This window comes from Schistocerca nitens, chromosome 1, assembly GCF_023898315.1.
Source record: "Schistocerca nitens isolate TAMUIC-IGC-003100 chromosome 1, iqSchNite1.1, whole genome shotgun sequence".
NCBI lineage: Eukaryota > Metazoa > Arthropoda > Insecta > Orthoptera > Acrididae > Schistocerca > Schistocerca nitens.
The window spans coordinates 94,216,054-95,181,807 of record NC_064614.1 but is presented as its reverse complement, the minus strand read 5'-3'; the positions used below and the strand labels follow the sequence as shown (position 1 = coordinate 95,181,807).

The 965,754-nt window shown below is 42.5% G+C and overlaps 2 protein-coding genes, 1 long non-coding RNA gene, 1 other non-coding gene and 1 pseudogene across 9 annotated transcripts; 2 read left to right on the top strand and 3 right to left on the bottom strand.

The window, feature by feature from the left end:
* The first annotated feature begins 266,052 nt into the window (after positions 1 to 266,052).
* Positions 266,053 to 854,529, top strand: LOC126241704 (scoloptoxin SSD14-like). 5 transcript variants are annotated; one of them, XM_049948033.1, is made up of 11 exons: positions 266,053 to 266,077; positions 599,135 to 599,228; positions 785,473 to 785,703; positions 800,597 to 800,808; positions 813,600 to 813,792; positions 814,185 to 814,385; positions 832,510 to 832,759; positions 836,462 to 836,652; positions 849,383 to 849,623; positions 852,680 to 852,793; positions 853,874 to 854,529. In XM_049948033.1, the coding sequence occupies exons 2-11, from the start codon at positions 599,137 to 599,139 to the stop codon at positions 854,021 to 854,023; spliced, it is 1,875 nt and encodes a 624-aa protein (XP_049803990.1). In that variant the 5' UTR covers positions 266,053 to 266,077; positions 599,135 to 599,136; the 3' UTR covers positions 854,024 to 854,529. The 5 variants fall into 5 exon arrangements, with proteins under 5 accessions (XP_049803990.1, XP_049803989.1, XP_049803988.1 ...); XM_049948032.1 differs by lacking the exon at positions 266,053 to 266,077 and adding an exon at positions 463,922 to 464,001; XM_049948031.1 differs by lacking the exons at positions 266,053 to 266,077; positions 599,135 to 599,228 and adding an exon at positions 635,883 to 635,994.
* On the bottom strand, positions 335,709 to 335,826 carry LOC126210091 (5S ribosomal RNA; annotated as a pseudogene).
* LOC126241761 (uncharacterized) lies at positions 558,433 to 581,570 on the bottom strand. Of its 2 annotated transcripts, none has more exons than XR_007545369.1 (3): positions 581,408 to 581,570; positions 559,211 to 559,386; positions 558,433 to 558,803 (listed from the first exon to the last, which is right to left on the bottom strand). It is a non-coding gene; the product is annotated as an uncharacterized LOC126241761 (long non-coding RNA). The 2 variants fall into 2 exon arrangements; XR_007545370.1 differs by lacking the exon at positions 581,408 to 581,570 and adding an exon at positions 572,013 to 572,138.
* Trnai-uau (transfer RNA isoleucine (anticodon UAU)) lies at positions 725,365 to 725,439 on the bottom strand. The gene has a single exon. It is a non-coding gene; the product is annotated as a tRNA-Ile (tRNA).
* Positions 854,530 to 962,400: 107,871 nt separating the features above from the next.
* Positions 962,401 to 962,823, top strand: LOC126248826 (ARL14 effector protein-like). Its single transcript, XM_049950661.1, has one exon. It carries the CDS (start codon positions 962,401 to 962,403, stop codon positions 962,821 to 962,823), a length of 423 nt encoding a protein of 140 aa, XP_049806618.1.
* The last annotated feature ends 2,931 nt before the right edge of the window (positions 962,824 to 965,754 follow it).

The following is a 965,754-nucleotide window of genomic DNA, read 5'->3' as shown; positions in this document are numbered from 1 at the left end:
ACATTTCATCAGATCTCAATAGATAATTTCAACCATACTGCACACTAGGACAAAGAAAAAACGACGCATCACGAATGAATTATTCCAATAGGACGGGTATCGGTAGATGTGACGTATATGTAGAGAAAAACAAATTATTACAAATCCAGAAAAAAACTGGATGATTTATTCAAGACGAAGAGCTTCACAAATTCAGCTAGCTAATAACGAGTTGGTCCACCTATGCGCCTTATGTAAGCAGTTACTCGATTTGTCACTCATTGACGAAGTTTATGGACGCCCTCCTGCGGGATGTCGTGCCGCATTCTGTCCAATTGGTGCGTTACATCTTGAAAATCCGTAGCTGGTAAGAGGGCGCTGCACATAATGCTCCAAACGTTCTCAATTAGAGAGAGATGCAGCGACTTTGCTGGCCAAGGTAAAATTTAGCAAACATGAAGGCAATCAGTAGAAACTCTGGCTGTGTGTTGGCGAGTATTATCCTACTGAAATGCTGCGTAGAATATCACCTGGGTACCGCTGAGCTGTAGGATGGCTCGGCTGATAACCAAAGAGGTCCTGCTATGAAACGGAATTGCAGTCCCACTCCATCAGCCCTGGTTGTAGGATCGTATGACGGGCAATATTCAGGTTGCTACCCCAACGCTGTCATGGACGTGTCTAGACACGTATTCGCTGATCATCGGAGCTCATTTCGAAGCGGAACTCATGACTGAAGACAATTCATTTCCAATCAATGAGATTACAGGCATCCGAGCAGTGGGGCATCAGCCTGAAAACCAAGAATGATGGTATGCGTACAATTTCAGTTATAGCAGTATGCCTTTGAGTATATCGTTCTTTTGTCTATACATGTGCATCATAACCTATTTCCGTCCCACTCGGAAAATTACTTTGTAATGCGTCTTTTTTTCTTTACTGTATATTCAAAATAAATGAAACCGTAAAATGACTGCATCGATTTTTGGGTATTATCCCCCATACAGTAGCATTGTACAAATTTTACCCTAGCTCCAACCTTGTAGATAACTTTTTCTCGATGGAATACATGCAAAAGAAACGTATTAATTCCTGATGTCGAAAATGAAGCGGTATTTCCATTTCTATTAAATCCCAAATTAACTTTGCGTACCAGATAATTAAAGGCAGGAACTAGATCCGCCCCTACCAATTTTCTTAAAGAATTATTACCGTTTTTATTCACTTACTCAAACATTTTTTCGAAAATTTTATCAAATATCCCTGGTCAGTTGCCCGGCTGATGCAGCTTCATGAATAATTAGAGATATAGGCGATACAAATTAGAGGGTAATGACATTAAGTAATTGTTTGTCAAAACAAATTCGGAACTTATACCGATGAATAAAAACACGAAAGGCTACATCTAATCACCAATACGCTGACTTCATAACCAGCTAGATTTCTGTCATAATTGACATGTGTCACACAACTATCCATCAACATTTGTACCTACCCTAAAAACCACCGTCTACCAGTAAGTCTTTATTTCATATATCTAACGTCATCCAAAAATTCATAGTCTGTTACAACAAACATGGTGTTGCTAGTATTAACATTTGATAAATTCATTTCATGTAATTACTTATCCAGACTTCAGTATGTACAGGCTATAATAAAGTTTACACAAAGAATAAGTAGTTACATATTAGCTTAATTCGAAATGCAGTGCGTGCGGCACATTCTCCAAACGAACGTACCTTTTTAGCAATACCAGTTGCTAATTCTGTTAGGGGTAACTCCCATTTCCGTAAGTTACACTGCGATACCATATAGATGTCATAACGTGTATTTCCGTGTGTTGTTACATTTGCTTCATACCAGTATTCACCTTATCATTGTCCATTGAACTGGAATTTATCTCCTAAAATTGCCTTTATTTATTCATTCCACCAACCCTTCATTCTGCAGCTTTTATTTTTATCTGCCTGTCTTTCGTCCTCCCCATCACCTGCCAACCCCAACTCTCCCCCCCCCCCCGCCCTCTTAATTATTTACACTGCTGTCCCATTAAACTGTTCTGGCATCGTGCCTCTAGTCCCAGTCATTCTCTTAAAAAATATTGCACTGCTCTTTACAGTCCCACACAGTCTTTCGGCTCATTCTATAGTAATAGAAAGCTTCCTGGCGCCAGTCCTTGTCCCCACGTTTCTACTAGTGAGGAACGCCTCTTCTCATGTAGATGTGGTATTCTCCTCACAGTCTCTTCTCTGACGTCACGAATGAACCATGATGCCCCAAGCATTAGCCAGCAGCTTGCAGTCGTTTTTTCCTACGTTCCTAGTGAAACATTCAGGAGGTAGTTAACGATTTTTTACCCTCGCAAATGAACTTCTTATTCGTATATGACTAAACGTAATTAGTAGAACAGGTCATTGAGAAGAACATTTTTTAAGAAATACACAGTATAATTTATTTCTATCAACAATTGTGCGAAAGTTTCAAATATTCTGCGTTTTATAAAAACTGTGCTTTGCTTCTGTGCCATGTGTCATGATAAGGAAAGATACTACTTGACAATGATGTAGTCAGTTAAGAATAGGAAGAATATGGAACGACGTTCTCCAACAGCATGTATTGGGGACCCAAAGTTCGTTTGGTCACAGCAAATGTTAGAAACGAGCTGTTTCACACAATCTGATGTTTGAATGTGTTAACTGTAGTTGATGTTCGACAATCGCGCGATAACTATTCGTCCGAATAAAAGTGTAATAGCATATGTGTTTTAGCACTACTTGCTGCATGATTCCTTTGATGTTCTAGTCACAACTAGCCAAAGCAACACTTTAGAAGCTTAAGAAAGGAGATAAACTAATGTGCATGTCCGAAATAACTCAATGGCAGGTAGAGTAACTGCTTCTGAAACAACCATCCGTCACTTCAAAAGTTGTGCTTCTGTATTATTTTCGCATTAGAGATCAATGGTTGAATCCCATGATTGTGAATGTTAGAGTTTAGATATGTGCGCTGAGGCGTGAATGTGAAGTTGTTATTTTTGTAATGCTCTTTTTATTACAGGGTAATCAGCAAGAACTTATTTATTTTGACGAGGCATCCACGTTGTTTCCTACAACCCAAGCGGACCCACTGACATATCTATAGTATTTTTGTATGTTAGATTATTGTTGAAAGTTGAAAATTCTAGTCCACTGTAAAAAAAGAGTTTATTTTTACCTCCACATATGTACAAGAATGAGTGCTGTGGTAGTTATACGAGTGAATGTTCAATGTTTCCCACATTCCTGGTATAAGTAGACGCTATTTAATGTGCAGACGTTATGTGAGATTATCTTCAAATACAACCACATTATTTTTCAAAATATTTATTGTGGTGTGTAATAAATAAGGCAGCTTTAATTTTGTCTGCAAATAAATGAATTGGTATTATTTAAGTAAATTTCTGTTCCCAAGTACCCTTGCTACTGGTGAAGACAACATCAACGGACATACTTCTAATGCTGTACAATAGTATTGTATTTTGTATCCCTCAAAAAATTTATTTTACTAATTTTAAGTAATGAATATTACTTAATATCCAAGATTTCAGTTTTGCTTTACGGTTAGTAGGGTCTGACAAGAGTTTTCGTATAAACTATGCTTACGATTCAGTCGTGGACTTGGTATTAGGACTCCAATTTGTGCTGCTGATGGGGCATTACAATCAACCCAGTTTTGATAGTGGTGTCAGGTAAGTTGATATAAGACTTGACGCTGATGACAGCTGACAAAGCACACATTTCAGTGGTGCCAGTTGAGGGTATCCACACACACAGCCTATACTTGAATTGCATTGGAAAGGGTTTGATGACTAAACTTATATGTAGCAGTACAGAGGGTGGATCAGGCCTCACTCAAAGCCTGCGATAACATGTAGAGCGGCAGGAACACTTTTTTAGAATGAAGTCAGGAATGTTGTATCCCTGCCTCAGAAAGGATTCTTTAATGCTGCAAGTTAGTTTAGTAAATGAGAAATGCGGATAAGAAGACTCGACAAGCTTATTTCATCAAAACATTATCTGAATTAGAGGTAAATTAGATAAATTGCTAATATCTGTTAACTCTGACTCTATTTGTGTGTCTGAGCATCATTTATGTGGTGAAGAAATAGTAACGCTTCTCTTGTGAAGTTCATCTTCCTGATTTTTACGCAAAACGGGAGTTGCAATTGAGAGTCGTGGCCACTTATGCCAGACGTAATTTTGCATTCAGAGTAGCTGACTTATCAAAATACTGTCAAGACTGAACCTTTGTAACCTTATACTGTAAACTGACTACACATGGTTAATGACTGAGTGATGATTTCCAGGTAGCATTCAAGGACATATTTATTATTGCATAATAACAATTCTGAATTCAACATAAAACAGAATAACAACTGAAATGTTCGTGCTTAATTAGGTAGGAGTAAGAGGGTCAAAGTGCATCATGGAATTTATCTCAACGATCACTCTACAACAAGTACTCAATCAAAGTACCATTGTAGCAATACCAGTCCTATAGTGGACTGTCAGCCCTTGTAGCAGATGGAGCAACGTCACCGCTGCAGACTCGCCAGGTCCGTGCGACATGGCTGACTATTGGCAGTGGGCTGGACAAAGTGCAGCCTGTTGCTGGCTGAGATGCCAAAATAGAGCTTGACGAGGAATATTCGTGGACACTAGATGTACACATGACCTGTGAATGCAGGTAGTTCCCTCAATTGCTGCACTGCCTTTGTTGATATGTGTGCTGCCCATGAGCAATGATGATACCCTGGGTGGCGCCCACTAGCATTTTGGCTGTTAATAGATTGTTTGAAGCCAGTATTGTGTACGCAGTATGAAATGTACTAGCTACGTGTGTGCACGTTCTCTGAAGAAAGAGCACCTCTGGTCCTGGGGCAATCTATCTTCTTGTGACAGGCATTGTTCCAGTAGAAGGATGTTCCAGAAGAAGGAATGGCCAGTGAACACCCAGATACAAGCACTAATGCCCTCTTAAGGAAAGGATGCCAGATCCATCTTGTCACTAGGCGAAAGATAGCGCCAGTTGTCCCTCAGGCTGGGAACAAAAAGGACAAACACCCACAGCCATGCCCGAGGGAGGACTCGAACCTCCGCCGGGATCAGCCATACAGTCCATGACTGCAGGGTGGGGACAGTGGGGCCTACTGAAGATCACAGTGCTGAAGGGCGTCCACCAGACAAGTTGCTCCCCTGGGTCGCGGCGTGGAATATATGAGGGTGAGAGGAGCTCTTGGTGGGTACAATGCTTCCGCAGAACCAGGGACCCAGTGTTCTGAAGTGGGCAGGCCAGGCCTGACAGACCCTTGGGCTGGAGGCAGTGTGGTCTCCCATAGAAGATCGCAGCGCTGTGGACGTTCACCAGCACTGTGATATGAGGGTGGTTGTGACGCTGATAGAGTCACAGGTCGACCATTGGGTCCACTGACAGGGCAGTGCCACCAGTGTGAGTGCTGGTGTGATGTGAGACAGGGGTTGGCCACACTGGGACACAGGCCTCAACCAGCGTGGCTGCCAGAAACACGATAGTGCCGACGGTCAGCATAGCTGAGAGCACTGGGAGCCAAAATTCGACTAATGTCGTTGCTGGAACTAAGACCATGTGCAGCTGTAAAATCAGTGTGCCAGTGATCACCTAACAAGAAGACATGAAGACAGTGGACAATAAAAGGAAGAACGTGCCTGAAGTGTATCTGGGGCCACGTGGCTGGAGCGAGAAGAAGAATAGCCGAAAAAGGCCTGAAAACACAAGACAATGAGTGCGACTGAGAATACGAGACGTCCAAAGGACAGAAAATATGGCGTGCATAGGAGCACACGAAGGGAACAGAGCAGTAGACAAAAAAGCCTGATGGAACATGGAAATCACCAGGAAAGAGAACCTGACACAGGTATAGGAGAAACGAAAACAACTATGAAGCCCTAAAGAAATACAGAAAATGTCGTGTGTAGGAGCACGTGGTGGATCAATATTGCAGGTCGAAATGTAAAAAAAACTAGTGAGATCTTCACTGCAAGAATGAATAGACGAAGACATAGAGAGTCGCCAAGCGAGTCCAGGAAACAGCACGACGCATGATGTCCTAAGTTATCCAGAAGTATGTTACGTTGCACTTGCGAGGCTGGCCAACCATGGCTGCATCTTCTTGAAGCAGATTGAGTAGCATGAGGCTCAGATGGAGGGCAGTGATCAAGTGGGACATGACGGAAGCTTTGTCAGATTGCTGTGACGTCTGAGCAGTATGCTAGGGCATACTGCTTTTGTACTCACTGCCATCCCTCTCGATAAAAGGGGCAGGTCCTGGCTGCAGGGGAGTCGATCACAGCTGGAGGACATCTGCAGTGGAGTGTCGGATGAGATACTAGAACATGAACCTGGAGCTGGTTCAAAAATTAAATCTGTGTGAAATCTTATGGGACTTAACTGCTAAGATCATCAGTCCCTAAGCTTACACACTACTTCACCTAAATTATCCTGAGGACAAACACACAAACCCATGCCCGAGGGAGGACTCGAACCTGGAGCTGGTGCCGGCCGCACCAAGCGCTTAACCTTCTTGCCATCCTTCGTATCCTCTGATTGTAAACTGCACGCATTTGACTGATGATTGAATAACGCTTCCCTGAATCCCTGGTAGCTTTTAAGAACACTTTTATAACAGCATCACGACAAATGTGATTTCAACATAAAAGAGAATAATAACTGAGATGATCGTCCTTGATCGGATAGAAGTAACAGAAGCAAGTACATAGTCTACATCTACATCGATACTCCGCAAGCCACATTACGGGGGCTGACGTACCACCACTATTCATTTCCCCTCCAGTTCCACTCGCAAATAGAACGAGGGAAAAACGACTATCTATATGCCTCCGTATGAGCCCTAATTTCTCGTATCTCATATTCGTGGTCCTTACGCGCGATTTATGTTGGAGCCAAGAAGTCCTTCTGGAGTCAGCTTTAAATGTCAGTTCTTTAAATGTACTGAATAGTGTTCCTCGAAAAAAATATCGTCTTACCATTTCAGTTCCCGAAGCATCCCAGCCGCACTTGCGCGTTGTTCGAACCTACCAGTAACAAATCTAGCAGACCGCCTCTGAATTGCTTCGATGTCTTCCTTTAACCCGATCATGCAGATCCCAGACACTCGAGCAGTACTCGAGAATATGTCGCACTGGCGTCCTATATGCGGTCTCCTTTACAGATGAACCACACTTTCCTAGGAGTCTCCCAAAAAACCGAAGTCGGCCATTTGCCTTTTCTTACCACAATCCTCATATGCTCTTTCTATTTCATACCGCTCTGCAACCTTATACCCCGATATTTAAACAACGTGACAGAGCCAAGCATGACACTAGTAATTCTGTATCCAAAGACTACAGGTTTGTTCTTACTACTCATCCGCATTAACTTACATTTTTGTACATTTAGAGATAGCTGTCATTCATCACACCAAACAGAAATTTTGTCTGTCTTGTATCCTCCTACAGTCACAACGACGAAACCTTACCATCCAGCACAGCATCATCAGAAAACAACAGCAGACTGCAGCTCATACTGACCGCCAGATGATGTATGTATGTATGTATGTATGTATGTAGAGAATAACAGAGGACCTGTCCCACGTCCCTGGGGCACCCTTGACGACACGCTTCTCCCTGATCAACATTCGCCGTCGAGGACATACTTGGTTCTATAATTTAAGAAGTGTTGGAGCCACTCATATATCTGTGAACTATTCAATATGCTCGTACCTTCTTTAACAGCCTTCAGTAGGGGACCGTGTAAAATCCTTTTTGGAAATGTAGAAATATGGAATCTGCCTGTCGCCCCTCGTCCATAATTCGCAGTGCGTCATATGAGAAAAGGGCAACCTGAGTTCCATACGAGTGATGCTTTCTAAAACCATGCTAATTAGTGGACATAAATTTATTGGTCTCAACAAACTTTATTATATTCGAACTGAGAATATATTCAAAAATTCTGCACCAAACCGATATTAGGGACACTGGTCTGTAATTTTGCGGGACCGTTCTTTTGCCCTTCTTACAGACAGGGGTCACCTCTGATTTTTTCCAGTCGCTTTGAACTTGGCGCTGGGCGAGAGAAAGCTAAATAAGGAGCCGTAGTGCACTCTTTGAAAAACCGATTTGGGATTCCATCCGGACCCGGTGACTTTATTGTTTTCAACTCTATCAGTACGAGCACACTTTAAAAATAAGCTTTCTTTCCTGTTTGTGAAACACTTGGAGCGTTCTAAGTGTTTTAGCCATTATAAGAAAGCCCACAGAACACAAATGCCATGGAAAACAGTCAATCGTAAATCCGCTCACTTAAAACACGAGAGAATGGTCAAATACGACGGAAGTTTACACAGTAACCGTAACGCGGAAAAACACGGCGTTGCATGGCTAGATGCGAAGCTGTGTACTGCACATCCCCGGCCCAGATGCCATAAATGCTGACATGGACTGTCGCTCCCGCCATTGCTCATGCCCTCGCTGCCTATGAGCGACAGTGGTGCCCCAACACATTTCAATGTCAATAAACTTTACCAACAGCCGTACACTTCAAGATATTTTATTTTTTTCTGAAAGCAACCAGTTTCGGCAATTCATTTTTACCGTAACTGGTTGCTTTCAAAATGAACGGCTGTTGGTAAAGTTTATTGACGTTGAAAAGTACATGCTAGCCGATGTTCACTGGCCGTGATGGACCAACAAAAATTGTCGACAACTTGTTCGTCAGTACTGTGCCCAAAACGCACAAACGTACTACCGAGGCACGTACACAATCCGAAGGTGTAGCACCTGCGGCCGTGGAGCAGCTTGTTCCAGCACTGTGCCCGAAGAAGGAGTGTCTGACGAATGACCAGATACTATACAAACATTTGAAGACAAACATTGGAAGATAGTGGGTGAGAGTTTTAATTTTCAAGCAAAACGGTTAAATATACGCCTCTAAAGATCCTGAAGTTCAGACTAAATAGTTTTCTTCCCACGACCTGACAGTGTAACAGGCTTGGCGTATGTTTTTTGTGAGAATTTCATTATAATCTTATGTTTTTTTAGGGATTTCATTATAATCAGTCTCACTGATCTGTCTGAGATAAAAACATGGTACTGACAGTGAACATTCCAACACAAGTTCAAGGGAACAAGGCTACAGACACAGGCAGTATCTTCATAGATTGTTCTCTAGTTGATTGGCAGAGTGCGAGAAATTTTTTTAGAATGCAGATGTAAAGTTCTGATAATCAGTCAGTTTTGATATCTATTGCTGTGTTGTATCGAGAAAACGAGAGTTGTATAATATGTTAAGGATATTAACAGCCTCGTTCCAGTCACCTAGGGAATAGAAAATTCTGACAAAAAGTGAAACTGTCAGCTGTAAAAGATTGGAATGTAGGTGTTCAATATGTTACATCTCTCACGTCTTTGAGAATGAAACTGTTAGTGAATCACTCAAGTCATATAAGATGTTAAATAATAATCTTTTGTCAATAATCAGGAGCTTTGCTATCACCAAACTTTTATTGGCAGAAGTGTATGTGCAGAACTCTTAAAAGCTAATTTTTTGATACAGTTATACCACATGCAGCTACATTCATTTGAGGACATAAAATATACCTGTACACAATTTCTTTCCCAGAGTACTTTTCCAAGTCAACATGGGGATTTTTTTGACATCTTGGAACACACATTCTTGCAGCATGCCTTACCGCCGCCCTTTCTCCACTCTCAGAAAGGTGACTTCATGAGAAGACACACAACGTCCAGAGTGAATGAAGAGCTTGACAGACAACGCAAGAGGAAAATTAAGCAGTGTTGGCAATAACTCAGACACCTGGTTCCTGTAAGACGTCTGACGTTGCTCAGAATACCATGTTCTTCGAGGCCTTTTATGCATTATCGATGTCCAGTACACCTTCAACCCACTCTTCTATTCTATTTTCAATTTATTTATTGAATAGTAACATGTTACCTACAATTGAAACACAGGCTGTGTTCTTACACAGATTCTCACACAAAGTATCCAATATAAATCATCTCCTGCACAATACTACCTACTATCACCATAACTATTTCTATTATGAATAGTAATAATAATAATTATTATATTTTTTATTATCATTATTATTATTATAAGAGACTACTATGTCTACCATAAATAAAATCATCTACTGCCAAACCTAACTGTGTCTACTACTATTCTAGTTCTTGTCCGTCACATTTTATGATGCACTCCATCGCTCCCCAGTCCTTAGGCGTGCCCCACCGATTCCCTGAGCGCTGTCGAGGCCGTTGTGGTTGCAACTGCCTTTTCCGTTGTTTCTCAGGTCCTTGGTTGCACGAGACGATCCCCCTGTTCAAAGAGAGTATCGCTGTTGCCGGTAATGATCGCAGCCATGCGTCACCCACCACCTACGTCACCCCGTTTTTAGTTCCTAGAGGGCGAGAAATGGCCCGCGGCTGCATTTCTATCTGGCTTTGTTTCAATGGCCATATGCAGTTTTGACTGTTCTTGTGCCGCAACTGTTGACATCAGCTGCCTACACTGTGTTGCTTCTATATCTTCTGTCTCCACCTCTCATAGTACAGTTGTTGGGGGTTTGGTTGATAAGGTAATGCACTGCCCAAGCCTTATTTGAAATAGGATCGACAGTGTTGTCTAGGATCTACCATTCCGTCTCGCAATGCAGTATATCCTTGATATCGAGTCTTCTGTTTTGATTCAGTCGTTGCCGATCAGTATGAGCTTTATGTTCTGGCGTACCTTGTTCACCAGTAGGCAGCGTATGACCACTAAAGAAGTGTGTGACGCCTATTGAGAGATTCAGAAACGTTATTAACGTATTTACATTATGTGCAATAAATCTTTCTAGCTTCATTCCTAAATTCGCGTTGCAAAGTTGTGTATGGCCTTATTTCTTTGAACTGTGTGGCCATTCTTTACGTATTGTGTATTGATTGCAAAATGTTGGCACCCAGTAAATATTAAGGAACCCGCTGTTCAAGAACTTTGCAAATCTTTGTACACTGTTGTTGTTGTTGTTGTGGTCTTCAATCCAGAGACTGATTAGATGCAGCTCTCCATGCCTCTATCCTGTGCAAGCCTCTTCATCTCCCAGTACCTACTGCAACCGACATCCTTCTGAATCTGCTTAGTGTATTCAAGTCTTCGTCTCCCTCTACGACTTTTACCCTCCACGCTGCCCTCCAGTATTAAAGTGGTCATCCTTTGATGCCTCAGAACATGTCCTACCAACCGGTCCCTTCTTCTAGTCAAGCTGTGGACAAAATTCTCTTCTCCCCAATTCTGTTCAGTACCTCCTTATTAGTTACGTGATCTACCCATCTGATCTTCAGCATTCTTCTGTAGCAACACATTAGCACCACATTTCGAAAGTTTCTATTCTTTTCTTGTCTCAACTATTTTTCGTCCATGTTTCACTTCCATACATGGCTTCACTCCATACAAATACTTTCAGGAAAGACTTCCTGACACTTAAACCTATACTCGATGTTAAACTTCTATTCTTTAGAAACGCTTTCCTTGCCATTGCCAGTCTAAATTTTATATCCTCTCTACTTCGACCATCATCGGTTATTTTGCTTCCCGAACAGCAAAACTCATCTACTACTTTAAGTGTCCTCGTTTTGCTTTTGTTAATGTTCATCTTATATCCTCCATTCTGGACTCAGTGCATTCCGTTCAACTGCTCTTCAAAGTCCTTTGCTGTCTCTGACAGAATTACAATGTCATCGGCAAACCTCAAAGTTTTTATTTCTGCACCATGGATTTTAATTCCTACTCCAAATTTTTCTTTTGTTCCCTTTACTGCTTACTCAGTATAGAGATTGAATAACATCGGGGATAGGCTACAACCCTGCCTCACTCCCTTCCCAACCACTGCTTCCCTTTCATGCCCCTCGACTCTTATAACCGCCATCCGCTTATTGCACAAATTGTAGAAAGGCTTTCGCTCCCTGTACTTGACCATTGCCACCTTCAGAATTTGAAAGAGAGTATTCCAGACAACATTGCCAATAGCTTTCCCAAGTCTACAAATTCCAGAACGTAGGTTAGCCTTTCCTTAATCTATCTTCTAATATAAGTCGTAGGGTCAGTATTTCCTCACGTGTTCCATCATTTCTACGGAATCCAAACTGATCTTCCCCAGGGTCGACTTCTATCAGTTTTTCCAGCCGTCTGTAAGGAATTCGTGTTAGTCTTTTGCAGCCGTGACTTATTAAACTGATAGTTCGGTAATTTTCACACCTGTCAACACCTGCTCTCTTTGGAATTGGAATTATTATATTCTTCTTGAAGTCTGAGGGTATTTCGCCTGTCTCATACATCTTGCTCACGAGATGGCAGTGTTTTGTCATGGCTGGTTCTCCCAAGGCTATCAGTAGTTCTAATGGAACGTTGTCTACTCCCGGAGCCTTGTTTCGACTAAGGTCTTTCAGTGCTCTGTCAAACTCTTCAAGCAGTATCATATCTCCCATTTCATCGTCTTCTACGTCCACTTCCATCTCCACAATATTTCTCTCAAGTACATCACTCTTGTAAAGACTCTCTATATACTCCTTCCACCTTTCTGCTTTCCCTTCTTTGCTTAGAACTGGTTTTCCATCTGAGCTGTTGATACTCATAGAAGTGGTTCTCTTTTCTCCAAAGGTCTCAATAATTTTCCTGTAGATGGTATAAATCTTACCCCTAGTGATATATGCCTCCACATCCTTACATTTATCCTCTAGCCATCCTTGCTTAGCCATTTTGTACTTCCTGTCGATCCCATATTCCTTTTTTCCTGCTTCATTTACAGCACTTTTATATTTTCTCCTTTCATCAATTAAATTCAATATCTCTTCTGTTACCCAAGGATTTCTACTAGCCCTCGCCTTTTTACGTACTTGGTCCTCTGCTGCCTTCACTATTTCATCTCTGAGAGCTACCCATTCTTCTTCTACTGTATTTCTTTTCCCCGTTCTTGTCAACCGATCCCTAATACTCTCTCTAAAACTCTCCACAACCTGTGATTCTTTCAGTTTATCCAGGTCCCATCTACTTAAATTCCCACCTTTTTGCAGTTTGTCAGCTTTAATCTACAGGTCATAAGCAACAGAGTGTGGTCAGAATCCACATGTGTCTTACAATTTAAAACCTGGTTCCAAAATATCTGTCTTATCATTATACAATCTACCCGAAACCTTTCAGTGTCTCCAGGCCTCTTCCACGTATACAACCTTCTTTGATGATTGTGAAATCAAGTGTTAGCTATGATTAAGTTATGCTCTGTACAAAATTGTACCAGGTGGCTTCCTCTTTCATTCCTTACCCCATTCTATATTCACCTACTACGATTCCTTCCCTTCCTTTTCCTACTATCGAATTCCAGTCCCCCCATGATTATTAAATTTTCGTCTCCCTTCACTATCTGAATAATTGCTTTTATGTCATCATACATTTCTTCAATCTCTTAGTCATCTGCGGAGCTAGTTGGCATATATACTTGTACTACTGTGGTAGGCGTGGGGTTCGTGTCTAACTTGGCTTCAATGATGCGTTCACTATGCTGTTCGTAGTAGCTTACCGCGCTCCTATTTTTTTATTCATTATTAAGCCTACTACTGCATTACCCCTATTTGATTTTGTATTTGTAACCCTGTATTCACCTGACCAGAAGTCTTGTTCCTCCTGCCACCGAACTTCACTAATTCCCACCGTGCTACGGTCGCAGGTTCGAATCCTGCCTCGGGCATGGATGTGTGTGATGTCCTTAGGTTAGTTAGGTTTAATTAGTTCTAAGTTCTAGGGGACTGATGACCTAAGATGTTAAGTTCCATAGTGCTCAGAGCCATTTGAACCATTTGAGCCAATTCCCACCATATCTAACTTTAATCTATCCATTTCCCTTTTTAAATTTTCTAACCTCGGAAATCCGAATGGGGGACTGTTTTACTTCCGGAATATTTTGCCCAAGAGGACGCCATCGTCATTTAGCTTATAGTAAAGCTGCATGCCCTCGGGAAAAATTGCGGTTGTATTTGCCCCTTGCTTTCAGCCGTTCGCAGTACCAGCACAGCAAGGCCGTTTTGGTTAGTGTTACAATGCCAGATTAGTCGATTATCCAGACGTTTGCCCCTGCAACTACTAAAAAGGCTGCTGCCCGTCTTCAGGAACCACACGTTTGTCTGGCCTCCAAATAGATACCCCTCCGTTGTGGTTGCACCTACGGTACGGCTATCTGTATCGCTGAGGCACGCAAACGTCCCCACCAGCAAGGTCGAGGGTTCATGGGGGGAGGTTTTGTACACTGAACAGTAACGAATCCTAGGAAAATAAAATGCCTAACGTTACTAAAATGAAATGTATATCCGAAGACAGCGGGCTGTGTCAAGAATTAAATACACGGAATTCGAATGCAAAATTTTTAAAAAACAAAAGACTTGTACGCTTTGCTTTCTCGTTAAGGTTTATGCACAGTCATAATTTATTTCAAATTAATACTACTGAATGTTGCGGAACGTTATCTCTGCAATAAGGTACATATTCTGTAGAAGTTCATCAGGAAGTGCGTATGTTAGCTGCTTCTGTGATGTCTGTGGGGAATGCTTGTATCATTTCTCAGACATTACTGTTGATGAATTAAATATTAGAAAAAACACACACAAAATGAATAAGCAGTACTAATGCTAGTGAAAATGTCCACAAAACTTCAGTATTAAATACTTTTTGGACTTAAACTACGATGTACACACATTGAAACTAGTTAACTGCTTTGCGTCAAGGCAAAATTTAAATTGTCCGTATATTAGATTTCCTGCCGTCTTACTGTGCTTAATTTCTGTGGTAATCATCCTACCCAGTTTCTATGACATAAACGCATTAGTTAATTCCGTATTCATTTAAGACATTTCTGCTTCCTGACACTACTAGTACTTTATACAGTAGAACAAAACATCTTATCACAAACAACGAAAAGGAGCAACAAAATATATGTTACTATTGCGAAAGAAGTCACCACGACACGAAAATCTCAAGTCACTTACGTATCTTTTTACTTATTGCCTCTTTTTCGGTCCAACGAACTGAGTCGGTAGACGGCAATGCATCTCATGAGATGTTATTTACTTTTATATAATACACAAACCTTTATTATACCTGATTTTTCTCTGAATACTTATAAGTATCTGCATAATAATTTGAGTACATTTCTTTATTCTTCAGTACAGTATTTATATTCTAGGGTCTTACCCTGTAATGCTACCAGCGTTGCCAACGTGACGGATTTCCCGTCAAATTTGACGGAATTTCATGTTGTGTGGCGGGTAAAATTTAGTTTTGACGGTTAACAGATTTTTTTGACAGATATTATTGAAACTGGGCTCATTTTTGACGTTTTTTCTGGTTTTATTTAATTTTTAAAAACAAAATATTTTCTTTGATAAAACTATTACGAATGCAAATATTTTTGCACATGCAAGACAATGCCATTGATATATTGCACTAAAACTCTACGTTTCAATCAGTGTGTTGCAAAAATGGGCCGTATTTCTGATTTGTTCATTCAAATTAAGTACACGCAGGATATAACCGAAAATTGAACTGAAATTAACTACTAAAGTTTCCTTTCTATTGAGCAATGTACATGTCTGTTTTTTAGCTAACAGTATCAGACATCTCTGATGACCGGCAAACCCAGCAAAGCAAACATAACGCCATAGCAATTGGTTCTAATTTCAGTTGTAAGAGTCCCATAGTCACGAACAGAGCGTGGGGAACAGAAGCAGGAATCCTGAAACGCCATCCTGGGAAGGGTCCGAGTAGAGATGGTTTGCCTTTGCCCTCCTTCCACCTGTTACGAAGTCTCGAGCGTGTTTTTGTACGTGGGGGATGACAGTGATCACTGCTGGTACTGTGTGGTGTCGTGTTTGTGTTTTTGTGGATGAGGAGGGGGGAGGCTGAAACTCGGTGCTGGCACATACAGCAATTCTCTCGAAAAGCATCGAGGGGGCGGCCGAGCTTGACATCCCTATCCGACGGACGAATCACCATCAACAGTGCCATTCTGAATGTATTGTTGGCGCAGTAACGTCATTACTTTCATATTATCGTCTAGACATAAACAAATGAGAAGAATTGGTACGGATAATGCCTCAGTAATGGTGGGTATTAACAATGGGGTTTACCAGAAACTGAAATGTGAGGTCGCAAATTTTGTATTGATCCCCTGTGTTCGGCATTCAGTTCAGTTAGCAGTGTTCTCTGCTGCCCAGATGCTACCAAGGAATCTTGAGTTCTTAAGGGGCTCCGGAAAGGCTCAAAATCATGAAAAGTTCAATTTTTACTTTTTTGCGTTTTCTGAATCTGCAGACTATTACGTTTTAATAGATATATAATTTATTCAATTCCGAAGACTACAACTATTTTTAAATTTTTTTTGAAATGTGTTCTACATGGGCGTGACCCACTGTGGCGCTGTTAAACTGCTGTCAAATGGTGTTATTATTAACGTCCGTGTTCATCAGGTACATTTTAGTGATGTGAGATAAAGTATGTGTTGTGGCTAACCTGTGATGGTTCAATATATATCGCTGGTGTGATTGTCGATTGTTTCATGTTTATTTACTCTGTCGTTATCTCGAAAATATTCGTAATTAATTCTGTTTCTTGAGTCTCTGTTTTGTTGAAGTATAATAATGAGTAAAAGTAAAGTTATTAGAAATCCTCTGAAGGCTTTTAAGAAAAGGAGAAATGTTGGAAAGCCAAAGGTATTTCGAAATATGGGAATGAAGATAGGTTCTAACATGGTACGAGCGATGCTTGCTTTAGACAAGGAACGCCTTCGGGCTGCAGACAGGGCTGTAAAGAGTCTAGAAATACAAGCAAGAGTAAACAGGAGGGGGAACAAGAGGAAGCTGGAGGAGGAGTTTGCAGAGGATGAAGATAATCCATCCTATGGACCTGGAATGCACTACAAAGTTAATCCAATCTTTGTCGCTCGATTCCCAAAACTTTTATTTTCTCATACTAATTACATGTTTTCTAAGGATCTTCCAAACATATTTGTTTCAAACTTTCAGTAAATGTTACACAGTACCTTCTGCATAATTTAACACAGCCTTTTTCCAAAAAACTGTATATTTTTGAATATATAAATAAAAAATTGCAAAAAAATGTTGTGAATTTTCATTACAATTGAAAAAAAATCATCTTTAATAACTGAACTAAAATTTTGTAAAATCCCTGTGTTAAGCTTTAGCCCATATTCCAATAAATAATCTGTAAAAAGTTCACCTTCCTACCTCAAATACTTTGTGAGGAAAGATGTAATTTATAAGCGTTATTTTAACATTGCAAGTATAGGGCGTTCCGGAGCCCCTTAATCTGTGAAACTTATTCTTGATTTTCTAAATCTTCTTCTCCACGAGCCATGTAAAGGGAGTTGTTTAAAGCAATAAAGTATGGAGCCGAACCCCTTAAACTTATACACCAATCAGGCACAAGGTGGCTATCGATCGAAGTTGCTGTTGATCACATTTTAAGTCAGTGCCTTGAACTACAGACACACTTTGAAATATCCAGACATCGCACTAAGTGCTACACAGCTGAACTATTTTATAATACGTACCTTGATGCCATCAATAAACTTTATCTTCTGTTTCGTAGACCAACTCCATAAGAATGTCAGAAGGTCAATAAATCATTCCAATCAAATGCAGCAGACAGCTGAAAGCTACTGCAAGACTTAGTTCTTCTCATTGTAGGTCTTACGAGGCGGATTGTTGTCCCCGGTTATAAGGGGGATTTGCTAACGGTAGACGTTAGAAAATACAAATCTCCTAATATTTATCTTGGCCGTGAAGTAGAGGTTTCATTGATAAAATCATGAAAGAACATAAAATTAGCGCAGAAAGGGAAGAAGTTTTTTGTGGTGGATGCGAAGATCTTCTGCTTTACTTAGCAGAGGGGCTCCTGAGGCGACTGCCGAATAATGGCAAGGTTTTGCAAAAAGTGTGCTCAACTGCTCCAGGATGGTGAAAGAAAGTATAATCCCCTAGCTCAGGAATATCAATTACCTGACACATAAATAACAAAAGTTGACTTTCAGTGATCAGAATTAACTACTGTTCAATGGAAAAATGTCGGCAAAAAAATGGTTCAAATGGCTCTGAGCACTATGGGACTCAACTGCTGAGGTCATTAGTCCCCTAGAACTTAGAACTAGTTAAACCTAACTAACCTAAGGACATCACAAACATCCATGCCCGAGGCAGGATTCGAACCTGCGACCGTAGCGGTCTTGCGGTTCCAGACTGCAGCGCCTTTAACCGCACGGCCACTTCGGCCGGCAAATGTCGGCAATACAGTAGAACTTTGGCAAGAGATCGCGTCGTATAAAGAAGCTAGTTCCCAAAATCCATTGCAGGAGCTCTCAGATTTTGCATTGATGGTTTTGGTGTTACCTTGGTCAGATGCTGAGGCCGATAGAGCATTTGGCATGCTGAATAATGTGAAAACGTCCCCCAGGAATTGACTTAAAACCAGTCTGGTAAAGGCATTTCTCACTGTGCGGGCCGGGATTAGGCGTGTGAACAAGTGCTGTCATAATTACGTAGTACCAGAGCAGGCTTTGAAGCAAATTGGCACAATGGCTGCGTACCGAGGAGACCAACAATCCAGCACGTCAACTGAAGAAGCGGATGAGGACTATGTGAATAAACTGTTACTATTTTAATCAACGTATGTGATTAAATATCCCTAAATTTGGCATCTTCAAGTTTTATTGGCGCAATGATTGTCACATTAAATTTTGGGCGTGCTGCGCATAATTTCGGCTCCGTCTTCTAATAATTCGGCTGCATATTATCCTGCCATCTGTCTGTCGGCTCATTCTGAAGATGACTGGACGATATACAGCCGAAATATTAGAGGTAGAAGCTGAATTCGTGCGACTGCACGCCCGAAATTTAATGGAGCGTATTTAAATTTGCTTCTTACTGTTCCATTAAACTCTGATGTAGTTATAATACATATTTTATAGTTTGGCTGAGTTAGGCGGATTTTTAAATGTTTGTCCGTCTCATAAATTAGGTATGAGTATAGCGTATAAAGCAAATTTCAATTTCGTCCTTTTATTTGCAAGAAAATTCGGAGATATCTGATTTTGACGGATTTTTAAATGATTGCTCGATGCGTAAACAAAGTAGCGAGTGTAATGTTTTAAAATAGGTTTTATTTTTTTATTTTTGCAAGAAAATATGGAGATATTCCATTTTGACGGATTTTTATGTGTTGGTTCGACGGAAAAAAAAATCACGTGTTAGCAGTACTGAATGCTCCTTGTAGGTCTTGCATATCTTTAGAATCAGGTACTTACTTGGTGCCCTCGTTTTGGGTAATCATAAGGCTACCTACATATGGTACCTCAGTACCTACGAACTTGGGCCTCTAACCTCTGACAAAACGTATCATGCCTTGAAGCCTAGGCAAAGGTCCCGAGTTCGAGTCTCGGTCCGGCACGCAGTTTTAATCTGCTAGGAAGTTTCATATCACGGCACACTCCGCTGCAGAGTGAAAATCTCATTCTGGTTATCATGCCTTGTTTTGTTTTTAATTAAGTGCAGAACAGGCTCCTTACATCAACTTTCTCAAAACACTTTCCTCCAGAGAGGTCGATCTTTGCGTACCCCTCTTGCAAATACCCTATACCTAATACTGAATATTATAATAGTGCGTTCCGGACTTGTGGGAATTGAAAATATTGTACAAAAAACAAAAACAATCTTAGAACACTTCCACAGAAGTCTAGTGGGACAATTTGTTTATTAATTTAAGTACGGAAACAGCAGAGAACTTTCTGCTTAAGTTAATTCCGGAATTAAATAACCGATTTAAAAACTGTGCTAGACATCCATACATTTCGAAAGCAACCATACCAGATCCAAGATTAAGAGGCTTGCTTTCAAAGGCAAGCAGGCCGGAGTGGCCGAGCGGTTCTAGGCGCTACAGTCTGGAACTGCGCGACCGCTACGTTCGCAGGTTCGAATCCTGCCTCGGGCATGGATGTGTGTGATGTCCTTAGGTTAGTTAGGTTTAAGTAGTTCCACGTTCTAGCGGACTGATGACCTCAGAAGTTAAGTACCATAGTGCTCAGAGCCATTTGAACCATTTTTTTAAAAGGCAAATCAGCTTACGAGTAAACCAAAAGTTCATTAAAAACTGAATTAGAAAAAAATATTTATTCAAGGACACAATTTGAAACAGATTTGACTGAGCCCGTATCGTCCATTACTTTTGACAAAGAGAGCATAATTTGGGAAGAATTTGAAGCGAAGCATAATTCCAATGAGGCAATATATGGGTAAAAAGTTATCAAGTAGGCACGTGTGGGTCCCCAAAATTGTGGCAGGTGCGAACACTCATATGTCCTGAGCTGTCAAGCTTAACAAAAAATACTTATCTGCCATGGCTATCGTGGCTACGTCAGCCCCGTCAGAAAGGACATTCTCAAAATCAGGTCAAATATTGTCTGATAGGCGAAGTTCCCTAAAGCCGAAAAGTATGGAAAAAAAATTTTAAAACTTGAACGAGAGATTACTGTGAGAAAAAATTACTTTGTCTGTTGACTGTGTAAATACACTCCTGGAAATTGAAATAAGAACACCGTGAATTCATTGTCCCAGGAAGGGGAAACTTTATTGACACATTCCTGGGGTCAGATACATCACATGATCACACTGACAGAACCACAGGCACATAGACACAGGCAACAGAGCATGCACAATGTCGGCACTAGTACAGTGTATATCCCCCTTTCGCAGCAATGCAGGCTGCTATTCTCCCATGGAGACGATCGTAGAGATGCTGGATGTAGTCCTGTGGAACGGCTTGCCATGCCATTTCCACCTGGCGCCTCAGTTGGACCAGCGTTCGTGCTGGACGTGCAGACCGCGTGAGACGACGCTTCATCCAGTCCCAAACATGCTCAATGGGGGACAGATCCGGAGATCTTGCTGGCCAGGGTAGTTGACTTACACCTTCTAGAGCACGTTGGGTGGCACGGGATACATGCGGACGTGCATTGTCCTGTTGGAACAGCAAGTTCCCTTGCCGGTCTAGGAATGGTAGAACGATGGGTTCGATGACGGTTTGGATGTACCGTGCACTATTCAGTGTCCCCTCGACGATCACCAGTGGTGTACGGCCAGTGTAGGAGATCGCTCCCCACACCATGATGCCGGGTGTTGGCCCTGTGTGCCTCGGTCGTATACAGTCCTGATTGTGGCGCTCACCTGCACGGCGCCAAACACGCATACGACCATCATTGGCACCAAGGCAGAAGCGACTCTCATCGCTGAAGACGACACGTCTCGATTCGTCCCTCCATTCACGCCTGTCGCGACACCACTGGAGGCGGGCTGCACGATGTTGGGGCGTGAGCGGAAGACGGCCTAACGGTGTGCGGGACCGTAGCCCAGCTTCATGGAGACGGTTGCGAATGGTCCTCGCCGATACCCCAGGAGCAATAGTGTCCCTAATTTGCTGGGAAGTTGCGGTGCGGTCCCCTACGGCACTGCGTAGGATCCTACGGTCTTGGCGTGCATCCGTGCGTCGCTGCGGTCCGGTCCCAGGTCGAGGGGCACGTGCACCTTCCGCCGACCACTGGCGACAACATCGATGTACTGTGGAGACCTCACGCCCCACGTGTTGAGCAATTCGGCGGTACGTCCACCCGGCCTCCCGCATGCCCACTATACGCCCTCGCTCAAAGTCCGTCAACTGCACATACGGTTCACGTCCACGCTGTCGCGGCATGCTACCAGTGTTAAAGACTGCGATGGAGCTCCGTATGCCACGGCAAACTGGCTTACACTGACGGCGGCGGTGCACAAATGCTGCGCAGCTAGGGCCATTCGACGGCCAACACCGCGGTTCCTGGTGTGTCCGCTGTGCCGTGCGTGTGATCATTGCTTGTACAGCCCTCTCGCAGTGTCCGGAGCAAGTATGGTGGGTCTGACACACCGGTGTCAATGTGTTCTTTTTTCCATTTCCAGGAGTGTATATATTTAGGGAATACACTGAAGTCCTGTTCTGTGCCGTCAACAACATTGGCTCACAATCGGATATCCCTACCACTCCACCTCCACAAGAAAACTATGAGTAGATTTTTATTCAAAAAATTCACGAAAAAGGCTACCCTGATTATGAAATGACAAGAAGAAACCTCACACAAGCAGAAAGCGAAAACTTTATGGTGCCGGTGAATTTTGAAGGGTGTGTGTCTTGTAGCTACATTCATGTTTTGATAAAATGTTAAAATCCATTTTACCAAAGTTTTATTTCTAAGGTGAGTGCCAGCTTTTTTATAATGAATATTGACCAACCTGGAAGAAGTTTTTGCAGGAAGTAGTCTCGATGTGTTAACATCCTTCTGTGCTTTAATATTAACGAAAATGTAATGTATTTATTCTATCATCAAATGTATGTATCGATAATTAAAGAAAATTTGAGGCTGGGATTTGAAATAAATATTGAAAACAAATTATTAATATTTCTCATAAAATGAATGCGCAGAACCATTTAACTATGTCTTGTGAATGTACCTACAAAATCCAGTATGTGAAAATTCTGGTGTGAGTACCAAAAGTCGGTTTTCAAGAATACCATTAAAATTAAATATCCAAAACTCGAAAACCAACGAAGGTATGGACTTCAAAACTTCGGTACTTCTACATCTTTACATAAGAGGCACGATTTTAAAATCTAGTTGCCCGAAGTTTGTTTAAAACCTTTCGAGTCGTTTCGTCAGTCTCCGTTGTTTACTTCTTTTTTTCTTTTCCCGTCAGAGTTTCAAATTAGTAGGTCAAACTCGTGGCCGTGGTACTCTGCATCTTCTCGAAGATTTTTCACTAATTAATAAACATTCGAATGAACTTTTGATACAAATATTAATGTATTTATTTTTCGGTTCCATCCTTCTGAGACGTTATTGGTGCTAAGGCACCTTCTACTACAGTTCACATCTTTCTTGGCACGTGTTCGTTATCGAGCCACTAGTCCACTAATTAGTCATAAAAGTCCTGAAACTTTTCGTTTTCAGACGTGCTCTCCTCAAAACTGGCCAAGCATCACCCGACAAATTCAGAGGAAGATGTGCTACAGTAGAACACGTTCGCATGTGACAGCGTAGTTCCTTGTCTTCCTTATGGACTGGAACGGGGCCGCAACAGTGAATTCGTCTCCACATTGATTAAAATTATAACTGCAGGCAGTAACTTATGATCCAGGAAAGACACTGTTAGGTGTCTTGACGATGGCAATTTCGACGTCCGTCATCAGAGATGCCGGTTCCATCCAAGCACGTTACTTTTAATTCCTTTATAAACAAAAAAGAAACAAAGAAACATTCATGTGATTCTCACATTTTATGTAGCATCAGAGTGTAAACAACTGGAGTGGTTTTTGTTTCCTCCCAAAAAGTATTAAGGTCAGCGTGGAGTATAAATAACTGTCCAAACTGCTTGCTCGATGTCGTCAACGTACCGTGCACAAATAATGGTTCGCAGTTTGATAAACACGTTTTTCCCTTTTCGCTGGCAGACACCGGTATTCTGCCATTCCGTCGAATCTTATCATCTACAGGGAAGAGCCAAAGAAATTGGTACACCTTGCTAATATCGTGTGGGGCCCCCGCAAGCACTAAAAAGGGCTGCGACACGACGTGGCATGGACTCGACTAATGTATGAAGTAGTGCTGGAGGGAACCGACACCAAGAAACCTGCAGGGCTGTCCATAAATCTGTAAGAGTACGAGGGGTTGGAGACCTCTACTGAATAGCACGTTGCAAGGCATCCCAGATATGTTCAATAATGTTCATGTCTCGGGAGTTTTGTAGCCAGCGGAAGTGTTTAAACTCATAAGAGTGTTCCTGGAGCCACTATATGGCAATTCTGGACGTGCGGAGTGTCGCATTGTCCTGCTGGAATTGCCTAAGTCCGTCGGAATGCATAATGGACGTGAATGGATGCAGCTGATCATGCAGGTACGTGTCACGTGTTAGAGTAGTATCTAGACGTATCACTCCAACTGCACACTCCCCACACCATTACAGAGCCTCCACGAGCTTGTCCGCCACTGACACGCAGGGTCCATGGATTCATGAGGTTGTCTTCATAGCCGTACACGTCCATCCACTCGATACAATTTGAAACTAGACTCGTCCGACCAGCCAACATGTTTCCAGTCTTCAACAGTCCAATGTAGGTGTCGACGGACCCAGGTGATGCGTAGAGCTTTGTTTCGTGTAGTCATAAAGGGTGCACGAGTGGGCCTTCGTCTCCGATAGCCCATATCGATGATGTTTCGTTGAATGGATCGCACGCTGACACTTGTTGATGGTCCAGCATTGAAATCTGCAGCAATTTGTCACGTTGAACGATTCTCTTCCGTCGTCGTCGGTCCCGTTCTTGCAGGATCTTTTTCCGGCGGCAGCGATATCGGAGATTTAATGTTTTATCGGATTCGTGATATTCACGGTCTACTCGTGAAATGGTCGCACGGGAAAATCCCCATTTCGCCGCTATCGGAGATGCTGTGTCCCATCGCTCGTGCGCCGACTTCAATACCACGTTCAAACTCACTTAAATCTAGATAACCTGCCATTGTAGCAGCAGTAACCGATCGAACAACTGCGCCAGACATTTATAGGCGTTGCCGACAGCAGCGCCGTATTCTGCCTGTTTACGTATTTCTGTATTTGAATACGCATTCATACACCAGTTTCTTTGGCACTTCCTCGTATTTTCGCCTAAAGCGATGTTACGATTATTTGGCACTTCTGTGTGATGGTAATGATGTTAGTAAGTCGTAGCCTCGATTGAAGAGCTGCCCTACTTCTTCAACGTAAACTGATGAAACTGTAGAGTCTGTTTCTTTTGCCCGCTTCTTTTTGCTCTGACAAAATGTTTTTGCAGTTCATTTGCTGCTTCATCTGGAACACATACATGGCTGCTTTCCCCAAAAATTGTGTTATGAAAGTATACACAAGGCCAGTAAGTCACTTCTTGTTTGTTTGTGTAGCCCACTACATACCGACGGTCGTTGTAATCAGTAAAGGCTTCTTTTTGGTGGTCCAAGTGAATTCCATTAGCACTAAAACACGGAACGCTGCTTGCCAGTCAGAGGGCAGCTGCAGTACTGAACTCTGGGAGAAAGCCACGCACACTGCGAGCTGGTGTGGGGACGGGGAACCTTGTGCAGGAAATGAGCTCTAGCCTTACCCAGAATACGTCGCAGGTAGAGCCATACAGGCCGCTGTACCCTACTTCTGGAACACTGTTCACTACCTACAGTACATTTACAGGGGCAGATGTGGACTCTGACAATAATCTATTGGTTATGAACTGTACATTAAAACTAAAGAAACTGCAAAAAGGTTGGAATTTAAGGAGATGGGACCTGGATAAACTGAAAGAACCACAGGTTGTACAGAGTTTCAGGGAGAGCATAAGGGAACAATTGACAGGAATGGTGGAAAGAAATACAGTAGATGAAGAATGGGTAGCTTTGAGGGATGACATAGTGAAGGCACCAGAGGATCAAATAGGTAAAAAGACAAGGGCTAGTAGAAACCCTTGGGTAACAGGAGAAATATTGAATTTAATTGATGAAAAGAAATAATATAAAAATGCAGTAAATGAAGCAGGCAAAAGGGAATACAAACGTCTCAAAAATGAGATCGAAGGGAAGTGCAAAATGGCTAAGCAGGGATGGCTAGAGGACAAATGTAAGGATGTAGAGGCTTATCTCACTAGGGGTAAGATGGATACTGCCTACAAGAAAATTAAAGAGACCTTTGGAGAAAGGAGAACCACTTGCATGAATATCAAGAGCTTTGATGGAAACCCAGTTTTAAGCAGAGAAGGGAAAGCAGAAAGGTGGAAGGAGTATATAGAGGGTCTATACAAGGGCGATGTACTTGAGGACAATATTATGGAAATGGAAGGGGATGTAGATGAATATGAAATCGGAGATATGATACTGCGTGAAGATTTTGACAGAGCACTGAAAGACCTGAGTCGAAACAAGTCCCCCGGAGTAGACACCATTCCATTAGAACTACTGACAGCCTTGGGAGAGCCAGTCCTGACAAAACTCTACCACCTGGTGAGCAAGATGTATGAGACAGGTGAAATACCCTCAGACTTCAAGAAGAATATAATAATTCCAATCCCAAAGAAAGCAGGTGTTGACAGATGTGAAAATTACCGAACTATCAGTTTAATAAGTCACAGCTGCAAAATACTAACGCCATTTCCTTACAGACAAATGGAAAAAACTGATAGAAGCCAACCTCGGGGAAGATCAGTTTGGATTCCGTAGAAATGTTGGAACACGTGAGGCAATACTGACCCTACGACTTATCTTAGAAGAAAGATTAAGGAAAGGCAAACCTACGTTTCTAGCATTTGTAGACTTAGAGAAAGCTTCTGACAATGTTGGTTGGAATACTCTCTTTCAAATTCTGAAGGTGGCAGGGGTAAAACACAGGGAGCGAAAGGCTGTTTACAATTTGTACAGAAAGCAGATGGAAGTTATAAGAGTAGAGGGGCATAAGAGGGAAGCAGTGGTTGGGAAGGGAGTGAGACAGGATTGTAGCCTATCCCCGATGTTATTCAATCTGTATATTGAGCAAGCAATAAAGGCAACAAAATGAAAGTTCGAAGTAGGTATTAAAATCTATGGAGAAGAAATAAAAACTTTGAGGTTTGCCGATGACATTGTAATTCTGGCCGACACAGCAAAGGGCTTGGAAGAGCAGTTGAACGGAATGGATAGTGTCCTGAAAGGAGGGTATAAGATGAACATCAACAAAAGCAGAACGAGGATAATGGAATGTAGTCGAATTAAATCGGGTGATGCTGAGGGAATTAGACTAGGAAATGAGACACTTAAAGTAGTAAATGAGTTTTGCTATCTGGGGAGCAAAATAACTGATGATGGTCGAAGTAGAGAGGATATAAAATGTAGACTGGCAATGCCAAGGAAAGCGTTTCTGAAGAAGAAAAATTTGTTAACATCGAGTATAGATTTAAATGTCAGGAAGTCGTTTCTGAAAGTATTTGTATGGAGTGTAGCCATGTATGGAAGTAAAACGTGGACGATATAGTTTAGACAAGAAGAGAATAGAGGCTTTCGAAATGTGGTGCTACAGAAGAATGCTGAAGATTAGATGGGTAGATCATGTAACTAATGAGGAGGTACTGAACAGGATTGGGGAGAAGAGGTGTTTGTGGGACAACTTGACCAGAAGAAGGGATCGGTTGGTAGGACATGTTCTGAGACATCGAGGGATCACCAATTTAGTATTGGAGGGCAGCGTGGAGGGTAAAAATCGTAGAGGGAGACCAAGAGATCAATACACTAAGCAGATTTAGAAGGATGTAGGCTGCAGTAGGTACTGGGATATGAAGAAGCTTGCACAGGATAGAGTAGCATGGAGAGCTGCATCAAACCAGTCTCAGTACTGAAGACCACAACAACAATAAAGTCTAGGGACCGATAACCTTAGCAGTTTGGTCCCTAAGAAATTCACACACATTCGAACATTTGAGATTATGGGATCCTCACTGTGAACCTACGGTGATGCCTTAGCTACGAAACATGATAGAAAAATTCTTGGAAGATACCGGGCGCCATCTACGTACCTACAAACCACTGGCCCGTGATTCACGAATTTGCGCGACCTCTTTGTAAACATCAGATACCACATACCTTCGGATACCAACGAAGGGAACGTCGAAGCCATGTCATGCAGAAGTTATGCTGTAATGCGTTCCAAAGGTATACTAATGCGCTATTCCGCAGTTAGTCATAATGCCCTTCTCATCTGTGTATGTTCCAGGAGAACCGCTATTTCGAATATTCTTTCCCTAGGAATGTTCCTGTTGATGAGATATAAAAACAGATTTCTGAATTTTTAGTGACTACTACACCCGCCCTCTCCTACTTTAAATCACTTCTTTGTCCGTCTGGCTAAGTACATTTGTGAGCAAAACGTTGTAATCTCTGCCCTTGTGAGGTTGAATGCCCCCTGGCGGTATTGCGGGCACATGACGCTGGAAGGAAAGAATGCAAGCAGAACAGAGACGAACGAGTCGTCATTGATACGAAGATACGGCTTGCGAATTTGGAAATCCACTTATATATATCGTTTGACAAAGGCCACATTGTTGTGGCGCTGCTGCTGGAAAAGAGAATCTGTGAAACGGCGAAACTGGTGGGATTTTCGCCCACTATTGTCATGAGCACCTGTGGAAAGTGACGAAAGTGAAATAGCGAGACAACGGTGTTGGTTCGGACGTAAAGACTTAGCTGTCGGAGGATCGCCCGCTACGTAATCCAGAATACGCAACGATCTGTGGCAGCGGATGTGACGTCAGAGTACAACGCTGGTGCAGACACTAGTGTTTCAGAGCGCACCGTCCAGAGGCCATTGTTGAAAGTGATTCTCCACATCACAAGACTCCTACCTGTTCCCGTGGTGACCCATCGACATCATCAGTTATGACTGCAGTGGCCAAAGCATCAGTAAGCTTTCACAGTGAATCGATAGAAACGTGTCGTCTGAATCGCATTTCTTGCTTCACCAGGCCGATGGTTGTGTCCTTACACACGGTTATCCAAACGAATGGGTGCTTCTAACATGCACCGCGCCACAGATACAAACTAGTGAGGGCAGAATTACGCAATGGAGTACATTGAGTTGGGCTTCCATAGGATCTGAGAGCTATGAACTACACGCATCCCTTCATGCTTGAAGTCTCACTCAACGGCAGTGGTTCCCAACCTTTCTTACAAGGGAACCTCCTCAACGCACCCCCATCAGATTTAGTTATAAGTTAGCACAGTGGATAGGCCTTGATAAACTGAACACAGATCAATTGAGAAAACAGGAAGAAGTTGTGTGGAACTGTGAAAACATAAGCAAAATATACAAACTGAGTAGTCCATGGGCCACATAAGCAACATCATGGGAAATGTAAGCTCAGGAGCGCCGTGGTCCCGTGGTAGCGTGAGCAGCTGCAGTCCGAGAGGGCCTTGGTTCAAGTCTTCTCTCGAGTGAAAATTTTACTTTCTTTATTTTTGCATAGTTATTATCTGTCCGTTCGTTCATTGACGTCTCTGTTCACTGTAATAAGTTTAGTGTCTGTGTTTTGCGACCGCATCGCAAAACCGTGCGATTAGCAGACGAAAGGACGTGCCTCTCCAATGGGAACCGAAAACATTTGATCGCAAGGTCATAGGTCAACCGATTCCTCCACAGGAAAACACATCTGATATATTCTATACGACACTGGTGACGGCATGTGCGTCACATGACATGAATATGTTGTCGACCCACCTAACTTGTACACTTGGCGAATGGGTAAAAAGATTCTTCTACCTTGCCCGATTTAGGTTTTCTTGTGGATGTGATAATCGCTCCCGAAAAAGTGATGAAAACATAAGAGTTTGTCACATAAACTGAAAATAAAAAAGTAAACTTTTCACTCGATGGAAGATTTGAACCCAGGACCTTTCGTTCCGCAGCTGCTCACGTTACCACGAGACCACGGCGCTCCTGCGTTTCCATTATCCTTAAAGTTGCTTATCTTCCCATGAACTACTCAGTTTGTGTATTTTGCTTATTTTTTCATAGTCCCGCACAACTTCTTCCTGTTTTCTCAGTTGATGTGTGTTCAGTTTTTCAAGGCCTATCCACTGTGCCAATTTATAACTAAATCTGAGGGGGGTGCGATGGGGAGGTTCCCTTGTTAGACCATTGCCCCTGAGTGTAATCAGGCTTCAGCTAGTACCCCCCCCCCCTTCCTGCCATCTGTTGTCCCCCCTCTCCCACAAAATCTCCGACTTTAGCTTTTAAATAAATTGCAGAATAAAAGACTTTTCTTGGAACACCTTTATTTTTTAAAATAATGAAAGTTGAATGATAATTAGCGCGCGCGCGCGCTCGCGCGCGCGCGCGCGTGTGTGTGTGTGTGTGTGTGTGTGTGTGTGTGTGTGTGTTAGAAAGAATCACGAAGGAATTCGTTGTGCAACGCAAGTGCTATCCACAACTCCTTCTCGAAAAACAAAGCTAGCTACACCAGTGAGGGTACACACTTGTTACAAATCATGCTTCCCCTGCATTACTCCTCTCCGTCGCCGCATTTGCTTGACCTGCACACTGCAATCCCATTTAAAATCAAACAAGTTCAGGTGTCCGCACTATACTTATTGTTCGTAAATTACTTCATTGCTGCACTCCTTACTTCCAAACTGCTAGAAACTGGACGACTTCAGGCTGTTATTGCTTTGTGTCCAACCATTCTAATAATTACAGTAATAAAATAGTGCACAGCACTATAGCAACCTGAAACCTAATGGTCAAGGAATGTAGGATTCGGTTACGATTGTGGCTGGGACCGTAATCAGTTACTGTCGGTTCCCTTTTGCAATTACACACATTTATTTTAGAACGGTAATTCCAGACTCATCAATAAATAAAAATATCACACATTATTAATTCAGGAATACACAACTGTGCAATTAATAGTGCTTTCAGTGCGTTATAATTTACCAAATGAGCGTAAAATACAGACACAGCAAATAATGTTTTAAAAAAATCCAATGTGATCCCAATTATAATTTAAGGCAAATAAACACAGTCATGGCTGAAGGCCGTTAACGCCAAGAACGGCAATTTAAAAAAAAAAATTCAATCATATTGTGAAACAGCAATACAATAGCAAGGTTAATTTATAAAGACAGGCAACTGATCACCAAACGGATGAAACAAAATGATGGTAAACTTGGTAGTACAATTATTTAAACCTGCTGTAACGCCAAGAATGGCAATCATGTACAAAAAATTTAGAAGCATACAATAAAACAGCAAATACAATAATAAAACAGAAGGGCCAGTCACAGACGGAGATCCAGGAATCGACCTCTGAGTACGTCCAGCAAAAAGCACTTTTGCGAGCAAAGACACAGACAGCCAAGAGTTGCATTCACTTCACGAGATGGTAACTCAGACTAGTGGCAGTCTAACAAATGACTAACTATAATGTTGCTGAGGCTACCTGACGTCCAATAAACCAAATGCTAAGATGTAAAAATACGCCAAAGGCGGAACTGGCGGTCTGTACTCCGTCTGCAGAATACTGTGCTTAGTGCGCCTGGAACGAGAAAGGAATCACTACCACCAGAGTAGAAGAATCGCCAACCAACCTAGAATCAAGAAAGCTGTCAAAATTACACGCCTCACTGGACAGCAGCGGCAAGGTGAGGAAACGTACACTGCCGTTATATACACTGACGCCCAGGGCTGGTAACTGGAGCATTAGTGGCCAGGAGGCAGGAAAAATACCGCTGGTTGAACTTAACAAATAGTTACAAAGTGAATGCAATCAACAGTAATTAGAAGGCCAGGAAAGCTGATGATATCCGCCTTCCCCAAGCACTCCACTCGCTGCTCTTCGCCTAGGCAACACTACGAGCAGCAACACGAATCCAAGTCACTAGAAATCGCGAGATCTCACAATGGTGGAGGTTTCTCTACTTGAATCCAAATGCACTCAAATTAAAACTTGCAGGAACCGGTTTACGACTAGGTCGTGCACCCTCGTGACCACAGCCTTCGATCCGGCAGTCCAAGCACACTGCCAGCAGTCCCGGCGTGTTCTCGCACTGCGCAGGCGTGGTTCCTCCTGAGTCCCCCTACCGAAGTGCACACTCACACGACACGGAAGAAGTACAACGTTGCCCCAAAGATAGGGCCACAGTAACTACATATCGATAACCGCCGCTGCTGCCACTAGCGGAAGGCAATGCTTGCGAAACCAAGTGGCGCCAGTCAACCCGAGAAGAAGACAAACAACGGCAACCACGTCAACTAAACGATACGGTCTGGCCTCCAACAGAGGACAGAAACCGACAAACAGCACCATCGCGAGCCGCAGCACGGCTCACAGCCCTTATGTAGTTACTGCTGTGTTGTGCTGTCAATTAATTCATTTATCTGTTTCGAAGCGAGTAATGAAGCAATTTCTGGACTACTGCATGTAATATCTACAACCTGTAGAAGACATTTTCGTGAGATATTTAACATTTGTTACGTATATGTCTCACTTTTATCATCAGCGATGTATGGGACAAAGCACATCATATGTGTGTAGTGGATGGACTATGTGAAGAACCTGTAACCTCCACCGAATTAATGCTACTAATCGAGAAAAAGTAATTATTGATAACTTATATAATCAGTGTTGGAGTCCTACACAATTGTGATAATAGTCATGGTATTTTGAAAATAATTTAGTTTCGTGAATGAAACAGAATCGTATCGTTTAACTTTTACCCATTAGAAAATTTCATTTTACCTCTCAGGTGGTAACTACCACTGCCGTACAGCAGGATAACTGTCCGTGTTGCAAGGTCAGACACTCTACATTGGCTTGGTGGGCATTGTAGTGAACTCGTATTGATGTCTTGGCCAGCAGATTTGCCTGATCTGTACCCGTTGGAACGCATATCGATTACAAGCTGCGTGCTCACAAATCACCATCCTGTAAGTCACTGGAGTTTCGTGACCTGTACGAAGACATCTTCTGCCACATACTTCTGGAAACCTATCAAGGACTTCTAGAATCCAAGCGAAGCAGAACCGCTGCTGTATTGTGTTTGGAAAGTGGACCAATACTCTACTAAATTGCTCGTAATTTTTTGCATCGTTGGTGTATATTAACTTGATGAAAGATGATTTAGGAGAAATCCATCACTCTTCGCAAGTCTTTTTCATCCTGTTCATCTAGAAGATGTGCATAATATTCGTCACCTACTATTTTCACCCTTGCTGGCCAATAGCGTAAAGAATCCATTTTGCAGCCCGGTAACCACTGACTATAACAGTTTCGACTGATGAAATTATCTTCCCTTTTTCGGGCGTTGCTAACGTTCTTGCCACTAGCGTGAAATGATCTTAAGCACAGTACAAATTTTGTGACGAAAAATCAGCTGGACTATTTTCAAAACTATCCAAGCGTTGCTGAGAAATCCATTTTCTGTTTGGATTCAAAAAATGGTTCAAATGGCTCTGAGCACTATGGGACTTCACATCTGTGGTCATCAGTCCCCTAGAACTTAGAACTACTTAAACGTAACTAACCTAAGGACATCACACACATCCATGCCCGAGGCAGGATTCGAACCTGCGACCGTAGCAGTTGCGCGGCTCCGGACTGAGCGCCTAGAACCGCGAGACCACCGCGGCCGGCCTGTTTGGATTGTCTGTGAGTCAACGGAAACAATATTGGTATTGCACAAACATGTTTCGTAGCCAATTCTTTCTGCCCCTTAACAGTCGATCTACCAATGTACCAATGTCATCAGAATGAGATTTTCACTCTGCAGCGGAGTGTGCGCTGATATGAAACTTCCTGGCAGATTAAAACTGTGTGCCCGACCGAGACTCGAACTCGGGACCTTGTTGCAGAATTATTCCTTTTTAGGTTATTTGTTTCATTAGGGTAGATTGTTTTTACCTCAATAGATTAAAAACCTGAAAATACTTCTCAGAGAGAGATACATAAGGAATCATAGAGTCTCGGTCGGGCGCACAGTTTTAATCTGCCAGGAAGTTTCATATCAGCGCACACTCCGCTGCAGAGTGAAAATCTCATTCTGGAAACATCCCCCAGGCTGTGGCTAAGCCATGTCTCCGCAATATCCTTTCTTTCAGGAGTGCTAGTCCTGCAAGGTTCGCAGGAGAGCTTCTGTAAAGTTTGGAAGGTAGGAGACGAGATACTGGCAGAAGTAAAGCTGTGAGGACCGGGCGTGAGTCGTGCTTCGGTAGCTCAGATGGTAGAGCACTTGCCCACGAAAGGCAAAGGTCCCGAGTTCGAGTCTCAGTCGGGCACACAGTTTTAATCTGCCAGGAAGTTTCGGGAATTCCACTGTTAAATGCAGAGGAGAGAGCAGATAGGTGGAAAGAATAAATTGAAAGCCTCTATGAGGGTGAAGATTTGTCTGATGTGATAGAAGGAGAAACAGGAGTCGATTTAGAAGAGATAGGGGATCCAGTATTAGAATCGGAATTTAAAAGAGCTTTGGAGGACTTACGGTCAAATAAGGCAGAAGGGATAGATAACATTCCATCAGAATTTCTAAAATCGTTGGGGGAAGTGGCAACAAAACGACTATTCACGTCGGTGTGTAGAATATATGAGTTCAAATGGCTCTGAGCACTATGGGACTTAACATCTATGGTCATCAGTCGCCTAGAACTTAGAACTACTTAAACCTAACTAACCTAAGGACATCACACAACACCCAGCCATCACGAGGCAGAGAAAAACCCTGACCCCGCCGGGAATCGAACCCGGGAACCCGGGCGTGGGAAGCGAGAACGCTACCGCACGACCACGAGATGCGGGCAGAATATATGAGTCTGGCGACATACCATCTGACTTTCGGAAAAGCATCATCCACACAATTCCGAAGACGGCAAGAGCTGGCAAGTGCGAGAATTATCGCACAATCAGCTTAACAGCTCATGCATCGAAGCTGCTTACAAAAATAATATACAGAAGAATGGAAAAGAAAATTGAGAATGCGCTAGGTGACGATCAGTTTGGCTTTAGGAAAAGTAAAGGGACGAGAGAGGCAATTCTGACGTTACGGCTAATAATGGAAACAAGGCTAAAGAAAAATCAAAAAACTTTCATAGGATTTGTCGACCTGTAAAAAGCGTTCGACAATATAAAATGGTGCAAGCTGTTCGAGATTCTGAAAAAAGTAGGGGTAAGCTATAGGGAGAGACGGGTCATATACAATATGTACAACAACCAAGAGGAAATAATAAGAGTGGACGATCTGTACATCGAGGAAGCAATGATGGAAATAAAAGAAAGGTTCAGGAGTGGAATTAAAATACAAGGTGAAAGGATATCAATGATACGATTCGCTGATGACATTGCTATCCTGAGTGAAAGTGAAGAAGAATTAAATGATCTGCCGAACGGAATGAACAGTCTAATGAGTACACAGTATGGTTTCAGAGTAAATCGGAGAAAGACGAAGGTAGTGAGAAGTAGTAGAAATGAGAACAGCGAAAAACTTAACATCAGGATTGATGGTCACGAAGTCAATGTTGAAAATTAGGTGGACTGATAAGGTAAGGAATGAGGAGGTTCTACGCAGAATCGGAGAGGAAAGGAATATGTGGAAAACAGTGATAAGGGACAGGATGATAGGACATCTGCTAAGACATGAGGGAATGACTTCCATGGTACTAAAGGGAGCTGTAGAGGGCAAAAACTGTAGAGGAAGACAGAGATTGGAATACGTCAAGCAAATAATTGAGGACGTAGGTTGCAAGTGCTACTGTGAGATGAAGAGGTTAGCACAGGAAAGGAATTCGTGGCGGGGCGGGCCGCATCAAACCAGTCAGTATACTGATGACCAAAAAAAAAAATAAAAAAAAAAAGCTCATGGTAGCGTTCGAGCGTGGCGCAGACCCCACAAAGCCATGGACCCAGGTTGTTAACAAGGGACTATGCAAGGTGATGATGGCACCATAATGGTGTGGGCTGTGTTTACATAGAACGGTCGAACTGGACCGATCATTGACGTGCAGACCGTTTGCATCCATCATTCATGGACATCATGTTTCCAAAGAACGCTGGAATTTTTATGGATAACAATGTGCCACCTCTCTCTCTCTCTCTCTCTCTCTCTCTCTCTTTCTCTCTCTATCTGTCTCTGTCCGAACCGGCCTCGAAAGGCCCACCGGTGGCGACCAGTCGCTGTGTCTTCCTCGGCCAACAGGGTCACTGAATGCGAATACGGAAGGGCATGTGGTCTGCACCCCGCCCTTCCCGCCGTTGCGTTTTCGTGTCTTGAACCGTTACTTCTCAGTGAAGTGGCTGCTCAGTCGCCCTTACAAGGGCTGAGTGCAGTCCGTTCGCCAACAGCGCTCGGCAGACCTCGACGGTGACCCATCCAAGTACTAGCCAACCCCGACAGCGCTTTACTTCGGTGATTTGACGGGAACCGGCATTATCACTGTGGCAGGGCAGCTAATGCGTCGTGTCAGAGCGCCACAATTGTTCGCGATTGATTTGAAAAACATTCCGAACAGTTCGAGCGAATAATTTGTCCACCCAGATCATCTGACGTGAATCCTGTCGAACATTTATGTGACATAATCGAGAGGTACTGAAACGTCCCCTTTGAACAATTATACATGACTGTGTTTAAACTGACACACAATATTTTTAGCGCAACGCAATCTGACTTTCAATAATCCCTACAAAAGAATGGCCCTGACTAACATTAACAAATCACTTACCTCACAAAAATCTTCGTTACTTGAACTACTGCAATACAGCGAGCGCCACTACTGCCAGCTAAATAAAAGATTCAAACTACAGAAGGCACTAACTACTGATAGGCATAGTTAGCAAACGAAAGATTTTAATAGAGAACAAACAATGTATTTACCTTAATAGTGTTGAAAAATCATAATATACATAGCAGTTCATGACATCCAGTCTTACAAATTTCAAAACTCCGCCATCTCTCTCCCCACATCCACCACTGCTGGCGGCTCACCTCCAACTGCGCAACGCTACGCGCTGTTCACATCCAGCTGCCCAACACTACAATGGCAGACAACAATGCAAACTAGCTACAGACTGCACACAGCACAGCCAGTGATTTTCATACCGAACACTACATAACGTGGCCAGTAAGAAAACATAAACAGCATACTTACATAGCCCCCATGCTCCCCACAAAAAATTTTACAAATTGTTTTGGGCAGTGGCCAATAATGATTTGATAAAATTTTTCATAATTACAATAACAAAGATATCAAATGCACACACTTATTGATACAATGTTGTTCAAACGCTAAAATTTTCTCACAGTCCATAAAGACAGTCCTGATCATTCATCACAGTAAAATTGCAGTGATTTTTTTTTTTCAAAGTCTGAGCAGTAAAAGAAAATGCACACGCAAGTAGTGGATTTCCATGCAGTCTTGAAGAAGTAGTGTTGTCCTTCCAACGGAAAGACAGTGCTGACTCTTGACATGCAGACATGTATTGGTCCACAACAGAGCAAACCCACAGCAGAGTCAGTCGACGTTTTGAAGAGTATTGGTAGGTAGGTCATCACAGAGCAAACCCACTTCTAGTCCTGATAGAGATTATGGTATTGGTTGGCTACCAGAGGTGCAGACCCACTGTAGTCCTTGTAGAAATAATGGTATTGATGAATCATCAAAGGTGTATACCCACTGTAGTCCTTGTAGAGATGGCCAGCAGCCATCTGTTGTGACTGTGCAGGTGCACAATAACCATTGAAGAGTCTTGCGGATAATATAGCAAGTCCATAACCACCACTTGTGAACTCACAAAGTTTCTGGAATTGTCCTTAGAACCAGCAATGCTGTTATCCAGTCCCTTGCTGAATTATTAACACACGTGCAAACACTATCAGTCCCTACTTCTCACATACTGTCCATATACTATGACCAACAGAAACGTGTGCAGTGAAATGGAACTTACAAGTTAATAATATAATGAACTGGTGTCAATTACAATTTTATAACATAAGAATACATTTACAAAGGTACAAAATACATCATTAAAGAACATAACAATACAGATAACATTTTTAGTAAAACAGGCTTTACAAAAGAATAGAAACAAACATGTACATCAGTGTTACAGGAATTATGACATGAGTACATACATAAAAGATCAGAATAACTTTTGAAACATCAACTTCACACATGAGCAACAAAACAGAACAGATAAATAATGTCTAAACATCTTTACAAAGTAAATAACATAGTATTAGAAAAATTCTACAACATAGCTCTCATCAGCTAAACACATAAATGCAGGAAAAACCCAAATACACAAGGGTACACAAACACATAGAGGGATGACACCAGAGGAAAGGGCAGGGTTTGTTTTACTGCAGTATTTTGCATGGAGATCTCCCTTCGTTCATCATTATTCCCAAAAGTCCTATCTAAGCCTGCTTTCTGTATTCTGTTCACATCCTCTTTCAAAAATAGTTTTTCTCCACTGTACACTACTTTTTTTTTTGGCCAAACCATTTTCTTATAGCTTCTCAATGCATTTCTTCCAATTCATCATAGTTTCTTATATAGTCTACCCCCTCTTAAGCTAACTTAAATCTACTGAGCTCAGATGCTAAACTAAGGGACGAGGCAAGGCAGCAGCACAAAACAATTAACACAAACAGCAATGACAAAAAAAATGGAAATTTGCAAAGCAAGCTACAGTAAATCTAAATTACCAAGCAATGCAACATTACAACTAATATGAGCCAATGTGCAGCAACAAGAAAAATAAATCAGTAGCAAAACTAGCTTAACAGAGTAATACGAAGTGAAATTTAGTAGCACTATGCCTGGCAAACAGCAGCAGCAAATGCAATAACTAATATCTAAACATGACAAAGCTCAAGCAGAAAAAATAGTACACTAAAGACAACAATGCAGACAAGAGAGATGTCTATTCACATCTTAATGTCTATATAATTAAAGTGGTGCACCACAAAAACTTATTCTATGAAATAAATTACCAAGTACTTGAAAAGAAAACTATGTGTGCAGTTACTGTTGTTAGTCCCTTCTTATTGTTCTTTCCATTCCAAGAGCTCCTTTTTCGAAGAATGTGGATCATAAAATAATTATTTAATAGATCTGTTGACAAAAAGTGTTCACATTAGCAAATGCATTTAAGTCTATTTTATAAAACCAATGCTGCAACACAGCTGGAAAACAGATATCAAATGAAATAAGCAATTACGCGAACCAAAGCATAAAAATATCATTCAACAGCTATGTGGCATTTCATAAGTCAGTAGAAATTCTCTCAATTCTCGTAGAAAGACACTTGTCATAATCAGGTGTGCAGATGTACGAATATTTCCCATCAATTCATAAGCATTTCAGTAAGTAGCACAAAGTACGAGTAATCATGTTTCCAAGTAATGAGTGTGTCGTATTTGCGATGCTTTCTACAAAGAAATGTCAATAGCCTCTGAAAGGCACACACTAATGGCTTTTTTCCAGGCAGGTGGTACAGCTGGGTGCCCACAATGCATTACGTGAAGGTGGTCACTTAACTTTCTTACCGAAATATTTACGACAGCAGTTTCCACTTCAGTGACAGTCTCATATAAAAATATTTCACAGGTCAAGAATTTGCGTTACAAATCTGTAGAAACAAAATCCTATTGATATAACAGTGTCCAAAAAAGTTTCGTCGGCATTGTAATACATTCACGCATTTACATACATTTCATAACTCTTAAAGTACGATTCTTGGTTTCCAACAACCTTTTTCACAAACCAGAGTCCCTAACCACTACTCATTATTCCTTACCTTATTTGTCGACACTTTTTCAATATTTCATCATAACAGATATGTAGCATAATCAAATAACTCATATAGCATCAGCTTATTGATCATAAACATACCGCAACAGCATAATACACATCGTCATCGTAATAATAACATCATAACACCTCAGTCAAATCTCAAAAACGTCGTAGCTTTCTGCAATAATTTCAAACCCTAAAAAATATTCTCTGCTCATTTCAATAGTGTCATCTACCTCAAACGTACCTTAAAAATCATAATGTCATACCAAATACCTCATTCAAAGCTCTCATAGAATCACAATGGTTCTGAAAAAATATGAAGAGTTCACAAAGTACATACAAAATACAATTTCATAAGTGTGAAGTTATCCAACTGTGTAATTACATAAACATCTGTCACTGATGTAGCAAAAGAAAAAAATGTTTGTCTCTCTCAGTTAAATGATCAGATAGCTGTGTGATTATGTGTTAGAGAAATATGGTACCGATGTGTAATGTTGTATAACCAAATACCATATTAGCTAGGGCTCCTTGTGCTTGCCACACACATGGTACACAAAGTAAGCGTGTAACCCCCTGAGGATTAATGTAATTATACTCTAAGCTGTTACAGATTACAGCAATGGAATGAAATGTATAACGGAAAACTTTCTTTGTAATTCAATAATCTTAAAAAATAAATGGTTTAAGTGCAAAATTAATCACTCAAATGCGTGTCCAGTAGCGCTAAATGTGCGTCTTGCTGTAAGATAATTCTGTGGAAGTGTCGTAGTAATCGTCCTCTGTAAGCAAAGTTCTGCTGAAGTCAATGTACTTACCTCATCATAAACGAAAGTGAAATGCTTTGCGTATATATATCATAGTTATTACGCTTATTGCCGTGATGAAGAAAGTACTGTGCTGTAACGTATTGTTGTGCTACGGAAAAGGCTGTCTCATTGTAGCTATACCACAAAAGTTACTACTAAAACATGTTTTACTTTCCAGAATAATACAGAAAAACTGTGCAGATATAAAACAGATACACCGCAAAAGCAACATTGTAAATTGTCACTCATTAGTAGCGTCATGATACAATCATGTAGCTGTCACATAAACTAACCACTGTGTCATCTGGTATCTCACAGAAAGTACTTTAAATCCAGAATGTATTTTCAAGTAAACCAAAATGTTGCATTAAAATCTCATTAGGAGTACCAGTATATGTTCTAAGTATGTGAGCCTTATAGTCATTACGTAATCGTGCAACTAACAAGCAAGAATGTACACACACAATAACACTGTGACGTCTGTTCACTATAACAATGCATTCGTAATTTCTGTTTAAATAAGTTCTCTTGGTTCTTGATTGGATATTTAACTTCAAACATTGTTGCATGGTAACAGTTTCTAAGTCTGACAATGCATACTAGAAATGTGAAGTGAAAAGTTTTATGGCAAAGACAAAGTTAAAAAGCAGATTATCTTTCAATAAACGGTTTTACATGTGAAATGTGGTGCAAGCCTTTACTCTTCCTATTATGCAAAGCTCGAGCTTCAACGGGATTATCATGTCGTATACGTCGGTAAAGAATACTGGAATTTTTCTCAAGGTTAGTCTCAAGGTTACCGCCTATGTTATTTTTCCCTGAGCCAGCGGGCGCACGTGGCTGCCTGCGGTGCGAGTCATTGTCTGTTTCTTTGTTGGCGCGTGTCGTTACTGGGATTAGGAGACCTAACGTACAAATTCACCTTGTCGAGAGTGCCCTGCTCTGTTTGAATCCTGCCAGTTCTGATGGAATTCAGGTCTGTCGTTTTGTTGGTAGTTTACGTAGTTTCTTGTTTGTCGGTCATGTAGTGTAGAATTTCTCCCAGAATCGTAACTGCGTGCTGAACTGTTGCATCTAAAGTTATTCTGTCTCCCTTGATAATAATTGTTTTGGTTCCCATATTGTCTGTTTCTATGGTTATCTCTGTCATATTCATTACTATGGAAGTGCGATCTTTCTCTGTACCTATTATTCTGCCAACGGTTGTCATAAGGGTGGTGTCTCTTTTGGTCACGATTTGTGTTGTGAGAATAGCCTTGTCGTGTCCAGTTATTATTTCTTTCATCGCGGAGTTGCGACGAATGTGACCTGTAATTGTTGTGTTCCTGTTTTCGCGTTCTGCGACTGTCAGTGTCAATTTCTAATTCTTGTAAGAGTCCCTGAAAAGCTTCAATGTCGTCTTTGCAACGTCCTGCCAGAATAATATGTCGTAAATGTTCAGGTAATTTCATTAAGCAAATGCGGATGAGTTCTGAGGGACTGTATGGGTTTGACAGGTACTGATTCTTGTACAACATGTCTTCAAAATATTTCACAAGACTGGAAAATTCAAATTGTTCGACATGTTTCATCATTATGATGCTATGTTTTACTCGGTCTTGTGTAGCTTGAGACCAATATGCTGAGAGGAAGGCATGGTAAAATTCTCCTTCACTGTGACAATCGTGAATGACCAATCGCATTCTTACAGCTGGTTCATTCTCTAAATAGCCACACATAAATTCTAATCTGTGCTCTAATGACCAGTTGGGAGAAAAACAATGAGAGAATTGATGAAGCCACGCTTGTGGATGAATGTCGTTGCCAGAATTCTTAAACGTTTTGAATTTACGTGTAGTAATGAACAGCTTATAGTCAAAATCATCATGTCGGCGAGTCGCATGTCGGTCATTGTTACGTCGTGTCGGCGGTTCCATCTCAAAATTCGGTGCACATTGCCAATTTCTTTCAAAACTTCCGAAATGCCCTGTGTTACTATTTTGTGGCTGTTCCGTATTTCTATGTCCCTCTTCCCGTATTGGGGCGCGAGTGTCCTCTGAAATACGTAATTCTTGTATTACCTGTGTCAGCTGATCTTGTACTTCCCAGATTTCTCTTTGGTGTTGCGTATTAATTTGATTCTGATTTTGTTTGAATTTCCTAATTTGTTCGCACTCTTCTGTCTCATTAAAGACTACCGGTTTTGCGTCGTTCAGATTATCATCTACCTTCGTAGATAAATTAGTGAACTGATCCGAAAGTTCGGCTACTTTCTCCGATAGTGTACTTATTTCCTCAGTGTGTTTTTCTGAACCAAGTTTCAGAGTATCTACTGTGTCCTTTGAGTTTTCCTGAGTTTTTGCAAGTTGCGTAACCAAATCGGTAGACGCAACTGAGTCAATTTTAGCTTGCAAGGTCTCATGATTTTCATGAACAATAGTTTGCAGTTCTTTTATGGCTGCTTCGTGATTCTGTAATGCATTTTCATGCCGTGAAAAAATAGGTTGAAAATGCTCACAAATTTGTGTTTTTACGTCATTACAGACTTTTGGACATTTCGATTCAATGTTATGTAGCTCAGTAGTTAAATCTTCACGTGTTTGTTCAAGCGTGGTGTCTAACTTCCGAAGATTTTGTTCCATTGTGTCTAACTTTTGAAGCTTTTGCTGTGTTTGTCTCTGATTTTGTTCCATTATGTCTAAATTTTGAAGATTTTGTTCCATTGTGTCTAACTGTTGCTGTGTTTGTCTGTGGTGTTGTTCCATTGTGTCTAACTTTTGAAGCTTTTGTCCCATTTGTTGCAATAGTAGTAATAACAATGCACTGGTGTCTGAAACATGTTCCTCAGTGCTTTTTGGCAGTGAATTTGCACCGGCAACATTCACATTTTGACAAGCGGAAAATGTGTCTTGACTCATTTGAGAAAACGGTGAGAACCCAAAACCTGAGTCTACAGTATTTGCAATATTGTGTTCTGTCATTCCCGATTCCTGAGGCGAGCTGTTGCCGACCGATCGATCGATAATGCTTCCCTGTTCACTATCTGTTTCACTGTCTACACCATTATTTGACGCCCGCTCCATTTCCCTATGCACAGTTACCAAATTACTACTTTGAATATTAGTTAATTCATTACATGGTGGCGCTAACACAATGCTTTCGTCTTCACTGTCATTTCTCAGTTTACTTTGGAGCCTAGTATTACGTTTTTCACCCGCCATTATTGTCTCAATATTTCACACGACAACACAGAAAAACACAATTTGAGGAGCAAAAATGAGAGAACACATTAACATAGCACTGAAAATAATATATAGTTAATTGCAGCTGCGAAATACTTGGTGCAAATCTACATGCGTGCCACACCTGTTTTACTGTACAACAATGAAAGACTGCAACTACAAAGGAAATTCTCTCTATAATTACACACTAGCAATAAACAATAGCTACACTAATTACACAAACTACAAGAAAAAATCAGAAGATTCCAGTGAGGTATCCTGGCAGGGTCGCCATATGAAACGTCCCCTTTGAACAATTATACATGACTGTGTTTAAACTGACTCACAAAATTTTTAGCGCAACGCAATCTGACTTTCAATAATCCCTACAAAAGAATGGCCCTGACTAACAGTAACCTATACCTTTCACAAATCACTTACCTCACAAAAATCTTCGTTACTCGAACTACTGCAATACAGCGAGCACCACTACTGCCAGCTAAATAAAAGATTCAAACTACGGAAGGCACTAACTACTGATAGGCATAGTTAGCAAATGAAAGATTTTAATAGAGAACAAACAATGTATTTACCTTAATAGTGTTGAAAACTCATAATATACATAGCAGTTCATGACGTCCAGTCTTACAAATTTCAAAACTCCGCCATCTCTCTCCCCACATCCACCACTGCTGGCGGCTCACCTCCAACTGCGCAACGCTACGCGCTGTTCACATCCAGCTGCCCAACATTACAATGGCAGACAACAATGCAAACTAGCCACAGACTGCACACAGCACAGCCAGTGATTTTAATACCGAACACTACATAACGTGGCCAGTAAGAAAACATAAACAGCATACTTACATAGCCCCCATGCTCCCCACAAAAAATTTTACAAATTGTTTTGGGCAGTGGCCAATAATGATTTGATAAAATTTTTCATAATTACAATAACAAAGATATCAAATGCACACACTTATTGATACAATGTTGGTCAAAAGCTAAAATTTTCTCACAGTCCATAAAGACAGTCCTGATCATTCATCACAGTAAAATTGCAGTGTTTTTTTTTTTCAAAGTCTGAGCAGTAAAAGAAAATGCACATGGAAGTAGTGGATTTCCATGCAGTCTTGAAGAAGTAGTGTTGTCCTTCCAACGGAAAGACAGTGCTGACTCTTGACATGCAGACACGTATTGGTCCACAACAGAGCAAACCCACAGCAGAGTCAGTCGACGTTTTGAAGAGTATTGGTAGGTAGGTCATCACAGAGCAACCCACTGTAGTGGTATTGGTTGGCTACCAGAGGTGCAGACCCACTGCAGTCCTTGTAGAAATAATGATATTGATGAATCATCAAAGGTGTAGACCCACTGTAGTCCTTGTAGAGATGGCCAGCAGCCATCTGTTGTGACTGTGCAGGTGCACAATAACCATTGAAGAGTCTTGCGGATAATATAAAACATAACCACCACTTGTGAACTCACAAAGAAAACATAAACAGCCTACTTACAGTACTTTCATGCACAAATCAGGCACCGACGACACTTTCGCAGTTATGGAGAGCTATTGGAGCAGCATGGCTCAATATTTCTGTAGGGGACTTTCAACGACTTGAGCCCGTACCACGTCGAGGTGCTGCATTAGGCCGGGCAAGAGGAGGTCCGACATGAAATTAGAAGGTATCTGTGGCGTTTGTCACCTCAGTATAAAATAACAGATTTTCTACAAATCTGTACCAAATTTTGATTCATCTTTTTTGGTGTGAGCTGTTACTTAGGAAGTGGGGATGAGGGGCACACCTAGGATGGAAGGTCAAGGCCCCTGTGCCGCCCGGAGTGGCCGAGCGATTCTAGGCGCTTCAGTCTGGAACTGCGCGACCACTGCGGTCGCAGGTTCGAATCCTGCCTCGGGCATGGATGTGTGTGATGTCCTTATGTTAGCTAGGTTTAAGTAGTTCTAAGTTCTATGGAACTGATATCCTCAGAAGTTAAGTCCCATAGTGCTCAGAGATATTTGATTTGATCAACGCCCCTGTAATGTCACTCCTTAAACAATAACTACCAAATTCATTGTTTATTCAAAACAGTTAAGACACAACGTGGGCATCTTTTTATAAAATATTACAGATATCTTGCTTCTCAAGCAAGAGAGCAGATAATAATTATCAACAGACTTAAAGAGATGACCCACAGAGATTTAAAATAAATTACAGTATGAAACTGACTTTAAAAAGTCACTATTTTTAAATAAATTTACAATATGAAGTTAATTTACCAAAACCATCAGTTCGTTTAGAGCCCCCAAAAACCAAAGCAGCACAACACGTGACTATAATAATTCATATTTAACAATTTTATAACCCTCTTTTTTAAAGAAAAAAAACGAACAACACATGAAATTTATCAAACGGGAAGTGACCCCAGGCTGCCCTGGGCGAGGGTGATTTAACTTAAATGCCGGAAGCAACCGACCAGCCATCCAAACAACACCTAAACGTCGGGGATCGACCGGGAGTCACTTCCCGTTAGACAGCACGTCAAAGCTTCTGTGCACCGAAGCGGGACGTGTCGCCGCACCCACGCACCCCAACTCGCAGAAACTGGAACACAAACAGACCGCAGAAGACACGGCAAACACCAACCAAACATCAATCAATATACGTTAATAAATCGATAAAATACACAAACCAATTACTGTTGAGTGAGCGCATTCAGTAAGTGCACGTATATAAGGAAGTGCATATAAACGAGTAGGTTTACGAAATACAAGTTTACTAATAACAGAATAGTTGGTTGCAAATTATTTTTCTTTTACAGTAATATACCCGGGACGTCGCTTGATGACAATAAGCCCCAAATCGCACGCACGCCTTCGTGCTAATCTGCCTTTTAATAGTCATCAAACCAGCGGATTTTAAAGCAAATAGTAACTGCTGGTCTGCATACAGTCACACAGACTCTGCCGGCTGCCAACCGACCAACAAGTTCACTCGCTGCAACGCAAATCGTTTGACGAAACGAAGGCACCAAAACCACTTATACGTACGATGGAGAGCGTTGTTCGAAATGGTCTAGAGGGATGGGTCTCTCCGAGAAAACAGGCCCCCAAAGCAATGCTACGAGCGGCGCCCGAAGTTGACATCAGTCAGGTCCACCACAAATTCGCGACCGTCTTGCTAGGTAGAGCGGCCGCACCACCGCTGCCCGAGCCCGCGTGTTTGCTGCGTCATCTCCTCAAGGACGTCCTAGCGCCTCATAGCGAGTCCCGGCGACCAACTCCATTACCGCAAATACCCGCCACCAGATCACAACAGGGGCAAAGATAGTAGTAAAGCCGGGTAATCGATAGTACTGTCAAAGGAAAGGTGCACCAAGGCTCAATAATAAAGAATTTTATGCGGGAACAGTGTTACGGTTTATCAATTTGAACGAAATACTCCCACTACGATTGCTAGTGAAAGCTGTATAAACAGAGGTAATTTTCAGACGAAATCGACACTTGATCTATGTTATGCGACATGATCTAGCAACGCTGTCCTACATCTGGTATGAACATCTATATTCTGAGGCGATAAGAAAATCGCAGGCTGCACTGTTTACGCTGTAAGTCACAAGTGCTTATGCCAATTAACATATTGATGATTATGTGTCCACAATGCCAATTGGGCGAGCGTGTGCGTAACCGTCGCAGTGCGTCTGATTGTTGATGATGCGCAAACGCGATGACCCAACGCACGTTCTCACGCTCGCTACAAGACACTGGCACTTGATTGCATTCTTTTATGGTAACAAATTTTTACTGATTCACGTTAGTTCATTCTGAGAGGCCGAATACGGCGCGGATGATTGAAGTATGGTGCGATACGCAACGAGAGGATCCAGAAATACGTTATCAGCAGCACTGCTCATTTTTAATTACGTCATTACGCACTTTCCTCTGCATTACTTCCATATTTCATCACTTTACTGTAATAGCACTTGTAGCAACACTTGAACTTCCTCTCACATGCAGAGCTACCCACAACACAACATAACAGTTCCGTGTCCAGTGCTCGACTAAAGCGCGTCCGCTCGCGATGATACTCCGCAATCAAGCCGGCGATATGACAATATGCTTACAGTAGATCATTAATGGTCCAACTAGCAGTAATGTTGTCCCGTCCTACTAATAAGGCCTGCAGCGAATAAAATGTCGATCGAAGCCCAACACAATTACCTGCAAGCTGCAACACCAAGTCGGTCATAGAAGTACACAGGGAACCGCACACTGACGCGAAAAATAACACCAAGCGCAATGCTGTGTCGATTTGGTATAAAAGATGTACTCAAAAAGGTTCATCTAATATCAAAAGATTATATTCTCTACATTTTGTAATTTATATCCCTCAGCATCGCCTGATTTACTTCAACTAAAGCTCATTATCTTTATCTCACTCTTAATGACGTTAATCTTACAACATTTTTTTCAAGGCATTATACATTCTGTTCAGCTGATCTTTTAAATACTTCGCTCTCTCAAACACATTTACAAATTCATCGGCTAACACTAAGGATTTCTTCCCTAAATCGTAATTCCCCTTAATTCAGCAGAAGGATAACAGGTAAGACGTCTATGGCTAAAAGGTAGTCGCGTCAGAAAGTAACTGGTATGCAACAAGTGCTAGTAGACGGAGGTGTTAACTTACAGATACCGCTATTATGTAAATATGTCTCTCCATGCAAATCAGGCCCAGACTTTCTCGTCTGTCCACGCAGGGCGCGGTGTAGGAGCGACGCTAACACGAACAGTTATACGCAATTTGCATTTTAACAGCGGTCGTAAAATTAGGCCTACGATCTCCACTCGCCGGCAGTTAATGTCGGGGCAGACTCACAGCTGTTTCCCGAGTAGCCCCGACACGAGAGGCTCCGATTTAACGCCACACAGGCGACCCCTGGTAGTCGCCACTTCTTAAAACACGCGAATGGGGATGACTAGAAACGTAAGCCAGCGGGGACAGAGTTGTAACATCGCACTTTATGTGACAGTTTTTCCTCGTTTTGTCTATTTGTGGCTGTTTTACACATGCCCCTGGCTACAGTCAGTTATTTCATAAGCTTAGGGTGCTTAAGTCAAATTTGAAGGTTGCATATACAGGCTGGCACACGATAAGTCAACTGATTTGTTTCATGAATAAAACGTTTGTTGTTGACAAGATTTTTAATTTATTGATGTAGAAGTAAAGAATACAGCTTGGAAATATGAGGGTCACTCCAAAAGAAATGCGCACTATTTATGTAAAAATACAGTTGTCATTCTGCATGTGTGAAAGTTTTACAAAGTATAGATACATCCTTACCGCTTGTTTTCAAACATAGTTCAACCTGTTGCCGTGAGTGGCGCCGTCACAGCATGTCTTCAAGATGGCTGCTACACTTGACGTTCGTCAGAGGCAACGTGCTGTCATAGAATTCCTGTGCTGTGAAAACGAGACAGTGGGAAACATCCACAAGAGGTTGAAAAGGGTGTATGGAGATGCTGCTGTCGATCGCAGTACAATGAGTTGGTGGGCAAGCAGGTTACGTGATGGAAGCGGGCACGGCAATATTGAGGATTGTCCTCGCAGCGGCAGGCCTCGTACTGCACACACTCCAGACAATGTGCAGAGAGTTAACGAATTGATGACTGCTGACAGACACAGACACAGTGAACGAATTGTCACGCTACGTTGGGATAGGGGCAGGAAGTGTTTGCAGAATACTGAAAGTGTTGGCGTTAAAAAAAGGTTTGTGCCAGGTGGGTTCCCAGGATGTTAACAGTGGCTCACAAAGAAACAAGAAAAACGGTATGCAGCGAACTTTCGGAACAGTACGAGAATGGTGGAGATGAATTTCGTGAAAGAATTGTGACAGGTGATGAAACATGTCTCCATCATTTTTCACCAGAGACGAAGAAGCAATCAATGGAGTGGCATCATGCAAATTCACCCAAGAAAAAAAAATTCAAAACCACACGTTCTACTATAAAAGTTATGGCTACGGTGTTTTTCGATTCCGAAGGACTCTTGCTTCTGAACATCATGCCAAGTGGAACCACCATAAATTCTGATGCATATGTGACGACACTGAAGAAACTTCAATCTCGACTGAGTCGTGTTCGACCACATCGGCAAAAGCAGGATGTTTTGCTGTTGCACGACACTGCACGGCCACATGTCAGTCAAAAAACCATGGAAGCGATCACAAAACTTGGCTGGACAAATCTGAAACACCTGCCTTACAGTCCTGACCTGGCTCCATGTCACTATCATCTCTTTGGGAAACTGAAAGACTCTTCGAGGAACAAGGTTTGAAGATGATGACTCCCTTGTGCATGCTGCCAAACAGTGGCTCCAACAGGTTGGTCCAGAATTTTACCGTGCACGTATACAGACGCTGGTTCCAAGATGGCGTAAGGCAGTTGAGAGGGGTGGAAATTATGTGGAGAAATGAAAATATTGTTCCTAAAGGATGTATCTACACACTCTACACACTGTAAAACTTTCAAACATGTAGAATAAAAGATGGATTTAAAAAAATAGTGTACATTTCTTTTGGAGTGACCCTCGTACAGCCTAATGAATCACATGTTCACTATGACTGCCGTTTTGTTTTACAACGTCTTCAAGTCGCACACGTGCATTAGTGACGACTCTCCGACGCAAATCTTCTGGCGCGGCATAACTCCACAAAGAAGGCCCTAAGTTGTACTGCATTTTCGAGTTTTCTATGGTACGCCTTCTCTTTAAGGAATCCCCAAAAGAAGAAGTCACATGGATTAATGTCCGGGTTGTGGGGCGGCCACATTTCTCCTCCTTCATAACGTTCTGGAAATAAGTTTGACAATACCCTGAGGCCAAGTCTTTCGTGTCGGAAATCAAGCACAACGTTGGCAGCATAGGGTCGTCCTCCATCCCGCATGGACCATTGTGTCTGCAATGGAAGGCATGATGCCGCCGGTTGAGGAAAGAGCTGGTTTCACAGCATGTGTAAATAGCGTTCACCGGTAACTGTAACATCGAGAACGGACCGATGATTCCATGGCTTCACATCGCGACCAACACGCACAGTTTGTCCGCATAGGTGTCTTTCGTGTGGATTATTCGGGGAGGTTCACGTGCCCAGAATCGAACGTTCTGTTTGTTCACAACACCGTTCACGTAAAAATAAGCTTCGTCAGAAAACCATGTGTTGTGTAGCACTGCCTCTTGGTGTTGCTCGATTGCCCACCTTGCAAACTGCAGTCTCCGCTCCTTATCTCTCGCAGTAAGCTTATGCGCCACAATAATCTTGGATGGATACAAGCGAAGGTCGGACTGAATAATTCTTAGTACAGATCGGCGTGAAATTCACAACTCGGCACTGGCTCTTATTGTTGACTTACTCGGACTACGATTCAAAGCCACTCGAACTGCTTCAATGTTCTGCGGCTAAAGTACGGTACGTGCATGTGGCCACTGACACTCCAAAACAGATCAAGTAACTTCAGATTTTTTATATAATCTGCGTATTGTCTGCATGGGAGCTCACCGTGTGCCGAAATGAGCACAAACCTTCTCTGTGTCAACGTAACGCTGTTCGTCGCCGCGAACAGTAACACAATCTTCGTCTTGTGTGCGACAGTCAACCGCCCTTTGTCCGCCATCACGGCAATCTTAAATTGCACACTCAGAATGGAAGCGACGAAATCGCAACGACATCTGGCGTAATTTCTGTGAACTGCATAAAGTTGAGCGCACAATTTGGAAGCTAACGTCTCAACAGTATACTTGTAGGGTCAAAATTCAATCGGGTGACTAATCGTGCGCCGGCCGGAGTGGTGGAGCGGTTCTAGGCGCTTCAGTCTGGAACCGAGCGACCGCTACGGTCGCGGGTTCGAATCTTGCCTCGGGCATGGATGTGTGTGATGTTCTTAGGTTAGTTAGGTTTAAGTACTTCTAAGTTCTAGAGGACTGATGACCTCAGATGTTAAGTCCCATAGTGCTCAGAGCCATTGAACCATTTTGAGTCAAAGTGCGCCAACCTGTAAATTGGGTTGGTGCGCAAGTTCGTAGTGTTTGTCCACAAGTTTAATAAACACAACAGAGACTGTTTTTGGAAATTGGTGGTAAGTTCCTATGGGATCAAACTTCTGAGGTCATCGGTCCTAGGCTTACACACTACTTAATCTATCTTAAAGGACAACACATACACCCATTCCCGTGGGGGGACTCGAACCTCCGACAGGGGAGCCGCGCGAACCGTGGCAAGGCCCCCTACATGGTTCAAATGGCTCTGAGCACTATAGGACTTAACATCTATGGTCACCAGTCCCCTAGAACTTAGAACTACTTAAACCTAACTAACCTAAGGACAGCACACAACACCCAGTCATCACGAGGCAGAGAAAATCCCTGACCCCGCCGGGAATCGAACCCGGGAATCCGGGCGTGGGAAGCGAGAACGCTACCGCACGACCACGAGCTGCGGACGGCCCCCTAGACCGCGCGGACACCCCGAGCGGCAGCAGAGACTTTAAGTCACCATCTGTAACGTATTCTCCTTCATTAGCCTACTTACAACAGTCTGCTAATGCTGGGGAAACTTTTCGAATCTGCGATTGTAGAAATCATGTGGTTTTGAGGTGAAGAACTCTTCCAGCCATGTTCGGAGCGCATTTTCATACGGAAAGGAAGTTCCTTGAAGGATTTTGGGTAGATAGAGGAAAATGTGAAAATCTCAAGGCGCAAGATCAGGTGACTAACGTGGTTGCGGAATGACTTCCCAACCCAACTCCTGTATAGCGTTTTTTGTCACTCTACCGAAATGCTCACTGCCGGTATCGTTTTGAGTAGTACCACTTGACGCAGTCGTCCTGGTCGTTGTTCTTCAACTCCGTCTGAAAGACGTCTCAGTTACTGAGAATAAATGTCAGCAGTGATTTTTACACCTCGTGACTGCAATTCGTACTACACCACAACGTCGCTGCTCCACCAGATGATAATATTATCTTTTGTGGATGCCCGCAGGTTTTTGTATGGGGATTTACTGTTTTGTTTAAGCTCAACCATTCCTTTATTTTCCTTCTGTTATCCTAAAAGCATCATTTGTCGTCATCAGTAAAGATACAGGATAGGAATCGTCGGTGTTCTTCATAAGCCAATTGATGACGAACAAGAAGAATTGCACGTATGGCAACCCGCTGATTTCTGTGATTTTGGATTAGAGCATGCGGTACCCATACACCCGATTTTTGAACCTTCTCAATTGCGTGCGAACGTCGCACTATGATGGAATGATCAAAGTTCATCACACTTATCTGTTCTCGAGTACACTGACGTGTGTCATTATGCACTGATGCTTTTAAACGTTCTTCATCAAACCTCGAATGTCTTCCTGAACGTGAAGAGCCACTACTATCAAAACTATCCTCCTTAAAACGAGAAAATCATTTTCTTGCCGTGTTCTGTCCAGTGGCATTATCCTCAAATAAGGCCCAGGAGTTTCTGACTGTCTAAGCTGCTGTCACCCCTCTATTGATCTCAAACCGAGGAACATGTCGGAAATGTTCCGATTTCTCTACTTGGCGCTACATTTGCTAGCGTCCACAACTCCACTCACTATCTCCCAATGATAAAATCACAATATATAATCTCAAATAACAACAGCGAACTGCAAAAAAAGAGAATCGATAAATAAATCCATAGCAACCAGAATAACAAAATGAAAAACAAAAACGTTCTTTATTAATGCACCAACCGAATATTTTAGAAGTAGTTAACCAATTTATATTTTATTCATCCACTGTAATTTATTGGTTATGCGTAACATTTTTTCCCTTATTGTCATTTACGTTCCTAGTCACAGAGAGACACAATGCTTTTAGCTACCAGAGTTTAAAAGGACTAAGATGGAACAATTTTTTTAGCGATTGATCGGTATACAGATATTTTAAAATACATAAAAGGCGCTTTTCATCGACGATATTTCAAAAACACGTAGTAAAACGTACTATGGCGTTTAAAAACACTGATTTGCGAGTAAGTTAAAACCTCTTTACCATTTGATTTTAGAAGTTTATTGAGATACTTGCTTCAGGTATGTTGGGTCATGCGAATAGGCGTAATGTGGAAGAACGGTTGGAAGGAAAACATGGGATTCGAGAAACAAGCCGAGACATGAGACAGGATGGGGAAAGTTGGGAACCTTCATATCAGAAAGAGGTAGGGATGGGGTGGAGCGAATGTCGCGGCGCAGTATTGTAACGTGTACACTTCTGTGGAAGTTGTTATCGTCTGACAGCTGAAACAACGCTAGCGCCCCTAGTGTTGAGGAAGAAATCGATAAATATAATGTCTGTTTTTTAGTTATACTACTACTTGATTCAGAGCATAGGAGATGTATTTTTGCGTTCCAACTATCCGTAAATTATCAAGAGATATTAATGACCTTAAAATATATTTGTACGAGCCAAATCTCACTGATTCAGTGACCTAACCTACAACTTGTTTATCAAGAAATACTTCCTCTTATTCTGCTCAAATCAAGAGAACGTAAGCACAGAACATGTTTCTGTTCGCACTTTCTTATATGTCACTCAACTCTCTAATTCGCGAATGTTTTGTAAATAAAGTTACAGTACTTTTGTTTCAAAAGCAAACGTGTTCAACTTTCTGGCGATTTGTGGCTCTGATGCAGAAAAATTGTGGAACTGATTTTTCCTGTGTTGGGAAACAATTGTCTTCCTTTTGGTGTTCATATCATCTGTATGGTTCTCCTTTCAGCTACAGTTATGGTGATTCATTTGGTACGTTTAATAATGTGGATATTGTATTTCATACAAGTTTCTCACTTTCGAATTCATTGACTTGACTCAACCTGTAGTAATCAGAACAAAACTTCACGTTGATGTGTAGATGTACTTCTTTCTGCACAAAATCAGGTTTACTACTTATGTTCACATCTACATCTACATCTACATGGATACTCTGCAAATCACATTTAAGTGCCTGGGAGACAGTTCATCGAACCACCTTCACAATTCTCTATTATTCCAATCTCATGTAACGCGTAGAAAGAATGAACACCTATATCTTTCAGTACGAGCTCTGATTTCCCTTATTTTATCGTGGTGATCGTTCCTCCCTATGTAGGTCTGTGCCAACAAAATATTTTCGCATTCGGAGGAGAAAGTTGGTGATTGGAATTTCATGAGAAGATTCCGTCGCAACGAAAAACGCCTTTCTTTTAACGATTTCCAGCCCAAACCCTGTATCATTTCTGTGACACTCTCTCCCATATTTCGCGATAATACAAAACGTGATGCCTTTCTTTGAACTTTTTCGATGTACTCCGTCAGTCCAATCTGGTAAGGATCCCACACCGCTCAGCAGTATTCTAAAAGAGGACGGAGAAGCATAGTGTAGGCAGTCTCCTTAGTAGGTCTGTTACATTTTCTAAGTGTCCTGCCAATAAAACGCAGTGTTTGGTTAGCCTTCCCCACAACATTTTCTATGTGTTCTTTACAATTTAAGTTGTTCGTAATTACAATACAAAACGTGCTGACAAGTGCGAGAATTATCGCACAATCAGCTTAACAGCTCATGCATCGAAGCTGCTTACAAAAATAATATACAGAAGAATGGAAAAGAAAATTGAGAATGCGCTAGGTGACGATCAGTTTGGCTTTAGGAAAAGTAAATGGACGAGAGAGGCAATTCTGACGTTACGGCTAATAATGGAAGCAAGGCTAAAGAAAAATCAAAAAACTTTCATAGGATTTGTCGACCTGTAAAAAGCGTTCGACGATATAAAATGGTGCAAGCTGTTCGAGATTCTGAAAAAAGTAGGGGTAAGCTATAGGGAGAGACGGGTCATACACAATATGTACAACAACCAAGAGGGAATAATAAGAATGGACGATCAAGAACGAAGTGCTCGTATTAAGAAGGGTGTAAGACAAGGCTGTAGCCTTTCGCCGCTACTCTTCAATCTGTACATCGAGGAAGCAATGATGGAAATAAAAGAAAGGTTCAGGAGTGGAATTAAAATACAAGGTGAAAGGATATCAATGATACGATTCGCTGATGACATTGCTGTCCTGAGTGAAAGTGAAGAAGAATTAAATGATCTACTGAACAGAATGAACAGTCTAATGAGTGCACAGTATGGTTTGAGAGTAAATCGGAGAAAGACGAAGGTAATGAGAAATAGTAGAAATGAGAACAGCGAGAAACTTAACATCAGGATTGATGGTCACGAAGTCAATGTTGAAAATTAGGTGGACTGATAAGGTAAGGAATGAGGAGGTTCTACGCAGAATCGGAGAGGAAAGGAATATGTGGAAAACAGTGATAAGGGACAGGATGATAGGACATCTGCTAAGACATGAGGGAATGACATCCATGGTACTAGAGGGAGCTGTAGAGGGCAAAAACTGTAGAGGAAGACATGGAATACGTCAAGCAAATAATTGAGGACGTAGGTTGCAAGTGCTACTCTGAGATGAAGAGGTTAGCACAGGAAAGGAATTCGTGGCGGGCCGCATCAAACCAGTCAGTAGACTGATGACCAAAAAAAAAAAAAAAAAACCAAAAAAAAACCTAGGTATTTAGTTGAATTTACGGCTTTTAGATTAGATTGATGTATCGTGTAACCGAAGTTTAACGAGTTCCTTTTAGCACTCATGTGGATGACCTCGCACTTTTCGTTATTCAGGGTCAAATGCCACTTTTCGCACCATTACTATCTGTTCTTAAAAGAAAACGATAACCTTCTGTAAACATCTGTAGGTTACTGTTTCATACATCCGCAGGGTCCTTAAGAAACTAATGAAAGACTAATGTTGCCTGTTCTTTTTGTTGTTGCTGAAATTCATAGTGCTACAGACACACCTGTGTGTAAAAAAAAATTAAAAAATATAAAAAATAAAAGAAACCTACCTACAAACCAATACGAAGGTTTACAATTCGCTTTCGTTTTCACAAAATCCTGCCGAACCCAACAATATAACTTTTTGGTTCCTTGGCGCGCTGCTATGGCAGTGGGCGACAAAAATGAGTCGGCGCATTACGGCTGTAATGTTTGACTGGTAGAATTAAGCATCATAATAATATCTTTGCCTCTTTTTGTCCGTGGTCCAAATAATTGTTTTTATTGTTGTGAAAGCAAGCGGCACATCTTACCTATTTAACTTGTGCCACAGTGAATACTTTGTTGCTGAATCCCGGGAAAAAGTATGGCTGCAGACGGCACATATAAGAAGTTATAAGAGCAACACTTCCATCTTTTTAATAAGGAGGAGCAGCCGCGCAATCATATTAAGGTATCATGAGCAACATTATATTCACGCTTGCGAAAAGGGACTGAATCACACCTGGTATATAATCATAGCTGTGCACAAGACCGGAAATCGTTAATTAATTAAGTTAACTTTCCAAGTAACGGTAACCTTTTTTGTTAATTTTGAAAAGCGTTAACGGAATCCTTAATTTCGGTTAACATTCTTTCAGTCTGTTAATCGGTAGTTAAGAACCTACTAATTTTGACAAAAATAACCTGCGGAAATCATGTTATGTCGAGTTCGGGTGATGCAGGTATGTGGCCACACCTAAGTGAGTGCGATTGATGTAAACAATCGAATGTGAGCGAGAATAATCGCCTTAATTACAACTTTATGTTAGTGGACTGAGAGTGGAAACAATCCTGAAATAGGATTCTAGCTCTATAACTGATTAAAATCCGTGTCGCCTTTAAGTGTTTGTTAATTTTTTTATCCACATCGAGAGGACAAATATTTCTCCATTTAAACTGTGCTTGCCTAAAAAATCACCAATTAGAGCTCACATTTCGAGCCTTAATAATTTGAAACAACAGTGAAGGCAGGGTCCGATCGAGGAAGGCCACAAAAGAAAAATCATTCTTGGCCATCCTCATTAACAAATGTAACCAGATGTACTTTTTCATTGAAGTTCAAACTAACCTACCTACCAGTATTTGACGAGTACGAGTCATTACTTTCAAATATTTATTCTTGACAACAAAGAAAATCTTTTATTTTTATAAACTGTGGTGTTCTCTTTCACGTACACAACGTTCAAAACCTAATGTAAGCACTAACATCGTTTTAACATTATAGATATTACGATTATTACGAGCTCTTTGGAATAAGCAATTACAAGTTAACGATTAACTTTAACTTCTGATAAATCTCCTTTAAAGCAACGCATTAACGTTTGATGAAGTTTACTTATTTAGCAACGGATTAATGATTAGCGAAGAACCTATGGTTGACAAAATATGAATGTTTTACTTGGACAACTTTTTCCGCTTTGTGATAGATGGCGCTGTAATAGTCACAAACGTATAAGTACGTGGTATCACGTAACATTCCGCCAGTGCGGACGATAATTGCTTCGTGATACATTACCCGTGTTAAAATGGACTGTTTACCAATTGCGGAAAAGGTCGATATCGTGTTGATGTATGACTATTGTGATCAAAATGCCCAACGGGCGTGTGCTATATATGCTGATCGGTATCTTGGGCGACATCATCCAAGTGTCCGGACCGATCGCCGGATAGTTACTTTATTTAAGGAAACAGGAAGTGTTCAGCCACATGTGAAACGTCAATCACGACCTGCAACAAATGATAATGCCCAAGTAGGTGTTTTAGCTGCTGTCGCGGCTAATCCGCACATCAGGAGCAAACAAATTGCGCGAGAATCGGTAATCTCAGAAACGTCGGTGTTGAGAATGCTACATCAACATCGACTGCACCCGTACCATATTGCTATGCACCAGGAATTGCATCGCGACGACTTTGAAAGTCGTATACAGTTCTGCCATTGGGAACAAGGGAAATTACGGGACGATGACAGATTTTTTGCACGCGTTCTATTTAGCGGTAACGTAAACCGGCATAATATGCACTATTGGGCAACGAAAAATCCACGATGCCTGCGACAAGTCGAAAATCAGCGACCTTGGCGGATTAATTTATGGTGCGGCATTATGGTAGGAAGGATAATTGGCCCCCATTTTATCGATGGCAATCTAAATGGTGCAATGTATGCTGATTTCCTACGTAATGTTCTACCGCTGTTACTAAAAGATGTTTCACTGCATGACAGAAAGGCGATGTACTTCCAACACGATGGATGTCCGGCACATAGCTCGCGTGCGGTTGAAGCGGTACTGAACAGCATATTTCATGATCCGCACGTTCACCGGATCTGACGTCCCGGATTTCTTTCTGTGGGGAAAGTTGATGGATATTTGCTATCGTGATCCACCGACAACACCTGACAACATGCGTCAGCGCATTGTCAATGCATGTGCGAACATCACGGAAGGCGAACTACTCGCTGTTGAAAGGAATGCCAAATGCATTGAGGTTGGCGGACATTATTTTGAGAATTTATTGCATTAATGTGGTATTGACAGGTAATCACGCTGTAACGGCATGCGTTCTCAGAAATAATAAGTTCACAAAGGTACGTGTATCACATTGGAACAACCGAAATAAAATGTTCAAATGTACCTACGTTCTGTATTTTAAAGTAAAAAACCTACCTGTTACCAACTGTTCGTCAAAAATTGTGAGCCATATGTTTGTGACTATTACAGCGCCATCTATCACAAAGCGAAAAAAGTGGTCCAACTAAAACATTCATATTTCTTTATTTACTACATGAATATGTTATAGAAAATGGGTGTTCCTATTTTGGAGGACCTGCTGTCAATTGTATTGGTGGAGGACCAAGTATTAGCGTTGTCAACTTCAACTGGAGCCAAAACCGGACTACTCAAAAATTTATTATTATTATACTGTTATTACTATTACTTACAACACAATACATATAGGAAGCATAGATTTATTTAACACTATAATCAATGTTAATACTGCGAATGCAGCCATCTCTGCGAGCCTATGGTTTCTTTGCTAGTTACATTTTGAAGTTATTCTTTTCTCTGACTCCTTTCCTGACAGACTTTCCCGTTGTCAGATCTGGCAAATTTAGCAAACTAAGCACATTTCATACGTTACTTAAAATTCACAAGGAATTCGGCTTTCACCATTTCCAATTTCAGTCTGTTTCTTTCATTGCTCCAGATATTTAGCATCACACTGAAAACACTCTGTAGAAACGCATTGCACAGTGTCACTGATGGTACATGTTGAACAACTTTCAGCAAATTATGTGCTTTACGTCTCTTAAAAAGTGTCACCCATTTGTTTGAAATGTTTGTGTCTCGTAAGTCCTTAATGAATGGCAATAGTTCGTCACCGTTTATATTTTTGTTAAAATAATCTAAAAGTTTCATTATGTTCTCCTTTTAAGGAGCTCTTCAAGATTTATTTCGGAACTAAGCTTGATAACTGAATCTTCACTGAAGTCAAACCATTTTTCTAGACATTCCAGAATTCTAGAACAGACTTGCTGAGCAGATTTTTCATATAAATATAAATATATGAAAGCTGAGCCTCTCTGACAAATTTCGCATGTTTATATTGCGGACATTTTTCAGCGCTTGTAATACTTTGAATCCGAAGAAAATATTTCTTCATCTATTAATAATTTCTGTGTGCAGCTTCAGGAATATAGAATATATTTCAGTTAACTGTATATAATCATTTTCCACATGTTTTATGGTTGTATTAAATAAATACAGAACATTGTAGAGAAAATGAACGTAAATCTCTAGCAGTGTTACATCACCGTCCACTTACTTTCACTGTCATTTTCATGGCCTACGAATGTCCAAGTATGTTTGGCAGTATTATCTTCACCCTGGCTTAGAAAATATTACTTAACAATGGCCAGTTCTGGAGTAATCTGTCTACAGCATAAAAAAAGACTTAAAAGCGTAGAGGAACATGCCGAAAGTAGTGTGGAGTACTCTGACTGCAGGAACTCAAGATGGTTCTTCAGCTCACTCACCTTCTTTGCACTTGAAGAAAACTCATTAAATGTCTTAAACACTAAAAATTCAACATCTATGACAGAAATTTTAGTCCATATTTCGCAGTGTTTACAGTATATGCATGTGACAATGTTCTGCAATAATATGTGGTGCTTCAAACATTTTTTCAACTCCACGAAAACTTGTTGGTTTTCCCCATAATTCAGTAATTGGTGGAACAGATGTCTGCACCATACACAACTAGTTCTGACCACTCTTAATGAAGCTCCCTTTAAGTTTCTTGGCTATAGAAGTTGATTCTTAGTCAGCGTCTTCGTAAAAATCTATAACAGATGAACTCGTTCCCATTTCTTGGTTGATTTACCAGGTAGCAATAGGAAATAATTTCATTTTTTTTTTTCATTTGTTGCTATTGAGAAGGGAGCTGTACCAACTTTACAGAATTTGTTCCACAGAATGTGGAACGAATATATTCTCTACTTTAACTTAAGCTTTAGTCCGTCCACAGTGGATGTTGGGCTATAGTTTCGAATCTTCAACAAAACGTGTGATGGGAGAGGATTTCCAAAGTCTTGTGAAAGGGTAACAGTGATGATGTTTCTCTTCATGATACGTTAATACTAGTTCCGTTGCTGACATTTCCTCTTCCTGGCTAGTTCTCACTGGCCCGAAATACCTTTGAACAGTGGAATTTCTTAACACATCCCACACCTTACCTTGATAGTAGTGGCATAATGCTTTACCGCTTTCACTGAGTCGTATTTCACTGTAAAACTTACACGGCATGTTTTACAGCAACCGGTATATTCATCTTATTTCGAAAGCCACCCCGAAAAGCCTGTTTCTTGTAGCCATTTTTAATTTAAATGAGACTCGCGAGGCAGTTTTTTGGCCTGCTGCGATTGATAACCTCACTATAGTACGATGTTACACAAATCAAAAAAAGTTTTGCATCACCACGGTTCCGAGAGTTCCGGAACCTGTACAGAATATTGGAGTAGAGATCAACATAAATATCATTTCAATCCTTTTTATTACTCATGAAAACCACACACTGCGTGTTGTACCACCATACAGCGAGACCTTCACAGGTGGTTGTCCAAATTGTTGTATACACCAGTACCTCTAATACTCAGTAACACGTCCTCTTACATTGATGCATGCCTGTATTCATCGTGGTATACTATACACAAGTTCATCAAGGCACTGTTGGTCCAGATTGTCCCGCTCCTCAACGGCGATTCGGCGTAGATCCCTCAGAGTGGTTGGTGGGTCCCGTCGTTCATAAATAGCCGTTTTCAATCCTTCCCAAGCATGTGTCGATAGGATTCATGTCTGGAGAATATGCTGGCCACTCTAGTCGGGAGATGTCGTTATCCTGAAGGAATTCATTCACAAGATGTGGACGATGGGAGCGCGAATTGTCGTTCATGAAGACGAATGCCTCGCCAGTATGCTGCTGATATGGTTGCACTATCGGTCGGAGGATGGCATTCACACCTATCGTACAGCCGTTACGGCGCCTTATATGACCACCAGCGGCGTACGGCGCCCCCCCCCCCCCCCATAATGCCAACCCAAAACATCAGTGAACCTCCACCTTGCTGCACTCGCTGGACAGTGTGTCTAACTTTCAGCCTGACTGTGTTGCCTCCAAACACGTCTCCGACGGTTGTCTGGTTGAAGGAATATGCGACACTCATCGGTGAAGAGAACTTGATGCCAATCCTGAGCGGTCCATTCGGCATGTTGTTGGGCCCATCTGTACCGCGCTGCATGGTGTCTTGGTTGCAAAGATGGACATCGCCATGGACGCTGGGATGGAAGTTGCGCGTCATACAGATTATTGCGCACAGTTTGAGTCGCACCACGACGTACTGCAGCTGCACGAAAGGCATTATTCAACATGGTGGCGTTGCTGTCAGGGTGTCTCCGAGCCATAATCCGTAGGTAGCGGTCATCCACTGCGGTGATAGCCCTTGGGCGGCCTGAGCGAGGCATGTCATTGACCATTCCTGTCTCTGTATTTCCTCCATGTCCAAACAACATTGCTTTGGTTCACTCTGAGACGGCGGGACATTGCCCTTGTTGAGAGCCCTTCCTGGCACAAAGTAACAATGTGGATGCGATCGAAATGCGGTATTGACCATCTAGGCATGGTTGAACTACAGACAACAATAGCCGTGTACCTCCTTCGCGGTGGATTGACTGGAACTGATTGGCTGTCGGACCCCCTCCATCTAATAGGCGCGGCTCATGCACGGTTGTTTACATCTTTGGGCGGATTTAGTGACATCTCTGAACAGCGAAAGGGACTGTGTCTGTGATAGTCTATCTTCAAGAGGCCTGGGAACCGGGGTGATGCCAAACTTTTTTTGATGTGTGTGTACATATACAAATCACTGTCACTACAATGCCTGTCTTAAATAACTCAATTTCAAACTAAACGCATGCCGTGTACGGTTCTCCGAATACAGCTATGACAAAATACACTCCTGGAAATGGAAAAAAGAACACATTGACACCGGTGTGTCAGACCCACCATACTTGCTCCGGACACTGCGAGAGGGCTGTACAAGCAATGATCACACGCACGGCACAGCGGACACACCAGGAACCGCGGTGTTGGCCGTCGAATGGCGCTAGCTGCGCAGCATTTGTGCACCGCCGCCGTCAGTGTCAGCCAGTTTGCCGTGGCATACAGAGCTCCATCGCAGTCTTTAACACTGGTAGCATGCCGCGACAGCGTGGACGTCCACCGTATGTGCAGTTGACGGACTTTGAGCGAGGGCGTATAGTGGGCATGCGGGAGGCCGGGTGGACGTACCGCCGAATTGCTCAACTCGTGGGGCGTGAGGTCTCCACAGTACATCGATGTTGTCGCCAGTGGTCGGCGGAAGGTGCACGTGCCCGTCGACCTGGGACCGGACCGCAGCGACGCACGGATGCATGCCAAGACCGTAGGATCCTACGCAGTGCCGTAGGGGACCGCACCGCCACTTCCCAGCAAATTAGGGACACTGTTGCTCCTGGGGTATCGGCGAGGACCATTCGCAACCGTCTCCATGAAGCTGCGCTACGGTCCCGCACACCGTTAGGCCGTCTTCCGCTCACGCCCCAACATCGTGCAGCCCGCCTCCAGTGGTGTCGCGACAGGCGTGAATGGAGGGACGAATGGAGACGTGTCGTCTTCAGCGATGAGAGTCGCTTCTGCCTTGGTGCCAATGATGGTCGTATGCGTGTTTGGCGCCGTGCAGGTGAGCGCCACAATCAGGACTGCATACGACCGAGGCACACAGGGATCCAAACCGTCATCGAACCCATCGTTCTACCATTCCTAGACCGGCAAGGGAACTTGCTGTTCCAACAGGACAATGCACGTCCGCATGTATCCCGTGCCACCCAACGTGCTCTAGAAGGTGTAAGTCAACTACCCTGGCCAGCAAGATCTCCGGATCTGTCCCCCATTGAGCATGTTTGGGACTGGATGAAGCGTCGTCTCACGCGGTCTGCACGTCCAGCACGAACGCTGGTCCAACTGAGGCGCCAGGTGGAAATGGCATGGCAAGCCGTTCCACAGCATCTCTACGATCGTGTCCATGGGAGAATAGCAGCCTGCATTGCTGCGAAAGGTGGATATACACTGTACTAGTGCCGACATTGTGTATGCTCTGTTGCCTGTGTCTATGTGCCTGTGGTTCTGTCAGTGTGATCATGTGATGTATCTGACCCCAGGAATGTGTCAATAAAGTTTCCCCTACCTGGGACAATGAATTCACGGTGTTCTTATTTCAATTTCCAGGAGTGTATTTCATTACATCAATCAGGTGTGCGCATCAATGGGTATACTTGGCTTGTTCATTTGTTTAACAGAGGAATTCCTTTTAAAATTAGTAAATCTTTATTCCAAGCACCGATAAGAAAATGAAAATGCGACATTGTCATGGATTGTTTAATTTGTTGTTTATTGACGCTATATAATACAACTGTGCAGAAGAACAAATGGACATGAATTAATAATGTGACTCCACTTTAATGTCCACGTGGATGTGACATGCAGTTATCATAGGAAAATACAAGCTATTATTGGCCTGTGTTTCCTAGTTGATTATTACTGAAGTGGCCTTCAAGTGACTTGACGACAATGGACTCTGTGGTGTAATAACAATACGAAGCCTCTTTGGCCCTTTTGGCGCTCACCGGTATCATCACTTCTGACAGCATCTAAAGGAAACACACTGAATCCATATCATTTACAAATAAGAATAATATGATCCCTTCGGCCAATGCAGTTACTACAACAATCAAATTACCGTCTATTAAATTAGAGGCCCTCTCGGAAGACGTGAAGACGTGGAGAGCTGGTCTAGATCTCAGGAACAGTTTGAAAGCTAGGTATGTAAAACCCCCTTTTGTCCACTATTAAAAAGTATAAAATGTACCCGCAATTGCGAATATGAACAACCGTCAGCTCTACAATAGAATGACGACAAGGAACGTTTGTGCAGGTCCGGAACCCGAACCCGGATTTTCCGCTTATCGCGAGTGGTTGCCTTGCCACTTGGCTATCCGATCATGATCCATGGCCAGACCCAAGCTTCCATGTGCCGTCAACCATGTTTCCACAACCTGCACTCGTATATCCATTATGTATATTCCCGTACAGGGGAGACGTTTTACTTGAAAGTCGCTTGCCCGGGGTCGGAATACATGTCCGAAGGAGCTTTGCATCGTAATTCCGAATAACACAGGCATTGCAATATAGTATTAATAGGTATATCTACCCTTCAGGTTATGTCTAAGATGAATCTAAGATGGTCGACGATGGGATCGCCGTAACCGCGTCCACTTACGAGGATGCAAAGAAAATTCTGCAGGAACGGTAAGGAGATATAAATGTAATCATTCAGGTGCACCTAGATTATGTGGAAGCGACTGTGCCTATCCAGTTAGTATCTCCTGAAAATCTCAATTTAACATTCATAGAATGTAACCGAAGAATATAGGCTTTAGAATCAGGGTAAGATGTCAGTGCCCAAGGCAGAGTCTCAGTTTCGAAGATATTGAGCGCCTTCCCAGAAGAAATCTTTATTCACTGGATTTCTCCAAAGCAGACGTTATAAAGTTAATGGAGTTTCTAGGAAAGAAGTAGACGGAGCGATTGTCAGAAGATCCGCAGGTAAGTACAACCAAAGTCAGACGCATTATCCTCGGCTTCAGCTCTTAATTTACAATCTAAACAAACTCACTCTAAACGCAATAATAAACGGACACAAGAACCGAATTGCGTGTTCTGCGCAGAACGCAGTCTTTGGGTTCAGGACTTCCAAACTTTACTGAACGCACAAGAGCGTCTCCTGTAATCTATGTTTCCCTTCCTTTTCTTTTCTTCCACTGGAAAGAAACAGAGGTTATTCCCATTTTCAAGAAGGGCCGTGGGAAAGATACACACAGTTATATGTTAGTGGACTGACAGCGGAAAAAATCACGGAATAGGATTCTAGTTCTAAAACTGATTAAAATCCGTGGCCGCGTTTAGGTGATTATGTTAACTTTTTTGTCCATATCGAGATAACAAACATTTTTCCATTGTACACTGTGCTTGCCTGAGAAATCAACAATTAGGGCTCACATTTCCAGCCTTAACAATTGGAAACAACTCATACAAGAGAGCGCATGAATCGCGGTATGCATAGTTTGAAACAACAATGAAGGCAGGGTCCGATCGAGAGAAGCCACAAAAGAAAAATCATTCTTGGCCGCCCTCATTAACAAATGTAACCAGATGTAAGTTTTCATTTAAGTTCAAACTAACCTACCTACCAGTATTTGACGAGTACGAGTCATTACTTTAAAAATTTATTCTTGACAACAAAGATAATCTTTTACTTTCTTAAACTTTGATGTTCTCCTTCATGTACAGGATCTTCAAAACCTAATGTACAAACAGACATAATTTTGACATTATAGATATTACGATTATTACGTGCTCTTTGGAATAAGCAATTACGAGTTAACGATTAACTTTAACTTCCGATAAATCTCCTGTAAAGCAACGCTTTAACGTTTAATGAAATTTACTTATTTAGTAACGGATTAACGATTAGCGAAAAATTTTTATATACTCCTAAGATCGGCGTAGCTCGCGTTTGTTATTATCTCGTTGATTTCCGCACTGCTTTTGTAACCAGCAGCAAAATTACACATTCTGAAAAGTAAAGCTCATCACAAATCTAATAATCAGTACCTCGTCTCCTACCTTCCAGACTAAACAGAAGCTCTTCTGCGAACCTTGCATATCAGCGCACACTCCGCTGCAGTGTGAAAATCTAATTCTGGAAACATCACCCAGGCTGTGGCTAAGCCATGTATCCGTAATATTTCTTCCAGGAGTGCTAGTTCTATAAGGTTTCGCAGGAGAGCTTCTGTGAAGTTTGGAAGGTAGGAGACGAGATACTGGCAGGATTGAAGCTGTGAGGACAGGTCGTGAGTCGTGCTTGGGTAGCTCACATGGTAGAGCACTTGCCCGCGAAAGGCAAATGTCCATAGTTCGAGTCTCGGTCCGACACACAGTTTTAATCTGCCAGGAAGTTACGTACACGCAACCATTTGCACATCAAAAGTTTAGTCAAACCTTTACCTAGGTTTCGACAGATATAAACCTGTCCTCCTCAGAAGAAGTAATACAACTAAAGATAGGTCATGTTAGAAGCAGTACATGAAAGTCACATGTGAAACACAAAAGAAACATCCAAAATTTCATGTAAGGAAAATATAAAATAAACTTACATGTTACATATTGTGTGAAAAGAGAAACGAAGTCATAAGGCTTAGACAACAGTAAAATGATCCGTATAATGCTATGGCATTGCTATAAGACTTAGTCAACAGTAACAATTGCCCATGTACAAAGGGCGTTCAAAAAGTTTTGCACAGTCGTCTCTAATTTTTTTTATATTTTGCTGGAGGAGAATGACTTTTTTTGGTGAACATACTTGGAACATTCAGCTATAAGTTGGTATATAAAAATGCTTTCTTTTATTTACAGTTGAACTATAATGGACCGTGAAGCAGATGTCAGGATTTCGACAACGGTTGGTGATGGAGTCCCTCTTCAAGACCGGCGATGACTCTGCCACATCGATTCACAGGAAGTTACTCCCTGTTTATTGGGAGGAGACAGTGGATCGCAGCAGTATCCAGAGGTGGTTGCAGAGGTATAAAGAAGGTGATTTCTCTCTACTGGACAATCAACGATGCGGTAGACCATCGACAGCAGTGAGTGATGTGATTAAGGAGACCATTGATCAAATCATCCAAAATGATAGATGGGACCGTTACTGTTTGTCATTGGACAAGCTGCGACCTGCCATCAAGATCCACAGACCACAGCTTCAGGGTCAGCTCATCAGACTACACCATGACAATGCCAAACCCCATATAACCCTTACGATGCAGGAGAAAATCAGGAAAATGGGTTGATAAATTGTTCGTCATCCTCCCTACATTCCAGACTTGGCTCCGTCTGGTTTTTACCTCTTTGGTCGTCTGAATGCCCACCTGCGCAGCAAAACATTTGCTAGTGAGAAAGACCTTATTTTCTGTAACAAGCGATGGTGTAAAAGTCAATCCCAGAATTTTACCAAAGTGCATTTACATCATGGAAAGAACGTTGGGCCAGATGCGTCACAGCTGATGGAGGCCACATTGAGTAGGTTCAATGTGTAGCTAAATGTTCCAAGTACGTTCACAAAAAATTTCATTCCCCTCCTGCAAAAAATAAAAAAAAATACAGACGACTGTGCAGAACTTTTTGAACGCCCTTTCTAAAATCTAAGGCAGACGTGCTTAATACACACAGAAAACTAACAAGACAGAAGAGACAAGCCAGCAGAAAACTTACGCCCAGCCGGCGCTCACATAATAAGCGATGCCAGCCACAAAAGACACCTGACACGTTAATGAAATTACATTAAAATAACATTACAGAAACAGTAAAATAACAGAAATTATAAAAAAGCAAATAATCGAAGAACACAGAGAACAAAAGTACGACACGCATTAAGGTAGGATAGTGAGAGATTGCGTCTTGTGAAAAATAACACCTCGAAACAGCCCGGAAAGCCCGATATAGGCCGAAAGCAATCGAAAAAGTTTCTGTTTTCAAGTTGCAATTAATTATTAAGAGTAAAGTCCCGTAAAACTGAAATTTTGCTTAAAAATTTGAAATTCCTCCAGCATGACCAATTAAAACCATTCTCTTCCCCATGTAAAATCTCCGACCCAGCCAGGCAACGGAACCCGGGCCCTTAAGATTCTGTCGCACTGACCACTCAGCTACCGGGAGCGGACATCCATCTGAGCCACCGAGGACATAGAGGATAGCGCGACTGCAGGGACTTATCTCTGGCACGCCTCCCGTGTGACCCACATTCTTAACTTATTGTCCCGCTCTATATTCATAGTGCCCCTACCCATTATACTCATTACTCGCGGCTTTTTGCCGAATCTTGTAAGAGTTCGGGCACTGTTTGTGCATCCGCACAGAAGATGATATATATAGTTAAGGCTCACCGATCATCTGACCACCTTTTTCTGTGCAGATGCATAAACTGTGCCCGAACTCTTACAAGATTCGGCAAAAAGCCGCGAGTAATGAGTATAATGGGCGGGGGCACTACGACTGTAGTGCGGACAATACGTTGAGAATGTGGGTTTCGCGGGAGGCGTGCCAGAGATAAGTCCCTGCAGTCACACTATCCACTGTTTCCTCGGTGGCTCAGCTGGATAGAGCGTCTGTTATGTAAGCAGGAGATCCCGTGTTCGAGTCCCGGTCAGGTCAGACATTTTCACCTGTCCCCATTGACACGTATCAACGCCTGTATGCAGCTAAGTGTAGCGATTTAATTGTAATTTCATTCTAAAACCATTGATTGCAACGTCACCGATGGTATCTGTTCCTTCGTACGTGTCCGAAAGAACAGATACCATCTTCATGTATGTATAAAAAGGTATCCTTTTATAAAACCCAGTAATTTCTCCCATTGCGACGCCGAAGTTTGCATTTTGGCTCAAAGGTGTCTAGAACGATCTTCTGTAAGGGTCCAAAAGTGTGGCGCTATGCGACGTCAACCTCGGACTCAGTGACGCTTCAGACAGCAAAGTGTCGATATAGGCGAGAAAAAGGCCACAGCTCAGAAGTCCATGTGAGGTGTAGGGCAGCTTAATGATGTCACATTGGCACCACAGTTCTGCCCAACGCCACCGTGCATGTGTCACACCATGGGAAGGCCGTCGCACGGATTATAACCCACATTTCACCTCTTCTTTTGCCGCTTCTGTGGTGGAGGTCAGAACCTCGACATCCAGCGTTGAAACCACGCGGTTTTCTTTCGAGTGCCTCTGGAAAACATTTCAGACACACTGTCGCTCAGAATCGGCACGAAAGTGCTTTGGAGAGGAGGGGGGGGCATTAAGGGTGTCAATGAAACCACCCCTTCCCTTGGGAATCGTCCCACACATTTCGCGTTCGAGAACGACAGTTGGCTCTGCTATGAACTATAGTATGACGTCCTTGACAACGTTCCACACTGCTGACATCCCCCAGGACGATTCAAACCTACTCTAACGCCACTGAATGTGTAGTGATGCTTTTGGAGTATAGCGCGACCGCAGTGTTCGCTCTGGTACGCAGGGTGAAACCACTAGGGACCGTTCCAAACCATTCGAAGAAATTTGAGCGTGATCGGAAGCGACGAATGGTGTTTATGCTTTCTCAGTCTTCTCGTTTCGCGCCTTCTTGTTACTAGGTCACGGAGGGGTGCAACATTGACATGTTCTTGAACAAAACGAAAAAGGATCTTTCTAAGAATCCGCAATTCGGCAATTACTTCGGTGCCACCCATGCACCTCTGTTGAGTACGTTAACAATGTTCTTGTCCGAAACTTTGATACCCATCCCGCTGTTTGACGCCTCGCCGCTGTTCTGTAACTTGAGGGCGGCCAATGTAGTGTAACGACGTAAGTTTTTTATAAATGATTTTCTTTTGACATATGACCATGTGTAGACTTCGTCACCTACGTCAGTTACAATATACTTCAAAATTATTTATATTCTTTTTAAATTGTCTCAGAATGGTTCTTGAACGAAACTGTAAAACATCATTTGAGTCGTATGCGCAGAATTACGTCACTCAGTCCAATTGGTTTGCGCAAACTTTTTCAATTTAGATGTCATTTGTTTTTCCTCAGAAATTATGTTAATGCACGTTATCTGATTTAATAAATATTAGAACCACATTGAATAAACTTTCGAGATTCAAACTCGCGATGAACGTTGTCAAAATTAATAATCTTGTCAAATATATTATTAATTTATTCACATAATTCTTCATAAATAAATTCTCGGAACACGTATTTAAACTTTTGTAGCATCCACTAGTTTATTATCTTCCTACATATAGACGTGAACCTGAGCCTTGACAAGACAGAACTGCACATTTACAACATGATTAACTTTCTATGACGTCATTGTTGTACAAACATTACAAATTATTATTTTTTCCATTTTTTAGAAGCACGACGCAACAACTCAGTTTCAGGATCTTCTGTTGCTCTTTGGCTGTCGACCCGCGACGTATAGTGCCCAGCAATTTTCTCTCTGGTCCCGGCAGTGAAGATGCTGTCTCCGTTCGTTGCGCCGCCCTCTCCGTACATGAAACATAAAAAATAAATACAAAAACTTTAGACAATTCACAACCATTACAAATATTACAAAAATACATAAACAAAAACTAAATTAAACTTATATTCACCTGCAAACTGGGCTGACACTGGTGGATGGGTGACGCTTCAATTTCGCGTCCCACTACACCAACCTCTTTCACACCGCCTTACGTATTTACTGATGCTCATTAATGACTACCCAACTGTAACAAATATCATTAGGTGTACTGAGCAACGTCACTCACTCTAATACTGTCTGTCATCAGGTTTTGTGAGGCAAACACCCACGGCTGATCACTGTTTTATAATAATTATCACTTCAGAAAGAAGTTGGTAACTGTAAACTAACAAATAACTCTTTTGCAGTACCAATTGGCGAATGTCAAAAATACATGAAATATTTGCTAACACAAAACAAATTGTAGTAATCACTTTTGTCAAAATTTATAAAAAAAAATCGCTAAACTCCTCCCGAACAGGGCCATATAGGCCCAACGGTACTGACCGGCCGCCGTGTCATGCTCAGCTCATAGGCGTCACTGGATGCGGATATGTACGGGCATGTGATCAGCACACAGCTCTCCCAGCCGTATGCCAGTTTCCGAGTCCGGAGCCGCTACTTTTCAATCAAGCAGCTCCTCAGTTTGTTTCACAAGGGCTGAGTGTAACCCGCTTGCCAGCAGCGCTCGGCAGACCGGATGGTCACCCATCGAAGGGCTAGCTCACCCCGACAGCGCTTAACTTCGGCGATCTGAGGGGAACCGGTGTTACCACTGCGGCAAGGCCGTTGGCGTCAATATTTAATATTCACTTTAATTTGCCAGCCGTTTGAAGTTACTTTTACATTGTACAGTTTTTATTTAGCTGCTGATAGGTAACTGTATGAGCGCTACAAAGTACAATGACCATTCCTTAATTATTACTGCACCTAGTTCAATTAAGCGATTGAATGTAAGTTAATTGGAAGATGGAATTAAATTTCTCTCAGTTGAAATAGTACGACCTCTCTCTCTTATCACTCAATCACTCAAGCCCATTCAAAAATGGTTCAAATGGCTCCGAGCACTATGGGACTTAACTGCGGCGGTCATCAGTCCCCTAGAACTTAGAACTATTTAAACCTAACTAACCTAAGGACATCACACACATCCACGCCCGAGGCAGGATTCGAACCTGCGACCGTAGCAGCAGCGTGGTTCCGGACTGAAGCGCCTAGAACCACTCACTGCAGACAATTCTACCCCAGTCAATGAGATTCCAGGCCGAATGCCTCCGACGCCACTCCAAACGGTCCTGGTGCACAGAGGTCAGCCGTGAGTTCAGCCCCCTTTCTGTGAGCGGACTATTAATGGTCCCTGTGATCACTGAAGCACCAGTTGTACGTCAGATCGATGATAGTGATGAAGGTCTGATTATTGCTCAGTCCTCAAGTTCTAGCGTCTCTATAGGTCGACAGGTTCCTTCTTGATGCTGTGTTCGGCTATGGTTCACTCATTTCTGCCAGTACGTCTTGCAGCGCCATCGCTTCTGTTGAAATGTCGAGCTAGTCGGCGATTACTGCTAGCAGCTCCTTTGAGCTCAACTACACGTCCCCTCTCAAATGCTGACATCTGCGTATGTTGTTCACGCATCTGCCTACAAGGCATAGTTACTGTCGAAATGAGTACACGGAATGAAATTCGCAAAGTCTTTGTGCCCTAGTAGCGACATTTCCACTGTTTACTGTCCTCTCCAACTGCGCCGTGAAACTGCGTTGCAGCGTCGCATATTCACCCATCAGCCGCCAAAGTTTACAGCTTTACATTTTCCGTCCATACCAGTATGAATATCACTTTGACACAAATTTGCATAACTTTCCTTGTCATAGAGCGTATTATGGTCGTTTAATAGTGAACATTGACATTGTTAACAAACTACATACATATCGAAGAAATTACATCAAGATTACAGAATTAATTAATTGGTAACTATGGGGCACTATGTTGGTAATGTGAGCGGGACATGTAGCCGGGACGCTGGACGAGGGAGCTCTGCTGTGTTCCCAGGAGTAAGAAAGGGCAGGCTGGATGACGTCACAAAACATGTTAGAACGACATAGATGCGTGTAGGTGAGACCTGTAATGCGTCCAAAGTTCTAGAGATCTAGAGTGGCACTTTGAAATGTGTAGATAGCTTATGAAATGACGGTGATGATTTATTTACTTTATTTACACGTCAAGTTCCGTAGGACGAAATTGAGGAGCAAATCTCCAAGGTCATGGAAAGTGTCAGTACATGAAATTACGACATAAAAGTAATAACAGACAAAAATAAATGCTTATGAAACGGAAAAAAGACAGTCCATAAGTTTAAGCAAATGCAATCAACAATACAATGAGAATCAGCTTAATTTTTCAAGGAATTCCTCGACAGAATAGAAGGAAAGACCCATGAGGAAACTCTTCAGTTTCGATTTGAAAGCGCGTGGATTACTGCTAAGAATTTTGAATTACAGTGGTAGCTTATTGAAAATGGATGCAGCATTATACTGCACACCTTTCTGCACAAGAGTTAAGAAAGTCCGATCCAAATGCAGGTTTGATTTCTGCCGAGTATTAACCAAGTGAAAGCTGATTATTCTTGGGAATAAGCTAATATTGTTAACAAGAAATGACAGTAAGGAATATATATATTGAGAGGCCAACGTCAAAATACGCAGACTCGTGAACAGGGGTCGACAAGAGGTTCGTGAACTTAACACCACTTATTGCCCAACCCGCCCGTTTCTGAGCCAAAAATATCCTCTTAGAATGGGAAGAGTTACCCCAAAATATTACAGCATACAACATAAGCGAATGATAACAAGCAAAGTAAACTAATTTTCGTGTCGAACGATCACTCACTTCAGATACCGTTCGAATAGTAAAAATGGAAGTATTATGTCTTTGAACAAGATCGAACGCGGGCTTTCCACGACAGCTTATTATCTATCTGAACACCTAGAAATTTTAACTGTTCGATTTTACTAATCATATGCCCGTTCTGTAAAATTAAAACGTCAGTTTTTGTTGAATTGTGTGTTAGAAACTGCAAAAACTAAGTCTTACTGTGATTTAGTGTTAGCTTATTTTCTACAAGCCATGAACTTAGGTCATGTACTGCACTATTTGAAACCGAGGCAATGTTGCACACAATATCCTTCATTACCAAGCTAGTGTCATCAGCAAACAGAAATATTTTAGGGTTACCCTTAATACTAATACTAATTTATGTAAATAAGGAACGGCAGTAGCCCCAACACTGATCCCTGTGGTACCCCCCACTTGACAGTACCCCACTCAGACTCCACATCACAGCCGTTATTAACATTGTGAATAATGACCTTTTGCTGCCTGTTGCTAAAGTAAGAGGTGAACCAACTGTGAGCTATTCCCCGTATTCCGTAAAGGTCCAACTTCTGGAGCTATATTTTGTGATCAACACAATCAAATGCGTTAGTTAAATCAAAAAATATGCCAAGCGTTCGAAACCTTTTGTTTAACCCGTCCAGTACCTCACAGAGAAAATAGAATGTAGCATTTTCAGTTTTTAAACGACTTCTAAAGCCGAACTACATTTGATAGCAAATCGTATGATATAAAATTATCAATTATCCTTACATACACAGCATTTTCAATAACTTAAGCAAACACTGATGTCATAGAAATAGGTCTAAGATTATCTACATTATCCCTTTCTCACTTTTTATAAAGCGGCTCTACTACTGAGTACTTTAATCGCTCAGGAAACCGACCATTCCTAAAGGAAAAATTACAAATATGGCTAAATACAGGGTTAACATGTGCAGCACAGTACTTTAATATTCTGCTAGACACACCATCATAACCATGAGAGTCCTTAGTCTTCAGTGATTTAATTATTAACTCAATCTCCCTCTTGTCTGTATCACAGAGGAGTATTTCAGACATCAATCTCGGAAAGACTTCTGCCAAGAAAGTTATATGATTCCATGCAGAAACTATATTTTTATTTAATTCACGAGCAATGCTTAGAAAATGATTGTTAAATACTTTACATACATCTGATTTATCAGTAAGAGAAAGATTTTTACTGTGAACTGACTTTATTTCGTCGACCTCGTGCTGCTGACCAGACACTTCCTTCACAACTGAGCAAATGGTTTTAATTTTATCCTGTGAATTAGCTATTCTATTTGCATACCACATACTCTTTGCCTTCTTAATAACATTTTTAAGCACCTTACAATACTGTTTGTAATGGGCTACTGTAGCTTGATTGTGACTACTTCTAACATTTTGATATAATTTCTGCTTTGTTCTACAAGATATCCTTATCCCACTAGTAAGCCACCCGGGCTGCCTATTACCGCTAGTACCCCGTTTACAACGTTCTAATAGAAAGCAACTCTCAAAGAGCATGAGAAATGTGTTAAGGAAAGCATTGTATTTATCATCTGTGTTATCGGAATTATAATCATCCTGCCACTCTTTGTTCCCCAAAAAGGTTTAAAAAACTCTCTATTGCTGTTGGATTAACTTTCCCGCATAGTTTGCAATTAAATATGACATTTGTTTGAGTACAAAAGCCTTTTCGTGTTAAAATTTGTGCATCATGGTCTGAAAGGCCATTCACGCTCTTACTAACAGAATGCCCATCTAGTAATGAAGAAATGATGATGACGATGACCGTAATGTATTCCGAATACAGCGTACAAAATAAATGATGACCCCGTTTCCAAGTTACGACTCGTCGGTTTCATCCGACATCAAATTCTCATGACTCTATTATTATTATTATTATTATTATTATTATTCGCTCGATACGACAAAGACAGTAATATTACCTCCAGAACACTTTCTAATGGCATCTATGACCGAGCTCTCAGTTCAAACGCGTGAATAGATTTAAGGAAACTACACAAGAGCTTTCACTTTTGATGACAGGCAGCAAATTGCTACCGAACAGCAGTAAACGGAAGGATTTTTCTCTCCAGCTTTCTGATGCAATCAGTTGTCTACAGCTGACATCTTCTAGCAGCGTATAGAAGGTGGTTTGCCTCATTCGTTGCGTATGTAGCTCACTGCTATCGTGACCGTTTTTTGTTTCTCCCTGGAATCTTTAATCTAACAAATGGTTCTGTAAAATACCACACAAGTGAGTTATTTTCCAGGAGAGGTCGCCGCCGAAGCCATTAGTCGGTGAGTTCTGACGCAATGTGCCTCGCCAGAAGCCAGAAGCAAAGAAAAGCACACACTCATTTTTTTCCTCCCCAACCATCTGTGTGACGTCGCTTCCTGCCGGCACGCGTCTTATCTAACCAGACGATGCAAGACGACCCGGCACTGAAGCAGAGAGTTTGACCTTTGATCCCCCGCTGGCTTAGGACGGATGATGAAATCCAGGCCGCAATGAGATGTGCTAATCATACTATCTCCTAGTTATCCTGGAAATAATGTCTGAGAGTGATACGAAGCGGGCTTCTACTAAACGTAAGCGAGCGAAGTTCCACAGTGTGCTGCGTCACAAAATGTGGACTACGGCACTAATATTTCTCCCTCTTCAGCAAAACCCGCTAATGAAAAAAAGATAATATTTATTCTATATTATCGTTAATCGTTGTAGAGCGTTAGACCTCATTTATCGCTTTTTTCCAGGTGTTTCATGTCCGCCGAATGAGGTCACGGCGAGCAATTTATCCTGCGTAACTTACCTGTAGAAACGGTCTTTCCTTCGTGGGGAACAATACTCATTTACAATTTTATTAAAGAAATTTCCGCCATTTCTCTTTTAAATATCCAATTCATGCTCAATTCACCAAGCATTCTGCATGTGCAATCCGTCTGCCCATTTTCCACTGATGCCCAGTAAGTATGTTAACTCCAAACACAATAGGAAGTAGCTGTGAGGCCAACTTTGTTTAATTTCGACGTCCAGTAATAATGATAATTTTTGGATTGTTTGGTCTCATGGAGTCGAGGTCCTTACCACTCAATATTAAACATTGAAATTGTGCATATTCGGACACGGATTCTCTCTTGATAAGTAATTACTTAAACCAGTATCGCCTACTGTCGAAATTCGACCAATTGAGTGACTGGAGCTTATCTGTGATAAAAAATTGTCATACATCTTAAAGTGATACACTGCACCTAAAACTGGGTCTGAAATTTTAGCCTCAGAACTGATCCATAGCAAATGCTGTATAGTAGCTACAAGTATTCTTGAAATAACTCTTTGATTTCTCTTCATTTGTTCAATCATTTGAAGTGAATCTTTGAAGCAGTGTGTTTAAAAATAAATTTTGTGTTAACCGCGGCAAATTAACTTTTCCCTTATTACAATGCATTGCGAATGCCGTTGTATCTCGTAAAGCAATCCCAGATGCGAAATGTCTGCATTACAAAAGCTACAATGTAAATTCTTCAAACCTCAATTAATACTCTCAAAATATTTGAAATTATGTTCAGTGCACATTTAAATTTATCTTTCAAAACAATACTAGAAATACACATACTCCTATTGCTATGCGTAGACAAAACTTTTACCACTTCGTCTTTTAGTCCGACCCGTTAGTGTTCTTCGAGGCTTAGCCTAAAACAAATATAGTTCCCCTACAATAAGGGAAGTCGTAGCTACTCAGAATGAAGACAACGAAAATTAGGAACGCTTCAGATTTTGTGGTGACAGCGGCAAACCAATATAAAGTTGATTTTGTTTATTCTTAGCCGAAAGTAAGTGAAAAAACACCGCTAAGAAACATAGTTTATTGTTCCCGACGACTTCGTTACTATGTTTCGTTTTGCACTGCTGACAGCATCAACGATGTAACAGTTGTGGAATTTTAGCTGCCCGGTAAGCGTGTTACCGCAAATGAACCATCTGCTACATTTAAATGTTAACGTCCATAGAAATTGATTTCGCAAACCGTTGTTACTTTCGCGTCTCATTTCTACCATAGCACCTGATCGGTACGCAGGGCAGATTTTGGCCGGAAGGTATCATCAGAGTTACGAATATGAAAGCATCTACTTGCTTTTTACCCCTCTTAACGGATACGTACACATATATTTTTTTCTTTTTGCACGTCTATGGCAAAGTACCTTTCGAATTATATAAGTTTCATTGGCTTCCTTGTATAATTAATATTAAAAATTGGTACTTTAATTTTCGTGCTCACGTATTAACATTAAGATAAAAATACGTTCTTATATCAGACTAAAGATTATAAATAACGCCCCCTAGCCCCCATACATATCCATAGTTCCATACAGACAGTTCTGAAAATTCGTGATTGCAAATTTTATATAGCTATGAAAATACTTTTAAGATTTACAACGAAAAATGTGGTCCACATGAACGGATAATAGTTAGGAAGTGAATTATGCATGCATCAATTATGTAGAGCAAGCGCCTCATTTTTTTTTCCTTGTAAATCTTACAAGTATTTTCATAGCTATTAAAAATCTAGAGTCACAAATTCCGTGAACTACTTCTGAGGAGTAAGGTATCTTTATGGCACTCGGTGAAATTAATTTACACTTTCCAGTCCAGTATAAAAATGTGTTACATTAAAAATTTATTTTTAATTACATAATTATTTCCTGCTTTTTATTGTTGTGTGTGTGAAATTTTTTAGTCGGTGTCAGACATCTTGATGAGATTACAGCAGAGACGTATGGCAAGTAGTCTACCGATGCACTGCCTCCTCGTACATAGACCTCGCGGAAAGACCAAAAGTAAAAATTAGAGACATTTGAGCTGACACGGATGCTAACCAGAAACAGTTCTGCCCGTGAACATTTCGTAAGTGAACTGGGAAAGAGAGTAAATGGCTCTAGCATACAAAATACTCTCCGCCACAAACCAGACAAGAAAGCGAATTAATATAGCACTGTCATCCATTTCTGAGTAACAAGGAAGATTTCAAGTCTCTGTTTCATCGAGAAGCTAGTTTAACATCAACTACAAAATTAGTGTCGAGCAAGCAGAACAGACAAGAGAACAAGTTAATAAAAACGTGGTAAAATGAGTCATGTGTATACCAAATTTGGTTGAAATTGCTCCATGCAACCCTGAGATAGGGTTTTATACCACCCTTTTCACCCCCGCCGTCAACCGTAGCGGCTCTAGGATGGGGCTGGGGATGGAGAGGGGTGTTATTGTCACAATATTTACGCCTTTACGCCAGCAGGAGCTGTGACGCAAACTGCTAAGGGCAGCCACCGTGCAGGAACTCCAATTGGAAAAGGGGGTGCTCCACTGTACGCTTCTTTTATCGCCCCGTTCTCACTGTCACCCACCCCTTATTGCGAGTAGGTGCTTCTTATCCCCACATTATTGCACTGTCATCCAGTTCTGAGCTATGTACAAAATTTCAAGTCTTATCTCATTAGGAAGTTAGTTAAAATAAGTTGCAAAATTTATATCGAACGGTCAGACGAAAATGCTACATAATAAAAACCTATTAATGATTAGCTTGCCAACGTGCACAATATACTAAGCGTTGTTCGTGCTTTTTCTACTGAGAGTAGGGCACTAAGATATATATGCAATAAATCATCGCCGTCAGAGCTCGTGTAATGTCATTGTAATATGAGTATATTAAAACAAGCTGAAAAATTTATATGATTATATTCAGCAAACTAGACGGAGAAGCTGTAGTGTCATCCCTCAGTGAGGAATTTGAATCTTTCAGCTCAGAACAGGAGCATGTAGAGGACCTATGACTCAAGTTCAGAAGAATAGTTGACCATGCACTAGATAGATATGTACACAGTAGAATAGTTTATGAAGGGAGAGACCCTTCATGGATATAGTCTCTGTAAAGTAACTTCTATAGAAACAGAGACTACTGAATAATAAGTATAAAACAAATCATACGACTGTAGATAGAGAGATGCTGAATGAAAAATGTTTGGCAGTCAAGAGAGCAATGCATGAACCCTTCAGTGACTACTGTAGCAGAATATTGTTGAAAAATCTTCCACAAAACTCAAATAAATTCTGATCGTATGTAAAGGCCGTTTATGGTAGAAAAGTTAAGTTTCCAGTCACTCAGGACAAGGCAGGAACTGAAATTGAGAGTAGCAAATCAAAACCAGAAATGTTTAACTCTGTTTTCAAATGTCTCTTCACAAAGAAAAACTCAGGAGAATTGCCCCATTTTAAGTGTCGTACCACAGGAAACATGAGTGAAATAGATGTTAGCGTCAGTGACGTTGAAAAACTTCTGAAATCGTTAAACTTGGATAAATTCCCAGGGTCCGATGGAATCCCTATCTTATTCTACACCCAATTTGCGGTTGTCAGTCTCTCTGTTTCCTACGGTCTATCTCAGATCCACCGAATAATAAAAAAAACTGTGCCCAGTTAGCTGGAAGATAGCAATGTCACAACTATCAACAAGTGCATGTGCTGCACATGATGAAATAAATTACAATCTCTTTAATCAACTCGCCGGAAATGCTCGGAGCCTCCACGTGCGGCACGAAAAGAGTTATCCACACATTACACAGCACGAACACTTCAGTAGCCCCCTGTAAACGTGGCTGCGCTTACAAGCTTGGCTACATGTCGTCTACGGGGCGCCAACTCACATTTGTAGCAATGTACCCAATGTTCCACACAAGTATTTAATATAAATGCAAGCAGGTTTTGCTATGCAAAAAATCTGGTTCACACTCATTTATTTTTAAAACTTCACAAATTCTAATTAATTTTCAATAAGAACATAGAAAAATCGAAAGTCACAGTTCACAATAAATTAATTTCAGAACCTGGTCGATTTTCTTAAACTGATATTTTCCGAGAAATATTTCGCTGTTATTAATTTTATCAGCCTTAGTTTATTTATAAACGATAATTTCTGTGGTTTTCCTCGATTTTCGGATTTATAAGTGTCAATATTGACAAATAATTTAAATTATACATTAATACATTTATCTAAAGTTTGCAACATTCCCCCTACTTTTAATGTTTCTATATTAATTTTATTTTTTTTAATTGCGATAAATACACTTTTTGGGCTCCCATTTAAATATGTGAATAATTTCAGTAAGACAGTCCGATATCCCGCGTCCGGCCATCCTGATTTAGGTTTTCCGTGATTTCCCTAAATCGCTCCAGGCAAATGCCGGGGTGGTTCCTTTCAAAGGGCACGGCCGACTTCCTTCCCCGTCCTTCCCTAACCCGATGAGACCGATGACCTCGCTGTCTGGTCTGCTTCCTCAAAACCAACCACAGTCCGATACTGTTCTACGAGATGTATCTGTAGACACCTCGTTTATTGCAATCACATAATGGTTTGCCGCGCTATTCACTTTCACAGTTCAAGAATTATTTATAACATTTAACTTACAGCAACTCATAAACTAACGCGGATATAGATGGCGCGTCTTCGTATGTGTAATCGTTATCCTTTTCCGCTTCAAGTGAGAGTACTTGCTCTTCAGTGACACATATTGTCCAATATTTATTAATTTTAGGGTAAGCTTAAAGTTTGCACTTGACGCGCAAAGCGGACATGAGAGACGAGCAGCCATCAGCCATTGTGCTGCCGAACGGACGGGTTTTCCCAGGCACGCGATCACCTTCACGGCTGGTGGAGGTTCAGAGACAACCCCATATGTGGAGCATAGTATGAAACTGGCCTTCCATGTGCTGCTTTGAAGCTGATTTCAGCTGCCAACACGAATATAACCCGTTCTTAGCCGCCGCCCGTGCGTCCGCGCTAGCTTAGCGTGTTTGTGACCGAATAAAGTGTCTCTTCCTTTTACAAAGAAAAACTGTCGCCCTTTGGTACTCTCTCACACACAAATCGCAGAATTTACCATTAAATTATCCTCTTACTTTAAAATTCACCGCCATTTTTACGGAATATGCTATGACATCGTAATTTATAAATGCAACACATGAGATTCACTAACTGTTCTCACGGAACTGCACTGTATCTCTACATGTTAATGTAGAGATACAGTGCAGGACAGTGCAGGAATCAGCCTGCTCCGCCACTTCTGTAAGCTTCCTTAGGTGGAGTGTAATGTTCGCCTGGAGCTGACATCTCGCATGTACAGTCGCAATTAGGATTATACTTCAAGATAAGAGAGTTGAGGTTGGTTACTTGAAATGATGATATCCAGTTGTAGAGTAAAACGTATACGATATGTTTATATGTCAAATCACAAGCCCAGGAGTGAGCAAAGTTTTTGGTTGTCACTGTATAAGTAGCAGTGGGGTAACCTGTGTGTCATCCCAAAGTACCGTTATCCAAGATGGCGGAAGGGCGACGTCACCCCAGGGACGGCGTCACCCCAGCAGTGGTGACAACCCAAAGTACCGATATCCAAGATGGCGGCCGTGACGCCAGTATGTGACGTCATGTGACAGCTGATGACTTGATTGACGTCATTCAAGGTGGCTGCCGTGACGTCAGCTAATGACGCGAGTACCGTTATCCAAGATGGCGGGGAAGTGCCATGCCCCCCTGGCGGGAAGTTTGAATTTTGGAGGGAAGACAATTCAATTGGGTTATCTCTGCTATCCTAAGAAAATGGCGAGAAAGAAAGGGCTGTTGGGCTACCTCCACAACCTAAGTCATCTCTTCCCAGGAACTGGACATAGGTCTTTATTTAAACAATTAGAGGCAGTACCATCAAGTCGTCAAGGCGAAAGACCCGGTCGGCTGCCGCCTGTATCGATACAATCACGCGCTTCGCCAATACAATAGCAAGTATAGAGATAACAGGCCGGCTTTCCCCCAAATGCATTGTGTTCTTCTAAAAGTATACTGACGCAACCATCCCTAATGGCTACAAGGCGCCGCTGTCACAGGCCTCAACATCTCTCATTCTGAGATGGAAAACACTTTGTTTGACATCATGTAGTATGCTCGAGCTGGGACCGGACGAGAGTCACAGTATCATAGACAACCCAACCGCCTTTCTGCGGTCGATTATTTATTTAACTCAACTTGAGTCTTATAATAAAGCAACTACCTAAAAAAATTCTCGACCGTAACAAATGGCCTCTTCCAACGAAAATAGACAAATTCCAGCTTGATTTAGTTTTATGAGCAAAATCAGTATAGTTTTTTCATGTTCGACTGAGAAACTCGTCACGTCTGTGAAGACATTTACGTGGAAACTCGAATAAGAAAATAGAACAAACCGACATTTCCACTGGCGAATACAGCTGTCGGTGATGTAGCAGATTTCAAATCACCCCTTATAATTTACAAAGTCAAATAAGGGCTCTCTCATATCTAGAGAAACGGCAAACGTGTCTTCCACCTGCTAGATGCACACACCACAATCGATCTTCTCGCAACTAAATAAAGAAGTCAAATGCAAAGAAACAGTCAGCAAAATATTTACATGGTAGGGAATAATGGCCCAGCACAAAAACACATCCATAATGAATCTTGTCACGAAAGCTGTCCAACACATACTAAGTATTAGTTAGCTATTCGGTCGTCTAGAGGACTATGCGGTTACGTCAACTACATTCCCCCATTGCAACAGCCCTCTCCATTTGGTCAGTCCCCGCCATTAGCGTAGGTTTTAGAAATGACAGACACTTCCGGCAGAGACAGACGTTTTCATGTGTTGTGAAATGCAAAGCATTTATTTGCAGGACCGTATTCTTCCTCTAATCAGCACTGGCGGCCGAAGACTTCCGGCATAAGAAGTGAGCCTCATTCTGCCAACGGCCTTGTCAAAGAGGGCGGAGGAGCGGATAGAGGTTCAGGGCACTCTCTTGTCCTAGGGGTGGGAAATTGCCCCTAAAATCGGAAGAATCAGCAATGATCAACGACATGAGGATGCAGAAGGCAATGGAAACCACTGCATTAAAGACACGTAACGTGTATCCACAGGACATGTGGCCTGTAATTGAAGAAGTGTCATGATGATCTCTCCATTGGCAAAAGATTCCGGAATAGTCCCCCATTCGGATCTCCGGGAGGGGACTGCCAAGGGGGAGGTTACCACGAGAAAAAGATTGAATAATCAACGAAAGGATAACGTTCTACGAGTCGGGGCGTGGAATGTCAGAAGCTTGAAAATGGTAGGGAAACTAGAAAATCTGAAAAGGGAAATGCAAAGGCTCAATCTAGATAAAGTAGGGGTCAGTGAACTGAAGTGGAAGGAAGACAAGCATTTCTGGTCAGATGAGTATCGGGTAATATCAACAGCAGCAGAAAATGGTATAACAGGTGTAGGATTCGTTATGAATGGAAGGTAGGGCAGAGGGCGTGTTACTGTGAACAGTTCAGTGACCGGGTTGTTCTAATCAGAATCGACAGCAGACCAATACCGACAACGATAGTTTACGTATACATGCCGACGTCGCAAGCTGTAGATGAACAGATAGAGAAAGTGTATGAGGATGTTGAAAGGGTAATGCAGTATGTAAAGGGGGACGAAAATCTAATAGTCATGGGCGACTGGAATGCAGTTGTAGGGGAAGGAGTAGAAGAAAAGGTTACAGGAGAATATGGGCTTGGGACAAGGAATGAAAGAGGAGAAAGACTAATTGAGTTCTGTAACAAGTTTCAGCTAGTAATAGCGAATACCCTGTTCAAGAATCACAAGAGGAGGAGGTATACTTCGAAAAGGCCGGGAGATACGGGAAGATTTCAATTAGATTACATCATGGTCAGACAGAGATTCCGAAATCAGATACTGGACTGTAAGGCGTACCCAGGAGCAGATATAGATTCAGATCACAATATAGTAGTGATGAAGAGTAGGTTGAAGTTCAAGACATTAGTCAGGAAGAATCAATACGCAAAGAAGTGGGATACGGAAGTACTAAGGAATGACGAGATACGTTTGAAGTTCTCCAACGCTATAGATACAGCAATAAGGAACAGCACAGTAGGCAGTACAGTTGAAGAGGAATGGACATCTCTAAAAAGGGCCATCACAGAAGTTGGGAAGGAAAACATAGGTACAAAGAAGGTAGCTGCGAAGAAACCATGGGTAACAAAAGAAATACTTCAGTTGATTGATGAAAGGAGGAAGTACAAACATGTTCCGGGAAAATCAGGAATACAGAAATACAAGTCGCTGAGGAATGAAATAAATAGGAAGTGCAGGGAAGCTAAGACGAAATGGGTGCAGGAAAAATGTGAAGACATCGAAAAAGATATGATTGTCGGAAGGACAGACTCAGCATACAGGAAAGTCAAAACAACCTTTGGTGACATTAAAAGTAACGGTGGTAACATTAAGAGTGCAACGGGAATTCCACTGTTAAATGCAGAGGAGAGAGCAGATAAGTGGAAAGAATACATTGAAAGCCTCTATGAGGGTGAAGATTTGTCTGATGTGATAGAAGAAGAAACAGGAGTCGATTTAGAAGAGATAGGGGATCAAGTATTAGAATCGGAATTTAAAAGAGCTTTGGAGGACTTACGGTCAAATAAGGCAGAAGGGATAGATAACATTCCATCAGAATTTCTAAAATCATTGGAGGAAGTGGCAACAAAACGACTATTCACGTTGGTGTGTAGAATATATGAGTCTGGCGTTATACCATCTGACTTTCGGAAAAGCATCATTCACACAATTCCGAAGACGGCAAGAGCTGACAAGTGCGAGAATTATCGCACAATCAGCTTAACAGCTCATGCATCGAAGCTGCTTACAAGAATAATATACAGAAGAATGGAAAAGAAAATTGAGAATGCGCTAGGTGACGATCAGTTTGGCTTTAGGAAAAGTAAAGGGACGAGAGAGGCAATTCTGACGTTACGGCTAATACTGGAAGCAAGGCTAAAGAAAAATCAAGACACTTTCATAGGATTTGTCGACCTGGAAAAAGCGTTCGACAATATAAAATGGTGCAAGCTGTTCGAGATTCTGAAAAAAGTAGGGGTAAGCTATAGGGAGAGACGGGTCATATACAATATGTACAACAACCAAGAGGGAATAATAAGAGTGGACGATCAAGAACGAAGTGCTCGTATTAAGAAGGGTGTAAGACAAGGCTGTAGCCTTTCGCCGCTACTCTTCAATCTGTACATCGAGGAAGCAATGATGGGATTAAAATACAAGGTGAAAGGATATCAATGATACGATTCGCTGATGACATTGCTATCCTGAGTGAAGTGAAGAAGAATTAAATGATCTGCTGAACGGAATGAATAGTCTAATGAGTACACAGTATGGTTTGAGAGTAAATCGGAGAAAGACGAAGGTAATGAGAAGTAGTAGAAATGAGAACAGCGAGAAACTTAACATCAGGATTGATGGTCACGAAGTCAAAGAAGTTAAGGAATTCTGCTGCCTAGACAGTAAAATAACCAATGACGGACGGAGCAAGGAGGACATCAAAAGCAGACTCGCTATGGCAAAAAAGGCATTTCTGGCTAAGAGAAGTCTACTAATATCAAATACCGGCCTTAATTTGAGGAAGAAATTTCTGAGGATGTATGTCTGGAGTACAGCATTGTATGGCAGTGAAACCTGGACTGTGGGAAAACCAGAAGAGAATCGAAGCATTTGAGATGTGGTGCTATAGACGAATGTTGAAAATTAGGTGGACTGATAAGGTAAGGAATGAGGAGGTTCTACGCAGAATCGGAGAGGAAAGAAATATGTGGAAAACACTGACAAGGAGAAGGGACAGGATGATAGGACATCTGCTAAGACATGAGGGAATGACTTCCATGGTACTAGAGGGAGCTGTAGAGGGCAAAAACTGTAGAGGAAGACAGAGACTGGAATATGTCAAGCAAATAATTGAAGACGTAGGTTGCAAGTGCTGCTCTGAGATGAAGAGGTTAGCACAGGAAATGAATTCGTGGCGGGCCGCATCAAACCAGTCAGTAGACTGATGACCAAAAAAAAATTCTTCCTCTTGGTAAGTTCAAGTATCAATGCTCGCTTCGATTCTTCATGCAGTGAGCTGTGGATGCACTCCTCAGCTGAATGAGTGCATGTAATACAGCTATTAAAACACTCCCTACTCCTTCCAAGCCTACAACTGATCGTCAGCATCTTGTGGCGGTAGCACGAAACTAATGCTGTAGGTAGATAATAAATTTAAACAAATTTATACAAATTTAAACAAATTATATTGGTACTGAACGGCATCACGAGCAGCCTGTAGTGGGGGGGGGGGGGGGGGGGCTGCGAGAGTAAGTTCTTAGAGCAAAATTCGAAATTCCCGCCCATTTTCCACTTGATGGTACTGCCTCTAATTGTTTAAATAAAGACCTATGTCCAGTTCCTAGGAAGAGGTTACTTAGGTTAGTGGAGGTAGCCCAACTACTCCATCTTTCTCGCCATTGTCTTAGTTTAGTAGAGATAGCCCAATTGACTTGTCTTCCCTCCAAAATTCAAACTTCCTGCCAGGGAGGTGCGGCACTTTCCCACCATCTTGGATACTCGTATCATTAGCTGACGTCACGGCAGCCATCTTGAATGACGTCAATCGCCTCGTCAGCTGACGCCACATGACATCACATACTTGTGTCACGGCCGCGACTTGGATAACGGTACTTTGGGGTGACACATAGATTGCCCCACTACTTGTGTAGACTTTTATTTAATGTTCAGATATGCGCCTATAGGAAACTTTTACGCCGTACTTGGCTGAAGAACATGGTATTACCACATTGGAGATCACTACAGAATGGATTGTGCGTTTTCATCCCTGCACAGGACTATTTAGGTATATACACAATGACTTGTATCTTTCTTTCTAACTAGTCTTATGGAATATAATAACATTAGTACAACGATTCTTGGTAACTCTCTGTCACTACTGCTGTAATTACATTATTTCGTCTCTGAAAGCCATCAATGCCTTGCTGTCACACTGCAGTGTTGGCGATTCAATCTAAAGAATATTGAGATGCACCCAACGTTTTTGATATTACATTAAATTCCCTTTGGATCAATATTCAGTATCTGGCGATCACTTGATGGCAGCAACGTATGTAGATGATAAGAATGCGTCTCACACAGTGATGGCGAGTAAAGTATGTACGATGGCAGTATAAAAAGTGTGGAGTTTATCATAGCGTGGTGAGTAAAGTATGTAATGGGGTAGTATAAAAATTGGGGAGTTTGTCATAGCATGTGTAGACTAAATTAAACTGCCGTCCAGAACAAGATCTGATATTCTGTGTGGTCTCTCTCCACAAAGAGTGTAGTTTTAAGCGTGGCACATCTGACACACGGTAAGTCACCTAACGAAGTGAGATGTGGCCCTGATGTGACGTTACAATTAGTTACTTTGGTGGTTTTTTTATTTGTCTGTAGTGCAGCGGCATACCTAAACAGGAACCGCCGTTATGATTTCCTTTGTGCAAGGAATACTGATCATCACGTGGTGTTGAATAAGATGAGTCTTCGTTTACCTGTTGTCTGTCCAGGATATCCCCCTTTTTCGTAATGTTTCTCCTTTTCGTTATTTAGCGTCAACTGCCACCTGCCACACCATACAGCAATCTTTTCTAAATCGCTTTGCAACTCATACTGGTCTTCGGATGACCTTACTAGACGATAAGTTACAGCATCATCTACGAACAACCTAAGAGAACTGCTCAGATTGTCACCCAGGTCATTTATATAGATCAGGAACAGCAGAGGTCCCAGGACGCTCCCCTGGGGAACACCTGATATCACTTCAGTTTTACTCGATGATTTGCCGTCTATTACTTCGAACTGCGACCTTTCTGACAGGAAATCACGAATCCAGTCGCACAACTGAGACGATACCCTGTAGGCGCGCAGCTTGATTAGAAGTCGCTTGTGAGGAACGGTCTCAAAAGCTTTCCGGAAATCTAGAAATACGGAATCAACTTGAGATCCCCTGTCAATAGCGGCCATTACTTCGTGCCAATAAAGAGCTAGCTGCGTTGCACAATAACGATGTTTTCTGAAGCCATGCTGATTACGTATCAATAGATCGTTCCCTTCGAGGTTATTCATAATGTCTGAATAAAGTATATCCTCCAAAACCCTACTGCAAACCGACGTCAATGATATAGGTCTGTAGTTCGATGGATTACTCCTACTACCCTTCTTAAACACTGGTGCGACCTGCGCAATTTTCCAATCTCTAGGTACAGATCTATCGGTGAGCGAGCGGTTGTATATGATTGCTAAGTAGGGAGCTATTGTAGAAGCTGTGGTTTTCAATTTATTAAAAAAAACTTAAAAATTTGACATTAAAACGCCCTCTCTCACCCAGCAGCAACGCTCACACCCCAGCGGTCAGGATTTTTAGTGCGTCGTTCGCGTCACTCACTTATACCAATGTACAAAAGTCTGCGACTAATAAATTTTTTCGCCTAATGGACTTTTGGACTGTCCTTGGTCTTCGTTGGCCGGGCTGTTCGGCCTTGGCGCGGCTGCAAGAAGTGGCTGCTGCCGTGTAAGCATTCCACCCCAACGCACTCAATTAAGGGACCAACAAACAGCGAAACTCCTAGTGTATAATTCTCACGTTAACGTCACTTTATTTCCTAAACTAGGTCGAGCAATGGCAACACATATCAACGCCTCCTGAGATGCTTTTTATTAGATCTCGATAAATTTACCACTTTTTATTGACAACAATAATGACTCTTAAGTGTACGTTACATTGACGCTATCACCCATAAAAGTACAATTCTAAGAAGATAAACAACAAAAAATAGTAAACAAAGTACAAGATTATTTTCACTTCTTCCACGCTGTACCTTCACAAAAACACAGTAAATAAGAACAGAACAGTGAAATCAAATGTGAAATATTTATTTATTCAAAACAATTCCAGACTCAAATGAAACATTTTTAATGAGCGTAAATGGAAATTTAGTTGATGAGCTGACTTAACTGGGAAAGGAAACTTTGTTCTCAGTGCCTTGAGAGACAGTGATTTCCCTTTAATGGCACAGACCTTCTTTTGACTAAAAGCCCTTTCCTTCGGCGGGCCGGTCACTGTGAAAGCTGTTTCAATGAGACAGACCTTCTATTGAGTAAACGCACGTTTCTTTGGCAGGTCTGTATTTGTTAAGGCTGCTTTAAAGGGGCAGAACTTCTTGTAAGAAAATGCTTTCTTCCTCGACGAAATACTAATGTACAAGCAGTTTCTGTTGGAAAAGGCCCTGTTTTATAAGACTTTTTAAGGGCTACTTTTTCATCGTCTGTAAAAACAGTGTTAACTGCAATAAAAGAGGTGGAGGATTCGTCCATTTAGTTAGCGGGCTTATCGCCGTCTATGCCTACCACATGATGTAGATTGGTAGGTTCACCAGCTCCCTCTGACTTGTGTATTGCCACATCATCAGCTACGAACATCTTGAGAGGTAGAGTGATGGGATCAGGTACTCTTTCTGATTCGTGCGTCACCTCATCACAGTCTATCCCCATCTCAAGAGCTGGTATGGTGGCATCAGCAACTCTCTCTGACTTGCGTGTCAGCTCATTGTCATCTATGCTCTGACTTGTTTATTGGATCATTGCCATCTACACCCATCTCGAGAGCTGGAAAGGAGGGATTAGCAGATTTTTTCTGACACATGTGTTCGCTCATCACCATCCGTATCCACCTTGAGGGCTGTGGTGATGGGATCAGCTGCTTCCTCTGACGCGTGTTCAGCTCATCACCATTTATGCCCACCTTGAGAGCTAGAAATGTGGGATCAACTGCTTTGACTCACATATTGGTTCATCGCCATCTATGCCCACCTCGAGAGCTGGAATGGTGGCATCATCTGCTCCCTCTGACTCGTGTGTCCACTAATCGCCGTCTACACCCATCTCGAGAGCTGGACATATGGGATCAGCTGATTTCTCTGACTTGTGTGGTGTCTCATCACCATGTGCACTCATCTCAGGAGCTGGAAAGGTGCGAACAGCTACTTTTTCTGACTCATGTGTTGTCTAATTTGCATCTACGCCCGTCTCCAAAGCTTTAATGGTGGTATCAGTTGCTCTCACTGACTTGTGTTCAATCATCATCGTCTACAGCCACCTCAGCGTCTGGAAAGGTGGTATCAGCCACATTCCCTGACTTTTGTATTGTGTCATCACCATCCACACCCACTTTGAGAGCCGGAAAGGAGGTTTCAGCTGCATTCTCTGACTCATGTTTTGGCTCGCTGCCATCAACACACACCTTGACAGCTCAAGAGGTGGGATCAGCTGCTTTCTCTGACTCATCTGTTGTCTTATCGACATCGACACCCACCTTGAGAGCTCAAAACGTGGAATCTACTGGTGTCTCTCACTCGTTTTTGACTCATTGTCACATATGCAAACCTCAAGAGCTAGAGAAGTGGGATCAGCTGGTTCGTGTGTTGGCTCATTGCCATATACACCCACCTCGAGAGCTGGAAAGTTGGCATCAGCTGCTTCTTCTGACTCGTGTGTTGGCTCATGACAAGCTAGGCCCATCTCGAGAGCTGGAAAGGTGGGATTAGCTGCTTTCGTTGAGTGACTTCAGTCATGTGTGGCCTCATTGCTGTCTACACTCCCATTGAGAGCTGGAAAAGTCAGATCAGTGGCTGTCTCTGATGCACATGTTGGCTCATTGTCATCTATATCGGCCTCGAGAGGGGTAAAGGTTGGATGAGATGCTATCTCTGGCTTGTGTATTAGCTCATCATTATCTACACCCATATCGAGAACTACAGAGGTATGGTCAGCTACTTTCTCTGGATTGTTTCTTGGCTCATAGCCATCTACGCTGGCTACGTGCTGGAATTTTGAATCAACTGCTTTATCTGTCTCATGTCTTCACTCATCATCATCATCTACACTCACCTCGATGACTGATAAGGTGGGATCATCCGCTTTCTCTGACCTGTGTGTCGTCTCATCGTTATCTACCCTCACCTAGGGGCTGGAAAAGTAAGGTTAACTCCTTTCTGTAAATCGTGTAACGGCTCATCGCCATGTATGGTCACTTCGAGAGCTGGAATGATGGGATCAGCTACACTCTTTGACTTGTTTGTTGGCTCATCGGTATCTATGTTCTAACTCGTGTGTTGACTCCATCTAAGCCCACCTCGAGAGCTGTAAAGTTTGGATCAGTAGCTTCCTCTTGATCATGTGATAGCTTATCGCCATCTGTGCTCACCTTGAGAGCTGCAAAGTTCAGATCAGCCGCTTTCTCTCAGTTGTTCATTGGTTCTTTGGCATATACACCCACCACAAGAGCTAGAAAGATGGTAACAGCTGCTTACTCTGACTCGTGTGTTACCTTAGTGCCATCTATGCCCACCTTGATTGCTGCAAAGGTCAGACCAGCGGCTTTCTCTAACTCGTGTGTCAGCCCATCACCATCTGCGCTCACCTCAAGAGCTGGGAAGGCGGGATAAGCTGCTTTCTCCGACACATGTGTTGGTACATCACCCTCCACGTCCACCTTGAGGGCTTTGATGTTGGGATCAGCTCTTTGCCCCTTGTTCGCTCATCGCCATTTCCACCGACTTTGAGAGCTGGAAATGTGGGATCAACTGCTTTCTCTTACTTGCACATTTGCTCATCGCCATCTACGCCCACCTCGAGAGGTGGAATGGTGGATGAGCTGCTGCTCTCTCTGACTTGTGTGTCGTCTCTTTGTCGTCTGCGCCGACCTCCAGAGCTGCAGTGGTGGCAACAGCTGCTCTCTCTGAGTCGAGTGTCCGTTTATCGCTGTCTACATCCATCTCAAGAGCTAGATGTTTGGGATAAGCTGCATTCTCTGCTTCGGGTAATAGCTCATCACCATCTACACTCACTTCGAAAGCTGGAAAGGTGCAATCAGCTTGCTTTTCTTGACACGTGTATTGACTCATCGCCATCTACACCCGTCCTGAGAGCTGGAAAGATCGGCTCAGCTGCTTTCTTTGACATCTGAGTTCGCTCACCACCACCAGCTCCCACACTGAGAGCTGGAAAGGTGGGATATGATGCATTCTCTGACTCGTATGTTGGGTTATCATCATTTACACCCACCGCAAGAGCTAGAATGGTGTGATCATCTGCTTTCTGCCAACACTCACAAGCTATCAGACACGATTTTTACAGCGTTGTTCACGCCACTATCTGTTAGCAGTGTACAAAAGTTTGCCACCATCTAAATGTTTTCAGCTACTGGACCTTTCTGGTCTTCCTTGAATGGGCTGTTAAGCCTTAGTGTCCTGCAAGAAGTGGCTGCAGCCGTCTAAGCATTTCACGCTAATGCATCCCCTCAAGGAATCAACAAACAGCAAAGTTACTAGTATTTAACTCTCACGTTAACGTTACTTTGTTTTCTAAGCAAGGTACAGCAATGGCCGAGCATATCAGCGCATCCTAAGACGCTTTTTCTTATATCTTGATAAATTTTCTATGTCTTCTAGACAACAATAATCACCTTTCAGTTAAGGCCACTACATTACATTGGCGCTATCATCCACAAAAGATTTGAAAGAAAGTAAGTTACGTTTACTTGTCCCATGCTATACATTGAGAACAAAAGAAATCAAACATAATATTTTGATTTATTCAAAATAACTTCAAACTCAATTCAAACCATTTTTAATGAATATTAATGGAAATTTAGGTTATGGTTCCATTACAGTAAACGCTCACTTAACTGGGAACGGAATTTTCGTTCTCAGTGGCTTCAGATACAATGATTACTGTTCTATTCGATACAAGGGTATTTCCAGTAAATGCTTTTCTCATCGGTGGTCCCGTGGCAATGACGGCATTTTTAATGGCAGAGACCTACTTTTGAGAAAAACTTCCTTCCCTTTTGCGGCGCTGTCACTATGAAGGCTGTTTTAATGGCACAGACCTCCTATTGAGCAAATGCACGTTTCTTCTGCAGGTCTGTCAAAATGAAGGCTGTTTTCAATGGACAGAACGTCTTGTGGAAATTGGTTTCTTCTCAGGTGTACCAGATTTTCACAATCTGTTTTTATTGGAAATGGCCCTGTTTTACAAGTTTCTTTAGGGGCTACAGTTACATCAGCTGTAAAAACAGTATTAACTTCAACAAAAGGGGTGGTGGATTGCTCCATTTTTTTTCAGCGGCCCTAATGGCATCAATGTCCACCATTGGTTGTAGAATGGTAGGTCCAGCAGCTCCTTCTGACTTGTGTATTGCCTCGTCGCCATGTACACCCACCTCGAGAGCTAGAATGGTGGGATCAGCTGCTCTCTCTGACTCCTGTGTCGGCTCATGTCAGTCTGTCCCCACTCAAGAGCTGGTATGATGGGATCATCTACACTCTCTGACTTGTGTGTTGGCTACCACGAACTATGCTCTGACTCGGGGTTGACAGATTTCCGACCACGCCTACCTCAGGAGCTGGAAAGGTGGGCTCAGCTACTTTCTCTAAATCGTGTATTGGCGCATTGCTATCTAAGCTCGCTTCAGGAGCTGGAAAGGTGGTATCAGCAGCTTTCTCTAACATGTATGGGGGCACATAATCATCTCCCCCCCCCCACCCTTGAGATGTGGCATGGTGAGATTACCGGCTTTCTCTGACTCGTGTGTTGGCCCATTGCTATCCATGTTCTGTAGAAAATGTTTGTAGAACTATTAACGTACTGTAAAACATTTAATAGAAGCTGCAGTTTTCAAGTGACTAAAAAAACTTAAAAAGCTGACATTAAAACGTCCTCACTACCCCAACAACAACACTCTCACTCCATCGGTCACTCTACACATTCACAACACAACAACTGAGTAAATAAAAACAGACCAATGGAATCAGACATAAAATATTGACGTATTTAATTATATCCACACTCAGTTCCACCAACTTCTAATGAGCATAAACGGTTCTCAGTGGCTTACTATTTCCTTTCTATACGATACGAGAGAATTTCTCGTAATTACTTTTTTGTCTGGTGGCCCCGTGACAATGAGAACACTGTTAATGGCACAGACCTTCTTTTGAGCAATTCGCCATTTCCTTCGGCTGTCCTGACACTACGAAGGCTGTTTTATTGGGACACAAATTCTTGTGGTAAGTTGCTTTCTTCCTAGGCAGACCAGCACTATAGAAACCGTTTTCACTGGAAATGTCATTGTTTTAAAAGATTTTTTGGGGCTACAGCTATATCAGCTGTAAAGGCAGCAAAAATTTCAATTAAAGCAGGGGTGAATTCCTCCACTTTTTCAGCTGGCCTATTGCCACTTATACCGTCCACATGATGTAGAATGGTTGGTTCAGCAGCTCCCTCTGACTTGTGTACTGCCTTAACGCCATCTACGCCACTCTCGACGAGTAGAATAGTGGGATGAGCTACTCTCTCTGACTAGAGTGTTGGCTCATTGCCGTGTTAATCCACCTAGACAACTGCATGAGCGGGATCAGCGGCTTCCTTTGACCCATGTGTCGGCTTATCGCAATTTGTGCCATCCTTGAGAGGTGTGGGTGTCAGATGACCAGCTTTCTCGGATTCGTGTATTGTTTCATCGCCATATAGGTCCACCTGCAGAGTGAGAAAGGTGGGATCAGCTGTTTTCTCTGACATGTGTGTTGCCTCATCACAATGTACGCCCACCTACAGGGTTGGTATGGTGGGATTAGTTGCTTTCGTAGCCAATGTGTTGGCTCATCAATATGTATGCCCACCTTGAGAGCTGGAAAGCTGGGATCAGCTGGTTTCCTTGATATGAGTGTTGGCTCATCGCCATCTGCACACACTTTGAGTGCTGTAAATGTTGGAGCAGTGGCGTGTTTGCTCATTGCCATCTACGCCCGCCTTGAGAGCTGGAATGGTGGATCACCTGCTTTCTCTGTCTCGTATGTTGGCTCATCATCTATGCCAGACTCGAGGGCTGAAAGGATGAGATCAGCTGCTTTCTCTGACTTGTGTCGCCTCATCCCTATCTTCCCCCACCGCAGGAGCTGGAAATGTGGAGTCAGCTCATCACCATCTACGCTTACTTCGACAGCTGGAAAAGTGGGATTAGCAGCTTTCTCTATCTGGTGTGTAGTGCAATCATCATCATCTGTACTTACTTCGAGGGCTGGAAAGAATGAACAGGTGCTTTCTCTAACTAGTGTTTGGCCTCATCACCATCTGCACCCACTTGAGAGGTGGATAGGTACTTTCTGTGACACATATGTAAAGCACTTTGTTGAAATACACTCCTGGAAATGGAAAAAAGAACACATTGACACCGGTGTGTCAGACCCACCATACTTGCTCCGGACACTGCGAGAGGGCTGTACAAGCAATGATCACACGCACGGCACAGCGGACACACCAGGAACCGCGGTGTTGGCCGTCGAATGGCGCTAGCTGCGCAGCATTTGTGCACCGCCGCCGTCGGTGTCAGCCAGTTTGCCGTGGCATACGGAGCTCCATCTCAGTCTTTAACACTGGTAGCATGCCGCGACAGCGTGGACGTGAACCGTATGTGCAGCTGACGGACATTGAGCGAGGGCGTATAGTGGGCATGCGGGAGGCCGGGTGGACGTACCGCCGAATTGCTCAACACGTGGGGCGTGAGGTCTCCACAGTACATCGATGTTGTCGCCAGTGGTCGGTGGAAGGTGCACGTGCCCGTCGACCTGGGACCGGACCGCAGCGAAGCACGGATGCACGCCCAGACCGTAGGATCCTACGCAGTGCCGTAGGGGACCGCACCGCCACTTCCCAGCAAATTAGGGACACTGTTGCTCCTGGGGTATCGGCGAGGACCATTCGCAACCGTCTCCATGAAGCTGGGCTACGGTCCCGCACACCGTTAGGCCGTCTTCCGCTCACGCCCCAACATCGTGCAGCCCGCCTCCAGTGGTGTCGCGACAGGCGTGAATGGAGGGACGAATGGAGACGTGTCGTCTTCAGCGATGAGAGTCGCTTCTGCCTTGGTGCCAATGATGGTCGTATGCGTGTTTGGCGCCGTGCAGGTGAGCGCCACAATCAGGACTGCATACGACCGAGGCACACAGGGCCAACACCCGGCATCATGGTGTGGGGAGCGATCTCCTACACTGGCCGTACACCACTGGTGATCGTCGAGGGGACACTGAATAGTGCACGGTACATCCAAACCGTCATCGAACCCATCGTTCTACCATTCCTAGACCGGCAAGGGAACTTGCTGTTCCAACAGGACAATGCACGTCCGCATGTATCCCGTGCCACCCAACGTGCTCTAGAAGGTGTAAGTCAACTACCCTGGCCAGCAAGATCTCCGGATCTGTCCCCCATTGAGCATGTTTGGGACTGGATGAAGCGTCGTCTCACGCGGTCTGCACGTCCAGCACGAACGCTGGTCCAACTGAGGCGCCAGGTGGAAATGGCATGGCAAGCCGTTCCACAGGACTACATCCAGCATCTCTACGATCGTCTCTATGGGAGAATAGCAGCCTGCATTGCTGCGAAAGGTGGATATACACTGTACTAGTGCCGACATTGTGCATGCTCTGTTGCCTGTGTCTATGTGCCTGTGGTTCTGTCAGTGTGATCATGTGATGTATCTGACGCCAGGAATGTGTCAATAAAGTTTCCCCTTCCTGGGACAATGAATTCACGGTGTTCTTATTTCAATTTCCAGGAGTGTATTTTGTAGAAAGTTTAATATACTGTAGAACCCATACACTACAAGCAGCGGTATTTATGTTACTTAGAAAACTTCAAAACGCTCTCTCTCCCCCAACCATAACGCTCACAAGCCATCGGTCACAATTTTTAGTGCATTCTTCATGTCGCTATCTCTTACAAATGTACTAAATTTTGCGACCATCTGAAGTTTCTCATCTAATAGACCCTTCTTGGTCTTTGTAAACTGGGCTGCTGGGCCTTAGCGCGCCTACGAGAATTGGTTGCTGCCGTCTAAGCAGCGAAAATCCTAGTCTGTAACTCCCATGGCACCGTTACTTTGTTTTCTAAACTAGCTCCAGGAATCGCAGCTTATATCAAAGCATTGTGAAATGCTTTTATAAGAACTAGACAAATATCCTACATTTTATAGACATAAGTATCCACGGTTAAGTCAAGAATACATTGCATCGCGCTGATGTTGTTGCAGTGTTCAGTCCTGAGACTGGTTTGATGCAGCTCTCCATACTACTCTATCCTGTGCAAGCTTCTTCATCTCCCAGTACCTACTGCAACCTACATCCTTCTGAATCTGCTTAGTGTTTTCATCTCTTGGTCTCCCTCTACGATTTTTACCCTCCAATACTACATTGGTGATCCCTTGATGCCTCAGAGCATGTCCTACCAACCGATCCCTTCTTCTAGTCAAGTTGTGCCACAAACTCCTCTTCTCCCCAATTCTATTTAATACCTCCTCATTAGTTATGTAATCTACCCATCTAATTTTCAGCGTTCTACTGTAGCACCACATTTCGAAAGCTTATATTGGCGCTATCATCTACAAAAATTTAATTTGAAGAAGATAAACGACAAAAAAAGTTAAAAAATTCAATTTTCATTTCTTCCACGCTATACATTCATAGCAACGGAGTAAATAAAAACAGAAAAGTGAAATCAAACACGAAATGATGATTTATCCAAAATAATTAATAACTCAATTCAAACCATTTTTAATCAGCATCGACGGAACTTTAGGTGATGGTCCCGTTATAATAAACGCTGACTTAACTGGGAACAGAATCTTTGTTCTCAGTGGCTTCAGAGACCATGATTTCTCTTCTACTCGATACATGGGAATTTCTCATAAGTGCTTTTTCCTTCGCTGGCCCCCTGACGATGAAAGCACTTTTAATGGCATAGACCCTTCTTTCGAGTAAACGGCCATTTCTTCGGTGAGCTTTGCACTCTGAAGGCTATTCCAATGGCTGACAAATTGCTGTGAGAAAATGCTTCCTTCCTAGGTGGACCAGTACTATACAAGCCGTCCTCGTTGGAAACGGCCCGATTTACAAGATTTTTAGGGGCTACAGTTCAATCCGCAGTAAAACCACTATTATCTACAGTAAAAGGGGTGGTGGATTCCTCTATTTTATTTGCGGATCTGTCGCCATTTATGCCCGCCACATGATGTAGAAAAATCGGATCAGTAACTGCCTCTGACTTGTCTATTATCTTATCACTATCTCCCCCATGAACCATGGATCTTGCCGTTGGTGGGGAGGCTTGCGTGCCTCAACGATACAGATAGCCATATTGTAGGTGCAACCACTACGGAGGGGTATCTGTTGAGCGGCCAGACAAACGTGTGGTTCCTGAAGAAGGGGCAGCAGCCTTTTCAGTAGTTGCAGAGGCAACAGTCTGAGTAATTGACTGGTCTGGCTTTGTAACGCTGACCAAAACGGTCTTGCTGTTGTGGTACTGCGAACGGCTGAAAGCAAGAGGAAACTACAGCTGTAATTTTTTCCCGAGGGCATGCAGCTTTACTGTATGGTTAAATGATGATGGCGTCCTCTTGGGTAAAATATTCCGGAGGTAAAATAGTCCCCCATTCGGAACTCCGGGCGGGGACTACTCAGGAGGATGTCGTTATCAGGAGAAAGAAAACTGGCGTTCTACGGATCGGAGCGTGGAATGACAGATCCCTTAATCGGGCAGGTAGGTTAGAAAATTTAAAAAGGGAAATCGATAGGTTAAAGTTAGATATAGTGGGAATTAGTGAAGTTCGGTGGCAGGAGGAACAAGACTTTTGGTCAGGTGAATACAGGGTCATAAATACAAAATCAAATAGGGGTAATGCAGGAGTAGGTTTAATAATGAATAAAAAAGCTACTACAAACAGCATAGTGAACGCATTATTGTGTCCAAATAGACACGAAGCCCACGCCTACAGCGGTAGTACAAGTTTATATGCCAACTAGCTCTGCAGATGATGAAGAAATTGATGAAATGTATGATGAGATAAAAGAAATTATTCAGGTGGTGAAGAGAGACGAAAATTTAATAGTCATGGTTGACTGGAATTCAACAGTAGGAAAAGGAAGAGAAGGAAACGTAGTAAGTGAATATGGATCAGGGCTAAGAAATGAAAGAGGAAGCCGCCTGATTGAATTTTGCACAGAGCATAACTTAATCATAGCTAACACTTGGTTCAAGAATCATGAAAGAAGGTTGTATACATGGAAGAAGCCTGGAGATATTGGCAGGTTTCATATAGATTATATAATGGTAAGACAGAGATTTAGGAACCAGGTTTTAAATTGTAAGACATTTCCAGGGGCAGATGTGGACTCTGACCACAATCTATTGGTTATGAACTGTACATTAAAACTGAAGAAACTGCAAAAAGGTGGGAATTTAAGGAAATGGGACCTGGATAAACTCACTAAACCAGAGGTTGTACGAGTTTCAGGGAGAGCATAAGGGAACAATTGACAGGAATGGGGGAAAGAAATACAGTAGAAGAAGAATGGGTTGCTCTGAGGGATGAAGTAGTGAAGGCAGCAGAGGATCAAGTAGGTAAAAAGACGAGGACTAGTAGAAATCCTTGGGTAACAGAAGAAATATTGAATTTAATTGATGAATGGAGAATATATAAAAAGCAGTAAATGAAGCAGGCAAAAGGGAATACAAACGTCTCAAAAATGAGATCGACAGGAGGTGCAAAATGGCTAATCAGGGATGGCTAGAGGACAAATGTAAGGATGTAGAGGCTTGTCTCACTAGGGGTAAAATAGATACTGCCTACAGGAAAATTAAAGAGACCTTTGGAGAAAAGAGAACCACTTGCATGAATATCAAGAGCTCGGATGGAAACCCAGTTCTAAGCAAAGAAGGGAAAGCAGAAAGGTGGAAGGAGTATATTGAGGGTCTATACAGGGGCGATGTTCTTGAGGACAATATTATGGAAATGGAAGAGGATGTAGATGAAGATGAAATGGAAGATAAGATACTGCGTGAAGAGTTTGACAGAGCACTAAAAGACCTGAGTCGAAACAAGGCCCCGGGAGTAGACAACATTCCATTAGAACTACTGAGTCCCTTGGGAAAACCAGCCCTGATAAAACTCTAATCTGGTGAGCATGATGTATGAGACAGGCGAAATTCCCTCAGACTTCAAGAAAAATATAATAATTCCAATCCCAAAGAAAGCAGGTGTTGACAGATGTGAAATTTACCGAACTTTCAGTTTAATAAGTCACAGCTGCAAAATACTAACGCGAATTCTTTACAGGAGAATGGAAAAACTGGTAGAAGCCGACCTCGGGGAAGATCAGTTTGGATTCAGTAGAAATGTTGGAACACGTGAAGCAATTGTGATCCTACGACTTACCTTAGAAGAAAGATTAAGGAAAGGCAAACCTACGTTTCTAGCATTTGTAGACTTAGAGAAAGCTTTTGACAATGTTGACTGGAATACTCTCTTTCAAATTTTGAAGGTGGCAGGGGTAAAATACAGGGAGCGAAAGGATATTTACAATTTGTACAGAAACCAGATCGCAGTTATAAGTGTCGAGGGACATGAAAGGGAAGCAGTGGTTGGGAAGGGAGTGAGACAGGGTTGTAGCCTCTCCCAGATGCTGTTCAATCTGTATATTGAGCAAGAAGTAAAGGAAACGAAAGAAAACTTCGGAGTAGGCATTAAAATCCATAGAGAAGAAATAAAAACTTTGAGGTTCGCCGATGACATTGTAATTCTGTCAGAGACAGCAAAGGACTTGGAAGAGCAGTTGAACGGAATGGACAGTGTCGTGAAAGGAGGATATAAGATGAACATCAACAAAAAGAAAAACGAGGATAATGGAATGTAGTCGAATTAAGTCGGGTGACGCCGAGGGAATTAGATTAGGAAATGAGACACTTAAAGTAGTAAAGGAGTTTTACTATTTAGGGAGCAAAATAACTGATGATGGCCGAAGCAGAGAGGATATAAAATGTAGACTGGCAATGGCAAGGAAAGCGTTTCTGAAGAAGAGAAATTTGTTAACATCAAGTATAGATTTGTGTCTGGAAGTCGTTTCTGAAAGTATTTGTATGGAGTGTGGCCATGTATGGAAGTGAAACATGGACGATAAATAGTTTAGACAAGAAGAGAATAGAAACTTTCGAAATGTGGTGCTACAGAAGACTGCTGAAGATTAGATGGGTAGATCACATAACTAATGAGGAAGTATTGAATAGGATTGGGGAGAAGAGAAGTTGCGAGGTGCCGGGGCTAGCAGTGTATTTAACACTAAATTCTTCTAGAATCTACATATGTAAATGATGCTCTAAGCCCCCCCTATTCTAACTCCGACTTTTGCTGTTGCACATGAATTAAAAAGAAACGCTAACTGACTGTAATCGACCCTGCAAGTGGAGTAGAAAAGAGTTTGGCACCTGCAATAATTTAATTTGATAAATAAGTTAAATAAAGGAAAGTTTCATTAACGTAGTGAGAAATGAAAGGGTTGCTCTACCGATTAACAGAATGAAAGTTCTGTCCAAAATAACAACATGATTTATTATGACTAAAATCAAAATAATAAACAAAACACATTAAACATTTTACAATACATCAAATTGGCTCAAATTGGATACTCAAATAAATGCTGTGAAGGTGAAGTTGTCCCTAAACTAGATTGTGACATTTATGACGAAGTGGTATGTGGAGCCAATTCCTTGCAACTCAAATCTTAAGAGGAACACACAGCCAACCCAACATTAATTGCTGCTACAGTAGTGAGAATTCAGACAATGAACACCCAAGACAGAACAAAGTTAGAAAAAGACGAACAGGCGCGCTCTGCTCAGCTCTGATTATCACGTAAGAAAATCCCTATCTGCCAGTGCTGCGGACATACATTACCAAACTGCCTTCTTAACTGCAAGAACACGATCTGGCGTACCGGAGGCGATGGCTGGTTACTTCGACGTCCCGTCGTGGTGATGATAATGTCGCGAGTATAGCCCGAAACCAATTATCCTGGTCTGGTTGTTCCAGACTAAAGGCTTCCTAGCAATACAAATGCGCCTCTGAGGGAGACGAAGAAGGCTCGCCACACAATCACTGACGGTACAGTGATTGGCTTTAACAAGCGAAATCACACTGTAACTCCGATACAGTCAACTTTAGCCAAAACTGCTCAAGACAGACAACATAGGCCGCTTGTACGCAGAACGCTCAATTGCCAACTGTACTAGGAAAGTTACGTTGAAGTCGAAACTTCAGCAACTTCGTCAAAAAGTTACAATGAAATAAAAGTATATTAGACAGCCAACGGAAGGCAGGCTGTCCCGAGCAGTGAGAGCTCAGTCTTGTAACCTACTCCGACCGAAAGGCGAGAGCCGACTCCCACAAGAGCATCCGTACAAACCGAACACAGAACATTCCCGCCCCCACGACAGTGGCCGTGGTTAAACGTTCCAACCAGCAACTCGAAAACCGTCGGAAAATTCCCCTCTATTGCCGAAGCAGTACCATTCCACCAATGGAAATTCTTGGCGCAAATTTCTGCGCCGATTTTGCTACGTCACGGAGCCATGCCCTGAGCAAGCCAATCACAGTTACGATTTTGCAGAAAACGCGGGAACTGCCTGGGAACATTCCCACGCCTCGCTGGTAGCCCACCATAAAGTGTTTTCGCTAAGTTTCTGCGAAGTAACGGAATCTCTAGCCCAGCCGCTCGTTCAGGCCCCTGCGGGCGAGTCTTTTGACAATGTCGGCGTCTGGAAAGCATTCACTCGACTCCCTCACACCCGTCGCCTTAACCCTTTCAAGATCAGCAGAGCCCGCCTGTCACCAGACCACCCGGGTGACGAGAGACGCTGCGTGGGAAGTCCGTGTGTGAAGGAATAGCGACTTTTCACCGCATGCAATTAGAGAGGAAGATTGTAAGATAGAAATATGAGAGGAGGCTCATGCCCCTACGCCATTTTAGATTGTAATTGGTGAGCGGTTGGCTCACTTAGGAGCAAGGTAGTGAGTCAATCGCCCAAGAACAATCTTACAAACTGACTCCACATGCCGCACTCTATAAAAAAATCACTGCAACTGAAAAATGCAGCTCATAGAGGGAGGATTATTTATGATGTAGCCAACTTCACCTTCTTAATATGGAACTCTAACACTCACATCACACATCCATACCCAGGGAGCCCCTTCCAAACACCGATTCACGCAGACATTCACTCTCTACATATGGCTCAGGCATGTGAGCCAAATATGGAGTAATTTATTCTTTACAATCAGAGTTGGACTGCTCCGCAATTAAATGCCCAAGATGTTACAACAATTTGAATCATTAAACTAACCTGAACTCACTCACACATGATACTATTTAAGTTAACAATCTCTTTGTGAGCTTTCAGAATCTAATTACAACCTCCGATTCATTCTGTCTCCCTGCAGCAAGAATAACCTTTACAAAATGTTCCCTGAACTGATGGTCCATTCACAATGACAGTGGTGGTATCTGCTTCAGTTTATGGGGATTTCAGGCACACTGTTTGCATACACACGACAATAAATACAAAATACAAAAAAAACATGGTGTGGAGAACAATACAGTAATTTGTAATTTGTGCGCCCTACTCTATCACTTACATAAGAATTACAGTGTAAAACACAAACACATACAAAAACAACACTAGAGAAAGAAATTTGAGAAAAAAAACAAGGTTCATGGGGTGTCAAGTTTTGCTTGCACATTGCACAATGTTCATGACTGTGCTGAAAATGAGGCACTAAATCACATTGTTGGAAATATTCGAAGCACTTCACAAATTCGTTAGTTTCTCTGAGGGGGTTGGTATGTTGAGTCATATGCATTGGTGCACATGGTTCCATGTCTTGAGCATCGGAGGGGGTCTTTTGGGATGGGGCCACAGTACTGACATCACATAGGGCTAAACGTCGGCTGTTGTTGCTACGTTGTTGCAACAGCAATAGGGTGTGCTGAAGCATCTGCAGTACGCTGTTGAGATCGCAGCAAGACCCACGCATATGATCACGGCAGTACGGTAGTAAGACATAGTGATAGGCTCTCCTCACGTCGATTAATTGTCTCTGAGGTCTACTAGTTGGGATGCATCACTAGTCCAGGTCTCTTCTCTCCCTGGACAGTACTTTACGTTTCCCAATATTGCAGTTCGACGAGGGATGAGGGCACGTGGAGTGACTCTACAAGTGTGTGAGGTGATCCAGACAGGATCGAACTAGGAGCGACGATTGCTACAACTGCTCTCTAAGTGAGAGGAGAAGTTAGAAATGAGACAATTCATTTGTTAGAGTTTGTGGCACGATACTGATTTGTGTATGCAGATCGGCCAATGCTAGTGAGTTGTAAACACTCAAATAGGTGATTATATAGCGTCCCTTTCTGTCCTGAGGCTCATGAGGCGCAGGTTCTGACACCTTATGTGATCTTCGTGTACTCACGACAACGTGGTCTGCCACAGGGAATCCCTCCAAACGGCTGCCACGTCCGGAGAGCTAGCTGGCTGTTGCGTGCTGGTCGCGTGTCAGTGTCAACGGCCAGCCACACTTGCGCTTGTGGCCCGGCGAGGGCTGTCTGTCGCCTAATCCCTCAGGTATCCGTACACCATCTAGAGATCCAGAATGGTGGCATCAGTTGTTTTCCCTGAGCCATGTATTGGCTCATCCCCATCTACAACCACCTCCAGAGATTTGACGGTGGGATCAGCTGGTTTCCTTGACTTGTGTGTTAGCTTGTCGCAATCTGCACTCACCTTGAGAGATGTAAATGTGAGATCAGTGGCTTTCTCTGATGCGTGTGTTTGCGCCATTGCCATCTACACCCACTTTGAGAGCTGTAATGGTGGAATCAGCCCCTTTCTGTCTCGTCTGTTGGCTCTTCACCATCTATGCCATCCTTAAGGGCTGACAAGGTGTGATTCCCTGCTTTATCTGACTCGTGTGTCGTCTCTTCATCATCTACCCTCAGGATAGGAGCTGCAAAGGTCGGATCAGCTGCTTTCTCTGACTCGTGTGATGCCTCAGCGCTGTCTATGCCCACCTCGAGAGCTGGAAAAGTGGGTACAACTGCTTTCTCTCCCTAGTGTGTTGTCTCACAACATCTATGGCCCCCTTGAGGGTTGAAAAGGTGGGATCAACTGCTTTGTATGCCTCGTGTGTCGACTCATCGCCATGTTCCTCCACCACGGGGTGGGTACAGCTCCTTTCAGTCAAACGTTTGTCGGCTCATCACCATCTACACTTGCTTTGAGAGCTGGAAAGGTGGGACAAGCAGCTTTCACTGTCATATGTGTAGTCTCACCACTGCATTCACTTACTTCGAGGGCGGAAAAGTGGGTCCCCTGCTTTCTCTACTTTGTGTTTGGGCTCATCACGATCTGCACCCACCATTTATAATGAAAACAACATCTTGAAGATCCGAAGATGATAGTTTCAACTGTTGAAGCCGGTCATCATTAATGAATATTAATTAACACGATCGTGGTTATAAAAAGGTTTTTTTCAATTTAAGTATAGATCGCTCCTTCTATTTTTACGAAATGCGAAACTTCAATCGAAACCTATAGGAACTTCCCGTTGTCCTAGAATCATCAAATTTCGCAAGAAGCAAGGTTTCACAGTACAAGTAAAAAAAAGATGCACCAAAGTTTTAATTTCTAATTGTATGACACGAAAAAATATCCTTTTTTTCATTTGTCATCCTTCTGTCTGTCTGGGACAATCTGTTGAGACCTTTTTTTCTTAGGAATGGGTAGACGTATCATCAAGTTCAAATTTATGTCATATACTGTGGTCTGTGGTCCCTTGGCGATTGAAAAAATTAAGCTTCTAAGTCAATTAGTCAAAAGGTACGACCATTTATGTCACATATTTTGATACTCGCCAACTGATTCATGAAAGCCTGTAGGGTACTTCCAGTTGAATTAGAATCATGAAATTTTGCAAGAAGCAAGGTTTCATACTACAAGCAAAGGGCAAAATCAAAAAAATTTAAAATCTGTAATTGTATCACACGAAAAAGATCTTTTTTGTCATTTGTTATTCGACTATCTGTCTACTAAGACTTTTTTTTCTAAGCAGTGACAATAGTAAATGCGAAATTACACCAAGGAATTAAAACTAAAACATCCTCGAAAGCCTTGCAATTCTCAGGACCGATATTTTGCCATTATCGATACCGTTAACAGGAAAAAATCGTCGACATTCTCTATTCCCGGGATCGGTGAACTATCTATGTACATACTTAAATTCGTAAGGGCTTTTAGAGTGCGTGTCCGACTCACACTCGGCCAGTTATTTTATAAATTTCTACTTACGAAGTAAGGAACAATTTTTTTCTTCTTCCAAACGCTATGTTTTTCCGGTATTATTGCTCTAATCCTTATTTCCAACATCTCATATTAGAGAACGACGTTCTACTTCAATATGAAAAGTCCTTTTTGCTTAAGAAAGAAGAACAAAAATCTTTAGAACAGCACAGGATGACGTTATTCAACAGTCATGAAGCGCTAACAAAAGCGTGGTCCCGTGAAATGAAGCGCCAAGGCCAAAACTAGAAATCACATTGGGTTACTTGGCAAATGTTGATAGAGTGAAATCTTTGCAGTATTTGTTCAGAGTTCCTCACAACAAAATATCTACCTATCTTCCAGATGTTTACCAAGCAATTTACAATGCCTTGGCACCCTTTATCAATGGAATGTTTATATTTTCACCGTATTTATTCTAAATACATTGCTGTAGATTAAGTTAAGGCATACATTTCACTACAAAACTTTATTGCCCTTATTAACATTTTTCAAAGTTTTTTAAATTTAGTTTTCGGATATCCCTTAGCAACAAACAGGCGTAATAAAAATAAACTTGGATCACGAACATAAAAAATCATTTCGTTACGTTGCTACTATAGGTGGACCCCATCCGAAAACATATGTATCGTTCAGAATGTGTGTGTGTGTGTGTGTGTGTGTGTGTGTGTGTATGTGTGTGTGTGTGTGTGTGTGTGTGTGTGTACGTGTGTTTGAGTTCATCTTCGTAATACCAGAGGGGACAATCTGTCAAGTAGGGGCATTGAAAGGACAGCATGGTCATAAGTGAGTATATGAAGACAGAGTCGTGAGTGCACTTATGTGAGGAGAAACCAAGGTATTCAGTCTTTCTGCAATGATCAGACTCTTTATTTTGTCCTGAAGTGTAATAAAACTTCTCGTTGTATGTTTTATGAGCTGGGATATAAAGTGCATCCGAAAATGGTCTTACGCATCTTGAGTACCATATTGTGATGTCATTGCTGTGATTTACTGAAATTTCCAACACATTTATCCAACTTTCTTTGTGGGCAGTTTTGGAGCCGTTAACTACTGGTAACTGTTGAAGAATAAGCTGACTGAGACACATGAACCATATTATTTCCTTGACGAGCAATAGATTACTGTCATTCATAGGGATTTCAGCGCTGCGGTTAGCACCATCATGTGTCATGACAGACATAACGTCCTGTGAGTAAATAATAGTACAAGAGTATAGAAGAACATTTATAATTAACTGTCAAAATGTTGGTGAGCAGTCGGTAAGAAAGCTGGACCAAAGTATACAGTAACTAGTGGATTGCTGGCGTGTGTGAATCAGATAAAAATATCTGTATAAATAATTTATTGTTGAGGGAAGCCACACAGTCAGAGACAACTTTCACTGGAAAAACAAGAGGGGAAATTGGTTTCGGAATACTGCTTTCACGATTTCGAATGTTTGGATGACCACTTGATCTGAAAGTTGAGACAACACACGTGGTCGTGAAGGTCGAATGTGCCCTGCACAACTGGCTGCGCATGAAAGTTGCGAGAGATCATTTTCCGAGCAGACGTGTTGATGAAGAATATTTGAACACTGGCGAAATTAACTCTGGACAATGGACACAGGAGGTGATAATCAACTTCCATCAATTACTGCCGTGGGATACATATCTAACTACTATTCAAAATATGCCGAATCAGGGAGGAAAAGTTATGCTATCGCTTTTACAAAAACGTTTCACAAGCCGTGCGGTCAGCGCAAAATTGTTAACACGATCGTTTGTTTATATTTGACGAGATACAAACATTGTCTTCTCAAGAACAATACATGAATAAAACAATGTCAGCACTCGCGATGAATAAAATATAGATGCTTGTAGTAGTCCGATTCCAGAGGGGGTTGCGGGGCACAGAGGAAAAATTGCATAAGTGCTGTGGGGTGGGCAGACACGAGAGGCGAAATGTTTTCAGTTTTCTCTGCCAGGGCTGACAGCTTACGGGCATCTGCAAGCAAAATGGATTCGTGAATGTGCATTGAAGCGACAGGCAAACGTGACACTTCTTTGTAGTAAGGAAGCTGAAATTAAAATAAGACCTTTGTAATAACACGCAGCTGATAGGGCCACAACTGTTACACTGCTGACGTTGGCAGCAGTGGGCAAAGGAAGCAAGAGACTCGAAGAAGCGTTACGACTGGTTTTGACATGTGAGGAATGGCGCCTATAATTCACAATTACTTTTTTAATGTATAATTTACCAAATTTGAGCTGGATTGCCGTCCACTCACGAAAAAATCCGCTTCATCGATGAAAATTAAGTTGGATTTATACATGTTTTCAGCTCCCTTGCCACTTTTCAAGGATCTCTTCACTTTAATTCAGCCGGCCGGAGTGGCCGAGCGGTTCTAGGCGCTACAGTCTGGAACCGCGCGACCGCTACGGTCGCAGGTTCGAATCCTGCCTCGGGCATGGATGTGTGTGATGTCCTTAGGTTAGTTAGGTTTACGTAGTTCTAAGTTCTAAGGGACTGATGACCTGAGCAGTTAAGTCCCATAGTGCTCAGAGCCATTTGAACCATTTGAACTATAATTCATTTCCGTACGCGTACTTATTGTTCTTAATTTTTTTCTCGGGTTCCTCAGAGGGAATGCTCAGTCCGGTTTCATTCATTTCTACAAGTACTCTTCTGTAACTATTTTGCCACGTATTCTTCATCATGTAATTATTCTTATTTGTGTTCCCAAGCCCTTCATATTTCCGATAAACGTACAAGAATTTCAGCACGTCCTTGCCTCACCATTTGAGATATTTGTAAGAAAATGAAACGCCTGCAGGCGTCCTTATGATCTTATTTATCATGTAGCTTCCAGTTTCGGCGCTTCAGTGCTCCATCTTCAATACTTAGTGCTGAAGGGGTTATCGCGATCCATATGCTGTCAAAAGTTGATGGTAGGCGACAGGGCATCACTGTTACAGTCTGCATAAACCAGTTATGTTGGCCACTGATGCATCGTATAAATGGATCGTGATAACCCCTTCAACACCAACCAAGGCCTGAAGGTGGCGCATTGAAGCGCCGTAAATGGTAGCTACACAATAAAGAAGATCATAAGGACGGCTGTAGACGTTTCATTTTCTTACAAAATCAAAAGGATGGACACACAAAAATTTTCAGATATTTCTTTCCCGGTTCTCCATCATGATGACAAAGAAACAACCAAAAAAAAAAACCAATGAACAAACCAAAAAAGTCCGACAGCAAGGGAGCGAGTAGCGATGGAGCTGTCAGACCAGGCGACAACACAGCTGTACAGCGGCTACTAGGTCAAATGACAGCCACACGCAGCTGCTAGAACTGAACACACTTAATTCCAGTCGCAGCTTGTTTTTAATAATTGCTTGTCGAGCTAGTAGTAGAGCTGTTGATAAAATATCGATGTATCGATACATTTTCAAAGATTATTGTTAACGCCGGGGCCACGCCTCCCAGTATATCGATATATCGCTATCAAAACTGCAGTATCGAGTGCCGATATTTTCATTTCATATTACAATTTTTCACAATTTCCGGAAAATATTTGAAGTTTTTCTTTTGAAATTGTAGCACGGCATAATTTTACTTTCACTGTATGAAGGAATTTTAGTGCTTTTTGAGCTTTCATCACATCCAGTCATTCTCTTTGACTGAGTGAAACAACTGTTTGTGCCACAAAAGAAGAACTCCAGGTGGGCATCGGCATTCTTCAAAAACAGCTGCTGAAAATGATGAACAAAAATCTAAACGATGTGATTGGTCGTCGTAGTGGGCGGAGACGTGTGAGGGGAAATGCTGACGTAATCGGCGCTCAGCGCTACCAACAGAAACAGCAACGTTTAGTTCCACCACGCAATTTGGTACTACCAACTGCTACGTCGCTGGAGTTTGCAGAAATGAAAAAGGGAAGTCGACGTGAAGTGTTCCGGACCAGTCGGATATGGGACGAAACCGAAAGATGGACCCGTGGCATACCTTTTATTGCGCCACTTACATGCAGTTACCATTGTCACCAAAATGGTTATCGCCAAGCGTGAAAGTGCATCGTTTTCCTTTCAGTTCTTGCTCTAAGGGGGCAGGCATGCTGCTAGCTTGCTGATTTACAGAATATCTAATAATAAATCAGTACTTAAATATAGAGCTCTAAAATCGGCAGTATGTTTACAATTTTCTGTCGATATTTTTGTGCGCAGATACATCGATATTTCTTTCACTGTCATGTTGATATATCGATTCTCTTCCTCGCTATATAGAGTGGCTCCTGAGATGTTCTATTAAATTTCGATATATCGGACTTCCAATAATTTTAAAAATGTCCACAGTCCTAGTCAGTAGCAGCGAGTGCGTTACAGCTATCACTGAAGCGATTAATCGCTGCTGTTCAAGGAGATAAAAATCGCCCCGTGTGTCACAGCCTTTAAGTGGCGTCCTGCTTCGAAGGGAAGTCCATGAGGAGCCGTTTCTCTTCTCAGAAAGCGATCAGCAGGGGAACTGCGCCGCCGTTGTCTTTGACGCCTCATCCTCAGCAGGTGAGTTATGGCGACGCCGTAGTAGTTGGCGGAGATACGCCCAGCGGTTCTGTGGCGACAAGCACGCAGAATGGCGGCATCTTTTATCGTGGAGAGCCGTTAGCAGTCAACAAATCGTAACGCGCAACGACTGCAGACTGCTTCGCATCGGTTCGCGTTGTCGCGCTATCGAATTAATGTGTCGGATGTAGGTCGATGTGCAACTTAGAACGGTCCCACAAATGCTCAGACATGCAGATGCAGATGATAATGCGACTTGCGAGCTTGTGGCGTTTTCCGTTTACGGTACGGAAGCTGTTTCCGCCAGCAGCCTGCTCCAAAAGAAATATGCATAAGCTCGTAGCCCCGGAGTTCAAACAGTGTAGCAAGGGCAGTATACCTTACAGGAATCTATGTACAGGGTGACAATTATTGAACTCTATGAAATAAAATCGTCATAACTTTTGAACGGTTTGTGTTATGACGTTCAAACTGCACGGTTGGCCGTGGTGCACGATGGGAGTTAGTATGCGCATGGTCTGGTTTAGCCCACTTTCATTTGGATGGGATCGTCAATAAGCAAAATTGGCCCGTTTTGAGGACTGGGAATCCGCATTTAGCAATCGAGAAGTCTCTTCACCCTCAACAGGTGATTGTGTGGTGTGCAATGTTCAGTCACGGAATAATCGGTGCGATATTCCTTGACGGCACGGTAACTACTGAACGGTGCGTGAAGACTTTGGAAGATGATTTCATCCCCAGTATCCAACGTAACCATGATTTCGACAAGGTGTGGTTCGTGCAAGATGGAGCTCGACCCCATGTAAGTAGGAGAATGTTTGATGTCCTGGAGGAGCATTTGGGGACCGCGTTCTGGCTCTGGGGTACCCAGAGGCCTATATTGGCCTCCATATTCTCCGGATCTGAACACATGCGGCTCCTTTTTGTGGGGCTATATTAAAGACAAGGTGTACAGTAATAACCCGAAAATCGTTGCCGAGCTGGAAACGGCCATTCAGCAGGTCGTAGACAGCATCGATGTTCCGACATTTCAGCGGCTCATGCGAAATTTCGCTATTCGTCTGCGCCACATCATCACCAATGACTGCAAGCATATCGAACATGTCATAACCTAAATCGGAATATCTGCAGTGACGTTTACATGTTAAATGAAGTGTGTGCACGCCGTTGTTTGTACTAATTTACGTTTTTTTCATATAGTTCAATAATTGTCACCTTGTATGTAAAAGACAATGTACCGAGTAACTCTTCACCTCCCAGCCCAAACCACTAAGGATAGAAACTTGAAATTTGGAGAGGGTATTGGTCTTACACTGTAGGCGTCGTTTAAGACTGGATTTTTCGAAACTCCACCCCCAAGAAGGGGTGAAATAGGGGATGAAAGTCTTTTTTGAAAATATGTCACTGTTAAGGCAATTGTGAAGATAGACCGGCCAGAAATAAGGAAATATGTGTTTCAGCGTTTTTGGAAATTTAACTCCCCTGGCGGTGAAAACATGGGTGAAACTTTTTTAAATAAACATGAAAGTTGTTATTCAACTTCTCGGTTACAAATAAAAAAATAGATAAAAATTATTCCGTTCCATCTTGGTGGGCTGGTAAAGCAATCTTCTATTGCTGATATTTGAAACACAGTCGTAGGTTGCAGAATATTCTTTATTAACTTAAGAACAACGCGTTTTGCCCGGACACGGCAACATCAGTTTATGTGAAAATATAAGGGGGTTTACTAGAGATGGGGCCCCTCCACGCCCGCACCAACGTGGTGACCAAACCAAAAGTTCTACTGTCACCTCCGTAAAACATGTTAGTTATCTAGTAAGTGGATCACAGGATGCTGGGCTGTGATGTTGTCCGTGCGTCTGGGTAAGACTACGCATTAACACGGTCCATCAGGTGATAGATAGTGGACGAAACGCGAGTGAGGGTAGCGATTTGAAGAGCAGAGGGAAAAAAAGTGCCATGGCTCGTGCCGTGGGAAAAAAAACCTCTGCGACAGTGGGATGGGTAGTAAGAGCAGTAGTGGCTTACTAGCTGCGATAGCTCATGCAAGGTTGGATTTGTTAGTATGGGTATCATGCATCATTACCGTGACAAGCGATGGCGATGTATCCCAGTGGCTGCAGCTGCTACATTCCTGGAACAATCAAGATCGTTATACAGTAGTGGGAGATCGGCCATAGATCGTCTCACTGTGTGGGGGATGTGTGGAGCTTGTTTGCATGCAGTGTACGGTACGGCTTCCCTGTGTGGTGCCAGTTGTTCGGCAGTGTATTTCAGCTGGATATCCAGTAATAGCGTCTGATTAACAGGGGCTCGCCTGTGCCGTTATGTTTGCGTATGCTTGGCCATAGATGTTATGCCCTTACAAGTATATCTTTTGGTCTTTTATGTTTCCATCTATGGTTGTGGTCGTAGTTCCCCAGATTCAGAATAAACGGGTTCTGCGAATGTCTGGAGTTTCTGTATAGTCTTGTGGTGAGTTTGTGGATTACCTCCGTGAGAGTCTCAAGTCGGTATTCCCGGTGAAGGTCCGCGATGCGTGTGTATCGTGGAGCATTGCTTATGATTTTGAGTACTTTGTTTTGTATGAGCTGCAGACGGCGCAGGCGTGTAGGCGCAGCGTATCCCCAGACAGGAGCTGCGTACGTCATCAGGGGTCGGATAAGTGTCATGTACATGGACCTCGACACCCTTCTGTTCAGTGTGCTACGCCTGTTGAGCATAGGATAGAGCTGTTTGAGCCTCGCGCTAGCTCGGTTGGTCGTGTGTTGTATGTGGTCCCCCCAGAGTAATTTCCGGTCCAGCCAGACACCGAGGTATTTGACTTTCTCGCGGAAACGTATTGGGCGTGCATGTAGGGTTATTGGTCTGCAGTAACGGTGTTTGCGCAGTTGCTTCGGTCTTCTAGTGAACAGAACGGCTTCGCACTTGTCGACGTTTACTCTAACACGCCATTTCTCCAACCAAGGCTCGGCCACTCTGAGTGCAGTCTGTAGGCGTGACGTAATGTTTGATGGTTTCCAATCTTGCGCAAGGATGGCTGTGTCATCCGCGTAGATTGCCATCATTGTGTTGTGTGTGGTTGGGAGATCGTTTATGTAGAGGTTAAACAGTAGGGGCCCTAGGATGCTTCCCTGGGGTACTCCCGCGTGTATACCGTGTCGTGTTGATTGTTTTCCCTGCACATCAGTGTTGAAACTCCTGTCTGTGAGGTATGAGTGTATGAGACGCAGCAGCCCGTCGAGGAATCCCGCGTCGCTGAGTTTGCGAATGAGGCCGTTGTGCCATAGACGGTCGAAAGCCTTTTCGATGTCCAGGAACACTGCCCCTGTAGCTTTGTTTATGTTGAAACCATGTGTTATATGTTCAACGACCCGTAGGAGTTGTTGTGTTGTGGAGTGGTGATTCCTGAAGCCGAATTGCTCCGGTCTCAGGATGTCATTTGTTATGCAGTGCCTAGTGATGCGTTTGAGAATCACCTTCTCAACAATCTTACTGAGCGAGCTCAGAAGGCTGATGGGTCGGTAATTTTGTGGGAGGCTGTGGTCTTTCCCCGGCTTCCTGAACATCAGGACCTTGGCCGTCTTCCAAAAGGCGGGGAAGTGTTGGTGTTTTAGTATGGCATTCGTTATGTGTGTTAGGTACTCAGTTGCTTTATCCGTGAACTCCTGGAGGACACGGTTTTGAATGCCATCATGACCAGGGGCTTTCCTAGCGGCGGAATGCATTATAGCCCAGGAGACTTCGGCTGTGCTAGCATGTCGAATGTCGTCGCGCGATGGTTGGGCTAGAATGCGTGTAACCTCTTGGTCAGAAGCAAGTGTGAACACTGGATCTGATGGTACCAGGTTCGGTGTGAATGACGCTGCGAGTGTTCGGGCCATTAGTTCTGCTTTCTCTTCCGCTGAGTATGCAGGTCCGTCGGGCCCTTGAAGCGTTGGGGTGTATATTTTCTCCCTGGTGAAGTGTCGGGCTAGTTGCCACACGCCAGGTCGTGTGGTGTCCAGCCCTTCGAGTTTTTGGTCCCACTGTTGTGTTCTATGTGTTTGTATTTTATCGTGTATGATGCCCTGTAGTCTGTTAATGTGCCGTTTGAAGTACGGACGCCTGGTGCGCTGCCATTGTCTCCTGAGGCGATTCCTCATTGAGATTAGGCCCAGGATTTCCTGGGGCAGGGCCGCACTGCGTTGTTGTGAGGTGCGATCAGGTATGGTGCCTGCCATTGCGTCCTGGACGGCGTTAGTGAGGGTTTCTACTGCCTCGTCAATTTGTGCTGTTTCATTAATTTCGTGTATAGGTGGGATGTGGCTATCGAGCGTTTGCTTGAACCTTGTCCAATTTGCACGCCCGTAGTCCAACATCTTGCGTTGTTCCATGTGCTGCAGTGTTTCCTCAATGTATAGTATTACAGGTTGGTGGTTTGAGGGCAGATCGTTTTCAACGGCAACGTTGAGTGTCGTTGTAATGCCCTTGATGAGGGCCTTGTCTATCACGTCTGGCCTGAGTCCCCTCTGATAGGGAATGTGCGTCGGTTCAGTCGGCGCTAGTATAATGTAGTTTCTGCCAAGTGAATGTTCGTACAGTTTTTTGCCGTTGGGATTTCGTATGCGTGAATTCCATTCTGGGTGTTTTGCGTTCAGATCTCCAGCGACGATTACTCGCGGTGAAATGTTGAGTAATGTGCTGATATCGCGTGTTGAAATGCCTACAGGGCTGTTGTATACCGATATCAGTGTGGTGTAGGCTCCGTTGAACTTGACTCTGACGGCCGTAGCCTCGATTTTTTCCAGTTCAGGGAGCTCTATGTTTGTGTGCTCGATGTCTTTGTGTATGACGATTGCAGTTCCACCTGCCACGGCGTCGCCCGGTCGGTCGGTACGATAGACACAGTAGCCAGGAAAGTTTAATTGTTTGTGCGGTTTAAGTTTAGTCTCGCTCAGTAGCGCGACAAGGATTCCCTTGCGCTCCATGAACGCGGCAAATTCTGCCCTTTTGTTGTGGATCGAGTCTGCATTCCAGAACAGGATCCGTGATAGTGTGTGCGGGTCTGCGTTATGGGCCAGGTGTGGTGTATTATTCATGTAAGAGTGTGAAAGAGTGTTGTGATGGCAGTGTGTATGACAGCCCAGTATTGCCCGGGTTCGGCGCTCATGAGCTGGGTGATGAGTGTAGTGACGGCCATCAGCACCTTGGTAAGGATTTCAATGGTCGTGTGACGGGGGAATAGTGTTTCCAGTATTCCCCCAGGTGATGTGTTGGTGTTGGGTGTGGCAGCCTGAGGTGCTGCTGTGGGGTTAGCGGCCGCTTGTGCGGGTATTGGTGTGTTGTTTGGGGCGGCATTTGTGTTTTGTGACAGAGGTTGTGGCGCCTGCGTTACTTCTGTGGTGAGGGGGATGGTAGTGTGAGTTACAGTCTCGGTGTCTTGTTGACTGTTTTCCTGTGTGTTGCTGTTCTGTTGTTGCTGCGTGGCCTGTTGTGGTGATTTCGTGTTCCCCGCCGTGTTTGCGTGTACGTCTATTCCTCCTCTGGGCATGGGGTTCGGGGGGTTCTTGTGTGGATGTGTTTTCCTGTATGTGGTGCGTTTCTTCGCAGCTCGTGATTTCCGGGAGTGGGGTCGTGTTGTTTGGGGGCATAGGTGTTGGTACCGATGCTAGTTGGGTTTCAGGTGTTGTCTGTAGCTGTTGTGTGGCTGTTGCAGCGGTTGTTTCACGTGTGTGTGTAGGGCGCTGAGGTTCCGCAGCCTGTGCCGTTCCGCCAGGGCGTGCAACCGTCGCAAACGTTACGCCGTTCCTTACTGGGTTCGGCGCTGGCCTTGGGCGTGGTATGTCGTACAGTACCCTGCTTTTTTCTTGTTTTCTCTTCAGCGCCTGTTTGTATGCATTGCACTGTCTGAAGTTTGCCGTATGGGGCCCACCGCAGTTGGCGCAGCGTCGCTGGTTTGGTTGTATTTGTGTGCAAGTGTTGGATCTGTGGTTGCCAGCGCATCCGCGGCAGCGAGTTGCCAGGCCGCAGCGGAGGGCCGAGTGGCCGAACCGCTGGCAGTTGTTGCATTGTTGGGGGACGTTGGGTGGTTCGTATAGTTCTACACGTACGTCCATCCGCAGAAAGCTCTTTATCTGCAGGATGGCGCGGGAATCAGCCGTGTCGGCTAACTCAACCATGTAGTGTGGTAGCGGTGCGTGTGTACGGAACCCTGTCATCCGGGAGGCACTTTTACAGTCGAATCCCAGATAACAAAGGGCCGCATGTACTGTCTTGTTGGGGGTGCTGGGGTCCACTCCCTTGATCACGTACTGCTGGGTTCTCTCGTCCAGCGTTCTGTACGTGTAATGTTCGATCTTCCGATCTTTGAGGAAGGTCAGAAGATCTTTGTATTCGTTGTCTGTGGCAACGTACAGTGAGGCCCTATCCCCCGAGTACTTTGCGTGTAATGTGCTGTTTATGTGCCTCTCCGCGAATGCAGTGTTAAGGGCACTAAGGTTCCCGTAGTTTTGTATAACAACTGGGGGGAAACCAGTCTTGTGTTGTGTGGGCACTGTTGTGGCTTTGTGTGCTTTGTTGTTGTTCGCCACAACTGTGTTTGCGTTTTGTTGTGTGTTAATGTTGCTAGCCTGAGGTGAGCTAGTGGGTGTAGGCAACAGCGCCTTTCGGTTGCCTAGCGAGTTTGGTTGCTCGCTTGTTTGTGCTGGTGTTTTTTTGGGTCTGCGTTTTGGGCCCTCCACCTGCCAGGGCTCTGTGTAATGGTTTTCTGTCTCCACATCCGCCGTCGCTGCCTCGATCTCTTGAGGCTGCGGCGTCGGTGGGAGAATGGTACATGACTGTCCAGTGACAGGTGAGTGTATCGTGATGTTCAGTGTACTTGTTTTTGTGGGAGAGACGTCCGCCCCGAAAAGTTCGGTGATTAGCCGGCGCGTCTCAAGCTGCTTTTGCGCTTTCGCGCCAAGCTGTTGAGCGTCGCCAGCCGCTCCCTTGCCTTCGGTAGCGGGCGGGGCGCAAGTTCCGGCGGGTGCAGTCGATACTCGCGCCTCTTGTGTTGCAGCCTTGCTGCGGGTGACAGCGGGGGAAGTGCTAGTAGCGTCCGCCATCTCGCACTTAGGATTATTTATTGGGTGGGAAGGGGGAAACGACAATTTTACTTTTCTCGAAAGGCGAGAGAAGTGTTGCTTGTTCCCTATGGAAGTGGGTGGTCCCTAATTTACGCTAACATGCGCTGTTTGTGCAAGCGCGGCACCTAAAGGAGGTGCGGAAGAAGAATGGCCTGCAGTACGCGGGCTTGGTCCCGTGAAGGAGCCCTGGTACTGCCTCAGAGTCCCTAAAAGAACGTGAGAATCACGTTGGGGGCGTTGGGTAACCGGAGGCTACCGGGAGCTGCGAGCCGAAGCTCTTTCGCGGCAGTCCGCGACTGGTTGCGCGGCTTTGCGTCGAAGGGGAGCAGTCTCAACCCTTCGGCACTCGGCCGGTTGCCGCTGGGCGGCTGCGCCGGGAGCGGCTGATGCGCACTCCCCGGGCGACTGGCTGCGGAGCGCTGGTAGCGGCCGGCTGGCGCGCGGCCGGCTGGAGGGGGTAGCGGGCGAGCTACGGCTGCTGGCGGTCGTCGGCTGCGCTGCGAGGTCCTCTCCGCTCGGCGTCCACGCGACGACTTGGTTATAAGGGGGTGACGACATTAAGGGGGTGACGACATTACAATAATTCCGAAGTGGTCCTGCCCTAGACTATTATAAAAGCAAAATCAACAAGAACCGACCAAATAGAAAAAAAATGAATAATGTTTCAGCGCTTTTGGAAATTCAACGCTTAAGGCACTCAACTAGGAGACGAAATGATTTGGGGATATTTCGTTATGAAAGCATTTTTAAAGCAAAGTCTATGACATTTAGAATTAAGCTTCTCGGTTGGAAATAAATTACGTGATTTGGTTTTTATGGAAATTCAACCCAAAAGGGCTTGAAATAGGGCGTGGCTGATTCAGTTACTCGTCCATTCCCCAGTCCAGGCCGCTAAGGATGGAAACTGGGCATTTGGAAAGGGTGTTGACGTTATACCGTAAGCATCATTTATTAAAGATTGTTTGAAATTCCTTGACTAAGGGGTGGGTTAAAGGATGAGAGTTTTTTTGAAAATATGTCGATATTAAGGCAATTTTGATGCTACAACTACGAAAATTTATATTTGATTTCTCGGTGAGAAATAAAAAACAAAACATACTTCACACATTTTTTGAACTTCAACTACTAAGGGAGTAAAATAGTGGGTAAAAATTTATTTTGAAAATAAATCATTATTAAATACTACCAAAGCATTTAGTTACATCTATGAAAATTGGTATCTGACTTCTCGGTCACAAATAAAAATACAGGTGTTGCACTGTTTTTGGAAACTGTACCCCCAAGGTTCGGTGAAATTGAGGATGAAACTTTTTATGGAAATATTCAATTATGAAAGCATTTTTAAAGTTAAATATAAAAAAATTTGTACTTGGATTCTAATTTGTATATGGCTTCTTGGCTAGAAATAAAAAAATACGTTTTTCAGTATTTTTGGAAATTCAATCTCTAAGGGTGAAATAGGGGATGGACTTTTAACGAAAATACTTCGTTATATTAAAACATATGTAAACCTAAATCTATGATATTTAACTTCTAAAGGAATATACACTACTGGCCATTAAAATTGCTACACCAAGAAGAAATGCAGATGATAAACGGGTATTCATTGGACAAATACACTACTGGCTATTAAAATTGCTACACCAAGAAGAAATGCAGATGATAAACGGGTATTCATTGGACAAATATATTATACTATAACTGACATGTGATTACCTTTTCACGGCCGGCCGGGGAGGCCGAGCGGTTCTAGGCGCTACAGTCTGGAACCGCGCGACCGCTACGGTCGCAGGTTCGAATCCTGCCTCGGGCATGGATGTGTGTGATGTCCTTAGGTTAGTTAGGTTTAAGTAGTTCTAAGTTCTAGGGGACTTATGACCTCAGAAGTTAAGTCCCATAGTGCTCAGAGCCATTTGAACCATCTGAACCATTACATTTTCACGCATTTTGGGTGCATAGATCCTAAGAAATCAGTACCCGGAACAAACACCTCTGGCCGTAATAACGGCCTTGATACGCCTGGGCATTGAGTCAACCATGGCTCGGATGGCGTGTACAGGCACAGCTGCCCATGCAGCTTCAACACGATACCACAGTTCATCAAGAGTAGTGACTGGCGTATTGAGACGAGCCAGTTGCTCGTCCACCATTGACCAGACGTTTTCAATTGGTGAGAGATCTGGAGAATGTGCTGGCCAGGGCAGCAGTCGAACATTTTCTGTTTCTGTATCCAGAAAGGACCGTACAGGACCTGCAACATGCGGTCGTGCATTATCCTGCTGAAATGTAGGGTTTCGCAGGGATCGAATGAAGGGTAGAGCCACGGGTCGTAACACATCTGAAATGTAACGTCCACTGTTCAAAGTGCCGTCAATGCAAACAAGAGGTGGCCGAGACGTGTAACCAATGGCACCCCATACCATCACGCCGGGTGATACGCTAGTATGGCGATGACGAATACACGCTTCCAATGTGCGTTCACCGCGATGTCGCCAAACACGGATGCGACCATCATGATGTGTAAACAGAACCTGGATTCATCCGAAAAAATGACGTTTTGCCATTCGTGCACCCAGGTTCGTCGTTGATTACACCATCGCAGGCGCTCCTGTCTGTGATGCAGCGTTAAGGGTAACCGCAGCCATGGTCTCCGAGCTGATAGTCCACGCTGCTGCAAACGTCGTCGAACTGTTCGTGCAGATGGTTGTTGTCTTGCAAACGTCCCCATCTGTTGACTCAGGGATCGAGACGTGGTTGCACGATCCGTTACAGCCATGCAGATAAGATGCCTGTCATCTCGGCTGCTAGTGATTCGAGACCGTTGGGATCCAGCATGGCGTTTCGTATTACGCTTCTGAACCCACCGATTCCATATTCTGCTAACAGTCATTGGATCTCGACCAACGCGAACAGCAATGACGCGATACGATAAACCGCATTCGCAATCGGCTACAATCTGACCTTTATGAAAGTCGGAAACGTGATGGTACGCATTTCTCCTCCTTACACGAGGCATCACAATAACGTTTCACCGGTCAACTGCTGTTTGTGTATGAGAAATCGGTTGGAAACTATCCTCATGTCAGCAAGATGTAGGTGTCGCCACCGGCGCCAACCTTGTGTGAATGCTCTGAAAAGCTAATCATTTGCATATCACAGCATCTTCTTCCTGTCGGTTAAATTTCGCGTCCGTAGCATGTCATCTTCGTGGTGTAGCAATTTTAATGACCAGTAGTCTATGTTAGGGAATGAAAGTTTTATGGAAATATCACCACAAGAACACAAAAGGTAGGATTAACGAAGACATTCCATTCCAGTTACCAGAATCACTTTTTGGTCAGAAGTACATTCAGGAAAGACCATACTTCTGTGTCCTTAATTAGCGTGAAAAGTTTAGAAAATGTACGTCTACATACGAGGGTTGCCTAGAAAGTAATGCACCGCATTCTTTTTCTCAGCCGAAAACAATGCTACGAATGCGAAACGTTACGTATGTGTTATCTGAAGTTCCTGAGTGAGCGCGCCAAGTTTCCGTCACTTCCGATAGATAACGTAGTTGCAGGACAGTTTCAAAATGGCGTCTGTAGGTGATGTACGTTACAAGCAACATGCCTTCATTGAATTTCTCACTGCAGAGAAAGAAACTATGGGGAATATCCACAAACGCTTGTGCAAAGTCTGTGGAGCATCTGCTGTCGACAGAAGCACATTGAGAAGCTGGGCACGGAGGCTGAGGTCTGTAGAAGGCGGTTCGGCGGAGCTCCACGATTTGCAGGGGTCGGGGAGACCACCCACGGCTGTCACACCAGACATGTTGCAGCGAGCTGATGTAATTTCGCGAGGACAGACGCACTACGACTCGGCGGTTGGCTCTGGATCTGTCAATCATCAAAGAAAGTGTAGATGCAATTACCCACACTCTTGGATATTCAAGGATTGGTACCGACAGGGCAAACACGCCCTCGTTTCGCGCTGGAGGAAGGCCATAGAACGAGATGGAGATTACGTGGAAAAATAGGGTGTTTAGATAAAACGCTATTTTTTCGTGTGTTCAGTTCTCATTATGTTCAATAAAGAATTGTCGAAGGAAAAATGCGGTGCAGTACTTTCTGGGCAACCCTCGTAGATACTCCACAAGCCACCGTACGGTGCGTGGCGGAGGGTACCGTGTACCAGTACTCCTCGTTTCCTTTCCAGTTCCACTGGCAAATACAGCGAGAGAAAAACGTCTATCTATGTGCCTCCGTATGAGCCCTAATTTCTCCTACCTTATCTTCGTGATCCTTATGCGCAATGTCTGTTGGTGGCAATAGAATCATTCGGTAGTCAGCTTCAGATACCGGTTCTCTAAATTTTCTTAGTAGTGTATCTCGAAAAGAATGTCGCCTTCCCTGCATAGATTCCCATTTGAGCTCCCGAAGTATCTCCGTAACATGCGTTGTTCGAACCTACCGGTAACAAATCTGGCAGCCCGCCTCTGAATTGCTTCGATGTCTTTCTTCAGTCGGACATGGTTGCAGTTTGTGAATAACATAAAAGTTCGATTGACGAAAAGCAAAATAAAAAATCTGTGCAGACTATACAGTCTGAGCGAGTACTTTTTTTCCTTCAATTCTCTTTCTTTCTCCAGTCCATTCTGTCCCCACTTTCATAGCAATTTCGTTGCCCGGCTGCACCTTCCTTCTACCAAATTTTTGTTCTGGACGAGTTCCCCGTCCAAAACTTTCGAAGAATTTATCTGTGTTCTTTCTAGATTTATTATTGAATGCAGGGTGTAGTCTTCAGTCGTTCCATGTATGCAAAAATTTTGTAGACGACGCTATTTGTTTGGAATCTGTGGATGAATTCACAGAATTTTTTGGATGTCCATCGGATTAGTTGATTAATCTGATGTTCTCCAAGATTTTAGTTTTTAGCAATGTTTTGGTCTGTTTGGAGCGAGAACCTGTTTCAAACTTTTGGGTTCGTCTTTCAGGAAGTTTTTCATATAGTCTTTTATGTGAAGTTTGAAACTCTCGGTTGTGTATAAAGCTCCTGGGCCCATAACAGTTCGATACGCCTGGTGACTGAGAGGCATTCAAATCTGTCCAACGTAAATTATTTAGGAAATTTTAAATGTTGATTTGAATATATTTTATAGGAAATAAACACGTTAATATCTATTAACGTGGGGCAAATAAAGTTTTGCTTTTAGTGTTTTATCAATCCTCAGTGACTGTAGTTGTATATATTGAAATAATAAGCAGTCAGTTGCATAAATGAAATTTAATTTCTTTTCCGGTTCGGGCACATAGTGCCCTTCTTCAGAAGGTTATATCTACCGATACATTCGCGAGTGTCAATAAAGATGCACACAGCAAAGTGCCGTGATCATGTGGTTTACAGTGTCTGTACAAAAATAGTATTTGCAAACACTGTGAACCACATCACCGCAGTATTTTGCTGTGTGCATCTTATTATTAACACTCGCTTCACTGGATTGAGTGCGGTACACGGAAGGAGACGTTGGCTGAGCCACTTAGTGGAACCTTAGTGGATGGCTGTCGGATCACACATGGTCAAATGTTTGTTGTCGTGGGTGGAAGTAGTACGCCACTACTAGAATAAACGTAGACAACAGGTGACGCTACTTAAAACATGTCACCACTAGAGTAGAAACTTCTTCAGTATGCTCACAAAACATTGATACCAACACAGCAGAAAGCTTACTTACTAGGCATCAGAATCACGAAGAAGTCACAAGGGGAAGTAACACTTGAATTCGTACACACCCATCAATCATTCATGAAAACATTCAGTGAGTAAAAAATATCCTACAGTCTGAAGTCGAAATTCAGTCTTTACACTGTACGGTGATAAAATTTTTTCAAATCTGTATTGGCCAGTGCCCAAAAAAATTTGTAAAATTTTTTGTGGGGAGCATGGGGGCTATGTAAGTAGGTTGTTCATGTTTTCTTATTGGTAACGCCACGTAGCGCTCTATATGAAAAATCACTGGCTGTGCTGTGTGCAGTCTGTGGGTAGTTTGCATTGTTGTCTGCCATTGTAGTGTTGGGCAGTGGCAGCTGGATGTGAACAGCGCATAGCGTTGCGCAGTTGGAGGTGAGCCGCCAGCAGTGGTGGATGTGGGGAGAGAGATGGCGGAGTTTGGAAATTTGTAAGATATACAATGATCTGTTATGTATATTATGAGTTTTCAACATTATTAAGGTAAGTACATTGTTTGTTCTCTATTAAAATCTTTCATTTGCTAACTATGCCTATCAGTAGTTAGTGCCTTCAGTAGTTTGAATCTTTTATTTAGCTGCCAGTAGTGGCGCTCGCTGTATTGCAGTAGTTCGAGTAACCAAGATTTTTGTGAGGTAAGTGATTTGTGAAAGGTATAGTTTAATGTTAGTCAGGGCCATTCTTTTGTAGGGAATTTTGAAAGTCGGATTGCGTTGCGCTAAAAATATTGTGTTTCAGTATAAGCACAGTCGTGTATAATTGTTAAAAAGGGGACGTTTCAACTGGTTCAGAGATACGGAAATCCACCACATAGCAGTCCTATTGTTGTAGGAGTACCTTAAATGGGGAAGGAACATGTATAGATACAAAGATAGAAAACAGATTAAACTCAGACGTGACCTTACTACAGATAGCGTTTACAAGTTTTTTTGAAATATCTGGTGCTGCGCTAATAGACACTGAGATTTTTTAAAAAATCATTTTTTTGTGTGTACCAATCACCTAGTTGTAATACAGATACCATTTTTAATAAGTTAATTGAGGTTGTGGGACAAACTTTCAATGCCTAATAACAAGATAATCTTATGTGGTGACATAAATACAACACAAATATCATGGATAAAACCAACATCAGTCTCATAAATATTCTCCACAGTGTGACACATGACAGTTGATCAGTGGTGTAACAAAGATTATAAAAACTTCAGCTTCAATAATCGATTTTAATAAAAGTGAAAATTGTACTAGATTAGCCCATCAGACTGCAGGCCTGAAAAAATATCTTTCAAAACTTTTCAAGGGTAATGTTAAATAAAAACTGCGATAAAGTTTATATCGCGAATGTTGTAGGTGGAAAATACTCTAGGTTCTGTACAATATTTATAATAATCTGTAATCAACCATTTCCGTAAATATCAGCATGTATAGTAACGCCCATAAAAACAAGTGGATGACAACAGATAAAAGAAAGTCCTACAAGACTATCAAAGATCTTAGTTCCATAATAAAAATCAATAGTGGGAAAGATTTACTAAACTGTTATCGAAGATACAAAAGATTTACAGGAAGCCGCAAAAAGTCCGCAAATACTTAAAATAAAAGCAGAGCAGTATCGAATGTTATCAAATAAGGAACCGTAAAATTGTAACAGAATCACAATCACTTACAGATAAAAGAAAAAAATAGCATATTTTTGAATGAATTTTTCTCAGATATAGCAGAAAAACTTCAAGAAAAACTACGAAAATTAAATGTTGCTAAAGTGAGAAGTCGTGCAGCGAGTACAACGGCGTTGTTATCAACTAAAGAATAAGAAGTCAGGAAAGGTTTTTTTTATTCTTTTCGTTGTTATTCCACTCCTGACTGTTTTGATGCAGTCCAAAACAACTTCCTCTCCTGTGCCAACTACTTGACCTCAGAACAGTACTTACACCAAATTATTTGTTGGACATATTGCGAACTCTGTCTTCGTCTACAGTTTTTACCCTCTACAGCTCCCTCTAGTAACATGGAAGTTATTCCCTACTGACTTAACACATGTCCTATTTACCCTGTCGCTTCTTCTTGTCAATGTTTTCCATATACTCCTTGCTTCATCGATTCCGCAGAGAACATCCTCATTTCTTATCTTTTCAGCACATCTAATTCTCAACATCCTTCTGCAGCGTAACATCTAAAATGATTCGATTCTCTTATGTTCCGGGTTGCCCACTGTCCGTCATTCATTTCATGAAATGCTGTTCTCCAAATTTATTTTCTCCGAAATTTCTTTCTCAAATTATAACCAATGTTTGATACTAGCAAACTTCTTTTCGGCAGGCATGCCCTCTTTGCCTATGCTTGTCTGTTTTGAACGTCCTGCTGTCTTCATCCGTCATATTGTCTTTTGAATCCAACATAGATTTCCTTCATATTGTCTCCTTTGTAGTATCAAATTTTCCTATAGTTTTCTCACTAATTTCATTTCTATTGCTCCTCTTTACTTTCACCCTTCTTTGGTTTACTCCAAGTCCACATTCTGTGATCAGAGAACTGTTCATTTCATTCAGTATGTCCTCTAATTCTTCCTCGCATTAATTGGTGATAGCAGTGTCATCAGCGAACCTTTGAGAGGTTCCATGCCCTCTTTTGCATGTCGGCTCTCATTTTCATCAATTTTATTAACGCTCTATGTCATTGCACAGTGTTAACAGACCGAATAAGGTTATTGTAATGAGAGTATTTGTACTGAGATCTCAAAAATACTTTCCACTTGATTCCTATGCATGTTGGGTTACTTCCCTGTGTGACCTGTGTGAGGCGAGCATCGGAGGACGCGGCACACTGCATTTCCGGTTGGGGGCTGCACTTCCCCGAATTCTGAGGGTTTCGTACAATGGGCTGAAGCGCCTGGCGGAACGACTGACGTCGGTCGAGTTTCGCCTATTGTATGCAGGGCGAAACGATCTGCGAGACGTCTGAATTTCGCCGCAGTTTATGTGTTTACCGTTCTGGCGCATCCAGAACGAAGACTCCTGGCACCGACTGACTGCATTGTCCTCTTGATTCTGAGAATACTTGTGGACCGCTGGGTGCAACTATCTGGCACCGGATGGCCGGTGGTCTAGGCAGGTAGTTTTCGTAACCGGTCAAACGGCAAGTTCAGTGCCCTCACCTGAATAGCAGAGGAATAGTTGGTCAACTTAAACTGAGGCTAGTTAACGTCATAATTCCCTGCTCGAAATTGGAGGGAACGGTCGCTATTGGCGCGAATGATGTTCTGAGACAGTGTGGAGGAATTTTGGAATCAGCACTGAATGCTGATTCGCGGTTTTCGAGGAGAGTAGGGAGTTGAGCAATGTTGGCTTCGATTTTGCGTTGCGCGGGCGCAGTGAATTCGGGATCTGATCTTCGACGGAGTCGGACGCTTTCTTGCGACTAAGTCGCACTTTTTTCGTTAGAATTCTAGGACAGCCTTCGAGGCCAGGGGTTGAAACAGAGATGCTGCACACCAGAAGTCGGCGCCTACATCATCAGAAAGCTGCCTACCGATGACCTGCTACAAATATCAGGATTGGTAAAGTATTTTGCGGCTCCAGCATTGCAGGAACTATCAGTTTTATACTGAAGTCCTCAGCAGCACATGCGCTCGCTTTGTCACAAATCCACCTTGCTTGTGTCTCCATCTGATCCCATGTGACCTCTCACTACTAATCGCGACACTGCCAGTATAGTCAAGAGAGTAATATTTGATTGATTAGGACCCCCAATCATTATCGTCAATCTATTGCATCACAGAGAGCAGGAGCCCCTCGATCTCGAGCCAACTCTTATTCTTATGATAGTTCAGAATACCCTATCCTTTAACCTACTGTTTGTGTCGATAATCATGTGCCTTTATGTTCTGATGTATAATAAATCTCATTGTAATATTCAACCCGCATATCATTTCGTAGATATATGCAGAATCCCATTTCCTGTTGCTTATTATGATAAAGTTATCTTTTTTCCGAGTACATTACGATTTTTATTAAATTATTGTGAGTGTGCACTCCTTATTTTACCAACTAGCACGGTCGACCATCATTTCCTTCCGTTACCGTTGTGCGCATAATTAATTAGGTGGTAGATAAGGAGGGGGTCGAGTGCATGTCTCGTCCTCATGCAAAATTCGTCTGAATTAAAGAGGTACAAACTCTTCTGCACCCCAGCACCTCGCACCTTTTCATTCTTAATATTTCAGTCTGAATTTTATTCCCACTCATGAACAGTTTTCTATTTCCGTCATTGCTTGTTCTAAATACAGGTTGGACAGTAGAGGAGGAAGACATAAGTATGAGTAGTATCAGAAATGAGTTAGAGAAATACTTAACACAAAATTTGGGGACTTAGAAGTAGACGAAGTGAACGAATCCCAACATCTTGGAAACAAAACAACGGATGATGGACGAAGCAAGTGGGACATAAAAAAAAGGATTGTACAGGCAAAGAGGACATCTCTGCCTTACACCACTTTAACTAAAGCACTTCGTTCTTTTTCACTATACTTGTTGTTCCTTCTTGGTTCTCATATATTTACTCATATATATTGCATATTGGTTGTCTTTCCCTAAAGCTTACACCCATTTTTTCTGAGAATTTCGAAAATCTTGCAACATTTTACTTGCCGAACGTTTTTTCTACGTCGACAAATCCTGCGAAAGTGTACTTGATTTTCTTGCTTCTACTATTGAGCGCAATGTCTCTAACACCTCTCTGATATCTTTACCTTTGCTAAAGCCAAACTGATCGTCACCAAAGAGATCCTCAGTTATCTTTTGCTTTGTGATATGTATCATTCTTGTTAGCATCTTGGATGCATAAGCTGTTGAGTTGATTGTGCGACAATTCTCGCACCTACCTGCCAAGCTATTTTCGGAATTGTGAGGACGATGTTTTTCTGAATATCTAAAGGTCTGTATCCAGTCTCATAGACTCTACACACCAACTTGAATGGTCGTTATGGTGTCTTCACTCCCAACAAATCCGAAGGAGTGTTACCTATGCCTCGCTGACTTTCGTAACTCTGTCAGATTCTGGCGGTAATACTGGACCTGCTATCCAATTTCTTCTTCTATCACGGAGTGAAAGAGGTCCTCCGCCTCGTAGAGGCTTTCGAAGTATTTTTTCCATCTATCTTCTCTTCCTCTAAATGTAACAGCTTAGTTCTTCCTGCGCTCATGATGTTGACACCCTTGCTTGTAATTTCACTGTAGATTGTTTTGACCTTTCTATACGCTGAAATTGTTCTGGTGATGACTATTTCTTTTTAGATTGCCTAACATTTTTCCTGCGGCCATTTCGTATTTGGCTTTCCTGCAGTTCCTATTTCTTTCATTCCTAAATTACTTATTTTTCAATTTTCCCGTTTTTTCCTTAGCGTTTTAGAATTTCTTTCTTTCATCGATCAGTCGAAGTATTTCTTCGCATTTGCCTCACTTCTACATATTTTTGTAAGTCAACAATAAAGAGAAAATAATTAATAGTTAAAATTTGGTTTAAAGAATTAAAATTTAAAGTTTCAGGATTTTGTAAAATTACATGAACGAGAATTACTGCGGCTAAGTAATGTTGTTATTCACTAGATCGTGAAGCCGAAAAAAAGTCATTCATAAATTACAAACTTTCTCATGGCTGCGACAGATGTACCTTCGACAGCATGTAACAATGTTTTATAGTAATCAGAAAGGCAGAACAGAGAGTAAAACCACGTCGATGCCTTTGTATTAGCGACAGAGCAGTAGCTCTAATGGAGACGGCGATTAGTATTTCCGTATTACAACTAATGAATTTATGGATGGGAAATACCTGGTAAATGAGACTTTAGAACTCATGAAAAATGTCGAAACATTTGAATAGTATGCTTTACTAAAGTACAATGACTCTAACCTTGAACTGTGTCACTTTTAGTGAGTTTCTGGCAGTGGTTTTAGCGCGTAATATATATATTTTATATTCGTGCTCGAAACCTGTTAAATTACTTACGCCTATGTACGAAGTATTTGTCCTTCATACTACTCCAGTGTGTTGTGCTGGAATCTGAGGAATCGTAAGAAGAAAAAACAGTATGCTAGTTGTGAGCTCATTCTGCATCGGGAGCGTGTTTCAGCAGTAATGATAAAATTAATCTGGAAGCCTCTCAAAAGAAGACGTCTAGTACCAGGAGAGAACGTGCAAATGAAATTACAAAAACCGGTTTACCGTGACTAACGTTCCACCAGCCGTTTACAGAGGGAGTATGAATATTAAATTACGAGTAATTACAGACCATAGACAGAAATTACGCATTCAGCCATTGCATGCTCTTTCTTTGAATATTACAGCAGGATGTGTTACGTCACAGAATCGTACTTTAACCAGTATTATATCGCACCGAAACAACGCTATATATTCTGTGAATAGCGTTAAGTTAAACAGAATAAGATTTATGATATTTCAGAAATTTTTGAGACGTCATTGCTCAGTGGCCTTACTTCGATCTCGTTGATTCTTACGGTAAAAGATTTGATGACAGTTGTTTTCATTTCTGTACCAGGCGGTGAAAACGGGCTAACACTCCTTCGGATAATGCAGCTGTAAATTCGCATATCAGGTTGTTAAGGTGAGCCAATATTTAACAGCGTGGTGCAAGTAATGTGCACACGAAATATTACTGGCAAGAGTAAGAAGTGTAGTATCTTCCTATCACTCACTTAGTTCTAAATAAAGTACTCATTTACAAAAATATTTTATATTTATTTTATTGAGGTTTTAGTGACCAAGCAGAATACGTCAAATAGTACAATGAGTTACAAGTAATCAACTCTTTTCTAATTAATTTTGAGCTACCATGTCATCTACGTTGTTAAGTGTAGTAAAGCTAGCAGTGTGTAGTCTTCACACTTATATGTAATTCGAGATTGTTATCAAGTAGAGAGACTTCTACGTTGTGCAAGAGCAGAACATGCCCACTCCTAGAAAACTTCTTTACGTAAAACAAAAGAAACTGAAGTATCGCTATGGTTCTGTCTTCGATGGAAATCGCAAAGGAGCAAATAAGTGGGCACCTTCGTGTTCACAACAACAGCACTATGAGTAACTGCCACCAAAATGTTGGCGCTACAGTTCCATTAATGGTTGCAGAATATCGTCCCTGTTCCATAGAGTAGTGAGAATACTGCAAAAACAACGAGAGATGTACGGTGTCTCCAATAAATGCCGCCCAGAACATCACCCCTCCACCACCTGGTTGCACAAGTGGGATACAGTGTTGGAGGTATTCTATATTACTGTGTTGTCGCCAAACACGCTGTCTGCGATTATCAGGGTACAAACACATCCAAGTATCGTCCATAAACAACACACGATCGCAGTACTCGGGCGATCATTCGCATGATTTCTTTCCATCAGTAAGGGAATCAACGATGTTATTGTGTAGGACGTGATGTTCACTATGTTCGTCGGGAGTGGAAATGCACATCACGCAATCGTCTCATAACGGTTTTATGCCGTACATGGCATCCTGGAGCCTCTTCGAATGCCGAATTCTGTTCTGGAGCGCTCAGTCCACACTTTCTGTGAATCAAAGCTCATCGATATCGATCATCCTGCGCAATTTCCAAGTACGTCCTCAACACTCCCAGTCAATTGAAAACAATTCCATGACTGCACCACATCATTTTGATGCACAAATTGTTGCTCGCGATTGTCCTTCTTGGGATGACGGATGTTCAATCTGTTGTTCCACAGACGTCTCCACTGCGTTCCTACTGGTGCTTCACTTTCAGCTGAAATGCCGCAATCCAGTCGAGTGCGGCGTTCTACCTGTAGGTAGGGCTCCTGGTAAGTGTGGAAATGTTTATAAACAACATCAGCGGTGGCTTTCCGATCGGTACATGAACGGTCAGAATAGCAACACACCTGCATGACATATCGGGGCTATGCAACACTTTTGTTGATGTGTGTATTTAATAGAAAACTTATGTAGACATATACCAGCATACACAGATATCCATTTCTTAACTAATATCAGCGAAATTTTCGAACGAAGACAATATATGAGTTTCATGCAAAATTAATTAAATATAACTTCATCTTCAGCGTATGCGAATAATAAAGCTTGGTGGGAAATTGGGGGAAGGTTATAAGATGTGAGTAGAAAATAATGACAAGTGTATAAAAAATGCTGTATTGATTTGTATAAGAAAAGTATGTATTACTTAAAATATCAATCAGAAAATAACGATTAAACTTTTTGCTACAGGAAACATAGTAAACAGATTCACTTTTTTACTGTTCTTAGTATGTGTGTGTGTCTATATATACACACACTAAGAACAATAAAAAAGTCAATCTATCTATATATATACACTAAGAGTAATAAAAAAGTGAATCTGTATACTATGTTTCCTACAGCAAAAAGATTAATCGTTATTTTCTGATAGATATTTTAAGTAATAGATACTTTTCTTATACAAATCAATACAGCATTTTATACACATCATTCTTTCATTCTTTCATTCTTTTCTACTCACATCTTATAACTTTCCCCCAGTTTCGCACCAAGCTTTATTATTCGCATACGCTGAAGATGAAGTTATATTTATGAAAACAGCCTTTTGTAAACCAACATTTATAAACACTCAACAGAAATCAAATACTGTGTGCCATTACACCTATATTCTGCCACTAATCTTCGGTCTCGCTACCGGACAACCGTCTCTAGCCTGTCACACACCCGACTTCCACTCACGGACTCTTAACACTCGACTCCCGCTCACCCATTCACAACACAATGTTGACTGCACTGCAGCCTTTACTCCAGTTTATGATCGCTGCATAGAGCGTAAGATCGATATTATTTAAGGGTGCAGCTATGTAAGGGTACTGTACAATTACAATCTCAATAAATAGAGGCTTTTATTACTTTTATATGGGAAACGATATATTAATATTATTGACTGATACGACAAGCAGTAGGGGAAGAAATCCCCTCCCCTAACCACCCACCCGCCCCCCCCCCCACACACACACACACAAAACCCATTTACACTATGACAACCAGTTCAGATTACCAGTCTGCTTTCACTCACACACACATACTCTGTTTACAAATAAATACCTTTCCACTCTCAATCAAACAATTGAATAGTGTGACCACAGAAGGATTTCGATCCTGTACTCGCAGACGAACCACCTGTCACCATGACACAACAGACCAGTCTTCAGCTGTGGCACAGTGTGTACCATACGATCTCGCGATCAAACGCATACTTGGTACACCATTGCCAAGATTGAGGCGGACCACCGCCAACACTACTGACCACTCACTCCTTGTAATCATCGATCGAGAGATCCATTGAGGCTGAACGATTCATTCCCATAGCCCACTTTTGGGCGGTACCTGTGTCTGTATTGTTTGCATCCATTTTTGATCCGAGACCCTTAAACTCTATAACTTGTAACACATTCGCCCCGACTTTCACCAGGCCGGTAACTTTCTTGCTTTGAAGTGTTGATCGGGAAGATTATAGGCGGCATATATAAATGTGTCGAATTTGTCGGGGTGGCACCTTATTACATCATATGGATCTCATCCTTTCACCCATTAGATTGTCTATATAAAGTAACGTCCAGTATGCACATGCCAACATAAACATGTTTCGCGACCTTTATCGAAACTGTAGCCATCGCGAGAGTGACTTATTTTCCATAGTTTTGCTGAACACTGTCTGGTTCATTAATTTTAAAAAAAGAAAAATTCATAATCACACGTCACGAGAGCCTTTCTTTCGGTGTTAACATCTATGTACCCCTTAACCCAGTATAACTGGTTGAAGGAGAAAGTGTGGTTGACTCTAAAAAGTTTCATTCCCAAATTAAACACTGCTGGGGTTTTTTGTACTGCATAGCGTGTCTCTGTAAATGCCCTAGCATCTTCACCAGCTTGGGGAGGAACACTGCACGGTACTGGTCGTTTCAGACATAGCAGAAGTCAATGTGTGCGTCATGCAAACTTGTAGGATATGCCAGTTCTGCTTCCACGACAAATCCTACACCAGAATCTATAGCCCCAAGTTGGAACTCACATGTTGGAAATTACCCACTCTGACGGTTTCCTCATCGGACAGCTGTCGAAACTTTCCAGTCGTCAGAGATTTTTGCAAGGCGTGACTGTATAAGCTGTGTACATACAATTTCAGCAGGTAACTCAGATCGTCAAATATGTGTACTCTTCCCCACTCATTCAAGAGTTATTTGCCTTGGCGTACCTTTGCACATACTGACAAAGTCCCCAGTGAATCCCGCATTCAAAAAACAGGAGCATGTCGATATCAGTCAATAGTTTAAAGCTGATGCGTGTCTTTTTCAACACAGTGTCCCAAGAAATCCCCGGGATCGTGTAACTGAAGGCAGAATTCAGCGTGTGTGTGTCCAGGCATACACTCTGGAATTTCTCTGTGTCCATGTAAAGTCTTGCAGTCTTCCCTAAACACTCACCACTAGCCCATACTCCACATCCATTATGGCATTGCCTGTGAGTTTACTGGTGAATGCGCTTACGTCGGACACAGTGATTTCGTCTCTTACTCGAACCCGTATGTTCGTATGGACAGACACAAGTGCAAACTGTGCAACGTACGGGGGTATAATGTGTATGAAACATCCTTAGTTCTTTACTGCTCTCCGACTTTGGCTCTGTTTAACTGCGCAATACTGTTTGCATCAATTTTGAGCCGGCCGTTGTGGCCGAGCGGCTCTAGGCGCTTCAGTCCGGAACCGCGCTGCTGCTACGGTCGCAGGTTCGAATCCTGCCTCGGGCATGGATGTGTGTGATGTCCTTAGGTTAGTTAGGTTTAAGTAGTTCTAAGTCTAGAGAACTGATGACCTCAGATCCTATACCTGTCCGCGTGGTATTTATCATTTATTTTCTGAATCAGTCTCACGTAGTCCCATAGTGCTTAGAGCCATTTGAACCATCAATTTTGAATAATAATTTCGGATAATAAAACTCTTAATCTCAATAAATGGTTTTCTACCTACGGAAATACTAATAAATTTAATTATGGTATGTAATAAAATCATAAATTTATTAATTAAAAACAGGGTGAGCAATATTACTAACCTAAGACATTACAACACCAATAAAATTAACTTCTTAAACTAACTACCCTACCATTGGCACAATGGAAACTCTATTCCTTATCACACCCCCTTCCCTAACTTACGTTGGTTGATACTGGTCACGCAAGTGGTTGTTCTACTGAAGCTCCACCTAGACGGATACAAAATCAGAGAGCACAAGCAAAGAGCTATTGGAACACGTACTCATTTACAATTACAGTGCCCTATTCTGCCAACTGTTTGCGCTAATAGCACCGTAACTCAATGTGAAGATCACGACGGTCGTCCCAGGCATCGGCGTGATGTCGTCTTTCCCCTGTGAAATCTGGACTTTATCTAAAAACGTTTACGTGATTTCCGCCCGAAAAACTCCTGACTCTAACTTGCTCAATTGCAGCATCCGTCACGAGTCGATACACAATCTACTTGCACCAATGCCAAGAGTAGTTGGCAGACTCAAGTGCGCAGCAGCAAAGGAATACTTAATGCTGCATTCGAACGCCATCAAGTGAGCACAAATCAGGACTCTTTTCGTGCGGTTCTTCCACCTTTCATGGGCGCCCCGTATTTGTGTCCCGTTCCAACCGTTGTATTGCCGCAACGGCGAGAAGCAGTCTCTCTCTGTCTCGGGCGTACGCTCTCTCTCTCTCTCTCTCTCTCTCTCTATATATATATATATATATATATATATATATATATATATATATATATATACCGCCAAACAGCCGCCATGTGAAGCCAGCTGTCGGTCACCCCGCTTGTCCGCTTGTTCTAGAGCTCACAACAGATCTTTCCTGTGTCCGTCCAAACCACCTTCCCAATGATAATATGCAAAGTTCTCAATATCTTACGTACCAGTATGAACCTTGGTTTTGCTATTAGTATTATTCTGCCTAACAGCTATACCTGTCCGCGTGGTATTTATCATTTATTTTCTGAATCAGTCTCACGTAGGGTGCTCCAATCTGCCAACTTAGAACATTACATCATAGGGATGTGCACCCATCCATAACACGGATTCCCGTGCGGTTCTAGGCGCTTCAGTCTGGAACCGCGTGACCGCTACGGTCGCAGGTTCGAATCCTGCCTCGGGCATGGATGTGTGTGATGTCCTTAGGTTAGTCAGGTTTAAGTAGTTCTAAGTTCTAGGGGAGTGATGACCACAGATGTTAAGTCCCATAGTGCTCAGAGCCATTTGAACCATTTTTGAACACGGATTCCTACACCTTCTACCCCTCCGCCGGCGTGCCCAAAGGTTCCGTCCTCTCCCCCCTTCTGTACCTCCCTTACACGGCGGACATGGTGCCGCCTTCACCTCCCTTACACCTTCTCCAGCACGCCGATGACACCGCCTTCCTTGCCCTCGCCCCCACCCTGCAACGCTCCCGGCACCTTCTCCAATCCCATCTTGACCGGTTCACCACTTGGTGTAACCAGTGGCTGCTCAAGGTCAATCCTTCCAAGACCCAGGCGATCATTGTAGGCAAAACCACCCCTTCCTTCCATCTACTCGATTTCTCTCTCACTGTCTACAGCCGTCCTATCAACCGCACCCCCACCCTCAAGTACCTTGGCGTCACCCTTGACCGTCGCCTCTCCTGGACCCACCATCTCTGGACGATCCAAACCAAGGCACGCTCCCGACTCCACCTCCTCAAACTCCTATCTGGCCGCACATGGGGTCTGGACCCCTCCACCGTCCTCCACACCTATAAATCCCTCATCCGCCCTATCCTCTGCTATGCCCATCCCACCTGGATCGCCGCCCCTCCTACCTTCCACAAATCTCTTCAAATCCTGGAACGCCATGCACTCCACCTCGCCTATTGCATCCACCTCCCCTCCCCCAAGCAGATCCTCTACGACTTAATTCCATTCCCACACCTCGTCCTTTTCCTTGAACGGATATGGATTCTTTTCATCTCCCGCAAAGTTGATCGCCCTCCCCCACCCCGTCCGCTGCCACACCTGTTCTCCCACATCCCACCCGCTCTCCATCTTTCCACACTCCATACCCTTGCCCAATGTGGCTTCCGCCAACTCCCCCTCCCTGATGTTGCCCTCATCCCCTCCATCTACCCCTCCTACCAACTTTGATCCTCCCCTTCCCCCCCCCCTGTGTTTTTCCTCCAGGACACCCTCTTTCCTTTCTCTCCATCTTCTCTTCCTCCCTCTCTACCCAGCCCCAGGGTTCCATAACCCCCCTCTCCCCTCCCTCTCCCTCCTCCTCTGCCACTGCCATCAACACCCTCCCCCTATCCCTCCTACCCGCACCTCTTCCCTTTGGCAGGTCCCCGGCTTTGTGCGTGAACAGTGCATCTTCGGACGCCGGTGGTCGTCCCCAGTTCTCGTGTGCATCTTCGCGTCAGTGCTTCATTGGCCCTCCGTTTTGTGGTCCTCCGTTCATGTGTGTAAACTTTGTCTTCCCCGTTGTGCACAGTGATGAACGTTTTTTATCCAATCCGTCCGCCCCGTAAACGACTTCATTTACTTTTACTATGTCTGTCTCCCGTTTTTGTCCACCATGTTGGTATGTTTTTCTGTCTTTCTGTTTCCTGTATGTGTTCACTGTGGCCGAAGAGCGGCGTAGATAGCTCGCTGCCGGCCTACCTTTATTGTAAAGGTATTGAAATAGCAATAAAGAAAAAAAAAAAAAGGATGTGCACCTCGAGTGATTCGCACTCCCTGCTGATCCATTGTTCCAGCAAGTTTCCGAAAAAGTGAATCACAACCAGTAAGCTTGGAAAATGAAGTGTAACTTTCTTCACTCTCAGGCAGGACACTGATCTTATCATTTTTCAAGCCGAAATCACCGAAAGGCTCAACAAGGAAGTGATCACCATGCCGACTGAAATTATGGAAGAAAATGGGTATCGCAGATGGTGTTTTTAGTTGCATGCGTTGTTTTCTGCTCTGGGCTACTTCGCCATTATATGTCTCTGCATGAAGTTTCTCCTTTTCTATCCAACAGAAGCCAACAAATGTAACTGTCAACTGCCTGCTCATATAAAGAGTCATTCTACTGCGAATTGTTGATGGAAATTTTGGTGTAATAAGACTTATTAACACATATTGCAAGATGTTCGAATTCTGAGAGCAACGACCTCGCAGGATTATACTAATGTATGAATTGAAATGGCTGAGACTAGAGTCGTATCATCATACAGATTGATACATCGCCGCGTATGGTATGTACCGTTCTATGGAAGTGGTATGCGAGGTCCTGGAGTCGCCTACACAACATGCCACAGGAGCTAGGAAGCACGCGAAATACGTGTTAGCTACAAAACGCAACACTCCTGGTGGTGAGCATTCTTAAACTTTAGCAACTTGTTTGTCTCCGAAGGCATTTCAACATATAATGGATCCTGGCTAGAGCAGTCTATGAAGTACTTTTCTGATGCGCACTCCAAGTAAACGAGTTTAGGTGTCTACAACAAAGATGTATTTTTGCTCGTGTTTACTCGATTGGGTGGGAAGTAAGTGGGACATGTTTTTGATTCAGATGTAGCGTTGTTTCTCACCGTCAGAGAATAACAACAGCTCTAACTATTGAGGCGCTGACCCGCTACTTTTGAAAAGCGGAAGGGTCCGACGACTTAATGCTTTACATCTATTTTGTTCTTCACGTTGTGCTCCTCGTCTCTTTCTTGCTTGTTTTCATCTATCTTGAGGCCATAAGCATAAACTTAAAGGTCTGGATGCTGCCTTTCAAATTTTGGTACGTGCTGGAGTTTAAAAGAGCTCTTGATGCCACTAAAGTTATAATGTTCTCAAACCTTAGAAGCACAGTAATCTCGTGTACGTTAAGGAACGTGGAAGGGTCTCGGCAGCCTGCAGTAGAGTTATCTATGCAGGCATGCGAAATCTGGCTCACAAAACTTCTACAACCCCAGAGGCTTCAAAGTGGGCACTCAATTATCCAGGTATGCGTTAGGGGGCTGGGCTCTGGAACTGCTGCCAGGTCCAGGGCCAGATGATGGCTAGTGCCGAAGTGAGGGAGGTGCTTCAGGACGAGCTGGTGGATGATGCCGGGGTGAGTGAGATCGTCCAAGGCGCAGCAAATGCATCGTCGACGGGTCGAACTGAGTTGACGGCGGTCAAAGGCGCAGCGATCACATCCTCAGTGGGTCCGGACACGGTATGTTGAATGCCCACCTCTAGACGGCTCCAGTACTCTGCAAGGAAGAAAACTATATATATATATATATATATATATATATATATATATATATATATATATATATATATATATATATACAGGGTGTCCCAGCTATCTTGTCCACCCAAAATATCTCTGGAACAATAACAGCTATTTGAAAACGACTTTCACCGGTATCAATGTAGGGCTGGGGCCCATGAATGTACATATTTGGAAACATTCTAAAACGAAAGCTTATGTGTTTTTAACACAAACTTATGTTTTTTTAAATGGACCTCCTATATTTTTTCTTCAGCAATCCATAGCATGACAAAGCACATACACAGTGGCGTTGATTGCATCGCAATATTCCCATTACATCCCGAGATATTGAGACGCGAAGTTGACGCTTGAAACACCCGACATGCGCTGCTAGCGCACGTCCTGAGGCTCAGGCGTGAACCCCATGCTGCCCGTAATCGCCATGTGATTGACAAGTGTCCCTCTTGATAAGTATGGAGGTGTGATTACACAGTAGGGTGTCCCAGCTATCTTGTCCACCCAAAATATCTCTGGATATATATATATATATATATATATATATATATATATATATATATATATATATATATATATATATATATAGGGTGTTACAAAAAGGTACGGCCAAACTTTCAGGAAACATTCCTCACACACAAAGAAAGAAAATATATTATGTGGACATGTGTCCGGAAACGCTTACTTTCCATGTTAGAGCTCATTTTATTACTTCTCTTCAAATCACATTAATCATGGAATGGAAACACACAGCAACAGAACGTACCAGCGTGACTCCAAACACTTTGTTACAGGAAGTGTTCAAAATGTCCTCCGTTAGCGACGATACATGCATGCACCCTTCGTCGCATGCAATCCCTGATGCGCTGATGCAGCCCTGGAGAATGGCGTATTGTATCATAGCCGTCCACAATACGAGCACGAAGAGTCTCTACATTTGGTACCGGGGTTGCGTAGACAAGAGCTTTCAAATGCCCCCATAAATGAAAGTCGAGAGGGTTGAGGTCAGGAGAGCGTGGAGGCCATGGAATTGGTCCGCCTCTACCAATCCATCGGTCACCGAATCTGTTGTTGAGAAGCGTACGAACACTTCGACTGAAATGTGCAGGAGCTCCATCGTGCATGAACCACATGTTGTGTCGTACTTGTAAAGGCACATGTTCTAGCAGCACAGGTAGAGTATCCCGTATGAAATCATGATAACGTGCTCCATTGAGCGTAGGTGGAGGAAACTAAAATGAGCTCTAACACGGAAATTAAGCGTTTCCGGACATATGTCCACATAACATCTTTTCTTTATTTTCGTGTGAGGAATGTTTCCTGAAAGTTTGGCCATACCTTTTTGTAACACCCTATATATATATTATGCGTGTATCTAACGATTCTGAAAAAACACAACAGACATTCGCAGACGTTAATAATAATAATAATAATAATAATAGTTATAATTTCTAGTACTTACAATCGTCGGCGTCCATATTGCTTAAATACATGGAGTTCTTCACTGTGTCTATTGTAGTGCTTCTTCTTAGCAGCATATCATTGTCTTCCTCTTCGCCCACTTATCGTTATTGAATGCGCCTAGAAACAAAAAAAGTCTCATAATCAATGTATGCGTTTGTAATACGAGGGCTATTCGGAAAGTAAGGAACGATAGGTCTCGAAATGGAAACCACAGTGAAAATCGAAACTGTTTTATTTGCAACGGTTAGCAACAACTTCTAGCTACCCGTCTCCATAGTCGCCGACCCCACTTAGACGTTTGTCGTAGCGTTGTACCAACTTTCCAATACCCTGGTTATAGAAGGCAGCTACCAGTGCTTTCCGCCAATTCTCCACGCTGGCCTACAGCTCGTTGTCTGTGCCAAAACGTTGTCTTCATAGCCAGCGGTTCATGTGAGCAGAGATGAAACTCAGAGGGAGACAGTTACTGGATGTATTGTGGGTAATCAAACATTTCCAATTGAAAACGATGCAGGAGCATCTTCATTGCCCCTGCAGAATGCGGCTGAGAATTGTCTTGAAGAAGAAAGCGCACGACAGTTACGTAAGCTGCATAGCTGCTAGGCTTCGGGCGAAATTTCTCACCAGGCCCTCATACTTGGCGGCAGACACTATTGTTCTAGGTATCTTTATGTGCTCCCTGTGTGCTCAGAACTAAAAAAAAAAAAACGACGTAACGTAATCGACGGGCATACTAGACACACTGACCAACACACCTGTGAAAAACTTCATCGGATTTTCATTGTGGTTTCCATTTCGCGACCGATCGTTCCTTACTTCCGAATAACCCTCGTATTATTATTACTGTAGAAGAAAAAATGATTGCTACTACTAACTTATATGCATCTCAACAATTGGCATCGTTCTCCATCAACTCACCCTGGAGACAGGTATCATTGCTAGGGACGAGATGAATAATGAGTCATTCAGTTGGATCTCTGCAGCTGTGGCGTCAACCCCTTCCCCCATACCCATATTGCTACCGATATCACCTGGAAAGAAACAGGGGCATCTCATAACCAATGTGTGTAAACATAAAATATTATAGAATGAAATTTTCATTATGCAGCGGAATGTGCGCTGATTTGACACTTCCTGGAAGATTAAGATTTGGAAGGTAGGAGACTAGGTACTGGGTGAATCGAAGCTGTGAGAACGGGTCGGGAGTCGTGCTTGTGCAACTCAGTCGGTAGAGCACTTGCACGCGAAAGGAAAAGGTCCAGAGTTCGAGTCTCGGTCCGGCACATAGTTTAAATCTGCCATAAAGTTACATAAATTATTATTGTAGAAGATGAAATATCAGTTACTACATATGCATCTGTTCGTCAATAACAGGAAATGCGAATTTGTACTAGAGAAAGGCGTCACAGCCTGAGATGGGTAAATCTCTGTATCAGTATTAATGTTAGCGTATATCTATAATATTGTCCAAGCCTCTTAGGAAAACAATAACATTTCATAAGCATTGCATGAGGACATAATTGTATCACAATCTTATGTGAATTACTAGTCTAATCCTATTTACACATTCAACTGTCTATAGTTTAAGTAAATCCCTGGGAGGCCGCACTATCTAAGCAAGGAACTTGATCAACCTTAGGTATTTCTGTAATAATATAACAGATGGTGTGGTGTAAGATATACACACAGAGCGATGAATCATATATTATTTTTGCTCACCTTGATGTGCTTCCTACTGACTGGACGTTGTGTCAACTTCAGTCGCAGGGAACAAACAGTTGGTGGACTGTGCTCGAGCCTATCCATTCCCATCTATATCTACATCTACATACATAATCGGCAAGCCATTGTACAATGCGTGGTGTAGGTTCTGCCGCTACTGGTCATTTCCCTGCCCGTTCCACTCGCAGATAGAGGGAGGAAAAAACGATTTTCCATACGCCTTCATGGCAGCCTTAATTTTCCTTATCTTATTTCATGATATTTACGCGAAATATGCGAGGTTTGCCCTGAAAGTAACTGTCAATCTGTCGCGAAATGGAAACCACAGGGAAAGTCCGATAAAGCTTGTAAGAGGTCCGAGCAGATGTAATTTCGATGTATTGCTCATGCGCTGCCTGCGATATGCAAGGTCTCTGACCAGAGAGCAGTGTTGACTGCAGTAGGAACTGTGTAGCTGTAGCAGTAAGTTGTTGCTAGTCTGGAGTGTGCTCTGGTCTGGTATGGTGTATCATGTTCGCTGGCCCGGTCGCGGTGCAGCGATGTCGGAGCCTGAGTATTATTGTATAAGGTAAAAAGCAGCCTCGCGCATATGTAGTAATGTTATCTCAAGTCGCATGTAAATGTTTTAAAACTCTCGTAATAATAATCTTCCTCATAAAAAGTAACTTTTAACAACCATTCATTTCAATTTAAAGAATTTATTAATTTCTCCCATCCATGATCATCCCGATTATTGCAATAGAAAAATCAGTTGCTTCCTTTCATAAATGACAGATAGGTCGGCCAGCATTGCACAGAGCTGTGCCGGAAAAATTTATTGTAAGAGCAGATATATCCGGCGACTTCATTGAGGTATGAATTTTTCCTTTTTTTATTCAGAATGATGTTTCAGGGCCATGACGCAGCATTGCTGTCGTCCAAAATTTACCAGGTTAAATTCACAGTGAATTATTGAAAAGTCATAAGTGAGTGACAATTTAATTGAGAGGTTAGTTACATTGTTTTATTACCAGGTTACTGAATTCATTTTCTTTATTGGGACGTTACACTGAATGTGAACGACATAATTATAATTTTTACTGTTGAGAGGTTTAGGAATTTTTCTGTTTTGAGCTTACACTAAACGTGAATATTATTTATGTTAATATTTTCTGTTTTGAAGTTACGCTAAATGTGAATGAATTTTGAGCTTAGATTAAATCAGAAAGAATTTTGTGTGGAGGTTACAAATGAGAAAGAATTTTGTGGGCAGGTTACACTGAATGACGATATTTATTTATATTAATGATTTTAAATTATTGTGGGGAGGTTACACTAAACGTGAATATTATTTATGTTAATATTTTCTGTTTTGAGGTTGCACTAAATTAGAATCATATTCATATTATTTATTTATAAATTATTTTGTGGGGAGGTTACAAGCTTTGCACAGATGTGTAGGGCAGAGTCTTTAGTATGTTCATCGATCGAATCACGTTGCACTCTTCAGTTCTGAGCCCACAATGAGCACGTAAAGATGCCTGAAAAATAATGTCTCGCGCCAAATATGGGTGCCTGCCGAGAGATTTCGTCTGATATCACGCAACCTCACATAACGTAACTGTCATGCATTTCCTTCTTCATGACGATTCTCGGCCGCACCCCGCAGAGGCAATGAAGATGTTGCTGCAGCTATTCCGAGGGGAAGTATTTGATCACCCACACTACAACCTGTTGGTGGCATCCAATGGTGTTCACCTCTGCTCACATGAAGACCACATTTTGGCACAAACAACGAGCTGCAGACCATCGTAGAGAACTGTTGGAAAGCAAAGGCGACTGCCTTCTACGACGAGGGTATTGGAAATGTGGTACAATTCTACGACAAATGTCTAAGTCGTAGCGGCGACTACTTAGGGAAGTAGTTGGAAGGTGTAGCTGATTGTTGCAAATAAAACATTTCTCATTTTCAGTGTGGTTTCCATTCGCGACAGATCTAAACTTACTTCCTGGACAACCCCCGTACGTTGGTTGTAGTAGGATCGTTCTATAGTCAGCTTTACATGCCGGTTCTCTGAATTTTCTCAGTGACGTTGCCGAAAAGAACGCCGCGTTCCTTCCACGGACTCCCATTTGAGTTCCCGAAGCATCTCTGTAGTCTGTCAGTCACAGATCCAGCGGCCCGCCTCTTAATTGCTGCGATGTCCTCCTTTAACCTTGTGGGAATCCCAAACACTCTAGCAGTACAGAAGAATAGGTCGCACTATCGTACTATATGCGATCCCCTTTAGAGGTGAACCATACTTTACTAAAATTATTCCAATAAATCGAAGTCGACCATTCACCTTCTGTACTTCAATCCTAAAATGCTCGTTCCATTTCATATCGCTTTGCACCGTTACACCTCGATGTTTAAACAACATAACTGTGTTAAGCAGCACACCACCAATGTTGTATTCGAACATTATGGGATTGTTTTTCCTACTCACTTGCATTAACTTACATTTCCCTATATTTAGAGCTAGCTGCCACTCATCACACGAATTAGAAATTTTGCCTAATTCATGCTGTATCCTCTTACAGTCAAAGAATGTTCAAATGTGTGTGAAATCTTATGGGACTTAACTGCTAAGGTCATCAGTCCCTAAGCTTACACACTACTTAACCTAAATCATCCTAAGGACAAACACACACACCCATGCCCGAGGGAGGACTCGAACCTCCGCCGGGATCAGCCGCACAGTCCATGACTGCAGCGCCTAAGACCGCTCAGCTCTTACAGTCACTCAGAGACGATAACTCTGCGTACACGGCATCATCTTCAACAAACAGCCGCGGATTGCTACTCACCCTGTCCGTCAGATCATTTATGTATATAGAGAATAATAGTGGTCCTATTACACTATTCTGGGGTACCCCTGACCATACCCTTGTTTGTGATTAACACACGTCATCGAGGGCAACTTAATGGGTTTTATTGCTTAAGAAGTCTTCCAGCCACTCACATATTCCGTATGCTCTGACCTTCGTTAACTGACTATCAGACGCTTCTCGGAAATCAAAGATATGGAATCTGCATGTCGCTCGTAATCTATAGTTCGCAGGATATGATGTGAGAAACGGGCAGGCTGAGTTTGGTACGAGCGACTTAAAGTCAACACAGAGGCGAATGCGACCTGAAGGTTTGGGGAGCAAACCCAGTGGATTCGCCCATTCACTAGCTTGTATGGGCGCAGTAGCTCCGCTATCCTGAAATTCTCTAACTTCAGCAGCCACTTACAAAATTGTTAGCCTTGCCTAAACCTTCATGAAAGAGTTCGGGGAATTCTTTCAGAAACGTAGCTACACTATCGTTGGCATTGAATGCAGTCACTGACAACATATTGTCCTGAATTTGAAAGACAAACAAATCAAACGAATGAAGGCCAAATATGTTCTCACAATCGCGCGATTGTAGCACAGTGAAAGTCATAGTTTGCGTATGCTAGCGATACATGGCAGGCAAAGTACATTTTCCGAGAACGGGAATGTCTTCTCCATTGTAAGCCGTCAGCTTCGTGTTAGTTTTAAACAGGCATGGGGAGCCTAACCGTTCATATGTGTTACGATTCAGCAATGTAACAGAGGCGACCCTGTCCAACTGAAATTTCACACGTTTTCCACTAAGATGCAAAGGAACAAAACGTTTGTTGGACTGGCATAGCACTGAAGAAACTGTTCACTTCCTAGTTTTGCTAACGCCCGCAGCAGGCTTTGAATACACTGCATTGACTACATCGGCCTTGTGATTAGATTTTTGTGAGTGGGCAGAATTCTTATGTTTACACTGGACTCGCATTCGGGAGGACGACGGTTCAATCCCGCGTCCGGCCATCCTGATTTAGGTTTTCCGTGATTTCCCTAAATCGCTCCAGGCAAATGCCGGGATGGTTCCTTTCAAAGGGCACGGCCGACTTCCTTCCCCGTCCGCCGGCCGGTGTGGCCGTGCGGTTAAAGGCGCTTCAGTCTGGAACCGCGTGACCGCTACGGTCGCAGGTTCGCATCCTGCCTCGGGCATGGATGTGTGTGATGTCCTTAGGTTAGTTAGGTTTAATTAGTTCTAAGTTCTAGGCTACTGATGACCTCAGAAGTTAAGTCGCATAGTGCTCAGAGCCATTTGAACCATTTGAACCTTCCCCGTCCTTCCCTAATCCGATGAGACCGATGACCTCGCTGTCTGGTCTTTTTCCACAAAACAACCAACCAATTCTTATGTTGGTTCCGTTGCAGACATACGGATTGTACGTGACCTTTCTTGCCACAAGTGTAACACTGTGACTGTCTGGACAGGCAATCTTGGCGTTTGTGCCATGAATAGCACCGAGGGAATGACTTAATTGTACTCACTGACGTAGCCGCCTGTTTAGAGAACTGTTTACGTGGCTTGGCTGTTCCCGCCTACTGGGGCAGTCGTAAGGGACGACTCAGCCCCACAAATTGGTGGCTGCTCAAATACATCGGCCGCTACAGAACCAGAATCATACTGATCTAGAATTTGCATTACGTGCTGATAAGATGGCTCTCACTGTTTCAAAATCTGTTCTCTAACTTTGTGATCAGTTACACTGTACACGACCGCATCATGCAACATATCATCTGAATATAACCCACCACAAGCACATTTGAATTTGCATTTCCTCATCGTACCCTTCAAGTCTGTTAACCCAGTCGCGATAAATTTGTTCTGACCTTGTCCGCATGCTTACCTGGGTGGTAACGTGCTCACGTCCCATACAAGCGGGCCCAGGTTCGATTCCCGGCCGGGTTGGAGATTTTCTCAGCTCGTGGACTGGGTGTTGTGTTGTCATCATAATTTCATCCTCATCACCGGCGCTCAAGTCGCCCAGTGTGGCGTCGAATGAAATAAGACTTGTACTTAGCGGCCGAACTTCCCCGAATGGGGCCTCCCAGCCAGCGATGCCATAAGCTCATTTCCATTTTTTTTTTTTGTTCTGATCTTTTCTTGCAACGAAAGATTTGCTACCTTGCTGCCACCACATTCACTTGTTGGTCATAATAGTTCATAGAGAACCTACAACCTGATCAAAGGAAAGTTCACTCGGAGTGGCGTTAGGGAACAATTTCTGAATGAGAAAAACTAATGTAGTTCTACAATAGCTGATACTTTGTGAGCAATGATGTGGGCTTCATACTATTGCAGCCACTGGAGCCATTCCTCTTCTTTTTCGTTAAACTGGCGAAAAGGCGGTATAGCACTTGGAGCTACAGTTGTTGCATGTTGCGCCGCGTTAGTTGCTTGGTTTTCGAGTAACTCCTGTGCCGTATTTAGAAGGGTTGCAATCTGCTCTGTCTGAAACTGAAATAGCTGAGTCAGGTAGGTTGCATCTATACGCTTGCAGGCGAGGCGCCTGAGCAGAGGGTGGTAGAAGTGGGTTGCTCAATTTTGGAACAGATAAATGCAATTAACATATAATGCAAGCAATAAAAATAAGCACACAAGCAAGAAAATTTCTGCAACACCAACCTGAGAACACTGAATAGAAGAGACCCTGTTAAAAGGTAAGGTCTTATGGAACCAAACTGCCGTGGTCATCGGTCAGACAATGTTAAAACATTTAAACACACCCCTGCAAATAAAAGACGATATAATTAAGGCGGCAGCAAAATACAAAAATCCACTACAGTGGTTGGCTCTGTTAACAGGTTGTCGCTGTGGTATTCGTTCACCTCGTCGCCAGTGTTGTTCGTCCATCCTCGTCGTCAGTGTTATTGTATCTAGGAGTCCTGCATGCTCGCCTCGCTAGACAAACAATCAAACACCTCGTATTAATGAGTTTTATTACAATAAGACAATTACAATAATTAATTTTGATAGATGTAGCAAAGGGCGTCAAACAGAATAATAAATCTTGAAACTTCCTGGCAGATTAAAACTGTGTGCCCGACCGAGACTCGAACTCGGGACCTTTGCCTTTCGCGGGTAGAGCACTTGCCCGCGAAAGGCAAAGGTCCCGAGTTCGAGTCTCGGTCGGGCACACAGTTTTAATCTGCCAGGAAGTTTCATATCAGCGCACACTCCGCTGCAGAGTTAAAATCTCATTCTGGAAACATCCCCCAGGCTGTGGCTAAGCCATGTCTCCGCAGTATCCTTTCTTTCAGGAGTGCTAGTTCTGCAAGTTTCGCAGGAGAACTTCTGTAAAGTTTGGAAGGTAGGAGACGAGATACTGGCAGAAGTAAAGCTGTGAGGACCGGGCGTGAGTCGTGCTTCGGTAGCTCAGTTGGTAGAGCACTTGCCCGCGAAAGGCAAAGGTCCCGAGTTCGAGTCTCGGTCGGGCACACAGTTTTAATCTGCCAGGAAGTTTCATATCAGCGCACACTCCGCTGCAGAGTTAAAATCTCATTCTGGAAACATCCCCCAGGCTGTGGCTAAGCCATGTCTCCGCACTATCCTTTCTTTCAGGAGTGCTAGTTCTGCAAGTTTCGCAGGAGAACTTCTATAAAGTTTGGAAGGTAGGAGACGAGATACTGGCAGAAGTAAAGCTGTGAGGACCGGGCGTGAGTCGTGCTTCGGTAGCTCAGTTGGTAGAGCACTTGCCCGCGAAAGGCAAAGGTCCCGAGTTCGAGTCTCGGTCGGGCACACAGTTTTAATCTGCCAGGAAGTTTCGTATCAGCGCACACTCCGCTGCAGAGTGAAAATCTCATTCTGGAGACTAATAAATCTTCTTCAGTATAGATAAACACAAGTCTGCTACATAGAGATTCCTAACGAAGTGGCTAACATTGAAGCTGCTAGCGAAGTGTGACGACACCAGTCGGGCGCGGCGCTTATGTCCTCTTCACCTAGAGGATGTTGCTGTAGCGTTGTCGTCCTGGAAGGGAGGTCGGTCATTGTGCGAGTGGCGGACTTCTTCTCACAGCCTTCTCTTCCCTCTCGTTCCGATTGGCGTGCCGGCGCTGAGTTTACGCCGTAACAGATTGACCACCGTTTTTAATAGCTCTTACAATGAACACCTAAAGTTACTGGCAGAATTAGTGTCATTAAGTAAATGGCTCTGAGCACTATGGGACTTCACTTCTGAGGTCATCGGTCCCCTAGAACTTAGAACTACTTAAACCTAACTAACCCAATGACATCACACACATCCATGCCCAAGGCAGGATTCGAACCTGCGACCGTAGCGGTCGCGCGGTTCCAGACTGTAGCGCCTGGAACCGCTCGGCCACTCCGGCCGGCCCCATTAAGTAAATATAAAAGTATGACAAGACATGAGGTATTCATACTGCATTCATTTTCTGTGTTATTGTGGAGAAGACTATGTTCTAACAAATATTTGCATAGTAAAAAAGATGTAAAAGCCGTCATAACTCAATAAAATAAATAGATATAGATGAGTCGCTTTCAGTGATGTGTGCTCCCTGCCGCCGTTGGATAAGCAGCTGCAGCAGCAAGTCGTATACTCCTAGCTCACTCATTTGTTACATAGTTTAATTCTTAATTTCTTTGAGTGTTTTTGGTACTTGCATTGTTTGATACATAAATTTCGGGCGTATTATAGTATTTGAGAGTTGTAGCATCGCGTTTTAGTACCTGAATAGTGTAAATTCGCGTAATCGTTTGTCTTTTGTTTTTGTTTTGAACGGCCAGTGTCGGTTGGTCACAGTCAGTGTGCTCCCTGCCGCCGTTGGATAAGCAGCTGCAGCAGCAAGTCGTATACTCCTAGCTCACTCATTTGTTACATAGTTTAATTCTTAATTTCTTTGAGTGTTTTTGGTACTTGCATTGTTTGATACATAAATTTCGGGCGTATTATAGTATTTGAGAGTTGTAGCATCGCGTTTTCGTACCTGAATAGTGTAAAATCGCGTAGTCTCCTTCCGCCGCCGAGCAGTGTGTCAGCAGTGCGCAAGTAGCAGCATTACTGCATTTACTAGGCAATCTTGTATTTTAATAACCGTTTAAATTTTGTCGATTTGTTTGCGCTCTCTGTAGATTAGTTCAGACGTTCTTTGCAAAACAGTTTTTAGCATGGATAGGGACTGCAACTGCTGTGTTCGGATGCAGGCTGAGTTGGCATCCCTTCGCTCCCAGCTTCAGGCAGTGTTGGCTTCGGTCACACAGCTTGAGGCTGTTGCCAATGGGCATCACTGTGGGGGTCCGGATGGGGGTTTGTCGGGGACGGCCAGGTCGTCCCACGCATCCCCCGATCGGACTAAGACTGTGGTTGCCCGGGATACTGCCCGCATTGAGGCTGATCCCTCACCTGTGGTAGAGTGGGAGGTCGTCTCAAGGTGTGGCAGGGGGCGAAAGACATTCCGGAGGGCTGAACGGAAGGCCTCTCCAGTTTGTCTGACGAACCGGTTTCAGGTTCTGTCTCAGGCTGATACTGATCTTCGGCCTGACATGGCTGCTTGTCCTGTTCCAGAGGTTGCCCCTCAGTCTGCAAGATCCGGGCGGTCGCAGAGGGTGGGCTTACTGGTAGTTGGGAGCTCCAACGTCAGGCGCGTAATGGGGCCCCTTAGGGAAATTGCAGCAAGAGAGGGGAAGAAAACCAATGTGCACTCCGTGTGCATACCGGGGGGAGTCATTCCAGATGTGGAAAGGGTCCTTCCGGATGCCATGAAGGGTACAGGGTGCACCCATCTGCAGGTGGTCGCTCATGTCGGCACCAATGATGTGTGTCGCTATGGATCGGAGGAAATCCTCTCTGGCTTCCGGCGGCTATCTGATTTGGTGAAGACTGCCAGTCTCGCTAGCGGGATGAAAGCAGAGCTCACCATCTGCAGCATCGTCGACAGGACTGACTGCGGACCTTTGGTACAGAGCCGAGTGGAGGGTCTGAATCAGAGGCTGAGACGGTTCTGCGACCATGTGGGCTGCAGATTCCTCGACTTGCGCCATAGGGTGGTGGGGTTTCGGGTTCCGCTGGATAGGTCAGGAGTCCACTACACGCAGCAAGCGGCTACACGGGTAGCAGGGGTTGTGTGGCGTGGACTGGGCGGTTTTTTAGGTTAGATGGCCTCGGGCAAGTACAGAAAGGGCAACAGCCTCAAAGGGTGCGGAGCAAAGTCAGGACATGCGGGGACCAAGCAGCAATCGGTATTGTAATTGTAAACTGTCGAAGCTGCGTTGGTAAAGTACCGGAACTTCAAGCGCTGATAGAAAGCACCGAAGCTGAAATCGTTATAGGTACAGAGAGCTGGCTTAAGCCAGAGATAAATTCTGCCGAAATTTTTACAAAGGTACAGACGGTGTTTAGGAAGGATAGATTGCATGCAACCGGTGGTGGAGTGTTCGTCGCTGTTAGTAGTAGTTTATCCTGTAGTTAAGTAGAAGTGGATAGTTCCTGTGAATTATTATGGGTGGAGGTTACACTCAACAACCGAGCTGGGTTAATAATTGGCTCCTTTTACCGACCTCCCGACTCAGCAGCGATAGTGGCAGAACAACTGAGAGAAAATTTGGGATACATTTCACATAAATTTCCTCAGCATGTTATAGTCTTAGGTGGAGATTTCAATTTACCAGATATAGACTGGGACACTCAGATGTTTAGGACGGGTGGTAGGGACAGAGCATCGAGTGACATTATACTGAGTGCACTATCCGAAAATTACCTCGAGCAATTAAACAGAGAACCGACTCGTGGAGATAACATCTTGGACCTACTGATAACAAACAGACCCGAACTTTTCGACTCTGTAAGTGCAGAACAGGGAATCAATGATCATAAGGCCGTTGTAGCATCCCTGAATATGGAAGTTAATAGGAATATAAAAAAAGGGAGGAAGGTTTATCTGTTTAGCAAGAGTAATAGAAGGCATATTTCAGACTACCTAACAGATCAAAACGAAAATTTCTGTTCCGACACTGACAATGTTGAGTGTTTATGGAAAAAGTTCAAGGCAATCGTAAAATGCGTTTTAGACAGGTACGTGCCGAGTAAAACTGTGAGGGACGGGAAAAACCCACCGTGGTACAACAACAAAGTTAGGAAACTACTGCGAAAGCAAAGAGAGCTTCACTCCAAGTTTAAACGCAGCCAAAACCTCTCAGACAAACAGAAGCTAAGCGATGTCAAAGTTAGCGTATGGAGGGCTATGCGAGAAGCGTTCAGTGAATTCGAAAGTAAAATTCTATGTACCGACTAGACAGAAAATCCTAGGAAGTTCTGCTCTTAGGTTAAATCATAAGTGGCTCGAAACAGCATATCCAGACACTCTGGGATAATGATGGCATTGAAACAGAGGATGACACGCGTAAAGCTGAAATACTAAACACCTTTTTTTCCAAAGCTGTTTCACAGAGGAAGACCGCACTGCAATTCCTTCTCTAAATCCTCGCACAAACGAAAGAATGGCTGACATCGAAATAAGTGTCCAAGGAATAGAAAAGCAACTGGAATCACTCAACAGAGGAAAGTCCACTGGACCTGACGGGATACCAATTCGATTCTACACAGAGTACGCGAAAGAACTTGCCCCGCTTCTAACAGCCGTGTACCGCAAGTCTCTAGAGGAACGAGAAAAGAGCACAGGTAGTCCCAGTCTTCAAGAAGGGTCGTCGAGCAGATGCGCAAAACTATAGACCTATATCTCTGACGTCGATCTGTTGTAGAATTTTAGAACATGTTTTTTGCTCGAGTATCATGTCGTTTTTGGAAACCCAGAATCTACTATGTAGGAATCAACATGGATTCCGGAAACAGCGATCGTGTGAGACCCAACTCGCGTTATTTGTTCATGAGACCCAGAAAATATTAGATACAGGCTCCCAGGTAGATGCTATTTTTCTTGACTTCCGGAAGGCGTTCGATACAGTTCCGCACTGTCGCCTGATAAACAAAGTAAGAGCCTACGGAATATCAGACCAGCTGTGTGGCTGGATTGAAGAGTTTTTAGCAAACAGAACACAACATGTTGTTATCAATGGAGAGACGTCTACAGACGTTAAGGTAACCTCTGGCGTGCCACAGGGGAGTGTTATGGGACCATTGCTTTTCACAATATATATAAATGACCTAGTAGATAGTGTCGGAAGTTCCATGCGGCTTTTCGCGGATGATGCTGTAGTATATAGAGAAGTTGCAGCATTAGAAAATTGTAGCGAAATGCAGGAAGATCTGCAGCGGATAGGCACTTGGTGCAGGGAGTGGCAACTGTCCCTTAACATAGACAAATGTAATGTATTGCGAATACATAGAAAGAAGGATCCTTTATTGTATGATTATATGATAGCGGAACAAACACTGGTAGCAGTTACTTCTGTAAAATATCTGGGAGTAAGCGTGCGGAACGATTTGAAGTGGATCATATAAAATTAATTGTTGGTAAGGCGGGTACCAGGTTGAGATTCATTGGGAGAGTGCTTAGAAAATGTAGTCCAGCAACAAAGGAGGTGGCTTACAAAACACTCGTTCGACCTATACTTGAGTATTGCTCATCAGTGTGGGATCCGTACCAGATCGGGTTGACGGAGGAGATAGAGAAGATCCAAAGAAGAGCGGCGCGTTTCGTCACAGGGTTATTTGGTAACCGTGATAGCGTTACGGAGATGTTTAATAAACTCAAGTGGCAGAGTCTGCAAGAGAGGCGCTCTGCATCGCGGTGTAGCTTGCTCGCCAGGTTTCGAGAGGGTGCGTTTCTGGATGAGGTATCGAGTATATTGCTTCCCCCTACTTATACCTCCCGAGGAGATCACGAATGTAAAATTAGAGAGATTAGAGCGCGCACGGAGGCTTTCAGACAGTCGTTCTTCCCGCGAACCATACGCGACTGGAACAGGAAAGGGAGGTAATGACAGTGGCACGTAAGGTGCCCTCCGCCACACACCGTTGGGTGGCTTGCGGAGTATGGATGTAGATGTAGATGTAGATGTAGATAGCTATAGTGCAAAGCTGTCATCTGACACACAGTGTTTGAAATCGGATGAGGTGCTTAAAAGTTGGTAATTCAACGATCCACTGTGAAAATGTGTTTGTCACTGAAAATAGTTAACTTCTGCAGTCTTAACTATACTGCAAATATTGTTGTGTCTTTGGATGTGCCTCATGTATCTGACATCATGTATGTATTCAGATTTGCTTTATTATCTAATTGTGATTTATTGTCGCATTTCTAAGCACTTTAAGAAGCCATGTTTCAGCTTGTCTGACACTCCGCCATTTCTGGTGCTTTCTGCGTTCTGCTAAGCGAGTGACCTGGCTGGCCCATACTGCTCGCGTAGCTGGACCAGCCACGGCGTGCCCTCAGCCCCAGAGGCCATATAGCTTTACAAATTCATCACCTTATACCAGTTCTAGGTGGTCGATTAACTCATCTACATACGCGTTGTGCTACAGCACTAATACGCCATATAATACTATAATATACAAGCATAAAAAGTGGTTCTGTATGGATACATGTGAGAAACCGACAAACCCTATTATAAGAACCAGTGAGCATAAAGCTGTTTGTAAGATATTTAAATACAGCATTCCACCTTCACTAACATCCAAGTGTGTTTTTTAGTGTCTGTAACGACTGGCTTTGGTAGTTGGCAGTGTGTGTATACAGACGTTTCTTCCTGTTGATGGTGGTGAGACAGGAACCAGCCCTGACGGCTTTCATGCTTTCAGTACAAAATATGCTGCGTTTTTTTCTGATCAGTTATCCTAAAACATGAATAGTACATAATTATAAGCGCATCACATAGATGGTTGAGTTACAGATATGCATTGGGATGTGACTCACGTGAAATGTCAGTTTGGAGTACTTGTTTCCATTGTTTTTATCCAGCACACAACGTTTGTAGTTTTCGCTGCATTCACATAATTGCATACGTAAACTTGCGTAACTGAGAGCTTCAGATTTGTCATTGTATGCATTTCCGTCACATTTCAATAGTTGCACACGTAAATTTGTATCACTGAGCACTTCAGCTTAGTCACAGGACAGACTTCTAACATATACCGCGTTTTTTGATAGATAAATAGTGTTTACAAACGTATGAGTGTCAAAGATGCTATGATATATCCTAATATTACAAAAATGCTACATGTTTGGAAAAGACCATATGTTCACTTATGCAACTCTGTACTGGTGTAAAAGCCGTTTCAGTTGCATAAGTGAATACATGATCTTTTTCCAAACATGTAGCATTTTTGTAATATTAGGATATATCATATCATCTTTGACACTCATATGTTTATAAACACTATTTATTTATCAAAACACGCGGTGTATGTTAAAAGTCTGTCCTATGACTAAGCTGAAGTGCTCAGTGATACAAATTTACGTGTGCAACTATTGAAATGTGATGGAAATTCATACAATGGCAAATCTGAAGCGCTCAATTATGTACGTGTACGTGTGCAGTGATGTGAATGCGGCGAAAACTAGAAACGTTGTCTGCTGGACGAAAACTATGAAAACAAGTACTCCAAACCGACATTTCACGTGAGTCACATCCCAATGCAAATCTGCAACTCAGCCATCTTTGTGACGTGCTTATAATTATGTATTATTTATGTTTTAGGATAACTAATCAGTATAAAACGCAAAACATGTTTAATGAAAGCATGAAAGCCGTCTGGTGATGAATCGTAATGATTCGAAACCGGTAACGGAATAAAGGAACTTAAAATAAATTTGTGACTGGTTTCTGTCACAGCACCATCAACATTTGTCTTCAAATAACAGCCACGGTCTCCAACCATGTCATCATATGACAAAATCGCATTAAGTTTACCTCGCCAGGTAATGATAAATATACATGCTTTCAAGAAACATAAAATTAACTTGATGAAAAAACATTAAATTCAACAAAGAGTTGGCTAAAAACAGAGTTAAAAATGGAATACAAGAAAAAAGAAAACTTAAACAATGTCATGTACAACTTCCACCTGAAGCTAGGACACAGCGTCTCACTCTTACAATTCTCACACATCCTACAGCACGTAGACGATAAAGTGGATAAAGAACAAAAGATTATCTAATCCAAACACAAAAAGAAAATAAAAGCTTTAAAATCTAAGAATAATTCCGAGTGGGATCAAAATAAACAGTTCGGCCAACACAAATTTTTTGACAGAGGAATTAATACAACTGACATCCAATTCAGCAACAGTGAACTTACTTTATTAAATAAAGGTCTGAAACATAATCTTGCAGCAAATCTCAATAATCACAGTCTTAAAAATCTCATAGCCTGCACAAAACGTGCATGTGACGCAGCAAAACTAGACACATGTAAGAAAAATGCACTCCCATACAAGGCAAATAAACTGATAATGAAACAACTACAAACAAATGATACCCGCCAAAACACTGAACTTAAAGTTTTGAAACATATTAACAGCAAACTATCTGAAAGTAAAGCACTCATAGTAAAGGCTGACAAAGGAAATTCTTTAATCGTAATGCCTGAAAGAGAATACATAGAGAAAACCTTACAATTTTACCATAGTAACAATATTAGTGAAATAAAGTCATATTCTACAATAAAATTCCAAACTAAACTCCGTAAGCTACTACAAAACTGTAACTTCTTAAGGAATAAATATGAAGTACATAACTGTATAACAGTGAATCCCTCAGCACCAAAACTGCGTCAACAGAAAAGGTTCATAAAGAAAATTGTCCCATTCGCCTGATTGTTAACTCAAGAAACAGCCCTGCATACTTCATAAGCCATAAGCTGAAAGACCTCATTACCAAATACTACACATTTGAAAATAACTACACCATACATAACACACATGAACTCATAAGCTTAATTAAAAATATCCACATCCCACCAACAGCTAAATTAGCATCACTAAACATACTCAACCTATACACGAACATCCCTGTCAAAGAGACTGTTAACATTATAAGAAACGATCTGCTTGGATACAAGAAAATTAGTATTGCAGAGAGTTATGAACTCATAGAAATACTTACACTTATTCTAGAGCATAATTACTTTAACTTGAACAAGAAGCTGTACCAACAACATGATGGTTTGGCAATGGGAAGTAGCTTAGCTGGTATATTGGCTGATATTTTCATCAACCATATAGAACAAAAATTCTTCTCAACCAACCAGCACATCTCAAACAAAATAATCTACTACAGAAGTTATGTTGATGATACAATCCTGCTTTTTGAGGGAACAAACAATAAAATTGATACATTAGCAGCAAATCTAAGCAAAATGCACAAAAATATTAAATTCACAGTCGAACATGAAACTAATAAAAGCATTAACTTTGTTGACCTGAAGATTTGCAATAGCAACCATAAACATCAATTTAGTATTTACAGAAAAGCTACCACCACAGATGTCAGCATTGACACCTCATTTTGCCACCCTCGGCAACAAAAAATGGCATATTTCAGAGGCATGATACATCGAATTAAAAAAGTACCAATGAGCGACGCAGACCAATAAAATGAAATCAATATAATTAAAACAGATGCTCATAATAATGGACATAAACCCACAATAATAAAAAAACTCCATAACAAAATGCAAACAAAGACCACAGGTCTACTAAACAGCCATCCACACAACACGCACTCAAAGCCAAATCAGTGTACCACAGAAGTCAAACCTAAATATGCTGCTCTCCCATACATAGACCCACTATCATATCAAACAGCAAACTTATTTAAAAAGAAAAAACATCACAATCAGCTTTTCCACAAATAATAAATTACAACAAAAAGGAATCCATGATGTAAACACCTCCAAGAGCCCCTACAGTAAATCAGGAATATACAAGCTCAGATGTGATACATGACCAAAATTCTGTATTGGACGGACAGGCAGAAACTTCTAAATCTGCATTTGCAGCCCATATAGCTGAAGAAAACCATTCGGTGAGAACAACTTAAAATTTTTTTCATATATATGGCTCAGCGGCCATTTTACCATCTTCTTCTGTACGGATGCACAAACAGTGCCCGAACTCGTACGGGATTCGGCAAAAAGCCGAAGTATGATGGGCAGGGGCTCTATGAATATATGAATATAGTGCGGGACAGTAAGTTGTGAATGTGGGTCTCACGGGCGGCGTGCCAGAGATAAGTCCCTGCAGGCGCACTATCCTCTGTGTCCTCGGTGGCACAGATGGATAGCCGGCACGGTAGCTTAGTGTGTTCGGTCAGAGGGTTAGCTGCCCTCTGTAATAAAACAACTGAGTGAATGGATCAACAAAGAACTTTAACAGGCGTCAGGGGACGTCCGCATGAACAGATGCAACGAACTATGTCGAACAAAAAGATGGATAGATCGTCTGCCATGTAAGAAGGATATCCCAGGTTCGAGTCCCGGTCGGGGCACACATTTTCAACTGTCCCTGTTGACTTATATCAACTCCTGTATGCAGCTAGGCGTATTCATTTCATTGTAATTAAAAATTTTACACCTAGCAGAAAAGAGAGACCCTATTAATATATTGGAAGAAATAGAAATACACACACACAAAAACAGCACCCCAGACTATATCCTGAATGAAAGGAACATCTTCATAATTAGTGTAGCAGTATTCGCTCTAATTTTCACAAAATCGATATCTCTCTGTGCTGGTGTAAAAGGAGTTTCAGTTGCATTAGTGAATACATGATCTTTTTCCAAACATGTAGCATCTTTGTCATATTACGATATATCATAGCATCTTTGACACTCATATGTTTGTGAACACAATTTATCTATCAAAACATGCGGTGCCTGTTAGAATTCTGTTCTGTGACTAAGCTGAAGTGCTCAGTCATACGAATTTGCGTGCGCAACTATAGAAATGTGGTGGAAATGCATACAGTGACAAATCTGAAGCGCTCAATTATGCAAGTTTACGTGTGCAATGATGTGAATGCGGCGAAACCTACGAACGTTGCCTGCTGGACGAAAACTATGAAAACAAGTACTCCAAGCCGGCATTTCACATGGGTCACATCCCAACGCAAATCTTTAAATCAACCATCTTTGTGATGTGCTTATAATTATGTATTATTTATATTTTAGGAGAACTAATCAGTAAAAAACGCAGCACATGTTGTAATGAAAGCATGAAAGCCGTCTGACGATGAATCGTAATGATTCGAAACCGGTAACGGTACCTTTTGAATAAAGGAAATTAAAATAAATTTGTGGCTGGTTTCTGTCTCAACACCATCAACATTTGTCTTCATATATCAGCCGCGGTCTCCAACCACATCATCATATGACAAAATTGCAGTTTCTTCCTGTGTTGCCATTTGGAAGCTGAAGAGGAACAAGAGATTTTGCAGGCACTTTGTTGAGTCTATCTGGCTTTGTGGGTGAATCTGGATTACTGTTGGATGCTAAGGAAACCTGCTAAGGTAAGCATAAGAGCACAAATAATCTTTTGCATTTTAACATATAATGCGGAAAAAATGTGGAAAATATGGAAAATCCCGGAAAATATGGAAAAAATCCAGATACAAAATGCAAATATATGGGGGAGGGAATGGAAGGGAGAGGCGATCGCGAATTTATCTCGTGCAAGCGCCTCAGCTATAATCTTACGTCAGTGACCCGTGTGAAGATATCACTAACAATTATGTCTATTCAGGCCACTACAGATGACTTTGCAGCCTAACCAAGAAGGCACTTCACCAGCATTAGTGATGGATAATTTTTTTCTTTTTTTATGTCATTTCTTTCGCTTTCTTCGACGAAGTATTCATACCTTGAGGGTGTAGCACAGCTGTGTACGGTAATAATGATAAAATGTAAATTCAGTTTACTTCTTTTTCTCTAATGGACAAATATATTTTCTTATTATTACTTGAACATGGAAGACTATTCTTTTGTTTATCTTATTTACTTGTGTAATATTAACTGTGATGTGAAGAACTGTTGGAGGGGGGGGGGGAGTCCGTAGTAGGCATGAAAGCACAGAGAGCGACATCGAAAATGACACTGAGTGGCGATAGAAATGAGGCAGTGTTACTCAGTATGCGGCAGTATGGCGAGACGCGCGTTGTTAATTTGAGATGCAAAAACCTTGCAGAGACACTGAATTGTGGAACTTAACGACTGATGATTGGCATTACCGTCACAATGCGTAATGAAAGCTGAAGAGATCATTATCGATAGAAATATCGTACAGTCCTAATATTACTAAATGGACTGTGTCTCAACCGATACTGACAATGCTTTTGAGAGTAGAAGTCGTAGTTATTATTATCGTGCGAGTGAAACTGCTTTTACAGATTTAACGGCATCGCGAGAGCTAAAGTTCCATAAAACGTGTATTTTATTTGTGTTCGTAAGGAACAGACGAGTGTTTGAAGCCGTAAATGTCGTGGCGAACTTAATTACCACTGTGGATCAGATGTAAGAACGGTTTTACTGGCTATGAATTTGCGATTGCGGTGGTCATTTGCAAACGTGACGAACAGTTATATTGCGCTCGAAAATTATGATGAACAGTGTCCAGAGTACTGAAACGAGAACTAGGTATGTAAAACGTGTAATGGACCTGTACGCTCTAAAATTCTGAATTATCACCAACAATGACTTTGCAGCCTAACCAAGAAGGAACTTCACCAGCATACTTCGCTGTGGAAATACGACAAACAGAGCTGCTGTAATAACTTCATCTGCAATATCACAAGCAGCCGCCGTCATCTAGCTCGCCACCACGCCTCTCCAACAACAAACAGATAGCTTCATTACTGTGCGCCCCCCCCCCCCCCCCCGCCAGTTAAATACTAACAGAGTTGAACAGTTCTGGCTGTAAATTATTCTTTTCATTACGGAACTATTTTCTTTCATTTCCTTTCACTAACTTTTGCCACGTAAATAAAATTACTGGAAGTGAACTTTTAATAACTATTAATTTTCAATGTAGCTTTGTTGACCATCACCAGTCGTAAATTTTTTTTTTTTTAAGCTATACGTCTTTCAAATTAATGCTGCTGCAGTATTTTGTGTGCCTTTTCGAGAGATGTGTTACAAATGCGTGTACATTGTTATTTTCAAAGTGAGGTTTTGCTTACTTTAATGTCTGATACGCTCACACGCGAAAATCGCGGCGTCCGCCGTTAGTTTGGGGGCACCGACGAATAGAATCAAAACTGGCTGTTCGCTATTGGTCTAAGCTTCGCAGCGAGGGCAAACTGAATGTGACAGCTGTCAAACCACGCAAGCTATGTTTACATCGCACTTAGAGTCATGTTGCCACGCTTACACGAGTAATTACTTGGTTGTCGATTGTTACAGGAAGGTGGAAGAGCTTTCGGGCTCTCAGTAAAGAGGTTATCAGCCTCAATGATTATAGGGATACGTGAACAGATGTATAGTCTGATTTACAGTGTTTACGAGATCAGTAACAGAATGAGTGTAATTTACAAAATTTTGTGACTAGGTTGAACCACATTCTCCACATCAACACCATTCGCAAGTAAAACGAGTTCTTCCGGGGCGAAATAATCAGACATCAACTCAGTTACGTTATTTCTGACAAAACCTCGTACAAATACACGGTCTGTAATATGGTGAAGTACACCCATGAGAACCGTTTCCTCCACACCTTGAAGATGATAAGCACAAGTGCCTCAGCTGTAATAAAATAACAATGACCTTGAATATGACAATCACTGATCCCTCAACTATAGAGTGGAACGATTATTGGTAGCGCTGCAAGGTCTGTGGATCTAGCATACATCTTGCAGTGGTTGGCACAGTGGACTCGCATTCTGGAGGACGACGGTTCAAACCCACGCCCAGCCATTCTAATTTAGGTTTTCCGTGATTTCCGTAAACCGCTTCAGGCAAGTGCCGGGATGGTGTCTTTGAAAGGGCACGGACGACTTCCTTCCCTCATCCGAGGGGACCGATGATCTTCCTGTCTGGTCCCCTCCCCCAAATCAACCAACCAACCAAAACGACGCCAACACATGGAGTCCACGTTTTGAGGCTTTACTGCAGTTTTGAGTGCTCGCTGGGATACAACATGCTTTTTAGCAGCACAACCAGTGCTATCCCACGAGTTTGTAGATGTAACTTACAATTAGAGACTTTTCTCTTAATTACATGAGTCTTGGAGAAGCCACAACTGCCGCCCTGTCTATCCTCCTGTCAATGAGGGACTTGCTACTTAAGTTACAGTTGCATTTCCGATCACAACTTTGGACTGTTGTAGAACTTATGAATCAAATGACATCAGTCACAGGGGACTTGCTAATTAAGTTAAATTTGCATTTCCGATCACAACTCTTGACTGCTTTAGAACTTATGAATCAAATGACATAAGTCACAGGCTGATCGAGTTATTAGTTTGTAAATCAATAAAATTAACTAATGACATGTCTGAAAGAACAGACACCATATTGATCCTGCAGCCACTATGAATAAAGTTGTTGTTGTTGTTGTGGTCTTCAGTCCTGAGACTGGTTTGATGCAGCTCTCCATGCTACTCTATCCTGTGCAAGCTTCTTCATCTCCCAGTACCTACTGCAACCTACATCCTTTTGAATCTGCTTAGTGTACTGATCTCTTGGTCTCCCTCCACGATTTTTACCCTCCACGCTGCCCTCCAATACTAATTTGGTGATCCCTTGTGCCTCAGAACATGTCCTACCAACCGATCCCTTCTTCTAGTCAATTTGTGCCACAAACTTCTCTTCTCCCCAATCCTATTCAATACCTCCTCATTAGTTATGTGATCTACCCATCTAATCTTCAGCATTCTTCTGTAGTACCACATTTCAAAAGCTTCTATTCTCTTCTTGTCCAAACTAGTTATCGTCCATGTTTCAGTTCCATACATGGCCACACTCCATACAAATACTTTCAGAAATGACTTCCTGAGACTTAAATCTATATTTGATGTTAACAAATTTCTCTTCTCCAGAAACGCTTTCCTTGCCATTGCCAGTCTACATTTTATATCCTCTCTACTTCGACCATCATCAGTTATTTTGCTCCCCAAATAGCAAAACTCCTTTACTACTTTAAGTGTCTCATTTCCTAATCTAATTCCCTCAGCATCACCCGACTTAATTAGACTACAATCCATTATCCTTGTTTTGCTTTTGTTGATGTTCATCTTATATCCTCCTTTCAAGACACTGTCCATTCCATTCAACTGCTCTTCCAAGTCCTTTGCTGTCTCTGACAGGATTACAATGTCATCGGCGAACCTCAAAGTTTTTATTTCTTCTCCATGAATTTTAATACCTACTCCGAATTTTTCTTTTGTTTTCTTTACTGCTTGCTCAATATACAGATTGAACAACATCGGGGAGAGGTTACAACCCTGTCTTACTCCCTTCCCGACCACTGCTTCCCTTTCATGCCCGTCGACTCTTATAACTGCCATCTGGTTTCTGTACAAATTGTAAATAGCCTTTCGTTCCCTGTAATTTACCCCTGCCACCTTCAGAATTTGAAAGAGAGTATTCCAATCAACATTGTCAAAAGCTTTCTCTAAGTCTACAAATGCTAGAAATGTAGGTTTGCCTTTCCTTAATCTAGCTTCCAAGATACGTCGTAGGGTCAGTATTGCCTCACGTGTTCCAACATTTCTACGGAATCCAAACTGATCTTCCCCGAGGTCGGCTTCTACCAGTTTTCCATTCGTCTGTAAAGAATTCGCGTTAGTATTTTGCAGCTGTGACTTATTAAACTGATAATTCGGTAATTTTCACATCTGTCAACACCTGCTTTCTTTGGGACTGGAATTATTATATTCTTCTTGAAGTCTGAGGGAATTTCGCCTGTCTCATACATCTTGCTCACCAGATAGTAGAGTTTTGTCAGGACTGGCTCTCCCAAGGCTGTCAGTAGTTGTAATAGAATGTTGTCTACTCCCGGGGCCTTGTTTCGACTTAGGTCTTTCAGTGCTCTGTCAAACTCTTCCCGCAGTATCATATCTCCCATTTCATCTTCATCTACATCCTCTTCCATTTCCATAATATTGTCCTCAAGAACATCGCCCCTGTATAGACCCTCTATATAATCCTTCCACCTTTCTGCTTTCCCTTCTCTGCTTAGAACTGGGTTTCCATCCGAGCTCTTGATACTCATGCAAGTGGTTCTCTTTTCTACAAAGGTCCCTTTAATTTTCTTGTAGGCAGTATCTATCTTACCCCTCATGAGATAAGCCTCTACATCCTTACATTTGTCCTCTAGCCATCCCTGCTTAGCCAATTTGCACTTCCTGTCGATCTCATTTTTGAGACGTTTGTATTCCTTTGTGCCTGCTTCATTTACTGCATTTTTATATTTTCTCCTTTCATCCATTAAATTCAATATTTCTTCTGTTACCCAAGGATTTCTACTAGCCCTTGTCTTTTTACCTACTTGATCCTCTGCACAAAGGAATTAAAGACATCAGCTACCAGTGGGAGGAACGTAGCCACTGTACATTATAGCAGGCAGCTATGGTCACGAGAATGTACGGTCGCAAGAAGACCGGGCTCTAGACGGCCACGTGAAACTATCGAGAGGGAAGACCATAGTGTTTGGGGTAAGGCTCTGGCGCATCGTACTTCATGGCCGCAGTTATCTGAGCAGCAGTCGGCACCACAGTGACGCAACGAACTGCTACAAATTGGGTACTTCGAGGACTGCTCCCAATCAGACGTCCTGTAGCGTGCATTCCACTGAGCCCAAACTACCACCATTTGCGTCTCTCTCAATAGCCGACTGATCAGAGCTGCAGAATGCTATGCAAGGCGCCCGGGTTCTATTCCCGACTGGGTCGGAGATTTTCTCCTCTCAGGGACTGGGTGTTGTGCTGACTTCATCATCTTCATCGACATGCAAGTCGCCGAAGTGGCGCAGCTAAAAAGACTTGCATCACGCGGAGGGTCTACCCGACGGGAGGCTCTAGCCGTACGATATTTCATCTCACCACCATTTGCGGCTTCACTGGTGTCAAGCGGGAGCTCATTGCAGGACAAGCTGGAAGTCTGTTGTGTTTTGTGATGAAATATGGTTCTGTCTCGGTACGAGTAACGGTCGTGTGTTGGTTAGAAGAAGGCCAGTTAAGGCCCTGCAGCCAACTTGTATGCGAGCTAGACACACTGTACGTACACCGGGAGGTATGGTGTGATGTGCGATTTCGTATGACGGCAGGAGCACTCTTATGGTTATCCAACGCACCGTCATTACAAATCTGTGCGTCAGTCTGGTGATTCGAACTGTTGTTCCACCATTAATGAACAGCATTCCAGGGGCTGTTTTCTGGAAGGATAAGTCTCAACTATGTATCGCTATTGTAACCGAACACACGCCTGCTCATTCAACAGTTCTGTCTCCAACCCAGCATCATCAGACGATAACTCCAGTGTCATCCAGACACAGCATTAACCGTCCCTGTATTTTCAAATGTTTTTTATTCCAGTCTCAGACCAAAATATAAAGTCCTTCAAAGATGACAGGTTTCAGTCAGTAATGACCATCTTCAGATCTACAATATAAAAGAACGTACAACTAGTAGGCAGTCTAGCTATCAAAACAATACAGTATTTCATATCACGATATACTCTCATACAAACTGGGAATGTACACATAAAATAAGGTAAAGCGTACCTGTTCTACAACATGTCCTAATGTGATAAAGCCGTAATGGCGTCGTTAAAACATATAACTACACTCAGAAAAGCATCGCTAAGTAGAACTAAAATATCGTGTAAGATAGACCACATCGCCCACACAGTCATTTCGCAACTGGCGGCGTTACTGTACAAAACATAAGTACAGTAGCTACCAGAAATATGTTTGCCTACACCCTTCATAGATTTCGCTACTGTGGGCTAAGATGTATTCTTCATTTACGTAAGAACCATAATACGGTGAAAATGGGGTAGGTAAAATACATGTAGCAGGCTTTCAAATTTTGATAACTATTATAGAAACCAATTGTGATACAATAAAAGACGAATACAGTTAAACATATAAAATTATTTAAAGGAAATATATAAAAATAATAGGTCTGACACTTTCATGGTGAATTTACAGTCAAAAATAAAATGTACGTAATACACTGCCTATAGCAACCTATAAATTACCTATGAAAGACAGAATGTCTATATGACAAAATAACTGTACGGAACGAAAGACAGATCAATGATCAGCACCCTCTGTTGGCTCTGCCGCCAGTATGTTACGTAGGCGTGCCGCGATCGTTAAGAACTTAACCGTTAAAGGGCTTTTCGTACTCGTGATATGTCTTCCACAGACAAGTTTTATACAACATACTAACAGTCAATAAATAAGATTATTTAGTCTGACCATACAATCCATCAATAGGTAGGATATAATCAGTTACAGGATTAGAGCGATGAATGTATGGAAATAAGGCAAAAGCATACTGTTGTAAATCACCAACAAGGCTAGATATAAATAAGCGAGGCATTAAGTAGTTATTGCAACACTGTCCGCAGACTTGATTCCCCCCACCGCCCTGGTTTCCTTCTTCCTCTCCATCCCCCCACCCATTGCCGCACCTCTATCTCTGTATCCCTCCCTCACTCCAACTCCACACCCTGCAACTCCTTCATCAGGTCAATTTTCAGCACCTCCCCCTCCCGGATGTTGAACTTCGTCGTGACACCTACCCTTCCTTCCAACTGTAACCTGGCCTTGTTCCCCCCCCCCCTCCCCAGGGCCCAGGGCCCCCTTTTTCCTCTTCCCTCCCTCTCCCACAGTGGATTTTTCTCCTTCCCTCCATTTATTTATTTATTTATTTATTTATTGTTCCGTGGGACCAAATTAAGGAGAAATCTCCATGGTCATGGAACGAGTCAATACATGAAATTATAACACGATATTAGAAACAGATAAAATGAAATATAGAAAAAAAAACATATTCAGGTGACAAGTCGTAAGATTAAATGAAGACAATCAACAATGTAACACTGGAATTTGCTTAATTTTTTAGCTCTTCCAGGAGCTCCTCGACAGAATAGAAGGAGTGAGCCATGAGGAAACTCTTCAGTTTAGACTTAAAAGAGTTTGGGCTACTGCTAAGATTTTTGAGTTCTTGTGGTAGCTTATTGAAAATGGATGCAGCAGAATACTGCACTCCTTTCTGCACAAGAGTCAAGGAACTGCATTCTACATGCAGATTTGATTTCTGCCTAGTATTAACTGAGTGAAAGCTGCTAACTCTTGGGAATAGGCTAATATTGCTAACAACAAACGACATTAAAGAAAATATATACTGTGAGGGCAATGTCAGAATTCCCAGATTTTTGAATAGGGGTCGACAAGAGGTTCTCGAACTTACACCACATATAGCTCGAACAGCCCGTTTTTGAGCCAAAAATACCCTTTTTGAATCAGAAGAATTACCCCAAAAAATAATACCATACGACATAAGCGTATGAAAATATGCGAAGTAGACTACTTTTCGTGTTGAAGTGTCACTTATTTCAGATACTGTTCTAATGGTAAATAAAGCAGCATTTAGTTTCTGAACAAGATCCTGAACATGGGCTTTCCACAACAGCTTACTATCTATCCGTACGCCTAGGAACTTGAACTGTTCCGTCTCGCTTATAACATGCCCATTCTGTCTGATTAAAATGTCAGTTCTTGCTGAATTGTGAGTTAGAAACTGTAAAAACTGAGTCTTACTGTGATTTAGCATCAAATTATTTTCCACAAGCCACGAACTTATTTCATGAACTAAATTATTTGTTACTGTTTCAATATTACACACAAGATCCTTCACTATCAAGCTGGTGTCATCAGCAAATAGAAATATTTTTGAATCACCTGTAATACTAGAAGCCATATCATTTATATAAATAAGAAACAGCAGTGGCCCCAGCACCGACCCTTGGGGAACGCCCCACTTAACAGTGCCCCATTGGGACTGAACATCACTACCACTCTCAATATTGCGGAGAATTACCCTCTGCTTTCTGTTCTTAAAGTAAGAGGCGAACCAATTGTAAGCTACTCCCCTTACTCCATAATGGTCCAACTTCTGCAGTAATATTTTGTGGTCAACACAGTCAAAAGCCTTCGTTAAATCAAAGAAAACACCTAGCGTTCGCAACCTTTTATTTAATCCGTCGAAAACCTCACAGAGAAAAGAGAATATAGCATTTTCAGTTGTTAAACCATTTCTAAAACCAAACTGAACATTTGACAGCAAATTATGTGAATTTAAATGCTCCAGTAACCTTGTATATACAACCTTCTCGATAACTTTAGCAAACACCGATGGCATAGAAATAGGTCTAAAATTGTCAACATTATCAATGTCTCCCTTTTTATAAAGTGGCTTCACTACCGAGTATTTTAATCGATCAGGAAACCGACCACTCCTAAAGGAAAAGTTACAGATATGGCTAAGTACTGGGCTAACATACATAGAACAATACTTCAGTATTCTGCTAGATACCCCGTCATATCCATGAGAGTTCTTGGTCTTTAGTGATTTAATTATTAACTCAATCTCCCTCTTGTCAGTATCATGGAGGAGCATTTCAGGTAACAGTCTCGGAACACTTTTTTCTAAGAGCGCTATATGATTCCCTGTTGGAATTAGGTTTCTATTTAGTTCACCTGCTATATTCAGAAAGTGATTATTAAATACTGTACATATATGCGACTTATCAGTAACACGGACATTCCCACTACGCACTGATTCTATATCCTCGACCTGTCTCTGCAGACCAGCAACTTCCTTTACGACTGACCATATGGTTTTAATTTTATCCTGAGACTTAGCTATTCTATCTGCATACCACATACTTTTTGCCTTCCTAATAACATTTTTAAGCACCTTACAATACTGTTTGTAATGGGCTGCTGCATTTAGATTTTGACTGTTTCTAACGTTTTGATATAATTGCCACTTTGTTCTACAAGATATTCTTATCCCTCTAGTCAGCCACCCAGGCTGCCTGTTTGTGCTAGTACCCTGTTTTAAACGTTGTAACGGAAAGCAACTTTCAAAGAGCATGAGAAAGGTCTTTAGAAAAGCATTATATTTATCGTTTACTGTCTCAGCGCTATAAACATCTTGCCACTCTTGTTCCTTTATAAGGTTTACAAAGGTCTCTACAGCAACCGGATCAGCTTTCCTGAACAGCTGATGACTATATTTAACACGAGTTGCAGCATAAAAATCTTTTAAAGTTAAAATTTGCGCATCATGATCTGAAAGGCCATTCCCTGCACCCCCTCCTCAACTCCCACGTCCTTCCATACCCAGCCCTCTTCGGCGCCCACCCCCCTTGCCCATCTCCCGCCCATCTCCTCCCCTCCCTCCCTTCTTCCCCCCTCTCCACCCCTCCCTCCCTTATTCTATCCTCCCCTCCTTCTTCCCTCCTCCCTCATCTGTATGCCCCTGGCAGATCCTCTCTGTTTGCTCACTGTCTGTTCTCCTGTGCATCAAGAGCTGTGGTTTTAATTGTGTGCTTGACTTGTACATAGTGTTACTGTCAGTGACTGTTATTTCCATCTGTTATGACCATCTTCAGACCTACAACATAAAAAATATACAAGTAATGGGCAGCCTATTCCTTCCACCCCCAGGGGGGGGGGGGGTTGTCAGCAGCTTAATATGCCGCTCTGCAGCCTACAGAAGAGTTAAAAAACACAATGAGAAGATAATCAACAATAAAAAGGCAATAAAATGGTGACTTTTTTAAAAACTGTAAAATGGCAGAAAGCTGTGGAAGTTAAAATATAAAAACACACAGTTGATGATGCTAATGAAAACACACAGCAAGTAGACAGCCACATTTTAAAAAACACGGCGACAGTCTGGTTTCTGTTCGCGAGAGATAAACACACCTAGCGACAGTATGGTTTCTGTTCGCAACACTTAAAAAAGGGGACACACAACACTGAACACTCACTTAAACACTGCAAAGTAGAGTAGAGATGAAGAGAAGACACCACAGCCTAAGGCAGGTGAGGGGGAAAAAAGGGGGAGGGGGGTAGGAGAGGAAAAGCAAAAAGAGGGGGGAGCCGATGGACGACACATAAAAAATGGGGGGGGGGGGGCAGGGCAGACGCGAGAAGGAGTAGGGAAGGCAGAGAAGGGGAATGCAAAAAGACTTGGGGGGAGAGAATGGAGTCAAAGAGATGGTAGGCGTTCAAATTTTCAGCGTTCCCCGTTGATTTAAATCAGTGCTTAGTGGTAGTTAATGTCTTTAATTCCTTTGCGGCTTAAGGAATAAACGGTATAAATTCAATTCTCCCATTAATCTCAGAACAGCGTTGGCCATCCTGAATAGGAAACTATCGACTGATGTGGTTGGAGAAATTTTCAGGACCACAGGGTAATTATTGTTTATTATGAACAAGATGGCGAAATTCTACAGTCGTTTCAAGCCACGGCTATTTCGAGGATACCAGGCATGTATGTTTTGCAGAACTGGCGCCACTTCAGTCTCCCCAATTCCTGAACTGGGAAGCGAAACCGTCGCTGGTCAGAACAGATTATAACTTCACCCCTTGTCGGGATGCCGGCCGCGGTGGCCATGCGGTTCTAGGCGCTCCAGTCCGGAGCCGCGCTGTTGCTACGGTCGCAGGTTCGAATCCTGCCTCGGGCATGGGTGTATGTGATGTCTTTAGGTTAGTTAGGTTTAAGTAGTTCTAAGTTCTAGGGGACTGATGACCACAGCAGTTGAGTCCCATAGTGCTCAGAGCCATTTGAACCATTTTGAACCTTGTTGGGATGGTAGCGGGAACTTCTATCTCACGGTGGACGTTTACTGTGGATGGGCATTCGAATGGGTAAGAAGTGCGGAGAGCCGCCCTTAGGGTCCATTTTCGTTGCAGTTCTAGGTTGGAGTTATTTCTTGATACCAGTAGAGCACCTGTTGCCACCATTTTGATATCTTGTTACTTGGTAGCAGCCATGGACCGAGCAGTCCTATTTACTGACACAGTTTCTGAATAACACGATCGCCGTAATTTACGTATTAGAGTAACTCAATGCTTCAGTGTCAGTTTCGAAACGTCCTAGCAGATTAAAACTGAGTTCCAGACAGGGACCCGATCCAGAACATCCCCCCCCCCCCACCTACAACCCCTCATATCTTCAGTGCCACTAATATTTGCCTCCTATTGCTTCCGATGTGTTGGAATATCGTCACTGGGGTGACGGTTTGGTAGAAGGTTGATTTTTAACCATACACCCAGAGATGTTAGGATCAACGGAAAAATTGAAATCAACGAAAGCAATGAAATCATTTCACTGTCATAGAAGATAAATTCAGAAATTAGCAGTGTTCGCATCAGCATTGAAAGTGTACTCGTCCGTATTGCACTTTTCATAGGGGTAAAAGTCTTTACCATTAGGAATTGGTCTGCTCTGATACAGAATATGAATCAGACTGAATTCTTCTGAAAGGTTTTAATATTCTACCTCCATTCAGTCCATAAAAATTCACGTTCCATTCTTTGAAACGCACTTTTCGGGTTTCCCCAGGAACTTATTATTCAATGGTATACAAAATCACTCTCTACTTATTTCAAAATTACACATTCTGGTGACAGAACAATGTTCCAAAGAAAGTTTTATGTTTCAATATCCGAAAGACAGGCGAAGCTGAGTGTACTTTTAATTGTCTTAAAGTAGTTGTAGCATTAATTACTGTCACCTGCAATATGTATTTCATCTTCCAAAAAATGGCGAAAGAACTAATTAAATAACTAGATGTCTTAAACACCAGCATCAGCTGAAGTACATGCTCTTTTCAGTATTTCCCACTCATTTCCCAAACTCGTTCGATTGTGTAATTATACTCTCTGCAACAGTAGGATACTCCGGGAAAAGAAATGCAACCTTGGCCTTTCGACATCAAGACAAACGTAACAGGAGCCGCTACCTACGCAGTCTTATGCAAAATAAAGTTGTCGAACGTGTGTAATCATACATGAAAAATTAATTCCGAATACAAATTCCATTCATAATTACTGGCAGCTGCAAATAATTCCCATAAATTTTCATTGCAATTTCGCTTCCGAAGGCCATTTCGTTCATTCTGTTGTTTTTCGAATATTCTGGAATTCCCAGTGCAAAGCTTACATCACTGACTAAATCGTCCAGACACTTTAAACTATACGCTTAGTCCACGTAACTCCGGAAACAGCTCCCGAAGGAAAATAACCGCATTCGAGCTGTTCAATTTATTCAGAAATTTCAAGGAAGTGTAATATGACGGCAAACAGGTTACTACATAGGGTTCCTCTCTCGCGTCTAGGAGCTCAGGCACGCTGTCTATTGCTGTGTACCGAGGAGGCAGTTTCTACTGGTAACGTTGCGAGTTTTATGCCACGAGGAGATGGTTTCCCAGAATACGAGAGCATAGTTTCGCAATTTCAGCGAACTGCGTGGTCGCATGTGTGATAACAATTAATTTGATATTAATGAAGCTTTATTGTGCAAATCTGAATGTTCTTAGTCACTTGGGTTAAAAGATACCAGAACTGTTCTACCTATTTATTTACGCATCGTTTCCTCAAATATGGTAGATTTGCCGAAGTCGCTCCTTGTGAAGTAACTTCTCAGAAGTCTAGATCTTATCATAACGTGAAGACTGCGTCACTACCCGCTGGTTTCCTAATTACGAATCTTAAAATATTAAATCGGCAATCGGATCCCTTGCAAGTACATTGCAGTGCTATCTAGAGTAAGTCAATCTCGCATAGAAGTTACCAAAGTATTCACCAAATACTACAAAAATAATTGTTTCTCTGATTAAGGAAATAATAAATACGATGAAAAATAAAATTCAAATGGGATCATAACAACCCATTGTGCACTTAATGATGGAGGTGGATGGTAACCAGGAAAAATTTCCAGTAACACATTCGACCATACACAAAATACATCAGTGAAAATTAGACACAGTAAACAAAACAAGAAATAAGGAAAATTGTGAATCGTATCAGTTCAAAAATGGTTCAAATGGCTCTGAGCACTATGCGGCTTAACGTCTGAGGTCATGAGTCGCCTAGAACTTAGAACTAATTAAACCTAACTAACCTAAGAACATCACACTCATCCATGCCTGAGGTAGGATTCGAACCCGCGACCGTAGCGGTCACCCGGTTCCAGACTGTAGCGCCTAGAACCGCACAGCCACTCCGGCCGGCTCTTATCATTAACATAACCAGAGACTGTATCAGTGAAAACGGGTGGTGTTGGTTTTAAAAGTATTTTCTACTTGAAAATAAATGCTGTCTCGCTCGAAAATAATAACTAATGCATTAGATTTTCTACCGTTTCATTACAAACGAGTTTGTGAATTTTGAGCGCTGTTTACGATTTCACTCTCGGGGCACAATGAAAACAACTTATTACCTTTAATTCTACAAGAAAACTCTTTTACATGGCTTTAGTAATGCAGATTGTTAATCGTTCGACGTTTATCACCCAGATTCCTACATTATGATGAACAAGGCGTGCATCCCAAAATGATAGAGGAATTGTTTTCAAATTTATCACTATAAAAATCTTTAGTACAAAAAAAATTTGGAGACACGGTAGTCACTTGATACTTCATAAATCAGTCCGCACAGGTCGTCGTAAATTGTAGAACACGCTAAGAGAATAACCCACACAGTCTAACATTCTGGCAAATACGTTATTAATCCGTAGAACAGGAATCCAAAATGCATTCCACTTGAAATCCAATAAACATGCCAAGTCACGAAAGTACGATATAAGCCAGGAAGAGACTTTAGCACAGTATGGTTCGAACTGAGTTGCAGTGGTCCGCAGCGGGATTTTGCCTCTGGCTTGACGTCAGCAAGCTGGCGCCTCTTATTGGCCAGCGGAGCAATCACTGATGAAAGACATCCCAGGTTTTGTATCTGGTGTGAGGCTACTCGTTAGCATGGTTATCTCAGGCTCAACCTGGTTAGCATACCGAGCTACTGAGTCAAATTCTGTTTCAGGTCCAGTGTTAATTTTTCCGTAAATTTATTTTAGTTCTAGATGAAGTATGTCTGCATTAGTAGCACACCTCATTTTAACTATTTATACTTTTTTGCACAAATTAACACGAACCTTAGCTATTCTGCTGTCCTGCTATTTATGACCGATTTGGAAAATATCGATAGTTCCTTTTTGGATACAATAATTTTGGGCTCTGGGCTGCGTCATTGTAGACAATTAAAACAGCTAAATTGCCGACGTTTCGCCTGACTTTCTGCGGTCCTCTTCAGGGCGTTTCACTGCTGTATACTGGTGAAAGTCTTCCTTCATATACTGTCATTTTCGGTTAGCTGGTGGCTACAGACTTCGCATATCTGAGACGTCACTGGACAGTTTGAAAAGGTTTTTGTGGAGGGGTGACTGACTGGATAGCAACTCTAGTAGATGATTGGTAGAAGACAGTTTCTTTTAGATAATTCATTAATTTTACCACATTAGGTTCTAAGGAAACTATTCTGTATTCATGTGCTTCAAAACTATTCCTTGCTCTTAGACGCTTGCTGGTTACTTACTGGCATTACTTTAGTAATTTATGCCTCTCTTGAATGTCTTTAAGTAAAGCGGGGTTTCTAAGCGAATCTCATCTTTCAGATTATCAATTTTAAGGTTTTTTTGTCAAGTTCGATATCCTGGTTGTCTATAGAATTTTTTATTTCTTTTAAAGTTTTCTGAGATTCTCTTAGGTACCTGAACAACATATTTTCCCTGTCAGTAGCATTTACTGTAGTACGAGGCATATTCAGAGCCGGCTGCTGTGGCCGAGCGGTTCTAGGCACTTCAGTCCGGAACCGCGCTGTTGCTGCTGTCGCAGGTTCGAATCCTGCCTCGGGCACGGATGTGTGTGACAGCCTTAGGTTAGTTAGGTTTAAGTAGTTCTCAGCTACCTCAGATGTTAAGTCCCGTAGTGTTCAGAGCCATTTGAACCATTTTTGTGCATATTCAGAAAGTATGTGTACTGTGACCGTAACGGACTGTCCTTACATGGTTTTTGAGAGTGGGCAATACTGAGTTGAAGAGGGGGATCTTCATAAGTGGTATAGGGGGATCTGACAACAGCGAGCATCACAAGAACACGGTAGTACGTAAACTCGCGTTGTAGTGTCCAGTTATGTGAAAGACGTTAATAAGAAATCCCGCCAAGTGCGAGCCACGTGCTGCCATCAGCTTCCTACTTGCGGCGGGATAACACCTACAAAAACTCTTTCCAGAATCAAATGTGTTTACGGTGAAGTTGTTTGAACGGAACGAGTGTGTTTCACTCGTGTAGCGAGCTTACTACGGACAGAACAAATTTTCATGACGAGCAGAAGAGTGGAAGATCTTCCATTTCGACTGGTTGAGTTGGTGCGAAAAACCAAGAAACTGTTCGTGAAGACCGTCGATGACATTGGATGAAATTTCTGCGATGTTTCCACAACTGTTCAGAACTCTCTTACACGATACATTCACAGAAACGCTGTGATACCGGAAAATGTGCACAAGGTGGCTCACAAAACAGCTGACAGAGCACAACACAAGAGAAATCGGGTCAGCAGCGCCCGCTAGTTTCTTGAGCGACTTGAATTGGAAGGTGAGGATTTTCTGAGCTCTTATTGTGTCTGGAAATGAAACTTGGGTGGCTCTTTACACATCTGAGACAAAAAGACAGTCGTTACAGTGACGTCACACCAATTTCCCACGAGCAAACAAATTCAAAGACACAATTTCGGGCAAAAGAATCATGGCCTCTGCGCTTTAGTAGAGTTTCTGCCTCACGGGGAGACCGTCGTGCACATCGATATTGCGAGACACTAAAAAACTCAAAAGCAGCATTCAGAACAAAAGGAGGAGAATGCTGACGAGGGGAGTGTGCTTCTTGCATGACGACACCCGCCCTCTCACAGCCTCAGCCACCAAGGCGCTCTAGGACTCATTTGGTCGGGACGTTTTGAACCACTCACCCGTATCCCCCGTACTTGCCGCCTTCAGATTATCATCTTTTCACCTCTCTGAAGGCACCCGTGAGTGGAATTAAATTTTCAACCGACTAGCAGGCGCAGCAAGAGATTCTGAAGTGGGAGAACGAGTCGATGGGAGAGTTCTTCGAGGAGGGCATAAATAATCTTATGCGACGGCTCACCATATGCACTGAACGGATGGTAGTTATATGGAGAAACAAATCAACAAGTGTATCAACTATATCCTGTAATTTTTTTCAAATACGATTTTTCTAAAAAAAACTATAAAACCCTAGTAGTCTTAGTTTCTGAACTTGCCTCGTGTTTTCACTAGACGATTCACTATTACTGTCAGCAGGTACAGTGTGGTGACTTTCATACAGTGCCCTTACGTCTGACAGCTGCTCATCTAAATGCACTTATGCCAAGCGCAAATGAGAAGTGTCTTCAGTCACACGTGAAATGTCTTGCATTGATGAACTTACATCATGTAATTTTGATACATTTAATTCTGAGATTTCATCATGTGAAGCTGACCCAATATAATCATCGTCCTCTCTCCCCCTGAAATCAATAACGAATCTCCCTATTTCTCAATATTACGATTTTTTTTCTTTACTATTACTCATGTTTCAATGTTAAAGGCAATGTCGCGACTGACTGACTCACTCACTCACTCACTCAGTGACTCATCGTCACTCAGCCCAAACCATGAAGGATAAAAATTTCCAATTTGCAGACCGTGTTGATCTCATACTGTACGCGTCTTTCAATAGGCGATTTTTCGATATTCCATTCCTACGGGGGTGAAATAGGGTATGAAAGACTTTGTGAAAATATGTCGCTATTAAATAAATTTTGAAGCTAGATCTACGACAACTGGTGTTTGATTTCTTGGTCAGAAATAAAGAAATACGTGCTTCATCATTTTTGGAAATTTAAGTTCTGTAGGGGTGATATAGTGGGTGAACGTGTTTTTTAAAAATAAATTCTTATTAAATAACTACTAAAAAATTTTTAGAGCTACATCCATGAAAACTGCTATTTGACTTCTCGGTTACAAATCAAAAAAATAGGTGTGTCAGTGTTTTAGGAAATTCAATCCCTAAGGGGGTGAAATAGGGAATGAGATTTTTTTATGAAATATTTCATTATGCAAGCATTTTTCGAGCTAAATCTATGAAATTTTCTAGGTGGGTTATCTGTTGGAAATTAAAAATGTGCATTACACTGTTTTTCGAAAATTCAGCCCCTAAGGGTATGAAATAGTGCCACACACATTCATTGACTCAACATTGCCCAGCCCAAACCACTGAGGGTAGAAACTTCAATATTGGAGAGGGCGTAGATCTTAGACTGACTGTAAGCATTCCTTAAGAAGGGATTATTATTTCACCCCAAAGGGGACGAAATAGGCCATGAAAGGCTTATTGAAAATACGCCACTTTAAGGCAATGTTGAAGCTAGAACTACGAAAATATTGGCATTTGGTTTCTCAGTCAGAAATAAAAAAAGCACACGTTTCAGCATTTTTTTTTTCAAATTCAACCACTAAGATGGTGAAATAGGGGGTGAAAGTTTCTTTGGAAATAAATCGTTATTAAAGAACTATTAAAGCATTTTTAAAGTTACATCTATGAATATTGGTGTATGACTTCTTTGTTAGAAATAAAAAAAAATACGTTTTTCAGTGTTATTGGAAATTCAATCCCATAAGGGAGTGAAATACGAGATGAAAAGTTTTATGACATTATTTTGTTATGAAAGCATTTTCAGTGCTAAATCTATGAAAATTGGTATTTGGCGTCTTTTTTAAAGATGAAAAATTTTTGGAAATTTAACTCCTAAGGGGTTGAAATAAGCGGTAAAATTTTTATGAAAATATTTCCTCATTAAAAAAAATTAAAGCTAAATCTATGAAAACTGGTATTTCACTTCTCGGTTGGATACAAAGAAATTCCGTATGGAAATATCATTACAAGAACGCAAACGGCATAATAAAAACCCTAGACTCCAGCTGCCAAAATCACTTTTTGGTCAGAACAATTTTCGGAAAATACCATACTTCAGTGGCCTTAATTGGTGTGAAAAGTTCAGAAGGTGAACAACATAAAAATTCGATTAAAGAAAGAAAATCTGTGCAAACCACACAGTCTACGCGAGTGAAGCAGCGGGTACTAAGATAGCATTTTATAAGTAAACTATTCACTTCTGGCTACTACAGGTAGCCTACTGCTCTGAACTTCATGATAGCGAGGAGCTATAATATTCTGCAAAGCGTGCAGAAGCCACGCTACACTGCTACAATTCTTTATATCTAGCCTAAAATATGTGTTGAAGACTGCGATATCCCTCTCGTCCTGCAGTTGGTGCTGAGATGACCTTCGCTTTTGTGGTATCCTGTGGCATCCATTGTCTGTCTTGACGCAAAGACCGCTGCCTGTTTCTGCACACTGGGACTGTGGCCACAGCCTCCCTCCTGCCCCATGCTGCGTTGGAAGTGATTCACTGGATTACTGTCTGAAGTCGCTATCATTCGAAGTTCACTGTTCACATTCCCTACGATTCCACTCTGTCACAGTCATTAAAATCACTCGAAATTTTTCAAAATTAGCCCCACAAGGGATGCCATGTGCAACGCTCCACTTGTGTTAACCGCTACATGCAGCACTGTCTGGTTGTAACAGAGAAATTGTACATGTGTTGTTTGTGGTGGGGGATGGGCAAATCCATCACACTCACAAAAGTTCCCTAGAGGACTCTTTCCTGGTATCTCCTAAATGTGTTCCTTTCATAGAAGATGGTAGCACCAGGTCGTGGCCTCGCTGAGATGTTGTAGCACTGTTAAGTGAAAATTTTATGAGAGTGGGGAGCCAATCTGCAGTAAGGGGAGCATCGTTTGTTTTAAAGGATGCCATGTTTTATTACAGTCTGTACATCTTGCCGCAATACCACATTCAATCAAAACTGTTTCTGATCTCTGTGATTGCAGCCACACATACTTCTTGCTGATAAATTAATACAACAATGCCTAACGACGGTTTATAATAAGATGATTATCCTTGGTGGTACTTCAAACAAAACATAATCTGCGTGGCTTCCATTGGCTGTGCCCATCACATTCGCGTCCGATGACTGAAAATGTGATGATTATACAAAATGGTTAGGTGTGAATTCAGAACAGAGTAAATGCCGAGGCTATTTAAAAATTACTTATGGCAGAATCATGGATAGACAGCAACATCCTGGTTCACCTGCTGAAGCTGATGAGCGGTTTAAGAAAAGAATGCATAACTGCAGGAGATGAACCCATTAGTAAAAGACAGTGACCGTTTCCGAAATTTTTGAAGAGGAATTTCGGTATTTGAAAGAAATTTTAGATTTCGCCTCAAATATGCCAAATTATGAGAATTCCAAGAGTGCATTGAGAAAAGTGTTCTGAAAACCGGCGATGGGTCTGTTCCTGGCGAAAGAGTCCTGGTGTTCGGTTGTGAAGAAATTCTGTGTCAAAATGGAACTGTTCTAATGGACGAGATTCTGATCGTTGTTCTAAACAGTTCAAGCGACTGTACACAATACACATTGACATCGGAAGTACAGAAAAAGAGACGAAAGTATCACTTACTTTAGTTGCTTTAGTCTCAGTCAAAAGATAAAAAACGTATGACAGAGTTTTTTCAGAATTTGAGCCGTGGCGGTTTCATTTCATCTTTTCAGACACTTCAATTGCTGGCGCCCGGCTAGGTGACATGAACTACTATTAGATTCCTGTGTGTTATCGCTGGCACGGAGTCTTGAAAACACGCCGGAGTGTGTGGTGTGGGGAGTGTGTAGGTACTTGGTGAGAGGGCAATACGGACAGTGGTCAGCCAGTCGGATGTGTGGGCAGTTGGCTCTAATTGTGCGGAGACTGCTTAGTTGCGAGTGTACCGTTGGCGGCTGCACGCCCTTCAGTGTGCTTCAGCTCAAATGTCGTCCCATATGTCCACGCTGTGCGCATTTGGATGCCGGCGTTTTGCATTGAGCTGAAATTACGGAACAATGACTTCTCGGTGTAGCAATGGTTGGTATCACTCACACTGCACTGTGATATGCCTGCCTCTGTGACTCTCGTTTTACGAATCTCAAAAAAAAAAAAAAAATTCACCCATTTTGATTGTTGCTAACCACAATTGGTCTGTTTCAATTTGATCCATTTAGTGGTCAGTGAATGTTACGCACATGTAACGATGGCTTCTTGTCATTGTAAGTGCTACTTCATGTTTTGTCTTACTGTTACTTGTGTACGCCACAAGTTGTCTGGTACCATAAATCTGGTGTCTTTCAAATAGTGTTATTTTCCTGTGAGCCGACAGTGCATTTATCGTTACCCTAGTGTTTAAAGAAATTGGATATTTAGTGCTGTTAGATGTTTATTACGCTGTCATTTCTCCGTTTTATATTATTAAGCGGTGTGTGCCCTGTGGAATTTTGAGTAACGTTACTGTTTGGTTATTATAGCAGATTTGAAGGTTTCATGCCATTAAGTTATTAAGGTACGGGCGAATTAGATTTTCTTAACTTGTATTTTTCAGCTCATGTTTCACCTAAGTAGTGTTTGTTAATAGCTCTTAGTTTTACGAGTTGCAGATCCACTGTTTGGGGTGGCGCTTGGCCATGGGGACCTGTTGTGTTACACACTGGCGTGGTGTTTTCCTGGAGTGTTTGTGACTGCCCGACATTACCTTAGTGGAGCTGTTCGCGTTAGCAGCGTATTTCTTAAGTTTGTTTAGCCTATCTTCTTATTTACAAACCCTTACTTTAATATTTTCTGCCAAATATTTTACGTCTCTCCAGAAATGGGTAATACTATCCGATTTGCAATTAACCTACCGGTTTCCTAAATCAGATTAGTTCGGCCTGTACTTGTGCTAATATTTGGGAACCTTGGGCTTACTTTCACTAATGATCAATGTTTTTTGTATTCATTCCATGCATGTAAAGGAAAACCTTTCCAGATCGCAACTGTTGGCACTTAACTTTTATGGTTGGTCTGTTCTTAAAAGTGAATGTTTGGAGCTGTGATTTAGTAATCGCAGCTTCAGATGTTCCTTTCAAAAGCTAGTCTGTTTAGTATTGAAATTAATTTAAATTTCTTTTTTTAAACCTTTCTAAGTGATAGAAAGGTGTGGGAGGTCGGGATTGGTGAAGGTAGATGGAATTACTTTTAAATAAGCCATTAGAGCGGGATAGCTTGGATACAGTGATTCTTGAGTGGAAAGCCACTGGGTGATAGATTTACAAAACATTTATTAACATCATTTGAGGCACATACATGGCTACTTATATCGTGATTCCTAATCATGATTTGTTTTACTCAAATAAAAAACCAGTTAACATTACTGATTGGCGGCTAACAAAGTTTCTTTAATATTTTTAATTACTTCAAGGCACTAGCCACACATATTTAAAAAATTTAATAACAACATACAATGAAATCTTGACTTAAAGCCAAAGGGTACAGCTTCAAATTTTACTATGTGGCCACCCACTGTATTATCTTCAAACTAAGACAAAACAAGCAGCCACTGGTGCACACGACTAGATAAATAAATATGCACTACAATGGTTGCACAACGCCAAACAATATCCCCTTTAAAGTTTATTATTTAACAGAGCAATATCTGTGGTCTACCAAACATGGTCAGTAGCCCTTTGGGCAAAGCATAGGGAGTTTCAAGACAATTTACTTACGACAAATAAAATTTTACAACAAAATTACATGAAAACGGACACTAGTCCTTGTGAATTAACGACGTAAAATTTTAATCTGAAATTTAGCAAGTTTTCCAAAATGACCTGCGACGTAACCCGTTTAAAATTACAATACACGTGGCCAATACTGAACCAAGACTGATTACAACACTTATTTTTAATACGGACTGTAATGGCTTTAACTTCGGGCACTAGCCCCCCTTGAAATTTCCCCCAAAGCAGTCCAAATCTATGGCACAATGTGGTTATTCAAACTCAAGCACCAGCCACTTTGAACTACAGGTTAACAGGCCAATTTTCCTTAAGCGCTATTACGTAAGTAACAAGAGTAAAGATGATTTCAGTTTGAGAACGACAACCACATTGAGCAACACAACTACTGTCGGCTCGCGTAAAATTTAACACTTAAACCGGTGCTTTGAGTTTTTGTCGTTAAAGAGAATGAACATTCAGATTGAGCCCAACAAACTATTTAAACAACACAACTTTTCTTCCTTTTAAAATTTAACCACGTAAGCTTGAACTTTACGTACTAGTCATCCAAGACAATGACACTTAGCTACTGAGGAATACGTGATCACTTACAGTACCTTGAGCCGATAGCCACCTTTTCAGTACTCAGGAATCAAAATTATATTGCCCACTCCGTTGCATACGGTTTAACAGCACGTTTTGTTGTCAGCATAGAAACTGACCTTCGGTAAACATGTGCCATCAGCGGATAACGTTAAACAAGCACCACTCGCTGGACGTTTCATTGCTTACATATAAACCATCCTGCTTCTACAGCATATACCAGAAAGAAACTTAACTCACACCGGAGCATGAAAGACAGCACTCGCCGCACTTCTCGAAGCACAAGCAAACAAAATTTTCAACATGCAGTTAATGTTGTGGATTGAAGTAGAAGACAGTAACAACTCCAACGCTCGTGGTGCACTCCCAGAGGAACATAGGCACCTCACTGGCCCGCTTTCGTCGCTCTCCGGCACCTCAAAACAAATGCCGAATACCGACTGCCGAGAGGTGGCCGCGTCCACCGGACGTGATTCCATCAAACCTCCTTACAGAGAACCTCTTCCGTTTATGGCCCACAGCTCACTATTCAAACGCAGCGGCAGAGGGTTTTTTCTATGCTCCGAACGAGTACAGCCTCTGGCTTTATCTGCATCGATACAACTACACGGCCGACTAACAGGTCCAATCGACACACAAATATCATTAAGAGCCGTTAGTGGCTATTTGTTCTTAAAGTTTTTGGAGAGAATTCTTTTCATTATTCCAAGGCCATATTGTTTTAATCAAGAAATGTCTTGCCTTATTATATTACAGTTTTGTATTTATTCCCAATTTCTTGCTTGTGGCCTTTGGTCAGTGGCTTCTACTGATTATATGTAAGAAAAGAAAAAGAATTCCTTTTGCTCATTCTTTGACATGATTAATATTGTATTCCATCTATTAGTGTAATGGGTTCTGTAAATAAATGTGAACTGTCAAAGTAAAAATTTTGCAATTGTTGTGGGTCTGCCCTTCCATGTGGCCTTTTCCTTTCCCATCTTATGTAAGGGGACTCCACTGGTAGCAGAGAGCGGTTACTTTCTGTCTGGGTAAAGGTGGGGGAGAATTGTCTACACCTTTTGCATTTTTTTCCTTTGAAAATTGAGAGTTGTACATCATTGTGATAAAAAATATTTGAACTGTTTCAGAGAACCATATTGCTATGTACAAAGGTGATTCAAATGAAAACCTTAAATTTGTAATAACAAATCGAAATTCCGCTCCGTTATCCTGTAAGTTGGTAAGCGTGCTACAAACAGCGTTCAGAATGGCCTGTAGGTGGCAGCATAGTGCAGATGCACACATACCGTCGCAGTGTCAGTATAAAGATGGCCGCCCCACTTGCGACTTACACCAGGAAGGAACAGCGTTCTGTTATTCGATTTTTGCGTAGTGAAGGTGTGAAACCTATTGAAATTCGAATGAAATTTCAGTACGGTGATGCATATTTGTCACAGCAGCAAGTCTACGAATGAAGAGAGAAGTTCGCAAATGGTGTGACTTCAGTGGAAGATGCACCTCGACCAGATCAGGCACAACGAATTGTGACTCCACAGAACATTGCAGTAGTTGAAGGAAAACCGCCGAGTGACACTGAATGACATTGCAGCATGTTCACAGATTAGTCATGTGTCAGCACACCACATTGTGCATGATGAGCTCCAGTTTCACAAAGTGTCTGCAGGTTGGGTGCCACGGCAGCTGACTCCTGAAATGAGAGAACGACGTGTTGATGCTTGTGAAGAACTTCTTCGGCGCTTTGAACGAGAAGGTGATGTCTTCCTTGCAAGAATCGTTACTGGGGACGAAACCTAGGTTAACTTCCACCATCCGGAAACGAAGAGAGCGAGCAAGGAATGGTGCCATTCCTCGTCACCAAAACCCAGGAAATTTCGAACAGAACCATCAGCAGGGAAGGTTATGCTGACTCTCTTTTGGGACGAAAAAGGCGTTATTTTGGAGCGTTACATGCCTAGAGGGACCACTGTCAGCAGTGCATCATACCCAGACCTCCTAAAAAATCATCTGCAGCCTGCAATCAAATCAAAGCGACCTGGATCGCTGTCAGGAGGTGTCCTTTTGCAACATGACAATGCAAGGCCCCACACTGCCTGTACAACAGTTGCAACAATCACATACCTGCATTTTGAGTGTCTTCCTCATCCACCACACTCACCAGACCTTGTCCCAAGTGATTTCCATATGTTTGGACCACTCAGAGACGCAGTGGGAGGAAAGAAGTTCCGTTGTGATGAAGAGGTACGCCACGCGGTGCACGGTTGGTTGCGCAGACAACCAAAAGAATTTTTTTCTAAAGGAATTTATGCACTTTGTAAGCGCTGGAGGACTTGCATTGAGCGTGGGGGAGATTATGTTCAAAAGTGATACAGCTTTGTACGACTTCTGCACAATAAATAATATTAAAAAAAATATTTAAGGTTTTCATTTGACTCACCCTCGTATTCCAGAAGTTGCTAGAACTTATCTTTCCTCAAACACGAGCACCTCAAATATGAAGTCAGGGTGAGGAGCATTCCTGTTGATGGTGGTGCCGCAGAACTTGCAGCCAAATTGCGCACAGCATTGGCTAATCCTCTTCACATTTCCGCGTGATACTGTTGGCGTGGTAGGTGCTGCTGTTTCTACTGCTTATGTAATTTTGGAGGAATGGTCTCGCAATATTTAATTTTTGGAGGGTAGTCAGCCTACCCAAAAGCAAATCTGTAGATTGCGAGCCAATTTGTTCCTTTGGAGTAGTCTCCTTGTTGATTTAAATTACCTTGAGCTTACTGATCAGCAGAAGGAGACCGCTAAACACTTAATAGTTCGGGTGAAAGATTTACGGATCAGTACTGGTCCTTTGACTTCAGATAGTGAAGTCGGTATATGGAAGAAGGTAATTTAATCGTTAGTCAGTCACAAGGTTTGAGGTACGCGGAGACTCAAGGCAATGGTAGGTCGGTCTTTGATTCCTTTGCCAAGCTGCTGAACCCGATTTTATGTTTGCTCAGTGGGATTTCCAAGTTGTCTGTTGGTCTGTTAAATAAAGTTCGCAAATTGTTGTGGTTGGTTGTCCTCTTTTAGCTTCATTCCGATGTTTTGCAAGTTTCGCATTCTCTGTTACTTTCTTTGCTCCATCCCTTGTCAAAAGGATTGTCGAGCGATTTGTTGTCTGACATACTTTGAAGGCAGGGTACCTTGGGACAGCTCAGACCTCGGATAAAGCTGCCACCACGCAATCGTAACGAGCTTGAGAGTGTGTGCTATTGGCAGGTGCAAACACCTAATGAGACATTAAGTCAATATATTGAGCAGGTTTCTATGGCTGCTTCCACTTTGAATACGGATGTACCGAACAAGATAGTCTCTCGAATATTTTGGAAGGAATGAGAGCAGAGTATCGTGCGCGATTTTTATTTGCCCACAGGCCTACTAGCTTTCCGGAGTTGAATGAATTACTCGTTTCGATTGAAGCACTTAAATTTGCAGATGAGCAATGGGAGCAGGGTAATGAATACAATAAAATACAATTTTATCCTTTTTTACGAAATTTGTTAAGTGGGGCAGCATTTTGAGCAAGATGAGGGACGAACTTACTGAGGTAATCGGCCATATCGTGAATCTGGTCACCCCTTTCTTAATCCTTTGGGAGGAGGCAACTTTCTTAAATCGGAAGTACGCTCTTGGTCAATCCTAATACCGTCCCTGGAAACCAAGTGACCCAAAAAATATATCTATTGCCTAGCGAGAGTTCCTTTAGATAGTTTAACCGATAATTGTGCCAAAATAGAAGCCTCATCAATACCTGCTCAAGATGAGAAAGGTGTTCGTCGAATGAGTGACTATAAACAACAACTGCATAGAGGTAATTATATACACAAACGAACTTAAGATCCCCTTAATCATGATGTAACAGGCGTGAAAGCACAGCTGCCCCAGTAGCCAATCCAAATAGTATTCAATTAATTTCATACAGGTTCAAAGCCATACAAAATGCAGCAACCTGTTTGGATTCCTCACTCAGTGGTATCTCGTAGTAAGCCTGATTTAAATCAAATATCGAAAAATAACAAGCACCAGCAAACCAAGTAAAGTAGTTATGGAGATAAGGCAAGGGAACTGACTCCAAAATTACTTTCTCGTTAATGACTCTATAATCAACAACCGGCCTATAATCCTCACCTGTCCCTTCGGTACCGGTACCAGGAATATGGGCGAAGCATATGGAGTTGTTGATGGTCTAATAAATCCATTCTGCAGCATATCGTCAATTTTCTAGCTAAATATTCTCATCTTAGGAGGCTAAAGAAGATAAGGAGCATGACGTACCGGAATATCATCGAGCAAATAGATTCGCTAATGAATTTTATCAGTTACACCCGATTCATTATTAGGTACGTCGGGAAACTGTTCTAAGATACCCCTAAATTGTCTAGTCTCACCAGTCTCAAGGTGACTAAGTTTGAAGTCCGACTGAGCTGTGCTTAAGGAATTAATGTTACTAATGAGATCACAAGAACAAAGGGCAATTTTGTCATATGGACAAAATTTAAAGAAAAAAGGTTTTACTAGCAAAGTCTAGAACCAAACCTGTCCGCTGAATAAAATCGCACCCAAGCAACAAGGCGACAGAGAAATTTGAACTATAATGAACTTAACAGGTGGCACCTCACCCATCAGCCGCAGCTCTTGCCCACTGGCGACACATCTCTTGGAGGAGGGGCGTATGAGAGGTGAAAGGCAACCCTAGTGGAGACTATATAAATGATTGATTGTGTTGGCATAATTTTAGTGTTCTAACACTATTTTTCCAAGAAACAAAAATTATACTAAACAAGTTATTGATTGAATACCGTAAAGAACTAACAGATGGTTTAAGACTACACTGGACAAGGATCCTGGTTGGCAGAGACTGTATAACTAGTGGAGTCAGCCAGGTAATCTGGCCCTAAAAATGTGGATAACGCAATCTGAATTGATCTGACGCTGAGCAGACTTTGATTGATCAAATCTACTTTAGTTTGTCTACATAGGTGCAGCTGAGAGCAAGTGGCGATTGAGATCTGTATGTCCTGACAATGCTGGAGTGGCAGTACATTACTCTGTTTGCTTTGTGCGGCGACGTAACTTGCAGCTGGCGAGATGTGGGCGGCAGAGGTGAGATGTGGAGGCGGCACCTGTGAATCGATAGCGGCCGCGAAAGAAATGCGAAAACCTCACGGTCTAACGACCAGGCAGACGGATCGCAATTTACTCTCTACCAGAGCCCTGAAATCATGGTAGATTTCAGTGTGTGACACACCTGTTCGCTGGTCGCACCAAGGACCAATTTGGCTCACTTATACGACAGAGCACACAAGGAGACCAAACGTCAAGACTGGTAAACCAAAAACGAATAAGTGTGCCCTCGGAAAACGAGTAGTCCGAGACATTTGAAGTCGCACTGTTGGTACAGTCAGAACTTCACCATAGGCTTCCCGGTCTAAACTAGTCACAAGTGAAGTCAGTCTCAGGACAGGTCCCAAGTACCAACCACATATGCCAGAGCCTCGACTAGAAGTGCTTCCAGACCAAAGTCCCGCACCTGAGTGCTTCGCACCCCTCCCGAAAAAAATTCCGTTTTCCCCCAAAGTGCACGAACGACTCCGCCTTCAGGCCGTCTTGAGCCAATCACAGGGCTCTAGAGGCGCTAAATCTCCCCTCCCACGTGACAGCAAACCAGGGCAAGAGTTACGAAACCTGCGTCTACAAAAAAAAAAAAAAAAAAAAAAAAAAAACGCCAGTTACTGGCTTTTTTAAGTTTTCGCAGAAGGGGAAGCGACGATTTTCTCTGAAGTCATGTCGCTTCCTACAGCAATAATTGAGCAGATACAATCTTGAAGATCTTTATCTAAATCGCCAGTACCTTGGAGCTTAGTCCTAGCTAAGACGTGTAATAAAAATTCTTTCTCTAAACGTTTCTCAGACACCGGATTTTTCTTATACAACCGAGGTGGCCAGGGGAACTGGTTCACTGGCCTATTTGCACTTTTGGCGAACACGAAAACTTGTGAATTTTTATTATACCTGGCTCTGCACACAATCCCGGACTACAACTCCACTGTGTAGTTGCGTTTCTTTAGACTGTCGCCCTCAGCCCAGGTAGGTATCACAGCATTGTTCTGCTGGATACCTGTCTCAATGAGGGGCTGTCCAGTCTGCCCTGTACGACTGTGGGCCTGTCCCGCTAAGATTTACTAAGGGATGAGCTCTCTGCCAATTGCTTTCAACTCCAAGCATGCCGTTCCTACGAGCTAAGAACCATAAAAATACCTCATGCTCTTAGCGCCCTACCAGGCTCCATCAAGGTCTGCTCAGGCCATTAACTTTCTGGAGTCTCGCTCAAGGTGCGTCAGGTTGTAATAAAATCTTTAAAAATTTTCTGTATGCGGAAAATGGGTGAGAGAGTAACTTGTCCTCTCTCAGAGGCAACTTACATGAATTGTAAAATCGAGATACCAACGATAGTCAAGCAAGAAACTGAACTTCCAGAGTCCAGAAGCCCACAAACCAAAAACAACGTTTACCAACTGGCAAATTAGATGGTGACTAACGACATGCCATGCAGTTAGAGGTGCCATGTCACAGGCTTTGTGGGTCCTCCCGCCGGAGGTTCGAGTCCTCCGTCGGGCATGGGTGTGAGTGTTGTTCTTAGCGTAAGTTAGTATAAGTAGTGTGTAAGTCTAGGGACCGATGATCTCAGCAGTTTGGGCCCTTAGGAATTCACACATACACACACACACACACACACACACACACACACACACACACACACAGTGATAACAATTATCCTTCGAAAAAAAAAGAAATTTAAATTAATTTCTGTGGGACGGCCCAAGGATCGAAATCGGGTCCCGAGTTCGAGTCTCGGTACGGCACACAGTATTAATCTGTCAGGAAGTTTCAAATCAGCGCACCCTCCACTGCAGAGTCAAAATCTCATTCTTAAATTAATTTCAATATTAAACAGACTAGCTTTTGAAAGGAACAACTGCAGCTGCAATTACTGAATCACAACTCCAAACATTCAGTATTCAGAACGGAACAACAATGAAAGTTAAGTGCCAACAGTTACGATCCAGCAAGGTTTTCCTCTACATACATGGAATGAACACAATATGGAAGCGATGCTAAAATCATCAGAAAAACATCTCAAGTTCCCAAATATTAGCACAACAAGTACAAGCTGAACTAATCTGATATAAAAAATCTGAAGGTTAATCATAAATCGGATAATACTACCCATTTCTGGAGAGACGTAAAATATTTGCCGGAAAATATTAACAGCTTCACCTGGTCTTAAAAAGCGTCTACAGAGTCACGTCTAGAGAGAGAGAGAGAGATAGATGAAGAAGCCCCGGAAGAGAGCGGCGCAGGCAGTTGACTGGAGTGTCGCACAGTGTGGAAAGTGTGGAGCCGGGGCAGCAGCAGTGCTTGGAGCAACGGACATGGGTGCGGATCGGCACGACGTCTTTTCCCGGTCGCCGTTCACTCTTCTTCGTCAGGACTCTCAAAAGGCAAAGGTCTGGCTCGCTTACGTTGTGGGCAACCAGTTGTTCAGCTGTCTGCACCGATTTCCCGCTCCGCAAGCTGTTTGAACAGATGTCGTGTTTATGTTCATTGAGTCGTCATGCACGCTTTATTATTTGCCTCTGCGATTCTATGACTACTCTACTGCCCTGTCTGCTCTGTATGATTCTGAAGTAACTTGTCTTAATCAGCTGTCCAGCGTCCTCTCTCAAAAAATTTGCCGTGGTTAATGTCGTTACGGTTATGTTGTCACGAATAGCTATATGAGGAACCTAAATTTTATCTAGTTTTGTTGCCGTGCGGTTCTAGGCGCTACGGTCGCAGGTTCGAATCCTGTCTCGGGCATGGGTGTGTGTGATGTCCTTAGGTTAGTTAGGTTTAAGTAGTTCTAAGTTCTAGGAGACTGATGACCTCAGATGTTAAGTCCCATAGTGCTCTGAGCCATTTGAACCATTTTTATTTAGTTTTTTAAAAAAATTGTTTGTTTTTAAATTTGTTATGCAAGAGAACCAGTTGTTCTAAGTTTTAAAGTTGGTTTTTTTCGATGTTTTAGAAACTGGTGGAGTCTCTGATAATACTATTATCCGGCCCTTTTAAGCATACTGTGAGCTCCGGCTAATGGTAAGACCTTAACGAGTTGCTTATTATATTTCTTCCTGGAAGAAATTACAGCTCTTTCTGTAGTGCTGTTAGCGAAGCATATTTCCTGGTGGTATCAACTTATTGGAAAAGCTCTTTAAGTGCAATCATGGTTAAACATAACTTGTAGTGTAATCCAATCAGACACTTACCTTTCTTGTTTGTTAACAGCACTTACAAAGTTGCTGGGAGTGTGTTCCGTGTCGGCTGTTCGTTGCCACGTTGGCCTGGCTTACGTGCGGCCGTGTGCACAGCTCTCGAGCATTTCCTAGCACAGCCTGCTCTTCGCAGTCGCGCTTCCTGGCTGCCTTTGCCCAAGTTCAGTGTGTGTGTGTGTGAATTCCTAAGAGACCAAGCTGCTGAGGTCATCGGTCATTAGACTAACATACAACTTAAACTAACTTGTGCTAAGAACAAGACACACAGCCATGCTCGAGGGAGGACTCGAACCTCCGGCGGGAGGGGCCACGCAGTCCGTGACATGGCGCCTCAAACCACGCGTCCACTTCGCACGACCCCAAGTTCAGTATCTTATTTTATCTGATTTGTAATGTAAACGAAATTTTGGCGTCAGCCAACAGGCCTACGATTAATTGCTTCGCACAGAAGATTTTCTCTTTAATGCTCAGAACATGTATTCTTGTTCTGACTTTTATTGTAATTTTTTTTGTGTAAACCTGTCGGGTAATCCTTGTGTTATGCTTGTTAATATCTATCCTTTGGCGGTCCGCCTAATGTCTTGAACTTGAATTCGTTTGAAGAAATGTATCTCGAAGTGTTTTAATTGGCTGCTTTGTTTAAAACTGTTTAATTTAAAAATTTTAAAGAGACCAATATTTTTATGTTCTTATTTCTTGAATTTGTTTGAGGTTGTTGTTGTAATTTAATGGCCGTCTCACTCGCCATTTTGAACGCCTGTAACAGCAAATTAACTTCAATTTTTCTACCTGTCTTTCAAAGGCGACCTGTTGTTATATACAGGGTGTTACAAAAAGGTACGGCCACACTTTCAGGAAACATTCCTCACACACAAATAAAGAAAAGATGTTATGTGGACATGTGTCCGGAAACACTTAATTTCCATGTTAGAGCTCATTTTAGTTTCCTCAGTATGTATTGTACTTCCTCGATTCACCGCCAGTTGGCCCAATTGAAGGAAGGTAATGTTGACTTCGGTGCTTGTGTTGCCATGCGACTCATTGCTCTACAGTACTACCATCATGCACATCAGTACGTAGCATCAACAGGTTAGTGTTCATCACGAACGTGGTTTTGCAGTCAGTGCAATGTTTACAAATGCGGAGTTGGCAGATGCCCATTTGATGTATGGATTAGCGCGGGGCAATAGCCGTGGCGCGGTACGTTTGTATCGAGACAGATTTCCAGAACGAAGGTGTCCCGACAGGAAGACGTTCGAAGCAATTGATCGGCGTCTTAGGGAGCACGGAACATTCCAGCCTATGACTCGCGACTGGGGAAGACCTAGAACGACGAGGACACCTGCAATGGACGAGGCAATTCTTCGTGCAGTTGACGATAACCCTAATGCCAGCGTCAGAGAAGTAGCTGCTGTACAAGGTAACGTTGACCACGTCACTGTATGGAGAGTGCTACGGGAGAACTAGTTGTTTCCGTACCATGTACAGGCACTATCAGCAGCTGATTGGCCTCCACGGGTACACTTCTGCGAATGGTTCATCCAATAATGTGTCAATCCTCATTTCAGTGCAAATGTTCTCTTTATGGATGAGGCTTCATTCCAACGTGATCAAATTGTAAATTTTCACAATGAACATGTGTGGGCTGACGAGAATCCGCACACAATTGTGCAATCACGTCATCAACACAGATTTTCTGTGAACGTTTAGGCAGGCATTGTTGGTGATGTCTTGATTGGGCCCCATGTTCTTCCACCTACGCTCAATGGAGCACGTTATCATGATTTCATACGGGATACTCTACCTGTGCTGCTAGAACATGTGCCTTTACAAGTACGACACAACATGTGGTTCATGCGCGAAGGAGCTCCTGCACATTTCAGTCGAAGTGTTCGTACGCTTCTCAACAACAGATTCGGTGACCGATGGATTGGTAGAGGCGGACCAATTCCATGGCCTCCACGCTCTCCTGACCTCAACCCTCTTGACTTTCATTTATGGGGGCATTTGAAAGCTCTTGTCTACGCAACCCCGGTACCAAATGTAGAGACTCTTCGTGCTCGTATTGTGCACGGCTGTGATACAATACGCCATTCTCCAGGGCTGCATCAGCGCATCAGGGATTGCATGCGACGGAGGGTGGATGCATGTATCCTCGCTAACGGAGGACATTTTGAACATTTCCTGCAACAAAGTGTTTGAAGTCACGCTGGTACGTTCTGTTGCTGTGTGTTTCCATTCCATGATTAATGTGATTTGAAGACTAGTAATAAAATGAGCTCTAACATGGAAAGTAAGCGTTTCCGGACACATGTCCACATAACATATTTTCTTTCTTTGTATGTGAGGAATGTTTCCTGAAAGTTTGGCCTTACCTTTTTGTAACAGCCTGTATATCTTTGTTCAAGGATAAGTGATGTTAAAGGCACCTAGTCCTTGCATGTCATTTCACTGATCCTGGTAATTCCCGATTTCAAACATTTTAGGCGAGCAGCTGTCAGTCGGCTCTATGACATGGTGCCCTCTAGATCTTACGTTTTGATCATCGGAGTAGCGTTGTGCGGCTCGAGCATAATAGGGCAGAGTTAACGGCTGTTGGCCGTGACCATATCGTTCACCCACACCTTTCCCAGGTGCGATTTCTACGTGATTTGTTTGAGTTTTAGTTTGAAGGGATTGTATTACAGTAGTGTGCGAGTTTATTGATTCAAATGCAGATACCCGGTTACTGAATGTACTCCGTTCCTTTATGTTGAGTTTGATTGTTTTGTGTAATACCTTAGGTGTAATGTTCATTGCCCGTCGTCGCCATTGTTGGTGGTCGTCTTGTGCAGGCCCGTTCTTGTGGCCGAAATTGTAAGCGGCGTGCAGATGAATATTGTTCCATTGTTTCTGTTACCGGGAGCCGTTCGTTCCATTCTTTTTCCGAGTATTCACTATTGGCCAAGAGAAAGAGTGGTGCTATTGCATGTGCTCCTGTCAGAACTGGAATTTTGTCGAAACATGAGAACAGCAGGCGCCACAAACTAACTACGCACTTTGTGTGGTGGGTCATGTGCAGTATCTACGGGCGTGGAACAAAGTCATTGCTGTCTGAATTGATGCGAAGTGTTTTCACGGAGTGTGCCCCACGTCAGATGTTCCAGGTTGTAATGTCGTACGGCTGTTATTCTGTTGGCCTTGCTTGACTCTGTAGCAACTTGTGGGTTGTTCATTTTCCCTGTCTGAGCTGATGCCTACAGGTGTTTAATAGTGATGTTCCACACCCTGGTGTGGAAACGTGATTCCCGAATCTATACATACCGGGTGATCAAAAAGTCAGTATAAATTTGAAAACTGAATAAATCACGGAATAATGTAGATAGAGAGGTACAAATTGACTCACATGCTTGGAATGACATGGCGTTTTATTAGAACCAAAAGAATACAAACGTTCAAAAAATGTCCGACAGAAGGCGCTTCATCTGATCAGAATAGCAATAATTAGCTTAGCAAAGTAATACAAAGCAAAGATGATGTTCTTTACAGGAAATGCTCAATACGTCCACCATCATTCCTCAACAATAGCTGTAGTCGAGGAATAATGTTGTGAACAGCACTGTAAAGCATGTCCGGAGTTATGGTGAGGCATTGGCCTCGGATGTTGACTTTCAGCATCCCTAGAGATGTCGGTCGATCACGATACACATGAGACTTCAGGTAAGCTCAAAGCCAATAATCGCACGGACTGAGGTCTGGGGACCTGGGAGGCGAAGCATGACGAAAGTGGCGGCTGAGCACACGATCATCACCAAACGACGCGAGCAAGAGATCTTACACGCGTCTAGCAATATGGCGTGTTTTTTTTTTTTTTTTTTTTTTGTTCTAATAAAACCCCATGTCATTCCAAGCATGTGTGTCAATTTTTATCTCTCTATTTACATTATTCCGTGGTTTACTAAGTATTCAAATTTATACTGACTTTGCCGGACGGTGTGGCCGTGCGGTTCTAGGCGCTTCAGTCTGGAACCGCGTGACCGATACGGTCGCAGGTTCGAATCCTGCCTCGGGCATGGATGTGTGTGATGCAGGGTAGCCGCGCGGTCTAGGGCGCCTTGTCACAGTCCGTGCGGCTCCCCCCCCCCCCCCCCCCGTCGGAGGTTCGAGTCCTCACTCGGGCATGGTGTATGTGTTGTCCTTAGCGTAAGTCAGTTTAAGTTAGGTTAAGTAGCGTGTAAGCTTAAGGATTGATGACCTCAGCAGTGCCGGCCGATGTGGCCGAGAGGTTCTAGGCGCTACAGTCTGGAACCGCGCGACCGCTACGATCGCAGGTTCGAATCCCGCTTCGGGCATGGATCTGTGTGATGTCCTTAGGTTAGTTAGGTTTAAGTAGTTCTATGTTCTAGGGGACTGATGACCTCAGAAGTTAGGTCCCATAGTGCTCAGAGCCATTTGAACCTCAGCAGTTTGGTCCCAAAGAACTTACCACAAATTTCCGAATTTTCGAAAAGGCATAATTTCCACAGATATGACCCCTATGTGCTTCTGATAAAAAGCGTCCAAGATATGAAGCACGTAAGTTTCACAATCGTTACTTGGATATAGACGTAATAAGAGACATTAGACTATGTACATATGGAGATCACATTTCCACTGCAAGCTAGAAACAGTCGAAAAGGCCTCACAAATAACAATGTTTTAATTGGCTCGCCGAGAAGAGACAAAGCATTTCAACGGCTGCATACATATTATCAGCATTAATAAACTAATTATACAACAGGCTATACAAATGAAAAAGAATGGTCGGTATTATTATAAAAATATGAGTATCCTGAAAGAGTGCGGTGATCAGATACATTTAATTTGTTGAAATGTATTGCTGACAAAGGCAGATCTACTTTCATGACAATGTTTTTCGAACGACGTGAACTCCCGCTCACAAGGCACACTTGGCTAGCTTCCGCATCCTGTAGCGCGCATTATTCTCCGCTGCTGACAATACACTGACCATTGTGTTGTGCGACAGATCAACTGTTTATATTTCTCAGTAACAACTATTTTATTCGCGAATCACACATCGTCAGTTTGGCAAGCCGTAGGTGAGTAACCATCATATGGCATGTGCCTATCACCCTGCCTGAAGGGAACGCACGTCATTATTTTAATACTGCTCTTATCAAGAGAAGGAATAACATTCTTTGGTAAGTTTCCACTCCAGTCGATCAGTGTTAAAAGTACGATGGGTTACAGGGATTCAACCAAAATTGCAACATAATTGGCAATTTATTTTTCTGTGAATTGTTAACCTTTTCTCACTCGAAGAAGCATCACCGTTTATGAGTAAAGGCCACATTTCTCTTGTTAACAGGTTTAATTGCACTTCCTTTGCCAAAACACGGTGTAATTTACACAAAGGCATCTCACAGCACCTATTGCGACAGAATTCTGAAACAAAGTGCCTCATTAAACAAGTAATTGGCAATCAGAGATCACAACAGCTTACTAAAGACGTCATAGTGTCGGTTTGCAGTAACATAAGAGAAGAAATTTTATGTTTATTTACATACTAGGAAACTCTTTTTTCACTAGCTGTCGATAACTCTTAAAAAATTACAGTCACTGGAGAGAAAAAAAATATAGCTACTGATATACAGCCATAGATAAGAAAGTGCTGTGTGTTTAAGAATTGGCAAAACACTCTCCTCCTTGGGTGCTATAATTCGCCAAACTTTCGTTTCGATGTCTCGAGACGTTTAGCAGATATCAAGGATGTTGGGAATATTTCATTCTGACGGGCGTGAGATAGGGAGTGAGCGCGCTACATAGGATCCATTTTCTCGAGATCGAAGGCACATACAGACCTCCTCCCAAGTCTAAAGAAAAATTCAACATGTTAGGTAAATTTCATACGCAGCAGCTTATGGTGTAATACGCACCAAACGCAAAACCATAGCAACCCCTATTTTTCATTGCAAACTTTTCGAATTTTGCATAGCATCTTACATAAATGTTTACTATCAAAAACAGTCTTGATCACAAATTATTTATTCCGGTTGTAAGTAGGCTGTTTAGGTTTTTTTATTGGTAACGCCACCTCTGTATGAAAATCACTGGCTGTGCTGTGTGCAGTCTGTGGCTGCTTTGAATTGTTGTAATACTCGCCATTGTAGTGTTAGGCAGCTGGCTGTGAACAGCGCGTAGCGTTGCGCAGTTCGAGGTGAGCCGCCAGCAGTGGTGGATGTGGGGAGAGAGATGGCGGAGTTTTGAAATTTGTCATGAACTGCTATATATATATATATATATGATGATATTAAGGTAAATACATTGTTTGTTCTCTATTAATATCTTTCATTTGCTAACTATCCCTATCAGTAGTTAGTGCCTTCCATAGTTTGAATCTTTTATTTAGCTGGCAGTAGTGGCGCTTGCTGTATTGCAGTAGTTCGAGTAACCAAGATTTTTGTAAGGTAAGCGATTTGTGAAACGCATAGGTTAATGTTAGTCAGGGCCATTTTTTTTGTAGGGATTTTTGAAAGTCAGATTGCGTTGCGCTAAAAATTATTGTGTATCAGTTTAAGGACAGTCATGTATAATTATTCAAAGGGGACGTTTCACGGTGACTGGTTTCGACCACAACTGTGGTCGTCTTCAGACCAACGGGTAAGAACCTCCTTCTGGTGGTAAATCACGCAAATGTGTATACCACAATAAATATGATCATTAGTGAGGTGATGGGCACTTCGCCACGAAGCTGACATATAACGCTACAAGCAAGTTGCGCTACAAGCAAGTTAGTGGCGCAAGTTAGCTCGTGGTGTAGTAACTAGCGTTGCTGCCAGTGGATCACGGGGTGACGGTTTCGATTCTCAGCCGGGTTGGGATTTTCTCTGCCCGGGGACTGGGTGTTCGTGTCAGTGGCTAGATTGGACTGTCTTAAAATTAGGACTTTCTTCAACCGCTGATGACCGTGCAGTTGAGCGCCCCAGAATCCAAACATCACGATCTACAAGCAAGTTAAAAATGAAATGCTTTTACTGAATAGTTCCTGTAAAATCGTTTGAGAAAGATTACATTGTGCGCCCGCTTCGTTTCAGTTAGAGCAGAGCGTCGCCAACCGGCGCGTGCAAAGTATGTGCACGCGTCTCAATATGCGTTCGACCCGCGCGTCACGTGCGGAACGTGCGCGTCGCGCTGTAGTGTCGTGTCACGTCACACGTGCTATACGCGTCTCAATTTGCTCTTAGCCTAAGGTGGTGCATGCAGGACTAGTAGTTCTGTGTTACGTGTGTTAAGTCCGGCGGTGAGTGGTGATCAGAATTCACTGCTTGTTCTATGTGGTATAAATTATTATTGTACGGCGGAAGCCTGTTGAAAGTTAAAGTTAAACAGTGACATTTATTATCAAAATTTGAGTATGTAATGATAAATCTTTGCCGGCCGGTGTGGCCGAGCGGTTCTAGGCGCTATAGTCTGTAACCGCGCGACCGCTACGGTCGCAGGTTCGAATCCTGCCTCGGGCATGGATGTGTGTGATGTCCTTAGGTTAGTTAGGTTTAAGTAGTTCTAGGTTGTAGGGGACTGATGACCTCAGAAGTTAAGTCCCATAGTGCTCAGAGCCACTTGAACATTTTTTTTTTTGTTAAATCTTTAACATTTAATCTTGTGAGTAATGGCAACAATGGAGCCAGTTTTGAAATTTACTTTTTTAAAACGAGAATCAGTGGGCTTCAGAGCGTTTTAAATTACTTTACTTCTTCTGTTAATATTGCAGCATAAAAGTTTAATCTTTCGAATGTGATAGTATTTGGAGTCAATTTTGAAACTTTTTTATTAAATGAGAATTTCTGGATTTTAGGAAGCTTTTAAGGTTGTGCTACATTCATGAAACTCTAAACGTAATTTCCTTCTAAACGTCATTGATATAAAATTATCGTGTCATTCCGTTCTCATCTCATATACCGTGTTGTCTGCCGTATATAAGACGTTGGTGATGTTGTAAGTAGATCGCGCTTCTTACACCGATTTCAGTTTCAGGTCTGTAGCCATTACTGGGGTTCGGCGGTGCTCAACATCACCTTCGAAGCTGCTGGTCCCGCAGCAACAACGGAGTCTCCACCTGGAGAATTAGTGAGCCTACAGCAAATAATCATTTCAGTAAATGATATAGCTCAGCTTAGGTCAGTTAGTAAAAGCTCATCCTTTTGCTCCCAACCACTATAATTTCGGTTCTGATTTACGCATGCCTAAGCACTACTGTATGTGCGTATTATAGCACCCCCATTGAAATAATAAGAAAAGTCTTAAAAACAGTATTTATAAAGAAGAGACATTTAAAATTTGAATAATAAGTGGACACTAGCCACTCAGGCGAACATACATTTTTCTCCATATTATAATAATTTCTCTGTGTAAGTTTCGAGGGCAAAGAAATATAACAAAATGATCTAGAGAGACGACAAGATACGCTCTTTCGTTAATTTTTTAGTCGTCTTCACTTCTTCTCTTGTCTTGGTTGCGTGTAGACGGACATCTTGCGAGTGTTGGCAAATGTAAGCATATTTGTACTAATGAAGCAGATAATATATTGATTTAATATCATTGTTCACTTTTAATTTGTAAGAGGTGATCCCGATTTCATGTCCGCCTTCCTTTGAATTAACCTGCATTCGAGTAATTTACAGTTCAACAACCGCAGCAGCTGATGCAGCCAACGCCGCCCTTACGTGGCGATATTAACTTATAAAATTTAGCCGAAGCGAAATACTCGCCCGCTATTAACATAATACACATTTTTCTCCACAGCCGCCCCACGTTGCAGAAAATACGTACCTTTAAGGTTCTTATTTTCAGTACCACAGCCGAGAGCCAGAGCCAGAACTCCGACTACAATACAATGGTTAACGGAGGTAAGAAAAAATACTCTCGCTCGTGTGTGGGCGGCAATTGTAATTAATAACTAAAGATTTTTTGCTTTAAAGTGAACTGACTAGCCGAGGAAATTATTATGAAAAGTTTATTCCATTGTTCAACTTATATGCTCATGTCTTAAGATTCAGCGAGTCTAACATTCATTAACGTAACAAATAATCTAAGATTAATATTGTTAAAAAGGAGAACTTCACAAAAGCATTTAATAGTAAATCAAAATTGAATGAAATATCATTTTCATTAAGGCCCACCACGTAAGTCAGCAACAATCAAAATAATAATAATATATTAAATTACGATGGCCGACGGACGCGAGAGTATCTAGTCCTTAGCCTAGATAAAGTGTGAAAGGATACTGTTATTACAGAGCCACCTCCAATGTTACAACTTTCCTGAGAGTCGGAAAACCCACAGATAAAATATCTGTAGTCGGAAACATCACGCTGACGCCACAAATCGCAAATCCCACGGTCGAAAAGCGCACGACACCGACTAGCACACGGACACGGCCGAGAAATGACATGTTACAAACTATCTGAAACAATCTGCACACCACGGCTAGGAATTTGGAACTGGTTGTCCATTCGAGATTACTCCCACAGCAGTAATCGTCCGGGTAATTTCCCTTAATGAAAGCCGCGGCAGACGAAGGCAGCCATTTGTCGACGGCGGGCGGCGCGTTGCGCCCAGTGACGGCTCGGCTTTTCCGCTTTTCCGAGGGGCCCGCAGGCCGGCGGGTCCCTGGGCGGCAGCGATTATCCTCCAGGACCGGGCCGCCCAATTACGTCGCCGCTGCCGAAAAAACACGCCGTGGGACGCTGGACGAGCCCGCAGGGATAGAGCCGAGTTAATGGAAGCACAGAGGAGGTCGGCGCGCGGCAAAGAGCTCGGTCGGCCATCCGCAGCTGCAGCTACGTCCACACTGCGCAAGCCACTGTACGGTGCATGGCAGAGGGTACTTCTTCGCAGCGAAATTGGCATTTTCCTGTACTATGCCGTCCACATACTGGTCGAAAGAAAAAAAATATTATCTACACTTCTCAGTTATTATTTACAAAACGTAACAGTTCAACTGCCAAGAAGAAAAAAAATATTATCTAAACTTCTCAGTTATTATTTACAAAACGTAACAGTTCAACTGCCAAGAGCTACTAATAAATATACTGAGGTGACAAAAGTCATGGAATTCCCCCTTTCCCCCTAGAATCGTGTCGGACTTCCTTTTCCCCAGCGTAGTGCAGAATCTCTATGTGGCACAGACTCAACAACACGTATTAAAATTACTGTAGAAATCTTGAGCCATGCTTCCTGTAACGTATTACTATCTTTACGACGTTTCTCATCGAGCCATATACGTTATCTCGCATTTCTAGCTGCTTCCCTCACACAAACCACCAGCCGAAGCCCTTCATAACCATTCAGAAAAAAACGGATCTAGAAAATTATTGGTTTAATTACTTTAATAATTTCCTTATAAGTATGCAAATTTCTTTAAGTAGCCAGATAAATAGCACTCCATGTCGAGCATGAAGCAACTTGATTAATTCAGAATTGGAAATTGGAGTAAGTGGGTAAGATCAACACCACAGAATTTATCTTTCACGTAGAATATTTATTGTATCTAAGTATTTCGTTGCACATCCTAACTGCACATAACTGGTACCTGACTAGAAATATTTAAGTAAAAATTACGTGAGAATGTTGTAACCTTCCCACAAAATGAATGTCTAATGTTACTCAAATGGAAATGTACCTAGAGCTAAGTGTAAGCTCCCCGCAAAAATATTAATGACAATGACAATTAAACAAAATTAGCAATCTGACGCAAGTATAAGTTCGCATAAAATAATGAAACATGATCCCATGACAATGGAACTACAGTGACAATCAAAACTCAGCTTAACCGAAATGTCGGTCTTTGGCCCTGTGCAAAAAATCAGAATTAATTTCTTACCTTAATATAACTGCATGTCAAAATTCTGCTCTTATTCTGCGCCACAGCTTGCAGCAGATGTATCCCAATAACTAAATTTTGAAGTTAATTGAATTTTTTTTTTTTTTTGTTTAAAGGAAATGGAAGGAAATCGAATGATTCTTTGTTAAAAATTGCTTTTAAATCAAAATTATTATTGGGGCGATTCTTTAAAGTTCATTACATTTAATTTACATTACTAGCTGAGCGCGATGCTGCTTAATAATGTACCTTGTCCTGAATCTCGACCATTGCGGTGCCGACGCCCGCCGACTGCTCTGCGCTACCACTAGCTTGCAACTATACTCGGCTACTACTGTCGACAGACTGCCACAGACTGAACTGCGCCTCGAGCGCAACTGCTCTGGTCAGAGATTCTACAATGCCTCATCATCGCTGCCAACGAGTACATACGCCTTTCATAACCCTCCACTGGGGGGGGCAAAAATTTGGCAGCGATGGTGAGTCATTTGGACTTGCCAATCGCGGCAAAATTTTTCCTTTACTTAGTTAACATTTACAATTTACAAAATATTTAGATGTACCACATGAATTAAATGTTGTGCGCATGCACCGATTACAAAACATTACAGACAAGACAAAATATAAGTATAATGAGTAGAGAGCGTATCAGCAAATCAGAAAAATGTATATACAAATTATTTGATAAATAACAAAGTGCACACGCACTGTAAGATTCTGTAGCATTTTTTTTTTTGAACAAAATCATGTTGATAAAGGACATGAGTGCACATGCACTGCAGTGGAGAATATATCAGCAAAAGACGAAATGTATATACAATGAGGAACAAATGACATAAATCATAAAAGGTATGCAGAATGAACACAAATCATATTGAAAATTGAGAAGAGTGCACAGGCACTGGAGTTCAGTAGAAAACATATTCACATAAGTGCACATGCACTGAAAACTTTTGAACAGTTTTATAACAAATAAACGCAAGGGTAGAAAAATCATCAAATCACAAAAAGTATATACAATATAGATGACAAGAGTGCACACATACTGCACTTCAGAACAAATCGAAAAATGTCTTTAGTATTTTCACAATAAATAAACAATGGCAGAAAATCATGTCGACAAGTGACACAAGTGTACTCGCACTGGAGTTCAACAAATCGAGAAAAATGTATAGGCCATTAACATAAATGATGTTAGTTAAAATGATTTTCACTATTAGGATAGGAAAGGAAAAGATTGCATCATGGTTGTAGCACTTTAGTTTGCACACAGCTGCACTGAAAGTCCATATCTTTCCACAGAATCACAACACTAAGTGATACAATCTGCAGTTCCGTTCCCAGAAGTATTTATCAGCGTATCAAGACACTAAAACGTCGTAGTAATATTCCATGATATTATTTGGCAGTACACCAGGTACACCAAACAGTGGGACCATAATAACGTCTTCATCGCTTACGGTGGTGGACAGCATGTCGTGTCAACACCACGCTCTTAAGAGGCGGCACACCAACGTAGAATTAGTGCAAAAACCAAATATAGTGCTCCATGATAATGAGGATGGACAAGACAAATGGATGTTACAATAATTTCAGGTAGTTAGGTCAGAAGGTGAAGGACATTACACAAGTCTTGATTAGTGATTACATAATTAGTTTGTGGCATCCATACTCTAGTCATTGAACATTTCTGTACCATGTATTTTAGTATTACAGAATAATGTTCATAAAATTAAATTATTGTCATCATGGGTAGTCGTATTACAATAAACAGCGGCAATTTTTGTTCAGTTACACAATTACAATCATAGCATTAATAATCATGGGCATAATAAGTAGTCTCATTACAATAGACAGTGGCAATTTTTAGCCAGTTACACAATTACAATCATAGCATTAATAATCATGGGCATTATAAGTAATCTCATTACAATAGACAGTGGTAATTCTTAGCCAGTTACACAATTACAATCATAGCATTAATAATCATGGGCATAATAAGTAGTCTCATTACAATAGATAGTGGCAATTACTAGCCAGTTATAAAATTACAATCATAGAATTAAGAATCATGGGCATAATAAGTAGTCTCATTACAATAGACAGTGGCAATTCTTAGCCAGTTACACAATTACAATCATAGCATTAATAATCATGGGCATAATAAGTAGTCTCATTACAATAGACAGTGACAGTTATTAATCGGTTACAAAGCATTATTATTCAGATAATTAAGAAGTCATTATTAAAGTGACATACTATTCAGAGCTGATCAGTATTATTCAGAATTATCATAAACTAGTGACATTATATGAGACTGGTAATACATTTTTTTTTTGTGCTAGCAATGCATTGCTTTGGGTAATTATAAGGGAAAGCAAGAGGAAATAAGAGAAAAAATTGCTTCTAGGTTGTTCCTATAAATGAAAAATGTGTAACGTCATTCGTCATGAGTCAGCTGTAGCAAGGTCATCACATTATAAATGATAGACACAAATGGGTAAAAAAAAAAGTAAGTACTAGAACAGGTATAATAGGTAACTAGTTTAGTAAGTATCATAAAAAGCTTCTCCTGAAAAAAAAATACAAAATGGATTATTGAGCTGAAAGAAGAAACGCAGACTATGCTGAAAAGTAGTGAACTTCGAATTAACAGGTAGTGAAATGTGTATAAAAAATGTGTTCCATAGCTGTCCTTTCCAAAACCTTCAGTCATCCTACTATGCAATATAACACCTGCTGTCAAAGCAAACTGCAACAAATACTTAAATAACTACATAGCATAAATACATAACTTCAACATTATCCTCATCTGTAAAGAAAAAAACTTCATTATTCATAGTAGCATATTCTTCATCATTACTCTTCATCAGCATTAATTATCATCTGCAAAAATCACTTCATTATTCATTATACAACTATTCCTTATCTCTAGCATATCTCATCACTTAAAACTAAAATGTGTAGTTCTGTCTGACACCTTGCATCAATCGCCTTGTATTCTGAAAGAAAAAATTAGTTAAGACTGCTATTCTACGATGAGTATAATATATTCTTCTTAATGCTTGTTAAATTCTGATCCATTTACTCTTCCTCATAAGGTGTTTGTATCTTCTTTCGTCTATTCCGTAGTTGAAATTCCCATTTCTGTTTAATTTATTTCCTTTATGCATCATTTGTTTCTGAAACTGATGAACAAAGATTAATGTCTTGCATTTAAATCATCTACCCATTAAATAATGACTGGTTAATGGTGACACAATTAAGCATACAGCATAACATGACAGAAAACGTAATATGTCTAAAGCATAGACAGTGTTCAAAGGCAAAAAATGTACAGAGAATATCACAATGCAGCAGCAAAAAAAAAAAAAAAATAAAATAGCCACGATGTTGAGATATCATAGGGCAGAAATGTCAAAATCAACTGGTGTGTTATACCTTAGCTATTTCATAATGTATACAAACAAAACGGGAAAACAATTATACACAAAAAAATGAAAATGTGCAGTCTGATGTGTAACGACAAAAAAAAAAAGGCGACCTGCTAACCTTACCTTGCCGGGCACTTGCCAAGAAAAAATACGATAGTCATCATCAGTAATTAGTCATATAATTATAATTGCATAAGTGGTCATAAAAAAGTGTAAGTTCATCTGGAAAATATGCACGGTCTGATGTGTAACGACAAGAAGAGCGACCTGCTAACCTTACCTTGCCGGGCACTTGCCAAGAAAAAATACGATAATCATCAATAATTGTTCACATAAATATCTGGAAAATTTATTACAGTGTGATAAATCATAAAGTATGTTCATTCAATAAACGGTTTAACATTGGAAATATGGTGATTGCCTTTCGATTTTCTGGTTCTCAAAGTTTCTACGTGTATAACATTGGGGTGAGGAATGCTGCGAATCCGATATGGACCTGCGTATAGAAGTTCAAATTTACTGCACTTACCTTTTAATTTGCTGGATAAATAGTGTGTACGTACTAATATCTTCTGTCCAACGTGAAAGTCTCGGCGTCTACAAACCTGTTTTTGCTGTCTTCTCCGGCGCTCTGCGGCACGTTTGATGTTGTTCAGCGCAATGTCAATTATTTCGTGGTGTCGTAATCGACGAGATGTAGGAAATGTTACTAATTCTTTAATTTTGTTTGGTGGTTCAACGTATTTCAGTATTACAGACGGAGATAGCATAGTGGATTCATTTGGAATGGAATTAATTACATCTTGGAATGAGTGTATGTGTGTGTCCCAATTAACATGTCTTTTGTGGCAGTATATTCTACACAGTTTACCAATTTCTTTCATTGATCGTTCACAAGGGTTCGAAGAAGCGTGGTACTTGGATATATAAATCGGAGAAATGTTTCTAGCTCGTAACATGCGTGTCCATATAGCAGAACGAAATTGTGATCCATTGTCTGAAATTACTTTCATCACATGCCCTACATGAAATAGAAAATGCTTTACAAATGCTTTCGAAACGGTTTTAGCAGTAGCTTTGCGTAACGGAGTGAAGGTAACAAATTTTGAAGTGAGTTCAACAGCGACAAAGATGTAGCAAAAACCTCTATTAGTTCTCGGAATTGGACCAAAAATATCTACTGCGGCCATATGTCTTAATTTAACAGGTACAATGGGATATAATGGAGGAATGTGTGAAGTGGTGTCTGATTTAGCTTTCTGGCAAATTTTACATGACGCTAAAACTCGTCGTATACGTTTTTCCATGTTCGAAAAATAACAGTTCTGTCTCAGTATAAGAAAACATTTTCTGGCTCCGTAATGTGCATAACTTAAATGAGTGTACCAGATTAATTTGTTAACCAGTTCGTCAGGAATGCATAATAACCAATTGTTGCTGTCTGGATGAGAGCGGCGAAACAGAATGTCATTGCGTACAGTGTAGTGGTTCCTAATTGTAACATTATTCTTATCTTGCCAAAGGTGTTTAATTTCTTTCCACACATTGTCTTTACTTTGCTCTTTTGCTATATCCTGTAATGACGATGAAATAAAATTTTCAAATGCTACTTGCTGAATGTCCATAACGCTGAAATTTGCTTTGCAGAAGTTGGTTGCGACGTCTTGCTGATTGTTGCTGAGAGAACGAGAAAGTGCGTCTGCTATTACCTTTTGTGTGCCGGGAATATGAACAATCGTAAAATTAAATTCCTGTAAATACAGTTTCCATCTGCTTAATCTATCATGAGTAAATTTAGCCGAAAGTAAGAATTGAATAGCTCTGTGATCTGTGTAAACGGTCGTGTGTCTGCCATAAAGAAAGTGCCGAAATCTCGTAAAAGCCCATACAACACATAATGTTTCTAGTTCAGTAACGGAATAATTTCGTTCAGCAGGTGACAAAATGCGGCTTGTAAATGCGATGTTTTTAATTACTGTTGAGCCATCTTCTTCAATTTCCTGAAAAATGTGTACGCCTAAAGCTGTGTTAGAACTGTCGGTGGCAATAGAAAAATTTCGAGTAAGATCTGGGTGCGATAAAAGTGGAGCATTCAACAAAGCATGTTTCAGGTTCACGAATTCAGAATGTGCTTGCTTATCCCATGACCAAATAGTATTTTTACCTGTTAATTGGCATAATCTAGGTGTGTCTAAGGCAGAGTGATGAATAAATTTGCGAAAAAAGTGAATTAAGCCCAAAAAACTGCGTAATTGTTTCTTCGTTGTAGGAACAGTAATGTCACGTAAAGCTTGAAGTTTTTCTGGATCAGGCGCGATGCCTTCTGCTGAAATTACGTGTCCAAGAAATTTTATAGAAGTTTTGCCAAAATGCGATTTACTGAGATTAATTGTATGTCCTTGTGCATGAAAGGTTTGCAACAGTTGTTCTAAAATCATATTGTGTTCAGACCAGTTAGCTTCTGCGATAAGAATGTCGTCTACGTACGTCGTGATTCTGTCTTTAATACAAACGTGTGTCAGATGGCGTCAAAATTAATAACGTTTTCGTGAAAAAGATTCTGCGAATCAAAATTATTGCTTACGTTACTGGAATATGCAACCTGTACTGTATCTGGTCAAATTCTGTCGTACGTGCTGTTATTCACGGGACGATGCTGTGGTATTTTGACTATTTGAATTGCTCTGTTATTACTTACTGACGTGTTACGCTATAGATGACACCTATTGTCTGTTTCATTCATGATTATATGTTGTTGCTAACATTCTTGCTGCTGAAAAGATCGACTGTAATGAAATGTACGCTGAAAAATTGTGCTCGTTAATTTTACGTCTGTCATAATAGTCACTTCTATACGGCGCATTACGATACGAGTCTAAATAGTGTGTTGTCTGTACGTAGTTATTTCTTTGCTGCTGTGTGTTACTATTTATTGTAGCTGGGACTACACGTGCACGCGGCGAAACATTAAAGCTTGGTTGACCTTGTAGACTGCATTGTTGGTTAGGTATGCTAAGCGGCTAACTTTCATGCTGTTACAGTGAAAAACATCTATTGTTACCAAAATGTGGTTCCTGTTGCCAAAAATTTTACACACACTGATGATTACCATCTTATCTGTTATTAAAATTACGCTGGTAGTTCTGGAGTGCCTAATGATAATTGTCACTTTCGGTAAAAGTTGTCTTATCGGGTTTTCTTTAGTCATTTTTCTTAATTCTAAGTAGAGTAATAGTTAAAGAGCTGTTTTGATAGATATAAAGGATAGTAGAAGAGAAGGCAGCAGTGCAGAAAACTAAAGATGAAACAGCACTACTACAGCTCGGGGCCCTATGCTCGCTACGGCACATATTCATTAAAGCGTAATGAATCCCCTGAGGTCAATTACGCACTGCAAATAAATTTTAGCTTTAGCGTTACAGGCAATGGCGGTATAAATTCAGAAATAAATTGCTGTCTCAATGCTAATTGTCGTTTCTGTAGTACACTCAATGCTGATGAAAATACAAAAGCAAATTGTCGTATCAGGTTCAAAGTTTGTTTCACTGTTACAGACCAAGCTGGTGAAAGTACAAAAATAAATTGTCGTATACAGTTCAGTGCGTGTACCTGTGTTCTGTCATTATTAAATTCCTTAGATTTTCTTACAAATGCAAATTGCTCATAATCTATGTTCTCGCCACTGAATTTGAGAACACGTTCAGTATTGTGTGTGAATCTGTTTGTCTGTGTCATTTCGGAATCTAAGTCCCGTACTCTCTGTTGATTACCCAAATTATGCGCGCTGCGTGAGTCTGGCAAATGTTCGAAAAGTGGCGTCTGCTGTGATGTGTTATCAACCGAAATATTTTTCATCTCTGTTACTTCTTGTTGTAAACTTGACAACTTTCTGCGCAACGTGTTATTAGACGAATCAATCTCATTAATTGTCTGCTGTAGATTTTGAAATTCCGGTGTTTGATTAAATGAAACCGGTGAAGTATCGTCTGATTTATTGTCATTAGTGCTTTCGATGACATCAATACGACTGGCCAATTCATCACACTTTTCAGTCAGTATTTTTACCTGATCATCGGTTTTAGTGTCAGTGGCATTTATCTGGTTTTGCAATTTACATGTAGTTTCGTTCAGTTTTCTAACGTCAACTTTGACGACATCGGAAGCCTGTGTTAGTTCTAATTGTTCGAGTCTATCGGTCACTGTTTGAAAATCGGTTGTGTATGTGTCTGTTTTTGATTTAAGATCAGAAATTTCGTCACATAATTCTGTGTTTGACTGTTCAATAGTATTAATTTTGTCCGAAACTGTGGCAATATTATTGTCTACGTATGTTTTTGCCTTCGCAAACATTTTACGTTTGTCTTCCTGTCTCTGAACAGTGATTGTTTCCATTACTTGACGTTTTACTTTATTTTGATCATCAATAAATTTGCGGAAACGCGTATCACTGTTTTGTATATGGAGACTAAGACGTTCGTTAATTTGTGTGTTCTGTTGGTCGAATTTCGCGTCAATCTTTTCATCCATTGTGAGCGAAAGTTCTGCTGTCACTGCTTTAAATTCGTCGCGTAATTGTGTAGCTTTTTCAGAGCATTGTTTAGCGACTGTACTGATTTCCGCTCTAAGTGTTTCAGTTGCAGCTGTTTGCATTTCCCTTAATTCCAGAGCAACAGACCTAATTTCTTCGCTACTTTTTCGTGAACAAGCCTCAATTTCCTCGCGTAACTGTACCTTAGTGTCATGACATTGCGCGGCAACGGCTCTAATTTGTTCACTAAGCTGCCTGGAATTGTTGTCTAATTTTTCACTCTGTTGTCTGACCTGTTCATTAAGTTGTTTGAGATTTTCATCATTGTTGTCTAATTTTTCATTAAACTGTTTGGAAGTGTTGTCTTAGTTTTCAAGAACTTGTAGCAATAATGCCATCAATTGATCCGAGGTAACATTACCTACTTTATTCACTGTGCTGTTTAATGGTGGATCTAAAATTGTCTCGCTTTCTGTAACCATTTGGTTATTCTGAGATTCACAAAAGGGTTTGTCAGTCGGATGTACACTGTCAGACATTATTTCGGAATTAAATAAATCCGTCGCACTTTGTGTATCCCGCTCATTTTCACTAGACAAATTTGTCTGTACATTATTTGAATTTTTCAAACCGGGTGTATTAAACTGGGCAGCGCTCATTACAATAGAGCCCCCCGCGTCATCAATTGTCGTCAAATTAACAGTGGAGACAATTGAGTTCGCTTGTTCATCATTAAGGCAAAAGTCATCATTAGTGGTTGGAACGCATTGATTGTCAGTGAACGCAGGATTGTCATCATTGCACTGCGTGTCACTAGTACTATTGGTGAAGTTATTTAATTCGGTCATTTCGTTCATGATACCTCGCGATACACTATTCACAGTCTTTCGCGGCATTTTCACAATAGTCACAATTAATCACAAAACAAATAAGCACAATGCAAAATCAACACACAAATACAACAGAGCAACGGATTGCCGATGATCTGAGGAAAGAAAGTCACAAATTAGTAAAAGCGTTGCGCCAAATTCTAATTATATTTAAGCAAATAAGAGCAGATATCTGACTGTTTTACAAAAGATTCTCACGAAATACGATCCTGGACTGGATGTCGCCAAGTGTAACCTTCCCACAAAATGAATGTCTAATGTTACTCAAATGGAAATGTACCTAGAGCTAAGTGTAAGCTCCCCGCAAAAATATTAATGACAATGACAATTAAACAAAATTAGCAATCTGACGCAAGTATAAGTTCGCATAAAATAATGAAACATGATGCCATGACAATGGAACTACAGTGACAATCAAAACTCAGCTTAACCGAAATGTCGGTCTTTGGCCCTGTGCAAAAAATCAGAATTAATTTCTTACCTTAATATAACTGCATGTCAAAATTCTGCTCTTATTCTGCGCCACAGCTTGCAGCAGATGTATCCCAATAACTAAATTTTGAAGTTAATTGAATTTTTTTTTTGTTTAAAGGAAATGGAAGGAAATCGAATGATTCTTTGTTAAAAATTGCTTTTAAATCAAAATTATTATTGGGGCGATTCTTTAAAGTTCATTACATTTAATTTACATTACTAGCTGAGCGCGATGCTGCTTAATAATATACCTTGTCCTGAATCTCGACCACGTATGTACTCGTTGGCAGCGATGATGAGGCATTGTAGAATCTCTGACCAGAGCAGTTGCGCTCGAAGCGCAGTGCAGTACAGTAGTCTGTCGACAGTAGTAGCCGAGTATAGTTGCAAGCTAGTGGTAGCGCAGAGCAGTCGGCGGGCGTCGGCACCGCAATGGTCGAGATTCAGGACAAGGTATACTTAATAGAAATGGAGCCAAGTGTATCCTTCCCGCAAAAATATTAATGACAATGACAATTAAACAAAAATTAGCTATCTGACCCAAGTATAAGTTCTCCACACAAAATGTAAGATAGTCATCAATTGTCGTCAAATTAACAGTGGAGACAATTGAGTTCGCTTGTTCATCATTAAGGCAAAAGTCATCATTAGTGGTTGGAACGCATTGATTGTCAGTGAACGCAGGATTGTCATCATTGCACTGCGTGTCACTAGTACTATTGGTGAAGTTATTTAATTCGGTCATTTCGTTCATGATACCTCGCGGCATTTTCACAATAGTCACAATTAATCACAAAACAAATAAGCACAATGCAAAATCAACACACAAATACAACAGAGCAACGGATTGCCGATGATCTGAGGAAAGAAAGTCACAAATTAGTAAAAGCGTTGCGCCAAATTCTAATTATATTTAAGCAAATAAGAGCAGATATCTGACTGTTTTACAAAAGATTCTCACGAAATACGATCCTGGACTGGATGTCGCCAAGTGTAACCTTCCCACAAAATGAATGTCTAATGTTACTCAAATGGAAATGTACCTAGAGCTAAGTGTAAGCTCCCCGCAAAAATATTAATGACAATGACAATTAAACAAAATTAGCAATCTGACGCAAGTATAAGTTCGCATAAAATAATGAAACATGATGCCATGACAATGGAACTACAGTGACAATCAAAACTCAGCTTAACCGAAATGTCGGTCTTTGGCCCTGTGCAAAAAATCAGAATTAATTTCTTACCTTAATATAACTGCATGTCAAAATTCTGCTCTTATTCTGCGCCACAGCTTGCAGCAGATGTATCCCAATAACTAAATTTTGAAGTTAACTGAATTTTTTTTTTGTTTAAAGGAAATGGAAGGAAATCGAATGATTCTTTGTTAAAAATTGCTTTTAAATCAAAATTATTATTGGGGCGATTCTTTAAAGTTCATTACATTTAATTTACATTACTAGCTGAGCGCGATGCTGCTTAGTAATATACCTTGTCCTGAATCTCGACCATTGCGGTGCCGACGCCCGCCGACTGCTCTGCGCTACCACTAGCTTGCAACTATACTCGGCTACTACTGTCGACAGACTGCCACAGACTGAACTGCGCCTCGAGCGCAACTGCTCTGGTCAGAGATTCTACAATGCCTCATCATCGCTGCCAACGAGTACATACGCCTTTCAATGTAACAGAGCACAATTTAACTACAGAAAGAAGAAACACAGAAAACGGGGGTGAGGACAATGATACTATCATCTCCTTTGCATTCATACCATGAAAATATGTCAGAGAGATTCGCATTACGATTCTACTCATGCACTATTCTCGACAGAGGTTTAACCAATGCACGAGGTTGTACGATAATTATTCAACATACTAGCTGCGTCTGCTCTTGCAAACGGTCGAACTAGGGCACGCGGTGCATTCTGCTTTGTAGAAAGTGCACGAAAGAACAGATATTCTTGAAGAAATTATATCTCATTAAACAAGCAAACTGTTAAAATAAAGCCTATTGCGGTGCCGTGGTGGACCAGAAGGGTCATTGATTACCAAACACGTGGCACAAAATCGACACACAAAGACAAAAGCTACTTCCACAATATATAAGATTAAAAATCATTAAAAATCATACTCGCTTCGACACAGTATTACACTCACGTACGGTTGAAGTGATCCTAACCAGCTTTTCCTAATCAGATTTACCGTTTGAAATTCTACTTCATCGGTGTTCAAAATGAACAAAGTAACTTCTACACTTTTAACTCAAACACCAAAAAATCGCCTATTTAAAGCAACATAATTATGACACATTCAGAAAAATAGCTCAGTATTTCAACAATTAAACATAACGAAGTCCTGCTTCCTATCACCTGAAACCCCCCTTAAGAGCTACGATCCGTACTCACCAAACGTTCCAGCCATCCTGATTTAGGTTTTCCGTGATTTCCCTAAATCGTTTCAGGCAAATGCCGGGATGGTTCCTTTGAAAGGGCACGGCCGATTTCCTTCCCAATCCTTCCCTATCCCGAGTTTGCGCTCCGTCTCTAATGACCTCGTTGTCGGCGGGACGTTAAACACTAACCACCACCACCCACATCACCAAACGTTCACCGAAGAGTGCCACTTTCTCTTTCAAGATTACCTAGCTCCCCGTGCAGCGGAAGCTACCAGAGGGGTAGCCCTCCGTCACCAACCTCACACACAAAAACAGCCTTCGACACAGCCTTCGACTAAGATGGGTAAACCTCTCTGTTCAGGTACTGGAAACCTAAGTTGGTCATCCTGTGCTCTCCTTCGGACGAGAAGCATCATCGTCTGCTCCCAGCAGACGACGACCAACTCAGTGATTCCCACAAAACAAAACCGAAACCCCACATTAAAACACACATATAATATTCAATAGCCCTCATTTGAGTGCTCATTCTTTCTGGAAGAGTTCATGAATTGAGCTAAAATCAGGTAGTAAAGTGAATAAGTTGTACCGAATTCGACAAGCGTCTTATGAAACGACTTCACAGAGACGTTTCACCCCTCTATAGCCGTTCATAACTGGTAAAGGGTTGCCGGGGTAAGGTTCTGTGCACGAACCGACCTCTCTGTTATGTCCCATAAATGTTCGGTGGGATTCATGTCGGACGATCTGGGTGGCCAAATCATTAATTCAAATTATTCAGAATGTTTCAAACCAGTCGCGAACAATTGTGGCCCAGTGACATGGCGCTCTTTGTTTGGGAACATGAAGTCCATGTATGGGTGCAAATGTTCTCCAGGTAGGCGAATACAATCACTTGCAGTCAATGATCGGTTCTCTTGGACCAGTGGACCCAGTCCATTCCATGTAAACACAGCTCACAAAATTATGGAGCCACTACCAGCTTGTGCCGCGCCTTATTGACATCTTGGGTCAGTGGCTTAGTGGGGTCTGCGCCATAGTCGTAGCCTGACATCTGCTCTTACCAGCTGAAATCGGGACTCATTTGACCAGGCCACGGTTTTCCAGTCGTTTGAGGTCCAACCTACACAGTCATGAACCCAGAAGAGGCTCTGCAAGTGATGTCGTGCAGTTAACAAAGGCACTCGTGTCATTCGTCTGCTGCTGTAGCCCATTAACACCAAATTTCGCAGCTCTGTCCTAAAGGATACATTCATCTTACGTTCCACAATAATTTCTGCGGTCATCCCACACAGTGTGTCTTGACTGCTAGCACTGACAACTCTACGCAAACGCCGCTGATCTCGGTCGTTAAGTGAAGGCTGTCGGCAACTGCGTTGTCCATGGTGAGAGGTAGAGCCTGAAGTGTGGTATTCTCAGCACGCTCTTGACACTAATATTGAATTACGTAACAATTTCTGAAATGGAACGTCCCATGCTTCTAGCTCCAACTGCCGTTCTCCGTTCAAAGTTGTTAAATCCCGTCGTGCGACTATAACCAATTCGGAAACCTTCTCACATGAATCAGCTGAGAGCAAATGACAGCTCCGCCAACGCACCGCCCTTTTATACCTCGTGTGACCGATACTACCGCCATCTGTAAATGTTCATATCGCTATTCCATGACACCTCAGTGTACTTCACTACTTCCGGTTTCAAGCCTCAGATCTTCATCAGGTATGTACCAAGTGAGGGAACACATTAAACGCGCTTCACATTTAACTATAAGGAGGATGCTGTCTGGAGTACAAGTTGTAACGGAGATAGGACAATGGAAAACATATAATGAAGGCTTTCACGACCGGATGTTTCAGCTACCGAGAATTCTTCCGGGTTGTATGGCCGTGGACCATGGAACCCTTCTATCCCTGACGTTTCGTCCATAGCTACGTTGGACATCTTCGGAGGTGCTCCTGGTTGTGCTGAGTCTTTCCGGCTGACGAGTCGGACGTCAAAGAACGGCCTAAATACCGTGGAAAGTGGGCGTGGTCAGGATTTCACTTGACAGCAGAGATAAACCTTGTCAAAGATAAAATATAACTATCGATCATAGTAAGTCAAAGATAAAAACTTCTCATCGATTCTGTAGCGCCACTGTCCATATATCGCTGAGTTTCTGTTCTGTTAAAATTATCCCCATGTTTATATATTTCGATGGCTTCTCTATATAGCCGTAGTGAATTTTTCGGAAACTGAAGTTTCATGTACTATGACGAACTATTATCCACGGCTATATAGATAAGCCATATATATATATATATATATATATATATATATATATATATATAATTCTCTTTTCAGCAAACATAAACGGCCCATAGAGCCTATCTATGAGACCAAGCCCCACATTGACTTTGGGAGAGTCCCTTTGCCATTCAGTGCATTCATGGGGTTGCTACTCTGGCCAGATGCGGCAATTGTGTTTATTGACGAGGCCGCAGACACGAAATGTCGCCTCGTCGCTGAACATAACACGACTCATCAAGTCCTCCTGGGCTACAGCCTCCAGCAGATCATGACACATGGCTGCTCTTGCTGCACGGTCTTCATCCTCTAGCTGGTGAAGCACCTGGGTATGATATGCCTTCTTTTGAAGAGTGTACTGAAGCTCTTTCCACACTGTGAATTTCGGCATGGATAGTTCACGACTCGGCCGGCGAGTAGATGAAGTTGGACTTCTTTCGATAGCTTCCCTCACACGCTACACAGATTGTGAGCTGACTGGTGGTCGCCCAGCACGTCTCTCATCAGCTACAGATCCTGTACGCCGGAATTTGTTGACGAGCTTCCGAATGGCAAGTCTTTTAGAGTCATCATTCCGATACTTTCTCTCAAACAGCCTCTGGACGTCAGCATAGGTTTCGCCACGTAAACGATGTTCCAGAATTGTGATTCTTTCGGCAGTTGTTAACATTGTGATGTCTCTTCACGATACCTGTAACAGAAATAATCCACACGGACGTTTTCCGCAAATTGGATATATATATATATATATATATATATATATATATATATATATATATATATATATATATATATAAAGATGGGGATAATTTTAAAAGAAAAGAAGAAGCTATGAAACTCAGTGATATATGGACAGTGGCGCAACAGAATTTATGAGAAGTTTTTATCTTTGACGTACTATCATCGATAGTTATAGTATACAGGTTTATCTCTGCTGTCGCGTGAAATCCAGACCACCCCCACTTTCCACGGTATTTAGGCCAGCCGGCCGCTGTGGCCGAGAGGTTCTCCGCTTCAGTCCGGCACCGCGCTGCTGCTGCTGTCACAGGTTTGAATCCTGCCTCGGGCATGGGTGTGTGTGATGTCCTTAGGTTAAGTTAGGTTTAAGTAGTTCTACGTATAGGGGACTGATGACCTCAGATGTTAAGTCCCATAATGCTTAGAGCCATTTTTATTTAGGCCGTTCTTCGACGTCCGACTCATCAGTCGGCAAGACTCAGCACAACCAGGAGCACCTCCGAAGATATCCAACGTAGCTTTGGACGAAACGTCAGGGATAGAAGAGTTCCATGGATCACAGCCGTACAACCCGGAAGAATTCTCGGCAGCAGAGTGGAAAACATTGGTGAGCGACTAGACGAAGTCACAAGCAGATGATTTATATAGTGCTAAAGTGTTATAAAACTGTTGCAGAGAGAATATTTGTGACGCCACGTAGTATCCAGAAGCGGTGGGGAGCTAAAGTGCTCGGCCAAGACTGCATGTGTGGCTACAGCGGGCCCATAGTGCAGCGGCCGCCACTACTGCTAAATCAGGTGCTGCGCGGAGTGGCCGCGTGGTTTGAGGCGTCATGTCACGGATTGCGCGGCCCTTACCCCTGGAGGTTCGAGTCCTCCCTCGGGCATGGGTGTGTGTTTTGTTCTTAGCATAAGTTATTTAAGTAGTGTGTAAGTCTAGGGAACGATGACCTCAGCAGTTTGGTCCCTTAGGAATTCACACACACTTGAACATTCTCGCTGCTGAACAAGGTATAAAAAATGAGTAATGTCAAACGCCTGTCTTTGTCTCCTATAATTGAATGGTTGACGTCACAGTTTTCTGTTGCGCCAAGACAGGCTTTTACTGCATTTAACGATTGCAATGCCGGAACTGAAACATTTAATGATGGACATAAAAATACGACGCTCATTGCGTGTAATATTTACTTGAAAATATACTCGAAATGTCATTAAAGCCGACATTTCCGTCCTGAGAGAATTATCAACTATTTTGATATTTAAAACATATTTCATTTATTCATCAGTGTCAGTTGCACTTTTTTATTTACATACATGTTTTGATCTTTCTAGATCAGGGGTGGCCAATCCTAATTTTTGGCCCGCGGGGTATTTTCATGTGAAAGAAAAATTTAACTAATATTTTACGTAAAACCCCCGAAAGAGGATTCCATAAAGCGTGTTTCGTGTCATATCCAATTACAGTAGGGGATATCCCAGTTCATTGATTCAACTATGCCGGCAGCGGTGGCCGAGCAGTCCTAGGCGCTTCAGTCCGTAACCACGCGGCTGCTACGGTCGCAGGTTCGAATCCTGTCTCGGTCATGTATGTGTGTGATGTCCTTACATCTACATCTACATCTACATCTATACTCCGCGAGCCACCTTACGGTGTGTGGCGGAGGGTACTTATTGTACCACTATCTGATCCCCCCTTCCCTGTTCCATTCACGAATTGTGCGTGGGAAGAACGACTGCTTGTAAGTCTCCGTATTTGCTCTAATTTCTCGGATCTTTTCGTTGTGATCATTACGCGAGATATATGTGGGCGGTAGTAATATGTTGCCCATCTCTTCCCGGAATGTGCTCTCTCGTAATTTCGATAATAAACCTCTCCGTATTGCGTAACGCCTTTCTTGAAGTGTCTGCCACTGGAGCTTGTTCAGCATCTCCGTAACGCTCTCGCGCTGACTAAATGTCCCCATGACGAATCGCGCTGCTTTTCGCTGGATCATGTCTATCTCTTCTATTAATCCAACCTGGTAAGGGTCCCATACTGATGAGCAATACTCAAGAATCGGACGAACAAGCGTTTTGTAAGCTACTTCTTTCGTCGATGAGTCACATTTTCTTAGAATTCTTCCTATGAATCTCAACCTGGCGCCTGCTTTTCCCACTATTTGTTTTATGTGATCATTCCACTTCAGATCGCTCCGGATAGTAACTCCTAAGTATTTTACGGTCGTTACCGCTTCCAATGATTTACCACCTATGGCATAATCGTACTGGAATGGATTTCTGCCCCTATGTATGCGCATTATATTACATTTATCTACATTTAGGGAAAGCTGCCAGCTGTCGCACCATTCATTAATCCTCTGCAGGTCTTCCTGGAGTACGTACGAGTCTTCTGATGTTGCTACTTTCTTGTAGACAACCGTGTCATCTGCAAATAGCCTCACGGAGCTACCGATGTTGTCAACTAAGTCATTTATGTATATTGTAAACAATAAAGGTCCTATCACGCTTCCTTGCGGTACTCCCGAAATTACCTCTACATCTGCAGATTTTGAACCGTTAAGAATGACATGTTGTGTTCTTTCTTCTAGGAAATCCTGAATCCAATCACAAACCTGGTCCGATATTCCGTAAGCACGTATTTTTTTCACTAAACGTAAGTGCGGAACCGTATCAAATGCCTTCCTGAAGTCCAGGAATACGGCATCAATCTGCTCGCCAGTGTCTACGGCACTGTGAATTTCTTGGGCAAATAGGGCGAGCTGGGTTTCACATGATCTCTGTTTGCGGAATCCATGTTGGTTATGATGAAGGAGATTTGTATTATCTAAGAACGTCATAATACGAGAACACAAAACATGTTCCATTATTCTACAACAGATTGACGTAAGTGAAATAGGCCTATAATTATTCGCATCTGATTTATGACCCTTCTTGAAAATGGGAACGACCTGTGCTTTCTTCCAGTCGCTAGGTACTTTACGTTCTTCCAGAGATCTACGATAAATTGCTGATAGAAAGGGGGCAAGTTCTTTAGCATAATCACTGTAGAATCTTAAGGGTATCTCGTCTGGTCCGGATGCTTTTCCGCTACTAAGTGATAGCAGTTGTTTTTCAATTCCGATATCGTTTATTTCAATATTTTCCATTTTGGCGTCCGTGCGACGGCTGAAGTCAGGGACCGTGTTACGATTTTCCGCAGTGAAACAGTTTCGGAACACTGAATTCAGTATTTCTGCCTTTCTTCGGTCGTCCTCTGTTTCGGTGCCATCGTGGTCAACGAGTGACTGAATAGGGGATTTAGATCCGCTTACCGATTTTACATATGACCAAAACTTTTTAGGGTTCTTGTTTAGATTGTTTGCCAATGTTTTATGTTCGAATTCGTTGAATGCTTCTCTCATTGCTCTCTTTACGCTCTTTTTCGCTTCGTTCAGCTTTTCCTTATCAGCTATGATTCGACTACTCTTAAACCTATGGTGAAGCTTTCTTTGTTTCCGTAGTACCTTTCGTACATGATTGTTATACCACGGTGGATCTTTCCCCTCGCTTTGGACCTTAGTCGGTACGAACTTATCTAAGGCGTACTGGACGATGTTTCTGAATTTTTTCCATTTTTGTTCCACATCCTCTTCCTCAGAAATGAACGTTTGATGGTGGTCACTCAGATATTCTGCGATTTGTGCCCTATCACTCTTGTTAAGCAAATAGATTTTCCTTCCTTTCTTGGCATTTCTTATTACACTTGTAGTCATTGATGCAACCACTGACTTATGATCACTGATACCCTCTTCTACATTCACGGAGTCGAAAAGTTCCGGTCTATTTGTTGCTATGAGGTCTAAAACGTTAGCTTCACGAGTTGGTTCTCTAACTATCTGCTCGAAGTAATTCTCGGACAAGGCAGTCAGGATAATGTCACAAGAGTCTCTGTCCCTGGCTCCAGTTCTGATTGTGTGACTATCCCATTCTATACCTGGTAGATTGAAGTCTCCCCCTATTACAATAGTATGATCACGAAACTTCTTCACGACGTTCTGCAGGTTCTCTCTGAGGCGCTCAACTACTACGGTTGCTGATGCAGGTGGCCTATAGAAGCATCCGACTATCATATCTGACCCACCTTTGATACTTAACTTAACCCAGATTATTTCACATTCGCATTCGCTAATAACTTCACTGGATATTATTGAATTCTTTACTGCTATAAATACTCCTCCACCATTGGCGTTTATCCTATCCTTGCGGTATATATTCCATTCTGTGTCTAGGATTTCGTTACTGTTCACTTCCGGTTTTAACCAACTTTCCGTTCCTAATACTATATGCGCACTATTTCCTTCAATAAGAGATACTAATTCAGGAACCTTGCCCTGGATACTCCTGCAGTTTACCAATATTACGTTAACTTTTCCTGTTTTTGGTCTCTGAGGACGGACGTTCTTTATCAACGATGATAATGTTCTCTCTGGTAAGCCGTCAGGTATTTTATCGTTTCGCCCAAGGGGGGGTCCCTCTAACCTAAAAAACCCCCGTGTGCACGCCACACGTACTCTGCTACCCTAGTAGCTGCTTCCGGTGTGTAGTGCACGCCTGACCTGTCTAGGGGGGCCCTACAGTTCTCCACCCAATAACGGAGGTCGATGAATTTGCAACCATTATAGTCGCAGAGTCGTCTGAGCCTCTGGTTTAGACCCTCCACACGGCTCCAAACCAGAGGACCGCGATCGACTCTGGGCACTATGCTGCAGATATTAAGCTCAGCTTGCACTCCGCGTGCGATGCTGGTTGTCTTCACCAAATCAGCCAGCCGCCGGAAGGAACCAAGGATGGCCTCAGAACCCAAGCGGCAGGCGTCATTCGTTCCGACATGTGCTACTATCTGCAGCCGGTCACACCCAGTGCGTTCAATAGCTGCCGGAAGGGCCTCCTCCACATTACGGACGAGACCCCCCGGCAAGCACACCGAGTGCACACTGGCATTCTTCCCCGACCTACCCGCTATTTTCCTGAGGGGCTCCATAACCCGCCTAACGTTGGAGCTCCCTATAACTAATAGGCCCGCCCTCTGTGACTGTCGGGACCTTGCCGGAGAATCGGCCACTGGCCCAACAGGCGAGGCATCCTGTGGTGGCTCGGAAACGATGTCATCACCACTAGGAAGCACCCCGTACCTGTTGGAAAGGGGTAAGGCAGCCGCCACGCGGCCAGATCCCACCTTCGCCTTTCGGCCAGGCACGCGCGAGCCCACCACTGTCCGCCATTCACCCTGGAGTGATGGCTGACCGGTAAGATGCTCACTGCCGGAAGACGCAGCGACATCAGGGGTTCCATGTGATTCCAAGGCCACCGAAGTAGGTATAGGTCTCACCACAGTTGCCCCAACGCCACTACGAGCCGACGCCTGCGCCTCGAGCTCGATGAGCCTAACAGACAAAGCCTCCACCTGTCCCCGAAGAGTGGCCAATTCTCCTTGCGTCCGCTCACAACAACCACAGTCCCTACACATGACTATGTTTACCCTACTCTATACGGTGACAAATTCCCAAGATAATCTTCTGATGAGCTACTCTGATAATCAAGAAACACTCACTGAAATACGAGACGCGAAAACTACGCTAGGTTTTCCCAGAAAAACTATTTAAAAGCTAAGCGCAGCAAATAAGTACAAAAACACTGTTATTGAAATAAAAGGTTCTACCTAGTAAGCACTCGAACACGCAAGAAATTACAAAAATAAACTAGTAATTACACAGATAACTGAAAATAAGTCGCTGCTGTTTGTAAAATATGTAAGAAGCAAACGGTGTACTCGCCTTAGTAGTAGCAGGAGCTAGCGATGCGCTCTCGCTGACGGTCTAACTGTAGTTCTAGGTCTAGGGGACTGTGCCCTCAGATGTTAAATCCCATAGTGCTTAGAGCCATTTGAACCATTTTGATTCAACTATCGTTAGATTTTCGTCTGTATTTCTGACTGAAAGAAACCACTGTGTTGGATTTATTTTGAAAAGCCCGCGCGCCATCTTGATGAAAATATAGTTCGCCTTGGCAATATACACACAACAAACAGCAATAGTGTGGATTGTGCGACCGGATACGCTGCGCGAGTGAGAAGAGTGCCAGACATAGGTAACACATTCCATATTTAATTTTAGAGCAAACTCGCAATACTATCGGCCGTAAAGTCACAGCACTTCACGAGTATACGTGGTGTACATTCGATCGCGATAGACCTATCATCACTTGAGGTAAGTAATGCCAGATTTTATTTTTTTACAATTAACCTCTGATGATTGTCTTTTATTTCAGTAGGCTTGAATTTATTTTATGTGTAATGGCGAGTAGGTACACCAGTCGATATTAGCAATTGTTTCTGCCTCAGTTCGTGCTTTTAATTTTAGCAGTACAAAATAAATAAATACTTCATTGTATTAACGCGTTTTTACTGATGATGTTTAAGGATCCCGCATTACAAAGGTAGAAAAGGGACCCTCCTAGCGCAAATCCATCTACCTGTCTTTCTCTCTCATTCATAGCAACTAATAATGTTATGGACTTGAAATGTAGAATAGTTTTAAGAAACAACCAACACAAAAGAAGTGGAAATGGGGGTCAAACTTTTGAAGTAAGGCTGCTGGGTTAAGTGAACCATGTGTAATTTTTTATACAGGGTGCCCATAAAGTAAGTATCCAATTTGCGGAAAACGTCCGTGTGGATTATTTCTGTTACAGGTATCGTGAAGAGACATCACAATGTTAACAACTGCCGAAAGAATCACAATTCTGGAACATCGTTTACGTGGCGAAACCTATGCTGACGTCCAGAGGCTGTTTGAGAGAAAGTATCGGAATGATGACTCTAAAAGACTTGCCATTCGGAAGCTCGTCAACAAATTCCGGCGTACAGGATCTGTAGCTGATGAGAGACGTGCTGGGCGACCACCAGTCAGCTCACAATCTGTGTAGCGTGTGAGGGAAGCTATCGAAAGAAGTCCAACTTCATCTACTCGCCGCCGAAATTCACAGTGTGGAAAGAGCTTAAGTACACTCTTCAAAAGAAGGCATATCATACCCAGGTGCTTCACCAGCTAGAGGATGAAGACCGTGCAGCAAGAGCAGCCATGTGTCATGATCTGCTGGAGGCTGTAGCCCAGGAGGACTTGATGAGTCGTATTATGTTCAGCGACGAGGCGACATTTCGTGTCTGCGGCCTCGTCAATAAACACAATTGCCGCATCTGGCCAGAGTAGCAACCCCATGAATGCACTGAATGGCAAAGGGACTCTCCCAAAGTCAATGTGGGGCTTGGTCTCATAGGTAGGCTCTATGGGCCGTTTATGTTTGCTGAAAAGAGAATTACCGAAGCAACCTACCTGGACATGCTACAATTGTTCTTGGAGCCACAGTGGCAACAGGATGGTATCCTTACCTCTGTCACGTATCAACAAGATGGGGCACCACCCCACTACGCAAACATTGTTCGGGACTACCTGAACGAGACCTTTCCTAACAGGTGGATAGGAAGAGCTGCAGGTCGCATGTGGGCTGCTCGCTGCCCCGACCTCACTCCCTGGACTTTTTTGCGTGGGGTTTCATCAAGAGCCGAGTAATGCCACCAGAGTGCCACATTTTTATGAACTGAAACGGCGAATGCGAGAGGCATGTTTGCTAATAGCCCCTCAAAGGTTACAGCGCGTGTTCCACGCAACCACGAGGCGATGGGAACAGTGTGTTGCCAATTAAGATGGACATGTCGAACAGTATTAGCTACTCTCTCTCAGAGTATAATGTTTATTTTGTTGTAGCTCATCTGGAAACTGAAAATGAATACTTACTTTTTGGGCACCTTGTATTTAATATACATGACGTTCAGAACTAAAATATGAATTTCCTAAAGCAGTTGAATATTACGCTCAAAAATTCTCGAGACAAAAAACTATGAAGTTTCCCAAGCGCATATAGTACTAAAATGGAACACCTACATCTCAACACGCAGTTGTGTGGTATGACGGCATCCATGTAGAGGGCCAAGGTTTGAGGCCCAGGTGGCTTAAAGTACATGTCTTGGTTAAAGCACACTACTAAAGAAGATGAGAATGCCCTAACTAATATTAAAGAATCAGATTTGAATTTTTATTATCAACTTTGCAAATCTGCATCACGGCAGCAAACATCTGTGATTGATATATGTCACCCATTCATTATTATGCATTGGAAACTTTTAAACATAGGTGTATAGTTGATGTTGTTGTTGTTGTGGTCTTCAGTCCTGAGACTGGTTTGATGCAGCTCTCCATGCTACTCTATCCTGTGCAAGCTTCTTCATCTCCCAGTACCTACTGCAACCTACATCCTTCTGAATCTGCTTAGTGTATGCATCTCTTGGTCTCCCCCTACGATTTTTACCCTCCACGCTGCCCTCCAATACTAAATTGGTGATCCCTTGATGCCTCAGAACATGTCCTACCAACCGATCCCTTCTTCTGGTCAAGTTGTGCCACAAACTCCTCTTCTCCCCAATCCTATTCAGTACCTCCTCATTAGTTATGTGATCTACCCATCTAATCTTCAGCATTCTTCTGTAGCACGACATTTCGAAAGCTTCTATTCTCTTCTTGTCCAAACTATTTATCGTCCATGTTTCACTTCCATACATGGCTACACTCCATACAAATACTTTCAGAAAAGACTTCCTGACACTTAAATCTATACTCGATGTTAACAAATTTCTCTTCTTCAGAAACGCTTTCCTTGCCATTGCCAGTCTACATTTTATATCCTCTCTACTTCGACCATCATCAGTTATTTTGCTCCCCAAATAGCAAAACTCCTTTACTACTTTAAGTGTCTCATTTCCTAATCTAATACCTTCAACATCACCCGACTTAATTCGACTACATTCCATTATCCTCGTTTTGCTTTTGTTGATGTTCATCTTATACCCTCCTTTTAAGACACTGTCCATTCCGTTCAACTGCTCTTCCAAGTCCTTTGCTGTCTCTGACAGAATTACAATGTCATCGGCGAACCTCAAAGTTTTTATTTCTTCTCCATGGATTTTAATACCTACTCCGAATTTTTCTTTTGTTTCCTTTACTGCTTGCTCAATATACAGATTGAATAACATCGGGGAGAGGCTACAACCCTGTCTTACTCCCTTCCCAACCATTGCTTCCCTTTCATGCCCCTCGACTCTTATAACTGCCATCTGGTTTCTGTACAAATTGTAAATAGCCTTTCGCTCCCTGTATTTTACCCCTGCCACCTTTAGAATTTGAAAGAGAGTATTCCAGTCAACATTGTCAAAAGCTTTCTCTAAGTCTACAAATGCTAGAAACGTAGGTTTGCCTTTCCTTAATCTTTCTTCTAAGATAAGTCGTAAGGTCAGTATTGCCTCACGTGTTCCAGTATTTCTACGGAATCCAAACTGATCTTCCCCGAGGTCGGCTTCTACTAGTTTTTCCATTCGTCTGTAAAGAATTCGCGTTAGTATTTTGCAGCTGTGACTTATTAAACTGATAGTTCGGTAATTTTTACATCTGTCAACACCTGCTTTCTTTGGGATTGGGATTGTTATATTCTTCTTGAAGTCTAAGGGTATTTCGCCTGTCTCATACATCTTGCTCACCTGATGGTAGAATTTTGTCAGGACTGGCTCTCCCAAGGCTGTCAGTAGTTCTAATGGAATGTTGTCTACTCCAGGGGCCTTATTTCGACTCAGGTCTTTCAGTGCTCTGTCAAACTCTTCACGCAATATCATATCTCCCATTTCATCTTCATCTACATCCTCTTCTGTTTCCATAATATTGTCATCAAGTACGTCACCCTTGTATAGACCCTCTATATACTCCTTCCACCTTTCTGCCTTCCCTTCTTTGCTTAGAACTGGGTTTCCATCTGAGCTCTTGATATTCATGCAAGTGGTTCTCCTTTCTCCAAAGGTCTCTTTAATTTTCCTGTAGGCAGTATCTATCTTACCCCTAGTGAGATAAGCCTCTACATCCTTACATTTGTCCTCTAGCCATCCCTGCTTAGCCATTTTGCACTTCCTGTCGATCTCATTTTTGAGACCTTTGTATTCCTTTTTGCCTGCTTCATTTACTGCATTTTTATATTTTCTCCTTTCATCAATTAAATTCAATATTTCTTCTGTTACCCAAGGATTTCTACTAGCCCTCGTCTTTTTACCTACTTGATCCTCTGCTGCCTTCACTACTTCATCCCTCAAAGCTACCCATTCTTCTTCTACTGTATTTCTTTCCCCCATTCCCGTCAATTGTTCCCTTATGCTCTCCCTGAAACTCTGTACAACCTCTGGTTCTTTCAGTTTATCCAGGTCCCATCTCCTTAAATTCCCACCTTTTTGCAGTTTCTTCAGTTTCAATCTACAGGTCACAACCAATAGATTGTGGTCAGAGTCCACATCTGCCCCTGGAAATGTCTTACAATTTAAAAACTGGTTCCTAAATCTCTGTCTTACCATTATATAATCTATCTGATACCTTTTAGTATCTCCAGGGTTCTTCCATGTATACAACCTTCTATCATGATTCTTAAACCAGGTATTAGCTATGATTAAGTTGTGCTCTGTGCAAAATTCTACCAGGCGGCTTCCTCTTTCATTTCTTAGCCCCAATCCATATTCACCTACTACGTTTCCTTCTCTCCCTTTCCCTACACTCGAATTCCAGTCACCCATGACTATTAAATTTTCGTCTCCCTTCACTATCTGAATAATTTCTTTTATTTCATCATACATTTCTTCAATTTCTTCGTCATCTGCAGAGCTAGTTGGCATATAAACTTGTACTGCTGTAGTAGGTGTGGGCTTCGTATCTATCTTGGCCACAATAATGCGTTCACTAAGCTGTTTGTAGTAGCTTACCCGCGTTCCTATTTTCCTATTCATTATTAAACCTACTCCTGCATTACCCCTATTTGACTTTGTGTTTATAACCCTGTAGTCACCTGACCAGAAGTCTTGTTCCTTCTGCCACCGAACTTCACTAATTCCCACTATATCTAACTGTAACCTATCCATTTCTCTTTTCAAATTTTCTAACCTACCTGCCCGATTAAGGGACCTGACATTCCACGCTCCGATCCGTAGAACGCCAGTTTTCTTTCTCCTGATAACGACATCCTCTTGAGTAGTCCCCGCCCGGAGATCCGAATGGGGGACTATTTTACCTCCGGAATATTTTACCCAAGAGGACGCCATCATCATTTAATCATACAGTAAAGCTGCATGCCCTCGGGAAAAATTACGGCCGTAGTTTCCCCTTGCTTTCAGCCGTTCGCAGTACCAGCACAGCAAGGCCGTTTTGGTTATTGTTACAAGGCCAGATCAGTCAATCATCCAGACTGTTGCCCTTGCAACTACTGAAAAGGCTGCTGCCCCTCTTCAGGAACCACACGTTTGTCTGGCCTCTCAACAGATACCCCTCCGTTGTGGTTGTACCTACGGTACGGCTATCTGTATCGCTGAGGCACGCAAGCCTCCCCACCAACGGCAAGGTCCATGGTTCATAGGGGGGGGGGGGGGGGGTATAGTTGATATATACTTTTAAATATAGTCACATGCTCTAAAAGCATTTCCGTGAAGCGTGAAACACGTAAAGATCGGAAAAACGGAGTTCGAGACCGGTAATTGCTGGATTGCTGGTTTGAGCCCAGTTTCGGTCATTATCTTTTGAGTTTTTACCCGTTCACTTCCAATACCTACGTCATATAAATATACGCTAATTAGCACTATTTGTTATTTTATGAAAAAGGCACTCTTCTTATTTCTAATTAAGTATCACATACAAAAATCCAGTTTTCATTGCGGATATAAATCCCTTATCACCTATCCTTTATACATAAGGTTGTTTAAAAAAAGAAAACCATTTCAAATTAATTTTTTTCCATCTTCATGTACCCTACTCAACACGGAAATACACGTGGAACACGAACCTTTGTTTAAAAACTTGCAACTGGGAATCGCAAGCCATACATGTGGCGGTTGGGCATCCTATCACAGGGCCACATAACCAGTCAAAACAGCAAACTTGCTTTATGGTGTTAAACAAATTCGAGGAACTATAAAGTAGATTTTTGAGGAATTTTTAGAGAGTTGCATCGAACTTCTTCGGGTAACTGATATTTGATTCTGAAATTCACGTACAATATATTGCGAGGGTTGTCCAGAAATTAAGTTGTGATCGATCGCGAAATGGAAACCACAGTGAAACCAGAAACATTTTATTTACAACAATTAGGTACACCTTCCACCTACTTCTCTAAATAGTCGCCGCTCCAACTTCGAGTTTTGTCGTAGTGTTGTATGAACTTTCCAATATCCTCGTCATAGAAAGCAGCCGCCTCTGCTTTCGGCCAGTTATCTTACTGGTCTGCAACTCGTTGGCTGTGGAAAAATTTTGTCTTCATCGCCAGAGGTTCTTGTGACTCAGGGGGAGCCAATTACGGACTGTATTGTGGGTGATCAAACACTTCTCATCGGAAACGCTGCAAGAGCGTCTTCATTGCCCCTGCAACGTGCAGCCGAGAATTGGTATGAAGAAGGAACTGCTCGACAGTTGTGTTATGTGGGCTGCATGACGCAGGCGAAATCTCTAACCGGGGCCTCATACTTGGCGGGAGACGCTATTCCCTACGCATCTTTACGTGCTCACTGTTCACCCAAAACTGAAAAGAGTGACGCGACAAGATCGACGGGCATAATAGAGACACTGACCAACACATCCGTGCAAAGCTTTACCGGATTCTCCCAGTGGTTTCCATTTCACGACCGATCGGAACTTACTTTCTGGACAACCCTGATATAAAAAAGTTTACAAAACTCCGATTACCGTGTGGTCTCATTGTCAGTTTCCGACTTATGGTAAAAAAGTCTGTTTTATTTCAAGACGTAAACTTGTTACAGCGTCGACAAGCAAACAAATAGGACCTAAGAAGAAGAAAGTTACAGACCATTTGAGAACTTTTCTAGACAAGCGGACAGTAAACTACTTTTTGTGGAATATAAAACAAAACCCATATGTCTGATGTGCAATGAATCTGTCTCGGTTCCAAAAGAATATAACATCAAACGGCATTACGAAGCTAAAAATGAATTTACGTTTGATACGTACGATTTCGACAAGACCAGGTAAACGACTTAAAAAGAAAACATTCTGCTCAACAGCAGATATGTACAAGGGCGAATTCAGAGTCAACATGCTATTTGAAAGGGAGTTATGCAGTAGCTCTGATACTGACAAAAAACCAAAACCATATTTAGATGGCAAGGAATGCTGAGAGACGGTCGCTGGAATTGTGTTCCAGAAAATAAAAACTATTTCTGAAAATAAGCCTGTCTCGTCAAACTATTACTAGACGTATGAACGACAGTAGAAGACGAATTGAAGGTAATTTAAATGCATCTGAGTTTATATTTTATTCTTTAACTTTGGATTAATGCATAGATATGGCGGAAACCGCCAAAGTACAGATTTATATCAGAAATGTTGATGCCCATTTTAATAAAACAGAAGAATTAGCGGCATTGCATCCACTTAAGGATACGACGAAGTCAGGAGATTTGTTGGAAGCAATTACATCGACATTATGTCGCTTTTCGTTAAAACGTATGAGCCTATCAGGGCTAACAACGGATGCGCTCCAGCCGTGGCTGGGCAGGACGAACGTTCAATTCAGTTGACTGAAAACGAGGCCCGCAAACTTGGCAATACGTCAGTGTTAAATTCTCATTGCATTATCCATCAAGAGAATTTATGTGTCAAGTCCCTTAAAATGAAACGTAGCTGTCAAAACAGCGAACTTTATTTAGTCGACAGGATTGAGTCAGTTCCAAGAACTTGTGAAGTCTTTGGATAGAGAGCTTGACAACATTTCGTATTATATGAAATTAAGATGGCTAACCCGTGCGAAAATTCTGAAAAGAGTGTTTGTTTTACAGCAAGAAGTATAATTCTTCTTTTAAAGCAAGTCAAAGACACTCCCGTGGTTCGAAGGTAAAGAATGGCTCTTCGACTTCGAGTAAATGATGTTAATACTCGACTCCAAGGAAAAGATCAGCTGATTAATGTTATGCATGATATTAAAGATTCCCTTTGAATAGCACACAGGATACAAACGGACACTGGGCAATCTAAGCTGTGGGTAGCAGTAGTTAGCAATAATGCACAAACAAGTAACCATAGGAAGCAAAATTGTACCCAACTCATAATAATAACAGCTACAGTGACGATCATTACGTGACTCAGTACTGACATGTTGCTGCAGGAAGCACCGAACTAAAGTTGGACATGGAGGGCCTTCTAACTTAACTGACATGTAACAACCAGTAATAAAAATTTAAAAATTGAAATAATATCACAGTTACACTGTTTATACTCCCATTTAAAGAAATATATCAGATTTCCTTAGTAGCAATAATATTCCAGTTATCTTTCTAATACAAGAAGAATATAGTGGGGACCAAATAACTAGTATAGTATCACTATTCAGGTTCTATGATCATTTCAGTAGCAAAATTTAATTCAACTGAAGTTAATTATTAGCTTCACTTGGAATAGTTTGTCTTTCAAGGCAAATTGTTCAAAAATGGTTCAAATGCCTCTGAGCACTATGGGACTTACCATCTCAGGTCATCAGTCCCCTAGAACTTACAACAACTTAAACCTAACTAACTTAAGGACATCACACACATCCATGCCCGAGGCAGGATTCGAACCTGCGGCCGTAGCGGTCTCACGGTTCCAGGCTGAAGCGCCTAGAACCGCTCGACCACACGGGCCGGCCAAATTGTTCAACACTGAGTTCATGATAGTAATCAAGACTAAATTATGTTTCAAATAAGTTTAACTTATGTTGCTTTTTCATCACCTGTGAAGCAGGCATTTTAGACAGTAACATTTACAGTCTGGCACTGAAATTTTGCAAAACGATACTTTGCAGTAAACTGAAATCAATTTAGCAACCTTCTAACTAACTTCAACTCTTGCTAATCCTTGCACATTTAACAAACATAAATAAATCACTAGTTCATTTGAAACAAGACACTCGGTTTTCTGAACACTTACGAGGGGATCCTGCAAAGGTACAGGATAAAAGTTATGGTTCTAAACACAGGTTTATAGCACTTGAATTATTATTAAAATCACTCACACAAATCAACTGGTCGATGTCCTGCCACATATGTGCATGCATGAAGTTAGTGGAGCAGTGTCGAAGTTGAGGTGGCAAGCGACGTGGCGGCTGTCTATACTCACGGCTCTTAATGTTTGAATGCTGTATACAGTTTCTTCTTGGTGACGGATTTTTAATGTGTTAGAGCCATTCCTTATTGCCGAGAGTACCATGCAACAGCCAAATCCACAAACGAGGCAAAATTCCTTGCAAAGCGGCTTCCAATTGCCTCCCTTGGCACAGTCGATGTGTACCGTGCAACGGCTAGCCACTGACTGCGTACCGTTCACACCAAGGAGCCGCACAGTTCGACCGCCAACACCACCTTTTACATTGCACCAAGCCACTTCCGTTGTGGAGGGACTTCCCTACATCTTTTACACTTTACAATACAAGTGCCATAAACATGAACCGGCCTCCAATATACAATGTTTTTCTTACAAATATACACATATTATAAAATTTCATTTTTTTAAACACCATTTAGCTTTTGCCGTATTCAGGGTGTCCCATTTATCTTGATCACCATAAATAAATGTTTGTCCAGATGCAAATTACAAAATTTTTCAATCAAATGTTTTTTAGCTGCCAGGGGAAAATCAATCAGCATAATGAGATTTTCACTCTGCAGCGGAGTGTGCGCTGATATGAAACTTCCTGGCAGATTAAAACTGTGTGCCCGACCGAGGCTCGAACTCGGGACCTTTGCCTTTCGCGGGCAAGTGCTCTACCAACTGAGCTACCGAAGCACGACTCACGCCCGGTACCCACAGCTTTAATTCTGCCAGTATCTCGTCTCCTACCTTCCAAACTTTACAGAAGTTTCGCAGGAGAACTTCTGTAAAGTTTGGAAGGTAGGAGACGAGATACTGGCAGAATTAAAGCTGTGGGTACCGGGCGTGAGTCGTGCTTCGGTAGCTCAGTTGGTAGAGCACTTGCCCGCGAAAGGCAAAGGTCCCGAGTTCGAGTCTCGGTCGGGCACACAGTTTTAATCTGCCAGGAAGTATCAATCAGCATGATTGCCTTCCTTGTAGCTTTGTTTTTTACAGAAATATGGACAGCGTTATGACTTTTTAAATGGCACCCTGTATGTGTTACTCGGTAATTCATTTCCTCTCCTCAAGACCTATTCAAAAATGTATCACAGTGTACCATTCACTGAAACACAATGTTATTAATTACAGTATATAATACAACATTGACCATGAGCCCTATGTCCTAAAGACATATTCAAAAATGTATCACAGTGTTCCATTAACTGAAACACAACGTTATTAATTACACAACACAACATTGACATTGAGCCAAGAATCACAAACTCGTCCACTTGCTGGAGTTGTCAGAAAAGAAATGAAAACCAAGTAAAAGCATAACACATTGCCCAGGAGTAGAACATTCAAAGGTGCTCAAAGTGGAGACCCTGGACACAGATACACGTATGCACTCGTTGAATGAAAGAATTATTTACTGCTTCCAGTGTTGCCTGCTGAAGAGAATTACAAGCAAGCACGATACGTTCCTCCATGTCCTCTGGATTTGTTGGAACATCGCGATAGACACCGTCTTTAAAGCATCCCCAAGGAAAAAAGTTCAGAGGATTTAAATCAGGAGACCTAGCAGGCCAAGTAACTGTTCCTCCTTGACCAATCCATATAGCAGGATACCATCGGTTCAGAATACGACGTGCACGCAAGGCATCCATCGTGTTGATACCACATAAGCATTCTGGTTCTTAGAGGCACTTCATCCAGAAGAGGAGGAAGAATTCGTCTGAGGAAGTTGGCATATGCTTATGAAACTTCCCCTTTGAACAATTTTACACGAGACTGTGCTTAAACTGACACACAATATTTTTAGCGCAACGCAATCTGACTTTCCATAATCCCTACAAGAGAATGGCCCTGACTAACATTAACCTGTACTTTTCACAAATCACTTACCTCACAAAAATCTTGGTTACTCCCACTACTGCAATACAGCAAGCGCCACTACTGCTAGCTACATAAAAGATTCAAACTATGGAAGGCACTAACTACTGATAGGGATAGTTAGCAAATGAAAGATATTAATAGAGAACAAACAATGTATTTACCTTGATATCATCATATACATATATATATAGAGCAGTTCATGACAAATTTCAAAACTCCGCCATCTCTCTCCCCACATCCACCACTGCTGGCGGTTCACCTCCAACTTCGCAACGCTACGCGCTGTTCACAGCCAGCTGCCTAACTCTACAATGGCGAGTATTACAACAATGCAAAGCAGCCACAGACTGCACACAGCGCAGCCAGTGATTTTCATACAGAGGTGGCGTTACCAATAAAAAAAACCTAAACAGCCTACTTACATAGCCCCCATGCTCCCCACAAAAAATTTTACAAATTGGTTTGGGCAGTGGCCAATACAGATTTGAAAAAATTTTTCATAATCGTAATTACAATAACAAAGAAATCAAATGCACACACTTATTGATACAATGTTGGTCAAAAGCTAAAATTTTCTCACAGTCCATAAAGACAGTCCTGATCATTCATCACATTGCAGTGTTTTTCTCAAAGTCTGAGCAGTAAAAGAAAATGCACACGGAAGTAGTGGATTTCCATGCAGTCTTGAAGAAGTAGCGTTGTCCTTCCAACGGAAAGACAGTGCTGACTCTTGACATGCTGACAGGTAATGGGCCACAACAGAGCAAACCCACAGCGGAGTCAGTGGAAGTTTTGAAGAGTATTGGTGGGTAGGTCATCACAGAGCAGACCCACTGTAGTCCTGGTAGAGATTACGGTATTGGTGGGCCACCAGAGGCGCAGACCCACTGCAGTCCTTGTAGAAATAATGGTACTGGTGAGTCAGCAAAGACGCAGACCCACTGTAGTCCTTGTAGAGATAATGGTACTGGTGGGCCACCAGAGGTGCAGACCCACTGCAGTCCTTGTAGAGATGGCCAGCAGCCATCTGTTGTGACTGTGCAGGTGCACAATCACCATCGAAGATTCTTGCGGAGAATATAGCAAGTCCATAAACCACCACTTGTGCACGCACAGAAAATTTTTTTTTGAAATGTCCTTAGAACCAGCAATGCTGTTACCCAGTCCCTTGCTGAATTAGTAACACACGTGCAAACACTAACAGTCCCTACTTCTCACATATTGTCCATATACTATGACCAACAGAAATGTGTACAGTGAAATGTAACTTACAAGTTACTTAATTTGATGACCTGGTAACAATTACAATTCGATAACATAAGAATACAATTACAAAGGTAGAAAATACATCATTAAAGAACATAACAATACAGATAACATTTGTAGTACAGGCTTTACAAAAGAATCAAAATAACATATACAACAGTGTTACAGGAATTATGAGATAAGTAGATACATAAAAGATCAGAAGAAATTTTGAAACATCAACTTCACACATGAGCATTAAAACAGAACAGAATAAATAATGTCTAAACATCTTTACAAAGAAAATAACATAGTAGTTGAAAAATTCTAAACATAAGTCTTATCAGATAAAAATATAAAGACAGGAAAAAAACATAAATACCCAAGGGTACACAAACATATAGCGGAATAACACAAGGAAAGGACAGGGTTTCTCTTACTGCAGTATTTTGCAAACAAAACTTTCTTTACTTCTCGGAGATCTCCCTTCGTTCCTCATTATTTCCAAAAAGTCCTATCAATACCTGCTTTCTCTACTCTGCTCATATTTCTTTCAAAATAATTACGGATCATTGTACAATACTCATTTTGGCCCAAAACGTTTTCATATACCTTCAATGCATTTCTTTCCATTCATAACAACTAGTTTCTTATATAGTCTACCCCCTCTTAAGCTAACTTAAATCTACTGAGCTCAGATGCTAAACTAAGGGACGAGGCAATGCAGCAGCACATAAAACAATTAACGCAAACAGCAATGACAAAAAAGTGCAGATTTGCAAAGGAAGCAGCATTTTAGAAATTAGCGAAGCAATTGCAATATTACGACTAATATAAGGCAATGTGCAGCAAACAAGAAAAATAAATTTGGCTTAGCAGAGTAACACAAATTAAAATTCAGTAGCACTATGCCTGGCAAACAGCATAACTTATACCTAAACATGACAAAGTTCAAGCAGAAAAAGTATTACACTAAAAATGGCCATGTCTAATACCTATGTCACATCTTAACACTAGAGTGATGCATCACAATTTATTCTACAAAAGAAATTAACAAGTACTTGAAAAGAAAACTATGATTGCAGTTCCTGTGAAGGTAAATGTCTTTTTGTGCTCCCTCATTTTTTTGAAAAAATTATTATTTACTCGATCTGTAGACAGAAAATATTTATATTAGTACATCTATAAAATTTTATTTCAACCAATGCTGCAGTGCAGCTAGAAACTAGATATCAAATGAAATAAGCAATTACGCAAACCAAAGCATAAAAATATCATTCAATAGTCATGTGGCATTTCATAAGTTAGTAGACATTCTCTCAACTCTCGTAGAAAGACGCTTGTCATAATCAGGTGTGCAGATGTAAGTATCTTTCCAAGTAATGAGCGTGTCGTACTTGCGATGCTTTCTACAAAGGAACGTCAATAGCGAGGTTAATGGCCTCCCTTTTTTTTTTACCTAATTGCTGTTTCTCCAGGTGGCTGGCACAGGTGGCCGCTCAAGACGCATTACGTCAAGGTCACTTACCTTTCTTACCGAAATATTTACGACAACAGTTTCCGCTACAGTGGCAGTCTCATATAAAAATATTTCACAGGTCAAGAATTTGCGTTACAAATCTGTAGAAACAAAATCCTATTGATATAACAGTGTCCAAAAAATTTTCGCCAGCATTGTGATACATTCACGTATATACACACATTTCATAACTCTTAAAGTACTATTCTTGGTTTCCAACATCCGTTTTCACAAGTCAGAGTCCCTAGCCACAACTCATTATTCCTTACCTTATTACACATATAAATATTCGTCGACACTGCTTCAATATTTCCACATAACATACGTAGCATAATCAAATAACTCATATAGCATCAGCTTATTGATTATAAACATACCGCAACAGCATAATACACATCGTCGTCGTAATAATAACATCATAACACCTCAGTCAACTCTCAAAATCGTCGTAGCTTCCTCCAATAATTTCAAAACCTAAAAAAAATTCTCTGCTCATGTCAAAAGTGTCATCTGCCTCAAACGCACTTTAAAAATCGTGATCCCATACCAAATATATCATTCAAAGCTCTCATAATATCACAATGGTTCCGAAAAAATATGTGAACAGTTCACAAAGTACAGACAAAATACAATTTCATAAGTGTGAAGTTATCCAACTGTGTAATTACGTAAACATCTGTCACTGACGTAGTAAAAAAAATGTTTGTCTCTCTCAGTTAAATAATCAGATAGCTGTGTAATTCTGTGTTAGAGAAATATGGTACCGATGTGTAAAGTTGTATAAGCAAATACCATATTAGCTAGGGCTCCTTGTGCTTGCCAAACACATGGTACACAAAGTAAGCGTGTACCCCCCTGAGGATTAATGTAATTATACCCTCAGGTGTTACAGATTACAGCAATGGAATGTAATATATCACGGAAAACCCTTGTATCGTTGTACTCCAAATATCTTTTAAAAAAATGCATGTTTTAAGTGCGAAATTAATCACTCAAATACGTGTCCTGTAGCGCTAAATGTGCGTCTTGCTGTAAGATAATCTCTGTGGAAGTGTCGTAGTTATCGTCCTCCGAAAGCTAAGTTCTGCAGAAGCCAATGTACTTACCTCATGATACACCAAATTTCAAGTAAACCAAAATGTTGCATTAAAATCTCATTAGCAGTACTGGTAAATGTTCTAAGTATTTGAGCCTTATAGTCGTTACGTAATCGTGCAACTAACAAGCAAGAATGTACACACACAATAACACTGTGACGTCTGTTCACTATAACAATGCATTCGTAATTTCTGTTTAAAAATGTTCCCTAGGTTCTAGACTGGATATTTAACTACAAACATTGTTGCATGTTAACAGTTTCTTAAGTCTGACAAAGCATACTAGAAATGTGAAGTGAAAAGTTTTATGGCAAAGACTAAGTTAAAAAGTAGATTATCTTTCAATAAACGGTTTTACATGTGAAATGTGGTGTAAACCTTTACTCTTCCTAGTGCACAGAGTTTCAACTTCAAAGCAATTATCATGTTGTATACATCGGCAAAGAATGCTACAATTTTTCTCAAGGTTAGCGTCTTATGTTATTTTTCTCGGAGCCAGCGGGCGCACGTGGCTGCCTGCTTGTGCGAGTCATTGTCTGTCTCTTTGTTGGCGCGCGTCGTTACTGGGATTAGGAGACCTAACTTCTACAAATTCGCCTTGCCGAGAGGGCCCAGCTCTGTTTGAATCCCGCCAGTTCTGATGCAATTCAGGTCTGTCGTTACGATCATATCGTCTGTCGTCATGTCGGTAGATTCCATAGTTTCTTTCTTGTCGGTCAAGTGGTGGAGAATTTCTCCCTGAATTTTCATTGCACGGTGGACCGTTGCGTCTGAAGCTATTCTCTCTCCCGTGATAATAATAGTTCTGGTTACCATATTGTCTGTTTCTATGATTGTCTCTGTCATATTCATTACTTCGGAAATGCGATCTTTCCCTGTAACTATTACTCTGCCAGTGTTTGTCATATGGGTGGTGTCTGTTTTGGTCACGATTTGCGTTGTAAGAATAGCCTTGTCGTGTCCAGTTATTATTTCTTTCATCTCGGAAATGTGACAGATGTGACCTGTAATTGTTGTGCTCCTGTTCTCGCGTTCCGCGACTGTCAGTGTCAATTTCCAGTTCTTGTAACAGTCCCTGAAAAGCTTCAATGTCGTCTTTGCAACGTCCTGCTAAAATGATATGCCGCAAATGTTCAGGTAATTTGATTAAGCAAATGCGGATGAGTTCTGAGGGGCTGTATGGGTTTGAAAGATACTGATTCTTATGCAACATGTCTTCAAAATATTTCATAAGACTGGAAAATTCAGATTGTTCGAAACGTTTCATCATTATGATGCTATGTTTTACTCGGTCTTGTGTGGCTTGAGACCAATATGCTGAGAGGAAGGCATGGTAAAACTCTCCTTCACTGTGGCAATCGTGAATGACCGATCGCATTCTTACAGCTGGTTCATTCTCTAAGTAGCCACACATAAATTCTAATCTGTGTTCTAATGACCAGTTGGGAGGAAAACAATGAGAGAATTGATGGAGCCACGCTTGTGGATGAATGTCGTTGGCAGAATTCTTAAATGTTTTGAATTTACGTGTAGTAATGAACAGCTTATAGTCAAAATCATCATGTCGGCGAGTCGCATATCGGTCATTGTTACGTCGTTTCGGCGGTTCCACTTCAAAATTCGGTGCACCTCGCCAATTTCTTTCATAATTTCCGAAATGCGATGTGTTATTATTTTGTGGCTGTTCCGTATTTCTATGTCCCTCTTCCTGTACTGGAGCGCGAGTGTCCTCTGAAATATGTAATTCTTGTATTACCTGCGTCAACTGATCTTGTACTTCCCGGATTTCTCTTTTGTACAGTGTATTGATTTGATTTTGATTTTGTTTGAATTTTCTAATTTGTTCATACTCTTCTGTGTCAGTGAAGGCTACAGGTCTTGTGTCATTCAGATCATCATCTACCTTTGTAGATAAGTTAGTGACCTGATCCGAAAGTTCGGCTACTTTCTCCGATAGTGAACACATTTCCTCAGTGTGTTTTTCTGAACCAAGTTTCAGAGTGTCCATTTGTGTTGAAATCGAATCTACTGTGTCCTTCAAGTTTTCCTGAGTTTTTGCAAGTTGCGTAACCGAATCGGTAGATGCAACTGAGTCAAATTTAGCTTGCAAGGTCTCATGATTTTCGTGAACAGTAGTTTGCAGTTCTTTTATGGCTGCTTCGTGATTCTGTAGTGCATTTTCATGACGCGAAAAAATAGGTTGGAAATGCTCACAAATTTGTGTTTTTACGTCATTACAGACTTTTTGACATTTCAATTCAATGTTATGTAACTCAGTAGTTAAATCTTCACGTGTTTGTTCAAGAGTTTGCTCCAATGAGTCTAACTTTTGAAGATTTTGTTCCATTGCGTCTAACTGTTGCTGTGTTTGTCTCTGGTTTTGTTCCACTGTGTCTAACGTTTGAAGATTTTGTTCCATTGTGTCTAACTGTTGCTGTGTTTGTCTCTGGTATTGTTCCATTGTGTCTAACTTTTGAAGCTTTTGTTGTGTTTGTCCCATTTGTTGTATTAATTGTAATAACAATGCACTGGTGTCTGGAACATGTTCCTCAGTGCTTTTCGGCAGTGAATTTGCACCGGAAACATTCACATTTTGACAAGCAGAAAATGTGTCTTGACTTATTTGAGAAAACGGTGATGATCCAAAACCTGAATCTACAGTATTTGTGAGATCGTGTCGTGTCATTTCGGATTCCTGAGCCGAGCTATTGCCGACCGATCGATCGATAATGCTTCCCTGCTCACTAATTGTTTCACTGCCTACGCCATTGTTTGCAGCCCGCTCCATTTCCCTATGCACAGTTACCAAATTACTACTTTGAACGTCTGTTAATTCATTACACAGTGGTGCTGGCAAGCTACGCTCGTCGTCACTATTATTTCTCAGTTTGCTTTGGAGCCTAGTGTTACGTTTTTCACACGCCATTATTGTCACAGTATTTCACACGACAACACAGAAAAACATAATTTGAAGAGCAAAAATAAGAGAACACATTAACATAACACTGAAAATAATATCTAGTTAATTGCAGCTGCGAAATACTTGGTGCAAATCTACATGCATGCCACAACTGTTTTACTGTACAACAATGAAAGACTGCAACTACAAAGGAGATTTTCTCTACAATTACGCGCTAGCAATAAACAAAAGCTACACTAATTACACAAACTACAAGAAAAAATCAGAAGATTCCAGTGAGGTATCCTAGGCTAAGGGTCGACATATGAAACGTCCCCTTTAAACATTTATACGCGACTGTCCTTAAACTGACACACAGTATTTTTTTTTTTTAGCGCAACGCAATCTGACTTTCAAAAAATCCCTACGAAAGAAAGGCCCTGACTAACATTAAACTATACCTTTTACAAATCACTTACCTCACAAAAATCTTCGCTACTCGAGCTACTGCAATACAGCGAGCGCCACTACTGCCAGCTAAATAAAAGATTCAAACTGTGGAAGGCACTAACTACTGATAGGGATAGTTAGCAAATGAAAGATATTAATAGAGAACAAACAATGTATTTACCTTGATATCATCATATACATATATATATAGAGCAGTTCATGACAAATTTCAAAACTCCGCCATCTCTCTCCCCACATCCACCACTGCTGGCGGCTCACCTCCAACTGCGCAACGCTACGCGCTGTTCACAGCCAGCTGCCTAACACTACAATGGCGAGTATTACAACAATGCAAAGCAGCCACAGACTGCACACAACACAGCCAGTGATTTTCATACAGAGGTGGCGTTACCAATAAAAAAACCTAAACAGCCTACTTACATGCTGTGCTGTTTAGACTACCATTGATGAAATAAGGGCCAATAATTGTAATACCAAGCATCCCGCACCAGACGTTAACTCTCCATTGACGCTGATGTTCCTCCTGTCTAACCCATCGTGGGTTTTCGCTGGACCAATAATGCATGTTCCTTGTATTTACCTTTCCTTTGTTTGAGAAGGAACATTCATCGGTAAATAGAACACTGGAGAATAAATTCGGGTTGGCGAGGATTTTCTAGTGTGCCCACTGACAGAACTGTACACGATTCTGGAAATCATTCCCATGCAATTCTTGTTGTAGGTGTACATGCTAAGGATGTAACCGGTGACGAGTAAGAATACGATGTACACTGGTTTTAGGAATGCCAATCTCGTATTCAAGCTGCCGTGTGTTCACATGTCGATTCATAGCAACAGTCGCGAGTACAGTAACCTCGGCAGCTTCGTCTGCGCGAGTGCTACTAGGATTGCGTTGTCGTAGGTTGAAACTTTCCGTTTCCTGAAGCGTCGCAACAAGACGAGAAAACATCCGTCTGGATGGTGGGTTCGTGTCAGAATCGCTGTCTGTACAGTTCCGCTGCCTGCATAGCATTCCGTCTATCTTCAACAACAACAACAAAAGAAACGTTATGTCGATGCAGTTTGTAGGAAGGAGAGCCTTTACTGTATGCCTGCTCTACACAACAGTATTTAAAAGGACTAAACTACTGTACTAAATGTACCCGTACATAAGAAGACAGTACTGCAATTACTGTTCTGCTAACTTACATTCCCCACAGATAAGTAGCATTCCTACCTTCTCTTCGTTGGTGTACATTCTACTCACACAACTCTTCAACTGACTATGGTTGACGGAATGAAGGATATGCATTCTACTTATGTTTACATTTGTCCTCCGTCAATGTCAGCACGTGGATGTGCTTAGTACAGGTACTTGGGGTAATGGAACACATCAATTACCCCGAGTACCTGCACTAAGCGCTGGGAGCGTCAACGTCAATGTTGTGTTATGTAATTAATAACGTTGTGTTTTAGTGAATGGTACACTGTGATACATTTTTGAATAGGTCTTTAGGAGAGGAAATGAATTACCGAGTAACACATACAGGGTGCCATTTAAAAAGTCATAACGCTGTCCATATTTCTGTAAAAAACAAAGCTACAACGAAGGCCATCATGCTGATTGATGTTCCCCTGACGGCCAAAGAACATTTGCTTGAAACATTTTGTAATTTGCATCTGGACAAACAGCTATTTAGGGTGGTCAAGATAAATGGGAGATCCTGTATATATTACAATACTTTAAATTTCCTGTCACACTTCAATGACCTTAATCAATAAAGTAGACACACTTCGTAATTACAGATACACAGTTACATAAACCTACTTCTAATCGATATAGGTGGTACACGCCTACACTGTTCGCATTATACTATTTTTATATAGTCAAGACTTCGACTAAATATAAATTAAGTACAGTTACTCCAGCTACTACTGTGTCCATACGTAGTTGTTTAAGGTCTAAGGTGAGTGTGTTACACTAGGAAACATCGAGGAGGAACATGAATTTACATAGCTACAGACCATAAAATTTCGTGTTGCTTACTGTCTTGGTGGAAGTCTCTCAACTGGACAGCGCTTCGGCGCCTTGCATTTCCGCAACCTGCCCCAGTTATCCAATTAGGAAAAGGGGACCTACAATTTAACGTGAAAGCAGAACCACGTGTCGTTTCTTGCGACTCCTCATAATGTGTGGAGACGTTTGGGACACGCAGTGTACGTTGAATGGCTTGCGAAGACGATCAGTAAGTTGATGACAAAAATTTATATGCTTTACAATAGTGGATATTTCCAAAAGAATAACGCTGTTAAAATTTTTACTGCACAGAAAAGGGTTATACTAGTACCTGGAAGATAGTGTACGTAGGAAACATGACGTTCCCTAGACGGCGTTTTAATCTAGTGACAGATTTTACAATCACATGAAGGAATGCGTTCTAAAGACCGTCATAAGCAGATTGCGGCATTCTTTACAGTTTTCGTTGCTGTGAGAGATGATGATTTTTTTGTGAAACGTTTGTGAATATTGTGAGTTCTACATACTTCAGTGCTATAAAATATATAAAAGCTATTTTGAGAATATTGTTATTTCCTGAATTACAGACTTTTACGTTAAGTAAAATTCTGTATATATAACGTATACACAATGTGTGGACGGTAAAGCCATACTTCATTGCACCTTGTAATGGAACGTCTGTTTGCCATGAAATACATGATTTTGCGAATGAACTGAGTTTGTTCATTGTCTTGACAATTTTCCGTGTCTCAAAAAGAGAAATCTTTATTAGCTGCTAACAGTTTCTATCTCGAATATTTTCAGACTTGGAGCTGGTGTTTGAAGACACTTTTTAATTTAATTTCACTTGCTGATTATTGGTATGCAGTAGAGTAATAATGTAACACCAAGACTATTAAATACAGTATTGACAAGATTTTCCTCGACTACAACATTTTTAAACATGAATAAGAGATTTGTTCCTAGGTAGTTTGGACCTTAAAACAATATTTCACATTTGTAAAAACCTGACTTTTCCGGAGTAATTTTCATAATTTCAGAAGAAGACTGCAGCACTCATTAAGTTGATGCAATTTTCTTAATAATGGAATAACAAAATATATACTACTTCTATTACGGAACTGGCTAGAAACTCTGAATGGTGTTCCAAGTTAGCGCACTGTAATAGCTCAATGCTAGAGCTATAGAACAAGGATGTCGTTTCATTTGTGCAAATGCACATATAGTCTTTCGACAACACTTGGCTTTTAGCGAAGTTGGCGAAACACGAACAGAAAAGCTTTTGCCTTTTGCAGTTTACAATGAGTACGACGTTAATGTGGAGGGGTAAGGATCTAGGAAAGAGGGGGGGGGGGGTGGCAGAAGGAGAACAGTCCTATTGGTTGTGTGGAAGAGGGTAGTGTAGAGATAACGGAGCACGATTTCTTACAAAATAAGGCTCAAAACTATTCAACTGCGTTTATTGATCATCAAACATACTGTTACCATTACGTACATACTACCTATAATGAACGTGAAAAAGTACCGTAGTCTTGAACGATATTACAAGTTCAATTATAATTTTGAAGCGAGTTTTACCCTGGTTTTGGGCGGTTTTCGGGCTTGGTTCCACGATAACACAATCTGATTCGGTATTCATTACGAAACAAAAGTGTTTCCAAAATTCAAGTGGGGAGTTTCATTCAAAAATTTCCAAAAAAAGGAGCAACAATTTTTAACCGCGATTGCCGCTACATTAATGCATGACAGTGTAATGAGTTTCATCTTGCAGGCATAGCTCGTGCAAGACAATGGATTTGGTGTGAAACCAAGTACTCGGGATAAGAATTTCAAAGTTATAACGAATTATGACGAAATTTACGGTGAAGACACTGATCTGACGCCGTAATTGCTCAGAACTGCATGCATCAGAAAACACGAATTCGTCTACTTACGTGATAACTGTAAACGCTACGAAAGACAACAGAAGAGTGCCTAGCGATGTGAAGAAAGTGAATTTCTTAGCACAGCGAAAGAATAAAAATCAGACCAAGTACCGTATCGATTAGTAGCAGGTTTATACTAGGTAACTGTATATCTATGGTTATGGAGTGTGTGTTCTTTGTTAGTTAAGAGTTCTGTAACGTATAAATGGAAAAAAATGGTTCTTAAAAATAATGGAATTTGTTATATGTGTATATTTAGAAGAAAAACATTGTATATTGGAAGCTGGTTCATGCTCAGGGCACTTGTAAAATGTAAAAGGTGGCTTGGGGCGATGTAAAAGGTGGTTATATCAGTCGAACTGGGCGGCTCCTTGATGTGAACGTACGCAGTCAGTGGCTAGCCGTTGCACGGTACACATCGACAGTGCCATGGGAGGCAATTGGAAGCCGCTTTGCAAGGAATTTTGCCATGGATGTGGATTCGACAATAAGGAATGGCTCTAACGCATTAAAAATCGTTCGCCAAGAAGAAATTGCATAGAGCATTCAAACATCAAGAGCCATGGGTACAGTTAGCCGCCACGTCGCTTGCCACCACTACGTCACCACTGCTCCACCAACTTCGTGCATACAGATATATAACAGAACATCGACCGGTTGATTTGTGTGAGTGATTTTAATAATAATTCAAGTGCTATAAACCTGTGTTTAGAACCATAACTTTTATCCTGATCATGAACCTATGCAGGATCCCCTCCTAAACGTTCAGGAAACCGAGTATCCTGATTCAAATGAACTAGTGATTTATTTATGTTTGTTAAATGTGCAAGGATCAGCAAGAGTTGAAGTTAGTTAGAAGGTTGCTGAAGTGATCTCAATTTATTGAAAATTATGGTTTTGCAAAATTCTGTTTAAAACACCTGCTTCACAGGTGATGAAAAAAGGCAAATAGTTTACACTCATTTGGAATTTAATTTAGCTTTGATTACCATTATGAACGAATTTTTAAGTTAATCGAGCATAATTTGCCTTGAAAAGAGTAAAACCATAAACTATTCCAAGTGAAGCTACGAATTAAATTTGGTTGAATTGAATTTTGCTACCGAAATAATCATAGAGTTTGACTAGTGATACAATATCAGTTTATGGGTCTCCACCATATTCTTCTCATACTAGAAAAATAAATGGAATATTATTACTACTAAGGAAATTTGATATATTTCTATAAATGGGAATATAAACAGTGTAATTGTGGTATTATTTATTTTTATGTGTGGTATTTATATGTCAGTTAAGTTAGAAGCCTCTCCATGTACAAATTTAGTTCAGTGTTTTCTGCAGTAACATCTCAGTACTGAGCCACGTAATGATCGGGTTTGTAGCTGTTGTTAATATCAACTGGTTACAATTTTGCTTTCTATGATTACTAGTTTGTGCATTATTGATAACTGCTGCCACCCACAGTTCAGAGTGCCCTACTTGTGTCCGTTTGTATCCTGTGTGCTACGAAAAAGGGAAATATTGATGAAATTAACTTCAGCAACTATTAAGCATATATTTCGAAACTAATGTGCCTAATTGGGCTGGCGACCGTTTATTGTTTCATTCTTACGAACTTTTACTTCTTTGCCGGCCGGAGTGGCCGAGCGGTTCTAGGGGCTACAAATGGCTCTGAGTACTATGGGACTTAACATCTGTGGTCATCAGTCCCCTAGAACTTAGAACTACTTAAACCTAACTAACCTAAGGACATCACACACATCCACGCCCGAGGCAGGATTCGAACCTGCGACCGTAGCAGTCGCGCGGTTCCAGACTGAGCGCCTAGAACCGCGAGACCACCGCGGCCGGCTCTAGGCGCTACAGTCTGGGGCCGCGCGACCGCTACGGTCGCAGGTTCGAATCCTGCCTCGGGCATGGTTGTGTGTGATGTCCTTAGGTTACTTAGGTTTAAGTAGTTCTAAGTTCTAGGGGACTGATGACCTCAGCAGTTTAGTCCCATAGTGCTCAGAGCCATTTTCTTCTTTCATGAAACCCCAAAGTTAAAGCCTGTTTAGTCTTTTTCTGGTAATTGCAATATCTCCAAAATTACAATCCGATACCCTTATCTGTTAGACAAACACGCGGTCAAAATTCCAAAATCCTTTCAGAGGATATCATTACCTTATGTCACGGTAGGCTAGTGTTTAAGGTGTATGACAGGAACGATAATTTGAAGCAAAAAAAGACGGTTAAAAATGAGCTCTGAAATGCATACCTTCAGAACTATCAGCACTTGTTCTTTTCGATTCTATGAAACACATCTTTTTACAGTAAGCTCTTCGCTTTCCATATTTTGAGAGGTGGTACGGACCAAAACAAGAAAAATAGTCTGGTAAATATGAGCTCTAAAACGCATAGCATTTCTTAACAACTATGAGCAAATATTCAGTATATGAGTGGGCTGCACAGTAGCGAAAATGAGCAAATGCTCATAGCTCTTAAGGTATGTACTTTAGAGCCCATGTTTTCTGGATATTTTTTCTACCATACTACCACGTCTGACAATATGGAAAGCAAAAAGCGTTTAGTAGAAGAGATTTGTTTTATCATATCGAAGAATATGATCTGTAGCCTAAATTTATTAGATTTTTCCGCTTTGAATTATCGTTATTGTCATATCTCTGAATATTGACCATATCTCCTAGGATGTCTTTAGAGTCACGTGGTTACAAAATCAGACAAGCGTCAAACGCAATGAAAAGATAAACACAAGTTTTGCTGCAAAATACTAATACTCAAAAAATTTCTGTGGAGGGTATATAAAGTCATATGTGCGTTTGCAATTCGTTTCAAATACCATAATGTAAGTGTTGGTAATGTGTGTCTACAAAATGTTCAGTATGTAATACAATGACTTCGTTCTTTCTGTTTTGAGTTAACAGAGGTGAAGGGAATTAATTCTTCAATTTCTCCAGGCGTATTTTATGACGAAATAAATCTCGAGTGAACAGCCTGGTATGAGTGTGCATAGGACGCAATACTTCGGCAATCGACCGCGTTGCCATCATTAGGTGCGCTGATGCACTGTACATCAGCGCACCTGATGATGGCAACGTGGTCGATTGCCGAAATATTGTGTCCTATGCATAGTCGTACTAGGCTGTTCACCCGAGATTTATTCCGTCAGAGGTGAAGAGAGTTTAATTACCAGAAGTGTTCACAGATACAAGTGTTCATAATGTCAAATGGATAGCACCACCACCTTGGCCAAAAGTTTCTGATGTAATCACAAAGAAAAGCAGATTTTCGCTACAATCTGAACGGACGCACGTCACAAGAATTTACGGTGTATAGACATGACTCGCAGTAACACGATCTGCAAGAAGCGAACGTGATATGCATGAAATGCACATATTAAGCTAAAAGCATGAAGCGAGCTCACTCAGTTATATGAAACAGCATTCTGAAATTGCAAATCTGTATCGTCCGTCCGAAAGTTAGGACCAGAGCGTCGAAAACATACACTACTGGCCATTAAAATTGCTACACCAAGAAGATGACGTGCTACAGACGCGAAATTTAACCGACAGGAACAAGATGCTGTGATATGCAAATGATTAGCTTTTCAGAGCATTCACACAAGGTTGGCGCCGTTGGCGACAACTACAACGTGCTGACACGAGGAAAGTTTCCAACCGTTTTCTCATACACAAACAGCAGTTTACCGGCGTTCCCTGGTGAAACGTTGTTGTGATGCCTCGTGTAAGGAGGAGAAATGCGTACCATCACGTTTCCGACTTTGATAAAGGACGGATTGTAGCCTATCGCGATTGCGGTTTATCATATCCCGACATTGCTGCTCGCGTTGTTCGAGATCCAATGACTGTTAGCAGAATATGGAATCGGTGGGTTCAGGAGGGTAATACGGAACGCCGTGCCGGATCCTAACGGCCTCGTATCACTAGCAGTTGAGATGACAGGCGTCTTATCTGCATGGCTGTAACGGATCGTGCAGCCACGTCTCGATCCCTGAGTCAACATATGTGGACGTTTGCAAGACAACAACCATATGCACGAACAGTTCGACGACGTTTGCAGCGGCATGGACTATCAGCTCGGAGACCGTGGCTGCGGTTACCCTTGACACTGCATCACAGGCAGGAGCGCCCGCGATGGTGTACTCAACGACGAACCTGGGTGCACGAATGGCAAAACGTCATTTTTCCGGATGAATCCAGGTTCTGTTTACAGCATCATAATGGTCGCATCCGTGTTAGGCGACATCGCTGTGGACGCACATTGGAAGCGTTTATTCGTCATCACCATACTGGCGTATCACCTGGCGTGATGGTATGGGATGCCATTGGTTACACGTCTCGGTCTCCCCTTGTTCGCATTGATGGCACTTTGAACAGTAGACGTTACATTTCAGATGTGTTACGACCCGTGGCTCTACCCTCCATTCGATCCCTGCGAAACCCTACATTTCAGCAGGATAATGCACGACCGCATGTTGCAGGTCCTGTACGGGCCTTTCTGGATACAGAAAATGTTCGACTGCTGTCCTGGCCAGCACATTCTCCAGATCTCTCACCAATTGAAAACTTCTGGTCAATGGTGGCCGAGCAACTGGCTCATCACAATACGCCAGTCACTACTCTTGATGAAGTGTGGTATCGTGTTGAAGCTGCATGGGCAGCTGTACTTGAACACGCCATCCAAGCTCTGTTTGACTCAATGCCCAGGCATATCAAGGCCGTTATTACGGCGAGAGGTGGTTGTTCTGGGTACTGATTTCTCAGGATCTATGCACCCAAATTGCGTGAAATCTAGTCACATGTCAGTTCTAGTATAATATATTTGTCCAATGAATATCTGTTTATCATCTGCATTTCTTCTTGGTGTAGCAATTTTAATGGCTAGTAGTGTACAAAAGCCGGTCCGTGAGCGCCTTCCTCCTCAACTAAGTTGTCTCATACCCAATTTTAGCATCTTGGCCTCTGACTAGCTCTCTAAAGGCAAAGACTTCGATCTCCGCGAGACGTTCCGTGTACAGCTACACAGAGATGAGCGCCGCACACAGCCAGGCAGTACTCTGGGTCAGAACTGTTAAACTTCAGCAACAAAACATGACAAGCGCGGCGCGCCTGCGTAAGTATTAATGAAAGTCGGCGCGAATAACTGACGCAATTCAAACTTAGGCGCGAGAGTATTGCTAGTATGAGATTTGTACATATTATGTTGCTGTCAGATAGGTAACGCATATTATACTATTTTGATATTGGTTGGTAAAAGGGGGGAAAATATGCCGAACTGAAGGTACAACGTTAGTGGAATTTTTTACAAACACGAATCACCTAGTATTTTCGGTTGTAAGAAGAAGAGCGGCGAAAGGCAAAACAGATTTGAGATTCAACACAACCGGCTTTCTTGGAACTGATACCGAATTTAGGTGTGTGTCTGTGAAGATCAAAATTGTTTTTTTGTAAGGTGAAATTGGTGCGCAACTGTGGTATAGGGCAGCCGGCATGGTAGCTCAGAGTGTTCGGTCAGAGGGCTGGCGACCCTCTGTAATTAAAAAGCTGAGTGAAGTATTCAGTAATGAACATGAAGGACTATCATGTGACGTCCGCCCAGACCAGATAACGAGAACCATGATGAGAAAGAAAAGGTAGCGTCTTTGACCAGTAATCGAAACGTCCTGCGTTCGAATCCAGCCACTGTTCTGCCAACGGCCTTGTCAAAGAGAGTTGAGAGGTGGGGAGAGGTTCAGGGAATTTTCTTCTCCTTGGGGTGGGAAACTGTCTCTAAAAGGCGGAAGAATCAACAATGAACAACGGCATAAGGATGCAAAAAGCAATACAAACCACTGCATTAAAGATTTACCTACGTAGCGTAGGCCGTGCATGCTGCATAGAGCACGGCAACTAGGCCTGCGCGTCGCGCGAGGCGTGCTTACAGTCTGCAGCCGCTTCCGACCGCCTCGACCTTCAATCGTACAATATTTCCCAGGGTCTTTTAAACGAAGTTTGAATCACAATAGCAACATGCGTTACATCACTATACGCGTCTTTTCCAGAGCGTTCGAATGATGGTAAAAAAAAAGTATAGCGTCCCATTTAAAAAAACATGTACTTGCTTCATTATCTCGGTCAATATAAACGTTGTGATTACTGTTCATGTACCAACGTGTGTGCCCCATGGTCCGCTATGATTCGCAGGAAACCGCTTGCCGATACTTGCAATCGCCCCGGAATAAAGGGGGTGTTACGTCTTACGCGATTCACCCACATAATAACTATCCACAGGACATGTGACCTGTAATTAAAAAAGTGTCATGGAGATTCCTCCACTGTCAAAAGATTCTGGATTAGTCTCCCATTCGGATCTGCGGGAAGGAACTGCCAGGGTGAGGTGACCATGAGAAAAAGACTGAATAACCAACGAAAGGATAACGTTCTACGAATCAGGGAGTGGAATGTCTGAAGTTTGAACGTGTCAGGAAATCTAGAAAATCTGAGAAGGGAAATGCTAAGGCTCAACCTAGATATAGGGCGGGACAGTAAAGTGAAATGGATACAAGACAAAGATTTCTGGTCACACGAGTATAGAGTAATATCAACAGCAGCAGGAAATGGCATAACGGAAGTAGGATTCGCAGTGAATAGTAAAGTAGGGTAAATAATAAATTACTTATAGATATACTAAGATAGATCTGTTCTTTCGGACAACTGCATTGCAATCGCTGATGATTATTAGAGTTCCATTTCCCTTTACTCATTCAGTATTCTCATATACTTTCTCTGGCTCTTTATCTTCTACTTGTGGTGTCGGCATGTATTCCTAAACTATTGTTGTCGGCATTGATTTGGTACTACCCTAAAACTGAACTGTAAGCAGTAATTTATTAAATTACAATGAAATGAACACCCTTAGCTGCTTACAGGCGTTGACATACGTCAACGGGGACAGATGAAAATGTGTGCCACGAGTGGGACTCGAACCCGGGATCTTCTGCTTACAGGGCAGACGCTCTATCCATCTTTTTTTCCAATCTCATTTTGTTCGTTTCTTTGTTCGTTGCATCTGCTCTGGGCGGACGTCGTAAGACATCCGTTTAAGTTCGTTGTTGACCGATTAACTCAGTTTTTTTATTACAGAGGGCAGCTAACCCTCTGACCGAACACGCTGAGCTACCGTGCCGGCTGTCCATCCGAGCCACCGAGGACACAGAGGATAGCACGACTGCAGGGATTTATCTCTGGCACGCCTCCCGCGAAACCCACATTCTCAAAGTATTGTCCCGCACTACATTCGTAGTGCCCCCGCCCATTATACACATTACTCGTGGCGCGTTGCCGATTCCCGTAAGAGTTCGGGCACTGTTTGTGCATTCGCACAGAAGGAGAAGATGGTCAAATGGCCGGTGAGCCTTAACTATATATATACCAAGATGGATCTGTTCTTTCGGACATGTCCGAAAGAACAGATACCATCGGTGACCATGCAGCTCGTTAGATTGAAATTACAATGAAATGAACACCCTTAGCTGCTTACAGGCGTTGACATACGTCAAAGCGGCAGATGAAAATGTGTGCCCCGAGCGGGACTCGAACCCGGGATCTCCTGCTTACATGGCAGTAAGCAGGAGATCCCGGGTTCGAGTCCCACTCGGGGCACACATTTTCATCTGTCCCCGTTGACGTATGTCAACGCCTGTAAGCAGCTAAGGGTGTTCATTTCATTGTAATTTAATAAATTACTGCTTACAGTTCAGTTTTAAGGTAGTACCAAATCAATGCCGACAACAATAGTTTAGGAATACATGCCGACACCACGAGTAGAAGATAAAGAGCCAGAGAAAGTATATGAGAATACTGAATGAGTAAAGGGAAATGGAAGTCTAATAATCATCAGCGATTGCAATGCAGTTGTAGGGAAAGGAGTAGAGGAAAGAATTGCAGGAGAATTTGGACTTCGCAGTAGGAATAAGATAGGAGAAAGACTAACTGAGTTCTCCAATAAATGTCAGATAGTAACTGCGAATAATCTATTCAAGAATCACAAGAGGAAAGGACCCAGTAATACGGATAGATTCCAGCTGGATCACATAGTGCTCAGACAGAGGTTTCTAAACCAGATAATTGACTGCAAGGCGTACGCAGGAGCAGATGTAGACTTAAATCACAATTTAGTAATGATGAAGAGCCAATTGAAGTTTAAGGAAATCATCCGGAAGAATCAGTGTGGAAGGAATTGGGATATTGAAATACTGAGGAATGACGAGACGCGTTTGAATTTCACGATCGATGTTGATACTGCGATAAAGAATACCACAACAGGCTAATTGGTACGAAAGGAGTGGATATCAATAAAAATGGCAATCACATATGTCGGACAGGCAAAGACAAGTACAAAGGAGGTAACTGCCGAGAAATTTTGGGTGGGAATACTTCAATTGATCGATGAAAGAAGGAACTACAGAAACACTCAGGGAAAAATAGGATTATAGCAACATAAATCCTTTAGAAATGAAATAAAATGGAAGTGCAGGGAAGCCAAGGCGAAATGGCTGACGTAAAATTGAAGAAATCGAAAAAGAAATTTTCATCGGAAGGACTGGCAGCATACAGAAAAGTCAAAACGACCTTCGATGAAATTAGAAGCAAGGTTGGTAATATTAAGAGAGCAATGGGCATTCTTGTGTTAAACACAGGGAAGAGAGCGGATAGGTGGAAAGAGTACACTGAAAGCCTGTATCAAAGGGAGGGCTTACCTTAAGACGTGGCAGAAGAAGAAATTGGAGTCGATATGGAAGATACATGGGATCCAGTATTACAGTTAGAATTCAAAAGAGCTCTGAAAGACATGAGACCACATAAAGCAGATGAGGCAGATAACATTGAAACCTAAAACCATTGGGGGACTGGAAGCAAACGATTAATCAAATTGGTGTGTAGAATATATGAGACTGGCGGCGTACCATCTGACTTGAGGAAAAATATCATCCACAGAATACCGAAGATAGCAAGGGCCGATTAGTGCGAGAACTATCGCACAACGAGCTTAACAGTTCAAGCAACCAAGCTACTAACAAGGATAATATACAAAAGAATGGAAAAGGTAATAATTGAGGATCTGTTAGATAACAATTATTTGAAAAATGAAGAAAGCCACGGTTTTCTTCATTTTTTAAAATTGACTTGTACAGGTGAGGCTGCACCATAAAAAGAATTCTTTGTACATGACGATCAGTTTGGCTTTAAGAAAGATAAAGACACCAAAGAATGGGTTCTGGTGTTGTGCGTCTGATAATGGAAGCAAGACTGAAGAAAAATCAAGACACTCTCGTAACATTTGTCGACCTAGGAAAAAGCGTTCGACAATGTAAAATGGTGTGAGATATTCGAAATTCTGAGAAAGATACGAGTCAGCCATAGGGAAAAACTCGTAACATTCAGTATGTACAAGAACCGAGAAGGAACTATAGGACTGTACGACCAAGAACGAAGTGCTCGGACTAAAAAGGGTGTAAAGGAGGGATGCATACCTTTACCTCTACTGTTCACTTCATACATCGTATTTGTAATGACGGAAATAAAAGAAGGTTTCAAAGGAGGGATTAAAATCGAGAGTGAAATTATATCAATGAAAGGACATTGCTGTCCTCAGTGGAAATGAAGAAGAATTACAGGGTATGCTGAATGGAACGAACAGTCTACTGAGTACAGATTATGGATTGAGAGTAAACCGGAAAAAGACCAAAGTAACGAGCAGCAGCAAAAATGAGACTAACGAAAAACTTAACATCAGAATTGTTGCCACGGTCCAGCACACAGTTTTAATCTGCCAGGAAGTTTCATCAACGAACACTCCGCTGCAGAGTGAAAATCTCATTCTGGAAACATCCCCCAGGCTGTGGTTAAGCCATGTCTCCGCAATACCCTTTGTTCCAGGAGTGCTAGTTCTACAAGGTTAGCAGGAGAGCTTTGTAACGCCGGAAATGCATATCCTCCTATTTCCATCTATTGTACTATAATTTTTTTCCTTATGTTTGTTACCTGAATATATGACATTTCTGTGTCTTTACATATTGTAATTGTTTTACTATTTGTATATATATATATATATATATATATATATATATATATATATATATATATATATGCATTTATGTCGATGTATAATTGGTTTGTTTTGTAAATATTATTTGTATTTTTCGCTGGGTCTTGCCTAGGGAAAACTGCTATCGAACGATTACATCGATAGGTCGTGTGAAGAATAAAAGTGTGTAGGATCTTTGGTAGTGTTAACTCTGCCGCGTGGAGCGCGGGCAGAGAGGGTCTGGCTGGAGTACCGAGTGGAGCAGGTGTGTTGTGTGAAGCTCCCGCGAGTTGCCGCGCTTTCGGGGTTTAGCAGCATGTAATTGCGCTCGACTTGCGATGATAGTTTCTGACATGGTGTCACGGACGGGAAGCATTAGCTGGCGCACATCAAGAGCCCGTTTCGTCTGGTGACCGTGTCGAGAAGAAGGCGCGCCAACATCCAGCTTCTGCAACAGCGACGGCCGACAATGAGTGACTGTCGCCACCTCCTCGATCGACGGCTTCAAACCTTCAATCAACCAACAAGGAAGACTGGAAGCACGTAAAGTTTTAGAACTGTATGGCAGACCTCAGCTTTTCAAATTGTTCCATTTGCCTCGCAAAATTACAGCAACTTAGCATGAACCTTTGTTGCTCATTGTCCCAATTGCATTGCCAAGCAGGTCCCTTCCTTTTCCGAAATGAACCCGAGTGTCGTTGAAATTCAAACGCCAGTATAATTCCATTTCACTGCTTTAATTTCAAAGTTCACTTTAAGTATTCATAGCTGGCTACAATATTTAGATTACACAAGCACAAATTAAGAGTGCGAGTTTTGTTACCGTATTTTAGCTTACCTGTGACTGCAGCTCAGCTTGGTACGTACTAAATTTTACTATTGTTAATTGTTCAGAATCATTTAATTCAAGTGCAAAGTAAAATCTCTTATTTCTAAATTGCGTAGATTCAAGTTGCTTTTGAAATGATTGTTGTGGTAGTCCAAGACTAACCGTATTTTACTGAATTTCGATGTGCTTCAGAAAGAAAGCTCACTATTAACTTCAGTCACTAAATTAACTTTCGATTTTCCGGTTTTGTTAAATCTTTTGCTAAATTAAGTCAGAGTGTAGCGAAATTTATTACTTCCGACAAACTTTCAGTTTTCACACTACACGTGTCAACCTCCAGTTGCCACGCTTCTAGTGCTAATTATATGTGTAATAACCTTTCTTTTTCAGTTACTATAGTAATTGTCCATAGGACTGGCGACCGTAATTTTCCCCAAATCTCAAATATCTAATTACCGCTAGTTAATTGTTAACGTAACGGCCGCACATTTACTTTCTTTATTAACTTTACCCCTTTTCAAAATTAATTTCCATCAGTTTCATTTGCATTTTTCCTTTCATTTAGATGTAACCCTTTCCTCCCTCTTTACCGACAGATTAACTTCGGTGACGATTGCTTTTCCCAAATTCCCATTAGGTACACGCGGTTTAATTTTTCACTGTCATTAAGGTCGATAAGTGAGGGGGAGGTTACAGCTTCTGTGAAGTTTGGAAAGTAGGAGACGAGGCACTGGCGGAAGTAAAGCTGTGAGGACGGGGCGTGAGTCGTGCTTGGGTAGCTCAGTTGGTAGAGCACTTGCCCGCGAAAGGTCCCGAGTTCGAGTCTCGGTCCGGCACACAGTTTTAATCTGCCAGGAAGTTTCATATCATGTTCTTGCCTACGTTGCGCTTCTGTACAAGACTACTGTCGAAACGAATATCTACAGAGAAGATTTCCTAACAACTTTATGTCCGATGATGACACTTTAGCCTTTTCAGAAATGTTTTTCTTGCCCTAACCTTTCTGCATTTTACATCCTCTCTACTTGGGCCGTCGCCACTTATTTTACAGCCCAAACAACAGAACACGTTAAGTGGCTCATTTTCCAATTTAAGTCCCTCAGCATCTCTAACTTAATTCGACTACAGCCTACACTGGTGTGCTAAACTGAAGCACAAAAGTAACTTGCACATTATGTCTCACTGCCAAGTACATAGCTCGATCAAACGTGGACAGCTGCAGTATTGTAGAAAAGGTAACTGAAAGAAATACGTAATGAGGTGAACGGAAATTACACTTTTACCCAAATACAATGACAACACTGAAGTCATCGTGATTTATTACGAACTCCTGGACAAAATGGTGGGGCACAATCCCTAATAGTGTGTGTGATCGCAACGGATCGCAACGCATGCTTTGCAATGTGCTCCAATGTTGGTAAGGTGTTCTTGTGGTAGTGCGGTCCATTTCCCCAACGCGGCGGTTGAGAAGTGCTTGCCGGCCGTTGTGGCCGAGCGGTTCTAGGCGCTTCAGTCCGGAACTGTGCGACTGCTACGGTCGCAGGTTCGAATCCTGCCTCGGGCAAGGATGTGTGTGATGTCCTTAGGTTTAAGTAGTTCTAAGTTCTATGGGACTGATGACCTCAGCTGTTAAGTTCCATAGTGCTCAGAGCCATTTGAACCATTTTTGACACGTGTTGCGTGGTCGTTGGTGCACGTGGACATGTTGCAGTACTTCTCTTCAACGCATCCCATACGCGCTCAGCGGGATTCAAATCGGGCGCAAGGCGCGGGACGGTCCATTCATCGAATATCCTCTCGTTCCAAGAGCTTCGCAGCAGTAGCGCAGTTTGATTGATAAAGATGAAGTAAGGGCCAAATTCACACCTGGAAAGACGCCCATTGGGAAGGAGTACAGTGCCACAGTAACGTTGACCAGTGAATGTATTGTGTTCAAAGATTTGGAGCTCGCTACCGCTATGTAGCCTCATGGCTGCCCACACTATAACACCTGGACAACAGAGACAGTCATGTTCGACGTAATTCTGCTCGTACTCTCATATAGCGAGAGGTGGAATACGTAATGCACCTAGGAACATTACCTTAACATTGTCGTTTTGATGATCCAGGCGTTTTGGTGTCGGAAGGCATAATGTTGCAGGAGCGTACTAACCTCCAAATCTTTAAACACGGGACACTCGCCGGTCAAAGTTACGGTGACACTGTAGTCGTTGCCCGTGTGCGTCTATTCAGGGGTGCGTTTCGGCCCTAACTTCATTTTCGTGGATGACAATGCGCGACAGAATCGAATAGTGCAGGAGGGGGAGAAGGCGGGGGAGGAGAAGGAGGAGGAGGTGGGAGAGGAGCTCTTGGAACGAGGGGATATTCGGTGAAAGGACTGGCCTGTCCATCCCACCGAGCACGTGCGGATGCGTTGAGGAGACATATAGGAGCACGTCCATATGCACCAACGACCATGCAACAGTCGTCAACAGCGCTGGTGGAGGAATGGAACGCCCTGCAACAAGAATTCCTTACAAACATTGTGTTCTGCACATGAACACGTTGCAGAGTATGCGTTGCTTTCCTTGGTGATCACACACCCACTTAAGACCCATGTCGCGGTTTTTGTGATGCCCAGGGAACCATTATAAATCGTCTCGAATAGAAATATCATTTTTGATGGTCTCATTGCGTAATAAAAATGGTTCAAATGGCTCTGAGCACTATGGGACTCAACATCTTAGGTCATAAGTCCCCTAGAACTTAGAACTACTTAAACCTAACTAACCTAAGGACATCACACACACCCATGCCCGAGGCAGGATTCGAACCTGCGACCGTAGCACTCCCGCGGTTCCGGACTGCAGCGCCGGAACCGCTAGACCACCGCGGCCGGCCATTGCGTAATACTTTCAGTTTCCATCTGTAGTATATTGTAGCATTTTTTTCTGTGGATGGTCGAAGTTTCATCGAGTGATGTGATCAAAAGGATCCAGGAACCTGGCTGAAAATAACTTACTTACAAGTTCGTGGTGCCCTCCATCGCTGGAATTCAGTATGGTGTTGGCCCATTCGTAGCCTTGATGACAGCTTCCACTCTCGCAGGCATACGTTCAATAAGGTGCTGGAAAGTTTCTTCAGAATGACAACCCATTCTTGACGGAGTGTTGCACAGAGGAAAGGTATCGACGTCGGTCGCTGAGGCCGGCACGAAGTCGGCGTTCCACAAGGTCCCAAAGGTTTTCTATAGGACTCAGGTCTGGACTCTGTGCAGGCCACTCCATTACAGGGATGTTATTGTCGCGTAACCACTCCGCCACAGGCTGTGCATTAAGAGCAGGTGCTCGATCGTGTCGAAAGATGCAATCGCCATCCTCCAATTGCTCTTCAACAGTGGAAAGCAAGAAGATGCTTGCCACGCAAAACAACAAGGGGTGCAAGCCCACTTCATGAGAAGCACGACCACACCATGACACCACCGCCTCCGAATTTTACTGTTGGCACTACACACGCGGAAGATGACGTTCACTCGGCATTCGCCATACCCACACCCTGCCATCGGATCGCCACATTGTGTACCGTGATTCGTCACTCCACACAACGTTTCTCCACTGTTCAATCGTCTAATGTTTACGCTCCTTACACCAAACGAGGCGTCGTTTGGCATTTACCGACGTGATGTGTGGCTCATGAGCAGCCGCTCCACCATGAAATCCGTTTTCTCACCTCCCGCCTAACAGTCATAGTACTTGCAGTGGATCCCGATGCAGTTTGGAATTCCTGTGGGATGGTCTGGATAGATGTGCGGCTATTGCACATTACGACCCTCTTCAACTGTCGGCGGTCTGTCAGTCAACAGACGAGGGCAGCCTGTACGCTTCTGTGCGGTACGTGTCCCTTTACGTTTCCACTTCACTATCACATCGGAAACAGTGGAACTAGGGATGTTTAAGAGTGTGGAAATCTCGCGCCACAGACGTTTGGCGAATGACACCCCATCACCTGACCACGTTCGAAGTCCATGAGTTCAAAATGGTGCAAATGGCTCTGAGCACTATGGGACTTACCATCTCAGGTCATCAGTCCCCTAGAACTTAGAACTACTTAAACCTAACTAACCTAAGGACATCACACACATCCATGCCCTAGGCAGGATTCGAACCTGCGACCGTAGCGGTCGCGCGGTTCCAGACTGAAGCGCCTAGAACCGCTCGGCCACTCCGGCCGGCAGTCCGTGAGTTCCGCGGAGCGCCCCACTCTGTTCTCTCACGATGTCTAATGACTACTGAGATCGCTGGTATGGAGTACCTGGCAGTAGGTGGCAGCACAATGCACCTAATAAGAAAAACCTATGTTTTCGGGAGTGTCCCAATATTTTTGATCACTTAATGTATGTTACTTAGTAACAACCCATCAAGCGAAATTTACTTTCGTCCTCAACTTTTGAACACCAGTGTATATCACTTATTTTAGCTGTAACCTCTTTTAAAGACAGTATCCATTCTACTCAGTCGATCTTTCAGGCCCTTTGCCGTCTGTGACAGTATTACAATGTCACGAGCATCCCGTAAAGTTTTTATTTCTTCCCTCTGAACTTTAATTCCCTTTTCAGTCGTATTAACGGAACAGTCTATTGAAACCTTACAAGCGACGTAACAAATGAAACTTTACTTAAGTTCTACAAAACGATGTCACTGCTAACCAGGACATGTGGAAGTGAGTTGTAGGGACTGTAACAAAAAGAAATGAGCGAAGAATTCAAGCATCGGAGACGCGATCCCTAGGAACAATAGGTACTGTAAGATTTTTACATGGTGGGAAGTGGCTGTTTTGTTTGTAATATTGGAGTTTCTTTGGAGATCTGAACACATGGGTGATACGTAACTCTTTGGTTAGCACAGGTTGCTTAGCAGAGGCTGTATTAGGAGCAAACAACTTTGCTGTCGTTCTGCCGCGAGGAATTGTCTGTTGTGGGTGGTTGGTGAGAGAGCAACCGTGATAACGGACATTGTGGATAGAAATCGACGTTTTGAGATGCTTTGTGATCTGATAAGTCAGCTTAAGGAGATAACAGGAATAGCCGGATGTAGTGGCCGAGCGTTTCTAGGCGCTGCAATCTGAAACCGCGCGACCGCTACGGTCGCAGGTTCGAATACTGCCTCGGGCATGGATGTGTGTGGTGTTCTTAGGTTAGTTTGGTTTAAGTAGTTCTAAGTTCTAGGGGACTGATGACCTCAGAAGTTAAGTCCCACAGTGCTGAGAGCCATTTGAGCCATAACAGGAATAAAATCACATTACTGTGTACCTTTTTATTTACATTAGTTAATTGTAAATACCATCATTGACACAATGAATGTACCATTTGTACTGCATCTTCCAACACTGTCTCTTACATTACTGAAACTGACGGCCATCAACCTCAAGCCATGCATGACATCGGCGACGAAGATTCTTATGCACCCTCCTCTTCAAAATAGGATGTGCGAATGGTTCTCATGTTGCCATGTCCCTCGTTTCTTCTTTCCAATGAACCGTCTCCCGCATTCGTCGATCGAAAGAAATAACCGCTTGTCATAACGGACGCTGACTGTTAGGAAGTCGTTCCCTGTACAGCCTTTCAGCAGCGAGAGCATTGCAACGTACATCCCCACACACAAGGTGCATCTCAGTGAGTTCTGCGAAATTGTACCAGTACTGCTCCGTCGTATTGTACTGTACGTCTCTGGATAGCACTGAGTAATGAATGAGTCTGTCATTGATTCATAGCACGCTCCGTCATGGGACAGTGGAAACATGATACAACAGATTCACCTGATGGACAGGTAAAGTAAAGAAAAAACTGGTTGGTCGTCCTCGTATCCTTGGAGGGAATAAAGAATATACATGTAAATAAACAGCACAGTATGTGCAAACGTATTCGCATGTTACTTGTAAATAAGCTGGAAAACAGTAATGCTAGGTAAAGCGGTAGACAAGTTTATTTCCATATCTCCATAAGCTGGCTTCTTCGAACCCAGTTTCCCTACTTCAAATTGTTCAATGGAGCATTCTCAAAGTCCTGTTACATTTTTGCACCCTGTGTATAAGTAGACAGAAAATTTGTTTTGTTGTCTTGTTTGACTTCTTAAGTAATAGAATCCAGTACGTTGTCCTCGATGGTGAGTGTTCATCGGAGGTGAGGGTATCATCTGGAGTGCCCCAGGGAAGTGTGGTAGGTCCGCTGTTGTTTTCTATCTACATAAATAATCTTTTGGATAGGGTGGATAGTAATGTGCGGCTGTTTGCTGATGATGCTGTGGTGTACGTGAAGGTGTCGTCGTTGAGTGACTGTAGGAGGATACAAAATGACTTGGACAGGATTTGTGATTGTTGTAAAGAATGGCAGCTAACTCTAAATATAGATAAGTGTAAATTAATGCAGATGAATAGGTAAAAGAATCCTGTAATGTTTGAATACTCCATTAGTAGTGTAGCGCTTGACACAGTCACGTCGATTAAATATTTGGCCGTAACATTGCAGAGCCATATGAAGTGGGACAAGCATGTAATGGCAGTTGTGGGGAAGGCAGATAGTCGTCTTCGGTTCATTGGTAGAATTTTGGGAAGATGTGGTTCATCTGTAAAGGAGACCGCTTATAGAACGCTGGTGCGACCTATTCTTGAGTACTGCTCAAGCGTTTGGGATCCCTATCAGGTCTAGTAAGGTCATCCGAAGACCAGTATCAGTTGCAAGGCGATTTAGAAAAGATTGCTGTATGGTGTGGCAGGTGGCAGTTGACGCTAAATAACGACAAGTGTGAGGTGATCCACATGAGTTCCAAAAGAAATCCGTTGGAATTCGATTACTCGATAAATAGTACAATTCTCAAGGCTTTCAATTCAACTAAGTACCTGGGTGTTAAAATTACGAACAACTTCAGTTGGAAAGACCACATAGATAATATTGTGGGGAAGGCGAGCCAAAGGTTGCGTTTCATTGGCAGGACACTTAGAAAATGCAACAAGTCTACTAAAGAGACAGCTTACACTACACTCGTTCGTCCTCTGTTAGAATATTGCTGCGCGGTGTGGGATCCTTACCAGGTGGGATTGACGGAGGACATCGAAAGGGTGCAAAAAAGGGCAGCTCGTTTTGTATTATCACGTAATAGGGGAGAGAGTGTGGCAGATATGATACGCGAGTTGGGATGGAAGTCATTAAAGCAAAGACGTTTTTCGTCGCGGCGAGATCTACAGGGTGATTCAAAAATAATACCACAACTGTAAAATGTGTATTTAATGAAAGAAACATAATGTAACCTTCTGTTATACATCATTACAAAGAGTATTTAAAAAGGTTTTTTTTCACTCAAAAACAAGTTCAGAGATGTTCAATATGGCCCCCTCCAGACACACGAGCAATATCAACCCGATACTCCAACTCGTTCCACACTCTCTGTAGCATATCAGGCGTAACAGTTTGGATAGCTGCTGTTATTTCTCGTTTCAAATCATCAATGGTGGCTGGGAGAGGTGGCCGAAACACCATATCCTTAACATACACCCATAAGAAAAAATCGCAGGGGGTAAGATCAGGGTTTCTTGGACGCCAGTGATGAAGTGCTCTGTCACGGGCTGCCTGGCGGCCGATCCATCGCCTCGGGTAGTTTACGTTCAGGTTTCATAACTAACCTTTTTCGTAGGACTCTCCATACAGTTGATTGTGGAATTTGCAGCTCTCTGCTAGCTCTGCGAGTCGATTTTCCTGGGCTGCGAACAAATGCTTGCTGGATGCGTGCTACATTTTCATCACTCGTTCTCGGCCGTCCAGAACTTTTCCCTTTGCACAAACACCCATTCTCTGTAAACTGTTTATACCAACGTTTAATACACCACCTATCAGGAGGTTTAACACCATACTTCGTTCGAAATGCACGCTGAACAACTGTCGTCGATTCACTTCTGCCGTACTCAATAACACAAAAAGCATTCTGTTGAGCGGTCGCCATCTTAGCATTAACTGACGCTGACGCCTAGTCAACAGCGCCTCAAGCGAACAAATGTACAACTAAATGAAACTTTATAGCTCCCTTAATTCGCCTACAGATAGTGCTTAGCTCTACCTTTTGTCGTTGCAGAGTTTTAAATTCCTAAAGTTGTGGTATTCTTTTTGAATCACCCTGTATTTACGAAATTTCAGTCACCAACTTTCTCTTCCGAATGCGAAAATATTTTGTTGTTCCCAACCTACATAGGTAGGAATGATCATCAAAATAAAATAAGAGAAATCAGAGCTCGAACAGAAAGGTTTAGGTATTCGTTTTTCCCGCGCGCTCTTCGGGAGTGGAATGGTAGAGAGACAGTATGATTGTTGTTCGATGAACTTTCTGCCAAGCACTTAAATGTGAATTGCAGAGTAATCATGTAAATGTAGATGTAGATTGAGGTAGGACATAGAAGCAATTCAGAGGCGGGCTGCTAGATTTGTTACTGGTAGGTTTGATCATCACGCGAGTGTTACGGAAATGCTTCAGGAACTCGGGTGGGAGTCTCTAGAGGAAAGCAGGCGTTCTTTTCGTGAATCGCTACTGAGGAAATTTAGAGAACCAGCATTTGAGGCTGACTGCAGTACAAATTTACTGCCGCCAACTTACATTTCGCGGAAAGACCACAAACATAAGAGAGATTTGGGCTCGTACAGAGGCATATAGGCAGTCATTTTTGCCTCGTTCTGTTTGGGAGTGGAACAGGGAGACAAGATGCTAGTTGTGGTACGAGGTGCCTTCCGCCACGTACCGTATTGTGGCTTGCGGAGTATGTACGTAGATGTAGATGTAGAAATTTTGAAGTTGCTGTTCCATCAATAACAGTGATGAAACTTCCTGGTAGATTAAAACTATGTGCCGGACCGAGACTCGAACTCGGTACCTTTGCCTTTCGCGGGCAAGTGCTCTACCAACTGAGCTACCCAAGCACAACTCACGCCCCGTCCTCACAGCTTTACATCTGCCAGTACCTCGTCTCCTACCTTCCAAACTTCACAGAAGCTCTCCTGCGTACTTTGCAGAACTAGCACTCCTGAAAGAAATGGCTAAGCCATGTCTCCGCAATATCCTCTCTTTCAGGAATGCTAGTTCTGCAAGGTTCGCAGGAGAGCTTCTGTAAAGTTTGGAAGGTAGGAGACGAGATACTGGCAGAAGTAAAGCTGTGAAAACGGGGCGTGAGTCGTGCTTGGGTAGCTCAGTTGGTAGAGCACTTGCCCGCGAAAGGCAAAGGTCCCCAGTTCGAGTCTCGGTCCGGCACACAGTTTTAATCTGCCAGGAAGTTTCATATCAGCGCACAGTCCGCTGCAGAGTGAAAATCTCATTCTGAATAACAGTGATATTTCCATTGCTGTAGCTCCATTGCAGCGAGCAATGTGCGTATCAGGAATGACGGCTGGGCACCTTGCCTCCGCCGCAGCCGCAGCCGCCCGTGGTCCGTCAGCTGTCGCCGCCTACAGCGCCCACAACCGGCCCGCGGTTGCGGTGGTGGCCCAGTTGGCGCCGTTTCCAAGGGCGGCCGGCAGACTGCGCGCGCGTCGCGCGTCGCGCCCCTCGCCAGTGCCCTCTTGTTCCCCTGCTCGCGGCCGCAAAGTATCCGTCCTCCGTCCTCCGTCCTGCAGCGCGCGCCGCCTCCGAGGTGAGTCTACAGTGTGCAGCGCGCCAGTCGCCGCAGCAGCAGGCAAGCGTGACAACCACCTGTCCTTCCAGCCTCTGCGCGGTCGCCCCCCTGCGCAACAGGTGTCTCACCGAGCTACGATCGCGTCGGACTTGCGAATTATGGTGGCAGCCCCTGACGTTTCTCGCACACTCTTCTCTGTTGAGAATACTCCGTGATTCTCGGGTTACCATGGTGACGATATCTGCGAACTGTGGTGTCAGACTTCATCACCTTGCTGCTGCCTGTGTACTCTTCGTTGTTTTTACAAGTGTCTACGATAATCTGACAGTTTTCTACTCAGTGGCAGTGCTGATATTTGGCTCTGAGCACTATGGGACTTAACATCTGAGGTCATCAGTCCCCTAGAACTTAGAACTACTTAAACCTAACTAACTTAAGGACACCACACACATCCATGCCCGAGGCGGGATTCGATCCTGCGACCGTAGCGATCGCGCGGTTCCAAACTGTAGAGCCTAGAACCGCTCGGTCACTCCGGCCGGCGCAGTGCTGATACTTTTCACGTTATACTCCTGTATCTGCATCTTTGCGTACCACTGTGAAGTGTGAGGCAGAGGGTCCTTTTCATTCTACCACTGATTACATCTTCTTATCGTTCCGTTCATATAGGGATTGGTAGAAGAATGAACATATTATTTTAGAGGTAGGGCAAGCGCAACCAAAATTCCACATGGTGAATAAAATCTTCCGCACTGGCTGTTATAATACTTTTATTAAAAGGTCACTACAGCTTTTGCACCAGTAGAGAAGCCTCTTTAGGTGATAGGGTTTCTAAACTGCCATGGCACGCAAAGTGATTGCTTACAGCCAAGTCCCGTCGTTCATCGTCAAAATAAAAACAGGCTATGATTAAATTGACTGCGCGGTCCCAGTCAGTTTAATCATAGACAACTGCTTTTAGCTTGCTGTCTGTTTTTACCTTGACGATGAACTATGGGACCTGGTTCTATGCAATCACTTTGACGGGCCACGACTGTCTAAAAACCTGTCACCTAGAGATGCATCTCTACTGACGTGAAAACGGTAGTGACTTATTAATAAAAGTATTATAACAGCCAGAGCAGAAGATTTTACATACCACGTGAGAAGAATGATTGCTAAAATGCCTTTATACGCACTGTAATTAGTCTTGCGCTAGCGGTCCCTGCCCAGGCGATACGTCGGGAGTTCTGGTACAGGTTGGTTATAATCAAACTTTCGCTACTTGAGCCAGTGTGGACGGAAAACTATTTACCGTATCGCTACTCAACTTTATAGGATAATGTTCAGACTATGCTTTGCAGAATTTGCGTTGTGAGTAATGTAAGCTTCATGACTTGCCATTGGGCGCTGGTACTGACTGGTACGACGGCGTAGTGCTGAATCTCAAGCATCAGTGTGCTTTTAGTAGCAGACAGTTAACATGGGCCTGGGCAAGATGAGCAAGGGCTTCACTTGTAAAGTATTTTATATTCTGTGCATGCGCAGCTGTTGAAAGGCATGATGTTAAGAAGAATTCCGTTGACAGCTTGTTTTATTGGTAAACATTCGGTTTCGCGGCCTAAAGTCGCTTTATCATGTGCAACAATGTCAAAAGGTCAGAGTTGTACCAATCGCTCCTAGTCGATATATTATTCATTGAATATTGTCTACTCCATACCGGCGAACGAAGGGTGACAAAGACGTGATTACCCTACGCTCGCGAATGTAAAGTAAACAGTGTTCATTAAATATTATATCGACTAGGAGCAATGTGTACCCCTACGACCTTTCGATAGTGTTGCACATGAAGATGGCGCTTTAGGCCGCGAAAACGGTTGTATATCATTAAAAGAAGAATGTTGCTACATGTCAGCGGAATTCTTCTTAACATCATTCACTCGTAAAGCTGTCTCATCAAAACAACAGCAATAGTGGTCCTGCTCTTCACGAGTATCACAGCATTAAAGGAAGACCGAGAGGTTGAAGGACATTATTAGGAAGTTCGAATTAACCGGCGATTTCGGAACTGATCCTGGCAGAGGCCTATGTGCACATGCGCCACAAATTCTTGAAGAGATTGCTATTGCCATGGCTGAGAATGCTGGACGCGTTGTGTGATCTTCGGGCAGTGGACAAGCTGTGTCACGTCAGCTGAACATTCCATGGTCCAGCGTTCGGAATGCGTTGCGAACAACTGTCCTGCAATCTCTAGTGAGGTTCCAGGCTCTCGAGGATGCAGAGAGTCGTCACATTGAGCAACGTTTGTAACCTCCAACGTAAACGTGGTTCGCAATTGACAAATGTTATCCTCTCATGCGGAAATTAAAATGTGTTTCTTTCAATGGTTTACTCGTTATTTCTCTTCCGCATGTCCTTACAAACGTTTCCACAAAGTTTCATTGTCCTACGACCATTCATTTTTCATGGAGGGTTCTCTCAAATAGCGAAAGTTTAATTGTAGCTACACTGTATGTTCCTAGATTTTAATTTCATCCGTCATAAAACATTTTCGAAAGCCTCCAACAGTTATTTTTTTGTTCCTATAGCTCGACGCGGCTAAAGGAATTAATTCCCATTTTCATGTGCTACAGGAGTTTGCAGTAGTATGTCTGTTACGTCTATACTGTTGTGTTTCTCTTGCCTTGTAGTCGTCTTTTTGTGGTCTTTATTGTGCCTCATTGATTACGCAGAAATTCACACACCCGCAAACCTTCAGTCACACTGTTTTGAGTAATGAAGGAGACACAATACCTTAGGACAAAAAAAGAGAATTTCAGGTAGAGATGGTTGGTTTTCGGCTTTCGCCGGACGTGTCCGGCTTTTTACGGTCTTGTCTGCCAAATATAATCAAGACCGGCCCGCCCGCCTTTTTTTTTTTTTTTTTTTTTTTTGCGTTCTGGTGATAGACCAGAGATCACGAAACTAAGGCCTGTTCCACGATAGTGACGTAAGCATGTGTGATAAGTATAAGGAGGAATAAGGAGATGCATATAAGAACATACAGATACACTAGCATTCTTACGTGTGCTACTGTTACGGCTGTGTGCTATTGCTCAACGAACCTAACACACAATGCCACAACCAAGCCACGTTGCAGAGCAAGCGAGGCAAAGCAGAATGTGCCGATCAGCCGATGCCAGTTATCCCCGATGCTCCCCGCCACGCTCGTGCGTCGCTTATACACGTGCTGAGACACGCAAGTGCGAACGAGAGTTAAGTCTTGCTGCGCCTACGCTAGGACAGCGCATCACGCATGATTTCGCACGCAACAGCGTTCGTTCACTGGGAGGCACACCTTACTGTTTATTTTCTTTAACCCTTTAAGACTCAACAATATGAAAAAAAATTGAAGTTTAAAACTTTTCACAGAATTAACCTTTATTACCATCGTTAGCAAGGAAGAAATTGGCAAAAAGTAAACAATCGATTTATTTTTTCAGGATGAGGTTTCACTTTGAAATATAATTTTAATATTGTTCACAGAATTAACCTTAATTAACATAATAAGCAACGAAGACAACAAGGAATTGGCAAAAAGTAAATAATCAGTTATTCTCAGGAGGTGTTTTCACATGAAACCACTGGGACATAGGGTTTCTAACCACCCATCATTTAATAAGATATATTTCGGAGCAATTTCACATTTTTCCTAGGCAAAATCCCACATCTCGAAACTCCTGTGAACTCACAATATCTAAAACAAATTATAGTCCTAAATAACAAGCAAAAATGGGCCTAAAATTTAATAAATTTATATCAAAAGTTCGTACTGTCCCCGTGATTTTACTTCGAAATCATTAATAAAAGCAATAGTACAAACTCCAATTTACGTTACAGTAACTTTAGATACACGAGTACTTTAATAAATTTATATCAAAAGTACGTACTGTCCCCTTTGTTTCATTTCGAAATCATTAATAAAATCAATAGTACAAGCTCCAATTTACGTTACAGTAATTTTAGATATACCAGTACTTACTTTCACTTTGGTGATCTCCTCAGTATGATCACTCCAGTATAGCAACATATCACGAGTTCCTACAACAGCGTAGGCACCATCTCTGCATCGACTGTTGCTTCGAACACTGTAAATGACTGCCACAGTGCACTGCATTTGTAGAAGTACCTGTGTACCACTAGATGTCTTCCAGTAGCATGGATGGTTTAATGCAAAAGGCGCTGGTAATTCAAAACAAAATTAATGAAACGGGGCTTTGAAGCAGCAACAATTCGTACTCCATGAATTTAAAAAAAGCTCGACGCAGAAAGATGGAATTATCCGAATACGACGCAAATTTGTCGATGTGATGTATATGTACAGACAAACAAATGATTGCAATTTCAGAAAAATTGGATGATTTATTCAAAAGAAAGAGCTTCACAAATCGAGCAAGCTTGACCCCTTATGCAAGCAGTTATTCAACTTGGCTTTGATTGATAGAGTTGCCGGCCGGTGTGGCCAAGCGGTTAAAGGCGCTTCAGTCTGGAACCGCGCGACCGCTACGGTCGCAGGTTCGAATCCTGCCTCTGGCATGGATGCGTGTGATGTCCGTAGGTTAGTTTGGTTTAAGTAGTTCTAAGTTCTAGGGGACTGATGACCTCAGATGTTAAGTCCCATAGTGCTCAGAGCCATTTGAACCATTTGATAGAGTTGAAACTTCCTGGTGGATTAAAACTGTGTGCCGGACCAAGACTCGAACTCGGGACCTTTGCCTTTCGCGGGCAAGTGCTGTGAGGACGGGTCGTGAGTCGTGCTTGGGTAGCTCAGTAGGTGGAGTACTTGCCGGCGAAAGGTGAAGGTCCCGAGTTCGAGTCTCGGTCCGGCACACAGTTTTTTTTTTATCCGCCAGTAAGTTTCATGTCAGCGCACACTCCACTGCAGAGTGAAAATCTCATTCTTGGAACATCCCCTAGGCTGTGGCTAAGCCATGTCTCCGCAATATCCTTTCTTGCAGGAGTGATAGTTCTGCATGGTTCGCAGAAGAGCTTCTGTGAAGTTTGGAAGGTAGGGGACGAGGTACTGGCGGAATTAAAGCTGTGAGGACGGGTCGTGAGTCGTCCGACACACAGTTTTAATCCGCCAGGAAGTTTCATATCAGCGCACACTCCGCTGCAGAGTGAAAATCTCACTGTCGAAACATCCTCTAGGCTATGTCTAAGCCATGTCTCCGCAATATCCTTTCTTCCAGGAGTGCTAGTTCTGCATGGTTCGCAGAAGAAAAAAATGTGTGTGAAATCTTATGGGACTTAACTGCTAAGGTCATCAGTTCCTAACTTACACACTACTTAACCTAAATTATCCTAAGGACACACACACACCCATGCTCGAGGGGGGACTCCAACCTTCGCCGGGACCAGCCGCACAGTCCATGACGTTCGCAGAAAAGCTTCTGTGTAGTTTGGAAGGTAGGAGACGAAGTACTGGCGGAATTAAAGCTGTGAGGACGGGACGTGGGTCGTGCTTGGGTAGCTCAGTTGGTGGAGCACTTGCCCGCGAAAGGCAAAGGTCCCGAGTTCGAGTCTCGGCCCGACACACAGTTTTAATCCCCCAGGAAGTTTCATATCAGCGCACACTCCGCTGCAAAATGAAAATCTCATTCTCGAAATTGATAGAGTTGTTAGATGTCCTCCTGAAGGATATCATGCCAAATTTTGTCCAATTGGCGCGTCGGAAAGTCAAAATCCGAAACGGAAAGATGCAACGACCTTGGTGGGCAAGATAAGCGTCTGGCAAGCACGAAAGCAAACATTAGCAACTCTCGCTGTGGTCGGGCTGGCATTATCTTGCTGAAATGTAAACCCATGATGTCTTGCCTTGAAGGGCAACAAAACTGTATGCAGAATGTGGTCGACGTACCACTCTGCTGTAAGGGTGCTGCGAATGACAACCAAAAGGTTCCTGCTATGAAACGAAATGGCATCCCAGACAATCTGTCCTGGTTGTCGAGACGTATGGCGGACTGGCGTCACACTGATGTCAGAGGCGTATGCAGACAGCCTCACTGGTCACCGAAGCTCATTTTTAAGCGGGACTCGTCACTGAAGACAATTCTATTCCTGACGATGAAATTCCAGGCCGAAAACGTGTCTCGGGACGTCATGGACAGTGGTGGGATGCCAACATGCCAACCTGACTGTCGCCAGCCATACGACAACCAGGAATGGTGGTCTGGGGTGCCACTTCTTTCTACAGCAGGACCCCCCTTTGGGTGTCATCCGCGGCACCTTTACAGCATAGCGGTACAGCGACGATATTCTACGCCCTATTTTGTTGCCCTTCACGGCAAGACAGCCTGGACCTACACTTCAGCAAGATAGTGCCCGCCCAACCACGGCAGAGTTTCTGCTGCTTGTCTTCGTGCTTGCCAAAGGCTACTCTGCGCTGAAAGTTCTCCAGATCTCTTCCCCAGCTGAGAAAGTTCGGAGAATTATGGGCAGGGCCCTCCAACCGTTTCGAGATTTTGACGATCTAAAGCGCCAACTGGACGGAATTTGCCACGATATCCTTCAGGAGGACATCCAGCAAATATATCAATCAATGCCAAGCCGAATAACTGCTTGCACAAGGGTCAGAGGTGGACCCACTTGCTCAATTTGTGAAGCTCTTTCTGTAAAATAAATCATCCAGTTTTTCTGAACTTGTAATTATGGGCTTGTCTGTGCATGTACATCACGTACACCACATCTACTGATTTCCGTCCCATTCGGATAATTCCAACGCGATGAGGCTTTTCTCTGGTATATTAGTTACAGCTTCGATAAGTAATTGTCAAGTGACCTACAGGCAATGTATGAAGACGACAAAAAACCCTTTTCTGCGCCTCTGAATGCTTACTCCAGAAAACTGTCCCATTGCCCCTGTCACACACCTTTTCTCCTATGGCTGTGTACAAGAAGATGGTCATTTGTCAGCGACGTACATACAGGGTGTAAACGCTGTTTACAATGTACCACAGTGGTGCAGGTAAGTAGAGATGATAAAAAATGCTTCTGGTCTATCGACGCGGTCAACAGCCTCAAGTTGGCCACAATTTACCCACCTAAGCTATAGTTCATGCGCACCGCCAGATATTTTGGCTAAATTCGTCGTTTAACAAAAAAACATGTTTTTTCACTTCCGAAATACGAAACTCAGATTTGTGTAAATTTTACTTCAAAATATTATAAATTTTTCCAGCATAAAATTAACAGTTAAATTCTGTCTGGCCTTCTTACTACTGTGCTTGTAAGGGTTAAGTTTAGATCGAATTATGTACGTAATTAGTTTTTACCTAAAGTCATTTTTATTTCATTACCCTGACGGGGAAGTTCAAATCAATTAACTAACGGCCGACTAAGCCGGTAGTATAAGAGACTGGGAGAATATGGAAAATCTATGGCGCTGTAGCTTAGGTAGCTTGGGTATTGCAATCGGAGGTTATACGTAAATTGAAGGTGGAGGCTCGAGAAAGGGAAGGAAAGGATAGGGATTACTGATGTCAGCTGCATCGGGACATTAACTTAAGCGGAATCAACAGCGACGAGCGAAAACGTGTGCCGGACCAGGAGTCGTACCCGGGACTTCCTGCTCACTGGACACCGCTATCCGGGACACAGCGTTATCACAACTGCGCGGACTATCTCGGCACGCCTCACGGCCGACCCACACTCCCACCGAGCGCCACCTGTTAGCAGTTCCTGTCCATTTCCTCCATGTTCGATACTCTGAGACTCTCGCAGGAGGTCGGACGTACTTGCGCATCTGCATGAAGAAGGTGGATCCATTGCCCAACTATATGAATTTGTGGACATGTCCGAAAGAACAGACGCCACGCATTCATACAATTGGAGGTTGTTACTCGGCTTGATAGATCCTAAGTGTCCTGTATTACACTGATCTTCACGTCCCTTATAACACTGTGGTACATCGTGAACATCGTTTATATCCTGTGTTCAGTGTGTCCCAGGAACCCAGGCAATCAGTGTAGGCAAAACCACCCCTTCCTTCTGTCTCCTTGATTTTTATATCAGTATCTACGGCCGTCCTATCAACCTCGCCACCACCTTCAAGTATCTTGGCGTCACCCTTGACCGTCGCCTTTCCTGAACTCCCCATTAACGGACAATGCAAGCCAAGGCACACTCCAGGCTCCGCCTCCTCAAACTCCTCTCCAGCCACACATGGGGTATGGACCCCTCCACTGTCCTTCACACTTATAAATCCCTCATCTGCCCCATCCTCTGCTATGCCCATCCCGGCTGGATCTCCGCCCCTCCTACCTACTACAAGTCCCTCCAAATCTTGGAACACCAAGCGCTTTGCCTCACGTATCGCATCCACCTCCCATCCCCAACGCGGCTCCTCTACGACTTAATTCCTTTCCCACACCTCCTCCTCTTCCTTGAATGGATACGGATCCTTTACACCTCCCGTAAACTTGATCCCCATCACCCGCTTGTCTCTCCCGTCCTTTCCCACCCCAATCCGCTGCCACGCCTGTACTCCTGCATCCCACCCGATCTCCATCTTACCACCTCCCATACCCTTGCCCAAGGTGGCTTCTGCCAATTCCCCCTCCTGGATGATGCCCTAGTCCCCTCCATCTACCCCTCCTACCAGATTTGATCCTCCCCTTCCTCCTCATGAGTTTTTCCTCCAGTGCTCCCTCTTTCCCTTCTCTCCCTCCGAAACTCCCTTCCCCCTCCTCTCTCCCTCTCCTCCCCACTACCCTCTCCCCTCCCCCTCACTTCTTCTTTCCCCCAGGCGTCCTCCCCACCTCCCTCCTACCCTCCCCTAGTCCGTGTAGCACCCCCCCCCCCCTTTTTTCGTGCAGTAGTGTGTACAGTGCGTCGGAGATCATCGTCAGTGTTTTCTGTGCAGTGTTTCTCCATTCCAGTGCAATTGTGCCTCCTCAGAGTCCTCCATCGTTCAACAGTGTACTCATTGTGCCTTCGTGTACCGTTGCACTTGCTTATACAATTCAGTATCTTCAGTTCGAACGTCTTCGTTACTATCATTATCTGTGTCACCTGTTTTCTCATATTCACATTTTCTGTACATCTATCTACATGTTATCTGTTCTCTGGTTTTCTATGGCCGAAAAGCGGCGTAGATAGGCCACTGCCGGCCTACCTTTTGTACAAGGTTTTAAAATAACAATAAAGGAAAAAAAAGCGTGTCCCAGGAGGAATGGTCAGTATTCAGACTTATGACTGGAACGCTCATTTGAAGCAAAAAATTTCATAAGAACGTACGCCCTTTCCCGAAGAGTTTAGAGGTAGAACACATTTACTATACATTTGTTTTTGCACTAGTGGCGCACACGTAAGAATCTTCCGCTAATCACAGAATTGGTAGCGCTAGTAAAATTAACTTACGCCTTTATATTTTTGTTTATGCAGTTGGATAAAGTCTGCGGCGTACAAAAAAAATGTGAATACGCGGGATTAAAGGCTTCGTCGCATCATCGACACTGTTGCATCCATTAGGGAACGTACAAAGACAGACAAGCAATACAGCATGTATCCCCAAGTGTGAACAAATGCAATGAAATTGGCGATGGGATATCGAGCGTTTATTTTGAGCTGTCCTACAGCAGTGTATGATAAAGGTTAGAGGTTCATGTGTTAAAAATTCGTATTTTTCAATTGACACTCTGTAAAAAACGGATGTTCTAATACTTACTGATTTACATGTGCATGTGTGTAAACCTGACAACATACTGAAGGAAACAGAAAATTAATAACAATATTCATTAAATGTGTTTTATCTCGGAAACGATGCAGAACAGGGCATATGTCCATATGAAGTTTTCTGCTTCTAATTATAGTTTCTGTCATATTCCTCAATGTTGACCAATCCTCATGCGACACCCTGGGTATCTATGGTGACTGTCGCTAGTACAGCACAACTCAAAATATATAAATAATTGTGTAGACTCAAGGAAACTATTTCTCCTTGTCATTAACACTCGTATATTTTTAATTATTGATGTTGCTACTGCTGTGGTGAAGTGTTTTGATTTAACGGAACAATGTGGCTCTTTCGACGACATTCAAAAACCATTTAAAATAAGCAGTGTCATAAAATATGACGCTTGTTAGAGCTTGTAGCGAAATTCTGCCCCAAAAAGACGAGAACGCTCCAAATATGCAAGCCAGCATATACATAAAGCGCATTTTTACTGCTAATGGCGTGTGGACATAGAATTACGATGCCAAGTACTAGCTTTGATCTTCAAATTCAACATAATTGCCACCTGCTGCAAAAAGAGCGTCTTAGAAAACGCTAAAGACTCAAACTTATCGCTGTGCTTCTCATGTGATCTCGAATACCATGAAAAACTCACAGACATCCAAGCAGCCTTGGCCTTAATTAAATTGCACACAGTTTATTTGCACTGGACTGCTGGTCACCAATAACGCATACAAGTTAAAAAAATTCGCACGGTTAAGACATGGTGAACTGTGAAACTTCCTGGCAGATTAAAACTGTGTGCCGGACTCGAATTCGAGTCTCGGTCCTGCACACAGTTTTAATCCCCAAGAAAGTTTCATATCAGCGCACACTCCGCTGCAGAGTGAAAATCTCATTATGGTGAACTGTGTTTTTTATGACAACGACAACGTTTTCGGCAGTGTAAAGATAAAATTTTGAGAATATATATATATATTTTTTCTGACCACGACTGGCACATTACATACGCTTGTGTGGCTTAATGTGCCACTGATGAACTTTTCTTACAGTAAATTACATCTTTCCTAGTATTTGTTAAGCTCTGACCTTACTTCGTGTTTAGCTCCAAAGTGCTTACTAATACACTCATGTTCAGAAAAAAAAAAACGGAACACCTTGAACGACAAGAGATAGGACGTCCATATACATAGTACATGTACAGGGTGGTCCATTGATCGTGACCGGGCCAAATATCTCACGAAATAAGCGTCAAACGAAAAAACTACAAAGAACGAAACATGTCTAGCTTGAAGGGGGAAACCAGATGGCGTTATGGTTGGCCCGCTAGATGGCGCTGCCATAGGTCAAACGGATATCAACTGCGTTTTTTTTTAAATAGGAACCCCCATTTTTTATTACATATTTCTGTAGTACGTAAAGAAATATGAATGTTTTACTAGGAACACTTTTTTCGCTTTGTGATAGATGGCGTTGTAATAGTCACAAACATATGGCTCACAATTTTAGACGAACAGTTGGTAACAGATAGGTTTTTTAAATTAAAATACATAACGTAGGTACGTTTGAACATTTTATTTCGGTTGTTCCATTGTGACACATATATCTTTGTGAACTTATCAATTCTGAGAACGCATGCTGTTACAGCGTGATTACCTGTAAATACCACATTAATGCAATAAATGGTCAAAATGATGTCCGTCAACCTCAATGCATGTGGCAATACGTGTAACGACATTCCTCTCAACAGCGAGTAGTTCACCTTCCGTAGTGTTCGCACATGCATTGACAATACGCTTAAGCATGTTGTGAGGCGTTGTAAGTGGATCACGATAGCAAATATCCTTCAACTTTCCCCACAGAAAGAAATCCGGGGACGTCAGATCCGGCGAACGTGCGGGCCATGATATGGTGCTTCGACGACCAATCCACCTGTCATGAAATATGCTATTCAATACCGTTCCAACCGTACGCGAGTTATGTGCCGGACATCCATCATGTTGGAAGTACATCGCCATTCTGTCATGCAGTGAAACATCTTGTAGTAATATGGGTAGAACATTACGTAGGAAATCAGCATACATTGCAAGATTTAGATTGCCATCGATAAAATGGGGGCCAATTATACTTTCTCCCGTAATGCCGCACCGTACATTAACCCCCCAAGGTCGCTGATCTTCCACTTGTCGCAGCCATCGTGGCTTTTCCGTTGCCCAATAGTGCATATTATGCCGGTTTACGTTACCGCTGTTGGTGAATGACGCTTCGTCGCTAAATAGAACGCGTGCAAAAAATCTGTCATCGTCCCGTAATTTCTCTTGTGCCCAGTGGCAGAACTGTACACGAAGTTCAAAGACGTCGCCGTGCTATTCCTGGTGCATAGAAATATGGTACGGGTGCAATCGATGTTGATGTTGATGTAGAATTCTCAACACCGACGTTTTAGAGATTCCCGATTCTCGCGCAATTTGTCTGCTACTGATGTGCGGATTAGCCGCGACAGCAGCTAAAACACCTACTTGGGCGTCACCATTTGTTGCAGGTCGTGATTGACGTTTCACATTTGGCTGAACACTTCCTGTTTCCTTAAATATCTTAACTATCCGGCGAACGGTCCGTACACTTGGATGGTGTCGTCCAGGATACCGAGCAGCATACATAGCACACGCCCGTTGGGCATTTTGATCACAATAGCCATACATCAACACGATATCGACCTATTCCGCAATTGGTAAACGGTTCATGTTAACACGGGTAATGTATCACGAAGCAAGTACCGTCCGCACTGGCGGAATGTTACGTGATACCACGTACTGATACGTTTGTGACTATTACAGCGCCTTCTATCACAAAGCGAAAAAAGTGGTCCAACTGAAATATTCACATTTCTTTACGTACTACACGAATAAGTGATAAAAAACGCAGTTGATATCCGTTTGACCTATGGCAGCTCCATCTAGCGGGCCAACCTTAGCGCCATCTGGTTTCCCCTTTCAAGCTAGACGAGTTTCGTTCTATGTAGTTTTTTCGTTTGATGCTTTTTCGTGAGATATTTGGCCTGGTCACTATCAATGGACCACCCTGTATATTAATATGTTCTGCAGAAATAATTAGCATTTGAACCACGTCGACCCGCGGGTGGAAAGTCAACAGCGATATCGCGGCGCAACACTACCTATTGGTAAAATATGCTTGCGGCTCTCGTTGTCGCTGTAAGAAGAACGTAATGGTTCAGTATGACTTGAGCAGACGTGCTGTATGCCCCGCAGATGTATGCGCGAACCTTACCGTGAACTCAGGGAGTTTCGAAGAGGGCGCATTATTGGTGTGAGAGAATGTAATGCATCCATCCGGGAAATTTTGCTCGTGGAGGACGAAGTGTTGCGGCAGTGCAACGGGTATGTGCAGAATGGTTCACGGAAGGACATTGAGCTCAATGAGGTGTATCAGGTTCCATCATCAAGATCTTTCCCCGCCCCTGCCCCCCCCCCCCCCCCCCGAGAAGATCGACATCTCACCCGAATGGCACACTACATCTGCGTCCTCCTCAGCTCTGGCGCAACAGCGAAACAGTGTAACACATCGTAGTTTATCAGGTGTGACAATCCGTCGCCGTTTATTACGGCAAGGGGTTACGCTTCCAGCCTACCTTTCACGAATGAGCAGAAACATGCTCGGCGGCCGCGAGACCGCTGCGGTTGCAGGTTCGAATCCTGCCTCGGGCATGGATGTGTGTGCTGTCCTTAGGTTAGTTAGATTTAAGTAGTTCTAAGTTCTAGGGGACTGATGACCTCAGAAGTTAAGTCCCATAGTGCTCAGAGCCATTTTGATGCTAGACGGAAATGGTGTATGGTACGACTTCACTGGGGACAGGAATGTCCTCAGACAGTGTTTTCAGACGAATCCAAGTTCTGTTTGTTTTAAAATGATGGCCGAATTTTGCTTCATCGAGGACAGGGGGAGCAGCATCACAGTGACTGCATTCGCACAAGACATACAGCGCCAACTCAATGCCGTATGGGTACAACCACAAACCACAGTTGGTGCGTCACCAGGACACTGTGACAAGTGTGACCTGCCAACGTGAATGACGTTCTGTGACGCGTAGCCATACCCTTTCTGCACAATATCCCAGGTGCCGTTTTTCAGCAAGACAATGCAGGATCACAAGTTGCTGCATGAACAAGTACCTTCTTGTTGTCACAGGATGTCAGAGTTTTTCCATGACCCGCCAGGTCACCAGCCAGTCGAAAATGCGAAGGTCATGGTGCAGCGCTTTGTCCCAAAGCTAACCACCACAGATGAACTTTGCAATCAGGTGAATGGAGGGTGGATGACTATAACACAGGACGCCATTCGCGCCTTATACGCGTCGATGCCATCACGCATGGAGCAGGTCCCTTGGCGGACCCTGTGCCTAGTAGGCCTAGTTGGACAGTCTCTGAAACGAGGTAACTAAAATGCTAATCATTTCCGCAAAACATACTAATGTACACGTCCTATGAATAAGAGCGTTCTATCGCTAGTCATACAAGATGATCTGTTTTTTTCTAGACATGAGTGTACATTTAACGTATGGTGGTTCTGTTTAACAGAGAGCCTACTTGATATTGGTCTAAGACCGAAATTGTACAGTCATACAACTAAAAAAGGAAAAATGGCAACTGCAAGCAACACTAGATCATTTCAAACATTTCATCGAAGCTGTGGACCCATTTTCAGTGAACATCATTTTACAAGTGATTTAACACGATGGTTCTGGATGAGACCTTCTTTGTGGTAGAACTGCATAATGTACAGCAAGACAGAGGCTTCCAAGCTTAATCTGGAAAAGAATTACATGGGATTTTTTTACGCTGTAATCAGTCATAATTATATACAACGATTTCATGTAACGATATTTCGCAGCTTAATAGGTCACCTTTAAGTACGTATTCTTTAGATATCCTGTCCTGGTGTTGAGTGATATAATTTTTAGCTTACAGTTAAGGCAAGCTCAGTTTAACGCCAGCCCAAGACAACTACGTGAACATCAGGCAGCGAAACTGTTACATTGAATTAAAACTCCTGTGACGTTGTTGTGTGACCACATCTGCATCTAAATGTACACTCTAATTTTACTTTCCTTGTCATTAGGCGAAATATGAGATGGAGATGGTACTATGCTCCTTGCCTCATATTCGAGCGTGATCGGAATTTTGAAAGGTAGGCTCTCCGCACAGCACGTTGCGTATGTCTTTGAAGTTGGTTAATCATTTTTGTGTCGCTTTTGCTCTTACTACGTGGAACCGTAATGGATCACGTAGCTCTTTCTAGAATCCACCCTCCCTACCTCACCCCCTTTCTCTGTCCCTCTCTCTCTCTCTCTTTCTCTCTCTCTCTCTCTCTCTTTCTCTTTCTCTCCATTAATCCAAGTCTGTGATGGTCCGAGACTGAACGTCCAGAGCTAAAAGAATTAGTCGTTTTTTTTGTAAAAACCACCTCCACATTTCTTAGGATTCTTTTACCTTTCCCAATGTCACATCTACAATTGCTCAAGACAAACACTCCTAGATACTTGGATGTAATGACCGATTCCAGTGACTGTTCATCGATCGTGTAGTGAAAAGATACTTGGTGTTTTTTGCCTATTTATGCACATTACATTAGACTTGCAACAAGTTGTGCATATACAGCTGAGCTTCGGCATATCACTGTTGATGTCAGGACGACCCGCATCGGATTGACCGATAGTCAGGTCACTCCATGCTGGCTGATGTGCAGTTAATAAAAGTTGTACCGCAACGGCTAACGACAGGGATGGCCCTAGCAAACGTGAGACATGGGTGTTGCTGCTCACAGAAGATGAGAAATAGGTTGACAATCTACCTGTGAAATAAAACAACGGTCCACATTCATCCCTCTTCATTACAAAGTCCCCTGCTAACATACACTCCTGGAAATGGAAAAAAGAACACATTGACACCGGTGTGTCAGACCCACCATACTTGCTCCGGACACTGCAAGAGGGCTGTACAAGCAATGATCACACGCACGGCACAGCGGACACACCAGGAACCGCGGTGTTGGCCGTCGAATGGCGCTAGCTGCGCAGCATTTGTGCACCGCCGCCGTCAGTGTCAGCCAGTTTGCCGTGGCATACGGAGCTCCATCGCAGTCTTTAACACTGGTAGCATGCCGCGACAGCGTGGACGTGAACCGTATGTGCAGTTGACGGACTTTGAGCGAGGGCGTATAGTGGGCATGCGGGAGGCCGGGTGGACGTACCGCCGAATTGCTCAACACGTGGGGCGTGAGGTCTCCACAGTACATCGATGTTGTCGCCAGTGGATGGCGGAAGGTGCACGTGCCCGTCGACCTGGGACCGGACCGCAGCGACGCACGGATGCACGCCAAGACCGTAGGATCCTACGCAGTGCCGTAGGGGACCGCACCGCCACTTCCCAGCAAATTAGGGACACTGTTGCTCCTGGGGTATCGGCGAGGACCATTCGCAACCGTCTCCATGAAGCTGGGCTACGGTCCCGCACACCGTTAGGCCGTCTTCCGCTCACGCCCCAACATCGTGCAGCCCGCCTCCAGTGGTGTCGCGACAGGCGTGAATGGAGGGACGAATGGAGACGTGTCGTCTTCAGCGATGAGAGTCGCTTCTGCCTTGGTGCCAATGATGGTCGTATGCGTGTTTGGCGCCGTGCAGGTGAGCGCCACAACCAGGACTGCATACGACCGAGGCACACAGGGCCAACACCCGGCATCATGGTGTGGGGAGCGATCTCCTACACTGGCCGTACACCACTGGTGATCGTCGAGGGGACACTGAATAGTGCACGGTACATCCAAACCGTCATCGAACCCATCGTTCTACCATTCCTAGACCGGCAAGGGAACTTGCTGTTGCAACAGGACAATGCACGTCCGCATGTATCCCGTGCCACCCAACGTGCTCTAGAAGGTGTAAGTCAACTACCCTGGCCAGCAAGATCTCCGGATCTGTCCCCCATTGAGCATGTTTGGGACTGGATGAAGCGTCGTCTCACGCGGTCTGCACGTCCAGCACGAACGCTGGTCCAACTGAGGCGCCAGGTGGAAATGGCATGGCAAGCCGTTCCACAGGACTACATCCAGCATCTCTACGATCGTCTCCATGGGAGAATAGCAGCCTGCATTGCTGCGAAAGGTGGATATACACTGTACTAGTGCCGACATTGTGCATGCTCTGTTGCCTGTGTCTATGTGCCTGTGGTTCTGTCAGTGTGATCATGTGATGTATCTGACCCCAGGAATGTGTCAATAAAGTTTCCCCTTCCTGGGACAATGAATTCACGGTGTTCTTATTTCAATTTCCAGGAGTGTATATGAATAAGAAGTTATTACAAGTTCCATTCGATCTTAAGAAATATAGAGGTCAAGAAAACTAACAATTATTGACACGTACTAATCTAACATCAGAATGCCTGGCAAAGACTGGATAGTTGAGATGAATGGGATCAAACTGTAATCGGCAAATGAGTTACAGAAAGACAGGTTCGCAAGGGATACACAACGATTCCCTGACTCGGCCAAAAGAATGATAAACTATCAGATGCAACTAACATCACTGATCGAGTCGCAAATGAACCCTCAACCATACAAAAAAGCGTAATATGAGTGATCCTAACAACGTGCCTATAAACTCTCGGTAATTCTCATATTCTGCTCGTCCAAGCTGCAATTTCTCACTGTATTCAGTACACAGTAGCTTTGAGAGTTGCGAACGCCATGATCTACTGCAGTCTGCAACACATCTGCTGCCGATTCCTACAAATGCCCTTCTCTACGTCTGCTGACGCTGTCCTCTCTCTCTCTCTCTCTCTCTCTCTCTCTCTCCTTACTGTGTCGCCAGACCATCATTCCTTGTCTCCAGCCGCAGTGATCTCTTCCGAGTCTCCAGATGAAGAGTTCTTCCTCCTCTCTAATGTCCCCACAACTCCCATCCGCCAATGAAAAAGGCTCTGCGTAATACTGGCCAATAATATTTTTGTTAACAATACAACTTCTTCCCCTCCTAGGAAAAGTTTTACAACCTTAACCAATTGTTTCAATCGCATATGTTGAGATGTTTCGTGGTGTTACTTGGCGTTGTAGTGCACTTTAAGCACAGTCTGTCACCCTGAAGTGTGTATGTTCACTTTACCGAGTATTCAGTTTCCGGCCGCCATTCTTGTAGTTACTACCATGCAGAAGTCATGTTTTTGAACTTCTTACACTTTTTGCAATGACGTAAACCACTTAGCGTCAACTCACCTGTATTTAAAGCAATAATGTTATCCTTGTACAGTTTCGGTTACAACAGATATATCTACCTTTGTATAGCTCAACAGATTACAACATATATGTGGCTATCTAGTCTGATAATGGCAGTTCCAATAACGATTTTTCAGTTGTTTATAATCGTTTACAAGTGGCTCAAATGGCTCTGAGCACTGTGGGACTCAACATCTGAGGTCATCAGTCCCCTAGAACTCAGATCTACTTAAACCTAACGAACCTAAGGACATCACACACACCCATGCCCGAGGCAGGATTAGAACCTGCGGCCGTAGCAGTCGCGCGGTTCCGAACTGAAGCGCCTAGAACCGCTCGGCCACCGCGGCCGGCAGTTGTTTACATTTTTGCAATTTGCTATGACATAATTTATATTACGAGATACCATTATTTCGACTAATGTGTTCGTTTCTAAGGCACACACTGTGTCACACGCACACTAGTAATGGAGTGGTGGTTTAACAGTGATACCCTAAATCGGGACCACGCTGCATTGTGATTGGCTGAAAACACCATGACGTCGATATGACGCGATATGACGTTGACGCGACGTGATGCTGTGGAACGACACGACGTGATGGTGACGTGGCGTAGGGACAGAACTCCAGTAATTGCCTAAAACTGTGAAAAATTGGTGAGAAATATGTAAAATTTGGAAAGAATGAGACTACTTACGTACCTGTCTAGATGGAGCCTCTGCTGGTGTCTCTAATGATGAAATATTTTTTTGTTACTAACAAGCAGGCTTCAAGTGACGTGACATAACGTAATTTGTTATTAATAAATATACACAGCCTACAACCTCTCCCTATACTGCCCTGCTCCTGAGTGAACTCCACCCACCCAAGTGTCCGAATTATAAGAGGTGATAATGGGGAGAGGGAGGGGGTGCTTAATTCTCATTGGTACGGTGGGAAGGGAGGGAGAGAGGGAGGATCGGGAGGGGTGATCTGCATCTACATCCACATACATACTCCGCAATCCACCATACGGTGCCTGGCGGAGGGTACCTCGAACCACAACTAGCATCTTCTCTCCCTGTTCCACTCCCAAACAGAACGAGGGCAAAATGACTGCCTATATGCCTCTGTACGAGCCCTAATCTCTCTTATCTTATCTTTGTGGTCTTTCCGCGAATGTAAGTTGGCGGCAGTAAAATTATACTGCAGTCAGCCTCAAATGCTGGTTCTCTAAATTTCCTCAGTAGCGATTCACGAAAAGAACGCCTCTTTTCCTCCAGAGACTCCCACCCGAGTTCCTGAAGCATTTCCGTAACACTCGCGTGATGATCAAACCTACCAGTAACAAATCTAGCAGCCCGCCTCTGAATTGCTTCTATGTCCTCCCTCAATCCGACCTGATAAGGATCCCAAACGCTCGAGCAGTACTCAAGAATAGGTCGTATTAGTGTTTTATAAGCGGTCTCCTTTACAGATGAACCACATCTTCCCAAAATTCTACCAATGAATTCCCTGAATTGATCAATTCCCTGTGGGAGAGGGAGTGGAGGGGGCAGGGCACCAAGGAGCCCAAGTGTGTAGCCAGATACCGAAAGTCCTATTCAGAAACGTCAAGATCGTTATTTCAACTTGAACTGGGACCCATAACCAACTGCGTATCAGCTGTGACTTAACACAGCACAAGCTGTATTGGTAACACGGCTGCGGATTACCGAACTCTTGTAATTTTTTTCGATGTCTGTGAATGTGTTTTGTAACGGATGCTCACTGGACGTGATACGACGTAACGCAACGGAAGTGGTGCGTCGCCCGATGTATACCTGCCCTCGTATTGGTACTGCTATCCTACTGTCAAGCAGATTAATGAAACAGATAAATTGTCATCTTAATACGTACAGACAAATAAAGCACACAGATAGAGCAATGTGGAGTTGGGGGGTGCTTAGATATTGATACTGAGGATGGATGACTCGGATCCAATCGTACATTCGTGACACCATTATAAAATTAGCCAATGAGTTATTACTGTCGAATTGATTCCTCGTAGAAGAGTTACCTCTTCTGCTGCACCATGTGACTTCTTGCCTGACTATACCGATGAAAAGTGAGGTTGGCTGGTCTCCCTGAGTCTTATTTGAAAGCTGCTACCTAGACATAAAGAGTCAAGTGTCAAGAGCGGCGCTAATTTTTGAAGCCAACATAACTCGGTGTTGAACGTTAACAGAATCACCATAGCTGCTATTTTAGGTTCATTTATTAAACCGCGGTCGTTTACGGTCTATAGTATCATCCTCAGGTGACATGTTATTCAACACGACACAGATTATGGTGAAAGCTGTAACACCACGTGTTACGAACCTCCCCAGCAGCACCAGGTGGAGTGGCGCATCCATGGCAGGCCGCACAAGGCCAAAAACAAATAAAAAAGAGCAAGTAGGAATACAGGAACCTGTGATAATTAACAACCTTCCCATGTGTCCATAAGTTCTGTATCAGTTTTATTTCGAGGTACTTAAAAACTCAGTCGCTATTTAAACCATTAACCAAATGAAACTGCTAAAATGCTAAGTCTCTTATCTAAGGTCAAAGTCCTCGCACAGTATATAAGCAAGTGTTCGCTCGCGCTATTCTCACAAGGGGAGGCCGCCAATTGTAAAATTCAGTTTCGATTCATATTGCGCATAATAAAAGCTCATAACCAGAGGTGTAATGTGGCAAAGCACCAAGATGCACTTCTCAGCCGTTGTCGAGAAAATCGACAGTTAAAAGAAACCGTTGAGGTGAAATACTTTGTCGTGGAAAAACTGGCGACTTCGAACATGATTATGTTTTCTGCAAACAAAGTTGTATTTCACGAATGTTATTAATTGTCTTCATAATGTTTACACGTGCAGCTAACGGAAGACGTAGAAACGAGATTCCGAAACGAATACGTATAGTGTAAGTCAAACGTTCGAATTAGAGACCCCATGATATATATATATATATATATATATATATATATATATATATATATATATATATATATATATATATATATATCCTGGAAATGGAAAAAAGAACACATTGACACCGGTGTGGCAGACCCACCATACTTACTCCGGATACTGCGAGAGGGCTGTACAAGCAATGATCACACGCACGGCACAGCGGACACACCAGGAACCGCGGTGTTGGCCGTCGAATGGCGCTAGCTGCGCAGCATTTGTGCACCGCCGCCGTCAGTGTCAGCCAGTTTGCCGTGGCATACGGAGCTTCATCGCAGTCTTTAACACTGGTAGCATGCCGCGACAGCGTGGACGTGAACCGTATGTGCAGTTGACGGACTTTGAGCGAGGGCGTATAGTGGGCATGCGGGAGGCCGGGTGGACGTACCGCCGAATTGCTCAACACGTGGGGCGTGAGATCTCCACAGTACATCGATGTTGTCGCCAGTGGTCGGCGGAAGGTGCACGTGCCCGTCGACCTGGGACCGGACCGCAGCGACGCACGGATGCACGCCAAGACCGTAGGATCCTACGCAGTGCCGTAGGGGACCGCACCGCCACTTCCCAGCAAATTAGGGACACTGTTGCTCCTGGGGTATCGGCGAGGACCATTCGCAACCGTCTCCATGAAGCTGGGCTACGGTCCCGCACACCGTTAGGCCGTCTTCCGCTCACGCCCCAACATCGTGCAGCCCGCCTCCAGTGGTGTCGCGACAGGCGTGAGTGGAGGGACGAATGGAGACGTGTCGTCTTCAGCGATGAGAGTCGCTTCTGCCTTGGTGCCAATGATGGTCGTATGCGTGTTTGGTGCCGTGCAGGTGAGCGCCACAATCAGGACTGCATACGACCGAGGCACACAGGGCCAACACCCGGCATCATGGTGTGGGGAGCGATCTCCTACACTGGCCGTACACCACTGGTGATCGTCGAGGGGACACTGAATAGTGCACGGTACATCCAAACCGTCATCGAACCCATCGTTCTACCATTCCTAGACCGGCAAGGGAACTTGCTGTTCCAACAGGACAGTGCACGTCCGCATGTATCCCGTGCCACCCAACGTGCTCTAGAAGGTGTAAGTCAACTACCCTGGCCAGCAAGATCTCCGGATCTGTCCCCCATTGAGCATGTTTGGGACTGGATGAAGCGTCGTCTCACGCGGTCTGCACGTCCAGCACGAACGCTGGTCCAACTGAGGCGCCAGGTGGAAATGGCATGGCAAGCCGTTCCACAGGACCACATCCAGCATCTCTACGATCGTCTCCATGGGAGAATAGCAGCCTGCATCGCTGCGAAAGGTGGATATACACTGTACTAGTGCCGACATTGTGCATGCTCTGTTGCCTGTGTCTATGTGCCTGTGGTTCTGTCAGTGTGATCATGTGATGTATCTGACCCCAGGAATGTGTCAATAAAGTTTCCCCTTCCTGGGACAATGAATTCACGGTGTTCTTATTTCAATTTCCAGGAGTGTATATATATATATATATGAATTACAAAAAACAAATACTAAAAAAGAAATTGCATGGCGCGAAATTCGATCCGGTGACCTTTGACTTGCGAACCCAAGCACTTACCGCTGCGCCACGACGCTATAGGAAGTTATACCTCGTAGAGAGTATTTCACCGCAACGGTTTCTATTAACTGTCGATTTTCTCGACAACGGCTGAGAAGTGCATCTTGGTGCTTTGCCACATTACACCTCTGGCCATGAGCTTTTATTATGCGCAGTATGAATCGAATCTGAATTTCACAATTGGCGGCCTCCCCTTGTCAGTCCGCGTTTTGCTGCTGCACAGACAACTGCATTGAACGCCGCCAACATGCCCTACAAGAGATATGGTCGTACCCGCACAACTGTCTATAAAACCACAGGAAACATTGAACTTACAACAACATCAGGAGACAAGAAGAATCGCATTCCATTGAAGAGTGTTGCAGCTAACGTCCTCGTCGATGGACCCTGTGTATTTCTTGGATGTTCTCTTAATTTCAGCTTGGATATAAACGACACTTTCTCACATGGAAATGGATGGTTCACTGTTGCCATAGTAAGAGGTGGTAGCGGAGTTCCTAGTGTACCTGGTCTTGAAAGTTTTAATGATAGAGGTGTAATTGCCTATCGTACCTATCATATGTTTGAAACTGGTAGTAAAGATTTTGGTAAATCAGCTTATGACTCAACCTCTCCACTTGTCTTGTATACTCGTAGCAAAAGAAAAATTAATCAAAATGAGTCTGTATTTATTTGGGTTGAAGGTAAAGGTGTATGTGAATATGTAAAATTTGTAGATGATTGTACTTTATATTTCCATTAACGAAATGTTCGAGAAAATAAAAACTTCATTGTAATGATTCCTACAGAGAAACTAAAACCTGTAAACAGATTTCGGCTGGCGTCATTTTCAGGGAGGTAATAATTTACTCAAAATGGTAGCAATATTTAGAAACTGCTCAAGTTTTAAATGGTCGTCTTCTTCCTCGTGGGAGGGGTAGTGACACAGTGAAAAACACCGTTCCGATGGTTGGAACTGCGCAAGTATAGGAAACCTCTATGGGAAAAAAGTTTGGTCCGGCGAACCAGGGATAAAAGGCAACAGGCAGATCCCATATTTCTAGATTACCGGAAATTGTCTGACACACTGCACCATATCAGACTGTTAACGAAGGTCCTGGCATCCGGAAAATTCCCAGACATGTGAGTGGCTCAAAGACTTATTAAGTAATAGAACCCAGTGCGTTGTCCTCGACGGCGAGCGTTGATCAGGGGTAAGGGTGTCTTCAGGACTGAACCAGAAAAGTGTGATAGGACTGCACTTGTTCTCGATCTGCGTAACGACCTGGAGGATTGGGTGAGCAGCAGTCTGCGTCTGTTTGCTGATGATACTAAGGTGTACGGGATAGCGTAGTGACTGTAGGAGAATACAAGATGACTTAGACATAATTTCTGTTTAGTTTAATGAATGGCAGCATGCTCTAAATGGCAAAAAATGTAAGTTAGTAAAGATGAGTAGGAAAAACAATCCTGTACGAATGCAGTATTAGAAGTGTGCTGCTTCACACAGTCACGTCGATTAAATATCTAAGCGCAACGTTGAGATGCAATGTGAAATGAAACGAGCACGTGTGGACGGTAAAAGGGAAAGTGTAGCTGATCTACGGTCGCAGGTTCGAATCCTGCCTCGGGCATGGATGTGTGTGATGTCCTTAGGTTAGTTAGGTTTAAGTAGTTCTAAGTTCTAGGGGACTGATGACCATAGATGTTAAGTCCCATAGTGCTCAGAGCCATTTGAACCTCGTGTGTAGAGCATCCCACATCACTCATAGTCTGCTGCATTTATGACTTCTTTGGTCTTTCCCTCAATAGCTCCAGTAATATTGTAGTGTCTTAAAATGTGTCCTACGAGTTTCTCTCTTCATGTTTGGACGTGCTTCCACTAAGAACTGTCTTTCTTTACCCTTCTCAGCACCTCTTCATTGGTAACTCCGTCTCTCCAGCTGATCTTCACTATCCTTCTACAGTACCAAATCTCCAGGGGCCCCAGCCGTCTTCTCTCTTGTTTTCCTATTGTCCAAGTTACACTCTTCCATATAGGGCTAAACTCTAAACAAATGATTTCATGATCCGTTTCTTTATTTCTAGACTAGTTTTTTGCCGGTGAGTTAGTTCTTTCCCAAACTAAATATAATTATGGCCTGCTGTATTCTGCACACAATTTATTTCCAACTTCTACCATTCCTTGTGATCCTGATCCCCAAATAGGTAAATTCCTCACTTCTAGCTCCTTCTGACCAATCCTTGTACTTAAAGGTTCATTTTTTTCTTCAGTACTACTGTGATCAATTTAGTCTTTCACTTGTTTATTCTCATACAATACTGATTACAAAAAGTCCATTGTGCTTAGGACCTCCTCTGGATCTTCTTCCGTCTCTTTGACCACAGAAATATCCTTTGCATAACGCAAGCCGTTTCGTCCACTTCTTGAGCGTGAGTATCTCGCGCTGTTACTACAAACCAACTGCATCAGCGTTGCGGTAAGACTGACAGAAGTCAGCTCTTCTGTCACCTTTCCCTGCTTCTTGTCGTTTAGCGGTCTCTCTCCGGTTTGATCGTGTTCCTGAGTATTTATCTATGTTTCGATACTTGTCGTTTGTCATTGTGTAAAGCCAGTGAAATTTTCATTGGCTTAATATTGTGTTTTTCTCAATTCTGATTTAAGTATGTATCTCTGTTTCATTATTCCTTAATTTCTTTTCTGTTACTGTTGTGATATCTTCCCATTTTTCTCAGTATCAGAACAGACCAATGACACGCTGCAAGTAGGAACATTGACGACGCCTTGGAAGTTCGGATACTAGATGGGAAATTGATTTAAATTCCTGGCGGCCTCTTAATATTTACCGCGCCCACAAACTACGGCAAGCGCTTTTAATTTTCGCCGCCTGGCATTGCAAGAACTGTGGGAGACAGCTGGGTGGTAGCGCAAAGCTACTAAAACTTGCATCAGTAATTTTTAATGTAATATGTGTTTTGTTGAACTGCAGGCAGCCTGAGGATGATTGTATAGAACGAAACAGGTCTTGGCTCAACAAATGCATTTAAAGTAATAGCTGTACTGATGTTTTTAAAGTTCACACTAATCAACTGTGGAAACAGAACACTACAAGGACTATTTACTGGGTCCTTTTGTTCCCAGTACTCAAGGAGCCGCTTTGGGATGATAGCTTAGGGGTCGTTGGTCAATCGTTACTGCCTGTTTCACCTTGCGAGCGTATCTCTACACGCGAAGGTGGACTCTTACATAGAAATCCTCCATTTTAACGTAGTTCGCCCCTTGGTGATAATTTACGATTTATTAATGCCAATATTTATCGTGTAAGTCGTCCACTCTCAGACACATCTAATGCCACTTATTCAAGCGTGCGGGTGTATCTCAAAGAATATTTATTCGCTTCTTCGCCTGCTAGGTTAGCTTATCACTTGATGAAGACTGTGAGTTCTTCTCCCAGCTTGTAGCCTGAACTTTGGCGCGAGCCGGCCAATAGTAAAGCTTGATGCCAGCTTCGGTTGGGCGCAAAGCGGTTAGGAGTGGCAGCATGGTCCTTGAACAACAGTACATTCTCTTCTTCTGCCTCGTTCCATGAGGACGTGCTGATCTGTTTAGTGTAGACGCTTTCTCTTGTGATAAGGAAATGGGCACGTTTAAGCGACTTCGTTCTGGATTATGGCGAGATAGCCGTTGGCTGCGTGTTTGCGCTGCAGTTACGTGATTGCACGTTACTTGCTTTTTCAGATTGTGGAACATTAGAACTGTTTTCGCGCAGTACTTGGCCGTCGTATTAAACGTAGACAGCATTGGGTCTTTGTTCGAGTTCACAACACCGTTGTAAAACTTGGGAATCAATCTCCAATATTTATTCAGTCATCCGAGCTTTCACGTTGTGTATCTCATTGCTTTTACAATCATCATATATTTTGGATATTAATTGAATATACGAGGCGCGACAGGAAAGTAATGAGACTGATCTGAAAAAAAAAGTTGCTTACCGTTTTAGTCAAGTTTAGTGTTGTCTCCTGCAAAGTAGTTCCCTTCTGATGCCACACACTTTTTCCAGTGCTTCTACCACTGATGGTAACATTTTTGGAATTCATCTTCTGTAATATCCTCCAAGACCCTCGTCACAGCTTTTTGGACCTCTTGTGCTGTTTGAAAATGGTGTCCTTTGACCGCCATTTTGCCTCTTGGAAATAGAAAAAAGTCGCACGGAGCGATATCTGGTGCATAAGGTGGCTGTGGTAGTACTGAAATTTGTTTTGAAGTTAAAAATTCTGTACTAACATAGCAGTATGGGATGGTGCATTATCGTGATGCAGAATCCAATTATCAGCTATGTTGGCATGGACACGAAGAACTCTTTTACGAACTCTTTCTAAAATTTCTTTGTAGTAATATTGGTTTACTGTTTGTCCAGGAGGCACCCACACATTATGAATAATTCCCTTGGAATCAAAGAAGCACACAAGCATGATGGTCATCCACTGTGGTCTTCATCTTCAACACTCGTTCTGCCTTCACTAAACATTTTATGCCAACAAAAAACTTAAGTTCTTGACATAACCTCCTCTCCAAAAGCCTTCTGAGGCTTACCGTAAGTTGTCGTCGCGTTTTCACCCTATTTAACGCAAAAAGAAATGCCATACCGTTGCGCAATATTATGCGGTTTCATTTCTGTGACGAGAGACACAAACACGTGTTTAACTTATTTCAGCACAACTCACGACTGAGCAGTTGCATCGATGTGCCGCTTGGACTAGAAGCAGATTATAGGCCAAGGTCAAAGATATTTTGCCTACGCAAGCCTTCAGGGTTGCCACATCTTGCAAAGAAAATCAGTCTCATTACTTTATTGTCGCACCTCGTATGGTGACTGTCTTCGTACATGGATGATCATTTAGAGACATGTGATCCACTGAATGGAATTTTTATATGAAACATTTCTGAATAGTATATTAATTGTTCATACAATTTTGTATTCTTACAAAACTTAGTTTTCACTCCTCTGATTTTTACTCAAACCTGTACACGTGTTCATTTAGGAGCTACATTCTCGAACTAACTACGTTCGCTTTAACTACACTGAAAGCTGGGGCGCATTAAAGTGCCCTCAGCAATGACGAGACTTTCATTTAAATGAAATTTTCAACTATCCAGGTAAGTTCGTCTCGATGTTGAACTTCAAGACACCTGCTTGCAGAGACGGAAACGTCGTGGCAAATAGCCCAGACAGTTAATCGTAAACAAAAACCAACAAGTGACAGTAGTGTGTTTGTGACGTAAATGCGTAGTGAGATGTGCGAGCAAGCCACAGCAGTGAATTAATAAGCAAATTTCGCCAATGACCACAAGAAAACCTAAGTAAACGTTCTTATAAATCCACAACGTAGTATGTAAACGGTATAATGTACTCGGAAATAAAAAATTCACAAAATTTTCCTAATGCCCATAAGTCACTTGAAAACAAATTTTAATCAAGTACAGTTCAGAAAGATCAGCTACAGCAATGGTAAGCTACAGATGGGCCATAAACCATATGTTTTTCTTAATTATGTTGTATTCTACAAAGAATACAGTACTGACGTCGTCTTAACATCCCTGTACTGCAGATGGCATGCTGTTGCAAGTGTATCTCACTATTATAGCTCAAACGAAAGGAGCAAATAGACGAGAATGAAACAAGCAAACATAGGTCCAAATATGCAGTCGTTCCAATGACATAAACTTAATGCCCAATATGACTATTCAGGAATATGTAGAACGAATCTTCGACAACAAGTGTATCGTTCGTGACTCACCAATATCCTGGCCTTCCATGACCCCTGACCTGAACCTGTTGGATTTTTTATGCGTGGGATATTTAAAAACTTTGGTGTCTTCCAGCCTTGCTGACAGAGTTGATGGGCTCTGGAAACACGTTGTGGATTATAATATATCCAGAACAAAGCTGGGATTTTTGAATGTGTGTGGGAATCAATGAGGAGACGTGCTGAAACCTGCCTTCCCGTCAATGGTGGTCACGTGGAATACCTGTTGTAAAGTGTTTGTCCTTAACTGCATATATGCAGTTTAAATCCTCAGGGATTCTGTTATAAGATGTTTCTCTACTGTCGTAATACTTCATATCAGGGAATCTATTGGTTTCCCCACCTATGTTTAGTAGTATTACTAACCTTTTCCCCACATCTCCGCTCATGTACACGTTTAGCACATATGTCTCTCAAATCTCCTTCTCCCTACTCTCTGTGCCCACCACTTCCTCTTTCCATCTTTCTCTTTGCCTCTTCCTCCCATATCTGTCTGTCCATCTCCCTGTCTGTTCTCCTCACCCTTCTCTTTTTCCATCTCCTCTACATCCCCTTCCTAATCATATATTCATCCTCCCTCCACCAATATCCTCCTCCCCCTCTCTGTCCATCTCTTTCTCCCCACACCCTCAATGTTCAGTATCGCCTCCCCCTCTCTCTGACCATCCCCTCTTCCTTCAGCCACTGACCATCTCCTTCTTCCCCTTCTCCCAGTCCCATTTACTCCTACCCCTCTTTGTTTCTTCACCTCTCTCCATCCAGCCTGTGACTGGGAAACCATTGTATACCTCTACTGTGTAGGCTGGACATCTAAGGTGGGTGATCAGGCAGGGCGATACTATTCACACAAAACATGCCTGTCGCTCAGGACAGCCTACATGGCGGGGGTAGAAACATGTTTCTCCCTGTATCTTTGCCCCTATTGGAGATAAGATTTTATAAAGTTCCACAGTGGTGATACTCTTGAGACCTGCTGTTTCTGTGCCAAATTTGGTTGAAATCAATTCTGGATTTTCGGAGGAGTTCCCAGACGTACACAAATACACTCTGCTTTGTATGTATAATAACAGATTTGCTTGTTTCATTGTCCTTTACTTGCTCCTTTTGTTTGTACCTACAATAGTGGAACACCCTGTGGACTAGTGGCTGACTTGTAGACATTCACAAGGGACACATAAGAGGATATGTCCAACTGGCGTACATCAACTAAACAACAAAAAATCTGATTTCAACCCTTTCCCCATCCATGTTAAATTTTGTACATATATATTTCAGAAGCAACAGAAGAAAAAATCACTGATGGTGCCATGCCACGACTGTGGTGAAATATCTTTGGAGAAAAAAGCAAACTTGTGTTCTTGCATGAAGTCGGACCCTTCATTATTATTTTCCACAAGTAAGGGAACAGACCTTAAACTGATAGGAACAGTTTCCCAAAAACTAAAGTCTTATTCTACCGCAGCATCAACATAATTTTGACAATATTTAGTCCCCTGCTCTAGAGATTAAACACTCAGGTGCAGCAGGAAAAGAGGCCATCCACCAACTTCCGCAATCAAAAGCCAATACTGCTGTTGCCACTGTTGGCGCCACACATACGAGGCATTTATTTATTTTTCCGAATCGACGGTCCTGTTAACCGTCAATACGTAAATTTTTCTGGAAATAATATTCTTATGTATATAGAATGTTCACAACGTCGTTACTGTTGTGATCTTCAATCCGAAGACAAATTCTACACCCTACTCTGTCCTTGCAAGACTGTTCATCTTGGCAGACTACGGTCATTTTAACTGCTTATTGTACTCTAACCTTGCTCTCCCACTACAATTTTACCCCTCCGCCCATACACACTTTCTCCATACTGAATGTACCTTTGAACACGGTACACTCATCGGTCAACGTTTTGCGACACCACTTCCTCGCCATGTGCGTCTTTTCAGGGGCGCATTTCGGCCCAGACCTCATTTATATGGAGACAATGAGCTACCGCTTCGAAGACAGTAGGTGTCTGGCGCAGTTGTTAGATCGGTTACTGCTGCTACAATGGCAGTTTATCAAGATTTAAGTGAGTTTGAACGTGGAGTTATATTCGGCGCACGAGCGATGGAACACAGTATCTCCAAGGTAGCGATGGAGTGGGGATGTTTTCGCACGACCATCTCAGAGTGTAACACGAATATCAGGAATCTGGTAAAACATCAAATCTCCGACATTGTCGCGGCCGAAAAAATATCCTGCAAGAACGGGACTAAACAACGACTCAAGAGAATCCTTCAATGTGACAGAAGTGCAACCCTTCCGCAAATTCCTGCATTTCAGTGCTGTGCCATCAGTAAGTGACAGCGTGCAGATCATTCAACGAAACATTTTCGACATGGGCTTTCGGAGCAGAAGGTCCACTCGTGTACCCTTGTTGACTGCACGAGACAAAGCTTTACGCCTCGCCTGGGCCCATCAACACCGACATTGGACTGTTGATGACTGGAAACATGTTGCCTGGTCGGTCGAGTCTCGTTTCAAATTGCATTGAGCGGATGGACGTACATGATTATAGAGACATCCTCATGAATCCATACATCCTGCACGTCAGCGGCCACTATTCAAGCTGGTGGAGGCTCCGTAATAGTGTGGTGGGGGTATGCAGTTGAAATAATATGGGACCCCCGATACGTTTAGATAGACTGACAGGTGACACGTACGTAAGCATCCTGTCTGATCGTCTGCATCCATTCATGTCCATTGTGCATTCCGACGGACTTTGGCAATTCCGGAATTACTACAGAATGGCTCTTCTAAGTTTAAACACTTCCGCTGGTCACCAAACTCCCCAGACAAGAACATTATTGAGCATATCTGGGACGCCTTGCAACATGCTGTTCAGAAGAGATTTCCATTCCCTCGCCTACTCTTACGGATTTATGGTCAGCTCTCCATAATTCATGTTGTCAGTTTCCTCCAGCAGTACTTCAGACATTAGTCAAGTCCATGCCACATCGTGTTGCAGCACTTCACCGTGCTCGCGGGGGCCCTGCACCATATTAGGCATGTGTACCAGTTTCTTTGGCTCTTCAGTGTACGTCAGAGGGCAGCGTTGTTCACTCCAGTCTGCAGTCATCGGTTACGAAGACAGCGTCGTCTTACTTCAGATCCAGCTGCACAAGTTGTATTAGAAGGCACAACTGCATCGAAGTTTACAGTCAACTGTACATTTTACAGTCAATTTTACATTGAGAGATGAGACTATCATTTTGTATTGTATCAAGTGATACGTTAGATCTCAGCAACAGGAACAAATACATGAGTGACATTATTATGGGTATAGATTGTCTATTTCAGACTGCTGAAGTTTTAATAAAGTGATTTAAGATTTTGTGTGTGCTGTAGTAGCCACTAGACCTCCTCCAGAAGTAAACCTAACCTGGCTAGAGCCCACTACAGTATCGACGCTTGTCTCACGTGGTTTTTCTTTCGTTATGCTCTACAGTTAGACTTTAATCATTTACGTAAGCTGAACTAACTTGGCGAAGCTGTCTTGAAAACTTGAAATCAATAAGCGTAACAGGAAAGAAGTTCATCTGAATTCTTACACAAAGTTGAATTAAACAATAATAAAACACTTTCACCATAGCAGTTCGGAAGCCAGTTCAGTCTTCGCCTTCGCTGATGGGCGCAGCTGTTCAAACAGTTAGCAGTTCCATAATACAAATGAACGGGGTACATTTACTCTGTAAAATAATTATGCGATAAAGTCTATTAATGCAAGCGAACATGGAGGAAAGCTAATCCTGACCGTAAATTAATCATTTGCAAACAGAAAAGTCTATTAATGCAAGCGAACATGGAGGAAAGCTAATCCTGACCGTAAATTAATCATTTGCAAACAGAAAAGTCATTTCATTTTAATATATATCCTCTAATCGGCATGTGATTAACCACAAGCCTTTAAACCAATGGCTTGGAATAGTCAAATGTTGAAAGCATTTTAGTTCTGCAATAGAAATGTTAAATACATTTGTAATGAAACCAGTAAAATTTTTAACTATTCAGCTTAGCGTACAGAAGTGTTTTATAAGTCTTTTCTTCTTTCACTAGCACAACAGGGAGCGCAACAGGTAGCGCAAAGGCTAGTAATGTGCAAGACACTGTTTACGTAAAAATGTATAACCAAATGCAAGAGAAATCTTGATAATATGACTGATGATTTAAAAAAAAAGACCCGTTTTTAAAAACCTTGATACAGTTATATCTAGTAGAACATGTTTCAGCTAAAGAATTAACCTTTAGTTATTCTACTAATATGCCGATGCATCGAACACATGCGATCATCATCATCATCATCATTTAAGACTGATTATGCCTTTCAGCGTTCAGTCTGGAGCATAGTCCCCCTTATAAAATTCCTCCATGATCCCCTATTCAGTGCTAACATTGGTGCCTCTTCTGATGTTAAGCCTATCACTTCAAAATCATTCTTAACCGAATCCAGGTACCTTCTCCTTGGTCTGCCCCGACTCCTCCTACCCATGAGTCTCTTGGGTAACCTTGCTTCTCCCATGCGTGTAACATGACCCCACCATCTAAGCCTGTTCGCCCTGACTGCTACATCTATAGAGTTCATTCCCAGTTTTTCTTTGATTTCCTCATTGTGGACACCCTTCTGCCATTGTTCCCATCTACTAGTACCTGCAATCATCCTAGCTACTTTCATATCCGTAACCTCAACCTTGCTGATAAGGTAACCTGAATCCACCCAGCTTTCGCTCCCGTACAACAAAGTTGGTCGAAAGATTGAACAGTGCACAGATAACTTAGTCTTGGTACTGACTTCCTTCTTGCAGAATAGAGTAGATCGTAGCTGAGCGCTCACTGCATTAGCTTTGCTACACCTCGCTTCCAGTTCTTTCACTATGTTGCCATCCTGTGAGAACATGCATCCTAAGTACTTGAAACCGTCCACCTGTTCTAACTTTGTTCCTCCTATTTGGCACTCAATCCGGTTATATCTCTTTCCCACTGACACTACTTTCGTTTTGGAGATGCTAATCTTCATACCGTAGTCCTTACATTTCTGATGTAGCTCTGAAATATTACTTTGCAAACTTTCAATCGAATCTGCCATCACAACTCAGTCAACCGCATATGCGAGACTGCTTATTTTGTGTTCACATATCTTAATGTCACCCAGCCAGTCTATTGTTTTCAACATAGGATCCATAAATAATATGAACAGGTTGCAGCCTTGTCTTACCCCTGAAACTACTCTGAACCATGAACTCAATTTACCGTCAACTCTAACTGCTGCCTGACTATATATGCAAAGACCTTTAATTGCTTGCACACACATGCGATGCTCACATTTATGAGTGCGGCCTAGTGTCTTAAACATACGTAAATTAGTTCCGTAACCTGTCCCAACCATTAACGGCCAACATTCTGCAGAAAGCGGTTGCGTCCAATCACTGCACACAGAAAAGGGTACACCCTGCGCTGACCGGAATTTACTTCACACCACTAACCCTCAGTCGTATCACATATCATATATCATCAATTGATGCCGGACACGCGGATCTATACTGTACTTAGAACGTATTAAACCTCTGAAACTAGTCGTCTTGAGACTTGACCACCACATCTGATAGGCATGTGACGACTCAAATCAAAATCGTCGCTGCACAACTTGCAGACATGCAATTAACGGCGCCACCGCTAAGCACACACTGACAATCAGTACGAGGTCTGTCCAAAAAATTGCGAAACTTTGTCCAAAAAATGTTTCTACGCTTACCTTTTGCTTATTGTGCATGGTCTCCTTCGAAATACTCTCGCCGGCCGGAGTGGCCGTGCGGTTCTAGGCGCTACAGTCTGGAACCGAGCGACCGCTACGGTCGCGGGTTCGAACCATGCCTCGGGCATGGACGTCTGTGCTGTCCTTAGGTTAGTTAGGTTTAATTAGTTCTAAGTTCTAGGCGACTGATGACCTCAGAAGTTAAGTCGCATAGTGCTCAGAGCCATTTGAACCATTTTTGAAATACTCTCCTCCACAATTGATGCACCGCTCCCAACGCCGTTTCCACTTCCGGAAGCAGTCTTGGTACGCCTCCTGCTAGGTCGCGCGAAGCGCCGTCTGTCAGTTTTCTTTTATCTCATCTATCGTTGCAAATCTTCGTCCTTTCGACGGAGATGTCAACTTTGGAAGTAAAGAAAGTCCACAGGGGCCAGGTCTGAAGAGTACGGAGGACGAGGCAGCACAGGGATTCCGTTTCTTGTGCGATAGTTACGCACAACAGGGATGAATGTGCGGGTACGTTATCATGATGCAAGTGCCATGAATTGTCTCGCCACTTTTTAGGCCGCTCTCACAATTTCTCGCAGGCGTCTCAGCACGTCCCGATAGTATCATCGATTAACAGTTTGCCGTTGTGGCACGAATTCATGATGAACTAATCCTTCGAAGTCAAAGAAAACTATGAGCATGGCTTTGACATTTGATCTGACCTGACGAGCTTTTTTTAATCTTGGAAAGCCTTTCCCGACCCATTGTGAAGACTGAACCTTGGTCTCACATCATAACCGTTGAACCGCGTCTCATCACCAATTATGATTCTATTAAGGAACATCTCGTTCTCATTTGCGCCATCCAAAAGCTCTTCGCAGACTGCGAGGCGGGAGTCCGTCTGGTCCTGAGCCATGAGCCGTGGCACCAACTTGACGGTAACATGATGCGTTCCAAGATGCTGTGGCAGGTTCTCATGACATCATACAACTGAAATGTTACATTCTTCTGCAGTCTCCCGGGCAGGCAGTCTACGATTGGCACGCACAATTTCGTTGACGTTGACACCCACCTACGTAGGGAGAAATGATCATCATGATAAAATAAGAGAAATCAGAACTCGACCGGAAAGATTTAGGTGTTCATTTTTCCCACGCGCTATTCGAGAGTGGAATGGTAGAGAAGTAGTATGGAAATGGTTCGAAGAACCCTCTGCCAGGCACTTAAGTGTGAATTGCAGAGTAACCATGTAGTTGTAGATGTAGAAATGAGTGTCGTCGGTAGATGCAGAAGGGTGTCCTGAACGAGGGTCATCTTTAAATTCCACCCGGACATTTTTAAATCGTGTGAACCATTCTTAACACCGAGTACGGCTTAAGCACTCATCACCGTAGGCTTCCTGCATCATTTGGTGTGTCTCTGTAAGGGTTTAATTTATTTTCACGCAAAATTTATTGCAGACGCGTTGCTTCTTTAACTCAATACAGCAATGAACAATAACTAACAGACATACAACAATGAAACGTCGGCAGTTACACATTAAACACAGGCGTGTGCAGGGATGCCAACCACATTTCGCTTCAACACACCATTGGCGCGATGATAATGATGTTTGGTTTGTGAGGAGCTCAACTGCGCAGTCATCAGAGCCAGTCACAATTTTGACACAGTCCAATTTGTTTCAAATGGTTCAAATGGCTCTGAGCACTATGGGACTTAACATCTGAGGTCGTCAGTCCCCTAGAACTTAGAACTACTTAAACCTAACTAACCTAAGAACATCACACACATTCATGCCCGAGGCAGGATTCGAACCTGCGACCGTAGCGGACGCGCGGTTCCGGACTGAAGCGCCTAGAACGGCTCGGCCACAGCGGCCGGCTAATTTGTTTCACAATCCAATTTATCCACAGTCACGAATGATGATGATGATGATGATGATGAAATGATGAGGACAACACAAACACTCAGTCCCCGGGCAGGGAAAATTCCCAACCAAGCCGCGAATCGACGCGCGGGGTAGCCGCGCGGTCTCAGGCGCCTTGTCGCGGTCTGCGCGGCTCCCCCATCGGAGGTTCGAGTCCTCCCTGGGGCACAAGTGTGTGTGTCCTCCTTAGCGTTAGTTTAAGTTAGATTAAGTAGTGTGTAAGCTTAGGGACCGATGACCTCAGCAGTTTCGTCCCGTAAGACCTTACCACAAATTTCCAAAATTTTTTCCGGCTACGAATCGAACCCAGGACCCTGTGATCCAGAGGTAGCAACGCTAGCCACTAGACCACGAGCTGCGGACTCCATTGGTGCGAGAATACGAATCTTCCAGAATTTTCTGAACATACCTCGTAGTTGTATATCAGTGGGACTTACGAGGATTTCTGTCTGACTGCCCATCGAGACAGCGAGAGAGAAACCCTAGCCGCCTGGGACACGGAACCATAATGTCTTCGTAGCGCCAGAGCCACGTCACGTTGGCGGTAACATGCAGTGATGATCACAGTAGATCTAGCGCACTCGAGAAAGTATCAAACTATCTCAGTATCGAAGTAGAATTTGACTGACTGTAGTCGAAGAGATGGATCAGAATGGTTGTAATGTTCTTTTAGCTCATGCGGGCTTCAAGGTTCACATAAGACCCTGAGAGTGTGTCAGCCGAGTTAGCCCATCTTGAGGTCACCGCCCGTCAGAATGGTTATAGTGAAAGACAAATCAGAAGTGCGTTCCGATATCGACCAACCGTGTACGAGGTGAGTGATGATAAAACCGTGTTGGCACCAAAGTCTACCGGCTTTTTGCCTTACGCAGGGAGCAATTCCAATAAGAGTGGTCGTACTCTGCGGAAATATGGTGTGAAATATGTTTTCCGACCTCCATCTAAGATCGGAGTCCTTTTAGGTTTACGAAAGGCGGTTGTCTGTCATATTACTTGCAGGCGTGGCATATCGTACAAATATATTGGGCAATGAGTATCGTCGAGGGCCCGTGTACTGGGCATAAGCGGCATACGCTTACAACAGCCAAGCAAGTTCACCATTGCAGAACATTTTCATGGTGCTGATCATACTACGTAATATAACGACACAGAGATTCTGCCATGCACTTTGCTACTGGAAGCAGTGAAATTAAATTAACAAGTAATCTTGTAAATAGAGATAGAGATTTTTGCTTAAATTCTGCATGATATCCTCCTCTTTCCCTAGTCAAAAGACAGATGGGCAGAGTTAATGCTACCACATCCGTTGGTAGTTAATTTTCACCATGATTAACTTCTGACGTTGGTCATCTTTGATTGTGTTGCGCGCCAGCGTTTATAGTGTGTGTGTGTTTTATCTTTCCGGAGTTTCTCTGAGAACCGAGTTATTAAATTCCCCTGTACAGCTTTTACTTGCTGCAGTTTTGCCTTGGACAAGATGTGCTCCTGTTGAGCGGCTGTCGACGACATCAACGGGCTGCATCCCTGTAAGTTGTTTGTGCATGAAAATACATTGTTAAACAAATAATTAATAGTATTTAATACAGATGTGACAAAACAGAGAATTACGCACATGCACACTATTTTTTAGCTTCAGCGTGTTGACATTTCAGTGGGAACTCGACGAAATAATTTATGTAAATATGATTTGTTAAGGTAAGAGTGCTGAAGATTGAATGGGTAGATCATGTAACTAATGAGGAGGTACTGAATAGAATTGAGGAGAAGAGAAATTTGTAGCACAAGCTGAGTCAAAGAAGGGATCGGTTGGTAGGACACATTCTAAGGCATCAAGGGATCACCAGTTCAGTATGGGAGGAAAGCGAGGGGGGTAAAAATCGTAAGGGGAGACCAAGAGATGAATACACTAAGCAGATTCAGAAGCATGTATGTTGCAGTAGGTACTGAGAGATGAAGAAGCTTGCACAGATAGAGTAGCATGGAAAGCTGCATCAAACCAGTCTTTGGACTGAAGACCACAACAAAAACAACAACAACATGGCCGGAAGAATAAAGATATGTGTTTTGAATCACGTAGTCCTGCAACAACGAGTAGAATATAGATATGCATTTAACTACGTTCTGCAATTTCCTTTCTCGACAAATGTAAAAAATTAAGTTAAAAGAATATCTACATCTACTTGGATATTCTGAAAATCACATTTAAGTGTCTGGCAGAGGGTTCATCGAACCACCTTCACAGTTCTCTATTAATCCAATCTCGTATAGCGCGTGGAAAGAATGAACACCTATATCTTTCCGTACGAGCTCTGATTTCCCTTTTTTTAGCATGGTGATCGTTTCTCCTTATGTAGGTCGGTGTCAACAAAATATTTTCGCATTCGGAGGAGAAAATTGGTGATCGGAATTTCGTGAGAAGATTCCGTCGCAACGAAAAACGCCTTTCTTTTATTGATGTCCAGCCCAAATGCTGTATCATTTCTGTGACACTCTCTCCCACATTTCGTGAAAGTACAAAACGTCCTGCCCTTCTTTGAACTTTTTCGATGTACTCCGTCGGTCCTATCTTGTAAGGATTCCACATCGCGTAGCAGTATTCTAAAAGAGGACATACAAGCGTAGTGTAGGCAGTCTACTTAGTAGATCTGTTACATTTTCTAAGTGTCCTGCCAACAACACGCAGTCTTTGGTTAGCCTTCCCCACAACATTTTCTGTGTGTTCCTTCCAATTTAAATTGTTCGTAATTGTAATACCTAGGTATTTAGTTGAATTTACGACTTTTAGATTAGACTGATTTATCGTGTAACCGAAGTTTAACGGTTTCCTTTTAATAATCATGTGGATGACCTCACTCTTTTCATTATTTAGGGTCACTTGCCAAGTTTTGCACCATTCAGGTATCTTTTCTAAATCGTTTTGCATTTTGTTTTGATTTTCTGATGACTTTATTAGTCAATAAACGACAGTGTCAACTGCAAACAACCTAAGACGGCTGCTCAGATTGCCTCCCAAATCGTTTCTATAGTTAAGGAACAGCAAATGGCCTATAACACTACCTTGGGGAACGCCAGAAATCACTTCTGTTTTACTCCATGACTTTCCGTCAATTACTACGAACTGTGACCTCTTTGACAGGAAACCACAAATGCAGTCACATAACTGAGACGATATTCCATAAGCACGCAATTTCACTACCAGCCGCTTTTGTGGTACAGTGTCAAAAGCTTTCCGGAAATCCAGAAATACGGAATCGATCTGAAATACCTTGTCAATAGCACTCGACACTTCATGTGAATAAAGAGCTAGTTGTGTTTCACAGGAACGATGTTTTCTAAACCCATGTTGACTGTGTGTCAATAGACAGTTTTCTTGGAGGTAATTCAAAATGTTTGAACACAATATATGTTCCAAAATTCTGCTGCATATCGACGTTAACGGTATGGGCCTGTAATTTATTGGATTACTCCTACTACCTTTCTTGAATATTGCTGTGACCTGAGCAACTTTCCAGTCTTTGGGTACGGATCTTTCGTAGAGTGAACGGTAGGACATGATTGTTATGTACGGAGCTAATGCATCAGCATACTTTGAAAGGAACCTAATTTGTATACTGTCTGGACCAGAAGGCTTGCTTTTATTGAGTGATTTAAGTTGCTTCACTACTCCGAGGATATTAACTTCTACGTTACTCATGTTGGCAGCTGTTCTCCATTCGAATTCTGGAATATTTACTTCGTCTTCTTTTGTGAAGGCATTTCGGAAGGCTGTGTTTAGTAACTCTGCTTTGGCATCACTGTCTTCGATAGTATCTCCATTGCTATCGCGCAGAAAGGCATTGATTGTTTCTTGCCGCTAACATACTTCACATACGACCAGAATCTCTGTGCGGCTGATCCCGGCGGAGGTTCGAGTCCTCCTTCGGGCATGGGTGTGTGTGTTTGTTCCTAGGATAATTTAGTTTAAGTAGTGTGTAAGCTTAGGGACTGATGACCTTAGCAGTTAAGTCCCATAAGATTTCACACACATTTGAACAATTTTGAACCAGAATCTCTTTGGATTTTCTGCCAGGTTTCGAGACAAAGTTTCGTTGTGTAAACTGTTATAAGCATCTCGCATTGAAGTCCGCGCTAAATTTCGAGCTTCTGTAAAAGATCGCCAGTCTTGGCGATTTTGCGTCTGTTTAAATTTGGCATGTTTGTTTCGTCGTTTCTGCGACAGTGTTCTAACCCGTTTTGTGTACCAAGGAGGATCAGCTCCGTCGTTTGTTAATTTATTTGGTATAAATCTCTCAATTGCTGCCGATACTATTTCTTTGAATTCAAGCCATATCTGGTCTACACTAATATTATTAATTTGGAATGATTGGAGATTGTCTCTCAGGAAGGCGTCAAGAGAATTTTTATCTGCTTTTTTGATTAGGTATATTTTTCACTTATTGTTGGAGGATTTGGGAATTAAAATATTCAGTCTCGCTATGACAACCCTGTGTTCACTAATCACTGTAATGGTTTTGATGCTCGTTACTAACTCAGGATTATTTGTTACTAAGAGGTCAAGTGTGTTTTTCCAGACGTTTACTATTCGTGTGCTCTCATGAACTAACTGTTCGAAATAATTTTCAGAGAATGCGTTTAGCACAATTTCGGATGATATTTCATGCGTACCTCTGGAATTAAACATGTATTTTCGCCAATGTATCGAGGGTAAATTAAAGTCACCACCAACTATTATCGTATGAGTCGGCAAAGGAATTTAGATAAGAGGTAAGATATACGGAGACTTAAGAATATGTTTATTGAATTTATATAAAGCATACAAAACGTGCATTATTTCGGTAAAGTGGCCCAGGGAAAGTAGCAGACCTGACTGCAGTAGTTGGCCACGTGACCAAGCTCGGGAGTAAACGATCAGAAGGGACCTCCTGGTCCCTTCATCGCTGTCGTAGGAGGAGTGAAGGTCTATTGAGGGTGATGTCTGTGGGTAACCTTGCTAGGGCTACGGGGTCGACGAGCCACATGTGTTAAAGTTGCTCAGGACAGTTGTATTGCGAACTTGGTGCGGCTATAGGTGACCACACTGGGACATTACAGTACTATGCGAGTGAATGGTAGGACTGATATTAGTGAGCTCGCACTGTACTCGATATTGCCCGTCTCTGTAAAGTTTCCGAACCGTATCACTTGTTTTCACCGGTTGTTCCCTCCCATAGTGGCATCGGCAATTCCGCACTACCGTTGCCACCGAGTTTCATTCTGCAGCCGGCCGGAGTGGCCGAGCGGTTCTAGGCGCTACAGTCTGGAGCCGCGCGACCGCTGCGGTCGCAGGTTCGAATCCTGCCTCGGGCATGGATGTGTGTGATGTCCTTAGGTTAGTTAGGTTTAAGTAGTTCTAAGTTCTGGGGGACTGAACACCTCAGATGTTAAGTCTCATAGTGCTCAAAGCCATTTGAACCACTTTTTTCATTCTGCATGCCAGATAATACAATGCGCCTTCTCTCCTGATTTGTCGTCATTTTGTTGCACTCCAAGCCAAGTATGCAACAAAGGAAAGAAATAAAACTTTTCAGAGGTGCTAAACGATTTACAACGAACCACGATTCTGTTCTGCAGTAGTTTCCAAGTTACGCTTTTTGAAATGATAGCGGTACCTTCAGAATACCTTGTGCAGTTAGAAGTAACGACAGTCCAGCCGCGATTGCGTCAGCAGCTGCAGTGAGTCCACAAGATGTCCTGCGGTAGTGCCAAGCTGTTATGCTTTTGCTTCGCACGTGCTGATAATTAAAACTCAACTTCATTTCGTGTCGCTGCTATTAAAAGAAGCATTTGTCCCTCAAAATGTGGCAGTTTAGCGCAAGAATCCGGCAAACGTTTTATTTCTGCGCTGAGATTCTCGAAAGGGAGAAGACGCTGCACCTGTTAGGCAGTGGTTTGTGGACAGTAACGTTTCTGAAATGGAATGGTCTGCCTAGACTCCCAACCTGAATACAGTAATGCATCTTTGACATGAGTGACACCATCAGCACCTTCTCCGGTTTTGGCTGTTGTGTAAGCATGGGTTGCATTCCGCCACAAATATTCAGCCACCTCGTTGAAAGTGTCCTCAGCAGAGTTTAAGCCGTCGTAAAACTGAAGAGGGACACAGCCAATATTAATGGCCACTAATAGACCTCCGGGCACTTTTGATCAGATAGTGTAATTCGCTGTCAATAGAGGAATAATATTGGAACTCGAAACTGTGTAGAATACCCCTCCTGCATTGTAACAGCTTTCAAACGCTGCTGCAAGTCACCAATTACTATACACTTCTTCCTTCAACTTCTTCTGATCGGCCCGTTTATGGATAACTTCCTCTTCCTTATTGTTTCTGATGTTCTAGTAATTTCATCGTTAATTCTTAATATCAAAAGTGATGCATTTTCCTGAGGAACCCAATATTCTCCGTATAATTTTTCTATATAATATTTCTAAGTTATCAATCTTGTAATCCGATATCAGACATTTGCTAGAATAAAAAAATGGTGCAAATGGCTCTGAGCACTATGGGACTCAACATCTGAGGTCATCATCCCCCTACAACTTAGAACCACTTAAACCTAACTAACCTAAGGACATCACACACATCCATGCCCGAGGCAGGATTCGAACCTGCGACCGTAGCAGTCACGCGGTTCCGGACTGAAGTGCCTAGAACCGCACGGCCACCGCGGCCGGCTTTTGGTAGCATACAGGCCTCCAAGCATCAATACCCTGGTGCAGTAATTTCTTTCAAGTTTTTTTTAGATAAGCTCAGTCTGTTGTAGGTATCCTTAGTTACACCACGCACATTTTTCATCTTGTGCATCCTTTCCTGTAAACTAGATTTTTCTAAACCATGTACTTCAGGAGTCTCTCCCAAATAATTTTTTTTATCCTTCCTATTTCCCCAATATTTACAATTGAAAGAAAACAGCCCTCGGTCACTATTTTCACTATTTTTAATGAATTAACCGGATTTCAACACTGCTAGGAGTGTCTTCCTCAGTAGTTAAATCAAAGAACGGTCTATAACATGGTCACAGAATTGTGACTAAAAACGTATGATACAGAGTATAAGGACAGAGTCATCGTGAAAGACTGGCAGTACTTATATGTCATTTTTAAAATAATAAGTACGCTAAAAGGGCATTAGTCCCAAAGATATTTAAGATAAAAAATTGTGATGGCAAGCCACTAAGGGCTGCTCGTTACTTACGGGGTTACAGGTTGCAAACGGACTGAGGTGCCCATTTGCAACCTGTAACCGCGTAAGTAACGAGCAGCCCTTAGTGGCTCGATATCAATTTTTTATCTTAAATATCTTTGTGACTAATGCCCTTTTGGCATATTTATTATTTTTTAAATGACATATAAGTACTGCCAGTCTTCCACGATGACTCTGTCCTTATACTCTGTATCATACGTTTTTAGTCATAATTCTGTGACCATGTTATAGACCGTTCTTTGACTTAAATTCTGATGAAGACACTCCTAGCAGTGTTGAAACCCGATTAATTCATTAAAAATAGTGAAAATAGTGACCGAGGGCTGTTTTCTTTCAATTGTAACTACACTCCTGGAAATGGAAAAAAGAACACATTGACACCGGTGTGTCAGACCCACCATACTTGCTCCGGACACTGCGAGAGGGCTGTACAAGCAATGATCACACGCACGGCACAGCGGACACACCAGGAACCGCGGTGTTGGCCGTCGAATGGCGCTAGCTGCGCAGCATTTGTGCTCCGCCGCCGTCAGTGTCAGCCAGTTTGCCGTGGCATACGGAGCTCCATCGCAGTCTTTAACACTGGTAGCATGCCGCGACAGCGTGGACGTGAACCGTATGTGCAGTTGACGGACTTTGATCGAGGGCGTATAGTGGGCATGCGGGAGGCCGGGTGGACGTACCGCCGAATTGCTCAACACGTGGGGCGTGAGGTCTCCACAGTACATCGATGTTGTCGCCAGTGGTCGGCGGAAGGTGCACGTGCCCGTCGACCTGGGACCGGACCGCAGCGACGCACGGATGCACGCCAAGACCGTAGGATCCTACGCAGTGCCGTAGGGGACCGCACCGCCACTTCCCAGCAAATTAGGGACACTGTTGCTCCTGGGGTATCGGCGAGGACCATTCGCAACCGTCTCCATGAAGCTGGGCTACGGTCCCGCACACCGTTAGGCCGTCTTCCGCTCACGCCTCAACATCGTGCAGCCCGCCTCCAGTGGTGTCGCGACAGGCGAGAATGGAGGGACGAATGGAGACGTGTCGTCTTCAGCGATGAGAGTCGCTTCTGCCTTGGTGCCAATGATGGTCGTATAGGTGTTTGGCGCCGTGCAGGTGAGCGCCACAATCAGGACTGCATACGACCGAGGCACACAGGGCCAACACCCGGCATCATGGTGTGGGGAGCGATCTCCTACACTGGCCGTACACCACTGGTGATCGTCGAGGGGACACTGAATAGTGCACGGTACATACAAACCGTCATCGAACCCATCGTTCTACCATTCCTAGACCGGCAAGGGAACTTGCTGTTCCAACAGGACAATGCACGTCCGCATGTATCCCGTGCCACCCAACGTGCTCTAGAAGGTGTAAGTCAACTACCCTGGCCAGCAAGATCTCCGGATCTGTCCCCCATTGAGCATGTTTGGGACTGGATGAAGCGTCGTCTCACGCGGTCGGCACGTCCAGCACGAACGCTGGTCCAACTGAGGCGCCAGGTGGAAATGGCATGGCAAGCCGTTCCACAGGACTACATCCAGCATCTCTACGATCGTCTCCATGGGAGAATAGCAGCCTGCATTGCTGCGAAAGGTGGATATACACTGTACTAGTGCCGACATTGTGCATGCTCTGTTGCCTGTGTCTATGTGCCTGTGGTTCTGTCAGTGTGATCATGTGATGCATCTGACCCCAGGAATGTGTCAATAAAGTTTCCCCTTCCTGGGACAATGAATTCACAGTGTTCTTATTTCAATTTCCAGGAGTGTATTTACGGTCTCTGAACGTGCAGCCATGTACAAAATTTTCTCCAATATCTGTTATTAAATTTTATGGAGTAGCTTTTAGATTTCTCGTAATGTTTTTATTTATTTATGTTTCTGTAGAGATTCTTAAGCCCATTATGTTAGCCATCTCTTAACGAACGCTCACTTGCACTGCTACATCTGTCAGGCTTTCAGAAAGTACAACAAAAACCATCCACTAGTGCTTAGCAGTTTATAGCGACGCCTTTATTGTTTTTCCCTATCTTTCAATTTTCTCCATGTCACAGAGGAAAAGAAATGGATATAAACCATCGTCTTGCCTGACAGCTGTACTTTGAAAGGTCGAGATATCTCCCCATACATTTTAGGTTTGAGATTTTTGTCTGCTAGTGTCTCCCGGATTACGTTTGCCAACTTCTGTTTTGTGTGTTTATTAATATTCACAGCGAGTCAATGATGTGTTGACAGGTTTTCTTTCTTTCTCTCTCTCTCTCTCTCTCTCTCTCTCGCTGCTCTTCCGGAGCATTTTTGTGTACATTTGAGACGTAATGACTGAATGATATAGAAAATTAATACAAATTGTGCTTGGCAGATTATTAACGACTCTCTGGACTATCCATGAAAAATTTTGATTGGCATACACTTCACAACTTGCGGTAGACGCGCTTGCCTGCCTCACACCTATTGCCGACCTCCGCGCAGGCGTTTGCAGATTTCTAATCGGCTCCGTTGCGACACCCCTGACAGTATCGGAACGAGGCTGCCTGACCGCGACGTCAGACTTCTGACGTGTTGCGTCACTTGCCGCTGCTCGGGCCCTGCGGCCGCACAATTGGGAGTCGTTGAAACGATTGCGCAACGACCGCTGCCGCCGCACTGGGGGCAAAAAAAAAGTCATCAGTACGTGGCTGGCCGCAGACGGGAGACTCGTCTCGGTTAGATGCGAAACACGGCGTGGCGGGCACCTCCACACACGAGTGAGCGAATTCTGCTCTGGCCTGGCCTTACCCGCAGGACAATGACCAGAGCAAATAACTCACCTTGGAGGACGAGAATTTTCTGTGTCACCACGTATTCTGCAACTCCGCGTTTCATGTTGAAGTCTACGGATGTACATTCACCCACACTTCGTGAACCGATGTATTCATTAGGTGTTGCCTTTTCTGTTTGTCTGCCCAGTTCGATACGACCCGCCATGAATTCCTCTACTGTGCAAAACTCTTTATCTCAGAGTAGCACTTGCACCGTACGTCCTCAGTTATTAGTTGGTTGCATTCCAGTGCATGAGGAAGAGGGTCTAGTATGATAAAAGAAAAAAAACAAATAAGTTAAATATATTTCAATTATTTCAGTTTTAATCTGATAATTACGTATACATTGTGTTTCATACTAGAATGTCGTGTTCCCAGTTTAGCACAGCTTTGCCACAGAAAACACGAAAGCGGTCGAAGACGTCCGTCTTCTGGTCGGCTCCCGATCGTTGTCAGAAGGAGGCTAGTTTTTGATTACGCGAAGGCTTCTATCATTTGGAAAAGAACAACCCGGATTTCTTTACGTAATCAGTATGAAATTTATAATCACCTAACGGACCTTTAACAATGAACAATAAAAAATGCATTTGCAAATGAAATCATTAATAAATGGGGCAGCTATGAGTTGTATAGAAGACAAGGAGCGGCCTTCTGTCTACGACCAGGATGCCGCAGTATTCTCTGCTGTAGTAAAGGCTGTTTGATATTTACAAAAATAATGTGACATGGAGGTAAAAAAAAGGGAAAGAATAGAATAAGAAATCTGGTAAACACTAAATATATTCGAACAATTCTCACAAGCAATTAGGGCTTACTTATAAACAGTATTACTTACATAAGTACTTTTCTAACTGTATGGTGCGATCAGCTTTCAGCCTGTCCTGTGCTAGCTCCTTGGTGCACGTTTTCGTCACAAATTACAGTCATTACTTTTCTCCTTCCTTCAAGACAATTCTTGCACCGTTCAACAGCTTCATAACAATAACTTGCCGGTTTACAGTATCGAACATAAATTACTCGAATTTTATTAATTAATAATGTTGTCTGCACGCTGACAAGACCGCTTACTAATATGGCTTAAAGACGACCTTCTTTACGCTTTCACATTACAAGCAGAAGTACGACAAAAACTGAAGATCTACAAAAGTTTTTACTGTCATCTTTTATTTAGATCGAAGCGGAACGTTCAGTTCAGCTTCTGTTCAAATATTTCTTTGACTGCGCAATCGATGTATTAGCGTCCGCGCTAGATGCGCATCTTTACAGTTACGTAAATTATATAAAACAAATGTCTTTCAAAGAATAGGTCTCATCTCATAAGTTGATCATTTAATATACAGATAGGTGAATGCCTTTCCATGGGTACTCACAGCTTTCATACTATGGAAATCCCAATTATATTACAAGGGGAATTTATACAAAGGCCGGTATAAGGCAAGATCCGACATTACTTCCAAACTGCAAAAAATACTATTATAATTTAAAGAAAGTCATTAAAATGTCCAGAATTATGAACGTCTTAATAAAAATTAATAATGCAGATAATAAGATTAAAACTATATGGGATACTATCAAACGGGGGACAGTACAGCCACTCTACGAACAAAGTACCATGACAGTTAAACTAAGTGGCATGTTGTGACTGATAATTCTCAAGCTGCAACTGCTTTTTAACAATCGCTTTTTAAATGTAGCAGCAAGAGTAGGTTTTTAAATGCTTTGGTTGGAATAACAAGAGTAAAGATTAAAAATGGTATTCCAAAGAATTTTAAGCAAGTTGAAGTAGCACCAACATCTTCAACTGAAATTAATAGAATTGTGAAATATGAAGATAGTAACTGTTCTCGAAAGAACAGATACGATTGATGACCGTCCAGTTTCTCTAGAAAAAATGATAATTGAAACCATCAGCTGCCGACAGGTGTTGATATACTTCGATTGGTACAACTGAAAATGTGTGCCCCGACCGGGACCCGAACCCAGAATTTTCGGCTTACATGGCAGACGCTCTATCCATTGAGCCGCCGAGGACACAGATGAATAGCGCGACTGCAGGGACTTATCCCTTGCACGCTTCTCGTGAGACCCACATTCCCAACTGTCCACAATCTACATAGGTAATGTTCCTAATAGATATTTGCCCATCCACTCGTTACTCGCGCACACTTAGGTGACGATTCCCGTAAGAGTTCGGGCAACCTGTACGCATTCGCACAGAAGAAGGTCAGTGGCTGGGTATCCATTTAACTATATTTGAAGATAGTAAGTGTTCTCAGCAGTCGCGTTATTCATCTGTGTCCTCGGTGGCTCAGATGGATAGAGCGTCTGCCTTGTAAGCAGGAGATCCTGGGTTCGGGCTCCGGTCGGGGTACACATTTTCAGCTGTCCCCATCGAGGTATATCAACAACACCTGTCGGCAGCTGCGGGTTACAATTAATTTTAATTTAGAATTGCAAAAATTCCAAACGACAAAGGCTCATATGGTACTGTTGGAATTTCAAGCAGAGTTCTGAAAAGAAATTCTAACTCAATACGTAATGCCATACTGAAATACACTGATCGGCCAGAATATTACAACCACCAAGCTGATAGCCGGTATGTCCACCCCTGGCACGGATAATAGGGGCGACTCGTCGTGGCATGGAAGCAGTGAGGCCGCATGGTACAGGGTGTTTCAAAAATGACCGGTATCTTTGAAACGGCAATAAAAACTACACGAGCAGCGATAGAAATACACCGTTTGTTGCAATATGCTTGGGACAACAGTACATTTTCAGGCAGTCAAACTTTCGAAATTACAGTAGTTACAATTTTCAACAACAGATAGCGCTGCGGTCTGGGAAACTCTATAGTACGATATTTTCCACATATCCACCATGCTTAGCAATAATATGGCGTAGTCTCTGAATGAAATTACCCGAAACCTTTGACAACGTGTCTGGCGGAATGGCTTCACATGCAGATGAGATGTACTGCTTCAGCTGTTCAATTGTTTCTGGATTCTGGCGGTACACCTGGTCTTTCAAGTGTCCCCACAGAAAGAAGTCACAGGGGTTCATGTCTGGCGAATAGGGAGGCCAATCCACGCCGCCTCCTGTATGTTTCGGATAGCCCAAAGCAATCACACGATCATCGAAATATTCATTCAGGAAATTAAAGACGTCGGCCGTGCGATGTGGCCGGGCACCATCTTGCATAAACCATGAGGTGTTCGCAGTGTCGTCTAAGGCAGTTTGTACCGCCACAAATTCACGAAGAATGTCCAGATAGCGTGATGCAGTAATCGTTTCGGATCTGAAAAATGGGCCAATGATTCCTTTGGAAGAAATGGCGGCCCAGACCAGTACTTTTTGAGGATGCAGGGACGATGGGACTGCAACATGGGGCTTTTCGGTTCCCCATATGCGCCAGTTCTGTTTATTGACGAAGCCGTCCAGGTAAAAATAAGCTTCGTCAGTAAACCAAATGCTGCCCACATGCATATCGCCGTCATCAATCCTGTGCACTATATCGTTAGCGAATGTCTCTCGTGCAGCAATGGTAGCGGCGCTGAGGGGTTGCCGCATTTGAATTTTGTATGGATAGAGGTGTAAACTCTGGCGCATGAGACGATACGTGGACGTTGGCGTCATTTGGACCGCAGCTGCAACACGGCGAACGGAAACCCGAGGCCGCTGTTGGATCACCTGCTGCACTAGCTGCGCGTTGCCCTCTGTGGTTGCCGTACGCAGTCGCCCTACCTTTCCAGCACGTTCATCCGTCACGTTCCCAGTCCGTTGAAATTTTTCAAACAGATCCTTTATTGTATCGCTTTTCGGTCCTTTGGTTACATTAAACCTCCGTTGAAAACTTCGTCTTGTTGCAACAACACTGTGTTCTAGGCGGTGGAATTCCAACACCAGAAAAATCCTCTGTTCTAAGGAATAAACCATGTTGTCTACAGCACACTTGTACGTTGTGAACAGCACACGCTTACAGCAGAAAGGCGACGTACAGAATGGCGCACCCACAGACTGCGTTGTCTTCTATATCTTTCACATCACTTGCAGCGCCATCTGTTGTTGAAAATTGTAACTACTGTAATTTCGAAAGTTTGTCCGCCTGAAAATGTACTGTTGTCCCAAGCATATTGCAAAAAACGGTGTATTTCTATCGCTGCTCGTGTAGTTTTTATTGCCGTTTCAAATATACCGGTCATTTTTGAAACACCCTGTAGGTCGCTGGAGAGACTTGGCGCCATATCTGCACGCCCAAGTCGCCTAACTCCCGTAAATTCTGGGAAGGGGGCCAATGGGCCCTGACACCACGTTGTTCAGTCACATCCCAGATTTGTTCGATATAGTTCAGACGTAGCGAGTGGGGGGGGGGGGGGGCAGCTCATCACTTGGAACACGCCACCTCGAACCACTCCGTCACACTCCTGGCCTTTTGGCACAGCGCATTATCTTGCTGAAAAATGTTACTGCCATCGAAAATCACGGTCGTCATTAAGGGGTGTACGTAGTCAGCAATCATTATACGATACTCCTTGGCAGGCAAGTGCCTTGCTGAGCTCCACTAGAGCCATGGATGCCTTCGTGAATGTTCCCCAGAACATAATGGAGCCACCGCCAGCTTGTCTCCGTCACGCAGTACAGGCGTCACGTATCTGATCCCCTTGAAGATGACAGATTCGCGCCCTCCCATCGCATGATGAAGAAGATACCGGGGTTCATCAGACCACACAGCGCTCTGTTACTGCGACAACGTCCAGTGCCGATGGTCACGTGCCCATTTGTCGTAGCTGCCGGTGTGGTGTTGACATTGGCACACGCATGGGTTGTCGGCTGCGGCGGCCCATCGTTAGGAGGGTTCGGTGCACTGTGTCTTCAGACACTCCTGTACTCTGTCCAGCATCAAATTCTGGTGCTAGTTCCACCAGAGTTCGCCGCCTGTCCTGTTTTATCAATGTGTCCAGCCTACGACGTCCGACTTCTGTAATAAGTGGTGGCCGCGCAACCCTACGACGTCTGGACGTCGATTCACCTTGGTTTCGCCACGTATTGAAGACACTCACCACAGCATTCCTCGAACACCCGACAAATCGTGCAGTTACCGAAACGTTCGTGCCTACTCTCCGGGCCATGACAATCTTCCCTCGGTCAGACTTTGATACATCGCGTGCCTTCCCCATTCTACACACGGACAGTACGCATCGTGCGTGTGTCTGACTAGTAGTCATCCCTCGCCTGGTAGCGCTGCTATCTTCTGCACGGATTTATATCGATAGTAGATCGGTGATCGTAATGTCCTGGCTGATCAGTGCCACAGGGAATTTTTCTAGACAGGTTAAAATATGCAGTTGTCAAGCCTGTTTGTAAGGAAGGCGACAAGAAAGATTTAAATGATTATCGTCCAATTACCTTAGCGATATCTTTTTCCAAAATGTTCGGAAAAGTAATGCACTCAAGAGTAGTCTCACATTTATATAGGAACAGTTTATTACAAGTTTTGAATAAAAAAATATCACCAGTTGGTATTTTTCGTGATCTCTCCGACGTGTTTTATTCTGTACATCATGTTACACTCTTACTAAACCGTAAGTTTTATTCGACTGATCACTTTACACACAACTGGTTTGAATCATACTTAACAAACAAAAGGCAAAAAGCTGCGCTGAATAATTCAGACGGTGTTGAAAGGGAAGATAATGTTAGTGATTGGTGAGAATCACCAAGGGAGTCGCACAGGTTTTAATTTTGGGTCCACTCCTGTTCCTTATATATGTGAATGACCTTCCACTTAACATTCAACAAGCAGAATAGGTACTTTTTTCAGACAATTCTTGCCTTAAATAAATACGATTGGAGAGAAAGCAACAGAAGAGACTGTTAGTAATATTTCACAGTGAATTATTAAATGGTCGTCTAAAAACGACCTATCCCTAAAAATTGAGGAAAAAGCAATATATTCAATTCTATACAACAAATAGAGTCGTACCAACAACAAATCAATCATACGAACATGGCTTTCCTTGACCAGGACTGCCATCTTTGTGTTAACCTGCTTTTTATATCCTCCTAGTGTTGTCTTTCGTGTGTTATTTTGCTCCCGCAATAGCAGAATTCCTTCAGATCGTCTACTTCGTCGTTACCAAAATTGATGTTAAATTCATCGCTAATCTCATTTCTTCTACTCCTCATTACTCTCTTGTTCAGTTTACTCTCAGTCCGTTTTGTGTTCATTCCATCAATCAACAGATCGTGTAATTGTTCCTCACTTTCACTGAGTAGAGCAATGTAATCAGAAAATTTTGTTATTTGTATTCTTTCACCGTGAATTAGTATCCCACTCTCCAAGCTTTCTTTTATTTCCATCATTGCTTCGTTGATGTATAGATTGAACAGTAGGGGAGAAAGACGACACTCGTGTCTTATACCCCGTCTTATCAGAGTATCTCTTTCTTGGTATCCCATTCCTATTTTTCCATATGGAGTCTTGTATGTATTGCGTAGTACCCACCTTTTCCTATAGCTTGGTCCCATTTTTCTCAGAATTTCGAACATTTTGCATCATTTCACGTTGTCGAATACTTCTTCCACGTCGACAAATCCTATGAACGTGTCTCTGTTTTTCTTTAAGTCTTGCTCTGTTACGTTAAGTATAACGTGTCGAGTTCTACGCCCTAGTAAGTCTTCAATCCAGACACAAACCTGGTTCTACACTCGGTTCACTAAACAGGAAGGAGGAAGTGACTGTAAGGTGGCTTGTGGAGTGCAGTAGAATGTTTCTACATCGAAACTACGTCAATACTCCGCAAGCCAGCAATCGGAGTGCGGTGGAGCGTACTTGAGGTACCGCTAACTGATCCCCATTCCCTTTTGCATTCCCGAATGGTGCTAGAGAAGAAAGATTGTCAGTAAGCCTCTGTGTTAGCTGTATTTTCCAGAATTTTCTCGCTGTGCTGATTTCGCGAGACGTTTATACACTGAAGACCCAAAGAAGCTGATACACCTGCCTAATATCGTGTAGGATCCCCGGGACCACGCGGAAGTGCCGCAACACGACGTGGCATGGACTCGACTAATGTCTGAAGCAGTGTGGAGGGCACTGACACCATGAATTCTGTAGGGCTGTCCATAAATCCGTTATATTACGAGGGAGTGGAAATCTCTTCTGAACAGCACATTGCAAGGCACCACAGATATGCTCAACAATGTTCATGTCTGGGGCGTTTGGTGGCCAGCGGAAGTGTTTTAAACTCAGAAGATTGTTTCTGGAGCCACTCTGTAGTAATTCTGGACGTATGGTGTCGTATTGTCCTACTGGAATTGCCAGAGTCAGTCAGAATCCACAATGGATATGAATGTATGCACGTGATCAGACAGGATACTCACGTAATTGTCACCCATGGGAGTCGCATCTAGACGTTTCAGAAGTCCCATATCACTCCAACAGCATCGCCCCACACCATTACAGAGCCTCCACCAACTTCAACTATCCCCTGCTGAATTTCAGGGTTCATGGATTCATGCGGTTGACCGTACACGTCCATCCGCTCGATACAACTTCAAACGAGACTCATCCGACGAGACAACATGGTCCCAGTCATCAACAGTCCATTGTCGGTGTTGACGTGTCCAGGCGAGGCATAAAGCTTTGTGTCTGCAATCATCAAGGGTACAGGAATGGGCCTTCGGCTTCGAAAGCCCTTATCAATGAAGTTTCGCTGAATGGTTCGCACCGACGCTTGATGATGGCCCAGCATTGAAATCTGCAGCAATTTGCGGAAGGGTTACGCTTCTGTCACGTTGAACGATTCTTTTCGGTCGTCGTTGGTCCCGTTCTTGCAGCATCTTTTTCCGGCCACAGCGATGTCTAAGATCTGATTTTTTACCGGATTCCCGATATTCATGGTGCAGTCGTGAGTGAAATGGTCGTACGGGAAAATCCGCACTTTATCGCTACCTCGGAGACGCTGTGTCCCATCGCTTGTGCGCCGGGTGTAACGCCACGTTCAAAGTCACTAAAATCTTGATAAGTTGCCGTTGTATCAGCCGTAACCGACCTAACAACTGCGTCACACTTGTCTTATATAGGCGGTGCCGACCGCAGCGCCGTGTTCTGCCTGTTTACATATCTCTGTATTTGAATACGCATGTATATACCAGTTTCTCTGGCGCTTCAGTGTAGGGGGAAGCAATATGTCGTGCTACTCTACCCGGAAAGTGCTCTCTCAAAAATTCAGTACAAACTTCTCCGTGATGCAGAGCGCCTCTCTTCTAACGTCTGCCGCTGGAGTTTGTGAGCATCCATTCAACGATTTTTGGACAATATGGTTGTGGAGATGAAGCAGCGATTAGTATGATTAATCAATTATTCAAAAACGGTCTTAATCGCCTTTATTATTATACCGCCAACCGGTTTCAACCCGACGTAGGGGTCGTCTTCCGGGCGTTTACACTGTGAAATTATAGATATCCGTGAGAAAGACTCCATTATACAACAGCTAAAATTACGTAAATTTAAAATATGTTACCCATTGGTCGACTGCTGGTGGTGTCACTTCTGCCTACATAACGGCAGGAAACTATGCGATACTAGCCCTTCGTATGGGCTTAAATAATCGCTAATAGTATATAATTTTCTGGCATATGCACGGATGACCTTCCAAAAACATAACTTCTTTATTATTGACGAAAATGTCGGCTATCGTTCCTGCCAGTGAACTGCCCATAGCCTGGCCGTCTTTCTGTTGATATATCTGATCATTAAACGAAAAATAGTTACAAGTTAAGGTTGTCTCAAGAAGATTCATTAATTCAGTTATTTCATCGTAATTAAGGTCCTTATGGTGTATAAGGTGTTCTCTAATAATTTCGGCAACGGCCTTGTCGCAGTGGACACACCGGTTCCCGTGAGATCACCGAAGTTAAGCGCTGTCAGGCGTGGCCGGCACTTGGATGGGTGACCATCCAGGCCGCCATGCGCTGTTGCCATTTTTCGGGGTGCACTCAGCTCCGTGATGCCAATGGAGGAGCTACTCGACCGAATAATAGCGGCTTCGGTCAAGAATACCATCATAACGGCCGGAAGAGCGGTGTGCTGTCCCCACGCCCCTCCTATCCGCATCCTCCACTAAGGATGACACGGCGGTCGGATGGTCCGGGTAGGCCACTCGTGGCCTGAAGACGGAGTGCTTTGAGGGCTTTAATAATTTCGATTGTTTCTGCCACCGGAACATTGGTATACAAGTTTTTATACCTGGCTATGGACAATTCACTGGCAGGAACTATAGCCTCCATTTTCGTCAATAATAAAGAAGTTATGTTTCTGGAAGGTCATCCGTGCATACGCCAGAAAATTATATACTATAAGCGATATGTTGATGACATTCTAATATTATTTGACGGTACAATAGAGGAGATAAATAATTTGACGGAAATGTTGAACAGCATACACCTAAAACTTACTTTCACGGTTGAACATGAACAACATAAATCTATAAATTATTTAGACCTAACTATTTTTAACGATAATGGAGACCACAACTTTGGCATCTATGGGAAGCCTACCACTACAGATACCATTATCCCTGCAAAGTCATGTCACCCAAATAGATATAAAAAAAAAAGGTTTCGTCTTCACAATGATACATAGGTTGAACAGAATACCACTGATACCGGAACAGAGACAGAAGAAGATTAACATATTAAAGCAAATTGCGATATCTAATGGATATAACGCAAATATAATAGAGATGATACAACAGAAAATACACGTCAGACAGGCGAAAATATTCGAAAAGAGAACTTTTGCGAAGATGCTGTATATGGGGACCATATCAGATAAGATAAACAAAGTGTTCAAGAATTCGGATGTTACGATTGCTTTCTCTACAAATACCATAGCAAATAGTCTTACGCATAGCATAGGAGATGTTAAAAACAAGATGCCTGCTAAATCAGGGATTTTTAAATTGACTTGTAAAGATTGTAGCAAAATTTGCATCGGCCAAACAGGGAGAAGTTTAATACCAGATTTAAAGAACATACTACTGGAACATCATGTAATAAATCACTCCTCGGACAGCATTTAGATATGGAAAAACATGCAGAAATCAATATAAGGGAAAATCTGAAGGTACTGCACGTAACCCAAAAAGGACCTATGATGGATATTCTAGAGAGCCTGGAAATTTTTATATATAATAAACGGAATCCGGCAGCGATGCTGAATGAACAAATAGAGAGTCACGATAAAAAAATTTTCGAGCTATTCGAAAATATTATTTCTACACAATGATGCTACTTTTCCTTTTATTATTTAATACTTTAATTCCTTTAATGGGTACTACAAACGTGTCGTAAACTTTTATCCTGTCTTTAGATTTTTTAGGTTATTCTTGATTGTCGAGATTTCCATAACCCCAAATAAGTGACACCTTCTCTGTGGATGAAGAGCCATGACATACCGCTACCACGGCAATGGACACCGTGGCCAGGGCAAAGATAACACCATACGAACACACCAGCTGCTACCATGACGACGGCGTCCTCGCTACACAGACTAGAGGGCGCCTGATATACGCTTTGTAATCCATGGCAACGGCGTGCTCACCACAAGGAGTAGAGGGCGTTATAGTCCTTCCATTTTAGCCGTTTTAGCAAATTGACTCAAATGTTTTCTACGTAAGTGTACGAATAGATATATTATAATACAAGACGACACCAGTTTTTGTATGTCACAAATTGTTTTACTTTATATTACGGCAAATAATGTAATATACTTTTACGAATTTTACGAGTTGACTACGGAACATATGTTACTATTTTATAACTAACACTATATTTGTAACTCTTTTTAAATGGAATGGTTCCCTTTTCTGTTATTTACTGTCACTTAAATTTATGTTAAACCAAGGTGACTAGTAGTTACATATAATAAACTGTGTTAAATGCCGTTGATCGCCGCTGGGGGTGTTGCCGTCTATTCACGTGATCTCAGCACGCTATTTAAGCCCATACGCAGGGTTAGTATCCCATCCTCCACACCTACAAATCCATGATCCGCCCCATCCTTTGTTATGCCAGCATCGCTTGGATTTCCGCCCCTCCCCGGTTCTATAACGCCCTCCAAATCCTCGAACGCCATGCGCTCCGCCTCGCCTTCCGCATCCGCCTTCCGTCCCCCACGCGCATCCTCTATGACCTCATCCCCTTCCCCCACCTTCTCCTTTTCCTTGAACACATCCGCACCCTCTATGTTGTCCGTCGCCTTGATCCCCCTCACCCCCTGGTGTCTCCCTTCCTCTCCACTCCCGACCAGTTGCCGCGCCTTTACCGTTGTGTCCCTCCCTCTCTCCATCTCCACACCCTCCATCTCCTTTCCCAACACAACTTCCACCGTCTACCGCTCCCGGATGATGAGCTTCGCCCTGACATCTACCCTTCCTACCAACTCTAACCCCCTCTTCCTGCCTCCTCCTCGGGGCTCCCTCTCCTCCCCCTCCCTCCTTCTGAGCGGATTTCCCCTCCCCCTCCATCTCTTGTGCCTTCTTTCAGTGTCTCTGCGCTCCCTCCTGCCCTGTCTTCCCTTTTCCTCTCCCGCCCCATGTGTCTCCTGCCTCTTCGTGAACCCACGGTTACCCCTCCTCCCTTCCTCCCGCCGCTTCCCCAGCTGCCCCATGCTCTCCCCTCCTTTTCCATCCTCTCTGCCCTTTCCCTCGGCAGGTCCCACCTGGTAGTTTTATTCTTCGTCGTGTGTGCTCCGAGTGGGTTTTAAGTGTGTTGTTTCGGAGTGTTTTTAATACTGTGGCCGACTTTTAACCTGTGCCTGTGCCTCTAGTGACTTCCATGTGTTTTAAGAATCACCAATTGTGTTTTTTTAACTTTCTGGTGACTTTTTTAACTGTCCCCAATGAACGTCTACATATCAGTGTATTTTTACCTCCATTTTCTCCCCTTATATTGTTTTATGTTCCCCTTTTTTACCTCCTTATGTATGTATTATTTTATTCTTGTTTTAATTGTCCTGTCACTCGGCTGAAGAGCGGCGGATTGTGCTGCTGACAGCCCTCCCCTGCCCATATGGGGCAGGGGAATGAAATCACAATAAAGAAAAAAAAAAAAAAAGTTAGTATCCCATAGTTTCCTGCCGTTATGTAGACAGGAGTGACACCACCAGCAGTTGACCAATGGGTAACATATTTTAAATTTACGTAATTTTAGGTGTTGTATAATGGAGTCTTTCTGACGGATATCTATAATTTCACAGTGTAAACGCTCAGGAGATGACCCCGATGTCGGGTTGAAACCGGTTGGCGGTATAATAATAATAATAATAAATGCGATGAAGACTGTTTTTGAATGATTGATCTGTTCAACGCTCTCGCGTTGAGTAAATGATCCCGTGACGAAACGAGCCGCTCTCTGTTGGTTCTTCTGTTCTATCAGTCGTACCAGGTAGTGGTCGCAGATTGATAAACAGTAGTCGAGAATCGTTAGAGCAAGAGCCCTGATTCTTCCTATGAATTTCAGTCAGGCATCTCGTATTCCAACTACTTGTTTTGTGTGGTCATTCCACTTGCGATAGCTCCGGATGGACAGGCCTAGAGATTTTGTTGTAGTTACTGTTTCCAGGAATTCGTCATCAATATTTTTTTCAGTATTGGATTTCTTTTGCTGTGTCCGCAGTATGTTACGTTTATTGGCTATTAGGGTCAACTGCCAGTCCCTACACCATTCCTCGTCCTCTGTTGGTCCATTCGCAAATCGTTACTTTCTTCTGGCGTTGCTAACTTCTTGTAGATAATCACATGGTCTGCGAATAGCCTAAAGGTGGGACATACATGAAAGCGAACAAAATTGTGAAACATTTTTTATTGGTTCTTCACAAGGTACTGAAAATTCAGTACATGAATATTACGTTCCAATGCCACTCCTAAGTGTGATAAAACAATTGGCAAAAGCCTGCATTAGACCCCATCCCTTTCTGGTTCTGCACGTCGTCATATTATTTACTCCTGCGGCATTTTCTTCCAGTTTTATGTAATCACCACGCGGGAAATGTTTCTGTAGTACATGAAGTCTGTGGAATAGCATCTCTGTTACTGATATCGCATTTTTTTCCGTTCTTGTGGTGTATGTTTACATGTTGTTGCAAAGGAGTAAGGTTTAAAGTGTAATAATTTTGGTAGGGCAGACTATGAACTCTACAAAGACTTGTATTTCATCCAGGTGCTTTACACTCTGTATCGAAGAAAAATCGATAACGGGAGGACTCCTGCAGCTCACATTATTGCCACACAATTCGAAAAACAGATTAACTGAAGAAGACAAGTAAAGAAAAGTCTGCTTTAGGATGAAAAGGAGTATGCGTGTGGTTTGCACTAGCTCACCCAAAGAAGGTAAGGCCTTATACAAACACCATGAAATCTTTGATTCGGGTCTCGCGTAAGTTGAATTTTGTAACCTTTATGTACCTTTTCCGTACAAAGTACTGAATTTAGAGTACTTAATTTTGGAATGTAACTACTCAATACTGTAATGAACTATCCTATGGAAGGAATTTTCATTTAATACAATAGTAAGGCATTTACGTAAAAGAAAAGCCCTAAAATTGGCGCATTTTTTTTTCCAACAGTTACTTGGAGCTGCTAAAATCCAGCGAAAGAAGACATCAAAATTCTATTCCACAGATACTTGCAATATTGGCATATCAAAATTTGTGCAAAAATGCATTAATTTCGTTCTGATACATTTTTGAAAACAGGAATATTTGTAATCTTGTTAAAAAAATTTAATTGGTTGTAATTAAAAATGTATAGTGCCAGTAAGCATGAAAACTTGTGTGTTCATACATATAAAATTTCTTAACAACTGTGCCAAATGTAGTTACATTGTCGATTTTGTTTCTTGAAGAGCGACGTGTTGAGTTATATCTGCGAGGAAGTCTTGGCCGGCCGTTGTGGCCGAGCGGCTCTAGGCGCTCCAGTCCGGAACCGCGCTGCTGCTATAGTCGCAGGTTCGAATCCTGCCTCGGGCATGAATGTATGTGTGATGTCCTTGGGTTAGTTAGGTTTAAGTAGTTCTAAGTTCTAGGGAACTGATGACCTCAGATATTAAGTCCCATAGTGCTCAGGGCCATTTGTACCATTTAGGAAGTCTTGAATCCATTCGCGGAACTGGTCCGATGCTCAGTAAGCTAGTGAAATATATATACTGGGTGATCAAAAAGTCAGTATAAATTTGAAAACTTAATAAACCACGGAATAATTTAGAGGTAAAAATTGACACCCATGCTTGGAATGACATGGGGTTTTATTAGAACCAAAAAAACGCAAAGTTTACAAAATGTCCGACAGATGGCGCTGGACAGCAAAACTTCAGTGACTGCGCATGACAATCGTGTATAAAAGGAGCTGTAATGAGAGAGAGAATCAGATGCGCCAGCAGTCGCAGCATGTTGACGTTACCTGAAAAGGCGCTTTTAGTGAAGCTGTATTTTCAGAATGGGGAATGTGCTAGTTCAGCGTTACGATTCTATCGCCATAAGAAGGGGATTCGAACGGGTATAGGTCCGTTGACAAATGCAGCTGTGACGAGAACGATTTCGAAGTTCGAAGCCACAAGTTGTTCAGACGATAGACCCCGTAGTGGCCGACCGAGCACAAGGCGTAATGCTGCTGAGACAGTTCAGGAAGAAATGGAGACTGTAGCGGGTTCGTCTATGCACGGGGAAATCAGCGCTCGTGCAGTCGCACGTCGCACTGGTATTCCGTACACTACTGTTTGGTTGGCACTTGGGCGTATCCTCCGATGCTATCCGCACAAAATCCATCGTCATCATGAACTGTTACATGGCGATTTAATGAAGCGGGGGGCATTTGCGGTGTGGGCGTTTCAAAAGATGGCGGAAGGTGACGATTGGCTGAGTAATGTGTTGTGGACCGACGAAGCTCATTTCACGCCCAGAGTGTCTGTCAACGCCCACAACTGCAGAATTTGGGCTACCGAAAATCCTAAAACTGTCGTGGAAACTCCACTGCACGACGAGAAAGTCACGGTATGGGTTGGATTTACCACATCTACCGTTATCGGGCCGTTTTTCTTCGAGGAAATGGGTGATTCTGGTTTTGTAACTGCTACCGTGACGGGTGAGAGGTACGCCGATATGTTACAGAATCGCATCATCCCCAGCCTGGCTGATAAACGCCTGCTGGAACGTACGATGTTTATGCAGGATAGCGCTCCACCCCCCATATTGCTTGACGCGTGAAAGATCTCTTGCGCGCGTAGTTTGGTGATGATCGTGTGCTCAGCCGCCACTTTCGTCATGCTTGGCCTCCCAGGTCCCCTAACCTCAGTCCGTGCGATTATTGGGTTTGGGGTTACCTGAAGTTGCAAGTGTATCGTGATCGACCGTCATCTTCTAGGGATGCTGAAAGACAACATCCGACGCCAATGCCTCACCATAACTCCGGGCATGCTTTACAATGCTGTTCACAACATTATTCCTCGACTACAGCTATTGTTGAGGAACGATGGTGGACATATTGAGCATTTCCTGTAAAGAACATCATCTTTTCTTTGTCTTACTTTGTTATGCTAATTATTGCTATTGATCCGGTGAAGCGCTATCTGTCGGACATTTTTTGAACTTTTGTAATTTTTTTTTGTTTTTGTTTTTTTTTTCTTTGTTATAATAAAACCCCATGTCATTCCAAGCTTGTGTGTCAATTTGTACCTCTCTATCTACATTATTCCGTGATTTATTCAGTTTTCAAATTTATGCTGACTTTTTTGATCACCTGGTATATATATTTTCAATAAGCGTTAGTGCGGAACAGTGTCAGATGACTTTCAGCAGTCGAGGAATACGGCTTTAACCTGAGCGCCATTGTCTACTCATCTCTCGGAGGAACAGAGCGAGCTGTTGAGTTTCCCCAAGATATCTATTGGCGGGATTCATGTCGCTTCTTGTAAAGGAGATTTTCATTCTCCAAAAACTTCACAATTCTCGAACATAATGTTCCGCAATTGTACAATAGATGGACGTCAACGATATAGGCCTTTAATCGTGTGCAGGTTTGGCAGCCACATCAAAAGATTCCGAAATGTGCGCCTGTTTCCAGCGCCTACGTCAGTTATATGTTCAGGGTGGCGCACGAAATGTGTTACCATTTTGTTTCTGAATATAAACTTTATTGTCAATACAATCTGAAAGGAACATATACTACAATGAAGAGCCGTCCATGGAGATTTGTTCTAACTCAGCACATGCTCAATATGTACACCATTTGGTTTCCTAATGTCCTTCAAACGAACGCTGAAGTTAGTGGTTACCCTACGGCACATGTCTTCCGTAATTTCACTGCAAGCTTGAAGAATAAGTCTTCTGAGCTCCATTAAATCACGTGGACGTTTCGGGAAAATTTTTTCCTTTAGGTACCCTCAAAGAAAAAGTCACATGGATTGAGGTCTAGACTATTGGGGCCGGGGGGCCAATTTTGTCCGTCATTGAAGCGACCTGGAAACCTGAGTGAAATGATCCGCATGTCGAAATGCTCGTGTAAAAACTCCAACACAGTGTTTGCAGTATGTGGCCGTGCTCCATCTTGCATGAACCACTGCGTGTTGAATGGCAAGGCAGTAGCAAGAAGCTGTGGAATGAAGCTATTGCGAAGCATGCTCAAATACCGATCGCTGTTAAGTTTCTTCAAAGAAAAGGTCCGTGACTGGAAATTGCTGCCCACGCTGTAATCCTCGGAGCATAATGTTGTCATTCATGAAGCACTTGTGGGTTTTCAGTGGCCCAAAAGCGTACATTTTGTTTGTTAACCACACCGTCTAAATGAAAATGCGCCTCGTCTGAAAACCAAAAGTTGTTGAGAGTTTCTTCCCTATCCTCCGCCCACTGAGCAAACAGTAGTCTCTGCTGCTTGTGTTCTTCAGTGAGCTTCTGTTCACAGGTCAACTTGTATGGGTACATATGGAGGTCACTTTTAAGAATGCTTTGAACGGAGCTTCTGGATGTTCCCAGTTGCACTGCTGCCTTTCTACAAGATTTCCCGGGACTTCTCTGTACAGCAACTCGTACCGCTTCAATATTCTCCGGCGAACAAACAGGCTTAAGCCGAGGTCGCTTAGCTTCCAATACTGCTCCCTCCCGTACAAATTTATCGTACAACCTGTGGATGGTCTTCTTGCAAGGGACCCATCGTGTGTTAAACTGTTGTCGAAAACACCTCTGAGCCACGACAAGGCTTTTCGTTTCATGAAAAAGTAATACGATTGCCGATCGTTGCTGAGTCGTCAGTCTCCCATTGTCAGCCATTGCTGCTTACTAGTCTCCTAGCGGCAGTATCGTGAATTACACGTCATTTCGTAACTCATTTGTTTTTCCAAGCCCTGCTGGTACTACTGTAGAGATCCCAGCGGGATATTTAAGGTGCGTCGTAAATTGTGACAGAAACAATTGGTAACACATTTCGTGCGCCACCCTGTAGATCACTTGCTGTGCGTGGCTTAGAGATTAAGACGACATTCGTGACAGTGAATTGCGAGAAACCTCTCGGCGCGAGAGGTTGGCCGGAGGCCGGCAGAGTGGTGCACGCCCAGTGACACTCGCGCGCGCCCACGCGGCTTGTTGTGGTTCGCCCCCGTTAGGACGCGGCGGCTGTGCTGACGCGTCGTGCGCCTGCCTGCGGGCGAAATGCCGCGCGCCCGCTGCGTTCCAGGAGCGCCGGCGCGCATTCCACACCGCGGAGCTACACGCGGGTAGCCCTGCTACTGCCCACTCAGCCCACAGCCGCAGCCGACGATATCTGCTGACGCTGCCGAGACAGTTAGGTTCGTATGAGCAGTTGCCAGCGGTTTCGTGCGCATGCGCAGAGCTGAATTCGCGTATGGGCAGTGCCTTCCTCTTAAAGCGTGGCTGTTTGCTGTATGAGCAGTAGCAGCAAATAGCCAGAAGCTACCCAGAAAAATTTTTCTGGCGCGCCCAAGCTGCCAGATTCGCTCAAATTGACACACATGCTTGGAATGACATGGGGTTTAAATAGAACAAAAAAAAAAGAAAACAACAAAGTTCACAAAATGTCCGACAGATGGCGGGTAAAAGATATCTTGCGCGCGTCGTTTGGTGATGATCGCGTGCTCAGCCGCCACTTTCGTCATGCTTGGCCTCCCAGGTCCCCAGACCTCAGTCCGTGCGATTATTGGCTTTGGGGTTACCTGAAGTCCCAAGTGTATCGTGATCGACCGACATCTCTAGGGATGCTGCAAGACAACATCCGACGCCAATGCCCCACCGTAACTCCGGACATGCTTTACAGTGCTGTTCACAACATTATTCCTCGACTGCAGCTATTGTTGAGGAATGATGGTGGACATATTGAGCATTTCCTGTAAAGAACATCATCTTTTCTTTGTCTTTGTTATACTAATTATTGCTATTCTGATCAGATGAAGCGCCATCTGTCGGACATTTTTTGAACGTTTTTTTTTTTTTCTAATAAAACCCCATGCCATTCCAAGCATGTGTGTCAATTTGTACCTCTCTATCTACGTTATTCCAAGATTTATGCAGTTTTCAAATTTATACTGACTTTTTGATCACCCAGTACATTCTCATACCCATCAAAGACCAAAATAAGTTAGTAGTTTCAATTTTCTGATTTTATATTAGTTCCACGTTATTAGCAATCAACCATTAATGTCTTAATGAAGCTATTTCTGTCTGTTTTGTAGAGAAATTTGCTTCTATTAATTTTTTTTGCGCTGAGGCAGTTAGTTTATTTGAAACGAAGTGTTTCATTCCGCACTATTGGCTACTTTCAATCTCGTTCAATTTAAAGTGCAAATTTTCATTTTCTGGGACGAACGACGTTATACCATAATAAAGAACCAAACACAAGAATACAGTACTAGACATCCAAGAAAATTGGTATCACGAAAACCACATGAAAAGTTGAGTATCAGGTACTTAAGCCTGCATCTGGACATAGAAATGTGCACTTAGAGCGGAATGAAGCATTTTAGTATGGTTTATGAAATTCCGATGCTGCTGGAGTAGTCTCTGATGTCCTGTTCCTTTTATGGCACTGTAAGATCTCTTAATGCTGTATACGTACGAACATACGTAAACATTGACTTGAAGCTTACTAAGTAGGCAAATTTGGTCAGTAGTTTTGAACTAGATATTTCGTTTCAAATATAATGACAGCTGTAGCAGAATTTTACAAATCTGCCTTCTGTGAAACAGTGTTTTCCGATCACAAGGCACTTGTCTCGTACTTCCTCTAGGCCTGAAGTTATTTCTTAATTTGTGTTTACGTCTTAAATATATAGAATGCCATTCTATGCTAAATTTTAGACTGGCAGCATACCGTGTTTTGTCGTTTTAACTCCCCACATGGCTTCATATTTATTCCTAGAGTAGAATATAAACTGTCAGTTGTACAGTTTCTTTGCCTCACAGACAACCACGTTAATTTTTTCACATTTTGAAATAGTCATGAAATTTATTGTCCTTCATTCCAGTGTAAGCTACACAATAAACTTTTTTTTTTTTTAAGAAATTTGTATTCCATCCTACTAACTTTTTGCAGTGCTGTGTAGATGTAAAACTGTTGGAAATGCTGCATAACAATATTGCAGGGGACGAATTAAAAAAGAAAAAATCTGTTAGTCACCCCTTAGCAAAATTTTATGCTACTTCCAGCTATGGACTCTAATTTTGAAACGATATTTTGCCAAGAACTGCTTCCTTATTTGCATCCTTTATCTGTGTGGGATATGATAAAACAATTGCTTTAAGTACAACTCTGTATGTCCTCTCAACAACATGCCGGAGGGCTGCACATCGTCACGTGATGCCCCACCACGCACGAAATTCCACCAGAAATACGACGAAAAGCGTATGAGCAGAGCAAGCACCAAGCACGGGCTGCCTACGTCATCGTAGCTGCTCATGCGCATGCGCAGTACAGCCTGTTGTCTAGCATTTTCTAGTAACTGCTCAAACGAACCCAGTCACGCCGAAAAAACGATGACGGACCTCTCTCTGCGCCTTGTAAGCAGAGACCGAGCGACTCGAGAGTTCCTTCGTTGAGTTTTTCGATGGCGACTAAAGACGCAAACTTCGCCGGCGTCACCAGTGAACAAGTTCGTATGTAAACTGTCTAATCAGTGTACTGTAAGCACTTACCGGTCAAATTATGCACCACGTTGCTCACAGTTTAGAGATAAAACTGCCCTATTGTCTCGCATTTCTGACGCTCAGCTTAGACCAGCGGTTCCCAACCAATATTAGACCATTACCTCTCAGCACAATCAGATATTAGTCAGTACCTCCACATCCATTTGTACCAGGGCCACAGAAGCCCGATTGGTTCTAGGCGCTTCAGTCCGGAACCGCGCTGCTGCTACTGCAGGTTCGAACCCTGCCTCGGGCATGGATGTTTGTGATATCCAATGGTTAGTTAGGTTTAAGTAGTTCTAAGTCTAGAGGACTGATGACCTCAGATATTAAGTCCCATAGCGCTTAGAGCCATTTTTGAACCACTCTGGCCCCTCTCAACTTCCTCCTCCAACAGCCTAACTAAACCTTGGAACGAAAAACATTTTAATTTTTAAACATTCCATTGGAACTATTGACAGCAGGCAAAAGGGAATACAAACGTCTCAAAAATGAGATCGACAGGAAGTGCAAATTGGCTAAGCAGGGATGGCTAGAGGACAAATGTAAGGATGTAGAGGCTTATCTCACAAGGGTAAGATAGATACTGCCTACAGGAAAATTAAAGAGACCTTTGGAGAAAGGAGAACCATTTGCATGAATATCAAGAGCTCAGATGGAAACCCAGTTCTAAGCAAAGAAGGGAAAGCAGAAAGGTGGAAGGAGTATATAGAGGGTCTATACAAGGGCGATGTACTTGAAGACAATATTATGGAAATGGAAGAGGATGTAGATGAAGATGAAATGGGAGATACGATACTGCGTGAAGAGTTTGACAGAGCACTGAAAGACCTTAGTCGAAACAAGGCCCCGGGAGTAGACAACATTACATTGGAACTACTGACAGTCTTGGGAGAGCCAGTCCTGACAAAACTCTACTGTCTGGTGAGCAAGATGTATGAGACAGGCGAAATACCCACAGACTTCAAGAAGAATATAATAATTTCAATCCCAAAGAAAGCAGGTGTTGACAGATGTGAGAATTATCGAACTATCAGTTTAATAAGTCACGGCTGCAAAATACTAACGCGAATTTTTTACAGACGAATGGAAAAACTGATAGAAGCCGACCTCGGGGAAGATCAGTTTGGATTCCGTAGAAATGTTGTAACACGTGAGGCAATACTGACCCTACGACTTATCTTAGAAGTAAGATTAAGAAAAGACAAACCTACATTTCTAGCATTTGTAGACTTAGAGAGAGCTTTAGACAATGTTGACTGGAATACTCTCTTTCACATTCTGAAGGTGGCAGGGGTAAAATACAGGGAGCGAAAGGCTATTTACAATTTGTACAGAAACCAGATGGCAGTTATAAGAGTTGAGGGGCATGAAAGGGAAGCAGTGGTTGGGAAGGGAGTGAGACAGGGTTGTAGCCTCTCCCCGATGCTATTCAATCTGTATATTGAGCAAGCAGTAAAGGAAACAAAAGAAAAATTCGGAGTAGGTATTAAAATCCATGCAGAAGAAATAAAAACTCTGAGGCTCGCCGATGACATTGTAATTTCATCAGACAGTAAAGGGCCTGGAAGAGCAGTTGAACGGAATGGACAGCGTCTTAAAAGGAGGATATAAGATGGACATCAACAAAATCAGAACGAGCATAATGGGATGTAGTCGAATTATGTCTGGTTATGCTGAGGAATTAGATTCGGAAATGAGACACTTAAAGTAGTAAAGGAGTTTTGCTATTTGGGGAGCAAAATAACTGATGATGGTCCAAGTAGAGAGGATATAAAATGCAGATTGGCAATGGCAAGGAAAGCGTTTCTGAAGAAGAGAAATTTGTTAACATCGAGTGTACATTTAAGTGTGAGGAAATCGTTTCTGAAAGTATTTGTATGGAGTGTAGTCATGTGTGGAAGTGAAACATGGACGATAAGTAGCTTGGACAAGAAGAGAATAGAAGCTTTCGAAATGTGGTGCTACAGAAGAATGCTGAAGATTAGATGGGTAGAGCACAAAACTAATAAGGTATTGAATAGAATTGGGGAAAAAGAGGAGTTTGTGGCACTACTTGACAAGAAGAAGGGACCGGTTGGTAGGACATGTTCTGAGGCGTCAAGGGATTCCAAATTTAGCATTGGAGGGCAGCGTGGAGGGTAAAAATCGTAGAGGGAGACCAAGAGATGAATACACTGATTCAGAAGGATGTAGGTTGCAGTAGGTACTGGGAGATGAAGAAGCTTGCACAGGATAGAGTAGCATGGAGAGCTGCATCAAACCAGTCTCAGGACTGAAGACCACACCACCAACAACATTTTTATTTTTAATTTTTAAACATTTTCATTTTTACTCTTCGTAGATATTTTATTAAACCACAAAATAATGACTCATTGAGACAATTGGCACTGCTTATTTCTAACAACATACTTTAAATGGCTCTGAGCACTATGGGACTTAACTGCTGAGGTCATCAGTCCCCTAGCCGTTCCACGTCGTACTCTTAAGTCCATTCAATTACTTGTTTTTGTTTTCATTGCCGTCATATTCAAAAATTTACGTTCTCATCTACAGGGAGGTCCTCAATTCCCCTTATAAGACTCTAGGTCTTGAAGAGGGGACAGAGTAAACAGTATCTTGAATTGGAGCTCAAATCCGCAAAGGTACTGTTTCTGTGCTACAGCCGTGTGAAGAAAATATGTTTACTAGATAGGCACGCAATAGTGTAGTCAGAGTGCGAGGTGCATACGTCGATTCGGCTGATGTCATTTGTCGTCTATCCTACCTCTCTGGCCTGGTTCGAGCCTCATTCACGTGTCTGAGTGTTTGGACAACATGGTTGAGTACACGTTTGCATAATTCGCCGACATGATTGCTCTGTATGGCGAAGCTCACAGTAGTGGCAGAGCTGCTCGTCGCCTTCATCAGTCCACAACGTTCGCTGTCCACAACGTCCGACTCCGTCGGATACCCTTTTCACCACAATTACTCAACGACTTCGACAAAGGGTACCTTCACCGTTGGCAAGGGTGACTGGCACTCCAAGGTGACGCCGCACACCCGAATTGGAAGCGGCCGTACTGCATCACGTTGAAGAGAACCCGTCATCGAGTGTACGAGCAATTACGCGTGCAAGGGATGCTGTTTCCAGCACCGTCTGCTGTTATGCATGAAAGTACTTGTAAAAGTGTTCGCGTTACCGTCATGTTTTCAGATGGTTGTAGTATGGAGCACTCACTCCGTCAGCAGGCCACTAGTGGCCAATCGGGACCATCCGACCGCCGTGTCATCCTCAGATGAGGATGTGGATAGGAGGGGCGTGTGGTCAGCACACTGCTCTTCCGGTCGTTACGATGGTTTTCTTTGACCGGAGCCGCTACTATTCGGTCGAGTAGCTCCTCAATTGGCATCACGAGGCTGAGTGCACCCCGAAAAATGGCAACAGCACATGGCGGCCCGGATGGACACCCATCCAAATGCCGGCCACGCCCGACAGCGCTTAACTTCGGTGATCTGACGGGAACCGGTGTATCCACTGCGGCAAGGCCGTTGCCGTTGTAGTATGGAAACGGTACGGTTTCGGACGTGGTTCCCAATTCACCCCACAAGTCCTAGAGGTTTGTAACGGGAATTTCCGAACACCCTGTACACAATACCAAAGGAATCAGCAACGAGATACCAGAACAGGAGGAATTCTTCGACAAACATGAAGCCCGCATCTCGTGGTCATGCGGTAGCGTTCTCGCTTCCCACGCCCGGGTTCCCGGGTTCGATTCCCGGCGGGGTCAGGGATTTTCTCTGCCTCGTGATGGCTGGGTGTTGTGTGCTGTCCTTAGGTTAGTTAGGTTTAAGTAGTTCTAAGTTCTAGGGGACTGATGACCATAGATGTTAAGTCCCATAGTGCTCAGAGCCATTTGAACCATTTTTTGAACAAACATGAAGCGGACATCCTCTTTCTGACGGAGACGCGCCTGCATTCTATCCAGTGGTACAATGTTAAGAACACGGTCGAGTATCGGACGGATCGACCCATAAACAAGAGTTGGGGGGGGGGGGGGGGGAAGGGGAAGGAAGTATAGTCATCTTCATCAATAAAAACGTAAGACACGTTCCAGTCATTCTTCCACCGCTTATTTCCCTTGAGGCAACGATGGTAAGTACCTCTACTTCTTACGGGGTCATCATACTGATGTCAGCCTACATAGATCCGAACAGACAGTTCGAAGAACAGAAACTCACATACATATTCGACACCTTTGGCAAGGCCCTCCTGTGCGGGGACCTTAATGCCTAACAGTACACCTGGACGTAATCGCCACGAGATATTCACCAACTGTTTAGGTAATTAAGATAATCCTAATTTATTGTTCCGTCTCAGTTAATTAGATTACATACTTCGTTACTCTAGCTTACTGAGCATCGGACCAGTTCCGCGAATGGATTCAAGACTTCCTAAATGGTTCAAATGTCTCTAAGCACTATGGGACTTAACATCTGAGGTCATCAGTCCCCTAGACTTAGAACTACTTAAACCTAACTAACCTAAGGACATCACACGCATCCATGCCCGAGGCAGGATTCGAACCTGCGACCGTAGCAGCATCGCAGTTCCGGACTGAAGCGCCCAGAACCTCTCGGCCACAGCGGCCGGCCACTCTGGGTTGTCTTCAGATCTACGTAGATGCGTCAGCACCCCGTCTTGTCTATTCAGAACCACATGTCAGAGTACTAGATCTGAAGATGATCAAGAGTGATCTAAACATGTAATGTAATTACAAATATCCAACTGAGACGGAACAATAAATGAGAATTATTTTAACTACGCCTGGAATTCGATACGTTACAACCTTACAGACCTGAGGCTGCTTCACTTAGAGAAACGCCTGGCGGGGGAGGGGAGGGGAGGAATTACTCTTTGTTTTGAAGTTCCGACACACATTCCAGTGAACCGTTACCACAGTTCCGATTATTGGAGCTTATTCACGTGTCTGTGAATGTTAGAGAAATACGGTTGAGTGCACATTTGCAGAATACACCGACTTGACCTTTCTGTTTGGCGAAGTTCGCGGTAATGGAAGGTCGTTATCATCAACGTTCGACTCCATCGCACATCTTTTTTCGACACAATTATGCAAATTCTTCGAAAAAGGAGTACTGCAGTGTTCCAAGCAGAAGCCATAAACCTGAATTGGAAGAAGCCGTACTGCATCACGTCGAAGAGAACCTGTCGACGAATACTCGAGCAATTGTGAACCGAATTAGTGGTCGCTACGTCGAGCCTTTCTTGTAGTGGATCACAATGTTAACCCTCCTTTCAAAAGGGTAAAAACGGTTTAAGTTTAACTGTAAGCTACAGTGTTTCTGGGAAGTAATTATTTCCTTTTTTGTTTCTTAGGCTATTAAGAGTGGATTTGTAAAAAAGTGATGTACTGAGTCACACCTAATAAATTACTTGTAAAAGTGGTTGCATTACCAACATGTTTTCAAACGCTTGTAGCACGGAAACAGTACGTTTCAGAACACGGGTTCCGATTCAGAATGTTATCTACTCAGTCCCATCTATAGTTTCTAGAATTGTGCAAGAAGAATCTTAGAGCACCTTGTATAAATCTGGCATGCTACATATATTTGTCATTTGCTGTGTCCGGGATGTTTGAAAACTTGCTATAAAACTTACAATGAGAATTCGTTTTCACAAAATACTGTTCTGAAATATTGGTTTTCATAACATAATTTCTTCTAAGCATAACAACAAAAGCACAAGATTTAATATGAACAGCGGGTGCTACCGTGCGTCCCTGTAGCACGATGTTCCTTAAGTTTTCTCAATACATATCGGCACAAGGCGGTAGTCTCCGTGACTGCCACATAGTGTTTTCAACTGCCGCCAGCCACAAAGATAGAACAGTTGTATTGATTGTAGCTGCTCGGTGGACTTTTATTTGTTTCTCATTGGCACACGTAACACGAGGTTGCTTCCATTCGTAAACAAAAGGCGATATCTACCGATCACAACTTCGGAACGGCACGTGTACACACACACACACACACACACACACACACACACACACCACCTGACCCTCGCCCCTACCCATCGTATCTCGTTAGTAACGCCCCATTGTCACGTACACAGATGGGACACAGCGGAAAATTATAGTTACGTTGCCATTTAACGCACGTGTACTGTTTCAAATCTCTGGTGCCGATTTGTTCCAATGAGTAAAACAAAAATTCCCTGGGACGTGCCGGAACGCCGTGCCGGCCGAAATTAAGCCATGGCGTGTGTGTGTTTGTGTGAGTGTGTGGGCGCGCGCGCTGGAATGAATGAGGAAGTAGTTCCAAGTGCATCACGAGTGCTGCCAACAACTCTTCCTCGGTAAACAAAGCTAACCATTCACATTGACGGTATAGGCACTTGTCACAAAAAACATACAATCTCTGTTCCACGCCTGTCCCTAGCGACACTTTCTTCACTCACACCCTCCACCCCCATTTAAAACGAACGAAGTTAAAATGTCTGCACTAGGTTTACTATTTGTAAACCACTCGATTGCTGAACTTACAACACTTCTGCCCGCTACTGTTAGACTATAACCTTAAAGCTGACGGCAGTTCGTATACTGAAATTATTTTTATTCAGTAATTAAAGTATAAAGAAGCAGAGCAGTGTTACCCTCTGAGAGGAGTTTTGTTATGTTGGCCGTGTTGTACCTAACGGAGGTGGCTTATCGGAAGTGAAAATCAGAATTACGTAAATATTTAAACAGTACCAAACAATATTTTTACCTATTTACAATGTTCAAAAAATAAAGAAAACGGTCGCCAGCCTAATCAGGCAAGAGAAGGATCGACATTCTTGTTCAAGAAAATAAGTATGAGTAACTTTAATGGACAAACACAACCTATACTTTGCCACACGCGAGCGCAATGAACTCTGGCACCTGAATACGGTATGTTCACGTTAAGGTTGGAGCTACCAGATCAGAACAAACTATTTGCATAAATATAACAGATAACGAAACACACTATTACCTTGAGGACTTAGTCAAACTGAATGGTCTCAATAACGTTACTATTAATATTCACTGTAGAATCGTAAATTTGACATAGGAATTTGTTTGAAAAGTAATATTAAACCTATCTGACATTAAATACGGATATGGTCCATAGCAAATTTAGTTACTGTGCATAGATTAAGTCTTTCACTACTAAACACCTTTCTACTTAGAATGAAAATTAAATGGAACTCACTAACAGGTTACTTCTCATTGTCTTTTGAATAAAGAAAGTATTGTTTTCATAAATAGTGGTTTTCTATTAATCGTTATCTAGCATGAGCACAATACACAAACTGTTGATCCTGTTACACCATTAATATGCACTTTCAATACACAAGACGAGCCCAATATTGTACAGAATTTCACTTGAATAGCAAGAGTAATTGAAACTTGCTATAATTAAGTAACTTAGTGCATTTGAACACTTTCAGTGGAGGGGGGGTTCTTAATCTTGACCACTGTAGCAGAGCATACTAAACACACTTTCAATATACTAAAGAAACAAGCCCTTAACAAGTATGAACATGTAACCTTCAACAGTATTAGTTCTCAACTCTTACTCAGTAGAACACAACTTGATGTGGTTATAAGACAATAGCACACCTTTGGTTGATTTTCAACAGACTGCACTGTGATCATTTACTAAGCAAAACTTTATAAGCATCAGTTTTGAGAACTTTAACTTTAGAAGTTGGCAACAAAATTTTAATAAGCAGTTTTAATAGAAAATTTATTTTTAGCAAACATTATTTACTATATTACTCGGTTCTGCTAAAACACTGAGCTTTTATGTTCTTTCAATAAGGACACTCGGTAATCACTTTAGCATGGGAAGGACCCTAAGTGGTCGTGTGGCTAGGGATAAAAAATAAAGGTAGGTATAAGAGTTATAGTATAAGTTACCTTATATTTGTGCACACTAAAACATCCAATGAGCTGATCCTTCACCATACATTTCTACTATTCCTTGGTTCCTTTTCAGTGATTGCGCAATGTGGTGGCGACTGCATGTTCGTAGGTGGATTTGCAGGTAGAATTGCTGCACTCTGTCATTTCTTGGTGGCGATGATAGATATCAATTCCAGAATAGTTCCAGCTCTTTATCCATCCATCCGAGGCATTGAAAAGCTGCACGGAAAGGCTCTCTCGGCACCAGCACAATATACAACTTTTACATGAGCAGTTGATAGTTTGGTAGCTCCTCCCCGACTGGCTCTTTGTTCCACCTTTTCCACCTAGGCCAACCACAATTTGCGCGTGGTACACAGTTCCGTTCCCGAGGGGAACCACAACACGTTTAACATACAAAATAACTAAGAACCCTAAGTGAAAGTCATCAGTTTACATAACAGCAAACAAACATTTTAAATAAAACAGAACATTTGCGTATATTGATAGTTCTACACAAAATTATTTAAATAAAATTATTTAATTTTAAAGATAACCAAAGAGATTATATGACAAAGACAAAACACATAATTTGCTCATATTGTACATATTACAGAGATTACACTTCCTACACTCTAAAAAACAGCAAAGTTTTTACAAAGAAAGGAGTATACAATCTTCTGTTATCGATTCAATCAGACAACATTTACAGGAGCTCAATGATGTAACATTAAATAAAACAAAAGGCAAAATAAATCAGTAGAGCATTAGAGCTATGGTGTTACAAACTTACTTTTGAACTGGCCGAAATTGGACACATTTGTTTCTGACCAATGCTACTACTGCTACTACTACTAATAACAGTAATAATGATAATAATACTGTGTACAGCACTGTAGCAGCCTTATGTATTTAGTGTTGTCTCGTACTGTCTCTTAGTTCATGTGCCTGTACCGAAGTCAATAATGAAATAATTTGTAATCCACTGCAGGAACTACCTACAACTTGAGGAGGACATCTTCAAAAGATGTTTAGCAGTTGTCACGTATATGTCTTAGTTTAGTAAATACATGGATGGATTAGGTTAGGAAGATGCTTTTCATACATGTGTCTCACAAGCTGAAACCTCCACCACATCGTGTCAAGCATTGATACAAGTAATTGAAAAAAAAGTTATTACTGATCACTTCTATAATTAATACTAGAATCTAAAAAAAGTGTTCTGATAGTAATTGTCTTTTAAAACTAATTTAGTTTCATGATTGAACCACAGTCGAAACCTTTCAGTTTCTATCCCTCAGAAAATTCCATTTTTGACCGAGCGAGATGGCGCAGTGGTTAGCACATTGGACTCGCATTCGGGAAGAGGACGGTTCAAACCCACTCAGGCCATCCTGATGAAAGTTTTCCGTGATTTGCCTAAATCGCTTCAGGCAAATGCCGGGACGGTTCCTTTGAAAGGGTACGGCCGACTTCTTTCCCTAACCCGATGGGACCGGTGATCTCGCCGTTTGGCACCCTCACCCCAAATCAAACCACCAACCAAAATTCCATTTTGCCCTTCAGGGGATAATTATCCCGCGGCGTTGGTACCACTCGCTTAGATCATAGATACATACTGACTGAATGTATTTGTCTCGAGTGTAGCAATGTGCGGAAGTGGAACGTACAGTATAAGCAGTTCAGACAACAAGAGACTAGAATCTTTGGAATGTGATGCTACAGAAAAATGCTGAAGAGTAAACGAGTAGATCGCGTAACTAATGAGGAAGTACTGGATAAAAGTGGGAAGAAGTAAAAATTATAGTTCAACTTGACTAAAAGAAGGGTTCAGGTTATAGGACATTCTGAGACATCAAAGAATGGCCAGTTTGGTAGGGCAGTGTGTGAACGTGTTGGGAGAGAGAGAGAGGGGGGAGGTGGATTAAGAATCGTAGAGGGAGACCAAGAGATGAATACAGTTGGCAGATTCAAATACAAGTAGCTTGCAGCAATTATTCGGAGATAAAGAGGCTTGAAAATGGCGGACTAGCATGGAGAGCTGCATCAAACCAGTCTTCAGACGGAAGACCGCGACAACAAAAACAACAACATATAGACAACGCATTCTCCTGTCTCTACTTTTTAAAGTTGGAATCAACATCTGAGTCACATGACGGGGGAGGGGGGGGGGGTGGAGGTAGGGTCGGCGATCAGCCGAGATCCTGTCATTGCGCACAGGGCGAAATGATTGTTACAGTTATTGTTGCGTCTATGTGAAAGTGAGCATCGACTTTAACACTTGCCCCATTTTCCTTATTAGTATTACACATGGAATAGCTCAGTCAACTTAATTTCTCCGAATATTTCGATATCAATGTCATAGTTATTGCTATCACATTTGGCCAGCTGAAAATAGCAAATAGTTTATAACAGTGAATTCTTGTGTCTGTTACACTGCGAATTATTCATTTCATTGCTTCCATAGGAGTAGAAAACAAGATATCAGTTCGCCAGGAAACATTTACATTTATGGCAATTCCTCAGCAATAAGTGACCGGTTATTACACAGAATAAGAATTTATGTTGTATGAATTTTGCTAATCCGTTACAGATGACGAAAAAATATCGAGATAAGAATTATAACATATTATAAAATGTTGATTATATAGAAAACTCTCTTAATGAATTGGAAATTAACATTCTGTTGTCCCAAAATATTCGACATTTATAGAGCTTTAGATCTCAGGACAAGCGTGCTTTTACGAGACGTATTAAGGACCCTCACCATTCCAATCTTAACATTGACGTTGCCAGACATACAAGAATGGTCTGTTGGAGAGTATTTATTTGGGCACAAATGTTAAAAGTGGAATGATAAGGATCCTTATATATGTCTCGTAGAAGTACGCTGGTCCTCAGATGTAGAAGCCAAAAACAAATGCATGCCAGCACCAGTCTGCTGATCGATGTGTTGGTTTCACTGTAATGACATCATGCGCGGTTTATGTCGTCTGTGGTCTACAGTCGTGCGAAACACGCAGTTGTGGGTATAGAGCTAACACAAAACGGGTGACTGTTTATAATGATTCTAATGGCATTACGTTGTTAATTCGTATGGTTACACTACTCGTATTCACATAACTACAAAAAAATAACTAAAAAACGAAAAGCAAATCATACACATCCCCAGTCACAACCGTCCACACCAACTTGCACTTCCTGCTCCCCTGCCGGCCGGAGTGGCCGAGCGGTTCTAGGCGCTACATTTGTCTATGTTAAGGGACAGTTGCCACTCCCTGCACCAAGTGCCTATCCGCTGCAGATCTTCCTGCATTTCGCTACAATTTTCTAATGCTGCAACTTCTCTGTATACTACAGCATCATCCGCGAAAAGCCGCATGCAACTTCCGACACTATCTACTAGGTCATTTATATATATTGTGTAAAGCAATGGTCCCATAACACTCCCCTGTGGCACGCCAGAGGTTACTTTAACGTCTGTAGACGTCTCTCCATTGATAACAACATGCTGTGTTCTGTTTGCTAAAAACTCTTCAATCCAGCCACACAGCTGGTCTGATATTCCGTAGGCTCTTACTTTGCTTATCAGGCGACAGTGCGGAACTGTATCGAACGCCTTCTGGAAGTCAAGAAAAATAGCATCTACCTGGGAGCCTGTATCTAATATTTTCTGGGTCTCATGAACAAATAACGCGAGTTGGGTCTCACACGATCGCTGTTTCCGGAATCCATGTTGATTCCTACATAGCAGATTCTGGGTTTCCAAAAACGACATGATACTCGAGCAAAAAACATGTTCTAAAATTCTACAACAGATCGACGTCAGAGATATAGGTCTATAGTTTTGCGCATCTGCTCGACGACCCTTCTTGAAAACTGGGACTACCTGTGCTCTTTTCCAGTCATTGGAACCCTCCGTTCCTCTAGAGACTTGCGGTACACGGCTGTTAGAAGGGGGGCAAGTTCTTTCGCGTACTCTGTGTAGAATCGAATTGGTATCCCGTCAGGTCCAGTGGACTTTCCTCTGTTGAGTGATTCCAGTTGCTTTTCTATTCCTTGGACACTTATTTCGATGTCAGCCATTTTTTCGTTTGTGCGAGGATTTAGAGAAGGAACTGCAGTGCGGTCTTCCTCTGTGAAACAGCTTTGGAAAAAGGTGTTTAGTATTTCAGCTTTACGCGTGTCATCCTCTGTTTCAATGCCATCATCATCCCGGAGTGTCTGGATATGCTGTTTCGAGCCACTTACTGATTTAACGTAAGACCAGAACTTCCTAGGATTTTCTGTTAAGTCGGTACATAGAATTTTACTTTCGAATTCACTGAACGCTTCTCGCATAGCCCTCCTTACGCTAACTTTGACATCGCTTACCTTCTGTTTGTCTGAGAGGTTTTGGCTGCGTTTAAACTTGGAGTGAAGCTCTCTTTGCTTTCGCAGTAGTTTCCTAACTTCGTTGTTGTACCACGGTGGGTTTTTCCCGTCCCTCACAGTTTTACTCGGCACGTACCTGTCTAAAACGCATTTTACGATTGCCTTGAACTTTTTCCATAAACACTCAACATTGTCAGTGTCGGAACAGAAATTTTCGTTTTGATCTGTTAGGTAGTCTGAAATCTGCCTTCTATTACTCTTGCTAAACAGATAAACCTTCCTCCCTTTTTTTATATTCCTATTAACTTCCATATTCATGGATGCTGCAACGGCCTTATGATCACTGATTCCCTGTTCTGCACTTACAGAGTCGAAAAGTTTGGGTCTGTTTGTTATCAGTAGGTCCAAGATGTTATCTCCACGAGTCGGTTCTCTGTTTAATTGCTCGAGGTAATTTTCGGATAGTGCACTCAGTATAATGTCACTCGATGCTCTGTCCCTACCACCCGTCCTAAACATCTGAGTGTCCCAGTCTATATCTGGTAAATTGAAATCTCCACCTAAGACTATAACATGCTGAGGAAATTTATGTGAAATGTATTCCAAATTTTCTCTCAGTTGTTCTGCCACTAACGCTGCTGAGTCGGGAGGTCGGTAAAAGGAGCCAATTATTAACCTAGCTCGGTTGTTGAGTGTAACCTCCACCCATAATAATTCACAGGAACTATCCACTTCTACTTCACTACAGGATAAACTATTACTAACAGCGACGAACACTCCACCACCGGTAACATATCACCGGTAACATATCACTGATTACGTATTTGTTTATATGTTCAGATGTGCTAACAAAACTAACGGGGTTCCATTCAAAAAAACGTAGGTTTGTGTTAAAAAACATACTTCCGTGCATTTTTGTATGGTTTGTATTAAACAATTACACTAGCCCCTCTCCTCACGTTCGGTCTGTGGAATCGGTTCGTCAGTATTTGATGTGGTTTACGAAACTCCTGTTAATTCAGACACTGCTCTGATTGTTAAACGGCGATCTTGTCGAACAAGTTTACCGATTTTTTCAATGTTTGCATCAGTTTTTGCTGACAATGGTCTGCCAGTGCGAGTGTCATCACTGGTGTCTTCGCGGCCATCTTTAAATCGTTTAAACCACTCAAACACTTGTGTTCGCGATAAACAATCATCGCCGTACACTTGTTGTAACATTACAAACGTTTCACTTGCAGATTTTCCTAGTTTGAAACAAAATTTGATGTTAACACGCTGTTCTTCCTGTACACTCAACATTTTCCGACGCACAGACAAAACGTCAACTACTTAAAACAGACGCCACGGGCAGACTGAGTGCAGGAGGCAGATGAAACTCGAGCAGTAGGCGGAGCGAGAGTCACGTGACAGGCCACGCGACTTTCAGCCTTATTGCATTCGTTTTATTGTTTCACCAGTACTAGTCCGGTTTTTTTCTAGCCACACCTCGTATATGCAGATGAACGGAAAATCTTAGATGGCGACCTCGTTGAATATTTGTTTGATTCTGGAAAAATGTTGCAACACGCGAGGCAATGCTGACCCTGCGACTTACTTTAGTAGATGGGTTAAAAAGAGAGACAAAGCTACGTTTATAGCTTTTCTAGCCTTAGAGAAAATATTGACTGGAATACACTCTTTGAAATTCTGAAGACAGCACAGTAAAATAAAAGGAGCGAAAGGTTATATACAGGATGGGGCAAATAAAAGTGGCTCGGACGAGCGGATATGATTGGGCGTGAGTGTATGCGTATATCCACACGCTGTGACGTACGCCCGCCATGTGATCATACAGGTTCAGAGCGTAGTACGGTTTGTGTCAATGTGAGTGGAGCGGTGCATAGGGATGAAGGTACTCACAGTGGAGTGCCGGGTGTTTCTTGTGGAGAGTTACGTGACAACAAAGTCCTGGAAACGGTGTGATCAGTTGTTTGCTGAGAAATGCAGTGGTATCAAACTGCCAGAGTGCCAGAGTGCCACACAACGCTTAGTTTGAAAATAGCTTCAGAGGGGATCTGTTTTGAACAAGTTAGAAAGCATTCAGAAACGTGCCTGCACACCAGAAAATGCGGCTGCAGTTTACCAGGAAATGCTTCAGAGTGCTACCAAATCAACCCGATGTCTGTCGCAAGAGAACGGCATATCACATTGATCAAATGGATGAATACTCCACCTGGCCCTGCACGTGCATCCCTGCCGAGTGTCTGTTGTTCATGTATTGAAACTAGTAGATGCTCCTTAGCGCCTTCTGTTTTGTGAGAGGCTATTCACTGAGATAGCAATGACATGGACCTGTTCTTTAAGTCTGATGAAAGCTGGGTTCACCTGAGCTGATTATGTCAGCTCACAGGATCACAGGTTCCGGGCAGCAGAGAATCCGCATAACTGCAACGAAACACCATTGCATAGTCAGAAAGTTGGTGTTTGGTATAGAGTGTCTGCACTCCACACTATTCCCCCCTGCGGGTCCGGGGATTAGAATAGGCCCGAGGTATTCCTGCCTGTCGTAAGAGGCGACTAAAAGGAGTCCCTCCCCCTCAAGGGGGTAGTTAGCGCCTGCGTCCGGAGACGGACGGTTCCACGACCTCTATTTGCGGTCATTTTGCTTTTTCACTTCTCGTTTCTTCCTTTCTTTGGTTGGTTCCTTTCTTTGCTCTTCTCCACCTCACTGTCTTCCTTACTCTTTCCCCTGCATAATCTCCTTGCCTTCTCATTGCCTTCTTCTCCTTGCCTTCTCATTGCCTTCTTCTCCTTGCCTTCTCATTGCCTTCTTCTCCTTGCCTTCTCATTGCCTTCTTCTCCTTGCCTTCTCCTTGCCTTCTCATTGCCTTCTTCTCCTTGCCTTCTCATTGCCTTCTCATTGCCTTCTTCTCCTTGCCTTCTCTGGTCTCCGCCTCAGCGTTTGAGACACTGTCCTCTCTCTCTCTCTCTCTCTCTCTCTCTCTCTCCTTTCTCCTCTTCTTCCTTCCTCCCTGTGCGCGCCTGAAGGCCGACCCACGCGTTCGCACGCGTAGCCGGTGATGGGGTAACGCGTAATTCCCCGCCCTGGGTAGACATGTAAGGCACGCGCGTACCCCCTGGTAAAGGCCAGGCCCGGGGAGGGGTGATTGCCTGAGCTGATACCTTCTGACCATGCCGATTGGTCCCTCCGTCTGTTTCTCGGGAGGTGTGACCTGAGGTGTAAACATTCACCTAAGGCGGGAGTGCCCTCTGAGAGGGTCCCCACAAGGAAGGAGCGCGCCATCGGAGACGCTGGCAATCATGGGGGATTTCTCCGCAATGGATTTCACTCCATCTCTCTCGACTTCTGCCCAAAAACGGAAACGTGACCAGCTACCAGTGACAAAAGTACTACCGCCTGCCCCACAGTTCCTCGTCGTTTCTCGATCTGAGGACGGAAAGGATTTTTCCTCTGTCAACCCTTTCGTTATCCAGAAGGGCGTCGATGCCATAGCCGGATCTGTCAAATCCTGTACCAGGTTGCGTAACGGTACCTTATTACTCGAAACTGAGAGCGCCTTTCAGGCACAAAAACTGCTTCGGGCCACACTCCTGTACACATTCCCTGTCCGGGTGGAGGCTCACCGAACTTTGAATTCGTCTCGTGGTGTGGTCTACACTAGATCCCTCGACGGTTTGACTGACGAGGAGATTCAATCTTTCCTCGCTGAGCAGGGCGTGACGGCTGTCCATAGGGTCATGAAAAAGGTCAACAATGACCTTGTACCGACCCGGACACTTTTTTTGACCTTCGATAGTGTTCAGCTGCCATCGCGCATCAAAGCGGGCTACGAGGTTATTTCTGTTCGCCCCTATGTCCCGACACCTACGCGCTGCTACCAGTGTCAGCGTTTCAATCACACTCGCCAATCTTGTTCCAATGCGGCTAAATGTGTCACTTGTGGCAGGGATGCCCATGAGGGTGACTGTCCACCTCCGTCTCCTCGTTGTGTGAACTGTCAGGGTGACCATGCTGCATCCTCCCGCGACTGTCCTGTCTATAAGGAAGAACGCTGTATCCAGGAAATTCGGGTCAAAGAGAAAGTGTCCACCTCGGCTGCTCGCAAGCTATTGGCTAGTAGGAAGCCCACGCTGCTCCCAGCGGGGAAATACAGTACTGTCCTCGCCTCTCCTCGGACTACCAGGGAGGTGGCAACCCAGACCTGCGATCTGACCTTCAGCACCACGGTCGTCCGTTCGGCCAGTGCTAAGATCGCGCGGTCGACGTCTCCTCTTCGTCCCATCACCCCACAGACACCAGCCCCTTCATCAGCTTCTGCTAAGACGAAGACCCAGAAGTCAGATGCACGGGCCTTCAAGAAGGAACCGTCCCGTGCAGACTTCCTACGTACCTCGACCTCCCAGCCTTCGTCCGGTACTTCCACCAAACGACCATCCAAGAAGGCTAATAGGAAGCACAGTTCTCCTTCTCCGCCACGGCGCATTTCTTCTCCTGCGCCACCCAGCGGTTGCCGCCCCAGGCCGTCATCCCTTTCGCCTGGCCGCACCGCTGGTAGCCGAACATCTGGCCGTTCACCGGCGGGGGAAGCTCCCCCTCCCGGCCATCTTCCCAAGATGGCCGATGAACCTATAGACCCAATGGACGATGACTGTCCGCCTACTGATAGCGGCGGCAGTGCTCGCTCGAAGCCAGGCCCTCAGCGGCCTTCGAGGTGACCCCTTCTTTCATCTTCCTTTTTCTTTTCTTACGATGGCACTTATTCACTGGAATATTCGCAGCATTCGCTCCAACCGAGAGGACTTGAAGTTGCTGCTTCGCTTGCACCGTCCGCTCGTCGTAGCCCTCCAGGAAACGAAGCTACGCCCATACGATCAAATTGCCTTGGCACACTACACCTCTGTGCGTTTTGACCTACCCCCTGTGGTAGGTATCCCAGCTCATGGAGGGGTTATGTTGCTGGTCCGGGATGATATTTACTACGATCCCATCACGTTGCACACCGGCCTGCAGGCAGTTGCCATCCGCATTACTCTCCCCACTTTTACATTTTCCATTTGTACCGTTTACACTCCATCGTCGTCTGCCGTTACCAGGGCAGACATGATGCAACTTATTGCTCAGCTACCTGCACCGTTTTTGTTAACTGGAGACTTCAATGCCCACCATCCCCTTTGGGGCTCTCCAGCATCCTGCCCGAGGGGCTCCCTGTTAGCAGACCTTTTCAACCAGTTCAATCTCGTCTGCCTCAATACTGGCGCCCCTACTTTTCTTTCGGATACATCTCACACCTATTCCCATTTAGATCTCTCTATATGTACTCCCCAACTTGCACGCCGGTTCGAGTGGTATGCTCTTTCTGATACATATTCGAGCGACCACTTCCCGTGTGTTATCCATCTCCTGCAGCATACCCCCTCTCCGTGCTCATCTAGTTGGAACATCTCCAAAGCAGACTGGGGGCTCTTCTCTTCAAGGGCGACCTTTCAGGATCAAACATTCCCAAGCTGCGATAGTCAGGTCGCACACCTCACGGAAGTCATTCTCTCTGCTGCTGAATATTCCATCCCTCACCCTACTTCTTCTCCACGTCGCGTACCGGTCCCCTGGTGGACCGCAGCACGTAGAGACGCTCTACGTGCTCGTCGACGTGCTTTACGCGCCTTTAAGGGGATACGGAATCACCTATCCCCGCAATGTTAATATATGCCTACTATAGGGAACATTTTCTCACAAACTACTGGAGACAGAGAGGTAAAAATTTTACTGTATGTGCATTCATATGTTACAACAATACTGAAACAACAGTTTATTGTCAAAGTATTTTCTTACAGAGATATTGTACATTTATTTTTAAGTAAATTTTTTCCATCACTTTTTACTAGACTATCACCCCTAAGTCTTTTGTAAATCAAGTAATTAAAAAATCGTTGTTTCAGTATGTAATAGGGACCTATGTCACTACGTCATAAAAATTTCAGACTTCTAGGTTGACCAGTACCTGAGATAATGTTCCTAGATGAAGTAAAAAGTAAACTTACGGGAAACGGAGAAAGAAGATTAAAACATTCCTGATCCGTAGCTAATACCCCCTTCACAGTCTTCATAATCATCTTCAAGTCTTCTTTTGGCACCCCTCTGCACCTGTCTTGCTTTTTTCACTAATGTCTGGATTATATTATCAGCATGCCTTAGTCTGTGCTGATCTAAAAAGAACATAGCACGTACCGTACGGGAACCAACACACATACCCAACTTTTGAAGGACCTGGCATTTAGTTATATTTCCAAGATTGAAGGTTGCCACAGCATCATACACACCAAAATGTAGTGTATTAATTCCGACAAACACTGTTTTTGGGAGACGATGCCATATCACACTATTCAAGCACTCGTTGGGGTTCTGCGTTTTTCCGTGAAGACATTTCATCAGAAGACTTCTGTCAGCCAGATCTCTGAAAATGGGCTTTATTTCTGCCATGATGGCTGATGGTAGACTGTGGTGGTGAATGTATTTCTCTCCTGTTGTTAGTCCCCTATTGTATTTACACCAGCTGTTTTCACCTTTGGGGCACAAACCATGTTGTGGATGCTCATCCGTGGATGCAGTGTGGAAATATAAAGCCCATATAGCTCTCCTCATTTCTTCAAGATTGCCTGTATTTTGCCTGATTGCAAGGCCATAGCAGTTCTGAATGTGGTCTATTATGGAATCAGTCAATCTTCCTCTGCCATCCAAGGTTTTCCCATCATCTAGTTTTTTCCCTTTCATAACTGATTTTAACCTTCTCAGCCTGGCACCCATTCTCTTCTGCACATGTCCTATACATTCAAGTTTGCTTATATTTACACTGTTCCCATATGGTTTGCTTTCCAAAACTTCTTTGAATGCTTTAGAGTCACCATCTCCCAGATATTTGACATAGCGAACATTATACCACTGTGAAGAGCGATGAAAAATTTTCTTCACCCCAGCAACCTCCATGCCACCACTACTACCATAATAATTAGCAATACAGTCATCACTGTGTTCATTTTTCAGCCTGCCTGTGCACCTACAGCATTTAGACATTATTGCAACATCAATAACCTTGCCAGTATCAACACTAGTTGCTGTTACAACACCATTGTTGGAGGTGTGGCCCCTTTTCTGCCACGTGCCATCAAACGCCACTGTGAGGTCACGACTGCCGTCATTTTCTTCCACTGCTTCTTCCACAGCAACCTGCATTGACTTCTGTGCTACATCTTCAACTGCAGATCCTAGTACATAATTGTAAGCTTCAAACTTTGAAGGTGCACTTGGAAGATTTAGAACACCACATAGCATATCACCAGCTGCTTTGCCCTTACCAATTGCTCGCAATCCATAAACTAACCTAATATTTACACTATAAAGTTCAGTTTTCTTGTATCCATTATTTACAGTTACTGAAACCGAACTTGGAAACTTACAGCTGTATTTACAAACACTGCATATTAAATTAAACTGGGCAGCCAGGCCAACATGGGATTCTACTTTCAGAGAAACGTTTCCATGACATTTTTTGCAGCACAAACTGTTTTCAAGAGCTTCACACAATATATTCGTATCAATGAGTTCAAAAACTTCATTCCCTCTATCAAGTAAATTATATTTCTCTTCCAAATCTCTTAGTTTTTTATGAGAAGCACTGTTTTTATTTGGTGTAAGTTCGTTCGGCAAATCAGTAATAAGTGGATTCACATTTTCCAACAGTGATGATGATGAACTGCTTTGCTTTGCTAATGAATCATTATTTCTTTTCTTTTGCCAGTTCACACGCTTTTTAAATACTTTTGCTTTAGCTCTAGGCATTTTCACTGCGAAAAATGAAGCACTAAATACGAAATAACTCAACAACAACTACTTTCTTATATCACACTGTTTACAAAACAGTCCCGCCACAAAGTCAAAGAGTAACTTGAGGAAACCAGAGAGAAACATTTTCGGGCAACTAGTGTATAAATAGTCGCTGGAAACCGGGATATTTGAATTCATGTCACTTTAAAGGTACTGCCAAAAAGTTCATGGTCAGCCACGAGAGACGTGTATAACTAAAGCGCAATACCCGATCTCACAAATATATAAAAATAAAATAGTTATAATTGTAGTAGAGCTATGTATGATACGTCATTTTAAAGAGGAAACATGGCAGAATATAATACGCCAATAAAAAAAAATTCGATTTTTTAACCCAAAATCCGATTCCGTATCCCCTTAAACGCCACCCTACAGTGGCGAATTGTGTCAATTATAAACGATTACGTGCACAGTGTCGTCGTATTATTAAAGAAAGCAAGAAAGCCAGCTGGGCTGCTTTCACAAGCACCTTCAACAGTTTTACTCCTTCTTCTGTTGTCTGGGGTAGCCTGCGCCGGCTATCTGGCACTAAGGTCCACTCACCAGTTTCTGGCTTGACGGTCGCGAATGACGTCCTTGTGGCCCCTGAGGCTGTCTCCAATGCCTTCGGCCGCTTTTTCGCAGAGGTTTCGAGCTCCGCTCATTACCACCCTGCCTTCCTCCCCCGCAAACAGGCAGAGGAGGCTAGGCCACCTAACTTCCGCTCCTCGAATCGTGAAAGTTATAATGCCCCATTCACCATGCGGGAACTCGAAAACGCACTTGGCCGATCACGGTCCTCCGCTCCAGGGCCTGATTCTATTCATATTCAGATGCTGAAGAACCTTTCTCCTGCGGGTAAAGGTTTTCTTCTTCGTACTTACAATCGCATCTGGATTGAGGGACATGTTCCCGCATGCTGGCGCGAGTCTATTGTTGTCCCGATTCCTAAGCCGGGGAAGGACAAGCACTTGCCCTCCAGTTATCGACCCATCTCGCTTACCAGCTGTGTCTGTAAAGTGATGGAGCGAATGGTTAACTCTCGATTGGTTTGGCTGCTCGAGTCGCGACGCCTACTTACCAATGTACAATGTGGATTTCGTAGGCGCCGGTCTGCTGTTGACCATCTGGTTACCTTGTCGACCTTCATTATGAATAACTTCTTGCGGAAACGCCCGACCGCGGCTGTGTTCTTTGATTTGGAGAAGGCTTACGACACCTGTTGGAGGGCGGGCATTCTCCGCACCATGCATACATGGGGTCTTCGCGGTCGCCTCCCACTTTTTATTCGTTCCTTTTTAATGGATCGACAGTTCCGGGTACGTGTGGGTTCTGTCCTGTCAGACACCTTTCGCCAGGAGAATGGGGTACCACAGGGCTCAGTTTTGAGCGTCGCTCTCTTCGCCATAGCGATCAATCCAATAATGGATTGCCTCCCAGCTGATGTATCAGGCTCCCTTTTCGTGGACGATTTTACCATCTATTGCAGCGCGCAGCGTACGTGTTTCCTGGAGCGCTGTCTTCAGCGTTCTCTTGACCGTCTTTACTCGTGGAGTGTCGCCAATGGCTTCCGTTTTTCTGCCGAGAAGACGGTCTGTATTAACTTCTGGCGCTACAAAGAATTTCTCCCACCGTCTTTACGACTTGGTCCCGTTGCTCTCCCATTCGTGGAGACAACAAAATTTTTAGGTCTTACATTTGACAGGAAACTTAGTTGGTCTCCACATGTGTCTTATTTGGCTGCCCGTTGTACCCGTTCTCTCAATGTCCTCCGTGTTCTCAGTGGTATGTCGTGGGGAGCGGATCGAACCGTCCTCCTTCGCCTATATCGGTCGATCGTCCGCTCCAAGCTGGATTATGGGAGCTTCGTATACTCCTCTGCACGGCCATCCATCTTACGCCGCCTCAACTCCATACAACATCGGGGTTTACGACTTGCGATCGGAGCGTTTTATACTAGTCCCGTCGAGAGTCTTCATGCTGACGCTGGTGAGTTGCCACTCACCTACCGGCGCGATATACTGCTTTGTCGGTATGCCTGTCGGCTACTGGCAATGCCTGACCACCCATCTTATCGTTCCTTTTTTGATGACTCTCTCGACAGTCAATACGGGTTGTATGTCTCCGCCCTGCTACCCCCTGGAGTTCGCTTTCGTCGCCTCCTTCAACACCTTCATTTTTCACTCCCTGCCACCTTTCGAGTGGGCGAGAGCCACACGCCACCTTGGCTCCAGGCTCAGGTTCGCGTCCACCTTGACCTCTGCTCACTCCCGAAGGAGGTTACTCCCGATTCAGTCTACCACTCCCGTTTTGTCGAACTTCGTTCGAAGTTCATTAATACGACCTTCATTTATACAGATGGCTCTAAGACCAATGACGGGGTCGGGTGTTCTTTTATTGTCGGGGCACAAAGTTTCCAATATCGGCTCCATGGCCATTGTTCGGTCTTCACAGCTGAGCTCTTTGCCCTCTACCAGGCTGTCCTTTACATCTGCCGCCACCGACATTCTGCATATGTCATCTGCTCCGATTCCCTGAGCGCTATCCAGAGCCTCGGTGATCCGTACCCGGTTCACCCTTTCGTGCACCGGATCCAACGCTCTCTTCAGCAGCTGGTGGACGTCGGTTCTCCGGTTAGCTTTCTGTGGATTCCTGGCCATGTCGGTATCCCTGGGAACGAAGCTGCAGATGCCGCGGCGAAGGCTGCGGTCCTCCAGCCTCGGACAGCTTCTTGTGGTGTCCCTTCGTCAGATTGTAGCAGGGTAATTTGTCGGCGCATTGTCTCGCTGTGGCATGCCGATTGGGCTGCACTTTCAGACAACAAGCTTCGGGCCTTGAAAGCTCTACCCGTGGCTTGGACGTCCTCCTCACGCCCTTCTCGGCGGGAGGAGGTAGTTTTGGCCCGGTTGCGAATTGGCCACTGCCGGTTCAGCCATCGCCATCTGCTGACGGCTGCGCCGGCGCCGTTCTGCCCATGTGGGCAATTGCTGACGGTCCGCCACATTTTAACGTCGTGTCCGAATTTTAACACCCTACGTCTCGATATTGGCCTGCCATGTACTGTAGAAGCCATTTTAGCGGATGACCCACGAGCAGCTGCTCGCGTTCTTCGTTTTATCAATTTGACAACCCTCTCAAAGGACATTTGATTATGCTGTTTTCTTTTTTAATCCTATGCCTGTCAGTATGTCTTTCATCGTGTTCTCCGTTTTGTTGCTGTTTTAAACTTGTGACTCGCGGTGCATTCCTAAAGTAGTCTGGGCGCTAATGACCGTTGACGTTGTGCGCCCTAAAACCACAAAAAAAAAAAAAAAAAAAAACTCCGCACTATTGGTCCCATCTTTTTTCATCAGACGCTGACTTCAGGGCGTTACATTGCCAACATACAAACATTTTGAAACTGTTCGTGGCAGCAGTAACGGAGGAGTAAAAGACCTACAGCTACTTCCAACAGAATGGAGCAACTGCCCACACACCCGTCGAAGTTTGGAGCCTTCTACGTACTCTTTCCACCTATCCGCTCTATCCCTTGCATTTAAAAATGAAAATCTCATTGCACTCTTAATGTTACCACCCTTGCTTTTAATTTCACCGAAGGTTGTTTTGACATTCTTTTATACTGAGTTAGTCCTTCCGACAATTCTTTTTCGATTTCTTCACATTCTTCAGGGAGCCGTTTCGCCTTCGCTTCCCTGCACTTCCTGTTTATTTCATTCCTAAGTGACTTGCAACTTTGTGTTCCCGAATTTCCCTTATGTTTTCGCACTTTCTACTTTCGTTGATCACCTGAGGTATTTCTTCTGTTACCCATGGTTTCCTCGAAGTTTCAGACTTGTCCGTTCCTGTTCATCTGACCCGCCTACTGAGCTATTCATTATCGCAGTATCTGTAGCGTCAGAGAACTTCAAGGGTATTGCTTCATTCCTTAGTATTTTGGTATCCCACTTCTTTGCACATTGTTTCTTCCTGGCCAGTTTCTTAAGCATCAACCTACTCTTCATCATTACTGAACTGTGATCTGAGTCTATAACTGCCCAGTAAGATAAACGGCTTTTATTATTTATGACTGTCATGCCAGCATGTGTTTCTACAGGCCATTTGACTGGCAAATGCTGTGGTGGGAGTATTCACGTGTAAGTTTCAGTTGCCTGTAGAAATCCAACTGAAGCCACACACAAAGTAACATTTTTAAATCTTCGTGTATTGGTGGCCAGATATTGTTTCAAAACTATGTGGTTTATTCGGAATAACAGTAACAATACAGTAGACTGCAGCTGCGTAACGATGAGTTGGGATGAACCATGTAGCAAGTAGCAATTGCAAACTTTTTCATTCTTTAAACAGAATTTGCTTCAAGTTCAAACAGAATCAACTGACTATTTTATAGATAATAATTATTCATCTGAATACTTCTAATTATTGAATTATTACTTTGTATTTCTTTCATCACTCACGAGAGCAGGCCTAGCTGTTTCAGCCATATTCCAGAGTGCATGGAGTGCGGTAAAAGGGTTCTCGGTTGGGAGTATTACAGAGGAGACTTCCAGTTACGACCACACGGGCGTTTTATTAGCCGCTAATGGTGTGTGAAATGAAAGATTTAATTTGTTGGCTTGACTAGTTATGGCATCATAGGGGTCAGTCATGCACCAGCGCTTTAAAACCCACACATTTATTACAGAATTGATCTTTAACCCTTTTACGTGAGCAAGGAAGTTGGTGAATAATTTATAAATAATTAAAATGACTGGATAAACACCATATGATTAATAATCTTAACGAAACCAGAGGGTTATAGTTTAGCTTAATGAACGATACTCGCCTGACAAAAATTGTGGATTCAAATGAAGAAAATACTTGGGCATAAAATGCAGTTTCCCACCATCAGTTGCAGTGTAAAGTTCGTTGTCCTGAACAACCGCTCTGAAGACATGCACCAAGTCCATAAACAGTTTCGTAAAATCATGCAAAATTAGTCACCAAAAACACAGCCAAATAATCTAAGGTCAGTTACAAGTTATGAAACCCACGCTCGCATATTTATTATGACGAAAAGTTAAAGTACGTCACTTCTTGGTTCAGCTATCTTGATGGACTCGCCAACAAAGATCGAGCAAAGCACGATGACCACCGACCAGCAAAAGACCACGTGTATCGCACAGGTCACCCTAGAATACTTTCTGTGACGTCAGACACAGCTGATTTCATGTCGAAAATGACCGTAATTCACTTCCAAAACAAATTGCAAAAGATAACACAAAAATTATTGCGGGCATTTGGCGACCTAGCATAGAAAAAAAAAAAACAATCGGAATGTCGGTGGCCGCAGTCGGACCGTCGGCGCAGGGACTCGAAGCCCGACTGACGGACATAAATAACACCGACAATGAGCAGACAGACCATTCCATCAGAACCACCTGATGATGGCGGAAAGGTTATTCGCCGAAATATCGTGGGACTTTAACAATCGCATCCGGCTGGACACCCGAGAGCCCTGGAAACAATATTGAACAAGTTACAAACAAATTCAAAAAGCATGACTACACGTGGTTTCACAATATGACTAGGAATTAGGTAAATTTATCCATGTTACTATATAAAGACAAGTTGTAGTTTAACGGTGTTACCAAAAATTTCGAAAAGTTATTGACAGATTTACTTCAAAGTTTTATACGATACTCTAATAAATTTTCAGTGTTCAGACAGACAACGTCTATACATTTCCATAATACATCTTTCTTTAATAGATCTTTCTGACGTGTGTGTGGTAAATGTAGAAACTCAAACTACGGCAATGTTATTACCAAATGCATCCAAGTAGGATCATCGTGCTGTTATTCGTTTCATAGCTGCTGAAGAACGAGAACCGGTAGAGATCCATCAGAGAATGAAGAATATGTATGGGGCAGCATAGCTATTCAAAACCACCATTGTGGAATGGTGCGCCAAGTTCCATCACCTAGGAGACTCATGTAGGAGACAGACGAGCATCCACCGTATAGTCCTGATCTCTTCCCACGCGATTATCACGCCTTCGGTTGCTTAAAAAAGATCTTGAAGAATGTGCAGCACGACACAGTGTTTTACCAAATGGGTACCTTCAATTTGATGTGTCGGTTTGATGATTACCTCATTACTCACAGCGATTTTTCCGGATTGGCATACCGATTCTTGAGCGTGTGGCTTCGAACGGAAACTTTCTGAACGCTCCTTAGGCATACATACTCACGTACATTTTCTATAATATTTATGGATTAGAGATTCTTCTATGGGGTAGGAGTTGAATTTTCTCATTTTGAGAGAACTGAAGGGCGATCTGTTTAATTGTTAAAAACCATTCAACAGCCAAGAGCGCATAAGAAATTTCTTTGTTAAAGACAACTGGTTTCAACAGACTATGCAGAGTGGGAGCTGTCAAGCAAAAACAACTTCAGTTAGGGTCTGAAGTTACTTTTGTTATCTATTAGATTCTTTATACTGTGTACTACTTGGTACACAATGGAAGGATATATGGGCTGCAGAGTAATGCAGCAGCTGTCGTCGTAGGAAAACTGTACAGGAGCAGAAATGATTAGCGAACATTTTTTTTCTTTATTTTATTTGCCCTTTATACAAAGGTGGGCCAGCAGTGGCTTACATATACCGCTCTTCAGCCAATAGAAAAACATATAGTGAACATGGAGACATATAAATAAAAATACATTAATGTTAAAAACAGAAGGCACACAGAAGAATAACAAGGAAGGCATTCATCGGAAGGCACTGGTTTCATAAACAAGTTCAACAGGGCATACAGACGAAGATAATCAGTTTGACACTCGAACGAAGAAGCACGCTGATGCACAGAAACGAAGAAAACACTGTGGCACTAAACTGGTGTCGATCTTCGGCACAGGAAACACTGAACACACTTAATGAGATGGAGGGGGGGGGGGGGGCTGCCACTGGGTGTGGGGGACAGTAGGGTTAGGCGTGGAAGCTCGGGATTGGGGGGGGGGGGGCAGGAAGTGGGAGAAATGGGAGGGAGGAGGAAGAAAGGATGGGGAGAAAGGAGAGATAGGGAGCCCTGGAGAAAAGGGGGGAAGGGGTAGAGGAACAGAGGATTAGATCTAGTAGGAGGGGTATATAGAAGGAACGAGGACATCATCAGGTAGGCGGAGGTGTCAGAAGCCACCTTGGGCAAGGGTGTCAAGATGGAGAGCGAAGTTGGAGTGTGAAGATGGAGAGCAGGTAGGCTGCAATGATACAGGCACGGCAGTGGGGTGGGATGAGAGAGGATGGGAGAGACAAGCAGGTGGGGAGGATCAAGCATGTGGGAGTTATAAAGGATCCATATCAGTTCGAGAAAAAGGAGGAGGTGCAGGAAGGGAATCATGTTGTATAGGATCCGCATGGGGGATGGGAGACGAATGCGATAGGTGAGGCGGAGCGCATGGCGTTCCAGGATTTGGAGGGACTTGTAGTAGGTGGGAGGGACGGAAATCCAGGCGGGGTGTGCATAGCAAAAGATTGGGAATATGAGGGATTTATAGGTGTGGGGAGTGCTGGAGGGGTCCGAACATTTAAGTAAAGGGAAGTTTACTCAAATTATAACTTTCTCCAAGGAAACCTTTGCAAGGAAACGTTCGAAAAGAACAAACAGCAATAAAGTCCATCTATTATAAGAAGCAAAAGAGCGTCATACAGTTTGAGGGTCCTGTTACTAGTGCACGAGCGAACTGTCGAAGGCTGACTAGGAATGAAGAACATCGAACACTGTGACTGAGACTTGGCCATGTAGTTGCCGCTGGGAAGTCTATGTCGCGGCGGCAGATGGCGCTCCTAGTCGGAGCTGCTGAAGGCGTGGCCCAGCGGGCGAGTATCACTGGATCTGCAGTGTCCCGGTGAGAAGGCTATCTACGTCTGTCGGAAATGTGCATTTTCGTTGCCACTTGTGAGACGCCGGCGAGGGCGGTATCGATCTATGACATCACACTTATGCCAGTGGGTAGATAGAGTATTTTTATGGATGGGTACCTCACTTCTTACTGTGTACACCAAGGCTGAGTGACGGATAGTGTAAGTTATCCTTCTAGCGTTATATTTCACGTTATTTTCGAATTGTGAGTTATTTCTGGCAACAAAGTTCATTTGCAAATAACTGTACTGTGAGCCTGCTGAAGAGATTTCTGCCATACGCTTTCGTGTGAAAACTATACATTATCCTAATCACTCGCTTCAGTGCAACAAACACTTTCTTCCTAATAGTTCTCCCAGAGTATCTATAAGACATTGGTGAATTAAGTTAGGAAAAGTGACCTATTTGTCATTACCAAATACAAATATTGTCCGTAATGTAAATGTTTCATAGTTAGGCGACTGGCCTAGTTGTCGTCTCCAGCTGTTGTTATCTGCGTATCGAGAAACATATGCTGTTTTCATTTTCTTATATGAATCAATTTTTTTCAGTCAAGTTCTTTGATTCGTCCTCTCACTATCTGTGAAAGACGGCATACTTGTGAATAGCTTAAACTGAAGGATTAGTGCCTACAGAGAATTGAACAGGTTCCAAAATCGAGACCACTACTCTGTTTTTCCTGAATATCGCCTATCCTACGAGTGAAAATTTAACAAAGTGTGTCACGGACATAGTAACTGTTGTCGCAGTTGAAGCTGGCCTAACCGATTTACAACCGAAGAATACAAATCGTCCAAAGCCTCCCTTGTTACCTCCATATCCGCGCTCTTAACTTGTCGACGTATTCTTGAGACTTGATGACATCGACATGTCAAAGTTTACTCTGGATTGCATCGTCGAACGCTCTCTAAAAGTATTTCGTGTTGACTAACACTATCCCTAGTTCGCACCTGTCTGTCTTTCATTAGTTACCGTAATGAACTGTGTTACTAACGTTCTTTCGGCCACCCGTTTGCTTTACGTCCTTCTTATTAGCCTTTGTGTCTTCAGTTACTGTTTGGCGCGGGCAAGTAAAGAACTCAACATACAACGCGCTGACGTGATCTCCACCGTTCTGCTGAACGCTCAGAAACTATCCGGCTTGTGACCGAGCGAGGTGGCGCAGTGGTTAGACACTGGACTCGCATTCGGGAGGACGACGGTTCAATCCCGCGTCGGGCCATCCTGATTTAGGTTTTCCGTGATTTCCCTAAATCACTCCAGGCAAATGCCGGGATGGTTCCTCTGAAAGGGCACGGCCGACTTCCTTCCCCATCCTTCCCTAATCCGATGAGACCGATGACCACGCTGTCTGGTCTCCTTCCCCAAAACCAACCAACCTCTTGTAGATAAAGCCAATCGAAGAAAACACCTTCCTGAGAGAGAACGTACTTACAAGTACATCACTTCGAATATTATAGAATATACTTTTATAGAATATACTTCTGCTGAATCAATAAGAAGTCTCAGTACGTGTTATAAAACGTGAAGGTGAGTAAATTTGGATGTAGTAAGACGTAAATCAGCTTCACATCACACTGTACTTTGTAAATCTGCATCTCTGTTCATTACGCTACATTAAACGTATCCGCCGTGTACGCACCGTTACTATATTCTGCAGACTTTAATCGCAGATGTGTTATTAACTGACGATTAATTATAACAAATCGTACAAAAAGCAATGTGTTTTTGATGGGTTTAAATTTTCTTTTGACTTAAAACGGCATACTTACACATCCAGGAAGCTACAATTCGAAAATTCGTTACCTAGCAATACGCAATTCCCGTCATTTTATTACGACAACTCGTACCTAAGAACGACTGGTTTTCGAGACATCCTCAATTTTGTGGTGCTTTCAAGTGGCATACATTCATTGGAGTTAAGTTATAACACACAAGTCCGCAGCTCGTGGTCGTGCGGTAGCGTTCTCGCTTCCCGCCCCCGGGTTCGCGGGTTCGATTCCCGGTGGGGTCAGGGATTTTCTCTGCCTCGTGATGACTGGGTGTTGTGTGCTGTCCTTAGGTTAGTTAGATTTAAGTAGTTCTAAGTTCTAGGGGACTGATGACCACAGATGTAAAGTCCCATAGTGCTCAGAGCCATTTGAACCATAACACAAAACTACGAAACATGAACTTCAGCTGAAAGACAATAGGGGATCTCTCGACTCTGTACTGAAATGAGATGGTGTGCATTGTGACGTAGAAGGCGTTCTTCCATATCATTGGTCTACGTTCCAACGCACGTTCAGAAAATCTGTCATGCTAGAATATTGCTCTATACGTTCGGAAAGTGTCCCCAACGTGCTTTTTTCACTCTACATCAGAAACTCGGTATGTATCTACGTTGATGATCGAATGCGCGGTCCGTGTGGCGACAGTTTTATCGAAATCGGTTCACTCAGCTGCCCGCTCGATTGCAGACCGCATTGTGGTGTCAACACCGGCTGACTTACAAGGGAACCTCCCCATCGCACCCCCCTCAGATTTAGTTGTAAGTTGGCACAGTGGATAGGCCTTGAAAAACTGAACACAGATCAATCAAGAAACAGGAAGAAGTTGTGTGGAACTATGAAAAAAATAAGCAAAATATGCAAACTGAGTAGTCTATGCGCAACATATGCAACATCAAGGACAGTATGAGATCAGGAGCGCCGTGGTCCCGTGGTCCCGTGGTTAGCGTGAGTAGCAGTGGAACGAGAGATCCTTGGTTCAAGTCCTCCCTCGAGTGGAAAATTTAATTTCTTTATTTTCGCAGTTATGATCTGTCCGTTCGTTCATTGACGTCTTTGTTCACTGTAATAAGTTTAGTGTCTGTGTATTGCGACCGCACCGCAAAACCGTGCGATTAGTAGACGAAAGGACGTGCCTCTCCAATGGGAACCGAAAACATTTGATCGCAAGGTCATAAGTCAACCGATTCCTCCACAGGAAAACACGTCTGATATATTCTATACGACACTGGTGACGGTATGTGCGTCACATGACAGGAATATGTTGTCGACCCACCTAACTTGTACACTTGGCGAATATGTAAAAAGATTCTTCTACCTTGCCCGATTTAGGTTTTCTTGTGGATGTGATAATCATTCCCAAAAAAGTGATGAAAACATAAGAGTTTGTCACATAAACTAAAAAAAATGAATGCAACAGTTTCACAGTCGCTCAGTTTTCCCTGTGCTCTGTCAAAACATATGTTTTTAACGTTTTCAAATTTTTCCGTGTGTAGACCGTCAAATTTTAACGAAATCGCCGTAATGTCGAATTCGTTAAAGAATGATGAATAATAAATTTTATCTTTTTGCTTTTTAAGTTAATTTTCTTTCGTGCGAACTTTGTTGTAGAACCACTCTCTTAATTTCGTGTGGTAATAAAAAATTTTACTTTCTTATTAATTACGTACATTTAAAGAAAAATATTACGTGCACTCATATTAACTGGATAATAATATTTAGTTGAGAATTGAGTCCTTTAGATCATTCGGCCTTGGCATACACTTTCCTGATGCAGTGGGTTTTTTGTTAAATATTTTTACTGAATTTTATCCCGGCAATAGCCATAGAACACAAGATTATCTCTATCAGCAGAAAATGTTGTAATTATTGCCAAGCCGACATTTATCACTGATCAAACCTACTTCACTATGCATTTGAGTTATTTTAAAGAACCAAACTGTTTAAATTTCAGTGTTAACTAACATTAACTATCCGCCTACGAATGCACAAACGTATAATTAATTCAAATTTTATCAGCCACAGGATCACTGAAAAAAAAAAGAACAATTTCTTAATTCACGATTGATTTTTATGCATCTGTTCCCGATTTACGGGTTTGATAATTTTTTTTAAATGTGCCGCCTCTTCAGATCTGCGATTGTTGATCGCAGCACAGCCCAGCAACACCGCTAAAAAATGCTGAAAAATTCTTAAAGAAATTTTATAGATGACGTGGGCAAGCTAATTTACATAAATAATTCACACTTTTGATAAATACTGATATATTTAGCTCAAACAACAATTCAACTCACATTAATTCGTAGCGCGTCGTCTAATGGCGGCTACGTCCAGACAGAGACAAAAGAATTCTACACATTCACGAAATACATCTACACAGCTTCCTACCGCTTACAGCTCTAAGCAAGGAAGACCAAAGAATACATAGTGCATTGTCCTTTTATAGTATTGCTGACTATTAACATTTCTTTGTAATTTCACTACATTATTTCCCTCTGGCTGAATTTCACATCTCTGTTATCGCAGATATTGACACATTTTGCAATTACCTAATGAATATAGAAATATTACCATCCTAAATACAGAGAGAATATTACTACAAAAAATATTAAAATAATAACAAATGTCTTTTACACAAAATTCAATAATGTTTTTCGTTAAATAATTACATTATATACAGATTGCTGAGAGCGGCGTATATGGTACAAATAAATTTCAGTTTGTTAGTGTGTGAGTTTGCCAGGGAACGTTACATTGCCCCCTGGCAGCATTTGGCAAAGAGTTTTTACACTTTGACACAATGGTGCCAGTAACGTTCTTTACACTTCTGTATGTTTTACGGAATGGCTCTTTTATTTAGTCCCAGGGTTATATAAGTTCATGGCTCCCCCATTTGGGCGTAGGCAAACAGGAAACCTGGGCAAAACTGTGCCGGAGCCCAGCCATCCCAGTTGGTTTATAGTCAATATTGTCTTTTTAACAGTTATTCATTTGAATTAAATTAGCAGTTTGTCACAAACGGGGTTACACAATTACACAATATCACAGTCACATACAGTTCAATGGAAGGTTTTTTGTGTGTGATACTATTATTCTTGTGATGCACTGCAAGGTCACTTGTCCTAGGATATATCACTCACGGACGTACATAATAAATGTTCAATGTTTATCGAAATGAAGTCATTAACATGTTATTCAGTTTATGTGAACATTTCAAAAAAGTCAATAATGTTGTATTTGGTGAGCGGTGCGGAGTGATTGTTGGGCGGCGCTCGACGCGGCGCGCTGACTCCGTGTAGGTCACCGCCCCCGGCGTTGACAGCTACGGCGCGGAGGGGCGTGGCTGTCTGGTCTGCTACGGGCTGCTGTGGCCGCTGCATAGCTGATGTAGCCGGATGCGCGTTGGATATCAGCTCGCCCGTGCGACGTCTTCTCGCGGTGCTCCAGGAAACATGCAACAAGTTCACAAACAGTGTACTATCCTTATAGGCATTTTTCCTGCTGTGGGAAAGAACGCACACAGTTAGTGGTAGTTATTACTCAGTAGGCCTTCACTAGTCTGGTTTGCACAATGTTTCGTTGTCACAGTAATACTTTTATGGGCACACAATATTCTTCACCATGTCATGACTTGTCATTAGTCACACGCAAGTTTTCACCTTAGGACAAAATCAAAATGTATTTCTGTAGTCAATGCGCTTTCCTAGCGTCCCTTGACACACAAAGAGTTAAAGTTTGACACTAACTTGATCACCTTCCGTTATCGGTTCACTGTTCGTGTCGTGCTAGTTCCTTGTCCACTTGCACACACGGTGATGATACAGTTTTTTATTACTTATACACAACTACTCCGTGACGTATTGCTGCAGGTTTAACAGTCACTGTCTGTCTCTGCCGCACAATACTGCACTTTTGTTAAAGTTCCTTTATTTCTATTTACAATGTCCGCTGCTCAATTTTGTTTGTAACAGCACATTCGTAACTCTTTACCAAGGTGTGAGATTTGCGTACATGGTAACAATTACTCAAAATTCGTATTAGTTTGCCCATAGTCATCTATATTCGTGTTCGATTAGATTTTATTTGTGCATTCCAGCCGGATTCAGGCATATTGTTCAATAACTCCTTTGTACTCATGTCACACTTTACTATTAACGTCCTACGTAACTACAGTGTAGTCTCTGTAGGCAAAAATTTACTTGGACTGTATCTGGCTAGCTCCTTTTAACTGATTGAATATGCACATGCTTCAATTGAAGCTTCTTTGTGCGTAACTTTGCGTTACATTAATTTACAACAAGGTTGCCTCCCGTGGTGCCCTCGGGTCACTACTGGGTGCATTATTTTCTCTGATAATATTGGTGAGATAATAAAGTTCTCAGGGCCTCATATTACTGATATTATTCTGGGTTCGAGTCTGTCAATCTGACAGCTACACATATATACATACATACACATAATAGAAAAGAGTGTGCCACGAAATATTTCAAATTTGACACAGATATTAGAAATTATGTAGTACACTAACTAATCCTTACTAAAATGTTCCTCTTGACTGAACTTTGTCACAGCTTAACACTACAAATAATTGCACTAATCAGATTATCTGTGCAAACATTTAGAGCATGGTTTAGATAACACAAATTAAAAGAGTACATAACATAAATATCCATACACATGAGAAAGTCAATCATATTCTTATAACTAAACACTTCTACACTAGTACATACACTATTAATGTTCATTATTTACAAAAGAACGGTGTCCACATAGGACTATTAGTCTTTTATTGTAGGAATGCCTTTACATCCTTACGCGAATACAGTCCCCGTACTCTCCCTGAGTGGGGGTCTGCTAAGAGATAGCTACACTCATGTGGCACACTTACTACTCTAAAAGGTCCATTGTACACCAATTGCCACTTGCTATTCTGTTTCAAGGATGCCGAGGACTTAGGATGATTGCGTAAGAGTACCAAGTCCCCAACACTAAATTTTTGGTTATTCGTCACATGTCGGTTATATTTTTCTTTCCTTTTCTGAGCGCACCTGGTAAGGTTGCACCCTGCTTTTCTTATCTTCTCTTCCTTAGGCTCAGGAATGACTGGGACCTTAGGCAAAGGTGCCAGCCACTCGTTCAGAACTCTATTATTATTCATTAATATCTCGTTTGGTGGATACCCCGTAGAAGCATGCGGGGTTGCGTTGTGAATTTCTACAAACTTAGGTATCAGATCTGGCCATCTTGTGTGTTTATATGCAATGTATAACCTGAAAAATTTATTTAACTCTCCAAATGTTCTCTCTACTAAACTTGCTTGTGGGTGAAAGCGGGAAATTAGTATATGCTTTATATTTTGTTCATGTAAATAGTTTTTCCAGGTATGGCCTGTAAAATAGGAAGCATTATCCGATATTATCGCTTCTGGCTTACCCACTTGTGTAAAATATTCCTTCCCTAACCATTTAACTATTCCACGAGCAGTGGCTGATTTAAGGCAGTATATTTTTAAATATTTAGAGAAAAGGTCATACACCGCTAAAATGTACTTCAATCCACCCCTGGCTCGTGGGTAGGGTCCTGCTATGTCTATAGATACTAACTGAAGTGGTCGATGAGGCACTATAGGATGCAGCTCAAACCTTGTGGACTTATTTTGAAACTTAGCTTTTTGGCACAGAGGACAAGTCCTGATAATGGTGCGAGTCTGCTGGCTTATCCCCTTAAAATAACAGAATTTGGATAAAATCCTTATTGTTTTGCCTATCCCAGGGTGACCCCATGCCAAATGCGTGTGCCACACTACAGCTGGGATAGCCTGTTGTGGTATACACACGACTCCATGGTCATTTGACACACCTGTTTTATAATATAGGATATTATCTACTAATTTGAAATTCTGAACACTTTTAAGATTGGTTCCTTCTTTAATTTTGTTAATGATATCTCGCCAAGTCGGATCTGTTTCCTGCAATATAGACATATTCTTACACATATGTAAAAAGTCCCTCCTATGTACCTTATCTTGTACTAAGAGTATTCGATATTCCTCCGATTGTTCCAAAATATTTGATATTGAGGATTGCCCTAATGGGAGCCTCGACAAGGCGTCTGCTACAACGTTATCTTGCCCTTTTAGGTACATGATTTTAATTTTATATTCCTGTAATGCTAACCTCCATCTTAGCAAGCGGGTATGGTATAATTTGCAAGTCATAAGATAGCTCAAAGCCTGGTGGTCACTGAATACTTTGACTTCTTTACCATAAATGTAATAATTAAATTTCTTTACCGCCCAAACCACTGCAAGAGCCTCTAATTCGGTAGCAGAATATGCTCTCTCGCAGCTGTTTAGTGTGCGGCTGGCAAATCCGATTACATTGATTGTTGTGGGGTCGTTGCTCCTGTCCCACTGAAATAAACACGCGCCCAGACCGTATGAACACGAATCTGTCGCTATACAAAAATCTTTTGTCATGTCTGGGTGTCGCAGTATGTTTGCATTCACCAAGGCATTTTTGATAGCGTCAAATGCGCGCTGACATTCTTCTGTCCACACCCAGTGCGCATTTTTACGCAACAGGCTCAACAAAGATTCGTTATTCATTAATTGGTTTGGGACAAACCGTCTAAAAAAAGATGCTAGACCTATAAATGCTTTGAGCTGTTTCTTAGTTCTCGGACTAGGAAACCCACGAATTGCATCAAGTTTTTTGCTGTCAGGTTTGATGCCTTGTGGTGTTATTATGTGACCTAGAAATTTAATCTGATTACGTCCAAATTTGGATTTATCAAGATTTGCTGTTACCCCCGCTTGCTTAAACCTTTCTAAGACTTTACTCAGTAGTTCTACGTGCTCCTCCCAGGTGGCAGTGGCAATCACTAGATCGTCTACATACACTGTTACCCTTTGCAGCAAATCCGGACCCAAAACCGCGTCGAGGGCTGTTATGAAAACTCCTGCACTTACATTTAGGCCGAAAGGTAGTACCCTAAATTGGTAGCTCCTTCCCCCAAATATAAATGCAGTATATTTCCTCGACTCGGGTGTGAGCAGGATTTGCCAGAAAGAACTTCTCATATCAATAGATGTCAAATATTGCACTCCATGGAATTTTTGAATTTGCTCATCAAGGTTTTCCGGATGAGTCCTGACAGGTACAATAATTTCATTTATGTCTCTTGCATCTAGTACTAACCGTACCTGTCCGTCAGCTTTTGCTACCGCCACCAAAGGACTACTATAAGGGGACAAAGACGGTTCTATTATTCCCCACTCGATCAGTTTTCTTATTTCTTTAGCTACTATTTCCTTCTTGGACCAAGGAATGGAGTATGAGGCTCGACAGTAAGTTTTGTGAGGCTTTACCTCGATCTTGTACTGATATCCCTTAACAATTCCTGGTCGTTCTGAAAATACCTCTGCATAATTAAATAATAACTGTACCAAATCCTGCTGTTGCATAGAATTCAAATTTTCGGACTGTGACACTTTGTTCACTAATGCGTCCATATTCGCTTTTGATTGATCACCTTGTACGTCAGGAAAATAGAGATTCTGTCCTAGACAATGATTGTCTAAATGTAGTATCGACTGATTCCTACATTTTATATTAATAGCATTACATTTAGGTACAGGTACAGGTACCTCTCCGGATCTGAGCATGGACAATTCTATTCTCCTACCAGCATTCATCAAACTTAATTTTCCCCGAGAAAGGTCGATTATTGCGTCCCTTTCTCTTAAAAAATCTACCCCCAAAATGCAGGCTACTTTTAAACCCTTTACTACCAGGAATGAGCTCGCTATGGCTTCTTCCCCTATACACATCTCTACCTGCACTTGGAGTTTAATTATTTGTCGCTGTGCACTTATGGCTCCAGTGACTTTACAATTATTCACGGGAAAAGTCAGCATACGCCTTTCCTTCCCCAGTACTTTGAATAAGTCCATACTCATAACACTGACAGTAGCACCTGTATCTATGACTGCTTGCACATCAATATTGTTAATTTTGATCTCTATTATCGCTTGTACTTTGTCTTTGTGTTCCTTTATGCACGTGGATGGTTCAGTTATTAGTTCGTCTCCCATCTGTACCCCGTCATTATATCTAAGGATACAGATTTTGTTCGGTGTTTTGTTCTGTGTCGGGCTGCTCTCACTCCAAACCTCAGCCGACGATGGAGAGCGTATCTCGGCTGCATCTAGTTTGTTGAATTATTGCTAGTGGATGGGCGTGGCTGCTCTGTGTCACTGACCTCCACTATGTGCACGTTGTGTTGCGTCGGCCGCCACGGTTGCGCAATTGGCGCATTTTGTGGTGGAGGTCGGTTATTGTCATATCTATCATTGTTTTGCCGGTCCGGACTGGGCCTCTGGTTCTGTGGCCAAGTTCGGTTTGCATCATTATAAGTATTAGTGTTGTACGGCCCCCTGGCATTTTTCCATCTATGATTGCTTGGTGGGCCTGTTTCATACCGGTCATCGAACCTCCTCTTTCGGTCATTATTCACCGGCGGACTATTGCCATTCCGGTCTCTACCTCTATTTCCGTTTTGTGCATACTCTTGTCTCCTATTATTACCTCCGCCGTTTCCATTACTTGGTGGAGGCGTGTTATTTCTACCATTTCTATAACCGTTTCCGTTATTTCTAGCCTGTTCAGAGGCTGCCTTAACGTCCTCCTGAATCAGGTCAATTGAGTCCAGAACAGACAAGAAATGTTCCATATCATTTTCAGGCACGTGTATAAGCTTTTCCTTTACATGTATCGGCAAGTGTGATTTCAAAAGTCTGATCAAATCCCGGGATGAAATCTGTTCGTCCCAGTAACGGGTCTTGTTAATGTACTTCTCAAAATATTTTCGCAAATTGCCTAGTCGTGGAGAATACGGCTCTGGATTATATACTTCCTTCCGTAATCTCTCCTGAATACATGTTGACCAATATTTGGCCAAGAATGCCTTTTCGAATTGCTCATATGTATCACAACTGTCAGCTGCTTCGGTTGCCCATAATGCAGCATCTCCTTGTATGTATGACATAACAAACTGTATTTTCTGGGTATGACTCCAAACGCTAGGCAAAATGTTTCTAAATCCCTTGATAAACACTACAGGGTGAACAGATTTCTTCTCCGTTGTAAAGATCTGAAACTGTCGGTTCCTAATCAGACTTTCTTCAATCACTACTTTGGAATGACATTTATTTGTTCCGCTTACATTGGTTGCCTGTTCTGTCTCGCAGTCGCAATTTTTTACTGCAGTATTTATATGCCTATCATTGTTGGACCTGGCTGGCGTGACATACGCCTGTGCCTCGTCCTGCCGCAAGCTAAGTTCCATTTCGGCAAGACGCCGGTCCACACTCCGCTGCCACAGCGGAATGTCTTTTTGCACAATCTTTTTAAGATTTTGCACATCCGCTTTTGAGTCCACTTCTCTGGCCTCAATTGCGGCGTGCACTTTCTCATCTATTTCCTTTGTGAATTTACTTTCTGCTTTGTGCACTTGTTCGGTCACTTTGTCCTCAATTACTTGAGTTGTGTCGAGTTCTAGTTGTTCGACCCTATTAGTCAAGACACTGATCTCCTCTACGATATTGGCGTTAGCCACTTGAATACTGTCTACTCTTTCGCTTAATTCTTGCACCGCTTTGGGTATGGTTTCATATTTTTGTTTCAAACTAACAATCTCACTTTGCATAACTTCTAAAGTTTGCATCAACTGTAAGTCCCTCTCATGCAGGCGTCGGTCACGCTCTGCTTGTTTAGCTTCACGTTCTCTATCGCGCTCTGCTTCTTTGGCATCACGTTCTTTATCGCGCTCTGCTTGTTTGGCATCACGTTCTTTATCGCGCTCTGCTTGTTTGCATGCAAATTCAGCTACCAATCTCTGGTCACGCTCTGCTTGCATCTGTACAAATTCAGCTTGGAAATTGAGCATGCGCTCGAACATAACTCTTAATGATTGCACTTCTGACATCACACCACTCTCTGGTCCGTGTCCAGTGCTTGCAGATTGCACAGAATTTCCGCTATCAACTGAATCACTGGGTGGCAGTGGCAACATTTCTTGCCCTTCTGCCCCCAGATTCTCACATTGTACTTCCTGAACTACGTCACTGACATTACCTTGTATCCCACTTTCCAACTCGGTATCACTACTTACTGACTGTTGCTCATTATCCATGTTGATATCTTTCTGACTACGCAATCTAACCATAGTAAACAAAGGAAATAAAATCTGAACTAAATATCCTAACACTCAGGTTTCACTGACATAATCACACAAGAAATGGACATTAACTAATACACACTTACTATATACTACAATGACTAACTACTTAAATGTCCTGTTATTTTAAAACAAAGCACTAACAACAAGCACACCACTAATGATCCGAGAACACTGCACTGAGGCTACTTTACTACCCACAGGACAACTACACTGTAGCTTTACCTTTTGGTGATCTATCTTGGGTGCAGCTGCCCCCTGATATTGTGGTAGGTAATTAATTTTTCGAAATAATGAGCTCTCTTCTTCAGCTTGCCTCTGGATACATAGTGTTCTCATGCAAAAAATCATACACAGGTATTACCACACAATATTGGTTATGAAATACATACAATACATAGAAAAATTATTAAATGTTCTCCAACAAAGTTCGACTATATTAATTCCCTAGTTATCTCACGGGTATTTAGTGGCCACTGCCTATTCGGGCCCCACGTTGGGCGCCAAATTTAACGAAATCGACGATGTCGAATTCGTTAAAGAATGATGAATAATAAATTTTATCTTTTTGCTTTTTAAGTTAATTTTCTTTCGTGCGAACTTTGTTGTAGAACCACTCTCTTAATTTCGTGTGGTAATAAAAAATTTTACTTTCTTATTAATTACGTACATTTAAAGAAAAATATTACGTGCACTCATATTAACTGGATAATAATATTTAGTTGAGAATTGAGTCCTTTAGATCATTCGGCCTTGGCATACACTTTCCTGATGCAGTGGGTTTTTTGTTAAATATTTTTACTGAATTTTATCCCGGCAATAGCCATAGAACACAAGATTATCTCTATCAGCAGAAAATGTTGTAATTATTGCCAAGCCGACATTTATCACTGATCAAACCTACTTCACTATGCATTTGAGTTATTTTAAAGAACCAAACTGTTTAAATTTCAGTGTTAACTAACATTAACTATCCGCCTACGAATGCACAAACGTATAATTAATTCAAATTTTATCAGCCACAGGATCACTGAAAAAAAAAAAGAACAATTTCTTAATTCACGATTGATTTTTATGCATCTGTTCCCGATTTACGGGTTTGATAATTTTTTTTAAATGTGCCGCCTCTTCAGATCTGCGATTGTTGATCGCAGCACAGCCCAGCAACACCGCTAAAAAATGCTGAAAAATTCTTAAAGAAATTTTATAGATGACGTGGGCAAGCTAATTTACATAAATAATTCACACTTTTGATAAATACTGATATATTTAGCTCAAACAACAATTCAACTCACATTAATTCGTAGCGCGTCGTCTAATGGCGGCTACGTCCAGACAGAGACAAAAGAATTCTACACATTCACGAAATACATCTACACAGCTTCCTACCGCTTACAGCTCTAAGCAAGGAAGACCAAAGAATACATAGTGCATTGTCCTTTTATAGTATTGCTGACTATTAACATTTCTTTGTAATTTCACTACATTATTTCCCTCTGGCTGAATTTCACATCTCTGTTATCGCAGATATTGACACATTTTGCAATTACCTAATGAATATAGAAATATTACCATCCTAAATACAGAGAGAATATTACTACAAAAAATATTAAAATAATAACAAATGTCTTTTACACAAAATTCAATAATGTTTTTCGTTAAATAATTACATTATATACAGATTGCTGAGAGCGGCATATATGGTACAAATAAATTTCAGTTTGTTAGTGTGTGAGTTTGCCAGGGAACGTTACAAAATCCTGCATATGTCCAAGGAAATCTGAACATGTCCTGGAATTTTGGAGACCGAAGTTGATTGTGTGTGTGTGTGTGTGTGTGCCTGAACTTTGATAATTGTCTGAAAATTAAAAATTAAAATTTTCACTCGGGTGGAAGATTCGAACCAAGGACCTCTGGTTCCACAGCTGCTCACGCTAACCACAGGACCACGCCGCTATTAATGTAGTACTATCCTTAATGTTACATATCTTGAGCATGGACTACTCAGTTTGTATATTTTGCTTATTTTTTTTCATAGTTCCACACAACTTCTTCCTGTTTTCTCGATTGATCTGTGTTCAGTATTTCAAGGCCTATCCACTGTGCCAACTTATAACTAAATCTGAGGGGGGTGCGATGGGGAGCTTCCCTTGTTAGCAGCGTGTCAGCAAGCGCGCTTTGACTCCCTTCTCTTCGTCATCTGCTACAGCTTTTCACACGTGCAGCTGAGCGTTATGAACCTGAACAGTAGAAAAGCACCTAAGGAACAATGAGTTCGGAACCCCTCAATGTGTATAGTAAACCACAGTCACAAACGTAACGATTATCGGCAACTGCGTATCTGGCTTGTTGACAGGTAGCAAAAAAATGGTTCAAATGGCTCTGAGCACTATGGGACTTAACTTCTGAGGCCATCAGTCCCCTAGAACTTAGAACTACTTAAACCTAACTAACCTAAGGACATCACACACATCCATGTCCGAGGCAGGATTCGAACCTGCGACCGTAGCGGTCGCGCGGTTCCAGACTGTAGCGCCTAGAACCGCTCGGTCACCCCGGCCGGCGACGAGTAACAGACTTAGACAGTTGACTGTCAGAACTTAACACATAAGCATCTGCTAACTGATGAGCAATAGTTTATGCGTTGCGTTCTTAAAGTGAAAGATAGAAACTTAATAACGTCCAGTCTTTCTTTCTTTCACTTACGCCATAGTCCCGCAGCGATCGCAGGGTCGGCATGGTTACAACGGATGTGGAATGTTAGTGTTAGGGACGGCCGGATGCCCTTCCTGCCGCCACCCCGTACCCCCCCAGGACAGAATCAGTGTACCCCAACTGTCTGCATCTAGCGTAAATCGTGAAATAGTGCGGACGTGTTTCAAATGTTTGAGACGCGTGTAACAAGCGGAACGTGGGGACCAGCCCGGTATTCACCTAGTGTGATGTGGAAAACACCCTAAAAACCACATCCAGGCTGGCCGGCACACCGGCCCTCGTCGTTAATCCGCCGGGCGGATTCGATCCGGGGCCGGCGCGCCTACCCGAGTCCAGGAAGCAGCGCGTTAGCGCGCTCGGCTACCCTGGTGGGTAAACTTAATAATGTCCAGTGACTTGATAAAAATGTTTCTGCGGAATGTACAGATGTTAGACATAAATATGGGAAACCAGAGATACTATACATAACCACGTCTAACACGATGCAGGAAACTTGATGGCATTTAAAACAACTTCCAGTCATCTCGGAATATATAAATAAACTCCTTGTATGGTTTTCAAGGGGATTTTATACCATGCTTCCTGAAAAATAGTGGCCAGCTCAGGTAACCATGGTGAATGTGGATACCGATGACGTACCCATGTTTCCAAGCAGATCTGGTGAATGTAGTGGCCCGAGGAGACACAATAATTCATCCTCATGTCTAAAAAACCAGTCCTGGAGGGTGTGAGCTGTGTGAACAGGGCTTTGTCGTCTCGCCACTGGGAAACAAAAATTGTTCCATGGGATGGACCTCATCAGTCAAAAGTCACATAATCCGCGGCAATAACGCCACCTTTCAGAGCAACCGTGAGTTCCATGCAAAACGCGAAATGGCTGTCCAAATAATCACCGAACAACCACCATGTCAACTCTGCCAGACGTTGGAAACAGTATGAAACAAGACTCATCCGACAAAATGACTATCTTCCACTGCAGGCCAGCTTTTATGGCTTCGGCAACACATTTTCCTGTTGGGGCTTTGGCGCCACCGATGAGCAGTTGTAGAATTCCAGATCGGCCTGCAGTTACCGCCTTACGGAGCTCCCTTCGTGTTGTTTTGGTGGTGGTGAGGTTCGGAGGGCGGCATTCAGCTCTGCAGTGACTTTTGTAGCTATCGTCCTTACGTTCCCTTCAGTAACGGTCGGTCACGATCACTCAGCTTTCATCCACACTGTAACTTAGCAGATGATGTTTTGGCGAATGGTGTTTTCAGCTTTCCCTGTATGTTTCGTATAAATCTTCAATACAGTGCCTCTTGAAACACCAGACACTTCGGCTCCTTTGTGTTCGGAAGCACCCACAACGCGAGCACCTCAGTTTGCCCACGTTCGAATTCACTTATCTCCGACATAATGCACTCATAACTACACAGAACACTGTTCTGACCACGGCTGACTCTCGAGACGGCACGACCTGGACGATCTGCAGGTTTGGCTAGCATCTTCTTTTATTTTCAAGCATGCATTTCTCGTGGTCTTTCCATATTTAGGTCCAAGCCCTGCATATTGTAATGACAAGTTAGTTCGTTTGCACAGTACGCAGGCCAAAATGATGTGGAACGTGTCAAATGCACATATGACACAAGATTTTTTAATATATATATATTACACTACAGTGATAAACATTAATATTTACAGAATCCCTTTAAATGGCACAACATACATATACTATATTCATAAATTTATTTATTCCTAATCAATAATTCATCTATGGTAGGGAAGGAGTCGTCAAGGAGATATGATTTCAACTTATTTTTGTAGCTATTACTGCTGTCTGACAGACATTCTACTTCATCTGGTAATTTGTCATAAATTTTTATAGCAGAATATTTTACCCCTTTTTGGGCCAAAGATATATTGAGTAAAGGATAGTGTAAGTCTTTCTTTATTCTGGTATTATAATCATGAATGTCACGGTTGTTTTTAAACTGGTCCATGTTCTTGAGAACAAATTTCATTAGTGAGTAAATGTACTGTGAGGCTGTTGTAAGAATTCCCAATCTTTTAAAAAGATGCCTACAAGATGAACCCCACTCATTATTCTAACCACTTACTTTTGAGCAGTGAATAATTTTGTCTAAGTGTTGAGTTCAAAAAAATGGTTCAAATGGCTCTGAGCACTACAGGACTTAGCATCAGAGGTCATCAGTCTCCTAGAACTACTTAAACCTAACTAACCTAAGGACATCACATACATCCATGCCCGAGGCAGGATTCGAACCTACGACTGTAGCAGTCACGCGGTTCCGGACTGAAGTGCCTAGAACCGCTTGGCCACTGTGGCCGACAGTGTTGAGTTACCCCAAAATATTATTCTATATGACATCAGAGAGTGTAAGTATGCAAAGTATGTTAGCTTACTAATTTCTACATCCTTAAAATTGGCAATTATTCTGATTGCAAAGTTGCTAAACCTAGTCGCTTTAGAAGATCCAAAATTTTCCAATTAAGATTCTCATCTATATGTACACCCAAAAACTTAGTATGTTCTACCCTGTATACTGACCTCTGTTGATGTGTTGTATTTATTGAAAGAACTGTACTTTTTGGAGCAGAAAATTGGATGTACTGCGTTTTTTTTTCAAAGTTTAGAGCATGCCCATTTGCAGAAAACCAGTTAATAACTTTTCCAAAGACCTTATTTGTTTCATTTGGAGTTTCTTTTACTGGATTGATAATGATGATTGTATCATCAGCAAACAGTGTCAGTTCAGCTTCTTGTTTCAGATAAGAAGGGAGGTCGTTCTCAGATATATAGAACAGAAGGGGACCTATGATTGAACCCTGTGGAACAGCTAATGTAATTTCACCCCAGTTAGATGAAGTGGCAGGCTTTTTAAATCACTTGACCCATATAAAAAAACTTTTTGTTTCCTGTTCTGTAGGTATGACCTAAACCACTCATATGCTATTCCATTTATACCATAGAATTGTAATTTCTGTAAGATAATGTCATGGTTCACACAATCAAATGCTTTGGACAAGTCACAGAAAATTCCTATTGGTGATATTTTACTATTTAAAGACTCTATGTGGACAGTGAAATTGTATACTGCTGTCTCAGTGGAACAGTATTTTTGAAATCTGAACCGTGACTTACTAAATATCCCATTACTGTTGAGATGGCTAACCACTCTGGAGTACATTATTTTCTCGAAGATTTTTGAAAATGCTGTAAGCAAGGATACTGGCAGAAAATTATTGATATCTGTGGTGTACTTTTTGTAGAGAGGCCTGGCAATGGCATATTTTAAACTGTCTGGGGAAATACCTTGAGTTAGTGATGCATTGCATATGTGACTCAAAACATCAGCTGTAATTGGTCCACATTGTTTTAATGTCTTATTAGAGATGTCATCTACTCCAACAGAAAATTTAATAATTTTACTTATTTCACAAGAGGCTGTTAGGTGAAACTTAATCTGACCAAAATTTTTCAAAACTGACATTTCCATGTACTGCCTGGCTTTTCCTTTTGAACTATTCTCACGAATTTTTTCTCTTACACTTAAGAAATGGTTGTTAAATACACTAGCTACTTGTGTATTGTTGGTTAGGGTGGTCTCATTCTCTTTAATTGTAATACTACCTACCCCAGTGGTTACTTTTCCTGTCTGCCTCCTAACATCATTCCATATTGATTTGATTTTATTGCTGAAGTTGTTAATTTCTTCTCTAACATACATATTTCTTGATTTCCTTACAACTTCTCTCAATTTATTGTGTAAAACTACTTCTGGATCTTTCCTAGTTCTTGCTGTCTAATACAGTTTTCTTTTTCTTTATGAAGACTCTTTAATACCTGTAGTAATCTAAGGTTCCCCCCCCCCCCCCATGAACCATGGACCTTGCCGTTGGTGGGGAGGCTTGCGTGCCTCAATGATACAGATAGCCTTACCGTAGGTGCAACCACAACGGAGGGGTATCTGTTGAGAGGCCAGACAAACGTGTGGTTCCTGAAGAGGGGCAGCAGCCTTTTCAGTAGTTGCAGGGGCAACAGTCTGGATGATTGACTGATCTGGCCTTGTAACACTAACCAAAATGGCGTTGTTGTTCTGGTATTGCGAACGGCTGAAAGCAAGGGGAAACTACAGCCGTAATTTTTCCCAAGGGCATGCAGCTTTACTGTATGATTAAATAATGATGGCGTCCTCTTGAGTAAAATATTCCGGAGGTAAAATAGTCCCCCATTCGGATCTCCGGGCGGGGACTACTCAAGAGGACGTTATCAGGAGAAAGAAAACTGGCGTTCTACTCGGGCAGGTAGGTTAGAAAATTTAAAAGGGCAATGGATTGGTTAAAGTTAGATATAGTGGGAATTAGTGAAGTTCGGTGGCAGGAGGAACAAGACTTTTGGTCAGGCGAGTACAGGGTTATAAATACAAAATCAAATAGGGGTAATGCAGGAGTAGGTTTAATAATAAATAAAAAAATAGAAGTGAGGGTAAGCTACTACAAACAGCATAGTTAACGCATTATTGTGGCCAAGATAGACACGAAGCCCATGCCTACCACAGTAGTACAAGTTTATATGCCAACTAGCTCTGCAGATGACGAAGAAATTGATGAAATGTATGATGAGATAAAAAAAATTATTCAGGTAGTGAAGGGAGACGAAAATTTAATAGTCATGGGTGACTGGAATTCAAGAGTAGGAAAAGGGAGAGAAGGAAACATAGTAGGTGAATATGGCTTGTGGCTAAGAAATGAAAGAGGAAGCTGCCTGGTAGAATTTTGTGCAGAGCATAACTTAATCATAGCTAACACTTGGTTTAAGAATCATGAAAGAAGGTTGTATACGTGGAAGAACCCTGGAGATACTAGTAGGTATCAGACAGATTATATAATGGTAAGAAAGAGATTTAGGAACCAGGTTTTAAATTGTAAGACATTTCCAGGGGCAGATGTGGACTCTGACCACAATCTATTGGTTATGAACTGTAGATTAAAACTGAAGAAACTGCAAAAAGGTGGGAATTTAAGGAGATGGAAACTGGATAAACTGAAAGAACCAGAGGTTGTACAGAGTTTCAGGGAGAGCATAAGGAAACAACTGACAGGAATGGGGGAAACAAATACAGTAGAAGAAGAATGGGTAGCTTTGAGGGATGAAATAGTGAAGGCAGCAGAGGATCAAATAGGTAAAAAGACGAGGGCAAGTAGAAACCCTTGGGTAACAGAAGAAATATTGAATTTAATTGATGAAAGGAGAAAATATAAAAATGCAGTAAATGAAGCAGGCAAAAAGAAATACAAATGTCTCAAAAATGAGATCGACAGGAAGTGCAAAATGGCTAAGCAGGGATGGCTAGATGGCAAATGTAAGGATGTAGAGGCTTATCTCACTAGGGGTAAGATAGATACTGCCTACAGGAAAATTAAAGAGACCTTTGGAGAAAGGAGAACCACTTGCATGAATATCAAGAGCTTTGATAGAAACCCAGTTCTAAGCAAAGAAGGGAAAGCAGAAAGGTGGAAGGAGTATATAGAGGGTCTATACAAGGGTGACGTACTTGAGGACAACATTATGGAAACAGAAGAGGATGTAGATGAAGGTGAAATGGGAGATATGATATTGCGTGAAGAGTTTGACAGAGCACTGAAAGACCTGAGTCGAAATAAGGCCCCTGGAGTAGACAACATTCCATTAGAACTACTGACAGCCTTGGGAGAGCCAGTCCTGACAAAACTCTACCATCAGGTGAGCAAGATGTATGAGACAGGCGAAATACCCTTAGACTTCAAGTAGAATATAATAATCCCAATCCCAAAGAAAGCAGGTGTTGACAGATGTAAAAATTACCGAACTATCAGTTTAATAAGTCACAGCTGCAAAATACTAAAGCGAATTCTTTACAGACGAATGGAAAAACTGATAGAAGGTGACCTCGGGGAAGATCAGTTTGGATTCCGTAGAAATGTTGGAACACGTGAGGCAATACTGACCCTACGACTTATCTTAGAAGAAAGATTAAGGAAAGGCAAACCTACATTTCTAGCATTTGTAGACTTAGAGGAAGCTTTTGACAATGTTGATTGGAATACTCTCTTTCAAATTCTGAAGGTTGCAGGGGTAAAATACAAAGAGCGAAAGACTATTTACAATTTGTACAGAAAGCAGATGGCAGTTATAAGAGTCAAGGGACACGAAAGGGAAGTAGTGGTTGGGAAGGGAGTGAGACAGGGTTGTAGCCTATCCCTGATGTTATTGAGCAAGCAATAAAGGAAACAAAATAAAAGTTCGCAGTAGGTATTAAAATCCATGGAGAAGAAATAAAAACTTTGAGGTTCGCCGATGACATTGTAATTCTGTCAGAGACAGCAAAGGACTTGGAAGAGCAGTTGAACGGAATGGACAGTGTCTTGAAAGGAGGATATAAGATGAACATCAACAAAAGCAAAACGAGGATAGTGGAATGTATTCGAATTAAGTCGGGTGACGCTGAGGGAATTAGATTAGGAAATGAGACACTTAAAGCAGTAAGGGAGTTTTGCTATTTGGGGAGCAAAATAACTGATGATGGTCGAACTAGAGAGGATATAAAATGTAGACTGGCAATGGCAAGGAAAGCGTTTCTGAAGAAGAAAAATTTATTAACATCGAGTATAGATTTAAATGTCAGGAAGTCTTTTCTGAAAGTATTTGTATGGAGTGTAGCCATGTATGGAAGTGAAACGTGGACGATAAATAGCTTAGACAAGAAGAGAATAGAAGCTTTCGAAATGTGGTGTACAGAAGAATGCTGAAGATTAGATGGGTAGATCACATAACTAATGAGGAGGTATTGAATAGAATTGGGGAGAAGAGGAGCTTGTGGCACCACATGAGTAGAAGAAGGGATCGGTTGGTAGGACATGTTCTGAGACATCGAGGGATCACCAATTTAGTATTGGAAGGCAGCGTGGAGGGTAAAAAACGTAGAGAGGACCGAGAGATGAATACACTAAGCAGATTGAGAAGGATGTGAGCTGCAGTGGGTACTGGGAGATGAAGAGGCTTGCAGAGGATAGAGTAGCATGGAGAGCTGCATCAAACCAGTCTCAGGACCCGAAGACCACAACAACAACAATCCTAGGTTTCTTTGAAAAGTGTGTGGTGTTACATTTAGTAATTTTCTTTGGGAAACAATGTTCAAAAAGGGATATAAATTTATCAAGAAATATATTGCATTTATCATTAGCATTTGGCTCATTATATACATCTCCCCAATTAACATGTCTTAAACTTTCTCTGAAGTGCTCTATAGCACAACTGTAATACTAAATTGAAGGGGAATTGTACAATGGTGCGACTTAATAGTTAGAGTATGTTGTGTTGTACTGACTATTTATACACCATTATCTGGTTAGATGTTCTTTATATTCTTCTGTTACATGGAAAAAAGAGCGAAACGTATCTGCAGGGTGCAAACATTGACATGTGGTATCTGCAAGCACTATTGAAATTTATAACTGTTTTCCTGGGGATGTTAACTTTATATGTATTGGTATGGCTTTGAAGAGTTGGCTGACCTGTATTGTACTGAATTTAGTTTCTGTGTTTTTGTAAGCAGGTTTTGGTTAATTTTGTTTTGACTTGCAATTTCATTTACAACATATGAGTAGGACCAGATTTTAGTTCTTAAACAATTTGCAATAGGTATTTTGTACCAGTCCTGTATTCCTGTTCATCCATGAGAACTAAAATGTAGCTTTGGTCTGCTGTTGTAGCTATTGTCGCCCAGAAAGTACGCAAGGTTCATCTGAAAACTTCGATAAATGGTCTCAGAAGATAAAGGAAACAAACTGTAAACGCTTCCTGTGGAATTACTCGAAGCGCTATGGTCACTCGCAACGTCTGTGAAGCGTAAGCCTTTCAGGGATAATTTAAGGCAGGCAAACAAACATAATTATGGAGAATAAGGAAGGTGTTGAAGACTAGTCACCTTGCGTTGAACGAAAAAGTTGAGCACGCATAAGTTTCTGATATCCAGCAACGGGTGACTACAGTGCTTTAAGCCATTACAGAAGAAGAGTTTGCTGGCAGTTTCCAACAGCTTTAGAAACGATGTCAGAAATGTGTTGTCACTAATGTTGATAACTTCGAAGGGGAATAAAGGTATTTTGTTTGTGATTCTTGTTTCCTTTTTTTCCTGAAACCATTCTCTGAACTTTTCAGAGGCACCTTGTTAAGCAAACAGTTATCTCTTTTATATCTTTGTAGAACACTTAAGTTACCAAAAATAATTAAATGAAACATGTTCGGCTAAAAGCAATAATGAAAATTCCGTTTTGAAACATGTGCGAGTAGTTGTTCTTATCGACAGAAAAAACGGCATTATTTAGCAGCCGAGGGACCGTGGCTACAAGTATTAACAATACACCAAGCAAAGATGTAAACATACTACGCACAAGTGAGAAACTCTTGTTTAGTGCAGAAGAAAGGGATGATAAATGACGAGATGTAGAACAACTGTATTAAAACGTTATAGAAAAGGAACCACAATTGGAATTGATTGCTAAAAACAGATGATTTAGCAATGTGTTCAGAGCCTGACAGGGAACTGAATGATTTGACCTCAAAAATTTACCAAGATTCGACGATACACCTTAAAATATATTGTTATCTGTTTGACATATCATCACTAGAACATTACGAGAACTGGTATAAGATATATATGAAACAGTTGACGTACTATCAGATTTCCAGCACAGCGTTGTCGAAGGAAGTACGAGATGGTAAATGTGAAAACTCTCGGTCAATGACTCTGATCTGTTATCGTTACCAACTGTTAACCTGAGTGATATACAGAACAACAGAAACAAAATCTACGGCTGTACTGGGAGAAGATTAGTTTGGTTTTAGAAAAGGTACAGATGTTATAGAATAGTTCTGACTTTTCTTTTAGCACTCAAAAGCAGAATAAAAACAAGATCAAGTATTTTGAGAACTAGAGAAAGCCTTCGTCAGTATGTTACCAATCCTGAGAAAATTTTTGATTAAGTATACAGACACATCATTTTCCAAAATCTACGAATAATAAAAAGAACTAAAATCGTAAAATCGAGAAAGACGTCTTAATTACTTCCTGTGTGAAAGTCTGTTTATAATCATTAGAAATGATAATTATTGCTTTTAAACTACTGGTTCCTTGGACACGATAAAGTACCGCCTATATTAGCGAATTGGCATGCCATACCATTTTGGCCAGTACAGACATAGTCGATGAAAAGAGTAAAATGGTGCATAAAATTTTCCTTGATGATTATTTTTGCGGTTTCAGTTGCAGATTCGTTTCACGGTATGACTTGTTTCGACGAAAGTTCATCATCTGCAGATCAATGTAGAAGCTTAAGCAACCTGTCGTATACATACAGGAATTACTCACCATAATACCGTCATAGATCCGAAGATGATCGACTGTCATCGAAACTGGTCATATTGGAAAAACAAATGAGTAACTGAGACGACAGAAATAAACGCTAGCAAAATTTAAAAATCAGTTGCAGAATTCTCTCGTGATGAAAATGTCGGCAATAGGTAAAATGATATAAATGGTATTTCACTTCCATATGGGTTTAAATGTTTAATGCATTTAAGAAAATTGGCCTTTATACCAATAATACAGATTTCGATGAAAATCTCGATGCTGCAATCAAGATTACAGATCTAGCTGTAGATGTTTGTGAACTTGAGCATCACGCCTCGAAAGGGAACTAAGTTTGTGAACGTGACAAAGCTTCATAGTAAATAAATACAGGACCCAGGCACAAAATATTCACAGTTTTTAACAGCAGTAAACGGCAATAATATGTTTGAGTTAGTGAGTTACCTTGCTTTCCAGTTTCCGAAAATTTTTATCAATACGAAAATGAAAACACGTCAATGTGTAACAACATTTTTATAAGTTCTCCATACTGGAAAGCAACAAGAGCGAGAAAAACAAACAGAAAATAAAGAAAAAAGAAAAAGACAAGTATCTATTTATTGTAGATTAAGAATAATATTATACGGCCTTTCATCATTAGCCTACATACTCTACCCAAGCCGGAACTTTGGATAAATTTTTTTGAGCCTCGACATTGGGATCATACTAACAGCGTTGATATTTCTATTTCAGCAGAAAACTTTGTAAAATGTGTGTGTGTGTGTGTGCGCGTGTGTGTGTGTGTGTGTGTGTGTGTGTGTGTATATGAGCGAGAGAGGGAGAGAGTGAGAGGGGGGGGGGGGGGGGAGGGAGCGGATTCCACAATTGTAGAAGAGACTCGTTCCACGTTATGGAGAGGAATAGAAATTGTGATCAAATGATACATGCAAAAACTAAAGTAAACTACGATCATTACAGGACGCATCTTGTACAAATGATTCAACACGCTGACTGATGCCTTCTTCATTGTTAGCAACAAGCTTTTGCTGAAAGGCTTTAAAACAATGCGTATAAGAGTTTTGGAGTTTTTGTTTGCATAGTTTGAATATGTATAATTACGTTGAGAGCCTTTGGACAGTGACAGTCCACGTCTTCACCGTTGACTATCGAATGCTGTAGTCAGTGAACACCTTAGCAGTCGACAGCGATAATTCACGTTTAATTATGAACTACATGCAAATACAGAAAGCGAATTCCACGTGAGTCTTTAGCCACCACGATGCATCCTATTAAAAACTGCCTCACTAGGAAAATGTGCTTGCCGGATTAAAGTACCCATACTAAAACTTTTCTCATTTTCTATTCATGAGGTTAAACTCTTGTTGGAGAATCGTTATCGACAGCGATCTCGGTCGTTATTCCAGCAGCCATCCCCGACTTTTCCGCCCTATTACCCCAGTGTCCGCCCTTATCTTCGCTATTAACGCACTGCTGCGCACAGTATGTTCTCAAGGGACGAACCATTCAAACTTCTACCTGCGCGACGTGTTGCTCAACTCATTTTATACATTTTTTATTATTTCCTCCCCTTATTACGGCCTCGTTTCAGTTAAATGTTGCTATTAACAACTTGCATTCCTGCAGCGACAGTGAAGTAAAAATATTCATTTTACATTCGTCATGAGTAAATTTAAACAGATATGGTAAGAACAACATCAAAGATATATTAAACGTATTAAAGGACGTACAACAAGATTAAACGTAACTTTGTAGAAGTAAAAGCTATGAGAGCAAAGTCGAAAACTAAAGGCAATATTCAGTACTTTAAAAATAAATTTTTAATTGTAAAACATTGCAAGAAATTTCAAAATGTAAAATTTCACGGCCGGAAGTGTCACACTTACTAAAATATAACGAGCCAGGGTGTGCATCAGACCTCCAAAAAAACTAGAATTACGCTTGAAGATGTCCTCCGCAGATGGAGACGAAACGTTGGGTTTCAAAAAAAGATAAGTGTGACTATAAGTAATATCACTAAAAAAAAATCATTAATCCTCTGTGCAGTTCGTCCATCTTTTGATACGCCTCCTTATTCCGTCCTGGAAGAGTCTTTGTTCGCAGCGTGCACATCCTCTTTATCACTGTTCAACAACCTCGTCATCCGACGGAAACTTGGGATTCATGCAGTGCCTCTTCATGGGACCTAAAGGTCAAAACCGCTTGTAGATAGGTCAAGACGGTACGGTGAGTAACCCAGTACCTCAGAACCGTAATTCTGAACGCAATGGATTGTTTTTCGTCATCCTGCAACAAACTCAGAGCTTTTGAAAACTTTCCTCTGCTCTGTATTTTGATTTTGGGTTTCAGGTTTCATAGTAGCTCCAAGTATGTGGTACGGTTCACTGTTTGACCTTTAGGAGTCGATTTTTCATATCACAAGACTATCAACATCCCTGCAGAATCTTGGATTTTTTTTTTTTTTTTTTTCCTGCTGGCGAAGATGCATGCCAAATTATACTCTGCCACTTACACTCACGATTTTAGTAATGGACCAATGTATCAACAACGATATCTATGCGACTGAGATACTCTTCTTCTCCCTATTCAAAATGCCTTAAATGTGATTTCCAATCGTTCCTAACATCACAAACTCTGCTATACGTATTTTAGAGATTCGTTGATGTTTGCAAATGCTAACCTGTGACAAATGTTCAGCTAATGTGCAGTACCATCAATTCTGACATGGTGAGCAGCCCAGATCATTGGCTCAGCTGTCTCCATGTTACTGTCCGTTTTCGAAATGAGTATCTTACCCAAACACTTTTCGCCACAGACACACGTCCACTTTAAAAAGATACACCTACTCGTAAATTCTTCTCCACAACCTTTGCCCCTTCCTTGGTGCAAGCGGACAACAGGGCACTTGTAACAAAGTCCTCTGAAATCGCTGAATCATCACGTCTGACGCACAAAGAACGACAGTGATATTAAGGTGCAGTCTTAGACGTAAAACCTGCCCGTTGGCCGGCCGCGTACAGGCTGAGTGGTTCGCTGAAGGTGCCAATAAAACTTGGCGCCCCCTTACGAATCCGGCCGCCTCCACGATGTAGGAACACTTTCGGACGTAGAAGTTTCGAAGGAAGTGTTGTCGTCTGCTCGAACTGTTACAGTGCTGTACCTGCTTGTGATCTACATGCAGTGCTGCCTAAGGAATTGTGCCAATTGGCTGCAGTGCTGAAAGTTAATGGATATTATACTCTTATCTGGACGCCAAGCCGCACATTTTCATTTATTAATAACTAAATTAATCTTCGGATATAGACCAAAATAGCATGTGAGACCCTCTCAGTTATATTCTATTATGATGTAATTATAACATCATTTTATAGTTAGTTTTAGGCAAGCAGTTCACATACTAAAGAGGCACGAAGAACACGGTGCGTCATCGCCTATGCAACGAAGGACCGCCCAGCGGAATGGTTGCCGCCAAGCTACTCAGTGTTAAGTCTAATGGCGTGACGTTACCAAGTGTGCAGCCAAGCTCGCTCGTATGCGAGGAAAGCAGATTATATCACGAGTTCAGGAATATTTAATTTGAGAGGCTGTATGCGACTATGGTGTAGCAGGTAAACATTTTTATCTCACCTCAAATATGAATTCGACAGTGCATGGGGATGCCACTAAGTTTTACTGTAAACATATTCTTTCCGAAATAACAGCAAAACGTGTTTATACATGCCCCATAATCATGTGTACATCTGTCAGGTTCACACAATAATTCTTATTAGTCATAATACACAACCAGAAAAAAGTTACACAGTTGAAACCATCTTCAAAATTACTTATACAGCAGAAATTGACAAAATACTCAAGACAGAAATAAGAATAATTAGTACATGCATAAATAAACAATATCGAATAAATGGGCATTGTAGAATAGCTTCAAATGAAGCAGTGCACATGCAAATAGCTGACCAGAAAGAAGTGTATCTCATTCTTTGCACATCTGATGAGAACACAAAAAAACAGAATTAGTAAGGGAATAATAGAAAAATTGTGGAATAGTAAAAGAAACATTAAATTGATCACAGAAATTAAGGAACTCCGTATTACAGTAGCTGACTTTAAAAAAAAAAGAAAAGAAACAGAGAAAACCAGAATACTGCACGACACACATACCAGGCTACACGAAGGTCAATACAAGGACTACAGGAAGAGTGATCCCAGACGAAGAAGGAAAAGAAATATCTAAAAGAATGGCGAAGTATTGGGCAGACAGAAGAGCAAAACACCCTTCGCAATAATAATAAATTATAGTAATCCCCATATAACCACCACACTACTAAACTGTCTTTTTGAATTATTATTGCACTGTATTGTATCAATTAGTAACAATAACCTGTATAAATCTTTGTATAACTGACCATAATGATCCACTGAAGACCATAAGATAAAAGTAAAAATAAAATAAGTAACAGTTCTTTACCACTTTCTAACTGAAAAATATGTTGATAATAACATGTATTTTTCGGTTAGAAAGTGATAAAGACTGAATTCCGAATACTGAGAATTATCGGTGGTTTATGGCTCAAAAACCGGCAACCAGCGATCGCAAGTGAACACCTACGAATGCGACCCGCGCACGACGTGCGCGTAGCGTTTACACCGGACAGAACTCTCGCTCGGTCTTGCATGTTAGCTTGTTTTCGCTTCTGTATAAAGAGGAGTTAATGGGAGTGTGGTTCGGCCTAGCTATTGTAGGAAGTGTGTAACTTACGAAATTTATAAACAAAATAAACTGTATGAATTGTTATCGTTTCAAAGCGGCTTAAATTGACGAACTGCAGTGAGGTGACAATAGTCATGAGATAGTGGTATGTACAGATACAGGTGGGGTTAGTGCCGCGTACACAGGGTATAAAAGGGCAAAGCATTGGCGGAGCTGTCATTTGTTCTCAGGTGATTCACGGGGAAAGGTTTCCGATGTGATATGAGCGCACGACGGGAATCGAAGGACTTTTGAACACCGAATGGTAGTCGGAGCTAGACGCATGGGACATTCCATTTCGGTAATCGTTAGGGAATTCAATATTCACAGTGTCAAGAGCGTCCCGAGAATACCAAATTTCAGGTATTACCTCTCACCGCGGACAACGCAGTGTCAGATAGCTTCATTTAACGACCGAGAACAGCGTCGTTTGCATAGAGTGCGAGTGCTAACAGGCAAACAACACCGCGTGAAAAAACCGCACACATCAATGTTCGAATGGGTGTGAATTCCTAAGGGACCAAACTGCTGACGTCATCGGTCTCTAGACTTACACACTACTCAAACTAACTTATGCTAAGAACAACACACACGCCCCTACCCGAGGGAGAACTCGAACCTCCGGCGGATGGGGCCGCGCAATCCGTGATATGGCGCCTCTAATCGCGCGGCCAGAAATTAGTGTGGAACGTACGAAGAACATTTCCGTTAGGACAGTGCGGCGAAATTTGACTTTAATGGGCCATGTCAGCAGACGACCGACTCGAGTGCCTTTGCTAACAGCACGACATCACCTGCAGCGTGTCTCCTGGGCTCGTGGTCATATCGGGTCAGATGAGTCCCGATTTCAGTTGGTAAGAGCTGATGGTGGGGTTCGAGTGTGGCGCAGGCCCCACGAAGCCACGGGCCCAGGTTGTCAACAAGGCAATAGCAAGCTAGTGGTGTGGGCTGTTTTTACATGTGTCCTCTGGTTCAAAATGTTCAAATGTGTGTGAAATCTCACGCGACCTAACTGCTAAGGTCATCAATCCCTAAGCTTACACACTACTTAACCTAAATTATCCTAAGGACAAACACACACACCCATGCCCGAGGGAGGACTCGAACCTCCGCCGGGATCAGCCGCACAGTCCATGACTGCAGCGCCCTAGACCGCTCGACTAATCCCGAGCGGCTGTCCTCTGGTCCAGCTGAATCGATCATTGACTGGAAATGGCTACCTTCGGCTACTTGGATTACATCTTAAGCCATTCATGTATTTCATGTTCCTAAACAACGATGGAATTTTTATGGATGAAAAAGCGCCATGTCACTGAGACACAATTGTTCGCAATTGGTTTGAGGAATATTCTGGACAATTCGAGGGAATGATCAGCCTTTGTAGATCGCCCGACGTGGGACAAAATCGAGAGTTCGTAGTCCGCCTCCGTAGCGCAGCGGTAACGTTACCGCCTACCACGCAAGGGGGCCCGGGTTCGATTCCCAGTAGGTGTCTGGATGTTGTGTCCCCTTCATCATCATTGACACTGAAGTCGCCGAATAGTCGTCAACTAAAAGGACTTGCAATACGGCGGCCGAACCCCGAAGCGGATATCCCGGCCAATAAATGCCATACGATCTTTCATTTCATCGAGAGTTCGTACACAAAATCCTGCACCAGCAACACTTTCACAATTATGGACAGCTATAGAGAGAGCATGGCTCAATATTTGTGCAGAGGACTTCCAACGACTTGTTGAGTCTATGCCATGTGGAGCTGCTGCGTTACTCCGAGCAAGAGGAGTTCCGACACGATCTTAGGAGGTATCTCATGACTTTTGTCACCTCGGAGCAAATGGCATGTTTTCATTTCAGGCCACAGGGTCGGGTTTTGCGTGAACCGAGCACATCAACTATCCCTAAGCCACGTCGGATCATCACAAATGAAATGGTTTCATTTGAGAACCAGCAAAATATAGAGGTAGGGTGGTGACAAACGCTAGTAGTAGATGCACTTAGACCGTTGTATGCAGCTTGTTGGAACAAGCAACAAGCCGAGACGGCAAATTACGAGGCAAGAAACAGGTATTGTGCCGGATAGCCATGTCTCGCTATCAGCACGTCGTTCTCTCCGTTGTAACGGACGACTTCAGTTATGTAAGAAGCAAAATGCATATCACTCCATTCCACGTGAGGCTCTCCTCTGTCGCAGCTGGCAGTTCCCTGAATGGATGCAAAAAGACGTTGCTCGCTGTGACCTTGGCTTGGAGCTGGTTTCTCAGCGAGTGGCGGCCGCGGTCGTTAACGCTCGCCTTCTCCTAACACCAGCCGTCTTTCATGCCAGTGACGATGCCATAACGGCAAGTCATGCACCAGTCTGGAGTCTTACAACCCTACCACTGTTTGCCTTTCTGCCTGTTAGTATGAGAATGTGTTACTACAACTTCGGTCACGGTTTGCCGTCTGTGATTCATTATTTAGCGATGTGTTTATAAAAAGACGTCGAATTTAAACAACAGAAGAATGTTGGCGTTATTTACGATTTAAATAATGTGGGGTGTCAAGCAGAAACAAATGAACACTTACGACATTTACTTGTTTTTTGAGTTTCGTAGAACAACAGTGGTAGAAAGGGTGGCTACAAACATTTCCTCGTGGTATACTCCAGTACTTCAGCAGCAGAATTATATGTGTGTCAGTAGCAGTTAAACTGGAAATAATACACACATAAAAAAAGTATTGCGTTACCTCGGTTCCGAGAGTTCCGGAACTTGTACAGAAAATTGGAATAGAGACCGACATAAACATCATTTCTGCCCTTTTTATTGCTCATGGGAACCACACATTGCATGTTGTTCTACCACACCGCGAGACCTTCAGAGGTGGTGATCCAGATTGCTGTACACACCGGTACCTGTAATACCCAGTAGCACGTCCTCTTGCATTGATGTATGCCTGTATTCGTCGTGGCATACTGTCCACAAGTTCATCGAGGCACTGTTGGTGCAGATCGTCCCACACTTCAACGGCGATTCGGCGTAGATCCCTCAGAGTGGTTGATCGGTCACGTCGTCCATAAACATCCCAGGCATGAAGAACATGCTGGCAACTCTAGTCGAGCGATGTCGTTATCCTGAAGGAACTCATTCACAAGATGTGAACGATGGGGCCGCGAATTGTCGTCATGAAGACGAATGCCTTGCCAATATGCTACCGATACAGTTGCATTATCGGTCCGAGGATGGCATTCACGTATCGTACAGCCATTACGGCGCATCCAAGACCACCAGCGGCGTACGTCGGCCCCACATAATGCCAACCCGAAACAGCAGGGAACCTTCACCTTGCTGCACTCGCTGCACAGTGTGTCTAAGGCGTTCAGCCTGACCGGGTTGCCTCCAAACACGTCTCCGACGTTGTCTGGTTGAAGGCATTCGCAGCCGGCCGGGGTGGCCGAGCGGTTCTAGGCGCTACAGTCTGGAACCTCGCGACCGCTCCGGTCGCAGGTTCGACCTGCCTCGGGCATGGATGTGTGTGATGTCCTTAGATTAGTTAGGTTTAAGTAGTTCTAAGTTCTTGGGGACCGATGACCTTAGAAGTTCAGTCCCATAGTGCTCAGAGCCATTTTGAAGGCATACGCGACACTCATCGGTTAAGAGAACGTGATGCCAATCCTGAGCGGTTCATTCGGCATGTTGTTGGGCCCATCTGTTCCGCGCTGCAGGGTGTCGTGGTTGCCAAGATAGATCTCGCCATGGACGTACGAAGTTGCGCACAGTTTGAGTCGTAACACGACGTCCTGTGGCTGCACGAAAAGCATTATTCAACATGGTGGCGTTGCTGTCAGGGTTCCTCCGAGTCATAATCTGTAGGTAGCGGTCATCCACTGCAATAGTAGCCCTTGGGCGGCCTGAGCGAGGCATGTCATTGACAGTTCCTGTCTCTCTGCATCTCCTCCATGTCCGAACAACATCGCTTTGGTTCACTCCGAGACGCCTGGACACTTCCCTTGTTGAGAGCCCTTCTTGGCACAAAGTAACAATGCGGACGCGATCGAACCTATTGACCGTCTAGGCATGACTGAACTACAGACAACACGAGCCGTGTACCTCCTTTCTGGTGGAATAACTGGAACTGATCGGCTATTAGACACTCTCCGTCTAATAGGCGCTGCTCATTCAAGGTTATTCTCTGCCTCGTGATGGCTGGGTGTTGTGTGCTGTCCTTAGGTTAGTTAGGTTTAAGTAGTTCTAAGTTCTAGGGGACTTATGACCGCAGCAGTTGAGTCCCATAGTGCTCAGAGCCATTTGAGCCATTCAAGGTTGTTTACCTCTTTGGGCGGATTTAGTGACATCTCTGAAAAGTCAAAGGGACTGTGTCTGTGATACAATAACCACAGTCAACGTTTATCTTCAGGAGTTCTGGGAACCAGAATGATGCAAAAAAATTTTTGATGTATGTAGTTCCGGAGCTACACTCTTTTTCTTTATTTATCTTTGTTTCTTAGTTACTAATCTTGGGATCGTGGACCTTTCTCGAGAGCTCAATCTCATTTAAATGAGACAAGCTACCTACATCTGCAGCTATACTCCACAAGCCGCCTTACATCGTGTGGGGGACGGTACGAGTGTCAATTCCCCTCGTTCCTTTTCCAGTCGAGTATGGAAGAATGAGTGCTGGTAGGCCTCCCTGTGGGCTCAAATCTCCCTAATTTTATCTTCTTGGTCTCTTCGGGAGATATGCAGAGGAGGAAGCAGGATGTTGGCTGACTCTCCTAGGAACGTACGCTCTCCGACTTTTAACAGTGGACTAGTAAGGCAGGCCTCTCTTGCAGCGTCTGCCACTGGAATTGGATGAGTATCTCCGTGAGATTTTCTCGCTTACTGAGTGAACGTGTAATGGGACGTGCTACCCTTCTCTGCATGTTCTATTCTCTACTGCCTCTATCAACCCTACATGGTACAGATCCCATACTGGCGAGCAATACTCAAGCACTGTCGAAAGAGTGTTTTGTAAGTTATTTCCCGTCTTGATGGATTACTCGGCAATGATAAAATGTGCAGAATGCCTCCCGGACGTCAAGGAACACGTTATCCACCTGGACGGTTGTGTCTACTGCTTTCTGGGTCTCGTGGGCAGACAGAGCGAGCTGGGTTCCACACGATCGTCGTTTTCGTAACCCGCGTTGATTCCTACAGATGAGATTTCCGGTCTCCATAAATGTCACAGTACGCTAGCGTAAAATATATTGGGTTGGTGCTGAAGTTCGTAGAGTTTTTCCATAAGTGTAACAAATACTACAGATACACACAACAGAGACTTTAGTCTTCGGCAATACATTCTCCTTCACTATTTACAACAGTGTGCCAGCGCTGGGGTAACTTTTCGACTCAGCGACGATAGAAAACACGTGCTTTTGAGGCTTAGAACTCATCGAACCATGTTCGGGGCGCATTTTCATCCGAAAAGGAACACCCCTGAAGGTTGTTCGATAGAGAGGGGAAAAAGTGATAATCTGTGGGCACAAGATCAGGTGAATAAGGTGCGTGCGGAATGGTTTCCCAACCCAAAGTTCTAGAAATGTCAATACGCGAGCGTAAGCCAATTAGGATGGTGCATAAGTATAGTGTTGTTTGTCAGTTTAGCAGAATGCAGGCTTTATCGTGGAGTAGCATCACTTCACCCAGCCCTCTCTCTCTCTCTCTCTCTCTCTCTCTCTCTCTCTTTTTCTTTTTTTTTAATTGCGTTTGCAAGACGTCTGAGTTGTTGACAATAATTCTCATTCAATAAAAACAATACCAATCGCCGTTATATAGGTTTATTTCTAGGCAAGCAGTTTCGACGTTACACTACGTCATCTTCAGGCCAAAACTGTGGAGGATATAACACAGCAATAATTACGTATTGAAATACAGAGCATGTTGACTGAAGGAATCAAGTGTTGCATTTTACTTTACGTAATGAGAATTATACAGTGCATGTTATATCAGAGCAATATTCACTGTATAATTCTCATTACGTAAGTTTTGGCCTGAAGATGACGTAGCGTAACGTCGAAACTGCTTCCCTAGAAATAAACCTATATAACGGCGATTCGTATTGTTTTTATTGAACATTGAACAGCGGTAGTCCGATACTCCACCAGAAGATGGAGCTACATTCATAAATCCCATTAGTGATCGTTACACGTCGGGGAGGCAATTCGTGGTACACCACGCCGTCGCTATTCCATCAGATGCATAACATTATCTTTTGTGCATGTGCGCGTGTCTTCGTACGGGTAGCTGCTGCTTTGGAAATTGGAAATTTGTGGTTAGTTCCTCTGGGACCAAACTGCTGAGGTCATCGGTCCATAGGCTTACACACTATTTCATCTAACTTACACTATCTTACGCTAAGGACAACACACACACCCATGCCCAAGGGAGAATTCGAAACTCCGACGGGGGGTAGCCACCCGAACCGTGGCAAGGCGCCTCAAACCGTGGGGCGTTCCTGCTTTGTTTGACCTCAGTCATTCCTACCTTTTCTTTATGTTAGCATAAAGACACTATTTCTCGTCACTGGTAACGATAAAGGGTAGGAATGGTCGGTGTTGTTCACAAGCCAATTGGCGACGAGCAAGCAGAGATGCACAAATGGCCATCAGCTGATGTTTGTGATTTTGACCTAGAGTATGCGGTACCCATACACCCAATTTTTGAACCTTCCCCTTTGCATGATAATGTCGCAAGATGGTGGAATGGTCACAGTTCATCGCATCTGCCCGTTCTCGAACACAGTGAGGTGGATCGTTGTGCATTAATCCGTTTAAACGACCTTCATGAAACCCCGATATCTTCCTCAACGTGGAGATCCAAAAATTTCAAAACGATCCTCCTTAAAACGAGAAAACCATTTTCTTGCCGTGATTTATCCAGTGGTATTATCCCCATATACGGCGGAAAACTTTCTAGCTGCCTCCGCTGCCGTCACCCCCGTATGGAACTCAAACAGAAGAATATGTCGGAAATGTTCCGATTTTTCAAAATGGCACCCCATTTTCCAGCGTCCACGGTTCCACTCACTATCACCAAGAGACAAAATGACAATATATAAATTCAAATAGCAACAGTGAACTGCAAATAAAAAATGACAATCGATAAATAACTGGAATACCGACATGCAAAACAAAAACGTTACGAACTTACGTAGCAAACTAATATTACAAAATTCCACGACGGACCAATGTCAGAAATATACGTCTATAGTTTTTCGCGTCTGTCCAATGGTTCTTCTTCAATACGGGAATGACCTGTGCTTTTTCCAATCATTAGGAACGTTTCGCTCCTCTCAAACTGCAGCTTGGAATGATAGCTGCCCGCCGTTGGATTAAGATCTAGAAATGACTGTAAATAAAAGATCTTTGAAAAAACAGACATAATGTCTTATGGGACAACAGCAATCAGTGATTTTATAATGTTACTTAAAATCCGTCTTGATTGCAAATTTTTTTATTATTCATATGACCGGTTTCGGTTCATTCAGAACCATCTTCAGATCTGATATTTCAGTTACAGGAGTAACCCGTCCAAATCCAGCAACTTTCACATGCTACGTCACATGTGAAAGTTGCTGGATTTGGACGGGTTACTCCTGTAACTGAAATATCAGATCTGAAGATGGTTCTGAATGAACCGAAACCGGTCATATGAATAATAAAAAAATTTGCAATCAAGACGGATTTTAAGTAACATAATAAAAGATCTGTAGCTATGGAACTGCCATTTCCGCCTCCGAGGAAAGTGGCAAAGATTAACCACGAAAGCAAACTGATGGAGACGTTTCAAAGAGGCTCACTTCGACGAGAGCGATTTGACACGTTCAGAATGGCAATAAGGATTGTTGGAGAACTACTGAACAAGAAAAGTTCTGGGTTAACGTCCCGGTACTGCATACAGATTTAATCTGCCAGATATCATAACTCCTACATACTGTAACGTATGATGATTTACGGCAATTAATCTTAGAATTAGCAGAAGTGATTATTACGACCGTCAAGCATTGAGGTACATAATTATTCCAAATAATGTTCAGACATCTGGAATATGGTTATTAAGTGAAAACGAAAAAAATCAGCAGGTGAATAAGTGCGCATCTCCACTTGCTTGTCATTAGCTCGTTAATCAAAGTCGACAATTTCTGTCAAATATTGTAACTGATAAAAAATTATGTACTTTTAAGCAGCTATACAGGGCGAACCCGAACTTCACCGGCAGAGTTTCGGAGTCTGATCAGGGGGATTTTCTGAGTATTTCGATATAAGCTATTCTTACCCTTATTTGTGTTTGTATCCGCATTACACTGAGAAACAAACTGCATAACGGTGGAATGTCGACGGCACGCACCGTGTGTCTTGTCTGGAAACAAAGTTATTCGATTCTCTTGCGGTAGTAGTTCCCACTTTTCTCTTCATCATCAAGATTGTATTCAGTACTGCTCGGATACGTCTGAGGCTTGTTTTTCCGGCAATGTTAGTTGTGCGTAATTAATTATACGAAGCAGTGTACATAGATTTGATTTCATTTGAACAGATAGTTAAAAACAGCTGCGCTTCTAGCTCACTACGGGTGTTATTGTGCGATTTCACTCCCTGTGATTCTAGTACAGCCACTCGGTATTCTTAAAGAGCAGGAGGCTCTTTACTAGCTCCTTGTCAGACACAGCCGAGATATTCTGTGTCTTTTGGCCTCGAGCGCTTCGCATTGGAAGCTTAGATGTGGTACGGCTTCAACACCCTCTCTACACAGCCTACACCTTGGGGCTTCTTTCTCGTGTGTAAGTGTAAGAAAAGTTCCCATGGCGTATCATTAGTCCTACCGTGAGTTTAGCGTGACTCCCGTTCAAGCTCAGAATTAGAAAACTTGCCTTTGGCATCATTAGCTTGTCACGTTTTTGTTTTCGGATCATAGCCCAACATCCTACATCCTGCCTTCTTACCCAGATTCGTAGTTTTTATTTAATTGTCGCCTTGTGATTATTGGGAGAGCTTCCGGTCCTACAAATGGATTCGTCGTAGCTGCCTTAGCCAGCCTACCAGCTTGTTCAGTGCCTCTGATTCCTCAGTGTCCTGGGACCCACAGCAGGTTTACCCTGCTGCTTTCCCACAGTCTCGCAAGGGGCCTTGTGGCATTCTGCAATGATCATTGATTTTCGTTTAGGGACTGATGAGAGTTCAGAGCTGCTTGGCTGTCTGAATAAATGTAGGCGCAACGATCTTTGTAGTGCGTCATCAAAATCTCTGAGTACACCCTGATAGCAGATATTTACGCCTGGAGCATCATGGCCAGCTTCCCTTTAGAGATTGCACTCTCTAGCTGGGCTGTGCTTCGTACGCCCAGGCCCCAGTTCGCCTGTTTTCGACCCGTCGGTCACTAAACCAGACTCTCTCTCCCGCACAGTGTCATGGCTCGTTTTTCCACAGCTCTCTACTTCCAATTGTTATATTGAAAGATTTATTCCAGCAGCTGGAAGTTATTGTATAGTCAACCGGCATTTCCCCGACCATTTCTATATTTACCACATTCCTTATACCACTGTGGGATTCAGGACATCCTAGAGCTACACAGTAATTTCCAGTTTCTAGCTTGTATGCCCTTGCTGCTGCCTCCAGGTTAAACCACAGTTGTAAACAGGTCATGTCCACCATGGTCTCCAGCCCAGCAGTTGGTGCGCTGCTAATTCCGCCTGTTATGGCTAAGCAGACTAGCCACCTTACGTTCTACTTTGTCGCACCATACTGTAGCCCCGTAATTTGCTATAGGTCTTATTACAGTAGTGTCTAACTACTATATACTCTTAGACTTTAGACCCCAGCTTTTTTACACAGACTCTTCTAATCCTCTTAAAAGTACCTTTCGCCTATGAACATATATTCCTTATGTGAGAGATCCATGATAGTTTCACGTCCAGGGCTACCCCTGGATACTTCACTATCCCCTATACAGGAAAAGTTTCGTCGAAAAGGTTAAGATTCCGGTACTTGTGCTGTATGTGCTTCCTCGTAAATGTACAACAGTTTTCTTGGGGCTGACCCTTAGAACCTGTTCCCTGCACCAGTTTTGCACAATGTTCAATGCACATTGAGTCACTGTTCTAGCAAATATGCCAGCTGTTGCTATAAGTCATCTGCGTATTCTTGGCAAAAGCAGCTTTCACAACCAGGTTTCACAGTAGTGCCTACAAAACCCCGCCTTGCAGACACCCCTCTGTCAGTGTTGATCACTGCTTTTCGTTCGTCGTGCTACTTCTACCTTTCTTCTGCTACACATTTTCTTAATCCACCTACATATGGCGGTCTCGATGGCATACTCTTCTGCAATACTAGCCATTGATTCGTAGATAGTATCGCTAAAAGCCCACTCGATATCCAGGAAGATGCAGAGAGCAGTTTCTTTAAAATGTAGTGCTTTTTCCAGTTTCACTACAAGTTGGTGAAGAGTTGCTTCACACGATTTGCCTGGTTGATATACGTGTCGGTTTACCCGCAGAGCAACCGTAGATAGCCTCCTTTCCATAACGTGCATATTAACCAGTTTTTCTAATGTGTTTAAAAGAAAGGAGGACAGTTTTATCGCTCCCATATCACTAGGTACGATTTATTCTCCCTGATTCGGAATGAAAACAACCCTCACTGTTCCCCAAGCATTAGGAATGATTCCTGCTGCTAGTCTAACCCTAAACAGCCTACATAGGAGCCTAATAAAATTCTCTCCTGCTTGTTGCAGCAGAGCCGGAAGATTCCATCTGGGTCTGGTGACCCGAACAGTTGAACCGTTTCCACCGCCCATCGGGTTTTCCTGAAATCAGCATGTTCTCTGGCATATTCACAGCTCTCCCTCCGTTTGGCTGTAAACCAGTGCCTCTCAGAGACTGAATCTTGGTTTGTATTATCTGCCAGAGCGAAGATGAGAAGCACATCCAGCGTCTCATCTGTATACTCAGCATCCTCTTTCTTAGAGTACCTCCTGGTTTATAAGGGATTCTAGTGATGATTTTGCAAAATCCGGCGCAGATAGCTGTATCTGCCACTTTCTCACAGGATACCTTCCAGGATGACAGTTTGATTTGCTTAATCGCAAGGTCGTATTTGGCAGGGACCTCCAGACATTTTTCCCATTGTCGTTTCCTTCCAAAGTCCATGTTTCACCTCCATACCATGCCATGTTGCAACTGTACATAGAAAATTCTTCCTCATATTTAGGAGAAGTGAATGATACCAGTAGAGTTCTTTTGGCTAGGAATACTCTCTTCATTGGCGCTAATCTGCTTTTTATGTCATCGATACTTCATCTGCCATTTGTTATTTTGCTTCCAAGGTGGCAGAATTCCTTCGCCTCGTCCTCCTCGTGATCTCTCACTAATCTCATTTCTGTCACTCCTCATTTATTTCGTCTTCCTTCGGTTCATTTGAAATGCATATTCTGCCCTCATTAGACTGTTTATTCCATTCAACAGATCCTTAAATTCTTTCTCACTCTCATTTGGACAGCAATGTCATCAGGGAATTTTACCACGAATATCCTTTCGCGCTAAAATTTAATCCTATCTCCTGAACCCATCTGTTTCTCCCATTATTGCTTCTTCGATAATAAAACTGAACAGAAGGCAGACAGGCTGCATCAGTGTTTACATTCTTTCCAATCCGAGACCTCGTTTTTGGTCTTCAATTCTCATTTTTCTTATCTTGGTACGTGTCCTGTCTTGGTTCCCTATAACTTTCGCCTATTTTTACGAGAATTTCAAATATCTTACACCACTTTACAGAGTCCAACGCTTTTTCTAGGTAGACAAATCGTCTGAAGTTGTCTTGCATTTTCTTAAATCTTGCTTCCATTATCAAGCACAACGTTAGAACTGCCTCTCGATACCTTCATCTTTCCTAAAACAAAACTGATCGCCACTTAAGAGGTCCTCAGTTTCTTTTCCATTCTCCTGTGCATTATTCTTGTCAGCAGCTTGCTGCATTATGAGGTGTTTAGTTAATTGGGTAGTAATTGCCGCACTTATCTGCCCTTGCATTAACGATAATTTTTCCGAAAGTCTAATGATATGTCCTCAGTCTCAGAAAGTCCACACAGGAATTTGAACAGGCTCTTGGTTGCCACTTCCCCTAATGATTTCCGAAATTCCGAAGAAAAGTTATATATGTTTACTGACCTTTTCGACCACAAGTCTTTCAAAGCTCTGTCAAACTCAGGCTTCAAATCCACTTCCTTTTCTTCTACTGTGACATCAGCGTAATCTAATAGCAAATACAAATCTGAACGCAGCAAAAGCGTCAGGTGTGCTAATCTCGGTTCCCCACTTTTTCACGTGCGTAGCCCGGTCTTTGGCCCTGCTTTGTGTCTCGGCAAAGGGCAGCCAGTCTTCCCAGAGTCCGCAGACAGCAATTGCGAGCTGGTGCAGTCCGGATTGGCCGCCAAGGTCACACATCCGCTGCCAATCGGCACCTGCAGGCGCTCTGCAGTTCTCATCGACACACAGAATGGCTCGTCTTACTGAATGTTCTTATTGGTTCCCTTTTCTCTCATCCTTTCCCTGTCCATCTCCTCCTCCTTTTATATATTATACATATTAAAAATATGTAGGCGATGTTCATCAGTGTATTGTGTAAAAATCTGATGTAAACTGAGCAAGAATTTTTCGAGATTATTGGCAATAACGTTTCCCCTTTATATATTACACATTTATTTATATATTAGAGATATGATATATATAATACGGCCAAGAAGTTGCAACAATTTATAGATGTCATAGGTGTATAAAAAGACGCGTTTATCTGAATGCAACGCTGTATCAAAATTTGAAATCCATCGGCGAGGACCTTTCGAGATTTAAGATGTTGAACGAAAGAACATTTACACTTTTATTTATTTAAGATTTACATTTTTATTTATACAAAGTACCGGCTGGAGAGCCGAGTAAATTAAGTATACCCCCCCCCCTTTCACCTTTTCTTCTTCCGTCCTCCACCGTCGCTTCACGCTCCAGTCCTCACTCGTCAGACATTGGCAAAATTCGGATGCCTTATGTCAAATAGCATATTAGCTTGGGCAGCTTATCGCCGACCCTTGAGAACCTACAATGCCGTAGCGAGGTAGCATCGACTACTCCACTGCTGAACACGCGAGAGCGCAATGTAGTCGGCTGCTGTGTGGACCTAGAGCACTGCTGCCTCACAAACCACGTTAATGGCAGATGCCTGTTCGACAGTAGCCGTTTGTTTACGATGTCACTTTGGTGAACTGACACTGTTACGACAGCGTGCATTTACAGTCCCGGGAAGAGGGGAAGGTTTTTTTCCCGTAGGCAGAAGATAAATTTGACTAGAAAAAAGGATCGGTTTATACCTCACATCCCCAACCATCAAATAATAATGGAAGGAAGTGTGGGGAGTGAAAATTCAAGACCAAGCTGTAATTTTTGTTTTTAGTGTTCAGTGTGGTTTGATGCTGCCCTCCACGAATTCCTCTCCCGTGCCAACCTCTTCCTTTCAGAGTAGCACTTGCAACCTACGTCCTCAATTGTTTGCTGGATAATTTGCAATGACTGTCTTCCTCTACAGTTTCTTCCCTCTACAGCTCCCTCTAGTACCGTGGAAGTCATTCCCTGATGTCTCAGCAGACGTCCTTTCTTCCTCTCCATTCTCCTTGCCAGTGTTTTCCACATATTCCTTTCCTCTCCGATTCTGCGCAAAACCTCCTCATTCATCTCCTCAGTCCACCTAATTTTCCACATTCGTCTGTAGCACCACATTTCAAATGCTTCGATTCTCTTCTTTCCGGTTCCCCCACAGTACGTGTTTCACTACCATACAATGCTGTGCTCCAAATGTACATTCTCAGAAATTTCTGCCTCAAATTAAGGCCTATATTTGATACTGGCAGACTTCTCTTGGCCAGAAATGCCCCTGTTGGCAGTGCTAGTCTGCTTTTGATGTCCTCTTTGCTCCGTCCGTCATTGGTTATTTTGCTGCCTTGGACAGTAGAATTCCATAACTTCATCTACTTCGTGACCAGAAAACATCAGATGTTTTCTCGCTGTTCTCGTTTCTGCTAATTCTCATTACCTTCGTCTTTCTTCGATTTACTCTCAATCCATATTCTGTACTCATTAGACTGTTCATTGCATTCAGCAGATCCTGCATTTCTTCTTCACTTTCACTCAGCATAGCAATGTCATCAGCGAATGGTATCATTGATATCCTTTCACCCTGAATTTTAAATCCGCTCCAGAAGCTTTCATTACTTCCTCGATGTACAGATTGAACAGTAAAGAGTACAGGCTACGTACTTGTCTTGCATCCTTTCTAATCTGAGCCCTATTATTTCGTCTTGGCTCTTGTACATACTGTATATTACCCGTCTCTCCCTACAGCTTATCTCCATTTTTCTCAGAATTTCGAACGGCTTGCACCATTTTACAATGTCGAACGCTTTTTCCCAATCGACGAATGCTATAAAGTATCTTGATTTTTCTTCAGTCTTGCTTCCATTATCAATCGCAAGGTCAGAATTGCTTCTCTGGTGCCTTTACCCCTCCTAATGCCAAACCGATCATCATCTAACACATCGTCAATAAGCATTTCAAATGGATCCCGGCTGTAATATTTAGAGATGAAGCAGCTTGCACAGGACAAACTAGCATCGAGGGACTCAACCAACCTTAGGACTGACAATATGTATTACTGAGCTGAGGTTTTCCCTAAAGTTTTAAGCTGTATCAGGGGTTCAGAGCGGTGTTCATTAGAAGGAGAGAAACGTAACTTGATTTTGCATCTCTGGAATATTTTCCAGTAATCCTCCTTCTATTAGCTGCCTTCATGTGAGCGCTTAATTTTTAAGTAATCACTACAGTAGACACCTTTTGAAACCACTTTATTTACCGTATCCATTATAGAGGAGGCCTATCGAGCTCCTAAAAGGGTCTCAGAAAGGTGCACGTGGAAGAGATATGTGTTCTGCTCTTCAGACACACTCAGGCCCACTCCGTCTGTGACCGATCCCAAGGGCGCGTCCACACATGGAATGCAGATCGATGGCGTGACCCTTGTCCTACAGCAGAATGCAGATCGTTAGACGTTTGGCAAAACATGCTCCAGCGAGTCCACGCCTGACGGTTTATTTTAATCGCCTCGTGCTGTGCTCTCTACGACCAGCGCATTCCTCCAGGCAAAAAGTCTGATGCTAAAGAAGTATCATAGAGCCGACGAAGATTGCTTTAAGTTCGCGCTACACTTCTGTAGACTTGCCCACATCAGAACGATGATCTGGAAAACCGTAAATAACACATCTGAAAATTATGACAAACGATTTCGTGAGATACAAAGAGCGCGTCATCAGTAAGGTTATTTTTCTCCTTACGCGTGTTTTGGTAGCTGACAAGGGAAGTATACACTCTCCGGGTAACTGATTTTGATCTTTAGCGCGATGAACCATGGATCTTGCCGTCGGTGAGGTGGCTTGCGTACCTCAATTGTACAGATAGCCGTATCGCAGGTGCAACCTCAACGGAGGGGTATCTGTTGAGGGGCCAGACAAACGTTGTAACCTCCCCGCAAAAACTAAGGAATGAAAATTGAGCGTAAACCCACAATAATATTAATTAGCTAATGAACCATGACGCAAATGGAACCTCTCAGCAGAAATAATAATATCTGGTAAATTTTATAAGGGCAGCAGCGCTGACCTTCGGCCCTGTGAAATAATTAAACCTGATAAATTTTATAAGGGCAGCAGCGCTGACCTTCGGCCCTGTATTCTGAATAAAAAAAGCAAAAATTCTTACCTCAATAAAAACTGCATCTATATCTGCTCTTATTTATCGACACAGCTTCGTGCAATGCTGGCGTATATTTAATTTTGATTCTTGCAGGAAATGCATAGGAAAAATACTTTAAATTGAAATGAATGTTTTTCTTTAAAAGAGTTACTTTATAAAAAAATTATTATTGGGGCATTTTCTGAACAAATTAATTACAATTACCATACATTACTAGATGTGCGCAATGCTGCGTCTGTACCTTCTACAACAATACATATCGTCCCGAATCGTGACCAGAGTCGCGAGAAGAGCACACCGCCGACGCATGCCGACGCCTGCTCAGTACAACCGTCCACCCTCAACTATATGGTTAAATGATAATGGCTTCCTCTTGGGTAAAATATTCCGCAGGTAAAATAGTCCCTCATTCGGATCTCCGGGCGGCGACTACTCAGGAGGATATCGATATCGGGAGAATGAAAACTGGCGTTCTACGGATCGGAGAGTGGAATGTTAGATCCCTTAATCGGGCACGCAGGTTAGAAAGTTTGAAAAGGGAATTGGATAGGTTGAAGTTAGATATGTAGGAATTAATGATGTTACGTGGCAGGAGAAAAAGAACTTCTGGTCAGGTGACTATAGCGTTGTACGACAGGTAAATACAAAATCAGATCGGGACAATGCAGGAGTGGGTTTAATAATGAATAAGAAAATAGGAATGCGAGTAACCTGCTGTTAACAGCATAGTGAATGCATTATCGTAACCAAGATTGACTCGAAGCCCACGTCTACCACAGTAGTACAAGTTTATATACCGACTAGCTCCGCAGATGATGAAGAGATTGAGGAAATGTTTGATGAGATAAAAGAAATTATTCAGATGGTTAAAGGAGATGCAAATTTAATTGTGAGGATGACAGGAATTCGACAGCAGGAAAAGTAAGGAAAGGAAAAATAGTAGGTGAATATGGACTGGGGAAAAGAAGTGAAAGAGGAGCCCATCTGGTAGAATTTTGCACGCAGCCTAATTTAATAACCACTAATACTTGGTGTAAGAATCATAAAATAAGATGGAAACATGCAGACACCGAAAGGTTCCAGATTGATCATATAATAGTTAGACAGAGATTTAGGAGCCAGATTTTAAATTGCAAGGCATTTCCAGGAGGAGCTGGTCCTCTGCTTCCTTCACTATTTCATCTCTCAAACCTACCCATTCTTCTTCTACTGTATTTCTTTCCCCCGTTCTTGTCAATAGTAGTATATACGCTTTGAATACTATGAGAGCGCCCCGAAAACGGTCAAGAAATTCCTGCGTCGATTGCAGAAGTCTAATTCGTTACGGAGCCAGAGACAAAAATCGTTTCCTGAAGACTGCACAATTCTCCGCCTCCTCTTATTTTATCAGTTGATAATTCTGATATTTGTTGAAATCTGTATGATTTGCACCAAAAATTATTTCTTAACAGCTTTTTTTTAAACGTTTTGAGGTGCATTTCCCGCTATCATTAATGAAAGCCAGATGAGCGTCCCAGAAAGTGGTGTTCCCAAAATATGGTTAGTGCAAATCTGTAGTATGTTTTTCATGCCTTTTTTTTATTTCGTATCGGCCAACTAATGACCGCGTCAAGATAACGATTTATTTTTGTTTTCTCCAAAACTCTTTCACTTTCTCATAATAAGCTATTTTCCTCTCGTCTGATCATTTAACTCTAGCTGTTTTTCTGTTTTATCTTCCTGAAATCCTTTGAATATCTTGACTTCTAGTCTGAATTTGTCTCTGTTGAGTAAGTCTCCTGTGCAACCTTTGTATCATCTAAGTATTTTTTTATTGTCTCCCCATCCATTTTCTTTACCTGTTTTGGAAGAATTAGTGGATCTTCTTCGTTGATCTTTCATTCTCTCTAGGCCAATATTTCCTAATGAGGTCTCAAAAACGAGTTGCCGTTTTTGTTCTTGATTGACCTAATATTTTTTTCTCCAGATTATTCTTTCTTTCTTTCTTTTCTAAATCTTCTAACGCTGTGTTGTATCTAGATAAAAGCAGCGTTTCCGACCCATAGATGACTGCTAATTTTACAACTGTATTACAGTGCCGTAACTTAACATCTTTAGAAATATGTGTCCATTGTACACGTTTCTGACTTTCATGTATGCTCTCTTCCATGTATCATTTCTGATTTTAATTCCTTCTTTTTCACTCTTCGTGCTTTTGTTATAGATATCACCCAAAATGCTGTCTGCCTATCAATGATGACGAAGGATTATAATTGTAATGACTTCAGTGCAGTAGCTTTCAAATACACACGTGAATATGTCGACATAGAGGGTGACTGTAATTAAACTTCCTGTTTCGAAACTCTGTAAGGAAAGAACCGCTGCTAAGAATGATAGTACTTAGAACGTATGTGCCTCTATCCCGATCGTACGTTCGCATATATTTGAGTGCGTACCAACGTAACTATAGTAGGAAGGTAGGAGACGAGGTACTGGCAGAATTGAAGCTGTGAGTACCGGGCGTGAGTCGTGCTTCGGTAGCTCAGATGGTAGAGCACTTGCCCGCGAAAGGCAAAGGCCCCGAGTTCGAGTCTCGGTCGGGCACACAGTTTTAATCTGCCAGGAAGTTTCATATCAGCGCACACTCCGCTGCAGAGTGAAAATCTCATTCTGGAAACATCCCCCAGGCTGTGGCTAAGCCATGTCTCCGCAGTATCCTTTCTTTCAGGAGTGCTAGTTCTGCAAGGTTCGCAAGAGAGCTGCTGTAAAGTTTGGAAGGTAGGAGACGAGATACTGGCAGAAGTGAAGCTGTGAGTACCGGCCGTGAGTCGTGCTTCGGTAGCTCAGATGGTAGAGCACTTGCCCGCGAAAGGCAAAGGTCCCGAGTTCGAGTCTCGGTCGGGCACACAGTTTTAATCTGCCAGGACGTTTCATATCAGCGCACACTCCGCTGCAGAGTGAAAATCTCATTCTGGAGAATAAAACACATCTACGCCTGTTTCTCCATGATTTATTTACTCCACTAAGTCATCTTCGTCTAACACCTATCTGTTCTTCTTACAACAATCACCTGTTGCCACAGGTAGTAACAATGAAGAAAATACACGTTAGGCTTCTATATTGCGAGATGTCTAGGTAAACATGGCGCCATTCCTAAGTTACAACACGTCTGCTATTGGTCGATGTCTGGTTTGATAGAGTTCCACTGTACATATACTGCTGTTTGTAACAGCTTCATCTCCCAGCTGAATCACATGCGAAACAAACTGAAATGTAATCCGTGCTGTGGACCACTTCAGGCAAATTAAATCGTTCTGTGACCCGGACCGCAGACTAGACGTACTTGTCGATAATCCAGAAAATTTGGGTGCGTTTAAGTACACTGTGCTATTTTGCCCTAAAAAAGGTGCCCTTTTCTGCCAGTATAGCCGAACAAAGGATAAGCAAGGCAACCGTCCCTTACTTCCAGGCATCAGTTGCTGCTAGGACGCCCATTAAAACGCCGTCATGAAAAATTTGATTGTACCTCCAGACGAAATATCCATCTCGCAATACGTTCCCTGTCAAAGAAACCACAGTAAAAAAACGTAACAAGAAGTGTGAATTGCCTTCGTCTTCTAGTCAGGGTATCAGTTTGCGAGTGTTGGTCAATAAGTCGCAAACTGGGATAGAGGCAACAGAGTCGCATGTACCAGCCTGATATTTATTTTACTTTTTAATATACTCCCCTTGTAAACTTAAACACAAATTACATAGTTCGACAAGGCGTCAAAAGTCTGCAGCATAAAATTCTTGTGCAGCGTGACCTCTCGCAGTATAAAGTTCGTTTGGTTCCTTAAAATGCTGCAACCCACAACACTGGTTTGTTGTGGAGGTAGCGATATACCCCTAGACGAGGAAACAATGAGTCATTACTGGATGGGGCGGCAAGAACTATCTTTGTTTCTGACCTTTTCTTCCCCTTTGCTCAATTCCTGTGTCCAGTTGAACACAAATTCCATGAAATACCGTTCTAACCAAATACGGGAAGAGTCCCTCTACGGACGTGCTTTGCAAACGGTTCCTAAGGTCACAAAAGTCGCGTTTTTCTTGTCGGGTGCACACCCATTGCACACCTCCCATGTTGGTCTGAGTGCTGATCATTAACCATTAGCCGTGGGATATTTTGTATCGGCTACGTTCCACGCGACATGTGCTACCACCTTTACATATAGAAGTGAAACTTAAAACGATATGCGGTATTGTGACGTTTGAGAAATCAAATGTTCAAATGTGTGTGAATTCCTATGGGACCAAATTGCTAAGGTCATCGGTCCCTAGGCTTAAACACTACTTAAACTAACTTATACTAAGAACAACACACGCACCCATGTCCGAGGGAGGACCTGAACCTCCGGCGGAAGGGGCCGCGCAATCCGTGACATGACGCCTCAAACCGGACGCCGACGTTTGAGACATTTTTTATTGAGTCTCCCTCGTATATGTCATTATTGCAGCACCCATTAATAGTCGATTTTTAGGGTCTACTGAACAAAGGGAGCCATCGGTGTATTCTCTTAAGTTTGTAACGTAAACGACGCCTGCGATGTTTTCGTTTATTTTAGTTCTAACTAGCGACCAGGGATGGTAATTATCGCTGAAACAACCGGTTTTGGGATATCTTCTTTTTTCAACCTCAGTTAAACTAGACAATTAAAACCACTCAAATTACCGAGTTTCGATTTTTTATTTCTATTATTTCCCGTGACGTACGTAGCAAAATTTTCTTTAGCTCAGTTTCGAAATGTATTGTCTCAAAATATTAAATCAAATAGGCAAATAAAAAAGTTACCCCGTCCACCGTTCGTAGATTTTCTTGAAAAGAAGTAAGTGGTTGATTACTACAAAAAATCGCGAGTATTCTCCTACTAATTCTAATTTTTGAAACTCTACTCAAAAAATCATGTTGTAATCGAGGAAAATACCCGTAATTTGGCATTATGAATATTCGGTGTTAAAGAGTGAAAACTGAGGTTGAAGAATTCTATTTTTCGTTCTAATTTATTCCTTTTCAAGGCCTAAAAGCAGATGAAGGCATATTTATGTAGACATAGGCAGGAGATCAACTACTTTCTACGTATTTTTATCGTAAACTATGATTGAATAGTTAAGTTTTAAGTTTCCTTCCCATATATAATATTGCAGGTTTGTTGTGGCTCCTCTCGTTTTTAATCATTTAAACCAAATGGAACATTGTACTTCATTAATACCACATTTCGTAAAATACTTCCAACTGGGCCTGGTACCATTCTGGAAAACAACTGATGTCCGACGACGACAAGGAGAAACTACCATACAGACCAATTGGGGCAAAAGACACACACTGCATATACACGTGTACCATCTAATAGGCTACGCCATATGATAACAGGTGCACAATAGTCTCAGCAACGCTGCACCAATTTTTATGCCAAGTGTTTGTTATTCGTTTCTGTCGCTATTATTACCAAAATACCACTTATCGCTTATACCGTTTCTACTGCAACGCAATATTTCAAAGCAATGAAAACTTTACGAATAAAAATTATTCGTTTTTTTTCAACAAAGGTTTATTTAAAAACCAAACATTTGGCACTTCTGATATAGCTAATTGATATTTCGGTTCTTTTACCCGGTAATTAGTAAATAATGAAAAACAACTGGTATAACCGAGAAAAAACAAATACTGAAAAATACCGGTTATCCAAAACTAAAATACCAGTATCGGTTTTAACCGGTTGGTTTTTCCCTTTCCTACCAGTGACCCACCCCGGTTTCGCATGTGTCTCACTAATTATCTACTGCCGGACAACTTGTGTAACGTAGCGGTAATAAATTCTATACGCAACCCCTCCTCGTGAATCAATCTATTAGTAAAAACCATACAGAAATCCCTACAGTAGTTTTTGAGATTAGATTTCAAATACAGAGAGAAAAATATGTCGCACGTGTATGTTAATACTATGTCGTTTAGCAATTATGGCTGGTAGCTCAGATCATTTATTTATTTATTCAACCTGATATGATGAGGCCCATCCTGCTCTACATTTTCACGCAATTTGGGTGCATAGATCGTGAGAAATCAGTACCCAGAACAACCACCTCTGGCCGTGGCATTGAGTCAAACAGAGCTTGGATGGCGTGTACAGGTACAGCTGCCCATGCAGCTTCAACACGATACCACAGTTCATCAAGAGTAGTGACTGGCGTATTGTGACGAGCCAGTTGCTCGGCCACCATTGACCTGACGTTTTCAATTGGTGAGAGATCTGGAGAATGTGCTGGCCAGGGCAGCTGTCGAACATTTTCTGTATCCAGAAAGGCCCGTACAGTACCTGCAACATGCGGTCGTGCATTATCCTGCTCAAATGTAGGGTTTCGCAGGGATCGAATGAAGGGTAGAGCCACGGGTCGTAATACATCTGAAATGTAGCGTCCACTGTTCATGGTGCGGACAATGCGAACAATCATCACCCCATTCCATCACGCCGGGTGATACGCCAGTATGGCGATGACGAATACACACTTCCAATGTGCGTTCACCGCGATGTCGCCAAACACGGATGCGACCATCATGATGCTGTAAACAGAACCTGCATTCATCCGAAAAAATGACGTCTTGCCATTCGTGCACCCAGGTTCGTGGTTGAGTACACCATCGCAGGCGCTCCTGTCTGTGATGCAGCGTCAAAGGTAACCACAGCCATGGTCTCCGAGCTGATAGTCCATACTGCTGCAAACGTCGTCGAACTGTTCGTGCAGATGGTTGTTGTCTTGCAAACGTCCCCATCTGTTGACTCAGGGATCGAGACGTGGCTGCGCGATCCGTTACAGCCATGCGGATAAGATGCCTGTCATCTCGACTGCTAATGATACGAGGCCATTGGGATCCAGCACAGCGTTCCGTATTAGCTTCCTGAAGCCACCGATTCCATATACTGCTAAGTCATTGGATCTCGACCAACGCGAGCAGCAATGTCGCGATACGATAAACCGCAATCGCAATGGGCTACAATCCGACCTTTACCAAAGTCGGAAACGTGATGGTACGCATTTCTCCTCCTTAGACGAGGCATCACAACAGCGTTTCACCAGGCAACGCCGGTCAACTGCTGTTTGTGTATGAGAAATCGGTTGGAAACTTTCCTCATGTCAGCACGTTGGTAGGTGTCGCCACCGGCGCCAACCTTGTGTGGATGCTCTGAAAAGCTAATCATTTGCATATCACAGCATCTTCTTCCTGTCGGTTAAATTTCGCGTCTGTAGCACGTCATCTTCGTGGTGTTGCAATTTTAATGGCCAGTAGTGTATGACGAATGGTATTAAAAGGATATGAGTGTCGACAGTGATAACATAAGTAAATAATACTGACTATCAACTAATAAGCCAACGGCTTTGTCGCAGTGGTAACACCGGCACCCGTCAGATCAGCGCAGTTAAACGCTTTCAGGCCTGGCAGGCACTTGGATGGGTGACCATCCTGGGCTGACGAGCAGTGTTGGCAAGTGGGATGCACTCAGTCCTTGTGAGACCAGTTGAGGAGCTACTTGATTGCAAAGTGGCGGCTCCGCTCACAAAAACTGACAACGGACGGGAGAGTGGTGTGCTGACTACATGCCCCTCCATATCGTCATCCAATCGCACCCTGTCGGTTGAGGATGACACGGTGGTCGGTCGGTACTGTTGGGCTCTCTGAGGCCAGTTCGGACGGACTTCAGTTTTAGTTTTATGAACTAATAAACTTAATACTAGCAGTACTTGTAGTGCTGCTGCTGCCACTAATAGTGATAATAAAATACTAATAATAATTATAATGGTACAATAATAATGACAATAATAACAATATTGATAGTGGCTGATATGAAATGATGAGGCATAATATTATGATCACCTTCCTCATAGCGTGATGGTCGATCGGGATACACCAGCGAATCTGCATGACATGGATTCGACAAGTCCATGGTAGGTTTCCGGAGGTATGTCACGCCACATGACTGAAGACAAATCACGCAATTCCCATAAATTAAGGGCCGTGGAGCTGCCGCTCGACGGACTCCCTCATGTTTTCAATAAGATTCACACAGGTGAATTTTCTGGTCAACACATCAATGTGACTTACTATCACGCTCTTGAAACCACTGTCGTATTATTCGACCACTGTGACACAACAATTGAAGATGCCGTTACCGCCGGGTAGTATAGTTGAAAATGTCGTTGCCGTCGGGATTGTACAGCTGAAGATCCCATCGCCGTCTTGGTAGTCCGCAGTAATAATATTCACGTAGTCCACAGGTGACATGATGCCTTCAATTACTACCACAGAGTCTATGGACTCACAGGTGAATGTTCTTCATAGCGTAATACTGCCACCACCTGCTGTGTCAACGTCTCTACGCTGGTTCACCTGAATGACAGCCTGTCCAGACACAGCCATCCACATGGAGCAAGAACGGTGCAGAATGACAGAACAGAGTGATGAGAACTCTCAATTCGCATAAGTAACACGTAGTGCATATTTGCTATGAAAAGACATTACAATATAATGCAAAAAGAATTTAAGGGAGGTAGGACGTCAAAAGGGTCGACTTGGATCCGGAGAGGTACCACAGTACATTTTAATTTCCACTGTCTATACTTTTACAAATAAGTTCATGAAACTTTGTGAGCATGACCAGGAAGGATTCAGGATTCACACTCATAGCAGTGGAAGTTCAAAAACATAAGAAAATAATTTTTTTTACATGTGAAATTCAATCATTTTTTCACTTAATATTGGCTGTATTTGTTGCTATAGGTACACTTTTCTTCATAAGTAAGAGAGATTCTTCTATAAATTTTGCACAGCATACAAACCATACTTACAGGTGTATAAAACTCTAGAATTTATTTCATTTATGAAAAAATGAATGAGCTGTTACATTTTAAACTTCATGTTAAAAAAACTCAAATTTTATAGTTAATTTATCTCAATTTTTACCACAGTTTTTAATATATTTGGAAAATTTTAGAGTTTTGCCTTAAGGACTTTGTATTTAAGATGCATACAAAGTTTGAAAATAATAGGAAATTTATTTTGGATGTTACATGTACCGGTATCGAAGTACAGAAATTTGTGTTTTGCGGAAATTGGCCTTTAAAGTTTCTGTTTGTATTTGGCATTCTCTTAGAACTGTACAGCACCATAAGCAGGTTCTTTTTCATTTTCTAAATCAGTTTTGTTCCTTTTCATATTCCTATGACGCACTCTTCTTGATTTTATCACCTCCAAAAATGATTTATCTGTTTACAGTACACGCTCTCTGTCTATCGCATACAAAGCTTTGATGCAGTTCACTCCAGGCTTCGTCGCCATTTTCTCTAAAACATATTTCCTGCTTTGCACGCCATCATTAAAACATGAAACTGCATCATAAACAGCAATAGCAAGTGCATTTCTTCCCACAAAAATGGTTTTTGGCAATCTTTCCCATACACATTCGTTAAAACTTTCATTCGATTTTTGGGTAGCGCCACGAAGACATTTCTTCAATAAGTTTTCATTTGCAAGATCCCTGAATATAGGTTTCAGGGCTTCCATTACAGCAGTTGGTAGAGAATTCATGTGATGATATTCTTCTCCATCAGCAATTGGCCTTTGGTAGCCACACCATGATTCACTCCTTTTGGGCACAAGTTATGGATAGGGTTACTGCCTGTGGACATTTTGTGGAAATATAAGGCCCAAACTGCTTGTTTCATATTTTTCAAGTTTCCTGTGTTCCTTCTTATTGCCAAGCCGTAATATGTCAGCAGCTTGTCAATTTCTGCATCCGTCAGTGGCCCTCTCCCTTTTATTCCTTTCCCATCATGTTACTTTAAAATCCGTCTTGATTGCAAATTTTTTTTTTATTATTCATATGACCGGTTTCGGTTCATTCAGAACCATCTTCAGATCTGATATTTTAGTTACAGGAGTAACCCGTCCAATAGAATTTTATGTGACGTAGCATGTGAAAGTTGCTGGATTTGGACGGGTTACTCCTGTAACTAAAATATCAGATCTGAAGATGGTTCTGAATGAACCGAAACCGGTCATATGAATAATAAAAAAAAAAATTTGCAATCAAGACGGATTTTAAAGTAACATTATAAAATCACTGATTGCTGTTATCCCATAAGACATTATGTCTGTGTTTGCAAACCTTTCCCATCAGATAATTTTTTTCCTGACAAAGGTTGTCTCAGGGTTCTAAATCTAGTGCAACGTCTTTTCTGTGCATGTCCCACACATTCTAATTTCTGCACAATAGTCTCAGCTCCATATGGAGCACATTTTTGAACCTCAAGGAAAGCTTTACTATCACCAGCATCTTGGTACACTTAAGACCAAATAACGTGGCTTATCATCTCTCAAATACATTTCTTTCTTACATCAAACTATCCGGGAAGATGTTGTCGTTGTGGTCTTCAGTCCTGAGACTGGTTTGATCCAGCTCTCCATGCTACTCTATCCTGTGCAAGCTTCTTCATCTCCCAGTACCTACTGCAACCTACATCTTTCTGAATCTGCTTAGTGTATTCATCTCTTGGTCTCCCTCTACGATTTTTACCCTCCAATACTAATTTGGGAAGATGTGCAATGAAAAGTAGACTTATTTTTGAAAAATCGAATTTTACAAATTTTTTAACTTCCTACCCCCCCTTAAACATGTAGTTGACAATGAAAGAGCAAAAGGTTAAAAAGCTCGATAGCTGGGACTCATTGTTCTGTACATCATAAACCACTTTGTGCTAAATTTGCAGGCATGGAGCAAGCGAAGGAATTGGTGGTACCAAGAGTAAAATTTCTGGAGTCACACGCATTATTCACTTGTCAATTGCAACAGTTTTCATAGGAACTGAACGAAGAGTATGAAGACTTTATATGTTACTGTAAAGTGCATAGGTTAAGTGAGGGAGTACACCTGGGGCTATTGTTGAATTTATGAAAGAAATTGAGTGCAGGAACGAAAATTAGAACATTCGGAAGGAAGTGCGGACTTGGCAGTTTAAGTGGACTTGACTGCACACTGCCCTCCGTAAGACATTGAAAGGTAATTCTTGATTTTATGGCGGGCATGCATTTAAAAAGAAAATCGCGTAGTCGAAGGGTCACATTCTGACAATGATAGTGCAGTTCCCTAAGCTCACTGGCGTTAAAGAAAATTTGAAGTTTGAAGAATTCATTGTGCCCTAGAAAAAATTATAAGGATACTATTATAAAGATTTTGGGGGCACTGTCAATCTTACATCTTGTTTCCGAGAACGTTTGCCGTTTCAGTTGAAAGTGCTTTCACTTGAAATCGCGCCTGTGCTTCTTTAGATGTAACTGATCGAGCTGAACGGTAATTCCAGTTATGCAAATCTTTTTACATTCAAACTGACCAGGACGTCTACATTGCTTTCCTTAGATAGAGTTCCCACGTCTCCATAATGAGGTCACAAAAGTGCTACAATATTCGGATAGACATTCTTGTGGCAAAGCCCATTTTTGGGTTATGAAACTAAATAAGTCACGATTACAAAGCAACTGGAGTGCGAAACTCTGTGAAATTCTCAGCATCTGTCCGTATGCCGACGGCTTGTACCAGATAAAAATTACATTATGTGTTCAGCGCACCGAAAATAATTAAATAATACTGAAAATTTGTTTTGTTTGTGACCAGCGTTGTTGAGAAATGTGAAATATAAAACCAAGTGGTATGTAGTGCGACTGCACTATCATTTAATTGCGGCGCGTGCGCAGTTTTTCCCTCTTCCCCCTCCTCGCGCTCAGACAGCGTGGCGTGGCGGTGGGGGAAATGAGGAGCGAAGCTGGGCGCTTTGCCACTCGTGCCCGGCCACGGTCCGCTAGCCGAAATCTTGGCCGTCCCTGCTTTAACACTGGCTTCTTTTCTTCAGTAATTACCTATTTTTGGTACAAAATGAAATAAACGGAACATATCGGTTTGTAACACTAAAAATAAAGGAACGTATTCTACTATTTGTTTCTTGAAAATATAAGTATTCCATATTAACATCCATCAAGCACATTGTTGTGAAATGTTAATTGCAACTACTAGACTTTTTTTAAAAAAGAAAAAGTTATCTAGGCTCCAGAAGTCTGTTGCAACTACTGGTTTTAGTTCGTGAAAAAATTGTCAACAATTTCTTTCTTTAAAAGTTATTTTCATAAAATTAAAATTGAGATAGTTTGAAAACCATGCCGAACAAAAGTGCAAGATTTTGAAGTCGTTTATTGATCCTTACAATTAATAAAATCGTAAAAATGATTTAATAGCATGACAGCACAATGCTTTGCGAAGGAAATAAGACTAAAACCTTTACTATATGGCCATCTGCCAATTATCGACAGCGCCCTTCTTTTTTCAAAAATCGATTTATGTCGAAAAATAATTTACATCTTTTAATTTTTTTAACTTACCATGGGTAAATTAGGAAGTATGAGAATGTGAATGTTAACGATTTATAGGGAACCCGATTTTTAACTGCTTTTTCCATATATTTCGATCTGTAACAAAGCAATCAATCCTTATAAAATGTAATAGATGGTTTTTTACTTATTCAAGAAAAACCGGTTTTTGCAAATTTGCAATTCTTTGGCCATGTTCGCAATTTTGGATCGAGTATCATGAAAAACAAGCTTTTTAGAAATTAATTTCCTATACAGTTATATTGTTTTGTTTTCTGGTAATCATTTTTGCCAGATTCACACTGGGTCGTTACAGAATGCTTGAACTATATGTCTGCTGATTTCTCCACTTGCGATCAGTACAGTCTCTGTTCCGCTCATACACTTGCCTTGCCGTAACATATGCAGGCGGCATTCAACCTCGTAATCAGCAGCGGTCACAACGGTTCACCTTACCAACGTAAATAAGTGTAGGTGGAGATGGGGAGGGTTTGCAAGATCGCGATAATGCCTGTGCCTTTTTTTTAAGACGGTGGTAGTGAGCGACCTGGAGTGTACGTGAGGTGTATGTTATATTGGAAGTGATAGTTTTATTGTGAGTTGGCGAAGCTAAACGAATGTGTCTTGACTATTTTTTTTTATTCGTTTCGTATTCCATTTTCAGAATTATGTCCATGGTGAAAATCTCTTTTTCTACTATGGTCTGATGTCAAGTTTCTAATATGTCTCAAGTTTGTAATAAGTTTCGAGACTTTAGCAACACTAATATCTCCGTTCCAAAAAACGCTCTTCCATTTGAGGTTCCGTTAGTCTGTTGTCATTTGGTTCGCTAATGTTTTCCTGTTGCACGGTGAAAGGCACTTGTTCACCCTGGATTTCCTCCTCTTCCCATTCTACGAGGTCCAGTCACATTAATGTGACCGTCGCCCATCTTTCACGTCAGCGTGCAGTAACCACTCACAGACGGACGGTGGCAGCACTATAAGTGGAGGGTACATAAAGCGTGTCGAGGGGATGTGGAAACCATCCCTCCTATCAACTCTGATCCTCACTCCCCCTCCTTTCCTCTTTCCTCTGTCCTTTTCCCGGGCTCCCTCTCCCCCCCTTCCATCCTCTTTTTTCCCCACCTACCCTCTCTCTGCCCCCCTTCTCTCCCCTGAGTCCTTTTGCATTTCCCTCTTCTGCCTTTTCCCATTCCCTCTCGCGTCTGCCCTGCCCCTCTCTCTCTCCTTTGGTTCCCCCCCCCCTTTTCGTTTTTTCCTCTCCTCGCTCCTTGTTTTCCCCCTCATCTGTCCAGGTCCCCCCGCCCCATCTGCCCTTGGTTAGGGAGTGCCATCTTTGTGCCGACATTTTCGTGCAGTGTTTGACAGTGCATGGTCAGTGTTGTGTGTCTTTGGGAAGTGTTGCGAACGGACATCATACTGTCGCTGGGTGTGATTTTTTATCTCTTGCAAACAGAAACCAGACTGTCGCCATGTTCTTTTTAATTGTGTGTCTACTATGTTACTTATCTGACTCCTGTGTATTTGATTCGCATTGCCAACCCCTTTGCTTTATATTTTATCTTACCACAATTTTCAGCCGTTTTACAATTTAAGTCACCGTTTTATCGCCTGCTTTTATTGTTTCTTTACTTCTTACGTTTTTAAAAAGTCTGTAGGCTGTAGAGCAGCGTACTAAGCTGCTGCCAGCCCGCCCCCTTCGGGGGGAATCGAAATACAATAAAGGAAAAAGAAAAAAAAGCGAAAACCAGTGCAGTCGTTGTCTTAACGCGGAAATGGACGTCCAAAAGGGCAAGATCATTGACTTTCGGGTCAAGGGTGCAAGCATTTCCGAAACGGCGAAGTTTGTAAACTATCGCGTGCCGCCGTGATTAAAGTATAACGTGCATGGCGAAATGGCTCTGTCCAAAACCAGCGCGTAGGCAACCGTTGTGAATCACAGACCATAAACGACAGAGGTGAACGAGGGCTGCAGAAATGTGTACAAGCGAATAGACGTGCAATTGTTAACCCATTAGCGCCGGAATTAATTTTTTCGTGTTTTTTTTAAATTGCGTTTTTATGTCTGTAAAAGGCATAAATTACACAAAAGAGTTGTTTCGACGAAAGTCATTACCATCATTAGCGAGATATTTGATGTTGCCATATGACAACGCAAGGGCGCTTTCACTACCTAAATTTATATGGATTAGAACTTCAACTAAAATAAGTAGGTTATTGAAATTTCTTATTACATACACAAGTTTTATGCAAATTCATTATTCAGTCTTCATCATACAATTGATACTTCATAATAAAGTACAATTAATAATCAAAAATCAAACCTTGAACTCAGCATTATTTTACATGAAATGGAATAAAACAGTCAATACACAATCCCACATTACACTTTGAACACATTGTTCTCACAATAGATTTACAGTCCTTGTGTGCACACCTTTTCTTCTTCTTTCCTTCTGTGTGCTGGATGAGGTGGTCAATCTTATCAAACCTAATTGAATCTGTCGGAACATGCTCTTGATGCAGATTGTCTCCCAGCTCCTTTTGGTAAAGCTTGGTGTCTTTGCAAGTACACTGTTGCTACTTCTCTCTTGAAATCAAGCTGCGAAATTAGTTTGGTTTCTTGCTATATTATACAAAATCCAACTCTTTTGTTTGGCGACATCTAACATCCATGTAAAGAGACACCAGTACCATTTCTTGCTTCTTATTGCAATGCGATAGCATGCTAGATTCTGATCCATCTGATCAGTACCTCCCATATATGTATTATATTTGGCTACCAGTTTTGGTCTGGGAATCATTATATTTCGTTTTTTTAGTTGCGAGAATCTCTTGACTCGGCCAACTTCTTGTGCACCACATGAATAAGAGATCATTGTGACAACTGAGTTGTCCAGCCACTGCACATACAATAATCCTTCATTCTTCTCTATTACTGTCTCAAAATATCCCCGATCTTTCTTGGAAAATATTATATGGGGGCTCAACAAACACATCACCTTCAATATTGTCATTATAAAGAATCTCCAGCGCCTCACCAAGCGAGAAACCTCTTCTAAAACAAAAAAGAGAAAATTCGTCCTTTTATTGAGTACAAGCGCCTAGCGTTGCCATATGGCAACACCGACGTTCAAACGGCCTAAATGAACGTAATTCATTTCACAGCAAGCAGTAACCTCCAAAGAATATATATTTGAGTATTTAAAGCACAACCATACTAAAAAACCGAATTACATATCGTAGGTTACTGTGTAAAACATACTTACTCGAACTTATACTCCATTTTTCTTCGTCACTCAGCAAACAACGACTTCCAAGACTCCAGAATGAGATTTTCACTCTGCAGCGGAGTGTGCGCTGATATGAAACTTCCTGGCAGATTAAAACTGAGTGCCGGACCGAGAATCGAACTCGGGATCTTTGCCTTTCGCGGGCAAGTGCTCTACCAAATGAGCTACCCAAGCACGACTCACGCCCCGTCCTCACAGCTTGCTTGGGTAGCTCAGTTGGTAGAGCACTTGCCCGCGAAAGGCAAAGGTCCCGAGTTCGAGTCTCGGTCCGGCACACAGTTTTAATTTGCCAGGAAGTTTCACTTCCGAGACCGCTTACGCTGCAGAATTTAAATGTATTGTCAAAACTGTTGCATTGTAGTGATCTTTACAGTCTTGCGGAACGGAATCTAGTGCTGCCAACACTCTCGCTTCGTTGATGTCGAGGAATCAACGATTTTAAAAAAGTGTTACTAACGTTGCCATATGGCAACGCACAGCGCTAATGGGTTGGTAACTGACACCCCCAGATGAACCAAAGGGGCTATCAACAGTGTCTCTTCAACGACCGTCAAGCAAACATTGCTGCATGTCGGCTTCCGCAACAGGCGCGTGTTTCATGCTCCCGTGGTCACTGCAACTCATCGCCGATTAAGGCTGGAAGTCGCTCGCCACTGCCGCAACTGGAGTCCACTCAGTGGCGACAGGTGGCGCTTAATAGGACGGACAGATGGCCCCTGCCTTGTACTGCGTGGAACGTCTGGAAGCAAACACCATGCAACAATCGTCGCAAGGGTTCAGGCTGGAGAAGGAAGTGCTATAGTCTGCGGAATGTTTTTCCCAACATTCCCTGAGTGATCTCATCATTCTGAAAATCACAGTGGATCAAAACAAGCATGGATCCATCCTTCGGGAGCACGTGCACCCCTAACACGGTTTCTTTTTTCTTGGCACAGTGGCATCTACCAGGAGGACAACGTAACGTGTCGCCCAGCTCGCAGCGTACGTGCGTGATTCTAAGAGCAAGGAACCCAGTCTGTGGGACCACCCTTTATGGGGCTGTTCGCGCCATGCCACGGCACTAGAGGTGGCATGGCTCCACATTGTACATTCCACAACATCATTGAATCTTTTCCTGCACGTCTTGCAGCGGTCCGTGCTGCAAAAGGTGGTCATTTAGGCTTTTGGCACGTGTTCACATTAATACACTACTGGCCATTAAAATTGCTACACCAAGACGAAAGGCAGATGATAAACGGATATTCATTGGACAAATATATTACACTAGAACTGACATGTGATTACATTTTCACGCAATTTGGCTGCATAGATCCTGAGAAATCAGTACCCAGAACAACCACCTCTGGCCATAATAACGGCCTTGGTACGCCTGAGCAATGAGTCAAACAGAACTACAGGTACAGCTGCACATGCAGCTTCAACAAAATACCACAGTTCATCACGAGTAGTGACTGGCGTATTGTGACGAGCCAATTGCTCGGCCACCATTGACCAGACGTTTTCAATTGGTGAGAGATCTGCAGAATGTGCTGGCCAGGGCAGCTGTCGAACATTTTCTGTATCCAGAAAGCCCCGTACAGAGCCTGCAACATGCGGTCTTGCGTTATCCTCTTGAAATGTAGGGTTTCGCAGGGATCGAATAAAGGGTAGAGCCACGGGTCGTAACACATCTGAAATGTAAGGTCCACTCTTCAAAGTGCCGTCAATGCGAACAAGACGAGACCGAGACGTGTAACCAATGGCACCCCATACCATCACGCCGGGTGATAAGCCAGTATGGCGATGACGAATACACACTTCCAATGTGCGTTCACCGCGATGTCGCCAAACACGGATGCAACCATCATGATGCTGTAAACAGGACCTGCATTCATCCGAAAAAATGACATCTTGCCATTCATGAACCCAGGTTCGTCGTTGAGTACACCATCGCAGGCGCTCCTGTCTGTGATGCAGCGTCAAGGGTAACCGCAGCCATGGTCTCCGAGCTGATAGTCCATGCTGCTGCAAACGTCGTCGAACTGTTCGTGCAGATGGTTGTTGTCTTGTAAAGGTCCACATATGTTGACTCAGGGATCGAGACGTGGCTGCGCGATCCGTTACAGCCATGCGGATAAGATGCCTGTCATCTCGGCTGCTAGTGATACGAGGGCGTTGGGATCCAGCACGGCGTACCGTATTACCCTCCTGAATCCACCGATTCCATATTCTGCTAACAGTCATTGGATCTCGACCAACGCGAGCAGCAATATCGCGATACGATAAACCGCAATCGCGATAGGCTACAATCCGACCTTTATCAAAGTCGGAAACGTCATGGTACGCATTTCTCCTCCTTACACGAGGCATCACAACCACGTTTCGCCAGGTAACGCCGGTCAACTGCTGTTTGTGTATGAGAAATCGGTTCGAAAGTTTCCTCATGTCAGCACGTTGTAGGTGTCGCCACCGGCGCCAACCTTGTGTGAATGCTCTGAAAAGCTAATCATTTGCATATCACAGCATCTTCTTCCTGTCGGTTAAATTTCGCGTCTGTAGCACGCCATCTACGTGGTGTAGCAATTTTAATGGCCAGTAGTGTATATCTGGATAGTGTGTAAGCAGAAAGCTAAGACCTGCTACGTAAGTCAATTTCTTTTAGGTTGGTTCAAATGGTTCAAATGGCTCTGAGCACTATGGGACTCAACTGCTGTGGTCATAAGTCCCCTAGAACTTAGAACTACTTAAACCTAACTAACCTAAGGACAGCACACAACACCCAGCCATCACGAGGCAGAGAAAATCCCTGACCCCGCCGGGAATCGAACCCGGGAACCCGGGCGTGGGAAGCGAGAACGCTACCGCACGACCACGAGATGCGGGCCTTTTAGGTTGCACTGAATTTATGAAAGTGCGTGTTTGTATTACTATTCCTGTTCAATTTCAAGATTGAGAAACCGCTTTCATGCTGTTTTCTCGGGTACAAGAATTGTACATTTGCATAGCTTGAAGGAATCAGGTATTGATGATCATTGCTTCTGGGAGCAGTCTTTACTTTTTGTGTCACACACACGGCTTTCATAGCGATAGCACTCATTGGTCGTTTCTTGAGGCTCATATCTCAGCTATTATAGTGACATTAGCCTCTCAGTGCTGTATCGGTTGTTTATTAATACCGGCTTTTGCACATACTAAGGTCCAAGATAGTTTTGTCGGCAAATCTGAGATAATGTTGTTTTAACTCCTGTTCCTTTTCTCTGTACTCCAATAAAAGTCTGGGAAATATGTTTCTTAGAATGCTAAGTGAAATGTATAACCTACCAAGAAAATGTATCATCAGAGCAGCGTAGCACCTGCCGGTAAAATTTCTTCATGCACTCATCACAGGCTGTATTGTGCAGGAGCACTCTGAGCCCCCCCCCCCCCCCCCCCAACAAACAAAAAATTATTTGCTCACCCTCAGTAACCCCAGCTCTCTCGCCATTCTCCCAACAGAACCGACCACATCAACACTACAATGGACGTAATTTACATGTCATCACATAGCTTTAGACTGATTTTAGTAATTTCAGGTACCATAAAAAAGCTAATGATGAGCAAAGCGCGCTCGACACGCATCAAAATGTGGCAAATGAAAATAAAAAGTAATGAGAATCACGTGAAACCTTTCTAAATTAATAATTCCCTTCAAATGAGTGCAACTGGCAATTCGAAACGTATTGTGCAACCCAGTCACGGATACTGATGGCTCTCGATCTTCCACCATAATCGAGTCCACCAACATGAGGTGGCAAAATATAGGGTAGCCAAGGAGTTGGAAACGTGGGTTGTACTATGCCAAGACTGCTTGGTAGCTACAACAGGAAGACACAATTAATTAGCAGGAGTACAAAATAAGAAAGTATTTATTACTTAACTTTGCTGTAGTCCATGATCAGTTGGTTGACAATTATAGAAGACGCGACTACACTAAGCGTCTGTAGAATGACATAATTTACAAGTCACAAATCTTTCAGTCACGAATTAATCTCTCGTACTCATGAATGTCGAATCCGGTGAATTTGAAGACTAACTTGGAACGGAACTACAAAGACTTGATGGCAGCAGTGACTGACCTGCTGACGATGACTAACATCGGCGCTGGCTGGCCACTGAGCGCGGCTACGAACTGTAGACTGCCACAACTGCACTGCACTCCTGCTGCACATGAAGTGACCTCGCGGCGAGCATAAGTACTGCGACTGGCTGTGTACTCTTTGGCTAACACAGCCGTTCTGTTCCATTTATCGAGAGAATCGCATCCGGCGGATCGATCTATCAGGCGGCGGTGTGGTCGTATGACTGACGACATCACAGATACTGTATTCAATTAACAACAGCAACTACACATTGTTTATGAACTTGTGTGGCACTGAAATGGGCGATTTCGAAACTTTCACCAGCGATATAAGAGAAGTACAACATTAATATACAATGTTTGTAATGTGATATGTTCGTCACTTGAAAATGATATCACGTAGGTGGCCGTCATTTTCCATCACACACATTTCAAGTCTTTTACGGAAGTTAGACGTCACATCTTGCAGCACTGGCTGGCACTGGAATCCGATCCGATTAACTCCCCCCCGCTCCCCCAATTTGATCTTTTGATCTTTCAATTCCTTCAATTCCTGTATGGTGTGTTGTGGGTCACAGCGACAACGAAAGATCTGAGATTTCAGATGACCCCAAGGGAACAAATCACACGCTGAAAGATGAGGGAACCTCAGGGCCCAGGAAATATTCACGTTCTTGGACATGAGATGACCAGGAAAGTTGTTCTGTGTCGCGTTAATGGAATGCCGCGAGATACGACACGTGACCCCGCCTTGTTGGAAGAACGTGCCTGCACGCACTTTACACGACGAGCAGCAAGCTGTCCTACCAAGAAATGGTTCAACATCTGAACACAGCGTTCTGTATTCATAGTAACAATATTGCCACGATCTTTCTTTTTCTTTTTTTAAGAAAGGCCCTGTGACTCCAAATTATGATAGGCCGCACTACACTACCACTTCCTGAATGTAAGTGGCATTTTATGAAGCATTTCAGAATTTTCGCGTGACTAATTTCTAAAGTTTTGCTTGTTAACAAGGCCTGGCGCATAGAAATTGGCCTAATTGCTCATGATAAGATTGTTGCGCAGGCCTCAATTGTCGTTCATGAGTTCCAACAATATCCAGCAAAATCGTCTCTTTGGAAGATCGGCCGCATTTAAATTTTGCACTGCCTGAATTTTCTATGTATGTCACTGCGCTTCCTTGCGTAATATTCAACGTACACTGCGATCCGGTATGTCAAGCTGCAGCGCTTTCTTGCGTCCAAAACGCCCGGGATTTCCGCTGAGAGCTTCTCCTATCTCTGGTGTGCAGACACGGTTTCCGTCTCCGTCACTCTTTCGCACCGTATCACCCGTTCCCTCACAGTTCTGCACCCACACTTTGATGGAATGTGTCGATGGAAGTGGAGCACTACGTGCGACATTGTAATCAGCACGAATTACGCACTGCGCGGCCACGTGTTGTGGCGAAACGCCTTCACGGCATCATTGCGTTGTTTACCGGTTCACGACGCCATCTCGAGTAAACATCGATATCAGGATCGATGGCAAAGGTTTGTTGTCCAGATGGCACCACTCCTGTTTTCTGATTCCTGACATAGCGTGTTATTTCCAGGTTTGCAAAATCGCCCGCTTCACTGAAGCACCTGCTATAGCAAGTGAATTGCGCATATCCCATTGTATCGCATGGTCACCACAAAAAATAACGATACATTGACACTGTCTGCAGTTAGTAGTTAAACATCATTACTATAGCCAAACTGCAAAATATATTAAACTAAGATATATATAGTCTGTTAAATGTCTAGAATTAAACAAATGTAAGCAAATCTACTCTCTCTCTCTCTCTCTCTCTCTCTCTCTCTCTCTCTCTCTCACACACACACACACACACACACACACACTATAACACTATACGTCAACGGAACAAACAGTCCAGCTATGCGAAAAGCCACGTATAACACTATTATATGGGGAAATGTGCATATATTATACGCCTGTCGTATAATGTTAGCGCTTTTACAGGATTTGACCGTGATTTATGACCAGTGGATGTAGAAATCACGGTTGTTTTCCTAAGAGTTTTGTGCTGTTAGAAAGAAACGCAGTAAATTTGGAATATTACTGAATCTAATGCCGTTTTGTTCCAATTTCATTAAGTGGTATGTGTAATGGATTTAAGGTTGACAGCCTATCTAGACAACAGAATGGTTAAGTTTGAGAAAAGCAGAAGAAGTAAACTTGGCCCACTTTCCTGCTCTTCCATAATATAATTGCACAAAAAATATAACTTTTCGGGATATTGTTCTGAGAAAGACACAGTAATCTTTTAGTCACTACACCTACATCTCTATATAGTTTTGATCTAGAAAGGCCATGAATTTTTAATCATAAGTATGCGCTAAAAAAAAATTATGCCAGGTGGGACTTCTATGTTTGCATTTTGTATAATCGACAAAATAAATATTTAAATATTCTGATAGCATAATACACACATTTAAATTTATGAAGACCTTTTTTTATACCTTCTCTTAAAAAATGAACTTTCAAAAGCCAAACGTAGGGTGTGGCCACTTTATATTGTCGTTCAGGATTTTTAGGTAAACCTATTTCAGTGTTAATGAGCTACATAAGCAATTTTATTTTTATAACTCTTTATGCTTTACTGAATTTTATTTATAACTGGAAGAATTTTATCTTTACTTTACTCAAAGTTAATCTTATTTGCTCACTTTCACTTTACTTGTTGCCACAAAGAGAGTAAGACTGTTAAAATCATTAAATCTGTCTGAAAACATCTACTTCAGTACTTAAGTAAAATTTCACTTGAGCACTTCTGCTACTTAAATCATACAATCCTTTTACTTTCACTTTAAAAGTTAGTTCAAACAATTATTTAATTCGTGCTCGTAGATACTGAATAAAACACTTCAATAGGCTTACTCGGAATAATAAAGCACTAGGAAAAGGACCCTATGTTGGTGAATGATTAGGAATAAAATAACAGGCTAAACCAAATTTTATGTTTAAAACTACAATTATTCAGAAAAAGTTAATTTTGAATTAATGCTTCACGCTTCTACAATTCTAATGATACAGTTCGTAACCTTTTGGCTGTAGGCGTTGGGTATGGTGAATAGTAATATCGGCTACACTACCCATCACACGGCGTACAAGTTTCTTGAATTATGGTCTAATGAATTCTTCTTGGCGTCGTTTTAACGCCCGTAACATGGCCCAACAACTTCTACCAAAGCCGTAATAATTCAGCAATCGTCATCCGAGGCTACTGTGCAACAATTTCAAGGCAATGAATCGCATACTCTGAGTGTTGCCTCTCTCACTGCTGCCTACAGACTGTGTTCTTCTCGTTCCCGCTCGCTCGACAGGTAGCGCGCCAAAAATCCAAGCCACGCTTCCAACATAAACTTCCTTACAGTACAAAAGCACTCCATCTTTCACACAACACGTATCCTACACATTGTCCCTAAGCGTGTACCATTTTATACAAATGACTACTTGCACAAATATATAATATTAAACACACGAACATTTTTAATTTCATCAAGCCATGACAAAATATTATCTAGTAAATTATTTGTTTCACGTATTTCTTTATGTAAGTTACAAATATACATTAGCAAAGAACTCCAACGTCGCATATATCACACTTTTTCAAATAGTCTTTGCATATCACAGTTATGTAGCGATAAAATGTACATACAATAAAAAAATTATAAATTAGACGACTGATTGAATAATACTGTTATAACACACACACACACACACACACACACACACACACACACACTTCGGCCTGTGATTGTGATTTAATGTACATTAATGCAGATAAAATAACACCGCCAGTTGGTCAAGGTCCGGGTTATCATTTCACAGGAATTTCATGCCCTTCACTTAGTCACTCAAGTCAACTCTGGTACTCCGATAAGATATGAAACACAAATGAGGTATATCGAAAGCAGATATAGAATTGATATCTCCAGGATGTAGACGTGGATGTAGAAGATTGAAAAATTGGCCTATTTCTTCGACGAAATGTTCCAAGGCAAAAATAAGCACACACTAGTAAAGTGATGATTTTCAAACAAGCCAACAGACAATTCTTTACCCCATTCTGATTATAACATAATTTCTGATCCATATCTCATGACTCCGATCTGCGTAAGGCACCGCCAGCTGGGGTGGCCGAGCGGTTCTAGGCGCTACAGTCTCGAATCCTGCCTGGAGCATGGATGTGTGTGATGTCCTTAGATTAGTTAGGTTTAAGTTGTTCTAAGTTCTGGGGGACTGATGACCTCAGAAGTTAAGTCCCATAGTGCTCACAGCCATTTGAACCATTTTTTGTGTGAGGCACCAGATTAAACAGAAAATAAAAATTATATATATGCGTGGTGTCTGTTCTGTCGGACATGTTCGACATAACAGACGCTACTCACGATAAAGCAGCTGAGACATATATATCAATAATTGGGGTAAAAGGGATGGAAAGGAAACCGGACGGGAAAGAGGTAGGAAGGAAATAATAACTTCCAGTCGCGCAGTGCATTTCGGCAATGCAACGGTGAGAGTCGAAAACTTGTGTCTAACTGGAACTCTAATCTCGATGCTCCACTTCTCTAGAATGGTTTCGGTAACCGCCTCGGCCATCCGGGCACGCTTCCCTTCAGACCCAAATTCCCAACATCCTGCTCGCTGCACCTCAACAACCCCCGTCCATTAATCATCTTACCCCCAGATTTCTGATCTACATCTACATAGATACTCTGCAGGCCACAGTACGGTGCGTGGCAGAGGGTACCCTGTACTACCACTAGTCATTTACATTCCTGTTCCACTCGCAAATAGGCCGAGAGGAAAACGACCATCTGTATGCCTCCGTATGAGCCCCAATTTTTCTAACTTATGTTCATGGCCCTTACGCACAATATACGTTGGCGGCAACACAATCATTCGCCAGTCAGCTTTAAATACTGGTTCTCTAAATTTTCTCAACAGTGTTCTTCGAAAAGAGCGTCCCCTTCCCTCCAAGGATTCCCATTTGAGTTCCCGAAGCATCTCTGTAACACTTACATGTTGTTCGAACTTACCGGTAACAAATCTAACAGTCCGCCTCTGAAATACTTCGATGTGCTCCTTGAATTCGACCTGGTACGGATCTCAAACACCCGAGCAATATTCAAGAATAGTTCACATCAGCGTCCTATATGCAGTCTCCTTTACAGATGAACCATAGTTTCTTATAACTCTCCCAGTACACCGAAGTCGACCATTAGCCTTCATTACCACAATCCTCACGTATTCATATCGCTTCGCAACGTTACACCCAGATATTTAAACGACGTCAAGCAGTATACTACTAATGCCGTATCCGAACATTACAGTTTGTTTTTCCTACTCATCCGCATTAACTTACATTTTCTCACATTTACAATTAGCTGCCATTCATCACACTAACTATAAATTCTGTCTAAGTCGTCTTGTATCTTCCTAGAGACACTCAACTTCGACACCTTACCGTACACCACAGCATCATCGGTAAACAACTGCAGATTGCTGCCCATCCCGTCCGCTAAATCATTTACGTATGTAGAGAACAATTGCGGTCCTGTCACATTTCCCTGGGGCATTGCTGACGTTACCTTTCTCTCTTTGTAAGTAGGCTGTTTAGGTTTTTTTATTGGTAACGCCACCTCTGTATAGAAAATCACTGGCTGTGCGGTGTGCAGTCTGTGGCTGCTTTGCATTGTTGTAATACTCGCCATTGTAGTGTTAGGCAGCTGGCTGTGAACAGCGCATAGCGTTGGGCAGTTGGAGGTGAGCCGCCAGCAGTGGTGGATGTGGGGAGAGAGATGGCGGAGTTTTGTAATTTGTCATGAACTGCTATATATATGATGATATCAAGGTAAATACATTCTTTGTTCTCTATTAATATCTTTCATTTGCTAACTATCCCTATCAGTAGTTAGTGCCTTCCATAGTTTGAATCTTTTATTTAGCTGGCAGTAGTGGCGCTCGCTGTATTGCAGTAGCTTGAGCAGCGAAGATTTTTGTGAGGTAAGTGATTTGTGAAAGGTATAGTTTAATATTAGTCAGGGCCATTCTTTTGTAGGGAATTTTGAAAGTCAGATTGCGTTGCGCTAACAAAATATTGTGTGTCAGTATAAGCACAATCCTGTAAAATTATTAAAAGGGGACGTTTCATCTTATGTACACTGGCAGTCGAGGACCACATAAAGGGCTTTATTACTTAAGAGGTCTTCGAATCACTCACATATCTGTGAACTTATTCCTTATGCTCGTACCTTCCTTAACAGTCTGCTATGGGCCAACGTGTCAAATGCTTTACGGAAATCTAGAAATGTGGAATCTGCCTGTTGCGTTTCATCTATAATTCGCAGTCTGAAGGTGACTGACCGCAGCCAGAAGCTCATTCACCTGTTCGCGAGTTGAAGCCAGCTCCCCCGCGTCAGCACACAGGACGCATACATCCTAACCATTCTAGCAAGGCTAACTGGAGAAATAGACTATAAAAGCAGACAGAATCTCAGATATGCAACTTGCTACCCTCCTGACGTGTCACCGATGGACGCTGATGCATTAATGTACTATGGTTGTTCAGTGAGCAACTACTGCGCTGCAGACTGAATGAATTTGCACTTACAAAAACGTGACATTTAACCTCTTAAACGGAGCGACACACACGAAGTTTAATAAATATAGTACGAGGGAAAGACAGAAAAAGATAAACGCTTAACTTGCCGCTGTGTAGATGGATATTAGTCGAGAGTTGCGGCCTCACTAACTGGCTCACGATTCCTTACAGCAAAAGTAAGATGTTATGGGGTATCTAGAGACATTTGTGACTGGATTGAGGATTTTTTTGGTGTAGAGGAACGCAGCACGGTAGCTGTGGTACGTAGGTTGGAACTTAAATAGTGGCAACACTGCTGTGGAGACACTATGCAATGGAATCTACTATTGTCGCTGATAGCACACGTTTTTGACATACATACTTTACCACCTAGCAAATTGAGTCGCCCGTCCCACGTCACCGACGTGCGTACAAACGAGGGAAACATAATCACTTGTGAGCTAGCGGTCTAACGTAACGGTGTAACTATGTTTTTGAAACACAATCAACGGAGTTGGATCAAGATTGATCGTTTTTGTTCGTTTTTGGGGCATCACTTGCGACCAGCTTTGCGAAAGAAGCGGCGACATTTTCTGCGCAACCCTCCCATTATTTTGCACGACAGTGCACGGGCGCATACAACGCACGCTGTGGCTGCTCTGTTCGGTCAATGGGACTGGGAAGTACTTTACCATCCACCATACTCCCCGGACTTACGTCCTTTGGTTTGATTCCGAAGATGAAGGAACCACTTCGTGGCATTCGCTTCAGAACTGTACCAGAGATTCGACAGGCAGAAGACCGCTCCATTCGAACCATCAACAGAAGAGACTGTGCTAACGGTGTACTACGCCTTACACATCGCTGGCAACGGGCCCTATTCAACGCTGGTGACTACGTTGAATGACAGTAACAGGTGCAAACTGAGCTCTTTCGTGTCGGCTGTAAAGAAATAGCTGCCACTATTTAAGTTCCAACCCTCGTATATTACAGGGTTGTTGTTGTGGTCTTCAGTCCTGAGACTGGTTTGATGCAGCTCTCCATGCTACTCTATCCTGTGCAAGCTTCTTCATCTCCCAGTACCTACTGCAACCTACATCCTTCTGAATCTGCTTAGTGTATTCATCTCTTGGTCTCCCTCTACGATTTTTACCCTCCACGCTGCCCTCCAATGCTAAATTTGTGATCCCTTGATGCCTCAAAACATGTCCTACCAACCGATCCCTTCTTCTAGTCAAGTTGTGCCAAAAACTTCTCTTCTCCCCAATCCTATTCAATACCTCCTCATTAGTTACGTGATCTACCCATCTTATCTTCAGCATTCTTCTGTAGCACCACATTTCGAAAGCTTCTATTCTCTTCTTGTCCAAACTAGTTATCGTCCATGTCTCACTTCCATACATGGCTACACTCCATACAAATACTTTCAGAAACGACTTCCTGACACCTAAATCTATACTCGATGTTAACAAATTTCTCTTCTTCAGAAACGCTTTCCTTGCCATTGCCAGTCTACATTTTATATCCTCTCTACTTCGACCATCATCGGTTATTTTACTCCCAAAATAGCAAAACTCCTTTACTACTTTAAGTGTCTCATTTCCTAATCTAATTCCCTCAGCATCACCCGACTTAATTCGACCACATTCCATTATCCTTGTTTTGCTTTTGTTGATGTTCATCTTATATCCTCCTTTCAAGACACTGTCCATTCCGTTCAACTGCTCTTCCAAGTCCTTTGCTGTCTCTGACAGAATTACAATGTCATCGGCGAACCTCAAAGTTTTTACTTCTTCTCCATGAATTTTAATACCTACTCCGAATTTTTCTTTTGTTTCCTTTACTGCTTGCTCAATATACAGATTGAATAACATCGGGGAGAGGCTACAACCCTGTCTCACTCCTTTCCCAACCACTGCTTCCCTTTCATGCCCCTCGACTCTTATAACTGCCATCTGGTTTCTGTACAAATTGTAAATAGCCTTTCGCTCCCTGTATTTTACCCCTGCCACCTTCAGAATTTGAAAGAGAGTATTCCAGTCAACATTGTCAAAAGCTTTCTCTAAGTCTACAAATGCTAGAAACGTAGGTTTGCCTTTTCTTAATCTTTCTTCCAAGATAAGTCGTAAGGTCAGTATTGCCTCACGTGTTCCAACATTTCTACGGAATCCAAACTGATCTTCCCCGAGGTCCGCTTCTACCAGTTTTTCCATTCGTCTGTAAAGAATTCGCGTTAGTATTTTGCAGCTGTGACTTATTAAACTGATAGTTCGGTAATTTTCAAATCTGTCAACACCTGCTTTCTTTGGGATTGGAATTATTATATTCTTCTTGAAGTCTGAGGGTATTTCGCCTGTCTCATACATCGTGCTCACCAGATGGTAGAGTTTTGTCATGACTGGCTCTCCGGAGGCTATCAGTAGTTCTAATGGAATGTTGTCTACTCCCGGGGCCTTGTTTCGACTCAGGTCTTTCAGTGCTCTGTCAAACTCTTCACGCAGTATCTTATCTCCCATTTCGTCTTCATCTACATCCTCTTCCATTTCCATAATATTGTCCTCAAGTACATCGCCCTTGTATAAACCCTCTATATACTCCTTCCACCTTTCTGCCTTCCCTTCTTTGCTTAGAACTGGGTTGCCATCTGAGCTCTTGATATTCATACAAGTGGTTCTCTTCTCTCCAAAGGTCTCTTTAATTTTCCTGTAGGCAGTATCTATCTTACCCCTAGTGAGACAAGCCTCTACATCCTTACATTTGTCCTCTATCCATCCCTGCTTAGCCATTTTGCACTTCCTGTCGATTTCATTTTTGAGACGTTTGTATTCCTTTTTGCCAGCTTCATTTACTGCATTTTTATATTTTCTCCTTTCATCAATTAAATTCAATATTTCTTCTGTTACCCAAGGATTTCTATTAGCCCTCGTCTTTTTACCTACTTGATCATCTGCTGCCTTCACCACTTCATCCCTCAGAGCTACCCATTCTTCTTCTACTGTATTTCTTTCCCCCATTCCTGTCAATTGTTCCCTTATGCTCTCCCTGAAACTCTCTACAACCTCTGGTTCTTTCAGTTTATCCAGGTCCCATCTCCTTAAATTCCCACCTTTTTGCAGTTTCTTCAGTTTCAATCTGCAGTTCATAACCAATAGATTGTGGTCAGAATCCACATCTGCCCCAGGAAATGTCTTACAATTTAAAACCTGGTTCCTAAATCTCTGTCTTACCATTATATAATCTATCTGAAACCTGTCAGTATCTCCAGGCTTCTTCCATGTATACAGCCTCCTTTCATGATTCTTGAACCAAGTGTTAGCTATGATTAAGCTATGCTCTGTGCAAAATTCTACAAGGCGGCTTCCTCTTTCATTTCTTCCCCCCAATCCATATTCACCTACTATGTTTCCTTCTCTCCCTTTTCCTACTGATGAATTCCAGTCACCCATGACTATTAAATTTTCGTCTCCCTTCACTACCTGAATAATTTCTTTTATCTCGTCATACATTTCATCTATTTCTTCATCATCTGCAGAGCTAGTTGGCATATAAACTTGTACTACTGTAGTAGGCATGGGCTTTGTGTCTATCTTGGCCACAATAATGCGTTCACTATGCTGTTTGTAGTAGCTAACCCGCACTCCTATTTTTTTATTCATTATTAAACCTACTCCTGCATTACCCCTATTTGATTTTGTATTTATAACCCTGTAATCACCTGACCAAAAGTCTTGTTCCTCCTGCCACCGAACTTCACTAATTCCCACTATATCTAACTTTAACCTATCCATTTCCCTTTTCAAATTTTCTAACCTACCTGCCCGATTAAGTGATCTGACATTCCACGCTCCGATCCGTAGAACGCCAGTTTTCTTTCTCCTGATAACGACGTCCTCTTGAGTAGTCCCCGCCCGGAGATCCGAATGGGGGACTATTTTACCTCCGGAATATTTTACCCAAGAGGACGCCATCATCATTTAATCATACAGTAGAGCTGCATGTCCTCGGGAAAAATTACGGCTGTAGTTTCCCCTTGCTTTCAGCCGTTCGCAGTACCAGCACAGCAAGGCCGTTTTGGTTAATGTTACAAGGCCAGATCAGTCAATCATCCAGACTGTTGCCCCTGCAACTACTGAAAAGGCTGCTGCCCCTCTTCAGGAACCACATGTTTGTCTGGCCTCTCAACAGATACCCCTCCGTTGTGGTTGCACCTACGGTACGGCCATCTGTATCGCTGAGGCACGCAAGCCTCCCCACCAACGGCAAGGTCCATGGTTCATGGGAGGGTATCAAGTGATATTTGTGACTGCATTGAGGATTGTTTTGGTGTTGAGGACACAGCACTGTAGCTGTGATGGATTCATCGACAGATGTAAAAGTAGCTTTGGGTGTGCTCCAGGGAAGTGTTTTGGGATCCTTGATGTACGTGTTGTATGTTAGTGACCTGGCAGACAGTATAATAGCAACCTTAGAACCTTTTCCAGATGATGTCTATAATGCGTTGACGTCTTAAAAAGCAGCATAAATATTCAGACACACTGATAAGGTTTCAAAGTGATGCCAAGATTGTCAACTTGCTTTAAATGTTAAGAAATGTAAAACTGCATTTTACAAAAGGCACAAACCTGCTATCATATGACTACAATACCAGTGAGTCATAAATGGAATTGCCCAACTCATACAAATACCTGGGTGCAGCAACTCGTAGGAATTAACATAGACCCAGCCGTAGGTGGAGAAGGCGGCAGACTTCGGCCAGTTGGTATACTGCGAGAATGTTGTCAGTCCTTCTTTACAGCCGTCCGCGGTGGCCGAGCGGTTCTAGGCGCTTCAGTCCGGAACCACGCGACTGCTACGGTCGCAGATTCGAATCCTGCCTCGGGCATGGATGTGTGTGATGTCCTTAGGTTAGTTAGGTTTAAGTAGTTCTTAGTTCTAGGGAACTGATGACCTCAGGTGTTAAGTCCCATAGTGCTCAGAGACATTTGAACCATTTTGAACCTTCCTTACAACATGTCTCACAAGGAGAAGGCCTCAGACACGGCCAATCGATTCGGCTCGTATTTGGCAGGTCGCTTATGTACAACATAAACTGAAAGACTTAACATCGCCCCCCCCCACCCCACTTTTCAGAAAAGCACCCTATACTTCATGATGCGTATAATCGACTCAAAATTGATGGATGGGATCGATGGGTCAATGAAAATTGAGCATTTTCCGTCATCGTATGGCATCCATAAACGTGCATTTTCCTAGAAATAGGGGAAAGAAACTGTACCCTCCCCACTACATTTGTTTCTGTATGAAATTTAACCCAACCTTACCCCCCACTCTATAAAAGTCTACGTATTACCAGAACTTTGTCTCCACAAACTGTTACCCAACTTAGCCTCGTATCCTTACGTTTGACTAAACAGAACCTAATTTCAACTGATCAGTAACTGATATGAATGCAACTTATCTCTATATTAAATGCGAAACAGAAGTAAAACAACTATCAGGCGTTAATCATATTTCCATTTACCTCGCCTCTTGACAATATTTTTGCAGATTGCTCGAAAGCACAAAAGCAAGCAGCAAGCAAGCAACGGCTAAGCTAGATTTCTGTTTCTAAATCCATATGCAAACTGTTGCATGTGGTAGTACGTAACGATAAAGAGTGGGGTGGGGAGAGTAGCTATTCCTATGAAATGATATTCCAAGACAACGATTTTAGAATGAAGTATGTATTCAAAAAGACATTCTGGAAACATGCCCCATTCTGTGGCTAGGCCATGTCTCCGCAGCATCCATTGTTCCAGAGTGCTAGTTCTGCAAGGTCCGCAGAAGAGCTCCTGTGAAGTTTGGGAGGTAGGAGACGAGGTACTGGCATAATTGAAGCTGTGAGGACGGGTCGTGAATCGTGCTTCGGGAGCTCAGTTTGGAGAGCACTTGCCCGCGAAAGGCAAAGGTCTCGAGTTCGAGTCTCGGTCCGGCACACAGTTTTAATTTGCCAGGAAGTTTCAGACAGAGTAAAACTTCACGTAATCTTCACACAAGCTCAACAAAGTGAACAATGATTTGAAAAGGTACAATTTTAACAGAAAATTTCTATAAAACCAAACAGCTTAATTAGTTAATATGTTAATGTATAACTCAGGGAAGTGGGGTGATCTTTTTCTCAGCTCCGAGCAAGTGAACCACGTTAACTAGCTCGCGATAATCATTTCTAAAAATTAGGTGCGCAGTGCTGCAGTCTTACCTCAAAATTCTTCTCTACAAAAAATAATAACATTATTCAAAATTTATATCCTTTCGCTTTCCAATATATACACTATGTGATCAAAAGTATCCGGACACCTGGCTGAAAATGTCTTACAAGTTCGTGGAGACCTCCATCGGTAATGCTGGAATTCAGTATGGTGTTGGCCCACCCTTAGTCTTGATGACAGCTTCCACTCTTGCAGGCATATGTTCAGTCAGGTGCTGGAAGGTTTCTTGGGGAATGGCAACCCATTCTTCACGGAGTGCTGCACTGAGGAGCGGTATCGATGTCGGTCGGTGAGGCCTGGCACGAAGTCGGCGTTCCAAAACATTCCAGAGGTCTTCTATAGGATTCAGGTCAGGGCTGTGTGCAGGCCAGTCCATTACAGGGATGTTATTGTTGTCGCCATCTCCCAATTACTCTTCAACAGTGGGAAGTAAGAACGTGCTGTGATAGTGCCACGCAAAACATCAAGGGGTGCAAGCAACATCCATGAAAACACGACCACACCATAACATCACGGCCTCCGAATTTTACTGTTGGTACTATACACGCTGGCAGCTGACGTTCACCGGACACTCGCCACACTCTCACCCTGCCATCGGATCGCCACATTATGTACCGTGATTCGTCACTCCACAGAGCGTTTTTCCGCTATTCAATCGTCCAATGTTTACGCTCGTTACACCAAGCGAGGCGTCGTTTGGCATTTACCCGCGTGATGTGTGGCTTATGAGTAGCGACTCGACCATGAAGTCCATGTTTTCTCACCTTCCGCCTAACTGTCATAGTACTTGTAGTGGATTCTGTTGTAGCTTGAAATTCCTGTGTGATGGTCTGGATACACGTCTGCATATTAGACATTACGTCTCTCTTCAACTGTCGGCGGTCTCTGTCAGTCAGCAGACGAGGTCGGTGTGTACGCTTTTGTGCTGTAAGTGTCCCTTCACGTTTCCACTTCACTATCACATCGGAAACAGTGGAGCTAGAGACACAAATGACCCCCAGTCACCTGATCACGTTCGAAGTCCGTGAGTTTCACGGAGCGTCCCATTCTGCTCTCTCACGATGTCTGATGACTACTGAGATCGCTGATATGGAGTACCTGGCAGTAGGTGTCAGCACAATGCACCTAATATCAAAAGCGTATGTTTTGGAGGGTGTCCGGATACTTTTGATCGCATAGTGTACATCATATTCATCCTTGCAATCCTATACAATAAATCTTTTTTCAGCTTACAGATACAATCACAGGTCAACACAGCACTACGGAATACGTCCATCACCTACCGCGCTTCAGCTAAGAATGTGTCAGACTGCGCAGAGCCAATGACTATGCCCCGATAAGACCAAGAGTTGTTTCACAGTAACGTAACTTGCTCCCCCTGTCTGACGTGCACATCGATAACATACAAAAATCAAAATGACATGACCTCCTTACAAAACTTCTACGACTCCTGTTTATGTACCCATAAGGTAAACGAAAGCGCCGCTGGTGTAGCGACCAGGGCATCTGACTGGGGAGGACAAAACCTCTGTTCGATTTCCAAATGTGACCTATAGTTTCTTTTGGTTATATTATTTTCGTCTCGAAAAAGGCTGTTTTATATGTTAGTTAATAAGTAACAATAACAAGATACGAAAATAAAGTTGTCAAACAGCTTGGGACGGTAAAGAATTGAAATTTTAATCGATGCTGCCTTTGAATGGCTCTTTCACTAACTGTGTTACATGTCTTCACTTTCATTCTATCAGCTATATGGATGGTACTTATCACATGACATTCCAAGGAAATACACTCGCGGCACCAAGAACATATAATGAATGCAGCTCTCATGCAACAAAATCGTTCCTTTCGAAAATTTGTCGAAAACCAGTCTCGGTTTACAACGAAAAATATTCATTTTCCGGTAATCAGTTTTAGTGCATACCACGCAAACGATGACACGCCTGAAAAATTGGTGCTGAAAGTTGATAATGAATCGTTGTTGCATCCGCGTTCTTATGCATTTCCCGATGGGTTTCAGGAGCAAATTGCCATAAATAAAGTTCTGTAGCACGTCTCGATGTAAAGAAGCATCGCTCATTCGGCTGTCTGCGGTCCCTCGTTAAGAATTCGCAGCGGTACTGTTCAAAACTGGTTTCGTTCAACAACGCTTAAAATTTAAATTCTTTACTTCTCCAAGCAATTTGAGAAATTGATTTGGTCTTGTTATTATTCGTTATTGATTACCTTACTAACCTTCTTGTCCCTACCAATTTCGATACAGAAAAAACATACAAATTAAAAAAATAACTGCAGAATGCATTTGAGAGTCGAACGCAGATGTCTGCTACCCAGCTGCCTTGGTCGCTATACCAGCGGCGCTTTCCTGGGACAGCGGTAGCTGTAAAAGTTTCTTTCCTCGATTTCCAGGAAAATACGCATTTGCGTACCTCATACATGAGATGAAAAATGCAAAGTTGCCAATTACCTGTCGATTCTGTTAATTATGGATCGACTTATTAAACTGATAGTTCGGTAATTTTTACATCTGTCAAAACCTGCTTTCTTTGGGATTGGGATTATTATATTCTTCTTGAAGTCTGAGGGTATTTCGCCTGTCTCATACATCTTGCTCACCAGATGGTAGAGTTTTGTCAGGATTGGCTCTCCCAAGGCCGTCAGTAGTTCTAATGGAATGTTGTCTACTCCAGGTGCCTTGTTTCGACTCAGGTCTTTCAGTGCTCTGTCGAACTCTTCACGCAGTATCATATCTCCCATTTCATCTTCATCTACATCCTCTTCCATTTCCACACTATTGTCCTCAAGTACATCGCCCTTGTATAGACCCTCTATATACTCCTTCCACCTTTCTGCTTTCCCTTCCTTGATTAGAACTGGGTTTCCATCTGAGCTCTTGATATTCATACAAGTGGTTCTCTTTTCTCCAAAGGTCTCCTTAATTTTCCTGTAGGCAGTATCTATCTTACCCCTAGTGAGATAAGCCTCTACATCCTTACATTTATCCTCTAGCCATCCCTGATTAGCCATTTTGCACATCCTGTCGATCTCATTTTTGAGACGTTTGTATTCCTTTTTGCCTGCTTCATTTACTGCATTTTTATATTTTCTCCTTTCATCAATTAAATTCAATATTCTGTTACCCAAGGATTTCTACTAGCCCTCGTCTTTTTACCTACTTGATCCTCTGCTGCCTTCATTACTTCATCCCTCAAAGCTACCCATTCTTCTTCTACTGTATTTCTTTCCCCCATTCCTGCCATTTGTTCCCTTACTCTCTCCCTGAAACTCAGTACAACCTGTGGTTCTTTCAGTTTATCCAGGTCCCATCTTCTTAAATTCCCACCTTTTTGCAGTTTCTTCAGTTTTAATCTACAGTTCATAACCAATAGATTGTGGTCAGAGTCCACATCTGCCCCTGGAAATGTCTTGCAATTTAAAACCTGATTCCTAAATCTCTGTCTTACCATTATATAATCTATCTGATACCTTTTAGTATCTCCAGGGTTCTTCCATGTATACAACCTTCTTTCATGATTCTTGAACCAAGTGTTAACTATGATTAAGTTATGCTCTGTGCAAAATTCTACCAGGCGGCTTCCTCTTTCATTTCTTACCCCCAATCCATATTCACCTACTACGTTTCCGTCTCTCCCTTTTCCTACTACCGAATTCCAGTCACCCATGACTATTAAATTTTCGTCTCCCTTCACTATCTGAATAATTTCTTTTATTTCATCATACATTTCTTCAATTTCTTCGTCATCTGCATAGCTAGTTGGCATATAAACTTGTACTACTGTAGTAAGCGTGGGCTTCGTGTCTATCTTGGCCATAATAATGCCTTCACTATGCTGTTTGTAGTAGCTTACCCGCATTCCTATTTTTTATTCATTATTAAACCTACTCCTTCATTACCCCTACTTGACGTTGTATTTATAACCCTGTATTCACCTGACTAAAAGTCTTGTTCCTCCTGCCACCGAACTTCACTAATTCCCACTATATCTAACTTTCACCTTTCCATTTCCCTTTTTAAATTTTCTAACCTACCTGCCCGATTAAGGGACCTGACATTCCACGCTCCGATCCGTAGAACGCCAGTTTTCTTTCTCCTGATAACGACGTCCTCTTGAGTAGTCCCCGCCCGGAGATCCGAATGGGGGACTATTTTACCTCCGGAATATTTTACCCAAGAGGACGCCATCATCATTAACCATACAGTAAAGCTGGATGCCCTCGGGAAAAAATACGGCTGTAGTTTCCCCTTGCTTTCAGCCGTTCGCAGTACCAGCACAGCAAGGCCGTTTTGGTTAATGTTACAAGGCCAGATCAGTCAATCATCCAGACTGTTGCCCCTGCAACTACTGAAAAGGCTGCTGCCCCTCTTCAGGAACCACCCGTTTGTGTGGCCTCTCAACAGATACCCCTCCGTTGTGGTTGCACCTACGGTACGGCTATCTGTATCGCTGAGGCACGCAAGCCTCCCCACCAACGGCAAGGTCCATGGTTCATGGGGGGAAAGATGTACATGTATAGACCAATAAATGATTACAATTTCAGAAAAATTGAATTTTTTGTTCAAGAGAAAGAGCTTCACAAATTTAGCAAGCCAATAACCAGTTTGTCCGCCTCTGGCCCTTAGGCAAGCAGCTATTCGGCTTGTCATTGATCGGTAGAGTTGTTGGATGTCCTCGTGAGCGACATCGTGCCAAATTATATCCAATTGGAGCGTCAGATCTTCAAAGTCTGGAGATGTTTGGATAGTCCCTTCCTATAATGTTTCAAACGTTGTCAAGTTGGGAGAGATCCGGCGATCTTGGTAGCCAAGGTAGGGTTTGGCAACCACAAAGACTAACAGTAGAATCTCTCGCCTTGTGCTGCTGGGCGTCATCTTACTGTGAAACGTAAGCGCAGGATGGCTTGCCATGAAGAGCGACAAAATGGGGCATAGCATACTGACGAGAAATAGCTGTGCTGTAAGGGTATCGCGAATGATAACCGAAGGGGTCCTGCTGTGAAAAGAAATGGCTTCCTATCATTCGTGGGCGACACTCAGGTTAATAACCCACAGCCGTCCGGGGTGTCTCCAGGCAAGACTTCGCTGGTCATTGAGGTTCAGTTCGAAGCGGGACTCATCACTGAAGACAATTCTACTCCAGTCAATTAGATTCGAGGCCGAAGAACTGTCTGCAGACGCCCCAGACAGTGGTTGGATACGAACGTGACTGTCGCCCGACAAATGGCCTGACAACTGTTGTCTGGGCATTTACATCACATCTGCCGATTTCCTTCTCGTTCAGGTAATTCTATCGTGGTGCGTCGGTTTTCCTTTCCTAAGAGTGCATTTTTCAATAGGTATTTTTTCTGTTTCTTGTGAATCTGTTATAGAGAAAACTCGGAGAAGTTGTGTAGTGTTCAATTTCGCTGGAAGTACCTGTAGACACACGAGATCTTTACTATAGGCAAGTACTCGTATGCAGTGGTTGCTTCATTGGTAGGAGGAGTGTACTACTTTTAGTAGTAGTAGTAATAGTTACACTACTGGCCATTAAAATTGCTACACCACGAAGGTGACGTGCCACAGACGCGAAATTTAACCGACAGGAAGACGAGGCTGTGATATGCAAATGATTAGCTTTTCAGAGCAGTCACACAAAGTCGGAGCCGGTGGCGACACCCCAACGTGCTGACATGAGGAAAGTTTCCAACCGATTTCTCATACACAAACAGCAGTTGACCGGCGTTGCCTGGTGAAACATTGTTGTGATGCCACGTGTAAGAAGGAGAAATGCATACCATCACGTTTCCGACTCTGATAAAGGTCGGATTGTAGCCTATCGCGATTGCCGTTTATCGTATCGCGACATTGCTGCTCGCGTTGGTCGAGATGCAATGACTGTTAGCAGAATATGGAATCGGTGCGTTCAGGAGGATAATACGGCACGCCGTGCTGGATCCCAACGGCCTCGTATCACTAGCAGTCGAGATGACAGACATCTTATCCGCATGGCTGTAACGGATCGTGCAGCCACGTCTCGATCCCTGAGTCAACATTTGGGGACGTTTGCAAGACAACAACCATCTTCACGAACAGTTCCACGACGTTTGCAGCAGCATGGACTATCAGCTCGGAGTCCATGGCTGCGGTTACCCTTGACGCTGCATCACAAACAGGAGCGCCTGCGATGGTGTACTCAACGACGAACCTGGGTGCACGAATGGAAAAACGTCATTTTTTCGGATGAATCCAGGTTCTGTTTACAGCATCATGATGGTCGCATCCGTGTTTGGCGACATCGCGGTGAACGCACATTGGAAGCGTGTATTCGTCATCGCCATACTAGCGTATCACCCGGCGTGATGGTATGGGATGCCATTGGTTACACGTCTCGGTCACCTCTTGTTCGCATTGACGGCAGTTTGAACAGTGGAGGTTACATTTCAGATGTGTTACGACCCGTGGCTCTACCCTTCATTCGATCCTGCGAAACCCTACATTTCAGCAGAATAATGCACGACCGCATGTTGCATGTCCTGTACGGGCCGTTCTGGATACAGAAAATGTTCGACTGCTGCCCTGGTCAGCACATTCTCCATATCTCTCACCAACTGAAAACGTCTGGGCAATGGTGGCCGAGCAACTGGCTCGTCACAATACGCCAGTCACTACTCTTGATCAAGTGTGGTATCGTGTTGAAGCTGCATGGGCAGCTGTACCTGTACACGCCATCCAAGCTCTGTTTGACTCAATGCCCAGGCGTATCAAGGCCGTTATTACGGTCAGAGGTGGTTGTTCTGGGTACTGATTTCTGACGATGTATGCACCCAAATTGCGTGAAAATGCAATCACATGTCAGTTCTAGTATAATATATTTGTCTAATGAATACCCTTTTATCATCTGCATTTCTTCTTGGTGTAGCAATTTTGAAAGCCAGTAGTGTACATTCTTCCCGGAGAGTAAAATTTGAAATCACTGTAGGTATTTCATAAAACCGTTTTACTGTATTAGCAGTACTTAGAAAACGTATTTTTCTTCTCACACTGTAAAATTTTTATCATAAGGGAGAAGTGTGTGCTTTGTCGTAGGTGTCTGATTTGTGAGTTACGTTGAGGGACTTGTGCAAAATATTTTGATTGGAGGGGGGAATGAGGCGCGGAAGCCAGTAGCCATTCTAATGAGATCCTCTCCTGCAAGTTTGAGGTATTTACCATAAATAAGTTAATACAGGAGTAGGAGCGGAAGATCTATGCACTTTAGTTGTAGTTAGAAAATACAAGGAAGGAACTAAATAGGACGAAGAGGGCGGTCTTGCTTATTTTTGTAGTTCCTACGGTACGCTCAATTGCCCTGGACAAGAGGGATAGATCGCCAGTAGCATGTAACGCACTGGGACTGGTAAACCACCAAATTCGTTTCTCTGACACTGTAGTTTTAGCAGGATCCAATAATTGCCGCGCGTGGTAGCCACGTCGTCTGAGGCATGTTGTCACGGTATGCGCGGCTACCCCGGTCGGAGGTTCGAGTCCTCCCTCAGGCATGGGTGTGTGTGTCGTCCTTAGCGTAAGTTCGTTTAAGTTGATTAAATAGTGCGTAAGCCAGTTTGTATTAGATTAAGTAGTGTGTAAGCTTAGGGTCCGATGACCTCAGCAGTTTGGTCCCATAAGACCTTACCACAAATTTCCAAAATTTCCAATAATTACTACGCTAGGATGTAAAGAGACACCGAAGAAATTCAAAAGCACAAAAATGATTTCAATAGAAAAGAGGAAGGATTGAAATAAGACAAGTGAGTCCTAGTGCTAAATAAAACGAACAGCGCCGATTCTTTCCCACTACAAGCTCCATAGCATACGTCGGCTCGACACCGCAATCTTAGACAGCTGTCTGATGACGCCACGAAACGATCTTTAGCGAGAATAATAACAGCGAACGAAAGAAACAGGGAAGTAATCTTTTCGCACTTTACCACCGTAATCAACCAACAAACAACAAAGAAAAATCAAAGAACAACAAGAACAAAAGTTACGTCGTCATAATAATTTCATGCTGCAACTAGCTATCATCTTCTAGTGCATCATATACTTGTGATTTACATTCGTCCGTCGCTAGAGACCGTTGCATAGATAGGTATAAACAGTTCGGCTTGCTGAGCTTTCTTGAGTCCGTAACAACCTCCTGGGTCGTTAAGGTCACTGATGACGTCTCCAGGTCTCTGATGACGTCTCCAGCAGTGGAAGACGAGACGTTGGGATGAGAATTATGCCTTGGACCACGACCTTATTTCTATAAATCAAATGTCAGCAACAACGTAAAAATTGCGCTTGGAGATTCCAACATTAAATTGTGGCTGCAGTGTAAATACAGAATGAATATTGAGAAACAGAGCTTACGTGAGAAATCGATTGTACATTAGAATGAAATGAAATGATCGTATGGCATTGTTGGCCGGGAGGCCCCATGTGGGGAAGTTCGGCCGCCGTATTGCAAGTCCTTTTTAGTTGACGCCACTTCGGCGACTTGCGCGTCAATGAAGATGAAATGATGATGAAAGACACACAACACCCAGTCATCACGAGGCAGAGAAAATCCCTGACCCCGCCGGGAATCGAACCCGGGACCCCGTGCGCGGGAAGCGAGAACGCTACCGCAAGACCACGAGCTGTGTACATTAGAAATTAGTAAACTTGATAAGAGGCTGTACAATAGAGACGAAAGCTAAAGTAAGATATCAATGAGAAATGTCAAAGGATTTGGAGATAAGAACTGGGGGTACGATAAGGTGAAGCATTGTCACCCATATTATTTAACCTCGTCCAAGAAAAAGTTGTAAGCGAAATGGAAAGGCATCGATCTGATTAGATTTCTGCAGATGCTGGCATATGCATAGGATATGACACCCAATAGAGTCAAGAGAAGAAATGATAAGAACAGTAAAGGACCTCAGCAGTAGTGTAGCGAAGAGGAGCTTGAGAATAAACCCAGAAAAAAAAGACAGAAGTAACGGAACTAAGTAGAAGGAGGAATCACAATGTACCTGGAGGTTACAGTTGGGAGAGATGAAGTTGAAGATAGCTGGAAACTTTAAATACTTGGGAACATACTGCAAACGATGCAATAATGTCCAGCTAGAAGTAAACTAACAAACTGTTAATACTTCCAGATCATGTTGATAGCTAATCTCAAAATAAATAAAAATCAAGACATAAAATACTGTAATTGCATAAAAACGCTTAGTACCACCAAGAGCGCTAGAGAAAATCTATTGATGTTTGAGAGAGAGATAAAGACTTTTGGGCAACAGCGAAGGTTAAGCGATTACAATGGGCTGGACATGTTGCGAGGATGACAGAAGATATTCCGAAAGTGGAGCTGGTAAGAATTCCAGAGGGAAGCGCCCCCGGGTGGGACCACGAACAAGATGGGAGGATGGACTAGGGGAAGACATGCAACAACTAGGGTTCACGGGTAACTGGATGGAAACTGCACAGAACAGAATCTGCTGGTGGTAGTCTCTAAAGTCGTCGCGTGATCTACAGTATTTTTCTTGCGGGAATATGTAAAGGAAAGTGTGTTCGTGTCCCTCGTGAGATAACAGAAGTGAAGAACACAATAACAGCCGCCATAACTTCTCTAAAAGCAGATACACTGACTGAAATTTAAGACGAATTTAGCTATCGTCCATATGTTGTTCACACTGCTGTTGGTGGACACATAGAGCATTTGTAATAGCATAGCTAAAACCCTAAGATTATGCGACTATTTTGCAATCCATCCCACGCTAGTAGTATGTCATTAACAATAAATATGGAGTTTTGAAATCAGATCATTCTTTTTGAAACACACTATATTTTATGAATACAAGTCCGTCGACCTTCTGTATATCAGTTTTCAGGTTTTATTTCCGATATTTATCGGACAGATTAGATCTTATATTTCGTTCCCCGTAGGTATCGGAAGTAAAGACCTAAAAACTAGAATGTACGCAGTCAGTGGACGTTTATTCATAAAACATAATTGCTTCGTTGCTATAAGTCTGTATTCAAGCCTTCTGGCTATGAACAACGAAGTATAGGGTTTCTTTTTCTTAAATTTATTTGCCTGTTGCGTATATTAGATGACGTGCGCCAGCACCGTTTGTACTCTTTCCTCTTCCAATTTGAATCAAGTTTCTTAATCTTACAGGAGGGATTTTATGACACATACATACATAAAGAAAGTTATAATAAAGTTTGCGTGAACCGGATTGATGCGGCCCGCCACGGATTCCTCTCCCCTGCCAACCTTCTCATGTCAGAGTAACACTTGTAACCTACGTCCTCAACTATTTGCTGAATGCTTTCCAGTCTCTGTCTTCCTCTATAGTTTTTATCCTCTACAGCTCCCTCCAACATCAAGGAATTTATTCCCTGATGTCTTAACAGATGTCCTATCGTCCTATCTCTTCTCCTTGTCAATGTCGTCCGCATATTCCTTTTCTCTCCGATTCTGCACAGAGGTTCCTCATTCCTTACCATACCGTCTACCTTATTTTCAACACTCTTCTGTAGCATTATATCTCAAGTGTTAAGATTCTCTATTGTTCTGGTTTTCCAGCAGTCCATGTTTCACTACCAAAGGATGGTATGATCCAAACGGAAATTCTCAGACATTTCTTACTCAGGTTAAGTCCTAATGTTTGATACTAGTAGACTTCTCTTGGCCAGGAATGCCCTTTTTGCCAGAGCTAGTCTGCTTTTTATGTCCTCCTTGCTCCGTCCGTCGAAGGTTATTTTGCCCCCTCGGTAGCAGAATTCTTTAACTTCGGCTACTTCGTGATCTCCAATTCTGATGTTAAGTTTTTCGCTGTTCTCATTTCTGCTACTTCTCATTACTTTCGTCTTTCTTCGATTTACTCTCAGTCCACGAGCTGTACTCGTTAGACTGTTCGTTGTATTCAATACATCCTGTAATTCTTCTTCTCTTTCACTAAGGATAGCAATGTCATCAGCGAATTTTATCACTCACATCCTTTCCCCCTGAAGTTTAATCCCTTTTTGAAGCTTTCTTTTATTTACGTCATCACTTCTTCGACGTATAGACTGATCAGTAGGGGCGAAAGACTACATCCCTGCCATATACCTCTTTTCTTCTCAACTCTTCGCTGTGGGTCTTCCAGTTTTATTGTTCCCTCCTGGTTCTTGTACAAATTGTATAATAACCGTCTTTCCGTAAAGCTTACCGCAATATTTCCCAGAATTTCGGGCATCTTGCACCATTTTAAATTGTCAAACGCATTTTCCAGAGCGACAAATCCTACGAATGTGTCTTGACTTTCTTCGGCCTTACTTCCATTTCCAATCGCAATGTCATAACTGCTTCGCTTGTGCCTCTATCTTTCCTGAAACTAAACTGGACGTCATCTAACAGATCCTCAGTTTTCTTTTCCATTCTTCTGTATATTATTCTAGTCAGAAACTTGGAAGCATGAGCTGTTAAGCTGATTGTGCATAACAGTTCTTACACTTGTCGGCTCTCGCTATCTTCGGAATTGTGTGGATGATGTTTTTCCGAAAGTCTGGTGATATGTGAAAAATCGTTTTGTTGCCTGTTTCCGCAATTAATTTAGAAATTCCTATGGAATGTTATCTATCCCTTGTGATTTATCTGATCTTAAGGCGTCCACAGCTCCTTTAAATTCTGATTCTAATACTGGAACTCCTACCTCTTCCCTATCAACTCTTGTTGACTTATCTTAGAAGCTAGATTAAGGAAAGGCAAACCTAAGTTTCTAGCATTTGTAAACTTAGAGAAAGCTTTTGACAATATTGACTGGAATACTCTCTTTCAAATTCTGAAGGTGGCAGGGGTAAAATACAGGGAGCGAAAGGCTATTTACAATTTGTACAGAAACCAGATGGCAGTTACAAGAATCGAGGGACATGAAAGGGAAGCAGTGGTTGCGAAGGGAGTGAGACAGGGTTGTAGCCTCTCCCCGATGTTATTCATCTGTATATTGAGCAAGCAGTGAAGGAAACAAAAGAAAAATTCGGTGTAGGTATTAAAATCCATGGAGAAGAAATAAAACTTTGAGGTTCGCCGATGACATTGTAATTCTGTCAGAGACAGCAAAGAACTTGGAAGAGCAGTTGAACGGAATGGATAGTGTCTTGAAAGGAGGATATAAGATGAACATCAACAAAAGCAAAACGAGGATCATGGAATGTACTCTAATTAAGTCGGGTGATGCTGAGGGAATTAGATTAGGAAATGAGACACTTAAAGTAGTAAAGGAGTTTTGCTATTTGGGGAGCAAAATAACTGATGATGGTCGAAGTAGAGAGGATATAAAATGTAGACTGGCAATGGGAAGGAAAGCGTTTCTGAAGAAGAGAAATTTGTTTGTATGGTGCGTAGCCATGTATGGAAGTGAAACATGGACGATAACTAGTTTGGACAAGAAGAGAATAGAAGCTTTCGAAATGTGGTGCTACAGAAGAATGCTGAAGATTAGATGGGTAGATAACATAACTAATTAGTAGGTGTTGAATAGGATTGGGGAGAAGAGAAGTTTGTGGCACAACTTGACTAGGAGAAGGTATCGGTTGGTAGAACATGTTCTGAGGCATCAAGCGATCGCCTATTTAGTATTGGAGGACAGCGTGGAGGGTAAAAATCGTAGAGGGAGACCAAGAAATGAATACACTAAGCAGATTCAGAAGGATGTAGGTTGCAGTAGGTACTGGGAGATGAAGAAGCTTGCACGGAATAGGGTAGCATGGAGAACTGCATCAAACCAGTCTCAGGACTGAAGACCACAACAACAAGTTACTCATATTTCCGAAATCCTGAATTTCTCTGAACATTTTTGTTCTTTCTTCTTTCGCCGCTCAGCCGAAGTATTTCTTCTGTTATCCACATTTTCTTGACAGTTACCTACCTTTTTCTTTCAGGCTTCTGTAATTGCCGTTTTTGGGTATGTCTATTCTTCTTCAACTGAACTGCCTACTGAGGTATTCATTATCGCAGTATCTATAGCCTCAGATAACTTCAAGCGTTTGTCTCCACTCCTTAGCACTTCCTTATCCCACTTCTTTGCGCATTGATTCTTCTTGACTAGTCTCTTAAGTTTCACCCTACTCTTTACCACTAATGAATTGTGATCTGAGTCTATATCCGCTTCTGGGTACTTCTTACAATCCAATATCGGAATCTCTACCTGACCATTATGTAATCGAACTGGAATCTCCCCTTATCTCCCGCCCTTTTACAAGTATAGCTCCTCCTCTTGTGATCTTGAACAGAATATTTGCTATTACTACCTGAAATTTTAGTCTTTCTCCTGTCTCATTCGTACTATGCTTACCAAACTCATTTTTTTTCCGTAACTCATTCTTCTACTCCTTCCCCACAACAGCATTCCAATCCCCTCATGACTATTAGATTTCGTCTCCCAGCTGCTTAAGTAAAAGAGCGTGGGTGAATTTCTTTCTTTGTATTAGCCGCTTCTTTGCTTTTTTTGGCCTAGATACCTCTACAACATCCGCGGTAAGCCCCAACTTTTGTTTCCGTGTAAAACCAAGCGGAATCCGTAGAACACAAACTCAAAGTACGTAGGACAAATAAATCACAACAACAGGGCGGTTCTATGAATGCTGCCACGACACTGGTCGGTTGGTGGATTGGTCGGTCGGTCGGCCGATAAATTGGTGCATGTCTGAGGGTCTTAGCATAGACCGTGCGTGACGTCACTGTACTGAAGTCAACTTCTGAGTCACGTTACCAAGGGCAACAGGGCTACTTCTGGAATACTGTTCAATTTATCTTAATTATAGTATTTTCAGTTACGGCTTCTTTATTACAGTGGTGTAGCGTATGATTGCACGGAAAGATATGTTAAGGGAAGTAGTATTTCCTATCATAGTTAAAGTTGTTTTAAAAATCAAAAGGATTCGTTAAAACATTTTTCGAGTCTATCTACAGGTTGAAGCAAATGAGTGATTTCTCTACCAAGGAGATACGAATGGTCTTCTTTTTGAGAATATTTATTTGTGTCTAAATACAACGAGGTGAATAAATAAGGGTAATTACACTGCCCATCCATCTTGTAAAAATACTTAACTAACCGGCAGTCAGGGTCATGTCTGGCTATCTTGGGGGTTAAGAACGCAGGACAATGTTTCGGGTGAAACGTCCCCTTACAACAATTATACATGACTGTGCTTAAACTGACACACAATATTTTTAGCGCAACGCAATCTGACTTTCAAAAATCCCTACAAAAGAATGGCCCTGACTAACATTAACCTATACGTTTCACAAATCACTTACCTCACAAAAATCTTCGTTACTCGAACTACTGCAATACAGCGAGCGCCACTACTGCCAGCTAAATAAAAGATTCAAACTACTGAAGGCACTAACTACTGATAGGCACAGTTAGCAAAAGAAAGATTTTGATAGAGAACAAACGATGTATTTACCTCAATATTGTTCAAAAGTCATATTATATATATCAGTTCATGACATCCAGTCTTACAAATTTACTCTTTCTTAATGAGACACGTCCAGATCGTCCGCTCTCAAAATTCCGCCATCTCTCTCCCCAAATCCACCACTGCTGGCGGCTCACCTCCAACTGCGCAACGCTACGCGCTGTTAACGTCCAGCTGCCAAACACTACAATGGCAGGCAACAATGCAAACTAGCTACAGACTGCACACAGCACAGCCAGTGAGTTTCATACAGAGCGCTACGTGGCGTTATCAATAAAAAAAACCTGTACAGCCTACTTACGTAGCCCCCATGCTCCTCGCAAAAAATTTTACAAATTGTTTTGGGCACTGGCCAATAATGATTTGATAAAATTTTTCATAATTACAATAACAAAGATATCAAATGCACACACTTATTGATACAATGTTGGTCAACAGCTAAAATTTTCTCTCTGTCCATAAAGACAGTCATGATCATTCATTACAGTAAAATTGCAGTGTTTTTCTCAAAGTCTAAGCAGTAAAAGAAAATGCACACGGAAGTAGTGGATTTCCATGCAGTCTTGAAGAAGTAGTGTTGTCTTTCCAACGGAAAGACTGTGCTGACTCTTGACGTGCAGACATGCCCTCAGACATGGGCCACAACAGAACAAACCCACAGCAGAGTCAGTCGAAGTTTTGAAGAATATTGGTAGGTAGATCATCACAGAGCAGACCCACAGTAGTCCTGGTAGAGAGTATGGTATTGGTGGGTCATCAAAGATGCAGCCCCACTGCAGTCCTTGTAGAAATAATGGTATTGGTGAGTCATCAAAGGTGTGGACCCACTGTAGTCCTTGTCGAAATAATGGTATTGGTGGGCCATCAATGATGCAGACCCACTGTAGTCGTTGTAGAGATGGCCAGCAGTCATCCATTGCGACTGTGCAGGTGCACAATTACCATAGAAGAGAATTGCGGAGAATATAGCAAGTCCATAAACCACCTCTTGTGCACTCACAAAGGTTTTTTTTAATCGTCCTTAGAACCAGCAATGCTGTTAACAAGTCCCTTGCTGAATTATTAACACATGTGCAAACACTATCAGTCCCTACTTCTCACATATTGTCCATATACTATGACCAATAGAAATGTGTGCAGTGAAATGAATGCTTACAAGTTACTTAATTTGATGAACTGGTGTCAATTACAATTTTATAACATAAGAATACAATAACAAAGGTACAAAATACATCATTAAAGAACATAACAATACTGATAACATTTGTAGTAAAACAGGCTTCACAAAAGAATATAAATAAACATGTACATCAGTGTTACAGGAATTATGACATAAGTAAATATATAAAATAATGAGAATAGTTTTCGAAACATTAATTTCACACTTGAGCATTGAAACAGAACAGAATTAATAATGTCTAAACATCTTTACAAAGTGAATAACATATTATTAATGCAAATTATATTTGAGGATAACAGTATTCCTCATAATAGTGAATGTACCTTAGTACTAGAAAAATTCTGCAACATAAATCGTATTAGCTAAACACATAGGTAGGAAGAACACAAATATACAAGAGCACACAAACACATAGCGGAATAACAGAAAGGGAAAGGACAGGGTTTGTTTTACTGCAGTATCTTGCAAACAAAACTTTCTTTACTTCTTGGAGATCTCCCTTCGTTCTTCATTATTTCAAAAAGTGCTATCTATACCTGCTTTCTGTTCTTTTTTCGTAAAACTTCTCAATGCATTTCTTCCAATTCATCGCAACTCATTCTCTTACATAGCCTACCCCATCTTAAGCTAACTTAAATCTACTGAGCTCAGATGCGTAAACTAAGGGACGAGGCAATGCAGCAACACAAAACAATTAACACAAACAGCAATAAAAAAATGCAAATTGGCAAAGCTAGCAGCAGTAAATCTAAATTAGCAGAGCAATTGCAATATTACAACTAATATAAGGCAATGTGCAGCAAACAATAAAAATAAATCATTAGTAAAACTGGCTTAACAGAGTAATACAAAGTCAAATGTAGTAGCACTATGCCTGGCAAGCAACAGCAGCAAATGCAATAACTTATACCTAAACATGACAAAGCTCAAGCAGAAAAAATATTACAGTAAAAATGGCCATGTTTAATACCTATGTCACATCTTAACACTAGAGTGATGCATCACCTTGATTTACCTCCGAAACAAGTTACCCAGTCATTGACAAAAATTATGTATGCAATTCCTGTGGAGGGAAATGTCTTTTTGTGCTCCCTCGTTTTTTTTGGAAGTAGATCATAAAATGGTTATTTACTGGATCTGTAGGCATAAAATATCTATATTAGTACATCTATTAAATTTTATTTTAACCAATGCTGCAGTGCAGCTAGGAACTAGATATTAAACGAAATGAGCAAATATATATATAAAGCAACATATGGAACGTCATTCACTAGGCAAATGGCGTCTCCAAAGGCAAAAAAAATATCTCAACTAGAAAGACAATAGATATAAAATGTTTCTCATCATTTCATTAGGCATTTTAGTAAATATCATAAATTAAGAGCTCCACAGTGTAATCATATATTTTCAAGTTTGAGCATGTCGTATTTGCGATGCTTTCTACAAAGAAATGTCAATAGCGAGGATAATGGCCTCCATTTTTCTCCACCTGTGCCTCTGAAAGGCACACACTAATGGCTTCTTTCCAGGCGACTGTCGTGTAGCTGGGTGCCCATGACGCATTACGTGAAGGTCACTTAACTTTCTTACCGAAATATTTACAACACCAGTTTGCACTACAGTGACAGTCTCATATAAAAATTTCACAGGTCGAGAATTTGTATTGCAAATGTGTAGAAACAAAATCCTATGAATATAACAGTGTCCAAAAAGTTTTCGCCGGCATTGTGATACATTCATGCATTTACACATATTTCATAACTCTTAAAGTACGATTCTTGGTTTCCAACATCCTTTTTCACAAGTCAGAGTCCCTAACCACTATTCATTACTCCTTACCTTATTACACATATACATATTCGTCGACACTTCTTCAATATTTCATCATAATAAATACGTAGCATAATCAAATTCCTCATATAGCATCAGCTTATTGATCATAAACATATCTCAACAGCATAATACACATTGTCATCGTAATAATAACATGATAAAAACTCAGACAAATCTCAAAAACGTCGTAGCTTTCCGCAATAATTTCAAAACCTAAAGAAAATTCTCTGCTCATTTCAATAGTGTCATCTACCTCAAACGTACTTTAAAAATCGTGATCCCATACAAAATATATCATTCAAAGCTCTCATAGTATCACAATGGTTCCGAAGAAATATGAACAGTTCACAAAGTACAGACAAAATACAATTTCATAAGTGTGAAGTTATTCAACGGTGTAATTACGTAAACATGTCACTGCCGTAGTAAAAATGTTTGTCTCTCTCAGTTAAATGATCAGATAGCTGTGTAATTCTGTGTTAGAGAAATAAGGTACCGATGTGTAAAGTTGTATAAGCAAGTACCATATTAGCTAGGGCTCCTTGTGCTTGCCAATCACATGGTACACAAAGAAGGCGTGTACCCCTCTGAGGATTAATGTAATTATACCCTCAGGTGTTACAGATTACAGCAATGGAATGAAATGTATCACAGAAGACCTTTGTATCATTGTAATTCGAAAATCTTTAAAAATAAATGTTTTAAGTACAAAATTAATCACTCAAATACGTGTACTGTAGCGCTAAACTGTGCGTCTTGTTGTAAGATAATCTCTGTGGAAGTGACATAGTTATCGTCCTCCAAATGCTAAGTTCTACAGAAGTCAATGTACTTACCTCATGATAAACAAAAGTGAAATGCTTTGCGTATAGATATCTTACTTATTACGCTTATTGCCGTGATGAAGAAAGTACTGTGCTGCAACGTATTGTTGTGCTATGGAAAAGGCTGTCTCATTCTAGCTAAACCACAGAAGTTACTACTAAAACATGTTTTCCTTTCCAGAAGAATTCAGAGAAACTGTGCATATATAAAACAGAAACACCGCAAAAGCAACATTGTAAATTATCACTCATTAGTAGCGTCGTGATAAAATCATGTAGCTGTCACATAAACTAACCACTGTGTCATCTGGTATCTCACAGAAAGTACTTTAAATCCAGAATGTATTTTCAAGTAAACCAAAATGTTGCATTAAAATCTCATTAGCGGTGCCGGTATATGTTCTAATTATGTGAGCCTTATAGTCGTTACATGATTGTGCAACTAACAAGTAAGATCGTACACACACAATAACACTGTGTCGTCTGTTCACTATAAGAATGCATTCGTAATTACTGTCTAACTATGTCCCCTGGTTCGCGACCAGATATTTCATTTTAAAACATTGCTGCATGTTAACAGGTTCTAAGTGTGACAAAGCATACTTGTAACGTGAAGTGAAAAGTTTTATGGCAAAGACAAAGTTAAAAAAGCAGATTATGATTCAATAAACGGTTTCACATGTGAAATGTGGTGCAATCTTCAAAGCAATTATCATGTTGTATACGTCGGTAAGAAATGCTCAAATTTTTCTCAAGGTTAGCGTCTATGTTATTTTTCTCTGAGCTAGCCGACGCACGTGGCTGCCTGCGGTGCGAGTCATTGTCTGCTATCTCTTTGTTGGCGTGCGTCGATACTGGGATTAGGAGACATAACTTCTACAAATTCACCTTGCCGAGAGGGCCCAGCCCTGTTTGAATCCCGCCAGTTCTGATGAAATTCAGGTCTGTCGTTATGTCGGTAGTTTAGATAGTTTTTTTTTTTGTCGGTCATGTGGTGGAAAATTTCTCCCGGAATCGTAACTGCGCGGTGGACCGTTGCGTCTGAAGTTATTCTTTCTCCCGTGATAATAATTATTTTGGTTTCCATATTGTCTGTTTCTCTGATTGTCTCTGTGATAGTCGTTACCGCGGAGAGGTGACCTTTCCGTGTAATAATTACTACTCTGCCAACGGTTGTCATACGGGTGGTGTCTGTTTTGGTCACGATTTACGTTGTAAGAATAGCGTTGTCGTGTCCAGTTATTATTTCTGTCATCATGGAATTGTGATGGATGTGACCTGTAATTGTTGTGTTCCTGTTTTCGTGTTCTGCGATTGTCAGTGTCAATTTCTAATTCTTGTAAGAGTCCCTGAAAAGCTTCAATGTCGTCTTTGCAACGTCCTGCCAAAATAATATGTCGCAAATGTTCAGGTAATTTGATTAAGCAAATGTGGATGAGTTCTGAGGGGCTGTATGGGTTTGACAGGTACTGATTCTTGTGCAACATGTCTTCAAAATATTTCACAAGACTGGAGAATTCAGATTGTTCGAAATGTTTCATCATTATGATGCTATGTTTTACTCGGTCTTGTGTAGCTTGAGACCAATATGCCGAGAGGAAGGCATGATAAAATTCTCCTTCACTGTGACAATCGTGAATGACAGATCGCATTCTTACAGCTGGTTCATTCTCTAAATAGCCACACATAATTTCTAATCTGTGCTCTAACGGCCAGTTGGGAGGAAAACAATGAGAAAATTGATGAAGCCACACTTGTGGATGAATGTCGTTGCCAGAATTCTTAAATGTTTGGAATTTACGTGTAGTAATGAACAACTTATAATCAAAATCATCATGTCGGCGAGTCGCATATCGGTCAATGTTACTTCGTTTCGGCGGTTCAATCTCAAAATTCAGTGCGGCTTGCCAATTTCTTTCATAATTCCCGAAATGCCCTGTGTTATTATTTTGTGACTTTTCCGTATTTCTAAGTCCATCTTCCCGTGTTGGAGCGCGTGTCCTCTGAAATACGTAATTTTTGTGTTACTTGTGCCAACTGATCTTGTACTTCCCGGATTTCTCTTTTGTGTTGCGTATTAATTTGATTCTGATTTTGTTTGAATTTCTTAATTTGTTCATACTCTTCTGTGTCGGTGATGGCTACAGGTCTTGTGTCATTCAGATCATCATCTACCTTTGCAATAAGTTAGTGAACTGATCCGAAAGTTCGGCTACTTTCTTCGATAGTGTACTTATTTCCTCAGTGTGTTTTTCTGAACCAAGTTTCAGAGTGTCCAGTTGTGTTGAAATCGCATCTACTGTGTCCTTTAAGTTTTCCTGAGTTTTTGCAAGTTGTATAACCGAATCGGTAGATGCAACCGAGTCAATTTTAGCTTGCAAGGTCTCATGATTTTCATGAACAATAGTTTGCAGTTCTTTTATGGCTGCTTCGTGATTCTGTAATGTATTTTCATGCCGCGAAAAAATAGGTTGGAAATGCTCACAAATTTGTGTTTTTACGTCATTACAGACTTTTTGACATTTCGATTCGATTTTATGTAACTCAGTAGTTAAATATTCACGTGTTTGTTCAAGCATATGTTCGACTGAGTCTAACTTTTGAAGCTTTTGTTCCATTGCGTCTAACTGTTGCTGTGTTTGTCTCTGGTGTTGTTCCATTGTGTCTAACTTTTGAAGATTTTGTTCCATTGTGTCTAACTTTTGTAGCCTTTGTCCCATTTGTTGCATTAATTGTAATAACAATGCACTGGTGTCTGAAACATGTTCCTCAGTGCTTTTCGGCAGTGAAGTTGCACCGGCAAAATTCACATTTTGACAAGCAGAAAATGTGTCTTGAGGACACAAAACCTGAATCTGCAGTATTTGCAAGATTGTGTCCTGTCAATCCCGATTCCTGAGGAATGATTCCTGACAGGAATCGACCGATCGATCGATAATACTTCCCTGTTCACTAATTGTTTCACTGCCTACACCATTATTTGCAGTGCGCTCCATTTCCCTATGCACAATTACCAAATTACTACTTTGAACTTTAGTTAATTCATTACAAGGTGGCGCTAACACACTGCTTTCGTCTTCACTGTCATTTCTCAGTTTACTTTGGAGCCTAGTATTACGTTTTTCACACTCCATAATTGTCACAATATTTCACACAATAACACAGAAATGCAGAATTTGAAGAGCAAAAATAAGAAAAGACATTAACATAGCACTGAAAATACTATCTAGTTAATCACAAGCGCAGCTGCAAAATACTTGGTGCAAATGTACAAGCATGCCACAACTGTTTTACTGTACAACATTGAAAGACTGCAACTACAAAGGAGATTCTCTCTACAATTACTGCTAGCAATAAACAAAAGCTACACTAATTACACAAACTACAAGAAAAAATCAGAAGATTCCAGTGAGGTATCCTGGCAGGGTCGCCAAATGAATTGTCCCCTAGAACAATTATACATGACTGTGCTTAAACTGACACACAATATTTTTAGTGCAACGCATTCTGACTTTCAAAAATCCCTACAAAAGAATGGCCCTGACTGACATTAACCTATACGTTTCACAAATCACTTACCTCACAAAAATCTTCATTACTCGAACTACTGCAATACAGCGAGCGCCACTACTGCCAGCTAAATAAAAGATTCAAACTACTGAAGGCACTAACTACTGATGGGCACAGTTAGCAAAAGAAAGATTTTGATAGAGAACAAACAATGTATTTACCTTAATATTGTTCAAAAGTCATATTATATATATATATATATATATATCAGCTCATGACATCCAGTCTTACAAATTTACTCTTTCTTAATGAGACACGTCCAGATCGTCCGCTCTCAAAATTCCGCCATCTCTCTCCCTACAACCACCACTGCTGGCGGCTCACCTCCAACTGCGCAATGCAACGCGCTGTTAACATCCAGCTGCCCAACACTACAATAGCAGACAAGAATGCAAACTAGCCACAGACTGCACACAGCACAGCCAGTGAGTTTCATACAGAGCGCTACGTGGCGTTATCAATAAAAAAAACCTATACAGCCTACTTACACGGGGTCCCGTGTGCGCTCTCCAGCGTTGAGGCAGAGTGTCATCTACATCTATATCCATACTCCGCAAGCCACCCGACGGTGTGTGGCGGAGGGTACCTTGAGTACCTCTATTGGTTCTCCCTTCTATTCCAGTCTCGTATTGTTTGTGGAAAGAAGGATTGTCGGTATGCCTCTGTGTGGGCTCTAATCTCTCTGATTTTCTCCTCATGGTCTCTTCGCGAGATATACGTAGGAGGGAGCAATATACTGCTTGACTCCTCGGTGAAGGTATGTTCTCGAAACTTCAACAAAAGCCCGTACCGAACTACTGATCGTCTCTCCTGCAGAGTCTTCCACTGGAGTTTATCCATCATCTCCGTTGGATCTTCTCTATCTCTTCTATCAACCCTATCTGGTACGGATTCCACACTGCTGAGCAGTGTTCAAGCAGTGGGCGAACAAGCGTACTGTAACCTACTTCCTTTGTTTTCGGATTGCATTTCCTTAGGATTCTTCCAATGAATCTCAGTCTGGCATCTGCTTTACCGACGATCAACTTTATATGATCATTCCATTTTAAATCACTCCTAATGCGTACTCCCAGATAGTTTATGGAATTAACTGCTTCCAGTTGCTGACCTGCTATTTTGTAGCTAAATGATAAGGGATCTATCTTTCTATGTATTCGCAGCACATTACACTTGTCTACATTGAGATTCAATTGCCATTCCCTTCACCATGCGTCAATTCGCTGCAGATCCTCCTGCATTTCAGTACAATTTTCCATTGTTACAACCGCTCGATATATCACAGCATCATCCGCAAATAGCCTCAGTGAACTTCCGATGTTATCCCCAAGTTCATTTATAAATATTGTGAATAGCAACCGTCCTACGAAACTCCCCTGCGGCACACCTGAAATCACTCTTACTTCGGAAGACTTCTCTCCATTGAGAATGACATGCTGCGATCTGTTATCTAGGAACTTTTCAATCCAATCACACAATTGGTCTGATAGTCCATATGCTCTTACTTTGTTCATTAAACGACTGTGGGGAACTGTGTCTAACGCCTTGCGGAAGTCAAGAAACACGGCATCTACCTGGGAACCCGTGTCTATGGCCCTCTGAGTCTCGTGGACGAATAGCGCGAGCTGGGTTTCACACGATCGTCTTTTTCGAAACCCATGCTGATTCCTAAAGAGTAGATTTCTAGTCTCCAGAAAAGTCATTATACTCGAACATAATACGTGTTCCAAAATTCTACATCTAATCGACGGTAGAGATATAGGTCTATAGTTCTGCACATCTGTTCGACGTCCCTTCTTGAAAACGGGGATGACCTGTACCCTTTTCCAATCCTTTGGAACGCTGCGCTCTTCTAGAGACCTACGGTACACCGCTGCAAGAAAGGGGGCAAGTTCCTTCGCGTACTCTGTGTAAAATCGAACTGGTATCCTATCAGGTCCAGCGGCCTTTCCTCTTTTGAGCGATTTCAATTGTTTCTCTATCCCTCTGTCGTCTATTTCGATACCTACCATTTTGTCATCTGCGCGACAATCTAGAGAAGGAACTACAGTGCAGTCATCGAGAAAATGACGTACTTTGTTGTGCCAGTGGGGTGGAGCTCCATCCTGTTGGAGTATGAAGTCTTCAGAGCCCTCCTGAAATTGCGGAAAAACCCAGTTCTGCAGCATTTGAAGATAGCTCATTCCAGTCACTGTGTTTTCCTGTGCAAGGTCGACTTATATCTTTGCAGAAGCACCATGTCTCCTCATATTGGCGATACCAAAGGCGAATGTTTTTGGGATCGGGCGGATCAATGCCACGCGCCGACGAAAGGCACGCTGGGCAAACAGTAGCTCACAAAACGCCCCCTTCTGTTGAGCCAACACATTCTTATGACCGACTGCAAACTGAAAATTCGCATTGACTGACATCTAACGGCGATTTCCTGAACCTCTAGGCCACATCCATTCAAACAACTCACATGTTTCGTAATTATTACCGTCCAAAATCAGGTCATTCTTCTTGAAACACCCTTTGCATCTTTCACACATAGAGACTGCGTTTTATTGGCAGAACAGAAAATGTAACAGATCTACTAAAGAGACTGCCTACACTACGATTGTCTGTCCTTGTTTGGAGTACTGCTGGGCGGTGTGGGATCCTTACAAGATAGTATTAACGGAGTGCATCGAGAAAGTTCAAAGAAGAGCAACACGTTGCGTGTTATCGCGAAATAGAGAAAAGAGTGTCACTGACGTGATACAGGGATTGGGGTGGACATCATTAAGCGCAAGGCATTTTTTGTTGCGGAGGAATTTTCTCACGAAATTTTAATCACCAAATTTGTCCTCCGAATGCGAGAATATTTTTTTGACGCCGACATATATAGGAGGAAATGATCATCATAATAAAATAAGGGAAATCAGATCTCGCACGGAGAGGTATAGGTATTCTTTTTTCCCGCACGCTGTTCGAGAGTGGAATAGTAGAGAATTGCTGTGAAGGGGTTCGATGAACCCTCTGCCAGGCTCTAAAATGTGATTTGCGGAGTATCCATGTCGATGTTGATGTACTCTCTGTAAATCCCACTTGAAACTATTATTTCTTGCATCTCTATTGCTATACACCTGGCGCGACATGACCCACAAAAACTTTAATCTTTAAATTTCCCTATACAGTCTGTCATTAAAATGTCGTCCGCCTGGCACTCTGTCGTGTATATCAGAACAGCGTTTAATACTTTTTATATAAAAAGTGTTCTTTCGTACATGTCCGAAAGAACAGATACCATCTTTGTATATAAATAGTTAAGGCTCACCGGCCACTTGACCATCTTCTTCTTCTGTGCAGATGCACAAACAGTGCCCGAACTCTTACGGGAATCGGCAACGCGCCGCGAGTAATGAGTATAATGGGCGGGGGCACTACGAATGTAGTGCGGGACAAAACGTTGAGAATGTGGGTTTCGCTGGATGCGTGGCAGAGATAAGTCCCTGCAGTCGCACTATCCTCTGTGTCCTCGGTGGCTCAGATGGAAGCCGGCACGGTAGCTCAGCGTGTTCGGTCAGAGGGTTACGTGCCCTCTGTAATAAAAAAACTGAGTTAATCGATCAATAACGAATTCAAAAGGTTGTCTTACAACGTCCGCACCGAGCAGATGCAAGGAACAAAAGCGAACAAAATGAAATATATTTAAAAAAAATGTATAGAGGGTCTGCCATGTAAGCAGGAGATCCCGGGTTCGCGTCCCGGTCGGTGCATATATTTTTATCTGTCCTCGTTGACGTATGTCAACGCCTGTAAGCAGCTAAGGGTTTTCATTTCAGCGTTTAATACCGCACGTCGTGACAAAATACAAACTATTGTCGGACGGTTGGCACGACAGCGCTACACACCGCACAATTTATTCAGCGCAGTGGTTGGTGCAGATCGGATTGACTTTGCGGGCTTGGGAGGGGTGGTTGAGGGGGGAGGGGTGGAGAGGGGGTCGGCGGTAGGGTAGTTCTGTTCACGACCGATAAGAAGACTTTGTCGGTCGGTTGGCCAAAGCGCCTAAACAAGTAGGTCGGTCTGTTGGTTGGTGCCTGTGTCGGGAGCCTTTATCTATGGTGTAAGCTTGCGACACACATGGAGCGCGGCGCTAGCCCGCGATGCCCCGCTCTCCAGCCGCGACGTCACGGAGTGCCGGGTGACGCAGCGCTCTGCGCCTGAGATACGCGACCAGCCGTTGCGGAAGGTCCGCTCTGCGGTGCACGCCCCCTCAGCCTGCGCGCCTCTGACGTCACGGACCCGTACCTACCGCCAGCGGCTGCGCTGCCACGGGTTGTCTATCAGTCGCTGCGACCTAGCACCGCGCTCCGGCTATCTCCGCGGCCCATCTCTCTTACCACGCAGCGCCGGGGCAGCCTGCAGGGTGAGTGCCTCGCTTCTCTAACTGACCGCCGCCGAAGTGTGTGTGGGTGTGTGGGTGGGGGGCTGAAGAAAGTGCTAATCCACGAGAGCGTCATGATGAGTTATTGAAAGTCACCTGTCGGTTGTATTCGAAAACGAAAACATAATACTGCACTAAAAAAAAAAAATTATAATAGAAAATTCCTTCTAGCGGAACGTATGGGAAACGCAACATACATTATAAGATTAATCCTTTCGAAGTTCAGGGGTAGCTCATTCTTCCGCAGACTCGTACAATCAACTCTCTAAAGGGGGAGGGGGATGGGGAAGGGGGGGGAGAGATGGAGGGGGGGGGGGAGAGATGGAAGCTATTACCTTAAGATAGCTTAAGATTCAAAGTACATTCTTCTTCTTAAGGTGCATATGGCACTCTTAAGGTGATAAAATATCGACGAAATACTAACGTCACCTAAAAGGGAGAGTGCTGCGGTGACCTGCTAGTTTACTCACGAAAGGTAATCGTACTTGTTATGAGTTTCGTGTACCTTGCTTAGACCTGGATCTGACTAGTTGTGTACGCTAACACTTCGACAGTTTCACCAGAACCTCATGTAAAAGCCATGACCGCGATCTTCGTGTAGTACTCTGTGGTAGGCGAAATTAGCAAGCACTCTTTTGTCGGTGATTGTATCTAAACATTCCATCCGTTTCTCCCTTTATTATATACTTGCTAAGTGACAGATATCCTCACTCGTCTCGGGAAAAATATCTGCAGCAGTCTTCCCATCCTGGTAACTGTCGCCTTGATTTTGCGAGATGTTTGGAGTGTCTAAAAGCAGAAGTACGACGTTAATTTGTCAAGTACTTGAAACACTAATTCAGACTCTGGTATTAGGTGCAAGTTAAGTTTCGGTTAATTTATCTGTTAAATCTGGACACATTACAAGCCTTCGACCTTTCTTACATCGGACCATACTTTTTGCAAAGTAAACTTACAGATGGGGAGGGAAAAATGGCCAAGAGGAGGAAAGTGGTAAAGACATGTCTAGGACGCAAGATTTGATGCTGTAAATTGTGTATGGGAACCAGGTGAAAAAGGTATGAGTTACCATTACTTCCATTTCTGTTTTTGAAACTGGGAAAAGTATTTAGCTACGGTCTCTGGGAAAGTTATTCCACAGAGTGCAGTACAGCACTTACAACTCACTTCGAGTAAACACTTCTGGTTTGGGGGAGAGGATTGTAGGAACTTGAGGTAAATTACATTGTAATAATAGAGGATCTCTTCAGTATGGTATTTGATGGCAGATCTTTGTAGTTATCAAGGAAGCGATGAAACGAAGACATCGTGTAGTACTTTGCTTTAAATTGTGTGCGGTGTAGAGGGGGGGGGGGAGGAGGAGCTGGCTTTTGGGTACAGGGTAGGGGGAACTTACCAATAAAGGACGTCAGCTTTGACACATGACGTGTGACGTTGTGTGTGTAATATAGAAGTTATATTTATATTTTTTACGCTTTGGTGACACTGATTAGTAGAGCTGCCTGTCTAGGTTAGGTTGGACTGTTAATTTAGCTGTCACTCGGCGAAGCCAATGAACGTGATGTCATGACAGTAAATAAAATTCTTATTTTTGCACCTATTTTAAGAATATTAGTCTTCAATAAACTGTTTATAAACGCCATTTTGCTCTCGTGGGTTAAAGGACGATCTTCGGTATCGTTGAAACTGGTATGGTGAAAGATGGGTGAAGATGACGAAAACTTATTTTGGCTCAGGCGCAAACACTCAATAGTTTCTAAAGAAATGACGATCAGAGTTTCGATACGACTTTCAGTGCACTCACATAACAAAAGTGTTGGTATCGCAGGGGTTGAGATCACAGTTTCGAAGTTTCGCGCTCCATGTCCAAATACAGTCTTATGTTTTTTTCTTTTGTTGGAGAAATGTCACAGTAATTTCTAATTATTAGATTGTATCACCACAAATCTGGTATAATTAGCAGTAATTGAAACTTACATAAAAATTCTAGATCAGTTTTTGCTTTGTATATTACTTTTATTCTGGAAGGTACCTGTTTTGTTAAGATTGATGGTAGCATGAATCGTCTTAGTTATCTGGGGGGAGGACCGGAGGGGTTTATTGACAAAAGTTAACACGATCGTTCCTGGAGTATAGGAGTACCTATATTAGTGTCTTCCCTCATCAGACGTCTCAATCTCTTTGTTATAATTCTAAATCGTTTATCCCTAAGTTCAATGTCCGTACGAAGTTCTATCCACAGAAAATAAAGCATTTAAGTCCGACTCGTAACAGAGCGATTTTAATCCAGCCCTACGCAATCAGTTGATACCTTCCTGATTTGTACTACCAACTAAAACTGAGGGACTGGGAAACTGGTAATTTTAAAGCAATATTGCAAAGAATAACATTGGTTAACATTCTCTTGTCCAGTTGATACCGAATTTGACAGTAAAGGAATGGAAACGTAATTCGACTAATTGTCCCGTATACATTCGCACCTGAATGGGAAGATCAGCATGGACTGTGCTCTGTACTCTGAGGAAGCGGAAACATTAGGGGAGGGGGAAGGGGATGTTAATCAAGCAGATAAGACTTGCTCCATTAAATGAAACAATGAGAAACGAAAGCGAATACCGATACTTTAGCAGTGGAAGCTACAGAGCATGTACGAAACAAACCGAGGAAGGCAAGTTAAATTTCTGCTAATTAAAGATTCACTAGTTAATAAAAAGATGGTATATTTCGGCACAAAATAATTTTGAAAGAACAAACTGGACGCTCATACTAGCTGAAACAATGATTCTAATCGTCTCATAGTTCATCCAGAGCAGGAAAGATGAAAATACTGAAGTTATCAACTATTCAGGTGTCCACAACTCATCGCTATCCATGGTTACAACTAGTTGTTTCTTACCATTTCAGCGTGCTGGCAGGAACAGCTTCGGACGGCAGCAAATTTTATAGTCTTCACTCACTCCTCTACTGTAACCGACATTAATCTATTCTGTGCAGCACGCTGAAGTTTATCTGAGAACCTCAGCACTGAATTGATTCCCAGTTACTCACAGCTTTTATCTGACTTTAAACGGCAATGAAATTATTTTTCATAATATTTCCGCCGCAGTCTGACCGAAATTACTCAAATATCTCACTACGCTGTGTGTCCCCCCAAGGCTAACTGTCCTCCACGCGTCCCCAAAGCTATCTCATCTCTGCTATCTCACTTCACCACAGCGACCAACACGGCACCCTGCCCGCGTTTTTTTACAGTCCCACACCGACCAATACTCCATCACGCTTTTCTGCGCGACTGTACCAGCCAACCAGATTCTGAGAGGAGCGCGCAGGAATAACTTATTTGGCGCCCTTCTGCCGAGAAACAGCTACAAGGCGCTTCTTGAAGCTTCTCCCGAGGAATCGGACAGGCCAATGAAACGCCTCGCCTTTAAATTTGGCGGGTATGTCCGTTTCGACATCGGTGCACGACCTAAGTCATGTAGACCACATAGAAATGTGCCATTGGGCGCTCGTAGACCACATAGAAATGTGTCATTGGGCGCTCCTACAATTTCTTTCAGCGTCTCCATCCTGTTACCGGAAACTCCCTGTGCGCCCTCACCAACGCAAAACCGAAATTCGTCCACAAACTAAATGAACCTTACATATCATGCACTAACGTGAACTGGCTCAGAGTTGGGATTTGCTGATCAGAAATTTCTACATATAAAAGGCTTAGTCCCGAGTGACTCTTCTTGACTCATCGCCCAGCCAAAAAACCACTAAGGACAGAGATTAGAAATTTGCAGTGTGTGTTCTTATACTGTAGGCGTCATTTAAGAAGGGATTTTTCAAAATTCCACCCAGAAGGGAGTGAAACAGAGGATGAAAGGTTTTTCAAAAATGTCGTTATTAAGACAATTTTGAAACAAGAACTACGAAAATTGGTATTTGGTTACCGTCAGAAATAAAAAATACGGGTTGCAGCACTTTTGGATACTCAATCTATAAGAGGGTATAATAGTGGGTTAAAGATTTTGAAAATAAATCATTATTAAAGAATTACTACAGAGTTTTTGAAGTTGCATCTATGAAAATTGGTATTTGTCTTCTCGGTTGGATATTTTTAAAAAATACGTGTTCCAGTGTTCTTGGAAATTTAATTTCATAATGGAGTTAAATAGGGGATGAAAAGTTTTAAAAAATTATTTCATTATGAAAGTATTTTCAAAGCTAAATGTGTGAAAATTTGTATTTGGCTTCTCAAAAACAAAGTTCGTTTTCACACTTTTTGGAAATTCAACACCTAAGGGGGTGGGGTTGCAATAGGAAATGAAAATTCCTAAGTAAGAATTTCATTTTATTAAAAATTTTTAAAGCTAAATCCATGAAAGTCGGTATTTCGCCTTCTCGGTCAGAGAAAAAGTAACATCTTGTGGGAGGAAAGCTTCTATCAAACTATTACTACAAGAACGTACAAGACACGTTTTGTATCGATAAAAACATAAAATGTCAGTTATGAATTCTCGCTGAAGCTGTGTGAACTATCTGTTCAACATTATCTGAAGATGGTCTACAAAGCCAAAGATCGGTTCAGAACGAAGTAATAAATACTATTGTGGAACATTAATATGTTGTATTCAAGTTATTAATTTGTCTGTTTCCGCAAGAGCAGAAGTAATATTCCATAGAGATTAACAGATATCTTGACTCCAGCTACCAGAATCGCTTTATGGTCAGAAGTACATTCGGAAAGGATCTTATGTGGCTTTAATTAGCGTGAAAAGTTTAGAAGACGCTGCAGTTCACGAACATCATAAAAATTCGATCAAGGAAAAACAAAATTGTGCAGACCATACAGTCTATGCGAGCCACTTATCGGGCACTAATCTATTTAAAAATAAAGTTCAGGATAGGCAGATACTTCCTTTAGGCATTGGTATTACTGCAGACAATTGAAAACAGCGAAAACATTTAATACCAAATTAATCGAGTGTACAATCACTGAGAGGTACGAAAACAATACTCGTCTTAAGTGCTGAAGAAGATTGAGAGCTTTCATAAAAACTTTTAAAGCATAAAAATTCGGCCCACCACGAGCAACGTTCAGACACATAAATAGTTACATCTTTTTGAGAGAATGTCATTAGGAAAACAGTCTCGGGATCTGGCGCTAATTTCGCAGTTAGCCACGCATATCTAGCACATTTTTGGAAAGCTGTAGCCTGTAACTGATTACAGATAAAGGTGTGTATTTCAATTCCGTCGCTTCTACGTGTGATTTCCATTTGCAGTGCGATGAGAGTAGAGCATTTTTAATCGGCGAATCTAATTCACTGTCAGTAAAAGTATACATTGCAGGGTTTACAAAACTGGATACGGTCTGGCGGAATTACTTTCAGTGCACATGTCGGTCTTCAGATGTCGACAAACAGCCCGTTGCAAAAGGGGCATCGTTTTGCCCATCTCACGAGTCAATAATGCAAGCTAACGGCCCAGTTTTTACGTAAGGCCACAAAACTGTCCAGAAACTGAGCTTCCCAGGCCTTGTCGCTGTTGCAAACACATTCTGATGTTCTCTTAATTCGTCGCTAACTACTTGGAGACGTGATAGCAGTTTTCTGGAAGGTGTTAGTGTCAGTTGTGATAACAAAGCTTATTTGTAATAAGATTTGAAGTCTTTATTTATTTTGCGATTATTTCCATTCTGTTTCACAAAGTCAGAAATACTGACAGATACTTATGCGAGAACATAAGATTGGTTTTAAACACGCCGCACGAAACTTGATACGCCTACACTTACCTGAGAAAAAGGGTTTTTAACAACGTGATCCTATAAAGGTTGCGTTTTTATCAATTGAGATACGGAACCCTAAAAACTGTCGTTTTTAACCTTTCGTTGAAGTACGCTGCTCCGAAAACCTTCCAGTCTCGTATCCCTTCTGGCTGGCGACTGTTCATACCACGATTTGAATTTGCTAATGGTGCAAATTGGCGACAGAGTAGCCCAGCAATATTGCCTGGTAACACAACCACCAACACCAATATTGCAGCCACATGTTCAGCAAAACTGCTGGTCACTTGCCTGACTATGTTCGCGGAAATAGATTTCCGGGCCAAAAGTGTTAACTCGGGCACTCCAATGGCCGCGTGCGCAATACACGAAAGTGAGCCAGTGAAAAAGAGTGCGATTCTCCTGCATTTGCATTCCACAAGGAAAAACATTTGAAAGGAGAGAAATTGGTGTTTTTGGATGCATTTGAAGTAAACTAACTTCTTCCGAAATTTCATACATAAACGGACGCTAGTTATATTTTCCAGGCTGCTGAAACGTTATTGAATAAAGCTGTTTTAAAACAAAATACAGTACTAAAAGACATGGTAACCCAGTACAATATACAAGTTAGACTGGCACTCGCCCTTCAGTTTTTCGCTACTGGTGATACATACGAGAATTTAATTTCAAGTTATTTAAATGTAAATCCATTATTTCGTATGTGTTTCAATAAGTTTGAGTGTACGTTGGCTTGGAGACATGGAGGGAGTGCTCTAGCCAATCATGGTGCTCGTTACTAAGAGACGTATGGAAGTTGGGGAGGAGCATCGTTTCCAGAGAGGACACGAGGCAGTTCGGGACAGTACAGAAGAGGACACGGGTGTGAGTGCTGGACGTGAAGGCTCGACGTACGGTCGCAGGAGAGACTTGGAGTGTGTGGAGTGGTTTTCGCGTGGTCGTGGCAGATAGAAATACTTCGGAGTGCCGACTTGTGCACTTGCGAGATTTCAGTGACTTCTACAGTAAAGGCGTAGTGTGCGTTCAGAAGTGATATCTCGCGAGCTATGTTGTTGGTTTCCGTAACTAATTACATGCAGTAGAAATCTATTGTTTCCCTGTTATTCAGCTTATATTTTATTTAATTGCTGGACCATCGACACCAATAAATATTTTGCAGATATATACCACATTCTCAAAAGCACTTCTACTATCGTACTCGTCATTTAAAGTCGTTAAGACAGTATCTGCCCCCCTGCGGGTTCGGGGATAAGAATAGGCCCGCGGTATTCCTGCCTGTCGTAAGAGGCGACTAAAAGGAGTCTCAAATGTTTCGGCCTTATGTGATGGTCCCCTCTCGGGTTTGACCTCCATCTTTCTAAATTATTCCGAAGAGCGAGCCAATTGGGGAAGGGCGCCTTACATGGTGCACTGTATCCGTCGTGCAATTAGACCTTTAGCCGGCTTTCTCGTCGTTGCAATGGTGTCCCGCTCGTTTTCGATCTCTTGAGCGATTACCACGCTGCACTCTGCAGTGTTTCTTTTATCTGCGACGACGACCTTGGTCAGTTTTGCACCTAAGATCCAGCACGGTAGCCAGTCCGTTGTGGTGGGGCCGCCATGTACCCTCTTGGTTGTAGCCCCCTGACAACACAGGGATCGCTCTACTGATGCCTGCGCCGTTAACTCCCCACGTATGCCAAGGAGTAGATGCCCATCTCCTTGGGGCATCAGGACTCCCGGCAATGGCCGTCCTGCCAGGTGGCTATTGCTGCGGCTGGGTGGCGCCCGTGGGGAGGGCCCTTGGTCGGAGTAGGTGGCATCAGGGCGGATGACCCGCAATGAAGCGTGGTACATCATCTCTCGCTGGCGGCCAGCCGCCAGCAGTCTCTAAGCGTTCTCGGGCTCAATTTAATGCTGAAAAGTACAATCCGAAAACGTTCCCCTCTCTGGCCACGCCGTGGGAGGAACGTAAATCTCAGGATGGCAGTAGCAAATATTCGCCCCGATTCTTAGTTTGTACGAGAGCTGATGGGGAGTCTTTTCTCTCCACAAAGCCTCAGTTCTTCGTCGAGCATTTGGAGGACAAGTTTGGGGAGGTGGAGGGTTTGTCAAAAATGCGCTCTGGATCGGTCCTGATACAAACGGCATCCTCTGCCCAGTCACGGCGGTTACTTGCTTGTGACAAGTTGGGGGATGTTTCCGTCACCATCACCCCCCCCCCCATAAAAGTTTAAACATGGTCCAGAGTATTATATTCCACAGGGATCTTCTTCTGCAGTCCGACAATGAACTACGCGCCAACCTAGAACGACGAGGTGTTCACTTCATCCGGCGCGTCCATCGGGGTCCGAGGGATAACCAGGTAGCCACCGGTGCCTTCATCTTGGCCTTTGAGGGTGATGTCTTACCCGAAAACGTTAAGGTGATGGTTTACCGTTGTGATGTGAAGCCGTATATCCCTCCTCCGATGCGGTGTTTTAAATGCTGGAAGTTCGGGCACATGTCATCTCGGTGTACTTCCAGCATCACGTGTCGGGATTGTGGACGTCCTTCGCATCCTGATACTCCATGTGCCCCGCCTCCTATCTGTGTTAACTGCGGAGAACACCATTCCCCCTGCTCGCCGGACTGTAGGATCTTCCAGAAAGAACGGATGATAATGGAATATAAAACCCTGGACCGCCTGACGTACTCTGAGGCTCGGCGGAAATATGAGAGACTCCATCCTGTGCCAATGACGTCAACGTACGCCGCTGCTGCTACGACGGTTCTTCCATCTCCTGTGTCGTCCCATACGGTTGGTTCTATGATTGATCAGCATCCAAAACCCCCCCTTGCTTGTGGGGGGCACTTCACACCCTGTTGCTCCTGCTCCATCTTCTCCAGGAGCAACACCCTCAAAACCATCGGGGACATCAGCTCCCCCTTCCCAGCCGGAGAAGCGTAAGACTTCTTCGGCTACTCTTGCCAGGAAGGGATCCCTTGGGGACCTCCCTTCGCAAGTCCCAACCAGTGGAAAAGCGGACGCCCGCAAGGGCTTGAAACAACCGCCAGTCCCTGGTCATCGGGCCTCGCGGTCGTCGTCTGTCCCTGAGACCGACCCAGTGAAGCCCATGAAGCCTGAACCACCGAAGGCACAGCGCGACAAGCTGAAACAGAAGAAAGTCCCCAAGACCAACGATGTTGCGGTGGCACCCATCCCACCGCTTCCTACAAGCTCTGCCTCTGAAGACGAGGTGGAGATTCTGGCGTCCGCTGAGGACCTCGCTCTTGCCGGTCCCTCGGACGCAATGGATGGCATTTGCACGGGTGCTCCATCGGAGGCATCAGGTGACCCAGCGGCATAATCTGCCTTCCCAGTCCCGTCACGCCTTTCCCAGCCATGGACAACACCATCCTCCAGTGGAACTGCAGCGGTTTCTTCCACCATCTAGCTGAGCTCCGCCAACTTATCAGCCTTCACCCTTTCTTTTGCATTGCTCTCCAGGAAACTTGGTTTCCAGCAATGCGAACCCCCGCCCTCCGTGGCTATCGGGGTTATTATAAGAACCGAGCAGCTTATGAAAGGGTGTCTGGTGGCGTCTGCATATATGTCCTTCACACTCTGCACAGCGAGTCTGTCCCTCTCCAGACGCCTTTAGAGGCTGTCGCTGTGCGCGTGTGGACGCCACAGGCTGTTACCGTCTGCAGTCTTTACATTCCACCGGATGGTGATGTCTCGCAGCAAGTCCTGGCTGCACTGGTCGCCCAATTGCCGCCACCTTTCTTGCTATTGGGCGACTTCAACGCCCATAACCCTCTGTGGGGTGGGTCAGTGGCAACAGGTCGAGGCGCCATCGTTGAGCATTTATTGTCGCAGCTCGATCTCTCGCTGTTAAATGATGGTGCCTTCACACACTTCAGTGTGGCGCATGGCACCTACTCCGCCATTGACCTTTCCATCTGTAGCCATAGCCTCTTACCGTCTGTCCAATGGAGTGTGCATGACGACCTGTGTGGTAGTGACCACTTTCCGATCTTTTTGTCACTACCACAGCGCCACTCTTCTGGGCGCCCTAGCAGGTGGGCTATGAATAAGGCTGACTGGGATTTGTTCTCCTCCACTGCCGCTTTTGAGCCTCTCTCTACTGATGACATTGATGCGGTGGTTCAATCGGTCACCACCGGCATCGTTACTGCCGCTGAATCTGCCATTCCCCGTTCTTCTGGGTCCCCTCGGCGGAAGGCTGTGCCTTGATGGTCGCCTGAGATCACTGAAGCGATTAAAGATCGCCGGCGGGCGCTCCAGCGTCACAAGCGACATCCCTCCATAGACCACCTAATCGCCTTCAAACGGCTGCGTGCGCGGGCCCGCCTCCTTATCCGCCAAGGCAAGGAGGAGTGCTGGGAGCGGTACGTGTCCACCATTGGCCTCCATGTCACTCCATCGCAGGTCTGGGCCAAGATTCGACGCGTCTACGGCTATCGGCCACCTGTCAGCGTCCCTGCGCTCTCACTGAATGGAGCAGTTTGTACTGACTCCGACGTCATTGCAAACCGCTTAGCAGAGCATTTTGCTATGAGTTCCGCTTCTGCGAATTACCCCCAGGCCTTCCGCTCCATTAAAGAGCGGATGGAACGTCGGAGCCTTTCGTTTCGCACCAACCACCCAGAATCTTACAATGCTCCATTCAGTGAGTGGGAATTTCGCAGTGCCCTAGCTGCTTGCCCTGATACCGCTCCTGGGCCAGATGGCATCCACTGTCAGATGCTGAAACACCTTTCAGTGGACTGCCAGCGGCGCCTTCTCGATCTTTACAACCGTCTTTGGGTCGAGGGGGAGTTTCCGTCGCAATGGCGGGACGGTATTGTCATCCCCGTTTTGAAACCTGGAAAGAACCCTCTGGAGGTGGACAGCTACCGTCCCATTAGCCTCACCAACGTTCTTTGCAAGTTGCTTGAACGGATGGTGAGCCGGCGCTTGAATTGGGTACTGGAGTCTCGGGGCCTTCTGGCTCCGTCTCAGGGTGGGTTCCGTAAAGGCCGCTCCGCCACAGACAATCTGGTGAGCCTGGAGTCGGCCATCCGTACTGCCTTTGCCCGCCGTCAGCACCTGGTCGCTGTCTTTTTCGACATGCGGAAGGCGTACGATACGACATGGCGCCATCACATCCTTTCTACGCTTCATGGATGGGGTCTTCGGGGTCCTCTGCCGATTTTTATCCGCAATTTTCTGTCGTGTCGTACCTTCCGCGTGCAAGTCGCGGCCTCGTATAGTTCCTCCCGCGTCCAGGAGAACGGTGTGCCACAGGGTTCTGTTTTAAGTGTCTGTCTGTTTTTAATAGCCATTAACGGGCTTGCTGCGGCCGTGGGAACTTCTGTCTCCGCTTCCCTGTATGCTGACGACTTTTGCCTTTACTACAGCTCTACTGGCATTGCAGCTGTTGAACGTCAGCTACAGGGCGCTATCCGTAAGGCGCAGTCTTGGGGCTGTAGCGCATGGGTTTCAGTTTTCGGCAGCCAAGACCTGCGTTATGCATTTCTGCCGGCGCCGGACAGTCCATCCTGAGCCGCAGCTTTATCTTGCCGACGAACTCCTTGCAGTGGTTGAGACCCACAGGTTTTTGGGGGTCGTTTTTGATGCTCGGTTGACTTGGCTGCCTCATATTCGGCAGCTGAAACAGGCGTGTTGGCGGCATCTCAATGCACTGCGATGTTTGAGCCACACCCGCTGGGGCGCCGACCGCTCTACCCTGTTACGGCTCTACCAGGCGTTAATCCAGTCCCGCCTGGATTATGGGTGCCTGGCTTATGGCTCAGCATCCACGTCTGCGTTGCGGGTGCTGGACCCAATTCTCCACAGCGGGATACGCCTTGCCACTGGTGCTTTCCGCACCAGCCCTGTGGACAGCTTACTAGTGGAGGCAGGTGTCCCTCCACTGCGGTTCCGACGCCAACAATTACTGGCTGCTTATGCTGCCCATGTTTTTAGCTTGCCCGGGCATCCAAATTACCGTGTGCTGTCCCCACAGTCAGTCGTCCATCTGCCAGAGCGTCGGCCCCAGTCGGGTTGTCCGATCGCCGTACGCGTTAAGGAGCTTCTCTCCGGGCTTGGATTTTTCCTTGTTCCACCTCCTTTCCGGGCCACTTCGCGTACACCCCCATGGTGTTGTCCTCGCCCTTGCCTTCGGCTCGACTTGGCACAGGGCTCGAAGGACTCGGTCCCTCCAGAGGCCTTCCGCCGCCGCTTTTATTCCATCCTGGCCACGTATGAGGGCTCTGGAATTGTTTACACCGACGGTTCGATGGTTGCTGGTCGTGTCGGGTATGCGCTGACTCTAGGGGACCATTCCGAACAACGTTCCTTGCCGGCTGGCTGCAGCGTTTACACTGCTGAGCTGGTCGCCATCTTTCGTGCCCTAGAGTATATCCGCTCCTGCTCAGGTGAGTCCTTCATCTGTAGCGATTCCCTGAGCAGTTTACGAGCTCTCGACCAGTGTTTTCCTCGTTCCCGTCTGGTGGTGGCTATCCAGGAGTCCCTGTCTACTCTTGACCGTTGCGGCCGCTCTGTGGTCTTTGTTTGGACCCCAGGCCATGTTGGGATCCCTGAGAATGAGAATGTTGACCGTCTGGCGAAAGAGGCCACAAATACATCATCTCCTGATGTTGGCCTCCCAGAGACTGATTTGCGGGCAGTCTTCCGCCGCAAAATTTTGGCGCTATGGGCCGATGAATGGCGCGACCTGACGACGCGCAACAAACTTCGGGCCATCAAAGGGGCTACCGGTGTGTGGCGCTCCTCCTTGCGGGTCTCTCGCAAGGAGTCTGTTGTCCTCTGCCGGCTGCGCATTGGGCACACGTGGCTGACGCACGGCCACTTATTGCGCCGTGAGGACGCACCTCTCTGTCGCTGCGGCTCCATTTTATCTGTGGTCCATATTTTATTGGAGTGTCCGCTTTTAGCTGTGCTCAGGCAGTCGTTCGCACTGCCTGACACGCTCCCTGCCCTTTTATCTGATGACCCTGCTATGGATGGCTTAGTATTACGTTTTATTCGGGCAGGGGGTTTTTATCATTTAATCTAAGTGTTTCTGTTTTATCTTGTTGTTTTGTGTTGATTCTATCCTTTGGCCTCCGGTTTTAAACTGATTTTTTTTAATGTGTTTTAAGTGGTTGGCTTTTCCTTATTTGTTTCTATGGTCGGCCAACCACCGTCACACTCTGTGAGATTTTAGTTTGTTTTGTCTGGTCTTTGTCTCAGTTTCTCTTGTTCTGTGTTGTGTTTGCTCTATTCTGTTTCTCGTTTTTATTCTCTGTGGGTGTTTTTAGTACTTGGAAAAAGGGACCGATGGCCGTAGCAGTCTGGTCCCTTTAATCCCACAAACCAACCAACCGACAGTATCTGCATATTTCATATATTTTCAATCTTTCATTTATAAATTTCTGCGTTACATGCGCAATTGTCGAGTGATAGGAACCTTCGACCATTCGATTCATGTGTGTATTCATATTGTATACTGTCGACTCAGCAGTATTTGGCCTGTAATGCGGCAACTACGTATCCCAGCCCCTAGACACCGAAACCAACCAAAACGTTTAATATTTCAACTCTGAGTCAGTGGGTACGTAGGGGGCCACCAGTACACCACACATAATTTTATTATTTTTTGAAAGCCCGCAACGTGGGCTGACGTGTGAATAGGAATTTGGATTTAGGAGGGAGAAGTGCGTGGGTAGTCCGTGCAGGTGTGCAAAGCCACTGTACCAGGCGGGCGTAGTGGTTAGCGCATCTGAATAGTGAACGGGAGTCCCAGGTTCAAATCCCAGCTTTGGTACAAATCTTTATCACTTCAAACTGCTTGTATACATCAATAGATGTTTGAGACTTGAAAAGGCCTCTGGAACCATATACCGAGTGGTTAAAGTTTCCCTATTTAGCAAGTTACAATACGGAAACTAAACCGTACGAGTACCAAACTTGGTAACATTAATGTCCAGAGTAAGAGGGTGCAAGATTTCCATGCGTCACAGCGCCACCGACGGGTTGTAACTATGGTCACCAGACGCCGTGATCAGTCATCGTGATCCATAGTTTCTCACTCCCGACCAGTCCCAATGCACTTTTCACATGAGCTTGGACAAAAGGAGCAGGGCATTATTGGTGAAGCTGTATTATTAAAACAACAGTAGTGCTGCAGCTGCACTTCGAAAATACTACCGGCTGAAAGGATTACATAAGGGTCCTCTTTCTCCACCTGCTGTGCGGAGCAAGATGCAGTAGTTCGAATGAGCTGGAGAAGCGGTCGTCCCTCCTGGAAGAGGCCGACGACCGGTTGTGGCTGATGAAATCGCTGTTGCTATGGCAGACAACCCCCCATGAACCATGGACCTTGCCGTTGGTGGGGAGGCTTGCGTGCCTCAGCGATACAGATAGCCGTACCGTAGGTGCAACCACAACGGAGGGGTATCTGTTGAGAGGCCAGACAAACGTGTTGTTCCTGAAGAGGGGCAGCAGCCTTTTCAGTAGTTGCAGGGGCAACAGTCTGGATGATTGACTGATCTGGCCTTGTAACATTAAGCAAAACGGCCTTGCTGTGCTGGTACTGCGAACGGCTGAAAGCAAGGGGAAACTACAGCCGTAATTTTTCCCGAGGACATGCAGCTTTACTGTATGATTAAATGATGGCGTCCTCTTGGGTAAAATATTCCGGAGGTAAAATAGTCCCCCATTCGGATCTCCGGGCGGGGACTACTCAAGAGGACGTCGTTATCAGGAGAAAGAAAACTGGCATTCTACGGATCGGAGCGTGGAATGTCAGATCCCTTAATCGGGCAGGTAGATTAGAAAATTTAAAAAGGGAAATGGATAGGTTAAAGTTAGATATAGTGGGAACTAGTGAAGTTCGGTGGCAGGAGGAACAAGACTTTTGGTCAGGTGAATACAGGGTTATAAATACAAAATCAAATAGGGGTAATGCAGGAGTAGGTTTAATAATGAATAAAAAAATAGGAGTGCGGGTTAGCTACTACAAACAGCATAGTGAACGCATTATTGTGGCCAAGATAGACACAAAGCCCATGCCTACTACAGTAGTACAAGTTTATATGCCAACTAGCTCTGCAGATGATGAAGAAATTGATGAAATGTACGACGAGATAAAAGAAATTATTCAGGTAGTGAAGGGAGACGAAAATTTAATAGTCATGGGTGACTGGAATTCGTCAGTAGGAAAAGGGAGAGAAGGAAACATAGTAGGTGAATATGGATTGGGCGGAAGAAATGAAAGAGGAAGCCGCCTTGTAGAATTTTGCACAGAGCATAACTTAATCATAGCTAACACTTGGCTCAAGAATCATAAAAGAAGGTTGTATACCTGGAAGAATCCTGGAGATACTAAAAGGTATCAGATAGATTATATAATGGTAAGACAGAGATTTAGGAACCAGGTTTTAAATTGTAAGACATTTCCAGGGGCATATATGGATTCTGGCCACAATCTCTTGGTTATGAACTGCAGATTGAAGCTGAAGAAACTGCAAAAAGGTGGGAATTCAAGGAGATGGGACCTGGATAAACTGAAAGAACCAGAGGTTGTACAGAGTTTCAGGGAGAGCATAAGGGAACAATTGACAGGAATGGGGGAAAGAAATACAGTAGAAGAAGAATGGGTAGCTCTGAGGGATGAAGTAGTGAAGGCAGCAGACGATCAAGTAGGTAAAAAGACGAGGGCTAATAGAAATCCTTGGGTAACAGAAGAAATATTGAATTTAATTGATGAAAGGAGAAAATATAAAAATGCAGTAAATGAAGCAGGCAAAAAGGAATACAAACGTCTCAAAAATGAAATCGACTGGAAGTGCAAAATGGCTAAGCAGGGATGGCTAGAGGACAAATGTAAGGATGTAGAGGCTTGTCTCACTAGGGGTAAGATAGATACTGCCTACAGGAAAATTAGAGAGACCTTTGGAGAGAAGAGAACCAATTGTCTGAATATCAAGAGCTCAGATGGAAACCCAGTTCTAAGCAAAGAAGGGAAGGCAGAAAGGTGGAAGGAGTATATAGAAGGTTTATACAAGGGCGATGTACTTGAGGACAATATTACGGAAATGGAAGAGGATGTAGATGAAGATGAAATGGGAGATAAGGTACTGCGTGAAGAGTTTGACAGAGCACTGAAAGACCTGAGTCGAAACAAGGCCCCGGGAGTAGACAACATTCCATTAGAACTACTGACGGCCTTGGGAGAGCCAGTCATGACAAAACTCTACCATCTGGTGAGCAAGATGTATGAGACAGGCGAAGTACCCTCAGACTTCAAGAAGAATATAATAATCCCAATCCCAAAGAAAGCAGGTGTTGACAGATTTGAAAATTACCGAACTATCAGTTTAATAAGTCACAGCTGCAAAATACTAACGCGAATTCTTTACAGACGAATGGAAAAACTGGTAGAAGCGGACCTCGGGGAAGATCAGTTTGGATTCCGTAGAAATGTTGGAACACGTGAGGCAATACTAACCTTACGACTTATCTTAGAAGAAAGATTAAGAAAAGGCAAAACTACGTTTCTAGCATTTGTAGACTTAGAGAAAGCTTTTGACAATGTTGACTGGAATACTCTCTTTCAAATTCTAAAGGTGGCAGGGGTAAAATACAGGGAGCGAAAGGCTATTTACAATTTGTACAGAAACCAGATGGCAGTTATAAGAGTCGAGGGGCATCAAAGGGAAGCAGTGGTTGGGAAAGGAGTGAGACAGGGTTGTAGCCTCTCCCCGATGTTATTCAATCTGTATATTGAGCAAGCAGTAAAGGAAACAAAAGAAAAATTCGGAGTAGGTATTAAAATTCATGGAGAAGAAGTAAAAGCTTTGAGGTTCGCCGATGACATTGTAATTCTGTCAGAGACAGCAAAGGACTTGGAAGAGCAGTTGAACGGAATGGACAGCGTCTTGAAAGGAGGATATAAGATGAACATCAACAAAAGCAAAACGAGGATAATGGAATGTAGTTAAATTAAATCGGGTGATGCTGAGGGAATTAGATTAGGAAATGAGACACTTAAAGTAGTAAAGGAGTTTTGCTATTTAGGGAGTAAAATAACTGATGATGGTCGAAGTAGAGAGGATATAAAATGTAGACTGGCAATGGCAAGGAAATCGTTTCTGAAGAAGAGAAATTTGTTAACATCGAGTATAGATTTAAGTGTCAGGAAGTCGTTTCTGAAAGTATTTGTATGGAGTGTAGCCATGTATGGAAGTGAAACATGGACGATAACTAGTATGGACAAGAAGAGAATAGAAGCTTTCGAAATGTGGTGCTACAGAAGAATGCTGAAGATAAGGTGGGTAGATCACGTAACTAATGAGGTATTGAATAGGATTGGGGAGAAGAGAAGTTTGTGGCACAATTTGACTAGAAGAAGGGATCGGTTGGTAGGACATGTTTTGAGGCATCAAGGGATCACAAATTTAGCATTGGAGGGCAGCATGGAGGGTAAAAATCCTAGAGGGAGACCAAGAGATGAATACACTAAGCAGATTCAGAAGGATGTAGATTGCAGTAGGTACTGGGAGATGAAGCTTGCACAGGATAGAGTAGCATGGAGAGCTGCATCAAACCAGTCTCAGGACTGAAGACCACAACAACAACAACATGGCAGACAACGCTGCGCGCAATTCCCGGTCGTCCGGCAGTGCACGTGCTGCGTCTTGACAGTTTAACATGACGTAGTCCACCGTATGGAAGGTGCTTCGAACCATTCTCAAATGGTATCCGTAGAAGATCCATATCGTACAGCAGCTTGCACCATAAGACTCACAACAAACTGTTGACTTCGCTCTCCACTTTCTCGTAAGAACTGAAGATGACAAGGGCTGGCCCTGGGCTGTCCTCTGGACAGACGGTCATTTTTCTCTGATGAGTGATATGAAAACACAGAACTGCCGACGTGCGTAGCGAGCACGGGACCCCGAGCTGATGTGGCCTTCCTTCCTTTCCGGGCTGCATACCTTCCCTTTCCGCATCCTTCCCCATCCCCCATCTTCGCCACCCCCCCCCCCTTCACCTCTGGCTCTTTCTTTCCCTTTCTCTGGGGTTATGGTTTGTGCCTACGTCCGGAGACGGACGCTTGTACATATACTACATTCTTCGCCTTCCTTCCTTGCTTGTAAGTCTTCATCCTTCCTTTGTCCTTCTCTTTTCCTTACCTCTTCTCTCTACCTTCTCCGCTGCGGCGTTTGAGACCTCTCTTCTTTCCTTTCCCTTTCTCTTTTTCCTTCCTCCCTGTGCGTGTCTGAAGGCCAACCCACGCACTTCCATGCGTAGCCGGTGACGGGGTAACGCGTAATTCCCCTCCCAGGGTAGACAGGTAGGACACGTACGTACCCCCTGGTAACGGCCAGGCCCAGGGAGGGGTGATTACCCGAGCTGATACCTTCCGAAAGTGCCGATTGGTCCCTCCGTCCGTTTGTCGGGAGGTGTGACCTGAGGTGTGAACAATCACCTAAGGCGGGAGTGCCCTCAGAGAGGGCCCCCACAAGGGAAGAGCGCGCCATCGGAGACGCCGGTAATCATGGGGGATTCTTCCGCAATGGTTTCCTCACCTTCCACTATGTCTGCTCACAAACGTAAGTTCACTGAGTCTCAACCACAGTCAGTTCTTCCATCGTTGCCACAGTTCCTTGTTGTTTCTCGGTCTGACGAAGGTCACGACTTCTCCACGGTCAACCCTTTCATTATTCAGAAAGGTGTCGACGCAATTGCAGGTCCTGTAAAGTCTTGTTCCAGATTACGGAATGGCACCCTGTTGTTAGAAACAGTCAGTGCCCTCCAGGCACAAAAATTGCTGCGTACGTCACTACTACACACCTTCCCTGTCCGGGTGGAACCGCACCGTACCTTAAATTCCTCGCGTGGAGTCGTTTATACACGCTCCCTCGATGGACTGTCTGACGAAGAAATTCAGCACTACCTGTCTGACCAGGGCGTAACGGCTGTTCATAGGGTTATGAAAAGGGTTGACACGAACATCATTCCAACCCGCACTGTCTTCTTGACATTTGAGAAAGTTCAACTACCATCGAAAATCAAAGTAGGCTATGAGATAATTTCCGTTCGCCCTTACGTCCCGAACCCTACGCGTTGCTATCGGTGCCAGCGGTTCAATCACACCAGCCAGTCCTGTTCCAATCCGGCCAAATGTGTTACGTGTGGCAGGGATGCCCATGAGGGTGCTTGTCCACCTCCATCCCCTCGCTGCATCAACTGTATGGGTGACCACGCCGCTTCCTCTCGAGATTGTCCCGTTTTTAAGGACGAAAAGCTCATCCAGGAAATTAGAGTAAAGGAAAAGGTGTCGAACTTTGCTGCTCGAAAATTATTCGCCAGTCGACAGCCCACCGTGCCTCAGAAAGGAAAATACAGCACTGTCCTTGCTTCTCCTCGGCCAACAAAGGAGGCGGCCACGCAGACTTGCGACCTCACCTTTAGTGCCACGGTCGTCAGATCGTCCAGCGCAAAGATCGCCCGTTCAACCTCACCACTTTCGCCTGCCCACTCTCTGGCTCACCCTTCGAGTTCTGCTAAATCTCGAGCCCAAAAGTCAGACACCAAGACTTCGAAAAAAGAGCATACTCGTGAAGAGTTTTTACGTACGGCAACTTCCCAACCATCGGTTCCTCCTTCGTCTAAACATCATACTTCCAAGAAGGCTACAAAGAAACCCAGTTTCTCTCCTTCTCCGCCAAGGCGTGTCCCATCTACAGTACCACCTGGCGGAAGTCGCCCTCGGCCGTCTTCTGTGTCGCCGAGGCGCACTGCTGGCGGCCGATCAACCGGCCGGTCGCTGGTGGCAGGAGCTGCTCCTGACCAACCTATGGATCAGGATCTTCTGCCTTCGGCTGAATGCCATTCCATGCTGTCGGTCGCAAGCTCAGAGCAGTCGTTGAGTTGACAGCGACCTTGGTCACATTCCTCCATTTTCTGTTCACCCTATGTCCATTATCCACTGGAATATCCGCGGTATTCGAGCCAATCGGGATGAATTGTCGATCCTCTTACAATCCTACTCGCCGGTCGTCTTCTGTCTTCAGGAAACAAAGCTGCGTCCCCATGACCGCTTTGTTCTCCCTCATTTTCAGTCCGTCCGATATGATCTCCCCTCTGTTGAAGGCACTCCAGCACATGGAGGATTCATGATTCTTCTCCATGAAACTGTCTATTATCACCCAATCCATTTAAACACTTCCTTCCAAGCTGTCGCCGTCCGTCTTTCCCTTTCCGGATACACGTTCTCTCTTTGTACTGTATACATTCCATCGTCCACACCAATGGCACGAGCTGATCTCCTTCATCTTCTTGGTCAGCTTCCACCCCCATATTTGCTGGTTGGGGACTTCAATGCCCACCACCCGCTTTGGGGATCTCCACATCCTTGTCCACGTGGCTCACTATTGCTAGACGTCTTCCACCAAGCAGATCTAGTTTGCCTCAACACTGGGGTCCCTACGTTTTTGTCTGCCTCCACGGCAAATTTATCTCATTTGGACCTTGCGGTCGGTACTGTTCCGCTAGCTCGGCGCTTCGAATGGTTCGCCCTTGATGATACACACTAGAGTGACCACTTTCCATGTGTCCTTAGACTGCAGCCTCAACGGCCATATATGCGCCCGCGACGCTGGAAGTTTGCTCAAGCCGATTGGACACTTTTTTCGTCTCTAGCGACATTCGATGACCGTCACTTTCCCAGCGTCGACGATGAGGTTACACATATTACCGACGTTATTCTTACAGCTGCGGAACATTCAATACCACGCACCTCCGAATTGCCCCGGCGCCCCCCAGTTCCTTGGTGGAACGAGGCATGCCGTGATGCACTACGTGAGCGGCGACGTGCTCTCCGCGTTTTCCGCCACCATCCTACTTTGGCCAACTGTATCCGCTATAAGCAGCTACGAGCGCGATGCCGTCGTGTCATCCGCGATAGCAAGAAGGCAAGCTGGAAATTCTTTATTAGCTCATTTAACACTTTCACTCCCTCCTCGGAAGTTTGGAGTCGGCTTCGACGGTTCTCAGGCGCGCCTAGTTTCTCCCCGGTCTCTGGGCCCACTGTCGCGCATGACACATTAGTGGACCCCGTCGCAATTTCTAACTCGTTAGGTCAGCACTATGCCGAGATTTCGAGCTCTTCAAATTACCCGCCAGCGTTTCTCCCGAAGAAACGTGCAGCGGAAGTGCGACCTCTTGCTTTCTCCTCTCCAAATCGCGAAAGCTACAATACTGTTTTCTCCTTGCGGGAACTCCAACATGCACTCTCTTCTTCTCGCTCCTCCGCCCCAGGACCAGATGGTATCCACGTCCAAATGTTGCTGCATTTATCAACCCATAGTCTTCGTTACCTCCTTCGCCTTTATAATCGAATTTGGACCGACAGTACTTTTCCCAGACGATGGCGGGAAGCTATCGTCGTTCCTGTTCCGAAACCTGGAAAGGACAAACATCTCCCCTCTAGCTATCGCCCCATTTCTCTCACGAGTAGTGTCTGTAAGGTTTTGGAGCGTATGGTGAATTACCGTTTAGCGTGGTGGCTGGAATCCCGCAGTCTTTTAACACCTGCCCAATGCGGATTCCGAAAGCATCGTTCTGCAGTTGACCATCTTGTTGCTCTCTCCACTTATATCATGAACAATTTTCTCCGGAAACTCCAAACGGTAGCAATATTTTTTTATCTGGAGAGAGCATACGATACCTGTTGGAGGACAGGCATCCTCCGCACACTGTTCTCTTGGGGCTTTCGAGGCCGGCTGCCCCTTTTTCTTCGCGAATTTATGGCAGAGCGCACATTTAGGGTGCGGGTGAACACTACTCTCTCCCGCACTTTCTCCCAAGAAAACGGGGTACCCCAGGGCTCCGTGCTGAGTGTTGTACTGTTTGCCATCGCTATAAATCCAATTATGGATTGTCTCCTTCCCGATGTCTCGGGCTCCCTCTTTGTGGATGATTTTGCGATCTACTACAGCTCTCAACGGACCAGCCTTCTTGAACGACGTCTTCAAGGATGTCTCGATCGCCTCCACTCTTGGAGCATCGAAACAGGCTTCCGTTTCTCTCCCAGTAAGACCGGTTGTGTTAATTTTTGGCGACGTAAGGAGTTTCTTCCGCCCTCCTTACATCTAGGACCTGTCCACCTTCCGTTTTCAGACGTCGCTAAATTCTTGGGTCTTATGTTTGACAGAAAACTGTGCTGGTCCTCCCACGTTTCCTATCTTTCGGCTCGCTGTCTGCGATCGCTTAACACCCTCCGTGTCCTGAATGGTACCTCCTGGGGAGCGGACCGAGTGGTCCTTCTCCGCCTCTATCGCGCCTTAGTGCGCTCGAAATTGGATTATGGAAGCATAGTCTACTCCTCTGCTCGGCCGTCTATTCTTCGGCGTCTCGACTCTATCCACCACCGTGGATTACGTTTAGTGTCTGGAGCTTTTTACACTAGCCCTGTGGAAAGCCTTTATGCTGAGACTGCTGAACCTCCGTTGTCCAATCGGCGAGCGGTCCTTCTAAGTCGTTATGCTAGCCATCTGTCTTCCATGCCTGCTAATCCAGCCCATGCCCTTTTTTTCGACGCCTCATTTGATGTAGGGTATGCTGGCCGCTCCTCCTCCCTACTACCCCCGGGAGTCCGCTTCCGTCAACTGCTCCATTCTCTTTCCTTCCGCTTTCCTAAAACCTTCTTGACAACTTGGGGTACAGCATCGCCTTGGCTCCGTCCCCGGATCTGCCTGCTCCGTGACCTTTGTCGATTTCCCAAGGATGGTACCCCTATACTTGTTTATCGTCGGGCATTTGCTGCTCTATGTGCACAAATGACGGACGCCACATTTATTTACACCGACGGCTCGAAAACATCCTTAGGTGTAGGGAGTGCCTATATTGTTGGCGACATCCCAAATCAATTTCGGCTTCCCGACCAGTGTTCGGTGTATACTGCGGAGCTTTACGCTGTTCTCCAGGCTGTCCACTACATCCGCCGCCATCGGCGGATACAGTACGTTATCTGCTCAGATTCTCTCAGCTCTCTCCTCAGTCTCCAAGCTCTTTACCCTGTGCACCCTCTGGTCCACCGGATTCAGGACTGTCTGCGCTTGCTGCATCTGGGGGGCGTCTCGGTGGCGTTCCTCTGGCTCCCGGGACACGCTGGTATCTGTGGGAATGAGGCGGCCGATATAGCGGCCAAGGCTGCAGTCTCTCTTCCTCGGCCAGCTATTCCGTCGCTTCCCTTCACCGATCTACGGAGCGGTTTATGTCGCAAAGTTGCTCATTTATGGCATGCGCATTGGTCAACACTTCCCAATAATAAATTGCGGGAAGTGAAAGCTCTTCCTTGCGCTTGGACCTCTTCCTCCCGAACGCGTCGTCGGGAGGAGGTGATTTTAGCTAGACTCCGGATAGGGCACTGTCTTTTTAGCCATCGACATCTTTTAAGCGGCGATCCTCCCCCACTCTGTCCCCACTGCTCTCAGCTGTGGACGGTAAGACACCTTTTAATTGAATGCCCCTATTTTAATCCGTTACGCGCCCGTCTACAGCTATCGCCTGATCTATCGTCGATTTTAGCAGATGACACGCGCTCAGCCGACCGCGTTCTCCAGTTTATTAGTGCTAGTGAAATGACGTCAGTCATTTGAAGCTTTTTTTGGGGACAACCACCCCCTTTCTGTAGTGGATTTTTAAGCCTTCCTTCTGCTTTTAGTTTCTCCAATTTTATGACTTTGTTCCCATTGCTGCTGATTTTCAGTTTCGGTTTTTTTCTTTTTTTACTGTTTCCTAAGTCCCAGGCTGGGCGCTAATGACCATAGCAGTTTTGCGCCCTAAAACCAAACCAAAAAAACAGAACTGCCGAGTGTGTGACCTTCACCTCCAGTCACTGTGCATGAAGTTCCTATGTGTGGTGAACGTGGCTTCACAGCTACGTTCATCAATAGCCCATTCTTTTTTTGAATAGGTTGACGCTCAAGGACCAAAACGTGCAGTGTGACTGGCCAGCGTTACTGCGATATGCTTCGCCAGCATGTCATAGTCGTCCTACAGGAGAGAGACGCATTGAACTAAACAGTTTTCATGCAATGTGGGGCCCCACCGCACATCACTCGTAAACTACACCACCTCCTCCGAAACACATTTGGAAACGAACGAATTATCAGCCGATCGTTTCAAAAGTCTTGGCCCGCACTATCGCCTGATCTCACTCCCTGTGGTTTCTGGTTGTGGGGCTATGTGAAGGACAGGGTTTGTACACTGCTGGCCACCGTAAATGCAACACCCTGAAGGAAGCTTCCGAATCAAGTGAAATTTACACCATGGGTTTGCAGCGATGAGATATGCAACTGATTAGAATTTCAGCGCAGACGCACATCACGCGCGCCTGTGGCGCCACCTCATAGCGCCATTTAAGGCTTGGCGATTTCGACGAGTGTACGTTCGGCACGTGTGTTTACCTTGTGTTTGTCTCACAAGACGATCAGTTATGCCTCGTAGACAACAGCGAACAACTTTTGATCAAGTATCCGAGTTCGACAGAGGAAGGATAGTGGCTTACCGAGATTATCATACAGAGAAATCGCTAGTCGTGTTGGACGAAACCAAACAACTGTAATGCGGATATGTGACCGTTGGATGCAGGAGGGTACGACGGACCGACGTGGTCGATCGCATTCACCTCGGTGCACCACTGCACGTGCTGATAGGCAAATTGTGCGCATGGCAGTGACGGATTGCTCAGTGACATCCCGAACCATAGCACAGCACATTGCGTCTGTAACGCATCATCCAGTGTCTGCGCGTACCAATCGACGCCGTTTACAGCAGAGTGGTCTGTCCGCAAGACGTCCATTGCTTCGTCTATCATTGACGCAGAACCACAGACGTCTCCGTCGCCAACGGTGTGATGACAGACGGATGTGGACGGCAGAATGGAATGACGTTGTCTTTACTGACGAGGCACGCTTCTGTCTGCAGCACCACGATGGTCGGATTCGAGTGTGGAGACACCGTGGAGAGAGGATGCTGGACAGCTGCATTATGCACCGCCACATTGGTCTTGCACCGGGTATTATGGTATGGGGTGGTATTGGATATTACTCTCGCACGCCTCTAGTACGCATTGCCGGTACTTTAAATAGCCGGCGCTACATATCCGAGGTGCTGGAGCCAGTTGTCCTTCCTTACCTTCAGGGCTCGGCCACAGCCATATTTCAACAGGATAATGCGTGACCACACGTGGCACGCATTGTCCAAAGGTTCTTCGTCAATAACCAGATTGAATTGCTTCCCTGGCCGGTTCGCTCTCCGGATCTTTCGCCGATAGAAAACATGTGGTCCAGGATTGCTCAACGAGTGACCCAGATTACATCCCCAGCTGCCACACCAGATGATCTTTGGCAACGTGTGGAAGCTGCTTGGGCTGCTGTACCCCAGGAACACATCCAACGTCTCTTTGACTCAATGCCGAGACGTGTGGCAGCGGTGATCTCCAACAATGGCGGCTACTCTGGCTACTGATTCTGGCAGGAACCACATGTCACAGACGTCTGTAAACGTAATCATTTGATATTTGGTCAACATGTTATCTACAAAATAAATCTTGTTGTGCTACCTCTTGTCTTTCTTGGTGTTGCATTTACGGTGGCCAGCAGTGTATATGCTGATCTGAAGCGCAGCATATCAAGAGAGGTAGCCAGCATACCTACGGACATACTTCGTTCTGCTGTGCAGAACGCAATCCTCCGCTTTCGGACTCTTGTCGACACTGATGGGCGCCATATTGAGCCCCTTTTGTAGCAGTAATGGTACTAAGTTTGGTCCTCGTACGGTAGTCTCCACGTTATGTGTTAAACAGGGAAAGTTTAATTATAACCACCCGGTAGTTTAATTTGCTGCTCAGTGACTGTGTATCCAGAATTAATTAATAATTCATTTAGCTATGACTGAATAAGATATTCTTGGCCCATCAGGGGGTCACGTACTATTCAGACAACCGGAAGAGTTAGGAAAACAAGATGTGACATGGCCCGCGGAGTTAAATGCTTTAAACGTTATTTGTCTTTAATCATGGTTTGACTGAAGTTCGTATTCATAACTGCAAATAAGCAACACGTAGCAATGTGCCTCGCCCCACGCCATTGCCCAGTGCATCACGTTGGCCGCCCATTGTCATGACCACTGGTGCCGGCGCAGCACCAAATTATACTGACGTTGCAATTTTATACACGTGCACTGTTTCAGATCTCCTGTGAGGACTAATAACGGTGAGTTCAAAAAACATTCAGTAGTAGGCAACAAACTGGAACGCCTCTACGTACGAGCGCCACCTTTCGAACTGTAGCGAAATAGTTTTGTATCGCGACTTGGCACTGCAGCATTGTCGGCGTGAGGAATAGGAAGCAAGGCCGAGAGTGCAGGGGAATAATTTGCAGATAAGGACAGAGGTACATACTTGGCCCGGCAGTACGAAATATTCTCCAACTTTGGTGAACAACCCCGACAACATCCCGGCAATATGACTGCTACCAACTGCAACAGCCTGCTCCGTCAGCAATATTGCCCAGCCATACCGCCGTGTATTGCAATCTCACTGCAGCAGAATTGACGGAAACACTATTTTGGCCAAACAGTGCCGCAAAATATGGCCCATGTAAACACACCTTAAGTGCAAGCTGAAGAATATTTTCAGTTTGAGATTAAATGATGGAATACGACACTGTAATACACACTTGTCTCGCTAATAACGTAAGCTGTCATCGGTTTGTTCGCAAATGAAGCAAATAAACGAAAAAAGTTCAATCAAACACAGCTTATGTTCAAAAATTATACGTGTAACGCACAGCATCTACTAGAAATATCCATGTTTCGCACACACACACACACACACACACACACACACACACACACACACACACACACACACACACACACACACACACACACAGTACCTGTTTGAAGCACAGCAGCATCACTCCCCCCCCCCGCCAGCCCTCTTAGCCAAGAGAACTGAGAATCACTTTCAGTTAAACGTGAAACTGACTTTAGTTCAAGGCTACGCATTGGGATTTGAAGCGGCAATTGCACGTTTACCTTTGCAATGCGTTGCGGCAAGAGCATAGTGAAATGATATATAAAGGCAACATGTGTGATGAAGCCCTTGAATTCGAACGTTGATAAATAAATGTGCTATTTATACAATGATAAATAGCCACTGTCCACTGTTCTTTTTTAAAAAAAAATCAGATAACTTTGCCGAAGGGCGAATCTCCACTGCAAAATACTCGCAGCCAAATTGACACATTTGTATAAAGTGTGCAGAAGGAAATCACATGCGTGTTGGAATAAGATGGCGCTCAGTGCCGCGAACTCTACGGCAGTCCTTCACGATACGACTTGGCCCTCCATCGCATTACTTCGATTGCAGGCGCCCCGGTCCCCATCCCCAGATGGATCCTAACCTGCCCATCGTCTTGCGGAGCATGGCGCCAACAAGAGGCAAAAGCTGACTAGGGCCCTGTACCCACCGTTCCGCGGTAGGGAACTCAATCTGCACACCAAGATCAGCTTCTACCGAACAGTTATCCTGCCCGCCCTCACGTATGGCTCTGCTGCATGGGCCACGATTAGTTTCACCAGGATGCGGACGTTGCAGCGCCTGCAGAACAAGGTCCTCAGGTGTAGCCTGCACGCCCCGTCACTAGCGATAATTGTCGCTCTCCACTAGGAAGCGGATATCGTCCCCCTCAAGACGACCATACGCAACAACGCGCGGCGGCTCTATGACAAAGTGGATGCCGTGCTGGACACTGTCCATGGGTTAGCCACGTTGGGACCACACTTCCACGCCGTTGGCATCGACATCCGGTTCCCCCAACCATCCTAGAGGAATCTGATTCCGACCATGGCTAACGATAGGCCTGGCACGCCCTCCACGGATGCATCCTTTGGCGGGACTAGCTCCCATTCTATGTCCAATACTTTCCCATCCTTAGGCCAAATTTTTCTGCCTGACTGATTTAGTACTGTCACCGTCGGAGGGTGGAACGGGACTCCAAATCCCACCGCCACACCTCCAAAGTGTATCGCAGTGTCACTGACATGTGGATAAATTTACAGCCTCGCCAACACAGTTAGACCGCAAAAGGCCGGTGATGCTGCATTGTAACATCACAAAAAAGAAGATACTCGATGAACTGTAATGTGTAAAATATACACTAGTAGCATCAGTTATGCACTATGTGCGCCATCGTATCAAGTATGGTGAGAGGTTTGTGTAATGATAGGCAGTACAGTGATTGTGCTAAGCAGTAAGGTTGTAGTATGTTTCTATGAAACAATTTACGTTGCTGCTCAGAACCGGTTTAAGGAATAGGCGCCAAGCTGAGGGGGGAACCCTAGTGCAAGATTTGTATACAGCGCGTGTCCCATTTATTAGGGAAACTGACAGGCTTGAAAGTGAGAAGAACGGACGTAGGAGGGCGCCAAATAACTAATTCGTGTGCAAAAACGTTCTCTAACCTGCCACATGCTTCGGAGGTGGAGTAGATAGCGCCTACGTCTTTTTCTTAAGGTCTTGAGTTCGATGTTCACGCGGGGCATTTCCCTTTAAATACCAGCAATGTAGTAAAATGGCCTCTTATTTCAGAAAATCTTATTCACCGATACCTAGCCTAATTGGTTACCCTTCGCTCCAGTTGGCTCACGGAGGAACACGGTCGAAACAGAGATACAGATTTCTAAGACAATTTACAGTTAAATTTTGACTTCTCTCACTGCCTTTCCCTGTATCTACACTAACCGTGCGTAGTCTCAAAGTAACAGTTCATTATTATACTGATAAGTCGTGTATGGTAGTCTCCTTTTTTTACACAGAACAGCACAATTTTTGTCATGGTAATTATTTTAGTCACTTGTTTGGATTTGGACGTCGAAACTGGCTGCTATGACCGCTGTGCATGGTGTAGGCTGACAGACGGCACACTGTTACTGCCCACCGATAAGAGAACTTTCTTGGTGACGCTGGGCTGATGGGGCTGCTTACGCATGTAACTATTTACACACACTTTGTGGTCCCCGCCTATCGGGCCAGACTGGATGCCGCATGGTGACTTTGCACAAAATCGGACACTGAGTATTGAAATTAACAAGGGAACATATTTTATAATCAAGACTTTCACGACATGTTCTTTTAGTTCCAGAATCACCTTCAGAGATATATGGTAATGAACGGTCCATGAAACTTCTGTTCCAGACGTTTCGTCCACAGCTGCATTGCATGTCTATAGAAATTCTCCAGGATCAGCTGAGTGAGCACCTCTGAAAACGAAACGCTGAGGAAGAAACATCAGAAACAAAAGTTACATGGATCATGACCAAACAAAGTGGAAGATTCGACAGCAACTGAAACACCTTTCATAACACTGAATTTCTATCTGGGACAGTTATCAAAATTATTGATTCCAACAGAGTTTAAGAACAGCGGTTTTGAAAGACATTTTCGAGATTTTAAGACTTCGCTGTTGAGTAATCGGCGCACTGATTCAGAAACAGTTGTTCGCTCGGAAAGGACATCGCCACGATGGGTAATCATTACACGGTACGTGTAACACACTCTTCATACAATTCCTCATTGCATCTGGGTTTTGTACAATCGAGGTAACTGCTGATACATTTGAATTTCACTGTCCGTTGTTGTGGAATACATCTGATTCGATTTCGTGTTCTTGTTCGCCAAATGTTGGTATTTCTTCTGTGCCTACGCCGTGCCGCCCCGTTGGACAGTTTCGATCTTTGATCAGCACTGTTACCATCTCGATGAATCCTATCTTCAGGTGAGAATTACTTTTCACTTGATAAGTATAGAGAGAATGTACGATGTCCCAATGTTCAAATCGTAAACAGATTAACTGCATAACCTCTTAAAAGGATGATAGTCGAACGGCTAAACTTGAAATTTATACACGGTATGGTAAAAGCCGAAAGGTTGAAAACTTAGGCTCCAATAAAATACCCCAGGCTCTGATATAATACTCAGTCTTAAAAGTTGTCTCCTTATTAAACGTAGCACTAAAACGCAGTCCTTATTAAAACATTACAGTTAACACACACACAAGATCTCCGCCGGATGGATAGAACCAAATTCATGTAGATCGCCAATAAAACTGTGCCAAGACAGTGGTGAACGAACTGTGAAAGTTTCATGTGGTCATCCCGTGCTAGGTTCCTGCACCAGGCTATTGAGTTCCTTTTGTATGGTATCCAGTATAGTGGGCTGTTGCGGCAGTCGCACAGTAAAGAGGTCATTCAGAGACGCTACAGGTATTAACAACAATACTTTGCTTCCAGCTAAAGAATCTGTGAAATGTAACAACTTGAACCTCGGGTCAAGAGCAGCAGCCAGCGCCATAACTGAGTTACCCTTAAGATTCTCGAATCGTTTCTTGATTTTTCGCAGTTCATTTTTCGGTTCGACAATGTCGGGATCTCTTGGTGAATTATATTCCAAGGCTTCATTATGGCTTCTTACCAGCGGTATCACGTTGCTGAGTCACATAAGAATCTCCTGAAATCTCTTCAGTTACTATTTCGTATTTTAATAGTTCATTCACATCCTTGACATGATTTAGCTTAGAGACAAGTAGTAACACTTCACTTACAATGGAAGTTAATTGGTCGAATGTCTTAAATATGTAGGAACAGAAGTTCCAACGTGCCCTAAAAAAAAAAGAATCATTTCCTTTGTGTTAACTGATTTCAACCAAACTTCGTCCCTTCTATGCATTCATCTTACAAACTGGTGACATTTGTTGAACTGCGAATAACTTGACAAAAATAATTCATAGATTGATAATGCTATTAGTCGAAGTTATTCGTAGGATATCAAACACATGGTTGTCGTTTCAATAAAACGTCGATAAGCGACAAAATTACAGATTGTACGGTGGCTATAATTTCGTACCTTACAAGCATTCATCCACATACTTTGCTGTGAACTACAACCACAATTAGATATCATTGATAGGTTGTACATCGTATATATGAATATTTAAAGGAGATTGACATTGTCACGTACGGCTTGTAAATAATTGTTAGCGCTTATTCCACGAAAGGTGACGGAGTGTTTTTACTGTAAAAACGACGTAATGAATGATTGCCTATACTAGTAGAGGTTGGAACGCCAGTGGAGATGAAACGGCAGGCAGAATTCAAGCTCTGGGTGGAGGGCTCATACAGGTGTTGGTTATGCTTAAACACAGGAAGTAGCTAGACGGACGTCGTGGCATCTTTGCTCTGGAGCACAATTGGGTGACGGCCGGCCGCTATTGTAGTAGCGTCGGAAGGATAACCGGATAATACTTCCGAACTCTGCAAATCTTGGACGCAAGTGAGAGGGACGAAGAAGCGGCACCTCGGAAACCACGCAGGATGGATTATTTCCAAGGATTTTTACTCAGAAGCGTACCATTGTACGAGTATAGGTTTTTCCTCGCAAACTTTCCAAGCTGGATGACAATAGATTAAAATATGGTTGGTCGGCGGTCGGAAGAATCTGTAGAGGGGGAGAATATTCCGTGGTTTCGGTAATATGCGTTCTCGGATTTACGACGGTGGGGAGCCGAGCCTTGCTGGGAAGATAGCAGTGGAGAGACGTGGTCGTCCGTTGTGAGCGCCCTTGTGTGACGGTCGCTCGATATCAGCTTTTGTTGGTACGGACAGACTTGCTGTCTTTGCTCTCAGGAGAGTTTATAGTTAGAACAGTTAGGCACTGTAGTGTTGCGAACATACACGGTTGTGGACTTCACCTCCGGGTTGGAAGTCGTCGTTGAGTACGCAGCGTTCAGTAATTGAGAGCACTTCTGCCTACACTTACGTTGAGACGTTATCTGAACTCCGTCCTTGTGGCTGGGAGTTCGCGTTTCTCATCTGCAGAAGACAGTATTAGAGTGTATTACTCAGAGGACCGCCTTCTGCCGTCCTAGTGGTTGAAAGAGTTTTTGTGGATGGAGTTCTTCCATCGTCGCAGACGAGTACGAGAACCATAACTTCGATGCACCGGACGCAGTATGTAAGGTGATATCGCAAATTACTTCGGCTTATTATGGCTACAAAACTAAACAGCTGTGATCACGTTAATTTCCACTGAGGTGGCACACCACTGTAGATCATTTTGAAAGTAGTGTCTTCTAGTGTTTGGTACGTAGATGATGTCAGTCATTTCGCGTTATTGATATTAGATCGCACACTCATAAGGGGCAGAGTTGGGCAATTGATTAGTAATTTCAGTTAGGAAATGTAAACTTTGTAAGATCAAGGTTCTTTTAACCTACAATAAATATAAAAGCAGGAACAAAGTTTGTCATTTAGTAGTATTAGTTGCCTCAATCATTCATTTATGTTTAGGTAGTAATTTATATGTTAGTACATTAAGAGATCCTAAGATCTGCTTCAGGGGGTAGTCAGACAGGACCAAATCTTCATTTTAGCGTTTATTTTCCGTTGCACACTTTCATTTTACACCCGCCTGGAGTAGCATCTTGGAAGATAAAAGCGATACGTCGATATTTGCACCGCATGCATGTTGCGGGTAGGATTAACCAAGTCGTAGGCGGTATTTCTTAAGACTCGATACATCTAACGTGAAGTTTAATTCCCCTACTCAGTAAGAATCTGGTATAACACGAAGAAAAGTTCTTGTTCATGAAAAATAACTTAATTCATTTTACAAAGCAGGTTACAATTTCGTGTATACAAGCAACGTGACTGAAACCACTTTGATTTAAATCGCCTTTTGCGTGCAACGGAACTGGCAACAACAAAAGTCACGCACAAAAATATTCAGATCTCAATCTAATTAAACAATGGTGGTTAGCAGATACAGACCACCTTAAGAAAGACAGCACTCAGTAACCGCGGACATAGCCTGTATCCCTCCACTTCACATTTGACGTAGCGATATGGAAAATATCACGGACCTGGAACCCTTAGCCCAGAATAGTTATTTTAATAGGAAGTGAGCAGGTTTGTGGTCATGTTAAATTTTACTTCTGTCAGCATTTTCTTTAAAATTGACGGTGGAAAATTGTGATTGAGCTATGACTGTACTTAATACAGTTTCCTGTGCGTCAAAGTAATGTTTAGCTATAGCTGTGGGAAGGTTGCCTCTCAGGAATTATGAGTGAGATAAAGGCACCCTTAGTTCTTTGCATATTGCTATAGTACTTTATAGCAACCGCAGGTGGATAAAGTTACAGACTGAATCGTTGTCTGTCTTAAGTCTTGTATTTGCAAGCTACGAAGCAACGCAGATACACTCCGGTGCATGTTATATTTTCTTCTGTGTTGGCAGGAGGTACAGGGGCGTTACCTGCTCAATATTGAGGCAATTTTTGTATTTCTTTCTATCTTGAAACTCAATGCTGACACTGTTTTACTGTGCTAGAAAGTTTGATATAAGCGCTCTCCATGCTGCAGAGTGAAAATTCCAACAGTAAACAATCCCCTAGGCTGTGCGTAAGCCATTTCCTCGCAAAATCCATTGTTCCAGGACTGCTGGTCTTGCAAGATTCGCAGGAGAATTTCAGTGAAGTCTGAAAGGTAGGAGATGAGGTCCTGGCGGAAGTAGAGCTGTGAGGGCAGCTCGTGAGTCACGCTTTGGTAGCTCAGTCGGTAGAGCACTTTACCGCGAAAGGCAAAGGTCCCACGTTGGAGTCCTGGTCCGGCATACAATTTTAATCTACCAGGGAGTTTCAAATCAGCGCACACTTCGCTACAGATGAAAATTCATTGTGAAAAATGAATATTGTCAGTGTTCTCTTTTCTCCCTGACTGTGTACATATCGCAACAAACGCTACAAGTTTGTTACGTCAAGAGTCAAAGCCAACATCCTTAACGGTGGTTCCGCTGATCCCAGATCTTTGCACAAAGAGAGCTGTTTTCAGAAAAAGGTAAATTTACTTTAACAAGTGCATGTGAACAAAAGCATACTACCCACGCCGGGACCAGTGTAACATTACTCTTTCCCTGAAGTGCACTTGGATCAGTAATTGATAGCTTCAGTGCCAAAAAGACAATTTTTTTCATCTTCATATACATCCCAAATGTCGAAAGAGAGGTCAGTTTCCTCCAACCCTCCACCCCTCCAACAGAAGGATTGATTTTGAAACCGAATTTTCTACACTCTTGAGAAAGCAGCCAAAGTATTGTACATTGTCACTGAAACGTGCATCGATCGAGGTGACATTGTCTTTTAGACAACGGTCGCGCATTTGGGAAAAGCTGGTTTAAGATCATTAAAGGTGGCTATGACAATGGTTTGCAGTGTTCTTTTTCTTAATTACTTTCACGTGAATTAAGATACTTCCTTCGAAAACTTTGCAACCGGCCCCTCTCCAGCTCAGCTGGAGAACCACGTAGGAAGATCTCGATCTCAGCAGGATGCTGCATAACTCAAGGAAACTGCCATTTTCCTGTCGCAACAAAATCTGCTCCTAAAGTCACGTATCTTCTGATAACGTAAAGCAGTTGGCAACTGAATTTAGAGGATCAGCTTTATAATTTGGAAAAGGAATTTGAACATCACATAGTAAGACAGCCAAGAACAACAACCCGTGAAGAGGGAAAATTTTATCGTACTCTCAGGATGATGGAACAAGTAGATCGGATTATTTTCTGATATTCGGGTCCAATGGCCTCCACGTACATTCTGTAAGTCACAACAGTACTGTGCACCACTTACCGCAGAAAGTTGAACTTCTACTTCATTAACGTTAACTGAATTTTTCGTCAGTGCTTGGCTAAATAAATTATACTAAGTGGGGAACACTTACCAATATTCTGCCAAGTTACATTTATTTGGTCACGAACTGCGTTTCAGCATGTTGGGCCATCTTCAGGTGACAACTGAATGTCACACACACAGATAAAATGACGAGCGACTTAAGCAATTGGGCAAAATGTTAGGAAGTGATTTATATTTTTATTTCATTATTTTGCGTTACTACCGAGAGGGAGCGCAGTGGTTAGCACACTGAGCTCGCATACTGGAGGCCGACAGTTCAGATCCGCATTCGGTCATCCAGATTCAGGTTTTCTGTAATTTCCCTAAATCACTAGGAAAACGCCGGACTGGGTCCTTTGAAAGCGAACGGCATATTCCCCATCCTTGAAACATTCTGACTGTGTGCTCCGCCTCCAGTCACCCAGTTCGCGACGGCACGTTGACCCTAAATATTGCTTGCTTGCTTCCTTCCTTCCTTCCTTCCTTCCTTCCTTCGCGAGGTCTCAGGTGAGCCGTTTATCCCTAAAATGATACAGATCTGATCCCCATTGACGTACAAGGAAGGGAAACATCACCGTAAGATCATGCATACTAAAGAGAGACCATGTCGCGCAATGGATTACATTTCATTACAAGAAAAATTACTGGGGGAGGGGGCAATTGAGCATGAAAATATGGATGATACACCTCTCGCAGATATATTAACGAGGCGATTCATCAGACTACCAAATAATACTAGCGGTCACTATGACGATTTTGTTTATTGCTGTGAGACATCAAACAAAATTATTTGCCCATTGAAGCAAGCAAACAAACAAACAAACATGTAATAGCTGGACAAGACACTGAAAATACGAACTATAGCCTTAGCACAGGCGGGTGAAGACATGAAAGCGTAACATAAAACTATGTTGCGGATTCGACCAATGAATGCAAATAAGGTTAATAATTTAAACGAAGACATTTACTGTCGCCGATTTGCATGAGGGATGCAACTATCTGGCTGTGAGCATTAAATCTGTGCATGAAAACGCTGATGCAAGTTAACTGGTTTCGCATCCCCCTCGCCTCGACGGTTCATGCGTAGCACTCCTAAATGGTATGAGTGTGGATGATGGCTGCAGTAGCTGCTGGAAATTGAGTCCAGCTCAGCCTCTGCACTTCGCTCCAAGTCTGACACCCCTCTCTGTAAATATTTTCCATGACTACCTAAGGTAGAAAGTGTTCTCCACGGCATCCATGAAGCAAGTGTATCTTTGATGTCCCTGCAGCGAATCTCCCCTGACATTGGGACTTAGCTGGTTCTAGCAGTGTCAGAATCTCACCTGAAAAATGCAGCAGACCTTGTGACTCTGACCAACAACAAATTTATAATCATCATAATCATAATCATCATCAAGACTGGTTATGCCTTTCAGCGTTCAGTTTGGAGCATAGCCCCCTTATAAAATTCCTCCATCATCCCCTATTCAGTGCTAACATTGGTGCCTCTTGTGATGTTAAACCTATTACTTCAAAATCACTCTTAACCGAATCCAGGTACCTTCGCCTTGGTCTGCCCCGACTCCTCCTACCCTCTACTGCTGAACCCATGAGTCTCTTGGGTAACCTTGCTTCTCCCATGCGTGTAACATGACCCCACCATCTAAGCCTGTTCGCCCTGACTGCTACATCTATAGAGTTCATTCCCAGTTTTTCTTTGATTTCCTCATTGTGGACACCCTCCTGCCATTGTTCCCATCTACTAGTACCTGCAATCATCCTAGCTACTTTCATATCCGTAACCTCAACCTTGTTGATAAGGTAACCCGAATCCACCCAGCTTTCGCTCCCATACAACAAAGTTGTTCGAAAGATTGAACGGTGCACAGATAACTTAGTCTTGGTACTGACTTCCTTCTTGCAGAAGAGTAGATCGTAGCTGAGCGCTCACTGCATTAGCTTTGCTACACCTCACTTCCAGTTCTTTCACTATGTTGCCATCCTGTGAGAATATGCATCCTAAGTACTTGAAACCGTCCACCTGTTCTTTGTTCCTTTTATTTGGCACTCAACCGGTTTATATTTCTTTCCCACTGACATTACTTTCGTTTTGGAGATGCTAATCTTCATACCATAGTCCTTACATTTCTGATCTATCTCTGAAATATTACTTCGCAAACTTTCAATCGAATCTGCCATCACAACTAAGTCATCCGCATATGCGAGACTGCTTATTTTGTGTTCAAATATCTTAATCTCACCCAGCCAGTCGATTGTTTTCAACATATGATCCATAAATAATATGAACAACAGTGGAGACAGGTTGCAGCCTTGTCTTACCCCTGAAACTGCTCTGAACCATGAACTCAATTTACCGTAAACTCTAACTGCTGCCTGACTATCCAAGTAAAGACCTTTAATTGCTTGCAAAAGTTTGCCTCCTATTCCATAATCTCGTAGAACACACAATAACTTCCTCCTAGGAACCCCGTCATATGCCTTTTCTAGATCTATAAAGCAGAGATAAAATTCCCTGTTCCACTCATAACACTTCTCCATTATTTGCCGTAAGCTAAAGGTCTGGTCCTGACAACCTCTAAGACGCCCAAACCCACACTGATTTTCATCCAATTGGTCTTCAACTAATACTCGCACTTTCCTTTCAACAATACCTGAGAAGATTTTACCCACAACGCTGATTAAAGAGATACCTCTGTAGTTGTTACAATCTTTTCTGTTTGCATGTTTAAAGATTGGTGTGATTACTGCTTTTGTCCAGTCTGATGGAACCTGTCCCGACTCCTAGGCCATTTCAATTATCCTGTGTAGCCATTTAAGACCTGACATTCCACTGTATTTGATGAGATCCGACTTAATTTCATCCACCCCAGCTGCTTTATTGCACTGCAATCTATTGACCATTTTCTCCACTTCCTCAAATGTGATCCTATTTCCATCATCATTCCTATCCCATTCTACCTCGAAATCTGAAACATTACTGATCGCATTTTCACCTACATTGAGCAACTCTTCAAAATATTCCCTCCATCTGCCCTAGGCATCCACAGGATTCACCAGCAGTTTTCCTGACCTGTCCAAAATACTTGTCATTTCCTTCTTACCTCCCTTTCGAAGACTGCTAATTACACTCCAGAATGGTTTTCCAGCAGCTTGACCCATAGTCTCCTCCCCCTGCGGGTCCGGGGTAAGAATAGGCCCGAGGTATTCCTGCCTGTCGTAAGAGGCGACTAAAAGGAGTCCCTCCCCCTCAAGGGGGTAGTTAGCGCCTGCGTCCGGAGACGGACGGTTCCACGACCTCTATTTGCGGTCATTTTGCTTTTTCACTTCTCGTTTCTTCCTTCCTTTGGTTGGTTCCTTTCTTTGCTCTTCTCCACCTCACTGTCTTCCTTACACTTTCCCTGCAAAATCTCCTTGCCCTCTCATTGCCTTCTTCTCCTTGCCCTCTCATTGCCTTCTTCTCCTTGCCCTCTCATTGCCTTTTTCTCCTTGCCCTCTCATTGCCTTCTTCTCCTTGCCCTCTCATTGCCTTCTTCTCCTTGCCCTCTCATTGCCTTCTTCTCATTGCCTTCTTCTCATTGCCTTCTTCTCATTGCCTTCTTCTCATTGCCTTCTTCTCATTGCCTTCTTCTCATTGCCTTCTTCTCCTTGCCTTCTCATTGCCTTCTTCTCCTTGCCTTCTCTGGTCTCCGCCTCGGCGTTTGAGACAGTCTGTCCTCTCTCTCTCTCTCTCTCTCTCTCTCTCTCTCTCTCTCTCTCTCTCTCTCCCCCTCTCTCTCTCCTTTTTCCTCTTCTTCCTTCCTCCCTGTGCGCGCCTGAAGGCCGACCCACGCGTTCGCACGCGTAGCCGGTGACGGGGTAACGCGTAATTCCCCGCCCTGGGTAGACATGTAAGGCACGCGCGTACCCCCTGGTAAAGGCCAGGCCCGGGGAGGGGTGATTGCCTGAGCTGATACCTTCTGACCATGCCGATTGGTCCCTCCGTCTGTTTCTCGGGAGGTGTGACCTGAGGTGTAAACATTCACCTAAGGCGGGAGTGCCCTCTGAGAGGGTCCCCACAAGGAAGGAGAGCGCCATCGGAGACGCTGGCAATCATGGGGGATTCCTCCGCAATGGATTTCACTCCATCTCTCTCGACTTCTGCCCAAAAACGGAAACGTGACCAGCTACCAGTGACAAAAGTACTACCGCCTGCCCCACAGTTCCTCGTCGTTTCTCGATCTGAGGACGGAAAGGATTTTTCCTCTGTCAACCCTTTCGTTATCCAGAAGGGCGTATATGCCATAGCCGGATCTGTTAAATCTTGTACCAGGTTGCGTAACGGTACCTTATTACTCGAAACTGAGAGCGCCTTTCAGGCACAAAAACTGCTTCGGGCCACACTCCTGTACACGTTCCCTGTCCGGGTGGAGGCTCACCGAACTTTGAATTCGTCTCGTGGTGTGGTCTATACTAGATCCCTCGACGGCTTGACTGACGAAGAGATTCAATCTTTCCTCGCTGAGCAGGGCGTGACGGCTGTCCATAGGGTCATGAAAAAGGTCAACAATGACCTTGTACCGACCCGGACACTTTTCTTGACCTTCGATAGTGTTCTGCTGCCATCGCGCATCAAAGCGGGCTACGAGGTTATTTCTGTTCGCCCCTATGTCCCGACACCTACGCGCTGCTACCAGTGTCAGCGTTTCAATCACACTCGACAGTCTTGTTCCAATGCGGCTACATGTGTCACTTGTGGCAGGGATGCCCATGAGGGTGACTGTCCACCTCCGTCTCCTCGTTGTGTGAACTGTCAGGGTGACCATGCCGCATCCTCCCGCGACTGTCCTGTCTATAAGGAAGAACGCTGTATCCAAGAAATTCGGGTCAAAGAGAAAGTGTCCACCTCGGCTGCTCGCAAGCTATTGGCTAGTAGGAAGCCCACGCTGCTCCCAGCGGGGAAGTACAGTACTGTCCTCGCCTCTCCTCGGACTACCAGAGAGGTGGCGACCCAGACATGCGATCTGACCTTCAGCACCACGGTCGTCCGTTCGGCCAGTGCTAAGATCGCGCGGTCGACGTCTCCTCTTCGTCCCATCACCCCACAGACACCAGCCCCTTCATCAGCTTCTGCTAATACGAAGACCCAGAAGTCAGATGCACGGGCCTTCAAGAAGGAACCGTCCCGTGCAGACTTCCTACGTACCTCGACCTCCCAGCCTTCGACCGGTACTTCCACCAAACGACCTTCCAAGAAGGCTAATAGGAAGCACAGTTCTCCTTCTCCGCCACGGCGCATTTCTTCTCCTGCGCCACCCAGCGGTTGCCGCCCCAGGCCGTCATCAGTTTCGCCTGGCCGCACCGCTGGTAGCCGAACATCTGGCCGTTCACCGGCGGAGGAAGCTCCCCATCCCGGCCATCTTCCCCAGATGGCCGTTGAACCTATAGACCCAATGGACGATGACTGTCCGCCTACTGATAGCGGCGGCAGTGCTCGCTCGAAGCCAGGCCCTCAGCGGCCTTCGAGGTGACCCCATCTTTCATCTTCCCTTTTCCTTTTTTTCTTACGATGGCACTTATTCACTGGAATATTCGCAGCATTCGCTCCAACCGAGAGGACTTGAAGTTGCTGCTCCGCTTGCACCGTCCGCTCGTCGTAGCCCTCCAGGAAACGAAGCTACGCCCATGCGATCAAATTGCCTTGGCACACTACACCTCTGTGCGTTTTGACCTACCCCTGTGGTAGGTATCCCAGCTCATGGAGGGGTTATGTTGCTGGTCCGGGATGATATTTACCACAATCCCATCACGTTGCACACCAGCCTGCAGGCAGTTGCCATCCGCATTACTCTCCCCACTTTTCCATTTTCCATTTGTACCGTTTACACCGTTTACACTCCATCGTCGTCTGCCGTTACCAGGGCAGACATGATGCAACTTATCGCTCAGCTACCTGCACCATTTTTGTTAACTGGAGACTTCAATGCCCACCATCCCCTTTGGGGCTCTCCAGCATCCTGCCCGAGGGGCTCCCTGTTAGCAGACCTTTTCAACCAGCTCAATCTTGTCTGCCTCAATACTGGCGCCCATACTTTTCTTTCGGACACATCTCACACCTATTCCCATTTAGATCTCTCTATATGTACTCCCCCACTTGCACGCCGGTTCGAGTGGTATGCACTTTCTGATACATATTCGAGCGACCACTTCCCGTGTGTTATCCATCTCCTGCAGCATACCCCCTCTCCGTGCTCATCTAGTTGGAACATCTCCAAAGCAGACTGGGGGCTCTTCTCTTCCAGGGCGACCTTTCAGGATCAAACATTCCCAAGCTGCGATAGTCAGGTCGCACACCTCACGGAAGTCATTCTCACTGCTGCTGAATATTCCATCCCTCACCCTACTTCTTCTCCACGTCGCGTACCGGTCCCCTGGTGGACCGCAGCATGTAGAGACGCTTTACGTGCTCGTCGACGTGCTTTACGCACCTTTAAACGCCACCCTACAGTGGCGAATTGTATCAATTATAAACGATTACGTGCACAGTGTCGTCGTATTATTAAAGAAAGCAAGAAAGCCAGCTGGGCTGCTTTCACAAGCACCTTCAACAGTTTTACTCCTTCTTCTGTTGTCTGGGGTAGCCTGCGCCGGCTATCTGGCACTAAGGTCCACTCACCAGTTTCTGGCTTGACGGTCGCGAATGACGTCCTTGTGGCCCCTGAGGCTGTCTCCAATGCCTTCGGCCGCTTTTTCGCAGAGGTTTCGAGCTCCGCTCATTACCACCCTGCCTTCCTCCCCCGCAAACAGGCAGAGGAGGCTAGGCCACCTAACTTCCGCTCCTCGAATCGTGAAAGTTACAATGCCCCATTCACCATGCGGGAACTCGAAAACGCACTTGGCCGATCACGGTCCTCCGCTCCAGGGCCTGATTCTATTCATATTCAGATGCTGAAGAACCTTTCTCCTGCGGGTAAAGTTTTTCTTCTTCGTACTTACAATCGCATCTGGATTGAGGGACATGTTCCCGCATGCTGGCGCGAGTCTATTGTTGTCCCGATTCCTAAGCCGGGGAAGGACAAGCATTGCCTTCCAGTTATCGACCCATCTCGCTTACCAGCTGTGTCTTTAAAGTGATGGAGCGAATGGTTAACTCTCGATTGGTTTGGCTGCTCGAGTCTCGACGCCTACTTACCAATGTACAATGTGGATTTCGTAGGCGCCGGTCTGCTGTTGACCATCTGGTTACCTTGTCGACCTTCATTATGAATAACTTCTTGCGGAAGCGCCCGACCGCGGCTGTGTTCTTTGATTTGGAGAAGGCTTACGACACCTGTTGGAGGGCGAGCATTCTCCGCACCATGCATACATGGGGCCTTCGCGGTCGCCTCCCTCTTTTTATTCGTTCCTTTTTAATGGATCGACAGTTCAGGGTACGTGTGGGTTCTGTCCTGTCAGACACCTTTCGCCAGGAGAATGGGGTGCCACAGGGCTCAGTTTTGAGCGTCGCTCTCTTCGCCATAGCGATCAATCAAATAATGGATTGCCTCCCAGCTGATGTATCAGGCTCCCTTTTCGTGGACGATTTTACCATCTATTGCAGCGCGCAGCGTACGTGTCTCCTGGAGCGCTGTCTTCAGCGTTCTCTTGACCGTCTTTACTCCTGGAGTGTCGCCAATGGCTTCCGTTTTTCTGCCGAGAAGACGTTGTATTAACTTCTGGCGCTACAAAGAGTTTCTCCCACCGTCCTTACGACTCGGTCCCGTTGCTCTCCCATTCGTGGAGACAACAAAATTTTTAGGTCTTACATTTGACAGGAAACTTAGTTGGTCTCCACATGTCATATTTGGCTGCCCGTTGTACCCGTTCTCTAAATGTCCTCCGTGTTCTCAGTGGTATGTCGTGGGGAGCGGATCGAACTGTCCTACTTCGCCTATATCGGTCGATCGTCCGCTCCAAGCTGGATTATGGGAGCTTCGTATACTCCTCTGCACGGCCATCCATCTTACGCCGCCTCAACTCCATACAACATCGGGGTTTACGACTTGCGATCGGAGCGTTTTATACTAGTCCCGTCGAGAGTCTTCATGCTGACGCTGGTGAGTTGCCACTCACCTACCGGCGCGATATATTGCTTTGTCGGTATGCCTGTCGGCTACTGGCAATGCCCGACCATCCGTCTTATCGTTCCTTTTTTGATGACTCTCTCGACAGTCAATACGGGTTGTATGTCTCCGCCCTGCTACCCCCTGGAGTTCGCTTTCGTCGCCTCCTTCAACACCTTAATTTTTCACTCCCTGCCACCTTTCGAGTGGGCGAGAGCCACACGCCACCTTGGCTCCAGGCTCAGGTTCGCGTCCACCTTGACCTCTGCTCGCTCCCGAAGGAGGTTACCCCCGGTTCAGTCTACCACTCCCGTTTTGTCGAACTTCGTTCGAAGTTCATTAATATGACCTTCATTTATACAGATGGCTCTAAGACCAATGACGGGGTCGGGTGTTCTTTTATTGTCGGGGCACAAAGTTTCCAATATCGGCTCCATGGCCATTGTTCGATCTTCACAGCTGAGCTCTTTGCCCTCTACCAGGCTGTTCTTTTCATCTGCCGCCACCGACATTCTGCTTATGTCATCTGCTCCGATTCCCTGAGCGCTATCCAGAGCCTCAGTGATCCGTATCCGGTTCACCCTTTCGTGCACCGGATCCAACGCTCTCTTCAGCAGCTGGTGGACGACGGTTCTCCGGTTAGCTTTATGTGGGTTCCTGGCCATGTCGGTATCCCTGGGAACGAAGCTGCAGATGCCGCGGCCAAGGCTGCGGTCCTCCAGCCTCGGACAGCTTCTTGTTGTGTCCCTTCGTCAGATTGTAGCAGGGTAATTTGTCGGCGCATTGTATCGCTGTGGCATGCCGATTGGGCTGCACTTCCAGACAACAAGCTTCGGGCCTTGAAACCTCTTCCCGTGGCTTGGACGTCCTCCTCACGCCCTTCTCGGCGGGAGGAGGTAGTTTTGGCCCGGTTGCGAATTGGCCACTGCCGGTTCAGCCATCGCCATCTGCTGACGGCTGCGCCGGCGCCGTTCTGCCCATGTGGGCAATTGCTGTCGGTCCGCCACATTTTAACGTCGTGTCCGGATTTTAACACCCTGCGTCTCCATCTTGGCCTGCCATGTACTGTAGAAGCCATTTTAGCGGATGACCCACGAGCAGCTGCTCGCGTTCTTCGTTTTATCAATTTGACAAACCTCTCTAAGGACATTTGATGATGGTGTTTTTTAATCCTTTGCCTGTCAGTCTGTCTTTTATCGTGTTTTCCCTTTTAGTTGTTTTAAACTTGTGCCTCGCCGTGCATTCTTAACGTAGTCAGGGCGCTAATGACCATTGAAGTTGTGCGCCCTAAAACCACAAAAAAAACCATAGTCTCCAACCTGTTTCCAAAGTCTTCCCAAGATTTCTTCTTGGATGCTGCAATTATCTGTTTGGCTTTTTTTCTTTCTTCAACATAACTTTCTCTGTCTACCTGAGTTCTAGTATGTAGCCATTTTTGATACGCCTTCTTTTTCCTTTTACAGGCTGCCTTGACTGTGTCATTCCACCAAGCTGTTTGCTTCATCCTACTTTTCCACACTACTGTTCCAAGACATTCTTTAGCCACTTCTAGTACTGTGTCCCTGTACCTTGTCCATTCCTTTTCCAATGACTGTAATTGACTACATTCAATTAACTGGTACCTCTCTGAGATCGCTGTTTTGTACTTGTGCCTGGTTTCCTTATCCTGAAGTTTCTCCACTCTTATCCTCCTATATATGGACCTGACCTCCTGCACTTTCGGCCTCACAATCCCAATTTCACTGCAGATTAAATAATGATCAGTGTCATCAAAGAATCCCCTGAATACACGTGTGTCCCTCACAGCCTTCCTGAATTCCTGATCTGTTATTATATGGTCAATGACAGATCTGGTTCCCCTGCCTTCCCAAGTATACCGGTGAATGTTCTTATGTTTAAAAAAGGAGTTTGTGATTACTAAGCCCATACTGGCACAGAAATCCAAGAGTTGTTTCCCATTCCTGTTGGCCTCCATATCCTCTCCAAATTTACCCATAACCTTTTCATACCCTTCTGTTCGATTTCCAATCCTGGCGTTAAAATCCCCCATGAGCAGAACACTGTCCTTGTCCTTTTCTCTAACAACTAAATCACTGAGTGCCTCATAAAAACTATCCATCTTATCTTGATCTGTCCCTTCACAATGCGAATATACTGACACAATCCTAATTTTCTTGCTAGACACTGTCAAATCTATCCACATCAGTCGTTCGTTTACATACCTTATTGCAACTACGCTGGGTTCCATTTCTTTCCTGATGTAAAGCCCTACACCCCATTGTGCTATTCCTGCTTTGACTCCTGACAGGTATACCTTGTATTCTCCCACTTCCTCTTCCTCACCCCCTACCCGAATGTCACTAACAGCTAAAACGTCCAGTCCCATCTTACTTGCAGTCTCTGCCAGCTCTACCTTCTTCCCAGAGTAGCCCCCATTGATGTTAATAGCTCCCCATCTCATTACCATTTGTTTGCCAAGTCGTACCTTAGGAGTCACTGGTTTGTCAGTTAGAGGTGGGACTCCGTCACCTCCAAAGGTCCGAGGCATTTTGCACGGATTGTTGCCAGCATCATATTTAAAGTACCAGGGAAGCAGGTTGCTAGCCTTACTTGCCCCGAGTCCCATTGGGTTTTACCCCTAACGGCTGAGGGACTAACCGGTGGATTTGGTAGTCTTCGCCGTATGAGCACAAACAGGTGAAACAATTTACTACTCTTGCAGTTTTAGCATGGTTAACCAGTAATCGTATATTGTGCAAGCAGTAAAGGAAACAAAAGAAAAATTCGGAGTAGGTATTAAAATCCATGGAGAAGAAATAAAAACTTTCAGGTTCGCCGATGACATTGTAATTCTGTCAGACAGCAAAGGACTTGGAAGAGCAGTTGAATGGAATGGACAGTGTCTTGAAAGGAGGGTATAAGATGAACAGCAACAAAACCAAAACGAGGATAAAGCAATGTAGTCGAATTAAGTCGGGTGATGCTGAGGGAATTCGATTAGAAAATGAGACACTTAAAGTAGTAAAGGAGTTTTGCTATTTGGGGAGCAAAATAACTGATGATGGTCGAAGTAGAGACGATATAAAATGTAGACTGGCAATGGCAAGGAAAGAGTTTCTGAAGAAGAGAAATTGGTTAACATCGAGTATAGATTTAAGTGTCTGGAAGTCGTTTATGAAAGTATTTGTATGGAGTGTAGCCATGTATGGAAGTGAAACATGGCCAATAAATAGTTTGGACAAGAAGAGAATAGAAGCTTTCGAAATGTGGTGCTACAGAAGAATGCTGAAGATTAACTAATGAGGTGTTGAATAGAATTGGGGAAGAGTTTGTGGCACAACTTGACTAGAAGAAGGGATCTGTTGGTAGGACACGTTCTGAGGTATCAAGGGATCACCAATTTAGTATTGGAGGGAAGCGTGGAGGGTAAAAATCGTAGAGGGAGACCAAAAGATGAATACACTAAGCAGATTCAGAAGGATTTAGGTTGCAGTAGGTACTGGGAGATGAAGAAGCTTGCACAGGATAGAGTAGCATGGAGAGCAGCATCAAACCAGTTTCTGGACTGAAAACAGATGAATGTACAAGTAGGGGAAAGATAGACACCACCTGCAGGAAGTCAGAGAAGTCTCATTTCAGATAGACATCCCACTCATACTGTTATAGTTGGTAGTGAATTCAGTCTACCCTCGATATGCTGGCGAAAATACACGTAAAGTCGGTGGTAGGCATAAAACGTCGTTCGAAATCGTTCTAAGATCGTTCTCAGAAAATGGTTTTGAACTAGTTCATGAGTCCACTCGAAGTGTAAATAATAGTGTAAATATGCTTGACGTCTTTGCAATAAATGTTCCTCACCAAATAGGGAGCATCATGACGGATACAGGAATTAGTGACAATAAAGTTGTTGTAGCGAGACTAAATACCATAACATCAAAAACCGCCAAAAATAAACGCAAAATAAAACTATTTAAAACAGCACAAACAACTCGTAGTATCAACAGCATTTGAGAGATTTATACCAAACTAATAAGAGGTGGTGCAGATCCCCCATGGTACATGAAACGGGTCAGAACACTTGCGAAGCAACGAAGAAATCGTGCCAAATTTCAAAGAACATAAAAACCTCAAGATTGATCGGGTTTTACATAAGCTCAAAAATTAGCGCCAACTTTAATGTGAGATGCTTTTAATAGCCTCTACAACGAAACTGTCTCGAAATCTGGCAGAAAATCCAGAGATTCTGGTCGTACGTGAAGTACAGTAGCGGAAAGACACTCTGGGATATAACAATGGCGATATTACGGATGACAGTGCCACTAAAGCAGGTTCCTAAACAGTTTTCCGAAATTCCTTCACCGAAGAACAAAATATTGCTGAATTCGGATAAAGAACAGCTGCCAATAAGAGTAACTTAGTAGTAGATATCATCGGTGTAGCGAAGTAGCTTAAATCACGGTAAGGCCTACGTTCCAAATTCCATACCAGTAAGGTTCCTTTCACAGTATGGTGATCCAATAGCCGTCACATAAAACCGTTCGCTCGTTGATAGATCTGTATCCAGAGGCTGGAAAGTTGCACTTGTCACACCTATACCCGAGAAAAGAAATGCGGGTAATCAGCTGAATCGCTAACGTCGATTTGCAGTGGGATTTTGGAACATGTACTATGTTCGACCATTGTGAGTTACTTCGAAAAAAAAAGATTTATTGAAATACAACCAAATCGGATCCAGAAAGTACCGTTCTAATGAAAATAAACTAGTTCTTCACTCTCGCGAAGTAATGACTGCTATGAACGTGGGGTAATAAATTGATTCCACATCTTCAAATTTCCAAAAGCCTTTTGACACACTTCTCCACAAGCGGCTTGTAATATGATTGCGAGCCAGGGAGTATCACTTCAGTTGTGCGACTGGATTCGTGAGTACCTGTCAAAGGTCCAGTTAATAGTAACTGACGGAAAGTCATCCAGTAAAACAGAAGTAACATCTTAGGTACCGCAAGGAAATGTTACAGGCCTTCTGCTGTTCCTAACCTACAAGAACGATTTAAGACAATCTGAGCAACCCTGTTACATTATTTGTGGGTTATGCTATCACTTACCGTCATATAAAGTCATCGGATGATCAAAACCAATTTAAAGATGACATACACACTATCTGTATGGTGTCAAAAGTAAAGTGTGAAGTCATCCACGTGACTACTAAAAGAATTCCTTTAAATTTCGGTTACGGAATAAATAATACAAATTTAAAGGCTGTAATTTCAACTACGTACTGACGGAATACAAGTACGAGTCACGTTAATTGAAATGGTCACATAGATAATGTTGTGGGGAAAGCAAACCAAAAACAGAGATTTATTGGCAGGACTCTTAGAAAATGTAACAGGTCTAATAAAGAGACTGTTAGTCCGCTATCTTCTCGAATATTGCTGTCAGGTGTGGGATCCGCCTCAGATAGGATTGACAAAGGACCTTCTCCCGTTTTTTAACATGGCTGCTTGGTCAGCGACCGTTTACAAAGTAAAGTTAAAGCAATAACAGCCCTCGATCGCAAAAAGAAGTCTTTTGACCTAGGTTTCGGCGCTAATGTGAGTGCCTTCATCAAAAGTAAAACACTCAAACTGGGACGTCACGTATAAAATGAATATCAAGCGATAAAGCTTTAGTCACAATTTTTGAAATAGAATACTTAGAAGGCAAGCCACTACGGTCTGCTCACATATGTCTGATGCCACCGTAGCTTTGAGGCGTAGCGCCTTCACATCGCTCCTGTCACTTGTTAGGACGATATCGTTGTAGGCATGAGTCACCGACAGATGTCACCAGCTGACATGGACCTGAGTTAGAGCTGCACGTAGTTACACTAGTAGGCAGGAGAGGTCAGCAGTTGACGGACAGTGCTAGCAGTCGTAGTCAAAACAATGTTGTAAAGTTACGTTTAATATTTAATGTATTTGCATAATTATAATTGTTTTATATGTGTAGTAATTAGCAGTGTGAGTGTTGTATGAATGAAGAAGAAAAGTAAATGAAAATTGTTTTGTTTATTCACGAAGTACCAATTCAACTATACAGGAGATTTACTATAATTAAATGTGCAGTCAGTTTATGGTACTAATAAATCGTGATTAGAACACAAATTAATTGGTAATTTCAGAAGGAGTAATTTTATATTTGATACTTTTCTAAATTTATTTATTTAGCAATTGCTATAGAAAGAAATGTTTTACTATGATTGGTCATTGAAGTAAAGCGCGGGATAATACTGCAACCTGATTTGCTGTTTGTGATATCAGCCAATCAGAAAAATGCAGGCTCGCGCCAATCTATGCTGGGAACAAAGCCTTTGGTATGGTCTAGGGTGGTCGGGGCTGAGGGTTCGAACTAGTAACATCTCATTGAAAGCAGCTCCGACGAAAGTACTGTAAAATCGCGGAAAAATGCTAATTACGAGTTCGCGAAGTAGTACAAAGTGTATTTAAGTGAACGGTATAGTGGAAGTCGTAAGGAATTTCGGACGGAATATCAAAATTATTGCTTTTGACTGGTAGTTAAAACTGCGTGGCGTGTTGTGCGATCTAAGACTGGAACAGATATTACGTGTAGAGCAGAGTGCACAACATTTGAGCGAGCATTTTCGTAACTAAACGATCCGGTGAGCTCTATTAACTTCGGTAACGGGTGTAAATACCATAAAGTGGCTACGTGTGATTGTGGGGTGCGTGTGAACTTTACATTGTGTTACCACTTTGTACGGACTTGACAGTATTAACTGTGATCTTTATCGTAAAAATACACCTGAAAATTTACGTTGCCAAGTTAAATTTTTATTTCAGTAGCTAGCCACATCCCGTTTACCGGACAATTCTATGTATGTTGCGACCTGCAATAGCACGGAAAGATGTGTGTTCGTTTCTACCGCGGTAAGGTACTGTAAAAAGTACATAACGGTAAAAAAGTAACCTCTGTAATCATGTAGACGTAGATATGAAGAGCAGCGCATTTCGACACAACTTCGTTCAGTAAGCACGAAAGCAAGACGAAGGCAGTGACAGACGCTACAAAAGGGACGTTGAGAATCACGATGAGTTTTACTGTTCAAATCACGTGAGTGTACGTTCTGGAAGATTCAAATGTATTGCTTCCTCCTTCGCATATTTCGCGAAACGTCTATGGAGGCAAGAGTAAAGATATGAGAGCTCACACCGAGGGTTTCCGGCAATGTTTCCTCCCTCCACGCCATAAGCGACTTTATTAGGAAAGGGAGAAGTTGACAGCTGTATTAAGAGTACCCTACGCCACACACAAGGTAGCTTGCGGAATACAGACACCGTGCCTAGACAAAAATATGAGAAAAACAGCGAGAAACGTTTCATTGAACATAAATGCAGATGTTAGCCAAGCGTGCAGGGTGTGCTGTTATATTTGAGCACTAACGGCAGCTGTGCAAAATGCTCAATACTTCGAATGTTTGAGTTGTCTTGTGACAGCCAGAGCGAGAGCACCAGCAGCAGCGAGTACTGTTTGTATAAAGCGTTTATTTTGCATTTTGTTTACGACCTTCCACTAAGGAAGGGATTCTATTTGTGTTTATCTGCTCTGCATAGAAACTAACAGTTCTTGATCGTTAGGAGAGAAATTTATTTTGTACTTATTTGCTGCGCTTAGCTTTTAAATAGTTTTTCTGGGAAAACCTAGCGTAGTTTTCGTGTCTCGTATTTCAGTGAGTGTTTCTTGATTATCAGAGTAGCTCATCAGAAGATTATCTTGGGAATTTGTCACCGTATAGAGTAGGGTAAACATAGTCATGTGTAGGGACTGTGGTTGTTGTGAGCGGACGCAAGGAGAATTGGCCACTTTTCGGGGGCAGGTGGAGGCTTTGTCTGTTAGGCTCATCGAGTTCGAGGCGCAGGCGTCGGCTCGTAGTGGCGTTGGGGCAACTGTGGTGAGACCTATGCCTACTTCGGTGGCCTTGGAATCACATGGAACCCCTGATGTCGCTGCGTCTTCCGGCAGTGAGCATCTTACCGGTCAGCCATCACTCCAGGGTGAATGGCGGACAGTGGTGGGCTCGCGTGTGCCTGGCCGAAAGGCGAAGGTGGGATCTGGCCGCGTGGCAGCTGCCTTACCCCTTTCCAACAGGTACGGGGTGCTTCCTAGTGGTGATGACATCGTTTCCGAGCCACCACAGGATGCCTCGCCTGTTGGGCCAGTGGCCGATTCTCCGGCAAGGTCCCGACAGTCACAGAGGGCGGGCCTATTAGTTATAGGGAGCTCCAACGTTAGGCGGGTTATGGAGCCCCTCAGGAAAATAGCGGGTAGGTCGGGGAAGAATGCCAGTGTGCACTCGGTGTGCTTGCCGGGGGGTCTCGTCCGTAATGTGGAGGAGGCCCTTCCGGCAGCTATTGAACGCACTGGGTGTGACCGGCTGCAGATAGTAGCACATGTCGGAACGAATGACGCCTGCCGCTTGGGTTCTGAGGCCATCCTTGGTTCCTTCCGGCGGCTGGCTGATTTGGTGAAGACAACCAGCATCGCACGCGGAGTGCAAGCTGAGCTTAATATCTGCAGCATAGTGCCCAGAGTCGATCGCGGTCCTCTGGTTTGGAGCCGTGTGGAGGGTCTAAACCAGAGGCTCAGACGACTCTGCGACTATAATGGTTGCAAATTCATCGACCTCCGTTATTGGGTGGAGAACTGTAGGGCCCCCCTAGACGGGTCAGGCGTGCACTACACACCGGAAGCAGCTACTAGGGTAGCAGAGTACGTGTGGCGTGCACACGGGGTTTTTTAGGTTAGAGGGACCCCCCTTGGGCGAAACGATAAAATACCTGACGGCTTACCAGAGAGAACATCAGCATCGTTGATAAAGAACGTCCGTCCTCAGAGACCAAAAACAGGAAAAGTTAACGTAATATTGGTAAACTGCAGGAGTATCCAGGGCAAGGTTCCTGAATTAGTATCGCTTATTGAAGGAAATAGTGCGCATATAGTATTAGGAACGGAAAGTTGGTTAAAACCGGAAGTGAACAGTAACGAAATCCTAGACACAGAATGGAATATATACCGCAAGGATAGGATAAACGCCAAAGGTGGAGGAGTATTTATAGCAGTAAAGAATTCAATAATATCCAGTGAAGTTATTAGCGAATGCGAATGTGAAATAATCTGGGTTAAGTTAAGTATCAAAGGTGGGTCAGATATGATAGTCGGATGCTTCTATAGACCACCTGCATCAGCAACCGTAGTAGTTGAGCGCCTCAGAGAGAACCTGCAGAACGTCGTGAAGAAGTTTCGTGATCATACTATTGTAATAGGGGGAGACTTCAATCTACCAGGTATAGAATGGGATAGTCACACAATCAGAACTGGAGCCAGGGACAGAGACTCTTGTGACATTATCCTGACTGCCTTGTCCGAGAATTACTTCGAGCAGATAGAGAACCAACTCGTGAAGCTAACGTTTTAGACCTCATAGCAACAAATAGACCGGAACTTTTCGACTCCGTGAATGTAGAAGAGGGTATCAGTGATCATAAGTCAGTGGTTGCATCAATGACTACAAGTGTAGTAAGAAATGCCAAGAAAGGAAGGAAAATATATTTGCTTAACAAGAGTGATAGGGCACAAATCGCAGAATATCTGAGTGACCACCATCAAACGTTCATTTCTGAGGAAGAGGATGTGGAACAAAAATGGAAAAAATTCAGAAACATCGTCCAGTACGCCTTAGATAAGTTCGTACCGACTAAGGTCCAAAGCGAGGGGAAAGATCCACCGTGGTATAACAATCATGTACGAAAGGTACTTCGGAAACAAAGAAAGCTTCATCATAGGTTTAAGAGTAGTCGAATCATAGCTGATAAGGAAAAGCTGAACGAAGCGAAAAAGAGCGTAAAGAGAGCAATGAGAGAAGCATTCAACGAATTCGAACATAAAACATTGGCAAACAATCTAAACAAGAACCCTAAAAAGTTTTGGTCATATGTAAAATCGGTAAGCGGATCTAAATCCCCTATTCAGTCACTCGTTGACCACGATGGCACCGAAACAGAGGACGACCGAAGAAAGGCAGAAATACTGAATTCAGTGTTCCGAAACTGTTTCACTGCGGAAAATCGTAACACGGTCCCTGACTTCAGCCGTCGCACGGACGCCAAAATGGAAAATATTGAAATAAACGATATCGGAATTGAAAAACAACTGCTATCACTTAGTAGCGGAAAAGCATCCGGACCAGACGAGATACCCGTAAGATTCTACAGTGATTATGCTAAAGAACTTGCCCCCTTTCTATCAGCAATTTATCGTAGATCTCTGGAAGAACGTAAAGTACCTAGCGACTGGAAGAAAGCGCAGGTCGTTCCCATTTTCAAGAAGGGTCATAAATCAGATGCGAATAATTATAGGCCTATTTCGCTTACGTCAATCTGTTGTAGAATAATGGAACATGTTTTATGTTCTCGTATTATGACGTTCTTAGATAATACAAATCTCCTTCATCATAACCAACATGGATTCCGCAAACAGAGATCATGTGAAACTCAGCTCGCCCTATTTGTCCAAGAAATTCACAGTGCCGTAGACACTGGCGAGCAGATTGATGCCGTATTCCTGGACTTCAGGAAGGCATTTGATACGGTTCCGCACTTACGTTTAGTGAAAAAAATACGAGCTTACGGAATATCGGACCAGGTTTGTGATTGGATTCAGGATTTCCTAGAAGAAAGAACACAACATGTCATTCTTAACGGTTCAAAATCTGCAGATGTAGAGGTAATTTCGGGAGTACCGCAAGGAAGCGTGATAGGACCTTTATTGTTTACAATATACATAAATGACTTAGTTGACAACATCGGTAGCTCCGTGAGGCTATTTGCAGATGACACGGTTGTCTACAAGAAAGTAGCAACATCAGAAGACTCGTACGTACTCCAGGAAGACCTGCAGAGGATTAATGAATGGTGCGACAGCTGGCAGCTTTCCCTAAACGTAGATAAATGTAATATAATGCGCATACATAGGGGCAGAAATCCATTCCAGTAAGATTATGCCATAGGTGGTAAATCATTGGAAGCGGTAACGACCGTAAAATACTTAGGAGTTACTATCCGGAGCGATCTGAAGTGGAATGATCACATAAAACAAATAGTGGGAAAAGCAGGCGCCAGGTTGAGATTCATAGGAAGAATTCTAAGAAAATGTGACTCATCGACGAAAGAAGTAGCTTACAAAACGCTTGTTCGTCCGATTCTTGAGTATTGCTCATCAGTATGGGACCCTTACCAGGTTGGATTAATAGAAGAGATAGACATGATCCAGCGAAAAGCAGCGCGATTCGTCATGGGGACATTTAGTCAGCGCGAGAGCGTTACGGAGATGCTGAACAAGCTCCAGTGGCGGACACTTCAAGAAAGGCGTTACGCAATACGGAGAGGTTTATTATCGAAATTACGAGAGAGCACATTCCGGGAAGAGATGGGCAACATATTACTACCGCCCACATATATCTCGCGTAATGATCACAACGAAAAGATCCGAGAAATTAGAGCAAATACGGAGACTTACAAGCAGTCGTTCTTCCCACGCACAATTCGTGAATGGAACAGGGAAGGGGGGATCAGATAGTGGTACAATAAGTACCCTCCGCCACACACCGTAAGGTGGCTCGCGGAGTATAGATGTAGATGTAGAATGTGTCCGCCGTGTTCTGTGTAGTTGAGTACGTTGTGTCTGAGTTAAGTAAAAGCGAACGTGGGAAAACTGTTGGTGCTCGTATGGTGGGTGGTTCCATAACCAAGGTATCCGAAATGGTTCGCGTTTCAAGAAGCACCATATCGAATATCTATACCGGATACAGGGAAAGCGGGAAACGACGTCTGCTAAGACATAACGCGGAAGAAAGTGTGTGTTGAGTGATGGTACGGACGGTAATTGAAGAGATTTGTGACGAAAATAAACACTTTTGCCGTCCGCACGTCTCTTACAAATTCATTCGCTTGACACCGGCAGCGCTAAGTCAGATTACTTGGCCTGTTGCCGGCCGCTTGTCACTTTCCCGTCGATGACAAGCTTCACACACATTGACCTTTGCGCGCTTAAATTTTCCAGAAATCCTCTGTTTTGCCGTATCGTTCCACAAACTCGATTTTTCTTTTCAAGTAACTTCTCTGCAAGTTCTTCGCTGTTATAATATTATCCATGCAGATGTGATGCCACTTCCCATCAGAAGGTGTCAATAGTTTCGTCACTGCTTTTGCTAAAGGCTGTCCAGCGCTGGAATGTAACCTGAACGAGGAAATGTATCCCATACTCGAATCACACAGCATCCGAATGAGTATGCCGTATTTCGTAATTTTCGACGGATTGCAAACTTTAAAATTTAACCGTCCACGCCACGGTATCATTCCCTCATCAGTTGAGATGTTTTGACTTAGATTAAACGTTTTTGGAAAAATAAGTTACGAATTGCACTTTGACGAGTCGGTTGGTTTTATCCGGTTTATTGTTGCTGTCGGAAAAATGTAAAAATGATAATATTTGTCTAAATGGATTGCGAAATATCGGTGTGTCTATCAACGGATTCGTTGACCAATAATCATCGATCCCTACATTTTTTCTATTCCCATATGGATTGCAAGCCCAAACTATTTTGTAAGTTCGGGTCCCGTAACGTCGACAAATTTGGCATTTTTCAAATCCGGTTTCCTTCTATTGCAATTTTGACTGTAGTACTTGTTGGTTTAGTTGCTAATACATTCAAATAGATCGTTCCCAATATGTAATTCTACGATATCCCCCACGCTCTGTGTATCTTTGGGAAATATGTTTGGACCCGGGGATCCTTCAAATTTGTTATTGGTCCTCGGTAAATCAAAGTCTGACCACTGAGCAGTCTTCTCCGTCTGATACAGCCGAATTAGTTAGCAACCGTAGCGCTCGCCGAATTCTTCTTGGACGTATTTCACTATCTTCCTACGATTCTACTTCACTTTCATTTTTTTTTTTTTTTTTTATAGCCAGTGTTTTCTTCCCAATCGGCCAAGTCGTCCGGAACGTCAGACAAGACGTCCGCGTATTCATCGTAAATAATCCTTTTCTCTCTTTCGTCCGTCATGATGAAAGGGCACAAGTACTTATAAAAACAAACCACTTCTTGACGTGTGTAACGTATCGTTACCTAAACAAAACACCAACAGAATGCAAAAGATACTAAAGTGCTGTCTCCCGCCACTGCGCGATACTATGCTCACGACACCACTGCCTGAAATGAAGACGATAATGAAGTTTTTGCCTGAAATGAAGACGATAATGAAGTTTTTGCCTGAAATGAAGACGATAATGAAGTTTTTGCCTGAAATGAAGACGATAATGAAGTTTTTGCCTGAAATGAAGACGATAATGAAGTTTTTGCCTGAAATGAAGACGATAATGAAGTTTTTGCCTGAAATGAAGACGATAATGAAGTTTTTGCCTGAAATGAAGACGATAATGAAGTTTTTGCCTGAAATGAAGACGATAATGAAGTTTTTGCCTGAAATGAAGACGATAATGAAGTTTTTGCCTGAAATGAAGACGATAATATGGTTTTTGTTTGTCTGCAGTCAAAGTTCTGCCTTTGGCGGAAAGGTATTTAGTGAATATGATGCAGTCAGAAGATAGTAGCTTATGTTTTTCGAACATATGGAAGTAGTGAGTCAGTGCATAACACCGAACAAGAAATCAGTAGACAATGTTCAAAGGTTATGTACGTGTCACGTTACTCTAACCGTGTGGTGCATAGCGTCCACTACAGTGGACAGCTGTTAATGGTCGCTTCTTTGGCATTTTCAATCAGTCCTGATGCTGCAAATGCACACGGTTCACTGCAGTGGACACTCCCTACTGGTGTGTCATGCATGTATTTTCAGCCTCATGACTGACTGAAAACGCCAGAGAATTGACCATTAAAAGTTGTCCACTGCAGTGATATTCATGCACCACAGGGTTAAATTATATCTGCGGTTATAAATCATGAGCCATACAGAAATATTCTTTGGTTTCGTATCACCACCCTGATAACATCACGATTTAAATAGGATAAAGATCTGTCCATGGTTTGCCAGTTTATGTATTACAGTGGATTCACCCGTTGCCAGCTGTTATCCCAAATTATACAAATTTTTCCAAGAAAATCGTCGTTAGCTTAAGACATGGTCCCTACGTACTAAGACTTTGCTTTAAACTCACTTCTGAGACACATACACATTTCTACTACATATTGGGGTCTTGCTTGTTATTAACAAATGTATATTTCACGAGTGACTCCAAACGCTACTGGTTCCAGGTGACTATGATATTTGCACCGTTTTCATGCAGGCATAGAGTAGAACTTACACGCAGTGTCATGGTATTCTTCTTGATATCTGTTAAATGACGTGTACATGGCACATGATCGCAACTGTCACATGTTATGCAACGCTATCAGTGCCTTTATCTCAGCAATACGTATATATTTCGGTTTCGTAAGATAACTGTCATGTCGAGAAGGTACGCCTTTCAACTTTCCGATGGCGGCCATCTCGTATGGCACGTTATCAGCCCTTAACACTTCACTTCTGTCATCGAAGTGCCTACGTAGCGCAATACCACACGCGCATTCAAAGCAACGGTTTCGCACTGAATTACTTTCTGCGAGATGTCTTGTATTCATTGGTAACTTCACAGTTTGTTAAAAGTAATAAAATGAATTTCACAACTACGTTTGAATAATAAATTACCTCAGAGCTGGATTTCCCAGCAGCCTCTGTGCTGGTCCTCTCAGGAATTTTACGTGTAGATTATACACTGCTGGACATTGAAATTTGTTTCATTGAGATAGCTCCCTAAATCATCAAATCTGCGTGAATGAATCTTGTGTGGAAAAGGGAATGATTTTGAACTCAGCAATAACAAAGTATGACGAAATAATTCGCAGATGAATGGCCGGATGTCAGTGTCCAGCGGGCACAAGATTTCGGCAAACGACCGTACTGCCATCGTCAGGTGCGCTGACAAACTGTTCATTCAACTGTGAATTATTTGGTCATGAACTACGCTGGAAGAAGTTGAATCACAGAGTATGGTCATCAGCACAGAGAGGACGCGGACAAATATTATTAAGATAGGACAAGTTCTTATTAGCCAAGTAAGAGCATTTAAATATCTTGGAAGTACTTGTCATCAGGAGCTAAAACCCTGTATTGCTATAGCGAAGGAAGAGGAGATTGTTGTTCCGGCACAATGATAAGCGTTGGCACGAAGATGAAGAAAGCAAGAGCAGAGAAGGCTGTGAGACGACGTCAGCGAATAGTACGCTGACTAGGACCGCACCACGACAGTAGCGGTCTCTCAATGGAGAGAGGTCTTCCGAAGTAAGAGTGATTTCAGGTGTGCTGCAGGGGAGTTTGGTAGGACGGTTGCTATTCACAGTATTTATAAATAAACTTGGGGATAACATCGGAAGTTCACTGAGGCTTTTTGTGGATGATGCTGTAGTATATCGAGAGGTTGTAGCAACGGAAAATTGTACTGAAATGCAGGATGATCTGCGGCGAATTGACGCACGGTGGAGGGAATGGCAATTGAATCTCAATGTAGATAAGTGTAATGTGCTGCGGATACAAAGAAAGAAAGATCCTTTATCATTTAGCTACAATATAGCAGGTCAGCAACTGGAAGCAGTTAATTCCATAAATTATCTGGGAGTAGGAATTAGGACTGATTTAAAATGGAATGATCATATAACGTTGATCGTCGGTAAAGCAGATGCCAGACTGAGATTCATTGGAAGAATGCTAAGGAAATGCAGTCCGAAAACAAAGGAAGTAGGTTACAGTACACTTTTTCGCCCACTGCTTGAATACTGCTCACTGGTGTGGGATCCGTACCAGACAGGGTAGATAAGAGAGAGAGAAGATCCAACGGAGAGCAGCGCGGTTCGTTACAGGATCGTTTAGTAATCGCCAAAGTGTTACAGAGATCATAAGCTCCAGTGCAAGAGAGACGCTCAGTAGCTCGGTACGGGCTTTTGTTGAAGTTTCGAGAACACACCTTCACCGAGGAGTCACAGTATGTTGCTCTCTCCTACATATATCTCGCGAAGAGACCATGAAGATAAAATCAGATAAATTAGAGACCACACAAGAGGCATACCGACAATCTTTCTTTCCACCAACAATACGAGACTGGAATAGAAGTGAGAACCGATAGAGGTACTCAAGGTGCCCTCCGCCACGCACCGTCAGGTGGCTTGCGGAGTATGGATGTAGATGTAGTAGACCCGGACTAAGAGCCGAATAACTGTTACTTGTGATCCATATCTATTACTTGCATCGACATCCTATACAGCGGAAGACATTGATTATTTGCATGTCGCCAACCGCTTGCAATCCCCCCTGCGGGTCCGGGGATTAGAATAGGCCCGAGGTATTCCTGCCTGTCGTAAGAGGCGACTAAAAGGAGTCCCTCCCCCTCAAGGGGGTAGTTAGCGCCTGCGTCCGGAGACGGACGGTTCCACGACCTCTATTTGCGGTCATTTTGCTTTTTCACTTCTCGTTTCTTCCTTCCTTTGGTTGGTTCCTTTCTTTGCTCTTCTCCACCCCACTGTCTTCCTTACACTTTCCCTGCAAAATCTCCTTGCCCTCTCATTGCCTTCTTCTCCTTGCCCTCTCATTGCCTTCTTCTCCTTGCCCTCTCATTGCCTTCTTCTCCTTGCCTTCTCATTGCCTTCTTCTCCTTGCCTTCTCATTGCCTTCTTCTCCTTGCCTTCTCATTGCCTTCTTCTCCTTGCCTTCTTCTCCTTGCCTTCTCTGGTCTCCGCCTCGGCGTTTGAGACAGTCTGTCCTCTCTCTCTCTCTCTCTCTCTCTCTCTCTCCCTCTCTCACTCCTTTTTCCTCTTCTTCCTTCCTCCCTGTGCGCGCCTGAAGGCCGACCCACGCGTTCGCACGCGTAGCCGGTGACGGGGTAACGCGTAATTCCCCGCCCTGGGTAGACGTGTAAGGCACACGCGTACCCCCTGGTAAAGGCCAGGCCCGGGGAGGGGTGATTGCCTGAGCTGATACCTTCTGACCACGCCGATTGGTCCCTCCGTCTGTTTCTCGGGAGGTGTGACCTGAGGTGTAAACATTCACCTAAGGCGGGAGTGCCCTCAGAGAGGGTCCCCACAAGGAAGGAGCGCGCCATCGGAGACGCTGGCAATCATGGGGGATTCCTCCGCAATGGATTCCACTCCATCTCTCTCGACTTCTGCCCCAAAAACGGAAACTTGACCAGCTACCAGTGACAAAAGTACTACCGCCTGCCCCACAGTTCCTCGTCGTTTCCCGATCTGAGGACGGAAAGGATTTTTCCTCTGTCAACCCTTTCGTTATCCACAAGGGCGTAGATGCCATAGCCAGATCTGTTAAATCTTGTACCAGGTTGCGTAACGGTACCTTATTACTCGAAACTGAGAGCGCCTTTCAGGCACAAAAACTGCTTCGGCCACACTCCTGTACACGTTCCCTGTCCGGGTGGAGGCTCACCGAACTTTGAATTCGTCTCGTGGTGTGGTCTATACTAGATCCCTCGACGGCTTGACTGACGAGGAGATTCAATCTTTCCTCGCTGAGCAGGGCGTGACGGCTGTCCATAGGGTCATGAAAAAGGTCAACAATGACCTTGTACCGACCCGGACACTTTTCTTGACCTTTGATAGTGTTAAGCTGCCATCGCGCATCAAGGCGGGCTACGAGGTTATTTCTGTTCGCCCCTATGTCCCGACACCTACGCGCTGCTACCAGTGTCAGCGTTTCAATAACACTCGCCAGTCTTGTTCCAATGCGGCTACATGTGTCACTTGTGGCAGGGATGCCCATGAGGGTGACTGTCCACCTCCGTCTCCTCGTTGTGTGAACTGTCAGGGTGACCATGCCGCATCCTCCCGCGACTGTCCTGTCTATAAGGAAGAATGCTGTATCCAAGAAATTCGGGTCAAAGAGAAAGTGTCCACCTCGGCTGCTCGCAAGCTATTGGCTAGTAGGAAGCCCACGCTGCTCCCAGCGGGGAAATACAGTACTGTCCTCGCCTCTCCTCGGACTACCAGAGAGGTGGCGACCCAGACATGCGATCTGACCTTCAGCACCGCGGTCGTCCGTTCGGCCAGTGCTAAGATCGCGCGGTCGACGTCTCCTCCTCCTCCCATCACCCCACAGACACCAGCCCCTTCATCAGCTTCTGCTAAGACGAAGACCCAGAAGTCAGATGCACGGGCCTTCAAGAAGGAACCGTCCCGTGCAGACTTCCTACGTACCTCGACCTCCCAGCCTTCGACCGGTACTTCCACCAAACGACCTTCCAAGAAGGCTAATAGGAAGCACAGTTCTCCTTCTCCGCCACGGCGCATTTCTTCTCCTGCGCCACCCAGCGGTTGCCGCCCCAGGCCGTCATCCGTTTCGCCTGGCCGCACCGCTGGTAGCCGAACATCTGGCCGTTCACCGGCGGAGGAAGCTCCCCCTCCCGGCCATCTTCCCCAGATGGACGATGACTGTCCGCCTACTGATAGCGGCGGCAGTGCTCGCTCGAAGCCAGGACCTCAGCGGCCTTCGAGGTGACCCCTTCTTTCGTCTTCCCTTTTTTTTTTTTTTTTTTTTTCTTTCTTACGATGGCACTTATTCACTGGAATATTCGCAGCATTCGCTCCAACCGAGAGGACTTGAAGTTGCTGCTCCGCTTGCACCGTCCGCTCGTCGTAGCCCTCCAGGAAACGAAGCTACGCCCATGCGATCAAATTGCCTTGGCACACTACACCTCTGTGCGTTTTGACCTACCCCCTGTGGTAGGTATCCCAGCTCATGGAGGGGTTATGTTGCTGGTCCGGGATGATATTTACTACGATCCCATCACGTTGCACACCGGCCTGCAGGCAGTTGCCATCCGCATTACTCTCCCCACTTTTACATTTTCCATTTGTACCGTTTACACTCCATCGTCGTCTGCCGTTACCAGGGCAGACATGATGCAACTTATTGCTCAGCTACCCGCACCATTTTTGTTAACTGGAGACTTCAATGCCCACCATCCCCTTTGGGGCTCTCCAGCATCCTGCCCGAGGGGCTCCCTGTTAGCAGACCTTTTCAACCAGCTCAATCTTGTCTGCCTCAATACTGGCGCCCCTACTTTTCTTTCGGACACATCTCACACCTATTCCCATTTAGACCTCTCTATATGTACTCCCCAACTTGCACACTGGTTCGAGTGGTATGCACTTTCTGATACATATTCGAGCGACCACTTCCCGTGTGTTATCCATCTCCTGCAGCATTCCCCCTCTCCGTGCTCATCTAGTTGGAACATCTCCAAAGCAGACTGGGGGCTCTTCTCTTCCAGGGCGACCTTTCAGGATCAAACATTCCCAAGCTGCGATAGTCAGGTCGCACACCTCACGGAAGTCATTCTCACTGCTGCTGAATATTCCATCCCTCACCCTACTTCTTCTCCACGTCGCGTACCGGTCCCCTGGTGGACCGCAGCATGTAGAGACGCTTTACGTGCTCGTCGACGTGCTTTACGCACCTTTAAACGCCACCCTACAGTGGCGAATTGTATCAGTTATAAACGATTACGTGCACAGTGTCGTCGTATTATTAAAGAAAGCAAGAAAGCCAGCTGGGCTGCTTTCAAAAGCACCTTCAACAGTTTTACTCCTTCTTCTGTTGTCTGGGGTAGCCTGCGCCGGCTATCTGGCACTAAGGTCCACTCACCAGTTTCTGGCTTGACGGTCGCGAATGACGTCCTTGTGGCCCCTGAGGCTGTCTCCAATGCCTTCGGCCGCTTTTTCGCAGAGGTTTCGAGCTCCGCTCATTACCACCCTGCCTTCCTCCCCCGCAAACAGGCAGAGGAGGCTAGGCCACCTAACTTCCGCTCCTCGAATCGTGAAAGTTATAATGCCCCATTCACCATGCGGGAACTCGAAAACGCACTTGGCCGATCACGGTCCTCCGCTCCAGGGCCTGATTCTATTCATATTCAGATGCTGAAGAACCTTTCTCCTGCGGGTAAAGGTTTTCTTCTTCGTACTTACAATCGCATCTGGATTGAGGGACATGTTCCCGCATGCTGGCGCGAGTCTGTTGTTGTCCCGATTCCTAAGCCGGGGAAGGACAAGCACTTGCCTTCCAGTTATCGACCCATCTCGCTTACCAGCTGTGTCTGTAAAGTGATGGAGCGAATGGTTAACTCTCGATTGGTTTGGCTGCTCGAGTCTCGACGCCTCCTTACCAATGTACAATGTGGATTTCGTAGGCGCCGGTCTGCTGTTGACCATCTGGTTACCTTGTCGACCTTCATTATGAATAACTTCTTGCGGAAGCGCCCGACCGCGGCTGTGTTCTTTGATTTGGAGAAGGCTTACGACACCTGTTGGAGGGCGGGCATTCTCCGCACCATGCATACATGGGGCCTTCGCGGTCGCCTCCCTCTTTTTATTCGTTCCTTTTTAATGGATCGACAGTTCAGGGTACGTGTGGGTTCTGTCCTGTCAGACACCTTTCGCCAGGAGAATGGGGTGCCACAGGGCTCAGTTTTGAGCGTCGCTCTCTTCGCCATAGCGATCACTCCAATAATGGATTGTCTCCCAGCTGATGTATCAGGCTCCCTTTTCGTGGACGATTTTACCATCTATTGCAGCGCGCAGCGTACGTGTTTCCTGGAGCGCTGTCTTCAGCGTTCTCTTGACCGTCTTTACTCCTGGAGTGTCGCCAATGGCTTCCGTTTTTCTGCCGAGAAGACGTTGTATTAACTTCTGGCGCTACAAAGAGTTTCTCCCACCGTCCTTACGACTCGGTCCCGTTGCTCTCCCATTCGTGGAGACAACAAAATTTTTAGGTCTTACATTTGACAGGAAATTTAGTTGGTCTCCACATGTCATATTTGGCTGCCCGTTGTACCCGTTCTCTAAATGTCCTCCGTGTTCTCAGTGGTATGTCGTGGGGAGCGGATCGAACCGTCCTACTTCGCCTATATCGGTCGATCGTCCGCTCCAAGCTGGATTATGGGAGCTTCGTATACTCCTCTGCACGGCCATCCATCTTACGCCGCCTCAACTCCATACAACATCGGGGTTTACGACTTGCGATCGGAGCGTTTTATACTAGTCCCGTCGAGAGTCTTCATGCTGACGCTGGTGAGTTGCCACTCACCTACCGGCGCGATATACTGCTTTGTCGGTATGCCTGTCGGCTACTGGCAATGCCCGACCACCCGTCTTATCGTTCCTTTTTTGATGACTCTCTCGACAGTCAATACGGGTTGTATGTCTCTGCCCTGCTACCCCCTGGAGTTCGCTTTCGTCGCCTCCTTCAACACCTTAATTTTTCACTCCCTGCAACCTTTCGAGTGGGCGAGAGCCACACGCCACCTTGGCTCCAGGCTCAGGTTCGCGTCCACCTTGACCTCTGCTCGCTCCCAAAGGAGGTTACCCCCGGTTCGGTCTACCACTCCCGTTTTGTCGAACTTCGTTCGAAGTTCATTAATATGACCTTCATTTATACAGATGGCTCTAAGACCAATGACGGGGCACAAAGTTTCACATACCGGCTCCATGGCCATTGTTCGGTCTTCACAGCTGAGCTCTTTGCCCTCTACCAGGCTGTCCTTTACATCTGCCGCCACCGACATTCTGGATATATCATCTGCTCCGCACTGAGCGCTATCCAGAGCCTCAGTGATCCGTACCCGGTTCACCCTTTCGTGCACCGGATCCAACGCTCTCTTCAGCAGCTGGTGGACGTCGGTTCTCCGGTTAGCTTTATGTGGGTTCCTGGCCATGTCGGTATCCCTGGGAACGAAGCTGCAGATGCCGCGGCCAAGGCTGCGGTCCTCCAGCCTCGGACAGCTTCTTGTTGTGTCCCTTCGTCAGATTGTAGCAGGGTAATTTGTCGGCGCATTGTATCGCTGTGGCATGCCGATTGGGCTGCACTTACAGACAACAAGCTTCGGGCCTTGAAAGCTCTTCCCGTGGCTTGGACGTCCTCCTCACGCCCTTCTCGGCGGGAGGAGGTAGTTTTGGCCCGGTTACGAATTGGACACTGTCGGTTCAGCCATCGCCATCTGCTGACGGCTGCTCCGGCGCCGTTCTGCCCATGTGGGCAATTGCTGACGGTCCGCCACATTTTAACGTCCTGTCCGGATTTAACACCCTGCGTCTTGTTCTTGGCCTGCCCTGTACTGTAGACGCCATTTTAGCGGATGACCCACGAGCAGCTGCTCGCGTTCTTCATTTTATCAATTTGACAACCCTCTCAAAGGACATTTGATTATGCTGTTTTCTTTTTTAATCCTATGCCTGTCAGTCTGTCTTTTATCGTGTTTTCCGTTTCGTTGCTGTTTAAAACTTGACTCGCGGTGCATTCCTAACGTAGTCTGGGCGCTAATGACCGTTGAAGTTGTGCGCCCTAAAACCACAAAAAAAACCGCTTGCAATACGTTCTTGTAAACCAAAGTTAAGTATTACCAATCTACTTCATTGTAATAAAAACCATTAATGTGATTTGCTTCAATTGTTGTATAGCTGCCCGAGAAAGCAGCATCCTTTAGGCACCCTATGAGATGAGTGGGCGGAACCCCACATTTCTTATGTGGCAAACTAGATAAAGGTCTGTGGAAATGGCCTGGGAGGTGTTCCGTCTGCGGTGTGGCACTCTTTGGGGCAGAAATATGGACAGTGTGTGAAGAAAAGGCTAAAAGTGTTTAAAATGTGGACGTGGAGGTGAATGGAGGGGGTAAGCTGGACGGACAGAGCGACAGAAGAGCTGGAGAATTTTAGTGAGCGGAGAAGACTGCTGCGAGTTACAAAAGAAAGGAAGAAGAACTGGATGGGACTTCCATTGAGACGAGAATGCTTGCTAGCAGATACTTTGGGAGGACTAGTTTGTAGGAGGAGATTGAAAGGATGAGAAGAGAGATGATGTGGTGGTGGTGGTGGTGGTGGTGGTGGTGGTGGTGGTGGTGGTGGTGGTACTATTATACTACTACTACTACTACATGCTTGGATATGCTGATATTAACATTTAGTGCAACTGCACAAAGTAAGCAAGAGTTATGGCGTGCACATTCCGTGTAAATGGAAGGATTGCTTATTCTGAAATAAGATTTGAATGTTGGTTGTTTGAAACTAGTTTTTTTTTTCTATGCCTCGTTATTGAGGAGAAAGTATAAGCCTGTCAGAATTTGTCAGCAGTAGCAACGTGGTCTATAGAAACTGCAGTTTGTTACACAAGCTACCTTCTCTCTTTGGTCAAGTTCCAACAGCTAACACACGGATATGAAATCGATGGGCTGAAGACTGTCTACTCAATACCATGGAGCTCCCAATGGCTCCAAGCAACAAGCGATCGAGAGGACTCAGAGATGGTTCGCTACATTACGCAGGTTTGTACACCCTGGTCATGCGCCATGAGTCAGGAAATGGATTGTATAAAACAAGACAAATACCCACATGGACTGAAAGACGTTAGGTGCACCACGGGCTGTCAGCACGGCTGCCATAGTCACGGCGGCTTCGTTTGACAGGGCAACAGTGTAAGTGCCAACACTGTTGCACCCAGCTGTAGAGTCCGCGCAGGATATGGTGGGCAATGTGCAGTGACCAGTTTTCGTCCAGTGCTGGAAGAGTTCATTCGTTTGTTCAGAGGGGGAGGCAGACGGTGTTTGCCACCTTTCGGCTGGTCAGCGATGAGGGTATGGAGGCGCATGCCCTGCGGTCCTTCCCAAACGATTTTACAGGAACTATTTCGTTAAAAAAAAATCATTTTTGCGTTACTTACAGATTTTGATGTCAGGTTCATGATGTGACCATTTTGTTAATGGTCACAATTATTGTGATTTTTACATGTAAGAAAGACTCTGTGAGAAACTCGAAAAAGGTCGTAATGGAAAATAGGGATCGCTATGATTTTGCCTTTGGTGCATATTACATAATATTTCACTGCATATGAAAATTAGCTAACATATCGAATTTTTCTTTAGATTTCAGTGGAGGTCTCTGTCACCAGCCTCGACTGAATTGATCTGATGTAGCACATTCATTTGCGCTTGCGCGCATAAGTGATAAAACCTGAGTGAAATATCCACAACATTCCTCATATTTCATAAACGATTTGAGATCTCGAAAAGATATCTTGGCAAGTGATAGCACACAAAGAAGAAAGGATTTTTCCATATGTTTATCGTGCAAAACTTCATTATCTACCGTGTTATTCCACTAACTACAGATTTTTTCAATGAAAGAATTTAATTTGTAAGCTCATCGATAGCTAGTGAAACGAGAAATACTGTGGGCTTGGGAACGACGTAATTGGAGACATTACACACATATTTTGTACAGAGCATGTGCTTTTTCATAAGCTTCTTACCTTACTTTTCCTTAGTTCCTGACGTAATAAACATCTATCTCAGAATTCTCTCGGAAGTGTGTGTGCACTTTTAGTCGAATGGCATTTTGTAAACTCCGCTGTCTTTTGGCAAAAGAAGCAAATTTTAACATGAAAACTAGACAATTGTGTTGGTTTTACTCAAAATTCTCCACTCATGGCGAGTCTCTGAAAGTTATAAATGGTTAACATGCCAAGTTAAAATAAATCGCTGCATTTTCAGTGGAATCCTTGTTAGATACTAATCAAAGAGGAGATGACACATCTTTTTGAATGGTAACCATGAAAGTGTGGGTATGGAGGGGCTCACCTTAATAGTTACAAAAAAATGTGAGCTTCAGTTTAGAACAGCACGTCCTCTCCAGCTCTCGGCATTTCTCCTACAGCGAATGCCCATAACCCCCACACTACCGCTCTCCCATGCGTACCTGGCCAGCTGCGCATCTCCTGGCTGGTCTAGGGGCTAGCGTTGCTGCCGTCTGGATTGGTCGATTTTCTCTGCCCGTGGACTGGGTGCTTGTTGTCCTCATTTTATCATTATTTGTGAGAGCGACTACATTCAATTGTGAAAAGAAAATGGACTGTGTAAAAATTGGGACTTTGTGCGGGCGCTGATGACCGCACAGTTGAGGGCCCTACAAACCAATCATCCTCCCACTGCCATATAACCGCGCGACTGCTACGGTCGCAGGTTCGAATCCTGCCTCGGGCATGGATGTGTGTGATGTCCTTAGGTTAGTTAGGTTTAAGTAGTTCTAAGTTCTAGGGGACTGATGACCACAGATGTTAAGTCCCATAGTGCTCAGAGCCATTTGAACCCACTGCTATAAGGACTTCTCAGAAAGGGGCGCCGTATCAGGTTATAGAAAACCTTTTGTGTTTCTTACAATATTCTCCAGCCATCGAAAATACAATAATTAATACATAACAGTAAGTCAATGATGAAATTAATACTTATTAAAATCTTCACCAAAACAATCCATTACTTAAAATCACTGAACAGTAAAACACAGCATGCTGGAAGTTCGAAAACGTTTTATCATGTTCGATTCCACGGGAATGATTGTACATCACGAATGATGTAATCCAGGACACTAGAAGGGTTGAGATTGTTCGCAATGCCATCTGCGTTGCATGGCAGATCTGCATCACAGATGTAGATTTCAGCTGACAGTGCAGCTATCGTCAGTGCTCATAAGTAGTCATGTGGACTGAACGTAATTATAACGACACATATTCCATGATGTCAGGCATATAAGCACTAGTCCCAGATGACAGTAGGACCGATGCTGACTCTCTTTCTGTCCTGAAAATGTTCTATATTCTGACCAGCAAACAGCGGTTGGCTCATTTACTTAAAAGCACAATCTGTTCTGTTTCGTCCCTTGGTCGGCGTACATTATATTTCAGGCCACAGTGTCGCCGCAACCAGGTATTACAAAGTTTACAATTTAATGCCCGCAAAATCCTCATCTGCAAAGAAAACCGTGTTAATGTCTTGTCATACAATCAGTGCCCACCCTCACTCATTCACTACAGTGCCGGCACTTGCCCAACGTACTTACAGCAAAATGGCCACAATTTCGGAGCATTTTAAATGATCTCCAAAATATTATCTACTGTCATCAAGAGTACCATCTCCGGCTGTGGTGCCTTACAAGCAAAGCAGACAGCATACAATCTTAATATTACTCTATTATAGTATGAAATCCGTTATACTATTGCAAGTAATGAGCATCTGATCCGACTTCTTCTCATGCAACTGGACGATTTCCTATGTGACCATCAACCTGCGAAATTACCGTCTACAACCTGACTTGATCACGGTGACGTTTTCAACTACGTAATATTATTGTTTTGGTTCTTACGAATGCATGTTCTTACATGTCTACAACTAATGAGGCTTTCCAAAACTTATTCACCGCATTTTCATATTTTTGAGCTCTCTGAAGATGCAGATAGCAACCGAAACTAGTTACGAACATAAAGTGTGATAGGAAAATAGTCGTCTAGGCATTAAAAGTTTATACTTATTTTTTGTTTAATAGACCACATTAAGATAGCAGTCTCTCCCCTGACCATGTCACGTTTCATTGCAATAAATCTCTAGCAGCGGCAGGTAGTCTAGCTCACACTACAAACTGACACCACACGAGCTCAGTGCAACTTGATACAATTGAGAGCCATGCAAGGTACAGTAATGGTGTACAGACCTGCTTCTACGCCTACAGACCACAACAGTTACATGGCCCAGTCCCCACACTAACATCCTCTTATCGCAGCAACATTCTCGTAAGAGAGTACAAACTAATTAAAGCTGCGTTAGTCAAATACCCGTGCACATATCACGCATAAACACAGTGTGGATTCTACTCTGCATAAAACAGAAAGCCAGTGGAAGGCACGCTCTCCTGCCATAGTATATTTAGAAGGGTTCAAATTCTGACTGTATCATTCAACTGAGCACTCAGTCCTTTATACGGTCTTACAAGCATCTACCATCGGTAAGGTCACCATCGAGGACACCTTTCCCTTCCAAACCATAGGAATCAGTATTATGCACAGAACTCTCACCTCTTCCACTCGGCTAGTGTACCCAGGTCAGTCTGAAAACCAGCTTACAACTCCTTTGCTACGAGTCTCTTCCATCTGTCACCATACTGCTCTGTGATGACTGCCCCAACTGCTGCCGAGTGCCTTCTCACCACAGCCTCATGGCTCTAAGACCACTGACGGGGTCGGGTGTTCTTTTATTGTCGGGGCACAAAGTTTCAAATACCGGCTCCATGGCCATTGTTCGGTCTTCACAGCTGAGCTCTTTGCCCTCTACCAGGCTGTCCTTTACATCTGCCGCCACCGACATTCTGCATATGTCATCTGCTCCGATTCCCTGAGCGCTATCCAGAGCCTCAGTGATCCGTACCCGGTTCACCCTTTCGTGCACCGGATCCAACGCTCTCTTCAGCAGCTGGTGGACGTCGGTTCTCCGGTTAGCTTTATGTGGGTTCCTGGCCATGTCGGTATCCCTGGGAACGAAGCTGCAGATGCCGCGGCCAAGGCTGCGGTCATCCAGCCTCGGACAGCTTCTTGTTGTGTCCCTTCGTCAGATTGTAGCAGGGTAATTTGTCGGCGCATTTTATCGCAGTGGCATGCCGATTGGGCTGCACTTACAGACGACAAACTTAGGGCCCTGAAACCTCTTCCCGTGGCTTGGACGTCCTCCTCACGCCCTTCTCAGCGGGAGGAGGTCGTTTTGGCCCGGTTACGAATTGGCCACTGCCGGTTCAGCCATCGCCATCTGCTGACGGCTGCGCCGGCGCCGTTCTGCCCATGTGGCAATTGCTGACGGTCCGCCACATTTTAACGTCCTGTCCGGATTTTAACACCCTGCGTCTTGATCTTGGCCTGCCATCTACTGTAGAAGCCATTTTAGCGGATGACCCACGAGCAGCTGCTCGCGTTCTTCATTTTATCAATTTGACAACCCTCTCAAAGGACATTTGATTATGCTGTTTTCCTTTTTTAATCCTATGCCTGTCAGTCTGTCTTTTATCGTGTTTTCCGTTTCGTTGCTGTTTTAAACTTGTGACTCGCGGTGCATTCCTCACGTAGTCTGGGCGCTAATGACCGTTGAAGTTGTGCGCCCTAAAACCACAAAAAAAAAAAAATCACCACAGCCTCGGGGTGGCACTGGTGTCCAGCACATTACTTCTTGCAGGCTCACAGCGTACGACAGCGTACGAGTTTGGCGTTGTCTTTTCAAATGAGTCTTGGTACTGTTGGATGTAGCCGTTTGCAAATAGTGGGGAAGGGAGAACAGATACTTTGTACCAGAATTACCACTAGCCACACTCCGTAAGGTGCCTTGTGGAGTACAAATACAGGCTCAGAGGAGAACTAACATCGTCAGTTACCATTCGCTATGGTCATTAAGGCACAGAACTTTGCGTGAGTGTGGGGTGCCATTGGCTATACAACATGAGTACGTGTGATTCGCATAACTGGTAGTTACTGCAACCATTCCATTTCTGATGCGGTTAGGTCAGTGATTGTGCCATATGTTACAAGGTCTCGCAAGGGGAACCCACCACAGGTAACTCTCTGATACAGTTGACAGCTTGATAGGATGAAACTAAAGGTACACAAATTTTGGTTTAAGTGCCAACACTCAATAGCTTCCGAATAAATGACGGTCAAAGTTTCGACGCGATTTTTTCAGCCTTCACAATCGGTGTAAAACGAAGTTGGTAGCGCAGGGCCCAAGAGCACAGTTACGAAATATTTCAGCCTGTGTTCAAAGCCAATCTTAGGATTTTTTCTTTTGTTGTTGCGGAAGTATGTGGCATTTATTGTGCCATCGTGAAAAACAATTTAATTAATCTCAAATACAGATTTCACATCTTATTAATAATATATATCGTCATAACTCAAAAGGCGTAACATCTTTCGGAAAACTGCTACCAAGTTTTCGTTTCACTCAAAGAAGTTCGTCACAAATTTGATCCTAGAGTCCATCAAGACGTAAACCAAAGATGGCGTGTCGCCGGTACTGTCGTAACCTACACCAGTAAATATGCTGGTAGTTTGTGAAGCACGTTCTCCAGATCTCACCCGTTGAAAAATAACCGTTCATGGGTTGCCAGGAGAGTGGTAAGCGAACATTCACCATCCACTGAAAATGAACTGTCCTAGTCTACGATCCATTCAGTCAGCCTATAAAACAAGCGAATTATACGATTTCTTTGGAAAAACCAAAGCAATCAATGTAAATGGTTTTTTCATATTGATTCTTGGACAACATTGTCTTTTTGTTTTAAGAAAGTCAGTCAACACTTTTGCTCCGTCCAAAATGTGTGTCCATGACGGAAGTCCTGCAGTTTGCAAATCTTACCTGAAATCAAAATACAATGTTCTTAAGCTACAGGCTATTGCGCCCGTAGTAATAGCACAATTTTGTTGAAATCTGAAAAAAATGTAAAATGAGGGACGTTTGACACAAGCTGTAGTTTTGTCGTGTGTATTTAGTCATATGTTTTACAATAAGTAATGAATAAAGTAAAATAAAAAATTAGTCTATTACTCCTTGCGGACATGCCCGAAGAGTAATTTAACCAAATTTCAGAAGTGTCTTTATTAGTGTGCCCACAAATGATTGTCAGCTTCAAATACGGTGTATTTAGTTTTTTAAAATATAAATCCTAATTTTATAGGTTCAATCCCGTCTCCGGCCATCCTGATTTAGGTTTTCCGTGATTTCCCTAAATCACTTCAGGCAAATGCCGGGATGAATCCTTTGAAAGGGCACGGCCGATTTCCTTCCCCATCCTTCCCTAACCCGAGCTTGCGCTCCGTCTCTAATGACCTCGTTGTCGACGGGACGATAAACACTAAATCTCCTCCTAATTTTATAGGTTGACTGAGGAAAATTGACGCCTAACTACACTACGCTGCAATATATACTATAACACAGTGTATTTCAAACTGAAAGAATGCGTTGCGGGCACACTAATAAGGATATCTTTCTGAAATTTCGCTGACTTACTCCTTCGGCATGTCCATAAGGAGTAATAGGCTCCAGATTAATATAACTTCGTTTGTTACTAACCGAAATAGTAGCCTAACTTTACTTTTGATGTGATTGTGGCGTAAAAGATAAATGCTGATCGGATTTAGCTGCTTCGGGCGTAGCTTCTAATCAGGGTGCGGCTGTTCATCAACGTTCACACCATGATAAGGGTTTTGCAATAACCAAGGCAAAGATGTTTTTACACTTTCTGACTTAATATAGTCTGTTTACACACAAAATGAGGCACACTACTGTCGTCTCGAACTTGTAGTTAATATCATCGCAGGTCAGAATTGTTGGTATGCGTCACACACTATACAATGATTAACATACACAGTCCTCACTGCAATCCAGTGATTGGTCGGCGCGGTTAACTTGAACAAGAAAATACAGCACACTGAAAACCTCTGTAAAATACTTGTCAGACATACCATACGTCACGAATCGGTAATGTTTTGCTGAGCGTCAACCCACGGCGGTGGGGACTCATTCAGCCGGTACGACGCAATGCGTAGCTCGCGGCTCTGTCCTCACTCGGTGAACTCCAAACTCTTAACTCCACTGGCTCTTACTTTCTTAGCGCTAGCGGCGCTTGACAATAGGTTTTTCCTACCATCGACCTGCGCGGGACAAAAATGGGTTTATCGTTAGGTAAGGAATCGCGGACTCCTTACAGCTAATTTATTTTAATTTATTCATTAGTTACTGTAATAAAAAACATGACCAAATACACATGCCAAAACTGTATCTTTGTTTAAAACGTCCGCCATTTTATTATTTTCAAATTTCAAAAAATTTTACCGTTACTCCGTATGCAGTGTGCTACAGCTTAAGAAAATTGTTTTAATTTCATATCAGATTGGCGGACAGCAGGACTTGCGTCATGGATAAACCTCGTTTTGAACACAGCAACTCCTGGAATGGGGAGGGGGGCTTAATGATAACTGACTTTCTCTAAAAATAACCTGACAATGCTGTCCCAAATAAATTATGTGTAAAAATATTTGTTGATAATGTTTTTGGGAAAAATTAACTAAATATCGCTTCACTCAAAACTTCCGGGCTACTAGGCCGTTGTCTATGTATAAAACTTTCTCCTAACGTTTACTCTCAGACTGCGAATGACATCTTCGGAGGTAAAGTGGCGAACTGCAACAAGAACTCGAGGGAGCGTCGAATATGGGCAGTGTAGAGGGCACAACACTCCGTCACGTGACGTCCGCTACGAGATTTTCTGGTAGTGTCAACATTCTCGAGTGAAAGTAATCATTCGTCATTCTTACTCTTTAACGTTGATATCCAAATTTTATCTAATTAAACTCTTTCCTCTTCTGTGTTAAAATAATCACGGTGTTCATAAATCTCAATAGCCTCTATACATATGGGCATGATGATGCAATGTTTTCGATGTCAATTTTATTTAAAGATCACCCTCTTGGTAAAGATGTTCCGCTACGTCCGATTTATCCGTTTATGTCCCAGGCGGCATTTCTTCTTGTGTTCAACCAGACTGTTCTTAACACTTCTTTTAGTGGTACTTACATAAACCCGACCACAATTAAAAGGGATTTTACACACACGCGATGTAGCCAAAGATGTATTGATGTGATGTTTCACATGCGTGGATATCTGGTATCTCAGAACCGCTGTGATTAATCGGTAAATGTGAGCATTTCATATATTCCATATGCATTGTTGCTACAACAAATACTGAGCGAATTGGAAACCTTTAAAACGTTCTCTTAATTTTTTCTGGGAGTGTATTTTTCAACATGGTCGAATACCTACTTCGCGACTTCATGTCGCAGCTAATAATAATAAAGTACATTACGTAATGCACAAATTAAATAGCCTTCACCTCTTCTGGGGAAATAATATGGTGTTGTGCATCGTCCACCTCATTTGGTGTTTGTGTCTGATGAAATCTAATTACCTGATAGTTTATCGATACTAGTTAGAAACTACTTCTTTTTTCGCAAATTCGATAGCCAAGGGTACTTTATTATAACGAGAACTCAGATTTTACAAATACGGTGAACTCCAGACAGGACCGAATATGTAAAGGCATAAGACAATAGGTTAAAGAAATGTAAACTTAAGTTTCATTTGTAGATTTAGAGAAAGGTTATGACAATATCGTCCGGAAAACATACTTTCAAATTCTAAGGGTTCAGGAGTAAAAGAAGGGGAGCGAATAGTAATCAACTTGTACAGAAAACAGAGTGCAGTTAATTGGAGGACATTAACGGGTATGAGGAAGGAGTGAGACAAAATTGTAGCATTGTTATTCTATCTGTACACTGGGCAAGCAGTAAAGGAAACCAAGAAGAAATTCAGGAGAATAAATAAAAACGTCATTGTAATTGTGTGAGAGGCGGTAAAGTATCAGTAAGTGGAAGAGCAATTGAATGGAACGGTTTGTGCCTTTAAGAGATTGTAAGATGCAGCTCAACAAAATTAAAACAATGGCAATGAAAAGGAGACGAATTAAATCAGGCAGTGCCGTAGTCAGATTTGCTATTTGGGCAGTAAATAATTGATGGGTGAAGTATAGGGGATATAAAATGCAGCCTGTCTGCAACAAAAAAAGCGCTTCTGAAAAATAGAAATTTATCATGTAAAACATATTTAAGTGGAAGGCATTTGTCTTGAGTGTAGAACTGTATGGAAGCGACACACGGACAATAACAGTCTACGCAAGAGGAGAATGGAAGCTTTTGAAATGCGGTCCTATCGAAGATGGGCATGTCGCTCAACTAATGAGGATATGTTGAATAGAACAGCGGAGAAAATTTGTAACATAACTTGACTAAAAGAAAGGATCGGTTGGTAGGACACATTAAGGCATCAAGGGATCCTCAGTTTACTACTCGAAGGAATTGCGGGCTGTAAAAATTGCAGAGGGAGGCAGACGAGTACAGTAAGCAAATGCAAATGGGTGTGGATTCGGAGAGAAAGGGCTTTCAGAAGATAGAGTAGCGTGAAGAGCTGCATCAAAGAAGCCACAAGAATAGCACTAAGATTTACCAACAGGAAAGCGAATTCTCACTATTCAACGTTCGTTTTGATAGCAATAGGAAATTTTCTGCATTTAGTACAATGATTCTAATGCTGCAGTTAAAATTTTTCTCGTCCCATCATATCCTATACGTGCTTGATTAGTGGTGGCGCAGTGGTTAGCACACTGGACTCGCATTCGGGAGGACGACGGTTCAATCCCGTCTCCGGCCATCCTCATTTAGGTTTTACGTGATTTCTCTAAATCGTTTCAGGCAAATGCCGGGATGGTTCCTTTGAAAGGGCACGGCCGATTTCCTTCCCCATCCTTCTCTAACCCGAGCTTGCGCTCCGTCTCTAATGACCTCGTTGTCGACGGGACGTTAAACACCACTAACCTAACCTAACCCTCCAATAAGACGAAAGACGGTTGTAGCTTACCGCACCCTATACCGTAATGCCTGCGGTGGAGGAAGTGGGTCTCGAATGAATGCGCTCTACTTTATAGTGTTCGCAAGGTCTACCTCGTACCGGAAATCGAAAGTCACTTGCTTGCAGGCACACTCTCTCATCGCTGAAGACCACGGAGTGCTAGTCTATGTTTCAAGTGATCCTCTGACGGCACGAGTCGAGCCGCGCACGTTATGCTGTGGCGTGAGTGGAAGGCGGGTTAGAGGTGTGCATGCCCGTAGTCCCCCTGCTAATAACTGGTTCGCGACATCTCTTCTTGACACGTCTGGACTCACAAGCCCTCCTATCTGTGCTGTGGTAGCTGTACGATCTACCACTGCTGCCCTTACAATACGATCTTTGCGGTCGTCTGTGTTGCGTGGACGTCCGCAAACTCATCTAGGGTTGTCAGAATGTTCGCGTGAGCACTGCTACCATCATAGTTGCATAACTCGAGCAGAATTTGAGCCCTTCTAAACTCGCTCAGTTGGCTTAGAGAGCACGAGTACCTCTATGGCGTGGTTGCCCGCTTCCTCCCACGTTTGCACCACACGGAGCATTCTCGCTGTCAGTTTTCCCTGTTAGAGGGTAGATGCAAATGGCGCTCTGGTAACTATGCCACTACGCTACCTGTTGGCGGACGACGTTGAAACTATTGTGTGTACCAGCCCCGGGTCTACGATGTTTCCGAACCGGAGCAAAAACTTCACGGTGGAACCCCACCCCCTCCCCATCAAGCGTTTGATATAGGACGCAAAAAAATTAAAAATATTTTTTCAAAAATATGTTCATTTTTAGCGCACATGTTCCTGAAGTTTGATTTATAAAACTTGCATGTTTGAGAATTGTAACACATGTTATTTGGTCTTACGTGTGCCAAAAGTGCAGTGCCACGCGTCTTCACACAGCATTCTTCTGCCGCACGACACTTTATTTCGCTCTGTGAAATTCAAACGTGTATATTTTCCAATAGAAGCCATCAAATGTATGAGAATAATGGAAATTAAAATGTCTTGTGGTGCCTCTCTTGCTCCCAGTCCGCCGGTTTCACGTCTTGCCCCCTTAAAAACTCGCAATACTAAGAGGAATCATTTGTGACCGGGAGAATAAGACCTCTTCAGAAAATTTGCAGTCTTTATTCCCTATTAGCTAATAACTTTCTTTTGTGTGTGCCGTAAATAAATCAATTAATATACCATTAAAGACAAGAGACAAGCAAGACAGTACGTATTTCTTCACACTTTAGGACTCAGCATTTTTCTCTCTCTAATCTTGGTACAGCTTTACACAGCGTGCTTTCGTTTCTGGGAAAGAATCTACTACTTCATCAAGGTTCGTCGAACTTTTTACATCACGAAAAATCAAGAATACTGAAAAAGCTGTTAATACGAATAGTACCCAGACTGGTGTAGTTTTCGATTTGATTACCTCTATTTTGTCACTGTCTGCTAGGTAAAACGAAATAATCCTTTCTAATATTGCAGCAATTATACCACACGCCAGGTAAGCGAGACTATTTTGGCACAAATGGTCATTTTTATCTACCTCATTTACATAACACCACAGACTATAACACACGAAGTACCAATATGAAATGCAATTACGCAAACTACAAGCAAAAAAGTTTTATGTTGGCAAATAGTTTCAAATTTCATTCATATACTTCTTCTGTATAATAAGTGTGATGTCCCTGTATCTTCTCCTTCCTCTTTCTAACAGTCAATCTTGCCATCACTAATTCTGTAGCTATTCCTGCCATTGTCAAAACTTATTCTCTAGTTAAATTCACTAACCTTGCCAGTATCATCGGTTTAGTTATCCCGCTTTTATTCTCCAGTTACACGTTATTACGTGTTCGTGCGACGCGTTTTCCGCTGCGGACGTTACATTTAAAATTATGGCGTCCGCTTTCTTGTGGAACTGACTGTACTGCCCATCCCTACGCATAATCCGATGTCTCCCGTTGGAGGAGGACCGAAATCCGGCATACCGTGTGTCAGGAAGCAGTGAAACGTCCCCTTTTGAAAAATTTATACGAGACTGTTTATCCTGACACACAATATTTTGTTAGCGCAACGCAATCTGACTTTCAAAAATCCCTACAAAAGTATGGCCCTGACTAACATTAACCTATACCTTTCACAAATCACTTACCTCACAAAAAATCTTAGCTACTCAAGCTACTGCAATACAGCGAGCGCCACTACTGCCAGCTAAATAAAAGATTCAAACTACTCAAGGCACTAACTACTGATAGGCATAGTTAGCAAATGAAAGATTTTGATAGAGAACAAACAATGTATTTACCTTAAGTCATCAAAAGTCATAATATATATAGGAGTTCATAACATCCATTCTTACAAATATCAAAACTCCGCCATTTCTCTCCCCACATCCACCACTGCTGTCGGCTCACCTCCAACTGTGCTTGTTCGTCCCAGTTCCAAATAGTATTTTTTCCAGTGAGAGAACAAAGTTTTGGTGTAACTAGAATTTGCATATTCAGAAAACGACGGTAAAAATTTACAAGACCTAGAAAACTGCGGACTTGTCTTTTTGTGGATGGAACTGGAATGGCTCTGATTGCTTCTAACTTTTCAGGATCCGGCTGAATGCCTTCAGAAGAAATAATGTCCCAAAAACCTCACCTTTGACCTACCGAATTCAGACTTTTCCAAGTTAACTGTATTTCCAGATTCTGCAAAAATACGTAACAAACTGTTAAGGATGCGATTATGTTGTTCCCATGAGGCTTCTATCAGAATATCGTCCACATATAAGGTGATGTGACGTTTTAAGAACTCAGGTAATATGGAATTTAGCCCGCGAATAAATGCTGCCGAAGAAATGTTCAAACCAAAAGGAAGTTTCCGAAACTGATAACAAACGCCGAAACAAAGGAAAGCTGTGTATTTTCTACATTCTGGATGAAGTTCGATCTGATAAAAGCTGGATCTGAGATCAATGGAAGACAACACTTTTACAGCATTAAAATTTTGAAGTTCTTCCAACGTTTGCGGCCTATCTATTTCAGGAATGATGATAGTATTGATTTGTCTCGAATCTAAGACAAGCCTGATCGATCCATTTTTCTTCTCAACATGTAATGGATTGTTGTATGAGCTTACTGCAGGCTCAATAATGCCCTCGTCAAGCATAGATTGTACTTCTGTTCTAACACGGTCCCTATAATGCGCCGGAATTACGTATCGTCTAACACAAAATTTAGTATGCTCACGAACACGAAATTGGTATTGAAATCCCTTGATTGTTCCTGTTTTGTGAGTAAAAACTGTGGAATGTGCTTGTAAAACCTCAAAAAGGTCCTGCCTATCACTGTCATTACAATTGTCAATTTTTTGAATTTTATTCTGAATTAACTCATTAGTTTCAAATATGCCGTCGATATCATCCCTGTCAGTACTTGCAGAGTGATTGTTAGTGTCTAGTTCCGTAGAAAATTCCGAACTGTTGTCTAACAGGAGGTAAAGCCTATTAATTTCTTCGTCATGGTTTGAGAGCCAATCTTCAAATTTCAAAGCTACTGACTTACCTTTTTCTAAACTTATTTCAGCATCGTGAAAGCTTAAGATTGCTTTGTATTCATTCAAAAAGTCTACTCCCAGTATAATTTCCGTCGACAATAATGGAACAATAAGAAAGTTCATAGAGAAGCTGTGGCTTTGACAAAAGAATTCTAAGTTGGTTTGTTGGCGTACATCTACACTTTTTCCAAAGATTGCACCTTGTAATTTAATCTTACGTAACGGAAGAGTGGGGTAATCGTTAGATTTGTTGCATTTGCTAAAGGCTGTTTCACTAATTACTGAAATGGGACAGCCAGAGTAAAGTACTGCCGTAAATTTTACGTAATTTACTGTAATGTGAATCACAGGATAAGCACAGTCTCGTATAAATTTTTCAAAAGGGGCCGTTTCAGCAGCAGTGGATTTTCCTGTACGGTTCACAGGTGGTACTTCTCCTGGTGCGCGCTTCGCGAGCAGATGGCCTGCACTGCACTGCGTGTGGTGTGTGGCGTGCAGAGCGCGCCAGCTTTTACGAGCGCCGTTAACATCGGTCCTTCCTGCTGGGCAATCAGCGCAAATTGCCTTCTTTCATCGCCCATCAAGACGTGTTGGCTGACTATGCGGGCGTCCCGCATGTCGCCTCAGCCACACGTTATCCGTCGTCCAGTTCTCTTTCATCTTAATGTGAGGGCTTCTGAATGTGAAACACTATTGTCGATATAATCTATAACGGTCTTATCTAACTTCGTCTGTTTGTACTTAATGTGACTTCTGTATAAGCATGCTCTTTGATGTAAATCGATGAGAATGTTTGCAACAGCCCCTCGCTTCTAAACTGATACGGTTATTACTCAGCTTAGCCGCGAGTCCGTAGAGGGTGGTATATGTGACGTACAGTATGACTGGTCAGCATTTCCACCCGGAATTTGCGAGTGTAAGTCGAACCTTCCTTGACGCTCGGTGAAGCTCTCGTAAGTGTCGTCCCGTGAAGATTCTTCATTGACGCATTGGATGTCTCTGTCGGTGGAAGCTAATTATCTGAAATTGCTGTCGATCAACTTCGGGGTATCTATTTACTCGAAATTAACATTCAGAAAGCCGTAATATCACTTTTATTCCTATTAGATCAATAATGAAACACTCATGTCACAAACTACTCGTAACCGAGAGCATGGCTACCATCTAACAAGACAGGAAGAGCTCTTAATGCCGACTGCCGACTTTGGCGCGCAATCCGTATCTCTTACTAGTTTCATCACAGTTCGTGGATTTCCGGTCAAGTTCGTACTTACTAAGATATGCATTTGTTAATGAACGGGTGTGAATTTTAACGAGGCAAAATTATGATAAATAGTTTTAAACATCCAGAGGCTCCTCCTAGTATTCGTGTTGTCATAAATGACTTTAATTATTAAATATAAACAAAATCGGTGACTTTGGCGCCAAGATGGCGGTACTTCCCGTCATGTACATGTCCCAGGCTGACGCTTGGTGCAACGGTCCAGCGCCGAGCCCCACCCCACTACGCGCGACATATGGTCGCTTCGTCACCTAGCGTGGGAAATGCTCTCCGACTCATGGCCGGCTACGGACTACAGCACTTCCTATCTATCATGAATACATCAATGAGAGACAAGAATTTATTAAAATTGGTAAAATGTCTTCCTCACGTAAAACGCACCTTACACGTTTTATTCATTACTTCTGATAATCTATGTAATTGTAATTTATCTACAGATGTAATTTCAAAAGTAATGTGCTGTAAAAGAACGTAAAAGTTAAACCGTAATTCTAATAGTGATTCATGCATAGGGAAAGTAGGTTTGTATCCTGTAAAACTTGGAAGTCCCTCCGCATCGGAACTGGCTAGGCGGGAATAGAAAAGGTGGACCTGACGGTCGAACTGCAAGGCTCCTTTGTGACATGAGTCAGTCTGTAGCTAGCATGAAAAGAGTGCGCATCTTGTAAACTGAAAGAGCCGAGAAGAACTGCAAGATTATATAATGCAGCATCGGATGCGGAAGTAATTCGGCGTATTATTCGTGGCATACTTTGGTCAGCTCTGCACTATGAAAATCCGATGCTAAGATGTTTTTGAAACCTTGTTGCACAGGAAGCCCCATGGATACTTTCGCCGCCGTTTTCGAAAAACACAGGAGATAGAGATTGCCACTACCTTCTTGTCAAATCATCACTTGAGTACTGTATAATTGCACAGACCAGTTATGTGGTTCTGTTTTCAATTATTATTGTTCCGTAAACCTTCTGTTGAGCACGGTATTTGATCCTTAGTCATTTACCTAAATAGGGTCCTATCCCAAGTGCTGCGACAAATAAGAGTATCCTAATTTACTGCACTGAAAAGCAAATTATCCTCCTTAACAAAAGTAGAGTACCAAAGTACATAATTATTTAGTGAGCATAAGTTTTGAAGTAATCCTCGAAGTTTTGTAAATGGGCAGTTGAAGTTTCCTCAAAGTACAATTACTAAGAAAAGATTTAAAGTATCCAGTTCAGTGATTTTTCTTATTGAAAACAGTGTTTACAATTCCCTGTTTTATGTAGTGAACCGTGTTTCTCATTGTGTTGTGACTAGTGTGTTCAGGCTCGATCTGAGTCTATCGATAAATTAGATTCTGGGTCCCCATGCTAATAGTTGAGCCAGATTTAAGTCAGACCGCTATAACAGCAATTAAGACTAAGCAAATGGCTACAAATATCCAAACGACTAGATCCAGGAACCACCTGCTCCACTTGAGCTAAATAATATAAGGGAGTGAATGTTCCTTGAGAAAGCCAATAATAATCAGTACAAAAGATACAATTACTTCATATCTATGGTAGTAATGTGGTGTAATTAAACTGACAAAAGAACCTTTTGTCCAAGTCAGTAGTGCTACACCATTAGTAATAATTTATCTACAACTATCATTATATTCCTACTGTAATGTACAGATAGTGTTATTCAGTCAGTTGTTGCCAAAGCGCATTAACACTCCTCCTGTGTAATAAAGTCAAATCACTGGTACATTACTTGCTAAATTGTGCTATTGTCTTATATTTTATCAAAAAAACAGAAGTTCATTATCAAGTAAAGTCAATTCCAATAGTTAACTTTCTTTCTGAACCATGCTGGTACTGGGTACAGCTTTGCCTAATTAAGTTGGTTCCAGTTTCCTTTCACGTAACTACAGTTTACTTGATTACTAATAGAATGTTGATTAGTTTCCCGTTTGTTTTGCTATTGTTACTCTCAATGCCAGTTTCTCCACAGTCTAAAAACGGACTCACCATTCCACTGCACACAGTCACGATCACAAAATAAAAAACCTTTCACAGGAGTAACATGATCGATATACTAATTTAAAAGCAGCCGGTAGTGTCATAAATGGAAACTGCTCTGGTGACAGTACGTATCACACTTCCACATTTGAAGGAGCCGTTCTGCTTCTAAGACCTCCAAATGTGTCTTCAAGGACTGATCCACGGTTCGGTTCGTAGGTGGTGAGAAACATTACAGGAGTGTCATAACCTGGTACTATTAAGCCTCATGCTGGACGCCAAATGTCTCGGCTTAGGGCTCTAATAATCCCAAATATGTGTGTTGACTTAAAAAAATGGTAGAATGTATGAAAGTTTGAAAATGAGTTTCTGAACAAGTCGACGGCGGTAATTAATAAAATTAGAATACGGTGCCCCAGGAGGCGGCGATCGCCAGTGAGCTAAAGTGATGATAAATACAAAATCAAATAGGGGTAATGCAGGAGTAGGTTTAATAATGAATAAAAAAATAGGAGTACGGGTAAGCTACTACCAACGCATAGTGAACGCATTATTGTGGCCAAGATCGACACGAAGCCCACGCCTACTACAGTAGTACAAGTTTATATGCCAACTAGCTCTGCAGATGATGAAGAAATTGATGAAATGTATGAGGAGATAAAAGAAATTATTCAAATAGTGAAGGGAGACGAAAATTTAAGTCACTGGTGACTGGAATTCAAGCGTAGGAAAAGGGAGAGAAGGAAACATAGTAGGTGAATATGGATTGGGGCTAAGAAATGAGAGGAAGCCGTCTGGTAGAATTTTTCACAGAGCATAACTTAATCGTAGCTAACACTTGGTTTAAGAATCATAAAAGGTTGTATACATAGAAGAATCCTGGAGATACTAGAAGGTATCAGATTATATAATGGTAAGACAGAGATTTAGGAACCAGATTTTAAATTGTAAGACATTTCCAGGGGCAGATGTGGACTCTGACCACAATCTATTGGGTATGAACTGTAGATTAAAACTGAAGAAACTGCAAAAAGTTGGGAATTTAAGGACCTGGATAAACTGACTAAACCAGAGGTTGTACAGAGTTTCAGGGAGAGCATAAGGGAACAATTGACAGGAATGGGGGAAAGAAATACAGTAGAAGAAGAATGGGTAGCTTTGAGGGATGAAGTAGTGAAGGCAGCAGAGGATCAAGTAGGTAAAAAGACGAGGGCTAGTAGAAATCCTTGGGTAACAGAAGAAATATTGAATTTAATTGATGAAAGGAGAAAATATAAAAACGCAGTAAATTAAGCAGGCAAAAGGAATACAAACTTTCAGATTTGGGGCACAGTGCATGTCCACATTCTCAATTAATTCGTTCACTCAAAGCAAATACGACTGGTAAGAGATTTACAAAATGTTTCGAAACACAGAAATACAATTTTAATTAAGCTACATGCTAGTTACGCACATTAACTACATAACAAGAACGTCAGCCTATCATAGGTTTAAAGTTTTATTAGTAATGCTAAGAAAGCAAAGCATCGAATTCTTTAGTGACTATGTGTATTCGTATTTAGCACTTTAATGCCAATTTAATGCGCGATTGTTTCTACACTAAGGATATTTTGTTGAATGACTAATGAAGTACCCAATTTTACTTTATTCATTTTTTGTAAAATATTGCAAGCTTTGTTTGATGCGTATGTGCAAAGATGCGCATAACAATGAATTTCTTTACTATGTTACAAATTATCATAAACGGCATGGCCCTTAAAACTCTCGTCGTTTCTCCAATCTGTAAGGTTTCCTCAAATTTAGAAATAGGGTACATGCTTTGTAGCCATGTCAGTGTCTCCTACGAGAATAGCTTTGTAGCTGAGGGCGTCGAGACGCACGTGTGGTGCAACTACTTCAGCGAGCAGTTAAGGCGTGCTCTTAAGCCCCAGTTATCTAAAAATTGGATCTAAGAATAATACCCCCTCCACCAAACATGACTGTCGCCACACAATTTTAACACTCCACAGACGCCGGGGAAGATTTTCATTACAGAATTTGGTCAATTCTGGACCACTAAGAACCTAAGACTAAGGTATAATCTTTCTCTTCTTATCTCCCCACAATTTCATGTGTTGGCTGACTGCCTCATTTTGTTTATTTCACTCTCCTAGGTTGCGGTTTTTATTGTTGGACAGGAAGTTTTGCAGTATTGATCAGCAACCTGAGATTCTCTGCCGTATGGTGACTTCTGTGGCATTAGGTTTCCTCATAGCTCTTCTTGTCTCTTCCACACATCCTATGGTGTTTTTTAATTTCGAAATAAAATTAAAATTTTTTTCGTTACTCTTTTTTTCATTCTGGGAGTTTAATAAGAACAATAAGATGAATAAAATGTTTTTATATTCCGGTGACAATGATTTGTTTAAGTAAGTGCTTAGTACATCACACCAGCATAACTTCAAAGTAACTGCAGTTCAGAGAAACACATAATTAGAAACCCATTTGTTTGATAATTTGAGACGTACGGGTTTCACGCAACGGAGTTAAATTCTATAACCGCAACAAGCACTCATTACTTTGGCAACATCATCATCCACGCAATATAATAATAAAGTGTACACTCACCATTATCAGTATCTCCCAACGCACAAACATTGTGAACGCAGTTTTAATAGTTTGCATAACATACATGGCAAACGAGTAGCCCTAAGTTATTGTAATCCCTGTTGTTGAGAACCTTTTCACGAGGTGATGAAGTGTTGGTGCCAAGTGAAGGCGTCACAGTCCATCTGGAGACAACATATTAGCTTGCTATTGGCTGCGAGGAAAGCAGACCGTTATAAGGTAGTGAGAATTTATCTGGCCCCTAATTGACCAAAGGATCTGAGGCAAATATTGCGATGTCAGTGCTGCTTAGAGTAGTGAGAGTAGCTCAAGAAAACTACGGTTGCGAGTGTAAAGTTTCGTGAAACGATTGAGCTGTAGTGTGGATAATGTGGTTCGCTCCTCCGAATATTAATGAGAGTGGTGTTAAGCAGTACTGAGTTAGTGTGTGACATTGTACGAGTGACAGGTTGTATATTCATTTGGTGTGGTGACTGCTGTGGTAAGACAGCACAAAATAATGCATCTCTGAAATAATACTGAAGTGCTCTTTATTGCAGAGTAGATCCTCATTTTCCTGTAACCTTAATCTAGCGTTACCACGGCCACGGATTGTCTTCTGCAGCAGATGGGACATAGACATCTTTGGAAGACGCGAGGTCAGTTCCAGAAACTATGCGAGGTGTGCCTGATGTATATGTTCAACTACAGACCCCCCGTGTACCGTGAGCGTGTTACAACCAGCTAACGTAGCTGAGGTGGTGCACTGTGTAAATGGGACGACAGTTACTTCTTTCAGTCGTTTTCGCCAACGTTCCAGAGAGTCAATCTGTGTTTTTCTTAGTGGAGGGGTCTTTCTGTCTGACCCTGCCTGGAGTTTACCGCTTATACCTGTTGACTCAGGAACCGTGTCGTTTTTGTTATGAAAAGCGCTTCTAATGTCACTGCTGATTGGTCGCTCGAAATGGTCACTCCTTCGTAAAAAAAATTGACTCGTTTTGGGCACATTTCATCTTGAAAATGTCAGATTGCTTTCATATGAACTATGGCGTCATATGCATATGTTCTCACCGTGAGTGTCACAGTTCGTATAAAGGCAATTTGTTTGACATTCTGAAGGTGGGCTGTACCCGAAACGCCTCCTTTTTATTTTTTTTATAAGCGTCCAGTTCATTCCAAGCGAACAACTTAGCAGTGCCATTAGAAGTGCTTTCTTTTACATCATGGTAGCAAATCTCCTGAGCGACTCTGTCGAAACCTATGTATTTTTACTGACAGCAGGAACGGCTATTCTGCTAATGGTAGGCGCCTTTATCTAGCTGTAGTGTTGTCAACTATTGGGACTAATCTTCAGACAGCGGAAGAGTATTTTGTGTTAAACACAGCTGCTAATTTTTCAGAATTTCCAGTAACTAATGAAGAGGTACTGACCGGAATCGGGGAGGAAAAATTTATGGCATGACTTGACTTCGCCGATAACGAGGCATCACTAACTCAAGACTTCGGTCATAAGAACATAAAAAAACACACACTCCGCCCCAGAGGGTTCACGACCCGTCATCTCAACACTAACACAAAATCTGGCAGGCGTCAGTTAGATCGGTACCAGACGTTGGATGTCGGTGGAGTAGCAACCAGAACACCAATATAGTTTGTGCTACGCGCTGTCGTCGAGGATAACGTGCGTAAACGGTGACTACTTACAAGGGAACCTCCCCATCGCACCCCCCTCAGATTTAGTTATAAGTTGGCACAGTGGATAGGCCTTGAAAAACTGAACACAGATTAATCGAGAAAACAGGAAGAAGTTGTGTGGAACTATGAAAAAAATAAGCAAAATATACAAACTGAGTAGTCCATGTGCAACATAGGCAACATCAAGAATAGTGTGAGCACAGGAGCGCCGTGGTCCCGTGGTTAGCGTGAGCGGCTCCGGCGTGCGAGGTCCTTGGTTCAAGTCTTCCCTCGAGTGAAAATTTTAATTTCTTTATTTTCGCAAAGTTATGATCTGTCCGTTCGTTCATTGACGTCTCTGTTCTCTGTAATAAGTTTAGTGTCTGTGTTTTGTGACCGCACCGCAAAACCGTGCGATTAGTAGACGAAAGGACGTGCCTCTCCAATGGGAACCGAAAACATTTGATCGCAACCGATTCCTCCACAGGAAAACACGTCTGATATATTCTATACGACACTGGTGACGGCATGTGCTTCACATGACAGGAATATGTTGTTGACCCACCTAACTTGTACACTTGGCGAATGGGTAAAAAGATTCTTCTACCTTGCCCGATTTAGGTTTTCTTGTGGATGTGATAATCACTCCCAAAAAAGTGATGAAAACATAAGAGTTTGTCACATAAACTGCAACAAATGAATGCAACAGTTTCACAGTCGCACAGTTTTGCCTGTGGTCTGTCAAAACATGTTTTTAACGTTTTCAAATTTTTCTGTGTGTAGACCGTCAAATCCTGCATATGTCCAAGCAAATCTGAACATGTCCTGGAATTTTGGAGAGCGAAGTTGATTATGTGTGAGTGCCTGAACTTTGATAATTGTCTGAAAACAAAAAATTAAACTTTTCACTCGAGGGCAGACTTGAACCAAGGACCTCTCGTTCCGCAGGTGCTCACACTAACCACGGGACCACGGCGCTCCTGAGCTCACACTATCCTTAATGTTGCCTATCCTGCGCATGGACTACTCAATTTGTATATTTTGCTTATTTTTTCATAGTTCCACATAACTTCTTCCTGTTTTCTCGATTGATCTGTGTTCAGTTTTTCAAGGCCTATCCACTGTGCCAACGTATAACTAAATCTGAGGGAGGGTGCGATGGGGAGGTTCCCTTGTTAGTAACACATGATCCACGGAACAGAGGAAAAAACTGTCGTATGGAGCTCCCATGGGGAAGTCGGCAGACCGTTAGTTCGTCGTACAAAGGGTCCCAGGTTTCAGCCTTGGTCATGCCAGTTTTTGTAGTGTAGTACGTGTGAAACTTGTGAGACAACATGTTTCTGACATGTCAAAGGACTGTTCAGAGTTTATAGACGTACGGCGGTGCTACCATCTAGCAGTCAATTCTTATTGTTTGCTGCTTTCACATAAAGTGAAACCGAACCGCCAAATCCGTTATAAACAAAAATGTATTGTAACCCACCTCTTAATTATAAGCTGCTCCTCGATCTGAAATATTTTATAATTATAAATCAAGAGATATAACTCTAAAAAGACTTTCTGATAACAACAGTCCTTTTATAGAACAGGAACATGTTGTTCCATACAAGTTTCACACACAACCTGCCAAGGCGATAGATCGAACCCGGGACCTTTTTTATCTCATTTAGATCGTTATTGTCCGTTCTGTTTCTTCGGGGCGGACGTCCCATGACACTTGTTCCTCATAGATCCATTATGTTAGCTTTTTTATTACAGAGGGCAGCTAACCCTCTCACCGAAAACTGAGCTACCGTGCTGGCAGATCTTTGGTAGAACAAACTAACGCTCTACCAACTTTCCCAACGGAGCTCTAAGAGACAAAATCAAATAGCCCTGAGCACTATGGGACTTAACTTCTCAGGTCATCAGTCCCCTAGAACTAAAAACTACTTAAACCTAACTAACCTAAGGACATCACACACATCCATGACCGAGGCAGGATTCGAACCTGCGACCGTAGCGGTCGCTCGGTTCCAGACTCTGAGACAGAAGCTAAGGTTATGCTTTTCCTGTGGTCTGTAGGTCATGTTAGCCATCACTGTTTATGCACGTTCTACAGAACGACAGCACATAGGACAAATTGCCGGAGTTCTTGCTAATGTATCGATCTAAAAGGTTTGGTACCGATCTGACAGTCTTATATCTGGAGGTTTGGGTTTGAGAGAGCTTCCGGTCGACTAATCCAATTTTGACTGCTCCTCGAAATTATTTAACCCTTAAGAATTCCACCCGGACAGGATCAAGAGCAGAATGTAGGTATTCTCTTTGTCCAGTGCTTCTGTAAGGAGCTGTCTGATGGCAGCACATTTACGAACTTTCCTGCACCGGAGCTTGGAGACACCCAGCAGTCATAGCGAGATTTGTCGCTCTACAAGCCTGCCATGTAGGGTCCGACCGCAACCCATTTACGAGAATTAGGTGGAGACCGGCACATCAGCCGCAGCCTCTGTAAAGCGTCCTTCCCTAGAGCCTGATGGTGTCATAGACCATGGCCAAACGAAAAGGACACAGGCACGTCTAGAGAATGAGTCGAAAGAGTTCGTTGCAACTCTGCGTTCAATGCAGCAATTAACAACATCGATGACGGCTGGAAAGTAATCTGCACAGGATTCTGCTTTAAAACGGACGTCACAGGCTCCGTAATGTTGGGGCGAATCTGGTTGTACCTCTGGGGTCGACCATAAAGCTGTCCTACTTTACCCGTAGGTCGCGCTGACAGGGCGGTAGAATTGCTCTAGCAGATAGATCGCAAAGGGAGCTGCTCTTTACGTAAAGTACTAACTTGCACCAAACACAAAAGCTGCAGTCCATCTTGTCTCGTCATACGTCCCACGCCATTCAGCGTGGCATTCTTTGTCCCTCACACGAATAGCGTGTATTGGCTGAAAACGTAGCTGATTCTTTGGCTGATGGGTTGTGATACAATGTTTTTTAATAAACAAGGATGGAAATAATATTTGCTATTTCGACTGTCCGCTCGAATTGAACTTGCACAAAACTAGCATTATTTCTCCTACGCCTACAATCACTCCACCTACGCACATTATACAAAATTCACTCGTGATGCGAAATTGCAAAGTCCCTGATTTCTGTCTCAAGCAAAGACACACATTATCAAAGTATAATCACAATCCCTCATAAGTTATTTCATTTCATTTTTAGCAAATTTTGAGACCTGTTCTCTAGTATTCTAAAATAAGCTGTACATTTTACAATTATCATGTAATGACATAAACTGTTTCCAGCGAAGAAAAATCAAAAGAGCAATAACAAGCAAAGCAATAGAGACAAATTATAAGCTGTAAATCAGTTAACGCAGACGGATGGTGCTAAGTAAGTAAGTAATCTGAAACAAAAGCAAGATAGAAAATTATAGGTGATTGCCCACAATTGTTGACAATCAGTTGGGAAAGCCTCAGAACTGCAGCTGGCCTTTAAAATTACTACACCAAGAAGTAATGCAGATGATAAAAGGGTATTCATTAGACAAACATATTATACTAGAACTGACATGTGATTACATTTTCACGCAATTTGGGTGCATAGATCATGAGAAATCAGTACCCACAAGGGAACCTCCCCATCGCACCCCCCTCAGATTTAGTTATAAGTAGGCACAGTGGATAGGCCTTGAAAAACTGAACACAGATTAATTGAGAAAACAGGAAGAAGTTGTGTGGAACTAGGAAAAAAATAAGCAAAATATACAAACTGAGTAGTCCATGGCAAGATAAGCAACATAAAGGACAATGTGTACAGAGGAGCGCCGTGGTCCCGTGGTTAGCGTGAGCGGCTCCGGCGTGCGAGGTCCTTGGTTAAAGTCTTCCCTCGAGTGAAAATTTTACTTTCTTTATTTTCGCGAAGTTACGATATGTCCGTTCATTCATTGACGTCTCTGTTCACTGAAATAAGTTTAGTGTCTGTGTTTTGCGACCGCACCGCAAAACCGTGCGATTAGTAGACGAAAGGACGTGCCTCTCCAATGGGAACCGAAAACATTTGATCGCAAGGTCATAGGTCAACCGATTCCTCCACAGGAAAATACGTCTGATATATTCTATACGACACTGGTGACGGCATGTGCGTCACATGACAGGAATATGTTGTCGACCCACGTAACTTGTACACTTGGCTAATGGGTAAAAAGATTCTTCTACCTTGCCCGATTTAGGTTTTCTTGTGGATGTGATTATCACTCCCTAAAAAGTGACGAAAACATGCGAGTTTGTCGCATAAACTGCAACAAATGAATGCAACAGTTTCACAATCGCACAGTTTTGCCTGTGCTCCGTCAAAACATATGTTTTTAACGTTTTCAAATTTTTTAATGTGTAGACCGTCAAATCCTGCATATGTCCAAGCAAATCTGAACATGTCCTGGAATTTTGGAGAGCGAAGTTGATTATGTGTGAGTGCCTGAACTTTGATAATTGTCTGAAAACAAAAAAATAAACTTTTCGCTCGAGGGTAGACTTGAACCAAGGACCTCTCGTCCCGCAGGTGCTCACGCTAACCACGGGACCACAGCGCTCCTAAGCTCACATAGTCCTTTATGTTACCTATCTTGGACATGGACTACTCAGTTTGTATATTTTGCTTATTTTTTTCATAGTTCCACATAACGTCTTCCTGTTTTCTCGATTGATCTGTTCAGTTTTTCAAGGCCTATCCACTGTGCCAACGTATAACTAAATCTGAGGGGGGTGCGATGGGGAGGTTCCCTTGCCAGAACAACCACATCTGACCGTAATAACGGCCTTGATACGCCTGGGCATTGAGTCACACAGCTTGGATAGCGCGTACAGGTACAGCTGCCCATGCAGCTTCAACACGATACCACAGATCATAAAGAGTAGTGACTGGCGTATTGTGACGAGCCAGTTGCTCGGCCACCATTGACCAGACGTTTTCAATTGGTGAGATATCTGGACAATGTTCTGGCAGGGCAGCAGTTGAACATCTCCTGTATCCAGAAAAGCCCGTACAGGACCTGCAACACACAGTCGTGCATTATCCTGCTGAAATGTAGGGTTTCGCAGGGATCGAGTGAAGGGTAGAGCCACTGGTCGTAACACATCTGAAATGCAACGTCCACTGTTCAAAGGGCCGTCAATGCGAACAAGAGGTGACAGAGACGTGTAACCAGTGGTATCCCATATCATCACACCGTGTGATACGCCAGTATGGCGATGACGAATAGACGCTTCCAATGTGCGTTCACCACGATGTCGCCAAACATGGATGTCACCATCATGATGCTGTAAACAGAACCTGGATTCATCCGAAAAAATGACTCGTTGCTATTCGTGCACCCAGGTTCGCCGTTGAGTACACCATCGCAGGCGCTCCTGTCTGTGATGCAGCGTCAAGGGGTACCGTAGACATGGTCTCCGAGCTGATAGTCCATGCTGCTGCAAACGTCGTCGAACTGTTCGTACAGATGGTTGTTGTCTTGCAAACGTCCCCATCTGTTGACTCAGGGATCGAGACGTGGCTGTACGATCCGTTACAGCCATGTGGATAAGATGCCTGTCATCTCGACTGCTAGTAATACGAGGCCGTTGGGATCCAGCACGGCGTTCCGTATTACCCTCCTGAACCCAACGATTCCATATTCTGCCAACAGTCATTGGATCTCGACCAACGCGAGGGGCAATGTCGCGATACGATAAACCGCAATCGCGATAGGCTACAATCCGACCTTTATCAACGTCGGAAACGTGATGGTACGCATTTCTCCACCTTACACGAGACACCACAACGACGTTTCACCAGGCAACGCCGTTCAACTGCTGTTTGTGTATGAGAAATCGGTTGGAAACTTTCCTCACGTCAGCATGCTGTAGGTGTCCCCACCGGCGCCAACCTTGTGTGAATGCTCTGAAAAGCTAATCATTTGCATATCACAGCATCTTCTTCCTGTCTGTTAAATTTCGCGTCTGTAACAAGTCATCTTCGTGGTGTAGCAATTTTAATGGCCAGTAGCGTTTATTCCCCGCAAGCTACCGTACGGTGCGTGGTGGAGGGTACCCTGTACCACTACTAGTCACTTCCTTTCCTGTTCCACTCTGAGGGGAAAAAGGACTGTCTAAAAATCTACGCATGAGCCCTGATTTCTCGTATCTTAACTTCTTGGTCGTTAGGCGAAATTTACATTGGCGACAGTATAATCGTTTCGCAGACTGCTTAAAGTGCCCGTTCTCTAAATTTTCTCAATTTTCCTCGACAAGAACATCGCCTTCCCTCCAGGGATTCCCATTTGAGTTCGCGAAGCATTTCCGTAACACTTGCGTGTCGCTCAAACCTACCGGTAACAAATCTAGCAGCCCGCCTCTGAATTGCCTTGATGTCCCCCTTTAAACCGAAATATTACGGATCCCAAACACTCGTGCAGTACTCCAAAATAAGTCACTAGCGTCCTATATGCAACCTTCTTTGCAGCAGAAATGAATTGACCATTCGTCTTCCCTACCATAATCGTCACATTATCATTCCATTTCATATTACTTTGCAACGTTACGCCCAGATATTTAAATGACGGAACTGTGTCACGCAGGACACTACTAATGCTGTATCTGAACATTACAGGTTTGTTCTTCCTATTCTTCCGAATAACTTAATTTTCCCCACATTTAGGGTTAGCTGACATTCATCACGCCAACTCGAGATTTTGTCTGTCTTGCATCTTCCTACATTCATTCGTCTTCGACACCTCACCGTACGCTACGGCATCATCGGCAAACAACCGCAGATGGCTGCTCACCCTGTCCGCCGGATCATTTTTGTACATAGGACCGTTTTTTCTATCACACTTCCCTGGGGCAATCCTGACGATACCCTTGTACGAGGACAACGTACGGAGTTCTATTGCTTAAGAAGTCTTAGAGCCACTCACATACCTGAGAACCTGTGACGTATGGCCGTACCTTCGTTAAGTCTGCTGTGGGGCACCGTGTTAAATGCTTTCCGGAAATCTAGAAATATGGAATCTGCCTGTTGCTCTTCATCCATATTTCGCAGGACATCTTGTGAGAACATGGCAGGTAACAGGTACATGGTAGGTAAGGATCAAACATAAACACGTGGAAGGGAGACCCATCAGATGGTTCGTCGTTTTCACCAAATTAATATTTATATAAGAAAAACATACTAATCAATTAAATTCCAGATTAACAACAATATGAAAACTATCAGAATTAGTGACACATAGTGACAAACGACTGAATTTTACCAATATATGCAAAAGAAAACAGTATTCAATAAACACAAAGCATCTGAGTTTATAACAGTAAGAATGAAATTTGAATCTTAATCTACAAAAGTTCATGAGTTAATTCCGCAAACTCCACAGCCTAAAACCCTGGCGGCAGCCGCTCAACCCAGGTATAGCTCTAAGGAACAAGACACTCAACTTTTGCTGGGTGTGACCGACAACGCGGCCAAGCGCTCCCGCGGCAATAACTTAGACCTCGGGTGCTGGGCAGTATGCCGCCAAGGTAGCGGCCCAGTCACGGCTGCAACACCAAGGTAGACTCGCGTTTTTGTAATCAGCTGTGAACGTAAATCACACGTGAGGCAGCACCCTCAAACTGCAACAGACTATACATTCGCAAATCAGACTCGCTTTAGCAAGATAAATACAACTCGTAACCTTAGATAAAACAAATAGTTAAAGCCAGACTTAAATAAACTAATATACATACACGCCTTCACAAGACTTTCAATCAGATGAAGGGAAACTCGTTAGGATTGAGGGAGAGAACTACAATGGATTTGGTCGTACGCAATAAATACTTACGCCTCTGTCTGGGTAAGATAAGAGAGTACATATAACTGACAAGGCGCAGGTACAAACAAGAGCCGTTGCAGTTAAACCCTTAAGCAAGGCAGAAAATTTCACTTAGTAGTAGCCCTAAGTAATTCAATTATGACTTAAGCACACGACGTAGATTAGAATGAATACACTTTACTGATACACAATTAGATTCCAAATTCATACCCAGTACCTGATACAGCACCATGCCACTGCAACGGGATACAGTGCCACTGACCGGTGTTACCATTTCAGTTAATAACGTCGCACCCCAAGCATTTGCTCACAAGCGGTTTACCAATTAACAGAATCTCGTGGCTTCAAAGACGGCGCACTGACAACCATTGGCCACTCTCAAGCCAAGGCACACTGCAGAACAAACAAATACATATTATTCACTGAGCACGACGCAATAACATTGCGCCAATTTTCCTTTAAAGAATAAAAGTACAGGGCCAGAATGTCCATAGGAAGTATGTTAGCATGAGTGACATAAGAAGATATCTTAGGTGTTGCGAAACAAATCACTTAAGAAAGGAAAGTCTTCCGGTCCTGATGGTATACCAATCAAGTTCCTTTCAGAGCATGCAGTGCTGTCGACAAGGGATCTGATTGATTCCATATTCCTGGATTTCCAGAAGGCTTTTGATACCGTTCCTCACAAGCGACTATTAATCAAATTGCGTGCATATGGAGTATAGTCTCAGTTGTGTGACTGGTATCGTGATTTCCTCTGAGAGGTCACAGTTCACAGTTCGTAGTGATAAGACGGTAAATCATCGAGTAGAACAGAAGCGATATCTGGCGTTCCCCAAGATAGTGTCATAGGTCCTCTGCTATTCCCGATTTATATAAATGATGTAAGTGATAACCTGAGCAGGCCCCGTAGATTGTTTGCAGATGATGCTGTATTTTACCGTCAAGTAAAATCATCAGACGATCAATTCCAATTACAAAATTATCTAGAGTATTTCTGTATGGTGTGAAAGTGGCAATTGGCACTAAACAAAGAAGTGCGACGTCATCCACATGGGTACTAAAAGAAATCCGATAAATTTTGGGTATACGATGAATCGCACGAATCTAAGGGCTGTCAATTCGACTAAATACCTAGGAATTACAATTACGAACAACTTAAATCGAAAGACCACATGAATAATATTGTGGGGAAGGCGAAACAGACTGCGCTTTGTTGGCAGAACACTTAGAAGATGCGACAAACCCACTAAAGCGACAGCCTACATTACACTTGTCCGTCATCTGCTGGAATATTGCTGCGCGGTATGGGATCCTTACCAGGTAGGATTGACGGAGAACATCGAAAAAGTGCAAAGAAGGGCAGATCGTTTCGTGTTAACGCGCAATAGGGGTGACAGTATCACTGATATGATATACGCGAATTGGGGTGGCAGTCGCCGAAACGAAGGCGGTTTTCTTTGCGACGAGATCTATTTGAAATTTCAACCACCAACTTTCTCTTCCGAATGCGAAAATAGTTTGTTGACACCCGCCTACGTAGGGAGAAATGATGATCATAATAAAATACGAGAAATCAGAGATCGAACGGAAAGATTTAGGTGTTCCTTTCTCCCACGCGCCATTCGTGAGTGGAATGGTAGAGTAGTAGTATGAAAATAGTTCGATGAACCCTCTGCCAGGCACTTAAGTGTAAATTGCAGAGTAACCATGTAGATGTAGATGTAGATGTTACGGTGCAGTCTCCCCACCGTGAATTATCCTTTTAATTCCTCTTCACCAGAGCTCCAGAGCACGACCTTGGTCACCTTCAGCGGCTGCCCAACATTCGACAAGTCTCTCGGCGATCCGGCTGGGTACATGCGTTGTCAAACCCAAATCGCCTCAAACCAACCCCCACCTCCAGGCTCTGCTGCTCCAGCCCCCTCCTTCCGTCACGTGCCGTTCACAACTCACCCCGCCGCTCCGAGCCTCTACGCCTCAACCAGGAGAGCGATGATAAGTCACAAGGGAGAAGACTAACGATACCGGTGCCAGAGGTAGTTAGGCCAGCAAACTGAGCCCCCACGGCTCAGATTCGAAGACAGAAGCTTTTGGAGCTCAAGGAAATTGATTATATTCAGAGAATATAGTCAAGAATTCTGCAGCAAACCGACATAAAGGACATTCGTCTGTAATTTCGTGGATTCGTTCTTTTACCCTTCATGTATACAGTAGTCACCTGCGCTTCTTTCCCCCTGTCGCTTGGGGACTTCGTGCTGGGCGAGAGATGCACTATAAACCCTAGCTAAGTAAGGGACAATGCCGCAGAATACTTGTTCTAAAACAGAATTGAGATTGCATCAGGACATAGAACTTGGAATGTTTTAAACTCTTTCAGTTGTTTCTTTACGTCAAGTGCTTAATATTCTGTGCTAAATACCGCAAACGTTAAAGAAACGGCGGGTACGACGAAAGAAGTATCATCACCTGACTTTCTATAAGTTTTTCAATAATGGTTCACTTCACACCATCTTGAGGGGATACGAATGCATCACGTTCTACACTTGAAAATTTTAACTGACACTGTTAACTTGCTGAAATTTTTTTTATTAGTTTAGATTTTAGGTCTATTTGAGGCTATGTTCCACTAGGAAAGATAACATTAGATCTTATCTACATAATATACATAACTGAAGTATAGCCTTAACTCGGCTGCGTAATGGGCACTGCCTATTTAGCCATCGTCATTTGCTCAGTGGCGCTGCCCTACCACTTTGTACGCATTGCGCCAAAATTTTAACTGTCCGCCACTACATGCTGGAATGCCCTTTTTTTACTAATTTGTGTTCCATCTTGGGTTTGCCATCTGATTTATCAGCTGTTTTAGCAAATGACGCGCGGGCTATCGCCCGCGTTCTACTTTCTATCGGCCGAAGGAATATGGTGAAGGTCATTTAATTTTCAGTTTTGGATCTCCATTTTTCTATGGTGTGTTTTAGTCTCTCTTCCATGTGCCTTGTTTCGATGTCTCCTATTCTTTCCATTGGTACTGACATGTAGTCGTTTCCCTTGTCTCTGTGTTTGCGTTCTATAGTTTTGACTTGGGCGCGTATGACCTCAGTTGTTTTTTGCGCCCTAAAACAAAGCAAACAATAACAAGTATCAACTGGGGAAGAACGGTTTCAGCTGTTAATTATTACTGCCTGTCAGGCATTTACATCGCAAATCAAAACACATACCTAAAGACCCTCGCCTAACTCCACAGGACAAAAAATATTTTTAAATTCACTAATCAGTGTCATTTTATTTCACGAAAATTTCATTCGGCTAAAGTTGTGATTCTCTAGTAGCACAAATATCTTGGTTAAATAATGAACTCAGGCAAATCTACGCGAAAAAAACTTCAACTTAACAAAAAAATCTATAAAGTGGCATGTGGTTAAGGCAGGGCAGACGTGTAAGAATATATCTATAAAAAGCAAAAACAAAGTAAATGGGCTCTGATAAAACTGCAGGAACACATGCGCGCGCGCACACACGTTCTCTCTCTCTCTTTCTCTCTCTCTCTCTCTCTCTCTCTCTCTTTCTCTCTACATTTACGCAATTTACCCAAGAATAATCTCACTGATATACATCTGAGTGAAGCGGATAGATTTAAACTCAGATAGATGTTAAATATAAAACAGTAATATTGAGGAACCATAATTTGATCCAGCTGTTAGATTCCAAGTAAAACTAGTTATAATCAGGTATTCTCTGGTGAACATCCCATGCTTCCTTCCTTAAAGGTCCACCATGTGCAACAAACCAGCTCTCATAAACAAATTAATAATAGCAGTATAGTAATAATTCTACGTTGTGACATTCTAGTAGAGGGCTGATGATTTTCAAATGGTACTTGTTTATTCTACAACAAATTAAGCACGAAGCGTTATTAAGATTATTAAATTTCGTTGTGATCGTTTTCACTAATATTAGAGAAGGAAGGAGGGAGGGAAGGAAGAAACAAACAACTGGTATGAAGTATGCTAACTACTCAGCAAGTTTCGAAAGTATGGCTATAGTTGCATTAACCTGAGGAAATGAGCACCTTTACACACTAACAGCGAGATGGCACTGAGAAGCAATCACTCGTATTGAGAGAGAGAGAGAAAGAGAGAGAGAGAGAATAAAAAATGTCACATCTTACGTAAGAACTGTTCAGAATATTTCGCCGAAATGACAAAAACAAAGTGAATTTAGCCGGATAATTCTGTGCCAGACAAGGAAGTAAGTCGATGATACAAAGCTGCCAAACAATTCTGCGAATACGGCAGTTTCAGCTGGTCCAGCAGCAGGAAAAATTCCTGGGTCGGCCTATAACTGTATGGCACACGTGTCGTTATCTGAACAGCTGTCTATCGGTCTTTCTGGACTCTCGGGCGCTGACCTGAGGGCAAGCTACAACACATCTGCGGAATACTGGCACCATTGAGTTATTCTCCAGTTCTGCCTGATATTATTTTCTGCAAGTGTATAATATTGAACGAATACGTCAAAACGTTTTAGCAAAATATCCTGCGATTTATGTGACTGTGCTTTTATGTTTCTCTGGATAATTCCGTAATGAAGACACTTAATCTATATGAATGAAAATGAAAATTTTTGTTTGTTAATAATCTTAATTTTCCGATAGTTCTTCAAAGGTTACTTTGAAATTTTGACACAATGTTGCATTCGAAAATGTGCGAGTTCTTATATACTATAACTATTTTTAATACTTGTAATAGATAAATGTGTATAAAAGAGAGTTATTACTAAAAATCTCGATACGTTCTTGGCCGACTTCACATTTTTACACGTTACTGTAACAAACTTTTGGATATATACACTGAAGAGCCAGAAAAAACGGTACACCGGCCTAATATCTTGCAGGGCCTCCGCGAGCACTCAGAAGTGCCGCAACACGACGTGGCATGGACTCGACTAACGCCTGAAATAGTGCTGGAGGAAACTGACACAATGAATCCTGCAGGGCTGTCCACAAACCGGCAAGAGTACGACAGGGTGGAGATTTTTTCTGAACATTACATTGCAAGACATGCTGGACGTGCTCAGCAGTGTTCTTGTCTGTGGAGTTTGGTGACCAGCGGAAGTTTTTAAACTCAGCAGTGTGTTACTGGAGCCATTCTGTAGCAATTCCGGAAGTGTGGGGTGTCGCATTGTCGTGCTGGAATTTCCAAAGTCGGTCGGAATGCACAGTAGACATGAACAGATGCTTAGGTAGATGTTACCTAGACATGTATATCTATACATGTAACGGGTCCCATATCAATCCAACTGCGCACGCCACACTCCATTACAGAACCTCCACCAGCTTGAACAGTCTGCTGCTGACATGCAGGATCCATGGATTCATGAGGTTGTCTCCATACTCGTACACATCTATCCGCTCGATATAATTTGAAACGAGACTCGTTTCCACCAGGCAATATGTTTTTAGTCCTCATTAGCCCAGTGTTGACAGGCCTAGGTGAGGCGTAAAGCTTTGTGTCGTGCAGTCATCAAGGGTACACGAGTGAGCCAATGGCTCCGAAAGCTCATATCGATTATGTTTCGTTGAACCGTTCGCACGCTGACACTTGACGGCCCAGCATTAAAGTCTGCAGCAATTTGCGGAAGGGTTGCATTTCTGTCACGTTGAACGATTCTCTTCAGTCGTCGTTGGTCCCGTTCTTGCAGGATCTTTTTCCGGCCGCAGCGATGTCGGAGATACGATGTTTTTATCAGATTCCTGATATTCACGGTACACCCGTGAAATGGTCGTACGGGAAAATCCCCATTTCGTCGCTACCTCGGAGTTGCTGTGTCCTATTGCTCGTGCGCCGATTACAGCACCACATTCGAACTCACTTAAATTCTGATCACCTGCCATTGTGGCAGCAGTAACCGATCTAACAACTGCGTCAGACCCATGTTGTCTTATACCGACGTTGCCGACTTCAGCACCGTATTCTGCCTGTTTACAAATCTCTGTATATGGATACGCCTGCGTATACCAATTTCTTTGGTGCCTCAGTGTATCTAGCTAACGAGAAAGATGTATTTATGGTTTCTCGGCTTGTGATTAAAATATTACAACAGAATCTGAATTTGCAGTAACAAAAAGAAGGCTCAAGGGCAGAGAGGGTGTGGGGGAGAAGGCAGACACAGAAAGGAGGGGGGAGGGGAGAGATAATATGGACAGAGAGGGAGAGGGGAGATGGACAGAGACAAGGGAAAAAAGAATAGGACATATACAGGGTGTTTCAAAAATGACCGGTATATTTGAAACGGCAATAAAAACTAAACGAGCAGCGATAGAAATACACCGTTTGTTGCAATATGCTTGGGACAACAGTACATTTTCAGGCGGACAAACTTTCGAAATTACAGTAGTTACAATTTTCAACAACAGATGGCGCTGCAAGTGATGTGAAAGATATAGAAGACAACGCAGTCTGTGGGTGCGCCATTCTGTACGTCGTCTTTCTGCTGTAAGCATGTGCTGTTCACAACGTGCAAGTGTGCTGTGGACAACATGGTTTATTCCTTAGAACAGAGGATTTTTCTGGTGTTGGAATTCCAATGCCTAGAACACAGTGTTGTTGCAACAAGACGAAGTTTTCAACGGAGGTTTAATGTAACCAAAGGACCGAAAAGCGATACAATAAAGGATCTGTTTGAAACATTTCAACGGACTGGGAACGTGACGGATGAACGTGCTGGAAAGGTAGGGCGACCGCATACGGCAACCACAGAGGGCAACGCGCAGCTAGTGCAGCAGGTGATCCAACAGCGGCCTCGGGTTTCCGTTCGCCGTGTTGCAGCTGCGGTCCAAATGACGCCAACGTCCACGTATTGTCTCATGCGCCAGAGTTTACACCTCTATCCATACAAAATTCAAACGCGGCAACCCCTCAGCGCCGCTACCATTGCTGCACGAGAGACATTCGCTAACGATATAGTGCACAGGATTGATGACGGCGATATGCATGTGGGCAGCATTTGGTTTACTGACGAAGCTTATTTTTACCTGGATGGCTTCGTCAATAAACAGAACTGGCGCATATGGGGAACCGAAAAGCCCCATGTTGCAGTCCCATCGTCCCTGCATCCTCAAAAAGTACTGGTCTGGGCCGCCATTTCTTCCAAAGGAATCATTGGCCCATTTTTCAGATCCGAAACGATTACTGCATCACGCTATCTGGACATTCTTCGTGAATTTGTGGCGGTACAAACTGCCTTAGACGACACTGCGAACACCTCGTGGTTTATGCAAGATGGTGCCCGGCCACATCGCACGGCCGACGTCTTTAATTTCCTGAATGAATATTTCGATGATCGTGTGATTGCTTTGGGCTATCCGAAACATACAGGAGGCGGCGTGGATTGGCCTCCCTATTCGCCAGACATGTACCCCTGTGACTTCTTTCTGTGGGGACACTTGAAAGACCAAGTGTACCGCCAGAATCCAGAAACAATTGAACAGCTGAAGCAGTACATCTCATCTGCATGTGAAGCCATTCCGCCAGACACGTTGTCAAAGGTTTCGGGTAATTTCATTCAGAGACTACGCCATATTATTGCTACGCATGGTGGATATGTGGAAAATATCGTACTATAGGGTTTCCCAGACCGCAGCGCCATCTGTTGTTGACAATTGTAACTACTGTAATTTCGAAAGTTCGTCTGCCTGAAAATGAAAATGTACTGTTGTCCCAAGCATATTGCAACAAACGGTGTATTTCTATCGCTGCTCGTTTAGTTTTTATTACCGTTTCAAATATACCGGTCATTTTTGAAACACCCTGTATTAGATTCCCATACATATTATAAAGGTGTGCTTTCTCTTTTCTTTTCCATTTAACAAGATTGAGCCACAGTGAATCGTGGCTGGAACAGTTAGTTGTCATAAATATAGTTAAAGATGAAAGCACTTAAGATAAATCTTTACACGGAACCATTCTGAAGGTAAGGATAGCTTAAGCGTTTGCGTACTATCATGAAACCTCAGAGTAGCCAGTTTCTCGGCTTAGGATAGTGTCGTGTCCTGACACAGGATAGGGGGAAGTCGAGGTGTTTGAGGTGGGTCTGCAATTTCCGAGCGCAGAAAGACAAATGCCGAGTGGAGGCAGGATGGTGACATGGGTCAGCACCAGACACTGTCACAGGGCACCTAGGAGAGGTGCCGATTCTGGGACTCGACTATCGGTTGCAGCAGGAGATGTTTGGAATTTAGGAATCTGATAAGCACTATTAATTTGCGATCAGATTGACTACTACATTGAAGGCTACTTCTAAAATTTAGAAAAATCGAAGGAGACAATTGGTTGCACAACAGAAGTCATTGTCTGAAATCAAATACAAACTTGAGAGGCGCACGCGAAGTGAGAAAAACAGACATGTCGGAGTGTACCGAGGCTAGCCACGGGCGACGCGGAGTCGGCGCCCCAGCGATCTACTGAGAGCTTCCTCTGAATGCAAAAACACGGGTTTTTAAAAATCGTGGCGACGCACTACGAGGTCCAAAATTTTCGGGACTGGTGCTGCCATCTGTTGAAAACGTTACCTTTGGACCAATGCTCAGCATCACATTCGAAGTAATTCCCATCCACACGTGCACACCGGTCCCAGCTGTTCTGCCACTGGTCAAACGTTTCCTGGAAGTCTTGTTCTTTGAGGGTGTTTATCACCGCCAGCGATGCTTCTTGAATCCTCTCTAGTGTCGAACCGAGGGCCTTTCAACTTTCTGGTAATATCGCGAAGTCGCAAGGTGCCAAATCCGGCGAATACGGTGGGTGGGGTACAACCGCCATGTTTTATGCCAAAAAGGTCCTAGTGAGCAAGGACGTGTGAGAGGTCGCGTTGTCGTGATGCAGCAGCCACTTCCCTTGACGCCAAAGTTCGGACCGTCGCCGCCGCACGTTTTCACGGAGCCGTCGCAAAACGTCACAGTAGTACGCGGAATTCACTGTTTGGTTGGGTGGGACGAATTCTTTGTGAACAATTCCCTTGGTATCAGAGAAAACGATGATCGTGCGCTTCACTTTGCTCTTCACCTGTCTCGCTTTTTTGGGTCTTGGAGAGCGCCGGCTCTTCCACTGGGACGATTGTTGCTTTGTCGTACGTGCATGCTCCGTCCCCCAAACACTTGTTGAATCATTGCAAGGGTTTCCGTAGTACTTTTCCCGAGATTCGCACAGAATTTGATACGCCCGCGCTGTTCTGTTCGCAGATCCATCGTAAAATCGCTACACACCAGACAGTATTATGGAAATCACTGTGGACACACACGTCCTCCCAGCTAAATGCCACTCTGCACACTGACTCATCAGATATGCAGCTCTCGCAACCTACCGGTGCAAATATCTACTACTCCTAATATCCAGATGGCAGCACCAGTCCCGAAAATTTTGGATTCCACCTAGTATTTCTCCCTTCCTGTAGTTGACCCACCATTCCAGTTAACAAGCTTCGGCCAATCTGGCGAGTCGCTCTGCAACTCTTGGCGCCTCTTTCCAACTACAGTTAGATACCTCCCGTACCCCTACTGGGTACGTAGCAGTGATTTTTGATTTTACATTACTAAACTCCAAGTTTAGTATCAACAGCGTTCAGCTGAAAACTACATGTCACTATTATGGTCAGAAACAACTGGGCCCCGCTCACCCCCCTCCTGTGGATGGGGCTGCTGTAGTAACACTCCAACCTGTGTAAACTACTGACGCTCCAGTTCTCAGGAGCAAGTATCGAGCCTGCTGCCTTCACTTAGACGTGCCTTTTCGTGGTCATCTTCTACTGTGGCGCCTCACAACAGCACCTACGCGATGGATGGAGTTACCACTTAATCCTCTGAAGTGAAACTTCTCCCCTGGGACAGCTGCCCAGATCGTCTGTAGTTTGCAGGGCTCAAATGTTACTATTTAGCTCCGGTAATCTAAATGCTACCACTTTTGACTGCTCTCTGCATTGTCTCTGATTTCCTACCTTATAGTGGCCTTGATGGCTCCCAATAGGCTTAATCGAACGTACAAGTCATTAAGTAGTCAATATGACAGCAATTCCTTTGAAATGCGCATCATGAGAGGTCAGACGAGTCCTTCGCAAGTGAGAGGCATATTTTAAGGTGGCACTTATCGCTGATATCTTCCGTGGTAATGAAATGAAGAAAAGTGAAACGCGGTATGTCACAAGCAATTACAGGTGTGAATACTGCCGAACCACCAATTTAATAAACCATGACTGCAGAATATTGACATGAATTATTTCAAGTAGAACGGAAGAAGTGACAGAGGTCGATCTTGAGGAAGAGGAAGGAAGACTACAATGAAATTTTCACTCTACAGCGGAGTGTGCGCTGATACGAAACTTCCTGGCAGACGGGTCGTGAGTCGTGCTTGGGTAGCTCAGTCGATAGAGCACATGCCCGCGAAAGGCAAAGGTCCCGACTTCGAGTCTCGGTCCGGCACACAGTTTTAATCTGCCAGGAAGTTTCAGGAAGGAAGACGTCACTCGGAACTAAAGCAGTTGGTACTTAAACTGGAAAGAATTGGAGACATCGTACTATACTGCTAAAGTGTAAGCTGATAGTCACAGGTTCAACTTGCCGAGGAGAAATAACTGTCAGTTGTGATCTGTGACGCTAAAGAACCTATAAGTCAACGAAGATGGAAGAAATAAGTTGCAATAACGCCGTTTCCACCGCTGTATGCCACGTATTAGTGCTTCATGTTGTCTCACCTGTAATGCTGTAAAACTCTTATGAACAATAACTGCAAGCGCTTTGCATTTCCGCTCCGTTACCCCTGAATTAATTCAAAGGAACTGAATGGAGCACGCTTCTATAAAGCGAATCTTTAGTAGTCACATACAGATATAGGACACGTGGTGGAATTCGTGAACGAATGAAGAAGTGCAATATAATAAATTGGTGAGGCACAAACTTATGAATGACGCTGTATATTCGAGGAAAAACATACGTAAGGCTATTCGTAATGGACAAATAAAAGAATTAGCTCAAACAGTTCCCGCCGAACATCATAGCACGAAGTACATTTAAACTGAGGTTACATGCTTCTGAAACGCTGCCTTCTGAGTGAGAGAACCTGTAGGCCACTTCACGGATGATAACGTTAGAAATGGATACAGAACACAAAGTATTCTAATATTAAGAGAACAAAGGCGTAACGTTAAACCACAGCAAGTTGTAATGCAAAATGAAATAATCTTAAAGTTTTAAACATGGCTACGTCGTCAGCGACCTTTACAAAGAAAAATTAAAGCAATAACAGCCCTCTGTTGTAAAAATGAAGTTTTTTGGACCTAGGTTCGGCCACTCCTAAGAGTGCCTTCATCAGAAGTAAAACACTTAAACTGGCCTATAACATAAGTACAAAGTTTTTGGAAAACAATTTTAAGTGTAAGTACTGACTAGCAATGTAAAAAGAAAAGGCGTAGTACTTACATGTCACGCAAAAAATAAGTCACCAAATTTTAAAATAGAAACGTAAGAGGCAAGCCACTACGGGTTGCTCACATATGTCGAGCTGCGTTAGCATCAGTCAGGCTGATGCTACTACAGGTCGACATGTGTGAGCAGCCCATAGTGGGTTGCAAAGAGTTATCGCTTGGTGTTTATTTCATACGTAACATGCCAGTTCAAATGTTTTATTTCTGATGAAGGCACTCTTAGTAGTGGCCGAAACCTAGGTAAAAAGACTTCATTTTTGCTACCGAGAGCTGTTATTGCTTTAATTTTGCAAAATGCAATGGGAAAAGGAATACAGTTTCACATAACCTTACAGCACGCATGAATTCCGACGACGCAAATGCGACCCGAACACTCATCTCTTTCCTCAATCTCGCCACATTGCCAAAAGTTGTCGATTGTGAAGCCCATCTAGAAAACGCAAGTGCCTAAAGCAGGCCTGGCAAAGATTTGCACTCCGCGAGTGCAGCCGAGTCTACTCAGCACCCAGACTTCCCCCACCACTCCACTATTCCGAGCAGCTGTGGCAGATGGACGGCTACGTGCCGGAAGCTACACACGCGCAAAACTTAAGACTTGTTAGCAACACAGTGCAACTACTTCTAAGATGCGAACATTGTAGCATACATTTTATAAAAGTGTTTTATCATGTTTGTTTTGGATTTTTTATTTTTCTGCCGAAGCTATAACTTCGATACCTTGATAAAATAAATACTTCAGATAGTGCTATACGATAACTACAAAAACGCTTAAGAAACAGGCTTCTAACTATGTTTTATACACATTTCGATTTTCGAATATGTAACATATGTGGAACGACAGTTCACAGTAGTAACATATGGAGTTACACAGGCTAAAATCTGTTAAACTCGAACATTTGTAGGACTTTGTCAGTTTCATGAAAGGAAAAAATAACGTTCGCATGCGTGTTGAACTAGACACTGAAATAACTTTAGCTTACCTGTGCAGTCGATATATTGCTCTTGGAGCAATATTTCATAAAAATCTTAAATTCCTGGATTGGACCAACAGGTCGCTGAGCTAAATGCTACACTGTACATTGCTTGGGGGCTTAATTATTTATAATGCAAATAATTTTCAAGTTTTTAGTAGCTGACTGTCCGGTTACGCAGTCTCGTAACCGGTTGGCCCTGACTAGTATTACTCCGCAATCTGACTGCATAGCATAACAACAAAGAACGAAAGAAAACTTCCGTTAACACAATTAATTAATAAGTCCCCAGCAACTATAAAACCTACGAAAAAAGGCACAAGTGTCGCTGTTCTGTATGTGGAAGTGCGATTCAACGTACACATCTGGCACGGTTCTTCCTCAATAAGACCAGATATTTTAAACACCATTTATACTGAAGTAATTTAAAAAAACCAGAAATATTATAATTGCACATAGAAACCAGAAATGCAGTCTAATACAAGAACACGAGCCAGATGCTTTGTTGACTGAACCTGTGACCAAGAGGCATTATTGTTTAAGGCATTGAAATAATAAAAAACGGAATTTTTCTACCTTCATACATATTGACGAAAAGCACACTCTGATCATTACAGCCTCCCAATCCAATAACATCTGGTGTCTAGCCCATCAAAACAATACTACAAATTCTGAACAAGCACTCACTACCGCAACTTCTCAACTACGACTCACCAGTGCTACATCTCAACAAGCACTGCCTACTACGACTTCTCGATAAGAACTGCCAGTGGAGGCGGCTGAATAACACTCTTTGGCGCAATCTCTGGCGCTGTGGCTCAGTGTAGCCACCTTTCATATGCCCCTCCTCCATGGGCCAGAATTTGATGGTATTTTTGCCAGCATTGGTGGTGAAAATACCACCAAATTCGTCCAAAAAAAATACAGACAAAAATAAAAGATAATATTAATAAGTAAATATCACTTCACTAAATAAATTTTGGCTTTGCACTGACCCTTCAATAACCTAATATATAAAATACAGTAAGGAATACAAATGCTTTCATACATATGATTTTACATAATAGTTTACATAAGTATTATTCAATCAATGGCACCAACAATGCCAAATAGGTGTAGGTAAGAGTCTCATAACATTTCACAAACAGTAAATACACAAAAAAATCAGTTTATACAAATATTCACATAAAATGCTTTCCATAGTTCAATAAACAAGTAGTTGACAGTTCCAGCAGTAGCACCCAGCAATGGTCAACAGGTGCAGACACCAACGAGTGACATTATTTCAGTAGAAACAGTTCCATCAGTGGCACCCAGCAATGTTGAGCAGGTGCAGACACCAACAAGTGACATTATTTCAATAGATGCAGTCCATCAGTGGCACCCAGTAATGTTGAGCAAGTGCAGGTAACAGGCCATAATATTCACTATCACTAATCAGACAGTTAATCAGAGTTCATTAGCACAAATTAAACATTTCCAAGTGGCACCCACCAATGTTGATATGTATAAGCACGAATAACAGTTTGAATGCACACACAATTGCTTTTACAAAATTATCATCAATGCTCTTACACTAAACATACAAATTATAACAAACACACAAATGATATCAGATAATTGTCATAGTAACTATTACAATACACAAATAACAGTAAACCTATAATATTTATGGGTGTCAGTGCAAGCCACAACAAATAAGTAAAATAATATTTAGGGGAGAGGTCGGTACCAATTATTTGGGATTAAGAAAGGAAAACGCACAAAACACACTCACTCATCCTTCATCCACATTAAGTACTACTGTGTAATTGAATAGTGTTAACTGTGTAAATGCAATTCTGTCCAAAATTTTATATTCAACTTGTGTATCAAGTAGTAGTGGCAGCAATGTATAACAGTCAATAATAGTCAACGTCGTAGTCATCATGTCAAGACCAATGTTTGCGAAGCCAAATCAAATGTACGGTTGCTGAACAACTGTCAGTGTGCCAAGATATGCAAATACTTCCTCTCTCCAAAAAAAGTATATACTGCTTAGTGATTTAACAAAGTGTGTGCGTGTGTGCGTGTGTGCGTGTGTGCGTGTGTGCGTGTGTGCGTGTGTGCGTGTGTGCGTGTGTGCGTGTGTGCGTGTGTGCGTGTGTGCGTGTGTGCGTGTGTGCGTGTGTGCGTGTGTGCGTGTGTGCGTGTGTGCGTGTGTGCGTGTGTGCGTGTGTGCGTGTGTGCGTGTGTGCGTGTGTGCGTGTGTGCGTGTGTGCGTGTGTGCGTGTGTGCGTGTGTGCGTGTGTGCGTGTGTGCGTGTGTGGACAATCTTCTTTTCACTTGAGTGTTCTAGTCTGCTATCTTCATCCTCCTTGTTCCATATAAACCAACAAAAAAAAATATGCTCCTCACTTACTTTACCTCTTATCCACCAAAACTCCAATAATCATCAGCATCACATAATCATAATACTTCAATAATACCTATTACGTCGATACATATAAACCTTATCATCAATATCATTTACCTTACCTCTTGTCCACCAAAACTCCATTAATCATCAACTTCACACAATCTCAATACCTCAATAATACCTCTTCAATACGTCGACACATATAAACCTTATCGCCAATATTTCATTTCCATAACAACTCTTTCCTCTAGTCAGTCTCCTTGAACAAGTACAGATAAAATTCTAGTGCAAACTTCATCATCCCATACAATACGAAGACACAATGTCCACACACAACCTCTGTGTAATCAATCTGACCCAAATCTTCTACTCATTATGAATTATGAAATACATTTTGGTTACCTTGTCCATCATAAAATAAAAGAAATGCATACATGACCTCTAACAGCCTTCAGTTTGAATAACTTTCAGTAAGTAAGTAAGAGTTCGGAGTGTGAATGATAGTAATATTTCAGTGTGGAGTATTTCTTGTGTCAAGTGTCACTTACTATTTCAATTGCTCACGAAGAATGCAGTGTAATAACTGTCAATGGTCTAAACCTAGTGTTGGTGTGTCATGTCGTTAGCTTCCTTCCTAGTAACATAAATTTATACAGCTTCCATAAAACCTCCAGCTCATGTGACTTCAATGAAGTTTCTTGTACCAATGTCGTTCGTCGAATTATAGCAGTTCATTTTCTTATCTTAAAAATATAAGGCACTGAGCGTAAGCAAAACATGCAATAGCGAGTAAATATACCAGTGGAGAACAGAATGTCAACAAGTGGATGTAGCACAATCCCTATAACGAGGCTCTGCCAAGCGAACAATCTATAATTAACATCATACTGCGGCCTAAACTCCATGTTCGTACACCTTATATCAGCATTTCTATATACCAAATTAGAGTGTATTTATGACAACAAAACAGAAATGTGTAAATACGCAATCCATACGCAAAGCAGCAAATATGTATCTTACATAATAAACAGGTCATTAGCATCATTTCAGCATAAGCAAATAAATGTTCATATGTAATCTTAATAAGTAAACATGAAGGCGCAAGCAGATAAATCACAAAGTATAACCTACATACATAACCACATCAGCAGAATTAATCAGGTGCCAATTAAAATTTAAATAAATAAGCACAGCAGGCACAAAATAGAAAAATATGACATTAGTAAAAAAAGCACAGCAGCCAAGCGATGCATAATAAACACAAGTAACAACCCTGTTCATTAATCAATCATTGTCAAAATCAGTAAACACAAAGTATAAATCACGTAATCGCGAGCAGCAAATTACGTCTAAAGTACGTACCTAAGTGGAAATATGTTACCTGAAAAATAAACTCAGTTAATAGTTACCTTTTTAATTCATTAGTTTCTTCTTCGAAATTACATTCTTCCTGAAAATTTTCTCGTTAGCAAGTCCTCTTAACGTCGGACACACACAGAATTTACCTGAAGGTCTTAAATATTTTATACAACCGTATCCTGAAAAATACTGAACGTTAATAACATAATTTATCAAGTCACTATAGCTTTATACTGAATTTATTCGGAGAAATTACACTGTGTATTTATTTACGGCTGTCAGTGCATTCGCACTGAGCGCTCGATCAGCTGTAGGTACGCGTGACGTAGGAAGTAATTGTTTGCGATCGACGACTGCCTTGTGCGGCGCGCAGACTTGACTGTTGCTTTGAGTGTGTACCGCCGCCGGAACACGGCGCGGTTTCCTTGTACTTTCCGTATGTTTACGTGTAACTGTCAGTTTCTCAAAAGTGTCATTCCACAAAAATTTTAACGTTCGATATGTGATGTATTCCCTTAGAGCGCCGAGATTTAAGAGTTTCTACTTCGACAGTGTTAGCATGAATAATTTTGCGAATCCTATATGGACCGTTATAAAGCAGAAAAAATTTGCGACACAAGCCTTTTCCTTTGTGAGACAAACGATGAGACTTAATTAACACCTTTTGACCAACTGACAAGATTTTTAAACGACCAGGACGTTTAGCTGATTTCTCTCTTCTAGCAGCCGCAGATGCAATATTTCGTAGAACCAGGTTGACCAGAATGCCGCAGTTTTCGTGAAGGCGGAAAAGGAACGACTTCAGAAATGCGATTTGTCGGTGCTTTATTTTTTAATATCAATATAGGCGGTAAAGAAGTTGAATCATTAGGGAGTTCATTCAGAATGTTTTGAAAAATATGAAGACACTGATCCCACGTTCTGTGATTCTGATGACAAAGTCGACACAATTTATTGATTTCCTTTATCCATCTCTCTGAAGCGTTAGATTGAGGGTGAAAAAGTGAAATGAAATTTGGTTTAATCTTACGACGCCGTAGAGTACGAAGCCAAATTTTAGAGCGAAACTGTGATCCATTATCTGATATAGCCTTATCAACATGACCCACTTCTTTAAGAAAATGTTTGATGAAAGCGTTAGATACTGAATGAGCTGTTGCTTTGCGTAAAGGTGTAAAACACACATATTTTGATGTCAATTCCACTGCTACCAAAATGTACGCAAAACCATTAGTAGAACTAACCACTGGACCGAACAAATCGACTGCAGCCATGTCCTTTAATTTCGCTGGAATGATAGGAAACAACTGTGCTCTGTGAGAAATAGTTGGCGGCTTAGCCTTTTGACATAATTTACATTTGGCAAGAACAGATCGAATACGTTTTTCCATATTACTGAAGTAGCAATTTTCTCGTAATTTATGAAAGCATTTTCTGGGACCAAAGTGTGCATAACTGAAATGTGTGTACCAAATCAATTTATTGACCCACTCAAACCCCACCAAACAGAGTTGTCGACCGATTTTCGTTTAAAAAGAATATCATTGCGAACTAAATAATACTGTCTAATCGCTAAGCTTTCCTTTCTCCTCCACTTCTCCTTAATGTCCTTCCAGATTGGATCCTTATTTTGCTCCTTAGCGATGTCCTGGAGCGAAGACGAAATAAAATTTTCAAACGCAACACCTTGAATATACATCAAACAATAATTGTTTTCTTTGCAGTCCTATTCAGCACTTTGTTTCAAACCCATAGGTGCACGTGATAAAGCATCAGCAATAATATTTGAAGATCCCTGTATGTAAACAATACTAAAATCAAATTCCTGTAGATACAGCGCCCATCGTGACAATCTTCCATGAGTTAATTTTGTTGACAAAAAATTCCAGAGCTCGATGATCGGTGTAAACCTTAGTATGTCTGCCATACAAAAATATGCGAAATTTTGTGAAGGCCCAAACAACAGCCAAGGCTTAAAGTTCCGTAATCGAATAATTCTTTTCTGATTTAGAGAGAACACGACTTCCAAATGCAATAGTTTTCTGTATTACAACGCCGTTTTCTTCTATCTCTTGAAATAAATGTGCACCTAGGCCTTTGTATGATGAGTCCGTCGCCAAAGAAAAATCTTTAGATAAATCCGGGTGTGAAAGAAGTGGAGCAGCAACTAAAGCATCACGAAGTTGTTCAAATTCTGATTGAGCTTCCTCATCCCAACACCAATTAGAATTCTTTCCAGATAGTTCACATAAACGAGGTGTGGCCAAATTGTCCAATCGAACAAAGCGTCTAAGAAAATTACAGACAACAAGGAATCTACGAACATCACGTTTTGTAGTAGGAACAGCATAATTACGAATAGCGTCTAGTTTCTCTGGATCAGGAAGAATACCTTCTGTAGAAATATGACCAAGAAATTTCACCTGAGAACGACCAAATTCAGATTTTTCCAAGTTCACTGTAATGCCAACTCTTGCAAAAATACGTAATAATGAATCCAAAATTTTGTTGTGCTCACTCCAAGAACGTTTAGCAATAAGAATATCGTCAACATATGAAGCAATATTATTACGAATATAAACATGTAAAATTTCGTTTAAACTACGAATGAATGCTGCTGAAGATACAGTAAGTCCAAACGGTAGTTTCCGAAATCTCTTTTGGGTAAATTAGTCATATCCGGTTATTATTTACCGACTCTCTAGATAGATTGATAGTCGAAGAGTAGTTTTGATAGATGCAAAGAATAGTAAAAGAGTAGGCAGCAGTGCAGAAAACTAAAAGGGAAATAGCACTACTACAGCTCGGGGCCCTGTGCACGCTACGGCACATATTCACTTAGCGTAGTGAATCCCCTGAGGACTCTGATTATTCGCGTCATTTCGCGGATCAATTTCTACGATTTGCACTTGTCTCTCGGAATTTCTGTCACGCGGAGGATGCCAATTAGGTCCCTCCTGTCTGTTACATGTAAATTCTTGGTTGCGTCTGTTATTAAAATTTCTATTTTCCTGGCTATCTGCATGACTACTTCTTGTGTAATTTCGACTGTCACTTCTGAAATTATTGTTGTATCTACTACCCTGGTTATTTCTGTAGTAAGAATTTCTATTATTGTATGAATAATTTCTGTCTTGATGATAGCGATTACTGTTTCCGTATGATTGATCATTCCGGTAGGAATTTCCGTTATTATAATTGTCTGTGTAATTTCTGTTAGAACGTCTGTTATTGTCATAAGGCTGGTATCTATTGTCCTGTCTGTTTCGTCTTTCATTCTCAAAATTACCCATATAACGTCCGTTCCGATCATTATCCCTTCTCTCTGAAAATCTATTGTGATTACAGTTATTGAAAAAAATTACAAGAAGTCCCGTCCTCGTTGTCATACTCAAGTTCTTGTAGCAAAGTCTTAAAAGTCTCAATGTCGTCTTTACATCTTCCGGCTAAAGCAATTTGTCTTATGGATTGTGGCAGCTTAGTTAAACAAATGCGAAATAATTCAGTCGGGCTATAAGGGTTGGAAAGGAACTGATTCTTTCGAATCATGTCTTCAAAGTATTCTGCTGGCGTGCGGAACTCAGACTGTTTAAAATTACGCTGCATAATAAGACTATGTTTGACTCTGTCTTGCGTGTTTTCGGACCAATATGCCGATAGAAATGCATGATAAAAATCATTTAAATTATTACAATCTCTAATAAGTGCGCGCATCCGCGTCGCCGGTTCATTTTCTAAATATCTACACACAAATTCCAGTTTGTGACTTAGTGGCCAATTTGGTGGAAGTGCGTACATAAATTGATCATGAACATGGATGTATGTCGTTCTTAGAATTGCGAAAGATCTTAAATTTCCGAACAGTTAAGAAGTGTTTAGTCAAAGTTTTCGCCTCGTGGCGACAAAGACCTACCGCGTCTGTCCCAGTCCCAATGTCGATTATTGTCACGTTAGCGCGCCTGGCGCTCTCTTGTTGCATCCCGTAAATGAAACAAATTATTTTCTTCAAACCCCTCTGCTATCTGTGATTCTAAATTTCTTCTGCTGTCTTTTCCTACGATTTCGCCTTCAATTTGTTTGACTTGCTTTCGTAATGCCTCAAATTCCCTTTTGACGCGTTCATTAAATTTTCCCTGATTTTCAACATGCTTATTTATGTTCTGGTACTCTTCGGTTTCTACAAATGGCAATGGTGCTGTATCATCTGAATCTCTGTCCCCATTTAAACTAAGACATGTCAATTTATCTGAAATCTCCTCAACTCTTTCCGATAAGTCTCCTATTTTTTCTTTCTGTTTATTTACGTCTTCCGTAAGTGTCGCGACTCTGGTTTCAGTATTGACACATTTAGTAGTTAACTGTTCATATTGTTGTGTTAGGTTATTTATTCTGTCATTTGGTACGGATTCCTCGATTCTCTCAAATATTTCTTCCTTATCGTGTGCACGTTGTAAATTTAACTCTGAAAATTTTTGTACTATCACGCGATCTTTCTTCCTGTTCTCTATCCTGTTCCTTTTGTCTAATCTCTGCTGTAAATAATCTATTATTTTGAGAATTCAAAATCGGTTGTACTTCTCTAATTTCTTTCTTTAATTCATCTTTCATGTTTTTGAAACATGTCCCTATTCGTGAGTCTAACCGTGTTTCCATTGTTCCCATCTCAGTTTTAATTGTTCCTATCTGTTTTAATTGTTCCTATCTGTTTTAATTGTTCCTATTTGTGAGTCTAACAGTGTTTCCATTGTTCCTATCTCAGTTTTAATTGTCCCTATTTGTGAGTCTAACCGTGTTTCCATTCGTGATCCCAAATTTAATATAGCACCCATCAAATGCTCCATATTAACTGGTTCGAAATTCTTTTCGCCCCTAACATTTCCCGCAAAACTAACTTCCTTCGTCATAGCCATAAAGCTATCTGTGTTCGATACTAGTCCAGAGTCTTCTGTCGTTAATCTCGTATTCTGAAAATTTTTTGATTGTGAAAAATTTTGAATTAGTTCCGGACTATTTTCCTGACTTATTAAATTGTTTTCAACTTCATTATTCATCATACTGTTCTCCTGTGTTGGCGAGTTCGCCATGTTAACAATTTCGTCATTCTCACTATCCATCATTTTTGCCTGTTTCATCGATCGCGTAATCATTTACAAAACATACAAAACTCGTCACTATATGAAAAATAAACACAATATGACACTTTATCTCCAACAATACCATTCACACGAAATACTTCCCGACAAACACGATTAACGAACAATTGAAATCTTCATAATTGCACAAAATGGTCAAACGGGTATACTAGACATCAAAAATTAAATTCTGCCAAAATACCATTAAAAGAATGACAAGACAACTACAAATGTTCAGTTACCAAATCTACACGTGCAATATAGACTACAAAATGATCGAATGGCTGTCTTGGCCGGGAGGCCCCATGCGGGGAAGTTCGGCCGCCGTATTGCAAGTCCTTTTTAGTTGACGCCACTTCGGCGACTTGCGAGTCAATGATGATGAAATGATTATGAACACACAACACCGTCATCACGAGGCAGAGAAAAATCCCTGACCCCGCCGGGAATCGAACCCGGGACCCCGTGCGCAGGAAGCGAGAACGCTACCGCAAGACCACGAGCTGCGGACTACAATTACTAAACTACAAATTACTACAACAATACTACTGTCTGCTATTTTTACAATCAGAAGAATTCCAAGGGACGATCCGAAGCAGCGGTCGCCACGTGCATGCGGGCTTAATTATCTATAATGAATGCAAATACTTTTTAAGTTATTAGTAGCTGACTGTCCGGTTACGCAGTCTCGTAACCGGTTGGCCCTGACTAGTATTACTCCGCAATCTGTCTGCATAGCATAACAAAGAACGAAAGAAAACTTCCGTTAACACAATTAATTAATAAGTCCCCAGCAACTATAAAACCTACGAAACAACAAGGCACAAGTGTCGCTGTTCTGTATGTGGAAGTGTGATTCAACGTACACATCTGGCACGGTTCTTCCTCAATAAGACCAGATATTTTAAACACCATTTATACTGAAGTAATGAAAAAAAACCAGAAATACTATAATTGCACATAGAAACCAGAAATGCAGTCTAATAAAAGAACACGAGCCAGATGCTTTGTTGACTGAACCTGTGACCAAGAGGCATTATTGTTTAAGACATTGAAATAATAAAAAAACGGAATTTTTTTACCTTCATATATATTGACGAAAAGCACACTGATCATTACAGCCTCCCAATCCAATAACATCTGGTGTCTAGCCCATCAAAACAATACTACAAATTCTGAACAAGCACTCACTACCGCAACTTCTCAACTACGACTCACCACTGCTACATCTCAACAAGCACTGCCTACTACGACTTCTCGATAAGAACTGCCAGTGGAGGCGGATGAATAACACTCTTTGGCGCAATTTCTGGCGCTGTGGCTCAGTGTAGCCACCTTTCAACATACATCGGCTAAAGCTTGAAGTGACTGGCCACACTAGCAGCCAAAAACAAGATCAGTCTGACAAATAAATGGAAATCTGACTTAAATCGTGCAATGTTTTGCAATCTCTTTGAGAACTCGTAATGAAACGCTTCAATTACTTGAAAATAGTCATGTCTGGGCCACAAATGACTGCCTTAAGTTAATGGAAATGTTCCACGTCGTGAGTTTGAAGCCGATTTTTCCACAGGAATAATTTTGTTAATAGCAGAAATCTTCTCCGCCATATCTATTACGACATGATCCTCCCGTGCATAAGACATTTCATGAAATCAAATAATTGGTGATGTCGACTATAAAAGATTTTGTCATAACTATACCAGCTGTTAACTCAGCTTTTTCCCTAATGACCGCCTTCTGTTCAACCAACATGTACTCTCTCGTTCATCAGAAAAACGCATCACATTGCCTTTGTGGCTGGGTTTGCAATGACGTTCCAATAAGTGTTTTTCCAGCTCAATGTTACGAGCTCTCTGGGTGGCCTTTAAACGATACAAAAAATAAGGCGATTCTCATCCGCCATTGAGCGACGTAACTTCTCCACTTTTCCTTCTTCCTTCTTCCTTCTTTCGACAAGTATAGAGACCTCGTAGTATTCCGAATGCAGAACGTAAATCAGATTTAACAATAGTACCGTCAGCAAGGCGCTTGGAGTCTGACGAGGCTACTGCTTTGCTCTGGCGGCGCCCGGCTGCAGCCTTCATTTTCCCCTCACCCCTCAGCCCCATTCACCACTGCGCCCGGAGCGCTATGCAGGAGCGCTCGCACCCGCGGAGCGATGTTTGGCCTGGTTTCTTCTTAAAGCGTCAGAGTTCTTTACGTCAGTTGGCAGATGATTCGGTTGCCCATCGAAAAGTAGCAACGCCAGTAGGCAGTATGGATTTTGTGATGACATGACTAATAACGAGATATAATTTTTTCTCGTTTCTTTTACTACCTTGTACTTCATTGATATATTTCTGATGATGTAGAATATTTTTTTTATTTGCTTATGCAGTGTAGAACATGAAGTGACTGTTTACTTTGTTTTATATACGAGTTCCTTATGTACAGACATAGAGGCGAAATAGACTGCGCTTTGTTGGCAGAACACTTACAAGATGCAACAAACCCACTAAAGAGACAGCCTACATTACACTTGTCCGTCCTCTGCTGGAATATTGTTACGCGGTGTGGGATCCTTACCAGGTAGGATTGACGGAGGACATAGAAAAAGTGCAAAGAAGGGCGGCTCGTTTCGTGTTATCGCGCAATAGGGGTGAGAGTGTCACTGATATGATACGCGAGTTGGGGTAGCAGTCACTGAAACAAAGGCGGTTTTCTTTGCGGCGAGATCTACTTACGAAATTTCAATCACCAACTTTCTCTTCCGAATGCGTAAATATTTTGACACCCACCTACGTAGGGTAAAATGATCATCATAATAAGAGAAATCAGAGCTCGAACGGAAAGATTTAGGTGTTCCTTTTTCCCACGCGCCATTCGAGAGTAGAATGGTAGAGTAGTAGTATGGAAATGGTTCGATGAACCCTCTGCCAGGCACTTAAATGTGAATTGCAGAGTAACCATGTAGATTTAGATGTACGCAAACGCTGTTGGTTTCTGCAGAATGATGCTTGTGGGAGTGACAATGCACTCGTGAACAGACAGTATTGTTGTTGGTTTAGAATTGAACTCCATTACATAAACTGTGCATTTAATATTGCTCATTTTTCTTGCCAACGAAATATGACGTATGCTAAAACACTAACCGCCAACGTGGAAACCGTGAACTGTGATGCTAGGTAGGTGACTGTTTTCGCAGGAAGTGATATCGTGAACCATGAATATTAACAGCAGATGGACTGTGACTTCGCAACTGCAAATTATAGCAAATGGAATGTTAATTTAAACACGATGTATGAACTATGCCAAACTATCGTGCTTGAAAGTTGCAGCTGAACTAATACGATCTTCAAGTGCTGCATAAACACTTTGTTCCGGCCTGCAACAAATGGATGCTACCTAACTTATTACCACCGCCAGCAAAACAGGATGTAAGGAAAGAGGATATAGTAATGCCAAGGACACCACTGGATGAACTTACAGTATCCATATTAGCAACTTGAAACTGCTTTTACCGCCATCGCCACATCACGCCGACCCAGAACAGATAGGAATCGAAACAATTCCTCCCTTCAAGAAACTGAGTTGCAAACAATTTAATTTCTTTTTGCTTTGTAATAGACTACTCCTTAATGTTTCCGTAAATAAAAGTAGTGTATTGTAAAGACTGTTCACCTTCAGTGATTGTTGACCACGCCACTAACAGTAGTTATTGCCATCATTTGTTTTTTGCCTTTCAGTGTATTTGTACTAGTCGTTGCATGCGTTGTATGTGTCTTTTGGAGAGGTGTGCTTCGATGTGTACATACAGTAGTTTTGCCAGGGAAACTTGTCTTGTACTGTGAAATGTGGCCAGACGCGTAAGTGGAGGCATCGGCTATTGAAGTTAATTTACACGAACCAATTACAAAGTAGCAGCTTATTCGCCATTGGTTCAAGTATTACAGGGAACTTTGAATCCAACAGCTGTCAAAGTATGCGATCTTTTTTTTTTACATGCCACTTAACGTCATATTTCCATTCATTCACGTTTAGATGAAAGTTTATCGGAGTTGAACTGTTATTGGTAAGCAAACTTACAGTATACTGTGTCCTTACTTATCAAATTAACTTCAGAGTGTTTTCAGTGTCAAAGGATTTTATCAGAATTTTATCAGGATTGTGAAACTTCTCATGAATAGGCTTGCTTTTGAAGTTCCCGGAAGTAAAACGGGTTCTTCGTGTTTATGGAATATTAATTTTTTATTAAACTCTTTTTGATCACAAATTCACTGTCACAGTAAATCTCCAAGAACAGTTTTCTTTACAATTTCCAGAATGAGCTGCAGAGGACTGAATGGTGCAGGCTCTGGCAGCTGATGCTGAACGTGAATAAATGTATCATATTGCGCATACGTGGGAAAAGAAATTCACTACTGTACAACTACTCCATTGATGAGAAATTGCTGGAAACGGTATCTACCATGCCGGCCGCTGTGGCCAAGGCACTTCAGTCCGGAACCGCGCTGCTGCTACGGTCGCAGGTTCGAATCCTGCCTCGGGCATCGATGTGTGTGTGATGTCCTTAGGTTATTTCGGTTTAATAGTTCTAAGTCTAGGGGACTGATGACCTCAGATGTTAAGTCCCATAGTGCTTAGAGCCATTTGAACCATTTTGGTGTCCACCGTAACATACCTAGTAGTAACTGTCCAGAGCGACCTAAAGTGGATTGACCACGTAAAACAAGCAGTAGGAAAGTAGGTGCCAGACTGAATTCATAGGAAGAATCTTAAGGAAATATCTCATACACGTCAGAAGTGGCTCGTAAGGCGTCTTTTTTTTCCTGAACGATCCTTGACTACTGTTCATCAATATGGGATACTTGCTGGCTAGGACTGATAGAAGGGATAGAGAAGATCCAACGAAGAGCGGCGCGTTTAGTTGCGGGATCGTTTAGTCGGCTTGAGAGCGTTACAGAGATGCTCAACAAACGCCAGCGGCAGACGTTACAAGAGAGGCGTAGTGCATCACAGTGAGGTTTATTTCGAGGGAGCACTTTCCAGGAAAAATAGGACAACGTATTACTTCATACCACGTGTACCTCGCGAAATGACCACGACGAAGAAATTCGAGAAATTAGAAGTAATACAGTGTCTTATCGACAATAATTCTTTCCACGCAATTCGCGAGTGGAACAGGTTGGGGGGGGGGGGGGGGATTAGTTAGCGATACCAGAAATACCCTCTGCCACATACCGTTAAGTGGCTTCGGAATATGATATGGATGTGAATCACGTCCATTCGATGTGCTGCCAAGAACCATAGTGATTTCTGCATAGCTCCACGAGACGTCGAATCCGAAACATACGCTCCTAATTCTCTAACTGGCCGGCGCCTTTCATAGCTTCCACGTGCCCTTAAGTCACCGGCCGATTGCTCTGCAAAGATGCAGCGTTCTAGCGGAGAGCTGGAAAGCGTTGGAGCATCTTTGAGTTGTCAAATGACTTACGTACGGCGCGCGAGTATGAGATTTGAAATACGTTCATGCGAAAGCCGGTCTTTGCGTATTACGCCAGCGTAGTTGCAGAGGCAGGGGTATAGACAATCTTCCTAGGAAAGCTAGCAAGCACATCTCCTCCGAAACCTATCACACGATTCATAGCTGTAATTAGAACTCTGATACAGTCACCGAGCGAGGTGACGCAGTGGTTAGCACACTGGACTCGCATACGGGAGGACGACGGTTCAAACCTCCATCAGACCATCCTGATTTAGGTGTTACGTGATTTCCCTCAATCGCTCCAGGAAGATTCCGGGATGGTTCCTTCGAAAGGGCACGGTCGATTTCCTTCCCAATCCTTGACAAAATCGGAACCTGTACTCCGTCTCTAATGACCTACACTCCTGGAAATTGAAATAAGAACACCGTGAATTCATTGTCCCAGGAAGGGGAAACTTTATTGACACATTCCTGGGGTCAGATACACCACATGATCACACTGACAGAACCACAGGCACATAGACACAGGCAACAGAGCATGCACAATGTCGGCACTAGTACAGTGTATATCCACCTTTCGCAGCAATGCAGGCTGCTATTCTCCCATGGTGTACGGACAGTGTAGGAGATCGCTCCCCACACCATGATGCCGGGTGTTGGCCCTGTGTGCCTCGGTCGTATGCAGTCCTGATTGTGGCGCTCACCTGCACGGCGCCAAACACGCATACGACCATCATTGGCACCAAGGCAGAAGCGACTCTCATCGCTGAAGACGACACGTCTCCATTCGTCCCTCCATTCACGCCTGTCGCGACACCACTGGAGGCGGGCTGCACGATGTTGGGGCGTGAGCGGAAGACGGCCTAACGGTGTGCGGGACCGTAGCCCAGCTTCATGGAGACGGTTGCGAATGGTCCTCGCCGATACCCCAGGAGCAACAGTGTCCCTAATTTGCTGGGAAGTGGCGGTGCGGTCCCCTACGGCACTGCGTAGGATCCTACGGTCTTGGCGTGCATCCGTGCGTCGCTGCGGTCCGGTCCCAGGTCGACGGGCACGTGCACCTTCCGCCGACCACTGGCGACAACATCGATGTACTGTGGAGACCTCACGCCCCACGTGTTGAGCAATTCGGCGGTACGTCCACCCAGCCTCCCGCATGCCCACTATACGCCCTCGCTCAAAGTCCGTCAACTGCACATACGGTTCACGTCCACGCTGTCGCGGCATGCTACCAGTGTTAAAGACTGCGATGGAGCTCCGTATGCCACGGCAAACTGGCTGACACTGACGGCGGCGGTGCACAAATGCTGCGCAGCTAGCGCCATTCGACGGCCAACACCGCGGTTCCTGGTGTGTCCGCTGTGCCGTGCGTGTGATCATTGCTTGTACAGCCCTCTCGCAGTGTCCGGAGCAAGTATGGTGGGTCTGACACACCGGTGTCAATGTGTTCTTTTTTCCATTTCCAGGAGTGTAGATGTCGACAAGACTTCAAACCCAATCTTTCTCCCTTTTTAATCTCGTAAGTTCCAAATTAGCAACCCCAATAGCTTTTTTATTAACGTCGCACAAAGCAGTTAAAGCTATAAACTGCTAATACGACGTTTTGAATATGCTAGATTAAAACGTCGCAGACGTCACAATTCATATTAGAAACGATCACAGCCTTATTACATTAAGTCCGCAGAAAACGTGTTGATAAAAATTATACGCACTGTCACATTGCTCTTCTCTGCTTTGCACGCAGTTGCGTTATTTGAATACATTATCATGTGGCGCGTGTCCGAGATCTTATTTGTGCGGCCAGAAACGCGAACCGAACCGTACCGTTCAACCTCTCGCTCCAGGCTGACTAGACGGCCCGAACTACTTCGCTTCGTATCGCACTTTCAGGCGGGAGCCTAAAGCGCACGAAGCGCTTCCTCATAATATCGTTATTCTAATGTTAATGTATTTTTTTATAAAACTGAGATCTGAAATAATGCTTGCTATTGAGTGTGGTTGGTTGATGTGGGGGAGGGGGCCAAACAGAGAGGTCATCAGTCCCATCGGAATGGAGAAGGATGGGAAAGGAAGTCGGCCGTGCCCTTTCAAACGAACCATCCTTGCATTTTCCTGAAGCCATTTATGAAATCCCGAAAAACCTAAATCGGGGTGCCCGGACACGGGTTTCAAGAGTCCTCGCGAATGCGAGTCCAATGTGCTAACCACTGCGCCACCTCGCTCGGTCCGTTAAGAGTGCATTCAGCATGACAATAAAATCTGAATTATACTTGAAACGTCCCCTTCAAACAATGATACACGACTGTGCTTAAACTGACACACAATATTTTTAGCGCAACGCAATCTGACTATCAAAGATCCCTGCAAAAGAATGGCCCTGAGTAACATTAAACTATACCTTTCACAAATCACTTACCTCACAAAATCTTCATTACTCGAACTACTGCAATACAGCGAGCGCCACTACTGCCAGCTAAATAAAAGATTCAAACTACGGAAGGCACTAACTACTGATAGGGATAGTTAGCAAATGAAAGATATTAATAGAGAACAAACAATGTATTTACCTTAATAGTCATAATATATACAGCAGTTCATGACAAATTTCAAAACTCCGCCATCTCTCTCCCCACATCCACCACAACTGGCGGCTCACCTCCAACTGCGCAACGCTATGCGCTGTTCACAGCCAGCTGCCTAACACTACAATGGCGAGTATTACAACAATGCAAAGCAGCCACAGACTGCACACAGCACAGCCAGTGATTTTCATACAGAGGTGGCGTTACCAATAAAAAAACCTAAACAGCCAACTTACATAGCCCCCATGCTCCCCACAAAAAATTTTACAAATTGTATTGGACAGTGGCCAATAATGATTTGATAATTTTTTTTATAATTACAATAACAAAGAAATCAAATGCACACACTTATTGATACAATGTTGGTCAAATGCTAAAATTTTCTCACAGTCCATAAAGACGGTCCTGATCATTCGTCACAGTAAAACTACCGTTTCTTTTCTCAAAGTCTTAGCAGTAAAAGACAATGCACACGGAAGTAGTGGATTTTCATGCAGTCTTGAAGAAGTAGTGTTGTCCTTCCAACGGAAAGAGAGTGCTCACTCTCGACGTGCAGACAGGTAATGGGCCACAACAGAGGAAACCCACAGCAGAGTCATTCGACGTTTTGAAGAATATTGGTAGGTAGGTCATCACAGAGCAGACCCACTGCGTATAGATGCAGACCCACTGTAGTCCTTGTAGAGATAATGGTACTGGTGAGTCAGCAAAGATGCAGACCCACTGTAGTCCTTGTAGAAATAATGGTATTGGTGGGTCATCAAAGGTGCAGACCCACTGTAGTCCTTGTAGAGATGGCCAGCAGCCATCTGTTGTGACTGTGCTGGTGCACAATCACCATTGAAGAGTCTTGCGGACAATATAGCAAGTCCATAAACCACCACTCGTGCACTCACAATTTTTTTTTTTTTTTTGAAATGTCCTTAGAACCAGCAATGCTGTTATCCAGTCCCTTGCTGAATTATTAACACACGTGCAAACACTAACAGTCCCTACTTCTCACATATTGTCCATATACTATGACCAACAAAAACGTGTGCAGTGAAATGATACTTAATTTGAAGAACTGGTGTCTATACAATTATATAACATAAGAATACAATTACAAAGGTACGCAATACATCATTAAAGAACATAACAATACAGAGAACATTTGTAATACAGGCTTTACAAAAGAATCGAAATAACATATGTCAGTGTTACAGGAATTATGACATGAGTACATACATAAAAGATCAGAATAACTTTTGAAACATCAACTTTACACATGAGCATTAAAACAAAACAGAATAAATAATGTCTAAACATCTTTACAAAGAAAATAACATATTATTAATGCAAATTATATTTGAGGATAACAGTATTCCTCATCATAGTGAATGTAGCTTAGTATTAGAAGAGAAAAAAATTCTATGAAACAGTACACACAGACAGGAAGAAAACAAATACACAAGGGTGCACAAACACATAGGGGGATAACACAAAGGAAAGGACAGGGTTCGTTTTCAGTGTAACTTTTGGTACTGCAGTATTTTGCGAACAAAACCTTTTTTGTTCTTGGAGATCTCCCTTCGGTCATCATTATTCCCAAAAAGTCCTATCTGTACCTCTTTTCTGTATTCTAACCATATTTCTTTCAAAATAAATATGGCTCATTGAACAATACTCATTTAGGCCCAAATCGTTTTCATATAACTTTCAAAACATTCTTTCCCTATTGTCCATAGTCAGTTTCTTATGTAGTTTACCCCCCTCTTAAGCTAACTTAAATCTACTGAGCTCAGATGCTAAACTAAGGGACGAGGCAATGCAGCAGCACATAACATATTAACACAAACAACAATGACACAAAAATGGAAATTGTCAAAGCAAGCAGCAATATTACAACTAATATAAGGCAATGAGCAGCAAACAAGAAAAATAAATCTGGCTTAGCAGAATAACACAAATTAAAATTCAGTAGCACTATGCCTGGCAACCAGCAGCAGAAAATGAAATAATTTATACCTAAACATGACAAAGCTCAAGCAGAAAAAATAGTACACTAAAGACAACAATGCATATAAGGGAAATGTCTATTCACATCTTAATGACTATGTAATTAAAGTGGTGCACCACAAAAACTTATTGTAAAAAAATATTACCATGTACTTGAAAAGAAAATTATGTGTGCAGTTACTGTTACTAGTCCCTTCTTATTGTTCTTTCCTTTCCAAGTGCTCCTTTTTTTTCAAAATTTTTTTCAAAATTTTTTTCAAAATTTTTTTCAAAATTTTTTTTCAAAATTTTTTTTCCACAAATCACTTACCTCACAAAAATCTTGGTTACTCCCCCTACTGCAATATAGCGAGGGCCACTACTGCCAGCTAAATAAAAGATTCAAACTACGGAAGGCACTAACTACTGATAGGGATAGTTAGCAAATGAAAGATATTAATAGAGAACAAACAATTTATTTACCTTAATAGTCATAATATATACAGCAGTTTATGACAAATTTCAAAACTCCGCCATCTCTCTCCCCACATCCACCACTACTGGCGGCTCACCTCCAACTGCGCAACGCTATGCGCTGTTCACAGCCAGCTGCCTAACACTACAATGGGAGTATTACAACAATGCAAAGCAGCCACAGACTGCACACAGCACAGCCAGTGATTTTCATACAGAGGTGGCGTTACCAATAAAAAAACCTAAACAGCCAACTTACATACTCAAATACTAATAAATGTACCTATCAAATCTGGCGCGCTGGATCCTGTGTCGGCTACCGGCCGGGTGATCTTCCTACTAAACTGGCGCAATTTCCCACGGAACTGTTGTCTTCCTCTCACCCCCATCTCTTACGTCACGCATAATCTACTGTGATCTCAGCCAAAGCATGGAGTGAATCTTGGGAAGGAATCTTAATGGGTCCAAAGCCAGAAATAGCACAGCACTTCATAATTTTCGTACATATTGACAACCCACGCAGAATACGACGGAGTGAGTGCTAAAGAGTCTCACGAAGCCTTCGTTCAGAAACAGAAAATCCACAAAGAATTCTAAAAAAAAAAAAAACCTCAAATGGTTGGCTTTGAGTTTTACCCACGAAGGATAGAATAATTGTGTAGGCTTCTGCGGCCAGTTAGTTGACATAAGTTTGAGTATGGTACCGCGTCAGAAGGAAGAAATTGCTATATACACTCATGCTCATGAAAAACAGAACACCTTGAACGACTAGGATATGTACATTAGTATATTTTGCAGAAATGATTAGCGTTCCACTCACCTCGGTTCAGCTTGTGTCCTGTTGTCTAGTAGGACCCTGGTAACTTGTCCCATGCGTGTCCCATCCGTGCTGCATTCATCTGGTTCTAAAATTCATCTGTGGTCGTTGGCATTGGGTCACAGCATACTGCGCCATCGTTTCACTATATCCCACACATTTTCGATTGGCGGCAAGTCTGGTGATCTGGTGGGCCAGGGCAAAAGGCAGCATCATGAGGTCGAGCATTGTGTTGCTGAAAAATGGCGTCTGGGGTGTTGTGCAAAAAGAATATGGCTACGGGTCGCAGGATGTCGTTCACGTAGGTCACAGTGCCTAGACATGCTCCAGCTGTGATTTATGGTTGTACCCAATATCATCCCACACCATAAGGCCTTGAGTTGTCGCTGTATATCTTGTGCGAATGCAGTCACAGTGTTGCTGTTCCCTCTATCTGTGGCGAACCAAAATTCTGCCATTTTCAAACAAGCAGAACCTGGATTCGTCCAAAAACACTATCTGATGCCATTCCTATCCCCGTGACGTCCATTCCATACACCGTTGCCGTCTAGCATTTTTCTATACATTCATCAAAGAAAAAGTGGACGACACGCACGTAACTAACGCCATAATAAACGGCGACGGACTGTTACCCCTGATAGTGTATGATGTGTTACACTTTTTAGCTGTTACGCCAGAGCTGAGGACGATGCAATCTGCCCTGCAGTTCCATTCCCAGGAGGTGTCGATCTTCTCGAGAGTGGTGTGGTTGGTGCGACCTGACCCATCTCGTCCTGTTCTGTGGTCTTCTGTGAAGCGTTCTGCACACACCCGTTGCGCTGCCGAAACACTTCGTCCCATACGAGCAACAATTTCCCAAATAGAGGCATCACATTCTCTCATGCCAATAATGCCCCCTCTTTCAAAGTCACTGATTTGTCGGTGAAATGAAATGTCGTGTGGCTATGGTCTCCCGACATCTGCGGGGCATCCTGCACGTCCCCTCAAGTCACACTGATCCCATTACCTTCGGTTTATTGCGACAAGAGCCGAAGGCACATTTTAGCGGTAGGTGGTGTTGCGCCGCTATATCGATGTTGCCTTGACCAGCGGGCCTACCTGATTCAAATGCTAATCATACCTGCAGAACATACTAATGTACACGTACTGTGGATGTGAACGTCCTACCTCTAGTCATTCAAAATGTTCTGCTTTTTCTGAACAAGACTACTTTTCCTATCAGTAGATCCAGGAATAGGACACTGTAACCATGACCGAAACGTTGCTCTCTACAGCATAGTTTTTACCATACTCAGAAAAATTTTGTCATTAGGAGGATAGTAACTTCTTTAAAATTGCAAAATTTTGTCTAATTGTTGTTTACATTTTTCCTTGACTTTTGTTGTTTTTGTTGTATCAAAGACAGAAAATTATTTCACTATGTTGGATTTCGTGCTATATCACCTGTCGGACACTTTACAAGCGTCTAGAAGTGCGTGATGTATCGACGAATAAGTGGTGCAGGTAGCAGTATATTGGCTTTTTCTGCCTCGGAAATTGACACTTAGTCAATATCAATAGTTTTCAAGTGACCAGTAATAGGTCTTGGCACTCCTTCCAGTATGCCTATAACCCCTGGTACCACTTTCGTTGACTAATACCAGTCGCTGTAGTTTAATTTAAAAGTCAAAGTATCTGGCAAGTTTTTAAAGTCGTTTCTCGTCGATTCTGCTATCACATGATACGGCGACGTCGATGAGCCACACTTTCTTTTTCTTCGTAATTTTGATGCCTGGTACATTGCGTTTCAGCATTCAATCTGTCCGAAGCTGGAAGTCAGACAGTAATTTGGTGTGTTCGTTTTCGACAGCTTCCTGGCTTGTGGTCCCATCAGTTCCTTGCCAGTGGCAGATAATTATTTTGGGATAAGTTCCAGTGGATCATTTGCATGATAGCATTGTGTCTGCGCTTGTAATCAGTTTGTCCGATCGTTTGCAACAGCTGGACATATGGTCAATAGATTGTTTACCTGCTTTGCAGATTCTACACTTTGTATCTTATGCTGATTTCTCGATTCTGGCTTGTTTCTCTGCAGCAAAAATCAGACACTCAGATCCCTTCTTTAGAGTTCCGTTGGTCAGTCTAGCCCGGATCTTTTCCTTATCTGCCTTCGAACTTCTTAAAAAACCTACCAATGCAATGTTTTATTGTGCAGGCTGTCAGGTCAGCATTAGTGTGCAGCTTTCCAGTATTCATTCTTGGTTGGTTGTACCTTTAGAGGTCTTCCGTTGTTGACTTCAGAGCTGATTCTGACCATCTTTCACCTAGTCTTCTAATGCATGCTTCTCTCATTAGCACTGTTTGCCTCTCTTGCAAGTAGCCTATATCGCCTGCTTTTCTCGGTAAGTACAGTTTGTCGACGTCATAGAGAGGATCAAGTGCGTGATGAATTTTCACGAGTCACTTTATTTACCTGTCCAGATTACCCACCTATCTTGTGTCCAGATCACGATGCCTGCAGTGTATACGACGACAGTTTTTAATTCATCAGTCTGACAGGTTCCATGTGGCCCGCCACAAATTACACTACTGGCCATTAAAATTGATACACCAAGAAGAAATGCAGATTATAAACGGGTATTCACTGAACAAATATATTATACTAGAACTGACATGTGATTACATTTTCACGCAATTTGAGTGCATAGATCCTGAGAAATCAGTACCCACAACCACCACCTTTTGCCGTAATAGCTGCCTTGATACGCCTGGGCATTGAGTCAAACAGAGCTTGGATGGTGTGTACAGGTACAGCTGCCCATGCAGCTTCAACACGTTACCACAGTTCATCAAGAGTAGTGACTGGCGTATTGTGACGAGCCACTTGCTCGGCCACCATTGACCAGAAGTTTTCAATTGGTGAGAGATCTGGAGAATGTGCTGGCCAGGGCAGCAGTCGAACATTTTCTGTATCCAGAAAGGCCCGTACAGGACCTGCAACATGCGGTCGTGCATTATCCTGCTGAAATGTAGGGTTTCGCAGGGATCGAATGAAGGGTAGAGCCACGGGTCGTAAAACATCTGAAATGTAACTTCCACTGTTCAATGTGCCGTCAATACGAACAAGAGGTGACAGACGTGTAACCAATGGGACCCCATACCATCACGCCGGGTGATACGCCAGTATGGCGATGACGAATCCACGCTTCCAATGTGCGTCCACCGCGATGTCGCCAAACACGGATGTGACCATCATGATGCTGTAAACAGAACCTGGATTCATCGGAAAAAATGACGTTTTGCCATTCGTGCAGCCAGGTTCGTCGTCGAGTAAACCATCGCAGTCGCTCCTGTCTGTGATGCAGCGTCAAGGGTAACCGCAGCCATGGTCTCTAAGCTGATAGTCCATGCTGCTGCAAACGTCGTCGAACTGTTCGTGCAGATGGTTGTTGTCTTGAAAACGTCCCCATCTGTTGACTCAGGGATCGAGACGCGGCTGCACGATCAGTTACAGCCATGCGGATAAGATGCCTGACATCTCGACTGCCAGTATACAAGGCCGTTGGGATCCAGAACGGAGTTCCGTATTACCCTCCTGAACCCACCGATTGCATATTCTGCTAACAGTCATTGGATCTCGACCAACGCGAGCAGCAATGTCGCGATACGATAAACTGCAATCGCGATAGGCTACAATCCGACCATTATCAAAGTCGGAAACGTGATGGTACGCATTTCTCCTCCTTACACGTGGCATCACAACGTTTCACCAGGCAACGCCGGTCAACTGCTGTTTCTGTATGAGAAATCGGTTGGAAACTTTCCTCGTGTCAGCATGTTGTAGGAGTCGCCACCGTCGTCAGCCTTGTGTGAATGCTCTGAAAAGCTAATTATTTGCATATCACAGAATCTTCTTTCTGTCGGTTAAATTTCGCGTCTGTAGCACGTCATCTTCTTGGTGTAGCAATTTTAATGGCCAGTAGTGTACTCTTGTGACAAGCTCTTCATTTCAGAGAACCACATGCACCCTGCGATCTCAATTATTTGTTGAATGTATTCCAGCCTGTGCTCTCCTGCAGTTTTTACCCTCTTCTTCCATAAAGTACCATGTACATTATTACCTGAGGTCTTCAAAAAAATGGTTGAATTGGGAGCACTGAGACTTAACATCTGAGGTCATCAGTCCCCTAGAACTTAGAGCTACTTAATCTTAACTAACCCAAGGACATCACACACATCCAAGCCCGAGGCAGGATTCGAACCTGCGACCGTAGTGGTCGTGCGGTTCCAGACTGTAGCGCCTAGAACCGCTCGGCCACGTCGGCCGGCCTGATGTCTTCACACACGTCCTGTCACTCTCCTCCTTGTCAGTGTATTCATATGGTACTTACCCATGTTCCTTTAAGAGCGCCTCATGTTATGTCGTTTGTATGAAACACAATACACCTACTTACCATGAACCATGACCGTACTGTGTCTTAAGTAATATTGTAACTTCAAATTGGGATATTAAACACCAAAAACCCTACCTAAATCACAAAATAATCCCACTGAGGAAAAAGTTGCAGATTCTAATGGTTCCTCTGTCGATATGAATGCGCCCTATTTGAAATTCAGATGGTCGGCGCATTTTTTAATCCCACATACATCAAGTATCGCAGTTATTGTGTTTCTGCTCTAGTTTGTACAGCGTTGTGAAAGAGGCGACTATTGGGAGGGCGTAAGTAGTGTTGGTCCTGTGTCAGAAAGCACACTCTCAGTTCGCTCCTTGCCATTTTTCTTCGGAAGGATGGTAGTGACCCGTGGTCGGCCGTAAGCACAGATAAATATGATTCAGAATTAGTTATTTAGCTCAGTAAAAATATAGGTAGGGTCTTGACTCTTGGTTGGCATCGTCTGTCAATGCCCGCCGAGGAATCGCGTTCGTCAGCGGCCTTCAGCCCGCTCAAGGCAAGTCACATTCGTTCCAGCCGCCTGCTGTACTGGCGGTTCGCCGCCTGCGGTGGCTCCGGCAATGGCTGTACCGTGACGCCGCGCACTGAGTGACGACGGCGCGTGTACTGTACTTACTTACGCCGACTTGGGAGGTGCTCTGCCCCCCTCCCCGCTCACCACCCATCATCTGTCGTACCGCGATGATGGTTGCCGTGTAGCCGAGAAGTTAGACGATATTGGCCTACCACCAGAATCTCAGGAGAGATGACTGGGTGTTTGCGTTGTCCTCATCATTTCATCATCATTCATGAAAGTGGCGAGCTTGGACTGAGCAAAGGTTGGGAATTTGTACGGGCGCTGATAACCCTGCAGTTGAGCGCCCCACAAACCAATCATCATCAGAATCTCAGGAACGCTGGTTTCCTGATCCTGGTGGGACGGAAAGACCTCCAGATCCTCCCATCTGCGACACTGTGGTGCTGAACTTTGCAACTGGTGATACTGGCAAAGATAACCATTTCTCCCGGTATCGGCTGTTGTCCGTAGTACGCAGTAAATCTAAAATAGACTTTCGCAAGGTGTCACTTCACTGCAATCAGGGAATCAAGTGTGAATGTCATGAACGCCACCGATCCCTTTGACCGATTGCCTTACGACCTGAACTGCTGGGGTATTTTTTGGAGTAAGGTAGTGGCTTATGTTCACCCGATGTCATTCGTCATGACCATTTAGGGCTTGCTATTATGAAGGTATCAGCGGTTTTCTTTCTACCCTGCTTGCTTGACGAGCTTGTTATAGCATAGGATTGGTTTTTACAAGCTGTTGGTACTGTTTCTTGCATTCTCCTTAGCCTTTCTGCCGTCCATAACGACGGTGATGAACCTTATTCGGCTGAAGTCTGCTGCCTGGCTCCCGAGAAAAGCCGATGTTGTGTTTTACACTCATCCAATCTCGGTGGCGAAATGTATTCATTGTGGTCGCCTCGTGTCGACATTGCCATAATGTAGCGGGGTAATTTTGCTCTGGGATTTTGAAAAATTTACCTGTTTTACTGCCCTGTACAAGTTTGGCGTTGTAATCTTACCCTCCCATACATCACTATTAAATTTCTTTGTTTTTGCAAAAGTTTAGAAAGATTCGAGAGACGTAAGATATACAAAAGAGAAACTTTGTACTTACCTTCATTTTCTCTTGTTGTTGGCTGCAGTTCTCGCGTCTAGGGGTACATTGTTGAGGCTGAAATTTTGATTTTCGGGTTCCTGTTGAACTGAATAATTGATGAAATTCTTTATTGCTATGACTTTCTTTTATTTTCTCCCATTCTTCTATATCACACTGACTTCGCAATCACATTGTTATTGACAAAATTGGAAAATGAGTTTCCATCGGAGGCATGCCAACTATTACTTACATTGTGCGTTACTCGCAATATCCCAGATAGTTTACAAAACAGAAGAGTTTACAAACATTCTTGACAAAAGAAGAATCTTCAGCAAGTTATATCCTTATTTTGTAAATGAATCCAGAAATAAATTTAATAATTAGTGCTAGATTGTGCAATTAATAATATGAATTTTAAATATGCCAAATATTTTGAAACTTCCCGGCAGATTAAAATGGTGCCGGACCGAGACTCGAACTCGGGACCTTTGCCTTTCGCGGGCAGGTGCTCTACCGACTGAGCTACCCAAGCACGACTGACGCCCCGTTCTCACAGCTTTAATTCCGCCAGTACCTCGTCTCCTACCTTCCAAACCTCACAGTCGGTAGAGCACTTGCTCGCGAAAGGCAAAGGTCCCGAGTTCGAGTCTCGGTCCGGCACACAGTTTTAATCTGCCGGGAAGTTTCATATCAGCGCACAATCCGCTATAGAGTGAAAATTTCATCCTATGCCAAATATTTTGTTACTTGAAACATTTTAAAGGAAAAGTTATTTTAGCTGTATAGATTGTAAAAAAAATTATTTTTTTTTGTAAATTTTAGCCTGAAATACAATACATTGTATACAAAATCAAATGAAATTCTTTTCAGAATGAGATTTTCACTCTGCAGCGGAGTGTGCGCTGATATGAAACTTCCTGGCAGATTAAAACTGTGTGCCCGACCGAGACTCGAACTCGGGACCTTTGCCTTACGCGGGCAAGTGCTCTACCATCTGAGCTACCGAAGCACGACTCACGCCCGGTACTCACAGCTTTACTTCTGCCAGTATCTCGTCTTGCCCGCGAAAGGCAAAGGTCCCGAAATTCTTTTACTTAAACAGCCGAGATAATATTCACCTATGCAAGATTCAAAATACTTTTTGATATCGCCTACTTCTATAAAGAAAGGTTATGTCAAAGGAGGGTGTCCCATTACAGCGCACAACAGTTCTGTTAAGTAACTCCCCACTTTTGCTTATACCCTTCTTGCGTAAAGATCGCTGTTCTATATTTCACTTACTCATTTCAGCAAATGCCTTGATAGTTCGGATAACTGACTTTCCACTCGTCACCAACTTAAACTTAACGAGTATTCTGTGGCTAATGATACATATGACGACAAACGTTTAACCCGCCTTTGCCTTTTCGTGTTGCAGCCATGGCAGTCAGAGACGATGAGCTCCAAGAGCAGCAGTCTCCGCTGAACAGTGAAGCGCCGCTCACCAAGCCGTGGCGCTGTCTCCACAAGTGGTGAGTAGAGGCGACAACGCCACTTTGTCAGTGGGGGCAAACCGTCTCACCTACTGCCGATAAATACGTCTGTGTGTGTTGGTAGCCTATTTGAAGAGTTGGACTTTGGGGAGTGTCAAACTGAACAACAATCACGCTTTGCCCTTCAAGAACGTGATGCTTTCATCCTCTGTTAGTACATCCCTTAACTACGTACTATTAACCACGCACTTTTCGTTGAGGTCTAATTGAGAATGTTGACAGGAACTCAGCAGTGGTGAAGAAGTAACACTATGTAAGTTCCCCATTATGTGTTTCTATGTGAAATTTAGCCTTACTCTACTTCCCACTCTATAAAAGGTCTACATGTTACCAAAACTATGTACCCACAAAATGTTATTCAACTTCAACTTGTATGCTAACCTTTGGCTAATTTGGATTGAACTGTAACTGGTCTGAATACGACTAATCTTTACATTAAATGTGCAGCTGAAGTAAAACAATTATCTGGATTTAATCAAAATTTCATTTTACTCACATCTTGAGAACATTGTTGCAAATTTCTCAGAAGCACAACAGCAAACAAGCAGGCAGTGGCTAAGCTAGATTTCTATTTTTAAATAAAATTTCCAAACAATATTCAAATTAATGCATGCTATATGGTAATGTGTAATGATAAACCTTCTTTATATAGAGGGATGGGGAGTGTAACTGTTCCTATGAAATGATATTCCAAGACGATTGTAGAATGAAGTATGTGCTCAAAAAGACAGAGTAAACCTTCATGTGATATTCACACACAACATTCGCGTCAACAATACTATGCTTAACACAATGAACAATGGTTTAAAAAGGGTACAACGTTAACAGAATTTCTATAAAAGCAAAACCGCCCAATAGTTAATGTCAAAGCATGAATCAAGGGAGTGAGGCAGTCTCTCTCTCGGCTCAGCCAGTGAACAAAGCTAACTGACAACCATTCCGACAAACTAGATTAGCAGTGCTGCAGTCTTACCTTAAACTCCTTCATTAAAATAAATACCGTTATTCAGAATTTATATTACTCTTGCCTTTCAATATAATAAAATCATATTCATCAGCCGGGCGTTGTGGCCGTGCGGTTCTAGGCGCTTCAGTCTGGAACCGCGTGACCGCTACGGTCGCAGGTTCGAATCCTACCTTGGGCATGGATGAGTGTGATGTCCTTAGGTTAGTTAGGTTTGAGTAGTTCTAAGTTCTAGGGGACTGATCCCCACAGATGTTAAGTCCCATAGTGCTCAGAGCCATTTGAATCATATTCATCCTTGCTGTCCCTTACAATAAATCTATCTTCATGTAACAGATACAATCAAGTCAACACAGCACTACTAAATACGTCCATCGACCACCAACTAAGAATGTACCAGACTGCCCAGAAGCAAAGATTTTGGTACAAGAACACCAAAAATTAATAGTAACTTAACTTGTTCTCCCTATGACTTGCACATCGATGACTTACAATAATCAAAATGACATGCCCACCCTAAAACAGCTCTCCAACAACGCAGTCACAATATACAGTGCACAAAATTTTCTGTTCTTAAATTGATCGATCGGCTCTCTAAACCTGAATCGGTAGAAATCGGAAAGATTGAACTAGTATAGTTGGAGTCTCGAACACCGAGCTAAGGCTTGTTCTGTGCACCTGTGTGACGAGTTCTCAGTCAATCAACAGCCATTCAGTACCTTCCGAGCACTCCGCTGTGAATGTCGTAGCCAATTCGAGCATCAGACTTGATCGTAACGTTAGTGGAATTTTACTCCGTTTGTTGAGTGTTCTCATCGCTGATGGTGGTGGCAAACGATAAATTCTGTATGAAGAAACGAGACACACGATTTGCAGGGTGAAAGCTCTCTCCCATCGCAAAGCATGTTGATGCGTGTACAGCAACTGTCACTTTTAACTGGCAACACTGCAATCGATGTCCGTGCCTCGACCGGCGCGGACCTCCGTCGTTCGTGAACCGGACTATAGTAATATGTTATTTGGCAATCGGACAACTTAGTCAACACACAGACAGAGGTTTCCAACCTGGGGTAATTACCCCCAGAGAGATAAAATGAAAGTTTTAGGGAGGTAAAACAGTAATAAATTGTTCTAAAATCAATAGCGCTACCTCGTTAGAGTAATAATTTATAGATAGGTAACTAATTCTGAAATTGGCAAATATTAACGCATGAAACGAGACGGTGCAGGCCAGATCGAGTGTATTAATGACATTATCTGAAATTCGTGTGCAGTCGGCGATGCCAACTAGCCGCAACCGGCACTTGCTTGGTGTGGCTCTGCCGAGCTACCGGCTTGCTCACTGTTCTTTCATTCGCTCACCAAGAAAGTCAACGGACACGTGCCTTTGCTTCTGATCTAAGCTGCGAACAAATTTGTTTCGTCAGGCCTCGAAAGACAGCACACTTCCTGCGGCACATACCGCTCTCTGCCCGCCCCATATTATCACAACACTCGTGTTCGTCAAGCCGGCTCCTGAGCATGCCTGATTTAGCCGTGTATCCTGTGACAGCAGTCCTCTTGTGAAACACAGTGCGCACTGATTCGCGGTTCTGTCTCATTGCTGCATTTGTCATGGACGCTTTGGAGCAGACTTTTTTACCTAGCCATGCAAAGCACCTTGTCCATATCTAGGTTTTATTCAAGGAAAGCAGAAAGCTGAATCGTGCGCTACACTTCTGGATAAAAATTCCTCATATAAAAGAAACAAAACTGCATCCCTTATTGATGTAGTTCTTTGGAAAATATTTTACTTCTTGCTACGCAGCCTTTCTCAGAAGATTGCAGGGAAACTATTCGGTAAAAATGTTTCCCTTATCTCATATCTACTTTTATGAGTGTCTGTTCGCTCTGGTCGTATTCATTAAGATACTTCGAAGTACCCAGATCGATGTTCGAAGAATTTTCAGTGAATTGTGAGTGCGAAGTCAGATTGCTGATCTGCGGGAAGCAGAAACTGGCAGTCTGAAGTTGTCGTATCTCCTCGAAATGCATCCTACAGCCATTTCCAAGACTTTCAAAATCTTCTGCAGTCCATCTTCCACTTTTCAGGTGTCAAAACTGCCGGGCTGATGTGTGTTTCCTTTTTTCGAAAAGTTAATGAGCATTGTTGCTACTTTCCTGTTGCTCCACTTAAAATTATACATTGCTGAATACAAAATATCGCTAACATATCTAAATATTATGACCGAAAAGAGCTATATCTCTTTTTCGCCATTGGAGATTCGTTTGTCTTGCGTAAAATTTCAAACTGTCCAAAGAATATCTGAATACCTAAAGCGCCGCGCGGGGTACCCGTGCGGTCTAAGGCAGTGTGTGTGTGTGTGTGTGTGTGTGTGTGTGTGTGTGTGTGTGTGTGTGTGTGTGTGTGTGTTGTCCTTAGCGTAAGTTTAAGTTAGGTTAAGTAGTGTGTAAGCTTAGGGACTGATGACCTGAGCAGTTTGGTCCCATAAGATTTTACCACAAACGACAATACGTTAAGCCGCGTCCACACTGAGCTCGCCGCGCCGAACTCGTCTCGCCCATTGGCGATGTATCAAAAGAACCGGAGTTTTGACGCGATACCCGTTTGGACGGGGTTGCACCGAGACGCATACTGGTCCCAGTTGGAACACGTGCAGGGTCACAGATGGAGCGAATCAAGACTGCAGATGCCGTATTCACTGTCCTGTACCGTCATTAAAAACAAAAGAGGAAAAACCCGTAGTCAGCGGGTATCGTCGTTTTGAAAAGTGGTGGAACATACGATGGAAGTGAGTTTTTCAGCGAACTGCTTGCTACCGTTAATGAACAGTTAGAAAATCTTTATTGTATGTCGTTCGAAAAGTCTGAACTTCTGTTGTACCTTGACACTCAAAACAGGAATATTCTCATTCACGAGTTAATCTATTCAGCACATCAAAAGTATATCAACGAGTGTCTTCATAAAGGAACTTAATTAGATATAGATATAGATATAGATATAGATATAGATAATAATTCGACTCTCATACTAAAGATTCTTTTAAAAAGTATTTAACACTGACGGACAAAAGATTTATGCTCTTCGTTTATTAGTTTTAGTAATAGTTACCTTTCATTGTTCTCATGTCCTCGTGATAAGACGTGCTGTGTAATTACTCGTGAAATTGGGTTAAATAATGAAAGCAACTGCTGAAGAAAACTTTCTCATTTACGATACCATGGATACCAGCTCCTGTAACTCTGTAAGATTATTATTTTAATTTTATATGGATAATTTAGATGGAGGTACGATGTTCACGACGGCGCTGCTCAACAAAAGAGGTACGTGAATGTGTTCACCTCTTTCCCATCGTGGCCGCCAGTGTCAATTTCGATATTTAGGTCATATTTGCCGCGACATTCAGAACCTGTAGTTTTTCTTTTCATTTAATTAGGAAGTCAGATAATTTTCTTTCTTAGAAAAATAAATGCATTTAACCACAAGTCTTTTTAGCCAGGCGTCGGGAATGATAGTACTTAGAAAGTATGTGCCTTTATCCCGATCGTACGTTCGCATACATTTGAGTGCGTCCCAACGTAACTATACTCATGACCCATTTCTTTTACAGTATTAATTCTTATTTTGAACCACTCACTCGCGAATGTACTTGCCCTCTTATTGTGTGTAATCAGTTGGGTGTATTCCTTAATAACATTACTCTTAATATTCAGTGGCTTAGTTTCCACAATTGACCTTTGCCTGTGTCTTAACGGCGCTTCATGCGAAATATTTACTACCCGACAATCATACTCACTCTCATTTCAAAATTACGACGCCGGCTGACTGAGCTAACAGTTTAAGAGGAGGGAGTTACATCTTTGAAGTTTGCATATTATTCGGTTCATCGATTTCGCAGCTCACAACACTTACAACCCACTGCCAGTCTTAAAATTATTTATGTGAGAATTATTGTCCTTAGTGTCCCACAATTCCAACTCCCCACCCTTTCGTTTGTAAAGATCTATACACTGAGCTGACGAGTCATAGGGTGCCTGCTAGTACCATATCGGGCCTCCTTTTTCCCGGCGTAAAACAACAACTCGATGTGGCTTGGACTCCACAAGTCGTTGGAAGCCCCTGCATAAATACTGACCAATGCTTTCTCTATACCTGTCCGTTAATTGTGAAAGTGTTGCAGGTGTAGGATTTTGTGAACGTACTGACATCCCGATTTTTGTTAAAAATGAAACTCCTCCAGCTGTACTTAAGATTTCATATTTATTTGGCTACTAGTTTCGACGTTGCGTCAACGGCATCTTCAGGTCCGTACGCTTTGATAATCTCAATTGTGTGTGGCTGAGTACTATAAGTCCACGGTGAGACCAAGCGTGCTCCACATCAAAGTGTACGGACCTGAAGGCGGCATTGACGCAACGTCGAAACTAGTAGCCAAATAAATATGAAATCTTAAGTACAGCTGGAGGAGCTTCATTTTTAATAAAAATTATACCAACTGATGTCCCACCATTATCCAATTTAAATATGGACGTACGAAGACTTCTCGATTACCTCTCTCATATGCTCGATGGGATTCATGTGGGAGCGATCTCGGTGGTCAGATCATTCGCACTAATTGACCAGAATGTTCTTCAAACCAATCGCAAACAATTGTGGTCTGGTGAAGTAGCGCATTGTCATCCGTAAAAATGCCATAGTTGTTTGGGAACCTGAAGTCCACGAATAGCTGCAGATGGTCTCGAAGTCATTGTTCCAGTTGCATCAGACAGCCCAGTCCATTCCATGTAAACACAGCCCACAACATACGGAGCCACCACCAACTAGCACGGTGCCTTGTGGGCAACTTGGGTCCACGGCTTCGTGGGGTTCGCGCCACATTCAAACCCTACCATCAAATCTTACCAATTGAAATTGGGGACTCACCTTGCCAGACCACAGTTTTCCAGTCGTCTAGGGTCCAACCAATATGGTCACGAGCCCAGGAGAGGCGCTGCAGGCGATGTCGTGCTGTTAGCAACGGCACTCGCATCTGTCGTCTACTGGCATAGCCTATTGAGGACAGATTTCGCCGCACTGTCCTAACTGATCGGTTCGTCGTACGTCCCACATTGATCTCTGCGGCTATTTCACACAGTGTTGCTTGTCTGTCAGCACTAACACTTTCACGCAAACGCTGCTGCTCTCGTCGTTACGTGAAGGCGTGGTGAGAGGTAATACCTGAAATTTGATATTCTCGGCAGACTCTAGACCAGGGCTTAACAACTGGCCGGTTTTGAGCGCGAGTACTCGCGTCTGCTCAGGCACGTGCTGGCGAGCAGGTGCAAGGTCGCGGAGTAGGGAGGGAGGGGAAATGCGCGCGCACGTTTGAATAGGGCCGCAGCTTGCCTATTGAAATAGCGCTGACTGTGTAACGTTTAAAGTACTACGATCAGCTCTAACAGTCATTTCGCTGGTTAAGAATCATGTCAAGTCGCAGTTGTGTAACCCCAACCATGCTTTCGCAGTTGGGAGAAATTGTATCTGTTTACAGAAAAAGATGGTGTTGCAAAATGTTTAGTATGTCACAAAACGCTGAATTCTTTTAGGAAATTTAATTTGCAGCGACATTATATGTCGTACCACGCGAAAGACTACGGAAGTGGAAAATGTGATGGACCAGATGGTGCACAGGAAGTTATTAAACTTAAAAGAAAGCTATCTGAAGATGATCTGGACGACGAAGGAAAATTAACCGAGGCAGCTTTCAGAGTGAGTTACAAAATTGCTTTGCTTTTAGCAAAATCCCTGCGCCCCTTCACTGATGGCGATTTAATTTTGAATGTTTGGTAGTTGCAGCGGAACATTTGTGTCCGTCTCAAGTTGAACAGTTTCGGATTGTGCCATTATCTAACATGACCATTATGCGTCGCATATAGGACATGGCAGACGACGTCCAGAGCCAGCTTGCAAATATCTGTATAGATTTTATGGCTTGATTCGTCCTGAGCTGCAACTAGAAATTCTTGACCTGCAGTGTGACAGAGAATACAGAGACAAATTTCAGAACAAGAAAAACATTTTGGAATTCTACAGACACTTCCCTCAGGATAGATTTCCCCGTTTGCACAAACTGGCGGCTACAATAATATAAATGTTCGGTTCCAGGTATGTTTGTGAACAACTGTTCTCTGCAATGAAATGTAACAAGACGCACCTGAGAAACGCATTGTCTGAGCGAAATTTAAACTGCACGCTGTGCCTACGATGCACAAGAACAATTACTCCGAACATAGACGCAATTGTAAAGGGCAAAAAGTACAAGGTAACCGAGAATCCCACATTTCAGTGACACCTTTTATTGTGTAACAGTTCACAAATTAATACGAATGTAGAGGCATCCACTAAGCTAATAAAATTATGTGGCATCTGTACATTCTCCTTTATTTGTTTCATTTGTCGCAGTAATAATTCGTGAGTGATATCCCTGCAGGTGGCCGCGGATTTACATTGACTGGCGGCAGCTGTTGTGTGCCCCACGTGAATCTCCCCACTCTCCGCTCTGGTCCGGTAGTGGGGGTAGCGTGCTCGCGCTGCTCCGTGCTCGCGCCTTGCTGCTCACAGCTTGCTCCGTGAGCACGTATGTTGTGAAGCCCTGCTCTAGACACTGTGGATCTCGGAATATTGAACTGCAAAGCGATTTCCAAAATGCGCCTACCTCAAACTACCACACCTCGTTTGTTAATTCTCGTAGTGTGGCCATAATCACTTCGGAAACCTTTCCACGTGAGTCACCTGACTACATACTACAGCTCCACTGCTGCACTGCCCTTCCACACCTTGTGTACGCGATGCTACAGCCATCTGTATCACTATCCCATGACTTCTGTCACCTCAGTGTCAGTTGTTCAATTTCTTTGTGGTTCTACTTCATGCTGAATGAGAACGCGAATACAGTCGCCGAATCACCATGCCTGCGAGCAGAAAGCAGTTCATGAAATATGTGGAATGCTGTGACTTGTCATGTTGTATTCTTCATGCCGACGCAGTCTGATACTTATTTCTCGCTTTTCGCCAACACGTTCGCAGTGGCGATGCTCCGCAATATTGAATCAGAGGATCCAGCTCCAGGAAGGCTTCAATGCGCCTGCGAAATACTGTCCCGCAATATGCAGTGTCACGGACTCGAGACACAATGTCGCGGACTCATTCGAGTTGCTGCCAAGACGCAGCTCTGCGACAATGAGTCGCTACTTTGCGTACTAGGCGTAAGACTACTGCAGCGTACGCTTTTATCATCTGTCTCTCTCTTTCTCGGACATAAATACGGTGCTGCTACCCTGACCGGATATTCTCTTTACTTTTCCAGGTAATAGCATAATACTGATATGTTTCAAACTTTAGATGAGCAGAATTATTGCAGCACCATACTGATGACCGAGATACGTCCATGTGTAATTAAATAAATGGCATGAACAGCACGTAAACATGTATATACTGTAGGCTACTGAAGGTGTTTCATAATACACTGAGATGAAACATAAGAGAAAATACTGATTGAATTAATTCAGTTGCAAATAAACAAAACCCCAAACTCAGCAACATAGTAGGCAACATTTCCGTTACAATTTCGCAACACTTTATTTAAAAAGGTATTATGATGTGTTTCTTTCACTTAAATAGTCTAACTTTAGACAATTTTTTCTTCTTTCAGGAGCCATGCTATTTGAAAAAAGATCATATAAAGAAGAGTCTGTGCAATGGCGTTTTAACATCATAGTTGATAAAGCTAATGAAAAGCCCCGGTATATTCTGTGCAGTATAGTCTTAACAACAAAGTGCATGTAATCCACCACGTCAAACCACTATGAAAGAAGTTATGCAGAGTTTGCTGGATACGACATTGAATTCTTCATATGCAGAGAAGTTACACTAAAAACCTCCTGATGGATGCGTCAGACTACTTTTACCAGTCAGCAGAAGCCGATATTGAAGCTTCATACCGAATCAGTGAAACCAAGATACGGTCTCAAGCCTTGTTTGCTAGATGCGGTCAAGCTAATCCTAAGAGGGAAGAGAGAAAGACATTTCTTTCTAACAACACAACCAAAAGTCATATCGAGGACATGAGTCTGGATATTTCGGACACGGTACTCAACGAAATAAGAAAGTCATTTCTGTGCACTGCAGTTATATGAATTAAGAAGTTGCATCTTGAATGAGATTTTCACTCTGCAGCGGAGTGTGCGCTGATATGAAACTTCCTGGCAGATTAAAACTGTGTGCCCGACCGAGACTCGAACTCGGGACCTTTGCCTTTCGCGGGCAAGTGCTCTACCAACTGAGCTACCGAAGCACGACTCACGCCCGGTACTCACAGCTTTACTTCTGCCAGTACCTCGTCTCCTACCTTCCAAACTTTACAGAAGCTCTCCTGCGAACCATGCAGAACTAGCACTCCTGAAAGAAAGGATATTGCGGAGACATGGCTTAGCCACAGCCTGGGGGATGTTTCCAGAGTGAAAATCTCATTTTGGAAACATCCCCCAGGCTGTGGCTAAGCCATGTCTCCGCAATATCCTTTCTTTCAGGAGTGCTAGTTCTGCAAGGTTCGCAGGAGAGCTTCTGTAAAGTTTGGAAGGTAGGAGACGAGGTACTGGCAGAAGTAAAGCTGTGAGTACCGGGCGTGAGTCGTGCTTCGGTAGCTCAGTTGGTAGAGCACTTGCCCGCGAAAGGCAAAGGTCCCGAGTTCGAGTCTCGGTCGGGCACACAGTTTTAATCTGCCAGGAAGTTTCAAGTTGCATCTTGTTCCCAGCTGATTCTCTGTTAGCTACATAAGAGACGACGGTCTGGAAGAATATTTGTTCCCGGAATCACTGGGCACCACCGAAGGCGGTGAACTGATCAGTGAAGAATTTCATTAAGGAAAACAAGATGCATTGGTCGAAGTTGGTAGGCGTGTGTACATTCCACGTTGGGCGTTGACCCTGGATTCCACAAAATTGTGAGTGAAGTTGCTCCAAATCCACGATTTGTTGAATGTACTCAGATAGTGAAGATAGTAAACGACACCTGAAGTAATGCAACAATCACAAGAACTATCAAATAGTTCCGCCAAGAGGTTAGTGCCTAATTCGGTGTGATCTTGGCTAATGCAGAAGTACGATGACCACATGACAAGATGTTCCACAGACTGCTAGAGCCTGGAAAAGAAACTGACTTGTTTGTGGACAGGACGAGGACGGGAAGGAAAAAGACTTAAATGTCAAGATAACAGACGATGTATTTTCAAAGTGATATATCTTACTGGTTTCTTTGTAGAAATAAATACGCTTAACCTCGACTATAAGGAAATGTGGCGAATATTTTGACAGCCTTCCTGCATTACACAACACTGATACTTTGCCAGCCTTCTTCACGGACTGGAGCTTAACCAACGCAGAGCTGATAGACCTTTCGATGTTTCATGAACTGATAGTGGAGATAGACACCACCAGTGTAAAATGCTCATTCGCACACGAAATAAGTTAGCACTTATCAGTAATAAATTTTATCAGCAATGATTTTCCTGAAATGGAGAATAGACAAGGAGTTGCCTGGGTGTTGAGACAGTTTTCAGTGAATGAAGACTTGTTTTCATGTAGCGAAGTTCAAGGCAAACTACGTGAATGAACACACTGACGATATATTTCTCTAAAATAAAACCTGCACCATTTTGGAGAGATTGGTGACTAGTATCTATTTCATCAGAAAAAGCCTTACGATCGCCGGTTCTATTCGCCACACTTTTCAAGCATGAATATGAAAAAGCCTGTTTTAGAAATAACCAACAGCAATCTGCAACGGCGCTATTGGTTTTGCTCTTCCTACAGAAATGTCCACTCACCTTGCGATGGTTTCTTCTTCTGCAGTTCGGTCCACACGCCTTTCCTGTTAAAAATGAATAATGTTCGTCTGCTAGGAAAGCCGTAGTAGAACCAGTATGGTTCAAATGGCTCTGAGTAGTCTGGAACTTAACATATGAGGTCATCAGTCCCCTAGAACTTACAACTACTTAAACCTAGCTAACATAAGGACATCAACACACACCCATGCCTGAGGCAGGATTCGAACCTGCGACCGTAGCAGCAGCACGGTTCCGGACCGAAGCGCCTAGAACCGCTCGGCCATAGAACCAGTAGCATTACATGAGTCCATTGGGTGTAACAAATGTTTTTCAGTATCACGTTAGCTGAGCGATTAATTGAAAGCCAGTTACCGAGTAAAAACTTCAGTTTATTGTCACCTGTTCTATACAAAACATCACCAAGCCCGTGCTAATCTTCTAAGTTTCGACACTGACATGCGATCACATTCACTCATGGTTGTTAATCGAACACGATACCAAAAAGCTTACAAAATTTGACCACTGAGAATGTTCAGTTGGCGGTCACGACTGGTACAATACGCCACTTGGATTTTGTGTGTTGAACAGTCATATTAAAATCCAATTTTTACATGTTCGTCTTCACACGTTCCCGTTCACTCCGAACTGCATATAGGCTTCACAAAGCAATTCTCTAAGCCTACAAAATAAGTGCAAACCTACCGCCCTCTTGCTGGCTGGTACACATCGTAACCGGTTTAAGATTAGAATTAAACCGCGCAGTGCTGCGTCTTTTACTTTCGGCCAATGACAATTCAATAGCTTTTTTGAACAGTTTTTCAAAAGAACAAATTTATAAAATCCACAAATATCAAATTAACTCCCTCTTTAAATAACAAAATTATCGTAAAATGTGTCTTGTTTTCTCTGTCTCATAAACTGAGTAGTTGCACATTAAAATTTCCCCTGAGTACGATTCGCGCTCTCTGTACACATTTCTCACACTAACGTATACAGATTTAGTATACAAAAAATATTTATTTAATGCTTCGCATTCATACTAGTAACTAAATAAGTTAGTAATAAATACATTTCTGTTTCCCAAATATATAGTTTCATCTATGTGTAAACTGAAGCTGGAGAGGGGAAGAAAGGAAGGGGACTACTGCCTTCGGCTGCATCGGGACATTAGGCGGAATCAGCGGCGAAGAGTGAAAATGTGTACTGCAACGGATTCGAACCCGGGATCTCCTCGATGTTCGCTACTCTGAGCTTCGCACAGGTGGTCGGACCTATTTGTGCATCCACACCGAAGAAGGTGGATCCATTGCCCAGCTAGGCGTATCCATTATATGAATGTGTGCGATCTGTTGTATCCGACATGTCCGAACTACTTGCAGCTAGCTACTGTATCCGAACGCATCTGTCATGCGAGATACGACTCCTCTATGAAGCTGTCTGCTTGTTACAGTTTCTTACATAAACGCGATGCAAGACGCATGCCACAATCCATCTTAAGACTTCCATTATTTCTTGATTTTATTTAACACTGAAACGTGCCTTATTTCTTAATTAATGTAATAACGTGTATTTCCTTGTTATTTTAAAAATGGGAATGTTAAAACTTTTCTCTCCACTATACAGGGTGAGTCACTAACTACTGCCCTTAGAATAACTCCGAACGTATGATAATAGCTGAAAAGTTTGTAGGACAAATGTTGCATGGGACAACGAGGGCCATAATATGACGCTGGTGTTTCGTTGCTAGGTGGGGTCGCATCAGATATATGAAGGTCAGTTTTACGGCACTTATCAAAGCACATGCTCTGAAATTCACTCTCGTATATCGCGCGGATAATAAATGTTCACCGAATACGGCGTATCCATTGTAACCTCCCCACAGAAATATTAAAATAAAAATGAACCATGAACCAAGCGTAAAATCCCCACAAAAATAATAATTAAATGAATTTGTTATTAATATTGTAACCTCTGAACAAAATTAGTTCCCATTTATAGTCTCCGTGCAGAAATGCATTCACATTTAATGTTCCCACAAAATTCTTTTCTCATTTAATATTAAGTTCGAAACAGAAAAATTCCTAAGCACAAAAATAATAAAAAAATTAGTAACCTGGTAAATTTTGAGGACAGCAGCGCTGCCCTTCGGCCCTGTATTCTGAATTAAAAAAATGAAAAATTCTTAATAAAAACTGCAAATATATCTGCTTATGCAGAAATTTTTCGACACAACTTCGTGCAATGCTGGCGTATATTTTTTTCTGGTTCTTGGAAGGAATGATCATGCATTGGAAATATTCTTTAAATTGAAATGAATGCTTTTCTTTAAAAAAGTTACTTTATATTATAAAAATTATTATTGGGGCATTTTTTAAAGAAATTAAATGACAATTAATATACATTACTAGACACGCGCAAGGCTGCTTCTTTACCTTCTACAACAATACTCATCCTCCAGAGTTCTGACCAGAGTCCCGAGCAGAGCAGACAGCCGACTCCCGCCGACTCACACAGACTACTCAAGACTACTGCCGACTCGCGCAGACAAGCGACAAGCAACAATTAACTATATACTACTCTCTGGTCAGAGACTCTGTCATGCCTCGCCCATCGCCGGCAACGCATACGTCTTACACCATCTAACGTGCCATCGACATCTAAACGCTATACGACGTTTTGGCAATACAGCACTAATAGGAACGGTAACACTAGTATAGTCGAATCAAGCGAACGTGAATGATGCATCCTTCGAAGAACAAGTCGAGATGTTTCTCATTTACGTCAGGTAGCTTGCGGAGTATGGACGTAGATGTAGAATGCCAACGAAATTCAGTGAGAGCTAGAGACTTACACGCTGAAATATATCCTCAACGTACTCACCCTACACGTCGTACATTTAAATACGTGTATGATAAATTGAGAACAACCGAATCTTTAACGCATCGGAAACCTATCTGGCAAAGGAAAGTAACGAGGAAACGGAAATTGGTACTCGGGCACTGTAGTTAGAGACCGTTTTTTTAGTTCGCGTCAAATCGCAAGGGAATCTGGCATGAGCCAGAGTAGTGTTGTTCGTGTTCTGCATCGCCATGAATATCATCCTTACCATATCACTCCCCACAAAGAATTAACTGGTACGGATTGTATGCTTCACATTGAATTCTGCCGATGGACTGAACTTCAGATTCAGAGGGATGACACATTCATTAATTTGATTTTATTTACTGACGAGGCTACAGCCACGAAGCATGGAAATGTTAATTTGCATAACATGCATTATTGGTCATCTGAAAATCCATGTTGGCTGCGGCAGGTTGCGCACCAAAAACCGTGGTCGGTGAATGTATAGTGTGGGATTCTAGAAGACAGAATTATAGACCTCTATTTCATCGAAGGAAATCTTAATGGAGGGAAGTGCACCACATTCCTGCAAGAAACATTAGGTCTGTTATCGGAAGAAATACCTTTAGGAACGAGGGACAGAATGTGGTATCAGAACGATGGGTGTCCGGCACATTTTTCGCTGATTGGTAGAAATGAGTTGCAGAGAAAATTCCCAAATCGTTGGATTGGACGCGGAGGAGATGTCGTGACCGGCTCGTTCGCCAGACTTCACGCCTCTGGATTTTTTTCTTGTGGGGTTTCGTAAAAGACATTGTTTATAAAGACGTTCCAACTACACCTGAAGATATGCGAGAGAGGATTGTCGGAGCATGTACTTCGATAAGAGTGATGTGATAAGGAATTCCACTCAGTTCATGATAAGCAGATTGCAGCACTGCATTGATACCAATGGTCATCACTACGAACACCTTCTGTAAATGGACCTTAATGCCACGTTTGTGACCTTCATTGACGTTCAAAGGCCTTGCTGTTACTCATGATTGGATTCGTCTCGATAGCTGCTATCAGAAAATAAGTACCAAATTATAGCATCCCATTTAAAGAAGCAAAGTTGACGTTCATATCCCTGACGTGACCCCACCTAGCAACAAAAAACCAACGTCATATTATGTCCTCCATTGTCCCATGCAGCTTTTGTCCCACAAATTTTTGAGCTCCTATCATACTTCAGGAAATTGGTACTCGGGCTTGGTGGCAATAGTTACTCACCCTGTATAGCGTCCCGTTATGAGGTAATGGTCTCAGAAAGAATTGCAACCACTGAACTTAGATGCACGTATCACACGAAGGCAACGCGCGTTCAAATATTTTATGTAAATCAGTTTTAACGTGTCTTAATACGTTTGTGAATGGAACTGTCTGTCGAAATGTGGGGTGAAATTTCAGCTGCACTAAGATTTAGCAAGATGGGTTTGGGAGGCATTTTTCCAGCTTCGAGTGGCAATTCTGAAATCCGATAATGAAGCAAAACATCTGAAAGACGTGGATATATTTTTACTCCGTACCACCTCAAGTCGCCTGCGAAGAACCCGCGTTCCATATTTCTTAACCTTTTTACACTTAGAGGTTATTTACCCATGCATCCGGAGTAGTATATTAGTAACGTCCCTTGATGAAACCCCGTTGTCCTGTATACTAATAGATTAATTTAGGCTCTTCCCTCATTAAATTTTGATCTACCTGAAATTTGGTTCAGGCCTTCATGAAGCAGTATCAAACTGACACGTTCTCCTATGTTGAAATATATTCCGGGAATTAAACGGTGACTATTCGCAATTACATCATTTACTCTCAAAATCCCCTTTCTTGCTGTCTATTGATGATGATTGTCAACACTACTTCTTCTCTTCAACTACTTTGACCCCGTCCTCCATTCTTTCCTTTATTCATAAAACCTGTAGTTAATGTTCAGAGCAATGATTTCTTATCGTTTTGGTCTTTGTTATTCACTAGCTGATTTTTTAGAATTCCACCAGAATTTTTGTACGTTTTTCAAAAAATAAAAGCTTGAAACTGTCTACTCACGCATTGACACTCAGCAGCATCAAAGTTGAGAGACCAAGATGAGGAATAGTTGGAATATTTATAAGAAAGTCAATATCCAAAAATTTCCTATGCCACACGTACGATTCATGCTTCGAAGAATTTACGGACCGGTACTGCGTAATTATTCTTCTACGAATTTAAACAGTTTTCGGAGACGTTTTACTTAGTAAAACAAATATGCTCTTAGTCTTTTTTGCAAGTCTTATTAATTGAACTGAACTTTTAGCACGACTATTGCGACGGCTTTTGTGCATCTGTACGCTGCTGCAATTCAAAGGTTTTGGTAGCTCATCTACCGGACGGCTTTAACACGGTGCACGCCATTGACACCTGATTCACTTCCATAGTGATAATGAGCTCCTTCTTAGGTAATACGTGCTAAACGCTAGCGAACGCTCTTAGCGAAGTACTCACAGCAGAAACAAAACTCCAGCAGAGAAAGACGACCGACAGCAAATATTTGCTACTCCCAGGGTCCAAATAAAGCAATATTGCCTCTATGTTAATTTTGAACCAGTCCGAATCCTGCCTCGGGCATGTATATGTGTAATGTCCTTAGGTTAGTTCTAAGTCTAGAGCACTGATGACCTCAGATGTTACGGCCCATAGTGCTTAGAGCCATTTTAATACGGCTGAGAACCGCGAGCCTCATGACTATTTGATGCCGCAGTTTCACGACCACTGTCCCAAAATCGTAAAAAGAATATTGCCATTAGACAGGAGATAAATATACACTACTGACCATTAAAATTGCTACACCACGAAGATGACGTGCTACAGGTGCGAAATTTAACTGACAGGAAGAAGATACTGTGATATGCAAATGTATAGCTTTTCAGAGCATTCACACGAGGTGGCGCCGATGGCGACACCTACAACGTACTGACATGAGGAAAGTTTCCAATCGATTTCTCATACGCAAACAGCAGTTGACCGGCGTTGCCTGGTGAAACGTTGTTGTGATGCCTCGTGTAAGGAGGAGAAATGCGTACCATCACGTTTCCGACTTTGACAAAGGTCGGATTATAGCCTATCGCGATTGCGGTTTATCGTATCGCGACATTGCCCCTCACGTTGGTCGATATCCAATGACTTAGCAGAATATGGAATCTGTGGGTTCAGGAGGGTAGTATGGAACGCCATGCTGGATCCCAACGGCCTCGTATCACTAGCAGTCGAGATGACAGGCATCTTATCCACATGGCTGTAACGGATCGTGCAGCCACGTCTCGATCCCTGAGTCAACAGATGGGGACGTTTGCAAGACAACCATCTGCACGAACACTTAGAGGACATTTGCAGCAGCATGGACTATCAGCTCGGAGACCATGGCTGCGGTTACCCTTGACGCTGCATCACAGACAGGAGCGCCTGCGATGGTGTACTCAACGACGAACCTGGGTGCACGAATGGAAAAACGTCATTTTTTTCTGTTTACAGCATCATGATGGTCGCATCGGTGTTTGGCGACATCGCGGTGAACGCACATTGGAAGCGTGTATTCGTCATCGCCATACAGGCGTATCACCCGGCGTGGCGGTATGGGGTGCCATTGGTTACACGTCTCGGTCACCTCTTGTTCGTATTGACGGCACTTTGAACAGTGGACGTTACATTTCAGATGTGTTACGACGCGTGGCTCTACCCTTCATTCGATCCCTGCGAAGCCCTGCATTTCAGCAGAATAATGCAGGTCCTGTACGGGCCTTTCTGGATACAGAAAATGTTCGACTGCTGCCCTGGCCAGCACATTCTTCAGATCTCTCACCAATTGAAAACGTCTGGTCAATGGTGGCCGAGCAACTGGCTCGTCACAGTACGCCAGTCACTACTCTTGATGATGAACTGTGGTATCGTGTTGAAGCTGCATGGTCAGCTGTACCTATACACGCCACCCGAGCTCTGTTTGACTCAATGCCCAGGCGTATCAAGGCCGTTATTACGGCCAGAAGTGGTTGTTCTGGGTACTGATTTCTCAGGATCTATGCACCCAAATTGAGTGAAAATGTAATCACATGTCAGTTCTAGTATAATATATTTGTCCAATGAATACTCGTTTCTCATCTGCATTTCTTCTTGGTGTGGCAATTTTAAGGGCCAGTAGTGTAGAATCAGAATTCAGTTATAAAAAAATTTACAAAGTGAAGGGAAAACTTCGGGAAAACAATAGCATCATCACTACTATTACTGCTGTTACTGCTATTACTGCTATTACTGCTATTATTGCTATTATTGCTATTACTGCTGCTGCTGCTGCTGCTGCTGCTGCTGCACGTTATAACCCCGGGGGAAACCGATGAATCGGCCACCCTTTAAAAAAGATTGTGAACACTTCTGCATCACAACAGGCCACATAGCTCTAGTAGTTTGCAACAGTACGAGCGACTACTCCCAAATATTGTGGTAGCGGCGAATATTTTGTCGGGGAGGGGGAGGAGGGGGCGGTTGGTTGTCACTGGTTGGGCGAGCGGCGTTGTAAGCCATCTGCATCTGCAGCTGCACCTGCACCTGCACCTGCATAAGCCGGCCGAAGTGGCCGTGCGGTTAAAGGCGCTGCAGTCTGGAACCGCAAGACCGCTACGGTCGCAGGTTCGAATCCTGCCTCGGGCATGGATGTTTGTGATGTCCTTAGGTTAGTTAGGTTTAACTAGTTCTAAGTTCTAGGGGACTAATGACCTCAGCAGTTGAGTCCCATAGTGCTCAGAGCCATTTGAACCATCTGCACCTGCATAGGCACTGACAGGTCAGCGGGACAATCCCTGCTCCTGAGCAGGGGAACGAAGGCGGCGCGCTTGCTGGGCGCTCTGAGACGGTGGTCCCAGAGGCTTGCAATGCCGAAATGAAATAATTATATCTACGGGTAATACGAGGGCTGCTCAGAAAGTTATGCACCGCATTTTTTCTTAGACAGTTCTTTCTTCAAGATAATTAGAATTACACACACGAAAGAATTGTTTTGTCCACACACCCTATTTTTCCACGTAATCTCCATCCCGTTGTATGGCCTTCCTGCAGCGCGAAAAAGAGCGTGTATGTCCTGTCGGTACCAATCCTTGTCCTGATGGCGGAGCCAGTGCTTCACTGTGTGTGTCACTTCCTCATCTCCTCAAAATGTATTCCACGAACGGCATCCTTTAATGGCCTAAAGAAGTGGAAGTCCGAGGTGGGGGGTTAGGTCGTGGCTGTAGGATGAATGGGGTGTGGGATAAGACTATCAAACATCTGTTTTGCGATGTGTTCAACAGCCCTCAGACTTGGGTGGAGCCGAGCGTTGTCCTGTAGCAGCAAAACATCTCCTGGGTTGCTGTGGCGCCGAAGTCCCCAGAAGCGCGACTTGTTTTAATAATGTGTTAACATATGCCTCTGAATTAATGGTACAGCCTCTTGGCATCACATCAGTGACAATCACGCCTTTAGTTCCAGAACACGGTGATCATGACCTTACTGGCGGAAGCAGTTGCTTTGAATTTTTTTCTTCTGTAGGGTCAGAATGGCGACATTTCATCGACTGTCGCTTTGTTTCATGGCTCAAAATGGTGAACCCAGCTTTCATCATCTGTCACAATCCGGGACAAGAAGGCCTCCCCCTCAGCTTCAAAACGTCTAACAAACCAAGACAAATGGTTTTTTTTTCTGTGCGACCGTTAGACACCGCGGGGCCCAACTTGAGCACACTTTTGAATATCCAAAAGTGTGGATAATTGCATCCACATTTCCTTTGCTGATTGACAGATGTAGCGCCAACTGCCGAGTCGTAATGCCTCTGACCTCGCGAATGACATCAGCGCGCTGCAGCATGTCAGGTGTGACAGCCGTTACTACCTTGGTGGTACTACCACCTAGCTTGCGCTTACATGTGATGGAGACAACATTTATGTCATCTCTCTTGGGCGCCTATGTGCTACTTACGACAATTTTAATAAGGCCTGCTTGTTATAGGCAACTATTAATGTCACCATTGTTTGCCTTGATGTTGTAACATGTATGTGTCCTTATATCCGATTATGGCGGCTTTAGATTCGCAGAAATCGGTAATTATGGAATAAAAAAATTCCTGCGATCTTGGCTACCAGTTTGTTTTACAAGCATCTAGATCGCTGCCACATGAGCACAATGTTCTCCCTACAAAATTTTGTATCATTCATTTTCATTGTATTTTCTGTCAGCATACACAGAATAATTGAAAAACACTTTCTAACAAAATGGTGGCGTGTGAAACAATGGTAACATTCTTCGCCCAAAAAATGGAGACAAATCCGTGCACCGGAAAAGGCTTTTGAAGATATCGAGAAACGGCTACCTACGCTGACGGAAAATTCAATTTAGAATGCCGAAATTCAAATTCCGATTAAATTCTTATGAGCGTTCTAAAGCTGTTTCAGCCAGTTTGAGAAATACGATGACGAGAAAAACACCTTGAAAGTTTTATGTTACATTTCTTGTAGTTAGGTTAAATATACCTCTAGACAGCGACCTCTGGACAAGACAGAAATCCTTCCAGATTCAAAAGGAGGTCCTCCGTTTTCGTGGCCATGGTGGTTCTGCGGGCTTCCTTGGCCTCTGTCATCAACTACTCTGCTCGCGCGATACGCTTTTCTTCATCTATTGTGCAGAAGCTGGTGTGACCTCAAGTTCGAGCACATTCATAATTTCCACAATGGCCTGTTCGTCCGTCGTTGAAATTACACGCTGCCACATTAGCCGCGATGTCTACTACTTTTTTCCCCGTTGTGAGTGGAGACACTGTCGCAAACCGCCTTGTAACTCGATAACGGGGATTCTGGCGAACTTGGGATGAACACAGAAACGAAGAGACGTCCCAGAGAATTTTTTAAGCCAAATATAGATTTTCAGGTACTGAAAGAGGATTAACCACTTACACAAATTTCTTAAAAATTATGAACTAGTTGTATGAACACACGGTGTCAAATGATCATGAATATCTGAGTCCATGATCCAGCTGAATCCTATGTTTAGTTACCATCGCTCTACCTTATAATGATTTTAAATTCGTGATTTGACTAGAAAAACATTGCGCCGCCGAAGGCGCTGAAATACGCATCTGTTCGTTCGTACTGATGCTTGCATTATATTTGGCGATATTCGAATCAGTACCGCATGCCGTTTCTGAGGCTTACAATATTTCGGTGGCCGTGAGGAGCTGAACACTAGCAAACATAGTTTCATGGAAGTGAGTCTTGGACTTTAAATTCGGTCGCGCAATTAGTATTCGTGTGGTTCTCACTGATTCTTTTGTGACCATGCGAACGGTATAATTATTTAACTGTTCTAAGCGTCTGTGATGTTCAAAAATTTTGCTGAGCGTTATGGTTTCAAATTGTGTGAAGAACATTTTCACTGCCAGTCGTGATTGCATGGATAATAAGTGAACTTTAGATTTTTTAAAATTTTCTGTCAGTTTCGTGAGTTACTGCACGGCTTTAGGCACTCACTTTGCGTGGGGTACTATCTATATATGCTTTTCTTGAACCACGTATCTAAGTTTTGCACTGCTGTTTCGGCTGTAGTTTAGCTCATGTATTAAACTGTGTCTACGTAAGGCCACCATCCTCTTGTGATTGTGTCAATACTTGAAATAAATATTAGGTTTTAATTCTAAGCAAACTGGTTTAGGCATAATTATTCTATGGGATATCATTCAAATATTTCAACCTCATTTCAGTTAAATATTTATTAGATGCTTTATTTAATTTAGAAAATTTTCAGGAGTGAGAATGTTATGTTGTCGAATGTGTGATTTATTTACAACATATTATGGGACTAGATTATCATATTATCAAGGGCTATAAAACAAGGGAAGACGAATCTTTACATCACAATACTACACATACTGACAACCGTGTAAACCTATGTTGGTCTGCAGTAGAACATACCTTAGCTTCTATGTCATTAGGCACCGTGAAAAGTAAAAAGCCCTCGCCTACCAAAGAATGAGCTATTATGTAAGGTATATACATCGCAGCCGCCAACTATTCTACTGTCTAAGTGAAATCTTTAATCGCTTATATGTAAAATCCTAAGAAATCATAAAAACCAATTTTGCACCTTTGTTGCAATGTCACCACCTATACGGAATAACCAACAGGAAACATTAAAACGTAACGACCACTAGTAGATTTGGTTAATGGCTGCTTCTCAACGAGTATTTCGCTGACGTGAGCCCTGGAATTCCCCTTGGACACTTAGGTCTTATCATTTAATATGTTAATGCATTCCTCTCTTAAAGGGCAAGAAACCTTTTTCCTCTGGACAGCAACCTCACTTTCTCCTTTGTAAAAAAGTTATACAGAACTGCAACCAGTCACTTTTTTGAATAATTATGTTTTATTCCATGAACCGGTTTTCGAACCTTTTCAGGTTAATCTTCAGATAGTTTCAGGAAGTTACACCATTACTGCTAGCATAATGCTGGGTGCTGGCTCTATGACAAAGATGGGTCACACTTTAATGTATCGCCATGACTATAGCTTATCTGTCGATATGGGCGTAAATTTGGTTTTTTACTTACTGCGACAGTATAGGCGGCTTTTTTCGGTTAGTGTCCGTCTGTCTGCCTCCATTTTGATGTCCAATAGTTATACCAGTACACACACTTCCATACAAACTACATTAAGTTACACTCTGACAGCGAGACTATTCCAGCATCCAGCATGCGCTTTACAACTGTTGCTTGTAACAAAGATCTTGGCAGAAAGATATGGCATAGGCCTACTTTGTACAGACGCAATTTGTTGTTCTTTACATATATTAAAGACGATATAAGGGCAAGTATTTTAATCAGAATGGCGATAACGTGAGAGCACAAGGTAATATAAATAAATTACTACAAGAACAAACTTCAGGTGATATATCTTATTTCTATTTGTATATTACAGGCAATTTATAGCCTTTTTTTATCATGATTTGCATTAGCCTGAATACCCAGGCATCAATAATACAGAATTATTGTATCTGCAGTGAGATGCAGCTGTCTGTATGACTAGGACCTTTATATTTAAGTTAATAACAAATCTCCAGATGAACTTTGACTTACTTCTGTTATGTTAACATGATCTGGGGTATTATCAAGAGTAGATTCTGTTTATTTTAGCTAAAGGTATATATATAAAAGATAGTGATTGTAGTGGACTAAAGCTGTTTATATGGCTGTACACTTTATATTTTAAAAAAATCATGAACAAAAGTTCTTAAACTGTTGATTTATTTTTATTCTTGCATTAGTGATCTGGAATATTGGTAAAGGCAGCTTCTGTTTGTTCCAGCTAAAATTAATATGTATTAAAGTACTGATTTATGTTAGCAGTAGAGGGCTTTAACATTTAGAAATATAGTACAGGTGTTATTCTGTGGTAGGATATTACATTGACACCAGTGTAGTTAGGATGTAAGGAGAGGGGGAGGGGGGGTAGGTCGTTGTGAGGTGGGAAGGGGGTGATGGAGAGCCAGTGTAAGGTTCGTTGAGTGGTTACTTGTTTTGAACTAGTAGATCTTCAAAGTTCTTAAGGAAAAATTTGTTTCTCGGTTCAATTTGATCATTGAGTAGGTAGTTAGGTGTTGTATTTGTGTAGATAAATATTTAAAGTTCAAGAAGGTCAAGTATCGTGCCTTTGTTGGCAAAATGGAGTATTTGGAGATTCTGTTCTATGATGTTTGCAGAATGATTGTGTTGGGCAAAATGTGAGGCAGAGCTGGAGTTTTTCAGGTTGTTAAGACGGAGTGCATCTACGTATTCTTTAAATCTTGTTGTGAAGCTTCTACTAGTTTGTCAAATATGGAAGCTTGGACATGAGTTGCAAATGAACTTGTACACACCTGACTTTTGATACTGTTGTATAATGGTTTTGGTGCTGTGTATGATTTTATTTTGTATTTTGTTGTTGGTGAAGAAACTTATTTTTATGTTGTACACCTTGAAGAGATTGGCAATTTGGTGAGAATCTTCCCTAGGAAAGGTAGGCTAATAAATGTGGTCTTCTTGTTTCTGGGTGGTTGTTCAGCGGTTGGTTGATTTAATTTTGCTGTATGGGTTAGTTTATCTATTATTGCAGGATTGTACCCATTGGTTGGAGTTCTGGTTGCAGTTCTGTATTATTTATTTACGTTCAATATACAGTCACGGTTCTAAAATATCCGTAATGGATAAGCATAACACTTTCTTCCTCTGGACAGCAACAACACTTATTTCTTCACAGTGCAATACATGCATACTGTCTGAAATACCTCCTAACGAATACTGTCCGTTCTTTAGATGCCTTCTTACTATCGACATCACAAAGTTTCTCTCTCTGCTAATAACAGGTTTAAATATCAATTTTCTGACAGGGTTTGGGCTTAAAAGCGCCGCACGACCACCCCTTGCTGACTTCAAAGAGACATACTAAAGTATTAGGTCATGCATTTGCCCACAGCAGTCACTGTCCGCTCGCAATTGCGGTTTAACACGTCTAGTCATGCAAAAGCGTCGTCGTAACTAGATGTTGGTGACAAGGACGAAATTTAGGTAGTAATCACTAGATTGTCACAGCTTCCGGAGACAATTCATAGTCCAAAACCGTGAACAATGAAGAGAGCATCTGAAATACAGGCACATTTAAGCTTTAGAACCTTCAGACATTTTCAGAACTACTCGTTTTTCCGCGTTGTGCAACTTACGAGCACAGATATATAGCAGTGGCCTCGCTGTAAAACTGCTCCATTCCGGTAAATCCATTGACAAGACGAGAGTTACCACATCAGTGGTCACGCTATAGAAAGAAAGATGTGAAAGATATTGACGGAAATATCTCCACCAGTGACATCATAACGTTACTTGCGTCACGTCGTTACGACGCTGTCTAGAGCTTGCTTATTATTGCACAACATGGTTTATCGGGCACGGACTAATTCCTGCAAAAGACGACGCGCTGGCATTCCCGTGAATCCGTAAACCAGTACCGGCATGACACTACAGAAATCGACTTCCTCGAAGCACGCACCAACAGAAGACGCGTTGTGGAGAGCACTAGCAGCTGTTGAGGACACTCCCGTCGCATTACCACCTCGGTGGAGTGTCAGCGTGAGGGAGAATAAATATACTGCTACAGTAATGAGCTGTTTCCTTTTACTGTGTCACTCTAACACGAGACTAGAGTCCAGTTAACTGTGGTAGTAAGCGCTGTACGTTGCTTGTTTAGAAGAACGTTAAGTCAGCGATAAATATAATTACGCTGATTTGAAACTTCTAAGTTTTTGTGGAACGCCATTAACAGTAGCATCTAAAAGCTTATCGTAAACCGATGTTACGCAATACAATGATGCCTAGTACGTATAATTACGGAAAATTTGGTTCTGCCTTGAGAAATCCCTTGAATATCCATAAACGTTCCGGTGAAGCTTCACCATCGCAATGGGTTTATTTTCTTAGTCTTACATATTGATGTTCATCTCATTTGCACTAATCTCATATTTTACTCCAGCATATCATATTTTGTTTCTTCCACGTATTCATGCCTCTTAGAAAAATGTAGCTTCTAAGTCGCACTGTTGCTGTTGATTAAGCCGGCCGGAGTGGCCGTGCGGTTCTAGGCGCTACAGTCTGGAACTGAGCGACCGCTACGGTCGCAGGTTCGAATCCTGCCTCGGGCATGGATGTGTGTGATGTCCTTAGGTTAGTTAGGTTTAATTAGTTCTAAGTTCTAGGCGACTGATGACGTCAGATGTTAAGTCGCATAGTGCTCAAAGCCAAGCCATTTTGCTGTTGATTAGACATTCGCCGACTCCGCTATGGTGCGACTTCAACCCGTAGAGCGCAAAACAACAAACGCTAGGCAAATCATGAGACCACACGTTCCAGTCGTCCAAACTTACCAACTGTCGAGTAGAGCCCTGGAACTCCCACTACCTAAATCCCATTAAAGAAGGCACTCAGGTAAACACAGTAATTTCTTGCTCTCCGAAGACTATTTCACTTGATACCACACCAACATTTATTTACAAAAGTACGTCCATGTGGGGTGCCAAACAAAACTTAATTGAATTCGAGATTTCTTGCTAGGGAGGGCCCTGGAATGTCGAGTCCTTTGCAAATGCAGACGTAACTGTAGAAATAATAAAAGGTGTGACGAAGAGTTACGTAGGTGACTAGCGACCAGTCCAGTAGATATGCGTAGATCTGTAGTTCGGCGTAAAGTAGTCTGTCATGTTACATACACAACTGGTAACACTCTTGTCCTTGCGCTACTTTTCCATTTAGACTTCTGCAAGCTGGTAACTACTCCGAAATGGGTCATGCGTATTTTTTGATCAATAAAGCCTTTTTTAACCTGCTATATTTCTATGCGAACGAGCCAGCTCAACTACAGGTCCGCGCATATTAACTTTAGATATGCAAATATTGGGGACGATGATGTTCGTTTCGCATAGACAATATTAGTAAAACGCAATACTTGTTTCACATGCTACAGTTATCTCTAACGTACTGTCTCAAAAAAAAAACTTTAGAAATATAAAGTTACATGTTGAGATTTCAGTATGATACGAAGGTTGGTAAATCGTAAACGTCCAGAAATGTACAATAGTGCACTTCAAAACACACGCAACATTATCCGAACAAGCCTTGAAGGCCCACAGGTACCGACCGGCCGCCGTGTCATCCTTAGCCCTTAGGCGTCACCGGATACGGAGGGCCTGTGATCAGCATACAGATCTCCCCAACCGTTTTAAGTTTTCGTGACGGGTGTCGCTACCTGTCAATCAAGTAGTTCCTCAATTGGCCGAGTGACCCAGATTGCCAACAGCACTCGGCAGACCCGGGCGGTGACCCATCCAAGTGCTAGACAAGCCCAACATAGCTTAACTTCCGTGATCTGATAGGAACCGGTGTTACCGCTGTAGCGAGGCCTTTTGGTGCAAAAGTGCACTTCAAAAACCTAAAAAAGTCGCAGTATAAATCGGTCAGCTCATTTAGATACCTGGCTCTAACATTTTGTAGGAATATGAAATGGAACGATCACACAGGCCGAGTCATAGGTTCAGGTAAGTAGCAGACTTCATTGGCAGCAGAATATTGGGAAAATGGTGTCAGATCACAAGGGAGCTTGCTTACAAAACTGTCGTGTGATACCTCCTAGAACATTGCCGAAATGCCTGGGACTAATACCCTACAAGAGTAACAGGGAATAATGAACGTGTTTAAAGGTGAGCAGCGCAACTGAGCATAAATTTGTCTTGCTTGGTGCAGGGCATCATCGGAGATGAGGAAAAGCCTGTAGACACTTAAAGATGATTGCGAACCACCCCGAAAAAGCCTACTTACGAAGTTTGAAGAAACATTAAGTGAAGAATCTAGAGATCTTATTGAGACTGTTACATATCGCTCATGGAGACACCACGAGACCAGATTAAGGTGGAACGACATGGTGACGGAGGTAAATATTGCTCAAATTTAGGATTTTTTTCCTAATTGGAATGTGGTAGACAAATAGAATTTGCTGCAATGAATCAAGCATACACTGAAGTTTTTATTGATATTTTTTGATATTTTCTTGTTGAAAAATATTATCTTAACTGTGTAATTGGGATTTTCCTGAGGCAGCTCTGAAAGTAGGTAGCTCGACGATTGTCGCTGTTTACTCCGGCTGTGTTTATCTGAAACACGAAATCAACAAATCACCCTGATCCTTAGAGATGTAATTTTAGTTCATCGTAGAGATTTGCAAAAAAAAATCGCGAAATAATAGATATTTGAAAAAATTGCCATTTTTGGACCCCTATTTTCTGGCAGAAAAATACTAAATATCATAGCAAGTAAATCGGCTACCATGAACTGAAGGAAATTCTATTTGCCTCAAGGGAGATCAAAAATCATTAAAATCGGATGAAAATTGTAGCGTGGACGACGACAACCACGCTGAAAAACTTGGTTGTGAGAAAAACGCGTTTAAATTATGACAAGTATTTATCATATAAAAAGGGACAAGGCTCGAAACTTGCGGGATATCATCGATGCCTGGTCCATAATAACTATCGCCCCGGCTATCGAATGGCCGGTTTCTGCTACTTTGATCTGGTAAGTCCTCATTTTCGTTTTCAAAGTCCTTTTCGTCGCTGAGCGCATCGCCGCTGACGTCTGTTTTCGTAGAATCGGTGTATTTCATCGCCAATTTTGATTTGAAGGGCATCTGCCACGTGCATTAATGCAGTATGGCCTACATTGAATAGATATACGGCCAAATTTGAAGCAATGTTGACAATTTCGATTCAGCTGGATGTTATTTTTGGAGCGTACTTCCGTTCACATTTTGAGTAAATCCGCGCAAACAACGCTCCAGCAAATGACGTTTACTCAAATCGGTATAAATAGGGGTGATGGCATCGACAACGACTTGCAGTAATGGCGTTTTACGTTTATAACTGACCACTTCGCTGTTTCCTTTAGCTTCAAACGTTCACAGAATCGTTACTATTTGGAGTTCACGCAGAATACTTTGAGAAATAATTCTTCAGTTTATATATATTTGACGTCTGTAATAAAAAATTAGTTTTTTCGACCATCACCCTGCCGTTCCTCCTTAACCATTTGCAGCGCCCACACACACAGATTAAAGTTCTTCTCGCATCATATGCTATTGAAACGTAAAGATATCGTAGCGTATGGTAAAATGGTAATTACTCCACGTCATTCAATCAACAGTGGTTTATAGAGTGTAGTGTGTATATTGCTGTTTCACTCTGAAACTTGTGAATTGCTGAAAGCGTAGGCCTGATTTTTTTTTTTTTTTTCGTCGAACTGTTATTGCACAAATATTGGATTTCAGATACATATTAGACTCACCGATGTACGTGCTCTAACGTGTTTCCAGGCAGTTAAGATTAATTTTTTGTAAAGGCAGAGGAACGCCATAAGGAATTTGGGTTATATGCTGCGCCTGGCAATGATGCAAATACTGGTGGTCAGATGCTTGTTGGCCATACAAGGTAGAAAAAAAAAACAGCAAAAAGAAATCCTAAATACTGAATTCTGTCTTTAAATATACCTTCACAAATATAATAAACTAATATTGTCACCGTCTAATTGCTGTGTCGGTGCAAAGCTGAAGAAGAGCATCTTAGCGATTTGTACCAGTGAGTTTGAAGAACATCTTAATTCGCTAAAACTCAGCGACGTCACAGGGCCCGGCAAAGTCATTCTCGTGTTACACAGAACTTCAATGTGAATCAGCTTCGCTCTTGACCATACTCTACTTAAGCTGCTCAGCATACAGAGCTGTTCCCTGCGACTGGAAGATACCACAGCATTCAGCAACAAGGCAGAACAATTCATTCGCAGAAATAAAACTCTCACATCTGTATTCGGTGCATATTTCTAGAATATTTTCTGAGTTGAATTATATTGACCTACTTGGAGTAAATTGATCTACATGGGAAAGAACGTGGATTCCGAAATTGTCTAGCATGTGAAAATAATCTCGTGCTCTTCGCTCAAGATGTGTCAAACGCTAAGGTTAGAAGTAGATAGATTCGGTGTACCTACGCCTTCACATAATTTTTGATTCACTAATACATCTATAGCTATCGAAAGAAATAGGTTCGTACTACGTATAAAATCAGAACTTCGACTGGGTTCAAAAACATTGCCATGCAGAACGCGGCACGTAATGACAGACGGAGTAATCTACAGAAGGAAGGAATTCCAATGGGATAAGTTTGTATTTTATATTGTCTTCCTTCAAATTGTCACACGAACGTCAAAATAAGTGACCACGGGGAGCAAAATAAACTGAAATAGCGCAAGAGGGGGAAGGCTACCAGTCGATGGGCTGTCAACACTCTTTATGTATAGATTATACAAAAACGTTTTCTCGTCTTCTAGGAACAACTAACCGTATGTCGCTGGATTAGCGAAACGTTCCTATAGATTGGAAGATAGCGCAGGTCATTTCCATTTTCAAGAAGAACCTTCAAATAGACATACGAAACTATAGGCTTACGTTGCAGTCTGTTGTAGAATTTGGGAACGTATTTTAAGCTCGCGTACTGTGACACTGCTGAAAACCGAGAATGTCCTAAGTAGTAGTCAACAAGAGTTACAGAAAAGAGTAATCATGTGAAACCCATATCGCTTTGTTCGTTCTCGAGACCATGAAAGTATTGTAAGCAGGAGAGCTTCTGTGAAGTTTGGAATGTAGGAGACGAGGTACCGACAGAAGCAAAGCTGTGAGGACGGAGCGGAAGTCGTGCTTGGGTAGCTCAGTTGGTAGAGCACTTGCCCGCGAAAGGCAAAGGTCCCGAGTGCGCGTCTTGGTCCGGCACACAGTTTTAGTCTGCCAGGAACTTTCGTATCAGCGCACACTGCGCTGCAAAGTGAAAATTCCGGCGCCCTTGACATCCACAAGGTGTTCAGTACAGTGGCGTACTGTCACCTAATGAACAAAACACGTGTGTACGGGATATCAGACCAGCTGTGTGACTAGATTGAACAGTTTCTGGCAGCCGGAACACAGTGTGTCGTTTACAACAGAGAGAACCCCGAGGGAGTGTTACTGGACCTTTATTTCTCACAAAACATATCAATGACCAAGTGGATAACTTTCGAAGTTCCATGAGACCTTCCGCGCGTGATGACGAATGCTAGAAAATTGTAGCGAAATACAGACACCTGCAGAGAGGATCGACGCTTTGTGCGGGGAGTGGCAACGGACCCTCAACGTAAATGTAACGTACTGTGCTAAAATGGGCAGAAAGATCCATTGTTTGTTTATACCATTGCAGAACACACTGGAAGCAGTCACATCCATAAAATATCTAGGCGTATGCGTATGAAGCGACTTAGTCGAAAGACCACATAGCAGCAAATCGCTCGTAAGGCAAATGCCACACTGAGATTCATTGGAAGAATTCATAGCTAATGTCGTCCCACCCACAAAGGAGGTATCTTACAAAAACTTCACTCGACCAATACTTGCAAATTGCTCATCAGTAGGGGATTTGTTCCATGTAGAATTGACAGAGAGAATAATGAATATCTACATCTTCATGGCCACTCCGCAAGTCACAATCAAGTGCGTGACAGAGGGTTCACCGAACCACCTTTACACTGCTTGCGGAAAAACCGAACACTCACATCTTTCCGTGCGAGTTATGATTTCCCTTATTTTATGATGATGATCGTTCCTTCCTAAGTAGGTCGGTGTCAACAAAATGGTTTCCCATTCGGAGGAAGAAGATGGTGATTGAAATTTCGTTAGAATATCCCGCCGCAACGGAAAAATCCTTTCAGTGATTTCCAACCCAAATCCTGTATCATCCCCCTGACATCTCTCCCCTATTTCTCGGTAATACAAAATGTGCTGCTCTTCTTTGAACTTCCTCGGTGTACTCCGTTAATCTTGTCTGGTGCGGATCCCACACCGCGCACCGTTATTCCAAAAGAGGACGGACAAGCATAGTGTAGGTAGTCTCTTTAGTAGATCTGTTGCATCTTCTATGAGTTCTGCCAATAAAACGCAATCTCTGTTTCGCCTTCCCCACAACATTTTCTATGTATTCTTTCCAACTTAAATTGTTCGTAATTGTAATTATAGGTAATTAGTTGAATTTATAGCCTTTAGATGTGACTGATTTATCATGCAACCGAAATTTAGCGGATTCCTTTTAGCGCTCACGTGGATGACCTCATACTTTTCATTATTTAGGGTCAATTAACAATTTTCGCACCACACGCATATCTAAGTCGTTTTCCAGTTGGTTTTGATCTTCTGATCACTTTACTAGACAGTAAACGACAGCATCGTCTCCAATCAATCTAAGAAGGCTGCTCAGATTGTCTCCCAAATCATTTTTGTCGATAAGGAACAGCAATGGGCCTATAACCCTACCTGGGAGGACGCCAGATATCACTTCAGTTTTACTCGATTCCGTCAATTACTACGAACTGTGACCCCTCTGACAATCACGAATCCAGTCGCACAACTGAGGCGATAATATTCCATAAGCACACAATTTGATTACAAGCCGCTTGTGAAGTACGTTGTCAAAGGCCTTCTGGAAATCTAGAAATAAGGATTCAATTTGAAATCCCCTGTTGGAAGCTCTCAAAACTTCGTGTGAGTAAAGAGTTAGTGGTTTCACAAGGAGGATGTTTTCTAAATCCTCGTTGACAGTCTGTCAATATGTTTTCTTAGAGGTAATTCATAATGTTCGAACACAATATACTTTCCAAAATTCTGCTGCATATCGACGTTAATGACGTGTGCCCGTAATTTAGTGGAGTGCTCCGATTGGCTTTAATACTGGTGTGACCTGACCAACTCTATAGTCTTTAGTTATGGATCTTCCGTCTAGCGAGCGCTTGTATGGAGCTATTACATCAGCATGCTCTGAAAGGAACGTGATTGGTATACAATCTGGACCGGAAGACTTGCTTTTTATTAAGTGATTTAAGTTGTTTCACTACTTGGAGGATATCTAAGCTTCTAATATCAGCATCTGTCCTTGATCAGAAATCTGGAATATGTACTTCGTCTTCTTTGCTGAAGGTACGTCAGCGTGTTTCATTACAGGTTCATTTAGTAAGATACTCAGTCAACTCCTGTGACATACGCTGCAGGACAGACGTTGTGCATTAGGATGTGACTTGTTGTTAAAATTCCGAGTGTATACGTTCCTAGAGTAGTCAATCAATATATTCCTTCCTCCTCCGTATATCTCGCGAAAAGACCAGGAAAGTAAAATTGGAGAGATTTGAACTCACACGAAGGCTTGCTAGCAATCGATCTTTCTGCGAACCATTTGCGACTGGAATAGGAAAAGGAATAAACAGCTTTTTTTTTTCTGCGTACGAAATTCTGCCTCGCCCTCTGCATCTGGCGCACTTAGCCGAGCGGTACTTTCGTTTACAGAGACAGTCAATGCTCTACTTGCATTGCGGTTCTTTTTCATAATTCCTTCTGAATGCACGCTGTACTGCTGTAACACGCACTGACACTTTTTCCTTGATTCATCGCCATTTTGTCAAGCCACTGTACACGTACAGCCAGCTGGTTGACACAACTTGGTCAGTTAACGGTTCTACTCGTACATCAGTCATTTGTACACGTAATAATTGGAAAAATGTAGAACTAAGAAAATGACTAAATCATTTACAGTAGCCCTTTATTTTCCATGAACTGTTTCAACTAGTATATGCAATCTTCAGATTTAAAAACTCATCACAGCAACAGCAACCGCTTACAGTCCACTTGACGACGGGCAACAGTTGCTGCTACTAATTGGCTATACTGACTGAAACCGGTCATAGAAAATAGCTTCCTATACGGAGTTGTTCATGCGGAAACATTTGCTCAACTGGACATCCCGTACAGTGTGCTGAGCTTATCAGGTGCCTAAGGTGGGGCCCAAAACTTACATCGTAATATGTTAGAGTTCATGAAAAACTGTGCATTATGTGGAACGTAAAATTGAACCCGTAATGCAATTGCTGCATGAACAATAGTTTATGTTGGAATTTTATGACTTATGTATAATTGCAACGTTGCATTCATTAGACATGCTGATTCGGTATTCGAACACGGGTCTGCTGCTCCCTAGGCAGATGCGCTAACCACCACGCCACCCTGGAAGAGTGGCTTTGCACAACTGGACGATTTACTCTAGCACGCCTCCCTCCTCAATCCAAATTTTCATTCACACATCAGCCCATGTGACGTTCCCCCCAAACTCGAACAGTATTGCAGAGGCACTGAGAGTATGTTGGACTAATACCTATCCATCGAACAAAACGGGGGATCCTGCCTGAAATACAGGCATACGTAAGTGCTGTAATCAGTTGGATTTGGTCTGGGCAGAGAGGTGTGTTAGGGTAGTCCGTGCAGTTGTGCAAAAGCCACTGTGCCAGGGTGGCGCCTAGTGAGCGGCCTTGGCACGTCTCTTCAGTCTGCATACACGCTGAAGCGCCAAAGAAACTGGTATAGGCATGCAAGTTCAAATAGATGTACGTAAACAGGCAGAATACGGCGCAGCTGTCTGCAGCGCCTATGAGACAAGTGTGTGGCACAGATGTTAAATCGCTTACTGCTGCTACAATAGCAGGTTATCAAGATTTAAGTGAGTTTGAAAGTGCTGTTACAGTCGGCGTACGCACGATGGGACACAGCATCTCCGAGATAGCAATGAAGGGGGATTTTCCCGTGCGACCATTTCACGAGTGTACAGTGAATGTCAGGAAACCGGTAAAACATCAAATCTCCGAAATTGCTGCGGCAGGAAAAAGATTCTGCAAGAACAGGATCAAGGCTTTTGGAGCCGAAGGCCCACTTCGTGTACCCTTGATGACTGCGCGACACAGTTATATGCCTCGCCTGAGCCCGTCAATACCGACATTGGACTGTTGATGACTGTTGATGACTGTTGATGACTGTTGATGACTGTTGATGACTGTTGATGACTGTTGATGACTGTTGATGACTGTTGATGACTGTTGATGACTGTTGATGACTGTTGATGACTGTTGATGACTGTTGATGACTGTTGATGACTGTTGATGACTGTTGATGACTGTTGATGACTGTTGATGACTGTTGATGACTGTTGATGACTGTTGATGACTGTTGATGACTGTTGATGACTGTTGATGACTGTTGATGACTGTTGATGACTGTTGATGACTGTTGATGACTGTTGATGACTGTTGATGACTGTTGATGACTGTTGATGACTGTTGATGACTGTTGATGACTGTTGATGACTGTTGATGACTGTTGATGACTGGAAACATGTTGCCTGGTCGGCCGAGTCTCATTTCAAATTCTGTCGAGCAGATGGACTTGTACGGGTATGGAGACAACCTCAGGTATCCATGGGCTCTCCCTGTGCAAGATGACGTAATCATCCTTCAACGTAATGAGAACGGTTCAGGTTCACTGCTACAGCATTTACCTTCATACTGCTGTCCCACCCCTCCCTCCCGACACTTATCCTAGTTCTACACCTAACCAAGCATCACCGTTGTACCCAGGTCTGTGAAGAACTGCGCCGCCACTGGATCAGTTGCTCGCCATGTCAGCAGGGGTTTTTGTCAAGCTGGTGGAGGCTCTGTACTGGAGTGGGACGTGTGCAGTTGGAGTAATATGGCACACCTGATACGACTTTCACAGGTGACAAGTACGTAAGCATTCTATCACATGCATCCATTCATGGACTTGTGCTATTCCAGCAGGCAATGCTACAGCCCACATGTCGAGAATTTCTACACAGTGGCTCCAGGAACATCCTACTGAGTTTAAACATTTCCGTGGTCACCAAACTCCCGAGGCATGAACATTATTGAGCATATCTGGGATGACTTGCAACGTGCTGTTTAGAACAGATCTCCACTCTCTCGTACTCTTACGGATTTATGGACAGCCGTGCAGGATTCATGGTGTCAATTCCCTCAAGCGCTACTTCAGACATCATTAAAGTCCACGCCACGTCGTGTTATGGCACTTCTGGTTGCTCGTGGGAGCCCTGCACGATAATAGGCTGGTGTACCACATTCTTCGGCTCAGCAGTACGTAAATTATAGATGAGGTCAGAATCATATGATTTCATCTGATATAGAGTCATCTGGCACAAATAGCTGCGAGTTCCCTTGTTTTGTCCGTGACTGTACAGCTGCGAGTTCCCTTGTTTTGTCCGTGACTGTACAGCTGCGAGTTCCCTTGTTTTGTCCGTGACTGTACAGCTGCCAGTTCCCTTGTTTTGTCCGTGACTGTACAGCTGCCAGTTCCCTTGTTTTGTCCGTGACTGTACAGCTGCGAGTTCCCTTGTTTTGTCCGTGACTGTACAGCTGCCAGTTCCCTTGTTTTGTCCGTGACTGTACAGCTGCCAGTTCCCTTGTTTTGTCCGTGACTGTACAGCTGCCAGTTCCCTTGTTTTGTCCGTGACTGTACAGCTGCCAGTTCCCTTGTTTTGTCCGTGACTGTACAGCTGCCAGTTCCCTTGTTTTGTCCGTGACTGTACAGCTGCCAGTTCCCTTGTTTTGTCCGTGACTGTACAGCTGCCAGTTCCCTTGTTTTGTCCGTGACTGTACAGCTGCCAGTTCCCTTGTTTTGTCCGTGACTGTTAAAGTTCAGTTCGTCAATACTGAGTGGATTAGATGCATAAACTTTCTTTCACGTAGCCCCCCCCCCCAAAAAAAAAAAAGAGAAAGTCGCAACTCTGGGGAACGTGGATCTAACCATCCACTGCTGACAACTCATTCATTTCAGAAAGCTGCATGGTAGCGATTCAATGACACGTTTTGTGTGTATGACGTTGCTCCGTCTCTTTGGTAGAAGCTAGTGGTGTCTCTTTCCGTCGAGTGGCGGTTTCATTGTAGATTACGTTTTATTTTGCTTACCCTGAGTAAGATGATGTAATCATCCTTCATCGCGAGTAATGAAGACGGTTCACCGCTACAGCATTTACCTTCATACCACTGCCCCACCCCTCCCTCCCGACACTTTCCCTAGCTCTACGCCTACCCGAGCATCGGCGTGGAACTCAGATCTGTGAACTGGATCGGTTGCTCGCCATGTGTCAACGTTACGTAAGAACTGTCGGAAGTGGCCCAGACCGCCCGGCCATCTGTGTCAAGGGCGTGTGGCGTGCCGTCCCATACGTCGCTCCGTCGCTCCGTCGCCACTTCCGCCCTTCCGGATCGGCAGCGCTCGGGAGCCCCGCCGGTAGACAACAAACACTTGGCGGCCGGCGCGGCGGTCCCTCCCTCACTGGCAGCGGAGCCGGTGCCCGCTGCCCGCGCCTCGCGTCACCGTGAGTCAGCCGGCCGCCGGCACATATAAGCGGCGGCTCTGCGCCCGCGGACACAGTCCACACACGGCCGCCGTTCACACACCATGGGTCTACCACAGAGGCTATCCGCGGCTGCCGAGACGGCGCGCTCCCGCCGCTACAGCAGCTACTCCCCCGTCGGCCTGCCAGTCGACCGCTGGTAAGTCCACACACCAGGGAGACAGCAGCAGTGCACGTTCGTAGCGATGGGCAAATTTTCATAAATGTCTATATACGAGGGACATTTCATAAACAGCGCACACTCCTTTTTACTTACACGTTTTTTTCAATATCTGTTTCCATTACTTCAGTATAGTCTCCTTGCTTCTCCACGATTGAGTCCCGAAGTCTCGGAAGATCTTTTACTCCATCCAGGACACCATTCTGAACAGAATGGCTCGCGTAACGGGGGTAGACACTCTTCCAGAGTGTAAGTAGGCTATTTAGGTTTTTATGTTGGTAACGTCACTTAGCGCTCTGTATGAAAATCACTGGCTGTGCTGTGTGCAGTCTGTGGCTGGTTGGCATTGTTGGAATATTCGCTATTACAGTGTTGGGCAGTTGGAGGGGAATAGCGCATAGCGTTGCGCAGTTGGAGGTGAGCCACCAGCAGTGGTGGATGTTGGGAGAGAGATGGCAGAATTTTGAGAGCGGACGATCTGGACGTGTGTCCATCAGAAAGAGTAAATTTGTGATATTGGATATCATCAACTGAGACATATATTATGACTTTTGAACATTAGTAAGGTAAATACATTGTTTGTTCTCTATCAAAATCTTTCACTTGCTGACTATGCCTATCAGTAGTTAGTGCCTTCAGTAGTTAGAATCTTTTATTTAGCTTTCAGTAGTGGCGCTCACTGTATTGCAGTAGTTTGAGTAACGAAGATTTTTGTGAGGTAAGTGATTCATGAAAGGTATAGGCTATTGTTAGTCAGGGCCATTCTTTTGTAGGGATTTTTGAAAGTCAGATTGCGTTGCGCTAAAAATATTGTCAGTTTATTATTGATCAGAATAAGTAAAGGGAGTAATGTCTGAGTACGTTCAGTTTTGCTCAGCTGTTTGAAAATCAAATAACGTAGAGGTTTATCAGCACAGTAATTCAGTAATTTTTCTAAGGGGACGTTTCAAGAGAAAGATACAGACGTCCACGCATAGGATTTTTCAACTTCTGGAACAAGTCGCAGTCTGCTGGGCTACGTTCGGGCTGTAGGGAGGATGCAGGGACACTTCCCATTCATAATCATGCAGTTTCTGGGCTACGACATTGCCGATATTCCAGCGAGATTTGTCATGGAGAATGAATGGCCAAGCCTCGAGCAACTAAGGTCGGGTTATGGGAATTTTTCTGCGCAGGTTTTGAAACAAGTTGCGATAATAAGCTACTTTGCGCTTGTTCCACATGGGACACTGTCATGATGATTCTTTGCTGAACATAAGCAAACATCGTCATTAGCTTGAGCATTGATTGAGTGCTTTGACGAGCGGTGTGGCCGCGCGGTTTTAGGCGCCATGTCACGGATTGCGCGGCAGCTCCCACAGGAGGTTAGAGTCCTCCCTCTTGCACGGGTGTGTCTGTTATTCTTAGCTTCAGTTTGTTAGTTTAAGTAGTAAGTCTAGGGACCGATGACCTCAGCAGTTTGGTCCCTTAGGTATTCACACACTTTTGAACATTTGAGTGCTTCGATATTTTTTGGACGTGAAAAGTCTGGAGCTCTCCATTCATTGTACTGTGATTTCAACTCCGGTTCAAAGTCTCTAATCCACGTTTCATCAATAGCAACAATTCGATAAAAGAATCCTTGACTTCCAAGGGCGAATCGTTGCTCGACCAAGGTTGCAATGTCCAGGTGTTTCTGCTTCTCTGCAGCAGTCAGAGTGGGACCCATCTCTCAGAAATTTTTCTCTTGTTCAAATCAGTTGTCAGAATACGGAATACTGATGTTGGGGAAATTCCCGTGGCTTCAATGTGTCCCTACCAAGTCGCACTGCGATCTTCTTAAAGAGCATCCGTTGACGTCTTTGACCTTCTGGGTTTTGGATTGTCATCCGTGCTCATACGACCAACACGAAAACGATTAGCCTAACGTGAAACTGTAGTATGGTCCACTGTAAACTAATCTCCAAACTTCACTTAAGGCACTGTGTATTTGTCGGGTTTTTGCCGCGTAAAGTTTCGATCTCGACGTACGACCTCTGGTCTTCAGCAGTCACAGCACCAGAGACTCTTGCAGGTTCATTTGTACCTGTCCCCAATTTTATGTTAGAGCCGACAGCAAAAAGGCAAAAACATGTGCTTCTTCCTCGAGCTCCCAACTACATCTTATGTAATTTTCATTGTTACATCAAATAATCCACAGTAACACCAACCTGTGCATTATTTATGAAATATCCCTCGTATACTGTATCGATATTTATGAAATACGCCGATATCATCAGGATAAAAATCAGTAGTGTGAAATATATCGATATTTTTGGCCCATCCCCCATGCGAGAGAAGTCTCGGAAGTGAAACCCTTCCGGTATATGTTCTGTGCATCAAATACGAGGGTTGGAGCTTAAATAGTGGAAACTATTTACTTACAACCGATACAAAAGAGGTACATGTTTGTACCTGTTACTGTCCTTCAAAGCCTTGTGTAGAACCCGTTGACAGCGATGAGGAAGGCGTAGTATACCATTAGCAGAGCCTGTTCTGTTGGTGGTGCGAATGGAGCGGTCTACTGCCTGTCGAATCTCTGGAACAGTTCTGAAGCGAATGCCACGAAGTGGTTCCGTCATCTTCGGAATCAGTCACAAGGACTAAGTCCGGGGAGTATGGTGGATGGTACAGTACTTCCCAGTCCCATCGACCGAACAGAGCAGCCACAGCTTGCGCTGCATACGCCCGCGCATTGTCGTGCAAAATGATGGGTGGGTTGCGCAGAAAGTGTCGCCGCTCCTTTCGCAAAGCTGGTCGCAGGTGATGCTCCAAAAACGAAACATTTCTACAAACATTCCGACTGTTGCTTTAATCTGAAATTCTCGCACTTCATTGTGCGTCCGATCATGGAGCAGTTCAGTACTGAGCAGTGTGTGCTACTAGTGAAAATGTCTACAGGATGTTCCGGGAAAAGTGATAAATATCTGGCGAATGAAAGGAACGATCATTGGAGACAATCTAATAAACATGGCCTCTAAAGTGCATACCTTAAGCGCTATGAGCATTCGCTCATCTGCAATACTGCGAAACACATCTCTTTTACTGTTAAAGTGCTCATATCTCTTACAGTATGCAGTTTAGTGCTCGTGCTTACTAGACACTTTCTTGCTTCGAATGACCGTTGCTGTCGTACCCCTAAACACTGATCCTGGGACACCATGTGTATTACTAACCGGGAAACCAGGTGCATGGCCCCACTTGCAGGTTGCCCATCTATCGACTTGCTGGAGCAAAAAAATTGATTTTCGATACTTCGTGTAGCTATTGGACGAATTTCAAAATTGTATATGCTATTAGTATCTACTCATTAAGAGGTATAGTCTTATCTGAAAGGTTTAATAAACTAAGGCAAGTATTGCAGTGAAAACTTCGTATATTAGATCGTGAGGCAGCGTAACCAGTGGCGCACAAATTACCCAAACTGTATTCATCCAGTACTGAAATATGGGAGCACTAAGCAAATTCCAAAAAAGTTTTCACATAATTTTCTCCCTTGTTAAATTAAGTTTTCGTTACAAGTACCAGATTCTAACTGTAAATTCATTTTATTTCTCATCATTTATTATCTATATCTCCACATAAAAACTTTTACCCCATTTTTAGTTAATTACTGCAATATTTTCTTTATTATGTATCCTACGTAAGCACATCTCTATTTACTGTACAAATATTTGTGTAAGTCGCATATCATGCTTATCTGTGATTGCGATATTCAGTTGTCACCTGAAGATTGCCTGAGAAGCCGAAAGCCTGTTGGTGACAAATATAATTTTACAGAACATTAAGAAGTGTTTTCCTTTTCAACATTGTCGTGTTCTGCCAAGCACCGACGGACAGTTCAGTAAATGATAATTTTAAACCTTTCAGAAACTGTTCTCGCTAGTACCCCTACAAAATTACGAAAGGAAAAAAGTTTATCGCTTACTACATTTTCGCTGTTCATACAGTAAAGCTTCAGCATCAAGCATGAAGTTTGTCTTTACTACTAACTCTACTCGCGCACATTTTGCAGACACTGTCCACGTATTCCTTGAATGAATCTGCAGTCGGCCGAGGTGGCCGTGCGGTTCTAGGCGCTACAGTCTGGAACCGCGCGATCGCTACGGTCGCAGGTTCGAATCCTGCCTCGGGCATGGATGTGTGTGATGTCCTTAGGTTAGTTACGATTAAGTAGTTTTAAGTTCTAGGCGACTGATGACCTCAGAAGTCCCATAGTGCTCAGAGCCATTTTGAATGAATCTGCAAAATTACATCGTTCTAAGACATAAAGTTCAGGAGATACGACGTTCCAAAGATTGAGGCATATTAAAAACTAGCTTTTGCTCACGACAAAGCGAAAATTACCGGGGCGTTAGTCATCTAGTGTCTGATAAGAGGGCATAAGAACTTCTAACGTAGTTCAAAGGTAATTTCAAACGTTTCCTCGCTTGCGCACTTAAATATTTAACGCATTAACAAATTTGTGAGGTAATGAGAAGTCTGAAGCTAGTTTATGAATGAAGTTCGATTCTTTAAGAATCTGGGATGGAGACGTTTACTGGTTTTATCAGAAACGAGAAAGTCATGAAGAAACTGTCAGGCGTGTTCGTGCGGAGGCGCAGTCAGGCACCGAATGAACCATCAGTTCAGACTCATTAAAAGGTTCAATGGAACAGGTTCAGCATTGAACACGAGTTGTGAGCGCCCTCGTTCAGGCCGATCAGTACAAAAAAACATTATGGTGGTTCGTGACAGTGTGGCTGTTATCTAGTGATATCGGTTCTTCGTCATTCTCAAGTATTAAACAAAAGTCCTTCCACTCCATTCCCAAATTGTGGCACTGGTGCAGCAACCGTGGTAATGTCAGAGTCTTGGTGTCAGTAAAGGTGATTTTACTAATTCATTTGCGACGCGTTTCGCCTGCATTTGAAGGCATCTGCAGACAATCGAATTACCCTGGGTCAATAATCATCTCGTGAAGTGAAGAGTCAAACGTATAAAATTACAGCCAGACAAGAATGGGCCAAGTTTATGTACAAAGCTAAAATACGGAACAATGCCGATAGTCGCAGTTTGTACCTTGTGATGGTTTACAAACCACTAGCCAGTATTGATAAAGGCGGACTCATATATGGTCAGATGAAAAGTGACTTCTTAAAAATACAGGTTCTGTCAACAGGATAAAAAATCATCTGGAGAAGGAAAACAACACCGTTAAAATACATAAACCATGACTGTATACAACAAGAGAAAACAAACTGTCTGCATGTCAAAAGAGCTAAGACAAAGGCTTAATTATGAGACTTCCCCTCTATTACCATTATTGGCTGGTGGTGTGTCACCACCCTCCTGTAAAGCTTCACGAGATACAATTTTCAACTGTCTGCAGTGTTCCGTATTTTAACGTTACACACGCACTTGGCCCATTCTTGCCTGGGTGTAATTTTATGTTTGACTCCTCATTTTATGACATGGTTATTTACCCATAGTTCGATTGCCTTATGATGCCTTTAGAGGCGAAAAGCATCACAAATGAACTAATAATACCATCTTTATTCCAATGACGACTGTATTATCTCTGTTCCCAAGAATTGGGTATATGATATTCTTCAGTACGGTGGATTCTTCGGTATGATGTCCATTCCCACCCTTACAGAATTCAATTAACGCAGCAGCTGAAAGAAGCGGATCACGCGAAAAGGCGACATTTTTGTTGACTGTTTTCTGAGAAGATGAGACGACGGTACTGCGAGGAACATCTTCAGTGACGAGGCGCGTTTCAACTTGAATGTATTAGTGAATATACAGAACTCTCGCATGTGGGGGACCAGAAGCAAGTGACGTTTTGGCGTGGCTTTTGGCTGTACAACACCCTGAAGAGTTGGCACGACAAGCTGTGACTTCAAATTGGAAACACACCGTGCGATAAGAGATCATTGTGGCTTCGTTTCAATGGAGTTGGCGTCAGAGATGTGGTCTCACCAAGCCGGTGCCATCCGCCACATCTCCCGCGAAACAATTGAGTTGCTCCAGCCTCAGCCGAGAAACACTATTGAGACAACTTAGAGAACCGGTATACGCGGGTTACGGAAGTAAGTTCTACTGTCACCAACGTACGTTTCGCGTATGTACCGCGAAGACAGGATAAATCAAATTAAGGCTCGTGCGTACGCCCAGTCAGTCGTTCTTCCCTCGCTCCATTTGCGAATGGAACAATAAAGCGAATGAAGTGTGAAGATACACTCCGCCATGCACCATACTCTCTCTTGCGAAGTCTGTTTAGAGCGGGTCCGGGTCGCCTCGTCTCGCATAATAGTGACCAGCAATGGCCACCAAGGTCATGTGACTTAACTCCCATGCGATATTTTTTTTTTCCTTGGGGGTTACCTTAACCACGGGAGTTTGTCAATAAACCCCGAAATATCCGCGGTTCAAATGTGGAAATACGACATATTGGTGGTGAAATGCAATTAGTCTTGTGAGGCAGTCATAGCAAATTTCATTGACAGTGTTCTTGCATGACATCGCACTAGAGTTGATCATAGGCCAGACATTTTCCGTATCTCAAATAGGGAAAATACGATGAATACATTTATGTATTTTATTAATGCATTTTGAAAAAAAATGAAGTTCATAAAACGGGTGTGCTTCTTGAAGGGCCCTATATTCTGGCATTCGGAAGAGAAAGTAGTTGTTTGAAATGTTGTGAAAAGATATCGCTGAAACAACACGACTCGCTTATCGTACCCATGCCACACTGTCCTATATCGCGATAATGCATAAGGCCGATGTTATCCGTCGATCTTGCATGGTAAGCCTCGAGTAACGTGTATCAAGATCCCAGAAGAGGACGGACAAGGGTAATGTACGCAGTAGATGGGTTGCGTCTTCGAAGTGTTCTGCCAATGTCATACGGACTTTGGTCCGACTGGAATACAAGTAGTTTGTATCTGTAATCCCTAGATATTTACTCAAATCTGAAACTTTTAAATTTCAGATATTTATGACGTAACCGTAACTTAACTCCTTTTTTAGTATTGATGTGGAGGAAGCATCAGTTTTTTATGTTGAACGCCAGTAATGCCTATCGCCATTTTATGGATTAGACATAAACCCGTTCAGTCTGCACAAAATGTTGGCCCATCTCGTCTTATGTCCCCCAGTCTCGCCTACCTGTAAGTGAGAGAAGTGAAGCGGGAAAAATGAGTCTAAGATCTATGGCAGGGTAAAAGTTAGATCATCACAAGAACAATAATGAGGTAAGTGAGGAGCTCCACGTTCAAGGAATAATAGAAAAGATCGAGCCTTACTAGAAGGAATAATACGACCATCTACTATGTATGCATCAAAGCCGGATACCAAGGAAAATCTACACTATGTGATCAAAAGTATCCGGACACTCGGCTGAAAATGACTTAAGTTCGTGGCGCCCCCATCAGGAATGCTGTAATTCAATATGGTGTTGGCTCACCCTTAGCCTTGACGATAGCTTATACTCTCGCAGGCATACGTTCAGTCAGGTGCTGGAAGGGGTCTTGGGGAATGGCAGCCTATTCTTCACGGAGTGCTGCACTGTGGAGAGGTATCAATGTCGGTCGGTGAGGCCTGGCACGAAGGCGGCATTCCAAAACATCCCAAACGTGTTCTATAGGATTCAGGTCAGGACTCTGTGTAGGCCGGCCCATTACAGGGATGTTATTGTCGTGTAACCACTCCGCCACAGGCCGTGCATTATGAACAGGTGCTGGATCGTGCTGAAAGATGCAGTCGCCATACCCGAAATGCTCTTCAACAGTGGGAAGCAAGAAGGTACTTACTACATCAATGTAGTCATGTGCTGTGATAGTGCCACGCAAAACAAGGGGTACAAGCCCCCTCCATGAAAAACACGACTACACCGTAACACCACCGCCTCCGAATTTTACTGTTGGGACTACACACCCTGCCAGATGACGTTCACCGGGCATTCTGCATATCCACACCCTGCCATCGGATCGCCACATTGTGTACCGTGATTCGTCACTCCACACAACGTTTTTCCACTGTGCAGTCGTCCAATGTTGACGCTCCTTACACCAAGCGAGGCGTCATTTCGCATTTACCAGGCGTGATTTGTGGCTTATAAGCAGCTGCTCGGACATGAAATCCAAGTTATCTAATCTCCCGCGTAACTGTCATAGTACTTGCAGTGGATAATTATGCAGTTTGGAATTCCTGTGTGATGGTATGGACAGATGTCTGCCTATTACACACTAAAACCCTCTTCAACTGTTGGCGGTCTCATTCATTCAACAGACAAGGTCAGCCTGTACACTTCTGTGCCGTACGGTACGTTTCCACTTCACTATCACATCGGAAACAATGGACCTAGGGATGTTTAGGAGTGTGGAAATCTCGCGTACAGACATATGCCACAAGTGACACCCAATGACCTGACCACGTTCGAAGTCCGTGGGTTCCGCTGAGCGCCCCATTCTGCTCTCTCACGATGTTTAATGACAACTGAGGTCACTGATATGAAGTACTCAGCAGTAGGGGGCAGCACAATACACGTAATAAGAAAAACGTATGTTTTTAGGGGTGTCCGGATACTTTTGATGACATAGCGTATAACTACATAACCAATGGTAGAGGAATAGGAAGACAACGAATAAAACGGTGCAACCAGGTTGGCCACATATTGCCGTAGTCACGAAGCTATTATTATTACCTCAGAAAATTCAAGCTATCACCATAAAACTCAAATTCACACTTCATTGCAACATATTTTTCGCAACGTTGGGTAACTTGGCAGGTTGCAGAAATCTGCTTTTTAATGTTCAGCAAAGGCGCCACCTCGAAAATAACCCCTGCCACGAAGTGGTTTCTTCGTCCGAGGAAGAAGGAAGAAAACACTAGGTGCCATGTAAGGAGAATACAGGGAGGAGAATATAAGGGAGGGGGGGGGGGGGGCAGAGGAGGAGGATGGGTTGACGCACAGTTTGATAGCTCAAACAAGCAGCATTTCAGCATTTGTGACCATCCTGTGCAGAATGAGCTGATACGCTGTCGTGGAACAAAATCGCCCGCTTGGATTGCTTTCCGCTACCCTTCGTTTCGGCGACTTTTCGCAACCTCGTCACGAGATTTTGATAGTATGCTCTTTGAGCACAACACTGTACTCAGTATTACCTCGCCCTTTAATTATTTCGCTGATGGTGATGGCTATACATGTTCGCACTGATTGCTTTGCTCCTTTTTCTCAGAACCGTGGTGGTGCACCCCTGCAACCGCACCCGGTGATAAAGCGGCTAAAGAAGTGCAGAGGTGGACAAAAATATGGAAAGACCGCGAGAAATGCATGCTGGAACATAAATGCAGGTGCCAGACAAGCCTGAGAAGTTGCAGTGTCGTAATTGACTACGAAAGGCGCCTGTGGAATGTCCTCAATAAGTTGCAAGTCCAGTGGTGGTGAGAACAGCGTTCTGCGTAGTTGTGGGTGCTTACGTCGGAGCTAAGTGAATTCAAACGTGGGAAAGATATTGGTACTCGCATGGTGGGCGCTTCCGAAGTGATTTTTGTTTCAAGAAGCACCATATCGAAGATTCATATTACATAGACGAAAGCGGAAAAAAATCATCCGCTAAGTCACAACACGGACGAAAGTGTGTGTTGTGATCTTGATGGGCGGTCAGTGAAGAAGATTATGACCACAGTTAGGGAGATGAGGGTTGCAAAAATCATTGCAGAGACAGTGTGTCTCACCCGCGAACCCTGTCAACACCAGAACAACATGCCTGGAGTTCCAGGAGGAGAGAATTGCAAGGTGAGCTGGAATTCCAAAACAAGCCTTCACTGATGGATACGCCATTAACAGAAAATGTGGTGTTGATGCAACAAAACCCGAACTGTGGAGCAATAGAAGAATATCATCTGGTCGGATGCATCTTGTTTCACACTGTTAATAACTTCTGGCCTAGTTTGCGTCCCAAGAGTGAAACATGGCAGGGATACAGTGGTGATTTGGGTAGTCATACCGTGGTATTCCATGGGTTCAATCTTACTGTGCAAGATCGCATTTCTGTCAGGGATTATGTTAAGACTTTGGCTGATCAGGTCCATCCCACTGTACAGTGTCCGTTCCCCTGTGGTGATGGTGATGCTATATTCCACCTGTTCACACAGCTTGCATCGTCCACGAATTGCCGCATCTCCCGTGGCCATATCTCAATATTACTGAGCTTTGTGGTGGTCTTTGGAGATGAGAGGGCTTGACCGCTATCCACTTCCATCATCGTTACCTGAACTTCTATTATTTTCCAGGAAGAATGGTTAAAGAATCCCTTGAAAAACACAGCAGTTGCATTTATCCATTCCGATACGACAGAAAGCTGTTTCGAATATCAGCGGTATTCTACACTGTATTAGGCGTGATAATGCGTAGTGTTTCTCCCCTGCGGGTTCGGGGGTTAGAATAGGCCCGCGGTATTTCTGCCTGTCGTAAGAGGCGACTAAAAGGAGCCTCAAACGTTTCGGCCTTACGTGATGGTCCCCTGTCGGGTTTGACCTCCATAACTCAAAATTTTTCCGAAGAGCGAGCCGATTGGGGAAGGGCGCCTTACTTGGTGCATTGTGTCCATCTTGCGTTGAGAACTTTCGCCAGCTTATTCGTCGTTGCGTTGCAGTCCTGCCCGCTCTATATCTCTTGGGCATGGATACGCTCCTGCGTGCCCTTTCTGCCAAGCAATGTGCAGGGCCACTTTCTGCACTGACGGCGACCATGGACCACATGTCACCTAACATCCAGCACGGTAGCCAGTCCGTTGTGGTGCGGCCGCCATGTACGCTCTTGGTTGTAGCCCCCTGACAACACAGGGATCGCTCTACTGATGCCTGCGCCATTAACTCCCCACGTATGCCAAGGAGTAGATGCCTATCCTCCTGGAGTATCGGGACTCCCGGCAATGGCCATCCTGCCAGGTGGCCTTTGCTGTGGCTGGGTGGCGCCCGTGGGGAGGGCCCTTGGTCGGAGTAGGTGGCATCAGGGCGGATGACCCGCAATGAAGCGTGGTACATCGTCTCTCGCTGATGGCCAGCCGCCAGCAGTCTCTAAGCGTTCTCGGGCTCAATTTAACGCTCAGAAGTACGATCCGAAAACGTTCGCCTCCCTGGCCTCACCGTGGGAGGAACGTAAATCTCAGGATGGCAGTAGCAGTTATTCGCCCCGATTCTTAGTTTGTACGAGAGCTGATGGGGAGTCTTTTCTCTCCACAAAGCCTCAGTTCTTCGTCGAGCATTTAGAGGACAAGTTTGGGGAGGTGGAGGGCTTGTCAAAAATGCGCTCTGGATCGGTCCTGATACAAACGGCATCCTCTGCCCAGTCACGACGGTTACTTGCTTGTGACAAGTTGGGGGATGTTGCTGTTACGATCACACCGCATAAGAGTTTAAATATGGTCCAGGGAGTTATTTACCATAAGGACATTCTTTTGCAGTCTGATGACGAGCTGCGCGCCAACTTAGAGCGCAGAGGTGTACATTTCGTCCGGCGCGTTCATCGGGGTCCGAAGGAAAATCAGATAGCTACCGGTGCCTTCATCTTGGCCTTCGAGGGTGGAAAAGGTCAAGGTGATGGTCTACCGATGTGACGTCAGGCCCTATATTCCTCCCCCGATGCGGTGCTTCAAGTGCTGGAAGTTCGGCCATATGTCTTCCCGCTGCACTTCCAGCCTCACATGTAGAGATTGCGGACGCCCATCTCATCCCGATACTCCATGTGCCCCGCCTCCCATCTGTGTCAACTGCGGGGAGCACCATTCACCTTGCTCGCCAGACTGCAGAATCTTCCAGAAAGAACGCAAAGTCATTGAATATAAGACCCTGGACCGACTGACTTACACTGAGGCCAAAAGGAAATACGACCGATTACATCCCGTGAGACATCCTACGCCGCTGCTACAACACCTGTGCTCGCCCCATCAGTTTGGCGACTTCCGGCCGGATCGCTGAGTGGTACAACTCCTCCTGCCCCCTTGCAAGTGGGGGGCTCTACCCACCGGGTTGCTCCTGCGCCACCTACCTCAGGGGCAACACCATCCCCCCCCCCCCCCCATCAGGGACGTCCGTCCCTGCTTCTAAGCCGGAGAATTGTCCAACTTCTTCGGCTTCTCACGCTCGAAAGGGGTCCCTTGGGTCCCTCCCTTCCCAGGTTTCCACCAGTGGGAAGGCTGACGACCGCCAGTGGTGTAAGTGCCCGCAACCAGCTGGTCGAAGGGCTTCACGATCCTCCTCAGTCCTGGAGACTGAATCGGTGAAGCCCTCCCAGCCAGTTAAACCCAAGGAGCGGCGTGAGAAATCCAAGAAGAAGAGCTCTAAGCCCAAGGAATTCGCGGTGGCAGCCACCCCACCGCCACCTTCCAGCTCTGCGTCTGAGGACGAGGTGGAGATTCTGGCGTCCGCTGAGGACCTCGATCTCGCCGGTCCCTCGGACGCAATGGATAGCATTTGCACGGGTGCTCCATCGGAGGCAGCAGGTGACCCAGCGGCGTAATCTGCCTTCCCAGTCCCGTGACGCCTTTCCCAGCCATGGACAACACCATCCTCCAGTGGAACTGCAGCGGTTTTTTCCACCATCTAGCTGAGCTCCGCCAACTTACCAGCCTTCACCCTTTCTTCTGCATTGCTCTCCAGGAAACTTGGTTTCCAGCAATACGAACCCCCGCCCTCCGTGGCTATCGGGGTTGTTATAAGAACCGAGCAGCTTATGAAAGGGTGTCTGGTGGCGTCTGCATATATGTCCTTCACACTCTGCACAGCGAGTCTGTCCCTCTCCAGACGTCTTTAGAGGCTGTCGCTGTACGGGTGTGGACGCCACAGGCTGTTACCGTCTGCAGTCTTTACCTTCCACCGGATGGTGATGTCTCGCAGCATGTCCTGGCTGCACTGGTAGCCCAATTGCCGCCACCTTTCTTGCTATTGGGCGACTTCAACGCCCATAACCCTCTGTGGGGTGGGTCAGTGGCAACAGGTCGAGGCGCCATCGATGAGCATTTATTTTCGCAGCTCGATCTCTCGCTGTTAAATGATGGTGCCTTCACACACTTCAGTGTGGCGCATGGCACATACTCCGCCATTGACCTTTCAATCTGTAGCCCTAGCCTCTTACCGTCTGTCCAGTGGAGTGTGCATGACGACCTGTGTGGTAGTGACCACTTTCCGATCTTTCTGTCACTACCACAGCGTCACTCTTCTGGACGCCCTAGCAGATGGGCTATGAATAAAGCTGACTGCGACTTGTTCTCCTCCACTGCCGCTATTGAGCCTCTCTCTACTGATGACATTGATGCGGTGGTTCAATCGGTCACCACTGGCATCGTTACTGCCGCCGAATCTGCCATTCCCCGTTCTTCTGGGTCCCCTCGGCGGAGGGCTGTGCCTTGGTGGTCGCCTGAGATCGCTGAAGCGATTAAAGATCGCCGGCGGGCGCTCCAGCGTCACAAGCGACATCCCTCCATAGACCACCTTATCGCCTTCAAACGGCTGCGTGCGCGGGACCGCCTCCTTATCCGCCAAGGCAAGGAGGAGTGCTGGGAGCGGTATGTGTCCACCATTGGCCTCCATGTCACTCCATCGCAGGTCTGGGCCAAGATTCGACGCGTCTACGGCTATCGGACCCCTGCCAGCGTCCCTCCGCTCTCACTGAATGGAGCAGTTTGTACTGACTCCGACGTCATTGCAAACCGCTTAGCAGAGCATTTTGCTATGAGTTCCGCTTCTGCGAATTACCCCCAGGCCTTCCGCTCCATTAAAGAGCGGATGGAACGTCGGAGCCTTTCTTTTCGCACCCACGCTTCTGAATCTTATAATGCTCCTTTCAGTGAGTGGGAATTTCACAGTGCCCTTGCCGCTTGCCCTGATACCGCTCCCGGGCCCGATCGCATCCACTGTCAGATGCTGAAACACCTTTCAGTGGACTGCAAGCGACGCCTCCTCGACCTTTACAACCGTCTCTGGGTCGAGGGTGAGTTTCCGTCGCAATGGCGGGACAGCATTGTCATCCCCGTTTTGAAACCGGGCAAGAGCCCTTTGGAGGTGGACAGCTACCGCCCCATTAGCCTCACCAACGTTCTTTGCAAGCTTCTCGAACGGATGGTGAGCCGGCGCTTGAATTGGGTACTGGAGTCTCGGGGCCTTCTGGCTCCGTCTCAGGGTGGGTTCCGTAAAGGCCGCTCCGCCGCCGACAATCTGGTGAGCCTGGAGTCGGCCATCCGTACTGCCTTTGCCCGCCGTCAGCATCTGGTCGCTGTCTTTTTTGACATGCGGAAGGCGTACGATACGACATGGCGTCATCACATCCTTTCTACGCTTCATCAGAAATTTTCTGTCGTATCGTACCTTCCGCGTGCAAGTCGCGGCCTCATATAGTTCCTCCCACGTCCAGGAGACCGGTGTGCCACAGGGTTCTGTTTTAAGTGTCTGCCTGTTTTTAATAGCCATTAACGGGCTCGCTGCGGCCGTGGGAAATTCAGTCTCCGCTTCCCTGTATGCTGACGACTTCTGCCTTTACTACAGCTCTACTGGCATTGCAGCTGTTGAACGTCAGCTACAGGGCGCTATGCGCAAGGCGCAGTCTTGGGCTGTAGCTCATGGGTTCCAGTTTTCGGCAGCCAAGACCTGCGTTATGCATTTCTGCCGGCGACGTACTGTCCACCCGGAGCCGCAGCTTTCTCTTAACGGCGAACTTCTTTCAGTGGTGGAATCACACAGGTTTTTGGGGGTGGTTTTCGATGCCCGGTTGACTTGGCTGCCTCATATCCGGCAGCTCAAACAGGCGTGTTGGCGGCATCTCAATGCTCTGCGATGTTTGAGCCACACCCGCTGGGGCGCCGACCGCCTTACCCTGTTACGGCTCTACCAGGCGTTAATCCAGTCCCGTCTGGATTATGGGTGCCTGGCTTATGGTTCAGCATCCCCGTCTGCGTTGCGGGTGCTGCACCCAATTCTCCACAGCGGGATACGCCTTGCCACTGGTGCTTTCCGCAACAGCCCTGTGGACAGCATACTAGTGGAGGCAGGTGTCCCTCCACTGCAGTTACGACGCCAACAATTACTGGCTGCTTATGCTGCCCATGTTTTTAGCTTGCCCGGGCATCCAAATTACCGTGTGCTGTTCCCGCAGTCAGTCGTCCATCTGCCAGAACGTCGGCCCCTGTCGGGTTGTCCGATCGCCGTGCGCGTCAAGGAGCTTCTCTCCGGGCTTGGATTTTTCCCTGTTCCACCTCCTTTCCGGGCCACTTTGCGTACACCCCCATGGTGTGTTCCTCGCCCTTACCTTCGGCTCGACTTGGCACAAGGCCCGAAGGACTCAGTCCCTCCAGAGGCCTTTCGCCGCCGCTTTTATTCCATCCTGGCCACGTATCAGGGCTCTGGAATTGTTTACACTGACGGTTCGATGGTTGCTGGTCGTGTCGGTTATGCGCTCACTCTAGGGGACCATTCCGAACAATGTTCCTTGGCGGCTGGCTGCAGCGTTTACACTGCTGAGCTGGTCGCCATCTTTCGTGCCCTAGAGTATCTCCGCTCCTACTCAGGTGAGTCCTTCGTTATCTGTAGCGACTCCCTGAGCAGTTTACGAGCTCTCGACCAGTGTTTCCCTCGTTCCCGTCTGGTGATGGCTATCCAGGAGTCCCTGTCTACTCTTGACCGCTGCGGCCGCTCTGTGGTCTTTGTTTGGACCCCAGGCCATGTTGGGATCCCCGGGAATGAGAATGTTGACCGCCTGGCGAAAGAGGCCACCAGTCAACCACCTCTGGAGATTGGCCTCCCGGCGACTGATTTGCGGGGAGTATTACGCCGCAAAATTTTCGATTTATGGGACGCTGAATGGCGCAACCTGCCCATACCAAACAAACTCCGTCGTATCAAGGCGTCGACGACTGTGTGGCGGTCGCCCATTCGGGTCTCCCGCCAGGAGTCTGTTGTCCTCTGCCGGCTGCGCATTGGGCACACTCGGCTGACACACGGCCACTTATTGCGCCGTGAGGACCCACCTCTGTGTCGCTGCGGCTCAGTTTTCTCTGTGGTGCACATTTTATTGGAGTGTCCGCTTTTAGCTGTGCTCAGGCAGACGTTCGCACTGCCTGACACGCTCCCTGCCCTTTTATCTGATGACCCTGCTATGGCTGGCTTAGTATTACGTTTTATTCGGGCAGGGGGTTTTTATCATTTAATCTGAGTGTTTCTGTTTTCTTTTATTGTTTTGTGTTGATTCTGGCTTTTGGCCTACGGTTTTAAACTCGGTTTTTAATGTGTTCTCGGTGGTTGGCTTTTCCTTTTTTTGTTCCTATGGTCGGCCAACCACCGTCACTCTCTGTGTGATTTAATTCGTTTTGCCTGGTCTTCATCTCCGTTTCTCTTGTTCTGTGTCGTCTGTGTTCTGTTCTGTTAATCGTTTTTATTCTCTTTGCGTGTTTTTAGGATTTGGAAAAAGGGACCGATGACCGTAGCAGTCTTGTCCCTTTAATCCCACAAACCAACCAATGCGTAGTGTTTCCATATTTTTGTCCGTCCTTTGTAACATACACTATTGGCCATTAAAACTGCTACACCAAGATGATGAATTGCTACAGACGCGAAATTTAACCGACGGGAAGATGATGCTAATATATGCAAATGATTAGCTTTTCAGAGCATTCACACAAGGTTGGAGCCGGTGGCGACACCTACAACGTGCTGATATGAGGAAAGGTTCCAACCGGTTTCTCATACACAAACAGCAGTTGACAGGCGTTGCCTGGTGAAATGTTGTTTTGATGCCTCGTGCAAGAGGAGAAATGCGTACCATCACGTTTCCGACTTTGATAAAGGTCGGATTGTAGCCTATCGCGATTGCGGTTTATCGTAACGCAACATTGCTGCTCGCGTTGGTCGAGATCCAATGACTGTTAGCAGAATATGGAATCGGTGCGTTCACGGGGGTAATACGGAACGCCGTGCTGGATCCCAACGGCATCTTATCACTAGCAGTCGGGATAACAGGCATCTTATCCGCATGGCTGTAACGGATCGTGCAGCCACGTCTCGATCCTTGAGTCAACAGATGGGGACGTTTCCAACACAACCACCATCTGCACGAACAGTTCGACGACGTTTGCAGCAGCACGAGCTATCAGCTCAGAGACCATGACTGCGGTTACCCTTGACGCTGCATCACAGAGAGGAGCGTCTGCGATGGTGTACTCAACGACGAAGCTGGGTGCACGAATGGCAAAACGTCATTTTTTCGGATGAATCCAGATTCTGTTTACAGCATCCTGATGGTCGCATCCTTGTTTGGCGACGTCGTGGTGAATGCACATTGGAAGCGTGTATTCGTCGTCGCCATACTGGCGTATCACCCGGTGTGATGGTATGGGATGCTATTAGTTACACGTCTCGGTCACCTCTTGTTCGCATTGACGGCACTTTGAACAGTGGGCGTTACATTTTAGATGTGCTACGACCCGTGGCTCTACTCTTCATTCGATCCCTGCGAAACCCTACATTTCAGCAGGATAATGCACGACCGCACGTTGCAGGTCCTGTACGGGCCTTTCTGGATACAGAAAATGTTCGACTGCTGCCCAGGCCAGCACATTCTCCAGATCTCTCACCAATTGAAAACGTATGGTCAATGGTGGCCGAGCAACTGTCTCGTCACAATACACCAGTCACTACTCATGATGAACTGTGGTATTGTGTTGAAGCTGCATGGGCAGCTGTACCTGTACACGCCATCCAAGCTCTGGTTGACTCAGTGCCCAGGCGTATCAAGGCCGTTACTACGGCGAGAGGTGGTTGTTCTGGGTACTGATTTCTCAGGATCTATGCACCCAAATTGCGTGAAAATGTAATCACTTGTCAGTTCTAGTATAATATTTTTGTGCAATGAATATCCGTTTAACATCTGCATTTCTTCTTGGTGTAGCAATTTTAATGGCCAGTAGTGTAGATTGGCCCAACGCAGTCAACATGTCAGGTGCTACCTAGGTTCGGCGAGCTTCCTTAAGAGTCGCGGAATCCTGGTGAATGGCAATCTTTGCCATGATCAAACTGCCGGGCAAGATGGTGAAAACTTATTCATAGTTGAGGGAATTAGATTAGGAAATAAGACACTTAAAGTAGTAAATGAATTTTGCTATTTGGGGAGCAAAATAACTGACGATGGTCGAAGTAGAGAGGATATAAAATGTAGACTAGCAATGGCAAGGAAAGCGTTTCTGTAGAAAAGAAATTTGTTAACATCAAGTATAGATTTAAGTGCCAGGAAGTCGTTTCTGAAAGTATTTGTATGGAGTGTAGCCATGTATGGAAGTGAAACATGGACGATAAATAGTTTGGACAAGAAGAGAATAGCTTTCGAAATGTGGTGCTATAGAAGAATGCTGAAGATTAGATGGGTAGATCACATAACTAATGAGGAGGTATTGAATAGGATTGGGGAGAAGAGAAATTTGTGCACAACTTGACTAGAAGAAGGGATCGGTTGGTAGGACATGTTCTGAGGCATCAATGGATCACCAATTTAGTATTGCAGGGCAGCGTGGAGGGTAGAAGTAATAGGGGGAGACCAAGAGAGGAATATACTAAGCAGATTCAGGATGTAGGTTGCAGTAGGTACTGGGAAATGAAGAAGCTTGCACAGGATAGAGTAGCATGGAGAGCTGCATCAAACCAGTCTCAGGACTGAAGACCACAACAACAGCTGTTTCGTCACTCCTCCACTGTGATACTCAGGTCTTAAGAGCACCTAGAGCGCTACTTCTCTTGCCATGCCCGGTCGTACAGAGACATGGTCTGCCACAGTATTCTTCGTCATTCAGGCTTGTTTGACTGGAATAGTCTGCGCCGCCTAACTAGTGTCATGCGTGTCGCCGTACACTTTGAACAAATAATCATGTATTGTTACAGCGTTGTTCCTCTTCAAAGGCATAAAGCCAAGCGCCGCACGATACTTCACTTTATCAAGTAATTATGACATTTCCTTTTAGTTCCTCTGTCGGAGTGGTACGCTACTGTAGCACGGAGGCTTCAAATGTATACCAGGACAGCAAACATGTAGTTGCAAATTAAATGTTCAAATGTTTGTGGATTCCTAAGAGACCCAACTGCTGAGGTCATCGGTCCCTATACATACATACTACAACTAACTTAAACTAACTTATTTTAAGAACACACACACACACACACACACACACACACACACACACACACACACACACACACACGAGGGAGGACTCGAACCACCGGCGGGAGGGGCCGCGCAATCCGTGATATGGCGCCTCAAACAGAGCGGCTGCAAACTAATTAATCACAGTTCGCGGTTCGTGGTCTTGCGGTAGCGTTCTCGCTTCCCGCGCACGGGGTCCCGGGTTAGATTCCCTCGAGATGTCTGTGTGTTGTCTTTCAACATTATTTCATCCTCATTCACTCACAAGTCGCCGTAGTGGCGTTGAAGAACTTGTGGAGCGGCGGCCGAACCGCCCCGCGAGGGGTCTCCCGGCTACCAATGCCATACGCTAATTATTATTATTAATTAATCACAAAAGGTGATTGTTATAACTTGAACTAACGCTCATATAATGAATTAAGGATGGGTCCACCTTTTTGCAAGTACACAAAATAGTTTTGTTTTTAACACACAAGCAAGTTTCGCAAACTGTGGCATCCTCGGTGGGTTGTTGTCTTTTATTTTTGTTTTATTTTACATTGTCTGTGTCCTGTGGCTGCCAACCGAAATCACCAACAGTACAGCATGTCGTCAAAGTGTTTCCAAGCCACAACAAAATAGACACAGCATTCACGACCGAGCAGCTCAATTATACAAAAATGCATCTGACAAGCAAAAACAAACTTTTCACAGCTCAGGACTAGCCAAATACTACAATGGTAATATGGTATGCTAACAATTTAGACCTGTGGATGATTTCTGTTGGTAGCTACAGGACACACACACACAATGTCAAGTAAGAGAAAAATACGAGAAAAAACCCACTGGGTATGCCACAACCGCGGTGTAACAAGTACAGGTGTTAAAACAACATTTTGTGTGATTTCAAAAAGGCGGACCCATATTTAATTCAATATTATTTTCTGCAAGCACGGAAACTGTTCAAAACTGCAATATGATTAACGCTCGTATATTCAGTCGATTTTACTTACAGCTCGTCCTGCACTCTTTCGTTGCAGCTGTGCTCTGCTCTCGAGTGAGCTCGTAGTGTAGAGGAGAACAGCAGCGTAAAAACTGTGGAACACACAGCAGTCGAAAAATGAAACAATTCATCAGTAAAACGAAAGCACAAGATCGCCAAAGCAAGGAAGCTATCAGCAGCAGATTGGCGCAGGCAAAATAAGCGTTCAAGAAAGGAAGCCTACAGTTAAAAAATGTACCCTACTGTTAACAAATGTCCACATCGAATGTACGAAGAAGCTGCTTAAAGCGTATGCGTGAGGCAGAATACTTTACCGAAGTGAAACATGGGAAATACAGAGAAAAAGAAACTAAAATAATTTGGAATGTGGTGTTATAGAAATGTCAAAAACTGAGTTGGCAGACAGTGCGAAATAGATAGTAGAAAGAGTAGGAGATGCAGAAGTCTGCACGGAAACCTTACCATGAGGGCAAATTAGTGACACACCTGCTACCTAATACTAGAACACGCATTTGGATCCTTGAAAAAGCAATAAAGGAAAAAATGTAAGGGTAGACAAAGTTGAATACATTATAGAAGACATCAAATGTACTAGCTACATGAAGGGTGAATTGGTTACTTTGAAAATAACAGCTATTGACAATACGTAAAAACCACAGCAGTCTATGATCGCAAGTTTTTGTTTTATTCAATGACCTGTTTCCATTGTTAATGGTCACCTTCAGAGTGATCTACAGAATAATGTGCGTATTTATGATCAAGAGCATTGTAAGAAGTTATCAACATTGTATTGATAATTCATCATAATGCTCTTATTCATAAATATTCATTCTTCTGTAGATCACTCTGAAGATGACCATTAACGATGGAAACAGGTCACTGAATAGGACAGGGACTTGAGATCATACACTGCTGCTGTTTTTACGTATTTTACTTGATATGTAATGATAAAATGTTGGTGCAACATAGAGGTTGTCCTCAAACCAGTGGGAAAACTTAGTGTGCTTTTGACGGGATCTTAGCAAGGCACACAGTAAAATTCGAACATCAACTGTTCCTTTTTCCGCACGTCATGAATTAGGCTTTGACTGCTCCATCTTTACAAATCATTTCGCCAAATCACTCCTATTCACAAGTGCGCAAGAATACGGCAGCTAAGATAGGCCATCATAAAATGTATCAAGAATAAGTAAACATATGAAGATGGTGTTTTCGCCAAGTTTTAGCTGGCGATGTGGCGAATTTTCTGACGGACGCAAGTAGTTTGAATGTTTATAGCTGCCGAGTTACGATGCCTGCTTTATAATGGAACTATATACACTGGTGTGCAAAACATAAGGGCGATAGTAACTTTAGCATGACATGCTGCTACGTAGTAACATAGCTCTATCAAACTTGGACCGTACACGGAAAGAATTGCTACACTATGGTACAGAAGGTAACTGAAAGACATACACAATGAGACTAACAGAAATGCAATTTTATTCAAAAAACAATAATTACACTGACGTCACTACGATTCATGATGGTCCCCTCGAAATTTTAAAAGGCGGGACATGGTTCTTAACAGGGTGTGTGAGGTCACAACGGACGGCGATGTATGCTCTCAAACGTGCTTCCACGCTGGCCATGAAGTTGGTAGTGTTCTTGCCGTAGGGTGTTGCATTCGTACAATAGAGAAATTTTGCTACCGCTTGGTTGGTCGTTGGTGCATCTGGTTGTACTGAAATACATGTCCCCAGCGGATCTCTCAAATTCTGGGATTTAAATCGGAGGAAGGGGCAGGCCAGCCTATTCGCCGCATATACTCTCGTCCCTAGAGCCGCTACACCTGCGCGGTTCGATGAGTTGGGCATTGTGATCCATAAAAATGAAGTCAGGGCCTAATGCAACCTTAGAAGACGCACAGGGGAAGGGGTACAGTGTCGCAATAACGTTGAGTGTACCATGTTCAAAGACTGAGGCCAATAAGCCTATTCAACATTATGCCTCATCACACCAAAACAACTGGCCCACCAAAACGATCATATTGCGAGAGGTGGGAACGCGTAATACACCCATGAACATTAAAATTTTATTTCTTCTCTGATCTTTCATAGCGTTATGGATGGTGTCAGATCCATTTCCAGATCCAGCCAGTTTTACATTTAGATCCGTATTACTGTACAGTCGACTTTGACAGTCTAAACATGTGAAGGATGATATTGTTCCATATGATCATCACAGCAATTTTCCGTTTGTACCTAACATTAATCGCAAAAAACTCCACGTGAGTCCCAGTCAAGTTTTGGGATTCCAATTTCTTCGTGTGATACACGGCTTGTTGCAACCACATCGATTTTCAGCCAGTTCGATGACTTGTGTCTCTGTATCGATGCTTGTTCGTTTAAGCACGTTGTCAGTTAGTGTCACACGCCCAGGAAGCACAATAAGCCATACCTAACTGAACGAAAGCGTCTTCCAAGTGTCAGTGTTGCAATACATGTTCGTAAAGTGTATAAATGGTGCGGCTTGGATCAGCCAGAAAGAATCAGGTAAGGAATGGCAAAAAATTGTGTGTGTGTGTGTGTGTGTGTGTGTGTGTGTGTGTGTGTGTGTGTGTGTGTGTGTGTGTGTGTGTGTGTGTGTGTGTGTGCGTGCCCAAAGCTATGGTACTTAGGTTAGCGAAGCAGCACATCTAATCAGTATCGCATAATGCTTCATGCGTCTCTGACTGAACACAACAATCTGAAGAAAACAAATTTTGTAATTCGTTAATACTTCCATTGTACACCAAGGCGCGCGATGTTGTACAGGTTAAATACATATTGTCATTAACAAAAAAGGGGTAAACCCTACATTTGCAAATAAATCCTTTTAGTCCGCAGCTCGTGGTCGTGCGGTAGCGTTCTCGCTTCCCGCGCCCGGGTTCCCGGGTTCGATTCCCGGCGGGGACAGGGATTTTCTCTGCCTCGTGATGACTGGGTGTTGTGTGATGTCCTTAGGTTAGTTAGGTTTAAGTAGTTTTAAGTTCTAGGGGACTGATGACCATAGATGTTAAGTCCCATAGTGCTCAGAGCCATTTGAACCATTCTTTTAATTCCTTTTATTTTTAATTAGAGTTTCTAGTAGCTGTTAGCTGTGTTTCCCTGTTTACACTATTGCAGATGAGTTTTTCGGAGATTTTCTATTGTATTTTTATAGGTTATATGTACTCGATCATAGTTTCAAGTAGAATCATAGACTCTCATAAGGACTTCGACTTATCGGTCGAGAGATGTGAAGCAAATCACTCCTGAAGGATCTGAGGTGGTCTAGGAGAGCAAGATTGCTCGTCAGGCAGGCGTGAATTTCCGAAGCACAAGCCAGCTGTTGTTTCCGTCTGATTTACACTTTGGTATCCACACAACCCGCTGGTATCTTGAGGGAACAATCTTATTCTTAGTCAAGCAATAAATTGTGGAGAATTTTGCAATTCTCGTCTGAATGAAAGGGCTTTATATAGATCACAGGTCAGCAAGACTAATTTTCTGATTCCTCCTTCGAATCGGCTTCGATTTACTAATCTGGATCATACACAGTATGTCGTGATAAATGCTTTGTAACTTCAGAGCTAACACAGATGCGCACTCAGACATATTAAAAGAATTTCTCCTCATCTAGAGGGACTTCAAATCTGACCTAATCTTTACTACTGGAAAAAATTCACGCTTGCTACACAAACATTTCAGACCTTGACGAAAACATTAAGTGGACTTGGTTGTTACCTCGTGCAGATGTGTTCTGAAAAGCGGGCGAACATAAAACTATTGCAGAGCGTATACCATCTGTCGTCCTACAGTAGGGTGTCCATTTCATTTTCATTGAAAAAGGGGACATTTAAAATAAATTAGAGAAAAACCTTGGACAATGAAGAAAACAAACGGGACATAAATATTGTATTGACTAAACGTAGAAGTTTACCTTTACAACGTGCACTCAGATGATCCCAGATCACTTTTTACAATTATTCTGCCACACTATCATCGTACTTTTCACTTTTATGTACTTTATCAAGAAGTGGATTTTCGTGCCAAAAATTATCTTAAAAATCAGTACACGATACACCATTAAAGTGTGTTTTGACAATGAGCAAGGCCCTGACTGTTTAAACTTTCATTCTGTTTGTTTCATCTGACCACAAAGAGTTCACTAACGAAAACACACGTTCCGCAGCAGCATTTGACCCAGGAATTGCCAGACAAAACTCCACCAAATGAATCATGTTTTTCATGATAATGTTTTTACTTTTGAAATAAGCAAATTTTTTACACCACGTTGCACTAACACTTTCTTTGTCTCCTTCTTCAGTTTTTACGAAGTTCTGCGCACATGAAAATTCATTGAACAGTTCGTCTTCATCAACAGGAAAATTTGGTACAATACTTTCAACAAAAACAAAACAGTCCTGAATATCCTTCCACTGTAGCTGCTCCTTTTCAGTATCAACCCAGTCAAATGCTTTAAAAGGTGTGAGAAATGGTAAACACCATTCTTTAATAAACTCAATGCAAGAGCCACAGAAGGTCAGCATAAATATGAAATTGATCTACAGTAATTTCACCCTCTTCTTCCAGCTTTCTTAGAGTCTCATGTACAAAGGATGTGAGAAATCTTTCAGATTTTCTACATTCTGAAGTAAATCTGAAGTTTCTCCAGCTAAATTAACCAACTCTAGCACTTTCACCGTGATACCATTTTCAGGGTGAAAATACCTGATAAGGAGAGGAACCAACTTCAAATCCAGATGATTCGATGTATCAATCATTACAGAAATGGATCGAGCACTTTTCAGTTCATTTAAAACCTGCTGAGCTGCATACGGAGCAATAACATTTGAAAAGATTGCATTACATTTTGTGTGTCCACATGTGAATTTAGGATTGGAAAGTTTTTAAACAACTGCTATAGTATAGTCCATTGACTTCAAGCTATGGTTATGCATTGCACTGTGGTATGCAAACGTAGCTTCTTGTGCTGCCAACTGCCTATCCATTTCTGTTACTGATTTTAAGTTTACATAGTAGTCACTCACGCATTCATTTGCTCTTTTCGTTTGATCACTCGTGCGATGTTTCTTCGTCTTAATGACATTCACAATGTCAGGCCTTCCACCATGACCAATAGCAAATTTTGATCTGCACAACGTACATTCTAGTTTCTCCACTACAAGTGATAAAAGGAAACAAGCTTTTTATATTCCTGTTAAAATTACACTTTCGTTTTGGCATAATGAAACAGTTATTGCACAGTGCAAAACATTAACGGTGTGGTGACGAAAGCCAGAGATCAAGTATCAGTGGTGTAGAGTATCTCTGGACCGAAAGGACTGATTCAGTGGATCGATTTAGAAGAGAAGAATCGTCGTTGTTATTCGTAACCTATAGTGCGTTTAAAATTACTTGCAATTTTTGACAGTTCGGTACATGCTTGGGGTATGCCGAAAGTCATCACACGCTTCCTAGCGTAAATACTTGCGCAGTTAATAGCAAGTCAAACAACCAGTAGCGTAAAATACTCTAGCCAAGCGGAATCATAAAAAAACGGGACATTTGAGCGTCCCCAAAAAACTTTCGGGACAGCGGGACATTTTGGTAAAAAACGGGGCTGTCCCGGAAAAATCGGGACGAATGGACACCCTATCCTACAGTGGAACATATCGGCCCATTCCTGTCAGTAGGAACCTTTAACGCACATGGGTGTTCAAAATTGTACTTTCTTTGGGATTAGTGTCGATGAATTTTGTTTAAACGACATGATCTTCGCCAGCGACTGTGCTATTCACCATAATTTTCGTAACTGCAACTTCGTCCTAAAGTCGTTATAAGATAGTTAAAGTATTAAAAAAAAACAATGTTGACAATTGTTGTTTGCAACATCTTATGTCTTTCGTGGTAAATTCATTAAAATTTGAACAGCTATTTAGAGAATGACATATTACTTCATGGTTCTTAAAGATTATAAATGTGATTCTGCAGGTACTGTAACGTAATTCTGTCTACCTGCTTGTGAGTAATGTATGAACGTCTCTGCAAGTGATAATTCCGAAGTAGAGAGATCTGAAATCTAAAGAATTGGCGCTTTCGCAGATATTTTTTGTTTACCTCCAACAACGGTAACTCAGGCTGTATCGGTGACTGTGTGCTGAAATTTTAAATACGGAAGCGTTTCGTTACCAATCACTTATCGCGACACGTTTCGGAGACTTTTATCCATTTAAGGACGGGAATTTTGACATGTCATATTGAAGACAATGCTCGTTAGTGGAGATATTTTTCTTCCATGCTTTTGTATTTTTTTCCTTTTCTATTCAGTGTAATTTATCCGCATCTCTCAAAATAGTACATAGGTATGATTAGGTCATGTACATGATACTGATTGAACCTCAGCACTTTAGGTCCAAGTACATGATACGAATTTTTGGCAGCACCGGGTATTTTACAATGAGTGTGATGGCTAGTAACAGCAGGAAGCAGTTGTTTAGACTTCTGACTAGATTCCAAGACAGCCTCGTGACGTACATGATGTTCTTGTGGTCCTCAGTCCAGAGACAGGTTTGATGCAGCTCTCCATGCTACTCTATCCGGGACAAGCTTCATCTCCCAGTACCTACTGCAACCTACATCCTTCTGAATCTGCTTAGGATGTTCATCTCTTGGTCTCCCTCCACGATTTTTACCCTCCACGCTTCCTTCCAATACTAAATTGGTGATCCCTTGATGCTTCAGAACATGTCCTACCAACCGGTCCCTTCTTCTTGTCAAGTTGTGCCACAAACTCCTCTTCTCCCCAATCCTATTCAATACCTCCTCATTAGTTATGTGATCTACCCATCTAATCTTCAGCATTCTTCTATAGCACCACATTTCGAAAGCTTCTATTCTCTTCTTGTCTAAACTATTTATCGTCCACGTTTCACTTCCATACATGGCTACACTACATACAAATACTTTCAGAAACTACTTCCTGGCACTTAAATCTATACTCGATGTTAACAAATTTCTCTTCTTCAGAAACGCTTTCCTTGCCATTGCCAGTCTACATTTTATATCCTCTCTACTTCGACCATCATCAGTGATTTTGCTCCCCAAATAGCAAAACCCATCTACTACTTCAAGCGCCTCACTTCCTAGTCTAATTCCCTCAGCATCACCGGACTTAATTCGACTAAATCCCATTATCCTCGTTTTGCTTTTGTTGATGTATGTCATCGACGAACATCAAAGTTTGTATTTCTTCTCCATGGATTTTAATTCCTACTCCAAATTTTTCTTTTGTTTCCTTTACTGCTTGCTTAATATACAGATTGAATAACATCGGGGATAGGCTACAACCTTGTCTCACTCCCTTCCCAACCACTGCTTCCCTTTCATGCTCCTAAAAAACGAGTGTGGCAGTTAATGAAACATTTCTCTTTAGTGTGAGTTATACGGGCTGAAATCTGTAGAAAGTGGAATTTACACGTGTGTTACGGGAGTTAAATTACCGTGAAATGTTTCAGATTTGTTTCCCTGCCGGTGAGTTAGGCACACTCAGCTGCCACCTAGCGTCCACATTGAGTACTACATCGAAATCGCTTGCGGAGGCAGCGCCGTTGGTTGCTATCGAAAGTTCTGCGACGCTCCTGTTGCCGGTTGGAAGTTTAACGCTGCGCTACGCAAACAGTTAAAATTAGTTCTATCCTCTCGTTACTTATTAGCGTATAATTAGGACGAATCCTTTGCAACCTGCTGATCGCGCACCTAAAGTTCTCGAAGCGTCGCTAATGCGCATCTTTTAAAGGGTTGCGAAAAGTCGCAGCTGTCTTGCGTACACAGCACAGAGCCGATAAATTCATTGTACTTTTTATCTTATGAAGACTGAAAACAGACTTGAATTGCGATAACTTGAAACTGGAGCAGGGAAATAAACAGGAAATATAGACTCCAAATAACATAAAGTCATTATGTAAGTGCATTGTTTTACCACATCTATTCTTTCTCATCACCTTTACTCGTCATTGATTCGTGCCTTATGGTGAATAGGACATTAACAGCTGCGACAGTAAGTAGGAAATCTATAATTGTTTCCAGATTGAACTTATAGTGAAGAGTGGTGTGAATCACAAGTGGTAGCAGTTTTAAGTTAGAATCGCAGAACTATGTTCTGTTCAGTGAGGCAGTGATAAATTACTACATAATCGGTGGAAAGAGTAAGCGGCAGCGTTGCACTGAAAAATCTGTGAAAGTGTTGTAGGTAAATATCTTCCCTCGTGACGACGGAAAAAACGGTAAAACTCTAACCTGAGAGTGTTAAATTCGTAACAAGAGCTGTAACAGAAAAGTTGAAGAGGAAATAATTGGAATTAAACTTTCATAATGTCGTCTAAAAAACAAAATGTGTTTTCCAAGATAATACAGAGAAGTTTCAGCATTAGAAAATTGTAGCGAAATGCAGGAAGATCTGCAGCGGATAGGCACTTGGTGCAGGGAGTGGCAACTGACCCTTAACATAGAGAAATGTAATGTATTGCGAATACATAGAAAGAAGTATCCTTTATTGTATGATTATATGATAGCGGAACAAACACTGGCAGCAGTTACTTCTGTAAAATATCTGGGAGTATGCGTGCGGAACGATTTGAAGTGGAATAATCATATAAAATTAATTGTTGGTAAGGTGGGTACCAGGTTGAGATTCATTGGGAGAGTCCTTAGAAAATGTAGTCCAACAAAGGAGGTGGCTTACGAAACACTCGTTCGACCTATACTTGAGTATTGCTCATCAGTGTGGGATCCGTACCAGATCAGGTTGACGGAGGAGATAGAGAAGATCCAAAGAAGAGCGGCGCGTTTCGTCACAGGGTTATTTGGTAAGCGTGATAGCGTTACGGAGATGTTTAGCAAACTCAAGTGGCAGACTCTGCAAGAGAGGCGCTCTGCATCGCGGTGTAGCTTGCTGTCCAGGTTTCGAGAGGGTGCGTTTCTGGATGAGGTATCGAATATATTGCTTCCCCCTACTTATACCTCCCGAGGAGATCACGAATGTAAAATTAGAGAGATTAGAGCGCGCACGGAGGCTTTCAGACAGTCGTTCTTCCCGCGAACCATACGCGACTGGAACAGGAAAGGGAGGTAATGACAGTGGCACGTAAAGTGCCCTCCGCCACACACCGTTGGGTGGCTTGCGGAGTATAAATGTAGATGTAGATCAATACCACCCAAAAATCGTGTTAGATGTAGATAATTTTACATAATATTCGTAATTTATTACGAAGCTATTATCGTGACTTGGCTTGATACTAAAATAGCATTTCAGGTATATATCGACAATTTTGTAGAAGATATATGTAGAACAAGATTTAAATTATTTTTCATTGTTAATTAAGACCGATGTTAAGCGCAGTAGCCTTTCTCACTTGCTGTGCTGTGCCGTGCCCATGATTGTGTTCGGACAACATTTTGGTTTGAGCGACAGTTAATTAACGGCTAGTTCAGCGAAGTCTGAAACAGCACCTTTGTACTAAAGACGTACTGGCAAAATTCAGGCTGTAAAGGTGCGTAGGTCTCACTGTGACACACGTCTTGAAACCGAGAGGCTATTCGTAACCGTTCACACTTCGCTGTAGAATGGGAGTCAATTATTTAGGAAGGATCACAATAGTTTGGACTCGTTCCCATGAGTAATAAAGACCAGCGAAAAATGCTCCTATCGGAGCATAAAAAGATGAATATGCTCCTGTTTAAAATAGTGGTACCAGCTGCCTCATTCTACATTCCTCAGGACCTTTAAAAATTTTCCCCATGATTTTGGCATGCGAACATATTCGCCTTTTTTTCTAACATGTACCTCACCTCTCACTCCAGTAAGTTCACTTCTCTGTAACTCTCACACCCATTGTCGCTCGCTCTGTCTCTCATATCCATCCACTACCAGTCTCTCTCTCTCTCTCTCTCTCTCTCTCTCTCTCTCTCTCTCTCTCTCTCCCCACCACCCTCCTTATCTTTATTTCTCTCTCACTGCCATTGTCTCGTCCGCTCTTCCTACACCACAACCACTGTCTACTATTGTCCAGTATTTATTCCTTTTGCCTGTCTTACCCACTGCCCATGTCTCCATCTTCCTCAACATAAGGGCGAATATCTTTTTGGGAAAATTTTTAAAGATGCTGAGGAAGGTAGAACGAGGCAGTTTGTTGCCCCACTTTTCAGTCAGTCTTTTAAAGAGGAGTATATTCGCCTTCTTTGTGTTCCGATAGGATCATTTTTCCGTTGGTTCCCTTATTTTCCCCACCACAGCAGGGAATACCACTCATACGATGCCGCTGGACGCATGATCTGTTGCCAAGGCCTACATGCGTTTGGTGTTTTCAATATGCCGTATGAAAAACTACAATAAGACGATACAACGCAGTAACATTTTTTAGAATGTCAAGAGACATTTTACATGCCACTGATGATTTAAAGTACTCACTCGGAACATCGTGAGACGAATATGAGCAATTGCATTTCCGCTCTTGAAGTGCAGGCAGCGACATAGGCGAATATACATCCTTACAATAAACTACCGATTTCGGAGTTCCGTAACATCTTCTGACGTCCTAGAAGAGTAATGCTCATTAAGAAGTCTATAAATTCACTGCATGAATACACACAGCGTAATCATAAAACACACAAGCTTATCCTGTCGAAAAAATAACACTAATTAAAAACAAAATCAGAATGGTGAGCGGGGAACTTACAAGGAAAAAGTGTGTGTAGGGGATGCCATCAGACTTACAGGATATTTAACTGTTCCTTGAAAGTATGTAGTTGTATCATTGTACATCCCTCATAAATGCTATGTGAAAATAAAGCTAAATATTAACTTTCTGTGCAAAAGTGAACGCACTTTCGAAACGTTCTGGATAAATTAGATGAAGCCTCAGCAAGTCAATGAGTACATTTCTCATTCGACAGGCCGCAGCACAAATGAAAATGTTCCATATGGATGTTAATAACTGAGTTCAAGTATCCGAAACATACCGGAAATTATTTAGAATTATGATTTCCTTACGAGGTAGACACCATAACTGAAGCTTTCTTTTTTTGTATGAGAATGGCAATACGCTCCACACTTTTTGATCCTGTTTAAAAATGGGAAGTTCCCGAACTGTTAGACAGCTTCGGATAGTGTGAAGACTGGAAATGGAAAATGTTCTAAGCGTCAAATCGGACATTATTCAAGAGAATGAAAATAACAAGTTATCCCTTTTCGTAGATAACTGATTTGCATTAAAAAAAACGATTTTTCTGACACCACAGGATTAGGCTGCTCACCGCTTCACCGCAAAAAAAGACAAATTAGAAAATACAGTACTTCCTTAAGAATGCAAAGTGCCATACCAGGAAACTGGTTCTAAGTGCCAGTAACAAAGTCTTTTTCTTTACAGGTGATCCCTGCAAAGAACAAAACAGCAACCAGTCACTGTTATAATACTACTTATTTACACAAATTGCCCCGTTACAGGTTTCGAACTGATAGGTTCAGCCTCAGACTTCGATGTCCTCCGTCAATCCGTTCTTTCGAAAAATGTCGAGGCCGCCTAACCGTATACGAACAAGATTATCAAATATGTTTTATGGCGTATAATAAGTTAATACAATCATTTTCGTTGCAGTTATACGAAAAGCGCGTCTAAGTATGGAGTTACATTAATAGGAAATCCATAAACTAACGTAAATATGACTTTATACATCATATAAAGCTGAGTGAAATACTCGAAACATATTATTCCTTATGGTAGAAAATATATATAATTTTCTACGATAAGGAATAATATGTTTAGAGTATTTCACTCAGCTGTATTCCCTTATTATGTATAACATCATATTTACCTCAGGTTATGGATTTCCTATTAATGTAAATTCCTTCCGCGCATGCTTGAAGAACTGAGTAGCAAGGCTACAAACACTATACTGAAGCACAAGCAGCGCCTCCGACGGTGGAAGTGCATAACACAGCTGTCTGATGGGTTGCCGCGCATAGCCAGTGTAGGCGTATTCTTCTTCGCTGTGAGCCTGAGTGTTACACTGTTCATATGCGAGCGTAACAGTCTTGATGAAACAGATTCTATGATGAACCTGGATTATCCTTGTCGCTACTGGTGAATCTGGCTAAGACTTTAAGTTGAAGACGAAATTAGTTCAACGGTTGGAAAGGCACAGCATCCCCATGATCAACAAATTCTTAGAGTTCGGTTACAGAGGGGTCATAGATAGGCTCGTCATAGTCTACAATCACCAACAAATCATCGTGACAAAAATAGGTCCATATAGAATGTCATCCAAAACCGGCGCTAGGCATAACCTTAGTTTCTTGGAGTTTGGCTACACATTCTCAAAGAAAGCACTTGCTCGCCCGCACGTTGGAAATTTTGTAACCGAAGAGGCGTGTGATAGGTTGGAATAGGGACGTTGCCTTGGATAAAACAGTAAAGATTCATTTGGTGAAAGAAGGTTCAGCAATCCGTCGCAACTTGTGTTTATTGTGGCAGATCTAGATTTCGGTCACTGAGTTACCATTCAGTGCCAGAGATAATACAGGAACCAATTGGAATACAATCGCATACAAAAAAAAAATAACAACGAAGTACAGCTGCATGAATCTCACACATAATTGTGTCGTACATACCAGCAGATAAATTTTCAGCCATTATTTGACATAGCCCCTGTTCGACTACACACAGTGTCCGAATTGCAGCGAGGCTGTTGTTTACAGTTATCCCATGCTGGCTTGAGTGACTATGGCGCCCTCCACACATGCGTCTGTTACAGTATTGTATACATGTAGCTGGTTATTTATATTATCACAAAAATAACCGTTTTAAGGAAATAAATTTTTATCGATGTACAATAGGATGATGATAACGCAGTAAAAGTTCGTTAAATCAAAGTGATAACAATGGGAAATACTTCATATAAACATTTCAATAATGCAATATGACGCACGCATAGAGGGCATCAGTCATATAGGATGTACACTGAGGCCAGCTGTGAGACAACACTAAACAACGGCCTCAGTCAAGTTCGAACTCTGGACGTTTATAGTCAAAGGTGGACTATGCCAAACAACAGCTGAAAAGTTAACTGTATCTGCTGGTATGTAAGTCAATTATACATGAAATTCGTGCAGTTATACTTTGGTGTTATCATACATGCCATTGTATTCCAGTTGATTCATGTTACCTTTAGCGTTGAAGATGTCACTCAGTGATCGAAACCTAAATCTGCTACAATAAATAAAAGTTGCGACTGACTGCTGTAACTTCATTCTCCGAATGAAATTTGAATACTTCCAGATGGAGCCAAATTTAAAAATAGTAAAAAGTCATATGTCAGGACTCTGTCATTGTAGTAAAGAGAGACTATTCAGAGTGGGAAGAGACAGCCTGAAAACATTTATAGGGATTACGCGGACGCTCTATCGTGGCACTTTTCGGTGGGAGGTGTTTTGAACTATGGTTGCGTAATAGTGGTGGGCAGGAAATCGCGTATCTGTTAGAAATCGCAGTGACTGAGAAGTCACAGATATCACAGTAGCAACTTTACAGAATCTAACTGCGATTTCAGTCACAGTTAGCAGTCGCAAGTAGTATTTCACATTCAAAGACGTGAGCCATCTATTGGTCGAATTTAGGACTGCTTTCTGCGATTTCAGTGACAAGTCGCAACTAAGAGTCGCAAGTAGCAACTAAAAAGCGCGGTTAACAGTGGCATCTGTTGGCCGAAGTTCGTACTACGTCCATCTCTGCGGTACGCTATGGAGTCTAACTGCGATTTCCGTGACAAGTCGCAACTAAGAGTCGCAAGTAGCAACTAAAAAGCGCGGTTAACAGTGCCATCTGTAGGCCAAAGTTCGTACTACGTCCATCTCTGCGGTACGCTATGGAGTCTAACTGCGATTTCCGTGACAAGTCGCAACTAAGAGTCGCAAGTAGCAACTAGAAAGCGCGGTTAACAGTGCCGTCTGTGGGTCAAAGTTCGTACTACGTCCATCTCTGCGGTACGCTATGGAGTCTAACTGCGATTTCCGTGACAAGTCGCAACTAAGAGTCGCAAGTAGCAACTAAAAAGCGCAGTTAGCACTGCCATCTGTTGAGCAAAGTTCATACTACGCTATTCGCTACCGAGTCAAACTGCGATTTCTGTGACAAATCGCAACTAAGAGTCGCAAGTAGCAACTAAAAAGCGCAGTTAACATACTTTTCCTAGTGTCATCTGTTGACCGACGTACGTACTTCGTTATGAGAGCCTTGTGCCTCATGAGATCGATGTGCTGTGTGTGCATATGTAGGGCTTATTTCAATAGTGGTACAAGTCCATTTTTGTTAATTTTGAGATATAGAGTCGTAAAGTTAAATGAGCGCTGAAAAATCTGCAGTTGAGATACCAGAAATATTCAAGCATATGGCTTCTTGCTAGAGATGAACCTTTATTTATGTTTGTTTGGATCACTAATTTTAGAAGCATTATAGACAGAAAAGTGGAGGTAATGGACTTGTACCACTATTGAAATAAGCCTTTCATATTATATGACGACATGCACATTCAGCATCAGTTATGGTTGGTCAAATACTGCTGTGACTCTGAATGTATTATATTAATAAGAAGCAACATTGCCATTTTCTCCTGAAAATATCAAGTAACGTAACAAATGTGTTTGATTCTGCTTCCAATATGACAGTTTTGGTTAATACTCTACATGCCTACAGGACTTTGCAATGTTAACACAGCAGAACTCAGACATCTGTATAAGTGTAGAGAAATGAAAACAGTCATATGAATGCCTCACTTTTGTTCCGACACAGTTCAAGACTCGGGAGAAAAGTTTTACACCTGGTGTTCTACATGGCAACTTCACACACAAGAACTTTTTGCCGACACTACTACCACCTACATAAGTAAGCTTTTCCTGTGTTACTTTCAAGTAATGCACTTAAGCTATTCCTGATTTAACTGGAAGATCTGTACTTCTCACTTTCATATCAACAGCCTCAAAATGCATATTGTAGACTTCGGGATATGTTACAGGTCAGTGTCACACCAAGATTGGGGAGAAAGGGGGCGGGGGGGGGGGGGGGGGCGGCATGTCACTCTCCAACAAGTGTTTACCAATAACTAAGTGGCGGAAAATTATGGGTATAGGACGGCTTAACATGTGGAAAATGAGATTTTTATTATTCACTCACTGTATTTGACATTTATTATTCCTTTAAAATCGCACAACAACTTCAATAAAACACAGCTTAATCATTCACACACTTATTTCACAATTGTTTCACTTTTAAACTGCAAATCCTCTAAGAGCTGTCTTGAATCTTCACGAGTCTCTCCCAACAGCCTTGATGTGGATAGATACGTACAGCAACCAGTAATCAGAGTCAGAACTGTGTCTGCAAAAACACAAGGATTATTAAACAATTTTTGCTGTCATTAATTACTAGAAATATAATTGACAGAGTAGATTGCTAATATTTGCTATAATGAATATCACATTTGCAAGAACGATCTCACTGAAGTAATTAAGTCCATCGAAACGCTTAGAAACTAACCTCTCGTCTGACGAAAACGGTCTAAAGACGCAGTGGCAATTTCTTCAGATCTGTTGACAATGATATTTTGAGTTATCACTTTACTGAGTGACTGAAATGTAGTTCAGGTACCTGTGAACATAACAATATGTTAGAATTCATTTTCTAAAGACGAACTATTACGGTACTGTACGGCTACTTACATATTAATTACACTATTAATATTTTCACAGTTGTTTCTTTAATACAAAATTAAAGCCAACGGAAGAAAAAACGTAAAACATACTTGCCAATGACAGGTTTGTTGCGATGCAATTTTCCGTGTTGACAGATGTAACTTTTTCATACAGTAGTAAGTCGCAGAAGTAGCAGAAGTCACAGAAATCGCAGAAGTAGCAGAAATCGCAGAAGTCACAGAAGTAGCAGAAATCGCAGAAGTAGCAGAAATCGCGGAAGTAGCAGAAATCGCAGAAATAGCAGTGGCGGAGGGATACAAGACCTATGTTCCTTAACTGCGACTCTTAACTGCGACAAATCGCAGTTAAGAATAACAGATACTGAAAAGTAGCATTCACAGAAATCACTGATATCGGAAAATCGCAGTTTAGCCCATCACTATTGCGTAAGATACCGGTAGAGGTCGGGCCTCAACTACCACTGCCAACCGAAGCAAACAACTGAGCTGAAGCCGCTACTAAATGTTCTGTGTGTTAAAATTTGCTTTTTTCTGATTTTGAAGCTGGTGCATAAAGGGATTTAAATGAGACTCTCACCACAAGAAAAGGACTAAGCAATTCACGCGACCGTTATGTCAGTTCAACTTTCGTGGAAGTACAGAACGCGGACGTAGACTGGCAGCCCTTAGAGAGGAAGGCGGAGCTTATTCCCCCGCACCGTTCCCCCTCGCCTCGAACAAAGCTGTTTGTTTAAGGTCGTGGCCTACTGCCACGGTATACTGTCTACATAATGAAAGAAAGCCTTATGTGCATTATTTATTTACTGTTGCGTCCGTTCTGGCCGTTCTAGCATCCATGACTGCATAATATTATGTACGCTGAAAATGTCGTATTGTCGTAGCCTGTCAAGTTCAAATAAAGTAACAGAAATTTTAAAGACTGTGCGCCACTTTTAATTATTCTGTGCGCCACTCTCACAGGAATAATCTATCTGGAACGATCCGACGTCGCGACCACGCGAGCCGTTCTAGCGACCATGACCCTTTCGCGCGGCGTATTGATCGCTGCGCGGAAGCCGGTCCGTGGTTCGCGAAATCGTGCCCATGGAAGCACCGAAGGCTCGCGGAATCGCCTCCACCACGTGCGCGGGGCTCGTCCCCTGTGGTGAGGTGCCCCTTTTGACGCCGCCGTTTCGTTGCGGCGGGGCCGCCGGCGGCGGCCGCGATCGTACGTAGGCTGGCCTCAAGTTCATGGCCCCACTGGTGGACACGTGTGGCGAGGGCAGTGTGTCGCGCACCACCACACATGTCAGGAGGCGCACCGCCCCCGCGCGCCGACACGCCGCCCTCCGCGGGGGCGGCTGCGCCACGTCCGGCGCCGTCACGAACGGCTGCATGACCCCAAAGTGCGACAGGTAAAATACGTAAATTGCATTCATGCTTTATCATGCTCTCAGGCTACTAGTTTCGTAAACAGCGTCCGGAATGTGTTGTCACTACTGACGAGACGCGAGAACTATTCCAGGAGCAATAATCAAACTTTGTGGTGCGGTGAGTAGCTGTACATTTATCCCTGCATGGTCAGTACAAAGGTAGACGTCACTTTAGGCGTCTTTATTTTACTTAAAGAACGTAATTTTCCGCTTAGGCTGCAGAAGTTTCTATTCTGCTATTGCGTAATCGACATTACTCCCTTTTCGAGCGTGAGCATTCGATGCCACGTCTCTGAACAGTTATAACCAATGGTACCCTATAAAGTAGTGTCCCACATAGTAGCAAAGATGCAACAACTGTGATCACTGATTAGTTTGCGTACCGTGTTGCTTGTCAGTCGTCACGGCTGTTGCTTCCGTTTCTCTGATATGAGACACTACCTTATAAGGGTACCCACACTTATATCTGTGCCGTGACATGCTATCTAATATTTACTCCTAACAACAGCGTGACGCCGATATTGGTACAAAAGAAACCAACCTCTACAGATACAAGTGGGAAATGTTCTTTAAAAAAGCTCATACAGGCTGCAGAGTCATACACGAGAACAAGTAGTCCTCATTTCAGTCGGTTAGGACCAATTAGGTTTTTTATGAGAACTCGCCGTAGCTTGTACTGCTTCAGCATCCTACGATGCACGATCTGCTGATCGGAAACAGATGAATGTGCTAGTCCTGTAGTAAACATTCCGCCATGCGGGTATAATCTTTGTTCCACTTGCAGTCTGCGGCCCAATCAAGTAAATAGTACCCGAGCATGCGCTGTACGAATTAAAGCCAATAGTCCCAATTCATTCGCTCTGTTAGCCGTCGGGTGTTGTGGCGTGCTTCAAATAATCTGTGGCTCCATAATTATACGAACGTTGGTTTCGACGCAATGGGCCAGATGGGCGTGGATTATATTCCCTTGAGTTGCGCAGGGCAGTTATCTGATACGACGAGCAACAGGTATGGGTCAGTACGGTGTTCACCGTGACGTGGCACTCCCTAAATGACTGCGTAAAAAAATGTTTTCTTAAAACGACACAACTACTCAGTTCAACTAGTTGAAATATCTTGGTGAGAAACCAGACAAGTTAACATAAAATCTTTATCGAATGTAGCAAAAATTACTTTAATTTGGAAAAAGGCATATTGTCATTCTGGCTAGAACAGTAGTTCAGTATAACTGTTTAGATCCTGTGCGCATAATTCGAAGCTGCGAAGATCAATAATCCACATACCTCTGCTGCTGCAGAAACATTTCATTTCACGTGTTTGTGCAAATACAACATTGCAGTCAGTATTTCATGGAACCTACACTCTACTACACTAGAGAAATTATCTTTATAGACACTACAATAGTGACGAGGTACAAAATTTAACACACACTAAATTTAGCAAATCATACACTGCTTGTGTTAAATGTTTCTGTAATTACTCAGTGTTCCTTTTTTTTAATTTGATCCCTATTCAAACTAGAGTTTTATGCAGCGTACATAATTTGCATCTTCAGCTACTAAACTGTCAAAGCTTTCTGAAAGACTGCTGTTCGTAGTTCCCATGTGCCAGAAATTCTTTTGCACATAGGGCTGATATATTTACTTGCACCACGGTCCATGAAAAACAATTTCCCACTGTAACTAATTTCTACACATTCCCTGTTTTCAGTGTATGTGAGTAATATAATACAAAATAAGTAAAGAGAAGTCAGAAAAATAAAATCCCAAAATAAAGCTCACATCTGCTCAATGCTGCATTGTTTGTTGTAAATAAAGTGACCCTCTGCAGAAAATAGTTTTATTCTACGAGCTGATATAAATGTTAATTCTTTTCCCAGAATTACATGGCTGTTTAATACTGACAATTGAAGCTTCATACACTTTCATGAACGTAAGAGTAGCTATAAAGCGCAATATTTCAGAGCTTTATGTATTTTGAAAACTTTACCTAATGCATAATAGATTTTGCTTTAGAACTGGAACGCTCTCGTTGAACTTCCTTGTGTTCTTTGATTTAAGAATCTACTAGTGTTAAGTTGTGTGACAATGACTTCGTATCTTCAATGGCTTGTGCTCCGCCTCCCCTCCCCCTTGGAGCCTTTCGGACCAGCCCTGTTCAGAGTCGGTGTGCAGAGGCTGGTGAACCACCACTCTGGATTCGGCGACCTTTCCTTTTGGCAGGAGAGGCGCTGAAAATCTCAGTCCTCAGTCATTGACATTTAGTTTAGTGGTCCAACTCACCTTCGAACGGTTGTTCAGGAATCGGCCCCATGCGACCGACCCATTTGGGATACGTGTTGCAGACTGTCTCAAGGATCTGGATCTATCAGGCATCTAAGTTCAGAGCCAGGGATGGAACGCATTTTCGCCTTGGCGTCTTCAGAGGCCCAAAATGATTTTAAGCTTGACACGGTACAAGAAAACTTGTACTCCAAGTAATGTTTTTACAATTTTGTTTATACAGATGGATCCCGGCAAGAGAATGCTGTTTCCCTGATAGGGATTTTAAAGTGAGTCTTCCGGAACAATTTACAAATTGCGATGCGGAATTTTATGGCACTAGAGAGGGTTCACGGACGTCACCGTACAAGGTTTCTTGTCTGTTTAGACTCGCTTAGTGCACTGCAAGCACTTCACCAAATGTATCAAAAAATGGTTCTGAGCACTATGGGACTTAACATCTGTGGTCATCAGTCCCCTAGAACTTAGAACTACTTAAACCTAACTAACCTAAGGACATCACACACATCCATGCCCGAGGCAGGATTCGAACCTGCGACCGTAGCAGTCGCGCGGTTCCGGACTGCGCACCAAATGTATCCAGTAGATATAGATTCAGCTCATCCACGACTCCTTACAGCGGTTCCAACACCGTGTCAAGATGATCTTTTGCTGGGTACCTGGCGGCCACATCGGGATACAGGGCAATGGCATGTCCGACAAAGATGTCGAGATGGTACTGCCCGTCAATGTCCCATCCCGTTGCACGCCACCGTCTCATTTTGTGACAGACGTATCATGCTTCACTGGGAAACTGAGTGGTTGCAGGTGACAGCCGCGGTCGCTCATCTCGACCGCAAAGGCCTGGCCGAGTTCATGTCAGCCTCACTGTTGGAAGGAGGTTCTGCGTACCAGACTGCGCTTCGGAAATAGCCTTTAACACATGGCTTCCTCCTCCAGCGTGAGGATCCACCACTGTGAAGCTTGTGGCGTATCACTTTTAGATCAGCATATTGCGGCAACATGTCCTATATACTGATATTTGGGCAACTCTGTCTCGATCTGCCCACCATCCTTTAGATACTGATTCCAGTGTTAAAAGGGTGGTGAAATTTTGTACACTGTCAGGGCTCATCCCTAAATTGGTGGATAAAGGAGGCAGACTTACATAAGTTATAAACTGCTCCGCATGTGGGGACAACCTTGATTCCCACCCATGAGATTAGCATGCTGGCCTTTCGTCAGGGAGCTGATGACCATGCTATCGAGCGCCCCTCACCTCAAATAATATAATAATATTTTAAATTAATAATAACACTTTCCATCCAGTTTATCCTCTCAATTATCCTCCACATCCACATCTGTAACCCGTCTAGCCTTTTTTATTTCTGCCCGATTGAGTGCCACACTGCACACAAAACGCTTGCCAAAGATTTTCGTCAGATGTTCATCATACTAATCTCCACTTTCCATTGAATGCTTCCTTCGCTAGAACAGCGTTTTGACCCCCTGAGGACCTCTCAAGGCTTCAGTGGTCGTGCTTCCAAGATGTTAAAGTGCTCTTACTTGGCTAATAATAGCTTGTTCTGTCAGTTTCCTTCCTGCGCTGATCACCATACTACTCGTTGTTGGTGTGTTTGTTCTCATCCCATATACCGCACAAGCCTCATTCGGATCTTTTTGTATATTATTTACAGTTCGTTCACTTTATGCCCCTAATACCATGTCATCAGCAAATACAATACACTCTATTCTCTTCTTAAAAACACATACTCCTCTTTTTCCATCTAAGCCTTTCACAATAATCTCTTCCAGGTATACGTTGAACAACAAAGAGCAGAGGTAACAACCTTTTCTAACTCCCCAAAGCTGCTTTCCTCTGATATTTCATTTCCAATCATTATCCTTACTTTCTGTTATAAGTATAGATTCTGCACCTGTCATCTCTTTCCAATCTACTCCTCCCCTCTTCGGAATACCCATCACCTTGTCCCATTGAACTTGGTCGAAAGATTTTTTCCAATTCAATAAAACCAGCATAAATTTCTCTACCTTTCTCAATACGTCTTTCCCCTATGATTCTTAACATTCCAATAGCATCTCTTATTCCTTTTCTCGCTACAAATACGAACTGTTTCTCCGCAATACGCTTCCGGCCATCTTGATTTTGGTTTTCCGTTATTTCCCTAAATAGTTTCAGGCAAATGCCGGGATGATTCCTTTGAAAGGGCACTGCCGGCTTCCTTCCCTAATCCGAAGGGACCGATCACCTCGCTGTTTGGTCCCCTCCCCCCAAATCAATCAACCATCCAACAAAGCTGTGCACTTTACAAAACGCAGGAACTTAATATCCTAGGACTAAAATATCAAGGAGACTGTAGAATGTCAGCTTGTACAAACACCTGGGTGTAACAATTTGTGGGCTGTTGAAATGGAACGATAACATAGGCTGATTCATAGGTAGAACAGGTGGCAGACTTGCGTTCATTGACAGGATACTGAGAAAATGCAGTCTGTCTACAAAGGAGACTGCTTACAAAGCAGTTGTGTGTTCCATCTCAGAATATTTCTCAAGCGTGAGAGAACCATACCAATATGCAATAATAGATAATGCTGAACGTATACAAGAGAAGGGTGGCACGAATGGTCACAGGTTTGTTTGACTCTTGGGAGAGCGCCACGGAAATAGTTTAAACTCGAATTGGCTGTAGCTTGAAGATAAACGTAAACTATTCCGCAAAAACATCAAGTTTAAAGAATCAGTATTGAGTGAGGAACATAAGATAGCCTCCTACGTTTCCCTCCCCTATGGACATGAAGACAATATTAGACTACTTACGGCTCGTACCCTCGTACCCTCGCACTCTCGCCTTAGATTTGATCATAGAAACTGATAAATCTTCTGTTTACTGCACGCGGCTGGCACGTATAAACACACTGCGAAATGATCGTGTGTTGTGTATGTGCAGTGGAGAAGCACATTCAAAACGCAAAGGTGGTCTTATTACAGACGTTGTACTGGCGCTTCAAATATGGAAACGTGTTTTATAATATGGGGTGAGATAAAAGGTTTATCCTATTTAGGCGTGCAGACGGAGACCACTCTCTTTCTTCAAAGCGAATTAGAACAGTCTGCACTGACAAATGTAGACGAAGTCAAAATCAGGCAATATGCAAGTCAAGTCCATTGTAACCTCTGATGTTAATTTGTTCGTTGACAAGGGAATTAAAGAACTACTGTTGGTCAAGCACAAAAAATTAGCACAATACTGTTAGCTGATGATGCAGCTGTGGGAGATGAAAGGAATATAAATTGAGTTTTGTGCTAAAGGGAACGAAATATATGCTGCCTCTAGGTTAAGATGCGCGCATAAAGAAGAATGTGTCATAGGACGACACGCCATAGGACTAAATGTTGAGTTGGGAAAAGGGTAGCTTAAAAGGTACACGCAAGGCAAGGCACAGCACAGAAGCCAGGACAAGGCCAAAGGTCTTATTCCGTCTCCCTTACTCCTCCTCTCACTTTTTTACTACTGGAGTTAATTTTATTCGGCTTGTGGTTTTATTTATTTAGATATGATTATATACGTGTAGCAGCAAGTAAGTTTGTACATGGTAACTAGTAATTTTGCTTTACGATATTAAAGTTTGGATTTGCAATGTTCAGACTGATATAAAACTGAAACTGAGAGCTGATGGCAGTACACAAAATTATTTATAACAAGTTGCTATGGTTTTGATTCAATGTTATTACACTGCCTTTACTTGGTAATTCTTTCTTCATAAAAGCAAGTAACTTTGAGTAATGTTGAGTAAATATTTCACTTTGGCTGTATGAGTCACACTAGCACACATATGTTAAGTTCAGACATGGAGTGGGAGAGAAAATAAACACTTTTATCATAAATGTGGCACATCATGGATCAAATTATTGCTTTTCCACATCTACTCTGGATAATCATCTAGGAAACATTCACTTGCTACTGTAACGTAATCAAGAAAGAAAGAAAACTGTATCTGAACTCACTACCTTGCATCGTATTCAGAAAAGTCAGTAATGAAATTCAAATGATCGTCACAGCACTGAATGTTGGTTACGTTATGCAGTCGATTCTTGAACACTGTTAATCAGAACAGGTGCGCGGCTAGCCCGCGTTCTCTTAATCTAAGGGAAAAAATGTAAAATATTGCTTTAGTTTCACAGAGCAGACCTTGCCACAAAATGTGAAAATGATAGTCATAACACAGTTATTCGTTATATTTTTGTGTTCGCATAGAACATGTCGCACAGTACCTTTCAAATCAAACTGAGAGATGCACTGAGTAATATAATATAGTCTGCCGGCACTGCTGGAAGCTGTAAGAAAATGTTAAATATTATTATGTTACCTCGCTTTACCGGCGAGACGACTGCGATGCCTGAAATATTTTTTTTTTTTTTAATTTTGCCGCGGTTGCGGCCTTTGCCCTCGCAGATTGGTACAGCGGCTTCCGCTAAATTAAATGCTGAAAATGTCTACATTATTTACGGGACGAATGGCTGGCAGCTTTACAAATTATTTTAAAAACATATTTGCTCAAACTCTATATATTCAAACAAAAATGCATTAATTTTACACACCTTTTTACGACGACTCACCTAATGGCGGATCTCAAGCGTCATGAAAAAAAGACTCACGGCCAGCATATACATTTGCTTAACACGCAAGTGCTACTCCTAACGAAACCCAAAGAGAACAGAGCAATTATTACAATGATTTTTACTATTTATACATGTACTGAATTGTCCTTTTTATCTGAGGCACAGATCATAATCACTAATTCATTTAACACGAATACGATTGCCAAAGACAATATCTCATGGATTCAAAGTTAAAAATGCATAAAAGTCAAATAATTATGAATGTTCTACATACACACATAATATATTCGTGAAATGTTTCCACAGACTTGCTTTATTGCTTCACTTGGTCATGTTTATTCGTGTTTAAATTATTTCTCTTTCGCCGTGTGCGTGGCACTATATCGATACATGTTAACTGGTCTTACATACACGGAAAAAATCCTGTCGCGCTTTTTATGACGATTGGCCAGGAGACGTTACAATCTTTCATGAGAATAAACAGGCGCTAGTGTCCAAGAATGCAAAAAAGTGCCTCGTTTTGAATATAATCGTAAAAATATTCGCGAAACGCACTACACTCGGCGTAAAGCAACAGAAAGTTCTTGGCAAGCTTGCAGACGTAATCGGTTCATTCTGAATTCAACACATCTGGTCACAACCCATTTCTCGCGTTAAGGTTCCGAGGATACGATGACGACTTGTCTAATGGGAACTGTTTATAATATACCGCACTCAAATTTTATTATTGTGTTTCATTATTATCAGGAGGTGGGAGATTAAATTAATTATGTTTCGTATTCGTATTGGAAAAATCAGTGCAGCGTTTAGGGAACTATGAAACTAACAGTATTAAAAATAATTTCTCAGTAGAGATCATGCAGTTTTTCTGGTACTACTAGTCAGCCATTCTGAAGAAATTATGACGAAATATTTTTGATGATAGTGTAATACCCCTTTTGCGCCACGTTAAAGATCTTGGTCAAAGAAATATGATGAATAGTCGGTGAAATTTCTTTGTCAAAGATTGAGAACGTAATACTGGCCGTATAACTTATTCTTCCCGCGCTTCATACGAGAATTGAAGGGGAATACAACTGTGTGGTACAATGCCAAACAAGCCTCTTCCATTCACAGTTGCTCGCAGACGTCACGGACACAGTTAAAACGTGCCAGGAATTGTCTTCATCTACACACCGCAGCAGAGTCACTGTAAAAACTTTAGTTACCCACAAAAGGCAACTAGTAATGAACAGAAACGGTCGAGGATCGCATGTTTCACTCCTGTTGACTGAATTACGCGTTGAAGAAATAATGGTGGGGGGAAAAGCACGGAAAAATAAAAATATGAAAAAAGTGAAGCTAATATTTGATCTCCTCTGACTAGCAAAACTGCTGACTTTACGGAAGGAGGGTAAAAGATGAACTGTGGTCGGAAAGCTATTATCCACTCCACCAGCAATCTAAAGGCAAATTACCACGACTCCACTGACGCTTTTAATTGTAAAAAAAAAAAAAAAAAAAAAAAGCTGAACTACGATAGACCTTCCAGACGCACAATCCCCAACGTAAGCAAAGTACCAGTCAGAGTAGCACCTGTGGAAAAAATCTAAATTATTTAGGAAAGTTTAATTCAGTGAAAGAATTTCCTTACAGCCATTTACCTGAGAAAATTTAGTTACTTCTTGGAAATAATAGTTTGACGCATTGTTCAGGTGGAAAGGGACAAAACGCCGCCATGTGGTGTTACTCGCACATCGGAACAAATAAGGGAGAATCTGAAAAAGTACTTATAGAAGCAACACAGTTACAGATCAACAAACTGTCATCTACAGGGGTGTTACGTAAGCTGCTCAAATGGTACAGAAAGAGTATACTTTCGAACCAGAGAGCAACGTTCACAGCGAAACGCTGGAATGTTCTGAAATATCACATAAGCAATCACAAAAAAATTGTTTGTGCACATACAGGTGTGTAAAAAAATTCCTTGGTATGCAATAAAAAGGTTTTGAGCTATATACGAGTATATTTTCCCTCCATTCAGATGGATGGTTTATCATGGAGCGACATGCCCTCATTCCGGCAAAGGTGTGGACACTGGTGCAAGGATTTTGTGCTACAATCTTTCTGTGCATACTTAACCAGTAATAATTTCTGCCGGTCCCAGGATTCTAACTGGCAACCCCTATGCCACCGCCCAAGCCTGCGTTAGCGATCAAGGCCGTGTAGAGGCCCACGAATACATTCTAGTAGTTTCAATCTTCTTTAACAGATGGCGTAGGTGTTCCTGGTGCGCAAAGCGTGCTGTAGCTGCAGCGGTCTGTAGCGGAATTTAACCGACAGATGGCAGTGGCGTTTCCAAATTCTGACGCCAGTACTGTAACAGATTTATCAAAATAAAAAAGCTTGCTGGCGTGCAAAACAAGAGGAAAGCCTAGAGCTGAACAAAACCACACGAATTTTACTCCTGCGAAGTGACGTACCACTCACATGGCAAATTACAGAGGAAAGGTAATCTGCTACGTCAGAGTGCTTTGTTTACCTACACACAATTTCGCACGCATACAGTCGACGGAAACTAGAACCAGTACTGTAGTTTACCATCGTCTGAGCCAGAATAATCACGCGGAGAAACCTGCTGGTTAAATCGTTTCCACGTCCGTCAGTCACAGCAAAACAAACATTACTCGAACCATGGGAAGCCGCGTAAACATACAATACGAAAGGCTAAATACTGATGATCGCCGAGCACCTTCTGCTTCACGTAAACTCCCGAAGCTAATTCCGTTACCGGAATGCAGGTAAGAGCGTATGTTCTGGACAGTGGCACACCGTTCACGTAAAGCATTACGTTGTTTGCTGAACCAAAATTACTTTTCTACGCAAATGTATTTTTTTTGAACCTCATACAAACTTCACAGCGTCCTATTTCCTTCATTCCTTTTACTCTTCAGCGTCGCCGATAGTATGTGTGTAGTGTGTACGCACGCGCGCAGTTTATTCTTCTCACCCAGAGTGAGCCTCTGCGGTCAGCGATCCGCCTTGTTCTCAAAGCGTCACCTCGAACATTCGAGGTGACGGGCAGAAAACTGCATCATCTGGCCATTCCGGCCGTCTTTTCGAAGGTAGCCGACTCGACCCACACCTTGATGAGTGCTTTGGACAGCTGCACGAGTAAGCAGAGGCCCTTTCAAGGTACACACAAGGAAATACTGAGAAGTTTTTCTTGCGTTAGAAGCGTTTCTGAGAACAGATACGCTCTCAAGCAGCTTAATGGACTCAGACGTTCGTTTTCAAATACTGCTTTTCTCAAATATTTATTGAAAAACTTTCAATGTTAAAAATTGTCGTAGTAGCTACGAGCTACATATTAATATGTAGGAAGTGCACACCGAATGACAGACCCCAATGCTTTGTTTTTGTCAGGCCCTTGTCTCAATGTTAAAAATTCATGTCAAGCCTGAAATCGTAGCGGATGTACCACTCTTAAGATGATGTGACCCAACAAACAAAACGTATAAGGGAAAAATAAAGTATCGATGAAAGTTAAATTTTTAGTCAAATTGGCGGCAATGTAACATCACACTTAGATTTTTAGCACATGATACTTAACATTTTTTTGCAAACTAGGATCAGTATACTTCGTCTATCTTTTGGAGCTTTGATGCTAATGTGTCAAGACTTAGAACCATCAGTAGATAAATAGGGAACAAAGCCTCAATGTTAAATGAAATGTCATGAAACCCAAATTACAGATCGGCTGATCGAGGTGGTTGCAGCTGGTGAGCAGGTTGGTAAGAAAATGCAGTGTAAAGTTAGATAAGAAAATTCGACCCATAATGTCGATCCCACAAACAATGCCCTAATTTGTTGGATAAACGACATCATACCCAATTTATCCGAATGGAAGCTAGTGATGCCTTTATAGGAAGCTAGATTGTGAGGTCAATAATTCCGAGTTAACAAAAAACTTTTACGTCAACGGAGTGCTGTTTTTAATGTCAGATGATAGGTTTTGAGAAGTGACTGAATTACACGATATACAGCTCAGGAACGAGCTATTTGTACGAATGTTTGTAAACATTAGAAAAGGTCTGAGGTAGCAGTTACACAGCAGCGCGGACTCTGTTCTCACTGTCAGGTTTCACATCGACCTTTGCTCTTTCATATCATTCGGTTAAATGTCAACTAGTGGGGACCATTCATGTGTACAGTCGTTTCAGACCACAGTCGTTACAAACCTAGTGCTTACTTTTATTTTGAATTTCACTAGAGCCAACAAACCATAATTTCTCTAGATGTTTACCCGTTTACGTTAGATATCGCTAACGTTTTTATAATAAGAAAAATACTCTTATCGATCAAGGCGAAAACAGTTTCGTAACAACGATAATTCGGGGAATTTTGAGACATTTCTCTCTTGATTAGCAACACAGCATAAGTTCACAGCAGTCGCTTAAGATACTGCTACTTTCCCGAGACAGTTTTCTTGAGTATCTAATGGTATTTTTATCGTCTGGACTTAAAACTCTCCTTAAGCCTTTTACGTCGAAAGCTCTCAGATGTGTTCACTAAAATGAAAATCTAAAATTGCGCAAAATTCAGCACAGTAGTAAACTGGAAGCATCACGTTTCCCTTTTCAGCATTTGTTTTGCGCTTACGCACAGTGAATGTAGAAAGAAATGTATAAATTACTCGCCGAAGAAGACTTCGTGGACGGAACTACCAATACGTCTAAAAACTCGAGACGATTTGAGAATAACGCAGAGGCAGTATTTTGGCTTCGAACTTCGCTGAAAAGAACAAAGAAGAGTTCTTCAGTTTGAAAAGGACGTGCTACTGTCTGTTCAGGCGCGCGCTCGTATAATGTGTGTGTGTGTGTGTGTGTGTGTTTACCGGATGTTGATGCGCTGTTGAGTTTTGATCAAACCATCATTCTGCGACGCTCAATCCGCGTACCACTAGAGTACCCACATAATTCGTTATTGCTGAAGATACCAGACATTGTGTTCCATGTAATCTAGTGATCTTTTCTTGGCTCAATGGAATATTCTGTTCGTTCAACAATTTTTCTGTCTATTGGTGTTTGAACTTACCATAAAACCAGCGCCATATAAAATGTACCTGCTGATTAAAAGAAATTACGTAATACTGCTCCCACTAATAATGGAATGCATATTGATCTACTAACCGTTCTTCTGAATACTAAAGCATCTCTGTCAGGCATTTATTTACAGAATACTGTTTTACTCTATTTTTACACGTAAATGCTTGGTATTCCCCATATTATGATAAGAGACAAAGAAACAAAAGCACGCAATCAGATTTCGTTTACTTTACACATTACACATGGGTTAACACGTAGAATACTTCATTAATTTGAGCAGTTGGATAAGATGACATCTGTTGACAGCAATTGTTCCCAAACTTTTAGATTCAGCGGATGTAGAGATAGGAATCGGGCTTAAAGACTATTATGACATTGTTGACCTCCTAAAATTGAAATCAAGATGCTGTTTAGTTTTTAATTTGTGTAACACGAAAAGTGTAAACTGTGTGAGCAGCCAACATCACGTTTACCTATTGAGAGGCCAATGTGAAAGATCTGTGGCAAAAATTCAGAAATAGTGTACTTCATGCACAGGTTGAGTTCGTGCCGCGGAAGATAGTAAGGAATAGGAAGGACATGGCATGGTTAAATGACTACGCCAGAAATTTACATCGAAAGCAGCTGCACATCAACTAAACCGAATCCTTTCCGAATCAAATTCCCTCGACATCGGCTGATTTATACTACATTCTATTACCCTTATTTTACTTCTGTTAATTTTCATTACAACCTTTTAAGAGGCTATCCACTCCATTCAACTAACTTTCCATATCCTTTGCCGTATGACAGAACGAAAATGTCATCGGCACTTCACAACATTTACATTTCTCCTCTCTGGAATTTTAATTCCCACACCAAATTTTTCTTTGGTTTCCTTTACTGCTTGTTCTATGGACAGACTGAATAACGTCGGGGATGGGCTACAACTCCGTCACACTGCTTCCCTTTCGTGCCCCTCTACTCGTACAACTGTTCTCTGATTTCTGTGGAAGTTCTAGATAACCTTACCCTACCTGCTATCTTCAGAATTTCAGAGAGATTATCCCAGTCAACATTGATAAACGATTACAGTAAATCTACAAATCTTATAAAGATAAGTCGTAGGATCAGTATCGCCTCGCTTACTTCCAAATTTCTCCCGAACACAAGTGGGATCTTCCCCCAGTATTCAGCTTCTACCAGTCACTCTATTCTTCTGTGGAGAAATCGTGTTAGTATTTTACAAGTATCACTACTTACACTGATGGTCAGGAATACATTTACCGCCGGCCGGAGTGGCCGTACGGTTCTAGGCGCTACAGTCTGGAACCGCGCGGCCGCTACGGTCGCAGGTTCGAATCCTGCATCGGGCATGGATGTGTGTGATGTCCTTAGGTTAGTTAGGTTTAAGTAGTTCTGAGTTCTAGGGGACTGATGACCTCAGAAGTTCCATAGTGCTCAGAGCCATTTGAACCACTTTTTTTTAGACATGTGTATTCCCTTTTGCCTACTTCATTTCCTTCATATTTATATTTATCATTTCCTCATACTGAAAAACTCGTGTTATCGGTTAAATATCGCGAGTGGATCTCAGTGAGGAGCATAAAAATATGCTGCTTCAGATGACTGGAACATGACAGATTATAACGGGACACTGAATTAGTGGAGGTGGAGAGACATAAAGGTTACCATTTCGTTTAGTTCTCCTCTCATGAACTGAATTGCTCGCAAATTACACATACTGGTAATCCGTCAGTATACCATTTTGCATCTATAAACTGGAATAAATCCGACTATTGGATTTTGTGGCAATGGCAGCTAATGAAATCTCTAGCTTGCAAACCAGCTTATAATTACAATGGCACATGTAGTGTCGATGACATTTGTTGCCAAACTAAACATACTATTCCGTCCCCTTCGATTTACTGGTAAGATGCATACTAAACTGAATTTAATGAACCAAATATTAGGGTTTCTTTCCGTTCGATTTACCATTCAGTAGTAATGGTGTTTAAATCCTTGCCCGGCCATCTAGTTTTTGGTTTCCCGTTATGTCCTTAAATTAAGACCAATAACGGTGATTTCCTCGAAACTGACACTCACTTTACTGCCCCTTCCTTCCTTTGCTGAGTCTCGTCGTGGACAAAACCTTAAAGAATAGTTTCAATTCTTTTCGTTCAAGTCAGGTTTATTGTTTGAAAATGGGGCTTATATATCTTTATGCTTTCTGTTAATCTCTATGCGAGCGATGCATAGAGGACTGTATACGTAAATTTGGCTCTGAAACTCGATGGTCTGGATTTTTTGGGACGTTGGGATTAGATATCTGAGACCATGTTTCTCGCTGTCTACCAATTCAAGTTGTTAGCTATTCGCTATACTGCCACAGAACAAATAAGCTTTCTGCTGCCCGTTTTCTTGCACGCACGACATGTCCAGGACTGTTAGGGATCCTGTCCTTCAGCAGTATTGTCGTGTAAGCCGTAAAAATGTTTCGTGGACAATCTCTCTCGAGAAGAATCGGCAGTTTACTAGTACGGTATCAAGAAATCGAAGTCAACCTTTTATTTTACCTGTAACTGAACGAAAGTGAGCGTTCCACTATATTCTCACGCACTGTTGGTTCTACGACAAGACTAATTCAGGTAGAATAATTCATAGTGTACCTTAGAATATTTTACTTTTCTCGGAGAGCAGAATTCGTTTCTCGATACGAAGAGCTGGTTGCCAGTCTAGACTGATTCCTAATCAAGAGGTAGAGAGATACCGCAACATTTTTTTTATTTAATAAAACTTCCACATATACAATAAATGCATATGTGAAAAGTTTGAAATTTCTATTGATACCACCTGGTGAAGCATTAATACGTCTGAACTATAAAGACCATATCATAGTTCTCCGGGGCACACCCCGAATTACTTGGCCCCTACTCCCCATTCGGGATAACATGCTGAGTTTTTGGTGTCAAGAAGTTTGCAGTGCAGACTCAAACCTACTTCAATATCCCTCCGTTGGTATTTTCATTAGTAGAGACTCTGTACAGAAGCTTCAGAGTCTTCGCCGTCATAGGAAGGAAACTAAATAATCAAGGATTGAAACCATTCGTGGTTTCAACCAAACTTGGTACACACATCCCTTACTGCCAGGCAAAATAGCTTTGGGATAAGAACCACCTATCTATCATATTTGAGATATGACGCCATAAGCACTCAAATGCATGAAAAAATGCCACATTGAGTATGACGTTTATTACTTCTTTGTTACTAAGTCTATTCGCTATGTGTTTCCTGGACAGAATCCACATGTGCCGCTGAGTAAAAATATGTCATTGTAAGTCACATGGTTAGAGATATGTCATAGATGATGAGAGGTGTGAAAAAAATGCACCATACATGAAGTTTTAAAACGTGTGGTCTTTAGGAAATCCCTGACACCTTACAGCGCTTTTGACAGGTTTCAACTGCGAAGCGCAAACTGCTGCAGGCGTAAACAATAGCCGTCTGTACAGCTATGAAGAGGCATTGCCATAGAGTCGTCAGCAAAATCGCGCTGTAGACACACGAAGCAGCTGCGCCCGGCGTTCAGAATGTGCTGTATTTTCACGTCTGTACTTTACGAATACCTTGTGTGCCACTGTTTCATAGTTTCGAAAGTGTTTCCACTAATACATGGAAATGAAACTTTTTCGGTATTACACTACAAACACAGATTTTTTTTCGTTTCTAATAGAAAATTGCCAAAATGAATACCTGTCTGTGCTGGATTTGTCTGTCAGTAATCTAATAAATGGCTAAAATCCTCAGTCGGTCATCTGGTCGTCGTTACAGGTTGCCTGTCTAATTTCTTCCAGGGGCAACAAAAATGATTTCTGGTATTTCATTTAATTATTGATCGAATTAAAAAATTTAATATGGTGTCATAATCTTCTAATCTTACGTTAAGGGTTTGACGCAGTAAGTAAAATATTAAAAAGAGAAACTGTGTATGTACTTTATGATCTAAACTATCCGGACACCTGGCTGAAAATGACTTAAAAGTTCCTGGCACCCTCCATCGGTAATGCTGGAAATCAATATGGTGTTGGCCCACCCTTTGCCTTGAAGACAGCTTCCACTGTCGCAGGCATACGTTCAATCAGTTGCTGGAAGGTTTCTTGGGGAATTGCAGCCCATTCTTCACGGAGTGCTGCACTGAGCAGAGGTATCAATGTCGGTCGATGAGGCCTGACATGAAGTCGGCGTTCCAAAACATCCCAAAGGTCTTCTATGGGATTCAGGTCAGGACTCTGTGCAGGCCAGTCCATTACAGGGATGTTATTGTCGTGTAACCACTCTGCCAAAGGCCGTGCATTATCAACAGGTGTTCGATCGTGTTGAAAGATGCAATCGCCATCCCCTAATTGCTCTTAAACAGTGGGAAGCAAGAAGGTGCTTAAAACATAAATGTAGGCCCGTGCTGTGATAGTGCCACGCAAAACAACAAGGGGTGCAAGCCCCCTTCATGAAAAACACGATCACACCATGAAACCACCGCCTCGGAATTTTTCTGTTGGCACTACACACGCTGGAAGACGACGTTCACCGGGCATTCGCCATACCCACACCCTGCCATCGGATCGCCACATTGTGTACAGTGATTCGTAACTTCACACAACGTTTTTCCACTGTTCAGTCGTCCAATGTTTACGCTCCTTACACCAGGCGAGGTGTCGTTTGCCATTTACCGGCGTGATGTGTGGCTTATGAGCAGCCGCTCGACCATGAAATCGCAAGTTTTCTCACCTCCCGCCTGTCATAGTACTTGACGTGGATCCTGATGCAGTTCGGAATTCCTGTGTGATGGTTTCGATAGATGTCTGCCTATTGCACATTACGACCCTCTTCATCTGTCGGCGGTCTCTGTCAGTCAAAAGACGAGGGCGGCCTGTACGCTTTTGTGCTGTACGTGAGGACAAGTACTTATTGCATTCGACGCCACATTGGGCGACTTGAGCGCGTCGGAGATGGGAATGAAATAAGACAACACCCAGTCCCTGAGCGGAGAAAATCTTCTGCCTCAGCCGGGAATCGAACCTGGGCCCCTTGGCTTGGCATTCCACCGCGCTGACCATTCGGTTAACGTGTCTACTTCACTATCACATCGTAAACAGTGGACCTAGGGACGTTCAGGAGTGTGGAAATCTTGCGTGCAGACGTACGACGCATGTGACGCCCAATCACCAGACCACGTTCGAAGTCCGTGAGTTCCGTGGAGCGCCGCATTCTGCTCTCACGATGTCTAATGACAACTGAAGTCGCTGATATGGATTACCTGGCAGTAGGTGGCAGCACAATGCACCTGATATGAAAAACGTATGTTTCTGGGGGTGTCCGGATACTTCTGATCACATAGTGTATGTATTGGAGTGTACTGTAACTCACTACATGTAAATTACCCAGACTATATTCACGCAGTGTTTGAGAACGAGTGCAGTAGGCGACTTCCAAACAAGCCTTACACATAATGTGAAACGTTTTCGAAACTTTTTGTCGCTGACATACCCCTCTCCCGTTCTCCACAAAATAAGACAAACGTTCATGACTTACTACATTTTCGCTGTTCATTCAGGCATAACTAATTCATTACTTCGTTAGTACTAGCTCTATTTGCAACAGATTTTACAGACAGTATCAAAATATACCACTGGATTTACTTGCAAGATTATATCACTGTACGAAGCAGTTCAGGAGATATGACGTCATAAACATTGACGCATTCTATAGATGGGAGTTACAACCCTTAACGAATCTGGGTAGAGGGGTTACTGGTGTAAAAATAGTCTACGTGAGTAATCTCTCTCCATGACTGAGTATATCACGTCCGAAGAAGATGCATAAGCTTCGTATTGTTTCCAGAATGAATCTTTGGCCATACATCGGAGTGTGTACTGTTTTAATGCTTCCTAACTGTGTGCCGGAAAGCGACTCGAATGCGGAACCATGCTTTACGAGCAGCAATTCTTACCGACTCTGCCGTCTTGTTGGTCTTTTTATCTTAACCGTTATGATAAATTACTGTTTAAAAATTGAGGTATTTGAAATTAGTAAATCAGAATATCGGTACAATAAAAGTATAGGAGAAGGTCGGGTTGTATGAGACAGCCGGTTATATCGGACAAGAGGTGTTTGCTAAACTGTAGAGCTAGTGGAAGCACCTAAAGCGCATTTGCAGCATGAACTCTGAAGGAAAAAAGAGCGCTCACACGATTTTTTAATGGATGCAGCTGTGCGTTTCGGAGTGGCAACAAGTTACCTGTTCCTAGCGCGTTTTACGGTTCACGAACTTAACTTTGGAGTGTTGTTTTGTTTGCAAGTAAGAAATGTTACAACTTTGTTGTAAATTTAGACGCAACTGATGTTGTTCTCTCTATTGTAAACTGTGAAAATGTCTAGCCCAAGTAATAAGAATGTTAAACTATATCAGCGGTACTTTAGGGTCGTATCGTACAAAGTAATTTCGGGTTCTACCGGACAAAAACTAAACTTTTTATGGATTGTTCCTTTAACGGGTAAATAAGAGGAAGTCACGATTTAAATGGAATGCAAATAGCTTGGAAGAAGGTGCAGAAAATTTCATACTCCCTGAAATTATCTGGGAAGGGAGTGGAAATTTCAGTTCCATGTACTTAGTTACATTAGGTTATAAACTTAAAGCTTCACGGGAACACAAGGAGGTGATCATCACACGTGTACTAGGAAATAAAATTTCATTCCCGAGAACAGTCATTGACGGACAGGAAACAATGTTTTACGATCAGTGAAGCCTTCGACGAAGACTGCATTTAGTGTCATATTTACGAAGTCCGGGTTCCACGAGAATCGTGGCTTTATAGACATGAACAGCCTTTACTGCACTTGTGATTAAAGTTTCACTAAAGGTTAAACCAATGATTTAGGCCTATTCTGTTCAAAAGTTCAACTTAATAATAATATTTTTAACGAAATTTTGATTGCCAACTTTTTACCGAGGTGGAAACTTAGTACTATGATGTATAACTTGTAATCACCTTAGTTTTTTTATAACCATTTACGATCAGATTAAAACTTTTTTGTAATTAAAATGACATTTTGACACGTTACGTCATGTCCGATGTCTGAGACAACCGACCAAAAATTCAAACGACCAAAATGAAAAGGATAGAAAAAATATTAAAAATTCGCCGAATATAACGTGAGTTTCATAATTTTACTGGATAACATATATCTTCAGAAAAATAATTTTGAAAAAGCGTTAATTTTTAGTCCCATGGCCGCACTGCGGAGCTTCTGCGATTATGTTGACTAGAGGGCACATGGCAATGTCTTCACATAATTGTTTTGTTACGGAAATTGATTGTAATGTTTCGTTAGAGTATAGCTTTCTGAAGTAGAACAAAACATCTTCTCTGGTAATGCTACCGAGCTACCCTCCATATCAGTTTTTCTGCCAGCGTCTGTTACTTTCCAAACTTCACAGAAGCTCTGCATACCTAAAAGCGCTGGCACTCAGACAACAAAAGGTATCGCGGGAAAATGGCTTAGCCACAGCCTCAGGGATCGTTCCCAAACTAAATCTTTCACTCTACAGCGGACTGTTCGCTGATTTGGAACTTTCAGGCAGATTATAACTGTATACACCGGGCCAGGATTCGAACATTGGCAGAAGTGTGAGGGCGAGTCGAGAGTCCGTCTGGGTACCGCAAAGGTAAGGTACCGAGTTCGTGTCCCGATCCGGAACACCATTTTAATGTGATATGAAGTTTCGCATTGTTCGTTCAGTTCCACCTGAATTTGAGCGACAGTTAGCGGCATGTGGGTCAGAGATGGTACTTTAACGCCGTAGCGAGCATGGTGGGAGGATTCCGCGACCGGTCGGTGGACAACAGCCCCCTCGAGTAGTGACGGGGCTAAAGCGGTCGGCCCGTTATGCAGCCGGTGACCCGATCTTCGCTGCCGCATCGAGGCCAGGTTGCAGCCTGCACGAACTGCCCGCGATCTAGAGCGAAGTCTGCGGTAGTAACAGCGCTCTGGAGAAAATCACACGTCTCGTCGGTGGACTAGTCACCTTTCCACCGGAATGAGCTGTTCACTTGCGGCGATGACGTCAAAAAGTTCCAAACTTCGGTACTGATGAGGGGGGAGAGAGAGAGAGAGAGAGAGAGAGAGAGAGAGAGAGAGAGAGAGAGAGAAGACGATCTGCGCTATTAGTCATGGATTTGGTTCGTTAGTACCAGAAACTTACACAACGGTAAGCCACCTCCATTTGAAGACTTTTCAGGGAAAACGGAGTGCGTCACATAACTGCCGAAGGCCGCTTACTCCTGCACGTCAGCGATACTTTCATTCACGGCAACGCCCCTTAGAGCGCTGCTGTTGACATTAGAATGTCACCACATCTTTCAGCCCAGAGCTGAAAGCAGCAGCTAACCTCAGCTGCCAGGTTGTGGGTAATCTCCATTCATGGAGACCTGCATATACAGAGGTTGGACAAAAATATGGGAACACAGTGAGAAATGGGTGCTTGAACATAAATGCAGATGCAGCTGGTGCTGTTGTACTTGACGAAGAACGGGACCTGTGCAGTGTCTATAGGTGTCAGTCGTAATCAGACAGGTGTTGTGTGTAGCTAAGTCAATTATGTCAGAGCTAATTAAATTCAAACCTGGGAAAATTGTTGGTGCTGGTATGGTGGAAGCTTCCGCAAACAAGGTAGCCCAAGTATTTGGTGGTTAAAGGGGTCCTGTGTCAAAGAGGTTTACTGCATACAGGGAAAGCGGGAAAACAGCGTCCGCTAATTCACAGCACGGACGAAAGTGTGTTTCATGAGTGATACACACATTTTAATTGAAGAGGATTTTGACGAAAAATAAGAATTGCAGAACAGCATTTCGCACTCCCAAATCCTGTCAGCTCCAAAACATGAAGGGAGCTGAAGGGTGAAATGGAATTCTAAAACCACTCTTCAGTGATGCAAATTGCCCTAAAAGGAAAACGTGGTAACTGAGCCATGAAACGGGACTCTGGAGCAATGGACGAAAGTTTGGTCTGATCAGTCGTGTTTCGCACTGATTCCCACTTACGACCTAGTTTGTTCAAACCGTGAAACATGGCGGGGGTTAGGCGGTGATTTGGGCAGCCATATTGTGGTATTCCATGGTTACCCTGTAAAGTATATTACTGCCAGCGACTGAGTGACCCTGAGTGGCCGGGTCCGTCGCACGGTACAATGTACGCTGAAGCGCTAATGAAACTGGTACATGCTTATTCAAATAGAGAGATATGAAAACAGGCCAAATACGGCGCTGCAGTCGGCAACGCCTATACAAGTGTCTAGCGTAGTTAGATCAATTACTCCAGCTACAATGGCAGGTTATCACGAGTTGACTTTCAACGTAATGTTATAGGGTCACCGAGGTAGCGATGAAATGGGTATTTTCCCGTACGTCCATTTCACGAATGTACAGTGAATACCAGGAATTTGTAAAACGTCAAATCTCGGGAAACCGCTGCCTCCGGACAAAGATACTGCAAGAGAGGGACCGACGACGACTGAAGAGTCGTTCAACATGATAGAAGTGCAACCCTTCCGTAAATTTCTGCAGATTTCAATGATGGGCCATGAACAAGTGTCAGCGTGCGAACCATTCAACGAAACTTCATCGATACGGGCTTTCGGCGACGAAGGCACATTCTTGTACCCTTGTTGACTGCACGACACAATAGTTTATGCCTCGCCTGGCTCGTTAACACCGACCTTGGACTGTTGATGACTGGAAACATGTTGCCTGGTCGGACTATTTCAGTTTTAAATTGTGTGGAGCCGATGGACGTGGACGTATACGGGTACGGAGACAATCTCATGAATCCATGGACCCTGCATGTCAGCAGGGGTCTGTTCAAGCTGGTGGAGGCTCTGTAATGGTGTGGGGCGTGTGCAGTTGGAGTGATATGGGACCCCTGATAAGAGTCTGACAAGTGACACGTGCATAAGTATCCTGTCTGATCACCTGCATCCATTCATGTCCATTGTGCATTCCGACCGACTTGGACAATTCCAGCAGGACACTGCGACACCCCACACGTCCCGAATTGCTACAGAGTGGCGCCAGAAACACTCTTCTGGTTTAAACACTTCTGCTGGCCACCAAACTCCCCAGACATGAACATTATTGAGCATACTTGGGATGCCTTGCAACGTGCTGTACAGAAGAGATCTCCACCCCGCCCTACTCTTACGGATTTATGGACAGCCCTGCAGGATTCATGGTGTCAGTTCTCTCCAGCACTACTTTACGCATTAGTCGAGTCCAGGCCACGTCGTGTCGCGGCACTACTGCGTGCACGCGGGGGCCCCTACACGATATTAGGCAGGTGTATAAGTTTCTTTGGTTCTTCAGTGTATGTTCCCCAATGGTGAAGCTGTGTTCAAAGACAAGGTCCCCCCTCACACAATTGGCATCGTCCAGCTATGGTTTCGTGAGCACGTGGATGAATTCAAATGGTTCAAATGGCTCTGAGCACTATGGGACTTAACATCTATGGTCATCAGTCCCCTAGAACTTAGAACTGCTTAAACCTAACTAACCTAAGGACAGCACACAACACCCCACGTGGATGAATTGTCGTACCTCATCTGGCCACTAGTCTCCTTATCGCAATATATTGAGTCTTTGTGGTGTACTTTGGAGAGAAGCGTACGTCATCGCTATTCACCCCCATCATACTTACCTGAACTTGTCACCATTTTGCAGGAAGAATGGTAGAAGATTCCCGTAAAAACCGTACAGGACCTGTATTTATGAATTTCGGGACGACTGGAAACTGTTCTGAATGCCAACGATTTCCATATGCCAAGTTACTCGTGGTAACGTGTTTAGTTTTTTCGCGTTTCCGTATGTATGTACGTCTGTCATCTGCAGGATTTGGTCCTGGGACACGGTGGCATGGGGGCGGGCCGGGGCGGGGGGGCAGGGAGGGAGGCGGAGGAGGGGGGAGATGGTATCAAAGAAACTACCTTATGGTCTTACCACATTTATTGATGATGACGATGACGACGACGACGACGACGACGACGACGACGACGACGATGACTAGTTTACATCAATGCTTAGTACGTCGCTTCTGTTTAATTTCCAATAAATTGCAATTCAGAGCAACACAGCAGTCTTTCTTTACCCTGTGATATGATGTACATTCATTGATTTATTTTAGATTTCATGATTTTCAAAAACCTGACTATAATTTTTACATATCTTCGCGATGTTTGTAATGGATTAATCACATCTTAAAATGGCATCTTGGTGGCGAAACCTACAATGTGAATATTAAATCTTTTATAAAGTGATGTGCCATAATAACTAGACAAGTACTGAAGGTCATCGTCAGAAAATTAGAGAAGTGCAGGTCTTACGGAACTGATTGAAGAACTGTGACAGCAACGTTCCCAAAACTGAGAACTTCATAATTTGCAGTATACAAAATTATTGTGTGCACTCACCATAATCAGTATTTCGCTTAGCACTACCAGTGTGAACATAATTCTGTGGTTATGTCTATGCGAGTGTGTAATTATAGGTTTAGCTATACTTTTCGATCGTTTGTGCCTACAGTCTGAAAGTCGATCTCTGTTTCACACGTGTGCAAGAAACTGAGAAGTATTCCGTGTTAAGTATAGCTTCCAATTATCTGGAATTCCTTACCGTTTTCTAGACTCTTGGTTTTAAAGCTTTTTATCTTCCTAAAGTTTAAAAATTTGGAAACTGACGTACGTACATGTATAAATGCTAAAGGCTCTCACTATTTTTTCTTGGAGGGAGGCTGGGGAGAGAGAGAGAGAGAGAGAGAGAGAGAGAGAGAATGAAGGTCGTGACGCACCCCCTGTGGAACTGCGTCTGTAAAGCAAGGACTAGAAGGTGCGCTATAGTGGGAATAATTTTTTCTCGTGTAAATTATAATGGTTTTTAGATTAGATTTAGTGACAGAAGGAAAAGTTCAGAAAAATGAGAACTGAAAGTGATGAAAATTTATGACGTGATTATAGCAGCTAACTGCCATTCACTGAAACTGTACGCGTATTAGAGGTGGGTCAGTCACCGCCTTGTGTTAACGATGAACAGAGGAACTGTATTGCAGCAGTAAGCCTCAGTTTCCTTATCCGTTTTAAATTAGTACACTGCAGTAAAGGAGAGAGGAGCACTGACTGACAACCTTACTGAAATACCCTCTGGGGAACGCTAAAAGCACAGCTTGGCCCGAAATAGCCTGCAGTCAGTGTCGGCTGCTTAATAATTACGGCTACAACCCTGAGTCCAAGTGGTCCGACACTCTGCCCCCGACCAACTGCGCGGCAACAGCGTGCCGCAGCCGTCTTTTTCCGTATCAAAATCAGCCAGGGAGAGCCGACCTCGGACGGAGCTTTCGCTCGGCCTACTTGCGGAAACCCACGGAGCGCCAGCTTCCGCTCGGATGGACGCAAGGACCTCCAAATGCTACGCGTCGTGTGTAAGTCTGCAGGCTTCTGTGGCCGTTCTAGTTGAAGGTAAGATCTTGTTAGGCCGTGTCATGTTCCTCTTCAAATTTCTCGTTCACAATCGACGTTTCGACAGTCCTGTGCGAACTACTTCAGCATCTTCTTGTGGTCCCCGTTAGCTGAAATACTATGACCCGTTAACTTACAAAATTACTTCCAGCGCTTATTCTGATGAAGTGGGGTTATTTGATGAAATGTTTTCCGGCAATTGTTGGTCGGCCGTCGTCACTAAATGGGTGCCGATGGTATACCATGGCAATTTTAGGTGGATGGGGTGGCGGGGATTGATCTATGTTTGTTAAAGATATCGGTAGAGACCGGACTTGAATTATCACGTTTACAGCCCTGCCAATCAAGCAAACCACTGCTCTGTAGCCGGTACCAAATGCCCAATGTCGGGCTTCTCTTGTAGTTTTCTCATTTTGAAATGAGATGGGAGACTAATTCTGGCCCATAACGTGGCCAGAAGGGATGTTGACAGCCCTGCGAAAGGGAGGCGGAGCTTATTTCCTTGCTCCGCGCCACTCGTTTCTTTACGCTCCAGCCGACTGCCACGATGTATTGTTCGCACTCTAGTGATAAAAGGCAGTAAAGAAAGGACAATGCTTATCAAAATACAGGTTGATTCGAAAAGAGAGGTCAGATTTCAGTTCTTTATTACAAACTAACTACGAAAAATAAACACATTGCACACGTCACTGTATTGAGGAAAATTGAAAGGTTTATGTTAGCACAGACACTATACCATACACTCAACATGAGCACCATGCGTTCCTCGAGGAACACCGAAACGGTAGTCCATTTCATTCCAAACATGAATCGACACGTTCCTGTTTATTGCATCGACAACTTCAATAATTCGATTTCTCTGATCTTGAACAGCTTCCATAGATGGGACAAAGACTCTGTCCTTTAAGTACCTCCACAGAAAAAATGGCAAGGTGTGAGGTCTGGTGACCTAGAAGCCCAAAAGCAATACACAAGGACTTGTTGTCCACCTCTTCCAATCCAACGTTGAAGGGTGGTGGTTTTAAGATAACGCTGCACCTCAAAGTGAAATTGAGGCCGGACGCCGTCACTGGCAAAAATGGAATCTTCGTGAAGTTGAGGACACAACCAATGTCGCAACATGTCCTGGTATGACTTTCCTGTCAGTTTGCTCCTCAAAATTCGTGAACATAAAAAGGCACAAAACACGTACAGTTTCGGTGAGTCTCTTTCATTTTTGACAACATCGCCAGGATTTGGTGACCCGAGATTCGACTTTTTCATGAGACGTGCGTGGCCGACCAGTGCTCTTCCCTTTGCATATGCAATCAACTTCAAAGAATTCGTTACGCCAGTCATAAATCTGCTTATTTAGATGCGGCTTCTTGCTAAATCGACGGAGTAGTACACGTTGCACTTGAACACTGGATTGACTTCACGTAAATACCAACACACACAATGATTGCTCTTGTCGTTTAGTCGTCCCGTTGCCACAAACATACAGCGCAGCTGTGTAAAAACTTTGACCCTTCCTCTACCCGCCTCGCGCAACATCTTCCTTTCGTACTTTGTCTGTAAGGAACAACCGAAATCTGTAATTTTTTTTAATCACACTGTATTATTGTACTTCTCGTGCAATCAAGCGGTAGAGAGCTGGTAAGGTACTGGGATTACGGGACTTTGTACACGTGAACAGCAGTTTATTATGAAAAGTCACTCTCCCTACAATTAAAAGATACACACAAACTGGCGACTAGTGAATAAGGCAGTTAAATTTAGGGCTCACTAAATCAACAAATACAATCCTTGAAATGCACGAAACCAAGGTAATTAAAAAAAATCGCCGCACGTTGGCGGGCCCACAATGAATTTCCACAATAATTTAAAATTCTAAGCAGCATAGGCAAAACTTATCGCCATACGGTGTTAATGTTAATAGGTAATTACAGATCGAGAACATTAATTGATCAAACGAGTAACTACACACAGCAACTGCACAAACGGCTTAAGGCCCAATGATAAATGCCTATCACGGTGATTCCAAAGTAATTTAAGGTACTCAAATTTTACACGCAGATATCATTAAGGAACACAATGTCTCGGTCATAAAGACCAGTTCACGGCAACACTGATCGACCTCAAGTGAACAGAATTACATTGCAAAGAAGTTCAATAGCATTTAAGACAAATGCAAGTTGTGAGAGCTTCACGGCCAATCTCAAAGATCATACGAATACAGGGTACAAATGGCCGAGCCGAACTTACATCGAAGGCCGCCTCTAGGAGGTGTTGCATAGATATACTGCCGGCCTTGGTGGCCGAGCGGTTCTAGGCGCTTCAGTCTGGACCCGCGCGACCGCTACGGTCGCAGGTTCGAATCCTGCCTCGGGAATGGATGTGTGTGATGTCCTTAGGTTAGTTAGGTTTAAGTAGTTCTAAGTTCTAGGGGGACTGATGACCTCAGATGTTAAGTCCCATAGTGCTCAGAGCCATTTGAACCATAAGATTTACTTAAGAAAAAATCAGTTGCATTAAATCCCAAGGGAAATTAATTATAAATATAGAGGTTCCCTTAACGGTAACATACACATCCGAAATATAGAATACCAAAGTAATGCAAATGCTTATCTCAGGGTTTACAGATAAGGTAACAGCGGCAGTGGCCGACCAAATACGCAGAAGGAATCAGCCGAGCCCGGCGGGCAGAAACGGCAGACAAACAAATTAAAAGATAATTACTACACAGGCGGCTAGTTCGGAAATCAGCTAATACCAAGTAATGCGGATTTACTATAATCAGCTGACCAGCTGTCTTATCAAAGTAGATACCTTTTACACAGATACGAGGAATTGAAATTAAAAAAAATGATTTGATGACGGCCACACGGCGACCCAAAGCGTACAGTGAGGCCCCGTTCACACACACACACACACACACACACACACACACACACACACACACACACACACACACACACACACACACACACACACGATACAATCGATTACTGAGCGCCAAGGATGTCACAGGCGCATGGCACACACACCATGGCTAGTTATTTATTTCCTTCAGGCGTAAGGCAGAGTGCTGGAAGGATATAGCTGCCTTCTCTATTGAAATTCCTTTCGCTCTTAGAGATCTCAACGGCTTCCCGCACTTCCCTTCTGTAAATGTTACATTATTTTGCTAGCACACATACGTTGAAATCTGCATACTGACTGCAGTTCTCCTGATGATCCGCTACTGCAGATTTCACATTTCGTTTTATTCTTATATTCTGCCTCCAGTTTCGTCTGTATACACCTTGCCACAGCCACACTTCATAGACTTCGTCATGTTAGAGGTGATAAGAAGCGCCTCAATTGTACCGGAACAGGAATTTTGTGGGGACGGAAATCTGCGGTCCTTACATCTTTATATCCGAAGAATAAGACTGGTGCTGTCAATAGCTCTAGAAATAAACGATAACCCTAAAGATTGAGAAGGCAGTTCTTCGTCCTTCCTATTGCCTTTGCGAATACTACTACGTTTCAATGCGACAGTCCCATCACAGACGTTGTGCTGTAGGATGTCCTTTAAGATAATCATCTGTTCACGCTGTTATGCTCACTGATACATGGGCACGCAGCGGCAGCTGTAGGCAACTTGTTTCCACCTCTCTCTCTGCCTGTTATCGCTAACTATATAGTGATGATGGAGCACCAGCAGTAGCAGAAAAATTTTATCTAATAACGCCACTTCTTCAAAACAACTGTGCGAAAACTCAGTTTATGTGAATGGAACGCTAATCTAGACAGGATGCAGGTAACTGGGGCCATCAGAAGATTCTGCAGAGGATCCGAGCAAAGGGGTCGAAAGGCAGATTGTGAAGAAATCATGCGAAAAGGAGCAGGACACGGACTAAAATCTTAGATTTTAGTTTCAGTGCACCTCGTATCTCCAATTGTTCTCGTGAAGACCCCACATGACGCGTTAAAATGGAATCCTTCTGCTCTAGACTTACTCCCAATGTAAAATTTCTCACCGAGAGTGCTTTAGCAAAAGTACAAAATAGTTAGCTTACGTACGTCAACGAAACGAGGATCTCACACACACACACACACACACACACAAACACACACACACACACACACACACATAAAAGGTCGCAGCTTCTGTTACCGCCCATCACAAGTTACAAACGCAAAAGAATTAATGGATTACAAACAACAAAATCTACTCAGCTTACTAAATGCGCCAAATCCAGTCTCTCTCTCTCTCTCTCTCTCTCTCTCTCTCTCTCTCTCTCTCTCGTTACGATTGCTCGTCACCAGTCGACAGTACTCACTATTCTCGCCGAGACAGTAATACAAGGGCAGTTCAATAAGTAATGCAACACATTTTTTTCTGAAACAGGGGTTGTTTTATTCACCATTGAAATACACCAGGTTATTCCCCAATCTTTTAGCTACACAACACTATTTTTCAACGTAATCTCCATTCAATGCTATGGCCTTACGCCACCTTGAAATGAGGGCCTGTATGCCTGCACGGTACCATTCCACTGGTCGATGTCGGAGCCAACGTCGTACTGCATCAATAACTTCATCATCATCCGCGTAGTGCGTCCCACGGATTGCGTCCTTCATTGGGCCAAACATATGGAAATCCGACGGTGCGAGATCGGGGCTGTAGGGTGCATGAGGAAGAACAGTCCACTGAAGTTTTGTGAGCTCCTCTCGGGTGCGAAGACTTGTGTGAGGTCTTGCGTTGTCATGAAGAAGGAGAAGTTCGTTCAGATTTTTGTGCCTACGAACACGCTGAAGTCGTTTCTTCAATTTCTTAAGAGTAGCACAATACACTTCAGAGTTGATCGTTTGACCATGGGGAAGGACATCGAACAGAATAACCCCTTCAGCGTCCCAGAAGACTGTAACCATGACTTTACCGGCTGAGGGTACGGCTTTTAAACTTTTTCTTGGTAGGGGTGTGGGTGTGGCGCCACTCCATTGATTGCCGTTTTGTTTCAGGTTCGAAGTGATGAACCCATGTTTCATCGCCTGTAACAATCTTTGACAAGAAATTGTCACCCTCAGCCACATGATGAGCAAGCAATTCCGCACAGATGGTTCTCCTTTGCTCTTTATGGTGTTCGGTTAGACAACGAGGGACCCAGCGGGAACAAACCTTTGAATATCCCAACTGGTGAACAATTGTGACAGCACTACCAACAGAGATGTCAAGTTGAGCACTGAGTTGTTTGATGGTGATCCGTCGATCATCTCGAACGAGTGTGTTCGCACGCTCCGCCATTGCAGGAGTCACAGCTGTGCACGGCCGGCCCGCACGCGGGAGATCAGACAGTCTTGCTTGACCTTGCGGCGATGATGACACACGCTTTGCCCAACGACTCACCGTGCTTTTGTCCACTGCCAGATCACCGTAGACATTCTGCAAGCGCCTATGAATATCTGAGATGCCCTGGTTTTCCGCCAAAAGAAACTCGATCACTGCCCGTTGTTTGCAACGCACATCCGTTACAGACGCCATTTTAACAGCTCCGTACAGCGCTGCCACCCGTCGGAAGTCAATGAAACTATACGAGACGAAGCGGGAATGTTTGAAAATATTCCACAAGAAATTTCCGGTTTTTTCAACAAAAATTGGCCGAGAAAAAAAATGTGTTGCATTACTTATTGAACTGCCCTCGTATGTAGCCCTCGCACAAATTGTTACAACGCGAAGCAACAGTAGTCTCTTCCCTTACATGGTTCTTTTGATTTCATTTTGCTTTGTTAATCCAGATTACTTCCCATCCAGAGTGATAATTTCTGAACTGACCCACGCACGGTTCAACGTAGACATACTAAAACCCAGGTAGACAATGAAAAGGAAGTGTATTGAAATCAACATAAAACTTCAATTCTCCATAATTACACGGTACAAAGAATAGTTCACAATTCACGATCTTTCTTTGAACTGTGTGAGTTGTCTTGTGACAGCCAGAGCGAGAGCACCAGCAGCAGCGAGTACTGTTTGTATAAAGCGTTTATTTTGCATTTTGTATACGACCTTCCACTAAGGAAGGGATTCTATTAGTGTTTATCTGCTCTGCATAGAAACTAACAGTTCTTGATCGTTAGGAGAGAAATTTATTTTGTACTTATTTGCTGCGCTTAGCTTTTAAATAGTTTTTCTGGGAAAACCTAGCGTAGTTTTCGCGTCTCGTATTTCAGTGAGTGTTTCTTGATTATCAGAGTAGCTCATCAGAAGATTATCTTGGGAATTTGTCACCGTATAGAGTAGGGTAAACATAGTCATGTGTAGGGACTGTGGTTGTTGTGAGCGGACGCAAGGAGAATTGGCCACTCTTCGGGGGCAGGTGGAGGCTTTGTCTGTTAGGCTCATCGAGCTCGAGGCGCAGGCGTCGGCTCGTAGTGGCGTTGGGGCAACTGTGGTGAGACCTATGCCTACTTCGGTGGCCTTGGAATCGCATGGAACCCCTGATGTCGCTGCGTCTTCCGGCAGTGAGCATCTTACCGGTCAGCCATCACTCCAGGGTGAATGGCGGACAGTGGTGGGCTCGCGCGTGCCTGGCCGAAAGGCGAAGGTGGGATCTGGCCGCGTGGCAGCTGCCTTACCCCTTTCCAACAGGTACGGGGTGCTTCCTAGTGGTGATGACATCGTTTCCGAGCCACCACAGGATGCCTCGCCTGTTGGGCCAGTGGCCGATTCTCCGGCAAGGTCCCGACAGTCACAGAGGGCGGGCCTATTAGTTATAGGGAGCTCCAACGTTAGGCGGGTTATGGAGCCCCTCAGGAAAATAGCGCGTAGGTCGGGGAAGAATGCCAGTGTGCACTCGGTGTGCTTGCCGGGGGGTCTCGTCCGTAATGTGGAGGAGGCCCTTCCGGCAGCTATTGAACGCACTGGGTGTGACCGGCTGCAGATAGTAGCACATGTCGGAACGAATGACGCCTGCCGCTTGGGTTCTGAGGCCATCCTTGGTTCCTTCCGGCGGCTGGCTGATTTGGTGAAGACAACCAGCATCGCACGCGGAGTGCAAGCTGAGCTTAATATCTGCAGCATAGTGCCCAGAGTCGATCGCGGTCCTCTGGTTTGGAGCCGTGTGGAGGGTCTAAACCAGAGGCTCAGACGACTCTGCGACTATAATGGTTGCAAATTCATCGACCTCCGTTATTGGGTGGAGAACTGTAGGGCCCCCCTAGACAGGTCAGGCGTGCACTACACACCGGAAGCAGCTACTAGGGTAGCAGAGTACGTGTGGCGTGCACACGGGGGTTTTTTAGGTTAGAGGGACCCCCCCTTGGGCGAAACGATAAAATACCTGACGGCTTACCAGAGAGAACATCAGCATCGTTGATAAAGAACGTCCGTCCTCAGAGACCAAAAACAGGAAAAGTTAACGTAATATTGGTAAACTGCAGGAGTATCCAGGGCAAGGTTCCTGAATTAGTATCGCTTATTGAAGGAAATAGTGCGCATATAGTATTAGGAACGGAAAGTTGGTTAAAACCGGAAGTGAACAGTAACGAAATCCTAGACACAGAATGGAATATATACCGCAAGGATAGGATAAACGCCAATGGTGGAGGAGTATTTATAGCAGTAAAGAATTCAATAATATCCAGTGAAGTTATTAGCGAATGCGAATGTGAAATAATCTGGGTTAAGTTAAGTATCAAAGGTGGGTCAGATATGATAGTCGGATGCTTCTATAGACCACCTGCATCAGCAACCGTAGTAGTTGAGCGCCTCAGAGAGAACCTGCAGAACGTCGTGAAGAAGTTTCGTGATCATACTATTGTAATAGGGGGAGACTTCAATCTACCAGGTATAGAATGGGATAGTCACACAATCAGAACTGGAGCCAGGGACAGAGACTCTTGTGACATTATCCTGACTGCCTTGTCCGAGAATTACTTCGAGCAGATAGTTAGAGAACCAACTCGTGAAGCTAACGTTTTAGACCTCATAGCAACAAATAGACCGGAACTTTTCGACTCCGTGAATGTAGAAGAGGGTATCAGTGATCATAAGTCAGTGGTTGCATCAATGACTACAAGTGTAATAAGAAATGCCAAGAAAGGAAGGAAAATATATTTGCTTAACAAGAGTGATAGGGCACAAATCGCAGAATATCTGAGTGACCACCATCAAACGTTCATTTCTGAGGAAGAGGATGTGGAACAAAAATGGAAAAAATTCAGAAACATCGTCCAGTACGCCTTAGATAAGTTCGTACCGACTAAGGTCCAAAGCGAGGGGAAAGATCCACCGTGGTATAACAATCATGTACGAAAGGTACTACGGAAACAAAGAAAGCTTCATCATAGGTTTAAGAGTAGTCGAATCATAGCTGATAAGGAAAAGCTGAACGAAGCGAAAAAGAGCGTAAAGAGAGCAATGAGAGAAGCATTCAACGAATTCGAACATAAAACATTGACAAACAATCTAAACAAGAACCCTAAAAAGTTTTGGTCATATGTAAAATCGGTAAGCGGATCTAAATCCCCTATTCAGTCACTCGTTGACCACGATGGCACCGAAACAGAGGACGACCGAAGAAAGGCAGAAATACTGAATTCAGTGTTCCGAAACTGTTTCACTGCGGAAAATCGTAACACGGTCCCTGACTTCAGCCGTCGCACGGACGCCAAAATGGAAAATATTGAAATAAACGATATCGGAATTGAAAAACAACTGCTATCACTTAGTAGCGGAAAAGCATCCGGACCAGACGAGATACCCGTAAGATTCTACAGTGATTATGCTAAAGAACTTGCCCCCTTTCTATCAGCAATTTATCGTAGATCTCTGGAAGAACGTAAAGTACCTAGCGACTGGAAGAAAGCGCAGGTCGTTCCCATTTTCAAGAAGGGTCATAAATCAGATGCGAATAATTATAGGCCTATTTCGCTTACGTCAATCTGTTGTAGAATAATGGAACATGTTTTATGTTCTCGTATTATGACGTTCTTAGATAATACAAATCTCCTTCATCATAACCAACATGGATTCCGCAAACAGAGATCATGTGAAACTCAGCTCGCCCTATTTGTCCAAGAAATTCACAGTGCCGTAGACACTGGCGAGCAGATTGATGCCGTATTCCTGGACTTCAGGAAGGCATTTGATACGGTTCCGCACTTACGTTTAGTGAAAAAAATACGAGCTTACGGAATATCGGACCAGGTTTGTGATTGGATTCAGGATTTCCTAGAAGAAAGAACACAACATGTCATTCTTAACGGTTCAAAATCTGCAGATGTAGAGGTAATTTCGGGAGTACCGCAAGGAAGCGTGATAGGACCTTTATTGTTTACAATATACATAAATGACTTAGTTGACAACATCGGTAGCTCCGTGAGGCTATTTGCAGATGACACGGTTGTCTACAAGAAAGTAGCAACATCAGAAGACTCGTACGTACTCCAGGAAGACCTGCAGAGGATTAATGAATGGTGCGACAGCTGGCAGCTTTCCCTAAACGTAGATAAATGTAATATAATGCGCATACATAGGGGCAGAAATCCATTCCAGTACGATTATGCCATAGGTGGTAAATCATTGGAAGCGGTAACGACCGTAAAATACTTAGGAGTTACTATCCGGAGCGATCTGAAGTGGAATGATCACATAAAACAAATAGTGGGAAAAGCAGGCGCCAGGTTGAGATTCATAGGAAGAATTCTAAGAAAATGTGACTCATCGACGAAAGAAGTAGCTTACAAAACGCTTGTTCGTCCGATTCTTGAGTATTGCTCATCAGTATGGGACCCTTACCAGGTTGGATTAATAGAAGAGATAGACATGATCCAGCGAAAAGCAGCGCGATTCGTCATGGGGACATTTAGTCAGCGCGAGAGCGTTACGGAGATGCTGAACAAGCTCCAGTGGCGGACACTTCAAGAAAGGCGTTACGCAATACGGAGAGGTTTATTATCGAAATTACGAGAGAGCACATTCCGGGAAGAGATGGGCAACATATTACTACCGCCCACATATATCTCGCGTAATGATCACAACGAAAAGATCCGAGAAATTAGAGCAAACACGGAGACTTACAAGCAGTCGTTCTTCCCACGCACAATTCGTGAATGGAACAGGGAAGGGGGGATCAGATAGTGGTACAATAAGTACCCTCCGCCACACACCGTAAGGTGGCTCGCGGAGTATAGATGTAGATGTAGATGTAGATATGTAAGCCCAATGGACTGTCAGCCACTGAAAAATGGAGCACAATTACTAGGGTCAAAGTACTGGTACACTAGGAACTGATGGTCTCTAATTACACAGCGTCGGGCCTAAATAGCAAAGTCGCAGAGGTCCGCGCTATAGAGGTCAAGTCTTGGCGTAGCGAGCACGATTGCTGGCGACCCCACGTAGTGCCGGAGGCTACGATCCCAAGCAGGCAGACTGGTGCTGGACTAAAAGTAGCGGAAGGATTCCAGTCTATCTTCTGATCGAGGAACTGTGGCAGCAGCGGGTTTAAAGTCCAGAGAGCTCGCCGCAGAGAACTGACTCGCTATAGCCGCAACGTCGGCCTAAGTACTGTTGAGGCGTCGTGATAGGCTGAGACCAATCTTCGAGTATTTGAGCCTGTGAAACGGGATAGGTTCATGTTGACTGCGCTGTCTTGGATGGATGTCGGCGAGGTGTTGCTACAGGACTTTCTTTCAGAATGGACCTGCAACATACGCAAATTCACCATATTCAAATTGCAGACCCATCCTCGACCTTTGTAACTAATTGATATTAAATAGATGCGTGATCGTTACTTGCAGTAGTATAAAAATGAACTCGCTTGCTATTTGGGAGTAAGAAAGTGCTTTAGAAGAAAACTGGATGACATGGCCAGTGAACCAAACGCCGAGACGGCCGGACGCCCCGTTGTGCTTCTTCTTAAAAGGGCTGACGATGGATGGTTGTCAAACAATGGTGGCCCTGCTGGCCATCTCTGGCCCGAGGGAGAACTTCCTCGAGCCGCCACATGCGAAAAAGTTTTATGAGCTGGAGTGAGGACGAACCTTAGCGGAAGGCGCTGTTGTCTGCCATATGTAGAAAAGACTTCTGGGATATTGCCGGGCAGATGAAAAGAAACTCCAAGTCTTCGAAACCGTGGGACGCCGCTGAAAACGAACATCTTCCAGAAAAAAAAATTAAAAATGTGAGGAGGACGGACATTGGTTGACAAGGACCTTCTCCCGCAGTTACTGCGAGCGTGCAATGCCGAAAGGAAACTCTTCTATTGGCTGAAGAGAGAGGGGCGACTTCTTCCTAGGGAACTTGGGAAAAATTACACTGGTCAACCAAGTTAAACATAGTCCAGGGAAGGAGAAATGTGCTCTCAGGGACGCATTTTTAGTGGTCGGAACTCGCAGGAAGTAGAATCCAGCCAACCAGGGCTAGCTTGTAACGAAAAACGCGGTAAAGCGAGGTTTCCTCGACTGACGCCGTCGCGCTGTAACAGACTTCATCAGAGATTTAAGTAAGACACTTCATCAGATACTACTTCCTGCGCTCCCCGCCTCCTTCGGCTTAGGACATCAACTTGTAAGACGAATTTCATGGGCAATTAATTACTTAGAAAGGTCGCCGGTACTACCGCAGATTGAGGCCGTAGCATTTCTGCCACCAGTTGCTAAAGTACGCTGAGACCGAGCCGCTTCTGCGTGAGATGTAGGGAGAGTCATATCGGTTTAAAACTTTAACATCTTAGACATTCACTCTAACGATTTATCGTGCAAATCGTGAAATGTTTGCTTCCAAATTCCGCAACAGGTGTGAGGGTAGCAATTTCCATAATTCTGTGTGTTGCTTTCAGCATTTCTGTCCTTTACTAACTCACTTCACAGCGGTCAGTCAGTACTTGCGCGATTTATCATCGGTTTTTCCCCCGACCTAAAATTCAGATGAACAAAAGCATTCTCACAAGTTGTCTTATCGAGATGTTGCTATCGGATATCTTTATAAAATATTTTTGAGAATGAAATATAATTATGCTAGTTATTGATATTAAACGTTTATTGAGAATTACGCGTATTTGTCATAGTTATTGAGAAATAAAAGTTGATAGAGGAAAAACATCTTTTACACCAAAAAATTACGAAAATATTTACAGTTTGCAGTCGGAACTGAAGTGGTGGTGTTCGCCGTTGTAGCCCCTGTGATTTAGGGCATAGGCCACCCTTGGTGCAGCGCTGTTGTGACAAAGGTCTGTGAGCTCCGACATAGAAATTTCCTTCTCTAAATGGCACTGAACATAAATTCCTGGAAATCAACGCCAAGGTTTCTATGGAAGACTTAAGACAACGACAGGGTGACATCGTGCGAGGGGTGCGGTGGGAAGACACTGAACTGTACTCGAGAGGACGGCAGTTCAAATCTTTGTCCGACCATCCTGATTCGGATTTTCCGTAATTTCCCCAAACCGATAAAGTAAATTCCTAGGTGGTTTCTTAGAAAGGGCATTTTCTTCACCAATCTCAACTTGTGGTTAGTTTCTAATGAACGTGTGCGAGGGATATTAGACTTGTCTTTTATTCCACATCTACATCCATAATCTGCAAACAACTGTGAAGTTAATGGCAGAGGTTACTTGCCGTTCCATTCACGAATGGAGCATGGGAACAATGACTGTAAATGCCTCGATGCATGCTATAATGAATGAAATTTTCACTCACTATCCCTACGGGAGCAAAACATAGTTGCATGTCGTATATTCCTTAGGTTCATCATTTAAAGCTGTTCTTGAAACTTGGTAAGTAGGCTTCCTCGACAGAGTTTACCTCGATCTTAACATATCATCTAGCTCAGTTTCTTCAGCATCTCTGTGAAACTTTCCCGTGGGCCACACAAACTTGTGACAGTACATACTGCCCTTCTCTGTATTCGTTCAATATTCCTTATTAGACTTCTTTGATGTGGGTCTCTCACACTTGAGCAGTATTCTAGGATGGTTGGCACGAGTGTTTCGTATGCGATCTCCTTTGTAGACTGAACGCATTTCCCTAGAATTCTACCAATAAACTGGAGTTTGCCACCTGTTTATCTTTTGTTCCATTTCACATCCCTACAAATTGTTATACCCAGGTATTTGTATGAGTTAACAGATTAAAGTTGTGACTCGTTGATACTACAATCCTAGGTTACTACGTTTTTTCTTTTCGTTTTGTAAAGTGCGCATTTCTGAACATTTAAAGCGAATTGCCGATAACTGCAACATTTTGAAATGTTCTTAAGGTGTTACTATTTGTAAAACTTCTTTCAGACAGTACTTCATTACAAATAACTCCATTTGCAAAAAGTCTGTGGTTACTATTAATATTTTCTGCAATGTCCAATACGAAACTGTCGTGTTTCTACTCCTACGGCTATGCCTGAGAGATATGGTGCTTAGAGGGCAGCATCACTTAGTATTTCTTTTTACGAAAACAATCTAATTGACGAACGTGAAATCGGAGAATTAACGATTACTCTTGCCCATCGCGCTCGTAGTGTGAGCTGTCGATCTGTCGAACTATCGAAAGCCTCGTCGCGTTCCAGTGACCGTATTTTTCCATCGCCTTTCTCCTGACTCGCTTCCCAATCGCCGTTTTCCCCACCTAATACGCTGCTACCTGTATCTTTGATGACTATGTTCGCGTAATGCTCTCACAATGATAACTGAAAAAGCTATTTCGGACTAAGTGTCCTCCATTATCAGTGACAGTAAGGAAAATGGTAGGCGTAGTATCTATATTACGGAATACCGTAGCCACGTGTGTATCGAACAAAAAAATGGTTCAAATGGCTCTGAGCACTATGGGACTCAACTGCTGAGGTCATTAGTCCCCTAGAACTTAGAACTAGTTAAACCTAACTAACCTAAGGACAACACAAACATCCATGCCCGAGGCAGGATTCGAACCTGCGACCGTAGCGGTCTTGCGGTTCCAGACTGCAGCGCCTTTAACCGCACGGCCACTTCGGCCGGCTTGTATCGAACATTCCTTAGGCTGTCGTTATCACACCTTAAGATGTTGCTAAACAATAGCTTACTTGTGTCGACCGTACTCCTCGGTCTGACATTTTCAGCTTTTCGTGAGAACGAGGTGTTACTGAGAAAAGTGAACGTTAAGGCTCCTCATTTTTAAATGACGTAAACGTATCGCCACAAAGCCTTTCGTCATGCCCTTTCGTATTCAGATATAGCACAATCCACCCCGTTTAAACAATGGTGGGTCCAGTGTGTGTGTGTGTGTGTGTGTGTGTGTGTGTGTGTGTGTGTCCGTCCACAATAAGAGCGCTGAGGCTCTCTGTCTTGTACTTGGTTGTACATGGTTTCGATATTAGATAGCCGCTCGGTATTAGCCTAGCGATCTAGGGCGCTGCAGTCATGGACCGTGCGGCTGGTCCCGGCGGAGGTTCGAGTCCTCCCTCGGGCATGGGTGTGTGTGTTTGTCCTTAGGATAATTTAGGTTAAGTAGTGTGTAAGCTTAGGGACTGATGACCTTAGCAGTTAAGTCCCATAAGATTTCACACACATTTGAACATTTTTTTATATTAGATACACAGTAGTTTTGAAATGCCACCATAACTTAGAAGGTTTAGGTCTAAAGAGCGTGCTTGCAAGGGAACTGACCCACCTCTCCCTGCCCATCTGTCACGGAATCTATTTAAAAGCCGATGGGCCACTGAACATAAGTGTGTTTCTTTGCTCTAACAAAGGCACATCTTCGAGAAGAACAGGTGTTCTATAAGAAAGCACTGTACATCGGTCCGTAGAGACTGGGTGGAAGAACATGAGTTCCTAACATATAATATCGAAGAATGCGGGCTGGATTATTGAGAGAATCCAGTTGTGACTCTTTGATGACGTGCTTCAGTATTTGCGTGAAGATGTACGTCAGCCTAAACGTACTGATTGTGAAAGTACATAATAAATGTACGGTGAAGATTTATACAAAATGAGTTCCAATATGTAAATAAAATGTTCCAGTATCCATGTCGATGTAACATATATTCTTGCTTTTGTTTCTTCGCATATTTACAGGATTTAACAAGAAAGGCAAACACGTATATTACGAAGACAGAACAGAAAGGGAAGGTAATTGCAGACACGACGTGTCTACAGCATGGCTTTATAATTTTACTAAGATCAATAGGGTATTTATTTCCATCTATTGGACTTACCCTGCTAGGTATATGAAGTAAAAGATCAGAAGGTCAAATTAACTTCCTACAAAGCCAGCTAAGAAAAAGTTATTCCACCTGTCGTGCAAATTTAAGACAGGCGAAATACCCTCAAGCTTCAAGAAGAATGTAACAATTTCTGTCTCAAACACGTGTGTAAATGTTACCGAACCACTGGCTGAATAATTCGTGGTAGCAAAATATTGTCAAATATTTTAATAGAAGAATGAAAAATTCTTGTTGAGACCAACATTGGGAACGATCACTTTGAGTTTTGGAGAAATTTAGGAAAACGCGAGACAATACTGAACCAACGTCTTACTTAGAATACTGGTTGTAGAAGGGCGGACCTGCATTTGTAACAATTGTAATTTTAGTGAAACCTTAGTGGACTACACACTTTCTAATTCCAGGGGTAAAATACGGCGAGCGAACGGATATTCTTAACTAGGACACAAACCAAACTAGTATTATAAGCACTGAAGGGCATGAATGGGAAGCAACAGCAGCAGCAGTTGAGAAGAAAGTGAGACAAGGTTTGAGACACTCACTGCTGTTTCTTAATCTGTTGATTGAGCAAGCAATAAAAGAAACTAAGGAGAACTTTTTAAAGGGTATTACGGTTGAAGTTAGCCGATGACACTGCAACTAACAGAGGTGGCAGATTACTTACAAGAGCAGTTCAATGGAATGAAGAATGACTTAAAAACAGGCTGCGCGAACAATACCAACAAAAGTCCAACAAGGGTGGTGGGATGTAGTCGAATTCAATCAGGTGATACAGAGAGAATTTTATTAGAAAATGGAACACTAAAAGTAGTATATGAGTTTTGCTATTTGGGTAGCAAAATAATGGAGGGTGGCCGACGGAGTGGGCATATTAAAAAGTATTCTAGCAATAGCAAGAAAAGCATTTGTGGAAAAATCGTTTATAAATATCACACACAACTTTGTGTTAGGAAGTCTCTTTCGATAGTATTCGTCTCATGTGAAGCCCTGTACGAAAGTGAAACATGGACAACAAACAGTTCAGACAAGAAGAGACTAGAAGCTGTCGAAATGTGATGCTACAGAAAAATTCTGAAAATTAAATGGGCGGATGGAATAAGTAATAAGGGGGGCACTGAATCAAATTAGAGGGAAAAGGAAATATGTAGCATAACATGAGCTAAAGGAAGGATCGGTTGTAAGTCACATTCTGAGGCATCAAAGAATCATAAATTCGGTGTTAAAGCAAAGTGTGAGGGTACAAAATTGCAGAGGAAGGCCTAATCATGACTAATCATGAATACAATGAGCAAGTTTAGTTGGTACCAGTTACAATAGCTACGTAAAGCAGAAGAGGTTTGTACAGCATAGACTAACCAGGAGAATTAAGATTTTTTTTTGTATAATATCAGAACGAAATGATTAATCAGAAAAGATTAAAAGATAAAGAACTATTTTGGAAACGTATATACCAGCTTGATTTTTGAGGTTAGTTAAAGACCATCGTAATCTAATTTTACGTTAAATTTCGTATTTAAGGAAAGTTCTTACTGAACTGATAGCTAAGGAACATACCCATACCAAACTGAGAAAGTATACTTATAGCATAGTTAATAAACAATGCGCAATTAATGTGTATATATCATTGATCTAAGTACTCCATATACTGTTAACAGGTGTTCATTTCTCGCTGTTTAAACTGCAATTCTGTTTACGTATATGATCTCGATGTGGACATGTCGGTTCTGCTTTAGTTACTGGTGTGGAAAGAAAGAAAGAAAGAAAGAAAGAAAGAGAGAGAGAGAGAGAGAGAGAGAGAGACAGACAGACAGACAGACAGACTACGTTACGGTACAAGAACGCTTAAGACTTCTGCATTTTATTGTTACCTTGTATTTCTATAAGACTAATGTTATGTGGACTAAGGACTGGTACCTTTCTGTTGCGAAACGCCAGAGAATCCACAATTTTCCTGAGTAAACACAACTGACGCACCATCCGAATACGTTGATGTAATGTTTGTAAACTCCACTGTTGTCCTCCAAATTTAACCTGCTACTCTTGGATGTGGCATCACTCTTCCAGTGGCACGCAGCATCTAAAGAGCTATAGGGGTTCGAGATAATGCTCTGTTAGTCATAGGTGAAACACTATTTTTGAAAATAGGACTATTCTTGCCTGGCAGCTGCGAGAGGCAATACGTGTCGGTTCAGTTTTCAGTTCCGTATAGTTTCCGAGACACAAGACTTAGTCCCAAAAGTTCTCTAAAAAAATGAATCCCAACCAATCTGATAAAGTGCTGTTTAAGCTTAGAGATACTGAATTCAACGCGTCGATTCGACAGCTGCTGTTACCCTGAAGGACAAGGGATTTCAATGACGCTACAATCGCAGCCGTTTCGAAGAACAGATCTTTCGTTGCAGTGACTGAAAAGCAGTACTGTGAAAAGTCATTGTTTATGAATGGCGATAAAGTAGGCATGTAACTTGTCATCGTTTAAACAATCATTAAAAGCTACTATCTTAGTTCGTAATCGGGTTTACATGTCGCTTTCCGAAAAAATAAAATTGTCTGCCAATGATAAATATTTAGCTCAGATTCTTAGTTCGGTGAGTTTAACTTTTGTGACGAAAATATTAAACTTACTCAGATATTGAGAAAGCTGCACACCATAGTCACTGACGCACAGTACACTCTGCAAAGAAACATCTCCCTCAATTTAAAGACTGGAACAGATCGGAATGAATCAGAGGTGTCATAAAGTGTTTCCAAGGTAGCTTTTTCTTGACAAATTTTGTCTTCGTCGTTCTAAGACACGCTTTCAGTCGAGGTCGTTGCTTTCTACAAAATATTACAGATCATATTTGTGCAGTCGATGGTCTGTAAGATATTTATATGATTTACTTCCTCCTGCTGTGGTTCTTACCTCGATACAGTTTAGTTATCTCTGATGTCATTCCCATTTCCAACGTTACCTCACGCTTCGAAATTACAAACGTTTCACGTTAAAGTAGGTATTGTTAGGAATGGCTTCAGCTGAAACTAAGGTCGTCTGTCGAATATCGAATCAGCTTTTTAATCGTGGGCGAAAATGACTTAATCCTCGGTCAGCTGTATCAAATATATGTTCTCGTACGATAATGTATAGCCACAGAGTTGAAAATGTTTCGCAGGTTAGTTAGTAAAACCGTAAAGAGCGCTTTTTTTTTTCTTTCAATGTCCTGTTTTTCACACTTTCAATGCATGGTCGTATACCGTCAGCGTCATCGAAACATCATGGCCGCATTAACATTAAAGAATTACAGTTTAATTGCGTACTGTACTAGCTACAACCGAAAATCTGTAAATAGATGTGTAGCTAATGCAAAAGTGTGTATGGCCTATTGGAAGTAATATTAAATATTATACTGTTACACTTACTACTGACTAACGTAACCCGAGTTGGGGGCCTACCTATTACTAAAGGCGCTGGAGAAGTTATTATGTATGTACACATGAATTAACGATTTTTTGCTGTTATGTAAAAAATTGAATGTAATGGTCATCGTCAGTTGATACACTGAACGTACAAATTGTAACCATTCACGTTTATTGTGTAATACTTTCCACTACACTTTTCGAAGTATTATACCGCCATTGTCAGGTGGATTTCATGTCACGGATGTATTAAGACCTTTTGGGTAACCTGTGGCACTCGCTGGCACCAGACAGGTTCATAATACATCCGCCCCTTACTGACATAAAGTCTGTCTGATAATGGCGGTATAATACACGGAAACGCTTAGTGGGAAGTATTATACAAGTGTGAATGGTTACAACTGTTTGTATTTTCAATTGATATTCAGAAGTCATGGTGAAACTTAACCTAAAATGTTCGCATGCAAAAATCGTCAGCTGATACGAGCTACAGTCTCTCCCCTCTGTCTTGATTCGAACAAGTATCTGAGGAAGATGGGAAAGCCAGCGGTCGAAATACGCTGGACAAAAATAGACTGGTCAACCAGGCTGGACAATCAGAAGTACATATTCTAAGTTTTATCCGTGATGGATGTTACTGAACTCTATGGCAGTTGGAATTAAAGAGTGATGGTATGAATCTTCTAAGTTATTCAGCCGAGTCGTATCTTCTTTAAACTTGATCTCTCGACGTTTTGATCCGTCTGTCGGGATCTTCTTGAGGAATTCATTGGTATCCCTGTATGGCTGAACTGTCGAAACTCAGCCCGCGTTCACTTATAAAAGACTACTTTTCCAAGCTTTTTCGGAGAAGTGGGCGTACTGGGTGAAAATCTTCAGACTGCTGTTGGTGGACCGTCGTCATTGTGTAGATACTGAAAGGAATCTAAAATACTGTTTTTGTTGAACCGCAACCGGTTATTTCGTGGTAGCTGTCCATCACTCGCATTGCTTGTGTGTTTTCTTCCGTAATAGCCGGTAACCAACACACGGTAAGATTTCTTTCGACCCACGACGGACGTGCATGACCGTTCATGAGAATATGAAGTGACGTCAGGTAATGGCAAAGTACACGGTGCAACCCAATTAAATAGTGACTTTTTCTTAATTCAAAATGGCTCTGAGCACTATGGGACTTAACATCTATGGTCATCAGTCCCCTAGAACTTAGAACTACTTAAACCTAACTAACCTAAGGACAGCACACAACACCCAGCCAGCACGAGGCAGAGAAAATCCCTGACCCCGCCGGGAATCGAACCCGGGAACCCGGGCGTGGGAAGCGAGAACGCTACCGCACGACCACGAGATGCGGGCTTTCTTAATTCCATAACTGTCTTTCATTGTGACGCAGAAGTTTGCAATTTAGTCCAAAGGAGCCTGCAACCTACCTCCGTAATGTCTACATCTACATGTATACTCTGCAAATCACATTTAAGTGCCTGGCAGAGGGTTCATCGAACCACCTTCACAATTCTCTATTATTCCAATCTCGTATAGCGCGCGGAAAGAATGAACACCTATATCTTTCCGTACGAGCTCTGATTACCCTTATTTTATCGTGGTGATCGTTCCGTCCTATATAGGTCGGTGTCAAAATATTTTCGCATTCGGAGGAGAAAATTGGTGATTGGAATTTCGTGAGAAGATTCCGTCGCAACGAAAAACGCCTTTCTTTAATGATTTCCAGCCCAAATCCTGTGTCATTTCTGTGCCACTCTCTCCCATATTTCTCGATAATACAAAACGTGCTGCCCTCCTTTGAGCTTCTTCGATGTACTCCGTCAGTCCTATATGGTAAGGATCCCACACCGCGCAGCGGTATTCTAAAAAGAGGACGGACAAGCGTGGTGTAGGCAGTCTCCTTAGTAGGTCTGTTACATTTTCTAAGTGTTCTGCCAATAAAACGCAGTCTTTGGTTAGCCTTCCCCACAACATTTTCTGTGTATTCTTTCCAATTTAAGTTGTTCGTAATTGTAATACCTAGGTATTTAGTTGAATTTACGGCTTTTAGATTAGACTGATGCATCGTGTAATCGAAGTTTGACGAATTACTTTTAGCAACCATGTGGAGGACACCACACTTTTTCTTCTGATGACTTTATTAGTCGATAAACGGCAGCGTCAACTGCAAACAACCGAAGATGGCTGCTCAGATTGTCTCCCAAATCGTTTATATAGATAAGGAACAGCAAAGGGCATATAACACTACCTTGGGGAACGCCTGAAATCACCTCTGTTTTACTCGATGACTTTCCGTCAATTACTCTGACAGGAAATCGCAAATCCAGTCACGTAACCGAGACGATATTCCATAAGCACGCAATTTTACTAAGAGCCGCTTGTGTGGTACAGTGTCAAAAGCCTTCCGGAAATCCAGGAATACGGAATCGATCTGAAATACCTTGCCAATAGCACTCAGCACTTCATGTGAATAAAGAGCTAGTTGTGTTTCACAGGAACGATATTTTCTAAACCCATGTTGACTGTGCTGCATAAGCGTAGGTGCAAGGCCGTTGAAGATGTAACATTGGCACCGAATTTCATCAAGATTCTGCCCAATACCACCGTGGACGTGTGAGGCGATGGGAAGTTCGTCACATCCCCTCTTACCCACATTCCATCCCCTTCTTTTGACGTCTCTGTGGTAGTCAGAACCGCGACGTCCAGCGTTCAAATCACGCGGTTTTCTTGTGGGTGGCCGATTGAAACGTTTCACACACACCGCCGTTCAGAACTGACATGAAAACGCCACAGGAGGTAGCTTAAAGGTCGTCATTGAAACTACCCCTTCCCTCGATGCGTTGATTCCCACACATTCCACGGACGAAAACGACCGTTCGCATTCCAGTGAGCAACAGGACTACATTCTCTACCACCTTTGACACGGCTGACACATTCCACTTCAGACGACATAGCGGAGCTGGAACCCACTGAAAGTTACCACACCCGTACAAAGTGAAGCACGATCGCAGACTTTGCTCTGGTATACAGGGTGGAACCAATAGGGAGCTTCAAAACTGTTGAGGAAATCTGAACTTGATCCGAAGCAGCAAAGAATGTTTATTCTTTTTCAGCCGTTCTGTTCTGCACCCTCCTGTGGCGTGAAGAAGATTCTGTAGAAATACTTCCATTGTAGAGGTAGGCTCCCATTCAGATTTGTCACACCTTTGAAATATAGAACGGTCTTGATAGCTCAATTCTTTACTAAATGTTACTCGTTTCAAAATTTCATCGTCAATTTCATCGTCAGATTGAAGCTGTAGAATGAAGTGTACAGAAATCGAATGAAAATATTCTTAAATGATGACTAACTGACAACCTCAGCTGCTGATAGGTATTGTTGTTATACCTCGATGTGGACAGCTGAAAATGTGTGCCCCGACCGGGACTCGAACCCGGGATTTCCTGCTTACATGGCAGACGCTCTATCCATCTGAGCCACCGAGGACACAGATGAATAGCGCGACTGCAGGGACTTATCCCTTGCACGCTTCCCGTGAGACTCACATTCCCAACTGTCCACAATTCTACATATGTATTGTACCTTTATGAGTGAGTCTCACGGGAAGCGTGCAAGGGATAAGTCCCTGCAGTCGCGCTATTCATCTGTGTCCTCGGTGGCTCAGATGGATAGAGCGTCTGCCATGTAAGCAGGAGATCCCGGGTTCGAGTCCCGGTCGGGGCACACATTTTCAGCTGTCCACATCGAGGTATAACAACAATACCTATCAGCAGCTGAGGTTGTCAGTTAGTCATCATTTATTTCAGAGAAAAAGCTGCACGGTCATCAACAATAACTGTTCTTTCGAGAACAAGTTACTGTCTTTGTACATAAAATATTCTTAATTGTGCATCTAAGTATTTCAATATGCAGGAATTTCAAATAGTGTCGTACTTAAATAAAAATCAAACTTTAGTACAGAGCTCACGAAAGTGAGCACATAGACTAAATACAATACAAATCTCATCTCATATAGTAGGCATATTTGACAGTGCCGTGTATTCGAACAGAACCGGTGTCAAACTGAGTGTGGCGATTGAGCTATCAAAGAGGTAAACGAAGGCCAGTAGGTGGTACTAGCATTGACCACAGAAAGTAAGTCAAAGAGTAACTCTACAAAATTCTATACACTGCAGTTAAGTACATATCAGCACCTCGTGAACAAATTTGACAAACATTTATGCTAAATTTATGATGCTGCCTAACGACGCAATTCTCATGCCCTTAGTATGAGTTTCTCTTCAATAAAAGTAGCATAAGTGTCCACGAAATGTATGGAATAAGCGCCCGAAGGGACTGGGCGTTTCGTTGGAGCCCTTTATGCCACTCCCTGTGGCCTTTCCGTATCAGTTCTGAGCGGCGGTGTCTGGAATGTTTCCCTTGGCCACCCGCAAGAAAAGCATATTATTTCAATCTTGGGTGAAGCTTTGTGGAGACTTGCCACACTTTTGCACTGCTACAGAGGAAAGTTGTCGCCACCTTTGGGCCAAATTTCGAACTTCCGCGAGACCCTTTGTGTTGAGCAGTGTCTATATCGCGAAAACTAGAAATACAGTAAAAACAGGCGATAACGAGCATGAACGCAACCTACGTTTAAGACAAAAGGTAAAATCAGCGGCTGCGGGACACCAGGAAGAAAGTGACGATGTTACGCAGTTTGACATGCCTGCCAGAGAAAATAATAGTAGGTACGTCCGTGCACAAGTCGAAATAATGAAGAATGAATATTATTTCACTGGAGATGACGGCTACAGGCTTCAGTTTTCGAGGCTACATGCTATCATAAAACTAAACAAAAAGCCACGTCGAGCGAGGAGCATGTAGTTGTAGTTGTTGTAGTAATTGTTGTTGTTGTCGTAGTTTGGGGTGGTGATTAAGTTGTAAATACGCCGGACGTAGATACTAGGTGCAGTCAGATTCTCACATAACTACTACTGTTTCTAATGCGATCAGCGGTTGTACAACGCTCTTCGCCTGTGTGTACGAATTCACAGAAATAAGATTAGCCCTCTCAGGAGGAGGTATCTGCCAGTCGTTTCGGATCATATTTGAGAAGCCGCTTGCGTATAGTCTGAAACGAGACTTTGAGATATTTTGGCTCAATACCCTCGCTCCGTTTTTGAGAAAAAGCCCCAAAGGTTGTTGACGCGCAGTCGAACATATTTGATCAGATCGATAGATAATTGAGCATTTTTATCAACGTTTATGGAGTCCACGAACATACATTTTCCTAGAAATCGAGAAAATAAGTTCAATTTCCACTTACGGACCCACAGTACGCGCTGTTAAATGAAAGCGCCGCTGGCGCAGCAACAAAGGCGTCTGACTCAGAAGCAGACAACCTGTGTTCGATTCCTAGTTGAATTCTGATTTTTTCATTTGTATTTTTTCCGCGTTGAAATTGGTAGGAATAGCATGGTTAATAAGGTAAGTAACTCAGTAAGGAAAACAATAAAATAGGAATGTAAAGTTCTCAAACGTCTTAGATTAGTAAATAATTTAAATTTTAAGCCTCGTTGTATGAAAACAGTGCCTGCAAAGACCGAGCATTCGGTGCGCGTTATAAGAGAAAAACTAACCCATGCCTCAGTTCATAGTGTACATAAAATAACGCATTCGTAAAAGACGCAATATTCCATCAGAGCGTCTGACGAATTGTTACCTAAAGTTTTCCCATCCTTGCAGGAAAATAATGATTAATTTCGTCCTCTGGGTATAGCAGAAGTCAATCGTTTAAGAGATGTTAATATTTTTCACTTGCTACAAAAACGGGAAACAGAAGAATTCAGTTTACAGAACGTATCCTGAGAAAGTTTTAAAAGTTTTGTCTGAAATTGTATTCGCTGGGAGGGCAACATAACTCAGTTATGTTTGATAGCATGTTTACATATGATGAGGATCAACCGACTTGCACAATAGCAGTAATACCGCCAAACGGCAAATGTGAGTTTTATTTTTATCGCCAGCTTAAAACCTTGATTTCAAGGCTTCAAAATTACATTGTGCTACTGGAAAGCCAGCAGGAATTGCATGTCCGAGCGGGAAGCAATAACACTTCACAGCATGATTCATTTCTGATGTATATAAACCCAAAATAACGCTGCCTGATAAAATCGGTTTTTAAATGTAAATGTTTTTGAGTGTAAAATCTGTTTTCCTCCGAATTCTGTTTTCCTCCGAATCTTCGGAAGGAACGATGTAGTTGCGCGAGATTGCTTTCGTTTGGTGTTCTTGGTGCTGCGACTATATTTCTTTCGAATGTCTATAGGGTCTATGACAAGTACCATCCGTTTACTTGTGTGAAGGAAATTGAAGTCATGTAACAGTGTGAGTGAAAGGATCATTGTAAAGTACCCAGGATTCAATTTTTAATAATCCAAATCGTTTGAGAAATTTGTTTGCTTATCTCGTATTATTCAAATGGCTCTGAGCACTATGGGACTTAACATCTGAGGTCATCAGTCCCTAGAACTTAGAACTACTTAAACCTAACTAATCTAAGGACATCACACACATCCATGCCCGAAGCAGGATTCGAACCTGCAACCGTAGCTTTCGCGTGGTTTGACTGAAGCGGCTGGAACGCTCGACCACAGCGTCGGATATCTCATATTATTCACTATTGTTATGATTAGTTATTAACTCTCCTACGCCTACCAATTTCGTAATGAAAAAAATAAAAGTAAGAAACCTACAGAACAGGGATGGAACGCTAGTTCTCCGCTCCAGTCATATGCCTTGGTCGTCATACCCGCTGCGCTTTTGTTGAGCAGCTCTTACCTTATGGCTACATAAGCGGCAGTCGAAAGAGTTTCTTTGCTACATTTCCAGAAAAACATGCGTTTGCAGACTACATATATGTTGGTTAAAAACGCTAAGTTTTGAATTATACATCGACCCTGTCGGTTCAGAGTCGATTGCACGTCTTGAAAATGTCTCTTAGACCAATATATCTTCATTTGATATAAATATCTTAGTCTTTAATTTTAGGCTATACACAAGCGACCTGTCATTGGCGGTGGCCGTCAACGTATTACAAGAACTACTACAAAAAAAAAAAAACTAAAAGGGAATTACGGCACGGAAGATGTGATCATGAAGTCAACACATTTGCACTACGTAGCAATCACAAGAATTGTTAAAATGAAGCAGTGGAAGTGAGCCAGACAAAAAACGAAAAACACAAATCGATCTTCGTCTGCTGACTAGCGCATAGTCAGCGTCTTGGCCCGCACGCCTGACCGATAAACGGTGTGGTGACTTCAGAAGTTCTTTTGTTTGTGCGCGTTAGCAGATAACACTTAACCCTCTATTGCCCAAATTATTATTTCCTGTAGAAAAAAATATTTATATGCACAGAATGTTAGAGAATAATGTATTTAACACATATCAGGTGAATTTTTGTTTTTGAAAAAAATTATTTTTTAAAAATAGTTCTGTGACTCTGAGGTCACAGTGGGCAGTTACATTGTTTGTGTATAAAGCAGCCATATTGTAACACTCAAGTCACACTGGTCAAGAAAGAAATAACGATCCTAATGCGAAATATAACGATAAAATTTGGCGTGACTTCAGAGTCACGGTGGGCAGTAGAGGGTTAAATACTGTAGCCCCGTCGTCGGAAACCTTAACGGAGCCTCTAATTCCCCGCGAAGAGTACACACAGGCTTGTTTCTCAAAGCCCTTGCGACGGATGTGCGGTTTAACTGTTAAATCTTATGCTTATGCGACGATCAGAGAACGATTTTGAATATCTGCGTTAATATGGTGTCAAGAACGATACAGCTCTTCAGAGCGATAGAAATACGTAATAAAAGTTTCGCAAACGGTTTTGTCTACTCAGATGCGCTTTGCAAATTACTAGACATGTTTTTCTGTGGTTTAACAACTTGGCACATGGGAGGGGTTGGAGAAGGAAAGAACAGCCTAGGTTATCTCCAGAGAAGTCTGCTTTGACTGTTTCGTCTACTTTTTTTTTTAAACCAACGCACTTACAACTATATGTACAAGTGTTTGGCAGAGGCTTAATAAAACCATTTACAGACTATTTCTCTATAGTTCCACTCTAGAACAGCATGCGAGTAAAATCCTAAATCTGTTCGTGCGAGCTCTGATTTCTCTTACTTTCTTGAGATGGTAAATACTGCCTCTGTAGGAGAGTCAACATAATACTCTAACAAGGAAAGAAAGGTTCACCACGAAAGAATTACCCGAAAGGGACGAAAATCTGGAGATGTGGCGGACATGTGCAACCAAACAAATGATTGCAACTTAGAAAAATTGGATGATTTCTTCCAGAGAAAGGTCTTCACAAATAGAGCAAGGCAATAACACGTTAGTCCTCGTCTCTGCCTTACGGAAGCAGACATTTGGTTAGCATTGATTGGCAGTGTTGTTGGACGTCTTCCTCAGGTATAGAAGCGTGCCAAATGTTGTCCAGTTGGCGCGTTAGATCGTCAAAATCCCGAGGTAGTTGAGGGTTCCGCCCACAATGCTCCAAAAGTTCTCATTGAGGAGAGATCTGGCACCTTGCTGGCCAAGATGGGTCTTGGCAAGCACGAAGACAAGCAGTAGAAACTCTCACGGTGTGCGGGCGGGCGTTATCGTGCTAAAATGTAACTCAGGATGAACTGGCACGATAGGTAGCAAAATGGGGCATAGAATAGCCTTCACGTACCGCTGTTCTCTCTGGGTGCCGCGAATGACAATCAAAGGAGACCTACTACGAAATGAAATGGCACTCCAATCACTCCTGATTGTCAGGCCGTATGGCGGGCGACATTCAGGTTGGCTGAAACGAAATTAGAATTATATTAACACCTTCAGCTGCCGACGGGCGTTGATATATATCAAAACGGGGACAGGTGAAAATGTGTGCCCTGACCGGGACTCGAACCCGGGATCTCCTGCTTATATGGCAGACGCTCTATCCATCTGAGCCACCGAGGACAGAGATGAACAGCGCGACTGCAGGGACTATCTCGCACACGCCTCCCGTGAGACCCACATGCTCACCTTGTATGTCCACACACTACATTCGTAGTGTCCCACCCCAACACACTCATTATTCGTGGAAGACATCATTACCAGGTCCTGTAAGAGTTCGGGGAATATGTGTGCATCCGCACAGGAGGAGGAGGAGGTCATGGCCGGTATTGCCAGTACTATATACTTATATGGATATGCTGTCTGTTCTATAGGACATGTCCGAAAGAACAGACATATCCATACAAGTATATTCAGATTGGTGTTCCACCACTATCCGAGGCATTTCTAGGGACGTGTTCGCTAGTCATCGGAACTCAATTCGAAGCGGAACTCATCACTGAAGACTACTCTTCTCCAGTCAATGAGATTACAGTCTGAATGAGCCCTACACCATTGTAGAAGGGCTTATTTCTGTACAGAGGTCAATGGTAGTCGGCGCAAATGCGCCGTTAGCTCATCCTGCTTTCTGTGAACCGCCTGTTAATGGTACTTGCGGTCACTGAAGCACCAGTTGCGCGTCTGATAGGTAATGATGATAGGTAATGATGATAGGTAATGATGATAGGTAATGATGATAGGTAATGATGATAGGTAATGATGATAGGTAATGATGATAGGTAATGATGATAGGTAATGATGATAGGTAATGATGATAGGTAATGATCGATGAGCGACGATGATAATGGCGTGTGACGAGGGCTTTTCGACGGGTAGACCGCTCGCCTGGTGCAAGTCTTTCGATTTGACGCCACTTCGGCGACTTGCGCGTCCATGGGGATGAAATGATGATGATTAGGACAACACAACACCCAGTCCTTGAGCGGAGAAAATCTCCGACCCAGCCGGGAATCGAACCCGGGCCCTTAGGATTGATAGTCTGTCGCGCTGACCACTCCGCTACCGGGGGCGGACATCGATGATGATGACCCAGGTCTGAGTGCCTCTGTGACGATTGCTCGGTCCACTAAGTCGACCGCTACTTTCTTGACGCTGTTTTTGGCCATGGTTCACCCATTTCTGCCAACGTCGTCGAATAGTACACTCGCTCCTATTCAAATGTCGAGCGATTGGCTTCTTTGAGTCCAACTATATTTCTCTCTGAAATGCTGACATCTACGTGTGCTGTTCAGGCGCCTGTCTGCGAGGCAGTTATGTCCAGCTGAGTACACGGAATGCGACTGGCAAAGAACATATGACCTGGTATCGTCATGTCTCCTGTTTATTATTCTAGCCAGGTGCGCAGTGAAATTGCGCTGCAACGTCGTACATTATCCATCGGCCGCCAAAGTTGACAGTTCTGCATTTTCTGTCGAAAGATACCACCGCAACTTACAAAAAAAAAAAAAAAAAAAAAAAAAAAAACGTATTTGTTGTAATGGTTGCTAACCCGACTCTTATCATATCTACGTAATTCGTTATCCCCTCTTTCGTGATAAAACACAAGAAGTTGGCCTTCTTCTAACTTCTGCACCAGACGGCAAACGACACTCACCTATAGACAATCTAAGAGTAATGCTCAGGTAGTTTCCATATTTTAACCACATCAAATTACCAGTTTCTTCATCCATACTCTGCATCACTGCGAAGGGCGTAGCAGAAGATCCTTTCCATTGTACCAGTTATCAGGGGCTCTACCTGTTTCATTAAAGTTTGAAGTACGGGAAGAAAAGCTCTAATTAATCTAATTTTGTTCACACGACCCCTGTGGGGGTGGGAGGGAGCGATATGTAGAGGGTTGTAGTATATTCCTAATCATTTAAAGCTGTTTCTTCAAACTTTGTAAGCAGGCTTTCTCGGGATAGTTTACGTCTGTGTTCAGCATCTCCTTCACACTCTCGCACGAGTCAAACCAACTTGTGCTCATTCCTGCTATCCTTCCATGTAGATGTTCAGAACCCCTGTTAGTCCTACCTAGCTTGGCTCCCAGGCACTTCAGAAATTCTGTATGATGGGTCGCAAGAGTGATCTGTAGACAATCTCCTTTCTAGATTTGTGTTCTACCAAAGAACCGAAGTCTGCCACGTGCCTCACCTACGAATGAGTCTGTATGATCTTTCTGTTTCATATCACTACAAAACGTTACACCCTTGTATCTGTAAGAGTTGACCGATTCCAGTCTGAAGCGTTGATACTGTAGTCACAGAATACTTTCTCATTTCGTGAAGTGCACAGTTTTATAATTCTGAACGCAAGGTGCCAAACTTGGCACCAATTCGAAATCGTACCAAGATAGACTGAAGATTTTACAGCGTCTTTCAGGCAGTAGTTATAGATAACTGTAGCATGTACGAAAAGTCTGAAGTTCCGTCAATATTATCTGCACTGTTTTTAATATTCGGCATGAGCAGCAAGCGTTAAAACATACTTTCCTGGGTCAAACCGGAAGTCACTTCTTCATCTATAGTTGACTCTCCATTCAAGATTACTTTGTGCGTCCTCCCTACCAAGAAATCCTCAATCGAGACACTTTTCGCTTGGTATCCCATACGATCGTACTTTCGATAGTGAGCACAGGTGTGGTACTGAGACATATGCTTTTCGGAAGTCGAGAAATACTATCATCCTGACTGCCTTGATCCATGGATTTTAGTGTGTCATGTGAGAGATTTAACTGGTTTTCATATAATCTATGTTTTCGGAATCAACCCAGGCTGGCATTGGTTCAAATGGCTCTGAGCACTATGGGACTTAAAATCTGAGGTCATCAGTTCACTAGAACTTAGAACTACTTAAACCTAACTAACCTCAGGACATCACACACATCCATGCCCGAGGCAGGATTCGAACCTGCGACCGTAGCGGTCGCGCGGTTCCGGACTGAAGTGCCTAGAACCGCTCGGCCACACCTGCCGGCTGGCTGGCATTGGAGGACGTCATTCTGTTAGAGATACATTAGAGGTAGACTGGAGTTTTGTGCACTCACCTCCTCCTGACCTGTAATCCTCAGTGTTCCGTAGATAACACCTCACTTTAACAGCGCAAAGATTAACATTACTCATAACATTTTTTGACCTAACAGAAGAAAGCAGTCAAGGATGTGGTGCTTCAACCTAGACGGCTTATAAAGCTAATTAAATACACATACACATTCATATTTTTTGTGCGCAGTCTTTAACGTAAAGATACGTCAATTCAATGGTTATATCAACCGTTTCGCAACGTTGTTATACAAATCAAATAATCATCGCTGAACACTATTAAATGTGGAAATACGCAAAGTTACTGAAGTGATGGAGCTGCTGAGGAAACGAGAACAGGATTCCAGTCAATTAAATTTTTTAGATTTGGAAATGCTAAACTCGAACGACACCAAAAAATTTAATTTGAAACAAATTGTTGTACCAAGCCATATTTAGTTTCTTCCCATTATGGCTTCCAGTTCCATTATCAGATGGACTGATTATAATTAAAAACGCATAGAGGCTCTGCATATACGATTTTTTGCTGTCATACTTTGACACTGACTTCAGAAGACAAAAATCCGGTTTAGCTCAAGGCCCAAATTTATGTGGATATATTGCTAAGTCCAACTCAAATTACCTGCCTCGTAAATGCAAAATTCAAGTCATTTTGGGATGATTAAAATTATACATGAAAATCCAATTTCGTTTCATCTTTCTGGTGAACGATGAAAATACAAAATGGCTCTGAGCACTACGCGACTTAACTTCTGAGGTTATCAGTCGCCTAGAACTTAGAACTAATTAAACCTAACTAACCTAAGGACATCACACACATCCACGCCCGAGGCAGGATTCGAACCTGCGACCGTAGCGGTCGCTCGGTTCCAGACTGTAACGCCTAGAACCGCACGGCCACTTCGGCCGGCGATGAAAATACATCAATGTAGACAAGTTCTCTAGCCGACGGAAAACATGACACTGTGTTTAGTATTGTTGCATCATTCCACGAACTCGTCTTTCATGGTTAAAGTCTTTCGTTCACACTTCCTGCTACTCTTATGCCTGGATAAACTTCGTTTGGTATTCCAGTCTTTTAAAATGGCTGGTTTTAAAATAGGCATATGGCAGTGTATAATTTCGTTGGGTCGACAAGAAAAGTCGAACACGCAATCCAGCAGGTTTGTGTTGTTACTTTCAACATTCTCACAAGCTTTCCGGATGATTTTTTTTTTAATTGAACGTGAAATAAACACTGCTGCTTTCTCTAATTTGCATGACTTCAACGAGGTAAGCATTCGCACACACACGTCTGTGTGGTTGAGTGAAAGCAGCTAGACTGATAGCGCCATTACTTCCTGGCTCAATGTCCCATTTTCTTTCTCACCTGCTCCTTTGTTCTCGAGCTGTGCTCGTAATCATTCTGTTGTCAGAAAGTCAATAACGTGTGATATTTTCGTCTGAAGAGTGGCTGATAACAAGAGGCGCCTCTGTTTACTGTAACATCACGTTTCAGCCGGTCAGCAGAAGTGATAACCCGCGCTGGTAGTCTGCACTCCAGAGCAGAAAACCGCAGCAGTCTGCCACTCATCAGTCTGCGTTCGGGAAATAACAGGCGGCCCCCTGATAACATTATCGGCGAACCAGCCGCTCTGGTGCTGATGCGTGGCGCGATACACGCTTCGTTCTCATAGCTACCTCGGCTCACGTGGCCAATACTCCGCACGTGAAATGGGTAGGTGTATGTAATCAGCATTTGCCGCTTGCTTTTGCCGCACGAATAACTACTGATTCGCGCTTTTAATTCCTCTTGTATAGAGTCGTCAGCGTTAGTCACTGAGGAACAGAAATCGCCTTCTGTTGTGAAGCATCTTAATACACACTGAAGAGCTAAAGAATGCGAGAATGCAGAAGTGCTGCAACACGACGTGGCATGCACTCGACTGTCTGAAGTAGTGCTGGAGGTACTTGACACAATGAATCCTGCAAGGCTGTCCATAAATCCGCAAGAGTACGAGGGGGTGGAGACCTCTTCTGAACAGCACGCTGCAAGGCATCCCAGATATGCTCAATAATGTTCATGTCTGGGGAGTTTGGTGGCCAGCGGAAGTGTTTAAACTCAGAAGAGTATTCCTGGAGCCACTCTGTAGCAATTCTGGACGTGGGGGGTGTCGCAGTGTCCTGCTGGAATTGCCCATGTCGGTCGGAATGTGCAATGGACATGAATGGATGCAGTTGATCAGACAGGATGCTTTGTCGCCTGTCAAAGTCGTATCTAGATGTATCAGGCTTCCCTTTCACTCCAACTGCACACGCCCCACAGTATTAGAGCGCCTCCACCAGCTTGAACAGTCCATAGATTTAAGAGGTTGTCTCCATACCCGTACACGTCCATCCGCTTGATGCAATTTGAAACGAGACTCGTCCGACCAGGCAATATGTTTCCTATCATTAACAGTCCAATGTCGATGTTGTCGCGCCCAGGCGAGGCGTAAAGCTTACTGTCGTGCAGTCATCAAGGGTACACAAGTGGGCCTTCGGCTCCGAAAGCCCATATTGATATTATTTCGTTTAATGGTTCCCACGGCACTCTGACACTTGATGATGGCCCAGCATTGAAATCTACAGCAATTTGCGGAAGGGTTGCACTTCTGCCACGTTGAACGATTCTCTTCAGTCGTCGTTGGTCCCGTTCTTGCAGGATCTTTTTCCTCCCGCAGCGATGTCTGAGATCTGTTTTACCGGATTTCTGATATTCACGGTACACTCGTGAAATGGTCGTACGGGGAAATCCCGACTTCATCGCTACCTCTGAGATGCTGTGTCCCATAGCTCGTGCGCCGACTGTAACACCACGTCCAAATTACTATTGTAGCAGCAGTAACAAAGCTAACATCCATGCCACACACTTGTTGTCTCATATAGGCGCTGCCGGCCGCTGCGCCATCTTCTGCCTGTTTACGCATCTTTGTATTTGAACTCGCATGCCTATACCGGTTTCTTTGGCGCTTCAGTGTACCTTCAGTTAGGGTTAGCATATGTCCGCATACGTTTTTACGATTTCTGCTAATGCCCTCCATTTTTAGTTTCGGAATTTAAGATCTTTCTATTTTTGTTTCCATCCCACATCAACAGTGTTTGTACTTCGGTTATTGAATCAAATCACTTGTATTTGCTTGAAATTGATCTCTTACGCTAGTGAACCCGAAAATACCAATTTATATTGCTTAAAATCGATATTTCGATCTTTATAGCTTACAAATAGCTACATTGACAACGTTCCTTGACTGTGAGAGTTCCCCTTCCTTCAGGTTTTCAGTTAATACTTTATTTTTGTGCGATACACGTAATTTTAGTGAGCTAATGTATTCATCCATTTACATCTCCTGTAAATTACATATTCCTCGCCCAATAAATCTTTTTAGTAGATAAGTTAAAACAAGTCTCATGATTTTAGAAATATAGCCTACGGTAGAGAAACAGTGTTTTAAAAGAATTTCTTTGTAGCTGAATAATGCCCTTTATTCATCCTTCTTCGTCGTAAAGGAATTACTCCGGATTTCGATAGGAACATGACTGTCACTATAATACGACAATCTTACTTTCTAATTTTAAAGCCAAAAAACATCACAACATACCGATTACGCTGTCTAAACTCCACTGCAGATTAAAGCTAAGGCAATCACAGTTTTATTTAAAACGAAAAATGAACATTCTAGCATCACTATAGAGGATGTCCTAGGAGGAATGGTCAATAGTCATGGATATGACAGAAATGACCATTCAAGACAAAAAAGGCTATTAAACATGGGCTCTAAAATACATACCTTAAGAGCTATGAACATTTCATCTTAGATACTGTGAAACAAATCACTTCTACTTAACAAGTGTTCTTAGCTCTTAAAGGTGTGCATTTTTAGAGCCCATGGTTATTGTACTTTTTGCTTTGAATGATCGTTCCTGTCATGCCTGGATATATATTCCTGACATTGTGCCAGAATGGGGTCGATCTGGAGTGTAATAAGCTGAGAAGAAAAACTTCAGCAGCCGAGGTAGCTAGCTAAACATTTACATCAATAACCTGTTTCGGTATGGCTACGTTACCATCTCCGGATTTTATGGCCTACAAATTAATATACACTCCTGGAAATTGAAATAAGAACACCGTGAATTCATTGTCCCAGGAAGGGGAAACTTTATTGACACATTCCTGGGGTCAGATACATCACATGATCACACTGACAGAACCACAGGCACATAGACACAGGCAACAGAGCATGCACAATGTCGGCACTAGTACAGTGTATATCCACCTTTCGCAGCAATGCAGGCTGCTATTCTCCCATGGAGACCATCGTAGAGATGCTGGATGTAGTCCTGTGGAACGGCTTGCCATGCCATTTCCACCTGGCGCCTCAGTTGGACCAGCGTTCGTGCTGGACGTGCAGACCGCGTGAGACGACGCTTCATCCAGTCCCAAACATGCTCAATGGGGGACAGATCCGGAGATCTTGCTGGCCAGGGTAGTTGACTTACACCTTCTAGAGCACGTTGGGTGGCACGGGATACATGCGGACGTGCATTGTCCTGTTGGAACAGCAAGTTCCCTTGCCGGTCTAGGAATGGTAGAACGATGGGTTCGATGACGGTTTGGATGTACCGTGCACTATTCAGTGTCCCCTCGACGATCACCAGTGGTGTACGGCCAGTGTAGGAGATCGCTCCCCACACCATGATGCCGGGTGTTGGCCCTGTGTGCCTCGGTCGTATGCAGTCCTGATTGTGGCGCTCACCTGCACGGCGCCAAACACGCATACGACCATCATTGGCACCAAGGCAGAAGCGACTCTCATCGCTGAAGACGACACGTCTCCATTCGTCCCTCCATTCACGCCTGTCGCGACACCACTGGAGGCGGGCTGCACGATGTTGGGGCGTGAGCGGAAGACGGCCTAACGGTGTGCGGGACCGTAGCCCAGCTTCATGGAGACGGTTGCGAATGGTCCTCGCCGATACCCCAGGAGCAACAGTGTCCCTAATTTGCTGGGAAGTGGCGGTGCGGTCCCCTACGGCACTGCGTAGGATCCTACGGTCTTGACGTGCATCCGTGCGTCGCTGCGGTCCGGTCCCAGGTCGACGGGCACGTGCACCTTCCGCCGACCACTGGCGACAACATCGATGTACTGTGGAGACCTCACGCCCCACGTGTTGAGCAATTCGGCGGTACGTCCACCCGGCCTCCCGCATGCCCACTATACGCCCTCGCTCAAAGTCCGTCAGCTGCACATACGGTTCACGTCCACGCTGTCGCGGCATGCTACCAGTGTTAAAGACTGCGATGGAGCTCCGTATGCCACGGCAAACTGATTGACACTGACGGCGGCGGTGCACAAATGCTGCGCAGCTAGCGCCATTCGACGGCCAACACCGCGGTTCCTGGTGTGTCCGCTGTGCCGTGCGTGTGATCATTGCTTGTACAGCCCTCTCGCAGTGTCCGGAGCAAGTATGGTGGGTCTGACACACCGGTGTCAATGTGTTCTTTTTTCCATTTCGAGGAGTGTAGTTTATTTCTTTTATCTCGTCATACATTTCATCAATTTCAGATGATGAAGAAATTGATGAAATGTATGACGAGATAAAAGAAATTACTCAGGTAGTGAAGGGAGACGAAAATTTAATAGTCATGGGTGACTGGAATTCGTCAGTAGGAAAAGGGAGAGAAGGAAACGTAGTAGGTGAATATGGATTGGGGGGAAGAAATGAAAGAGGAAGCCGCCTTGTAGAATTTTGCACAGAGCATAACTTAATCATAGCTAACACTTGGTTCAAGAATCATAAAAGAAGGTTGTATACCTGGAAGAATCCTGGAGATACTAATAGGTATCAGATTATATAATGGTAAGACAGAGATTTAGGAACCAGGTTTTAAATTGTAAGACATTTCCAGGGGCAGATGTGGATTCTGACCACAATCTATTGGTTATGAACTGCAGATTGAAACTGAAGAAACTGCAAAAAGGTGGGAATTTAAGGAGATTGGACCTGGATAAACTGAAAGAACCAGAGGTTGTAGAGAGTTTCAGGGAGAGCATAAGGGAACAATTGACAGGAATGGGGGAAAGAAATACAGTAGAAGAAGAATGGGTAGCTCTGAGGGATGAAGTAGTGAAGGCAGCAGAGGATCAAGTAGGTAAAAAGACGAGGGCTAATAGAAATCCTTGGGTAACAGAAGAAATATTGAATTTAATTGATGAAAGGAGAAAATACAAAAATGCAGTAAATGAAGCAGGCAAAAAGGAATACAAACGTCTCAAAAATGATATCGACAGGAAGTGCAAAATGGCTAAGCAGGGATGGCTAGAGGACAAATGTAAGGATGTAGAGGCTTATCTCACCAGGGGTAAGATAGATACTGCCTACAGGAAAATTAAAGAGACCTTTGGAGAGAAGAGAACCACTTGTATGAATATCAAGAGCTCAGATGGCAACCCAGTTCTAAGCAAAGAAGGGAAGGCAGAAAGGTGGAAGGAGTATATAGAGGGTCTATACAAGGGTGATGTACTTGAGGACAATATTATGGAAATGGAAGAGGATGTAGATGAAGATGAAATGGGAGATAAGATACTGCGTGAAGAGTTTGACAGAGCACTGAAAGACCTGAGTCGAAACAAGGCCCCGGGAGTAGACAACATTCCATTAGAACTACTGATGGCCTTGGGAGAGCCAGTCATGACAAAACTCTACCATCTGGTGAGCAAGATGTATGAGACAGGCGAAATACCCACAGACTTCAAGAAGAATATAATAATTCCAATCCCAAAGAAGGCAGGTGTTGACAGATGTGAAAATTACCGAACTATCAGTTTAATAAGTCACAGCTGCAAAATACTAACGCGAATTCTTTACAGACGAATGGAAAAACTGGTAGAAGCGGACCTCGGGGAAGATCAGTTTGGATTCCGTAGAAATGTTGGAACACGAGAGGCAATACTAACCTTACGACTTATCTTAGAAGAAAGATTAAGAAAAGGCAAACCTACATTTCTAGCATTTGTAGACTTAGAGAAAGCTTTTGACAACGTTAACTGGAATACTCTCTTTCAAATTCTGAAGGTGGCAGGGGTAAAATACAGGGAGCGAAAGGCTATTTACAATTTGTACAGAAAGCAGATGGCAGTTATAAGAGTTGAGGGGTATGAAAGGGAAGCAGTGGTTGGGAAGGGAGCGAGACAGGGTTGTAGCCTCTCCCCGATGTTATTCAATCTGTATATTGAGCAAGCAGTAAAGGAAACAAAAGAAAAATTCGGAGTAGGTATTAAAATTCATGGAGAAGTAGTAAAAACTTTGAGTTTGCCGATGACATTGTAATTCTGGCCGAGACAGCAAAGGACTTGGAAGAGCAGTTGAACGGAATGGACAGTGTCTTGAAAGGAGGATATAAGATGAACATCAACAAAAGCAAAACGAGGATAATGGAATGCAGTCTAATTAAATCGGGTGACGCTGAGGGGATTACATTAGGAAGTGAGACACTTAAAGTAGTAAAGGAGTTTTGCTATTTAGGGAGTAAAATAACTGATGATGGTCGAAGTAGAGAGGATATAAAATGTAGACTGGCAATGGCAAGGAAATCGTTTCTGAAGAAGAGAAATTTGTTAACATCGAGTATTGATTTAAGTGTCGGGAAGTCGTTTCTAAAAATATTTGTATGGAGTGTAGCCATGTATGGAAGTGAAACATGGACGATAACCAGTTTGGACAAGAAGAGAATAGAAGCTTTCGAAATGTGGTGCTACAGAAGAATGCTGAAGATAAGGTGGGTAGATCACGTAACTAATGAGGTATTGAATAGGATTGGGGAGAAGAGAAGTTTGTGGCACAACTTGACTAGAAGAAGGGATCGGTTGGTAGGACATGTTTTAAGGCATCAAGGGATCACAAATTTAGCACTGGAGGGCAGCGTGGAGGGTAAAAATCGTAGAGGGAGACCAAGAGATCAATACACTAAGCAGATTCAGAAGGATGTAGGTTGCAGTAGGTACTGGGAGATGAAGCAGCTTGCAAAGGATAGAGTAACATGGAGAGCTGCATCAAACCAGTCTCAGGACTGAAGACCACAACAACAACAACAACAACAGTTTATTCCAATTATAAAAAGTATTGTCAGATCACGAATAAGCTTGTGGAGGTCATGAAAATCACTGGATATCGGCATGTCAAATTTGAAAGAAACAGTAGTTACAAACGTAAGGATTGTGCGCCGAATATATGTGCCCAAGATCACACAACGGAGCACGCGAGTCTGTGTATTGTTCCTTTCACGTTTGTCATGCCGATATCCAGTGACTTTCAGGATGTCCACAAGCTTATTCGTGATGTGACAAGATACATTTTACTGATGGAAGAAATTATATGAACTTGTAGAGCATGATATCCAAAGATGGTAATATACGTTACTGTAAGAGGTTATCGAAATAAATGCTTTACAAGCGATCTTGAGTGTTGGGGGTTTTTATGAGTTTATATACCTGAATATTGACCATTCCTTCTGGGATACCCTGCATACAATATGTCATCAATGTCTACCTTATTCTACTCTTATCAAGATCCAGATTAGATCAGTGCTTGTAGCGTGTTGATCAGTCATTTTGAGGTTTAAGACTATGATAATCTTATCTTCAATACAAGCTATAATTTTTGAAAGCCTTCTTTAATTGTAGTAAAATTCTTCATGGCAGATGAATACTTTCGTTGAAGGGTCCTCTTACAAAATTTCGCCTGTCCTTCACTATCTCTATCTCAGTGCGGAACTTTACTGTCGTTTCGCTTACGAAAGAACGGAATTCGGTGTCTCTTCTCACACAATTTTCTCTACATCTACATCCATACTCCGCAAGTCACCTGACGGTGTGTGGCGGAGGGTACCTTGTGTACCTCTACCGTTTCTCTCTTCTCTCTTCTATTCCAGTCTCGTATTGTTCGTGGAAAAAAGGATTGTCGGTATGCCTCAGTGTGGGCTCTAATCTCTCTCATTTTATCCTCATGGTCTCTTCGCGAGATATACGTAGGAGGGAGGAATATACTGCTTGACTCCTCAGTGAAGGTATGTTCTCGAAACTTCAACAGAAGCCCGTACCGAGCTACTGAGCGTCTCTCTTGCAGAGTCTTCCACTGGCGTTTATCTATCATCTCCGTAACGCTTTCGCGATTACTAAATGATCCTGTAACGAAGCGCGCTGCTCTCCGTTGTATCTTCTCTATCTATTCTATCAACACTATCTGGTACGGATCCCACACTGGTGAGCAGTATTAAAGCAGTGGGCGAACAAGTGTAGTGTAACCTACTTCCTTTGTTTTCGGATTTTATGCGTTTGTTGTGAGTCTGTTGTCATTTATACTGCTCTGTAGTGTCTTTCGTATCTTTGCGAAGAATTTGCTACGGTCACAGAAGTCTTGACATACTAAATTCAGGAATAGTGTGAGCGGACAAACTGCAGCAGCTCGGAGCCGCCACGTCTAGTGTGTTTGTGTCGGCTGTGCTGGGACCAGCTGAGACCGGACACGGGCGCGCGCTCTGAAGGCCACGCGGCTCCGCCTCCTTTGTGACGAGGCTGGCGGCTGTTGCCTGGCAACCGGCTGGCCGCCTTGCGCAGCCCCGTCTGGGTCTGCGGCCGGCAGCAGACGCGTTGCGTGTCGCGACCTGCAGGCGTCGCGGCAGCCTTGTCAGAGCGTCGTTGCTCGCTGCGCCCTCCCCACACGCGATTCACAAAAGACTATCCAAGGGCCCGTTTCACAGAGACTACGTGTCCTTTAGTTTATAACTCGTCTGCAAGTTTACTACTTGTTTCCTGTACCCCTGGGGCTCATAACTGTTTCGAACAGAATACCAATCTGTACAGGTTCAGTAAACAATGTCCAACTTGCGCTTTCCGCAAAGGTCATGCTACATCTACTCGGCAGTGGACACTTAAGTGCCGAGTAGACGATTCTTCGATCAACTCTGAGACTGAAACTTACTGGCAGATAAGAACTGTGTGGCGGACAGAAACTCGAACTCGAGACCTTTGCCTTTCACGGGCAAGTGCTCTACCAACTGAGTTATCCAAGCACGACTCATGACCCGTCCTCACAGCTTTACTCCCGCCAGTACCTCGTCACCTACCTTTCAAACTTCAGAGAAGCTCTCCTCCGAAACTTGCAAGCCTAGCTACTCCTGGAACAAAGGATATTGCGGAGACATGGCTTAGTCAAAGCCTGGGGATGTTTCCAGAATGAAATTTTAACTCTGCTTCGGTGTATGCGCTGATATGAAACTTCCTGGCAGATTAATAGCGTTTGTTGGACTAAGACTCTAACTCTGGAGCTGTGCATTTGGCGGGCAAGTGCTCTGCCCGGTCCCGAGTTCGACTCTCGTTTATGTTCCAAAATCCTACCGCAAATCTGTGTTAGTGATAGGGGTCTGTAATTCAGCGGATTACTCCTGTTTCCTTTCTTGAGTATTGGTGTGACCTGCGCAGTTTCCCAGTCTTCAGATACGGACGTTTTGTTGAGCGAGCGGTTATATATGATTCCTAAGATGAAGCAATAATATCAGCATATTCTGGGAAGAACCTAACTAGGTTAGAATCTGGACCAGAACACATGCCTTTATTGAGTGATAGCCAAGGTTCGAGGCAGTCAGATGTACTTCTTGACTCCCGGAAAAGCATTTGACTTAGTAAAGTACAAATGCTCGTAAACTAAAATACGATCATATAGGGTACCAAACGAAATACCTGGCAGGACCGAAGATGTCTTGGTAGTTACAACGCAGACTGTTACCTTGTGATAGCGATTCGACAGATATGGCCGTAACTTCTAGTGTGTCCTAGGGAAGTGTATTAACCTGGTACACGTCATCATTAGTAACCTCGGACTTCCTACACATAATGCAGTTGTCTATAAAGTATTATCTCAAAGCTATACAAATATCCAGTCAGAGTTTGGAAAAATTTAAAAGTTGCAAATACTGGCAGCTAGCTTTAAATGTTGAAGTATAAGATTCTGCACTTCACAAAACGCAAAAACGTGGTATCCTAAGACTAAAATATCAATTACTCTCAACTGGTATCAGTCAGTTAATGCAGATAACTGGGCGTAGAAATCTGTAAGAATATGCAATGGAACGATCACGTAGGATCAATAGTACGCAAAGCAGGCGGTAAAAGTCCCGCTTAGACACATCTTTTACTGCAGTTGACGCTGAACTTCGTTTTAAAAGTTCTAAGTTTTGATGTGGTAATAGCAGTGGCCGAAACATAGTTATAAATTAATAAGTTATGCGATATACACAGCTTCATACGAAAATTCACAATGATGGCAGAATCATGTAAGAAATTTTTCATTCAGTAATAGGCTCGTATGCTGTCTCCCCAGCGGTAGCTCCCGAGGTCTCCTGGCGATACCAAGGCACCGTCTTTTTTTCTTTTTTTGTCAGGGTTCTTCAATTCTGTTCATTTTATTGGGTACGTATTTTATTCCGACCGTAAGGTGTGAGATGGACGCCGAAAACATGGTGAAACAGATGCTCTGTGATAGTTCGCCATGATTAATGTAGCTTCTCGTGTGGCATTCCTACACCGTTGAAGCTATTGACCACCAAGTGATTATCGTTTTCCGCCGGTGTTTTTCCCTTCGTTAGCTAGTTTTGTTCAGCCTTAGGTAACCATATGTGGCATTCCCCTATCTGTCAATTGGGTAGGAGCCCTATTATTTTTATTATATTATCATTATTATATTATCATTATCATCTTGCTGTTATATGAACATTTGCGTTCGTCTTTTCTTACAATAGCTTCTCGCCGTTTTCAGTCATCCACCTTTTCTTGCTGATCGAAATGTTTAAATTAACAGTCGAAGTTTCGTTAGCGTGTCGTGGCTGTCATGTCTTAGTACGTTCAATGCGGTTTTCCTTGACATCAATTTGAAACATCAACTACATAATTCATACATAGCTAGTTACGGAGGTTTTGGCGTGTTTTAAAATGGTTCAAATGGCTCTGAGCGCTATGGGACTTAACATCTGAGGTCATCAGTCACTTAGAACTACCTAAACATAACTAACCTAAGGACATGACACACCCATGCCCGAGGCAGAATTCGAACCTGCGACCGTTGCAGTCGCGCGGTTCCAGACTGTAGCGCCTAGAACCGCTTGACCACCCCGGCCGGCGGCGTGTTTTAGTCGGCAGTAGCTTCGTTACCTCGTTTTCATCTTCGCGCCGACGGGGACCGCCGTCAGATTACTGCTGTGGCAGCATTTTGTGTCCCACGCGTGGGAAAGCTCCTGTACCTGAGGCGGCAACGACCGTGCAGGAAAGAACGATAAAAAAAGTTGGCGGCGGCGGCTACAGCTCCAGTCTGCTGGCAAGAAACGGCCGGTTACGCAGGCGAAGACTGCAAGACGCTGTTTATAACGACGTTTCGATGTGAAAGACGAGGGATAACAGAGCTTTTGCGGTTGAATGTAAAGGTACAGCCTAAGCGTTAAAATCCCTGTGCCTCATAGCAATAAGTAAGTCTATGTCTCTCTTAGAATTCGGGTTCGATTCGTAGATTAATCTGTGGTATTATCAGTGTTTTTTTTTCCGTGTTTAGGACTAGGTTACCGGCAGACTTCGTCGTCCTGCCAGTTTCTCTCGAACCCACCAGTGAAGATCGCCTTTCTTTCTTCAGACACAGGTCCTCTCCCTCTTCTACGAGATTCTTGATCTGCCCAGAATTTCTGGTAGCTGTGAACTGTCCGTCTGAATGTATCCCCGACCCCGATCGCGTTTTCTGGGAGACCTAAGAGTTGCAGATCATATGTGCAGTCTCGATTTATTTTCTTAGGGTTTACAAAATCCTGGACCACCCTGTTGACTCTTCTGTACATGCGCCCGTTTAACAATAACCTTCTCTTTATAACCGATGTTACCGGTTTTTATCGTTCTCTATAACATATTAGATTTTAATATCACCTGTCGAGCAACCATACTAATGACGAAAATACTCCTGACATCCAGCACAAAATTAAAAACAGGCTGAGTGGCACTTTTGTACTCATAGTAAAGTTCTCTGACTCGTGTAATCCTCCTGGTTTGATAAGTATGTTAGAGAAGTCCAATGCTGCCTCTCGACATGCAGACTCCAGCTACGTGCACCCGTGCTGCTCCAGCACGTCTTCTATCATCTACTCGCCTGGCTGCATATCTTAAACAGATACTACTTTCCTGTCTTTTATAATTCCCAACAGACATCTTTCGATTACTTCCTGAGCAACCCTACGATTTTGAATGGTTTTAGCACTGAAGCTACAGCTCTCACTGACATAATTCAAAAGTGGTAACACAAACTTATTCAAACCTTCATTTACGACACACTGGACTTTCACGTTTTGAAAACCTATCTAATTTGTACAGAAATGAGACTGCACTTAGGACGACATGAAAAGTAAGCGTTATTTCAGAAAAGACTGAGACAGTCTGTACATTGGGCATGTAAACAAAGGAGAAATGGTGGAAAGGTAATTAAAATTTAGGGAGAGAAAATAAAAATTGAGATTTGCTGATGATACCCTAATTGTATCTCTGACTGCAAAGGACTTACAGGAGCAGTTGAATAGAATGGACAGTGTCTCGTGGTCAAGGGGCAGCGTCTTTGATTAAGAATCAAAACGTCCTGGGTCTCGGGTTCGAACTTTGCCAGTTCTTAAGCTTTGAATAAAAATCGTCAGCAATGGCGCCGAAGACTTCGTACATAACTAACCCTCACTCTGCCGACAGCCTTGTCAAAGAGTGCGTAGGAGCGGACAGAGGTTCACTCTCGTCTCCTTGAGGTGAGAAACTGCCCCCAAAGGCGGAAGAATCGGCATTGATCAACGGCATAAGGATGTAGAAGGCAATGGAAACCACTGCATTAAAGACACTTAATTTGCAACCGTAGGACATGTGATCTGTAATTGAAAATGTCATGATGACCTCTCCATTGGCAAGAGACTCCGGGCTAGTCAGCCATTCGGATCTCCGGGAAGGGACTGCCAAGGGGGTGGTAACTATGAGAAAGACTAAATAACCAACGAAAGGATTGAGTTCTAAAAGTCGGACCATGGAAAGTTAGGAGTCTGAACGTAGCAGGGAAGGTAGAAAATCTGAAAAGAGAAAGGTTAGGGCTCAATCAAGAAATAGTGAGGACTTACTGAAGTGAAATGGAGGGAAGCCAGGGATTTCTGGTCAGACGAATATAAATTAATATCAATAGCAGCAGAAAATGCTATAGCGGCACTAGGATTCTTTATGAATAGGAAGGTAGGGCAGACAGTGAGTTCCTGTCAACAGTTCAGTGATAAGACTATTCTCATAGGAACAGATAGCAAACTAAAACTAACTTTAATAGATTACATGTACATGCCGACGTCGCATGCAGATCATGATGAGACAGAGTATATGAGAATACTGTTAAGTGTTACTAAGTACGTAAAGGGAGTTGAGAATCTAATAGTCATAGGAGATTGGAAAGCGATTGTAGGGGAAGAAGTAGAAGAAATGGTTGCGGGAAAATATGTGCTTAGTAGTAGGAATGAGAGAGGAGAAAGACTAATATAGTTCTGGAATAAATTTCACCTAGTAATAGCGAATACTGCCTTTAAGAATCACAAGAGGAGGTGGTATACTTGGAAAAGGCCGGGAAATAGGGGAAGATTTCGATGAGATTACATCGAAGTCAGGCAGAGATTCCGAAATCAGCTACTGGATTGTAAGGGGTACCCACCAGCAGATATTTCCTAAAATCACAATTTAATAGTAATGAAGAGTAAGCTGAAGTTACAGACCAGCCAGGAAGAATGAATGCGCAAAGTGGGATACGGAAGTACTTAGGAATGAAGATAAACATTTAAAGTTCTCTAAGGCTATAGAATAGGAATAAGGAATAGCTTAGTAGGCAGTCACTTGAAGAGGAATGGTCAAATCTAAAAAGGACAAGTTGGAAAGTAAAACACAGGTACAGAGAAGTTAACTGAGAAGAAACTACGGGTAACAAAAGAAATACTTCAGCTGATCGGTGAAAGTAGTACGAAAATGTTCAAGGAAATTCAGGGATACAGAAATAAGCCACTCAGGAATCAAATAAATCGGAAGTGCAAGGAAACAAAGGCAAAATGGATGAATAAAAACTGTGAAGAAATCTGAAAACAAATGATTGTCGGAAGGACGGACTCGGCATACGGAAAAGTAAAACAGCTTTCGGTGAAATTAAAAGCAAGGGTGGTAAAATCAAGAGTGCAATGTGAACTGCGAGGTAGCTCAGTGGTTAGCACACTGGACTCGCATTCGGGAGGATGGCGGTTGAGACCCGCGTCCGGCCATCCTGATTTAGGTTTTCCGTGATTTCTCTAAATTCCTTCAGGTAAATACCGGGATGGTTCCTGTGAAAGGCACGGCCGACTTCCTTCCCCATCCTTACCGACGGGACCGATGACCTCGCTGTTTGGTCCGCTGCTCCGAATCAACCCAATCAATCATCCAACCATCCAATGTGAATTCCACTGTTAAATGCAGAGGAGAGAGTGGATAGGTGGAAAGGGTACACTGAAGACCTGTATATATATATATATATATATGGGGGGGGAGGAGAGAGAGAGAGAGAGAGAGAGAGAGAGAGAGAGAGAGAGAGAGAGAGACTTGTCTGATGACGTGATAGAAGAAGTAGCATGAGTCTATATAGAACGGATAGGGGATCCAATATCAGAATCAGATTTTAAAAGAACTTTCGAAGGCTTAATATTAAATAAGGCAGAATAGGTAGATAACATCCCATCAGAATTTCTAAAATCATTAGGGGAAGTGGCAACAAAACGACCATTCACGTTGGTGTTTAGAATGTGTCTGGCGAGATTCACCTGACTTCCGGAAAAATCATCCGCAAAATTTCGAAAACTGCAAGAGTTGACAAATGTGAGGATTATCGCACAATCAGCTTACCAGATTATGCATCCAAGTTGCTGACAAGAACAATATACAGACTAATGGAAAAGGAAATTGAGAACCTGTAAGGCGACCATCAGTTTCGCATTAGGAAACGTAAAGGCATCACAGACGCAGTTCCGATGTTGAGACATAACGGAAGTAAGACTGAAGACAAATCAAGACACTTTAACAGGATCTGTCGGCCTGGAAAAAGCGTTCAGAGTGTGTTAAAGACGTTCGAAATTCTGAGAAAAATAGGGGTCAGCCTTAGGAAAAGACAGATAGTATACAATGTGTACAAGAACCAAGGGGGAACAATAAAGAGTGGAAGACGAAGAAAGAATTGCACGGATTAAAAAGGATGTAAGACAGGGATGTGGCCTTTCGTCCCTGCTGTTCAATCTACTAATCGAAGAAACAATGACGGAATAAAAGAAAGGTTCAAGAATGGGATTAAAATTCATGGTGAAAACATATCAGTGATGATTCGCTGATGAAATTGCTGTCCTCAGTGAAAGTGAAGAATTACACGAGCTGTTGAATGGAATGAACTGTCTAATGAGTACCGAATGTGGATTGAGAGTAAACCTAAGAAAAAGTAAAGTAATGAGAGATAGCAAAAATGAGAACAGAGAGAAACTTACCAGAATTGAGGATCACGAACTAGACGAAGTTCAGGAATTCTGCTACCTAGGTAGAAAAATAACCCATGAAGGAAGGAGTAAAGAGGACGTAAAAAGCAGACTAGCACTGGAAAAAAAGCATTCGTGACCAAGAGAAGTCTACTAGTGTCAAACATAGGCCTTAATTTAATGCAGACATTCTGAGGATGTGCCTTTGGTGCACAGCACACTATTGTGTGGTAATAAAACACGAACTGTGGGAAAATCGGAACAGAAGAGGACAGCATTTGAGATGTGGTGCTACAGAAGAATGTCGAAAATTAGGTGGACTGTTAAGGTAAGGGAAGAGGTTCTCCACAGAATCGGCGAGGAACGGAACATATGGAAAACACTGACGAGAAGGGGCAGGATAACAGTAGATCTCTTAAGACATCAAGGGATAACTTCCATGGTACTAGAGGAAGTTGTAGAGGAAGACAGTGATTGGAATATTTCCAGCGTCTAATTGAGGACAAACATTGCAAGCGCTACTCTGAGATGTAAAGGTTGGCAGAGGAGAGGACTCTTTGGCGGGCCGCATTAAATGAATTAGAAGACTCATGACACAAAAGATAGCGTCGAAAAAATCTTAAGAGGTTAACATCACAAAAAGTAATGGAATGTAGTCGAAGTAAATTAGGATACGCTGATAAAATTAATTAGGTAACCAGGTACTAAAAGTGCTATTTGAATAACAAAATAGCTGATTATAGCCAAAGTAGAGGTACAGATGGTAACAAGAAGAGTACTTCCGAGAGAAATTTAACAATTAATACAAATTTAAATGTTAAGTAGGTTTTTCTGAAAAATTTGTCTCTAAGGTAGTCTTGTATGGAAGTGAAACATGGACGGTAAATAGTTTACCAAGAGGAGAATAGAAGCATTTGAAATGTAGTGCCACAGAAGAATGTTGAAGATTAGAAGCGTTAATCGAATAACTTAAGAGGTACTGAATCTAAGTGGGGAGGAAAGAAGTTACGGTACGTTTTGTCTAAAAGTACCATTTTATATGTCACATCCGGAGGTATGAAGGTATCACCAGTTAAGTAATGAAGGAAAGTGGGGGTGGATGGTTTGTATGAGGAGACTGAAGTTGGGCTCCATTAAGCAGGTTCAAATAGGTATAGGCAGTGCTTGATTTGTGTCACTACGCGCCGGTTCACCGTAACGGTACCTATGACGAAAACAAGCGTTGAAATAACGTTTTAAGACGTCTAAATGTAAAAAAACGGAAGGTCAAATTACCGGATTTTTTTTTTTTTTTTTTTTTTTCAAATCAAGCACTCGGTGTAGGTTACCACAGTTGTGCAGAAATGAAGAAATGTGCGCAGAATAGATAACCGTAGAGAGCTACATTAAATCTGTCTGCGGACTGAAGATGGCGGCGGCGACGACGCCGCCGCCGCCTGTTTTACAAAACGCCCTCAGGGCCGTTTGTTAATTTTGTTGTCCATCTAGATATTGTCTTAAACTACGATAAATAAAGAATAGCTGGTTTTACAACATAATTGTTAGCTAATAAAATCTTTCCGATGCGTTCATTGTACATTTAGTGTTAGCATAATTGACTTTCAGGCCTATGTCGCACCATGTGTATAGGATTAAATCTTGCACGGAACGGTTGCCCAGAGATTTGCCTATACTCGTATACTGATGGTTCGTATAAGAGCCTCTACTGGCCGGGTGATAAGTAAACATACCGGAAGACTGAATGCAGTGGATGCCGTGTATCCTTGTCCCAGTAAGAGAAAGGAAACCACACAGGTGAACAGAGTACGTGCTCGCCTTGAGACCCGCTCACAAGGTGAATGTTGATTTCGTTTACTCAAACAGCTTAAATCGGTTTGTGTTCAGACCTGTACTGTATTTAGACGGATACCAAACACAACGCGCCGAGCGAATCCGTGTAATTTGACGACAAACGAAATTAAACTAAAATGTCGATATGACTGTCCGACTTACATTTTCTGTAGTTCCCTCAAATCTGCCACTACCCGCATATTATTGCAGCCATTTTTGTTGGCATGCTTTCACGTCAATTGTTTCTCTCTCTCTCTCTCTCTCTCTCTCTCTCTCTCTCTCTCTCTCTCTCTGTGTGTGTGTGTGTGTGTGTGTGTGTGTGTGTGTGTGTGGGGGGGGGGGGGGGGGGGTGAGAGAGAGAGAGAGAGAGGGGGGGGGGGTTAGGTTCTACTTCTTTTTTTCAGTTGAGCCTGCAGCATGAACGACGTCGAAATAAGACATTTTACAAGAAGCCAATTCCAGTAGCTGAAAAGTAATATTTATCTGCTTGTCTCTAGATATTTCTGCACAACAAACTTGCCTGTTTCCGCTTATAATGGCATTTTAAAGTGCAACTGCGAGTGTTGTGAATAATCAAACTTTTTACATCTTACGTATGAGCAAGAAAGATTTTTTATGCGAGGGACATTTCATAAATAATGCACATTGTTTTTACTGGCACCTTTATTTTTTTAATGTTTCATTACAGTTGGTCAGTACAGTCTCCCTGGTTCTCTATGACTGAATCCCAAGGTCTCAGATCATCTATTATTCCATCCAGAACACCACTTTTGTTCATTTTTCGAATGTCTCGCGTAGCCGTGGTAGAAAGTCCTCCCAGAGAAAGATAACATTCATGTATAGGTTTTTTTCAACATCGGGAATAATTCGAAGCCTGGTGGACTCATGTCCGGGCTGAAGGGGGCTTGCGCAACGCCTCCCATCCGTATTCGCGCTGTTTTAGGACAACATTGCCGGTGTGCGGGCGAGCATTGTCGTGGAGAATGAGTGGCCCAGTCTGAGCAGCTCAGGTCGGGTTCGGTACATTCTTGTGCACAGGTTACGATAATACATTGCTGTGACACTTGTTCCACGCGAGACACTGTCATGATGATTCCTTGATCATAAGCAAAAGTCACCATTTGCTTGTCATTGATTGAGCGCGTCGAAAAAAAAATTTTTTTTTTGGACCCAGATAATATCAAGCTCTCCACTCACTGGACTGTTTAAATTCCGGTTCAATAGTCTGTAAACAACGTTTCATCAACAGCGGCAATTTGACAAAAGACTCCTTGATCATCACGGCCGAATCGTTGTTTGAGCAAGGTTGCAATGTCCGGGCGTTTCTGCTTCTCTTCAGTTGTCAAATAGTGGGTTTCGTCTCAGGGAAATTCCCGTGACTTCATTAAGTCCTTACAAGTCGCACTGCGAGCTTCTTTTTGGGCATGTGCCACAAGTTTCACAGTCTGTCACCCCTGTCGACGTTTTTGGCCTTCCGGGCCTTGGATACGGTCTATGCTCCTACGACCACCACGAAAACGATTAACCCAACGTGAAACTGTACTGCCGACCGGAGTGGCCGAGCGGTTCTAGGCGCTACAGTCTGGAGATGCTAGACTGCTATGGACGCAGGTTCGAATCCTGCCTCGGGCATGGATGTGTGTGATGTCCTTGGGTTAGTTAGGTTTAAGTAGTTCTACGTTCTAGGGGACTGATGACCTCAGAAGTTAAGTCCCATAGCGCCCAGAGCCATTTTTGAAAGTGTACTACAGTCCACTGTAAACTCACCACAAATTTCAGTTAACACATTACGGATTTCTGTCGGGTTTTTGCCGTGTAAAGTTTCTATCTTGATGAAAGACCTCTGATCTTAAACAGTCACAGTACCCGAGACCTCTGCAGGGTCCCTTTCTATCTCTCACCAAGTGATGATGATGCTGTAGTATATCGAGAGGTTGTAACGATGGAAAATCGTACTGAAATGCAGGAGGATCTGCAACGAATTGACGCATGGTGCAGGGAATGGCAATTGAATCTCAATGTAGATAAGTTTAATGTGCTGCGAATACGTAGAAAGAAAGCTCCTTTATCATTTAGCTACAATATAGCAGGTCAGCAACTGGAAGCAGTTAATTCCATAAATTATCTGGGAGTACGCATTAGGAGTGATTTAAAATGGAACGATCACATAAAGTTGATCGTCGATAAAGCAGATGCCATACTGAGATTCATTGGAAGAATCCTAAGGAAATGCAATCCGAAAACAAAGGAAGTAGGTTAAAGTACACTTATTCGCCCACTGCTTGAATACTGCTCAGCAGTGTGGGATCCGTACCAGATAGGGTTGATAGAAGAGATAGAGAAGATCCAACGGAGAGCAGCGCGCTCCGTTACAGGATCATTTAGTAATCGCGAAAGCGTTACGGAGATGATAAACGCTAGTGGAAGACTCTGCAGGAGAGACGCTCAGTAGCTCGGTACGGGCTTTTGTTAAAGTCTCGAGAACATACCTTCACCGAAGAGTCAAGCAGTATATTGCTCCCTCCTACGTATATCTCGCGAAGAGAGATTAGAGCCCACACAGAGGCATACCGACAATCTTTCTTTCCACGAGCAGTAAGAGACTAGAATAGATGGGAGAACCGATAGAGGTGCTCAAAGTACCCTCCGCCACACACCGTCACGCGGCTTGTGGAGTATGGCTGTAGATGTTGAAAAACCGAAACACGTGCTTCTTCACCAACACCTGACGTAAATTTAATCGTTTTTGCATCAAACAGTCTACAGTAATACCTACCTGTGTATTATTTGTGAAATGTCCCTTGTAGACATCATCTAGAAGGAGTTTACGGTCATATGGCAATATGGCAACCAGGGGCCAACTGTGAGCTTTCTGTTGTGAAACCTTGTTGTTATAATCATGTAGCGTTTAAAATGCCAAATTTTTTCGTGACAGTAATGGTTTGACAGATTTTTGACAGTTGGGATCCTTATATGCTCTATGTTTAAAGATTTTTAAAAAAATCTCCTGACTTCTTGTAAAATGACATTTTACCTGTTTTGATGTTGGCGCACACAAAGGTCCTATTTAAGATCTTTAGTCCTATACCTTCTCAATGGTCACTAGTTTGCGGGCTGTCCTGTATTTTTAGCTATCTCTTCGAAAAAATAATTTTTAATCAATTTTTTTATTTGCATGTAAATCTCTGCAGTTCTGGTTCACACTGAAATCCCTGGGCAACAGCACACCAGCACAAAATGGGGCAGCCAACAGATAAAATAGAAAATCACGTGGTAGTTCATTTCCACCAGCAGCGGAAATGTTGCAGCTACGTATGTCGGGCCAATCCAGACAGCTAAGAGGGTAAACAAACAATAAACAGTTACGTAATTTTAGTTTTTCGAAGTGAGAATTAAAACCTTGGCTATACCTAGTGCTGGGAAAGTCAACTCACTGCCAAATAGAAACTTAACATGAAAATCTTTGTTGTGTGCATCCTCGTGATTGTTATCGTAGTCGTCAGTTTCTAATGACTTATTTTCAGATGACACAATACAGCCAGTGTCGCATTCGAGTACTGTCGTTTGTTTAGCAAATACTGTCTAGAAGAAAACTTGATGTTTCTGTGCTCATTATTGGACTGGATGACTGAAACACCGGGACTTTCAGAAACTTTTTCTCTCGTTTAAATGTGATTTGCATCAGATCATATTAAAGTGTTTCACTTTGAGGGGAATACTCTGAATTCAGTTTTTACAGTGCAGTGCATGTAACGGCAACTACTGTTTCACGTGAATATTTGATACCAGCTACACGTACTGCTTCGTGCAGGAGCTTGTGGCGCATTAGTGTTGATCGGCCGGAAGAACACTGTTCCAGAACTGTTAGCTCACCTGCTTTACACACTTGTTCAAACAAGATAGCATCTGCCGGCGACCGTCACTGCGCTACGCCAGCCGCTAAGAAGCACATGCGCTGACGCGTGTTAGTATTTCGAAAAGACAGCGTGTCATTGTCAAAGACGATTAACATCTAAGGCTACTAAATACCACGGCGGTAGAGGGTGTATCATATTGTGCCTAGTACAGGGTGATTCCGCGATGCTACAAACTTTCAGGGATGATGAAGGGAAAACATATCAATTAGCCATAAGTAAAGACTCTGGTCCGGGAACGACCGAGTCGGAAGTTAAAAGCGAAAATTTTTCTAGTATCTCTGACAATAGACCTCTTCTACTGCAAACTCTTTGCTTTCCATATTTTGAGAGGAGCCATTATGGATCAAAACAATAAAAAAAAGGCACGGTAAACATGCTCTACAATGCATACTTAGAGCTACGAGGACTCGTTCATCTTTGCTACTGTGAAACAATTGTCTTCTACTAAAGTTCTCATAGCTTTTGAGGTATACATTTAGAAGCCCATGTTCACTGGACATTTTTTATTGTTGTGGTGCATACTGCCTTCCCCCAAAATGTGGAAAGCAAAGATTTCGCAGTAGAGGAGGTCGACTGTCGGATATGTCAGAACGATTTTCGTGTATCACTTGAGACTCCGTCGTTTCCTGACCGACGTCCCTTACCTCTAATTGATTCAGTTACCCTTTTCCGTCATCCCTTCAAGTTTGTAACATCACTAAATCTCCCTGTATAAGATCTTCATAATTATAATATAAAATTTTCCTCTGCCTTAACTGTCTGAATTATTTCTTTTATCTCGTCATACATTAAGGGTCGATCTTCGTAAGTAGTTGGCGCATAAACCTGTATTTCCTGTGTTACGTGTTGGCTTTCTGTGACCTTGCCTACCATATTGCGTTCACAATGCTCTTTATAGTAGCTTACCCACTTTTCTATTTTCTTATTCGTAACTAAAAGAAGAAATCAATTAAATATGCTGAAGGAGTGAACGAAGGAAGAAATTGTCAGAATGGTATTGAAGTAAAGTGTGGGGGTAAAAATTATGGATAGACCAAAGGAGGAATACAGCAAATAGGTTCAAGTAAGCGTAGGTTGCAGTAATTACTCGGAGGTGAAGATGCCTGCACAGGATAGACTAGCGTGAGCAGCCACAGCAAAGCAAACTTCGAACTTGAAGACTAAAAAAATAGTATTATTGGAGTTTCTTTCTGTTCCATTTGCCCGGGAAGAAGGTTGTATAAATACGTATGCGTGCGTTGCATGTAGGCTAACCTCTTCAAAACGTTGTTTTTATGGCCCCTACGGCTGCATTGTATTCCTAGGGTCCTTAGTACTGCTTTATGAAATTTAGTAAGGGGGATTTCGCGGAATGGTTTTCTTATCTTCAAGCGTCTGCCGGTTCGCGTTATTTAGTATTTACGTAACTCTCTGTCATGGGTTACACTTGGCGACCGTTCGTGCTGTCCTCCTTGCATACGCTAAATATCTCCTGTCAGTCCTCTCTGAAATAGGAAATACAGATATCCTACTACGGTTCGCTTGAGTATATTGTAAGCAGTTTCATTTGTGCATTTATTGTCCCAAAATCTTACTGATGTAACAAAGTCTGCTACCTGTTTTGACTACGTTTGAGCTTATGTGATCATTCTATTCTATTCCATTTGTTACACTCATAATTTGTGGTGAGTGTGACTGAGATTGCAGTCATAGAATATTAAGTTTCTGCTTTGTATTAAGTGCACAATTCCACATTTCTGACCATTTAAAGCACCACTTTGAAATCTGGTCAGTATCCTATATTATTTCCGCATCCTTTTTTTAAAGATAGAACTTCATTATTGATAACTACATAATCTGCAAAAAGTCTGAAGTTACTGTTGCCTGCCAGGTCATGGGTGTAAAACATGAACAGCAACTCTCTCCTGGGACATGCCTGAAGCTCGCTTCTACTGTACATATGTCGATGACTCTCCATCCGACGTGACATGCTACGTCGTGTCCACCTAGACGTGCTCTATCCAGTCACAAATTCACTTTGACACCCAGTAGGATCGTATTGTAGTTAGTAGCCATTGGCGTGGTAGTGAGTCAAATGCTGTTTGAAAGTTAATAAATATTGTATCTGCTTGATTTCCTTGATTCAAGGCTTACAGAATGTTATGTGAGGAAAGCGCAACTCTGTTCCACAAGATCTTTTTTTCAATTTTGACTATTCAAGTCCACATTACGCTGTCTTATTAGTGCCTTATGGCTCTGTGTAAGTATGATGGCGAAAAAGCCGGACAAAGCGAGTAGGACTGGCACTCTGAGTTAGTTGTATGTATCAGATGATGATTATTATTATTATTTCGTGTGGTTAAAAGGTCTGGTACAAGTCATCGTATTGGGTTTCCAGGAACGCGCTTTACTGAAAGACTACCAGGCCCGGCATTGTTCATTGATCGTGACCGGGCCAAATATCTCACGAAATAAGCGTCAAACGAAACAACTACAAAGAACGAAACTTGTCTAGCTTGAAGGGGGAAACCAGATGGCGCTATGGTTGGCCCACTAGATGGCGCTGCCATAGGTGAAACGGATATCAACTGCGTTTTTTTAATAGGAACCCTCATTTTTTATTACATATTCGTGTCGTACGTTAAGAAATATGAATGTTTTAGTTGGACCACTTTTTTCGCATTGTGATAGATGGCGCTGTAATAGTCACAAATATATGGCTCACAATTTTAGACGAACAGTTGGTAACAGGTAGGTTTTTGAAATTAAAATACAGAACGTAGGTACGTTTGAACATTTTATTTCGGTTGTTCCAATGTGATACATGTACCTTTGTGAACGATCAGTGGACCATGTGTATATTGCTCATCTACAGGTTTTGGTGAGTGTGTTTGCGATCATCGAAATATGTGACAAATATGGCCGTGTCTTTCATTGCACTGACTTCGCAGTTTAAATTATTTACCCCGCCAAGGGACCGTCTTTCAACTTGATCCCTCTACCCATTTCTGAGCAAGAGAGTTCTTGACAGAGGCACAAACATAGGACGGACAACAAAGTAATCCTATAGGAGTTCCGTTTTTAACCGATTGAGGTATCGAACCCAAAAAAATGAAGTCTTAGTTGTTACTGAAACCGTTTAATGGTTCTCCAGAAAAGGTACGTTCTCAAAGTGCGATTTGGCACATTGGTATAACACTGAACTCTGCTTTTAGGATCAAACTTTAAGCCCGATCTGACACTGCTTTATTTACGAGCAACATAACTAAAAACTGACTCAAAGGTAGGCCTGCACCACAGTGTCTTAGGTCTATCCGATTGTAACAGCCTTGCCTAACTTTAGTCTGTGAAACTGCGTCACCTACCGAACCGCCAAGGGATTTGGTTTCATATAGAACGCGAATCAAGGTGTCCTTGTAATTTTTACATAGAAATATCATTTTCAGAGGCAAAAGTCGTTAATCCTGAGATCGTTGTGGAATTATTTTGAGTTGGGACGGCTTCGGAACTTTCTGATGTCTGATGATTATTCTCAGAGGTATTGATCAATTTTTTTTTTCTCCCTCTGAACGATTTTACTTCAGTAAAGACGAATGCTGGTAGATTCCCTTCAGTAAGACCGTATCAGATTGAGTTTCCCTCTTTGGACCAAATGGACTAGCAGTAAAGCCCTCAGTGTACACTTCGTTGTTCATAACTACTCTCCAGGAATTTCTAGAACTGACGTTATTTGCGTCCCTCGCTGTGTATACAACACAGTTACAATGTGTGGTTTCCTTGCTGCTGATAGCCGCCATCTCAGCAGGGCGTAGGAGGAGTCAGCGCATCCCTGCACAAAAGACGCTTTCGCAACGCTGCTTTTCCTGTGGGCAGTTCATGCCGGTGGTGCTGCTACACAGTGACGAGTGAAGTTGTGGGGAGCCAGCGTATTGGATCCCTTGCAGATGAGCTTAGTCGCTGGAATTCTGATTCAAGGAGAAAGATGCTCTTCCGTCTGTTACCGCCACAAGCGCTGCTGTGGCCTAAAACACTTTAGCTTCGTTGAAGCAGCAAAGTTCAGCAGACCAAATCATCACTAATGTTGGTACCCAAGTGTGATCAAAAGTATTACATGCAAATTAAACAACTGTCATGGTACATTTAAACATTCTTTTGCTAATACCTTCAAATACGGACGATATGAATCATAACATTGAAACTTAAAAAACAACTGGATAACAGGAAACATTAATGATCATTGCTGACATAAACTAAGAGTTGCTCATACGTATGAAAAGAACCAATATGTCATACACAGACACATTTTAATGTATGGTGACAATTTAGGCAAGTTTTTACAGTACATTCCAGACATATGGGCTTCATGCTTGCAGTTTCTCTCCTCCTGTTGTAAGGACACTTCTGAAGTCTCTCTTCAAAGCATAGTAGTTCCTTCTGAATACCCAAAACTCTCCCAATGCAGACACGAGTTCGAATAGTGAGGTGTGTGTAGTGACTCGAATTTCTGTACATGGTCTAATGAGCTCCTTTGCAAGCATTTTCGCGAATCAAATCTGAAAAGTGGCACATCGTTTTCGTAAGAGCCATACATCACATACAAACTTACTGCACTAAGGTAAATGATTCTGTAAAAAAAAAATGGCCGTAGATCACCAGTCCCCTGGGCTAACTTGAAATCCTCTTCGCAGTGTATCGTCGAATAAGGACATTGGGGCCAAACAACTCAAAGAACGCAACATTGACGGCATATGGAACAGGAGGGCAATAATTTTTCAACTACTATTCGTCCCAATATATCCCCCTCCCCTCCTCCCGCAAAAAAAGAAAAGAAAGCTTCAATGACCCCATACTAGTAGTAGCTCAAAGTGATCCGCTTTAATTCTGACGGTATTTTAAGACAGAAAAAGAAGTTGTGTTGCTCAACTTGCTTTGTGACGTGGGTAAGGTCAGTTCTCAGCAGTACACAGATTATTTTGGAATCTGACGAGACAGAGGCTGCTGTCTTTGTATTCTGCTTCTTCGCAATAAAAGAAAGCGGCGTTTTCAGACAGGGTGGCAGAAGAAATTCTCCTGAAGGGATCTGGCTGGTAAGTTATGGGTCATGCTCTGCATATTTCCGTCAGACCGGCGTTCAATCCACATGTTTGCAGCTTTGAAGAGGGAGCTCTCCGGTTACCATTACAGAAATCACTATGACGTTGGACTCCAGCTACTATCCATACGGGATATTCTAGGGGAGCGGTTTTTTTTTTTTTCATACATGACGCTGGATAGTGAGACAACTTTAGATATGGGTAGGTAAAAGTCAAAAGGTACCGAATCTGCTAAACAGAGAGAATATTTAAAGAATTCGCACATGAAATGTCCTAACTTCCCCATAGTCAAAGTAGCTTTCATTGCCATGACAAGACACTTTTCTGTCATAATCCAGGTTTCAGCTAACCTTTCATGCAGTTAATCCAGAAACCTTGCAGTATTCGCCAGTAATTGCTTATCATTTGAAAGGCTGTTAACAAGAAAAATCTTTTTTGCATCCCTGAAAAGACGGGTTGTAATGTTTCCAACAGATGAAATCAACTTCGGCTTTTTTGTGTGTGTCCAGTGTCTTCCATCTGCTCTAATTACGGCGAGAATGGATGGATCGGTTTCCTCTCACGGAAAGAAACTGGATCATCAGTTAAATTTTCAAAGATTGCTGATAAATTAGTAGTTGGGACTGGCGTTTGATCAGCATCCAGTAACTGCGGCACCCATTATGCAGAAAACTTTTCTCCTATGTCGTCGTTGTTTGATAAACATTTAATCGCAGATCATATAAAACGTTCATGTGAACTTCCTATTTTCACCTGCGATTACACTGTAGAGACATCGTCCAAGTGGACCATCTTTAAGGGACACACAGTTGTGCACGATTACAGTCGCCCAACAATGAACTATTGCGAATGGTGCGGACTCTTAATAATCCTGCCCCAACTTTATATAAAATGGAGTGATACCGTCAAAAACACACATTTTATGCCAGCACTATATTCTGGTTAAGCCATTTGAACCTAACGCAGATTAAGAAGCCCCTTAAATAAAAGCATAAGCAGCTACATCTGTCAAGAAGATCATAATAAAATTTCACTGACATCGTCTTGTATCTGCAAAGCCAAGACACTTCCTCGTTGCCCTAATATTGTATGCGCCGCGTGATCGTATGGGCCAGCGTGTAATACTTCCGCATGCGTGCCCCAAGCGAGCAGCTGACGGTCGGCTATTTCAGTGTGGAGTGGGAGTCGACGACCTGGCCAGGTGGCAGGAAGGGTACAGCCGTCGCAAATAGTTCGCCCACAGGTGCCTGTCTTGTCCAGCCCTGCCGGCTGGAGGCATCGCGGTCTCCTTCCAGCGACCGGTAACCGCTATTCATTGTGTCGCGTCTTCTATGTCTCAGAGAGGATGCTAAGTTCACCGGACTTGGATACGATGTGACGTCAGTATGACGTATACACGCTACATCGAAAACGATAGAAACCGTATATCGACTATTCGACCTTGGTATTTCGAGAGATTGTGACAGGGTAGCGCTGAGCTCTGCGCCATTCGTTTAAATGTGTTTTGCGTTTAAATCGTGTATTGTACTGTGTTTGTGTCCTGTGCGTTGTTTTTCGTTTGCTCGTCTCTAATTATGTGTTCAGCATTCGAGAGACTAATGAGAGGAAAGCTTACCACCATGGAATGCTTTGACACTATCATACCACCATGGAATGCTTTGACACTGCATTCAATCATTTCATACGTCAATCAGTACTAGACACTAACCTTTGGTTAAGATTACATTGAGAAATCCACTTCCCCTCGTATTTCATCTCCGGTTGACGATTTTTCCTCAACAATGCCTCATATTTTTCTTTTTAAGTTCGAAATTCAATCATTCTACACATCAGTCATTACTGGACACTAAGGTACCTGTCTCTGCGGTCAGAGTGTAAAATTACTTGGAATTATGGTTGATAAGACTATCTTGGGATGGACATATAAATTACTTAGCTAACAAACTTGCACGAGTTCTCTTTCAGCTATATAAATTAAGAAAAAAAGTCAGCAAGAGTATGCTGCTACAATCTAATATGTACTGACAAGACCAATTGTATGAAACCATACTAACATGTTGATAATAAATAAATATTACTTTCGGCGTAAGTATTCAATACAACAATCGCACAATCTAATCTGGTCGGGACATAAGAAGACTTCACTTTTTTACGTGGTGTTTTCATGGCCACGGTCAGGAATTAGAATCCAGCTCTTTTATTTTGGCGAAATGCATATACGCTGCCACGCTGAGCTGTTTTCAGAATCGCACGTGTCGAAACAAACCACTCGCTGACGACAGTTTAGAATCTCGAACGTTCGTAAAAGTCGATAGGTGTGTTAATCGACTAAAGCGCATATGCGTCATAATGACGTCACATCATATCCAGGTTGGGTGAACTTAGCATCCTCCATGTCTCAGTATCAAAGACATTACTCTGCAGTTGTTTACACGGATCAGCGATGTAATAAATTACGGATCCCGGTGGAGTATAGGGACGCAATAAGAGAAATAAATTTGAGTTTAATAAAGGGGAAATACAGCGAAGGGCTGTGTGTGTTCATGCAGAATTTCCTGCTCCACTCCCAACAGTAACTCCTTCACTCATAGTCGACAGAGATGTACTGGGCGGATATGTCTAAATACACTGCCGGAAAAAAGCAGCAGCATAAAGGACAAAGTTGTTTTATTGATAAACGATGTGACAGGTAGTTCGTCATTAGAGTGAGACAAGCTTCTCGTAACAAGCATGCAAAATACCTTGGGATCACGTTAGATAGGACACTTCCTTTTAAGGAGCACTTGACACGAATCTCTGCTAAGCTCTAAAGCAGAAACAAACGTCTCCAAAAAGCTCTGTGGCACTCGTCGTAGATCGTCAGCAGACAGTCTGAATATCAGCACTCGGACTGGTGAACTCAACAGCAGAGCTGTGTCCGTCCGACTGGCTTAAGAGGCTAAAAAGATAGACGTTCAACTTAAGGAAGCCATGCGCATTGTTAGTGGGTCAGTACGATCTTCTCCCACATACTGGTTACCTATCTTAAGCCACATTCCACCTCCTGTTATCAGACGGGAGAGCGCGTTACTGCGTGAATACCAGAAGACTGCTGATAACACCGACCTTCCAGTATTGAACGATGTGTTTTCTGTGGGGGCGAAAAACACTAACATCAAGACGTCCCACTCTCATAACAGCCAGGACTCTCACGGAAACTGAATTCAGTATCGTCGATGAATGGAAACGCTGCTGAGAAGAAAACTGTGCTCCACAATGCCTAGAACTGCCTTTTACCCAGAACGAACCCCCCCCCCCCTCCCCCTTCTGGATTCGACCAGGCTCGGGCAGTTTGGACTACCCTGAACCCTCGGCCGGGGTGGCCAAGCGGTTAAATGCGCTACAGACTGGAACCGCGCGACCGCTACGGTCGCAGGTTCGAATCCTGCCTCGGGCATGGATGTGTGTGATGATGTCCTTAGGTTAGTTAGGTTTAAGTAGTCCTAAGTTCTAGGGGACTGATGACCTTAGAAGTTAAGTCCCATATTGCTCAGAGCCATTTGAACCATTTGAACTACCCTGAACCGCGTGCGAAAGGCCCGTGGAATATGTGTAAACCCTCTTCATAAGTGGGGAAAATCTTCACCACCATCGAGTGACTGTTGTACGGAACGACAGACAGTTGCTCATGTTGTCCCGCTCGTGCCTATAAGCGTCCTTTCGAAGACATGCTGATAGCGGCATGTGGTTTAATAAAACCTTGATATCCGTATATAGCTGTTGTCATATGTGCTATTTTATACTGGAAAGCTATTTAAATTTTGAAGTGTAGTAGTTTTGCAGTCTTTGTATATATATTGCCACACGATAAATGAAATAAATTATGGGAGTATAAGATAACAGATTCTAACCGAATTAAACACACATCTCACAGTAAAGGGCACCTAAACAGTCGCATCAATACACGGTATAACTCCCTCTGGCGGCAATGCAGGCGTGTATCCTCACATGCAAACAATCGTAAAAGTGCCGAAAGGCATCCTCCGATAGACTGTCCCAAGCGCCTTGCACCTTTTGTTGCAATTCGACAATGGTTCTTGCGGGCTCTGGAGAACGAGTAAAGTCCCGCTTCATCATGTTCCTAGTGTGTTTAGCTTCCGAGAGGTGTGGTGATCTTAATGCCAAGGGCAGTAGTCGTACTCAGCGAAGAGTACGTTGAGTAGCAGCGGCCGTGTATGGACGAGCATTGTCCTGCTGAAAAAGTAAATCACCTTTCTGCCGAAGAAATGGCAGTAGCACGGGGTTTAATGACCTGTGCAATGTAGCGGGCACTGGTTACTTTGTCCTCCAGAAACGTCAAATGTGACAGCGAGTTTTAACGTAATGGTCCCCACGCGATGAGGCGTGGGAAGGAACCTGTGTGTCGTGAGCGAACGCGCACAGGAATAGCTCGCTCGTCAGGATTACACGCGTGTAAATCCCTCATTCCTAACACTGAATAAACAGCCTTGACAACATGTGGGTCTGCCTACATGTTGCGGAAGTTTTTTCGAATTCGCTGCAGAAGCTTCTCTTGGAAACCCATACGCATCCTGTATACAGTCCTGATCTCTCCCACACGATTTCCATGTTCTTGGAACCCTGAAGAGACATTTGTTGCCGTCGATCTTCGTCGGACGAAAAGGTGCACACCTTCTAACAATACCACCACTTGCAAAGTAGGTTAGAAATCTGATTAATAATGTTGCTCACGTAGCATATGTTCGCTTTATCGGGCAACAACAAAGTTATTGACTGTGTATGGTATCGTCAGAATGAAAATAATGTGGTCACTGTAAAAGTCATTAATTTTGGCACTTATCTTGAATGGATTCCCACGTAGATTTCGTCGAAGCTGTTATGGCTCATCTTGTTGATTCTAGGGTGATTCCACTTTGACTGCTAGAAGGTACAGATCTGTATTTTAGCAATATTTCAAGACCTAACAAATGCGTTTTTCAGGAAATTCTTAATGATCAAACAATCCCAGATCAGAACAATGGTATCGTAGAAATAATTGTTGACTTGGTGTTCACGATGCACATTTTTATTAAACTTGTAAAATCACATATACTACTTAATTGTCACGTCATCAAGAAAACAGTTTTGTATATCTTCATATATTTAATTTCCACTTTAACCAAACACAAGACTTGATTGTTCTTTTACCAAGCGAAATAACAACTTAACTTCTGCAAAGTGAAACAAAGACTGCCCTGTGCGCGTTCGCGCCAAAACGGTTACAAGTAAGTCAAAGATTATGACAGTCTCACAGAAATGAATACACACCAGAACCATATCACTGTAATATATCGATACATCGGAGTACCTATACATTAATAAAACCAAATGTGAATATTGTCACAAAAATGTCTGTTTCTTCGCAGAAAAGTAATACGATATTACTGGTATCGAGAACTGGGATTGGAGTGCCGTAATGGTCATGTAAATAAAGAACCATTACAACCGGAGTACAATCATGGTTCCGTAGGCAACTGTAAAAATTTTTCCATGGAGGCACTGACAGTCTTGTCTCACAATCGGATAAGTGTATTAACAGTTAAGGCAACTGCTTTTGAACTAATGAAGTATATTTGCTTTCTTCCATCCAAATCGTTATCATTTGTCTGCCCCTTATAAATCAAATAATCTCAGCAAGTATATTCAATTCAAAAGATACGTCTGCTCGCATCTTTACGGTGTCTATCGTTTTCAGTGTCACTTTTGAACACACATGAAACCAGTTTGCTGTAATGTGCACCTCACTGCAGACATAGCAGTAATCGATCACAGCATAAGCGCCAGCCAGTAAACCGTTAGACTGACGACGACCGTACCCACTGTGCGAGGAAATGACGCTAGTAACTTATCAGCTTGGAACGGAACCCATTACTGGTGACAAAGAGCGTATGAAGGTTATTCGATTCGCATACGGTCGGGATGTAGAGCGCACTAATCCTGTGTGAAATTGGTTGTAAAGAAGAGACGGTGAAACTATTCTACCGCAACATTACTGCTAAAACAAAAACAAAAAATTTTGCGCAAAAAGATGTGAAGGTTACGACTCCTGTTTTTGGATCCTTGATAGAATATTAGTAGAAATTTTCATCGTAATATATTCCGATACGGTTCGAGAGTAATATTGGAAAATACGTCGCCAACTTTTGTTTTTGGTGATACTTCAACATAGCACTCCATTAGATATAGTGATTCTTGATTCTTCAGCAATGCTGCATACAAACATTATTTCGTATAATTGCAAACAGTTAACAGCCGTACAGATGTTGTTGACGAGGCGGACACACGTTCGCACTGACATGATAAAGAATGTGCTGTTACGAAGCCAAAGGTGTTAAGTTTACGGTACTGAATGGAAACGGTATTGCGTGTGTGATTGCCAGCCTAAACAGAATACATTTGAAAACATTGGCGTTCGCAGGTGGGTTCCACAACTTTGCGACGCTATCCTCCAGGGAATCTGATACAGCTCAAAGTAGTAATAGTCCATTGTTTTCAGCTGGTTTGGACCCCAGCTGTTGAGCTCGTAGAAGCCACAAAATGGGGCTGCGAAGCCTTCCAACTTTCGCAGCTGGCAGGCCACGTGTTAACTGGCATGTGTCCCAAGCGACGATAAGCTGAACCAACGTGACTTCATCTCCTCAGTTATCTAGTCACACGGAGGGGTGACAGAGTTCTTCGTTTCGTTTCGTATCGTGTGAAAATTACTTTCCGGATTCCCTTCGTGTTTATCAATTGAAAATATTGACAAAAAGATAATGTGTGATGCGAGCAGGCCCATTTCCGTTCTTGCTTCTAATGTTGTATACACAGAAGTTTCAATCAGCAATACCTTGAAGAAAAAGAAAAGAAAAAAAAGAGGGGATGGGACTTGCGTGTATTCACTGGAGAGCCTGGATTCGTGTGATTTCTCTCACTGCAACTCCAAGAAAAGAGAGTTTAATGATTTCTCTCTCGGTCGATCAGTGCTCATTAACGTCTAGTGAAATCGACGAAGTTCGAAATTCACTCAGCATACGCCAGATGCAAAGTGTGGCAGTCATTGTCACCTTTTATTAGGCAGTAACTTACATGCGCGTATGACGGACTTCTAAACGCCTGTATTTTCAAATTTAATCTGTCGGAGATAGCAAAAGACTTGGAAGAGCAATTGAACGGAGTGGACAGTGTCTCAAAAGGAGGATATGAGTTGAATATCAACAAAAGCAAAACAAGGATAATAGAGGGTAGCAGAATCAAATCAGGTGATGCTGAGGGAAACGAGACAACTAAAGTAGTAGATGAGTTACGCGTTTTGGGCAGAAAAAGAACTGATGATGGTCGTAGTAGAAAGCATGTAAAATGTGGACTGGCAATGACAAGAAAAGCGTTTAAGAGAAATTTTTTGACCTCGAATATGGATATGGGTGTCAAGAAGTGTTTTCTGAAAGATATTTATTAAGCAGTTTAGACAAAAGAAAAAAAATTGGCAATTTGAGGTAAGTTCTTGTGGGACCAGACTGCTGAGGTCATCGGTACCTAGGCTTACACACTACTTAATCTAACTTAAACTAACTTACGCTAAAGCCGTCGGCACACGGATCGTGCTGTCGAACGTTAACGTTGAGCGTGCCAAGTTGAACGTGCTGCTGAACGCTCAGGAACGATGCGACTTGAGCATACGGTACGTGGGCCCCAACGTGGTATGTGCGATCGCAACGCACTCCAGCGGCAGTTGAGGGATGTTTCTAGTTCGTAAATCACACAGTTTACTCAACGGGCGCGCGTAAAATTCCCACGTTAGCCCTATTAAAACGCACATCTCCTCCATCGTCCACGAAAAGGAAATTACCATGTCCAGTCAATAAGGACACAGGCTTATAAAAGTTCCATTACAAACAGTGCGGTACAAATTTGGAATACTTTTGCGCATAAGATAAACATTATTTCATCATCCGCACATTTTAGTGAGGCCCCAAGTTCAGTCTTACTTGATCACTGTTCCTACCCAGTAGCAGAATGTTTGCAACATGTGAATTACGAAGCGTAAAAGAAAAAGGAGCAAAATATATTCATACAAGTAGCGCAAGCTGTCCTGTAGATGAAGCCAATCGAACAAAGTTACCCCTCAAAAAAGGTGAACTTATATTTACATAATATCAAATATTATAGCATATACTTATATCAAACTAATAATAAAGTATAAGAACGTAATAAAAACGCGAATGTTAGGGAAAAAATTGGGAATGTCAAAACGCGAACCACTGCACCACTAAACAACTCTATACAGAACAGTGACGCTATTCATTACGCTAAACCAACATCACGCATTTTTATTATAATCATATTATATTACCGATTGCTGAAAACCTTAATCGTAGATATGTTACTAATTGAAATTTAATTATAACAAATTGTACCAAGAACAATGAGTTTTGGGTGGATCCTCATTGTGTCGCTGCCTTCAAATAGCCTACTCTCATAATACGGAAGTTACAATAATTCTTTTGCCACGAATATGATGTTTCTCATTATTTTATTGGAACGAATCACATAGTTAACAACGGGTTTTCCAGTGATTCTCAATTTGCTGGTGCTGAGAAACGGCATATATACATATAGGCTTGAAATGAATGCCAATATGGCGCCTCACAACTCTGTACTGAAGGGAAACGGCGTGCTTGTGACGTAGGTGCGTTCTGCCATCTCATTGGTCAACGCTCAGACGCACGCTCAGAATATCTGACATGCCAGATATTGCTCAGCACGTTCGGAAAGACTGCCGAGAGTGCTATTCCACGCTATGACGTCAGAAACTCGGCACGCTCAACGCTCAGCGTTCGGATGCACGGTCCGTGTGCCGACGGCTTAAGGAGCGCGCGCGCGCGCGCACACACACACACACACACACACACACACACACACACACACACACACACACACACACGGGAGGACTCGAACCTCCGCCGGGGGGAGCCGCGCGAACCGTGACAAGGTGCCTAAGACCACGCAGCTACCCCGCACTCCTTTAGACAAAAGAAAATAGAAACTTTCGAAATGTGGTGCTACAGAAGAATGCTGAAGATTAGATCGGTATATCACGTAATTAATGAGGTGGTACAAATAGAAATGGGGAGACAAGAAATTTGTGGCAGAGCCTGACTAGAAGAGTTTCTAAGACAATGATCCCATGAGGGATAACCAGTTTAGTATTGGAGGGAAGCGTGGGGAGCAAAAATCGTAGAGGGCGACCAAGGGATGAATAAAGCAGATTCAGAAGGATGTAGGTTACGGTAGTTACTCGGATATGAACAGGCTTGCGCTGGATAGAATAGCATGGAGACCTGCAGCAAACAAGTCTTCGGACTGAAGAAGAAGAAGAAGAAGAAGAAGAAGAAGAAGAAGAAGAAGAAGAAGAAATAGACGACAGCAGCAGCAATAACCGCATATTTATTGTGGTATGAGAAGTTGGTGTTCTAAATTTCGTTGTTCGGAAGTTAGGTAAATTAGTTGGCGCCATAAAAGGTGCCACACATGACAAATTTTTGTCCTATTAGTTCGTATTTGGTGGACTTCGTTATTATGCATATACTTAAAATTCCACCGGAGTTGAATGTATCCCCGACACGAGGGCATCTCTCCCTGACATGTTACGCATCTGCAAACTGTGATATTACTTTTTTTTTTTTTGCATGTAGCTTACAATAAAACGCAGAAAATTATGTGCATTTGTGTGCTCAGTTTGTGTTTTTTTTTTTTTGTTCATATTTTACTCCGTCTGGTTTTTCCACTCATATTTCATCACCGTATTAACTGGAAAGGGGCAACGAAGGCCGACGACCCTTCAGCGCGGTCGAGACGTAGAACGATGGGCATGGTCACGCCACGGCGAATCGACTTCCGCTGGAGTTTCAGCGACTGGGCACTGCGCCCGGTAGCTTCGCAACAGCCTTTGTTAGCGAGGCGTCGTGTAGGAGTGGATGGCGTGGAGGGTGGGGGCAGAAGCTGAAGGTAGCGTGGAGTCTTTGTACTGGACCTTTTAAGAGAAAGGAATCTGTGAAGTTAACTCAGCACAAATGAGTTCTGCATCTTTTTTATTGGACTGACTTCGTAGTCGGTTTGATGTCAACGCCACCATTATCTTGAGGATAGTTTTTAAGGTTCCGTATCTCAGTTGGTAAAACCGGAATCCTTACAGGATCACTTCGTCCTCTCTCTCTCTCTCTCTCTCTCTCTGTGTGTGTGTGTGTGTGTGTGTGTGTGTGTGTGTGTGTGTGTGTGTGTTTTAAAAATCCGTTTTCTCAGGAACGGGTAGACTTTTCAGGATTTGTCACATACGTTGATATCCTCCTGCTCACTCTTGAAAACTTTTAGTGTGCTTCCCATTGACCTAGAATCATGAAATTTGGCAAGAAGCCGAGTTTCGCAGTACAAGTGAAGGAGAAAGAAATCAGAAAATTAATTTGTAATTATATCATACGAAAAAATATTTTTGGTTTTTGTTATGCAGCTTCAAAATTGAAACGTTCTCGAAAGTCTCGGAATTCCCAGGACCGATATACAACCAGTTTCAAAGTCGATAACGGGCAAAAATCCTCAAGATTCTAGATTCCCGAGATACATGAACTATCTCTAAACATAATTTTGTAGGCACCATCAAAGTGCGGGTCTTATTTGCATCTGGCCCATTTTTATTTTCATAAGACTTATTTTTTTCATTCCTTCTCCCATTGACTGTAAAAGCACACACTACTTTTTTAGTCAACTCTTAAAGATCTAAAAGTTTATCGTCAGATATTTTAAATTAAACAAGTTACATAGAAGATTTAAACTTGTAAATGCCGCGATATACTTAACTGTTATATTGCAAAGATAAAAAATTGTTGAAATGGCTCTGAGAACTACGGGACTTAACTTCTGAGGTCATCAGTCCCCTAGAACTTAGAACTACTTAAACCTAACTAACCTAAGGACGTCACACACATCCGTGCCCGAGGTAGGATTCGAACCTGCGACCGTAGCGGTCACGCGGTTCCAGACTGTAGCGCCTAGAACCGGCCGGCGCAATGCTAAAATTATAGAAAGGATATTAATATCAAAAGTCGAAGTACGTATGTTACAGGTACAACATGGTTTTTGAAAAGTAGATCATGTTATGATTACATTTCCACTTTGGCGCAAGTAACTGAGAAAAAGAAGAGAATTCAGGTTATCAGCTTACTATGTTTTCATCGCTCATGAAAAGACATTCGACATGATATAACAGATTGCTATGGGTTTTACTAAACGAAAGGGGCGTTTCAGCACATCTGATAAGGACAATCTTGTTACCATAAAAAAATAATAGAATGATTCGTTCCGATATTAATCAAGGAGTTAGACAAAACTTCCCTCTGCCTCCCACACTTTCTCTGTTTACGATATCGTTCATAAATAGTTGATCGTATTGGCACCTTAAGAAGCGATAATTTTAATTTTTTGACGCTGTTTGTTGACGATCAGTTTTTGATAGGAGAATCTGAAGAAAATGTTCGAATTGCAGAACATAATTTGAGTCAAATAGGCGGTAAACACGAAATGATGATATCGAGAGATAAAAGAAAAATGGTGGTATTTCAAGGATAAAATCCATAAGAGATGGGCAAATACTTCAACAAGTAAGAATTTTGATATCTAGAGCGCAGTTCTCGTTTTCACGAGACGGATGATGTAGAGCTAAAACTGACCAAATTCAGACGTATCTGTAGAATCATACAGCATACGTTAAAACATTACGAACGAAAGAAACATTACCATTTACAAAGTGCTAGCTTTGCTTTTGCTGCTGTATGGTAACGAATGTTGGACCGCATCATCGGATCATTTAAGACAAACTTTCCTCCAGTTCTTAACGGGATATTCATTAGTGGACCACCAAAAGTACGCCGATATTAGACAAGAACTAAATGTTGAGGAAAAGACAATGTCCAACATATGTCTAATAATAGGGTAATTAAACCGGCAGTACTGTATAGCCCACCAGGAAAGAGTAACATACCACATTTCTGAAATAGACGGCGTGAACAATTCTTAGGCGGAACAGGCTAAATGTCATAGTCTTCATCGTCGACTACAGTGAAAACATTAAGCAGTTTATTTTCAGTTGAAGACAGCGATACGTGCAAGAAGGGGCACTAGGACATAATTTAAAGGTATGTAGTGTCACGTGTGACTGTTTAGGGATTGTCTAAAACATGGACCAATACGTAAGAATCACAAGCGTTAAAGAAAATAGATTTGAGACATTGCAGCACGGTGACTTTTCACTTGCCATCTGAATATCAAAAATTAAAAGAATAATGGAAATTGGAATTGAAATATTCCATTGCATTAATCACATCGCATTCGCCAGTACTCACGTTAAGGGCAGCGTCGTTTATGTAGGGTTATTCAGAATCTTCCAATCCCTAGATCATTGGTGCTCTGAAGATGACTTCACGCTTAGGACAATACTTTCGACCACTCAGACGCATATGTTATAGCTCATCTTAATTATCAGACAAAATAAATTCGATGTTATTTTATCCATGTTGGATATTGTGAACTCAGCGTCCGTTAATGGTAGTTGGTGAATGACGCAACCAGCCACAAGTACTTTTTAAATGTTTTATTTTAGTGCCATAACTGGTTTCGGACTACCATGCCCATCTTCAGATGCCTAATATTTTTCATTACATAGATGTTTTGATCAACATCATGTCGTCTGCTCCACAGTGCACAAAAATATTAGAGTATTCTTGTGCAGTGTGGAACATACGAAATGATCAAAACATCTATGTAACGAAAAATATTAGCCCTCTGACGATGGGTATTGTAGTCCGAAACCGGTTCTGCGTCATTGACCAACTAAAATAAATTCGCCTTTAAAGTTCTTGTGACTATAAGGTAGCCACACGGTCGCGGCGTTACGTACAAAGCTCTGACAAATTAACTACAGGCTGATCGACAAAATACATCTATCACTTCGCGAGGAAAGAGACCAGGCTGTCAGGAAGCTTCTAGTTGCAGCTGCCCCCGCACGCTGCAAGCGTAAACTGTGAATACGCGACAGATTTTGTGCTGTCGTCACAAAGAGCCTTGTGTTGCAGCTGTGCTCGTACAGTACGTGCTACATGTGTCGTCAGTTACAGACAGAAATTCGACGAGGACGAACGAGCGTACCGAACAGAAAATGGTTCTATGGACAATCAATCAATTGGAGCCAATCTCTGCGAACAGGTGAGCGTCAGACGACTGTTAGCACCTGAACGAAAATGATTTAAGTGATATGAATGTTACGTGCAGTTTGAGAAACGTTGTTGAAGACGTGGATGATTGCGCGAAACGTTATGTGATTTTCGTTGATTTTTGAATAGTTGGAGAGCTAGAGTTACCCCGTGGTCAAGTACCCGGTCTAGACAGACATTACGAAACAGGCAACTAAAAAATACAGCGGCTTGGTACTGCGGTTTCAGGTTTGGGTAATATTTCTTCGGCTGACGGGCAGATGAAGCAACATCTACAAGCGTGGCCTAGCTTTGCCGGTTCCTTGCGCCCATAAGTAGTAATTCTCCCTTTCGGATTACACTGACGAAAGCTTGAATTTTCAGCAGCATTAGCAAAACAGTTCTTGCCGTCGGAAGGTAAACTTGCCACAAATAGAAAGCCAGTTTTTATATGGCAGTTCCATTATCAGATGTAGTGCAGATATCTGGAGTATACCGACGTGATAGATAAATCGCCCTGCTGCACGCTGCCAATACAGCTTTACAAACATCACAAAAAGTCAGCTACAGACTACAGTTCGGTGAGGTCTGGACTTTCCACAGAGCTGCATTAAGCCCATCACCAGCGTAAAGACACTTGTGTGGGTACACCAGCTCTTAAATGCTAGATGTCAGAGGTACCACCTTCCACTGCAGCCCGTGATGTGGGCTGTGATTCATAGCTCTAGAAGGGCAGCAGCCGTTATATTCCTGTAGAGAATAATTTTTCCGATAAATTTTTTTTTCTTGATTAACAAATGTTACGTGGACATATGTCAGCACGAAATATTGATAATTTGTTAACGGTGCTACAGTCATTCTCCCAGTAAACGCTTCTATTGTAACCGCGATGTTAAAACTCTGCATTTCCTGTCTTCTGAGCCACGTTAACTAGGCCACTGGCAGACTGTGGACAGCTTTTACTGCGAGCTCAAGGACTTACAATCATTCTCAATTAGGCTAGTCTACCTTCACTGTGTCACAAGTGCTACACTATATTTTATGCCTAAGAGAACATGCTGCAAAGTAATGCCTCCGAACTTTTTATCTGAAAACTCTTAAAGCTTTTTTTAGTAAAACCAACTTTATTAACATTCTACAGTTTTTCTTCATGTCTACATATGTATTTCCAACAGAGTTACCCTGGTGACGAACACATTTCTGCCAACGAGAGATTTCGTCACTGTATGTTTGACTTTGCTGACGGTGCCACATCCCCTCTGCTTCCATCGTTCACTACCAAAGTTAAGACCTCGAAAGTGTCCTGTAACTTCTAGAAACCGGTGAAAATCGGATGGGGGTCAAGTCGCATCTCTATGGTGCGTGATCGATGCCAGTGAACCCAAGCGGACGTCGCAGCGCTGATGTATGGCCTGGAATTGTCATGATGGAGTGGGTGTGTTCCATGTGTTTGCATGAACTTGAATTCGTGCTTCCAGTTTTCTGAGGGTCTCGCGGTACCTTTCCAGAGTTTATGCTGATCACTTCAGGTATGAATTCCAGATGTAATCCACATTTAACATACCAGAACACCGCAAGCATGACTTTGGCTGCTGACAGCATGATCTTGAACGTTTTTGGATGTGTCACACGCGTTGAGGTTAGCACCATTTCCTTTATTACGAGCACGAGCAGTCGAACATCGCAGATTACAGATGTCGATACAATCGTCACCGAACACAACCTTCATTCTTCTATGGATTCCAGTTGCAGGTGCGTTTTCTGCGGCTAGAAATTCGATTACAGCACGCAGTTTCTCACGCACCGATGCAGTTATGTTATAGACCACAGACAGCTAAAATTCAGAGCCCTCTAGGGACTGAGGGTTGCAGCTGGCGCCAGCTAAGCGACACAGTCGACAGAGCAATGTGCATCACACCAAACACCTCAACCGATATTGAGAACTGAATAAAAATTCCGATGCATTTCAGCACAGCCTCGTATATTTCTTATAAGCTTGTCTTAAATTATCCTTTTTTTTTTACTTTTGTTGGACCCACATCCAAAAACGCTACTCCTGCCGCATACGGTGTCGTTTGCTAATATTTAGGAAATATTCTCCCATCTCAGGTAGTTCCTAATCTTCCTAAACGTCTCCCAACGGTCAACTATGGATATATGTGAAGTAAAACACAATCAGTACACATCGAACGCATCGACCTTACTCCCTCGTGTACGAGCATAGGTTTCTCTGGTCGATGTCATCGTCAGTAAAGATTACCAGATACGTGACCACGTCGTCATGTCTATACACGGAAGAGCCAAAGCAACTGGTCCACCTGCCTAATATCGTCTAGGGCTCCCGCGAGCACGCAGAATTGCGACAAGACGACGTGGCATGGACTCGACTAATGTCTGAAGTAGTGCTAAGGGGAACTGACACCATGAATCCTGCAGGCTTGGTTCAAATGGCTCTGAGCACTATGGGACATAACATCTATGGTCATCAGTCCCCTAGAACTTAGAACTACTTAAACCTAACTAACCTAAGGACATCACACAACACCCAGTCATCACGAGGCAGAGAAAATCCCTGACCCCGCCGGGAATCGAACCCGGGAACCCGGGCGTGGGAAGCGAGAACGCTACCGCACGACCACGAGCAATCCTGCGGGGCTGTCCATAAATCCACAAGAGTACGAGAGGGGTGGAGATCTCTTCTGAATAGCAGTTGCAAAGCATTCCAGACTTGCTCAATAATGTTCATGTCTCTGGAGTTGGTGGCCAGCGGAAGTGTGTAATCTGAGTATTCCTGGAGCCACTCTGTAGCCATTCTGGACGTGGGGGTGTCGAATTGTCCTGCTGTAATTGGCCAAGTTCATTGGAATGCGCAATGGACATGGAGGGATGCTGGTGACCTGACAGGATGCTTACGTACGTGTCACCAGTCAGAGTCGTATCTAGATGTATCAGGCGTCGCTTATCACTCCAACTGCACACTTCCCACAGTATTAGAGAGCCCCCACCAGCATGAACAGTCCATAGATTCATGAGGTTGTCTCCATACACGTACACGTCCATGTCCATACGCTCGATACAATTTGAAAGGAGACTCGTCAGACCAGGCAACACGTTTCCAGTCATCAACAGTCCAATGTCGGTGTTGACAAGCCCAGGCGCGGCGTAAAGCTTTGTGTCGTGCAGCCATCAAGGGTAAACGAGTGGGCCTTCGGCTCCGAAAGCCCATTATCGATGATGTTTCGTTGAATGGTTCGTACGCTGTCACTTGTTGATGGCCCGGCATTGCAATCTGCAGCAATTTGCTGAAGGGTTGCGCTTTTGTCACGTTGAACGATTCTCTTCAGTCGTCGTTGGTCCCGTTCTTGCAGGATCTTTTTCCGGCAGCAGCGATTTTTGAGACTTGATGCTTTACCGGATTCCTAATATTCACGGCACACTCCAAAAATCGTCGTACTGTAAAATCCCCCCTTCAATGCTATCTCGGAGATACAGTGTCCCATCGCTCGTTCGCCGACTATAACGCCATATTCTGCCTGTTTACATATCTCTGTATTTAATTATGCATGCCTATACCAGTTCCTTTGGCGCTTCAGTATAAGTCCAACGTGCGTTAAATTTTCAGAACACTCGTCCTATGAACCTGTCTAGCATCTGCTTTTCCTACTGTTTATGTGGTCATTTCATTTAAGGACGATGTTTTGACCTTAACGTTCTTATTATTTTAATGCTTGGGTGTAATGTAGTACAAGGTTTATTTGTTCATGGCGACTTTGCGTATTTCTGTATGCTTGTATTTTTTGTATAGATATATACAATCGTAAAAGGTCACGTGCCTTTGGAAAAAACAATTTTTGTACAGCTATAAACTCTCGCTGATGTTGTGTGGACTATCTGTTTAGTCTTAAGCAGTCTGAGGATGGTCTAGAACGCTGAAATCCGGTTCACCAATGAACTATAAAATAAATATAATTGTGGGCCATGAGTAGTTTGTGTTTCAGATTTTAATAGACTATAATCAGCTAGTTTGACTTCGGTGTGGCCAGTACATGGCTCTTGGTGTTAACATGAAAAAAGCTTAGCGCCTTTGGGTCAATCCAGAATCTTCTGGCATTGCATTAAGCCAGGGACATCACCTAAGTCGTGCAAATTATGCTGGCTACCCCCTCGGCTTTGGTAAGAGCGACGCGCGTGAATTACCGGCTGATCCGATACCATTTCAGAACGTTTCAGAGCCTGATAAGCAACACCTTGGGACCTGTACAGAGATTAAAAATTCATAGAGCGTGGGCTACGTCGATCTGGAATTTTTAGGTTTCTGCGCAGGCGTTTACTCCAGAATACCGAGGCCGACTGCGTTACACGGATCAATTCGTCTCCAGAACATTCATTCCCAGGTGTTCTGCGCACAAGCCACTCTGCGGTATGGATTGACTCGCTCGACTAACCTCTAAAGGCGCGTGTTGTTACGCCCCTGATTCGAAGTCAACGTATCAGTGGCAAGTGCCACCCTATGTGTACTTCATGTTTGGAAATCATCTTACTGACGTACATCGCAGCCTGAACCTAATGTAAACACTGCTTCAGTGACAATTTCAGCAGAAGCACAATCAAACCAATATAACATTTATAACTGAATAATGCACTTCTTCTCCGTCCTTAGTTTGTAAATTGGTTCCGTGCAGTGGCGTGCCATTTATTCACCATACGTCAGCCTCGTTAGTGAATACTTCAGTCATATGAAGTTGTGTGGTTTTTTTTTTTTTTTTTTTTTTTTTTTTTTTTTTTTTAAAGTAGCGGGAGGAAGGAGAGGGGATGAAGGGACGGAGAACTTCCTGACAATACCGATTTTTTACTTACTGTCGTGTCCCTTTGTCACCGCAGACGTGTCCTTCAGCGGTGCCATAACAAGGCCAGGCGCAAATAACTCCTGTTAATCCTGTCCAGTATGCGCTAGTGTTTTGTCTCTAATGAGCTCAGTGCAGATTGGACATTAAATTCTAAACTTAGTTTCTTTCCTTGCTGTGAACAATATAATTGTTAAAAAAAGTATCATGTGATAGCCGCGCCATAATCTCTTGATAGAAACAAGAAGCACGAGGTTTTTGCACAAAAATTCACTTTGTGTTGTCCGTTGGCATTTTATTGCAATGTATCACGTGTTCATGATGATGTATGAAAGCTTAGTCATTCTCGACTGCTAGTGTAGTCTCAAAGTCTTAAAATTACGAAATGATCGTAAACTTTCTAAGGTTGCTGTTAACAACAATTTGATATGTTGTTGTTTTGGATGTTCTTTTTTGCGTATGTCATAGCGCTCTGTTGAATTAGTTCCAGTACATCGAGAAAGTACTGGATTTATTGTAGTTCTTCACGTATTTATTACAACTCATGTTTGCTGAGATATCTATGGTAAGAATGAAAACAAAAACGCACGACAACTGGGAACAGTTGACAGGACTTCGATAAAGGCTGACAGGCAAACTGTGAGTGCTCTTCAAATGGCTGCTGTATTAAAACTAAATATTTACAGAAACTGCTTTCCAGTTAAAGTAATTTAGCTCAGAACCATTGTAATCTCGTTGTTAAACAATCTGTATTTTACGAAAATAAATGCATTTCATCACTCAAATATTGTCCCTTAAAGATAATAAAAAAAGTTAGGTGCAATAACAGAACTAAAAGAGGTGGAAACCTGACGATTTCTTTCGTGACATTACTATGTACAAACAGCAGTGATTAATTTTAACTTGTTGAAGTTTGTACTATGCGTGTCACTGCCGAACAGGTTTTTGTTTCGACAGGTAACAGACTTTGACTCTTCACTGTTGTGAACTTCACAGATAGAATCTTTGCGATTGCTTTCTATATCAGATAGTTTAATTAAGAAAGCTGTTTCGTGGGGATAGAATGTGGCATGCAGTTACATATTGAATCAGCTGTGACGTAAGGGATGATCCTTTCTCCAGTAGCTGAATCCTTGCTACTTCCTGTGTGAAGATGCTAAAAGTTACGGTGAGTGACGCATAAAGCAGAGCTAAACTGGGTTAAGTAGTACCTATATGTGAAGGAGGATATTGCAACATATCTGATTAAGCGGCTAATGATCCCTCATTCTTTATCTTTCGTATGAACGTGAATCACTCCACCTTACTTCGCCACATGTTGTTTTTTTTTGGTAAGGTTTGATAAGATTTACATAACGCAGATTAATCTCCGACGGCTAAGATATTCGTCTGTATTCACGAATCATTCCAACAAATGTTCACTAACTGTAAAACTTTTTGTAATGTTCATATCTAGTCAAAGCTGAGTTGTTAAATGTTTTGGGTAAAGGACAATTTCTGACAGCGTATGTGCAGTTATTTGTGCTACACATCAGGACTACTACTTCGCGGCTGTCCTAAGAGGTGACTTCTTTGTCTCAAAGCCATATTGTGAAGCTTATCTGTACGGTGAGACATCCTTGAAAGGCTTCCAAATCTTCTCATTTCTCCAGCGGGAAAACGTAGTCGGTATATCTTCTACATATCTGAAAGTCAAACGTTGCATGTATAAAACAACGTTGAGAGGATACCATACAGACCGAAACAGTCAATTTTAATAAGTAAAGACAGAGAGATTACTTCCGAATGAGCCTAAGACGTTAACTGCGCCTACTCACTATCCTCATGGAATTGACGGCTTTAATACATTGACTAGAGTAATAATGATAAAGCAATAGAATCTACCGAAATCTAGATACTGTGGTGCCACTTGGTAAACGCAGTACTTGCGTCACATAAGAAATAGGTGTCCCTTGATTCGTGAACCTACTGTCCGACTGCGATCTAATGCGTCGATACTGTATATCACGCCCATCTTATGTTCGAATGTCACGGTGATGGGCAGTACAAGGTCTGGTGACATTCTGGTCACTTGTCACTCCGAACTATCTAAGTATTGTCTAAATCGGTCAGACAAACAAAGTAACAGTAATTACCATGTCTCAATGTTTGCCATTGAAAGCCTCCTGTCCCCTCTATAAATCCACCAGCTCATCATTCCTGTTAGCTGTCAGTCAGTCAGCTTCTCAGTCACGACTCGTCAGAGAGCAAAAACAAACACAGGCAGCGCGGGGTAGCCGCGTGATCTAGGGCGCCTTGCCACGATTCGCGCGGCTCCCCCCGTCGGAGTTGAGTCCTCTCTTGTGTGTGTGTGTGTGTGTGTGTGTGTGTGTGTGTGTGTGTGTGTTCTTAGTTAAAGTTACATTAAGTAGTGTAAGCCTAGGGAGCGATGACCTCAGCAGTGCAGATTTAGTTCGAGCTTTGCACACCTTTAGTAGGTCATTAAAACAACATAATGTGCAAATAGTGAGGTGCACTACTCTGGCAGTTCAGATAAAATCGCAAGAGAAGTATTATATGTAGCTGAAGTATCTGTGCGTAGGGGGCCGGACATTAAAGTTCATGGCAGCCAAGTGGTTATAGTGTTAGTGTGTCGAAAAACGAATGTGAACGTAGCGATGGGTCGACTCCCGCTCAAACTTAATTCTTAATCTATATTTTTTCATCCCAGGTCATATTATTTGTGACATTTGAGAGGTTATATAATTGAGAAATTACGCGTATTTGCATAAAGTTTTAGTGAACTTCATGTTATTTGACTACTTAACAATTTTAATTAAATTTAATTATTAGAGCAAACATATTTATAGCTACTGACAAGCAAACGAAGAAAAGCATAGTTTTTTCCTGAAAATTTATACCTGTCGTGATGCGAAATCCCTTACACATGCAGTCTGGTAAAGTGCCTGGAACCGGTGTGCACGTTGACGCTTCGACCTGCAGACACAGAGGCAGGCCCCTTTGGCAGTTAACCTGCGTAGTGGTGTGACGTTGCTAATGTAGCTAGAAGGGATAGAGTAGACGCATTTTTTTAATATAACAGAATTTACACTTGTACTACAAAAAATTTTTGAGCGGGAGTCAAACAACCGCCTTACACACGTTCATCTTACGAAGCTCGAACGCTAACCAATTGACTGCCATGAACTCTAACGTTCTAACAGATACATCAGTTGCATAATAGATGCGTAAAATGTCTCTTGAGATTTGTTTTCGGAACTGACAGAGGAGTCCGCCTTCCTACTTAAACGTTGTTGTTTTAATGGCCTACTAAAGGTGTACAAAGTTTGAAGTAAACTCGTGATCCCAACGTCATGGCCTCCCTAAGTTTTCGCCTCACACCGTATTTTACGTACTATTTTACGTACTATTTTACGTACTATTTTACGTACTATTTTACGTACTATTTTACGTACTATTTTACGTACTATTTTACGTACTATTTTACGTACTATTTTACGTACTATTTTACGTACTATTTTACGTACTATTTTACGTACTATTTTACGTACTATTTTACGTGTGCACGTAGAGTATCTTTGAACCTATGTATTTTGGAAACGGATAAAGATATAAAGAAAATCTTAAAGACTGTTAGGGATCGGGATTTTACAAAGATATCGTTAAAATTCAGCCATTTGTTGTGCGTTGCTGTCTTGGAATACACCGCCCGGTTTTGCTACGAAAAAATTTTAAGAATACCCTTTCCTTTGTGGTTTTTCTAAGGAACTGCCCATGAACTAATGGTGCTCCTCAACTTCCTTAAGGTCCACCGTAGATCACATCAAATGCAAAAAGAACCCAACGATTTGCTTCATTTGCTAAGCAGGAGGCAGTGGTGTAGTATTCATACTTCGCCCTGTTCTGTAGGATAGTGACACTAAGAAAAGCCTTCTGTTGGGTATACAAATGGTCCCTTGTCCAAGGCCTATCCAAAACACTTGAACCTAGCTTTCCCATCTCGTTTTTATGCGCGGCATTTTGAAACATATTAGATAGAGTATACTGTCGCATGTGTGCCGATAAAAAGGCTCTTTAAAACTTCGGATCTCTAAAGCGCTTCAGAAGCGCTACGAACTACAGCTGCTTTTGTTACATGCAGGTATGTAGCACAGCTGGGCGAAAGGTGAGCGAAGTCGGTTAGCCATTCGGCGTACGCTTAGCCTGAAAGCAACTCTGCGCCAACAAAAGCCATGGGATAGCGATATCTTAATATACAGATGGCAACAGTTTGAAGTACACAAGGTGTAAAAGGGCAATGCATTGGCGGAGCTGTCATTTGTACTCAGGTTACTCACTGGAAAAGTTTCCGACGTGATTTTGGCCGCACGACGAGAATCAAGACTTTGAATTCGGAATGGTAGTTGGAGCTAGACGTATGGGACATTCCATTTCGGAAATCGTTAGGAAATTCACTATTCCACGATCCACAGCGTCAAGTGTTTGCCGAGTATTACAAAATTTCGGTCATTATCTCTCGCCACGGACAACGCAGTGACTGGTGGCATTCACTTAACGACCGAGACAGCGGCGTCTGTGTAGAGTTGTCAGTGCTAACAGGCAATCAGCACTGCTTGAAATATCCGCAGAAAGGAATGTGGGACGTACGACGAACGTATCCGTTAGGAGACTGCGGCGAAATCTGGCGTTAATGGGCTATGGCAGCAGACGACCGACGCTAGTACCTTTCCTAACAGCATATCATCGCCTGCACCGCCTCTCCTGGGTTCGTGACCACATCGGTTGGAGCCCAGACGACTGGAAACCGTGGCCTGGTCAGCTGCTCTGGTAGCAGTTACTTCTGTAAAATTTCTGGGAGTATGCGTGCGGAACGATTTGAAGTGGAATGATCATACAAAATTAATTGTTGGTAAGGCAGGTGCCAGGTTGAGATTCATTGGGAGAGTTCCTAGAAAATGTAGTCCATCAACAAAGGTGGCGGCTTACAGAACACTCGTTCGACCTTTACTTGAGTATTGCTCATCAGTGTGGGATCCGTACCAGGTCGGGTTGACTGAGGAGATAGAGAAGATCCAAAGAAGAGCGGCGCGTTTCGTCACAGGGTTATTTGGTAAGCGTGATAGCGTTACGGAGATGTTTAGCAAACTCAAGTGGCAGACTCTGCAAGAGAGGCGCTCTGCATCGCGGTGTAGCTTGCTCGCCAGGTTTCGAGAGGGTGCGTTTCTGGATGAGGTATCGAATATATTGCTTCCCCCTACTTATACCTCCCGAGGAGATCACGAATGTAAAATTAGAGAGATTCGAGCGCGCCCGGAGGCTTTCCGGCAGTCGTTCTTCCCGCGAACCATACGTGACTGGAGCAGGAAAGGGAGGTAATGACAGTGGCACGTAAAGTGCCCTCCGCCACACACCGTTGGGTGGCTTGCGGAGTATAAATATAGATTTGCATTTCAGTTGGTAAGAGCTGATGATAGGGTTAGTGGAGCCATGGATCCAAGTTGTCAACAAGGCACTGTGCAAGCTGCTGACGGCTCAGTAATGGAGTGGGGTGCGTTTGCATGGAATGGGTTGGGTGCTCTGGTTCAAATGAACCGATCATTGACTGGGAATGGTTACGTTCGGCTGCGTGTTCCCAAACAGCGATGGAATTTTTATGAATGACAGTGCTCCATGTCAGCGGGCCACAGTTGTTTTGTAATTGGTCCGAAGAACATGCTGGAGAATTTGAGCGAATGATTTGGCCACCCACATCGCCCGACGTGAATTCCATATCGAACATTAATGAGACATAATCGAGAGATCAGATCGTGCACAAAATCTTGCACTGGTAATACTTCCGCAATTATGGACGGCTGTAGAGGCAGCTTGGTTCAATATTTCTGCACGGGAGTTAGGACGACTTGTGGAGTCCATGCCGCGTACAGTTGCTACACTACTCCGGGCAAAAGGAGACCCGACACGATAGTAAGAGGTATCCCATGACTTTCGTCATCTCACTGTAGACTGTAGCTGCCGTATTAAAACACCTTCCAGAGCTGAAAGCTGCTGTAGTGGAGCGGTGCTGTGATGTTCACTGTGTGTGTGTGTGTGTGTGTGTGTGTGTGTGTGTGTCCGCGAGCGCGAGTATGTCAAACAGGACTGGCAGATGGTATACACAGAAGACTGCACCGCAGCGGTGGCAGCCAAGGCCACGTTGGGGGTAAACACCGGGCCTTGGGCCATGCCCGAGTTTCTCTTCGCTTCTAGACGCTTCCAACAGCCAGCCGCAGGTATCGACCGCTTCGTCAGCCTGGCAGCGTCGCGGCCAGCTGATGTTTCCAGATTACGCCGCACACGGGCTGGTGCAACGCTACAGCTGTTGCTTCCTCCCTACACAGCCACCGCGCAAGCTCGTTTCTTTGTGTCGTGTCAACATCAGCTTTACGCGGAAGCCGGCGCCAGCAGCTCTGTGATGCAACTGTACGCTGGCAGTGTCTCGCGAAGTGAATGTTCGCATCTTTAGCGAATGACTTGGTCAGTTGTATCAGATACCGATTTGTTTTCGTGCTAAACTCACAACGTAATACGGCGGTGACGTCCTAAGGGGCCCCTCACAAGTTCAGTAATAGTGTCATACCGTCAATATATCGACCGTCTGAGGGCACGTATTGTCAATAACAGAAATACTGCAAAGCAGTACTGATGACCCTCAAAATGTTCTCAGTATTGTCAATATATACTGAAAGTGTCAGGACAAATATTGATAGGTTGCTAATATTGCCCAGTTAGATGTTGACAAAACTTAATTCGTCTTCGTGTATATCATACATCAGATGTAGTCTTCTAACACACGACACTTCTAATAGAACCGTGCAAGGATCATCATTCCATATACCACTTTAGGGCAATCAATGGTGGTTGCTCTACATCACTGCTCACTTTATTAATTTGAAAATATAAGTTCGTGAATTGCATAGAAGTTTGAAAAAACGCTTCCATTTCCAATGTCATATACCTGCAAATTGCAATGACTAATTATAGGTCTATGAAATGCATGTCAGTTTCACCAAATTATCACAAAAAGTAAAAAAAAAATGTACGTTAATTATCTGAACATATTTTTGCCAGACAGATATAACTGCTTCAAAGGTTTCCATAGAATTTACTGTGCTGGCTAATATTACGGAACAAAACTTACAGCATTCGAATGACCTGTCTGTCGTCAGAAATCTCGAAGTTATTCCTAAGCTTTCGTTGACAGACAGATCTCTCATCAACGCATTTCCTCTATTTTTAAGACGGATCGACATTAATAATTCGTCGTATGATGCATGACTGAGTAGAAAATGGTTCGGGAACGTGACTTTGATTTCAGTTAGTGAATTAGCATGCTGTCACTCGCAAATTATTCTTAGCCATCTTCTGACCGATTTCCTCTTCTTCCTTGTTTTCTGTCGTAATATCAGTATAATGGCGGCACACGCTTTCTTTCGGATGTTCGAAATCTTAACCTCGTAAAATCGCGTTGCCAACTAACAATATTAACAATAATATCTATGCTGTGGGGACGGAAAATGTTCGTAGCCAGTACAAATTATTGTTAATTGCGATCTAGATTCCACTACTTAATTCAAGCTACCATCAATCGTGCTTTAATTATCTCACAGACGAGATAAGCCGGGTGCAATGTTTTCACATTAACAAAAGCAGTCAAAGCTATTAATACAGTTGAATTCGCTTAGATTCGTAGAAAAGATTGATCTAAATTTCGTACATCTAAACAAGCACGGCATTTAAAAATACTGTCTTGACTATGCATTCTTTCCCTTCTTATACTTTCATTAAAAGGCACACTTAAAAAAACTAATATTGCACTAATCAGAAAGCGAGCGAGTACATACCACTAACTTAAAACGGAAATAGGTTAACCATATTTGTATTAATATTTCCAGTGCACAGTGTGTTTAATTAGGATGTCAGAGGCAAACTTTTGAAGGAATTGTTAACTAAATCGTTAAAGGACACACACACACTCTGAAAATATGGATGACCGCAAAATAGTGTCTAATGTATTATTTAACTGGACAAAATTCATTTGACTGGATGGACTCTCTTGTAATAAAGGGGTTCTTCAGCGCCGTCTAGAACAGCTGTTTAGCGCGTTATGTATTAGTGTGTTGGCCGTCAACACTCAAATTAACATTTAGTTATTCTATTTTCAGCACCCTAATTTGTATCAAGCGAACTGGAGCATATCACCCTCTTGTTCTCCATGCCAGCCCAGCCTCTGTAGTAGCTACAAATCAACTCTACAATCAAGGCGGTTTAGGTTACATTTAAAATTATTTTGCTACCAAACAAACGGTTTACTCGTATGTTGTTGTACACATGATGGAAAATTTTGTTGGGGGTACTCCTTTCTGAGCTGCTGACACATTTATTAGCGTGTAATAAAGACTGTTTTTTCCTCTTGTGGTAGGCATGGACATGATTGTTCATATTAAATTGTGATGAATTTCATTAGCCTGTACACAAAAATGCACCTTTAAAGACGCAGTTACAATGGCTAACTCCCTGAAGATGAGCTGTTGTTCTCGCACCCATATTGTGAACAAGATGACTATTGGTGAACACCAACACATTCCTACGTTCGTTATGTGCAATCTGTGCTTCCTTTCTAAGTGATGAGTTACACCAAAAAACTGTCTCATAAGAAATTACTGAGTGGAAGTAAGCAAAACATGTTAGGAGGTTCATTCGTCTGTTTCGATTGGATACCCCCACCCCCTCTTTTTCCATCCGGTGGTCCCAGCTCCTGGTTTCCTGTACCATCACTCCGCTCTTGGACTGCTCACCCCCTCCTATATTTTAAGCAGCTTCGGGACGTCACCCGCACGCTGCCTGCCATCTGTTAGACTTACCATTTGGGCTTTGCCTCGTTTCTGTTCACAGAAATTTCCATCTTCCTTCTTCGTCTTGGTGCCCACGTTCCATCCCGAAAACGCACGCACGCACAGTTAGTTCATCGGCGGGCCGAGATTCAGATGGATCTCATCCGATGTTTAAAAGTCTCCATCGCTCGGCTTGTGTCCCATTGTTTGTTATGCCCACACTCACGGGAGTTTTGAGATGCTATTGTTTTTTACACCGATGGCTCTAAATCCATCGATCATGTAAAATATACCTTCTCGTCTTCTGTTGGCATGGAACACCATCTCTTGCCTGCTATGTGAGGGGTGTGTATTGTGGTACCTCTGCTTCATTTAATGGTCGCCCCCTCACAAGTTTGGTTTTGGATGGACTCGATAAGCAGCCTTCAGGCTGTCACCAAGTGTTTTCCCCGCCCCCCTCTTGGTGTCTCGCATCCACGACTTTCTCCTCCCCAATCTTGATCGTGCTGCTTGTTTAGTTGATTTCTTTAGGGTTCCCTGTCGTAGGGGTATCTCAGCTTACCGATCATCTGGTTGGGAGGGAGGCGGTGGGAGGGTGGGCAGCGACCTAGCCTCTGTTCTCTGTGACCTCTTCAGGGCCTGGTGAATTTGAGGTGTCATGGCTCCACAACAAAATCCTTTTTCCTCAGTCATGGACTGGCTCTCGAGGAGGCCACCCCCTGTCTAATGAATTTCGTGCGATCAAGGGGACTCCAGGACTCCACCATATTGCATTTTTCCCTCCGCCTCTCCCAGTGGGAAACTACCATCCTCTGCTCCATAAAGAGCTGCCCTCCCACTTTGTAGATGCAGGACCCCCCTCACAGTGATCCCTACTTTGCTGGACTACCGCCCCCTTTTGGACCTTCACGCTAAATAGGCCCTCCACTTTTCTTGTCCCAGCTGTTAGCGGATGACGCTCGAATGGTTACACCCGTCCCCAGTTTTCTATGTGAAAGTGGTTTATACTCCCACATTTAAATACCTGAATTTCCTTCGCAGATAGCGTTAGCATCAGTTTGGGAGGACGTCAGCCGTGTCTCCATGCCGGCCATGTATTCCTCACAGTTTCCCTACGTTTTGTCTGGACTTTCTACAGTTTTGTTTCCCCCATTTCTTGTGTCCTCCCCTGCTGGTGTTGTCCCCATTGTGTCGTGATCATGGTATGGTGTGTGCACTGGGATGAGACGGCGATGGCGCCCCATTGTGCGAAGTGCCTTTGGGGTGCCGCGTGCTGTCGTCCATCGCCACCTCCCCACCCTTCCTGTTCTTTTCTCCCCCTGCCACCCCCCCCCCCACCTCCATTCCTTTTGCCTTTTTGTTTGCCCTTTGCCCTTTTTCCTTTCCTGTCGACTGGACTGTGTTGTTTGCGTTGTTCCTCCCTTAGTTTCTGCCGCCTTGGGTCATAAGACCGACGACCGCGCTGCTTGGTCCCTTTCCCACTCCCAGTCAACTTAGTTTGATTCGAACAATAGTAATTACACTACACGACGAGCAAAAGTAGCTGAACTTCACTGTGCGAGCAGCTCAGTAATATGCCTCTTCCAGTTCAGCTTTTTATCGGTATGTACACCCAAAAATTTGGAGCATTCTACCCTGTTTACTGATTTCTGTACATGTGCTATATCTGTTGTTGGTTTGGTTCTGTTTATTCCACCGAACTCAGCACAGTTTGTTGCCCAAAATTTAGGGCGAGGCCATTTTTAGAGAACTATTTAATTCCTCGAAAAACATTAACAATTTCGTTGTTGCCTTCTCTTGAATGATTTATTGAAATTTAATATCGTCTGCAGAAAGTGCCAGTTCTACTGGGTGATCAAAAAGTCAGTATAAATTTGAAAACTTAATAAACGACGCAATAATGTAGATAGATAGGTAAAAATTGACACACATGCTTGGAATGACATGGGGTTTTACTAGAACCAAAAAAAACACCCCATATTGCTAGACGCGTGAAAGATCTCTTGCGCGCGTCGTTCGGTGATGATCGTGTGCACAGCCGCCACTTTCTTCATGCTTGGTCTTCCAGATCCCCAGACCTCAGTCTGTGCGATTATTGGCTTTGGGGTTACCTGAAGTCGCAAGTGTATTGTGATCGACCGACATCTTTAGGGATGCTGGAAGACAACATCCCACGCCAGTGCCTCACAATAACCCCTGACATGCTTTATAGTGCTGTTAACAACATTATTCTTGTACTACAGCTATTGTTGAGGAATGATGGACATATTGAGCATTTCCTGTAAAGAACATCATCTTTTCTGTGTCTTACTTTGTTGTGCTAATTATTGCTATTCTGATCAGATGAAGCGCAATCTGTCGGACATTTTTTGAACGTTTGTATTTTTTTTTTTTTTTTTGTTCTAATAAAACCCCATGTCATTCCAAGCATGTGTGTCAATTTGTACCTCTCTATCTACATTATTCAGTGATTTATTCAGTATTCAAATTTATACTGACTTTTTGATCATCCGGTACTTGCTGAATGGTAATTGGAAAGTTATTAACATTTATATAACAGGAATAAGAATGGACCAAGAATTGAATTTGTGGGACGCCGTAATTTTTTCCCCAGACACTAAAATTTTCTCACCTTCCAGCATTGTTTGTATTATTCAGCACAAGTGAAGCACGTGACGCGTGTTGCAGGCCGAAGCTCCGCCGGCAGCTGGTGGTGTTCGTCGGGGTGGTGGTGCTCGGCGCGCTGGCGCTGGCGATCGTGCACGTGTGCTACCAGCTGGCGGCGCGCCACGGCGGCGCCGCCGTCGTCCTGGTGCCGCCCAACCCCGAGGTGCCGCAGGCTCCGTCGCCCTCCACCCTGCACCGCTTCTCCAAGGCCGCCGTCTGCTCCGACGCTGCGCCCTGCTCCTCCATCGGCAGGTACGTCTCGTCACAGCCTAAGTGAGGGCCCCACCGCAAGCACTGCACATAGGATTGGATTGTTTGGGGAAGGAGACCAGACAGCGAGGTCATCGGTCTCATCGGATTAGGAAAGGACGGGGAAGGAAGTCGGCCGTGCCCTTTCAAAGGAACCATCTCAGCATTTGCCTGAAGTGATTTAGGGGCATGACGGAAAACCTGAATCAGGATGTCCGGACGCGGGATTGAACCGTCGTCCTCCCGAATGCGAGTCCAGTGTGCTAGCCACTGCGCCACCTCGCTCGGCACTGCACATACCAGGATCCCCCTGATACAGCGATGCCTGTTACGGCGTTCGCACTGTCAAGTGTCACGGTTCCTCTAGGGAGGTGAAAAAGCTCGGAACGCACACGCCGACTCGCGGCCGTCCACGGTCAGAGAGCGGGCAGGACTCGGCGATCCATTATAGCTGGATCAAGCGAATGACTGATGGCTACTCGTTAGCAGGGCAGCTACCGTGGCGACAACCAAACTGAGAAAGAGTTTCGTAACGCCTTCTGTTCACTGTTGTCACCTTATGTTGTCTATGTTGGACTGTCGTAAGGAACTGTGACTTTAAGACAGTAAAAGTTCAAATAAAACAATTATTTTTTGATTTTATCCGTACTGGGAGAGGTCGTGGTTGTGAATGTCAATCTTAAAAAATATGTCGGCTCAACCACTTGTTTATAGTGTAAAACACTAAGATTGACGCGTTTCGGAAGTCAAGCTTCCATCATCCGAATAATAAAAAGAAAAAAACCTGTTAAAACTCACTAAAATGGAACATGCACCAGGCACAATAAAATTGATAATAAATTTAAAACATCGTGGCTACTTCCCTTGTTGCAGCCGTGTCTTCCAAGGTGCATCTCCACATAGTCGTCAAAATATAAAAAAAAAACTCTAAAATGGTGTCGCCTATGGTGTTCGACATCTAACCACATGGATCTCTCCTCTATCGTCGTAAACCGCCCGTGCGTCTTCCTTGATACCACACACCACGTAGCCAAACACGACACTGAAACGCAAGTGAGCTCACGCGCAAGTAAACAAGGAAGTCACAGAGATGTCTATACAAACATGTTCCAAGGACCTCATGAAATGAACATAGCGATGCTTTCCGGCTTAATAATTTCGAAAAGTCAGCTGTAGCCACGCATATTTGGGAAACGGGACACCCCATGTTGGGAATAGATCAGGATCTCGTTATTTTACATAGAAAGGAAAAAGGCAAAAAGCTGGATCTACTAGAACAGCTGGAAATTACGATACATAGCGTGGATAAACAGAACACACTGAATAAACAGCTAACTGGTGATACAAATACCTTCTTCAAACATTTCACTGGTTTCTTTTAGTAACTACATTTTTAGCAATTCGCAGGATACCATCATTTCATGTCCCAATCAACAGTACCACATATACAGGGCTATTACAAATGATTGAAGCGATTTCATAAATTCACTGTAGCTCCATTCATTGACATATGGTCACGACACACTACAGATACGTAGAAAAACTCATAAAGTTTTGTTCGGCTGAAGCCGCACTTCAGGTTTCTGCCGCCAGAGCGCTCGAGAGCGCAGTGAGACAAAATGGCGACAGGAGCCGAGAAAGCGGATGTCGTGCTTGAAATGCACACATCAGTCAGTCATAACAGTGCAACGACACTTCAGGACGAAGTTCAACAAAGATCCACCAACTGCTAACTCCATTCGGCGATGGTATGCGCAGTTTAAAGCTTGTGGATGCCTCTGTAAGGGGAAATCAACGGGTCGGCCTGCAGTGAGCGAAGAAACGGTTGAACGCGTGCGGGCAAGTTTCACGCGTAGCCCGAGGAAGTCGACGAATAAAGCAAGCAGGGAGCTAAACGTACCACAGCCGACGGTTTGGAAAATCTTACGGAAAAGGCTAAAGCAGAAGGCTTACCATTTACAATTGCTACAAGCCCTGACACCCGATGACAAAGTCAAACGCTTTGAATTTTCGGCGCGGTTGCAACAGCTCATGGAAGAGGATGCGTTCAGTGCGAAACTTGTTTTCAGTGATGAAGCAACATTTTTTCTTAATGGTGAAGTGAACGGACACAATATGCGAATCTGGGTGGTAGAGAATCCTCACGCATTCGTGCAGCAAATTCGCAATTCACCAAAAGTTAACGTGTTTTGTGCAATCTCACGATTTAAAGTTTACAGCCCCTTTTTCTTCTGCGAAAAAAACGTTACAGGACACGTGTATCTGGAGATGCTGGAAAATTGGCTCATGCCACAACTGGAGACCGACAGCGCCGACTTCATCTTTCAACAGGATGGTGCTCCACCGCACTTCCATCACGATGTTCGGCATTTCTTAAACAGGAGATTGGAAAACCGATGGATCGGTCGTGGTGGAGATCACGATCAGCAATTCACGTCATGGCCTCCACGCTCTCCCGACTTAACCCCATGCGATTTCTTTCTGTGGGGTTATGTCAAAGATTCAGTGTTTAAACCTCCTCTACCAAGAAACGTGCCAGAACTGCAAGCTCGCATCAACGATGCTTTCGAACTCATTGATGGGGACATGCTGCGCCGAGTGTGGGAGGAACTTGATTATCGGCTTGATGTCTGCCGAATCACTAAAGGGGCACATATCGAACATTTGTGAATGCCTAAAAAAACTTTTTGAGTTTTTGTATGTGTGTGCAAAGCATTGTGGAAATATCTCAAATAATAAAGTTATTGTAGAGCTGTGAAATCGCTTCAATCATTTGTAATAACCATGTATAATTAAGACGAGAATGGTCAATGATCATTTCAGTGCATATGCAAACCAGGCTCGAACTCTTACGGGAATCGGCGAAATGCCGCGAATAATGAGGATAATGGAGAAGCAGCACCACACTGGTAACGTGTGGATAAGAGTTGAGAATTTGGGTCCGACAGGAGGTCGAATCCGGTGTGGCATAAATTTTCAATGTCCACTCGCAGTCAATGTCTGTAGTTTCTTTGCGTCTTAGTTCATAGTTTCTGCTAGATCAAAATGATGTCCGAAAGAACAGACACAACAGATGAGGGGTGTTTTTTAAGTAAGTACCGTTTTGAAATTAAAAAAGACGTGCTAAGATATCTCAATTTTATTTTTACATGAAAGCCTGTACCTTAATCTACTTTTCTACATAATTTCCGTCAATATTGAGGCACTTGTCATAACGTTGTACCAGTTTTTGAATACCCTCCTCATAGAAGTCTGCCGCCTGACTTGTTAACCACTGCATCACCACTGTTTTGACTTTGTCATCGTCTTGAAGACGCTGACCGCCCAGGTGTTTCTTCAAGTGCAGGAACAGATGGTAGTCACTGGGCGCAAGATCGGGGCTGTACGGAGGATGATCTGGAGTTTCCCATCGAAAAGATGTGATGAGATCTTTGGTCTGATTCGCCACATGCGGACGGGCATTGTCTTGCAGCAAAACGAGCCCTTGCTCAACTTCCATGGACTGTTGCTTTGATTCTGGTGTGACGTAGGCCACCCATGTTTCATCGCTCATAACGATTTGGCTTCAGAAATAATCACCGTCGTTGTGGTACCGCTCAAGGAAAGTCAATGCACTGTCTAAACGTTTGGTTTTGTGCACATCCGTCAACATTTTCGGTACCCAACGTGCGCACAATTTTCGGTAATTCAAGTGCTCTGTCACAATGCCATACAAAACACTACGAGAAACATTACGAAAGTCATCTCGCAAGGAGGAAATCGTAAAGCGTCTGTTTTCTCTCACCGTATTGTCCACTTCCTGCACCAAACTTTCATTAACGACCGAAGGACGCCCCGCCCACTCCGTTGTTCATCATGCACATTTGTGCGGCCATCTTTAAATGCTCTCACCCACTTTCTCACCATTCCATCACTCATAATGTTTTCTCCGTAAACAGCACAGATCTCACGAGGAGTATCGATCGCTTTTAGGCCTTCAGCACTAAGAAATCTTATACAGCCCGTACTTCAGTGTCTGCGGGACTCAAGATTATCGGAGGCATCTTAAACACTCAGTACACAACGTAAAAAGGAAGAATCACACTGTAATGGCGTCAGTGCGTAGATTAAGGTACAGGCTTTCATGTAAAAATAAAATTATTGAGATATTAGCACGTGTTTTTTTAATTTCAAAACGGTACTACTTAAAAAACACGCCTCGTATATATCAACTAACTTATCTTTTTCTGAAACACTTTCCTTGCTGTTAAAAGTCTGCATTTTATATCCCCTGTACCTCGGCTGTCAGTTATTTTACTGCCAAAGTAACAAAACTCATCTGCTGTTTTTAGCCTATTGTTTCCTAATTCAAATCCCGCAGCCTAGCTTGATTTAATTCGACTACATTCTGTTACCCTTGTCTTATTTTTGTTGATTTTCATAATATTTTCTATTTTCAAGACGCTATCCATTCCATTCAACTGCTCATCCAAGTTGGACATCTGACATAATTACAATGTCACTGCCAAACATTAAAGTTTTTATTTCTCCTCCATAAACCTCAATTCTCCTTCCAAATTTCTCCTGTGTTTCCTTCACAGTTAGCTCAATGTACGGACTGAAAAACATTGGGCATAGGCTACAACCCTGTCTCTCACCATTCTCAAGTACTGCTTCCTTTCTTCGTCCTTAAGCTGAAAAAAGCAGTTTGCTTCATGTACAAGTTATGAATAACCTTCTGCTCTCGGTATTTAATCCCTGCTATCTTCAAAGTTAGTGTGTATTCCAGTCAACGTTGTTAACAGATCTCTCCAAATGCACAAATTCTAAAAACGTAGGTTTGCCATCGGCATCCCGCCATTATAAGATGGTCAGTATTGTCTCAAGTGTTCATACATTGCTTCCAAACACAAACTTATCTTCCGGGAAATAGATTTCTGCCGGTTTTTCCGTTCTTCTGTAAATATTGTCAATATTTTGCAACCATAACTCATTAAACTGATACTTCGACACTATTCACACCCGTCAGCACCTCTCTTCATGGGAACTGGAATTACAGCATTCTTCGTGAAGTTTGAAAGTATTTAGCCTTTTTCATGTAGCTTCCACATCAGGAGGAAGAATTTTGTTCTGGCTGCCTATCCCAAGATGTCAATAACTCTTCAGGTCTTTCAGTGCTCTGCAAAATTCTTCTCGCAGTATCATATCTCATTTCTCATATTTACTTCCTTCCTTCCTTCCTTCCTCCTCTCTTTCTACAATATTGCCCTCGAGATTGTTACCCCTATATAGACACTCTACACATTCCTTCTACTTCTCAGCTTTCCCTTCCCTTCCCTACTTAATACTGACTTGCCCTTTTTGCTCCTTTTTTCTCAAGCAGCAGCTTTAATTTTCCTATAGGTTCTACTCATTTGTTTAGAAGTTTGTATTTCCATTTAACTACTCCATTTACTGAATTTTTGTATTTCCTTTTATAAAGTGAATTCAATATCTACTGTGATATTCAAGGATTTCTACTGCACCTTGTCGTTTTACCTATTTGATCCTGTACTGCCTTCACTGTTTTATCTCTCCAAGCTACCCATTCATCTTCTACTGTATTCATTTCCCCCGTTTGTAGGTCGTTGCCTAATGCTTCCTCTGAAAAAACCTCTGGTTCTTACAATTTATCTGGACCCCATCCTCATAACTGCCTAACTTCTCGCAATTTCTTCAGTTTTAATCTACAGTTCGCAATCAATTAATTAGTCAGTTTACATCTACCTGTGAACACGTCATACGGTTTAAAATCTGGTTTCGAAATCTTTATTTTAATATTAGATAATCCATTTGAATCCTTAAAGTGTCCCCAGCTCTCTTCTACATATACAACGAGCAACCTTTTTTCATTCTTAAACCAAATGTTAGCAATGATTATTTTGTGATCTGTGCAAAATTCTACCAGGTGGCCCCCTCTTTCATTCCTTTCCCCCAGCTCCATGTTCTCATACTACATATCCTCGTCTTCCTTATCTTGTTATCGAATTCCAGGTACCCGTTGCAACTAAATTATCCTCAATTATCTCAACAATTTCCTGTATCAAACAATACACTATTTCAGTCTATTAATGTGCAGAGCTAGTTGACATATAAAATTGTTGTAGTGTGGTGGGTGCTGGCTTCGCTCCTGTCTTGGCAAAGATAGTACGTTCAGTATGCTGTTCATAGTAGCTAACGCGCGCTCCTGTTTTGTTATTCATTGTCAGACCTACTCCTGCACTAGCCCTGTTTGATTTCGTATTTATAATCGTATACTCACGTCACCAAAAGTCCTGTTCCTCCTGCCACGAAACTTCTTTAATTTCCACTGTATCTAAGTTCAACCTATTCATTTTCGTTTCTAAATTTTCTAACCTGCCTGCCCACATAAGGAATCTTAATATTTCACGCTCCGATCTACAGAATTCTAGTTTCGTTCCTGCTGATGACGACATCCTCCTGAGTAGTCCCCGCCCAGATATGCGAATGGGGGGTTTATCTTACCTCGGTTTGCCTCGGCAATATTTATTGTGCTTCCTGAATACCATTATAACAACTGGGTGGTAGCTAATCTTGCAGGGCCAGACTATTCAATCATTCAGACTTGCCTGCTGCTACTGAAAAGGCTGCTTGCTGCTCTGCAAGAACGACGCCTCAGTCTGGCCACTCTAGGCACCACTACATTGTGGGTATACCTCCCGTATGACCATCAGCAACGTTGTCATGCAACGTGTCCCACTGCGGCGAGATCCATGGTTCATGGGGGTGTTGCAAAAAGAAACTTGAAAGCTAACTGGTTTACTTCATTGTTCTTACTATATGTTCCCTGTTGCTGAGTTTTCGTTTATGTATTCCATCTGATCATGTTTAAAACGTTCTTTAAAAACTTTCTCAATTGTGTTAGGTGTTCCTTCGTGCTAATTAATTCCTGCGCCCCCTCGTAAATGCCGACGTTAGCTTCTCGTATCTTACCGTTTACTATTCAGAATTCGCCTGTGACGTCTCCCGCACAATCTCAAGCGTCAAATGCGTTGCGTCCGTTGAGAACGCTGGCAGCATTTTCCGCCGACCGGTTCGCTCGCCCTATTCTGTATCGTTCATACCGATCGGTGTAATAGGTGTGTCTCGGTAGTGACGTCATATTCAGTTCTTTACTGAAATATCCTATTCAGTAAGCATCTGAGACCTATTACCGAACGGTCCTCTCACCGATTTTACAATTGTACCGAGAGGTTTTGGATTTCGGTGTGGCCCTGTCGATCGGTGAGCTGTGGTTTATCTACACCTATAATTTGTTATTTTAAACTTATTTAGCGGTTTTAGCTTTGGCTTTAGTGAATGTGTTACTAAAGAATCACCAGAGGACGCATCCAGTTGGAAATTGAGTTCATAATAGACTATTTTCCTTTGTTAGAAATATGGTTAGGTTAGATTGTTACAGTGAATGATTACATAAAAAAAGTTTTCGGTCAATATTCTCTCAAAATACGTGTTGTTTTTATGCAAATAAGAGTTTAAAGATCATTAAATATCAAGACATTGGCTGTGCTTACGTATATTACATGAGTGTGAACTGACGTTACTAGTGATTTTGTGTACTTTTCCCTCAAATGGTTTAGTTAGTGATTATCGAAACGTGTTCATAACTTTCGACTAACAAAGGAAAGAAATCATGTGAAGCCTGATATTGGAAACCTTCCAAACTATCATGCATTTATGACTTACGCAACACCGTTTGGCAACAAAGTCGGCCTACGCTTCTCTATGCTATAGTAGAAGAATTGAGCATTACGTTTCAGTTGTTTGGTCAGTGTGAATGAGAATAAGATGGCATAATGTGGCATTTACGACAGTCTGCAGAATACAGTCAAATACGCTATCATTATGCATGCATGGAAACATGCGGTCAGGGAAACTCTAAAAAAATTTCTGTGCATTTCAGTTGAGAATCATGGAGATGGATATACTGCGCCTGATACAGTTAAGGATGAGGCAAGAGCGATGAAGGCGGGCACTTCAGCTACATGGAATGCGGCGTCATGCATTATGACAACGTAAACACAACTTTTGGTACTTCGAAGAATAGCGCGCCTTTGTCGTCTGCTAGCCGCTGTGTGTTCGTGGCGCTGTGCGCGCTGCAGTGCGCATGCGCGGATCTGCGGCCGCTTGCTTTCGATTGGCTTACGCGATGCGAACCGACAACAGCGCTTCGGTTCTCTAGACCCGAACGGCATCGCTTCCGAAATGCATACTGAATAACGCAGGGGCTCTAATTCGAGTGCTCTTGAGTACCGAAACGATCGGCACAAAGGCGGAAAGATACAGAATAGGCACCCTGGTGGACGTTGTCACACTGTAAACGCCGCAGATAATACGACAGTGTGATTCCCGCTGTTCTTGGGCGGAGTGTGATTCCCGCTGTTGGTGAGGCGCGTGTGGGGTTCCCCAGTGGACTCGACACTTAACACCACGCCCAACTTCTACTGGTGCTGCGTAGGCCCGGATCACGCAGCTACCAAAGAGACACGCGTTTATTATTTTCTAAGTTATGATGCTGCGTCCCTCTGTGCCCCCATTTCACACGTGACGTCGAAATGCCGCAAAATGTCTTTCAGTGTCGATCGAGGAAGCATACGTAATGGACAACTACAGAACGTACAGGTAGCGCGCGCTATTCGCACTTAGTACACAAAATTTACTTTAAAAAGAGAAGCTTCTGGGAGCCGAACGGCTTATCAGAGGTACTTTCGCGGAAATGTTAAAGTAATAATTTCCATATCTGGTTCCACTCTTGAGATGAACTAATGCCAAGAGCGAAGATGCCGTGACGACAATGGCCATTCTGAGCCTATTTTATATAGTTACGTTTACTGTTTACTACAGCTAATTCGAACTCTGGGTTCCTGTACGTCTGTTAGCTCCTACGAAAGATAGTGTGAGAATACGTTACCATATTTGGAAGGTCAGAGTTTATCCAATTTGTTACTAAACGACGAACTGCACATTGACAATGGAAAATCTCTTCCAGGAACAGAAAAAACAATTTTTTTGCATTTTTCTGGTTAGAGTTATTTTGTATATCCCAAAATATTATGCGGCCATTTAGTGGGAACTTCTTAACGCGCAAAAAAAGAAAGAAAACGCCTATTCAGTTACCTGGACCTGGAAATTTGTTGAACCTGTTTTTGGGATATACTCAAACAAGTGAAGGATTGAAACTTTCTGGCAGATTAAAACTGTGTGCCGGATCGAGACTCAAACTCGGGACCTTTGCCATTCGCGGGCAAGTGCTCTACGGACGGGGCGTGAGTCGTGATTTGGTAGCTCAGTCGGTAGAGCACTTGCCCGCGAAAGGCAAAGGTCCCGAGTTCGAGTCTCTGTCCTGCACACAGTTTTAATCTGCCAGGAAGTTTCATATCGGCGCACACTCCGCTGTAGAGTGAAAATTTCATTCTAAGTGAAGGATTTTTCCCCACAGACCATTACATGTCGAGAGGGATACAACTAAACTTCACTCGGAGTGATATGGCTTCTGTAGATATGACCTACTTCTTCTGTTGTGATGTTTTGAATGTCGGTTGTATGTATTTGTTCTTAAGCAGCGGCTTCTGTTATCTATGTTCAATTTGAGGTTTGGTAATGTTCAACCCTTTAAGATCCATTTGTACTTCTTTAAACCAGTTGGTTTTTGACTTTTTGTTCCAAAAGTAGCCAAGAAGTATGTGGCAAAGATCATTGATGCCTCTTAATCAATCCTTATGTACAAAATGTTATTACTATATCACTGTAAAAGAAACTTTAAGGCATTCTGATGTATTAACAGCCATCAACGTTTTTATTAATCATACTTTATTTGATTTAAAACATCGTGTACAATCACAATCTCACTAAGCGCTACTTGTGCTCTGAGTGTCTCGCTGTTCATACCGCAAAAATGGATGAGACCCTTCGTACTTCAACACCGTTAATGGCTAGAAACAAGTTGGTGTTAATGTTTTTTCACGAGATTACACAGGGAAAAAAAGCTTTGACGGTTTTTGAGAATACGTACCTAATATTTGTGGCGTAAGTGGTGGCGTGGTAGAAATATAAACGAGTGGACAGGTTGGTGGCGGTCCGAGACCCGTTCGTTGTGTTCTACAATTTTTTTTTGTTCAGATGCATGGTAATTAACTCATACTTAACCATCTTTTTTTTTCAGGAAAAATGCAGGTCTTCTAGTTTCTAATTACACGCAAAATTCTGCTTTTAGTTCCAAAACATACTCTTCATTATCGATATTCTATAAAAGATTGTGAAAGATTTTGAGGTAATAAAAATTACACAGTTAAATTTTTTGGAGACAAATGAAAACTTACGTACTCTTTTTAGAATATGGCAATTGTTTTATAGGGCAGACGAGTAACAGTGAAAAACGTCCTAGAAACATGGATAACAATTTATACGGCGTCATGCACACTGTAGAAATGCTGCGTTTTTGCAGTTGTCACATTAACACTGCGATCTGAACCGAATAAAAATGATCTGGAGCCAAGTAAAGGGATTTGTCACGAGAAATAACAAGATACCTAAGCTGCCAGACATACTGGAACTAATGCACCAAGCTTTGTGACGCGTCACTGCGGAATGATGGCGAAATGCAGAATAACAGATGATAAAAGAGGAGGAGGAAATGTGGACTTCTTGGTGGCTTGGGATTCGGTTGCTGATCGCTCTGTTATCAACGTAATAGTACTGTAATGTATTCCACGGAGTCCGATATGGAAGCAGTTCAAAGATTACCAGACGACTGACTGTAATACCTTCAGTTGCTTCAATAATTAACTAGATGGAAAAATTCCAGCAGTGCGCTTTTAGGCCACATATACCTCTTGCAGAAAAATTACCCTTGTTAAAATCAGGAATTTTCATAACTTTCGAATTAAAATACAGTGTTAGCTAAGATAGAGGTGTGGTAACCTGAGAAGCGTATCACCTGAGTTTTACCATGTATTTTTTCGTTCCGTTTAAAAATTAAATGACATTCAAAGCTCTGTTATTCTCTGCTCATCGCTTTTTACGTATTTACTGCAACTGTTCACATCAATGCAGATAATCTGGATCACTTGCTTGGCCGGTGCTGTCAAAGTTAAATGCGCCGGTAAAGCTGTTGCCCCGTATTATCTATCGCTGAGTCGATGTACACGTAACGCACAGCATAAAACGTATCCTCATTAAGTACTTTATTGTCCTCGCTACAGCTTGACATTCGTTCCACGTGAAACGAAATGCAATGAGGTTCCAGCAAACGCGGAAGAATACATAGTGTCATGTTTACATGTGGTTTATCCTTCCGATGAACGGAGTATAGTGGACTGGACGGCACATCATCATGGCGCTGACGGTGGAGGTGTTTAAATATGCTTGAAACACTGTTACGAAATCATCCCAATCAAGTATATTTGGGAGGGTAAATTTGCTTTTTTTTGTTCTGTTTATTATTTGAATCTCTGTTCACGTTGCTTGTCTCTGCGAAAAGCACAACCCGTGACGCATTAAATTGCAGTTAAACTTCACGCATTTATAACTTCTGTACGTTAAGTGGAGATCGCGAATATTTTTATTTTAAAACTTTGCGACCTAGCGTGGACTTTCTAGTATGTGCCAAAGACCATTGATGCCTCTAAATCAGTCCTTACATTCTTTTGACAAGTTTTCGTGCAGCGTGTGTTAACGCGACACTACGGTGCTGACGTGAAAGTAAACTCATCGGCACCTCACATAATTTTGTCAAACTCACGTTTTAAACCACGCGTGGCAGTATCCAAAGTGGATTTTCTCTCTGTAAAGAGAGTGCGCTGATTTGAAACTTTCTGGCAGGTTAAAACACTCCGCAGGATCGGGACACGAACCTGGGACATTTGCCTTCCGCGTGCTATCAAAGCATGACACACACGACCCGCCCTCGCAGACATACATTAGAGCTTTTACTGTCCAAAGGTCGCGGAAGTTCTCCTGCATACCTTGCGGGACTAACACTTTCCAAAGAAAGGATATTGCGGCGACTCGGCTTATCCACAGTTCGAAAGGTAGGAGATGAGGTGGTCATGGAAGAAAAGCTGCGAAAGAAATAGTAATCTACAGCTAAACAGATACGCGAGGAAAAAGGAAGAGTTCGACAGCACCTGAGTGGATGGTATGTAATCTTACAGTGATAGAGTTCCTGGCCACCCATATCTAAGTGGGCAGCGATCTGGTTCACATGGCTCTGAGCACTATGGGACTTAACATCTTAGGTCATAAGTCCCCTAGAACTTAGAACTATTTAAACCTAACTAACCTAAGGACATCACACACATCCATGCCCGAGGCAGGATTCGAACCTGCGACAGTAGCAGTCCCGCGGTTCCGGACTGAAGAACCGCACGGCCACCGCGGCCGGCTGCAGCGACCTGGATCACTATAGACTCACGGGCTGGTCGTGAGTCTTGCTTTGATAGCTCAGCCCGTAGAGCACTAGTACGCGAAAAGCAGTACTTCCGGCACAAGTTTTTAATCTGCCACGAAGTTAGAGGAGTCAGTATGTTCGTCAGTCTCAATCGAGACGAAAATGTATAACTTAATATCAGGGAGGCAGGGCCTAATTTCGGCGGGAACGACGTTCCAGCAGCTCCCTTGGAATTTTTTAACTCACTGGAACAAGTCGGCACCGGAGATATAAAATAATACACGCGTATTACATCGCAACGTAACTATAATTTGCTACTACGCCGGCATCAGTGAACACGACAATGGGTGGCAATAGTGATGATGACATGGGCAGGGGTATGAGGGCGAGATACCGTGTGTGTGTGTGTGTGTGTGTGTGTGTGTGTGTGTGTGTGTGTGTGTGAGGGGGGGGGGGCTTGAGATTTGGTTCCGAAGTCGTAGAAAATTATTTCCCATTGTAAGTTTTATTTCAGGTTTCCACAATCGAAACGTGATTTTCATGGCTTGGGGGAAGGGAAGGGAAGGGGCAGCGGTTGGGGTTGAAGAGGTGCATTCCTGCACCAAAAATGTTAGAAATTAACCATTGCAGGAAGGGTTCTATGCCGAATACTTGCAGAAGCATATTGGAACTAAACTTAGAGGTAACAGACCAGATTTATAAATAAGAGTGTATAAAAAGTTATTTCTATTTTTTTTCTGTGGCGTGCTCGTTGGTATGAAATGGGATAGCTCTAGCATTCCACAAAGATCTTGGAAAGCCGATAGATTTGCTTTTTTTAACTTTTGGCTGGCCACGTCAGATAATGTTCGTCACTTGAACCACACGATACTGTCTTATAACTTGCGCATCACACTTGTAAAAATATTTACAGTTATCATAATTATCAGTGGTCTCAGGAAATCGTAAGTAATAGCTGTATTTGGTTATCTGGCGGCCTATTAACAGTTACCACTTCGAAGAGTTGTTTACTTAAGTCCCCAATCTTTAGTAGATGTTTAGTTACTTCGACACACACACACACACACACACACACACACACACACACAAACTACCTTCTATTTTTTGTATCATCAGTAGCTGTGAACTGTTTTTTTCGGTTTGTAGAAGTAGATTTCAAGAACAATGCTGTAGTTACGTTTTATTATTAAGCCATCTGCAACAGAGGAAAAAACGCTCAGTCGTAGAAAGCGTTTTTTAGAGTAACACGATTCGAGTACGCAGTAACTATCCGCTCTGCAAGTACACACGATACTTAACACTGGAAGTGGAAGAGGGGAACTCGCGCCTTCACCGCGCAAGCGTGTGGTGGGGGAAAGACCAAAACATTTTTTACGACCTATTTATATATTGTAATAATATTAGCAACTACTAACGAGAATCAGTGTATTTCAAATTTTCATACATGAAAATACAACTGGAGCAGCTCTATTGAAGCTTTCTAAAGTTTTATGTAACTTTCTTTCCTCCACCAATAAGAAGCGGGGGACCTAGTGGCAAACCGCTGACGCATGCGCCACAGAAGCTTGAAATAGCCGCAGCGGCAAGCACGAGCAGCGTTTATTCTGTGGGCAACCGTTGTGGTGATAAGTCGTTACAGCCAAGTTACTTTAAGTTTTGGTATTCAATATGTCTGAAAGCCATTTTGACGAATACGAGCATTACAACTACGAATACGATAAGCATATATATTCAGGCCATAGCGGAAAACAGCGTACGAAGAAAGAAGCTAGTGAACACACAAACCATTTCGATCCTTGCGGACATTCAAGGAAGATTGTTACGAAGCTACAGAATGCGGAGCAGAAGAAGAAGGAACCTGCAAAAACTGGCGGCGCGAAAGTCCAGTGACGTGTAATTTGGAACTCTTCGGACTGATTATATTCTTCGGTATTAAGAAAGTGGACTTTGAGTAGAACAATGTGGAAGTGTTCGGAGTGGAAGTGATGTTCCCACAGTTACTTGAAATTCGCTGCGTCCATCAGAAAGCGGAAAAATCAGTGGAGTGAGAACTGTGCCTCGCCTTAGTCATTGTCGACGATTTTTGCCTTTGTGTACGAAGGACTTATTTAATATTATTTCGCGTCATGAACTGTTTTCCTTTGTTTTGGGAAAAGACTGTGATTTGTCTTGTGTGTGCAAGCTTCGTATTGTAATTCTGTAAATTAAATTTATTGTTGAAATGTATCTTTGTTTATTATTTCATTCGTTTTGATTTCGTTGCTCTTGGATGTCTTGAAGGTTGCCAGGTTATTTGCAGTGCTGGGGTTGGTCCTCATTTTCGTGGACTGGTTAAAAATATTCTGTGCCTCATTTGGACACGTTTATCTTGCATACAAATTGGTTATGCATTATCACTTGATTTTTTTTAAATACGTGTTATTTAATGTTGCATTGTCCATTGTGAATGCATGTTTTTGATTTTTGTAGAGATATTCTTCTGAAGAATGGATCTGTGGTTGATGCAGCAATAGCAACTTTGTTTTGCAATGGAGTTGTGAACTGCCAGAGTATGGGTCTTGGTGGTGGATTCTTGATGACATTGTACATAAACAAAACTGCTGTTACGCTCAATGCTCGTGAAACAGCTCCAGCGCAAGTCCGAGAAGAACTGTACGACGACGAGAGCAAGAGCCAAATAGGTAATTGTGAATTTAAAATGATTAACTCGTTGAGAAATACTTGAGTTGTTCTGTCTTGGAACGCTATCTACAGCCAATTCTCTTCTCCAGGTAATGTAGATAAATCGATCTGACCCTCATATGAATGTCATATTATTGGTTTGTTAGGTTTTCTGACGAAAATTAACTCCTTCGTTATCCCATTAGACTGTCGAGCACTATTAACACTGAAGTGCTCGTTTGTATTGCAATAATATATTCGTTCCTTGAAGGACCTATCGTCAAAATGTCGTGGTTTTGAGTCTTCCTTGTTAAATGTCAGCGAGTGGTAGTACAAATCATAATAAACTGTAATGTTAACTAAACTTTCCAATGAGGTCAGTGAAGTAGAATGTACGTCTGTATATGGATTCTTGAAGGACATGTTTGTCTCTTATTTTTTTTTTTTTTTTTTTTTTTTTTTTTTTTTGCTCCTAAGTTTCAGAATACATTTGACAGTTAAAGGAGAGAACTATTGAATGATAAATTATGCCAGGTAAGTCAAAGGCACAATAATCCATTATGGTCCTTAAATGAGCATTAGGCAGTAATACTTTGTGTGTTGTTAATGGAGATAAGGGTGCAGAGGGAGTTCTACATGCATACAGGTTGAGTACAGCAGAAATTCATAGCTGAACTTGTGCCTCCTAACGTCCTGAGAATGTAAGTCTCGATGAGCTACCTTTTCCAAGTTACTTATAAGAGCAGTTGTGAGGTACTTACGTACAAAATCTTGGTTAGTGCATGTTACAAGCCGTTTCAGTGGACTGATCTATACATCCCATTAATACTTTTTTAAGTTGTGGTGTGTTTATATCAGTACATCATAGGATTAAAGCAAACCAACCAAGGTGAACTGACCATGTACAGGGAGTCTCTATTGGTGGAAAGAGATTTAGGGTAAAATTTGTGATACAATACGCATACAATCAAAATAAATTTTAGATCTACTACTCAAGAAATATCCATAAATGAGCTTAAGATCTGATGCAGTTATGGAGGCAGAAAGAACACATTTGAACTGTAAGTTGATTATTACTTTCTGACAGTGGCAGTAACTTTAGATATGAGTAAGAAGGCAACAGACATGACTTCCAGATGATAAAGAGAAAAATATTGTTAAAGCATTAAATCTCCAGTGTGTCATTATTTGGCAGTGCATTTAAATCTTAAAGATAGCTTCATAATATTCTACCATAAACCTACCCTTGTGAACAATTGCTTAATTCATAGATGATATGTTTAGGTATGCAATTACAGCCGGAGAAAGGCAAATTATCTATAAATTTGGTTTTCATCTCTGTATTTTTCAACACAGTGCTTTGGTCTTTTGTGATTATCAGGACTGGTTGACATACTCTGATGCATACACTTCAGTACTTTTCTCAGAACTCCATATGCTGTTATGTTTCTCAAACAATGAAATACAAGAAGTAGACATGCGAAGTTTCTGGGACTGCAGAGATCACATCAGTTGAGAAACTACTGCATAGAATTAATGAAGCATCTTGGTTCAGCAGTATTCCCAGTACACGTGTTAAAAGGGAGGTTTAAAAATGAAAAAACTAATTTATTCTGCATATTTCCATTCATTGTTTTGCTATGGAATAATTTTGTATCAGACTCAAAATGACCTTCGTCATTAAAATATTTCTCTTCTCACAAAGTATAGTCAAAAAGCATGAACATAACACTAGGACCAAAAACTACCTGTACAAAGATGTCAAGGAAGTTATGGGTGCACATGCAGACGACAATCTACTAGAGCACAATAATTTGACATTGTCCACTGGATGACGAACATTAATCATCCTTCACTTTAAATGTCAGTGGATTTTAAAACTAAATTAAAAGATAGTTGTATTGGGCAACTCATATTCCGGTGAAGAATAATTCCCCCCCCCCCCCACACACACACACACAAATTCTTCAAATTAATGTTATAGATTATAATTAAAATTAACACTCTGATACAGTAATTTGTCGTTTCATTATTGTAAATCTTTTACATCCCAAAGAACCTCTCCTTGGGATCCATGGAATATGACTAATGTAATGTATGGGCTAATGTTACCACATTTTTATCATATTAACTCTTGGTGAGTGTGAAGTTATCATGCCAATAGTTACTTAACTGCCACGCTGATGCATCAAGAACAGCAGGAAGAAGAAAATATTTGCGAACCCTGAGAGATACAAAATTGAGGCTGGATTATTGTGTGTGTGTGTGTGGGGGGGGGGGGGGGGCGGCTGCACAGTACTGAATAGCGGTAGTTTCAGCAGTGCAGTGCAGCAGGCAGATGGTCTAGCTCAAATAGATAACTTCACTTAAGTTTACTCCAAGCATAGTAGGAAGGTGCCACGTCCAGAGATGTACTTTTTGCTTTCTGTTGTGCATCTCACTTTTTTAGAGTGAAATATTGTAAAATTTACTAATGAAATAGCAGGTGGGCAATGAAACAAAAATTGATCTTCATTGGACTGTGTAATTGTATAACAATGTGGTTGTTGCAGGAAGTCATGCAGAGTCCTTTAACTTTAATGGTGTTTCTCATAGAAATTGGATAAACAAAGATAAACTTTCACTACTTTAAGGGATATTGCATGGTCAATAAATGTTGTAGAACATGTGGTAATTGTGTGCCCTTGCTACGAGAAAGGGGATAAAGTATGAAAAAATTGCTTTATCAGTAGAAACATTTTTCAGTTACAGAAATCAGAATAGATAATTTAAATAACTTTCTATTCACCAATGACAGGAGGACTGACAGATCATTTTTAAGAAAAAGTTGATGCCTTGTGTATGAATTTGCAAATGTAATTTGTAAATGTGGGATACATTGAGGTGGCCTTAGTGTCAATTATATTTGTCTGCGAGTATAGTCAAAAAGTAAATTGTTTACTTCGATCCTTACATTGCAACTGCTTAACTGAGGTCTCAAATGAAAGGTAAACAGTAATAGTCGTGTCATTTGAACTAGAACATCTCAACTTGAATGTAAGAAAGATTTAGATGATAACTTGGCAGTGATTCTAAAACAGCTCTTTAAAAGACATTGTGAACTACCTGAGTGTATAAGCCAGGGTGGAAAATGTGCATAGTAAAAAAGTGGACTGTTGTGTGTATGTGTCAGATCTATTTATGAGCAAACACGGACAGAAGAGCTTTAACCTACACGTTTCTCCATAAATGTTTTATCCCTCGGCAGCCGATAAGAGTATTGGGAGGGGGGAGATAGAGGGGAAAGACATAGTCGAGGAGATGCTATATGTGTTTGTGTGGTCAGTATTACAGTTGGTCCAAAAGTACAGGCTCTCAAGTAATTGAGAAAATGCCCAAAACTGGCAATTAAATTAAGCCATGCATAAAAGGTATGAAGCAACACTACTCAGTGTAAAAATAAGGTATGGATATTAATAAAATCAGTGTTTTTGGTTTGGTGTAAAGCAAAAACTGGCAATTAAAATTCTTCTCTTGTAACATAATCAACAACTATAATTTCTGCAAAGCCAGCAAGTACATCTAGCTTTAGATTAATTGAAGAATTGCATTTATGGATTAATTACAGCAGTGTTCATAAGTTCATCACGCAGACACCGCCTGCGCCCCCCCCCCCCTTTATGCTGTGTTCCAGTGGTATTGAAACTTATAGAGACTGTGATGAATAGTCAGTGTAAAGTATTTCGGAAAAGAACCCTCTGTCTTCAGTGGTAGTGCAGTTCAGATAATGTTTGAGTAGAATTAAAACTGCTTTGTCAATTAATGCCCTGTGTTCCATGTGACTGGAAACCGGATCAGTCAGTCTTGCAAGTGGCCAACTGCTACTGTGGACTTGGTCCAGGTGATATACAGTGGCTGCAAAATGAGCAGCATACTTGTTCATAATAATACCACAGAAGGGAAGAGCTGTTTGGTGGATATATTTTGATGGAAGAATGAGTGGTGAGCAGCGGTGTTGTGGTAGTTTTCGCAGTGGCTGACAGTTAATAACGGCTTAAAGAAAATATCTCTCAGTAATAGTAGTAGTAGTTTCCCAACAGCTTTGCCTTGTTAAGACAACACTATCACATGTCACTTTAGTGTTATGCATTTAGCAACAAGCTTCATTTTGGAACTGAATATTTCATCGGATGAATACATGTTCACCACTAGTTAAAAAAGAATTTATACCTGCCTGCACCTTCTATTTGTGCAGTTGTAAAAATCATTTTCACATATACTGAGCTCACATAAAATGATGTAATTCCTTATGTTGACAAAAATAAGATTATATTGGCTAAAAATGACAGAATTAGGGATTCATTGGTAGTAAGGCTGCAGCAGTTTATCTTTTGTTGAATCATCAACAGAAGCAGCAGCAATTAAAATAAATGAGTAATGGTAAACTAAAAAAGATGTAAAATAACAATTTAAAATATAAGTGAAATAAACAACTAGACTAGGCCTAATAATGAATGTTTAGATATTTTATTAGGTATATTGCCAGTACTCTGACAGCACATAGTGTACAGTTTGTTTTCCAAAAAAATTGTATTTCAGAAACCAGCTTTATTACAAATGGATGTATGTAGCCTTCAAGCTGCTTTAGTTTATGTTGTAACAAAGTGTCATCAAGATTGACAATTGTGAATGTTTCTTCGTTAATGTGCCCCAGGGAACTGAGTTGTTCATACTGTATGTAAATGGCCTGGCAGACAATTTTAATATTAACTTAAGACTTTACGGATTATGCTGGTATATATAATGAAGAACAGTCTGAGAAAAGCTATGCAAATAGTCAGATCTTGACAAGATTTCAGAAGTGTGAAGATTAAAACTACTACATTTAAATGTTCAGAAATGTAAAGTTGTACGGTTCAGATAAAGGAAAATGTCATATTGTATAATAGCAACTTCAGTGGGTCATAATCGGATTCTATGAACTTTTAAAATACGTGGGTTTACTGATGTACAGAGATATGAAATGGAATAATTTCTTAGGATCAGTCATAGATAAAGCACGTCATAGACTTTGGTTAAATGGTAGGACCCTGGTGAAACACACTTGAGACTACAAATGAGATTGCTTACAAAACACTTACCTCATTCTGTGATATTAGTGAAGTGCATAGGACCCCCTCCTATGTAGGATTGCAGATATGGAATCTATACACAGCAGAGGACAAATTGTCAGAGCTTTGTTTGTTCAGTGGGAGAGTGTCACTGAAATTCTGAAAAACCTGAAATGTTTGACAGACACAGACTATCCTGCAAAAGTCTACTTTAAGAAGCAGTGGTGGAGAGCAAGCAGTGAAGAAAAGCACATTGACTCATTGAGCGAGGTTGTGTGTGTGTGTGTGTGTGTGTGTGTGTGTGTGTGTGTGTGTGTGTGTGTGTGTGTGTGTGTGTGTGTGTGTGTGACCATTGCACAAAGGTCACACAAACCTGTCAGGTCTCACATGTGCCGGTTGGCTACACACATTTGCAACTCCTGCAACGTTGAAATGTGCACATAGTCTCATTCAAGGTGATTGATGGATCTCTATCTTGCTGCACAGTTGGATGTCTCTGTTGGTAGTGCTGACACAGTCGTCCACCAGTTGGGGTAGGCCTACTCAAATGTGTGTGCCCACTGGTTTCTCACCGCCTAATGGAAGACCATAAAGAGCAATGAAGGACCATATATGTGGAAGCAGTATGTGGATGATTGGCAGGTTATTGATGCAGCAAGACACTGGCCCCCAACGTTGACCATCAAAGTGGTGCAATGCAGGCATACAGGCCCTTCCAATAAGGTGGTGTAAGGCTGTCACAATGAACATGGATTATGTTGAAAAGTAGTGTTTTGTAGCCAAAAGAATGGGGAATAATATGGTGTATTAGAATCATGAATAAAAGCATCCTGCTTTCAGAACAAAAGTGTGTTGCATTACTTATTGATTGCCCGTTGTATGTAGACCACACAAGCTCTATGCTTCATGGGTACTAAATCCAGAGATACTGGAAATAGTACATACTTTTTGTAGTTTAAAGTTATGTATTGTAAAAGGGGCTTACAATGTGAAGCCGAGGTAACAAGAAAATAGTTGTTTTGAAACAAGCCAACAAATGATCAACATACAATTTAGGTGTACTTGAAGCTGTCTGAGACATCCTTTCATAGCGTTTCCCATAATTAAATGGTCAAGTGTTGTATTGTAGTCATTTTGATTGTACTCATTCACTAATATGCAATATAGTCATAGATAGATTCAGTGGAGGTGTTTTTTATCTCTCAGTAAAGTACACAATACATGATACGTCAACTAATAGAGCTAACATTGTAGTGGCTATCAAAATTTTCTACAGATTAGCCATTTGTTGTTTTATACAGGTAGCAACTTTTTTTGGAAATCTGTTTAAATACTTCTTTTGCTTTACATTAGCATTGCACTTTTAAGTAGTAGTTGTTTGCAACCCAGTGGTGCAAAAAGTCTGTCTCTCTCTCTCTCTCTCTCTCTCTCTCTCTCTCTCTCTCTCTCTCTCTCTCTCTGAGAGAGGCTTTTCTTGTTCATAATTCTTTAATGAACATTTACATTCACCTTAATCTTAAGAACAAACAGGGGGCATATCTTTGAATATGAAGATGAAGCTGGATAACAGAAATAAATGATACTGTACACACTACAGTAATGGCGTTAAGTCAAACCATTGGCTTATTTATATTGCAAGAAGTAAACTTTATTTTAATGACACTTTTTCTTCTGACTGAGCTGTTTGTCATACATTGTCTGCAGTGTGTGCACCAAAAAACTTTACATTCATGAAATAACTCTTGCACAGATGCAGTCTTACCTTCATAACAGAAAACGGATAATCTCATTACAGAGGACCAGTCAGGACCTCTATGGTTGCCAGTATAGGAATGCAGACTGTGGTGATAGGGATCTGTCAGATGTCCGAAGTCACAGGAAGATACTGTTAAATGAATACACGTTTGTTGTTCGTAGATACACAGTTACGTTCTTTAAGGTTGCTGGTAGCCAGGGGAGAGGGGAAGCTCACGCAAGACTGATGTGCATTGACATTTGCGTGCGTCAGCCTCTGCCACCGCAGCAATGGAACTGCACGTGCTGCAGGCAACTACATAACATGAGGTTGCTCATCACACACACTGCGGACATTGCCTGTGCGGTCTTGGTAGCGAGCAATGCAGCTAGCAGGTTACCAGAGTGCTCTCATTGATGTTATATACAGCAGTCTGAGAAAGGCACCCAACAGCTCTGTACAAGCTGACTGTAGTCGTTGGTGTCTGATTGTGGGTGCAGATAGGGGAATGGCAGCTACTGTGTTCTCCTGGGATGATGATAGCTTGGCAGTTTCCCAGGTACTGTTAGCTAGGCCTCTAGGGGCCCTGATGGTAGGAGGCAAGTAAGTCTTCTCATCAGTGGAGGCAAAGCCAGAGTGGCAGCAGCCAAGTTCTTCAGACCGGACTGGCAGTTGCATCGTAGATCGAAGTCGTAAAGATGGAATGCAGGTGGAGCATGACAGTTCCCATCTTGGGACTGGTTAGCTGCAGATGTAAGAACTGGGCTTTGGAAGTAAATAGTATATGTATCAGTTGGTCTATGCCAGTGATGTTACCATGTGGCAAGAATGACTGAATGTGCCCTAGTTTTCTGAATTAGTCAGCACTCTGCACTGTGCTTTGGTGTCACAGCTCCTCCTATCAGGCTTTGTTTATTTCTGCAATATCCTTGTGCTGTAAAGCCATTCATATGTAGGACTTGCACATTACTTCACTGTGTCTTTTCAACAGAATGACGTTTTGCTCTAATTTCAGTGACATCACTCTGCTGCATCGGCAGCTTAGTCATCCCCATGTTACTTACAATATTAGCGCTTCTTTTTTTGTTGTTTTCCAGTCTAGATATTGTGCTGTAGCCGGCATTGTCTTCATCTCTGACACTGTCGCTGGTCAGGGAAAACTTCTTCACATCCCATAATCTTCAAGTAATCAATGTAGACAATGTCAAAAGTCTGACTATGGATGTCTACAGTGGTGTAGATTGTTCATGTGTTTGACTAAGACAGTTTTCAGAATGATGCTAATGTACTGAAATTATTCAACACAGTTGTCACTTAGTTTTATTCACACAACCAGTTTCAACTAAATTATGAATATGACAACCCTTTATCGTGGGCAAGACCAAACTGTTAATATTTTCAGCTTCATACTAAGATGTACCAGTTTAATGGATGCGACTGCATTGTGTTTGTGCTAACACTTCAAATAAGCAGCTGGAAAAAATGTACATACAGTTTGTTTTATTAGGGGAAAATTGCTTGTGACAATCATTCATATGGTATATTTGGAGAAAGAATTATTTTAAATGTAAGTAAATTACTGCCTCTTTGAAGCTAATTGCTGTGCCTTTCAGCATTCATATGATACTTTAAAGTTCTGGGTGGAATTAAATTATGGAAAGGGTAAGGATAACTAACAATGTTATGAAAAGGGTAGTTGCTACTCACCATAACTCTGGTAGCTGAAGTCACACTGCGAGCAGCAGTGCATGGTGGGAGTGTCAACCAGATGGTAGTGGTAAGGAGGAGGCTGGGGTGGGGAGGGGTAGGGGTAACAGGGTAGCAGTGGGGAACGGTAAAGTGCTGCTTGTGGGAGCAGGGACAAGGTGGAGCAGGGACAAGGTGGAGAGAGGGTAGGCCAGCTAGGTGCAGTTGGGAGGGTAGGGGAGGGGGGGGGGTAGCAGAAAAGGAGAGAAGTAAACAGACTGGGTGTATTGGTGGAATAGAGGGCTGTGCAATGCTGGAATGGGAACAGGGAATGGACTAGATGGCTAAGGACAGTGACTAATGAAGATTGAGACCAGGAGGATTATGGGAATGTAGGATATATTGCAGGGAGAGTTCTCACATGCACAATTGGAGAAAGCTGATGTTGGTGGGAAGAACCCAGATGGCACAGGCTGTGAAGCAGTCATTGGCATGAAGAACTGCCCTCAAATCACTCCGTTATCTTAACAGAATTTATTAACCTCGAACTCTGCCTCACAGTCATTCCTCAAATCCCTCAACATGCAAACTAACCTGACATCTGCAGAAAGAACCACAATCCACCACCTAAAAACTGTTCTCAATTTAATAATCCTACCTGCTGACAAAGGCTTCACCACTGTTGTTTTGAACCACAAGGATACCTGGCAGAATGAGTCTGCCAGCTGTCAGATTCTTCCGCCTACAAACCCTGCCACAATGGCCCTCATTAAAAATCCAGTAGGATCTCAGGTCTCCTCAAATCCTTAGGACCATCCCAGATCCTCTTCCCTCAGCCCATCCCTCTGCTCACCCCTATCACTTCCCGCACTCCTACCTTGTACATGCTTCCTAAACTCTATAAACCCCACCACCCAGGATGCCCCATTGTGGCTGGTTTCTGTGCCCTCACTGAGAGAATTGTTGATTTTGTAGATCAACACCTTCAGCCTCTTACCTGCAACATACCCTCTTGTGTAAAATATAACAACCATTTCCTCCACCGACTTTCTACAGTTTCTGTTCCTTTACCACACGGTGCTCATCACTATTGGTGCCACCTCTCTTTACACTAGCATCACTAATGCCCGTGGCCGTAACACTATTGAACACTGCCTTTTACAATCCTCAATGGATTCCAAACCATGTCTTCAGAGGCCCAAAGTGATTTTAAGATTGACACAGTACACGAAAAGTTGTACTCCAGATTTGGTTTTTACAACTTTGTTTTCATCTATTTTAATTATGTACCATAGCTTTATCATTATTTATACAGATGGATCCCAGGAGGAGAATGCTCTCTGTTGTTCTGCAGTTTTCCCTGATAGGGTTTTTAAAGTGTGTCTTCCAGAACAATTTACAAATTATGATGTGGAGTTATATGGCATTCTGATGGCACTGGAGAGGGTTCACAGAGATCCCTGTAAGAGTTTTCTTGTCTGTTCCAACTCTCTTAGTGCGCTGCAGGCACTTCACCAAATGTATCCGGTAGATCCACTGATTCAGCTCACCCGTGACTCCTTACAGCGGCTCCAACACCATGGCAAGGTGGTGATCTTTTGCTGGGTACCTGGCCACATTGGAATACAGGGTAACAACATGGCTGATAAAGTTGCCAAGGAAGCATGTTGGGATGGTGCTGTCTATCAATGTCCCTTCCCGTTGCATGCCATTATCTCATTTTCTGACAGATGCATCATGCGTTAGTAGGAGACTGAATGGTTGCAAGTGACAGACAACAAACTCGGTCGCTCAAATTGACCACAAAGGCTTGGTGGACTTAATGTCAGCCTTGCTGCTGGAAGGAGGTTTTGCTTATTGGACTGCGCATCGGGCATAGCCCTTTCACACATGGCTTCCTCCTCAGGCGGGAGGATCCTCCACCATTATGTGAAGTTTGTAGAGTGCCACTTTCAGTTCAGCATATTGTGGCTACGTGTGTTCCGTTTACTGATATTAGGGCAGCCCTCAGTCTCACTGGAGATCTGCCCACCATCCTCACAGATACAGATTCCAGTGTTAAGAAAGGTGAAATTTTGTGCACTGTCAGGCCTCATCCCTAAACTGGTGGGGAAGGGCGGCAGACTTTCATACGCTATAAACTGCTCTGCATGTGGGGACAGCCTTCGTCCCCACCCATGAGATTTGCATGTTGATTTTTCATCAAGGTGCTGATGAGCATGATGTCAAGTGACCCTCAACCCTAATAATGATGATGGTAACCAAAAACCACCTCCTTAGTTGCCATGACCAACTATATCCTCCTTCACAATTGCTTCTCTGAAGGCAGTACCTACAAATGAATCCAGGATACGGCTGTGGGCATCTGCATGGTGCCAACCTGTTCATGGCCCATGTAGAGGAATCCTTACTGAACACCCAGAATCCCAAACCCCTCACCTGGTTCAGATTCATTGATGACATCTTTGCAATTTGGACACTCTATCCACATTCCTCTAGAATCCCAACACTTTCTCTTCCCATTCGCTTCGCCTGGTCCTACTGAACCCAATAATCCACCTTCCCCAATGTTGATCTCCACCTCAAAGATGGCTACATCACTACCCCTGTCCGTTTTAAACTTACCAACCACCAGCAATACCTCCATTTAGACAGCTGCCACCCATTTGTACCAGGAAGTCCCATACAGCCTAGCCTCCCATGGCCGTCGCATCTGTCATGATGAGCAGTCCCCCTCAGAATATACCGAGGGTCTTGCTGAGGCCTTCACCGTCTGTAATTACCCTTCTAACCTTATACAAAAACAGATCTCCCAAATCTTACCTTTCCAATCACCCACTGCCTCCCAAAGTCGCACCATCTGGCCAAAGAGGAGCATTCCCGTTGAGGCTCAGTACCACCCAGGGCTGGAACAACTGAATTACATTCTCAGTCAGAGTTTCAAATTCCTCTTGTCATGTTGTGAAATGAAAAATCTCCGACATTCTATCCTTCCCACCCCTCCCACAGTGGAATTTTGCCACCCACCAACACTACACAGTATCCTTGTCCACCCCTACACAACTGTTACCCCTTTGTAGCTTGTATCCCTGTAATACACCTAAATGCAAGACCTGCCCATACATCCTCCCACCCACCCTACCCTCTCTCCACCTCGTCGCTGCTCGCCACCCACAAGCAGCACTCTACTGTCCCCCACCACTACCCCTGATCCTCCCCACCCCAGCCTTCTCCTTACCCTCACCACCCGACTGCCTCTCCCATCACGTGCCGACAAAGACCTCATTGGTGGAAAGCTCACTTTCAGACAGTCTTAATGTTGTTCCTAAGTGCGACTTAGTATCTCCACTATATGGTGAGTAGAAACTATCCATTTCATAATATTGATACATTCCATCCTGAAGATAACCGGACTTGGCTTGAAAAAGTGACAAGAGGAGTAGATAAAGAGGTGTACAATGAAACACGGAATGATGGGAGAGAATGACAACAGTTTGGGAGGTGGAGATGGCAAGGAATGTAGGAATGGGGCACTCCTCAGCTTGTCCTAATGCAGGCAAGGGAAGTCCTGCTTTGTATCCTATGAAATAGGTGACGTGGATGAGTAAGTAGGAATGATAGAATGAAGAGGGGCATAGTGGGGGGGGGGGAGGAGTGCGAGTGTAGATTAATGGATAGATTGATCACACTACAGTGAATCAGGGAGGCATGGGGGTGCAGGGATGGTGGTGGATGTAGGACAGGATTTAATTTCAGATCGAGGCCATGGGGATTCTGGGATTAAATGATGTGTTGTAAGGGCAATTCTCATTTATGCAGTTGAGGGGAAGTGATACTGGCTGGCAAGGTCAAGATAGCACGGATTGTGAAGTAACCTTTGAAGTTGAGCATGTATTGCTCTATCATTGAGTGTAACTTTGCTTTGCACGGGATTGTTAGTCTCTTAGGCTTTAGAAAGGATGTTGTCCAAAAACTTTGTGCATGCCAACCATTCAGCACAACACAATCATTTATCAAAACTTTAATTTAATAAAAATTAGTGTCTTCTACATTTAATTAGAAAAACTATTAACACAAATAGTCAGTTTTATAGTGGAGGTGATCTTGTGGTTCCCACATTTTGGTTTGCAGTGTTTTATATATTTTTTTGTGTTCAGCCCTCCTTTCCTTCCCTTATCCTCCGTCACCCTCCTCTCTACCTTCCTCAACATCCCTTACCCCCCTTTTCACAGTTATTTTGTTACTACTTTATTTTGGTAGTGAAACATTAGGAATACAAACACATTTTTTCCCTACAAAGGTGCACTAGCAGTTGGTGTTCCTGGAGAGCTGAAAGGGTATTGGGAGGCATACAAAAGATATGGTAAACTACCTTGGTCTGATCTGGTGGCACCAGCCATAGCAGTTTGTGAAAGTGGATACAACATGACAAGGCATCAAGCTGATTCTCTCATTTTCAATGCTGCAGCTGTTAAATCAGATCCAACATTAAGGTGAGTTCATAAATTGAAGTTACTGTAAAAAAAGCTTTTTATTGTTCTGTGGATATATTGACTACCTCTCTTTTTTTTTCCATGCGTGTACATGTTTTCCTACATAATGCTGAAAAATACATCAGTCATATGAGTTACCCCCAACCTCATGGTTCAGCAATTAGCCATCTCTCGTGGCCTGAAAATAGAGAATATTTTATTGGCTACCATTTATGAGATGTATTCCACAACATTGACAGAATGACAGCTTGACTTGATTCTGTTTTTAATTTAGTCTGTCTCTGTGATCACACACATCACTGTTTTTTGTACTTGGTTTTATTCTGAGACATACTATTTTGAGCGAACAAGGAATCAAAAGAAAGTAATCCATATGTCTCTTACTTTCTCAGTGAAATATTTATTGATCCAGCAACTGGGAAGTTCTATTCAGAAGGTACTCTCGTAAAGCATAATAAGCTCTGTGAAACACTAAAAGTGATCTCAAAAGAGGGTGGAGATGCGCTGTATACAGGCAGCTTAGCCGAGAAGTTAGCTGCAGATATACAAGCCAGGGGTGGAATCATAACTGTTGATGACCTCAAGAACTACAGGCAAGTATTAAAACAAAATCCTCTTTATTTACCATTGTTAGACATGGAAAACAGTGTCACTTCCAATTTCTCATTTTTTCTGTTTGTAATATAATCTGTAATCATAACTGGTAGCAGACAGACTTTACTAAATGCTTGTGTAAAATCTACTAATAAGACTGTTCAAATTATTAGAGGAAAATGTGTATCAACATCTGGTATGTTAAATCTATTTAGATACAAGCAGTACCTGTGATCTTGTTTGCGTGGCTTGAAAACTTCACTTTTAACCTGGGCAACAATTAAAATCATTAAACATCTGCTAGCTGTGCTATGCATTACGTCGTCAGGTGGCCACTCAGAAGGAAGTGAGTACTGATGTCCCAGTATTTTCGAGTGAGGTACACAGATGGCAGTTGTCATTTGTGGATGATGATTTCAACTCGGCACATACACCGAGACATGTTAACGCAGTGCAAGTTGTGTGCGACAGGGGTCTGTTTGATCCAACAAAAATGGACCTTCAGCTGTGTTGCTGCAGATGCCAATGTGTTATCCATAGGTAATGGACATGGTACGGGGAGATGTCAATAAACTAGGTGAGATGGACAATGTCACTGACGCATTAAAACCCGAACTTCAAGACCGAGATCAGGCTGTCTTCGCATTGCCACGTTGTTGAGATACTGCCAGAGCACTGAAAGATGACCTCAGAAGAGCCACCGGAGCCAATGTGTCCAGTCAGACTGTAATGAATGGTTATGAGAAAGGATCTTCTGATACAGACATCCCGTTTGAGTCTACCATTTGACAAAAATAACAACTTGCAGCTCGCTTTCAGTTCTGACATTCTCATGTCAACTGACAATTTTGTCACTGATGAAACATGTTATTCACAAAGAAGTCCATATATTCTCTGGTGCAACTTGCTGGCCAGGTTCATGTTTGAAGGCCCATGGTGAGCCATAACTGCCAAATGTTGACCACAAAATTGACAGATTCGGTCAAGGTTCTGTGGTGCTGTAGGGAGACTTCAGCATTGACAGCCATATTGATCTTGTTGTTGTCATCCATGTTCATCTTATCACCAGGCAGTACATAGAACAGATCCTGTTGGACCATATGGCGACTGCTGCGTAAGGTGGTGGCCCTGAATTCCTTCTAATGCTAGGGCCTATGTGGCGGGTGGCGGCAAGGATGAAGTACTGGAATGGGTGATAGATACCACACTGAGGTAATGGGATGGGCGGTGGTGAGTCCCGTCCTAATCGCCATGATGCATGTGTTGGACTTCTTTGACAGACCTGTTCATGATCATCCTATTCCACTACAGACTCTCAAAGAATCCTCATGGCCTTCCCTTGAAGAATGTGAATGGATACCACAGGGTGATCTCCGTAGAAGTATTCAGAGCATACCATGTAGGTGTTGGGCAATGATAAATGCTCACAGAGGGCATACACATTACTGCAGTTATCAAAGGCTGATGAAAATCACCTAGGGTTGCAGAATGAATGAATGAGTGAGTCCATATTGTTTTCAACACCTGTCCTTTTTATGTTAATGATTGAGGATGTAATGATGTTTTATTGTGTACTTAATTTGTGAAAGGGTTGGGGTGTGGAATGTCACAAGCTTGAATGTGGTAGGGAAGGTAGAAAATTTGACAACGAAAGTGCAAAGGCTCAATCTAGATATAGTAGGGGTCAGTGAAGTGAAATGGAAAGAAGATGAGTATTTCTGGTGAGATGAGTATAGGGTAATATCAACAGCAGCAGACAATGGTATAATGGGAGTAGGATCCATTATGAATCGGAAGGTAGGGCAGACCATATGTTACTGTGAACAGTTCAGTGATAGGGTTTTCTTATCAGAATCTACAGCAAACGAACACCGACAATGATAGTTCAGCTATACATGCCAGCTTCGCAAGCTGAACATGAATATAGAGAGAGCCTATGAGGATATTGAAAGGGTAATACAGTACATAAAAGGAGATGAAAATCTAATAGCCCTGGGGGACTGGAATGCAGTTGTAGAGGAAGGGGTAGAAGAAAAGGTTACAGGAGAATATGGGTTTGGGACAAGGAATGAGAGAGGAGAAAGACTAATTGAGTTCTGTAATAAATTTCAGCTAGTAACAGCGAATATTTTGTTCAAGAATCAAAAGTAGAGGAGGTATACTTTGAAAAGGCATACTTTGAAAAGGCCAGGTGATACGGGAAGACGTCAGTTAGATTACATCATGATCAGACAGAAATTCTGAAATCTGATACTGGATTGTTAGATGTACTCAGGAGCGGATATATACTCAGATCACAGTATAGTAGTGATGAAGAGTGATGAAGTGGCAACAAACCGACTGTTCACGTTGGTGTGTAGAATGTAGGAGTCTGGCGACATACCACCTGACTTTTGGAAAAATATCATCTGCACAATTCCGAAGACTGCAGTAGCTGACAAGTGCGAGAATCACACAATCAATTAACAGCTCACGCATCCAAGAATAATATGCAGAAGAATGGGAAAAAAATTAAGTACCGTATTTACTCGAAATCAAGAAGAAAAAAAAATTTCCCGAATCTAAGCCACACCTGAAATTTGAGACTCGAAATTCAAGGGGGGAGAGAAGTTTTAGGCCGCACCTCTAAATCGAAACAAAGTTGGTCCATTGTAATATGAGATACAATTTAGGTCGAATGAATGACAATACAGCTACAGTAGGTTCGAGTCGTAAGCTTAGCAGTTAAGCTTTACTAGGTAGCCATTGCTATGCGTCACGCGCTCCGTCCGTATATATACAGGTACCTTTCCTTTTTCACATGCTTCGTCTGGTTTGAATTGATTGCATATTTTGCTTTGATCTGGTAAGTGCTGATCTGTTTGTTATAGGTGTTTACGTCACTCAAAGCTGAAAATGCATTACTGTATTGTGTCATGAATTGTTTGTTGCATTCTGATAATGAGTGTTTAAGGCCTGTCCCCGCTCGCGGCATGGCTTGTTTTCGTGCGCGCTACCGCCGCTTACAATAGAATAAAAAGAGAGGAATCGTTTCATTAGCAAAACAATGGCCAGAGACTGCTATTTGTTGTTACTGCTGCTTTCTTTGATAACGATCAACAAGAACCAAATGATAGATTGCTTTTGATAGAAGACGTTCTGACCGAGAGTTTAGCGAAAATTTTTCTCCGTTTGAAAATCTTTGCAGACGCCTCTTTAGTACATTACATTCTGCACAGGAATTAGTCATCTTAGATTTAAAAATCTAGTCAATTGCCGTGCTTCGTTTCTGACTGTATCACTATTAGGCATAAGAATAATACGAATATAAACATGACATGATATGTATATTCTTCCGCGTTTGCTGTTGTCTCACCCTAGTTTCGTAGTTTATTAGGCAGATAGGATTTAAATGAGGTAGCAGCAAACACGAAAGAATACACGGCAAAATGTTTATATTCGTATTATTCTTATGGCGAAGAGAATACTGTATGTGATTCACAATTCATAAAAGTTCCTATTACCAACCATCTCTTCTCACAGGTAGGAAAAAATACAGAACGTAGGGTTGGCCATATTGACAAACATCCCAAACAGTCTTGCCAGTCGGATTTTCGTACTACATTGAAATGCTGCTGCATTCGAAGATGAACAATACGGAATTTGTATTTACTTCGTTGGATAATGTATAAAATGCAGTGGTCGAAACTCAGGCGCAGAAGGAGGCTCGTCTTTCAATTTTTTTTTAACTGACGCGGAGGTTTTGCCGCTAGTATTTATCGTTGTGCCTGCAAAGCATGCCTATGCGGCGCTACATATATTCGACGGCAGAAGTCATTTGGGGCGGCACCTACCAACATTTTTCAGAACTTCCGCTTACTTTGCACTCGATTCTAAGCCGCAGGCGGTTTTTTGGATTACAAAAACCGGAAAAAAGTGCGGCTTAGATTCGAGTAAATACGGTATGTACTAGATGACGATCAGTTTGTCAGAATTGCCTCTGATGCCTTAGCATTCCTAGAGCCATTGCGGCTGATAATGGAAGCAAAACTAAAGAAAAATCAAGACACGTTCATAGGATTTGACGACCTGGAAAAAGTGTTAAGTGTAAAAAGGGGCAAAACGTTCGAAATTCTGAGAAAAATAGGGGTAAGCTATAGGGAGAGATGAGTAATATACAATATATATAAAAGAACGAAGAGGGAATGAAGTGCTCATATTAAAAAGAGTGTAAGACAGGGACGTAATCTTTCGGCCTCCTGATCGATCTGTACATTGAAGAAGGAATGATGGAAATAAAGGTTCAGGAGTGGAATTAAAAATCAGTGTCAAACGGTATCTTTGATAAGATTCGTTGTTGGCATTGCTATCATGAGTGAAAGTGTAGAATAATTACATGGTCAGCTGAGTGGAATGAACAATCTAATGAACACAGAATGTGAACTGAGAGTAAATCGAAGAAAGACGAAAGTAATGAGAAGTAGCAGAAATGAGGACAGCAAGAAACTTGACATCAGGATTGATGGTCACAAAGTAAATGGAGTTAAGGAATTCTGCTACCTAGGCACTGTGAAGCCTAGTGCAGGGGTGGCTCAGGTGACTGACAGCATAGGGGAGTTACGTAGGAATTTTACGGAGGAGGACCAGGTAGTGATAGTGGGTGGAGCAGGGATTAGTCTTGATAGGGATGGGGAATACGATGTAGGTGGTGACCTGGTAAAGATAGCTTACTCAAACTGGTGGCACTAATGTGCATTTCGCGCAACTGTTTCAGCATCATGATCGGCCTCATCTTGATGCAGCTGTTAGGTGCTTTAACTGGGGGCCGAAGCAGGTACTGATGGCAGAGGGCATGTGTCACATTGCAGTGGTACCACTTGAGTCTGTCAGTATATCCTGGTTTCGCTAGGCAAGGCCTCCACCTCAATAGGTATGGGAAGGGGAGACTGGCAAAGCTTATAGGTGACATTGTAGTGGGTGGTGGTGGGATCACACTTGGAAAAATTCCTGTAATGGTTGGTGTTAGAGCTGCACCTTTTTTAGATTGAAGTCAGCTGATAGAGGGACTTCCTTTAAGCAGGTATGCCTAACTGAAGGCAAACCTTCAGAGGACATCATGTTTCTAAGTAGAGAAGGAATTAGCATATTTCATCAAGATATAAGAGGTATTAGAAAAAAAGTTAGTGGACTGCTTATAGAGGTTGACTCTAAAATTATTGGTATACCGGAGCAGCACTTAAATAATTTGACAGTTCAGAGGCTTCCTTTACCAGGATACAGATTAGCTAGCTGTTTTTGAAGGAGTTCCTTGCGGAGTGGGGGAGTTGCCATGTACATAAAAAAACAGTATTCCATTTGAGTCCATAAACATATCACAGCACTGCAATGAACAGATATTTGAATGTTGTGCAGGGTCAGTTGAATTTAGTGAAACTAAACTTCTAATGGTTGTTGTTTATAGGTCCCCTAACTCTGACTTCAGAGCATCATTTCTGCTCAAGCTAGAGATGGTTTTTGATTCACTTTGTAGGAAGTACCAGAAATTAGTTATGCGGTGACTTCAATATAAATTTTGTATATGAAGGTGCTAGAAAAAGGATGTTGGTAGAACTCCTAAATTCATATGATCTGATGCAGATGGTGTTTTTTCCAACTAGAGTGCAGGGGAACAGTAGTAGCACAGCCATAGACAATATTTTTATTCATTCTTCATTACTAGATGGGCGTTCTGTTAGTAAAAGGGTGAATGGCCTTTGACTTGTTGTTGTTGTTGTTGTTGTTGTTGTTGTTGTTGTTGTTGTTGTGGTCTTCAGTCCTGAGACTGGTTTGATGCAGCTCTCCATGCTACTCTATCCTGTGTAAGCTGCTTCATCTCCCAGTACCTATTGCAGCCTAAATCCTTCTGTATCTGCTTAGTGTATTCATCTCTTGGTCTCCTACGATTTTTACCCTCTACGCTGCCCTCCAGTACTAATTGTTGGTGAATTAAATAAAAATTTAGTTTCTACAGGGAATCGTATAACTTTATTGACAAATGCCTTTCTGAGATTGATGTCTGAAACACTCCTGTATGATAAAGACAAGGGGGAAATTGAGTCAATAATTAAATCACTGAAGACTAAGGGCTCTCATGGTTATGATGGAGTGCCTAGCACAATATTAAAGTACTGTGCTGCACACGTTAGCCCTTTATTTAGCAATATTTGTAATTTTTCCTTTAGGAATGGTCAGTTTCCAGAACGATTAATAGTACTCGGTAGTAAAGCCGCTTTATGAAAAGGGAGAAAGGGATAATGTAGACAATTTTAGACGTATTTCTATGCCATCAGTGTTTGCTAAAGTTATTGAAAATGCTGTGTATATAAGCATAATTGATCATTTTATACCACATGATTTGCTGTCAAATGTACCGTTCGGCTTTAGAAGTTGTTTAACAACTAAAAATGCTGTATTCTCTTTTCTCTGTGAGGTACTGGATGGATTAAACAAAAGGTTTCGAATGCTTGGCATGTTTTTTGATTTAACTAAGACATTTGATTGTGTTGATCACAAAATATTGCTCCAGAAGTCAGACCATTACAGAACACGGGGAGTAGCTCACAATGGGTCACCTCTTACTGTAGCAACAGACAGCAAAAGGTCATTATTTACAATGTTCAGAATGACTATGATATGGGGTCTGAGTGGGGTACGGTCGAATGGGGGTTGACCGAGGGATCTGTGTTGGGGCCACTCCTGTTCCTTATTTATATAAATGATATGCTTTCTAGTATTATGGGTAACTCTAAAATATTTCTGTTTGCTGATGTATTAGTAAAGTATGTTGTGTGCAACACTGGCAAAGTTTCGAATAGTGCAGTTCATGACCTAAGTTCATGGCTCGTAGAAAATAAAGAAATCCTAAATAACAGTAAGACTCAGTTTTTATGGTTTTTAACACACAATTCAACAAAACCGGACATTTGTTCAAATTTCTAGGTGTTCAGATAGATAGTAAACAGTCATGGAAAGCCCACATTCAGGATCTTGCTCAAAGACTTAATGCTGCCATTTTTACTGTTCGAACGTATCTGGAGTGAGTGTGTGTGCAACACGAAAATTAGTCTACTTTGCTTATTTCATTCGCTTACATTGTATGGTATTATATTTTGGGTAACTCTTCCCATTCTAAAAAGGTACTTTTGGTTCATAAACGGGTGGTGTGGGCAGTAAGTGGTGTAAGTTCATGAGCCTCTTTTTGACCCCTTTTCATGAGCCTGGGTATTTTGACATTGGCCTCTCAATATATACGTTCCATACTGTCATTTCTTGTTAACAATATTAGCTTATTCTCAAGAATAAGCAGCTTTCACTCAGTTAATACTCGGCAGAAATCAAACCTGCATTTGGATCTTAACTCTTGTGCAGGAAGGTGTGCAGTATACTGCTGCATCCATTCTCAGTAAGCTACCACAAGAATTCAAAAAATCTTAGCAGTAATCCACACTCTTTCAAATCGAAACTGAAGAGCTTCCTCGTGGGTCACTCCTTCTATTCTGTCGAGGAGTTACTTGAAAAATTAAGCTGATTCTTGCTACACTGTTTATTGCGTTTTCTTAAACTTATGGATTGACTTTTTTCAGGTTCATAAACATATTAGTTTTGTCTGTTAGTACATGAAATTACAATGTAAAATAATAACACATTCCATGACCTTGGAGATTTGCTCCTCAATTTGGTCTTATGGAAGTTGATGTGCAAATAAATAAAATAGGCAGTAAAACAATGAATGGCACACAGAGCGAGGAGGACATCAAAAGCAGAGTAGCAATGGCAAAAAGGGCATTCCCGGCCAAGAGAAGTCTACTTGTATCAAAGATAGGCCGTAATTTGAGGAAGAAATTTCTGAGAATGTACATCTTGAGTACAGCATTGTATGGCAGACACGGACTGTGGGGAAAACTGGAACAGAAGAGATTTGAAATATTTGAGATGTGGAGCTACAGATGAATGTTGAAAATTAAATCGACTGATAAGGTATGGAATGAGGAGGTTCTGTGCAGAATTGTAGAGGAAAGAAATATGCAGAAAACAATGATCAGGAGAAGGGACGGGATGATAGGACATCATGTTAAGACACGAGGGAATGACTTCGATGGTACTAGAGCATAGAAGGCAGAAACTGCAGAGGAATACAGAGGTTGGTGGAATACAGAGGTCGGAATACATCCAACAAATGATCGAGGACATAGGTGGCAAGTGCTACTCTGAGATGAAGATGTTGGCACAGGAGAGGAATTCGTGGCAGGGTGCGTGAAACCAGTCAGAAGACTGATGACATATACATATATAACACACCCAGTCCTTAATTATTGTTCAATGGAATATGTCGGACACCCATGTTCCCCTAATTCTCTTGAGCAGTGTACGATGCAATTTGAGAGTCAGTGCCCCTGTATTAGTGTACAGAGGTCACCATGTGGTATCCCTTCCTATTCTTAAAGGAGAGCCCATGAGAATTCTTGGATAGTCTGTCATGGAATAGGATGAGCCTGTCAAGTGTGTCCCACATATGCACCATGGGGGTTTAGGTTGGGAGTCACTGCCAGCCATTCCGTTATTACTTTGCTGTCCAGATTTTACAAGGCATCCTTGCTGACACCCACCACATAGGCCCTAGCATTAGAAGGAATTCAGGGCCATCACTATATGCAGCTGCCACCAGGATCTGTTAGATGTATTGCCTGGTAGTAAAGTGACCGTGGACAACAGCAAGATCCGTATGGCATTATAGAATCTTGGCCGACTCTGTCAATTTTATGGACAACATTTGGCAGGTAGAGCTCGTCATGGGTCCCCACATATGAATACAGTCATCACCTTGCATCAGAGGATATCTGGACTCGTCTGTGACTAACATGGTTCGTCAGTGACGAAGTTGCCAGTTGACATGGGGGCAGCAGAAATGAAGGTGAGCTGCAAGATGATGTCATGTCAAAAACCAGAATTAAGAATGGAAAACACACACACACACACACACACACACACACACACTTCTCGCCCCCCCCCCCCAAATTCAGTGTGTGTAAAGTCTAAATTTAACTAGTGAGAAAATTACTGATGACTTAAAATTGTTAGAACATGATTTGAATGTGGTACTGATTATTACCTTACAGTGAAGCAAGGGACCAGTTATTGGGATTGATCATTGTTAGGCTGTAAGGTAGACACCATCCTCCTCATAAATAGTTATTGCACAGATTTTTTTATTACTCTCTCTACTCTGTCTCACAAAAGGATCATCGTAACTCAGAAAGACTGTGCTGCATGCGGAAGAGTATAAGCATCTCCACCATTTCCAGCCAACATTTGCAGTGAAAGAGGAGATAATCCAAGTATTACAAAAAGTATGCCACCTATCAGATATTACAGAAATCCCTTCTCATTCCTGTACAATTATTCCTCTCCAGGGAATAGTACCACTTCATAAGTATTAGCATAGTTACTAAGGAATGGCTGTGAAAACTGGAAAAATTACAAATGTGATGTTCATAGAGCCCTTTACCACTTACAGTACAATTAATCCAACTTGTGGACAAAAAATCTGCACTATATCAAAAGAATACATGTTGATCTTGGCTAAAGGATGTCTGTCTGAGAACATTTTCTTGTGGAATTAAAAGATGGAAAAAAATGTGGTAAAAGAAAGAAAAATGTCCTACCACAGGACATCATCTGGATGACTTCAGGATCTTCATGTCTTAATGACTGAGCTTTGGCCATGTAGGGCACTGTGTTTGCAGAAGTTGAAGGCAGGATTACTAAAGAACTAAAATATCTTGAACTGTAATATATCTTGAACTGTAATATTTTGGGAACCACCTTAAGTAGAACCCATAAAAATCTAGATCTGAGTCTTTCATCTTTGCAAGATGCATCTCAAAGGGTTCATGTTACACGGAGAAAAACTTTTTCAAGCACTACAGCTACCTCAAAGTCTGTCAGTGGTGGAAATAATATTTTCAAGACTGTAGATCAAATTGTGGTGCTAAACAGTAATTGCTAAAAACAATAGCACTAGCAATTTGTTAGTCTGCCGGGGTATATGCCTCCTCCATCTTGTACAGGTCTCCCAATGCTAAGCAAGTTAATTCTGGGCTTGACAAAACATGAAGACTCATGACTGGTCCTTAAACATAAGATCTATTCCCCTGGCTGGAGTCACTCAATTGACAATTTCACAAGAGGGCTACAAAAAGAGATCAAAGTCCTCTTATTCAGGCAATAGTTGCTTTCAACATTTGAATGACTACCTAAAGGCTAAAAATCAAGATACTGCATCTACAGAGTGATTCAGGATTGTTGACACCAAATACAGAGGTGCATTAAACTTCCAAAGACCATGACTGGATGTAACCATCAAAATATGGCCATCTCAAAAACTTGAAGTCTTTGAATCTGTTTAACAGACTCGAGATAGGAACAAAAAGAGTCACAGCAAATCTCATAAAATGCTGATACCCAGTACCTTCTACCCTGTGCAATCATGATGAGGTCCAGGCAACTTAATGTAAATATTTCCATCCTGATTGCTCCACCAGTGCAGCCTTGTGGACCTCATCTTCGGCAACTCCTAATACAGTGGTCACAATGAAACAATGTCCTTTCAGCATAAAATTTGATTTTGGAAACAATTATCAATCACATGCGAAAGTAATAAGGAATGGTGAGTTTGATTCCGATCATTACCTCTCTAGAATTAGGATTAAACTCTTATCTAATGAAATAAAACAAAACTTGCAAAAACTTTAAAGACTGACTTAATGTAACAAATGAATCCCTTTAAAAATATAGAGATGAAATTGACAATGTAAATATTTTCTGGCAATGTAACATAATTGGATAGATACAAAAATCTATTCACTAAGCAGTGGCACAACATACATGTAAAAAAAAAAAAAAAATTATGTATGGTGAGCAGATTTTTTTATCTACCCAATTATATTCTGTTGTCAGGATGAAATTAAAATAGCTAAGCATGGCAACTGACCAGAATTATCTGAAGAAATTGATAATGTTGCTCAAAAAACCTGTGGTTCAATAAAAATAAAAGGAAAATATAATGGAATCAAATGTGTGTGAAGAAGCTATAATAGCCTGCAATGTCTTGAGCAACATTTTTCACTTTGTGTAGAAGCTTGCTACCCAATTAAATGCACTAAGAAGAAATAATGGGAGAGCTACATCTTCTCTTTCATATGCCTTTCATTCCAGTTCTGAACCAAGCTCCATAGTCTACTGGACTGCCAAAGATAGACAACTTTCCCAAAGTCTCATCCTTCGTAGTGGCGTTGCTAATCATGCATCAGTCCTTGCTGAGCACCTTGTGGCACATTTTTCAACATTTTCAGTATGTTAGTCATCTCTTTATCCTTTACCCCTCTCCCCCAATCCCCTTCATAACCCTGATTTATATAATGACCCTTCTACCAGAACTGCTTCAGGCCCCTGACTTGTCATGTACAGTCCCAGGCCCAGATTTGATTCATATTCAGATGATTCAATGTCAAAGTGTTCTCTGTTCAAAGTGGAGGACCAGTGTCATCATCCTGATCCTTAAACTATCTGCTCTCTTGCCTGCAGATCTGTCCAGCCCATATAATTTTACTTTTCATTTAAATGTTTCTTATCTCTGGCTTCAATATTGCTTCCAGTGCCTAGATTCTACCACTTGCATATACTATCACAATTTGATCAAATTGCTGGCTGATGGCACTAACTCAAGATAGGCTATTATATGAATGAGAGACAGATGACACTACCGTATAGGAAGGTGTTCATTTTTTTCTGCATGCTCTTAGAGACTGAAACAGTACAGAAATAGCTTGAAGATGGTTTGATGAACCATCTGCTAGGCATTTAAGCATGAATTGCAGAGTAATCCTTTAGATATAGATATCTGACTGACTTGGTGAATATTTAACTAAAAGAACCCATTATTTTGTACTGGATGGGAATGTTCAACAGAAATGAAAGTAACACTAGATATGCTCCAAGGAAGTGTAATAGAATCTGTAATGTTCTCAACAGATGTGAAAGATTATTTGCTGAGCTGTTGCCTACAGGAAATATCATTGGAGGATTGTAAAGAAATCCAGAAAGACCTGGACAAAACTTCCACTTGGTGTAATGTGGATAAATGCAGTACAATCAGAAACAAACAAAATTTTAAATTCATTGCAATGATTCTGGAGAAGTGCAGAGCATCTGCCAAATAAATAGCATCCTGATGCTAGTGGAAAGCATTTCTAGTGGCTTAGTCCAGTATTTGGAGTAAAGTAGCCATGACTACACACACACACACACACACACACACACACACACACACACACTCTGAATGGATCCATACACATGATGTTAAGAGTGTAACCAGTCAGCATAGGGAACTTAAATGAGAAGCTTGATATGGAAGATGCTGTGGTTCATGTGAAAATCTAATTGGTAAATTCAGAGAATCTATACTCAGGAAAAACTGTCATTATTCTGGTGCCACCATTGTATATCTCATATAGAGATCATGTGACTGAGAGATGTTAAATTCACACTTCTGAATCCATTTGTAAGGGTGGTTAGCTTACAGCTTCATCTCTGCAATTGTGCCTCAAAAGTTCAACTTCTCTGTAAATAATTCACTCATTTGCAAGCAAAATTTCATGCTGCATTGTTGCCTCCATAATAAAGAATCACAACAGTTCTCACATCCTCTATCCTATCATCACCTCTTCATTCTCATCTCCCACCTTCTTTGTTTGCCATCCCTTGCTAACGCACCAGCCCCATCTTCCCCCGCTCCTCCCCTGTTTCGCTTCTTTTTTCCCCACCTTCCTGCCTTGGCTTTCTAGTTCCTGTACATTTCACCAGAGAGCATCCCCTCCCCCTGCCACACCCATACACTACTATCCCTTCCCCTTCCCTGCCCCCCTCCAGATTGCTGCTTCCACCCCATATGATAGTTGTATTCTGGCCCAAGCTGCCGGAATTGGTGGTCATATGTGCATGAGGTGTGCTTGCATGTGTGTATGAATGGAATGTGTTTCTCTTTTGCTGATAATGGCTGTGGCTGAAAGCTTCGTGTAAATGTCTTAATCCTGCCTTTCTGCAACTTGACATGCACGTAGCAATCTCTCTTCCTATGTTGTTGATATTCTTATCAGGAGTTTACATTATTTGATTTGGTTTAATGAATTTTTACCACTTTTCACTCAAATAACACTTCAGGAAACAAGCTTTCAACAAAACGCACCAATGAAATTGTGATGGGTACAGGACTCCTATGCTACATCACCAGAACACTTCATTGCCACATAAAGTCAATAACATTTTGTGTGGAATTCATATGTTAACTCTTGTGTTCGATGTTAGTATGCATAATGAAAGTATAAATGCATTAAAATGATTTTGGAATGATCTCTACTAGTGGAGAAGATTGACCAAGAGTGGTTATCTCGCGTGAAGATTTTTCTTATCATTGTACTATTTGAGCAGGATAGCAATGAGATTTACACTCACACATGTTCCTCTGTTTCTCAGTTGTCAGACATGCAGATTTGATCAGCAAAAATGGCTATTATAATGAGTTATCTTTGTCTGAAGACACAGTGTGCTAGTTATTAGGCAATGTAACCATTGTGACCATGAGGATAGATATGTGAACACCAAGTAAATAATCTTCACCAGTTTATTCCCAAACACAGTTTACAATAAAATGCACATGATGCCAATCTGCCATAACTGCCTCTCTTGCCCTAACCCGAATAACTACAGACTTACTGAGAGTTGTCACTGAGAGATTAGAAAGACTGACACTTTGTGTGATCCTCAGCCAGTTAAGCAGCTACTTCCCTGAAAGTCAGCCATTTTCAGGCATCCAATTACCTGTGGGTGGAAGTGGTCTGTGGCGGGTGTCCACTGGTACCAACACAAGTAGTTGGTCAGTATTTCCAAGATGGTGTCAGCTACACTCATGTGCACATGCCTTAATTACTATCAGCAGACTCTTACACTATTATAGTTTCCCAATTTGAATACTTTTATTCAATTACTGTGAATAGGGAAATGTCTTTCCACTTAATTGATGTTTGTTTCCATTAATGAAACATATTATAGTTTAAATTTGTTGGCTGCAGTACTGATGAATGTATCTTACAACCAGACGTAAGAACAGAGGTAGTAAGAAAAAACTATTGACTTCCTTAAAGGATTTTTCACTTGGTTGTAAGTAACCAGCTTAAATCATAGAGAAACTGTGATATTTAAACACATTAATCTAATCTAATCCAATCTAGTCCAAAATAATTATGTATCATATACAGAGCAGAAAAGTGTTCACCAATAACTAGAATAATCACTGATTGGGGCATGAAGTAATTGTCATTTATCTTGAGTGCTCAGTCATCTGTCAGGAGGTGCTTGAAAAATAATAGAACGTAAGTATATTGTAGGTATCTGAAGGAGGGAATAGTCAGTCATTAAAAATTGAGAATTGAGTACTGATAAAGACAGAATACTGAGATGAAAATAATAATGGAATCTAAACAATGAGATGCAAATTCCAGGTAATATAAAAAATTAATGTTGTTATCCAGGGACAAATGATAAATTTGGATTTGTATGAGGATGTTATCGACAGGAAAAAAAGTAGAAAAAAAAACCAAAGGTAGGAATTCCTTAGACATTAAGAAAAGTAAAGTATGGTCAGTGATTGTTCATATCTTTCCCCAGTCCTAACAAAACAGGCTAGTAATTAGACAAGGTTGTATGATAAGCTGAACGAAGACGTGGGAGGAATGGGAAAGGAGTGTTTCAGTAAAGGAGAGACAAACAGAAAATGAGAGAGAGAGAGAGAGAGAGAGAGAGAGAGAGAGAGAGAGAGAGAGAGAGAGAGAGAGAGAGATGTTGTACAAAAAGTATTTGATGTGTATCTGTGTTATAGTTCTTACCAGATATCAGAGAGACTTTAATTCAAAGGGAAAAATGTAATGGCTATCGGTACAAATAAGGTTTTGTCCATAGCATTTCATCCTGTATGAACGTTGGACAGATGAGCTAATTGAATCAATATGCAAATGGACAGATCATCCCATCTTTACATACATCTTGAATTTTGGTGGGCAGGAATTAGAATGCGATAGGTCTGGGTGATAAATTTTGCTTATAGGGTGGAAAGATGTAAATAGAGAGAAAAGAGTGAAATTTGTGTGCCATTGGTCACAGGTTTAAAGGCTGTTGTGTGCCTGCTGTAATAGACTGTCCCTCTGTCTGTCAAACTGTCAAGACCCCCTCCCCTCTTCCTCAGGGAGGGGTAGATGTATAAAGTTCAAATTTATTTCACATATTAATGTCTACGGTCACTTGGTGGAACAAAAATTGTAAGCTTCTAAGTCAATTCAATCAAAAGATATGGCCCTTTATGTCATATATTTGGTATTCAGAAACTCTCATCAAAACCTGTAGGATACTACCCGTTGACCTAGAATCATGAAATTTGACAAGGAGCAAGCTTTTGCAGTACAAGTAAAGTAAAACAAAATCTGACATTGTTGAGTTGTAATAATATCACATAAAAATATCTTTTTGTCATTGGAACATACATTGCATTCATCATTTTAACTGACGGTACTGATCCTCCATGGAACACAAATCGGGTCAGATCGCTGTTGCAGAAGCAGCAAAAAAAGCATGCCAAATTTAAAAGAATGCAAAATCCCCAAGACTGGCAGAGTTTTACAGAAGTTCGAAATATAGCATGTACTTCAGTGCGAGATGCATTTAATAATTTCCTCTGTCTCAAAATCTGGCAGAAAACCCAGAGAGATTCTGGTTATACATAAAGCACACCAGTGGCAAGATGCAATCAATACCTTTACTGCGTGGTACCAACGGTGAAGTCACTGATGACAGTGCCGCTAAAGCAGTGTTATTAAACATGATTTTCTGAAACTTCTTCACCAAAGTAGACTAAGTAAATATTCCTGAATTCCAATCAAGAACAACTGCCAAGATGAGAAACATAGAAGTAGATATCCTCAGTGTCGTAAAGCAGCTTAAATCTCTTAATAAAGGAAAGGCTTCTGGTCCAGACTGTATACCAGTCAGGTTCCTCTCGGAGTATGCTGATACAATAGCTTCATATTTAGTAATTATATACAACCACTTGCTCACAGAAAGATCCATACCTGAAGACTGGAAAATTGCTCAAGTCACACAAATACCCAAAAAGGGAAGTAGGAGTAATCCGTTGAATTACAGGCCCATACCACTAATGTCGATTTGCGGTTGGGTTTTGGAACATATGCGGTATTTGAACATTATGAATTACCTCGAAGAAAATGATTTATTGACACATAGTCAGCGTGGATTCAGAAAATATCATTCTTGCGAAACACAACTTGCTCTTTATACTCGTGAAGTAATGAGTGCTGTCGACAGGGGATGTCAAATTGATACCATATTTTTAGACTTCCAGAAGGCTTTCGACACCGTTGCTCACAAGCAGTCTTCTAACCAAACTGCATGCGTATGGAATATTGCCTCAGTTGTGCGACTGGATTCACAATTTCCTGTCAAAAGTCACAGTTCGTAGTAATAGACGGGAAGTCATAGAGTAAAACAGAAGTAATATCCGGCGTTCCCAGAAGAAGTGTTATAGGCCCTCTATTGTTCCTGATCTATATTAACGACATAGGAGAAGATCTCAGCAGCCGTCTTAGATTGTTTGCAGATGATACTGTCATTTACCGTCTTGTAAAGTCATCAGATGACCAAAACGAATGGCAAATTGATTTAGGTAAGATATCTGTATGGTGCGAAAAGTGGCAGTCGACCCTGAATAGAGAAGTGTGAAGTTATTCACATGAGTACTAAAAGAAATCCACTAAATTTCGATTACAATATAAGCCACACAAATCTGAAGGCTGTAAATTCAGTTGAATACTTAGGAATTACAATTACAAATAACCTAAATTGGAACGATCACATAGATAATGTTGTAGAGCAAACCAAAGGCTGCGATTCAGTGGCAGAATACTTAGAAGGTTCAACAGGTCTACTAAAGAGACTGTTTACACCATGCTTGTCCACCATATTCTGGAGTACTGCTGTGCAGTGTGGGGTCCGCATCAGGTGGGACTGATGGATGACATTGAAAAACTACAAAGAAGGGCGGCTCATTTTGTATTATCGTGAAATAGGGGAGATGGTGCCACAGACATGATATGTGAATTGGAGTGGCAATCATTAAAACAAGGGTGGTTTTTATTTTTCCAGTGGGATCTTCTCTTGACATTTCAATCACCAGTTTTCTCCTCTGATTGCGAAAACAGTCTGTTGGCACCCACCTACATAGGGAGAAATGATCATCACAATAAAATAAGAGATATAAGGGCTCACACAGAAAAATTTAAGTGCTTGTGTTTCCTGCGCGCCATTTGAGAGTGCAAGGGTGGAGAGACAGCTTGAAGATGGTTCATTGAACCCTCTGCCAGACACTTTATTGTGAACAGCATTGTAATCATGTAGATGTAGATCTGTCAGAAGCATAATAGATGAACACTACTGCATGCACACTTGCAGGGTGTAAAGAGGAATGAATGTTCCACAGGCATTTGGAGGAGACTGAGAATATTGAGGATGTATCATTCTTACAGGATTCTTCACTTTAGAAATCAGCTGAACAACTTCAGTGAGTAAAAGCGTTTACAAGACTGGTGACTGGGTAGTTTAAGGGGGAAAAAAGACCAATTCACTTTAAAGAGAAAGCTATGGTAAAGCTGAGATATTTATAATCAGTGTTGATCTGAGGAATGGTGCAAGAAGTACAAAACAGTAAACTGATAGCCATTTTGTAATGTATTTGATGCTAAAACAACTTGTCTGTGCATTTATACTCAGTGGCAGTGTCTTTGGCAACAGTAACAAACTATACACAGGAACCAATTCAGAGTTGCTCTCTGCTTAACTGCTAGATAAATGAAATCAGTTGTCATTCATGTAATGCACTGTACCTTAAAGAAATATAAATTGCCATTATGTCCATTTGTTTTTTAACTCTAGTTTTTGTTTTTAGCTTACTTTTACAAATTGTAATTAGGTTTACATCATTCTTAGGGCTGTGTGGGAGTCACCTGTGACAGCAGAGCTTCATGGAAAGCATACCTTATACAGTGTCCCTCCACCTGGAAGTGGCATTCTCCTGGCATTCATACTGAATATCTTAAATGGGTACAACTTCACAGCGTCAAGTGTTTCAGATTTAAATCAAACTATAACAACATACCACAGAACAGTTGAAGCATTTAAATATGCTTATGCACGCAGAACAGAATTGGGAGATCCACATTTCCTCAACATTAGTCAGGTAAGAGCAGTCTGTTATTTTTAATCATCTTAGCCAGCATATTGTGAGTAGTAAACCCTATTCTTTAAGTACTATAGCTCTGTGTGTGCCTTAATTCTTGGATTCATCTTGCTACTATTTAACAAGAAATAATAATCACAATTTTTTTTTAACAACAAACAGAAAACGAGTAAAGACGACTGCTCGCATGAATATGTTGTGATGTCACTTCGACTATCTTTCACATTCGTCTTGAAACATTCCTATAAAATACAGTATGACTTATTCAGCAGAAGGTGATGAACCTAGAAAAGCACAAACTGAGGCAAAATCTTTAGCAGTGTGGTACTGATTTACCTGAATAATTAAGAGTTGCCAAACATGTCATTGCAAAAAAATTGAATACACTTTTAACGCAATTTTATTGTTGAAACCATTGTCACATTGTACTCACTACACTGTCACACTGTACTCATTACATGCTCTAATTATAAGTCAGTTTGGACTATTCAGTTTTTGAAAGCTATAATTCAGAAATTTATGGTCATTGTGATTCACTCAGCATTGCAACTTGCTAATTGACAACATGATAAAGTATGTTTGTATACAAATGATGCAGATAAAGGGACTAATCAGGTACGTGACTTCCAGAATGTTGGTCTGGATTGTGAGGCTCTTTATTGACTGCTTTTATAGTGTGTGTTAAATCAAACACGGTAGTTGGCTTATAAACTTGTACAACTGGGTGGGTCTTGGCTTTCTATCTGTCTTACCTGTGATAATGTATTCACTGTGCTGTACCTAGTAACTTACCTGCATACCAATTTATTCGTTATTAGACCTACTACTGCATTGCCACTATTTGGTACTTCACTGTTTCTCATTACGTCTAACATATCCATTCTCCTTTTCAAATTTTTTAACCTACTTACCTGATAAAAGGATCTAAGGTTTCATGCTCTGATCTGTAGATTGTCAATTTCCTCCTTAGTATTCCATACCCAAAGATCTGAATGGATGACTGTTTTACCTCTGTGAATATTTTACCCATGAGAATGCCATCATTTGACCATACAACAAAGCTGTATTCCCTCATGATAGTAATGGCTTTAGTGTCCATTTGCTTTAAACTGTTTGCAGTGCTAGTACAGCACAGCTATGGTGGCTGGTGTTAAAAGGGCAGATACGTCACATCCAAACTGTTGCTCCCGCAACTACTGGAGAGGTTCCTGCCCCTCTTCAGATATCACACATTTGCCTGCTCCCTTCCCAGATACCTCTCCATTGTGGTTGCACCTTCAGTATGGCCATCTGCAATGTCTGTGGTTTGTGGGGCAGTATTGTGTAATTTAAATTCCAGAACCACTTGTCATCCAAGTTCTACAAATAATTCTTAAACTAATATAACCTGAAATGTGTCATCAGTGCAAACATGTTGAATCAACTATCACTGGGCAATGACATAGAGGTATCCATTTGCTCAGAGGATATTTTGCAGAAAAATTTCCCATCTCCAGGATTCATGGAAATTAATGCTGGGTTGAGGAACAAATGGCGTAAGTGGTGGTATGGGTAGTGGAAGTAGTGAGTCGTGCTGTGGACATCCACAAGGTAGACAAATTCAGTTAATTTGTTTCATTAATGCATTGTTCCATCTTTGTTGTGGTCATCATTTAACTAGCTAGCTAGCAATGGAAAATCAAGCAACGTTGAATACAGGGTGATACATGAAACCACTTCTTTAGTTTACCTGGACTTAATCTCCAATTACCTAACATGTTAAATGAATGCCTAGCTAGCTCGGAAAAGTGAGGTTTAGGAAAAGGTGAGAATGATGGAAAAGTCACAGAGAACCCTGAGTCATGGGAGACTTAATGGACAGGATGAGAGAGAAAGACTGATGTTTAGTGACAGGACTGGACAAGATCTGAAAACCTGAGAACTTAGTTAGAAGATGGGGTAATAAGCAAGAGAGAGTACTGACAGAACATCATGCAGAAATTAATAAGAGTGGAATGCTAAGTGCATTATATATGGTAGATTTGGGAGGGGGGGGGGGGGGGAAATAAAAGATATAGAAAACTAAAAGGGAGTGGAGAACAGAATCGACACTGAGAAGAAATGCTGAGACCAAATATATTAATGTAAATGAAGGCCAGATGGGTGTCACGAATCAAAGGCATGTTAAATAATCAGTTCCCACCAGAGAAGAATAAAGATGGCATGTGTGGTAAAACAGGCCCCAAGTTCATGTCTGTCACGTTGTCGAGCATGCTCTGGCGAAAAGCTATCCTAGGTGAGGTGGGCAAAATGTCGACTGAATGGGCCTCATTTCAGGGCATACTTTTAGGAAGTCATAGCCTTGTTAAAGTAGCTGATTAGTACATTCAAGATCAGGATAGTATTGAGTGACAAGAGGTGGCCTCATAAATTGTTTTGTGGAGGGATCAGCAGTACCAAGGTTGGATGTGATGGTCTGGGAAATTTGCTTTTTAACTACGCTGTTGGGGTAAATACGTCCAGTGAAAGCTGATGTGAGAATGGTAGTGTATTGCTGCAAAGAGTATATATCTAAACTAATACATTTGCCTCGAATGCCAAGACTGTATGGGAGGGAACACTTGACTTGGAAAGGATGGCAACTGTTAAAATAATAACTTGTTTTATCATTCTTTCATTCACGAATATCGTTCAGTGATAAAGAAATATGTAGAGATCCACATCACTCTTCCAGATTGATATATAACACCACATATCCCCCCCCCCCCCCCTACACCCCCTCCGCCTTGGACAAATAATGTTGCAACAAGTTCAGTTTCTATGTGTAACATATTTGTTAATTTAAGCGAACTCGTATTGACTTTTACATTTTCCATCAGTCTCTTATATAAATATCTGTGTATACTGCTGTATTATAAATTTAACAGGTATAGTACTAGGAAATTTAATTTTATTTGTTGGAAGTCCCTCTCTGTTTCATAATACACCAGTGGTTATGTCTCAGTTGTCATTAAAGTACTGTCCTTTATGCATTAACACAATCTTTTCTTAACAAGACTAATATTCAGCTATAATGTTTATCACAGCATACTCCTTTTATTGAGCCTGAATTTGTCGTTAAATATTACTGTATCTTCACAACATAAAATTTCTCGCAATGAAAATTAAACTTCACTGTTGACTATGACGGTACCAATATCAAAATTAAAAAGTATACAATATTTAGTGAACTTTATCCATAACGGATGCAAGTGAATTCCGTGACTGTTATTTTGTAGGGTGTAGAATAACAACCACTGCCAGTCATAATAGGAGGTGATTTTATTTAACACATGACCAGTTTCAAGATTATGCCCATCTTCATGTGGTTTACATGCATGTATATATTTCCACTGTGTGTTGGAGTTCTCTGTTGAAATAAAAAGTAAATAATATCATGGTGACTAAATAGACACAACTGAGACAATTAATGTGTGGCTCATATTATTTATTTATTTATTTATTTTTGAAAGAGAACTGCTTGCAATGAAAACAGGAGATTACTTTAAAATGTGAAAGAGGAAAGGGCAAAGTGTCTAAAAATCTGCCAGTTAGTGTTAAGGACTACATATTTTGCACATGGACTATAATTTGATATAATAAACGTTTTTGATTTATTTATATGTTTTACATTACTAGATGCTAGATTTCATCAAAATAAACACAAATGTGCAATAATTACAGGTTGTCAACATGCTGCAGTCAAAGGAATATGCAGAGACAGTTAGAAGGAAGATTAATGATACACAAACTTACCAAGATCCAAAACACTATGGTGCTGTCTATTACAACAAGGATGATCACGGGACGGCACATATATCAATAATAGGACCTAATGGGGATGCTGTCTCTGTTACAAGCACTGTGAACATCTAGTAAGTGTGTGTGTGTGTGTGTGTGTGTGTGTGTGTGTGTGTGTGTGTTTAGTCTTGATAGTTAGTTGAATGGGACAACACTGAAGTATTGAAAATTCAGCCTATCGAAATTTATGGAGAGAAGAAATAAAGTGAACTTGAAAATAATACAGGTGTCAAAATATGAACTTTATTAAAACAAAGTGCTTATGTAGGTATTTACATTGGTAGAATAAAGGTTTTAGTTTGAGTATGATAATAATCTACTTCATGAAATAAAGGTGTAACATCCTTCGTTTGATGTAGCAGGAACGTTGCCATGCAACAATATCATGCCAGTGTCTGCAGAACTGTTTACGGTTGCTGTTGCCTCAGGCTGCTGTTCATGATGGCCTCAAGTGCAGCATAGCCATGGGTGGGACATGTCACAGCCTCAGTCTCGTCATCACCACCACTCTCACACTGTTGGGGTGTTAACCGTGTCAGTTACAGAAGTCTGTGTCACTTCCAACCATTTAATCAGTCAGTTATTTCAAAGTTTTATCTCTTCACAGTCTGGCAACCATCTGATTAAATGACACAACAGATGATGACCTCATCGTCAAAATTTTCTGTTTGTTAGGCCTACTTTCCAGTAGAATTTCTCTCTTGACTTAGAAATTGTATTTGACTTTACCTTGCTAAAAGACTTGCTGATACATTCTACAATGTTCTTCAGTAACTTACTTTAAAGCTTCTGCAATGTTTTCATTGTATCCCAAATGCAAGATTGGCTGTAGCAATCGCCAACGATACTGTTTCTTCAGGCATTCCAGAATGCCTTGACCAATTACCTGAACCAAACTGGTAATGTCTGATGGAAGAAATGGCATGAATCCCGTTGTACTGCACTTCCTTACTTGGATGCGAGGATGCGCTACCCGTTGTCAAAATAGCTGTGCATGGCAGTCCCTTTCATCTTAAAAACTGTTTGTACTGCAGTAAAAATGAGTTCAAAAACCAGTTCATAAAGATTCCCTGGTTCTTCCAGGCATTATTTTGATGTGTGTAGATAACTGGAAGAGCTGACATGATAACATTCTTGAATACTCTTGGCTTGGCATCCTTCCCACTCGTGGCCAGTTTTAGTATATGGTTTCCAGTTGCATTTGAAGCTGCAATAACTGTGAGCTGCTCTTTACTTTTTTTCTTCCCAGAATAATTTTTTTCCTTCATGAAAAGCAAGAGTTTTTGTAGGTAACATTTTGAATTTTAAACTAGTTTCATCTCAGTTGTGAATTTGTTCATTAGATAAATTTTTTTCTTCAGTTATGATGTTGTTTAACTTTAAAGTAAATTCCAAAACGGCCAGTGTCACCAGACACGTCCGAAAGAACAGGTACCATTGGTGATCTTGTAGCTCTCAAAGAATGAAATTACGTTGAAATCCAGACCTTTAGCTGCTTACAGTCATTGATAAATATCAATGGAGACAGTTTAAAATGTGTGCCCTGACCGAAACTCGAACCCGGGATCTCCTGCTTACATGACAGATGCTCTATCCATCTGAGTCACTGAGGACACAGAGGATAGTGTGACTGCAGGGACTTACCTCTGGCACACTCCCCGTGATACCCACATCTCCAACTTACTGTCCACACACTACATTTGTAGTGCCCCTGTCCACTATACTCAGTACTTGAGGCAGTCAATCTACCGATTCCCGTAAGAGTTCGAGCAATGTGAGTGCATCCACACTGAAGAAGATAATTGGCTCGTAAGCCTTATCTATATGAAGATGGTATCTGTTCTTTCGGACATGTCTGAAGGAACAGATACCATCTTCATATAGATAAGGCTTACCGGCCAATGATATTCTTCAGTGCAGATGCACTCACATGGCCCACACTCTTACTGGTATTGGTAGATTGACTACCACGAGTAATGAGTATAGTGGGCACGGGCACTACAATTATAGTGTGTGGACAGTAAGTTTGAAATGTGGGTCTCACGGGGAGCGTGCCAGAGGTAAGTCCCTGCAGTCACACTATGTGCTCTCCTTGGCTCAGTCAGTGTGTCTGCCATGTAAGCAGAAGATTGCGGGTCCCAGTCCTGGTTGGGCTGCACATTTTCAACTGTCCCCATTGATATTTATCAACGCCTGTCAGTAGCTAAAGGTGTGGATTTCATTGTAATGTCATTCTTCTTCCTCATCTTGAGCCAGCCCAAACTAGTGGTGAAACTGTCATCTCCCTCCTGCAGCCAGTTTCTAAAAACAAAGGTTTCTTCTGCCAGACTGGACCAGAAATCGGAGTCCCCTTTTGTCTTCATTGCTAAAACCACATGAATAATGTCTCACTTTCTTTCATTTCCAAATTCAAATTTCTTTATAGTTTCTCATTTAAGAGGTTCTTCAGAATATTTCTTTGCAGAGAGTTTTTTTTTCTGTTTCTTCACCGGTCACTGATAATGATGTTGCTGACACCATTTAGGGGGCAAGTTTTCTAATTGTTTCTCGTTTGTCAGCTTGTTTCAATGCTTCTGACTTAACATTAAAGGCACAAATTTCCTTTTCTTTGTTGCATCACTCATTTTTAGGTGTACAAACAAAAACAGCCAAAAAAGAAAATGAAAAACATTGTACTTCACTACCGTGACAAACCACTTTCCACAAAAGGTTTAATTGTATAACAATTAAAAACGAGGACGGAATTATGGATGGGATCATAGACACATGTACAATGAAGGGGAGTGAGTTGTTTAGCAGGTGTTGTGTTATGAGGGGATGGGGAAACTGATAAGAGGATCAATAAGGTGTACAGTAGTTATCTAGACTTTGGGGTGTTAGTTGCATCTGCTTACAGGAATTAAGAAATGTACTGAATGTAAACAATATAAAAAAAAGGTAGATTACTACTCACTGTAAGATGACACGATCAGTTGTGTACAGGCATAAAGAAAAGATACTTGCTCATTAGCTTTCAGCCAGAGACCTCTTCAGAAAACAGAACTCTCACACGCGTGCTCTGTTCTGAAAAAGGCTTTAGCCAAAAGCTGATTTGCAAGCGTCTTTCCATTGTACATCTCTGCAACTCAACATATCATCTTTATGGTGAGTAACAATCTCTTTTCCTTATATTGTTTGTGGTGTCACCGCTAGACACCACACTTGCTCGGTGGTAACTTAAATCGGCCGCGGTCCTGTAGTACATGTTGGACCCGCGTGTCGCCACTGTGGGATCGCAAACCTAGCGCCACCACAAGGCAGGTCTCGAGAGACTGAGGAGACCTCAGCCCGAGTTGTACGGACAACATAGCTAGCGATTGGACGTGCTAAGCCTTGCTCTCATTTGCCGAGAGATAGACAGTAGAATAGCCCTCTGCTAAGTTAACTGGCGACCACCTAGCAAGGCGCCATTTGTATCAGTGCCTATAGCTTACTAATATTCAAGAGAGATGTATTCCAAGGACTAATTAAAAGTTAAGTAACACGCATCTACGTACTTTTCTTCTTATTCATTTATAAGTTCTCATGTTCCAGACTTCACGCCCGTCTGCGTTAGCCTTGCGTGCCCTATCGGCTACAGCATTGTGTCTGGGCTGTATGGTCTAGACACAACATTATTGGCGACGAGGATGGGATTCAATAATGTTGTGTCTAGACCATACAGCCCAGACACAATGCTGTAGCCGATAGGGCACGCAAGGCTAACGCAGACGGGCGTGAAGTCTGGAACATGAGAACTTATAAATGAATAAGAAGAAAAGTACGTAGATGCGTGTTACTTAACTTTTAATTAGTCCTTGGAATACATCTCTCTTGAATATTAGTAAGCTATAGGCACTGATACAAATGGCGCCTTGCTAGGTGGTCGCCAGTTAACTTAGCAGAGGGCTATTCTACTGTCTATCTCTCGGCAAATGAGAGCAAGGCTTAGCACGTCCAATCGCTAGCTATGTTGTCCGTACAACTCGGGCTGAGGTCTCCTCAGTCTCTCGAGACCTGCCTTGTGGTGGCGCTAGGTTTGCGATCCCACAGTGGCGACACGCGGGTCCGACATTACTACAGGACCGCGGCCGATTTAAGTTACCACCTAGCAAGTGTGGTGTCTAGCGGTGACACCACATTGTTGATATTCCAACCTGGAGTTTCCATTGTCTGGAATGTATTTAATAATTATTCTTGAACAAATGAAGTTAGGTCTAAGGACACAACTGATGACTTAGGGCGAATAAATACCTTCACATGTGCCATATATTAAAATGAATAATATTTACCACATTGCTCATTACCAAAATTAGACATGAGGAGTACATATTGAAAGAATTGTTCACACATTGTCACTCAAATGGGTGATGAAACAATGGTGAGACGAAGAGTAAGCAAGTGGTAACATGTGTTTGCACATGTATTTAAGTGCGGTATTGACCATCTTTTTAAACTTTCTGCTCAGAAAATTTATTATTACATACATACATACGTACGTACGTACGTACGTATATAGTATTTACCCAAAAGAAGTTAAATGTAATGTAAAGAGGGAAAGCTGTGTGCTGAAACTGCTTGTAATATTTATCATTACATTTATAGAATAGTGTTTCAGTGGTGCACATATTTAACATTCTCAGCTTTGAGAATTTAATTTATTCAAATTGTTTTGTGATTACTTTTTAAAATCCTTCAAATAGAATAGCAATTTTTGCTTCATTTGTCAATCATATGGGGAAAAAGTTAATGTCATTGGCAGTCTGAAGAATGTCCTGTTGCTTTACAGGCTGCCAATGCTCTGAATCTCTTACTACCTTACAAGGTTAAGTTATACAAGTAGAAACTGTCTGACATGCCCTCCCAAAGAGGTTACCATACCTACAAGATACGTGAAAGGTTAAGCCATTGTGTAGCCTTACTGACCTGAAATAACACCTTGTAAGTCTCATAATCTGACTTAGTGTTGTCCTTATATTAATGGACTTGATGGATAGCTGTTAGTGAAAAAACACAACATTGCAACAAATGATTTTCTGTCTTTATTTTTGGCATATATGTTCTCTTTTTGATGATCAGTTGTTAAACCTGCAGCAGTATGAATGTTTGACATAGATCAGCAAGTAGCACTAGTTAAGAAACATTCACAAAGTTCACAGATTGAAAACCAACCTATTGTTTGTTTTAAATGATTCTGCTGAAAACAGTGGCGTCACATTTTAACAGTCTGATGCTGATTGACTGAGAAATAAATGACAATTATTATTTCACTAGTAGACCCAGAATGCATGGTGTAAACTGAACTGAAAATTATGTAATGAGACATAGACTACATTGATTGTGTATTGACTGCTTGCTTCAGACTCCCTTGACATTGTAGCAGTTATCATTTCTATTGTCAGGCACAGGATGATGAAAAGTAAATATACACTGTAACTCAATACTTACTAGAATGTTCATACATAATGAATGTAATTATATGAAAGATTTAGGTGTTTTGCACCACACTTACTTAGACACATGTAATGTAGAAAACTATGAACTGACAAAGTTCTGGACTGTTTTGTTTTAGTTAACTAAAGACAGCAAAATTAAAAGACGCAAAGATATAATAGGGCAAAGACATTAGTTTAAGATTGGTATAACTAGAAAATGGTAAAGTTTTAGGTACTGTTCAATGTGGGGTATTGTAATGTACAAAGAGATCCCCAAACCCCAACTAAGAGTTACAAGAAAGTGAAATTTTGTAAGTGGAGAAAGTAACAAATTGACAAGTTACTGTAGTGACATAGCACACTTTTTTGTAAAGAGAAAACCCAGGTCTATAAAACTATTGTGCTGTATTTTGGAAATATGTACATTTTAAGAGTCAGACATTCTGGAACATGAAAATTTTGAATATGAATAACTTTTGGAAACATTAGAATATTTGTTGAAAAGAGGAGAATGAGGGGTTTTAAATGAGGTACATCAATCTACAAACAAATAACTCTTTGCTCATAGAAAATTCCGCTATCGCATGTGTTGCATGTCTAGCAATTCATGAATATTTCTTTAAATAAACATTTACAGGATGACTTGCACCTAGGTCTTCCACAAGGGGATGGTAATAGGAGTGACATAGGATTGCACCAGGATATTTTTTAGATTGGTTGAACAGCACTTTAGGAAGAATAGGAAGGATTGTGGGTGGAATTTTCTCAGTTCTGGGCATGATGGTAGGTAGTCACAGAGTTGGTCAAGGCTGTGGTACAGTTACTCCAATCATGGTTGAAAATGGGTACTGAAGGGGGTGGTATGGCAGTGGAGGAAGAGGTAATCACTGTAGATGTACCATCCACAATGGCCTTCCTATATGGGGAGACTTCTTAGAGTGGAAGGCATGGCAGCTATCAAAATGATGGTATTGTTGACGACTTGGGGGGTTAATATGCAGAGGTTTTTATGGAGGTACTGGAGAGGTGAAGACCAATACCCAGTAAGTTGGCATTCTGGAAGAGAACCAGATGAAATTGAAACAGGTTGTCATATTTACTGCAGACATATTGCTCAGAAGCATTCAGACATGTTGTTGGGCAGCCACAGGGATTGTTGCTGTATCCCTTACCTTTTAACCCTTACACTTCACACTTAAGTTGTCATTAAGACTGCTGCCCCCACCCCACCCCTCCCTCAGCCCCACCCCCTCCCGTCATGTAAAAGTAATGTTAAGATTGTAATGAATATGAAACTTAGTGATGATAAGTGGAAGGTTTCATGAGACTGACAGTGGTGTCCTGCAGCTACATTTAGATAGTTTTGAATCTATTCAAGATTGAAGTGAAACTAGATGAAGCCTTAAATTTCAATTTGTATTAATGAGAACCATCCTTCCTGCTGAAGCTCATGTTGCTAATGTAACTTTGTAGTGCAATGGTCTCTGACATGAAATATGAGTATTTTGAATCCTGGTTGCGGCCTCCCAGGGGCTCACCACACTTTGGTGAGTACCTGCTTGAGTACCACGGGGCCCTAGCCTTTCCAGCATTGCTTCCGCTTTCTGTGCAGCAAACCTACGCTTGCACTCTCTCTTACATCCTCAGACTTTCCGTCGAATGGTCATTTCGGTGCAGACCCTGCTTGGATATTGTTCACCATTTTGGTCTTGATTTCTAGTTTCATTTTCAGCGCTATCTTCCCTTTCCATTAACAATTATATGGTCCCCCATTATTGGGTTTGACCTGCCAGCTTTCCAGATTTTATGGAAGTGCATGCCGTGCAGGGAAGGTTGTCCACTGTGTTGTGTGCTCTGCCTTTGTGTCCTTCCACCCTGGCATCCTTCCTTCTTGTTGTCATAGTACATCCAGTACCCAGCTCAGTAGCCATCCTGTTATTGGGGGAGGGAGGGGTCGTGAAGTACCTGTGCAATGGTAGCCCCCGATCACGTAGGGACTGCGCTGTTTGTGCCTGTACTGCACACTCCCCATGTATGCCATGGAGTATGTCTCCATCATCATTCTGGCACAGGGACTTCAGGCAACAGATTACTGGCCAAGTAGCTGTTGCTGTGGCTTGGTGGCATACATGGGGAGAGCCTCCGTTTGGAGTGGGTAGCACTGTGGTAGATGGTTTGCACATGAAGTGACTTAAACTTTCTCCTGCTGGTGGTCTCACAGCCAGCAGTCTCCCCAAATGGAGAGGCCTCGTATGATGCAATGAGATACGATCCCAATGTGTTTTCTTCCCTTGCCACACCATGGGAGGGAAGCAGGTCTAGATAAGGAGCAAAATCTCCTCCCCCATACATGATCTGTACCATGACCAACAGGGACACCTATTTGGCCACAAAGACTTTGTTTTTGTGAAAAACATTAAAGGTAAATACAGGGAAGCTGCAGCCGTCTCTAAGATGAAGAGGGTTTCCTCCTCATTAAAAAGTCCTCTCCCGCCCAATCACAGGTGCTGCTTGTGGGTGACATTCCTGTATCTGTCGCCTCACACAAGTGTCTCAGTATGGTCCAGGGCATAATTTTTCACCGCAGTCGTTTGCAATCTGACAAAGTGCAGGCCAACGTAGAGCAATGGGGTGTGCACTTCATTTTTCATGCCCATAGGGAACCAAGGGAAAACAAAGTTGATGCCAGGGACTTCATCTTGGCTTTTGATACGTTGCCTGAGAAGGTCAAGGTGATGGTCGACTGGTGTGATGTGAAATCCTATGTTACTCCTACAAGATACTTCAGGTGCATGAAGTTAAGACATAAGTCTTCACGTTGCTCTGCTACCCTTGTGTGCAGGGATTGTGGAAGTCTGCTGCACGTGAACGTTCCTTGTTCCCGTACCCCATCTGTGTAAACTATGGCAAGCTCCACTCTCCTTGCTCAACAGATTGCTCCATTTTTAAGTGTGAGAAGAAAATCCAGGACAAGCTCACATATCAAGAGGCTAGAACAAAGTATGAGCATCTGAATCTCGGACAACTGATACAATCTTAAGCTAAAGCAGCAACGTCGTCATGTTTTCTGTCAGTGGTGCCTTTCTCTGTTGTGCCCCTTACTGTGGGTCCTCCCCAGGTGGTTGGCGCCCCTTCTGGTGCTTCCACTGCATCCACTTCAGGAGCATTGGCTCCCCATGTGCCAGGGACATCGGTCCTCATCCCCTACCGTATTTACTCGAATCTAAGCCGCACTCGAATCTTAAGCCGCACCTGAAAAATGAGACTCGAAATCAAGGAAAAAAACATTTCCCGAATGTAAGCCGCACCTGAAATTTGAGACTCGAAATTCAAGGGGGGAGAAAAGTTTTAAGCCGCACCTCCAAATCGAAACAAATTTGGTCCATAGTAATATGACACACAATTTAGATCGAATGAATGACGATACAGCTACAGTAGTTTGGTTCAAGTCGTACGCTTAGCAGTTAAGCTTTACCAGGTAGCCATTGCTATGCCTCAGGCGCTCCTTCCGTATTTATATGGGTACCCTTCCTTTTTCACGTGCTTCGTCTGGTTTGAATTGATTGCTTATTTTTCTCTGATCTGGTAAGTGGCGTTCTCTTTGTTATAGGTATTTATGTCACTCTAAGCTGAAAATGCATTATTGTACTGTGTCATGCATTGTTTGTCGCAGTCTGATAATGATAATGAGTGTTTACAACATGCCGCCGCTCGCGGCATGGCTTGCTTTTGTGCACGCTACAGCCGCTTACAACTAAAAAAAAAAAAAGGAATCGTCTCATTAGCAAAAGACTGCTATTTTTTTTCTTTGCTGCTTTCTTTGATAACGTTCAACAAGATCCAAATAATAGGCTGCATATGATAGATGATGTTCTGAACGAGAGTTTAGCGAAAATTTTTCTCCGTTTGAAAATTTTTGCAGAAGCCTCTTTAGTACATTACATTCTGCACAGAAATTAGTCATCTTAGATTTAAAAATCTAGTCAATTGCCGTGCTTCATTTCTGACTGTATCACTACTACGCATAAGAATAATAGGAATATAAACATGATATGTATATTCTTCCGCGTTTGCTGTTGTCTCATTCTAGTTTCGTAGTTTATTAGGCAGACAGGATTTAAATGAGATAGCAGCAAACACGAAAGAATACATGGCAAAATGTTTATATTCGTATTAGTCTTATGGTGAAGAGAATACTGCATGTGATTCACAATTCATAAAAGTTCCTATTAGCAACCATCTCTTCTCACAGGTAGGAAAAAATTCAGAACGTAGGGTTGACCATATTGACAAACATCCCAAACAGTCTTGTCAGTCGGGTTTTCGTAGTACATTGAAATGCTGCCACATTCGAAGATGAACATTACGGAATTTCTATTTACTTCGTTGGATAATGTATGAAAATGCAATGGTCGAAACTCTGGGAGGAGAAAAAAAGCACGTCTTCCACCTTTTTTTTAAATTTATTTACTGGCGCAGAGGTTTTGGCTCCAGTATTTATCTTTGTGCCTGTAAAGTATGCCTCTGTAGCGCTACATATATTCGACAGCAGAAGTTAGTTGTGGCGGCACCTACCAACATTTTTCAGAACTTCCGCTTAATTTGCACTCAATTCTAAGCTGCAGACCGATTTTTGGATTACAAAAACTGGAAAAAAATTGTGGCTTAGATTAGAGTAAATACGGTAGTCAGAGGCACTTCATCCTCCTCCAGCTTCTCTAGCTAGGAAAAGGTCCTGCTGGTCCACAGCAAGACGCCAGTTGGTGGCTGAAGGAACCACAGGCTGCTGGTTCAGACTTCTTGTATTCCTCTATCCCTGAAACCAATTCAGGGACACTTTCTTGATCCTTGTCTTCTATGGAGAAGGACAAGGAGGACAAAAAGAAGTCCTCTAAGATGAAGGAAATTCTGGTGGCCCCCATGTCACTGGACTCGAAATGTACTCTTTCTGTGCCCAAGGTGGAGATCCTGGTGGCCCCTGAGGCACCAAATCTCCCCAGGCAATGTGCCACAGAACCTATGTCAATGGATCCCCTTATGTCTCAACTGGTGGCAGTACATGACACTGGGTCATAACCTACTGCCCCCTGGTCACTTCATGCTCCCACAGTATTCAGTCTTATCCTCCTGTGGAATAATATCAGATTTTTCCACTACCTGGCTGAGCTACGGCAGCCTTTAAGCATATACATTGCATTCTGTATTGCCATCCAGGAAACATGGTTTCCAGCAACTTGGACGCTTGCCTTTCGTGGCTACCGAGGTTATTTTAAGACTTGTACCACCTATAAGAGGGTATCAGGTGGAGTTTGTATGTATGTGCTGGACTCTATATACAGTGAGTGACCTTTGCCTCCTGATACAGCATTGGAGACTGGGGTGTTCGGGTATGGGCACATCAGGTTTTTACCATCTGTAATGTTTATCTCCTCCCAATGATGTTGTGTCTCAGGCTCTCCTGTCTCCCACCTTTCCTAGTCTTTGGCGACTTCAATGCCCATAACACTTTGTGGGGTGGAACAATGATCACTGGCCATGGTAAAGACATCAAAACTTTACTGACACAGCTCAATCTTCACCTCTTGAACTCTGGTGCCTCCACACACTTCAGTGTGGCACGTGGAATTTATTTGGCCATTGATCTCTCCTTTGGAGTCCTGGCCTCAAACCATCTAACCTCTGGATGGTCCACAATGACTTATGTGGTAGTGACCACTTCCCGATCTTCTTGATGCTCCGTCAGCACTGCTCCCCTGAACGCCCATTCAGATGGGTTCTCCATAATGCTGACTAGGATGGGTTCACCTCTGCTGTTGTACTTAGCTTCCCATCACAAAGCAGCATCAATGTGGCTGTGCAGCATACAACGGCAGCCATTCTTTTGGCAGCCAACCAAGCCATCCCCTCTTCCTCGGGGTCTCCCTGTCGGAAGGTGGGTATCCTGGTAGACCCTAGAGATCCCTGCGGCCATTGGAGATCGTAGGCTGGCTCTCCAACACCATAAGAAGCACTCTTTGCACCTCATTGCCTTTAAACGGCTCCATGCCATGTCTGCTACCTCATAAGACAACAAAAGCAAGACTCCTGGGAATGGTACATTTCCACCATTGGATCACATATCTCTCCGTCATAGGTATGGGCAAAGTTCAGACACCTCTACAGCTTCCAGTCCCCTGCATGTGTACCAAGTATTTCCTTAAATGATGCCATTCTAGTGATCCAGATGATGTCGTGCTTTTGTGTCTGAGAGCTACCACCCCGCCTTTTGCTTCATAAAACAGCGGGCGTAGCGAACGTGCTTATCTTTTACTACCAGTCTACTGGAGCCATATAATGCTCCATTCAGTTAATGGGAACTCTCCATTGCCCTAGCCTATTGCCCTATTACGGTCCCAGGGCTAGACCTCATCCTCGCCCAAATGCTGAAACATCTCTCAATGAATGAAATTTTCACTCTGCAGTGGAGTGTACACTGGTTTTGAAACTTTCTGGCAGATTAAAACTGTGTGGCGGACCGAGACTTGAACTTGGGACCTTTGCCTTTCGGGGGCAAGTGCTCTACCACTTGAGCTACCCAATCACGACTCATGACCTGTCCTCAAAATTTTACTTCTGCCAGTACCTTCTCTCCTACCTTCCAAACTTCACAGAAGTCCTCCTGCGAGGACGGGTGGTGAGTCGTGCTTGGGTAGCTCAGTTGGTAGAGCACTTGCCCGCGAAAGGCTCGGTCCGGCACACAGTTTTAATCTGCCAGGAAGATTCAACTCTCAATGGATTGTCAACAACACATCTTTGCCCTCCTTAATTGGATCTGGAGCGGGTGGGGGGGGGGGGGGGAGGTGCCCAGTTCTTGGAGAAAGCATAGGTCACACCCATCTACAAGAAGGGCAGTAAAAGTTATCCACAAAACTACCATCCAATACCTTTGTCGTCAATTTGTAGTAGAATCTTACAACTTAGACTGAGCTCAAACCTAATGAGGTGTCTTGAACAGAGTGGCCGGCCGAAGTGGCCGTGCGGTTCTAGGCGCTGCAATCTGGTACTGCGAGACCGCTACGGTCGCAGGTTCGAATCCTGCCTTGGGAATCGATGTGTGTGATGTCCTTAGGTTGGTTAGATTTGAGTAGTTCTGAGTCTAGGGGACTGATGACCTCAGATGTTAAGTCCCATAGTGGTTAGAGCCATTTGAGATACAAACAGAAATGGCTGCCTGCTGCCAAGTTATAGGAAAAGAAGAAAAATGATTCTTACAAAATATTTGTTCATATTGACAATGTGAACAAATGAGCGAGTGTGTGAGTGAGAAATATATGTATCAGTAAAATAATTTTGCCTTATTTCTTTCTTTCAGTTTTGGTGCTGGCGTAGTTTCAAAACAAACTGGAATTATACTGAACAGTGTGATGGATGATTTTTCATTTAGCAAGTATAAAAACTATTTTGGACTCCCAGGTTCCCCTGCTAATGCAGTTAAACCGTGGAAGAGGCCACTGTCATCCATGTGCCCATCAGTTATTGTTGATGAAAACAAAAATGTGAAACTTGTCATTGGAGCTTCTGGTGGAACAAAAATTACAACTGCTGTGGCAACTGTAAGTCAAGAACTTGGTGAAGTGTACATTTATGTGTAGTGGAATGTCTTGCAGATGAAATAACATAAAGTACTGATATGTAGCTTTAATCCCCTGTAGAATAAATGAATATTGAAAGTATAAAAATTTAAGCCACAATCTTATGTGTAAGATTTATCAGTCTTCATCAGAAGGAAAAAAAAATCATAAAAAACAAAATATCCAAATTTTAGCCATTATGGATGTGGATCAATGCAGCTGTGATAAATGATTTCAGAAATGACTGACCATTTACCTTTTGTGGTGATACAATTATTATTTTTCCCATTATGGGTTTAAAGTTGCCTGGTAACTCACCATCCCCTTCTTTACAGTAGTTCATAGCATTGTGAGGGTCATTGTGTAATTGTGGCAAGATCAAAAAAGAGAGAAGCTGGTAAGGACTGGATGTGGTGAGGTATATGGAGTTACGTACATTGTAAAATCAGAAGATCCACTCAGTTACAATTATTTGATTCCATATGATTATCCTAGTACACAAATCATTCTAGGAAACAATTTTATGTTCACCAGGTAGCATTGTGAAGTTAACGTAACTGACAAACATAAACAATGCTTATTAAAATGATTTGTGCACCAGGTGTAATTGTGTGGAATCAGATAACTGTAACTAATGCCATCAAGTCAACCATGTATATAACTTTCTCATATGTGTAGGGAGATGTACAAAGAGAATTACTTGTGAATGTATGTATTTGTGTGCAAGTGTATGTATGTAAATGTACAACTTTCACTGATAAAGCTGATTATGAGGGGAAACTTGCTGAAAGACTGATAAAGATTCTTATATATTCATAGCAAATAAGTAATCAATACAGTTGTGTGAAAGAAAAGATCTCATTGATTTTAGATCCCTATGAATGGCACATGGTAAAGCAGAGTTCTTTATTCTGATGAAAAAATCTTTGTCTAGTTCATGGGCAAGATATTGGCAGTCTCCCAGAAATTCAAAAGTAACATGAGGTGCATTCAAGTTCTAAGGCCTCAGATTTTTTTTCTAATTAACTACTCACCTGAAATCAATGAAACTGGCGTTACTTCTTGATGTAATCGCCCTGCAGACGTACACATTTTTCACAACGCTGACGCCATGATTCCATGGCAGCGGCGAAGGCTTCTTTAGGAGTCTGTTTTGACCACTAGAAAATCGCTGAGGCAATAGCAGCACGGCTGGTGAATGTGCGGCCACTGAAAGTGTCTTTCATTGTTGGAAAAAGCCAAAAGTCACTAGGAGCCAGGTCAGGTGAGTAGGGAGCTTGAGGAATCACTTCAAAGTTGTTATCACGAAGAAACTGTTGCGTAACGTTAGCTCGATGTGCGGGTGTGTTGTCTTGGTGAAACAGCACACGCGCAACCCTTCCCGGACATTTGTGTTGCAGTGCAGGAAGGAATTTGTTCTTCAAAACATTTTCGTAGGATGCACCTGTTACCGTAGTGCCCTTTGGAACGCAATGGGTAAGGATTACGCCCTCGCTGTCCCAGAACATGGACACCATCAATTTTTCAGCACTGGCGGTTACCAGAAATTTTTTTTGTGGTGGTGAATCTGTGTGCTTCCATTGAGCTGACTGGCACTTTGTTTCTGGATTGAAAAATGGCATCCACGTCTCATCCATTGTCACAACCGACAAAAAGAAAGTCCCATTCATGCTGTCGTTGCGCGTCAACATTTGCTTGGCAACATGCCACACGGGCAGCCATGTGGTCGTCCGCCAGCATTCGTGGCACCCACCTGGATGACACTTTTCGCATTTTCAGGTCGTCATGAAGGATTGTGTGCACAGAACCCACAGAAATGCCAACTCTGGAGGCGATCTGTTCAACAGTCATTCGGCGATCCCCCAAAACAATTCTCTCCACTTTCTCGATCATGTCGTCAGACCGGCTTGTGCAAGCCCGAGGTTGTTTCGGTTGGTTGTCACATGATGTTCTGCCTTCATTAAACTGTTGCACCCACGAATGCACTTTCGATACATCCATAACTCCATCACCACATGTCTCCCTCAACTGTCGATGAATTTCAATTGGTTTCACACTACTCAAATTCAGAAAACGAATGATTGCACACTGTTCAAGTAAGGAAAAAGTCGCCATTTTAAGTATTTAAAACAGTTCTCATTCTCACCGCTGGCGGTAAAATTCCATCTGCCGTACGATGCTGCCATCTCTGGGATGTATTGACAATGAATGCGGCCTCATTTTAAAACAGTGCGCATGTTTCTATCTCTTTCCAGTCCGGAGAAAAAAAAATCGGAGGCCTTAGAACTTGAATGCACCTCGTACTATTACAACAATGGAAATTCCAGGACGAACACAATACAAATTGAGGAATTACCATTGTCAGAAGTGGTTTGAAATAAAGTACTGGATAAAAGCCTCCTCCTAGATTTCCCTCCATTCTGGTCTTCAGCATTTGTGTCACTCCTCTTAAAGCCAGAAGAGCAGAAGTTCATAAACTAGTGGGATTATACAGTCCTCGTGTGCCAGTGTGCCATCCTCAGTCATCTGCAGTAGTGTTTTCTTTTCTGGAGTTTGCACAGAATCAAATTTAAAGTACATTATTGATTAATTCTATAAATTATCTGGAGTGTGTTACTAGGAATGTATCAACATTATAGGAAGCAGTATGTTTATTGTAAACACATTTCTATTACTTCAATACAAACATTTCTTTCAGCAGCAATTTGGAAGTGCAGGTATCTAATCTTGTAGTAATAGATAAACATCAACTGAATAGTATAATTCTAAGAGCAGCACCTATCCTGCTAATTAGTAAAGATGATGATTCTACTTGTAAAGAAACTCAAAGCATTTTTTTTTTTAAATATTCCTGCTTCAACAAACATATCTCTCATGGGCTAGTCTTTAATATTGATTAGTAGAACTAGTTACCCAAGGAAACAACACTTTGAAAGGAAATAACTAGGGAGGTTCTTAAATGTCCAGTTATTTCATAGTATTAAATTACTGAAAAGAACTACTATCATTACAAATACTATCTTTTGGTTCATTAACAGGTTATCATGCGATATCTTTGGTTTGGAGATAATATTAAGGAAGCTGTAGATGCGAGTAGAATTCACCATCAGCTGTACCCAATGAAGCTGAGTTACGAATATGGTGTCCTTGATGTAAGTAAAAATGAATTAAAATAAAATTTAAAATACAGATTTTTAAAAAATTCATCTATTTCTCAGAAAGTTTAATCATGATTCTTGCAATTTTGCAGCAGTAGAAACCCAAATAAATGTAAAATGTTTGTTTGTCGTTATTATGCACATATGTTATTAAACAATAACTAGAAACAAAATAAAATATTGCTTTGTTATCAGGTAATGATGGGAGTAAGAGTAGGTGTAGGGGATTAAAGGGGATTAATTTGAGTGTATACACTGAAGTGAAAGCTCAGAGTCTGCATTTAAATTTTTTCCTGAGAAAGAAGAAAATGTAAATGGAACAATGGGATTTATGAAGAATCAGATGAGAAAAGTTCTCATAGCTGGCACATAGGAAAGCTGATAAGTCAGAGGGAGAAAGAGAGAATAACCAGCGTAAGTAGATAAGTTAAAAGGAAAAAGAACATAGATGACAATTAGTGTAAAATAGATGAATGAAATGATGACAGGGAGAAAAGAAATGAAACAATGAATTGAGGAGTTGACAATGTTGGGAGAGGAGTTCATGGCGGCCAAATAGGTGGTAGGAACTAAGCATTTGTTAGTGATACAGAAAGAAGTAATTCAGTGTTGGGTTCTGGAGGAAAGGTAATATGTTTTGGATGGTGATGGGAAAGCCTCTTGTCTGCATTGTGAAGCAAGCACAGAAGATTGTGATGAAATTAGCATTTACAACAAATGACCCAGGACATACATTTCAGAGGAAATGTCAAAATTCTCAGCCCCTTTTCTTTTGATGGAAGCACTTGTGGTTGCTTCATTTCAGGAAATTGCATTCCCTGTTATCAGTTGATAAGAAATGGGACAAATGTTGATCTATGTATTATCTGAGAAAATAACTCTTGAAGCCCCACATTATTCATTTCCGTTGTTGAAGTGCCTTTACATGCCCAAGCAGTTTCTCTTCCCATTGACTAATACTTGCTGTAGCATAAGGTTTTTTACTGTGTGGTAGTAGCAGGTTTTTTGTTATTGTTATTATTATTGTTGTTATATTTATTATTCTTATTATTATTGTTTCTATTCTTCTTCCAGCAAGTGATAAAAGGATTGGAAAAGCTTGGTCATCTTACGGATCGCTATAAGAGTAGAGGATCAATAATTTGTGCAATAGCAAAAGAAGCAGAGTATATATTTGCAAATGCAGACTACAGAAAACGCGGTGATGTTTTTGGCATTGATTGAGTTTGAGAAGAAGCAAGACAATGGAAACTATTTATTCTGTCTCTACTGAATAACCTGATGAGAGTTTAGCACATGTCTCTTCAGTGTGCATATTATGTGAACTATTATCAGGTGTTTAAACTAGATGGCACTATGTGCTCCAGTATTTAGACTTTCATTTCACTAGGTCATGAATGGCCTAGTAAATAATTAATATTGCTTAGGTTTATTGTTTTCATCAGTATTTTATTATGTCAACAACAGTGGCTCTACTTTGCACTGGTGTTACATAAATGCAGTTATGATTTGCATCTGACTTGTTCAGAGAGCAGATTTTCAGTGAATGTTGCTCTGTCCCTGTGGGACACTATAAGCTTTGTATGTGTCTGTGTGTAAGAAATGTTTGTTGCTACTTATTAAAATGTATTTTCTGATAAGAACATAAATCAGTATTGTTTAATGTTAATGCATAAGCAGTACAGTTGTTCAAATATTTATTTTTTTCAAAATAAATTTTTATCAAACCAGTGACATTGTTTAGTTTGCATTTTTATTTACATAAAAAGATTTGTACCTAAGAATACAGCAAATTTTGTTGAAATACTAGCATGGCAAATTATGCAAAAAATTTTCTTTTTCATAATATGTTTGGCATTTTACATGTTTGTGAGGAAAAATGTTATGGATCTAAAGGAAGCAATTGGAGTAATTCGTTAATATAATTGTCATGCTTTATATAATCTGTACCTTTTATATACTCTCCATGCTTCATATAATCATTATGTATTGCAGTTTGGTGCTAAATGTGGATTTACTTGATATGTGGTGTTCAGATGGCTAATAATTCTTACATAGGAAACCTTAAAGCTCTCTAACTAAGCTGTTAATGATGTAAAATAACTCATTAGAACCAGTAGTTCAAGCTTAAACAAATATAATTTTGACAATACAATCAGTTCACCAACAGGAAAAAACCAAAATCAAAATGTGATTAACACTTCCTTATAGATTAAGTACTCAGTTTACACTTTTGGAACATGAAAGTGCAATATTATCCCTCTATGTTTAATAGTGCCATTTGCTCTCAACAAGAACACAGAATCTTGAGCTATCACATTTCAAATATGGTGATGGTGATGTCATTTGGGTGGCAACATGATCCTCTCACTGTAGTAAAGTGATTTACTTTGCTTTCAGCCATGCTACTTTTTGCTGCTTTGTTTGTATTACTGATTTACCAGAATTTCTTGCACTTTTTACCTTACTTCCCTTACTCTTGATGCCACAGGTCTTTACTAGGCATGATCCTATTGGTGTTAGTATGCCATTATCCTCCTCCATCTTGAACTGAGTTGCTCAATTATTGGGAGACCAAAAATTTGTGGAATCCAAACCATGATGCAACTCGGCGTTTTTTACATTTCTGGGGCTGAAAGAGCTGATAAATGTCAGATAAAAATCCTAGGGCTGAACTGGGATCAAATTAAAGACCTTTAGATCCATAATCTGGTTACTTCTTAACATAAAACCAGAGGACAGAAAGACAAAGTAAGCAGTCTCAAAACAAACCCACAACTGAAAGAAGGTAACACTATAACAATGCAGCAAATTGAAACTGGTTCTAAAATAGTGTGTGTTCTTGTCTTTAACCTATTATTTCCGTTCCCGTATCAAGCTTAAAGCTCAAGTGTATGGGTGAAAGGGTAAAGGGAAAAGACTATGGCAAAGGACAGCAGAGAAGATACGCAAAGCAAGGAGGAATTCCGAAGTATTGGGGACTATGTTGCAATTTCAATTTTGAATCCTTTGTTGTCCTTTTGTTTTCCAGTAATCCTTCAGTATTTCACCATGTTTATTTTTTCTGTCTTCAGATGACTTTGTATGAGTTTTCTTTTCCCTGCTGCCATGAAATCCTCTCAGTTTTTAAATACCATCCCTCTTTCCTGTACTACTAAGTCTCTTATGTCATTCCTTTCCAAGTCTTTCATAACTTGTGTGTTTTCCATTTCCTAACTTGTTTGTTTCCCCTAACATGTTTGAAAAAAACTCTGATGTGTCTATTGTAATCCCTTCCCCGTCCATGAACCCTGGACCTTGCCACTGGTGGGGAGGCTTGCGTGCCTCAGCACTACAGATAGCCATACAGTAGGTACAACCGCAACGTAGAGGTATCTGTTGACTGGCCAGACAAACATGTGGTTCCTGAAGAGGGGTAGCAGCCTTTTCAGTAGTTGCAGGACCAACAGTCTGGAAGATTGACTTATGTGGCCTTGCAACATTAACCAACGGCCTTTGTGTGCTGGTACTGCAAACAGTTGAAAGCAAGGGGAAACTACAGCCTTAATTTTCCTGAGGGCATCCAGCTTTACTGTATGGTTAAATGATGAAGAAGTCCTCTTGGGTAAACTATTCTAGAGGTAAAATAGTCCCCCATTCAAATCTCCCGCCGTGGCTAGCAAACTGGACTCGCATTTGGGAAGATGATGGTTCAATCGTGCATCTAGCCATCCTGATTCAGGTTTTCTGTGATTTCCATAAATCGCTTCAGGCTAATGCCATGATGGTTCCTTTGACGGGGCATGGCCAACTTCCTTCCCCATCCTTTCCTAATCCGATGAGACCGATGACCTCGCTGTTTGGTCTCTTCCCCCAAATCAACCCAACCATTCGCACCTCCTGGCAGGGAAAACTCAGGAGGACGTCATTATCAGAAGAAAGAAATCCGGCGTTCTACAGATTGGAGTGTGAAATGTCAGATCCCTTAATCGGGTAGGTAGGCTAGAAAATTTAAAAAGGGAAATGGATAGGTTAAAGGTAGATATGGTGGGAATTATTGAAGTATGGTGGCAGGAGGAACAAGACTTCTGGTCAGATGAATACAGGGTTGTAAATACAAAATCAAATAGGGGTAATACAGGAGTAGGTTTAGTAATGAATTAAAAAATAAGAGCTTGGGTAAGTTACTATGAACAGCATAGTGAACGCATTATTGTAGCAAAGATAGACCCGAAGCCCAGGCCTACCACAGGAATACAAGTTTATATGCCAACTAGCTTCGCAGTCAACGAAGAGATGAAGAAATGTATGATGAGATAAAAGAAATTATTCAGATATTTATGGGAGATGAAAATTTAATAGTTACGGGGGACTAGAATTTGATAGCAGGAAAAGGAAGAGAAGGAAAAGTAGTAGGTGAATATGGTAAGGAATAAAAGAGGAAGCCACCTGGTAGAATTATGCACAGAGAATAGCTTAATCATAGTTAGTACTCGGTTCAAAAATCTTGAAAGAAGTTATATACATGGAAGAGGCCTGGAGACAATGGAAGGTTTCAGATAGATTATTTAATTGTAAGACAGAGATTTAGGAACCAGGTTTTAAATTGTAAGACATTTCCAGGGGCAGATGTGGACTCTGACCACAATCCATGTGTTACGAACTGTAGGTTACAACTGAAGAAACTGCAAAAAGGTGGGAATTTAAGGAGATGGGACCGGGATAAACTGAAAGAACCAGAGGTTGTAGAGTGTTTCAGAGAGAGCATAAGGGACTATTGACAAGAACAAGGGAAAGAAATGTGTAGAAGAAGAATTGGTAGTTGTGAGAGATGAAATAGTGAAGGCAGCAGAGGATCAAATAGGAAAAAAGAAAAGGGCTAGTAGAAATCTTTGGGTAACAGAAGGGATATTGAATTTAACTGATGAAAGGAGAAAATGTAAAAATGCAGTAAATGTAATAGGCAAAAAGGAATAAAAGCATCTAAAAAAAAAGTTCAACAAGAAGTGCAAAGTGGCTAAGCAGGGCTGGCTAGAGCACAAATGCAAGGATGTAGAGGCATTTATTACTAGGGTAAGATAGATACTGTTTACAGGAAAATTAAAGAGACCTTTGGAGAAAAGAGAACCGCTTATATGAGTATCAAGAACTCAGATGGAAACCCAGTTCTAAGCGAAGAAGGGAAAGCACGAAGGTGGAAGAAGTACGAGGGTCAGTCAAAAAGTAATGCCTCCTATTTTTTTTTTCTACGTTTAATTGTCAGGAAATTTAAATGCAATTACATAGGTTGAAAACCACAACATTGAGGATCATTTTGTCATTTTTCAATGTAATCTCCGCCCATCTCTACAGTTTTGGTCCATCTTTGAACAAGGGCATGTATCCCAGCACGGTAAAAATCACAGCTCTGCTTCCTAAGCCATTGACGCACGGATGTTTTGACGGCCTCCTCATCTTCAAAATGAATCCCACGATGAGCTTCTTTTAGTGGCCCGAACAGATGGAAGTCTGATGGTGCCAGGTCAGGGCTGTATGGGGGATGAGGCAAAACTTCCCATCCAATTTTGACAATCTCGTCAGAGGTGTGACGACTGGTGTGTGGTCTTGCATTGTCATGCAAAAGAAGAACATCTGCCATTGATTTTGTTGGGCGAACTCGCTGAAGACGTGCTTTAAGTTTTTTGAGGGTTGTGACGTATTGAACAGAATTTATTGTGCATCCCTGCTCCAAAAAATCAACCAGAATCACACCCTCTGTATCCCAGAAAACTGTTGCCATAACTTTCCCTGCCGATCGCACAGTTTTGAATTTTTTCTTCCTCGGCGAGCTTGTGTGACGCCACTCCATTGACTGCCTCTTTGATTCGGGTTCAAAAAAATGCACCCATGTTTTGTCCCCGGTCACAATTTTTTTCAGAAACTCATCTCCCTCCAAACGGAAGCGCTGCAAGTGTTGGGAGGCTATTGTTTTCCTTGCCTCTTTATTCTGATCGGTTAACATTCTTGGAACCCACCGTGCACAAACTTTTGAGTACCCCAATTGTTTAATAATCGTGATCACACTGCCTTTACTAAGAGAAATAATGCGACACACTTCATCTGCAGTCACCCGACGGTCACCACGAATGATGTCATCAACTTGCTGAATGTTTTGTGGAGTCACTGCACTCACCGGCCTGCCGCTCCGCTTTTCGTCAGTCAACGGTGTTTGCCCTTCAGCTTCCTTACAACGACGAACCCATCGTCTAACAGTGCTGACATCCACTGTCACAACACCATACACCTTCTTCAGTCTTTCATGAATGCGTATGGGCGTTTCACCTTCTGCATTCAAGAATTCAATCACACAACGCTGTCTCAAACGAACATCGATGTCGGCCATCTTACAAACTTCTGCTGTGCTGCCACCTGTTGACACAGAAAGTTACTACTGCAGTGGATTGCAGAAGGTTTGAGGAATGGCGCCAAATTCAAATTTTTCACTTAACTTAATTTCTTTAAGTAGAAAAAAAATGGGAGGCATTACTTTTTGACCGACCCTCGTATATAGAGGGTCTATACAAGGGCAACGTACATGAGGGCGATAGTATGGAAATCGAAGAGGATGTAGGTAAAGATGAAATGGGAGATATGATAGTATGTGAAGAATTAGACAAAGCACTGAAAGACCTAAGTCGAACAAGGCACCAGGAGTAGACAACATTCCATTAGAACTTCTGATAGCCTTGGGAGAGCCAGCCCTGACAAAACTCTACCATCTGGTGAGCAAGATGTAAGAGACAGGCGAAACACCCTCAGACTTCAAGAAGAACATAATAATTCCAATACCAAAGAAAGTGTTGACAGGTGTGAAAATTACCTATCTATCAGTTTAGTAAGTCACAGCTGCAAAATACTAACACACATTCTTTACAGACGAATGGAAAAACTGGTAGAAGCCATCCTTGGGAAGGATCAGTTTGTATTCCATAGAAACATTTGAACACGTGAGGCAATACTGACCCTAGGACTTATCGTAGAAGATAGATTAAAGAAAGGCAAACATACATTTCTACCATTTGTAGATTTAGAGAAGGTTTTTGACAATGTTTACTAGAATATTCCCTTTCAAATTCTGAAGGTGGTAGGGATCAGATGCAGGGAGCGGAAGGCGGTTTACAATTTTTGCAGAAACCAGGTGGCAGTTATAGGAGTCGAGGAGCATGGAAGGGAAGCAGTGATTGGGAAGGGAGTGAGACAGGGTTCTAGCCTAGCCCCAAAGCTATTCAATCTATACATTGAGCAAGAGGTAAAGGAAACAAGAAAAAAATTTGGAATTGGAATTAAAATCCATGGAGAAGAAACAAAAACTTTATGGTTTGTCGATGACATCGTAATTCTGTCGGACAGCGAAGGACCTAGAAGAGCAGTTGAATGGAATGGACAGTGTCTTGAAAGGAGGATATGAGATGAACATCAACAAAAGCTAAACGAGAATAATGGCATGTAGCCGAATTAAATCAGGTGATGCTGAGGGAATTAGATTAGGAAATGAGACAGTTAAAGTAGTAAAGGAGTTTTGCTATTTGGGGAGCAAAATAACTGATGATGGACGAAGTAGAGAGGATATAAACTGTAGGCTATCCATGGCAAGTTTTTGAAGAAGAGAAATTTGTTAATGTAGAGAATAGGTTTAAGTTGTGGGAAGTAATTTCTGGAAGTATTCATATGGAGTGTAGCCATGTATGGATGTGAAACAGAGACAATAAACAGTTTAGACAAGAAGAGAATAGAGGCTTTCAAAATATGGTACTAAGGAGGTACTGAATAGAATTAGGGAGAAGAGGAATTTGTGGCACGCTTGACTAGAGGAAGGGATAGGTTGGAAGGACATGTTCTGAGGCATCAAGAGATCACCAGGTCAGTATTGGAGGGCAGCATGGAAGGTAAAAACCATAGAGGAGACGAAGAGATGTATACACTAATCAGATTCAGAAGGATGTAGGTTGCAGTAGGTACTTGGAAATGAAGCAGCTTGTGCAAGATAGAGTAGCACGGCCGCTACTTCTCAGTCAAGTAGCTACTCAGTTTGCCTCACAAGAGCTGAGTGCACCCCGCTTGCCAACAGTGCTCGGCAGACTGGATGGTCACCCATCCAAGTGCAAGTCCAGCCCAACAGTGCTTAACTTCAGTGATCTGACGGGAACCAGTGTTACCCCTGTGGCAAGACCATTGGCCATGCAATCCTACACTTCCTGTCAGGAAGGTCACAGTTCGCAGTAATAGACGGTAAATCATCGAGTAAAACTGAAGTGATATCAGGTGTTCCCCAGAGAAGCGTCCTGGGATCTCTGATGTTCCTGATCTATATAAATGACCTGGGTGACAATCTTAGCAGTTCTCTTAGGTTTTTTCACAGATGATGCTGTAATTTACCGTCTAGTAAGGTCACCTGAAGACCAGCATCAGTTGCAAAGCGATTTAGAAAAGATTGCTGTATGGTGTGGCAGGTGGCCGTTGACGCTAAATAACGAAAAGTGTGAGGTGATCCACATGAGTTCCAAAAGAATTCCATTGGAATTCGATTACTCGATAAATAGTACAATTCTCAGGGCTGTCAATTCAACTAAGTATCTGGGTGTTAAAATTACGAACAACTTCAGTTGGAAAGACCACATAGATGTGGAGAAGGCGAGCCAAAGGCTGAGTTTCATTGGCAGGACACTTAGAAGATGCAACAAGTGCACTAAAGAGACGTACCACACTCGTTTGTCCTCTGTTAGAATATTGCTGTGTGGTGTGGGATCCTTACCAGGTGGGATTGACGGAGGACATCGAAAAGGTGCAAAAAAGGGCAGCTCATTTTGTTTTATCACATAATAGGGGGGAGAGTGTGGCAGATATGATACGCGAGTTGGGATGGAAATCATTAAAGCGAAGACGGTTTTCGTCGCGGCGAGATCTATTTACAAAATTTCAGTCACCAACTTTCTCTTCAGAATGCGAAAATATTTTGTTGACCCCAACCCACATAGGTAGGAATGATCATCAAAATAAAATAAGAGAAATCAGAGCTCGAACAGAAAGGTTTAGGTGTTTGTTTCCCCGCGCGCTGTTCGGGAGTGGAATGGTAGAGAGATAGTATGATTGTGGTTCGATGAACCCTCTGCCAAGCACTTAAATGTGAATTGCAGAGTATCATGTAGATGTAGATGTAGATGTAGGTGTAGACTTTCAGAAAAGACTTTCTGACGCTTACATCTATACTCAATGGTAACAAAATTCTCTCCTTCAGAAACTCTTTCCTTGCCGTGGTCAGTCTATATTTTATATCCTCTCTATTTGGGCCGTCATCAGTTATTTTGCCCCCCAAATAGCAAAAATCATCTAATACTTTGTGTCTCATTTTCTAACCCTAATTTCCTTAGCATCATCTGATTTAATCTGACTACATTCCATTATCCTCATTTTACTTTTGTTGACATTCAGCTTATATCCTCCTTTCAAGACACTGTCCATTCCATTCAACTGCTCTTCCAGGTCCTTTGCTGTCTCTGACAGAATTACAATGTCATCGGCAAACCGCAAAGTTTTTATTTCCTCTCTATGGGTTTTAATTCCTACTGCAAACTGTTCTTTTGTTTCCTTTACTGCTTGCTCAATAGAAAGATAGAATAAAATTGGGGGTAGGCTATAACCCTGTCTCACTCCATTCCTAACCACTGCTTCCCTTTCATGCCCCCTTGACTCATATAACTGCCATCTGGTTTCTGTACAAATTGTAAATAGCATTTGTTGCCTGTATTTGACCACTGCCACCTTCAGAATTTGAAAGAGGGCATTCCAGTCAACGTTGCCAAAAGCTTTCTGTGTGTCTACAAATGCAGGTTTACCTTTCCTTTATCTTCTAAGATAAGTCCTAGGGTTAGTATTGTCTCACATAGATAATTTTCACACCTGTCAACACTTCCTTTGGTATTGGAATTAGTATATTCTTCTTGAAGTCTGAGGGTATTTCGCCTGTCTCACACATCTTGCTCACTAGATGGTGGAATTTTGTCAGGGCTGGCTCTCCGAAGGCTGTCAGAATTTCTAATGGAATGTTGTCTATGCCTGGGGTCTTGTTTTTACTTAGGTCTTTAAGTATTCTGTCAAATTCTTCATGCAGCATCGTATCTCCGATTTTATCTTCATCTGCGTCCTCTTCCATTTCCATAATATCGCCCTCAAGTACATGGCCCTTTTGTAGGCCCTCTGCATGTTCCTTCCACCTTTCTGCTTTCCCTTCTTTGCTCAGAACTGGTTTTTCATCTGTGCTCTTGATATTCATATAAGTGGTTCTCTTTTCTCCAAAGGTCTCTTTAATTTTCCTGTATGCAGTATCTATCTTACCCCCCCAAGTGATATATGCCTCTGCGCCCTCAGATTTGTCTTCTAGCCGTCTCTGCTTAACCATTTTGCACTTCCTTTCAATCTCATTTTTGACACTTTTGCATTCCTTTTTACCTGCTTTGTGTTCTGCATTTTTAAATTTTCTCCCTTCATTAGTTAAATTCAATATCTCTTCTGTTACCCAAGGATTTCTAATAGTCCTTGTCTTTTTACCTACTTGATCCTCTGCTGCCTTCACTATTTCATCTCTCACAACTACCCATTCTTCTACACGTTTCTTTCTCTTGTTCTTGTCAATAGTCCCTTACGCTCTCTCTGAAACACTCTACAACCTCAGGTTCTTTCAGTTTATCCAGGTCCCATCTCCTTAAATTCCCACCTTTTTGCAGTTTCTTTAGTTTTAACCTACAATTCATAACCAATAGATTGTGGTGAGAGTCCACATCTGCCCCTGGAAATATCTTACAAATTAAAACTTGGTTCCTAAATCTCTGTCTTAACATTATAAAATCCACCTGAAACTTTCCAGTGTCTCCAGGCCTCTTCCACATAGACAACCTTCTTTCAGGATTCTTGAACCAAGTGTTAAGTATGATTAAGTTATGCTCTGTGCAAGATTCTACCAGGCAACTTCCTCTTTCATTCCTTACACCCATTCCATATTCATCTACTACTTTTCCTTCTCTTCCTTTTCCTACTATCGAATTCTAGTCCCCCATGACTATTACATTTTCATCTCCCTTCACTATCTGAATAATTTCTTTTATCTCCTCATACATTTCTTCAATCTCTTCGTCATCTGCGGAGCTATTTGGGATATAAACTTGTAGTACTGTGGTAGGCGTGGGCTTCATGTTATTCACCCGACCAAATGTCTTGTTCCTCCCGCCACTGAACTTCAATAATTCCCACTATATGTAACTTTAACCTATCCATTTCCCTTTTCAAATTTTCTAACGTACCTATCTGATTAAGGGATCTGACATTCCACGCTCCAGTCTGTAGAACGCCAGTTTTCTTTCTCCTGAAAACGACGACGTCTTGAGTATTCTTCACCTGGAGATCCAAATGGGGAACTATTTTTACCTCCAGAATATTTTACCCAAGAGGATGTCGTCGTCATTTAACCACGTAGTAAAGCTGTGTGCCCTTGAGAAAAATTACAGCTGTAGTTTCCTCTTGCTTTGTCATTTTCAGTACCATCACAGCAAGGCCATTTTGTTTAATGTTAAAAGGCCAAATCAGTCAATAATCCAATAATTCAATATAATTGAGAAAACTGCAGCTTTTTTTTATTGTAGTGGTATTACTATGTTAAATTTACCTTGTGAGGACAAATGGCTTACAGCAGCATAAGAACCATTAATCACTAGAGCAGTTATTATTAGTGTGTCTTGTTGGGGAAGTGCCAGACTGCAAATCCAGAGGTTCGGAGTTTGATCCCAACCAGTCCAAGAATTCTTATGATGTCACTCATAGCTTTTTACTTCTGGAAATGGTACCTATATGTGGAAAAAATGGTGTGTTCTCGGAACCTATAGTGAACTATAGGTATCCCCATTTCAAGGTAAGTCAGTTCAAAGGCTGGAGAAAAGTAAAGGTGACGTACCTCCTCCGATAGATACATGCCCCATGAAGCAGTGTGCGTAGGTGTGGGCGTGTTTGCCTGCCTGTTGTGTATTTTTGACAATGGCCTTGGTGGGCAAAAGCTCATTTTCTGACAGTCTTCTTGTTGTGCCTATCTGCAACTCAGTATCTCTGATATATGGTGAGGACCAATGATCCTTTTCATAATATGGAAACACTTTTATAATATGCATAGATAGTTAAACAGACTGAAATTAAATAAAAGCTGGGATTACAAGAAATATGTGGTTCCCCACACTTTCAAATTTTTTTCATTGTAGGGAGGCCTTGTAGTCAAAGTTCTTTATTTCATGATTTTCGTTCATAAAATGAATACATAAAATGCTGTAATCCAAGACGTCAGTCAGTTAAATGGACAACTAATGAAAATCCAATACTGGCATTCAGTACTATAATAAGAACTGAAAATGTAGAACTATGTTTTAATCTTCAGCTAGTCAGATTCTTTGTCCTGAAACAAATGATATGGTTTAGTACAGATCTTCAGACAAATTTCCCCTTTTCCTTTCTTTGTTTCCCTTCTCCTCTTGTTATTCCACTTCAGCATTTGAGGATCCTCTTTTTTTTCCTTCTTCCTCCCTGTGTGCTCCTGAAGGCCGTCCCACATGTCTGACATGTAACAGGTGACTGGGTAACATGTAATTCCCAGGCCCAGGGAGGGGTGATTGCCTGAGCTATAACCTTCCCAAATTTCTGATTGGTTACTCTCTCAGGTGTTCGGGAGGTGTGACCTGAAGTGTGAACAATCACCTAAGGTGGGTACACCTCCTTTGTGAAGAGGGCCCCCAGTTGGAAGGGATGCTGCCAGTCATGAGGATTTCCTCACCATAAGTCAATAATCTTCCCACTCAATGTCTACAAAATGTAAACATAATGAGGCTAATGATTCAAAGACCCTTCCCACTGCACCACGGTACCTCGTGGTCTTGTGCACTGAAGACGGTCAGTCCTTCGCCTTGGTAAATCCATTTATTATTCAGAAAGGTGTAGATGCAATTTCTGGCCCTTTGAAATCCTGCTCTCGTTTACGGAATGGCGCTTTGCTTTGGAGACCACTTCTGATACTCAAGCGCAACACCTGCTTGCTGCCTTGCTTCTCCACAGTTACCCTGTTCATGTCGAGGCCCGTAGAACTTTGAATTCTTCTCGTGATGTAATTTACACCAGGTTGCTCAAAGGTCTAACGGAGGCCAAAATCCAATCTTACCTCTCTGATCAGGGTGTCATTGTCATCCATCATGTAATGAAAAATGTAGATTCTTCCTTAGTGCCCACCCGCACTCTCTTTCTCACCTTTGATAGATCTTCTGTCTAAGATCAGAGCTGGCTATGAAATTATCACCATCTGGCCGTACATTCCGAACCTGATGCGATGCTACCAGTGTCATCATTTCAACCACACTAGAACGTCTTGTCAACACCCAGCCAAATGTGTCACCTGTGGTAGGGATGCGCACGAGGACATGGCGGCCATGCTGCCTCCTTTCGGGATTGTCTAGTGTATCTTGATTAGCGGGCTGTTCAAGAGATCCGGGTAAAGGAAAAGGCGACTATCTAGTCGCTCGTAAGTTACTGGCTAGTCACCAACCTTGCATTCTCCCATCTGGTACCTATAGTTCTGTTCTTGTTACCCCTCACTCCATGAAGGACAAGGACATGCAGACATGCGACCTCCAATTCTGCTCTGAGGTTGTGAATTCGCCCAGTGCCAAAGTCCAGCTCTGCAACAAGCTATCAAACTCTCGCTTTAGGAGCGAAGCCACCAGCTACACAACCAGTAGGCCGGAAGGACAGGAGTAGTACTCCCCTGAAGACTTCTTCCATCCCTCCAGCCAAACAACACCCAAGTCTTCATCTAACTGGAAAGGCTTGAAGTAGTCCACCAAAGGCAAACGGTCTTCTCCTTCCTTACCTCGAAGATCCTCTTCACTGGTGTGCACCAACAACCATTTTTCAGCGTTGGACTGCACAAGCAAGCTGATGTTCCCGAGGGGTACCACACCACCTTTTACATACAGAATAACTAAGAACCCTAAGTGACAATCAGCAATTACACCTTCATCATTCGTAGTCCGCAACGCAGACTTCCTTAAAGTTACTGGGCAGCTACCTCGTCCATTTTTGCTACTCAGTGACTTTAATGCGTATCATCCCCTGTAGGGTTCTCCCAGGACCTGTTGGAGAGGTGCCCTCTTGGCTGATCTTCTTAACCAATTTAACCTCTTCTGCCTTAACACTGGAGCACCCACTTTCCTTTCCAACTCCTCGCACACCTATTCCCACTTGGACCTCTCCTTGTGCACTGCACAGCTTGCCCCCTCTTCTTGAGTGGTTCTTTCTGACACCTACTCGAGCGACCATTTCCCATGTGCTAGCCATTTGCTGACTCCTATCTCATCTGCGTGCATGCCTAAATGGCAGCTTACTAAGGCTGACTGGCTGCTTTACTCCTCCCTGGCGACCCTCACAGAACAAGATTTCCCCAGTTATGATGACCAGATATAATAAGTCACAAACATTATCCTTACTGCTGCCGAACATTCCATTCCCCACCCTTCCTCTTTACCATGTCGTGTCCCAGTCCCTAGGTGGACTGAGGCATGTCGCGACACAATTCCCTCAGAGATGTGCTCACCGCATTTTTAGCTGCCACCCTACGCTGGCAAACTGCATTCATTATAAACAGATGTGTGCAAAGTGTTGTCATGTTCCTCTGGTATGACAGTCAAACAAATTTTCTTGTTGTATCTTTGAGATTAAATTAAACATTTTTTAGTTCCTTTTCAGGTATAGCAAGAAAGCTAGCTGGGTTTAAGTCACTAGTTCTTTCAACAGTTCCACACCTTCTTTTGTTGTGTGGGCCAACCTCCAATGGCTCTCTGTAACCAAACTCCATCCCCCAATTTCCAGTCTGACAGTAGCTGACAATGTCATCGTGGACCCTATTGCTATCTCCAACGCCTTGGGCCGCCATTTTGCGGACGTTTCGAGCTCTTCCCACTATCATCCTGCCTTCCTCCATTGGAAATGAGTGGAGGCGGCTTTGCCGATAGCCTTCTCTTCTCAGAATCGTGATTGCTACAATGCCACCTTTACTATGAGGGAGCTAGATGTTGCCCTCAGTTCATCCCTGCCCCAGGGCCAGATGCAATCCACATTCAGATGTTGCAGCACCTTTCTCTTGCAGGCAAGCACTTTCTGCTTAACATGTACAACCACATCTGGGCAGAGGGCACATTTCCTAGACCCTGGCCTGAAGCCACCGTCCTACCCATATGTAAGCCCAGTAAGGGCAAAACCTTCCTTCCAGTTACTGGCTCATCTCTCTTACCAGCTGCATTTGCAAGGTGATGGAATGTATGATCCATGCCCAGCTGGTGTGGTGGCTTGAGTCTCGCCATTTACTAACGAATGCACAGTGTGGATCTTGAGTGCGGGGTTCTGCAGTTGACCATCTCATTACTTTGTCCACCCATGTCATAAAGGGTTTTCTGCAGAAATCCCAGACTGTGGCCATGTTTTTCGATTTGGAGAAGGCCTAAGACACCTGTTGGAGAACTGGTATCCTCTGTACTCTTTACATGTGGGGGCCTCCTTGGGCGCCTGCCCTGTTTTCTTTCGGCATTTCTACAAGACCGAGTTTTCAAGATATTTGTGGGTTCTGGCTTGTTGGACAAATTTATCCAGGAAAATGGTATGCCTCAGGATTCCGTCCTGAGCATCGTCCTCTTTGCTATCTCCATTAAACCTATAATGGCCTGTCTCCTGCCACCTATTTGTTGACGTTTTGCCATCTATTGCAGTTCTCCGTGGACCTATCTCACTGAGTGGCATCTTCAGTGCTATCTTGATCATCCTTGTGGAATATTGACAATGGCATTCGCTTTTCCACTGACAAAACCATCTGTATGAATTTCTGGTAGCGCAAATGGTTTCTCCCACTATCTCTACATCTTGGGCCTGTTGCCCTTATGTTCATTGAAACTATGAAATTCCTGTGGCCCATACTTGATAGGAAACACTCTTGGTCCTCCCATGTATCTTACCTGGCATGTGCTCTCTCAATGCCCTACGTGTGCTCAATGGTACTTCTTGGGGTGCCGATCGAACCACCCTTCTCCTTTTGTATTGATCCCTTGTCTATTCAAAACTTGCTTATGGGTGCTTTGTTTACACATCTGCACACCCATCCCTCTTATGCTTTGTTTACACGTCTGCACACCCATCCCTCTTATGCTTTGTTTACACGTCTGCACACCCATCCCTCTTATGCTTTGTTTACACGTCTGCACACCCATCCCTCTTATGCCGTCTCAACACTATCCACCATCATGACATCCATTTGGCCACGGGCGCCTTTTATACCAGCCCGGTCGAGAACCTGTATGCTGAAGCTGCTGAACTACCACTGTCCTACTGTCTTGACTTTCTCCTCAGCAGGTATGCATGCTGTTTGTCTGCCATGTGTGTCCACTCCTTCTGTGCTGCCTCCATTCATGATTCCTTTGACAGTCAGTATGGGGATTGTCCCTCTTCTCTGTTACCTCCTGGAGTCTGCTTTCGGCACTTTCTACGGCAGCTTAACTTCAAACTACCTGCAACTTTCCCGATGGGTGTGAACCCTTCATTACTTTGGCTTCGTGAAGTGACCCATGTTTACCTTGGCCTTCCTAAGGACACTACTTCAGCCTTGGTCTATCACCATCAGTTTCACGACCTTCGCGTGGAACTTCATGATAGTACCTTTGTATTCATTGATGGCTCTCGGACTGACCATGGGGTCAGGTTTGCCTTCATCATTGGCACCCGTGTCTTTCAATATCAGCTTCCGGCACACTCCTCAGTATTTACAGCCAAGCTCTTCACCTTGTATCAGGCCGCAGAGGACATCCAGTGACACAGTCTTTTCAACTGTGTCCTCTGCTCAAGACTCACTCAGTGCCCTTCAAAGTCTGTGTGTGCTGTATACTGCCCATCCCTTAGTGCAACAAGTCCAGGAAAACTGTCACTGGCTCACTCTTGTTTCTGTGGGCTCCTGGTCATGTCGGTCTGTCAGGAAATGAGGCTGCTGACGCTGCTGCCAAGGGTGCAGTCCTCGTACCTCAGCCTGTGCATACCTATATTTCCTCCAACAATCTCTGCATTACCGTCTGTCAGGAGGTAGTGTCCCTTTGGCATCACCAATGGTCCTCCTGTCACGGGAATAAGCTCTTGCTTATTAAGCCTCTCCCAACGCCTTGGACGACCTCCTCTCTGCCCTCCCACCAGGAGGAGATTATTTGAACTCGGCTGCGTATTGGGCACTGCCTTTTTAGACATTGTCATTTGCTAAGTGGTGCTACCTCACCACTTTGTACCCATTGTTCACAAATTTTAACTGTCTGCTAATTCATGATGGAATGTCTTTTTTAAACCATTTAAGTTCCAGCTTGGGTTTGCCATCTGATTTATCAGCCGTTTTAGCAAATGATGCGCGCTGGCTGTTAACAGCATTTTACTTTTTATCTGCCGAAGCAATAAGGCAAAGACCATTTAATTTTTAGTTTTTGACCTCCATTTCTGTATGGTGCCTGTTTTAGCCCTTTTTCCACATGCCTGTTTTTAGCCGTCTTCTATTCTGTCAATTGGGACTGACATACTCTTTTAACTCCTCTCTGTGTTCATATTCTCTAGTTTTGACTTGGGTGCGTATGACCCCAGTTGTTTTTTGCACCCTAAAGCAAAACAAAACAAAACAAATCAAAACAAAACACTCAGATCATTAAGTCAGATACAAATATCATCATGGAATTATCTGTACTCAGCTGTAAGGAGAGTAGTAAAGACTGGTTTTTCTGTGAAGAATGACTGCTGAGTCAAATAAAACCATTTCAATTGAAAGAACAGAAACATGTTCCAAATGACAGAACTGGTTTTACTTGAAAAGAAGGAATGAGTAATTCAGTCAATATTAGAAACTGTAACAGAGAGTGGCGATGGTGTCATTGAATTGCTCCAAAAGACAAGTTTCAGTCAAAAGAATAAATGATTTTAATTCAACCTCTGAATCTAGAAGTGAATGAGTCCATTGTTTTCCAACAACCGACAGAATTGATTTGCATTTGGTAATTCCCATTACTGAAAGCATCACATTGTTTGTCACTCCATGTTGGTGGCCACGCTGTCTAAGAGTGTAACATGGCAGAGTTATAAAGGAGCAGGTTGCACTGCAAGTAGCCGCGGTGTGTGTGGTCCAGCGGGCTTGGGAAGCAGTGGGCCGTGTCGGCTCACTGGTTCTGGCCGTGTACTCTGTGCTCAGCTCACCATCCTAGCGGACCAGCCCATGGCCCATACGGGTCAGGCTGCGAAACATGGGTTGGACAGGATGAAACCAGCACCGTTCATGACTCTACACCAGACCCACTGCATAATTGTAGTAGATCGATAAATAATAAAAAGAGTGAGCAGTTACCAATGAGGCAGCTCCACAGTTGAACATAGATCACAGTTCTGTGCGCCATAACCTAAAAGTAGATTATCCACTATGTCCTAAAGTGAAATTACTCTACAACAGAAAATGACTTAAGTTTTCACCCGTAACAAGTGATTTCAATGAGTGGTCTACTAAGCCGAGAGGATTTGATGATGAGCATTAACAATAGCAAATTAATTCATTCACTTGTTAATATATCTAAAAACAAAGATGATGTGACTTACCAAACGAAAGCGCTGGTAGGTCGACAGACACACAAACATACACACAAAATTCAAGCTTTCGCAACCAACAGTTGCTTTGTCAGGAAAGAGGGAAGGAGAGGGAAAGACGAAAGGATGTGGATTTTAAGGGAGAGGGTAAGGAGTCATTCCAATCTCAGGACATATTGTCTGCTTGTGTCTGTATATGTGTGGATGGATATGTGTGGGTGTGCGAGTGTACGCCCGTCCTTTTTTCCCCCTAAGGTAAGTCTTTCCGCTCCCGGGATTGGAATGACTCCTTACCCTCTCCCTTAAAACCCACATCCTTTCGTCTTTCCCTCTCCTTCCCTCTTTCCTGACGAAGCAACTATTGGTTGTGAAAACTAGAATTTTGTGTGTTTGTTTGTGTGTGTCTATCGACCTGCCAGCGCTTTTGTTTGGTAAGTCACATCATCTTTGTTTTTAGATATATTTTTCCCTCGTGGAATGTTTCCCTCTATTATATTCATTCACTTGTTAATTTATACATCATGTTCCATAAGATTTCAACAGAGAGGAGCAGCTTCACGAATTTGATTTCTAATAATTGCTAGAAACTATTACCGAATGGAGTCTTAACAATACCCTTTGTGGACAGTAATCTGCTGTAGATTAGTAATTTAAATTAACATCTTAAATTAACATCTTAAACTGATATACTATTTACCTGTCGTTAATGGACCTACTTACTATTCATTTATGAAAGTACCTTGGCAATTGTCATTGGATAACAGTTGCTTACCGTTATATACTGTGAGAAAGATTTGTTTGCAGTAAGAATTGTTACTGACTTCATTGCCACTGTTTTTCTAATCATAAATTTAGAAAACTAGATAATTTATACACACTAATTGCACCTACAAAATAGTGGATATGGAAACACGCACTGTAACAATACTGATGGTATACAGACCCTCAGTGAAAAACATTTTATTTGGTATTTTTGTTTTACAACAGAATGTTGTTTCAGAGCCAAACACCTTTAGATGGAGCTAACCAAACGTTACATATATAAACTAAATGACTCAAAAAATGTTTGCAGTAAGGAAATAACTATAATTAATAATGGCTGTTGTTGGTCCCTGAAGGTACTTAAAGAAAGTATGCCAAAAATATTTAAGAAAAAACTAGATGCAAAATACAAATAAGGATTCCTATCTGAAATATAAACAGTCTTAAACTAGCAGCCAAGATACAATGACCACAAATGTGGTACATAATTTTAAGTTCCATCAAGTAATTACAGTGTTAATAAGACTGTGTAGAAGTTGCAGGAGGGTCATCATTCGGAAATATTTAATGATGATTTATGTCAGGCAGTACTGTCTCTCTGTGCAGTTAAGAGTTATTGATGTCCAACTTTGCACTATTTCCTACACTAAGAATCGTGAGGAAGGTAAAACTGCATTCAGTTGTAAATGCAGTAATTAATGTTTTACCTGCTTATAATGGTCAGATATAGCCAACAGAATGTTTCAACCAGTTTGTTTATGACAATGAAAACAATCAATTATTGATAAAATTATTTAATCGGATAGAGAAAAAATCTACTCACCTAGCGGTGGCGGAACATACACATAAAAGATTGTTGACCTGCAAGCTTTCAGAGCCAGTGGCTCCTTCAGGCAGAAGGGTTGAAGAGGAAGGAAGAAGGCTGAAGGCTGAAGGAAAAGAACTGGAGAGGTCTAGGAAAAAGGGTAGGTTTCGGGAAAGTCACCCAGAACCGCGGCTTAGGGGAGACTTACCATATGAGATGAGAAGTAAAGTTTAGATCATAAAAGAAAACTACTGCAGTTCAGCTTAGTAACTGATGAAAGCGGTCAGGATGTTTAGAGAGAACTTTACAGGGAGGAGGAGGTGAAAGGGTTTACAAAATAGATACTGATGGATGATGGATGATGGATGATGGATGATGGATGATGGATGATGGATGATGGATGATGGATGATGGATGATGATGATGAACTGAAACCCTCAGCTGCCGACAGGTGTTGTTGATATACCTCGATGTGGACAGCTGAAAATGTGTGCCCCGACCGGGACTCGAACTCGGGATCTCCTGTTTACATGGCAGACGCTCTATCCATGAATAGAGCGTCTGCCATGTAAGCAGGTGATCCCGGGTTCGAGTCCCGGTCGGGGCACACATTTTCAGCTGTCCACATCGAGGTATATCAACAACACCTGTCGGCAGCTGAGGGTTTCAGTTAGTCATCATTTATTCCAGGCAAAAGCTGCACGGTCATCAACAGCATTCTGTTCTTTCGAGAACAGTTACTGTCTTCATATATAATAATAATAATAATAATAATAATAATAATAATAATAATAAGCAGACACAGCAAACCCAGCTAAATATCGCCCCATAACATGCCTACCAACAATCTACAAAATATTAACTTCAGTCATTAAACAGAAATTAATGACACATACAACACAGAACAAAATTATAAATGAAGAACAAAAAGGCTGCTGCAAAGGAGCGCGAGGATGTAAAGAGCAACTGATAATAGATGCAGAGGTGACATATCAAGCTAAAACTAAACAAAGGTCTCTACACTACGCATACATTGATTACCAAAAAGCTTTTGATAGTGTACCCCACTCATGGTTACTACAAATATTGGAAATATACAAAGTAGATCCTAAATTGATACAGTTCCTAAACATAGTAATGAAAAACTGGAAAACCACACTTAATATCCAAACAAATTCAGATAATATCACATCACAGCCAATACAGATTAAGCGTGGAATATACCAAGGAGACTCATTAAGTCCTTTCTGGTTCTGTCTTGCTCTGAACCCACTATCCAACATGCTAAATAATTCAAATTATGGATATAATATTACTGGAACATACCCACACAAAATCACACATTTGCTATACATGGATGATCTAAAACTACTGGCAGCAACCAATCAACAACTCAACCAATTATTAAAGATAACAGAAGTATTCAGCAATGATATAAGTATGGCTTTTGGAACAGACAAATGTAAGAAAAATAGCATAGTCAAGGGAAAACACACTAAACAAGAAGATTACATACTTGATAACCACAGCGACTGCATAGAAGCAATGGAAAAGACAGATGCCTATAAATACCTAGGATACAGACAAAAAATAGGAATAGATAATACAAATATTAAAGAAGAACTAAAAGAAAAATATAGACAAAGACTAACAAAAATACTGAAAACAGAATTGACAGCAAGAAACAAGACCAAAGCTATAAATACTTATGCCATACCAATATTGACCTACTCATTTGGAGTAGTGAAATGGAGTAACACAGACCTAGAAGCACTCAATACACTTACACGATCACAATGCCATAAATATAGAATACATCACATACATTCAGCAACAGAAAGATTCACATTAAGCAGAAAGGAAGGAGGAAGGGGATTTATCGATATAAAAAACCTACATTATGGACAGGTAGACAATTTAAGAAAATTCTTTCTAGAACGCGCAGAAACTAGCAAAATACACAAAGCAATTACTCATATAAATACATCGGCTACACCACTGCAATTTCATAACCACTTCTACAACCCTTTAGATCACATAACATCAACAGATACGAAGAAAGTAAATTGGAAAAAGAAAACACTTCATGGCAAGCACCCGTATCATCTAACACAGCCACACATCGATCAAGACGCATCCAACACGTGGCTAAGGAAAGGCAATATATACAGTGAGACAGAAGGATTCATGATTGCAATACAGGATCAAACAATAAACACCAGGTATTACAGCAAGCATATTATTAAAGATCCCAATACCACAACAGATAAATGCAGACTTTGTAAACAACAAATAGAAACAGTAGATCACATCACAAGCGGATGTACAATACTAGGAAATACAGAATACCCCAGAAGACATGACAATGTCGCAAAAATAATACATCAACAGCTTGCCTTACAACATAAACTTTTAAAACAACAAGTTCCTACATACAAGTATGCACCACAAAATGTACTGGAGAATGATGAATACAAATTATACTGGAACAGAACCATTATAACAGATAAAACAACGCCACATAACAAACCTGACATCATACTCACCAATAAAAAGAAGAAATTAACACAACTAATCGAAATATCTATACCCAATACAACAAATATACAAAAGAAAACAGGAGAAAAAATTGAAAAATACATCCAACTGGCTGAGGAAGTCAAAGACATGTGGCATCAGGATAAAGTTGACATCATACCAATTATACTATCAACTACAGGAGTCATACCACACAATATCCACCAGTACATCAATGCAATAGAGCTACATCCAAACGTATATATACAACTACAGAAATCAGTAATTATTGATACATGTTCAATTACCCGAAAGTTCCTAAATGCAATATAACACATACCATACAGTTAAAAGGAAGTGACGCCTGATCAAGGTCCGCGTCACTTTTCATTTTTAACCAGACTTAACGTCTGAGAAAGTAAAGAATAATAATAATAATAATAATAATAATAATAATAATAATAATAATAATAATAATAATAATAATCCCCGTGGAGGCCCGGGAAAAGAATAGGCCTCCGGTATGTTCTGCCAGTCGTAAAAGGCGACGAAAAGAACAAACCACTAATAGGGCTAACCCCCCTTTTAGTGTGATTAGTTGGTTCAGGACAGAACTAAAGAAGCCTCGGACAAGCGCCGTCATGGTCGGGGACGACGCTTGAACCCTATGCCCGCCCACAATGGTAACGACACTGCTAGCCAACTGGAAAATGATTTAAATCCAAATAGAGGTGTTTTGCAGGATATGCTTCCTGCAACCACCCTAGAAGGAAAACAAAGACAGAGGATGAGATGGTCAGATGAAGTTAATCGACACCTCATGTTCTGTTATTACCAAGCAACAAACCTAGGAACCAACACAACTGGATACAGATCACAAGTATACACAACATTTATTACCAGATACCCAGAATTAAAATTTTTAACAGAACAACGACTAGCTGATCAGATCCGTGTAATAATCAAAAATAACAGGATACCCCAGTCAGAATTAGAAAATATTAAACAACAAGTACAACAAATACTGGAACAAAATAATGTGCAATCAGAAGAAGAAGAAAATACAGTAATGGACTCAAACATCCCAGAGCAAACAAACAAAGAACAACACGCACCAATTAAACAATCAGAGGAAAACGAAATCTTAAGACAGCCACCAGAACAAGCACAAATAGAACACGAAGTGACACAGATGCTAGATATAGAAGAAAAATTTCAGCTAACATATATAGAATACAAAGACACAAATACAGACATTAGACCATTCTTGCATAGACCACCAAATAACCCACAAGTCGAAACAACAATAAAAACTATCAACACAATCATACACAACAAAATAAATGAAAACACAACTATGGAAGAGTTACAACTACTGGTTTATATAGGAGCACTCACTACACTAAATATACACACTAGACAGAGATCAGAACCAACCAACACACAGAAGAAACCCACAAAACCAGCATGGCAACACAGGCTACAGATCAGAATAGAAAAACTGAGAAAAGACATCGGACAGCTAACACAATTTATAAGAAATGAAATCTCGGAAAAAAAACGAAAAAGGTTAGGTAAAATCTCACAACAAGAAGCGACAGAGCAATTAGACGAAAAGAAGCAGAAATTACAAGCATTGGCCAAACGACTCAGAAGATACAAAAAAAGTGAAAATAGAAGGAAACAAAACCAAACATTCAACACAAACCAAAAGAAATTTTACCAGACAATAGATAACACACACATTAAAATAAACAATCCACCAAACATAACAGACATGGAACACTTCTGGAGCAACATATGGTCAAACCCGGTACAACATAACAGGCATGCACGGTGGATACAAACAGAAACAGACACATACAAGATGATACCACAAATGCCTGAAGTGATAATTTAGCAACATGAAGTCACCCAAGCAATTAATTCTACTCACAATTGGAAAGCCCCTGGAAATGATAAAATAGCAAATTTCTGGTTAAAGAAGTTCACCTCAACACATTCACATCTAACTAAATTATTTAACAGTTACATTGCAGACCCATACACATTCCCTGATACACTTACACATGGAATAACTTATCTGAAACCTAAAGATCAAGCAGACACAGCGAACCCAGCTAAATATCGCCCCATAACATGCCTACCAACAATATACAAAATATTAACTTCAGTCATTAAACAGAAATTAATGACACATACAACACAGAACAAAATTATAAATGAAGAACAAAAAGGCTGTTGCAAAGGAGCACGAGGATGTAAAGAGCAACTGATAATAGATGCAGAGGTGACATATCAAGCTAAAACTAAACAAAGGTCGCTACACTACGCATACATTGATTACCAAAAAGCTTTTGATAGTGTACCCCACTCATGGTTACTACAAATATTGGAAATATACAAAATAGATCCTAAATTGATACAGTTCCTAAACATAGTAATGAAAAATTGGAAAACCACACTTAATATCCAAACAAATTCAAATAATATCACATCACAGCCAATACAGATTAAGCGTGGAATATACCAAGGAGACTCATTAAGTCCTTTCTGGTTCTGCCTTGCTCTGAACCCACTATCCAACATGCTAAATAATACAAATTATGGATACAATATTACTGGAACATACCCACACAAAATCACACATTTGCTATACATGGATGATCTAAAACTACTGGCAGCAACAAATCAACAACTCAACCAATTACTAAAGATAACAGAAGTATTCAGCAATGATATAAGTATGGCTTTTGGAACAGACAAATGTAAGAAAAATAGCATAGTCAAGGGAAAACACACTAAACAAGAAGATTACATATTGGATAACCTCAGCGACTGCATAGAAGCGATGGAAAAAACGGATGCCTATAAATATCTAGGATACAGACAAAAAATAGGAATAGATAATACAAATATTAAAGAAGAACTAAAAGAAAAATATAGACAAAGACTAACAAAAATACTGAAAACAGAATTGACAGCAAGAAACAAGACCAAAGCTATAAATACTTATGCCATACCAATATTGACCTACTCATTTGGAGTAGTGAAATGGAGTAACACAGACCTAGAAGCACTCAATACACTTACACGATCACAATGCCATAAATATAGAATACATCACATACATTCAGCAACAGAAAGATTCACATTAAGCAGAAAGGAAGGAGGAAGGGGATTTATCGATATAAAAAACCTACATTATGGACAGGTAGACAATTTAAGAAAATTCTTTATAGAACGAGCAGAAACTAGCAAAATACACAAAGCAATCACTCATATAACTACATCGGCTACACCACTACAATTTCATAACCACCTCTACAACCCTTTAGACCACATAACATCAACAGATACGAAGAAAGTAAATTGGAAAAAGAAAACACTTCATGGCAAGCACCCGTATCATCTAACACAGCCACACATCGATCAAGACGCATCCAACACATGGCTAAGAAAAGGCAATATATACAGCGAGACAGAAGGATTCATGATTGCAATACAGGATCAAACAATAAACACCAGGTATTACAGCAAGCATATTATTAAAGATCCCAATACCACAACAGATAAATGCAGACTTTGTAAACAACAAATAGAAACAGTAGATCACATCACAAGCGGATGTACAATACTAGCAAATACAGAATACCCCAGAAGACATGACAATGTCGCAAAAATAATACATCAACAGCTTGCCTTACAACATAAACTTTTAAAACAACAAGTTCCTACATACAAGTATGCACCACAAAATGTACTGGAGAATGATGAATACAAATTATACTGGAACAGAACCATTATAACAGATAAAACAACGCCACATAACAAACCTGACATCATACTCACCAATAAAAAGAAGAAATTAACACAACTAATCGAAATATCCATACCCAATACAACAAATATACAAAAGAAAACAGGAGAAAAAATTGAAAAATACATCCAACTGGCTGAGGAAGTCAAAGACATGTGGCATCAGGATAAAGTTGACATCATACCAATTATAGTATCAACTACAGGAGTCATACCACACAATATCCACCAGTACATCAATGCAATACAGCTACATCCAAACACATATATACAACTACAGAAATCCGTAATTATTGATACATGTTCAATTACCCGAAAGTTCCTAAATGCAATATAACACATACCGTACAGTTAATAGGAAGTGACGCTTGATAAAGGTCCGCGTCACTCCATTCCTCACCAGACTTAACGTCTGAGAAAGTAAAGATAATAATAATAATAATAATAATGGAGGCCCGGGAAAAGAATAGGCCTCCGGTATGTTCTGCCAGTCGTAAAAGGCGACGAAAAGAACAAACCACTAATAGGGCTAACCCCCCTTTTAGTGTGATTAGTTGGTTCAGGACAGAACTAAAGAAGCCTCGGACAAGCGCCGTCATGGTCAGGGACGACGCTTGGACCCTATGCCCGCCCACAATGGTAACGACACTGCTAGCCAACTGGAAAATGGTTTAAATCCAAATAGAGGTGTTTTGCAGGATATGCTTCCTGCAACCACCCTAGAAGGAAAACAAAGACAGAGGATGAGATGGTCAGATGAAGTTAATAGACACCTCATGTTCTGTTATTACCAAGCAACAAACCTAGGAACCAACACAACTGGATACAGATCACAAGTATACACAACATTTATTACCAGATACCCAGAATTAAAATTTTTAACAGAACGACGACTAGCTGATCAGATCCGTGTAATAATAAAAAATAACAGGATACCCAGTCAGAATTGGAAAACATCAAACAACAAGTACAACAAATACTGGAACAAAATAATGTGCAATCAGAAGAAGAAGAAAATACAGTAATTGACTCAAACATCCCAGAGCAAACAAAAAAAGAACAACACACATCAATTAAACAATCAGAGGAAAACAAAATCTTAAGACAGCCACCAGAACAAGCACAAATAGAACATGAAGTGACACACATGTTAGATATAGAAGAAAAATTTTAGCTGACACATATAGAATACAAAGACACAAATACAGACATTAGACCATTCTTGCATAGACCGCCAAATAACCCACAAGTCAAAACAACTATCAACACAATCATACACAACAAAATAAATGAAAATACAACTATGGAAGAGTTACAACTACTGGTTTATATAGGAGCACTCACTACACTAAATATACACACTAGGCAGAGATAAGAACCAACCAACACACAGAAGAAACCCACAAAACCAGCATGGCAACACAGGCTACAAATCAGAATAGAAAAACTGAGAAAAGACATCGGACAGCTAACACAATTTATAAGAAATGAAATATCAGACAAAAAACGAAAAAGGTTAGGTAAAATCTCACAAGAAGCGATAGAGCAATTAGACCAAAAGAAGCAGAAATTACAAGCATTGGCCAAACGACTCAGAAGATACAAAAAAAGTGAAAATAGAAGGAAACAAAACCAAACATTCAACACAAACCAAAAGAAATTTTATCAGAGAATAGATAACACACACATTAAAATAGACAATCCACCAAACATAACAGACATGGAACACTTCAAGAGCAACATATGGTCAAACCCGGTACAACATAACAGGCATGCACAGTGGATACAAGCAGAAACAGACACATACAAGATGATACCACAAATGCCTGAAGTGATAATTTTGCAACATGAAGTCACCCAGGCAATTAATTCTACTCACAACTGGAAAGCCCCTGGAAAAGATAAAATAGCAAATTTCTGGCTAAAGAAGTTCACCTCAACACATTCACATCTAACTAAATTACTTAACAAACGAAAGCGCTGGCAGGTCGATAGACACACAAACAAACACAAACACACACACAAAATTCAAGCTTTCGCAACAAACTGTTGCCTCATCAGGAAAGAGGGAAGGAGAGGGAAAGACGAAAGAATGTGGGTTTTAAGGGAGAGGGTAAGGAGTCATTCCAATCCCGGGAGCGGAAAGACTTACCCCCCCCCCCCCCCCCCCCTCACACACACACACACATATTTATTTTTCCCACATGGAATGTTTCCCTCTATTATATTAAATTACTTAACAGTTACATTGCAGACCCATACACAGTCCCTGATACACTTACACAAGGAATAACTTGTCTGAAACCTAAAGATAAAGCAGACACAGCAAACCCAGCTAAATATCGCCCCATAACATGCCTACCAACAAAATATAAAATATCAACTTCAGTCATTACACAAGAATTAATGACACATACAACACAGAACAAAATTATAAATGAAGAACAAAAAGAATGTTGCAAAGGAGCACGAGGATGTAAAGACCAACTGATAATAGATGCAGAGGTGACATATCAACTAAAACTAAACAAAGGTTGCTACACTATGCATACATTGATTACCAAAAAGCTTTTGATAGCGTACCCTGCTCATGGTTACTACAAATATTGAAAATATACAAAGTAGATCATAAATTGATACAGTTCCTAAACATAGTAATGAAAAATTGGAAAACCACACGGAAATACGGAAGCGCCCGATCCCGCCCGTCTGCTTTGACCCATGACGTCACAAATATGGCGGAAACTAAAACAAACACACACACACTTTCCACAAGAAGCCTAATGACACTAACGGGATAAGCGCGGGAAATGGGGTGTTTTGGGTGGGGGGGGCAAACTAAATATAAACAAATTTAGACGCCTTGCGTAGCTACAACGTGTAAGTGAAGACAGCCATGCATGAATAACCACCCACCTCCCCAGGGGTCGTAACCCCCGCAACCCATAGAAGATAAAGATGCTTCAGTAGCTGATTAGCGTTTTTTGTCTTTTTTTTAAAAAAATCTCACGGGATAGAACGAACAGATCAGAAAGATAAATATAATAAACTAAAACAGAAATTGGAGGAAACAGATAATTAAAATAAGTAATAAGTGTTTTTAAATTAAAAAAAAAATCTCACGAGATAGAACGAACAGATCAGAAAAGTAAATAAAATAAAACATAACTGGAGACAGCCACACTCAAACCAAACTCCGCGCCGTCATGACGTCACACACGACACCCTTACGTCATGAGTCAAAGCCGACGCGTGGGATCGGACGCTTCTGTCGACCCAACCACACATAATATCCAAACAAATTCAAATAATATCACATCACAGCCAATACAGATTAAGCGTGGAATATACCAAGGAGACTCATTAAGTCCTTTCTGGTTCTGCCTTGCTCTGAACCCACTATCCAACATGCTAAATAATACAAATTATGGATACAATATTACTGGAACATACCCACACAAAATCACACATTTTCTATACATGGATGATCTAAAACTACTGGCAGCAACAAATCAACAACTCAACCAATTGCTAAAGGTAACAGAAGTATTCAGCAATGATATAAATATGGCTTTTGGAACAGACAAATGTAAGAAAAATAGCATAGTCAAGGGAAAACACACTAAACAAGAAGATTACATATTGGATAACCACAGCGACTGCATAGAAGCGATGGTAAAAACAGATGCCTATAAATATCTAGGATACAGACAAAAAATAGGAATAGATAATACAAATATTAAAGAAGAACTTGAGGGAATATGGTATAGTTGTAGGTAAACAACTAAAATTCTCTCATATACAGATTTATTCTCACTTAGCTTCTACACAGATACAAGTCCGGAGGCTAACTGCCGTTAGCATCCAACATCCTGCCCCAAAGCCCTCTCCTCAAAGATAGCACACTTGCGCACAGAACAAATATTGATATTTATGGCGCTCTATGCCACATAGCCTCCCCCCCCCCCCCCCCCGCCCCGCCCAGTATAGAATACGTCCCTGTGAATGAGGGGGGTGAGAAGTTAGGAAGGTAACGCACAGTTCTTCTGCATCAGGTGGAAGCGGTCGACTGGTAGGAGACCGGGGGGTGAAACCCGGTACGTTGACGGTGAAGTCAGCAAGCGACGCCGGCGGCTGAAGACAACGTCCCGTCCTGCAGTGGAGGTGTAGCACTTCGTCAGCCGGCAGACGGAGAATCACCTTGCCAGAAGGCCTAACAAAAGCACGCAAATTGCCACACGCAGCACTTCTGCTCAATTTAAAGCGGCGCACCACACGAGATTCTGCACTTCCTCCCGCGAGTACCACACACACCGTATCGCCATCTACGACAACAGATAATTTATGTATGTCATCAGGGTGCACATGTGTTGTGAATTCTTGGATGGCACCTGTACGAGCAATGGTAGGGAGGCAGGGAGGTGTGGGAAAGCCATGGCAGGGGGAAGCATCTGCTAAGACGGGGGTGGCAGGTGCACTGGACTGCGCAGGAGACAACCTCGGGCGATCAGCTGAAGGACGAGGGAGAGTGACCGAAGGCAACGAGGAGCCAGCGTCGATTGAACGGCGTGACAAAGAGATGTCACACGAAGATGGTAACACAATGGTAGAATCCGAGTGGTTGGCAGGTCGACTGCAAGGGCTGTGAGGAGTGAAGCCCCGAAAAGATTGGCCACTCGAATTAGATGAACGCGGAGAAGGAGCAGTGCTCGGCAGAGAAGCACGCTGTGGAGAATCAATACCCAAATGCATGGTGTGGGAAGATGGATGGCCGCTCGGAGCAGGAGTGGGAGAAATAGGGGCAGAATCAGGTAGGTTCACCTGAGGCTCAATGAAAGCTGGTTTCACTCGGTTGAGTGAGACCGTGGTTACAGAGTCTTTTATGAGGAGATCCATGTTATTCTCAGAGCGTTTGACGACCTTGTAAGGACCTGTGTAGGGCGACTGAAGCGGGGCTTTGACTGAGTTGTCCCTGAGAAACACGTACTCACAAGAGTCTAGTGTGCTCGGTACGTACACGCGCAGAGGTGTATGAGCAGCCTGAGGTGGCGGCTGGATTTTGCTGCAGTGCAAGCGCACCTGCTCGAGAAGTGAAGGGAGTTCAGAGGGCCGTGGAAGTGGGTTCGGATGTCCGTGAAGCGGAGCAGGCAGTGGCGGACGGGCCAAGCTGTGGCGCCGAGGGCACGGAAGTACAGGTGTGCCACCCGCTCGTAGGCTGCGTAAAGGCCGCACACGTCTTAACATGGGCGAGGTTGGTACACTGGTTCTTGGTAGCGGGCCGTGCCGCTACGAGCACTGTAGGCACGAGTGGGTGTGGCCGGACAGCAGATGGCCCTAGTTCATTGCCACGAGCTTGGCAAGTTAATTGTCCATTCGGAACGCAAGGAGCATGAGCACTCGGGCATACCCTATCATTACAAAAGGGGGTGCTGACACAGTTGACAGAGTTCACAACATTGTCGTTAACGTGCGCGGGCACGGGAACACCAGATTGGCACGGACTGACCTTGTCTGTAGCCGACGAGTCGTCTGCTTGTAGTGCCGCGAGGCGTTGTTGTGTGGAGGCCAACTCGTGGTGTATGTCGCGGAGATGCAGCAGCATTTCCTTACGTTCCATCCGCAACTTCGAAGACTTGGCACACTCCACTAGCCACTTGTTTGTCCAAGATTGCAGCTCCAAGGATAGGTTTACACACTTCTTAGCACAGCACACATGTTTGGTGTTAGCTGAACTGTCACTTGGCGAAGCGAAAGGAATATGTTTGTTAAGGGAGGGGTAAAACACAGTATTTGGCACAAAATCTAGTGACAACTGATAGTGCTTGAGGAAATCAATTCCGAGAATAGGTTCTTCAATTGTTGACACTAGAAACGTCCACTCCAGCTTGCACTCGGGCGAAAGTTTCACTGTATACAAAGTGGAACCCGAACACTGTAGGTTAGACAAGTTCACTGCACGAAGTACTGTTTTGTGTGGTTGCACTTTATTGGTTACTAGGCGAACCGGCAGCAAAGAGACGTCTGCGCCAGTGTCTACCAGAAAACATACACCTGATCGTAAATCGTGAACATAGACTCGACCACACTTACTGTTGTTGTCCGAAACGGAGTGCAACGTGGGATGGTGCCCGTTGTTTATATCGCAGGAGGTGGCACCGTAGCCTACCTGCGGTTGGAGTTTGGGTAAGAATACGGTGACTGGCATTTGCGAGCTTGCTCCCCGAATCTCGTGTGGAAGAAACAGTAAGGTTGGGTGGGCCTGTGCTCCTGCGGGTAGTTGCTAGGTGACGGACTATGTGCCCCATAGTCTTCCACAGAGGCCGATGCACTGTCCTTGCGGGGAGTTGAAGGTGCAGGCAGGGCGGCTAGTTTAACAAACTTGTTATTAGCAGCACCAGACAAGGGCGTGGCGTCAGAAAGCGTCTTAGTGCGGTCACGTCCAGAATGCAGTGCACGGAGCTCACGTTGCCTGGCGGAGTATGCTCTGTCGGCGGCGTGTAAAAATTCATTTACTGGCCTATCTTCATACGCAGAGACTGCAGTCTGGACAGGCAAAGGCAGCTTTTCAGTCCAGATTTTTGCGAGCATGTCATCAGGCATAACTTGCTCATCGACGAGAAGACGGATGCACCGCCACAGCTGGGACGGAGACCTGTCGCCGAGACGCTCTTCGTAGATGAGCTGGCGCACATTTTCTCTCCTGGTTTTAGAGACGTGCTCCAGTATCATCTGTTTTGCCACAGCATACTTCCTTGCTAGGGGGGTGCTTTGACCAGATCGTAAATTAAATCGACGCGGTCGTGAAGATGGTTCATGACGCAGGCGAAGCGTGCGTCGTCGTCCAAAGCACAGACCTTGAATGTTTGTTCGACCAGGTTAAACCAGAACTCCGGGTGAGCGGGTTTGAAGTCTGGTAATTTCGGCAGATTCGGCACTCCAGTCACTGCAGAGGTGCGCCTATTACTTCGGACGGAAGTAGAGCAAGCAGAAGATTGCGAGTCCGAATTATTGGTGTCCCGTAATGCGGGAATCGAGAAATTCACTTGACGCCGGGGGGGCGGCTGAAAAGCGACAGACGCTCAAATGGTGTGAGGATCGTAGTCAAAATGTGCATTCTCATTGACGTGGTAGCTCGGAGAGAAGCCACAAGTGCTTAAGTACGCCGGTGAATGTCCGTTATGCACACAGTATTCACTTGACCGTGAGTGGTGGGGCTGGTTGTAGATGTCGGAGTAATTACTGTCCAGCACAGAATTGTTGACCTGATTAGAAGCAACACAAGGATCCCACACACGTCCAACAGGATGCACACTCGGTGTGATATTTGCTGTTTGGCGAGCATTGAACACCTGTTGACTAGCCGGCGTGGAAGGATACACACGTGGCGGGAGCTGATTCGAGTTTGAATTTACTACTGGATTTTCCAAAGTAGCAAAACCTCGCTCAACACCACGAACTGTATTGAATTGTGTGTTCGACACAGGAGTAGGAATGTTCTGACCAACACTCTGTGGAGAACACATGGGAAGGTCCAAGCTAACAAAGCCAGAGTCCACGACCGTTGGCGGTTGGAAGAAACTGGCGGCACTCGATGAATTCCACTGCATGTTCTGGCTGAAGGATTCCGAAGATTCTTGCGGCATGTCCACTACGACGGCAGGAGTGCTGGAGAGATGTTGCTGGAATCCGGGCAGCGGTGAATGCTGAAAGGCCATTGTCTGGAGCTGAACAAAGGCCCTCGCGATCGCGGAGAAACCCGACACGGTAGGCGCATAAATAACCTTCGGGCGGTAACTCGGACGCGTATTACACAAAAACGGGGTCACCAGTGAGGGAATATGGTATAGTTGTAGGTAAACAACTAGAATTCTCTCATATACAGATTTATTCTCACTTAGCTTCTACACAGATACAAGTCCAGAGGCTAACTGCCGTTAGCGTCCAACATCCTGCCCCAAAGCCCTCTCCTCAAAGATTGCACACTTGCGCACAGAACAAATATCGATATTTATGGCGCTCTACGCCACAAACTAAAAGAAGAATATAGACAAAGACTAACAAAAATACTGAAAACAGAATTGACAGCAAGAAACAAGACAAAAGCTATAAATACTTATGCTATACCAATATTGACCTACTTATTTGGAGTAGTGAAATGGAGTAACACAGCACTCAATACACTTACACGATCACAATACCACAAATATAGAATACATCACATACATTCAGCAACAGAAAGATTCACATTAAGCAGAAAGGAAGGAGGAAGGGGATTTATCGACATAAAAAAAACCTACATTATGGACAGGTAGACAATTTAAGAAAATTCTTTATAGAATGTGCAGAAAGTAGCAAAATACACAAAGCAATCACTCATATAAATACATCGCCTACACCATTGCAATTTCATAACCACTTCTACAACCCTTTAGATCACATAACATCAACAGATATGAAGAAAGTAAATTGGAAAAAGAAAACACTACATGGCAAGCACCCGTTTCATCTAACACAGCCACACATCGATCAAGACGCATCCAACACATGGCTAAGAAAAGGCAATACATACAGTGAGACGGAAGGATTCATGATTGCAATACAGGATCAAACAATAAACACCAGATATTACAGCAAGCATATTATTAAAGATCCCAATACCACAACAGATAAATGCAGACTTTGCAAACAACAAATAGAAACAGTAGATCACATCACAAGCGGATGTACAATACTAGCAAATACAGAATACACCAGAAGACATGACAATGTAGCTAAAATAATACATCAACAACTTGCCATACAACATAAACTAATAAAACAACACGTTTCCACATACAAGTATGGACCACAAAATGTACTGGAGAATGATGAATACAAATTATACTGGAACAGAACCATTATAACAGATAAAACAACACCACATAACACACCTGACATCATACTCACCAATAAAAAGAAGAAATTAACACAACTAATCGAAATATCCATACCCAATACAACAAATATACAGAAGAAAACAGGAGAAAAAATTGAAAAATACATCCAACTGGCTGAGGAAGTCAATGACATGTGGCATCAGGATAAAGTTGACATTATACCAATTATACTATCAACTACAGGAGTAATACCACACAATATCCACCAGTACATCAACGCAATACAGCTACATCCAAACGTATATATACAACTACAGAAATCTGTAATTATTGATACATGTTAAACTACCCGAAAGTTCCTAAATGCAATGTAACATATACCACATAGTTAAAAGGAAGTCACGCTTGATCAAGGTCCGCATCACTTTCCATTTTTAACCAGACATATCGTCTGAGAAAGGAAATAATAATAATAATAATAATAATAATAATAATAATAATAATAAATCATTGAATAATGAAATACTATCCCTAGAAACAATACAGTGTCAGGACATCGTACAGATTATTCTTCTGAATATGTCGTTTTACAATTAGTATACAAATAAGTGTACAAATATTCTTATCATTAGAGCATTTGCAAATTACTTAAAATTATGAGCCTGACATACATACAAAACACTTCTTATAATGATAACAAACACATCTAGGTAATAAAGTGAATTTCAATTGAAATTATTTTTAGCCAGTGTTTAATTTACAAGTAGGAAGGCCTCTGGCGCATTTTGGTAGGGCATTGGCTAACTTCAGTCCAGCATAAGTGCATTTTTTTGGTATAAAGTTGTTATGTGGATATTCACACGGTATCTCAATTTTTGTCCTGCACCATGGTAGTGCCTGTCACAGTCTGAGTTTTTATTCTTTCCGTAAGCAATACTATTTGTATTTGTACTACTTTTAATATATTTGTACTACTTTTAATATATACACATACATAACGGTAAGCACACCTAATTTTGGAAATAGGTTCCAACATGGTTCTCTTAGGTCTGGTTCCAAAAATAATTCCAATAACTTTTTTGTAGTGTTAATAATGTGCTTAGGTTGGTTTGTGTTGTTACAATCCATATTTCTACTGCATTGTGTAAATTTGGTTAGAATAATGAATGATAAGCAGTTTTTAGTGCAGATATATCCTTACAATATTTGCTAACCATGATTGTGGCAAATATGTTTCTAGACAGCTTACAGGCTAATGAATACATGTCCCATTTGAGGCTGTTCTGGATTGTGAGTTCCCAAAATTTTGTCCATTTTACCTTTTTTTACAATGTCATTTAATATTTATAATTTCATACCAAATTCTGTTTGTTACCTGGTGTTAAATTCCTTCATTGCAGCCTTTGAAGCTCTTGCATTTAGATGGCTTTATTGAAATACTTGACTCCTTCATTGGTTACACTGTTGCATAGTACCTTCAGATAATCATAGACTTTGTGTCTGCACATACCTGATATATTGTAACACTTCTGTCACTAAATGTAACAGAGTTTTCTCTTTTAATGCTAGTCAGTTGTCAGGATGAGCATTACTGCAAAGAGCATTTAATTCTAAAGCATTATGACAGGGTGAAAAAAACACTAAGTAAATTACTTTTTCTCTCTTAACAACATGTGGGCAGGGTGGGTTCTTCCTTGGCTCGGGTATGAGGTAGAATGAAACAGCATTTTTACATAAAATAACTTTTATTGAAGATTTGTACAACTGTTCCCTTACTCGATTGTTCTGGCTGAGAGAGTAGCAGCTGTGTCGTTCGCGAAGCCTCTGCTGCGGCAGCGGCGGCGTCGTCTGATTACCCCTGACGGTGTGTATCTCGTGTTGCCGTGTCGCCCAGTTGACTGGACACGCGCCTCGTGCGGTGGCCCGTTTAATTATTGAGAACGAAGTCGTGCATTGGATGGTGATACCTTGGATGTGGTGTCCCAGTGTTTCTCTTTCTATGCAGCTGCTTGTGTCAGTGTTGTGTGTCGGCCAGTGGAACGGCGCGGCGGGGGAAGGCCAGTGTCCCAGACTCGAACAACGGACTCCAGCTTGCCAGTCTTCTGCTGTCCGATCTTCATCCCAGCTCACAGGTGACTGCTGATGTGAGGCCGTCTCCTTCCCGTCCTCACGAGTCACCCGGGTACGTAAAAATCAGTCTTCAAATACCTTTTACTTCTGTCTTCTGGCGGCGAGGCTGCAGTTTGCTATTCAATCACAGCGGCGGACTTGGTGCTTCTGTGTACGATGTAGTCTCTTCTTGCATGACGGTTTTCAGCATCGAAACTGACTGAAAACTACTGCTACTCTTTCTTGCTCTGTCGGGCCCACTGCGTCTCGTGTATTTATTCACTTCAGTTCACTGGAGGTGAATGACTTCATGGTCATTGCCTCGTCTGTCACGTTGAAAAGCTTCTCGAAGAATCTTCTTAATGTCGGTCATTGGCTCTTGGAATGTAGGCGAGGGCCTTTGCTCACATGTGACAACTGAGAAACACGTAAGGCGGTCGGGCGATGCCCTGACGGCTGAATCGACAGCGTCCACCTATGTTGGGAGGGCGATGGCTTGTCCTGAACTTGCTGACTTCATGGTCATTGTCTCTTCTGCTCTACCCGCTGTTTCCCAGTGTGTAATTCTTCTAAAGTAAACCAAGTTTTACATTTATTTTCTAATTTCTACTTCACTTTGATTTCACTAATTTATTTACTTACCTTAAGTACCACTCAACATTCCTCCACCCTTCGGAGAAATTCGCCCTCGAATTTACCACTCAACATTCCTCCACTCTTCACACGGCAAAAGCACTAACACAAGCAATGAAAACTCTCGACTTAGACGATTACACACGCTTCACATTAAGTATGTTGAAAATACTTTATCACTTTACTAAAGCACTGTACGCTCATGAATCACATAGTTCACACATAAATGGTTATAATAAGTGTAACAAATCTTGATGACAATGAATAAACAAAAATACATTTTTCACTTAGAAAATTACATAGCAACACCTGTTTAATCTACCCTATATTAATGCAAGAATATCTATTCTACAGTATTGTTTATTTTAACATGAGACTGTTTAGTAAAGACTGAAGTACAAGGAACAAAATTAATACACTTGTGGCAGAAGTGCCAGAAAATATTAATATCTTTGCTTTTTTGTACTTCGTTTTACTTACTTTGGTTGTTGACTTGTTGGTGTGAGACATTCCTCATGACTGTTACCGTGATTGTCGAAAACTATTACGTAGTGAAAGTAAATGGTGTTTTCTGTGTTATAAGTATAACACTCGCCATACTGGTGACCTCCGACGCGCATCATACGTCCGATTCGACAATATGGCCGTTTACTTCGACATCTCCACATCACTCACCTTCAGCTCCTTTCGGACTACAACATGATACTAATGGATTATCTACACTGCCTTTCCAAGGTTTCCTACGCAGAACGCCACCAACAACTGGGATAAAATTGGAAGATAAGTACAACGCCGTGGAGTTTTCTCCGTCATCAACAATGCCGTTGTGGACTCGTTCAACGACGTCAGTGTTGTCACCTGCTATGAAATCTTTTTCTACGTTCGTCTATAACAAACCAATCATGAGTGCTCTGCCTAAATTTGTGACTCACAGTGCGTCGTATTTACAACCTCCTGTGACATGTAGTGTGCAACAGTGCCCCAACACTACGAACCTCACAGACTTTTCGAGCCCACAGATCACTTGGAGCTCCCCATATATTGCTGATAAATCAGTTTTGGACACATTCTCACTACAAAAACAGATGGGTACAAATTTCAGTGACAACAATTACTGGTTGGACAGTCGTCCCGCCCCGATTGTTTCCGCAGCCCCGGCTGCGCCTGCCGCGCCAGCCGTGTTTACACCAGCCGCCGCGAACGCCACGAGTGACAGCTTCATAAACACTCCACCACTCCCGTCCGCTGTGCTATCAAATCTGTTACATCCACAACATTCCTAAATTACCAAGGTTCACAGTGGACAATCCGCATACGTGGTTTATGTTGGCAGAGACTATATTCACCGCCCTAAACATTGATTCAGACAGTGCTAAATTTATTGTGCTTATTAATGCTCTAGAGGACCACGCTGAGTGGGTACAGGACTTAGTGCTGTCGGCGGCCCCCGCAAGTCTTTACGTACTGTCAAAACAACAGATCTGCGGTCTAGTTAAGACTATGCATGAGTCTGTTTTGTACATACTGCGAGATGTACATCTCAAAGACTCGACTCCTTCACAACTGTGGCGACGTATCAGAGCAGTCTTCGATAGCAAAACTATGCCAGATGAAGCTATACTTTCTTTCTGGGTCGCAAAGCTGCCGCAAGCTATCCAACTGCAGCTCCCATCACACGACCAGGAACCTCTACAAGCGAAATTATTGCTGGGCGACGCCGCATATCAGATAATCAACAGAAGAAAGTTATCTACGTGTGCCCCCCCCCCCCCCCCCCCCCGATATTACGCCCCGCCCCCCACCCCCACCCTGCGGCAGAGGCCGATCTTTCCAAAACAACAGACAGAGTACACTGGCTGAGCACCAGATTCCACACCGTCCTTCACCATCCCATACCACAGCTTCAAGTGAAGTCCTTCACCCGGTAACAACACAGGATCAGCAAGTTTATCCTCTCTGCTGGTATCACTCCGTTTACGGTAATACAGCCAGGAATTGCCGCTCACCTTGTGCAAAGCGCCCAAACATGCACGGGCGGGCCGCTATAGGCGCACCGGTCCGCACTGTGACGTCAAGTCGCCTAACAGATCACAGGCTAGTACTTCGGAATTATTCTCTCGGACGTTTGTATATCCAGGATATAGCTTCTCAGAAATAGTTTTTAGTGGACACTGGTGCCGATGTGAGCGTCATTCCACGTTCAATGGTCACTTCTACAATCAAGCATTCGCCTCACCAAATCAGAGCAGCCAACAATTCCTCATTAAAGGTTTATGGTGTAACGCAACTTCGCATTTACTTCGATGATACACATAATTATGAATGGACATTTTCGGTAGTAGAAATTGATGAGCCAGTATTAGGATTGGACTTCTTAATTGCTCATAACTTTTCTTTGGACTTAATTACACCTGCCCTCTGCTCAGTGGATTTTAAACAAAAATTTTCGGCTAGATTTTCCCCATCCACGCCGACAGAATGCAGCTCGAATACGTCCTGTCAACAAGACAAAGAGACAGTTCCTATTCTATCCGAGGAGGTCAAAGCTGCCGTAGTGAACTTAGTTATGCAACGCCTTGAAATCAACCAACTGTCTGAAGACAATGCAATGCTACTTAAAAGTTGTGATGCCCTGACTGATGAATTGCGGGGGTTTAGAGAGAAGATCAAGATTTAAAGTAATAACCCAGATCACGTAAGAAACAGATTGCCCGATCGCTTGGTCTAGAAGGCAACCCTTGTCAGGGAACGGCCACCAGGCGGCAAGAGCGTCATACCCTTAATTGTGGAATCAACCACTAGACGGCACTCCGTTCTGTGAAATATGTGGCAACATCGGCCGAAGGCTTGCAGCTTTCCACTATTTGGCGTCTGTGAAGTACAGCTGTTTGTGACATACCGGTGGTAGTGGATCGAGTTGTCATGCCGAGGGCCTGCGAGTATATCAACTGTGAAAGGAGTAGACCAGGGCTTAACAACTGGCCGGTTTTGAGCGCGAGTACTCGCGTCTGCTCAAGCACGTGCTCGCGAGCAGCTGCAAGGTCGCGGAGTACGGAGGGAGGGGAAATGCGCGCGCACGTTTGAATAGGGCCGCAGCGTGCCTGTTGAATTCGCGCCGACTGTGTAACGTTTAAAGTACTACGATCAGCTCTTAACAGTCACTTCGCTGGTTAAGAATCATGTGAAGTCGCCGTTGTGTAACCCCAACCAAGCTTTCGCAGTTCAACCCCCATTGGGAGGAATTGTATCTGTTTACTGAAAAAGATGGTATTGCAAAATGTTTAGTATGTCACAAAACGCTGAATTCTTTTACGAAATTTAATTTGCAGCGACATTATATGTCGTACCAAAATGTTTAGTATGTCACAAAACGCTGAATTGTTTACGAAATTTAATTTGCAGCGACATTATATGTCGTACCACGCGAAAGACTACGGACGTGGAAAATGTGATTGACCAGATCGTGCACAGGAAGTTATTAAACATAAAAGGAAGCTATCCGAAGAAGATCTGGACGACGAAGAAAAATCAACTGAGGCATCTCTCAGAGTGGGTTACAAAATTGCTTTGCTTTTAGCAAAATCCCTGCGCCCCTTAACTGATGGCGATTTAATAAAAGAATGTTTGGTAGTTGCAGAGGAACATTTGTGTCCATCTCAAGTTGAACAGTTTCGGATTGTGCCATTATCTAACATGACCATTATGCGTCGCATACAGGACATGGCAGACGACGTCCAGAGCCAGCTTGCAAATATCTGTTAAGATTTTATGGCGTATTCTCTAGCTCTGGACAAAAGTGTTGATATCATTGAAACAGCGCAGCTTGCCATATTTATTAGAGGTGTTAACAGAGATCTTCAGGTGAGGGAGGAGCTCCTCGATGTAGTAGCCATGAAGAACATTACAACCGGAGGTGATATTTTAAGTAGTGTTGAAGAAAGTGTTGAAAATATAGGATTGTCGTGGAATTCTTTAGTTTCAGTGTCTACAGATGGTAGAGGCATACACTAAGCTAATAAAATTATGTGGCACGTGTACGTTCTCCTTTATTTGTTTCATTTGTCGCAGTAATAATTCGTGAGTGATATCCCTGCAGGTGGCCGTGGATTCACATTGACTGGCGGCAGCTGTTGTGTGCCCCACGTGACTCTCCCCACTCTCCGCTCTGGTCCGGTAGTGGGGGGTAGCGTGCTCGCGCTGCTCCGTGCTCGCGCCTTGCTGCTCACAGCTTGCTCCGCGAGCACGTATGTTGTGAAGCCCTGGAGTAGACGAACAAATCCTGAACTAAAAAGGTTCAGATTTCCCGTCAAAGATAAAGATAGGTTACGCGAGTGGATTTTATATTCAGGTAAATCAATAAATTAGTTACGAGTAAGAATTAATAAAGATCCCTAAGCATTTGATTCTATCAAAATTTTGTCAATCTTATATTCTGAAATACCGTGGCAGCTGTACAAGAAACATATCATGTAATTTTTAAATGAAATCTTTGCTGCGATTTGGACTTTTTTAAACTGTTTATTCACTTCCCTGTCGTAATTTTGGCTGTAGAGGCATTTTTGTGTGCAATGTGAAAACTGAAACCAATATAAGATATGGATATCAAAATACAAAGCATAGTGTAGTAACATTTGGTAAACAATTTAAGAAGCATTACCTTACAAGACCTTTCCCTTGGTACTTGAAAATGTCTCTAGAGCTGAAATCGCAACAGTGAAATAAATGAAAAATAGCCGTCATCTAACTGCTAGGTCATCGGTCCCTCTAAATCCTGGTATATACTAGAGCGAACGAAGTGAACGAGTGTAAGATCTCGTTTACACAGCTGCAAATGAGTATTCATAGATAATTCGCCAATGTTCACTGCCATTCATTTATACCTGTGAACAAGCGTTTATACTGGAATGAAGGGAGGAGAATAGAAGAGAACGAGCATAGCATGCAAACTATAGACGCTGCCTATTTTAATTTTTTTTATCTGTGCGCTAATAATCCTCACACAGCTTTCACTCGAAAACAACACTACTTATAGTAACAGGTCTGCGCGAGTGCGGATATCCCCAGTAATAACTGTGTTGCAGATAAAAGCGTACGTCTGTTGCGAATATTTGCAGGTTATCTGTAAACTGTACAAAGTAAATTTTTAACATTATTACGGTTTGCCGTCTGTGGCTCTTCAAAGTTGACACCGCCAAAATATGCTCGAAAAACACTCTTTCACTTGTATATAACCGCGTTTGCAGCCCCCTTTCAACAAAAATCCAAAATTCATCGTTTTGTGCCACTCTTATATCATTTACGGTAAGTTACATGCAAAGTAAAAGAATTTAAATTTGAAATGACTGTCACTGAAATATGTCCAGCCTTAATTCGCATCATAACCGAGTGCGGACATCAGCAGACAAAAATTCAGGCCAGGCACAAGTCTCTTTTCAGAGCAGTGGTGGGTTAAACTGCTTTACAAAACTTTAGTATCTGAGAATGCGGATAAGCAACTTGGCAGATGTGGATAATGTTCTTGTGGATGCGGTGCACATACGGACGACGGCATTTTTTCTGTCCGCGCAGACTTCTAGTACAGCTACGATGTAATTCTTTGATTTTGAGATAAGATTATTTTGCCTGCTGGTTTTGACAAAGCAAACAAAGTGGCGAAGGAAAATAAATGTTGGTGGCTTAATTTGTTAACGTAGATATGAAACGCTTGGAAATAGTGCCAGTGCACGTAACACTGAATTGCAACCTCCAGCCTTCTTTAGATTTATTCCAGAATATTGCACATATGTCTGTTGATGCCTTTCGCTGGCTCCTTATTACACATGACGAGGAAATTTACTAACAGCAACATAAAGCAGTTCGCAAGAAGACGAGTACTCTCTGTGCTGGTAACGCCAAAGGGGAGACGAGGCAAACTTCTTTTGATGCTTTGCTCAAAAACCGACAGCCAGTTGAACACTAACGAACACTAACGAACACTAACGAACACTACCGAATGCGTACCGAAAAAGACTGCATGTTATTGTCTCACAGTGGTGAATGGAATTGAACACTACAGAATCAGCTTTTCATCACGCAAACACTTGCAAACATTTATGTTATGCTTTCGCTACTTAATTGTTTCTCACTGTGAAAAGCTAAGCACTAAAGGGGAAACAACATTATAGGCAACGTTTGTTTTAATTGCGAAGCAAGTAATGTCATGCAGAAGAGATGAGAAATCACGTGTTTCTTAACTTTTGCAGGAAGTTCAGAGGCACTGTGGGCACCGAGTAAAGTTTACGAACCAAACACGACTGAATATCGTTTGCTCAAATTCATCTACACATATGAGAATACAGTTTTTCCTGTTTTAGTTCACTCAGTGTTGACCAGGCTTAAAACGCCATAGGACCACATTCCCAGAATTAATCATAATCCAAAAAAGGTTGCACACAAAGATCTCTCTTAGAAATATATATATATATATATATATATATATATATATATATATATATATATATATATATATATATATGTGTGTGTGTGTGTGTGTGTGTGTGTGTGTGTGTGTGTGTGTGTGTGTGTGTGTGTGTGTGTGTGTGTTTTTCTGATAGTTATTGTTATAGGCAATGGCAAACTGCTGCATATGGACCCAGAAAAACTGCACAATAGACTGCTGTGTGATGTCCATTTTGATGAAAAGTCATTCATGAACAGTATGAAACAACTGCTTATACACACAGCAGTTCCTGTAAAATTTACATCTGACACTGGTTCTTCAGCAGTATGTGAGGGAACTAGTGATAAGAATAGTTTGTCATCATCTGAACTGAAAGTGGACACTCCAAGGAGAACATACAGCGCAGCTAGTCACCTTCTGGTAGAAACTAATGCAACACCACAAAAGTGTGAACCATTTCCAGACCTGAAAGAAATCATAGAAACGCCTGCGAGACAAATTAAAAAAAAACTCTGTATGCTACGTCATGGTGATGAGGATACTCCTAGAAAGCAAAAATTGAAACAGAAAATACATAATATGAACAGATCACTGAAAAACAAAACTTCCTACCTGTCAAAAGTTAAGAGTAGATTATTGCATTGTAGGAGCTCAAATAATATTGCCCATGTGTTAAGCAGTTTCTGCTTCCCATCTGATTACTCCAGGGCAGTGGCTGCAATGCAGTGCAAGAGCAAAAAACTTCTGTGGTCTTCTATCGAGAAAAATCTCTCTCCGATGTTGTTTTACAAATCTCCTGCAGCATATAAATTTTTGAGAAAATTGGGTATCGTATAACCTGGACTGTCCACAATTACACGATGGATTGGCGTCACAAAATTTCTACCGGGGTTTAACAGAAACCTTTTTAGTCAACTTAGCAAGAAATTTGAGGCACAAACTTATTTAGAACAGGCATGTGTAGTATCTTTTGATGAGATGTCGAGAATGCGCCATCTGGAATATGCAAAAGATCTCGATTTAGTAGAAGGTCTAGAAGATTTGGGTGATAGGGGAAGGAAACCACTTCCTGCAAATTATGCACTTGTTTTTATGATTAGAGGCATCTACAGTAACTGGAAATTGCCTGTTTCATATTTTTTGTCTAATTCAGGAGTAAAACATGCGGATTTATTTGGACTCTTATAGGAACTAATTATTTTAGTGCAAAATGCAAACCTAGAGCCGAAATTAGTCGTTTGTGATCAGGGAGCTAGTAATCGAAGTGTTGTGAAGCATTTACATGTTACGCCTGAAAAACCTTATTTTATTGTAAATGGACAGAAATTGTTTTTATTTATGATGTCCCATATTTATTCAAAAGCATACGAAACAATCTGCTTAGTTAGTGGCGACTTCATTTTCAACAATGCTGTTGTTTCATTCAAAGATGTCAGGAAAACATATGACATTGATAAGAAGAACAAAAAAAGCAGAATGTTGGTAAAACTCACTGACAGTCATTTGCAACCTGATTCATTCCCGAAAATGAATGTAAAAAAGGCAGTCCAGGTTCTCAACCAATGTCGCTGCAGCTATCAGAACTTGTGTAGCGACTAAAGAATTGCAGAGTGATACAGCAGAGAGCACAGCTACTTTTATAGAATTTATGAACAATTTGTTTGACGTTTGAACAGCAAGACAGCATTTTCCTCTAATCCATATAGGTGTGCATTATCAGAACGATGCCCAGTAGTAATGGAAACGCTACAGAATGCGAAGGATGTCTTGTTGTTGTTGTGGTCTTCAGTCCTGAGACTGGTTTGATGCAGCTCTCCATGCTACTCTATCCAGTGCAAGTTGCTTCATCTCCCAGTACCTACTGCAACCTACATCATTCTGAATCTGCTTAGTGTATTGATCTCTTGGTCTCCCTCTACAATTTTTACCCTCCACGCTGCCCTCCAATGCTAAATTTGTGATCCCTTGATGCCTCAAAACATGTCCTACCAACCGATCCCTTCTTCTAGTCAAGTTGTGCCACAAACTTCTCTTCTCCCCAATCCTATTCAATACCTCCTCATTAGTTATGTGATCTACCCACCTTATCTTCAGCATTCTTCTGTAGCACCACATTTCGAAAGCTTCTATTCTCTTCTTGTCCAAACTATTTATCGTCCATGTTTCACTTCCATACATGGCTACACTCCATACAAATACTTTCAGAAACGACTTCCTGACACTTAAATCTACACTTGATGTTAGCAAATTTCTCTTCTTCAGAAACGATTTCCTTGCCATTACCAGTCTACATTTTATATCCTCTCTACTTCGACCATCATCAGTTATTTTACTCCCTAAATAGCAAAACTCCTTTACTACTTTAAGTGTCTCATTTCCTAATCTAATCCCCTCAGCATCACCCGATTTAATTTGACTACATTCCATTATCCTCGTTTTGCTTTTGTTGATGTTCATCTTATATCCTCCTTTCAAGACACTGTCCATTCCGTTCAACTGCTCTTCCAAGTCCTTTGCTGTCTCTGACAGAATTACAATGTCATCGGCGAACCTCAAAGTTTTTACTTCTTCTCCATGAATTTTAATACCTACTCCGAATTTTTCTTTTGTTTCCTTTACTGGTTGCTCAATATACAGATTGAATAACATTGGGGAGAGGCTACAACCCTGTCTCACTCCTTTCCCAACCACTGCTTCCCTTTCATGCCCCTCAACTTTTATAACTGCCATCTGGTTTCTGTACAAATTGTAAATAGCCTTTCGCTCCTTGTATTTTACCCCTGCCACCTTCAGAATTTGAAAGAGAGTATTCCAGTTAACGTTGTCAAAAGCTTTCTCTAAGTCTACAAATGCTAGAAACGTAGGTTTGCCTTTTCTTAATCTTTCTTCTAAGATAAGTCGTAAGGTTAGTATTGCCTCACGTGTTCCAACATTTCTACGGAATCCAAACTGATCTTCCCCGAGATCCGCTTCTACCAGTTTTTCCATTCGTCTGTAAAGAATTCGCGTTAGTATTTTGCAGCTGTGACTTATTAAACTGATAGTTCTGTAATTTTCACATCTGTCAACACCTGCGTTCTTTGGGATTGGAATTATTATATTCTTCTTGAAGTCTGTGGGTATTTCGCCTGTCTCATACATCTTGCTCACCAGATGGTAGAGTTTTGTCATGACTGGCTCTCCCAAGGCCATCAGTAGTTCTAATGGAATGTTGTCTACTCCTGGGGCCTTGTTTCGACTCAGGTCTTTCAGTGCTCTGTCAAACTCTTCACGCAGTATCTTATCTCCCATTTCATCTTCATCTACATCCTCTTCCATTTCCATAATATTGTCCTCAAGTACATCGCCCTTGTATAAACCCTGTATATACTCCTTCCACCTTTCTGCCTTCCCTTCTTTGCTTAGAACTGGGTTGCCATCTGAGCTCTTGATATTCATACAAGTGGTTCTCTTCTCACCAAAGGTCTCTTTAATTTTCCTGTAGGCTGTATCTATCTTACCCCTAGTGAGACAAGCCTCTACATCCTTACATTTGTCCTCTAGCCATCCCTGCTTAGCCATTTTGCACTTCCTGTCGATCTCATTTTTGAGACGTTTGTATTCCTTTTTGCCTGCTTCATTTACTGCATTTTTATATTTTCTCCTTTCATCAATTAAATTCAATATTTCTTTTGTTACCCAAGGATTTCTATTAGCCCTCGTCTTTTTACCTACTTGATCCTCTGCTGCCTTCACTACTTCATCCCTCAGAGCTACCCATTCTTCTTCTACTGTATTTCTTTCCCCCATTCCTGTCAATTGTTCCCTTATGCTCTCCCTGAAACTCTGTACAACCTCTGGTTCTTTCAGTTTATCCAGGTCCCATCTCCTTAAATTCCCACCTTTTTGCAGTTTCTTCAGTTTCAATCTGCAGTTCATAACCAATAGATTGTGGTCAGAATCCACATCTGCCCCTGGAAATGTCTTACAATTTAAAACCTGGTTCCTAAATCTCTGTCTTACGATTATATAATCTATCTGATACCTTTTAGTATCTCCAGGATTCTTCCAGGTATACAACCTTCTTTTATGATTCTTGAACCAAGTGTTAGCTATGATTAAGTTATGCTCTGTGCAAAATTCTACAAGGCGGCTTCCTCTTTCATTTCTTCCCCCAGTCCATATTCACCTACTATGTTTCCTTCTCTTCCTTTTCCTACTGACGAATTCCAGTCACCCATGACTATTAAATTTTCGTCTCCCTTCAATACCTGAATAATTTCTTTTATCTCGTCATACATTTCATCAATTTCTTCATCATCTGCAGAGCTAGTTGGCATATAAACTTGTACTACTGTAGTAGGCATGGGCTTTGTGTCTATCTTGGCCACAATAATGCGTTCACTATGCTGTTTGTAGTAGCTTAGCCACATTTCTATTTTTTTATTCATTATTAAACCTACTCCTGCATTAATCCTATTTGATTTTGTATTTATAAATCTGTAATCACCTGACCAAAAGTCTTGTTCCTCCTGCCACCGAACTTCACTAATTCCCACTATATCTAACTTCAACCTATCCATTTCCCTTTTGAAATTTTCTAACCTACCTGCCCGATTAAGGGATCTGACATTCCACGCTCCGATCCGTAGAATGCCAGTTTTCTTTCCCCTGATAACGACGTCCTCTTGAGTAGTCCCCGCCCGGAGATCCGAATGGGGGACTATTTTACCTCCGGAATATTTTACCCAAGAGGACGCCATCATCATTTAATCATACAGTAAAGCTGCATGTCCTCGGGAAAAATTACGGCTGTAGTTTCCCCTTGCTTTCAGCCGTTCGCAGTACCAGCACAGCAAGGCCGTTTTGGTTAATGTTACAAGGCCAGATAAGTCAATCACCCAGACTGTTGCCCCTTCAACTACTGAAAAGGCTGCTGCCCCTCTTCAGGAACCACATGTTTGTCTGGCCTCTCAACATATACCCCTCCGTTGTGGTCGCACCTACGGTACAGCCATCTGTATCGCTGAGGCACGCAAGCCTCCCCACCAACGGCAAGGTCCATGGTTCATGGTGGAAGAAGGATGTCTTAAGTACCATAAATAAAATTGAAAAAAAGACAGGTAAAATAACGACACCACCATGCATTACGGGTTTAATCCAGACTGTGAATGCTATTGCCCGGTTTTTTCTTGAGGAACAAACTATCGGCAATAAATTTTTACTGACCAGCAGATTGAATCAAGATGCTCTTGAGAATTTATTTTCTGTGTACCATCAGAAAGGAGGCTACAACCGCAATCCAACAGTTAGAACACTAAGGTGCTTGTTCCGAACAAGCACTATTAACTCACTATTGAAACCTGACGCTTCAAATTGTGAGAATGACACTGACAAGATGCTGTTACTGAACTACTGTGTGTTGCAAAAAGAAGGTAATGAATCTCAACTGTTGGAGAGCTCTGGAAACGTCGGAATTCCGAACACCCCTGGTTCCTCTACGGATGAACAAGGGAGTACCATCGAGGCCGACGAGTATTTGTCTTCCTCACAGCAAGAACTTTCCTCTGAACAGTGTTCAGTAGCATATTTTGCCGGCTACTTAGCACACATATGCATCGAAAGGTATGGTTGTTTGAGATGTAAGGAGACACTTACATGTAGCAGTGAGCTTCAAGAGAAGAGGGAATTATTTATTCTCCATAAAAAATACACAACTGGGAATTTGTGTCATTCTTCAGTGGGACTCAGCGCTCCAACTGTTGAGTTTAGCAGCATTATTGAAATGTCTTTACAGGCATATGAGTCCTGTTTTTTACAGTTTATTTATAAGAGAAATATAAAGTTTAGGATCATCTTGTGAAATGCAAAATGTATTACAGTTGGAGAACAAAGTTCAAAGACAAGTGTAGTAGAACTGTCTCAAAACTGAAAATTATAAAAAGTAATTATGTAAGTACCAAATAAAGATTCTGTTAGGCTGCACAAATAAGTTTCGTTGCCTTTCCTTGATCACTCTACCACGTTTAACTAGAAAGAAGTAATGTGTTAAATCTGAGCAAAACAGTACTGCTTGTGACAATAGTAGATGTGCTGACCGCAAAGTTAAGATGTTTACCATCACAGAATTTTTTTTTTTTACTCACGATATGTAAATTTTCACAATATATATATTTTTTTCAAAGATATCATTGTTAAGTGCGTACATGAAATTATATTCGTTTACAACTAACAGTAATCAAATGCCAAATGTGGTTACACTTAAGAACGCTTACAGAAATACTTAGAAAGGAAGCCAAATCTGTTTCTTAAACTTATTTACTGTCTCAATGTGAAAAATATATTGTCGTTATAACTCACCTAATACCTATACATACTCTATGCAAAATAAATAATTATGTCCGTAATGTCAGGACGCGAAACCCACTGCTCAGTGCAATATTTGTCAGTAAATTAATGGATTATATTTCAAAGACGTTGAGAAGATTTTAAAAACTTTCTAGTGTTAACCTGCACGTGGAGATCTTTTTTACCACCATAACCCGTATCAGAAGAGCTGTATAACAAAGAGGAAATAGACGGCATGGAAGGCGAGTGTAAGACCTATGCAACTGCAATACAGTCTGCATTTAAACAGTAACTCACGAGAAATATTTGTGTGTTACTTCTCAGTTATTTCATTTCGCATATGATCGTGAGAAGTATCCCTACAGTAGAAATAAACTTGGTTTGTAGAATTACAGGAGCTAATCTACATTCTTCGATTGAAAACTCGGGAAAAACCATAGCCGATCATGGTCTACAGTCAGGTGTGTGATGAATGCATTTCGCGCTCAGCGCTCTAGCCGAACACAAATCAGCGTCATTCACGTCACCGAAGATACAGCGTTGCCAATTCCGCGACATGGACAGGTCGCCTGCGACATCTGTTGACCAACGGGAAAACTATTTTTACGGTTGCCTGTTCTGCCATAAGGACGGTCAATCTGTTTCTTACGTGATCTGGGGTAATAACACGCACGAAACTACACTGGACCTGCATACCGCACTGCTGTTTATACGCAGCCACAGCAGCGCCTGCCACGACCCGGACAGCGAAGACGGCAACCCGCCCAGCAACCCCCCACCCTGCGCTTCACCGTCCGCCTCTCATCAAAACACAGAGGCGACCGCTGTTACAGGCGACGCCGCACATGCACGCGCAACAATTCCTTCGTGCAGTGACACGATAGTCGGATAGTCAATGGAACCCCGCCGGCTGTTGCACAGCGCAGCTCCGCGGACAACAGTGCAGCTTTTACTGAACTACCGTTCAATGATAACGTGTTTCAGGTTAGTTCCCTTTCATACTTACCGCGCACCGACAATAATGTCGCGCCTTCCTGCGTCCCTCCATGTATTTCGGCCACACCTATTCACAAAATCAAGGCCATTACTACGGGCGTCTGTCGCCGGCTTAACACAACTGAGGGACCGCCTGTCCGTTCTTGCCCCCGTCACCTCAATGCAAAAACACTTACCGCTGCCAAAGAATGTATTAATGAACTTTTACGCTTGGGTATAGTCCGCCCCTCGGACAGTGCGTGGTCTTCCCCAATACATGTCGTTCCCAAAAAGGACAATTCCTTTCGACTCTGTGGAGACTATAGGCTTTTAAACGCCAGAACAATACTTGATAACTACCCTGTCCCACACCTCCACGACTTTTCACAATCCATGTTTGGTGCCAACTTTTTCTCTGTGTTAGACTGCAAAAAGGCATACCATCAGATTCCGATGCACCCAGAAGATATCCCCAAAACCGCTATCATCACCCCATTTGGACTGTATGAATATTTGTTTATGCCTTATGGATTGAAGAATGCCGCTCAGACCTGGCAAAGATTCATTGACACCATTCAGTGTGGCCTTAATTTTTGCTATACCTACCTAGACGACATTATTATTTTCTCCACAACTGCAGAGGAACACAAACAACACCTCCAACAGGTTTTTGATAGATTGGCACGACACGGAGTTGAGATTAATCGTGACAAATCCCAACTGGAGAAGCCAGAGGTTATTTTCCTGGGACATTTGGTCAATAACGAGGGCATTCGTCCCACCTCAGATAGAGTACAATAAATACTTGACCTTCCCCTCCCTCAAACCTATAAAGAGTTACGTAGATACCTCGGAATGGTAATTTTTTTAGACTCCACATTCCACATGCGGCATCTCTTCAAGCCCCTCTCACTGAGTCCTTAAAGGGAAAGAATACCACAGGCGACAGACACATAGAATGGGATCAGACCATGCAGCTAGCCTTCGACTCGCTTAAGTACGCCTTAGTGAACGCTATTACCCTGTCTCACCCTCACCCTGACAATAACCACAGACGCTAGCGATAGTGCAATTGGTGCAGTTTTGCAACAGACCCTACCAACAGGTACTACACCCCTGCGTTTCTTTTCAAAAAAGCTCACAGAAACGCAAAGAAAGTGGTCCGCATTTGATCGTGAACTTTACGCCATTTATGAGGCCGTAAAGTATTTTCGTACAGATATTGAAGCCTGACTTGTGACAGTTTACACAGATCACAAGCCCCTTGTCGAGGCTCTCCGCAAACCAGCATTAGATGTACTACCCAGAAGGTTCCGCCATATGGATTTAGTATTACAATATGTTTCAGACTTTCAATATATCAGGGGTAATGACAATGTTGCAGCAGACTACCTGTCACGCCTGTCCTCCCTGAAGACAGCTATTGATCCTCACCGCTTACACGAGCTCCAGCTATCCGACCCAGAGATACAGCACCTTCTCTCTGACTCTGATACTTCCTTATAAATTGCTCTACTTCCCTTCCCTAATGATGATTGCTCTTTGTATTGTGACATTAAAACAGGTCATCCTCGTTCTATAGTCCCTAAAGCTCTTAGGAAAGACATTTTCGACACAATCCACAATCTCGCTCACCCGAGCATTCGCGCGTCTACGCGCCTCATTACAGAGAGATACGTTTGGCCTAATGTAAAAAGAGATTGTACTCGGTGGGCGAGAGCATGCATACCTTGCCAGAGAGCCAAAATACACAAACATACTAAGCCCCCATTAATATTCTGACTCAAAACAACTCCTACTGAATGACCACTTGCGTCACAGGATAAAATAAATTCTTTATTATAATCTGGGTAGGCTAATAGTGGACTGTGTGTTAACTTATCTTTAAGGGTTTGAAATGCTGATTCACAATCTTCAGACCAATGAAATTTTGCACCCTTTTTCAATAATTGGGTTAAGGGTTGGGCAATTTCAGCAAAATTTTGAACATATTTTCGGTAATACGATGCGAGACCAATGAAACTTTATACTTCCTTAACTTAATTGAGGATCTGTTTTAATTCCTTTTTCACTAATGACATGCCCTAGGTATGTAACCTCGTCAATGCAAAACTACATTTTTCTATATTTAATGTTAATTTAGCTTTTCTAAGTCTCTGAAAAACGTTACGCAGACGCGCAGCATGTTCATTAATGTCTTTGGAGAATACAATAATATCATCTAGATATACACAACATTGCTGAGTTTTGAGTCCTCACAATACTTCATCGAGTAGTTTTTGAAAAGTTGCTGGTGTATTTTTCAAACCGAAAGGCAGTCTTTTAAATTGCCAGTTGCCTCCAGGGGTAGAAAATGCTGTTTTATGCCTATCTTCAGGTGCAACTTCCAATTGATGATATCCGCTATGTAAATCAATTGTTGAAAAGTATTTACTGTTACCCAAACTGTCGATGATATCTGTAATGTTTGGAAGAGGATAAACATCTGAGATAGTTTGTTTGTTAAGGTGTCTGTAGTCACAACAAAATCTATATCGTTTCTTACTTTCGGGAGACTTCTTTGGAATAATTACAATATTTGAATTATAAGGCGAATCCGAATATTCTATAATTCCATCTTTTAGATGCTGTTCTAAAAATTCATCCAGAACTGGCTGTAAGTGATGCGGAACTTTATAAGGCTTCCTATAAACTAGGGGGGGGGGGGGGGCGGCTATTTCCTGTTGGGATCCTATGCTGTGTGATATCTGTTGCTGGCAGTGGACCTTCTGCATTAAATAAATCTTGGAACTCAACTAAAACTGCTTCTATCGTGTCTCTATCATTTCCTTTCAAATGCTCAATCTTCTGGCGTAATGCGGTTTTATAGGCGTCTGATTTCTGACTATCAGCAATATCTGACCAAATGAAATGTTCTTCTTCAAAAGTACTGACTGTAGCTACTAATGTTCCCTTATGCAACTCTTTGTCCTCCACTCCAAAATTGTCAATATGTACCGGTACTTTTCTTTCTCCCTCAACGTCTTGAACCCGTACAACACTTCTACGTACAAAACAATGTGATACATCTAATTCCTCATTTTCCTCTAGTGGCTCTATTAAACACACTGTATCTGTAGGTACCTCGGGGTCAACTGTCATCCAGAAAAGTTTTCCTGAGCCAAATGGTATCTTATCCCGCGAATCAACCTTCAAGGATGTTGCACGCAGTGTAGTTGATTTCGCCTTCCGGTTAGGGAAATCTTGCGGCAGCGGGCCCTTTGCAGTGGTGTCACCTAGCTGAAACACTATTTCGCTAAGTTCTACAGTTTGCTGTCTGAGGTCGATTTTAACGTGATGTTCATTCAGGAAATCCAGCCCTAGGATTGCGTCGTACCCGTCAGTTACCTTTGTTACGACTTCTACATCTTCTTGAAATTGTACACCGTGAATATAGAAAATCAATGATGTACATCCTAATGACTTCACTGTACCTCCTTCTACCCCATTCAATCTATACCTTGGAGGGTCATACTTCTTTTCTCCAATGCATTCATTACTCACTATTGATACGTTTGCGCCTGTATCCACCAGTATCCTTGCCTCTTTATCCTGTATGGTAGCAGATAACCAGCATTCCGCCTTCACATTCGCCTTAATGGCATGAAATTTTATTGGGAATGCCTGGCGGCGGCTCAGACATTCCCGTTTGAGTTTAACTGATTTCTATTTCCAAAAATTTTCTTAAACCTGCATTCCTTGAATGTGTGACCGATTCTTTGACAATTAGTGCATTGAAGTTGTCTGCAGTTTTTTGCTATATGTCCCTGTCGATCACACCTAAAACATCGTACTCCTGCTGAAAATACATTTCGCTTCTCCTTGTATCTGGTGGCAATGTCTATTTCTTCGAAAGCCGTTGCCACAGATACAGCTTCCGCAAAATTTTTAGGAAACTCTGCCCTGACACGACGGGACGTTTCAGGAGGTAACCCACGTAAAAATGTATCCAGAGCTCTATCTTCTGCCTCTTGTAAAATAACTTTATTTGCTTCATCACTAGTTGTCAACTGATAGGTGTTAATATTAACTTTTCTAATCCTATCTACAAAGCTTTCTAATGACTCGTTTTGCCTCTGAGTGATAGTGTGTAATTTTTCCCTATAAAATCTACAGCTGTTCTGTTTTTGAAAACGTTTAAGTAATCCTTTCTTCAATTCTTCAAATGTTGGAGCATTCCGTAACTCTCCGTGGTATAATATGTGTACTTTAGCCTCTCCTATCAATCTTAACTTTGTCATTTGTAAGAGCTGTTCATCTGACCATGATCCTAACTTTGCAGCTGCTACTAAATCATAAAAAAAGACTGTTATGTCTTCGCCAGGTTTACCTGAAAAAGGAGTTACCAAGGCTGCTGCTGAGGAATCTAGGGTGGGAGGGATTCAACTGGTTTGCCTAACCTCACTCAACTGTTTAAATAATGTATTATTATCATTTTTAAGCTGTGCTATCTGATTAACTAAGCTCTGAATAGCTTCCTCAGTAGAAACCACTTGTGGTGCTGACTCTTGACTTTGTATGATTTCGTGTCATAATTTTACAAACTATTAGTTACACAATCTTACAACACTGAATGAAAAAGATGTTTAAATATTTTCGACAAACTCTTAAAATTATGAGAGAGAATACACTTCTAAATAAGGAAAATATTACGACTGCTATGCAAACCCCTATCCTTTCACACATTAAACGATACTAACTGTGGACCTTTAGTGACTGTCATTCACACCTCATATTGAGCCAAGGGTTTTTTCTCTGACACCAAATGTAACACTTCTGCTACTAAATGTAACTGGGTTTTCTCTTTTAATGCTAGTCAGTTGTCAGGATGAGCATTACTGCAAAGAGCATTTAATTCTAAAGCATTATGACAGGGTGAAAAAAACACTAAGTAAATTACTTTTTCTCTCTTAACAACATGTGGGCAGGGTGGGTTCTTCCTTGGCTCGGGTATGAGGTAGAATGAAACAGCATTTTTACATAAAATAACTTTTATTGAAGATTTGTACAACTGTTCCTTTACTCGATTGTTCTGGCTCAGAGAGTAGCAGCTGTGTCGTTCGCGAAGCCTCTGCTGCGGCAGCGGCGGCGTCTGATTACCCCTGACGGTGTGTATCTCGTGTTGCCGTGTCGCCCAGTTGACTGGACACGTGCCTCGTGCGGTGGCCCGTTTAATTATTGAGAACGAAGTCGTGCATTGGATGGTGATACCTTGGATGTGGTGTCCCAGTGTTTCTCTTTCTATGCAGCTGCTTGTGTCAGTGTTGTGTGTCGGCCAGCGGAACGGCGCGGCGGGGGAAGGCCAGTGTCCCAGACTCGAACAACGGACTCCAGCTTGCCAGTCTTCTGCTGTCCGATCTTCATCCCAGCTCACAGGTGACTGCTGATGTGAGGCCGTCTCCTTCCCGTCCTCACGAGTCACCCGGGTACGTAAAAATCAGTCTTCAAATACCTTTTACTTCTGTCTTCTGGCGGCGAGGCTGCAGTTTGCTATTCCATCACAGCGGCAGACTTGGTGCTTCTGTGTACGATGTAGTCTCTTCTTGCATGACGGTTTTCAGCATCGAAACTGACTGAAAACTACTGCTACTCTTTCTTGCTCTGTCGGGCCCACTGCGTCTCGCGTATTTATTCACTTCACTTCAGTTCACTGGAGGTGAATGACATCATGGTCATTGCCTTGTCTGTCACGTTGAAAAGCTTCTCGAAGAATCTTCTTAATGTCGGTCATTGGCTCTTGGAATGTAGGCGAGGGCCTTTGCTCACATGTGACAACTGAGAAACACGTAAGGCGGTCGGGAGATGCCCTGACGGCTGAATCGACAGCGTCCACCTATGTTGGGAGGGCGATGGCTTGTCCTGAACTTGCTGACTTCATGGTCATTGTCTCTTCTGCTCTGCTGCTCTGCCCGCTGTTTCCCAGTGTGTAATTCTTCTAAAGTAAGCCAAGTTTTTCATTTATTTTCTAATTTCTACTTCACTTTGATTTCACTAATTTATTTACTTATCTTAAGTACCACTCAACAGTATCATCTGCATACAATATTATTTAACTGATACAATATTTTACTTTTATTTATCTATTTTTTTAAGAGTTAGAAGAGCAGTACTGTGACATCCCAAGATGGAACCTTGAGGCACACCATATTCTTGATCAAAGAACACTCAAATGATATAATCCTTGTTTTCCATGGCTATTATTAATTTGTCTAGTAATTGTCCTGTGGCTACTGAAGTTGAATTTTCTGATTTTTGAATATTAAATTGTATGTTGACACAGGAATGTCATTAGTCTAGTATAAATAACTTTCTCAACTACCTTAGAACATGCAAGTAAGATTGAGATGGGGTGATAGTTTTCAGTTTTAGATTTATCACCTTCCTTGTAAACCAAGGATACGTGCACTATCTTTTGACTGTATGTGAAACTATCTGACGCAATTACATCATTTACTGCTGTGGCCATGGCATCAGATATGTTGTCTGTGTATCTTTTTAATATAGTGATAGAAGATTCCTCATAGCCTACAAATTTTATGTTTTTTAGTTACCTACTACATATTTTATATCCTTACTATTATTTGGGCCCAAGTATATGCTTTATTTGACTGGAATGCCCTTATTTCTACAGTGAAGATTGCTGAAATGGTCAATGATAGATTTTCCAACAGAAGAAAGGTACTCATCAAAACATTTGTGATCTGGTATTGGTATTTGATGATACTCTCTTTATAGTTTGTGGTAAGATCACTAGTCCATTTGTCCTTTCAATCCCTAAAGTTATTTTGAATTTACCAAGCAGCTGAGCCAGTGTTAGTAGAGTTTCTTAACTTTTTGGCTACATATTTACTTTTAGTTTCTTACAGCAGATCTTTGTAACACTCATGATGGTTCTTATATTCTACCTTTAGTCTGTTGATATTGCTACTCTTTAGCACTGCACCTTGGAAAAGTGTTTTTCTCTTCCTGTTTTCAATTCATGATTCATGCACTTTTTTTGCAGTCATTTATTAGCAAGGTAATTTCTTGGCATGAGACATTGTTAAACATATGTTAAACTGCTCAAATAAATCTCTGCTTTGCCTTAAGATCTCTTTTTCATTAAGACAGATAAGAATGAAATTGGCCATTTGCAGAGAGGAAGGAGGAAATCACATGAAATTAAAATTCCATTTGCCATGGATTGAGTGCTCTATCTAATTCAGACATCAAGTTGTGACTGACTACAATTCCAGTAAAGCAAAAATCATACGCTGTTTGCTAAAAATAAAACTTTGTAATCTTGACCATCTAGATCTACATGGGTACTCTGCAAATCACATTTAAGTGCCGGACAGAGGGTTCATCGAACCACCTTCACAATTCTCTATTATTCCAGTCTCGTATAGTGCACGAGAAGAATGAACACCTATATGATTTCCCTTACTTTATCGTGGTGATCATTCCTCCCTATGTACATCAGTGTCAACAAAATATTTTCGCATTCAGAGGAGAAAGTTGCTTATTGGAAATTTGTGAGAAGATTCCGCCACAACAAAAAACGCCTTTCTTTTAATGATTTCCAGCCCAAATCCTGTATCATTTCTGTGACACTCTCTCCCATATTTCATGATAAATTGTTCAAGGGGAAATAGACAATAATAGTAATGAGAATTTGTTCCCAGGCAATAGCTGTGGTGAAAAGAGAATCAGCCAGATTAGTTTAAAGTCACTTGTTTATTGTTCTGTAGAATATTGCACCAGGCATAATGCATCCCCATTGTGTTTGCTGTTCTCAGGCAAAGGATGAGATGGTTGTTATTTGCAAGCAGCTGGAAATCATGCTGACTATTGTCAAGACTACTGTTAAGAGATCTACTGAGAGCCATGTATGACAGATACCACAGGTACCTCAAGATCACTCTTAGGGAGACTCTTCTGCAGGAGGTAAATAAGCCATCATTTCTTACCCACTTGACTGTGAGTGGCATGTCAATTGTGTGTTTAGACATCCTGTAGACCGGAGACATGGACCAGGGAGAATTCAGTATGTTACACCCATCCGTCTAACCAACTAGTTCAAGGTGCTGTCGAAACAGGGCCAGTAACATTCACTTCATCTGTTCAGAAATCTGCTGTGCACTGTGTCGCATGGAGGTAACCATAAATAGGTAGAGGTCTATTAATAGTAGGCAGCAAGTGATTGGAAGGACACAAAGTATACTCAGTCTGTATACCTGGGGAACCTCGTTCAGCAAGTTGAAGAGACTATTCTGGCAGCTATTGAGGGTACATGGTGCACCAACTGCAGATTGTGCACATGTTGAAACAGATGATGCCTGTTGCCTGGGTTCCAATGTCACACTTTGATCATTCTGGTGACTAGCAGAGAAGGTTGAGAATACCAGCCCTGCTCATCGAGTTTCAGCAAGGCTCACAGTCTGTATGTAGCATTGTTTCCAGAATATATTGTGACCTCATGGTTTTGAGTTGAGTGACTGTGAAAACTCTGTGGGTTATGTGATAAGTTAGACTGTGACTTCCTAGACTTACATCATAGGGTTGAGATCTGTAGGGTCCCCTTAAATGGGCCAGGTGTGCATTAGACATCAGAGGCAGCTACTCAGATGGTTGACTGTGTGTGGAGCACACAAGGGCTTTTTAGATTAGGGAACTTTCCATCCAGTTCAGATAACAATAGCTCTGAGAAACCCACATCATTGGTGAAAGATCCAAAGAAGCCCCCCCCCCCCCCCCGCCCCCTCCCCTCATGGTGAGATTAATAGAATCCTAGGGATAACTGTCAAAACATTCACATTAAAGTGCCAGAGTTTATAGTGGTCCTAAAAGCTAGTGAAGCTCACACAATACTAGGTGTAGATTTATCCATATGTTGACATATGTCGAAAGAATAGACTAATGAGAAATGGGTGCAGTGTATTTTGTCACAGTGGATAAGAAATCCAGCAAGACAGAAATTGAAACTGAATGCAAGATAGTTCAGGGGAGACTCATTATCAAGGGTGGGCATGAAATTTTAGTTGGGTCCTTCCATCCACCACCAGACCCATCTGCAGATGTAACTGAAACCCTTAGAGAAAACTTCAGTTCATTAGTACATAAGTTTCCCAATTACACTGTAATCATCCAACAATCAATCTGGATAATTACAGTTTTGTTAGTGGTGGACACAACAAGACATCCTGTGAAACATTAATGTCAGAACCCTACTCATGATGGAAACACATTTTATCTAATGGTAATAAATAAATCTGACCCCTTTAAGAATGTCCTTTATGTGATGAGTAGCAATCTTTCTTTCTCATAATATTGCTGTTAAAACAAGTGGAAAGATTTATAAGTTCAGCAAACTAGATAAAGAAACAGTAGTGTTATATCTCAATGAGGAACTTGAGACTCTCACCTCAAGACAGGAGCATGTATATGAATTAAGGTTCAAGTTTAAAATAATAGTTTGTCACACACTGGATAGATATATACCCAGTAGAACAGTTCATGGTGGGAGAGGTCCTCAGTGGTATACAGTCACTTAAAGGTTAGATTAGATTTACTTTCATTCCAATTGATCTGTAGTGAGGAGGTCCTCCAGGATGTAGAACATGTCAGAAAAATAATAACACATGACAAATATCTACAACTGAAACAAATAAGCAAATGTACCTTCCACAGGTCCCAAGTGGAATGATTGTCATTTTTTTTAATGAACCCTATATGAAAGAATCATTCCACAAACACTCATTTACTAAGATCATTTTAATACACTGAATTCAAAATGTAAAAAAAATGTTTTGTTATTTATACAGTAATAAACATATTCTTATTTCTGGTATTGATTCCATGAATTGAGCTGTTGGTTTGAAAAATTGATATATTTTTAATGACAAGTTTCATTAAGGAATAAATATATTGGGAAGCAGTAGTTAGTATCCATTGTTCCCTAAACAGGCTTCTGCAGGATGTTCTTGAGTTAACACTACATATAACTCTTATTGCACATTTTTGTGCCCAGAAAACGTTTACTTGGCTTGATGAATTACCCCAAAAAATAATCCCATATGACATTAAGGAATGAAAGTAAGTATAGTATACCAGTTTTTTTCATTTTTATATCCCCTATGTCTGACCCAATTCACATTGCAAATAGAGATTTGTTAAGATGCTTCAGTGGTTCTGTGGTGTGCTTCTCCCAGTTAAATTTATTATGAAGCTATAATCCCAAGAATTTAACACTGTCCACTTCTTCTATCTGCTTGTCATCATATGTTAGGCAAATACTCGTGGGACATGCCTTACAATTTCTGAACTGAATGTAGTGTGTTGTTTCAAAGTTTAGTGACAAAGAAATAGCTAGGAACCAGTGATTAATGTCCACAAATTTTTTATTAGCCGATCTTTCTAAGACTACACTTGATTTACTATGTATTGAATGTTTGTATCATCAGCAAACAAAACAAACTTGGCATCTGATAAAATACTGATGAAAGGCCATTGATATACACAAGGAAAAGGTAAGGGCCCTAACATGGAACATTGTGGGACCCCACATGTAATTAGTTCCCAGTTGGATGATGCCTGATGGCTTAATACATGTCTCAATTCAATTCAATTCAATTTTTATCATCACATAACATGTTTTATACAATCAGAGATTGTGACATAGGTGACTTGTCAGTTTTACACTATATATAATAATACCCCCTTTGTTTCCTGCCAGAGATATAAGATTTGAACCATTTTGCAGCATTTCCTGTTACACCATAATATTCTAATTTACTTAAAAGGATATTGTGATTTACACAGTCAAATGCCTTTGACAGATCACAGAATATACCAGTTGCCTGCAATTTTTTGTCTAATCAATTAAGTACATTTTCACTGTAAGTGTAGATAGCCTTCTCAATATTAGAACCCTTTAGAAATCCAAACTGCAACTTTGACAGTATGTTACTTGTGATAAAATGGTTATAAAGCCGATTGTACATTAACTGTTCTAAAATTTTTGAGAATGATGGCAAAAGTAAAATTGGATGGAAATTTGATGCTATTTCTTGATCTCCCTACTTAAACAGTGGCTTAACTTCAGCATATTTCAACCATTCAGAAAATATTCCACTGATAAATGACTGGTTACACAAATAGCTTCATATGTTACTTAACTCAGAATCACATTATTTAATTAACTTTGTTGATATTTCATCATACCCACTAGATGTGTTTCATTTGAAAGATTTTATGATGGACATTACTAATGCTGGGGTAGTGAGGGTAAAAATCAAATTAGGGAAGTTACTTGAAATGTCTGGTATGAGGTATTCAGAACCTGACAACCCCATCTTTTCAGTAACAGTTATAAAATGTTTGTTAAAAAGTTCTGCAACACTATACACATCTGTCACCAATGTATCATTTACTCTTAGTCTATTTGTCCCTCTTCATGTCTGGTTCTACCGGTCTCCTCCTTCACTATATCCCATATTATCTTTATTTTGTTATCTGATATGACTATCTTTTCCTTGTAATATATTTGATTTCATGTCCATATTACAGTCTTTAATATTTTGCAGTATTTCTTGTAAATATTAAAGACTTCTAAAGAAACAGAGGCTATTGCACAATAGGTACAAAACAAAGCTTAGTGCTATAGTTAGGGAGACGCTAAATGAAACGTGTTTGTGTGTTGAGAGCACTGTGTGAAGCCTTCAGTGAGCAGAATACTGAACAAAAGATCTTTCACAATAACCAAAGAAATTCTGGTTATGTGTAAAGGCCATTAGGAGCACCAAATTTAGTGTCCAGACACTTGTGCATGAGACAGAAACTGAAATTGTAGGTAACAAGGCAAAAGCAGAAGTGCTAAGTCCATTTTCAAATGTTCCTTTGCAATGGAAAACCCAGGAGTATTACCCTAATTTAATTTCTGTATCACTGAAAAGGTGAGTGAAATAGATATTAGTGTCATTGGTGTTGAAAAAACAGCTGAAATTCTTAAAATTGGACAAAGCTTCACTCCCTGTTGGAATCATTATCAGATTCTATACTGAATTCATGACTGAGGTAGCCCCTCTTTTAACCATAATTTACTGCATAGAACCCTCTAATGAAAAACCATGCCCGATAGTTGGAAGAAAGCAAAGGCCACACCCATCTGCAAAAGGGTGGCAAAAGTGATCCACAAAACTACTGGAAAATATCCTTGTCATCCATTTGTTGTAGAATCTTAGACCATATTCTGAGCTCAAACATAATGAGGTGTCCTGAACATAATGACCTCCTTTACGCCAACCACGATGGATTCCAAAAACAATGATGATGCAAAACTCAACTCATATTTTTCTCTCATAATACACTGAAAGTCGTGGATAAATGCACTTAGATTGCTGTGATACTTTTTGATTTCCAAAATGCATTTGACTCAGTACCACACATATATTTATTATCAAAAGAGGGTCATAAGGGATATCAAGCAAAATTTGTGACTGGACTGAGGATTTTTTGAGAGGGAGGAGGCAGAAAATTATCTTGGATGGAGAGTCATCAACAGGTGCATGTCCCAGAGAAAAATGTTGGGACCCTTGCTGTACATTCTGTATATTAATGATTGCGAAGACAATATTAATAGTAATCTCAGGCTTTTCAGAAATGATGCAGTCAGATCTTTATAGGATTTCAAAGTGGTGCAAAGATTGGCAACTTGCTTTAAATGTCCAGAATTGTAAAATTGTGCACTTCACAAAACAAAAAGTGTTGCAGCATATGACTGTATCAGTGGGTCACAGCTGGAAATGATCAGCAAATACAAATATCTGGTGTAACACTTTGTTGGGGCGTGAAAGTGAACAATTACATAACCTCAGTTGTGGGTAAAACAGATAGCAGACCTCAGTTTATTGATAGAATACTGGGAAAACGCAATCAGTCTGCAAAGGAGACTGCTTACAAATCACTCGCGTGACCCACCCTAGAATACTGCTAAAGTGTGTGGGACCCACTCCAAATATGACTAACAGGGAATACTGAATGCATACAAAGAAAGGCAGCCCAAATACTCATGGGTTTGTGCGATCTGTAGGAGAGTGTCAGAGATGCTGAAAGAACTTAATGGGCAGACCACTGAAGATAAAAGTAAACTATCCTGAGAAGAGCTATTTACAGTTTTCAAGGACCGACTTTAAATGAGGACTCTATGAAATTATTGGTATGTCGGAGCACCACTTAAATAATTTGACAATTCAGAGGCTTCCTTTAATAGGAAACAGATTAGCTGGCTTTTTTTCAAGGAGTTCCTTGCGAGATGGGGGAGTAGCTATGTACGTTAAAAACAGTATTCCATTTCAGTCCATAGACGTATCACGGCACTGCACTGAACTGATATTTGAATGTTGTGCAGGGGCAGTTGAATTTAGTGAAACTAAACTTCTTATTGTTGTTGTGTATAGGTCCCCTAACTCTGACTTCAGAGCATTTATGCTCAAGCTAGAGATGGTTCTTGATTCACTTTGTAGGAAGTACCAGAAATTAGTTATGCGGTGACTTCAATATAAATTTTGTATATGAAGGTGCTAGAAAAAGGATGTTGGTAGATCTTCTAAATTCATATCATCTGATGCAGACTGTATTTTTTCCAACTAGAGTGCAGGGGAGCAGTAGCACAGCCGTAGACAATATTTTTATTCATTCTTCATTACTAGATGGGTGTTCCGTTAGTAAAACAGTGAATGACTTTTCAGACCATGATGTACAAATTTTAACACTGAAAGGCTTTTGTACTCAAACAAATGTCACAGGTAATTACAAACTACATAGGAAAGTTAATCCAACAGCAATAGAAGTTTTTTAAACCTTCTCAAGGAACAAGAGTGGCAGGATGTTTATAGTGTTGATAACATAGGTGATAAATATAATGCTTTCCTTAACACATTTCTCACGCTGTTTGAGACTTGCTTTCCATTAGAATATTCTAACAGGGTACTAGTAGTAATAGGCAGCCTGCGTGGCTCATTGGGGGATTAAGGATATCACATAGAACAAAGCGGGAATTATATCAAAATGTTAGAAGTAGTCACAGGCTACAGTAGTCCCTTACAAATAGTATTGTAAGGTGCTTAAAATGTTATTAGCAAGGCAAAGAGTATGTGGTATGCAAATAGAATAGCTAATTCACAGGATAAAATTAAAATCATATCGTAAGTTGTGGAGGAAGTGTCTGGTCAGCAGCACAAGGTCGACGATATAAAGTCAGTTTGTAGTAAAAATATTTCTGTTACTGATTAATCAGATATATGTTCAGTATCTAACAATCATTGTCTGATCATTGCTGGTGAATTAAATAAAAATTTAGTTTCTACAGGGAATCATATAACTTTCTTGGCAAATGCCTTTCTGAGATTGATGTCTGAAATACTCCTTTGTGATAAAGACAAGGGGGAGATTGAATCAGTAATTAAATCACTGAAGACTAAGGTCTCTCATGGTTATGATGGAGTGCCTAGCAGAATATTAAAGTACTGTGCTGCACATGTTAGCCCTGTATTTAGCCCTATTTGTAATTTTCCCTGTAGGAATGGTCAGTTTCCTGAACGATTAAAGGACTCAGTAGTAAAACCGCTTTATGAAAAGGGAGAAAGGGATAATTTAGACAATTTTAGACCTATTTCCATGCCATCAGTGTTTTCTAAAGTTACTGAAAATGTTGTGTATGTAAGGTTAATTGATCATTTTATATCACACGATTTGCTATCAAATGAACAGTTTGGCTTTAGAAGTCATTTAACAACTGAAAATGCTGCATTCTCTTTACTCTGTGAGGTACTGGATGGCTTAAACAAAAAGTTTTGAATGCTAGGCATATTTTTTTGATTTAACTAAGACGTTTGATCGTGTTTATCACAAAATATTGCTCCAGAAGTCAGACCATTACGGAATATGGGGAGTAGCTCAGGATTGGTTCACTTCTCACTTTAGCAACAGACAGCAAAAGGTCATTATTTACAGTGTTGAGAATGACTATGATGTGGGGTCTGAGTGGAGTACGGTCAAATGGGGGGGGGGGGGGTGACCGAGGGATTGGTGTTGGGGCCACTCCTGTTCCTTATTTATATAAATGATATGCTCTCTAGTATTATGGGTAACTCTAAAATAATTTTGTTTGCTGATGACACTAGCTTGGTAGTAAAGGATGTTGTGTGCAACATTGGCTCGGTTTCAAATAGTGCAGTTCATGACATAAGTTCATGGCTTGTAGAAAATAAACTAACGCTAAATCACAGTAAGACTCAGTTTTTACAGTTTCTAACACACAATTAAAAAAACCTGACATTTTAATTTCACAGAATGAACTGAACAGTTCAAATTTCTAGGTGTTCAGATAGATAGTAAATAGTCATGGAAAGCCCACATTCAGAATCTGTTCAAAGACTTAATGTTGAAATTTTCACTGTTCGAACAGTATCTGAAGTCAGTGATTGTTCAACACGAAAATTAGTCTACTTTGCTTATTTTCATTTGCTTATGTCATATGGTATTATATTTTGGGGTAACTCTTCCCATTCTAAAAGGATATTTTTGGCTCAAAAATGGGGGGTTAGGGCAACAAGTAAGTTCACAAACCTCTTGTCGATCCCAGTTCGCAAGTCTTGGTATTTTGACATTGGCCTCTCAATATATATATTCCTTACTGTCATTTCTTGTTAACAATATTATCTTATTCCCAAGAATAAGCAGCTTTCACTCAGCTAATACTCTGCAGAAATCAAACCTGCATTTGGATCTTAGTTCCTTAACTCTTGCACAGAAAGGTGTACAGTATACTGCTGCATCCATTCTCAATAAGCTACCACTCGAATTCAAAAATCTTAGCAGTAATCCACGCACTTTCAAATCGAAACTGAAGAGTTCCCTCACGTGTCTCCCCTTCTATACTATCGAGGAGTTGCTTGAAAAATTAAGCAGATTCTTGTTGTATTGTTGACTGGGTTTACTTAAACTTATGGATTGACTTTTCTTGGGTTCATAAACGTTTTTTTTTTCTATTTGTTATTACTTTTATGTTGTAATTACATGTACTGACAAATTCCATAACCTTGGAGATTTCCTTCTCAATTTGATCCTATGGAACTTGATGAGTAAATAAAAATAAAATGTATTACAGTCCTCTATGTATCGCTCCCATAGGGATGATGATGACAAGATTAGTGAAATTATTATTGATGAAATGTAGTGATTAATTCATAATAATTGCAGCAAGCATAGGAACTAATGGTGCATTCTGAAATTCAGGTGTACTGGGTTTGTTCCACTAGGCATGGTACACACAGTGAACAGACATTTAGTTTCAAACATTTTTAATCTTTATTTATTTCTTTTTGTGTCCACCCAGTTGTCATCTTAAACTGCCCAAATACCGAAATTCATCACCTGGGTCTAAGATATCATTGTTCCTATGGACTACTTCCTTTTTAGTGTGTTGACATAGACTTTATTTGAATCTTATTATAATTAAATTTCAACTTTCATTCTTTTTCTATTAAATTCTTCTGTTGTTGAAGTCTACATACACCAGAGACAAAAAGAGTGATGTCATCAACAAAATGAAGAAGAGTAAGAGATGTTTCATTAATACACTAAAAGAGAAAATAATTAATGATGAATGATTATAAGTATCTGATAAATTCCTCTTCAGCTACTGAGAACAATTTTGGCAATATGGAATTCCTTGTCTAACTCCTCTTTCAGTTAGAAATCTCTGGCTATTCTGGCAAAATCTGATGGATGCTGTAGGAATGACATAAATGTGCTTCAGTATACTATTGTTTGTTGAATTGGTGCCATGCTTCTCAACAGCTGGTAACAGTATTTTTGAGCCAAAACTTTGCCAAAGTCTGTGAACCCCAGGAAAAGTGGTAGTTCATGCTCATTGCCCCATTTTAGAATTTCCTTCACAACTAGCAAGTGTTTCATTGTTCTACATCCACTTTTAAAACCTGCTTGTCTTTTCTCATGATTAAAATCAGAAGTCTGCTGTATGCTGTCAGAAATGAGTTTAGAGAGCATCTTCTTCATTAAGAAGCAGAGTATTGTTCCGGTTTAGGAAAGTTCTATTTGTTTACTAAAACTATGTAAATAATTTTGCAGTTTCCTTTTTATTACTTTTCCTGCTGCTTAAATCATCTCTACTGTAATGGAATCATCCCCAGGTGCCTTTCTTTTTCTGATACTTCAAATGGAATTAGGATTTAATGTAGTGTTACCTCTTGAATGTCGTCACTTTATTTATTACCCATCTGTGTTGATTATAATAGGGTACAGGATAGCCATTGAGCATCTCGCAAGGTGCTGTCTTGAAACCCAGTGTGTAGGTAATGGCACATAGTATGCACTGAAGCTGCAGTCAGGCAGCTGCTCTGTTGTGAAGAATCTGGTTGTGTGTCATTTTAGTGGTTCCGGGTGAGGATGTCCTTCATTGATAAACTTGGTAAAGGCGGGGCTGGCTGTACCCCACCAATGTCATAGTCCTGAGAGGGTGGCAGGGTGTTGTGTTGCCCCGGTGCCTGGGTGGTCAGACAGGTGACAGAGGTTTGAGGCCCGGTGACAGGAGATAGGACAGTGACATGATGACCTAGGCAGACTGCAGAATGATGCAGACTGGATGTCACATAACTGACCAGCTGTTAGACTGCTTTGGCCTGGCTATGGGTGGGTTTAAATGCAGCTACTCTGGACTGACATTACAGAAATGTGGCATTTATGTGTCACAGTAGAAAGGTCTGGAACACAGAGAATGACTAGTGGCTGTCAGCACGCTGCAGACAGTCAAACTATGAAAGCTTCCTGTAGGCTATTCCACTCCCAGGCACAGAAGTATGAAACAGGTGTGATGACTTCTGAGGAATATAACACGTGGGGGCATCAGCCGATTGGTGGACGATGTCCAGGTCCTGGGACACTGCCTTCAGTTGTAAGCACTGCTGTGGTCATACAGTTACAGTCACCCCTCTCCTACCCCGCCCCCCCCCCCCCCGCCCCCCACAAAAAAAAAAAATGGTATCCAGATTTCCATTGGAAACTGGCTGGAATATAAGCAATATATTGCGTACAGAGTATTTACGCTTTGTGTCCCCTACTTCACTTATGTCAATATTATGAAAAAGATAGATTACTACTCACCATATAGCAGAAATGCAGAACTGCAGGTAGCTTCAACAAAAGGACTGTCAAACAAGTAGCTTTCAGCCAAAAGGCCTTCATCGGAATGGGACCACACAACACAAAGCACACACGTGTGCATGCGTGCGCACTTGTGCGCTAACACAACTCTAGCATACATGACCACAGTCTGAGGCTGGTGAGACCAGACTTTTTGTTGTGCCTACCTGTACCTCAGCATCTCTGCTATATGCTGAGCAGTAATCTACCATTTTCATAACATTGTCATTATTCCATCCTGAATTTTCCAATGTTTGATTTTGTCTATTTCACTTACATGACATTTGGCCCTTTACCCAGTTTACACTTCTTTCTTGATCTCACTAGCACTTGGCTAACATACAGAATTTCTGTTCACAATGGATGCTGTCCTTTGTCGGACTGTTTATCATTGGTGCTGTTATTACTGCTTTGAACCCATAGGTTGAAGATTTGCTGGAATTGTTTTTTGTTTAATTTTTCTCTTGAACTGGCAGTAAGCATTACTTAATACAATTAAAATCATGCAGGCAGCTGAGGTTCCTGCAGTTAAGAGTTGATCGTGATGTTCTGTTTGATACTTTTTTATGTGGTCTAAAAGGATGTTCCATTGATATGCGGTCATTTTGCACAGCTAACATTTGATCTAGGGAGGTGAGCAGAGCCAGGTTTGACACCACAGTAAGTCTTGCAAGCAATGTCAACCTCCTTGCTATTCTAGCCTCCTGAGAATAACTAACTACTTCTGCATTAAGTAAATGTGCACTCTTCATGAAATAATTAATGCATTGTACTACATAACATTGATGTTTTCCTCCCAGTCTAGGCGCTAAGGTTATACTACCATTAACAATGTTGTGAATAAGATTTAGCTCAATGGTTCCTTTTCAACCTGGTATGTAAGCATTATGTTTCCATCATTGTATCCTCAATTGTATTCAGATTCTCTTGTTAGCTCATCTTTGTCACTCATGGCCTAAGCGTATAGTGATGTGTCTGAATAACTGCAGGAGTATCCTAATTTTCATGCCTAATTTTATCTTTCTTTTTTTTCTCAGGCAATCCCCTCCCCTTCTAAAGGTGCTGCTGGAGATGGAGGCAGTGCTTCAGGGTTTCCTTTATAATGGAAGTGCCCAAGATTGTGGCCTAGTGCCATAGCAATCAGCTTGTGATGAAGCAAGCTGGGATCTTTTTATTTATCTCTCTTCTTCTGCCATCTTAAATTCGTTTTTTCACTTTTAACTAATTACCATTAACATACATAAGTATAATCTGCATTTTTATAAAAGAGAAACGTTGGCCCTCAGTTTTAAAGAATATAGCTCCAGATCTAATTTTGTGCTTAGTTTTATGTATGTAATTGATTTTCTAATTTATTTCGACTATTCCCAGTTAATACTTTTGTTTTAGGGTGAAATCAGTAATTGTTTAATAACTTAAATTCTATTGTTGACTTATAAACAAATTCTGTGCTAATTATAAACTTTTAGAGTAACAACTAATAATATTGTTGAAGGATCTATTTGGCTCTATACGAAAACATGTTATCAAAGCCAGCCTATAATTAATTTCAAAGTAATCATCAGTTTCATCAAAAGTACTGTTTGTATATCTGTTAATTTCATCATTTAAACAAATAATTTGGCTTAACCCTTGTAGTATAAGAAATTGTTAAAAAAGAAAGAATTTTTCATGTTTTCAGTTAATTGAATGAGGTATGTTTTAATTGTAATTTCTGTAAATAAAACATTGAACAATATGTAGTTTCAGTGCCTGTTATTGTGATGATATATAAGCACCCGATTTTTGGTCTTGTTACAGTCAGTCCATGGCCGAGTTTTAGACAAGAAACCTGTGTTGGTTGGAACAACAACAGTGCATCAACTTAACTGTGAAATAAGTGTAACAAAAATAGGTCATGTGTTAAAACAATGACAGTGTCTGTTAAATTTATTTGAAAGGCTGTGTGCTTAGGTTTTACTGCTCATAGATGTTCAATGGTTAACTATTGTAGCAGTATGCAAACGTATGCTTGCAAACTATTAATGAGGCTTATCAAAATTTGCCAATAGTTAGCTGGCCATATAACTGTGTAATATTGGGGGTCGTGAACAGTGAAAGCAAAGAACTATGAAATGCAACTGTGCATCTGTCAGCTACATCATTTACAGTAGTCAGTGTTGAAATTCCACCTCCCTATTTTTCAGCCATTATAGCGATACAGTATGTCAACACTGAGGACAATCAATAAAGAAATAAAGCAGGTGAACCTCGCAAGCTTCACTGCACATTTCCCCCATTACCACCACCATGCCCCACTGTCTCAGTAGGAGGAGGGGGGAGACAGATAAACTGCAAAAGTGCTGCATTTAAATGACAGTTTAGCTGCACTGCATACAACTTGGTTTTATATTTCAGATTTCTCAACAATATAGGTCACAAACAAAACAAATTTTCAGTATTATTTAATTATTTTTGGTGCGCCAAAGACATAATTTTTACCTGGCACAAACTGTAGGCATACAACAGGTGGAGACAATTACAGAGATTTTCTCACTCAAGTTGCCACATAATCATGACATGTTTAATTTCATAATCAACAAAAGGTCTTTCACACAAATGTTGATCAAAATATTGTAGCACTTTTGGATCTTCTGTATGGAGAATGGAAACTCTACATGAGGAAAACAATGTAGACATCCTGTACAGTTTTAACAAAAAAGGATTTGTTATTAAAACAGGAATTATCTTGCAAATCAATCAGTTCCATCACTGGGGTGCTTTCAACTGAAAAGGAAAACGGTCTCAAAAACACACATATAGGACTGACTGTATCCTCAAAACGTTTAGGAAACTATCTTCCTAATTCTTTAAAAGTGACAATGAATTCTTCAGACCTTGCATTCTCTTTAATGACAGTGAGCTTATGGAACTGGATAGTCAAAATGAGCCACTTCTATAATGCAATTTACTTTTTAAATGTGCCCCCATCAAAATTATAAAGAAGTTGTTTCTCACCTTGCAGAGTCTTACAGTGGGCAGTCTGCAGTCAAGTCCACTTGAAATGTGGAGTCTGCAATCCATTCCAGGTGTTCTAATTTTCATTTCTGCACTCTTTTTTTTTTCCTTCATAATTTCAACAACAGCGAGTTTTAATTGAAAAATCATTCCAGTCTTGCCCCCTTGATTTAACCAATGTACTTTGCAGTAAGTTTTATATATAAAGCCTCCATACTTTTCGTTCAGTTTCAGCAAAAACAGTTACAACTGACAGCGGAATGATGCATGCGGCATCAGAAATTTTACTACTCATACCACTAGTATCTTCATGTGCTGCATGCCTGCAAATTTACAACAAGTGCCCCTTGATGCACTGAACAATGAACCCTACCTGTCAATCTTTGTAATTCTTTGCTCTTTCATTGTCAATTAAATCTTTAAGCTCCTTCTGCACGGCATTGTAATATCTCTTGTTAGCAAATCTTCTGTACCCATTGCTTAAGGAATCACATAATATATACTGAGAATTCTCGTCCCTATCTTCCGTCATTCTCATTCATTTTTAAGCTCTTGTAACGATAGATTTCTAGGCTGGCTCTTTTTGTGCAAACATCCACTGCACCCATGAACAGCCTTCATACCATGAACGAATAAACAGTGCTGACATCACGATTCTGCCGAACTGAAGAGTGCTGTACCGTATGAAAAATGCCACACTGCAATGCTAAATGATATGTCACTCTGTACCAAGTACTTTTGGGAAGGAATGAGTAAAGATGAGACATGCGGTGGGCGGTGGCTTAGTCCACATTGCCTCCATTCTCGGCCCACATGAAGTTTGGCATGCTATGGCCAGCCCTGATTTATAAGGAGACATGACTTACATGAACTACCATGGCACAAGTTGGAAGATGTAACTTACTGTTAACAGGTGACATAAAGGACACAAACAAGTGATAGAAATGATAACATGTAACATTTTTTTTTCCCGCTTTTGTACATCACTGGTTAACATAACCATGATCCAACATGATACTTTGGTAATATTGCTCTTTTATTGTGGGTACTTTCCTGCTGCTCCAAGGATTTTGTGTTTATGTATTTAACCTGCTGCTGAATATTTTTCAGCCTTTTTGAAATTTTTGTTACTTTTGGCATATCTTTTACTGGAGGGGTCTTACATAGCTCAAAAGAAGAAGGCATACTCTGACCGAAAACTACCTCATAGGTGAAAAACCTCGCACTCTCATGGATTTAACCTGCTGCTGAACATTTTTCAGCCTTTTTGAAAATTTTTTTACTGATGGCATATCTTTTACTGGAGGGGTCTTACATAGCTCAAAAGAAGAAGGCATACTCTGACCAAAAACTACCTCATAGGTGAAAAACCTCTCACTCTCATGGATTTTTGAATTGTACATTGCCAATACATAAGGGAGTGAGGTGTCCCAATCATTGCAATGACTATTAATGTAGTAAATCAACACCTCTGCTAGTGTACAACAGATTCCCTCAGTACATCAGTTTGCCTGTGGTGGCACTGCACTTGTTCTAATTTTCTTAATGCTTAATAACCGGCATAACTACTTTATTAAATTGGACTAAAATTCTGTTCTTGGTCTTTCATTAGTATCTCAGGCTGTGACGAAGCAAGCTGGGATATTTTTACTTCCCCTCTTGTTTTGCCATCTGCCTCCTTAAAATTCGTTTTTTTTTTCAATTTTAACTGATTACCATTAACATATATGAATATAATCTGCATTTTCATAAAAGATAAAGGTTGGCTCTCAGTTTTAAAGCATACTGTTTCTGCCTGCTATTTAGGTATTACTATAATGGACACAAAATGCAAGAGATGGCCAATTATCATTTGCACATAGTGATTTCCTGCTGCTGTTTGAGCACATGGTCCAAATACATCCATGCCAATCATCTGAAAGGTTTATCTACCTCAGGCAACCCCAGCAATATAATCTTTTGAAGACTGAGTTATGCCCTTTGAGCATGTTGGGGAATAATTTTTTACAAAACAATTGACATCCTGTCAATGTGTCATACTTGCAAACCTGTGTTACATTGTTTTGTGGCCTCAGTGCCTAGCTAAAATTGAATTATGGCCCTATCTCAGCACCTGGTTTTGTAATTTCACCACTTGTGTGACACACATCTCGTCTTCCTGTACAGCATTCAGTCTTCTGTGCTGAATTGTGGATGCATAGCAAACCATTGACTGTCTGGGTCAGTGTTAGGCGTTTCTCTCCATTCTTCCATGTCTACCATGGCATATTCCACAGTGCAAATTTTGTGACTGAGACCATCACTTTTCCTTGTGATTCAAAATCAAATTCTCTCAGCCATACTGCCCATCTAGTTAACCAACTCATTGGATCTTGAAGTCCTAGTAACCATTTCAATGCTGCATAATCAGTAATTACTTTGAAGCACCATCCATACAAATAACAGCAGAAATAAGTTATTCCATGTATTAGCACTAGCATTTCTTTTTCAGTAGCTGAATAATTTTTTTCTTCTTTACTAAGCTTTCTTGATGCTTTTTCTGTTGGATGTTGTCGTCTGTCTACTTCTTAGTGTGAAATGCAACCCAAAGCAAAATAAGGCAAAATTGCTAGCATCACACAACAGTATAAATTGTTCTTGGTAGTCTGGTAACAGAAAACTGGAGCAGAGGTTAATAAATCTTCTGATTTTACAGATGCTGTGCCACAGTCTGGAGATTATTGAAACTTTAGTTCTTTTTTTTCCAATAACGGAGTGACAGCTCTTGAAATTTCAGAAAATTTTGGAATGAATTTTTGATACAAATTGCTTAGGCTTAAGTATGACTGCAATTCCTTTTCTGTAGCAGGTGGTGGGATGTTTTTGATGGTATCAGAAAGTCGCTGACCAGTGTGCATGCACTATTCTGGGTGACAATATGGCCCAAGAATGAACTACTTGGAAAAGAAAATGGCTTTTTTCCAGACTGGGTGATAACTGTGTTGCATGTAAATAATCAGAGGCTTCATATAGACACAGGATATGCTCACGGGTACCCGTGGAGACCACACTATCATCTAAACCGATGATGCATTGCTTTGATTTTTATCTTCACAATACACCATCTTACAGGTGTTAGAAAGTATCTGGTGCAATTTTAAGTCCAAAAAGAATGTGATGATATTGATAATGATAATGCAGAGTTAAAAATCCTGTTTTGGATTATCTTCAGGCACTATTTCTAATTGATGATACCCACTTTGTAGGTCGAATAACACTGGCCTCTTGTTATATTGTGCATAGGCAGGACCTTATTTGCCCAAGGCAATAAAATCTCTGCTGCCCCTGCCCCTTCCCCAATGCTGCCAGACTTTTTTATTTATTTATTTATCCATCTTTAAGCATTTACATGCAATCGATGTCGTCATGAGCAATGTACAATTTACATATTAAGAAATATAACTATTGTGAGGTATCACACAAATCTAAAGTATACATTTTAAAAGAACATACATAATAAAGGAATACATTTGATACATAAAGATATCCCACATAACTAAAGTGTGCATTTTAAAGAATGTGCATAATAAAAAAATACATTTCATACATAAGGATTTCTCCACATGTTTAACAATTAAATGTGGAACTCCAGAGACAAAAAAAGCTTAGGAAGAGGTTCAGACAGAGTTGCAAGTTGTTTCGTAAGCCAGGTCTATTTTTGAAGAGTTTTCAAATTCTTTAACACTGTAAAAAGCTTTGGCTTTCAGCTATTTTTTAGACATACTTTTAAATATATTAAGAGAGGCACAATGTGCCTGCACAGGTAATGTATTGAAAAGCCTTATTCCCATGTATTCATAACTGTCTTGTGTTTTCTTGAGTCGAGTTGTTGGTATGTCTATCTTAAATGTTTGACGAGTGTTATGATTATGAACGGACTGCCTAAGGTTGTAACTGTTAAAGTTTTCTTTTATGTACAAAAGGCAGCTGTATATAAAAAGAGAAGGGACTGTCATTATCTGTAAATTTTGAAGTATGACCTACATGATACGTTATTTTTGGTAATCCCAGAGATGCTCCTGATGGCTTTCTTCTGCCAAATAAAAATTTTCCTTGACCATGGAGAATTACCCCATAGAAGAATACCATAGCTAATATGGCAATGAAAGAATGCATAATAGGAATTAATCAGTAGGCTTTCAGAAACACAGGTGCGTAATTTTTTCAGTAGATAGATAACTCGTGAAAGCTTTCGAGATATGTTGTCTATGTGACTCTGCCAGGTTAATTTCGTATCTAAGTATATGCCAAGAAGTTTGGTAGAAGTGTACTCAACATCAGCATTCAGTAGCTGTGACTTTTGACCGTTGTAGCTTACAGTTTGCTTTCTATTACTGAGATATGATTTAATGAGGGAGAGTTCCAGATTCCTAATGCCATAACACCATAGTTTTTCCAGCAGTATTGTGTGGTTTACAGAATCAAATGCTTTGCTTAAGTCCACTAGTGTGGCTTCAGCAGATAATTTGGATTCAAAAGAAGATTGCACAATAGAAACAACATTTTCAACAGCATTAATTGTTGATAACTGGGTCCTAAAACCATATTGAGACTTAGTCAGTACATTGTTTTTTGACAAATGCATGTTAATTTTCTTTTGTATAAAATATTTGATTATTTTTGAAAAAATAGGTATCAGAGAAATTGGATGATAATTATTAGTGCAGTTTTTATCGCCCTTTTTGTGTAATGGAATTACTACTGTCTTCTTTAGACATTCTGGAAAAATACCACTGTCAAATACCCAGTTTATGAATGTGCAGAGAGGGAATGATATCAAGTCGATTATTTTTTTAATCACAAAATTTGAGAGGCCATAAATATCTTCTGATCTGGAGTCACTTAACTTTGCCACTGGTTTAATTACATCACTTATTTCCACATGTCCCCAATTACAGGTTGGCACAGTATCAGCAAAGTTTTGTAAAAACTGGTTTATATAAGTAGATTGTGAATTTGATTTTGAACTCTTCTTATGAGGAGGTGAGGGATTAGGGTTTGCTGCATTGATAAAAATGAGGTTAAATTCATCTGGGGTGACATTAACATCAGTTGTAACGTTTACACTATGACTACCTGTACCTAATTCTGCTTTAATGACCCCCCACACAGCCTTACACTTATTATTGGAGTTTTTAATGAAGATATCATTTGCTCTACATTTTGCTAATCTGATTTGTGATCTGTAGTGTCTCTTGAGGCTAACATACATTGTATTGTCAACACTACCATTTTTTACCTTATCATAGCATATCAAAACCATTAATCTTAGCTTCTGTAAATATGGTGTGAACCACCTATGTGGAGTAGTTCTACCACGCTTTCTTGCCATAGTTTTGTTTCGTTTGGTAACCATTGGACAGGAGGTATTGAAAATTTCAGATAGAGTACTAACAAACCTGCTACAAGCCTCCTCAACATTGTTGGAAGCATATATTATATTATTCTAGTTTAGTACCTTCAGCTTATCCCTGAAGCTATTTATGCTTTTATCATTTAATAACCTGACATACCGGGTTGGTTCACAATCCCCCATTGTTTCATTAATTGTTAGTTTTACCCATATACCTTTGTGATCTGTCAGATGGTCGACATTAAGGAGTCCCAATTCAAAATCATCTTTATGTATATTTGTGATAAAATTGTCGAGACAAGAAAGTTGTCTTGTGGGACTATAATTTGCACAGAAGAGATTATGGGATCTTAGCATGTTAAGTAAATTAGTATTTTTGTGTGTTTTTTTCCTTACATCAAAATTTAAATCTCCTTTTAAATTACTGTCTTGTGTTTGTTATATTTTTCTGTACTGTGAATAAGTTTATCTAAACACTCTACAAATTGATCGGCATCACTATCAGGAGAATGGTATATTGAAATAACTGTGAGTTTTAATGTTGGTAGTAGCATGACAGACACTTCAAGAATGCCTTTAACACATATGTCCATAACATCAAGCACAGTATATCTTAACCCTAGGTTGTCACTTATATATATTGAGGAACCCCTATAACCTTCATTGGGTCTGCAGTAACTTGTAATTAAATTAAAACATGGTGGTACATACAGTTTTATCTCTTCTTCTCTTAACCAGTGTTCATTAATACATAATACTATTCTATTGTTTCCATTCAATACAACACCAAGTTCATCAGCTTTATATTTCAGAGATCTAATATTTATGTGCACGAATAATATTGATTTTTCACAGCAAGAGGGAAGATGCGTGGTGTCTTGGGCTCAACTGGATGCACACATGGTGGTTTGCCTTTCACTGGTCCTCATGTTTGGTGTGGTGATGGTGTTATGTTTCGGTAGCGGCTGGACTTCCTTGTGGCAGGCCATAAAAAATCATTACTTCTCTGTGGTATTTTTCTGGTTCTGTTTGAGGCTCGGGTGGCAGACTTTTTTATTTCACTTCCTGCATAATTTATCTGGCATGGGGGATTTGATATAGGCCTACTTGATAACACATTAGTGTGGGATGGCTGATTTGATGCACTAGATAACGCTTCACTATGGGATGGAGATGATACAATACTTACTGAGGTTTCTGTTTTCTTATCTGCTAATCAAGGTGATATTTTTGCTGTCTGTTTCTCAAGGTTCTTATTTGTCTCACATGTTACATAGTTTATGTGGGTAGGCTCAGTTGAGGCACTTGATAACACTTTGGCGTAGGATGGCGGTGGTGATACAATACTCACTGTGGTTTCCTTCCTCTTTTCTGCCAGTGACTGTAGTGGAACTGCTACAGTTGTTGACACCATTTCTGCTTCTGTTGCTTGTGCTGCTGCTGTTATTGGTCTTGTTGCTTGAGCTGGTTCAGATGTTGCTGGATTTGCTTGTGCTGCAGTTGTTACTGAATTTGATTGTGATGCTGTAGCAATTTGTGGTTCTGCAGCTGCTTTAGTTGTTGTCTCCAAGACAGATTCACTTCCTCCATGGTTGCTTTCAGTAATGTATTGGTAGTTCATTACAATGGCTGGTACGGACTCATAGATACTTTGTTTTTAATATGTTTCTAACGTTTTGTAAATTGCTTTGCACAGAGATGACTTGCCTCTTCTATTCAGGTGCATGCCATGTTTTGTAAAGCTGCATCTATCCAGGAAATCGACTGATAGAAATCTTATGTTTGGGTACACTTTACATGCTGTTTGTATCTGTTTATTTGCTCCCTTAATTTCGGCGTTCACACATGAAGCAGATATGAGGTCATGCCTATGTGATATGCCAATAACAGTTACTTTTTGGTTTTCTATCGAACTGAGGGCACTTTTGAGACTGATGATAGCATTAGCTAACTCGTTACAATACACGTCATTTGCTCCTCCAATTAATACAACATGATGATTTTTGTTGTCTTGTTTGTCCAGTAAAACTTCCCTAATAATTTCCCGCATTGGTGCTCCTGGTTCCACAAGACTGCATACTTTCAGACTGTAATGGTTTCGTAGTACTTCCGCCAGTCCGCTTTCATGGCTATCTGAGTAGATATTTAACTCAGTGAGATTTTGTGAAGATTTATTATTTATTCTTGGAGACAAATATTTCACTTGGGCACAGATTTTCGCTTTGCTGGTATGCATTTTCTGTTGAAATTCATCGATCTCTGCGTGTTTTCTATGTGAGGCCTGTCTTTGTAGTTCATTAGTTAATGAACTTATTATTTTTGCTTCTTCCAGTTTGCTTTTATATTTTAATATAGCAGGCTGTAGGTCTTCTTGTGTTAAGGCCTCATATTTGCGTTTTAAAACGACGATCTCAGTTAGCAACGTTGCAATCACTTCACTTTCGCATTCTGCACTGATCAAATTTTTTTTCAATGTCGTCTACATAACATTCCCGACAAGTCCAGAATTTTTGTTTCGGATTAGCACTTGCACAACTGTAATGGTGTAAAGTTTTGCATTTAACACACATAATACCTTTCGCCGCTCGCTTGTTGCAGTAGCATTTGTCTGAGTATACACAATAATGTTCACCACGAGGTTGATCGGAAGACGATGTGGACGCTATACTCGCGATTGCATTAACGAAATTTGTCGATTTTCCCATCCTTTCTTCTGATATTTTTACAATCATATGACATGTAACACATTTCTCTTCACTATAAATGTTTTGTTTTTTACATTTTGCACACTTTTTACCACTGTTTTTGTTCACATTTGCAGAGCTAGTTACTTTTACCACTTACAGTAGTTATAATTACTTGAAATACAGGTATTTATTACTGCAGTTTGTCTAACATTTGAGCATGTTTTTTGTCTGCGTAATATATAACCACAGATCGCAAAACCTAAAAAACTTATATTACATTTAAAAAGGTATGGGGGGGGGGGGGGGATGGGGGCGGGGGGCAAACCACTGACCATTTAAAAATAACAAGGCTTCTTTTCCTTGCCCTAATATTTGCAATAAAGTTTATTTTTTGTTCGTAGTCCAGTTTCACTGTCAAGCCTGATTCAGTAGTGGAGTGTGTGAAATGCTCACCAACAACAATGGGCATTCCATTTCAACTTTTGTTTACTGGAAGTGTTTTTTCTTCCTCATTAGGTTTATTTGGGGTAAGTGTTTATTCCTGATCTACAATTCTTTGTGGATGTTATAAAAATGTCAAGACCCGGAACTTTCTACAATGCTTCTCCTTTTCTTTTTCTTTCTTTTGTGAAGATTGAAACTGAACCCGTCTTAGTAAATTTCTACTAGTCTTTATTAAAATATCACAAAGCAGTATCCATTAATGACAGGGTAGGATTCACATTAGAAATCACTTGCCATTTGGCTAATGAACTAAATCAAACCGTATTCAGGCATCCATGTCAAAATCATAGAGTGCATATGCTACACTCTGCTAATATAGGCACATGTGATGTAGAAAAGTTACCAAAAATGTGGTAAGTTTAGTCATCATTTAACTCATAGAAGTAAAAAAATTCTGTTCACAAAACACACCAGGAAACTTTCAAGAATATATTGTTTTGTTTATGAACAGGAAAGAAATGTGCATGAATGTCTTTAGTGAAGAGTTTATTAATAAAGTTAACAAAACCACACTTGTGTCGACATACTGTAACATCATTTTAACCACATAGTAACATAATTAACAATCAGAAATAAAACATGTGAGAATGCTCTCTAATAAGTTATAAAAACTAATTAACATCAAATTATTTCTTACTTTTGTTATTAGCATCAAAAATAAATAACCCTATAAAACACACTTCTGAGTGCACATCAACTAATATTCCTTGGTGAGCTTGAAATTTAAATTTTAGGAATGTGCGTGTGGTGTGGAAACTAATCAGCACTGTTAATGTGCTTCAAATTTCCATTGGGAGTGGGAGATTTAACTTTCCGGAACCTGTTTGATGCTCATAGTTTCTATATAATTTTCCACAAATATTGTCACCTCCTGAAACCTGCTGGCCTGGGTACTTGTAGGACCATCGGCATAGGGCACTAGTTATTTTCTGATTTAAAAAATGGTAGTTGCTTTATTCCCCTCTGATGATTTCTCTGAGATGATGCCAATTCTCTTCTATGATACCACTTTGAAGTTGTTGAGCCACTATCTCTTCCGCAACAGTTTATAAATGCCGTGGAGCTTTATATTGTTTCTTACAGATAGCAGATTCATTTCCATTGATAATATGATGCAGAGTTATTGGTGTGGCAGGGAATGGTCCAAGAGGATCAAATAACTAAGTGCATTCTTCTAATAGTCTACCCATGTCCCCCTTATCCTCTCTTTCTAGATGTGACACTTTCCTCCTCAGTGCGATTAAACTGACAGACTATTCCGATGTCAGACAGACTGATGTAAAATACCTATCTAATCTGTCTTCATGCAGTACTTCTGAGCTGGCTGTCAGAGTACCTTGTGATAGCTTCACCTCTTCAGAAATATGCGAATTCTGATACACACAACTCTGGTTTCATCAGTTTTACATATGTAGGACAAACTACATTGTGTAAAACATTGTACTTCATATACTTCAACCAGTTCTTCATTCTCAGGCAAAGGCTAGACTGTAAATGAAGAGTTAACCAACAGATTAGCTCCTACATCAGCCCAAATTAATTTACTAGTGCCTTTTGGTATGATATCCGCAAATTGATTTTACGGGTCTTTGTAGGTGGCTGCCCCTGGGCTAGTGGTTATCCTTGTGACAGTTATAGTTTTCTGGCCACAAAACCAAGATGAAATGGTGTTACATCCAGTTATACTACACACCATTCAAAGTCAATTTTAGCATGATGTACAACCAGGAAATCTAAACTGAATATGCCTCTGTAGCCACTGCCAACCATAGGGAGAACTTCTACATTTACCCAGAAGTTACTTCCCCAACCCCTATTGGAATCCTAGCACCATTGAACCAAGTGAATTAACATGAGCCCCACTTATGCTGCTAAATCTGCAGCATTACAGATTTAATTCTACTTTACCAAGTATCTTTCTACTTGCCACAGGTACTTGAGAACAGTATCTTATAAGAGTTTGCATATCTTTCCTCTCATATTACAAACAGGGGAAAGGCTAGTTAGGAATATCAACAATGTTATGAAAAGGATAGGTAGCTATTCACCATAAAGATGACATGAGTCATCATTATGGTGGGTAGTAATCTACTCTTCCCTTTCACATAACTGGTCAGAAAAAGACTGCACACAGAGGTGACCTGTTCTACTTCTCACTGGGAGCATTGTATGTACAGTGGACACACCATCTCCTGTCCCATTTAACAGTGGGGTAAGGGGTCCACCTTGTGATCACCTTCCATGCTCGTGCAAACATCTATTCATACAGTTCAGTTCAGAATGTCCAAAATGTTCACATGCCTCACACAAATGATCCCTGCAATTTGGGTTCATATGACCTGTATGATCACATCTAAAACATTTGATATCTATATTAAATAATAGTCTCTTTTTACATCTACATCGATAGTCCAAAAGCCACTGTAAGATCCGTGGCAGAGGGTACCCTGTGCCACTACTTATCATCTCCCCTCCTGTTCCACTCACAAATAGAGCGAGGGAAAAACAACTGTCTGTACACCTCCATATGAGCCCTAATTTCTTCTATTTTATCTTTGTGATCCTTATGCACGATGTATGTTGGCAGCAGTAGAATTGTTCGGCAGTCAGCTTCAAGTGCTGGTTCTCTAAATTTTCTTAATGGTGTTTCCCAATGAGAATGCCACCATCTCTCCAGGGATTCCCATTTGAGATCCCAAAGCATCTCCATAACACTTACATTTTATTTGAACCTACCGGTAACAAATCTACCATAGTAGCCCTCCTCTGAGTTGCTTTAATGTCTTCCTTCAACCCAACCTGGTACAGATCCCAAACACTCAAGCAATACTCAAGAATAGGTTGCACCAGTGTCCTACATGCAGTCTCTTTCACAGTTGAACCACTCTTTCCTAAAATTCTCCCAATAAACCAAAGTCGACGACTTGCCTTCCTTACCACAGTTTTCACATGCTCAATCCAGCTCATTCTGCTTGCGGCATTATGCCCAGATATTTAAATGAGTTGAATGAGTGAAGCTGGACACTAATAATGCTGTATCTGAACATTAAAGGTTTATTCTTCATTCTTATCCACAGTAACTTATATTTTTCCACATTTAGGGCTAGCTGCTATTCACTGCACCAACTGGAAATTTTGTCTAAGTCGTCTTGTATCCTCCTACAGTCACCCAACTTTGACATCATACCATACATCATGGGATCATCAACAACCACCATAGACTGCTGCCCACCCTGACCACCAAATCATTTATGTATACAGAGAACAACAACACTCCTATCACATTTGCCTGGGGCACTCCTGATGATACCCTTGTCTCTGATGAACACTTGCCATTGAGGACAACATAATGGGTTCTATTATTTAAGAAATCTTCGAGCCGCTCACAGATCTGTGAACGTATTCCATATGCTCATACCTTCGTTAACAGCCTGCAATGGGACACCATGTCAAATGCTTTCCGGAAATCTACAAATATGGAATCTGCCTGCTCCCTTCATCCATAATTCTCAGTATATCATGTGAGAAAAGGGTAAGTTGAGTTTTGCACAAACAATGCTTTCTAAAGCCATGCTGATTTATGGACATAAGCTGCTTAGCCTCAAGAAAGTTTATTATATTTGGACTGAGAATGTGTTCAAGGATTCTGCAGCAAACGGAAGTTGGGGATATTGGTATATGATTTTGTGGGTCCATTCTTTTATCTTTCACAGGGTTTGTGACCTCATCAATTTCTGCTAGTGCTGCCACGTTTATTGCTTCATTCAGACTCTTCACGAATTCTGTATGTGACATTTCTGGCTGTAGACCCCATAAAAACACCTCATGTGTTCTCTGCTCAGCTTCCTGTAATAAGGTCTTATTTGCATTATCACCTCAGTTAGCTCACATGCATTGATATTAATTTAGAAATGGATCTACAAAACTCCTTTGATTCCTTATGTTTCTGGAATATCCATTAAAACTGCTCATGGTGGTATATAAATTTATTTTTCCTCCTGTATCCTTCTACCAAACCTTCCCTGATGTTGTCAAATGCCTGTGCTTATCTTAATTTTTCATGTCACGTTATGTATAACCTCGCATCTCCTGAGTAGTTTAGCTATACCCAGTAGAAGTTCATTTCTCCAGTTTCTCATCCTGGCAGCTGTATCTAAATTGTCAAGAAACAGACATTTTCCCCCGATTGCCTGGAAAATGGATTGACCAATGAAGCGGTTTCAATATCAAGGATAGGTGCATTGGGATGTGACCATTACCTCCTTTCATCCCTTAGTTGTCGCAATTCTGTCCACAACTGGACTACTTGATTTATTAGATGCTGAGTAGCTTCCTGAGCCAAAACTTGCTTTTCTATATTGCCTTCTTACTATCCACACAAGTATACCGTATACCCAAAATAACTAAAAAAGGAAGAAGAAAGGATAGGGCATCAACCATACAGGTCCAAACAAACTCTAAAACTGACACTTACCCATAGTGCTGTGTAGAATGTCCCTGCTGCAGAACCATGGAACTGGCTGCTATCTGCTGGTTGTTGTCCATCTTCACTTTCAGCAGTTCTTCTGACACTAGTTATAACAGGGTATGGGATAGGTGAATCTTCAGACTTCAGTTATAGTGGGGTTTCTAAGGAAGCCTGGAAGTGGGCAGTGGTTCTTTGCTGAAGATCGATGCAGATGCATCAGGAGAAGACAACTGGCATCAATAATGAGCAAACTGGACGCACTGTTCAGCACCTCTCAGAGCACCAACTCTGACCTAGTGTGTAGGCAATAGAGGAGGTAGGTTCATGTTACTTGGCTGAGGCATTGTTGGCCTGGTGTGGCAGCTGCTGCAATGTGAATACATCAGGCTATGTCTTGCCTCCATGGTACAGGACGAGGAAGTCCTTTATTGATACTGTGACAGATGTGGGGCTGACTGTATCCCAGCATCATATCACAGTCCTGAGCATATGATAGGGAGGGCAGGCAGTGGGGGGGCAGAGGTTTGAAACCCAGTTATGGTAGAGACAGCAACAACATTGGCACACACTGAATGTCACAAACTGGACTTCACATAATTGCCCAGTTGTTTGACGATCACAGTCTTGCTACAGGTGGGTTTAAATGCAAGTGCTCTGGACTGCCATTGCGAAAATGTGGCATTTTTGTGTCGCCATAGAAAGGTCTGGAAGAGAGGCAACTGGTTGTCAGCATGCAGCAGTCAGTTAAACTGAAGAAGTTACCTGTGGGCTACTCCATTCCCAAGCTGTTGATATGCATAAGTGTGACAACACTGGTGGTGACTCCTGCTGAGGTGCACAATATGCGAGTTATTGACCATTCAGCAGACAGTGTCCACGTCCTGTGGTATTCATTGCCTTTGCCTCTAAGTACAGTTGTTGTTTATTCTGTCACATTTCGATTCATCTCTCAATGCTTAAAAGCAATGAAGGAAACCTTCAGATACTTGTAAAATTCCCACTGTTGCTAGTAGCTTTGACAATTGCATCTTATGTGATGAAATATGATGTATACCAAAAATAAGTTTCTGGGTTTCCATTTTTTCGTACCCTCATTGTTTCTCTCATCAAATTTTCATTCTACCTGTTCATATACTCTTGAAGCCATTTCTAGGCGCTCTGTTTCTTTCAAAATATTCTGTGATGATCCTGTTATCCTTTGCTTGAAACTACTGCCTTCTCTTTAATAGTTTCTTTGTTCCATTTGAAGTTTTTTTGACTCCTCTATAGTTGCAACATTTTCATCTGTGTCATTACCAGTATAAGTGTTCATTTACAGTCTGACTTCAACAATAGAAAAGTGGTTCTGGTAAGAGCTTCGATTTAGGCCTCTCTAAAGGATTCTGTACAAAGCTGTATACATCATCGCAAAGACCTAGGAGAGTTAAACAACAAAAAATTACCTCCCTTTTTTCCTGTGACATTCAAAGGCCTTTGAGTGTGTAAACAATAATACTGTAATAGGGAAACTTAAACTTTACATATGGTATTGACATATGGTATTGACAATCTGCATCACAGAAGTAAAACTAAAATTCGTATGTGACAATGTTAAATGTGATTTCAGAATGAATCTTCTACAGTCAGAGCTTCACTGTAACAAAGCTTAAATGAATGAAAAGTATAGTCTAGAAACAACCATTAACTCATGATGATCTGGTCCACAAAGGTAAGCAGGAGCACTTCTGCAAAATTGGGAAGAGCTAGAGAGGGGTACCCATAGAATGAATACTTAAGCTGGTCCATGAAACAAACTCATATGGTTACACTGATGAGAGAACTGTGCATAAAAGTTGTGAGTGTAGCAAGGTTGTTTCCTTTTAATATATCAAGAAGTTTTATAAGAAACAATGACCAGTGAGTGCTGGGTTTATTTTTGTTCTTATTTACAGGGTGGTTATAATTAAACTTTTGCTGTTTGAGAGAAGTCCCATGAAAAATAAGTGATAGCAGGACAATGTAATGTTGTGGAAAAAATTTCTAAGGACATGCAGAAGAGAAATGATGAATAAACCATTGAAAGAAATGCATTTTAATTTCCACAAGAGAGATTAATATTTGTTAATTTTGTACCATGTTTATGTTTCAGGTTACAAATGTTGCTCAATGTGACAACCATATATATCCATGACAGCCTGGAACCACATTATAGATTGCTCTACTGCTACCCAAAATATCGCACGTGGGATGTTGGCTATCTCCCTCACTACGCTCATCTTCAGCCTCCAGTGTGTGTTAGTGTCCCATAGATAAGCACTATCCTTCAGGTAACCCCACAGTCAGAAAGCACAAGGGTTCGTATCTGATGATCATGTTGGCCATGCAGTTTGGAATGATCAACCAATGATTCGGTTTTCTCCAAAAGTGTTACAGAGCAATTGAGTGACCTCATGAGTAATGTGAGGTGGAGCTCCATTGTGGATCATTACTGTTGAGTCCAAAGCATTTCTCTCCTATAGAGCAGGGCCACATGTTGATGAAGCAGATCACACTGTTCACACTGCATCTCCTTGGACCTTGCGAGTTCCTCTGTCACTGTACCAGTTCTGTCACCTGATGGCAAGTCACGAAACTAACACTATTAACCCTGCAGCACATTGCTGTAAAGTTGGGTACCCACACAGTAAATATTTTTTGATCCACACTGGCTCAAGTAGTAAAAGTTTAATTGTAACCACCTTGTGTTATGTTCTTATACATTACAAAGACCTTAAAGGAATATGAGTGTCTTGCAAGTGGGAGAACTAAGATTAAATTTCATTGTGATGCTATAAGGGAATTTTTAATAGCTTTTGTATTTACTGGTTCAATAAGCATATTATCTTTTGATCTTATAAAAGCTCATATCACACTATTTATAGTGAAAAATGACAACTTATAGGTACCAGAAATAGACATCCATGGTCATGTAACAAATGAAACACTATGGAAAACATTTCTTGGAGTCAGCACACTGATAAGCTGATCAAAACACCACATTCAGTATGTTTTACATTCTGAAGCATTTCTCAGTGTTAGCTTTGTAATGTTTCCTGTTAGTCATCACCACATTGTGTGACAGTTCATGGATTTCCAGCTTCACTTGTGAAAACATATTAGACATTCAGATGAGTATTCATGTTGTGGCAATATGCTCTATTCCTAATGCAACCTAACTTTAGGGTTAATGTCACTTGAATATGTATGAGGGTGAGTCAAATGAAAACTTCAATATTTTTTTAAATATTATTTATTGTGCATGTGCAGAAGTGGTACAAAGCTGTATCACTTTTCAACATAATCTCCCCCACGCTTAATGCAAGTCCTCCAGCACTTACAAAGTGCATAAATTCCTTTAGAAAAAAATTCTTTTGGTTGCCCGCGCAACCACTCGTGCATCAGAACGGAACTTCTTTCCTCCCATATCGACTCTGAGTGGTCCAAACGTATGGAAATCACTTGGGGGCAAGGTCTGGTGAGTATGGTGGATGAGGAATACACTCAAAATGTAAGTCTGTGATTATTGCAACTGTTGTACAGGCAGTGTGGGGCCTTGCATTGTCATGTTGCAAAAGGACACCTCCTGACAGCGATCCACGTCGCTTTGATTTGATTGCAGGCCGCAGATGGTTTTTTAGGAGATCTGTGTGTGATGCACTGGTGACAGTGGTCCCTCTAGGCATGTAATGCTCCAAAATGACGCCTTTTTGGTCCCAAAAGAGAGTCAGCATAACCTTCCCTGCAGATGGTTCTGTTCAAAACTTCTTTGGTTTTGGTGATTAGGAATGGCACCATTCCTTGCTCGCTCTCTTCATTTCCGGTTGGTGGAAGTTCGTCCCCAGAGACGATTCTTGCAAGGAAGCCATCACCTTCTCGTTCAAAGCGCCAAAGAAGTTCTTCACAAGCATCAACACGTAGTTCTCTCATTTCAGGAGTCAGCTGCCATGGCACCCATCTTGGCTTCAACTGCTGCAATGTTCTGTGGAGTCATAACTCATTGTGCCTGACCTGGATGAGGAGCATCTTCCACTGAAGTCACACCATTTGTGAACTTCCTACTCCATTCGTAGGCTTGCTGCTGTGACAAACATGCATCACCGTACTGAACCTTTATTCATCAATGAATTTAAATAGGTTTCACACCTTCACTACGCAAAAACCAAACAACAGAATACTGTTCTTCCCTGGTGCATATCACAAGTGGGGCGGCCATCTTTATACTGATACTGCGACGGTATGTGTGCATCTGCACTATGCTGCCACCTACAGGCCATCCTGCATGCTGCTTTTAGCACGCTTACCAACTTATAGGATAACGGCGTGAAATTTCGATTTGCTATTACAAATTTAAGGTTTTCATTTGACTCGCTCTCATATTACAAAGTATAGCCTGTGGTAACACATCTTACTAAAGTATGGTGACACAATGTCGAAATGAAAAGTGAAAGATTATGTAACAAAAGTTACATCCAGAATACAAGTAGCCACTTTTATTATGATGACCAATGGAATTAACTCATGTCCAAACAATATTTAATACCCTTTGGTACAAACTAAATAGGGATTTATACTTCACAACCATTGTATTGTGGCTGGACTGGGATCTACTTCCTGACTAACCTGATGTTTTAGACACTGTTTATGAACAACTGTATCAGCTCATCCAGGATTGACTTTCTTTGCAAAGTATATTTTCAGTCTTTCGTTTTTTAATTTTGAACACAAAAAAATTATACGTCACATCAAGTGAAAATTGATTTATTTATGCTTTCCTGGGTGTTCAGATTTTTGATAGGTTCCCATTTGTTAGTAAAATTAATAATAAATTATTAATAAATATTAATTAAAAATCTGTTTGGTGCATCAACTTAAAATATTCCTGAAGAAAACTGGCAATGGGCAATTTCAGTCTGCTTCAGGACTCCTTAACTCACAGTATGGTGTCAGATGTAAGAGGTTTAAAATTTACCACTCCATCTTACAAGTCATCACAGCTCTCAATGTGCAGTACCTGCAAGCTGAATCAAAGCATGAACCCAAAGATATTCAAATAAAGGTGTCCAGAAATTTCTTAAGTTAAAGATAAAAGTTCTATCTTGTTCTGCATGCTTTAACTCCCTGTTCACCTATCGAACTATCCACTGTAGTAATGCAACTAAAGGTAAGTATTTATTCTACAAAAGTAAGCAACAAGACTACAACATAAAGTAGATACTTGTATCTTGCAGAACTCTCTCCAAGATCTTTGAATTACAAGATTTGTGGTGTTTAGAAAAAGTAATAAAAAATCAGTAAATGCACTTAATAAAACCACAATATCTTTGTAGATTTTGTCTCCATGTCCAATGTTTTGAGTGTAGTGTTCATTCAGTTCTTCATCGTGTTTCATAGGTAACAACGTATAACCTGGAATGAGTCAAGATATATGAGGTGGATCAAAAAGTAACAGGAATTTTTATTTTTCTTAAAGATCCTTTATCTGCCATTGGTTGTACCCTGTCCTCTCTGTGGCTACCAGAACAACTTCTTCAGCATATTGAATGAGGCCCCCTGGTATATACACTGAATGCACCTGGTGTTCCTTCTTGTCCCATGGTGCCATTTCCCTACAGGATACCATTATTCATCATACATTTGAAATGCCAACATTTAAGAGACTGGTCCTTTTGCCTTTGCCTCCTCTTGACACAAGACAAAGTAGGTCTCTCAACAGGTGAAGTGGGTCCCACTGACTCAATTTCAGTTTCAGTGAAAGACAACACCTCAAATTTGTTGGTTGGGGGATCAGTATAACACCCAGAGTCCTCCCTGGTCCCTGTCTGCCGTGTACAGGACATTTAGCCCTACCATTGACACACCACTCACTGTCAAGTGTACGAGCGATGACAGATCCCTTATCTACTGCAGAGGAGACATGATCCACCTTTGGCACTTGAATAGGTTTTGGTCTAAAACCTATATGCAGTTCGAAATCATCTGTTCACTCCATCAAAGACTGAAAAATTGAAACTGAAGATAACAGAGAGAAGGATGAATAACTGAATTCAGTTTTCTGAAATTGTTTCACCATGGAAGATCATAACACAATTCCTCCTTTAAATATTGTATGAACATCAAACAAGCAAATATTGAGATAATCCATTATGGAATAGAAAATCTACTAAAATCGCTTTTTAGTGGAAAGGCATCAGGACCAGATGAGAGATACCTACAAGATTGTAGAAAAGTTATGTAAAAGAACTTGCTTCCCTTGTAACAACAGTGCATTGTAGATCACAGCAGGAACAAAGGGTACGCAGCAACTGGAAAAAAACACAGGTCATTCACATTTTTAAGAAGGGCCACAAAACATATACATAGTTATAAACCTATACTGTTGATGTCAGCCTGTTATAGAATTAGGGGAACATGTTTTTGCTCAAGAATTATAATGTGTTTGGAGAACGAAAATCTTCTCTATAAAAATCAACAGTGATCCTGAATACAGATCTTGAAAACTCAGCTTGCTCTATTCCCCCACGAAATCCATAGCGCTGTAGGCAGTAGTGCTCAGGTTGATGCCCTGTTCCTTGACTTCAGGAAGGCACTTTACACTATACCAGACTGTCGTTTAGTGAAAAAAAATAATTATTGAGTATCAGAGCAGATTTGTGATTGGATTCAAGACTTCCTTGCAGACAGACATGCTGCTCTTAATGGAAGAAAATCAACAGATGTGAAGGTAGTTTATGGAGTACCCCAAGGAAGTGTGGTACGACCATTACTGTTTACAATGTATATAAATGATGTAGTAGAAATTGTCAGATGCTCCTTAAGACTGATCATAGATGATGCTGTTGTCTATAACAGAGTCCAAAGCCAGAAGACAGAACTGATTTTCAGTATGATTTGCAGAGGATTGATGAATGGTGCAGGCTCTAGCAGTTGACACTGAACATAAATAAATGTAACATAGTGCGTACATGGGAAAAGAGAGCCACTTCTGTACAACTACATTATTGATGAGAAACTGCTGGAAACAATATCAACTCTAAAATATCTAGAGTAACTGTCCAGAGCAACATTAAGTGGATTGACCACATAAGACTAACAATGGGAAAAGTAAGAGTGAAGTAAAGGATTACTCCACAGTCTTTAGTCAATTTGGTTAAGCAGAACAATGCAAGAACTTCTCAAAGACAGTTGCAGCATAGTAACAAAGAGGCTACACTTCTGCTGTATAAACCCAGTAATCTTGTGCTGCTCCAAAATCCAGTAGTAAGAAAGGGAAGAACTAAAAAGTTCACTCCTCAATGTGATGGCTTTACCCTATTTTATGGGTGACCTCCCCTGTAAATGCCGAGTTCCATTTGTCTGATTATACTGCGATAGAGCATTTCAACTGGCTTAAGCCCTGCCACAGCCTGGCTGTGCAACCACCAGCTGTACCACCTAGCCCTGCTCCAAGCAAAGGTGCTACTGCAAAAAAAGTAAGGAAAAAGGAGGACAAGCCACTGTCCACATGTCCTCACTAAGCCCCCATACACTAAGGCCTAGGGAAGGGACTAAGTTCATTCTGTTAACAGAAAAGAAAATGCATTGTCAGATTTATAGTAGAGTTTAAAAATGTGAGAAATAATTTACGTATAGGTATGAGGACGTCTGGAGTACAAGGCTGCTTTGTTATTTGAACTGTGTATACAAACATGTATCAGAGAGACAGATTTAACAGCAATAGAGATGCATTCTTGTCCTCATATATAAGTGCACTATGCTCTAGAATAAGTTGTAGGTTAAGGATTAGCAACTAGAGCAATGGAAGATGAACTGTGCTGTCTTAAAGGAGGAAATGAGAAAGTGGTGATCTACTGAGCAGTACAAGTCGTTACAATTGTGACAATTTGTGCCAAGTAGTCGAGGAAAAACTGTGAAGGTACTATTAAGCTTATGAGGATATCAGTCAAATGGATAGCACCTGTTAAACTCTGAATGACCTAGATGTGCGTAGCAAAGATCTACATTAAGTAAGATAGGTTTTTACAAGTTTTACTTCTTTTTTTCTGTTTGGTCTAAATGGGTTTGAACTGAACATAATGCAACTTTGTGACAGACAAATATTAGATGAAGTTGATGAATACAAGCAAAACAGATTAGTTGCTTAAATATTACAGAGTACCTCTGATACACGTATCAGTAATTAATTTCACAAGAATGCTTACATTCTATACAATACTCTCTAAAGTGTCTGTGTACATGAAAAGGGTTTGAATTACTTTCTGGTAGGAAATTTTCTGATTTTCCCTTTTCATGCAACTCTCAGTGACCCTTAATGAATTTATTATAATGAGCTCGTTGAACAGGGCTCATCCAGGCAGACAGGGTGTTGAGTTTTCACATTGGTTCTGCTGACATAATAGCAAGCTTGGTACTATACCTCCACACAGCTAATTATTCATTTTTAGTAGTCTACTACACAGCTAAGCAATGGCCTACTGGACACACTATAACATTGAGAAAATAAGATTACATTGTTGAATTGGACTGTTTCATTACTTAAATAAGCTGACAGCTACATCTAAACAGCAATGACAGTTAGGAAGACTTATAATTAATTGACATACATACACTGAAACAACCAATATTACGTAAAATAATAGCATTTGTTCAGATTATTTGGGAAACTGATTCTGAAGTAGGTGACATAATTGCCAACCATTCCACACTCCTTTAATGAGTTGTTTTGCAACAAACTAGTCTTCACATATTTTCCAAGCTCAGTAATGCACGTCTTTGCAATGATAGTAACAAGTTTCTGGGCTAAACAGTCAAACAAGGTAAGTTTATTTTCACCAGTGCTGAGAGATGTAGTGCAGTACCACAAGGAATATGTCGAGAAATGTTTTCACGCTAGGCAGCCATGGATTACCTAGAGAATGCCATAATATTATCCATTGGCACACTGCAATGGAGCTATAAATGGAGAATACCAATTAATTTTGTGAGGGAGGCCTTACAGACACTTCACACCAAACACAAATTTGTATTACATTGGTTGTCCCCTTCTTCATTGCATGGCGACCATAATGAAGATTGTGAATGTCATGTAGAACATAGCCAACCCAGGCACTATGGATAGCATGTGCCTTTTTTTGGCCATGCCCTAGCTCACACATGTGTGACTGTGAGGAAAACAAACTGTGATGCAGCCTCCCACTTGGCTTGTCCGTTTCTAATACTCTCACCTGGCTGGAAAACCCACAACAGTTACACTGTAATGCCCTCCTTTTTTTTTTCTTTAAGGTACCACTGTCATATACCAAACAAACTATTTGTGGCTCATTTCCTGGAATATTCAGTACCCTTTGGATACTTTCTTGTAAGTGTTTTGCATAATAATGTCCACTAACCATGGCTCTTTACATTGATTTTCTTGAGATTCACAAGTAATTTGATTTCACCATTTAAACCCAAGAACTAATACTGTGGTCACTTTAGTTGTTGGTGAAACACAATTTTGTCCGCTCTATTAAAGGTACCTGATTGCCACCCATCCAGCTGGCTTGGACTGTCTTATCTATCAGTGTGTGGTGACAAATGGAGGTCCATAGATTAGAAGGGGCCCTGCTACTGTGTGCATCTTCATGATTCACCCACTATGGAGAAGATAAGTAAATATCCAAACCATGCATGAAACAAGTGACATTTAACAGCATTTCAAATAAAATTATACTTACAATGAAATCTTACTGAAGTTACAGTCTGAACAATACTTCTTCCCGACTATCGTAAATAACTGCATGGTCAGATAAAGGTGAAATTGGTGATTTATTTATTAGCTCCATACTAAAACTCTGAACTTCTAGAAATGATTTTGTGTATCTGTCCTAAGAAGCCATCAAGGCTACTGATTTTCAACCTCAATATTACTATGTCTGCTTGTGTCTGTATATGTGTGGATGGATATGTGTGTGTGTGTGCGAGTGTATACCCGTCCTTTTTTCCCCCTAAGGTAAGTCTTTCTGCTCCCGGGATTGGAATGACTCCTTACCCTCTCCCTTAAAACCCACATCCTTTCGTCTTTCCCTCTCCTTCCCTCTTTCCTGACGAAGCAACCGTTGGTTGCGAAAGCTAGAATTTTGTGTGTATGTTTGTGTTTGTTTGTGTGTCTATCGACCTGCCAGCGCTTTCGTTTGGTAAGTCACATCATCTTTGTTTTTAGATATATTTTTCCCACGTGGAATGTTTCCCTCTATTATATTCAATATTACTAAATATTGATGAAATATCTTTCTACAGCATTAAAAGGAATTCCATGTATGCTTCCTGCATGTACCACGAATCAATACAGGCATTGATGCTGCCTAATAAAATGGATTATTGCCACCTACTAGCCTTGAATATTATTCATAGCAGTTGTCTGTGGAGCCACAGAGATACACAGGCGAAATCCACCTGGGCAGATGAGCAACTCGAACCTTCTGATATGAGAAATACTAAGCACCAATAAGCAATAAACTGTGCCATGGACCAGGTACTGTAAAGCACACTGGTGACCCGATAAAATCAGTTTTAAAAACTTTGCTAATATAAGTCATTGTGCACTATTTAACATGCAAATGACACAACATTTCTTCTTAATATGCTTATCTCTACATACTCTGGAGTACCTACACCAGATTTATTGGCAGAAACTTTGACTCTGAAGAGGTTCTGCAAACTATGAGCCCATAGTGAGCCTGCACCCCATGCACTGGGATTACACAGTCCCTACTGGACAAATGTGTCAGGTTAAATAGAACTTTTAAGCACAACAACTCAGTTGAATAATGTATTTGGAGTCATAGTCAAGCTTTCGTGATGAAACACAGTACTAAAGCTGTTAGATACTTTTGATAATAGCACTGTATCTCAACACACTGGAGATATCTTTGCATTTGTACATACCATTCTATACAGAGTACAATATGACACTGGAAGACTTATGTAACTACTGCAAACACTGAGGGTGACTCAAATGTTGCAGCCCTAAAAGTGATTGTTATTTTATTAAACCCCACCCCGATGAATCATGGTCCTTGCAGTTGATGGGGAGGTACCAGCAATACAGATAGCCTTACTGTAAGTAAAACCATAACGGAGGGGAATTACAGCCGTAATTTTTCCCCAACGTCATGCAGCTTTACTGTATGGTTAAATGATGATGGCATCCTCTTGGGTAAAATTATCTGGAAGTAAAATAGTTCCCCATTCGGATCTCTGGGCAGGGACTACTCAGGAAGACATCGTTATCAGGAGAAACAAAACTGGCGTTCTAAGGACTGGAGCATGGAATATCAGATCCCTTAATCGGGCAGGTAGGTTAGAAAATTTAAAAAGGGACATGGATAGGTTAAAGTTAGATATAGTGGGAATTAGTGAAGTTCGGTGGCAGAAGGAACAACACTTCTGGTCAGGTGAATACAGGGTTATAAATACAAAATCAAATAGGTCTAATGCAGTAGTAGGTTTAATACTGAATAAAAAAAAATAGGAGTGCAGGTAAGTTACTACAAACAGCATAGTGAACGCATTATTGTGGCCAAGATAGACAAGAAGCCCATGCTATCACAGTAGTACAAGTTTATATGCCAACTAGCTCCGCAGTTGACGAAGAGATTGAAGAAATGTATGAGGAGATAAAACAACTTATTCAGATAGTAAAGGGAGACGAAAATTTAAAAATAATGGGGGACTAGAATTCGATAGTAGGAAAAGGAAGAGAAGGAAAAGTAGTAGATGAATATGGAATGGGTGTAAGGAATGAAAGAGCAAGTTGCCTGGTAGAATCTTGCACAGAGCATAACTTAATCATACCTAATACTTGGTTTAAGAATCCTGAAAGAAGGTTGTATATGTGGAACAGGCCTGGAGACACTGGAAAGTTTCAGGTAGATTTTATAATGGTAAGACAGAGATTTAGGAACCAGGTTTTAAATTGTAAGATATTTCCAAAGGCAGATGTGGACTCTGACCACAATCTATTGGTTATGAATTGTAGGTTAAAACTGAAGAAACTGCAAAAAGGTGGGAATTTAAGGAGATGGGACCTGGATAAACTGAAAGAACCTGAGGTTGTAGAGTGTTTCAGAGAGAGCATAAGGGACGATTGACAAGAACAAGGGAAAGAAATGTGTAGAAGAAGAATGGGTAGTTGTGAGATATGAAATAGTAAAGGCAGCAGAGGATCAAGTAGGTAAAAAGACAAGGGCTAATAGAAATCTTTGGGTAACAGAAGGGATATTGAATTTAACTGATGAAAGGAGAAAATATAAAAATGCAGTAAACGAAGCAGGCAAAAAGGAATGCAAAAGTCTCAAAAATGAGATTGAAAGGAAGTGCAAAATGGTTAAGCAGAGATGGCTAGAGGACAAATGTGAGGACGCAGAGGCATATATCACTAGGGGTAAGATAGATCTGCCTACAAGAAAATTAAAGAGACCTTTGGAGAAAAGAGGTCCGCTTATATGAATATCAAGAGCTCAGATGGAAAACCATTTCAAGGCAAAGAAGGGAAAGTAGAAAGTGGAAGGAGTATACAGAGGGTCTGTACAAGGGCGATTCACTCGAGAGCAATATTATGGAAATGGAAGAGGACATATGTGAAGATGAAATGGGAGATGTTATACTGCATGAAGAATATGACAGAGCACTGAAAGACCTAAGTCAAAACAAGGCCCCAGGAGTAAACAACGTTCCATTAGAACTACTGATAGCCTTGGGAAAGCCAGCCCTGACAAAACTCTACTATCTGGTGAGCAAGATGTATGAGACAGGCGAAATACCCTCAGACTTCAAGAAGAATCCAATCCCAAAGGAAGCAGGAGTTGACAGGTATGAAAACTACTGAACCATCAATTTAATAAGTCACGGCTGCAAAATACTGACACGAATTCTTTATAGGAAAACTGGTATAAGCCGACCTTGGGGAAGATCAACTTGGATTCCATGGAAATGATGGAATACGTGAGGCAATACTGACCCTATGACTTATCTTAGAAGATAGATTAAGAAAAGTCACACCTATGTTTCTAGCATTTGTAGACTCAGAGAAAGCCTTTGGCAATGTTGACTGGGATACTCAGGGGGAGCCAATTACGGACTGTATTGTGGGTGATCAAACACTTCTCATCGGAAACACTGCAGGAGTGTCTTCATGCCCCTGCAGTGTGCGGCTGAGAATTGGCATGAAGAAGGAACTGCTCGACAGTTGTGTTATGTGGGCTTCATGACACAGGCGAAATCTCTAACAGGCCCTCATACTCGGCAGGAGACGCTATTTCCTACGCATCTTTATGTTCACACTGTTCACTCAAAACTGAAAAGAGTGGCGTGACACGATCGACAGGCTTACTAGATACACTGCCCAACACTTCTGTGCAAAGCTTTATGAGATTTTCCCAGTGGTTTCCAAGTCGTGACCGATCGTAACTTACTTTTTGGATAACCCTCGTAGAATGAGTCTTACTACATTGTCGATACACGACTTCCGAGATTGATTTCATTCCTCGCACATAAGCGTCACCAGGGGAGTAGCTAAGGTGATAACTTGTAACAATTGTAAATAAGAGCTGTGCGTTTCACCAGTCACATGTCAACAGGCACTGTTCAACAGTGGACGGGCAGCTGTAGTACATCAACATTGTTGTGTTATAAATCGTGATGGAGGAAACATCTGTGAAACAGGTATCCAACAAATACTCCAGACCTTTTTGAAGAAGAGCTGGCAGGGTCAAATACAGGGAGCAAAAGGTGGTTTACAATATGTATAGAAACCAGATGGTAGTTATAGGAGTTGAGGAGCATGAAAGGGAAGCAGTGGTTGGGAGGGGAGTGAGATAAGAGTTGTGGCCTATCCCTGATGTTATTCAATCTATATATTGAACAAGCAGTAAAGGAAACAAAAGAAAAAAATGAAGTAGGAATTAAAATCCATGGGGAAGACATAAAAACTTTGAGGTTTACTAGTTTTGTAATTATGTCATAGACAGCAAAAGATCTGGAAAAGCAGTTGAATGGAATGGATAGTGTCTTGAAAGGAGGGTATAAGATGAACACCAACAAAAGTAAAACGAGGATAATGGAATGTAGTCCAATTAAATAAGGTGATGCTGAGGAAATTAGATTAGCACATGAAACAGTAAATGAGTTTTGCTATTTGGCAGGAAAAATAACTGATGAGTATCGAGGTAGGGAGGATATAAAATTTAGACGGCTATGGGAAGGAAAGTGTTTCTGAAGAAGAGAAATTTGTTAATATCAAGTGTAGATTTAAGTGTCAGGAAGTCATTTCTGGAAGTATTTGTATGGAATGTAGCCATGTATGGTTGTGAAACATGGGTGATAAACAGTTTAGACAAGAAGAGAATAGAGGCTTTTGAAATGTGATGCTACAGAAGACTGCTGAAGATTAGATGGATAGATCATGTAAGTAATGTGGAGGTACTGAACAGAATCGGGGAGAAGAGGAATTTGTGACACAACTAGATGAAGGGATTGGTTGGTAGGACATGTTCTGAGGCATCAAGAGATCACCATGTTCGTATCGTAGCGCAGCATGGAGGGTAAAAGCCGTTGAGGGAGACCATGAGATGAATACACTAAGCAGATTCAGAAGGATTTCGGGTGCAGTAGTTATTTGGAGATGAAGAAGCTTGCACAGGAGGCTGTATCAAACCAGTCTCTGGACTGAAGACAACAACAAACAACTTTTCACTACTAGCACTATGGTACTCTCTTCACTTGAACATGAACTAGATCTTCACGAGCCAAGCTATTTCGAGTTATTCACCTAAAGGCATATACAACTTATATATTTCACACCAAGCCAGTCCAGTGCTACTTTAAGAAGCCACTCAACACATTACATTCATTACTTAGCACCCATTATTCATAGTATTATTACAAAACTTCCAATCTACATTGATAAGTTGTGCACAAGTAGTTCAAGTGTGAAAACACATGAGGATTCAAATATGAAAGAGGCACACTGATTCAGTAACACTGAGAACAGTAGTAAGGTCCATAAGGAAACATATTAGAGAGTCAGTTATGGTTTAAATAGATACAAGGAAAACCTTTTATGGCCCAAGAAGCAGTGACGACATGAGATGTAAAGATGTCAAAGAGTGCCCTCATAGCAGGCAGATATTTTTGAAGTATCTTTACAAGTTCGAGAAATAAAAGGCAGGAGGAAGAGGTGATTACGCCCATTGCTGCTCTAGCAACTACCATATTTACTCGAATCTAAGGCGCACTTTTTTCCGGTTTTTGTAATTCAAAAAACCACCTGCGGCTTAGAATCGAGTGCAAAGTAAGCGGAAGTTCTGAAAAAATGTTGGTAGCTGCCGCCACAACTAACTTCTGCTGTTGAATATATGTAGCGCTACACAGGCATGCTTTGCAGGCACAAAGATAAATACTGGCGCCAAAACCTCTGCGTCAGTAAAAAAAAAAAGAGGTGGAAGACGAAATTTTTTTTTTCCTCCGCCCCGAGTTTCGACCACTGCATTTTCATACATTATCCATCGAAGTAAATACAAATTCAGTATTGTTCATCCTCGAATGTTGCAGCGTTTCAATGTACTACGAAAATCCGACTGGCAAGACTGTTAGGGATGTTTGTCAATATGACCAACTCTACGTTCTGAATTTTTTCCTACCTGTGAGAAGAGATGGTTGGTAATAGGCCGGTATTACACTATCAAATATCTTTGTCCAATATCTTTGTCAAAGATATTTGATAGTGTAATAGGGATCTTTGACAAATGTCGTCCAATATTTGATCAAATCTAGGCCGAGGCTGTATATTTGATCAAAGAAATCGCTTGTCTTCTGTTCACTGCAATGCGATATGTTACCACGCGGAGCGCTAGCATCGCTGCAGCGTTCTGTCGTCTGTAGTGTTTTTATAACCATTGCCGGTAAATACAGTTGACCTTGGCCTCACCATTGACCGTCACCTCACCTGGATACCTCATCTCCGCTCCATCCAATCCAAAGCCCGCAACCGCCTCCGACTCCTCAAACTCCTCTCTGGCCGGACATGGGGTTTGCACCCCTCTACCATCCTCCACACCTACAAATCCTTAATCCGTCCCATCCTCTGTTATGCCAGTCCCGCCTGGATATCTGCTCCCACCAAATTCTATAATTCCCTCCAGATCCTTGAGCGTCATGCACTCCGCCTCGCCTTCCGTATCCGCCTCCCGTCCCCCACGCCGATCCTCTATGATCTCATTCCTTTCCCCCATCTGCTCCTATTCCTCAAACATATCCGCATCCTCTACACCTCCCGCCGTCTTGAACCCCCTCACCCCCTGGTTGCTCCTCTCCTCTCCCATCCCCGCCCCCTGCCACGTCTTCACCGTTGTGTCCCCCCTACCCTCCATCTCTACACCCTCCATCTCCTTTCCCAAGGTGGCTTCCGTCAACTCCCCCTCCCGGATGATGCCCTCTCTCCCTCCATTTATCCTTCCTATCAACTCTGATCCTCACTCCCCCTCCTTTCCTCTGTCCTTTCCCTGGGCTCCCTCTTCCCCCCCCCCCCTTCCGTCCTGTTTTCTCCCTACTAAACCTATCCCTACCTCCCTTCTCCCCCCCCCCCCCAGTCCCTTTGTATTCCCCTCCTTGCCTACCCCACTCCCTGTCGCGTCTGCCCCCCACCCCTCTTCTGGGTCCTCATCCTCCATCAGCTCCTTTCCCGGTTCCCCCCTTCGCTTTTACTCTCCTTTCCCCCCTTTCTTTTGTTTTCCCATCTTCTGTCCAGTTTCCCCCCACCTGCTCTCGACTGTGGTGTCACATTTGCCAACTTTTTAGTGCAGTGTTCCAGTGACTATTCAGTGTTGTTTGTCTTTCTCGTGTTGCGAACAGAAACCATGCTGTCGCTAGGTGTGAATTTTATGTCTTTTGCGAACAGAATCCAGACTGTCGCCGTGTTTTTTAATTGTCTATTGTTTTCCCTGTCTGCTTCGTATGTATTTTTATTAGCATCATCATCCCTCTGTTGTTGTTTTAAGTTCCACGATTTCTTTTCGCCTTGTTACTCTCTAAGTCTCCGATTTTATCGCCTGTTTTGTTATTATTTGTTCTCTTGATCTTTGTCACAAAATCTGTCGGCTGAAGAGCGGCATACTAAGCTGCTCCCAGCCCGCCCCCTTCGGGGGGGAATTGAAATTCAATAAAGGAAAAAAATAAATAAATAAATAAATAAAAAAAATACAGTTGGTGTGTGCCGACAACTACAGAGTTAATAGAGATGTCTGAAGCTGATGAGGCGCTTTACAACGTGAGGCACCCTGAATACAAAAATAGATTAAGAAGATTGGAGACCTAACCTGACCTAACCTAACCTAACATAACCCTCTCCTTTAGCAAGGAATCGGAGTGTTATAGTGAGCCTGTCTTCTGAAGATGTAGCAGTTCTTAAGTGAAAATTGTGCTTTGTGATATGAGGATACACTTCATTGAGCACATACAGAAATGTATGCTCATCCATTCTTAAGTAATTGATGTACGACTTGACGTCTTCCACTGTAAGCTCACGTAACAAGTTTTGTTGAATGCTTTTATCGTGTCGTCGTAAAACCCATGGCTTCACCCAGATTAGATTAGTTTTTCGTTCCATAGATCCGTGCTGAGGAGATCCTCGTGGATGTGGAACATGTCGATTTTTTTAAAGCTGAAATAAAAATACTAATAGTATGAATAAATACATCATTTGTTTCTATTAAAAATTTCGCCAATGGAGTAGAAGGAGTTGGCCAGTAGTAAGTCTTTCAGGCTCCTATTAAACTGATCTTTATTTCTAACTAAATTTTTTATGTTTCCTGGCAAATTATTGAAGATGAGTGTTCCTGAGTAGTGGACCCCTTTTTGAACTAAAGTAAGTGCTTTTAAGTCCTTGTGCAGATCATTTTTGTTCCTGGTATTGTATGTATGAACTGAGTTGTTTGTTGGAAAAAGAGATATATTATTTACGACAAATTTTATTAAGAAGTAAATATACTGAGAGGCAGTAGTTAGTATACCGAGTTCTTTGAAGAGGTTTCTGCAGGAGGTCCGTGAATTTACTCCACAAATAATACGTATTACACGCTTTTGGACCTTGAAAACTTTTGTTTGACTTCAAGATTTACCCCAAAATATTATCCCATATGACATTATGGAATGAAAGTACGCAAGCTTTTTCATTTTTATGTTGCCTATGTCTGCTAACACTCGAATTACAAATACAGATTTGTTAAGGCGTTTCTGCAGTTCTGTGGTGTGCTCCTCCCAAATGAATTTATTATCAAGTTGTAATCCCAGGACTTTTAAGACTGTCAACCTCGTATGTATGGTTCCATTTTTTCCCCCCACTTCTTTTCCGCATGTGCACATTTTTTTTTTTCTTTATTGAATTTCAATTCCCCCCGAAGGGGGCGGGCTGGCAGCAGCTGACTACGCTGCTCTGCAGCCTACAGAATTTGTGTTAAAAAGAGGAAGATAATAAAAAATAACAGTTGGCGATAAAATCGGTGACTTAAAGGTAAAATGGCAGAAAATTCTAGAACTTAAAACATAAAACACATGGGTGATGATGCTAAGATAATACACAAGAAGCAGAAAAATAACAGACAGACAGTTAAAAAAACACGGCGACAGTCTGGTTTCTGTTCGCAAGATATAAAATGCACACCCAGCGACAGCATGATTTCTGTTCGCAACACTGTGGAAAGACGCACAACACTGAACACTCACTTAAACACGGCACTAAAAAGTAGGCACAAATATGACATACCACAGCCGAGAGCAGGTGGGGGGGAAACTGGACAGATGATGAAGAAAATAAAAAAGGGGGGGGAAGGAGAAGAAAAGTGAAGGGTGGGAGGGGGGAAAGAAGCCAATGGAGAAGACCCATAAGAGGGGTGGGGGGTGCTGAGCAGACGTGCCAGGGAGTGGGGAAGGCAGAGGAGGGGAATGCAAAAGGACTCGGGGGGTGGGGGAGGAGAAGGGACACAGGGGGAGGTTGGGCGGGGAGAAAACACAGGATGGAAGGGGGGAGGAAGAGGGAGCCCAGGGAAAGGTCGGAGGAAAGGAGGGGGGTGAGGATCAGAGTTGATAGGAAGGATAAATGGAGGGAGAGAGGGCATCATCCGGGAGGGGGAGTTGACGGAAGCCACCTTGGGAAAGGAGATGGAGGGTGTAGAGATGGAGGGTAGGGGGGACACAACGGTGAAGACGTGGCAGGGGGCGGGGATGGGAGAGGAGAGGAGCAACCAGGGGGTGAGGGGGTTCAAGACGGCGGAAGGTGTAGAGGATGCGGATATGTTCGAGGAATAGGAGCAGATGGGGGAAAGGAATGAGATCATAGAGGATCCGCATGGGGGACGGGAGGCGGATACGGAAGGCGAGGCGGAGTGCATGACGCTCAAGGATCTGGAGGGACTGATAGAATTTGGGGGGGGGCAGATATCCAGGCAGGACTGGCATAACAGAGGATGGGACGGATTAAGGATTTGTAGGTGTGGAGGATGGTAGAGGGGTGCAACCCCCATGTCCGGCCAGAGAGGAGTTTGAGGAGTCGGAGGCGGTTGTGGGCTTTGGATTGGATGGAGCGGAGATGAGGTATCCAGGTGAGGTGATGGTCAATGGTGAGGCCAAGGTAGGTGAGGGTGGGGGTGAGGCGGACAGGACGTGCGCAGACAGTAAGGGAGAAATCCAGGAGCCGGAAGGAGCGAGTGGTACGACCTACGATGATTGCCTGGGTCTTGGAAGGATTGAGTTTCAGGAGCCATTGGTTACACCATGCAGCAAAAAGGTCAAGGTGATTCTGGAGAAGGCGTTGGGACCGTTCATGTGCACACAATGCAATTGGAGTACGTAGAACTGCTGCGGTTAATAACAAGTTGTTGTCAGCCATCTTGAACTTTGACGAAAAATTTGATGACAGTGTAATACCCCTTGTAGCGCTACGTCAAAGATCTTTGTCAAATATATTGGACGGAATATTGGATCACATCTTTGATCAAATCTTTGACAAAGAAATTTGATAGTGTAATACCGGCCTAATAGGAACTTTTATGAATTGTGAATCACATGCAGTATTCTCTTCACCATAAGAGTAATACGAATATAAACATTTTGCCACGTATTCTTTCGTGTTTGCTGCTCTCTCATTTAAATTCTGTCTGCCTAATAAACTACGAAACTAGAGTGAGACAACAGCAAACGCGGAAGAATATACATATCATGTTTATATTCCTATTATTCTTATGCGTAGTAGTGATACAGTCAGAAATGAAGCACGGCAATTGACTAGATTTTTAAATCTAAGATGATGACTAATTTCTGTGCAGAATGTAATGTACTCAAGAGGCGTCTGCAAAGATTTTCAAATGGAGAAAAATTTTCGCTAAACTCTCGTTCAGAACATCTCTAACGCAGTCTATTATTTGGTTCTTGTTGATCATTATCAAAGAAAGCAGCAGTGTAAGTAACAACAAATAGCAGTTTCTTGCCATTGTTTCGCTAATGAGACGATTCCTCTCTCTCTCTCTCTTTAAAAAAAAAAAGCGGCGGTAGCACGCACAAAAGCAAGCCATGCCGCGAGCGGCGACAGGCCGTAAACACTCATTATCAGAATGCGACAAACAATGCATGACACAGTACAGTAATGCATCTTCAGCTTAGAGTGACGTATACACGTATAACAAAGAGAACGGCACTTAACAGATCAAAGAAAAATAAGCAATCAGTTCAAACCAGACGAAGTACGTGAAAAAGGAAGGGTACCCGTATAAATACGGACGGAGCGCCTGACACATAGCAATGGCTACGTGGTAAAGATTAACTGCTAAGATTACGTCTCGAACCAAACTACTGTAGCTGTATCGTCATTTATTCGACCTAAATTGTGTCTCATATTACAATGGACCAACTTTGTTTCGATTTGGAGGTGCGGCCTAAAACTTTTCTCTCCCCTTGAATTTCGAGTTTCAAATATCAGGTGCGGCTTAGATTCGGGAAATTTTTTTTCCCTTGATTTCGAGTCTCATTTTTCAGGTGCGGCTTAGAATCGAGTGCGGCTTAGATTCGAGTAAATACGGGTAATAATGTTTATTGTATTTAGCATAACTTTATTGATCTCTGCATTGCTATTTTTGCATTTGTGTGTATTAGATTTTATGGTTTTGTTCTTTAAAGAGTGACAGGTTTCCTCTCCCTCTGAGCTTGGCCACAGACTTAACTGTTTTTTTGTCATGTTTCTATTGATAATTATGAAAGGAACTGCCTTAATGCAGTTGAGAATGTGTTGAGAAAAGTAAGTAGTGTGTGTCAATTCTTATTTGTTCATTTAAAAATAACATTGTTAGGGAAAAGCTTCCCTCTAACTTCCAACATCGTTTCCCCTGATTTGATTGATTGAGTGATTTATTTCCCCTTATGTGAATTCCCACATCACCCTTATAGGCCTATTGGGTTATTTCCATAAGAACTGGCAACAGTTAACTGTCACAAGAAAAGCCTATGATGGGCGATCCCACTGGTAACATTACTGCACTGGAGGCACCATCTGGGACATATACCTTGTTAGGGGTGTTGAATCTGAAACGGAACACTGCACCCTTATGTGAATTCCCACATCACCCCTTAATTTGGGTTATGGCAACAATTCTAACTGAGAATGAGTTATAGTGGGTTATTTCCATGGGCCATTCTGTGCCAAGTGGTCTAATATCGAGAAATGTTCCCACATGACCATAATGGATTTTGATGAAATTTTGTATGAACATTCACACATGTTCTCAATAAACACTGGTAAAGTTTCAGTTTCAAAAATTCAATACTTGCAGAGATATAGTCACTTGTTTGAAACCATAGCACAGCTTCCAATAGTGCGTCCTTGAATTTTCAGCAACTTTGAGATGAGATATCTCTAAGTATTTTCATGAAAGAAACAAAACTTGGCCATCTTATACAACTTTTAGAGCTCTTTAAAGTAAAATATTAAGAAAAGGATTTCTGAGCAATTTTCATATAGATAATTTGAAGCAAAGTTGGGCGAGAAAATACCTGTTTAAAAAAAATGCGAACTTTAGTTTTTTATATCTCCAAAAGTAATTGTGGGATGTACATGAAACTTTGCACACCATAACTCACCAACACAAGGTCTTATAATATAAAATTTCATTCTCCTATTGCTTTCCATTATTTCACAAATCTAGGGTGAAGTTGACGATTTTTCAAAAAGTGCTAAAAATGGGTATTTTTAGTCAAATTTTTCAAAAAAGTGTTTTCTCCAAACTCTTCTAAACTATGGTCATTAGAAAGAGCATATTCTAAACTATCTAGAAAAGTGGATTTGGTTTTGCAATGCAAGCATATAAGGCCCTAAAAAGTAGCATCATCAAAGAGGCGCTCTGGAAGTTTGAACACATTTTTCTGGCACTCAAATTATACCTGAAACCATTTATTATGCCTAATAAATGTTTATTAGTGCCTTGAGTAATTGAAATAAAAAGATCTGGTAAATAGGCAATGAGACTGTCAGAAAAACTTGAAAACTATGAGAAGTAGCCCTTCTGCTTTTATCATAAGTGTTCATCTGCATAAAACTCTTGTCATTTGTAAAAAAAAAAGAGATCATAAAGAATTCAATGAATAATAGCTTCATATTTTTGTACTTCTCAAAATTGTAAATATTTACAAGTGGAAAATGAAGACCTAATTTTTGGATTCAATTGTATAAAACATTTTTACAAAAAAGAATTGGTTTGCTTGAATCATGCATCAAGTGATGTAAATTTTCCAATCAATATTGCAGAGATTTTAATACTTAGGTGTTGTAAACTGTGAATTTTTGTCTTGAAGTTATTAGGGAAACATGTGAAATTGGTTGGTTAAACATCTAAGAGTTTTAATTTTGTATTTAATCACAGTTAAATGTAGCCTACTACCTTGGTAAATATGTAACCACTAATTTCACAGAGAAAATTCACAAGATTCACTGTTTATAGAAAATATAATGGCAACAATTACTTTAACAATCAGATTGTTTCATTATTGTGAGCCTTGTTTGAACAACCAGTATTTCAGTGGTGTGTTTGCAGCATAGTGAGTGGGTTCTCTTGACTGAGTGTGGCTTGTTAAGTGATTCGTAAGACCATCAAAGTTTGTTATCTAATTTACAAAAAATTGTTTTGATTGTGTCTTTTATAGCATATATCTGTTCTTAGATTTTTTCATTGGTATTGTACATTGTGGTAATTTCATTCAGTAGCAATTTGTCTGAAATTTAAGCAGTTTATAATTTGCACTTAGAGGCCAAATACATTATTTAGTTACTGATTAGAGATGGATGCAGAAGGGAACAGTATACCTTCCTGCTCAATTGGGCAAGGAGATAGTGGAAAAAAGTGTCATGTCACTTTCTTTGCCAAAAAAGCTGCTTTAAAATGGTTTGCGGATTTTAGTGATGAGGAAAAAGAGTTGTTGGTCCGACGTTCTGAAGCAAAGCTGGACAATACCTCTCAAGTTTGCCTACATCATGAAGCCCTGTTATTGACACAATATGAGAGGTTACAAAAAAAATGCTTCAATCCCTTTGGGAAGGTGAATCATAATGTTAAGGCAGGAATTCTTGATACTGAAACAGCTAATAAGGCTTCTGATATGTTGAAGAAGCAGCTTGTTAATAACATAAAGCCAGGTCAGAAAATTTGTCCAGCTTGCAGGACACTTGGACGAAGCTTTATCAGCCTTATCATCACATTATGAGGAGGACTTTACACCAAAAGAAGAATTAAATAGTAGCTTATTGTCTATCAGTATTTCATCCCTGAAGAGAACAGTAAGCTACAAAGATAAGCCCCAATATGTGAAGAAGAAAATTCAAAAGGCTCAATGTGATTAAAACAGAATTGTAAATGCAATGGGAGTAAAGCGACAAATTGAAGATGCTAGTGAATTTAAGGAATGTGGAAACTGTGCCGACTACACACATTTGCTGACTGAACTGAAAGCCAAGATGCAGAATGCAATTCATAAAGAACAGATGCAAATTTTAACCTTGGCACCTGTAGGTTGGACAGTCAGACAAACAGCAGCTCAGTTCGGCGTGTCCGAAAGAATGGTGAAGAATGCTCGGAAGCTTAAGGCAGAGAAGGGCATTCTGGCACTTCCCGAAAATAGGCAAAGCAGGAAATTACCAGCAGAAGTTGCTAGTAGAGTGCGAAATTTTTTTGAAGATGATGAGTATAGTAGGGTGTGCCCTGAAAAAAAAAGATAGTATTTCAGTTAGACTTTTAGATAGAAAGACATACATGCAGAAAAGATTGTTACTTTGCAATTTACGGGAAATGTATGTTATCTATAAGAATATAAATCGTCCAGAATTAGGGTTCTCAAAGTTTTGTGAACTTAGACCCAAATGGTGTGTAACAGTAGGTCAGCTGGAATGCATGCAGTTTGCGTCTGTGCAATTCACCAAAATGTTAAGCTTATGCTTAGTGGAGCTGGTATATGTGAAAATTATAAGGAGATTCTCAGCAAGGCAGTTTGCAGTTTGAACTCTAAACAGTGCATGCTACATCACTGTGAAAGGTGTCCTGGGCCCGAAGCTATAGCATCTGAAATTGCCAGCTATTTCCTAGATCATGAGCCACAGGAAGTTACTGTGTTTAAGCAATGGATACATACCGATCGGGCCACACTGGACACGAAGCAAATGGTAGTGGATGAATTTATTGAAGATGTAAAAAAGAAAATATGGAGTCCGTCATGCCATCATTACATTGACAAGCATCAAAGCTTGCATCTTAAAGGCCTTAAATGTCATCTGAAAGACGAAGAGCTTGTTGTCCTAATGGATTTTGCAGACAATTATTCTTTTATCATTCAGGGTGCTGTGCAAGGCTTCCGCTGGGACAATAGTCAAGCAACAATTCATCCATTTGTTATCTACTTTCGTCAAAATGAGAAAGTAGAATCTTTAAGTTTTTGCATTATCAGTGATTGTTTGCGGCATGACACTATTACAGTTCACGTTTTTATCAAGGAGCTCATCAAATATATAAAAGTACAGTTTGCACAGATATCCCACATTCATTATTTCGGTGATGACTCCAGTGCTCAAAATAAAAATTTCAAGAATTTCCTAAATTTGTGCTATCATAAGAGTGATTTTGGAATGACAGCCAAATGGATTTTTTTTTTTTTTTGCTACTAGTCACGGGAAATCACCTTGTGATGGGACTGGAGGTACAACAAAGCGGTTAGCTGTTTCACTTCTGCTCTGAAAACATTAATGGAATTAAATTTGTTTTCGTCAGTAAAGATGAAATTGAAAAAAATATTGTGTCACAAGAAGAGAGGATTAAACTTGGACAAACTGTAGCAGGCACTAGAGAAAATCATAACTTTTTACCTATTGTTGAAACAACAATTCAGGTCAGCAGAGTTTCAAATGATTGTTCATATTTTCTTGCTAAAACGGGTCACAGTAATGAAGGAGGCATATTAATGTCTGCTCTCCAACCAGGACAATATCTTGCATGCATCTATGAAAACGTGGTGGATTGGGAATATCTGTGAGACCTCCACAGAGCAAAGGGATGCATTAATAAACTTTATGCACCCACATGGTCCAGCAAACCCATTTTATTGTCCACCAAGAAGTGACAAGTGCTGGGTTCCAGAACACCACATATTGCAGTTATCCCAGCTCCATCAGTAAATTCGTCTGGCCGGCAATACACCATTCCTCTTGATATTCATCAGAAAATTAATGTAGCATATCAAAAATTGAAATAGGTTAGAGGAAACAATCCAAGGAACCCAAGAGTGCCTTCTAATTTTACACAGGGCACTTAAATAATTTTACTATCAGGCTTGGGATCCTGTGGTAAATAAACCCACCCGTGGCTGTTGTTGCTAAGCTATCGGGCGTGGCCCCTATGGCAATGGGAATGCTGGTTTTCTCAGGTGAAATGAAACTAGCAGTGGTTAAGTCACCATGGACCATAGCAACTCATTTAGACACTTCTTTTCCATCAGTAAACTGGTGTTGTTCATTAAACAGGCAACTAATAATTAGATGATTATGCAAATAAATTTTACGATTTACATTCATTCTTAATAATAATTGTGTGTGTGTGTGTGTATGAGAGAGAGAGCGGGGGGAGGTGACAATTAAGAAATAACATTGTTTCTATTTTTATTCTTTTGCTATTCGGACTTAAGCTAGGTCCTATTCATCAGGACTTCTTATTTCACTTATCCCAGTCATTAACAAACATGTATCAGGCAAAATAAAAGATTTCAGGTATAATTTGAGTGCCAGAAAAATGTGTTCAAACTTCCAGTGCGCCTCTTTGATGATGCTACTTTTTAGGGCCTTATATGCTTGCATTGCAAAACCAAATCCACTTTTCTAGATAGTTTAGAATATGCTCTTTCTAATGACCATAGTTTAGAAGAGTTTGGGGAAAACACTTTTTTGAAAAATTTGATTAAAAATACCCATTTTTAGCACTTTTTGAAAAATCGTCAACTTCACCCTAGATTTGTGAAATAATGGAAAGCAATAGGAGAATGAAATTTTATATTATAAGACCTTGTGTTGGTGAGTTATGGTGTGCAAAGTTTCATGTACATCCCACAATTACTTTTGGAGATATAAAAAGCTAAAGTTCGCATTTTTTTTAAACA

Coding starts and splice junctions, on each gene's coding strand:
- LOC126241704 (XM_049948029.1), top strand. CDS start 673,178: ATGGCCCCACTGGTGGACACGTGTGGCGAGGGCAGTGTGTCGCGCACC. Junction 832,760..836,461: donor ATTTCCTCAACATTAGTCAG/GTAAGAGCAGTC, acceptor CAATAATTACAG/GTTGTCAACATGCTGCAGTC. Junction 852,794..853,873: donor ACGAATATGGTGTCCTTGAT/GTAAGTAAAAAT, acceptor TTCTTCTTCCAG/CAAGTGATAAAAGGATTGGA.
- LOC126248826 (XM_049950661.1), top strand. CDS start 962,401: ATGGATGCAGAAGGGAACAGTATACCTTCCTGCTCAATTGGGCAAGGA.